Source organism: Schistocerca nitens, chromosome 8, assembly GCF_023898315.1.
Source record: "Schistocerca nitens isolate TAMUIC-IGC-003100 chromosome 8, iqSchNite1.1, whole genome shotgun sequence".
Lineage (NCBI taxonomy): Eukaryota > Metazoa > Arthropoda > Insecta > Orthoptera > Acrididae > Schistocerca > Schistocerca nitens.
Genome location: NC_064621.1, coordinates 54756677 through 55910109, shown reverse-complemented (window position 1 = coordinate 55910109; position 1153433 = coordinate 54756677). Strand labels below are relative to the sequence as shown.

The window sequence follows — 1153433 nt, the reverse complement described above, 5'->3', positions numbered from 1 at the left end:
AAGGCCGTTATTACGGCCAGAGGTGATTGTTCTGGGTACTGATTTGTCAGGATCTATGCACCCAAATTGCGTGAAAATGTAATCACATGTCACTTCTAGTATTATATATTCGTCCAATGACTACCCGTTTATCATCTGCATTTCTTTTTGGTGTAGCAATTTTAATGGCCAGTAGTGTATGTATCAGTTAGGGTTCTTCTGGTCTTAAGGCTTGGTTGAGGATGGGAGATGGCGACATGAGCTGAGACGATTAAGTATACGGAGCGATTCAGGTATCAACGCCAGCGATTATTTCTCAGCTCCGCCGTCAGTGCTGTTAACGACGGAACACATACTCCACGATGGGCGTTATGGCTTTCCGAAACTTCTTTTCGCCTATTATTTACGATTATGCTGGCTAGTAACACTCTCGTACTTACATTCAAAATCTCCAAACGCCCCTATTAAGAACTAAAGTATTGCTCGGCGAGGACAACGGAATTACAGTTTATGAAAAGCTGCCTACAGGTCACCTGTGAATATAAATTTGAGGCATATTTGAAAAAATGGAAGTGACATAGTCCATAACGGACAGACTGAACAACAGAAATCTTAAATCGTTTACTACTGTTATGAGAACGACCAGTGAGATGTAGTCAAGAAATTTTTTACGTGGGCCCCGAGAAGAATTCAAACGGGGCGGCCGTCTTGTTATTGGAATTACATACTGACCGAGCAATAGATGAAGAAGGGTTAACAGCTTTCGATTGGAGTAATCGAGACTACTGGCAGTAAACATGAGTAACTTGTAGTAAATGAACAAGACGTATTAGTCAGAATGAAATTTCACTCTGCAACGGAATGTGCGCTGACATGAAACTTTCTCGCAGACTAAAACCCTGTGTCAAACCAGGACTCGAAACCGGGACCTTCTCTTTACCGACTGAGCTGCCGAAACACAGCTGACGATATCTCATCACAGCTTGACTTCCGCCAGTACATCATCTCCTATCCTCTAAACTTCGCAGAAGTTCCCCTGCGAAATTTGAGGGACTAGCACTACTGGAAGAAAGGATATTGTGGAGTGATTGTCTCCAAATTTCGTAGTTAGTGTTAGTATAAATATTAAATGGAGAATAGGCGCTGACGCACAGAGTGAGAAAGACAATTTTAATTTATTTCTGTTTAACTAGATCTATGTGTCAGCGCCATTCTTTCATACACCACTTCAATACGAACTGAAAACTACTTCAAAGAGAAGTTACATTAATAAGATGCTAAACTGTAAAATTGTAGGTTGCTTGTAATTGCCGAAATGTTAATCGTAGGAGTAAATGTAAGTTCCAAGAAATTACTCTATTTAGAAAATGTTAATAAAGACACGCGGAAAAGGGAAGGTTTCAGCCTCATCCTTGTATTTATAGGGATTCCATCATTCACCTTTACTGATTTGGGAAAACACGTAAATCCAGATGAAGTAAATATGTTTCAATCGTGTTTAAATGAACAATTGTTGGACGTTTTCCATCTATTTCCGTGACTTAAAGTTACTGCAATAAGGAGAGAATGAACTTAATTACCAACGTGTGAATAGCATTGCGTGCTACTCTGCTTATTGCAATGATGCAGATTCCCATAACAATATCCCTTGAACGTCATGTGCTCCAGAAGGGAACAGGTGTACTTTCCTGCGGAAAACATCCCCCGACTTTGGTTTGAGAACCTGATACTGACAGCACTCAGCTATTGAGTAAAATTATGAAAATATTACACACTTTTCCGAACAGTACATAATGACGATATTGTGAAATAATAATCGTACTCTTCTTTCGGTTTTTTGAAATGACGCTACAATTCCTGCTGCGGGCGTAAAGATACCTTGGAAATAATCTACTGGATTTGTCCGTTTGCAACAGTACTTTCGCGTGCTCGTCAACACGGTACCAGAACGTTTAAGTTCTACCACTGTAAAGACGGAAGATCCGCGATTCGGAATGTCATAACTGTGCAGTAAGTAGCGGCAGGAACACCACCACAAAAACACGCAGCACTAACATTCCAAACCATCGACTCTCGGAGAGAGATTTTAGCCGTGTTCAACCCAATAGTAAGGTATCGAACTATTTTTCTCCGAATCATACAGTTTGGGGAAAAGCAGTGAGAATAATTACTTTTGGAAACCTTTTATCGGACAAAGCCTGTTATAACAATAAACTGTTACGCTTAATAAAACGGCCGCCAGCCCAAATCGGGCACAGTGTCTACACAAAAAGATGAAGTCAATTTTCGACACTGAATAAATAACTACTTTCACTTACTACGGTCAACTGGCAATTAGTACTATTAATCCCACTTTCTGTTACTTATGGAATTTATCACTATACTTCAGTAATTATTTAAGGAAGACACACATATGTTTCAAGAAGGATACAAAAAAATATTAAACTTATAGCTATCATTCATATGACCAAAACTATTATTTAACCGACTAAATTTCATTTCTTTAGGACTGTTATTTATTAACGTTTTACTAACACAAATATTTGTCTGGCTTTCTTTCACATGGAGAAGCAACACGAACTATTACTGTTAAGATTGTTTAAATTAAACAATTATGGTACTTTACTTTCACAATTACTATTGAAAACATCCGCATGGTCACGCAAAGCGGTGGCGCTTAAACTGATACGTGCAAACTTTAGTATTTAATAATGATTATCAGAATTTACTAACAAAACAGAACCTTTGCCAGTAATTTACTATTATTCGAGCTTCAGTAAACATCAGGATACTCGGAATAAATTCGTTTAGGTAAGGACCCTACTGAGGTACATGACATAGGAAAATCACGGTTAAACACAAAGGTACATTTAACACTTATATTCCACTGATTGAAGATGGATGGTTGATACTGTGTTACACTTCTAAATAAAGTACTTTGCCTCTTACTGATGTCGAAGGTGGCGTGAGGCGGTGCTGCGTAGTGACAATGCGCAGGTACGGCTCTTGATGTACATAGCTCTGTCTTCCTCTTGGTGGCGACGATAAAATTGCAAACTTAGTGGGCTATTAATTTATTGCCGTACTGCGCCAATCATGTAGAACACGTCCGAGGCCAAAACCCAGTCTTGCAGGTAAATTCGGGGCCTCTAGTGCTTGACCAACGTAATGCGTGTTCACTACTTACGGGGCAGCTACGGACTGTGTGAGCCACTTGCGCTCCAAATCTCACTCCCGCGCACCACCACCTTTTCCATTCCACCACAGAACGGAGTTCCGTTCTACCAATGATCCCTACGCCTTTTCAATTTACACTTCTGCTTACAAAAAACCGTAAGTATGAACCATCTACAATTGCATAACAGCACATACACTCCTGGAAATTGAAATAAGAACACCGTGAATTCATTGTCCCAGGAAGGGGAAACTTTATTGACACATTCCTGGGGTCCGATACATCACATGATCACACTGACAGAACCACAGGCACATAGACACAGGCAACAGAACATGCACAATGTCGGCACTAGTACAGTGTATATCCACCTTTCGCAGCAATGCAGGCTGCTATTCTCCCATGGAGACGATCGTAGAGATGCTGGATGTAGTCCTGTGGAACGGCTTGCCATGCCATTCCCACCTGGCGCCTCAGTTGGACCAGCGTTCGTGCCGGACGTGCAGACCGCGTGAGACGACGCTTCATCCAGTCCCAAACATGCTCAATGGGGGACAGATCCGGAGATCTTGCTGGCCAGGGTAGTTATACCTTCTAGAGCACGTTGGGTGGCACGGGATACATGCGGACGTGCATTGTCCTGTTGGAACAGCAAGTTCCCTTGCCGGTCTAGGAATGGTAGAACGATGGGTTCGATGACGGTTTGGATGTACCGTGCACTATTCAGTGTCCCCTCGACGATCACCAGTGGTGTACGGCCAGTGTAGGAGATCGCTCCCCACACCATGATGCCGGGTGTTGGCCCTGTGTGCCTCGGTCGTATGCAGTCCTGATTGTGGCGCTCACCTGCACGGCGCCAAACACGCATACGACCATCATTGGCACCAAGGCAGAAGCGACTCTCATCGCTGAAGACGACACGTCTCCATTCGTCCCTCCATTCACGCCTGTCGCGACACCACTGGAGGCGGGCTGCACGATGTTGGGGCGTGAGCGGAAGACGGCCTAACGGTGTGCGGGACCGTAGCCCAGCTTCATGGAGACGGTTGCGAATGGTCCTCGCCGATACCCAGGAGCAACAGTGTCCCTAATTTGCTGGGAAGTGGCGGTGCGGTCCCCTACGGCACTGCGTAGGATCCTACGGTCTTGGCGTCCATCCGTGCGTCGCTGCGGTCCGGTCCCAGGTCGACGGGCACGTGCACCTTCCGCCGACCACTGGCGACAACATCGATGTACTGTGGAGACCTCACGCCCCACGTGTTGAGCAATTCGGCGGTACGTCCACCCGGCCTCCCGCATGCCCACTATACGCCCTCGCTCAAAGTCCGTCAACTGCACATACGGTTCACGTCCACGCTGTCGCGGCATGCTACCAGTGTTAAAGACTGCGATGGAGCTCCATATGCCACGGCAAACTGGCTGACACTGACGGCGGCGGTGCACAAATTGCTGCGCAGCTAGCGCCATTCGACAGCCAACACCGCGGTTCCTGGTGTGTCCGCTGTGCCGTGCGTGTGATCATTGCTTGTACAGCCCTCTCGTAGTGTCCGGAGCAAGTATGGTGGGTCTGACACACAGGTGTCAATGTGTTCTTTTTTCCATTTCCAGGAGTGTACATACAAAATTGACATAATTCATTACAGTTGTACTTGACACTACTTCATCCAATAACCTCAGATAACCACTGGGTGTTAACGTACCATCAATAAAAGAAGGTCCAACGACTTTGGTACCCCACACCACATCAGACCATCACTTTTTGTGAGTCGACCGTTTTGGAAGCATCAATCCCGTGTGGATTTGAGTTGGACCAGTATCTGTGATTCTGCTCGTTCACTTCACCATTGTTAAAGAAATTGGCTTCATCACTGAACGGCACCTGATAGGGAAAACGTGGGCTTATCTGCTGCTGCTGTGTCACCCATGCTGCGAACTGTACCCGACGGTCTGGGTCATCCTCGATCAGGTGTTGGAGCAGCTGAATTTTGTACAGGTACCATTTGAGCTGCGCTATAATCCGCAGTATGGAGGTACGGCTAACCCCACATTCTTGTGACAGGCGACGAGTACTCCGTTGCGGACTCTTGCTAAATGATTCTAACACACTTACTGTTGTTGCTTCATCGGTGGCGGATTTTGGTCTTCCAGCCTTAGGTTTATCTGCGACAGAACCTGTTGCTCGGAATTTGGCCAAAGGCTTGGCAACTGCGCTGTGAGTGATGGGCTGTCTCTTGAAATCCTCAGCGATGACCCGTGTGCTTCTTTCTCCTGATATCAAGATGATTTAAATGCGTTCTTCAAGTGTTAAGGACATTTTGTAACCTGTAAATAAGGAAACAATGATTAAAACGTTAGCATGAGTAAATGATACCTTACAGTTAAACACATGTAACATATCATGCATGGGATAGTCACTTTGCATCGTTTCAGACTCCATTTTATGACTTCTCAGTACTTAATACTCACGCTGTCGAGTGTCCCACTGCTGCCGCAAGTAATTGCCTATAACCCAAGAATGAATAAAGCTATGTTTAAAATAACAACGGCATTGTTTTTCTGTTCGATATGTCACATGACCACATTCCCATTTGAAATTTTGGAGTTGACTCCAAGATGGCGGCTTTCCAGATGGCCGCCATGTTGGTGGCATAGCCTATAAAGTTTCCCCCTTCCCGTTCCTCTTGTATAGGGACTCTGTTTCCTTGTTTGCTACTCCATTTGGGTTTTATCAGGGTGTTTCCGGACTTTTGGACCATCCTGTATATGTAAACAGGCTGCGCTGCGTTCTGCAACGCCTATATAAACAACAGGTGTCTGGCGCAGTTTTAGATTGCTTACTTCTGCCACAATGGCCGGTTTTCTAGATTTAAGTGACTTTGGACGTGGTGTTATAGTCGGCGCACGAGCGATGGGACACGGCATCTTCGATATAGCGATGAAGTGGGGATCTTCCCAAACGACCATTTCACGAGTGTACCCTGAATATCAAGGTTCTGGTAAAACATCAAATCTCCGACATCGCTGCGGCCGGAAAAAGATCCTGCAAGAACGGGACCAGCGACGACTGAAGAGAACATTTCAACGTAACAGAAGTGCAATCATTCCGGTAATAGCTGCAGATTTCAATGTTGGGCCATCAATAAGTGTCAACGTGCGAACCATTCAACGAAATATCATCGATATGGGAGTTTGAAGCCGAAGGCCCACTCGTGTACCCTTAGTGACTGCACGACACAGATTTACACGTCGCCTAGGCCTGTCAACACCGACATTGGAATGTTGATGATTGGAAACATGTTGCCCGGTTGACAAGTCTCGTTTCAAGTTGTATCGAGGGGATGGACGTGTACTAGAATGGCGACAACGTCATGAATCCACGGACCCTGCATGTCAGCAGGAGACTGTTCAAGTTGTTAGAGGCTTCGTAATGGTGTTGGGCGCTTGCAGTTGGAGTGATGTGGGACCCCTGATACGTCGAAAAACGACTCTAAGAGGTGACACGTACGTAAGCATCCTGTCTGATCACCTGCATCCATCCATGTCCCTTGTTCATTCCGACGGACTTGGGCAATTCCAACACCACAATGCGACTCTGCACACGTCCAGAATAGCGACAGAGTGGCTCCAGGAACACTCCTCTGAGTTTAAACACTTCCGCTGGCCACCAAACTCCCCAGACATGAACGTCATTGAGCATGTCTGGGATGCCTTGCAACGTGATGTTGACAATAGACTTCCACCCCCTCTTACTCTTGCGTGTTTATGGACAGCCCTGCAGGATGCATGGTGTCATTTCCCTCCAGCAGTACTTCAGACATTAGTCGAGTCCATGGCACGTCGTGCTGCGCACTTATGCGTGCTCGCGGGAGCCCTACACGGTATTAGGCAGGTGTATCAGTTACTTTGGCTCTTCAGTGTATCTTGTAGTGCAAGTCAGTAATTTGTACTGCATCTGTTTTTTGATGATTTTCATTAAATAATTATAATTAACGAATGAACGTACAACCAGGTTAGATGGTAATTGTTAGAATTTTATAGCGTGCATGAGTACTACTAAACGATCCAAATCGGTGCACTGAATAAAACCTGGTAACAAATAGATGTGGCGTCGTAAAAAGTGAAAATCAGTTATATGACGAAAATGTTAGGTCTTTGTGTAGACTGTTGACTTTAAAAACAAGAATTAACATCTCGAATTATAATTTTATTTCTTCCGACAAGTGGTAAATCTCAACATTTTGAAATTGTTTACAGATATTTTAGCTTTGAGACCTGGCAACCCTAGTCCTATCCCATCGCCGATGGGTATCGCAGGAAGTATAATTCTAATCTGCGAAATGAAGTCGCGCAGGAGGCCTGCAACCATTATTCGAATACAGAGTGTCCCGTTATCACCGAGTTTTTGCCGCTAATAACAGCAGACAACTAACTACTAAAATCTCTTTATTCTAGTGGTGAATCACGCCAGAAACTCGTCAATAATAAATAGTTTTAACAACAAATGGACACTTTTTATCTGTGACCTACAGCAGTGATGAGGAAAAGTTCTCATGAGTTCAGACTGCGGACGTGAAAGCTGCACGAATTGAGGTATCGTTCAGATATTGTTGTGCCATACCACTGTTGGCAATGCCAATCGACACCATAGACGTTAGGAATATCTCAATGCAGTCCGCAACGACAAATGGAATAGGCCGTACAAGATGCGCCGTCTCACACGTCACAGCAGCGCCCCTGCACGGAGGTCAATATGAATCCGAGCATGCTCTGCCCATTTCATGACCTCAGATGAAGCAGTCAGCACTACTCACAAGGGAACCTCCCCATCGCAACCCCCCTCAGATTTAGTTATACGTTGGCACAGTGGATAGGCCTTGAAAAACTGAACACAGATCAATCGAGAAAACAGGAAGAAGTGGTGTGGAACTATGAAAAAAATAACCAAAGTATACAAACTGAGTAGTCCATGTGTAAGATAGGCAACTTCAAGGGTAATCTGAGGACAGTAGCGCCGTGGTCCCTTGGTTAGCGTGAGGAGCTGCGGAAGGAGAGGTTCTTGGTTAAAGATTTCCCTCGAGTGAAAAGTTTACTTACTTTATTTTGGCACAGTTATGATCTGTCCATTCGTTCATTGACGTCTCTGTAGACTGTAATAAGTTTAGTGTCTGTGTTTTGCGAGCGCACCGCAAAACCGTGCGATTAGTAGACGAAAGGACGTGCCTCTCCAATGGGAACCGAAAACATTTGATCGTAAGGTCATAGGTTAACGGATTCCTCCATAGGAAAACACGTCTGATATATTCTATACGACACTGGTGACAGAATGTGCGTCACATGACAGGAATATGTTGTCGCCCCATCTAACTTGTACACTTGGCGAATGGGTAAAAAGATTCTTCTACCTTGCCCGATTTAGGTTTCCTTGTGTATGTGGTAATCACTCGCAAAAAAGTGATGAAAACATAAGAGTTTGTCACATAACATGAAAATAAAAAATTAAAATATTCAGTCGAGGGAAGACTTGAACCGAACCAAGGACCTCTCCTTCCGCAGCTCCTCACGCTAACCACGGGACCACGGCGCTTCAGACCTCATTCAACCCTTGATATTGCATATCTTACGCTGGGACTACTCAGTTTGTATATTTTGCTTATTTTTTTCATAGTTCCACACAACTTCTTCCTGTTTTCTCGATTGATCTGTGTTCAGTTTTTCAAGGCCTATCCACTGTGCCAACGTATAACTAAATCTGAGGGGGGTGCGATGGGTAGGTTCCCTTGTGATTAGGACCAAAGCGTTATTCTAGTCTCAGATGGAAATGTACTTTTGTAAATGTTGAGCATTGTATTTCAAGAGAAGACTTGTAATTGGACACGTAAAGTTATACTTTAATAGTCAACGACAGTTATAAACTATTAAGCACACCTGTGACTAAGGATTGTATCAGGTCAGGTAAATCTTTTTATGATTTATGCGATGAAATGAACTAATGTTCCATGTGTTGTAGTCTAGTTGAGCCATCTCCCACAGAAATCAAAGAAGCCACAATTATGGCAGAACGACTGTAGTTTCGTCTGGTCATAACAGGAATGGGATGCAATTTCCTGTCCAGCTAATTTCAGATTTTGGGATTCGGTAATTCACTTAAATTGATTCCACAGAATGCTCAGAGCCCCCATCAGTGTCATTTGGCACAACGGGCTCTAACTTCGTCACCGAAGGGGATAACAATATTTTTTTCCCAAAATGGTGCTACTGGTACCTTGAAACTTCGTGGAAAGCATAAGTCTGCGGATGTCAGTAGTCGCTGCAATACCACTGCAATCCAAAAGATTTGTACACATGAAGTGACGTTCACGTATCCATTTACGATATCTTTGCGTTGGGCACTGGTTATGACACGAACGACCATACTGACGTCCATATCCTAGACCGTAGCTTGCGCCGTCTCCATCAGCTTTCCTTATAGCACCTCTCTAAATCGAAAGACTACGTTGTTGTCCCAGAACAGTCAGTCAACTTTCCTGGTTTACTTTCTGACAACGGTTGCGGTAGTTGGTTTCCACATGTCTCCTCGCCGACGTACTTCTTTTATCTTTCTGAATGTAACCGATATCATAACTCGTAGCAAGTAGCTCGTTCGTCGTTAACTATAGTGAGCTGTCTTATGTTTTCTGATTGTGTTACTTGAAGACTAGGTGAAGATTGGTTTTTATGCATTCAACTCACTTGCCCGCTGCGTCATTAAATTGCAAACAGCGTAAGAAAATACCCATCAAAAATGCTTCCTCTTAATATCTCCATTTAAACTGACACGCTCTTGTTCTATGTACCCCGTTGAACTACTCGTAACATCTTGATCTAAACGGACACGCTCTTCTTCTGGTACCCTTTTGAACTACGTGTGTAAGGCGAAGTTCGCCAATGCCAACTAGTGTACAAATATATATATATATATATATAATTAATTACTTTCAAATACGCAGATATTCATTTCTGCACTTGAGAAAGTTTCCTGCTATTACCTCACGTCCGAACATTAAAAATGACTCTTATTAAGTTGTTCTCGCCAATCTACAAATTGACTCGTTTCGCGACCACTGCGTACGCCGTACTTGCACGCCATAATTACAGTAATCGCGATGATTACTAGTCATTATTTTAAGTGTCCACCATTACTGGTGCTCGTACTGAATTCTCATCGATAACGGCTGAAAAAATTTTTTTCATGTCCTCTCGGCGGGTAATTTTGTTTGATATTTATTTTTGATTTTATGTGAGGTGTAACTTTATAACCAACAACTTCTTCTTATTAATATTAATTATTTGTCACATTGCAGCCACACGTGGAGGTAATAACACTTTTATCACTCTTCTTCTCAACATTCTAGTGTTTTCCCACTAAACTCTACTACGGTGTTCATTTTGCACAAACACTTAAGTAGTTCTGGTCGAAAAAGGTTCAGCCTTTTTCCGCTTCCCTGTTGGTATACTTGTACACGTGTATTGAAATCGTAAATAAAATTATTATAATTTAGACAGTTTAATGTATTAATCGTTCAAACTGCATAATAGAGTAGTACAAAAATACAATAGTTAAATATTATAATTATGTGTGTGTTGATTTTAGTATACTGTGTCAAACTTGTACCAACAGTATATGCATGTGTAGGTAAGGTGTTTCCCGTAAGAGAATTTATCTTTTCGCACTGTTCTAATCGTTGTGATACCTCTCCTCATCAGATGCTTATAATAATTACCACAACGAATCTGTGTCTTGGAACTTAGAAGAAAACCCAAAGAGATTCTGGTCATACATAAAGCACACCAGTGGCAAGACGCAATCAATATCTTCACTGCGCGATAACAACGGTGAAGTCACTGATGATAGTGCCATAAAAGTAGAGATATTAAACACGGTTTTCCGAAACTCCTTCACCAAAGAAAACGAAGTACATATTCCTTATTTCCAATCAAGAACAGCTGCCAAGATGAGAAACGTAGAAGTAGAAATCCTCGGTGCAGCAAGTCAGCTTAAATCACTCAATAAACGCAAGGCATCTGGTCCAGATTGTATAACAGTCAGGTTTTTGTCAGAGTATGCGGATACAATAGCTCCATATTCAGCAATTGTATACAAGCTCTCGTTCACAGAAAGATCCGTACCTAAAGACTGGAAAATTGCTCAAGTCACACCAATACAGAAAAAGGAAAGTAGGAGTAATCCGCTGAACTACAGGCCTATATCACTAACGTCGATTTGTTGTAGGGTTTTGGAACATATACTGTGTTCGAACATTATGAATTACCTCGAAGAAAACGATTTATTGACACATAGTGAGCACGGATTCAGAAAATATCGTTCTTGTGCAACACAACTAGCTCTTTATGTTCGTGAAGTAACGAGTGCAATCGACACGGGATGAAAAAATTCATTCCATATTTTTAGATTTCCAGAAGGCTCTCAACACCGTTCCTCGTAAGCGTCTTCTAACCAAACTGTGTGCCTATGGAATGTCGCCTCAGTTGTGTGACTGGATTCGTGATTTCCTGTCATAAATATCACATTTCGTAGTGATAGACGGAAAGTCATCCAGCAAAACAGAAGTAATAGCCTGCTTTCCATGGCTTTAGGCCATCTATTGGTCCTGATCTATATTAACGACATAGGAGACATCTGAGTAGCCGTTTCAGATTGATTGTAGATGATGCTGTCATTTACCATCTTGTAATGTCATCGGATGACCCAAACGAACTGCAAAATGATTTACATAAGATATTTATATTGTGCGAAAATGACAACTGGCACTGAATAAAGAAAAGTATTAAGTTATCCTGATGGGTACTAAAAGAAATCCGCTGAATTTCGATTACGTGGTAAGTTACACAAATCTGAATGCTGTAAATTCAACTAAATACTTAGGGATTACAATTACAAATAACCTAAATTGTAACGAATACGTAGATAGTGTTGTGGGTAGAGCAAATCAAAGGCTCTGATTCATCGGCAGAACACTTAGAAGGTGCAACAGGTCTACTAAAGAGACTGCTTACGCCACGCTTGTCCGCCCTATTCTGGAGTATTGCTGTGCGGTGTGGGATCTGCACCAGGTGGGACTGACAGATGACATCGAAAAAGTTCGAAGAAGGGCAGCTCGTTTTGTATTATAACGAAATATTGGAGATAGGGACACAGACATGATACGTGGAGTAGCAATTATTAAAACAAAGGCGTTTTTCTTTGCAACTGGATCTTCTCATGAAATTTCAATCAACAGTTTTATTCTCCGATAGCGAAAACATTCTGTTGGCACACACCCACATAGGGTGAAATGATCATCACGATAGGATACGAGAAATCAGGGCACGCATAGAAAAATTTAAGTGCACGTTTTTCCCACGCGCGATTCGAGAGTGGAACTGTAGAGAGAGAGCTTGAAGGTGGTTCATTGAACCCTCTGCCAGGCACTTAATTGTGAATAACAGAGTACTCACGTAGACGTACTTAAAAGCAGTTTGTTGCAGGTAACGTTGTGCCATATCAGACTACAGGAAAAGTCAGTTTCAACCCTTAGAACTTGTTTTCAGGGGCACTATCTGGTCGTTTCCCAATATATGGATGAATACCCAAAATATAGCTTGTTTCTCTGTCATATGTTGCCGGTTTCCGTATCATGTACTGGTGGAAAGGGCAGTTTCCTCTGAACACAGCACATAACTAGTCTTCTGGAACAAACATATTGTGATTGTACAATTTAGGTACTATCTCTAGCCAGGTCTCCCTCAATATATGTGCAAACCTGTATTGTTCACACCTTTGTAGTCTTGTCTCACGGTGATAAAATCGAATAACCTTTGACATCTTTTGGAATATTTCTAGTGATATTGTAGCTCTGAAAACAGGGCAGCCTTTGTACTCGTACCATAAACTTCCAGTAGACTCATTGTGTCCTAACTCATGCTAATAAAAACAGACCTATGTAAGCACGTAGGCCAAGAACATCAAATTTTTTTCCACTAATCCTCATATAAACGCATACCTCCAGCATTACAACAGGCCAGTAAAATATTCTCATTTGATGGAAGAAGGAATAATTTGAAAGCTTAGTGTTCATATGTAACGTGAGAAGCGGCATACCTAGTTGGTCGTGGAATCAGGGGAAATACACTCCTGGAAACTGAAATAAGAACACCGTGAATTCATTGTCCCAGGAAGGGGAAACTTTATTGACACATTCCTGGGGTCAGATACATCACATGATCACACTGACAGAACCACAGGCACATAGACACAGGCAACAGAGCATGCACAAGGTCGGCACTAGTACAGTGTATATCCACTTTCGCAGCAATGCAGGCTGCTATTCTCCCATGGAGACGATCGTAGAGATGCTGGATGTAGTCCTGTGGAACGGCTTGCCATGCCATTTCCACCTGGCGCCTCAGTTGGACCAGCGTTCGTGCTGGACGTGCAGACCGCGTGAGACGACGCTTCATCCAGTCCCAAACATGCTCAATGGGGGACAGATCCGGAGATCTTGCTGGCCAGGGTAATTGACTTACACCTTCTAGAGCACGTTGGGTGGCACGGGATACATGCGGACGTGCATTGTCCTGTTGGAACAGCAAGTTCCCTTGCCGGTCTAGGAATGGTAGAACGATGGGTTCGATGACGGTTTGGATGTACCGTGCACTATTCAGTGTCCCCTCGACGATCACCAGTGGTGTACGGCCAGTGTAGGAGATCGCTCCCCACACCATGATGCCGGGTGTTGGCCCTGTGTGCCTCGGTCGTATGCAGTCCTGATTGTGGCGCTCACCTGCACGGCGCCAAACACGCATACGACCATCATTGGCACAAAGGCAGAAGCGACTCTCATCGCTGAAGACGACACGTCTCCATTCGTCCCTCCATTCACGCCCGTCGCGACACCACTGGAGGCGGGCTGCACGATGTTGGGGCGTGAGCGGAAGACGGCCTAACGGTGTGCGGGACCGTAGCCCAGCTTCATGGAGACGGTTGCGAATGGTCCTCGCCGATACCCCAGGAGCAACAGTGTCCCTAATTTACTGGCAAGTGGCGGTGCGGTCCCCTACGGCACTGCGTAGGATCCTACGGTCTTGGCGTGCATCCGTGCGTCGCTGCGGTCCGGTCCCAGGTCGACGGGCACGTGCACCTTCCGCCGACCACTGGCGACAACATCGATGTACTGTGGAGACCTCACGCCCCACGTGTTGAGCAATTCGGCGGTACGTCCACCCGGCCTCCCGCATGCCCACCATACGCCCTCGCTCAAAGTCCGTCAACTGCACATACGGTTCACGTCCACGCTGTCGCGGCATGCTACCAGTGTTAAAGACTGCGATGGAGCTCCGTATGCCACGGCAAACTGGCTGACACTGACGGCGGCGGTGCACAAATGCTGCGCAGCTAGCGCCATTCGACGGCCAACACCGCGGTTCCTGGTGTGTCCGCTGTGCCGTGCGTGTGATCTTTGCTTGTACAGCCCTCTCGCAGTGTCCGGAGCAAGTATGGTGGGTCTGACACACCGGTGTCAATGTGTTCTTTTTTCCATTTCCAGGAGTGTACATTACACGCTGCATGCCATCTCAGTTGAGGCCGGGGTTCTGTCTTCCATTCAGTTTATTTATCCTTTGTCATCGCAGCTGCACTGATTATAATTTGCTGTTCTGGTGTACCATCTGCGTCTTCTAGTGAAGTTGAAGAGTATCATTGCGAAAGTTGACCTTCAGCCTCCGAAACTACTTATCACATCAGATATGTTCTTCAGTATGACTACTATTTCACCAGGCCACTATCTTAAAAAAATTACCCTCCTGCATCGCTGGAATCGATTTATTGAAGAATCTTAGAACATAATGTTAGGTCAAACATAATCAGATATCTACAACAAAATGATCTCCGTGTCAACCAGTATGATATCTGAAAAAAATCGATAATAAAACACAGCAATTACCTATTTCACACGACATACTTAAAGCCTTGCATCAAGGCAGCTAGATAGTAGATGCACTATTTCTCCATTTCCAAAAAAACATTTGAGTTCGTGCCAGATCTACGAGTATTATCAAAATTACAATCGTAATGGATACTAAACGATATTTTTGACTGGATTAACGATTTTTTTTAGTATGAAGAATGCAGCAAGTTATCTTAAATTAAGAGCCATCGGAAGATGTAGAAGATACTTCAGATGTGCCCAGGGACGCTTGCTGTTCTTGTTGTACATTAATGACCCCGTACACAATATTAACTGTCACCTCAGACTTATCGCATACGATGCAGTCGTCTGTAATGGAGTAATGTCTGAAAGAAGCTACATAACTTTGAGATAGTTAATGATAAGATTTATAAGTGGTGTAGCGTTTGGAATGATGCTTTAAACCTTCAGAAATGTAAAATAGTGAAATTGGCAAAACGTTTTAGCCTAAGGTATAAATCCAGCATCGACAAAAAGCAATATGAAATCGGGCGTGCACAGTAATAAACATTATATTGGCCAAACTGAGCGGAACTCGGTACTTGTAATCCAGTGTTAAGAACATTGTTGGCACGACAATAGAACGGAGTTTGCTGTCAATATAAAAGGCATCAAACATGAACTTCGTACATTGGGAGAACACATGAAACCATTGCACTGGACTCCAGTTGTTATTTGAATGCGCTAAAAGAACTTGAGCGTTACATACACCGACTGACAACCCGGATGCACTGTTGAATGAAGACAGTGGCGTTGCACACAGTAATTGCTTGAAATTTTCAATGACATGTTTCAGTCATTTTCGGCGCGTTGTATAGGATGCTTTAAAACTCGTACACTACGTCGGCTGTTGACGCGGTAACAGTTTCGAACCTGAAACGACAGGACATCTGCCTGGTGCTGTGTCCGGTCTGGAACATACACAGCTCCCTCTATGATGGTTTAACGGAAAAGAAGGGGAGAGAAATTCTTAAAAAATTTTTAACTTCTTATTATTGGTAAAATATGTTTGCCAATGTAGAACATCCTCTGTGTTTTATTTGTAATGCAGTGGAATGATTTGTTAGTAACTTACTTCAAGATTCTATTTTTAAATATGTTACTACATGTACAAGGAACTCATTAATACTACGGGTGCTTTGTACCAACTAGTTTTTTTCTAAAATTTTAGCATAAAGCGTCAGAATACATGTATCACTAAGACAGTGAACACAGTCTGGTTATTCTACAACTTAGAGAAATAGTATGTTATACAACGTTTGTACTGTAATTACATAGAAATTCTTATAGTTCTTTGATACTGCGGCCTATAGCTCAGAGAACAACTTCCTATAAAACCTAAAAATTTGCGCTACTACCCACGAAAAAACAATGAAAGAGCGTCGTGATTCACCTGATATACTTTATGCAGAAAAATACGGCTGGAGCTGCTGGCAGTATTTTGATGATTCCTCTTGTTTTGCAGGGAAGGGTGTCAGCTGGACGTTGGCATTCCCTGCTTCAGTCTTCGTTGTTTGCTGTGTGTGTCGCACGTCCATCAGTTTGCAACAGTAGTTAGGAAGCAGCTGATTAGTTGGGTCTGACAGTTAATAACTGCAGTGAGTGACTGCTCTTGAGAAGTTGTCGTAGTATACACAAATTACAGACACGGTAGAATAATTTCCACACAAAAATTATGAAAAGTAATTTTTTTTCATAATGTGGGGCGACAGTCATAATACACTCCTGGAAATTGAAATAAGAACACCGTGAATTCATTGTCCCAGGAAGGGGAAACTTTATTGACACATTCCTGGGGTCAGATACATCACATGATCACACTGACAGAACCACAGGCACATAGACACAGGCAACAGAGCATGCACAATGTCGGCACTAGTACAGTGTATATCCACCTTTCGCAGCAATGCAGGCTGCTATTCTCCCATGGAGGCGATCGTAGAGATGCTGGATGTAGTCCTGTGGAACGGCTTGCCGTGCCATTTCCACCTGGCGCCTCAGTTGGACCAGCGTTCGTGCTGGACGTGCAGACCGCGTGAGACGACGCTTCATCCAGTCCCAAACATGCTCAATGGGGGACAGATCCGGAGATCTTGCTGGCCAGGGTAGTTGACTTACACCTTCTAGAGCACGTTGGGTGGCACGGGATACATGCGGACGTGCATTGTCCTGTTGGAACAGCAAGTTCCTTTGCCGGTCTAGGAATGGTTGAACGATGGGTTCGATGACGGTTTGGATGTACCGTGCACTATTCAGTGTCCCCTCGACGATCACCAGTGGTGTACGGCCAGTGTAGGAGATCGCTCCCCACACCATGACGCCGGGTGTTGGCCCTGTGTGCCTCGGTCGTATGCAGTCCTGATTGTGGCGCTCACCTGCACGGCGCCAAACACGCATACGACCATCATTGGCACCAAGGCAGAAGCGACTCTCATCTCTGAAGACGACACGTCTCCATTCGTCCCTCCATTCACGCCTGTCGCGACACCACTGGAGGCGGGCTGCACGATGTTGGGGCGTGAGCGGAAGACGGCCTAACGGTGTGCGGGACCGTAGCCCAGCTTCATGGAGACTGTTGCGAATGGTCCTCGCCGATACCCCAGGAGCAACAGTGTCCCTAATTTGCTGGGAAGTGGTGGTGCGGTCCCCTACGGCACTGCGTAGGATCCTACGGTCTTGGCGTGCATCCGTGCGTCGCTGCGGTCCGGTCCCAGGTCGACGGGCACGTGCACCTTCCGCCGACCACTGGCGACAACATCGATGTACTGTGGAGACCTCACGCCCCACGTGTTGAGCAATTCGGCGGTACGTCCACCCGGCCTCCCGCATGCCCACCATACGCCCTCGCTCAAAGTCCGTCAACTGCACATACGGTTCACGTCCACGCTGTCGCGGCATGCTACCAGTGTTAAAGACTGCGATGGAGCTCCGTATGCCACGGCAAACTGGCTGACACTGACGGCGGCGGTGCACAAATGCTGCGCAGCTAGCGCCATTCGACGGCCAACACCGCGGTTTCTGGTGTGTCCGCTGTGCCGTGCGTGTGATCATTGCTTGTACAGCCCTCTCGCAGTGTCCGGAGCAAGTATGGTGGGTCTGACACACCGGTGTCAATGTGTTCTTTTTTCCATTTCCAGGAGTGTATATTTCTTTAACGTCAGTACCGTCATTAGACTGTTTTTTATTTGCAGTGTTATATGAATTATCGACAACTGCCACAGAGAAATCAAGAGACTGGTGTAGTAGTGTCTGAAGTCGCCTAGAAAGTCAGTCAGACATCAACAAAAAGGTAACACGTTAGCAAATGCATTTACAATATTTATACTTAATAACTAAGATATACATACGCGGAATTGTAAGTTGTTCTGTGGAGTTGAGTTACTTGCGAGGATAGCGATGTTCCTGTCAGTGACAGCAGTGTTGATACGGTCCAATAGTCTGTGACTGGTAGTAATGGTTAGTGGCGACGTGCTACGTCGATGTATTTTCTCTCTGCAGGCATAGTAGAGTTCTCTGTACTATGGTTGAGACAAGCCTGAAGATACATTTAGTCTGGGGTAAGGTTCTCCATGTAGCTGCTTGGCATAGCCGGCCAATCAGAGTCGCGAGTCAGATCACGTGGATTCGGCGCTCTCTGTTGGTGTGTATGCGTGGCACCCTCCAACTTCACGTCCGCCCCGGCACGATCGGAGACTAAGAGCGATGAAAGAGGAAGCTCTTTGGCTGCGCGCTGGTGGGACGTTACCCTGTGTTGCCTCCCGCACAGCTCTGTGCAGTGTGCGGTGCGCCGGCTGTGGTCGATGAAGTCACCGCCAATACTGCAGCCATGGCATTACCTTACATACAGAATAATATTTTCAGATAATTTCACAATTACGACCCAGGCAATCATCTACACATGTGGGAAACAGAATACAATTCTACAGGTTGTGATAAGACAAACATTAACAACCTGAGGCATATTTTATGCAGTGTAAGTGAAGAAAGAAAAATGATGTCATATAAAGATCAGTGCAACTCCGCCAAAGCCGGTCCCAAGCCCGGTTGAAAAAGGAGAAGGGGGAGGAGTAACACCTCGTTAAAAAACCTTGGTTCACCTGGCCCGGGTGACAGTACTTCCTGAGGGTCCCTTGCCAGGGAAACGGTGAAGACCTCAACGGCAGTGAAGGCGGAACTGGCGGAAGAGGCAGGCTTTTGTATAAAAGCACCAGACTGTAGCGTCTGTTCCTACAGTGGGCGGCTAGAAAAGGCGTCTGTCCCACATGTTAGTGGCAGCCTCACTTATAATTCTAAGCTAAATGCTTGAATTTTTATCATCGAATGGTACAACTACCTTTCCCCAAACCAAACTTTAACCTAAGACATGATGGTAAATTTCAAAAGGAAAACTACTCCAGGAAGTAACCAATCTTCCATCGCTATTCATGGCGGTGCAACTAGGCCTTTCGATTCTGGAGAGCCTAGTGTGGTGTCACCGCCAGACACCACTGTTGTGGCGTAACAAGCTAGTCACGCCACACTGAGGAGGAAGCGGAAAGGCACGCGTACACACACGCCGACTGGCGTCAAGTCACGAACAGGATAAGTTATGACTGCTATAAAGAAAATACGTAGCTTTGGAATATACTTAACTTTTAATGCTTCCTTTGGTACATCTCTCTTGACTATACAAATGAGACTCGTAAGATACATGCACTGATACAATTGGCGCCTTGCTAGGTTGTAGCCATTAACTTAGCTGAAGGCTATTCTAACTGTCTCTCGGCAAATGAGAGCAAAGGCTTCGTCCGTGTCGTCGCTAGCAACGTCGTCGTACAACTGGGCGAGTTCTCGTACGTCTCTCGAGACCTGCCGTGTGGTGGCGCTCGGTCTGCGATCACACAGTGGCGACACGCGGGTCCGACATGTACTAATGGACCGCGGCCTATTTAAGCTACCACCTAGCAAGTGTGGTGTCTGGCAGTGACACCACATTCCTCCCCCGCAAATCGGCGAACGGTCGTGTTATAAGGCTTCCGCCCGCCGTGGGGAGGACCCCATGTTGACGTATGCGATGAGGTGGGGAGCCTAACAACAGGCGAGGCTGTGCCACCCGCACCCGGCCATTCGGTCCGAGGGGAGCTAGGAAACGCCTGAAAACCTAGTCCAGGGTGCACGTCAACATGCGGTGTATGCGCCCGCAGAGAGACAGGAGGGGCCGAAGGGTCGACCTCCATGTGGTCGGGGCACCCGACGGGCGAAGACGACCTCTGGTCCGGAGCAGGCAAGAGTTCCATGGTGGAGGACAGCTGGTCACGGGAAGCGAGCGGCGGCGCGTGACCCAGGGAGGCGCCAGGCGGTTGCAGCGACGCGTCCACTGCGGGCGGCGCCGGCGGGAGAACAGGCGGCGGCGGCGGCGCGTCGCCATGAGGCAAAATGGAAGGCAGCGTCGGTAACACCTGGGGATGAGGCGAGCCAGTAGATGGGTCCCCAGGGCGCTGACCGGACGGCACCGTCGCTGAAAGCAGACGGGGAGCGGCAGAACCCAGGCGACGACAGAGGCGCAGCTGATTGAGATGCCGACGCACCTCACCAGAGGCCCCCAAAACCAAATACATCCCGCGGCCGAGGCAGCGAAGAATGCGCCCTGTGAGCCAACGCCGTGAACCGCGATAGTTGCGATAGAAAACAACGTCGCCAGGAGCAAAAGCAGTAGTCTGCCAATGCACTGGAACCTGATGCGGCGGATGCAGCAAAGACATCAAGGTTCGATGAGGACGACCGTGGAGCAACTCAGCTGGTGAGCGACCATCGCGGGGCTGAGAGCGATACGAAGACAAAAAGAGCAACAATGCGTCCTCCCGAGAATGCGACGCTTTCAACTTCAACATCTGCGAAAGTCCGGACCAACCGTTCAGCAGCACCGTTTGACTGAGGCGAAAACGGCGCGGATGTCAGATGTTGAATACCATTGGCCTTGCAGAATGACTGAAATTCTGCGGACATGAATTGTGGGCCATTGTCGGAAACAATAGTCTGGGGAAGACTTTCAATGCAAAAAATAGCGGACAACGTGTGGATGGTGGCAGATGACGTCGTGGAAGACATCCGGACAACAAAAGGAAAATTACTGAAGGAATCGACCAGAACCAACCATCGAGCATTCCAGAATGGACCAGCAAAATCGATATGTAAGCGTTGCCAAGGGGAAGTGGCTTTCGGCCATGCAAAGAATTTCCGCGGCGGGGCGGATTGTTGTTCGACACACGCCACGCAAGAAGAGCACATATTCGTAATTGCAGCATCGATTCCGAACCAAGTACAGTGCTGACGAGCAAGTTGTTTCGTTTGCACTATACCCCAATGTCCTTGGTGAAGAAGCCGTAAGACAGAGGACTGTAACGAACGTGGGACCACGACTCTGGATTGATCATTATCCGAACGCAACAACAAAACACCACGTCGTACAAAAAGTCTCTCCTTGTGAGCAAAAAATCGACGAACCAACGGATCCTCGATCCGTGACTTTGACAAGGGCCATTGCGTAGCAACAAAACGCAAAACAGTAGCAAGGACAGGGTCAGCAGCTGTGGCCGTAGCGACACGACGAAAATCAATCGGAAACAATTCGACCACGTCATCGGTTTCCGAATCAATGAACATGCAAGCAAGTTCGGAAGAATCGAATGCTTTATCCTCAGCAACAGGCAAACGGGACAACGCATTAGCGTTTCCGTGCTTAGCAGTGGACCGATACAAGATATCGTAGCGGTACTGCGAGAGAAAAATAGACCAGCGAATGAATTTCTGCGCTTTACGTGGAGGTACAGGCTTGTTCGGATGAAAAAGCGATGTCAAAGGTTTGTGGTCTGTGATGATGGTAAAGTGACGACCATACAAGAAATCATGGAACTTAGTAACACCAAACACGAGAGCTAAAGCTTCTTTCTCTATCTGTGAATAATTTCTTTGCGCCGACGACAGCAATTTGGACGCAAAGGCAATAGGGCGATCATGTGAACCATCTTTGTGCGCAAGCACAGCACCGATCCCAAAATCCGATGCATCGACCATCAACAGAAGTGGTTTCTGGGGATCGAATGGCGTAAGGCAAGTATTTGAAAGCAACGCCGATTTCAACTAGCGAAAGGCGCGTTCGCATTCCTTCGTCCAGACGAACGGAACACCTTTACGGAGTAAGCGATGAAGCAGAGCTGAAATGGAAGAAGCGCGCGGCACAAACCTGGCATAGTAGTTAATTTTTCCCAACACACTCTGTAGCTGCTTCACATTCTGTGGCGAAGGCAACTCCTGTATGGCACGGAGGTGCTCTGGACTCGGATGTATGCCTTGTGCATTTATGACATGGCCCAGATATGGTAAGTCATGAGCAAAAAACACACATTTGTCCTTCCTCAAGCGAAGACCATTTTGTCGCAAGACCTGAAATAACGTTCGTAGGTTGGCTAAATGTTCGTCTTCTGTCTTTCCGGAGATCACAATATCGTCCAGATAGTTCGCAGCAGTAGGGACCGACGCACGAACAGTTTGTAAATATTACTGAAACAATGCAGGGGCGGATGCACACCCGAATGGCAGTCTTTTGAAGCGGTACAATCCAAGATGCGTGTTAACCTCCAAGACGCGCTGGGATTCTTCGTCCACTGGTATTTGCAAGTACGCATCTGCTAGGTCCAATTTCGAAAAGTATTTACCCGGGCACAGTTTATCAAAAAGATCTTCCGGGTGGGGCAAAGGAAAAGTTGCAGTCACAAGTTGTGGATTCACAGTTGCCTTGAAGTCCACGCAAAGTCTCAAGTTTCCGGAAGGTATTGGCAAAATTACTAAGGGTGAGGCCCAGAGAGAAGCCTGCACACGTTCAATTACACCTTGAGATTCTAAACCGTGTAATGTTCTTGCGACCTCATCACGCAATGTGTGGGGAACATCGCGCTCTGAAAAATTTCAGTTGCGTGTCCACTTTGAGTTCCAAATGTGCTTCGTAGTTCTTAGCGCAACCAAGGCCCGGTGCAAAAATGTCTGCAAATTCTTCACAAAGACGACAAACACTGGCTGAAGGCACAGTCTGATTCACTGATAGGACCTGATTTATGATAGACAAGTTAAACAACTGAAATAAATCGAAACCAAACAAGTTCACTGCCGTAGAAGAACGAAGAACGTAAAATGACACAAGTTTTGTTTGTCCCTTGTATGTGGCAAGAAGGCTGCACTGTCCTAACACAGGTATCTGCTGTCCTAAGTAACTATTGAGCTGAACATTTGCGGCAAGCAACGGAGGTTTGCCCAGTTGTTTGTACGTGTCGTGATTGAGCAATGAAACTGCAGCTCCTGTATCGAGCTGGAATGGTATCACTTTGCCTCCAAAGTCTAAGTCTACAAAAAGTTTATTGTCCTGCTGACGACAAGAGCGACTTTCACGTGCAATTTGAACTGATACAGGTACAGAAGCACTTGCGACTTTACGGGAGTTGCGGTGACGTCGACGGACACTTTTTGTGGGACGAACACAGTCACTGTTAGATAAAGTGGCACTGGACGGGGTGGAATGAACTACATGAATGTCCATGGGCGAAGGTCCACGAGCCTGATTGTCCTTGGTGCGATTCCGGCGCGAAGCAAAGGGCCTGGAATCGTGATTGTCCGATCTTAGCTTTTTCTGGCAAACACTTTGAACATGTCCTTTCTTATGACAGTAAAAGCAAATAGCTTGGCGTGACGGGCAATTGGCACGCGAATGTCTAGTTGCACACCGCGGGCATGAGTTTAGAACAGTAATGGCATGCTTACATGGCACACGTGTGTGCGAGCTAGGCTGCAGCTGCGCGGACGTGCGCGAGGGCCGTTTAGCGTCCCGTGCTGCGCGCCCGGCGGGCCGGTCAATGCGACACACTGCTGGCGAAGTTTCAAATGATTCCTGAGCAAAGTCAAGTGTGTCTTGCCTATCCAATATGTCGATCACTTGTTGAAGGGACGGATTAACAAGTTTCAAAATCTGTTCCCGTATGCGAACATCAGAAACGTTCTGTGCTATTGCATCACGCACCATAGTATCGGAATACGGAAGTCCACATTCACATGCAAAATCACAATCCCTAGTAAGTCCTTGCAAAGTTGCAACCCACTCCCTATTAGTCTGACCGGCCGTACGTGTGGTACAAAAGAACGTATACCTTTTGGCAACTACATTAACTGGTTCTTTGAAATAGGCATCTAAAGCAGACAAAATTTCTTCATAGGACAGAGTTGCTATGTCGCGTCGGGGAAACAAGTTCACTATCACACGGTAGGTGGACACACCGACACAAGAAGGCAAAAACGGCTGCCGCTCATTACCTTGAATTCTGTAGGCGGCTAGATGGAATACAAACTGTCGGGACCATTCAGTCCACGACTCTTGGGTTGAATCAAAATGACGGAAGGATGGTGCAACTGCTTGGTGTGGCTGCGGTAGCGATGAAGCGGCGGCGGCCGCATCGTTTTGCAGCGCACGTTGACCCTGGACGAGCTGTCCAAGGGCATCCAATAAGGCCTGCGTCTGCTGATTCTGCAAGCGATAAAATTCGGACAGTACATCTGGAGAATGTGGCGAAGCCATGACACAAATAATTCAGAGCAAAGCAAGTAGAAAGTACCCGATCCTTTAATCCTCGTCGTCAATCTGTTGTGGCGTAAGAAGCTAGTCACGCCACACTGAGGAGGAAGCGGAAAGGCACGCGTACACACACGCCGACTGGCGTCAAGTCACGAACAGGATAAGTTATGACTGCTATAAAGAAAATACGTAGCTTTGGAATATACTTAACTTTTAATGCTTCCTTTGGTACATCTCTCTTGACTATACAAATGAGACTCGTAAGATACATGCACTGATACAATTGGCGCCTTGCTAGGTTGTAGCCATTAACTTAGCTGAAGGCTATTCTAACTGTCTCTCGGCAAATGAGAGCAAAGGCTTCGTCCGTGTCGTCGCTAGCAACGTCGTCGTACAACTGGGCGAGTTCTCGTACGTCTCTCGAGACCTGCCGTGTGGTGGCGCTCGGTCTGCGATCACACAGTGGCGACACGCGGGTCCGACATGTACTAATGGACCGCGGCCTATTTAAGCTACCACCTAGCAAGTGTGGTGTCTGGCAGTGACACCACAACCACACTTGCTAGGTGGTAGCTTAAATCGGCCGCGGTCCATTAGTACATGTCGGACCCGCGTGTCGCCACTGTCAGGATCGCAGACCGAGCGCCACCACAAGGCAGGTCTAGAGAGACGTACTAGCACTCACCCCAGTTGTACGACGACGTTGCTAGCGACCACACTGACGAAGCCTTTCTCTCATTTGCCGAGAGACAGAATAGCCTTCAGCTAAGTCCATGGCTACGACCTAGCAAGGCGCCATTTGTACCATTGCATGTACATCAAGATAGAGTCTCACTTGTATCATCCAGAATGCTGTATACCAAAGGACAATATAAAAGTTAAGTGTTCTAGTAGTTACGTTCTTTTCTTTATCACATTCATTACGAATCCTGTTCCAGACTTAACGCCAGACGGCGTGAGTTGACGCGTGCCCTTTCGGCTACTTCACTGTGGACTGGCTGCCTTAACAGTCCACTACACCTAGAACATCATGTAAGGAAGAGTCGGAGCTTCCTAGTACTTCTTCAAACATAGGACCTAAGGAAAAACATCTACTGGGGCTCTGAATATCAGCACACTTATGAAAGTTGGAAAACTAAAACACCTAACGGACACTCTCAATCAATGCAACATACTTACATTAGCTCTTCAAGAAACAAGGTATCTGGATGAAAATGCATTTGAATCAGGTGGATACAGGATCTAAAAAGGAAAACCAGCCATTAAAAATTCCAATAATACGACTATATTAGGGACCGCATTTATGGTCAAACAGCAACTTACGGAATCAATAACTAATTTTAGCTCCCCATTAGAACGAATTTCATTTCTGACGTTCAAGTCAGGCAACTAACGTTACACTATTATAAATGCACATGCACCTATTAACTAACATAACAGAACAAATGTTGACAAAGTGGAAGATTTTTGGGAAATGCTAGAACACGAAAAATCCATATTACCAAAAGAAAATATAAAAATTTTAGTGGGAGACTTTAATGCACAAGTTGGCAAAGAAATAAAATTTAAACCAGTAGTTGGAGATTATCCAGCACATGCAAGAACCAACAGAAATGGGGAAAGACTCATAGATTTTTGTAGACAGTTTAATCTAAAATTAATGTTTACATGTTTCAGGAAACTTGCAAGAAAGAAAAAAACGTGGGTATCACCTAGTCCAAATCAAGGTGAATATCAGTTGGACCATGTGACAATAACGACTCGCAACTACAAGGAAATCTTGGTTGTCAGAGTGAGGAAGGGCCTAAACATAGGCTCAGAACATTATCTGACAGAAACAAAGACCATGTTCCAACGAAACAAACCTAAACCAAAACCAAGAAGATTTCCAAGAGTAAACACTAAATTTCTCCTGCAAAATCAGGACAAATTCTGTCATATACTAAACACAAGAAAAATGGATAATTAGGAAGAAATTAAAGAAACAATGCTAGAGTCAGTTATAGAAATGGGACAGCCACGAAGAATACCAAAACACAGATGGTGGAACGAGCTGTGTGATGAAGCAATTGACAATCGACTACAGGCATGGAAAAAATGGAACAGTAATAAGAAACACGAATACTGGGAAGAGTTTAAAGAAGAAAGGAAAAAGACAGCAAAAATCATCATATCAGTGAAAAGAAAATGTGACAAAGACAGATTAGAAGAAATGGATTTTGATTTCAAAAGGAACAACACTAGAGACTTCTATAAGGCTTTCAGAGAAGTTTTAACAGGATTCCAATCACCAAGTTTACATTTTAAAGATAAAAATGGAAAAATGGTTTTAAGCAGTAAAGATAACTGCCAAATTTTAGCTGAATACTTTGAAAATATATTAAATTGTGAGGAGCCTAACGGCAGGTTACAATTTCAAAAAACCACAACATGAAAATCCGCGGTCGGAACCACCTACAGTAGAAGAAATAGAACAGATTATCAAAGCATTGCACAACAACAAAGCACCAGGTGAGGATGGGATAGTGGCAGAAATGTGGAAACTAGTGGGCTTATCCGCAAGTCAGAAAATTCACAAAGTAATTAAAGACATTTGGACAAAAGGAATCATACCCAGCGACTGGAAACAGGCATTGCTCCACCCTCTCCATAAAAAAAGGAGGTAAAACAGACACCAACAATTACAGGGGAATATCCTTGTTACCAGTGACATACAAAATACTTTCCAAAGCACTTTTAAATAGAATAGAGGAACAAGCAGGACCTAATATAAGAGATTATCAAGCAGGATTTAGAAAAGGTAGATCATGTGCGGAACAGATTCTTAATTTAAAAACAATTTTGAGAGTGAGAGCTATACAAAATAAAAATACAGTAGTTACTTTCGTAGACTTCGAGAAGGCCTACGACTCAGTTGACAGACAAACACTATTTCAGTTACTTTATGAATCAGGGATAGATGAAAACACCAGAAAACTTGTTGAACAAACGCTCACAGATACAACATCAAGAATTAAGTTTCAAGGCGAAATTCCTGAACCATTCAAAATCAAAACAGGAGTTCGACAAGGAGACGGACTGTCCCCAATTCTCTTTAACTTGGTTTTAGACAAAATAGTAAAAACATGGGAAAACACATTAAGAAACAGAGGCACAAAGGGTATAAGCATGGGCCAAGGAAAGAACAAATTTGAAGTGAAATGTTTAGCCTTTGCGGATGATATGGCATTGATAACTGAAAACCGAACAGACGCAACAGTTATGCTTGATCTGTTACACGAGATTTCCGACAAGGCTGGGCTAAAAATATCCTATCAAAAAACCGAGCTTATAGAACACAAACATAATACAGAAAAGTTTATGAAAACAAAGTATGGAAAAATTAAAAGAGTTGTTAGATTCAAATACCTGGGGGAGTGGATCCAAGCCAATGGGCTGGATAACACAACAAATAAAGAAAGAATAAAGAAGTTGGAATTTGCATATAAATTAACACAAAACTACTACAATAAGAAATCTATATCCATACAAGCAAAGATTAAGCATTATACACTCCTGGAGATTGAAATAAGAACACCGTGAATTCATTGTCCCAGGAAGGGGAAACTTTATTGACACATTCCTGGGGTCAGATACATCACATGATCACACTGACAGAACCACAGGCACATAGGCAACAGAGCATGCACAATGTCGGCACTAGTACAGTGTATATCCACCTTTCTCAGCAATGCAGGCGGCTATTCTCCCATGGAGACGATCGTAGAGATGCTGGATGTAGTCCTGTGGAACGGCTTGCCATGCCATTTCCACCTGGCGCCTCAGTTGGACCAGCGTTCGTGCTGGACGTGCAGACCGCGTGAGACGACGCTTCATCCAGTCCCAAACATGCTCAATGGGGGACAGATCCGGAGATCTTGCTGGCCAGGGTAGTTGACTTACACCTTCTAGAGCACGTTGGGTGGCACGGGATACATGCGGACGTGGATTGTTCTGTTGGAACAGCAAGTTCCTTTGCCGGTCTGGGAATGGTAGAACGATGGGTTCGATGACGGTTTGGATGTACCGTGCACTATTCAGTGTCCCCTCGACGATCACCAGTGGTGTACAGCCAGTGTAGGAGATCGCTCCCCACACCATGATGCCGGGTGTTGGCCCTGTGTGCCTCGGTCGTATGCAGTCCTGATTGTGGCGCTCACCTGCACGGCGCCAAACACGCATACGACCATCATTGGCACCAAGGCAGAAGCGACTCTCATCGCTGAAGACGACACGTCTCCATTCGTCCCTCCATTCACGCCTGTCGCGACACCACTGGAGGCGGGCTGCACGATGTTGGGGCGTGAGCGGAAGACGGCCTAACGGTGTGCGGGACCGTAGCCCAGCTTCATGGAGACGGTTGCGAATGTTCCTCGCCGATACCCCAGGAGCAACAGTGTCCCTAATTTGCTGGGAAGTGGCGGTGCGGTCCCGTACGGCACTGCGTAGGATCCTACGGTCTTGGCGTGCATCCGTGTGTCGCTGCGGTCCGGTCCCAGGTCGACGGGCACGTGCACCTTCCGCCGACCACTGGCGACAACATCGATGTACTGTGGAGACCTCACGCCCCACGTGTTGAGCAATTCGGCGGTACGTCCACCCGGCCTCCCGCATGCCCACTATACGCCCTCGCTCAAAGTCCGTCAACTGCACATACGGTTCACGTCCACGCTGTCGCGGCATGCTACCAGTGTTAAATACTGCGATGGAGCTCCGTATGCCACGGCAAACTGGCTGACACTGACGGCGGCGGTGCACAAATGCTGCGCAGCTAGCGCCATTCGACGGCCAACACCGCGGTTCCTGGTGTGTCCGCTGTGCCGTGCGTGTGATCATTGCTTGTACAGCCCTCTCGCAGTGTCCGGAGCAAGTATGGTGGGTCTGACACACCGGTGTCAATGTGTTCTTTTTTCCATTTCCAGGAGTGTAATTCAGTTACTAGGACACATGCAACATATGGATCAGAGTGCCTAACATGGAATAAGAAAGGCGAATTAAGAGTACTAGAAAAAAGAGAGAGAAAATATTAAGAAAAATTCTAGGTCCTGAGAAAAACAAGGAAAATAGGTGGATGAAAAGGAGAAATGAAGACATATACAAAAATACAGAAAAGATCACAGATACAATGAGGAAGAGACGTCTAAAATTTCATGGACATTTAAAAAGAATGGAAGAAACACGGATTACAAAGAAAATTTTTAATTACGTTAGTAAGCTGAAAAAAACTGTAGGATGGATAGAAGCGGTAAAGAAAGACGCCAACAAAATAGGTGTTACAGAAGAAATAATACGCAAACTATGAAGAAGATGCGCCAAAACCTCGACCCAGGAGAGTGTGGACAGTTGAGCAGAGACGAGTGGTTGGCGAGAAAATGAAGAAGTACTGGGAAGAACGGAAGAAAAAGAAGCACCATAAGTCTTAAGTTGTAGGCGGTCCATAGCTGGCCAAATTCATAAATTAAAAAAAAAAACAACAGTGCGACAATAACAACGATATCTCTGTTTCAGGCTGGCACCTTGAATGACATGAGTGTCTTCAGAATTTTTATCGTAAGGATGTAGAAGAATGGGTAACTTTTGGTTACCGGGAATACTGAAATAATCGTCCTGTCTCACGTTCGCCACAAACTGGAAGAGTGAGTCCATGTACGAAAAAATCTCCAAAATATCTCAGAATCGCCTCGGACCTGAACTACACATATCGTCGTGTAAAAGCATAGGTCCATCGGTTCGCTAGACACACTGCGTTATTTGGAAAGAGTCAAATCTCGACTCGTCGGACTACTCAACATGTCTCCAGCGAGCTGTTCAGTTTCGTGTCGTTTGGTCCATTGAAGCTGTGCAGGTATATGTGCTCTTCTGCCCTTTTCGAAGTACTGGTCTCCATGTGTTCAGCGCAAGGGGTTTCCTTAGCAGTGTTTGCTCGGAAGCTCTTTAAAACTGAGGTGATGTCAGTGACAGCAATTCCTAAATGATCTGTAATCGAGTTACACTGGCAACATCTACTACACGTGTCTCTAGTCCCTGTTCTTACGCCATGTTATGTAGATGTAAGAGGTACATCATTCCTTTGAGAGTCTCTGAACATTCCGCTGTTATACACTACCAAACCGATTATTTCGATCACCGTGTGGTCACGGGCACGTCCAACCACGACTGCTCCTTTCTAATGTTCTGTCATGTCTGTATGTCTGCTCAGTTTACCGCGCAAATTCCAACAATCGACAGGCACAAGCGCACCGCTTCACTGCCAAGATTTCGCTTGCAGTGGAGGGTCGCGTGATTACCTGGCTTCTGTTGTCATCACCTCAAAAAAATGGTTCAAATGGCTCTGAGCACTATGGGACTCAACTGCTGACGTCATTAGTCCCCTAGAACTTAGAACTAGTTAAACCGAACTAACCTAAGGACATCACAAACATCCATGCCCGAGGCAGGATTCGAACCTGCGACCGTAGCGGTCTTGCGGTTCCAGACTGCAGCGCCTTTAACCGCACGGCCACTTCGGCCGGCTGTCATCACCTCAAGCAGTAGGCTTATAGACTGTTACGTCTTCACAGAAGGTATTACATCCTTGATCTTTCTGTATATCTCTTTCCTTTACGTGAACAATTACACGTCCGACTACTCTTTCAGCCGCCATTCTTTCAATAACATAATGCGAAGAGGTTAAAGGGGCCTTAAAACCAGGACAGAGCACCAGGACGGTAATTAGGCACAAACTGGAGTCAGACAGACACCGGACGGCGAACCTCGAGCTGAGATGAGTGAATTCCTGCTACTTTTAGCGTCAACGCCGTGTGAGCGACGAAACCAGGCCTGTAACCAGAGGAAATGCAGCTCGACCTGCTGCCTATTAGGAGAGCGGTTCATGACCTTCATTCTTTATAATCATGCGTGACACGCTACGTCGCCGTAGCAGCGTAAAAATCCGCCCGAACCGGCTCACCAGCATAAAGGTCGGGACACACATGCCCGGACCGTGTCAGTGCCGAGACACGTCCGAGTATTGGCCGTCATCCGGACAACGAAATACATCATTAAAACAAATGTAGCGGGCCCCACTTGACCGGGCCGTGCACGGGGAACGTCAACGGGCCGGGGCAGGGCCTGGCGGGATTCGCCGTGTTTAATTTCTCACGTGACGGACACGGCCTGACGGTAGAATTGTCTTGTGAGCTGTGCAACTGCGCAAGACTGTTCTGTGTACAAAACATGGATGTGGAATGACTAATAGAAGAAGTTCATAAGTTTCCTGTTCTTTACGATCAGGGAAGCGAAAACTACAGGAATATCGAGTACGAAGACAGAGTTTTTCATCAAGCTAAAAGAGAATTTTTTCAATTGTACATGACTTTGAACTGAAGCAACTCATAAATGACGTATCAGTCCATCAATTCACTCCATCATCCTCCAATTCCTCAGCAAAATCTGTTTCAACACCATATCCGTCACCTGTGGAAAACGAGTCAACAGAACCTACACAGCAGCTTTTGAATCTGCAAAGGGATTCACACAATTCATATACAAATAACGAAAGCGATCATCCTCCAAGTTCCCCTGCATCCTCATCAGCTTCAGAAACTAATTCACTGAATAGTCCTCATTTGTTTTTCTTAGGGTAGTTGTATTTATCTTTCAGTTACTAAAGTAAGAAAATAAAAATGCTGTCCTTAAAACTTCATATTTATTTGTGTTCTGTGTACTTTTCTTTAACCTACCATAAAAAAAACAGCCTGTCGTTCCTTGGGTGAAACTGATACTCTCCAGAAAGTATCGTATTTTCTCAGTCTTGGTTCTAGTTTCTTTAAAAGTTCACAGAAGGTGTACTGCGTCATCCTAAAATATTCATAAAACTTAGTCTCATCATCTATGAGATGATAAAATAATGTTCGAAACTCTCCCTGTACTGGTCTTGTTTTCCAGGCACTGTGGATCCACAATTTTCTTCTTCCTGTTTGCCTTCGTTCTTTTTCCTTTTCGTCTAAAGCAAGTGCTATAAGTCCTAATTCACCATTACGAAAATTAGTGAACATGGTTTACAGCTTTCACAAACAGAAACACAGATCACAGCGTGCGAGTCAAGGAACAACAGAGACACGGAAGTGCCCCGGTCGTGTGTGGCCCCTGCAGGAACGGAGCGGCGCACGGCCGTCACTTGTCCGACGCTCGGCCCTGACACGGCCCGGACGTGTGTGTCCCGACCTTAAGGCTAGCTTGGCAGATGTGCGGCCCACAGTGTGTGTCAGCCGGAGCCACTGCCGTCGCTACTGCCGCATTCGGGTCGCGATCCACCGACCTCCGCCCGTCTACCCAGCCCGAGCAGCCAACACTACACCAGCTGAACGGCGCTGCTCTTCAGCGTTAGTCCAGACTTCGAATCTCGGCAACACCTTCGCCGTGTAGCTGCGACGCCACTCCCGTGTTGCAGGAAGCCACGAACGGTGCCCGACTGTTGTTGTCCTTCCGTTAGTGGCACACCGGAGGTACCAGCTCAGTGTGCCGTCTCTCGAGCTGTAAGCGTCCGCCATAAGCTGCCCGCCGTAATGGCGCCAGGTAATCACGTCCAGACGGAAACCACCTTGAGTGATGCGTGTGTTGGGTGGATTAATTAAAGGCTTTTTGCCTTCATCCTGATGCCTGTCCACAGCCAGGTACATGGTGGTATCATTATAATTAGCAATCAGTAAAGAAGTTTCTGTTTCGTCACCAGGTCCCTATGCTGCTGCTCACATGCTTCCCATCTTCAACCGTTAACGACCACTCCCAGATGCTCATTTTTGTTATTCTGTATTCTAGTTTTTCATTCATGAAAAATATATTTATTTCCTTCCTTTGTTCATAATCCTTTATTGATATCACAGAGTACACACTTAAACTTTCCTTAAAAATTTTATATCAGCTGACTATAACCTTCCTGTGACATTCTTTGTTATTTTCTGGGTCTCACCTCAGTGTGCGAGTATAGATCCTGCCACTACTTTGTAGAAATTTTTCTTTGTGTCTTTCCTGGCTTTGTTGGTTAGTGTTCTACGTATAAGCCATTTGTTATTTTAAACCTGTTTAATTTATTGGAGATGTCGTTGTAATATTCATAACTTATATCACATCCTATGAACTGATTTTGAGATGCCTGTTCTGATGATTTTCCGTTCAGTATTATTTTCGAATGTACTGGGTATTTTTCTTTAAAAGCAATAACTTTGATTTATTTTCTGAAAATTTCATCTTATAAAATTTGGTTATTAAGTCAAAGCGATGTAGAACAATCTGAAAATAATCCTCCATTCGTCGATTTGCAGTAGGTTTTTGGAACATATACTGTATTCGAACATTATGAAGTACCTCGAAGTAAACGATTTATTGACACATAGCACGGATTCACAAAATATCGTTCTTGTGAAACGCAACTAGCTCTTTATAGTCATGAAGTAATAAGTGCTATCGACAGGGGATATCAAATTGATTCCATAGTTTTAGATTTCCAGAAGGCTTTCGACACCGTCCCTCACAAGCGTCTTCTAACCAAACTGCGTGCCTACGGAGTATCGCCTCAGTTGTGCGACTGGATTCGTGTTTTCCTGACAGAAAAGTCACCGTTCGTAGTAACAGACTGAAAGTCATCGAGAAAAACAGAAGCAATATCCGGCGTTCCCCAAGGAATTGTTATAGGCCCTCTACTGTTCCTGATCTATTTTATCGACGTAGGAGACAATCTGAGTAGCCGTCTCGGATTGTTTACAGATGGTGCTGTCATTTACCGTCCTGTAAAGTCATCAGATGATCATAATGACTTGCAAAGTGATTTAGATAAGATATCTGTATTGTGCGAAAAGTGGCAATTGACCCTGAATAAAGAAAAGTATGAAGTCATTCGCATGAGTACTAAAAGAAATCAGCTACATTTCGATTACGCGATAAGTCATACAAATCTGAAGGCTGTAAATTCAGTTAAATACTTAGGGATTACAATTACAAATAACACAAATTGGAGCGATCACATAGATAATATTGTGGGTAGATCAAACCAAAGACTGCGATTCATTGGCAGAACACTTAGAAGGTGCAACAGATCTACTAAAGAGTCCGCTTACACCACGCTTGTCCGCCCTATTCTCGAGTATTGCTGTGTGGTGTGGGATCCGCATCAGGTGGGACTGACGGATGACATGAAATGGTTCAAATGGCTCTGAGCACTATGGGACTTTAACTTCTGAGGTCAACAGTCCCCTAGAACTTAGAACTACTTAAACCTAACTAACCTAAGGACATTACACACATACATGCCCGAGGCAGGATTCGAACCTGCTACCGTAGTGGTCGCGCGGTTCCAGACTGTAGCGCCTAGAACCGCTCGGCCACCCCGGCCGGCACGGATGACATCGAAAAAGTACAAAGAAGGGCAGCTCGTTTTGTATTGTCGCAAAATAGCGGAGATAGTGTCACTGACATGATACGTGAATTGAAGTGACAATAATTAAAACAAAGGCGTTTTTCGTTGCGACAGGATCTTCTCATGAAATTTCAATCACCAGTTTTCTCCTCCGATTGCGAAAACATTCTTTTGGCATCCACCTACACAGCGAGAAATGATCATCGCGATAAAATAAGAGAAATCAGCGTTCACACAGAAAAATTTAAGTGCTTGTTTTTCCCGCGTGCCGTTCGAGAGTGGAACGGTTGAGTGACAGCTTTAAGGTGGTTCATTGAACTCTCTGCCAAGCACTTAATTGTGAATAGCACGTAGATGTAGATGTAGATATTCAGTCCTTAGTAAAGAATACAAAATTTATGTTTCTAGGAATTAATTGTACTTCTGGATCAACTTCTTGTTCCTATTATATACGAACGTCGTCAATATCCCTGGAAGAGTGGTCAATATTCAGCAATATGACAGGAACGATCATTTGAAGGATAGCAATTGCTATGCATAGACGTGCTGTTCCGAATGGTTTCCGAGAGAGGACACATTAAAAAGTCTGGCGATCTTGGTGGTCTGTTAACTGTACAATCACGACCAAACAGGGATCAGAGTAAGTGAGGCTCTTATGTTATTTCACACATCTGGTAAAATTTGGTGGAACTCTGTCGTGCTGGGAGCGCGCGGTAGTCCGCTTGGCCAAAGGAACGTCCTCAAGGTGTTCAGTTTTCTAAACGGTGCAAGGAATTCCATCCCGCCCCTCGACCTTTCTCTAATGAATGGACCTATTATCGTGTTACCGATCATGGCGAACCAAATATTCATCCAAATTCGTTTTTAGAAGTTGTTTTCCACTCTAGGGCTAAAATGGTTCAAATGGCTCTGAGCACTATGGGACTTAACAGCTGTGGTCATCAGTCCCCTAGAACTTAGAACTACTTAAACCTAACTAACCTAAGGACATCACACACATCCATGCTAGAGGCAGGATTCGAACCTGCGACCGTAGCAATCGCGCGGTTCCGGACTGCGCGCCTAGAACCGCGAGACCACCGCGGCCGGCCCACTCTAGGGCGTTGACTTTCGTGTGAACTACGATTATTGTTAAGTGTGTTGTTAATTCTACTCCGTGTAGACGTGGATTCATCAGTGAATAGTATTAGTGGAAGCAAATGACGATTGTCATTTAACCAGAGACCAAACTTAAGTCTCTAATATGAAGATCGTGGAGGTGCTGTACCTGAAATGGGTACAAGTTTTCCGATGTAACATTTGCAATCCACATTTTCGTGGGACATTCATAGGTGCAGAAAGTTGCCGTGTGCTGGCAATATGTTGCAGCTCCTGCACAAGTTGTTGAACTATACGTTCAGAAGAAAAACTGGTGCTGGGGACAATACCTGCCGGCCGAAGTGGCCGAGCGGTTCTAGGCGCTTCAGTCTGGAACCGCGCGACCGCTACGGTCGCAGGTTCAAATCCTGTCTCGGGCATGGATGTGTGTGATGTCCTTAGGTTAGCTAGGTTTAAGTACTTCTAAGTTCTAGGGGACTGATGACCTCAGAAGTTAAGTCCCATAGTGGTCAGAGCCATTTGAACAATTTTTTGGACAATACCTGTATCACGCGGTGCTGAAAACTCTGGTAAAGACTCATTGATCAATAATTCGACGTGTCGGGATGCGCCGATGGTATTTTTCGACAGCACCGTGAGCAATACCATACGCAATATCGTGATATTCTTCATTACTGTAGATGTGTGGCAGCCGGCCGGAGTGGCCGTGCGGTTCTAGGCGCTACAGTCTGGAACAGCGTGACCGCTACGGTCGCAGGTTCGAATCCTGCCTCGGGCATGGATGTGTGTGATGTCCTTAGGTTAGTTAGGTTTAAGTTGTTCTAAGTTCTAGGAGACTGACGACCACAGCAGTTAAGTCCCATAGTGCTCAGAGCCATTTGAACCATTTTTTTGATGTGTGGCATTTTGGCCAGCTCATCTACAATCACAGTTAACCGATGCTTCCCTCGGAAGCACTCTATGTCCCTCACACTACTTCACTCACATCATGGACAGCTTCACGACGACGGGCTAGTACAGAGGTAGAAAAACAATCGGATTAAAGAAGCTGCTAGCGGCGAGATCGACTGGGCTAGATTGATGGGAAGACAAGTTGGGTGGGCGAGACACATACATGCGCCCTACTAGACCAAAAATATCTTCATAAATGAGCTCTTTCTCAGTACCATTTGAGTAGGGCATAGGTTCATATGTAGGTTTCGGTTCAATGTTGACCATTGCTCCTGGGACACCCACTATGTTAAACAAAGTGGGAGAGAGACTGCGTCCTTGTCGTACCACTCTGTTAATTGCTATCGACCCTGTTGTCTCTTCACCTATATTAGACCTTGCTTGACACACTTCTGTGGGGTGACGTACTTGTCATACTGGGGTGGATCGCATCACAGTACAACAAATAATGTATTAAATATTTGTAGTTGAGGTTTTTTTATAACTTTTAAAAAGCTTACTTTTTGATATAATGTGGGACAAGTAACTGAAACGAAAGGTTAAAGTGATCGAATATCGCAAAAATCGAATGACATTAGTGTTTAAAAAATCATAACATTTCTGTGTTTCCATATAAATGGCTAAAAACTTAACTGAGTTTCCTCGCGATGTGGTACCACAAAAAAATTGTATATTGCTTTCTCTATCTAAGAAAGATATTTATTGTGGAAAATAACAGGGAAGAGTGTCGTGAAAAGGTGGAAATTCCTTAATTATCAAAATAAGCGAAGATATTATTGTTTAAACACAATGTTCATGCGATTTTGGTAAGAAGAGAAAAGGAAAGTCAAGAGGGTTGAGGTCAGGAAAGCGTGGAGGCCATGGAATTGGTCCGCCTCTACCAATCCATCGGTCACCGAATCTGTTGTTGAGAAGCGTACGAACACTTCGACTGAAATGAGCAGGAGCTCCATCGTGCATGAACCACAGGTTGTGTCGTACTTGTAAAGGCACATGTTCTAGCAGCACAGGTAGAGTATTCCGTATGAAATCATGATAACGTGCTTCATTGAGCGTAGGTGGAAGAACATGGGGCCCAATCAAGACATCACCAACAATGCCTGCCCAAACGTTCACAGAAAATCTGTGTTGATGACGTGATTGCACAATTGCGTGCGGATTCTCGTCAGCCCACACATGTTGATTGTGAAAATTTACTATTTGATCACGTTGGAATGAAGCCTCATCCGTAAAGAGAACATTTGCAGTGAAATGAGGATTGACACATTGTTGGATGAACCATTTGCAGAAGTGTACCCGTGGAGGCCAATCAGCTGCTGATAGTGCCTGCACACGCTGTACATGGTACGGAAACAACTGGTTCTCCCGTAGCACTCTCCATACAGGGACGTGGTCAACGTTACCTTGTACAGCAGCAACTTCTCTGACGCTGACATTAGGGTTATCGTCAACTGCACGAAGAATTGCCTCGTCCATTGCAGGTGTCCTCGTCGTTCTAGGTCTTCCCCAGTCGCGAGTCATGCCCATACTGACGAAACTAAAATGAGCTCTAACATGGAAATTAAGCGTTTCCGGACACATATCCACACAACATCTTTTCTTTATTTGTGTGTGAGGAATGTTTCCTGAAAGTTTGGCCGTACCTTTTTGTAACACCCTGTATAGTTGAAATAAAGTGCGCTTAAATTTCACACTTTCGACCTTTCCTGATACACTGGGGACTGTGGGGAAATCCCAGTCGACTCTGGACGGTCGTCGTAGTCGAGACAGATTGTCGCCTCCGATGTGATGCCATTGGATTTAGTTGCAGTGGTAATGTCGAACTCAGAACAGATCGAGTCAAGACCAGATTTTTTCAGGTTTACATACTTGAAATTGACGAAATGTGGCTTTGGAATGTACTGTATCTCAGTGTGTTGAACAAGGTTTGAGTTAAAATTTTGTTATTTAAACACAAACATTTGATCTCTTGTATTAAAGCCTTTCCATTCTACTTCATTCATAATCTGCGATTGCTATGAGTCTCTCGATTATTTTATCGCCTCTTTTCATTTATCTGCCGCACTACCGTAAGATTGTCACTGCATGACAGTTCTTTTGTGATTGCGTGGTACCGGTCCTAAACCATCTACTTGCTCCAAGGCCACCAATATACTTTCGTTAGTCTGATTTGGCAAACTTTGTTTTGCAGTCTTGACCTATCGGGAATTTTGTTGACAGAAACAACAACTGAACCAAAATGAAAAAAAAAAGAAAGAAAGAAGAAGAAGATGATTAACGCCAGAGCCGCCAAGCGAGCAGTTTTGATTTGGATTCTAGATTCTTCCTTTTACGATTGCAGAAGGTCGTTGTCTTCGAAAACCGGTTGCAGTAGCCACGTCCCAAAACTGAAGAAGATCTGTGTTTTGAACAGAGAACTTCAATTACCATCAATACTATTTGTTTAAATCCAAACGAGCATCTGATCTATGCTTACATGATCAGATTGGAAGGAGTGGACAACAACTCAGCAGCAAAAATTAACTGACATGGGATTGGCCAAAACACTTAGCTTTGGCTCAGTGGCACCTCTTATCCAACTGACGAGCACTGTCGTGTAGTGAGGCCGGATGCAGTGGCTGTGTAGCAGCGATGGCCAGCTGTTTCAGTGAAGGGGAGGTTGCCCAGTTTTGTACATCTTGCTGGAGTATTTTGGGTGCTTTCCATCCGAGAACCGAAAAGTGCTGTGTACGTGAGCCTGATGCAGGACCGTACAGCAAAGTGTAACCAGTCAGATTACATTGCTTAGCGGTCACGAGGCCAACAGGTTCGTGGTAATAAGCGAGCAGTATACGCTGAGGGTCAACTGTGCAGTACGTACTGCTGCGAGGTTAATGAGAAATTAATATCTTTGCCAACTATACACACTGCCATATCACTTCCCTTCACTTACAGGAGCTCTTTTAATTCTCCACTAACGACTTGCTTTGAAGCAAGGTATAGATGAAACTGAAACCGATAATTTTTGAAGAAAAGTTGCGATCCAGACTGTAAAATAAAGAAGTGTTGGTGAGACATAAGTAGCGGTAAGAATTATAAAATGAAGAAGTGTTGGTGAGATAGAAGTAGTAGTAAGAATTATAAAATAAAGAAGTGTTGATGAGACAGAAGTAGCGGTAAGAATTATGATCTAATAATAACGTAATTTTGTAACTTACGTGTCACATATACTTCTGCTGAACTTTGTATTCATTCGAGAATACACATGGACGCACTTAAACAGGCACGAAAGCAAACACGAACACACACACACATACACACACAGACACACACACACACACACACACACACACACACACACACACACACACAAAATCGTGACCGCCTGCATGGATGCGTTATCTATGCCATATGAACAGTTGGTTAATGGTTAAGGAAACTGAGACGAGTTGTGGTAGGATACGAAATTGCAACGTTGTCCAGACGTACAGTGCAATGTTCCTTCGGAAACGTTTGCATGACATTTGGATGTTTGAGTGTGACCGTGAAGCGTGGTCGGATAGCCTGAATTTAAGGGAATCGCTCACTATAATCGGGAAGTCGGGGTTCGACTCCTACTCCGCCACAAATTTTGGTGGTTCAAAATTGGTTCAAATGGCTCTGAGCACTATGGGGCTTACCTTCTGAGGTCATCAGTCCTCTAGAACTTAGAACTAATTAAATCTAACTAACCAAAGGACATCACACACACCCATGCCCGAGGCAGGATTCGAACCTGCGACCGTAGTGGTCGCGCGGTTCCAGACTGTAGCGCCTGGAACCGCTCGGCCACATCGGCTGGCAATTTTGATTTCATTATACAGCTGATGGTTGTCCATTTTCATGTAAGTTACTATTGTATTCGTAGCTTACTAGTCTAGCGATGTACTTAAGCAAATTTGTTATTTAGAGGATGTATTTTATAATTGTGTTTTCGCTCTGAAAAGCGGGAACTTTTCGTTCGTCGACAGCCAAGATGGCCGGCGGAAAGCAGTGTAATCCCCGTTGTCTATCAAACATAAATGGCGCAAAACGAGGCGGCATCTCCGCTCTGTCAGGAGATTGCTTTAGTCTTTACAGTTAACAAGGATCATCTCACGCCGTACATACTGGATACCTTTTTTAAGAGAAGTCAGGGGTATTATCTATGGTGATATTAGCAATTCCTTTTCTGAATTGTGTAGCTGCAGTCAGCCCAAACAAGTAGTCCTCATCATGTCTGAGGCGCGATGCCCAGTGTCGACGTAAAGACTCGGTATGCTTTCCGCTACAAGGAAAATGATTTCGGAAGGGGAATATTACGTGCTCGTTCGGTAAAGCGTTCCCAAATCTGTCTCGTCCAATATTCGTTTTACCGCTATATACTGACAAGAACAGTAAAGCACGAAGAGCAACCAGAACTGTAGCAGCCGGCTAGCGCCGATGCCACGTGGCGGTAGCAGTTAGCGCGGATGTGTGTAATGGTGTCACAGCTTCAGCACTGGTTACTCCTCCCGTCTTACTTTCACTGGTAACTACATCGATTAAACGAATATCGCACCAGATTAATTTGTGACAGTAAAATTATGGGTTGAAAACATTTTATTTGTAACGGGAAAGAAATGTACGCTTTCCGTCGACCCTGTTTCGGGTCAAAGACGTGATGAGCAGTCCAGAATGAGATTTTCACTCTGCAGCGGAGTGTGCGCTGATATTTCTGGAAACATCCCCCAGGCTGTGGCTAAGCCATGTCTCCGCAATATCCTTTCTTTCAGGAGTGCTAGTTCTGCAAGGTTCGCAGGAGAGCTTCTGTAAAGTTTGGAAGGTAGGAGACGAGGTACTGGCAGAAGTAAAGCTGTGAGTACCGGGCGTGAGTCGTGCTTCGGTAGCTCAGTTGGTAGAGCACTTGCCCGCGAAAGGCAAAGGTCCCGAGTTCGAGTCTCGGTCGGGCACACAGTTTTAATCTGCCAGGAAGTTTCGTGATGAGCAGTGTTTGCGCTGATTCCAGGCACACACTGCGAAAACGAGACTATAAATATCTACTGAAGCACCAAAAATACTCCTGGCGATGACCCTGTATGTCAACATTTTCAACATTTTTTTTTTTTTTTAAAGAGAGAGAGAGATAAGGAAATAACAGATAGTTTAACGTACTTCGAGAACGAGGTCGATTGAGACCAACATCAGCCAGAGATCGTGGTTGTTCAGAAGAGAACCGTCTCGTCATTTGACTAATGTGATTCATGAAAACTATGAAAGAACTAGAACTAGGTAACAAATCGGAGATGTGAGCCCAAATCTTACCATAAACGAATCTTCTGCCTTAACAACGGCGCTGTCTCACTCGGTTTCTACATTCAAGAACTTCAATATTCATTACTGGTTTACAAAAAACGTCGTTAAACCTAGCAGACAGAATTTATGGATTGCTACCAAAAGATAAGAGAGTTTTATTTCTGCTCCTTTGACTGCCAAAACAGTATTACAATATCTACATCCCTCTCAAAAACATTACAGACGTCTTTGTTCTGTGCCTTTGTAACACCGAAAATGCAGATAAAATACCTTCTGCATCATCCAACATTTTCGTCATTTAATATCCGTTGATAACTTCCACTGCACTTTCGATTCTGAAGCCGTAAGCTGTATTACAGAAACTATATTTAATACGTAATCGATGTACTAGTCTATTTTTGACTATATATGACTGATTGTAATCACAATGAAATATTCCAAATTCCTGGGTAATAGCCGTTAACTTTTAAGTTTCTGTAGGTTATTTTGTGAGATCTTTCTGTGGTGGTTAGCACTGGGTACATTAAGCAAGTCGCATCACGGGCAGAAAGTTCAGGACCAGAAGTCTGACTGGCACCGATTACTTTGTCTTCTTTGTTACTATTAGATCTGTAAGGGTGTGGAACTGTGCCGTTTGATGCGTTTGACCCTTCAGTATAATACTCTTATCGTTCGAGTGGAACAGTTTCCTTAAAGTCTCTGCAATTCCGAGTAGGTATTAAAATGCACGGAGAAGAAATGAAAACTTTGAGGATCGCCGATGACATTGTAATTCTGTCAGAGACAGCAAAGGACTTGGAAGAGCTGTTGAACGGGATGGACAGTGTCTTGACAGGAGGATATAAGATGAACATCAACAAAAGCAAAACGCGGGTAAACGAATGTAGTCGAATTAAGTCGGGTGATGCTGAGGGAATTAGATTAGGAAATGAGACACTTAAAGTAGTAGACGAGTTTTACTATTTGGTGAGCAAAATAACTGATGATGGTCGAAGTAGAGAGGATATAAAATGTAGACTGGCAATGGCAAGGAAAGCGTTTCTGAAGAAGAGATATTTGTTAACATCGAGTATAGATTGAAGTGTCAGGTAGTCGTTTCTGAGAGTATTTATATCGAGTGTAACCATGTATGGAAGTGAAACGGACGATAAATAGTTTGGACAAGAAGAGAATAGAAGCGTTCGAAATGTAGTGCTACAGAAGTATGCTGAAGATTAGATGGGTAGATCACATAACTAATGAGGAGGTATTGAATAGAATTGGGGAGAAAAGGAGCATGGGGGTCAACTTGACTAGAAGAAGGGATCAGTTGGTAGGACGTGTTCTGAGGCATCAAGGGACCACCAACTTAGTATTGGAGGGCAGCGTGGAGGATAAAAATCGTAAAGGGAGACCAAGAGATGAATACGCTAAGCAGATTCAGAAGGATGTAAGCTGCAGTACGTAATGGGAGATGAAGGAAATCTGTAGGCGCCCCGGTGGTCCCGGTCGCCTACGGTGGACTGGAAGCTGAGCGGTGACCTCTCCAGTTGTCAGGATGCTAGGAAATGACTGTGGACGCGTCAGAAACGCCAAAGAAACATTATTAATTCATGACACCTTTATTCCTGCCGAGTACAATTTGGCCCGCGTAGCCGGCCGAAGTGGCCGTGCGGTTAAAGGCGCTGCAGTCTGGAACCGCAAGACCGCCACGGTCGCAGGTTCGAATCCTGTCTCGGGCATGGATGTTTGTGATGTCCTTAGGTTAGTTAGGTTTAACTAGTTCTAAGTTCTAGGGGACTAATGACCTCAGCAGTTGAGTCCCATAGTGCTGAGAGCCATTTTTTTTTTTTTTTTTTTTTTTTTGGCCCGCGTAACACAGGCTGGCTGAGTTTGGTGATATCAACGACCTTCCCCGAGTCCTCGCTGACTCCGAGCGATGACACCAGCTCCGGGCCGCACCAGGATGGAGAGCTGCATCAAACCAGTCTCAGCACTGAAGACCACAACAACAACAGCCAATGGAGCTTTACTGAAATGTATCGATAGCAACGACGTAATAGTAGTAGCTGTACCGTTGTTTATCTTTGCGTATGGAGAATCTCTGTTGCGTTGTGAGCAGAGAGGAAGCAGAAGTGTTTGTTGGGCGCTGCCACCGACTCGGTGTGCAGCTATGCTCGCACCAATGTAGAGGCGCCTGGTCTGTTAACCCGCGAGTATTGAGACGACGATAGGATTTGACAGGCGGAGGAAGCTGCAATTCCAACTATTGCCTGTCCCATAGTTACCCGTGTCCCTGGAGACGACTCGGGGTTCTCATTGAACGGCAGCTGCAGCCACAACGGCAGCACAACATTCTTGTCGGCTACATTCTTCGCCATCCGCACAGCTACAATATCGTAACGCTGTCAAGTGACAGATATAATAATGTAGAGACCTTACCCAGCAACATTTCTTTCACAAATTATGAATAGCTTGAATAATAACTTGCAATCTTAAAACTTGTAGGGCACCTGTGTTGTCATTGTCCTCAGACTTTATGACCAAGAAGGGTCTCTTTCCTTTCCATGCAATCACCGAGTGTCGTAAGAGTATGAAAAGTTATTAACTATTAATGCCAGTTAATGTGTTTGCTAAAGTACAGTTTCAGTCGAAATTTTCTGCCACAGTAACTGGAGGTTGGGGGTTGATTTGGGGGAAGAGACCAAACAGCGATGTTATCCGTCTCATCGGATTGGGGAAGGATGGGGAAGGAAGTCGGCGGTGCCCTGTCAAAGGAACCATCCCGGCATTTGCCTGAAGCGATTTAGGGAAATCACGGAAAACCTGAATAAGGATGGCCGGACGCGGGACTGAACCGTCGTCCTCCCGAATGCGAGTCCAGTGTGCTAACCACTGCGCCACCTCGCTCGGTTACAGTAACTGTCCATTCTTGTATTGCATAACAGGGGCTACTTAAGGTAAAGTAAAAATTCTCAGGCAAAACTAATAACTAAAGATACAGTACAGATTGAGAGTGCGCAATTTCATTTATTCTGTATGTAGCTTAGCGAGAGACTTGTGCTGGCTTGGTATGTATTTTATTGTTGTTATTTTAAACGTAAAAGCAACTGCTCATTTGCTCAAAGTAAATTCAGTTCAGTCTTTCAATAATCAAAATTAAATTGCTAGCCTTTTGCTAAATCTGGCATTACGTTACACTGGGGTTACTGAAAGTAATTTTTTACATAACAATGTTCCAGTTTAGCCAGTCGTTTATTTCACCAGTAATTTCATTTAACGTTACTTTCAAAATTTAGTATTTCACAATAAGTAACTGCAACCTCAGTTCTTCCGGAGATTATTTTCTCGTGAACTGTTTTGTAGTGGAAAAGTGTGACGTACCACGCCAGTGATTATTTGCTTAAATTTCTTCCCCATTACCTTTCTCAAGACTGGAGATTCATTGCCCTAGCGGGCTTGCAACCGCCTAATTATCCCTTTTTTTAGCTAATAAGTGTTTTCTTTGTGTTCTCAGCGATTTTTGTAGTAAATATTACGCGGCATCCTTTTACCCCCTGAGTGGTTCGTGAGCGATTGCACTGTACTCCACCCATTTCAAAATTATCATCTTAATTTAGCTTAAATTTAGGATAGATTCTTCCTTCAGAAGAGTCTGTGGTATACATTCATCCGGCTAACCGGTGTTATTTTCCTTCTGCAACGATAGCCTGATTCACTGTAAAGTTTCATTAGGCATAGCTGATCACGGTCGGTTGTATCTCAATCCAGAAGGCCGCTTTACAAAGCGCTCTACAAACGGGAATTACGAGACTTTGAACGCGGAATGGTAGTTGCAGCTAGATGCATGCGAAATTCCATCTCGGCTATCGTTAGGAAATTCAGTATTCCGAGATACACAGTGTCAAGAGTGTGCCAAGAACAGCAAGTTTTAGTCATTAATTCTCAGCAACAACAACGCAGTGGGTGAAGACCTTCACTTAACGACACACAGCAGCAGTGTTTGCGTAGAGTTGTCAGTGCTAACAGACAAGCAACCCTGTGTGAAATAAGCGCAGAAACCAATGTGGGACGTACGACGAACGTATCCGTTACGATATTGCAGCGATATTTGGAGTTAATGTGCGATGGCGGCAGACGACCGATGCGGGTGCTTTTACTATCACGACAGCGCCTACAGCTCTCCTCTTGAGCTCGTGACCATATCGAATGGATCCTAGACCGTGGCCTGCTCGTCTGAATGCCGATTTTGGTTGGTGACAACCGTGGACTAGGGAGTAGCGTCTTTCATTAATAATCAGAACGTCCTCAGTCCCAGGTTAGAAGCCAGAATCAGCTCAAATTTTGATTAATAATCAGCACTGGCGGCCGAAGACTTCCGGCGTAACGAGACACCCTCATTCTGCCAACGACTTTGACAAAGAGGGCGGAGGAGCGGAGAGAGGTGAAGGGCACATTATTGTCCTTGGGGTGGAAAACTGTTCTACAGCGGAGGAATCAGCAATGAGGCTGCAGAAGGCAATGGAAACCACTGCATTGAGGACAAATAAAGTGGATCCACAGGACATGTGGCTTGAAACTGAAAAAGTATCACGATGATCTCTCCATCAGCAAAAGATTCTCGTATAGTCCCCCATTCGGGTCTGCCAAGGGGGAGGTGACCTTGAAAATAAGATTGAATAACCAACGAAAGGGTGACGTTCCACTATTAGGGGCGTGGAATGTCAGAAGCTTGAACGTGGTAGGAAAGCTAGGAAATCTGAAAAGGGCAATTCAAAGGCTCAGTCTAGATATGGTAGGGTTCAATGAAGTGAAATGGAAAGAAGACAAGGATTTGTGGTCAGATGAGTATAGGATAATATCAACAGGAGCGGAAAATGGTACAATGGGGGCAGGATGCGTTATGAACAGGAAGGTCGGGCAGAGAGTGGGTTACCTGTGAACAGTTCAGTTCAGTTCAGTTCAGTTCAGAATCGACAGCAAACCAGCTGAAGATGAAGACCGAGAAAGTACATGAGGATGTTAAATAGTACAGTACGTAAAGAGAGATGAAAATATAATGGTCATGGGCGAGTGGAATGCAGGAGTAGAAGAAAGGTTTGCAGGAGAATATGGGATTGGGACAAAGAATCAGAGAACAAAAATGTTACTTGAGATCTATAATAAATTTCTGTTAGTAATACCGAATACTCTGTTCAAGAACCACAAGAGAAGGAGGTACGCTTGCAAAATGCCGGGCGACACGGGATGATTTCAGTTAGATTACATCATGGTCAGACAGACATTCCAGAATCAGGTATTGGAATGTAAGGCGTACCCAGGCCCAGATATAGACTCAGATGACAATGCGGAAGTGATTAAGGGTAGGTTGAAGTTAAAGATAATCAATATGCAAAGAAGTCCAGACACTCGGAGACCAAAATGGTACTGAAACAGAGGATGACAGACTAGACGCCGAAATACTAAATGTCTTTTTCCAAAGCTGTTTCACATAGGATGACTGCACTGTAGTTCCCTCTCTAGATTGTCTCACAGATGAAAAAATGGTAGAGTGGAACTAAAATTCAAGGTGAAAGGATATCAGTGATACGTTTCGCTAATGCCATTGCTATCCTAGGTGAAAGTGAAGAATTACATTGTCTGCTGAACGGCTTGAATAGTTTAATGAGTACAGTAAAGGGTATGAGAGTTAATCGAAGAAGGACGAAAGTAATGAGAAGTAGCAGAAATGAGAAGAACGAGAAACTTGACATCAGGATTGATGGTCACGATGAAGATTAAGTTAAGGATTCTGCTATCTAGGCAGCAAAATTAATAGTGATGCCGGGAACAAGGAAGACATCAAAAGCCGACTAGCCCAAAGAAATCTACTAGTATCAAACATGGTATTAATTTGAGGAAAAACTTCTGTGAATCTACGTTTGGAGTACAGCATTGTACGGTAGAAAAACATGGACTGTGGGATAGCCGAAACAGAAGAGAATAGAAGCATTTGAGATTTCGCGCTGTAGACGAATGCCAAAAATTAGGTGGACTGATAAGGTGAGGAATGAGGAGGTGTAGGTAGAATCGGAGAGGAAATAAATATGTGGAAAACGCTGGTAAGGAAAAGGGACAGGACATCTGCTAGGACATCAGGGAATAACTACCATGGTACTAGAGGGAGATGTAGAGGGTAAAAACTATAGAGGAAGATAGACATTGGAATGCATCGGGCAATAATTGAAGACATAGATTGCGTGTGTACTCTGGGATGAAGAGGTGGTCACCAGAGAGGAATTAATGGCGAGCCGCAGGAAACCAATCAGAAGACTGATGACTCAAAAGAAGAAGAAAAAAAAAAGGGTCCGAGTGTGGCGCAGATGCCATGGAAGCCATGGAACCAATTTGTCATCAAGCTACTGCTCAAGCTGATGGTAGCTCCATAATGATGTGGGCTGTGTTTCCAAGGACGGGATTGGGTCGTCTGGTCCAACTGGACCAATCATTGATGGTTGAAGAAAATGGCTCTGAGCACTATGGGACGTAACTTCTAAGGTCATCAGTCCCCTAGAACTTAGAACTACTTAAACCTAACTAACCTAAGGACATCACACACATCCATGCCCGAGGCAGGATTCGAACCTACGACCGTAGCGGTCACGCGGTTCCAGACTGTAGCGCCTAGAACCGCACGGCCACCCCGGCCGGCCACCAATCATTGACTAGAAAAGATTATATTCGGCTGTTTGGAGACCATCTGCTGCCATTTTGATGTTCGCAAACATAGATGGAATTTTTATGTCTATGCGGCATGTCACCGCGCCACAGTTGTTCACGATTGGTTTGAAGAACATTCTGGACAAATCGTGCGTCTCTACTTGGCCACCCAGATCGCCCGATATAAATCCCATCGAAAATGTATGGGACATAGTCGAGAGGTCATTTCCTACACAAAATCGTGCAGCGTCAACTCTTTCGAAATTATGGACGGCTGTACAGAAATCTTGGCTCAATATATCTTCTGGGAACTTCCCAGGATTCGTTGAGCCCACGGCACGTTGAGTTGCTGCACTAGATCGTGCAGAAGGTGGTCCAACACGATTTGTCGCCTCAGCGTATCTTGTCTTTGAGGGATGAAATGCGTTAAGACAGTGCAGATTACCTCATTCGGGACTGAAAATTTTGAGTGATCTATATTGTCTACGTCGTATTGAAACCTCAAGGAAAAAGTGTCTGTCCTGTTCATAGCCGTGTCTCTCAAGTGTATCAGAGCTTCCAAGATGGCTTGAGATTACTAATAAATGCTATTAACTCATAATACACAAGATTCGCTAGTAAGCTGAAACATATGGCCACTGCCAACCGTAACATTAAATGCAGCCGGCCGTTGTGGCCGAGCGGTTCTAGGCAGTTCAGTCCGGAACCGCGCTGCTGCTACAGCCGCAGGTTCGAATCCTGCCTCGGGCATGCATGTGTGTGATGCCCTTAGGTTAGTTAGGTTTAAGTAGTTCTAAGTTCTAGGGGACCGATGACCTCCGATGTTAAGTCCCATAGTGCTAAGAGCCATTTGAACCATATTAATTAAATGGAACCGGGCGGCGTTGCGTGCACATGACGCAGTAAGGATACTTTACTGGCGGACCAGAAACGAATGGGCAGTCGTCCAAGTAACGCTAATGGCCAGGAACGGGGAACTCAACTGACGTAAACGACTTCCACAAGTGGCAGCGAACGAACATATCGAAAACGGCAAAGCTGGTCGATTGTTGGCGTGCTTCCGCTTTGAGCATGTGTAGAAAATTGATGAAGGACGGTGAAAGGCGAAAAGATGATGGACGTCCACGCCACATTAGATAATGTGGAGGTACGAGACATAGATTCCTTCGAATAGTGCTCAGAAAGTGTTGTTCACCCACAGAGGAAGCAGCTTACAGAATTCTCGTCGACCAATACTTGAATATTCCTCGTTTATCTAGTTTTCGTACCGTACAGTGTTGAAAGAAGATGCAGAGACGATGCAAAAAAGAACAGCGTGTTTCGATACAAGTTAACTTAGCTAGCGCGAAGACGTACTGTGCGTATGTGCTCAGAAAACTCCAGTGACATGCCATACAATAAAGGCGTTCTTCATGATGGCTCAGTTTAGTGTTAAGATTCCTAGAAGAGGCAACCAGTTTATAGCTTCCTCCTTGTGAAAAGCCCGTGTCGATAAAAACTGGAGATATTCGAGCTCATGCAGAGGCATGCATTTCTCCGCCGTTGGAGTGAACAACTAATCCCAGGCATAGGGAACAAACAGCAGTTTACTGAACACAATGTCCACGTAAGCATTCTCCACGGTGGAACAAAACAAATGATGGTTCTTCAAAAAATGAAATAAATTGGGTGCTAATCTTCAGGAAGTAAGACAATATAAATGATGGTTCATAACTAACGGAGCCACTTACACTCAGCGAATAACAAAGTAAATAAATAAGCTGTGTGATACTTGAAGCAGTTACGCACACTTAAGTGAACGCAGTCTTAACGTTTACGTTGAAAGCAGTGAAATAAGTGTGCATAGTCACACGCTCCTTGATGAGGACAGTCTTGAAGTCGAAATAAACAGAAAAAGGCCTGGTGAGGCCGGCAGCCACAGAGGGGTGGCAGAAAAATAGCAGAGGGCAGAAATCCTATGGCAGACAGCAGCCCACGTGTGCTACGAGGCGTTCGGCAGAGCAGCTGGCCGTTTGAAGGGGACTCTGTCCTCCCATAAGGTGGATCGAGGAAGGGAGAGGGCGAGAGGGACGGGAAGGAGTGAGGAGGGCCTCGATTTTCAGCAGTTTGTGAATTTAGATCGAAGAGAATGCATGTTCAACTACCGCCCTCTCTGCAGTCTTTCAGGATGACGAATTTCCCCAGTACATATGCTACACTATGACCCATTCAGTATGAGAGCTGACTTTTTCACGGCAATTTCAAAGTGTAATTAGAGCTGCGATGCATTTTTCCCATCATTTGTGTTATCGTGTATTGGTTTCCGTTACCTGGACTGCAGGGTGGTTTTTGAGCAAGTGTCTGCAGTTAACGCTATCCGTCCACGAGATTCAGATGGCCATAGACACGGGTTCCCGGGTAGATGCCGTGTTTCTTGACTTCCGCAAGGCGTTCGATACAGTTCCCCACAGTCGTCTAATGAACAAAGTAAGAACATGTGGACTATTAGACCAATTGTGTGATTGGATTGAAGAGTCTCTAGATAGCAGAACGCAGCATGTCATTCTCAATGGAGAGAAGACTTCCGATGTAAGAGTGATTTCAGGTGTGCCGCAGGGGAGTGTCGTAGGACCGTTGCTATTCACAATATACATAAATGACCTTGTGGATGACATCGGAAGTTCACTGAGGCTTTTTGCAGATGATGCTGTGGTGTATCGAGAGGTTGTAACAATGGAAAATTGTACTGAAATGCAGGAGGATCTGCAGCGAATTGACGCATGGTGCAGGGAATGGAAATTGAATCTCAATGTAGGCAACCGTAAAGTGCTGCGAATAGATAGAAAGAAAGATCATTTTTTTTTTAGCTACAATATAGCAGGTCAGCAACTGGAAGCAGTTAATTCCATAAATTATCTGGGAGTTGGCATTAGGAGTGATTTAAAATGGAATGATCATATAAAGTTAATCGTCGGTAAAGCAGATGCCAGACTGAGGTTCATTGGAAGAATCCTAAGGAAATGCAATCCGATAACAAAGGAAGTAGGTTACAGTACGCTTGTTCGCCCACTGCTTGAATACTGCTCAGCAGTGTGGGATCCGTACCAGATAGGGTTGATAGAAGAGATAGAGAAGATCCAACGGAGAGCAGCGCGCTTCGTTACAGGATCATTTAGTAATCGCGAATGCATTACGGAGATGATAGACAAACTCCAGCGGGAGAGACGCTGAGTAGCTCGGTACGGGCTTTTGTTAAAGTTTCGAGAACAAATGGTTCAAATGCCTCTGAGCACTATGGGACTCAACTGCTGTGGTTATCAGTCCCCTAGAACTTAGAACTACTTAAACCTAACTAACCTAAGGACAGCACACACACCCATGCCCGAGGGAGGATTCGAACCTGCGACCGTAGCAGCAGCGCGGCTCCGGACTGGAGCGCCTAGAACCGCACGGCCATCGCGGCCGGCTTTCGAGAACATACCTTCACCGAGGAGTCAAGCAGTTTATTGGTCGCTCCTATGTATATCTCGCGAAGAGACCATGAGGATAAAATCAGAGAGATTAGAGCCCACACCGAGGCATACCAACAATCTTTCTTTAAACGAACAATACGAGACTGGAACAGAAGGGAGAACTGATAGAGTACCCTCCGCCACACACCTTCAGGTGGCTTGCGGTGTATGGATGTAGATGTAGATGAAGATGCAGGAAAGGAAAAGTAAATTATATGGAGTCTCTGTGCATATTTATTTAAGTGTATATATATAAATATATAACAATAAGAAGAAGAAGAAAGGGTACATAAATAAAGATATTAATAGAAATCAATTATTTTCAATTGACGCCCAAACTCTAGATTGTATAGTTTGTCTCCTTCGACTTCGTTTTAACATGAACTTACTTCCTTATTGTCAAGATGTACACACTTCTGTTAGGTGCTTCTTCTTCCGACGCCGCAAAACCTTCCATTCTTCGTGACCGTGTCAGTAATGTAATTTTCATCTATCGGACTTCTTCACGGTTTTCAGGCAGCAGGAGGTGGTTGACTTGACCTTTTCGTGGTGCCCGGAAGAAAATAAAATGGCCACATATTTTTGCACTGAGAAAAATTATTATTCAGACATCGTGAAAGCTACTACACGCATCTCACATCTAAACACGTCCTCTCTCCACGAGAACTCAAGACATAAGGTGACAAAAAAATTGAATGAGGTATTTATCATTTGTTCTCGCCTTCCGGCGTAGCAAAATGCATCTTTTGCGGGCGCTTACAACGGTTATCCTTGGCTTTTCCTACGTACCAATACATCTCATAAGGAAATCTGGAAAGGAGAAATCCTGGGAAAAAATTGAGGCAGACCCAAAACTTAAATACTGTTCAAAACTGTTGCCAGTGGAATAAAGTGCCGCAACTACAACCAGTTGGTACAGGTATCGAGAAACAGACAGTTACATCAACAAGGCCATGCCTTTAGTGCCTGATTACTATGATAGCTCAAAATGGGTGAGATGTGACTGACGAATGATTCAAGTTGAAAGAAAGAAACTAATGGCTAGGATGGAAATAAATGGGACGCAGATTCCTATGCGAGAAGGATGGAGAAAGAGTTCGGCGGTGTTCTTTCATAAGCCATTAGCGCCACGCGATTTATGGATAGTAAAAGTAGGACAGCTGGACGAAGATCTGAACTGCAGTTCTCCAGAGCGCGAGGCTAGTGTCTTACTCATAGCGTTACCTCGCTTGCAAATGAAGGGAACGAGAAATGATGACTGCAACGCACGTCGCTCATAAGCTATGTCACTATATCGCTGCGAATTCTTTCGCGAGGGAAACAATAGTTAAAAATTTCTTGTCTAGTGCTGCGTCAAATTCCCAACGTTTCGCTGACTCCCCCCATGACCGTCGTCATGTTGAACGATTCTCTTCAGTCGTCGTTGGTCCCGTTCTTGTAGAACTTGTATTACTGTCATGAAGCTCCAGCACTTACGAACAGACGACGGCTACTGACTCGCTAGAACACAGATGGCGTATCCTAAAGTGGCATACTGTGAGTCCACAGACGATGTTTCTTTTTGCTGTCCAGCTTCGCTTGCAGCGCCAGAATTCACAATAAGCAGGAATTTGGGTGAAGCACCTTAGTCTTTAAGAGTGCCGTGTATAACTAGTTCAATGGAGACAGAGGTTATGTTTCTAGCACGTTATCGGTGCGTACACTTGAGAAAGAAAGATCACAGAGGAAGCTTACCACTTGTTATGAGTTCTGACGCTGCAGGCGACACTGAACAACGAGCATAAATGCAATCTATGGAAGCAGAGAGCGCCACCTCAACATGGGCCATCTCTCCCGTGATGTTAGCATGTTGTAACTAGATAATCAGATTTCGTCCTCTTGGAATAAGTGTGGAAGCGTCGGCAGTTTCACGACATTCTGACATAGTTCTTCACTAAATTGATGCCGGTAATTATGGAAGCTTTGGATTTATTCAAATTTGACACAGAAGTTTAGAGAAACACTACAGCATACATAAAGTGAATGCTGTCATTTCAAAATTAAGTAGGAATATGTGCTAAACTTCTATTACAGTGCTCGCTAACGCTGAAAGTCTGAAAAGTGTTCCTAGTTACAACACTCTCTCCTATTAAGAAGCTGAACTGATCGCTGTAAGTAATACACAAATTTTCAGTCGGTTGATGAAAATTTTGCATAATTAGCTGACTGTACATATAAATTATATTCGTTAATAGTAGACAGTTAGATGTGGCATCGAATGAAATACCATGAGGAGACTGCAATCCCATCCAAGAAATATCGTAGAAATCATTCCAAAAATGTTAGTTGTTTCTGTACACGCATGCTCTATTCTTTAGTCTAGCAAACTGGACTCGCATTCGGGAGGACGACGGTTCAATCCCGCGTCCAGCCATCCTGATTTTCCGTGATTTCCCTAAATTACTTCAAGCAAATTCCGGGATGGTTCCTTTGAAAGGGCACGGGCGACTTCCTTCCCCGTCCTTTCCTAATCCTATGAGACCGATGACCTCGCTGTCTGGTCTCGTTCCCCAAACAATCCAATCCAATCCAATCCAATCTTCTTTAGTGGTGGAGGCCCGGGAAAGAATGCCTATTTCAAGCTGCTGGTTGCCTTATTTCGTTTCACTAGATGGGAGTCCTCTTTTGATGACTCCAACTGCACACGCTCCACACGATTACAGAGCCTCTACCAGCTTGAACAGCCCTTGCTGACATGCAGGGTCCATGGATTGATGAGGTTGTCCCCATACCCATACACGTTCGTCCGCTCGATACAATTTGAAACTAGACTCGTCCGACCAGGCAATATGTTTGCAGTTTTCAACAGTCCCGTGTCAGTGTTGATGGGCCCAGGCGAGACATAATGCTTTGTGTGGTATAATCATCAGGGGTACACGAATGGGCCCTCGGCTCCGATAGACCATATCGATGATGTTTCGTTGGATGGTTCTCACGCTGACGTTAATGGCCCAACATTAAAACCTCCCGAAATTTGCGGAAGAGTTGCATTTCTGCCAGGTTGAACCATTCTCTTCAATCGTCGTTGATCACTCGTAAAATGGTCGTATGGGAAAATCACCACTAGATCGCTATTCGGAGATGCTTTGTCCCATCGCTCTTGCGCTCACTTAAATCTTGATAACTAGCCATTGTAGTAGCAGTAACCGATCTAACAACTGCGCCAGACACTTGTTTTATATAGGTGTTACCGACCGCAGTGCTGTGTTCTCGCTGTTTACATATCTCTGTATTTGAATAGGTACGACTATACCGGTTTCTTTGGCGCTTCAGTGTTGTTTTAGCGCAGTATATAAAAAACATGTTTTTATTTCATTACCGTCACGGGCACGTTTAAATTCATAATACACTCCTGGAAATGGAAAAAAGAACACATTGACACCGGTGTGTCAGACCCACCATACTTGCTCCGGACACTGCGAGAGGGCTGTACAAGCAATGATCACACGCACGGCACAGCGGACACACCAGGAACCGCGGAGTTGGCCGTCGAATGGCGCTAGCTGCGCAGCATTTGTGCACCGTCGCCGTCAGTGTCAGCCGGTTTGCCGTGGCATACGGAGCTCCATCGCAGTCTTTAACACTGGTAGCATGCCGCGACGGCGTGGACGTGAACCGTATGTGCAGTTGACGGACTTTGAGCGAGGGCGTATAGTGGGCATGCGGGAGGCCGGGTGGACGTACCGCCGAATTGCTCAACACGTGGGGCGTGAGGTCTCCACAGTACATCGATGTTGTCGCCAGTGGTCGGCGGAAGGTGCACGTGCCCGTCGACCTGGGACCGGACCGCAGCGACGCACGGATGCACGCCAAGACCGTAGGATCCTACGCAGTGCTGTAGGGGACCGCACCGCCACTTCCCGGCAAATTAGGGACACTGTTGCTCCTGGGGTATCGGCGAGGACCATTCGCAACCGTCTCCATGAAGCTGGGCTACGGTCCCGCACACCGTTAGGCCGTCTTCCGCTCACGCCCCAACATCGTGCAGCCCGCCTCCAGTGGTGTCGCGACAGGCGTGAATGGAGGGACGAATGGAGACGTGTCGTTTTCAGCAATGAGAGTCGCTTCTGCCTTGGTGCCAATGATGGTCGTATGCGTGTTTGGCGCCGTGCAGGTGAGCGCCACAATCAGGACTGCATACGACCGAGGCACACAGGGCCAACACCCGGCATCATGGTGTGGGGAGCGATCTCCTACACTGGCCGTACACCACTGGTGATCGTCGAGGGGACACTGAATAGTGCACGGTACATCCAAACCGTCATCGAACCCATCGTTCTACCATTCCTAGACCGGCAAGGGAACTTGCTGTTCCAACAGGACAATGCACGTCCGCATGTATCCCGTGCCACCCAACGTGCTCTAGAAGGTGTAAGTCAACTACCCTGGCCAGCAAGATCTCCGGATCTGTCCCCCATTGAGCATGTTTTGGACTGGATGAAGCGTCGTCTCACGTGGTCTGCACGTCCAGCACGAACGCTGGTCCAACTGAGGCGCCAGGTGGAAATGGCATGGCAAGCCGTTCCACAGGACTACATCCAGCATCTCTACGATCGTCTCCATGGGAGAATAGCAGCCTGCATTGCTGCGAAAGGTGGATATACACTGTACTAGTGCCGACATTGTGCATGCTCTGTTGCCTGTGTCTATGTGCCTGTGGTTCTGTCAGTGTGATCATGTGATGTATCTGACCCCAGGAATGTGTCAATAAAGTTTCCCCTTCCTGGGACAATGAATTCACGGTATTCTTATTTCAATTTCCAGGAGTGTATAAACGGAACAGGCGACTATGCTAGTGGCGTAATAGCTCAATCAGTGAACGCCAAAAAGTTCGAATATTAGAAGTAGTTCCTGTAGTCAGGACATTTAGTGCAACGATAAAAGGGACTGCCACTAATAACATACCAAAATCTTGAGGGATGAGTGTGCGGCCGGTGGCACATTTGGAGGTCGCTATTGCACGTTTTCTATAATAACTCGAAAACTGTCAATTCCAACCTCTCGGTACAGAATGTAACTAAATTAAATTTCCTACAGAAAATTCCTGTTCATTTTTTTCGTATGGCTACTAGTTTGCGCTTAGGGAGGGAGAGAATATGAAAATTTCGTACTTGGCTTTTGAGGGTCAATTAAAATTATGCGCTGCATAAAACGACATCGGATCAATCTCTATACAAAAGATGTCGGAGCTTTCTAACAAAAGACAAGCATCTGCCCTCACTAATCGAAACAAAAATATAGCCTTCCATGTTGTGAGGAACTTTCATGCTTAATATATCGGCGAACGTACGAAGAGTGACGTTGCCAAAAAGCCGGCATGTGGCCGTCACCGTGAGACCCTTTTGTTCTAAGAGATTGGGCGTGGGTTGCCAATGGTTAGAAGAGAAAAGGGAGCGAGAAATGCTACAATTTGCAGAGAAAAATCATTGCTGGCCGTTCACAGATGCTAGACAACTGCTGTTGCAGCAAAGAGGAGTTTCCCTAAGGGAGTTGGTGAGATGTCATTGCTGATACTTCAGAGAGAAACAAGCAGGATCGTCTGGCACGAAAATATATATTTTCGTCTGGGTCTTTATGGCGAAAATAACCAAGGTTGTCATTACACTACCACAGAGGACAAGAAAGTCTCTGTTTCCCTCACCAGATGATTTGAATACATACATCTATACATTTATACTTTCAGAGATTATTCTTGGATACGGAGCATATCTGAACATTATGCTAATGATTATACAAAATAAGTACCTCACATATTCCCATTCCAACAAACAACACCACACAGAAATACATTTGTGCTATAAATAAATAAGGAAAAGTTACACTACAAAAATGAAAGTGGGATAAGACGGACGGCTACATTACATTTCGTGTTCTGTGTTCAGCAAAGATTGCTTCCGGCTCGCGTTCCAAGTAAACCAACATTTTGTTCAAAAATTGTTCAAATGGCTTTGAGCACTATGGGACTCAACTGCTGTGGGTATCAGTCCCCTATAACTTAGAACTACTTAAACCTACCTAACCTAAGGACATCACACACATCCATGCCCGAGGCAGGATTCGAACCCGCGACCGTAGCAGTCGCACGGTTCCGGACTGCGCGCCTAGAACCGCGAGACCACCGCGGCCGGCCCAACATTTTGTCCAATCGCGCTATGGCCTCTGTTAGTGTGTCGCAGTATCTTCATACTGAGCGTCGATGACGTCAATAAATCCATCGTCGCTGCCTTGACTATCTACAGAGAGACAAATGACGGCCAGTCATCTGCGTCTATAATTTCTATGTCTGAGCAACCTGCAACGTTAACAAGTGCTTCAACACCAATGTACCAGGAATATTTTCCATCAGTTCTTTTTTTTTTTCAATCCTTTGTAGGGTATTTAACTTTTTGTTCATGAACAGTACCACCGCCTTTGTTGTTATTTTACACTCGCAACAAATGGGGGAAATACAGTGTGGCCAACACGATGTCCACTAGTCATGTGACACGACGTGAATCTTCCTGTATCGCAGTTGGCTGAATTTAAATCTCATGATTTTCGTTGTAGACTGTTGACGTTATTACGTCTGGAGCACCAAATATTTTATTTGGTAATTTATTTTATCAGCTCAGATTAGAGCGATTAGGCCCTCTGTTACATCGGGCCAGGGTTTCAGCCATACAGCGTTTCTTTTTTACATTACTCACGTCTCAGTCGCCATGAGGCATACATGCTACACCCAACTTATATTTAATTATGACGTAGGTAACTAACTAAACTTGCTGTGCCTGGCTGAACTTTGACTAAACATCGTTTACTTTCTCTTCATAATTTAAGTTTTCGAAACTTCCAGCAGGTTTCAGCATGTTTGAAGGTAGCTGTGTATCGCAGTGTTAACATCGTGCCGAGAAATAAATGTAATTCATGCTTGTTTTTAGTAATTTCGAAATGGTTTATGTGCTGTAATTTCAGAACTGGGTTGACTGGATGTAAGGGTTTGACATTTCTACCGTGCACTAAATGTAGAACACATGTTTGTTTCACAGAGGAAAAGGAACTGATCTTTGAACTTCCATTAAAAATAGCAGAATGGAACAAATACGTATAGACTGCAGAAAGTAGCTCACAATCGTTGTCCCACGCTAAGATCATTCCGCAACAAGCCTGACGCACTGTCATTTATGTTCTATGACACCGTCCCGCTGCGGTACATATAACAGGTGCACCGCAATGTAGGGATGAAATGACGCGAAAATTGGAAATGTGTTTCAAAGTTGAAGAACGCAACTCAGTACAATTCTTGTACATAAAACGTCTAAATTGCATACAAACCGACAGTAAACTGTGGCGATATATGGACCAAATTCAGTGTCCCGTCCTGCCGTTATGATATGGTGCCAACAAGTTGAGCAAAGCCGACAGACGTGAGTAATGGTCCCGGCGGAGGTTCGAGTCCCCCCTCGGGCATGGGTGCGTGTGTTTGTCCTTAGGATAATTTAGGTTAAGTAGTGTGTAAGCTTAGGGACTGATGCCCTTAGCAGTTAAGTCCCATAAAATTGCACGCACATTTGAACATTTTTTTGTGAGTGATGCCGATTGGAAAAGGAAGCAGTCTGCATCGCCATCGAGCACAGACGACAATGACAAGGCAATCGAAGGTCTGATTCACAGCTGTCACATACTTTGGAATTGCTTCGTGGCCACGGATCGCAATTGTATCTCCGAGGGTTTCGACGACTGGAGAAACGTTCCGACTCTTGTTAACTAGGACATGGAGACTGTACTGAAAATTATTTCACGTGTCTGTGTCAGTTTTAAGTGTAGTACAGCAATAAATGAACGGTAATTGACCCGTCAAAATAATGTGGAACTTACATTTTGAATTCTCATCATACTAAAAATGTTCTTGTTTGTTTTGTAAATAAAACTGCCTTTTCCTGCTGCTAGTTACTTTATTTATCCCACACTCGTTTCGTCTTCTCCTGTTCTAAGACATCATCAGCGGGATCTGTAACGATACAGTTTTGTTAGTTATAGATTATCAAACGGTTCACTTCGCGAGTTTTTGTAAGAAAAGTAATGACTTACGATTTGCTAATCTATGTTTCCTCACATCTGGTAGTGCGACCTCCAGACAAGATGTGAGGAAAGACAGATCAGCAAATCGTAAGTAATTACTTTTTTTACAAAAGCTCGCGAAATGCGTATGGTATAAATAAAGTAACTAGCAGCAGGAAAAGGCAGTTTTATTTACAAAACAAATATTTATATGTTTGCTGCGGAGGATGGCCACTTGCTAAAAATGTTCTGACTGTATTTTCAGATATAATAATCAAGCAACATAATATTAGACTAAAATAAACGAGTTTATGAATTTCAGTTATTCGTTTACAAAAAAGTCTGTCCAAAGAATCCAAGAAAATTTTCCATTACTGGGATGAAAAACGTAAAAATGTGTTTCAGATTTGCTGTAACATATATGCTACATGATATAATATTATGTTGAATGAAATAATTATTTAAATTTTTATTTTACTTTTATTTTGTCCCAGAGAAACGCACTGCCTATGAATATAATATTTTCGTTCACAAAAATCTTTGATCACAATAAGAATTCTTTAGACGATGACCGGCTTCAGTCCGTAATGACCATCCTCAGATCGATAATATACAAATATATACACCGAGTGAGCAGTGTGTCTGTTGTGGACTGGCAAGACAGCCAATCCACTATGACAGGAAGCCGAAAGGCACGCGTTTAAGCTCACGCAGGCTGGCGTGAGGTATGTTTTACGGCATCAATAGTAACGGGTAATGGCGCCTTGCTAGGTCGTAGCAAATGACGTAGACGAAGGCTATGCTAACTATCGTCTCGGCAAATGAGAGCGTAATTTGACAGTGAACCTTCGCTAGCAAAGTCGGCTGTACAACTGGGGCGAGTGCTAGGAAGTCTCTCTAGACCTGCCGTGTGGCGGCGCTCGGTCTGCAATCATTGATAGTGGCGACACGCGGGTCCGACGTATACTAACGGACCGCGGCCGATTTAAAGGCTACCACCTAGCAAGTGTGGTGTCTGGCGGTGACACCACAGTGTCTTGCAACATAATACAGCAATACGTATCACAATATGCTAGCATACAACCTGGGAGATGTACAGAAAATACGGTAAAACGTACATTTTTTACACCATGTCCTAAAGTGATAAGGCCATAATGGCGTCGTCAAAACATATAATCAGCATAGCATCGTCTTATAGATTATTTTAGATCTATATGACGATGCTATGCTGATTATATTTATATGTTTTGACCTTATCACTTTAGGACATGGTGTAAAAAAGTTACGTTTTGCCGTATTATCTGTGCATTTCCCTGGTTGTATGTTGTTAACAACTTACAAGAATTTCAAAAAATGGCTCTGAGCACAATGGGACTTAACGTCTGAGGTCATCAGTCCCTTAGAACTACTTAAACTTGACTAACCTAAGAACATCACACACATCCATGCCCGAGGCAGGATTCGAACCTGCGACCGTAGCGGTCAAGCGGTTCCAGACGGAAGCGCCTATAACCGCTCGGCCACACCGGCCGGCCTACAAGAATTTCAATGTGGTACATAATATCATAATGGTAGGGGAGGCCAGGATTAGTTAGCATAAGGGACTACTTGGCACACAGTTTCTGACACTGTGGAGTTAGTGTGCAGTCATTGTGCTAGTGTCGCATGCAAATAAAAGTGGATCACCTTCTGTAACTTCAGGCTGCTCGAAGATATCACGAACAGAGGACCCTATTTCGTGGTTATTCTAACTAGCAAGTAATTTTTTTCTTCGTAAGCCTATTTGTCCTGGTAAACCTATAGATCGAATTGAGGAAATACTAATGTGGTTAACTACCGTTGCATGCATGCATGACAATACTTTGTTTCAGGATTTTGTGGTTCTGTGGTATCCATTGGTCGTTGATGTCACCGTGGGGATAGTTGGCAGTTTTATATATGAGATCATTTGGCATCCCTATGACCACTCGCTTGTTCCACAACTGTGCCAACTAATACCTCGAATGCCGTTTTGAGATAAGAACCAGTTTCAATAAAAAATTAATAAATTCACATCATTCCATAAAATATTCGCTCTTTCCCCATGGCACACCACGACAAACGGCGTAATCATGGCTGATAACGGTTTACTGCTATCTAACAGAGAGTCATCGAAGATAGTATTGTGATGAAGGGGTGAATAAAAGAGGAATGCCAAGAAGTGTTACATGAATTTTCTTCTACAGATTCGAACAACGGAATATTAGACATTAACTATGCCGAAAGTGACGACAGGTTGTCTGTCATAACGGTAGTTCAGATGTTGAAGAACCTCTCCATTATGAAGAGCTTTCGCCCTTAGCCCCCACTCAGAATGTATGTGAGGGTTCTCATTCGAAAGTTCCCAAGAACCATGGAGAACCTCAAAAAGATGCAAAGATGAGAGATTGCAGGGCACTCTCACTTCAGATACAGTGTCATACTGCTTAATGTTCCTAGGGAAGATGACGTTTATTACTTAGTTGCTGCACTGGATACCATATGGCTTCATTCATATGAGATGGTTGACAGTAGTTAACGCTCTTGCTTGTGTGCTCTAGTGGATGAATAGTGCTAAGCTTTACCTGCATTCAAAGGAAGAGGGTGCCAAGTTAATTGAACGCAATAAAAGCGTACGGCAGCTGAGGAACGAAGAGAGCGTTTCTTCTGCACAACCTGGGTGAAAACGTTTGTGAACTGCCCAGTCCCTCAGTCTCACTGGCAGACACAATGGGTGACGCCGCGCCCAGGTATGCTGACTAGCGTCGAGGAGTCGCTGGAGCTATGTTCAGAGCATTGTTGACCGGCGTTAAAGCAAAGAATGGGCCCCTGTTGGGCAGGTAGCTGACGTGACGGAATTTCTGTGGGACAGGTCAGTGGTGCCCAGGCATCCACAGTCTGCTACAAAACATATTTGTGAAGGCACGAGGCTCTTAGCAAGTTTGTGGCCATTTTCTGGAAAGATCGAAATGGACGCAACAAGGGAGATAACGATTTTTTTTATGGACAGCTGTGGTTCAATCCAGGTCATGCTTTTAGCAAAGACACGGCATAAACGCGTGGGAAAGAGACCGCAAAGCTGAATCGTTTTTCCTTCTGACCCAATTAATTTTTAAAGCGACCGGTTAGTCAAATCTGTATATGCAGAGCAGGGGGCGATCTCCCAGCTTCGAATGCCATGCTCCACCTCGTGACTGGCTTGTGCTAAAGTGGGAGTAGTCTAAGCATGTAAATGTGCTATGCTACTGAGCTGGCGAGGAAAGCTGAGAGAAAGCTAAGAACTCACTCTTGTACCGGCGCTTCACTGGTAAAGAATGCCGGCCGAAGTGGCCGTGCGGTTAAAGGCGCTGCAGTCTGGAACCGCAAGACCGCTACGGTTGCAGGTTCGAATCCTGCCTCGGGCATGGATGTTTGTGATGCCCTTAGGTTAGTTAGGTTTAACTAGTTCAAAGTTCTAGGGGACTAATGACCTCAGCAGTTGAGTCCCATAGTGCTCAGAGCCATTTTTGGTAAAGAATGGCAGGTCTTTCCCTAATTGGTGAGACTTGTGCCACTTAGAGGCTGTCCTCATCGCTATCTGAACCGTCAAAGGTACTGCTTCTGAAATCATGCACACAATGAGTGATGAATGGGTGTACTTATTTGTTTTGTGTGGGCTGTGTAAACTTCGACATGTTCCGTCACGCATAGTCATGTCACTGAGTCAAATTGGTTTGGCAGACCAGCAAACGGGTCCACCTGCACACTGGAATCCACTGGAGTTTCAGAGGCTCATAGGGAAGTACTAGTGGGGAAGTAGCTGCATTCCGAATGCAGGTACTACCGCGTATTTGCATTTTTCCGGGCTCGTGCTTTTAATAACAGATTTTCGCTGTCGCCGAGCGCATCGTGGTGAGCCGACCTGACCAGCAGAAGGGTAAAGTATTCGCTGCTATGGCGTTAGTCTGCAATATACGCTTCTCAGCAACCTGTTCTTTGGAACCATATTTTTCTTTATGGAATAGCGGAGTACAGATGCTTGATAGTAGAGTAGTTTTGAGGCCATACCGCGGATTCACATGTTTGAAGTCAGGGTCGTGTGTTGATCCCCAGCTGATCACTTTGCTCACCATAGACCCCATGTTTTTGAACGCATTTGTTGAATAAAAAAAATGTTTGTGTGGCGTTTCTTCAGCCATCTTCTGTCATGTGACGTTAAGAATGAATAAATCAACTGTTATTTATACCACAAGTCCTCCCAGTGTTCTGATTAACAGTATGTTTGCCATTTAATTGAAGTCTTGATTGTAATTGTAAATCGGAAGCTTGCAAAGAGGTCAGATCGAAAATACAAACAACGAATCGCCCACAATCTCACGGGCCTCCTGATCACCCTGAATTTCACGTAAATGACGTAGTTTTAGTGAAATACCGTCTCTGCTAGTACACTGGGAAGATTACTGAGCCACGTGGCCCATTTGGTTACGGCCCTGGATTCGCATTTGGGAGTTCTGTGTTCCAAATCCATGTCCAGCCATCCTGATCTACGTTTCCCCTGACTGCCCTAAATCTCTCCAGGCAAAAGTCGGGATGGTTCCTCTGAAACATTTCAAGTTCCCGCTTCATTTCTGATTACGTCGATGTCGACGGTACGTTAAATCCTCATCTTGCTTCCTTCCCTCGCAGAAAAATTGCCGAAGCCAGTGACAACGGAATTATCCCGAACACCATGGTCAAGAGGCCAGACGAGGATGGTTCAGTTGGACTTGACCAAAGTAACCCACCTTTTGAAATAAACGTACGCCCAACTCCAACATTTGTGGTTGATTTAAAATACTCAACTAAATCTATCTGAATAACAAAGAAATATCCTCAACGCAATCCCCTCAGATTTAGTGGTACGATAGCCCAGTGGATATGCAGTCAAAAACTGAACATAGATCAGGCATGAAAACAAGCTCAAATGTGCAACATCGAGCCCCATGCAAGACCCACTGGGTCGTGGTTGTTTGGTCACATTACTGGACTGTGAAGACGGAGATGCGTGCTAAAATCTTCCTCGTGTCCCACCCCCCCACCTATTTCTCTTCACAAAGTTACGAACCGTCGGTCCGGTCACTGACGTGTCTGATCGCTGCATTCAAATTTGTGTCTGTGTGACGTAAAGTCCGTTTGCAATGGACGTGGATTAATGTATAAGGTATAAGGAAGGGACCCATACGTACCTCCTATTTGTTCTACTCAAGTACCGCACATTATGAGCCTTACGTTCAGTTTTGGAAATTTTCACTCTTGAATTCCTTTGTTGTGACATAGTTCATATGTGTCTATTTGTTATTTTTATTTCTCTGTGAGGTCTATGTGGCAGCTCGCCCTCTGTTATATTCATCACGTTTACTCGCGACGCTAATATATTCTTACCACATATTCTGTGAGCAATATATAACACGACAATTTCCAAGACTACAGAAGGGGAACAGACATGTCAATGACAGGACGGACTGTTCATAATTTGTGGGAAAAAATGGGGCACGTGGCAGATTCGAACACGAATTTCCCGCTTCGAGAACACAAACACGACGTCGTGGTTCTCGCAGTTCGCTCGACGTTGCACAGCTTGACCCTGGACCGTTCACTGTTTCCATTTTGATTCTTTTTTTAGAGCTCAGTATACTTTCTTTCTGTTTTCATGCTTCATCTGTGTTCAGTTTTTGAGGGGTTATCCACTGTCCCACTTTACCACTAAATCTGAAGGGGATGCCATGGGGAGTTTCCTTAGCATTTATCCCAGCGCATACAAGCTTCCGCTATCACGATCGTATGGCGATGCGAACTAACCTCACAGCTGGGGTTAGTTGGAACATATATATGTTGACAGTAACGGTTCTCGAAAGAACAGATAGCGTTGATGACCGTGCAGCTTCTCTACAATAAATTATAATTAATTGAAACCCTGAGCTGACGACATGTGTTGTTGATATACCTCGATGAGGACAGCCGAAAATGTGTGCCCCGACCGGGACTCGAACCGGGGATCTCCTGGTTACATGACACACGCTCTGTCTATTTCTTTTTTCTTCCGAGAAATGATTGAATTTTCCTGGTTTGCCTCGAAATTATCAGAAACTCAAAACATTTTCGTAAATGTTAATGGGGCATGCTTTTATACAGATTTATGGCAAACGCCCTGTGATTGTAAAAAATCCGCTTTTATATGTTGCGCAAGATGTCGCAAAAATTATTGCTTTGTTCGTTTTTACGATAATTACCACTGCAGTTATTGTTTATAATTATTATATGTATAAAATTGAATGTTTCCCAATCGATTTTGTTATTCTGATTAAAAACCCAATGTTTTTTCCTCATATACTTTACAATGAAAAATGGAAAACCCACCGCCATGAATTGTGTTGTTGGACATAAAGAAAATAATTTTTATGCAATAATGTAACTAATTTGTTAAATATAATGTACGTTTGGGAAACCTCCTGAATAATTGGTGGAATAACAAAAGAAAATGAAACAGAAGAAAAAAAGTGCCAGAGGAGGAATCGAACCTGAGACCTCTGGCGTAATTGTCCGAGCTCTAAACATCTTTTTTTTCCTCATAACGTGTTATATAAAGAGGAAAAAAAAATTCTTTCATTCACCCATGCGCGAACCGTGACCTTTCATATCGCATTCCCAAGCGCTGACCACTTTTTCTTTTTGTTGTAAGAAAATAAAATAAAATAAAAATAAAAACGCGGTTCTTCCGCTTTATGGTCCAACAACACGACCACTTCTTTTTTTTTTTTTTGGGAACAGGAAGGCAGGGTAAACAAACAATCTTTATTCGTACAATTGTGCTGTCCTAGGGATATGAAAAGTATCGAGACAGCAAATACTAGTAGGAAACCATAAAATCAACACAAAGGCCGCCCTCTTTTTTTTTTTTTTTTTTTGTAACAGGAATAAAGTAAATGACAATCCTAGTCACGGGCGGGAGAGAAAATGAAGTTATCATCTGCATCACAATCCCTGCAGCACGCGGTGTCGCATCATAAAGCTGGCAGAAAGCCATATAATCGTGACCATTTCTGCCAGTGTGGGTGGTATGTATTTCTCCTGCGTCGACCATTCGAAGGACCATTATCTGAGGCGGTTTCGGTGTTTACCATCGTTGTGTGTGTGTGTGTTTGTGTGTTTTTGTTTTTTTTTCACGTTAGCATAATCCAGTCATAACTGGCGCCAACAGGTAGGGGTCAGTTTTCTTCTCAGTGTGCTATATGCCAATATAATTGAACCGCGCAGTACTGTCTCCAGTCGTTCTGCTGCAGGAGTCTTCTCAGTTCTGGGTCACCCAAGCTGTCGGGCGGATTGTGAAAAACACTTCCTAAAAAATTGGAAAAGTAAGTCCTGTATTTCGTATGACTCCGTATGAGCTCGTGTTGTTCTTGTAAATACATCCAATAATCCATCACGGACTTAATATCGTTCGAATACAAATATTTCTTCGCATGTCCAGCGATCCAGTTGACCGCATACGTCTTTTGTTTGGGAAAAAAGTTCTTGTCCGGTAGAAAAAGTGCATGCGATGTGATTTCAGTGTGGTTAGTGCGCCGAAGGAAGGCCAGTATTCGACGCGTCAGCATCCAGACGTCCCTCGCTGCGCCACGCACTAAACCATGTACTTCCGTTGCTAACAGTCCACAGTTTGTGCAAAGAGGAGAATCGACCATATGAATTGTATGTAATCGACTCCTGCTCACAAGTTTACGGTTTATAAGAAGATACCACATCGATCTCGCTGCTGTTGACAGAAATGAAGTATGCACTGCACACCAAATGTGGTTCCACGTTCTCGACGGGTATTTGAATTCCATTATGTTGCGGCCATGGTGATCCATCAAGCATCTATAGATCTCCCGAGGCGTGGGTATTCTCGTCGAAGGTACTTTCAGACGAACATAACCGTAATCAACAAGAAATGAGGCAATGTGTGCAAGAGAAGGCGAAATATTGCCCACCGCAATAGGGAGTTCGTACAAAGGCGGAACAAGTACTTCTATCAGGGCTGACGTTATGGTATGCTTTCTTTGTTGCCAATTTCGTATCATCGCTCGCATGTAAAGCGGCCACCGTTCCAGAACTGTATCATTAACGTATCATATTTGATCTTAAATAACATTCCAGTACTAACATAGTAACCAAAGGCAGCCATGAGGCGGTCTGCAATACCCTTCGGTATTGGGCACCTTTGTCGGACTGAGCTGTCAATAGGAATCGAGCCCGCTTCCCGACCGTTTACAATCACCTTCGATGTAGCCCCTCGTATTAGCCTCATAACGATGGAGATGAAAACAGGTGGAATCGCCATTCGGCTCATGACTGACGCCGAGAAGTCTTGGTTTATCCTGTCGAACGCACGATCGAAGTCCACAGATATCGCTGCTCGCATTTTACACGTTTCCGCAAGGGCGATAACGTCACGGTATTCACTTAACGCCGAGGAGATGTTGCTTCGCACCCCTAGGCAAGCCTGATCCGGGGATATCGTCCTGGATATCGCCAGCTTGAGACGAGACGGTAGTAGTCGTGCAAAGATTTTATAGTCGGTGTTTAGCATAGTGAGAGGCCGATATTGATTAACTCTGCTACTCCCCGCCATCTTCGGGATGGGAAGAAGAAAGCCCGTCACAAATTCCGACGGTAGGCGCATGTCCGGACGCATCGCCTCATTGTACATCGACACCAACTGTGGCATCATCATGTCCACGAATTCTCGATAAAACTCTAGCGTAATCCCATCTGGCCCTGGTGATTTATGGTCCGCTCCTTTTGTGAGTGCCACCTTTATATCGTCTTCTGTGAGTGGCTCCATAAGCGCTGCCTTATCCGTCTCTGTCAGTGTCGTTTGCAGATGTTGCAGTATCTCTTCCCCCACCAGACGGTCCGTCGGTGCACCGGCATAGAGGTGGCGGAAATGGTCTAAAAATTCATTTGCAATGTCCTGTTGTGTTGTCAGTTGACGGCCATCTAAACCATGGAGCACTGTTACCAATGCCCGGCGGTAACGTTTATGTTCCCGCGACACATGGTGCATCGAGGTACGTTCCCCAGTGATGGTGTCGAGACATCTTGCCCGTATTGGGATGCCAACCAGTCGTCGTCGCGTGAACGATAGGATTTGTGCCTTGACACGATGAACTTCCGCATGATGTTCTGCAGACGGCACCTGGAAGGACAGCTCACGAAGCATGGTGTAATAATAATCAAGAGTGTCTCTTTGCCATCTCGTCTTATCCCGACCATACTGTATTAGAGATCTTCTTATTGCCGGCTTAGTACACTCTAGCCACCATTGAAGAACGGAGGTATATGTTGGTAGACGGCGTTGACATGTGGTCCATATCGCCTCGACTCTCTGACGACATTCGGGGTCCGCCAAAAGTGACGAATTGAGCTTCCATGTCCCTCGGCTTTTCCACACACTTTGCCGAGGGAGTGATATGGTACAAATGTAAGCCAGATGATCAGCAAATGCCGCAGCCCATCGTTCCGCGTCGACCACCTTATCCTGTAGGCCAACCGAAACATATATTCGATCGAGTCTGCTCGCCGAGTGACTGGTATAAAAAGTATATCCCTTACGGTTCCTATGAATCATGTCCCAGGTGTCGGTTAACTCCAGATCCCGGCATAGCACATGCAATTCACGACAGGTATTGTAATGAGGAGTCTGGTCTTTTTAGGCTAAAACACAATTGAAGTCACTACCTATAATGAAATGATCGAATCTGCCGGTAAATAAGGGCACAATCTCTTCCGAATAATATCTCGCAAGCGCCCGTCTGTTGTCTGTGCCGGAAGGGGCATAAACATTGAGATTGCGAATTCCGTTAACAGTTATCGCCAGTCCTCGTGTCGAAGGTACATAAGCCAGGTCGCGAACCGGAATCCTGTCCCGGACCAATATCGCTGTTCCACTGTCGTAAATTTCCTGCACCATCAGTATATCCACATCCGACGCATGTATCATGTCCCTAAACAACTGCTGTTTCACGGGCGATCTAATGGTATTTACATTCACTGTCCCGATTCTGTATGCCTGGGGTCGAGCAGCTGTCATCTGCACATGATGTTAAAATGACAAAGTTTCACCGTATCGATAGTCCCTTTGCACATCTGCAGAGGGTCGTCCGACGGACCTGTCCCTGCGGCATTAGGTTTCTTGAGATGCGGACGGATGCGAGTCCCTACCAGTAGAATGGTCCGCATCGGTGATTTCGTCGTCCTGCTCATACCAGCTGATATTATTGGGGTGCTCCAAATTTTCCTGTGTGGCATTGATGTGTGACATCTGTTGTTCTTTCGCAGCTTTAGACTCCACCGCAGAAGGGGTAGGAGGCCCCTGAGCGGATGCGTCGTCTGAACGACATGACATCTTTTCACTGTCTCAGCTTCCATGGCTGTTGTGATGCTGTCATCCTCTTGCTGCACGACCTGTAATGTTTGGGATTGGAGGTTGGTAGGAGCCATTCGTTCTTCAGTGGGGTCCGAAGGCGCTTCAATCAACTGCGGCGTCGGTTCGATAGGGCGCTCCGACCTCGGCGTCACCTCCCCGCGAAGCGCCGCCACGTAAGTCATCGGCAATGACGTTGGTGTAGTCGGATTCTGGAGGTCTCCGCTGGGGAGTTTCACGAGTCTCCTCTGCATATACGCAGATCGAAGATGTCCTTCACCACCACACCCGGAGCATGTCCGGGGCTGTCCATCATAGATGACAATAGCTCGACAGCCGCCGATGTTGATGTACGATGGCACATGTTTCGTAAGGGCAATTCGCACCTGTCGGACACCATTGAGCACTGGATACGTGCTAAAACTTGCCCAACGATCGGCCGTATGACTGATAACTCTGCCATATGGCTGGAGCGATTCAGTGACCAATGATTCTGGTACCTCGAAAGGCAGCTCGAAGACTCGAATCGTACGCACGCCCAGGCCCGAATGAGCGACTAAAACTTCGCCAATATGACCATCGGAGTGTCGGAACTGGAATCCTCGTTTGGCGGCTTCAATGATTCTATCGCATGCTGCGTCGTCAATCATCTTTACGTAAAGAGTGCTGCTCACGTTTGATAAATGAATTCCAATAATCTCCGTGTAATTAAGTTGCACTTCGTCCCTCAAGAAACGTTTGATTTCGAAAGCCTTCGGTCTTGCATACTCGTTACAGAACGTGAACTGTATCGTGGTTTTTCGGAAATTGTGTGCCATTGCGTTCGATTCAAACAGTAACACACGCGAGTGACGACGGTGTAAACACCGCTTCTTCCGCAAACGTTCGCAGCCGGGACGTAAACAAGTCCGCGCTGCTCCGCGGCTAAAGGCAGACAAGGCAGACTGTCTATTTGAGCCCCCGAGGACACAGATGGGACTTATCCCTTGCACGCTTCCCGTGAGACCCACATTCCTAGCTGTCCACAATCTACATACGTAATGTACCTAATGGACGTAGATTGTGGATCGTTGGCAATGTGAATCTCACGAGTAGCGTGAAAGGGATAAGTCCCTGCAGTCGCGCTCTTCATCTGTGTCCTCGGTGGTGGCTCAGATGGCCACAATCTACAGACGTAATGTACCTAATGGACGTAGATTGTGGATCGTTGGCAATGTGGATCTCACGAGAAGCGTGCAAGGGATAAGTCCCTGCAGTCGCGCTCTTCATCTGTGTCCTCGGTGGCTCAGATGGAGAGAGCGTTTGCTATGTAAGCAGGAGATCCTGGGTTCGAGTCCCGGTCGGGGCACACATTTTCAGTTGTCCCCATCGAGATATATCAACAATACCTGTCGGCTGCTGAGGGTTTCAATTAATTGACATTTAGTTAGAACATTTAGAAGTTTTTAGGAAAAGCCTTTTTGTGCTTCCTAAACAAGTATTTAGTTAGTGGTTTCCATATTTTTGTAGAAAAAAGTTGTGTTATCCGCCATATTCGCCAGAGTCTCTCCATGTATTGCAAAAAAGAACAGAAAAACCAAAAATCATAATCCATGCCAACTATCCCCAGCTTCCCACAAACAACATTAAAATGATGTGAAAGTACGTACAGGAAATTTAAAAAATGTACAGGTACTGTAAAAAAATAAAAGATTCGGATAACACATAGATTTGAGTTGATGAGGGCCGGATAAAGGAGCTTCCACTGTATTCTTGTTGTGTTAGTCTCTCTTTTGTGAAGCACAAACAAAAGATAAATAAAAACACAGAAAGACGTAAATCTATTTTTCTTTAGAATCACTTATTCAACAAACAAATAAGGCTTCCATCTCACGAAGGACATCATATTTTTAGTTTTAATTCATTTGAACTCGTTCACAATCATTATCGTTGAAACTTTTTGCAGCAGTCCAGGTGATTTGTACAAAACGATGAGAAAAATTAGAAAATCATGGATGTTTCTAGGTAACCTGGTAATGATATTTTAAATGGTCTAACAGCTGACTTTCGCCACTATTATATTGTTTATATTCGATGTTGGATGTGAAATAAGGCTCTAGTCCGGGAGTGAGCGTTTATTGGTCGTCTAATGTCTCTGTAAAAACAGCCGCAAGCTCTGCGGTTACGGCGTTATGTCGCCTCTTGCTAAAGGAAGGGGGCGTGTCGCCTAGAGAATTAAATTGCAGGAAGCACTTCTGCAGTTTTTGTTCTGAGTAATGGATACATTAATAAGCGGTACACGTGGAGGCGCTAGGTCTAGTTGTGTTGTTCCTGTGCTTACTCATAGCTCGTTTACAAGACACATTGCGTTAGTCGAATCCATCATCTGCTTCGAAGTTCACTTTTTACGAGCTAAATCGTCCGCAGATATCGTCGCCTCATTACCATGTAAATCAATCATGGTACCGGAGATAATTTCTGTGGTCCAGCTATCTCTATTATTTCCGGCGACACATGCAGACATTGTGTGTCTCGTTTATCAAAGCATAACGCAATGTAGAGACGACTGTCAGCGAAGCAACGCAGTCTTTTTCCAATCTTCGTATATTTACGTGTACAACTCAGCCTACGTTAATCCACGTGCATTGCGAACGACGGTGTCTCGTAGTAGCAATTGCAAATTTACTGACACGCTGCTAAGAGAATAAAATTTGGGCCTCTGAGCTCTGCTTTCTGCAAAACATAACGTAAGTTTGTTCTATGTATCCAAACAAACAATAAAAAAACACATGGAAGATGTATAAAGAACGCAACTTAAGTGCAGCGCATGCATCACTACAATTCTCGGAAAAAGTACAGTATTTCCAAATTAAAAACTCTTTAAGAAAATCTTCCGGTGACTTTGCAAATTTAATTGGCTCAAGCCTTAAAAACGCATAAAAGCAGGTCGACATGTAATCTAATATCAAAATTAACGTAGTTTTAGGTGACCTCAAAAAATGTGTTTTTTTTAAACAGAAATAAACAATGAACTTCGTACAACGCATTTACAGAAAAATTTACATTCACAAAAGATGACACACTGGCTATGTGTCGAAACATGTTTATCTCAAGAAAATAAGAAAAGAAATACAGAAGACAAAGTTGAAAAATCTGAATTTAATTTGCAAAGACTAAAGGAAAAGATGAACAGGTGCTACCACCCCAACAAAACAGTAGAATAGTTTCCACAAAAGAAGGCCTGACAGTTCATAATTCGGCAACACAGATTTCGTTGAACTCAGTTATTTCTCATAAACTGAGTTTGAACGCTTATAATGGTGCACTTAGTTTCACAAGTGCTCTAGAGGATCTCTAATGTTCTCATGAATAACTTCATACCTCCGAAGTGACAACAAACTATTACGCCTAACAAGACCTCTAAAATAATGTAAATTTGTTATTCAAGCATTTCAGTCACTGCATTTTGCTAAAATGACGGCACGGTTGTCACATACTCGCAGACAGACTGCTACGCCAGCGCATTCCGCCCGAGTCGCCTGGGTCACGATCACAGATAAGCAGACCTGCCATCTAAGATTAATAACGTACTGCCTCAGCAAAATATTTGAAACCCAGTTCGAAAATAAACGAAATTTCCTCGTGATTATGCAAATTACAAAATTAAACCACTTGAAGCGTAAGTCTTTGATAGAAATACTTACACAAAGATAGTATCTACCTCCCGACGTCAGTGCAACCTATCTTGGTTTTCAGGAAAGACAGATTGGTTACAAGAATGCGAAAAATCACGAAAGAATTATGTGCCTAGTCAGAACGGATAGCGCACTATTACTCCACATGTACACAGATCTTAGCACATAAATTTTCCACGCTGAGGCTGTTACACGTTTCTCAAAAACTGTTTTGTGTTGTGATCTGTAGTGTTGTATCTGTAGCCCAAAAAAATTAAAACGTGCCTTTAATGTTACGTAATAGCAAAACTGGGTACGAAATACATCGGTATAACTGCAGTCGACCCTACATTAAATAGTTACAGAACTATTCATCAAACTTACTAAACTATAAACAAGTGTAACAATAATTGTGTGTAGACGCACTGGTAAACAATACAATAACGGACCATAGTGTCACTTAAAAAGACTTTCAGAAATGTATATTTCTATAATGATGACAAAGATTACTTAACCATTTTATTTCACAGTTTACACATCCGATTAATGCAAAATTTAGGAAAGTCTTCGACCGTAGAGGCGAAACATTTGATGCAGTGATGACCATCTTTCGAGTGCATTAATCCTTCATAGGTAATTAAATATTACTCGTTAGCCATCATAGAAAACAATAAATGTCAATCACGGACATCAGCACATAATAATGCGGTGCAGTAAACAATATTAGAATTTCAAAAGGGCTATTAAATAACCTTAACACCCAAATAAAACAGTCATTTATCCAACTGTCCGAAATCATATTGTGCTGATTATCTTCAGCACTTCGTTAACAGCGTTTAGATCACTCTAACACATTGCTTCTGAATTCATTCTAGTAGCTCGGGGCTATCGCCCGTTATAATAATTTTTGCTGACACTTTTGTGGATGCTCTCTCTGTTGACCTATTTCTGCCTTTCTGTACAATTACGGTCACACAGTGATCTTTGACAGTACCCTATTCGCGTCTCACATGCTCTGATCCTCAATAGAAACACGCCAATACCGACAGCCCTACAGTGCTTTCATCCCTTTGCTTTGGCTTCCATTGTGGCAAAAGACTCTTATTGACATTGTGTCAGATGTTATTACTCACAATCGGTACAGTAACTTACGTCACTCCGATACTCTTCTTTATTTAATGCCCCAGACATTTTACTCCCTATCTAGACATTTATTAATTTTCATCATCAGTGCAAATTAACACACGAAACAGAATTATTATCCACATCTCTTAGAAGCAAAGAACGATTATTAGTGTCAGTATCAACCTGGATTTATTTTTATTTCTTCGTTATAAAACACGTTACTAGTACATTGGTTTCCCCAACATTACATTGGATTCACATTTTCGTGTACCTCCCTATTTCTCTCTGCAGATCCCTGTGAGCACTGTTCGTACATTTCTTGTCTACCATGAAAGTCACAAACAACAGATAACGCCAGAGATGAAGAAAGGAACTAGGAAGGCTGTACAACAAGAAACTGTGTTTTCATGTAAAAGTATAAAGCCTTCCATTAAACGACACTAAGGTAGGATTCTTAGTCACATTTACCAGTGATACATATACTGTACCGCACCATTTACAATAGAAGTTGCCAGTTCTAGAAATCATCTAAGATTATTCCTATCATTGAAGGGTGTCAATAAGACACTCTTGCTAAAGAGCGGAAGGCAACTTGCCTTTTTTATATTTGTATCGTTTGCTGTAACGTCAATCACACAGCCTGTGCTAAAAGATGATGTGTATGTGTCCATTTATTTTTCCTTTTACGCTGTGTGTGTTCCTCTTCCCTTTCCCCTTATGTGTTTGTATGTGTGAGCATGTGTAACTGGGTTCGCTTGGGTGTACTAAGCCGTAGGCGTGCTTTTTTAGTTTTTCTCTGATAAAGTGGACAAAGCATTCTGTTAAACGGTGTTGATTAGTGTTAGCAGTTAACTTCATGGTGTGATAATGCATAGCTTTCACGAGTTTTGGGTATCATGTATTTCTTTTCGGTAAATTGGCGTGGTTCATCATTTTCTTGTGGCCTTGCATTGGCGTGAGAGAATGACCATTAAACCTTGGATCCTGTCATAATCTTACTGTAGTACAGATGAGGGATGTTACTAGAAAACTGTTTCGATGTTCTTACTATCAGGGGATTGCATTCTACTTATTCATTTTCTCTAATTTTAACGATTTTCTTTCTGTAAAATGACTGATTTTTGGCCATCAGCCCTTCACGTATCACTTAGTTCACAGTTACCGTCTCTTGGTAATGTTCACCGAATAGATATTTTAGCTGAAGTCAACGGATTCCTATATCCCGATGTTTTAATTGATTGTTTCGTGGCATTGAAGACGTCGAACATGAGGTGGACAAGAGAGACCAGGTGAGCAGCATAGGACCACAGAAAGTAAAAAGGAAAAAGCAAGCAAGAAACAAAAAGATCCAAGGGTATTAGCTTTAGTCTAATGACACAGTTCACAGATACAACAGAAAGTAGCTTTCACCACGTAATCATGTTATCAACCTGACAATCTTAAACTAAAACGCCAATGACTTCTTCACTAATAGGGAAAAATTTTATTTATGGTAAAGATCCCTTTATACAGCGAACTAAATACTCTGTGTCTGTAACTATGCGGACAGTCAATAAATGTTTAGAATTGTTTGTATTCGTCTTCAGCACAGTCTTGAAACGTAAACGTGAGTTACTTGTTATGCTCTTCTTCTCTCGTGCGTCTACAACGGACTTAAAGGACGTGGCACTGTTCGGTAGCTTTCATCGTCTCGTTTTAAGAACGCTGCCTGGAGGCCATGCTGACTGCGGGTGCCGCTAGCAGGCCGCATTCAGCTGCATTTTTACTGCAGACGTGGCATAATTCCCTTCTACGGCTGTACAGTTCTACATCTTCGGAATTTATTGTCGTTCCAATGATTTAGGCTAATTGACGGAAAATGTACCAAGTTGCGGTATATCTCCCACCACAAAAGATGACCTACAGTTACCAAGCACTTCCTAAAATACTTATGCGTGATCCTTAGAGGGTCATCATCAACGACTTGTCACATTATAGCAGACTGAATCCACGCTAATATATATTGTGCAACTCTTTTCGTTTCCGTATAACTTCTGGAACCTAGATCAGTATAAACCTGTTAATATTCAAGACATCATTACCAAATCGTCGCCTGAGAATGTGTCCTTTCAATTTGTTCCTTTCATTAGTCGCATTGGTCCATGAAATTATATTTTCCCAATTCAGAGATCTGTTTATTAGATATTCGATCTAGCCTTCTATTATTTACGAGAATTATTTTGTACAATGCATTCCGAAGCTTCTATTATCTTCCTGCCTATATTGGTTTTTATCTTTGTTTTATTTCTGTATGAGGCCAGATTCATTGCAAATATGTTTATATGTGTGTACTTTCGTCACTATGGTACGTTGTGAATTATTCTTTGTCTCATGCATACAAGTTCTAACGGGTATAAGGGCATGTATTTCTATTGGTGACAGAGGACGGTGTACTGAGCATCACTACAACAGTAATTACGCCATTTTCAGACTAATAATTACAGATAATACAAGTGCTATGTTTTTAAGTTGGGTAGTAGCTAGAAGTGCATGTGCAAAATCAAGCCTTTCATGTTTATTTTTCCCTGTACTGCAAAATGGTTCAAATGGCTGTGAGCACTATGGGACTTAACGTCTACGGTCATCAGTCCCCTAGAACTTGGAACTACTTAAACCTAACTAACCTAAGGACATCACACAACACCCAGTTATCACGAGGCAGAGAAAATCCCTTACCCCGCCGGGAATCGAACCCGGGAACCCGGGCGCGAGAAGCGAGAACGCTACCGCACGAGCACGAGCTGCGGACCCTGTGCTTCAGGTTAAGTGTTGAAGAGTGGATGCGTGGAAGGGATGCCAAGTGGTAAGCTATACTGAAAGAGTAGTTCAGTTATGGGTGAAGTTACGACCTTGCAGAAGACATCAGGTAGTAAATTACATTACTTGTTTGTAGGAAGACTGTTCAATGAAGAGAAAAAGAAAACAATCAACACACTGACGAGTGTACTTATTGAGGTGCCACACATAACAATATCTCTACTTACGAGTATATGCGTAACATCCTGTATAAACTGAAACATTCGTTTTGGCCATTTTCGAAGCTCCTATGGCATCGCACTAAATCATACTTGCTGCTGTGGCCAGTATCCATATACTCCTTGCTATAGTCGGCAGAAATTACACGATGTATTGCGCTGTTGAATTAAGTGGAGACGTTTATTGGCTGAGGTGGATTAATTATCTGGATTGCTGCTAATGTAGAAGAAGTTCAAACAGCGTCGCCAGCGTCACTTTGATGCCTGAGACGAGGTTACACTTATTACCACAACAATGTCGACTATTAAAAGCCCTGCGGTAGTCAACTAACTTCATAAAACACATAAAACATCTCTCTCAAATTTGCCAGAAAATATCTGCGTAGAAGAAGGGAATGGTTGATGGGACACATTCTGAGACACCAAGGGATCACTAGTTTCGTACTGGAGGCAAGTTAGGGGAGAGGTGGTGGGTAAAAATCGTAGAGGGAGACCAAGAGATGAATAAAGTAAGCAGATGCAGAGGTTTGCATAGGACAGAGTAGCACCGAGAGCTGCATCAAACCAGTCTTCGGACTGAAGACCGCTACAACAACAACAACAACAGGAACAGTACAACACAGTGCTGCATAACTGTGGTAGTCAGGCTGGGCTACGGTGGTGTTGGAGGGCCTAAATGTCAATTTCGTGAAGCTGTTTGAAGCTCATGAAATCGATGAGGCAGCCTGCAGATCTTGTGGGGTTGACGTATCAATTAATTCTAGCCAAGTCCTTTACTTTCATCTGACACCATCTCCAGCTAACTGATGTCTCTAGACTGTGTACTAAGGAATATTTTTACCAAACATATCCACCGTTACTAATGGGAAAGCTCGCAGAAAAAAAGACTTACGTTTCTAAGCAGAATTCGATGCCTGCACACGGGAACAAACTTTCGAATGCTTTTTAGGCTATCAGTAAGGGGAAAGTAGATGTGCTGATCACCCAAGATCCGAAATCCTAACAACTAAAACAACAACACGAACTACCCCCCCCCTCCCTCCAGAGGGCCTAAGATTTTCTGCATCAACCCCACAAGATCTGCAGGCTGCCTCATCGATTTCGTGAGCTGTAAAAAGCTTCACGAAATTGACACGTAGGCCTTCCAGCACCATCCTAGGCCAGGCTGACTACTACAGTTATGCAGCACTGTGTTTTAATGTTCCTGTTAATATGTTCGTGTTGTTGTTGTTGTTGTTGCGGCCTTCAGTCCGAAGACTGGTTTAATGCAGCTCTCCATGCTACTCTGTGATATGCAAGCCTCTGCATCTGCTTACTTTTTTCATCTCTTGGTCACCCTCCACGATTTTTACCCACCACCTCTCCCCCAATTGCCTCCAGTACGAAACTAGTCATCGGTTGGTGTCTCAGAATGTGTCCCATCAACCAATACCTTCTTCCACGCAGACTGTGTCAAATATTTATATTCTCCCCAACTGTATTCAGTACCTAATCATTAGTTACGTGATTTACACATTTAATTTCCAACATTCTTCTGCAGTACCGCATTTCAGAAGCTTTCAATCTCTTCTTCACTAAACTGTTTATCGTCCATGTTTCACTTTCATGCATGGTTACTCTACATACTAATACTCTCAGAGACTTCTTAACACTTTAATCAACGTTCTCTTCTTCAGAAACGATTTCCTTGTGATTGCCGGTCTACATTTCATATCGTCACCACGTCCGCCATCATCACTTATTTTGCTGCAAAAAGAGTAAAACTCATCCACTACTTTCAGAGTCTCGTTTTTCAATCTAGTTCCCTCAGCTTCGCCTGGTTTAATTCGACGTTCCTGTCAATACACATCGTTAACAGCGCGCTAATCCGATTTGTGAGCACACCATAAAATACGAATGTAAAGTTCCGCTTTAAAAATCATTTTATCTGTAACAGGAAACAAACCGACGTTTCCTGTCGACCCTGGGCGTTGCATAAAAGATCGATTAGCAGTATTAGTTTGGGCTGATTTCAGCCACACACGTAAAAACGAAGCTGAAAATACTTGCCGAAACGCAGGAGAAAACGTTCCAGACAGCTCTACTCAGAGAAGCTTTGTATATACACAAATCATGCGGGATGACACTCCAAATAGTTAGGTGAAATTAACGAGAACACTAGTAATGTCAGAGTAACTCTTAAATCTGTGCAGAAATGATGCCAGAAGCGTACACACTCACGTAGAACACGTCCAAACAACATACAGAAAGAAGTCTTGGGCTTAGCAGAGCAAACTAAACACATTTTCATTACATCAGTGAAACACTTAGCAAGCATGAACATATAAATCTCAACAGTTGCAGTGCTGTACTTTTACTGCACTGAAACACAAATCTGAGATATTTGTAAGATCCTTTCAACCAACAATATTAATTTTAGCACACTCTAATGCTATATTAATTTTAATATGCCTTCAATAAAGGACACTCGGTAAACACATTAGTGCGGGAGGGACCCTAAGTGGATATGTGACTGAGGTTAAATCACAGTAGGTGCAAGAGTTCAGTCAAATTTTACCTTATATTTGGGTACACTATAAAATCCTATGAGCTGATCCTTCACTGTGCATTACTAGTGTTCCGTTACAGTGACTGCGCAATGTGGTGGCGATTGCATGTTGGTAGGTGGATTTGCAGGTAGAATTGCTGGACCCTGCCATTTCTTGGTGGCGATGATATATATCAATTCCAGAATAGTTCCAGCTCTTTATCCATCCACCCGAAGCATTGGAAAGAGGCTCGGAAAGCCTCTCTCGGCACCAGCACAATATACAACTTTTACATGAGCTGTTGAGAATTTGGTAGCTCGTCCCCGACCGAGTCTTTATTCCACCTTTTTATCCATGGCCACCACATTTCATGCGCGCTACGAAGTTCCGTTCCCATGGGGAACCAAAACACCTTTTACATATGAAATACCTAAGAACCCTAAGGGAAGGTCAGCAATTAAGTAACAACAACCAAACATATTAATTAAAACACAACATTTGCACATACTGGTATTTCTAAAATAATATTTAAACAAAATTACAAATATATACAGTAAGTTTTATGACCCTCCATTTGAGACAAATAATTTAAACGACAGATATACTACATTGCATAGAATCAAACCATGGCATCAAAGTTTTTTACAAAGAAAGGAGTATACAATTTTGTGTTATCGATTCAATCAAACAACATTTACGATACCTTAATGATAGAAGGTTAAACAAAACGGAAAGCAAAATGAATCAACGAAAAGTATGTACTGTGTTAGCTATGGTGTTACACGGTGACTCGGAGGCGCGGGCAGACGCTAATATCCCGACGGCTCAGAGCTGAGAGACCATTAACTCGACCCCCAGCACAACCAAACAGTCTGGACTCCAGCAGGAGGTCCCGGCGAAATGGAGTACGTACGTTGGCGGAAGCTAACACACAGCAGACGCAAATTCTAGGCTTGGCTGCGCCGATACTAGTGGGCAGGAAGGACGAACAGCCTTTATACAAGACAAGGTATATCTTGTTCAGTTGAGGTCACATACATGGCCCATCAAGCGCCAATGCTGGCTACCCCCGCGACACCTGCGTTGTGGTTGCCGAGCTGCTGGCATTGTGTAGGTACTGAGCTTTTGAACGTCAGCAAGGGTTCGAAATTCAGCATCTGATCATGCCTTGTGCCTGTCCCGCTGCACCCCTCCCCTCCAGGACTAATTCAGCCCTTCCTGCAGTTTATATTTTTCAAAAGACTAGTCAGCGAAACAGGTTCGAAGTTAGCTATCGTTTGACTATACTCGTCATTCCCGAATTTACACTATCTAGAGTGTTCAACCAGCTTGGGCTCAGACACTGCGTCTTTGTTTCTTGAATCTGCGCCATCTCATTTCAGTACAATAGTTTTCTCACTCGTGCCAATTTTCCCATTATGGACCTGCAGGTCAGAGTTTGGTAAGGGTAGGATATGGTCTAACTTGCACTTCGGGTGGCAGTAACCAATACCTATTATCAGCAAGGTGATCAATGCGATCGACGAGCTTACCCAAACTAGGATGAGCAGATGCAGATGCTCGGTATGGTCTGTTAGATACAAGAGTGAGTACGTTGTGTTCAGCCGGCCGGGGTGGCCGAGCGGTTCTAGGCGCTACAGTCCGGAACCGCGCGACCGCTCCGGTCGCAGGTTCGAATCCTGCCTCGGGCATGGATGTGTGTGATGTTCTTAGGTTAGTTAGGTTTGAGTAGCTCTAAGTTCTAGGGGACTGATGACCTCAGACGTTAAGTCCCATAGTGCTCAGAGCCATTTGAACCATTCGAACGTTGTGTTCAGCTGGCAATAATCAGGCGTGGTACACGATAGCACGCTCAGAACACTGTGACATCTGCGAAATGCTGCGTATTGCTTTGGATGAATCACAGTGCTTTTCACAGCTTCTAAGACTTTTTAATACTGTTCTTAAATATATATCGTGCTATTTAGCTTTCATTCGTTCCGTATCTTCTGTGATTTAAAATTAGCGTTCAATGAATGATAGCGTAGTGTTTACAATTTTCTGGTAGCATCTTTCCGCCATGTAACAGTTACGTATTGTCTGGATATACTTCACCGCCTTTAATAATTAACTGATAGTGTCTGTTTAAGACTGCTGTTGAAAGGTGTCGTTCTTTTTAGTTTCATTCATTTCCTATACTCTGCTAACTAAAACTTATGTTCAGCAAACATCCGTTTGGTGTTCACTTTCTTGTCCTTTCTTACCTGCCCGTGGCGTAAAAATGAGCTGCACAACTCATAAAAAGATACGTTTTCACAAATTTACTACTGTTTAAGTGTGATTTTTTAGTTTACTATAAAAACAGCGTTGTGTGTGGATATTGCCGTAGGTTAATTAACATCTGAGAAAGCTGTCAGGACTATGTGCTGATTTTTCATCGCAGTGGTTGTAGAGGAGAAGCCTCTAAGTATTATATGACTCTCTTCAAGGAGTCACACTATATTTAGTGGAGACAAGAGAATCGTAGAACATGTAAGAAATATTTTTGCCCTTGAGGTAGAATTAGATGTGACGTGTTTAGAACCGTATATGCTGAAGTGGGAAAAAGACTGTAGGAGCTGGGATAAGGTGACCAGTAGTAACCAGAAGAAGAAAATCTCAGAAATCACATTTCAGATTTCAGTTACCATTCAGTTTGATTTGTTACCAGAAATAGGAGAAGAACATCAACCACTCTTTCAGCAAGGTGGAGTCCAGCAGACTCGAAGGAACCACTTTAAGGTTAGGTTGGTAGAAAAGTCAAGCAGAAACTAAAGAGTCCTGGTGCAAGGTAGCAGCCACAAGGAGGGGGTATATACCAAATGATACAGGAAAAGCTTGCTGTAGAATACCAGGTCACAAGCATTGTAGAAAGCAGGTACCAAGTGTAGCCAGGTAACAGAGAACAGAGAGTGCTGCGAGTCGGATAAAGAGGATCAGCTACTTATGAGGAGCGGGAAACCGCCTGGCTAGCAACTTGTACAACTACAGGTGAGTGGAGGAAATAATCGTTGGTGCAGCAACAACACACACTAGTGTAGAGTACAGCGCCATTGATAGTACTGGGTTAACGTGGCTGTCAGCCGTGTAAACAAGGACTTGAATAGATTGCATTTTATTGAAACAAAGTCTTTGCACAGTGCCTGTTGGGAGATGGACATACGAAAATCATGGCCTGCACCTGAATAGAAGAAGGAAGGACAGATTAACTGAGCATTGTGCAGAAAGTGTAAGGGGGGCCATGGGCACACAAGAAAAAAATCCCTTCGATTACCGAAGTGAGAGGTGGACATTTTGTAGGTCTTTAGAGAAATGGTAGCGGAATAGGACCATAACATATCTAATAATTTCAAGGAAAGTAAAATTAATATGACCAATCATAACATTAGGAGACTTAAAAAAAGTTAAATAGCTTCTTGAAGGCCTAGAAAATGTGGAAAATTCAGGTCATAGATCTTCTCTGCCTTTCTGAATACCATGTAGACACAGAGATGGAGAAGGTAAATATCAGTGATTAGAATTATTTTCGTATCACAACATACGTAAAAAATGGCACAAATTCAAAAATACCGGAACAAATAGTATTTATGTGTAAGGAAACGTAGATGAATGTGCTTGTGAGTTGTTACTGCAGAATACCTGTTTCGTAATAATTGTAACAGTCTACAGAGCCCTTCTATGACACTTTCAGCTATTTATGAGAAATGATGAGTTATTGCGATACCCGTCATGTAACAAGAAACAGTAGTTTGTGGCGATTTCAGCACTGATATCTTGAAAGATATGGACGGGAAAAATTAACTGGAGTTATTCTCTGGATGTTTCAATCTAACTTCGGTAGTTAAATTTCCAACTCATGTGAGTCAACATACAAGTACCCTACTGGCTAGAATGGATACATTTTTGCCACTTTTGTATACAGCACCACACCGCATAATTAATCTGATTTCACTTTATTCTTGCTATATTTCGAGAGAATATTCAATAATCCCAGGACCTGCTGTGGCGTCTGGTCAAAGTACAATACGACACCGATGATTATGTAACGAAACTGGAGGAAGAGATGCGCCATATGCATCAAGGGATTTTAATAAGCAATGTAACGAGAACAATAAGAAATATTAGTATCACACTGAAAACCGCAAGGAAGTCAAGACGGGAGACGAGGAATTTTGATAGACAGCGCTCAGGCTGAAACAATTAATGTTTTCCAATTCTTAATGGAGTATCTCGTGACGATGGACGGTTAATGGAAATAAACAATGCAGCAATTTACAGCTCTGAGGCAGGTCCATTCAAAGCAGTGAGGATTGTAAGGTTACAGATATCGATCCTGCTCCGGACAGATAGAATCTACGCTTACTGAACGTGGATCCAAAGAGTTAGCGCCACAGACGGAAAAGCCCCATTGTACTAGAAGGATAAAAGGACGTCGCTTTGCGTCCACCGTTCGATTTGTCGAGTAACTGAGTCAGTCACGCCTGAGCCTTCGCAAAGTGAAGATCGTGAGTGTGCTCGCAGTACACGATCGGTAATAAAGGGCATTATTTTCAAGGTACATGCCTTGGTACGGAAGTACTTTATGAATCGTCGATAGAATGAGCACATCCATATACCGGATGTGTTTAGAAGTCGGAAAATTTGTGGCCGCTTCTGTTTTCTCTGGATCAGGGTGGACAACATCGCCATTAGCTAGGTGTTTTCTATTTCTTAGGCGACGAAGAGGTGGTTTTTGTAATTCAGGTGGAGGCGTGCAGCATGGACACGTTTCATCATTGTTCTCAGATGGCTTAGACGTTCTTCAAACATCTTCTGTCATCCAGATAGCAGAGACAAGTTGTCGGTTCAATGTGTTGACCATCATACGTTCAAAGGTGGCTGGAACGTCACAAAGTCGGAAAGGTATAACTTTAAAATCACAGAGGTCATGAGGAAATATTTAGTGTCTTCTGCCGGTCAGTTTCGTCAAGCAGTAACCCTTCTGTGTGTGCACAATTGAAAAATACTTTGGCCCTTTCAGACAACCGAGTCATCAGTGGGAGGCAATGGATAAACATCCTTGTTTCTGATTCTGCTCAGCAGTTGTATTAGGTATCTGGTCCATTGCGTGGTCCACTCCCACAAAAATTGAAGCAATCAAAAACTTAGGAATACTCAAGCCTGACAAGATACCAGACCAGTCAGAGAACTATCACTAAATCACACTGTTCAGCACTGTTCATAAGTTCCTTGAAAGATTTCTGTACAATTGGATTAGTCTAGTGATCATTCAAAACCTTCCTACTGAACAAGTTAAATTCCAACAAGAGAAGCAGAAAACATCAGTTGCTTCCATTAATCTATGTGTAACATACTACTATACTGTTTGGAGGCATGGGATGCTACGTATATTATTATAACTTGACCCATTCAGATAGACTACAGAACTAATTGACAGCACTCTAGATGGAAGGACATTTACAGCAACTACAGGAAAAGACAGTAGTTGTCCAAAAGTATTGAATAACGTCTTAACACAACGGTCCATTCTTGCTTCTCTCTTATATATATATATATATATATATATATATATATATATATATATATATATATATATATATATATATATATATATATATATACTCTGTGACACTAGTTGAGGATCGTTAGCAGACAACCTTCGAGTATCGGCACGGGATTGGTATACTCAAAAGCAGAGTACCGTGCATCGGTCTGGCTTATTAGTCCGTATGTAAAAAGGTAGACGTACAATTTAACAAAGCCATGCGCATTATTAGCGGGTCAATACGATCTACTCTCACACTCTGGTTACCTACCTTAAGCCACTTTCCACCTACTGATATTAGACAGAAGAGCCTGAATACCACAAGGTTGCTGATAACACCTACCTTCCTGAGGAGCAAAAGAGACTAACAAGGAGACGCCACGAGCGTGGGGTCGGGGATTTGTCCGAAATTTTGTGTGGTGAAAGAGGACCCCTAACACCTCACGTGGTTAAAATATTAGGACGCACTACCCGGAAAATCCCGGGAAAAATCGATCCAAAATTTCTTAGGTGCCTTATGAGTATAAAATGTTAGTCCATTGCCGAGCCGCCATCCGGCCGAGATGTTTAGGGCTCGGACTCTTGCGCCAGAGGTCTCGGGTTCTATTCCTCCTCTGCCACTTCTTTCCCCTTCTGTTTCATTTTCTTTTGTTAGTCCACCAATTATTCATAAAGTTTCCCAAACCTACATTATCTCTAACAAATTAGTTACATTACTAAATAAAAATAATTTTCTTTTTGTCCAAGAACACAATTCATGGCGGTGGGTTTCCATTTTTCATTGTAAAGTATGTGAGGAGAATCATTGGGTTTTTAATCGGAATAACAAATTCGATTGGGAAACATTAAATTTTTATACATATAATAATTATAAACAAGAACCGCAGTGATAATCATCGTAAAAACAAACAAAACAATAATTTTGCGGCATCTTGCGCAACATACAAAAGCGGATTTTTTTACAATCACAGGGCGTTTGCAATAAATCTGTAAAAAATATGCCGCATTAACATTTACGAAAATGTTTTGAGTTTCTGATAATTTTGAGCCAAACCATGCATATTAAATCATGTCTCGGAATATTGATGACGATAACTGATGGTGAATTATAGAATGAATTTTTATAAGTCTTCCTGGGAATTAATCACACGATCCTCCTGTAACAATGCGCTGCAATTTTGCAAGCAACAGAAGAAAAAAAAAGTACTAGAGGAGGACTCGAACCCGAAACCTCTGGCGTAAGGGTCCGACTGCTAACCGTGTAGACCAGACGACGGCTCGGCCATGGACTAACATTTTAAACTCATAAAGCACCTAAGAAACTTTGGATCGATTTTTCTCGGGATTTTTCGAGTAGTGCGTCCTAATATTTTAAGCACGTTAGGTGTTAGGGGTCCTCTTTCACCACACAAAATTTCGGACAAATCCCGGACCCCAGGGTCGTGCCGTCTCCTTGTAAGATCAAGACGTCGCCCTCTTATCACAGCCAACACTCGCACGGAGGCTGAATTCAATACCATCAATGAAAGAAAAATCTGATGCCAACAAAATTGTTCTCCAGAATAACTGAAACTGCCCTGCATGCAGGAGAAAACTCATCGATCTGACCAGCCTTGGGTAATTTGGAGTACCCTGAACCAAATCCGAACGGGTAATGTGAAATGTGTATATACTCTCCACATCATTGTGTGACTGTGGTTGGGAACACAGACAGTTGCTCACGTGGTATCAACATGACCCGCACGTGACTACAAGGATTCTTTCGAACATTTCCTGACAGCGACGAGTGGCGTGATAAAATACATCAAAGACTTTAATAACCGTTTATAGCTGTTGTCATTTGTGTTACTTTATGCTGTAGATCTGTGTTTAAATGTTGACATGTAGCGGTTATGTGACCTTTGTACTTATATTGCCATAGATAGATAGATATTCAGAAAATGACAGGCCCTACAGACCACGCGCTGCTTCCACAAACTGCCTCCATTCCTTGCTCTTTTGTGCCCGGTTCCTCCAGGCGTCTTCAGTTCCCATGGTTGCTAGGTCCTTCGCCAGGTCGTCCATCCAGCGCTGCCTTGGTCGTCCAATGGGGCGTTTGGTGTTTGGTTTCCCCGCTAGTGCCATCTTCGCCTGTTTTCCATCTGGCATACGGGCTACGTGGCCCACCTATTGTATTCTTTTGCTCTTTATCTTCTGTAGGATAGTTGGTTGTCGCATCAGAAGGTAGATTTCCTCGTTTTTTCTCCTCCTCCATTCTCCATTATCTAAAACTGGTTCCCATATCTTCCTCATTACTCTTCTTTCAGATATTGTTTTTCCCTTTCTCGCTTAGTCATGCTCCATGTTTCTGAACCGTACATCACTGCTGGTCATATCACTGTGTTGTAGATTTTCATCTCAGTGTTCACTGAGATTGATTTAGAGCCAAGCATCTCTCTGAGGGAATGCATGCATTTCGTTCCCACTGCTATTCTTTCCTTGATGTCCATTTTTAAGTTGCTGTCCGTGGTAAACCAAGATCCCAAGTATTTGAACTGGTCTACTCTCTTGAACCTCTTGCCATCTATCTCAAGAAATTGTACCTGCTCTTGTCTTCTTCTTAATTGCATGAACTCTGTTTTGTACCGATTTACTTTGAGCCCTACCTTCTCTCCATTATTGTCTATTTTATGGTACATTTCTTTCAACTCGTGCTCTGATTCACCTAAAAGTACTATGTCATCTGCATATGCGAGACAATTGGAGTTACCATCTCTACTCCAGCCCACTCCTGTTGCCTACACTCTTGTTACTTTCTCTAAGATGGCATTGAACAGAACACAGGAGAGAGCATCCCCTTGTCTGAGGCCTGTCTCAGTCTCTAATGTTTAAGATGTGGCTCCTCAAAAACGTACTGCTGCCTTTGACCCTTCCATACAAGCTTGTACCATTCTCATTAGCTTCTCAGGCATTCTGAAGTCCCGCATTGCATTGTATAGGCTATTCCTGTGGATGTTGTCATATGCACGTTGATAATCGACGAACAGGCTGTAGATATCTTTATCATATTTCCAATGTTTTTCAAACAATTGTCTTAGTGTGAAAATGTGATCTATTGTTGATCGGTTTGGTCAAAAGCCAGCTTGGTACTCCTGTATGTTGTTCTCTATGAATGGTTGCAATTTTCTGAGGATAAGGATGGACAGCACCTTATACGTTACATTCAACAAGCTGATTCCTCTGTAGTTACCGCATTCCATTTTACTTCCTTCTTTGTATATTGGGCAAAATGTAGCCAATTTCCATTCTTCTGGCAGTGTCTCTTTTTCCCATATCAACTGGATCAGTTTATATATCTCTAAGTGTAAGCTCTCACCTCCCTCCTTGATTAATTCTGATGTTATTCCGTCCTCCCCTGGGGCATTGTTGTTTCTGAGTGCTTTGATTGTGATTTTCACGTCTTCTTCACTAACTTCGAATTCTTCACTTCCTTTCCTCCGTAGTGTTTGCAGGTAAAATCCCATTCTGGTCTGGGCGGTTCAATAGTTCTGAGAAGTATTCTTCCCATCGTTCTACAATTCTTTCCACTTCTCTATGATCTTCCTTCTCTTTTCTGTATCCTTTTGGCATGTCTCGTTGAACCATTTCCCCTGCTTCATTATCTTATTTCTTCCTCCGCTACACTTAGTACCGTGGACTATTTCTTTCCACCTTTCCTCCACGTTCTCTCTCGGTTCTAGGGTTTCTAGGACCTCAAAACGGTTTTTGATTTCTATAGCACATATACTGCCATACGATAAATAAATAAATGTCAGTCGATGGTAGTTGATGCAGAAACGCTCTATGCCGTCCTTTTTCTCCACAAGGACCACAGAAGATGACCAAGAACTCCATGAAGGTTCGGTGATGTCACCTTGCAGCATTTTAATTTCCTCATGGATTAACCGCCGCTGAACCACAGACTCCTTATCTAGCAATCTTGGTACGGTGTTTTACCATCTACCGCTTGGTCTGTCTTTTTTCCAGGCTCATAAGAAGGCATCCGAAAACTGACGTAGAAAGGTTACCACTCGCCGACGATGTTCCCCAGCCAGGCCAGATCCTGTGGGGAGTTCAGCGATACATATCTCCCATGCGCTGCACGTAGTAGTAGCGGAATCGATCATTAAACAGCCGTCGCTCGACTGGTCTGGCAGGCTCTGTGCGCCTGCCTTTAGCGACGATTTTTAACTGCTCGTGACAGTTAGTGATACAAAGTTGTCATTGATCAGATACAATACCTATCTTCATTGCTGGCATGTAGATTTCTTTTGTGAGCCTCAGTAGCTTTTGACAACTGGGAAAGATTCTCAGTGTAACTGAGCACATAGATTGGGACTGGAAAAGGTCTTGTTGATGCTAGCGGGAAAACACAGCCTTTAACAGCAAACAACGGGCCAGAGCAATGTTTGTTGCGTCTACTTGTTGGAATAGCTTCGCCAGGCAGGTGCTCTGATTTTCCACGCTCTATAGTTAGTCATGCACCCCCGGTCTAAGGGTAGAATCTCATACTCGATTCGGAGTTCGGAACCCACCACTGCTTAAAGTTTGATTAATAATCATCATTGGCGGTCGAAGACTTCCGGCATAAAAAGTAAGTCCACGTACCGACAGAGGTTCAGGGCACATTCTCGTCGTGGGAAACCGCCCATAAAGCCGGAAGAATCAACAGCATGAGGAGGCAGAAGGCAATGGAAACCACTTCATTAGAGACACATAACGTGTATCTACAGTACATGTGGTCTGTAATTCAGAAAGTGTCATAATGATCTCTCCATTGGCAAAAGATTACGGAATAGTCTCTCATTCGGGCATCCGAGAGGGACAGCGAAGAGGATGGTTACCATGAGAAAAAGATCGAATACCAACGAAAGGACAAAGTTCTACGAGTCGGGGCGTGGAATGTCAGTAGCTTCAACACGATAGGGACGCTAGAAAATCTTAAAAAGGGGTCAGTGAAGTGAAATGGGAAGAAGACAAAGGTTTCTGGTCAGATGAGTGTGTGGCAATATCAACAGCAGCAGAAAATGGTATAACGGGAGTAGGAGTCGTAACGACTAAGAACGTAGGGCGGAGGGTGTGTTACTGTGAACAGGTCAACGACAGCGTTGTTATTATCAGAATCACAGCAACACCAACAACAATAGTACAGGTACAAATGTCGACGTCGCTAGCTGAAGATGAAGAGATAGAGAAAGTATATGAAGATACTTTAGCTGAAGATACTGAAAGGGTAATAAAGTACCTAAAGGGAGATGAAAATCTAACAGTCATGGGGGACTGGAATGCTGTTGTAGGGGAAGGAGCAGCAGAAATGGAAAAGGAGAATATGGGCTTGGGACAAGGAATAAGAGAGCAGAAAGACTAGTTATGTACTAAATTTCAGTTGGTAATAGTGAAAATTCTGTTAACAACAAGAGGAGGAGGTATACTAGGAGAATACCGAGTGATACGGGAATGTTTCAGTTAGATTACATCATAGTGGGACAGAGATTCCGAAATCAGATATTGGATTGTAAGGCGTACCCAGAAGCAGATGTAGACTCAGATCACAGTGTACTAGTGATGAAGAGTAGCCTGAGGGTTAAGACATTAGTCAGCAAGAATCGGTACCAAGAGAATTGGGACGCAGAAATACTAAGGTATGGTGAGATAGGCTTGAAGTTTAAGACTATAGATAGAGCAATAAGGAATAGCTCAGTAGGCAGTATAATGGAAGAGGAATGTACATCGCTAGAAAGGGTAGTCACAGAAGTCGGAAAGAAGAACATAGGTACAAAGAAGGTCACTGCGGAGAAAGCATGGGTAGCAAAAGAAATATTTCAGTTGATCGCCGAAAGAAGAAATTACATAAATGTTCCGAGAAGTTCAGGGACACAGAAATACAAGTCACTGAGGAATGAAATAAATATGAATCACAGGGAAGCTAAGACGAAATGGCTGTTTGAAAAATGTGACGAAATCGAAAAAGAAATGATTGTCGGAAGAACTGACTTAGCATATATCAGTCAAAACAACCTTCTGTGAAACTAAAAGCAAGGGTGGTAACATTAAGAATGCAACAGGAATTCCACTCATAGATGCAGAGGAGAGATGATAGGTGCAAAGAATACACTGAATGCCTGTATGAGAGGAAGATTTGTCTGATGTGATAGAAGAAGAAACAGGAGTCGATATAAAAGAAATAGAGCACCCAGTATTAGAATCAGAATTTAAGAGAGTTTTGGGGGACTTCATTGCAAATAAGTCAGAAGGGATAGATAACGTTCCATCAGGATTTTTAAAGTCAAAAAATGGTTCAAATGGCTCTGAGCACTAGTTCTGAGGTTATTAGTCCCCTAGAACTTAGAACTAGTTAAACCTAACTAACCTAAGGACTTCACACACATCCATGCCCGACCGTAGCGGTCTCGCGGTTCCAGACTGCAGCGCCTAGAACCGCACGGCCACTTCGGCTGGCTTAAAGTCATCGGAGGAAGTGTCAACAAAACGACCATTCATGTTGGTGTGTAGAATGTATGAGTCTGGCGACATACCATGTGACTTTCGAAAAAATATCATCCTCACAATTCGGAAGAATGCAAGAGCTGAGAAGAGCGAGAACTATGGTATAATCAGCTTAACATCTCATGCACCCAAGTTGCTGCCAAGAATAATTTACAGAAGAATGGAAAAGAAAATTGAGGATGTGTTGGATGATGATCAGTTAGGCTCTAGGGAAGGTAAAGGCACCAGAGAGACAATTCTGACGTTGCGGTTGATAATGGAAGCAAGACTAAAGAAAAATCAAGACACGTTCATAGGGTTTGTCGACCTGGAAAAAGCGTTCGGCGATTTAAAATGGTGCAAGATGAGGTAAGTTACAGGGAGAGACGGATAATATATTACATGTACAAGAGCGAAGAGGGAATGATAATAGTGGATGACAAAGACCAATGTGTTCGGATAAACTGGGTGTAACGTAGGGATGTGGTCTTTCACCCGAACTGTTAAAGCTATGATGGAAATAAAAGAAAGGTTAAGGAGCGGTATTGAAATTTGAGTTGAAAGGATATCAATGGTACGATTCGCTGATGACATTGCTATCCTGAGTAAAAGTGACGAAGAATTACAGGATCTGCTGAAGGAAATGAACAGCCTATTAAGTGCAGAATATGGATTGAGAGTAAATCGAAGAAAGACGATAATAATGATAATTAGCAGAAATGAGAACAACCAGAAACTTGGATTGATGGTAATGAAGTAGATGAAGTTAAGGAATTCTGCTACCTAGGCAGCAAAATAACCAATGACGGACGGAGCAGGGAGGACATCAAAACCAAACTAGCACAGGCAAGAAGGGCACTCATGGCCAAAAGAAGTCTACTAGCAGAAAACATAAGCCTTAATCTGAGGAAGACGTTTCTGAAAATGTACGTTTGGAGCACTGCATTGCATGGTAGTGAAACGTGGACTGTGGGAAAACCAGAACAGAAGAGAATCAGGGTGGACTGATAAGGTAAGGAATGAGGAGGCTCAGCGCAGAATCGAAGAGGAAAGGAATACGTGGAAAACACTGATAAGGGACGGGAAGACTAGAGATAAGAATGAGCGAATGACTTTCATGGTACTAGTGGGAACTGTAGAGGGCAAAAATTGAGGACGCAGGTTGCAAGTTCTACTCTGGTGTGGAGAGGTTGGCACAGGGGAGGGATTCATGGTTGGCCGCATCAAACCAGTCAGGCGACTGATAACCAAAAAACAAAACAAACAGGACGATCCACTGTTTGTATTCCGGTTCCTGTCTGTGTAGGTGAAGGCATTCACGCTGGCTCCTGCAACTGTACTGACTCACCATGTGTCTCCACCAAACAGTGTCGCGTCGGAAACACAACCAAGTCCAAATCCGAAAGCAAGGGTCGCCAATGAAGCCCATGAGTTACCACTTAAAGTGCGTTTATTACCGACACTAACGTGCAGTCAGAATACATTTGAACTGCTGGACTAAGGGTGCTGGTATTTATCCAAACATAGGACGTTCGAGAACGTTGCTGTTAATACAGTAATCTATTCCAGAATATGCGATTACTACAATTTTAAGATACTTCGAGAATCTTCGAGAAACGATAAATATTAAATAACAAACAATAGCTGGTGGTCAGATTTGAACGGGCTACCCGCAGCAAATTAGCCACTACGCCGAAATGCTAACACCATAGCTCGAGGCAATATCCTTCCGCAGCTTCAGTCATCTGCTGTTACTCTGCTGTCCAAATAGCAAAACTGGTCACTGCTTTTAGTGTCTGGTTACCTAATATAATTCCCTCAGCATCGCTTGATTTAATTCGACTACATTCCATTATCCTTGTCTTATTTTTATGGTGTTCGTCTTACAGCCTCTTTAAAACACTTTACGCACTGCGTTCTACTTAGCCGACCCTGACAGAATTGTAATTTCATCATAAACCTCGAAGTTTTCATTTCTTACCCATGAAATTTAATTCCCTTTCCAAATTTCGCCTTAGTTTCTCTTACTCCTTGCTTAACGTTCAGAGTGACTATCGTGGTAAAGAGGCTACAACGCTGTCTTACTCCCTTCTCAGCTATTGCTTCCCTTACATATCCTTCGACTGTTACAGCAGCAGTCTGTTTTCTGCGCAAGACATAAATAATTTTCGCTGTCAGTATTTTATCCTTGTACCCTTCAGAAGCCTTCTGCAAAGTTACAAACAGTTATATTACAAGACATAGGGCCATTATGTGCATTTATACAGGTTGGTCAGAAAAGGTCTGGAAACTTGCAATGGTGTTGCAAGTTTGGTTGTGCTCAGGAGTAATTGCCAAGAAAATAATTTGTTACTCGGTGCAGTTAGCGAGTTAATTAGCCTTAAAATTATCCAATCAAGCCGTTGCGCGCGCTAGTTCAGCGGCACGCCAGTGACAGTTTCGAAAAACGTGGTCTTCGTTGTGTTTCCTACAGCCGAGTAAGAGAACGATACAAAAATGGGCTGTAGGAGGGTAGCATTGATCGAACTTATGAGCAGTCTTGTGCGCTATCATGTACACTATGAAGACAACTGACACAAATTCCATCTGGCGGGCCGCGTGAATTTCCACGCGCACTGGCCTGATTGTCTAGCTTCAGTACTAATTAACTCGCAAACAGCGCGAAGTATGGAATTTTTTTCTTATCAACTATTCTTCACCACTACATCATCTCCCTCTGCAACACCGTTTACAACCTTGTCACATTGTTTCCAAACACCCTATATAGTCGCTGTACAGGACACGGAAAGGGTACCCAGTTTAGCCGCTACATTTTATTACTTTCTTATAATGCACTCTTGTATGTCATGGGTAAGACTTTCACTTCTTCTTTGATGCAAGGAATGAATATTAGAATTTAATGTACCACCGATGATGGCGTTGTTAGAGCCGGGACAAAAATTCGGATTGGGGAAGGATATCGGATTTGTCCTTTTCAAAGAAGCATCTTGGTATTAAATGATTTAGGGAAACCAAGGATAGGTAATAGTGACTAACGAACGAAGATCGCCGCGCGGGATTAGCCGAGTGGTCTCAGGCGCTGCAGTCATGGACTGTGCGGCTGGTCCCGGTGGAAGTTCGAGTCCTCCTTCGGGCATGGGTACGTGTCTTTGTCCTTAGGATAATTTAGGTGAAGCTTAGGGACTGATGACCTCGGCAGTTAAGTCCCATAAGATTTCACACACATTTGAACATTTTGAACGAAGATCTGAACCGTCTCACTCCGAACTCCGTCGGTACTCTTCATTAACTTTCAGAGATTATTCTGAACATTGCTTACGAAAATACTTTTTTTTTTAATTTTGACCATAGGTCTACAAAACTTTTTTCTAAATTGATTCTGGTTACTACAGGAAATAGATACGCCTCCTTCTATGTCCCTACATTGACACAAATTACGTTGTTTACAAGGAAATGCCATTAATTACCTTCGCCTCATGTTCACGGTGTAAATGTTATCTACTGCTTCTGCTGCAATAGTAACACACTTTCCAAAAACAAAATTAATTCTCCAGTAAATGTTTTAATTTACGTATAAGTTTTGCTTCTTTCAATGATTCTGCCACAAAATTTCTAGGTATTGTGACATTCACAGAAAAAAATCTAAGTAAATGCAAAAAAGGGAGGTGAGTGAAGCTGTGTACCAAGAAAACGAAACTAAGGCTGCACAAACGCTGAATACACTATCAGTAGCGCCCGTTCTTCTTTGCTGTGGAGGATGAGTACTGCATCGAACGTGGTCAGCGAACAGCCGTGAAACGAAGAGGAAATGGGAGAGCAAACGCCAGTACGCCCCGCCGAAGCCAAAAGCCGCAAAATCACGAAGTGAATGTGGCAGAGAGGAGTAGAACGAGCACCTCACAGGAAATGGGTTTGCGTCACTGCGACATTTACACTGTTACACGGAAGGAAGATCTGGTTCAACGTCCCGCCGGTATCGAGGTCATCGGAGACGGGCGACTGTCACAAGGGAATACGTAACGATGGTAACTGAAGCATGGAATCGGGATCGTTCGAAACGGCGAGTGCAATCTGCACGATATACGGGATGACCGCCATTTTCTCCGCAGTGTAGTAAGTGAGGTGCTGGTCCATCGTTAGACAACCGAGAATGCATCCGTCTGTGTCGACGTTTGAAAATGTCTTAATGCGTGTGTAACCAAAGGCACGCAGGATATTGCTTAGGATTCCAGTGTCAAGAAAATATGGAACACTCTGGTGTGAATCTGGTATATGAGTGCTGCCGCTGGCGTTCTTAGTGACAATCTGTGGCCACTGCGGCATTCATGTCGGGCGCTACTGCTGTCACAGCATTGTAGGCAGCTACCTTCGTTACTGGGGCGGAACAAGAGATGAAGACAAACCGTGCTGCTTTGGAGCACTGCATGATACAACATGCGGTCTCCACATTAGATTTTAGTAGCTACGTCAATAGCAACTGGAACGTATTTTAGGTTTAAGAGTCCAAGTTACTGCTCTTCCTCTGAACACAGTTTGCACCAGCCTCAAGAGTTTTTGCAATTTGTGAATTCTATTTCTGTACATCGTAGCAAGTCTGGAGTTACTTCGGGAGGAGGTCAGCTGTTGCTACGGCACACATAAGACATTAATCCATTTTACTATAACTGTGTGATGTAGAATACGTCTTAACTTAGATGCTTCCACGTCCACTTGAATTGATGGTATATGTTTATTACTGTCGTCGAGTACAAGAATAATTCTTTGTACTTGACTGGCACTGAAAGACACACACCAATTTAACTTTAAACTTTGGTACTCAGTTCTGTATAATTACATGTCTCCTCATGCTGCCGGATCTGCAGTCTTCATTGACGATCACGGAGCGGAGTGAGCGGCGTTGCACTGTATGGTATGTAGTCTTCTGGAAGCAACAGCATTTGGATCCTCTTGAGAGAGTGTGTTTGTCGATGTTTCTTACTCGTGGTTGCGTTTGGCTGCGGCTGCCTTTAGTTTGCCGTACCGTCGTGATTTATCAACTGTCACGTGGGACCTCAGTCTTCGGACGACACCACATTTATTTATATCGCAAATAAAGTTCTCACTATTGTTCTAATAAAGGGAAATAGATACGTGTAACTACACCTACGTACTAAGCTAAACACAACGTATGAAATCATACAATGTAAACTTTCACGGCAGGTATTGAGTTCACTTAAAACTTCCGGGCTGATAGGCCGTGGTCGATGTATAAAACTGTCTCCTAACGTTTCGTCTCCGACTACGGGAGACATCATCGGAGGTAAAGCCGCAGTCGGAGACAAAACGTTAGGAGACAGTTTGATACTTCGACCACGGCCTATCAGCCCGGAAGTTTTAAGTGAAGACAACGTATGAAAGGCCGGCGCATTGGCGGACCTGTCATTTGGACTGAGGTGATTCACATGAAAAGGCTTCCCACGTGATGATGGTCTTACGAAGGGAACTTCGTATCACTGCTACTTCGAACGCGTAATGGTAGCTGGAGCTAGTATGGGACACTCCATCTGGGAAATCGTTAGGGAATTCAGTATTACGAGATTCATAGTATCAAACGGGTGCCGAGAGTACCAAATTCGAGTCATTACATCTTACCAAGGAAAACGCGGTGGGCTGCGGCGTTCACTTAACGACCGCGACCAGCGGCGTTTGCGTACAGTGGTCAGTGCTAACAGACAAGCAACACTCCGTGAAATACCAGCAGAACTCAATGTGGGGCGTACGAACAACGTATCTGTTAGGACATTGCGGCGAAATTTATCGTTAATGGCCTACGGCTGCCGAAGGTCGAAGCGAATGCCTTCGCTAACTACCCCTCACCTGCAGCGCCTCTCCTTGGTTCTTGAGCATATCACTTGGATTCTTGTATGTCCATCTTTGTCATCGATGATCCTTGAGACTTCGGCTGTTTCGTTACGTAATAATAAAGAACACTTGCAGCTCAAGTTGTAATGTTATTTTATTACATGGCAACCAGTTTCGGCTATTCAGCACACCTACTTCAGGCCTTAGCTGATGCTTGAGGGGGGGTGAACGATTATACAGGGTGGTCCATTGATCGTGACCGGGCCAAATATCTCACGAAATAAGCGTCGCCGGCCGCGGTGATCTCGCGGTTCTAGGCGGGCAGTCCGGAACCGAGCGACTGCTACGGTCGCAGGTTCGAATCCTGCTTCGGGCATGGATGTGTGTGACGTCCTTAGGTTAGTTAGGTTTAAGTAGTTCTAAGTTCTAGGGAACTGTTGACCATAGATGTTAAGTCCCATAGTGCTCAGAGCCATTTGAACCATTGAAATAAGCGTCAAATGAAAATACTACAAAGAACGAAACTTCTCTAGCTTGAAGGGGGAAACCAGATGGCGCTATGGTTGGCCCGCTATATGGCGCTGCCATAGGTCAAACGGATATCAACTGCGTTCAGAATGATATTTTCACTCTGCAGCGGACTGTCCACTAATATGAAATTTCCTGGAAGATTAAAACTGGGTGCCGGACCGAGACTCGAACTCGGGACCGAGTTCGAGTCTCAGTCCGGCACACTTTTAATCTGCCAGGAAGTTTCATCAACTGCGTTTTTTAAAATAGGAACCCCGATTTTTTTATTGGATATTCGTGTAGTACGTAAAGAAATATGAATGTTTTAGTTGGACCACTTCTTTCGCTTTGTGATAGATGGCGCTGTTATAGTCACAAACATATGGCTCACAATTTTAGACGAACAGTTGGTAGCAGGTAGGTTTCTTAAATTAAAATACAGAATGTAGGTACGTTTGAACATTTTATTTCGGTTGTTCTGATGTGATAAATGTACCTCTGTGAACTTATCATTTCTGAGAACGCATGCTGTTACAGCGTGGTTACCTGTAAATACCACATTAATGCAATAAATGCTCAAAATGATGTCCGCCAACGTCAATGCTTTTGGCAATGCGTGTAACGACATTCCTCTCAACAGCGAGTAGTTCGCTTTCCGTAATGTTCGCACACGGAATGACAATCCGTTAACGCTTGTTGTTAGGCGTTGTCGGTAGATCACTTTCCCCACAGAAAGAAATCCGGGGACGTCAGATCCGGTGAACCTGCGGGCCATGGTATTGTGCTTCGACGACCAATCCACCTGCCATGAAATATGCTATTCATACTATTCAATACCGCTTCAACTGCACGCGAGTTATTTGCCGGACATCCATCATGTTGGAAGTACATCGCCATTCTGTCATGCAGTGAAACATCTTGTAGTAACTTCGGTGGAACATTACGTAGGAAACCAGCATACATTGCACCATTTAGATTGCCATCGATAAAATGGGGGCCAATTATCCTTCCTCCCATAATTCCGCACCATACATTAATCCGCCAAGGTCGCTGATGTTCCACCTTGGCTCCAGGCTCAGTTTCACGTTCACCTTGACCTCAGCTCGCTCCCAAAGGAGGTTGCCCCAGCTTCGGTATAGCGCTCGCGGTTTGTCGAACTTCGTTCGAAGTTCATTAATACGATCTTCATTCATACAGATGGCCCTAAGACCAATGACGGTGTCCGGTGTTCTTTTATTGTCTAGGCACACAGTTTCAAATACCGGCTCCATGACCATTGTTCGGTCTTCACAGCTGAGCTATTTGCCCTCTGTCAGGCTGTCCTTTACATCCGCCGCCGCCGACATTCTGCTTATGTCATCTGGTTTGATTCCCTGAGCGCCATCCAGAGAATCAGTGATCCGTATCCGGGACGACGGTTCTCCGGTTACCTTTATGTGGTTTCCTGGCCATGTCGGTATCCCTGGGAACGAAGCTGCAGATGCCGCGGCCAAGGCTGCGGTCCTCCAGCCTCGGACAGCTTCTTGTTGTGTGCCTTCATTTGATTTTAGCAGGGTCATTTGTCAGCGCATTTTATCGCTGTGGCATGCCGATTGGTCTACACTTACTGAAAACAAGCTTCGGGCCTCGAAACCTCTCCCCACGGCTTGGACGACCTCTTCACGCCCTTCTCGCCGGGAGGAGTTCGTTTTGGTCCGGTTACGAATTGGACACTGCCGGTTCAGCCATCCCCATTGCTGACGGCTGGGCCGGCGCCGTTCTGCCCATATGGGCAAGTGCTGACGGTACGCCACATTTTAACGTCCTGTCCGAATTTTAATAGACTGCGCATTGATCTTGGCCTGCTGCCACGTACTCTGGATGACAGTTTAGCGGATGACCCAGGAGCAGCTGCTGGCGTTCTCCGTTTTATCCACTTGACAAACCTGTCTAAGGACATTTGATTATGCTGTTTTCTTTTAATACCTTGCCTGTCAATGTGCCTTTTACAGTGTTGACCTTTTTAGTTGCTGTTTTAACCTTGTGCCTCGCAGTGCATTCATTGAGTGCTAATGACCACTGTAGTTGTGCGCCCTAAAACCACAAAAAATAAATTAATTAATAAAACCCGTAGTGTAGAGCATGTTGTCTGTCCAATCGGGGATGGATACTTGCGTCTTGTGTATTGTAACAGATGTATGTGTTATCTTGTGAAGGATGGTAGACTGGAGTGAATCAAAAGCTGCTGGTGACAGTAGAATTCCTTCATTACTTTTCAGCCGTTTGTATTAGCAGCTCGTGAACACAAATGACTTGTGCAGAGAGTGGCCTTCAAATCCACAAACACTGGCAGTAAGGATTGTTGCGAAGACCCAGCAGCTGCTAAGCCTCGTGCGGCCCAGTAGTGCAGCGGTCTTGAGCGTTCGGCGCACCTCAGTGGTGCTGTTTCAGTTGCTGGCGCGGGTTTATGTGGTCGTTATGTTGTTAGCGAGGCGTCCGGGACCTGCCCAGACCGGCCAGTCTAGGGCGTGAACATCGATCCATCATCTGGCTGACAGCATCTGGCGCTGTCGGGCACCCTGTGGATCTGCGGCTGGAGTGGCCTCAGTTCGACGCTCGATATTTATGTTTTGGCGTAACCAACTGGCAAATAGTAGTACCAGGATGACGGTTGAGATTCAAGGCGGATAGCAGACAGTGACAACTTCCGACAGTGACAACTTCCAACTTCGACGATCGGTCTGGTCAGTTATCAGGATTTATACGTGCAAAAGTCATTTTTTTTTTGTGCTGTGGCTGCTGCAGATTTCATCTACACTGCATGTCAAAGTGTCTGTAATTTCATTAACCTGTCGGGCGACGGCACCTATGCGGACACTGTGACGTAATTCTGTGCCACGTGTTGCAGCAAGTGGTTGCCTCCTGAAACGAGCTGCCTTGCGATGGGCTCCCACCGTTACAAGACTTTGTTCAGATCGTAAATATGCCTCATAGGGCCATTTAAAAAACTACGAACTACGAGAACATTGTAACAGAGCTGTTTACTGCCTTCCTGGAGGCTAGTTCTGTGCATCAGACAGTACGCATCCATCTCAAAACGATCATTTTGGTCACTTGGCACACAACTGCCGATACCAACCACCAATACCAAGGTGCGCGAAGTAGGTCGGCAAAGAAAAAACACAAGTAGCGTAACTGTGGAAACATGATCTAAGGTAACGCAGGATTTACGTGACACATATGATCTTCGCGAAAGAGCGTGGACAAGATCAGATTGAAATGAAAATGCCAGGAATACAGTTCCAGGTGGCCGGCGTGGCCGAGCGCTTCTAGGCGCTTCAGTCTGGAACCGCGCGATCGCTGCGGTCGCAGGTTCGAAACCTGCCTCGGGCATGGATGTGTGTAATGTCCTTAGGTTAGTTAGGTTTAAGTAGTTCTAAGTTCTAGGGGACTGATGACCTCAGATATTAAGTCCCATAGTGCTCAGAACCGTTTAAACCATTTTCCTGAATTCAAACCCACTGATTCACCACGGAAATGTTTGGGGTTAATATGACTCATACTTGTCGGCAGCCTCTCATAGCTACTGAGGGTAATTTGAGGGCTGTGGACTATCGGGACTGGGTCTTCCAACCTATTGTTCAGTCCTACGGTCCACATTTCATATATGACTTCGTCTTACAATACTACAATGTACAAGCAGACAGCCCCCCCCCCCCCCCTCGTGAAGTAGTTCCTGAATGAAATAGGAATCAACAGGATGGAATTGCCTACGGCATATATTGACATGAACACCACCGATAATGCTTGGAATAAGTGGAAGCTGGCAGAGCATCGTTGCAAACACCATAGTTACATTCTGAATAACTGAGAACCGTCGTAAAACAGTGGGACTTGTTTTGACAGCAGTCTCTGCCAGCTCAGCTTAGGACAACGTGCCAAGGAATATGCATGGTTTTTACAACACATAAGCAGCATCGTACTCAATTATTTATAATCTCCAGCTTCTATGGTATTCTCTGATTCTATTACAGATTAACTTCCCTTTTTCTCCAATGTAGCAGGACCTAATGTCTGGAGAGTTTGGTGGCCAGCGAAAGTGTTTAAACTCACAAGAGTGTTCCTGAAGCAACTCTGTAGCAATTCTGGACGTATGGGGTGCCCCATTGTCCTGCTGGAATTGCCCAAATACGCCGGAATGTGCAATGGAAATGGCCGGCCGGGGTGGGCGACCGGTTCTAGGCGTTACAGTCCGTAACCGCGAGACCGCTACGGTCGTAGGTTCGAATCCTGCCTTGGGCATGGATGTGTGTGATGTCCTTAGGTTAGTTAGATTTAAGTAGTTCTAAGTTCTAGGGGACTGATGACCTCAGCAGTTAAGTCCCATAGTGCTCAGAGCCATTTGCAAAGGACATGAATGGATGCAAGTGATCAGACAAGATGCTTACATACGTGTCATCTGTCAGAGTCGTATCCAGACGTGTCAGGGGTCACACATCACTCCAAATGCACACGCCCCACACCGTTTCAGGGTCTCCACCAGCTTGAACAGTCCCCTGCTGACATACAGGGTCCATGGATTCATGAGGCATTCTCCATAACTATGCAAGTCCATCCGTTTAATACAATTTGAAACGAGGCTCGTCTGACCAGGCAACACGTTTCCAGTCATCAACAGACCAATGTCGATGTTGATGGTTCAAAGAGAGTCGTAAATCTTTGTGTCGTGCAGTCATCAAGGGTACACGATTGGGCCTTTGTCTCTGATAGCCCATATCGATGGTTTCGTTGAATGGTTCGCACGCTGAGACTTGTTGATGGCCCAGCATTGAAATCTGCAGCAACTTACAGAAGGGTTCCACTTCTGTTACGTTGAACGATTCACTTCAGTCGTCGGTAGGCCCGTTCTTGCAAGATCTTTTTCCGGCCGCAGCGATGTCGGAGATTTGATGTTTTACTGGATTACTGATATTCACAGTACACTCGTAAAATGGTCGTACGGGAAATTTCCCACATCATCGCTACCTTGGAGATGTTATGTCCCATTACTCGTGCACCGACGATAACGCCATGTTCAAACTCACTTGAATCTTGATAACCTGCCATTGTAGCAGCAGTAACCGATCTAACAACTGCGACAGACACTTGTCTAATATAGGCGTTATCGATCGCAGTACCGTATTCTGCCTGCTGAAATATCTCTGTATTTGAATACGCATGCCTATACCAGTTTCTTTGGCGTTTCAGTCTATGTATTGCGGAAATACTATGTAGGTAAAATTGGAAAGAACAGAGCTCACACAGAGGGTTACAAACAATCAACTTTGATTCCATAACGAACTATTATGTACAGCGATACTGGACTATTATAAGTAATGGACAGGAACGCAGCAATCAGACGCAAATGAATTGATGTTTATTATTCTTTCAAATCCAGATTTCGTCTATAGAAAACCATCTTCAGTGCGTATGAGTGAGTTATAATCCAACAGAGTCGCAGCAGAATGTGTCACGTTATGACTGTACAGGTCTATAGGCAGACGGAAACTCCTTATAGCTGACATCTGGATTTACGAGAAGAGTAAAAAACCAATGAGACTGCAACTGATTGCTGTGTTCCTATACTTCTTTAACAACAGCTGATCTTCCCACGGACCATTAGCAACAGGTGCATGAAGGGTGGCGAGTGACAATGGTATACAAAGTACCCTCCGCCACAAAGCATAAGATGATTTGTGGAATGTAGACGTGGAAAAATGATCTCCGGGGACTCAGAAGAGCTTTTGCACAGTGTGTTCCGTACAGGGACTCGATTACGGAACCTCGTCTTCCGTTGTCAATGTTCTTGGCGTTTGAGAAACACATGTAGAACCCAACGACCGGCCGTCACAGTTTCGCATCTATCAAGTTTCCTCATCGGGTCTCTGCTTTAGACGCTTGTTAAACTGATAAACTGTGCATGAACTAACGATTTTAATCGATATTATCGCCACCCATCGTTTAAATTACGTGAACCGTGATAGCTATTAATTGGTGTAATTGATTAAGGTATCGTACGCCAAGTAAGAGTTTTCGTTCTAGGGCTAGACACAACTCGTGTTGTTAGTGACTTGAAACTCGTCTTGTTAGTAGCTTGCAATTCACTGACCTCATTTTCATAACGGGTTTATGTGTGGACTACATTTCAACCTCAGAGCAGGAATTAGCCCTCTAAAGTGTGCTTCTTTTGTTTGTACCTTCTAGTGTCTCGTAATTTTGAACTATATTTGCCGGCCGGAGTGGCCGAGTGGTTCTAGGCGCTACAGTCTGTAACCGCGCGACCGCTACGGTCGCAGGTTCGAATCCTGCCTCGGGCATGGATGTGTGTGATGTCCTTAGGTTAGTTGGGTTTAAGTAGTTCTAAGTTCTAGGGGACTGATGACCACAGCAGTTAAGTCCCATAGTGTTCAGAGCCATTTTTTGAACTATATTTACTGGTCACCAAATTTAATTCCAGTAAGCTGATGCAAGGGAGAGATGGGAAAAGCGACCATGGCGGGCAAAGTAACTGTTGGTGTTCTTGGGGGTATAAGGCGCTGGCATGGGGCGGCAAATGCTTTAACCTATTCTCCCTGAACGGTCCAGTCACACTACGAAACCTATTCTGTCTCTCGTGCCACTCCTCAGTCTTATAATATATACGAGGCCTGTTCAGAAAGTAAGCTCCGATTGATTGCCAAATTGAAACCACAGTGAACATCGGAAATGTTTTACTTGTAACAATTAGCTACACCTTTCAGCTACTTCTCTACGTAGTCGCCGTTCTGACTTAGACTTTTGTCATAGCGTTGTACCAACTTTTCAATAGCCTCATCATAGAAGGCAGCCGCCAGTGCTTTCCGCCAATTCTCCACGCTGGCCTACACTTCGTTGTCTGTGTCAAAATGTTGTCTTCAAAGACAGCGGTTCATGTGACCCGAGATGAAACTCAGGGGGAGACAATTGCGGACTGTATTGTGGGTAATCTCACATTTACATTTGAAAACGATGCAGGAGCATCTTCATTGCCCTTGCAGAATGCGGCTGAGAATTGTCTTGAAGAAGAAACAGCACGACAGTTATGTAATGTTAGCTGCATAGCTTCAGGCGAAATTTCTCACCAGGCCCTCGTACTTGGCGGCAGACACTATTTTCTAGACATCTTTACGCACTCACTGCGAGCTCAGAAATGAGAAGAGCGACGTGATGCTAACTGGGGTTATACTAGAGACACTACCCAACACATCTGTGCAAAGCTTTATCGGATTTTCATAGTCGTTTCCATTTCGCGACCGATCGGAGCTTACTTTCTGAACGCCCCTCGTATATATATACAGGGTGTTACAAAAAGGTACGGCCAAACTTTCAGGAAACATTCCTCACACACAAAGAAAGAAAATATGTTATGTGGACATGTGTCCGGAAACGCTTACTTTCCATGTTAGAGCTCATTTTATTACTTCTCTTCAAATCACACTAATCATGGAATGGAAACACTCAGCAACTGAACGTATCAGCGTGACTTCAAACACTTTGTTACAGGAAATGTTCAAAATGTCCTCCGTTAGCGAGGATAGATGCATCCACTCTCCGTCGCATGGAATCCCTGATGCGCTGATGCAGCCCTGGAGAATGGCGTATTGTATCACAGCCGTCCACAATACGAGCACGAAGAGTCTCTACATTTGGTACCGGGGTTGCGTAGAGCTTTCAGATGCCCCCATAAATGAAAATCAAGAGGGTTGAGGTCAGGAGAGCGTGGAGGCCATGGAATTGGTCCGCCTCTACCAATCCATCGGTCACCGAATCTGTTGTTGAGAAGCGTACGAACACTTCGACTGAAATTTGCAGGGGCTCCATCGCGCATGAACCACATGTTGTGTCGTACTTGTAAAGGCGCGTGTTCTAGCAGCACAGGTAGAGTATCCCGTATGAAATCATGATAACGTGCTCCATTGAGCGTAGGTGGACGAAACTAAAATGAGCTCTAACATGGAAATTAAGCGTTTCCGGACACATGTCCACATAACATCTTTTCTTCATTTGTGTGTGAGGAATGTTTCCTGAAAGTCTGGCGGTAACTTTTTGTAACACACTATATTACTTTTTGTTTCTATTGTAGAGGGGGAATGTGACCTTACTCGTCTTAAATGCTATTGAAAGTGTCATCTCCTTACTCCAAAACCTAATTTAGGTATTGAAAGTCAGTTCACGCTGTTAGATGGTATACAGATTTTGTGTGATGGCGTCACTGCGGGCAAAATGGCCGTCTCAGCAGTGGCTATTGGCCACTTTGTGCAGGGGATGGAAACGTAGTGTAATAGCAGCAGCCGAAAGAAAGGCTCCGCAGCGATGCTAGGAGGAAGTGTTTATAAGACTGACCTAGGAGCGGTAAATAAAGAAAGAGAAGAAAAAGAAAGGAAAAAGAAGGAAAACGGAAGGCAGCCGAAGAGAAGGAATGGAGTATCAAGAAGAGTGTGAAGAGCTGATGAACCACTAGAAGAAGACAATGGGGAAGACAAAGGATGCAAATAATATAAAGAAAAAAATTTCGAATTCAAGGCTAGAAGAGTAGAGGATTTAGTTCTAGTTTTGTTCACTCTGAGCCCGCTAACTCTGTTCAGCAGGTTAGGAACACAGTTTTACTTTAATTTGTGTAATTCGGATCATGTTTTACAATAAGATACATTTAGTTCTTTGTTTAAGCAGTTTTATCTCTCATTTTTGGGTTTTAAGTCAAGTGACCAAACTGGCCGCTCATGTCGGACAATGTGGCCGTTTTGACGCTTTGTGAAAAATGCATCGTTTAAAGTTCTGATTGAGCTTAAGGTAACTAAACTGTTCGGTATTATATTTCAACAGTTGCAGATTAAAATCCTTCATTTCTATGCGTTTCCGTCAACTGCCACTCAGCATTAAGCCCCAGTTATTTCTGCCTGAAACCACCATTCTGTTAATATTTTCTTAAGTACCAGTTCTTTCGCATAAACTCGCCGATGCTGTTGCAAGGCAGAGGCTTCTAGTGGTACAGTTAGGCAATTCTGCGTATATAGTGTAACGAAGCAGACACTTATATTGTAGTTTTCGAAGCTATAGTCGGCGCGGAAATTGTGCTACATGATTGTAGAAGATTCTGAGTTTGTAGGGACCACTGACAGTGAACCTATGTTGTAGGAATGTAAGTTTAAGTTTGTGCTACTGCTTGTATAAGTATCGTCGAAATAAAAACACTGGGAGTGTACGCAGCTGTTACAGAAAATATGTTAAATTTTAGGACCATTTTTGCTTGTTATTGAGGGCAAAATTTTGTTTTAGGCTTCATGAGAACATTGAAGTTTCGAGACGTGGGATATTGTCTCGGAAAAACGCGAATTCGCTTTCAAATACATCAAATGACTGGCTGAAAAACTATATTTTCTAGTGGTTCCAAATCGAAATCCCTTCCTGACTGGGCCGGTCGTAGTGGCCGTGCGGTTCTAGTCTCTATAGTCTGGAACCGAGCGACCGCTACGGTCGCAGGTTCGAATCCTGCCTCGGGCATGGATGTGTGTGATGTCCTTAGGTTAGTTAGGTTTAATTAGTTCTAAGTTCTAGGCGACTGATGACTTCAGAAGTTAAGTCGCATAGTGCTCAGAGCCATTTGAACCTTCCTGACTGGTTTCTTTTTGCCAATTTCATGTTATATTCATTGCTTACTGCGAGAATGAAAGTTAATTGTGTAAATAAAATTTACATTTATGTTCCAAAGTGCAAACACTTCCTTAAAACAATTGCTTGTTTACTTTTTGCCTATTTCTTCTTGCATTCGTGATTACTGTTATAATAAAGGTCAATTAAGAGATAACTTTTGAGTTCGCTGTAATGTATGTCCAGCATTTCCTACATTTTGCAGAAGTATTGTGTACTCAGTGCGCCTCCCTGATGCCGACAGAATTTTTCGGGAAAGATAGACTAAGGACCTTTGAGGTGAAACTTTAATTCAAAAGTTAGGAAATTATAGGTGTGGTCTGATATAGCTGCTAGCTGAGTTCGATAAGAGTTATATGTACGATGAAATAAACTGATATGTCATGTACGTAGCTGTTAATATTGTCGGGTGCTCAAACCTGACAACCACGTAGCCATAAATCATGGAAGATGGATGGCATGAGGCGCAGACCGACATGGACAGACCTTACGTAAAGATCTGTAAGATCTCTCTCTGTGATTACAAGTTGAAGCGTAGATTCGATCAAGCACAGTAAAATGATGGTGTGCCCGTTTGTGGGACTAGCAGCCAATGGAAACCTCAGAGATACTGGTAGGCTGACCGTGTATGCTCGTAGGATGCATAAAATGAGCATCATTCCTCCAAGAATAAGACACTAAAGGGAGACAATGCAGGTAGTACTATTATACGACGACCGAGGACAAAAATGAAATTTACAGTCCGTACCATGACACAGCAGTGCTTTTTCACATGAGTGAGGTGCCTGTTGCACTTTAAATGGGTACGGCGTACTGAGTTGTGTGCAGATTAATTCGGGAACAGCAGCTACATTTCAAAGTAATGCAGATTTTAACTTCTGCTGACTTCGAACATCGCGTTGCGCTAAGAAATGTTATCGCGCTGTCTGGACGATCCTAATCTTTATTCGAATAACAGCACTTTGAGCAGACATCATATGTTCAACAGTCGCAATAGTTCAAAATGTTCAAATGTGTGTGAAGTCTTATGGGACTTAACTGCTAAGGTCATCAGTCCCTAAGCTTACACACTACTTAACCTAAATTATCCTGAGGACAAACAGACACACCCATGCCCGAGGGAGGACTCGAACCTCCGCCGGAACCTGCAACAGTTACGTGATGTACTAAGAAGCCCTGTTCTAAAGCTGTGAAGAGCTATTAAAAAACATTTGCTATGACTATGCTCGCAGGGACAGTCAGTGATCGGTTATCAGGTGTGTATCGACTTGTTTCCGTCTTAAATGTCGCAGTGAACGTTGAGGTTTTTGGAGGCACATTCCCGGAGTTGTCAGACGTTTAATTCCTTCTGTCATGGTTCCTCAGCTATCGTTGCACATCTTCGTCGTTAACACATCCACCAGAATATCATTGACAGGTAGGTAGTAGGAGTAGAGCTTGCTTTAGTCTCGGTGGTTTCTCTAATATGGCACGACTTGATTTGTTCCTATGGGATACTGTGGGGAAGTTTTGATGGCAGGAGTTCTCGGTGCCTGACGTATTGTTCCAACAAGACTGAGTTCATTCGACTGGGCAGGTCGGAAGTCAGATCTGAACAGAAGCAGGGCGTCTGCGCTTTGAACAGCTATTGTGAATGTGGCTTTTTGTGGAAGTACCAAATAGGTAAAAAATTTCACCATCGTTGTCGGTCAAGCGGTAAATTAGAAATATTGTGGTTTTTCTTTTTTTATACCTTTCGTTTCCGAAACTGGTTTATTTAATCTCTGTTTAGTACATATGCTCCTGTCCATCGGCCTTCTTCATTTGTAGCGTTATTAAAAAACACCCATGCGCACGCTGCGTATACACTCAGTAGCAAAACTAAAGAAAGAGAAAAAAATGTTATGAGAATCTGTAGTTTCTGTGCACTGGAGCACAGAGTGGAGCTGTAAGACGGAGTATATAAAAATTTTGTTTCTAAGTTACTAAATGTTCTGAGCTGATGAAAATCTATGTTGAGTGTCGATGCGTTGTAGCAAACGATAAACTCAATCAGTTAAATTTACCAAGCAGTATGAAGCAACCTATTTCATCCTCGAATTAGACAGAGGTCATACCCTATGGGCTCCGAAATGTAAAATTGTGCACTTAAGAAAACGCAGTAAACTTAGTGTTCCATGAGCACAATTTCATCGAGTCACAACTGCATTGAGGCAAATGATAAAAGTAGTTGGACGTGGGCAGATAAACCAGAAGTACCACGTCGGTTCAGTCGTACTACCCTTACATTGTTAACATGGAAGGAGCGGAGACTGTCTCTCAGGAATGCGTCAAGTGAACCTCTGTCTGCTTTTTTGAATAGGTATACTTTTCGTTTACTTTTGGAGGATATGGGGGTTACAGTATTCAGTCTCGCTACGAAAAACCTGTGTTCACAAATCTCTGTGTTGGTTTTGATGTTCGTTATTAACTCAGGATTATTTGTTACTAAGAGGTAAAGTGTTTTCACAGCCGTTTACAGTTAGAGTGGGTTCATGAACTAACTGCTAGAAATAATTTTCAGAGAACGCGCTTAGCACATTTCCGACTAATGTTTATGCGTACCTTAGGATTTGAAATATGTATTTTCGCCAACAAATCGAGGGTAGATTTAAAAACCACCTACTATGATCGTATGAGTCGGGTACTTGTTTGAAATTCGATTTAAATTTTCTTTGAACCTTTCAGCAACTGTGTAATCTGAGTTGGGAAGGCGGGAAAAGAAACCAATTCAATTGTCGATGCTAATAATGGGCTCTTGCGGGATGCACAACTCATAATGTCCACTGCATACGGTAATATTCCGAAAAATGACTGAGAAGGACGACCCTCTCGGATAGCTGTGCGTTTTAAGGCAACGCTTCCAGGACGGGGGGAAGCACCATCTCCGGATTGAATCCGCCCGGTGGGTGAACGACGAGTGTCGGTGCGCCCGTCAGCCAGGGAGGGTGTTGTTCTTAGGCGGTTTCCCACATCCCACTAGGTGAGTACTGGGCACATGTCCATGGCCCGCCACAGTTACAAGATTCACAAGCGCTCAGAAAATTTTCGCGCATTTTCACACTACACGCAGGCATTCGGGGTGCACACATTCCGACCGGGGGAGTGCTGAGGTGGCGACATGAAGGGCATCCGACCAACGCTTAAATGAACCGGGGAAAATCCGTTACTGACCATGGTGACCGTTTGCAGATGTGGACAATGGCACAAGAGAAGAGGATGAAAACGATTGAGAAGGACCTACATTCTATGGCAGCAGAAATTCCTTTTGCGATTGTGACGGGTTGTCACTAACTAGGCGTGGCACTAACCTCCGCTTCCTGTGGGCTTGGAGCCTTTTACGAGTGACGCGCCTTTCGTTTTAGACCCATTGAACAGTCCCCATTGATACACCAACGAATTGGGAAACTCCCTTAAAGGCATGTCCAAGTAAGGTATCTACAGGGTGTTTCAAAAATGACCGGTATATTTGAAACGGCAATAAAAACTAAACGAGCAGCGATAGAAATACACCGTTTGTTGCAATATGCTTGGGACAACAGTACATTTTCAGGCAGACAAACTTTCGAAATTACAGTAGTTACAATTTTCAACAACAGATGGCGCTGCAACTGATGTGAAAGATATAGAAGACAACGCAGTCTGTGGGTGCGCCATTCTGTACGTCGTCTTTCTGCTGTAAGCGTGTGCTGTTCACAACGTGCAAGTGTGCTGTAGACAACATGGTTTATTCCTTAGAACAGAGGATTTTTCTGGTGTTGGAATTCCACCGCCTAGAACACAGTGTTGTTGCAACAAGACGAAGTTTTCAACGGAGGTTTAATGTAACCAAAGGACCGAAAAGCGATACAATAAAGGATCTCCAGAATGAGATTTTCACTCTGCAGCGGAGTGTGCGCTGATATGAAACTTCCTGGCAGATTAAAACTGTGTGCCCGACCGAGACTCGAACTCGAGTTCGAGTCTCGGTCGGGCACACAGTTTTAATCTGCCAGGAAGTTTCAATAAAGGATCTGTTTGAAAAATTTCAACGGACTGAGAACGTGACGGATGAACGTGCTGGAAAGGTAGGGCAACCGCGTACGGCAACCACAGAGGGCAATGCGCAGCTAGTGCAGCAGGTGATCCAACAGCGGCCTCGGGTTTCCGTTCGCCGTGTTGCAGCTGCGGTCCAAATGACGCCAACGTCCACGTATCGTCTCATGCGCCAGAGTTTACACCTCTATCCATACAAAATTCAAACGCGGCAACCCCTCAGCGCCACTACCATTGCTGCACGAGAGACATTCGCTAACGATACAGTGCACAGGATTGATGACGGCGATATGCATGTGGGCAGCATTTGGTTTACTGACGAAGCTTATTTTTACCTGGACGGCTTCGTCAATAAACAGAACTGGCGCATATGGGGAACCGAAAAGCCCCATGTTGCAGTCCCATCGTCCCTGCATCCTCAAAAAGTACTGGTCTGGGCCGCCATTTCTTCCAAAGGAATCATTGGCCCATTTTTCAGATCCGAAACGATTACTGCATCACACTATCTGGACATTCTTCGTGAATTTGTGGCGGTACAAACTGCCTTAGACGACACTGCGAACACCTCGTGGTTTATGCAAGATGGTGCCCGGCCACATCGCACGGCCGACGTCTTTAATTTCCTGAATGAATATTTCGATGATCGTGTGATTGCTTTGGGCTATCCGAAACATACAGGAGGCGGCGTGGATTGGCCTCCCTATTCGCCAGACATGAACCCCTGTTACTTCTTTCTGTGGGGACACTTGAAAGACCAGGTGTACCGCCAGAATCCAGAAACAATTGAACAGCTGAAGCAGTACATCTCATCTGCATGTGAAGCCATTCCGCCAGACACGTTGTCAAAGGTTTCGGGTAATTTCATTCAGAGACTACGCCATATTATTGCTACGCATGGTGGATATGTGGAAAATATCGTACTATAGAGTTTCCCAGACCGCAGCGCCATCTGTTGTTGAAAATTGTAACTACTGTAATTTCGAAAGTTTGTCTGCCTGAAAATGTACTGTTGTCCCAAGCATATTGCAACAAACGGTGTATTTCTATCGCTGCTCGTTTAGTTTTTATTGCCGTTTCAAATATACCGCTCATTTTTGAAACACCCTGTATTTCCTGCCTTTCACATCGACCACCAACCTCCGTAGCCATGATCGCTAACGCAAGGTTGAGTGGCGGCGCTTGAATCGGAGGTAAGCCGGTTCGGATCCCGATGGCGAATGAAATTGCCACTGCTAATTGACCGACTCGGGGAACATAAGCGCTGGCGTATAGTTCCAGATACCTTTCTTCTTGGCAAGGCTCTGGGTTAAGTTCCTGACCTCTCCATAGTGTCTCATGAACTGAGGGCTTGCAACACTGCTGATGGGGACCTGTCCATGGGATGGGGACATTAAGATCGGCGGCCCCCTTGTGCTTTCGAGGGGAATAGGCTACCTCTCCCTTCTCTCAAATGGTTCAAATGGCTCTGAGCACTATGGGACTCAACTGCTGAGGTCATTAGTCCCCTAGAACTTAGAACTAGTTAAACCTAACTAACCTAAGGACATCACAAACATCCATGCCCGAGGCAGGTTTCGAACCTGCGACCGTAGCGCCTTCTCTCATCATCATCATCATCATCTTCATACATATACGAGTAATACTACAGTATACACGCATCCATTATACTCATATACCCTCTGCAAAACCACGTATGGCACAATTCTCACATGTGCGCAATGGAGGGGGTCACTGTGGGCGGAGAGCAAAAAAATGGTTCAAATGGCTCTGAGAACTATGGGACTTAACTTCTGAGGTCATCAGTCCCCTAGAACTTAGAACTACTTAAATCTAACTAACCTAAGAACATCACATCCATGCCCGAGGCAGGATTCGAACCTGGGACCGTAGCGGTCGCGCGGTTCCAGACTGTAGCGCCTAGAACCGCTTGGCCACTCCGGCCGGCGGCGGAGAGCAAATACCCTTTTCGCTAGGCAGATGAACGCATCCCGTGGGATACCACAGTCAACAAGGCTACACAAATTTCCAGCATCTGTATGCGTTCTAACTTCATTTACATGATTTTGACGTGGCTTTCGCATTTGCGGAAATGCCATTTATGTTACGATGATCTGAAAATGGTACCCCGGCCCGAAACTAGTCACCGAGTGAATAAAAAAAAAGTGAAATCTGCAACTTTCGCTGGTTTTTTCGTTGTACTGAACAAGGCTGTACGCCATTTACGTTAATTTCCGCGTCGATGCACGTTACTGCGCTGACTCTAGTTGCCATATAAACGCCACTTCACTGCTGCGGTTTGCCAACGGCCTTGCCGCAGTGGTAGCACCGGTTCCCGTCAGATCACCGAAGTTAAGCACTGTCGGGCTCGGCTATCACTTGGATGGGTGACCATCCGGTTTGCCGAGCGCTGTTGGCCAGCAGGGTGCATTCAGACCTTGTGAGGCAAACTGAGGAATTACTTGATTGAGAAATAGCGGCTCCGGTCTCGGAAACTGACATACGGCCGGGAGAGCGGTGTGCTGCCCACATGCCCTTCCATAACCGCATCCGGTGATGCGTATGGGCTGAGGATGACACGGCGGCCGGTCGGTTCCATTGGGTGTTCTTGGCCTGTTCGGGAGGAGCTTAGCTTAGTTTCACTGCTATGGTTTACGTCAACCATGGTGGGTCAAACGAAGATCTGGTAGGCTATAAGGGGTGATAAATATTTTGTTCTCTGACAATATTCAACTGCGTCGTCTACCAACATACGAAATTGCAACTAATACAAATTTGGTTCTATTACGCTTCCCTGGAGAACATTAGTGGTTAATTTTATTCATCCAGGAAAATATGGAATTATGGTGCGTTCTGCCTTAAGACTCTTCCTCAAGTCTGTATTGACATTCCTTAAGAATAAATTTTCTTCGCTGGCTTTAGATGTGCTTGTCAGCTAACAGCTTTAAAAATCGAAAAACATCGAATTACCCTCTTTACATCAAGCTGTTTTACTTTCAGTATCTTCTAATCCACGTTATGTGCATTACACTCTTAGCAGTCATCTCTTTGATGCTGCCTTCAATGCCGACATACATAACATAAAGTAATAATTAGAATTATCCTTATTACGAAGGGGAACACTTGGTAACCAAAATGTTGAAATAATCATCCTGGTTTATATTCACAGCAACCAATGGGCCCAACTCACTATTAAAAAAAATTAAATAAAAAAAATAAAATATAAATAAAAATTCGCAGAACCACCTCCGGCTTAAAAGGAGAGGGCCCACAACGTGTCTAAATCTCAGGCATTCCTGATACTACACAACTTCTTTTGGATAGTTGACAAACAACTTCCTTGGCGTTCACTTGTAGTGTTATAGCAAAAACGTGGGAAAACTTAAATGAGGTAGTTCGAATGGTGTCATTTTAGTCTTCCGAATGTTAGCGGTACCATATTCACTATTGTAAAGTGCGAATTAGGCAGATAAAATGAGTGTAAATCTAGTGCCACAAGGCTCTACATGCAAGTGTGCTTCCATACGTTCTTATCCAGAGACAGTGCTGGAAAAGTGATCAGTATTAGCATCATTTCGGAAGTTAGGTGTCACGCAAGAGGCGTAGACACAAAAACCACCACACTTTTCTCGTTAAATGACTAGGAATATGGCGCATCTGTAACGGAAGCTCCTCTACATCAGGTCCTTTTCCCGACTGCAGTGCGATCGACTCTGTTAATAAAGTCATTATCTCCAACGGGATCACGCACCAGCATGCCTTATCGGGTATTTTTGATTTTACGAGGGAGGTTTTTTTTTTTGTTTCCATAGCTGTTCGTAGTAATTTCAGTTCCTGTCTTTTGGATCAATGGATAATGAGAAGATGTCAGCGATACCATCAACTGATAGAAGATGTCGATTATGTAGACGCAGGGCGGAGGCATCGCTAACAAGTGGAATTTCGTCACAGATTATTTAGGTGGAACAGGCTTCTGACCCTAATTGCTTCTTTATATTATTGGATGAGAAACAACGCAGACGAGAAAACGATAGCACATATCTGACAATTTCTGTCTCTCTCTCTCTCTCTCTCTCTCTCTCTCTCTCTCTCTCTCTCACACACACACACACACACACACACACACACACACAAACAAACAAACACACACACATATGTGATTTGTGTACGGACAGAAGACGCACATGCGCTCCCGACCAGTTGTACATATTACTAACCTCATATCACGTCTGCACCATTACCTAATGGCTCTCTTTAAGAAATATTTGTATAAAGTCAGCGAACTCGTACATTTCGTATCTGTGTAAATCACCAGAAACTTTATTTCCAGATCTTCTTTTTGTAATGTGGCTCCGTTGTTTGCAGAACACCGAAAGCTGTCCAGTCTAAGGCGTAGAACTAAAATTAAGTATCGACTACTTGATACACGAAGGAATTGCGGATTTTCGTCTACATATTTGCTTCATCCGGCCACACTGTAGGCAATGTTAGAGCACTAGATTCTTCAGTGTGCAGTTTACGTATTCGGTTGCAGGCGTTCAAAGTTTCGCTGATAATTACGTGTCTCTGTCGTAGTGCTGCCTTCACCAAGACCATATTTCACTGATGTTACTCCTGTACTACATTACTCGTTGAGGTTGTTCTACTGTACAGGAAGCTAGAGAGCGGAGTACATCCATTAATTATTTTATAACATTGACTGTAAGACGTACTATAAGATCAAGATATTGGGAAAGGTTTACAAAAAACTGCGTCTAGATCGCTTATTATAACATCGTTTCGGCTACTGCCATCATCAGATCAAAACTGAAATTTGTATAACAAGGTTCACTGTTAATACCAACATAAACTATGTCTAATTGGGCCATCACTGTACACGATTAAGGATAGGTTATTTTGATGCTAACATTGAATGTCGTTATACAAGTTCCATATTTTGATCTGATGAGGGCAGTAGCCCAAATGAAGTTATGAATAAACATATGGAGGCCTGTTGAGCGATCTAGATGGCTTATTCACAACGTATCTGAGTGATTGAGTACTCTTGCAGGAAATTTACTTCCTTTATTAATAAAGCATGAGACGCTTTGCTAAACCCGCAGGACAGGATAGGTAGTTTAAGTTGTCGTAAGAGGCCAAAATAAGCGGCTGTCACTTACACTCGAACATACAATCTTTTATTTGATCAAACATTGCAAGAGCCCCAAAATTTATTTTTTTAAAAAAGAAACACAGCTTTAGTTTTCGAACTTAATTAGCGGCAAGGCTACTTTAATTTAAAAACGGCTAAAGCCAATAACTTGAAGCTCAACCAAAATCATAAATTTAAAAGTCAAAGCCTTATCTTAAAACAGTTCCTTAATTAGGCTGAAGGCCCAAAGAATCTGACACTTTAAAAGCAAAACAACTTAAATTCAAAATCGGCTGAAGGCCCAACACTTAACACTCAAAACACTAATTTTAAAAATGCCAAAGACTTTATGTAAAACAGTTCCTAAATTAGGCTAAAGGCCCAAACCATCTGACGCCTTTAGGCCAAAACAAACTTAACATAAAAATCGGATGGAAGTCATACAAGTACAAACAACAAGAACAAACAAGAAAAGGCAGTACACCCAAGGGCGCTCGGAAGTTCCAATGGTCGGCCTGGGATTCAAACACTAACGCTTGCATAGGTGAGTCAGGCAGTCGGCCCAACCATTGTCGATCCGACGACAACTCCACCGACACAACCAATTATACATTGAGCTGTCCAACTACACACCTTGCTGGACAGCGACAACACAGTGAGGAAAATACGTCAACGGCCAGGGCAGGTAACCGGAACGTTAACGGCCACAAAGCAGAAGATTCCGCTGGTGCACTTCAATTCAAATAACCAAGTACAGTTAAACTCCACCGGAGGGTGGCTAAAATTAGCCAAAACACACGTTTTTGCTCGTGGGAATATCCCAACAGCCAACAACGAACTCCAAACGACACTATGTGAACAGTGGTGACTTTCTGGTAGATCAAGTCAAAAATCAACTTTCGTGTTCAGTATCGGTGAGCCACGAACCTTGCAGCAATGGGAACAGCACCACACACTCCGACACCGCGTAGAGGCCACCAGTGGGCCTGGTCAAACTCCGCACCGCGGAGATTTCCTCACTGCTCGACTCCCCAGGCCCGGAAGCGGTGAAAGGACCAAGTATACGTCGGCCGATGAGGCGACCAACCGAACTACCAACCAACGGTCGTTCCTCTCCAATCTCCCTGCGTCGGACAGTTCATGTGTGTCACCAGCGGTCTGCGAGCACTGGCTGTCGACGCCTCACCTCCGTCGCCAAACTTTACTGCTGCTGCGTACCGACTGCACTGCTGGTCCTTCCCGTACCGACTGCCAGACACACCACGATTCGGAAATAATATCGGTCGCTCCAGAGATGGTACGACAGCGCACTTATCGATACGTGCTGCTGCTGCCGCTCATTGGCAAGTAAGGCAGGAAGTTAGTGACGCCAGTAAGTGGAATAAGAGAACGAGGCTTCAGTACCGTAATAGAAGATGACAAACAATAAATGGGATAAACGCGAGCGGTGAACGGCTCAAAGCAGACAAGGCAGACGAATCATCACAAAAGTGAGGTCACGCAATTTCGGAGGAAAAAATGGGGCCACTATACGAATTATGGATAGAAATTATGATTAACTGCAATAGTATTCGTTATGAATAGGAAATTGGGGCAGAAAGTGACACTGTGGAAAGTTCAGCAGTCTGGATACTCTCTTCAGTATTAACAACTATGGTAGTTTGAACACACATACCGATATCACTCGTAGATGACGAAGAAGTTGAGAGAATATATGGGAGTATTTACCCTTAAACTCGATATCTAATTGAACAAGAATTCTAATAAGAATGGTTCGCTGGAAAATTGTAATAGGAGCAGAAATGAAAGACAGAGTTCCGGGAGAATACGGGCAAGTTCATAGGTAGGGGAGAGAAGAAGCACTTCTTGAGTTCTGGAATAAATTTCCGCAAGTAACAGCAAACATGTTGTTCAAGAATCACAAAGGGGAAAATACACTTGGAAAATCGCTAAGTGTGTCCAAGGCTTCCATCCAGTCACTTGTTGGCAGTTGAAGATAGCGAAACGAAATCCGAAGTTTTAAATTTCACATCTAAGAACTCGTTCATGCAGAGAATAGCATAAACATACAGTCGTTTGACCATCGAACAAACTCCCGTATGGACGACGTTGTAATAAGCATCCCTGGCGTGGAGAAACAACTGACAGAGTTGAAAACTGGACCAGATGGTAACCCAATTCGATTTTTCAAAGAGTAGTCTACACTATTGGCCCCTTACCTAGCTTTAATTTATGGCGAATCTCTCGCCGAGCATACAGTCCCAAGAGACTGGAAGAAAGCGCAGGTGACTGCTGTACGTAGGAAGGGCAAAAAGGCGGATCAGCAAATTTACTGGCCATCCCTAACATCAGTTTGTTGCGGAATTCTTGAAGACATTCTCAAATCGAATACATTAAATTTACTTGAGACCGAGAGGAGTCAGCATGGGTTTAAAAAGCATCAAATGTGCAAAACTCAGCTTGCTCTTTTCTGACATGATATTCTGCGAGCTGTGGATGAAGAGCAACAAGCAGATTCCATATTTCTAGATTTCCGGAAAGCATCTGACGCTGTGCCCCATTGCATGCTGTTGAAGAGGATATGGAACAGGTTCACAAATATGTGAGTCGCTCAAAGACTTCCTGAGCTGTGTGATCCAGTATGTTTTCCCCGACGGCGAGTGTTCAGTAGAAACAAGGTATCGTTAGGAGCAACCCAGGGATGTTTTATAGGATCGCTGTTGTTCTGTACATAGTCAAAGCATCTGGGGGATAGGAAGAGCAGCCGTCTACTGTTGGTTGATGATGATGCCGTGGTGAACTCTAAGGTGTCGAAGTTGGGAGACTGTAGGAGGAGACAAGGTGACTTAGATAAATGTTGTAGCTGTTGTGATGAATGGTAGCTAGGCCTATAGGTAGAAAAATGTACGTTAATGCGGATGAGTAGGAAGAACAAAACTGTAATGTTTGCATACAGTATTACTAGTTTCCTGCTTGAAATAGAAAAGTCACTTAAACATCTGGGCGTAAGGTTGCAAAACCATATGAAATGGAAGAAGCGTGTGAGGCTGTGATCGACCTCGGTTTGTTGGAAGAAATCTAGGAGAGTGTGGTTCGTCTATAAAGGAAACGGCATATAGGACGCTAATGTGACCTATTTCTGAGTACTGCTCTAGCGTTTGGGGTCCGTACCAGGTAGGACTAAGGGAAGACATGGAAGCGATTAAGAGGCGGGCTGCTAAATTTTTTACTGGTAGTTTCGAACAATACGCAAGCGTTACGGCCGTGTTTCAGGATCTCAAATTGGAATCCCTGCAGGGAAGGCGACGGTCTCTTCGGGGAACACTATTGAGAAAATTTGGAGAACCTGAATCTGAAGCTGATTCCAGAACGATTGTACTGCCCGCAACATACATTGCGCCTAAGGACCATGAAGATATCAGAAATTAGGGCTCATACGGAGGAAAAGAGACAATCGTTTTTCCCTCGCTCTGTTTGCGAGTGGATGAGGAAAGGAAATGGCCAGCAGTTGTTGAGGTACCATCCACCACCCGCCGTACAGTGGATTGAGGAATATCTATGTAGATGTAGAAAGGACTCCACACGAGAGAAGATGGCAGCTCATATCAAGGTGAGATTCAGAAATTAGATATTTGATTTTAAGGCTTAGCTATAAAATGTTACTTTAGGGGCAGTCAAGTGAAAATGAGACAGATGGGAATAAATATAAATAAATTGTTTCTTGAAACATCGTGGCAGATTAAAACTGTGTGTCGGACCGAGAATCGAACTCGGGACGTTTGCCTTTTGCGGGAAAGTGCTCTACTATCTGAGGTACCCAAGCACGACTCACCTCCCCCCCCCCCACCCCCCTCTCTCAGGTTTACTTCTGCCAGTACCTACCAAACTTCACAGAAGCACTCCTGCGAACCTTGCAGAACTAGCACTCCTGGAAGAAAGGATATTGCGGAGATAAGTTTCATATCAGCGCACACTCCACCGCAGAGTGAAAATCTCATTCTGGAAATTGTTTCTATTTTCAAAAGTAATCGCCATAGTTGTTAATAGATGTGCCCCCTGTGAGACAAGACGTTCGTTGCCTTCATGAGCTGTGGCCGAAAGCTCCTACGCGCATCAGTCCGGAACCGCGCTGCTGCTACGGTCGCTGGTTCGAATCGTGCCTCGGGCATGGATGTGTGTGGGGTCCTTAGGTTAGTTAGGTTTAAGTAGTTCTATGTCTAGGGGACTGATGACCTCAGATATTGAGTCCCATAGTGCTTACAACCATTTTTTTGCCTTCATGAAAGGATATTTGCGATTGCCTACCTCCGCGCGGGATTAGCCGAGCGGTCTCGGGCACTGCAGTCATGGACTGTGTGGCTGGTTCCGGCGGAGGTTCGAGTCCTCCCTCGGGCATGGGTGTGTGTGTGTTTGTCCTTAGGATAATTTAGGTTAAGTAGGGTGTAAGCTCAGGGCCTGATGACCTTAGCAGTTAAGTCCCGTAAGATTTCACACACATTTGAACATTTTTGATTGCCTACGGAACTATCATTGTGTCCAGTGATGATGAAGACTAGGCTAAAGTTTAAGGTAGCATAAAGTTTAAGGTAGAATAAAAATGGAACGAAGTGGGATATTGAGGCATTGAGGAACATTGAGGCTTATTTGAAGCTCTCTGAGGCTGCTAAAATATCACAGTAGGAATTTGTGGGGAAAAGAAAAAGATTCCTTAAAATTGCCAATTATAGATTTTGAACAGACGAATGTAGTTTGAAGGAATCTAACTGCGAAAATACCTTGGCTAACATAAGACATACGTATGTCGACCTACGAAAGAATGAAATAAAATATGTCCACAGAGAGAAAGTGCTATCTCTTGCTGCTGGTTCGTGTGAGTATGAGTGCGTAGAGTGTGGTGTCGCCACACATGTGTCTTTGAATCATCTAGATCTACATGATTACTCTGCAATTCACATTTAAGTGCTTGGCAGAGGGTCCATCGAACCACAATCATACTATCTCTCTACCATTCCACTCCCGAACAGCGCGCGGGAAAAACGAACACCTAAACCTTTCTGTTCGAGCTCTGATTTATCTTATTTTATTTTGATGATCATTCCTACTTATGTAGGTTGGGCTCAACAAAATATTCTCGCATTCGGAAGAGAAAGTTGGTGACTGAAATTTCGTAAATAGATCTCGCCGCGACGAAAAACGTCTTTGCTGTAATGACTTCCATCCCAATTCGCGTATCATATCTGCCACACTCTGTCCCCTATTACGTGATAATACATAAAGAGGTGCCCTTTTTTGCACCCTTTCGATGTCCTCCGTCAATCCCACCTGGTAAGGATCCCACATCGTGCGGCGATATTCTAACAGAGGACGAACGAGTGCAGTGTAAGCTGTCTCTTTAGTGCACTTGTTGCATCTTCTAAGTGTCCTGCCAATGAAACGCAACCTTTGGCTCGCCTTTCCCACAATATTATCTATGTGGTCTTTCCAACTTAAGTTGTTCGTAATTTGAACACCCAGGTACTTAGTTGAATTGACAGTCTTGAGAATTGTACTATTTACCCAGTAATCGAATTCCAACGGATTTCTTTTGGAACTCATGTGGATCACCTCTCACTTTTCGTTATTTAGCGTCAACTGCCACCTGCCACACCATACAGCAATCTTTTCTAAATCGCTTGGCAACTGATACTGGTCTTCGGATGACCTTACTAGACGGTAAATTACAGCATCATCTGCGAACAACCTAAGAGAACTGCTCAGATTGTCACCCAGGTCATTTATATAGATCAGGAACAGCAGAGGTCCCAGGACGCTTCCCTGAAATCTTATGGGACTTAACTGCTAAGGTCATCAGTCCCTAAGCTTACACACTGCTTAACCTAAATTACCCTAAGGACAAACACACACACACAAACCCACGCCCGAGGGAGGACTCGAACCTCCGCCGGGACCAGCCGCACAGTCCATGACTGCAGCGCCCGAGACCGCTCGGCTAATCCCGCACGCCTGTGTTTGAATCGGCCGACAACAGTGTCAGTGAGGTCCGGCCGCCGGAAGCCGCCTGTGTGAGGCGTGCGCCCTGCACTGTCTACGGCGCACCGTCTGCAGTCGACACGCGCATAAACACTGCAGAGCCAAAGAAACTGGTACATCTGCTCAGTATAGTGTAGGGTCACCGCGAGCACGCAACACAACGTGGCGAGGGCTCGACTAATGACTCAATTGGTACTGGAGGGAATTGACACCATGAACTCTGCAGGGCTGTCCATGAATCAATCACAGTACGACGGGGTGGACATCGCTTCTGAACAGCACGTTGCAAGGCATCTCAGATATGCGCAATAACGTCCGTGTCTGGAGTGTCTGGTAGCCAGGGGAAGTGTTTAAACTCAGTAGAGTGTTCCTGTAGCCACTCTGTAGCAATTCTGGACGTGGGCGGTGTCGTATTGTCGTGCTTGAATGGCCCAAGTCCGTCTGAATGCACAATGGACGGGAATGGATGCTCGTGATCAGACGGGATGTTTACGTACGTATCACGTGTCAGAGTCGTATCTAGTAGTCTCAGGGAACCCATATCACTCCAACACTCCCCACACCGTTACAGAGCCTCCACCAGCTTGAACAGTCCCCTGCTGACATGCATGGCCCTTGGATTCGTGAGGTTGTCACCATACCCGTACACGTCCATCCGCCCGATGCAATTTGAAACGAGATTCTTCCGACCAGAAAACATGTTTCCAGTCATCAATAGTCCAATGTTAGTGTTGACGGGCTCAGACGAGACGTAAGGCTTTGTGTCATGCAGTCTTCCATAGTACACGAGTAGGCTCTGAAAGCCCATATCTTTGATGTTTCGTTCAATGTTTCGCACGCTGACACTTGTTCATGGTCCAGCACTGAAATCTGCAGCAATTTGCAGTAGGGCTGCACTTCTGTCAAGTTGAACGATTGTCTTCAGTCGTCGTTGTTCCCGTTCTTGCACGATCTTTTCCAGCCGCAACGATGTCTGAGATTTGATGCTTTGCCGGATTCCTGGCATTCACGGTACACTAGTGAAATGATTGTACAGGAAAATCCCCACTTCATCGCTACCTCGGAGATGCTGTGCCCCATCGCTTGTGCCCCAACTATAATACCACGTTGAAACTCACTCAAATCTTGATAACCTGCCGTTGTACCAGCAGCAACCGATGTAACAACTGCGTCAGACACTTGTTGTCTTATATAGGCGTGGCCGACTGCATCGCCGTGTTCTGCCTGTTTACATATGTCTGTATTTGAATACACATGCCTATACCAGTTTCTTTGACGCTCCATTGTATACACGTATAGCAACGCTGACTGACCTGCTCTATGTTCATCCAGTTGTATAGTTTACACCAGTCGTTGTGTGTCTAGTAATGTGTGGAGTCAGGAGAGGTTTATTTCTGTTATTGGTTAGAGGTTTACGAATAAAGCCCTATTTCTTTCACTTGGATCGGTTTCGTGTATTACTTGGTTACTACAAAAGTAGTAGTATTGGCAGTATGGTATTCTGCCTTACGGCAGGTCTTCTCATGGGTTAAGCCTCTTCCACTTTTGTCTGTCCATAGCCAGTATTTTCATTCCTGAATATTTGTCTCGTTTGATATTGTCCAGCATTTGATTTCTTCTTTTCCGTCTTCCTCTTTTTCCCTCCATCATTCTTCTATTCTTTCCTCCAATAAATAGTATCTCCTAAAACAATGTCCAATCCAATTCCGTTTTCTCTTTCTGATGATTTTTAGCATGTTTATTTCTTCTCCAACTCTTCTTAGTACTTCTTCATTCCTTACTCGGTCGTTCCATTTCACTTTTCCCATTCTTCTCCACATCTCTAGTGCCTCCAATCTTCTTTCATCCACCTGCCTCAATGTCCAGGTCTCCGCACCATACAGTGCAGCGCTCCAGATGTAACATTAGGCAAGTTTTTTCCTCAGATCTTTATTTAGTTATCCGCAAAGTAATTTCTGTTTCCTCTTGAATCCTTCTTTTGGCATTGCAATTCTTTTCCTAATTTCTGTCGAGCAATACATATAATCCATTATCACACTTCCCAAGTAACTTAAGTTATTCACTTGCTCTATTTTCTCTCCATCTATTTTTATATGGCACTTTCTCCCCTTTCATCTAATTACCATGACTTTCGTTTTCTTCTTGTAAATCTTCATTTCATATTCTTCCAATTTTCTGTTTAGATCATCTAACATTTGTTCCATTTCTCTTGCACTCTCTGCCATCAAATCTGCAAATCTCACACACTCCACTCTCAGACCCTCTATACAAACTCCTCTCCTTCCATCAAAACTTTCATTAATAATGTCTTCCAGATAGATATTGATATTATGGAAATGGAAGAGGATGTAGATGAAGATGAAATGGGAGATACGATACTTCGTGAAGAGTTTGACAGAGCACTGAAAGACCTGAGTCGAAACAAGGCCTCGGGAGTAGACAACATTCCATTAGAACTACAGTCCTGACAAAACTCTACCATCTGGTGAGCAAGATGTACGAGACAGGCGAAATATCCTCAGACTTCAAGAAGAATATAATAATTCCAATACCAAAGAAAGCAGGTGCTGACAGATGTGAAAATTACCGAAATATCAGTTTAATAAGTCATAGCTGCAAAATACTAACGCGAATTATTTACAGACGAATGGAAAAACTGGTAGAAGCCGACCTCGGGGAAGATCAGTTTGGATTCCGTAGAAATGTTGGAACACGTGAGGCAATATTGACCTTACGACTAATCTTAGAAGGAAGATTAGGGAAAGGCAAACCTACGTTTCTAGCATTTGTAGACTTAAAGAAAGCTTTTGAAAATGTTGACTGGAATACTCCCTTTCAAATTCTAAAGGTGGCAGGTGTAAAATACAGGGAGCGAAAGGCTATTTACAATTTGTACAGAAACCTGATGACAGTTATAAGAGTCGAGGGGCATGGAAGGGAAGCAGTGGTTGGGAAGGGAGTGAGACAGGGTTGTAGCCTCTCCCCAATGTTATTCAATCTGTATATTGAGCAAGCAGTAAAGGAAACAAAAAAAAATTTGGAGTAGGTATTAAAATCCAGGGAGAAGAAATAAAAACTTTGAGGTTCGCCGATGACATTGTAATTCTGTCAGAGACAGCAAAGGACTTGGAAGAGCAGTTGAACAGAATGGACAGTGTCTTGAAAGGAGAATATAAGATGAACATTAACAAAAACAAAACGAGGTTAATGGAATGTAGTCGAATTAAGTCGGGTGATGCTGAGGGAATTAGGTTAGGAATTGAGACACTTAAAGTAGTAAAGGAGTTTTGCTATATGGGGAGCAAAATAACTGATGATGGTCGAAGTAGAGAGGATATAAAATGTAGACTGGCAATGGCAAGGAAAGCGTTTCTGAAGAAGAAAAATTTGTTAACATTGAGTATAGATTTAAGTGTCAGGAAGTCGTTTCTGAAAGTATTTGTATGGAGTGTAGCCATGTATGGAAGTGAAACAAGGACAATAAATACATTCCTGGAAATTGAAATAAGAACACCGTGAATTCATTGTCCCAGGAAGGGGAAACTTTATTGACACATTCCTGGGGTCAGATACATCACATGATCACACTGACAGAACCACAGGCACATAGACACAGGCAACAGAGCATGTACAATGTCGGCACTAGTACAGTGTATATCCACCTTTCGCAGCAATGCAGGCTGCTATTCTCCCATGGAGACGATCGTAGAGATGCTGGATGTAGTCCTGTGGAACGGCTTGCCATGCCATTTCCACCTGGCGCCGCAGTAGGACCATCGTTCGTGCTGGACGTGCAGACCGCGCCGCGTGAGACGACGCTTCATCCAGTCCCAAACATGCTCAATGGGGGACAGATCCGGAGATCTTGCTGGCCAGGGTAGTTGACTTACACCTTCTAGAGCACGTTGGGTGGCACGGGATACATGCGGACGTGCATTGTCCTGTTGGAAAAGCAAGTTCCCTTGCCGGTCTAGGAATGGTAGAACGATGGGTTCGATAATGGTTTGGATGTACCGTGCACTATTCAGTGTCCCCTCGACGATCACCAGTGGTGTACGGCCAGTGTAGGAGATCGCTCCCCACACCATGATGCCGGGTGTTGGCCCTGTGTGCCTCGGTCGTATGCAGTCTTGATGGTGGCGCTCACCTGCACGGCGCCAAACACGCATACGACCATCATTGGCACCAAGGCAGAAGCGACTCTCATCGCTGAAGACGACACGTCTCCATTCGTCCCTCCATTCACGCCTGTCGCGACACCACTGGAGGCGGGCTGCACGATGTTGGGGCGTGAGCGGAAGACGGCCTAACGGTGTGCGGGACCGTAGCCCAGCTTCATGGAGACGGTTGCGAATGGTCCTCGCCGATACCCCAGGAGCAACAGTGTCCCTAATTTGCTGGGAAGTGGCGGTGCGGTCCCCTACGGCACTGCGTAGTATCCTACGGTCTTGGCGTGCATCCGTGCGTCGCTGCGGTCCGGTCCCAGGTCGACGGGCACGTGCACCTTCCGCCGACCACTGGCGACAACATCGATGTACTGTGGAGACCTCACGCCCCATGTGTTGAGCAATTCGGCGGTACGTCCACCCGGCCTCCCGCATGCCCACTATACGCCCTCGCTCAAAGTCCGTCAACTGCACATACGGTTCACGTCCACGCTGTCGCGGCATGCTACCAGTGTTAAAGACTGCGATGGAGCTCCGTATGCCACGGCAAACTGGCTGACACTGACGGCGGCGGTGCACAAATGCTGCGCAGCTAGCGCCATTCGACGGCCAACACCGCAGTTCCTGGTGTGTCCGCTGTGCCGTGCGTGTGATCATTGCTTGTACAGCCCTCTCGCAGTGTCCGGAGCAAGTATGGTGGGTCTGACACACCGGTGTCAATGTGTTCTTTTTTCCATTTCCAGGAGTGTAGTTCGGACAAGAAGAGAATAGAAGCTTTCGAAATGTGGTGCTACAGAAGAATGTTGAAGATTAGGTGGGAAGATCACGTAACTAATGAAGAGGTATTGAATAGGATTGGGGAGAAGAGAAGTTTGTGGCACAACTTGACTAGAAGAAGGGATCGGTTGGTAGGACATGTCCTGAGGCATCAAGGGATCCCCAGTTTAGCATTGGATGGCAGTGTGGAGGGTAAAAATCGTAGAGGGAGACCAAGAGATGAATACACTAAGCAGATTCAGAAAGATGTAGGTTGCAGTAGGTGCTGGGAGATGAAGGAGCTTGCACAGGATAGATTAGCATGAAGAGCTTCATCAAACCAGTCTCAGGACTGAAGACCACAACAACAACAACAACAGATATTGAACAGTGCTGGTGATAAACAACAACCTTATCTTACGCCTCTTCCCCGCTGGATTTCTTCACTCATCGCACCGCCTATTCTTACACTTGCTCTCTGGTTCAAATATAAATTTCTAATTAGCCGTCTCTCCCTCCAGTCAACTTCATGTTTGCTTAGGATTTGTATCAGTTTGTCCCGTCTGACACAGTCAAAACCCTTCTCAAGATCAATGAACACAACTTACACCTTCCTTTTCTTCTCAATGTACCTATTCCCTATCACTCTCAGTAGCCCAATGGTATCTCTAGTTCCCACTCCTCCCCTGAAACCAAATTGTTCATCTCCTATTACGAATTCAGCTTTCCATATGTCCTTTTGTTGTGCGTCTTCAACAAGACTTTGGCTGCATGCGATATCAGGCTCACTGTTCTATGTTTCCCACACTTTTTGCTGTTCTTTCTCTTTTCTGTAGGTATTAAGATACTTTCTGTAAAGTCCTTTGGCCATTTTCCTGTTATGTGTATTTGAGTACACAATTGAATCACCTCCCTTTTCCCCTCTTTCTCCAATGACTTTAACCGTCCCGCGAGAATCTCATCTTGCATCTGCTTCATAGATGCTTCAATCTCACTAGTTAGTATGGCATTTCGTTTCTCATCATCTGCGACTTTATCGTCTTCTTCTATCCCAAGCTCTTCTTCACTTTGTCGGCAGTCTGCAGCGTATAGCCCGGGAGATGACCTGGGGGAGTAACTGCTACAACCTTGCGACTCTGGCTAAAAATGGGGGTGAGATGCGAATATAAGAACTCAACAAGAGAGTTCTCTTAGCCATTCTCACCTCACTTCTCCACAATCCTACTTACACGTGGTGCCCCTGTTATGCTGAGCAACCCAGTCGAAGGTAGGGTAACCCACCCCAGCCGGAAACAGGGTCAGCGGGCGGACAGGATGTAGAGGACAGTGGAAAGCAACGGGAAACCACCACTGGAATTACTTCCCTAGACGTTGGTAGGATGGACCTCTTACTACAGAAAGAAATACTGAAATATAAGTCACTTAAGAATACGAGTAAAATCAAGAAAAATGCGAAGGTAAGCTGAGGTGAAACAGCTGGAAGAAAGATGTGAGGAGTCAAAATGAATTCAGTTTTCTGCAGAACAGATTCAGAACAGAGAAAAATGAATCGTTTAACTGAAGTATTTCTCTTGTTAACCATGGTTTCTTCGCAGTTACGTTCTTTGTACCTATATACTAATCTAGATTGAAACAAATGAATTTGCGTATATAGTAAACTTGATAATATGTTAACGTGGGCACTTTGTAAGTAACACTTGTAGGAGCCGTTGATTCTTCCTTATCAAATTTCTAAAATCATTTGGGGAAGTGTCAACCAAACGGCTATTCGAGTTACAGTGTAGAATCAGTTGAAACATTTGGAAGAAATAATCGCGAAGATATTAAATCGAGATGAATAAGAGAACTAATGCACAGACAGCCTACAGACGTGCTCAACAACGTTGCAAGAGAGGGGTTGTGCATCACTGAGAGGAGTACTAACGAAATTTCGAGAAAGTACTTTCCGGGGAGAGTCGGACAACATATTACTTCTTCCCACATATATCAAGCGAAATGTCAGGGAAGAGAAAATTCAAGAATTCAGTGTCAGTACAGAGGCTTACCGCCAATCATTCTTCCCATGTGCCATTCGCGAGTTTCAGGAGTGGGGTTAAAATTCTAGGTGATAGGATATGGATCATACGATTGGGTGATGACATTGCTGCCCTGAGTGAAAGGGAAGATGAATTACATGATGTGCTGAATGGAATAAACAGTTTAATGAGTACAGGATATGGTTTGCGAGTAAATCGAAGAAAGACGAAAGTAATGAGAAGTAGCAAAAATGAGAACATCGAGAAACTTAACACCAGGATTGATGGTCACGAAGTAGATGAAGTTAAGGAATTCTACTACTTAGGCAGCAAAATAACCAATGACGGATGGAGCGAGGAGAACTAGCACTTGTTGACTTCTCTTGGCCAGGAATGCCCAAGAAAAGTCAACAAGTATCAAACATAGGCCTTAATTTGAGAGAGAAATTTCTCAGATTATACGCCTGGAATACAGTACTGTATGGTGGTGAAACGTGGACAGTGGGAAAACCGGAACAGAAGAGAATCGAAGCATTTCAGATGTGGTGGTACAGACGAATGTTGAAAATTAGGTGGTGTGATAAGGTAAGGAATGAGAAAGTTTTGCGCAGAATCGGACAGGAAAGGAATACGTGGAAAATACTGGTAATGAGAAGGACAGGATGATAGGACATCTGTAAGACATCAGGGAATAACTTGCCTTGTTCTAGAGGGAATTGTAGAGAGCAAAAGCTGTATAGGAAGACAGAGATTGGGGTACATCCAGGAAATAATTGAGTACATAGGTTGCAAGTGCTATTCTGAGATGAAGAGGTTGGCAGAGGAGAGGAATTCATGGCGGGCCGCATCAAACCAATCAAAAGACTGATGCCCAAAGAAGAAAGAAGAGTACATAGCTGACAGTCTAGGTTTCATGTCCGGTCGGGTCGAGAACATGAGTGCCAGTTGAGGAAAAGAAATTCCGAGTTCCAGTTTAAGAGCCGTTATAAGTTAAATAACCCAGAGAATGAAATTAATGTATGGACTCCAACCAGAACAAATATAAAATTATATTGTTCTTATAGATGTACCTGATTTGTAATGACGAATTTGACGTTAATTATCGCAAGTATGTCATTTCTGACCATTCGTACCTATGTAGTGACTGCGACTTTCCTATAATTGTAAAACGAAAGAAGGTTGTGAAGTGTGAGTTCCACCTAGGTATGGTCGGAGTTTTGTGTAAAGCTTGTCACGAAAGATCCTTTCCGACAACAATGATGTAAAACCAAGGTTTCTTCGACTTCACCAAGGCAGCAAAATGCTACCTTAATACTACTGACCTGGAGATTTCAAAGATTACTTGGGTGAAAACCCAAAGACCAACTCACTGTTGGAAATGGAAGTGAGACAGAAAAATGAGAGAAAGTAAGATTTGGAAAAGTTTATTCCTTACACAAAAGAAAAACATCGACTTTTTATGAAGAGTTAGTTCAAAGCTTCCATGTATTTAGCCATTGTTTTTGTCTTTTTTACAGTTATATGTCTAAAAGTCTGCTATATAACTATGTAATGACTTGCAATCGTAAAACATGGGGCTGCTGGAAGACAGCATGGACAGTCCGAGTTAGGAAATCAGAGACATAATGCAAGGAGCAGACAAAAGTGTTAGCTTTTAGGTTACCGGATGTTAACAGTACTGCTAGAACCCCGCGATTTGCAGATGCTTTTGGAAGCTCCCGAGGGGAGACGTTTCGCTTCGGAGAATGAACTGCTAACTCCATCCATCGCCTAGATACTGTAGTGAGACTTCACAGTAGAAAATTATCATAAAAAAGGCAGACGCAGCAAGCTTGATACTTGCTCCTGAGAACCGTGACGCAGTGGGTTTACACTGAAGAAAGTGCTACTCCAGCGGTCACCACTCACTAAAGGCCTCTGATCAGGGCTAGGTGACGTACATCTCAGTTGTTGCTGACCGTAAGGAGGATAGTGGCAGAAAACATTCAGCTGAACGTTGTTGCTACCAAACTTTGAGTTAGTTCGTCAAGTCCAGCAACGTCCCTACCTGCCGAGTAGTAGAACGGGCAGAATCTGAATGTGGTCGCTCAGAGGCGCCCGGAAGGTGCAGAGTCACTCGCCAGATAGGCCGAAGCCCGTAAAGTGCCAGTAGATTGGTGGGCCTACTATGGGAAGGGAGAAATATTGCACCGTCACCGTCCTTTAATAACTCACGTTTGGGTATTCAGACTGAGTTCTTAGTCAGATCACTGGCACGCCAGTACGTGTCGCTCGCGATCAGCTCCGACAAGTCTGATTCTCTCAGTTGGAGAGCTGCTTCTAATGTCGGTACTTAAAATACTACTAGTGTTCGCTGCTTCTGTTAGCACTCGCCCCAGCGGCTCGACACTGACTTCTGCTGTGCAGTTAATTACACCCGTTGCTTTTTCCAGTGTTTATAGTTAGCCTCCAGTGTAGCAGTTTGTTTGATTGCAAGTAGTCACTGTTAGACACCCGAGTGTCCCTTAGTCTCCTGCTGCGAGCGTCTTATCGAATCTCAAAATCCTTGCCTCTCGTAGGTACTTTGTGACAGTTCTCGGCGCTGATACAAACAACAAGCCTGCCTTCACTAGAAGTTTTTCTTTCTGTATTTGTGTCATAATCGCTTCTAAATTGCAGAACGACGTGGAACTCTCTGTCTTCCCCCCCTATCCTGTATTTCTACACAACACAGGTAAAAATTTTCTGCTGGCATGTGTGGGATATCCTTAATGATTTCTTCGATAAAGGTACTCTGCACGTAGTCATCCCGACGTCAGGACTGGTCTCACAAGTTGAGACTCTTATGAGGAGCAGCGCTGGCACTCCAGTAAGAACAGACGGTGCGAGAAGCGTAGAAGAAGGAACCAGGGATCCGTAGATCGACACTGGACGTGGGAAGACGCTGCCGGGGCAGCACTGTCTACAAGTCTTCTACATCTACATCTACATCCATACTCCGCAAGCCACCTGACGGTGTGTGGCGGAGGGTACCCTGAGTACCTCTATCGGTTCTCCCTTCTATTCCAGTCTCGTATTGTTCGTGGAAAGAAGGATTGTCGGTATGCTTCTGTGTGGGCTCTAATCTCTCTGATTTTATCCTCGTGGTCTCTTCGCGAGATATACGTAGGAGGGAGCAATATACTGCTTGACTCTTCGGTGAAGGTACGTTCTCGAAACTTCAACAAAAGTCCGTACCGAACTACTGAGCGTCTCTCCTGCAGAGTCTTCCACTGGAGTTTATCTATCATCTCCGTAACGCTTTCGCGGTTACTAAATGTTCCTGTAACGAAGCGCGCTTCTCTCCGTTGGATCTTCTCTATCTCTTCTATCAACTCTATCTGGTACGGATCCCACATTGCTGAGCAGTATTCAAGCAGTGGGTGAACAAGCGTTCTGTAACCTACTTCCTTTGTTTTCGGATTGCATTTCCTTAGGATTCTTCCAACGAATCTCAGTCTGGCATCTGCTTTACCAACGATCAACTTTATATGGTCATTCCATTTTAAATCACTCTTAACGCGTACTCCCAGATAATTTATGGAATTATCTGCTTCCAGTTGCTGACCTGCTATATTGTAGCTAAATGATAAGGGATCTGTCTTTCTATGTATTCGCAGCACATTACACTTGTCTACATTGAAATTCAATTGCCATCCCCTGCACCATGCGTGAATTCGCTGCATATCCTCCTGCATTTCAGTACAATTTTCCATTGTTACAACGTCTCGATATACCACAGCATCATCTGCAAAAAGCCTCAGTGAACTTCCGATGTTATCCACAAGGTTATTTATATATAATGCGAATAGCAACGGTCCTACGACACTCCCCTGCGGCACACCTGAAATCACTCTTACATCGGAAGACTTCTCTCCATTGAGAATGACATGCTGCGTTCTGTTATCTAGGGACTCTTCAATCCAATCACACATTTGGTCTGATAGTCCCTATGTTCTTACTTTGTTCATTAGACGACTGTGGGGAACTATCGAACGCCATGCGGAAGTCAAGATACACGGCATCCACTTGGGAACCCGTGTCTATGGCCCTCTGAGACTCGTGGACGAATAGCGCGAGCTGGGTTTCACACGATCGTCTTTTTCGAAACCCATGCTTATTCCTACAGAGTAGATTTCTAGTCTCCAGAAAAGTCACTGTACTCGAACATAATACGTGTTCCAAAATTCTACAACTGATCGACGTTAGAGATATAAGTCTATAGTTCTGCACATCTGTTCGACGTCCCTTCTTGAAAACGGGGATGACCTGTGCCCTTTTCCAATCCTTTGGAACGCTAAGCTCTTCCAGAGACCTACGGTACACCGCTGCAAGAAGGGGGGCAAGTTCCTTTCCGCACTCTGTGTAAAATCGAACTGATATCCCATCAGGTCCAGCGGCCTTTCATCTTTTGAGCGATTTTAATTGTTTCTCTATCCTTCTGTCGTCTATTTCGATATCTACCATTTTTTCATGTGTGCGACAATCTAGAGAAGGAACTACAGTGAAGTCTTCCTCTGTGAGACAGCTTTGGAAAAAGACATTTAGTATTTCGGCCTTTAGTCTGTCATCCTCTGTTTCAGTACCATTTTGGTCACAGGGTGTCTGGAAATTTTGTTTTGATCCACCTACCGCTTTGACATAAGACCAAAATTTCTTAGGACTTTCTGCCAAGTCAGTACATGGAACTTTACTTTCGAATTCATTGAACGCCTCTCGCATAGCCCTCCTCACACTACATTTCGCTTCGCGTAGTTTTTGTTTGTCTGCAAGGCTTTGGCTATGTTTGCTGTGAAGTTCCCTTTGCTTTCGCAGCAGTTTTCTAACTCGGTTGTTGTACCACGGTGGCTCTTTTCCATCTCTTACGATCTTGCTTGGCACATATGTAACGCATATTGTACGATGGTTTTGAACTTTGTCTTCAGGAGAACGTGGGGGTCGCAGGAGCGGCCGGGCGACAACGAGAAGGAGCGGCGGTCGTGATCGCAAGGGGCCCGCCAGGTCAACGACACAGTCGGCAGCGCTGCCGGAGCGGCCCCTGGGGTCTTCTGCGAGCTTCAGCAGCGACGGTGGCCAGCGGCCCGGCACAGCACAGTAGAAGGGAAGGCGAGACCACAGGCGCTCCTGCTCATCTCACCTGAGAACAGCGCGGCGTGTCGCTTTCAACAGCGATCCTGTCTCGACTCGCCTCGCCTCTCCCCGAATCTGTTCGTCAGTAACCAAAGTACGTCACGATCTCACATAATACAGCATATGTCGATAGCGTAGCAGCCGCAACTAACATTACTGTTAGTGACGCCCTTAAACGCATTCCCTAGGCCTTTGATTGTACGAAATTCGCATTAAATTTCATAAACAATGTGGACATAGCTTTCGCAATTGGAAATTTATGGTAAGTTCCTATCGGATCAAACTGATGAGGTCATCGGTCCCTAGGCTTACACACTACATAATCTAACTTAAACTAACCTACGCTAATGACAACACACACACCTTTGCCCGAGGGGGGACTCGGACCTCCGACGGGGGGAGCCGCGCGAACCGTGGCAAGGCGCCCTAGACCTCACGGCTGCATAGTTTTCGAACTAGTGCATGAAGCAGACAATCGAATATTGTAAAAGTTCTTAAAAACCCGTTTTTTTGTATGTTGTGTTCAAAGAGTCATCGCCTTTGCAAATTTTTTCTTCTAGGATGACAAGGTGTGGGAAATAGTTTCACTTTAGTATGTACTCGTTTGCAAAGGGACTTGGGCTCTCTGTGTGTCCATGAGTTCTTTGACGGTGTTGGTTAGGTAGTCATTCGAGTGGTTAACAGTTTACTATTTACAAGTAAGAATGTTTCAAATGGCTCTGAGCACTAAGTAACTTAAGTTCTGAGGTCATCAGTCCCCTAGAACTTGGAACTACTTTGTGGGGGGTGCAATAATGGCTCGACGCACTTTGTATTTGTGCCATTGTTTTGGTAGGGTCTGGCCTACATTCACAAGTTGGCGGACATTTCCCCGATACTTGTCTAATTTGTGAAAAAAAGAGGTTTCCTGGTCTTTTATCTTCTCTAGTCAACTCATGTATTTCTCTCGTCCTGGCCCACCTTGGGGCGCCTCGGTTCCACTTCCAGCACTTGTTTTGTATTAGAGTCGCATGTTGCTCCCCAAGAGCTGTCTCGCCATTGCTCTATAAAGTTTTAATTTCGTTGATGGGTTTAAATTCCTGCTCGTGATAAGCGGCGTGAGTGCCCGGATCATCTTCATAGTATTTAATTTCCTATGTTGTCTGTGTGTGGTAAAAGCCATCCCTTTATCCAGTATCACTCCCAGGTATTTCGTTGTCGTAGTCCAGGGTACTGGCAGGCCATTGATGGGAAGTCATATCGTTCCGGACCTTTCTTCGTAAACAGTATTCCTTCAGTTTTCGTAGGGCTTGGGGTGATTTTATTGCTTTTCGTTCACTGTTCGGTGACGTCAGCTTGTCACTACATCCTCTTGACTGGTTGTTCGAGGGTCCTTCCAGATGTTAGGAAGGCGTACAGACTGACGGTGACGTATTAAATGGTGGGAATGTCGTCAATATACAAATTAAACAGGAATGGCGATATCACGGCTGCCTGTGGGACGCCAGCTGAGACAGTTTTCAGTGATGACTTCTTCCCATCTATTTGTACAAAAAGACGACTGTCCTGCAGATAGCTGTCAACCAGCTTGATGAAACAGTCGAGGACATGGGTGTGATCGACTAGTTTGGCTATAAGCTTGTCGCGCCACACACGACCGTATGCCTTTCCGACATATAGGAAAACTCCAACTGTGGAGTTTCGTCTGTTCAGGCTGAGTTTTATGGAAGCAGCTAGGTCCGCTGGAAGCCAAACTGTTCGTGGCAGGTGATGCTATTTTCTTCTAGATTGTATTTGCGACGCTGTACCTGAACCCGTTGCAGAGTGTGGACAACGGACTAATCGGACGGTAGCTGTCTGGTAACTTTGGATTTTTTCCTCTTTTGGGAATAGGGATCGTCTTGACCGTCTTCCAGTCAGCAGAAAAGTAGCCGTTGAGTAAGCAGCTGTTGATAATTCGAGTTAAGGGAACTATGCCCTTTCTCAGAAGATGATTAAGATCGGCTCTGGTCACAGAGTACTTGCCAGGCGCCTAGTTGTTTGTCTTCCTAAATACCTTTTTAATTTCAGCGGGAGTTCTAAGAACAAGCCTCTGTCGTGTGGGGAGCTGGCGAAAGTCGGGCGATTCGTTGCCGAATACGGTCTTCCGGTCCTCTTCCTTCGTATACGCCGGCATACAATTCAGCTTGGCCAAGCGGGGCCGCGTATTGCTTTCTTTGCTGGTCTCGGGTGGCGTAGTGCTCTGACAAGTTACCACTCTTCCCTAGTCTGGAGGAACATTTCGTCCATCTTTGCTTCCTAGAGATCTTGCCGCCATTCTCCAGCTCGGCGGCGTAGCTCCCGGGAAAAACGATGCATCAGCCATCTGCCTATCTCGTGGATTTCTGTATCGTAGATATCGTTTACTGCGATTATTCCGGCGATGCTTGATTTCGTTGAGATGAGGAGGGAATGTTTCAAATTCGTGACGAAATATATCAGTTGCTGCACATCTTGTTGACCACTGCATTTAAGCTGTCAAGATTGCCACAGCGATGTCAATTTCCGGAACTGTAGAGACTGCTTCGGTCGGTCGGATACGTCGCAAAGAGGTCCGCTTTAACGGCTCTGGAACTTGGATTGGGAGGCCGCCATCCTCGAGAAGTCCGAGAACTGGTAGATTATCAGATTAGAGGTCATGGACGGTCTTGAGCTGTAAATTCGCAGCGATATTTCAACAATCAGTATATCAAGGACATCGCCTCCTGGTCGGCGAACTCACAGATGTTTGTCGGCTCCCGTGGCTCGTAGATGATGACCTGAAGGTGGTTCGCTATATCGTAGAGAAACTGTTCCTTTTGGTTGGTCCTCCTTGAATGCCAAGCCTCACGATTGGAGGTAAGATCTCCTTCCAACAAAACCTTATTGAATCAGTCTAAGACAGCATGAATATCTCTGGCCACCAACTGTTTCTTCGGTTTAAGATACACCGCCACCAGAGATATATTTACTGTTGCCGTGAATATTGTAACCACTGAGGCTTCCAGTGATTCCAGGGGCGGTAGGTCCTCCTGGTGATGCCGTATGGTGTTTTTGACGAACACTGCAGTTTCGTCACCTCTTTGTTCAACCAGGTCCGTCCTATAGCCATGCATGCTGTGCAATTTGAAACTAGCAATCTCCGCCAGGTGCGTTTCTGATATCAGAACTACGTCAGACCTGTGCCGACTAACAAAGTCTATCAGTTCAGTGTGTTTACGTCTTACTAAAAAAAAGTTCAAATATTTGTGAATTGCTAGGGATCAAAGTGCTGAAGTCATCGATCCCTAGACTTACACGCTACTTAAACTAACTTATGGTAAGAACAACACACACACACCAATGCGTGAGGGAGGACTCGAACCTCCGACGAGAGGGCCAGCGCAATCCGTGACACTGCGTCCTAAACCGCGCGGTCGCTCGGCGCGACACGTCTTGTTCCATTGGTACTCCAAATGTAGATTCGGAGATGTCTTGTTCTGCGGCCGTTATCCATTTCTTAAGGAGCGGTAAACCCCTTAATTATTCCCTTCACCACCGTGAGGATTCCTGCCAGATTTATTGAAGTTGTAAAAGTAGGTCTGTGATGTCTAACATGGTTGGTGTCAAGGAGCTTAGGGTGTTTGTAATGGAAGCAGGTGTTGAAGGTTAGTCTCTCCTAGGCGATGGCTCTGAGCACTATGGGACTTAACTACTGAGGTCATCAGTCCCCTAGAACTTAGAACTACTTAAACCTAACTAACCTAAGGACATCACACACACCCATGCCCGAGGCAGGATTCGAACCTGCGACCGTAGCGGTCACGCGGTTCCAAACTGACGCGCTCAGAACCGCACGGCCACACAGGCCGGCTTTAGTCTCTCCTAGGCGACAATGTGTCTGCATAGCATTGTAAAATCCGTCGTCTTCTCTGTAGGGTGGCTGATATTTGGGGCTGTCCGCATGGTTGTCGTGCTGCACCTGACAGTCCATCTTGCTGGGCGTCGCTGGCGTTGTCGCTTGTTGGACGATCTTCATCTGTTTCTTGGCCTGCTATTGCGGCTAAACTTTATATTTCCGAAGGAGCACTTGGTATTTTTCCCTGCCACGCGTTGAAGCGCTGTGGTCTTTGTCACAAATAGCACCTTTTGCTTTAGGAGATACTGGGCAGGATGCTGTCCTTGGTTCGATGGTCTCCAGCGCCGTTTACGCAACGGGGTGGCACGCGGCAATAATTTGCCGTATGTTCGAAGCGTTGACAGCTTTCGCACTGTGTTGGCCCATCCTCGGACCGATTCAAATATGCTTCAAATGGCTCTGAGCACTATGGGACTTAAGATCGGAGGTCATCAGTTCCCTAGAACTCAGAACTACTTAAACCTAAGTAACTTAAGGACATCACACACATCCATGCCAGAGGCAGGACTCGAATCTGCGACCGTAGCGGTCTCGCGGTTCCAGATTTAAGCACCTAGAACAGCTCGGTCACACCAGGCCGGCCTCGGATCGACAATCTACCATGCACCCCTCCTCTAGAGAAGATGTACATTTTATGGTTGTGTTTTGCCTTATGAAAGCTGACACAGCAGGTGAACAGCCTAACTAACTCACCAATGACATGATCTCCTTTTCTCTTTTTATACTAATGTACCATGGCGTGGGGGAATCCTTCTTCACTTAATGCTTCGTGGTATTTACGTTCTGTGACCTGCACAGGCAGTCGTTCGATCACGACCTTAAGTTCCTTATCCTCCGGTGGTTGGTGTTGGTGTGTGAAGTATGGAAAAAATTTGAGATCCTTTTTGATCCTCACGGGACTTGAAATGCCCTTCACTTCCACGTATTTCCCAGTATAGAACTAGTGGCACAAGTTTTCGTTCTGCTGCGTTCCTACGTCGAGCTGCGGTGTCTGGGTGGAGTCGTACTTGTCTTTGGGTAATAGGCATGAACCTATTGGTAATCTCAATCGTGTGAACTCGTCGCGTCTTCTTGCGAGTTTCTCCGATAGTGCCGTTTGTGTCACACTAGGGTGAAATCATCCGTTTCTGCAACGCTGTTGTCTCTTTCCACTGGTTCTTGGTCCACCAATTCGATGTTCTCGCTAAATTCCAGCGTTGCTGTCAAATCCTGTTCCACGTCAGGTTCGTTGTGAAAGACGCTACCACGCGGAGGGTACGAGTTTTCTTCGTCCATGAAGGTTTCAGTTTTGCGCGGTTCCGACGGCCTCCGCTAGCGCACTTGTTTTCCAGTAGAAGCGGCTATTGGTTTCAATGATGTGTGTGTGTGTGTGTGTGTGTGTGTGTGTGTGTGTGTGTTGCTCTGTCGTCGTGGCGGCGGCAGGCGCTTGCACAGATCGACCCAAGTGGAACGTTGAACTTCCGTAAATCATTTCCATGGTCGGTATCGTCACCCTCCAATGTCCATCTGCTGGTGCCGAAGTCGTCATAAGTGGAGTGGCTGATGGGGCCTGCGGCGGGGTCGCCGTCCGGCGATCGATCTCCTCCTGCACATGACATGAGCTCTCCTGCATCAAAAACCCGTGTTCACGGTTGCTCGTGCATGAATTATCTTCCTCAAGGAGTGAAGCAGGAAATACGAGTATCTTTATGGAAAATTACACACGTAAGCGTACTCCAGAGTTTAACACTTGTAAAATGTTTTCTACTAGGCAGTCGGAGGGAGAATCGATGACAGGTTAAGGCAGTAAAGTAGATTCACTTCAACACCAATTTCGTCAGGCGGTCCATGTTGCGACATCAGCATCAGAACTAGAGGGATCTTTCTCACTAGTTGGAAAATTGAGCAGAGCAGTATTCATTCAGGGGACCTATGATCAGCACATAGAGACAACTGTACGTGCAAGGAGTGACAACAACACCCTAAGTGAGGCTGTTGAGGTAGCTTTGACGGAAGAGTCGGCAGTTACCAAAGAAATCGGATTTGGTGAAAGAAGTCATCGAGATAAAACGGGGTAGGTTACCCTTAAGTGTTTTTCGTATGTATTTGCAGGGCACACATCCAAGGATTGCACAAGTAATGTTAAGAGTAAACCCTGTGGCATATCAAGGCTTTCAGTGCGCGACTGCAAACTTGAGATAAGAATTGTCAACGTAGAACCGGCTCAAGCGAGTGAGAGCCTCAAAAGCCAGACTGATGCGTAAGTTGAATTCACTGGAAAATACACATCCTTGTGAGACAATGAAGCCAGTTGTGTGTTTCACATGTGATAGGCCAGGGCATATGGTTAGCGATGGTACTGTGAACGGAGGTTATTCTGTGAAAAATAAGAAGCAAGGAAACGAAAAAAAAAATGAAAGTCGCCTTATGCTGGATTTTTAAAATTTGTGGTAAATTCCTATGTGACCAAATAGCTGAGCTCTTCGGTCCTTAGACTTACACACTACTTAAACTAACTTACGATAAGGACAACACACAAGTAGTGGGACAAAGAGGGCGTCACCCCACTCTCCATTGTTGCCAAATTTATTCAAGATGGCGGCGATGACGCCATCCAACATGGCGGCATGTAGACTTGGCAACAGTGCATGACATCATCCAAGATGGCGGATTTTGGCAGGAGAATAATCCAATTGTGCTATGTCCACTAACCTAACCTCAAGAGAAAATGGCGGGAAGTTGGAATTTTGGTGGGAAAATAGGCCAATTGTGCTACGTCCACTAACCTAAGCCTCCAGAAGAAAAAATGGCGCGAATTTTGAATTCCAACACGATAATGCACGCAAAAACTGTACTTGTCTTTATTATTATTGATTACCATTTACTAACATTCATTATCATTTATTATTATTTATTATCATTCATTACTATTTATTATTATAGACCTGCCTCCACTAGAAAATGCCCTCTAAATTCAAATTCCTACATGCTAATGGCTGCAAAACCTTACTTTTCTTTATTATTATCCATTATCATTTATTAACATTCATTATCATTCATTGTCATTTATTATCATTCATTATCATTTATTATCATTTATTATTATTATTATTATTATTATTATTGATCTACATCCACTCGAAAATTGCGCCAAATTCAAATTCCAACACTATAATATCACGAAAAACTGTACTTCTATATATTATTATTTATTATTTGTTCAAGATGTCTGATTTTTTCGGTGAGAAAGCCATTCTCCTTACATCCATAACAAAAATCAATCATAAGTTCAAATCCCAACACCATAACTCATCACACTTACGATCTTTCGCCGTCGCTTATCTTTTTATTTCACTGGTAGCCTATCATAATCACGTGAAATAATGAACTGCACTTCTAGTAACGTAATTCACGACCTTTGATTTTGCAGGGGGGGAAGGTACTTAAGCAGTATGGTCATCACTTGTTCTCCAACACAGTCAGCGCACACATCTTTGATATCGCAGTGCGGTCACCACGATGTCCGCGCTCCAACTGAATTAGTTCAAATCCTCGCCACCCCCTGGCCAGCGCGCGGAGACACTGCCTACGCCCGTCACGTGAGGCGGCCAGCCACTAGCGCGGGGGGCGAGCCCAGCAATAGCTTCCACGTCGTAAACAGGTTTTCGCTGGACACGCTGGAACTTGTCGAGTTTGACGTCACAGCGGCCCCTTGTCCGCTCACCATTTGTATTCGTCGCCTCCGCACGTTTCCCGCCAAAATTGTGTGCCTCGGAGCTGAATCACACAACGGTCGGCCGTTCGCTGCCACACTTTTGGCGCCACGTTCAAACCTGCAGATACTGACCACACACAGCCGTTCGCCACGTGACCTTGTGCGAGCGAGAACGCAGTGCTACACTTTTGGCGGCAAAAGTGTGCTCGAAAGAGGAATCCGCCATGACTATATAACAGCACGTTTGGTCCGCACTAGAGCGCTCGCTAATTGACTCATTCTCGCGCGCGTAATAACTGTACAATCGCTGCGCCGCCGCCCCGCTTACGTCACACACCCTCCATACACGCGACGGACATAGCCTTCTGTAAATACCTGGAAAATGACTCTTTATTTCAGACATTACGGTCATGCAGGTGTGTTACAACTGACTTCTCCATGCTGACACAGCGAAACTCCAGAGCGCAGCTGACATACGCGCGGCCGGCTGAGCCCGATCCCTGGCCGGTTGATGTCAAGCACACACCCACGGCCAGCTAGGCGGCGAGCGGCGCCTCAGGGCAAGCCGCGCCCACGAGCACTTAGCGCTGGACACGATGGAACGTGTCGACCGCGTGCCGGACGAAGGATACGTTTGGCGCCAGTGTTTCACCGACAGTGGAATCCACCTTGACCGTATAACAGCGCATTTGCTCATCGTGAGAACGCTCGCTAATTCACTCTCACCACCCCGCTATATTAAATAATTCAATTTAAAATTTCATATACGTATGCAAACGTGTTCAAGTCCCTAATTTCAACTACTTTTCGAGGACCAGACCGCCACCTCCTCCTCCTCCTCCTCCTCCTCCTCCTCCTCCTCCTAGGAACCAGCGCCAAGTTTCAAATCTGCCAGTAAAGAAAGCGCACTTGCACTTTCGAAACCAACCTAAGAAAACTGTTTCAAACTAAGCCACCATCACTCAACCTCTCCCTACACGTTTCTGGTAAAACGAACTCACCCCGCAGTAAGTCCATGGATGGAGGAACGAATTTACTTTATTTAGGAATGGAGTATATCTATCACACCGACATGTCCCACATCATACAGACCTGCAAAACACTCCTACATAACTCATTTGTAATATTCTACACACACACTTGCTAATTGTATACAATTAAAAATAACTCATAGCACAGCCTACACACATGCGAACCACTTGTAAATAACGCAAAACATTTACCTCCAAATAGCCAAACAACTGCTAATTTTCGGAAATAATTTCAGTTCATAGGCTGACGGAAGGAGGAATGAGTGTACTTTATTTATTTGCAACATATCTTTTAGAAACTTTTACTTCTCATAGGTTTCGATGTGTAAGGCTGACATAAGGCAGTTTCTGAACTCCGGTAGTGCACTACACTTGGCAACACAGCCACACCCATCAAGATATTCATTCCAATCCAGACGTGTAGCTCCTCTACAGATAAATTTGTCCAGTTATTTGTCTACTCACTCACATTCTGACCAGACTGCCGTTATTGCGCAAAAACAGCTCAGACTGCGCTGTGCTGCTCGGGGAAGTAAGGAAGGCCTGCATCTATTTACTTGGAGCCCTTTTATTTAGCCGTGGAGTATATTTGTCACAAACCACCCGCACTGATCCCACTGTGGTCATCTGACACAGGCCACAAACAGGTAAGCAACTCCTAATTTCACCACACAATACCAAACAGCTCTTAAATAATGCAGTACACAATATCAGCAGACGAGCTATGTACTCTTAAACTTTCGAAATAAAGCACCGCACAGTGCACAGACATGCTCGCAAAATAGTGCAACAGACGCTTCCAAACACCACCAGCTGCCAAACCGACCAAAAGTCTAAGCTCGGCCTCCCCAAAACGTGACCTCAACACAGTCGCATTCGCACCTATCACCGGAGAAATTGATATCGCCTATGCGCCTTAGATTACGCTCCAAGGCAGGCCGCGCGCACTTGCGGTCGGTTGTGAAGGGGATTCCAAAGTCTCCAGCCAAGTTCAGCTTCCGAGCGCTCGTGACAGCCGACACATGTGAAAGCTGCATTGTTCTTCTCATGTATTCCGCCGGCGTCTCAGGTCTGGACCTGCCTTCACGTCTAATCTCGGAATAGCTCATAGCTCGTTGACAAACTCGATTAACGCGGCCGGGAAAACATTTACTACTCCCGTGCACCCGAGATGGTGACGGAAAACCAAATCACTCTGATATGCGCTGCAGGCGCGTGTAATCATTGAGAACACGATATTTATTTTTCTCGAACAACTTATTTAACCATACAGTTTATTTATCACAAAACACCAATCCCAGATGTGCCCTGGGTCATGTTGCACAGCCCACAGACACACACCCAATCATAATTTCAGTACACACTATAGCAAACTGCTACTAAATAATACATCACGCGGATGTGTAGATACGCTCAGTACTCGTAAACTATCCTAATAACGCATAGCAGAGCCTGCACATACGATCGCAAAATAACTCAGCAGACGTGCGCAGGTACCCCCACTCTGCACCCTGCCCACAGGATTGTGAAGTCACCCATCCGTCTGATTTCAGACCTCGCACAGCCCCTGCTCGGATACCGCAAGCGCGATTTGGCGCGGTCAACGCGCTCGTCAGCGGTCAAAGCACACTCATACTTCTGTCCAGGACCGCGATACCGAGACGCGACCACCGAACGCGGATGAAAGTCAACTTTATATCAACGTAGCATAATTCCAAAGCGCAGCCTCCATACGCTAGACACATCATAGCAGCACATTTTACCTCCTATGACACTGTAGCACACTGCACATTGCTCCTCACACGACATTACACAGCCCTTTAACTAAACATAACTACACATCCCTGCTCTCGCCTCGTCGCGTGACCAGCCATCTAAAAACCTTCTCAATATTATTGTTACTTTACAACATTTTTTCTAAAAATAAGATCTAATTTACACCTCCCACCGCACGTAACCTCACACCCATCCCACCATCAACATACATAAACGTCCTCAACCCTATCTTGACACTTATATATCACCCCACAAAGCATGCCTATCAATCAATTTACCATTCTCATCCCCTCTTTTCGAATTACAAACGTAGCCTCTATCTAAACACCAATCAACTCATCTTTCTCACACTTTCAACGGTAAAATTAATTTCACACACACCCAGAAATATCAAACGCAATTAAAGAGTAAAAACTTTTATACAGATTATGAAGCACATACGACAATATTCAAAGTCCGGTCCATATTTACCACCTCCACCTTCAATTAAATATTATTACCATTGCCCCAACATTCTGCCAGCGCTCGATTTGTACCTATTTTTCCGCTCAAAACTGTTGTCACTAGTGGTCGAATACCACTATCTATAGATTGCATAAATTTCCACATGAAAAAAGTCTCGCCCCACCGTTTAGAGACTCCTGTATCTGAACACATAGCATCATTCAACTATCACTTGCTCTTATCTAATAACTCATCCATCAGGTCTGGGGGCAAGGTCATCCCTTTCTTTCTTTCTTTTCTTTCTTTCAGCAGCAGACAGCTATTTTTTTTACAGTGGTAGCTAAACTGAGCCATCAACTTAACATCACCATTCCCGAAACATATCTTCAAATACGTAAACACACTTACTCAATTACACAGCAGTCCCGCTGAGGACATGACCTTCAATATTACAGTTCTTAATCCAATAACCACCCAAACAAGTACTAAATGCTCAAACTAATCCCATAGCGCCTTACAGAGCGAGTGTCCGAGCGCCGCTGGTGGCTTGTCAAAGCCACATAGCTGTCCATCTAAACAGCCATCCACTCAGCCCCAGGACCAGAATGCTGAAGTGGGCTCTCCCTATACCTGCTCTCCAGGTATTGTCTAACGACATACAGTGCACAAATGGCTTCCTGAATAGCGCAGATCTCTATCTCCCCCTTGCATCTCCAACAGGACATATAAACAGTGTCTCCCCCAGCCAGCGAACCCGACGTCATACACCATTCGCTCACAATTTCCACTTGCATATATAAAACCATATTCACTCCTGCCAAAACTCACTTAATAATAAAAAAGCATTCTCCCTTTCAAAGCATATATGAGTATGCATTTATCTTCACCCACCTGATCTCTGCAATTTAAGTCGGAGAAAGACATATCTATTACCTTCTGCAACCTGCCTATAAACAGAACGATCTCAGTTACTACAACAGGACCTTGTTTTGACCATTCGCCGGAAATGCGCGCAATGTTGTACGCCTCACACTAGGTACAAGTACAACAGATCCTCAACACCCTATCATCTCTATCCTCTACCATCAAACAGTGAAAAAGTCACGAAGGCACCAATGCGATCCACCTCCAGCGCAGACAAACGGAATTCACAATAGTCCCCTTGCAGCCATCCAAGAATTCCTACCAGCTTGCCAAATCCAACACCTCAAACTACAAATGCCTATATGAACAAGATCATATTAAATATACACACACGCTGCAGAGACCCCTTTAATGTTTGATCACCCATACTCCAAGCGAATGAGAAGCTGCCTCTGGCCCTTGTTCAAACAGTGTTTTCTAACACGCTTTTGCACACTGCCGAGCATTTCGTCTTTCTGCCGTGACTTCGAGGTCATTGTCTGATTTTAAACATACATTAACACGGACTGATGCACACAGGAAACTATACCTTGCACCTTATAATTCATATTCTTACAGTCAATAGCATAACATTGAATGATTTTAAATAAAGGACACCCACAACACAAGGAAAATAGAAGAGCCTGCTGGCGTTGTAGCCACTTCGCTCGAAAGTGATTGACCACCTCTACATTTAAATTCATATGTCGCAGTGACCGAATAGTTTATAACTCTGCATTCAACTTCTAGTGATTGGTCATTTTTGCACACAAGTACAGGATCACCGTTTTCGGTGCTAGCAACCCTGGAAGTTGCGGTCCATCAACCAAAATTTCTCCCCCAACTCAAGCAAGCATTGTCAGTCAATCATTATGTCCTACCCAATGCACAGATGCGATGGATAAGACACCACCGATCTACTGTCATATTATCCATCACAGCTGATATCGCGAAAAATTGTACAATAAGTCCAACACTGGCCAATCATGTGACAGACTGTTTTTCTTAATTTCAGTATCATAGCTAAACCATACATCCTCTACTTTGCAAGTATCATTGCGATCATTCATAGATGACTGCTCAGCACGTCCATTCACACTTAATTCTCGAACACACAAAGACGATCAAATTATACCAGACAACGCTATACATATTTCTAAGACCTCGCGCATAGTACTCGATCAATGTCTCAGCGTATGGCGGTCACAGAGCTATCTAGTCCTCTTACGTTAAAAGACCATCCTCACCTCGGCATTGACCTACCTACCCCGCAACATCGCTACCCAATTATTCCTCAACCGAGCAGACAAATACAGCTACACTCCACCTCTCTTGACAGAATAGAACTTTCCTGTCCTAATCCATCCAAGTGCACCACATTTCTCGAAATGTAACCAAGTCTTGGAGCTTAGCACACCATATCGATCTGTAGTAACAGACCTCAAAGTGCCTTAATTTAATAGCATACAGTTGAGAAGAACAAGAAAGGAACGATATTTATACACAACGTAGTTCGATAGATTTTTAAGCAAATCATCCAATCTATCATGTGTAAAGTGTTGCTCTAGATTCCATGATCGGTGCATCGAAGGTTCCGGTAGGAGAGAGAGAGAGAGAGAGAGATAGAGAGAGAGAGAGAACATAAACACACAAACACTCCTAAGACTAGAACGTTAAGCACTTAAAAACGGGCAGTAACCTTAGAGCGCTTACTTTTCCGTCCTGTCAGACATACATCCTTCTCCCCGGTCACAGTACGCTGAGCTATCTCTACCCCAATCGTAAAACTTTCCTTTCTATGATACGAGCCCAATATAGCCCTGCGGACACGTCTAGTGCCCGGCGATCACACCAGATCACGAGTCAGAAATAATACTATGTCTCTGTGTGTGAGGGAAGTGGTTCTTTTGCGTACGTGTGCTTTATGTTCTGTGTCCTTGGTCAGTTCTCTCAGGGCGGTAAAGAGTGTGTTGTTGCAGAGTGTTGTGTTTACATTTATTACATTTTTCATTAATTACATTTTAATTTATGACATTTTCCCCATCACACACAGAGACATAAATAATGAACAGAAGTCGTCGTAATTCGCGCTACAGTTTTTCATAGCCTTCCTCGCCACATGCGATACGCCTCTCGCGACACACGCGAACAGCAAGATGGCGTAATATTCTGGATCGGAAACAAAGTACAAAAGTTTTGTTTTTCTGTGTAAAAAGCAGCCACATACCATCCAGCGAACGTGAGTATACGAATAGCTAAGCAACAGCTCAATACACACCGAAATAACTAGTTTCCACAACACTACCATAACCCCAAGTATACACTGCTGACATACGAAGTTAACCTTTTAGTATTTGTTTACTAACAGCCGCCCACATGGTTGCAGATGACATGATGTTCGCTAAGTAAAAAGACGGCAACAGAAAAAAAGAGCACAGAAAATGTGTCACAAACAGCGCCAATAATTGCTTAAAATATGCTGTAACATACAATAAATACGGTAGGATAAAATATCGATATAAAACTATATTTCAAAAGACGATTTGTGAAAATGTAAGAATCTTATACTGTGTTTGTACAACCGTACCATTTTCTGCATGTCTTTGATTAAAAAACCCCACTGATGATGATAATATTTGTCGCCGAAACTAGTTTGGGATAATAAAGAAACAACCGAATAACAAAGTGTTTTGCATCAAGGCGGCTTCAATTTCTGATATTACTGTTTTTCTATGCAAACACGGACCAAACGAACGAGTTCCAAGATAATATTATTGCATCAACAACTGTATCAAGGCTACAAATGTTCGAGGAGGACGCACTCGCAAACTTATCAGGAATATGAAATATGAGTATTAGAATCATATTCAAGTTAATCTGTTGGTTAAGTGCTGAAGGTTGCTAAGACTGAAAAAAGTCCCACATGAAAAGTCCGAGAAAATATCAGTTTTATACTATACCAAAGTCTGTTTAGTATGCAACAGCATATTAAAAAGGGGCAAAGTTATCAAAGCATGGAAGGCTACTCAGCTGAATTTACGATTGCTAAGATTAGAACAACTGGAACAAGATCATTTTCTCTCAGAAACATTTAAACCTGTAACTGTAACTCTTACATGATTGTGGCACACGCCAGATGAGCCAGGTGGAGGCAGACAAGAAGAAGAAAGAGCAGGAGGAAGAGGAGGATATACTGTTGCCAACATGAGGATGAGGATGCTGACATAGATGGACACTGAGCAGTGAGCAACTGTGTATGTTAGGTACACAGCCTATAAGATCAGCCAATCATCCAATACAGGCTGGGAATAGACAATCTGACGCAGGAAAGGCAACACACCAAATGGATGAATAAAAAGACTGAATAGTAGGAAAATAAAAATATTATTAAACTTGTGTTGGCGCTTAGACACAGCATCAACGCAGGCATCGGCATTCGGCATAGAAAAATGAAAAACTGATTTCTGCAATGTATGTTTTATGGCAATTGTATGGAAATAATGACTGCACATAACATCAGTTGCCACTGAAAATAAAGTTTACCCAAATAAAATCATATCAATAATTTCAGAGCTTCAAGAAAGATGCATTACTGAATAATAATAATATTTACGAACATTGTAGGTCAAGAACTCAGACATGAACTCATAACATTCCCTCAGTAATGTGTTATAATGAAAGTATTGTATGATGTGTATCTGGCATATCTTGTAGATACGAAGCAATATTTCATGACCAACTAAAAGTTTTTAATACATTGAATAGTTATTCATACGTACTCAGTAATGGCCTACTTCTTACCTGTGAGAAAGATGAGGAAAGTAGTTGTTAGACAGGGATGAAATGATGTACTGTAAATCTTACAACTGATCGTGGCAGTGAGTTGCATAATAGATATCTGAAGACAGTAATGGAATGATATACAATTATTCACTACTTAACACTCATCCATGTTAAAGCATGTTTTGTGGTATGTTTGCACTGAACGATAAAAACCCATATGGCACAGACACAGGTTTATCTTCATATATCACACATTTTATGGACATTCTTCCACAAATAACTGTGCTGTATAACTAAACCATACATCGAACAATAAAAATGAAACTTGTGGGTATTCAACTGAGCTTCTAAATGCAGAATACAGTCATAAATGGCAGATCGGCTTAATCTAGTACTTAATGAATGCGTTTCGAAATACAAGACTGTATCTGAGAAAACCAACCCATAAAGTGCAACGATCAAACCCCACAATTTGCATCTTAATGGGTGGTGGTAGTAATGAAATAGCTGGTAGTTTCTACACAGATAAATTATACGGAAGCAGTGAACCAGTCGTGTTTCTCATATTTCTGTAATCGATGAGGAGTATGAGGAGTGATGGTATTCAAGTGCCATTAACTTTCCACTCATGGGAACATTTTAAATATTCCACACTACGAACTACATCCAGACAAAATGATCTATGAAATAAGCTGTACAATTAGAAATGCCTTAATTCGTACTACTGGTGCTGGAGACCGATGGAAAGGGGATGTGGAATGTGATTCTAATGAATTAGACAGTTGTAAGGCAACTATTGCTAAAGTTTGCTTTAATGCAGAGTTCTACACATATGATGGTCAAGGGTAATAACGTTTACAGCCTAGAGATCAATATTATGCATGTTTCATTCTTCTCACTTAAGATGTATTTGCATGCATAATCAGCGTATAGAAATTTAAGTAATCAGCGACTGTCGTCATGACAGATTATTCAGAGCAGGCTTAAATTGTGGAAGCAGGACTGATAGATGTCCATGTGGAATTCCAACTGTCAGAACATTTCCCAACGACATTGCAGCATAAAAATTAAAGTGACATGACCATCTGATTAAGAATTCACCAGTCACAGGAATTGGGCTATTTTACGTATAAATGGACAGTTCTTTCATTACATCTTAAGAATTTCATGATGATATCGAAATACAAACGTCATTATAGAAACACAAAGATACTTCAGTGAATGTGAACAATTTATATTCAAGAATTCAGTCGCCGAGCCGAGAGGACGCGCAACAGAGCAGCAGCAGCAGCACTTGTGTGATAAACTGTAAATTAATTTAGTCTTTGTTTTTTGTTCACATGATTCTGCAAAAATGTGAACTGTACGTGTGTATTTTACTGTGTAGATTAGTGGGTAGAAAATTAATCGTAGTTTTTGATGCTGTTTAAGTCTTGTGAATATACTTGTGTAGGGCGGCTTCCTAGCGTAAATTTTCTGTGTAGAAAAATTTATTTCTGTTTAATAGCTTGCGGTCTCAGCGTACAGTGAAAAATCTGCACACCAACTTTTAGGGTTACTTTTTTCTACTTTGGTATATTTTCAAACTCAGCAGAGCCACTTGAGACCTTATATCTATTTTATACACAGTACAATATTGAGCGGACGATTTCGATGGGATTCGGTTAATGAAATGGGGACATAAAATTCAAGGTTTATTTCCCCAAAACAATTAATTAATTGTAATAAATTACAAATTACAGTGACACAAACAAATCAAGCTGCTTACAATATGAGGTAATAAAAATGTTATATGCCACAGGTGAACAGAGATACTTATTTGTGTCGTTTGAATCACTGCCAAACAAAATTGTTTACAATTTGATACATTAACAAATAATCATTGTGCATTAAACTACATACTTTCACCTACTACAGTTATATTTTATAATGTGAAGCACAAATGTATAATTTACAATTAAATTTTCAGTCCAAGTTACTCCTTCCTATAGATTCTTTAAAAGAGTGATAAAATTTCCAAAAGGTATCTCTATTAAAAATGCCCTAAAACCCTTAACACAACAACACGTACATGACTAGCTCAAATAATAAATATATGTACGGCAAATCCCAACATTTGCTTCCTTACAGAAAGCGCAGACCACATTCAAACTCTAGCCAACATGGGCCGCTTGCCGGTCAAAACATGTTACGACTGCGGCAGTGGGCAAACTGACATAGGTAATAAAAGAACACAGGCCACCTAACAATCTTACCAAAATCAGTTTACACGAAGAAGGAAGAGGGGGGGGGGGCATAATAAATACCATACGCAAGTGCACTTCCCAAACCTACTACTAAAAATACAGTATTAAAGGATCTCAGTCAATGACAAAATTCGGGATAAGCCAAGCAATATTGCACCTGAGTGGTAGTAGCCAAAATAAGGTTGACAGATACCAAGGTCTGACATCATCTTAGGGCTAACTGGCACAACAAATAAATAAGAGTAAAAGAACAAGCAAATGGCAATGCCCAAGAATTTAAATAGGATTAAGTACACACGAGGCTAAAATCAATTGCTAGCACCTTGGACATCGTCTTAGGCGTAATTGACGCTACAAATAAGTAAAGGTAAAAGAACAGGCAAATGAGAATGCCAAGCAATTTAAATAAAAATAAGTAAGCAGAAGGCTAAAAGCAATTGCTATCAACTTAACAAGCACACATAAAAATATCAGACTGCTGCCACATCACAAAACAGAACAGGCGCGCGCGCTGTCCCCAGAAAGCCTGAAAACCAGGAACACACACTCCAGCAACCGAGCCAGCCTGACCACAGTAATTTCAACTCAGAATCAGAGCGCGTGAGCACAGCGGGTCCACGCAAAACAGACGCTGCCAAATAATTCCCACCAACAGACACGGCTGCTCCCCGGGCGGGAAAACGGGGGCGACGACCCGGTACACACCAGCAGAGAAGCCGGCCGCTTTAGCCGAGCGGTTCTAGGCGCTACAGTCTGGAACCGCGCGACCGCTACGGTCGCAGGTTCGAATCCTGCATCGGGCATGGATGTGTGTGATGTCCTTAGGTTAGTTAGGTTTAAGTAGTTCTTAGTTCTAGGGGACTGATGACCTAAGATGTTAAGTCGCATAGTGCTCAGAGCCATTTGAACCATTTGAACCAGCAGAAAACTCGACATCTAGACTCCGGCCTAAACGGAATCACGCAGAAAATATAAACAACAGCTGAAGTAAGGTGAAACGAACCCCGTCACGCAGACCGGACAGAGCAAACACACACAAAAACTGCCCTGCAGTCCTTACAACTCCTGGGTGCGGAAACCCAAGCGATACCGTGGCACCCTTTTCAGAGGCGGATCGCGTGCGGGGATCCATCAGTCGTCCACTACAACACGTTACCAATACGGCACACCGCCCAACGGCCAAATCAACGAGGCCCGCCAACAACGAGACCACACCTCCGTGGCGGGGCGGAAGGCAAAGTGCCGCCAGCTCGGTGCGGATCCAACTGGCGAAAAACGCTCCAGAGGGCAGCAGCCGCCTCAGCGCCTCAGCGCCTGCGCAGGCCGAACCAGACGGAAACAGAAATACAAGCCGCTATCGATAGTGCCGGATACGCAACGCGCCAGATAAATGGACAAATATGGCTAGGGACTGTGCTTGTTATGAGCGGACACAAGGAGTGTTGGCTGTTGTCCATAAACAGCTGGAAGCTGCGTTCGCTACCGTCGGCAAGCTTCTGGCTAATGCTCGAAGTTGTGGTGACGTCGGGGAGCCAGTGAGGAGACCTGCGAGACTTCTCGTGCCACTGGAATCCCCTGGAGACCCCGACGTCGCTGCGGCTTCTGATGCGGAACATCTGACCGGTCCGTCCTCACTCCAGAGTGGGTGGCAGACAGTGGGGGGTTCGCGTGTCACTGGGCGGAAGGCGAAAGAGGGAGCAGGCTGTGCGGGTGGCTTAATACGTCTCCGTAACAGGTACGAGGTTCTTCCCAGTGCTGATCATAGCTCTGAGCCAGCACGGGATGCCTCTTCGTGTTGGGTTGCGTTGTTTGGGGAAGACCAGAGAGCGAGGTCATCGGTCTCATTGGATTAGGGAAGGACGGGGAAGGAAGTCGGCCGTGCCCTTTCAAAGGAACCATCCCGGCATTTGCCTGGAGCGATTTAGGGAAATCACGGAAAACCTAAATCAGGATGGCCGGACGCGTGATTGAACCGTCGTCCTCCCGAATGCGAGTCCAGTGTGCTAACCACTGCGCCACCCCGCTGGGTCCTCTCGTGTTGGGCCAGCGGTCGACTTTTCTGCCCAGTCCGGACAAATACAGAGGGTGGGTATGCTAGTCATTGTGAGTTCCAATTCAAGGCGGGAAAGAATTGCCGTCCGCAGCTCGTGGTCGTGCGGTAGCGTTCTCGCTTCCCACGGCCGGGTTCCCGGGTTCGATTCCCGGCGGGGTCTGGGATTTTCTCTGCCTCGTGATGACTGGGTGTTGTGTGATGTCCTTAGGTTAGTTAGGTTTAATTAGTTCTAAGTTCTAGGGGACTGATGACCATAGATGTTAAGTCCCATAGTGCTCAGAGCCATTTGAAAGAATTGCCGTGTTCTTTCGGTATGTTTGCCGGGAGGTCTCATCTGTGATGAGGAGGAGTCCCTGCCGGCGGGTATGGAGCGCACTGGGTGCAACCGGCTGCATGTAGTGGAACACGTCGGCAGGAATGACTCCTGCCGCTTGGGTTCTGAGGCCATCCTCGGCTCCTTTTGTCGGCTGGCTGGTTTGGTAAAGGACACTAGCAACGCAGGCGGGGTGCAGGCTAAGCTGTCTATTTGTAGCATCGTACCCAGGGTTTATCGCGGTCCTCTGGGTTGGAGTAGAGTGGAAGGTCTAAACCAGAGGCCCAGACGGCTCTGCGACGGTGTCGGATGCGAATTTCTCGACCTCCGCTATTTGGTACAATTTTGTAGGGTTCCCCTTAATAGGTCAGGCGAGCACTACACGCAGGAGGCGGTTACCAGTGAAGTGGTGTGACGTGCACATGGGGCTTTATTTGGTTAGAGGACCCTCCTCTGTGAGCAAACACGATTTGCCTGTTAAATTAGCCACAGCGACCTCAGGGACTCTTGGTCCGCGCAGAGCAAAGATAGAAAAGATTAATATGATTTTTGTAAACTGCAGGAGCATCCAAGGAAAGGTCCCGGAATAAATATCGCTTAAAAAAATGGTTCAAATGACTCTCAGCACTATGAGACTTAACTTCTGAGGACTTCAGTCCCCTAGAACGTAGAACTACTTGAACCTAAATAACCTAAGGACATCACACACGTCCATGTCCAAGTCAGGATTCGAACCTGCGACCGTAGCGGTCTCGCGGTTCCAGACCGTAGCGCCTAGAACCGCTCGGCCACGCCGGCCGGCAAGTATCGCTTACTTAATGTTATAAAGCACAGATAGCATTTGGAACAGAAAGCTGGTTGAAACCAGACGCCAATGACAACGAAATCCTAAGTTCAGACTGGAATGTTTATCGTAAGGATATGTTAGTCGCGAATGGTGGCAGCGTGTTTATTGCATTAAAAAAATTCGATAAAATCCAGTGAGGTTATCACGTATTCCGAATGTGAATTAATCTGGTGAAATTGAGTATCAAAGAACGGTCAAAAATGGTGATCGGATGCTTTTATAGACCACTTGGGTCAGCATCTGTAGTTGTAGAGCGCTTCAGACAGAACTTACAGTGTATCATTAGTAATTTTCCTGGTCATGCCGTTGTAATAGGGGATGACTTCAACTTGCCAGGTATAGATTGGTAGTGTTATGCCATCAAAACTGGTGCCTGAAACAGGGAATCGTGTGCATTGTTCTGGATGTCTTGTCCGAAAATTACCTCGAGCAGATAGTTAGAGAACCAACTCGTGAGGGTGACGTCTTAGACCTCCTGGCAACAAAGAGACCTAAAGAGTTAACGTAGGGGAAGGAATCATTGATCATAAGACTGTGACAGCGTCTATGACGACGGGTCCTACAAGGAATGTTAAGAGAGGCAGGAAAATATATTTGCTCAGCAAGGGTGACAGGTTACAAATTTCAGAATATCTCAGCTTTCAGCATCAAATATTCAGTGGTGAGGACGAAGACGTGGAGAAAAAATAAAAAAAAATTCAAAGGCATCGTTCAATATGTCCCAGACAAGTATGTTCCGAGTAAGGTTTTAACGGATGGGAACGATCCACCATGGTTTAATAGCCGTGTTAGAAAAGCGCTACGTAAACAAGGAGCACTTCAGCTCAGATTCAAGAGAAGTAAAAACCTAGCTGACAAACAAAAGCTGAACGAATCGAAAATGAGCGCAAGGAGATCAATGAGAGAAGCGTTCAATGATTTTGAAAGTAAGACGTTGTCAACCGACCTGAGTTAAAACGCCAAGACATTTTGGGCGTATGTAAAATCAGTGAGTGGGTCAAAATCATCTATTCATTCCCTCAACGACCACACCGACACCGAAACGGAACAGAGAGAAGGCCGAAATACTGAATTCGGTCTTCCGATGTCGCTTCACAGCGGATGATCGTTAAACATTGTCCCGCTATGAATTGTCGTGCGCACGTCGAAATGGCAGATATTGAAATAACCGATCGCGGCATTGAAAAGCAGCTACAGGGTGTCCAGAAAAGGACTCCCTGATTTCAAAATTAAATATCTCGAAAACAAATATCGATAGAGGAATGCAGTAAACGGTATGTTTATTGTGAAAGCTGTAAGAAGTTTATACAGCAGTTTGAAATAATAGTTACAAAAGCTGCTAACAGTTGGCATTTACTGGTGCAGGCATGGATTGGCCTCCATATTCGCCGGATTTGACTCCCTGTGACTTTTTTTTGTGGGGCACAGTGAAAGACATGGTCTACCCGAAGCATCCCGCCACGCTGGACGAGCTTGAATCGGCGATCTGTGTGGCATGTGAATCCATTTCGGTTGAGACACTACGAAATGTGATGGCGCATTTCTGTGGTGTCACCGCCAGACACCACACTTGCTAGGTGGTAGCTTTAAATCGGCCGCGGTCCATTACTACATGTCGGACCCGCGTATCGCCACTGACAGTAATTGCAGGCCGAGCGCCGCCACACGGCAGGTCTAGAGAGACTTACTAGCACTCGCCCCAGTTGTACAGCCGACGTTGCTAGGAACGGTTCACTGAGAATTACGCTCTCATTTGCCGAGACGATAGTTAGCATAGCCTTCAGCTAAGTCAATTGCTACGACCTAGCAAGGCGCCATTTCTCCTTTGCTATGTATCTAATGAAGCATGTACAGTAACAAGACCAATGTTCACCAATTATGGATTAAAGTTAAGTATTCCAGAAGCTACGTACTTTTCTTTATAGCATTCATTACGTATCCTGTTTCAGACCTCACGCCAGCGTGCATTTCGGCTTCCTCAAACAACACGGTGTTGGCACTTCTGCCGCCACATCATATTGGCGACGAGGCTTAAAAGAGGATTTCGCGTTCGTATTGCTCTAATTTACTTGTGTCATGGCTTCGCCACAATCTCCAGATGTACTATCCGAATTTTATCGCTTGCAGAATCAGCAGACGCAAGCATTATTGGATGCCCATGGACAGCTCGTCCAGGGTCAACGTGCAATGCAAAACGATGCGGCAGCCGCCGCTTCACAGCTACCGCTCCCACAACATGCAGTTGCACCACCTTTTAGACGCTTCGATGCGGCCCTGGAAAGCTGGACGGAGTGGTCACGCCAATTTGGATTTCATCTCGCCGCCTACAGAATTCAAGGTAACGAGCGGCAGCCTCATTTATTGGAGTGTGTAGGGGTGCATACGTACCGTGTGATAGTGAAATTATTTCCCCGACGCGACGTAGCAACTCTGTCCTACGAAGAAATTTTGTCTGCTTTAGATGCCTATTTCAAAGAAACAGTCAATGTAGTTGCAAAAAGGTATACGTTCTTTCGTACAAAACGTACGGCCGGTCAGACTAATAGGGAGTGGGTTGCAACATTGCAAGGTCTTACAAGGGATTGTGCTTTTGAGTGTGAATGTGGACTCCCTTATTCAGATACTATGGTACGTGATGCAATTGTACAGAACGTTTCTGATGTTCGTATACGGGAGCAAATTTTGAAACTAGTCAATCCCTCCCTTCAACAAGTGATGGACATATTGGATAGGCAAGACAGCCGGCCGAAGTGGCCGTGCGGTTAAAGGCGCTGCAGTCTGGAACCGCAAGACCGCTACGGTCGCAGGTTCGAATCCTGCCTCGGGCATGGATGTTTGTGATGTCCTTAGGTTAGTTAGGTTTAACTAGTTCTAAGTTCTAGGGGACTAATAACCTCAGCAGTTGAGTCCCATAGTGCTCAGAGCCATTTGAACCATAGGCAAGACACACTTGACTTTGCTCAGGAATCATTTGAAACTCCGCCAGCTGTGTGTCACATTAACCGGCCCGCCGGCCGAGCTCCACGGAACGGTAAACACCCCTCGCGCACGTCCGCGCAGCCACGTGTGCCGCGCAAGCACGCAAATGCAGTGAAATCATGCCCGCGGTGTGCTACTAGACATTCGCGTGAGGATTGCCCGTCACGCCAAGCTATTTGCTTTTTCTGTAATAAAAAAGGACATGTTCACAGTGTTTGCCAGAAAAAGCTCAGATCGGACACTAAAAACCATTCCAGGCCCTTTGCTTCGCGCCGGAATCGAACCAAGACTACTCAGGCTCGTGAACCTTCGCCCATGGACATTCATGTAGTTAATTCCACTCCGCCCAGTGCCGCTCCTTCTAACAGTGACTGTGTTCGTCCCACAAAAAGTGTGCGTCGACGTCGCCGGAAATCACGTCAAGTCGCAAGTGGTTCTGTACCAGTGTCTGTTCACGTTGCACAAAACAGTCGCTCTTGTCGTCAGCAGGACAATAAACTTGTTGTAGACTTGGACATTAATGGTAACGTGATCCCATTCCAGCTCGATACCGGAGCTGCAGTTTCATTGACCAATAAAGACACGTACCAACAACTGGGCACACCTCCGTTGCGTGCCGCAAATGTTAAGCTCACTAGTTATTCAGGACAGCATCTCCCTGTGTTAGGACGGTGCAGCCTTCTTGCAACATACAAAGTCCTTCGTTCTTCTTCTGCAGTGAACTTGTTTGGTTTAGATCTATTTCAGTTGTTTCACTTGTCTATAGTAAATCAGGTCCTATCAGTGAACCAGACTGTGTCTTCAGCCAGTGTTTCTCGTCTATGTGACGAATTTGCAGACATTTTTGCACCGGGCCTTGGTTGCGCTAAGAACTATGAAGCACATTTGGAACTGAAAGTCAACGCGCAACCGAAATTTTTCCGAGCGCGCAATGTTCCCCACGCATTGCGTGATGAGGTCGCAAGAACATTACACGATTTAGAATCACAAGGTGTAATTGAACGTGTGCAGGCTTCTCTCTGGGCCTCACCCTTAGTAATTTTGCCAAAACCCTCCGGTAAATTGAGACTTTGTGTGGACTTCAAGGCAACAGTGAATCCACAACTCGTGATTGCCACTTTTCCTTTACCCCGCCCGAAAGATCTTTTTGACAAACTGTGCCCGGGTAAATATTTTTCTAAGTTGGACCTAGCAGATGCGTACTTGCAAATACTGGTGGACGAAGAATCCCAGCGCGTATTGGTGGTTAACACGCATCTTGGTTTGTACCGATTCAAGAGACTACCATTCGGGTGTGCATCCGCCCCTGCCTTGTTTCAGCAATATCTACAAACTGTTTGTGCGTCGGTCCCTACTGCAGCGAACTATCTGGACGATATTGTGATCTCCGGAAAGACAGAAGAAGAACATTTAGCCAACCTCCGAATATTATTTCAGGTCTTGCGACAAACTGGTCTTCGCTTGCGGAAGGACAAATGTGTGTTTTTTGCTCGTGACTTACCATATTTGGGACATGTAATCAATGCCCAAGGCATACATCCGAGTCCAGAGCACCTTCGTGCCATACAAGACTTGCCTTCGCCGCAGAATTTGAAGCAGCTACAGAGTGTGTTGGGAAAAATTAATTATTACAATAAATTTGTGCCGCGCGCTTCTTCCATTTCATCTCCGCTTCATCGCTTACGCCGTAAAGGTGTTCCGTTTGTCTGGACGACGGAATGCGAACGCGCCTTTCGCCAGTTGAAATCGGCGTTGCTTTCTAATACTTGCCTTACGCCATTCGATCCCCAGAAACCCCTTTTGTTGATGGTAGATGCATCGGATTTCGGGATCGGAGCTGTGCTTGCGCACAAAGATGGTTCGCATGATCGCCCTAATGCCTTTGCGTCCAAATTGCTCTCGTCAGCGCAAAGAAATTATTCACCAATGGAGAAAGAAGCTTTGGCTCTCGTGTTTGGTGTTACAAAGTTTCACGATTTCTTGTATGGTCGTCACTTTACCATCATCACAGACCACAAACCTTTGACGTCACTTTTTCATCCGAACAAGCCTGTACCTCCACGTACAGCGCAGAAATTTATTCGCTGGTCTATTTTCCTCTCGCAGTACCGCTACGATATCTTGTATCGGTCCACTGCTAAGCACGGAAACGCCGATGCGTTGTCCCGTTTGCCTGTTGCTGAGGATAGAGCATTCGATTCTTCGAACTTGCTTGCATGTTCATTGATGCAGAAACCGATGACGTGGTCGAATCGTTTCCGATTGATTTTCGTCGTGTAGCTACAGCCACAGCTGCTGACCCTGTCCTTGCTACAGTTTTGCGTTGTGTTGCTACGCAATGGCCCTTGTCAAAGTCGCGGATCGCGGATCCGTTGGTTCGCCGATTTTTTTCTCACAAGGAGAGACTTTTTGTACGACGTGGTGTTTTGCTGTTGCGTTCTGATAATGATCAGTCCAGAGTCGTGGTACCACGTTCGTTACAGTCCTCTGTCTTACAGCTTCTTCACCAAGGACATTGAGGTATCGTGCGAACGAAACAACTTGCTCGTCAGCACTGTACTTGGTTCGGAATCGATGCTGCGATTACAAATATATGCTCTTCTTGCATGGCGTGTGCCGAACAACAATCCGCACCGCCGCGGAAATTCTTTGCATGGCCGAAAGCCACTTCCCCTTGGCAACGCTTACATATCGATTTTGCTGGTCCATTCTGGAATGCTCGATGGTTGGTTCTGGTCGATTCATTCAGTAATTTTCCTTTTGTTGTCAAGGTGTCTTCCACGACGTCACCTGCCACCATCCAAGCGTTATCTGCTATCTTTTGCATTGAAGGTCTTCCACAGCCTATTGTTTCCGACAATTTATGTCTGCAGAATTTCAGTCATTCTGCAAGGCTAATGGTATTCAACATCTGACATCCGCGCCGTTTTCGCCTCAGTCAAACGGTGCCATTGAACGATTGGTTCAAATGGTTCAAATGGCTCTGAGCACTATGGGACTCAACATCTTAGGTCATAAGTCCCCTAGAACTTAGAACTACTTAAACCTAACTAACCTAAGGACATCACACACACCCATGCCCGAGGCAGGATTCGAACCTGCGACCGTAGCAGTCCCGCGGTTCCGGACTGCAGCGCCAGAACCGCTAGACCTGAACGATTGGTCCGGACTTTCAAGTCACCGATGTTGAAGCTGAAAGAGTCGCATTCTCAGGAGAACGCGTTATTGCTCTTTTTGTCTTCGTATCGCTCTCAGCCCCGCGATGGTCGCTCGCCGGCTGAGTTGCTCCATGGTCGTCCTCATCGAACCTTGATGTCTTTGCTGCATCCGCCGCATCAGGTTCCGGTGCAGCGGCAGACTACTGCTTTTGCTCCTGGCGACGTTGTTTTCTATGGCAACTATCGCGGTTCACAGCGTTGGCTCGCGGGGCGCATTCTTCGCTGCCTCGGCCGCGCTATGTATCTGGTTTTGGGGGCCTCTATTGAGGTGCGTCGGCATCTCAATCAGATGCGTCTGTCGTCGCACGGGTTCTGCCGCTCCCCGTCTGCTTTCAGCGACGGTGCCGTCCGGTCAGCGCCCTGGGGACCCATCTGGCCTCATCCCCAGGTGTTACCGACGCTGCCTTCCATTTTGCCCCATGGCGACGCGCCACCGCCGCCGCCGCCGGTTCTCCCGCCGGCGCCGCCCGCAGTGGACGCTTCACTGCAGCCGCCAAGCGCCTCCCTGGGTCACGCGCCGCCGATCGCTTCCCGTGACCTGCTGTCCTCCACCATGGAACTCTTACCCGCTCCGGACCACATGGCGTCTTCACCCGTCGGGTACCCCGACGCAATGGAGGTCGACCCTTCGGCCCCTCCTGTCTCATTACGGGCGCGTACACCGCATGTTGGCGTGCACCAGGGACTAAGTTTTCAGGCGTTTCCTAGCTCCCCTCGGACCGAATGGCAGGGTGCGGGTGGCACAGCCTCGCCTGTTGTTAGGCTCCCCACCTCATCGCATACGTCAACATGGGGTCCTCCCAACGGCGGGCGGAAGCCTTATAACACGACCGTTCGCCGATTTGCGGGGGAGGAATGTGGTGTCACCGCCAGACACCACACTTGCTAGGTGGTAGCTTTAAATCGGCCGCGGTCCATTACTACAGGTCGGACCCGCGTGTCGCCACTGTCAGTAATTGCAGACCGAGCGCCGCCACACGGCAGGTCTAGAGAGACTTACTAGCACTCGCCCCAGTTGTACAGCCGACGTTGCTAGGAACGGTTCACTGAGAATTACGCTCTCATTTGCCTAGACGATAGTTTGCATAGCCTTGAGCTAAATTGCTACGACCTAGCAAGGCGCCATTTCTCCTTTGCTATGTATCTAATGAAGCATGTACAGTAACAAGACCAATGTTCACCAATTATGGATTAAAGTTAAGTATTCCAGAAGCTACGTACTTTTCTTTATAGCATTCATTACGTATCCTGTTTCAGACCTCACGCCAGCCGGCGTGAGCTTATAGCGTGCATTTCGGCTTCCTCAAACAACACGGTGTTGGCACTTCTGCCGACACATCAATTTCATTCTTCGTTTGCGCCACCTCTGTAGTGCCATTGGTGAACATTTTGAAAACATTGTGATGCGATTGTTTGCAAAGATTGTTTTCATACGATTATTTCACTTATGTATGCTGATATGAGCTGTACAGCGTACAGCGCCATCTGTTAGCAGCTTTTCTAACTATTATTTCAAACTGCTGTACAAACTTCTTACAGCTTTCATAATAAACATACCGTTTACTGCATTCCTCTATCGATCTTTGTTTTCGAGATATTTAATTTTGAAATCAGGGAGCCCTTTTCTGGACACCCTGTACAATCGCTTAGTAGTGGAAAGGCATCAGGGCCAGCTGAGATAACTATAACATTCTATAAAAATTATGCGAAAGAACTTGCTCCCCTTCTAGCAGTAATTTATCGTAGATCGCTTGAGCAACGAAAGGTACCTAACGACAGGAAAAAAGAGCAGGTCATTCCCGTTTTAAGAAAGGCCGTAAGACAGATCCATACAATAATAGACCTATATCGTTGACGTCAATCTGTTGTAGAATTATTGAACATGTTTTATGCTCAAGAATTATGACGTTCTTGGAAAATGAAAATCTCCTGTATAAAAATCATCATAAATTCCGTAAACAGAGATCCTGCGAAACTCAGCTTGCTGTGTTCCTCCATGAGATCCACAGCGCAGTGTACAACGGCGCATACGTTGATGCCGTATTGCTTGATTTCAGTAAGGTATTTGACACCGTCCCGCATTTCTGTTTAATAAAAAAAATACGAGCTTACGTAGTATCGGAGCAGACCTGCGATTGGATTCAAGACTTTCTTGCAGACAGAACTCAAGACGTCGCTCTTAACGGAACTAAATCGACAGATGTAAAGGTAATATCCGGATTACCACAGGGAAGTGTGATGGCACCGTTGGTGTTCACAATATGTATAATTGATCTAGTAGAATGCGTCGGATGCTCTTTAAGGCTATTCGCAGATGATGCAGTTGTTTGTGCCAAAGTAGAAATGCCAGAAAATAGTAAGAATTTGCGGAACGACCTGCAGAGAATTGATGAATGGTGCAGACTCTGGCAGGTGACCCTGAACTTGAATAAATGTAACATATTGCGCATACATAGGAAAAGAAATCCACTACAGTACAGCTACACTATTGATGACAAACAGCTGGAGACAGCGTCTGCTGTAAAATATCTAGGTGTAACTATCCAGAGCGACCATTAGTGAAAGGACCATATAAAACAGATAGTGGGAAAAGCAGACATCAGATTCATCGGAAGAATCTTAAGGAAATATAATTCATCCAGAAGAGAAATGGTTTATAAGGCGCTTATTAGCCCGATTCTTGAGTATTGTTCATCTATCTGGGATCCCTATCAGGTAGAACTGATAGAGGAGATAGAGAAGAGCGGCGCGTTTCGTCATGGGATCGTTTGGCTGGCGAGAGAGCGTTACGGAGATGCTAAGAAAACTCCACTGGCAGACTTTACGAGAGAGACGTTGTGCATCACAAAGAGATTTACTATTGAAATTTCTGGACAGCACTTTTCAGGAGGAGTCAGACAACACATTACTTCCCCCCACATACATCTCGCGTAATGAGCACGAGGAGAAAATTCGAGAAATTAGAGCCAATACAGAGGCTTACCGACAATCGTTCTTCCCACGCACTATTCGCGAGTGGAACGGGGCTGGAGGGATCAGATAGTGGTACCGAAAGTACCCTCCGCCACACCTCATTAGGTGGCTTGCGGAGTATGTTGAAGAATATTGCCTTCATTGCATGTCAGAAGTGTTATGAAAATATTCTGCACACATGTTGCGTCATCGAAACCATTCAGAGGTGTGAAATGGGCTAGGACTCGAAAAAATACACTGTAATAATCCGAGCATATATTACGAAAATTTGGTGACATTGCTTCTTATGTTAGATCAGACGGACATAATCGTGAATGTGAAAGGCAGCAAGAAGGCTTCATGGGTACAGAATATTTGCAGTAGTTGTACGCGAGCCTGTTGCTCCAGCGGATTTTCAACAGAAGTATGAAGGAAAGTAGTGAATCATACTTTTCTAAGTGCACTTCAGATGTAAAAATACTGGTAATTGGGAAAATATTTTTTAAAAATGATTTATAATTGTTACTGGCACATTCCATACTTCTTTTACGAAGAGCTTTGAGCAAGCTACCACACATGCATATGCAGGTAAGGTTTCAAGATGGATATTTGTTAAAAAAGTTGTGTGGTCTTTAAAAAAAGGGATACTTTTATTTTGTTGTATAGTTCCACTTGTTCCCATAGAACAATACTTCTGCAACCAACTGCCAACATGAAGAAATTATTTTGTGAACTGAGTTACAATTCTTATCTGCAGCTGTTCTTTCTTTTTAGCAACATGAGTACTAATGTCGAATACTTTCTTTTATACTGATTCCATCTCCTTAAGCGTCTACTGATTTCTTCAAACTGAGTGTTTCCATATACATGCCGCCAGGATTGGGATTCAAGCTATGGCTTTCTTTTGCAAGTAAGAGTACTTAATATATAATAAAAATATTTTTATTAATTAAACATTTTCTTTGGCAGCAAGTTACTTTGTTAATGTGGAGTACATAAAAGTCCTTTTTGTATAATATATTTTACCCATAAGTCTCTTAAAAGGGTATCAAACTTTATAGTGTTGTAATGTCATTGCTGTCAAAAGATATTTACAGTGTTGCCATCCCACTTTAAGGCTGTTGTGATGTAAGTGTTGTAAATTCTTTATCTACACAGTTGTTTCACTGTAACGGAGTGACTTTACATTTTCTTTGTTGATTTAGTTGTTGCACGGTTAGAGACACTTAACATGGGAGATAAAAAAATGAAACACTGAAAATATTTTAGTATGTGTGGTGTCAGCGCCAGACACCACACTCGCTAGGTGGTAGCCTTTAAATCGGCCGCGGTCCGTTAGTATACGTCGGACCCGCGTGTCGCCACTATCAGTGATTGCAGACTGAGCGCCGCCACACGGCAGGTCTAGTCTAGACAGACTCCCTAGCACTCGCCCCAGTTGTACAGCCGAATTTGCTAGCGATGGTTCACTGTCTACTTACGCTCTCATTTGCAGAGACGATAGTTTAGCATAGCCTTCAGCTACGTCATTTGCTACGACGTAGCAAGGCGCCATGTTCAGTTACTATAATTACTATCTTCAAGAACGTATTCTGGATAATATTGTGAATCATGTACCGTCAAGAGCGACGTTCATCATTAATCGATTAAAGTTAAATATCAAACTGTATACGTCCGCTTTCTGAATTCTCATTCCTTGTCATGTTCCAGACCTCACGTCAGTATAGTTCTTCCCTCCTCACGCCAGCCTGCGTGAGCTAAAACGCGTGCATGTCGGCCTCATCTCGTAACACGGTGTTGGCTATTCTGCTAACATACACGTATGTACAGGAACTGCTAGGAGCAGGGAAGAAATAAAAACTAATCGAACCGTACAATGTAACCAATTCACACATACAGATGTACAGTATATTGAATTCGTGCAGCCTTTGTGCGCAAGTAGGTCAGGAGCACACATGGTATGCAGTCGCAAGAATACACAAGTATATGAAGACATCCATTTACACTGTGATAAACAAGTCGTACCGTTCAACTTCGTACGTACGTATTTTCGCTATATATACAGCACACGCATAAATCCATCCAACCTCTTCTGTTGACCTCTTTCTTTTTCTTTTTTTTTTTTTTTATTGTAGCCATGTTGAGTTGTAGGGAGATCCTCGGTACTTCTTACTTTTGTAAAACTTCTCGAGCACGCAGATATCACGCAGTGTCGTGGGAAGTATAGAGACGTCTACCCACGGCTAGAGAGATGAGAGAGATGTCAGTCTAATAATTTGTCTAGGCGCGAGTTGCCACGTAATAAGGCAGTGACAGAAGTAGAAGTCATGGCCATGAGGCACAGCAGTGCATGGAATCCCGTTGGAACATGACATGGCGCAGGGATTAATATATGGGTCCACTACGCAACTCAGTTAAAGGGACATTCCTTCGAACCCCCGCCCCTCTCCCCCGATGCGAAAAATGAGAGACTTCACAAGTTCAAGTGAAGTATAAGGTCAGTTGATGATGCCACATTAGCACCAAGTTAAGCTAAAACTCTGTCCAGTGCCAGTGTGGACGTGTCACACACATTTCACTCCTTCTTTTGCTGCCTCTCCTATGGAAATCATAATAGTGACGCCCAGAGATGAGTTTTTATTAGTCTTTCCTTTCTCAGACGTTATGTCTGGTTAAAAATGGAAAGTGACGCGGACCTTGACCAAGCGTGACTTCCTTTTAACTGTACGGTATATGTTACATTGCATTTAGGAACTTTCGGGTAATTGAACATGTATCAATAATAATCACTTGTATGAATATCAAGAGCTCAGATGGCCACCCAGTTCTAAGCAAAGAAGGGAAGGCAGAAATGTGGAAGGAGTATATAGAGGGTTTATACAAGGGCGATGTACTTGAGGACAATATTATGGAAATGGAAGAGGATGTAGATGAAGATGAAATGGGAGATAAGATACTGCGTGAAGAGTTTGACAGAGCACTGAAAGACCTGAGTCGAAACAAGGCCCCGGGAGTAGACAACATTCCATTAGAACTACTGATGGCCTTGGGAGAACCAGTCATGACAAAACTCTACCATCTGGTGAGCAAGATGTATGAGACAGGCGAAATACCCACAGACTTCAAGATGAATATTATAATTCCAATCCCAAAGAAAGCAGGTGTTGACAGATGTGAAAATTACCGAACTATCAGTTTAATAAGCCACAGCTGCAAAATACTAACGCGAATTCTTTACAGACGAATGGAAAAACTGGTAGAAGCGGACCTCGGGGAAGATCAGTTTGGATTCCGTAGAAGTGTTGGAACACGTGAGGCAATACTAACCTTACGACTTATCTTAGAAGAAAGATAAGAAAAGGCAAACCTACGTTTCTAGCATTTGTAGACTTAGAGAAAGCTTTTGACAACGTTAACTGGAATACTCTCTTTCAAATTCTGAAGGTGGCAGGGGTAAAATACAGGGAGCGAAAGGCTATTTACAATTTGTACAGAAACCAGATGGCAGTTATAAGAGTCGAGGGGCATGAAAGGGAAGCAGTGGTTGGGAAAGGAGTGAGACAGGGTTGTAGCCTCTCCACGATGTTATTCAATCTGTATATTGAGCAAGCAGTAAAGGAAACAAAAGAAAAATTCGGAGTAGGTATTAAAATTCATGGAGAAGAAGTAAAAACTTTGAGGTTCGCCGATGACATTGTAATTCTGTCAGAGACAGCAAAGGACTTGGAAGAGCAGTTGAACGGAATGGACATTGTCTTGAAAGGAGGATATAAGATGAACATCAACATAAGCAAAACGAGGATAATGGAATGTAGTCAAATTAAATCGGGTGATGCTGAGGGGATTAGATTAGGAAATGAGACACTTAAAGTAGTAGATGAGTTTTGTTATTTAGGGAGTAAAATAACTGATGATGGGCGAAGTAGAGAGGATATAAAATGTAGACTGGCAATGGCAAGGAAATCGTTTCTGAAGAAGAGAAATTTCTTAACATCGAGTATAGATTTAAGTGTCAGGAAGTCGTTTCTGAGAGTATTTGTATGGAGTGTAGCCATGTATGGAAGTGAAACATGGACGATAACTAGTTTGGACAAGAAGAGAATAGAAGCTTTCGAAATGTGGTGCTACAGAAGAATGCTGAAGATAAGGTGGGTAGATCACGTAACTAATGAGGAGGTATTGAATAGGATTGGGGGGAAGAGAAGTTTGTGGCACAACTTGACTAGAAGAAGGGATCGGTTGGTAGGACATGTTTTGAGGCATCAAGGGATCACCAATTTAGTACTGGAGGGCAGCGTGGAGGGTAAAAATCGTAGAGGGAGACCGAGAGATGAATACACTAAGCAGATTCAGAAGGATGTAGGTTGCAGTAGGTACTGGGAGATGAAGAAGCTTGCACAGGATAGAGTAGCATGGAGAGCTGCATCAAACCAGTCTCAGGACTGAAGACCACAACACAATCAATAATAACAGATTACTGTAGTTGTGTATATAAGTTTGGATGGAGCTGTGTTGCGTTTATGTACTGCTCGATATTGTGTGGTGTGACTTCTGTAGTTGATAGTATAATTGGTGTAATGTCAACTTTATCCTGATGCCACATGTCCTTGACTTCCTCAGCCAATTGGATGTATTTTCAGTTTTTTCTCCTGTTTTCTTCTGTATATTTGTTGTATTGGGTATGGATATTTCGATTAGTTGTGTTAATTTCTTCTTTTTATTGGTGAGTATGATGTTCGGTTTGTTGTGTGGTGTTGTTTTATCTGTTATAATGGTTCTGTTCCAGTATAATTTGTATTCATCATTCTCCAGTACATTTTGTGGTGCATACTTGTATGTGGGAACGTGTTGTTTATTAGTTTATGTTGTATGGCAAGTTGTTGATGTATTCTTTTTGCTACATTGTCATGTCTTCTGGGGTATTCTGTATTTGCTAGTGTTGTACATCCGCTTGTGATGTGATCTACTGTTTCTATTTGTTGTTTGCAAAGTCTCCATTTATCTCTTGTGGTATTGGGATCATTAATAATATGCTTGCTGTAATATCTGGTGTTTATTGTTTGATCCTGTATTGCAATCATGAATCCTTCCGTCTCACTGTATATACTGCCTTTTCTTAGCCATGTGTTGGATGCGTCTTGATCGATGTGTGGCTGTGTTAGATGATACAGGTGCTTGCCATGTACTGTTTTCTTTTTCCAATTTACTTTCTTCGTATCTGTTGGTGTTATGTGTTCTAAAGGGTTGTAGAAGTGGTTATGAAATTGCAGTGGTGTAGCCGATGTATTTATATGAGTGATTGCGTTGTGCATTTTGCTAGTTTCTGCTCGTTCTATAAAGAATTTTCTTAAATTGTCTACCTGTCCATAACATAGGCTTTTGATGTCGATAAATCCCCTTCCTCCTTCATTTCTGCTTAATGTCAATCTTTCTGTTGCTGAAAGTATGTGATGTATTCTATATTTGTGGCATTGTGATCGTGTAAGTGTGTTGAGTGCTTCTAGGTCTGTGTTACCCCATTTCACTACTCCAAATGAGTAGGTCAATATTGGTATAGCATAAGTATTTATAGCTTTTGTCTTGTTTCTTGCTGTCAATTCTGTTTTCAGTATTTTTGTTAGTCTTTGTCTATATTTGTCTTTTAGTTCTTCTTTAATATTTGTATTAACTATTCCTATTTTTTGTCTGTATCCTAGATATTTATAGGCATCTGTTTTTTCCATCGCTTCTATGCAATCGCTGTGGTTATCCATCATTGCTGCATACTTCTGTTATCTTTAGTAATTGGTTGAGTTGCTGATTTGTTGCTGCCAGTAGTTTTAGGTCATCCATGCATAACAAATGTGTGATTTTGTGTGGGTATGTTCCAGTAATATTGTATCCATAATTTGTATGATTTAGCATGTTGGATAGTGGGTTCAGAGCAAGGCAGAACCAGAAAGGACTTAATGGGTCTCCTTGGTATATTCCACGCTTTATCTGTATTGGCTGTGATGTGATATTATTTGAATTTGTTTGGATATTAAGTGTGGTTTTCCAATTTTTCATTACTATGTTTAGGAACTGTATCAATTAAGGATCTACTTTGTATATTTCCAATATTTGTAGTAACCATAAGTGGGGTACACTATCAAAAGCTTTTTGGTAATCAATGTATGCGTAGTGTAGCGACCTTTGTTTAGTTTTAGCTTGATATGTCACCTCTGCAACTATTATCATTTGCTCTTTATATCCTCGTGCTCCTTTGCAACAGCCGTTTTGTTCTTCATTTGTAATTTTATTCTTTGTTGTATGTGTCATTAATTTCTGTGTAATGACTGAAGTTAACATTTTGTATATTGTTGGTAGGTATGTTATGGGGCGATATTTAGCTGGGTTTGCTGTGTCTGCTTGATATTTAGGTTTCAGATAAGTTATTCCATGTGTAAGTGTATCAGGGAATGTGTAAGGGTCTGCAGTGTAACTGTTAAATAATTTAGTTAGATGTGAATGTGTTGAGGTGAACTTCTTTAGCCAGAAATTTGCTATTTTATCTTTTCCATGGGCTTTCCAATTGTGATTAGAATTTATTATTACCATTATTATTATGATTATTATTATTTTGTGTGTATCCTAGGTGAACATTACAGGCACACTGTTTCGAAGTGTCGACAGCAAAAGGTCGCAGACGATGGCATAAGGACACCGTTGGGGCCAACGCTTTCTCTGGGCCGTTATTGCCCACATGTTTCGTGGACAAAAACAACACTTCGCAGTGTAATGAGCAACGGGGAGAGGTCTTTGACCGTCTTTAACACTGATGACACCCTTCGCACGATTCACCATTTGCTAAGGACATCGTAGGCCGTCAACACCACTGAAGGTGATCGCATACCTACGGAGAGTAGCGTCAACGCAGTTTTTGCTCCGGTGTGCCGGCCGAAGTGGCCGTGCGGTTAAAGGCGCTGCAGTCTGGAACCGCAAGACCGCTACGGTCGCAGGTTCGAATCCTGCCTCGGGCATGGATGTTTGTGATGTCCTTAGGTTAGTTAGGTTTAACTAGTTCTAAGTTCTAGGGGACTAATGACCTCAGCAGTTGAGTCCCATAGTGCTCATAGCCATTTTTTGCTCCGGTGTGAAGGGTTGAACCACTAAGGGCGTAGACTACCATTCGAAAAAAATTGAAGGTGATCCAGATCAGCTAAGGTGTTAATGATTTTCCAGCCCTTCTGTTTCGCACTTACCTGCAGAGTGGTCAGGGAGGTTGGGGGGGGGGGGGGGGAGGGGGAGAAGCAGGTGCCGGACATTTACACATGCATGAATAAAACAGCAAAGCGGCCAAAGACACTGCTAGCTAGGGCATACCCACCTATATACACCAACAAGGCACAAATGACGGCGAGCCCCTGCAGATCAGCAACGTTGACTGGATATGCCAGCTGCTAAAGCCAGTATGAGCGTGGAGGGGCTCTACCGCTATTTTTTTAAAAATCTGAGACCTCCCAGTTTGGAATCCCCATCGGTGACACCCATGCTCCTTTTTTCGTCACCTTACAAATGTACCTGCTCAGAGGCAGCCAGTCAATGATTCCCAGGTAACTAATCATTCCGATACCCTTAGCTATGCCCATGAACTAAGATCTGCTGGTCGCAGGTGAAATCTAGGGGGTGTCGAAACAGATGCCTGTCATGCTCGCAGCTATGGTGCAATGATCGATTGTCTCTGTACAGGTACGTTTTTGAAATGACAAACAACGATGGACAGGCGGCGCGGATGGTGTTGCCGAACTCAGGGGTGGAGGAGGGGTTATGAATAACGGCGGAGGAAACAATTCAACATGTCCAACAATATCGCATGAAACAGCGCCACAATCTCACGACCATCTGTGTTGCGACTTCCAGCATCTGTTTCCGACTTGTGTAATCTAATTTTGTTTAAAAACTTAGGTCTGCACACCGGTCTGAGTTACATGTACACCAGTCACCCAACGGACGATGATTTGTCAATGGAACTACGAATTAACAGGGGATTACGTATTAAACTAGTAGATGACATTACAAATTTATGGAAGACTGTGTTAACGCATAAGAGATAAATTCGATATAGGTTAAGAGGACAAGTTCATTGGACCGAACACTGAACATAGGATTAACTGTTCAAACTGGAGCTTTGTGGTACAGCTCCATAGGAGTAGTAGGGTAACTAATATGTACAACGTATAGTTGTTCAAAATGGCTCTGAGCACTATGGGACTCAACTGCTGAGGTCATTAGTCCCCTAGAACTTAGAACTAGTTAAACCTAACTAACCTAAGGACATCAGACACATCCATGCCCGAGGCAGGATTCGAACCTGCGACCGTAGCGGTCTCGCGGTTCCAGACTGCAGCGCCGTAACCGCGCGGCCACTTCGGCCGGCGTATAGTTGTTGATGTAAGACGTCTATGATAAGATTGCTCCTCAAAAGCTCCAAGCAAGAAATTCGAGGGAAATTTTCTAAAGGAAGGGGGAATTATTAGGTCCCAGAATCATATTCTGGTCTGACGTTGAAAGAATTCTTCCCCATCGGTGCCTGAGGAAAAGCAGATGACAAGGCAGACTAGTGCTGATTACGTAGAGAGGAATGACAATCTGGAAGAACAGCTGATATTGCAAGTTATATCGACATACTACTGAGTCGATGACCAAGATGTCGATGTGCCTATAGTTGACCACGTACAGTGAAGCAGCAGTACCGAAGTCATACACAACAATGGCTTAACAACACTCTGACCCTGCAGAAGTAACTCAACTGAAATTCTGAAAGAACGAGTTGCGATCCTGGAACACGGTAGAGAGTGCTCATGGGGTTACAAAATCAGGGCCCACAGGACAGTTGCATCAGCACAGACCGACCAGTACAAATACTCTGAGTCCAAAGCTTAGCTCTCAATGTTGCACCTAAAGTTTCTGGGGTGGGATCTGTGACACTGCCAAGAACACTACGATTTACAATACAACAGCCAGCCTCAAGTGAAGCACTTTGCTGTTGTGGGCTGCTGCCCCCTCATCTTCACCTTCACTGATGGTAACATTAGAGGGCCTTCTACCTACAGGCCCTTGCACATGTAGCTGATGATACCTGGTACATGGCTAACTACCAACGTTTTAGGGGATTGCAATAGTTGCTGCTTTGACCTGCATCTAGAAGCAGACACTGGCATCCCAGGCTATTTTCTTCCAAAGAGTCAATGATGTAATACTTGACGAGCGCGTCTACCCCATGCCTTGATATCAAGTGACTTTCTGGGGTGCCATCTATGACACGCACGACAGTGTCCTGGCAACCTGTGAGGAGAGTTTGCTGGCCATCGGGTGTGAGCCAGCAGCATCTGCAGTGCATCGGGTCGATGGCATTTCATGATGAATAGGGTACAGCACATGAAGTGTGAGCAGGCCCGCCACTGCCGCATCAAAACTGCGAGCCACGCATGTATCACTGTGTACCAGCTTGGCATGTGCTACACCAGCCCACCTAGTTGCTGGTGACCTGGGATAGACAACTGTGTATTTGTGATTAATAAATGTTTTATGTTAACAATGTTTAATTAGCACTGCCAGGCATCTGCCAGGATCCTCACCTCTGCACTGTGAACTGTCCTGATGACTGTACAGGCCACCACTCTGGCACATTATGGCCATGGAGAATGTCAGATCCATAGCCCTCCTCCCATAAAACATTGACTAGTGATAAATATATTTTACATTATTTATAGACACCTCCTCCTAGGAAACTACAGAGCGAGGCTTGCAAAACAGAAGATATAAAGATTTTTTTTCAATATTTTATGTGTCTTTCTTAATATCGTTACAAAAAATTCACAATCACTTTAGCTTAGCCTGTTTGGATAGTGTAATAACGGGACTGCTACAATTTGTACAAACCGCTAGAATTTTCATATTGACTGAGGTGCAATGACTACACATCTTAATACAAGATAAAAATGGCAGATTGGGGAACTGAAATAAAATGTATTATATTTTTTATAAGATATAATATTTTATATAACACAATTATTGATACATTGTCAATATGCATTGTATAAAACAAAAAAAACACGGTTAAAATATTATTCTTATCTTTCTATATCAACTACATTGCGATGTTTTTCAAATAACATTCTTTTACGAGGGTTGTCCAGAAAGTAAATTTCGATCGGTCGCGAAATGGAAACCACAGTAAAAACTAGAAACGTTTTATTTGCAACAGTTACGAACACATTAGAACTACTTCTCTACATGGTCGCCGCTATAACTTCGAGTGTTGTCGTGTTGTTGTATGAAGTTTCCAATATCCTCATCATACACTCCTGGAAATGGAAAAAAGAACACATTGACACCGGTGTGTCAGACCCACCATACTTGCTCCGGACACTGCGAGAGGGCTGTACAAGCAATGATCACACGCACGGCACAGCGGACACACCAGGAACCGCGGTGTTGGCCGTCGAATGGCGCTAGCTGCGCAGCATTTGTGCACCGCCGCCGTCAGTGTCAGCCAGTTTGCCGTGGCATACGGAGCTCCATCGCAGTCTTTAACACTGGTAGCATGCCGCGACAGCGTGGACGTGAACCGTATGTGCAGTTGACGGACTTTGAGCGAGGGCGTATAGTGGGCATGCGGGAGGCCGGGTGGACGTACCGCCGAATTGCTCAACACGTGGGGCGTGAGGTCTCCACAGTACATCGATGTTGTCGCCAGTGGTCGGCGGAAGGTGCACGTGCCCGTCGACCTGGGACCAGACCGCAGCGACGCACGGATGCACGCCAAGACCGTAGGAACCTACGCAGTGCCGTAGGGGACCGCACCGCCACTTCCCAGCAAATTAGGGACACTGTTGCTCCTGGGGTATCGGCGAGGACCATTCGCAACCGTCTCCATGAAGCTGGGCTACGGTCCCGCACACCGTTAGGCCGTCTTCCGCTCACGCCCCAACATCGTGCAGCCCGCCTCCAGTGGTGTCGCGACAGGCGTGAATGGAGGGACGAATGGAGACGTGTCGTCTTCAGCGATGAGAGTCGCTTCTGCCTTGGCGCCAATGATGGTCGTATGCGTGTTTGGCGCCGTGCAGGTGAGCGCCACAATCAGGACTGCATACGACCGAGGCACACAGGGCCAACACCCGGCATCATGGTGTGGGGAGCGATCACCTACACTGGCCGTACACCACTGGTGATCGTCGAGGACACTGAATAGTGCACGGTACATCCAAACCTTCATCGAACCCATCGTTCTACCATTCCTAGACCGGCAAGGGAACTTGCTGTTCCAACAGGAGAATGCACGTCCGCATGTATCCCGTGCCACCCAACGTGCTCTAGAAGGTGTAAGTCAACTACCCTGGCCAGCAAGATCTCCGGATCTGTCCCCCATTGAGCATGTTTGGGACTGGATGAAGCGTCGTCTCACGCGGTCTGCACGTCCAGCAGGAACGCTGGTCCAACTGAGGCGCCAGGTGGAAATGGCATGGCTAGCCGTTCCACAGGACTACATCCAGCATCTCTACGATCGTCTCCATGGGAGAATAGCAGCCTGCATTGATGCGAAAGGTGGATATACACTGTACTAGTGCCGACATTGTGCATGCTCTGTTGCCTGTGTCTATGTGCCTGTGGTTCTGTCAGTGTGATCATGTGATGTATCTGACCCCAGGAATGTGTCAATAAAGTTTCCCCTTCCTGGGACAATGAATTCACGGTGTTCTTATTTCAATTTGCAGGAGTGTAGAAAGCAGCCGCCTGTGCTTTAGGTCAGTAATCTGCACTGATCTGCAGCTCGTTGTCTGTGGAAAAATTTTGTCTTCATAGCCAGGGGGTCTTGTGAGCAGAGATGATACTCAGGGGGAGCCACTTACGGACTGTATTATGGGTCATCGAACACTTCTCATCGGAAACGCTGTGGGAGCGTCTTCATTGCCCCTCGAGTGTGCGGCCGAGAATTTTCAAGAAGAAGGAACTGCTCGCCAGTTGTGTTATGTGGGCTGCATCACACAGGCGAAATCTCTGACCAGGCCCTCATACTTGGCGGGAGACGCTTTCCCCTTCGCGTCTTTACGTGCTCACTGTTCACTCAAAACTGAAAAGATTGATGCGACACGATCGATGGACATACTAGAGACACAGTCCAGTTCATCTGTGAAAATCCTCATTGGATTTTCCCTGTGGTTTCCATTTCGCGACCCATCGGAACTTACTTTCTGGACAACCCTCGTATGTGCCTTAAATTCGCTCTCCATTTCGTTGAAAGAGATATGGGCAAAAGTAAACCGAGGAACTCCATTTGTAAATTCTGCTTCTATGGATTTAACATCTGTGGGAGTGACAGTAGCACATTGGGAATAAATGAACTTTTACATTGATCTAACACCTCGTCGTGTGCACATTGCCCATGCACATAAACCACAAAGTCGCCAAACAGTACCTTCATATAGTTGACTGCCTGTCTGTTTCAATGCCTGTCTGTTTCAATCTGTAGTGTACTGTATAGACCACACAAGTTCACATTATTTGTCTGATGTAAATAAATACATTGCAAACGGTCTCTAGACATTAAATTCCGTGTTCGAGCTGTGTATATGTCGATAGCGAACGCCTGCTCCCTAACGATGTAGATGTCTGAATGAGGATGGATGGGTCATACTCTGTTCTCTGCTTTTAGACCTGCAATAAATTCCCTCATGCCACGTCGATGGTTACCCTCTATCTCCGTCAACTGTACTTAACACTGTGTTAATCATTCTCGATTTGTATTATTACTCTGCAGTCACTATCTGGCGCTATGCCTACATTTACACATATTAATCCACTAGTTGTCAGATGATGTGTAAACAGCAGTAGGCCACTTAGCTGCAGCTCTATGAGGTGTGCCAACCCTGGAGACAGTGGATACCCAATGTTCTGCTCCGATATTTCAGGCAGTCTTTCTGTTGATTTCTGCTTCAGTGCATCAAGGAGGCATTGCACTGAGGGAGAAATATTAATAAAATTAAAACACATATGCAACAAGTAATAATAATCACAGCAATCAAGGAGATTGTTAGTGCTTACATTCGACTATGTGAGTCAGTTTTTTTTCTGTCTGGAGTCAGCAGATCTGTGGTTTTACAAGCAGAGAACACGGGTGCTAAGTCCATGTGATGTTTAGTAAGCCCAGAGGCTGTGGGTGAGTAGAGGGAGCAGGTTACTGCAACAACACTGACTTTGGTTGGATTTCTTAAATTTCAGAGGCTTCCTGCGATTTCATAGTGACAGACATCTTAGATGGCGATCTTGGTGACTTTGGGCCAACTAATGCAACAATTCATGAAGCCACCATCTTGGACCGCCATAATTGATTGTGGCAACCATTTTGGCCTTCTATATTGCGTAACACAGTATATGGATAAAGTATTTAACTTATACTAATATGGTGATAAATTATAGCAATAACGATAATGATCACAAACAAACAGTATTATCATATATCCCCTTATCAGTAGGATGACAGTCTATCATCTATGGGCATGGCAACTGATCTAGAGTAGGAGGGTGAGGGGAGGGAGATATGACAGATCATAAAGAAACGTAAAATACATCGTCTTAAAACTACGTCCTTATTGGCAGAGCCCCATCCTAAGGTGAACAATTAAAAAGTGATGACCAAGAGTGTGTACTATTCAGACATACATCAAGTAAATTGGCGAATATTACGTGTACCTATTATATCAATAGAATTAGTTCCGGTTTTCAAACAAAACGTTATGGAAAAACGTACAGCTAGTTACTAGAATCCCAGCTGAAAGACTCATTATTAAAGTTCACATTAGATAGGTCAGTTGGAAGTATGTCTGATTGATTTTCATATTTCAGTGAAACACTAATTATATAAGAAGGCTAACATGATCTACACTCAGGGGTAATAATCGGCTTTTGAACAAATTATCTGTTATTAAAATGTGTGCATGTAACAATCGGCTGTAAACGCTCTGATGACGTCAGGCACAGCAGAAATTTTTGGGGGGTTACGATACAGTTACGTCAAATTTCAGAAATATAAAATGTAGAATTATTTAGCATAGTGCTTAACAGATTAAAACATTAGTTAGTAACAGCTACACGCAAGTAGGTAATAATGTGTGAATTTACTGTAACTGTTACCGTCACGAATTCCAGTGTTTGAAAACAGCTTTTTTTTTAATTTGCAAGTATTATACAAAATACTCATTCACTGAAATGTTAATGATTTCCAGTCAGCAGCAGAGCATTATTTCAACACTAGAATACGGCAGCCAAGACATGGTACAAATAACCCCACAGCACAAAATTTCTCAACATAATTAAATAGGATTATACTATTATCAATAGTACTTTACTTTGAAAACACTGCTTACTGTCATTGCGATTTAAATTCAAATTAACAAGTTTATGATTTAGAAATTCAAATAAACTTTGAAACCATGTGTCAGACGTTCACAAAGAGTGTCCCCATATTTTAAGCCTAACGACATGCATGTATCTGCTCTTAGTTCTGAAGAAGAAAGTAACAGAGACCTTAGAATTAGAACGTGCCCCATGAAGAGACATTTGTAGAGGAGAAAAACTTCATTGGAGACAGAAAGCGGAATACATCCAACAAATAATCAGGATCGTTGAGTACAAGTGGTACTCTGAAATGAAGAGCTGACGCAGGTGAGAAAGTCGCGTGCGTGTTCGCATCAATGTAGTTAGAAGATTGATGGGAAACAAATTAGTATACATTGTAAATAACACCAGCACCACTTCATTTGATTTCAACATACATGACATACGCCTGCATGCACCGACAGAAAAAGTAATCGCGACACCAAAAAATAATTAATGTAGGCTAATCAAACTTCGACAATAGATTTGTCTAACATCGCAAGATCACAGATTAATGTAAACACGAGATAAGCCATTGCAACTGTGAAATGCAGGTGCACTAATAACAGATGTCGTCACCAGAAGTTGAATGCAAACGTGCGTTGTACAGGTGTCAGATTGTGGGATGGCACTCCATTCCTGTTGGACTTGGTCGGTCAAGGCAGGGGCGGTTAACGCTTTCTAAGGATGACGCTGGAGTTGTTGTCCGATAATGTCCCATATGGGCTCGAATGGAGACAGAGCTAGTAATCGAGTAGGTCAAGGGGCATCTCGACACTCTGTTCAGCATGTTGGGTCACAGTAGCGGTTTTTGGGCGAGCGGTATCCTGTTGGAAAATACCTCCTGGAATGCTGTTCCTGAATGGCGACATAACAGGTTGAATAAGTAGTGTGCCATTTCTCTGGCGTGTTGCGTATCCGGCACTATCGATAGCGGCTTGTATGTCTGTTTCCGTCTGGTTCGGCCTGCGCAGGTGCTGAGGCGGCTGCTGCCCTCTGCAGCGTTTTTCGCGGGGGGCCGCGCGCGCTCGGCTCGGAAGTTGGATTCGCACCGCGCTGGCGATATTTTGCCTTCCGCCCCGGCACGGAGGTGTGGTCTCGTTGTTGGCGGGCCTCGTTGATTTGGGCATTGGGCAGTGTGCTGTGTTCATGATGTGGTGTAGTGGACAACTGATGGATTCCCGCACGAGATCGCTCGAGGTTCTCAGCCTCTGAAAAGGGTGCCACGATATCGCTTGGGTTTCCGCACTCAGGAGTTGTAAGGACAGCAGGGCAGTTTTTGTGTGTGTTTGCTCTGTCCGGTCTGCGTGGCGGGGTTCGTTTCACCTTACTTCACCTTACTTCAGCTTGATCATATGTTCTGCGTGCTTCCATTTTAGCCGGAATCTGGGTGTCGAGTTTTCTGCTGTTGTGTACCCGGTCGTCGTCCCTGTTTTCCCGCTCGGGGGCGGCCGTATCAGTTGGTGGGAATTATTTAGCAGCGTGTGCTTTGCGTGGACCCGGTGTGCTCACGCGCCCTGATTCTGACAAGGGAACCTCCCCATCGCACCCCCCTCAGATTTAGTTACAAGTTGGCACAGTGGATAGGCCTTGAAAAACTGAACACAGATCAATCGAGAAAACAGGAAGAAGTTGTGTGGAACTATGAAAAAATAAGCAAAATATACAAACTGAGTAGTCCATGTGCAGGATCAGCAACATCAAGGTTACTATCAGCCGAGGAGCGCCGTGGTCCCGTGGTTAGCGTGAGCACCTGTGGAACGAGAGGTCCTTGGTTCAAGTCTTCCCTCAAGTGAAAATTTTAATTTCTCTATTTTCGCATTCATTGACGTCTCTGTTCACTGTAATAAGTTCAGTGTCTGTGTTTTGCGACCGCACCGCAAAACCGTGCGATTAGTAGACGAAAGGACGTGCCTCTCCAATGGGAACCGAAAACATTTGGTCGCAAGGTGATAGGTCAACCGATTCCTCCACAGGAAAACACTGGTGACGGCATGTGCTCCACATGACAGGAATATGTCGTCGACCCACCTAACTTTTACACTTGGCGAATGGGTAAAAAGATTCTTCTACCTTTCCCGATTTAGGTTTTCTTGTGGATGTGATAATCACTCCCAAAGAAGTGATGAAATCATAAGTGTTTGTCACATAAACTGCAACAAATGAATGCAACAGTTTCACAGTCGCACTGTTTTCCCTGTGCTCTGTCAAAACATATGTTTTTAACGTTTTCAAATTTTTTCGTGTGTAGACCGTCAAATCCTGCATATGTCCAAACAAATCTGAACATGTCCTTGAATTTTGGAGAGCGAAGTTGATTATGTGTGAGTGCCTGAACTTTGATAATTGTGTGAAAATAAAAAATTATACCTTTCACTCGAGGGTAGACTTGAACCAAGGACCTCTCCTTCTGCAAGTGCTCACGCTAACCACGGGACCACGGCGCTCCTGAGCTCACATATTACTTGATGTTGCCTATCCTGCACATGGACTACTCAGTTTTTATATTTTGCTTTTTTTTCATAGTTCCACACAACTTCTTCCTGTTTTCTCGATTGATCTGTGTTCAGTTTTTCAAGGCCTATCCACTGTGCCAACTTATAACTAAATCTGAGGGGGGTGCGATGGGGAGGTTCCCTTGTGAGTTGAAATTAGTGTGGTCAGCCTGTCTCTGTTGCTGAAGTGTGTGTTGTTGGTTTTCTTTCTTGCTGGGGACTGCGCGCGCGCCTGTTCCGATTGTGATGTGGCAGCAGTCTGATATTTTGTGTGTGCTTGTTAAGTTGCTGGCAATTGCTTTTAGCGTTGTGTTTACTTATTTTATTTAAATTGTTGGGCATTGTGATTTGTCTGTCCTTTTACGTTTATTTGTAGTGTCAATTAAGCCTAAGACGATGTCCAAGGTGCTAGCAATTGATTTTAGCCTAGTGAGTACTTAAACCTGTTTAAATTCTTGAGCATTGCCATTTGCTTGTTCTTTTACTCTTATTTATTTGTTGTGCCAGTTAGCCCTAAGATGATGTCAGACCTTGGTATCTGTCAACCTTATTTTGGGTACTACCGCTCAGGTGCAATATTTACGGGCTTATCCCGGATTTGTCATTAATTGAGAACTTTTTATACTGTATTTTTAGTAGTAGGTTTGGCAAGTGCACTTGCGTATGGTATTTATTGTTTACCCCTTCTCCCCCCCCCCTTCTTCCTCCTTCGTGTAAACTGATTTTGGCAAGATTGCAAGGTGGCCTGTGTTATTACCTATGTAAGTTTGCCCGCTGCTGTAGTCGTAACATGTTTTGACCGGCAAGCGGCCCATCTTGGCGAAAGTTTGTATGTGTTTGCGCTGTTAATGTTGGGCTTTGCCGTACATATATTTACTCATGTACGTGTTGTTGTGTTAAGGATTTTAGGGCATTTTTAGCTGAGATACCTGTTGAAAATTGTATCACTCTTTTAAAGAAGGTATAGGAAGGAGTAACTTCAACTGAAAATTTAATTGTAAATCATACGTTTCTGCTTCACATTTAAAAAAAATTAACTGTATTAGGTGAAAGTATGTAGTTTAATACACAACGATTATTTGTCAAAGAATCAAATTGTAAAGTTTGTGTGGCAGTGATTCAAACCACACAAATAAGTTTCTCTGTTCACATTTCACATTTTTATTACCTCATATTGTAAGCCGTTTGACTGTTTGTGTCACTGCAATTTGTAAACCATAGTGTAATTCATTACAATTAATTAATTTTTTTGGGGAAGTAAACCTTGTATTGCATGTGCCCTTTTCATTAACCGAATCCCATCCAAATCGTCCGCTCAACTAGTTCGACGTACAAATTTGGAGTCAGGTCACTTGGGATAACCACGAGAGAGCTCTTGCTGTCACACGAAATCGCGCCGCGGACCACAGATCCAGTTGTAGGTGCAGTGTGTCTATCAGGCAAACAGTTTGGTTGCAGGCCATCAGCTGGCCACCTTATAACCAATACACGACCATCACTGGCACCGAGATAGACCCAGCTTGCATCAGAAAAGCCGACAGACCAGAACCGTGCCCTCCAATTAGCTCTCGCTTGACACCACTGCAGTCGCAAATGGCGATAGTTCTGGGTCAGTGGAATGCGCGCTACAGAGCGTCTGGCTCGTAGCTGTCCTTCAAGTAACCAATTTGTAACAGTTCGTTGTGTCATTTTCGTGCCAACTGCTGCTGATATTGCTGCTTCAGAAGCAGTACGGTGCACCAGAGCCATACACCGAACACGATGGCGTTTTCTTTGGGTAGTGTCACGTGGACCCGTCCGAAACTCGGTCTTCTTGCGACTGTACATTCTCGGACGACCGCTGCCAGAAATCATGTACAGCGACTACATTCTTGCCAAGTCTTCCTACAATACGCGGAAAGTTTTTAGTAGCCCTATTACACGACCCCGTACAATCCCGTACATAACCTAGTAAGAAGTTGGTAATGGCGTTGGTTTTACGGACATCATCTCATCATGTTCAATCTAAAAGCTAAAGAATGCTCATGAACGTTACAGCGACTATTTAAAGGAAACCTGATTTGCTTCCTCAACGTGCCGCTACTAGCTGCTCTCTTATGCGACGGGAGTAAATTGGAATAGATTCTTTCAGATGTAACTCACGCCTACCAACTTCCATTTATGCCACACAACTCTTTCTTAGTGTTGCGAACGATTCTTTCAGATGTAACACACGCCTGCCAACTTTCGTTTGTGTCGCACAACTCCTTCTTAGTGTTGCAAATGTTTCCTCGTCAGTGTATGCAGACATTTGCACAAATGTATTAAGTTTACAGTAATAATAGCACTCCCAACTGCTGCTAAGTATGCATGGTTTACATTCTTCACTTTGCCCATGACATAATTTTTTAAGCTTTTCTGAAATAAGATTGCTTATTTACTTGTTGATAAAATGGAAGCAATAGTCCTATAAATTAATGGCAGCCTGGAATCATAACAATGATCCTATACTTCGAAATGCACATTGGCGATGAATAGAAGGTGTTATTTTTAGGTAATGACGTATTTTGCCATTAACGTATCATTTATACAGAAATCAGATCACAGCTGCTATTACTCGTCTGCCTAACGACGCAACGAATTTTGTCTGTACCCATGGAAGTAATATAGGCTTTCATCGAACCAACTACTTCTACAGTGATGCGCCGCAGACCAATGTGGAGTGCATGGCACACCGTACTTCCCATTATACAACTTATTAAGGTTTCTTCCCGCGCTTTTCAGAGGAATGAACGCTTATAGGGTCTGGGCACGCTTTATTTTATATCGACGCCACAGTCCCTATGGGGTTTAGTATATACCTAGATTCATAACTTAAAGCTGGATTTTGGCACTTTATAAGTCGATTTCCTCGGGACAGTTCACGTCTGTATTCAAGCGTCTATCCGTTCAGCTTTTTAGTATTTTGTGACACTCTCCTATGGGTCAAACAAATCTGTGACAATTGCTGTTGTTCTCTTTTTTTACACTCCTGGAAATGGAAAAAAGAACACATTGACACCGGTGTGTCAGACCCACCATACTTGCTCCGGACACTGCGAGAGGGCTGTACAAGCAATGATCACACGCACGGCACAGCGGACACACCAGGAACCGCGGTGTTGGCCGTCGAATGGCGCTAGCTGCGCAGCATTTGTGCACCGCCGCCGTCAGTGTCAGCCAGTTTGCCGTGGCATACGGAGCTCCATCGCAGTCTTTAACACTGGTAGCATGCCGCGACAGCGTGGACGTGAACCGTATGTGCAGTTGACGGACTTTGAGCGAGGGCGTATAGTGGGCATGCGGGAGGCCGGGTGGACGTACCGCCGAATTGCTCAACACGTGGGGCGTGAGGTCTCCACAGTACATCGATGTTGTCGCCAGTGGTCGGCGGAAGGTGCACGTGCCCGTCGACCTGGGACCGGACCGCAGCGACGCACGGATGCACACCAAGACCGTAGGATCCTACGCAGTGGCGTAGGGGACCGCACCGCCACTTCCCAGCAAATTAGGGACACTGTTGCTCCTGGGGTATCGGCGAGGACCATTCGCAACCATGAAGCTGGGCTACGGTCCCGCACACCGTTAGGCCGTCTTCCGCTCACGCCCCAACATCGTGCAGCCCGCCTCCAGTGGTGTCGCGACAGGCGTGAATGGAGGGACGAATGGAGACGTGTCGTCTTCAGCGATGAGAGTCGCTTCTGCCTTGGTGCCAATGATGGTCGTATGCGTGTTTGGCGCCGTGCAGGTGAGCGCCACAATCAGGACTACATACGACCGAGGCACACAGGGCCAACACCCGGCATCATGGTGTGGGAAGCGATCTCCTACACTGGCCGTACACCACTGGTGATCGTCGAGGGGACACTGAATAGTGCACGGTACATCCAAACCGTCATCGAACCCATCGTTCTACCATTCCTAGACCGGCAAGGGAACTTGCTGTTCCAACAGGACAATGCACGTCCGCATGTATCCCGTGCCACCCAACGTGCTCTAGAAGGTGTAAGTCAACTACCCTGGCCAGCAAGATCTCCGGATCTGTCCCCCATTGAGCATGTTTGGGACTGGATGAAGCGTCGTCTCACGCGGTCTGCACGTCCAGCACGAACGCTGGTCCAACTGAGGCGCCAGGCGGAAATGGCATGGCAAGCCGTTCCACAGGACTACATCCAGCATCTCTACGATCGTCTCCATGGGAGAATAGCAGCCTGCATTGCTGCGAAAGGTGGATATACACTGTACTAGTGCCGACATTGTGCATGCTCTGTTGCCTGTGTCTACGTGCCTGTGGTTCTGTCAGTGTGATCATGTGATGTATCTGACCCCAGGCATGTGTCAATAAAGTTTCCCCTTCCTGGGACAATGAATTCACGGTGTTCCTATTTCAATTTCCAGGAGTGTATATACGTTCAATATCCACTGTTCGTCTTACGTCGTTTGAGAAATATTGTAAGATGGGCCGCACGCCTGTTTTGTAAGCAATCCCTTTGAAGACTGACTGCATTTCTCTTGTATTTTACGAATTAAATGCAGACTACGACGTGCTTTGCCTACCGTTAAGACTGTGTGACCGCTCCATTTCATATCCTCACAAATTGCTACACGCAGGTCTTTGTATGAACTGAATAAATACCAGCTGTCACTTGTGGATACTGCAGTCATAGGATACTGAATTATTTTGTTTTGTGTGCATTTCCGAACAGTTAACGCAAGCTGTCAGCCCTTATAACACTTTGAAAACGTGTCAAGCTCCGACTTAGAACTACGCAGCTTCTTTTAAGACAGTATTTCATCATAGATAACTGCATCACCTGCGAAAAATCAAAGGTTGCTATTAATGTTGTCTGCAAGGTCATTAATACGCAATATGAACGGCATTGGTCCCATACACGTCCCTGTAGCACACCTGAAGCTACTTCTACATTTATCGATGACTCTCCATTTAAAATAACATGTTGCGTCCTCACTACCAAAAAAATCTCCAATAGCGTCACTAATTTTGTTTGACATCCTGTAGGTCGTAATTCTGATAATAAGTCTAGATGTGGTACTGAATCAAATGCTTTCCGAAAGTCAAGAAACACTGCATCTTCCTGATTACTTTGAAGGATGTCTATCATGATCTCACTTGAGACAAGTGCGAGTTGGGTTTCATATGATCGATGTTTTCGGTATCCATGCTTGTCAGCATAGAGATCTCCTGTTCAGATAACTCAGTACGTTTGAGCCCAGAATACGGTCTAATATTCTACAACAAATGGATAACACGGATATTGGACGGTAATCTTGTGATCACGACACCTACCTTCTTGTAGACGGGTGTGGCCTGTGCATTCTTCCATCAATTCGGCACACTCTTTGTTCGAGAGATCTATGCTAAATTACGGTTAAAAGAGAAGCTAGCTCTGTCTCAAATTCAATATAGAATCTGAAACGGATTCCATCGACCGCTGCAGCTTGGTTGAGTTTTAGCGATTTCAACTGTTTCTCAAGACTACTGACAGCAATGTCAATATCACTCAGCCCTTCAGTGGTGCGAGAGTTCCGTTAATCAACAGCGTCCGTTAGTGTCATACCTGCTCGAAAAAGTCATCGGACTAAAATCTATTCGTTGTGCTCATAATAATTTTAGGAAAGCAGTGACTAAAGCATCTGCTCATTTACTTTCTCTGAGCGCAATGTCGACAACTTATAAGGACGTATTGGTAATTTTCTCCTTTTTTTGTTTTAATAAAACTACTTTATTTTAGAGAAGATATAATAACTTGAATGCAAATGTGTTTTGTTTGATGAATAAAAGACACATGCATTTAAGACATACAGTCACAAAGCGTCATGTCTGGTGTAATCAGTTAAGAAAATGTTATCGTTGTAAAACAATATACAACTTTTCTGTGTTGTTTGTTATTTTACCTTTTTATCTTCCCTCCTCCTAGCTGCAATCTGTTAAGACGCATGTAGCAATGGAAGTTTCCTTAACTGAAAATAACACTCATTCCTGCTTAAACCTTATGTCATGTTATTTGTTTTTGTGCAAATGACACTTTTTTTGAAACTTCCTGGCAGATTAAAACTGTGTGACGGACCGAGACTCGAAATCGGGACCTTTGCCTTTCGCGGGCAAGTGCTCTACCAACTGAGCTACCGAAGCACGACTCACGCCCAGTACTCACAGCTTTACTTCTGCCAGTACCTCGTCTCCTACCTTCCAAACTTTACAGAAGCTCTCCTGCGAACCTTGCAGAACTAGCACTCCTGAAAGAAAGGATATGGCGGAGACATGGCTTAGCCACAGCCTAGCGGATGTTTCCAGAATGAGATTTTCACTCTGCAGCGGAGTGTGCGCTGATATGAAACTTCCTGACAGATTAAAACTGTGTGCCCGACCCAGACTCGAACTCGGGACGTTTGCCTTTCGCGGGCAAGTGCAGGAGAGTTTCTGTAAAGTTTGGAAGGTAGGAGACGATGTACTGGCAGAAGTAAAGCTGTGAGTACCGGGCGTGAGTCGTGCTTCGGTAGCTCAGTTGGTAGAGCACTTGCCCGCGAAAGGCAAAGGTCCCGATTTCGAGTCTGGGTCGGGCATACAGTTTTAATCTGCCAGGAAGTTTCATATCAGCGCACACTCCGCTGCAGAGTGAAAATCTCATTCTGGAAACATCCCCCAGGCTGTGGCTAAGCCATGTCTCCGCAATATCCTTTCTTTCAGGAGTGCTAGTTCTGCAAGGTTCGCAGGAGAGCTTCTGTAAAGTTTGGAAGGTAGGAGACGATGTACTGGCAGGAGTAAAGCTGTGAGTACCGGGCGTGAGTCGTGCTTCGGTAGCTCAGTTGGTAGAGCACTTGCCCGCGAAAGGCAAAGCTCCCGAGTTCGAGTCTCGGTCGGGCACACAGTTTTAATCTGCCAGGAAGTTTCATATCAGCGCACACACCGCTGCAGAGTGAAAATCTCATTCTGGACACTTTTTTTTGTTATTGACAGGTTTTGCAGTGGAAATGCGTGTGAGTGTGATTGTATTAGGTCTAACAACCGGCTTACACGATGTCTATTTAGCTGCAATTACGGCTGTCTCGTTATTAATCGCTACTAATTACCGTAATTATTCAGTACCTGCCTGCTTTTCAATTCACAAAGTCCCATTTGCAAGTGCGAACAATAGTGCCGCACTTGAGAGATTCGAAACTGTAAAGGTCGTAAAAATAAGAAACCAAAACAGTTATTACCACAAATTACAATATTTCGGGCACAATTAACATTTCTGTACCTCGTCAATTTAACTTTTCCGGTATAGAGTTAAGCTGACCATCACTCGTAGGACTAGTAAAATAGACCATAAATATGCTTTATACGAAAATCTATTTCAAAATATGTTTGCTTCATGACTGTCTGTCTCGTTCCCATGTCATGCAGTAATACGAGACGGGCAATGTCGAACAACTGATGTACGATTTCTGAAAGTATATATGTATTGAATTTATTTTTCAAAACCAGTAAAATCAAATGAACATTTGTAACAGAGCAAGAAGTCGAAACTGATAAGTTTCTACATAGGTATCATGTAAACAACTACAACACTAGATAAGGCATGTTCATTCATTCCACCAAATTCTGATTTCAGTAGCTATAAAATTTGTTTATTTGAGGCTTCTAGATGAAAATATAAAGAAGTGGTCTTTGTGATTACATGTAATTATTGTACATCTTGATAAAAGGCCCCAAGATGGCGTATAATCATAGGTAAGTGCGCGCAGCTTGTAGCAGCGATTAAAATTATCTTCCTCATTCTTTCTATATCCAAGCCACTGACTTCAAATATGACACGAGCTGAGCGTAATGGTCTTCGTGAACTCTGTAACGATCCACGCCTAGTAGTCCTGCCAGCTGGAAAGGGCAATGCAGCCGTCATTATGGAACTAGCCGACTATAACGCCAAGATTCGGTTGATGCTGGAGGCGGAGACATATCAAAAACTGTCAAAGAAGCCAACTTCAAGAATAATGGGGAAGACGTCGGAGCTTGTCAAGAGGTCTTTCCTGGAAGAGAATGTAATCAAAAATCTCATCCCTCGGGCAACATGACCACCTACGTTGTATGGTCTTCCAAAGGTTTACAAGTAGAACACTCTTCTACGCTCCATCGTCAGCACCATTGCATCACCGACTTACAGACTCGCGAAACATTTGGCCAACATCCTTACCCCTCACGTCGGTCACTGAGTGCACCACATCAAGAATACAGCCGACCTCATCAGTCGAATTAAATGCCTGTGCCTTGGAGAAGGTGATATTATGGTCAGCTCTAATGTAATGTCATTGTTCACGCGCGTTCCCATTAAAGACTCTATAGATCTGCTCTCCCAGTAATTTGACGAGAGTGTTGTGGATTTATCCAAGCATTCCCTGACGTCAGCGTATTTCTTGTATGATGGAGAATACTTCAACCAGACGGACGGCGTTGCGATGGGAAGCCCATTAGCTCCAGTTGTAGCTGAAGCGCCTGCTAAACCCGCTGGGCAGAACAGGTAATTAGGATTGTGGAAAGGGCAAAATAAGGTTGGGGTCAGTTTCACCTTCTAATTGTAATTTAATAACAAATTTACAACGAAAGCGGCACATAGCGGACCTTTACCAAATGCCACTCTTTCACAGCTGAAGGCCTCCAAGCAAGAAATCTTAACAGACAAATCAAAAAGACAAAAATCCAATTAAAATAGCAATAAAATAATTTTAAAAAATCTATCACAGCTAGGTGGAAAGCCTCAAAGCAAAGTAAATAGAACAAACATATGCAAGGTGCGGTACAAACGGCTGAAGGCCACAATTAAGTTTCAAAATTTTAGAACATGTTACCAGAGATTTTTAAAGCCAGAAGGCCACAATGCTTAAAAAGAGGAAATCTTAATAATCAACAAGATAAGAAATGCAATTAAAAAGGCAAATAAAATAAATAAAAAAACATGTATCACGGCTAAGTGGAAAGCCTCAAGAGAAAGCGGACAGAACTAACATATACAAGGTGCAATACCAGTGGCTGAAGGCCACAATTAAGTTTCACAATTTTAAAGTATATTACCACAATCTTTTAAAGTCAAAAGGCCGCAATGTTTAAGCTTGAAAGACAATTTTAAGAATAAGGTTGCAAGACTGAAAGTCCACAATTAATATAGCAAAATTTTAAGAAAAAGGGAAAATGACCCTAAAGCTTGAATTGTAAGTAGCTGAAAAGAGATAATTTAACACCGGTGGGAAAGACAATAAAGACAACTGCACTCAGAAGCACTCAGACGCCCCCAGGGAGGTCGGTCTGCCCTCGTTCACTTAGGCGATACAGGGGGTGAGCCCAACTACACTTGATCCGTCGGAACCCAACCAGGGGACAGCCACGGACCGACCGACACAACGACTTGCTTACCATCAATCAGCACATGAGAACTGAAACAGAAAAGGTTACAAACGTGATAATCCACAACGGAGTATGTATTAGCTGTCACAATAACACACCATGTTGGACAGCAACAACAGGTGAGGAAAGGACGCTGACTGAAATTACGTTAGTGGCCCTGGTCCGCAGCAACCGACCGACCCCTCTCAGAATGCCGACACATCAGTGGAAATAACACCAACTACACACACAGCCTGACAAACATTCGCATGAAGACCTGAACGATAAGCAGCAGTAACTAAACACCCACGAAGAGAAGTCGGGAGTCGATGCACACACACACATATACAGCCGACTCACGAACGATCGGCGAGCCAAAACGCATCGTCCAGTAGGACGAACGACCGACGATCCACCAAGACCGTGGTCCGGCTCAAGTGACGCGTGGCGGCAACGGTCGGGCGAGCCATGTCGACGCAGAACTCACTGCTGCTCCAACCCGACTACACTAGTGCCGCATTGCAACTCCCCGACTGGCAGGTCCAGACTGCGCTCCAGACGCGTTCCAACTGACTGGTAGACCCGAACTGGCAACCCGAACTCGCAACCCGAACTCGTGTACGACAGATCACGACCGGGAAGTAATAGCAGTCGACAAAGATACTACGAGAGGGGATATATCGATACGCGCTGCTAACGCCGGTCACGGTCAGGCAAAACTACAACTCATTGACAGTAGTAATTTAAATTAACGTAGTGAGGTGGAAGTAAGTTAAAAACAGTGTGTAAAATACATGATGGCGGGAACACGAGCCACACACGGCTAAGTAGCCAGTCTGTTCATGGAGTACATTTAAAACATCGTCCTGGATACTGCTCCTGAAAAGCGCAGTTGCTTTTATCGTTACGTCGACGACACGTTAGTTGCCTCGTCCCATGGAATGGAAAGCGGGGAGAATTCTCGGACCACATCAGCAACATCCATGACAGCGCCAAGTTCACGATGGAGATAGAGACAGATGCTGCCTTGTCGTTCCTTGATGTCCTCGTCCGCCGCAAAGCAATTTGGTGTCTGCCACAGTGTTTACCGAAAACCCACCCAAACAGACCAATATCTGCACGCTAACAGATATCACCATTCGTCGCACAAACGTTCTGTTCTGAGGACCTTAGTTCATCGAGCAGAAACCTTCTCAGATTCTGAAAACTTGTCGAAGAAACTGTGCCACTTACGGAAAGTATTCAAGGAAAACGGCTGCAACAACCGCCAGATTTCACAAGATCTTTCCGAGAATACGTAAGCAGAAAGACGCCGAGGAGGACACGAAGAAGTTTGCGTTCTTGTCTTTCTGTGGCTCAATAAAAAGACAGATAAGCCGGCTCTTAAAGAGGCATAATATCGATTCGGTCTTAAGGGCACCAGCAAAAATTCGACAACTCTTGAGACCTGTGAAAGACGACGTACGCCTCAGGACGCCTGGAGTATATAAAATACCATGTGGATGTGGACAGTTCTACATCGGACAGACTTTGCGTACCATTGAACAGCGCTGCGTAGTAGAACACGAGAGATGTTTTCGTCTACGGTACCCAGAGGAATCAGCGGTAGCAGCGCATGCAATAGAAAACGGTCATCGCAATGCATTCGACGAGACATCTGTTATCACATGGACTAACAGTTTTTGGGATAGCATAATAAAAGAAGCGTTCGAAATAAAAATTTGTGACAACAGGGCCAGTAAAGAGGGCGGCCTGCAGCTAAGCATAGCGTAGGAACCGCGCGGGATTAGCCGAGCGGTCTGGGACGCTACAGTCATGGACTGTGCGGCTGGTCCAGGCGGAGGTTGGAGTCCTCCCTCGTGCATGCGTGTGTGTGTTCGTCCTTAGCATAATTTAGGTTAAGTAGTGTGTAAGCTGATGACCTTAGCAGTTAAGTCCCATAAGATTTCACACACAACAGCGTGGGCCCAGGCATCGGAAGTTTGAAGCGGGCGCGGCTGTTGCACAACGCGAACATTACCATATATGGTGCCGAAAGCTCGTGGATTTTAAACCACTTGACGCGGCTGGAAGTCGGCGAAACTTTTATTAGTATACATCGCCGTGAAAGTACGCACTCATATAAACAACAAGATAAATTGTCGAGTCACATTCAATAAAATAATGAACAGATAAAAATTTAGACTGAATAATTAAAAACCGAAGTTGCTAGTCATGTGATCAGCGAGTTGCGAGCTGATCTAGAAACTATAATGAGTGAGATTACAGGCTTGAAAAAAACCATTAAAGCTATTCCTCAGACTGTATAGAAACGCAGTGAAAACTTTAGTTCGTTGCAACTAGAGGGAGAAACTCTGAAATCCACCCTTCAAATGGTAGTAAGCCAAGTAGAATGTGTCTCCACTCGTCGCGAAGGTAAATTAGATGAATTTTTATAGGATTGGTTGGTTGGTTTGTGGGATTAAAGGGACCAGACTGCTACGGTCATCGGCCCCTTTTTCCAAATACTAAAAACACCCACAGAGAATAAAAACGAGTAACAGAATAGATCACAGACGACACAGAACAAGAGAAACTTAAGCAAAGACCAGACAAAACGAACTAAAATGACATAGTGTGACGGTGGTTGGCCGACCATAGAAATAAAAAAGGAAAAGCCAACCACTTAGAAACATATTAAAAAAATCAGACTAAAATCGTAGGCCAGAGGCCAGAATCAACACTAAAGGACATAACAAACGCTCAGATTAAACGATAAAAACCCCCTGCCCGAATAAAACGCAAAACTAAGCCAGCCATAGCAGGGTCATCTGTTAAAAGGGCAGGGAGCGTGTCAGGCAGTGCGAATGTCTGCCTGAGCACAGCTAAAAGCGGACACTCCAATAAAATGTGGACCACAGAGAAAACGGAGCCGCGGCGACACAGAGATGGGTCCTCACGGCGCAATAAGTGGCCGTGCGTCAGCCGAGTGTGCCCAATGCGCAGCCGGCAGAGGACAACAGACTCCTGGCGGGAGACCCTAAGGGACGACCGCCACACAGTCGTCGTCGCCTTGATGGCCCGAAGTTTGTTACGTGAAGGCAGGGCGCGTCATTCAGTGTCCCAAAGGTCCACAATTTTGCGGCGTAGGAATGCTCGCAAATCTGTCTCCGGGAGGCCAATGTCCAGAGATGGTGTACTAGTCGCCTCTTTCGCCAGCCGGTCAACATTCTCATTGCCGGGGATCCCAAAATGGCCTGGGGTCCACACGAAGACCGCAGAGCGGCCGCAACGCGCAAGAGTATGCAGGGACTCATGGATAGCCATCACCAGACGAGAACGAGGAAAACACTGGTCGAGAGCTCGTAAACCGCTCAGGGAATCGCTACAGATAACGAAGGACTCACCTGAGCAGGAGCGGATATACTCTAGGGCTCGAAAGATGGCGACCAGCTCAGCAGTGTAAACGCTGCAGCCAGCCGGCAAGGAACGTTGTTCGGAGTGGTCCCCCAGAGTTAGCGCATAACCGACACGACCAGCAACCATCGAACCCTCAGTGTATACAACGCCAGAGCCCTGATACGTGTCCAGGATGGAATAAAAGCGGCGGCGGAAGGCCTCTGGAGGGACTGAGTCCTTCGGGCCCTGTGCCAAGTCGAGCCGAAGGCAAGAGCGAGGAACACACCATGGGGGTGTACGCAAAGTGGCCCGGAAAGGAGGTGGAACACTGAAAACCCTAAGCCCAGAGAGCAGCTCTTTGACGCGGACCGCGATCGTACAACCTGACCGGGGCCGACGTTCTGGCAGATGGACGACCGATTGCGGGAACAGGAGACGATAGTTTGGATGCCCGGGAAAGCTAAAAACATGGGCATTATAAGCGGCCAGCAAACGTTGGCGCCGTAACCGCAGGGGAGGGGCACCTGCCTCCGCTAGTATGCTGTCCACAGGACTGTCCGGAAAGCACCAGTGGCAAGTCTTATCCCGCTATGGAGGATTGGGTCCAGCACCCGCAACGCAGATGGGGATGCTGAGCCATAAGCCAGGCTGCCATAATCCAGACGGGACTGGATTAACGCCTGGTATAGCCGTAACAGGGTAGATCGGTCGGCGCCCCAGCGGGTGTGGCTCAAGCATCTCAGAGCGTTTGGATTCCGCCAACACGCCTGTTTAAGCTGCCGAATATGAGGCAGCCAAGTCAACTGGGCATCAAAAACTACACCCAAAAACCTGTGGGGTCTCCACCACAGTAAGGAGTGCGTCGGCAAGATAAAGCCGCGGCTCAGGATGGACTGTTCGGCGCCAGCAGAAATGCATAAAGCGGGTCTTGGCAGCCGAAAACTGAAAACCATGGGCTACAGCCCAAGACTGCGCCTTGCGGATAGCGCCCTCTAGCTGACGTTCAACAGCTGCAATGCCAGTAGAGCTGTAGTAAAGGCAGAAGTCGTCAGCATACAGGGAAGCGGAAACACAATTTCCCACCGCTGCAGCGACCCCTTTTATTGCCGTTAGAAACAGGCAGACACTGAGGACAGATCCCTGTGATACCCTGTTCTCCTGGACTCGGGAGGAACTATGAGAGGCCGCGACTTGCACGCGGAAGGTACGATACGACAGAAACTTTCGGATAAAGATCGGCAGAGGGCCCCGAAGACCCCATCCATGAAGTGTAGAAAGGATGTGGTGACGCCATGTCGTGTCGTACGCCTTCCGCATGTCGAAAAAGACAGCGACCAGGTGCTGACGGCGGGCAAAGGCAGTACGGATGGCCGACTCCAGACTCACCAGATTGTCGGTGGCGGAGCGGCCTTTACGGAACCCACCCTGAGACGGAGCCAGAAGGCCCCAAGACTCCAGTACCCAATTCAAGCGCCGGCTCACCATCCGTTCGAGAAGCTTGCAAAGAACGATGGTGAGGCTAATGGGGCGGTAGCTGTCCACCTCCAAAGGGCTCTTTCCCGGTTTCAAAATGGGGATGACAATGCTTTCCCGCCATTGCGACGGAAACTCACCCTCGACCCAAATGCGGTTGTAAAGGTCGAGGAGCCGTCGCTGGCAGTCCACTGAAAGGTGTTTCAGCATGTGACAGTGGATGCTATCTGGCCCAGGAGCGGTATCAGGACAAGCGGCGAGGGCACTGCGAAATTCCCACTGCCGGCCGAAGTGGCCGTGCGGTTAAAGGCGCTGCAGTCTGGAACCGCAAGACTGCTACGGTCGCAGGTTCGAATCCTGCCTCGGGCATGGATGTTTGTGATGTCCTTAGGTTAGGTTTAACTAGTTCTAAGTTCTAGGGGACTAATGACCTCAGCAGTTGAGTCCCATAGTGCTCAGAGCCATTTGAACCATTTTTGAAATTCCCACTCACTGAATGGAACTGTAAGATTCAGGATGGTGGGTGCGAAAAGAAAGGCTCCGACGTTCCATCCGCTCTTTAATGGAGCGGAAGGCCAGTGGGTAATTGGAGGAAGCGGAACTCAGAGCAAAATGCTCTGCCAAGCTGTTGGCAATTTCGTCGGAGGCTGTACAAACTGCTCCAATCAGTGAGAGTGCAGGGACGCTGACAGGGGTCCGATAGCCATAGAGGCGTCGGATCTTGGCCCACACCTGCGATGGAGAGACATGGAGACCAATGGTGGACACATACCGCTCCCAGCAATCCTGCGTGCTTTGGCAGATAAGGCGGCGGGCCCGCGCACGCAGCCGTTTGAAGGTGATGATGTCGCTTGTGACGCTGTAGCGCCCGCCGGCGATCTTTCATCGCCTCAGCGATCTCAGGCGACCACCAAGGCACAGCCCTCCTCCGAGGGGACCCAGAAGAACAGGGAATGGAAGATTCTGCGGCAGTAACGATGACGGTGGTGACGGAGTGAACCACCACATCAATTGTAGAATGAAGGCTTTCACGACCGGGTGACATGGCTGTTGAAATACTTTCCGGGATGTGAGGTCGTGGTTCAAGAACTTTACTGCTAGGAGCAGAAAAGTTCTTGGACCACGACCTCTCATCCCGGAAAGTATTTCAACAGCCACCACATCAATGCCGGCATTAGAGAGAGGCTCGATAGCGGCAGTGGAGGAAAACAAGTCCCAGTCAGCCTTATTCATAGCCCATCTGCTGGGGCGCCCAGAAGAGTGACGCTGTGGCAGTGACAGAAAGATCGGAAAGTGGTCACTACCACACAGGTCGTCATGCACTCTCCATTGGACAGACGGTAACAGGCTAGGGCTGCAGATCGGAAGATCGATGGCAGAGGACGTGCCATGCGCCACGCTGAAGTGTGTGAAGGAACACGAGCGAAATATCGAGCTGTGCCAAGAAATGCTCAATGGTGGTGCCTCGACCTGTCGCCACCGACCCAACACACATGGGTTATGGGCGTTGAAATCGCCCAGTAACAAGAAAGGTGGCGGCAATTGGGCTATCAGCGCAGCCAGGACATGCTGCGTGACATCACCATTCGGTGGAAGGTAAAGACTGCAGACGGTAACAGCCTGTGGCGTCCACACCCGAACAGCGACAGCCTGCTAAGCTGTTTGTAGAGGGACAGACTCGCTGTGAAGAGAGTTAAGGACATAGATGCAGACGCCACCAGACACCCTTTCATAAGCTGCCCGGTTGTTATAATAACCCCTATAGCCACAGAGGGCGGGGGTTCGCATGGCTGGAAACCAAGTTTCCTGAAGAGCAATGCAGAAGAAAGGGTGAAGGCTGATAAGTTGGCGGAGCTCAGCTAGATGGTGGAAGAAACCGCTGCAGTTCCACTGGAGGATGGTATTGTCCATGGCTGAGAAAGGCGTGACGGGACTGGGAAGGCAGATTACGCCGCTGGGTCACCTGCTGCCTTCGATTGAGCACCTGTGCTAGTGCTACCCATGGTGTCTGAGGGACCGGCGAGATCGAGGTCCTCAGCTGACGCCAGAATCTCCACCTCGTCCTCAGACGCTGAGCTGGAAGTTTGCGGTGGGGTGGCTGCCACCGCGAGTTCCTTGGGCTTAGAGCTCTTCTTGGATTTCTCACGCTGCTCCTTGGGTTTAACTGGCTGGGAGGGCTTCACCGATTCAGTCTCCGGGACTAAGGAGGATCGTGAAGCCCTTCGACCAGCGGATCGTGGGCACTTACGCCACTGTCAATCGTCAGCCTTCCCGCTGGTGGAAACCTGGGAAGGGAGGGACCCAAGGGACCCCTTGCGAGCGTGAGAAGCTGCAGAAGTTGGACACTTCTCCGGCTTAGAAGCGAGGACGGACATCCCCGATGGGTGGGATGGTGTTGCTCCTGAGGTAGGTGGCGCAGGAGCAACCCGGTGGGTAGAGCCCCCCACTGGCAAGGGGGCTGAAGGAGTTGTACCACTCGTCGATCCGGCCGGAAGTCGCGAAACTGATGGGGCGAGCACAGGTGATGTAGCAGCGGCATAGGAAGATGTCATTCTCACAGGATGTAATCGGTCGTATTTCCTTTTGGCCTCAGTATACGTCAGTCGGACCTGGGTCTTATATTCCTTGATTTTGCGCTCTTTCTGGAACATTCTGCAGTCTGGCGAGCAAGGTGAATGGTGCTCCCCGCAGTTGACACAGATGGGAGGCGGGGCACATGGAGTATCGGGATGAGATGGGCGTCCGCAATCTCGACATGTGAGGCTGAAAGTGCAGCGGGAAGACATATGGCCGAACTTCCAGCACTTGAAGCACCGCATTGGGCGAGGGATATAGGGCCTGACATCACATCGGTAGACCATCACCTTGATCTTTTCCGGTAACGTTTTTGTTGTTGTTGTGGTCTTCAGTTCTGAGACTGGTTTGATGCAGCTCTCCATGCTACTCCATCCTGTGCAAGCTTTTTCATCTCCCAGTACCTACTGCAACTTACATCCTTCTGAATCTGCTTAGTGTATTCATCTCTTGGTCTCCCTCTACGATTTTTACCCTCCACGCTGCCCTCCAATACTAAATTGGTGATCCCTTGATGCCTCAGAACATGTCCTACCAACCGATCCCTTCTTCTGGTCAAGTTGTGCCAGAAACTTCTCTTCTCCCCAATCCTATTCAATACTTCCTCATTAGTTATGTGATCTACCCATCTAATCTTCAGCATTCTTCTGTAGCACCACATTTCGAAAGCTTCTATTCTCTTCTTGTCCAAACTATTTATCGTCCATGTTTCACTTCCATACATGGCTACACTCCATACAAATACTTTCACAAATGACTTCCTGGCACTTAAATCTATACTCGATGTTAACAAATTTCTCTTCTTCAGAAACGCTTTCCTTGCCATTGCCAGTCTACATTTTATATCCTCTCTACTTCGACCATCATCAGTTATTTTGCTCCCCAAATAGCAAAACTCCTTTAATACTTTAAGTGTCTCATTTCCTAATCTAATTCCCTCAGCATCACCCGACTTCATTAGACTACATTCCATTATCCTTGTTTTGCTTTTGTTGATGTTCATCTTATATCCTCCTTTCAAGACACTGTCCATTCCATTCAACTGCTCTTCCAAGTTCTTTGCTGTCTCTGACAGAATTACAATGTCATCAGCGAACCTCAAAGTTTTTATTTCTTCTCCATGAATTTTAATACCTACTCCGAATTTTTCTTTTGTTTCCTTTGCCTCTTGCTCAATATACAGATTGAACAACATCGGGGAGAGGCTACAAACCTGTGTTACTCCCTTCCCAACCACTGCTTCCCTTTCATGTCCCTCGACTCTTATAACTGCCATCTGGTTTCTGTAAAAATTGTAAATAGCCTTTCGCTCCCTGTATTTTACCCCTGCCACCTTTAGAGTTTGAAAGAGAGTATTCCAGTCAACATTGTCAAAAGCTTTCTCTACGTCTACAAATGCTAGAAACGTAGGTTTGTTTGCCTTTCCTTAATCTTTCTTCTAAGATAAGTCGTAAGGTCAGTATTGCCTCACGTGTTCCAACATTTCTACGGAATCCAAACTGATCTTCCCCGAGGTTGCTTCTACTAGTTTTTCCATTCGTCTGTAAAGAATTCGTGTTAGTATTTTGCAGCTGTGGCTTATTAAACTGATAGCTCGGTGATTTTCACATCTGTCAACACCTGCTTTCTTTGGGATTGAAATTATTATATTCTTCTTGAACTCTGAGGGTATTTCGCCTGTTTCATACATCTTGCTCACCAGATGGTAGAGTTTTGTGAGGACTGGCTCTCCCAAGGCCGTCAGTAGTTCCAATGGAATGTTGTCTACTCCGGGGGCCTTGTTTCGACTCAGGTCTTTCAGTGCTCTGTCAAACTCTTCACGCAGTATCATATCTCCCATTTCATCTTCATCTACATCCTCTTACATTTCCATACTATTGTCCTCAAGTACATCGCCCTTGTATAGACCCTCTATATACTCCTTCCACCTTTCTGCTTTCCCTTCTTTGCTTAGAACTGGGTTTCCATCTGAGCTCTTGATATTCATACGAGTCATTCTCTTATCTCCAAAAGGTCTCTTTAATTTTCCTGTAGGCAGTATCTATCTTACCCCTAGTGAGATAGGCCTCTACATCCTTACATTTGTCCTCTAGCCATCCCTGCTTAGCCATCTTGCACTTCCTGTCGATCTCATTTTTGAGACGTTTGTATTCCTTTTTGCCTGCTTCACTTACTTCATTTTTGTATTTTCTCCTGTCATCAATTAAATTCAGTATCTCTTCTGTTACGCAAGGATTTCTACTAGCCCTCGTCTTTTTACCTACTTGATCGTCTGCTGCCTTCACTATTTCATTCCTCAAAGTTACCCATTCTTCTTTTACTGGATTTCTTTCCTCCATTCCTGTCAATTGTTGCCTTATGCTCCCCCTGAAACTCTGTACAACCTCTGGTTCCTTCAGTTTATCCAGGTCCCATCTCCTTAAATTTTCACCTATTTAAAGTTTCTTCAGTTTTAATCTACAGTTCATAACCAATAGATTGTTGTCAGAGTCCACATCTGCCCCTAGAAATGTCTTACAATTTAAAACCTGGTTCATAAATCTTTGTCTTCCATTATATTATCTATCTGAAACCTTTTATTATATCCAGGGTTCTTGCATGTATACAACCTTCTTTCATGATTCTTAAACCAAGTGTTAGCTATGATTAAGTTATGCTCTGTGCAAAATTCTACCAGGAGGCTTCCTCTTTCATTTCTTAACCCCAATCCATATTCACCCACTATGTTTCCTTCTCTTCCTTTTCCTACTGTCGAATTCCAGTCACCCATGGCTATTAATTTTTCGTCTCCCTTCACTACCTGAATAATTTCTTTTATCTCATCATACATTTCATCAATTTCTTCATTATCTGCAGAGCTAGTTAGCAGATAAACTTGTACTACTGTAGTAGGCGTGGGCTTCGTGTCTATCTTGGCCACAATAATGTGTTTACTATGCTCTTTGTAGTAGCTTACCCGCACTCCTATTTTTTTATTCATTATTAAACCTACTCCTGCATTACCCCTATTTCATTTTGTATTTATAACTCTGTATTCACCTGACCAAAAGTCTTGTTCCTCCTGCCACCGAACTTCACTAGTTCTCACTATATCTAACTTTAACCTATCCATTTCCCTTTTTAAATTTTCTAACCTACCTGCCCGATTAAGGGATCTGACATTCCGATCCGTAGAACGCCAGTTTTCTTTCTCCTGATAACGACATTCCCTTGAGTAGTCCCCGCCCGGAGATCCGAATGGGGGACTATGTTACCTCCGGAATATTGTACCCAACAGAACGCCATCATCATTTAATCATACAGTAAAGCTGCATGCCCTCGGGAAAAATTACGGCTGTAGTTTCCCCTTGCTTTCAGCCGTTCGCAGTACCAGCACAGCAAGGCCATTTTGATTAGTGTTACAAGGTCAGATCAGTGAATCATCCAGACTGTTGCCCCTGCAATTACTGAAAAGGCTGCTGCCCCTCTTCAGGAACCAAACGTTTGTCTGGCCTCTCAACAGGTACCCCTCCGTTGTGGTTGCACCTACGGTACGGCTATCTGTGTCGTTGAGGCACGCAAGCCTCCCCACCAACGGCAAGAACCATGGTTCATGAGGGGGGGGGGGGGGGGGGGGAGATAAATTCAGTGATTGTATTTGCGTGTGAAAATTTTGCACGTGAGGGATAGTGTTGGATAGTGTTCATTTCCCATAAATAGGGCTAAAGCTCGTTTAGCAGAACAGAAGAGCATAGAAATACAATTGAAATGCCAGATGCACGTGTCAGTAAGGAAAGCACGAGGGAGGAGACAGAATTAAGAATGCTAGGAGCATAGAAAAGTAATGAGATAAACGCCGACTCCAGAAATTTCTGAAAAACGGTAGACATATTCAGGCCATGGGTGGAGGATCTGATAGCAATGGCGAAGCACATATATTACAACAGACGGCCATAGTCCAATGCTGCGGCACATAGTTGACCACCCGGCGCTCACAGGTGCAATTATCAGAGGCACATAGACATTGACAGGGAACAGGACATAAATTTGCGTGCTAGTTCAGAACGAACAGCCCAAATGCCATGCAAGGTTTAGTTGCGACAGAACGTGACAACTTCTGACATTTCTTAAAGAACGGAACACCGAGTTGAGTACTGAAAAAGGAATTACGTACTGCTGTACATGACAGCAACGAAGAAATCCGAAAAGACATGAAAATAATTGTAAATAAAGACAGTACTGAACTGAAGGAAGACGTTAATGCAATTAAAACTGAAACCAGAGCAGTCAAAGACGAGGCACGTGCATCGAGATCTAACAAAGAACGCGAGATAACAGAGGCAAAAAGAACGGCGGATGAAGTGAAACTGGTAGCGAGAAACACATACCGCTCGTGCTACTAAGAAGGAGACGCGACGTACCGCAAAAATAGAAAAAGCATAATATATGAATTACAGACACTAGTTATGCGACATGAAAAGACGCAGTTACGTAAGAAAGACACTGCACCTAACGAAGCACCCACTGCGGGTTAGAACAATTTAAACAAAGGTTGGAAAACGAAGTGAAACAACTGGTTGAGAAGTAAAATTACAGACGGAAAGTTCCGGGATTGCGGAAATCGAGACAGAGGGTAAATTGCAGACAGGAGCCGCTACAGCAGCAAGTAATTGCTGCAAAATTTTGTACAGATTGAAATCAACATATCAGACAACACCGACTTACACAGAATACAGGCTCTGAACACAGTGTGGGAATTTCTGGAGGCGTCTTTTGGCATGAATCAACACACAGCCGGACAGCTTCACAAATAGCGAACTACCCAAGCTGTAACAAAATATACAACATGGGCAATTGTAGCCTATTCATATGCATTATTGCACACCTATCTAATAGTACAGAATGCACAGTAGAAATCACGAGAGAGTCCACCCAGAACAGGGTACGTCAGGTGACTCGAGAGAGTTACGAAGAAGATTCAGTAATGAAATACAGTTCGACACCTGGAAGAGAATTTCCAATTCAAGCATTTAATTTTGGTTAGGAAATTCCAACGCTATAAAGATGAAGGAAACATTTCACATCCAAAAACGTTTGTAGGACGAGTTAGACTTGGCTCACATATGGAAAACTCAAGAGCAGAGGAATGTAACCAGTGCATGTACATCATATGAGGAGTTCCGCTCGGCTTTTCTCAGCTGGTACTGGTCTAGAGCGACCCAAGATAAGATTCAGACAAGAATTCATAATGAGTAGAGATTTCAGATATCCAGGGTTCTGCAGTCCAGTAAAATATTTCGAAAATAGGACCAAGCATAATCAGTTATTTTTTTTTGTCATCAATCTACTGACTGGTTTGATGCGGCCCGCTACGAATTCCTTTCCTGTGCTAACCTCTTCATCTCAGAGTAGCACTTGCAACCTACGTCCTCAATTATTTGCTTGACGTATTCCAATCTCCGTCTTCCTCTACAGTTTTTGCCCTCTACAGCTCCCTCTAGTACCATGGAAGTCATTCCCTCATGTCTTAGCAGATGTCCTATCATCCTGTCCCTTCTCCTTATCAGTGTTTTCCACATATGCCTTTCCTCTCCGATTCTGCATAGAACCTCCTTATTCCTTACCTTATCAGTCCACCTAATTTTCAACATTCGTCTATAGCACCACATCTCAAATGCTTCGATTCCCTTCTGTTCAGGTTTTCCCACAGTCCATGTTTCACTACCATACCTTGCTGTACTCCAGACGTACATCCTCAGAAATTTCTTCTTCAAATTAAGGCCGGTATTTGATATTAGTAGACTTCTTTTGGCCAGAAATGCCCTTTTTGCCATAGCGAGTCTGCTTTTGATGTCCTCCTTGCTCCGTCCATCATTGGTTATTTTACTGCCTAGGTAGCAGAATTCCTTAAGTTCATTGACTTCGTGACCATCAATCCTGATGTTAAGTTTCTCGCTATTGTCATTTCTACTACTTCTCATTACCTTCGTCTTTCTCCGATTTACTCTCAAACCATACTGTGCTCTCATTAGACTGTTCATTCCGTTCAGCAGATCATTTAATTCTTCTTCACTTTCACTCAGGATAGCAATATCAATCATGTCATTGATATCCTTTCACCTTCTATTTTAATTCCACTCCTGAACCTTTCTTTTATTTCCATCATTGCTTCCTCGATGTACAGATTGAAGAGTAGGGGCGAAAGGCTACAGCCTTGTCTTACACCCTTCTTAATACGAGCACTTCGTTCTTGATCGTCCACTCTTTTTATTCCCTCTTGGTTGTTGTACATATTGTATATGACCCGTCTCTCCCTATAGCTTACCCCTACTTTTTTCAGAATCTCGAACAGCTTGCACCATTTTATATTGTCGAACGCTTTTTCCAGGTCGACAAATCCTATGAAAATGTCTTGATTTTTCTTTAGCCTTGCTTCCATTATTAGCCGTAACGTCAGAATTGTCTCTCTCGTCCCTTTACTTTTCCTAAAGCCAAACTGATCGTCACCTAGCGCATTCTCAATTTTCTTTTCCATTCTTCTGTATAGTATTCTTGTAAGCAGCTTCGATGCATGAGCTGTTAAGCTGATTGTGCGATAATTCTCGCACTTGTCAGCTCTTTCCGTCTTCGGAATTGTGTGGATGATGCTTTTCCGAAAGTCAGATGGTATATCGCCAGACTCATATATTGTACACACCAACGTGAAAAGTCGTTTTGTTGCCACTTCCCCCAATGATTTTAGAAATTCTGATGGAATATTATCTATCCCTTCTGCCTTATTTGACCATAAGTCCTCCAAAGCTCTTTTAAATTCCGATTCTAATACTGGATCCCCTATCTCTTCTAAATCGACACCTGTTTCTTCTTCTATCACATCAGACAAATCTTCACCCTCATAGAGGCTTTCAATGTATTCTTTCCACCTATCTGCTCTCTCCTCTGCATTTAACAGTGGAATTCCCGTTGCACTCTTAATGTTACCACCGTTGCTTTGATGTCACCAAAGGTTGTTTTGACTTTCCTGTATGCTGAGTCTGTCCGTCCGACAATCATATCTTTTTCGATGTCTTCACATATTTCCTGCAGCCATTTCGTCTTAGCTTCCCTGCACTTCCTATTTATTTCATTCCTCAGCGACTTGTAGTTCTGTATTCCTGATTTTCCCGGAACATGTTTGTACTTCCTCCTTTCGTCAATCAACTGAAGTATTTCTTCTGTTACCCACGGTTTCTTCGCAGCTACCTCCTTTGTACCTATGTTTTCCTTCCCAACTTCTGTGATGGTCCTTTTTAGAGATGTCCATTCCTCTTTATCTGTACTGCCTACTGCGCTATTCCTTATTGCTGTATCTATAGCGTTAGAGAACTTCAAACGTATCTCGTCATTCCTTAGTACTTCCGTATCCCACTTCTTTGCGTATTGATTCTTCCTGACTAATGTCTTGAACTTCAGCCTACTCTTCATCACTACTATATTGTGATCTGAGTCTATATCTGCTCCTTGGTACGCGTTACAATCCAGTATCTGATTTCGGAATCTCTGTCTGACCATGATGTAATCTAATTGAAATCTTCCCGTATCTCCCGGCCTTTTCCAAGTATACCTCCTCCTCTTGTAATTCTTGAACAGGGTATTCGCAATTACTAGCTGAAACTTGTTACAGGACTCAATTAGTCTTTCTCCTCTTTCATTCCTTGTCCCAAGCCCATATTCTCCTGTAACCTTTTCTTCTACTCTTTCCCTACAACTGCATTCCAGTCGCCCATGACTATTAGATTTTCGTCCCCCTTTACATTTTGCATTACCCTACAATATCCTCATACACTTTCTGTATCTGTTCATCTTCAGCTTGCGACGTCGGCATATATACCTGAACTATCGTTGTCGGTGTTGGTCTGCTGTCGATTCTGATTAGAACAACGCGGTCACTGAACTGTTCACAGTAACACACCCTCTGCTCTACCTTCCTATTCATAACGAATCCTACACCTGTTATACCATTTTCTGCTGCTGTTGATATTACCCGATACTCATCTGACCAGAAATCCTTGTCTTCCTTCCACTTCACTTCACTGACCCCTACTATATCTAGATTGAGCCTTTGCATTTCCCTTTTCAGATTTTCTAGTTTCCCTACCACGTTCAAGCTTGTGACATTCCATGCCCCGACTCGTAGACCGTTATCCTTTCGTTGATTATTCAATCTTTTTCTCATGGTGACCTCCCCCTTGGCAGTCCCCTCCCGGAGATCCGAATGGGGGACTATTCCGGAATCTTTTGCCAATGGAGAGATCATCATGACACTTCTTCAGTTACAGGCCACATGTCCTGTGGATACACGTTACGTGTCTTTAATGCAGTGGTTTCCATTGCCTTCTGCATCCTCATGTCGTTGATCATTGCTGATTCTTCCGCCTTTAGGGGCAATTTCCCACCCCTAGGACAAGAGAGTGCCCTGAACCTCAATCCGCTCCTCCGCCCTCTTTGACAAGGCCGTTGGCAGAATGAGGCTGACTTCTTATGCCGGAAGTCTTCGGCCGCCAATGCTGATTAATCAAAACTTAGCAGTGGCGGGGATTGAACCCGGGACTGAAGACGTTTTGATTATGAATCAAAGACGCTACCCCTAGACCACGGGTACAGTATTTAGACGACCAATGTAACCATGCAAAAATTCTTCGACTGTGTTCCATGAAATTACCAATAGCATATCTGCAGGCACCAGCTGGTAGTTGCAGTGACAATATAGAATTATTGAAAGGAACGTTAAGTGAACTGGAGCTTACTTTCAATGAACAGCAGGCAAGAGCCAAAAGAAGTCAGAGGGAGACAGAAGGCTGTTGCACGCAGCGACTATTATACTGACTTGTAAAAAATAGATTTCAGCAATCAGTCGTCCATTTGAAATTTAATTCAAATGGCTCTGAGCACTATGGGACTTAACATCTGAGGTCATCAGTCCCCTAGAACTTAGAACTACTTAAACCTAACTGACCTAAGGACATCACGCACATCCATGCCCGAGGCAGGATTCGAACCTGCGACTGAGGCAGTCGCGCGGTTCCGAACTGAAGCGCCTAGAATCGTTCGGCCACTTTGGCCAGCGAAATTTTATTGGCAGATCATTGAATACTACTGTGGATGAAGCCAGACAAACAGGTATTGGATGCATGGATCGAAAACGACAGTGCATTGAGAATGCCAAATTTCTAGCTGAAATCTAGATCTGCCAATAAATTTTCAAAAGGACGACTGATTGCTGAAATATATTATTTACAAAAATAGGGAACTTGTTACTTCATACTCTCTAACATAAGATAGTTGTAAGCTGGCCTGGGGTTCTTGGTCTTGCTAGGGGCGAAGGTAATGTACCACAACAAACGTATTTGATCATAAACAGGGTAGTTGCAACGCCATATTCAGGAAATTGCGAGTATTGTGCATTATAAAATATGACATGGCTGTGGCAATCTTGTGAGGGAGGTTGGTTCGGTACTGTGTAGAAATAGTTAAAACAGCAGTGTTCAAGCAGCAGTGTGTCACTGGCTTCTCCAATATCACCAGCTGCCCAAGTGTTTAATGTACACTCGACAGCAAAAAAAGTGGGTCACGCCTGAATTCCAACGTGTAGGCTGCACCTGAATGTATGCAACCAACACAGCATATCTGTGTTGCACATTGTCGCAACCCTCCACAGTACAGTCGTAAGATACGCAATGGGTACCACTAAAGACTACTAGAGAACACTGGTCTTTATGACAGTCCGTCCAGATGTAAAGTAACACCACGATAGTACAGAGGAGGTGAGACAGTCCTTAACGTTTGTAAACTAAACTTAATTACAATAAGTGACATTTTAAACGTTATGGGACAACTAATTTTGTCGCATAAATCATTCAGTAATCCTTAGGCACAATTAAATATTTGCCTCAGCAGAAAGTAATTTCCGTTGTGCAGCACGTATTGTTTCAGAGACACTGAGTACATGTAATAAGTGCACAAAACGTGTATTATATGTTAAGTATATACTATTATTTGGAGAAGCTGCCGTCAAACCTGTTAACTTTTACATTCCGCTTAGTTGTCGTGGTTGAATACACATTTTCTTAAGGCTACATCCAATGCAGAGCGCTTACAAGAAACAATATTTTGCAGCGTCATGCTATTGATAGCTACGTGAGATATTTTGTGGTAGCTATGTTTAAAATGAATGTATTTTTGAACGTATAGTTCGCCAAATATTTGAATGAATCGCCAACTGTAAGTGTGCCTGCACATGTTATAGCATAGCAGCTGTAGTTGCGGTAGTTTGTACTACAGACTTGGGTAGATTAGGTGTAACTTTTTATCCTTCAAGAGGTGATCGTGGCAATGCGGCCCGGGTCTGTACTATCTGCGCCTCGCGAGCTACGGGCCAGCGAGGCTGGCCGAGGCGAGACGGAAGTGAGCGAGCTGGCGGTTGCGTTGGTGGGCCAACAGCCCGGGACGAGACAGCACGGCTGTGCCGCATGCCTCTGCCTCTGCCGCTCCGTTTGACGTAAATATATTTACCTCCTCTCCTGGCATCAGCATAAGAGTGGCAAGCAGAAATACACATCACGCTATCTGCCGTGATGGCTCACTGGGAGAGGTTTATTCGAGATAGAGTCGTCGCTCTCATTGAAGAAGGAGGATGTTCCATCAGAGAAGCTGGCAGACGGTATGGCGTACCACATACCACTGCAACGAGATGGTGGAGGATCTGCCTTGAAAGAGGCACCACCACAGGGCTCGTGGCTCAGGCAGGAAGAGAGTGAGCTCGCAGCAGGAAGACAGGGACCTAGTGTCTAGGAGCAGAGAAAATCCCTTTCTGAACGCGAAGCAGTTGCGGCGGGAGACCAGCTTCCCCGGCTCCAGTGACACGATTCGCCGAAGGCTGAGGGACGCTGGACTGCATGCACGACGATCCGCCGTGAAACAAGAGCTCAGCGAAGACAACGTTCTATACCGGCTAGCATTTGCGGAGCTCCATCTTAGGGCATCGTGGGACAGCGTCATTTTCACTGATGAGAAGGTGTTTTCCACCAGTAACGACGGTTCCCGAATCGTTTACAGGTAGCAAGGGACTCGCCATCGACGCGAATATGTAACCATGACGAGACGAAATGGCCGGCTATCTCTTACCTGCTGGAGTTGGATTTCTGCGAGAGGGACGGGAATTCTTCACAGGATAGAAGGAACCCTGGACAGCGTGCAGTAGGCCCACATATGCGAATGCTGTAAACAGAAGGGGACGCCACATTGCAAGAGGACCACGCTCCATTCACAAGTCTGCATTTGTTCAGTAGTTGCTCTCCACGATTGGCGTTCAACGTCATGGTCTGGCCGTCACGGGCGGCTGATATGAACCCCGTGGAAAACATGTGGGCTGAGGTCGTCAGAACACTAATAGAGAACTGTCCACGAAACCAACCAACTACTGCGGACGCTCTTTGAGACTGCGTCCTGGAAGTTGGGAGGAAGTTGCTTCTTCAGGCTGTTACGCCGGATGGCTTATACAGTCTATGCCAAGACGCATGATAGAAGTACAAAATAATGAAGGATTCTGGATAAAATATCAGAGTCCTTAAAATGCTTTGTTATGTCTTCTTTTTCGTAATTTTTCCTCATTGGGACTAGTGGAAGTTCGCGTGGCAACAGAAAAGATAGAATATGGGTTAGTTTTCCTTTGAGTTGCCTTTTTATTCAAGTGGGTTTCATTGAATATGCAGTTTGCTAAATATTCTATTTTGATTTCATTTGTACCTTGTCTACATACAAACTAATCAGCGTAGACGCACTCTGTCACAGTAGTTTTTGTTATTTCAAATACGTCTCTCTCTTCCCCTCCATCCACGAATACACCCTCTGTCCTCCACACAATACGCAAACGATTTCATATTATGTTTACTCGTTGTTAATATCTTCTCTATTCTCTCTCACACACACTCTCTCTCTCTCTGACACTATCGCCACAAGTGCCCTTCTATTCCATTCCCCTAAAACTTTATAAACAAATCTAGCAGTTTCCATTGACGCTGCACTTTCTCTTTTAATTGCCGCTGTCTTTCTATCATTCATCTCAACACCTATGAAACCGTATTCTTTGATCTCACCTTCCCTATAACCCACTCTTCGTTCTGAAAACAGTACTTCCTTATCTCTCGGCCCTAAGATAAACGAACTGTGGCACACATCTAAGTAAGCAATATTTTGCAAGCATTTCACGTTTACATTTTGCACTTCTACACTTCTATCCATTCCCAGATCCCACCCTCCTTCCTGTTACCCGTCCCTTGGCATCTGAATCTACAGCTAAATGAATACTCTGCAATTCATAATTACGTGCTTGGCAGGGGGTTCTGTGGTCTGGTGGACTAATCTTGTGTTGATGTGTAAAACGTGTAGGTTCACATCTCACGTCAGGCGTAGATTTTTAACACACAAGTAACTCTCCTTCACCCCTAGTAACGCCAGTAAGCTCCGTAGATCAATATCCGCAGTGAAGATAACATCCCTTCGCTGCCAAGTGGGGCAGATCGGCATTCGTTTGAGCTGTGACAGATGGAGAAATCCCGGGAGGCAGAGACTCTGTCACCAGCAAGTCGTCGTAAACTAGAAAACGTATTTCATTTAGTGAACCAATAGCCATGTAAGTTCACAAGGCTCTTACTTTATTTGAAACTGAGACGTTCAAAACTGTGGTGCGGGACTGGGATTCGAATTCGATTTCACTGTGTTTCCCAAGATTGCAAACTCATCTAGGCCTCGTCGAAAGGCACCTATCTGGTTTCGAATCCTGATCAGCACAAAATATTCATTATTTCATTTCAAGTCCTAGCATGTGCACTCCGAACTACTAGTGAATAATAGTTGCATTTTCTACGTCTCTTCGTGCGTTAACAGCTGTAACGTGTTCATTTAAACTCATAGCCACATGATAAGCTTTTCATCACAACATTACAAGATCAAACGTTTCCTAACATCTTTTCAAATTCAGAGATGCCTCTCCATCCTACTGGCGAAAACGGATTTGTGTTAGACGTTGTGTTCGTTGTGATCACCAACGACAATATGTTGTGGATTCAACTTCTAGCCAGCAGAGTATTTTCCATCACATCATTGAAAGTACAAACATGCCACTCCTAACTATTATTGGGAAAGAATTTGATAGTTAAAGTGTCTTCATGACCACGTGTGTGGGGTTTGAATTCCATTCAGCACAGAACTTTTCGTCGCCTGATGTCTAGCTAAACATGCGCACATCTCGCTACTGGTGAACCAACAATAGCTATTTATCGTCTGTTCCTGGCTAGAAAATGACGGCGCTAGATGCTGGGTTCGAAACCCAGTGAGGCAAAAACAATTCTATCGTCATTTAAGGTTGCAACATCTCGCTATTGGTGAAAACATTTGATATTTAACGTCTGATTTTACGTACTTCGTTAACAATCCGATTAGGTGCTGGGTTCGCATCCCTGTCACAAGCTTTACATAATGGTATTTTAATTTTAAACATGAAAATACCTTGTTCCTTGTGAATGACACCATATTAAACGTCGTTGGGGGTAGTTCCCAGGAATGTAACTGTTATGACAAGATTCCCAGTTCAGTACAAACATTTTCGTCATTTATTTTCAGGATCTGAATTGAAAAGTGATACTGGTACAATCGTCTATACTCCACGTCTCATTATGCCTAGTGATCGGGTCTCAATAAGGTACAAAGAAAGCTTAGCTTATTTAGCAATGGCTGCAGGTGCTGGATCTGAATCCAGGTCCTGAACGACGACGTTGGTCATGTCATTTAAAGTTCAAATTTGTGTACAAGTAGCTGTTGATGTGTTACGAGAACAATGATGTTACTGGTGATTCGCTGTTAAAGTTGAGATTTCCGTAGAGTGCTTGTTGCCGTTAATCGCGTTTTTCTACTGCTTCGACCAATATCCAGTTTCCAGAGCCACTCGCCGTTGACCGACGTTCAGCACGTGGATGGAAAACCTTTACGAGGGCAAAAAACTTTTTCCAATTTCCGTACAGCTTTATAACTCCGTATATTGTCTCAAGTATTTAATTTTGACCATGGAGTACTGTACGATATATGTATAATAATCCGTTTTCTCAGAACTGGAATGTCACATGTTGTGATTAAGGTTAGTTTATGAGTGTTATGGGGTGTCTCATCGCTAAGAACCTGTTTTCTAATATTTTTGTATGACGATTGTGAGCGTGTGTGCTATTCTGTCATTCTGCGCAACGGATTAATCTGAGATGTACCCTTTACCCTGTGGGTCCTGCAAGATGCAATTTCCACCCCCACACTACTACAGTAGTCAGACAGACGCTCCTAACGTTCTAAAGAGAAATGCCTGAAAAACTTTCAGGAGTCGTCCGCTGTAAGGAAATGACACAAAAATTAGCATAATTTATTACGTAACTAGTGGGATATTTGGGTAATGGAGTAGTGCTAGTTAGTGTACGAAAAACATGAAACTACCGAAAATTATTATTTATTTTGCAAAACTTCTGAGAAACCACAATGGCACTTTTAGTTACCTCTTAAGGATAGGATTCGCTAATGAAATTTCTATACAAAGTTTAAAATTGTTACTGACATGGGAGAATGGCGTAGAGCAGCGCCTACTCAACTTGAATAATTATCCATTAGAATGTTGCTAGGTACGGTCGAGGCTGTCGCATGTGAAATGCAGTGAAGTGTGTTGTTGTGGAGGAAATACTGGGCTCGCAAGAGCTGTAACGCACAATACCGTAAGCTGTGATGACTGCTGTCTGCGCCGCTCGCTGCTGACAAATAAGATAACTCTCGTTCTATCTTGATTGACTTTTGCCAATCAAACTCTCCCTACGCCTTGATGAGGTCCTATTCGTCCCAAGTCTAACTATCGGTGTGGTACACCGCTCAGATAACCAGTCCACCGAGATGCCACTCGTTTAACTATAACTCTGTCAGTACACACCGCACAATAAGTGTGGTGGCCAACACAGTGACAATGTTTAATTACAAGGACTCAATATAGCGTTGCACTCCGATTCGCTCTCGACAGAGGTGCTCTCCCAGTGAAGTACTGAGGAGAGACTTGTTCCTCGCTGTTTGAGTACACGTATGATCGCGCACGCTCTCGTTACGTGTTCTCGCTCCAAGAGCGACAACGGAACGGCCCCAATCCACACCAGACGTGAAGGGGAATATCTTTTGGTATCTTCCATTAGTACTCAGCTCAAGGTGTCAGGAATATCGTCTGCCTATCAGCATTGCTCTTCTAAAACGGGAGAATGACGTTTCGTTTAAGGTGACCAATCCGGAAATCTGAAGCATTGGCGTTCGGCCTCCGCTGTCCCCTGTGAAAATCTCGTAAGCTGCGTGCTATGTGTAAAGAACGCATAGGCTGGCCGCTCCCACACAATGTATCGGAATTTGCTTTTAAGCCGAACACGGGGTCGTCCTTTCACTCGGGCAAACACTGTCAGGTCTACGGGCGGTCACCGGCCGACGTAGATGGGTTGGCACCGGCCTCCTGGCGTGCGGTTGCCTCTCTCGAACTAAAAGCTCCTGTGACCATCGTGTCTGGAATGTATGTGAGTACGCCAGCCTCGAGTATTTCAACCACGGTGCACTTACTTGTTATTTGCATATCGTATACATGAATTCATACAACATTGACTTTATCTTACCGAGTTTGGGTTCGAATGAAGCGTCTTGATGTTCGGAATATGATTGTGAGGGCGGAATATGTAAGAAATGAAGGTCAGGAGACCACGACGTCTTACACGATATTAGTTGACGCTTAGACTGACTGCCACAAAGACCTTTGGTCTCTTAGTAGTCTCTTGCGGTACCCATTGTGTGTAGTCAAACGACTGTACCACACGGGGTTTTGGTGTTTAGAGGACCTGCAACACAGCTACGTTATGTTGGTTGTATTCGGCAGTGACCCACTTTTTTTGCTGTCAAGTGTATATGCCAGAAGGTGTAGCACAGACCACACATGCGAAGCCATTTGTACTAGATTCACTTCTGTCAGTAGCGCAGCTCAACCACTGCGATGGATGCGTCGCCTGGCCATATGGGAAGGTGACCGATGACCGCTGTGTGCATCTAAGCTGGGCCAGCCCCTCCTTAAACTCTTCAATCTTGAATCCTCCGCGACGGCGGGCCAGCTCCGGCCCCGAGTAGCAGCTGCATCCATGAGCATGGTGAGGGCACCGCCTCACCACCCGCTGTGTCACTGGTCAGCTGCATTCAGACACCGAGGAGGGGCGGGGCGGGGATAGAGCGGCCACCGCTACGGCGTGTCTCACCGACGCCGCTGAGCGCCCAGGAACGCCGCTGGTCAGAAGGCGGCGCCACAGAGGCCATGGTCATCCGACGCCGCACTCCATTAGCAGGCCTGGGCGTCAATAATACCCGAGGCAACAGAGTTTCTCGGCCAATCTCCGCTGTCCTGTACTTGGCTGCGGCAACATCCATTAATATAGAGTATTAAGAATTTGCATAGTGTTTCCCTGGCGCTGACTGGCATCCAACCAAAACACCTAACTCTTGGTTCCTAGACTGGAATAATTAGTTAATAAGTGCTTAATAGAATCGGGGAGAAAGCCAATTTATAGTACGATTTGACTAAACGAAGGGCGTGTCCTTGGACAGCAATTAATTTCCTAATGGAGAACAGTATGTGTGTGTGTGTGTGTGTGTGTGTGTGTGTGCACGCGCGATCGCGCTTCGAGGCAGTTCATGAGAAACAGGACATAAATGTATTATTATTGTTACTTTTTCTTCTTCTCGACCTATGTATTAACTCAATATTTCATATTTTGGCTTCGATTCGATGTCAGCATTTGGCCTGTATTCGATATATCTCTGACTGTGTAGTTCCTTTTCCGTTATTTTCAGAGTATATAATCCTGTATATGGTTTTCGGTTTTGTTTTCTGCCTCACCAAATTGCCTCTTATCTTAGCCATGGCGTGATTTTCCAGTTTTTTATTTCGACGTCACTGATATATGTATCAAGACAACAGCACATGTGCGCGCGAGGGCTGCTGATAAAACGTCAATGTATCTATACATCGATATTCTCTCCAAAAGTATCTATATTTATAGGCATATTTTCTTCCGCGATATATCGGTACCTAGGTATCGAAATGGCTATATAAGGTGCCGATATTTTATATTTTATATTTTTTAGCAATTTTCGGTAAATATTTGAAATTGTTCTTTTAAAATTGTAGTAGACCATAATTTTACTTTCACTGTGTGAAGGAGTCTTGCTACTTTTAGAGCTTTCTCGTTTATTGTGTGGAGCAAGTCCAGTTGGCACAAAGAAGAAGTGCGATTGCCCTTGGGGCTGGCGGTGTGAACGGAATAACAAGATTTCCAGTGTCAAGATACAGCACACCTGTTGCATTAAGAATCCAGTTTTTAACGCAACTGATGTGCTGTTGTTTCACATAACGATTCTTCAAAACAACTGCACAAAATAATGAACAAACATTTAAATGACAAGATTAGTCTCTGCGATGGGCAGAGGCGTGTGGGGTGAAATCTGACTTAATCGTCGATCGGCGCTACCAACAGAAACCGCAACGTTTCCGTTCACCACGTAATTTTGGCACTACAACTGATAGGTCGTAGGTGTTTGCAGGATTGAAAAAACACGAAAGTCAAAATGAAGTGTTCTGGACATATTCGATATGTGATGAAACCGATAGACGGACCCATCGGACACCTTATATTGTTTATTGTAACATGCAGTTACCATTGTTAGTAAAGTGGTTATCGCCAGGCGTGAACGTGTATTGATTTCCTTTCATTTCTCTTCTGTTCTATGGGCGATAAACAGGCTGCTAGGTTGTTGATGTACAGATTCTCTGATAATGAGTCAGTGCTTAAGTATACAGATCTAAAGTCGGGGGTATATTTACAATTTGGAGACGATAATTTTATAGGCCGGTAGGTCCATATTATTTGCATAGGTATATCGATACTATTTCCGACATATCGAATACCGTGAGTTATATTTTCTCAAATTTCGATATAACGGTTTCTCGATATTTTTTAAACATCACCAGTCCTAGTGTGCACACAGCTCTCTGTGCACAGAACAATAAGAAGTTGCAGCATGAGGCACACGTAAAGACTACATTGTTAGCCAGTCCTGCATGCAGCTGTCATGCAGATACACGTGACAAGTACAGGGTGTCCCAGGTCGAGTCGTCAGTACTGTGAGTTATGACAGGAGCGGTCTTTCGAAGCAAAAAGGTATAGTAAATATGGGTTGTAATACGTAAATCTTAAGAGATATGAACATCTGCTCATCTACAGTAGTGTGAAAGAATTCTCTTCTTCTGCAAACACTTTGCTTTACATATTTTGAAAGGTCGTAGTATGGACCGAAACAAGAAAATATGTCCAGCAAGCATGAAGATAAATATGTTCTATAACGTACATATGAGCACTTGTTCATCTCTTCTACTGAAAAAGTGGTCATAGATCTTAAGGTATGCATTGTGGAGCCCAAACTTAGCAGACGTTTTTTGACTGGAGTGATCGTTTCCGTCATATGCCCGGATACTGACCATTTTCCTGCGAAACTCTGGCACCAATGGTTCCACGGAACAAGAGCAGGGAAATAAGCGCAAAAGATAACTTCCTGACAAGGTTCCAAGAGAGCGCATAAAAGACACTAAACTGCATCCACTACCTCTTTTGCTACCGTCCGAGTTTGGCACATGCAGTTACGCGTTTCTTGGAGGCTTGAATATTCTTCTATAACACCCCGCTGCTTCCTGGGATTTGCGAAATTACCAGTTGACAATGACCGTGAATTATGAATTTTGACCCGCGTCGGGATGAGGCATCCGAATCCGAAGTAAATAATGATTATTCCGCGAGAAACAGGAGACGTTATAAATTGATCGTTCTTGAATGAGTAATTTCATTCAATAACAACCGGTAAATGAAATAATGGAAATTATTTGGAAATAAATTTTGCCAGTGGAAATTTTGCCGAAAGAAATGATTAAGTTGTAAAAGCAATTAAAAAATCGGTCACCAGCTCAACTGATGAGCGACAGTACTGTTAAGTACGTGAATAATTGTGTCAAAAATAAAGTTTACGTGTTTGTAGCGCAGCAGGTGGAACGAGAACTTTTACGTAAGTGCTGTGTCAGGCTCTGTAGGCATATAAAACAATGTCATAACATCTAACTACACTTAAACATTATTGGTAAATTTTCAGTAAGTACTTTGATAACTATTTTGTTCATAATTTGTCAGCTAAGTGCAATGCTGACAACAGAGATAATTATCTATTGATATTTTGAATAACAGACTGTCATTCTGTCTTTAAAATTATGTACTCTGCACAGTTTAATCTACTGATAATGAAATATATTGCCATTAATTGATTAACTACGTTTTGAATGATAATAATTCATTAATTGGAGGGTTGTCAGGTTGAATAAGCTTTATACACTCCTGGAAATGGAAAAAAGAACACATTGACACCGGTGTGTCAGACCCACCATACTTGCTCCGGACACTGCGAGAGGGCTGTACATGCAATGATCACACGCACGGCACAGCGGACACACCAGGAACCGCGGTGTTGGCCGTCGAATGGCGCTAGCTGCGCAGCATTTGTGCACCGCCGCCGTCAGTGTCAGCCAGTTTGCCGTGGCATACGGAGCTCCATCGCAGTCTTTAACGCTGGTAGCATGCCGCGACAGCGTGGACGTGAACCGTATGTGCAGTTGACGGACTTTGAGCGAGGGCGTATAGTGGGCATGCGGGAGGCCGGGTGCACGTACCGCCGAATTGCTCAACACGTGGGGCGTGAGGTCTCCACAGTACATCGATGTTGTCGCCAGTGGTCGGCGGAAGGTGCACGTGCCCGTCGACCTGGGACCGGACCGCAGCGACGCACGGATACACGCCAAGACCGTAGGATCCTACGCAGTGCCGTTGGGACCGCACCGCCACTTCCCAGCAAATTAGGGACACTGTTGCTCCTGGGGTATCGGCGAGGACCATTCGCAACCGTCTCCATGAAGCTGGGCTACGGTCCCGCACACCGTTAGGCCGTCTTCCGCTCACGCCCCAACATCGTGCAGCCCGCCTCCAGTGGTGTCGCGACAGGCGTGAATGGAGGGACGAATGGAGACGTGTCGTCTTCAGCGATGAGAGTCGCTTCTGCCTTGGTGCCAATGATGGTCGTATGCGTGTTTGGCGCCGTGCAGGTGAGCGCCACAGTCAGGACTGCATACGACCGAGGCACACAGGGCCAACACGCGGCATCATGGTGTGGGGAGCGATCTCCTACACTGGCCGTACACCACTGGTGATCGTCGAGGGGACACTGAATAGTGCACGGTACATCCATACCGTCATCGAACCCATCGTTCTACCATTCCTAGACCGGCAAGGGAACTTGCTGTTCCAACAGGACAATGCACGTCCGCATGTATCCCGTGGCACCCAACGTGCTCTAGAAGGTGTAAGTCAACTACCCTGGCCAGCAAGATCTCCGGATCTGTCGCCCATTGAGCATGTTTGGGACTGGATGAAGCGTCGTCTCACGCGGTCTGCACGTCCAGCACGAACGCTGGTCCAACTGAGGCGCCAGGTGGAAGTGGCATGGCAAGCCGTTCCACAGGACTACATCCAGCATCTCTACGATCGTCTCCATGGGAGAATAGCAGCCTGCATTGCTGCGAAAGGTGGATATACACTGTACTAGTGCCGACATTGTGCATGCTCTGTTGCCTGTGTCTATGTGCCTGTGGTCCTGTCAGTGTGATCATGTGATGTATCTGACCCCAGGAATGTGTCAATAAAGTGTTCTTATTCACGGTGTTCTTATTTCAATTTCCAGGAGTGTAGTTTCATTAAATATCCTTGAACTAACTTCAGCTGAATATGCATTGAAATAAATCTTAATAATCAAATCTATTACTTCAGTCTATTATTAAGTTACTAACTTTGGCGTAAGCTTATTAAGTGCAACAATTAACTACGATAACCAGTCTGAAATTTACTCTTCACCGTCCATGCAAATAATTTGATAATTAACATATTTTCTCGTGATAATGGCGTGTCACACTCGGTTCAATAAGGTAAGGATCGGAAGCAACCTACTTGGTTTTATTGTCGGGTGGAATGTAACTGCAACACTTCGATTATAAAGTGCTTGTTATTAATTCTTCAACTTCAGAGAAAAGCACAGTCAGTGGAAAGCCTTCTACAATTTTATACTACGAAAATTAGGTAGATCTTACGTCCCTCGTTGTCAGTGGATCGACGGAAGTCCACGGCAGCGACGCAATGTGGCAGCGGGCTTTTACTGTTGCGACTTGGGCCCACAGTGCGCTGCACATTTAAGTCCTCGTTTCTTCAGCACTATGCCCATTAATCCATAATAACTTGCCCGGCCATGCTTCCAGATATGCCGACCATTACTTTCCCGTCGTACTTAGATCCACAGACTAGCCGTTAGATGTACCACAGCTAGGACTAGCAGCACTGTACTTCTTACTCCGAGCACGGCGTCACTGCTACTACTACCCGCTGGCGCGCTCCCGCGGCCAGAGGCGCGACAAAACAATATCTCTGACTTCAATGTTAACTAAATATGCCCTCACTTGCCAGTGTTAAATATTACATAATTTAAACATAGTATTTACAGTACATATTTACGCTAGGCAATACATCGTATACAAACAGTTTCATGTATTAAGTAAGCGAAAAAATTCATAGCAAGGACTGCGTTGTAGCGTCACCTGGCACCAATGGTTCCACGGAACATGAGCAGGGAAATAAGCATAAAAGATAACTTCCTGACAAGGTTCCAAGGGAGCGCATAAAAGACGCTATACTGCATCCACTATCTCATTTGCTACCGTTCGAGTTTGGCACATGCAGTTACGCGTTTATTGGAGGCTTCAATATGCTTCCTCTGCCTGAATTAACCACACTTTCCATGTAACACATGTAGGAGCTAACGGCGCGCACGTTATTAAGTCACAGGAAGTCTCGCAGATAAGTAGCAGTATCCGCTGCAGATGTATGCGGTGTCGGACAAATTACTTCCAGCGAAGTACATCTGTCGAGAAATTAAAACGGCTTGTGCTGCAGCACTAGCTTCCGCTGGACGCCGAAGATCCAATATCGCGGATCCGGTTGATATCCATTTTTTCGTATTTTTTTCCGGAGGAAGTCGTTGCCGCCGTATTCCTTGTAGCAAACCAGCTCCGTACCAACTCTCCATTGCGATAAGCTTCATCTGAAAGTCTCAGTTGTGCATACTAATTAGAAAACAGGATTCAGAAAGTTGTAAGCTTGATCTTGTCATACGAGCGTTAGCATACGCTAAAAAACCGCTTCAAATGAATGATTGTGCATCAGCAGTCATGTCTTTAATCATAGTATCGTCTGCACAGACCGACTATGGTAGCTGAGAGGGAGTCAGAATCGAGTCGGTTCCCTCTTTGTATACGTAATCCACTGGCCGGTGCTGGCTATCAACGGGGTTGCGAGGACAACTGCAAAATTTGTAGCCGTAAGAGTGAATGATCGTGTTTCTTGGATGAAAAATGTACCTATTTTTCGACATAGTTTCTTTAGATGTGAAAGACTTCAATCATAACAGTCTTCTTTCTGATATATCTGAAGTGTTACCTCTTCTACGCACCAACAAATGATTTCATCTACCGAACACCGTATTGCACACTTTTTGAATGTTTTGATCTACGGCTGCAGTTTTCATGTGTGCTCCAAAGATATCGTCTTCTACAGAAATTTTCCTATTTTTGAATCAGTGGATCACCCAGTTTATGAATAAAAACGAAACATAAATAGCAGGATTCGTTCCATATCGATGTAAGCAAAAATGAACTGTACATGTTAACATTTGATGTATAATAGATCTAACCGCCTCAGAATTCTAATTGTCACTGTAGTAAATAAGGTGATATCCTTTCACTAGGTCTGTATGTTACAGAGGAACACATACCAACTAAATAAAAATAATAACTATTCATTAACGAAGTCACCTCTGAAACAGTCTGTAAAATGATATCATTGCTTAAACATCCCATTTCCTGTCTCATTACTCTTGTTGAACATAGAAAGTCTGCAAAAAAGCTTTTCAGCTGGAGCATACAATGGTCAGTGGTGCTCATGATGCCATTTTAATACAAATATGTAATACGTCTGATCGCACACAATTGCAGTTGTTACTGCAGTGAATTATCTGAAAACTTGGCACTTCCAGCGAGATCAAAGAAGGAGCAGTCCAGAATCTCAACATCATTAAGTTTTAGACTGTCAAGGGGGGGCCGTAATTTCTTCCAGAAACGACGAACGATGCATTGAGTAAACAACAGACGAGATAAGGAAAGATCACAAAAGCCCACAAGTTGAAGTGCACAGAATAAAGACAGGAACGGTTCTAACACTCAGACCACTAAGCTAGAAGACGAATTACAAGGCGACCATGTGTACCTACAGGAAGTATTGTTTTAGCTTGAACACAAAATTGTTTACTAACGTACCGTCAGTATCCAAGAAGTCCTGTACACTTCTGCATGTTTTATATTCAACAGGAAAGTGCCGACAGAAAAATCAGATGTCCAGGATTGGAAGTGTTTTACGCGTACTAGGACGTTATCAAATAGCAGGGAGAATGTAAGAGAAAGCACAGTCAGGAGAAGCTCTGAAAAATTAAAAGCACAAGATTATTAAGAGGCATGTGAAATATGATGCTCACATGCGCTGACCGAATAAATAAAGGTCTTTTCACTTTTTTTAAGGTAAGATCAAAACACTGAAAGTAGAATATAAGTTTTAGTATTAGGACAGCAAGGTAATTCACGGCGGCTGAAGTTAGAAAATAAGATGTAGACTGTTAAAATGAATAAAATACGTTCTACAAACTAATAATTTGTTAACCACAAGTATAAGTTTAAGTCTTAGGGGGAGTTTTCTGAATATAAATGTCAAGAATGAAATTTAATGACCGAAGTGCGGATGGTGAAAAGTACAGACAGGAGTATAAAAGCAACTTTTGAAATGTGACGCTTCAGAAGTGTGTTGATGATTCGTTGGGTAGATCGAGTATCTAATGGAAAGGAACTAACCTAACTGGAGAGAAAAGAGCGCTACGGCACAACCTAAATAAACGAAGTACTCGGTTGATATAACGTGTTTTATGTATTGATTTGTTTAACCTGACTAGTGTTCCACACATACAATATTTTTCTACATCACACTTACCTAAGAAATAACATAAATTTTAATATGAGAAATAGCGACAAAATACTACTAATTGAATTAAAAATTATTAGTCTGTTTACAGAGATATTGTTGATAAATAGTACTGACTAACTGCAAAAATAATGAAGTTAATCATAGCAGTACTGTTACAGCTGCTGCTGCTGCTGTCGTCGATAAGAACAGCAATGAAAATAGTAAACAATTATAGTAATAGCGGCAGACACAGTATACAATTACAGGCGCACAAAAATGATATTTGCTGACACATCGAGTACTGAGGGAGAGAAATGTACCTTGACTGTGTGGCATATCAGTTTAAGCCAACACCCGACATCAGGTTGGAAAGAACCATTGGAAGGTATGTCATATGTCTTACAGCTGCAGCTGTGACATTTGTGAACCGAGTGAAGCTAGCTTCTTGTCTTTATAATAACGCACTTATAACACTATGCTATGCAAATTAATGTCTTCTCAGTTTTCAAACTTATCTGAGGAATTTTACGTACTTTTGTATCATCAGTTTCTTAATCTCCGTGAATTTCGGTTTGGTAACCAACTTAATTCCAAAATTACGAAAATTACCTACAATTTAAATTGTGGAAAGCAGATTTACGTGAATTCTTTTCCAAGAGAACAATCAATAGTTTGTTGAGTGTGTAACTGTTTAAACAAAGAGTTAAAGTTACTTCTCTGAGGCACATTATTTATGGTAATAATACATTTTTGTTTCACAATAATTACTATTTTACTGTTTACATACTACATTTAATAATATTGTCAATTTCATTTCATTTCTGTAATGTGTGATAATGGCAAGTAAGAGAAGGCTGAGTATGTGGAAGTCAAACAAATGGTAATATAATTTACTGTATGTGTGTGTGTGTGAGAATGAGAGAGATAGAGGGAGGGAGATTTTGTGTATAGAGACTGAAGTGGAGAATGAAAATATGTAGCGAGTCTGGGAATCGAAGATAGGTCTCCTGTTTATTAGGCAGGTGCTACAGCCACTTAGCCAACTTGACACAGCGCTTCACACTACTTCACAAATTACCCTGACATGCCCCCCCTCATTGATCCGAATTCTCACTGAACCGTGAATTTACTTTCAAAACGTTTTCTTAAGAATTTACTTTATTTACCAGCGATTCATCAAGGGCACTAACACATTTAATCACACTATGTGAGCGTGGAAATAGTTGTCAGTGAGTAACTGATGAAAACAAATGAAATTTCTTTCAACAAATGGAACTTTTAGTCCTAAAAACACTTTTTTAAAAGCAGATTTAAAATTATAATCAGAAAGCACCCTCTAAATATCAAGTTACAATTTATTCAGAGGCAGAAAGAACAAATTTTTGACAGTATGAGCTTTCGGGCTGAGAACCTTGACGCTCCCTTTTGACACGGCCGTAGTCATGACCGCTCACAAGAACCTCTGAAAGACTACAGTGGTGCAAACCTGCAACACACCAGATAAACTTAAACTAAGAGTTTTTACAATTTACACAGGCACACAAACTATGCAACCCCCGTTGTAGGAATGGAAATGGTACTAAACACTAACAATTAAAATATTAACCTTGCCACCGAAGGTGCAACTTGATTTTAACTTCTAAGAAAAGCCTTACGGTGAAAGGGAGGCAACTTTACATACTAAAATGATCATTTAAATAAAAGTCCATGAAATGCAATCTTATATAAAATTCTACAAGGTTGGCCAAACAATAGTTAAGATGCTCTACAGTACACAGATACCGCCTCTCAAGATCATAGGCAATAACATCAAAGATCAAAACATATTTCAGGTATTAGGCCGTTACACTCCAAGCAATAAATTCGTTAACACACCAAATCCGACAAACCTGACAGAGGCAGCTACTAACGTACAGTAGATTGATAGGGAGATTACCGAACAACTCGAACCGCAGGTTGCTCTAAGCCGCCCCTACTCCAAAACGGAAAAACGGACCACCCAGTTTATAAACAACCGCCTTCCCGCGGATGGGCAGACGGAGAAGAATCGTGGGACGACCCCAAAACAAAGTGGCTGGTGACCTCACCAAGAAAACAAGTAGAATTTAACAAGTAAATGAAACAACGTATCTCCAATCACTTAACATCCAATAAACTGCGATTTTTGGAGAAGCCCCGGCGCAGCACCTCCAACGCTCTCCCGAACCGTCCGCTGCCAGCCGCTTCAACGGACGCAGGAAGGCGCGCCGATCTCCCGTCTCACGGCGTTGCAGCTCGCACCGGCCAGACCGACGTCGTGGGTTGACTCCTGCTGCTCTCGTGTCGGCCGCGAAGCCACTATCCCTCGCTATACGGTGCGGCCCACGGCACTCTCTTGGCGACCTCGCATGCGCCGAAGCTCTAGGCGGACAAGTCATCTTGTGTCTCAGTGCACGACCGACCAACCGATCGATCCAACCGCCAATGACCGTTGCCCGAGCAAACTCGAGCAGACTGGAGGCCTAACGCGCAGACTCACAAGGGAACCTCCTCATCGCACCCCCCTCAGATTTAGTTATAAGCGGATAGGCCTTGAAAAACTGAACACAGATCAATTGAGAAAACAGAAAGAAGTTGTGTGGAACTGTGAAAAAATAAGCAAAATATACAAACTGAGTAGTTCATGGGAAGATATGCAACATGAAGGACACTGGGACCGCAGGAGCGCCGTGGTCTCGTGGTAACGTGAGCAGCTGCGGAACGAAAGGTCTTTGGTTCTAATCTTCCATCGAGTGAAAACTTTTTTATTTTCAGTTTATGTGACAAACTCTTATGTTTTCATCACTTTTTTGGGAGTGATTATCACATCCACAAGAAAACATAAACAGGGCAAGGTAGAAGAATCTTTTTACCCATTCGCCAAGTGTACAAGTTAGGTGGGTCGACAACATATTCTGTCATGTGACGCACATGCCGTCACCAGTGTCGTATAGAGTATATCAGATGTGTTTTCCTGTGGAGGAATCGGTTGACCTATGACCTTGCGATCAAATGTTTTCGGTTCCGATTGGAGAGGCACGTCCTTTCGTCTACTAATCGCACGGTTTTGCGGTGCGGTCGCAAAACACAGACACTAAACTTATTACAGTCAACAGAGACGTCAGTGAACGAACGGACAGATAATAACTATGCAAAAATAAAGAAAGTAAAATTTTCACTCGTGCGAAGACTTGAACCAAGGACCTCTCTTTCTGCAGCTGCTCACGCTACCACGGGACCACGGCGCTCCTGAGCTCACATTCTCCTTGATGTTGCCTATGTAGCCCATGGACTACTCAGTTTGTATATTTTGCTTATTTTTTCATAGTTCCACACAACTTCTTCCTGTTTTCTCAATTGATCTGTGTTCAGTTTATCAAGGCCTATCCACTGTGCCAAGTTATATCTGAGGGGGGGGGGGGGGGGTGCGATGGGGAGGTTCCCTTGTCAGATGCAGTATCTCAGCCCCGACCGGGCGACCACTAGCTGACTTCTGTTACTGGCAGAGTGGCAGGACTCTCATCTTGCTGGCTTTAAAGTTTGATCCAAACGACAGACATATTAGCACTCTTAACGACACTAACTGCCGCACAAATGCGAACGAGAGGCAGACCAGCAACTGTTGACGAGTGACTGACCCAGACTCACTCCGACTGACCAACTGCCGAGCCCATAACGCCCCTTAAATGTACGTGAACTGGCAACCTTTCCCATTTCCCACCAGAGGGAGACACGAAAGCTGCTATTGCCACAGCGGCGCCACCGCCAGAAACGGAGGGCGACTGCTTCACACAACGCGCAGCGGCGCGCTCTTCAAGACAGCAATTTTTACCACCGCTCACTCACTACCGCTCCACTCTACCATAAATTCTTCCTTATAAAGGAACAGAACTACCGAGGCTCTTCATGTTCTCGAAAAGGACAGCAGCATCGAATGTAAATGGGGGATCCACCCTGAGAACCAGGTGCAGGTACTTATAAAAATGAAATGACACAATTTCGGAGTCTTTACTGATCTCGTACAGATATAAATCGCCACTGTCGTTGGCGCTGTGGCAGAGCGTTACATGCCCTGATGAATGCCGATGCCTCCTCAATGAAGCCGATGGGAGGGTGCGAATTCATTTTCTTCCAGGGCAGGAGAACGTTGATACCTGTACAGCGGGACGGAGAAAGATGGTGGCAGTCCATTATGCTCCGCGGATCATTCACGTGGGCATTGTTGTGTCCAGTGGAGCTCGTGCAAGGTACCATGATAGCCCAGGAGTATCATACACTGGCTGCACACCATGTTATTCCCTTCCCGTTATTCATATTTCACAGTGGCAGCGCCATTTTTCAACTACATAATGTGCCACATCACAAGGCCAGGACAGTAATTCGAGAAACACAGTGGCGAGCTCCAATTCATATGATAGCCCTCGATCTCGCCAGATCTGCATACGATCTGGAATGTGATCGAATGTAGTGTCAGAGCTTATTGTTGCGTATAAAGAGAGAGAAAGCCTTAGTTTGCATTGCAGATGATACACGAACTACCATGGCTGATTTCATTCAGCCATGGGCTCTAAGCTGCCCCATCCTTCCTGGCGCACTGCCTTGCACTGCATTTATGAACTGCTTCAGGAGTTATTAAATCTGGTGCGGAGTATCACATCTTGAAGATGACATAAACGTTGCTTCAGAAGACGTGCCAATGGGAAATATTAATTAAATTCTATATTCCGACATCATTTTCATAAAGAGTGTGACCAAAATATAACTTAAACATTTATTTGACACTACAATAATGAAGTCACAGTACATAAAATAATTTTTTTTAAAGTGGTTACCCCCTTTTTAAACAATTTTTTTTTTTCTGATGTGACAATGACTTCACCATTCCAGTGTCCATTAATTAAATCGTTAATATAGCGTTTAAATAATTTCTTTTACACAGTTTAAAGATACTCGAAATAAATAAAGTTGACACTGCGCAGTAGTTTGCATGTATAATGAACATTGTTATGCATTTGGCACGAAATTTCAGTTATGCTTTTGACAAGAAATTTCATAAAACAATAGAAACCCATTATTATTTGACGTCACTACTGCAAGCAGTGATGTATGAAATGATAGTTGGAATTTCAAATTTTGGCGTGAACTTATACCTCCACAGCTATAAAGTTTCCGACTACTACAGGTCTGCTAAGCGTACTTCCCGCTTTAGAGGACTATAGAATTCCTAAATTGATTGGTTCTCTCCGATACATCGATATGAAGAAACTGAGAGGAAAGGCAAGAAATTTCAGTTATGCTTTTGACAAGAAATTTCATAAAACAATAAAAACCCATTATTATTTGACGTCACTACTGTAAGCAGTGATGTATGAAATGATAGTTGGAATTTCAAATTTTCGCGTGAACTTATACCTTCACAGCTATAAAGTTTCCGACTACTACAGGTCTGCTAAGCGTACTTCCCGCTTTAAAGGACTATAGAATTCCTAAGTGGATTGGTTCTCTCCATTACACCGATATGAAGAAACTGAGAGGAAAGGGCCTACCACGTGAGGGGATAGCAGCAACATCCTATACAAGAGAGAGTCCACTGCGATGTATTGAGAAGCACTGATCACAACACACACTTCAACCACCATGCAATCCGTAGTGATATGATGTCCCGGCTAGATGTCAGAGATCGATAGTAGTCAGGAATTTGACGTCGCGATTGATGTTCTAAAACACTATAGAATTCCTAAATTGATTCCCTTCACTACACTCGGAAGGCCTACTGCATGATAAACAGCAAATATCACTGCAAGACAGAGTCTACCGTGATGAATGGAGGAGCACTAAACACGACACACTTAAACCACCACCCAGTCCGTAGCAATAGTTGCCCTAGGTGGATGTCAGAGATTGCTGAAAGACTCGCACATCCCGCACACTCACGTCTCAGACGTCTGCACACAGCATATCCGCCCTCTCGTACACTGCCAGCGCCGACGGTCAGAGGTCGGTGGAAAGTACCGCCCCGGACTCACCCGCAGTCGTGGACTCGCTGTATGATAAGAGTGCGCCCCCCCGGCCATGAAGGGCATCCAGGGATGATTTGAGTGGTGGGAATTCGGATGTTATCAATACATCCAGTGCATATATCCATGATTTTGAATCTTCTATCCCGCAATACGCACCCGTCCGCTTCTATCGCGCTCACCCAGTCCTCTGGTCACTTCGCCCGCCATTGCTGCTGTGGGCGAGGGCAGATACGCCGGTGCTTTCGTTGTACCTGTTACTTCCGGTTGCCAACTTCTCGTCATCGCCGCTGCAGCGAACCATGGTGTCCTGCGAAATATGCAGCTGCAGCTCGGACGTATGCAGTAGTTCGAAACAATACCACCTCGACATAGACCCACCAGTTTAAAAAATACACTTTACTCAAACCTAGGCAGCGATGTTCTTGTACATACACCTCGAATTTCCACGCGACATGTAGATTCCTCCAGTTTATCGATTTATTTTCGAAGATAGAAGAAATCGGACAATACACACGTTTTCAAATCACTGAAATCTTGTTACTTGTTGTGACAATCCTATGCAGGACTTTGACATAGGCTATATCCCAAGGGAGTGAGACAGGGTTGTAGCTTCTCCCCGATGCTATTCATTCTGTATATTGAGCAAGCAGTAAAGGAAACAAAAGAAAAGTTCGGAGTAGGTATTAAAATCCATGGAGAAGAAATAAAAACTTTGAGATTCGCCGATGACATTGTAATTCTGTCAGAGACAGCAAAGGACTTGGGAGAGCAGTTGAACGGAATGGACAGTGTCTTGAAAGTAGAATATAAGATGAACATCAACAAAAGCAAAACGAGGATAATGGAATGTAGTCGAATTAAGTCGGGTGATGCTGAGGGAATTAGATTAGAATATGAGACACTTAAAGTAGTGAAGGAGTTTTGCTATTTGGGGAACAAAATAACTGATGATCGTGGAAATAGAGAGGATATAAAACGTAGACTGTCAATGGCAGGGAAAGCGTTTTTGATGAAGAGAAATTTGTTAACATCGAATATAGATTTAAGTGTCAGGAAGTCGTTTCTGAAAGTATTTGTATGGAAATAGGTTAGACAAGAAGAGAATAGAAGCTTTCGATATGTGGTGCTACAGAAGAATGCTGAAGATTAGATGGGAGATCACATAACTAGTGAGGAGGTATTGAATAGAATTGGGGAGAAGAGGAGCTTGTGGCACAACTTGACTAGCAGAAGGTATCGGTTGGTAGGACATGTTTTGAGGCATCAAGGTATCACCAATTTGGTACTGGAGGGCAGCGTGGACGGTAAAAATCGTAAAGGAAAACCAAGAGATAAATACACTAAGCAGATTCAGAAGGATGTAGGCTGCAGTAGGTACTGGGAGATGAAGAAGCTTGCACAGGATAGAGTAGCATGGAGAGCTGCATCAAAGCAGTCTTAGGACTGAGGACCACAACAACAACAACATATTCCCACTAAGTAGTCTTCATCAGGTAGAAAAATATTTTTGCTTATCTGTCACATCACAGAACTAGAATATTAAACTCATTTTTGGCTCATGATGGAGTTCTAAGATCTACCACTGTCTCCTCACTTTTCGATTCTCCCTTAAGGTAACAGCACAGAAAAGTTGTAAATATAAGCTTTATATTACGTATCACTTTATAAATTCGGCAATACATCTAATTTTATTGCGATGGTCGTCTTACACTGTGTAGGTGAGAGATTCAAATATCGTTAAAACATATCGCAGCAACGAAAAAACGCAAAGTCAAAAATCATATCCGTGATTACCTAGGCATCACCTCCACTCACCAGGCAGCCTGCCACTGATATCAAATTGATAGGTTAATTAATTAAATTGATCAGAGTGTCACTTTGTATGGCGAGTAGGTTTTCATTTTCAGTAGTCATATTACACTCACCAGACCGTTCAAACGGAATCGCTGGAGGGAGTGGACGTTATTTTCGAGGAGCGCTATTGAGAATGGACATTTGCAACTGACCACAGTTGAACGCTACCGCTGGCAATATACATTTCGCGTAAGGACTGCGCTAGTAGAAACACAATCACCACGACTATGTTATCGTCACGCTGCGTAAAAAGCAGTCTTGGCTCTACAGGCACACACAAGACTTGCTGACAGCGTTACACTTTCTGGTAGAAATGCTGTCAGCCATTTGGAATCAAGTCCATCCAGTCAACCACATGCTTCTGTTGGATCCTATGGAGTCGTCTCTTAATGACAGCAGCCACTGGTGAGTCATATTCATTCCAGTCTCATATCTGGAAACGAGTCACCTTTTTCGAACCTATCTGCTACAGCAAAATCTCAATGTGGCTTTAGACAGTCCCTCTGCATCTGGTAACTGTTCGTCAGTAGTCTCTGCCCTGCCCTCCCTGCAGCTTCGTCCACGTGATCATCACAATTTAAGTCAGAACTGACTTCGGAGAGTACTATAGTTATCAGCTTCTACATCCTGTGGAGTAACAGATTGACCTGAGTTAATGCGACTGTCTTTCTTGGCCACTCGGTGGACATGCGGACATTTTGTCATAGCTCCGCCGGCAGTGTACACGTGTAAGGCAGTGCCAGATTTCCCGTGCAACACGAGGTAGTATAAAAGACAGTATGCGAACTGAAACTTGGACAAGGATTTTGCTACTGCGTTGCTGTGCATCTCCAAACCACATATAGGTACTACAGTCTGAAGGTGTTCTGCATCACTAAGGCTGTATTCCCATCTGTCACCCAAACGTTCTGTGTAGCATCGTTAATTTACACCATGCAACTGAGAAAAACTACATCATCTCACAGAGAAGTTGACAAGATTTTACTGTATGTCTCTCTTCCAATATGTTGTTGTTGTTGTGGTCTTCAGTCCTGAGACTGGTTTGATGCAGCTCTCCATGCTACTCTATCCTGTGCAAGCTTCTTCATCTCCCAGTACCTATTGCAACCTACATCCTTCTGAATCTGCTTAGTGTATTCATCTCTTGGTCTCCCTCTACGACTTTTACCCTCCACGCTGCCCTCCAATGCTAAATTTGTGATCCCTTGATGCCTCAAAACATGTCCTACCAACCGATCCCTTCTTGTAGTCAAGTAACGAAATATAAATATCCTCTGTGTGCTGGCATTGAGTGTATGTGGCGATCCTATCAATCAATTAATTAAATTATTACTTAAAAAGATATTACTCAATTATATCAGGTTGCCAGTGGTCGAAATTTCTTGTACAGACCAATGTAAAGTTTCATTTCCCATACTGTAACAGGGCCACGTCCCGTAGTCTACCATTACCAAGAGACGGTCCCTGTTTGGCTGTTAGACGCATTGTATTTTCTGCTGTAAAACATGCCAAGAGTGTATTACTACAGCTTTGTAGACCACCAGTCGTTTTGTTTTTTCGCCACGATTTCGAGATCTGTGTCAGGTTCCTAACTGACGCTAACAGGTTTTGATCCATTGGCTCTCGCAGATAATTGTAAATCGCATCGTATAAATCGAAGATGCTGCTGCAACACACACATCGGATGATTAGGCTGTTACAGTAGAAGGGAACTAGAAGAGTTTTGCGGCACTGTGGTGCGTTTCCAAATATCTTTCCAAAGATAACTGATGACCTCTACATTCAAACTCATGTTTCACAGTGACAGGGTAGCAGATGCCTGGTGTTCTGTTTGTATTGATTCCTCATATTGCAGTTGTGTACCCGATGATGTCTCAGTGTTGGCCATCTGCAGAAGGTGTTGTACCCACGAAGACTCTCTCTCCTTCTGGAGCAAGTGATATCAATCAGTCATTATGTGGTAATCAGCAGGATACCATTGGATGGATTGGATGGGAAAGACATTGTCGAATTACTGTAATTAGCACTTCATTTGATAGTGCGATCAGTTTTAGCAATTTTACCAGATTTTTTGTCTAATTTCAACGCGGACCTGTGACACAGCGGCATGCTTTCCAGTTTCTGTGACATCGCTAAACCACCCTCCACTACTTTGCGAGTACCATTGTGAAAGCACACTGTGCAGTACGTGCATTCATTCTTAATTCTCGAAAATATACACCAACATATAGCAGACGGCGATCTATATACACTCCTGGAAATGGAAAAAAGAACACATTGACACCGGTGTGTCAGACCCACCATACTTGCTCCGGACACTGCGAGAGAGCTGTACAAGCAATGATCACACGCACGGCACAGCGGACACACCAGGAACCGCGGTGTTGGCCGTCGAATGGCGCTAGCTGCGCAGCATTTGTGCACCGCCGCCGTCAGTGTCAGCCAGTTTGCCGTGGCATACGGAGCTCCATCGCAGTCTTTAACACTGGTAGCATGCCGCGACAGCGTCGACGTGAACCGTATGTGCAGTTGACGGACTTTGAGCGAGGGCGTATAGTGGGCATGCGGGAGGCCGGGTGGACGTACCGCCGAATTGCTCAACACGTGGGGCGTGAGGTCTCCACAGTACATCGATGTTGTCGCCAGTGGTCGGCGGAAGGTGCACGTGCCCGTCGACCTGGGACCGGACCGCAGCGACGCACGGATGCACGCCAAGACCGTAGGATCCTACGCAGTGCCGTAGGGGACCGCACCGCCACTTCCCAGCAAATTAGGGACACTGTTGCTCCTGGGGTATCGGCGAGGACCATTCGCAACCGTCTCCATGAAGCTGGGCTACGGTCCCGCACACCGTTAGGCCGTCTTCCGCTCACGCCCCAACATCGTGCAGCCCGCCTCCAGTGGTGTCGCGACAGGCGTGAATGGAGGGACGAATGGAGACGTGTCGTCTTCAGCGATGAGATTCGCTTCTGCCTTGGTGCCAATGATGGTCGTATGCGTGTTTGGCGCCGTGCAGGTCAGCGCCACAATCAGGACTGCATACGACCCAGGCACACAGGGCCAACACCCGGCATCATGGTGTGGGGAGCGATCTCCTACACTGGCCGTACACCACTGGTGATCGTCGAGGGGACACTGAATAGTGCACGGTACATCCAAACCGTCATCGAACCCATCGTTCTACCATTCCTAGACCGGCAAGGGAACTTGCTGTTCCAACAGGACAATGCACGTCCGCATGTATCCCGTGCCACCCAACGTGCTCTAGAAGGTGTAAGTCAACTACCCTGGCCAGCAAGATCTCCGGATCTGTCCCCCATTGAGCATGTTTGGGACTGGATGAAGCGTCGTCTCACGCGGTCTGCACGTCCAGCACGAACGCTGGTCCAACTGAGGCGCCAGGTGGAAATGGCATGGCAAGCCGTTCCACAGGACTACATCCAGCATCTCTACGATCGTCTCCATGGGAGAATAGCAGCCTGCATTGCTACGAAAGGTGGATATACACTGTACTAGTGCCGACATTTTGCATGCTCTGTTGCCTGTGTGTATGTGCCTGTGGTTCTGTCAATGTGATCATGTGATGTATCTGACCCCAGGAATGTGTCAATAAAGTTTCCCCTTCCTGGGACAATGAATTCACGGTGTTCTTATTTCAATTTCCAGGAGTGTATATATATATATATATATATATATATATATATATGGTGATTTATTAAGTATGTGTGTTTTCTCTACCTTACACACTCTTGTTTACAATGTCTCTTTCCCGTTCTTTCCCACTTTTTATGTTTCTTTCCCGTTCTTTCCCACTTCGAATGTCAGGAACAGTGAATGTGGTTGTGTAGTGCGTCTTCAACGTATTCGACTGTATGTGTAACTTCTGTGTGCTGCTGTGGTAGTTTAGCCTATGATTAGGCAAAGAAGTTTCGTCCCCTCTGAACGAATTACTATTGAGATAATGGTGGCACAGTACAGGAAGCGTTTCTCTGACCACTTCCGCTACCCATGTACACCCCTACTTTGCTATCGTACCCTGGCATTCATCCCTGCAATCTTGGTCAGTTAGGTTGCTAAGTTGCTAGTTATAGCTCGTCCACAGCCGCCACAGTATGGTGACTGAGATTCTGTAGTTTCCAGCCACACTGAAGTTTTAATACGTTCCTTTTATAGTCTTACGCCTTTATAATCATTCAACACAGGGAGCGACAGGATTTTGGCAGCTATTCGATTTTTATAGGAAGTTGATTTGTTCAGCCGGAACCATGGAATGTCGAAGCATGGTGAGCGAACTATGATTCGTTTCGGGTAGCAGCCTTGTTTCCCCAGTGAGAATATGTGTGTGTTTGTGTTTCTTGCGTTATAATTCTTTCATTAGCTTCATTTTACTCTGCAATGTTTACCTGTTTAGCACTTGCGCCTTTGTCTGTTTGACACTAGTTATTCGTCTATGGTTTACAGTACCTTCAGTTCTCTGACCACATTTCATTTGGCGATAACGTTGTAGCAGTATTCTGATGAGGATAAATCTTTCTCCGAAGTAACTAATTTTTCTGGAATTTTATGTTTCTCAGAGTCTTGCTTTGTGTAATTTGGACTATGTGGTTAACAAACGAATCAGCATTCAGTTCGTTGTTTATCAAATGGCTCTGAGCACCATGGATCAAATGGCTCTGAGCACTATGGGACTTAACGTCTGTGGTCATCAGTCCCCTAGAACTTAGAACTACTTAAACCTAACTAACCTAAGGACATCACATACAGTCACGCCCGAGGCAGGATTCGAACCTGCGACCGTAGCGGTCGCACGGTTCCAGACTGTAGCGCCTAGAACCACTCGGCCACTTCGGCCGGCGTTGTTTTTCAGTTCCTTTCTTTACCACTAGGCTTCTAACATTCTACTCCTTTCCACAATCGTCATACACCAATAAAGAAACCCTGTGAGTGCGTTAGCGTCACTAGAATAAATTTTTGTGGTTAGGAGTGGACCCTCATTCTATCACAGAGCACATTGGTCTTTAGCTGTAATTTTTTTTTTTTTAATTTCTCTGTTGTTGTCAGAGAAGCACATAGGTTTACATAGCTTGTGACATGACAATTTCAGGACAGTTGTCAAGATAATGCATTACGTAATATTTAGCAGAAATAACACTGAACACAACAATATGACATTTAAATAGAAGGTTCTATACAAGATTTTTCTTACTTCAAGACAGTAAAGCACACTCTAAGGTGGTCAATATAACGACAAATCATCCGAGTCCGGTTCTAAGTTCGGTACTATTTAGGATGACAATCAAGTCAATGGAGGATGGTTAGTTTTAGTGACAAGATGAGCAAAAGATTACCCAAGTTTGCTCATGTTCACAGTGGACGCAAGCTGGTGATACAACAAATTTACGCCCCTGCCAGCGGCATTTACTTTTAGCTGCGACATGCTGACGGCTGCATGGCTCCTCTCGCCCTCTGAAAATTAAAATCATTACTGATTTTATCAGCTGAAACTATCCTACGTTTCTCGTTAGGCGAAAAAATATGCATTCATCCCTAGCCTTAAAAATATGGCGATATACACACGCATAGATAGAGCAGTGTGTATACTCCAACGCCCTCTCAGTTCTTGCAAGAATAACTAACTACGTGGCTGTTTCGTTATGTGCCGTGTTCTACACCTGACGCTGGTTCAGAGAAGGGTCCAAATGGTGCAAATGGCTCTGGGCACTATGGGACTTAACATCCGAAGTCATCAGCCCCTAGAACTTACAACTACTTAAACCTAACTAAGGACAGCACACACATCCATGCCCGAGGCATTGATTCGAACCTGCGACTGTAGCAGTCGTGCGGGTCTAGATTCAAGCACCTAGAACCGTCGTCCACAGCGTGGAGAGTGCCCGAAGTTTTAGGAGTTGTGTCTTTCTTAGGAAACTGTTCCCCACCTGTGCCCTTTCGTGCCTCACGTCATGGCTTTTTCAGACCAATGGGAGCGTTCCTTTCATCTTATGGAAACTACCCCTGCCAATCGCAAAGGGCTTTCCTTTAAACTACGTCGAAATATCGCTACTTTTACTACTTCTGAGTTTATTTCAGCCAATCGGACATTTTGTGGTTGCACCTGCCGCCTAAAAAATGGTTCAAATGGCTCTGAGCACTATGGGACTTAACATATGTGGTCATCAGTCCCACAGAACTACTTAAACCTAACTAACCTAAGGACATCACACACATCCATGCCCGAGGCAGGATTCGAACCTGCGACCATAGCGATCACGCGGTACCAGACTGAAGCCCCGAGAACCGCACGGCCACACCGGCCGCCTAAAAGTTACACTCGTACATGACAAGGATACCACGGGCCTTTCACATAATCGACTGCATCTCCGGCTTGTTTGTATCTATCTGGAAATTCCCCAACACAGTTTTCTAAAGAATTTCTCCTTCGCAGGCAGCGCTGGGCGGCTACCTGCTCCCCTCACTATATCGCCCGGAGCGTCCTTTGTCTCTATCACTTCGGGTGACCAACCCTTGTTAGAAGCCTTTTGTTTTATGGGGGCCGTGATGCCACAGCTCACATCTGTCCCCAAAATAAGGCTTCTTCCAGCAGTTTTTTTCACGTTTTGCTCAACGACATGCAGGGTTTGGGTTCGGTGTGTTAATAACGTCGAATCGAGTGTCATCCCTTCGCATTACTTACTGTAAATTTTGAGAGGCAGATCTGCTCACGATCGCCAAAGTATGTCAGGTGACATATCCAGCTACTACTTGTTACGACGTATAAAATCTCATGTACGGTGCGAAATTAGCATTCATTCAAGCTGCCACCTTACAGGCTTAAAATTAAATTCCATTCCCATGTGTGTCAATTCTGCTCTATACTTCTGACCGTTTATGATTTACCATGATTTCTTCTTTGTGGGCGTGTTTTGTATGATTGGATCATCGGATGTAGCTACTCCACTTTTGAGGTTGTGGCTGTTTAAGTATTTCATTTGTAATGTTGATGCATTAATTTGTTCTGATTGCGGTGCTGATATTCAAGACAATAAATGCGGGTTAAAAGCTGTGAGCTATCTGGGGAATTTAACCTTGCATTACTGAGCAACTGTTTCATCAGGTATCCAGTGTAGCTTACCAAATTCCCAACGAGACTAACATTAATTATAATCTTTTAATAGTCATCTTATGACAACCGGTGATATATATATATATATATATATATATATATATATATATATATATATAAAAGAGAATTTAAATAAAAAGAAATAAATCAGTTTATATTTGGACATTTATTGTAACATCGATCATTGTTCCGTTAAAATTTCAGCATATTAAACTTGATTCATAACTAAACTGGTGCCTTATTTAGGACTGTGAAAATGTGAATTTGTACGCTTACGGAACACATCAAATATGGAGCCAAGATTGGGAGACTGCATACAACACTGCATTCATAAAATAACACACAAAAAACGTTGAAACATATGCAAGAGGAAATTAACCACAACCAACCGATTCAATTTTCACCCAAAGAAGTTACGTTTGTAGCGCAATCCTATCCGCCATGAAATTACCACACGCAGGTCTACTAAATTCGTACTAACTCTCTGTGAAATATTCCCGAAAAGAATAGCTGAGGGCTACTTTGATGATTATACCACATGCTTCACGTGGACATCTTGGTTTACACAAAGAGTGTAACTTCACAATAATTTTTAAATTAAAATAAATTACATTCAAACGCAATTCACAAAAGGAAAACCTCGAACTGGTTACTATGGTCTTACTATTAACCTGATGGGTCAAACAATTGTATAAGCACGTCGTACTGGTCTTACAAAATACACCGCACGTGCGTTGAACATAAAGAAAAGTTGTTATATTGAAAAATATTGTCAAGACGAGACGTATAATCTCATGCACATTCGCATTTAAGATTAATGATCTTAGTTAGAGTCACTGATCAACACGTGGTTCCACTTTACTCACAAAGTAGTGACAAAGCAACTACTGGAAGATATTCTGAACTTCACACTCGAATTACACTGCATTGCAATTTAAGATAACATTAGATATTTTAGATCTAAACCTAAAATAAAGGTGATTAAATTTTCGGTTAGGCTGAACTTAAGAAATCCATTGTCCTTTGGACTTAGCAGAGACGCGCTTACCCAGAGATCTTACCACTTCAGACGCTCGCTGCAGACAGACTGCCGTGGGCCCCTACCAAGGGTGCTTCACAGATACAAACGGAAGTGACCAGAGAGGCAGCTTCCTATACCAACATGACAAGGGACGGAAAGGACCATACTAACAATAGAAACTTCTTTGCTTTTAGAAAGCGTAGCTACCTGTTCCGACGTTGGTCCTACTGTTCTCTAGCAGACAGGCTTGTCTGCTACAATCAAGCATGCAACTAGAAATACATTTTCTCATTCATCCTTTCACACAGAAGGGAAGGGGGATGACAGTATCTTATCGTATACAATATCTAAAAAAAGCGGATGTGGGTTCCGTATGAGACTATGTGACATGAATTACATATAAACTGTGTTTTAAAGTGCAGTAGTGTGACAGATCGTTCTTGATTATGTGTAAAAGTAACACTTACCACTGTTAAGTCTCCTCCCAGATAGAGTCAGAAACACCACAGTAAATTTAGAAGTGGAATGTATGCCATAAATGACAACAGCTTTAAGAAATTAACATGAAAGGAATCCAACAGAGACCTTTCACATTGTTCCTTTACTCTTGCGATTGAATCCCAGTTCCTTTCCGAATTTGTGGAATTTTCACGGTTTATCCTGTGTGTTAACCCGTTCAATCATATGGTTCTTTTCTGGAAGTTCGGGAAAATCCGCAGTTTTGTACTGTATTAATTCGTTAGGCCCCAGTGAACATATCTTTTTGAGGACTGTATGTGTGATCCTGTTGTGTTTTAACTCTTCCTTGTTTTCTTTATTTTTTATTTTTTTAATTTTTTTTTTTACTTTTCTTTGTATGGGGCTAGTCTGAATGTGTTACACGTCCATCGAGTGATCCCTATTTTACATGTTATTAATTGTTCATGAGCACCTGAGGCAAGGTATTTTATTAATTTTTGTACTCACTTGATTAGTCAATCAGGTGCTAGCAATCCATTACATTGTAAAGTAAATGTGTCATGCTTCCTATCTCAGATTCTGGAATTATTAAATGTTTAGTCAGATTTAATGGAGTTTCGACATAGCTAGTAAAACATCCAACACATATCAATATATGTTTCTTAGCGCACGTTGGTGTTTCTCTTTGTGTAAATGAATGCAGGTGCTTCATTTTCATTATTAAGAAGAAGATTGCTTTCTGATCCTTGTGGTAGAGGCATATTGGCTATCTGATTAGTGTTGCGACTAAATTGTTAGCCACCTGTTATTAGTCTTCTATACGTCCCTAAAGATATGCTTATTGTCAAGTTGCACTGTATGCAGCTAACAAAGGCTTAGCGCTTCCTAGTTGATTTTCATTATCAATTATTGAACTAAGATATTTCAAGTCTATTCTTAAAAATTCATTGAGTAATTGTACCACTGGTTGGGTTTGTCTAGCAGTTTTTGTTAACTTAAGTGAACAATTTCAGTATCAACCACAATCTTTTATCTGCCCAATCACACAAGCATTTATATTTTATATACCCGTACAGCAATGGTCTTTTAAAAAGTACACAGAAAAAAAATTGAAATATATATTCATAATTGAAAAACGCACTACAAACCGTTACGATCTGCTAGCAACCAGCCAAGGAATGTCAACCTGATAAAAATCTTAAATGTTTGTCTGGGAACGTAAATTGCGATAAAATAAAACCATCAGACGTGAAGTCATCTGTATTTAGTGCTTGCATAAAATTAATTAATTGTCAGAAAATTACGGGTATCGTTATCCCAAGGCTTCATAATGCGAGTCGAGGGTTTTTATTGGTGTTGCTAATATGCTTACATGTAAGTTTAGAGAGAAAAAGACAGAGAGAGTGAGAGGGACAGAGTCAAACAGAGATGAAGTTAGGGGAACAGCAAGAAGCATGAAAAATTTTTGGTCACTAGCCGACCGTATGTTGACATGAGAATCTTGCTAATTAAATTAGCATGCTGCGGAACACATGTCATTTACAGCAATAAGGGGCAAATAGCACTGCTCTTCACTGTGAATTAATAGTCGTGTTATTACCTCCAATTAAGATAAGCATTCCGCTTGGTTCAAATAACACTTGAATTATTAATGAGGGAACTACTGATGAAATAAGAAAATGGATGCAGTAACGACTGACTACAGTATGTAAGATTTCTTGTCGCAGCGGCTGTCGACGAGGAAAACAGAACGGAGCACATGGATCCTGACAAGAACACTTATACTAATAATCTTTTCTGATTTTGCAGTTCTTGCTTGCAACGTATTTACTGGCAAAAGTGCCAGAATCTGCGCATTATGGCTTTTTTTTTTTTTGAGTCATCAGTCTTCTGACTGGTTTGATGCAGCCCAGAACTAATTCCTTTTCTGTGCCAAACTCTTTATCTCACAGTGGAAATTGCAACCTACGTCCTCAATTATTTGCTGCATATATTCCAATCTCTGCCTTCGTCTACAATTTTTGCCCTCTACAGCTCCATCTAGTGCCATGTAAGTCATTCCCCGATGTCTTAACAGACGTCCTAAGATTCTGTCCTTTGTCTTCGTCTACAATTTTTGCCCTCTACAGCTCCATCTAGTGCCATGTAAGTCATTCACCGATGTCTTAACAGACGTCCTGAGATTCTGTCCTTTCTCCTCGTCAGCGTTTTCCACATATTTCTTTCCTCTCCGATTCTGTGCAGAATCACCTCACTTCATATCAGTCCACCTAATTTTAAACATCCGCCTGTAGCACCACGACTCAAATGGTTCCATCCTCTTCTATGCCGGTTTTCTCATATTCCATGTCACAGTACCGTACAGTAGTGTACTCCAAACGTAAATTCTCAGACATTTATCCCTCAAGTGAAGTCCTACGTTTGAGAGTAGTAGACTTGTCTTGGCCAGGAATGGCATTTTTGCCAGTGCTGGTTTGTTTTTTATGTCCTCATTGCTCCTCCCGTCAATGGTTATCTTGCTGCCTATATAGCAGAATTCCTTAACTTCGTCAATCCTAATGTTAATCATTTCTGCTACTTTTCATTACTTTCGTGTTTCTTCGATTTACTCTCAATCCATATTTTGCACTCATTAAACTGTTCATACCATTCGCCATATCACGTAATTCTTCACTTTCACTGACAATAGCACTGTCATCAGCGAATTGTATCATTGATTTCCACCTCCCTGAATTTTAATTCTACTACTTTCTTTTATTTCCACCATCTCTTATTCGATGTTCAGACCGAACATTAGGGCGAAAACCTACATCCCTGTTCTAGACCCTTCTTAATTCGAGCACGGTCGCAGGTTCGAATCCTGCCTCGGGCATGGATGTGTGTGATGTCCTTAGGTTTAAGTAGTTCTAAGTTCTAGAGGACTGATGACGTCAGCAGTTGAGTCCCACAGTGCTCAGAGCCAATCCGAGCACTCGTTCTAGGTCGTCCAGTCATATTATTCCGTCTTGGGTCCTGCGCATGTTGTGTTACCAGTCTCTCCCTATAGCTTACCCCTATTATTAACCGCAATTTCAGAATTGCCTCTCTGCTACCTTTACCTTTCTTCAAGCCAAACTGATCGTCTTTTAACAGACCCTCAATTTTCTTTTCCATTCTTCTGTGTATCGTTCCCGTCGGCAACTCGGATGCATGGGGTTTAAGCCGTTTGCGCTATAATTCCCATACTTGCAGCTCTCGCAGTCTTCGGAATTGTATGGATAATATTTTTTCGAAGGTCAGATGATATTTCACCAGATTCATGCATTCTACTCACCAACATGAATAGTCGTTTTCTTGCCACTTCTCCCAATTATTTTAGAAGTTCTGATGGAATTTTATCCATCCCTTCTGCTTCATTTGATTTGAAGTCCTTCAAAGCCCTCTTGAGATCTAATACTGGATCCCCTACCTCTTCTAAATCGAGTCCTGTTTCTTCTTCTATCACATCAGACAAATCTTCCCCCTCATAGAGGTCTCCAGTGTAGTCTTTCCAACTATCCGCTCCCTTCTCTCCATTTAGCAATGGAATTTCCGTTGCTCTCTTAATGTTACCGCCTTGCTTTTAATTTCACCGGAGGTTGTTATGACTTTCCTATACAGGTGTTACAAAAAGGTACGGCCAAACTTTCAGGAGACATTCCTCACACTCAAAGAACGAAAACATGTTATGTGGACATGTGTCCGGAAACGCTTGCTTTCCATGTTAGAGCTCATTTTATTACTTCTCTTCAAATCACATTAATCATGGAATGGAAACACACAGCAACAGAACGTACCAGCGTGACTTCAAACACTTTCTTACAGGAAACGTTCAAAATGCCCTCCGTTAGCAAGGATACATCCATCCACCCTCCGTTGCATGGAATCCCTGATGCGCTGATGCAGCCCTGGAAAATGGCGTATTGTATCACAGCCGTCCACAATACGAGCACGAAGAGTCTCTACATTTGGTACCGGAGTTGCGTAAACAAGAGCTTTCAAATGCCCCCATAAATGAAAGTCAAGAGGGTTGAGGTCAGGAGAGCGTGGAGGCCACGGAATTGGTCCGCCTCTACCAATCCATCGGTCACCGAATCTGTTGTTGAGAAGCGTACGAACACTTCGACTGAAATGTGCAGCAGCTCCATCGTGCATGAACCACATGTTGTGTCGTACTTGTAAAGGCACATGTTCTAGCAGCACAGGTAGAGTATCCCGTATGAAATCATGATAACGTGCTCCATTGAGCGTAGGTGGAAGAACATGGGGCCCAATCAAGACACCAACAATGCCTGCCCAAACGTTCACAGAAAATCTGTGTTGATGACGTGATTGCACAATTGCGTGCGGATTCTCCTCAGCCCACATATGTTGACTGTCAAAATTTACAATTTGATCACGTTGGAATGAAGCGTCATCCGTAAAGAGAGCATTTCCACTGAAATGAGGATTGACACAATGTTGGATGAAACATTCGCAGAAGTGTACCCGTGGAGGCTAATCAGCTGCTGATAGTGCCTGCACACGCTGTACACGGTACGGAAACAACTGGGTCTCCCGTAGCACTCTCCATACAGTGACGTGGTCAACGTTACCTTGTACAGCAGCAACTTCTCTGACGCTGACATTAGGGTTATCGTCAACTGCACGAAGAATTGCCTCGTCCATTGCAGGTGTCCTCGTCGCTCTAGGTCTTCCCCACTCGCGAGTCATAGGCTGGAATGTTCCGTGCTCCGTAAGACGCCGATCAATTGCTTCGAACGTTTTCCTGTCGGGACACCTTCGTTCTGGAAATCTGTCTCGTTGCAAATGTACCGCGCCACGGCTATTGCCCCGTGCTAATCCATACATCAAATGGGCATCTGCACACTCCGCATTTGTAAACATTGCACTGACTGCAAAATCACGTTCGTGATGAACACTAACCTGTAGATGATACGTACTGATGTGCTTGATGGTAGTACTGTAGAACAATGGGTGGCATGTCAACACAAGCACAGAAGTCAAAACCTTATCTTCCTTCAACTGGGCCAACTGTCGGTGAATCGAGGAAGTACAGTACATACTGACGAAACTAAAATGAGCTCTAACATGGAAATTAAGCGTTTCCGGTCACATGTCCACATAACATCTTTTCTTTATTTGTGTGTGAGGAATGTTTCCTGAAAGTTTGGCCGTACCTTTTTCTAACACCCTCTATACTGTGTCAGTCCTTCCGACAATTATTTCGTTTTAGATTTCTTCACATTTTTCTTTCCTATTTATTTCATTCTTCAGTACTTGTATTTCGGTGTTCCTGAATTTCCCTGAACGTTTTTGTACTTACTTCTTCCATCGACCAGTTACCCATAGTTTCTTCGCATTCTTCAGTTACCCATAGTTTCTTCGCAATTACCTTCTTTGTACCTATGTTTCTTTTCTGTGATTGCCACTTTTTGGAGGCGTCCATTCCTCTTCAACTGTACTGCCTACTGAGCTATTCCTTATTGGTGTATCTATAGCCTCAGAGAACTTCAAGCGTATCTCGTCATTCGATCGTACTTCTGTACCCCACTTCTATGCGGTGTGATTTTTCCTCAGCCTACACTTCATCGCTACTAAATTGTGGTCTCAGTCTATAAGTGCTCCTGAGTGCGCCTTAGATTCATCTGATTTCGAAGTCTTTGCCTGACCATGATCTAATCTTATTGAAATCTTGCCGTACTACCCGGCCTTTTCCTAGTATACCCCCACCTCTTGTGGTCCTTGGACAGAGTATTCGCTATTACCTGCTGAAATCTATTACACAATTAACCTTTCTCCTTCCTCATACTTGTTCCAAGCTCACACTCTCCTGCAGTCTGTTCTTCTATCCATTCCCGTACAGCTGCAGTCCAGTGCCCCATGACTATTAGATTTTCAGCTCCCCTTGTAAGAGGTCCGAGCAGATGTAATTTCGATGTATTGCTCATGCGCTGCCTGCGATATGCAAGGTCTCTGACCAGAGAGCAGTGTTGACTGCAGTAGGAACTGTGTAGCTGTAGCAGTAAGTTGTTGCTAGTCTGGAGTCTGCTCTGCTCTGGTCTGGTGTATCGTGTTGGCTGGCCCGGTCGCGGTGCAGCGATGCCGGAGCCTGAGTATTATTGTATAAGGTAAAAAGTAGCCTCGCGCATATGTAGTAATGTTGTCTCAAGTCGCATGTAAATGTTTTAAAACTCTCGTAATAATAATCTTCCTCATAAAAAGTAACTTTTAACAACCATTCATTTCAATTTAAAGAATCTACTAATTTCTCCCAACCATGATCATCCCGATTATTGCAATAGAGAAATCAGTTGCTTCCTTTCATAAACGACAGATAGGTCGGCCAGCAATGCACAGAGCTGTGCCGGAAAAATTTATTGTAAGAGCAGATATATCCGGCGACTTCATTGAGGTAAGAATTTTTCCTTTTTTGTTCAGAATGATCTTTCAGGGCCATAACGCAGCACTGCTGTCGTCCAAAATTTACCAGGTTAAATTCACAGTGAATTATTGAAAAGTCATAAGTGAGCGACAATTTCAGTGAGAGGTTAGTTACATTGTTTTATTACCAGGTAACTGAATTTATTTTTTTATTGGGACGTTACACTGAATGTGAACGACATAATCATAATTTTTACTGTTGAGAGGTTTAGGAATTTTTCTGTTTTGAGGTTACGCAAAATGTGAATGAATTTTGAGCTTAGATTAAATCAGAAAGTCTTTTGTGTGGAGGTTAATGAGAAAAGAATTTTGTGTGGAGGTTGCAAATGAGAAAGAATTTTGTGGGGAGATTAAATGTAAAAGAATTTTGTGGGGAGGTTACACTAAATTAGAGTCTTATTTATAATATTTATTAAATTTTGTTGGGAGGCTACACTTGGCGACAACCGGCCAGGATCGTATTTCTTTGTGAATTTCTGAGAAGTAGTCATATATCTGCTCTTATTTACTTAAATGTAGTTTGCATCTGGCACAACGCATTTACTAATTTGTCACTCTTTCTTTCACACATGATCGGCAATTTATTGCTCTTTGTTGTAATTGTGTTTGTTCAATTTTTACTTCGTTTTTGTTTCATTTTGTGCTTAATTTTGATTTGTGAAAAATGCCGCGAAAAACTGTTAACAGTACATCGCGATGTGCAATGGGTGAAATAGCCAACCTGAATAATTTGACCGATAGTTCTTGCGACACTCAGTGTAATAATGATGATCGTCTAATTACAGATAATCAATGCCTGTCGATCACTAGTACTGATTTTGATCCTAATGATGAACAAACAAATTCAATTATATCCACAGTAAATGTAACAATCGATGACGCGGCACGTTCTGATACAATGAACGCTGCCCAGTTTGACACACCCGGTTTTGCAAAATTTGAATTGTGAACAGATAAATTTTTCTCACGAAGATGAACAATGTAGTCAGAATACGTCAGATTTATTTGATTCCGATGTAGTGACCAACAGTGCACGTCCGATTGGCAAACCTTTTCAAGAATCACAGAATGACCAAATGGTTATACAAAACGCGACAAATGCAGATACACCAACACACAGTACAGAGAGTGGAGCCGCTAATTTTGGCTGGGTTCAAGTTATGGCATTATTACTACAACTTAATGAAAGTTTCAAACAGCGGAATGAAATACTAGATAACCATTTCAAACAACTTAATGAAAAATACGACAAACTTAATGAATCGTACAAACAACGTAATGAAAAATTCGACAACCATTTCAAACAACTTAATGAAAAACTAGACAATAATTATAAACAACTTAATGAATCGTGCAAACAATTTAATGAAAATTTCAAACAGTCGAACTAAAAACACGCCAACCTTAATGAACAGAACAAACAACTTAGTGAACAGATTACAGCTGTTTCCGTGCAACGTTATGACGCTAATGAACAGTTATGTGAGGAAAGTAAGGCTTATACTAGTAACAGTGGTGAAGAAATTAGATCTGTTGCACAAGAATTAAGTAATACACATGCAGCCACAATGAAATTACTTAGAGATGAAATTAGTGCAGTCGCTAAACAATGCTCTGAAAAAGCAACACAGTTACGCGACGAGTTTAATTTAATGTCACCAGAACTTTCACACACTCTGGATGCGAAAGGCGATAAGAGATTTGAACAACAGAACAGCCAAATTGACGAACGTTTTAAAGTGACAGAAATGAAAAATGTTTCACCCTCTAACACGGCACAGCATATGCCACATATTGAACATTTGTCACACTCACACAGCCAGTGTAACTTAGGTAATTTACAGAGACTACGTGACGTAGAATCGGAACAGACACAGATAAATAGATTCTCATGCAATCCTGAACCTGTTCACACATTCAGAGACGATAACGTTGCTTATAAGCAATTTTTATCCGTAAAAAAATTTAAGGCACTTAATAATGACGGAACACAGGTACACGCTTTGGACTGGATACGACAATTTGCTTTTGTATTTTCTCCAGCTTGGCCTGTAATGCAGAAACTAGAATTGGACTGAATACAACAATTTACTTTTGAATTTTCACCGGCATTGCCAGTAACGCAGAAACTAAAATTTATTTGCGGCGCGTAATAGACCTCAGGGGATTCATTACACTTCGATGAATATGTGCTGTAGCGTGCACAGGGCCCCGAGCCGTAGTAGTGCTGTTTCATCTTTAGTTTTCTGCACTGCTGCCTTCTCTTTTACTATCCTTTACATCTATCAAAACAGCTCTTCAACTACCGATCTGTCTAGAATTAAGAATGAGTAAAGAAAACCTGATATGACGAGTTTTACCGAAAGTGACAGTTTCATTAGACACTCCCGAAATGGCAAGAACTACCAGCGTAATTTTAATAACAGACAAAATTTTAATTATCAGTATCGTCAAAATTATCAGCAACAGGAACCATATTTTGGTAACAATAGAGGTTGTTCCCACAACAGCAACAAAAACAACCGGTTAGCATACCTAACCAACAACATAATGTGCAAGGTCAACCAAGCTTTAATGTTTCGCCGCTTATACGTATAGCGTCGGCTCCGCCAAATAGTAACGCACAGCAACAAGGAAATCAGTACGTACAGAAAACACACCATTTCAACTCATATCGCAATGCACCGTATAGAAATGACTATCATGACAGACGTAAAAGTAATGAGCACGATTTTCAGCGTACGTTGAATAACAGTCGGTCTTACCAGCAGCAAAATCATCCGAAACAACAGATTATCATAATGAACCAAACAGTCGGTATCATCCCGAACCTAATGCGTCAGGACGAAATAACAGAACAGTACAAGTAGTCGAAATTCCACAGCATCCTCGCGCACATAATAGCACGTCAGATAGAATTTGACTAGATACAGTACAGGTTGCATCTTCCAGCAACGCAAGCAATACTTTTGACATAGAGAATCTTGTTCACGAAAATGTTATTACTTTTGACGACATTCGAGACACACTTTTGCATGAAAAACCAGTTATTCAAAAAACCATTTCACACCCTGTCATTGAAGTAAAGATCGGATCATCCAAATTTTTAGCAGTAATCGATTCTGGATCAACTATGTCAGTTATAAATGAGGAAACTTTCAAGGAATGTAACAAAAAGAATACCTATCCTACGTTACCATTATGCAAAACTAAAGTAAAAGGAGCAGTATCTGGTAAAGGAGTAGATGTAAAATTACAGACACACTTATCGTTTTGTATTGAAGGTCATACGTTTCACTCAAATTTTTGGATTGTTCCCTTATTGACAACAGACGTTATTTTAGGTACGAATTTTCTGGTACAACACGACGCAATTATTGACTTTCAAAATTCCTATTTAATGTTAAAGGATGAAAATGTACAACTGGCATTAGAATTTCAGCACTCTTTATCTGCAGAAGAACAAACAATTAATCGTACAGAGGTCATTTCTGCATCACGTAACATAAACTGTCATTCCACATTGTTCACAGATACGTACGTAGACAACTACAATACTCCAGACGAAGCCGACTATAACGTTATGCAAATGATTTCTGATAAAGTTAAACAGAGCAGTGCAAATACAGACGACGAACGCACGCAACTACGCAAAATTCTTTTACAGCAAGCTCCAGTTTTTATCCGGATTTATGTATGAATTTCAAGTTAAACACCACGATACATTTAAAGCGAAACATTATCCAATACCTTATATTCACAGAGAACAAGTTAAGAAAGAATTGCAAGCTATGCTTGACCAAGGAATTATTGAACTGGCAGTTAGTTCGTACATAAACCCGCTCCATATTGTTAAGAAAAAGGATGGTGCACTTCGCCTCGTACTTGATTCGCGTCACATCAATGACATTATTATTAATGAAACAGATCGCCCTCAAACACTAGACGAACTTCTACAGAAATTTCAAGGTACTGCTATTTATTCCACATTAGATTTGAAATCGGGATTTTGGCAAATTCAGCTCCATCCGAACTGCAGAAAGTACACGGCTTTTCTCTGTTTTGGTGACTGTTATCAATTTTGTAAATTACCGTTCGGTTTAACTATTTCTTCAGCAGCATTTATTCGCGGTTTGAATACTATACTTCCGACAGAATTAAAAGACAGAATCACAACGTATGTAGACGACATTCTTATTGCAGAAGCTAACTGGTCTGAACACAATTTGATTCTTGAACAACTGTTACTAACCTTTCGTGCACAAGGACTCACAGTTAATCTTAGCAAATCGCACTTTGGCAAAACTTCTATAAAATTTCTTTGACATGTAATTTCAGCAGAAGGCATTGCGCCTGATCCGGAAAAACTTCAAGCTTTACGTGACATTACTGTACCTACGACGAAGAAACAACTACGCAGCTTTTTGGGTTTAACTAACTTTTTTCGTAAATTTATTCATTACTCTGCTTTAGACACCCCTAGATTATGTAGAGTGACAGGTAAAAACACTATTTGGTCCTGGGATAGCCAAGCACAGTCTGAATTTGTCAATCTGAAACAAGCTTTGTTGAATGCACCACTTTTATCACATCCAGATCTTACTAGAAATTTTTCCGTTGCCACCGACAGTTCGAACACCGCTTTAGGCATTACATTTTTCAGGAAATTGAAGAAGATGGTTCTACAGTAATTAAAAACATCGCCTTTGCGAGTCGCATTCTGTCATCTGCTGAACGCAATTATTCTGTCACAGAACTTGAAACATTATGTGTTGTATGGGCATTTACCAGATTTAGGCATTTTCTTTATGGAAGACATACGACCGTTTACACAGATCATAGAGCTATACAGTTTTTACCTTCAGCAAAATTTACACACGACAGGTTACGCAGATGGAAACTCTATTTACAGGAATTTAATTTTACAATTGTTCACATTCCCGGTACACAAAATATTATAGCAGACGCACTATCCCGTTCTCTGAGCAACAATCAGCAAGACATCGCAACCAACTTCTGCCAAGCAAATTTTAGCGTCATGTATATTCAAGTTGCATTTGAAAATTTCATTGTGGTGTCATTACGAGACATAGCGCAAGGGCAGAGCAAAGACAACGTGTGGAAAGAAATTAAACACCTTTCGCAAGATAGGAATAATGTTACCATCAGAAACCATTACACTGTGCGCAATAACATTCTGTTTCGCCGTTCTCACCCTGACAGCAACAACTGGTTACTATGCATTCCTGACGAACTTGTTAACTAATTAATTTGGTATACTCATTTAAGTTACGCACATTACGGAGCCAGAAAATGTTTTCTTATACTGAGACAGAACTGTTATTTTGCCAACTTGGAGAAACGTATTCGACGAGTTTTAGCGTCATGTAAAATCTGCCAGAAAGCTAAGTCAGACACGACTTCACATATTCCTCCGTTACATCCCATTGTACCTGTTAAATTGAGACACATGGCCGCTGTAGACTTTTTTGGTCCGATTCCCAGAACTAATAAAGGTTTTTGTTACATCTTTGTCGCTGTTGAACTCACTTCGTAATTTGTTAGCTTCCTTCCGTTACGCAAAGCTACTGCTAAATCTGGTTCGAATGCATTTGTAAAACATTTTTATTCCATGTAGGGCATGTATTGAAAGTAATTTCCGACAATGGACCACAGTTTCGATCTGCTATATGGACACGTATGTTACGAACAAGAAACATTTCTCCGATCTATATATCCAAGTATCACGCTTCTTCGAACACTTGTGAACGACTAATGAAAGAAATTGGTAAACTCTGTAGAATATACTGCCATAAAAAACATATTGATTGGGATACACACATACTCTCATTCCAGGATGTAATTAACTCCATACCAAATGAATCTGCTATGCTATCTCCGACTGTTATACTGAAAAATGTTGAACCACCTAACAAAATTAAAGAACTGGTATCCTTTCCTACATCTCGTCGACTACGACACCATGAAATAATTGACAATGCGCTGAGCAACATCAAACGTGCCGCAGAGCGCCGGAGAAGACAGTAAAAACAGGTTTGTATACGCCGTGACTTTCACATTGGGCAGAAGATATTAGTACGCACACATTATTTATCCAACAGAGGAAAGAGTAGATGCAGTAAATTTGAGCTTCTATATGCAGGTCCATACAGAATTCGCAGCATTCCTCACCCCAATGTAGTACACGTCGAAACTCTGAGAACCAGAAAAAGTAAAGGCAATCACCATGTCTCCAATATTAAACCCTTTATTGAATGAACATACTTTATGATTTATCACACTGTAATGCCATTTCCTGATTTTTATATGACCACTTATGCAATTCTATTTATATGACTACTTACTGATGATTATCATTTTTTTTTCTTGGCAAGTGCCCGGCAAGGTAAGGTTAGCAGGTCGCTTTTTTTATCGTTACACATCAGACCGTGGACATTTTTCCAGATAAACTTACATATTTTATGGCCACTTATGCAATTCTATCTATGTGACTACTTACTGATGATTATCGTATTTTTTCTTGGCAAGTGCCCGGCAAGGTAAGGTTAGCAGGTCGCTTTTCTTGTCGTTATATATCAGACCGTGCACATTTTCCATTTTTCGTGTATGTATGATTGTTTTCCTGTTTTGTTTGTATGCACTACGAAATCTTTAAGATATAACAAACACAAGTTGACTTTAACATTTTTCCTTATGGTATCTCAATATCTTGACTATTCTACACTTTTGGCTACTGCATTATGAGACTGTGTGTACATTTTTGCACCTGAACACTCTCTATGTTTTTGACATAATACGTTTTCTGTCATGCTATGCTGTATGCTTAATTATATCACTGGAAACAAGTTTTTATTTAATGGGTATATGATTTAAATGCAAGATATTAATCCTTATTCATAAGTTTCAGAAAGCAATAACGTGTAAAAGAAATAACTTAAACAAACCACAGTGGATTACTATGAAATGGGAATTTCACCTTCGGAATGAACGAAATAAAATGCAATACCTCGTCATGAAGAGTAAATGGATCAGAATTAACAAGCAGTAACAAGAATATACTATACACATCGTATGATAGCAGTCTTAACTAATTATTTTTCTTTCAGAATACGAGGCGATTGATGCAGTCTGTCAGACAGAACTACACATCTTAGTTTTAGTGATGAAACATGCTAGAAATAAGAAACTCTATACTATGAATAGTTGTATGAAGTAAATGGTAATATGAATAATGAATAATGAAGTGTCTTTTTTTGCAGATGATAATGGATGATGATGAATAGTTATATGTAGAATATGCTAATATGAATAATGAGGTTTTTCTTTGCAGCTGATGATAGTAATGAAGTTATGGTAATATGAATAATGAAGTTTTTCTTTGCAGATGAGAATAATGATGAAGTTCATATATTTACTGTTAGTTAAGAAATGCTATGTAGTTATTTTAGTATTTGTTGCAGTTCGTTTTGACAGTATGTTTTTTATCGCATTGTATAATGACTGAATGTTTTGGAAAGGACAGCTAGAGTACATACATATTGAGTATACGTTTCATTACCTGTTAATTCGAAGTTCACTACAATTCAGCATAATATGCGTTTCTTCTTTCAGCTGAATAATCCATTTTGTATTTTTTCCAGGAGAAGCTATTCATGAAATTAATGTGCTATAAGCAGTTAGTCATTAAACCTGTTCTAGTACTTGAATTTTTTTTACCCATTTGTGTGTGTCATTCATGAATGTGATCACATATATTCTACTTGTTTCATAACCTTGCTACAGCTGACTCATGACGAATGACGTTATTAATCGTTATTTACAGCAATAAGTCAAAAGCAAATATCTTCATGCCGCAGCAATTAATTATCGATCACAACGCAATGCACTGCTAGCACAAAAAAGAAATGTATTACCAGTCCCAAATAATGGTACTAGTTTAAGAGATATTTATAGTACTAAATATAACGCAGATTTATCAGATGTATTGACTCCATTATATCTATGTATTATTGGACCATGGACCTTGAGTAATAGTTGCAGTGTGTTGCATTTGAAATATGTCCTATGTCACTTGAATGATGAGTTCTGAGTAATACTGAATGATGTTTTGTAATAATGCATAAATGCTATGCCAATAATTTCTGTAAATAATATTTTTGTTATACTCTATAAATGCTATGCCAATAATTAACTCTCATTTTGAATGATGACATCTGAATAATACTGAATAATGTTTTATAAACTGGCCAATGAATGCCACTGTTTCTTATATTTTAAATTTGTCTTATGTCACTTACATGATATCATATATGAATACCAGTAGCTTAATGCTCCACTCATTAACTCTTGTTTTGAATGATCACTTCTGAATAATGCATAAAAATGGTTTGTAACTGGCCAATGAGTGCCAATGATTACTATATCTAGATGAATTATGTAAATGATATGCCATTAATTAACTCTTGCTTTTAATAATCACTTCTGAATAATGCATAAAAATGGTTTGTAACTGACCAATGAGTGCCAATGATTACTATAAGTAGATGAATTATGTTAATGCTATGCCATTAATTAACTCTTGCTTTGAATGATCACTGCTGAATAATGAATAAAAATGGTTTGTAACTGGCCAATGAGTGCCAATATTTAGTGTAATCAGATGATTTATGAATAATGTTCTGTAATACTCCATACATAGTACAGAAATGGTTAGTAACTAGGCAATGAGTGCCAACTATTACTCAAATCTATAGACTAGTGTAATTCTCTATGATGACTAGCATAAGACTTAATGTCCTTCACCTTCTGACCTAATTGCCCGAAATTACTGCAATATCCGTTTTTCCTGTCTATCCTCATGATCATGGAGCACTATATTTGGTTTTTGCACTAATTCTACGTTGGTGTACCTTACAAGAATGTGGTGTTGACACATCATGCTGTCCACCACCTTGAACGATGGAGATGTTATTATGGTCTCACTGTTTGGTGTACATAATGTACTACCAAAATGATAACTTTGAGTATTAATACGACATTTCAGTGTCTTGGCTACTCTGATTAATACTTCAGGGAAGAGAACTTCAGATTGTCTCACTTGGTGTTGTGCTTCTGTAGAAAGATATGGACCTCCAGTGCAGCTACGTGCAACCTACAGTGCTACAACCATGATGCAATCTTTCCCTTTCCTTTCCTAGTTCTTGTAAAATGGTAAAAAATATATACAGTGCGTGTGCACTTTATGTCATTTGTTAATATGTTTTATACTCATTGCGTATACATTTTGTCATTTCTTATATATACAGTGCGTGTGCACTGTCATTTGTTAATATATTTTTACTCATTGCGTGTACATTTGTCATTTCTTGATATGTTCTGTACTCAGTGCATGTGCACTCTATTTCATTTCATGTTCTGCACTTATATATATATATATATATATATATATATATATATATATATATATATATACTCTGTGACTGTAAGCTTAGTTAATTAAGTAGATTTTAGAAAAATTTGTTGCTCATGGCAAGTCCAATTGACTCACCATCGCTGCCAAATTTTTGCCCCCCCCCCCCCCCCAGTTGAGGGTTATGTAAGAGATCCGAGCAGATGTAATTTCGATGTATTGCTCATGCGCTGCCTGCGATATGCAAGGTCTCTGACCAGAGAGCAGTGTTGACTGCAGTAGGAACTGTGTAGCTGTAGCAGTAAGTTGTTGCTAGTCTGGAGTCTGCTCTGCTCTGGTCTGGTGTATCGTGGTGGCTGGCCCAGTCGCGGTGCAGCGATGCCGGAGCCTGAGTATTATTGTATAAGGTAAAAAGCAGCCTCGCGCATATGTAGTAATGTTATCTCAAGTCGCATGTAAATATTTAAAACTCTCGTAATAATAATCTTCCTCATAAAAAGTAACTTTTAACAACCATTCATTTCAATTTAAAGAATCTACTAATTTCTCCCATCCATGATCATCCAGATTATTGCAATAGAGAAATCAGTTGCTTCCTTTCATAAATGACAGATAGGTCGGCCAGCATTGCACAGAGCTGTGCCGGAAAAATTTATTGTAAGAGCAGATATATCCGGCGACTTCATTTAGGTAAGAATTTTTCCTTTTTTATTCAGAATGATCTTTCAGGGCCATAACGCAGCACTGCTGTCGTCCAAAATTTACCAGGTTAAATTCACAGTGAATTATTGAAAAGTCATAAGTGAGCGACAATTTCAGTGAGAGGTTACTTACATTGTTTTATTACCAGGTAACTGAATTTATTTTTTTATTGGGACGTTACACTGAATGTGAACGACATAATTATAATTTTTACTGTTGAGAGGTTTAGGAATTTTTCTGTTTTGAGGTTACGCTAAATGTGAATGAATTTTGAGCTTAGATTAAATCAGAAAGAATTATGTGTGGAGGTTAATGAGAAAAGAATTTTGTGTGGAGGTTGCAAATGAGAAAGAATTTTGTGTGGAGATTAAATGTAAAAGAATTTTGTGGGGAGGTTAGAATCATACTCATATTATTTTTTTTGTGGGGAGGTTACACCCTTACATACTGTATTATGCTATCAGTATCCTCTTATACACTCTCTTTTATCTTCAGCTTACGACGTGGGCATGTATATCTGAACTATCATTGTCGGTGTTGGTTTGCTGTCGGTTCTGATAAGAACAACCCAATCTCTGAACTGCTCACTGTAAGATACTCTTTGCCGTACCATCCAATTCATAACTAATCATATTCCCGTTAACCCATTTTCTGCTGCTGTTGATGTTACCCTATACTCATCTGACTAAAATCCTTGCCTTCTTTCCATTTCCCTTTACTGACCCCTACTACTATATCTAGGTTGAGCCTTTGGCTTTCCCTTTTCTGATATTATAGCTTACCTGACACATTGAAGGTTCTTACATCCCACCCCCTGAGTCGCAGAACGTTACACCTTCTCCACCCCCCCCCCACCCGCCCCCCTTGGCAGTCGCCTCCAAGAGACGGGGGACTATTCCGGAATCTTTTGCCACTGGAAAGATCATCATGACACTTTTTCAGTTACAGGCCACATTTCCTGTAGGTATACGTAACGTGTCCTCAATTCAGTGGTTTCCATAGCCTTCTGAATTCTAATGCCGTTGATCATGGAATTATTCAGCCCTTAGGGGCAGTTTCTAACCTACAGGACAAGACAATGCCCTGAACCTCTGTCCGCTCGTCTCTTGTCTTTGACAAGGCCGTTGGCAGAATGAGGGCGACTACTTATGCCGGAAGTCTTCGGACGCCAACGCTCATTATTAATGAAAATGCAACAGGCGGGCCGGCCGGTGTGTCCGAGCAGTTCTAGGCGCTTCAGCCAAGAACCGCGCGACCGCTACGGTCGCAGGTTTGAATCCTGCCTCGGGTATGGATGTGTGTGATGTCCTTAGTTCTAAGTTCTAGGGGACTGATGACCTCCGCTGTTAAGTCCCATAGTGCTCAAAGCCATTTTTTGTAACCGGCTGTGGATTTCGAATCCGAGACCGATGACTTGTTGGTTCCTAATTCTCCTAATCGGAGACGCTACCCCTAGACCACGGGTGTCATTTGACGTCCTTCACAACCTTGATATTCTCTGCAAATTCCCATTTTCCAGTACTGATCTTTAATCGAAGATACTATTGGTAGAGTCGAAATGTCTCTGGAATGAGCATTGTATTCTGAGCTTGTTGTCAACATTAAGCTGGAATTGTCACGTGATCTCGGGATGACGCTGTTTTTTTCAGTCAAATTCACATCGGTCGTCACGCCATGTCCCATCACGCCACGTCAAAGCGTTGCACAAAGCATTTAAAACGACCACGTCACGTCACCTCACGACATGTCACGGTTTCTCGGGAAGAAAGTTTTTGCAGTATTGTCATCTGCTCCCATCGTAAGTTAACCTATTTTCGCAGCGACTTTTCGTCTTCATGACCTTTATTTTATTATTACGCCATGTTTTCGTGTCAAATTACAGATGGCTTTGGTTTCACCCACTTTGTTACAAAAGCATGGTTATATTTGTGAAAGCGAAAAATTATGTATCGTAGGTTTTACTTGACAGAACAGAAATGAAGCCCACAATGTGTGTGCATAAGAATCTCGGTTGACGAAGCAGTTTTCATTACATAACATTTTAAGTGAAAAGGTCACCTTTTATGAAAGAGAAAAATACGGTTGTTTATGAGGTTATTAGTTATGCAAGGAAAAAAAGAAAACATAATGGAAAAGGTAAGGAGGCTCCATTTATTCCGCCATAGCTGTTTCTTGATGTATTTGTACGTACATATTTCCAGTAGCAAATAAATGTTGACGTCTCGAAATGTTGTATCACATCTCAGCACTTCACGAAAAATTATTGTTCAGGAACGTACTTTACGAAATATGCTATGGCCTTTAATAAACTTCGTCATTGTTAATTCGTCAATCCCGTTAGTATACTCTGACTTTCTGTATTGCGCATGGTGCCTAACAACCTCACTTCTGCAGTTCGATGCTGGACTAAGCGAACTGACAGTGTATATACACCTGACGTGGTGGCGCCGTAATGTGATGCGAGTCCATTTTGCTTTCCAGTGCTAACAGCTCTATTTATTCCACGTAAACCAGTCTCAGGACTGAAGACCACAACAAGAACAACAGCATGTCCAAATGTTCAGGCACTGCGGTGACAACAGCCATTATGAAATACATTAATTGTGTTCGCAGTTGCGAATAAGGACAACCATCAGCTTTAGAATGGAATGACGGGAGTACCTGTTCCTTTGGGCATGTATGCTTGTTTGAAGTAACTTTACGTCGTAATCAGAATAACACAGGCACTGCAATATTATATTTACGTGCCGATACCGGGTAAGCGACTTTCAAGTATAACGTCTGCCTGCACGGGAAAACAGATAACGGATATACGAGTCCAGGTCGTAGACGCGTGGTTGACGACGTATGGAAGTTTGGGTGTGGCAGTGAGTCGTGCCTGGACAGCCAGATGGACTGTCGGCTCTCAGTCGTGTTGTCAAGTGGACGTCCGCGGGACTCTGTGTGGCGCTCCGCAAGCGAGCCGTTGTTTACTCGCGCGGGTAGCGGTAACTGTAAATTTCGTGTGACTAGGGCCTCGCATAGGGTAGGCCACCTGGTGCAATTCTTTCGATTTGACGGCACTTCGGCGCCTTGCGCGTCGATGGGGATTAAAAGATGATGATTAGGACAACACAATACCCAGTCCCTGAGCAGAGAAAATCTCCGTTCCAGCCGGGAATCGAACCCGGGCCCTAAGAATTGAAATTCTGCCGCACTGACCACTCAGCTAGCGGGGACAGATGCGGGTTGTGGTATTAGAGTTTAAACAGATCGCCTCGACTGACGATGCCGCTTTCTTACGGAAACGCCACGATTAAATTAACCCTCCATATCCAGTACGCAAGACCTAAGCCATACGAAGTAGACCGTTTCCTGCATGAAGTAATGCATGTCGATCCATATGAGCTTCTCGGTATACATCTTTCGATCGTATCCAGCACAGTTTACCTGAAATTTGTCGATGCAGCAGCGTGCGAACGGCTTATTCGCCGTTACCGCAATGGATATCGTTTCCACCACTCGAACGGCATCGTGGGTTTAGTGACTGTCGACCATGCAGGACTCGGCGTTCGGAACATATGAATCTTCGAGCTGTCGTCTGAAGTTCCGGTCATGCCTGTGGCGAACAGGCTGCGGCCTAACGGGGAAGTACTAAGTCAAGTGAAAGTAAAGTGGCATACGTTCGGGACGTATCCTACTCTGAATGGTGTGCGTCAGGTGCGAATCGAACTGCGCAAACACATCCCGTCATATGGGACCGTTGGTGGTTGTTGTGCGATCGTCATGTATGACAGTCAACCGCGGACTTGTTCAGGTCGCGGGCAGGAAGGGCAGGTACGATCTGAATGCCTGCAGAGACGCCTCGTCCAGATACCACGTGCTGACACGACGCCTACATCGCAACCGACGACCCTGCCTGTTACATACTGTAGGGAAGCAGCCTACTCACGCTGTAGTAAATTCACATCATTGTGTGCCAGCCAATCTGCTGTAACTAGCTCTGACGTCATAAATGTTGCGCAATACCTCATAAATCAAGCAAAGTAATAATAATATGTGTTAAATATCAGTTCGATAACTTAAGCCATTTCCGAAATTTGGACGTTTTTCTGTAAAAATTATTGGCGCAACAGAAAAGAGCTAGAGACTTCAAAATTTATATTTAGATTCAGCTTTCATAATGATTTAATAAAAACTGTACTTTGGATTTCACAAATTAAGCTATTAGTGGAAATTCATAATTTCTGGTTTTCGTCTCAAAACTGAAAGAAGCAAGATAGATTAAGTAGGCTAAGAAATAAGGCTAGGATGTTTAGATTTAAATATGTTGGAGGTCCGCTATGACTAGGAAGATGTGTGAAGTTTCTTTTGAATACCTATAAAATTATAGCGATAGCGGATCTCAAAAGGGACAGTTCAGAGCTCATCTGCTGCGTGCAGTGCAATTAAATTAATTCTCTCGCCCAAAATATGTAAGTTAGCCACGTCAAAATTTTATTATCAATACTTACCTGCGTGCTGAATGCACAGTTAAATTAAGAGCTTCATCGGCCATCAGCAAGAGAAGCTATAATTTATTATGTAACTTGAAGTGGTGCGTTACTAGCCCAGCGGCTAGTCGGGACAGCCAATTTGATCAGGCGTTCCCTCAGCCGTCTGCACCGCGGATTTATATATAAGAGCGCTGCGCGAGGAAGGAAGGCCCCAGTTCTCTCCAGACGCTGAATGACACGCCATCTGTGTCGGCAGTCGCGCCGCGTAGGTATCACTGCTACAAACAGCCTCGGATGCCGTATTCAGTTGCTAGAGATACGCGGAACCATGAAATCATTTCAAGTGAAGTGTTAATTCTGGGACGATTTTCATTATCTAGCTTCAGTTTGCGTATTGTCGTATTTTCACGTGCCGTCGCGGGACAAACATTCTACCAATTACTTAGCGTGGCGTTTGATGAAATACTCTCATCAAATTATGGCGAGCATTCATTTCAACATTTAATTCGGACATTTATAGTTGCATCAGCGCATTAGACTCTGAACTGCTCTGTTAGGTTGAAAGGATACTTGTGTTTTTACCAGTGAATTTCAGAATATACTCAACTATTTTGAAAAATCGTGTTTGATTATAAATTCCGGACAATCTCCTGATTCCTCAGAGCTACAAGGTGCAGCTATAATAGATTTCTCAGATGAAGTGGGCACTAGGAACTCTACGTACAGGCTTCACGTTTTGTTAAATCACTTTCTGGGGGCCTATAAAGTAAATAGAGAGCCAGTGTTGAGAACGGCGAAAGACAGCTTTAACAATATTCTAATAGCCAAAAACTGATTCAACATTGCAAACTTTTATACAGCAACAACAATATTCCCCCTTCTTACTCGCCGCCCCACAATACGTTGAGGCAGCGAGGAACATTTCGAGGCGGCCAGGGTGGGCGAGCGGTTCTAGGCGCTACAGTCTGGAACCGCACGTCCGCTACGGTCGCAGATTCGAATCCTGCCTTGGGCATGGATGTGTGTGCTGTACTTAGGTTAGTTAGGTTTGTTCTAAGTTCTAGGGGACTGATGACCATAGAAGTCCCATAGTGCTCAGAGCCATTTGAACTATTTTTGAACATTACGAACGCGGACGTTGTTCCGTTGCAGTTACCGAGCCCCGCGGGACAGGTCTCCGAGCCCACGACGACGCAGCCTCCGTCGGAATCGTCGCCGTGTTCGACAGCAGTGACCACGTCTGCACTCTAGCCGTGTGAGGAAGATGAGCACCAGAAGATTGCTTCGAGCTCCGACACGGAGATGCGGGAGGTACCTACTGTTTGTCGTGATCCACAGGACGCGGACATGCAGAAGTCATCCAAGCGACGGAGGAAGGCTGTCTGCAGGAAATGCTTCGCGAGATGGTGAAACGTTGCAGGAGGATGAGGAAAATCCATCTGCGGCCAGGGGTTTCCAAGTGTTCCCGATTCGCTGTTGGCAACGTCTGCCAAAGGACAAAGTCACACTGACGATGCTCAACTCACCGACGAGCGCCTGGGAATTTTGCGTCGGAGATGGAGGTGGAAAGAATGATATCTGACGAGCGAAATCCAGATGCCCGCGGCCGGCGGGTCGTCGGATGGACATCTTGTATCTGCCGACCAGTAACATATACGATTCGGGTGGCAGGGGTGGTCGGATGAGTGACGTGCCGCTTACTGGCTTAAACGACTGGAGGATAGTTCATCGTACTATCCAATGACCCAGGTGTAACGGATAGGTACAGTCAATGTCAACGGTATTAGTTCCAAGATCAAAACTCAGCTGTTTAAGGACGTGATGAGTGCGGCGGTCACTGATATCGTGTTTCATCACGAGGTACGGCCTTGTTTGCGACTGGATATTTATGGATACGCGTCTCATGTCAAACCAACTTCCGACGGTGGTGGTGGTATGTCCATACTACTACGCGATGGCATCGAACCAACGGATATTCAGTTTTTGCCATCAGCGAGAGGCATTGCGCTGACCATAGGCGCAGTTCGCCTTGTGAATCTGTATGCCCCGTCTCATACTGCGAAGTGTCGAGAGCGAACTCTATTACTCCACTGAGGTAACATCATTGTATAAAGGGGCCACAAAGCACTTTGTAGTGGGCCGGGAATTTAACAGCGTCCCACGCCATGAGCGTCAGATCCCTCACCATTTCCCACGTCCAGCCCTTCATGGTATGGTCAGGGATCTCGCTTTGCATGACACATGGACCGGTGACCAACGCGGGTATACACACTTCACCAGCCACTCGGCCAGCAGGCTGGACAGGATTTGCAAGGTCATGGCAGCGACTGCCTTATCCGACCACCAGGCCTTCCCACCAGGCCTTCTTCTGCGCTGTGACTGCCACAACAGCCGCAGTAGAGGACCTCTTAACATCAACTTTCTCCGGGAAGAGGCTTACCATGTAGCCGTCACTGCTACCTGGCACAAATGGGAGCGAAGGCGTCATACCTATGATTCCACGACACGATGGTAGACATACTGCCCTAAACCAGCTCTTCGCCACACGTTAATGGCATATGTACGAGATAGGGCGCTTTGGCTGCGATCGACCTCTGAGTTTTACTACATGGTGTTGCGGGAACTAGCGTCGCGACAACCTTCGCCAGAGTGCCAAACGGCCATCCATCCGACACAGGTTCAAAAATGGCTCTGAGCACTATGGGACTCAACATCTGAGGTCATCAGTCCCCTAGAACTTAGAACTACTTAAACCTAACTAACCTAAGGACATCACACACATCCATGTCCGAGGCAGGATTCGAACCTGCGACCGTAGCGGTCGCGCGGTTCCAGACTGAAGCGACTAGAACCGCTCGGCCACCCCGGCCGGCCCGGACACAGACACAGCTTCTGCAGATCACGGCTGACGGATTGGACAGCACGTGGGATCGAGCGAGACAGGAAGATTCCATCCCAGAGGAACGTGCCCCTTTTTATCACATCGTCAAGGAACGGAGACATCGTAAGAGACGACTCATCACGGCAGTTATTTCGGCGGTCGGGCAATGTGCAGAGACACACAACGCCATCTCCCGTCCCCTCACAGATTATTACCGCCCTCTCTATACAGCAGATCAGCGATGGAACAATGACGTTCAGGACGTCCTGCACGATCCGTCACCTTCGGGTAGGTCGCAAGGAGACGCCACATTCTTGGAGGTAACCACGTGGGCCCTGTTGTGGGGCGCGAGAAACAAATCCCCTGGCCCTGATCGGCTGATCGGCTTCCGCTCGAATTTTATGGCATCTTTTCTGATTTGGTGCGGGAAGTTTGGCGGCAGATGTGCTTCGAGCTCCTGGATCCAGACTGTCGCCCCCCCCTCCCCAAGCCCTCCCGAATTTTTGGAGGGAATGACCAAGACCAAACGGGGGAGAAGACAACAAGACTTTCGGCCACTGACGTTAGTGAAATCGGATTTGAAGCTGTTCACCTGTGTTTTTCGTGCTCGCCTCCTCGCTATTGTCAAAGACGCCATTCATGCCGACCAACCATGTCTGGGAGGTGGCAGTAATATGTACACGGCCTTAAGCTCCTATAGAGATGTGGTGGCATGCCGCTTAGAAGGCGCTCTCGTGGCAATTGACCTAGACCACGCATTTAACCGAGTTGAGCACCATTTCTTGCATGCTGTCTTACAGAAGACGGGTCTGTCGCCAGTATAAGCAGGGTGGTTCTCCGTCTCATCCACGGAGCCCCTTCCACAGTTCTGGTCAATGGCTACCGCTCGTCACCGATCACTACTGAGCGATCACTGCATCAAGGATGCCCTCTGTCAGCCTTTCTCTTCGCCGTCGCCCTCGAGCCTGCACTTCATGGTGTACTACAGCGTTTGGAAAGCATTCGCCACCACAGTGTGCATTTAAATGATGTGCCTATGCGGAAGGTGTAGTTTTCTTGGCGAGGTCGGAAGAAGATATATGTACGGACTATCTCGTGGCTTCAGTGGTACGGCGAGGTGGCCAGGAGCCGTGTCAACCTGCGAAAGTCGAACAATATGGATGTGGGCAGAGGACTGTGTATGAGTACGCCAGCGCCCATTACCAAGGCACCGGCGATTAAATGTCTTCGAGTGACCTCCCGTGGGAACGTGCAGCGTACAGCAGCAGCTACGTATTGCAGACTACTTAATGTGATCCGCGTGCAAGTTCTTCATAACTTGACTCGACGATACGTGTTTATTTCGTCAACGCCTGCCTCACCCGAAACTTAATCATTACACACCCGTTCTCCCTATGGCGCTACGGTAGCTGTCAAGTTTCAACCGGCCTTAACCCGTCTGCACACGGACCGTGCCGCTGAACGCTCAGAAACGATGCGACTTGGGCATACGGTACGTGGGGCCCAACGTGGCACATGCGATCACAACGCAGTCCAGCGGCAGTTGCAGGATGTTTCCAGCTCGTAAATCACACTGTTTACTAAACGGGCGCACGTAAAATTCCCGCGTTAGTCCTATTAAAACGCACATTTCCTCCATCGTCCACGAAAAGGAAAGTACCATGTTCAATGAATAAGGACACAGGCTTATAAAAGTTCCATTACAAACAGTGCGATAGAAATTTGCAATACTTCTCCACGCAAGATAAACTGATTTCATCATTCCCACATTTTAGTAAAACCCCAAGGTCAGCATTACTTGATCACAGTTCCTACCCAGTAGCAGAATCCTTGCAACATGTTATTTACGAAGCGTAAAACAAAAAGGAGCAAAATATTTTTATACAAGTAGTGCAAGCCAATCGAACTGTCACCCCTCAAAAAAAAGGTGAACTTATTTTTACATAACATCAAATATTATAGTATATACTTATATTAAACTAATAATAAAGTATCAGAACCTAATAAAACGCAAATGTTACGAAAAAATATGAAAGTGTCGAGTTCCGAATCACTGCCCAAACATGTTTCTGCGTACAGATCACTGATGCTACTCACTTCGCTAAACCAACAACCCACAATTGATACTCAATCATAGAATGTTAGCACTTGTTGAAAACCTTTATCGTCGATATCTTACTAAATGAAATTCAATTATAATAAATTGTACCAAGAGCAACGCGTACTCTCATTATACGCAAGTTACAATAATTCTTTTGCCACAAATATGATGTTTCTCGTCATTTTATTGGAACGGATCACACAGCAACGGGTTTTCCAGTGATTCTCAATTTGCTGGTGCCCAGAAACGGCATGTATATACGCTTAGGCTTGAAATGAATGCCAATATGGCGCCTCACAGCTCTGTACTGAAGGGAGACAGAGTGCGTGTGGCGTAGGTGGCGTTGTGCCATCTCATTGGTCAACTCCCAGACGCACGCTCAAAATATCTCACATGCCATATATTGCTCTGCACGTTCGGAAAGACTCCCGAGCGTGCTGTTCCACGCTATGACGTCAGAAACTCGGCATGCCCAACGCTCAACGTTCGGTTGCAAGGTCCATGTGCCGACGGCCTTAGGTCATATCGCCAGCGAGTACAGGGTGTTCAGGAACCGTTACGAGACGCTAACGTTGCCCACACATGCAAGCGGCATTGTAATGATAGACGCACACAACAGAGCGCACGCTCTCTTTTTGTGGACAATGCATCGCCTATGGACTTCGGATAAGGAGACCCACCCTGGTACACTGATTCAGGAGGTGTTGCCTCAGGCCCTCCGGCCGCCGATTCCTATTGGACATATCACGCCAGCACTGTGTCACATTCGCACCTATCTGGTCAATGTGAGCTATCTGTTGGAGGTCTTACTGACCACGCGGGATCCTAGAACCAAGGACTTGTACCGCTACTTTCAGCGGACAGTGCCTGCTAATGCGGTTGAACGCCGACGTCCGGCGGTTGGCTGGAGGTGGGTGTGGAGTAACATACTCTCGCCTTGCCTTCCCACCAAGGTCAGGGCGCTGTGGTATGTGATAACAACAGAAAAATTGCCCACACAACAACGTTTACACATGATACCTCTTGCCGAGGAGGATCCTCGGCACCGACATGCACCGTGTAGTTCGTGGTGCGGCTGCCGACTGCTGGCTCTTCACACGGCGTATCTTGGGCATTGCTGCTGCGACGGACGCCTCAGTCCGCAGAGCCCACCGAACTGCTCGATCCCGACGTCGCTTACTAACTGCTACTCGTCATAACGCCGCGGTATGGGTTAAGGGTATGGCATTGTCATACTTTTTTAGTGAGAGCGCTGCAGGGTTTTTAGATTTTTGGCATTATTTGACAAGCAACTACACTGTTTCACGGCGAAAAGCGTCGTATGGTTTACTCTTTGTGAATTACTGGGGATCGTCCTTTACGTGCCCTCCTGTCCATTGGGTTATACCGGCTGTGAGAAGAGATTGAGATATAGCACATGATGGACTGATGAGAGACATCAACGGTAATTATGGGGTGTTCCACCCTTGCTGAACGAGAAGACGACCCGGAAATGCCGCCGTCTGGCTTCTGTGGCCACCCCTGAAGAAGATATAAATAAAAAATAAGAGAACCGTGCTGTGGTTCGCGTTGGTGCTGTTTGTAGGTTTCTGTCCTCTGTTGGAGGCCAGACCGTATGGTGTAGTTGACATGGTTGCAGTTATTTGTGTTCTTCTCGTGTTGACTGGCGCCACTTGGTTTCGCAAGCGTTGCATGTCCGCTAGTGGCAGCAGCGGCGGTTATCGATAAGTAGTAACTGTGGCTTATCTTTGGGGCGACGTCGTTCTTCTTGTGGGTCGTGTAGTGTGCAGTTCGGTTGGGGACTCATTAGGAGCCAGGTCCGCGCAGTGCGCAAAGACGCCAGGACCGCTGGTGGCGCACATGGACTGCCGGATCGAAGGCCTGTGGTCACGAGGGGGCACGATCTCGTCGTGAACCGGATCCTGCAGGTTTTAAGTTGAGTGCATTTGGATTCAAGTAGAGAAACCTCCACCATTGTGAGATCTTGCGATTGTCCAGTGACTTGGGTTCGTGTTGCTGCTCGTAGTGTTGCCAAGGCGAAGAGCAGCGAGTGGAGTGCTTGGGGAAAGGCGGATCTGATTAGCTTTCCTGGACTTCTACTTACTATTTATTGCGTTCAGTTTGTTACTATTAGTTAAGTTGAACTTGCGCTATTTTTCCTGCCTCGTGGCTGCTAACACCAAAGTTACTTGCCCTGGGAGTTAGTGTATGTAACAGCAGTGTACGTTTCCTCGCCTTGCCGCTGCTTTCCGATGGAGCATGTAGTATTGACAGCTTTCTTGATTGTTGGTTGGTTGGCGATTCTTCTACTCTGGTGGTAGTGATACCTTTCTCATTCTGGGTCTTCTAAGCACAGTATTATGCAGGCGAAGCCCCGACCGCTGGTTCCCGCTTTGGCGTATTTTTACATCTGTGCATTTGGTTTACTGGACGTCAGGTAGCCCTAGCAAGATTATCATTAGTCATTCGTTAGGCTGCCACTAGTCTGAGTTACCATCTTGTGTAGTGATTGCAACTCTTGGCTGCCTATCTCATCGCTCGTGAAAGTGTTATTTTCCTCTTTTTTTGACCTACTTAGAGGTCGGTTCCTGGTGCACCGTCTGTGACTGCCCCTTGTGTTTTATTACTGTTTTTACTGTTTTATTGTATGTTTCTAAATTTTTTATATAATTGCCATTCTTGGGGTTACAGCCGGTTTAAATGATTGTGTTACCAAGTTTACCATCATCGTGTCTCACCTGTTTGGTGATCAGTTGCTTGTCCTTTTAAATTAACCTTTGCTGTTGTATTTGCTGTATTACTGTACTTTTTTAAAATTTTTCATATAATTTCCATTCTTGGCGTTACAGCAAGTTTAAATGGTTGTGCTACCAAGTTTACTATCATTTTGTCTCACCTGTTTGGTGATCAGTTGCCTGTCTTTTTACATTATCCTTGGTTTTGCATTGCTGTTTTACAGTGTGTTGGTTAAATTTTTATAATTGCCCTTCTTGGCGCTGAAGGCCTTCAGCCATGACTGTGGTTACTTGCCTTAAAATTCTAATTTAGATCATATTGACTCGTTTTTAAAACATTATTTGCTGAGTGTGTATTTTATGCTCATTTGGTAAATTGTAACGCAGTGAAAGCAATATTAATTACGCAATTGTTTATTCCTTCATTAATAACGTGTGATATCTTTATTTATTGCTGAGTCTGAGTTTTAAAATCAATGTGTGAAATTGCATAGGGGAACCAACAGTAACTGATTACGACCCCGTGCAGAATCTTAACTGAATCCAGCCTTCCTTGATTACCAGGTTCAAATTAGACAACAAATTACAAATAAAAACATAACAATAAAAAAACGCAAAACAATTAAATTTAATACAAATATTGTACCACCTCCTTTATCCTTTTCTTCTTTTCAACATAACGTTTAGAGGCTTATTTAATTTTTGTTCGTGGGCAGAGTCTGAAGTGGTTGCGAACTACCGTCCTAGTTAGCTTTTAGGGCGAAAGTGGCGGTGGCACTAGCTTTGTTTTTGTATTTCGTTTACATGGGTATTTGGGGATAGTATGGGTGATAGGGGCCAACGCCTGAAGTGGAAGAGGTCTAAGGAATAAAAAAATAGAAAAATAAATAAAACAAAGAAGTAAAAGAAGGGAAGAAAGACTAAGAAAAAATACAAATAACAGAAGAAGAAAATATAGAAAAGGTGGTAAGGCGACCGCTCGCTATAAGCGGGAAATCCATCTTCGAGTCTCAGTTCGGTACTAATTTTCATTGTCGTCAGTCCATTCTACAGCTGATGGTTGTCCTTATTTTCATTTCCGTATACATTTAATGTACTAAATGACCTACTAAAAATGATGGAAGAAAGAAGGAAATTAAAAAAATTCTATGAAGAAGGAAGACCAAGAGAAATACAAGAGTCTGAAAAACAGAATCAACAGAGAGGCAAAACAAGCAAGAGAAAAATACCTTGCTGATCTCTGTATTTCAGTTGAGGACAACATGAGAAAGGGAAATATTGAAAAGGCCTATAAATATGTGAGACATTGGTTTGGAGACAGAAGAAACAAGTGTAGGGCTGTGATGGATGAAAATGGCAATATGTTGTATGACGATGATGAAGTTGCAAGAAGATGGAAACAATATATAGGAAAACTGTACAGCGGACCAGAACTGTCTGAAACACATCATGGAAGAAGAAACAGAAGTAGACGCACACAACATAGGTGAACCTATATTAAAGGAAGAGTTTGAACTAGCTCTGAGAAAATTGAAAAACAACAAATCGCCTGGTGTAGACAATATCCCAGCCGAACTTCTGAAATCTGGAGGAGCAAAACTGAACCAGGAGTTGTATAATCTTGTTTTCAACATGTACGACCAGGGTAAAATTCTTACAAACTTTGAGAAAAACATTATGATCCCCATTCCAAAGAAGGCAAATGCTGCAAGATGTCAAAATTATAGGACGCTCAGCCTAGATACTCACGCCTCTAAAATAGTAATCTCAATTATCCTAAAACGCATAGAAAAAAAGTCGAAGCTACACTCTCCGAAGACCAGTTTGAATTCCGGAAAGATAGAGGAACCAGAGAAGCAATATTTGCTCTAAAACGAATAATAGAGAAACGACTAGATAAGAACCTAACAACATACATAGCTTTCGTAGATGTAGAGAAAGCCTTTGATAATGTTAAATGGAATAAGATGTTTGAGGTACTCAAAAAAGTAGGAATAGACTATAAAGATAGAAAAATGATATGGTACCTGTACAAAAACGAGACAGCAGTTATCCGTGGACGGACAAAACAAGAAGAGGTGCAGATACGGAAAGATGTCCGACAAGGTTGCGCACTATCCCCTGTTATCTTTAACCTATACATTGAAGAGGCGCTGAAAAAAGTAAGGGAAAATTCACAGACAGGTGTAGTAATTCATGGCCAACGAATAGATATGATAAGATATGCCGATGATATAGCTGTACTGGCTGGAAGTGAAGAAGATCTTGTAGTCCTACTGAATAGAATGGATAAAAGTTATGGAGGAAGAATATAATATGAGAATTAATAAAGCAAAAACAAAAGTAATGGCATGAGACATAAAAGATCAAGTGAAAGTCCAAGTTCATTTAGGCAATGAACTGCTTGAACAAGTTGATAAATTTACTTATCTGGGCAGTAATATTACCAGGGATGGAAGGAGCAAGGCAGAAGTGAGAAGTAGAATTGCTCAAGCAAAGGCTGCTTTTAACAAGAAGAAAAACATCTTAACATCTAAGAGCATCAGCCTTGAAATCAGGAAAAGATTTTTGATATCATATGTGTGGAGTGTGGCATGCTATGGGTGTGAAACATGGATTCTCGGGACAGAGGAAGACCAGAAGCTAAATTCTTTGGAAATGTGGTGCTATAGACGCATACTCAAAATAAAATGTATCGACAAGGTCACAAACGAAGTGGTTCTGGAAAGAGCAGGTGAGAAGAGAAGCTTCTGGAGTTTCATTGTTAAAAGAAGAGTGCAATTTACAGGCCATCTATTAAGACATAAAGGACTTCTGAACACAATCATAGAGGGATATGTCGAGGGAAAAAGACCAAGAGGAAGACCACGACTGAGGTACATGGATCAAATCGTGAAAGATGTGGGATGTAACACCTATAAAGAAATGAAGAGAAAAGCTGAAAGACGCACAGAATGGAGACAAGCTGCCATTGTAGCTGTAGCAAACCAATCCTTGGTTTGTCCACTACAGAAGAAGAAGAAGACAAAAATGATCTGAAATAGCTACTTAAAACACAATGGAGACGGTCGCTACAATTCATAAGCCGCGCCGTGTCACGTAATGTCACGTACGCAGCAGGACGCCTTCCTCTGTTTGGCCGCAATTTCAGTTTAATGATGTCACGCGCGGTCGATATCATCTACGGTCTAAGATCAAAAGCACAGGCTTCACGACCTCAACATAGGCGGCAGTAAAGGCAGAAGAACGCCGACAGTCACGCTATTCGGCAGCTCAACGGGAACACCAGCTGCGTATATAATCCGCCGGATGACAGGGCCCAGCGTGTTGCCTTCGGAGATGACTACTCAACCAACCGGCTAGCGCCGAGGGACTCCGCCGCCTTTGCCACCTTATCATGTCAGCTGTCCGTCTGCGAGATACCGCTTCGGTGTTCAGCAGACAACTCGTGGTCCACTCACACTTGACGGAAAGGAACGGGACTGAATAGAACTTCAAAACATTCCGCAACGCATTTCCGATGGCGGCATTCACACAGGCCGTCAATGGAACCAAGGGGACGGAATGGGACAGGACGTCAATATCAGCGTCAAATTTTCTGGGGAAGGATGTCGACGCCGGTGGATAGGATGCGTTCGTGGCCTACGAAAAGCGAATGTTAACGTGTACTCGCCGCGCTGTATCACGCTGTAATCGTGAATTTATTGCTTTTGTGGCATCTGAGTCTGCTCTGCATTAAGGACACTTTTCAAAAATTCCACGAGGACCCTCTTTTATGGTTCCACAAAAGAGGCCACATATGTGAAAGCGATTACCGATACAGGTTTTACAGTACCTGTATAAAGAAAAAGCTTACAATTTTTGGAAACAGTGGCCAATAGAGTATTATATTTTAACTAAAGTTCAGTCTTGATCGCAACACTTATGTCTCAATAACAAAGGTGACCGGTTTCGGTTATATTTATGGCTTCCTTGGAGGACGGTAGGCGGAGCTCTCCTCAGCTGCTACGAAGTCAACTCTTATTGAGACATAAGTGTTGTGAACAAGACTCAACTTTAGTAAAAATACAAAGCTTACACTCTGGAGAATAACAAAGTTGTTGTTGTTGTTGTTGTGGTCTTCAGTCCTGAGACTGGTTTGATGCAGCTCTCCATGCTACTCTATCCTGTGCAAGCTTCTTCATCTCCCAGTACCTACTGCAACCTACATCCTTCTCAATCTGCTTAGTGTATTGATCTCTTGGTCTCCCTCTACGATTTTTACCCTCCACGCTGCCCTCCAATGCTAAATTTGTGATCCCTTGATGCCTCAAAACATGTCCTACCAACCGATCCCTTCTTCTAGTCAAGTTGTGCCACAAACTTCTCTTCTCCCCAATCCTATTCAATACCTCCTCATTAGTTACGTGATCTACCCACCTCATCTTCAGCATTCTTCTGTAGCACCACATTTCGAAAGCTTCTATTCTCTTCTTGTCCAAACTGGTTATCGTCCATGTTTCACTTCCATACATGGCTACACTCCATACAAATACTTTCAGAAACGACTTCCTGACACTTAAATCTATACTCGATGTTAACAAAGTAAATTAATGAAACCATTGCCATAAAATACCTTTGTTTCACACCGAGAAAGTAATATGTATTGAACGTTGTATATGATGTTATTTAGCAGATAATGGATTAGGTAAAACGCTCTTCGTATAGATTCCCAAATATTGCTTGATATGTTTTCTCTAGTAAATGTATGTGGAAGATTTCAAATGCTTCAACGCCACTGCGCATTCTTTCACTTGTCTACACTTTGCCATGCAAAATTTCTTATGAGTATACGATATGAAGTTTGCGTTGGTCACTAACAAAGGTAATCGTTAATGATTCCTTACTTCTGGTACTATCACAAACTGTATGTACCATGGGTGGTACCTGATAACATTGTACAGGGTGACAGCCAGTCGAGGGATATTCTAGGGAATTAGTTTAAAAAATTTACTTCAAAGACCCAGTCAAATCTTCGCACGTTTTTTTTCCAGAGGAATTTCCGCTGTACCTACGTGACAGACGTTGCCTGCCTTTTACAACCGAGGCAGTTCTGTCCAGTTAAATCTGCTGACAAGAGACGCCCTGACCCCTTTGCTGAAACTACTAGCGAATTCACACCACCTGTTTTAGCGAATAGCGAGCGTAGAACACAGGTCACGCGTGTGTGCACTGGAGGATTCTGCTGTGCAGGACACACTTGCTTCGCTCTCTTGTGATGCAGACCTCTAGAAGAAGAGACGTCTTTCTTAGAAGGCAGAGCCTCTGCGTTCCATGACCGGCCACCAACATAATTTAACATGAACTGCCTCCCCTTCCGTTGCCCACCTATTTAGTTGTTCGTCTCCTTGACTGGCCTACACCTGGTAACTTCTACCCTGTCACACTCGTTGTATTCCGTAACCCGATATATATATATATATATATATATATATATATATTTATTTATTTATTTTCTTTTACCTAATTTTGTGTTCTGTTATTTAACGGCAAGTCTGGATGGCCACTCACAAGTCTTGACCGCTCGACCTCCTGCACATTGTCGTCGTAAGCAGAATCCCACAACATTCTTCCCCTTACGTGCCCATGTACATTGGCGTCAGAAATGCAATTCGTTCCCACCGTTTGATCCATAGGCCGATCGTTTCCTTCTGGCTGACGTTTGATGTTGTGTGGTCGGTCAGTATTCGCCACCGTTATTCGGCTACGAGCCGAGCCTGGGTGCCTATTCTGTACCTTTCCGCCATTGTGCCGATCGTTTCGGTACCCAACAGCACCGAACGGTCTAGTACTCGAATTAGAGTCCCGGCATTATTCAGTAAGCATTTCGGTAGCGATACCGTTCGGGTCTAGAGAACAGAAGCGCTGTTGTCGGTTCGTGTCGCGCAAGCCAATCAAAAGCAAGCGACCGCAGATCCACGCATGCGCACTGCAGCGCGCACAGTGCCACGAACACAAAGCGGCTAGCAGACGACACAGGCGCGATATTCTTCCAAGTACCGAAAATTGTGTTTACGTTGCCATAACGCTTGGCGCTGCATTCCATCGAGCTGACGTGCATGCCTTCATTGCCCTTGCCTCCTCCGTAACAGTATCAGGCGCAGTATTGCCATTTCCATGATTCTCAGCTGAAATGCATAAAATTTTTTACAGTTTCTCTGATCGCATGTTTCCATGCATACATAATAACGATAGCGTATTTGACTGTATTCTGCAGACTGTCGTAAATGCCGCATTATGTCATCTTATTAGCATTTACATTGACATCGTGTTTTGGATTTTACGTTTAGAAAAATGAGTTAGGAATATTGTGTAGTACCACATTATACTAATACATCTATAAAAAAACCGAAAAATTGATTCTGAGAGTTACAAAGAGTAAGAAGATAAACAGAATGTGGTTATAACCTGCTCCTAGAGATCCAAATGATTAAGTAGCCCAAATCCCTATATGAAACGTCAACGATTTGGGTCTTAAAAACCAAATTTAAAAAAAATCGCATTTTCGAGAGCTCCTGCAGTTTATAACATCCATCTCATGAATGAAAATGTTTCGTACATGGTGCTACAGTCTAAAAATGTTACAGCACAGATCTTTCATCTCTGTCTACTGTGGATGAGGATTCGATTGCAGATAAATACTTGTGACACGCAAGATTATGAATATGACTGCTGCTAGTTATATTCCCAGTAATTTAAGTTGTTCTCTTAGATTCCTGACTAACCGGTTACTCGGAAATCGCTACATATTCGTAAAAAATGGTGAATTATTTCTGACAAGAATAAAATATAAAGGTCACTGTCGGTTGTTTCACTCGCAGAAATTTCATCTACAACAGTTTCATATTTCGTATTTTGAACACACAGGAATCGCGGAATCATTACTGAGGAAGTGCGCTCTTACATGTAAGTAATAACAAATATTGCAAAAAATCTTAACTTACACTAATAACAATGTTGCATATATGAAGAGGAAATTATTTTACTTCCACCCTTGCGCGAACCCGTGTCCTTTCGTATCGCATTCCCGCGCAACTTGATCACGCCAAGCAACAGAGTGTTCTCAATTCTTGTAGTATTGAGTAGAGGAACGTAGTCTGACTTCGCTGCCAAACGGTGCTGCGTAAGTCATAAATGCGTAATAATCTGGAAAGTTTCCAATATCAGGCTTCACATAATTGCTTTCCATTGTTACTTGAAAGTTGTAAACACGTTTAGATAATTACTAAGCCACTTGTGGGAAAAAGTACACAAAGGCACTAGTAACGTCAGTTCACACTCATGTAATATACGTAAGCAGAGCCGCTGTCTTGATATTTAATTATCTTTAAACTCTTATTTGCATAAAAATAACACGTATTTTGAGAGAATATTGACCGAAAACGGTATTTTATGTTATCATTCACAGTAACAACCTAACCTAACCATATTTCTAACAAAGGAAAATAGTCTATTATGAACTCACTTTCCAACTGGGTGCGTCCGCTGGTGATTCATTAGTAACACAATCACTAAATCCAAAGCTAAAAAAAAAAGGTTCAAATGGCTCTGAGCACTATGGGACTTAACGTCTGAGGTCATCAGTCCCCTAGAACTTGGAACTACTTAAAGCTAACTAACCTAAGGACATCACACACATCCATGCCTGAGGCAGGATTCAAACCTGCGACCGTAGCTGTCACGCAGTTCCAGACTCGAGTGCCTAGAACCGCACGGCCAGACCGGCCGGCCCGAAGCTAAAACCGCTAAATATGTTTAAAATAACAAATTACAGGTGTACATAAACCAGAGCTCACCGATCGACAGTGCCAGACAAATATCCAAAACCTCTCGGTTCAATTGTCGTAAAATAGGATATTTCGATAAAGGACCGAAAATGACGTCACTACCGAGTCTAACCTACTACACCGATCGGTACGAACGATACAGAATGGGGCCCCTGGGTGCTGCAGCCCTTCGGCTACGATGCAACGCCAGGTGCTGCGTTCGCACATACCAGCGCTCGGGACAAGTTCTACTTCCTGCCTCTCGCACCGTGCCGCACCGACACGTGCGCGCCGGCTTCGTGGAGCTGCACCTCACAGCGCACGTGGTTGCTGCGTGCGCGCCGGCGCCATACGTAAGTCGCAACAGGCGCCACCCCCTTCCTCTGGGCCGGGTGCCGAAGCATCGAGGAAAACCGTGAGTTGCTTTCGTACCGCTCCCGTGTTATACGGAGCGCACGCGCGCGCTCGCTCACCTCCGTCGCGGCTACACTGCCGCTGTCGGCGCCCGCCACCGGCGTCGCCCACTGACGATGCCCGTTCCCTGAGTGCACTCTGGAGGCCACGAAGTCCTGCCGCCGCGCACAGGCCGAAATGTCAGAGTCGCGGTCTCCGCTGATGTCCCCGACCAGCTCCGCGGCCCACCTGCCGCCGCGCCGCCCCACATTCTCCACTGCTCAGTCCCCCACCGCAGCCATCTGTGTTAGAGTCCTGGGCTCAGAGCCCGCGGCGCGTACTTTCGCCGCCGTGCAGCCGGCATCCCGCTGCCCACGCCCCTGCTGCACGACTACCACGTACCTACAGCCCTCGGCCGCCGAAACACCGTCTCCGCCACTTCTGAGCGTCGCGACGCGGCGACTGTCCTTCGAGTGCTGGTATGTACTGAGGCACTTGCAGCCACTTGTTCAGAGAAGAACTTAGAGAACAGTGAATTAATACACACAGTTAAATTTTGCGTCTGATGCATTTATTGCCTATTTTTTGGAGGTGTCTTTATCTAGGACGATTTGAATTTAAAATTTTTGTGAGTCTCATTACTATGAGGTACGGTGAATCTGTTCCTACATAAGCACTTAAGATTTTTGCGCAGCTGCTCACGCTAACAACCGGACTACGGCACTCCTGATCTCACATTCTTCTTGATGTTGCCTATCATGCGCATGGACTACTCAGTTTGTATATTTTGTTTATTTTTTTCATAGTTCCACACAACTTCTTCCTGTTTTCTCGATTGATCAGTTTTTCGAGGCCTATCCACTGTGCCAACTTATATCTAAATCTGAGGGGGGTGCGATGGGGAAATTCCCTTGTTAGTTGCTGTGATGAAAAGTTTTTTAAGTTCTATTTTTGAGAGCTTTCGATTAATCTCCGGGGATGTGTGGCTTGCACAATGTGTTTGGCAAACACAGTCTCCCACCCGTTCATGGCATTTTCTTCCATTTCGTTTTCGTGTCATGATCAATTCTTTTTTCTTTCGTCTTGCCTACAAGCATCATTTCCGCACCCTCTGATGAAAGTCGGTTCCTACTTCTTTCTCGACAGACGTGACGCTCTAAGGGCTCTCTAACCCCGTGTGCCTCCATACCGCAACTGCAAGGTATCCCAAATGCTTCCACACTAAGTATTTTTACCTTGAAGGGAATTTGTTTTTATTGCAAGACCAGATACTAGCGCGAAATCGGCGTCTAGGCCTTCTAAGGAATGCCAGAAACACTGGATTCTGACAATCGTAGTTGACTATTGGTACTAGGCGACTTTAGGCCCCAACCGCGTATACAACAGTAACTACACGATTAGCACTCGTGTTGCCGAAATCGATAGGACGCCGTGTGACGTGCCGGATTACGGAACGAAAGGAATGACTTTCTTCTGCCTCCTCTTTCTGTTCATTTTCGTGTCTCTACATTCTCTTTCCCGACCTTTTATCCTTTTTCTGTCCTTGCCTTCTGTTTTTCGTAAGTGGTAGTTGCTTCACTGCTTAACCCAGTGGATGATCGTAATAAGACTTATAATGAATGACGAAAGCGAATTGACTTATTGTACCCCCGTAAGTTGATAAGAGAGAATATGACTTCTTCCGACTGCCATTGCCAGAGGGCAGCGAAGTTTTGTTGATATGACGATATCTATTAGGTTGTTTTATTTAGGCAAAAATCAAACAATGGATAATCCAGGATGGAATGTAACAATACCAGAAAAGGAAAGTTGCTACTCACCATATAGCGGAGACTCTGAGTCGCGATAGGCACAATTTTATTGTCCCTATCGCGACTCAGCATCTCCGCTATATGGTGAGTACCCACTTTCCTTCTCTGATATTGTTGTTTCATTTAGGCTATTTGAGCATTCAAGAGATCCTGTCTTACATGTGGTTGAAGGTGAAGGCAACAGTTCTTGTGTCACTTGTTTTACTTGATGTTGTTTCTCTTGTACAGATAATGTTTCGTTGTGGAAGCTGAGAAGGATAAAATGAATGCTAATTATGTTGCTAATTGTATGAGAAAAGACGATTCAGTGATGTTAAATGGTCTATTTTATACTACCGCCCCAGAGGTAAGAGCAGAACCCTTGACCACGATTCAGTCTACCATGCAGTGAGTTTCCAGTTAAGACGATCTTTTTGGAGCCGTCTACATTGCAGGCTGTGAACGCTTACTACAAGGAACGCTTACTACATGGTGCAGTCGTGTGGACTGTCACAGCTGCCGCCTTCCGATAAGCCAGTCCCTTCTTCTTCGTCTTGTCTGCCATAATTAAGAATAATTTTCATATTTTTACACGATTTATAACTCATTTATTGCATAGGTATTTAGTGACAGTGAACTGACAGTATTATATAGGGCACAATTGTTAAGTGGTTGTAAGTAACCGTTGATGTTTTTCATGAGATGGATGGCCCATTTATCTATTCCTATTATGTGGAAAGTTCAGGTATTTTGAAGAATTTTAAGATACGCTCTCGCAACTACTATACAGGTCTTTGCCATGTGATGAATTTAGCTATTTGCGTTGTTCAGCTTTGTTGTAGAATTTTTGTGTTATACTGTATTTCACTTTTAAATCTCGTACTAACAAGGTTTTCGTCTTGTCTTTCGAGACAATTCACCAAGTTTACCATACTTAAGTTTTTCTACACTTGTTACAAGTCTGCTTCTTCGAATGTTCCGTCTCGTTGTCAAACCTAGAATGTGGAGCCCCTCTTTACAGTATCTCTTTTGGTTGTCTTTTATTGTTCAGTAGATTGCGATGCTTCGAATTTTCATCTAATTTTTTAAATTAATGTTTCACTGCTCCACTGATTTCCACTGTCGGCTTAGAAGAATTTATTTCCCCATTTTTTTTTCAAGGTGTCACTAGGACTGCGCGCTTTTAACAATTATTTTCTTTGGACGGAACGGTTCCCTTCAGTTGTAAAACGTTTCTGACCCGTGTCTAGTAAATCAATAAGCACTCTTTCCCTGCCTATGTCTTGACCAGCGTCGTCTTCGTTCGAAACTTTAACTACGGTACTCCTTATCGCTCCTCGGTCCTTGTGTATCGAAATTTCGGTCATTTTGAAGGGGATCTGTAATAGTTTTTATGCAGGCAACTAATTCCCAAAACTACAGGGCAGCGTTTTCTGAATTTTGTGTATGCTGAAATTCAACACAGAGCTGCACTCAGTCACCCTATTTCTGTTTCAAAACTGAAACAAGTATTGCCATAACTATCCCGAACTAACCATTTTTAACCGTTGTTTTTTGTCAAACAAAAGTTAAGATCCTTTCATGTACAAATTTGGTGTCGCTCTGTACTTGGTGTCTGACCGCCTGTAGTCACCATTGTCTTTCTCTGTTTTTGCGCGTACTTAGTGTCATACCGCCGTTACACGCCACCAGCTGTACTTCAAAGAACGTTTTCTTCGAGATCGCTTTAGCAGTCTTACGTGTGCTGTGGCGAGTGCTGAAAGTGTCACGCAACCCTCACCACTTCGCTCTTCCTCCTCTCTTGCGCCCACTTCTCCGCTCTTTCTCCTCCTGCAAGACGTGCGTGACGCAGCAGATAATACCCCCTCCATCACCCTACTAGGAAGAAGCGGCGTTTAAGTTTGTCGACGTCACACACGCATATCTCTCCTTTCCCGCCGACAAGCTACGTGCTCTTCTATCGTCTGTCGGCAATTTGTTTACAAGCAGTGCGTGTGCTTCTATCGCGCAGAACTGCAAAATGGCTCTGAGCACTATGGGACTTAACATCGATGGTCATCAGTCGCCTAGAACTTAGAACTACTTAAACCTAACTAACCTAAGGACATCACACAACACCCAGTCATCACGAGGCAGAGAAAATCCCTGACCCCGCCGGGAATCGAACCCGGGAACCCGGACGCGGGAAGCGAGAACGCTACCGCACGACCACGAGCTGCGGACGCAGAACTATATTCTAGCCGTGAATCTTTTCCTATTTTATGAACTGATCTTAAACTCACTGCGTTCTTTTTACTTCTTTCATGTGAATTTTTACGAACGGGACGAGGACACTGATAGCTGTTTTGTCACCGTGGACATACATTTTAATTGTCTTTTTTACAGGTTTGCCTTGTGTTTCTCCATGAGTATAACTTTGTTTTTACAAGCCAGTGAAGGTCCTCTGATAATCTGAAGACTGCAAACTCTAATAATAGTTGACAGGACAGTTTGTTTTCTTGAATTTTGCGTTTTACAGGAAAAAATAAGGTTGTAACCGATCCTCGTTCTCAGTTGACGGTCCAGTAAGTGCTATTTGTGGACTCGTCTTTCTGAATTTATAGTTGTAATTTTAGTTACAGATAACATTTTGTCAGCAATGATTGTAACACGTTTGCACAAAATTGTGGTTGAGTGACACTACTGGGAAAAACATTAAATCTGTGTGTTATACTGAGCATTGGATCTCATAATTTCTTGAAGTATTTTCATGTTTTATCTTCCTAGACAACGTGAATTATTAATTTTTCAAGTGTTTCCTGCAAAAGGGACTTAGAGTGGTACCGTGGTTTTGATGAGTTAATGAGCAGTACTTTTAAGTAACATAATGGATATTAACGATTTACGACATATCTGTTCCCTCAAACACTTTTTCTCTATGCTGTTTTTATGATTGTAATGAAATTCTGGGAATTAGATAAGCATTTACAGGAGTATGTGTTTTCTTTAATTAATAAGTACAAGTCGTGTAACTCTATCTTGACCACTGACTTTTGAGAAATATTATAGCTACCCGTTACGAGACCTATAGTATTTGTTCTGCAAAACAGTAACCATTCAGACCACAACTTGCTCACATTTCTACCTTGTTAATTTTTATTTTTCTCAGTTATGACTAATGAATTTACATAGAAAACTATGTGGTATACATAAGCTCCACTATCCCATGAGATAATTTAAAATGGTTTTTCAATTAATAGATATACCTTTTCTTTTGCTTTTCGGAGATTTTCACTACTATTCGGCTTTATTGGCCACTTCCGATAATATATCGAACTTGAGGAAGTGAAAACTCATCAGATGCTCTGGCTAGTTTATGCTACTAATTTACATCCTAATTGAAATTACATCCTAATTTTTGCCTACGTGTCATTTTTCACTGTCTTTCTCCCTTAATGTGTTCTCCTAAGCATGCCATAGTTTTTAATGTTTTGAAGGACTGTTGCTCTATAATGTAATACAAGGTATTTGAAAATGAATAGATACAATGTTAATAGTACAAATTTGTAGGATTTGATGTGTAGCCTGATTTCATACGTATTTAAAGTATTTTATCGGTATAAGAAAAGGTCTTGTGCTTCGTATTGTAACATGGGTTACTGTGGTTAAAGGCTTCCATGTGATTTATGGTACATAATCTCTTCAACTTCTTAATTGCATTGTACATTTTACTGAAAATTGGTTAATATGCTGCTGCCTGTTTAACTTTATATAACCATTACCCGTAACGAATACAATGAGGAAGTACTAAGGTTTTACATTTGTTACTACTCGTTTTAAATGTACTTAATTCATTTCCTACCTAAGACCGGCGTTAACGATTGCAACAAGTTGATTTATTATGTTTTTATACCCAGATATTTGCAGAGGCAACAGTTCAGATGAGTCACTCACCTGGGCTAGTAACACTAACCAAAACGGCCGTGCTGTGCTGTGCCTGAAAGCAAGGGGAAACTACTGCCGTAATTTTTCCTGAGGGCATGCAGCTTTACTGTATGGTTAAATGATGGTGGCCTCTTCTTGGGTAAAATATTCAGGAGGAAAAAAATTCTCCCATTCGAATCTCCGGGCGGGGACTACTCAAGTGGACATCGTTATCAGGAGAAATAAAAGTGGCGATCTACGGATCGGAGCGTGGAATGTCAGGTCACTTAATCGGACAGGTAGGCTAGAAAATTTAAAAAGGGAAATGGATAGTTTAAAGTTAGATATAGAGGGCATTAGTGAAGTTCGGTGGCAGGAGGAATAAGACTTCTGGTGAGGTGATTACAGGGTTATAACTCTTAAATCAAATAGGGGTAATGCAGGAGTAGGTTTAATAATGAATAAAAAAATAGGTGCGCTGGTAAGCATAGTGAACGCATTACTGCAGTCAAGATTGACACGAAGCCCACACCTACCACAGTAGTACTAATTTAGATGCCAACTAGCTCCACATATGACGAATAGATTGAAGAAATGTATGAGGAGATAAAAGAAATTATTCGGACGCTGAAGGGAGACGAAAATTTAATAGTCATGGTGGACTGGTATTCGATAGTAGGAAAAGGAAGAGAAGGAAAAGTAGTACGTGACTATGGAATGGGAGTAAGGAATGAAAGAGGAAGCCGCCTGGTAGAATTTTGCACAGAGCATAACTTAACCATAGCTAACACCTGGTTTGAGAATGATGAAAAAGGTTGTTTTCGCACAAAAGGCCTGGAGACACTGGAAGGTTTCAGGTAGATTATAGAATAGTAAGACAGAGATTTACGAACCAGGTTTTAAATTGTAAGACATTCCAGGGGCAGATTTGGACTCTGACCACAATCTATGTTATGAACTGCAGATTAAAACTGAAGAAACTGAAAAAAGGTGGGAATTTAAAGAGATGGAAACTCGATAAAGTGAAAGAACCAGAGGTTATAGAGAGTTTCAGACGGAGCATTATGGAACAACTGACAAAAATGGGGGAAATAAATATAGTAGAAGAAGAATGGGTACCTTTGAGAGATGAAATAGTGTAGGCAGCAGTGGATGAAGTAGGTAAGAAGACGATGGCCAGTAGAAATCCTCGGGTAACAGAAGATTTGAATTTAATTGATTAAATGAGAAAGTATAAAAATGTTGTAAATGAAGCAGGCAGGAAGTAGAAAATGGCTAAGTAGGGATGGCTAGAGGACAAATCTAAGGATGAAGAGGCATATATCACTAGGGGTAAGATAGCTACTGCTTACAGGAAAATTAACGAGACCTTTGGAGAAAAGAGAACCACTTGTGTGAATATCAAGAGCTCAGCTGTGAAACCGGTTGTAAGCAAAGAAGGGAAAGTAGAAAGGTGGAAGGAATATATAGAGAGTCTATACAAGGGCGATGTACTTTAATATTATGGAAATGGAAGAGGTCGTAGATGAAGGTGAAATGGGAGATATGATACTGTGTGAAGAATTTGAAACAGCAATGAAAGACCTAAGTCGAAACAAGGCCCCGGAAGTAGACAACACCCCATTACAACTACTGATAGCCTTGGGAAAACCACCCCTGGCAAAACTCTACCATCCAGTGAGACGAGAAATATCCTAGGAGTTCAAAAAGAATAAAATAATTCCAATCCGAAAGAAAGCCGGTGTTGGCAGATGTGAAAATTACCGAACAAGCAGTTCAATAGGTTATGGCTGCAAAATATTATTACGAATTCTTTACACATGAATGGAAAAACTGGTAGAAGGCGACCATGGGGAAGATCAGTTTTGATTCCGTAGAAATGGTGGAACACGTGAGACAATACTGACCCTACTGCTTATCTGAGAAGATAGATTAAGGAAAGGCAAACCCACGTTTCTAGTCTTTGTAGACTTAGAGAAAGCTTTTAAAAACGTTGACTGGAATACTCTATTTCAAATTCCGAAGGTGGTAGGGGTAAAATTCAGGGAGTGAAATGCTGTTTACAAATTGTGCAGAAACCAGATGGCAGTTATAAGAGTCGAGTGGCATGAAAGGGAAGCAGTGGTTGGGAAGGGAGTGAGACAGGGGTGTAGCCTCTCCACGATGTTATTCAATCTGTATACTGAGCAAGCAGTGAAGGAAACAAAAGAAAAATTAGGGGTAAGAGTTAAAGTCCATGAAGGAGAAATAAAAATTTGACGTTTGCAGATGACGTTGTAATTTTTCAACTCGAAGTAGGATATGTTGGTCAACCAACAGAGTTTGACATATAAGCCAGCAGATACTGCAGGAAAAATTGTATACAACTGCAGGAGTTATTTGCTAATTACTATAGGCATTTCATATCAAAGGCAGTAACAGTTGCTACACCATAAAACTGACTGAGTATTATCGGTGTTCCTGTACACTAGTTCTCATAATATGAACGCACATTTGTAGGTCTAAAAATGAATGTCGTGCCCCCTTCCATTAGCCCCTGTACTCTTAGATTGTGAATCTGGTACATAAACTCCTCCTGTTCTTAGTAATTCCGGCGTCGTTTTCACCCGATACTGATATGGTCTGAAACTACGCATCCAATCGTTTGCATAGATGCCCTGTCTCATGACATCTGCTCCTGTATTCACACATCTGAAAGTTGTAAATGTCTTTAGTTCTCACTTACGTGTTGCTGTGCATGTTGCGAAAGTGCCTCGTGCATTTGTCTTGTTGAATCGCCGCTGTAATAAAATGCAAAATGGTCTCCTTCTTATTACTGCCTTCCTTCTCCTGAGCCTCAAGTAGGAGAGACCACCGTGAATCATTCTGTACGAACTTACGCCTCATAATACATTTTTCTCCCAGCGCTCGCACGGCGCCAGAAAAATACAAAGACCTCGAGAAAGGCTTCATCGCACGTCTGGCGATGGCCCAGAGTCCCAGCAGACTTAGGGTCTCCACGCAGCTAATGCGTGGCCACCTACTACCACCCACTACACGCTCCAAAACAGAGACAAACACGTGCAGAGGCTTGGCTGCAACTTCGTCACTGCATAGCTCGGTACCTCCTTCAGGGCTGGGATGTCGGGTTGCCTGTCGGTATGTGTTTCCCCTGCCTGGTTGGTTTCGAGCGGGTGTCTCGCTTTCACCTTTGACCTAGCAATGAGACCTGAATTAGTCATTTTGTGAATTTAAGTCAGTCTGTTCCTGGTGCATGCAAGAAGTTAACCAGTGGGCGTGTTGCCTCTGCATGGACGGCTCCGAGCCAGCGTCTCGTTTGCGGCTTTCTCATGCCCATTGTCTTTTGCTTTCATTTAGGAGCTGCCGGTCAATTTCATTTTGCTTTGTCAGCCCCGGGTTGATGTTTGTGGGATGGAGGTTGAGGCGCACACGGCTCGTGTTCATGCCATTTATTGTTTGTCATCTATTACCGTACTGCAGCCTCGTTTTCTTATTCCATTTACTGGCGTCACTAACTTCCTGGCTTACTTGCCCGTGAGCGGCAGCAGCACGTATCGATAAGTGCACCGTCGAACCAACTCTGGAGCGACCGATAGTATTTCCGGGTCGTCGTGTGTCGGGCAGTCAGTTGGAGACGGACCAGCAGTGCAGTCGGTACGCAGCAGCAGTAAAGTTTGGGGACGGAGCGCAGGTGAGGCGTCGACAGCCAGTGCTCGCAGACCGCTGGCGACAGATACGAACTGGCCGATGGAGGGAGATTGGAGCGGGACGACCGTTGGTTGGTCGTTCGGTTAGTCGTCTCATCGGCCCACGTACATTTGGTCCTTTCACCATTTCCGGGCCTGGGCAGTTGGTCGGTTGGTGTGGAGCTGCGAGGAAATGTCCACGGCGCGTCATTTGGCCGAGGCCGCTGGCGGCGTCCACGCGTGGTCGGAGTGTATGTTGCTGTTCTCGTCGCTACGAGGTCCGTGGCTCACTGATCCTGGACACGAAAGCTGAGATTTAACTTAACCTACCAGCAAGTCACGACTGTTCACATTGTGTCGTTTCGATTTCGTTGTCGGCTGTTGGGACATTCCTCCGAGCAACAACGTGTATTTTCAAGTTGGCAAATTTTACCCAACCTCCGGTGGAGTTTAACTGTACTTGGTTATTTTGAATTGCACCAGCGGAATCTTCTGCCTTGTGGCAGTGAAATCAAATGGCTCTGAGCAATATGGGACTTAACTGCCGTGGTCATCAGTCCCCTAGAACTTAGAACTACTCAAACCTAACTAACCTAAGGACATCACACACATCCATGCCCGAGGCAGGATTCGAACCTGCGACCGTAGCTCTCACGCGGTTCCAGACTGTAGCTCCTAGAACCTCTCGGCCACTCCGGCCGGCTGTGGTAGTGAACGTTTCGGTTACTGCCCTGGCCGTTGACGTAAATTCAGGTATTGTATTTTCCTCATCGTGTTGTCGCTGTCCAGCACCGTGTGTAGTTTGGCAGCTCAATATATAATTGGTTGCCAACACTTTCTACGTTGTTCCATTGAACTCCCTGTCGTGTGCTGGTTGGGTGGAGCTGAAGTTATCCTGTCGGTACGTCCGTTGACTGTCTGTCAGGTGGGTTGTCGTCGGATCGAGAATGGTTGGACCGACTGCCTGTCTCACGTAAGCGAGCATTAGTGTTTGAATTCTTGGCAAACCCTCGGAAAATTCTGAGCGCCGTTGGGTGTACTGCCTTTTCTTATTTTCTCTTGTTGCTTGTATTTGTATGGGTTCCAGCCGACTTTTTAAATTACGTTTGTTTTGGTCTTAAGGCGTAAGATTGTTGGGGCCTTCAGCCTAATTTAAGGAACTGTTTTAAATAAGGCGTTGGGCTTTTTAGAAACTTAATTTTGTTGACTCTTAAGTGATGGGCCTTCAGCCGATTTTGAATTAAAGTAGCTTTGCTCTTAAGGTGTCAGATTGTTTTGGCCTTCGGCCTAATTAAAGAACTGTTTTAAGATAAGGCCTTTTGCCTTTTAAAAATTTAAGTTGGGTGTGAGTCTTCAGTGATGGGCCTTCAGCCGATTTTTAAATCAAAGTTGTTTTGCTCTTAATATGTCATATTGTTTGGGCCTTCAGCCTAATTAAAGAACTGTTTTAAGATAAGGCCTTTTGCCTATTAAAAATTTAATTTTGGTGTGAGGTTTAAGAGATGGGCCTTCAGCCGATTTTTTTTTTTTAATAAAGGTTGTTTTGCTCTTATGGTGTGAGATCGTTTGGGCCTTCAGCCTAATTGAAAGAACTGATTTAAGATAAGGCCCTCTACTTTTTAAATTTCTGATTTTGGTTTGAGTCTTAAGTTAAATTAAAGTGGTCTTGCCCTTAAGGCACGAGATTGTATGGTGTGTGCAACTGGTTATTAAGTTCCAAAAATTAATGCTGTGTTTCCTTTTTTAAAATTTTCTGGGCTCTTATAATGTTTGGTCAAATAAATAAAGTTGTATGTTCGACTGTAACTGAGAGCCGCTTATTTTGGCCCCTTTACACAATTTAAACTACCTGTCCTGTCCTGCGGGTTTAGCAGGGCGTATCAGCCATGTCTCTCGAAATATTTTGATTCGCAGGTCCACGTCACACATGCGAGACATCACAATTTTGCTATCAAAAGATAGGCTCTGAGAACTATGCGACTAAACTTCTGAGGTCATCAGTCGCCTAGAACTTAGAACTAATTAAACCTAACTAACCTAAGGATATCACACACATCCATGCCCGAGGCAGGATTCGAACCTGCGACCGTAGCAGTCCCGCGGTTCCGGACTGCGTATCGAAAGATAGCGTCTGAGTCCTACTGTGAGTGGATCGTCTGGTTACAGAAACTGTACTAATGAACCTTTTCGTCAGTCTTGCGCTAGTTAGAGGTATGGTGTTAGTGCACGCTCCTGACGAACTGTGACATTACCTGCTTAAACTCAAGGACCTGTCCTTTAGGCGTGTCTCCCAGTTCTCCGTGCATATGAACAGTTACTCTGCTCTATGATGGCCTTTCAGAATACCGCCTTGGTGTTTGTGTCCAAGCTGGGCAAACCTGCCCAGGGACTGCATTGTCCATACCAAAAGTAGGCTTTGGTGATCCCGACATTCCACGAACAGCAAAAGAAATGGTTCAAATGGCTTTGAGCACTATGGAACATAACTTCTGAGGTCATCAGTCCCTTGAACTTAGAACTACTTAAGCCTAACTAACGTAAGGACATCACACACATCCATGCCCGAGGCAGGATTCGAACTTGCGACTGTAGCGGTCGCGCGGTTCCAGACTGTAGCGCTTAGAACCGCTCGGCCACTAAGGCCGGCACGAACAGCAGCGCCTCTCATCATGTGCGGAACGTTTCGAAGAACACGAAGTAAAGTTGTATTCGAGGCAAAAGATGTACATCTGGGGACAAAACACGATATAATGTCACAGGACACAAAGCCACTCCTCCTCACATGCGAATGTGGATTGTACTGAAGTGGCACAATTTGTGCAGGTCCAGGAGTCAGTCCTCATCTGTCGGAACTCTGAAGCGAAAGCTCAGGTGGTCACGGACTCACATCCAGTCCCCAAAGTTGAAAGTATTATGACTCGTCTGCCTGGGGGTAGAATCTCTGAAGACTGGCATAAAGTATGCTTATCTGCACCCCCCCCCCCCCTTGAGGACGAATCTAAGAACTTACTAATGGCCATTTGGACGTTAATGATATAACCGACTGCCTTTCGGCATGTCCAGCGCACAGGCCATATGCGAAAGACGTTTAGAACCATTGTTCAGACAAGTTACTTGTAAGATCGAATATCTGGACACATTCTCGTATCGAGAAAAACTAATGACAACCTCACTCATAATTTAGAAGCATTATTTACTATTTTTGAAGAAGTGATAGTACATTGCAGGTTGGACAGATGTGAATTGCTTTTTTATCAAGTGGAATACTTGGGACATGCTGTAAGTGTCTTGGGTATGCACCCCACCCCAATTTATTTGGAGGCAGTCCAAAAAGTAACTACTCAAAAGGACATCTTGCAACTGAAGTAAGTCCTGGGTCAGATAAATTACTACCACCACATCATCTTCCAGGTGGCAGCTGTACTGGATCTGTTACATCAGCTCGTACGAGAAAATACACCCTGGAAACAGACAGACAATTGTGACCAAGCCTTCGGCAGTTTGAAGCAGTCTCTTCTCAAACATGCTTGCCTAATTGCATATGATCCAACAAATCAAATGGCTGTCGCAGCTGATTATGGGCTGGAGGCAGTGCTCTCACGCATTGTGAATTGGGTGGCCACCCTATAGTTTTGTTTGCAAAACACTGAATCGTCCTTAGAAAAACTACAACGAGTAGGAGAAGGAGGATCTTGCTATCATATTAAGCATTAAGAAATTTCGTGACTCTGACTATGGCTGTCAGTTCACAATCCCCACATACTACAATATACTCCTTCTGCTCCTACACTCCCTGGCATCTCTTCCCACTAAGACTGCTTGACTCTTACAATGCTGGGTCCTCTTTTTACTAAGTTACTCATACGACATCCAGTTACGTTCAACAGCATACAGTGCTAGTAAGGATCTTCTCTCCCATTTACCTGTAGGATCAGCTCCTTCCCTCTGGATGCTGACACTGTGAAACACAGAACAGCACAGGACTAAGTCTCCAACAAGGTCTTCAAATGCATGTACTTTGGGTGACCAGTTAGAAAGCGACTGCAGAACGCAGAATTCTGGCCTTTTGGGATTGGTGCCATGAATTTTCTACACTACAGAACAGAGGGCCCTTAAACTACTTCACCACGGAATGTGGGGTGAGGAAGTGGGGGAGCATGGTTCTCACAAAATAGCTGGAATGACCTCACATGTAACGGTGGGGAGTGGACATAGGTACGGCAAACATGCTTTCTGTTTGTACCACTTGCCATTCCAAGCAAGGAGCACCTTCCTGTAGATATTTCCCACGGCCATCCACCACAAGTAATTAGGCAACGATTTATCCGGATTTCACTAGCTCCATTCTGGAGAGATCTTTGCTCGTTGTTGTAGATGCAGGCTCTGGATACCAATTTATCTCGCAGTTGCCATCCACCAATTTTGTAGCCACCATCCAGACCTTAGCCAGGATAATTTCCTTAGAGGGTCTCCTGGAAACTCTAGCAACAGATAATTGTCCCCGATTATCATCCATTGAGTTCCATAAATTTTATTGTTAATGAAATCATCCAGATGGTCCCCTTCCACAGAGCTTCAGACGGCCTAGTGGAACATTTTATAAGAACTTCCAAAACTCAGATATCTAAACTCTGGCAGCACCACTCTGTCACTGACGTAAGCTCCCTTTTTCTGTCACATTTACAGGGAACGCCCTCACGAACAGGTTTCGCCCATCAACAAACTACATGGACGCTAGTTATGTTCCCAACTTTCCATGATCCAGACAACACTTCTATCACGTCACCCCTCCTACCTACGTCATGACACACATGGTCCGGCAAATCTATATTTCAGAGGTAGGCCACGATGGGTCCCAGCTACGCTGCCTCCTAGGAAAGGCTGTGGTAGGCACCATCTTAACCAGCGTCGCATACAGTAGGCAATGTAACAAAAGCAGAAACTCTGATACCACTCTTTGTTCCAGAAATCCTAGCTGCAGCAGCTCACGTTGAACCGGCACCGGCCTGAGAGGACTACACATAACCACCAACAGCTCGACAGTAGTCCTCAGGACGTCGATCCATCACCGAACTTTCACCCACCGCCCTCCCCTTCCCCGCTGTTGGAGAGGTCGGACGTCAGCAAGGTTGCAAGCACCTGTCTCCACCCCGATGCCACGGTGCTAGGGAAGGAGGGAAGCTGTGGCAGGCCTCCCATGGAGTTTCTGCAACCAAGCGTTTGCCACCTGCCCAATTAAAACGACCGTGGCTCCACTCGAACTGTGGCAGGGCCAAGAGGACAGCGAGCAGAGCATCAAAGGGCGACACCGGCAGCCACACCAACTGTCAATCGTCACAAGCACCTAGGATTGGCGTGCGCCAATCTAGACTGCGATCTGGTTCCGAGAGCCAGCCAAACAGGCAGTCAGAAAGATGTAGCCCGCAGACTCCATTTGAACTGTGGCAAGGCCAAGAAGTCTGCAAACAGACCATCAGAGGGCAATGCTGGTGACTGCGACAAAATCTTGATAGTCGTGAGCAGTTAGAATCGGCGCGCGCTAATCAGGATTGTGTTCGGCTTCTGACACCCAGACAGTCAGAAAGACGTAGCAGTCCACACATGGAAGGTTTAAGCTTGCGCCAGGGCAGGAGCAGCAGTGACATCAAAAACACAAAATCTATTAACTTCACCAGAGCCACAGCCACTGTCCTTGTTCTGTTCACCATCAACTGCCGCTAATCAACTAACACATTGTGCCCCACGAGATCAGACTCTGCCAGCTGAGACCATGAGGACTCTGTCATCGTTTCAGTGATGTTAGGTAGCAACATTGAGGTTTCCATTACCTGTACGCCTGCGCTCAACAATGGCTTGTCGACATGTTAACTTATGTTCTACCCACTTTATCGCCCACCAAGAGGCTAGATTACTTGTTTTACAGGTATTTTTTGTTTTGATTTGATTACAGCTGTGCTCAGGAATAGGCCTTTTCGCATAGTAAATTATCTGAAGAAATATTCCATTTATATGGTATTAGTTAATTAATTTTGGAAGACACTTCAAGAAGCATTTCTCTGTGTTATTTATATTTCGATAAAGACGCAGAAAGGTGCGCATTCAACATAAAGGTGTAAAGAAACCTTTTTTCCGATCCGTGTATCAATTATGTCGGATGTAACAGTGTGAGAACACTGTCTGAGTGATTTTGTAGTGGGTATTTGATTTGGGATGTTGGTACCAATAGAAGATTTACCTACGTGGATGTGAGAAACCGTCTAAAAACTACATGCAGGCTGGAAAACTCACTAACCCTCGTCGTTAATCCACAAGGGAATTCGAAATGGGGCAAGTCAGGCTCCTCAAAAGACTGAAGTGTGGCACTTACGTGCTCGACTATCTGGACGGGTTACTGACTATGAATTTCTGTATCTGTCGAATTATTGATCACACCGACGTAACGTACTAATATACACTGAAGGACCAAAGAGACTGGTACTGGCATGCGTATTCAAATACAGATATATGTAAACAGGTGGAATACGGAGCTGCAGTCGGCAAAGCCTATATAGGACAACGTCTGGCGCGGTTGTTAGATCGGTTGCTGATGTTAAAATGGCAGGTTATCACGATTTAAGTGAGTTTGAAAGTGGTGCTACAGTCGGCTCACGAGTTATGGGACACAGCATCTCCGAGATAGCGATGAAGTGGGGATTTTCCCATACGTCCATTTCACAATTGTACCGTGAATATCAGGAATCCGGTAAAACATCAAATCTCCGACATCGTTGCGGCCGGAGAAAGATCCTGCAACAATGGGACCAACGATGAGTGGAGAATCTTTCAACGTGGTTGAAGCGCAGCCCTTCTGAAAATTGCTGCTTATTTGAATGCTGAGCCACCAAGAAGTGTCAGCGTGCAAACCATTCAACGAAACATCATCGATATGGGCTTTCGGAGCCTTGGCCCCCCACTCGTGTACCCTTGATGACTGCACGACACAAGGCTTAAGTCTCGCCTTGGGAAGTCAACACCGACACTGGACTGTTGATGACTGGAAACATGTTGTCCGGTCGGACAAGTGTCGTTTCAAATTGTATCGAGCGAATGGAGATTGGAGGTGTACAGGTATGGAGGCAACCTTATGAATTCATGGATTCTGCATGTCAGCAGGGGACTGTTGAATCCGGTGGAGGCTCTGTAATGTTTTGGGGAGTGTGCAGTTGGGGAGATATGGGAGCCCTGATACGAGTATGTCTACATACTGCTCTGACAAGTGACACATACGTAAGCATCCTGTTTGTATACATTCATGTCCATTGTGCATTACGGCATACTTGGACAATTCCAGCAGGACAATGTGAGACCCCACACGTACAGCATTGCTGCAGACTTGCTCCATGGACACTCATCTGAGTTCAACACTTCCGCTGGCTACCAAACTCCGCAGACATTCAACATATCTGGGATGCCTTGCAACGTGCTGTTCAGAAGAGATCTTCACCCCGTCGTTCTCTTACGGATTTATGGACTACCGTGCGGTATTCATGGTGTCAGTTCCCTCCAGCACTACTTCAGACATTAGTCGAGTCCAGCCATGACGTTGCGGTACTTCAGCGTGCTCACTACACGATATTAGGCACGTGTACCAGTTCCTTTGTCTCTTCAGTGTATTATTTGCTAACTCCGTAGCTGTTCCTCATATGTCGTACGAAACACATGCCTTACAAAGGCTTCACCTATCGAACTAATCCTCCCCCACGCCGTTGTTGCCGTTCGCAACAGAGCCTTCATCACTACCGTTGTTCCCTTCCCTACCGTGTCGCCTGAGCAGGTATGGGAAACATTCTTTTGTGCCGGTATACATCGACTGGTTGTTTTAGAAGCGTTGGACGCGCATTCCGATGGACCAGTGCCTATTACAGGAATGTCTTGGAAACGCATTCGTCGTTGGTGCGTCTCACTAAAATGGAAAGTGCTTTGGAATGTCATTGTACTTGTTTTGCGACTCTGTATTCACATCCTACGTGAAGAGGCAGCTAACAGGCGTCGTCTCAAATCTACCGCAGGAGGGGGTAGGGTGGAGGGGGGGGTGACATCAGACGCGGCCGCTATTGGCAAATTGAGTGGTGGTTGACGCGACAGAGCGGCTAGTCTTGATTGATTGTCTATCTCGGCACAAAATAAATACGGCCACTTATAGGGGCAGTGTCTGAGCGAACCGAGATGCGAACGCGGACTTCACAATTAGAGCTGCCCGTCAAGTTGGACTGATTGGAGCTGACAGGCGGCGCGGCGAGCGGCGTCTTTGATGGTCAGCCGTCGAACTTTACGCAGCACGCGTCCCACATGAAAGGCGGCGCCGCCCACAGACCATAGGTGGGAAGCCACACCGAAGGTGGGCAGCTTGTCACGTCACGGCCGTGGCGGCGGTGACGCGACACGCCTCTCTGGTCCAGCGCGGCGCACACACACCGGCGCACACACTACATTTCAAAGCAGTCTGTCCTCTAATCATCCTACCCCTTTAATTGGTACAACTGCACTGAATAGGAGTGCTCACATTTCCACCTGCCGTGAATCACCACTTACGCATTAATAACAGCCTGAGACAGCCTACACATTGTTCACATCGCTTACTTGCATCTCAGACGCGACATTGACAATTAGGTAGTTACCTGTCCCTCGGATCATATTTACTTTAAACATTTCCATATACGGGGTGTTACAAAAAGGTACGGCCAAACTTTCAGGAAACATTCCTCACACACAAATAAAGAAAATATGTAATGTGGACATGTGTCCGGATACGCTTAATTTCCATGTGAGAGCTCATTTTAGTTTCGTCAGTATGTGCTGTACTTCCTCGATTCACCGCCAGTTGGCCCAATTGAAGGAAGGTAATGTTGACTTCGGTGCTTGTGTTGACATGCGACTCACTGCTCTACAGTACTAGCATCAAGCACATCAGTACGTAGCATCAACAGGTTAGTGTTCATCACGAACGTGGTTTTGCAGTCAGTGCAATGTTTACAGATGCGGAGTGTGCAGATGCCCATTTGACGTATGGATTAGCACAGGGCAATAGCCGTGGCGCGGTACGTTTGTATCGAGACATTTTCAGAACGAAGGTGTCCCGACAGGAAGACGTTCGAAGCAATTGATCGGCGTCTTAGGGAGCACGGACCAATTCCATGGCCTCCACGCTCTCCTGACCTCAACCCTCTTGACTTTCATTTATGGGAGCATTTGAAAGCTCTTGTCTACGCAACCCCGGTACCAAATGTAGAGACTCTTCGTGCTCGGCCGGCCGCGGTGGTCAAGCGGTTCTAGGCGCTTCAGTCCGGAACTGTGCGACTGCTACGGTCGCAGGTTCGAATCCTGCCTCGGGCATGGATGTGTGTGATGTCCTTGGGTTAGTTAGGTTTAAGTAGTTCTAAGTTCTAGGGGACTGATGACCTCAGAGGTTAAGTCCCATAGTGCTCAGAGCCAATTGAATCTTCGTGCTCGTATTGTGGACGGCTGTGATACAATACGCCATTCTCCAGGGCTGCATCAGCGCATGCGACGGAGGGTGGATGCATGTATCCTCGCTAACGGAGGACATTTTGAACATTTCCTGTAACAAAGTGTTTGAAGTCACGCTGGTACGTTCTGTTGCTGTGTGTTTCCATTCCATGATTAATGTGATTTGAAGGGAAGTAATAAAATGAGCTCTAACATGGAAAGTAAGCGTTTCCGGACACATGACCACATAACATATTTTCTTTCTTTGTGTGTGAGGAATGTTTCCTGAAAGTTTGGCCGTACCTTTTTGTAACACCCTGTATAACGGGACAGGTGATCAAATGTAAAACACCTATTCGCTTCTTAAATAAAAGTCGACTTTTCTTGCAGCAAGAAAGGCGGTTTTTTTACTAGCAAACGAATATTTCTGTGCTTGCTGCGGACGATGGCCATGCGAAATACACTTCTAGAACACTTGTAATCAGAAACCAAGAAAATATTTGTATTGATATATCGTAGCCATTCAAGAGTTATTTTTGTATTAATAATTAATTATCTCTATTGAAGGATTCCTCAGTGATTTAGAGAAACTGTTGAGGCGAAACATCTCAAATCTCATATAAGCTTGCGGGCGGGTGTCAATTTGAATAACTCTGTTTCGTGTATTAGGAAACATTATGTATTAGGCAACGTCATTACGTACAACATTCCATTTCATGTGACTCAACGGCCTCGTGCAGTTCTTTCAATTGGGCACCACTTCGGCCACATAGCTTTCCCTGTCCTACCCCAGTAATTCTTTCGGGGAGAGGGAAGGACCGGTGCGAAGACGATGGAAACGTTGGTGTTCTTGTTGTTCCAGTGTTTCACAACGGCACGACCTAATCGGTAGAAATGCGACAGCATGCGCTGTTTAATATGTTTCAAAACGGCGCTGCAGTCTCCTGGAGCCGGCCGCGGTGGCCGAGCGGTTCTAGGCGCTTCAGTCCGGAACCGCGCGACTCCTACGGTCGCTGGTTCGAATCCTGCCCCGGGCATGGATGTGTGTGATGTCCTTAGGTTAGTTAGGTTTAAGTAGTTCTAAGTTCTAGGGGACTGATGACCTCAGATGTTAAGTCCCATAGTGGTCAGAGCCATTTGAACCATTTGAACTCTTCTGGAGTTCATACCTCAAATTCTCTTGGTGAAAGAGGGATCAAGTGTTGTGGATAGCCCTTTCGCTAGGGATGATTTTTGTGCCCAGTAGAATAAGCGTCTGAGAGTCACTATGCTACAGTGCAGGGTCAAAATATGAATATTAGTTGACGCTTCCCCCTGCTTAAGCAAGTTGAGCATATCGGTTAGTGTTTTTGCATTTGATGTCATCTACTGTGAGACTTAAGGGCTTATGACGGCGCACTAGCTCATGGATGGTTCCTTAGAGAACCCCAAAATTAGGTTTTTATCACTTTTACGCACTAAAACCGAGTCGTAGTTTCTAAGAGGTCTATGCACAGCAGATCTCTGGAATTTTTACGAAATGTTTCTAAGATCCCGATTTTGAAAATCTAGAAATTTTTATGATTTGTATGTTAATCCGTTTCCGAGGTACAGAGGTTCTAAAATTATTAGCTCATTGGCGTTTTCTTCAGTGGCCCGAAAAACTCGTTTCAGTTACCGTTTTTTCGCATCAGAACCGAGCCGCCTACTCTAACTCGGCTATCCAACAGCAAATGGATTAAATTTTTACTATATATTGGAAGTAGGCTGTTTAGGTTCTTATATTGGTAACCCCACGTAGCGCTTTGTATGAAAATCACTGGCTGTGCTGTGTGCAGTCTGTGGCTGGTTTGCTTTGTTGTTCGCCATTGTAGTGTTGGGCTGTTGGCTGTTAACAGCGCGTAGCGTTGCGCAGTTGGGGGTGAGCCGCAAGCAGTGGTGGATGTGGGGAAGTGTGATGGCGGATTTTTGAGAGCGGATGATCTGGACGTGTGTCCATCAGAAACAGTACATTTGTAAGAATGGATGTCATGAACTGCTATATATATAATGACTTTTGAACACTATTAAGGTAAATACATTGTTTGTTCTCTATCAAAATCTTTCATTTGCTAACTATGCCTATCAGTAGTTAGTGCCTTCAGTAGTTTGAATCTTTTATTTAGCTGGCAGTAGTGGCGCTCGCTGTATTGCAGTAGTTCGAGTAACGAATATTTTTGTAAGTGATTTGTGAAAGGTATAGGTTAATGTTAGTCAGGGCCATTCTTTTGTAGGGATTATTAAAAGTCAAACTGCGTTGCGCTAAAAATATTGTGTGTCAGTTTAAGCACAGTCATGTATAATTTTTCTAAGGGGACGTTTCAATATTCCTAAGATCCCGATGCCGAACAAACGCGAAAATGTTCTTGATATTTTTATCCCTTTCAGAAAGACAGGGGTACAAAGTTACCTTACAAGTACACGTATAATATGCATGTAAATTCCGATGCGCGGCGAAATGTAAATAATCTTATGAAATTGTTGTAATTTTAATGTCTAGCTGTTTGTGTAGAAGTGCCATCTTCCTGTTTCCAAAAATCTTTATCCGTTATTTACAAGACTTAAATCTCGCACGAACTTGAAAATTTTCTTGATATCCTTATCCATTTGGGAGGTATAGAGATCCAAAACTATCGAACTAGTACACACAAAAAATGCACGTAAAATACTGTGTAGGGGGATAACTTAGTTTGTAAAATCACGCAGTATTGAGGAATATGCTCTAAAGTGTCTCTGTGGTCATCACAATGGTTCTGGAAACCCCATGTTGCAGTACTGAAGCATGAGAAAAAATATTTGTGGACGTAAAATTCGGTCTGAGTTGTACGTTAGTTTGGTGTTATTTAAAAAATGGCTTTGAGCACTATGGATCTTAATATCTGACGTCATCAGTGCCCTAGAACTTAGAACTACTTAAACCTAACCAACCTAAGTACATTACACACATCCATACCTCAGGGAGGGTTCGAAACTGCGATCGTAGCGGTCGCGCGGTTCCAGACTGTAGCGCCTAGAACCGCTCGGCCAAAGCGGCTGGCTGTTATTTCAATTTTACGTAAGTAAACTATAAAAATTTTACTGACCTATAGAGGTCTGTTCATATGAGTGAAATCTCCAACTGAGGTAGGGAAAACAAGGGAACCAGCGGGAAAAAGGCGAATATGCACCTGTTTATTGAAAGAATCTGACTGAAAAGTGGGGTTCGAGTGGCCTCATTCTACCTTCCCCAGGACCTTTAAAAATTTTTCCAAGTGTTGTGGCAAGCTAATAAACGATAGTAAACAGTGTTTGTGGCATACGAAGTGCGCAGGAGACAATGGCAGTGCGAGAGAAAGAGCGAGACACTGTGGCAATGGAACCTGTTTGACAGTGACAGAACAGCGCTACGAAAATAGTGAAAGAAACGGCATCAGAGGGAGAAGGATAAAGAAAAGGAGACAGTAAAAGTGGTTGAGAGCTCAGGTAATGAGATACTGTCTGTGAAATAGAAAACATGGAAGAGAGAGATAGTGACAGTGAGAAGAAACTGCAGTTGTGGTAAGGAATGAAAGAGATAGTAGCAATAAGTGAGACCAAGTGGGAGGCAGTGGCACACAGTAATAGCAGGACAGAACGAGCGAGACTGTAGCTGTGACACAGAATACTGTGACAATTATAGAGGCACAAAGAGACAATGAGAGTGAGTAGGGTTGAATGAGTGAGTGGGAATGGCCAAGTGTTCGTTGATCTGCCTAACGTTCCGTCTGCTAATGCTCTCTTTAGTCATCTCTTCTGGTGGGTTTTACGCGCCCAGTCACGAACTGCACTCCTGTGCCGAACTCTTCATCTCACATTAATAATTGCACGCAACGTCCTCAATTATTTGTTGTATGTATTGCAGTCTCTGTCCTCCTTTACCGGTCTTACCAACTGCAGAGGCCTCTAGTACCATGGAAGTTATTTCCTGATGTCTTAAAACATGTCCTATTATACTAGCTCTCGTTCTTTCCATTGTTTGCGATACATGGGAACTTCCTCATTCCTTAACTTACCAATCCACCTAATTTTCAACATTCTTCTCTAGCTCCACATTTCAAATGACTCGATTCTTTCCTGTTCTAGTCTTTGTTCTGCCCATGAGTCATGTCCACACTCCAAACGTAAATTTCCGGATATTTCTTCCTCTTATTAAGGCTTGCGTTTGATGGTAATAGACATCTGTCGGCTAGGAACTCGCTGTTTGCCTGTGCTGATCTGCTTTTTAAGTCCTCCTTCCCTCGCCCGTCGTGGGGCAAATTTGCTTCCTAGGTAGCAAAATTCCTTAACTTCGTCTGTTTCGTAATCACTAATTTTGATGTTAAGGTTCTCCCTCTTCTAATTTCCGCTACCTCTAATTACTTCCTCCTTCCTTCGCTTTACTCTCAGTTCTATTCTGTACTCATGGGGCTGCTCATTAGTCAACAGACTAATTCTTTTTCACCTTCACTGCAGATAGCAATGTCATCAGCAAATATTGATATCCTTTCGCCATTAATTATAATCCCACTCTTCAGCCTTTCTTTCATTTTCACCATTGCATCTTCGATCCATAGTAGGAGTGTCCAACCCGCAGCCGAAGGGGCCGCATGACGCCAAAAGTAACTATTCTGCATCTACATCTACATGGATACTTTGCAAATCACATTTAAGTGCCTGGCAGAGGGTTCATCGAACCACCTTCACAGTAATTGTGTATTCCAGTCTCGTACTGCGCGCCGAAAAGACGAACACCTGTATCTTTCGGTGCTAGCTCAGATATCCCTTACTTTATTATGGTGATCGTTTCTTCCTATATAGGTCGGTGTCAACAAAATATTTTCAAATTCGGAGGACAATGTTTGAAATATCGTGAGAAGATTCGGCCGCAACGAAAAATATCTTCGTTTTAATTATATCAACCGCAAACCCTGTATCATTTCAGTGACACTCACTCCCGTTTTTCACCATAATACAAAACGTGCTGCCCTTCTTTGAACTTTTTCGACGTACTCCATCAATCCTATCGGGCAAGGATCCCACACCGCGCAGCGGTAGTCTAATAGAGACGGATAAGCCTAGTTTAGGCAGTTTCATTAGTACATCTGTTACATTTTCTAAGTAAAACGCAGTCATTGGTTATCCTTCCCAACATCATTTTCCACGTGTTCCTTCCAATTTAGCCGGCCGTTGTGGCCGAGCGGTTCTAGGCACTTCAGTGTGGAACCGCGCGACCGATACGGTCGCAGGTTCGAATCCTGCCTCGGGCTTGGATGTATGTGATGTCCTTAGGTTAGTTAGGTTTAAGCAGTTCTAAGTTCTAGGGGACTGATGACCTCAGATGTTAAGCCCCATAGTGCTCAGAGCCATTTGAACCATTTTAGAACCTTCCAATTTAAGTTATTCGTAATTGTAATTCGCAGGTATTAGGTTGAATTTACAACTTTTAAATTTGACGAATTTACCGTGCAACGGAAGTTTAACGGATTCCTTTAAGCACTCGTGTGGATGACCTCACATTTTTCTTTATTTAGGGTTAGTTGCAAAATTTCGTTCCGTACAGCTACCTTTTCTAAATCTTTTGCAATTTGTTTTGATCTTCTGATGATTTTACTAATCGATAAACGACAGTGTCATCCGCAAACAAGCTAAGAAGGCTGCTAGGATTGTCTCCTAAATGAAAAACACCAAAGGGCGTATAACACTACCTTGGGGAACGCCAGAAATCACTTCTGTTTTACTCGATGACTTTTCGTCAATTACTACGAACTGTGACCTCTCTGAGAGGAAATCACGAATCCATTCACATAACTGAGAAGGTATTCCATAAGTATTCAATTTTACTACAAGCCGCTTGTGAGGTACAATGTTAAAAACCTCCTGAAAATCTAGAAATACGGAATCAAACTGAAAACTCTCGTCAACAGCACTCAACACTTCGTGTAAGTAAAGAGCTAGTTATGTTTTACAAGAACAATGTTTTCTAAATCCGTGTTGACTGTGTGTCAATAGACAGTTCGAACACAATAAATGTTCCAAAGTCCTGCTGCATATCGACGTTAAAGATTAGGCCTATAATTTAGTGGATTACTCCTACTACCTTTCTTGAATATTGTTGTGACCTACGAGCTTTTCAGTCTTTGGGTAAGGATCTTCCGTCGAGCGAACGGTTCTATATAGTTGTTAAGTATGGAGCTATTGTATCAGCAGACACTGAAAGGGACCTGAATGGTATGCAGTCTGTACCCGAAGACTTCCTTTTGTTAAGTGATTTAAGTTGCTTCACAGCTCAGACGATATCTACTTCTACCTTACTCATGTTGGCAGCTGTTCTTGGTTCGAATTCTGGAATATTTACTCCGTCTTCTTTTGTAAAAGAATTTTGGAAGGCTGTGGTTAGTAACTCTGCTTTGGCAGCATCGTCGTCGATAGTATTTCCATTGCTGTCGCGCGGAAAAGGCACCATACTTTGTCTTTACGCTAGCATACTTCACATACGACCAGAATCGCATTTTAGTTTCTGCCAGTTTGCGAGTTTCGTCCAGGAAACTATTACAAGTATCTCGCACTGAAATCCGCGCTAAGTTACGGGCTTCTGAAAAATCGATAAACTTAGAGATTTTTCATCCGTTTAAATTTGGCATGTGTTTTTCGTTGTTTCTGCAACAGTGTTCTGACCCGTTTTGTGTACCAAGAGGGATCAGCTCCGTCGTATTTTTGCTATAAATTACTTTCTATGGATATCATTTCTTTTCATCTAGGCCACATCTGGTCTACTCTTACATTGTTAATGTGGAAGGAGTGGGGATTATCTCTCAGGATGGCGTCACGTGAATTTTTATAAGCTTTTTTGAATAGGTATATTTTTCGTTTATTTTTTAAGGATTTGAGGGTTAAAATATCCGTATGGCTAACCTGTGTCCACTAATCCCTGTATCCGTTTTGATGCTCGTTAGTAGCTCAGGATTATTTGTTCTAAGAGGCAAAGTGTGTTTTCACAACAGTTTAGTATTCGTGTGGGAACATGAACTAACTGCTCGAAATAATTTTCGGAGAACGCTTTTAGGACAATTCCGAATGATTTTTTATGCGTACCTCCGGAATTAAATTTGTGTATTCGCCAACATATCGAGGGTAGTTTAAAGTCACCACAAACTGTAATTATACAGGGTGTTTCAAAAATGACCGGTATATTTGAAACGGCAATAAAAACTAAACGAGCAGCGATAGAAATACACCGTTTGTTGCAATATGCTTGGGACAACAGTACATTTTCAGGCGGACAAACTTTCGAAGTTACAGTAGTTACAATTTTCAACAACAGATGGCGCTGCAAGTGATGTGAAAGATATAGAAGACAACGCAGTCTGTGGGTGCGCCATTCTGTACGTCGTCTTTCTGCTGTAAGCGTGTGCTGTTCACAACGTGCAAGTGTGCTGTAGACAACATGGTTTATTCCTTAGAACAGAGGATTTTTCTGGTGTTGGAATTCCACCGCCTAGAACACAGTGTTGTTGCAACAAGACGAAGTTTTCAACGGAGGTTTAATATAACCAAAGGACCGAAAAGCGATACAATAAAGGATCTGTTTGAAAAATTTCAACGGACTGGGAACGTGACGGATGAACGTGCTGGAAAGGTAGGACGACCGCGTACGGCAACCACAGAGGGCAACGCGCAGCTAGTGCAGCAGGTGATCCAACAGCGGCCTCGGGTTTCCGTTCGCCGTGTTGCAGCTGCGGTCCAAATGACGCCAACGTCCACGTATCGTCTCATGCGCCAGAGTTTACACTTCTATCCATACAAAATTCAAACGCGGCAACCCCTCAGCGCCGCTACCATTGCTGCACGAGAGACATTCGCTAACGATATAGTGCACATGATTGATGATGGCGATATGCATGTGGGCAGCATTTGGTTTACTGACGAAGCTTATTTTTACCTGGACGGCTTCGTCAATAACAGAACTGGCGCCTATGGGGAACCGAAAAGCCCCATGTTGCAGTCCCATCGTCCCTGTATCCTCAAAAAGTACTGGTCTGGGCCGCCATGTCTTCCAAAGGAATCATTGACCCATTTTTCAGATCCGAAACGATTACTGCATCACGCTATCTGGACATTCTTCGTGAATTTGTGGCGGTACAAACTGCCTTAGACGACACTGCGAACACCTCGTGGTTTATGCAAGATGGTGCCCGGCCACATCGCACGGCCGACGTCTTTAATTTCCTGAATGAATATTTCGATGATCGTGTGATTGCTTTGGGCTATCCGAAACATACAGGAGGCGGCGTGGATTGGCCTCCCTATTCGCCAGACATGAACCCCTGTGACTTCTTTCTGTGGGGACACTTGAAAGACCAGGTGTACCGCCAGAATCCAGAAACAATTGAACAGCTGAAGCAGTACATCTCATCTGCATGTGAAGCCATTCCGCCAGACACGTTGTCAAAGGTTTCGGGTAATTTCATTCAGAGACTACGCCATATTATTGCTACGCATGGTGGATATGTGGAAAATATTGTACTATAGAGTTTCCCAGACCGCAGCGCCATCTGTTGTTGAAAATTGTAACTACTGTAATTTCAAAAGTTTGTCTGCCTGAAAATGTACTGTTGTCCCAAGCATATTGCAACAAACGGTGTATTTCTATAGCTGCTCGTTTAGTTTTTATTGCCGTTTCAAATATACCGGTCATTTTTGAAACACCCTGTATGAGTCGGGTACGTTTTTTAAATCAAACTCATGTTTTCTTTGCACCTTTCAGCAACTGGACGCAAATGGTGTGAACTCTGCTGTCATCACACAACAGACAGAATCACATCCGATCCCAAGCGACACACATCCTTGATACCGACGCGAGCCGCCACCTGCAGTTCGCTACAACTTGTGGTCTTCATGTCATCTGGAATGACCCATGCCACATCTGGAATGACTCCACCCGGTATGCACACGGTATGCGCGTTGGTTTTCTTTCCCTTCTCGGCAGCCATGTCCCTAAGGGGCCTCATAAAACAACTAATACTGGAGCTTCCAACGACCATTAATATCACCCTCGGTGATTGCCCAGATCTTGCAGGCTGGGAGGTTTCCTCCGAAAGAGGATAGGCGACTGCATCTGGCTGAGCGACATTGTCTGCCACAAACAGCACCTGGATCCAGTTTGATCGTCTTAATAGGGGAGGCGTTACGTGTGGTCCCGTGGGAAGTCTTTCTCCATCTGGCATGCCGCGAAGTGACCTCCTACTCGACCACAGGTATGGTGTCAACATCAGTGAAAGCAGTAGATGGGCTGGCCACCGTTGAGGACCGATCGGAGGACTCGGACGTGCTGGTCTGTTGGATTCCCATGGCCGGCCCACGACAGCGGTGCCCATCTACTGCAGCTTCAAACCGTATAACGTAAGCCATCACAGCCTGGAGCTGAGAGCAGTCATCAGCTTGGCTCGCACCCACACACAACAGTTGCTATCTGTATCCATACTAAAGACTGTTGAAAACTACACTTTTTTTTTTTTTTTTTTTTTTTTTCATCAGTCTACTGACTGGTTTGATGCGACCCGCCACGAATTCCTTTCCTGTGCTAACCACTTCATCGCAGAGTAGCACTTGCAACCTACGTCCTCAATTATTTGCTTGACGTATGCCAGTCTCTGTCTCCCTCTACAGTTTTTGCCCTCTACAGCTCCCTCTAGTACCATGGAAGTCATTCCCTCATGTCTTAGCAGATGTCCTATCATCCTGTCCCTTCTCCTTATCAGTGTTTTCCACATATTCCTTTCCTCTCCGATTCTGCGTAGAACCTCCTCATTCCTTACCTTATCAGTCCACCTAATTTTCAACATTCGTCTATAGCACCACATCTCAAATGCTTCGATTCTCTTCTGTTCCGGTTTTCCCACAGTCCACGTTTCACTACCATACAATGCTGTACTCCAGACGTACATCCTCAGAAATTTCTTCTTCAAATTAAGGCCGGTATTTGATATTAGTAGACTTCTCTTGGCCAGAAATGCCTTTTTTGCCATAGCGAGTATGCTTTTGATGTCCTCCTTGCTCCGTCCGTCATTGGTTATTTTACTGCCTAGGTAGCAGAATTCCTTAACTTCATTGACTTCGTGACCATCAATCCTGATGTTAAGTTTCTCGCTGTTCTTATTTCTACTACTTCTCATTACCTTTCTCCGATTTACTCTCAAACCATACTGTGTACTCGTTAGACTGTTCATTCCGCTCAGCAGATCATTTAATTCTTCTTCACTTTCACTCAGGATAGCAATGTCATCAGCGAATCGTATCATTGATATCCTTTCAACTTGTATTTTAATTCCACTCCTGAACCTTTCTTTTATTTCCATCATTGCTTCCTCGATGTACAGATTGAAGAGTAGGGGCGAAAGGCTACAGCCTTGTCTTACACCCTTCTTAATACGAGCGCTTCGTTCTTGATAGTCCACTCTTATTATTCCCTCTCGGTTGTTGTACATATTGTATATGACCCGTCTCTCCCTATAGCTTACCCCTACTTTTTTCAGAATCTCGAACAGCTTCCACCATTTTATACTGTCGAACGCTTTTTCCAGGTCGACACATCTTATGAAAGTGTCTTGATTTTTCTTTAGCCTTGCTTCCATTATTAGCCGTAACGTCAGAATTGCCTCTCTCGTCCCTTTACTGTTCCTAAAGATAAACTGATCGTCACCTAGCGCATTCTCATTTTCCATTCTTCTGTATATTATTCTTGTAAGCAGCTTCGATGCATGAGCTGTTAAGCTGATTGTGCGATAATTCTCGCACTTATCAGCTCTTGCCGTCTTCGGAATTGTGTGGATGATGCTTTTCCGAAAGTCAGATGCTATATCGCCAGACTCATATATTCTACAAACCAACGTGAGTAGTCGTTTCGTTGCCACTTCCCCCAGTGATTTTAGAAATTCTGATGGAATGTTATCTATCCCTTCTGCCTTATTTGACCGTAAGTCCTCCAAAGCTCTTTTAAATTCCGATTCTAATACTGGATCCCCTATCTCTTCTAAATCGACTCCTGTTTCTTCTTCTATCACATCAGACAAATCTTCACCCTCATAGAGGCTTTCAGTGTATTCTTTCCACCTATCTGCTCTCTCCTCTTCATTTAACAGTGGAATTCCCGTTGCACTCTTAATGTTACCACCGTTGCTTTTAATGTCACCAAAGGTTGTTTTGACTTTCCTGTATGCTGAGTCTGTCCTTCCGACAATCATATCTTTTTCGATGTCTTCACATTTTTCCTGCAGCCATTTCGTCTTAGCTTCTCTGCACTTCCTATTTATTTCATTCCTCAGCGACTTGTATTTCTGTATTCCTGATTTTCCCGGATCATGTTTGTACTTCCTCCTTTCATCAATCAACTGAAGTATTTCTTCTGTTACCCATGGTTTCTTCGCAGCTACCTTCTTTGTACCTATGTTTTCCTTCCCAACTTCTGTGATGGCCCTTTTTAGAGACGTCCATTCCTCTTCAACTGTACTGCCTACTGCGCTATTCCTTATTGCTGTATCTATAGCGTTAGAAAACTTCAAACGTATCTCGTCATTCCTTAGTATTTCCGTATCCAACTTCTTTGCGTGTTGATTCTTCGTGACTAATATCTTGAACTTCAGCCTACTCTTCATCACTACTATATTGTGATCTGAGTCTATATCTGCTCCTGGGGACGCCTTACAATCCAGTATCTGATTTCGGAATCTCTGTCTGACCATGATGTAATCTAATTGAAATCTTCCCGTATCTCCCGGCCTTTTCCAAGTATACCTCCTCCTCTTGTGATTCTTGAACAGGGTATTCGCTATTACTAGCTGAAACTTGTTACAGAACTCAATTAGTCTTTCTCCTCTTTCATTCCTTGTCCCAAGCCCATGTTCTCCTGTAACCTTTTCTTCTACTCCTTCCCGTACAACAGCATTCCAGTCGCCCATGACTATTAGATTTTCGTCCCCCTTTACATACTGCATTACCCTTTCAATATCCTCATAGACTTTCTCTATCTGTTCATCTTCAGCTTGCGACGTCGGCATGTATACCTGTTGTCGGTGTTGGTCTGCTGTCGATTCTGATTAGAACAACCGTGTCACTGAACTGTTCACAGTAACACACCCTCTGCCCTACCTTCGTATTCATAACGAATCCTACACCTGTTATACCATTTTCTGCTGCTGCTGATATTACCCGATACTCATCTGACCAGAAATCCTTGTCTTCCTTCCACTTCACTTCACTGACCCCTACTATATCTAGATTGAGCCTTTGCTTTTCCCTTTTCAGATTTTCTAGTCTCCCTACCACGTTCAAGCTTCTGACATTCCACGCCCCGACTCGTAGAACGTTATCCTTTCGTTGATTATTCAATTTTTTTCTCATGATAACCTCCCCCTTGGCAGTCCCCTCCCGGAGATCCGAATGGGGGACTATTCCGGAATCTTTTGCCAGTGGAGAGATCATCATGACACTTCTTCAATTACAGGCCACATGTCCTGTGGATACACGTGACGTGTCTTTAATGCAGTGATTTCCGTTGCCTTCTGCATCCTCATATCGTTGATCATTGCTGATTCTTCCGCCTTTAGGGCCAATTTCCCACTCCTAGGACAAGAGAGTGCCCTGAACCTCTATCCGCTCCTCCGCCCTCTTTGACAAGGCCGTTGGCAGAATGAGGCTGACTTCTTATGCCGGAAGTCTTCGGCCGCCAATGCTGATTATTTATCAAAATTGAGGCAGTGGCGGGGATCGAACCCGGGACCGAAGATGTTTTGTTTATGAATCAAAGACGCTACCCCTTGACCACGGGTTCCCTACGCTTGTGAGAGAAATGGACTACTGACACTGCTGCGGAGCTCTACTGTAGACCCCGACGAAAACGTAAGAAGTGTGTTTAATAAATAGAATTAATAAGCAGAGATTCAAAAACCGAACTACCGAAGCACTTAGGTGAAACTAAGTAATTCGCCTCTGATTAGGAACTTGTAATATGTCCCAAAATCGGTTTAATTTCCGACGCAAATGAAAACGCGAGAACCGGATCGAAAATCAGAAATCCATTGGATTCCGTTGATTTTAAGTTGTGAAGGTAATTAAATCTCATAAAAAAGTCCAAAAGGGGGAATGAAGTACTTCCGATCCCATTTTGCTCTTCATGGGTTTTGTTAGTCTTAAGAATATTATGTGCGGCCCAAAAAATACTGGTCTTCTTCAAATGTGGACAAGAAAGTTGAAAGGTTTGAACACCACTGATCTATACATTACACGGAAGGAACCAAAGACTGTCTTTTAGCCTTTTTAATCTGAGCCCTTCGTTGTTGTTGTTCGAGTCTTGTTGGCACCTCTTGTTTCGTGTGTAACGGAAGTTGGACGTTCATAGCTTTTTGGCTACTGATACGATTGCTGCGTGCGTACATAAAATCTGAGTCTGAGATATTATTGTAGCTAGTGGTACCGAGCGGACAGTTGTTGAACAGAGTTGGACGCTGCCTGGTGTGGACGGAAGCGATGCGTCAGGGGAGACCGCAGCCAGTCCTGACCACACTAGTAGCACCGGAGGAGACTTTGGTGTTCGCATGTTTGGTAATTTATCTTGTTGTTGCACGTAATTGTTGCTTGCGTACTGGAGGAATTTTGTCAGAATGGTGTATGCGTATATTGAGAGTAATATTCGTGTCTTTGTTGTGACCAGATACGTGATTATTGATTACAGACATTGTGCAATAATTAAAGTTCTCAAACTATTAAATGGAAAGAAAGGTCAGACTACAATCTTTCAGCGTGTGAATCAACATTTTCAGAGTATAATAAATTAGGATTTCAGTTTATATATAAGGAAAAAACATAGGAGTAGTGGCATTTGTAGTTGTAACGATGCACTGCACTTTGCATGGTTCGCAGTATTTCTTTTGAATTATTTTAGCAAGTAGCTGGTCAAGCAGTCACAACGGCAAGATGGGTAAGTTGTCTGTTGCATACAGGAGCATTGCAGTATAGTTGTTAGGATATGTTATAGAATATTTTGAAATTCGCAGTCAGATACTAGAGAATTGATTTATCATTATTTGTAGGAAGAGCAATTAATTTCTGTTTTTGTTCTCTATTAGAACACTGAGATGTCCAATAGTAGGAGGTTCCAGAGAATGTTTGGGTACTGACATGTTTGAGTAAGCATTTTCATAATAAGTGTTGTACAGCTACATATCAGATTTTATGATACCGATTATAAAGATTCACTAGATTGCCTTGAAACTTTAGAAAAATTGTAGGTAACGATAATATTCTCAGATGTAGAACATTACACATTTCCATACTACAGTTGTTGGATGATTTTTGCAGTAGAGATGATTCGTCTTGCTACTGCATTTGAAAAATATATGCAATTGTAGTTGATCAGTACTTCTTACATATTTTTGTTGCTTGCTCGTTGCTCCGCATTAATTCTTTTTTTTTATTTTTGCTATTTTCTGATTCAGAATTTGTTTAGTTATTTTGTATCACTGAGGTTAACACTGTTGTGTTAAGATATTTCTTTTACATTTTTGCCTCAGCGACAGCGAAAACTAGATCACAGGCAGGAATGGACAAGACTGCAGAAGTAGCTCGAAACGATGTTGAGACGTAGCTAGAAAATTTTTCTCAAGATGATGAAGCCAGGGAACTTTCGAACAATACGATGAATAAGCAGAGTGTAGGCTATTATTTGCCAATCATGCGTGATGAGTTGCATAGAATTATACACAATTCAGGGTATCAAACTACTGTGGCAAAATCCGATTTTGTTGTGAGAGATTCAGGTATTGCTTCTACTTTACAGCGCAAAGTAATTTTGCCTTCCCTTCTTTCATTAATAATGTTACACAATAATACTAGATAAAACTGCTGACACAAGAAAATCCAGTAATGAAATTAGAGTATTTAGGAAGGGGATTAAAATTCTAATGACGATCTAAGTGGAGAGATCAAACAGTCTATTAATAAGCTGGAAGATAATTTCAAATTGTTTCGGGATGATTTTAATCACAATTTAAGTCGTAAATTCGAGGAAATGTCAGAACGGTTGAAAACTCAGGCACGCTAGTAACTCAAGTCTGATATTAATAATCTTGAGTACAGACTTGATCATGTGCAGTCTGTTGATATTGTTGGGTTGTGACAACAGACGTCACAACAAGAATTGAAAATAGAGGACTTAGCAAAAAGTTCGAACCATTACACTTACAGACTAACACTGAAATTTCAAATACGCTAAATCAATTGAGGAGGTTGTTAAACGAGTCGAATAATTTCCCGAGAGAGTGATGCAAACGCACAGTGAATCAGATGAAAGGGCAGAAGGCACTCAGCCGGTTCGGTTCGTTGATAACGAAGTATTTCAGTCACTGAAACACTTTGAAGAAGAGCAGATGATGGTTAATCAGGAAAATAAACACAACGTGAAAGAGATATAGGAACAACTTGCTAGTCTCAAAAGATCGGTCGTGGCAACGATACCATTAGGTTGACGAATTATCATGTTGGAAATCTCAACCAACGCATTAATTTTGGAGATGCCCAACTGATAAACGTGATATGTTTGCAGGATACAATGACTGGCATGCGAGTTGCAGTATCAGAGGAAACTCATCCGTTCAGAAAACTATGAATTCGATTACAACCATTTTCTCACAGCTACGAAATTTAAAATTTTTCGCAATGCCACCAATAAAATTTACCTGTAACGTTATTTAAAAATATTCATTTTGTAGTACATTGAATGAATGCCTGAACGGAGAATGCATACAAAACTGGAGTTATCGTGTAAAGTGTTGCTACTGCAAGTGGTATGCTTACTCTCTGTCATTGTTAGCAAACAACTTTATATGAATTGATTGGACAATGCAACTCCCAATACCAGTTAAGAAATACAGTCACTGCAAAATACATTCAGCCCCTTATGTGCTGAATCCTCTGGCCCTGTTCAAAACTGATAACTTTGGTCCCTGTGCACATAACGAATAAATAAATTTGTCTCGCGTCTAAAGCGGCAACGGCGGATCGCGACGTATTCTGGTATCTCACGAAGAAGAATAAAACACCTACAGGCTCAGCGGTGTGCAATGGTGGCCGGAATACTTCGAAATATACATGAAATTCTTTTGGCTGTTAAATGAAAACATTTAAGAAAATATTCATTGTCTTTGAAAAACATATTACCTGGACAGGGAGTGGTACTGATTTGGGTGACTTACTGACACTGACATTTTGAATAGTGAAATAGTATTCGAAGTTAGTTTGGCTTTTCAAAGCATCTGATAATTGAAATTACATTACTCAAAAAATTACGTCCCTTTTACTAATTGAGCCACAAACAATGAGATTTACACAGCAAGTATTATCTAACCTCAGTAAAAAAGCATAAAGTCAAATCATCAAATTACGTATACCTGTGTCAACAAATCTCAGTAAAAAAGCATAAAGTCAAATCATCAAATTACGTATACCTGTCTCAACAAATCTTAGAAACATTACAAAAGGGAAATATCTAACTAGCCTATAGATCTAATCTGTTAACGTACATAATGGGGTTCCTCGAAATTATCAGCCAAATCATTTACACTAACGCTCTGGCAAAACGGAAGTCATAAAAATTTCACTTCTTTACTTTTCTTGCGAGAAGACTTCTTCTGCTTCCAGAGTTATATACATGCACTCGTAATTCCTACATCATAATCTAACACTTGCTGGCTTCACAGAGAACAGCACAAAAGCTACCTATTCCAACCTCTTTCGCTCACTGCCGTGCGCCAAGCGGTCTCTTTCTCCAACACTACAATCTCAGACCAGAAGCAGTATCTCTGACTCTGCGGTCGTCCACAGTCAGCGATCCGTTTTATAGAGCCCATCAGAGACATACATCATCTATAATAAATAATTTCGTTTTAGTTTACATCAGTATCATTACAATATTCAGGTGCCACATATAAGTGTAAGCCCTTAGACTCCTGTCACACCCAAAGAAGCAGTTACAACAATTTGATTATTCTTTGGCATCAACATGGCCAACTTGAATTCACTTGTAGTTAGCTCGCAAGACAACTTCTGACAACAGTGAGACTCAGAGGGTCATAGAAACGGGTTCCCAGGTAGATGCCGTGTTTCTTGACTTCCGAAAGGCGTTCGATACAGTTCCCCACAGTCGTTTAATGAACAAAGTAAGAGCATATGGACTATCAGACCAATTGTGTGATTCGGCTGAAGAGTTCCTAGATAACAGAACGCAGCATGTCATTCTCAATGGAGAGAAGTCTTCCGAAGTAGGAGTGATTTCAGGTGTGCAGCAGGGGAGTGTCGTAGGATCGTTGCTATTCACAATATACATAAATGACCTTGTGGAGACATCGGAAGTTCACTGAGGCTCTTTGCGGATGATGCTGTGGTATATCGAGAGGTTGTAACATTGGAAAATTGTACTGAAATGTAGGAGGATCTGCATTGACGCATGGTGCAAGGAAAGGCAATTGAATCTCAATGTAGACAAGTGTACTGTGCTGCAAATACATAGAAGGAAAGAACCATTATCATTTAGCTACAATATAGCAGGTCAGCAACTGGAAGCAGTTAATTCCATAAATTATCTGGGAGTACGCATTAGGAGTGATTTAAAATGGAATGATCATACAAAGTTGATCGTCGGTAAAGCAGATGCCAGACTGAGATTAATTGGAAGAATCCTAAGGAAATGCAATCCGCAAACAAAGGAAGTAGGTTACAGTACGCTTGTTCGCCCACTGCTTGAACACTGCTCAGCAGTGTGGGATCCGTACCAGATAGGGTTGATAGAAGAGATAGAGAAAATCCAACGGAGAGCAGCGCGCTTCGTTACAGGATCATTTAGTAATCGCGAAAGCGTTACGGAGATGATAGATAAATTCCAGTGGAAGACTCTGCGGGAGAGACGCTCAGTAGCTCGGTACGGGCTTTTGTTGAAGTTTCGAGAACATACCTTCACCGAGGAGTCAAGCAGTATATTGCTCCCTCGTACGTATACGTCGCGAAGAGACCATGAGGATAAAGTCAGAGAGATTAGAGCCCACACAGAGACATGCCGACAATCCTTTCCACGAACAATGCGAGACTGGAGTAGAAGGGAGAACCGATAGAGGTACTCAAGTTACCCTCCGCCACACACCGTCAGGTGGCTTGCGGAGTATGGTTGTAGATGTAGATGTAGATGTAGAACGAGAGCTCATGAACGTAATTATCACGTACGAGGATTTTTATCACGCATTGTTCTCCGCTTACTGGTCTGAAACAACTCAATATCGCGTGAAACATAACATTATTAAAACTCACAATTATGAACAATCGAATTTCTCAACTCCCGTGCAGTACTTTGAAAACACGATGCGCATGAACAGATATTTAACTAATCCGTACGGTCTGCCATAATTAATCCGCATTTGTTGGACTAAATTACCTATCATAGTACACCTCATAGTTTTTGCAAGACGCTGTAAGGATGACTTGGAAGCTTTTCAATCTCTTTTGCAAGAACTTCAATTTGACACTAATGATCACACACACAGAAACAATAATAATCAGTATTGGGAAGAATTACCGTCAGCGGCGTAACCGTAAACGTACATGGAATTCGCGTGAGCGGTATGTTGAAAGACGTGACGAAGACAGGCATACACTTCAGACGCTAGAGAAGTGTTTCTCGTGGCCGTCGAAAGTATCAGAACAGGAACAGAGATAGCGGATCGCCTGAATACATGTTATGGCATTGAAGACAACTTTAGACGTAAGAACAATGACAGAGTAAATCGATATTAGCGAGACCGCCAAGTTTTGGTTCCGAACGTGGTGCACAGGTTGTATAATTAGGGCATCGAGCCCACTGGACAACAGTACTAATAATAGTTATGTAAAAGTAAATAATTATGATTCTGAGAGTGGTACAAAACCTCAGAAATCAGACCGCCCAACCCAATGCAGGCGAAACGAACCGACACAACGATGACTAGAAGCCACGCCTGCTAACGAAGTTTACAGTTGCCGATTGTCTACATACGAACCATAGTAACTTTCTAGGTTTTGATGACAATATAAACAAATTCTTACAATAAAAAGAGATTGTGAAAATACTCTGGTACTCCGTATTGTAAAAATTTCCGTAGGAAAACTTTCACTTTCTGCTGTACTTGATGCTGGTAGTCCGGTTAATGTGATTAGTGAGACACTGTTTAGCAAATGTGCTCAATCAGCTGTTTGTCCTCTATTATGAATTGAAAGGATTGATTCAAGGAAAGAGTGTAGATGTATATTATCAGACCTAGTTACTTTTCATGTGTCAGGGACACAAGTTTTCTGCGAATTTTCTGATTGTTCCTCTTGTACCAACAGAAACAATTTTTGGTGTAGAGCTTTCTCGTGAATATAAAACGATGTTAAATCTTTGCGTTTCTGAAGTAATGTTACAAGTAAATCGTGTAACTGTAACGCACAAATTTCAAGGATGGCTGTGAAAGGAAGACGAATATGTGAACGGTTTGTATTTTCTGCTGTCGCTCAAGGCACAACTCTCTCTGAATTTGTCTAACGGTTGCATTAACGACATAAGAACATTTCATTGCGAACGCGAACAATCTATTAGCACAGAACAGTTAATTAAATAGAAAGTACGCAGAGATGAAGTAGATTCTGATGCAAAGACACATGAGTTATTCGAAATTATAAAATCACATTTTGGTGTTTTTTTCTGACAAGACAGGAACTACACATAATTTTCCTTATAAATTCAAAGTTAAGGAACATAAGAAATTTTTTGTAGCATCATACGTCCGTTGACACAAAGACGAAACGTGAAACAGGAGATACAATCGACGCTACATCAGGGAATAATAAAACATGTTGTGAGTGCATAACAAAGACCGTTACTATTTGTTAATAAGGAGAATGATTCTTTTAGACTTGTTTTCGATTCTAGACAGCTTAACACTATAATACAACCAGAAACAGATCGACAACAAACAACAGACGAATTATTACAGAAATTTCATGTTATAAAAGTAATGTCTTCTTTAGATTTACGATCCAGCTTTTGGCGAACTGAGTTACATCCTGAATGTAGGAAATATACAGCCTTTCTGCGTTTTGGAAACTACTACCAGTTTCGAAAATTACTATTTGGCCTCAATGATTCATCGGCCTATTAGTGTAACATTGCAGGTACACATTTCAAAATGAAAAAAAAAAATTTGCCGAAATTTCGATATTGTGACGATATTGTTCATGAAATCCACACATTGCATGTTGTATCACCATACAGCGACACCTTGAGAGGTGGTGGATCAAATTGCTATACACACCGGTACCTCTAATACCCAGTAGCACGTCCTCTTTCGTTGATGCATGCCTGTATTCTTCGTGGCATACTATCCACAAGTTCATCAAGGCACTGTTCGTCCATATTGTCTCATTCCTCAACTGCGATTCGGTGTGGATCCCTCAGGGGGGTTGGTGGGTCACGTCGTCCATAAACAGACCTATTCATTCTGTCCCAGGCATGTTGGATAGGGTCCATGTCTGGAGAACATTCTGGCCGCTCTAGTCGAGCGATGTAGTTATCCTGAAGGAACTCATTCACAAGATGTGCACGATGAGGGAGCGAATTGTCGTCCAAGAAGACGAATGGATCACCATTACGCTGCCAATATCGTTGCACTATCGGTCGTAGTATTGGCATTCACGGATCATACAGCCTTTACGGCGCCTTCCATGACCACCAGCGGCGTCCCCACATAATGCCACGCCAAAACAGCAGGGAACCTCCGCCTTGCTGCACTCGCTAGACTGTGTGTCTAAAGCGTTCAGCCTGACCGGGTTGCCTCCAAACACGTCTCCGACGATTGTCTGGTTGAAAGCTTATGCGACACTCATCGGTAAAGAGAATGTGATGCCAATCCAGAGCGGCCCATTCGGCATGTCGTTGGTCCCATGTGTACCGTGCTGCATGGTGTCGTGGTTCCAAAGCTGGACCTCCACATGGACGTCGGGAGTGAAATCTCTCATCATGCAGCCTATTGCGTACAGTTTGAGTCATAACACGATGTCTTGTGGCTGCAAGAAAAAGCATTATTCATCATGGTCGCGTTGCTGCCAGGGTTCTTCCAAGCCATAATCCTTGGGTAGCTGTCATCCAATGCAGTAATGGCCCTTGGGCGCCCTGAGCGAGGCATGTCATCGACAGTTCTTGTCTCTCTGTACCTCCTTCGCGTCCGAACAACTTCGCTTTGATTCACTCCGAGACGCCTGGACACTTCCCTTGTTGAGAGCCCCTCCTGGCAAAAAGTAACAATGCGGACATGATCGAACCGCGGTAATGACCGTCTAGGCACGGTTGAACTACAGACAATACGAGCCGTGTACCTCCTTCCTGGTGGAATGACTGGATCTGATCGGCTGTCGGACCCTCTCTGTCTAATAGGCGCTGCTCATGCATGGTTGTTTACATCTTTGTGCGGGTTTAGTGACATCTCTGAACAGTCAAAGGGACTATGTCAGTGATACAATATCCGCAGAGAACGTCTATGTTCAGGCGTTCTGGAAACCGGGGTGATGCAAAACTTTTTTTGATGTGTGTGTTACAAAAATCTCAAACGTATATTGGCATTCATTTAGCCAAAATCGTCAAAAGTGATGAGCTACTTGAACCGCACCATTGTTTCTGTCTCAATATTTTCCGAATATATCACGTTTTTATCATCATGGGAAAATCAAATACATGTTTGCAGATTTTCAATTGGATGGCGGTGATAAATGTGAATTTTCGACATTGCGTTACAGTAACGAATAGTTAATTTAAGTTAGCAGTTTATAGTTTATGCTCATTTAAGTCTCTGAAAGCATATTCGAATCTTTTCGTATCACATTCCACTTACTGAGAATTGCTGTGGGTTTTATAAGTCCACTTAAATCTCAGTTACCTGTAATTTGTAGGAACAAATACATTTCCAACAGCATATACGATAACCTGTTGAATATTTCGGTCTCCCATTTTAGATGGTCTAGAAACACCGTATTGGGATACTGCACCTAGTTATTTAAATTAATTTACTGTAAAATTAAGAAATTATAGCTAGAATATTACGTACAGTAGGGGTCTGTTTTAGTAACGCACTACGCCAAGGAGGGAGTTGCATGCCAGCTTAGTTATTTGCGATCATTATCAGCGGTCGTTGGCGATGTACTGTGTTAACCGCTAGAGAGAGGGCCTTTGCGCCGCAGAAACATAAAATGTCAGCCAGCGGCTATCTGTGATGTAACATACATGAGTTCTTGTACGAACAACCTCACAGCTGTAATCGATGCACTTGACACGCGCCATTCGAGAGTGGAATGGTAGAGAAGTAGTATGAAAATGGTTTAATTAACCCTCTGCCAGGCACTTAAGTGTGAATTGCAGAGTAACCATGTAGATATAGATGTAGATGTACAAATATGCACACACACACAGTCATTTACATGTCATGCCACCAGTTCAGTCTTTAGAGATAAAGATCTAGCTGATATTTTCTTGAGATCGGTGCAAGCTGTGATCTTCCAGGAGGAATAATCGCAGTAAATGCCTCGAGCGACGCGGACAGAGGTTCGCCAAACGGCTACCATGTTCTGAATGGTTACGTAACTGGCGATTCTTACGCACGCGTCTTGTATTGTGCCCATATTATGACAGTGTACGTTATGTGATCAGAATAGAACTTGATGTGCTGTATTTCTTATGTGATCCACTGCGTTTCTGGGTATGTAAAAACAGTAGGAACAAATTGAATACAACAAGGAAAATTATGTTTGCCTGTTCCAGCATTGTACTCTGTTCAGAGGTGTAGCTGTGGTGAAGCTCAAATGTAGGGTAGCTCAAATGTAGGGTAAGGGTTATTCACAAAAGAAACAAAAACTCTCATTTTAAATAAAATAAATATTTATTAATTAAGTATAGGATACATAGATAACTAACTACGTACAATTAACTGTTCTGTAAGCCACGTTAGCCAAACAATTCAAACATATACCTTTCTCACCTCTTTTTCGGCAAACTTATTTATCAATCATATCTGAAGATGATTTTAGTTTTTCGAGATGTTATGCCTCTGTAGACAGCACGGACAAGTCTGAAAACAGTTCTTGGCTCACAGAAATCCTAAGATAGTTTTTAATCAGTTTTAATTTCGAAAAACTTCTTAGCTGTTGTAGTTGTTACAGGATGGGTCAAAAAGAGGAATCATGCTGCTGTTACCTCCGGAAAAGTGGATACAAGGTTACTGAATTTAATCAGTGATAATTCCGTGGATTACTAAATAGAATGGATTTTTGAATTTCAGTTTTTAAGCACATTTTGACAGAAATCAGTTTTTCATGCAGATCAAATGACATGTCTTTACTGTATTTAGGAGTCAGTTTTCCAGCTTCCTTATTTATTATTTCATTTGAAAATGGTAAGGGTTTTTTCGGTTGCAATACTTCTGATGTGTTACTAAGATCACGGACGCTTTGAAATCTTTGTTTAGTCTGAGAAATTAATATATCTAAACAGCAATAGTACACATTGACTTTGAAGTACAATTCCGGGTCTAAAATTCCCTCATCTTCTGATAACTCATCAAAATATCGCTTCATCATCTTCCGTCTTTGGCTTTTGAAAACAGTTAGTACCCCCACTCTTTGGTAGGTCTACGGGCTATTTTAAGAAGTATAGAATGAATTTTGATTTCTTATTTCTCTCAGTCTATTCAAAACATTACTTCCTAAAATACTAACTAGTTGTTAGCCATTAATTTCATGCCGTAGAGCCTTATAAACTGGATTTATGATTTCAATTGAAGAATTAAAGAAGGCTACAAGTTCTACAAATTTCTATTCTCTAAAATATTAATTATAGTTTTACATTCGTCAAGTTCGTCTTTTTTAGTGGAAATTAAATTTAATCGGTACAAAGCTTTTATTACTAATGAATAATTTTTCTTTATAGCCCATAAATTGGCTATCTTGAATTCCACCTAGTAGGGCATACCTTCATAGGCGTAATTTTATATTTTAAATGGTTATCGTGATTTAGCATTGACCATCGTTTTATAATATGCCCAAAAATGTTATACATTTTTTTCGAAATTATCGAAAAAAAATTACACTTCAGGGACACGTTTCGCAGCATCATTCAAAATTAAACTGAACGCATTTGCCGCACAATGAAAATAATTCGCATTTGGCGCATTTTCTTTTATAATGGCTTGTAATTCTCCGTACACGCCCGAAATAATATTTGCTCCATCGTACCTCTGCCCTCTACATTTTTACAAATTAATTCCATATTCTTTTATAGTATTAAGAATTTCAGTTTAAAGCCCTTCTGCACTACAGTAAGCTACTCATATAAACCCCAAAAAGGACATGCAGAATTTTATTTCTTTGGGCACACGATCATCATTTTCTGCTATCGAGACGAATCGAAAAACTACAGATAACTGGTCAGATTTGACACGTCTTGAGTTGTATCCAAAACAATTGCCAGAAATGGAGCTATTCTAATTTGTAAAACAATATTTTGTGTGACTGTTGTAACAAGTAAATTAACAAACACATTTTGAATCGTGGGGCTTAAGTTATTTATTTAACCTCTTTGGCATTAAAAGAAGTTCTTTTAAAATATGATCATAATTCGATAGTAAACGTAAAACTAACATGAAATTTCTAGATTCAGAATTATAGCCTCTTAAAGTAAATTGCATTAAGCTAAAATAATTATGACATTAATAGCACGATGCGATACATCTCGCCCGAAAGTGATTTTGTTATTACTTTCACTCTGCAGTAAAGTATCGATGGTATTACCTTGTAACCAATTATTAAAGGACAGAGCCACGTTAATATGCTGCTGTGACTTTTCTTGGTCAGACATACATTGTGTGAAACTGCTTCTAACTGAAAAACCGTTAACCTACGTGGAGGGGTATGATTTGCACTGACAATCTGCAAACAACCAACAGAAGTGACAATAGGTTTTGTTTACAATATTAGAATAACATAGCCATGGCTTTGAAAATTTTTATGCACCCTTATTGAAATATGGATAATGATATGCTGAAAAGTATCGCTTTGTTTCTGGATCCTTTGGAAAGGGTCCTTATGGTTTAAGTGGTTCAAATATAAATTTTTTTTCGTTCGCAGCCAGTAAGCCTATCACCAAAATTTCCTCTATTGACGAAGATACGAAATTCCTCAGACTTATTAGGATTTTCGGGATGGGTTTCTTACATGTCCCGAATCTCTGGCAGACGATGTGTTCCAGATGATTCCAAAAATAAATTGAAGTAAAACTGAAATAGAGAATTTTTGGAGTATTCAAAACTATAGGGTTGAAAATGTTAAATAAACAAATCTTTAATTTTTTTAATTAATCTTTAACTAGGCCTGGTGAACCCAAATTATTTCACGGACCTCCTTGAAGACGTGCAACGTCAAAGCGGGTTATATTTTATAGGTTGTTGAGTCATAAGATCTCTGAGGTGTGGGGGTTGCGAGGTGCAGAAGGTGGACGAACAACTGTGCGGTGGAAGGAGTGAAATAAATAGGCCTAATCTGCCTCATCTTACGCAGTGTAAGTAAAACACACACACACACACCATTTTCCATTAGTGTCATGCGACTGGTGTGGTAGAGATTCAACGAATACAAGTGAAATTTCGTGCAAGGACCTTCTTTGCAGAGTCATTGATAGTATTTGGTACATATTTCTACCGAAGAATATGACATTAAGGTAAAACAGTTCTGATACAAATATTTCATGAGTTAGGGAAGACTGACATTTAAAAAATGGTACTTAGTAAACTTATACGATTCTGTTACTTGCTCTTGGGATGCGTTAAAGAAGTAGTCGAAAATGTGCCAGGAAAAGTTTCCTCACCCATCTTTTAATATTAGAAATTCAACAATGCGATAATCACAATAAAACATAAATGATGTAACTGATACTGCAGCGCAACACAAATGATCACTGCATAGATTGGATGATGTTTCAAAGCAGCACGAAAAGTTCTAAGCATCACGGCGAGATTCCTTCAGAACATATGGGGATCGTAAAAAACTGAACAAATGAGTGGATTTCAGGATTTAATTCGGGCCGGAAGACGCCGGACCGGCGTTTCGCCACCTTCGAGACGAAATTTTTTTGTAACCGAGTGGATCAAGTCAGCGCTGGAGATTTATTACTTTTATTTTAATTCCAATCCCAAAGACAGCAGGTGTTGATATGCGTGAAAATTACCGAACTATCAGGTTAATAAGTCACGGCTGCAAAATACTAACACGAATGGAAAAACTGGTAGAGCTGACCTTGGGGAAGATCAGTTTGGATTCCGTAAAAATGTTGGAACACGTGAGGCAATACTGACCATAATACGTATCTTAGAAAACAAACTAAGTAAAGGCAAACCTACGTTTCTAGCATTTGTACAATTGGAGAAAGGTTTTGACAATGTTGAGTGGAATACTCTCTTTCCAATTTTGAAGGTGGCAGGGGTCAAATACAAGTAGTGAATGGCTAGTTACAATTGGAACAGAAACCAGATGGCAGCTATAAGAATCGAGGGGCATGAAAGGGAAGCAGTGGTTGGAATGGCGTGGTCAGGGTTGTAACCTATCCCCGATGTTATTTCATCTATATTTAGAGCAAGTAAAGGAAACAAAAGAAAAATTTGGAGTAGGAACTAAAATCCATGGAGAAGAAATAAACACATCAAAAAATGTTTTGCATCGCCTCGGTTTCGAGAGTTCCGGAACCTGTACAGAAAATTGGAACAGGGATCAACATAAACATCATTTCTGCCCTTTTTATTGCTCATGAAAACCACACAAGGCAAGTTGTAACATCATGCAGCGAGACCTCCAATGGTGGTGATCCAGACTACGGTAAACGCTTTGATTTTTCTCTCCGTGGCCTTTCCTATCTGGCTTGTGAATATCAGACAGCAGATTAATAACAATTATTAATAATAGTAGTGGTCAGTTTATACAAACTCAGCGCGCATGACAAAGGCCTTTGGCGTAAGGTCTGCTCTTGTAAGTTTGACCGTGTGTGATTCTTTATCGGACATCGTACATTGAATAATTCCCAAGTTTTGGTTTGTGCTTCACCTTTGATATAATTTGTAACACGGAACCTTTAACCTTGCCAAGACGCCGTTTAAATTGAACAATAACTTGCAACATAACTGAGACACAAGATTAAATAATATCACTGTATTCACAAAATAGTATACTAAACAGAATAACACAGAAACTTACATTAATTCTGTTGCTGTGTGCAACTGTGAGTATGCCTAGTGAGATTGTGTCTCAGTACATGTAATAATGGCGGTATGCCAATTAATTATCTGCAGCGATGGCAGATATGCGTCCGATCAGGTCGGCTTCCAGAGCAGAAAAGTTGCCGTGTTCTCGGCAAGACAAATGCACTGCGTAATTATTCTAATGTTTCAGCGGTTGCACGCTACAATCGATACAACCGCTTATACTAATTAATATCTTATGTTATTCTATATTTATATTCAGAACTTGTGTGAATCTTTTTTCTATATATCCACGCCCATTATACAAATGTTCCTTTAAATTGCCCCCTGAATTGCGAAGGATAGGAATCACCAGCAGGCGAGCAATTCACCCTAAAGCACATTCAGTGCAATATTTAGATACATATCCAAACACAGTTCATGGTATACAGTATTTGAGTGAGGAGCGTGCGCCCATATTTCAATGTTAGTATTGCTGCTGCCGCGCATCCGCAGTCGCGTGTATTTCAGTATGGCAGTAGCCGTTAGTTGAACTCGCGAAACGGTGATAACAGTTTATATACAGTTCGTATGTGCGTGTGCGCAAGACATCACTGTGACAGGACATTCCACGACGTTTTTACAAAAAATATGCACTACCACCTAAAACAAGTACAATAATCTCAAAACTACTACATATATTGAAGCAAAAAGGAGAAGGATTTCATTATTGGTCATTGTCCCTCATGCAATGTATAGCATTTACATGTCTTTCTGATTTAGATTAGCTGTCGTCCTTTGCAGTTCATAGCACGGATTTTAGGCTTAATTTCACGCGCGCTTATAGTAAGTAAACAGTGAGTTATATGTAATCACCAGTTTTTTTATTCAGTACACTTTCAATTTATATATATCTGCCTGAATAGTTTCTAGGGTCCTTTGTTTACGTTTTAGTCACTACTTAAATCAGCTTATACGATTTCTGTTTTTACCATGAGTGAGAAGCGTGTGACATGCCGTAGGATCGTTAGTTCCGGGGTATGGTGTGATGGGTGCTGTAGTTTCTTTCATTGGGGCGAATGTAGTGGCGTGGGAAATGGGGACATAAATGAGGCTCACCAGTGGTATTGTAGGATCTGCAGTAGAGATAGGAAAATACTGGAACAGGAAGGGAAAATTGCAGCTCTTCAAGCTGACCTAGACAAGGCAAGGGAGGATCTGGACAGGTTAAAGAGGGAGAAGGGTGAACAGACAGCTTTGTCATAAATCTTGAAAATAGATTTGACCCATTGCCTCAGTCATAATCGGATGAGCCTCATGTAGCTGAAGCTGTAGAAAGGGCACAACAAGCTTTCAAGGACTTGAAAAAGGTAGAGAAATTTGTAAAGAGAAAGAAAGTTCTGTTGTTAGGTAGTTCCCATGGTAGAGGTGTTGGCCAACTACTGCAGGAAAATCTAGGTCCAGAGTATCAGGTCACAAACGTTTTCAAGCCTAGTGCAGATCTGGGTCAGGTAACAGAGGATGTAGGTGCTTTATGCAAGGATTTCACAAAGGAGGATGCCGTGGTTATAGTGGGTGGTCCGGGAAATAGCATTGGCAGAGACTCTGAATATTCCATAGAGAGTGACCTGGTGAAGATAGCATCAGCAACGATGCATACGAGTGTGGGATTTGTGTCTGTGTTGAGACGCTATGATCAGCCTCATTTGAACTCTTCCGTAGGGAGGGTGAATTTGGAGTGGCTGCTTAGGACGGATATAGAGTCCCATATTGGTTTGATTCCTGTGGATGCTATCGATAGGTAGGACTACACAAGGCATGGCCTTCACCTCAATAGGAAAGGGAAGGGAACCCTGTCTGGGTTGACTGCAGAAAACTTAAGGGGGGACACTGGCACAAGTGGTAAAATACCAGTGGTCACAGGTGTCAGAGGGATGCCTTTTTTAGGATAGGGAAGGGGGAAAGGAAACGAGTTTTAAGAGGGATTGGCAGACACACTCAGTTTGAGAAAACAGATGAACAGATTTTATCATATGGCCTCAATTTAAACAGTGTTTAACAGAAAGTAATCAAAAACTGCCAGTTCAACTTCGCCAAAGCAGTTACAATCCCATTAGTATGCAGTATCAGTTATCTTTATTACACCAGAACATTCCGGGACTCAGAAATAAAGTTGATGAATTACTCATTTGTATCGATGAAATGAATTCATCTAACCTAATTGACATAATCTGCCTCTCTGAACATGAAGTGACCACTGATATAGATATCTTAGACATTTCAGGATTTAAGCTAGCTTCCTACTTCTGCAGAGTAGGTATGGATGGAGGAGGAGTTGCCACATTTATCAAAAACTGCCATAAAGAACATTGACATTAATAAATTCTGTTTAGAGCAGCATCTAGAAGCATGTGGAACGGAAGTAGAGTTCCATAACAGATCCTATATAATAATAACTATTTACCGAGCACCTGCAGGAAATTATAATCTATTTTTAGATCATCTAGAAGCTCTTTTGGGTTATTTAACAGGAAGATAGAAAGAAATTTTGATTGCTGGTGACTTTAATACAGATTTTCTAATCCAATCTTCCAGTAAACATTCACTGCAATTAGTAATGTTGTCTTTCAATCTAACTCACACTGTAAACTTTCCAGCTAGGATCACTAAATCCTCAAGGACAGCCATTGATAATATTTTTATAGACAAATCAAAGGTACAAAATAATATCATAAAACCTGTTATAAATAGACTATCAAATCATGACATGCAGCTCCTTGTTTTAGATGTAAATTCCAAGCAGATTATCAAGACTGCTAAATCTGAGTACAGGAGAGTAGTCAATCAACCAAAAATTGAGTGTTTTAGAAAACTGCTCAAAGATATGAACTGGAAAGATGATTATAGTGCTCATGACATGAATGAAAAATATAACACATTCATGAACAATGTCAGTACCATGTTTGAAAACTGTTTTCCTCTAAAAGTTACTCAAATTAATCAGAAGTCTATAATAAAACCATGGATTACACAAGGAATAAAGATTTCCTGTAAGACAAAAAGGAAAATGTATCTGTTGACCAAGAATAGCTCCAATGCTGATGATTTAGCTAAATACAAGGAATACTGTAAAACATTAAAAAAAGTAATTCAGACGTCTAAACAAATGCACTACGAGAAGAAGATAGCAATGTCAGGGAACAAAATAAAAACAATATGGGATATAGTGAAAGAGCAGACTGGTAGAACCAGAAAGGAACAGGAGCAAATAGCACTAAGGGTAGATGACACATTAGTAACTGATGGGCATAGTGTGGCAAATCTATTTAACAAGCACTTTATAGCCGTTACTGATAGAATGGGACTTTCAGGATCAGTAAATAATGCCCTTGAATATCTGAAACTAGCCTTCACAAATAGCTTCAAGTACATGAATATATCACTCACTTCACCTAAAGAAATAACGTCCATACTAAAATCTTTAAAAACAAAGCATTCTAGTGGGTACGAAGAAATATCAACAAAGTTAATTAAGGCATGTTTTTGTGAGTTTAGTACAATTCTAGGTTAGATGTGTAACCGGTCTGTAGTTTGATGGTATCTCTTTATCCCACCATCAAACTACAGACCGATTTCACTTTTGCCAGCATTCTCAAAAATTTGAGAAAAAGTAATGTACAGGCAGCTGCTCAACCATCTGACCACAAATAACATATTATCAAGAACACAGTTTGGATTTCTGAAGGGTTCTGATATCGAGAAGGCTATTTACACCTACAGTGAAAATGTACTTAATTCATTAAATAACAAATTACAAGCAGCACGTATTTTCTGTGATTTGTCAAAGGCATTTGATTGTGTGAACCACAACATCCTCTTAAGTAAATTAGAATTCTATGGTGTCACGGGCAGTGCTGCAAAATGGTTCAAGTCATACCTCACTAACAGGAAACAAAGGGTGTCAGTGCAAGGGACTAGTGAATTAAGTCATCAGTCATCATCAGAATGGGAAGAAATTACATGTGGTGTTCCACAAGGATCCATCATAGGGCCATTGCTTTTCCTTGTGTACATTAATGATCTCTCATCAGTTACACTGCCAGAAGCAGAGTTCGTTTTGTTTGCAGATGACACAAGTATTGCAATAAATAGTATGTCAAGTGTAGTTCTAGAAAGATCTGCTTATGATATTTTCATGGATATCAATAAATGGTTTAAAGCCAACTCACTGATATTAAACTTCGAAAAGACTCACTATATGCAATTCAGAACCTGTAAGAGGTTTCCACCCAGCATATGCATAAAATACGAAGAAGAGCAGATAGAAGAGGTTGACAGTCTTAAATTCCTGGGATTACAACTTGATAATAAATTCAGTTGGGAAGAGCACACCACAGAACTGCAGAAACGCCTTAACAAATCTGTATTTGCAATTCCAGTGTTAGCAGACATAGGCGACATAAAAATGAAAAAGCTTGCATACTTTGCCTACTTTCATTCCATAATGTCATATGGTATAATATTTTGGAGTAACTCTTCAAGTCAAACAAAAGTTTTCAGAGTCCAAAAGCGTGTAATATGTATTATTTGTGGAGTAAATTCACGGACGTCCTGTAGAAACCTCTTCAAAGAACTGGGTATACTAACTACTGCCTCTCAGTATATTTACTCATTAATGAAATTTGTCCTAAATAATATACCTCTTTTTCCAACAAACAGCTCAGTTCATACATACAATACCAGGAACAAAAATGATCTGCACAAGGACTTAAAAGCACTTACTTTATTTCAAAAAGGGGTCCACTACTCAGGAACACTCATCTTCAATAATTTGCCAGTAAACATAAAAAATTTAGTTACAAATAAAGATCAGTTTAAAAGGAGCCTGAAAGACTTACTAGTGGCCAACTCCTTCTACTCCATTGACGAATTTTTTAGTAGAAACAAATGATGTACTGTATATATTCGTACTATTAGTATTGTTATTTCAGCTTTTAAAAAAAATTGACATGTTCCACATCCACGAGGATCTCCTCAGCACGGATCTGTGGAACGAAATCTAATCTAATCAAATCTACACAATACATAAAATAATAGCACAAAGGTGAGCATTGTATTGGCAGTTTGCCTAAAGTAAATGTCACTGCATAACGACGTATCTGTTAACATATTTAACAACCGGTATGTGGGTATGTTCACTCGTTGCTCTGTTTACTTTCACTGATAACACTGTTCTTCCTAGGTCATGCGTCGCGTGATTGAAGACTAGTGGATTTTCATTCCACAACATGGGTTTCGTGAAGGCATGGATGCATGACTTCGCACGGCAAACTGCTGGCATCGACCCTCGATTTGTCCAGGTAAGAGTGGCCGTTGTATTCCGAGAATATTACATTCCCTGAAGTCCTATCCAAAATTTATCCACCCGTGGAGTTGTGTTCAGTGCTTCTGTGCGTCGCGGCCGTATTTCCAGTGGTTTACCACATCCTTATTTTGCACAGTTACCTCGTGGTAAACGCCATTAGGCGATGCACTATAAATGTTATTGCACTTTACATGCACAGTTCCATGGCTCTCACAATTTATCTGGCGACGTACAAAAAATGTTTACTATCAAGTTTTTACATAAATATTTCATCGCGATCGTTCTCATAGCGATATATGAAGAATGGTTTCAACAATTTTGCACACATACTTCATCGCGGTTACAGGCATTCCGATGTATGTAGAATGTTTTTAAAGCACTCTCTTTCACATAAATCTCGTGGTTTTGCACATTTTAATACATATTACAAATTCAGATCACATTTCATACCAACGTATTACATTTTGCTTTTAATCAGTACAGATAATTACGCATGAATACATAAATTACATTTTGGGTTTATACAGAATACAATTATTTACATAATTTTACAGGTATTACAGATTTTGAACCAAATATTGCATTGTGCAATGATGTCACCTGAAATTGGAAAGATTAGACGCAACATCTAGTTACATCAGCAAACAAGCCCAAGCGCACATTTGCTAACGGACAAACGTCTAAAGCAACACACTAGAATCAAACCTTCAGAATTCTCGAGTTACGAGTGTGTGTAGAGTGGGTATATGGCCTTGGCTTCACATAAACCTTTGTTATGCTCTATGAAGGGCATCTAATCCGTTCCTAGGTGATAGTGTTTGTTTGTAGCGTGGCTTTGTGTGTACGTCAATCAGTCGTGAATAGTACTTGACCGATGCTAGAGTTAGTCTATTATGTTGTCTCAAAATATTTTCATCTCGCTTGCGTAAATGTCGATTGCTTTAATTGTAATTATATGTACTGATCGACTGGTGAATGGAAAGTAATGTACTGCCCATAAATGTCGCGATTGTAATTAGGTGTCATGTGAACAGGTGTGTACAGTTGCTGTGAGGTGTGTGTTGTGTACGGAGAATACGTGTCATACCTATATTTGTTTTCATTACCAAAGAAAGCACTTTGATTATTAGTGTTATTACACTCCTGTCGTATGTCATCATTTAGTTGTTTCTGTCGTGCTGCGTTGGACTGAGTTGCCTCAGCTATGACATGTTTGTTATTTTTAACAAAGTCGGCTACGGTGTCGTGCACAACCGTCGGGAATTTTTCCTCTGTACATTGGCCAAAATAATTACTTTTCTCATCAATCCAGTCATGAAGTTCTTTATTTTTGTTGGCAAAATGATTGTCTGTGTGTAATTGCAGTTTGTTAGTTTTTTATCCATAGTGTTAATTTTGACTTCAATTACAGTAATGCTTGTTTTTATCGAATCATGAATCGACGGATAAGATTTCACTTGACTGGCAACAGCTTCGCACGTAGCGTTTAAATGTTTGACTTCAGTCTGAATATCTTTTACGTCTTTTGCTGTTTATTCTTGTTGTAAGTTCAATTCGGGAAATTTTGAGCAAAGTTCGGACACTCAGTCTCGTGTTAAACGAGTCTACTCTTTCACACAAAGTGTCGTTACAAGTTTTTTGTGCTCGTAATTCAGCCTTAAACTCGTCGTGTCGCGTTTTTGAAACTGTCATGTGTCCGTCAATGTCTTTTTTGTTTTCAGTTATCTGATTATGTATTGATAACATATGTGCCTCTGTGTTACCAGTTTTTAGTCATTTGATTAGGTATTGATGTCATGTGATTTATGTTTTGAGTCATTTGCTTCATAATACTGTCGAACATGCTGGCAATATTTGTGAACTGAAACAGCTCTGCCCCCGCCACGTCGTTTGACGTGACGTCACGGACAAGAAAGGCCTCTGAGCTAGATTTAGCTATTTGACTAGTGGTCGGTCTATTAACGAAATTTCCGTCACTGGGCATGTTAACTGCTGATTGATCGTTAATACCGTAGTCAACTCTGGAGTCACTGTCAATGTTTTGTCCAGTGTCCAAGTTGGATTCTGTTTGTGTGTGTTGTCTGTAGTGTTCCATATTTGCTAATTGTTTACGCGTCACCACCATGCTACACGTAATGTATATTGCAAGAAAAATCTTTAAACACGACTGAGGATGAATTCATGAAATTAATTTCGTATAGCATCAATGTTGGCTTAAGTAAGCAAGAATTACCATTAATGGTGCAAAAATTAAGATTCATGGCTGCTTGCCATTTTGCGTTGCACATGACACAATTCGGCCAATTTGTGGAATGGTATGACTGTATTGTTGTGAGAAACTGTATGATAAAAATAATTTGGAATACGTGATCTTGCGTGAAAATGACTGCAACAGTTACGGAAAATGTTAACAGAATTAGGAAGCAAGCTACAATTACTGGAAGCGCTTGGACTAGCATGCTAATGTAAAAGTGCAGTGTCTTACCTTGGATCCAAGTATGCAGTGTGGATTCCAGGTTTCATCAACCATTTCAGTGGTTGGTCTTTTTGATTGGTCTTTACAAATATGCAATGGCAATGGCTCCTCGGATATGATCCCATTATCCATGCAACAAAGAATGCAATACAAGTACCAGACACGAAGTCGCCAGTTTAATTTTTCTCGCCGTGGCTTTTCCTGTCTGATTTGTGAATACCAGACAACAGATAAATACTAATAATTGGTATTAGTAATAGTAGTGATCGGACCGAGCGAGGTGGCGCAGTGGTTAGACACTGGACTCGCATTCGGGAGGACGACGATTCAATCCCGCGTCCGGCCATCTTCATTTAGGTTTTCCGTGATTTCCCTAAATCAGTCCGAACAACTTCGCTTTGGTTCACTCCGAGACGCTTGGACACTTCCCTTGTTGCGAGGCCTTCCTGGCACAAAGTAACAATGCGGCCGCAATCGCACCACAGTATTGACAGTCTAGGTATGATTAAACTACTGACAACACGAGCCGTGTACCTCTTTCCCGGTGGAATGACTGGAACTGATTGGCTGTCGGGCCCTCTCCGTCTAATAGGCGCTGCTCATCCATGGTTGTTTACATCTTTGGGCTGGTTTAGTGACATCTCTGAACAGTCAAAGGGACTGTGTCTGTGAAACAATATCCACAGTCGTATGTCTTCAGGAGTTCTGGGAACAGGAATGATGCAAAACTTTTTTGATGTGTGTAAAAATTTTGAGTTTTGCCGATGAAATTGTAATTATGTCAGAGACAGCAAAGGACTTGGAAGAGCAGTTCAACGGAATGGACAGCGTCTTGAAAGGAGGATATAAGATGAATATCAACAAAAGCAAAATGAGTATAAGAGAATGTAGTCTAATTAAATCAGGTGATACTGAGGGAATTAGGTTAGGAAACGAAACACTTAAAGTAGTAGATAAGTTTTTTTTTTATTTTTGGGGAGCAAAGTAACTGATGATGGTCGAAGTAGAGAGGATATAAAATATAGATTGGGCTCTACAAGAGGAAGTGAAACGTGTTAACGTCGAGTAGAGATTTAAGTATCAGGAAGTCTTTTCTATAAGTATTTTTATGGAGTCTAGCAGCGTATGGGAGGTGAAACATGGACGATAAATAGTTTAGACAAGAAGAGAATATAATTTTTCCCAATGTGGTGCTACAGAAGAATGCTGAAGATTATATGGGTAGATCACGTAGATAACGGGGATGTACTGAATAGAACTGATAGAAGAGAAATGTATGGCACAATTTGATTAGAAGAATGGAACGATTGGAAGAACATGTTCTGAGGCATCCAGGGGTCACAAAGTTAGTAATGGAGGGCAGCGTGGAGGTTAAAAATCGTAGAGGGAGACCAAGAGATGAATACACTAAGCAGATTCAGAAGGATGTAGGTTGCAGTAGGTACTGGGAGATGAGGAAGCTTGCACAGGATAGAGTAGCACGGAGAGCTGCATCAAACCAGTCTTTCGACTGATGACAACAACAACAATAACTTAAAACGTAATGTAAAATACAATTCGCCGCTGCACAGGCACCGGTGAATGTAACAGTGAATGGTATGTGTCTTACGAAAGAGTGTTAGCGATTTGTTTGCAAATTAAAACATCCACACGAATATCAGTTTGCGATATCTGCAAAACTGCAATGTGCGTTGGCTGACCTCTCTGTAGTTGTGCTTTTCCTGCTATATAATGCTCTGTGAGTTTGATGTATATCGGGGGACATTTCTTTTCGTTGGTGTTACACATTTACAAAGTTTTACTTATATATGTATACTGTATTGTTCCTGTTCTTTTTCGATATAAAATGTGCCATTGTTTTCTTTGGTGAGCTATTTTTTCAAATTATCCATTTGTGGCAAATGAATGTTGTAATACATACTATGCAAGGGTATTTCAGGGGCAACAGTCTGGATGATTGACTGATCTGGCCCTGTAAAACTAACCAAAATGGCCTTGCTGTTCTGGTACTGCGAACGGCTGAGAGCAAGGGGAAACTACAGCCGTAATTTTCCCGAGGGCATGCAGCTTTACTGTATGATTAAATGATGATGGCGTCCTCGTGAGTAAAATAGTCCGGAAGTAAAATTGACCCCATTCGGATCTCCGGGCGGGGACTACTCAAGAGGACGTTGTTATCAGGAGAAAGAAAACTGGCATTCTACGGATCGGAGCGCGGAATATCAGATCCCTTAATCGGGCAGGTAGATTAGATAATTTAAAAAGGGAAATGGATAGGTTATAGTGGGAATTAGTGAAGTTCGGTGGCAGGATGAACAAGACTTTTGGTCAGGTGAATACAGGGTTATAAATACAAAATCAGATAGGGGTAATGCAGGAGTAGGTTTAATAATGAATAAAAAAATAGGATTATGGGTAAGCTCCTACAAACAGCATAGTGAACGCATTATTGTGGCCAAGATAGACACGAAGCCCACGCCTACTACAGTAGTACAAGTTTATATGCCAACTAGCTCTGCAGATGACGAAGAAATTGATGAAATGTATGATCAGAAAAAAGAAATTATTCAGGTAGTAAAGGGAGATGAAAATTTAATAATCATAGGTGACTGGAATTCAAGAGTAGGAAAAGGGAGAGAAGGAAACATAGTAGGTTAATATGGATTGGGGCTAAGAAATGAAAGAGGAAGCCGCCTGGTAGAATTTTGCACAGAGCATAACTTAATCATAGCTAACACTTGGTTTAAGAATCATAAAAGAAGGTTGTATACATGGAAGAACCCTGGAGATACTAAAAGGTATCAGATAGATTATATTATGGTAAGACAGAGATTTGGGAACCATGTTTTAAATTGTAAGACATTTCCAGGAGCAGATGTGGACTCTGACCACAATCTACAGGTTATGAACTGTAGATCAAAACTGAAGAAACTGCAAAAAGGAGATGGGACCTGAATAAACTGAAAGAACCAGAGGTTGGGCGAGTTTCAGGGAGAGCATAAAGGAACAATTGAGAGGAATGGGGGAAAAATACAGTAGAAGAAAAATGGGTAACTTTGAGGGATGAAATAGTGAAGGCAACAGAGGATCAAGTAGGTAAAAAGACGAGGGCTAGTAGAAATCCTTGGGTAACAGAGGAAATATTGAATTTAATTGATGAAAGGAGAGTAAATGAAGCAGGCAAAATGGAATACAAAGGTCTCAAAAATGATATCGACAGGAAGTGCAAAATGGCTAAGCATGCGTGGCTAGAGGAGAAATGTAAGGATGTAGTGGCTTATCTCACAAGGGGTAAGATAGATACTGCCTATAGGAAAATTAAAGAGACCTTTTCAGAAAAGAGAACTACTTGTATGAATATCAAGACCTTTGATGGAAACCCAGTTCTCAGCAAAGAACGGAAAGCAGAAAGGTGGAAAGAGTATACAGAGGGTCTATACTAGGGCGATGTACTTGAGGATAATATTATGGAAATGGAAGAGGATGTAGATGAAGATGAAATGGGAGATATGATACTGCGTGAAGAGTTTGACAGAGCACTGAAAGACCTGAGTCGAACAAGGCCCCCGGAGTAGACAACATTCCATTAGAACTACTGACGGACTTGGGAGAGCCAGTCCGGACAAAACTCTACCATGTGGTGAGCAAGATGTATGAGACAGGCGAAATACCCTCAGACTTCAAGAAGAATGTAATAATTCCAATCCGAAAGAAAGCAGGTGTTGACAGATGTGAAAACTACCGAACTATCAGTTTAATAAGTCACAGCTGCAAAATACTAACGCTAATTCTTTACAGACGAATGGAAAAACTGAAAGAAGCCGACCTCGGAGAAGATCAGTTTGGATTCCGTGTAAATGGTGGAACACGATAGGCAGTACTGACCCTACGACTTACCTTAGAAGAAAAATTAAGGAAAGGCAAACCTACGTTTCTAGCATTTGTAGACTTAGAGAAAGCTTTTGACAATGTTGACTGGAATACTCTCTTTCAAATTCTGAAGGTTGCGGGGGTAAAATACATGGAGCGAAAGGCTAATTACATTTTGTACAGAAAGCAGATGGCAGTTATAAGAGCAATGGTTGGGAATGGAGTGAGACAGGGTTGTAGCCTCTCCCCGATGTTATTCAATTAGTATGTTGTGCAAGCAGTAAAGGAATCAAAAGAAAAATTCGGAGTAGGTGTTAAAATCCATGGAGAAGAAATAAAAACTTTGAGGTTCGCCGATGACATTGTAATTCTGTCAGCGACAGAAAAGGACCTGTAAGAGCAGTTGAACGGAATGGACAGTGTCTTGAAAGGAGGGTATTAGATGAACATCAACAAAAGCAAAACGAGGATAATGGAATGTAATCGAATTAAGTCGGGTGATGCTGAGGGAATTACATTAGGAAATGAGACACTTAAAGTAGTAAAGGAGTTTTGCTATTTGGGGAGCAAAGTAACTGATGATGATCGATGTAGAGAGGATATAAAATGTAGACTGGCAATGGCAAGGAAAGCGTTTCTGAAGAAGAAAAATTTGTTAACATCGAGTATAGATTTAACTGTCAGGAAGTCGTTTCTGAAAGTATTTGTATGGAGTGTAGCCATGTATGGAAGCGAACCGTGAACGGTAAATAGTTTAGACAAGATGAGAATAGAAGCTTTCGAAATGTGGTGCTACAGAAGAATGCTGAAGATTGGATGGGTATATCACATAACTAATGAGGAGGTATTGAATAGAACTGCGGAGAAGAGGAGCTTGTGGCACAACTTGACTAGAAGAAGGGATCGGTTGGTAGGACATATTCTGAGACATCGAGGGATCACCAATTATTCGAGGGCAGCGTGGAGGGTAAAAATCGTAGATGGAGACCAAGAGATGAATACACTAAGCAGATTCAGAAGGATGTAGGCTGCAGGAGGTACCCGGAGATGAAGAAGCTTGCACAGGATAGAGTAGCATGGAGAGCTGCATCAAACCTGCCTCAGGACTGAAGACCACAACAACAACAACGTGGTACTTACTGGAATGAAGGAAAACGTGGAAAGGAGGACCCATCAATAACTTTCTTTTTAACAACCTGTTTATTACCAATTTACAAACTGTGTTTTACAGATAAGCGAAGCATTTAACCATAAATTTTTCTTAACAAAATGAACCAATTTGGGAAATTTCTTTTGACCTTAAATGTTAACTTGAATAAGCTTGTACTCTTTGCAAAAGAAATCTGAAGTTCTGTATTTCAAAACAGCAAACAATATAACAATATTTACAAGTCCCCGGGCCTGCAGCCTGCCCGTTATCGGGTTAAACATCGGTGTCTACTGCCGCGCTTGACGCAGTCTGTCTTATTAAATGCCCTGCTGCAACACATGATAACTATATAAGTACCATTGATGACAAGAGTAATTCAACTACTCAAAACAGATGACTTAGCTTTTAATTTGAATGCGGCATGTCGAAAGGTATGGGATTTAGATGCGCCCCTGTGCTTAAAGGTTATATAGATTAGCAGATAATATGACAATGATAAGACTTTCTTCAAAGCAACCAACTTGATAATTTCAATCGGCAACTGAGGTACGACTGGAACCCAACCCGTTCCTTCTGAGATTTTCATTTTGACTAAAGCCCTGGTGACAGTTGGCTATTAATATTTTCAAAGTTAAACTGATTGCCAGTTATTATCACCGCTCTGATGGAAGGTACTAAAACCATTACGTGTGAACAGGTATTACAAGAGAACTCACTCGGCGGAACCACAAGATCTAGCTAAAATACATAAATAATGACCCGGTCCTTCAAACATAGAAACAAACAGCTCAGTACAACAGGTTGTTTTGATTATAACTAGTGACTGAGAAATGCAATTACAATCAAAGAGCTGAACCCGTTAACAGCTAAATCTAACCACAAGGTCCCTCTTTTGTTTAATGGCAACTGTCCCTCAAAGATATTGGCAATGTGGGGAAGGGGGGCGGGGGCTAGAGGGATTGTCGATACTAGACCTGATCCACTGTCGCCTGACAGAACAGGCTACTAATTCGATTGCACCACAGCTCATTGACCTGTGATGTTTCCCAAGGCGGATAAAGATAGAAACAAATATTTGTAGTAGCTCTAAGATGAAATTAATGGTATTGGGGAATATGCAACCAGCAGCCAGAAAGGAAAGTCCCTATAATACAGCTACAAATTTTCGGACTACTGGTGTCTTAGTACAGCACCTCTGCCTATATCTAAGCCCAAAGAGACGACCGAGTAAAGCTCAATGAGGGTCGGGTACAAACCAGAAAATAATAAGAAGAGCAGATAGACAATGAAACAAATCACCACGAGGATTACAGAATGTTACTCCCCTTTATCAGCAAACAGTTCCATGGATCCACGGTGCGTAGCAGCGATTACTGAGTGGTGCCGATGAAAGCCAGGTGTGAGAGGGCAGCCAGGCTCGAGCGGTCGTCCGACACGAATGTTGCCAACCAACAGACGGGATGTCGGTCTGCTGCTTGTAGTCGACGCTGACCCCGGTGAAGTACTCCGCCATCTTCGCTCTGCGCAGGCCCTCCTTGCGCAGCTCGTGGCTTCGGTCACTCGGACCTCGTGACCACCTGTTGTCGCGATGCTAACGCCAATCCGCAAACTTCGTGCCTCCCTCTCAGGCCAGCGAACCTCGTATATACTATATCGGCAAGCAAAGACCTTCTAAGGACACACAACCCTCAGATACCCTCATAGATATTGGCAATTTGTGTGTGTGTGTGGGAGGGGAGGGGGGCTAGAGGGATTGTCGATACTAGACCTGAGCCACTGTCGCCTGACAGAACAGTCTACTAATTCAATTGCACCACAGCTCATTGACCTATGATGTTTTCCAAGGTGCATGAAGATAGAAACAAATATTTGTAGCAGCTGTAAGATGAAATTAATGGTATTGGGGAATAAGCAACCAGAAAAGTCAACACATCGAAAATAACATCCTGGAATTTGTATAGCTGATTCAGACGTTTTCCTCTAACCTATAATCCACAAATTCTTCGAACTTACTCGAAAAAATCTATTATCGTCTTTACTTGTAACGAAGTTCTCCCAAGAAAATATTTCTTTGCTATTGGAGGTATCAGTTCTTATTTTGTTTTCAGTACGCGTGACAAAGCGCAAAACTCTGTAAAACATACTTTTATAATCTTTGCTAAATGTACCGTATACGCAGCACGGGATAGCCGCGCGGTCTTAGGCGCCTTCTTACGGTCCGTGCGGCTTCCCCCGTCGGAGGTTCGAGTCCTCCCTCGGGCATGGGTGTGTGTGTTGTCCATAGTGTAAGTTAGTTTAAGTTAGATTAGGTAGTGTGTAGGCTTAGAGACCGATGACCCCAAAAGTCCTTACCACAAAATTAATTTTTTTTTTTGGTACCGTGCACGCTGTAAATCGCTCCTCCCGACCTGCTATATCTTAGAAACGAACCAATAATTGGTAGTTAGCTCTGTATTTAAATTTCTTGCATTCATTTCGGGAAAAATGACTGTAACATTGGAAGTTTGTGTTAAAATTAAATTTAATTACGCTTGGGACCGAAAAAGAGTTCGTGTTAACCGATAAAATTTACTGTTACAACTAATATATTCCTCCCTGTACTAAATTTTTTTTCGAGTTAACATTGAGTTCGTCTTGAGCGATTTCGCAGTAACGAGGTTAAACAGTAATGTCGTACTATATTGATCAAATTTTAAGTTTATTGAATATGTACTTAACAAAATCTACATTGACTGATTTTATTTTTCATACCCCTTTGCACACCATATGTGTTGGCTGGAAGAGACCTTTTCCTTACATAAGCCCACTATAATAAAAATAATTAATTTATCACAATGTTGTTAATTGTGTACGATAAAAAAATTATTTAAATAATACACTCTACACGAAATGCGTAAAACTGAACATAAATGTGGGAGAAGGGGTGTGTATAAAATTATGGAATGTGTTTTCGTATAAAGATGGGTACTGCATGTGTACACGCTGCTCGCGTATATTTACTCAGTGTAATTTTTTCTATTAGACGATACACCTAGATACAACTTCTCACAAGATGCTGCTCTCGAGTGATAAGTATGGGATGCGTACCCTTAATGTAACACTGTGGTCTGTTACCACAGTTCAGATAAAATTGAGTTTGTTGTACATTTCGGCTACGACGTGTAGTTTTATGTTACACAGCGTAGAACCCTACGTAACGTGACCTAAATTACAAACAAGAAGTATTTTTTTCCGTGGAGACATGTAGGGTTTTAGTACTTACCATTGAAAAGTAAATCATTCAAAGAATCTGATATCTGGAAAAATGAAGAAATTTTAGGCATTTTCTTTAGAAATTTCTCCTGTTTATTTTTCTTTTCATTGCTCCACTGGGGTAATCTCTCTTTCTTTCACTCATATCTTTCACAATCACACTTACTAACGAACAAATAACGACTAGATTTACAACGTCTAAACATCATGAACCGCGTGCACAGATTGAAATAAACACGTATAGATTGTTATCATTCACATGAAAATGAGAAACACCGTTATCATTGGTGTCTGCTAACGTGCACCGTTGGAAATGTGAGACTTTCAGTGTTACCAACATGTGGACTCCCGGCTAATTAAGAGTTTAGTGTACGGCCTACGACTTAAGCGTTTACCTTCAGTGAGAGTGTGGAAACATTCTACGAATTTTTGCTGATATATATCGTGGCCCCAATACACCTGGGACCCCGTATCATTCATACGGCTGATACTGCGGTAGCTACGTCCCAGACTGCTGTAAAATCTGCCAACGATGGCCGCCTATTCCTGTTTACCTCCTACCTCCACGACCTATGGTGAGGTGCGAACGTCCAACACATTGTCTCCTACTCCCGTTTAAAGTCACTTATGCCACTGGATTTTCCGATCTGCAGCCGTAATGATTCACCATTCACCTCTGATCCGTTAGTTATTTCATTTTATTCTTGCTTACGTGTCCGTTATTTGATGATCCGACACAAAGCCCGCCTTTATATTACGTAAACTCGCATTTAATAGAGACCAGACTTCCGTAGGCAAGCCAATGAAATAAGAATATGTGAAGAGAATAGAATACTGGATTTGCATTTATTTTTTGTTGGTGGAATCAGTTTGTCATAAAGGTGCGTAAACAATTTCTATATTTTAAGAGCTTTTAGGTGTTAGTCAGGCTAAAGTTATTGTACCTATCTTGGATCTAAAATATTGTTGATACTGACACTACAATAAAATGAACTGTTTGCTATGCAAGCTTTTATTAAACGAAATGCTTTAAACTGCTTCGTGGCGAAAATTTTTCGTCGTATTAGAAATAACCGCGTAAGGCGGCTGATAGTTGTACACCAGCTATGTTCTGTTTCCTGGCGGCGCGGCAACTATACATTGATAGAAATTGTTTAATTGTTCGAAGCATTGAAATCAGTGATTGGAAGGTTTCTTTAAATAACAACAAGGTTAACATTTCGTGCACATATTAACAATTAGAACGTACCCGCATGCTCAACTTAAATGACTCTTTCTCCAATATCAGCGAAAACAATAGTAGAGCAGATAAAATATCTAACAGCTATTACGATCGTTTTTTGATAGAGCAAGAAAAGATATTATTATCTATAATTGCAGTTGTCAGGGATGGTAGCTATGTTCTTCAGACCATGTCTCTGGCGGAAAATACACTCCTGGAAATTGAAATAAGAACACCGTGAATTCATTGTCCCAGGAAGGGGAAACTTTATTGACACATTCCTGGGGTCAGATACATCACATGATCACACTGACAGAACCACAGGCACATAGACACAGGCAACAGAGCATGCACAATGTCGGCACTAGTACAGTGTATATCCACCTTTCGCAGCAATGCAGGCTGCTATTCTCCCATGGAGACGATCGTAGAGATGCTGGATGTAGTCCTGTGGAACGGCTTGCCATGCGATTTCCACCTGGCGCCTCAGTTGGACCAGCGTTCGTGCTGGACGTGCAGACCGCGTGAGACGACGCTTCATCCAGTCCCAAACTTGCTCAATGGGGGACAGATACGGAGATCTTGCTGGCCAGGGTAGTTGACTTACACCTTCTAGAGCACGTTGGGTGGCACGGGATACATGCGGACGTGCATTGTCCTGTTGGAACAGCAAGTTCCCTTGCCGGTCTAGGAATGGTAGAACGATGGGTTCGATGACGGTTTGGATGTACCGTGCACTATTCAGTGTCCCCTCGACGATCACCAGTGGTGTACGGCCAGTGTAGGAGATCGCTCCCCACACCATGATGCCGGGTGTTGGCCCTGTGTGCCTCGTCGTATGCAGTCCTGATTGTGGCGCTCACCTGCACGGCGCCAAACACGCATACGACCATCATTGGCACCAAGGCAGAAGCGACTCTCATCGCTGAAGACGACACGTCTCCATTCGTCCCTCCATTCACGCCTGTCGCGACACCACTGGAGGCGGGCTGCACGATGTTGGGGCGTGAGCGGAAGACGGCCTAACGGTGTGCGGGACCGTAGCCCAGCTTCATGGAGACGGTTGCGAATGGTCCTCGCCGATACCCCAGGAGCAACAGTGTCCCTAATTTGCTGGGAAGTGGCGGTGCGGTCCCCTACGGCACTGCGTAGGATCCTACGGTCTTGGCGTGCATCCGTGCGTCGCTGCGGTCCGGTCCCAGGTCGACGGGCACGTGCACCTTCCGCCGACCACTGGCGACAACATCGATGTACTGTGGAGACCTCACGCCCCACGTGTTGAGCAATTCGGCGGTACGTCCACCCGGCCTCCCGCATGCCCACTATACGCCCTCGCTCAAAGTCCGTCAACTGCACATACGGTTCACGTCCACGCTGTCGCGGCATGCTACCAGTGTTAAAGACTGCGATGGAGCTCCGTATGCCACGGCAAACTGGCTGACACTGACGGCGGCGGTGCACAAATGCTGCGCAGCTAGCGCCATTCGACGGCCAACACCGCGGTTCCTGGTGTGTCCGCTGTGCCGTGCGTGTGTTCATTGCTTGTACAGCCCTCTCGCAGTGTCCGGAGCAAGTATGGTGGGTCTGACACACCGGTGTCAATGTGTTCTTTTTTCCATTTCCAGGAGTGTAGTTAACTATACACTACAGACATTTTAATAATGGTTCGAAAATCACTCAGTGTTTAACGTCCTAATTTGGAGACTTCATACGTTTTCGTACTTTCCTTAACGATCCAGGTGCCCACATCATTACCAGGCGCAATTCAGCCTCTCGGTTGACAGTGCTCACAATGGTTTGGCTCAATTGGTGCAATGAGCAAAGCTGTAAGTATACTCTAACAAGAGCCGCGTCTTTCGAAGAGAATCGCCCAGTCGTGCCTTCCGACTGTTACATAATGATTAGCAAACAGAGCTGCAGACACGGCAGTAAGACACCGGACAGTTCCTGTCCGGAACGCCTACCTTCGAACATGGAAGCACCAGCCACCAAAACATGGTACCTTGCTCTTGCGGCCAACACACAACAGAGACACGTCCAATTGTCCAGCTCGACCACAGCACATAGTGGGCTGTCTCAAACGAAAGCTGCTGTGAAACACATATTCGGAAAAGCGATCTACGTTTAAATATACGTCTCACAAGCTACAGTACGGTGACTAAGAGGAGTGTAGATGGTATGCCATAATCATTTTACCTTTTTGCGATTTTCGGAATGTATGAGGTTAACAAACTGTCAGTATTCCCGTGTACAGATTTGAGTTTTCTGTACCGGACAACGTCGTGCACTACACCAGACCCAACTGCATTCACAATCAAGGCTATGTATCGAACATACTTCGCAATAATTAGTATATGGTGTATACCATTTTGAACAGTAAAGTGCTGTGATGACCCAAAGCCGAAATCACTCACAGCAAAACGAAGTTCTGCTTACTAGTAGCTTTGGTGTTATATGAGGAACGGTCAACATTCAGTGATATGACAAGAACGACCATTCAAAGCCAAAAGGCTAGTAAACAGGATATCTTGAAAACTATGAGCACTTCTTCAACTTCGACACTGTGAAACAAATCTCTTCCACTTCAAGCTCTTTGCTTTTCATACTCTGACAGGTGGCAGTAAAGACCATAATAAGAAAAGCAGGCCTGTAAAGTGCATAACGTAAGAGCTATGACCACATTTTCATCTTATTCACCGTGAAACGTTTCTCTTCTAATGAACAAGTGCTCATAACTCATGACATTTTTTTTCTTGAGTGCATCTATAATAACTACTGCCAAAATATGAAAAGCAAAGACCGTGGGGTGGAGGAGATTTGTTTCACAGTTTCGAAAATGAAGAAGTGGTGATTGGTCGCTCTTAACGAATACATTTTCGAGCCCAAGTTTATTTAAGGTTTTGCTACGGATGGTCGTTGCTGTCCTATGCCTAAATATTGACCGTTCCTCCTGCGATATCCTGTATACAACACCAAAAGCTGCTGTCAAATAAACATTTTTTTTTGTTGCTGCGACTGATTTCGGCTTTTGCATTTTACAGCTGAAAATGGTATACACCACGTTTCTTACAGCAATGTCTGCAGCTATGCTCTCCAATTCTTGTTCTGTCAGCTGCAAATGACTTAAGCCTTGATAGTGGCAAAAATGAGCGTACACAAGATTAACTCCTCAGAATTGTCTAAAACCAGAGAAGATATGCAGAGAGATAACAAGATCGTTAGCGGTGGTCGCGAAATGTGTGTCGCCGACTGAGGGGCACGGATCCACAACAGTGTCATGTGCGGACGACGTACACAACCAACAAAGAAGTCAGAACACGTATTATATATAATAGAAGAGTAGATATTCTTGCTTGTGACAAATTTCTTCCCCACCTTTTTTATCGGGGATATAGTATAAGATTATGGGTGAACAGAAATAGCGATTGCGAAATTGTACTCAAGAGGTATAGCGTCCATACTTAGTGCATGTTAATCAGGCATTAAGAGATTTTTCATAGAGGGTTCGCTTTTTGTATAATGTTTATAATTCAGTATCTGGACTTAATGACTATAATACCGCAGGCTGATGGTGTCACTTTTAAATCTAATAGCGAGGTAAATACCTGCAATACTCATTAGTGGTCAGGAGTAAACACACACGCGAGCAGCGCAACTAGAATATCTGGAGCATAAATACGAGGTCTAAGCGCTTTCATTATACCTAATTTTACTTTTTCTATAAGAAATTACGTCGCGAGCGATACACTGAATTCCTCCAACATGCACTAGGGAGTTTCCGGCCGATTTTGCACTAGAAACACGTTTCTTAATGTGAGTGCAGCAAAAACAAACTACGTTCTCAAATAGTTTCTCTTGGATTTCAGGAAACCCTGCAAATCTAGACTAAAGGAAATCGCTGAGGCCGCGCTTCCAACTCTTTAGCTCATCTAGCTAAGTAACAACGCAAAGAGAGGTGTCTGCCTCTGCTTACTTACATCAGGTACGATATCAATGTGAAGCGCAAGGTATTATTGTTCTTCCGCTACAACAATACATTTTCTACTCATTCTTTATGTTGCATCTTGTTTGTGCCCGTTCAGTTCTCGACACCACGTAGCATTGCAACTAGAGATATTTAGCCATCTAATCGCAACCATGGCTATATGCGTTAAAGATTATTGATCTCTACAGCGGCTTCGATTCACCGTGCTCACTCGAAATCGCACCCTAATCTCGGAAGTGGTACTTGTTATTGTGTGTAAATGGCTACAACTCTCCCCTGCCACCCCAACTCTGGGGCTTTTCCATCCAGCAATATTCGACTGGTACGGCCTGCACCCACTATCTCGGACCAGCTCTCCGGCAAAAAAACAAAACAAAACAGAGTTTGTTGCTGTCCTTTACAGCAGCGAGGTGTGGAGTCTGCTAACATGATCTACATTACGAATCAAACGACATTATATACATAGTGGTCCATTGATAGTGACCGAACCAAGTATCTCACGAAACAAGCGTCAAACGAAAAGACTACAAAGAACGAAACTTGTCTAGCTTGAAGGGGGAAACCAGATGGCGGTATGATTGGCCCGCTAGTTGGCCATAGGCCAAACTGATATCAACTGCGTTTTCTTAAATAGGAACCCCCGTTTTTATTACATAATCGTGTAGTACGTAAAGAAATAAGAATGTTTTAGTTGGACCACTTTCCTCGCTTTGTCATAGATGGCGCTGTAATAGTCACAAACGTGTAAGTACGTGGTATCTCGTAACATTCCGCCAGTGCGGACGGTATTTGCTGCGTGATACATTACCCGTGTTAAAAGGACCGTTTACAAATTGCGAAAAAGGTCGGTATCGTGTTGATGTATGGCTATTGTGATCAAAATGTCCAACGGGCGTGTGCTAAGTATGCTGCTCGGTATCCTGGACGACATCATCCAAGTGTCCGGACCGTTCGCCCGATAGTTACGTTATTTAAGGAAACAGGAAATGTTGTCACATGTGAAATGTCAAACACGACCTGCAACAAATGATGCCCAAGTAGGTGTTTTAGCTGCTGTCACACCTAATCCGCACATCAGTAGCAGACAAACTTCGTGACAATCGGGAACCTCAAAAACGTAGGTGTTGATAATGGTACATCGACATCGATTGCGCCCGTACCATATTTCTATGCAGCAGGAATTGCTTGCGTACGACTTTGAATGTCGTGTACAGTTCTGCCACTGGGAACAAGAGGAATTACGGGACGATGACAGATTTTTTGCAAGCGTTCTATTTAGCGACGAAGCGTCATTTTCCAACAGCGGTAACATAAACCGGTATAACATGCACTTTTGGCCAACGGAAAATGCACGATGGCTGCGGCAAGTGGAACATCAGCGACCATGGCGGGTTAATGTATGGTGCGACATTATGGGAGGAAGGATAATTGGCCCCCATTTTATCGATGGCAATCTAAATGGTGCAATGTATGCTGATTTCCTACATAATGTTGTACCGATGTCACTACAAGATGTTTCACTGCATGACAGAATGGCGATGTACTTCCAACATGATGGATGTCCGGCACATAGCTCGTTTGCGGTTGAAGCGGTATTGAATAGCATATTTCATGACAGGTGGATTGGTCGTCGTTGGCCCGCACGTTCACCGGATCTGACGTCCCCGGATTTCTTTCTGTGGGGAAAGTTGAAGGATATTTGCTATCGTGATCCACCGACAACGCCTGACAACATGCGTCAGCGTATTGTCAATGCATGTGCGAACATTACGGAAGGCGAACTACTCGCTGTTGAGAAGAATGTCGTTACACGTATTGCCAAATGCATTGAGGATGACGGATACCAATTTGAGCATTAATTGCATTAATGTGGTATTTAGAGGTAATCACGTTGTAACAGCATGCGTTCTCAGAAATGATAAGTTCACAAAGGTACATGTATCACATTGGAACAACCGAAATAAAATATTCAAACGTACCTACGCTCTGTATTTTAATTTAAAAAACGTACCTGTCACCAACTGTTCGTCTAAAATTGTGAACCATATGTTTGAGACTCTTACAGCGCTATCTATCACAAAGCGAAGAACGTGGTCCAACTAAAACATTCATATATCTTTACGCACTACACGAATATGTAATAAAAATGGAGGTTCCTATTTAAAAAAAACATTGTTGATATCCGTTGACCTGTGGCAGCGCCATCTAGCGGGCCAACAACAGCGCCATCTGGTTTCCCCCTTCAAGCTAGACAAGTTTGGTTCTCTATAGTTTTTTCGTTTGATGCTTATTTCGTGAGATATTTGGCCCGGTCACGGTCAATGGACCACCCTATATAGCCAAATCTTCGCGAACAGCAACCACAGCCGCAGAGATCTGAGGATCGCAAGGCGCTTACTTTTGCTAGAACATCATTCCGGCAGGAAGGATCTATCAACAAAAACCATTTTTTGTCAGTACGTGACACTCACACTGTCTATACACAGGGTGAAATTACTAAAACCGACGAACTGCAGGAACGGATTTCTGACTGGAAGTGGAGGATAGAAGGTTCTATGAACACGAGTCCGGAAGTGGACGGTGTGCGCGCAATGAGAACAAACCCTCCCGGAACACTGTACACAGATGAACGGCACCCACGTCACAACAGATGTTCAAAGTCGCCTCCGTGGAATGCTATACACGCGTTCGCTCGTCGCACAGTGGATTTCCGCTCTCTTTCGCACGTTTCGGCCTCTTTCCGAATAGTGTCATAGGCGTCGTGAACACACTGTTGAATGGTCTGCACACCACGAACCGGTTCAGCATACACAACGCCTTTCAGATATCCTCAGAGGTAAAAATTCAAGGAGTTTAGGTCCTGTTATCTAGCAGGCCGTAGTAGGTTCAAGTCCGGTGATCTAGCAGCCCATACTACAGGGCATCAGCATCCTATCCAACATCCGCGAAAGATGTTGTTGAGGTGTCGACGAAGAGTAAAGCCGACGGGAGCGTTGTTCTCTCATGCAGTAACCAAATGATCTGTCGTAATGCCAAAGTCACATTCTCAAGCAGCCCAGCCAGCGTATTCCTCAGGAATTCCAGGTACGTTCCTTCGTCGATGCGCTGAGGAATAATAACTGGTCCAACTGTATGGTCGCCAAGAATCCCTGGCCACACACTGATGCTAACTAATTGTGATGAGACGTCTCAGCTATTCCTCGAGGATCGTCTGTAGCCATTTACACACTGATTCCAGTTCTTCGTTTATAAAGAGGACTTATGAGAGAAATCCTATAATTGTGACGGTCTGGTGTAAAAATCATCGACAAAATCCACCGGTAATCCTTACTCTCGTTTCAGGTGATAGGGGTACTAGCGTTTGTTCAAAAATGGTTCAAATGGCTCTGAGCACTATGGGACTTAACATCTGTGGTCATCAGTCCCCTAGAACTTAGAACTACTTAAACCTAACTAACCTAAGGACATCACACACATCCATGCCCGAGGCAGGATTGGAACCTGCGACTGCAGCAGTCGCGCGGTTCCTGACTGAGCGCCTAGAACCGCTCGGCCACCGCGACTAGCGTTTGTCACGCAGGACATACATACGAGTAATCGTAGTTTGGTTTGCACAATACTGGTGAGCTACTTGCTTGGCTCTTGTATTATGGTTCGTATCACGGTATAAGTGTATATTTTTTTATTTTTATAATTATATATTTTATGATTTTGGTTGGGGTGGCTTTAAATATTGTGGGCTAGCATGAGACTTTTAATTAACTTATACCGCGATAACACTCGTACGCACATCGGCTGCCCCGAAGTACGTACGATATAATATTTTTTTTAAACACAGCGCGCCAATCACCGCCTTTTAATAAACAGTTTGCATGAACTCTGCTATTTACAAAAGAAAATATGCGTATTCTTAAGCAAACTGTAATTATTAATATGAGTCTCAGGGGCTACTGGTTATTTATGTACCAAATTACACAAAGATTAACTGAGATATTGCGTAATGTAATGATTTTTTAATATTTATTTTTCATTATTGGAAAGGCAAAACTGGAGAGAATCTCGTCTGCCGTTAGCGGCCAAAATGAAACATACTGAACTCACTCAATATTCTAAATATTAATAAACGAAATCTATTTTGACTCTTTTTAACATTGAAATTAATGAAAGATCTAAACTGAGAAGTCTCTCGCTTTTACATTTAACATTATGACATGATAGTTTAATTAAATAATACACTCAGGGTAATGGCCGACTAAATCCTGCTAGGGGAGATGAGCTCCCTGTACTGCGAAGTTCTGTAAAAACTTTGTTGCGATCATGAGAGGTGACAACTAAGTCAATAATACACACTTCCTAATAACAATTTCTCTTATATTTTTCAAAATACAGAAAAAACTTAGGTTAATTATCAGACAGCACTACAACGGCGACCTACCGCTAGAAGAAACAAAACAGGAGAGCTAGTTCAATCAATGCATTGTCTCTGATCTTCATGGCCTATGTTACACAGAGATTATACAAAAAAACTGTGTTTTGTTAATTACATCGATATTTGTGTTTTGATAATAATAACTTACGTTCTTTACAATTTGTTATACATCGCGCACGCGTACACAGTCTCGAATCATTTATAATTCACACGTCTCATAACAAAAACTTCCTTTCCCTTTCTCCAAATGTCCATTTATGTGACGTACCGTTACATTCGTCTCAATGTCTTGTAGACCACGGTGTTCCAAATCTGGTGTACGCACAGACCACCGCCTCCCTGCGCTTTCGTCTGTCTGAAAGAACCATTGATCGTCCCAAAACGTGCTCTAAATGTTGTGTGTTGTGGTTGATGTCTATGAGGGTACTTGTTTTGGTCTAGCCAGCCACCTCTCGACTGTTTCCATCTGCCTGGTCGTACACAATGTGGCTTGTGCATGACGTGAATTCCTGACCATTCTGCCGCTTACATTTCGCTGCGTCAATCGCACAGCCCGTAGCGCACAAGGAACCCACGGCAGGTGGTCAGAGGAACAACACCATCTACCGTGGCAACGACGCATTTTCAGACGCATGTTCATAGGACATATTTCCTCCATTTCTAGTCAGGAATCCGTCCCTGCAGTTAGTCGGTTTTATTAATTGTGACCTTTTATAAGGTGAAAAATGTTCGTGCACTCGGATGGCACAGCGGGATTCCTTTCGCACTAACACTGCGAAAACTCTAACAAAACCTTGTTCTGTGCATATTTTCGGTAGAAAATCGACCAAGAAAAGATAACTATCTACAGGCAGTACTCTGTGTCTGTGGTACGCAGTTAGTATTCCGAGTACAGTTGTACTCCAGACATGCGAGGTCGAGAGAATGTTTCCGCGTCTAGACAATTTTGTCTTTTTCTTAATTTCTAATTTTGTACTTCTTGAATTTGTATCTGGCACTTAACAGGTATGCAGCAATCAGAATTGGTCCTGTAAGAAACACGTGCCATAATATGGAAGTGAAACAGGTATGAGAGTACAATAATTTCCGTTGTTCCGTTTTTGAAGACATATTAGGCCTTTAATGTTTTACGCCTTCTCTTCCATGCAAGGAGCCTTCCTTTGTCAGTACTACTTTCTTTTTTTTCTGTCACATCGCTTCTTCCAAAGTATGCAGACTCCACGTCTTTCCCTCTTGGTTTGCCCCTTTCATTTCTTTTATCTTAGACATCCCTGCAGCGGAGGAAATCACATAGCCACAGCGTCAATGTCTGATGTTGCGCACTGCTTCCTCAACTACAGTCGAAAATATTTTCATACTTATCACTTACTAATCCGTTACATATCTTCAGGACATTGCGTCACCAGTAAGTCTAGAAACCTGCTTTACGGATAATTACCGACCTCTGTTACAACACTTATGACCATGTTGTACTGATTAATTATGACTTTTATCCATGACCACATTTCCTCCTCACATTTCTGTCCTGCCTGTACTTTTTGACTATGGAAATTCACGCTACATGTATTAAGTGTTGGACAACATGAAGAAGAAATCAGTGAAACTTTGACAATCTTTGTTATTCGTCATTTTATCCATAGTCTTTTATATCTGTGAAGTACGTATCTGAAGCAAATTGGAAAGAGAGATTATGAGAAATTTGAAATGCTGAGGCGTACATACGATTACGAAATACTAAGGGGAGTAAAATTAAAACCTTAAGTGTGTAATTGAAAATCAATATTACGCGCCATTATTCTGTAAGTTGCCGGTACTATTACCAGTTACGTAAGGAATACCTTCCAGGCGGCAGCATTCTGCAGGCAAACGAAATGCAGCCTGAATATCGATTAAAATGGCTATTCCGCTTGCAAAAGAACAGAGTTTATTAATACGTTTTCTGCGCAGTGAAGATACGAAACCCATTTAAATCCATCGATGAATGAAGGTGCAGTAAAGTGGTGCATTTCTATCAGTTCAGAAAGTGTATAAGGGCGAGGAGAAAGTTCGCGAATGACGCTCAGCGACCGTATCAGGCAAATCGCGTTGTGTCACCAGCCTGTAGCTGCAGCCATTGTAATGAAAAATTGCAGTTGGACGGTAGATGAAACAGCTGCAAATCAAATCATTAGTATGGCTCAGTACATTACATCGTTCATGAAGTGCTTACGTTTTACAAAGTATCTGCAAGATGTGTGCCACTGCTGGTCACTCTAGAACCGAAAGAGCAACGGGTTTTCACCTGTGTAGAACTTCTGCGGCACTTTGAAGGAGAATGTGATAGCTTCTTCGCGAGAATATTTACAGGAGACGAATCCTGGGTACACTACTGCCAACCAGAATCAACGACAGTGAACATACAATGGTGCCATTCCTTATCACCAAAACCCAAAATGCTCTGGACGCGGCCATCTATAGGGAAGGATTTGCTCATACCCTCTTGGGATGCGACGGCCGGGATGGCCAAGCGGTTCTAGGTGCTACAGTCTGGAACCGCGTGACCGCTACGGTCGCAGGTTCGTATCCTGCCTCGGGCATGGATGTGTGTGATGTCCTTAGGCTAGTTAGGTTTAAGTAGTTCTAAGTTCTAGGGGACTGATGACCTCAGAAGTTAAGTCCCATAGTGCTCAGAGCCGTCTGAACCTCTTGGGATCAACGTGAAGGTGTCTATGAACACAACAGCACACAAAGAAACACCGTCGGCAGTGCGTCATATCGCAACACATTAAAAAATCAGCTTCAGCGTGCAGTAAGATGAAAGCGATGTCGGTTTCTGACAACAGCTGTCATTTTCCAAGACGACACTGTTCGGCATCATACTGCAACACTTGCAAACATCAGTGGCCTGCCCTTTGATAGTCTGCTACATCCGCCATATTCACCAGAACTCGTACCGAGTGATTACCACATGTTTTCGTCTCTCAAAGACTGAACGAAAGATATTTCGTTTCGATGAAGAGGTGCTGCAGCCGGTGCACGAGTGGCTGATCATACTACCAAAAGAATTTTTTTTTTCAGGGGAATTTCTGCACTCCCTAAGCATTGGAGGAAGTGAGTAGATCGACAAGGGGAATATGTCGAAAAATATTGCACTTGTGTTCCACTTTTGTTCAATGAAAAAGAATTTAAAAAATAATGTAACGTTTTAATTTGCCTCTCCCTCGTAATAAAGGTTTCAGAAACTGTTCGAAAGAGCCGAGAATTCGTTAGTCGGCTGGCAAGGGTGACAAAAAATTAATACCCTTTCTAAGCTCACAACATACAGTGCATTATACTAGAAGAATTTTAAATTTACTAATATTTTGAAGAGTTTACAGTTAAAAGTTATTTTAATGATGAAACAATATCAGCCCTTACAGGTGTAGAAATAGAAAACTGTAGAGGTCGATGGTAAAAATGCTAACCCTCAGTTTAGGAAGCATTCGTCTGATGACGTAATCTGATTTCGAATGCACCACATGCTGGTAACTACTTGCTACCAGTAGTTCACATACATTTATGCCATTGTGTTTAACTCATAACATTCACTAACCCAAAGTAAGCTGTTGTGGTTTAGCACTTTTTCAGCTTCCCATATCAGTTGTTTACCATGTCTATAGGTAATTTAGATACTGTGCGCCTTAATTTGAGAATGGAAAATGATAGTGATACGGTAACTACAGAAACTAATTTTGACACTGTGGTACTCTTCTAGTCACTTAGGGAGACTATGTTTTAGTTAGTGAAGGTAGAGGAGCTACAATGGACAGAAATTACCTCACCCCTTATTCTCTTACTAGAATTACCAACAGAATCAAATACTAACCGAAATAGGGTACCAGAAATTCATGAATATCAGTATTGGGAGGTCGATGATCGTCATTACAAAATCATTAACTTACAGCAGGCTATTTAAACGTATACCTACAAAATGCTAGAAAACACTGCACATGGCTGGCTCTAATGCGATACAGTGTAATTTTCTGCGTTTAAAATGTGGAAATGGTTTTCAGTAAAGCGCTTAAAATATTTAAACTATAATAAAATACTTAAATCTATGTAACCATTCACTCCTGGAAATCTAATATGTGCATTATCTAACTAAATGTATATGGACATCTATTAGTGGATATTAATACGGGATTTGTTCACCCTTCGCCGTTTAGGACGGCATGAACTGCGCTGACATACGAGGAATGCGGAGGAATGGCAGGTCTTTCTTCCTCAAGAGCCGGAAGTAGTGTAGATAATGTTGTTTTAATACTGGGGTCTGGTGGGAAGTTGAAGTTATAGCTCTTCCTAAAATGTTCGACTGGCTTCGGATCGGGACTCTGGGCAAAACAGGGAATCACAGGAATGCTGTTTTGTGACAGGGTTTATAGTCATGCTGATACAATGATCTTTTTCGAACTGCTCCTCCACTGTACACAGTACACAATGCCATAAATGTGATCACTCGTTTCCTTTCTGGCTCTTCCTTCAGCGCAACAAGTGGATCACAACCTAATCACGAAAAACACCCCAACACTGTAACACCACATCTTCTGCAGTTCACTACTGGCCCCACGCATGATGACAGGTAACGGCCTGCAGGCGTTCGCCAAACCGTAACACGCCATCGACCACCAAGAGTCGGCTCGGGCAGCTTTAGAAATGTTATAGTGACCTTCAGGGATTTGTTACATCACGTGATATTCAATGACTAGCCCACGTTCGAAGCTTCGAACCTCTCCTCACTAACTCATTCTTCTGTTACTGCTTCTGTGGCGACAATACTCTTTACCTGATTTTATAGTGGCGGGCCGGCCCCCTGTAGCGTCTAATGGTCAATTCCGCACTACATAATGGTTTCCGTATAGTTTGATCATACAGTGTATAATGCAGAACCACGATGACGATTTTCCGATGAAATATGAGGACTTGGTAAGATGAAATTCAAATCTCAGGTTTATTATAAAGGTTGTTCCTAAATCTACTGAAATAGGGAAATAACGTAAAAGCTTCCTGCTATAAAGGTCTTGCAGCTATGTTTTATGAACAATTCCGGCGCAGCGACTTGTGAAAATATGTCGCGAAGGAAGATTCAAGATAAGACTCAGCGGAAATGCGGGACGATTTATCTCCGTCTACATAATACGTTGTACCCTTAATCTAGGGGTAGCGTCTTTGATTCACAATCAAAACGTCTTGTCCCGCGCTCGAATCCCAACGCTTCTTAAATTTTTATTAATAACCAGCCTTGGCGGCCGAAAACTTCCGGCATAAGAAGTCACCCCTCATTCTGCCAACGGCCTTGTCATAGAGCGCGGAGGAGTGGACTGAGGTGTAGGCCACTCTCTAGTCCTAGGGGCAGGAAACTGCCACTAAAGGAGGACGAATCACCAATGATCAACGACATGAGGATGCAGAAGGCGAAGGCAATGGAAACCACTGCATTAAAGACACGTTACGTGTATCCACAGGACATGTGGCCTGTAATTGAAGAAGTCTGATGATGATCTCTCCATTGGCAAAAGATTCTAGAATAGTCCCCCATTCGGATGTCCGGGAGGGTACTGCCAACGAGAAGGTTACCATGAAAAAAAGATTCAATAATCAACGCAAGGATAACGTCCTAAGAGTCGTGGCGTGGAATGTCAGCCGCTTGAACACGATTGGGAAACTAAAAAATCTGCAAAAGGAAATGCAAAGGCTCAATATAGATATAGTAGGGGGTCAGTGAAGTGAAGTGGAAAGAAGACAAGGATTTCTGGTCAGATGAGTATAGGGTAATCTCAACAGCAGCAGAAAATGGTATAACAGGAGTAGGATTCGTTATGAATAGGAATGTAGGGCAGAGAGTGTGTTACTCCGAACAGTTCAGTGATAGGATTGTTCATATCAGAATCGACAGCAAACCAACACCGACAACGATAGTTCATGTACATATGCCGACATCGCAAATTAAAGATGACGAGATAAAGAAATTGTAATAGTATATTGAAGGCGTAGTACAGTATATAAAGGGTTTTGAAAATCAAATAGTCATGGGAGACTGGAATGCAGTTGTTGGGGAAGGAGTAGAAATACAGGTTACATGAGAATATGGGCTTATCACAAGGGATGAGAAAGACTAATTGAGTTCTGTAACAAGTTTCAGCTACAAATAGCGAATACATTGTTCAAGAATCACAAGAGGAGGAGATATACTTGGCAAAGGCCGAGTGATACGGGAAGATTTCACTTAGATTGCGTCATTGTCAGACAGAGATTCCGAAATCAGATACTAGATTGTAAGGAGTACCCAGCAGGATACACAGACTCCGATCACAATACAGTAGTGATGAAGAGTAGGCTGAAGTTTAAGACAGTAGTCACGAAGAATCAGCACGTAAAGAAGTCGGATACGGAAGCACTAAGGAATGACGAGATACGACTGAAGTTCTCTAAGGCTATAGATACAGTAATACGGAATACCTCAGTAGGCAGTACAGTTGAAGAGGATTGGACATCTCTAAAAAGGGTCAGCACAGATGTTGGGATGGAAAATCGTAGGTACAAAGAAAGTAACAGCGAAGAAAACATGGGTAACAGAAAAAATAATTCAATTAATCGATGAAAGGAGGAAGTACAAGAATGTAAATTTTGTAAATTTTTTGTAAGATCTTAGGGGACCAAACTGCTTAGGTCATCGGTCCCTAAGCTTTCAAACTGCATAATCTAACTTAAAGTAACTTACGCTATGGACAACACACACACACACACACACACCCATGACCGAGGGAGGACTCGAACCTGCGACGCAGGGAGCCGCGCAGACCGTGACTACAAGAGTGTTCCGATAGACTCAGGAACAGAGAAGTACAAGTCGCTGAGGAATGAAATAAATAGGAGGAGCAGGGGAGCTAGGGTGAAATGTCTGCAGGAAAAATATGAAGACATCGAAAAAGAAATGGTAGTCGGAAGGACGGACTCAGCGTACAGGAAAGTCAAAACAACCTTCGGTGACATTAAAAGCAAAGGTGGTAACATTAAGACTGCAATGGGAATTCCACTGTTAAATGCAGAGGAGAGAGTGGATAGTAGGAAAGAATACATAGAAAGCCTCTATGAGGGGAAGATTTGTCCAATGTGATGGATGAAGAAACAGTAGTCGATTTAGAAGAGATAGGGGATCCAGTATTAGAATCAGAATTTAAAAGAGCTTTGGAACACCTAACATCAAATAAGGCAGAAGGGGATAGATAACATTCCATCAGAATTTCTGAAATAATTGAGGAAGATGGCAACAAAATGACTGTTCACGTTAGTGTGTAGAATGTATGGCGATATACCATCTGACTTTCGGAAAAGTACCATTCACACAATTCCGAAGACGACAAGAGCTGACAAATGCGAGAATTACCGCACAATCAGCTTAACAGCTCATGCATCCAAGTCGCTTACACGAATAATATACAGAAGAATGGAAAAGAAAATTGAGGATGCGCTATATGAAGATCAGTTTGGCTTTAGGAAAGGTAAAGGCACGAGAGAGGCGATTCTGGAATTGCGTTTAATAATGGAACCAAGACTAAAGAAAAATCAAGACACGTTCATAGGATTTATCGACCTGGAAAAAACGTTCGACAATGTAAAAATGATGCAAGATGTTCAAAATTCTGAGAAAAGTAGGGAGAGACGTGTCATATAGAATATGTACAACAGCCAAGATGGTATAATAAGAGTGGACGACCAAGAACGAAGTGATCGTATTACAAAGGGTGTAAGACAACGATGTAGCTTTTCGTCCCTGCTGTTCAATCTGTACATCGAGGAAGCAATGATGGAAATGAGATGTTCAGGAATGGAATTAAAATTCAAGATGAAAGGATATTAATGATACGATTCGCTGATGACAATGCTATCCTGAGTGCAAGTGAAGAAAAATTACATGATCTGCTGAATGGTCTAAAAAATGGCTCTGAGCACTATGGGACTCAACTGCTGTGGTCATAAGTCCCCTAGAACTCAGAACTACTTAAACCTAACTAACCTAAGGACAGCACACAACACCCAGCAATCACGAGGCAGAGAAAATCCCCGACCCCGCCGGGAATCGAACCCTGAATGGTCTAATGAGTACAGAGTATGGATTGAGAGTGAATCGAAGAAGTAGCAGAAATGATAACAGCGAGAAACTTAACATCAGGAGTCATGGTCACGAAGTAGATGAAGTTAAGGATTTCTGCTACCTAGGCAGAAAATAACCAATGACGGACGGAGCAAGGAGGACATCAAAAGCAGTGTAGCAATGGCAGAAAGGGCATTCCTGGCCGAGAGAAGTCTACTAATATGAAATATAGGGCTTAATATGAGGAAGAAATTTCTGAGAATGTACATCTGGAGTGCGACATTGTATGTTAGTGAAACGTGGACTGTGGGAAAACCGGAACAGAAGAGGATCGAAGCATTTGAGATTTCGTTCTACAGACAAATGTTGAAAGTTAGGTGTACTGATAAGGCATGGAATAAGGAGGTTCTGCGTAGAATCAGAGAGGAAAGGAATATGTGGAAAACACTAATACGAAGAAGGGGCAGGATGATAGGACATCTATAAGACATGGGGGAATGACTTCCATGGTACAAGAGGGAACTGTATAGGGCAAAAACTGTAGAGGAGGACAGAGATAGGAATACGTCCAGCAAATAATTGAGGAGGTAGGTTGCAAGTGCTACTCTGAGATGAAGAGGTTAGCACAGGAGAGAAATTCATGGCGGGCGGCATCCATCCCGACAGAAGACTGATGAGAAAAATAAATAAATAAATAAATTGATGTGTGACTAAGGGCAGCGATCAGATAGTTTCGAAATTTCTTGTTAAAAAATTGTAACTGGGGCCGAAAATCTCGCTTACGTCTGCGGGCACCGCTGACTGTATCAGTCAACATCAAAAGTTAACTCAATGTGTAAATATTTATCTAACCTTCGTTGAGTCGTGACTTGCTGCTGATTTTTGTTGTACTGCAACAGCAGCGCTTGTACTGTGTCCACTTCGTCCGTCTATTGAATGAAACTTAAGTTAGATTTTTGTTTAATACTATTTAATGTTGTACCGTGTTTTGTGTTTAATGGCGGCATCATCGAATAACAATTACACTCCACTAGACTGTAATAAGACGCAGCATGTACACCAGAAAAATAGGAAATATTCAATAAATAAAGTCCGCAAGAGCACCTGATATGGTCGACAGAGTCCAGTAAGCAGTAGAACAATTTGTAAATTCTGATGTGCAGTTAGATGAGGATTCTTAAACTATTGTTTGTCATTATTATTTTTGCTAGAACCTCACATTCAGAATTCTTTATGCTTATTAATATTTAGTAGAGCTGTCACTACAGATTCAAATGTATTCCTGCTACGCGAATCGTTTTAAATTTTCAAAAATGACGACTACTCGACGAGTGATTAATCCAAGTAAAAACCACGGTAAGATTGGCCAGTTATTAATAATTCAGTGCAAAGTCTACAACAGTTTTTTTCACTTCAGAATTAACATAAAAACTTTAAAATGGACCGACTTCATTAATTCATAATGAGAGAACCTGAACGAGTTTGGATTACCTCTTCGTAAGTCATTAATATCTGTTGTTAATATACAAAGAACTTGATATTACTTTTCTATAAAATATGTACGTTGTTAAAACCAGTGCTTCCCTGTTGCTGTATACTGCTTACTTTTCGTAATATAATATTAAGTAGTTTGAATATTTCGTAGAAATGCTCAGCTTGTGTGAATGAAAATTCTATCTTTGCTCTTTGTTTATGTTAGCGATGTTAATAGAATATTTAGCTATTTCATTTTATTTATAGCAATAATATGTATGAACTCTAAGTACATGTTATAAGAAATGAGATAATTTAGAGTATTTCCTTATTCCGAAATAATTGTTGTGGGAAACCTGGTTTTGGTATTTATCAAGATAGTCTATTTCCTACCTTCAAGTCCGATTGTCGTAATTAAGTCATCCAAATTTATTTGTAGTGTATCTCATTACGACGAAAGTGCTCGTACGATAACTTATAGTTTAAAATAAGAAATTCTGATTTGCTGTTTTTGATTTATATAAGAACTTATTTCACGTTTGTACTTTATTTTTGTCAATTAAGTTCCTTTTACAAAATGTAGTGACCAAGTGACAGCAGATGAATTTAATTCCGTCTAATGAGATCTAAAGAGCAACTAAAGTAAAAACAGAAAATCCTAAGTATCACTGCCAGTTTACACAACCCTTTCAGACCCAAAATTTTTCTAGAGGAAGAAAAAATTTTCTTTGTGTGGTAGTGGTCTTCGGTGATTTTTTAATGATTTTAGAAGCAAGATTTATACAAAAATATGTACCCGTTTCCAAAACGTACTTTGTTCACTTGGCTTCACTTTAAGAACTAATATGAAATATTCTCTATTGTAATAAATAGTAAAATGATCATTCAGTAATTTCCATGTAAAATAATTACAAAAATATTCACTTATACACTGGAATATAGCGAACCATGTATTGTGGTGGTCACGAGTTGCTGCGCACTGCTACATTGACTTGCTCATGTTTTTATAGTAGTGGCCAACGGTTGGCAGTACTTGTTCATGATGAAAAGGTTGAACATTTACAAGCGTTTAGCTCAGATTCGCCTAGGGAAGGAATAGTTTTGTTGCAGCTAACAGATTTTAAAAGTTAATGTACACAATTGTAGCCAGAGGGTCTGAAAGGGTTTGCTTCTTACATATTTTACAAACAGCAGCGACTTATTTTCAGTTATCTGTGTAATTACTAGTTTATTTTTGTAATTTCTTGCGTGTTCGAGTGCTTACTAGGTAGAACCTTTTATTTCAATAACAGTGTTTTTGTACTTATTTGCTGCGCTTAGCTTTTAAATAGTTTTTCTGGGAAAACCTAGCGTAGTTTTCGCGTCTCGTATTTCAGTGAGTGTTTCTTGATTATCAGAGTAGCTCATCAGAAGATTATCTTGGGAATTTGTCACCGTATAGAGTAGGGTAAACATAGTCATGTGTAGGGACTGTGGTTGTTGTGAGCGGACGCAAGGAGAATTGGCCACTCTTCGGGGACAGGTGGAGGCTTTGTCTGTTAGGCTCATCGAGCTCGAGGCGCAGGCGTCGGCTCGTAGTGGCGTTGGGGCAACTGTGGTGAGACCTATGCCTACTTCGGTGGCCTTGGAATCACATGGAACCCCTGATGTCGCTGCGTCTTCCGGCAGTGAGCATCTTACCGGTCAGCCATCACTCCAGGGTGAATGGCGGACAGTGGTGGGCTCGCGCGTGCCTGGCCGAAAGGCGAAGGTGGGATCTGGCCGCGTGGCGGCTGCCTTACCCCTTTCCAACAGGTACGGGGTGCTTCCTAGTGGTGATGACATCGTTTCCGAGCCACCACAGGATGCCTCGCCTGTTGGGCCAGTGGCCGATTCTCCGGCAAGGTCCCGACAGTCACAGAGGGCGGGCCTATTAGTTATAGGGAGCTCCAACGTTAGGCGGGTTATGGAGCCCCTCAGGAAAATAGCGGGTAGGTCGGGGAAGAATGCCAGTGTGCACTCGGTGTGCTTGCCGGGGGGTCTCGTCCGTAATGTGGAGGAGGCCCTTCCGGCAGCTATTGAACGCACTGGGTGTGACCGGCTGCAGATAGTAGCACATGTCGGAACGAATGACGCCTGCCGCTTGGGTTCTGAGGCCATCCTTGGTTCCTTCCGGCGGCTGGCTGATTTGGTGAAGTCAACCAGCATCGCACGCGGAGTGCAAGCTGAGCTTAATATCTGCAGCATAGTGCCCAGAGTCGATCGCGGTCCTCTGGTTTGGAGCCGTGTGGAGGGTCTAAACCAGAGGCTCAGACGACTCTGCGACTATAATGGTTGCAAATTCATCGACCTCCGTTATTGGGTGGAGAACTGTAGGGCCCCCCTAGACAGGTCAGGCGTGCACTACACACCGGAAGCAGCTACTAGGGTAGCAGAGTACGTGTGGCGTGCACACGGGGGTTTTTTAGGTTAGAGGGACCCCCCCTTGGGCGAAACGATAAAATACCTGACGGCTTACCAGAGAGAACATTATCATCGTTGATAAAGAACGTCCGTCCTCAGAGACCAAAAACAGGAAAAGTTAACGTAATATTGGTAAACTGCAGGAGTATCCAGGGCAAGGTTCCTGAATTAGTATCTCTTATTGAAGGAAATAGTGCGCATATAGTATTAGGAACGGAAAGTTGGTTAAAACCGGAAGTGAACAGTAACGAAATCCTAGACACAGAATGGAATATATACCGCAAGGATAGGATAAACGCCAATGGTGGAGGAGTATTTATAGCAGTAAAGAATTCAATAATATCCAGTGAAGTTATTAGCGAATGCGAATGTGAAATAATCTGGGTTAAGTTAAGTATCAAAGGTGGGTCAGATATGATAGTCGGATGCTTCTATAGGCCACCTGCATCAGCAACCGTAGTAGTTGAGCGCCTCAGAGAGAACCTGCAGAACGTCGTGAAGAAGTTTCGTGATCATACTATTGTAATAGGGGGAGACTTCAATCTACCAGGTATAGAATGGGATAGTCACACAATCAGAACTGGAGCCAGGGACAGAGACTCTTGTGACATTATCCTGACTGCCTTGTCCGAGAATTACTTCGAGCAGATAGTTAGAGAACCAACTCGTGAAGCTAACGTTTTAGACCTCATAGCAACAAATAGACCGGAACTTTTCGACTCCGTGAATGTAGAAGAGGGTATCAGTGATCATAAGTCAGTGGTTGCATCAATGACTACAAGTGTAATAAGAAATGCCAAGAAAGGAAGGAAAATCTATTTGCTTAACAAGAGTGATAGGGCACAAATCGCAGAATATCTGAGTGACCACCATCAAACGTTCATTTCTGAGGAAGAGGATGTGGAACAAAAATGGAAAAAATTCAGAAACATCGTCCAGTACGCCTTAGATAAGTTCGTACCGACTAAGGTCCAAAGCGAGGGGAAAGATCCACCGTGGTATAACAATCATGTACGAAAGGTACTACGGAAACAAAGAAAGCTTCACCATAGGTTTAAGAGTAGTCGAATCATAGCTGATAAGGAAAAGCTGAACGAAGCGAAAAAGAGCGTAAAGAGAGCAATGAGAGAAGCATTCAACGAATTCGAACATAAAACATTGGCAAACAATCTAAACAAGAACCCTAAAAAGTTTTGGTCATATGTAAAATCGGTAAGCGGATCTAAATCCCCTATTCAGTCACTCGTTGACCACGATGGCACCGAAACAGAGGACGACCGAAGAAAGGCAGAAATACTGAATTCAGTGTTCCGAAACTGTTTCACTGCGGAAAATCGTAACACGGTCCCTGACTTCAGCCGTCGCACGGACGCCAAAATGGAAAATATTGAAATAAACGATATCGGAATTGAAAAACAACTGCTATCACTTAGTAGCGGAAAAGCATCCGGACCAGACGAGATACCCTTAAGATTCTACAGTGATTATGCTAAAGAACTTGCCCCCTTTCTATCAGCAATTTATCGTAGATCTCTGGAAGAACGTAAAGTACCTAGCGACTGGAAGAAAGCACAGGTCGTTCCCATTTTCAAGAAGGGTCATAAATCAGATGCGAATAATTATAGGCCTATTTCACTTACGTCAATCTGTTGTAGAATAATGGAACATGTTTTGTGTTCTCGTATTATGACGTTCTTAGATAATACAAATCTCCTTCATCATAACCAACATGGATTCCGCAAACAGAGATCATGTGAAACCCAGCTCGCCCTATTTGCCCAAGAAATTCACAGTGCCGTAGACACTGGCGAGCAGATTGATGCCGTATTCCTGGACTTCAGGAAGGCATTTGATACGGTTCCGCACTTACGTTTAGTGAAAAAAATACGTGCTTACGGAATATCGGACCAGGTTTGTGATTGGATTCAGGATTTCCTAGAAGAAAGAACACAACATGTCATTCTTAACGGTTCAAAATCTGCAGATGTAGAGGTAATTTCGGGAGTACCGCAAGGAAGCGTGATAGGACCTTTATTGTTTACAATATACATAAATGACTTAGTTGACAACATCGGTAGCTCCGTGAGGCTATTTGCAGATGACACGGTTGTCTACAAGAAAGTAGCAACATCAGAAGACTCGTACGTACTCCAGGAAGACCTGCAGAGGATTAATGAATGGTGCGACAGCTGGCAGCTTTCCCTAAATGTAGATAAATGTAATATAATGCGCATACATAGGGGCAGAAATCCATTCCAGTACGATTATGCCATAGGTGGTAAATCATTGGAAGCGGTAACGACCGTAAAATACTTAGGAGTTACTATCCGGAGCGATCTGAAGTGGAATGATCACATAAAACAAATAGTGGGAAAAGCAGGCGCCAGGTTGAGATTCATAGGAAGAATTCTAAGAAAATGTGACTCATCGACGAAAGAAGTAGCTTACAAAACGCTTGTTCGTCCGATTCTTGAGTATTGCTCATCAGTATGGGACCCTTACCAGGTTGGATTAATAGAAGAGATAGACATGATCCAGCGAAAAGCAGCGCGATTCGTCATGGGGACATTTAGTCAGCGCGAGAGCGTTACGGAGATGCTGAACAAGCTCCAGTGGCAGACACTTCAAGAAAGGCGTTACGCAATACGGAGAGGTTTATTATCGAAATTACGAGAGAGCACATTCCGGGAGGAGATGGGCAACATATTACTACCGCCCACATATATCTCGCGTAATGATCACAACGAAAAGATCCGAGAAATTAGAGCAAATACGGAGACTTACAAGCAGTCGTTCTTCCCACGCACAATTCGTGAATGGAACAGGGAAGGGGGATCAGATAGTGGTACAATAAGTACCCTCCGCCACACACCGTAAGGTGGCTCGCGGAGTATAGATGTAGATGTAGATGTAGACAAAGCTAAGTCACTACAGGGTTGGACAGATAGCGAATCTCACTAATGAACTCAAAATTAAAAACGGTCATTTGTCACTCAATCAATTTCCAAAATGCAGCACAGACACATGTGATTTCGTAATACGGTTCCGAATTTCAATGGAAATTTATTATCATAGCTAGGAAAGATCACCGCTATACCACTGTTGAAAGCTTCCTGCAGTCTTTCATCATAAATTTCCCCGATTTACTCATTGCTGTGGACTGTTACATCAAATACAATAATCACTTGGTCACCTCGAGATGTCATCTCGCTCGAGTAATCCTAATGTACCAACAACCATTAAATCAAAAGTAAGCTCACACTCAGTTTCCCTTGAGCGAGCCAACAGACCCATTAGCCTTACGTTAAAAAAAAAAATGTATCGAATCCTCCATCCAACAAAATCCACAATACCAGTCAAAAATAAAAAAAATAAAAAACCAAAATTAATAAGAACTGCAGAAGCTAAACTTGTTGTATGAATCGCATCAAAGATTAAAAAGATCTTCCCAGCTGTAACATCTGCTTTCGCGCACCAAGGCATGAATGGGAGTGCCCGTAAATAATAGGGATCTGTTCCTTGGAATCAGACAAAACTTACAATAGGCAAATTCGTACCTAACGTTCTAATGTCAACCTCCATAAGCTTAGTTAGACTTTCCGCTCCTGAACTTAAACTTCTTGACCCAAGTCTACTACGTAGGACATTCTGCAGGGTGTAATACTCAAGAAAAGACTATCTCTTAATGTTTATTACGTTACGAACCATAGTTTCAGACAAACATGTGCAGATACTGCAGTTTTACAATAATCACTTCACTGTGTTAGACGGCTGTCTGTCAATTCTGTAGCGACCGGATCGTAGCGCCAGTAAACGACCTCGGACTACGCAGTTATTGTCTCACGCGATCTTTGCTTTGCTGCGCTCGTTTTTTTAGAAGCAGCCATCCTCCAATTGGATTTCTATAATAGATTTTAGTACAAATGTTTTATCCGTATACAATTTTAAATAAATTTCGTTCGTAATTTACGATTATTTAAGTAACTTTGCAGACATAGGAAGGCGAAAATTAGACCAAAAACACATATCAAACATTTTGACACAGTTTGGCTCTAAGCAGACAGAACGCTACACCTCTAAATACGGTATCGGATAAGCGCTAATAGAATCGTTTATAATAATCTGCAGCATCGTTTTTTATGATAAGGAGCGTACATAGGGCAATAAACCAAAATTGACACTGCACTGGTCTTTCTTCAGTATCCTAAGGACCCTGGTTGGTATGTAACGGTACATAATACATTATTTAAGTGATGTTTTATTGCAGGCACTGGACCTCATGGGAATATTTGACTAACAGTCTCTAAAAAAATAGCCCTGACACAATTCTAAATCGGTCAGTCCATAATGAATACGATATATTAGCTGGCTATTACGTGTGTGGAAGTTTTCCTTTTTTCGTGACAAGGGCGGGTTCCGGACGTTGTGTCTCTCAGTGTTCATCCTCGTCTCACCCACATCCATTGTCATCTGCTTGCCTTTCAGATTAGTATTTTAGCAAGGAATACAAAACGGCATGTAACCGGATGGTTACAGGGATAACCATTCAATTCTGAACCTTCCTGGTACATTAAAAGTGTGTATCACAACGGGACGCTACGCAGACCCTTCACTGTACGATTGAGCTATTGGACAATGAGTCATGATCTGCGTCCTAGGTTTCAGCGTTCTTAAACTTCCAAAACTAGTTGTAAACTGTGGCATACGTCAAGTGTCTGCCTAGCTACGAACATAGTAATCATCAAAAGTGTATGAGTTGCTACAAAAATGTTCGAACTGTTCGAACACGCGGCATTTTAGTGAAGAACCAGTGTTCCACAGAAACGGAAGTAGAATAGAATATTTCGCAAGGAAGAGCAACAAGATTTCATTTGTTTTCAGTACACGCAATATGGGTATCAGAAACACTGAACAGCATTATCGGATTCTTCACTCATGACTCTGTTGCCTGCAGAAAATGCAGTACTTCGTTCCCTGCAAGGATATCCACAACGTGCTGTGCAGTTTGTCGACTCTGTGTTCCGTATGAAAAATCAATAAATATGTACACATGCAAAGTGAAACACGTAACAAAGTGATGGAACAATATGATTGCAAGATTGGTGCTAAGTGCCTCGTCCCTGCGGGACTGTTGAAGAAGATAAATTAACTAAACGTGCAACTAGTAACAGGCGACAAAAGTGGAAGAGTTTCTGAAATATGTCTGCTTCTTGTGTAACAGGTATTACTTACATGAGTCTAATATGATATATTTATGTAGAGCGCTACTTCATTATTTTTTCTTCATTTTTTATCAAATAGGCACGAAAACAGAACTTCAACGAATATGGAGACGCACTGCTAGTTTATGGGTCAATAGCCCATACGGAAGTGTAACAGAGGGGCTCGAGGAACCTCAGTCGGGATCATTCATAAAAATGGGCCCAGTGCGAGGGAAGTCGTGGGGAGGAGGGCAGGGACAGAAACAGAGAGGGGAGACACAGAGAGAGGGGAAGACAAGATGTGCAAACATAGGGAGATGTAGGATGCAATGGATGAACAGACAGAGGGGAAGAGGGCATGTTGAGAGAGAGGTGGAAGAGATTTGTACAGAGAGAGGTGGAGAAGGATATACTCATAGGTAATTGGTGGAGCAGTTGAACAGAAAAGATCGGAGATAGAGACAGGCATAAAAGTTGTGAGTATGAGATAGAAGTAAGAGGAAATGGAGAGAGTATTGGGGAGGAGTATATGGTTAGGGGAGTGGAGGGGATGGACAAAAGGTTTGTAGTAGATGGGGATGGCCAGAGAAATGGGGAAGAAATTGATGGAAAGAGAGAGGTAGAGGAGGGAGAGGAGGAATGGACAGAGAGGGTGGAAGGAGTGGCTGGATAAAAAGTGGAGGAGGAACGAAAAGTTGAAGGTTTATAAGCAGCTGGATCGATCGTCCGCCCCCGGTAGCTGTGTGGTTAGTGCGACAGAACGTCAATCCTAAGGGCCCGGGTTCGATTCCTGGCTGGGCCGGAGATGTTCTCCGCTCAGGGACTGGGTGTTGTGTTGTCCTAATCATCATCACTTCATCCCCATCGACGCGCAAGTCGCCAAAGTGCCGTCAAATCGAAAGACTTGCACCAGGTGAATGGTCAACCCGAGGGGAGGCCCTAGTCACACGACATTTATTTTTATTTTATCTGGATCGATTTCAGTGTCATCACACAAAGAGTAAAACTCACCACTATTAGTACTATGTGATTTATTATGTCCTAGTTTCATTAGTAGTGGAGATTTGGTAAACTTTTTCTTTTTAGTCCATGATGTACAACCTGTTTTGCATGAAGGAGTGTTGTGTGGGAATAGTATTGACCTTCATTATTAGCCGGCCGAAGTGGCCGTGCAGTTAAAGGCGCTGCAGTCTGGAACCGCAGGACCGCTACGGTCGCAAGTTCGAATCCTGCCTCGGGCATGGATGTTTGTGATGTCCTTAGGTTAGTTAGGTTTAACTAGTTCTAGGGGACTAATGACCTCAGAAGTTGAGTCCCATAGTGCTCAGAGCCTGCCAGCCTTCATTATTAGCCTGCTTTGGAGCACAGCCAACATGTCAGGGATAGAAACTTATTTCCAACCCCAACTGCCATATTGTTTGGAATAGTATTGGCCTTTTACATCAACCTGTTGTGTAGGGACTGCATGTGTGAATGGGCATGTGTGGGGTACAGTTAGGATGTATAGATGAGGACGATGGCCAGAGAGGGGGCAGGAGGTGATGCACAGAGAGTGGAAGAGGTAGGAGGGCAGTACATAGTGAGGACAAAGTGGAGACAAATGGGGAGAGAGGAGAGGAAGTGATCAATAGGGAGAGGAAGGGAGATGCATTTGGAGAGGAGGAGGAAGAGATGGTAGTGACAATGAGCCAGGTGGGGACGGAGGAGGGGAGAACGAGATCGACACAGAGAAATGGAGTAGGAGCAGTAGGTGGACATGGAGAGAAGATGGGAAGAATGGGGGGGCTGGGATAGGGGTTGAGATGGATGGAAAGAAAGACATAGGCAGAGAGAAGGGTGAAGAGTGGCAGCAGAAGAAGAGAGGGGGACATGGAGGTAGAGAGAGGAGGTAGAGGGAAGAAGAAGGAAGAGTGAGGAGAAGGTATGCACAAAGTGTGGAGTGGACATGGAGATGCCAGAGGCACGTGGGAAGTATATAGTCAAAGTGGACCTGTGGAAAAGGAAGTTTGGGAGGAGGAGTTAGACTAAGAGAGGGGGAGGAAGTGGACAGAGGGGGAAGATATGATCAGCTGGATGGCGTGAGGGAATGGACAAAGACAGGGATGAGGAGGAGGTGAAGTTATGTACCGAGTTAGAAGGAGGAGCAAGGTAGATGGAGAAGTGAGGATAAGCGAAATGTGGGCTGGAAGGGATGGACAGAGAGAGTGTGGAGGGGTTGATACGAGATATATATATGCTGAAAGTTTATACAGACGAAAGTGTGTTCCTCCAGTCCCTGACATAAAGGCTGCCCTGCATAACAGGATTTTTGTGTGTTATCGACCTGCCCTACATGACAGCCTACACATCAGGGGCACATAACAATTTGCAAGACCCTGATATTTAGGTTGATGTACTATTAATCTGCTTTATCAACTTACTTTGCATGACAGCCTATATGTCAGAGCCAGTAACATTGAAACCTCTGATGTGTATGTGGCCTCGCAGGACAGACACATTACGGTAGCAGTAAGTACACATGGTCTGGGCGTAGCATCTTCGATTAGTAATCTAAACGTTCTTTGTCCTGGATTCAAACCCCGCCACTGCTTAAATTTTGATTAATAATCATCATTGGAAGCCAAAGACTTCTGGTGTAAAAAGTTATTCTGCCAATAGTCTTGTCAAAGAGGGCAGAGGAGTGGACAGAGGCCCACGGCACTCTCTTGTCTTTGGGATTGGAAACTGCACTTAAAGGGGGAAGAATCGGCAATGATCGACGGTACGGGGATACGAGGGCATTTGAAACCACTGCATTAAAGACACATAAGGGGTATCCACAGGACATGTTGCCTGTAATCGAAAATAAGTCATGATGGTTTCTCCATTGGCAAAAGATTCCAGAATAATCTTCCGTATCGAATCACTGTGAGTGACTGCCAAGCGGGAGTTGACGATGAGGAAAAACTGAATAGCCAACAAAGCAATAACATTCTATGAGTAGGGGTACAGAACGTCAGAAGGTTGAATTGTGGTAGGGAGGCTGGAAAATCTGAAAAGGAAATGCCACAGCTGTGTCTGTAGAAGGGGTCGGTGAAGTGAAATGGAAAAGAGAGAAGGGTTTCTGGTCAGACGCAGCAGAAAATGGTATTACGAGAGTGGGATTCGTTAAGAATAGGAAGGTAGGGCAGAGAGTATGTACTTTGAATAGTTTTGTGATAGAGTTGTTATTATCAGATTCGACAGCAAACCGACACCAAGAACGATAATTCAGGTATACATGCCGACGTCACAAAATGAGGGTGCAGAGAGAGGGAAAGTACATGACGATATTGAAAGGAAAATATGGTACATAAACGGAGATGAAACTCAAATAGTCATGAAGGACTTGGATGCAGTTGTTAGCGAAGGAGTGGGAGAAATGGTTACAGGAGATTATGGACTTGGGACAAGGAATGAGAGGTGAGAAAGGCTAACTGAATTCTGTAATAAATTTCAGATAGTAATATATTCAAGGATCACAAGAGGAGGAGGTATACTTGGAAAAGGTTGGGGAGTACGGGAAGATTTCAGTTAGATTACATTATGGACAGACAGGGATTCCAAAATCAGGTACTGGTCTTTAAGGCGTACCAAAGGACAGATATAGACTCAGATCGCAAAGTAGTAGTGATGAAGAATAGTCTCAAGTTCAAGAGAATAGTCAGGAAGAATCAATCTGCAAAGAAGAGGGATACAGAAGTAGCAAGGAATGACAAGGGTATGGTTGAAGCTCCCTAGGGCCATAGATAAAGCAATAAGGAATAGATGCGTAGGCAGTACAGCTGAAGACGAGTGGACTCCTCAAAAAAGAGCAATCACAGAAGCTGGAAAGGAAAACTACGTACAGAAAAGATAACTGCAAAGAAACCATGGATAAAAGAAGATGTACTTCAGTTGATCGATTACAGAAGTAAGTACAAAATTGTTGAGGGAAATTCAGAAATACTTAAATACTAGTCACCGAGGAATGAAATAGATGGAAAATACAGGGAAGACAAGACGAAATGGCTGCATGGAAAATGTGAAGAAATAATAAAGAAAGAAATTTGAGCATATGGTGAAACCTCCCCTTAGAAACATTTATGAATTATTATGCTGATAAACCCCTTACATTATTAGATTTTCAAACAGCTGCGCAGAACTGAACGTACTCAGACATTTCGCTCTTTACTTATTCTGATCAACACTAAACTGACACGCAATATTTTTAGCGCAACAAAATCTGACTTTCAATAATCCCTACAAAATAATGGCCCTGACTGACAATAACTATACCTTTCATGAATCAGTTACCTCACAAAAATCTTCGTTACTCGAACTACTGCAATACAGCGAGCGCCAATACTGCCAGCTGAATAAAAGATTGTAATTACTGAAGGCATTAACTACTGATAGGCATAGTTAGCAAATGAAAGATTTTGATAGAGAACAAACAGTGTATTTACCTTAATAGTGTTCAAAGGTCGTAATATATATCAGTTCATTGCATCCAGTCTTACAAATTTACTGTTTATGATGGACACACGTCCAGATCATCCGCTCTCAAAACTTCGCCATCTCTCTACCCACACCCACCACTGCTGGCGGCTCACCTCCAACTGCGCAACGCTACGCGCTGATAACAGCCACCCGCCCAACACAACAATAGCAAATTCCAACAATGCAAACCAGCCACAGACTGCACGCAGCACAGTCAGTGATTTTCATATAGAGCGCTACATGGCGTTACCAACATAAAAACCTAAAGAGCCTATTTACAATAGGAAGATGGTAAAATTAAGGGTGTAACGAGAATTCCACAGTAAATTCAGAGGAGACAGCGAATATGTGGAAAGAGTACCCTGAAGGCGTCCATGAGGGAGAAGATTTGTCTGATATGACAGAAGAAGAAACAGAAGTCGATTTAGAAGCGATAGGGGATGCAGTATGAGAATCAGATTTTACAAAAGCTTTGGAGGACTTAAGATGAAGAAGGGATAAATAACATTCCATAACAATTTCAAAAACCAGTGTGGGAAATGGCAACAAAACGACTGTTCACATTGTTTTGTAGAATGTATGGGTATGGCGACATACCATCTGACTCTCCAGAAAATATCATCCACACAACTCGGAAGACTACGAGAGCTACCAAGTGCGAGAATTATCGCACAATCAGCTTAACAACTCACGCACCGAAGTTTCTGAAAAAAATAATATATAAAAGAATGCAAAAGGAAATTGAGGATGTATTAGATGATCAGCAGTTTGGCTACAGGAAAGGTAAAGGCGGCAGGGAGTCAATTCTGACGTTGATAACGGAAGCAAGACTAACGAAAAATTAAGAAGCCATCATAGCATTTGTCGACCTGTAAAAAGCATTCGACAATGTAAAATGGTGAAAAATGTTCGAAATTCTAAAGAAAATAGGGATAAGCTATAGGGAGAGACGGGTAGTATATAATACATACAAGAGCCAAGAGGAAATAATAACAGTGGACGACAAAGAACAAAGTGTTCGGGTTAAAAAGGGTGTTAGACAGGGATGTAGTCTTTCTCTCCTACTGTTCAATCTGTACGTCGAAGGAGCAATTAGGGAAATAAAAGAAGGGGTCAGGACTGGAACTGAAATTCAAGGTGAAACGATATCAGTGATACGATTCGCTGATCACATTGTTTTACTGAGTGCAAGTGAAGAGGAATTACATGATCCGTTGAACGGAATGAACAGTGCAGTGAAAACATAATATGAACTGAGAGTATATCGAAGAAAGATGAAAGTAATGAGAAGTAGCAGAAATGAGAACATCAAGAAACTTATCATCAGGATCGATGTTCATGAAATAAATGAAATTAAGGAATGACAGATGGAGCAAGAACATCAAAAGCAGACTAGCACTGGCAAAAAGGGCATTCCTGGCCAAGATAAGTTTCCTAGTATCAAACATAGACCTTAATTGGAGGAAGAAATTTCTGAGAATGTACGGTTGGAGCACAGCATTGGATGGTAGTGAAATATGGACTGTGGGAAAAGCTGGAACAGACGAGAATCGAAGCATTTGAGATTTAGTGCTACAGATGTATTCTGAAAATTTGGTAGACTGATAAGGTAAGGACGAGGAGGGCCTGTGCAAAATCGGAGAAGAATGTGCGGGGAACACTGCCAAGGAGAAGGGGCAGGATGTTAGGACATCTGTTAAGACATCAGGGAATAGCTCCCATGGTACTAGCTGTAGAAGCCAAAAACTATAGAGGACGACAGAGACTGGAATGCATACAGAAAATAACTGAGGGAATAGGTTGCAAATGCTACTTTGAGGTGAAGAGATTGACACAGGAGAGCAATTTGTGGTGGGACACCAGTCAGAAGACTGATGACTCAAAAGTAAATAAGAAGAAAATAGTCTCGTCCATCGACATGTTGCACAGGGGCAACATGTACAAAGGTCAGGTCTAGGGACGTGGGATGGCTGAGGAAGCTGGAGGTGGGGATTGACAGCTAGATGTGGCTCATATAGCACAGCTGCAGAGAGAGGGGCTAGGAATTGTTGGATAGATTGAGGGTGCCTCAGGGTATGGCCATAGAGAGCAGAGGCAGAAGAGGGCGTAGAGGGAATGGGAGGTGGAGGAGGTGATCGATAGGATGAGGGGGACAGCGGGATCGAGAAAAACAAATACCAGAGGAGAGAGTGCATGTAGTGTGCCTCGCAAATATGGAGAGGGAGGGCAGTTGGGTACGCATGGAGTGGGCAACAGTCAGGAGAATGGCCTGAGAGGTAGGAAGGGACTGTTAAGAAGGGAGTAGGAGGAGATAGGTAGAGAGAGAGGGCAATAGAAGATGGACAGGGAGATTGGGGCAGGAGGAGGTGTTGAGAGAGAGAGAGGGGCGAGGAGAAGATGTATATTGAGAGGATGGAAGGATGGTATAGGCGGAGAGAGTAAGAGGAGGAGGTGGATAGAGAGGGGGGAGCAGGGAATAACTAGATGGGTGGGGATAAAATGAGAGGCAGAGAGGGGGTGAGGCCAATATAAGTAGAGATGGTGGAAAGGTATGGGTAGAGAGGTAGAGTAAGGAGATGAGAGTCATGGAGAAGTGAAGAAAGAGATGGATATAGGATGGTCAGAAGGAAATGGGTTGAGAGGGAGGAGGAGATGTTTGCAGAATATGTATCGAACACATACATGGTTGAACTGATGAAAAGACTTGTGTAAAGTAACGAGAACGTACTTATGTACATCTGGGATCTCCTACTGAACTCCTTATCGGTTACAACCAACTGTACTCCACGAGTATCAGCTCTGTGGTGTATATAACCTCTTAGCTCCAATAGGGCAGAGATACAAACAGAAGAGTGTGTTAACAGTTCTGCCATATAGGCCTCCCTCCAAAATAGATATATTGGGTAGGAACAGTATCGGCATACTTTATCGACCTGTTTTACATTGCATCCTACATGTCATGAGCAGAAACGGGTTTCTAGCTTCCTCTCTCTGTCCGTTTCAACCTCTCTGTCCATCTTATCCTTCCCCTGTTCAGCCCAGTCCCCACCCACACTGAGCAGTGAGAAGGAGGAAGGAGTGGTGTATCTAGCCCTTGCTGTATAAGATGCTCTGCTTGATAGATGGTTAGTGTGGAAGTAGTAGCAGCAGCCTTATGAGCTTTCAGTACTGAGGTGTTTCTATGGATACATTTACAGCACCATCATATCTCGTGGCATGGGTCTCATTTGAGAGATTACACTGTGCTGAAAGCTGAATGAGTCCACATTCGTCTAACTGTATCGAACTCATTTACAGAGCAGCATACACTGCATACTATTTTCAGTATTCTGATGTGTAAGATGCCTGCAAACGAGATGTTATAAGAGCAGGAGCTACACATATGTGTGGATGAGCAAAAAGAAGGGAGGAGGAGATGGATAATGAAATAGGGGGAAGGATGAGGTGGACAGATAAAGTGAGGAGGGGGAGGTGGGCAGATTGAGAGGAGGGGGAACTGATGGACAGAAAGTGGGGGAGGAGAACAGAGAGAGTGGGGTGTTTAGATGTATAGAAAGAGCAGGGAGAAGGAGCTGGACAGAGAAATTTGAGAGGAGGCGTATAGTGTAAGTTGTCTAGGCGTGCCTTCAAGGGTTACAAATGTGTGTTTGTAGAGTAGAGGGAGGGAAGTGGAAGAAGATGGACAGTGGGAGAGGACATATTGAGTGTGAAGCAGCATAATTAGGTGGGAGAGCTGGGGTAGAGGAGATGGACAGAGAGAGAGGTGAGTAGGGAACAGAGATACGGAGTATGATACAAACAGGGGCTGTGTGGAGAACCAAATGGACAGAGAGATGGGGGAACGGAGAGTTCGCATTGTGCCAGAGAGGAGAGATGTGTGCAGTATAAGTGTTGTATGTGTATGTGAGTGAATCCATGGGGTATGTCTACAATACAAAGGAGACTGTATGTACACTACTGGCCATTAAAATTACCACACCACGAAGATGACGTACTACAGACGCGAAATTTAACCGACAGGAGGAAGATGCTGTGATATGTAAATGATTAACTTTTCAGAGCATTCACACGAGGTCGGCACCGGTGGCGACACCTACAACGTGCTGACATGGGGAAAGTTTCCAACCGATTTCTTATACATAAACAGCAGTTGACCGGCGTTGCCTGGAGAAACGTTGTTTTGATGAGTCGTGTAAGGAGGAGAAATGCGTACCATCACGTTTCCGACTTTGATAAAGGTCGGATTGTAGCCTATCGCGATTGCGAATTATCGTATCGCGACATTGCTGCTCGCGTTGGTTGAGATCCAATGACTGTTAGCAGAATATTGAATCGGTGGGTTCAGGAGGGTAATACGGAACGCCGTGCTGAATCCCAACGGCCTCGTATCACTAGCAGCCGAGATGACGGGCATCTTATTCGCATGGCTGTAACGGATCGTGCAGCCACGTCTCGATCCCTGAGTCAACACATGGGGACGTTTGCAAGACAACACCCATCTGCACGAACAGTTTGACGACGTCTGCAGCAGCATGGACTATCAGCTCGGAGACCATGGCTGCGGTTACCCTTGACGCTGCATCACAGGCAGGAGCGCTTGCGATGGTGTGCTCAATGACGAACCTTGGGGCACGAATGGCAAAACGTTATTTTTTCGGATGAATCTAGGTTCTGTTTACAGCATCATGATGGTCGCATCAGTGTTTGGAGAGATCGCGGTGAACGCACATTGGAAGCGTGTATTCGTCATCGCCATACTGGCGTATCATCCGGCATGATGGTATGGGTGACACTGGTTACACGTCTCGGTGACCTCTTGTTCGCATTGACTGCACTTTGAACAGTGGACGTTACATTTCAGATGTGTTACGACCCGCGGCTCTACCCTTCATTCGATCCCTGCAAAACCCTACATTTCGGAAGGATACTGCACGACCGCATGTTGCAGGTCCTGGACGGGCCTTTCTGGATGCAGGAAATGTTCGACTGCTGCCCTGGCCAGCACATTCTCCAGATCTCTCACCAACTGAAAACGTTCGGTCATTGGTGGCCGAGCAATTGGCTCGTCACAATACGCCAGTCACTACTCTTGATGAAATGTGGTATCGTGTTGAAGCTGCATGGGCAGCTGTACCTGTACACGCCTTCCAAGATCAGTTTGACTCAATGCCCAGGCGTTTTTAGGCCACATGTGGTTGTTCTGGGTATTGATTTCTCAGGATCTATGCACCCAAATTGCGTGAAAATGTAATCACGTGTCAGTTCTAGTAAAATATATTTGTCCAATGAATACCCGTTTATCATCTGCGTTTCTTCTTGGTGTAGCAATTTTAATTGCCAGTGGTGTATAACACATCTTTAACCGAAGAGTTCTTAAAAGAAGTTACGCGCCCAATATTTGACTATTGTCATAATGGAATTGTCAGCAGTGGGACAATGCTGAGTCCCTCTTGGTTTATTCAACTGAAGAAGGATGGTATACAGATATGCCGAATTTTCTAACATACCAATATTTCCAATATATATATGGATAGAGCGTCTGCCATGTAAGCAGGAGATCCCGGGTTCGTGTCCCGGTCGGGGCACACATTTTCCACATGTCCTCAATGAAGTACATCAACGTCTGTTTGCAGCTAGGATATCCATTTAATTATCATTTCATTTCTAGCAAAGCTGCATGGTCATCCACGGTAACTGTTCTTTCTGGAACAGATACTACCGTCATATACACTCCTGGAAATGGAAAAAAGAACACATTGACACCGGTGTGTCAGACCCACCATACTTGCTCCGGACACTGCGAGAGGGCTGTACAAGCAATGATCACACGCACGGCACAGCGGACACACCAGGAACCGCGGTGTTGGCCGTCGAATGGCGCTAGCTGCGCAGCATTTGTGCACCGCCGCCGTCAGTGTCAGCCAGTTTGCCGTGGCATACGGAGCTCCATCGCAGTCTTTAACACTGGTAGCATGCCGCGACAGCGTGGACGTGAACCGTATGTGCAGTTGACGGACTTTGAGCGAGGGCGTATAGTGGGCATGCGGGAGGCCGGGTGGACGTACCGCCGAATTGCTCAACACGTGGGGCGTGAGGTCTCCACAGTACATCGATGTTGTCGCCAGTGGTCGGCGGAATGTGCACGTGCCCGTCGACCTGGGACCGGACCGCAGCGACGCACGGATGCACGCCAAGACCGTAGGATCCTACGCAGTGCCGTAGGGGACCGCACCGCCACTTCCCAGCAAATTAGGGACACTGTTGCTCCTGGGGTATCGGCGAGGACCATTCGCAACCGTCTCCATGAAGCTGGGCTACGGTCCCGCACACCGTTAGGCCGTCTTCCACTCACGCCCCAACATCGTGCAGCCCGCCTCCAGTGGTGTCGCGACAGGCGTGATTGGAGGGACGAATGGAGACGTGTCGTCTTCAGCGATGAGAGTCGCTTCTGCCTTGGTGCCAATGATGGTCGTATGCGTGTTTGGCGCCGTGCTGGTGAGCGCCACAATCAGGACTGCATACGACCGAGTCACACAGGGCCAACACCCGGGATCATGGCGTGGGGAGCGATCTCCTACACTGGCCGTACACCACTGGTGATCGTCGAGGGGACACTGAATAGTGCACGGTACATCCAAACCGTCATCGAACCCATCGTTCTACCATTCCTAGACCGGCAAGGGAACTTGCTGTTCCAACAGGACAATGCACGTCCGCATGTATCCCGTGCCACCCAACGTGCTCTAGAAGGTGTAAGTCAACTACCCTGGCCAGCAAGATCTCCGGATCTGTCCCCCATTGAGCATGTTTGGGACTGGATGAAGCGTCGTCTCACGCGGTCTGCACGTCCAGCACGAACGCTGGTCCAACTGAGGCGCCAGGTGGAAATGGCATGGCAAGCCGTTCCACAGGACTACATCCAGCATCTCTACGATCGTCTCCATGGGAGAATAGCAGCCTGCATTGCTGCGAAAGGTGGATATACACTGTACTAGTGCCGACATTGTGCATGCTCTGTTGCCTGTGTCTATGTGCCTGTGGTTCTGTCAGTGTGATCATGTGATGTATCTGACCCCAGGAATGTGTCAATAAAGTTTCCCCTTCCTGGGACAATGAATTCACGGTGTTCTTATTTCAATTTCCAGGAGTGTATAATATACGAATCTATTTTATTTAAATATCTTGTATTTAGAAACAAGTTTTCCCAATAAATTTGTGTAATCTAAAACCAAAATGTTTTAGCCTTTCATTATGTGTAAAATTAAGAGAGGCATAGATCTGGCAAACTGCACTAAACCTGTATTAATATACATATTAGGGACAACATAGTACTTCTAAACTCAAAAAAGCGTTATCTGTAACTCAGCATCGTAAACATAATTTAAAGTTCTACTTCACGATCACTCATAGGTCACCCAAATGATATTTAAAAGCAATGAGTATACTATACAAAAATCATGAAGTAAGGATGAGGCTTACTCTCAAAAAAAATTAGAAGATGTAACAAAATACTCACTTTAGAAAGTGCTTTATGTTTCGTAGTAATTACAGGGAGTAATACATCAGTTTCGTGAAATATAATAATTCACAATAACACGCGAAATATTCTGAACTCCTCTATGTTCGTGGTAGTGCATAAAAAAGTAGATTTGATAAGAGACTGCTACACACACTATTTATTTATCAGCAGTGGTGCAGTCAGGCTTTGAAAACAGCCTCTCTCTGGCACCAGGAGTCTCAACAAGTAAAGAACTGTCTTGTTAAAACACATATGATGATTAACTTCTCATGGTTGGGATTCACGGTCATATAATATTTCTTAAAAGACATCATAGTCGCCGTTGACTGTACAAAATATTTATAGTTACTATTGTAATTTCGGCCTGATGGCCATTGTCAAGTAACACTGCAAAGTTACATTCTGTGAGAATATAAAACTATCTGACATGAGTCAGGCTACATTTTGACGACGACCTTTACTCATGTCAGATAGTTTTATATTCTCACGGAATGTAACTTTGCAGTGTTACTTGAAAATGGCCACCAGGCCGAAATTACAATAGTAACAACAAATATTTTATACAGTCAACGGCGACTATGATGTCTTTCAAGAAAAAAAAAAAAAAAAAAAAAAAAAACAGATGATGATGGTTTGTTTGGGGGCGCTCAACAGCGCGGTCTTCAGCGCCCGTATAAAGTCCCAATTCTTGCACAGACCATTTTTTTCACAATCCAATCTAGACGCTGACACAAATGATGAAGATGATCATGATGAAATGATAAGGACAACACAAACACCCAGTCCCCGGGCAGAGAAAATCCCCAACCCTAGCCGGGAATCGAACCTGGGATCCCCTGATCCAGAGGCCGCAACGCTAGCCGGTAGACCGCGAGCTGCGGACAGAAACATAGCGTCACGGGGACACATGCTCGATATTTTCCAGTATCTGTAAAGGGTTTGCTCTGTGAATGATAGCAACAGGCATTGACAAGTAAACCGATTTTTCTGGTGAGTTAATGTGCGTAGTTCAGTGCGAGATATTTGTAATGTGACTATATGTCTGAAAGATATGTTATTCCGTTCATTTCACACTTCGTGATAAAACCTTTTCCTATAACGCCTTAATGAATTTTGTAACCTTTCCAAGAGCTATTACAAAAGCATGATTTCATTAGATCGATAAAAATGCTGTTTGCGCTTAAAATTCCTATTAATCTTTCAAGAAGTGGTTCAAGAATGTCCTGATGTAAGTGAATTGTCAATAATGAGAGATTTAAATGGACGAATTGGAAAAATATTAAAGCGTGGAGAGAGGATGTATAAAACGATATCGGAAGAAGATTGATTAGTTTCCGTAAGGCTCAGAGGTGTGCCGGCCGCGATGGCCGAGCGGTTGGAAGCGCTTCAGTCCGGAACCGCACCATTGCTACTGTCGCAGGTTCGATTCCTGTCTCGGGCATGGATGTGTGTGATGTCCTAAGTTCTAGGGGACTGATGACCTCAGATGTTAAGTCTCATAGCGCTCAGAGCCATTTGAACCATTTGGTTCAGAGGTGTACTGTTATGAATGACCAACTGCAGTACAAAGAAATACATAAATACATCTGGGCCAGTCTGTCGAGGAGCCCAAAATCAATTATAGACTATGTAAGACTGGATGGGCAGCGAGCAATTAAGGTGCATGACGTAAAGATAAAAAGAGGAACAGAGTTTGGCTCCTATCATTTTACAGTTGCTTCAGAAATTTCTTTTTCGATGAAGACCACGACAAAACAGAAGAAGAAAGAGTAGGATGCTTGAAGTGGAACTATGGAGGATTCTATTAAAGGATACATCTGCTACAAGAAGAAAACGTGAAAATTTTGTAACAGCAACTTAGGAATGCTAATGAGCTACACGGTCTCCTGAAAAAGTCAGTTAAGGGAGCAGCGAAGGAGGCTTTGGGAAAGGAAACCGAGAGAAGAGAAAGAACTGAATGGATAATCACGGAGTTGTAAGCGGTGCTGGACGAAAAGAGGAAACTACCATGTATGGCTAAGCCCTGGGAGTGAAGGGCACTGGAATAGGTACGAGGTATGTAAAATGAGGGCTATTAAATTAACAAGAAAATGCAAGGAAGAGGAATGGGAAAGAATACGTGGAGAAGTAGAGCATTCGCCTGCATATAGGAGATCAGCACAGACATGGAGGATGATAATAAAGACCAAAACGGCTATCAGTTGCATAGCCACAGTACAATCTATATCTGCTATACAGTGCGAAAAGCAGTTTGGAGAACTTCTGGTAGAAGAAAGAAGAGATCACGTGATAGAAGTCTACAGTAAAATAATTGTATTAGGTAATACAGAACCTGTACTAGAGGAAGAAGTACAAGACATGCTGAAAGAGGCAAGAAATGGAAAGACAAGTGGACCCTTAGTAACTGTGCTTGAATTGTGGCGATATGGGCCCCTCAAATAGTGAGAATTATGTGCAAATTGTTCAGTCTGACTGCGGAGGGAGAGAGAGTACAAAGAGAGTCGTGTCTCATACGTATCTTGTTTTCTTTTATTTATATGAGGCAGCCGACCAAGAATTTCTCCCCTGTGCCAACCTCTTCATCTGAGAATTGCAATTGACTTGCAAACTAGGTCCTCAGTCATTTGCTGCATGAATTCCAATCTCTGTCTTCCTCTACAGTTTTGGCATCTATAGCTCCTTCTAGTATCATGGAAGTATTTCTCTGATGTCTCAACAGATGCCATATCATCCTGTCCTTATTCCTTGTCAGTTTTTTCCACATATTCCTTTCTGGTTCTGCGCAGAATCTCCTCATTCCTCACCTTATCAGTCCACTTAACTTTTAACTTCCGTCTGTAGCCCCATATCTCAAATGCTGTGAACATTCTGTTTCCATTTCAGCTAAATCTTTCGTCTTTCTTCGATTTATAATCCATATTATGTTCTCATTAGACCATTCCATTCAGCAGATCATGCAATGCTTCTTCAAGTTCACTCAGGATAGTTTATCGTGTCATTGCTGTCCTTCCACCTTGAATTTTAATTCCACTCCTGAACCTTTCTTTTATTTCCATCTTTGGTTCTTCAATGTACAGACTGAACAGTAGGGGCAAAAGACTACATCCATGTCTTACACCCTTTTTAATCCCGGCAATTCTTTCTTGGTCGTCTACTCTTAATATTCCTTCTTGGCTGATGTACATATTGTACGTTATCCGTCTCTCCTTATAGCTTATCCCTGTTTGTCACAGAATTTCGAACATCTTGCACCATTTTCCATAGTCTAACGCTTTTTCGCGATCAACAAATCCTATGAACAAGTCTTGATCGTTCTTTAGTCTTGCTTCCATCATGAATCCCAACGCGGGAGAACTGCCAGATATCAGTAACGTCCTGCCACGATATTTCGGCGCAGAGTCTTCTGGCCAGCTTCAGGTGAGTGCCACTGTAGTAGTACTACAGGCAGGACGTTACTGATATCTGGCAGTTCTCCCGTGTTTTCATGGAACAATCAGTACTCCGGGAAAGCTTTAAACATCACATGAATCCCAACGTCAGATATGCCTCTCTGGTGCCTTTAGCAATCATAAAGCCAAACTGATCGTCATCTAACACATCCTCAATTTTCTTTACCATTCTTCTGTATAGTATTCTTGTCAGCAAATTGCATACATGAGCTTTTAAGCTGATTGTGCTATAATTCTGCCCGCCGCGGTGGTCCAGCGGTTCTAGGCGCTTCAGTCCGGAACCGCGCGACTGCTACGGTCGCAGGTTCGAATCCTGCCTCGGACATGGATGTGTGTGATGTCCTTAGGTTAGTTAGGTTTAAGTAGTGCTAAGATCTAGGGGACTGATGACCTCAGATGTTAAGTCCGATAGTACTCAGAGCTATTTGATTTGTTTTGCTATAATTCTCGCACTTGACAGCTCTTGCAGTCTTCGGAATTGTCTCCAGAATAATACGTTCTACACACCAAGGTGAATAGTCGGTCTGTTGCTAATTCCTCCAACGATGTTAGAAATTCAGACAGAATGTTATCTATCTCTTCTGCCTTTTTTTGTTCGTAAGTCCTCCAAAGCTCAACTTCTCATTCTATTAATAGATTCTTAAAGCGATCCTCTCCGAAGTTTATTTGGACTTTCATGTATGCTAAGTCACTTCATCTGACAGTTATTCCTTTTTCCGTTTCTCCACATTTTTCATGCAGCCATTTCGCCTTAGCTTCCCTGCACTTCCTATTTATTTCATTTCTCAGCGACTTGAATTTCTGTATTCGTGAATTTCCTTGAACATTTTTGTAGTTCCTTCTTTCATCTCTCAACTGAAGTATTTCTTCTGTTACCTACGGTTTCTTCGCACCTCTTTGTACCTATGTTTTTCTTTCCACGTTATGTGATTGCACTCTTCGAAGATGTCCATTCCTCTTAAACTGTACTGCCTACTGAGGTATTTCTTAGTGCGTCATCTATAGCATTAGAGAACCGCGCGACGTCGTCATTCCTTAGCACCTTTGTATGCCATTTCTTTGCTTATTGATTGTTCCTGACTAAGAGATTAGTCACTATCACATTGTCAGCTGAACCTATATGTGCTTCTATCTCTTCATCTACAGCTTGCGACGTTGGCATGCATACCTGAGCTATCAATTCCGGTGTTGGTTTGCTGTAGAGTCTGATAAGAACAACGCTATCACTGAGCTGTTCACAGTAACACACTTTATACTCATCTGATCAGAAATCCTTGTGGTATTTTTTTTTCATTTCACTTCACTGTTTCCTACTATATCTAGAGTGTATCTTTGCATTTCTCTTTGCAGATTTTCTAGCTTCCCTACCACTTCAAGCTTCTGACATTCCACGCCCCGACTCGTGGAAAGTTATCCTTTCGTTGGCTATTCAATCTTCTTCTCATGGTCACCTCCACTTTGGCAGTCCTCTCCCGGAGATTCGAATGGGGACCATTTCGGAATCTTTTGCCAAAGGATAGATCATCTTGACACTTTTTCAGTTACAGGCCACATGTCCTGTGGATACACCTTACTTGTCTTTAAAGCTGTGGCTTCCATTGCATTCTGCATCCTCAGGCCGTTAATCATGGCTGATTCTTCTGCTTTTAGATTGTTTCCCACCCCATCTCTGTCCGCTAATCTGGAGAACATATTAACAATCGTACTCAGTATTTAACGTAGGGACAAAGTTCAATGAGACATTTCAAACATCAGAAGAGACAGGGATGCAGTATGTTTAAAACATACACTGAAGCGCCACAGAAACTGACATTGGCATGGGTGTTCAAATACAGAGGTATGTAAAAAGGCAGAAAACGGCGCTTACGTTCGGCGACGCCTTTATAAGACAGCAAGTCTCTGGCGCAGTTTTTAGAGTGGTTACAGCAGCTACGATGGCAGGTTTTCAAGTGAGTTTGAACGCGGTTTTATAGTACGAGCACGAGCGGCGGGACACAGCATCACCAAGATAGCGATGAAGTGTATCGTGAATATCAGGAATCCTGTAAAACATCAACCTCCGCCATCGCTGCGGCCGGAAAAAGATCCTGCATGAACGGGACCAACGACGACTGAAAAGAATCGTTCGACGTGACAGAAGTGCAACCCTTCCGCAAATTGCAGCAGATTTCAATTCTGGGTCATCAACAAGTGTCAGAGTACGATCAATTCAACGAAACATCATCGATATGGGCTTCCGGAGGCGAAGGGTCACTCGTGTACCCTTGATGACTGCACGACACAAACTTTACGCCTCGCCTGGGCCCGTCATCACCGACATTGGACTGTCGATGATTGGAAACATGTTGCCTGGTCGGACGAGTCTCGTTTCAAATTGTTTCTAGCGGATGGAATTGTACGGGTATGTAGACAGCCGCAGGAATCCATGGATCCTGCATGTCAGCAGGGGACTGTTGAAGCTGGTGGAGTCTCTGTAATGGTGTGGTGCCAGTGTAGTTGGAGTGTGTGGGACCCCTGAGACATCTAGATACGAATACGACAGATCACACGTACATAAGCTTCCTGTTTGACCACCTGCATCCGTTCATGTCCATTGTGCATTGCGACGAAATTGGATAATTCCAGCAGGACAATGTCCAGAATTGCTACACAGTGTTTCCAGGAACACTCTTAGAAGTTTAAACACTTCCGCTTGAGCATATCTGCGATGCCTTACAAGGTGCTGTTGAGAATAAATCTCGACCCCCTCGTACTCTTATGGATTTATGGACAGCCCTGAAGGATTCATGGTGTCACTTCCCTCCAGGACCACTTCAGACATTAGTCCAGTCTATGTCACGTCCTGTTGCGGCACTTCTGCGTGCTCACTGGGCCCTACACGATATTAGGCAGGTGTAACAGTTTATTTGACTCTTCAGTGTATTGGACCAGTGGAATCAGTCATGTGGAGGTATGGGAATTCCTTTCCAGCATGGTACTATCTTCCTATTATTATTCGCTGATGATCAAATACTTATAGCACAGAGTAGAGGGGATGTAAAATTTATCATAAAGAAGTTAATGGAAGCCTCTTGACGAAGTTGGCTTAGAGTAAATACGAAAAAAAAAAAACAATTTAGTAGCGAGAAGAGATGGGTCATAGTATTGCCACAAGGAAATATTCAAGGTGTAAAGCAGTATAAATACTTGGGATAGCTTATCCATTCCTCAAAAAACTATATAGTAAATGTGGAACGCTGGGTCCAGCAGTCAAGAGGAGCTATTCAGATGCTAAATGGAGCTCTATGGAGCTGGGAGTATCAAAAGAAACAAAGAAGATGATTCCGCAGACAGTAGTGGAAAGTATGCCAACATACGTTGCAGACGAATGGACCACCGGGGAGCAGCAGCGAAGCAGAGTAGGGGACATTAGATAAATTATACGGGGTATGGAGAACAGTGTGGAGAATAAATGATGAAATTAGGAAGATGATGAATATGGAACAACCAGATGTGTAATGACTTGGGAATAGAATTCTTCAAAGGTATGTCCATGTACGGTGAATGGAGCAAGGATGATGGCCAAAAGCCAGGATGAAGGAAGCGTAGACTGTCGAGGTTAACATGGAGAGTGCGAGTAATTACAGTGATGAGGAAAAGACATCTGAAAGAGGAAGACTGCCATGATCGAGGAAGCTGGCGAATAGGAATGCAGGGTAACTGCTGAAGAGTGGAGAAGCCTGTAAACGTAAAAATTAGTAGTAAACTCTTTCATGAGAGCGCTTTCAATTTAATGGCCATGCTTCGCTTTGGAGAAGACGAATTTATTTCTTTTTCTTTAAGACTGAATTCTTTACACCCTGACAGCGATTACCACTGCAGTGCTAAATAAAATCCATCTTCAGTCACAAAATATTAATTGCAGCGCAGTGTAGTTGTCCTTTTCACAGTTCTTCCACTATTGTATTGTCATTTTTATACACCTGTGACGTGTTTCCTGGAAGTGCTACTCAAGATAAGTTGTATTCAACAAAGCCCTATCTTTTATTGACTGGAGGAAACTACACACATCAAAAACGTGTTGCATCATCCCGGTTCCCAGAACTCCTGAAGATAGATTTTGACTCTGTATATTGTATCACAGACACAATCCCTTTGACTGTTGAAGGGTGCCACTAAACCCGCCCAAAGATTTAAACAACCATGCGTAAGTAGCGCCTATTAGCCAGAGGAGGTCCGACAGCAGATCAGTTCCAGTCATTCCACCAGGAAGGAGGTACACAGCTCATGTTGTCTGTAGTTGAACAATGACGAGACGGTCAACACCGCGGTTCGATCGCGTCCGCGTTGTTACTCTGTACCATGAAGGGCTCTCAAGAAGGGAAGTGTCCAGGAGTCTCGGAGTGAACCAAAGCGATGTTGTTCGGACATGGAGGAGATACAGGGAGACAGGAACTGTCGATGACATGCCTCGCTCAGGCCGCCCAGGGGCTACTACTGCAGTGGATGACCGGAGGAACCCTGACAGCAACGCTACCATGTTGAATAATGTTTTTCGTGCAGCCACAGGGCGTCATGTTAAGAAACAAACTGTGCGCAATAGGCTGCATGATGCGCAACTTCACTAACGACGTCCATGGCGAGATCCTACTTTGCAACCGCGTTACCATGCAGCGCGGTACAGATGGGCCCAACAGCATGTCGAATGGGACGCTCATAATTGGCATCACGTTCTCTTCACGTATGAGTGCCGCATATGCCTTCAACCAGGCAATGGTCAGAGACGTGTTTGGACGCAACCCGGTCAGGCTGAACGCCTAAACACAGTGTCCAGCGAGTGCAGCTATGTGGAGGCTCCCTGCTGATTTGGAGTGGCATTATGTGAGCCAACGTATGCCGCTGGTGGTCACGGAAGGCGCCGTAACGGCTGAACGATAAGTGAATGCCATCTTACGAAAAATAGTGCTACCATATCGGCAGAATATTGGCGAGACATTCGTCTTCATGGGCGACACTTCGCTCCCCCATCGTGCACATCTTGTGAACTAGAGTGGTCAGCATGTTCTCCCGTCATGAACCTTATCGAACATGCCTGGAATAAATTGCAAAGGGCTGTTTATGGACGACGTGACCCACCAACCACTCCGAGGGCTCTACGCCGAATCACCGTTGGGGAGTGGACCAACAGTGCCTTGATGAACTTGTGGATAGTATGCGACGACAAATACAGGCACGCGTTGATGCTAGAGGTAGTGCCACTGGGTATTAGAGGTGTTTACAGCAATCTGGACTACCACCACTGAAGGCCACTCCATATGGTGAAACCACATGCAATGTGTGGTTTTCATGAGCAATAAAATGGGATGAAATGATATTTATGTTGATCTCTATTCCAATTTTCAGTACAGATTCCAAAACTCTCGGAACCGAGGGTTTGCAAAATTTTAATTGATATGGGAATTTAGAACCTGACTTGCCTTGTCAGCTGTGACATAGGCTTCTCCTCAGAATTCTGTTTCCCAACGTTCTAATACTCGCGTGTTGAATTCTTCACTTATTTAATTCTTTCGTCCTTCACTGCTCTTAGTACGAGCGCAGATACTGGTACGGAAACAAGAACATTGCCGATTCTATTTGATAAAACGGAAAATCTTTGCGTTATGTAGAATGTAGCTTTCAGTGTGTTTTCATTTGCAACGCTATTTTGAGAGCACCTTCTTCGAGGAGTGCTATAACTTTTGCTCATTTCGGATGATACATAGGGTCAGGAATTTCACCGTGTGCCTAATGTTACATGTTAACGGTCGCATCAATCTTCGTTTTACGCTGTCTAGGCTTAATGCTTCAGGGAAACGCAACGGCACACCTGTAATACATTTTAATTTCATTTCACCTTCGAGTTCTAACATTACACTCATTAAGCCTTATGGTACGTCAACCTTTGGAACATTTATCAACTAACGTAGGCTGTCTCGTCTGGTAAAGAAGTGATGTTAGAGTTGGAACGTATTTTTACAAATAATATGGCAGATTACTGTAAACATTGCCTTACATCATAGTACGTTCAGTGGCACAACAAATGCCACGACTAAAGGGTTGCAGTGGGCTTCAGGAGCACACTCAATGCAGGTCTAGCGAATTTTTAATTGAAAAAAGTCAATGAAGCAGCCGTTCAGCCGGAAAAAGGAGACTGATGTGCTCGTTTCGATACGTTGAAGATACATACGGTTTACAGCCGCGTGGAGGAAAGGAACTTCCAGAATTTCCGAATTTTTTGGGAAATTAATTCTAATAAACTCGACTGCAAAAATTTAAGGACAGAAGTAAGTTGTAGTAACGATATGGCGGTTCTGGAACTCTGTTTAAATTGAGCCCACGTAGGTGATTGACATAGTTACATACATCATCATTCTTATCAGTTGGCAGCCACGCCCCTTCTTGCTCCACAATCATCTCCTTATTTGCAGCCAATCATAACGCAGTATTACAAAACCCAAGATGGCGGAAATAGCCTAGAGCCGTGAATAGAAAATTGAAAATAGATTCCCCCTACCGTTCCCTCGCCACATATCTAGATAGTGTTAATGCTGTATTAAAAATTCACATTGGTGGACAGACGATTCACAGGGCTTATACCACATGCCTTCTCCTCTTTACAACCAGTCAGAGCATAGTGTTTAAATGATGTATAGAAATTGTGTCAAATTCATTATTTCCATCTGCGATGCACAAGAGCTCATCATTGAAGATAGCGCCCAACACACAGTAAAGCAAAGCATTGCATAACACCCAGATTAAAGTCAAAGGTATTCATTATTTGCCAAAGACATTTACCTCTGGTGTAAAAATGACATTAAGTTAAATTATTTACATACACGTATGCGCCTCTGACGTAATTTTAAAATTTCTCCAACTGACACCTGTGGTCTAGGGGTATTCACGCTTCGTGCGCTAGGTAGTACATTTTCCCAGTTCCGCCCCTTACCGATAGCGCTGCGTTGTCTCCGATTAGTGTTGTGTGAGCCCTCATGCACTTCGCATTGCTGTTTGTCGTCTAGTGTCTGGTCTCTAGTGTTTGTGTAGCCCTTCACAACGCGGCATAGTCTCGGGCTGTGTTGTCCAACATGCTTCATACGTCTGTTCCGCGTACAGCTACCGTCAGATTCAGTTTTGATAAATCTACGCACCATGTGCAGCCTGGCTCTGTAGAGACACACGAGTGGCGGACAAGATCAAGTGCATACTGCGTACTTTGATTCGGAATCATATTTGTTTTTATTAAGTTTCTTTATCCGCTTCAGGTTGACAGGGTATTATTAAGTCACGGAAACTCACACCCCTTTATTCATCGTGATGGTTGCACTAGCATGGTTCTTTTGGAGAATGCAGAATTGGTCTGTAGAAATGTGGGGGTTTTTAACTATCCGCCCACAGTAGATGACAGCTTACTGAGGTCTACCCTGCTCCCTTACTGAGGTATACGACAAATACTAGTGGAAAGCTGGTGTCCTCAGCACCACTTACAAATTTGTAGTGGTGTTCTGTCGGTAGAAACGGTAAGTGGAAAAAATACTCTCTATTTCGTCCTCGTATCACTCAACAGCGACCAGGAAGGAACCTGCTTCATTTGTACCGCTTCGTGTGGTGATGTTAAAACATGTTTACGACCAGCGTAAAATGTTTACTTTAGCTAATGTTCTCTCACAGGATTCCGCAGCTTAGTCAACACCGGTTATTGAATATCACAGCGGATCTTTGAGAGATAATGATGGTGATATTCCCCCGCTGCCCACGCGTAAGGACAATAACGCCTTCACACCCGCGAGGCCGATTCCACTTATTCAAAACAAGTGTCGCCGAACACATGACGATGACGCAGTTGAGGAACCTTTTCCTTTGGCTCGCCCTTCGGATAGCCCTCCACTGAAGTATCCTGTTCTCCCGCCAGAGTTTGTGGGTGAGTAAGCCGTGGGTGCTTCTGCACCTGACCAGGTGATAGCTCATCTGGCGGTTCTTCCATCATCCAGGCCGACTCGTCGGCGCTGTCGGTTAAGGACTGTTTCAGGAACCCACTTGTCTTCCCTAGCTCTTTCTGAGACCTCGCTGTTTGTCTCAGCTTCCCAAACTACTTCTTCGCCTTCTATCGCCGCGTCCAGGTCACAACCTCTTGATGAGCGGAACTTGACTGATTCGCAAGGGCAGGAGGACCCCATCGTTATCAAACAAATCACCTTAAGTGAGCCTCTATCCTTCGACGAGTGACGTACAGAGGTCTCTCCCTCTCAAACTCAAAGGGATTTTCTGCATGGGACACCCACACAACCGCACGAGGTAGCAGCAATTCCGAGGAGTCGCAGTAAACAACGTAACCAGCCTGACAGAGTGTCGCATCTGCAAAAAAGAAAGAAAAACACAGTTAGAAGATGGGAGAGATGTTCATACTTCTCCCGCCGTTTTGTCCATTCATTCTGCCATAAATACTAGTATATATCCGTTCGAAGATGGTTGTGTAATTTTGTAGTTTTTTTTCCATTTCAGTTGTCTATTCAAGCATACACTTTTGTATTTTTCTCACTTTGAACAATAACAGGATTGGTTTTAAACTCTGGCTCACCGCTTTGCGACAGTTTATATATGACTCACGTATACACACACACACACACACACACACACACATATATATATATATATATATATATATATATATATATATATATATATATATATATACTACTGCTGGCCATTAAAATTGCTACACCACGAAGATGACGTGCTACAGACGCGAAATTTAACCGACAGGAAGAAGATGCTGTGATGTGCAAATGATTAGCTTTTCAGAGCATTCACACAAGGTTGGCACCGATGGTGACACCTACAACGTGTTGACATGAGGAAAGTTTCCAACCGATTTCTCATACACAAACAGCAGTTGACCGGCGTTGCCTGGTGAAACGTTGTTTTGGTGCCTCGTGTAAGGAGGAGAAATGCGTACCATCACGTTTCCGGCTTTGATAAAGGTCGGATTGTAGCCTATCGCGGTTGCGGTTTATCGTATCGCGACATTGCTGCTCGCGTTGGTCGAGATCCAATGACTGTTAGCAGAATACGGAATCGGTGGGTTCAGGAGGGTAATACGGAACGCCGTGCTGGATCCCAATGGCCTCGTATCACTAGCAGTCGAGATGACGACAGGCATCTTATCCGCATGGCTGTAACGGATCGTGCAGCCAAGTCTCGATCCCTGAGTCGACAGATGGGGATGTTTGCAAGACAACAACCATCTGCATGAACAGTTCGACGAAGTTTGCAGCAGCATGGACTATCAGCTCGGAGATCATGGCTGCGGTTACCCTTGACGCTGCATCACACACAGGAGCGCCTGCGATGGTGTACTCAACGACGAACCTGGGGCAAAACGTCATGTTTTCGGATGAATCCTGGTTCTCTTTACAGCATCATGATGGTCGCATCCGTGTTTGGCGACATCGCGGTGAACGCACATTGGAAGCGTGTATCCGTCATCGCCATACAGGCGTATCACCCGGCGTGAAGTTATGGGGTGCTATTCGTTACATGTCTCGGTCTCCTCTTGTTCGCATTGACGGCGCTTTGAACAGTGGACGTTACATTTCAGATGTGTTACGACCTGTGGCTCTACCCTTCATTCGATCCCTGCGAAATCCTATATTTCAATTTCAGCGGGATAATGCACGACCGCATGTTGCAGGTCCTGTACGGGCCTTTCTGGATACAGAAAATGTTCGACTGCTACCCTGGCCAGCACATTCTCCAGATCTCTCACCAATTGAAAACGTCTGGTCAATGGTGGCCGAGCAACTGGCTCATCACAATATGCCAGTCACTACTCTTGATGAACTGTGGTATCGTGTTGAAGCTGCATGGGCAGCTGTACCTGTACACGGCATCCAAGCTCTGATTCAATGCCCACGCGTATCAAGGCCGTTATTACGGCCAGAGGTGGTTATTCTGGATACTGATTTCTCAGGATCTATGCACCCAAATTGCGTGAAAATTTAATCACATGTCAGTTCTAGTATAATACATTTGTGCAATGAATACTCGTTTTTCATCTGCATTTCTTCTTGGTGTAGGAATTTTAGTGGCCAGTAGTATGTGTGTGTGTGTGTGTGTGTGTGTGTGTGTGTGTGTGTGTTCTCGAACGTTTTTAATGTGGCTACCGACATTTCGAAGTTCTCGATTATGGGTGTGGGACGCGCCTTTTGTGATCACACTTAACTGCATAAGCCTTCTGGCTCTTGTCGTTCCATGGAACGTTCGCATTTTCGCATTTCAGCAAGGGGAAATTATTTACCTATCTATCAAACACTCTAGAAATGTGATAGTGAATGGTGATTTTAATATTGTTTGCAGGCCGTTGGGTGAATCTCCTAATTTTAGTTTGGTAAAGAACTCGATGACACAGCACACTACTTTCATCTAGGGGACGCATTGGTTTGTCGGTATACTACACTTGTCCGACAGACTTATTTTACTGCCACCTCCAGCAACCAGCTTGACAGATTATATTATTACGATTCCTTGTACAGTCATATTTCGGATGTTGGCGTGATACCCGTGTGTCTTACTGATCATTGTGCTTAGTCTCCACATTTAATTATGTAGAACAGCCGGTGGAATTGTATCATCGTACCTTGATGCTCAATGTAACCTATCTACAAAACCATACCTTGGTGTTTTCATTCACGAAGTACGAGCCCGTTGGTCTTTGGCTACAGAACGCTACTTATCTACTGTGAACTGGTGGACACTGCACGCCAAGCCAAAAATCCGTAAAGCTCTCATGCCCTTTGTTGCCGTCCGGTGGGCCCAAGAGTTTTATCACTCCGTATTAGGTCACGTTTAGGATAGCGCTACTCAAGCTTCTCTAAGGTTTATTTATGTTACAGTTCAAATAATTATAGATGGAAAGACTGCGGGCAAAATTTCAGCAACGTTCCATTTTAGAGGATGAACTGACTTAACTATACCGTCTTATACGTACACGGGCGTGCAGGAAACGCGTTTGCGTCGCATACCTCGCTAACGCCAGTGATCGAGTGTCAAGGTCCCACAATGACATTTACAGTTTAATTTTTAAATACTTTCCTGAATTGTATTATCCTATGTTACAGTGGAAAATTTTCCAGGCGACTTTCGCCCTTTGCGTCGTCACCGCTGTGTTAAATGACGTTTTCTGTTTCGAGTGATTTCCACAAGGATGATACGTATGATGTTGTTACTGGGTCTCAATCACGGAAGTCACCTGGATTGGATGATACTAGTAAGGAATTTTATGTTCATTTTTGGACTCTCATAGGTGACACAATAACGTAGATGGTCAATGATGTGATACGGTTCCCTTTCAAGGAAGGTAAAGTAGTACTCATACCGAAACCCATGGGTCGACCAAATCTGCACTCACTTCATTCAATTAATCTCCTAAACTTCGACTATAAAACTGTCTATCGATCTGCAAACACCCGTCTCTACACGTTGTTCGACAAAAATCATTGCCTTTCACCGAAATTTTGTGCCTGGACGCAGGGTTCTAACTTCTGTTATCGAACGTCGACATGACGTTTCGGTGGCTGCGGCCACTCATATCTTATAAGCCTCACTTTTTCTCGGCTTCCACGAGGCATTCGATCGTGTCATTCACTGTGTGTTAAACGCTTTGGGTTTTACTCACGACGCATGTCAGGTACTAACCCATCTTTCCACTGGTATCCATGTATCAGTGCTTGTGAACGGTCATTTTACCCCCCCCCCCCCCTTCCGCCGCCATTTCGGTCCTACAGGACCTACCCATGGGAAGCCCCTTATCGATCTTTGTTTTGTTCTTACAACTCTTGCTTCGGCGTATTGCCGTGCAACTCCTTCGCTCGACTATACTGGGAAAACATTTCCCGGTACGTGCTTACGCTGGTGACGTCATGGTTTTAGTACGAAATGCCGACGTTTCCGGGCTCAAAGATACCTCGGATACCCTTATTGCCTTGCTGTTGATCTCATTAACTGTCGCTAATGCACGTTGCTGCCACTTTAACCAAGTGGCAATTTTTTGGGCGATTGTGGCCGATTGCCACCGGACTAGGCAACAAAGCAGATTGCGTTACGACCAAAATGCCGCCACTTAAGTGGCAAGAGGTTCGAACACGTGTTCAGGGAGTGATTCTTGAATACGAACAACGTTCATTTAGCCTCCTTCACCAAGCGCTGGTTAAGTTTATTACAGTTATTTAGAGACGAATGAAAAAACTGGTAGAAGCCGACCTCGGGGAAGATCAGTTTGGATTCCGTAGAAATATTGGAACACGTGAGGCCATACTGACCTTACGACTTATCTTAGAAGAAAGATTAAGGAAAGGCAAACCTACGTTTCTAGCATTTGTAGACTTAAAGAAAGCTTTTGACAATGTTGACTGGAATAATCTGTTTCAAATTCTAAAGGTGGCAGAGGTAAAATATAGGGAGCGAAAGGCTATTTACAATTTGTACAGAAACCAGATGGCAGTTATAAGAGTCGAGGGGCATGAAAGGGAAGCAGTGGTTGGGAAAGGAGTGAGACAGGGTTGTAGCTATCCCCGATGTCATTCAATCTGTATATTGAGCAAGCAGTAAAGGAAACAAAAGAAATATTCGGAGTAGGTATTAAAATCCATGGAGAAGAAATAAAAACTTTGAGGTCCGCCGATGACATTGTACTTCTGTCAGAGACAGCAAAGGGCTTGGAAGAACAGTTGAACGGAATGGACAGTGTCTTGAAAGGAGGATATAAGATGAACATCAACAAAAGAAAAACGAGGATAATGGAATGTAGTCGAATGAAGTCGGGTGATGCTGAGGGTATTAGATTAGGAAATGAGACACTTAAAGTAGCAAAGGAGTTTTGCTATTTGTGGAGCAAAATAACAGATAATGGTCGAAGTAGAGAGGACATAAAATGTAGACAGGGAATGGCAAGGAAAGCGTTTCTGAAGAAGAGAAATTTTTTAACATCGATTATACATTTAAGTGTCAGGAAGTCGTTTCTGAAAGTATTTATATGGAGTGTAGCCATGTATGGAAGTGAAGCGTGGACGATAAATAGTTTGGACAAGAAAAGAATAGAAGCTTTCGAAATGTGGTGCTACAGAAGAATGCTGAAGATTAGATGGGTTGATCACATAACTAATGAGGAGGTATTGAATAGAATTGGGGAGAAGAGGAGTTTGTGGCAGAACTTGACAAGAAGCAGAGACCGGTTGGTAGGAAATATTCTGAGGCATCAAGGGATCACAAATTTAGCAGTGGAGGGTAAAAATCGTAGAGGGAGACCAAGATATGAATACACTAAGCAGAATCAGAAGGATGTTGGTTGCAGTAAGTATTGGGAGATGAAGAAGGTTGCACAGGATAGAGTACATTGGAAAGCTGCATCAAACCAGTCTCAGGACTGAAGACCACGACAACAACATTATTACATTGCACAGATATTCCCCCTTCCTGCGATGATGATCCGCGATGTCAAGCAACTGTCTTGCCAAATCCTGTGGCGACATCTTTCGAGTCCAGTATTAGCTGGTGGCTATGCCGTGCAAGCTCGAAGGATTAGGTGTTCGCGACATTAAAGTGAAGGCGTCCATCTGGCTTTTACGACGCAGTGTCCTAACATGTACACAGGCGCCGTATTCCATTACATCTCGTTTATTTTTCCTGTCTCCAGCCGGTCAGTCTGTCTTCCCGTTGCTGTATTAACTCTAAATTGTGATACATCCGCAAATGTTCTCTAATTCTCAGTTTCTTAGGTGCTGATATTCCTTCAAAGACGGACGTCACTACCGAAGACTTAGTATCCTGTTGGGGTCAACCACCTCGCCTCCCCCTTCCTCAGATAACTACCCCATAAACTCCCAGAAAGCTGTCTGGTCTCATCTCAGTCTTTCTGTATTACCCACAGAGATAGCTTCGCCGTGTACAGAGTTATACGTCGTTTGGTATCGACTGGCGACCCTTTCCCCGCCTGGGCCTTCGTCCGACTGATCAGTGTGGTGAACGTCGTCACACTGGCGCCTTAAGTCGCAGGCTGGTCTCTTGTGGACGGGACCATTGGCTCTGCATTTGTCGACAGTTGTCTTCACTTCCCGAAGTCCTGAATCCGGTTTTCAGGATGCCTTCCTTATTCATCCGGCGGTATCTTTTTTTCCTTACACAAAAATGAATACGATCTTCTGGCTCCTGGGTCACAATGTTCACTACGTTGTTGAAGAAAGAAACGCTTCTGTCCTTCAGCAGTATCTGGAGACAGCGCTTTGGGTGTGGCTGCGGTTCCACGTTATTGCAAATTTGCTTTTTCGTGTTGTTAATCGAAAGGGTATTAGTTAAGTTTCCCTATGGTCTTTGATTCCGCTCTGTTTCTGGTACCTAGTCACGCGAATTCTTGCCTTATTGTCTCTTCTTCCTCACACATATAAAAATTAATTGAAACAAAAATAAAAAATAAAAACATAAGACAATAGGTCGTGAGCTAGTTTCCTGGTTACTCAGAAACTTTTCCTCTCCTTTTGTTACTAAGAGTTATTTGTTTTCTCAATTTGCAACTTGTATCAAATCTTGGTTTTCACTGTAGTCAGCTGAATGTTCATGAAAGTACTAAGTCATTATGATAATGAACAGAAAGAGAGGTAGCGTCTTTGATTAGTAATCAAAACGGCCTCGATACCGGGGTCGAAACCCGCGACTGCTTAAATTTTGAATAAAACTTATCATCAATGGCGGCCGTAGATTTCCGACAAAATAAGTCACCCACATTGTGCCGAAAACCTTGTCAAAGGTAGCTTAGGTGCGCACAGAGTTTCAGGGTACTGTCTTGCCCTTGCGGTGGAAAACTGACCCTAAGGGCGGAAGAATCAGCATGAGGATGCAGAAAGCAATGAAAACCACTGCATTAAATACACGTAATGTGTATCCACAGGACAGCTGACATCTAATGTAAAAGTCTCATAACGATCTTTCCACTGGCAAAAGATTTCTGCCTAGTCCCCCCTTCAGGTCTCTGAGAGGCAACTGCCAAGGAGGAGGGGGTGACCATCACAGAAAGATGGAATAATTAACAAAAAGTATAATGTTCTACGAGTCGGGGTGTAAAATATCAGACGTATGAACGTGGTAGGGAATCCAGATAATCCGGAAAGGGAAATGATAAGGCTCAATGTAGATATAGTGGGAGTCGGGAAAGTGAAATGGAAACTAATACAAGGTTTTCCGGTCAGGCAACTATAGGGTAACATCAACAACAGCAGACTACGGTATAACAGGAGTAGGATTCGGTATATTAGATATGAATAGTTGGATAGGACAGATAGTGAGTTACTAGGAGCAGTTGAGTGACAGGGTTGTTCTCATCAGAACTGACAGCAAACCAACGCCGACTGCAATAGTTCAGAGATACATGCCGACGTCGCAGTCAGAAGATGAAGAGACAAATGAAATGTATCAGGATACTGAACGGGTAATACAGTAAGTAAGAGCAAAATCTATTGATCAGAGGGGATAGAACTGCCGTTGTAGGAGAAGGATTAGAAGACATGATTATAAGAGAATACGGGTTTGGTACGAGGAACGAGAGAGGATTAAGGCTGAATTCTGAAATAAGTTTCAGATGGTAACAGCGAATTCTCTGTCCAAGAATCAGAAGAGGAGGAGAAATACCTGAAAAATGCCATGATATACAGGATGATTTCAGTTAGATAGGGGCAGATATATACTCAGATCACAATTTAGTAATGATGAAGAGTAGGTTGAAGTTTAAAGAATTAGTCATGAAGAATCAGTGCTCAAAGATCTGAGAGACGAATGTCCTAAGGAATGAAGAGATACTGCGATAAGGGATAGCTTGCTACACATTTAAGTTAAAGAGCAATGGGCATCCCTAAAAAGGCCAGTCACAGAAGTTGGACAGAAAAACAAAGGTACAAAGAAGATAACTGCGAAGAAATCGTGCGTAGCAGAAGAAATACTTCAGTTGAGTGACCGAAGAAGGAATACATAAATAGAAGATTGGAATGAAATAAGTAGGAAGTGCAGGGAAGCTAAGGCGAAATGGCCCCAAGAAAAATGTGAAGAATTCGAAGAAGACATGAATATCGGAAGGACTGACTCAGCTTATAGACAAGTCAAAACAACCATTGGTGAAACTAAAGGCAAGGACGGTAACTTTATGGTGCAATGAGAATAACACTGTTTGAAAGCAGAGGAGTAAGTTCATAAGTGGAAAGAGTACACTGAGGGTCCCTATGAGGGGGAGGAGTTATTTGGTGACACTGCACAAAAAGAAACAGGAGTCGATAGGGAAGAGATACGGGAGCCATTCTTAGAATCGGAATTTAGAAGAACCCTGAACGATTTAAAATCAGATAACGCAGAAGGGATAAATGAGATTCCATAAGAATTTCTAAACTCATAGAGGACAGTGATAACACAACGATTAGTTACGTTGGGTGTGAAATTTATGAGACCGGCGATATACCATCAAACTTTCGGAAAAACAACATTCTCACACTTCCCAAGATTGCAGGAGCCGACAGTTGCGATAATTATCACACAATCATATTAACAGCTCATGCATCCGAGTTGCTGACAAGAATACTATACGGGAGAATTCAAAAGAAAATTGAGGAACTGTTAGATGATGATCAGTTTCCCTTTAAGAAAGTTAAAGGCACCGCAGATGCAGTTCTTATGGTGCTGGTTGAAATGAAAGCAAGACTGAAGAAAAATCAAGAAACGTTCATAAAATTTGTCGACCTGAAAAAATCGTTTAACAATGTCAAATGGTGCTAGATGTTCGAAATCCTCCGAGAATAGGCGTAAGCTCTAGGAAATGTAGAGTAATATACAATATGTTTGACAACCAAGAGAAGGCAATGAGAGTGGAAGACCAAGAATGAAGTACATTGATTAAAGAGCGTGTAAGACAGGGGTGTAGTCTTTCTTCCCAACTGCTCAATCTATATGTTGAAGAAGCTAAGACGGAAACAAAAGAAAGGTACACGAGTGGGACTGAAATTCGGGGGGAAAGACATGAATACTAAGATTCGCTGATGATATTGACATAGTGAATGTGAAGAATAATTCGAGGGTCTGTTGAACAGAATGGAAATTAAAATGTGTAGAACATATAGATTAAGAGAAGTTTACTGGAACCAAATACTGTCTTAATTTGAGGATCAAACTTCCGAAAATTTACGTTTGGAGCACAGCATTGTATAGTCATGAGACAATAGAGACGGATGAGATGTGGTGCCACAGAAGAATGTTGCAAATTAGGTGTATCAATAATAACAGTAATGAGGGGGTTCTACCCAGAACCGACGAGAAAAGGAATAAGTGGAAAAAACTGACAAGAACGAGGATATGGAAGACAGGACATCTGTTGTGACATCAGGGAATAACTTCCATGATATTACAATACATGAGCCTGTAGAGGGTAAAAACTGTAGAGAAAGGCAAAGGCTGAAATACACCCAGCAAGTAACAGAGACGAAAAGTTTAGCGCTTTGCACAGAAGATGCATTCTTGGCGGTCCGCACCAAACCAGTCACAAGACTACAAGACTGATGACAAAAAAGTTCAAAGCTCTGCATTACACTCATAAAGTCACACACACACTCCCTCTCTCTCTCTCTCTCTCTCTCTCTCTCTCTCTCTCTCAGACACACACACACCTCTCCGCCCTCTGCTCCAATTAGAGTCTAGTACTGCACTGAAAAAAGAAAATCGAAACCTAACCCCAGCTTGGCTGTGATCAAATGTATCCGAAAGACATGAATTATTTACAAAAAACACAATTCTGCCTCCAGTCCTTCAATCAGAGTCCAGTATTATTGTTACAATATAACCCCATCTGGGCTACGCTGTCCAACAAACATATAAAAAATAACTACGTCAAAGTATTTGAATTGCCGAAAATACCAAAAGCGTTGTCTGCTACGATTGCATTACTCGTTTCCAAAAAGTTTTCTTATGGATGGAGTCACCAATCACGTGGGTAAATTTCATAGATGCTATAGATCATTCATTACGGTTTATTGTGACGTGTACGAGTATATAACATATTCTCTTCAAATAATTAAAAATCAGTTTTGCTTGTAAAATATAATTCTGAATTAGGAAACGTAGCTGTCGAATAAGAGTTTCACTTCAAATAATGTTCCATAAACCTTGAAAACATGAAGTAAAACCAGCTGCTCTTTTATATTCAAGTTGCAGTAAGCAACAACAGATGTCGCTACTGTTAAAAACGTCACATTTTCGATCTCTGTACCACGAGTTGTCCCCAGTGTCACAAACGAGTGTCTGTACCAATAAAAACGTTCAGAATTCGATGTATGGACCACACCTGATTTAAGACATAACCGAACGTTAATTTAACTGTATCCCACTTCTATGTCAGTATCCTTCCCAAAGTTTCTGCAAAATAAGTGGGCAACGCAAAATTGCGATGTTTATGTCGACTATTGCGGTGGTTTTCATCAAGTAATTTTCCACACACATCGATTTGTCAAACATAATGTGAAACCTAATGAATGTATCAGGAGGGGAGAGTGAAGATAATGACTCCTTTGAAAAATATAATCGATGATAATTTTTGCAAATGTTTGATACCTAGTTGACGTTAAGAACAAAACTTTGTAAGACTCAAATTTAATATTTTATTTTATCTATGATACTTGTCGAAAGTTTCATGATATTTTGAAATCTATCAGAAAATATAATATTTAAGGCGCAAGAGAATCTAATTATATAAAATGTATTCAATCTTTTAATATGTGTGCTGTTATAAACCATCATTTTATTCATCGCTCGTTTGAAAAGTGAGCGAAGATAACGCAGTGCAATAAAATATACAATCGATGACAAACATTATAAAAAATTTCTGCTGCATTCGGCCCGACGAATCGCTGTAAACTTGTATTAACCAACACCAATATCTAATGACAAAACCACTTGAAGCAAAACAATATTTTTAGAGAGGGAATGAAGGTGTTGATTGAGGAATAAGGTGATTTACTACGTTGTGTCACTTAAACTACAGAATGACGTGAATTGTTTATACACACACTCACGGTTGACGACCAAAGACGGTAATACGGACAGACGTAACATCTCCAAAGACAATATTAGATTCGATATTTACGGGAGACATAATTTTTTTTATCATTTAGTGTAAAGTTTCGCTCACTTCGCAAGAAAATTAATTATTTCCACATAAAAACAGTCTGTATTATTTATAAAAATGCGTACAGCGGTTCAGAAGCACTCGCCTACGAACAAACTTTGATGTACCCACCATACTTTCACACTCAATGGACCTTGAAACTAAATATTTTTTCGTTTCTCAAAGGGTCAGTATAACTTATTAAAATATATGCAGCTTAAATGCTTATCGTAATATGCAACATCTCTACGAAAATCCGCGAAAGGGTAAAGTTGTATTATATTAAGATATGAGATACTTTGGATGCACAATGAAGCTTGAAAATAATTAATTCCCCATCTAAACTGTCTGTATTATTTACTAAATTTCTCCAAGTTTCCATGTTCACACTACTGACAAAAAACTTGGTTAGCAGCACTTGTAAGAGTTGCACAGCTGTGTTGTATTTAATAATAAAAAAAAATTGCTTTCCTTTAGGAGTAGTCATTTATTTTCACAGTTAACAAAGTACAAAAACGTATAAATATGTCATAACTGTTCGTTGATACTGAATCTATTAGGACAAATATACTTTTACTGGATTCTTACAGACAGTACATGAGAAAAGTCAAGTTGATCTAGGATTCGTCCCAAAGTTTCAAGCCTCCACCACAGTTTCATATTCGTTACCAGTAGAAAGGGATCCTGCTTGACTGAGTTTGTCTAGACGCTGCTAAACAGCTAAAAACGAATCACAGAAGTATGCCATTCTCGACTCATACATATTATATTTAAGATGGACTAATCTGCCGGCCGGCCTGAGTGGCCGAGCGGCTCTAGCCGCTTCAGTCTGGAACCGCCCAACCACTATGGTCGCAGGTTCGAATCCTGCCTCGGGCATGGATGTGTGTGATGTCCTTCGGTTAGCTAGGTTTAAGTAGTTCTAAGGTCTAGGGGACTGATGACCTCAGATGTTAAGTCACATAGTGCTCAGAGCCATTTGAACCATTTTATTTTGGACTAATCTTACGTTTTGCTTATCATGCTTTGAAGAGCGCTACATTGTTGATCCAGGAGATGAATGCGGGTGTATTTCCATTCTAGAAGAGGATGTGACCCACATCTTGTGTTGGCCTGTTGAAGGGAGAGTCGAATACAACATTTTATATTCAGTTATGGATAAGCATTTTCCCATAGCGAAATATTGCATGCTTGGAGACTGCATCAACGAGCATGCATGGACGTCTGCAAGTCTTATTATGATGTCAGCTAGGTAAGTTTAGGCGCTTTCCTACAAGCAAAAGCAAAGCACTCATAATATGAATATTTGTCGTTACCTAGAAATTTACTTTGTTATAAATCAGTAATAAAGATTATGAAATGTATACGGAAATATAGTCACGATCTAGGTCAGCGCCAACGGAATCCCCTCTGAAATTTCTTATCCCCGCCGCTTTCGAATAAAGAATGTGTGCCTCCACACTCTTCACCTGAGCAACCTCTTAGAGGAGACATGTTGCAAAAAAATCAATCGTAGCAAACCAGATAAAAACATCTATATTTACTACACGAAATCCTAGGGAGGAACGTCATTATTGTGACAGCAAGAAAGACAATTGTTCCACTAATTATGTTTGGAAAACAATGTTGCCCACCCTGTCAGTCTGGATGAGGAGCGCAGCGTGCTTCTGTACTTAAGAGGCATGGTGTTCTAGGGGAAGTACCGCTTCGAGCGTCGCTTGTGTGAAGTTTTCCTCGCTAGTGTTGTTCTGTCTGCCGAGTGGGTCGAAGCGCCTCTGCTCCGCCTTTACTGTCTGCTTGTGTTCGTCTACTTGCACCGGCGTCGGCTGCTTCGCTATGGCTACCATGGTTCCCACGTGTATTCCACGAAAAAGGATTGTGAGCTTCACTTTTGATAAGACAACGCCACACGTGGAGCCCGGGTCTCTATAAATCCACGATTGGCTTGTCGATACATTTCATGTGAACTCTGATCAGGCCCACACCGCTTATTTTGACGCAAACTACGTGTTTTACGTGAAATTTATGGATCCCCATCACGTTGAAAAATTACTGTCGCGACATGGTTCTCAAGTTTGGTTCAAGCATCGCGATAATTCCGTTAGTATGGTGTCGCAGATGCTGAAATTGACTATACTAATGTTCGAATGTTCAACCTCCCGCGGTGGTTGATGACAACTTTCTAAGCGACATATTGACTCCTTACGGTAACGTGAAAAACGTCCGTCGTTAGCGCCGGTGTACTCAACACAGATTATAGTCTTATAGTGAAATTCGTTCCGTGGAAATGCATGTCTAACGCAATATTCCGCCACATTTACAAGTGTGTGGTTACCGCGTTCGTGTCATGTGTACTGGTCAAGAGGGAACCTGTTTCCTATGTAATAAAAGTGGGCGCGTTCGGTCTAATTGCCCGCTGACGGTTTTTGTATTAAAGCAGATTGAAGGTTGCTGATGTTGTTCCCTCCACTCTCGACGTCGGACCTACTCCTGCTTCGGATCATAATGAACAAAAAGTCAGCTCTGATAATCGCGTAAATGAATATCCGCTTTTACCTCCGCGACAGGTTCACAATCCAATTGCCCCCAGAACAGAACCTGTAACAGTGACGAACAAGCGACGTGGCAGTCAAGATGGCGTGGGTGAGGATTTGGCTTTGTCTTCTGCACCAAACTCCTTCCCATCGACTGTGTTCCCTGTTCTCCTCTTTATTGGTGCACACAGCTGGCAAAAGAGGATCAGGCAAACTTACTTTTCTGAGCAGTCAAAGCACGATACTTTCGTAGAATTAACGAGTGTTTCTATTCCATCTTCTGTGAACATTATGATGCTGCGGATCACGCTCCTCTGCGAATTGCGGATGTTATGTAAGGGCAAAATTGTTGACCTTGAAGAGAGTGCAAATGGAAGGTGCGAAAATGCGATCCAAGCCACGTTCATTGGTGACGAAAGAACTGACTTCCTTATATCACTTGCTTCTGCATCAGACACGTTGCCGACGTGCTTATATCCATTGTATCACGACAAATAATGGACGTATAGTAATTGTGCAAGCTGATATAGTGCGAGTGTTACACCAGTACTACGTAGACATCTACGGTATCGATGAGTCCAGTGGCACCATTCACCACCTACTAGTGAGCATCTTGGATAACACAATTACAGCTGAACATAATGAAACGCTCCTAGCTGCCTTTCAAACTGAGGATCTTAGGGTGGGATCGCCTCCTCAAAAGTCCACGGGTCTGGATGAATTTCCCAAGGAACGTTACGTACGCTTGTTTTGGTGCTATCTTTACGCCTCTTTTGAATGAAGTGTTGCAGGGTAGATAGCGCCGACCTCGTTCAAAGTGGGTAAAATTGTTTTAATCCCGAAACGCACTGGACTGGCTGCTCCTGATAGCTTTCGCCCAAATTAATTTGCTAAACTTTGATTATAAGACTGTGCCGAGGTCAATTAATAGTAGGTTATCGGCTCGGCTCTGATGGAGACGATTGTTGCAAAACATGAAAGCTGCGTACCTGCTGGTTGCATTCTTACCCCTATAGTCGAGTGTCGTGACGTGGTTTCGGTTGCTGCTATAATGTCCGTCCCTTGTGCCCTTGCTTTTCTAGGCTTTGATAAGGAATTTGAAAGTGTTAATCATGACTTTTTGTTTCGGATTCTGGGTACAGTTGGTTTTACTGTTGACACACGGCGAGTGCTCTCAAATGTGTATTTCAGCTTCGGTGGTTGTTAATGGCCAATTGACGCCCCCCATAAATATCCGTCGGGTAGTGCCTCAACGATTTCTTTAGTGTGGTGTCTTCGGCCCCTACTTCGGATGCTGGCATCCCAGAGGAAAGGTTGGACGCATTCCGGAGAGACTGTAGCTTTTCGTGCATACGCCGATGACGTGATGGTTCTACTCCGAAATTCTGTGGAGATAACTCAACTCAAGGCTGTAGTCTGCGATTATTGTCGGAGTTCAACTGCACTACTTAATGAAGGTAATGCAGGCTTCTTACTTTCTTAGGTTTCGATGACGCGGTTGTTCCATAGGCTACTGCAGTGAATCGGCATACGTCTCTCGGTATCGCCATTGGTCGTTGTCCACTCAAAATGGCGACGATTAGCTGGAAGTCTGTTACGCAAAAAATTCAGGCAGCGATACTAGAACAGGAAAGGCGTTCTCTTACACTGCTACACGAAGTCAGTATAGTGTATACATATGCCTTACGCAAAGCTTATTACGCACCCCATGTTTATCCGCTTCCATCGCTGATGGAGAAGAAACTAAAATAGTTATCTGGTCGTTTCTTATGGAAGTGACCTATCATTCGCTTACGGTATGAGGTGGTGTCAAAGCCTCGTTCTTCTTTGAGGGTTGGGCCTGACTGATATATGAAATAAGACGCAGACGCTATATGTGCGACGTACTGTTCTGACGATATCTCAAGAAACTAAGAAATTCGCGTCTCGTTTATTTCTTTGCGTCCGTCCTGCTAATCTCGATTCACACCCCCATCCCCCAATGATGTTGGTCGCATAAATTACAAGTTATAACACATTTGTGACTTCTACCTTAAGGTGAGCTACTTATGGGCCGACATTTTATGGAGACCCATCCTCACCATGAAATTCCTAGAGACTCGTTGGGAAGCCTTCCCTTGCCAGAACCTCGCTGAAAGAGAATTGCTGCAAACAACCTGGACGACAGAGTGGTTCAACATCAGTCTTCCGATTTTGCCTATGCTTGTAGCATCCTCGTGGTATAAAGTAGTAAATAACTTGCAATAAATGAGCGACATTTTCGTATTCGCCTTACCAACACGGATTTATTTAGTCGTTTATCGACTAAAGATACGATACGAGATAGCTTTATTTGTGGAGGTCATATCCTTACTTGGTCTTCTGATATTGTATATACTACGAACATCATACTGCGCCAATTTTCTTCCTTCTTTCCACGGTCAAAAACGGACTCCATTTTGTGGCTGCTAGCAGACTTCGTTCATTATGTTGTAGAAGGCCAGTGATGCAGTAGATGATTACGGCCTATTGGACATGCTTGCGAATGCCTCGATATCAGGACCTCTTCGCCAACATGTAGAATCTTGTTTTCAGTCGGCAAGGAGTTCATAAATTTCATTTTTCTGATGTATCCTTTGTTATATATATTCCCATACCATTTGTTTCGCCTCTCCTTTCTTCCCTGCTCGTTTTGTGTTGTGTTTTGGCTCAGTATCACTCCAGTTCTACTACAAAATGTATATAGATGAAGTACATATAAACAAGAGCGTTTATAATCCTAGAAATCATATTGGAATTTTCTTAGTATGCTATTTAAAGTATAATAAAAATAGTGTTTATATGCAAAAGTTTTTCATGTATATACATATATACACCAAAAATTTTTGCATCATCCCACATCCAAGAACTCCTGAAGACAGTCGTTGACTGTGGATATTGTATCACAGACCAGTCTCTGTGAGGGTTCAGAGGTGTCACTAAACCCGCCCAAACCTGTAAACAACCATGCATGATCAGTGCCTATTAGATGGGGGGGGGGGTGTCCGACGGCATATCAGTTCCAGTCATTCCACTAGGATGGAGCTGTAGTTCAACAATGCCTGGACTGTCAATACCGCGGTTCGATCGAGTCCGGATAGTTACTGTGTGCCAGGAATGGCTCTCAACAAGGGAAGTGTCCTGGCGTCTCAGAGTGAACCAAAGCGATGTTGTTCGGACATTGAGGAGATACAGAGAGACTGGAACTGTAGATGACGTGCTTCTCCCAGGCCGCTGAAGGGCTACTACTGCAGTGGATGACCACTAAATATGGATTATAGCTCGGAGGAACCCTGACACCAACGCCACCATGTTGGATAATGCTTTTCGTGCAACCACATGACGTCGTGTTAGACTCAAGCTGTGTGCAATAGGCTGCATGATACGTATCTTCACTCCAGACTTCCATGGTGAGGTCCATCTTTGCAACCACGACAACATGCAGCGCGGTACAGGTGGGCCCTACAAAAAGTCGGATGCACCGCTCAGGATTGGCATCACGTTCTCTTCACCTATGAGTGTCGCATATGCCTTCAATCAGACAATCGTCGGAGACGTATTTGGAAGCAACCCGGTCAGGCTGAACGTCTTAAACACACTGTCCAGTGAGGGCGGCAAGGTGGGGGTTCCCTGCTGTTTTGAGATGACGTTATGTGGGGCCGACGTACGCTGCTAGTAGTCACGGAAGGCGCCGTATCAGCTGTACAATACGTCAGTGCCTTCCTCCGACCGATAGTGCAACCATGTCAGCAGCATAGTGGCGAGGCATTCTTCATGGACGACAGTTCGCGCCCCCATTGCGCTCACCTTGTGAATGACTTCCTTCAGCATAACGACATCGCTCGACTAGTGTTTCCAGCATGTTCTCCAGACATGAATCTTATCGAACATGCCTGGGATAGATTGAAAAGTAATATTTATGGACGACGTGACCCACCAATCACTCTATGCCGAATCGCAGTTGAGGAGTGTGTCATCCCTTGAATCTACGTCAAACATGTTCTCAGTCAATGGTTCTTCAAACAACTTGGAATCTTTCTTGACGGCATTTTAAAGAATGGGATAATGTTTAGAAACCTAGGAGCTGTAAGTCATTCTGGGATCTAGGTGGATGTGAAGGGCCATATATGTATTCAAGTTATACATGTTTCATGATCATTTTCACTTGATATGCAGTAGAACTCATTAACAAGAAAATATATTTTTCTTGTAGAAATGAACGTCTGAGTCTGGTTTCCGTCAATAGAAGCAATTACGTCACCTCACTATAATTTCCTGTTCGTGAATCAATTGATAAATTAACCAGATACTGATCCAATAATCAGTAAGACTCGCGCAAAAAAAAGAAAGAGAAAAACACTTCTGGTACTCTTCTCCATAAATTGTGGCCTTAGCTTCGCTTAATTACAAAGGTCCAACAAAGGTCAAAACAAATGTAGCCACAGTTTTCTTGGAATTAGTAAAATATGAAGAGGAAGAAGAAAAAATGAAGTGGAAGAGCCCACTGTGAACAAAAATTATCTTTTTTCTAATACAAATATCTTTTGTAACAGGCTACTAAAAGTTTCTTCAGGAGGTTTTCTACCAATTTTCTCCACAAAGACCCTAGATCGTGGAAAGACGAGACCCATTACGAAACAACAATCCAGAAACTTGAAGAGATGGTTGTTGTAAACAATACTGCAGAAAAAGGTGCTGCACACAGTCAGGACTACAATCATATTCTCACAAAGGATGAAACTGGAAAACTTTTTGTTTTACAGATTGTTGTTGAAGACAATACAAAATGTCCAGTCTTGTTAGATCCCATGACTACAACGGCGTCAGGACACCACTTTTCCACACTTAAAAAAAAAAGGCTTTGCTAAGAAGCACTATGAATTTGGAAAGGCTAAATGTGCTAGCAATGCTTTCAGTGGAAGATTGTTTCAAATTGAAAATTTGTGCATTATAGGAAGTAAACTTGATAATAATTAAATTCTTTGTGGTTTTTTCCTTTTTTGAATCCTCAAATGATCTCCTCAGTAATATGAGTCAAAACGATGTTAAACAATTGCTATGTCTGCCTGAATGCGTCACATAAATTTCTCTCACAACAGACAAGGAGTCAGTCGATAAAAGGAAACATACACTACATTTTAACGGAAATATGTCCCAGCTTCAAGGCGTTTGAGTGTCGGGTAGAATTTATAGGATTGAGATGAAATTTTTCACACACATTTCTTTGCCAAATGGAACAAAAGTGGCAGGTGGGAGAAGCAATATACTTGCTTTCAAAAATTTGCATTAAATTAAGGGCCATCCAGTTCAACACCCAATGTTCTAATATCTCAACTCTGCATTAGCAAAAAGAAGAAACATATTCGTAGTTTTAATTCTGAATGGCACTAATCGAAATGTTGGCTTTTTGGCTATTGAGTAAAATATGCGCAGTTCTGGTTTTTGTGCTCGCTGCTTGCAAATGATGTAATGTGGATAAAAGATGGCTTTAAAAATGTAAACAAAATGAAATAAGAAAATGAAAAGTATGAACTACCAAGTAAGCACTTTGATAACGTAGTTCCACTTTAACTTTAGAACACAGACAGGTGTACAAACTTCCAGTCAACTGGCATGTATATTTTAATTGTTAGAAAGAACCACGAAATTTGGCCAAAAAGAATAAATTGCATTTTTTTCTGATGGAATTATTTAAATTCCCTTACAGGGACATTATGAAAAAGAGGATTCTTTAAATCTAAAGACATTTATACAAATAGTAAATTTTGCATCGAAGTTAGACTGAGGATTTGAAAAATCACTTAGAGACCTGTGAAGTATTCAAAGGAGTTTCTAAGACCATTAAAAGTCCGTTACTTTACTGCCTGTTACGTATATACCATGAAGAAATCAGAATGAAAATTAGAAAATATGTTTCGGCACTAACATGAATGATTCTTGTTCTATGATAGATAGTACGTGCAGAAATGTTTGAGAAATTTTCGGGATTCCTGATGCATGAAACTGAAGCGGCATATGTTATATAAAAACTTATTTGATAATAATTTGACATAATCCTTCAAGAGTATGGACATAAACTGATAGCTCAGATATTTCGTGGTGCAATCTTATGAAAGGCAAAAGTGTAAGAGATAAAGCAAAGATAAAAGCAGTTTGTAATAATGGACATTTCATTCACAGGTAGCCCATCAACTGAATTTAATAACGAGGAATGCACCACCATCTATTGCATTAAACATAAGAATATTTTCCTCTAACATTCTGGCTATCCGAATATTCTTCTCAAGCTTACCGACCTCAGCATTCCGTGTCCAACATGTACATGATGAAACTTCAACACATGGACCATAAACAGAGTTCATGAAAATTAGCGTCCTTCAAAAAACTGGCCTACTGAAATACAATCAACATAAAATGGACTTGAAAGCCCATCAGATGAAAAACGAACGTTAGACTACTTGAATTACGATCATTTGTAGTTTCGTTTAGAGAATCTTCATCAAGTTATGTCTCACACCGAAATAATTTGCAAACAAAGACAGTCGGGAGGAATTGGTGTGTTTTAAGTTAATGAACAGATGATAAATTTCAAAACTGCTGTTTTCGAATTAAAAAACTCTGTGAGAATCCTTCCAAAGGCACGCATGGTACAGTGAAGGAAGTTTGTGACTATATACATGTTGATATAATGCACAGATATACATCCTCTAAACACTTAGTAGCTGTTAAACCATTCAACAAGAGATGTTTCACTGCTTTTAAGATTGCATGTCCTAGAGCAGTGACAATACTAGCAGCTGAAGCATATCCCATGATTCACAAGAAAAGCTGTAAACTTGTAGGGCTGATATTCATGAATACGGAAAATTGATTGAGCTATTGAAATTTAACTTGGCTTCTGAGCTAGATGATGTTCTTAGTATAACTGCGAAACTGATAAAAATGATCTTGATAGCTGCCATGACTACAACTGAGTTAGAATATTGCTTTTACACAATGAAAAAAAGTGCCTTTCTAAGAAGCACTATGAATTTGGAAAGACTAAATGTGCTTGCACTGCTTTCAGTGGAGGGAAATTTTCACAGATGATAGAGAGAATTATAGAGCTTATCACACAAATTTGAACTCCATAAATGGCTTTCAGTTTTAGATGTTTTGTTAAATTAAAAAGTGTTTTACTTCGTTCTTCTAGGATTTTATCAAGTCTCCTAATGACAGTTCTTTTGTACATGTTTGTTTCCTTCCACACAATTTTAAAACAAGTGTTAAGAGTTTTCGTGCTGAAGGACACCCACTAGTTTTGGTTTAGAGATGTCACTGAACTCGACTGTTAATATATACAATTTTTTTGAAATTAAGCAACTGTGATATTATACAGCAGCTGATTTTGTTTGCATTTTCGGTGTTTGTGGAATTGTACTGAAGTTAAAACTCATATTCGACAACTACATATTTGAATTTATTAATTAAATTTTATAATGAAACATTGGATTTAACAATTAATAGATGATATGTTATATATTGGTTAAAATATGTCACAATGAATAATATATAGCTTCCAACGAAATTTATTAACGTGGCTGATGGACCAGTTCACAAACGATTTTTTGGAAATTGTTAGTTCAGACATAGTTCAAAACATTTTCGGTGTTGTAGACAGTTCAGTTCCTTTGAACCGTTTCTTGATAAATTATTCAGATGCTTTTTTGTGCAGCTCAGATGGGACTAGGCTCTGGTTGGTGTCTGATGTATTTTTTTTTATAAATAATTCAGGTCAGTCAGATACATTTGAGGACAGCCCAGTTGTGGCTACATTGTAATGACATCTTGGAGTTTAATGCTACGTTCTGAATGGAGGAGAGGAGATAGAGAGGTATTCAACGTTGTTATCTCCCCACCATCTTTGTTTCTGTATGAAATTTAGCCCAACTTCTACGTATTATCAAAACTATGTCCCTACAAACAGTTATCCAATTTAAATTTGTATTCTAACCTTTGACTAAACAGAACCTAATTTGAACCGAACTGTAATTGATCTGAATTCAGTTCGTCTTTCTATTAAATGCGCAACTGAAGTGAAACAATTATCTCACTATAATAAAAATTTCCGCTTAACTCGCGTCTTGAAAATATCGTTGCAGATTTCTGGAAAGCACAACAACAAACAGCAGGCACGCAGCAGCTAAGTTAGATTTTTATTTATAAATAAGACTTCCAACTGTTGAATACCAAATGAGGTAATGCGTAATGTAAAAAGTGTGGGGTGGGCAGAGTAACTATTCCCATGAAATGATATTTCAAGACAACAATCTTCGTCAAAAAAGACAGAATAAAACTTCTCGTGAGCTTCACAAATAACGTACACCTGAATTTCTTAATCAATTAATATGTTAATACATGATTAATGGAAGTGGGGTAGTCTTCCTCTCAGCTCTGAGTATTTTGACAAATTTAACTAGCTTTAGATAATCATTTCTGCAAATTAGGTGCACATAGTGCAGTCTTAACTCAAATATCTTCTTTTCAAAAATAATAACATTACTCAAGATATACATATTTCTAACATATACATGTTATTAATCCTTGCTGTCCTTGATAATCAATCTAAGGTATGCAGTCACAAGTCAACACAGCACTGTAGAATATCTCCATCACCTACCACACTGCGACTAAGAGTGTATCAGACTGTGCAGAGGCAGGGACAGTTCCAAACCAGAACATAGAATGTTTAACAATAACTTAACTTGCTCTCTCTATGACGTGCACAGCAATAACATACAAAACTACAATGATGTGACCACCTTAGAACTTACATTTCTGTAAGAAATTCGGGTTGGCCTGGAATTTTGATCACAGCAGATATGAGGCTAAATTGTAACTGGCCTTTTTCATTTTAATAGTAGTCTATGATTGGAGGAGTGGAGAGAGAGGAGCCTCACTATGCAATGTGTGTGTCCCTTTACATATGTAATGCGTACCATAGAAGGATGAGTCAATTTAATATTACTTTTGAGGATTATAACTGTATGTAAATAATTTAATTTGATGTCAATCTTACATAGGAGTAAACATATTTCAGAAAAAATGAATCCTTGGCTTTAACCTTAGTTTTATGTAACTTTTATTGCATATTTGGCGCTGTTTTTAATACTGAGATCTGATGCATTTGAGCTGGGGAAGTGTACATAGGAAATAATGTTATTTGACAACATTTTTATACGTCAATTAAATACTATTCTCTGATTAACTGGAGAGAGGAGAAGGCATGGGATATAAAGCACGTAATTCGTCTATTTCCACAATCTTTGATTTTTGATACTGCACTATGTTTGGCTAGAGATAATGTAATCAGGGGGTGTGGGAAGGCGTTTTAAATTTTCTGCAAGCACGGTGGGGTTATTTTCGCCATCTTGGATATCTTAATAAACCACTATGATTGGATGGAGGTAAGGAGTGAGGAGGTGAGTGCCAATGATAAATATGCTGTTACAGACAACAGCAATAACTTCACTTCTGACGTCAATAATAATAATGATGACTTCACTAGGTCAGTGAAGTTGGGGCGCTAGAATGCCCAATGTAGAAAAAGGTTCCAGGATTATTACACCATTACTGCTGAAATAACTGCCACAGGATGTGACACTGCCAACTGACATAACTCGATGAAACTTGGACCGTTCAGCACGGAATGCAGCTGAAAGAAATAGGCGATGAGACGAATAGACACGACATTTTTATTTAAAGGCTGTGGTTACTCTGCAGCTACCACGATTCATGATGGTCCTCTGAACACTTACAAAAGGCGAGACATGTTCGAAAATATGAGTGTACTCCATGGTCCCAACCCTTGCCATATGATGGTACGTTAAGAATTGTCCAATGTTATCGTTTTGTAGTTCAGCTATTATGGTGTGGAGAGGAGTAATGTTACATTGCCATTGTTGTTGTTGTTGTGGTGCCGGCCGAAGTGGCCGTGCGGTTAAAGGCGCTGCAGTCTGGAACCGCAAGACCGCTACGGTCGCAGGCTCGAATGCTGCCTCGGGCATGGATGTTTGTGATGTCCTTAGGTTAGTTAGGTTTAACTAGTTCTAAGTTCTAGGGGACTAATGACCTCAGCAGTTGAGTCCCATAGTGCTCAGAGCCATTTGAACCATTTGGTTGTTGTGGTCTTCACTCCTGAGACTGGTTTGATGCAGCTCTCCATGCTACTCTATCCTGTGCAAGCCTCATCATCTCCCACTACCTACTGCAGCATACATCCTTCTGAATCTGCTTAGTGTATTCATCTCTTGGTCTCCCTGTACGTCAGTTATTTAAAGGCAGTGGTTACTCTGCAGCTACCACGATTCATGATGATCCTCTGAACATTACAAAAGGCGAGACATGTTCGAAAATATTCCTGAGTGTACTCCATGTTCCCAAACTTTGCCATATGACGGTACGTTAAGAACTGTCCAATGTTATCGTTTTGTGGTTCAGCTATTATGGTGTGGTTGCCATAATGACCCCCGAATCTTTGAACACGGTACTCTCACCCGTCAATTTACTGTAGCATAGCCCTCCTTTCCCACGTGCATGTAATCAGCGGTGCATTCGTCACTGACTAGCTCTGAGCAACGCATTTGAGGGAGCAGTTGGAACGAGAGAATACTGACTTAAATCCTGTCGATAAGAGGTAGGATGCGTTGGGGAGATGTACTGCATCACGTTCAGATGCACCAGTGAGCATCCAGCAGGTGTCAGCTGGTCTGGTGGAGGAACGCAGCGCCCTGCGACTATAACTGTTTACAAAGATTATGGATAGCATGGGAGCACCTAGCACGATATGCATTGCCGTCCATAGTGATGGCACATCATACATTACTGGCCATTAAAATTGCTACGCCAAGAAGAAATGCAGATGATAAACGGGTATTAATTGGAAAAAGACATTATACAAGAAGTGACATGTGATTTCATTTTCACGCAATTTGGGTGCATAGATCCTGAGAAATCGGCACCCAGAACAACCACTGACCGTGATAACGGCCATGATACGCCTGGGCATTGAGTCTAACAGAGCTTGGATGGCGTGTAAAGGTACAGTTCATCAAGAGTAGTAACTGGCGTATTGTGACGAGGCAGTTGCTCGGCCACCATTGACCAGACGTTTTCAATTAGTGAGAGATCTGGAGAATGTGCTGGCCAGGGCAGCAGTCGAACATTTTCTGTATCCAGAAAGGCCCGTACAGGACCTGCAACATGCGGTCGTGCATTATCCTGCTGAAATGTAGGGTTTCGCAGGGATCGAATGAAGGGTAGAGCCACGGGTCGTAACACATCTGAAATGTAACGTCCACTGTTCAAAGTGCCGTTAATGCGAAGAAGAGGAGACCGAGACCTGTAACCAATGGCGCCCCATACTATCACGCCGGCTGATACGCCAGTATGGCGATGACAAATACAAGCTTCCAATGTGCATTCACCGCGATGTCGCCAAACACGGATGCGACCATCGTGATGCTGTAAACAGAACCTGGATTCATCCGAAAAAATGACGTTTTGCCCCAGGTTCGTCGTTGAGTACACCATCGTAGGCGCTCCTGTGTGTGATGCAGCGTCAAGGGTAACCGCAGCCATGGTCTCCGAGCTGATAGTCCATGCTGCTGGAAACGTCGTCGAACTGTTCGTGCAGAAGGTTGTTGTCTTGGAAACGTCCCCATCTGTTGACTCAGGGATCGAGTCGTGGCTGCACGATCCGTTACAGCCATGCGGATAGGATGCCTCTCATCTCGACTGCTAGTGATACGAAGCCGTTCGGATCCAGCACGGCGTTCCGTATTACCCTCCTGAAACCACCGATTCCATATTCTGCTAACAGTGATTGGATCTCGACCAACGCGAGCAGCAATGTCGCGATACGATAAACCGTAATCGCAATAGCGTACAATCCGACCTTTATCAAAGTCGGAAACGTGATGGTACGCATTTCTCCTCCTTACACGAGGCCTCACAATAACGTTTCACCAGGCAACGCCTGTCAACTGCTGTTTGTGTATGAGAAATCGGTTTGAAATTTTCCTCATGTCAGCACGTTGTAGGTGTCGCCACCGGCGCCAACCTTGTGTGAATGCTGTGAAAAGCTAATCATTTGCATATCACAGCATCATCTCCCTGTCGGTTAAATTACGCGTCTGTTGCACGTTATCTTCGTGGTGTAGCAATTTTAACTTGCAATAGTGTATTAAGACCAACGTCCTACGCTTTCTTAATGTCTACGGGACCGTTATGAATAGCGGTAGCCAGTGTAATTACAATCTTTGAATAAAAGTGCCATTTCTTTCTATTTCACTGCATTTTTCCTTCATATATCGTCTGAGTTAACCTGAAAAACTTCTTTCCTTGTATGGTCCAAAGCGCTATGGGCAGTGACACAACGCGAAGGTTACTTTCGTCCTCAACTTTTCCATACCAATATATAAAGTTCGCTATGTAAAAGAGGAAAGGTGGTCATATTCCATTTTTGAATACACAGATATTTAGAAAACCTGGCGGAACTTCAGGTATGGAACCTGTTGAAATCCACTCACATAATTAGATACCTTCACAGAAATTCCAGTTACCATCCCAAAAGAAACAAGAGTGACCAAACATTGGTAAACCTGGTTTAAATAATGTGGATGACGAACTCAGTCATTTACAAAATGCTAATAGAAGTTATGGATACTCCAAAAAGCGTTACATCCAGCACTACGCTCTAGAACGTAGGGGGTATGTACTGCAGATGAACCAAATAAAGATGAAATTATCCTTCATTTTCTTAAAATAGTCACAGGTCGCATCAGTAGTATACTAATGAGACAGCGAATCGCTTTAGTATTTGAGCCAATAAGAAAGGTGCGCTAACCTTTGAACACTGCAAAGGACCTACATGTACAAAACTCATTGCATCATTGAAAAACACGGATAAATCGGCATTAGCAGATCATTCAGTTGGACAAGGGTACCTTCAATTTCTTTTCTCCGATACTATCTTACCAAGATCTATTATTGTTATTCTAGGATGTACAGAGAGGACACAGACACTCAAAAGCCCACAAGTAACTGTAACAGAAAAGAAGAGGATTGAAATTAGCCAAGTCGCATGCCTTAATGTTAACAGTGCCAACTCTTAACCGCTCGAACCTCTACAAACTAAACAACACACGTCCGCACGACTCTGCGGTTAAGGCATTAGTATTATGACGTCATGAAGCGATTGCTGCTGGAATGAGTATGAACAGTACGGCTAGGTGGAGTTGTCTGCGCCTTTATAATCTCTGATGATATTTACGACATTGGAAGGCGAAACGTTGGACGTATAACGATGCCATAAATAAAGGGTAGTCAGATGGACACGAGGAAGATGGAAACAAATAAGTAAAATGTTTATTACTTCAAATGGTTCAAATGACTCTTAGCACTATGGGACTTAACATATGAGGTCATCAGTCCCCTAGACTGAGAACTACTTAAACCTAACTAACCTAAGGATATCTATCACACACATCCATGCCCGAGGCAGGATTCGAACCTGCGACCGTAGCAGCAGCACGGTTCCGGACTGAAGCGCCTAGAGCCGCTCGGCCACGGCGGCCGCCATTTATTACTTCAAAAGTTATCGCAAAACTGATACTACATTTATCCCACAATGAAATGTGGCCTCATAGATATGCGTTTGCGGTTGTTTATGGAACCATGATTTTATGCAGGCATGCTCTTTGTTAGTGCGTAAAGTCGAAGAGCCGGCACTCCAGTTGGGAGAAACAGAGAAGAGATGGCTGTGAGAAGAAGTCAGCCAATTGCACGCTGACCGACCCATCTCCAGGACGACAACGGGACAGCAACGGCCCCTATGTGAACAGGACATAAACGCCGCGCCGGCCGCGGTGGTCTCGCGGTTCTAGGCGCGCAGTCCGGAACCGTGGGACTGCTACGGTCGCAGGTTCGAATCCTGCCTCGGGCATGGATGTGTGTGATGTCCTTAGGTTAGTTAGGTTTAAGTAGTTCTAAGTTCTAGGGGACTGATAACCACAGCAGTTGAGTCCCATAGTGCTCAGAGCCATTTGAACCATTTGAATATAAGCGCCGCGACGGACTGGCAACACCCCAGTTGAATAGCCTCTTCAAGACAAGTGAGTTGGATAGACGCGTCAACGCTCGTTACTTCGCTTCTACACTCTATGTAACAAAGACTTGGGAATTATTTTACTGAAGTGATTGCTTATTTCGTATGTCACCCTTTGCTTGTGACACATCTGTGTGGTTGTCAAAGTTAAGTATTGTCATTTACTTTTTTGTAATAAAACTCTTTAATACGATTTGTTTGAACTGCTTGTCTAACGAAACAAGTACGTAGGATTCCTAGACTGCACATATTTGACGACGAGCATATATTGGCCACGACATCTTGGTAGATGATTGTTGCAGTGTCTGTGTGTTTATGGGTTGCATTTTTTCAAATGACTTGTCAAGCCAATGGCAGCACGGCATCTCTTGCCGCAATTGCACAAGTGTATCTGGCTGCTGAGGCAGGAGCAATGACACTGGACTCGCATTCGGGAGGACGACGGTCAATCCCGCGTCCGGCCATCCTGATTTAGGTTTTCCGTGATTTCCTTAAATCGCTCCAGGCAAATGCCGGGATGGTTCCTTTGAAAGGGCACGGCCGACTTCCTTCCCCGTCCTTCCCTAATCCGATGAGACCGATGACCTCGCTGTCTGGTCTCCTTCCCCGAAACAACCAACCAACCAACCAGCAGGAGCAATGGTAGCATTGCGAAGCTTTTTCTGCCTTAATCTGTGTAACAAGCCTTCATCATGCTTCGACATTTCAGATGATATATCATCACGCCACTCTGGTCTCATGCTATCCCGTGCCTCCCATCTGTTTGTGTCGTTCCAAAGCTCTCCATATCTCGTTTACAGGAGTCCTTGAACCTCAATACAGGGCGTCCTACAGGTCTTTTGGCTGTAGAGATCTCTCCAAGCATCACCTCACGTGGTAATCTGTCAGGATCCATACGGTGGACGTGTTCCAGCCAGCGGAGTCGTCTCTGCTTCAATATATCTGAAATACTGTTGAAGTTAGTTTTAGATAGCACTGCTTCGTTGGTCACTCGGTCCTTCCACGTTTCTCCGAGGATGGATCTCAGGCACTGCATGTGGAAAGCATTAAGGCGACATTCTTGCTTGGCATAGGTACTCGATGTTTCCGATGCATACAAAAGGATGCTGAGGAAGCAAGTTTGATATACAAGAATTTTGGTGGTCAAAGAGAGTTCGTTGTTTTTCCAGACACGTGTAGAGAGTTTGCCAAAAGTTGTCGCAGCTCTTCCAATGCGAGCATCAATTTCCTTGTCAACAGATTTGTTTGATTCTACAGCAGATCCAAGATAGCAGAAGTTATCTACGACTTGCAGAGTAGTACCATCTAGTGTGATATTCGGCTTTGTGTTAGCACCCTGAACCATAATTACGGTCTTACTGCTGTTTACACAAATCGAGAATAGGTGGCATGCGTGACTATATCTTGATCCTAGCTCTTGCAGATCTTCTGCGGAGTTCGCAACAATTGGAGCGTCATCAGCTTACAGGAGTTCACGAGCGACTATCTCGTAGCGCTTTGTCCTACTCTTCAGAAGACTGACATTGAAAAGCCTTACGTCTTTCCTAGGATACATATGTACTCCAACATTGCAATTCTCGAAAGCCAGCAGACCCAAGAGGAAAATTCCATAAAGTGTAGGTGCCAACACACAGCTTTGTCTTACGCCACAGTTCATACTGAATGGTTTAGATTTACTGCCATCGAAGATTACAGAGCCATGCATATTGTCGTGAAAAGATCTTGTTAAAGACAGCAAAGTTGGGGATCATCCAATTTTTTCCTATATGCTGTAGAGTCCCTTCCTACTGACCTTGTCAAAGGCTTTGTTGAGGTCAACAAAAGCCACATATAATGGCACTCTGTGTTCGCGGCACTTCCCTTGTAGTTGGCGCAAGGTGAATATCATGCCACTTGTGGATCTGCCAGTTCGAAATCCACACTGTGACTCAGGGTAGATCCGAGCAGCCAAGGTTTCCAGTCTCTTCGGGATTATCCTTTCATACGCCTTTCCAGCAATGCTCAAGAGAGATATTCCTCTATAGTTACAATTACCTCTGTCGCCTTTTCCCTTATAGATTGTTACTATATTTGCATCTCACATGTCTTGAGGTACTGTGCCTTCTTCCCAGCACTGCAGTTGGATTTAATACAATATCGCCAAAACGCAGTCAAGTTTGATGATTTCTGCTGGTAAGTTATCACGGCCTGTAATCCTGCCTAACTTTATACTTTTGAGTGCGAGTTTTAATTCGTCAACAGTGGGAGGATCATCAAGCTCAGACATAACTGGGTAAGTTGGTAAAGTACCCAAAGCTTCTGAAGAAATTTTGACCTGTTCTGAGTATAGCATAGTGCTGCACCCATCTATCTAGCTGCTGGTTTTTATTGTTGAATGGGTCGACATTTAGATCTTTTACTGCAGCGAACTTCCTGCTTGTTGGTCCAATGGCCTTTTTGATACCTTGATACATGCCACTATAATCTCCTTTGTCTCGGCAGATCTAAATAGTTTTACAAAGGTTGGTGCAATATCTATTTGCGCAATGGCGAGAAACTCGTTGCAGATCTGCTTTGCAGGCCTTGTATTCAGCTATTACTCGTTGGTCTTTAGGATTATTCATAACCTGTATATGAGCATTACATTTCTTGTCTATATATGACGCAACACACATTCACATTTAGTAAACTTTGAGTCCTACCCTGCTTCCCAAATGTTCCGATAGCTGCCTGCTAATAATTGACGACAAGGCTGGACATAATACTCTTCATCGTACGAAGCAAACCAAGGGCCACGAATGTCTTCCTTGAGGGCTATAAACATAAGGAAATCGCATGGCGAGCGGAACTTCCGCAGCTTAGTCGAAACAATCTTATTAGCACGTGGGTCAAAGTTGTTTAGAATACACTGCAGAAGTTTCTCTCGGGATCCAAGCAATACCGACTTCTCCCCATTCGATTTCCAAATTACTGTATTCCTGAAAGAAGACATTCGTGGTTATCGATTTGCAGTTCGGACGAAGAGTTGCACGCCTGTGTACGATCATGGTTCCGAAGGCACACGCAAACATTTTTCCATGAAGGCATTCACTCTCGTGGAACAGATGTATTAACAATTACGGCGACTATTTAAACAATAAACAGCATACTTAATTTCTTTCAGTATATCTCTACCCTGTTTGACTGCCCCTAATACAAACTCCTAATGTCCACTACGGACGTGCAACGTTCGCGGTCGTAATATGAGGCAGCTCAGACAGTGAATTAAGAGCTCTCTCTAGGTATACGTACTTAAGACGCAGGGCATTCTATGTATCGGAGTCGTTGACGGAGGTACGTGGGGCATGAGCGGCGAATCGGCAGCACGTGTTTCAAAACACTTCACGTGTTTTGGCGAAAGGTGTTATTTCAGCGGTTAACCGGACATGAACATTTCTTATTGTGTAATGGGCGCGCGACTGTGAGTGCTTTGCCGATGTTCCAACCGCTGTCACTTTACAGCTTTGCAATGGATCGTAATTCGGTGGAAACGAATCTTTTATTGCAGAAATTTCTGTTCTCAGATACATTTGGTAGCTGTGCTTGCTATTCACATAGTAAATGACATTTTCGTACTTAGAATAGCCCACAAGGTCTCCCGAGCGACAAGTATAATAACGAAGTTTCGTTTTGTTTATTTCATTTAAAGAAGTTAAGTGAAAACACCGATTACTTTCGCCAAATACCAAGTAAAAAGCTTACAGGAAATGTGAAGTCCCTATGAATTGATAAAATGTGTCGATATCGTCGATATATTGTCAGCATCATACCCACACTTGATACTGATATCATTTCTCAATGATATTTATGTATTTTTCGATATAATGATACATCATCACCTCCACACAATATGTTCGACACGTCAATCTTTTACAATGTATGCTGTTTGTCCTGAATTGTATTTTTCCGGACTGATGTGGAATTTTAAAAGGCTCTTCTAGGCTCTGTTAAGAACTGTCTAACCCAACGAAGGGGCGTAAGTTATAAAATTTTCTTCCTCAGTACACGTGAGACACCTTGCGTTGCCTAATATGCTCCAAAACGTTTTCCATAAAAACAGGTTTCTTCTGGAGCTAAAACCTCAGATTCTATTGGAAACAGATGGATGGGATCAAGTGTTTTGCATAGCCCCCGGCTAGACATCATTTGTATATCGAACAGAAGGATTATATTGCTGTTGCCATCAAAATTTTAACATCACACACTTACTTCAGTTTAGGAAAATGAAGCAAATCGGTTGGTTGTTTTTGCGTTATACGTAGCCTATGGTGCGCGTTAGGGGCCTTATTGAGGCACCATTTGGTTCATGGACGCTTCCTGAGAAAACCCGAAAAACTACGTTTTTAAGTACGAAAACCGAGAGACGGATTGCTAGATGAGTATGCACAGATATTGGCTGAAATATCGGACAACATTGAAAATTTTTTCGACATCTTTATCGACTTCCGGGCTACAGAGGTTAAAAATTATCCTCCTTATACACGTAAGAGATTCACGTAGAATTCAGTGTGAGGAGAAATCTAAATAATAAACAACCGCAGGAAATCACTCAAATTTAAACGGTACGTTCTCGAGGCCTTTATCTAGAAGTACCATTTTGCTGTTTCGAAGAATATTATTCCGTTGTTAAGAAAGACCTCAATACTTGGTTTCTAAGTACCAAAACCTAGACGCGGAATCCAAGACGTCTATGCACAGTAAATGGCTGTAGTTTTTACGAGATATGCCTAAGATCTCGAGCACACTTGAAGATTTTACTCATATCTTCGTCCGCTTCCGAGATGGAGAGGTTCAAAGTAACCGTATTTCCACGCGTAAAATATGCACTTCACATCCGTTGTGAGGCGAAAACGTAGTTTATTGAGTTACGTAGCACGGAGAAATATCCTGCAAGGAGTCTCCGTTACTATCAGAAGTGTTCGGGGAACACAATGTTTTCATACTAAAGCACCTGCAAAATTGTAGAATAACTTAAATCCATTCTAAGGGGTAAAATTAATTTTGAATTATTTCCATTTCACATAAAAATTTTACTGACTCTTAAATTTCTTTTTTGTGAGTGAGATTCCCTGCAGTAGCAGGGAAGGGAATCAGAGGCCAAATGTTTCTACCAGAGCACAAAAAAAATAATATACTCCTTTTTATACACTTACTGAAAAGTGAATTTTCTCTAAACTTTTGACGTGCGAATATACTCGCGCTTCTTTATGCCGAGGGAGAACGAGTCAGTGTCTGTGGGAAAGAGACAGGAAAATAGTGAATAAACTGGTGGAAGATAATAATAGACTGTAGCCGTGGTACAGGAATCCGTTCTAAGGCGTAAAACTAATTTTGAATTATTTCCATTTCACATCAGGTGGCGCCGGCCGATGTGGCCGAGCGGTTCTAGGCGCTTTAGTCCGGAACCGCGCTGCTGCTACGGTCGCAGGTTCGAATCATGCTTCGGGCATGGGTGAGTGTGATGCCTTTAGTTAGGTTTAGATAGTTCTAAGTCTAGGAGACTGATGACCTCCATAGTGCTTAGAACTATTTTTTTTTTTTTCATATCAAAATTTTACTGACACGTAAAATTCTTTTTCGTGAGTGAGATTCCCTGCTGTAGCAGGGAAGGGAATCAAAGGCAAAATGTTTCTATCAGAGCGCAAAAAAATTAATATGCTCCTTTTTATAGACTTCCTGAAAAGTGAATTTCCTCTCAAATTTTGCCGTGCGAATATACTCGCGCTTCTTTATGCCGAGGGAGAAGGAGTCAGTGGCTGTGGGAAAGAGACAGAAAAATAATGAATAAACTGCTGGAAGATAACAGACTGTAGCTGTGGTACCGGAAGATCGAAGGAGACAATGGTATAGTGAAAGACAGAGAGGAATACAGTGGCAACGAAATGTAGTTGACACTGACAGAACAGTGTTAGGAACAGAGTCAAACAGAGAGTTCTGTTGGGAAAGGGATAAGTAGAAAGAGGAAGTGGAGTGAGAGCTAGTTGTAATGAGACACGGAGTCTATGACGGTGACAACGAGGAAGAGAGAGATAATGACAGTGGGTGGAGGTAGCAGCAGTAGAAAGGAATGAATGACGTGGTATCAACAAGAGAGAGCAAGAATAGAAAAAATCGGATAGAAAACGCTTTTTGAAGACTGAGAATGTAACACGCAAAGTCACGGTTGGGTGCAAATGGCTCTGAGCACTATGGGACTTAACATCTGTGGTCATCAGTCCCCTACAACTTAGAACTTCTTAAACCTAACTAACCTAAGGATATCTATCACACACATCCATGCCCGAGGCAGGATTCGAACCTGCGACCGCAGCAGTCGCGCGGTTCCGGACTGCGCGCCTAGAACCGCTAGACCACCGCGGCCGGCTACGCAAAGTCACGCACACACACACACACACACACACACACACACACACACACAGAGAGAGAGAGACAGAGAGAGGGGGGGGGAGTGAGGGAAAGGGAGAGAGTATATGGAAAAGGGATTACATTTGGACGAAAGACAACATGATGAGTCATAGGAACGAGAATGAGGTCATCTTGTAACTTTAGCTGCAGATGGGCCTCATAGTGCATACTAATATGTACGATGCTGGTCGGTATTGCCCTTAGATCAGTTTACGTTACTGTGTTATTTTGCTCTTTGGCAGCGACCTGATTCCAACTAGTTGGCAAGTTGTTCTGCACGCAAGAAGTCTAGGGTTGCTGCAAGGAGATCGGGTCTTACATAATTTGTTGCTGCAACGTTGCGTTTGCTGCGTACGAAGGCAGAGCACCCGATTACATTTTGCCACATACCGTCACAGTCCATTTCTATGTAGCTATATGTACCCAAACGCACTTTATCCAACTCTTGCAAATGAATAGTTTTTATCACTGAACTACGGTTCGTTCTGAAAGGTATGCCGGCCGAAGTGGCCGCGCGGTTAAAGGCGCTGCAGTCTGGAACCGCAAGACCGCTACGGTCGCAGGTTCGAATCCTGCCTCGGGCATGGATGTTTGTGATGTCCTTAGGTTAGTTAGGTTTAACTAGTTCTAAGTTCTAGGGGACTAATGACCTCAGCAGTTGAGTCCCATAGTGCTCAGAGCCATTTGAATTTCTGAAAGGTATGCCAAGTTATCTGTCTACAGCTCCCACAACCTATTAATTCATTTCGAACAGTTTGAATTCATAAATTTCAGAAGTTGTGGGTATATCTCCCAGCGTACCAAATCAATTGAAGATGACAGTTATTCGTATAATACATACTGCACATCAGTTTTCCTGCTGCCAAGGATGTTTGCATATAGGAGAATCGCTGAGATGAAATTACTTTTAAACTTTTACACTTTACTTCTCACGAATTTTCTTGATACATTCCATATAAAAAACTGGTTTAGTATTTATCAATTATTGTTTTACCCTATGCAAGATAATTCATAAGAAGATCGCTTCGTACATCTCAGAAAAATTCTAGACATACTCTTTTCAACAAGTAAATTTACTTCGACTTTTCGATACAGTGCCGGATCCATCCATTTATTCGATTTTGTTTCGTTTCTAGTGTGAAATACTATATCCACATCTCACCCACAGTAACTGTTTAACTGTTTGAGGCACAAAGTCAGTAACGTCATAACAATGATGAAAATTTTCATTTCACATTTTGTCTTCTCGAGCTTTCCACGAATGTGAAACACATCTCTCACAAGACTTTCTCATACTTAACCTGGCAATACGAACGCGTTTTGTATAAAGTAAACAACCAACGTGGGGTACTCAGTGCCTATCACAAAAAAAAAAAAATTAAAAAAAGGTTAATTGTTTTTAACTTTTATTGACAGCAACTTTTCAAATAGGAACTGATGTATAAATAATTGTTATGTGCACACCTAGGTGAATACTTTGTGACCAATACCAAAAAATTTAAAAATACAGTTTTGAAGTAGCAAATCGTTAAGGCAGCCAGCTTTTAAAATAACATGTTTCTTAAATAGGTACTGATATATAATTAGGGGCTACAACCTAACAATAAATTTTAGCACTATCTTCGCAATACCAAAGCATTTTCTGTAATGTGTACGCTAAAGGAAGGGGCACTTTATGGCCTCTACAAAAAAATTTAGAAGACAGATATATCTTTAATTATCGTTGACGTTTATTCACTACATACTTTTTAAATGTAAATATGTATGGATGTCTAAGAAGCATCGTGAACCTGAAAATATGAATGTGACGTTTGTTGTAAAAACTTAAATTCATTATAAAGACTAAAATTGTGGGGTTAAATTGTATTGAAATATTTAAAAGAATTACGCAATCTGGTGTAAGAACCAGTGTTTTCAAAATTTAAAAATGTAAAGTACATCACTATATTACCACATTTTCAACAGGTGTGAATAAAGTACTCGCCTCCCCCCCTCCTCCCCCCATGCCTGTAAAGTGTGCGTACACAATGCCTACGATGTCAGATATTTCGTACACGTTTTCCGCTGACCGTCCAATAACATACTACATAGTTTAAGAAGTTTCTCGTGGTGGCCATTTTCACAGGAGCTCGTTTTATACGCGTTTTACCATTTTTATACACTTGTTAAGTTGGTGGCAGATCAACGTCTCATTCATTATTTGTAAGCCAAACAGCTTTCTCATATGTGGAAAACCCGAGAGCGATGACTCTCACAGGCATACAAGTATGGAGGCGTGAGGAAGAATCTGCTGTCGCTGTTGGCACCTCTAATCGCGATACACGTTTAACTATCATGTACGTATTTCTGTAGCAATATGGATAACTGTAACAGGGCACCGAGCAACTCCGATACAGTCATTGGAGTATTAGATCACAAAACTTGAGCTCAAGTGAAGATAAACTGTTTTCGGATTTCCCATAGGTAATACTGCAACGAATGTATTGTAAAGTCCCTTTATATTTGCTGTGTTTTCCTGTGGAGATGTTATACGTTTCTAATACTGTGTGGGAACGAAGTGCCCAGGTTCACTGCAAAGGTTAATCTGTTTACCGTCTGAAGTGATAATAAATCTCAGGTATCAGGAAATATTTTGCAACTTCGTCGAGTTTTTGTAACGGTCTTGATGTCAGCAGTGGTGCATAGCTCCAACCTCTGCATGTTTTTCAAAATACAAACAGTTCTCAAGGAAGGTTAATAGTGGCTCTGAGCACTACGGGACTTAACATCTATGGTCATCAGTCCCCTAGAACTTAGAACTACTTAAACCTAACTAACCTAAGGACATCACACAACACCCAGCCATCACGAGGCAGAGAAAATCCGTGACCCCGCCGGGAATCGAATCCGGGAACCCGGGCGTGGGAAGCGAGAACGCTACCGCACGACCACGAGATGCGGGCGGAAGGTTAATAAGCAGTTTTTTGGTAGAATAAACTACCACATTCAATTATATTGAAAGTCATTGGCAATACTTTGCTAGATGTTTGCAATTGTACTGAATTATTAGTTTGTAAAGATACAGGAAAAAAAGTTAATTGACAGATAAAATTTCTCTGCTGTCAACTGCTGATGGAGGTTTACACTTGTGTGTCCAGTTATTCAGTCGAATATTATTATCTTCGTGGGCAGCTTATTTTATGGATAAGAAGAATCGAAACTTTAGAAGAATCTAATGCAGGGCAAACTTTGCTCTAAGCTTGCCAGAAAATCCAAAGAGGTTCTGGTGGTACGTGAAACACAATCAATGCCTTCTCTGTGCTAGAGCAATGGAATTGCTATCCATGAAAGTGCTGCTAAAGCAGAGTTATTAAGCACAGCCTCCCGAAATTCCTTCAGCAAAGAAGACCAACTGAATAATCCAGAATTAGAACCAAGAACAGCTGCTAACGTGAGTGACTTTTATATATCCTCGGAGTAGTGAAACAAAAAAAGCAAGTCTTCCAGTCCATACTGTACACCCGTTAGTTTCCTTTCAGAGTTTGCTGATTCAATAGCTCCATACTTAACAACCGTATACACTGAAGGGCCAAAGAAACTGGAACAGGCACGCGTATTCTACACTCCTGGAAATGGAAAAAAGAACACATTGACACCGGTGTGTCAGACCCACCATACTTGCTCCGGACACTGCGAGAAGGCTGTACAATCAATGATCACACGCACGGCACAGCAGACACACCAGGAACCGCGGTGTTGGCCGTCGAATGGCGCTAGCTGCGCAGCATTTGTGCACCGCCGCCGTCAGTGTCAGCCAGTTTGCCGTGGCATACGGAGCTCCATCGCGGTCTTTAACACTGGTAGCATGCCGCGACAGCGTGGACGTGAACCGTATGTGCAGTTGACGGACTTTGAGCGAGGGCGTATAGTGGGCATGCGGGAGGCCAGGTGGACGTACCGCCGAATTGCTCAACACTTGGGGCGTGAGGTCTCCACAGTACATCGATGTTGTCGCCAGTGGTCGGCGGAAGGTGCACGTGCCCGTCGACCTGGGACCGGACCGCAGCGACGCACGGATGCACGCCAAGACCGTAGGATCCTACGCAGTGCCGTTGGGACCGCACCGCCACTTCCCAGCAAATTAGGGACACTGTTGCTCCTGGGGTATCGGCGAGGACCATTCGCAACCGTCTCCATGAAGCTGGGCTACGGTCCCGCACACCGTTAGGCCGTCTTCCGCTCACGCCCCAACATCGTGCAGCCCGCCTCCAGTGGTGTCGCGACAGGCGTGAATGGAGGGACGAATGGAGACGTGTCGTCTTCAGCGATGAGAGTCGCTTCTGCCTTGGTGCCAATGATGGTCGTATGCGTGTTTGGCGCCGTGCAGGTGAGCGCCACAATCAGGACTGCATACGACCGAGGCACACAGGGCCAACACCCGGCATCATGGTGTGGGGAGCGATCTCCTACACTGGCCGTACACCACTGGTGATCGTCGAGGGGACACTGAATAGTGCACGGTACATCCAAACCGTCATCGAACCCATCGTTCTACCATTCCTAGACCGGCAAGGGAACTTGCTGTTCCAACAGGACAATGCACGTCCGCATGTATCCCGTGCCACCCAACGTGCTCTAGAAGGTGTAAGTCAACTACCATGGCCAGCAAGATCTCCGGATCTGTCCCCCATTGAGCATGTTTGAGACTGGATGAAGCGTCGTCTCACGCGGTCTGCACGTCCAGCACGAACGCTGGTCCAACTGAGGCACCAGGTGGAAATGGCATGGCAAGCCGTTCCACAGGACTACATCCAGCATCTCTACGATCGTCTCCATGGGAGAATAGCAGCCTGCATTGCTGCGAAAGGTGGATATACACTGTACTAGTGCCGACATTGTGCATGCTCTGTTGCCTGTGTCTATGTGCCTGTGGTTCTGTCAGTGTGATCATGTGATGTATCTGACCCCAGGAATGTGTCAATAAAGTTTCCCCTTCCTGGGACAATGAATTCACGGTGTTCTTATTTCAATTTCCAGGAGTGTAATACAGAGAGCCGCAAACAGACAGAATATTGCGCTGCGGTCGGCAACGCCTATATAAGACAAGTGACTGTCACAGTTGTTAGATCGGTTACAGCCGCTACAATGGCAGGTTACCAATATTTAAGTGAGTCTGAACGTAGTGTTACAGTCGGCGCACGAGCGATGCGACATAGCATCTCCGAGGTGGCGGTGAAGTGCGGATTTTCCCGTACGACGATTTCACGAGTGTACCGCGAATATCAGGAATCCGGTAAAACATCAAAGCTCCGACATCGCAGCGCTCGGACGAGCCTCGTTTCAAATTGTACCGAGCGGAACGACGTGTACGGATATGGAGATCTCATGAAGCCATGGACCCTGCATGTCAGCATATTCAAGCACGTGGAAGCTCTGTAAGGGTGTGGGGCGTGTGCAGTTGGAGTCATATGGGACCACTGATACATCTAGATACCACTCTGACAGGTAACACGTACGTGAGCGTCCTGTCTGATCGCCTGCATCCGTTCATGTCCATTGTGCATTCCGATGGACTTGGGGCATTCCAGCAAAGACAATGCGACACCCCATATTTCCAGAATTGCAAGAGAGTGGCACAGAAAGACTCTTCTGAGTTTACACACTTCCGCTGGCCACCAAACTCCCCATATATGAATATTATTGAGTGTATTTGGGATGCCTTGCAACGCTCTGTTCAGAAGAGATCTCCACCGCCTCCTGCTCTTACGGATTTATGGACAGCCCCGTAGGATTCATGGTGTCATTTCCCTCCTCCAGCACTACTTCAGTCATTATTCGAGTCCATGCCACGTCGTTTTGCGGCACTTCTGCGTGCTCGTGGGAGCCCTACACGATATTAGGCAGGTGTACCAGTTTCCTTCAATGTACAATCGCTCGCTCGACGTAAGGTCCGTATCCAAAGACTGGAAAGTAGCACAGGCCAGACCAATATTTAAGATAGTAGGGGGGATTCACTAAATTGCAGGTCCGAATCATTAACGTCGATGTGCAGCAGGATTTGGAACATATATTGTGTTCACACATTATCAATTACCTCGAAGAGAAATGTCTATTTACACATAGTGAGCACGGATTTAGAAAATATCGTACTTGTGAAACAGGACTAACTCTTTATTCATACGAAGGGCTGAGGGCAATTGATGTTGATGTAGTTGTGGTCTTCAGTCCTGAGACTGGTTTGATGCAGCCCTCCACGCTACTCTATCCTGTGCAAGCTTCTTCATCTCCCAGTACCTACTGCAACCTACATCCTTCTGAATCTGCTTAGTGTATTCATCTCTTGGTCTCCCCCTACGATTTTTACCCTCCACGCTGCCCTCCCCTACCAAATTGGTGATCCCTTGATGCCTCAGAACATGTCCTACCAACCGATCCCTCCTTCTGTTCAAGTTGTGCCACAAACTCCTCTTCTCCCCAATCCTATTCAGTACCTCCTCATTAGTTACGTGATCTACCCATCTAATCTTCAGCATTCTTCTGTAGCACCACATTTCGAAAGCTTCTATTCTCTTCTTGTCCAAACTATTTACCGTCCATGTTTCACTTCCATACATGGCTACACTCCATACAAATACTTTCAGAAATGACTTCCTGACACTTAAATCTATACTAGATGTTAACAAATTTCTCTTCTTCAGAAACGCTTTCCTTGCCATTGCCAGTCTACATTTTATATCCTCTCTACTTCGACCATCATCAGTTATTTTGCTCCCCAAATAGCAAAACTCCTTTACTACTTTAAGTGTCTCATTTCCTAATCTAATACCCTCAACATCACCCGACTTAATTCGACTACATTCCATTATCCTCGTTTTGCTTTTGTTGATGTCCATCTTATATCCTCCCTTCAAGACACCATCCATTCCGTTCAACTGCTCTTCCAAGTCCTTTGCTGTCTCTGACAGAATTACAATGTCATCGGCGAACCTCAAAGTTTTTATTTCTTCTCCCTGGATTTTAATACCTACTCCGAATTTTTCTTTTGTTTCCTTTACTGCTTGCTCAATATACAGATTGAATAACATCGTGGAGAGGCTACAACCCTGTCTTACTCCCTTCCCAACCACTGCATCCCTTTCATGTCCCTCGACTCATATAACTGCCATCTGGTTTCTGTACAAATTGTAAATAGCCTTTCGCTCCCTGTATTTTACCCCTGCCACCTTTAGAATTTGAACGAGAGTATTCCAGTAAACATTGTCAAAAGCTTTCTCTAAGTCTACAAATGCTAGAAACGTAGGTTTGCCTTTCCTTAATCTTTCTTCTAAGATAAGTCGTAAGGTCAGTATTGCCTCGCGTGTTCCAGTATTTCTACGGAATCCAAACTGATCTTCCCCGAGGTCGGCTTCTACTAGTTTTTCCATTCGTCTGTAAAGAATTCGTGTTAGTATTTTGCAGCTATGACTTATTAAACTGATAGTTCGGTAATTTTCACATCTGTCAACACCTGCTTTCTTTGGTATTGGAATTATTATATTCTTCTTGAAGTCTGAGGGTATTTCGCCTGTTTCATACATCTTGCTCACCAGGCGGTAGAGTTTTGTCAGGACTGGCTCTCCCAAGGCCGTCAGTAGTTCCAATGGAATGTTGTCTACTCCGGGGCCTTGTTTCGACTCAGGTCTCTCAGTGCTCTGTCAAACTCTTCACGCAGTATCGTATCTCCCATTTCATCTTCATCTACATCCTCTTCCATTTCCATAATATTGTCCTCAAGTACATCGCCCTTGTATAGACCCTCTATATACTCCTTCCACCTTTCTGCTTTCCCTTCTTTGCTTAGAACTGGGTTTCCATCTGAGCTCTTGATGTTCATACAAGTGGTTCTCTTATCTCCAAAGGTCTCTTTAATTTTCCTGTAGGCAGTATCTATCTTACCCCTAGTGAGATAAGCCTCTACATCCTTACATTTTTCCTCTAGCCATCCCTGCTTAGCCATTTTGCACTTCCTGTCGATCTCATTTTTGAGACGTTTGTATTCCTTTTTGCCTGCTTCATTTACTGCATTTTTATATTTTTTCCTTTCGTAAATTAAATTCAATATTTCTTCTGTCACCCAAGGATTTCTACTAGCCCTCTTCTTTTTACCTACTTGATCCTCTGCTGCCTTCACTACTTCATCCCTCAAAGCTACCCATTCTTCTTCTACTGTATTTCTTTCCAACATTCCTGTCAGTTGTTCCCCTATGCGATCCCTGAAACTCTGTACAACCTCTGGTTCTTTCAGTTTATCCAGGTCCCATCTCGTTAAATTCCCACCTTTTTGCAGTTTCTTCAGTTTTAATCTACAGGTCATAACCAATAGATTGTGGTCAGAGTCCACATCTGCCCCTGGAAATGTCTTACAATTTAAAACCTGGTTCCTAAATCTCTGTCTTACCATTATATAATCTATCTGATACCTTTTAGTATCTCCAGGGTTCTTCCATGTATACAACCTTCTATCATGATTCTTAAACCAAGTGTTAGGGCAATTGATAAGGGATTTAAAACTGAGTCCGTATTTCTAGATTTCCAGAAGGCTTTTGACGCTGTACCTCAAAATAAAATTCAGTGTTTATGGAATATCGTGTTAGTACTGTGACTGGATTCGAGAGTTCCTTACAGATGGGTCACAATTTTCAGTAATTGAATGGAAAGTCATCGAGTAAAACAGAATTGATTTCTGGCGTTCCCGAAGCTAGTGTTATAGGACGTTATCTATGTAAACAGTTTAGGAAACTATCTGGGCAGGCGTCTTATATTGTTTGCAGATTATACTGTTGTTTATCGCCTAGTTAAGTGATCAGAAGATGAAAACAAATTGCAGAATTCTGTAACAAATGTATCTGTATGGTGAGAAAATTGGGCATTGACAGTAAATAATGAAACGCGCATTCATCCACATGAGTGCTAAAAGGAATCAGTTAAACTTCAATAATACGTCATATCAGTCAAATCTGAAGGCCGTAAATTCAACTAAATACCTGTGAATTACAACTACGAACACTTAAATCGGAAAGAACACATAAAAAGTTGTGGGAAAAGCGAACAGAAGACGGCGTTTCATTGGCAGAACACTTAGGAGATGCCACAGATCTACTAAATAGACTGCGTTCCCTATGCTTGTCCGTCCTCTTTTGGAATACTGCTGTGCGTTTTGGGAGGGGAGAGAGTGTCACTGACATGATACAGAATTTGGGGTGGACATAATTAAAACAAAGGCGTTTCTCGTTGCGGCGGAATCTTCTCACGAAATTTCATTCATCAACTTGCTGCTTCGAATGCGAGAAAAATATAGCTGACGCCACCCTACTTAAGGAGAAACGATCATCCTAATAAACTAATGGATATCGGAGTTCGCACGGAAAGATACAGGCGTTCGTTTCTGTCGCGAGCTGTTCGTGAGTAAGTGGCAGAGAATTATTGTGAAGATGCTGCGATAACCTGTGGCAGGCTCTCAAGTGTTATTTGCGGAGTACCCACACAGGTGTAGATGAAAGGACGAATAAATCTGACGTATTGTTTATAAACTCAATTATGTGAGTGGCCGTGGGTTGGCCTACACTCGCTAATACACTGTCGCTCAACCCAGGTCGATCCGAGTTCTTCTAACTGCGTGGCCTGTAGTGCGTCTGGCACCCAGTCACCGCAGTACAAAAGAATGTCCAGAGGACTGCAGAGCGTTGACCTGTGCCTCTCCCAGTGCGTCCTGAGAAATCCCTTAAGGGTGGGACCTCAGTCTGTCTACGTGACTCCGCAGTTCACCTCAGCACCTCATCCCAAAGTCCTCTTACTTACATAAAATATGCAATTTCGAAAAAAAATATAAATGACGTTAATTTAGGGGTAGTGATATGTGTTACATTTGTCGGTGTTGATTAATTCTTCCAATCTAAGGGGTTGTGAGACGATTTTGAAAAATCAGTTGTGTAAAAGGAACAGCCAGTTTATGCTGGAAGAAACTTGCTTCACAACCGTGCGGCCAACAAAGAACATGTAATAAACGATGGCATGAATTTTGCGATAACCTCACTCTAACAGTGTTTCCTGTAGTAAGGATATGTGACTGGTGATGGTCAGAGCATTGGCAAGTGGACTGATACTAATTACAATGGATGAAAATAATAAGTCTCCGTTGTGGTATAGCAGCACACAGGATAAGGTAAGGTTCAAAGTAGATAAAATTACTGCAGAATCGTTAACTATCTTAAGCTTTCCCAGGAGCTCAGCGGCATTATGGTTTCAAACGGGAGAGAACTATACCATTGATGTTGCAAACTAGAGACCTTGCGGAGATATTTAAAGCGCAACCCAAAGTCTCAGCAGCTTTCCAGTAAGGACCCACTACAAAGAGAGAGAAAATGAAACAAAATTATAACTGCATTTCAGATCACAAATCTAGACTAATTATACAGTTACAAGTTACGTCTCAAGAGGCCGTACACAAAAAAGTTATTTAAAGTAATTTTCCGAAGCCAAATAAAGCTAACGATAACTTCCCTAAGTATACGACTGTCGAATGGGGGTGGAGCAGTTTTCGTGATCACCAATAACATAATACGTAAAGTACTGAACATGACATAAATCTGCATAATTTCCATCGACCATTAGTTTCATATCCAAGCTAAGGCACCAGCGGTGTGGTGGGAAACCAACACTTACCGTGGTCAGAGATCACCAACCGGTATGTGGGTCAGCAGAAAGACTAAGCGAGCATCAGCATGTCCATCCCCAGTTAATTTAGCTGTAACACCCTTTTTCTCTCGGAGGAAGCACGGTACTGCTGAGATAAGCTCTCTCAGCCTCAGTTCGTTGCCGTTCTGGGTAGGCATCACTTTGTGTTCTAGTACTTCCTGATGCACGTGTTGATTTCCACAACTTTGGAAGCGACCATAAACCGTGCTGTTCACCTTTGGTCCAGACGTTCGTGGCTGAATGCTCACAGTACATCCGTCTGCGAGTAAGCTGCTATTTCGTGACGGGCAGGCACCATGAGGAATTAGCTTCATGATATCTTCGATGCTAGAGTGGTAATCTTTGTCTCGCTGCGTCTGTCTGAGTGCTCGAAATTCGTTACTTTCGTTCTTGATTCGAGGTTCTCAAGGTTCTTCCCTGATTATCTAATAGGTGCGCTTTCTAGGGGATGGACAAGTGATCATTACTTATAATGTGTTACTGTGTTTTCGTGTACAACTGGGTTGACCAACAGCAACTCTGCAAATCGCCGTATAGTCCTAAATTGTGGACTGGTGAATTCCCACATTATGTAACGAGACTGCCTCGCACTTTTGTGCTTCGTTAATAATGTATCAGATTTAGCTCCCATTACCCGTCTGTTATTAATCTGCAGCCTCACTCTGTTCCCTTCATTAGTCAGTATATTTATTGATCTCAGAAACTGAAATCCCGGCAGTAGGATGAGACAGTCGCTGCATCCGCGGCCCAGGGAGCAGGAGGTCATCAGGTGAGGTCAATTTAATGTGACGGTAGAGGAAGCAGTCACAGGGAGAACCCCTTTATTTGTAGCAATTCAGCTCCACCAATATCTGTATTGTTACTAAGTATATATGACTTCATTCTGACAGACTGCACCATTCGACTGTCCCAGTCTGACATCATTTACTGTTGAAAATAAGCTATACTGTCAGTCGCAAAACAGACAGTTTCAAAGGAATAACTAGAAGAAAAATATCGCAGTATGGTCTTCTTGTATCGGTGTTTACTACGCTGCAGATGTCGAATAGAGTCTTCTATCGAGACCATATAAAACCGCATTCCTAAAACCGCAGTTCCACTTAAGATGAAGCGCATTGGCATTGCCTCTTCGTCATGTATATGGGGTCAGTGGCATGAGTGCCGTCAGTACTCAAAGGAGGTTCCATTCGTTTATTATTACACTTATGAAAGTATACCAGTGACTCCAATTCAACACAGCAATGAAATAAATATTTTAAAGAGCGAATACTCAGGCTCAGTGTGGAAAGCTGGCAAACATCCACATCTCTAAATTAATGTTAGAGCCTAGGGTGGATAATAAAAAAAAACAGTAAGTGAAAGAAGAGACCACCAACAGTTCCTTATGTAGCGAGGAGGCGAGTGGAGAAGCACTAGAAGACGCAGAGAGACAGCCGAGGTGTATCTTCTTTAATTATCCCTGCCGACTGCCATCGTCAGGTCACCCCACTTGTAAGCCAGACTAACATAATGATATAACTTGATCCATTCTCAGCAGTGAAGGTCACCCAAGACGTGGAGAGATGGCGTTATACAACGGCCACACGAACTAGTGTGGTTTCTATACACGTTATGGAGCCTAAAGACACTGTGGTTTGTGCGAGCTTCAATTCTCTGTAGAGCATACAAAGAATATTTGATTCGAGACATATATCCTAAGATCAGGAAGGGTGCAGAACTGGTAGTCATAAAATAGAGGACCAATTAAATACACCAGGGAACAGAATTCCGGTTCGTTGTCCGTCTTAACAAAACATACAGGGAAGAATTATAGAAAAGCGTCTACAGCAGACGTTTGCCCATAGACTTCCCGGGATTATGTACGGCATGAGTTGGTGGCGAATGGTCCTTTGCAAACAAAACCGACCGAAGACTCCACGGGGCTTAAACTGTCTCTACATCTGCGTACAAGAACGTTACTGTAAAGGGCTTCGGCTGAGGATATAATATCAGAAAGCAAAATGTGTGCAAATCGTGTAACTGAGATGAGAAAAGGGTGCCATCTCGGTATTCATCTAGTGGGATGTGCGAATATCCAGAAAACCACATTCAGACTGGCTGGCAAACCGATCCTCGATCCTAAACCGCTAGGCGGATTCCATCCATTCCTAGCTCTCCTCCCTGACCCACACACAGCTGTCGTGACGTTAACAGCATGCCATAGCTTTCCCTTCTGGTCAGAGAACTGGACGACTTTTCACGTCATAGCAGAACCTAAGTCAAACAGAGCCCATGAAAATTTTATTAAGCCAATTAAAATCTCATTAGCTGACCCATAAGCATATAAATGACCACTATCGCCGGATGATAAGTAAGATACACCATTAATGATGTGGACGCATCTCTCAGGACGTACATTTGCGAGAGCTAAGCACACAACGTCGTGAAATGACAATAAAACGTGCGGGTGACTCTGCATGAGACACACCCTGGCTATGCAATGACAGAGCTGTAGCTAGTACGAGGTGCATTCAAGTTCTAAGGCCTCCGATTTTTTTTCTCCGGACTGGAAAGAGATAGAAACATACGCATTGCTTTAAAATGAGGCCGCGTTCATTGTCAATATGTCCCAGAGATGGCAGCACCGTACGGCAGATGGAATTTTACCGCCAGCGGCGAGAATGAGAACTGTTTTAAATACTTAAAATGGCGACGTTTTCCTTACTTGAACAGCGTGCGATCATTCGTTTTCTGAATTTGTGTCGTGTGAAACAAATTGATATTCATCGACAGTTGAAGGAGACATGTGGTGATGGAGTTATGGATGTGTCGAAAGTGCCTTCGTGGGTGCGACAGTTTAATGAAGGCAGAACATCGTGTGAGAACAAACCGAAACAACCTCGGGCTTGCACAAGCCAGTCTGACAACATGATCGAGAAAGTGGAGAGAATTGTTTTGGGGATCGCCGAATGACTGTTGAACAGATCGCCTCCAGAGTTGGCATTTCTGTGGGTTCTGTGCACACAATCCTGCATGACGACCTGAAAATGCGAAAAGTGTCATCCAGGTGGGTGCCACGAATGCTGACAGACGACCACATGGCTGCCCGTGTGGCATGTTGCCAAACAATGTTGACGTGCAACGACTGCATGAATGGGACATTCTTTTCGGCGGTTGTGACAATGGATGAGATGTGGATGCCATTTTTCAATCCAGAAACAAAGCGCTAGTCAGCTCAATGGAAGCACACAGATTCACCGCCACCAAAAAAATTTCGGGTAACCGCCAGTGCTGAAAAAATGATGGTGTCCATGTTATGGGACAGCGAGGGCGTAATCCTTACCCATTGCGTTCCAAAGGGCACTACGGTAACATGTGCATCCTACGAAAATGTTTTGAAGAACAGATTCCTTCCTGCACTGCAACAAAAACGTCCGGGAAGGGCTGCGCGTGTGCTGTTTCACCAAGACAATGCACCCGCACGTCGAGCTAACGTTACGCAACAGTTTCTTCGTGATAACAACTTTGAAGTGATTCCTCATGCTCCATACTCACCTGACCTGGCTCCTAGTGACTTTTGGCTTTATCCAACAATGAAAGACACTCTCCGTGGCCGCACATTTACCAGCCGTGCTGCTATTGCCTCAGCGATTTTCCAGTGGTCAAAACAGACTCCTAAAGAAGCCTTCGCCGCTGCCATGGAATCATGGCGTCAGGTTTGTGAAAAATGTGTACGTCTGCAGGGCGATTACGTCGAGAAGTAACGCCAGTTTCATCGATTTCGGGTGAGTAGTTAATTAGAAAAAAACTCGGAGGCCTTAGAACTTGAATGCACCTCGTAATATAGCAGGACGGATTCAAAGACAGCCATGCACTGGCAGCACATCACCACATGTGATATGATGACACCAATGCTGTTAACCAGCATGTTATCAACGTAAATTCTGGCACAGATAACAATTTTACCTCAAGGTCATTAGGTAACACACTTGGGTGACTTACATTCATGGTCACCCCACTTCCTATCGTGAACCACCAGGAATTGATCTGTGTCATCCAGGGAACCCCATATATTTGATGCAAGTTTGAAACTTGTATTAAAGGTCAACTAGGAGAATTCCTATACAACACAGAAAACCTGGTCTTGTAGAGACGTAACTCTGCAACCATGATGCGATGGGTTGAAGTTTAATTATTTCTGATATCTGTAGGCTTATCTGGTGGAATTATTGTTGGATTTATTTGTTTTCATGAAGTTGATTTAAAGTCTTTAATTACCCGGCTGTAGTGGTCGAGCGGTTCTAGGCGCTACAGTCTGGAACCGCGCGACCACTACGGACGCAGGTTCGAATCCTGCCTCGGGCGTGGATGTGCGTGATGTCCTTAGGCTAGTTAGGTTTGTTGTTATTGTTGTGGTCTTCAGTCCTGAAACTGATTTGATGCAGCTCTCCATGCTACTCTATCCTGTGCAAGCTTCTTCATCTCCCAGTACCTACTGCATCCTACATCCTTCTGAATCTGCTTAGTGTATTCATCTCTTGGTCTCCCTCTACGATTTTTACCCTCCACGCTGCCCTCCAATGCTAAATTTGTGATCCCTTGATGCCTCAAAACATGTCCTACCAACCGATCCCTTCTTCTAGTCAAGTTGTGCCACAAACTTCTCTTCTCCCCAATCCTATTCAATACCTCCTCATTAGTTATGTGATCTACCCACCTTATCTTCAGCATTCTTCTGTAGCACCACATTTCGAAAGCTTCTATTCTCTTCTTGTCCTAACTGGTTATCGTCCATGTATCACTTCCATACATGGCTACACTCCATACAAATACTTTCAGAAACGACTTCCTGAAACTTAAATCTATACTCGATGTTAACAAATTTCTCTTCTTCAGAAACGATTTCCTTGCCATTGCCAGTCTACATTTTATATCCTCTCTACTTCGACCATCATCAGTTATTTTGCTCCCCAAATAGCAAAACTCCTTTACTACTTTAAGTGTCTCATTTCCTAATCTAATCCCCTCAGCATCACCCGATTTAATTTGACTACATTCCATTAACCTCGTTTTGCTTTTGTTGATGTTCATCTCATATCCTCCCTTCAAGACACCATCCATTCCGTTCAACTGCTCTTCCAAGTCCTTTGCTGTCTCTGACAGAATTACAATGGCATCGGCGAACCTCAAAGTTTTTACTTCTTCTCCATGGATTTTAATACCTACTCCGAATTTTTCTTTTGTTTCCTTTACTGATTGCTCAATATACAGATTGAATAACATCGTGGAGAGGCTACAACCCTTCTCACTCCTTTCCCAACCACTGCTTCCCTTTCATGCCCCTCGACTCTTATAACTGCCATCTGGTTTCTGTACAAATCGTAAATAGCCTTTCGCTCCCTGTATTTTACCCCTGCCACCTTCAGAATTTGAAAGAGAGTATTCCAGTTAACGTTGTCAAAAGCTTTCTCTAAGTCTACAAATGCTAGAAACGTAGGTTTGCCTTTCCTTAATCTTTCTTCTAAGATAAGTCGTAAGGTCAGTATTGCCTCGCGTGTTCCAGTATTTCTACGGAATCCAAACTGATCTTCCCCGAGGTCCGCTTCTACCAGTTTTTCCATTCGTCTGTAAAGAACTCGCGTTAGTATTTTGCAGCTGTGACTTATTAAACTGATAGTTCGGTAATTTTCACATCTGTCAACACCTGCTTTCTTTGGGATTGGAATTATTATATTCTTCTTGAAGTCTGTGGGTATTTCGCCTGTCTCATACATCTTGCTCACCAGATGGTAGTCATGACTGGCTCTCCCAAGGCCATCAGTAGTTCTAATGGAATGTTGTCTACTCCCGGGGAATTGTTTCAACTCAGGTCTTTCAGTGCTCTGTCAAACTCTTCACGCAGTATCTTATCTCCCATTGCATCTTCATCTACATCCTCTTCCATTTCCATAATATTGTCCTCAAGTACATCGCCCTTGTTTAGGTTTAAGTAGTTCTAATTTCTAGGGGACTGATGACCTCAGAAGTTGAGTCCCATAGTGCTCAGAGCGATTTTTGAGTCTTTAATTGCTTATTCTTCTGTTTCTCATATAAGAGTGGTCATTGGTGGATTAATAACCTTTATTGTTAGTTTTGTTGAAGTTTTATGGTTTTGCTAATAATGTATATATTCCTTTGTTGTTTGATTTAGGTTCCCATTATTTTTTATTTTATGTTCTTATAATTTTGGCTTTTTTTGTAGTAGCAAATCCTTGAACCAATGGGAGTAATGAAAATGATTGGAGTATCTTCCACCCGACCAATAATACTTGACTTCCCTGTCCTCCCCTTTATGATCCTTTATAACTACTTTTATTCTGTAGGCCTCTTTAATCGAGATTTGTGCATCAGGAGGAAAGCTTCAGTTTGTTACTTACTTACTTACTTACTTACTCACTGGTCATACCGGACTCGTGAGTCCATTACCGCAACAACGTATTTTCGTCATCTGTCCCTGTCTTGGGCTATTTCCTTCCATTCACCTTCAATACCTAGGCTCCTCAAATCAGCCTTCACGTTGTCCTCCCATTTACGCCTCGGTCTCCCCACAGGACGTTTCCTCTCTAGCTGCGCTACCAGTAATCTGTGTGCTGCCCTGCCCTCATCCATTCGTGCTACGTGACCCGCCCATCGCAGCCTACGTGCTTTAATAATACTGATTATGTCAGGGCTTGAATAGAGTTCGTAAACCTCTTCGTTATGCAGTTTTAGCCACTCCCCGCTAATTTCATCCCGTATTGCTCCGAAACTTTTCCTCAAAATTTTGTTTTCAGATACTCGAAACGGCTTTTCATTTTGCACAGTGAGAGACCAAGTCTCACATCAATATAGCATAAATGGTAGAATAATAGTTATGTATATTCTAATCTTTAAATTCCTAGACAACATCCGTGATGAAAGTAATCTATTCAGTGAGAAGTATCACGCATTTCCCGCCCTTAATCTCTTCTTCAGTTCGGATTCAATCTAATTTCTCCAAGTGATGTCCACGACCGATACTTAATGGTGTTCACTTTTTCAAACTGCATGTCTCCAGCTCTTAACATTTCCTGATCTACTGCTGTTGGCATTCTAGTAGTAACCAGGTATTTAGTTTGGTCTTCACTTATCCTTAGACCTTAGAGCTTCAGTTTGTTAGATATACTAATTCCGTAGAGGTATGGTTTGGAAATTATAAGAGTGACATAACGAATTGAATTGTGGTTTATTGTTAACAATTTGCAATGAATTTCTTTGCAATCTTTTTGTCATTGTTTATTGACAGTTTCCTCTTTTATTTACAATTCTGTTTGTTCCTGCGATATACAAACAATAGTTTTCCTACAAACCTATTTTTCTCTCATAAGCTATAATTTATATTTTTTTATCTGAGTATTTACACAGCCATTTTTCTTAGAGATATGTTCATTTTATTTAAAAAGTCTTTTTTGTGAAGAGATTTGAATATTAGATACACAAAAACTTCAACACTATAGTTCAGATTTTAGTATCTTACTTTCCATTTATGTGCAGTATTTATGTCTCAAATTTTCTTTCTGAACATTCTTTCTATACACAGTACACGTTTGGGAAATGAGGGCTAATAGCATCTGGTGAGGAAAAAATACATACACAAATATGTATAATATTTACACATGCACACAAACACGAGTGTGCAGTCAGGCAGCCGGCCGAAGTGGCCGCGCGGTTCTGGCGCTGCAGTCTGGAGCCGCGAGACCGCTACGGTCGCAGGTTCGAATCCTGCCTCGGGCATGGATGTGTGTGATGTCCTTAGGTTAGTTAGATTTAACTAGTTCTAAGTTCTACGGGACTAATGACCTCAGCAGTTGAGTCCCATAGTGCTCAGAGCCATTTGCAGTCAGGCATGGATGCTCAAATGCACACATCTATGAGAAGTGGGTCACCCCACTATTCCGCAACGCTCACAGAAACATCCATTATTTGCAAGTAAGTAAATAACTAAGTACAGAATCACACGAACGAATACTGTGAATAGGGGAGGGTACCAATCGCGTCCCCACAGATGATCTGTTTGTCAACATAACTACACAGCCCTAGTTACAACTGTAGTGTAGTGTTTAGCTCATAACCTCCCGCTCGAAAGATTACCTGATGCAACGTATGTAGAGAAGTGCTAACGCCCTCACGGAGACACCTCTTGTGATCTTCGATCGTAAGAGCCTTTGAGGCCACACAATGCAAACTTAGGCCACTTATGAGTGGTACCTGTACGGTGTGTCTACTTGTTGTACATATTCGACCCGAGCCCTACATACACCACGATCGGCGACCCATTAGTTTCGTCTTAGATCGAGCCCATTACCTTCTTGTTTCAAGGCGTTGTTCCAAAAGGATTATTGTTCTCACATCCAGATGTGTGGAATGTTTCACAATTGTGCATAGTTGCATCTTGTGGATCAGAGATTTTGGCCCAGTATATGAAATTCTCTGTATCCATGTAAAGTAATTTGCGATCCACGAAGATTTGCTCCAGAAATCCCATACTAGTATTGGCACATGTGCTATTTGGACAAGTTTCGTTAACTGCACCAAAGGATTGGCCATCTGCACAATGATTAGTCCTTCAACGAAGATAGTGGTCAGTTTCATACCTAGCGTCCCATTGTAATGTCTTGTGCCATAACTGAATTATTGATTAACTTCAAAAATTTATTCAAAGTCACATATCACGAGAGCACTATTTTCGGCGCTTACATCAGTGTAGCCCTTCACACCATGGGTGATGCCAAAAAGGCCCGTCACCAACTAAAACTATTGCTGGAGGTATCTATAGTGCAGAACATATCGTCGCTTAGTCCCAGCACGATCAACAGCGTTAGGACGAAACCGTCTTGTGCCAGTAGAGGCTCTCGACACAGAGCAAGTCACTATGTGCATCATGAAAGTGAGTGGTATTTGTCACTTCTGTTTCCAGAACATATGCCTTCCCAGCATCCACAGCCACATTATCGATTTTTTCCTTAGTCTGGTAGTTTCCCCCTGTGGACTTCTATTGGAAAGATCCAAATGGCAGACTTTGATGCATGGGGTACACATAGAGGTCGTGTACACACAAGTAAAGAATGTAAATTAAATCGTAAAACAGCCTGTATATCTCATTCATTCGTGAGCTACTGTCCTCAGCATACCTACGCAAATCCTGCCTTCGAAGAGAGCAAGATGTCAATATCAATCAACAGCCCAATATCCAGATGTGGTCTTCCTAACATTGCATCTCAGGAAAGCCCTGGTGTTGTGTAACAGAAGGTATGATCCAGGGAGTAAGTGGGCAGGCATATACTCTGGAACTTCTTGAAATTATGCAAAAACAGATATAAGTGGGTATTCGTGTACAATCTTGCATTTTCTACTAATGAAGAGACGTCCAATGCCAATCAAACATTTAGTTTGTGCTTATTCTCGACATCCATTGTGGCAATGCCTGTTAGTTTATTGGAGAATGCGATTATATCAGGCAATGTGGTTTCAAGGAATCTCCCACTGAATCCAGGCATTCATATGTCAAATCCCCATTGTCTTCCGATGCTGAAAATTTGAATAATTGGGTTATGCTTCTCTTGTGGAATACTTATCCTCCTGACACATCTTTCTAGGAAGTTTGTGAAGTGCTATGTGCACGAGTTGACCCAATGTCAGGAAGTGGAGAGTTAATTTTTCCGTGATTCTCCTGGAAAAAGGAAATCAGTTTCAAGTGCTTAACGAACGAGTGGGGGTTATTCCTGCTCAAATTGTGAAAGAAGATAGCTACGTTCTATTATAGTAATTCAAGTTGCATATGTTGTGAGGTGCACTGTGAAAATTCCTTGTTAATTGACATTGGTCTCATTGTTGATTTTCTGCTTCTCTATCCAGTGGCAGCCTACAAATGTGACATCCAACTGTCTGCTCATGTAAGACATCAGTGTCCCACAAGCCAGTCATGAGGATGTTGTTACAATTAATCCCATTAACTTCAAAAATGGTTCAAATGGCTCTCAGCACTATGAGACTGAACATCTGAGGTCATCAGTCCCCTACACTTAGAACTACTTAAACCTGACTAACCTAAGCACGTCACACACAGCCATGCCCGAGGCAGGATTCGAACCCGCGACCGTAGCAGCAGCAGCGCGGCTCCGGACTGAAGCGCCTAGAACCGCACGGCCACAGCCGCCGGCAATCCCGTTAACGAACTACTCACACAAATTTTCGATCTCGGAAGCAACCCACTCACAGGATTATCCCTGATATATGATTCGAATTTGTTGTCACTAGAATCATACGTGCACACACCTTGATTAAATGCTCCATATGGTACATGCTCTTCTGTGAAGGTAGGATGGGAGGCACATTGGGGTCACCTCACAATGCGCCAAAGGAGCTAGGAGGCCCTCGAAGTCAGCATATATGACAGAGGGACATCGCTCCTGGTGGTCAGGTTTACTGACATAAACAACTTTTTATCTCAGTTTGGCATATCCGCCACACCAACTCTTGGAGCGTACATTTCCAGAAACTCATTCTTTGTAAGAGAGTTGAAGTATTTACGGAAAAAGGATCTTGCACATTTTCTTGTATTCAGTTGGATGGAAAATAGATGGTACATGCTTTTCATCCACACATACTCATAGCGTTGCTTCTCGCCTTCTGAAAATTGCAACGAGTCTATATGTGTGGGACACTGAACAACTAATTTTGAAAAGTAGAGGGGTCAAGCTACTTCATGCTACACTTCTTTGTTCTGCACAGTATGCAGATAGTCATCTTCTGGCTTACCATCACCAACATCGAGGGTGAAAATGTGAACTGATTAATCAGGGTTCTGTGTCTCGAGTTTTGGTTTCTCCTGGAGTTTTACAGGTAATGAGATGCTCTGGAAATTATAACTCCATGCAAGTAATATGTTTAATATTTGTTTGTATGTGTAGGATGAACACTATAATTTCTATTTCCAGTGAAAAGTTACCATGTAGAGCAAAATATAATCGGCGATATAAAAAGTTTCCATCTTAGGCCATTGCTGCAGCGCATATGCATTGTAGGGCAACGCCGAAGTGCATACGTAATCACTGACATGTCGGCGAGGGATTAGTGTGGCATTTGTATCTTTCCTACATGCATGTGGTAATTGTGGAAACGTGAGCTATGTCCAAACAGGGAAAATGTGCTATTATTCTTTTCATAGCTGCCAAAGGACAAAAACTGGTAGAAACCCACTGAACAGTGACAGATGTGTATGGGCAGCGTGTCTGTCGTATACCACTGTTGCGGGATTGCGCACTGAGTTCCATGCTGCTTGAGGTTCGACACAAGGTGCAGAAATTACACCAAACACAAGTCAAAGACTTTTCAGGAGCTCTCCTCTTTTTCCGATCTTTTACCATGCGATTGTCATGCCTTAAGACACATAAAAAACCTTGAAGGGTCGGCGATTCCTGTCAGGCGATGATGTGCAGCAGGCAGTTATAGACTTCTTCACGCAACAGTATACGAGGTGTGGCTAGAAAAAAACCGCGCTAGTACTGGTGAAACAATAAAACGAATGGAATAAGGCTGAAAGTCGCGTGGCCTGTCACGTGACTCTCGCTCCGCCTACTGCTCGAGTTTCATCTGCCTCCTGCACGCAGTCTGCCCGTGGCGTCTGTTTTAAGTAGTTGACGTTTTGTCTGTGCGTCGGAAAATGTTGAGTGTACAGAAAGAACAGCGTGTTAACATCAAATTTTGTTTCAAACTAGGAAAATCTGCAAGTGAAACGTTTGCAATGTTACAACAAGTGTACGGCGATGATTGTTTATCGCGAACACAAGTGTTTGAGTGGTTTAAACGATTTAAAGATGGCCGCGAAGACACCAGTGATGACACTCGCACTGGCAGACCATTGTCAGCAAAAACTGATGCAAACATTGAAAAAATCGGTAAACTTGTTCGACAAGATCGCCGTTTAACAATCAGAGCAGTGTCTGAGTTAACAGGAGTTGACAAGGAAAGTGTTAGGCAGATTCTTCATGAAAGTTTCAACATGAACAAAGTGTGTTCGAAAATGGTTCCAAAGTGTCTCACAATTGAACAGAAGGAACGCCGAAGAATGATTTGTTCTGACATCCTGGAAAACATTGAAAGTGATCCCACCTTCTTACAAAATGTTATTACTTGCGATGAATGTGGTTTTTTACTTACGATCCCGAAACTAAACGCCAATCGATGCATTGGAAAACTCCTGGTTCTCCACGACAAAAAAAGCACGAATGTCAAAATCGAAATTCAAGGCAATGATGATTGTTTTTTTTTTTACATCAAAGGGATTGTGCACATTGATTGGGTACCAGAGGGATAAACAGTGAATCAGCATTACTACATTAGCGTCCTGGCTACCCTACGTGAGCGAGTACGGAGAAAACGAAACGATTTGTGGAGAAAAAAGTCATGGATCCTTCACCAAGACAATGCCCCAGCTCATAGTGCGTTGTCAGTGAAGACGTTTTTGGCAAAACACAACATTCCCATCTTAGATCATCCACCCTACTCACCTGATTTGGCCCCCTGTGACTTTTTTCTTTTCCTTAAGTCAAGTCAGCTTTGAAAGGAACTAGATTTGAGACTGTTGAAGCAGTAAAAGAAAAAGCGACGGAAGTAATGTATGGACTTACCGAAAATGATCTGCAGCATTGCTATGAACAGTGGAAAATTCGTATGGAGCGGTGTAGAGACCGAGGAGGAGAGTACATTGAAGGAGATAACATAAAATTGTAAATAATTGTAAATAAATGTTTTTTCCAGCATCAGTCCGGTTTTTTTCTAGCCGCACCTCGTATATTGTGTTACCAAATGGGTATCATCAAGCTGGTGTGTCATTTGGATGCTAGTCTCAACGCTCACGGCGAATTTATCTGATTGACATACCGATTCTGGACTGTATGGCCTTCGAACGAAACAATTTTATCGCACCTTATACATCATTGCCGGCCGATGTGGCCGTGCGGTTCTAGGCGCTTCAGTCTGGAATCGCGTGACCGCTACGGTCGCAGGTTCGAATCCGGCCTCGGGCATGGATGTGTGTGATGTCCTTAGGTTAGTTAGGTTTAAGTAGTTCTAAGTTCTAGGGGACTTATGACATCATCAGTTGTCCCATACTGCTTAGACCCATTTTGATAGCTACGATACCCGTGGTCTAGGGACGCAGGCACGGTAGCTCAGCGCGTTCGGTCAGAGGGTTAACAGCCCTCTGTAATAAAAATAACTGAGCTAATCGATCAACAACGAACTTAAACGGATGTCTTACGACGTCCGCCCCGAACAGATGCAACGAACAAATGTGAGCAAAATGAGATTAAAAAAAAAAAAAAGAAAAGAAAAGGGGGTAGCGTCTTTGATTCATAATCAAAACGTCTTCGGTCACGGGTTCGATCCCCACCACTGCCTAAATTTTGATGAATAATCAGCATTGGCGGCCGAAGACTTCCGGCATAAGAAGTCAGCCTCATTCTGCCAACGGCCTTGTCAAAGTTGGCGGAGGAGCGGATAGAGGTTCAGGGCATTCTCTTGTCCTAGGGGTGGGAAGTTGCCCCTAAAGGCGGAAGAATCAGCAATGATCAACGACATGAGGATGCCGAAGGCAATGGAAACCACTGCATTAAAAGCACGTAACGTGTATCCACAGGACATGTGGCCTTTATTTTAAGAAGTGTCATGATGCTCTCCATTGGCGAAAGATTCCGGAATAGTCCCCCATTCCGATCCCCGGGAGGGGACTGCCAAGGGGGAGGTTACCATGAGAAAAAGAGTGAATAATCAACGAAACGATAACGTTCTACGAGTCGGGGAGACTAGAAAGACTGAAAAGGGAAATACAAAGGCTCAATCTAGATATAGTAGGGGTCAGTGAAGTGAAGTGGAAGGAAGACAAGGATTTCTGGTCAGATGAGTATCGGGTAATATCAACAGCAGCAGAAAATGGTATAACAGGTGTAGGATTCGTTATGAATAGGAAGGTAGGGCAGAGGGTGTGTTACTGTGAACAGTTCAGTGACCGGGTTGTTCTAATCAGAATCGACAGCAGACCGACAACGATAGTTCAGGTATATATGCCGACGTCGCAAGCTGAAGATGAACAGATTGAGAAAGTGTATGAGGATATTGAAAGGGTAATGCAGTATGTAAAGAGGGACGAAAATCTAATAGTCATGGGCGACTGGAATGCAGTTGTAGGGGAAGGAGTAGAAGAAAAGGTTACAGGAGAATATGGGCTTGGGACAAGGAATGAAAGAGGAGAAAGACTAATGGAGTTCTGTAACAAGTTTCAACTAGTAATAGCGAATACCCTGTTCAAGAATCACAAGAGGAGGAGGTATACTTGGAAAAGGCCGGGAGATACGGGAAGATTTCAATTAGCTTACATCATGGTCAAACAGAGATTCCGAAATCAGATACTGGATTGTAAGGCGTACCCAGGAGCAGATATAAACTCAGATCGCAATATAGTAGTGATGAAGAGTAGGCTGAAGTTCAAGACATTATTCAGGAAGAATCAATACGCAAAGAAGTGGGATACGGAAGTACTAAGGAATGACGAGATACGTTTGAAGTTCTATAACGCTATAGATACAGCAATAAGGAATAGCGCAGTAGGCAGTACAGTTGAAGAGGAATGGACATCTCTAAAAAGGGCCATCACAGAAGTTGGGAAGGAATACATAGGTACAAAGAAGGTAGCTGCGAAGAAACCATGGGTAAGAGAAGAAATACTTCAGTTGATTGATGAAAGGAGGAAGTACAAACATGTTCCGGGAAAATCAGGAATACAGAAATACAAGTCGCTGAGGAATGAAATAAACAGGAAGTGTAGGGAAGCTAAGACGAAATGGCTGCAGGAAAAGTGTGAAGACATCGGAAAAGATATGAATGTCGGAAGGACAGACTCAGCATATAGGAAAGTCAAAACAACCTTTGGTGACATTAAAAGCAACGGTGGTAACATTAAGAGTGCAACGGGAATTCCACTGTTAAATGCAGAGGAGAGAGCAGATAGGTGGAAAGAAGAGGCTTTCAAGCCTCTATGAGGGTGAAGATTTGGCTGATGTGATAGAAGAAGAAACAGGAGTCGATTTAGAAGAGATAGGGGATCCAGTATTAGAATCGGAATTTAAAAGAGCTTTGGAGGACTTACGGTCAAATAAGGCAGAAGGGATGGATATCAGAATTTCTAAAATCATTGGGGGAAGTGGCAACAAAACGACTGTTCACGTTGGTGTGTAGAATATATGAGTCTGGCGACATACCATCTGACTTTCGGAAAAGCATCATCCACACAATTCCGAAGACGGAAAGAGCTGACAAGTGCGAGAATTATCGCACAATCAGCTTAACAGCTCATGCATCGAAGCTGCTTACAAGAATAATATACAGAAGAATGGAAAAGAAAAGTGAGAATGCGCTAGGTGACGATCAGTTTGGCTTTAGGAAAAGTAAAGGGACGAGAGAGGCAATTCTGATGTTACGGCTAATAATGGAAGCAAGGCTAAAGAAAAATCAATACACTTTCATAGGATTTGTCGACCTGGAAAAAGCATTCGACAATATAAAATGGTGCAAGCTGTTCGAGATTCTGAAAAAGTAAGGGTAAGCTATAGGGAGACACGGTTCATATACAATATGTTCAACAACCAAGAGGGAATAATAAGAGTGGACGATCAAGAACGAAATGCTCGTGTTAAGAAGGGTGTAAGACAAGGCTGTAGCCTTTCGCCCCTACTCTTCAATCTGTACATCGAGGAAGCAATGATGGAAATAAAAGAAAGGTTCAGGAGTGGAATTAAAATACAAGGATATCAATGATACGATTCGCTGATGACATTGCTATCCTGAGTGAAAGTGAAGAAGAATTAAATGATCTGCTGAACGGAATGAACAGTCTAATGAGTACACAGTATGGTTTGAGAGTAAATCGGTGAAAGACGAAGGTAATGAGAAGTAGTAGAAATGAGAACAGCGAGAAACTTAACATCAGGATTGATGGGCACGAAGTCAATGAAGTTAAGGAATTCTGCTACCTAGGCAGTAAAATAACCAATGACGGACGGAGGAAGGAGGACATCAAAAGCAGACTCGCTATGGCAAAAAAGGCATTTCTGGCCAAGAGAAGTCTACTAATATCAGATACCGGCCTTAATTTGAGGAAGAAATTTCTGAGGATATACGTCGGGAGTACAGCATTGTATGGTAGTGAAACATGGACTGTGGGAAAACCGGAACAGAAGAGAATCGAAGTATTTGAGATGTGGTGCTATATACGAATGTTGAAAATTAGGTGGACTGATAAGGTAAGGAATGAGGAGGTTCTACGCAGAATCGGAGAGGAAAGGAATATGTGGAAAACACTGATAAGGAGAAGGGACAGGATGATAGGACATCTGCTAAGACATGAGGGAATGACTTCCATGGTACTAGAGGGAGCTGTAGAGGGCAAAAACAGTAGAGGAAGACTGAGATTGCAATACGTGAAGCAAATAATTGAGGACGTAGGTTGAAAGTGCTACTCTGAGATGAAGAGGTTAGCACAGGAAAGGAATTCGTGGCGGGCCGCATCAAACCGGTCAGTAGACTGATGACCAAAAAAAAAAAAAAAAAAAAAAAAAGGATAGAATCAGGGCATCATGAGAGGGTCACTGGATGGGGTAGTACATCCTCGCTGGAGGACGCGGATAGGAGGGCCGTGGGGTCAGCACACTGCTCTCCCAGTCGTTATGATGGTATTCTTGACCGAAGCCGCTACTATTCGGTCGAGTAGCTCCCCAATTGGCATCACGAGGCTGAGTCCACGAATAAGAATGTCAACAGCGCATGGCGGCCTGGATGGTCACCCATCCAAGTGCCGACCACGCCCGACAGCACGTAACTTCACGGGAACCGGTGTATTCACTGCGGCAAGGCCGTTGCCTGGATGTAGTTGTACTAACATAAATTAAAGAAAGTTGATAAGTATCGTGCATAATTAAGAATATGATATATTATTGTAGTTCTAGTCACATTCTAAAGCAGCGGTGTCTGAATAAGTCCACAAGAGCTCCATCACATCGTTGTTTGTCGTAATGTCAATAACGTATCCTGCTAATCCATTGCACTATTATCATCGAGTGCATCTACCCTCGAAAATCTATGACGATTGCAGGATGGTGTATGGAATGCCTGTATTGGTGAACGAGTTGGTGATGTCAGCCCACACGATACTAATGATGAAGGACACTGCTGTGGGGATGTTTTCATGTGTGTTGGATGCAGCGTCGACAGACCAGGCTGACGAAGACATCATTACCTTGTCAGGTAATAGACAGGTTGTTGTTGCAGGTACAACCCTATTTCTGTACACATCCATCACATCTGATACAGAAGAGAATGAAGAAGGAGAGATTAATCAGCAGAATTCAGCTATGATTGACACACGCGCAAACATTAAAAAAACACTATAATGTTATAAACGTACATGTGCGATCAGTGTAGTCATGTTGGGGAATTACAGAGGGGCTGAGCAGATGACGGCTCTGTATAATGCCAGGAGTAGTCTGGAAGCGCTCATGGTGCTAAGAAAACGTGATTATTCAGTGAATCGTTTATTGTGGCAACTTTACAAAGGGTGGCGCACAGTTGGAAGTAGTTGCCTCCTGTCCTGTCACAGACAGACTCGATGTTGCACGCCGCGCCAGTCCTTGCGCCTGCGTCCTAGCCAGACGCCGTTCCTCTTCTGTCAATACGGAACGGAAGGGACTTCTGAGATAATGAAGACCAATAAGACCCTACCCAAACGGTCTTTTCTAAGGCCACTTGTGATGATGTCGATAAACATTGAAGGAATATCGAGAGACAAAGAAATTTTATTATCTGACTTGTGTAAAGAATATCAATGTGACTTCCTGCTGATTCAAGTAACTCATCGGGGCAGTACATCCACACCCAAAATAGATGGAGTGAAGATGATCTTGGAGAGACCACATGAACGGTAGGGCCATCTTCGCCAGGCCAGGAATTAGAGTCACTTCTGCATCACTGACTGACAGGCGAGATATTAACCGTTCGAACTCAGCAGTATAACGTTACCTCTGTGTACAAACCCCCAGGATCAGATTTTGTCTTCACTGAGCCTGGCAATTTCAGTTACCAAGACCTTAATTTTGTATTGGGCGATTTCAACTGTCAGAGCACTACATGGTGCTATAAAGAAACTAACAGCAGCGGAGTGGAACTAGAGACCTGGGCTGAGGTACAAGATCTAGTGCTCATACATGACCTGAAACTGCCGTGCTCCTTTAATAGTGGCAGATGGAAGAAAGGGCACAATCTCGATAACATCTTTGTTAGCAAGAAACTCGCTAGCCAATTTGGAAAACTGACTGGGGAGCCAATTCCCCATACGCAGCATCGCCCCATAATTTGCACGGTCAATGCATTTGTTAAGCCTGAACAAGTTCCTTTCAAAAGAAGGTTCAATCTTAAAAAGGCCAATTGGAAGAAATTTAGAGAGCTCATTGATGTAGGAATAACAAAAATCCCCCCACAACCTGAGATGTACGACTGTTTTGTCAAACTCGTTCAGAAGGTGTCTAGGAAAACAATACCACGAGGATGCAGAACACAGTATATTACGGGACTGTCTGAGGACGCCAAGCCACTACTGGAAAGATACCAGAAGCTCTTCGATGACGACCCATTTGATGATGAGACACTTCTATCAGGCGATGAACTTATGTCAGTCATAGCTGAGAACCGCAAAGCCAAATGGTATGACCTCGTGGAGAACCTGGACATGAAAGTGAACGATATGCGGGCTTGGAAACTGTTAAAGAACCTTAACGGTGACACCACAAAGTCAAATGATAAATTCACTAACGTCACGGCAGACCAAGTCGCCACTACACGCCTTATGAATGGCAAAACCCACGGCAGAAAGTACCAGGAAACATTAGCACGTGATCCGGCAGAGGAAAATCATCACCTCAAGGCACCATTTACAATATCAGAACTTACTGCAGCCATTTTTGGCTTGAAGATTAACAGAGATCCTGGTATCGATGAACTTAGAGTCGAGCAAATTAAAAACTTTGGCAGTAATACCCTACAGTGGCTGCTAGATTTGATAAACGCATGTGTAGAAAGGCTCCCTATTCCAAAGATGTGGATGAAAGCCCGAGTGGTTGCACTTCTGAAACCAGGAAATGACTCTGATGATCCAAAAAACTTACGACCTGTGTCTTTTTTATGTCACTGTTTTAAGATCTTGGAACGCATGACGCAAAGCCACATAGAAAGCGTCTTGGAACAACAGATCATCCCACAGCAGGCAGGTTTCCGACCAGGCAAATCGTGCTGCGGTCAAGTCATGAACCTGACCCAACATATCGAGGACGGGTTTGAGAGGAAAGAGATCACAGGAGTGGCATTCATAGACCTTTCAGCTGCATATGATACTGTGAACCATCGGAGGCTCCTTATGAAAGTATATAATGTGACAAGAGATTACCATTTAACATCACAGGTACTTTCCAGCATAATAGGAGATTTTTCGTCTGTCTCCAGGGCAAGAAGAGCAGGTGGAGAAAGCAGAGGAATGGCCTACCTCAGGGAAGCGCTCTCGCCCCAGCTCTGTATAATATATATACAAATGACCAACCAGTGCCAAACATCACACGCGATGACACTGCAGTTGCAGCCCAAGGTTGCACTTTTATGGATGTAGAGGAGAAATTAACCAGTACCTTGGGAGCTCTTTCCAAGCATTATGAGGCAAACTACCTAAGGCCGAACCCTCCCAAGACGCAGGTCTGTGCATTCCATTTACAGAACAGGGAGGCAAATCGCGAATTAAATGTAATATAGAGAGGTGAACGTCTCGAGCATTGTAAAACGCCCAAATATCTTGGTGTTACGTTGGATCGCACACTGACCTATAAACATCATTGTAATGTCACAAGGGAAAAGTCTCAACTAGAAACGACATCATCAGGAAATTAACCAGCGGATCCTGGGGTGCAAACCCAAAAGTCCTGAGAACCAGCCCTTGCGCTCAGTGTGTCAGCCGCGGAATACGCCGCCCCAGTATGGTCTGCATCAACAAACGGGAGAAAAGTTGATGTCGCGGTGAATGAAATGGCACGGATTGTTACCGGATACTTGAGGCCAACCCCAGTGCACAAGATGTACTTAATCATGCGGATCGCACCGCCCAACATACGACGTGACATCGCTGCCGAAGCCGAAAAATCCAAGCAAGAAAAGGACATGCGTCACCCTTTACATGGACACCAGCCTGCTGACCGACGGCTTTGTTCGAAGAAGAGTTTCCTGTCACGTACCCGAGCCCTGGAAGGGTCGGCTGCAGAGAATCGTTTGAAAAGGTGGGAAATCGACATGAGAAACCCCCATAAAGATGTAAAAGAAGAACTGGTGCCTGGTGGAGACCTACCATACACAGTCTGGAGAACCCTAAACCGTATGAGGGTAGAAGTGCCAAAGTGCAAGACAAACCTGCAGCAATGGGGTTTCCTAAAAGAGAATGAGAACACTCTATGTCTGTGTGGTTCTGTCCAGGATGCTCAACACCTGCTTATCTGTCCATATTTAGACCAGCCCTGCACAATGAATGACTTACGGGAGGCAAATGACAAGGCCATATTGGCTGCTGATTTTTTGAAGACCGAAGTCTAGTTCCGGACACGGAATGTAAATAAGTAATACGGATGCTTAGCCCTGCCTGGTACAGCATCGATAGCTGCTACCGGCTGAGGGAGTGCACTCGATCCCACTCCGTGCCTCTTCTTCCCTGGGCCACCCCATCCGCGGTGTACTGTAGGCAGCAGTACTGCCAGCCTGGTACGCCCCGCACCAGGAAGCGCTTAGGCGTACCCTACGGTGGTCCACCAGGAACCCTGGTCGTCGCCTTCCGGCCCACATTCAGAGCGTACAGCACCTGGTACTGCACTGCTGCTGGTAGTTCATCAGCTCTCCCACTGGTAGTGGTTGGTGTGACCATGAAGTTCGTCAGTGGGGTTCAGCCCTGCGGCATTCCACGGCTGGCTGGTACTGCGCTGGTTGATCTGAGACAAGACTTACCGAAACAACACGGTCATGGAACGGAATGTCGTCTACACGGACCCCACCGTTCCCAATGACATGAACCGGTCTCCCATACTTGGAGCTGGGGCTCTGGTATTTAAAGAGCTATCAGTAGTTCTGTGACGTGCGGTTTACTAGCGATGACCGCATGTGGTCTCGTTGTGTTGCTATCCTTACTTTAATTCACTCTTAGCAGCTAGTTAAATTGGTCTATGAGTGTTTTCCTTAGCCGTGTCTAATGTTTCCTGTGCATCCCTCCTCGCTAACGAGCAGGCGTGTTATTTTGCTTAGTCGCTGTCCTTTTCTCTTTTCCCGCTGCGTGTTCTCTGTCTCACTCAGCTACTGCAAAAAAATGGTTCAAACGACTCTGAGCACTATGGGTCTTAACTTCTGAGGTCATCAGTCCCCTAGAACTTAGAACTACTTAAACCTAACTAACCTAAGGACATCACACACATCCATGCCCGAAGACCTGATTCGAATCTGCGACCGTAGCGGTCGCGCGGTTCTATACTGTAGCGCCTAGAACCACTCGGTCACCCCGGCCGGCTGCTACTGCAGATTTGCAGACTGTGCTACCCGTCTGTCTTGCGTCACCACGCTTCCTGGTCCACCAATAATCGTGGCGTAACCAACCTATCCTACGTCACGGTGGCTAAACTCTGTTAAAAAAATTATAACCTGGAACCCGTATTACACTCAGCAGTAACGGCATCTTATTACCCCTGATGCGTTATCATTTCCTTTAGGGCATTTCTCCTCTACGATTCTATCAGCGACGTTGATGTTACTGTCGGCAAGTGTAAGATTGGAATGACATCTCACATCGAAATGACTCATATTTATGGCCATAAATCACATTTCATTGCTTGTTTCAACCAATGGGAGACAAGTATTGTTATTTCCAGCTATAGCAGGAAGCTGCCTGCTCGCTGCTGTGCGTATTCAGCAATATCTTATCCCATTTGTACCTGGTGTCCTACATACGGGATTATATTTCAGTGCAGGTTTTGTGTTAGCAGAAGAGCCAATACCGCGTTACGAGTAGAGGCCGAAATGCACGCGTTTTAGCTCACGTAGGATGGCGTGAGGAGGGAAGAACTATACTGACGTGAGGTCTGGAACATGACAAGGAATGAGAATTCAGAAAGCGGACGTAATTAGTTTGGTACTTAACTTAAATCCATTAATGATGAACGTCGCTCTTGACGGTACATGATTCACAATATTATGTGTTCAGAATACATTCTTGAAGTACTTATATTAACTGAATATGGCGCCTTGCTAGGTCGTAGCAAATGACGTAGCTGAAGGCTATGCTAAACTGTCGTTTCTGCAAATGAGAGCGTATGTAGACAGTGAACCATCGCTAGCAAAGTCGGCTGTCCAACTCGGGCGAGTGCTAGGGCGTCTCTCTAGACTAGACCTGCCGTGTGGCGGCGCTCGGTCTGCAATCGCTGATAGTGGCGACACGCGGGTCCGACGTATACTAACGGACCGCGGCCGATTTAAAGGCTACCACCTAGCAAGTGTGGTGTCTGGCGGTGACACCACAGGAGGTGCACACACTGGTCCATCATGTGAATGTCGAATCTACTGTTCTAAGGGGACAACAATTTATCCAACGCTTTGAGGCTCATTGCATAGTGACCGGTATCTGCAGAGTACCACCCGTACACAAGGAGTGAGTGTTGCCTCTGAATAGCATCCATATTTTAGTAATGTGCGTTCTGTAAATGCCCACAACCACTGAAGCTGTCGATTTAAGCATCAGCATTGCACTGAGTCCGATATGTGTAATGCTATGCATTGCTTCCCCAGTGATGGTAGTAATAGCAATAATTGTAACGTAGGGCAGTGTGAACAATTATTTACTCTGCCAGCAAGGGCTCATGAGCGCTGGGCCCAGTGGTACTAGCAGTAGCACTGGGTAGCTGTTATCACAGAGAGCAGTGATAGAGAGGCATGACTGCATCAAGGCGTTAATAGCCTCTGACGTGAATTCCAAGAAATATAATAAACCTCTAATGTTTTTTCCGACAGTACTTTGTAAAAGGTGTTTACAAATCGTTCTGTAGTTTTTTGTATTACTTTGTGTATTCGATTTCCACTTCAAAGTTTTTCATCACCCCAGTTTCCGGAACTCCTGAAGATAGAGGTTGACTGTGGTTATTTTATCACAGACACAGTCCCTTTCATTGTTCAGAGATGACACTAAACCCACCCAAAGAGGTAAACAACCATGCGTGAGCAGTGTCCATTAGACCGGGGAGCCCGACAGTTCCAGTCATTCCACCAGGAAGGAGGTACACGGCGAGTGTTGTCTGTAGTCCAACCACGCGACCGTCAACACCGCGGATCTACCGCTTCTGCATTGTTACTTCGTGCCCGGAAGGGCTCTCAACGAGGGAAAATGTCCAGGCGTCTCGGAATGAACCAAAGCGATGTTGCTCAGACATGCAGGAGATACAGAGAGACAGGAACTGTCGTTGGCATGCCTCGCTCAAGTCGCCCAAGGGCTATTACAGCAGTTGATCACCGCTACCTACGGATTATGGCTCGGAGGAACCCTGACAGTAAAGCCACCATGTTCAATAATGCTTTCCGTGGAGCTACAGGACGTCGTGTTACGTCTCAAACTGTGCGCAATAGGCTGCATGATGCAATACCGACGTCCATAGCGAGGTCAATCTTTGCAACCACGACACCATGCAGCGCGCTACAAATGGGCCCAACAACATGCCCAATGGACCACTCAGGATTGGCAACATGTTCTCTTCACCGATGTGTGACGCATATGCCATCAACCAGACAATCGTGGGAGTCGTGTTTGGAGGCAACCAGGTCAGGCTGAACGCCTTAGACACACTGCCCAGCGAATGCAGCGAGATGCAGGTTCTGTGCTGTTTACGGGTGGCATTATGTGGGACCGACAGAGCCGTGCGTGGCGCGCGTGCGTGCCATTTGTTATTTTACATCTTATTTTACATCTTGTACTGCCACCCCGTTATGTTAGTTTCGATTACTTGTGTCACTGAGTTGCTGCTTTGCCTACCCGTGAGCGGCTGCAGCAGCGCTAATCGATATAAGCTCTGCTGTATTATCTTTGCTGAACTGCTATTACGTCCCAGTCGTCGTGTGTCGACCAGTCAGTTAGAACATGCCAGCAGTTAGTCCGGACCTGGCAGTGACTGAGTTGGCACGTGACACAAGTTCAGTCGGGGCGCGGCAGCAGTGAGGTCCGGACCGCCATGACTCGCCCGACGGTTACCGACGTACATAGAGTGGGGACGACTTTGGTTGGTCGTCGGTCGGTCGTCTTGCCGGACGACGTGTATCTGTCCGGCGATCGCTTATGGGTTGGCTGTGTGTGCCGACGCATGATTCGCCCCTGTTATTGTACAGTCACTGCCGTTAGGATTGCCTGGTTCGTAGTGCAAGTGTTCGTGAAAATGTGTGTAGTTTGTGTGATTTTGACTGACAAGTTAGTTTAAATGTTTTCAGCGTACTGGCTGCTAGGAGTCGGTCGGTTGATGTGAATCTGCCAGAAAATCTCCGCGCGGCGCAGTGGGCCGGGCACGCTGGCAGTCTCTATGCGGTGTCGGAGTGCGTGGGAAAAAAAAAAATGGTTCAAATGGCTCTGAGCACTATGGGACTCAACATCTTAGGTCATAAGTCCCCTATAACTTAGAACTACTTAAACCTAACTAACCTAAGGACAGCACACACACCCATGTCCGAGGCAGGATTCGAACCTGCGACCGTAGCAGTCCCGCGGTTCCGGACTGCAGCGCCAGAACCGCACGGCCACCACGGCTGGCCGGAGTGCGTGGGAGCTGTTCCGATTACTACGGGGTTCGTGGCTCACCGACCCAGGACATCATAGTTGAGTGGCGATTTAATTACCGAAGCCAGTCTGTTCACATTGTGGCGTTGGTTTTCATGGTAGGCTGTTGGGGGTATTCCCGTGAGCAACAGCGAGTGTTCGATTCGGCGAAAGTTTGGCCACCATCCGGTGAAGTTTAACTGTATTTTGGTTGTTTGAAGTCCAGGTGCACCAACGGAACTTTCTACCTTGTGGCCGTTAGCGTTCCGCTGACGTAAAATTCACGCATTGTCCGTTCCTCACCGTGTTGTCGCTGTCCAACACGTATGTGTAGTTTGACACTTTATGCATACTTGGTTGTCGGCAGCTACGCATTTTACGTTTGGCTTTGGAGTTCCTTGTGCACTGGTTGGGTGGAAAGCAAGTCGTCTTGACTGTGGCTCCGTTGACTGTCTCTTGGTGGGGTTGCCGGCGGATCGGGTGTAGTTGGGCCGACTACCTGTCTCCCCTAAGCAAACGTTAATATTTCAAGTCCAGATCGACCCCCGGAAACTTCTGAGCGCCGCTGGCTGCACTGCCTTTTATTATTGGTGTTTGATTGTATATTTTAATAGCTTATAGCCGATCGTTTGAATCTGTGTGCTTTTAGCTGGGTTATAAATAATGGGCCTTCAGCCACTTTAAAATTAAAGGTTCCGTACTTGTCAAGTCTCGCATTGTTTGGGCCTCCAGCCTGATTTAAAATATTTTTTGAATAAAGCTTTGGGCATTCGGCCTTTTGAAAAATTTTTGTAGTTGTGTTTTCCAACAATGGGCCTTCAGCCTCTTTAAAGTTTAAATTCCTTTCTTGTTAAATCTTAGATTGTTTGGGCCTTCAGCCTGTGTAAAATGTTGTTTAAAGATAAAACTTTGGGCCTTCTGCCTATTAAAAATTATTTTAGTTATTGTAAGACAACAGCCTTCAGCCATTTTTAAATTGAAGTTCTTGTCTTTCAAGTATCAGACTTTGTGAGGCCTTCAGCCCAATTGAAGACAAGTCCTTCTGCCTTGTGTGTTTTTTTCTTTTAATTAATTTTACCTGCAGTCTTGAATCATAGGCCTTCAGCCGTCTTTAAATTAAACGTATTAGCTTTACAAGTGTTAAATTTGTTGAGCCATCAGCCAAGTTATAGAACTTACTTACGTGAGGCCTTCTGCCTTCTAAATATTCTGTTTTGAGTCTGAATTTTAAGTTAATTGCTTTCAGCCGTTTTTAAATTTAAGTGATTGTGTCCCTAAGGCATAAGACACTGTGGCCTATTCAGCTATTAACTAAGTTCAAAAATTTTTCCTGTATTGTTTGGAAAACTAAATAAAGATATATGTGTTTAAGTATGACTGGCAGCCTCCTTTTGGCCCCTTTCCACAATTCCAACTACCTGTTCTGTCCTGCGGATTGAAGCAGGGCGTTTCACCGACGTACGCCGCAGGTGACCATGGAAGGTGCCGTTACGGCTGTAAAATGTGCCTTTTGAACCTGAACCTGACCGATAGTGCAACCATATCAGCAGCATATTGGCGAGGCATTCGACTTCATGGACGACAATAACTTCCTTCCGTATAACGACATGGAGCGACTAGAGTGGTCAGCATGTTATCCAGACATGAGCCCCATTTATCATGCCTGGGATAGATTAAAAACGGCTTTTTGTGGACACCTTGACCTTCCAACCACTCTGAGGGATCTACGCCGAATCGCCGTTGAGGAATGGGACAATGTGGACCAACATTGCCTTGGATAGTACGCCACAACGAATGCAGGCATGCATCAATGCAAGAAGTCGTGTCGCTGGGTATTAGAGTTACCAGTGTGTACAGCAATCTGGACCACCACCTCTGAAGGTCTTACTGTATGGTGGTACAACGTGCAATGTGTGGTTTCCATGAGCATTAAAAAGGGAGAAATGATGTTAATGTCTATTCCGATTTTCTGTACAGGCTCCGGAACCCTCGGAACCGAGGTGATGCAAAACTTTTTTCGATGTGTATAATTAAAATTATAGACATACTGATAGTTTCTGCTTTAGATCTCCATAGTTTAATCGATTATTCATTATGCCTATGAATACAGACACCACTGGTTTCCGTCATGCACTCTATGTGTGGGTATAATTACTATACTATTTGTTTGTGTATGCAACAACGTGGATACCCATAGTGACAGTGATAGACGCATTCAAGCGTTAGACAAACGCTGAGCAATAGTAGTTGGTGCTAGTCTAAATCATGTAATTGAAATATGGGTTACCTGCAATGAGCAAATGGGTTGCAGCGGAGATTGAGTGTTGATGTTATTACGTCGTCTTCATGTGATTGCTCCTACCCTTGCTCCCAGACCTACTGTGAGTGGATCCTTATCTAGACACTACCCCAGATTATATGGGAGTAGATCCACAGCAAAACTTTTCCCACAGTCACTGTCCAGATGGATCCACCTGAGACATTAAGCTGGATCTTACGCTGATGGGTCCACTCCAACCATTATTCCAGGCTTTGCATGGGTGGATCTGTTTCCAACCATATTCATGGATGTAGTCCATTGAGGATCAAAATGGTTCAAATGGCTCTGAGCACTATGGGACTTAACATCTATGGCCATCAGTCCCCTAGAATTTAAAACTACTCAAACCTAACGAACCTAAGGACATCACACAACACCCAGTCATCACGAGGCAGAGGAAATCCCTGACCCCGCCGGGAATCAGACCCGACCCGGGAACCCGGGCGCGGGAAGCGAGAACGCTACCGCACGACCACGATCTGCAGACCCGTGGAGGATCCACCTTGACTATATTCTGGACATAGCATGTAGTGAATCAACCGCGAGCAATACCCTACAGTTAACACAGGCAGTTTCATCGTTCTGACGTTACTCTGAACCTATCCCAGAGAGTGGATGTTTTCGTGAGACTTCAGTATACAAAATAGTATAACTGAGCTAAGAGCGTGGGTTTGGAACAGAAATCGGCAACACTGAACCTCCAAAGCAGTTCATGTACATGTGTGTGTTTTACGGTTGACTGTGGCACTTAGTGTTATGTGTGTTGAACAGTTTAATTATGTAAGCAATAATATCATACATGTGCTTGTACATTTACAAAAAGAGTGTGGGAAAATTCCGAAAGTATGGAAAAACTTTGCAAAATATTAAAAGTTCAAAAAATACAGTGAAATACAAATACGACTGATCCGTGGTTGCCTCGCGTCATGCATTTTTTTTTTTTTTTTATCATCCAGTGGTGTCTTGTTTCTTCTTCGGTTACCGCTATAAGGTTGCTGTCTTCTCTCCGTGAGTGACAGCAGCAATGTGTATCGGTACTAGTACTGCTGTACTAGGGTTACGAAGTTCGTTGCCTACCGATGCTGGGCACTAAAGCTGAGTGCTCATTTAACCTACTGTCAAGCCTCAACTGCAATCACATCCCTTCGTTTCATCCTGGTTGTCGCTTTCTGGATGACTCCCGCGAGCAACAACGTGTGTGCATCGAAGTCAGCTAGAATTGTAGCCGTCTTCTTGTGTCGTGTTTAACTTAATTTAATTCATCCCTTCATTAATGAAGAGTACCAGCGGAATCTTCTGCCTTGTGGCTATTGACGTTCCGGTGACACGCCCTGGTCGTTGACGTAGTTTCCGGCAGTGCATTTTCCTTGTCGTGTTGATGCTGTCCAGCACGGCGTTTAGTTCGACAGCTGAGGTGTTGTTGATAGCTTTGGGCGTTTATTCTGACTTGGCTGGATTGGGCACCAGTATCCAGAACGTTGTGCTATTGACATCTTGTTGTCGTTTTGCTGGTCGGGTGGAGCAGAACTGATCTTGTTGGATGGTTGGATTTTGATTGGGATGCCTTCCGATTAAGAGGTTGTCGGTATCGCTGCCTTTCTCACCTAATCATCCGTAAGTGTTATCTTCCCAGGCCAATGCGTAGAACCTTCTGAACGCCGCTCCTTGTGTTTTACATAGTGATTTTCTTTTTAGTCTTAAATATTTTTTGTGGCCAAGTTATAGCTTATTATAATTGCAAGGCTTTTCTTCTCAGGCCTTAAGCCATAAAAAATTGTTTCTTATGTGGTATGTGATCTTCAGCCGAATTACAGCCTTTCAAAATTAAAATTTGAAATTCCTTGTGCCTAGGCTTTAAGCTGTAAATTAATTTCAAGTTGGTACGTGGCCTTCAGCCAAGTTTTCAATCTTTTCAAATGAAAATTTGATAAATTTTGACTAGATCTTAAGCCATAAGAAATATTTTCTAGTTTGTACGTGGCGTTCACCCGAATTTTCCAGCTTAAAAACTGGAAATTTCTTCGTTAGAGCTCTAAGCCGTGAGATTGTTTGGGTTTCGTATGTGGCCTTTAGCCGAGTTTTATGCGAAGCATTTTACGATAAAGCCTTTGGCCTATTTTAGGTGAAATTTAGAAGCTCTTCCCTTTAGGCCTTAAGCCGTAAAATTGTTTTCTACTTAGTGTGGGGCCTTCAGCCGACTTTTAATATCTCTTAAATTAAAAATTCAAATTCCATGTCTTGACCTTAGGTCATAAGATTGTTATTCTCTAGTATGAGGCCTTCAGACGAGTTTTGCACAAAATATTTTAAGATAATTCATTCAGCCTTTTCACATTGAAAGCTCTTCTTTCTAGGCTTTAAGCCGTATATTGTTTTTTTTTTGTTCTTTTTTTTACATGCGGCCTTCAGCCGAGTTTTTACCCTTTTTAGATTAAACATTGGAAATCTTTGTCTCTGCCTTAAGTCGTAACATTAGTCTTGATCAATGTGAGGCCTTTAGCCGAGTTCTATGGGAACAATTTAGGATAAGGCTTTTAGCGTATTTATATTGAAGATAAAAATTTCTCTCTAAAGAAGTGAAACCTCCAGAGGAACTCCTGTACCTCAATTCCATGCTTAGGCCTTGTGCCTTGGATTTTCGATGTGGCCTTCAGCCGATCTCGATTAAATGAAAGGTCTTCCGTTAAAATCTTGAGAGTTTTTGATTCTTGCCTGTGTGATTGTCTGTTTTAAGAAATAAAGTTTATATGTTGGGTTCAACTGACAGTAACTTATTTTGGCCCCTTCCCACAATTATAACCTCATCCGCTCTGTCCTGCTGGCCCAGGGATTTCACTGGTAGCAGAGCGTGGTTACGTTTGTGTTCTTGCCATTCCAGTTAGTGTCAGTTTCAATTTTATTTCTGTTCCGTGCCACCATATTGTTTTGGTTGTTGATTGTTTCAGGTGTATTGTAATGGTGGTCAGACAGTGTACGGGTATCGGCCTGGTCAGGAAGGACCACCTTGTTTCAGAGTTGGCAATAAGGTGCCATACTATTGAGTGCAGAGTTCCGGATGTACTGGCCCGTTTGCGCGCTGCCGTTCCTCATACGGTTGATGCGACGCTGGCGGTGTTGGGTGAGGCAGGAGCGGCCATAGAACTTCTGTTTAAGGCTGTTAGGGGCCTTGAGGACACTATTTGTGTTTTGGAAGGCACTCAACCTAGTGACAGTTAAATGGATTGGGATCGGACACAGTTAATGCATTTAACTAATTGCATAGCGGATTTGGGCATGTTACTCTTGGACGATCATCATAAAAAATTAATCGTCGAATTGCGATCTTCGGTTAGTGCGTGGCAGTTTAAGCTTACGTGATTGGGGGTGGATGGGAAGGGGACTGAAGAGCGTGACTAGCTGTGTGAGGGAAGGGGCTAGAGCCAGCCCACGGGTGGTACTGTTACCTCCTCTGTAGACGCCAAGTTGCCTAATCCTCTGGCGTATTTCTTTCTTGATATTGCTGAATTAGTCGTGGAGTGGCTTGAAAAGTTCGACAAGTTATTATGGTTGTTGGTTCGCCTTGAGCAACATGCTGCTGCCTTTCGCGTTCCGCACCAAGGAATTTTCTCACAGTTGTACCCGTTAGCTAGAGGTTAGTTGCAGAACCTCCTGTCCCGAGCCATGGCGGAAGGGTCCTCCTTACAGCAATTGAGGGAGCTCGTCATTAGCCAGAGATTGACCACCGGACTTCGAAAGCAGTTTGAGTGCCGTTACATTTGGGAAATGCAGCGAGATAAGGAGCAGTTGCATCAGTGCGTGGATAGAGTTCAGACGGCCTCCTTGGTTTTGTTACTCGATTTGCCTGAACAAGAGTTCGTGTCTATTGTTCTTAGGGTAATGCGCGAGGCGGATAAGTCGCACTTTGTCTTCCGTAATCAGCCTTCAGCTTGGCAAGAGCTCCGTCCCGCTGTTGTAGTGGGAAACTCCGAAGTGTGTACATCCGCTGAAGCCGTAAAAAGGGAAACCCGGCGTCGTTTCGGGTGCAGTAGCACGGCTCACATGGTGCGCTCTCGCGTTCAGCCCCTCGCACCCCGGGGTGGCCGAGCGGTTCTAGGCCCTACACTCTGCGGTCGCAGTTTCGAATCCTGCCTCGGGCATGGATGTGTGTCATGTCCTTAGGTTTAAGTAGTTCTAAGTTCTAGGGGACTGATGACCTCAGCAATTAAGTCCCATAGTGCTCAGCGCCATCTGAACCATGGCACCTGGCTGGGCAGCGACCTCGGGATCGAGGCTTTAGACCCCGGCGTACCCGCGTTGTCGCTCCCTCACCTCCGCCCTTGCCTTATGTTTGTTCTCGAGTAGGTGGCGAACCGATTTGTGCTGTTTTGGATTCTGGTAGCTCCTTTTCATTACTGAGCTTCGAGTGGTTTTTGGAATTTGGTCATCTTACGAAACTTCAGTCAGTCCCTTCTCCGGAGCAGAGATGTCGGGTGGCCAACGGCCAGGTGTTGCCTCTGCATGGTTGGGTCCAAAGGAGTATATCGGTGGGGGATTTTTCCTAGCCCTTGTCATCAGCCTTGGACAAGGAGCTGCCAGTCGATCTAATTTGGGGGGAAAATTTCATTAATAAGACTGGGTTAGTCTTAGATTATTCTGGGCACACCTTTTTCTTTAAGTTCACTCCTGTGGAGAAGTTTGGTTTCTGTGAGTGCAAAATTGTTGAGGCTTTCGTGGCCACTTGTTGACAAACTGCCTATTGGCTTCTGTCTCGGGTTCTTCGGCCGACGTTCATCTAATGATTTTTCTGACGTTTCGCCAGCACGAGTGGCTGGCATTGTCAAAGCTTCACCCTCCATTGCCGGTGGTGAACTGGAGCCGAGCTCGCGGGCGCAGACTATATGTACCTGGCGCGCCAACGTCCGAGGGCTTCTCCGCGGTCATTTCCGGTGCGGTTCTCCTCTTGCTACCTGCGACGGTCGTTCGCTGCAGTACGGGAAGCCAGGATCCGTTGACCTTAAGGCTTTCCTCTTTCTTGTTCAAACTGTTCGCGTGTTTTTGTATTTCTACAGCTTCTCTGAACAAGCGCGTGTGATAGTGGTTCTCTACAGCCAGAACTTCCGTGTCGGCGAATTTTATTACGTGGTCGGTCTCATTCAGTGCGTGTTCTGCCACGGCCGATTTCTCCACCTGCCCCAACCTGCAATGTCGCTTATGCTCCTTGATCCTGGTGTTAATGGATCGTCCAGTCATCCCGAGTGCGCTAAACGTATTGTGCAGTGAAATGCAGACGCATTGGCCGTTGAGGCTGTGGCTAATGAGTTTCATCTCACCCATCTCTCGCTGCATCAGGCTTCTCAATTACGGGATTGGTTACAGAGTTTAGTGATAACTTGGCCGTCACTAATGTTTCGTTATCACTATATGCGTCTAGCCGACGGTATTCCTGTCAGACAGTGAAGATACTGAAGGCGAAAATATCACAAATGCTCCAACAAGGAGCTATTAGGCCTTCAACATCTGCTTATGCGTCCCCCAAATTCTTTGTTCCAAGGATCAGGGGCGACATTTCAGACCTGTGCTTGCTACCGCAGCTTGAATTCGAAGGTTTTCCTCGAATCTCTGCTTATGCCGGACCTGCATAACCCTTTTACCTGGTTTTCCGGTGCTAATTGGCTTACTGTTCTTGATTTGAACCAAGCCGCTGGCCACCATGGTCGAAAGGTTCTAGGCGCTTCAGCCTGGAACCGCGCGACCGCTGCGGTCGCAGGTTCGAATCCTGCCTCAGGCATGGATGTGTGTGATGTCCTTAGGTTAGTTAGGTTTAAGTAGTTCTATGTTCTAGGGGACTGATGACCTCACATGTTGTCCCATATTACTCAGAGCCATTTGAACCGTTTTTGAACCAAGCATATTGTGGTGGTGGTGGTTAGTGTTTAACGTCCCGTCGACAACGAGGTCATTAGAGACGGAGCGCAAGCTCGGGTTAGGAAAGGATTGGGAAGGAAATCGGCCGTGCCCTTTCAAAGGAACCATCCCGGCATTTGCTTGAAACGATTTAGGGAAATCACGGAAAACCTAAATCAGGATGGCCGGAGACGGGATTGAACCGTCGTCCTCCCGAATGCGAGTCCAGTGTGCTAACCACTGCGCCACCTCGCTCGGTCAAGCATATTGTCAGACACCATTAGCTGAAGAATGTAAACATGTTACCGCATTTTGTACTGATTGGAATCTGTTTAACAGAGTTCCCTTTGGTTTGGCAACCGGTGCGGCTGTTCTTACTCGTTTGCTGGATAATATTCTTGGGGACTTGAAATTAGTGTGTGTAATTATTTGGTCTACTTAGTCATGTATAGCCGTTCGTTTCAGAACCATTTGGATCATATGCATAAAGTTCTTTTGAGGTTACAGGGACCCGGGCTGACTGTTAAACACAGTAAGACGACGTTAGCCAGACAACAGGTGTCTTCCTTAGGTCACCTGGTGTCAGGTCAGAGTATTCGCATCGACCAAGAGCGAACTAAGGTCTTCCGGGCTTCGTCTCCGCCTACTGATAAACGCGGAATTGATAGGTTCATAGGCATGGAAAACTGTTTTAGATGTTCTGTCCCTAATTTTGCTCTGTTGGTGGCGCCCTTGAACGCATTACGCCAGAAGGGAATGCGTTTTGAATGGGTACCTGCCCAGGAGGCCGCGTTTGAGCTTACTAAGGCAGATATAGCAAATCCGCCAGTCCGCGGAGTACGAGACTTTAATAAAAGGTTTATTGTCGAAACTGACGCATCTAATGCTGGTATTTCAGCTGTGCTCTTCCAGGAGTTCGAAGGTCAGAGACAGCCATTAGCTTACGCGTCTCATGGGTTAACTGGTGCCGAATTTAAATACTCCGTCTACGAGTGCGAGGCGTTTGCCGTTTTGTTGGCATTGAAGAAGTACTGCTTCTATCTTGAGCAGCGGGTATTTCAGTTAGAAACCGACAATCGGGCTTTGAGCTGGGTGTTGGCTAGGCCGCGAAAAACTGGCCGTATTGCCAGATGGGTGGTACGCATTTCCACATTTCAATTTGAAGTTCAACACCTGAGAGGCACTGAAAATGTCCTTGCAGGTGTCCTCAGCCGGATATTCGCTGAATCTACACCTACTGAGGGAATCCGGGAGACAGATGGAGGCAGACTTATTTGTATCGTGTTGGGTGAAATTTCTCTTTTGTTTTATATCGCTCAGCATCAGTATCACGACCCTATTTGGGGGCCGAATAAGCAACGCCGTTTGGCTGGGGAACTGTCGGATGAATATGTTATTAAGAGTGTCATTTTGTGTAGGCCTAGAAGCCTGGGGCATGCGAAGCACTTCAAGATATGTTTGCCAGTAGCTGTTGTGTGCCTGGTTTTTGATACTTTCATGATTCGTTGGTGGGTGGCCACTTCGGAACTTATAAGACTGCAAAGAATCAAAGAGCATTTGACCTGACCCTCCATGGACCGGGATGCCAGAGAGGTGGTATCCCAACGTCGGTTGTGTAATGTAGCCGAACCCAAGAATGCTCTTCAACAGGGTTTGTTGACCTCTGAGCGCGAGTCATGTCCTATGCACGAACTCTATATCGATTATCTAGGACGCTTACCTCATAGTAAGAAAGGTCACCGATACGTGTAAGTTATTATTGATGCGTTCTCCAAATTCACTTGGCCCTTCCCGAGCCGTAACGTTACTGCAACCACCACTATTCCACATTTAACTAATGTTTTCAGTGACTTTGGCCCACCTAAGCAAATTGTTAGTGATAATGCGCCGGCCTTCCTTTCGGCTCCTTTAAAGATGTTCTGCCTTCAGAACGGTGTCAAGGCAGCGGTATTATCCGCAGAGATCCTTTGCGGAGAGGATTAACCGAAATCCGAAATCTGCTTTGATTATATATCGTCAGAAATCACTTGGTAAGTAGGACTCTAGTCTTACTTGGCTTAGCTTTGCTTTTAATTCCGCCAATGATGAAGCCTTGAGAGCTACTCCCGCCTCTTTAATCCTTTCCTATCCTGTTAATTTCCCTTTTTCGATCTTGTGGGGAATTCAAGATCTAGTTCGGGCGGATATCACTCCTCAAGCCATCAAGGAAAACTGGAACTGTGCCAGACGTAATATACTCGGGGCCCACAATAAACGCGCTGAGCGTTACAATCGTAATCGCGAACCTTTAGAGGGATGCCAGGACATTAGATCTATGTCCATAGTTTCCCCGGTAGGCAGATGTGTGTCCGAAATCTGAATAAATTTTCTCCTTTCTGGGGTTTTGCACCACTGTGCAAATTTTATGCCCAATTAATCTGCTTGATAGGGATAACCACTCCGCACTGAGTTCACCTTAGCCAGGCTAAATTCAGTTAGTCTGAAGATTGAGTCACCCTATTCCCCGTCCCCACGGGCATCGTGTTTGAGGAATGTAGGTTGAGCCGTGACTGGTTCGCGCCATGTCATTTTCTTTTTTTTTTTTTTTAATCATTGGTTGCAGACAAGTAGTGCCTTATTCCTTCTTCGGTTACTGCCATAACGTTGCTGTCTCCTCTACGTGAATAGCAGCAGCAACGTGTATCGATACAAGTACTGCTGTACTATCTTTGGTGTAAGGGATGAACACTCCTGGAAATGGAAAAAAGAACACATTGACACCGGTGTGTCAGACCCACCATACTTGCTCCGGACACTGCGAGAGGGCTGTACAAGCAATGATCACACGCACGGCATAGCGGACACACCAGGAACCGCGGTGTTGGCCGTCGAATGGCGCTAGCTGCGCAGCATTTGTGCACCGCCGCCGTCAGTGTCAGCCAGTTTGCCGTGGCATACGGAGCTCCATCGCAGTCTTTAACACTGGTAGCATGCCGCGACAGCGTGGACGTGAACCGTATGTGCAGTTGACGGACTTTGAGCGAGGGCGTATAGTGGGCATGCGGGAGGCCGGGTGGACGTACCGCCGAATTGCTCAACACGTGGGGCATGAGGTCTCCACAGTACATCGATGTTGTCGCCAGTGGTCGGCGGAAGGTGCACGTGCCCATCGACCTGGGACCGGACCGCAGCGACGCACGGATGCACGCCAAGACCGTAGGATCCTACGCAGTGCCGTAGGGGACCGCACCGCCACTTCCCAGCAAATTAGGGACACTGTTGCTCCTGGGGTATCGGCAAGGACCATTCGCAACCGTCTCCATGAAGCTGGGCTACGGTCCCGCACACCGTTAGGCCGTCTTCCGCTCACGCCCCAACATCGTGCAGCCCGCCTCCAGTGGTGTCGCGACAGGCGTGAATGGAGGGACGAATGGAGACGTGTCGTCTTCAGCGATGAGAGTCGCTTCTGCCTTGGTGCCAATGATGGTCGTATGCGTGTTTGGCGCCTTGTGGGTGAGCGCCACAATCAGGACTGCATACGACCGAGGCACACAGGGCCAACACCCGGCATCATGGTGTGGGGAGCGATCTCCTACACTGGCCGTACACCACTGGTGATCGTCGAGGGGACACTGAATAGTGCACGGTACATCCAAACCGTCATCGCACCCATCGTTCTACCATTCCTAGACCGGCAAGGGAACGCGTTCCAACAGGACAATGCACGTCCGCATGTATCCCGTGCCACCCAACGTGCTCTAGAAGGTGTAAGTCAACTACCCTGGCCAGCAAGATCTCCGGATCTGTCCCCCATTGAGCATGTTTGGGACTGGATGAAGCGTCGTCTCACGCGGTCTGCACGTCCAGCACGAACGCTGGTCCAACTGAGGCGCCAGGTGGAAATGGCATGGCAAGCCGTTCCACAGGACTACATCCAGCATCTCTACGATCGTCTCCATGGGAGAATAGCAGCCTGCATTGCTGCGAAAGGTGGATATACACTGTACTAGTGCCGACATTGTGCATGCTCTGTTGCCTGTGTCTATGTGCCTGTGGTTCTGTCAGCGTGATCATGTGATGTATCTGACCCCAGGAATGTGTCAATAAACTTTCCCCTTCCTGGGACAATGAATTCACGGTGTTCTTATTTCAATTTCCAGGAGTGTATTTTCCGGGTGTGCTGTGTGTGTCAGTCGGTCGGTTGGGGCAGATCAGCGAGGAAGTCTGCGTGGCGCGTCGTCAGGCTGGCGCTGCTGGCAGCGTGCATGCACGATTGGAGTTGTGAGGCGCTTCTTGCGAGAGTTACGAAGTTCGTCGCCCATCGATCTTGGACACTAAAGTTGAGTGCTCACATAACCTACTATCAAGCCTAAACTGCTATCACAACTCTTCGTTTGATCCTGGTTGTCGCTTTTTGGGAGATGCCCGCGAGCAACATCGCATGCGCATTGGAAGTCGGCTAGAATTGCAGACGTCTTCCTGTTTGGTGTTTAACTTAATTTAATTCATCCCTTCACTAATGAAGAGTACCAGCGGTATCTTCTGCCTTGTCGCTGTTGACGTTCCGGTGACCTGCCCTGGTGGTTGACATAGTTTTCGGCAGTGTATTTCCCTCGTCGTGTTGATACTGTCCACAACGGCGTTTAGCTAGACAGCTGAAGTGTTGTTGGTAGTTTTGGGCGTTTATTCTGACTTGGCTGGATTGGGCACCAGTATCCAGAACGTTGTGCTATTGACATCTTGTTGTCGTTTTGCTGGTCGGGTGGAGCCGAACTGATATTGTTGGATGGTTGGCTTTTGGTTGGGCTGCCTTCCGGTTAAGAGGTTGTCGGACTGGCTACCTGTCTCACCAAAACATGTGTTAGTGTTACCTTCCCAGGCGAATCCTTAGAACCTTCTGACAGCCGCTCCTTGTGTTTTACATAGTGAGTTTCTTTTTAGTGCTCTGTGTTGCCTTCACCAAAGTTTTGGCTTATTAAAATTGCAAGGCTTTCCTTATTAGGCCTTAAACCATAAAAAAATTGTTTCTTGTTTGGTATGTGGCCTTCAACCGACTTTCAGCCTTCCAAAATTAAAATTTAAAATTCCTCGTGCCTGGGCCTTAAGCTGTAAATTTCATTCAAGTTGATATGTGGCCTTCAGCCAAGTTTTCAACCTTTTCAAATCAAAAGTTGAAAAATTTTGTCTAGGCCTTAAGCCATAAAAATATTTTTTAGTTTGTATGTGGCCTTCAGCCGAATTTTCCAACTTAAATTAAAAATTGGAAATTTCTTTGTCAGAGCTTTAAGCCGTGAGATTAATTGTGTTTCGTATGTTGCCTTCAGCCGACTTTTATGTGAAGCATTTTAGGAAAAATCCTTTTGCCTATTTTAGTTGAAATTTAGAAGCTCCTCCCTTTAGGCCTTAGGCTGTAAATTTGTTTTCTGCATAGTGTGGGGCCTTCAGCCAGGTTTTTAATACCTCTTAAATTAAAAATTAAAAATCCTGGTCTTCACCTTCAGTCATAAGATTGTTATTCTCTAGTATGAGGCCTTCAGACGAGTTTCACACGAAATACTTCAAGATAAGGCCTCCACCCCTTTCAAATTACAAGCTCCTCTTGCTATGCTTTGTTGTTGTTGTTGTATTCTTCAGTCCAGAGACTGGTTTGATGCAGCTCTCGATGCTACTCTATCATGTGAAAGCTTCTTCATCTCCCAGTACCTACTGCAACCTACATCCTTCTGAATCTGCTTAGTGTATTCATCTCTTGGTCTCCCTCTGCGATTTTTAGCCTCCACGCTGCCCTCCAACACTAAATTGGTGCTCCATTGATCCCTCAGAACATGTCCTACCACCCGATCCCTTCTTCTAGTCAAGTTGAGCCCAAATTTCTCTTCTCCCCAGTTCTATTCAATACCTCCTCATTAGTTATGTGATCTACCCATCTAATCATCAACATTCTTCTGTAGCACCACATTTCAAAAGCTTCTATTCTCTTCTTGTCCAAACTATCGTCCATGTTTCACTTCCATACATGGCTAAACTCCATACAAATACTTATAGAAAAGACTTCCTGACACTTAAATCTATACTCGATGTTAACAAATTTATCTTCTTCAGAAACGCTTTCCTTGCCATTGCCTAGGCCTTAAGCCGTTAAATTGTTTTGTTGGTATGCCGCCTTCAGCCGAGTTTAGATTAAACAATGTTTAGATTAAACATTGAAAATCTTTGTCTCGCCCTTAAGCCGTAACGTTGTTCTTGATTAATGTGAGGCCTTTAGCCGTTTTTTATGGGGAAAATTTAAGATAAGGCTCTCAGCCTATTTATATTGAAGATAATTTTTTTTTAAAGAAGTGAAACCTACAGAAAAACTACTGTACCTCAATTCCTTGCTAAGGTCTTGTGCCTTGGATTTTCGATGTGGCGATCTAGATTAAATCAAAGGAGGTCTTTCGTTAAAACCTTGAGAGTTTTCGATTCCTGCTTGTGTGATTGTCTGTTTTCAGAAATAAACGGACCGTAACATAGTTTGGGCCCTGTCCACAAATATAGCCTCATTCGTTCTGTTCTGCTAGCCCAGGGATTTCAACGACGTAGTCATAAAGGACATCTGCATTTACACTTACGAAACAGCTGAAATTATGTGTCACATAAGAACAAGGTTAAAGTGCCTGGAGATATCTTGGATAGTTTTCTTTAAAGCTACGAGTTTGTACCAAGTAAGAGAGAGCTATTAGAATCACAGCACTATTTGCTTCCACAAAAAAAAAAAAAAAAAAAAAAAAAAGACAGAGATAAAGGTTGAAAGGTTATTCGTGGACTTCTTGGAAAAGAATGTATGGAATTTGTTATTAATACATAGAGAGGGAAGGAGAGACCTGATGACACACATACACATAGAAATAAAAAAATCATTGTACTGGAACCCTTCCTTTTTTGTTGCTTGTACTTTCCGTATAGGTAGAATTTGGCTGATATGATTTCATTTTTCATCGAATAAAATGTGTAATTGTTACCTAATGGTGGTCATTCAAGATTTTTATAGTGGCTAACACTCATACTATTCTCTCTGATTTAATGCTTGGCGCTGACAATAACTGGGGAGGGGTGTCAATGGGAGAGGGCAAGCAGTCAAATGGTTCAAATAGCTCAGAGCACTATGGGACTTAACTTCTGAGGTCATCAGTCCCCTAGAAGTTAGAACTACTTAAACCTAACGACCCTAAGGACATCACACACATCCATGCCCGAAGCAGGATTCGAACCTGCGACCGCAGCGATTGCGCGGTTCCAGACTGTAGCGCCTAGAACCGCTTGGCCACTCCGGCCGGCGGCAAGCAGTCAAACAAGGTAGCTGAATGAAGCCATTCGCACTACCGTGTGACACGATCAACATCTACTGCATTTATGATTTAGTTAATGATTTCTTCATTTTTATTTTGGTCCCAAAGCTGCTCAAAATGGCATTATCAAAGGGGGACGGGGGTGGGGAATCAGGTAACCGAAACGACTAGCGTGAACAATGACGAAGATTCTCTTTAAGGTACATTTTATTATGGGAGTGTGTCCAATTCGCAGTCGAGAGCCAAGCATAAGTTGCATGTTTCATCTGCAGAGAGTGCTCAGTATCTAAACCTAAGCAGTCTCATACGTTATTGTTCACGGGACTGCTAAGAAAATTGGGTCACTTCCCTGATTTAGGTGGTTTTCCCACATAACTTCCATTCTCATGCCATCCATACACAGGCTAATGGATTTTGTTCTTAACACTGATCCACACAACATGGCTATCGAGAAGATGAATAGCTTTGGTGGAAATAATGAATATGTAATTTCACATTATAAAAGTGGGCAAGTGGAGGTCAAACAGACGAAAATAGATGAAAATCATGTGCTACCATAAAATCCATCACACGATCGCACGTTTAGCCTACTTGAAATGCTACATGATCGACCAGTCTGCAGTGACTGGACAGTCAACAGTGCATGGCCAACTGAAGTCAATGCCAGAAATCAATACTCACTACTTGGGATAGACCTTGGATTAATAGCAAACATAGAAATCAGTAGCCAAATCGGATCTTTCTTGAATTAACACCAAAGCTTCACACGCATCGCACGCAGATATTATCCCTATTAACTTAGGAAGTAGAGGGCCATGTCTCCTTGCAGTTACGCTCACGTGGGAGCATTGACACGATGACCAATGGAGTAAAACAAACAAAATCAAATAATTCCAAACGAATACTGAAATGTTTCAGAGTATTCACTCGGTTATAATCATTACTTGAAACAAATACGCTTACGTTCCTACTCTTTGTTGTAACTTTTGTGATCCCGTCACTGACTGATGCACAATTACTGTGGCCACTTCACAAAGAAAAACCGTAAAATATTCTGTAGACTTTTAATGAATCTAACTAAATACGCGTGGAGGGAAAAATGGATGCAATAAATATCAGTCGTTAGAAGTCAAAGCCCTAACTTCTGAATTTACTGATAAAATAATTAAGAAAGGTGTTTCCAACATGGTCCTTACTAAGACGGAGCTGAAAAAGAACGGATTACGTAATTAAATTACGATATACACCATATTCTTAATTTTACGAAACGGCCTTAGCAGATCTACACGGAGTCCGTCCATCCTCTAAACCACCCAGAAACCGACTGCTCAAAAACGGCGGAGTATCAGCTAACGGTCCCTCTGACCGTCCCTGAAGGGGAAAGGGAGGGGCTCCCATCAACCACAATGATTCTACCTCACAGGGGCATCTACTCAACCAAAGTATTACGTTGGCACCCAAGTTTAAGTAAATCTGTATCTTTGCAGTACAGCTGCTGAACGCATGACTCAGTCGTTCTATAACTGAGAGCAACATAATAAGTTTGGTAAAAGGATATGCAACACGAAATAAATAAATAAATGAACACAGTCATGTCCATTCCTTCGCCAGAGACTCTCAGCACTCTAAGAAAAATGTGATGTGATCAATGTGTCATTAATGTTAAAGAACATGGGTCCTTGAAATGAAGCAGTGGGGCGGAACAATTTGTTCCATCTCAATATAAATGGAGCAGCTGGTAGACGAGCTGCAAACAGTGTATGTAAAACGGTGAATGACACCACATATGCTCTAATAGAGGAAAGGCACTGCGTAATAGAGAGACATAGCAACAAGACGAAATAGCTATATCCCCACTAGTGGTATGTGTGTATGTGTGTGTGTGTGTGTGTGTGTGTGTGTGTGTGTGTGTGTGTGTGTGAATATTTGTATGTGCGTGTTAGGAAATGGCAATGATAATCTTTATTCTGAATGTTGCGATTTTCCTTCCCAATAAAATCGAGTTGCAAGTCATATCTATTTGCAATCGTAAAAAATGTTGTGAAGTCGTGTGCAGTAGTATGAGTCCAGCGCCAAAAAGCGGTGCGAATGGGTTGCACATTAACATAACGATAGATGAATCACGAGAAGCTTGCTGGTAATAGGTAACCTACAATTTATCTCTTTTATTTACTTTAGCACCTAATACTATCGCTTGCCGTATGTCTAATTTCTGAAACTTATTATAATACAATTAACTTTTTTCGATTGTTCTCTACTACAGAGTCAGTTGTGGCACACTCACTGGTTTTGACACTTGAGTCTTTTGGATGGCAATGTATGTATGTTTGAGTGAGGCAGTCGAAGATGCAATCAGTGAAGATACCACTAATAGCTCATTACTACACTGAGGTACGTTAGATCTACACTTCCATATCTGTATCTCAGGGCTGCCGGTGTCGTTATCCTTCAGCCTGTCAACCCCTGTTGCCATCCAGTGCTTTTAATGTGTAACGTTTAACTGTCCTACATAATTGATATTTAAATAAGCAACTACACACTTGCTATAAAATGAATCTCAATGTTATTAAAATGATTATCTGAAATGCTATGCATTTTGAGTAACACCATGCATACAAGAAATTCAGATCTACTCTACCGCTGGCCCTGTTGTTGTCCACAGTGCCGAACACACAAAAACACATAAGGTCGTAATTATGTCCACACCTAGAGAGTGTGATCATAAGTGCTGCCTCCTGGTCACTTCACTCATAGGTTTTTGTTAACCACGTGGATAATCGACTAATCTTGTTTGGCCGGAGGAGATACAATGCAAAATATAAGCCATCCATCTATAATTTTAGTTACTGAACGAGGATATCGATTGCGCAAAATCATCTTTGCACACAATACCACAGAATGATTTGAAAATACTCCTCTTAAGGAGGTAAAAACCCTTGCTACTGGAGTAAAAAATTATTCTCAGTACCTCTAGTTAATAATATTATTATATTATTATTTCGTTATTGTTGCAGAAGCAGTGCACGGAATGATAGTTGTAGGGCTCTGCGCCACGCCTGATAATTAAATTTATGGATTCAGTGCTCGAGGGATCCTTCAAAAGGCTCGTTACTAATATATAGATAGTGTCGTCTAAGCACAGCTAAGAGAAGGCACTATCATGCCTAAAACCACATGACTGGAGATATTAATACTATTTTTGTATTAGTTAAAATAACCAAGGAACCAAGGGAATATGGTTTTTGCCAATAAATATCAGTCGTTTCGGTGCGAGAAATCATTCAGGTCTGAGTCTTGCTAACAATAGCACGACAGCATTGACCAAATCAACAGAGTTTAAAAGCCATAAACGAAATAATGGTTCATAAGGGTGTAATAAGCGATCGCAGTTGGACTCCAGGTATGTATTTAAGATGAGTGTGCTTCTCTCTTTCAATGTCTGTGCGTGTGCTCATCGTAGCTGCATTCTGATGACGAATTTTTACCTCTTTTGTTGAAGATGTCATGAATATGTGTGAATTTAGGGTTACATCTGAAATTACAACTAGTCCACGACCTGAATAGATGACGATGCGTTCATAGCCCCAGCTTGGTTCGTCAGTGCACTGTTCACTGCACCTTCTCTGGTCCTTGATCTTCATAGTAGTATGGACTGATGACACCAACTCCTAAGCCTACACTGACATTGACTGGACCATGTCGCTATCTTCATGAGTCTTCATTTGGAGAAGCACTGGATGATAATACGATATTACAGACCATCACTGCAAGTAACAATTCGATGAGGCTCTGCGGGTTTGTGCACATGCCACTAATTAAGAACATGAGTGGAGCTACTGGAAATGCCTGCATATATCATTTATTTTTAAATTGTGGTTGATGCTTATTAACCTCTTTTTCTTTCTTTGCAGATGAGATGCCAGCCATATGCATCTGGAACCACTGATCCACCTCCTGACCCAACTATGATGCACTCATCACCCCAGCATGGTTCGTCAACAATGTATTTGGCTCACCTGCAAACCCCACTGCAGTCATGTTCATCATCGTCAACATGGTATGGGATGGTGGCACCATCTCACTTCCATATGCACTGCCTTGCAGCACAGTATTAAGCGTCATTTCGACATAACTCTAGGTCTATCAGCAGCAGTATCCCTTCCCACTCTGTTATGGATAAGCGAGTAAATCCTACAGCTGCAATCGACTACTCTATGGATGCTAACACTTTTGGATACAGGCTCTTACAAGGCCACGTAACACAACAAAACAGGCTGCAGACATCCAGTAGCTTTTCTCGATGCCTGTCATGGTGTTTTGGAATGGATTCTCCCCGATGCTGTCATAGTGTCCGCCCTTAAGTAAGACACACTTCTATACCGTGAATTAACACAACCCCTGAATAAGTGCTTTAGTATTGACAACGATAAGAGCATTGCCGAAACTCTTTCTTTTGTGTGTGTGTGTGTGTGTGTGTGTGTGTGGCGGGGGGGGGGGGGGGGGCTGAGGAGAAACCGGTCTTATTTTGCAGCGTGATTCAGTTGTAGAGTGGTTCGGAACTTGTGCCTCAAGTCTTATTATCGACTATCATTCCAACATGGAGACATAGTTGGGTAAAGCACTCAACTGCATACGCCAACTCCGTATAGATTCCCAAGTCTACGACCCACTTAATGGGGGGACTAGTTTCATCTTATGGGCGATACTGCCAATAAACATTCTTGTATTCCAAGATATTTCTCGTAAAACTCCAAGACCTACCAAAATTCGAGCGGCAGAGCCCTGATTATTTACTTCAGGTTTACATCCTTGATGCTGATGACAATAAGCCTAACGACCATCATGACCAGACTGTGGAGAAGAAGGAAGTCAGCGTAAAGTAGTTAGGCTCCTCTATTTCTCCAAATTATTCACTCAGCAAAAATGTAGCCCGCTGCTATTCTTCAAGGGTGAAAAGAAACACTATGCATGGATCAGTGGGTGCCCTATGTCCTTTTCATCGAAACAAGAAGGCGAAAATGAGCAAGGTATTTATATTATAGATGCCTCAGTTCCTTTACAAAGAGCGAGGTTCTAGAACGGCACGTCATTTACTGCTTCAACCTACAGACAGTACGTGTGGAAGTGCCCAAACAAGCCAAAAACGCCTTAAAGTTTAAGAGCGCCTACCACCAGGAACGATGTCCTTTACTTGTATACACAAACTCCAAGTGCCTCCTAGCTATTTGTGCGACACCTCCCACACTACATTCACAGAACGGTACATAGTGTATATGGCAGTGTATCAAGTTGTATGCTTGTATGGCTGTAGTTGCAACAAGTTCGAATCATTTGTCGAGGAAAATACTGCGAGATATTCGCACACTGATGTGGAAAATTTTGCGTGGAAAGTTGATTGGATTTATTTCACCAACGTTCCTATGATTGAATCGTAGGAAAATAATGCCTTGTATGAGCGAGCAGTTAAGTGACACGTTTATGGGCTACCACTGGATAGACGAAGCGGACATTCCACATATACCATCATTGTCACCTAATGGGTAAGTCTACTATGCAGCTCACAATGCATGTAACTTATAGTACCTACAGCAAGCTCACTTACGTTCCTTCTTTCACAGGTTGAGCGGGAATGAGGTCCGCTTTCTCGTTTACCACTTGTGTGTTTTCGTCTTGAAAGGTGGTAAAGTCAGAGTGACACCTGATGCCACTGAAGAGTACATTTCTTTTTACAAGAGAATCCTGCAAAACTAACTCTCCATTCGTTTATCTTCATCCACACTGTATTACCACATGAAGACCTTGATTCTATGGAGGGGCTCCATAAAGCCGTATTGACCGACATAGCCAAATTCTCTAGTTAACTAAAAGCACTGCCATTATGGATCTGGAGTATGCATGAGGTGAATATTTGGCAGATTTTCGAAAATCCCTGATTTAGGAGAATATGCAACATTATACATGTAGAGCAATGAAGCCTGGTTGGACATTTTCGAAGAATTTCATAGTATATGCCTGTGCACATAATCTACACTATGTCAAGGTTTTCCTGGGTCTTGAAAAAACTTCAAACACTTTTTATAGCAAAGATCACATTAATTAATATTTATTGCTGGTGAGTGGTTTCGACAACTAAATATGTTATCATCCGACTGTATGTTCTGCGTCATAAGGACGATGTGGCGTGAGTAATAAAGTCATAATGGGACACGATTTATAAGTAAAAAGCTTTTTAAGCTCAGAAGATAACAGTTATAACAGTCAAACCTGTTTGTCAAAAATATATTAATTAATTTGATCTTGACAATAAAAAGTTTTTTTTCGAGTTCAGTCTAGATTTCTGCTTCTATTTTCGCAATATGAGGAACTTTATTCCTTTTGTGGAATGAAATGCTAAGAAGAACACACGTCAACATTGAAATTTTGGCTGATGTCGAGTTGCTGCTCTTTTTCAAACGAGGAAGACACTTTGGCACAGCATGCTTATCAATCAAGCATAGTTATCAAAATGGAGCTTTACTAGCCAATTAAAGTTTAAATTAAGTAATAAATGCACAAATAACGTGGCAGAAAAATTTACCACTGTAAATGGGCTTGAGACAGTAATCAATATAAAGAATGTTGACAGATTTCCTACAGAGAAAAGTGGACCAGATTGCGCATTTAATTTTTAATTACTTAACTAGCGATGCGCTGAAGGAAATCTCACAAATTACAACTATGTTTAAGTGTCATTTCGTCTGACTTTTGCCTATAATACAACAGAGTCCGAAACTCAAATGTAAAATTTTAACTGTAATGCGCACTTAGTAAAAAAAGTAACGCTAAAGTACAGTCTTATCCGACCGTGCGGTAAGAGAGCGTTTCTAGTCGGGTAAATCGGTTGAGAAAAATATAAGTGCCATTCCATTCTACCTCTTCATGTATTTTATGGCTTACATATACATAATGTACCGTGTATCAGGATTATTTTCATACCGGAGTGTTACTTGGACACAAAACATTGAAGTGATTTAAGCTGTTCCCTGTACCGGTTTATTAAATTATTCGACGTAGTTCGCAGACTGTGGCGCACTCGACGTATTTCCACGACTTTATGCTAGAGTATGTATTGTCTTATCCATAGTGCAATGAATCTATATTTTGACTGCAGAAAGTGTACAGTTTTATTGCTTAAACAGTACTTTATTTAATTTTTACGTAAATGGTTAGCTATTTATAACCTCCGAATTGTCGTTCATCAAAGTATATGGGGATGTACTGAAAACAAAATACATGGCCTACTTGGATCCACGACAGGCTTGGGTCCAGGTAAGCCTTAGATACGTATATTTCTCATTTACCACAAACTAAAATACATGTCACAGATTGCGACAAGCTGCTTTCAATTCGTACTTAATACAAAATATTTTTGAAATTATTTATGTTTTTTCTTTACAGGTTTATGGTTCACTATGCCGTCTAAATACAGAAGATTGCTTGGGACCAGCAAGTACAGACTTTTGCTGATGGACAACTGGAAAAATGCTTAAATGTATGAAATATCAAACAAAACAGCCCTAGGAAAAGGGAAGAAGAATATCAAGACCGCGAAGAAACCACCAAAACAAATCGATATTGAGTCTGTATCAGAATACGCTGATGCTTTCAGCGTCCAGTCATCAGCAGAAATGATTTTAGTTTCGTTTAACACTGAGGATGAAGCGTGTGGCCTGAGGGACGTTGGTTTACCATCTACCAGCAAGACTACAGATGACAAAGCTAAGATGGACAGTGCAAAAAATGGAAAGAAAAAAAAAGACAGTGTTTTAAAAGATAGTAGCCTTAAACTGACATTGGAAGAAGGCAAACCTCTAAATTTTTATGGCAGAATTCTAAATTTTATGGCATTGTATTAAGTGTAGATGACAACAGATCTGTCATAAAGTTCATGCAGCAAACAGAAACTTCAGAAAGTGGCCTTAACGAAAAGACATTCTATATTATAAATGTGCGATATTAAGGAGAGGATGAACCCACCAAAACTTTTCAAAATGGGCTTATTTTTAGTTCGACAAACCAAAGATAATGTTATAATCGGTTAAGTTTCTCTAGCTTGTTTTCAGCTATACATTTCATTATTTTATTGTGTCGTTAAAAGAAGTTTCCGAATAAAACTATTTTGTAAATAACCGTCTAGGATTTATTTAAATATCCTACGTCTTACTTCAACACAACACATCATAATGTGTTGAAGTAAGTATGCATTTGCAAAGAAAAATAGAATGTCAGTTCAAGTAACCCAACCTAAAAGCTGTTTTAACCCATTTTTTTTATTTTCTTTAAGTTGTTAGATGCAAGGAAAGGTAATAAATGTCACAGGTAATAAGTACGGCCTCCAATCCTGTCACCTACACACTTCTGGATAGGCACCAGCTGCTTCCCCCGTATGCAAATACAAATTTCCACATCCATACGATATTTCCTAAGCCCTATTTTATTGTTCTCTCAACAGTCCACACCTTTTCAATGTAAATAAACTGAGTCAAGACGGTATAACCTAAGTAAGTTAGGGCTCTAAACATTGTTGGGTTCTCTATGAGCTCGCAACCTTCCACTCACTCGAGCCAAAAGCACTGCTGTCTTCAATCAACTGAGGAGGGCCAGTGGCAGGAGGAGGTGTAGGAGTGGCATTTTTGTTTGTTTGTTGCCACTACCAAGAATATCTCTGTTATTAACCTCAATTTCTACCAACCTGTCTTTTCTATGCTCCTGTCTGCTCGTATAGAAGGTGTCTGGTTAAGCACAATAGAGCAGCCATGACAATTCATTAATAATTACGGTTATACAAGAAGATGTATCAGAGGTTAGCAAAAGCCGGACCCAAGTGCCCAGGGTTTCCTGTACCTCGTTTCTTACCATGCAATAAACTTCATTTAAAGATGTAATTGTTAGTTTTGGTGTTTTTGAGCAGAAACGTGCAAAATGTTCCAGTCAGGGGAAATGCTGTTTAACAGAGATTCCAAATGAAGTGTCCACATTCTTCATAACAAGATCAGGATTCAGGCCACCACTGATCGCACTTTAGATAATGAATCCAGTCTTCCGCTGGTGATTATTGTATTTTTCGTTACAGTATGGACAGAAAAAAGTTTGTTGATGTTCCGTCGACGTATTTAAATTTTGCTTTGTTTTCCTTTTCTTTGCTTTATTGCTTAAAAGCGAACACTTCTCTCTTTAGTTTCTTTCTTGTTTTCTTAACTGGGTTTCAGTTGCTTCTTCAGTGTGACCCTGATACTGTTCTGACATCCTTCTTTTCTTCTATTTTTGTGAATCTTTTCCTCTTGGCAAAGGAATTATTTCTGCTTGGGAATTTTAGGTGCATGGTCGTGGTTGTGATCCATTTGTATATGACAGTGAATTTTGGCTCTAGAGAAATCCAGCTTCAATGGTGCATTAATCATTAAAATTGTCGCTCTGGCCTGTAACGATCGGAGGCAGGGGTTGGGTTGGGTTGCTTGAGGGGTGGAGACCAGACAGCGAGGTCATCGGTCTCATCGGATTAGGGGAGGATGGGAAAGGAAGTCGGCCGTGCCCTTTCAAAGGCACCATCCCGGCATTTGCCTGGAGCGATTTAGGGAAATCACGGAAAACCTAAATCAGGGTGGTCAGACGCGGGACTGAAGCGTCGTCCTCCCAAATGCGAGTCCAGTGTACTAGCCACTGCGCCACCTCGCTCGGTCGAAGGCAGGGAATCTTCCTGGGTGAATGTGTGACACCTATCTTGGACGCTTTCGTTGCCTTCGTCATTGTCGACTGATATGCTGATCCAAATCGTTGTGTAATATAGTCTTGAATAATTACATATTCAAGACAGTTAGTGATTCAATGGTCGTGTTCTTGTGCGTGAAAGCCCTCAGCGGCTTGAAAAAGCAGCTATCCAGTTTGCAGAATGTTGAGGGCCGTGGGATAAAGAACAACATTATGACTTAAACGTGACGTGTGACTGCCCAATATTAAGAAAACTTGATTTTGTTCTGATGGCTGAGTATGTTCTTAAAACTATGCACCCATGGAGATGCAGATCTGAATTGATGTGTCCAAACATCTCATTAACGACCCAGGAAGAGCAGGGACATCATACGTAAATCTCCCCTAGATACTTTTCCGTGAAAATATTATTCCTGCAGGTTCATAATGCGCTCCTCATCCCCCCTTGGAACACTTTTGAGCACCATTTCTTGTGTTTCTTTTAGATTGTGATTTCCACTTTAGTTTGAAGTATTGTGAGAGGCCTTCGGCCATGTATTAATTCAGTTCTTTTAAATTTTACATAAAAGGCTTTCAGCTATGTTAAATTAAAATTTTGAAGATTTATTTTAAAAAAATTTCCTTAAAATTGTTTCTATCTAAAAATGTTTGTAATCCAGGCCCTAAGCCGTTACTTGTTTGATGTGTTATGTGTGGCCTTCAACCGATGATTTACGTGAATTCCTTCAGCCTTGTGTATTATTTAAAGGATTTTTTTTTATAAGAAGCAAGGGGTTTATTTTAAATTGTTTGTCTAACTTGTTGTTCAGGCCTTCAGTCGTTGTTTCAAGTTTGTTTCCGGCTTTCTGCTGTGCAATAAGTTAATATTTATTTCATTTGGCATTTGTCCATTCTGTTGTAAGTTTAAAAAGAAATTTCTTGGTTGGAAAAATTGTTTATTGATGTGTTTTGATTACAGTTGTCCTTCAGACGTGTTTTTTAAAGGGAAAAATATACCTTCCATTTGTTTCTGGTGTGGTTTAGGTCTTCAACCCAGAAAGCATCTCAAGTTCTTTAACTAGGCTTTCATCTATATTGTTTATTTGTGATCTTTTAAAGCAATGTGTAAATGAGTGGTTCTAAGAAAAATAAAATTGTGTGTTTGATTCTGCAACTCAGAGTAACTGTTTACGGAACCATCGACAATCATAAACTAATCCTGTGTACTCTCTGAGTACCTACAAATCTTGATACCAATGGTAGCAGAGCGTGGTTATGATTGCGATATTGCCATTGCAGTTACTGGTGATTTGAGTTGTATTTCTGTTAGTGTTGCACCAGATTGACTTGGTTGTTCATGGTTTCAGCTGACGAATTTTAATGGCGGTCAAGTACTGCTTGGTGATCGGCCTGTTGAGGTAGGACAACTTTGTTTATGAGTTTGCGCTTAGGCGCCAATCTATTGATGCCATTGTTCCGGACTTAATGGCCCGTTTGCGTGATACCGTTCTTCACCCGGTTGACATCACGCCAGATGTGGTGGGTGAGACAGAAGCATTCATTTAGTTTTGTTTAAGGCTATTAGGGGCCTTGAGGGCACCATTTGTGTTTTGGAAGGCACTCAACATATTAGCGCTCAGTTAGACAGGGTGCGGGCACAGTTAATGCGTAAGTTCCAAGACATCATCTTATTGCCTTAAATTGTGGTAGTTCTTTTCCTTGTCAACTTCGAATAGTGCTTGAAGTTGGTCATCTTGTGAGGCCTAGCTCGGTACCTTCTTCAGTGCACGGATGTCGGGTTGCTTATGGGCATGTGTTCCCTCTGCCTGGTTGGCTTCGAGTGGGTATCTCACTTCTTTTCGTTGTTGAGCTATCAATGGTACTTGAATTGGTGATCTTGTGGAACATAAGTCAGTCCCTTCATGGTGCAGGGATAAGGTCAATGGTGGCCGAGCACTGGCTCGTCACAATACGCCAGTCAGAACTCTTGATGAACTATGGTATCATGTTGAAGCTGCATGGGCAGTTCTACCTGCACACGCCATCCAAGCTCTGTTTGACTCAACGACAAGGCGTATGAAGCCCATTATTACAGCCAGAGGTGGTTGTTCTAGGTATTGATTTCTCAGGATCTATGCACTCAAATTGCATGAAGATATAATCACACGTCAGTACTAGTATAATATATTTGTCCAATGAATACCCGTTTATCATCTGCATTTCTTCTTGGTGTGGCAATTTTAATGGCCAGTAGTGTATAATGGTAGTTTACCAGAGCTGCTGCAGTACTTCAGCGAGCAATGCTGCTTGAGGGAGATGCCATATGGGATACTAACAAGCTCCATCCCCAACATGAGACGCTATTGGAGGCTTATGCAGTGCAGAATATACCGCTACTTTTACCCCTGCGTTGACAATTACTTTAGGAGGAAACCATATTGTGGGACTAGCGTTGTGTGTGTATGAGTGTGTGTGTGTGTGTGTGTGTGTGTGTGTGTGTCATAGAGATGGATGGTATATGTTAGTGCTGTCTGTGGGACATATTACTCACAAGCGTTCACAGCCACATCATGGGCCTTTCCTTCAATCTGCAATTTTCCCTTTGGATATCCATCCATATCCTCCAAGTAGTAAACATCATTTCATGGCGTACTTGTAAAGTTTGTTCCCATCGAAGTAAAATCTCTAGCTTAAATCGTCACATGGGCTGCACTCGTCTTCACACAGTCATGACTTATTCACCCTGTGTATATACCACTGCCGGCCGGGGTGGCCGAGTAGTTTTCGGCGCTACAGTCTGGAACCGCGAGGCCGCTACGGTCGGAGGTTCGAATCCTGCCTCGGGCATGGATGTGTGTGATGTCCTTAGGTTAGTTAGGTTTAAGTAGTTCTAAGTTCTAAGGGACTGATGACCTCAGAAGTTAAGTCCCATAGTGCTCGGAGCCATTTGAACCATTTTTTTATATACTACCAAATTTCCCTGCGAATTCTGTGTTCCAAGAACAGCAACACGTTAACATCCGTCCGTGGAAGAGGAGCAGGTCAAGGGTAATAGACAGTTCACTAGCAAAACGTGTTCTTCGTAACAGTGCGTCCCACGGAAGTCCTGGCATGGAGTAATAGAAGGCAGAATCTAGAGAATAAGTAACGAACTATGCACTCCTGAAATTCTACAAAATGTCCACGAGCAGTTGTACATCGATGTTCATGTATAATCTAGCATATTCTCATAAATCAGGGATGCCGAACTCCTGCCAAAACAATCACTCTTGGTCTTACTCCTCATCCATTACGGCAGTGCCTTTCAGTTTACTGGAGAATATGGTTGCGTCGGGAAGTATAGTTTTGTGGAGTCTCCACCGAGTCCAGGTTTTCGTCTATGAAAGACCCCCTTCTTGGGCATAATCGGTAACTTTGCATCATCAGGATAAGTGTACATGCCAATATGCATGTCCTCCTGACACACTGTCCCAGCAAGTGCTTGAAGAGGCATGTGCGTGAAGCAAAGGGAATGCAGGAAGTGGAGTGATGATTTTGACATGACTCACTTCGTGGCAATTGGTACTTCAAGCAGTTGGCATTGTGAACTGTGCTGCTTAACTTCCCCGTTCGAGGACAGTGGTCTCCATGTTCAGTTTTTTACCTTTGCTGTCCAAAAGCAGTCCAAAAATGTGCAACTCAACTGTCTTATTGTATAATGCATCATTGTTCTCAGAGTCAGTCACGGGAAAGTTACTGCGATAAACTTACACGCAAGGTTTCCGAGCACAGTGGACAACTATCTCGGCAAATTACCTCGATGTACGATTGGAATTTGTTGGGACTGGAATCATATGAGCACACAAGCCGCTAGGTGACGCATACCGTATGTGCCGTTCTGTGAAGGTAGTATGGGAGGCATTGAGACCGACCTCATAGCATCCCACACGCTAGGAGCAACTTAGACCGACCTCATAGCATCTCACACGCTAGGAGCAACTTTAATTTTGTGTATATTCTACGACTAATGCCCGAAATCGGCCAAAGGGAGACCTGACCGGCCAAGTCGCGAAGTAGTCATTCTCGCTTTAAATTGGCCTGGACAATGTCTAATGTTTTCCTCATTTCGGGATTCGGCCGAAGAATTCACGAAGTGGCTGGGATAGATCCGTCAAATTTCGAAGAAAGAAGCGCAGCAGATCTGATTAAACAATTTCAAATTGTATCAGTCAGGAAATGACCAACAACGCTCAAACTGTCTGGCCAATGACCGATCTTTTCTTTAGTTCGGGATCTGGCCGGCCAGTTTGCGAAGTGGCATAGACAAATCGGCTAGAGTCGGAAGATAAATAGAATGGTTGGATATGTACAATTTCAAACTGGATGAAATCTATTACTTTGTCAATCTCACTTATAAAAAATGTAAACTTTATGCAATCTGTTCATTATAAATAATCTTATTTTTAATACAACCGGTTTTCACTTATTGCAACAAGTTAAGCATTTATGACATTTGGAATTACACAATATTTTGTTTTATTTCTGCATTGGCAGTGGTTTTACACGCATTTAGCAGAGCAGTTCCATTGATTGTATCCTTGGCCACTGGTTAGTGATTCTAAAGACGGTATGTTTCGTAATGATTTTTTTCTCTCTGCCACGGAATCTAGCGTGAGTAGTTTTATGTGCAGGATAGAGAGCTCGTTACTGGAATATGGTTGCTTGAGAACAGCATGCTCGGTTCCATATTTGTAGAAATTGAATTCGGCGTTCATGAGAACTCAAAGAGCGCTTCTGGGGTCTCTGCGAACTCTGTCAGCATCTGGTATATGGATGCGAACATTATGGGAATTTTGCATCTGAATTATTAAACATCTTTGCACCTTGTACATGCAAATTGCCGTGAGCTCCTGCCCTCTTCTTCCCAATTTATTGTTTATTATAACATAGTTTGCAAATAATTTTGCCTCCATTACGTCTTCCACAAATTCCATGCACATCTTTGCCACAGGATCTACAACGATGAACTGCCCTATACTCTTCTTCACAAATCAAGATAACATTTTCGCTTTTTTATTGTCAGGTAACTGGTGTCGACTTTCCACTAGTCCGACTTCCAAGGATGCTCTGTCACTGTTGGGAGTAGTTCCTACATTTATAGCATCCTCCATATCTTGTTCGACTTCCTTGATGTCTCCCTCTGTCACTATGTCATCAATAATATCTTTAGGCAGATTTGGAGTAATCAGCCCCACTTTTGTTTTACAGCCAAAGATTGCCTCGTATGGCTACTACTGAATACCTTGATGAGAGAAACAGTTCTTCATTAGTTGGAAGGATTGGCGACTCTGAGCCCAATGTATTGAGTTATTTGTCTGCTTCCATGTCATTATTACACTCTCTATATCCTGGTTGGCCCGATCAATGGAAACTTGGCTTTGCTATATCTTTATTTCCTATGTACCAGTTTCAGTTGAGGCCAAATGTTATTTTTCTCACTCCGGCTGCAGCACACGTGTAGCACCTATAGTGGTATAATGATGTCAAGCACATTCACAGCAACTTCTGCTGCTCTTTTGCTTTTCAGAGGTCGCAAAAATATAAACCTTGTTAAGTGATCTTTGTGATTGATTGTAAACTTGTACTCCCCCTCAGGGCTACTTTGCTTGTATATCAGATCTACCTCGATCTTGAATTAAATTCTTCATATATTTGGAATTTGGAAACTGAACCTTTCTGTAGAGCACACAATTTAGTCTGACAAGGTTTGCATCAGCGAAGATACAAAGTAATGACCACTTCGATGACATTTGTGTACTTTAACTGCAATTCCTTTTCCATACATGTGCAGACGCCATGTTCTATTTCCAAGAGAGTATCGTGCCGTATTTCTAACAGATCTTCTGTATGGCCATAATACAAAATAGCACTGTTCTCTCCTGTTATTATGAACCTTATTTAAAAAGTAATTATGAAAAAACTGTTGGGATTTTTAGTTTTATATTCTAAGAAACGTTTGATAGTTTACTTACATCATCACACAATTGTTCTCATGAATATTTATTCCAAGTACTGAAATAATTTTGATAACAAATCATTCTTACAGTTTTTTTAATTCATTGATATAAAGTTACTGTATTTGTTTAAAAATTAAATTTTAAAAATTCCTCACAATTCGTTTGTCTACTTCTGTTAACATTTCTTTGGTTTCCTACTTTTTAGGGGGTGTTGGAACAACATAGGAAAATTATAATCATGTAATATTAAAACAACAAAAGGAGGTCTTAAGATTTCATCAATTAATTGAGGAACAGCATGTGGTAATGTATTATTTATTTTTTCATTTTTTTAAAAAAAATTTGTATATTTCTATTATATGTAAGATGCAATTTTTTATATAACTATCATTAATTTTATTTAGATCTTTTAAATGTTTTATGTCCATAGAGTTCTTTTACATCAATCATTATTTTATATTCACCATGTTTTCGATTTAAGGGAATTTTCTTCATAAATCCAATCTTGAAAAATTTGTACAAAAAGCATTTTTACTTCAGGATTCAAAGATACCAACATGGTTCATTTATAACATTTGTATATAAATGCAAGTGGAGGCTGTGAACCACCCCTTAATACTTTAGTTTTTTTATAAAATTTACTTTTAACAATGTCTTTCAAAAGTGTGTCCCTGATTAACATATTTGAAATTTTCACATATAGCAATTGCTTTAAACTGTGAATTATTTTTTCATCAAAATTATTAAAACTTTTTTATTGTTATATTTAAGTTTGATATTTTTTAGATCTCAAAATGGCTCTATTGATTTGTAACAAAATTTATTAAATTTAGTTTTTCTAATTTTCATAAATTTTTCTTTATAAATGGAAAGTGAAAATAAAATTTGTCCATTAGGAGAAATAGAAAAGAAGAAATTCATAAGAAACAAAAATTAAAAATAAGAATACATCTTCAAAAACCAGTTGTAATGATTGTATAAATAACAAGAAGGATATACCGAAAATTAATATGAACATATCAGGGAACTTATTAATAACAGTAAAAACTGTTTACTTTTAAGAAAAAAAAATAAAAAAAACAAAATATATTTTTATAACTCTGCCTATAATCCATAAAAAATGATAAGCTTTCAATTATCAAAAATGGAAAGTAACATATTATCAAAAAGTTGAATGCTTTTGTAGAAAATTTGTTTGTAATATATATCTGAAATACATAACAATTACAATAATACAAAAATATTAAACACATATAATTAGTTTTAGTTAATCATCAATGCAATTGTTTAGTTCATATAAGAAATAATTGTTATCATGTATTGTTTTAATTGAGTATAGTTGTGGTATCCATTTGGTAAAGTATTCATATCATCTTGTAATATATTACGTTTTTCACCATTAACAGCAATACAATTTTATTACACATAACTGGATACATTTCATGGTAAAATGATCTAATTAAATTCATTTTTCTAGTTTTATACCTAAATCATTTTTATAATCATCATACCTGATTTCAGTTTTTACAACAGACTTTAAAAGCATAAATTTTTGATCTGAAACGAACATGCTCGAACATAATTTTTCCACAATTTTTATCTTTCATTTTTCCTACAACTATCGTGTTAACATGTCCAACTCATTAGATATTATCTTTTGAAAAATCACTTGTCTGAAATTTGACTTCTACTTTATACAAATCTTCAGTTCTTATTCTACAAATAAAACAATCTGCATCCTTTTAACATAAATCAATATGCATCATAAAACAATATTTTCATTGTATTTTGGCTAAATAACATTACAATGAAAATCGTACATTGTTATTTTGGAAAGATTCCAACATAAAATGGTTTACTGAAATTTACTGTTGTCTTTTTTTCATATGAACCTGCAGTTATATTTTGCGAAAATGCTTTAGTATGTTCACAATTTGATTTTGAAATATATTTCAGGTGTTATTCTTGATTCTTAAAATCTTGTCTACTTGTAATATTTTACATCGTTTTTCCTAATACTTAATTTTTCATTAACTTACAGACATCTTTTTAAAAATCGTTACATACATTTTATCCCATTTCTGTACTAAAATCAAAGCATTCTTTCAACCAATTAGATTATTCAGATGATTAGGTTCAATGAATTTTCTTAATTTTGAAAGAAGTTTCAAACCTTATTTAATATTACTATAATGAAAGACATATTTCATTATTTGCCCCTTATATTTAAGAATTTTTCAGAATCAAAACAATTGTTGTTCTAACAAGCTAAAATTTGTTATGGTTAAATGGGGACATTGCCCAATCATATAAATTTTTTGCATCTAAATCTGCAGTACAATTTGATTATTTTTCTGGCTGAAAGTTTATCATATATTTATTATTTGATTTTGCATATCTTTTAATACTTTGAGAATTTCCACCTTAACATTCCTTTATTTTTAATACTTTATGTTATTTACAATCGTTTTCAAGTCTGTCTAATTTTTATTGATTATCTTAATCATCTATCATAAGGATACATTTAATGTAAATTTTTATTTAGTTCTGAACTAATTAATCCAGATAGATTTTTCATCCAACAATATTGAGATGTATTTTCTTATCTAATTAAAAGAAGATTGATGTGGTTTCCTTTTTTTGTTGTTTGGTAAGGAAGATAGATAATAAATTTTGCATCATTGTCATAAACATTAATTGGAACATTGGCGTCCTTTTGAATTTAGGAGTATCTGAACAGGAAAACTGATTTTTTTTCTTTCTCACAAATTTAATCTAACACAATATTTTTTCCAGAATGAGACTTTCAGTCTGCAGCGGAGTGTGAGCTGATATGAAACTTACTACCAGATTAAAACTGTATGCCAGACCGAGACTCGACCTGGGGACCTTTGCCTTTCGCAGGCAAGTGCTCTACCAAAAGAGCTACCCATGCTTGGGTATCTCAGTTGATAGAGCACTTGCCCGTGAAAGGCAAAGGTCCAGCACATTGTTTTAATCTGCAAGGAAGTTAGAATATTTTTTTTATTTAGTAACTCTATCCACATTATTATTTGCTGTATACAAAGCTAACTTTATTGAAATAACAGAATAACTTTGATCTGTGTTTTTTACATTATTTGCTGCTTCTTACCTTTTTATGTTTTTGATAAATCGATGTTTGTAGAACCAAAAATTGAATTGTATATTTTAACACTTAATTTCAAACTATTTATACTAAACAATGACCAATCAGATTCTTTCCTCTGCATTTTTTCCACATTAGTTAATAGTTTACTTGTTGACATTTGAAAATTCTATTTTATATGAGTTGTTGTTGATAAAACTTCATTACTTGTGTTAAATTCCTGTGTTTTGTCTTAAGTTCTAAAATTAAATAAAATTTCATATTAACTTTAATTGATATTCTTTGTGCTAAAATCTTTCATCTTCTTAAATTTGACTAACAAATCCTTGTGGTCCAATAATGCTGTTGATATTATTTATTTTGTATGTTATTATTCTGAATTTATGAGCAGAAGCTTTTCAGTTAATTCTTATAGGTGATCAAAAAAAGTTGCCATCATCTAGAAAATTTAAACGACGTAAATTTTTCTGATAAATTATTATATTTAATTTCTTGATATTTGGCCACTAGAAGCTTTTGAAAATAATTCTCATTATCGATATTATTGATATTCTCCTCAAATCTAATTATAAGTTCGATTAAATGTTGTTTATTAAGACTACAAAAACTTTCTAATTTTTTGTTTTACATATTTGATGAAGTTCTTTTAAACATTTTTATTCAACTCATTACCATTATTATTAATATTGTTCTCAGAGTTTTTTAATAGAATCATCAATTGCTATTTCTTAAGTTTATAGGCCTTTTTAATTTTTTCGTTTTTGAGACTTCATGAAGTTCCTTTAAGGATTTTTTCTTCAGATTGTGATCGTTATTACTAACACAATTTAGAATAAGATTAATTTTTCTAGATTATATTTTGATTAATTTTCATCTTTCTCATTTTAAAAATTGTTCGAACTTTTTGTATATTTATATCTTAACTGTCTTTCCTTCATTTCCTTCATATTGAAACGATCAGTAAATTTCCATAGATCTTGTCCAGTTACATCTGAATAACCTTTTTCATTAGAATAATTTTCTAGATGATCTTAATTAAAGCCACACTTTTCTTACAATTATTTCCGAACTTTTGAAATAGCTCACCTTTGGAGTTCCATTTTTTGCTGCTATTCATATAGAAAAAAGTTTTTTCAGTTTTCAATTAAAATTTAAAATGAAGAAGTAGATAGGTCTGATGTGACACAGCTTATTTATAAAGAAAAACATTTACTATATTTTCATTTTTGAAATAAATTAAAATTCGGTAGAAGTATATAGATAACCATGGTCTTTTGGAGCTTGTTTGTAAATGAAAGAAATTATTAGATTTTTATTTTTTTATTTAGTGAATTTTTCGTTTGCGGATCTAGAAATTATTAAATGGGGGAAATATAAAACTATAATATTGTTATTAGAAAATTTCTATAATATATGCTGTTTGAGCAAGAGTCGGCATATAGATACTAATCTGGCGGTATATGATGTTTTGTCACTAGGACTGCTATTAGTTATTTGCATAAAATAAATCAGTTAATCTCAACACCAATATTTTCGTAACCCTTTGATCGCTGTCCCTCAAGTGATCCACTTTCCCTCATAACATTTCTATGTCAATGGCCTCCCTCAAGACTCGACCAATCGAAGTCCTCGCCATACAAGGCATCAGAGTGGCTATTACCGCGTCTTTTGACAGTCACCTCCTCTCTGCCAAAGTTATCCACAGTAACTGGAATCATTCATTCCCCATTAATGTCACTCACATGGGCCAAACTCCTGCAAACTAAATTTTTGCGAATTCTCAAACTCTTCTTCTCTCAAACATGAACCTTCCACCAATGGCTCAGTTCAACTGTTCCCGCAATTGTAACAAAGTTCCACTATGCTGCTCCATATATCAACTTTATCATGATATTTATCTAAAATCAAGCCCAAAAATCAGTGAATATCCTTCGCCTATGAATGGCAATAACCCTAAGAATTCGCTGAACTTCATTTTCCCAATCGAAATCTGCAGTACTGCCATACCCAGTGATTTCATACTACTATCGCCAACTCCGCATAATCTATGGCCCAGCTCACAACTTCCCATGTGGTCCATACTAAAAATGGACGCATGTGTCACTGTGTCTGTCAGAGACGTCTGTATCTTGCCATTCACCTAGCCCTCTAGTCTGTACACCAATTACCGTAGTGTTATGGTCTGTCAGGATTGTCTTCCGATGGTTGAAGCACTCCTGTTTGCGTTTAACGGCTGCGTCGCTCGTCGGTGCTTCTCACCTTAATTCTAGATGCCCATTGGTCCACTATGCCATATGCATAGCACTCTCGTTGTCTACATTACTTCCTTATACGCCACTCCTGTCTACAGAATAAACATCTGGCGGTCCACTCTTTGCTTTGTTGCGAAATTTACCTCATCTATATGGTTTGCAATCGCCAGAGCTGACGATAGGTCATCCAGATTTTCTATCCATACTCTCCGCGGGTGAACCACACAGAAAAATATCCACACCTCTATTTTCTGCCTCTAGCAGCGACATCCTATTACCTTCTGCGTTCTGGGTCTGTAAAAATGTCTTTGCGTTCAGTTTATGGATTCTATCTGAGAAATCCTCCACAGACTCGTTGCACTGCATTGACAAAGTATTTAGTTCCTCCTAGATCATTCTGAAAAAAAAAACGCTCACTATTTTACGTTTGGTACTGCTGGCACAATCCAGCAGCCCACTGCAAAAACATTTGTGCTTTACTCAAGGTTCACGGTGCACAACACGTACACTGGTGTCCAAAAGTAACGCAGCAAACTGCTACTTCCCCGACCAGTACCTAATTTAAAATATTATTATACAAACTGTCAACAGATGACGTTACGATCGTGTTCTGCACGGAAGATGGCATTCCGATCAATCGACAACCACGCCAGCAATGACTTCAGGCCATCCATCAAGTGGGGTAGTGTTTGCAGCGGAGTCCCACATCGACTATCGTTCTTACCCGGTCACAGACGGTGCAATATGTCACAGAGAAGACGCAATATGTCAGTGGGGGCCATAGGAAGAATGGAAGCAGGAGAGTCGCAAAATGATGTGGCCCGACTGTTTAATGTGAATCGTTCTGTTCTTTATAGGTTGAGGAGACACTTTAGAGAAACCGAAACAGTATCCCTGCCACTAGGACAGGACCGACCACGTGTGAGATCATTAAGTGTGGACTGTTATTTGGCTGTAAGGGCACGCAGGTACCGTCTTACTATTGCATCGCAACTGGCGTCTGCCCTGACAGCATCCCCTGGAGGTATTTTCTCGAAGTAAACGATGTCGAGAAGGGTTCAGCAAGGAGGCATTTGTTGTTGGGGACCTGCTGTCTGGTTACCTCTGGCTTGTCTTCACAGAAGGAAACGTCTAGATTGGATCCAAAAAGCCACCTGGAAGGTCGAACGATGGGCCATTGTTCTTTTCATAGATGAGTCTATAGAATGATTCTCGACGGATTCACATCTGGAGGGCACGTGGAACACGAATTCATGATTCAAAGGTTGTGGAAAGAGAGCGATATCGAGGATGATCAATTATGGTGTGTTCAGGGATTTGTTGATCTCTCGAACACCTTTTCATGAAATTGTATGGGTGAAGCAGCAGGGTTTGACTGCTGTCAGGTACCGTGAGGAGATCTTGGGACCTCAGTGGCGGTTGTTGCGAGGTGCTGTAGGTCCAGATTTCGTGCTGATAGAGCATGGGTCGTTGAGGTTTCTTTGTAAATGGAAGATATTACACGCATGGCGTGTCCTGCTCGCTCTCCCGATTTGAATCTCACAGAGCATGGCTCAGATGCACTAGAGAGACGGGTTGCATCACGTCAGCATCCACCAACTACTGTCTAAGACTTTTGAGCCTCACTCCAGAAAGAATGGATGGTTATTGCCAAACATGAGACTGATGACATCATTTACAAAATGTCCCGTCGTTGTCAGGCCTGTATTGGTGCCAGAGGTGAGCACATTAATCTGTTAAGTTGGAAAAGAGGGAAAAACCTTTTTCTATACCGTTACCCACGTTGCAGTTGATTGCATTCTATATTCTTTACACTTTGTTCTACTTTACTGTTTATACTGTTTTGTAGGAAAATAAATGGAACATTGCAAAATTTGCATTTGTTGCTTTAATTTCGGACGCGACTGTACATTGGCGCCCCTCCCAAATACATACTAGCTACATGCTGTGTTATTTCCTCTGAGCACCAATGCGGTTCTGCAGCGTCCCTAACACAGTTAACAAAAATTGCCACCTCCTCCGTTGCCTTGCTCAAGAAAGGGTTAATTAATGCGACCACTGCCCAGTCACAAGGAGCTGGAGGCGCTATCAGGCCAGACTTATTGTCGTTTGGCTCCACCTGCGGCCGAACCTGATTCACTTTTCCATCTTACAACTCACTATTAAATTGGAAATGTCCCTGCCTCTCGTGCTCCAATTACAGTGCTCAATGAATTAATGCAAAAATTCCATCTGCAGTAGCAGTAGCCTACGTTTCCATCATTTTGCGTCCTCTACTTCTACCTTAATTGAATTGAACAAAAAGAATCCCGTTTTACTACCCCCCCCCCCCCCCCGCCCACACACTCAGACACGAAATTTTTCCGACGAGCCATCGCTATCTATGCTCAGTGTAGCTCGTAGCCAGATGAGCAATTCGTTTATATGCAGAACAAGGAGCTTCTACAGCTCTGGTACACGGCAAATCGTGCCTAGACAAATTACAAAATGAGCACCTCATTGGTACGAATATGTGGAGTCCCGGGGTTCCCGTGACTTCAGAAATGTAATCCAGAATCCTGCGTATCGTAGCTCACACAATAAACTCTGATACAAAGAAAAAACATAAAAAGTAATAATAAAACTAGACTCACCACATCACATTGTGCTGAGCTGATGCGTCTGAAGCCATGCCACTGCCTCAAGCACTACGCATCAGAACCAGTTTCATCACCAAACTCGACTTGGCTGTGATGCTTCCCTACAGCAGAGCTTGGCGGTTGATTCAGGTGGTTAGTTGGCCACCAAAATTCACCACCTGGAGGTCGTCGTGGGAGGCCAGCCACTTAATTAATCGGTTCCAGAGGCAGGCAAAATGGCGACGCAACTGCCTTCCTTGAGCCTCTGGACTCATTTATTTATATTACTTCTCTTACACCTCTGTCTCAGTCCCTCTGGAGCGGAGGAGTAGAGTATTCCTTAATAATTACAACGTCGGCTAAAAATGGTTCAAACGGCTCTAAGCACTATGGGACTTAACATCTGAGCTCATCAGTCCCCTAGAACTTAGAACTACTTAAACCTATCTAACCTAAGGACAGCACACACATCCATGCCCGAGGCAGGATTCGAACCTGCGACCGTAGCAGTCGCGCGGTTCCAGACTGTAGCGCCTAGAACCGCTCAGCCACTCCGGCCGGCCAACGTCAGCTACTTGCAGCTCACTTCAGCCCACAAATACAGAGTGCTAGGCGCCATTGAAACTTCAAAATAAGAGCTATTTCATAGCATGTCAGGGCCCCTATGTTACGCTTCATTACCCCACACCCTCCTCCATGCTGGTTTATAGTGCCAGCCAGGCCATGCTTCCTCGCCTGCGACCGGTAGCGTAAATCTGCATCGCAGAACCGTTTGCTTAATAACTACATATTCAGTGCCTACCATCCCAATTGCCCATCTGTGTCTTACTTTGCACATTCTGGTCGTTGAAGAGTAAAGTTTTCCAGAAAAAATCCATGCTATACTTATTCCTGGCGCATAAATTGTGTTGAAAATAGGAGGGTCATGCTTTCGAACACACACATTGTAGCTTCCTACCCTCGCAGAACAGGAGCAACTCTCTTCGCTTGGGGCGCTGGCCAGCTGACTTTGAAAAGTAGAGGAGTCCACCTACTTTATACCTGACTTCTTTGTTCTGCTCATTGTGCTCATGGTTATAGTTTTCTGCCTTGCTTTCATTAACCACCAGTGTGTATACGTGAATTGAATAATCAGTGTTCTGCCTCTGGATTTTGGTAGGACCTGCAGTTTTTTGAGGAACCAGATGCCTTGGAAACCGTAATGCCCACAGACATCAGATGTTTTTGATTTACTTGAATGCTTTTCATCTTTTGAGTAATTTCTATCACTAGCTAGAAGTGACCATGGAAAGCAATATCCGTCGCTCGTAGTAAGGCTAGGTTCGTGTCAGCGCACTCTGCATTGTTTCCAAATTTATTCAAGATGGCGGCGACGACATCATACAAGATATCATTTATCATTATTTATGTTCATTTATTATCATTTATTAATATTATTGGCCTACCTCCACTAACATAGAAAATCAAGCCCAGTTGAATAATTTATTATTATTTATTCAAAAACGGCCGATTTTGGCGGGAAGAAAGCCATTTCCCTTGCAACCATAACAAAAAATCGATCTCAAGTTCAGAAATCCACGTACCAAATAGTTCACCTCATCCTACGGTTTTAATTTTTTTTTCGGTCACTTATTGCTTCACTCGTAAGCTATTACAATCGCGTCAAATAATAATAACAGTAAACTGCACTAGAATGCTTTTCATCTTTTGAGTAATTTCGATCACTAGCTAGAAGTGACCATGGAAAGCAATATACGTCACCACTTGTCAAATGGCTCTGAGCACTATGGGACTTAACATCTATGGTCATCAGTCCCCTAGAACTTAGAACTACTTAAACCTAACTAACCTAAGGACAGCACACAACACCCAGCCATCACGAGGCAGAGAAAATCTCTGACCCCGCCGGGAATCGAACCCGGGAACCCGGGCGTGGGAAGCGAGAACGCTACCGCACGACCATGAGATGCGGGCTCACCTCTTGTCAATTCGTGGGGAAAAAGGACTGAAGTCTTTATTTCAAACACTACGGTCATCACTTCTTCTCCAACAGACTTACTACACATCTTCGAGATTACAGCAGCATCCACTGTGCTCGCTACGAGGTCCGGAGTCCAACTGTGCGTTAGTTCGTATCTCAGCCACCTGAGGACGTCGCCGTGACATCATTTAAGATGGTGGGAAGAAAGCCAATTGGACCACGTCCACCAAGTTTGAATGTTCGCGGTCACTTATGCTTCCGCTGCTAAATTATTAAAAATCTCGTCACTTGTACTACGCTAAGTCACAAGGTGGGAAAATGACTACGTAAACACTTCATACTGGACAGGATGGAACCTGTCGACCACGTGCTGCATAAAGGACACGTTCCACCCCAAATTAATTTTTCTGAATAGGTTCGAACCTGCTGATAGCTACCTCAAACATCCGTCCGAGATGTTTGGAAAGTTCTATCACGTGACACGCTAAAAGCTATGTCGGTCCCAAAGGTCGCAAATTCCCAGCACCGACAGACAGGAACCGACACGCTTTCTTTGTCCAAACCACCCTCACGCCACATACCGCGCCACCAGCAAGTGTGATGGAGCACAAAGGACGCTCTCATCCCCACAAACTTTGGAATTCAAGACCGATAGACAGGAATAGACACGCTCGAACTGGAATGTTTTTTTTCTGCAAAGTTCGGAACTTCCTTTACGTCACAATGCGCTATCGACCACGTGGCTCTGTCGGACAAAGAACGCTCTCACTAAGTTAACTCATTACCTGATTCTCATTATTTACCCCACATGCTTCGATTACCTAATCCAAGATCTTCACGAAAACACACGTCCGCACACATGAGCCATCGCACGCACTTAGCTTAGTACCTCCGCAAGTGAATGTAACAAAGTTCGCATGACTATTTAATTAATCTGATCAATTAATTAACCTCTCTGTTGTGGAAAAGCTGCCACGTCCACATAGACTTGGAATCAATTTTCGCCACTGGAATTTGAACTTGAGATCGATTTTTTGTTATGGTTGTAAGGGAAATGGCTTTCTTCCCTCCGAAATCAGCCGTTTTTGAATAAATAATAATAAATGATTGAACTGGGCGCCATTTTCTATGTTAGTGGAGGCACACCAATAATATTGGCTCTGAGCACTATGGGACTTAACATCTGTGGTCATCAGTTCCCTAGAACTTAGAACTACTTAAACCTAACTAACCGAAGGACATCACACACATCCATGCCTGAGGCAGGATTCCAACCTGCGACCATAGCGCCAATAATATTAATAAATGATAATAAATGAACATAAATAATGATAAATGGTAATAAATGAATATACATAATAATAAATGATAATAAATGAACTTAAATAATAATAAATGAACTTAAATAATAATAAATGATAATAAATGAGCATAATAAATGATAAATAATAATAATAAAGAAAAGCGACGCCAATATCCTGCTGGAATTAAAACTTACCACCATTTTTCCTTCTGGAGGGTTAGTTTAGTGGACATAGCCCAATTGGTCTATTTTCCCGCCAAAATTCAAAATTCCAGCCATTTTTTCTGGAGGTTAGGTTAGTGGAGGTAGCACAATTCTCCCGCCAAATGCCGCCATCTTGGATGACGCTATGCACTGTTAGCAAGTCTACATGCCGCCATCTTAGATAACGTCTTCGCTGCCATCTTGAATAAATTTGGCAACAATGCAGAGTGCACTGACACGAACCTTGCCGCACTACTGTCGCTCTCATCTAGAGTTCTACATTAATGTATGCGTGTTTTGCGGGAATTTCTTTAGAAGAAGGACGGAAATGGGCCCCCAATGAAGTGGAGTATACATTGATGCACACATGGCAATCTCTCGCCTCGTCTCCCCTAAATTTGGAGAATGCTTTACTCCTTGCCAGCATCATACCCCCTGTTTGGTCTGATGCGTGGTCTAACACTATAGAACTACGCTATTCTTAATAGGAAAATACCGTGAGTTGTTAACAAATGCAGTGGGCATCCTTTCCAAATGCAGTGAGCATTCTTTCCAAAATAGCTAGAAAGGCAGCTAGAAACGTTGAAGGAGCTCGGTTGCCTGTATTCGAGTTATCAGTGCAGGAAAGTGAGATCCAGTCCCTAAAGCGTCAGCAACCTCAGAGTAGACCAATACGGCTGCAAGGCTTACTTAGCTCTCTGTAACAGGTCAAGGTTACTGCTGATGCGAGGCCCACTAGAGTGATGTCCGACGCCGTGAAGTTCCAAGATGATTGTGACATGGATCATGGGGAAGCTGCATCGTCAAACCAGTTGGTATCATCAGCCTGTACCACGCTGACCACATCGTCGACGAACGAGGCTGGATCGACAGACGAATTATAATTGGATCAGTTGGTCTATCAGCAGTTGCAGGTTCAAGTCTACGTCTGCGTACGGCCTTCATCTGATTTGCAAGGAACGAAAAAAGTTAAGTATTATGAATACCCTAAATAAAATGATAGATGCAGTCGTCTATAATAGTTCTGTTCATATTCTAAATTAGCGGCAATTGAGTATGTCACTGATCTTTTCGTCACATCGTTATTTGCAGCGATGGCTGTAACATCCATCGCAATATTATCATCGAGTGCGTCCATAAACGAGAGTACATGATGAATGCGAAGGATCATTCCTTAGCTGCGTTGGCAAGCAGATTGCTGGCATCACTCCATACCATGTTGTAGATGATGGACCGTGCTGTGGTAGTGTTCACAGTCGCAACCCCGAGACCCCACACGTCCATAAGAGTTGCAAGATAGGAAGAAGAAAAAGAAGAAGAAATTAACCATCAGATTGCTGCTGTAACCAGCACACGAGCAAACATGGAAGAAAGAAAGAGAAAAATGTTAAATTCCAGCGAACGGCTCTGCCACAGATGTAACACCGGTTCCCGTCAAATCACCGAAGTTAAGCGCTGTCGGGCTGGCTAACGCTTGGATGGGTGACCGTCCAGGTCTGCCGCGCGCCGTGTGCCAGTGGGGCGCACTCAGCCGTTGGAAAGCCAATTGAGGAGCTATTTATTGAGAAGTGGGTGCTCCTATCACGAATACTGACTACGGCCGGGAGAGCCATCTGTTGACGACATGCCCCTCCATCTCCACATCTGATGACACCAATGATCGTGGTTGAAAGGTTCATTGTCTCTCGTCCTTTTCCCAATCTACTTCGATGAGTTCTGAGTTGCTCCTTCGGGAAGGTAAAAGACACTAGAATGGTTGTAATAAAAGAGAATGTGAAGTCACCTCAATGCCATGCACTACAATTATATTACATGGAAATATATGTTTATATGTATTTCAAAGCGAACGGTTGCCACAAGTATGTAGCCCTAACTAATCTTTATAAACATTCAAGTCACTCATGAGTTATGTGTAAATACCCTCAATGTTATAACCTCCCTATTAATCCCAGGAAAACCATCCAAATTGATTTACTCACAACAAAAAACCAAAACACAATAAGTAAGGGAGACTGGAGCTAGTAATTACATGTTTTTTGAAAGCTCTTATACCTCGACACAAAACACCTATGCCTATGGCACGACTGCCTAACGTTAGCACATCACTTACTCTTCAAAAAACAATTTTTATCCCAGACGTGAGTTCAGCTTATTAAGCAATACATTAAATTTTTTTCTAACTTCCACGATGTAGCAACTTACCCCAAGTTGTTGCAGTATACGGGGTTAGATGTCACATAATCATTAAAAAGAAACATCTTTTTGATTCTATAACACAGATTTAATCAGTCAGTAATTTTAATCCATTGGAATCAATTTTTGTGACAAAGCATAAAACTTGAACACAATACTGATACTGACATACATAGTTTTATAAAGTCATCCTTACTCTATGAAGAAATATCTATTTCATTATTGGATTTTTACAAATAAAAAATTGTCATGCATGGCACACCTATCATGTGTCCCTCTTTCTCACGTTTTGCACTGCAGCCATGCATTGATGGTCTTGATCTAGAGCAGGGCTCTATACATTCAATACAGGCGTATTCCTCATCAGATGATTCATCGATCTGACAGTTTAATCTTCGTGTTTTAGTTTTTATGTTTTTAATTTTCTGGGACAGCGCCAGCCGTCGTCTCGCACGCTTCTTTTGCTTGTCGATAATGGTCTCAGTGCTTCAGGTTGCACATGTGTAGGTATGAACTGTGCAGCAGCGAAAGTGGAGGTGCGTGGCATACGGCTTGATTCCACACTTGTTCCTGTGATGGGAACGCTTTCCCCAATTAAGTTCCTAAGAGACACAGAAAGCGGAGTTTCACCTTCTCTGTATGGCCGGTCCGTCACAGCAGAGGGCAAAAAGACATCGTCAGTAAAAATCTCTCTGTTAAATGACCATATTCCAGTCACTTGAATTCCAGCATAGATGTTTCTTGACGTAGCAGCGTTAAGCAAAGACATCTTCACTATAAATGGAACATCATCTTCTTTAAGACTGTTTTCATCATTGTTTCTCATCTACGCGTCTGATGCAAACATATTTTTTAAATGAGCCAAACATCTCTCTATCTAAAGGTTGCAGGTTATAAGACATGTGTGGCGGAAAAGAGAACAGGACAACGCCGTTTAATTTGGCTGCTTGTAACAATGGCATGTCAAGGTGCGACTGATAATTGTCCAGAAGAAGGAGAACCGGTCGCTCTCTTGTTGCCCTGGAATGGTGAATAAAATATTGCAGGAAGGAATAAAAGTCTTGCCCTGTCATCCATCCTTATTTATAAATCCTACAACTCCTTCTGGCCCAGATAGGAGGAATCAAATCCCTAAAGTCCCTTCTTGGAAACACAAAGAAAGGAGGGATTGAATCTTCATACGCATTTACAGCTGGGGGAAAAGTTTCTCTTTCCCCAGAGGCTACAGACCAACCTGTTTCACTACCTTCCTTGCCACAATTTTGTCAGGCATTTGTACCGTTGTGACGGTAGTCTTGTCCACATTATACACGTCTTGACACTGAAATTTGTATCGTCGATAAATTTAAATCAGATTTGTAAAAAAGTAACCTGCATTATATCTGTTGAAACTCGTAGCCCTGCTTAAGCTGTTAGCCTCTGGCGTGCGGATGGAAAGCGTTTTCTTTCTTTTGAGTAATTTTCCAAACCACTCAGGAGAAGATATTTCTGCATCACTCCAACTAACGCGTAATTTGTCATAATTGTTCACGGACCACTGATATGCTAGACTTCTCACTTCCTTCGGAAGAAGTCCGTAGTAGAGCTTAGCAGCTTTCTGAGTGTATTCTTCAAGCTTTGTTTCCTGTCCGTCGGGGTGGACCTGCCGACATCGCTTATAACCAATCTTTGGCACAACCATTTCCCCCTATTCTGAAAGTAAACAGACAGAACAAATTTTAACAGGCCCGTAAATGCTTTTCTGTGCACATCTATTATGATCGAAGAGATTATTTTAAAAGTATTGATGTATTTTCACGTTATATTATAGCAATAATGCCAGCGGAAGCCGCTAACAATGCAAAATAAGCTGTCTACCTTCCTCTGTCGCTTCCAATCGCTCACGAAACATCTGCTACGTCACATAATTTATATTGTACTTTTGGGCCGCTTTCGGCAGTGAAGATGAACCACTCAGCACTTCACTTGCTGCTTCAGCATATGTTTTCTAGAGCGTAGTAACTGTATCAGTCTTCTTTCTAATATCACGCATTGTACAATGTAGATAAACACAATTGTGTAAATTAACAGAAGCCAAAACCACTTCGGGGCAATTTGTTACACCGTAACAACTTGTCCCTGCCCCTTTGTAAGAACAGATCCCATGCTACACCATTTCGTATTATTGTTGATAACAGCCGGCCGAAGTGGCCGTGCGGTTAAAGGCGCTGCAGTCTGGAACCGCAAGACCGCTACGGTCGCAGGTTCGAATCCTGCCTCGGGCATGGATGTTTGTGATGTCCTTAGGTTAGTTAGGTTTAAGTAGTTCTAAGTTCTAGGGGACTAATGACCTCAGAAGTTGAGTCCCATAGTGCTCAGAGCCATTTGAACCATTTGTTGATAACACTAAACTAAATTCTTTTTTGGAAATTTTACGTGTATCATTACGTACCTGAATGTTGAACGCTAAACTGCTGCGAAATGTGAATTGAAATCCGTAGTTGCCGGCCGAAGTGGCCGTGCGGTTAAAGGCGCTGCAGTCTGGAACCGCAAGACCGCTACGGTCGCAGGTTCGAGTCCTGCCTCGGGCATGGATGTTTGTGATGTCCTTGGGTTAGTTAGGTTTAACTAGTTCTAAGTTCTAGGGGACTAATGACCTTAGCAGTTGAGTCCCATAGTGAAAAAAAAAAATCCGTAGTTTTCCGCGAACTATGAAGAAATACACAAAGCTATAAAAAAAACTCGAGCACAAGAAAGATACATTTTGGCACTAGCGCCTTATTACCAACTGACGACCGATATGGAAAGGATGGTAGGAGAGAGAGACTCTCAGTGCTACCATCTGGTGGAGAAACGAGGTAACTGCTCTAACGATTAAATTTTTATTGTATGTAAATTGAAGGTGGAGAGGGGAGTAAAGGAAAGGAAGGGGACCGCTGCTACCCGCTGGGGTGGGACATGAAGCGGAATCAGCGACGACGGATGAAAATGTGTCCCGGACAGAGATTCGAACCCGGAATCCCCTGTTTACCACGAAGGTGCGGTAACCACGGCCCCATCTTTTTTTTTTTGTTATTATTTCTCTCATTCGTTTTCGTATTTCAAGCAGGAGTCCACTACACACAGGAGGCGGCTACACGGGTAGCAGGGGCAGTGTGGAGTGAACTGGGCGGTTTTTTAGGTTAGACAGTCTCGGAAAAGATCAAAAATGTTCCAGTCTCAAAGGGTACAGGGTAAAGAAACGACGAGAATCGACCAAGCAACAGTCGGAATTGTAGTTGTAAATTGTTGTAGCTGTGCTGGAAAAGTACCAGAGCGTCAAGCGCTAATAGAAAGCACTGAAGCTGAAATCGTTATAGGAACAGAAAGCTGGCTAAAGCCGCAGATAAATTGTGCCGTAACAGAGGCGCAAACCGTGTTCAGAAAGGATAGATTAAATGAAGTGGGTGGTGGTGTGTTTGTGCCTGTTGCTAGTAGTTTATCCCGTAGTGAAGTTGAAATAGATAGTTCCTGCGAATTACTGTGGGTAGAGGTTATACTCAACGTAACAAAATAATAATTGGCTCCTTCTACCGACCCCCCCCCCCCCCCACCCGACTCAAATGATATAATAGGTGAACGGTTCAAAGAAAACTTGAATCTCATTACAAATAAGTACTCCACTCATACAGTTACCCTCGATTTGTTGACGAAAATACATGTTCAAGACCGGTGGTAGACAGGAAACATCTGCCGAAATTGTACCAAATGCTTTCTCTGAGAATTACCTTGAACAATTAGTTCATGAGCCGACACGAATTGTAAATGGTTGCGAAAGCACACCTGATCTCTTAGCCACAAATAATCCTGATCAAATAGAGAACTCCATGACGGATACAGGGATTAGTGAACACAAGGTGATTGTAGCTAGGCTCAAAACCATATCAACCAAAACCACTAAAAATAAACGCAAAATATATTTAAAACAGTAGATAAAAATTCGCTTGATGCCTTCCTAGAGAGAGTCTCCCGTCCTTCCAAGCTAATTATGTAAGTATAGACCAGATATGGCTGAAATTCAAAGATACGGTATCGACAGCAAGAGATAGATTCATACCGCATAAGTCAATAAGAAACGGGACTGATCCACCATTGTACAGAAAACACGTCAGAACACTGTTGCAGAATCAACGAAAAAGCATGCCAAATTCAGAAGACTGGCTAAGTTTCACGGAAGCTCGAAATTTAGTGCGGACGTCAATGTGAATGCTTTTAATAGTTTCCACAATGAAACATTGTCTTAAAATATGGTAAAAAACCCGAAGAGATTCTGGTCGTATGTAACGTACACCAGTGGCAAAAAAGAGTCAATACCGTCACTGCGCGATAGCGATGGAAATGTTACCGATGATGGTGCCACTAAAGCGGAGTTACTAAATACAGCTTTCCGTAATTCCTTCACGAAAGAAGACGAAGTAAATATTCCAGAATTCGAAACCAGAACAGCTGCTAGCATGAGTGACATAAAAGTAGATATCTTAGGTGTTGCGAAACAACTCAAATCACTTAAGAAAGGTAAGTCTTCCGGTCCAGATGGTATACCAATCAGGTTCCTTTCAATGTATGCAGACACAATAGCGCCTTTCTTAGCAATCATATACAACCGCTCACTTGACGAAAGGTCTGTTCATAAAGACTGGAAAGTAGCACAGGTCACACCAATATTCAAGAAAGGAAATAGGAGTAACCCACTGAATTACAGACCCATATCAATGACCTCAATTTGCAGTAGGATTTTGGGGCATATACTGTACTCGAACATTATGGATCACCTTGAAGAAAATGACTTATTGATACATAACCAACACGGATTCAGAAAATTTCGTTCTTGTGCGACACAGCTAGCTCTTTATTCCCATGAAGTAATGAGTGCTGTCAACAAGGGATCTCAGATCGATTCCATATTTTTAAATTTCTAGAAGGCTTTTGATACCGTTCCTCACAAGCGACTGTTAATCAAATTGCGTGCATATGGAGTGTCATCCCAATTGTGTGACTGGATTCGTGACTTCCTCTCAAAGAGGTCACAGTTCGTAGTGATAGACGGTAAATCATCGAGTAGAACAGAAGTGATTTCTGGCGTTAAGCAAGGTAGTGTCATAGGCCCTCTGCTGTTCCTGATTTACATAAATGATCTAGGTGATAATCTGAGCAGCCCCCTTAGATTGTTTGCAGATGACGCAGTAATTTACCCTCTAGTAAAATCATCAGACGATCAATTCCAATTACAAAATGATCTTGAGAGAATTTCTGTATGGTGCCAAAGGTGACAATTAGCACTAAAGAAAGAAAAGTGCGAGGTCATCCACATGGGTAGTAAAAGTAATCCGATAAATTTTGGGTATACGATAAATAGCACAAATCTAATGGCTGTGAATTCGAATAAACACCTAGGAATTACAATCACGAGAAACTTAAATTGGAAAGCCCACATAAATAATATTGTGGGGAAGGTGAAGCAAAGACTGCCCTTTGTTGGCAGACCACTTAGAAGATGCTACAAAAACACTAAAGAGACAGCCTACATTACACTTGTTCGTACTCTGCTGGAATATTGCGGCGCGGAGTGCGATCCTTACCAGGTAGGATTGACGGAGGACATAAAAAGACTGCAAAGAAGGGCAGCTCGTTTCGTGTTATCGCGCAATAGGGGTGAGAGTGTCACTGATGTGATACGAGAATTGGGGTGGCAGTCACTGAAACAAAGGCGGTTTTCTTTGCGGCGAGATCTATTTGCGAAAATTCAATCACCAACTTTCTGTTCCGAATGCGAAAATATTTTGTTGACACCCACCAACGTAGGGAGAAATGCTCATCATTATAACATACGAGAAATCAGAGCTCGAACGGAAAGATTTAGGTGTTCCTTTGTCCCACGCGCCTTTCGAGAGTGGAATGGTAGAGAAGTAGTATGAAAATGGTTGGATGAACCCTCTGCCAGGCACTTCAGTGTGAATTGCAGAGTAACCATGTAGCTTCAGATGCAGATGTGACAAAAATCACACATGAAAAAGAAAGGAAAGAAACTGAGAAACTACGTAAACTTGGGGTAAACTTGGGACTGCCCATCGCTTCGGGGGACAGGAGGAGGGAGGAGGGGGTGATGAAGCATCCTACCTACAAAGTTCGCAAAATGCGTTTTGTATTTAGAGTGACGTCGGATGATTTCGTGTTGTCGTAGTAGATAATGCCGTTAGTCCGATGTCCGATATCGCTGTCCATGAGAGCACGTACTGCGATGCGTGTCCTCCAATCAAGCGGATTACCGGCGTTTTCTGTGAGGGGGAAAAAAACAGCGTCTGGGCAAAATGAAGAGTCCGTCGTGATCGTGGAGTCGTCGGTGCGTCGGAGGAGTTCAAAAAATGGCCCTGAGCACAATGGGACTTAACTTCTAAGGTCATCAGTCCCCTAGAACTTAGAACGACTTAAACGTAACTAACCTAAGGACATCACACACATCCATGTCCGAGGCAGGATTCGAACCTGCGACCGTAGCGGTCGCGCGGTTCCCATCCTATGCCTCACCGCAGTGCAGAGAATGTTCGTCGGTGTCTTCCATGCCACATACAAAGCAGAGAGGGGAATCTACCATGTGAATATCGTACAATCGTCGGCGGGTAATGCTCTTGCGGTTGATTAATGTGTATCAAGACGATCTCGCTGCCATGGTGAGTACAGGCGTATGGACAGCTCACCAAATTTGTCCCCAATCCCTCGTAGGGTATTTCAGTTTGACAACATTGCTGCCATGGTGACGACTCAAGTATCGATATATCTCACGGGTAGTGGGGTTCCTTGTGGAAGGTATCTGTAACTGAACATAACTAAAATCCACAAAGAATCGCGTGACTTAAGAAGGCGATATTGCGCCTACCGCCACCGGTGGTTCAAAGGACGGTGGAAGAAGCACATCCAGGATCGCCGACGTGATGGCGTGTTGCCGTTGGTTCCAAGTCCGTAGCGTCGCTCGCAGGTATAGAGCTACAGCCTTGTTCCGCACATTCGTGAGATTAAGTCCTCTAGAATGGTCTGGGGGAGTTAAAGTCTCGTATTTGACCTTAAACAACTTCTCTTCTCTCACATAGTATCCAAAGTCCGCCATTAACCTGTCAGCAATACCATGTTGCATTGGTAGTACCCGTGCCAGGTGCGGCAGTCGCGAGGCCAGATGAACATTAGCGTATTCCACCCTTTGGAGCATGTCGTGGGTTCGGAGCGAATTCTTGCGTATGTGCAGTCGGACACGCTGGAGCACACGTCTATAGCTCGCCGCCGCTGACTGCCGTAGCGATCGGGTGAACAATTCTCCTAAGCATCGCATGTCCACTGTGCAGAGCGTCCAGCCCTTGTTCGATGTGCCTAATCTTGGTTTTATTCATGCTGATCCTGCTACCCGCCGCTATTCCGTACGCAGTAAGAAGGACAATCATCTTACGTACTTCGTCCTTCGATCAAGTCGTCGGCACATGCACGACACGTGAAAGAAATCGCACGGAGTCGGACGCCAGTAAGAGTTCGTCTAAGAGTCTGCATCAATGGTTCGAGCGCTATTGCAAACAGGAATCGTTCCTGTCTCCCAGCCATTGACTCTCACCGTCAAAGGAGCGCCGCGAAGGAGGCGCATGAGGACGGTAACAAACTCCTGAGGTATCGCCATGCGTCGCATGGTCGAGTCAAGGAAATCGTGGTTGATCCTGTCAAAGCTACATTCAAAATCCAGTGATCAAAATGTTCAAATGTGGGTGAGTCCTTAAGGGACCAAACTGCAGAGGTCATCGGTCCTTAGACTTACACACTACTTAAACTAACTTATGCTAAGAACAACAAACTCACCCACGCCCGAGGTAGGACTCGAACCTCCATTGGGAGGGGCCGTGGAGTCAGTGACATGGCGCCTCTAACCGTGCGGCCACTCCGCGCGGCAAAATCCACTGATACGAATGCTTACACCAAGCTTCCGTCAGGGTATTGATGTCTGGGTACATGAAGTGGATGTTGCTCCGAATCCCTAGACAAGCCTGGTCTGGTGGTAATGTCTTGGATATTACAGTCTTGAGCCTTGCCGCCAACATTCGCGCAAAGATCTTATAGCATTGAGCATTGTGAGCGGTCGAAATAGATGGGCTCTGACACTACCTGCAGATTTTGGTATTGGTATAGGCAGTCCCGCCAAGAAGTGTGACGGAACGTCCGCGTCAGTGCTCAATAGCTCATTATACATCAACACCAATTCGGACATCATTAAGTCCGCAAATTCACTATAAAATTCAAATGTCAAACAATCTGGCCCGGGGGATCTATGCACCGCACCATTCGCGAGTGCCCTCCGTACCTCACTTCCGTTAATGGTTCCAATAACCCCTGAAACACGTATGTTGTGCGGCAGCGATGCTGAGACATTGTAGAATCTCTGACCAGAGCAGTTGCGCTCGACTCGCAGTAGCGAGCAGTCAGTCAGTCTGCAGTAGTCAGTCCTCAGTAGTGCTTGGAGTCGGTTGCTAGCAGTAGCGGAGAGCAGTCGGCGGGCGTCGGCATCGCAATGGTCGAGATTCAGGACGAGGTATAATTTATTTAAATAAATAATCATGCAGCTTTGCGCTCATCAGATAATGTAACGAACACTCATTGTAATTTAACTTTCAAAAATCGCCCCCAATAATAATTTTGATTTAAAAGCAATTTTAGAAACAATCATTCAAATTTCCTTCCATTTCCTTTTAACAAAGATTTTCAAAAGGTACTTCCAATGCTTTTCGTGCAAGCTCCAGAGAACAATAAGAGCAGAATTTTGACATGCAGTTTCACTAAGGTAAGAAATTTATTCTCGTTTCGCACAGGGCAAACACCGACTTTTCGGTTGAATTGAGTTTAGGTTATCATTGCAGTTTCATTATCATGGGATTAGCGTTCGTTATTTAATGGGAACTTGTACTTGAGTCAGATAGCGAGCTTTCATTTAATTGTCTTTGCCATTAATATTCTTGTGGGGAGTTTATACTTAGCTGTGGCACCATTTCTAATAAATATTGTTTTAAAATTTCTGTGGGAAGGTCACACTTAGCTGTGGCTCCATTACTAATAAATATAGTTATATATATATTATTTTAGAATTTGTTGTGGGGAGGTTACACTTGGCGACACCCGGTCCAGGATCGTATTTCGTTGAGAATTTTTTGAAAAACAGTCAGATATCTGCTCTTATTGCTTAAATATAATTAGAATTTGGCGCAACGCTTTTACTAATCTTGTGACTTTCTTTCTTCAGATCATCGGCAATTCGTTGCTCTGTTGTATTTGTGTGTTGCTTTTGCATTGTGCTTATTTCATTTGTGAATATTTGTGTCTATTGTGAAAATGCCGCGAAAGACAGTGAATAGTGTATCGCGAGGCATTATGAATGAAGTTACCGACTTAAACAACGTGACCAATAGCACTAGTGACACGCAGTGTAATGATGACAATGCTGTGTTCACTAACAGTCAGTGCGTTCCAATCGCGAATGACGACTTTTACCTGAATGATGAACAAGAGAACTCAATTGTCTCCTCTGTTAATTTGACGACAATTGATGACGCGGGGCGTTCTGTTGGAATGAGCGCTGCCCAGCTTAACACACCCGGTTTGGAAAATTCAAGTAACGAACAGACAAATTTGTCTAATGAAAAAGGGCAGTGTACACAAAGTACGCCGGATATATTTAATTCCGAAATAATGTCTGACAGTGTACATGCGACTGACAAACCTTTTTGTGAATCTCAGAATAACCAAATAGTTACGGAAAATGAGACAATTCCAGATCCAGCATTAATTAGCACAGGGAACAGAAATGATGATTTTATGTCGAATCCAATTATGGCATTTTTGCTGCAAATGAATAAACAACTTAGTGAAAAGCTTGACAGCACTTCCAAACAGTTTAATGAAAAATTAGACAACAATGACGAAAATCTCAAACAACTTAGCGAACAGGTCAGACAACAGAGTGAAGATAATAAACAATTTAATGAAAATTTCAAACAGCTTAGTGAACAGGCCAGACAACAGAGAGAAGATTTCAGACAACTTAGTGAGCAGAACAAACAGTTAAATGAAAAATTAGACAACAATTCCAGACAGCTAAGTGAGCAAATTAGAGCCGTTGCTGCGCAGTGTCATGACACTAAGGAACAATTACGCGAGGAAATTGAGGCTTGTTCAAGAAAAAGTAGCGAAGAAATTAGGTCTGTTGCTCATGAATTAAGGGAAATGCAAACAGCCACAACAGAAACACTTAGAGCGGAAATCAGTACAGTCGCTAAACAATGCTCTGAAAAGGCTACACAATTACGCGACGAGTTTAAAACAATGACAGCAGAACTTTCGCGCACAGTGGATGAAAAGATTGACGCAAAATTCGAACAACAGAACACTCAAATTAACGAACGTCTTAGTCTTCACATAGAAAACAGTGATACGCGTTTCCGCAAATTTATTCAGGATCAAAATAAAGTGAAACGACAAGTAATGGAAACAATCACAGCTCAGAGACAAGAAGACAAACGTAAGATGTTTGCGAAAGCAAAAACATACGTGGACAACAATATTGCTACAGTGTCCGACAAAATTAATACCATCGAACAGTCAAACACAGAATTACGTGACGAAATTTCTGATCTGAAATCGAAAACAGACACATACATAACAGATTTTCAAACAGTGACCGACAGACTCGAACAATTAGAACTAACACAGGATTCCGATGTCGTGAAAGCTGATGTTAAAAAACTGAACGAAACTACACGTAATTTGCAAAAAACAGATTAACGCCTCTGATTCTAAAACCGATGATCAGGCAAAAATACTGACTGAAAAATATGATGAATTGGCCAGTCGTATTGATGCTATCGAAAGTGCTAATGACAATAAATCAGACGATGCTTCACCGGTTTCATTTAATCAAACACCTGAATTTCAAAATTTACAGCAGACAATTAATGAGATCGATTCGTCTAATAACACCTTGCATAGAAAATTGTCAAGCTTACAGCAAGAGGTAGCAGAGATAAAAAATATTTCGGTTAATAACACATCACAGCAGACGCCATTTTTCGAACATTTGCCAGACTCACGCAGCGCGTGTAATTTGAGTAATCTACAGAGAGTACGGGACTTAGATTCCGAACAACCACAGTTCAACAGATTTTCTTGCAATCCTGATCCTGTTCCATCATACAGAGACGATAATTTCGATTACAAACATTTTCTGTCAGTAAGAAAATTTAAAGTGTTTAAAAACGACAGAACACAGATTCACCCGCTAGATTGGATCCAACAATTTAGCTTTGCTTTTCCACCGACTTGGCCTGTAACGCACAAACTGGAATTTATTTGTAGCTTTTTGGAAGGCGAACCGGCAACTCGTATGAGACCGATCGCGAGACAATGTTATTCAATAGAGGAATTTCAGAATGCTTTTCTGTCAGCGTACTGGTCGAAGACGACACAGCGCGGAATTAAAGATCAGCTAATTAGTTTGCCAAATTATGAAAACACAAATTTTCCCAGTGTGACGCAATTTTTTGAGCACATGGTGCAGCAAAATCAGTACCTAAGTGAACCATACAGTGAATCTGCACTGATACAATTATGCATTTCTAAACTACCAAGGTCATTAAGAGTGTCACTTCTAACGGGTCAACAAAAAGAAAATATTTCGGCATTCAGAGATCTATTACAACTCTTGGAAGTACAACAATCTGATTATTCCTTTGTAAACAAGAACTTTTCATATAATAACCAAGGTCAACAAAAGTACAGCAATTACGATCAGCCACGTAATTTCAATAGTAGAAGTAATAGACGCTTTAGGACTGACAACCACCAAAACTTTAATAACAGGCAAAATTCTCATTATCAATACAATCAAAATTTCCAGCAACAGGAACCACCTTTTAGTAACAATAGACGTTTTCCACCACAACAGCATGAAAGTCAACCGGTTAACATACCTAACCAACAATGGAATGCACAAGGTCAACCCAACTTTAATGTTTCGCCGCGTGAACGTATAGTCCCTGGTACAACAAACAGTAACGCACGGCAGCAGAGAAACAACTACGTACAGAAAACACAGTATTTCAATTCCTATCGCAATGCACCGTATAGGAATGACTATTACGACAGACGTAAAAATAATGACGACAATTTTCAGCGTACATCTAACAACAGTCGGTCATACCAACAGCAGAATTATCGACAAGAACCTATTCTCATGAATGAACCCGACAGTAGGTATCATCCAGAGCGTAACACGTCTGGAAGAAGTAATAGAACTGTTCAGATTGTAGAAATGCCACAACATCCTCCTGATAATAATAACACGTCAGATAGAATCTGACTAGATACCGTACAGGACGTATCTTCCAATAACACAAGCACTAGTTTTGACACGCAAAATGTTGTTCACGAAAATGTAATTACATTTGACGACATCAGAGACACTCTTTTGCAGGAAAGACCAGTTGTTCAGAAAACCATTTCACATCCTGTCATCGAAATTAAAATTGGTTCATCGAAATTTTCAGCAGTAATTGATTCCGGATCACCTATGTCAGTCATTAATGAGGAAACTTTTAACGAGTGCAACAAAGAGAATACGTATCCCACATTACCATTAGGCAAAACAAAAGTGAAAGGAGCAGTATCGAGTAAAGGTGTAGACGTTAAATTACAGACACATTTGTCATTTTGTATTGGAGGTCATACTTTTCACTCAAATTTTTGGATTGTTCCTTTATTGACAACAGACGTTATTTTAGGCATGAACTTTTTGGTACAACACGACGCAGTGGTTGATTTTCAAAATTCTTATTTAATGTTGAAGGACGAAAATGTACAATTAGCTTTAGAGTTTCAGCATTCTTTATCTGCGGAAGAACAAACAATTAACCGCACAGAGGTCATTTCCGCAACACGTAATATAGACTGTAATCCCACATTGTTCACAGACACGTACGTACATAACTATAATACTCCAGACAAAGCTGACTACGACGTAATGCAGATGATTTCAGATAAAGTTAAACAGAGCAGTGCAAATACAGACGACGAACGAACGCAATTACACAAAATTCTTTTTCAGCAAGCTCCAGTTTTCGATAACATTCCTGGTACTATGTCCGGCTTTATGTACGAATTTCAAGTCAAACAGCACGATACATTTAAAGCAAAGCATTATCCCATTCCATATATCCACAGAGAACAAGTTAAAAAAGAATTGCAGGATATGCTCGACCAAGGAATTATAGAACCAGCAGTTAGTCCGTACATAAACCCGCTGCATATTGTTAAGAAAAAAGATGGCTCACTTCGCCTTGTACTTGATTCACGTCACATTAATGACATTATTATTAATGAAACAGATCGACCACAGACATTAGAAGAACTACTACAGAAATTTCACGGTACAGCTATTTATTCCACATTAGATTTGAAATCGGGATTTTGGCAAATACAACTTCATCCGAATTGCAGAAAGTATACAGCTTTTCTCTGTTTTGGTGACTGTTATCAGTTTTGTAAATTACCGTTCGGCTTAACTATTTCTTCTGCTGCTTTTATTCGCGGTTTGAACACAATACTTCCGACAGAACTTAAAGACAGAATTACGACGTACGTAGACGACATTCTTATTGCAGAAGCTAACTGGTCTGAACATAATCTGATTTTAGAACGACTATTGCAAACTTTCCATGCACAAGGACTTACAGTTAACCTCAGTAAATCGCATTTTGGTAAAACTTCTATAAAATTTCTTGGACACGTAATTTCAGCAGAAGGCATTGCGCCTGATCCAGAAAAACTTCAAGCTCTACGTGACATTACTGTTCCTACGACGAAGAAACAATTACGCAGTTTTTTGGGCTTAATTAACTTTTTTCGCAAATTTATTCATCACTCTGCTTTAGACACACCTAGATTATGCCAATTAACAGGTAAAAACACAATTTGGTCATGGGACAAGCAAGCACATTCTGAATTCGTGACCCTGAAACATGCTTTGTTGAATGCTCCACTTTTATCGCACCCAGATCTTACCAGAAATTTTTCCATTGCCACCGACAGTTCCAACACAGCTTTAGGCGTACACATTTTTCAGGAAATTGAAGAAGATGGCTCTACAGTAATCAAAAACATCGCTTTTGCAAGCCGCATTTTGTCACCTGCTGAACGAAATTATTCCGTTACTGAACTAGAAACATTATGTGTTGTATGGGCTTTTACGAGATTTCGGCACTTTCTTTATGGCAGACATACCACCGTTTACACAGATCACAGAGCTATACAATTTTTACTTTCAGCTAAATTTACTCACGACAGATTAAGCAGATGGAAACTGTATTTACAAGAATTTAATTTTACGATTGTTCACATTCCCGGCACACAAAATGTTATAGCAGACGCACTTTCTCGTTCTCTCAGCAACAATCAGCAAGACGTAGCAACCAACTTCTGCAAAGCAAATTTCAGCGTCATGTACATTCAACAAGTAGCATTTGAAAATTTTATTTCATCGTCATTACAGGACATAGCACGAGAGCAAAGCAAAGACAATGTGTGGAAAGAAATTAAATACCTTTGGCAAGATAAGAATAATGTTACGATTAGGAACCACTACACTGTACGCAATGACATTCTGTTTCGCCGCTCTCATCCAGACAGCAACAATTGGTTATTATGCATTCCTGACGAACTGGTTAACAAATTAATCTGGTACACTCATTTAAGCTACGCACATTATGGAGCAAGAAAATGTTTTCTTATACTGAGACAGAACTGTTATTTTTCAAACATGGAAAAACGTATACGACGAGTTTTAGCGTCATGCAAAATTTGCCAGAAAGCTAAGTCTGACGCCACTTCACACATTCCTCCATTATATCCCATTGTACCTGTTAAGTTAAGACATATGGCCGCAGTAGACATTTTTGGTCCAATTCCGAGAACTAATAGAGGTTTTTTGCTACATCTTTGTCGCTGTTGAACTCACTTCAAAATTTGTTACTTTCACTCCGTTACGCAAAGCTACTGCTAAAACTGTTTCGAAAGCATTTGTAAAGCATTTCTTATTTCATGTAGGGCATGTGATGAAAGTAATTTCTGACAATGGATCACAATTTCGTTCTGTCATATGGACACGCATGTTACGAGCTAGAAACATTTCTCCCATTTATATATCCAAGTACCACGCCTCTTCGAACCCTTGTGAACGACTAATGAAAGAAATTGGCAAACTGTGTAGAATATACTGCCACAAAAGACATGTTAATTGGGACACACACGTACACTCATTTCAAGATGTAATTAATTCCATTCCAAATGAATCCACTATGCTACCTCCGTCTGTTATACTGAAAAACGTTGAACCACCAAACAAAATCAAAGAATTAGTAACATTTCCTACATCTCGTCGATTACGACACCACGAAATAATTGACATTGCGCTGAACAACATCAAACGTGCCGCAGAGCGCCGGAGAAGACAGCAAAAACAGGTTTGTAGACGCCGAGACTTTCACGTTGGACAGAAGATATTAGTACGTACACACTATTTATCCAGCAAATTAAAAGGTAAGTGCAGTAAATTTGAACTTCTATACGCAGGTCCATATCGGATTCGCAGCATTCCTCACCCCAATGTTGTACACGTCGAAACTCTGAGAACCAGAAAATCGAAAGGCAACCATCATGTGTCAAACATTAAACCCTTTATCGAATGAAACCACTTTACGATGTAACATGCTATGAGGCCGTTTACACATTTTATGACCACTTATGCAATTATATTGACATTACTAATTACTGATGATTATCGTATTTTTTCTTGGCAAGTGCCCGACAAGGTAAGGTTAGCAGGTCGCTCTTCTTGTCGTTACACACTAGACCGTGCATTTTTTCAGATGAACTTACGCATTTTATGAATAATTATGCAATTCTCTATAATGACGCATTAATTTTATCAAATTCTCTCTCCATTGAAGTCTTTAATTATCGCATCTATTAACTACACTACATATAAGCTGAACACAACGAATGTCACATTTTGTCTTTCTTATGTATGTACGATTGTTTTCATGTTTTGTTTGTATGCACTGTGAACTAGTTAAGGTATAACACACACCATTTGACTTTGACATTTTGCCTTGTGATATCTCAACATCGTGACTGTTTTACATTTTCCTTTTTTGCTGCTGCATTACGATATTCTCTGTACACTTTTTGCCTTTAAACACTGTCTGTGCTTTGAGATATTACGTTTTCTGTCATGTTATGTTGTATGCTTAATTGAGTCACCATTAACCAGTCACTATTTAATGGGTATATGATTTAAATGCAAGACATTAATCTTTGTTCATCAATTTCAGAAATAAATGATGCGTACAGGAAATGAATTAAACAGAAGTGGGAATTTCACCTACGGAATAAACGAAAGAAGATGCAATAAGCTAATGAGGACGAGTAAATGGATCAGAATTAACAAGCATTAACCAGAATATATTATACACATCGCAGAATAGCAGTCTTAACTAATTTTTTCTTTCAGAATACAAAGCGATTGATGCAAGCTGTCAGACAGAACTACACATTTTAGTTTTAAGTGATGAAATATGCTAGGGATTAGGAATAGTTGTGTGATGAATAATGAAATGATTTTTGCAGATGATAATGAATGCTGATAATGAACAATGATGAAGAATATGGTACTATGAATAATGAAGTTTTTGTTTACAGGTGATGATAATGATGGAGTTATGATGATATGAATAATGAAGTTTTTCTTTACAGATGAGGATAATGTTGAAGTTATGTATTTATGCTATGTAGTTATTTAAGTATTTGTTGCAGTTTACTTTGACAGCAGGTGTTATATTGCGTAGTAGGATGACTGAAGGTTTTGGAAAGGACAGCTATGGAACACATTTTTTATACACATTTCACTACCTGTTAATTCGAAGTTCACTACTTTTCAGCATAGTCTGCGTTTCTTCTTTCAGCTCAATAATCCATTTTGTATTTTTCTTTCAGGAGAAGCCTTTTTCATGATACTTACTAAACTTGTTACCTATTATACCTGTTCTAGTACTTGCATTTTTTTTTTTTTACCCACTTGTGTCTATCATTTATAAATGTGATAACCTTGCTACAGCTGACTCATGACGAATGACGTTACACAATCTTTTCATTTATAGGAACAACCTAGAAGCAATTTTTTCTCTTATTTCTTCTTGCTTTCCCTTATAATTACCCAAAGCAATGCATTGCTAGCAGAAAAAACAAAATGTATTAACAGTCCCAGATAATGTCACTAGTTTATGATAATTCTGAATAACACTGATCAGCTCTGAATTGTATGTCACTTGAATAATGACTTCTTAATGATACCTAAACATAATTGCCACTATCTATTGTAATGAGAGTACTTATTATGCCCATGCTTATTAATGCTACTAATGTTTTGTACTATTCAATACTTGCTGGCCACTGAGTGCCCATAATTAATGTAACTTATAATGCCCATGCTTATTAATGCTATGACTGTAATTAACTGATTTTTCTAATAATGATTTCTTAATGATATGAAGAATACTGAATGATGAATAATGTTTTATACTATTCAATACTTGCTGGCCACTGAGTGCCCATAATTAATGTAATTACTTATTATGCCCATGATTATTAAGGCTATGACTGTAATTAACTGATTTTTAATAATGATTTCTTAATGATATGAAGAATACTGAATGATGAATAATGTTTTATACTATTCAATACTTGATGGCCACTGACTGCCAATAATTAGTGTCACTTAATGAATTATGTATTAATTGTCATTAATCAGCTACCGTATTCATTTATGACTTCATGTTTTTAATAATAGACCACTGAGTGCTAATAATTACTTGTAAATATGTCATTTGAATGAGGAAAAATGTTTTGTAGTACTCAATACTTGATGGCCATTGATTACCACTCTTGTCTTTAAATTAATTAATGAACATTTTTCTGTAATACTACATTCATGGTACAGAAATGTTCAATGACTAGAGTATGGATACCGCAAACTACTTATGTACTCACTAATCAAGACTTGTGTGTTAGTTAATGTCCTTCACCTTCTGACCTAACTACCTGAAATTATTGTAACATCCATTTGTCTTGTCCATCCTCATTATCATGGAGCACTATATTTGGTTTTTGCACTAATTCTACGTTGGTGTGCCGCCTCTTAAAAGCGTGGTGTTGACACGACATGCTGTCCACCACTGTAGGCGAAGAAACTACTTATGTAATCACTAATCAAGACTTTGTTATGGAGCACTGTGTGCCGCCTCTTAAGAGCGTGGTGTTGACACGACATGCTGTCCACCACCGTAAGCGATGAAGACGTTATTCTGGTCCCACTGTTTGGTGTACCTGGTATACTGCCAAATGATAGTATGGAATACTACTACGACGTTTCACTGTCTTGATACGCTGATCAATACTTCTGGGAACGGAACTGCAGATTGTATCACTTAGTTGTGATTCTGTGGAAAGATATGGACTTTCAGTGCAGCTATGTGCAAACTAAAGTGCTACAACCATGATGCAATCCTTTCCTTTCCTATCCTAATAGTGAAAATCATTTTTTTACTAACACCATTTATGTTCATGGCATATACATTTTTTCTCGATTTGTTGAACTCTAGTGCGAGTACACTTGTGTCACTTGTCGACATGATTTTTGCCATTTGTTGTCAAAATACTAAAGACATTTTCGATTTGTTTTGAAGTGCAGTATGTGTGCACTCTTGTCATCTATATTGTATATACTTTTTGTGATTTGATGATTTTTCTACTCTTGCGTTTATTTGTTATAAAAATGTTCAAAAGTTTTCAGTGCATGTGCACTTATGTGAATATGTTTTCAACTGAACTACAGTGCCTGTGCACTCTTCTCAATTTTCGATATGATTTGTGTTCATTCTGTATACCTTTTATGATTTATGTCATTTGTTACTCTTGTATATACATTTCGTCTTTTACTGATATGTTCTCCACTGCAGTGCATGTGCACTCATGACACTTGTCAACATGATTTTTTTTTTTTTTTTGCCTGTTATGAAACTGCTAAAGAATTTTTTAGTGTGTGTACACTTTGTTATCTGTCAAATAATTTGTATATACATCTTTCCTGATTTGTTTTGTACTTATATTTTGTCTTGTCTGTAATGTTTTGTAATCGGTGCATGCGCACAACATTTAATTCATGTGATACATCTAAATATTTTGTTAATTAAAGGAAAAATTTGTTACGATGGCAAGTCCAAATGACTCACCATCGCTGCCAAATTTTTGCCCCCCCAGTGGAGGGTTATGAAACACGTATGTTGTGCGGCAGCGATGCTGAGACATTGTAGAATCTCTGACCAGAGCAGTTGCGCTCGACTCGCAGTAGCGAGCAGTCAGTCAGTCTGCAGTAGTCAGTCCTCAGTAGTGCTTGGAGTCGGTTGCTAGCAGTAGCGGAGAGCAGTCGGCGGGCGTCGGCATCGCAATGGTCGAGATTCAGGACGAGGTATAATTTATTTAAATAAATAATCATGCAGCTTTGCGCTCATCAGATAATGTAACGAACACTCATTGTAATTTAACTTTCAAAAATCGCCCCCAATAATAATTTTGATTTAAAAGCAATTTTAGAAACAATCATTCAAATTTCCTTCCATTTCCTTTTAACAAAGATTTTCAAAAGGTACTTCCAATGCTTTTCGTGCAAGCTCCAGAGAACAATAAGAGCAGAATTTTGACATGCAGTTTCACTAAGGTAAGAAATTTATTCTCGTTTCGCACAGGGCAAACACCGACTTTTCGGTTGAATTGAGTTTAGGTTATCATTGCAGTTTCATTATCATGGGATTAGCGTTCGTTATTTAATGGGAACTTGTACTTGAGTCAGATAGCGAGCTTTCATTTAATTGTCTTTGCCATTAATATTCTTGTGGGGAGTTTATACTTAGCTGTGGCACCATTTCTAATAAATATTGTTTTAAAATTTCTGTGGGAAGGTCACACTTAGCTGTGGCTCCATTACTAATAAATATAGTTATATATATATTATTTTAGAATTTGTTGTGGGGAGGTTACACCCCTCTGCATTCGGACCATCCACCTCCGTTTGATCTGTCACAAAATTTCTTCTGCTATCCGATTCTCTGTCGGCGTCCCAGTGAAAAGAAGGCGGTAATGCTCCAGACACCCAGCATCAATCTGTTGTGATGTCAATGGGCGACGATCACCATCATGAAGCACTGTGTCAAGGATAAGCGATTACGCGCATGTCCTTTGGACACATGATGCATGCTAGTACTTTCTCCATCAAAGTTGTCGAAGTACCGAGCACAGATCGACCTTCCAATCGGCGTCTCGCGATCGATAAAATGCACGCCTGAATGCGATGGACATCGGATTGACGCTTGGGCGATGGAGCCATGGAGGACAGGTCACAGAGCACCATGTAGTAATAATCAAGTCTATCTCGGAGCCATTTCACTTTTTCCGTGCCATACGTTACGAGAGCTCTTCGAATCGCGGGTTTACACATTGAAGCCACCATGAAAGAACTGTACGGTGCATCGGCAGACGGCGAGTGCATGTCTGGCATGTTTCTTCGATCCGCTGGCGACGTTCGGGATTCACAAATAAGGAAGAATTAAGTTTCCACGAACTTCGGCTCCGCCAGACCCTCTGCCGTGAGAGGGTTAACGTGCAAAAATATGCAAGGTGATCCGTAAAAGCCGTGAGCCAATGTTCAGCAGCCAACACGTGATCTATTAATCCGTCAGAAACACACGTAAATCCGATCCGGCCTGCTCGCCGAGTGACTAGTAAAACAACGTGTAACCCATGAATCTTTTCCCACGTGTCCGTTAGTGCCATGTCCCGACAGATAGTGTGCAATGCGTAGCAGGAGCTGAAATTAGGGGTTGGAACCTTCGGTGTGAGAATACTGTTAAAATCCCCTCTTAACAAGGTGTGGTCATATCTCCCATGGAATAGGAGCGCAATCTCCTCTGAGTAGAATTGCGCACGCGCCAGTCGATTGTCAGATCCAGAAGGTGCATAGATGTTGACAATACGAATGCCGTTCACGGCCATTGACAAACCCCGAGCCGAAGGGAGGTAATCGTTATCACACACCGGAATCCCTGCTACCAGCTCTGCTGAGAAAATGCCTTACATATGTCAGTAACTCGCCTTTTGCAGGCATCGCCGACCGGTGTGGCCGAGGGGATAACACTCCTGGAAATGGAAAAAAGAACACATTGACACCGGTGTGTCAGACCCACCATACTTGCTCCGGACACTGCGACAGGGCTGTACAAGCAATGATCACACGCACGGCACAGCGGACACACCAGGAACCGCGGTGTTGGCCGTCGAATGGCGCTAGCTGCGCAGCATTTGTGCACCGCCGCCGTCAGTGTCAGCCAGTTTGCCGTGGCATACGGAGCTCCATCGCAGTCTTTAACACTGGTAGCATGCCACGACAGCGTGGACGTGAACCGTATGTGCAGTTGACGGACTTTGAGCGAGGGCGTATAGTGGGCATGCGGGAGGCCGGGTGGACGTACCGCCGAATTGCTCAACACGTGGGGCGTGAGGTCTCCACAGTACATCGATGTTGTCGCCAGTGGTCGGCGGAAGGTGCACGTGCCCGTCGACCTGGGACCGGACCGCAGCGACGCACGGATGCACGCCAAGACCGTAGGATCCTACGCAGTGCCGTAGGGGACTGCACCGCCACTTCCCAGCAAATTAGGGACACTGTTGCTCCTGGGGTATCGGCGAGGACCATTCGCAACCGTCTCCATGAAGCTGGGCTACGGTCCCGCACACCGTTAGGCCGTCTTCCGCTCACGCCCCAACATCGTACAGCCCGTCTCCAGTGGTGTCGCGACAGGCGTGAATGGAGGGACGAATGGAGACGTGTCGTCTTCAGCGATGAGAGTCGCTTCTGCCTTGGTGCCAATGATGGTCGTATGCGTGTTTGGCGCCGTGCAGGTGAGCGCCACAATCAGGACTGCATACGACCGAGGCACACAGGGCCAACACCCGGCATCATGGTGTGGGGAGCGATCTCCTACACTGGCCGTACACCACTGGTGATCGTCGAGGGGACACTGAATAGTGCACGGTACATCCAAACCGTCATCGAACCCATCGTTCTACCATTGCTAGACCGGCAAGGGAACTTGCTGTTCCAACAGGACAATGCACGTCCGCATGTATCCCGTGCCACCCAACGTGCTCTAGAAGGTGTAAGTCAACTACCCTGGCCAGCAAGATCTCCGGATCTGTCCCTCATTGAGCATGTTTGGGACTGGATGAAGCGTCGTCTCACGCGGTCTGCACGTCCAGCACGAACGCTGGTCCAACTGAGGCGCCAGGTGGAAATGGCATGGCAAGCCGTTCCACAGGACTACATCCAGCATCTCTACGATCGTCTCCATGGGAGAATAGCAGCCTGCATTGCTGCGAAAGGTGGATATACACTGTACTAGTGCCAACATTGTGCATGCTCTGTTGCCTGTGTCTATGTGCCTGTGGTTCTTCCAGTGTGATCATGTGATGTATCTGACCCCAGGAATGTGTCAATAAAGTTTCCCCTTCCTGGGACAATGAATTCACGGTGTTCTTATTTCAATTTCCAGGAGTGTATGCGCTTCAATCTGGAACCGCGCTGCTGCTACGGTCGCAGGTTCAAATCCTGCCTCGGGCATGGCTGTGTGTGATGTCCTTAGGTTAGCTAGGTTTAAGTACTTCTTAGTTCTAGGGGACTGATGACCTCAGATGTTGTCCCATAGTCCTCAGAGCCATTTGAACCATTTTTGCAGGCATCCGCTAGCGTGGAATCCATCGATCAAAGAATCAGGCGTCACTCTAAATCTGGTAGCTATCACGCTACGAACTGCTTGCAAAATAATAATAATAGCCACGAAAAGCAGTGACAATAATTGTATACTCATCCAGCGAGGACTGAGGAGAGCGTTGCAGAATGTCCAGTAGCATTAGGTAGACGCTATCTCTCAGAGCCCAACTATGGTTCTGCGGCATTATATGGAAACAGAGGCACTTGGCTGTATCGATACATTACTAACCTCTGACGTGGTTTTAAAAATATGATAAATATCCTAATGTTTCTACCAATAGCACTATCTGAGGAGTTTATAAATTATTCTGTGGTATTTTATACGAAACAGGTTTATGTAATCGATTTCCAAGTTAAATAATTTTATAGACTCACGGATATTATTCTGAATTAGAGACCGACATATCAAATACAGCTTAGGCGATTATCTGTACTGGTAGCAAAAACCCATGATAAAGACACCAGACGACTTTCCATCATGCTCTCTAGGCATGTATGTAATTACACAAGTTTATTTTTGTGTGTGCTGTGACGTTGACATCCCTAAGGCAAGGGGTAGGGGGGATATGATAGTTTTTTGTATGCGTAGTGTTACTCAAAAGACACACTAGTGGAGGAATATAAGTTTTCAACACCGTCCAGATCCACTTTATAGCAAGAGTGTATTTGCTTATTTAACAATTAATAATGTGTGAACTTCATAGAAAGATTATATGTGCTTGTTTAAAAATTAATAATGTGTGCTGGAAAAATGTTGAATTTTAAAACCGCTGCATGATGACTGGAGTTTACTGGCTGATGGATGACGATACAGGAGAGCCACGCGATAGAGATATCGCGAGTAGCACATACGACATTCCACAGCGTAGCAATGAGATGTGAGCTCATCTTCAGCTATCTCTCTCCAACATGGGTTCACTCTCTTCCAAAACACTCAGTAATGTATATGTCGAAAGCAGTAAGTTTCGAACAAACGATGCTGTCAGAGAGAACAAGAAAAAATGGTCAAATGTAGGAAAAATGGTCTTCAAAATTAGGCAAACGTCGATCAGTATTATTAAGTGCCCATCTGTGTCACGTAAACGGAATGTATACTACTTGTGATCAGCAAACTTCTTCTGATTTCATCTGTTGCAACATCACTATGCAACCCAGGTGTATCGCTTTTCGGTTCTGGAACCAAACCACTTTCACTATATATGACAGGCAGCTCGCGCGTACCGGGAGAGAATACCACTAAATTCAGAGAATTAAAACAACATTTATGTTTCCTCATGAACAGAGATGTTGTGGGAGTATGACAATTGCGTCTTGTCGCCATGTCTCCCCAGAATGCACCGTCTTACCACTATCAAATCATGTGTGCTGTCATTGCCGTTATAGCCCCTCTCTAGCTACTACTTCATCTGTGTAATGCTGGTATTATGTCTAAGTGTATGTGCGACGTCTTGTCCCCCACTCCCTCTCTGTATATAAATAACTCACCCTATATACTTTTTCCATGTGCTCTGTAAGCTCTCTTAACGTTTAGGGCAGATTTCTATCATTTTGATCTAGTGCCTTTACCACAGCAAAATCGGTAACTTTCAAAGTATAAAAACGGATATCCTGTATGAATATGTCCTATCAAGATATCAGTGTAATTTTAAAATTTCTTACTATTTACCACATTTTCCCATTTTTATGATTGTTTTACATACTTTTCCGTATTCTGTATGTAAATGTACAATTGTGTACGCTGTTATTACGAACAATATCAAACAACTGTGGTAGAGTCCCAATCCAGCCATGGTATTTACAACCAATACTTCTTCCAAATGCCAACACAGATAACAGCAAGTGCCAAAGCCAACTCTAAAACACATGCACTTACAAGGATTGCTATGGAGGTTGGGTGTTGACGTTATTCTGTTGTAAACACTCACATACAACTGAGATACGCAATTTTGAGTGTTAGCTTCCTGCAGGAGCCTCACTGAACCTCATACATTGTCCTGAAATTTTTGCGCAGATGTCTGTTCCTCGAACATGATCTCAGAATTTCTTCTGATGGCTCTATCCCAACGACTATACCGGATTTTGTGCTGGTGGATTCACCCTGATCGACAGTCCCAGATATAGTGCAGGTTAGATACTCGACGATAATATTCCAAGAGCGTATTGTGGGTCCAAACATGAGCAATATACTGCATATAGTGCAGGATGATACATCTTCGGACGTTGCTCCAAACCCATCTTGGACTGTGGATAGTATCACCTATGCATAGCCGCAAGCGGGTGTCAACATGCCTACAAACACGTGACTGAAGATAAAAATACTCGTTCGTTATTGGTTGAAATAGGCAAAAGAATGTGGTTTCGGGCTACAAATACGAGTCTCTTCGGTGCAAGAAGACATCCCATTCTGGGTTTTGCTGACAGCAACATGAACAGCGCTGACAGAATCAGCAGAGATTAAATGCTATACAGAAAATGACGGTCATGTAGGGGCTAATGGCAATTTGACTCTAGTGATGCTGTAGGTACGTGTTTCAACTCACCATCTGAACAAGTCTTGAAGGACAATGATACAGACCGACTGCCGTGGAGATGTCTCAGACATTTACATCGCATTAAGCCCCGCAAATGCGTTACTGTGACACCTATACCACATAATATGCAACATGCTGTCTGGCGCGAGTATCCACAACACTGCTATAACGAAGGGAGGTACACTTGTATTCTGGTAGCTGAATAATAAGACAACGAGTTTATGTACAGCTGGAGACCACTAGCAAGCGGTGTGCATAAAGAGTCGTAAGTAGAAAAAGATTATTCTGGCCAAAGATATGTAAGTAAGATAAAGTTTTGTTTTGGGAAAAACATTATCAATTATAATGATGATGTTTGGTTTGTGGGGCGCTCAACTGCGCGGATATCAGCGGCCGTACAAATTCTCAACCTTTGCTCATCCCAATCTCGCCACTTTCATGAATGATGATGAAATGATGAGAACAACACAAACAAGCAGTCGTCTCGAGGCAGGTGAAAACCCCTAACCCCGTCGGGAATCGAACCCGAACCCCGTGCTCCGAAAGCGAGAAGGCGACAGCGGGACAATGAGCTGCATACATTATCAATTATACGACAGTTTGTACAGTCAATTTGAAATACGAGAGAGTTTAGGTAGAAATCTAGTTGTGTAAATCTATTAATAACCTCTTTATATATAGCCCTGAACAAGTTTCTGATTGATTTTTGACGCTTTTCGAGATAATGTGGCGAGATATGGCTTACGAGGCAATGTGTGGCGGCCTTAAATTTGAATTGCATATTACCCCATAATATGAGGTGTATACGGTATTGGTGGTCTTAAGTGCAATTGTTGTGACGAGTTATTACCATTAAACGACGATTCAGCAAAAGGACTAAGTTTAAACGCTGTGTGTTTACAGCATATTTACTATGTACAATGCAACGACGAAATGGTGTGAAAAATGAGGCTTCTCTATGTCTTGCCTGGCTAATATTGTTTGTGACTATAGTTAAGTCAACTGGAGGTCGTGTGGATTTTTTACACTACATTTCAAGACAGTAGCTACCCAAATACAAAACTACTCATTCAGTATGCACCCTTCATTTGTTACACGACTCTAGCTACCCAAATACTAAACTACGCACTCGGTATGTAACTTTCCCAACGCAAATGTACCATTCTTCAGTTGTACTACAGCTATACTGTCTGAAAGGTTATTAAAACCATCATAATAGTAAACGCAGTTGACCCTTTGATACAAAAATTAATTAGAGACTGTGTAATTAATATTTAATACGAAAGGTAGATGTTAATTACTCTAGTATCCTAGTAACGAAAAACTGTTTCAGCTTTTCTGGGCAGTTAAAAGAATCGATGTACCTAAATGTTATGAAGCTATTGCTACAGAAATCTCAAAGAATACTAGTAAAATAATCAAATCACTGTCTTGCTGGAAGACAGCGAAGTATAGATTTCAAGTAAGTGCAGGCTACTTTGTTTTACAGGTTATATATTGACTGGATACTGGTACAAACCGATCTGAGACTAATTATGCTTACACATAGAAACAAGTTACAATAATTTTCCAATATATAACAAGAGTGATATTTTAACAAGTGTTGATACCAGTGCAGTTGACAACAGTACTCAAAGTGGAATTAGTGTTATTCATCCCAGTAACAGAACTGATATTCGTTTTTACCAAATGACGCACCAAATGGTTCAAATGGCTCTAATCACTATGGGACTTAATTTCTGAGGTCATCAGTCCCCTAGAACTTAGAACTACTTAAACCTAACTAACCTAAGGATATCACACGGATCGATGCCCGAGGCAGGATTCGAGCGTGCGACCGTAGCGGTCGCGCGGTTCTAGACTGTAACGCCTAGAACCGCTCGACCACTCCGGCCTGCAATGACACACCGTCACATGCAAATGTATCGATTTTGCTCTAGCCGCATGGAAACAACAACTAATGAATTGTGCATATGATATAATCACAGACTTTTCTGGTGCTTATTAGTAAATTCATCAGTGTTTTGTCCATACTAATGTAATATTTGGTGTACTTAGTTTCTCGAGGGAGAGACGCGATAAACAGGGGAGACCGGGGCTAGTTGTTACACAGGGCAAGTTGTTACTTGACAGTAAAATTTTATATGAATGCGTTTTGTCTGTTCTTTCAGACATGTCCGAAAGACCAGACAATACTCATTCATATAACTTGATAGGCCTAGCTGGGCAATGGGGCACCATCTTGAGTTCGGTTGCACAAATACGTCCGACCTCCTGTGCGAATACCAGACGGCGAACGTGGAGGAAATGGGCAGAGACTGCGGGCAGGCGGAACTCGACGGGAGTGTGGGTCGGCCGTGAGGTGTGCCCAGGCAGTCCGTTGGTTGCGCGAGCGTTGTGTACCGGATGGCAGTTTGCTACCCTACTTTAGGCGGCGGCGCGGCGCGGGTGTGTTGTCCCGGCCGCAGACGCGCGTGGAGGACGAAGTGTTTACACCGCTGTTACTCGCGCATGTTGTTGTCTGACTAGATCGCCATGGCACACAATTTTAGAAAGATTACGCTCCAGTTTACGTTTGACAACGAATATGCCAGACCCAAGGCTTTCGAAATGGAGAATTTTTTGAGGGAAGAAGTTCGTTTATCTGCTACAGACATAAATGGAATACACCTGTTGTGTACATAGTTCTGCGTAGTCAGCGCGTACACCACTTTCCCACTAGAGCGCGCCTCCCTAAGCACAACAGCGCAGGCGCAGCGATCGTCCGTCTCTGCACTACGAGATGGCGCTGCCATAGAGACGGAACAAATTCTGCTCCCGCCGATCCGCTTATTAATATGTAACGCAGCCAATGAGATTGCTGTAGCCGGCCCAAGTGGCCGTGCGGTTAAAGGCGCTGCAGTCTGGAACCGCAAGACCGCTACGGTCGCAGGTTCGAATCCTGCCTCGGGCATGGATGTTTGTGATGTCCTTAGGTTCGTTAGGTTTAACTAGTTCTAAGTTCTAGGGGACTAATGACCTCAGCAGTTGAGTCCCATAGTGCTCAGAGCCATTTGAACCATTTGAGATTGCTGCTTAAGTAGAACCTTTTCTCCTCGTGGATCACACTCGTGCAGTGATACATGAACGCGCGAGGTATTATAACAAGTGTACAGGCTTCCGATTAGTGTTGTGAGACGTCCTTAGGTTAGTTAGGTTTAAGTAGTTCTAAGTTCTAGGGGACTGATGACCATAGATGTTGAGTCTCATAGTGCTCAGAGCCATTTGAATCAGACTTCCGGTTAGTCAGTCTGCATTTGTCTGCACCAGTCTGTACCAGTCTGCATTAGCCTGTACCAGTACCAGTCTATAGTCAAGTTTCAGTCTGCGCCTAATAAGATTACCATATTCCGGCACACATCCATGAAGATAAATGTATAGACACTTTTGTCAAGTAGCGGAGATATATGTGAGAACAAAATTAACGTACCAATACCAAACGAACTTCAGATTGTCAATTGTAAATAGCATCACGAACCAAGTTAAGTAACTTTTTGCTTGTTATTATTTTAATAAATGTGTGTGAAAATTAATCAAGTTCTGTATAAAGTTGGTCACTGTCAATCTGCTACTCTAAGCGTGCAAGTGGTATTTCTACCGTCTGACCTAACGGCAGAAGATAAACACGCCACGATAAGACCACGAGACATATTGCTGACACTCTCCTACCTCGTTGGAGTAACGAGTCAAATAATCTGATGGTGTGTGTACTGAAGGTCGTACAGTAAGCACACCACAACACCTACCCATTGTAAGCAGTAAAATGTACGCCAAGAAGACCGATGAAGGGTCATCAGTCCTGTATAACTTAGAACTACTTAAATCTAACTGACCGAAGCACATCACACACATCCATGCCCGAGGCAGGATGCGAACCTGCGACCGTAGCGGTCGCGCGGTTCCAGACTGTAGTACCTAGAACCCTGTGGGTGTCATTGGGATCTTTGAATTGCGGTTTGAGGTACCAGAATCGATGGTTATTGAATCGCTGCGACCACATGCAACGGTACACAGTCATACGCTTGAACGCTGGTCGATTTTTAGCGCTATCCTGTGCTAAACGGCGCCCAACAGATGCGGATCGTCCTTAACAAACATATCGCTTCATATTTATATAGGATTTCGAGCTATTGTGATTTACGATGGCCAGCCACGCACATGCGCTAGGAGTGCATGCAACGCCGCGCCGTGCAACTGTCACATGGAGAAGCGACGCAGCGAGCAATTCCCCCGCAACTGCCGATGAGGTTCGTGTCGGTGGCCCGCGGGAGGTGTTGCCAAATTTTGAACATGACAAGGAGGTGTTGATGCAAGAACAGACTGAGTTAGGGGTGCTAGGAGGTTACACGGAGAATGCCTCTAGACCCACGTCACGTCAGATGAGGGAGGAACCTTCCGCATCCTCACATGTAGAACGCGGCGTGGGAGGTCGACGGTGGCGGCAGCTGCGGACCAACAAACGCTCGACGAACACGGTGAGGCGTCGCCTACGGCGGCAAAAGGCAGGGTGCGCAAACAACTATCGCCGAAGCGTCGCAACAAATGTCGCCATAGTTCAGATGACACGTCCTCCCTTAAGCCGTCGGCACACGGACCGTGCATCCGAACATTGAGCGTTGAGCGTGCCGAGTTTCTGACGTCATAGCGTGGAATAGCACGTTCGGGAGTCTTTCCGAACGTGCAGAGCAATATCTGGCATGTCAGATGTTCTGACCGTGCGTCTGAGCGTTGGCCACTGAGATGGCACAACGCCACCTACGGCACACGCACGCCATCTCCCTTCAGTACAGAGTTGTGAGGCGCCATATTGACATTCATATCAAGCCTATATGTGTATATATGCCGTTTCTGAGCACCAGCAAATTGAGAATCACTGGAAAACCCGTTGTTAGTTGTGTGATTTGTTGCAATAAAATAATGAGAAACATCACATTCGTGGCAAAAGAATTATTGTAACTTGCGTATTATGGGAGTAGGCTACTTGAAGGCAGCCACACACTGAAGATCCACACGAAACGCATTGTTCTTGGTACAATTTGTTATAGTTAAATTTCAATTAGTAATGTAATTACGAATAAGGTTTCTAGCAAAGGGAGCATAATATGATTAGACGCAGAGGTTGCGGTGTTGGTTTAGCGTAATGAGTGGCGTATTTGTCTAGTAATATTGGCTTAATCTTGCCGGCACGGTAGCGCAGCGTGATCGGTCAGAGGGCTGCGTGCTCTCTGTAATAAAAAAACTGAGTCAAGGAATCAAAGATCACCTTGAACGGATGTCTTGTGACGTCCGCCCAGACCAAACGCAACGAACTATATTGAAAAAAAAAAAAAAGTAATTGGTTGTTTAGGAGGCGGGCGGTGGTTCACGTCTTGACTTAGCGAATTTTTTTCCCTTACATTCGCGTTTTTGTTAGGTTCTGATATTTTATTATTAGTTTAATATACGTATATACCATAATACCATAGTAAATTCCATAATAAATATAAGTTCACCTTTTTTGAGCGGTGACTTTGTTCGATTGGCTTAATCTACAGGGCAGGTTGCGCTATTTGTATAAAGACATTTTGCTCCTTTATCTTTTACGTTTCTTAATTCACATGTTGCAAAGATTCTGCTACTGGGTAGGAACAGTGATCAAGTAAGACTGAACTTGGAGTTTTACTAAAATGTGGGAATGATGAAATATTGTTTATCTTATGCGGAGAAGTATTCCAAATTTGTACCGCACTGTTTGTAATGGAACTTTTATAAACCTGTGTCCTTATTGACTGGACATGGTACTTTCCTTTCCGTGGACGATGGAGGAAATGTGCGTTTTAATAGAGCTAACGTGGGAATTACGAACTAGAAACATCCCTCAACTGCCGCTGGATTGCTTAGCGATCGCGTATACCACGTTGGGGCCCACGTACCGTATGCACAAGTCGCATCGTTAGAAACGCATCAGAGAACGTTACTGCGATAAATGACCAATGCGACCGGGCAGAACCAGTGGAAGAGATACAGGAATTGGCACTCCCACATAATGACGACTCATTTATAGGATGCACACCACAGAACCAAAACAAGGGAGGGCAGCCTGTTGGCGGGCACCTGTGTGAGCAGGAATAGTGGACTAAAGCCCTTGGAGATCACAGTGACATGACACGAGCATGACAACGACAACGGACCAAGCAGATAAGCTGGGCACAGTGAACGTTAAGACTGCACGATCGCTCACAAAGATGCAACTTCTCCGGAAATTTATTTACGCCACAGACGTGGCTGTCTTTCCCGTCGCGCTCTGCAGATACAGTTCGCGGAGGGCAGCGAGTCTCAAAGGATCGGTAAGTTTTTCTTGTCTTCGAATAGCAGATGCCTCATCCATGTGAAAGAACAGCACGCGCAACTACTCAGATATATAAATCTTTATATAACAACATCGGCAGAAGCGATCTGTGTCACCTACGCACAGCCACGGGCAAGCGTCATTTTGCCTAAAACCACGTGATTAGAGTTAACAATACTCGTTAACTGTTGGCTCAAATAACCAAATAAATGTGATTTTTGGCTGTAAATACCAGAAGTTTCAGTGCGAGAGATCATTTCTGCCTGTGAGTTACTAGGAACAACATCAACAGCGCCGACAGAACCTGCAAACATTGATCGCTATACTGGAAATAATGGTCGCTGGGGGGCTGACAGGCAACTGAACTCTAGTGAGCCTGAATGTACATGATTAAGACAATTTGCTTTGTTCCATGTTTGTGTGTGTGATCGTTATAGCTACATCCTGATGTGCTGGATGTGTGCAGATGCGGGGTTGCACCTGCAACAACAACTCCACGATCTGACAAGACGACGATGTGTTCGTAACTCCAATAAAGTTCGTCAGCACTGCATTCACCGCATCTGCAAACATCACCACAGCCCGATCCATCACCTTCCCTGTGGTGCTGGCTGATTACAACGCAATCATTCTGTGGTCCATCTTGCAATCGTTACGAATCTCCGTGTCTAAACACACTCGATGATAATATCGAGATGGATCGGCAAGATACGCTATTAGAACCCATTTCTGCAATTATCGACGAGGGGCTCGTGGACGTATTCGGACGCCGTTAATTTACAACCTGAGTAGAACTGCTATCGACAACTGAAATATATATATATATATATATATATATATATATATATATATATATATATATATATATATATATATATATATATATCAGTGATACTTTTCAATTTTTCTTCCTTCGCAAATGCTATGGACGCCACTTGTCCACGTAGGCTAGCACTTACAACTGTTAGCCCACCATCTGACCTCACTATCATGTATTCATCGACACAGTGTCATTCGTCGACTATGTCGTCGCCACGCCCACAAACACACAGTGAGATCCATCCTCACAAATGTGGTACAGAGTTAAAACGCCACTACCTCATTTGTCGATGCAGCCACACCATGGGCCGTCCAGCAAACATCTTTGACTTTGACACCACTGGACAACACTTCGACAGCACTCTGATCGCAGCAACAGCAGTACCCTCTCCCGTTACGGATCACCAAGCAGTCCTGCAACCACGAGGGGCTACTCTGTGTTTTCTGTCGCTTTTTGGGCGGGATCTCACTTTCTCGCCTTGGTAACTCGAATTCATGTTACTGAGATCCCGGAACTATTATCGATGCAAGGCACTGTGTTTTGGAAAGTATACCTCATTCTCTGTTAAGCCGCAGGAGCTTTGAGAATCGGAGAGCTAGATGTTCATTGTTCAGTTCAGGTATACACCTTGGATGTTGATGTTACCAAGCCAGAAGGATATGACCACGAACACACACTGCAGAACAAAGAAGTTAGGCGTAAAGTAGTTTGACCTCTCTACTTTTAAAAATTAGCCAGCGAGGGCCCCAGACACGTTGACTTGTTGTTATTCTCGAAGGTTGAGAAGAAACACTATATGTGGACTGAAATCATGTTCCGCATAGTTTCAGCCAAGTTGATTTAAAATACTGGTGCAAGGTATTTTTGTCCTACATGTCGCAATTTGTTTACCAATAGAGAGCTTCAAATGGTTCTGTTGCGGATTGGCAGTAGAGCCAACCCTTATAGAGGAAGCCGAAAGGCACGCGTTTAAGCTCACGCAGGCTGGCGTGAGGTCTGGAACAGGACAAGTAAATTAGAAAAACGGACGCAGATGGTGGAATAGTCTCTCTAGACCTGCCGTGTGGCGGCGCTCGGTCTGCAATCACTGACAGTGGCGACACGCGGGTCCGACGTATACTACCGGACCGCGGCCGATTTAAAGGCTACCACCTAGCAAGTGTGGTGTCTGGCGGTGACACCACATTCCTCCCCCGCAAATCGGCGTACGGTTGTGTTATAAGGCTTCCGCCCGCCGTGGGGAGGACCCCATGTTGACGTATGCGACGAGGTGGGGAGCCTAACAACAGGCGAGGCTGTGCCACCCGCACCCTGCCGTTCGGACCGAGGGGAGCTAGGAAACGCCTGAAAACCTAGTCCAGGGTGCACGCCAACATGCGGTGTATACGCCTGTAGAGAGACAGGAGGGGCCGAAGGGTGGACCTCCATCTGGCCGGGGCACCCGACGGACGAAAACGAAATATGGTCCGGAGCGGGCAAGAGTTCCATGTCAGAGGACAACTGGTCACGGGAAGCGATCGGCGGCGCGTGACCCAGGGAGGCGCCCGGCGGTTGCAGCGACGCGTCCACTGCGGGCGTCGCCGGCGGGAGAACAGGCGGCGGCGGCGGCGCGTCGCCATGGGGCAAAATGGAAGGCAGCGTCGGTAACACCTGGGGCTGAGGCGAGCAAGTAGATGGGTCCCCAGGGCACTGACCGGACGGCCCCGTCGCTGAAAGCAGACGGGGAGCGGCAGAACCCGTGCGACGACAGAGGCGCAGCTGATTGGGATGCCGACGCACCTCACCAGAGGCCCCCAAAACCAGATACAAAGCGCGTCCGAGGCAACGAAGAATGCGCCCTTCAAGCCAACGCCGTGAACCTCGATAGTGGCGGTAGTAGACAACGTCGCCTGGAGCAAAAGCAGGTGTCTGCCGCTGCACAGGAACCTGATGCGGCGGATGTAGCAAAGACATCAAAGTTCGATGAGGACGACTGTGGAGCAACTCAGCCGGCGAGCGACCATCTCGGGGCTGAGAGCGATACGAGGACAAAAAGAGCAATAACGCGTCCTCCCGAGAATGCGACTCTTGTAACTTCAACATCTGTGACTTGAAAGTCCGGACCAGCGGCACCGTTTGAGTGTGGCGAAAACGGCGCGGTTGTCAGATGTTAAATATCATTGGCCTTGCAGAATGACTGAAATTCTGCGGATATGAATTGTGGGCCATTGTCGGAAACAATAGTCTGTGGAAGACCTTCAATGCAAAATATAGCAGATAACGCCTGGATGGTGGCAGATGACGTCGTGGAAGACATCCGGACAACAAAAGGAAAATTACTGAATGAATCGACCAGAACCAACCATCGAGCATTCCAGAATGGACCAGCAAAATCGATGTGTAAGTGTTGCCAAGGGGAAGTGGCTTTTGGCCAAGCAAAGAATTTCCGCGTTGGTGCGGATTGTTGTTCGGCACACGCCATGCAAGAAGAGCACACATTCGTAATCGCGGCATCGATTCCGAACCAAGTACAGTGCTGACGAGCGAGTTGTTTCGTTCTCACTATTCCCCCAATGTCGTTGGTGGAGAAGCTGTAAGACAGAGGACTGTAACAAACGTGGTACCACGACCCTGGACTGATCATTATCAGAACGCAACAGCAAAACACCACGTCGAACAAAAAGGCTCTCCTTGTGAGCAAAAAATCGGCGAACCAACGGATCCCCGATCCGTGACTTTGACAAGGGCCATTGCGTAGCAACAAAACGCAGAACGGTAGCAAGGACAGGGTCAGCAGCTGTGGCTGTAGCTACACGACGAAAATCAATCGGAAACGATTCGACCACGTCATCGGTTTCCGCATCAATGAACATGCAAGCAAGTTCGGAGGAATCGAATGCTCTATCCTCAAAAACAGGCAAACGGGACAACGCATCGGCGTTTCCGTGCTTAGCAGTGGACCGATACAAGATATCGTAGCGGTACTGCGAGAGAAAAATAGACCAGCGAATGAATTTCTGCGCTGTACGTGGAGGTACAGGCTTGTTCGGATGAAAAAGCGATGTCAAAGGTTTGTGGTCTGTGATTATGGTAAAGTGACGACCATACAAGAAATCATGAAACTTAGTAACACCAAATACGAGAGCCAATGCTTCTTTCTCGATCTGTGAATAATTTCTTTGCGCAGACGAGAGCAATTTGGACGCAAAGGCAATAGGGCGATCGTGCGATCCATCTGTGTGCGCAAGCACAGCACCGACCCCGAAATCCGATGCATCTACCATCAACAAAAGGGGTTTCTGAGGATCGAATGGCGTAAGGCAAGTATTTGAAAGCAACGCTGATTTCAACTGGCAAAAGGCGCGTTCGCACTCCGTCGTCCAGACGAACGGAACACCTTTACGGCGTAAGCGATGAAGCGGAGCTGAAATGGAAGAGGCGTGCGGCACATTTTAATAATTAATTTTTCCCAGCACATTGTGTAGCTGCTTCAAATTCTGCGGCGAAGGCAAGTCTTGTATGGCGCGGAGGTGCTCGGGACTGGGATGTATGCCATGGGTATTGAGTACATGTCCCAGGTAGGGTAAGTCACGAGCAAAAAACACATATTTGTCCTTCCGCAAGCGAAGACCATTTTGTCGCAAGACCTGAAATAACGTTCTGAGATTGGCTAAATGTTCTTCTTCCGTCTTTCCGGAGATCACAATATCGTCCAGATAGTTTGCTGCAGTAGGGACCGACGCACAAACAGTTTGCAGATATTGCTGAAACAAGGCAGGGACGGATGCACACCCGAATGGCAGTCGTTTGAATCGATACAAACCTAGATGCGTGTTAACCACCAAAACGCGCTGGGATTCTTCGTCCACCGGTATTTGCAAGTACGCATCTGATAGGTCCAACTTCGAAAAATATTTACCCGGGCACAGTTTGTCAAAAAGATCTTCCGGGCGGGGTAAAGTTGCAATCACTTGTTGTGGATTCACTGTTGCCTTGAAATCCACACAAAGTCTCAATTTTCCGGAAGGTTTTGGCAAAATTACTAACGGTGATGCCCAGAGAGAAGCCTGCACACGTTCAATCACACCTTGTGATTCCAAATCGTTTAATGTTCTTGCGACCTCATCACGCAATGCGTGGGGAACATTGGGCGCTCTGAAAAATTTCGGTTGCGCGTTTACTTTCAGTTCCCAATGTGCTTTATAGTTCTTAGCGCAACCAAGGCCCGGTGCAAAAATGTCTGCAAATTGTTCACATAGACGAGAAACACTGTCTGAAGGCACAGTCTGGTTCCGTGATATGACATGATTTACTATAGACAAGTTAAACAACTGAAATAAATCGAAACCAAACAAGTTCACTGCAGAAGAAGAACGAACGACGTAAAATGACACAAGTTTTGTTTGTCCTTTGTATGTTGCAAGAAGGCTGCACTGTCCTAACACAGGGATATCTTCACCGGAATAACTAGTTAACTTAACATTTGCGGCACGCAACGGATGTGTGCCCAGCTGTTTGTACGTGTCTTGATTGATCAGTGAAACTGCAGCTCCGGTATCGAGCTGGAAAGGTATCACTTTGCCGTTAATGTCCAAGTCTACAAAAAGTTTATTGTCCTGTTGACGACAAGAGCGACTGTCTCGCGCAACGTGAACTGACACTGGTACAGAATCACTTGCGACTTGACGTGATTTCCTGCGACGTCGACGCACTCTTTTTGTGGGACGAACACAGTCACTGTTAGAGAGAGTGGCACTGGGCGGAGTGGAATGAACTACATAAATTTCCATGGGCGAAGGTTCAGGAGCCTGAGTATCCCATCCTCGTCGCCAAAATGTTGTCGGTTGGCAGGAGAGCCAACCCTTATACAGGAAGCCGAAAGGCACGCGCGTAAGCTCACGCAGGCTGGCGTGAGGCCTGGAACAGGACAAGGAAATTAGAACTTAGAAAAACGGACGCAGATGGTGGAATACTTAACTTTAATCCATTAATGTTGAACGTAGCTCTTGTCTGTACATTATTTACAATATCAATAGCAACTGATAATGGCGCCTTGCTAGGTCGTAGCAAATAACGAAGCTGAAGGCTATGCTAACTATCGTCTCGGCAAATGAGAACGTATTTTGTCAGTGAACCATCGCTAGCAAAGTCGGTCGTACAACTGGGGCGAGTGCTAGGAAGTCTCTCTAGACCTGCCGTGTGGCGGCGCTCGGTCTGCAATCACTGATAGTGGCGACACGCGGGTCCGACTTGTACTACCGGACCGCGGCCGATTTAAAGGCTACCACCTAGCAAGTGTGGTGTCTGGCGGGGACACCACAGGTTCAAATGGCCTTAAGCACTATGGTACTTAACATCTGAGGTCATCCGTCCCCTAGACTTAGAACGACTTAAACCTAACGAACCTAATGACATCACACACATCCATGCCCGAGCCAGGATTCGAACCTGCGACCGTAGCAGCCGCGTGTTTCCGGACTGAAGCGCCTAGAACCATTCGGCCACAGCGGACGGCTCAAAAGAGAGCATCTTGCAACACATCTCAACGCCGGTTTGCGTCAGGAACCGGTGCAGGTGGACATGTCTACAAACAGTAGAAAGGTCTTCATGTTTAAGAGCGCCCATCACGAAGAGCGATATTCTTTCATTGTAGAAATCGATTTTTAATGCCTCCTAGCTCCTGTGGTGCACTTTGAGAGCAATCCCAATGCCTCCTATACTACTTTCACGTACTGTTTGTGGCACCGTATCAACTTCTGTGATCGTATGAGTCCATTTTTAACAAATTCCAGTCATGCGTCAGGGTTAACCATGCGAGAGGGTAGCTTATTGAACTCTAAAACCTTGCGAGGGAAGTTGGTGGAATTTATCGCAACACCATTACCATGAGCAACTCACACAATGATGCAGTACACGGGAAGGCAGCAGAGTGGTATATTTGTAGGCTGCCGTTGGACAGAAAAGCCGAAACTTCTTGCAGAGGTCACTGTCATCCTGCGGGAAAGTTCCGCTGTACAGATGACATTTCATGCAATTACTAACTGCAATTGCACACACCTGTCTTCATCCACAATTTCAGTAGGTACGATTCTCACTTCATTGTTGAGCACTTAGGTGATTTCGGCATCAGAGATGATAAGCTGAAGTAATTTCTGATATCGTACCGTAGTACATGTCTTTTTTCCAAGCGAATCGCTCCAAAAATATCGTTCCGCTTCCTAGATTAACTTCACTTCATCCACACATATCTTCAGAAACTTTCTGACACAATGTATCAGGAGGACGCCTATATGCCCACAGGCACATAACCTGATGATGCAAAGTTTTTGCTTATGACGAAGAAAGAGGTCATTCCATACAAATACACCCAGTAAGTTGACAGGCACTGCCATAATCTATGTGGAGTACAAGCATGTGGTGAATGTTTGGCAGGTGATCGGCATCACTAATTTAGAACAACATGCTAGACTGAACATGAAAACTGGTGTGAGCTCCGACAAATTTCTGTAGCGCAAAGTAATAAAAGTTGAGGAGGAGCTCCTCCTCTCGTCCCTGTCACCACCCCCTCCCCTCCTCCACCCCTCACAAAATCAGCGGATCTCGAAGTGTCAGGCAAGTCGCGCAGTTCACATAAACAGCTGGACGGTCACGCAAAGAAGCCTCGTCTTCGCTGCTACACCACACCGCGCACAATTGTGCACAGTGCCCTTCTCGCGAGGCGACTTGTCTTTTCAGCGGAAAATGAGGCCGCATTAAGACAATGGATGTATAGTCTTCCGGGAACAGGGAAATTTCTGAACCGAACTCTGTATAGCAGGAAGTGAACAATGTTTCTGCCGGTTCTGTGCACTCAACTCCCTTGTCGTACAAACAGTTCCTCTGTGATTAAACGGCACGCAAATAAATTATATTGGCAAATCGCAATGTTAAATTGCAGTTTGACAATAGTGCTTCCGTAACACTGCTGAATCGTACAACGTACGAATAGTTAGGTAGCACGCTACTAAGCAGCCACTTGCCACACTTACTGCCTTTATTGGGCAAGATGTCCCTGTGTTAGGTGTGTACAGTCTGCCTGCTACTTTCCATGACGTCTTGGAAGTGGGCCACCAACAACATCGCAGGCTGACTACACGTTGGCCACGCCGGTTGCGAGATCACCGTTCTCCGCAGCATCCTACGGAGAACTTACCTTCTCCAATCCAGCAAGTCAGGTAATCGTATTCCACGTATAGAGAAACACTGGAAATAACATATTCATGTTTAGGATGCCCACAAGCCGAACAGCGTGACAACACAATAACATATTCATGTTTAGCCTGCCTACGAGCCAGATAACGAATGCTCGACAAATCAGCGTTAGCGTCATCTCGACGAGCAGTCTTAGGTAGCACCTGATGAAGATCGCGAATTACATTGTCGAACTGTTGTGCACCTGATGAAAGGCCACTTTGTCGAACTGTTGTGCAAGAACGACGCAGATATCCGTAAAAATACCCTACGCCTCAAGACGTCAATAGGTCGCCGGGAAAGTGAGAATTAAGTCCTTGAAAATCATCGCTTAATCGTTTGGTTTGCCGCATGTCGTCGATGAAATCAGGATAAACAGCTGAAAACTGCTCATCACTGTCATTATAAAAATGGAAATGCCGTGTGGCTAGGGCGTGCCGACTGGTAGACGGTCGCCTGGTGCAATTCTATCAAGGTGACGCACTTCGGCGACTTGCTTGTCGATGGGGATGAAATGATGATGATAAGGACAACACAACACCCAGTCCCTGAGCGGAGAAAGTCTGTGACCCAGCCGCGAATCGAACCCGGGCCGTTAGGTAAGACATTCCATCACGCTGACCACTCAGCTACGAGGGGCAGACATTTTCATTATGATAGTGTCTACGTCACGTAAGACGACAAACAGTTCACTATTTGACGGAGAAAAACAGCGAATTAACGTCTAATTGCCAGTATTTTCCTGATTCATCATATAACGACTTGTTACATTACCTTGCATTAAAAAAAGAGACGTGAGCAGCGATTTTATCACTTCAAAAAACTACTGAATCGTCGATAAACTTACACCGAACTGAGAATTGGAGATGATGTCTCAGAAAAACTGCACGTAAAGTTGCTTGCAGGTAATAATCAAAATATTAGAGTGGTGGTAGTAGGAATAAAAAGAAATATTGTAACCTACGTTCATATTCAGTGTACAAGGACATTTCAGTGACTCAAAATTACTTTAATAGACAAGAATTTGATCTACTGCTACTATCGACAAATTGTACCAGAATAATTAAGTGATTCGTGTACTGCATATTTAGCTTTAACAAATGACGACACCACTGCAATCTCTCATGTGGAAAGACTTGAAGAATACGCATTCAGATCTTAGGTTACAAAATATAGCTCGATGGAAGTCAGTTGATGTGCAGAACATTCAAAATTCAAATACTGTCTAATAAAAATGTGTGAAATGTTATGGGACTTAACTGCTAAGGTCTTCAGTTACTGAGCTTACACACGGCTTAACCTAAATTATCCTAAGGACAAACACACACACCCATGCCCGAGGGAGGACTCGAACCTCCGCCGGGACGAGCCGCCAAGTGCATGACGGCAGCACCTAAGACCGCTCGGCTAATCCCGTTCGGCACTGTCTAATATATATGGTCAAATTGAGAGATTCGCTTGTTTCAAGAACCTGGCCGAGGGCGTCGGTCCTGTTGTTGTAGTTGTGGTCTTTAGTCCTGAGACTGGTTTGATGCAGCTCTCCAAGCTACTCTATTCTGTGCAAGCTTCTTCATCTCCCAGTACCTACTGCAACCAACATCCTTCTGAATCTGCTTAGTGTATTCATCTCTTGGTCTCCCTCTACGATTTTTACCCTCCACGCTGCCCTCCAATACTAAATTTGTGATCCCTTGATGCCTCAGAACATGTCCTACCAACCGATCCCTACTTCCAGTCAAGCTGTACCACAAACTCCTCCCCTATACTATTCAGTACCTCCTCATTAGTTATGTGATCTACCCATCTAACCTTCAGCATTCTTCTGTAACACCACATTTCGAAAGCCTCTATTCTCTTCTTATCCAAACTATTTATCGCCCATGTTTCACTTCCATACATTGCTACACTTCATACGTATACTTTCAGAAACGACTTCCTGACAAAGATCTATACCCGATGTTAACAAATTTCTCTTGTTCAGAAACGCTTTCCTTGCCATTGCCAGTCTACATTTTATATCCTCTCTACTTCGACCATCATCAGTTATTTTGCTCCCCAAATAGCAAAATTCCTTTACTGCTTTAAGTGTCTCATTTCGTAATCTAATTCCCTCAGCATCACCCGACTACATTCCATTATCCTCGTTTTGCTTTTGTTGATGTTCATCTTATATCCTCCTTTTAAGACACTGTCCATTCCGTTCAACTGCTCTTCTTTGCTGTCTCTGACAGAATTACAATGTCATCGGCGAACCTCAAAGTTTTTATTTCTTCTCCATGGACTTAAATATCTACTCCGAATTTTTCTTTTGGTTCCTTTACTGCTTGCTCAATATACAGATTGAATAACATCGAGGAGAGGCTACAACCCTGTCTCACTCCCTTCCCAACCACTGCTTCTCTTTCTTGTCCCTCGACTCTTATAACTGCCATCTGGTTTCTGTACAAATTGTAAATAATTAAGTGTCTCATTTCGTAATCTAATTCCCTCAGCATCACCCGACTTAATTACTTAATTCGACTACATTCCATTATCCTCGTTTTGCTTTTGTTGATGTTCATCTTATATCCTCCTTTTAAGACACTGTCCATTCCATTCAACTGCTCTTCCAAGTCCTTTGCTGTCTCTGACAGAATTACAATGTCAACGGCGAACCTCAAGGTTTTTATTTCTTCTCCATGGTTTTAAATATCTACTCCGAATTTTTCTTTTGGTTCCTTTACTGCTTGCTCAATATACAGATTGAATAACATCGAGGAGAGGCTACAACCCTGTCTCACTCCCTTCCCAACCACTGCTTTTCTTTCTTGTCCCTCGACTCTTATAACTGCCATCTGGTTTCTGTACAAATTGTAAATAACCTTTCGCTCCCTGCATTTTACCCCTGCCACCTTCAGAATTTGAAAGAGAGTATTCCAGTCAACATTATCAAAAGCTTTCTCTAAGTCTACAAATGCTAGAAACGTAGGTTTGCCTTTTCTCAATCTAGCTTCTAAAATAAGTCGTAGGGTCAGTATTGCCTCACGTGTCCCCATACTTCTACAGAATCCAAACTGATCTTCCTCAAGGTCGGCTTCTACCAGTTTTTCCATACGTCTGTAAAGAATTCGCGTTAGTATTTTGCAGCCGTGACTTATTAAACCGATAGTTCGGTAATTTTCACATCTGTCAACGCCTGCTTTCTTTGGGATTAGAATTATTATAATCTTCTTGAAGTCTGAGGGTATTTCGCCTGTCTCATACATCTTGCTCACCAGATGGTAGAGTTTTGTCAGAACTGTAGTTCTAATGGAATGTTGTCTACTCCGGGGGCCTTGTTTCGACTCAGGTCTCTCAGTGCTCTGTCAAACTCTTCACGCAGTATCATATCTCCCATTTCATCTTCATCTACATCCTCTTCCATTTCCATAATATTGTCCTCAACTACATGGCTCTTGTATAGACCATCTATATACTCTTTGCACCTTTCTGCTTTCTTTGCGTAGAACTGGGTTTCCATCTGAGCTCTTGATATTCATACGTTTTCTTTTCTCCAAAGGTCTCTTTAATTTTCCTGTAGGCAGTAACTATCTTACCACTAGTGAGATAAGCCTCTATATCCTTACATTTGTCCTCTAGCCATGCCTGCTTAGCCATTTTGCACTTCCTGTCGATATCATTTTTGAAACGGTTGTATTCCTTTTTGGCTGCTTCATTTACTGCATTTTTATATTTTCTCCTTTCGTAAATTAAATTCAATATTTCTTCTGTCACCCAAGGATTTCTATTAGCCCTCGTCTTTTTACCTACTTGATCCTCTGCTGCCTTCACTAATTCATCCCTCAAAGCTACCCATCTTTCTTCTACTGTATTTCTTTCCTCCATTCTTGTCAATTGTTCCCTTATGCTCTCCCTGAAACTCTGTACAACCTCTGGTTTAGTCAGTTTATCCAGGTCCCATCTCCTTAAATTCCCACCTTTTTGCAGTTTCCTCAGTTTGAATCTACAGTTCATAACCAATAGATTGTGGTCAGAGTCCACATCTGCCCCTGGAAATGTCTTACAATTTAAAACCTGGTTCCTAAATCTCTGTCTTACCATTATATAATCTATCTGATACCTTTCATTATCTCCAGGGTTCTTCCATGTATACAACCTTCTTTTATGATTCTTGAACCAAGTGTTAGCTATGATTAAGTTATGCTCGGCGCAAAATTCTACCAGGCGGCTTCCTCTTTCATTTCTTACCCCCAATACATATTCACCTACTACGTTCCTTTCTCTCCCTTTTTCTACTACCGAATTCCAGTCACCCATGACTATTAATTTTCGTCTCCTTCACTATCTGTATAATTCCTTTTATTTCATCATACATTTCTTCAATTTCTTCGTCATCTGCAGAGCTAGTTGGCATATAGACTTGTACTACTGTCGTAGGCGTGGGCTTCGTGTCTATCTTGGCCACAACAATGCGTTCGCTGTGCTGTTTGTAGTAGCTTACCCGCATTCCTATTGTTTTATTCGTTATTAAACCTACTGCTGCGATACCCCTATTTGATTTTGTATTTACGACCCTGTATTCACCTGACCAAAAGTCTTGTTCCTCCTGCCACTTCACTAATTCCCACCATATCCAACTTTAACCTATCCATTTCCCTTTTTAAATTTCCTAACCTACCTGCCCGATTAAGGGATCTGACATTCCACGCTCCGATCCGTAGAACGCCAGTTTTCTTTCTCCTGATAACGACGTCCTCCTGAGTAGTCCCCGCCCGGAGATTCAAATGGGGGACTATTTTACCTCAGGAATATTTTACCCAAGAGAACGGCATCACCATTTAATCATACAGTAAAGCTGCATGCCCTCGGGAAAAAATGCGGCTGTAGTTTCCCCTTGCTTTCAGCCGTTCGCAGTACCTGCACAGCACGGCGTTTTCGTTAGTGTTACAAGACCAGATCAGTCAATCATCCAGACTGTTGCCCTGCAACTACTCAAAAGGCTGCTGCCCCGCTTCAGGAACCACACGTTTGTCTGGCCTCTCAACAGATACCCCTCCGTTGTGGTTGCACCTACAGTACGGCTATCTGTATCGCTGAGGCACTCAAGCCTCCCCACCAACGGCAAGGTCTATGGTTCATAGGGGGGGGGGGGGGTCGTCGGTCCTATTGGGGAAAAAAAAATTGCGCAGAGAATTCATTTACAGTTACTCAAGAGGGTCTACGGGAGAACTGACAACATCGACAATATCTCCACACATACAGAAATTAGAGATTACAACACAGTCATCAAACCGCAAGCCCTTTATCCCAGAGAAACTGTCAGTCTTCACGTGAAAGGCTGTATGAAAAGGATCCTGACGGATTAACGGAACACGAGCAGAAAGATTCTCGGCCCAACCAGTTGGGGAGATGGCTACAACGGAGACATCAGAAGAATTACCCAAGTTCGATGTAGACACCAGAAACGGAAGACAAAAAATTTATGTGACAACCACAGCCTTCCAAGAACAGCATTTAACTACTAAATTCCGTAATGCATGGAACGACTCTAAGCTGTAGCCTACACTTAACAAATAAACAAATTCGGAGAAATAATCCGGGCATATTCCTCGTATGTGTCAGACAGAATGTCGCACAAATAAGAAACTGAGAATTGGGGAGTGCAGTCTGAGAACGAAACTGAGAAAGAAAACAGGAACAAAAACTAACTGAAGAATGGAAGAGAATAAATTATATCCACTGCGGACGACGAAATGTAATTTTGATTTAAATTCGCGATTTGTGTACGGGTAACAAGCAATCAGTCGCTCTTTCAATGTGATACGATTCATTTTACCATTAACTACTTTTCGTGCTCCATAAGATGGCGATGTGACAGAAACGTTATTTTCGGGACCAAGGACCATGTGTGGCTAGACACCAGGGTCGCCAAATGTTTACGAATCGGAAAGATCATCATATTTTAGAATGCCTACATTGCACTGCCCCGTAGTATCCATGACAAAGACGCAAATCAAAGAGAATTCACGGAGAAAAAGCGAGAGATTGATAGAAACTCAGAAAATTGAATCCTTCACTGAGGTGACGAAAGTCATGGAGTAGCGATATGCACGTATATAAATGGCGGTAGTATTGCGTACACAGGGTTCAAAAGGGCAGTGCATTGGTGGAGCTGCCATTTGTAGTCAGTTGATTCATTTGAAAAGGTGTCCCACGTGATTATACACTACTGGCCATTAAAATTGCTACACCAAGATAAAATGCAGATGATAAACGGGTATTCATTGGACAAATATATTATACTAGAAATAACGTGTGATTTCATTTTCACGCAATTTGGTTCCGTAGATCCGGGCAAATCAGCACCCAGAACAACCACCTCCAGCCGTATTAACGGCATTGATGCGCCTGCGCATTGCGTCAAACGGAGCTTGGATGGCGTGTACAGGTACAGCCGCCCATGCAGCTTCAACACGATACTACAGTTCATCAAGAGTAGTGACTGGCCTATTATGACGAGCCAGTTGCTCGGACACCATTGACCAAACGTGTTCACTTGGTGAGAGATCTGGAGAGTATGCTGGACGGCGCAGCAGTCGAACATTTTCTGCATCGAGAAAGGCTCGTACAAGACCTGCAACATGCGGTCGTGCATTATCCTGCTGAAAAGTAGGGTTTCGCAGGGATCCAATGAAGGCTAGGGCCACGGGTCGTAACACATCTGATATGTAACGTCCACTGTTCAAAGTGCCGTCAATGCGAACAAGAGGTGACCGAGACGTGTAACCAAAGGCACCCCATACGATCACGCTGGGTGATACGCCAGTATGGCGATGACGAATACACGCTTCCAATGTGCGTTCACCGCGATGTCGCCAAACGCGGATGCGACCATCATGATGCTGTACACAGAACCTGGGTTCATCCGAAAAAAATGACGTTTTGCCATTCGTGCACCTAGGTTCGTCGTTGAGTGCACCATGACAGGCGCTCCTGTCTGTGATGCAGCGTCAAGCGTAACCGCAGCCATGGTGTGTTGCAAACGTCCCCATCTGTTGACGCAAGGATCGAGACGTGGCTGCGCGATCCGTTACAGCCATGCGGATAAGATGCGGATAAGATGTGATACGAGGCCGTTGGGATCCAGCACGGCGTTCCGTATTACCCTCCTGAACCCACCGATTCCATATTCTGCTAACAAGTCATTGGATCTCGACCAACGCGAGCAGCAATGTCGCGATACGATAAATCGCAATCGCGATAGGCTACAATCCGACTTTTATCAAAGTCGGAAACGTAATAGTACGCATTTCTCCTCCTTACACGAGGCATCTCAACAACGTTGCAGCCGGCCGCGGTGGTCTCGCGGTTCTAGGCGCGCAGTCCGGAACCGTGCGACTGCTACGGTCGCAGGTTCGAATCCTGCCTCGGGCATGGATGTGTGTGATGTCCTTAGGTTAGTTAGGTTTAAGTAGTTCTAAGTTCTAGGGGACTGATGACCACAGCAGTTGAGTCCCATAGTGCTCAGAGCCATTTCAACAACGTTGCACCAGGAAACGCTGGTCAACTGCTGTTTGTGTATGAGGAATCGGTTGGAAACTTTCCTCATGTCAGCACGTTCTAGGTGTCGCCACCGGCGCCAACCTTGTGTGAATGCTCTGAAAAGCTAATCATTTGCATATCACAGCATCTTATTACTGTCGGTTAAATTTCGCGTCTGTAGCACGCCATCTTTGTGGTGTAGCAATTTTAATGGCCAGTAGTGTAGCTGTACGACAGGAATTAGCTGAGTTTGAATGATAGTTGGAGCCAGACGCATGGGGCGTTCCATATCAGTAACAGTTAGGGAACTCTATATTCCGAGATCCACAGTGTCAGGAGTGTGCCGAGAGTAGCAGATTTCAGACATAATGTCTCCTCGCCACGGACAGCATAATGACCGGCGGCCTACGCTTAACGACCGTCAGCAGCGGCGTTTGCGTAGAGTTGTCAATGCTAACGGACAAGCAGGACTGCGTGAAATAAAAGCAGAAATCAGTGTGGGACGTACGACGAAATTTGCGTTGGACAGTGACGACTTTAATGGGCTATGTCAACAGACGACCGACGCGAATGGCAGTGCTAACAACACGACATCGCTTGCAGCGTCTTTTCTGGTCTCGCGACGATGTCGGTTGGACCCAAGATATTGGGAAATCCGTGGCCTGGTCAGATGAGTACCGATTTCAGCGGGTGGGATCTGACGGTAGGCTTCGAGTGTGGCGCAGACCGCACGAAGCCATTGACCTCAGTTGCCAAAGAGGCATTTTGCGAGGTGGTGTTAGCTCTATAATGTTGTGGGGTGTGTTTACATGGAATCGACTGGACTGAACAGATCATTGGCTGGAAATGGTTATGTTCAGCTACTTGGAGACCGTTTGCAGGGAGCAACGTCAGATTTGATTTTGGACGACAATGCGCCATGTAACGGCCCTCAAGTGTTGAAGTTCTTTTTTTTTTATTAAAAAGAGTCTCGATCACGATATATTTATTAAGGTGACCGGTTTCCACCACTGCTGTGGTCATCTTCAGACCATTGAGTAGGAACCTCTTTCAGCTGGAGAATCACTACTCAATGGTCTGAAGATGACCACAGGAACCTCTTTCAGCTGGAGAATCACTACTCAATGGTCTGAAGATGACCACAGCAGTGGTCGAAACCGGTCACCTTAACAAATATATCGTGATCGAGACTGTATTTAATAGCAAGTATTTGTAACACATTGATCACTGCCACTCCCATAACGTATTCAAAAGCAATGATCAAGTTTTGGTTTGAAGAATGTTTTGAATAACAAGAACGAATGGGTTGGCTACCCAAAACACCGAACATGAAGCCCATCGAATCGAGAGGTCAGTTCGTGGAAAAGATCCTGCACCGGCAACGCATTCGCAATTATGACTTAGACAAAGCTTTTGACAATGTTGATTGAAATACTCTCTTTCAAATTCTGAAGGTGGCAGGGGTAAAATACAAGGAGCGAAAGCCTATTTACAATTTGTACAGAAACCAGATGACAGTTATAAGTGTCGAGGGGTATGAAAGGGAAGCAGTGATTGGGAAGGGAGGGAGACAGGTTTGTAGCCTATCCCCGATGTTATTTAAGCTATAAAGGAAACAAAAGAAAAGTTTGGAGTAGGTATTAAAATCCACGGAGAAGAAATAAAAACTTTGAGGTTCGCCGATGACATTGTAATTCTGTCAGAGACAGCAAAGGACTTGGAAGAGCAGCTGAACGGAATGTCTTGAAAGGAGGGTATAAGATCAACATCAACAAAAGCAAAACGAGGATAATGGAATGTTGTCGAATTAAGTCAGGTGATGCTGAGGGAATCAGATTAGGAAATGAGACACTTAAAGTAGTAAAGGGGTTTTGCTATTTGGGGAGCAAAATAAATGATGGTCGAAGTAGAGAGGACATAAAATGTAGAATGGCAACGGCAGAAAGCGTTTCTGAAGAAGAGGAATTCGTTAACATCGAGTATTGATTTAAGTGTCAGGAAGTCGTTTCTGAAAGTATTTGTATGGAGTGTAGCCATGTATGGAAGTGAAACGTGGACGATAAACAGATTGGACAAAAAGAGAATAGAAGCTTTCGAAATGTGGAGCTACAGAAGAATGCTGAAGATTAGATGGGTAGACCACATAACTAATGAGGAGGTATGAAATAGAATTGGGGAGAAGAGGAGCTTCTGGCACAAATTGACTAGAAGAAGGGATCGGTTGGTAGGGCATATTATCACGCATCAAGGGATCAAAAATTTAGTATTGGACGGCAGCGTGGAGGGTAAAAATCATAGAGGGAGACCAAGAGATGAATACACTAAGCAGCTTCAGAAGGATGTAGGCTGCAGTAGGTACTGGGAGATGAAGAAGCTTGCACAGGATAGAGTAGCATGGAGAGCTGCATCGAACCAGTATCAGGACTGAAGACCACAACAACAACATAGAGCCGGTATGGCTCAGTATTCCTGTAGGTGAATTCCAAAGAGTTGTTGGCTCGGAGCTGCTGCACGACGCTGGCAAACGGATATCCGACAGGGTACTGTTAGGTATCCCGTGACTTCCGTCACCTCAGCGCGAGTTTTCGCGTAACCCAAATGAGTCTAGTCGCGCCTAATAATAATCGTGATAAATTATCCGAGAAATGAGATTTACACTCTGCAGCGGTGTGTGCGCTGATATGAAACTTTCTGGCAGATTAAAACGGTGTGCCGGACCGAGACTCGAACTCGGGACCTTTGCCTTTCGCGGTCAAGTGCTCTATCGGCTGAGCTACCCAAGCACAACTGACGCCCTGTCCTCACAGCTTTACTGCTGCCAGTACCTCGTCTCCTACCTTCCAAACTTTAGAGAAGCTCTCCTGCGTACCTGCAGAACTAGCACTCCTGATAGAAAGGATATTGCGGAGACATGGCTTAGCCACAGCGTGGGGGATGTTTCCAGAATGAGATTTTCACTCTGCAGCGGAGTGTGCGCTGATATGAAACTTTCTGGCAGATTAAAACGGTGTGCCGGACCGAGACTTGAACTCGGGACCTTTGCCTTTCGCAGGCAAGTGCTCTACCAACTGGGCTACCCAAGCACGACTCACGCCTCGTTGTCACAGCTTTACTTCTTCCAAACTTAAGTTTGGAAGGTAGGAGACGAGGTACTGCAGATGTAAAGCTGTGAGGACGGGGCGCGAGTCGTGCTTGGGTAGCTCAGTCGGTAGAGCACTTGCCCGCGAAAGGCAAAGTTCCCGAGTTCGAGTCTCGGTCCGGCAAAGCGTTTTAATCTGCCAGAAAGTTTCATATCCGAGAAAAGTCTGAGCGCCGACGAGAGCAGGTCTAGACAAGGCGACAAAGTGTTTGCCTGTCAGAGTGGTGATTTGGGTGAAGGTGATGGTCCGGGTCACTACCGACTGGAGAAATGGTGCGAGCAGGGGCGGTACTCGTGTGACCTCGGCCCCCAGCACCGGGCGGGAGGTGGGCGGCGCTGCGAGAGAGATAGCGACAGTCGAGGGCGTGAGGGAGGGAGGAGGGAGGGAGGCTGGGAGGGGTGGGGGGAGGCGGCGGGCCGGACTCCGCCGGCGCGGCAGTCCGGCGACCGCGGCCGCGACGCTCCGACCGGCCACCAGCCACGGACAGCCTCTGCCGCATACAGCGCACGCAGGTAGGAGGGTCGGCGCGCGCGCTCACACACCTGCTACCTGCTACAGCGCACTCGGCGGCCGGCGCGGCGCAGAGCCTCCCCAGCGTCGCAGTCCCGGCCGGCGCTCCTCAGTTTCGGCTTATCTACCTAACAGCGAGCAGCTGGTCCGAGCGCGCGCACACACACCCAGACACGTACTTCTCTGTGCAGTGCAGAGGAAGGTGCTGCAGATTCTCGTCCCGTTGTTCTCTTGTGAAGTGAACCGAGTCCCCGTGACACATTCGCCACTGCGCCGGACACTTCCTACATCGGTACTGTTTCAATTTCCACCTTACGTGAAAACTCCTTTATACAGCAGTTCGGAAAACCACCGATTTTCTAAGTGGTGTCAAGGTATTATCTATTTAAATTCCTGTGCAGTTGGAGAGGCTGTGATTCCAGAATTATTCCTTTTTTCCCTTCCTCTCGAAGACGTTTATTAGTTTTAATTCTAAGAAAACTATTTTTTAATTCTCTAGAGTATCGTTTGGTGATGCCATTCTATCGCTTTATTTCCCGTACGACGTGGTCTGTGAAAAAATTCCCTTTATCAAGCGTGTTTTCTGTGCATTATGGGATATATGTGTGATGTTTTTGGTATGCTCCGTGGTGTACTTTTCTTGTAGAGAAATAAGACAAGAAGAAATACGTAATTGAAAGGTATTTTCAAATACATCCTTATCTGTAGGGAAACTTACATCTACAAAGCTGCGCGTGTATATACAGGGTGTCCCATCTATCTTGACCGCCCTAAATAACTCATTTTCCAGATGCAAACTACAAAATGTTTCCAGCAAATGTTCTGTAGCCGTCAGGGGGACATCAATCAGCATGACTGCCTTCGTTGCAGCTTTGTTTTTTACGAAGATATGAACAGTGGTCTCACTTTTTTAAGTGACACCCTGTATTTTTTTTTATTCGGAAAATCATTTCCTCTCCTAAAGACCTATTCAAAAATGTATCACTGAAACACAATGCTATTAATAACACAACACTGACGTTGACGCTCCCACCGCTTAGTGCAGGTAGTCTGGGTAATGGAATACATCCACGTCCTGACGTTGACAGAGGACAAATGTGAACATAAGTAGAATGCACACGCGTCATTCCGTCAACCACCGTCAGTTGGTGAGTTGTGTGAGTACAATGTACACCAACGAAGACGAGGTAGAGATCCTACTCATCCATGAGGAATGTAAGTTAGCAGAACAGTAATTGCAATTCTGTTTTCTTATGTGCGGGTACATTTAGTACAGTAGTTTAGTCCTTTTAAATACTGTTGTGTAGTGTAGGAATACAGTAAAGGCTGTCCTTCCTACAAACAGTATCGACATAACGTTTCCTTTATTGTTGTTGTTGAAAATGCTACGCAAGCAGCGGAACTGTACAGAGAGTGATATCCTGACAAGAACCCACCTTCCCGACGGATGTTTTCTCGTCCTGTTGCGACGCTTCAGGAAACGGGAAGTTTCAGCCCACGACAACGCAACCGTCGTAGAACTCTCACAGAAGAAACTGCCGAAATTACTATTCTCGCTTCCGTTGCTATGAATCCACATGTGAGCACACGACAGCTTGAACAATAGATTGGCATTCCTACAAGCAGTGTACATCGTATTCCTACGCGTCACTCGTTCCATCCTTACCATGTAAACCTACATCAAGAATTGCATGGGCATGATTTCCAGACTCGTGTACAGTTCAGTCAGTGGGCACAGCAGCAAATCCTCGCCAGCGCGAACTTCTTCTCCAATGTTCTATTTACCGATGAATGTTCCTTCTCAAACAAGGGACAGATAAATACAAGGAACACGCATTATTGGTCCAGCGACAACCCACAAGGGAGTAGGCAGGTGGAACATCAGCGTCAGTGGAGAGTTAACGTCAGGTGTGGGATACTTGGTACTGCAATTATTGGCCCTTATTTCATCAATGGTAGTCTAAACGGCACAACGTATGCCAACTTCCTCTTCTGGATGAAGTGCTGATAAGAACCAGAAACGTGGTATGAACACGATGGATGTCCAGCAGATAATGCCTTACGTGCTAGTCGTGTTTTGAAGCGAAGGTATCCTGCCAGATGGATTGGTCGAGGAGGAACATTTACTTGGCCTGCTGGGTCTCCTGATTTAAATCCTGTGGACTTGTTTCTTTGTGGATGCATTAAAGACTTTGTGTATTGCCATATTCCAACAACTCTAGAGGCAGGCAACACAGCAAGCAGTAAATAATTCTTTCATTCAACGAGCGCACCAGTGTGTCGGTGCCCTGGGTCACCACTTTGAGCACCTTTGAATGTTCTACTCCTGGGCAATGGTACAGCAGAGACAAAGTGAATTTTGTGTTATGTTTTTATTTGGTTTTCATTTGTTTTCTGACAACTCCAGCAAGTGCACGAGTTTGTGATCCCGGGCTCAGTATTGTGTTATGTAATTAATAACGTTGAGTTTCAGTGAATGGTACACTGTGATACATTTTTGAATAGGTCTCTAGGAGAGGAAATGGATTACCGAATAAAAATTACAAGGTACCATTTAAAAAAGTCATACCGCTGTTCATATCTTTGTAAAGAAGAAAGCTACAACGAAGTCAGTCTTGCTGATTGATGTCACCCCGACGGCAAAAGCCGGCCGAAGTGGCCGTGCGGTTCTAGGCGCTGCAGTCTGGAACCGCAAGACCGCTACGGTCGCAGGTTCGAATCCTGCCTCGGGCATGGATGTGTGTGGTGTCCTTAGGTTAGTTAGGTTTAACTAGTTCTAAGTTCTAGGGGACTTATGACCTTAGAAGTTGAGTCCCATAGTGCTCAGAGCCATTTTGAACGGCTAAAGAATATTTCCTTGATTTTTTTTTAATTAGAATCTGGACAAATAGTTATTTAGGGCGGTGAAAATAAGTTGGACACCCTGTATATTGAAATAAAGCCATAAATTTACGATACCAATGCAGTAGATGACACTGCATACGTCAGGCATAAACGTCATAATACACGGACAACGCAGTTCATAATGGAAATTATTTCAATGGCTCTGAGCACTATGGGACTTAACTTCTGAGGTCATCAGTCCCCTAGAACTTAGAACTACTTAAACCTAACTAACCTAAGGACATCACACACATCCATGCCCGAGGCAGGATTCGAACCTGCGACAGTAGCAGTCGCGCGGTTCCAGACTGAGCACCTAGAACCGCTCGGCTACCGCGGCCGGCAGGAAATTATTTCCCGAAACGCCTCGTGCAAGAATGAAATAAAAGAAAATCGTGACTTCCAGCTGCAAAAATTTATTTTGTAAACCAAAAAAGCCATTCTTTCTATATTTGCAGGCTTTCACCAACCATTTATGACGGAAAAAATAAAAACATTTCATTTATCACTTTCAGCTTCGTTCTACAGCCATCATAAGCTCAGTGCGATAAGATCACAACGCTTGCGCGGCTATATAACGAGACTTGTTATGTTGCAACGATGACCAGTGTCAGTGAAACAAAGTGTACGAATATTAATTTTATAAAATTATTTTGTATTCGTATCCTCTGTACAAGCTACCTACACCTTAATTCTGCCACATGTTCCTAAATCTTATGTTTGTTTGTATCGACCACTGTCTGAAGCCATTATAAATAGCAGAAATTGAAAACAGCTCTTCAGTCGTTTTTATATTCACATGAACGGTTTCGGACTGTTATAAGCCCATCCTCAGGTATCGTAGCTGTGCTGCGGTCCCCGAGCGCCGCGTGTGTAGGCGCAGTGTGCTGCCTATGAGCGCAGAGCACCGGCAGTGTGAAAATAAAGTAATTTACAACTGAAGCGATATTTTCAACCTCTGCTATAATGCTCAGTTGCGGATGTTCTTCCACCAGGACTGTTTGCATTCTAAATAACTGAACAAATAAATAAAAAGTGGGCTGTAGACCGCAGCTGAAACTGATCATTGAAAAACAAAGATAGTCGTCGCAATGAGGTGCAATTAGTTACAAATAGTTAGTTTTTTTTTATATACTTGTCTTTGACGCCACTCGGCACAGTTCTACTACTGTGATACTGAATTCAGTAAATTTCTTCTCTTTTGTCTTGTGTAAATGCGGGCGTCTGCTAACAAACAATGCGCAAGTTAATTCATCTTTATAACTTCTCTGAAAACATTGAGCTTTTACATCATGAGGTTCGTGCACATTTTGTATTTCATTTCAAAGTGAACCGAAATAATAAATTTGATTATCAAGTGTAACAGAGCAAAAAAATTTTAAGAGATAACGCTGACATGTCTCGAAACTAAATATTTATAGTTTTGGTTTTCTTTGTTAAATTTCCCCGATGCGACGGACGTTAATGCATGTTGAAGTAAAAAGAACGGTGTACATTTTTTTTAATGGAACATCGTTTTTCGTGTGACGTGTGTTATTTATTATAAACCAAAATTACGTACCATCCATGGATGTCTTGTAAAACGAGTACCATATTTCGTCTCCTGTCGTAGAGCATCTATCGCTACTCCCCTACGATGTGTGACCCCTTCCTAGGGCCATGTGTGGAGTCATCTGATAAATTACGGATGCACGCTTTTCTCGGACGTTGTAGATCAATAGTGCGTCTGAATATTTGTGATAGCAACAATCTGAATTATATTACCAATACTTTTTCGAATTCCTCAGAAGGTAGCGATGTCTGGTATTCAGCCGACGCCTTGGCCAGGGCTATGAATTGTTCCAGGGTCAAGAAACAGCGGCAATCGATTAGTATCTGGAAACACGGAAAAAGAACGTCAACACAGTAAACATGATGTGGAATTTTCCCGTTACTAGTGCAATTACTAATAACAATATCAACAGACTTCAGTGGCACCACCTCGTCCACGCATCCTAATGGTACAGCAAATGCGATGTGCGTGCTCCTAGAAAGTTATACAGTTGGAGCAATCTAGTGATTCAGCATTGACTGGAGTACGCTGAGGTGGAATATCAACTGCCACTATGCCTCGAAGTTCCAAACAGAAACAGAGGAAGTGTGAGAAGACCTCTGCTGTGTCCCGGTACTCATAGTTTGCTAATGGATGCTCTTCTTGTAATTCCAAACCTCTGTTAACGTTTTCTATACACTTTTCCTCATACGTTCAACGTCCATCTCACAAAGCCAAAGACTTCTCGCGCAACAAATTCTCAGCGTGCCATACATAAATCGTCGCCAGCTTTACCGGTCATTGCTCGCTAATGCCGCACAATGTTTATTAGGTTTACATTACATCCGCGAAATATTAATTTTGAAAACGGTAGAACGGAGGTTAGAATTTAATGTACGGTCGACGACGAGGTGATTAGAGACAGAGCACGAGGTCAGTGAAGGGGAAAAGACACGGATGTGTTGTTTTTCATTTCTCCAGAAAACTCTAAGTTACTTAAAATTTTATGACGTTACATTCTTCTAGAGTACACCTAGGAAGGACGTTTCTTTGAAAAACAATTTTGCAATAGTTAAAGTTCATTTAATACTTACTGTGGTTCTCTTCCATCAAATCTTTGTTTCCCAGAAAAAAAATACTTTACTCGTGTCACTATACAGAGTTATAGTATCAGCGAATTCTTTCCTATCTAGTGTGGCTCAGTTTTGTTGACAGGCGCATAAGTGTGTATGTCTTTACTGTACAGTAAATTTTAAAGTTTATTTACGGTGAACGAATACTTATCATTCAATATTTTTGGTAGGAATACAAATTCCTACATTATCCCTAACCGAGAGTTATACTCTTCTATTTTCTGGTGTGTTTATAGAGTACGTTTCCATTTAAATAGAGAAGTATTTTGTGAATTTGGATAAACGACTGCTGTTTGTGACAATATGAACATTTGTGGTGGACCGCGACTCGATAACGGGTTTTCCGCTTATCGCGACCGTTGGCTTAACAACTTCGGTTGCCTGAACACGTCTCGAGGACAGACCCAAGCTGCCGTATGCCACAAAATCCACAATACTTACGCTCGCAAATTTTGTGATTCCCGCACAGGGAGAGACAAATTTTTTATCGTCCTATTAGCCTGTCGATGCGTGTATACATGACAGATACTCAAAATGTCTGTGTTCACACAGTGTCTGTATGTTTATGTTACAATGTCCTTCAGACATGTTTGTGTGTTTGAAGGACGTGAGCATATGGACACTGAATAAAAACGGACTTCATAACAATCAATGATGTGGGTGAAATGTGTATCTCTGACTCGTGGATGACTGACAACTTCAAACTGCACTAGTTGATATTGAGTTGTCAAGGTTGATTATCGACATGAAGGACAAAGATACGGTGTAATACGGTGGCCGGAACGTAGGTTATTTCTGTAGAATACCACCAATGGAACCGGCCAGTTTAAACAACCACTTCACACCGACGGCCGCTGAGGAACAGTTTCATCCACTCTCAGTACGCGAGACACCACAGAGAGGTTTCCTGTTACACCTACCTGACACCATGATGGTGTAACTCCGTGTGGTAGCCCAAAATTCTAAAGCAGAAATTATTGTCTCCAAACATGACGAATACTGGTGGATAAGTTTCTTAATGCAACAGTCACCTTCGAGCCGAGTGTCAACCCACAAACGAACTTTTGTCACAGCGGCGACAAAAGGGGTCCTGCATCCATTAAGCGAAGCATAATTTTATGATTTCAAAGTATATATTTTTTCCTCTGTTTATGTTGGCGTTTAGTTTTATGGCCATACAGCCATTCACAATTTACACGTATCAACATTAGTCAGTTGTATGTGTCCAATGCTATACACACACACTAACTACAATATTACTGTAATACTGTGAACAAAAATCATTTAAAAAGGCCGGCCAGAGTGGCCGCGCGGTTCTGGCGCTGCAGTCTGGAACCGCGAGACCGCTACGGTCGCAGGTTCGAATCCTGCCTCGGGCATGGATGTGTGTGATGTCCTTAGGTTAGTTAGGTTTAACTAGTTCTAAGTTCTAGGGGACTAATGACCTCAGCAGTTGAGTCCCATAGTGCTCAGAGCCATTTGAATCATTTAAAAATAAAAGGTATAATTCCATATAGTTAGAGTAAAGTTCACTGTAGTTTGCACTGCAGTGTGTACGCCCAATTCATTGTCTTCCATTCTGCGTACGCTTTAAGCCCGAAGTGCGATAAATATCTTCACTTCGGTTGTTTTCCACCATGATGTTAGTACCTGAGGTATTCGGAAGTGGCCCACTAATGAGCCGGAGATGATATGCAGCACGAGACCACAAGCGAACCCGCCAGTTGCAAGCTGTCACCATCAATATGGAAATCAACTGAAACGTAGAATGACATCGCACTTGACAGCGCGTTCAGCTACTCAAAACCGAGACTTAATTTTAGATACAAGTACCCTTCGATAACGACATCATTCATCTGCTGATATTGTATCGACTTGATTTTGTCTTCCCACATTTCATTCAGCGGCGATTCTATATCTTTCCCTCTACTTTTTAGACAGACATATAAACGTATCATAAAAGAATTTTTAAACATTTAACCGCTAAATAGACGTCTGTGGCGTTCTTATACAGTCGAGTGAAGTAATGTTCTTTTGCTCTTAGTTTGGATACTCTCGTAATCTGCTAACACAAAGCCCATCTGGACTCGAAAATTCGGTCAGACTATGGTTGTGTCACGCGGTGTGGCGTTTAATCAAGCGTCTACATCTACAGACATACTCCGAAAGTCAACGTAAGGTGATTGGAAGAGGATATCTTGTACAGTGTCTAGTCATTTACTTTCCCATTCCACCGGCAAATGGAGCGGCGGAGGAAAGACTGTCTATAAACCTCCGTACGAACCCTAATTTCTCTTATCTTCGTTGTCCTTAAGCGAAATGTACTTTGGCGGCAGTATAATCGTTCTTCAGTCAGCATCAAATGCCGGTTCTCTAAAATTTGTTAATAGTATTCTGCGAGAAGAACGTCCTCTTCCCTCCAATGATTCCCTCTGATTTCACCAAGCATCTGCGCACACTCGCATGTTGATCGAAGTTACAGGTAGGAAATTTAGCAGGCCGCCTGTAAAATGCTTCGATATCTTCCGTTAATCTGACCTGCTGCGATCGCAAACGGTGAAAATGTATTCAAGTATGGGTCGCACTAGTATTCTACATGTGGTCTACGTTATTGAAGAGCTACACTTTCTTAAAATTCTTCCAATAAACTGGACTATTCACCTTCGCTATCGGAATCCTTTCGTACTCGTTGGATTTCATGTCGTTTTGCAACGTCTAGATATTTAATCGACATTACTTTGTCATGCAGTCCATTACTAATGCTGTAATTTGAATATTAAGGGATTGTTTTCCAGTTCATCTGCATTAACTTACATTTTTCTACATTTAGAGCAAGCTGCTGTTCATCAAACCGACTGGAAATTTTGTCTAATTCATCGTGTATCCTCCCACCGCGTCTCGACGACACCTTCCACGACCTACATCAGCAGCAAACAGCCGTACATTGCTGCTCTCCTATCCGTTAGAAGATTTATATACAGGGAGAGAATACGAGCGGTCCTATGACACTTGCATGGGGCACTTCTTACGACACCCTTGTCTCTGATGATGTAGATGAATGATCCGAAGAATCTTAATTAGGGAGTACTGCGTATACGTCAGTCCGTTTCTGTCTCTTCTAATTTCATCGCGATTTATTCACAAGGTAAAGAGTGCTTGATCAAATCTTGCGGTTGTGAAATCAGCACTTGTGATAAAAAGCGTTTAACGTAGCTATTAGTGAAATTTAAGAAGGCGCGACGGTTTCGATCCACTGAAATGAAACATTTTGAGACCGGGCATGGCTGTGAATGAGATTAACGCTCATTATTTAAAATAGCTTTCATTTATGTAAACAGACTGTCAGAACTAGAGAAATAATCGGAGACAGAAATTTTAAAATCGTATTTACATTGCACTGCAGTGTAGCGATTCTCAATTCTAAAATCTCGACTCCGTTATTAGTCAGCTCGTTGGCGAGGTTATAGTTTTTTCGGCACTGGGCCACATTCTTGAGGCAGAGACACCGTCCGACGTCTTCTTTATCGGCTTCCTACGTGATCATTTGTAATTCCGCTGAGATGTCTGTTTGTCGGTTAAACGCTGCTGAGTTCTGACGGAGATTCCAAAGGTTTTCATACGGCGGGAACAGTGGAGGAATTAATTCATCAACATACAACACACCTCGACGTGTAATCATCGTTAATCTTTTGGCGTACGAACGTCGCTATATTTTTCCGCTCTCTCTTTCAAGCGAACAGAATGTTAACTTCTGTATTTCAGTTCGCGTGTGTAATTACCTCGCTGTATTCATATGAATAGGGGAAAATATCTCATTACGGACACTAACGCTTTAGTTTCTGTTTCTATTCCACTTCCTTTCTTTTTAGATTTATTAACAGGACTCAGTCTTCCCAAGATGCCTTCTTCATTACACAGTGAAGGAGATTTTTAAAAAAATATTAAAATCCGTATTTTTATCTCTTTTCTTCTTGGTGTTGTGCAACTGATTGCTTGTAAGAGACTTGCGACTTATGGAGCAATTACTATGTTTTCTGTGTAAAAAAATTTGTGATTTTTAATTGTGTCTTACAGTGGATACAGACTGATTCGCATCTCTTTGTGCTGAATAAACCAAAGTACGACATTCTCCACAAAAACCAGCACTGGTGCGGTTGGTACGCTCTTGACGCATGGTGTTCTAAAAGCAACTGATAGTGGCGATGAAGTAGATTTCATGTTTATAGACTATCAGATAATTACAGCAAACTACGTTCGTGCAAGATGTCTACCCAGATTCACAACTAGATAGAGGACTTCATGCAATATAGCGCGTCATGTGACCCCACTCTGACAATCAGCCATAGGCACGTAAGTTAATCACGACATGTCATCGATAAAGTTTATGACACACATCTTAGCGAACGGAAAAATGATCATGTCGGAGCACAATAACGGCGAATATGCTCGTATTTATCAAAGGACTCTAACATGAAAATCAGGGTACCAAATGCCTTGTTCTACAGTCCTCAGCACTTTTAAAAAAAGTCCTAAAATTTTCGCGAATGAACATATTCGCGCTGTCTTTAATATGCAACTCACCTATCCGTTCCATGAGCTCCCCTAACTGTAACTCGCTCACATATACACTAGTCCATCGGTGTAAGTCTCAGATGCCCACTCACTCTGTCTTGCCCATTCTCACTGACTCATTCACCCCAACTGATTGTTATCATTTCTTCACATCCCTCTGTCAGTGCACCCTGTCTCACAGTCACAAACTCCTTCATTCTCTGATACTAATACCGTCTCCGCTGACTGTTACAATCCATCTCTTGCTCTCTCTTACTGCTACTTCATTCCATCCAGCTGCTGATGTCTCCTCTGTCAGAGCTATATCTTCCATGTAGTCATTGCCATAGACTCTCATTATCACTGGCTCCCACCAAGTTGCACTTTCTCTTTTCTCCTCTCGCATTGTCTTCTTCACACTTTTCCTAGCACAGCTCTGTCGCTGTCAGCTATGTTTCATTACCACTGTCCCCCTCTCTTTCTCTCACACTCCAATTTTCAAGGTTATCCGAGAGCGGCATGTTAGGAGTACATCGTAAAAACTATAGTCATTGGCTGTGTATAGTCGTCTATGAATCCGTGGCTGTGTTTTGGTAAAAAGAAAAAGTAGACGCATTTCTTGATAAAGGATACAGATTTTTGAAAACAGGAAGATGGGACGTCTATATAGAAGCCCACAGAATATATCGTAAAAATTTGAGCAATTTACTGGCGTTATTTATTATTTGAATTTCGCCTCATGTCGGATTTTACGAGTGGAAGCAGGATAACTTTGAATCTCTGTAGCTCGGTAAAGTATAAAGATACAAAAAATTTACAAGTGTGTTCGAGATCTTTGTCGTAGGAAAATCTGGCAAAAATTACAGACATTTGCTGTGCGCCGGCCGTAGTGGCCGTGCGGTTCTGGGCGCTACAGTCTGGAGCCGAGTGACCGCTACGGTCGCGGGTTCGAATCCTGCCTCGGGCATGGATGTGTGTGATGTCCTTAGGTTAGTTAGGTTTAATTAGTTCTAAGTTCTAGGCGACTGATGACCTCCGAAGATAAGTCGCATAGTGCTCAGAGCCATTTGAACCATTTTGAACCATTTGCTGTGCATAGCCGTCTTGGAATCCGCAGCCGGCGTTGTTACCCAAAAACCTTATTTTTTCGCAGTATTTCTGCAATGGATGAGGAATTTTGAAAATGGGAAGATAGCACTTCTAGATAAAGTCGTAGAGAATATACCGTTAAAATTTGAGCAATCTGCTACTGTTATTTATTAATTGGATATTGCCACACATCAAATTTTACGAGCGTATTGCACTTGTACAACTAGGGTAACTTTGAACCGCTGTATCTCGGTAACCGATAAAGATATAAAGAGAATTTTCATTTTCTTTGCGATCAGGAACTTAGAAATATATCGTACAAATTTCAGCCATTTGCTGTGAATATCCAACTTGGAATCCGCGGCTCGGTTTTTGTACCCAGACAACACGTAATGCATAAAGAACGAGCTGATTTGCTCCGTTTGTCTAAGCAATATTAAGCAATATTAAAATTTTGACCCTGGACTATGGGACAGTTACTGTAAGACAAACCTTCCGCTGGGTGTAAAAACGGCCCCTAGTCCGAGGACTATCCAAAATACTTGACCCTATCTTTCTACCACCAATAGGATGCGAGTTGTGAGTATCGGAAAAAAATCTTTTTTATGCGCAACGCTTGGGAACATTTTAGGCAGCGCACGCTATCACATGCGTACCTGTCCTTCAAATTTGTCATCCAGACAATTACAAAAACAGCCCGAGATTTAGTTATGTCGCTTGCATTTTCCGTCTCCGCTTGAACACCGCTTGTCCATTTGCCGTCGAGTTGAACGACGTAAGTGTGCCACCACACTTACAGGCAATGCGGAAATTACGTTGCTGCCTCATTTTACCGCCCACTTCCTGCGTTCGGTCTCCACTGCATGCCGTGGGTGGTGTAGAACTGGTTGCGGCTGTGGGCATGTCGTCGGTAAAAGCGGGATTCAGACCCCCATCTGGCGACCGTAATTTAGTTTTCAGCCCTTCTCTCAGATCACTGCTGGCGAGCTACGGGGCACTTCCTTTAAGCCTCTTCCCTCCCTCTGTCCTGACGAAGACGTTAATTTTCAATATTCTGTCATCTCACTTACAGAACTATTGAAAGCAAGTAACGTTCAGACCCTCAGCCTACTGCATTGCAACATATTACAGTAGTTAGCTGTCGCTGCTACGTAGCACAGTGAAGTCTGTGAACGCATACAAAACAGCGATGCTCTGTAGCAGTAACGAAGAGTATTCACTTTCTTATTTATATTTATTGTCATTTTAATTCTGCATCCTTACTCCACACGCCACCTTGTGGTACGTGGCTTAGCCCCCCTAGCCTGTTTCATTTACCCAAAATCCTGTATGGGAAGCAGGAGCGTCGCTCGGTGTCCATATGAGCTCTTGTGTTCCTGTCGTGGTAATTTCAAGAGACGCATACAGGAGACGCATATCTCTCCATGGAATTTCGACAGTAAACCACACCGTGATAGACAACGTCACTCTTGTAGCGCCTGCCAATAGAATTCGCTGATCATCTTTGTAAGGCCCTCGCGGATGCTAAACGATTTGTTCACGTAATATTCCTCCCTGGGAGTTCTCTGTCTTCTATCAAGTCAACCTGTTAAGAGTTCCTGAAGAATTAGAAATACTCAAAACTAATTCATACAAGTGTTTTGTGAACCACTTTTGTCGTGTATGAATTACATTTCCTCAAGATTTCTCCAATCAGCCAGCACCTGCTTTTCATTACACTTTAACCAATTGCACTGCAGTAAGTAATGCATTAATGACCAACGGCCTTGCCACGTTGGTAACACTGCTTCCTGCTCGAATACTAGACGGCACGGTAGTTCAGCGGGTTTCAAATGGTTCAAATGGTTCAAATGGCTCTGAGCACTATGGGACTTAACTGCTGAAGTCATCAGTCCCCTATAACTTAGAACTAACCTAACTAACCTAAGGACATCACACACATCCATGCCCGAGGCAGGATTCGAACTTGCGACCGTAGCGGTCGCGCGGTTCCAGACTGTAGTGCCTAGAACCGCTCGGCCACTCCGGCCGGCTCAGCGGGTTTGGTGAAATATAACGACGAACTTGAAGGATTGTTATAGGACTTGCACCCAGACCAAACCACGATAACACTGACAATCAAAATGTAGGTGAAAATAGAAAAAAAGGACACTGGAGCTAAAGAAAATTGAGCTCGGCTAATACTTGGATGGGTGACCGTCCGGTGAAAATCGGCAGCAGTTCGTTTCAAGGACGCGTAAGTAGCCCAAGTGGCGTCCAATTGAAAGAGTTGCACAAGGCCGTCGTGCAGCACAACATTTTTTTTGCATGGATTAACTTAATCTTCTGCGGCACCTCTAGAAGATCTTTGAGATATATCTACGGTATACCACTAAGAGTCCGAAGTTTCAAGGTTCACTCGCTCTCACGGAACTTGCTTGGATACGTATGAATCGTAAAACGAAAGAGCCCAGGCGTTACCTTCTGCTCTGTCAGCTCGGTTGTAGTTTCTTCTTTGCGACTGCGTAAAAGAGAACTGCATCGAGCGTGACATTGGCGTTTTTTCTTTCATGAAATTGTTGTGTAGTCAGAGCTCTGCAGCCGTCGTTAGAATGTCAGTCTTTTCAAGAAGTCGACCAATGCTCTGATGATAACTTTAAAATTTTTACTATTACTGTTTGTGATGAAAATATCATTGTTGTAGGCGTGGCTGATTCATTAACCAACATCACATTCTTTGAATCACTTTGTTTGACAGACAACAGAGGTTGTTTAGGAGGAGACTTATGCGCTTAATACTGGTTTTTGAAACGTTGTAAGCATGCTTTAACGGGAGACTTAGCAACTATCTTAGAGCACTTTATGGTTCACGATTTTCAGCATATCCGCGATGCTCTCCCGTGAGAGAGAAAAACTTGTGTCCATGTGTTGTAACGATAACACCACCGGTTGGTTTATTAATAGGGAACCTGTTTCGGTGTTTTGGAAGACCTTTTTCCGGGCCTTCTATGAATCTAGGTGATCACATTCATAACGGGTATCATCATATATTTTTAGGAGAAGTCCAAGAAGCTTCGGAGTCCGCAGACATTTTTTTATCGTGTGTTTTGCTGGTTGCTCCAAAATTTGTTTGGGACGAAGTGCTCGCTGAGCCTTCTCGGCATCGTTAGGCGCTCTTTAGAGTTCGCCGGCTCCGGCGCGACGCGATTTCACGGGATCAGCAGAGTCTGCTAACCAGGCGTGCAGCGTCCTTTCTCTAACACAGTAGCTTGTTAGAGGGATTTGTAATAAGAAAACCTTAAGGTTGAGTATCTATAAGCGGAGAGATATCTTAGAAGCGAATCAGGACCTCTGATTCTGCTCGTCCTGCGGACTGAAGTGCATGTTCCGCAACGGGCGATTTACCTATTTTTCCCAGTCGGCGAAGCCTTTTATGCTCCTTTACCCTCGTATTCACACTTCCTTTCGTAGTACCAATATAGACCTTGCCACAGGTACACGGAATTTTATACACACCGCTAGATGGTAATGGTGGCCTTCTATTTTTAACAGAACGAAGTACTTGTCCTATTTTTCTGGTAGGTTTGAATACCGGTTTCACTTTATGTTTCAGCAAAATTTTGCCGATTCGATCTGTAACCTTACTAATGGAAGGTAAAGACACCGTCCTTCTCCTTTGGCCAGATGTAATTCTTTTGAGTACCCATTCTTTTCGAAGGCCTGTTTCAGATGATTCAGTTCCGTATCCAGATGCTCCGGCGTACAAATCCGTTTTGCCCTGTCCACTAAACTTTTGATTACACCTCTTTTTTGTTGTGGGTGATGATTGGAGTTCTTATGTAAGTATCTATCAGTATGTGTGCTCTTCCGAAACACTTTATGTTTTAGACTGCCATCGGTCTGTCTCATGACTAACACATCGAGAAACGAAATGGCCTGGTCTTTTTCCACTTCAGTGGTAAACTGAATTTTAGGGTTTATGCTATCAAGATAATCAAAAAATTCCTCTAAGGCTTTTTTACCGTGTGTTCATACCACGAATGTGTCGTCTACATAACGATACTAACAACATGGTTTCTCATTTGCTTTATTCAACTCTAATTGTTCAAATTTTTCCATGTAAAAATTGGCAATCGCAGGGCTTAACGGGTTACCCATGACAACACCATCCACTTGCTCATAAAACTCCTCATTCCACTGAAACTGACTAGATGTGAGACAGTGTCTAAACAGAGCGGTCAAATCTTCAGGGAAAACTTCCGTTATGTAAACCATAACTTCATTGACCGGAATCATAGTAAACAGAGATACAATATCAAAACTGACCAAAATGTCTTCAGGAGACATGGTTAGACCTTCAATTTTCTCAATGACGTGAATCCCTCACATAAGAATGAGTCTTACCAATGTATGGTTGTAGAAGAGTAGCTAGATACCTAGATATTTGATAAGTAGGGGAATCAATAGCACTAACAATGGGTCTCAGAGGGAGATTTATTTTGTGAACTTTAGGTAAACCATAAAGTCTGGGACATTTAGCTATACTCCTTAGCAAAACTTTTTTATCCTTCTGTGGAATGGACACACGCGGTTAAAAAGCTAGATAGCGGTCGTGCGCTGTTCAGTAGACCCCACGTTTCCGTCGTGACGGGGCGTATTTTACGTGAGTGTCTCTTACTTTTGTTTGTTGAATGTAGCGCAAAATGAGTGAAACCGTAGGTGAGAATATTGACATCTAGCTTTTAAGAGACGAAGTAGAAAAAGGCCAGTAATTTTAAAAAGAACGTCGGAGTCGTATAAATATTAACAATTTTGAGATGACGAGCTCGGGAAGAAATGGGTTTGACCTTGTGTGAGGGAAATGACAAGAAAAAAAAATATATGTAAGAGAAACTCTATCGTTAATAATTACACATTCGTTCGTTTCACGTGGTATGCATGTTAAAATCTGTCTTCGTTAAAAAAATTCTTGGTAAATTTAGCCCGAACGTTATTCGCTGACGAAGTGGGTCATACATTATGCGCAGCATTTATACTTGTGAAATTTACGTCTAAGAACTCATCCTGAGTAAAAACATTTATCATTGCAACATAGTTGTGATGTACTGTAGTCGCTTTCACGATGCCTTCGGCACAAGCCACACCGACATCTAACCGGCGATGTAACATTCTCACTATAACACGCTATACCAAAAATGTACTCAGTATACCTAACTGCTAAACTTAGCCGATAGTAAAGTAATAGTTCGTTCAAAAGTCAGCTTCTTTGCGCCATACAGTCTGATTAAATTTCTCATCAGCCCGAATACTTCATCATCTACAATTACGTTAAGGAGAGTCATATCGTGGTTTTCCGTTAAAGGTTTTTGTTTCGCCATGAACAAGGATTTGCCATTGAGTTTTCCAATAAAACAAAAAAAAGGTCGTGTGACTAGGGCCTCCCGACGGGTAGGCCGCTCGCCTGGTGCAAGTCTTTCGATTTGACGCCACTTCGGCGACTTGCGCGTCGATGGGGATGAAATAATGATGATTAGGACAACGCAACACCCAGTCCCTGAGCAGAGAAAATCTCCGTCGCAGCCGGGAATCGAACCCGGGCCCTAGTATTGACATTCAGTCGCGCTGACTACTCAGCTACCGGGGACGGACAGATTTTCAAATAGAACGCAACCACTGAATCTTCCAGAATTGCTGTCGTTTCCAAAGCGCGAATATCTACCCAGCCACAACAGTTGTCGGAGACACACAGCGCCAACAGCACTGCAGTCAGTTTAACATTACCTTAGGGTTGACGTCTATCACTTGTCGCTAAAGTGTTGCCATATCGGCTGGCGGTTGCCGCTCGGTCATATTGACACACAAAACGAGGAGCAATTGGCCACTGCGAATACGTCGGAGAAGCGAGGTGCTCTGTCGACATCTGATTCTAAACGGCCAATGACTGAACTACGGCAGACAAGGTGTTTTGTAGCCATGAACTTAAACTCATTCCCTATGCTAACCACAAACTTGTGATACGTAATGTATCTGAGAAAACATCAGTCAACGATCTGTGGCAGCACTAAGATCACGATGGCTCAGCACGCGGAGATTAAAAGTAACCCCTACAAGCAAACTCATTGCAGAAGAAATTCAGTTTCAGCGCTAAACGCGAACCCTAATTTCTCTCTATCATTGGCCACCTGGAACTATCTTCACACAGGCTACGTGAGCCGTCACGTTAACAACCGATGAGCAGTCGACGTTGGCATTTGCTTACAGATTCTAAACAAAAAAGCAATGAAAGGAAGAAAAATAAGAGCAAATAAGCAATATGATGATGAAAATGGCACGGCAAAGAATTAGAAATTAAAAAAAAAATACATCCAAACAAATTAACTGAGTAAAAATAGTAATTAAAGTTATTTGTCGGATTTACAAATGAAAAATTTGATGCTACTGATGAGAATCGAACCTATGACCTTAAAATGCATTTTATAGAAAACTGCTGTTTAATCTCACCTTATTGAAATTCGGTTTCACACGATGTTGTGCAAAGCTCGTCTAATGTCAACCGATCTCTGTGATAACGGTAACTGTATATGTGACGCTGAATCGCGTCTTGTGAGGAAGTATCCTGCAATATTTGGTTAGTGCTGTGTATGAAACGTGTTTATTTCGTAAGCGTCGTTAGCTTGTGTGTGTGTGTGTGTGTGTGTGTGTGTGTGTGTGTGTTGTTATCATGGTGATGAAATACGAAGTAAAAGTGCCAGATCCATGATTCGGGAACCAAGCACGTGGAGAAAGAATGAAGAACAACGAATGGATGTGCAGTGACCAATTGTTGTGGCAGTTTGGCAACAGTGAACGGTTCGGGCGTGACTTTGAGCGCTCTGAGAGGTAGGAACCATCTCGAACGCGTGAAGTGCCAACTAACAAGTAATTTTAATCTGTTTATAGGGATAAAAATATTTGCAAGTGAATTATAAGAAGAATGTTCGAGATTATGTATGCTGACGTGTTTACCAGCTAGAGCTCCGATGCAATAACGATGCAACATTGTGTTTTCCTCAAATCGTTAAAACATTTCCTTTTTTCTTTATCTAATGTTAGCAATACGATCTATTTTAGTTCCCTCCAGATAACTATGTATACTAGAATTATCCCAGATATTCAGAGATTTCTCTGCGCAATGTTCTACTGTAACGTAATATACCGGTATGCTGCAGGTCCCACAATAAAGAAACTTATCTCAGATTTCAAGAAGAATATGATAATTCCAATCCCAAAGAAAACAGGTGCTGACAGATGTGAAAATTACCGAACAAATCAGTTTAATAAGTCACGGATGCAAAATACTAACGCGAATTATTTACAGACGAATGGAAAAACTGGTAGAAGCCGACCTCGGGGAAGATCAGTTTGGATTCCGTAGAAATATTGGAACACGTGAGGCAATACTGACCCTACGACTTATCTTAGAAGCTAGCATTTGTAGACTTACAGAAAGCTTTTGACAATGTTGATTGGAATACTCTCTTTCACATTCTGAAGGTGGCAGGGGTAAAATACAGGGAGCGAAAGGCTATTTACAATTTGTACAGAAACCAGATGGCAGTTATAAATGTCGAGGGACATGAAAGGGAGGCAGTTGTTGGGAAGGGAGTGAGACAGGGTTGTAGCCTCCCTCCGACGTTATTCAATCTGTATATTGAGCAAGCAGTGAAAGAAACAAAAGAAAAATTCGGAGTAGGTATTAAAATCCATGGAGAAGAAATAAAAACGATGAGGTTCGCCGATGACATTGTAATTCTGTAAGAGACAGCAAAGGACTTGGAAGAGCAGTTGAACGGAATGGATAGTGTCTTGAAAGGAGGATATGAGATGAACATTAATAAAAGCAAAACGAGGATAATGGAATGTAGACTAATTAAGTCGGGTGATGCTCAGGGAATTAGATTAGGAAATGAGACACTTAAAGTAGTGAAGGAGTTTTGCTATTTGAGGAGCAAAATAACGGATGATGGTCGAAGTAGAGAGGATATAAAATGTAGACTGGCAATGGCAAGAAAAGCGTTTCTGAAGAAGAGAATTTTATTAACGTCGAGTATAGATTTAAGTGTCTAGAAGTCGTTTCTGAAAGTATTTGTATGGAGCGTAGCCATGTATGGAAGTGAAACATGGACGATAACTAGTTTGATCAATAAGAGAATAGAAGCTTTCGAAATGTGGTGCTACAGAAGAATGCTGAAGATTAGATGGGTAGATGATATAACTAATGAGGGGGTATTGAATAGGTCTGGGGAGGAGTTTGTGGCACAACTTGACTAGAAGAAGGGATGGGTTGGTGGGACATGTTCTGAGGCATCAAGGGATCACCAATTTAGTATTGGAGGGAAGCGTGGAGGGTAAAATCGTAGAGGGTAGACCAAGAGATGAATACACTAAACAGATTCAAAAGGATGTAGGCTGCAGTAGGTACTGGGAGATGAAGAAGCTTGCACAGGATAGAGTAGCATGGAGAGCTGCATCAAACCAGTCTCAGGACTGAAGACCACAACAACAACGACAACAACATCTCAGATATAGTCGATTTCCCAGTTTTACATGCATAGTGTAGCTCCAGCGCTGGACAGTCGCGTGCAGGTTATGAGTGCGAGAGATCGCAGCGCCTAAAGCGCTCTGCCGCTGGCCATCCGAACTCTCTTGAAATTCGCCGGCGCGTTAGCGGCGTCACGGCTCCTTACGCCTGCACTTAGCCCCTAACGCCGAAAAAAGCTGTTCTCCTTGACGTAATCTAACCAGTAGTCACCGAACTACTGCCCCCAGGCAGGATCCTGCACGCCATATCAGTTCGTCCCGCCCACCGACAGTACATAAATGTGATTAATAAAACGTGCGGAACACGAAACGTTGTGTTACAATTTAAATTTTAGCATTGTGTTTATAATACTACATCTTAACACGTGTTGAGTTCTCCTGTCTGCTATGTGCCTTACGTGTATTATTTCGACGATCGGGGCTCAGTTTCCACAGTCCGCACGCTGTGTTCATAATCTGTATCGTTCTTGAGCAAGCGCTCTTTTGGGAACACTTAGACATTTATTGTGTACCGAAACCAGTCTTTTTTTTTTGTTGAGAAATTGATTTTGAATTCTGTGACTGGTTTATAACACAGTAGTAATGGTGCTCAGCTACGGTATATTACTGTTTCGTTGTTACAAGCTCGGTATGAAATACATGCTTTTCTCATTAAAAAAATTACAGTTGATCCACAGCTGTCAGATCGCACCTGTCTATCTAAGTTGTTATTTTTGGTGAACTGAACTTGAAACTTCATGGAAAGGATAACCTCGACTGTGATCTCTGCAGCACAAACACAGTATTCCGGAGATAACTGTCATTCTTTGTAGCACAACTAGAATTAAAAAAGTTTTCACATTTTCGGTGTATCAAGTTGCTTTGTGCTACAATCACCGAAGATGTCATCCTTTATTTTACGACAAAAAAAAATAATAATATTTGTGGCTTGTAGAAGCACGTTTTGGAGAGATTTTCAGATCTCGAGAGAAATGAGAGCGACATTCTTTTTTTCCAGAATCCATTTGATTTTAACCTCGACGATGTGCCAGTTGAATGGCAGTTGGAGCTTACTGATTTGCAAAATAAGTGTCGTGTTGAAAGAGAAGCACAGATAAGGAAAACTTGTGGAATTTTACTGATGATTACCTCTTGTAGTACATTTTCAAAAACGTTAAATCAGCACATCGCACTGGATTGACTGATTAACACTCGAAAGCAGTTCCCTTGTGTTGGAAGCAGTAATACCAAATGAAACATTGACGATACCTTAAAAGCAAAATGTCAGTTTTTCGAATCTCGCTAACGTATTTTTCTACTTAGTTCATGAGATTAGGATACGTGCAAACTAGTTTTGATGTAAGTTTATTTAGTAAATACATAAGTTGGTTGTCTTTGTTTTGCGTGGTTTGCATTGCATACGTCCGTGATTAACACGGAACGCTGAACTTAACTTTTTTGTCTTTTTTCCCAGAGCTTTCGTTCAGGCATGCAAGTAATGTACAGAATTATCATGCGGCCCCAGTTCGTCATTTTGTTGCTATCGAGCCCGCTGTAAAGTTTTATTTCCAGATATTATCAATTTATTGAAAGGCAACAGCAGCGCTTGTTTAGTTGACAATAGACATAACATTAATTTTCCCAACAGTAACACTTTCTTATCTCCTGAGCATACACCGCTAGGGTGACTTACCTCAGATTTTCAAATCTAAGTTGAGAGGCTCTCCTAAGGAGTATTCCCGTCGTTCAGTTCCATACATGACACACAATAAACGGTTTACTGCACTCGCTATGCTACAGTATCTGTGCAGGTTTACTGAAACGAATCTCTCATGTTTCTTGATTTTTCTTAATTAACATTATTTGAACTACATATTTTTACCCGTTCCGTGACCAAGAACATAATGGGTAAGAGGTTCTATAAAACCACTGAAATAAATATAAGTAATTTAATGAGGATTAGAACCGTGTGTTCCGAGCGAAAGTCGAAATGGAAGCGATTTAGTCGTTCATTATGTCAACGGCGTTTTCTCGGCATTACTGCATCCGCTTCGTTCCTCTCTTATTATACAGTAACAGTTTCTAAATACGAGACTCCTCTAAGCCTCGGCGAACGGATCGCGCATACCCAACTGCGCAGAATAATAACTGATACTGTGGCAGCAGGTGTCACAAAGCAGCAGTGGCAAGACGTTACGTACCGGTATTAGTTATATTAGACACGACGGGGTTTCATTTGTACGACAGCGTTTTATGATGACCAACGGAGAACGGATCTCATTATAGCAACTTATGCACTTGCTATCCAATATGTTTTCTTACATGAAGTCGTAAGAGAGCTCATTGATCATTAAAACGCCACTTCAGCCTTATTTCTCTCACACACACGCACACACACACACACACACACACACACACACACACACACTGATAGTGGGTAAAGAGTAATAAGGAACAGAACGGAAAGAGAGAGGCAAGCAGTAATGGGAAGCTGAAGAGAAAGCTAGTCTGAACTGGTTCCATGTGTTCAAAGGCGTGGGATCTCCACGATCGTTCTTCGATTTTATGGCACGCTCGGAATGTTTTGTTGTAGATCCCATCTTCACATGATACAAATTCTGCATTGTTGTTTCACACACAAAGTACTACAAGGTGCCATCCATGAAGTGCAATTGTGAAAGCTCGCAAGACACCTACTTGTGGTTGCTACATCCTCTTCACAGGTTCACAAGATATTTTATGACACTAAAAATAAGAAAGTATCCGACGTTTTTGTCCTGTAGTAGCGGCTATCCTCAGGACACAGACTGCAGCACTTTTACCATTTTCGGTTTTTTTATGCGACGACTCTGCCTTATGGACACAAAGATTTTAAAGAGACTGACATCCGCCTCTGTAGCCTACTTATTTGTACATTGATATTTTATTGAGACTCGTTGAATCTCTGAATTTCTCAAATCTTGTGACTAGAGAAATTTTCAGGCTATTTTTGTTTTTGAACACAAGTCTTTCCTGAAGATTTTTGTTCTTTTATCCAGGTGCTCTGGGAGACTTGCAATGTATTCATTAGTTCTTCTTTTCCCTACAGACAGTATGATCTGTGCCACCAGATTTCATCACTTCTTCGGTTGTAGTGACAAGTGGCGGACACTAGCAAATCTACGTATCACAGAAATATTCACTTTCTCACATTTTTCGTTAGCACAAAACAAATTCGGAAACAATTTGCCACGAAACAGTACTGAATTTATTGAGCAAGATGTGGCATATCCTAACGTCAGAAGTACGTGGGGCGTTATCTATGTTGTGTACATTGCAGGTGAGCTGCTGTTTTAGAAGATTTGACTACTAATGCAGGTAGCGTCTCTAAACATTGATTTACTGAAACAATTCCGTGATGTAAACAGATTAATGACCCAGTAAATAATGTCGTAACTTAGAATGACCTTGACAATGGCGAAGAAATTAATTCAGTAGGTCACACTTACAATAGCCTCCTACGACTAACAAAAAGGCATGCATAGCTAGTACAATTCAACATCAGGCACTGTGAAAGTCACTCGTAATATTGCACATTAAGTACAAGAGGGTAACAGCGACCAATTTATAGTTAAACGCTATGCAATGGGGATCTTGGCCCATGTTTAAAAGCACAGTGCTTAGGTACGGAAAGGACTAAGTGTTAATAATACTTCACCAGATTGTTTGAATAATGACATGGTTCGAAAGAACTTAATGTACAAGAATTATTAAAGGATACTGAATACATCAAGCCAATGCACTGTGCAAGTTATTTCACTGAACATAGAACTCACCATAGAAAATGTGCCACAGTGGTTCTGCATTCATCAATTGACGACAAATATATTCTCACATCTGAAACTTTGCGTGTAGAGAACGCGGTATTTATCACTGTTAATGTGAGAACACTATGTGAAACCCTAATTAGTTCATCACATGCATTATTTAAATTGTTAATAAACGTAAGAGGGTGGCTTTCGACATGTGTGCACAAGATGTTGTTAGAGAAAGGCTGCAGCAGAAATATATGTTACTATTCAATAAATGGCTTAGGGAAGTAGGAAATAGTAACAGCAGATGCAATTAAATGACCTGTATTGACCTCAAATCAGGTAAACAAAAGACACTAGCAACTTGAATTTAAAGGTTAACGTGGAACAAGAATCTCGGTAATCCCACAGATTCCAATTTATGTGAACGACTTCTAGAAAAATACAAGAATTTTAGGATAGAATGACCAAACTGTGTACATAACGCTTCAGACTGAATAACCATGCTAGGACCTTCGAACCAGCTTTGAGCACATGAGGAAGACAAGAACTCAGAACTTCTGTAACACCTGGCGTCTACTTAGCAGCTCGCCCTCAGAAATCATTACAGAAATAGCAAAAATAATGAAGCAATAACAAAAAGTAATAAAAACAAACCGTGCGGTACAAGTAACACACGAATGAACTGTGAACAACACTCTGCCTATCAGCAAACACACCGAATGAAGGAACGTTCTCACTAAAATGCCGACTGCTGCTGCCGCCTCTGACCTTCATGTAATCAGGACCCGTCTCCCGGAACCAAGTGTATTTGAAACGTATCTGCGAGCAGACCCCACTGTCTGCTGGCTATCTGACAGGCGGGGGGTGCGCCGAAACCAACCATGGGTGGCTGCGATGCAGCGTTTCAGAGAGATATGAATTAAAGAACCTACACTGCGCGTCGTTAATGGTTACAATATGTCTTTACAGAATATTAGTAAAGGCCCCTCGTGAGCTAATGAAATTGCATAACTACCAAGAAAGTCCCATTTCACACGCGACTTTCTACCTTTAATCAGTGTTCGTCCGTTACGACAGTGCACACGTTGCCGAAGGTTTCTTCCGCGGTTGCGGCTATAGGACGTCTAGCAAATGGGCAACTTCAAGCAAAGAATAATTCTTAACTGTTTAAAAATTAAGAAACAGACCATTTTCAACCAATATTCAACTTTTTATCAGTTTCCGTTACTTATAAACCGGAATATGTGCCACCTTTAGCGTTTGTTTAATAAATGTAATTTGTTACATGGAATATTAAAGAAACCCTCGTTTACGTGGTTGCAGGAAATGTAACAGTGAAAATGCGTAAGGTGAATACATGTAGATCCTGCAGTGAACAAGTCAGCAAATCGGACGAATGGAAATGTAGGAAGCGAGGTGTCGTAGAAAGAAATATGGGCAAAGGAAACGGACACAAATTTTTCAGAGCAAAAGACTGAAAGTGACTCTCCCCTACAAGCTAAAACAAAAATATGTTCTTTGTGAAACAGTTAAATTCTCAGGGTAGATTATTTAGCAGAGAAGCAAGTAATTATAAAGTGAAAATTAGCAAATTGTTGAATGATGATCGTACGAATATGCATCAGCAACAGTGTTCACTGAAAAACTGAGACAGTCGCTTGTTAACTTTCATATTTTTATTTTTTGCAGATGATTATTTCCTCCTTTTTACAGCATTTCCTGTTTATATGAACGATATAAGTTGTAACGGATTATTTTAGTTTTGCTGAGATTAAATTGTTTCTTGTTTTAAGCAAATACAAGTTTATACATACGTGTACCAGGCTTTTGTTGCTATCGGTAACAAATATTTGACAAAAAGGGTAATAATATAGGGGTCGATTATTAAATTATTAACTAAAAACAACTCTGTTAGGACGAATGATGAAAACATAATATAAGGGAGAGAGTTTAAATGTCTTTCGTATCGAGTACCACAGCTAGTCGCTATTATTTACATTGTGAAATCAGCTAATTTCCCACTTTGTCATTTTCTATTACTGCTCTTTTCTTCTTAATTTTACAGCATACCGTACTGGTATATAGAAATGCGCGTTTGCCATTTTAATACGTAACTGCTGTCGAAGTACACGCGAGCGAGAACAATGTCGGATCAACCCACGTAGAGCGATGTTCTGTGCGATACATTATGCATTTTGTGTTTACGTACGTATGGCACTACGGTAGTAATGTTATTTTACTTTTTTTTTTTGGGTATGGAAGGTTGTTATCGTCCGTGTCTACTAGACATCAGTAACACTATACGATAACATATTTATATTTGTTTACACCAAAATAAGATGACGACCAAAAATTGCGACAGAAGTACCATGTGAAACTGGTACAGCGCCGAAACCAGCTGATGACAGAGATTGTATAACAGCCACGATGAAAAAAAAATGGTTCAAATGGCTCTGAGCACTATGGGACTTTAACTTCTGAGGTCAACAGTCCCCTAGAACTTAGAACCACTTAAACCTAACTAACCTAAGGACATCACAAACATCCATGACCGAGGCAGGATTCGAACCTGCGACCGTAGCGGTCTCCCGGTTCCAGACTAAAGCGCCTAGAACCGCTCGGCCACACCGGCCGCAAGATGGGAAATGGAACTATCGTTTAACATAGCTGATTCACAGGACCCGATATCTTACGAGGCTGACCTGTTCTGTTGGATTTATCTGTATGTGATTTAGACGGGACGAAGTCGTTATTGTTACAGTTAATGTGAATGGATGTGCTAAATACTTGTTCTGGTGCCTATATTTTACGTCAAACTATAGATCCATAGTGTTAGTACTTACTTAGAATTCCGGTGCTATTGTTTAAGTGATTCCGGCGACATGCTGATACCTGATGCATGTCTACAGGGGCTCCAGCACTGAACAGTGGAGACCACTCGTTGCTCGGTGTAATGACAGTAGACGACAATGCAATGCTGCGGTGATGCACTGCTGATATCGGACCAACCAGACGCGCACTCTCGATGGTGCAGTTGCTGCGTTCTCCGCATGACACCACCTCGATATTACGATAGTCTACACCACTGAAATTCTTCTGTGGCGTTCTCTCCGATACTCCCATAGCAGATTTCCGGAGGTTTTATAGCGATTTTATGTACATTTCTCTAGAAAGTTGAGTGTCGGTCATTGATAAGTGGCAATGCAAAGTTGTCAACGCTCCGCCCGCTATATTCTTGGCTGCGAGTAGCGGGGTTCCAGTGCCTCCATACCGGCCTGTCCATTGCTCTCTGTGTTTGATCATTGCAGGTCAAAACCAGGACCGGCCACGAAGTGCCAAACTTGACGCATAGTGGATGTGATGATGATGTTTGGTTTGGGGGTCGCTCAACTGCACGAGCCTGAACGCCCGTACAAATTCCCAATTTTTACAAAGTCAAATTTTTTTAAGCAGTCCAGTCTAGCCACGGTCACGAATGACGATGATAATGAAATGATGAGGACAACGTAAACATCCAGTCCCCAAGCACAGAAAATCCCCAACCCAGCCGGGAATCGAACCCGGGATCCCATGAGTGGTAGATGTGTGGGCAGCTTGTGGGTTAAGGCTCGTCCTATTGCGGTTTTTCTCAGAAGTACGTACCCGGTAGAGCGCGTCTTTCCGTTTAGCCTTGCGGTGCGGCGTTATTCGGTCGGCTGAATCGTATTGTCAGTGCTGTTTACCACTTGCTATTAGTTCATTGTGCGAAGGACATTCACAAGTCCAGTGGCTGTTTGCAGAAAAAGTGTCTGTCCAGCGATTCATCACCTTCTTCTTGAAAAATGAATGGGAATGACTAAAAAGAGTGATAGAAATCTCAACATATATTATGCAGTCTCATAAGTGACGGATACTGCAAATTTACCATGACAGTACAGTACCTTACAGAAGGAATTTAAAGATTTAGTTAGCAATGAAAGAGCAAATATTTGCAACTATCGATAGAAGGGATTCATTGTTCTGTGCATCAAGAAACACTTTGTGTATGCCGTACACGAATAAATATGTGGTACGAATAGTAAAACTTCAGAGGGCGCACGCAATTTTCCAGTGTCAGTTACAACGCTTTTCGATTGTTCACACTATTTTGTAATTCGGGCAACCGCAGGTTAGCTTATACACCGTTACTGCGAATGGATTTCCAAAATACTGGTGAAAAACTTAAAAATCTTTTAAAAAGATTCCTGGAAAGAAATGAAAATTTCTCAAGGCCACATTAACTGTATGGAAGTTCCTTTTCTGTTTTGCAGCACACCCATTTTCACATTGTTGTAGGTGCATCTTCAGGTGATAATGTGTATTGAATACTAAAAATCTTTTTATAAAATTGTTTTAAAATAAACCATGGTTTTATTTACCTGATAGTCACCTCGTATGTGCTGACTGCACTTCTCTTTTAATGGGGACTGCATTTTAGGACAATGTTTATTAAGGAGACAACTTCTTACACCCTGAATCTATTATAACTTAGTTTGGTGAATGACATCTCCAATTCCGTGGTTTTCATTCTCAAAATTTTTGTTCTGTACGTGTTAACTCCATGTATTTACTCTCGTTCCCTAGGTTTCTTATTATTGGCTTACGATGCTTTCGACGTTCACATTACGGTGTATAATTTTGATCACCTTTTTATGAGGTTATGCAACTAATCGGTTTATCAATTTCATACGAAAGCTAAACCCGCTGAGCAGAACAGGTAATAGGATTGTGGGAAGGGCCAAATAGATTGAGGTCAGTTTCTACTTATAATTGAAATTTATTGTAAATTAATAACTTTTACAACCAAAGCGGCACATAGCCGGACCTTTACCGAATGCAACTCTTTCACGGCTGAATGCCTCAAAACTAGAAATCTTAACAAATCAATGAGATAAAAATCCAATTAAGATAGCAATAAAATAATTTTAAAAAATCACAGCAAAGTAGATAGAACAAACACATGCAAGGTACAATAAATAGCTGAAGGCCACAATTAAATTGCAGAATTTTAGAATGTATTACCATAGACATTTAAAGGCAGAAGGCCAGAATGTTTAGAAACAATAAATCTTAAAAATCAAGACGATAAAAAATGCAATTAAAGAGGCAAATAAAATTAATAAAAAAACATATCATGGCTAAGTGGAAAGCCTCGAGGCAAAGCAGATAGAACAAACATATCCAAGGTGCAATACCAAGAGCTGAAGGCCACAATTAAGTTTCAAAATTTTAAAATATATTACCATAATGTTTTAAAGGGAGAAGGCCACTGTGTTTAAGCTTGAAAGATAGATTTAAGAATTAATTTTCAAAATTTTTAAGAAACAAGAAAAATAACCATAAACCTTAAATTTTAAGTAGCTGAAAATATAATTAAACACCAGTGGCCATCAGAAGCCTCCAGGGAGGTCGGTCTGCCCTCGTTCACTTAGGCGAGACAGGTGGTGAGCCCTATTACACTTGATCCATCGGAACCCAACCAGGGGACAGCCACTGACCAACCGACACAACGACTTGCTTCCCGTCAATCAGTACATGAGAACTCAAACAAAAAAGGCTACAAACGTGATAATCCACAATGCAGTATGTATTAGCTATCAAAATTACACACCATGTTGGACAGCGACAACAGGTGAGGAAAGGACGATACCTGAAATTACGTTAGTGGCCAGGACAGACAACCGGAATACTAACGGCTACGAGTCAGAAAATTCCGCTGGCAACTTGAATTTGAAACGCGGTAATATAGTTAACTTCACTCAAAGAACACTGTCTGAATTTACGTCAGTGCCCAGGGCAGGTAACCAGAACACCATCGGCCACAAGACAGAAAATTCCGCTGATGCGCTCGATTTGTAGTCAACCAAAATAGTAACTGCGCCGCATGGCGGCTAAATTTCAGCAGTAGAAACGGTGTTCCTCACATGAAAACCTCCGCAACAGCAGACCACCGAAACGAACCACCACAACATGAATGGACGTGGCTTGGGTAGTTGAAACCACTACTCATCTTTGACGTCCTGGGTCGGTGACCGACGAAGCTCGTAGCGATCGGAGAGCTCCACACACGCTCCGACGCTGCCAGCGGCCCCAGCTGACTGCACCGCGCGGAGATAACTTCCCTCGTCCGCAACAACAGACCGACTTCCTCCTGGCCCGTCCACGACTGCTAGTCCGTCGCGACTGCACTGCTGGTGCGTCTCCCACTCACTTCCACTAGAGATGGGGGATCCGCTCCTGAACTGATTCATAGAGTTGAATCTTTCAAAGGAGTGAACAATCAGTGATTCAGAAAAAAAGAACGGTAGCTCCAAACGTTTCCCACAGCAGAGAGAGAGAGAGAGAGACGGAGCATATCAGCGGGGCCTCTGCTGGTCAGAGCACACTGCAAGCCACACAACACAGCGAGCGCCGGCCTCTGCCCTGCTTCTGCCTTGGCTGCCTGCATTGTGCAGTGCACTATTGGATTTTGTGTTTCACATAATGCCGTGCTGTCTCTGTGCTTCCTCTGCCGCGTGCACTGTCTGGAGCAGCGTAACTTAGCATCGCACTCCGTCGGCGATCGTTTCAGTCACACACCCTCTGGGCGGTTGATGCGAGCAACAAGACAGAGAGCCTCCTAGCGGAGAACATAAGAACTACTTGCAAGAACCTGCTCGCAAGAGAACGGACGATTTGTCTCGGAGCGGGTGACTGGTGGCCGTTCACCGCTCCCCCCACCCTCGGAACTCGCCCGCTCAACACTCACCCCACCGTTCTTGACTCTAGCCAGAGCGTTGAGCAAAGCAACTCAGGTGTCACTCTGGTCTCTGCGGTCTTAACTAACGCAGTAATACAGCTCGCGGCTCAACCTGCTTGACTCAGCGCCTCTGCATCGGAGTTCGTCTCTACTGGATATTGTTCTTCGTAGTAATACCGCTATGTATATTACGTTATTATGTTATGTATACATCATTTGTTTTTATTTTATTTTTATTTGTTTAAACTGATCAGATTAGGTTCCTGACGACTCCTCTTACTATAGGATTTTTATTACGGACACTCGAATTTACGCTTTAATTACGAGCGAACCGATAAACGTATCGCAAAATGTGATACACCAATATATTCCTTGTTTTATTCTGCATAAGACTATATGCAGCACTTTAGTCTTACAGTCAAATTTATATATATATTTTTCTTATTCTGGTACGGATTTTGCGATTTTAGGCGTCTTCAGAAGGAAACGTTCACTTTAAAAATATATGGCTTGCGATGTATTTGTACGAGGTTAATGAAATTTTAATACATTATAGCCAAATATATTGTTAATTTAAATCTCAAGTTACAACATTTTTCGATCACCCAAAAAACCACGATAGTGCAAAATAAATCAATAATCAAAAACTTTGTCATATCGTGGAAATTTCAATAAACAATACAAAATTCTTACTCATTATCTGTGTTACTTCAAAATAGGATCAAATAAGATCAAAATACAGGTGTAGTACTGGAATAGACCAAGTTTAAAGGGCAATGTGCCTTCCATTTATTTCCTATTGTGAATGAGTGGTGAGTCATGAAAAAGAGCTAGTTCATTTCAGGGAGTGAACAGTTCTGATCCGATCTCTGATAAGAACAGTTTTGCCCATCTCTAACTTCCACACGACAGCGGAAACACTGGCTCGGACCCACCCATGCAGAGGAAATACGCTCACTGGCTAAACGACATCCCTGCACCAGGAAAGGCCGAGCCAAGTTCCACAAGATGGTAATCGAAGGGGCCCAGAAGCGCTCGGAGAACCAGTTACACGTCGGCCAATGAGACGACCGACCTCTCAGAGGCAGTATGCCGACAACATTCAAAATACGCACGCAACCATACAAAGACTCGCACGAAGACCTAAACGATAACCAACGGTAACTAAGCACACACGAAGACAATTTGGGACCCGATGCACACACACACACACACACACATACACATACACACACACACGCAGGCGACTCATGAACGATCGGCGAGCCAAAACACGTCTTCCAGTTGGACGGCCGACCAACGATCCACCGAAACCGTGGTCCAGTTCAATCGATGCGTGGCGGCAATGGTCGGGCGAGCCATGTCGACGCAGAGCTCACTGCTCCAACCCGACTGCACTATATACTTGTACGGATATGGTGTCTGTTCTTTCGGACATGTCCGAAAGAACAGACACCATTGAAGACCTGCAGCTGTCTAGAACGAAATTAGAACTATATTAGTAACTTCAGTTGCTAACGGGCGTTGTTATATATCAACGGGGACAGGTGAAAATGTGTGCCCCGACCGTGACTCGTACCCTGGGTCTCCTGCTTATATGGCAGACGCTCTATCCATCTGAGGCACCGAGAGCACAGAGGATAGCGCGACTGCATAGACTATTTCGCGCACGCCTCCCACGGGACCCACATTCTCACCTTGTATGTCCACACACTACATTTGTAGTGTCCCACCCAAACACACTCATTACTCGTGGAAGACATTCTTACCAAGTTCCGTAAGAGTTTGAGTAATATGTGTGCTTCCGCACAGAAGAAGAAAGTGACGGCCGGTGTTTGCCAGAACTATGTACTTATATGGATATGGTGTCTGTTCTTTCGGACATGTCCCTCCACGCTTCCCTCCGATACTAAACTGTTGATCCCTTGATAGAATGTGTCCTACCAACAGAACCGTTCTTCTAATCAAGCTGTGCCTCAAATTGCTCTTCTCCGCAAATCTGTTCAGTAACTCCTGATTAGTTGTGTGATCTACCCATGTAATCGTCAAAATTCTTTTCCGGCACCACATCTCGGAATCTTCTATTCTCTTCTTGGCTACACTATTTATCGTCCATGTTTCACTTCCATACATGGCTACACTCCATACAAATACTTTCAGAAAAGTCTTCCTGACACTTAAACCTATACTCGATGTTAACAAATTTCTCATCTTCAGAAAAGCTTTACTTGCCACTGCCAGTCTATATTTTGTATCCTATCTTCTTCAACCATCATCAGTTATTTTGCTCCCCAAGTAGCAAAACTCATCTACTATTTTCAGTGTCTCATTCCCTAATCTAATTCTCTCAGCATCGCGTGATTTAATTCGACTACATTCCATTATCCTCATTTTGCTTTTGTTGACGTTCATCTTATATTCTCCTTAGAAGTCACTGTCCTTGCAGTTCAGTTGCTCTTCCTAGTCCTTTGCTGTCTCTGACTGTATAACAATGTCATCGGCAAACCTTAAAGTTTTTAATTCTTCTCCATGGATTTTAGTTCCTACTCCAAATTTTTCTTTTGTTTACTTTACTGCTTGCTCAATATACAGATTGAATAACATCGGTGACAGGCTACAACCCCGTCTCACTCCCTTCCCAACCAGTACTTCCCTTTCGTGCCCCTCGACTCTTATAGCTACCATCTGGTTTCTGTAGAAATTGAAATAGTCTTTCGCTCCCTGCATTTTACCCATGATACTTTCAGAATTTGAAAGAGAGTATTCCAGTCAACATTGTCAAGAGCTTTATCTTAGTCTACAAATTCTAGAAACGTAGGTTTGCCTATGCTTAATCTATCTTCTAAGATAAGTCGTAGGGTCACTATTGCCTCAAATGTTCTATCATTTCGACTGAATCCAGACTGATCTTCCCCGAGGTCGGCTTCTAGCAGTTTTTCTGTTCGTCTGTAAGGAATTCGAGTTAGTATTTTGCAGCCATGACTTATGAAAGTGGCAGTTCGGTAATTTTCACAGCTGTCAACACTTGCTTTCTTTGGGATTGAAATTATTATATTCTTTTGGAAGTCTGAGGGTATTTCGCCGGTCCCATACATCTTGCTCTAGATGGTAGAGTTTTGTCAAGGCTGGCTCCCAAGGCTATCAGGAGTTCTAATGGAATGTTGTCTACTCAGGGGGTACTGTTTCGACTTAGGTCTTTCGGTGCTCTGTCAGTCTCTTCACGCAGTATCATATCTCCCATTTCATCTTCATCCACGTCCTCTTCCATTTCCATAATATTGCCCTCAAGTACATCGCCCTTGTATAGACCATCTATACACCCCTTTCACCTTTCTGCCTTCCCTTCTTTGCTTAGAACTGGTTTTCCATCTGAGATCTTGATATTCATACACGTGGTTCTCTTTTTTCCACAGGTCTTTTTAATTTTCCTGTAGGCAGCATCTATCTTATCCCAAGTGATATATGCCTCTACATCCTTACATTTGTGCTCTAGCCTTGCTTAGCCATTTTGCTCTTCCTGTAGATCTCATTTTTGAGACGTTTTTATTCCTTTTTGGCTGCTTCATTTACTGCATTTTTATATTTTCTCCTTTCATGAATTAAATTCAATATCTCTTCTCTTATCCAATGTTTTATACTATCCCTCGTCATTTTACCTAATTGATCCTCTGCTGCCTTCACTATTTCATCTCTCAAAGTAACCCATTCCTTTCCTACTGTATTTCTTTCCCCAGTTCTTGTCAATCTTTGCCTAATGTTCTCGCGTAAACTCTCTACAACCTCTGGTTCTTTCGGTTTTTCCATATCCCATCTCTTTAAATTCCTACCTTCTTATAGTTTCTTTAGTTTTAATCTACAGTTCATAACCAATAAATTGTGGTCAGATTCGACATCTGCCAATAGAAATGTCTTACAATTTAAAACCTAGCTCCTAAATCTCTGCCTTACCATTATATAATCTATCCTAAACCTTCCGTGTCTCCAGGCCTCTTCCACGTATACAGCCATCTTTTATGGTTCTTAAACAAGTGTTAGCTATGATTAATTTATGCTCTGTGCAAGATTCAACCAGGTGGCTTCCTCTTTCATTCCTTACACCCGCTCCATATTTACCTACTATTTTTCCTTCTCTTCCTTTTCATACTATCGAATTCCAGTGCCCCATGGCTATTAAATTTTCGTCTCCCTTCACTATCTGCATAACTTCTTTTATCTCATTATACATTTCTTCAGTCTCTTCGTCATCTGCCTAGCTAGTTGGCATATAAACTTGTACTACTTTGGTAAGCGTGGGCTTCGTATTTTTCTAGGCTACAGCAATGCGTTCACTATGTTGTTCATGATAGGTTACGCACGGTCCTATTTTTTTTGGTCATTAGTAAACCCACTCCTGCATTACCCCCATTTGGTTTTGTATTTATAACTCTGTATTCACCCGACCAGAAGTCTTGTTTCTCCTGTCACTGAACCTCAGTAATTGCCACTATATCTAAATTTGCCCTACCCATTTCCCTTCTTAAATTTTCTATCCTACCTGATAGATTAAGGGATCTAACATTCTACGCTCCGATCCGTAGAACGCCAGTTTTCTCTCTCCTGATAACGACGTCCTCCTGAGTAGTCCCCGCCCGGAGATCCGAATGGGGGATTATTTTACCTCCGGAATATTTTATGCAAGAGGACGCCATCATCATTTAACCATATAGTAAAGCTGCATGCCCTCGTGAGAAATTACGGCTGTAGTTTTTCTTTGCTTTCAATTGTGCGCAGTACCAGCACAGCAAGACCGTTTTGGTTAATGTTGTAAGGCCAGATCAGTCAATCATCCAGACTGTTGCCCCTGCAATTACTGAAATGGCTGCTGCCCCTCTTCAGGAACCACACGTTTGTCTGGCTTCTCAACAGATACCCCTCCTTTGTAGTTGCACGGATATCAGTATCGCTGATTCACGGAATCCTCCCCACCGACGGCAAGGTCCACTGTTCATGGGAGGAGGGGCAGTTAAGTAGGTGTGCAGAAAGTCTTAGCGTTGTGGCACTCGTGCCAGGGCACGCCTCTCGTCTACATCCACATGTTCAGCCACCTTACGGTATGTAGAAGAACGTACTTTGGATATCACTGTCATTTCCCCCTTCCCTGATCTATTCACAAGTGGCGTGGTGAAAGGCTCATGACCTACAGGCAGCCCGTGTTTGAAAAGGAAAAATTCTTTTCAGATGTTGAACTCATGTAAACAATTTATTTGGAAATACTCTGCCAACTGTGAAGATAGATGAGCTGTATATCACTGTACTGGCTAAATGTACTTAAAGTTTCCTGTCGAAGGCCGTATAGTCCATAATCGGTATGTCAATTAGGCAAAATCCCCGTGAGCAGTCGTCCCCATCGACGCACAATGTTGGTGATAACCGTTTGGTAAAACACCATGTGCTGCTGCGTGAAGAAGTCCGTAAGTGCCCACTGCACATCCTAGTCCGACAGGAATCGTTGACCCTTCATTTTTTAACGGACTGAAGACGCGATAATCACCTGCGGAGAGACCAGACTATAGGGGCGAAGGAGGGTGGGGGGGGGGGGTGCCCGAATGACTTCCACATGAATTGGTTGGCATAACTCACGGGTTACGACATTTGCGATATGGGGACGTGCATGATCATGAACCAACAGCACCCCTCGTCGCTGTTTTCCACAACTATGGTGTTTGGCAGACATGTCCCATACACATTCTCTGATGGATGTCTACCGGTGGTTGTCCTTCGGTGGCTAAGAAAAAAATAACAGTACGTTGATGCTATTTCTGCACATTTGGTAATAACGTCACCGTGGCTCAAGTTTTCTCATTCATCGCACTCACTTTGGAAAGACACGAATGCCACACTCATCCGTTGCCGTCAAGTCGGTTCTTACACAACCGCACTGGAGTCGCGCTAGATTGCATATACGCTGCAACTGTGCAATCGAACGGAAACTTCTAATAGCCCATTATAGTATTACCTTTACTGTGAGACTAGAAAACAGTAATCCAAATTTACCGAATGTAGTCATCGGTGTACAAACAATTGCGATCTCGGTAGCAAACATAGTGGTTTTATAATTCTTTTTTATATATCTTTTACAATGACTCTAACAAACCGAACTTAGCTCATCTGTGCTGTAATCAGTATTGCTATTTTTCGTGTGTTCTTTTACGTTAATAAAATGAACTACTTGCTTTTACGGATTGTTACCTAACAAATTTGAGCTCAGTGTGTCTGATTGTCATGCGTGAAGCCGGTTGTTCTTGTGCTGGCAAGGATTTTTCCTCAACTGAGTAGTAGCAGCTCGAAATTTTGGAAAGCTGATTACAGCCGGGAGAACCGTGTTCTGACTGCATGGCCCTCCATACGGTATGCGAATGACGCCAACTTGCATAGGATGAGGCGCCGGGCGGTCAGAGTCGAGCTCAAATGGATAATCGATTTTTCCTCTTTATTATAAAATTTACTAACGGTACTTGACATTTGTGATAAACAGAGGGTACCGAAGGCACACCATAGACTATCCTCGAAAATTGTGCGTCCGAGATATGACGTGAAACTGTGAATCAAACTGGATGCTGAAATCTACGTGCGTGGAAAGTACTGGCAGCAGCAGAAAGCTAGGGTAGCTTCAGAATTATAATCGGTAATAATTAAAAATTCAATATCATGGAACAGGGCTTTTAAAAATGTAGAGCAGGAGAAAAAGTTTTCTTGTCACTAAAACGTTAAAAACATTATTTAAGCCAACTATTGCACTACCAAATTTCCTCTTTCTTCTCTAGAGCGTTCATCGGCTCTTACGTGCAAGGAAGACATTTCTTTTCGGCTCAAGATAGAAAGCATGTTCCCCTACGAAGGTGGAACACACGCACAAATGTTTACAAAATGGTTCAAATGGCTCTGAGCACTATGGGACTTAACTTCTGAGGTCATCAGTCCCCTAGAACTTAGAACTACTTAAACCTAACTAACCTGGGGACATCACAAACATCCATGCCCGAGGCAGGATTCGAACCTGCGACCGTAGCGGTCGCGCGGTTCCTGACTGCAGCGCCTAGAACCGCTCGGCCACTGCGGCCGGCACAAATGTTTACAAGTTGTTTGCACTGCCTGAGACTCATAGACTATCGGCACTGATTTAGTGCACTTCTCGATTTTGTCTTGATATCCTGTTTACTTTAGCACTATTTAATTATTGTAGAGACTTTTATTTTTATAAGCCTGTGGGGTTACCAGAAATTTAATTTCAGAATAGGTGCCGCGCGCGATTAGCCGAGCGGTCTGAGGTGCTGCAGTCATGGGCTGAGCGGTTGGTCCCGGCGGAGGTTCGAGTCCTCCCTCGGGCATGGGTGTGTGTGTTTGTCCTTAGGATAATTTAGGTTATGCAGTGTGTAAGCTTAGGGACTGATGACCTTAGCAGTTAAGTCCCATAAGATTTCACACACATTTGAACTTTTTTTTTTCAGAATAGGTTGGCGTACAGGGAAGCAAAAGGCCAATTGCCTCTGCCCTTCCCCATGATCGTATTTCCCATCACATTTTTGTTGTTGATATCCATCCACACTTTGTCACGAAACTAAGTACAAAACTTACTTATACATGGAATAGCTGACGCTTCAAAAGATAGTGAAACCCTCATACTTCTAAAACAATTGGTTTTTGTGTATGCCCGTGAGGGAATGCAACATATCTTCAGATAATATCTTCAGTAACTACAGACGCTGTGTTCCTGAGTTTAACTACTCCAGTCGTAGATTGACAAACCTTGCAAGGAAGTAATAAGTAGCAAGTAGTCATACGAAAACAAGTACCGGTCTTATGGACACTTGTGTCTACTCTGCACGGACGAAACATATATTCTACGGTCTTATTTTTAGCTAAGCTGAGACACCTCCGTATGTCATATATCGTTGGTAAAATTTTGAGAGAAAGTGTTAGTTGTAGGCGGCGTAAGCTTAGTAAAACCAGGAATCTAAGATTAGGAGGTCTAACGAGGCACAACTGGTGTAACAACAGCCGTCGTAGTGCTCGGTAAGAAGTGCTCATCTTGAGAGAAAATTTGTGCGCTTACTCGCTGAACGTCGTGTAGCTAGAGGTTTCTGTGGCTGAACGATTGTTCTCGTAATGAAACGAGCAGGTTTAGCCTGTTTTAGTTGAGACTTAAATCTTCTCGACGTCTGTAACGAAATGTTCTTACCACATCTGTGCTATAACTAGCGGTTCTATTTTTTCTTTTTTCTTTTCTTTTTCTTGTAACTTCATGTCTTCGCACGTAATTTACTCAAATAAAAACGTGCAAACGCAATCACTGTAGACGTCTTTATTCAACGAAACTCGAGAAATTTAGTCTGTACGGCGTTGCAATTTGCTTCTACAGACTTGTACTTAACAAATTTGCGACCATCGCGTGTTGCTGCCTTGCGGAAAACCCGGGTTCAGTCCCTAGTATTGGCAAGGAATTTTCCTTGTTGGGAGGACTAGAACGAGATGCCCTCAGTCTAGTTGAATAACAACTAGCGGCTCCAGTGTCTAGAATGCGGCCAACGGCCAGGAGAGCTGCGTGTCGACCGCATGACCCTCCATACCGCAACCGAATGGCGCCACGTGCCATCGGATGACATGGCGGGACGTCAACGTCACTTGGTTCTCTCGGCCTGATCGTGGAGATCATTACCTAACAAAATAGGACAATGGGAAATATTAATGTGATCGAATGTAAAATGTTCTAAGTTTTTACGCCATGTCATATATCTTCGAGACAATCAATGTTTCGACCCCCATTCAGTCATCCTCTTCAGGATCATGTCGTGTTCAAAGTTAGCTGTGGTGTTCACCCAACTGTGAAAACCTCAACACCCTGACGAAAAACACCGCAGAGGGGTCGAACCCTCGAACGTGTAGAAGAAACATAACGGCCTAACAACGTAGAGGATTTTATCTTCTAATGGTATTACACTAAGAGCTATGCCAGCTCCCTTAGTCGATATGTTGCCGGAGTGCTCAGATGATGGTGAACACTACAAGATCCTGAAGAAAATCCCAAGAGGGAACGAAACATCCATTGTCTAGAAAAACGATACGCGGTCTAACAATCTAGAAGATTTTACTTTAAATGACAGCAATCGCGAAAGCCTGCAGACCAACACAAAAAATTGTGACTTCTAAGAAATATGCGGATCCCATTTCCAAAACTATTTATCCAGGCACAGTCAGAAATATTTTGTTCACAAGAAAAGCAATTACGATCCCTTCGTTATAAGGTGAATTCAGTTTCTAGCATGACCATAAATCTATCTCCATAAATCATTTGACGGGACACCCAAAAATCTCGTTTTCCAAACCAGTTCGTTTCTCACCACTTGTACATTCCCATAGTCTTCTGGAGCCAAGACATGCTGCATTCCGTATCTCTTTGGAGCAACTTATAACGATATGTTTACGTAATGTGTGTACATAAACATACAGTTATAAATGTCCCCGTTCGTAGTAGCTAATTATAACAATATGTTTACTTTTGTGCTGTAACATATAGCTATAATCAGCGGTGAAAATATATTTGCCAACGCCGACCGTGTGCGGCTGTTTCTTGTTGGATCGTCTGATCAGTCGGAAGTTGCATTGCACAGGAGAGTAGATGCCTATTCAAAACATAATTATTTTTGGATAGCTCAACATGAATTTCCTAAGGGACCGTAGTTTATCATGCATTTACCAGTAGAACATGGAGCGGAGAAAATATTTCGCCGGATGCAACTTCCGTCCGATCTCGACGATAGAATTCGTGACTGTGAACTCTCTATTTGGCAGAAACATAAAGAAAATTAAATAACTTCATAAAGGAGTGAGACATAGATTCTATAATAAATGAATAGTCCATACACCAGTTCCATTTAACTCTGAATTTATGGAAAGTAATAGATGAACTTACACTGCAATGAAGGATTTAACATGGATGCCATTTTGACTGGCACTTCTCGTAATGAAAATAATTCCTTTGACGTTTTCACATACACGTCGCACAATAAATCTACTGCTATGCAGTATTGCACTTTTAGTATTGCACTTTTACTTTACACTAAAATAATATTATATTTAACGATAATAATACGGCGGCAAGACATGCGCGTCCGACACAAGTTACAAGAGACAAGAGAAAAAAAATGAGTAACTGTTCATCGAGAATATCTCGTACATCAAAAGAATGTGTAAAAGTGTTCTTCTTCTGTCCGTTTTTCGCGCCGCGGTTTTCAAAGTCAATAACTCATTGCATCTCTGACGGCGCTTCGACAATAAACAAGTTACGTCACAGGTCGTTCACCTTTTACATTCTCGCAACATTATTTACTCACTGTAGCTGTTGCCGAGCGACTGCTCGATTAGTGAATGATTTAAAATGATAAGGCAATTACATAATGTTACAAACTTTAAATGTGAGCACTTACGGGGACACCATAAACTATTGGGTGCATTCAGAGGCTAGCCCGCTCTGCCTGTACTGGAGAGAGACCATGATCACAGTACGATTAGGTGTATGACGCCAGATATCCTCTGAAAACTCCCTGTGGTGGGTTCGAACCGCTATGGCGAAGCAAAATCTGACGAAGGTTGAGGAGAATCAAGAAGGTGAAATAGCAGTAGCAGCTCCCACAATTGGCAAAATAAAATGTCAGTGGCGACCAATGACAGAAATCTTAGGGAAACTTGTGTCCTTGGAGGGAAAGACGAGGAGAGCCTGAACGGTTAAAAGGCGCTGCACGTGCAAGAGGGTTGGGAGGTAATGGCGGAAGGTGAGCGGAGGGCGGGTGACGAGTCGTACTTCGAAGATCAGCCGGTAGAGCACTTGATCGCGGAAGGTAAAGGTGTAAGATGCGAGTCCGCGCAATTCTCCAAGATGTGTGCGTGCATCAGCCACTAGACGTCGTTCGCCAGATGAGTAGCTTCCATGGTGTGTGGACACGCTCCTTAACGAGAAAAGCCGGCCGAAGTGGCCGTGCGGTTAAAGGCGCTGCAGTCTGGAACCGCAAGACCGCTACGGTCGCAGGTTCGAATCCTGGCTCGGGCATGGATGTTTGTGATGTCCTTAGGTTAGTTAGGTTTAACTAGTTCTAAGTTCTAGGGGACTAATGACCTCAGCAGTTGAGTCCCATAGTGCTCAGAGCCATTTGAACCATTTAACGAGAAACAGAGCGTCCGGCTTGCGCTGCCCAATACCTTGAAGACGTCCCGCGCGACTCTGTCGATTTAGCGATCAATGGGGACCACCTACTGACACCTGGAAGAAGGCGCGTAACATTTTCACTGTAAACGACAAAGCACTCAGCTGCCCGACCAACATTCGTAATCTCTCACCACTTGCATTCAGGAAATCTATGTGGATACGTAATATGCAACTTATCTCTCATCTAGGTCAAGTGACTGGGACGTATTATTACTTTTTCTTTATTTTCTTGATGGTTGGAAAGTATAAGTTTATAATGTATGAGTTTGTTTTAATGTATGTTGTTCCCTTTTATCAATTTTTCCTTTTCTAATCAGTTCCTCACTCTACAAATTATCAGCAGTCTGACGTCCATAAGTCATTAAAAATGGGTGATAGGTCAGGAAGGTGACGACATAGCAAGTTCCCAATGTCAGCGTGCTAAGGCAGCCGCTAAATAACAAGAGGCTTCCACAGCCGCGTCTGAGTACTGACAGTCACTACTAAGTGTACAAGCCATTTTCTTCAGATAATCCGATCAGACAATCCGCGAAAAGATTCTGGTGGTGTACGATCATGGAAAATTTTCTTGTGATTTAGTCATGAAGTATAGGCGAATTCGATAAGGACAATATCTTCCTATTAAAACTCCAAATGCGGTAATAAGCCACAACATTATGACCACTGCCTACCGCGAGGTTGGATATCGCCTGGTGGCGTTTCGGGAAAGTGACACTGTAAGGAAAGTATCTAAGCGGATGAAAGGCGGATGAGAACTCATTCTAGAGACTACACGGACTGCAAGTGGGGAAATCTATTTACATAAGCGACTTTGACTAAGGTGATATCATTATTATTATTATCACCCAGAATCTGTGAACGAGTATCTGGGCAACGATGAAGCTGTTCGAATGTTCACGTGCTACTATCGTGAGCATCTACGGAAAGTGGTAGAATGTCAGTAAAACTACCACTAGGGGGTAAGTGGCTGGACGTGCACGTCTTCACAGAACTTGGGATTTCGTCGCTTACTTGTTCTGTAGAGCAGGATAAGTGGTGATTTGTCGCATCTGTGATGAAAGATGCTGGTGACGCACAGGCGCTACGGAGCTACCGTTCATCGTACACTGTAAACATGGGGCTCCACAGCTGACCTACTTGTTCTCATGTCAGCCCAACGACGTGGTCGGTTACGATTGCAATGCCAACAGGATCGTGGAGATTGGACCATGTATCAATGGAAACGTGTCGGTTCTTCGGATGAATCACAGTTTCGCTTCACCAGGTCGATGGGCGTCATCCACGCGAATGTGGGTTCTGCAATAGTCACCGCGACAAGGACGCAGGCTGTGAGAGCAGTATTATGCTGTGATAGACATTCTGCTGACCTTACATAGGACCTGTGGTAGTAATCCAAGACACGCTGACAGATGTAGACCACCTACACCCCTTCGTGCTTGATGTCTTCCCCGGCAGCGGCGTCATCTTCCCGCAGGAGAATTGTCCGTGCCTCAAACCCGTAACCGTGCTGCAGTGGTTTGAGCAGCATGATAGTGTCCTCATGTTGACGTCTTGGCCACGAAACTCGCTTGTCGTGAATCTAGTGGAACCCATTTGGGTCGCTATCAGGCGCCATCGCAGCGTACACGAATCAGCGGTCCTCTGTTTAAGGAAATTATATGACTTGTGCGTGGATATCTTGTGCCAGAAACCTCCACAAATTTACCAATAAACTGCGCAGTTCCTGATACGTAGAATCGGTAACGTGTTGCGTTCCAAAGATAGGCCAACAAGTTATTAAACTGGCGGTCATAATGTTTTGGCTTGTCAGTGTGTATTTGTTGCACAAAATTCACATGGGAAATTGGTAAACGTGGACGCTGAGGACGAAATCTGTCTTAATATATTAGTAACAAATTTCCGATTTAATAACTTTAATGCCTGATTCTGTAAATTTCAGAAATTTGCTTGGCGTTTGTGTCATTACGTATCAATATTTTCTTTCAAATATCAAGAATGTCAATGAGGACGCTACAAGCGTGTACTCTGGGGGCACGATTGTCGAACCGTGCAACTTTGTGAGTATAGACATCAAAAATTGTAGGACGTAAGGTCTAACGGATTACTTATTTTCTAAAGTTATTGACGAACACATTGATGCCTTTGTGTATTTCATTCCGTGTTTTCGTTTCTTGTTGATGATGAGGTAATTAGAAAAAGAATTTAAACTTGAGGGCTTGCTTATGTAAATGTATCGCAGAGTTGCTTTACCAAGTTGAACTGTCTACGCTATCATCAAGCTGTCAGAATGCAGAAACCTCAAGCAGAAAATAAGAAACTAAATTATTTGCTCTTCATCAGTAGCTCACCAGGACACATATTGAATTTCAAATAGGATTATAAGAACCTTTCAACCATACATCCTCCTCTGTCTTTCTGTTTCTTGGACGAGAATAGCAAACGGTACGAAGATAAACAATTCGGTATTTCTGGTGGCGAAACAACCTGGAACAAAGGAGAAACGAAAGGTACGCACTCCAGTAGACAACGAAGCTAAAACCGTTATCTTGCCACTAGTTGTTACAACACTAAGTGGCTTGCCTTCCACCAAGTAGCCGTGTCAGTCAGAGACAAAAATAGAAAAACAAGACATTGTAACTCCTTGTCAGTGGCTACATTCATTACGAGATTGGTTAAGAAGATTACATCACAAGCTTCACGTCATTTCTGTGACACGAAAGGAATTCGACAATGATTTAAGAGTAAATGATTAAATATGAAAGCAAAATTATTATATAACGTAATTATAATGTATGAAAAATGTAATATACCTTGATCAAACTAGTCGATATCAGTGGTACAACTTGACCCTCAAAGATTGCCCCAAGACCTTTTTTCTCCAATTTGTTTTTTGCTGAAACAAAGCCGTATGGCTACCAACCACGTGTAATCCTTTCGAATTAATTTCACTTCACCGACTCAGGTGTCAATTTCGCTGTTTGTTTGGTCAAACAGCCTCTGATTACAATCACGACGCTTTGTCTACATTTCCGCAATAAAAAGATTTGAGGTCACCGGTAATCGAACACAGACTCTCCGTGTTAGTAACCAGTGTCGCTAACCGCTGGAGCAGCGATATTTTAGGCACTAACGCTCCTCCTTTACCTGACTCTGGATGTTGCAACAATGGCTACTCAGCTGCTAAGGAAGGAAGGAGAGTTCAGGGTTCTGTCGACGACGTAGTCATTGAGACAGCACAAAAGCGTATTTTTATAACAATGGGGATGAAAATCGGTGGTGCCCTTCCCAAATATAAAATCCTAGTCTTTATTTGAAATATATTGTGACCGAACTACAGTATTAGAGCGCACAACAGTGAACACTTTAGCACCCATACTGGAGAGAAGAATGTGATGAAAATGAGGAAAGTGTTGAAAACTAAAGAATAAAAGGATAAAGTAATTCCTGAAACTGCTTTTCTACAGCGCACATATAAGCGTACCATAAAAGCTTGTAAATTGTCTGTTCTTAAGTGATTGATAAAAGGAAAACAAAAACTCAGGAAATTGTATTAAAAGATTTTCTATTTGATCAGCGTAACAACACTGAAACCGCAGTGGCACTAGGAGAAATGAACAGTGTGGATGATAGGTTCGAGTTTGTCGATGTCAACGTAAGAACTGACGGACACTGATCCGCTGCCACCTGCAAGTATAAACCTGGGTCAGCTGTTCTGCCCAAACATCACATCGCGTACACCATCCGTGACATCTTTGCACTCTACTCCGCTACCTCACCCATGCATCTCATCTGCATCCTTATCGATATCTGCTGGCGGAGATAGTAAAAATGACTGTAACTGTTACATGTCGCTTGCTGATAACTAAACAAAATAGGATAACCAGGCACTCTGTAACGCTAAAGACGTATAGGGAGATCACAAACGTCTGTATCTCCGTGGCTGGGGTGTGGTATGTACTCACCGTTCACAAATGTGCGACCGTGGGTGACCGCTGTAACATTTTGACAGTCTGCGCTGCTGGACGCACACGGTATCTGTTCCAAGTTTACAAAAATTGTACCTGGCGAGGAATGACTGGTAGACACATGCACGGTATATTTAGTGTCAGTGAGCGTGCTGACCGTAAATGGACTGGGGAAGGCGCGCGATCTCTCTGAGTTCGACCAAGAGCAGATTGTGAAGGCTCAGAGGCTCGACACTAGCGTATCGGAAACTACATAACTTGTCGGATGCTCAAGTAGTGCTTTGACTAGTGTCTTACATAGTGAAAGCAAGGTGAAGCCACGTTCAGACTCGTGGATCTGAGCGGCCACCCCTCACTGCGTATGGCGGACGTCGTAGGCTGGGCAAACTGATAAACCAGGACAGGCGACGAACTATGGCGGAACTAATATCACATATTAATGCTGGGCAGACTACAAGTGTGTCTGAACACACAATGCACCGAATACGCGTAACAATGGGTCTCCGCAGCCGACGACCCAAGTATGTGCCCAGGTTAACACCACGACATCGGCAGCTACGACAGAAATGGCCACGTGACCATCGGAACTACCTGTTGGTGCTATGGCAGAGCGTTGCATGGTCTTCATCATACCGAGAGAAAGGCGTGAATAGGTTAACTTCAAGGGGAAGAGCTCCTTGAACCTGTAGTGCGGGACGGAAACAAACTGATGGTGGCTCTATTATGCTCTCGGAATCATTCAAATTGGCATCCATGGGTAGAGTGGAGCTCATGCAAGTTACTATGATGACCAAGGAGTATCATATACCTGGCTGAATACCACGTCCAGGTCTTCACACTGACCATGTTTCCCAGCGGTAGTACCATTTTTCAACAAGATAATACGCCATTCGGACAAGGCCAGGAGTACGATAGAATGGTTTGAGAAACACAGTGGCGAGTTTCAATTGATATGCTTCTCCACCCCCTTCCCACCCGAATTCGTGAATTGTGAACCCGATCGAACACATCTGCAATGTGACTGAACGTGGCGTCAGAGCTCATCGCCCCCCTCCCCCTACCCGGAATTGAAGGGAATTACGTACTTGTGTGTGCAGATGTGGTACCATTTCTCTCCAGCGACCTACCAAGGGGCCGGCCGCTGTGGCTGAGCGGTTCTAGGCGCTTCAGTCCGGAAGCACGTGGCTGCTACGGTCGCAGGTTCGAATGCTGCCTCGGGCATGGATGTGTGTGATGTCCTTAGGTTAAGTTTAAATAGTTCTATGTCTAGGCGACTGATGACCTCAGATGTCCCATAGTGCTTAGAGCCATTTGAACCACTTTGAACCTACTAAGGCCTCATTGCTTCTATTCCACCTAGCGTCACCGCTGTTATCCCTGCCAAAGGTGGAAACACGGGCTATTAAACTGGTGGTTATAATGGTCTGACTGACAGGGTATATAACGGATGTACGAATACAGGTTGTAGACACATGGGTCTGGGCGGGAGTCGTGGTCGGCCAGCGAAATGGTAAGGCGACCACTCGCTATAAACGGAAAATCCCGGTTCGAGTCCCGACCAACAACTATTTTCATTGTCGTCATTCCATTATACAGCTGATGGTTGCCAATATTCACAACTGCGAACACATTTTATGTATTTCATTACGGTTGTAGCTGCCGCAAAAACTGTTCCTTTAGACGTGCATTCATGCTGGAGGAACATTGCATCGTAATTCGGACTAACACAGGCACTGAAACTACGTATTATACATTATGTGTCTGGATTTTAGTCAGTTTCCTTATGACACGACCACGTGTCTTCCAGACAATCCGCAAGCATCCGTAATATCAGCAGAGAGTCTCGTGTTCACCAGTCAATCGTGTGCAGTTGTAGGATATGATCAAACTAGCAGTTTTCTCAGATATAACTGCATTTTCCGGAAGTTAGGCCATTTTATTGTTTGGCACGTTATTGCCCGTCTGTCTTCGTTTCATAGTATTACACCATGTAGAATTACAACAGATGTACCATTTCTAGTAACCCATTCAATATATGTGTGAATGTTTGATTTTACACGTGTTTCTCATCCCAATATACCGGATATGCTATCGATCTCACCGTGATCATTTGTTTTAGGATCCCTCCTGATAGTTAACGTTCTGTTATTGTTTATTAATAGCGGGACCAGTTTTCTGCATTGTACTTTGTATATTACTTGTCTAATGAAATTTGTCGTGTTAATGATGAATAAACATCAAGTGAGGGTTTCCACTAACGTTTGAATGCTTGGCCTATCTCGCGTGTCACTAACCCATTCATTACCTCGGCTCAACAATTTATATCACGTATCGCAAGCTCATTTAAAAGTACTTGTTTTTGTTTCAGTGAAGTCAACATGTGCATACCACTAATCCGCCATGAGCCTTATCAGAGAGCTATTCACGGGAACTAAGAGGAATGAAAGGCACATTCATTTCAGTTACGGGCCATTAATCAAATCTGTGCTTTCAATAACTAGTCCGAGAAGCTCCTCTTTAATTCCTAATAATCCCTCCTCCCTCAAGCCTTGATGAAAATACGAGGGGCGTTCAGAAAGTAAGCTCCGATCGGTCGCGAAATGGAAACGACTATGAAAATCCGATAAAGCTTTGCACAGATGTGTTGGGTAGTGTCTCTAGTATAACCCCAGTTAGCATCACGTCGCTCTTCTCATTTCTGAGCTCGCAGTGAGTGCGTAAAGATGTCTAGAAAATAGTGTCTGCCGCCAAGTACGAGGGCCTGGTGAGAAATTTCGCCTGAAGCTATGCAGCTAACATTACATAACTGTCGTGCTGTTTCTTCTTCAAGACAATTCTCAGCCGCATTCTGCAGGGGCAATGAAGATGCTCCTGCATCGTTTTCAGATGGAAATGTGAGATTACCCACAATACAGTCCGCAATTGTCTCCCCCTGAGTTTCATCTCTGGTCACATGAACCGCTGTCTTTGAAGACAACATTTTGACACAGACAACGAGGTGTAGGCCAGCGTGGAGAATTAGCGGAAAGCACTGGCGGCTGCCTTCTATGATGAGGCTATTGAAAAGTTGGTACAACGCTATGACAAAAGTCTAAGTCAGAACGGCGACTATGTAGAGAAGTAGCTGAAAGGTGTAGCTAATTGTTACAAGTAAAACATTTCTGATGTTCACTGTGGTTTCAATTTGGCAATCAATCGGAGCTTACTTTCTGAACAGGCCTCGTAATTTAGATTAAATTAAAATCGACATGCGACCACAGTCATTCCCATCATACTTATCGTTCTCATCATATTTATGGCAATGTATTCAGCCTGGCGATCCATTGTTTTACTAACAGGTTACTTATACATGTCTGAGTCTACCAGGATTTCCAGCCCCAGTAATACTCCCCGGAAACGAGAGCTTATAAAATTTGTGACACATACTGTCATACGTAAGGTAAAAATTGTGTGTCGTCGTAGTTACACCAAAAACAACAACGGAAAAAATTACAACACCAAAAAATACCGGTGTACCCGACAGAATGTTCAATGCAAGCATACCAACTGGCATGCATTGTGTTGTATAGGTGCCGGATATCAGTTCGTATGTTGGAGTTCCATGCTTGTTGCTCTAGGTCGGTCAGTACAGGGACGGTTAATGCCGTTACAGCATGACGTCGGAGGTGCCGTCCGGTGTGTTCGATTGAAAAAGACCTGGTGATCGAGCAGACCAGGGCAACACGTCGACACTCTGTAGAGTACGTTGGATTGCAACATCGGTATATTGGCGAGCGTTAACCTGTTGGAAAACACCTTCTGTATCGCTGTTTATGAATAACGGGTCTAATGACCAGACTGATGTACAGATTTGCAGTCAGGGTGCGTGTGATTACTACTACAGTGCTCCTGCTATCATAGGAAAGAGCAGCCGAGGCCATGCATACACTACTGGCCATTACAATTGTTACATCAAGAAGAAGTGCAGGTGATAATCGGGTATTCATTGGACAAATATATTATACTAGAACTGACATGTGATTACATTTTCACGCAATTTGGGTGCATAGATCCTGAGAAATCAGTACCCAGAACAACCACCTGTTGTGACTTGGCAAGACAGCCAAGCCACTATGAGGTAGCCGAAAGGCACGCGTTTAAGCTCACGCAGGCTGGAGTGAGGTCTGGAACACTTAAAGGAATAGAGACTAGCAAAAAAGGTACGTAGCTTCTGGAATACTTAACTTTAAACCATAATTGGTGAACATCGGTCTGACGGTACATGCATCACAAGGTAAATAGCAAATGATAATGGCGCCTTGCTAGGTCGTAGCAAATGACGTAGCTGAAGGCTATGCTAACTATCGTCTCGGCAAATGAGAGCGTAATTTGTCAGTGATCCATCGCTGGCAAAGTCGGCTGTACAACTGGGGCGAGTGCTAGGAAGTCTCTCTAGACCTGCCGTGTGGCGGAGCTCGGTCTGCAATCACTGATAGTGGCGACACGCGGGTCCGACGTAGACTAACGGACCGCGGCCGATTTAAAGGCTACCACCTAGCAAGTGTGGTGTCTGGCGGTGACACCACACCACCTCTGGCCGTAATAACACCCTTGGTAAGCCTGGGTATTGAATCAAACAGAGCTTGGATGGCGTGTACAGGTACAGCTGCCCACGCAGCTTCCACACGGTATCACAGTTCATCAAGAGTAGTGACTGGCGTATTGTGAAGAGCCAGTTGCTCGGCCACCATTGACCAGACGTTTTCAATTGGTGTGGGATATGGAGAATGTGCTGGCTAGGGCAGCAGTCGAACATTTTTCTGTATGCAGAAAGGCCGGTACAGGACCTGCAACATGCGGTCGTGCATTATCCTGCTGAAATGTAGGGTTTTGTTCTAATGGCTCTGAGCACTATGGGACTTCTAAGGTCATCAGTCCCCTAGAACTTAGAACTACTTAAACATAACTAACCTAAGGAGGAGCTGGTGGAGCTGCTCCAAATGCAGATGATAAACGGGTATTCGTTGGACAAATATATTATACTAGAACTGACATGTGATTACATTTTCACGCAATTTGGTTCCATAGATCCTGACAAATCAGCACCCAGAGCAACAACCTCTGGCCGTAATAACGGCCTTGATACGCCTAGGCATTGAGTCAAATAGAGCTTGGATGGCGTGTACAGGTACAGCTGTCGTCTGTTGGGAAAATATCGTCTCTGTGGTTGTAGTTTTACGTCTCAGTTGGTTTACTTGTCATTCATTTCTTTCAAGCGAATCCATTCCACTCATGCAGGGCTATCCCTAAATCCGTAAGAGTACGAGTGGGTGGAGATCTATTGTGAATGGCACGTTGCAAGTCATCCCAGATATGCTCATTAATATTCATGTTTGGGGAATTTGGTGGCCAGCAGAAGTGTTAAAGTCGGAATAGCGTTCTTGGAACCACTCTGCAGCAATTCTGGATGTGTGGGGTGTCGCATTGTCCTGCAGGAATTGCCCGTCGGAATGCACAATGGACATGAAGGTATGCAGGTGACCAGGCAGGATGCTTAACTACTTGTCACCTGGCAGACTCGTATCTAGAAGTATCTGGGGTCCCATATTACTCCAACTGTTCACGTCGCACGTCGTTACAGAGCAGCTTGAACAGTCCCTGCTGACATGCATGGTTCATTCATCCATGAGGAGGTCTCCATATCAGTACATGTCCAGCTTCTCGACACAATTTGAAACGACACTCGTCCGACCAGGCAAGACCTTTCCTTCATCAACAGCCTAGTGACTGTGTCGTGCAGTCATCAAGGGTACACGAGTGGGCCTTCGATTGCGAAACCCCTATATCCATGATGTTTCGTTGAGTGGTTCGCACGCTGACACTCGTTGACGGCCCAGCACAGAAATCTGCAACAGTTTTCAGAAGGCTTGCACTACTGTCATGTTGAACGATTCTCTTCGATCGTCGTTGGTATCCTTCTTATAGGATCTTTTTCCTACCACAGTGATGTCGGATATTTGATGTTTTACCGTATTCCAGATATTCACGGTACACTCGTAAAATGGTCGTACGGGAAAATCCCCACTTCATCGCTACCTCGGAGATGCTGTTCCACATCGCTCGTGCGTCGACTACAACATCACGTTCAAACTCAATTAAATATCGATAACCGGCCATTGTAGCAGCAGTAACCGGTCTAACAACTGCGCCAGAAATTTGGTGTCCTATATAGGCGCTGCCGACATCAGCATATGCTGCCTGTTCACATACTCTGTATTTGAATACGTATGCGTAAACCAGTTTCTTTGGCGCTACATTGTATGTATAAAAGGAAACATGTATTACAGGCCACTGAAGATGTTCCATAAATGAAAGAAACGAAAGGTGTGTGGCAATAAACAAACTGTCTCCACGAGTTTTGAGACAACTAAGGAACGACTGAAAACAGAAAAAACCATAGTTCCATTTCATTTGGCTTTGCTACGGTATGCCTAGACATTTAACCGAGGTGATTGGATCAAGCAGTACACCATTAAAACTGTGTTCAAATATTACAGGATCATTTTTTCTACTCATTTCTCCACGTTCTGCGGTTCTGGCGTTGCAGTCTGGAACCGCGAGACCGCTACGGTCGCAGGTTCGAATCCTGCCTCGGGCATGGATGTGTGTAATGTCCTTAGGTTAGTTAGGTTTAAGTAGTTCTAAGTTCTAGGGGACTAATGACCTCAGCAGTTGAGTCCCATAGTGCTCAGAGCCATTTGAACCATTTTTGAAGCCATCTCCACGTTCTGAGCAAGTTAGGATGCGATTAATGCCAGTGTTACATTCCTTGTAATGAGCTAATCAGGAACACAGGAAGAATAATAAATAATTAAAATTAAAAAAAAACGTCGCCTATCAATTATACGGAAGCTGAGCAGTGCAATGCATGAGAAATGTTTGTGTGTAAAGAAGTTTTCATACCGCAACATTTTCAGATGGGCATGAAAGAGAGAAATGTTGTGACGTTACAACCGACTACGCAGCCTATCGGATATTTGGAGTAGTGTTACTCATGAGCTTCCCCGCGGAACGCTCGTATGAAGACCCCAGCGAAAGTCTCTGGCATCACCTGCAACAACGCCAACAAGCGAGCAGCGGCAGCTCCGAAATCCGACCTGCACCGCTCACCTGCAGCCCGCTGTGACCCACACGGAGAACGTGGCCTCTGCTACACGTCACAGCAGTCCGCAGCCGTTCGCAAAGCACGCACAGCAACGAAAGAGAAAGTTGGCTCAAGGTCTAGAGTCCTGGTCACTCGGGAAGGATCAATACGTCGATCGGAGGATGAAGGCAAGAAAATCAGCCCAGATCATTTTGAAAGAACCGTCCCATCATTCGCCTTAGTCAGTTCAAGGAAATCACTGAAAACCAGCATCTTGATGGTAGGATGGGAGTTTGAATTCCTCTAAGGAATACGAGCCCTTGAGTGCTTTCGCACCCGTGCTATGCCCGTCGCAAAAGTGCTACTTGTCAGCTCTGTGAAAGGGTTTGTTCATTGCTGTGCAAAAGTTAAGTTCTAGAGTAACTCTCGCGTGATGTGTCACTACGAAGGAACATACTGTAGCTCGATAAAAGCTGGACCGCACAAAGAGGGAACTGCTAAGATGTACGAGGGTCACTCCAAAAGAAATGCACACAATTTTTGTAAAAATACAGTTTTCATTCTGCATGTGTGAAAGTTTTACAGCGTGTAGATATATCTTTCCCGCTGGTTTTCAAACTTAGTTCGACCTGTTCCCGTGAGTGGCGCCGTCACAGCAGGTCTTCAAGGTGGCTCCTACACGTGACGTTCGTCAGAACCAACGTGCTGTCATACAATTGCTGTGCTGTGAAAACGAGACAGTGGGAAACATCCACAAGAGGTTGAAAAAGGTGTTGGGAGATGCTGCTGTCGATCGCAGTACAGTTAGTCGGTGGGCAAGCAGGTTACGTGATGAAAGCGGGCACGGCAATATGGAGGATACTGCACACACTTCAGGCAATGTGCAGAGAGTTAACGAATTGGTGACTGCTGACAGACGCATCACAGTGAACGAATTGCAACGCCATGTTGGGATAGGGGAAGGAAGTGTTTGCAGAATACTGACAGTGTTTGCGTTAAAAAAAGTTTAGTGCCAGGTGGGTTCCCAGGATGTTGACAATGGCTCACAAAGAAACAAGAAAAACGGTATACAGCGAACTTTTGGAACAGTACGAGAATGGTGGAGATGAATTTTTTGGAAGAATTGTGACAGGTGATGAAACATGGCTCCATCATTTTTCACCAGAGACGAAGAGGCAATCAATGGAGTGGCATCCTGCAAATTCACTCAAGAAAAAAAAAATTTGAAGGCACACCTTCTGCGGGAAAAGTTATGGCCACGGTGTTGTTCGGTCCGAAGGACTTGCTTGTAGACATCATGCCAAGTGGAACCACTATAAATTCTGATGCATATGTGACAAAACTGAAGAAACTTCAAGCTCGACTGAGTCGTGTTCGACCACATCAGTAAAAGCCGATTGCTGTTGCACGACAATGCACGGTCACATCTCAGTCAAAAAACCATGGAAGCGATCACAAAACTCGGATGGACAAGACTGAAACACCCACCTTACAGCCCTGACCGGGCTCCATGTGACTATCATCGCTTTGGGAAACTGAAAGACTCTCTACGTGGAACAAGATTTGAAGATGATGACTCCCTTGTGCACGCTGCCAAACAGTGGCTCCAACAGGCTGGTCCAGAATTTTACCGTGCGGGAATACAGGCGCTGGTTCCAAGATGGCGTAAGGCAGTTAAGAGGGATGGAAATTATGTGGAGAAATTAAACTATTGGTCCTAAAGGATGTATCTACACACTGTAAAACTTTCAAACATGTAGAATAAAAGATGGATTTAAAAAAAATAGTGTATATTTGTTTTGGAGTGACCCTCGTAGTACAGAGAGTAACCGAAACAAATGCGCAGTGAGACGAAAAAAATGACAGTTTCATTCAAAGAAACAATTTGGCAGGAATCAAAGACGTCATCGTTACTTATTATAGTCCCCTGGACATTACAAAAGGCGGGGCATGATCTTTAATGGGCTTGTGATACCCACAGACACCACTGCATGCTCTGCTACGTACTCCCTTGATGGAGAGAAGGTTGGTAAGGAGTTGTTTTTGTACAGTGTTGCGTTCCTCCACCAGTGCGCTTGACAACAGTTGCATTCTCGTTGGTGCACGTGGACGCACTGCGGTACGTCACAATAATGCATTTAACACGTGGTCCACGGGATTTAAGTCGGGGGAACGGGCAGGCCAATCCATTCGCCAAACATCATAGCACTCCAAAAGAAACTCCAGCTGCGCAGCCTCACTTTGTCACCCATAAAAATAAAGTCAGAACCCAATGCGTCCCTAAAACGCCGCACGTGTCGAAATTTTACAGTGTTCATGACGTTAGGTTTGTGAGGCGTTCAACTGCGCGGTTATCAGCATCCGCACAAATTCTGAATATTTACTCAGTCCAATGACGCCGCTTTCATGAATGACTACGAAATGCTGAGGACCACACAAACACCCAGTCCCCAGGAGGAGAAAATCCCCAATCCGTCCGGGAATCGAATCCAGAACCCGTGATCCAGAGGCAGCAACGCTAACCACTAGACCACGAGCTGCGGACAAAATGTTACAGTGTCACAATACCGGTGAGTGTACTGTGTTCAAAGATTTGGGGCTCAGCACGCCCATGGAACACTATGCCTCACCCTTCCGTAACACGTGGACCATCAAAACGGTCACTTGCGACAGTATTCCAGGGTGTTTTTTACGTACTCTTAATATGACGAGAGGCAGGAACACGTAATACACTCCTGGAAATGGAAAAAAGAACACATTGACACCGGTGTGTCAGACCCACCATACTTGCTCCGGACACTGCGAGAGGGCTGTACAAGCAATGATCACACGCACGGCACAGCGGACACACCAGGAACCGCGGTGTTGGCCGTCGAATGGCGCTAGCTGCGCAGCATTTGTGACCGCCGCCGTCAGTGTCAGCCAGTTTGCCGTGGCATAAGGAGCTCCATCGCAGTCTTTAACACTGGTAGCATGCCGCGACAGCGTGGACGTGAACCGTATGTGCAGTTGACGGACTTTGAGCGAGGGCGTATAGTGGGCATGCGGGAGGCCGGGTGGACGTACCGCCGAATTGCTCAACACGTGGGGCGTGAGGTCTCCACAGTACATCGATGTTGTCGCCAGTGGTCGGCGGAAGGTGCACGTGCCCGTCGACCTGGGACCGGACCGCAGCGACGCACGGATGCACGCCAAGACCGTAGGATCCTACGCAGTGCCGTAGGGGACCGCACCGCCACTTCCCAGCAAATTAGGGACACTGTTGCTCCTGGGGTATCGGCGAGGACCATTCGCAACCGTCTCCATGAAGCTGGTCTACGGTCCCGCACACCGTTAGGCCGTCTTCCGCTCACGCCCCAACATCGTTCAGCCCGCCTCCAGTGGTGTCGCGACAGGCGTGAATGGAGGGACGAATGGAGATGTGACGTCTTCAGCGATGAGAGTCGCTTCTGCCTTGGTGCCAATGATGGTTGTATGCGTGTTTGGCGCCGTGCAGGTGAGCGCCACAATCAGGATTGCATACGACCGAGGCACACAGGGCCAACACCCGGCATCATGGTGTGGGGAGCGATCTCCTACACTGGCCGTACACCACTGGTGATCGTCGAGGGGACACTGAATAGTGCACGGTACATCCAAACCGTCATCGAACCCATCGTTCTACCATTCCTAGACCGGCAAGGGAACTTGCTGTTCCAACAGGACAATGCACGTCCGCATGTATCCCGTGCCACCCAACGTGCTCTAGAAGGTGTAAGTCAACTACCCTGGCCAGCAAGATCTCCGGATCTGTCCCCCATTGAGCATGTTTGGGACTGGATGAAGCGTCGTCTCACGCGGTCTGCACGTCCAGCACGAACGCTGGTCCAACTGAGGCGCCAGGTGGAAATGGCATGGCAAGCCGTTCCACAGGACTACATCCAGCATCTCTACGATTGTCTCCATGGGAGAATAGCAGCCTGCATTGCTGCGAAAGGTGGATATACACTGTACTAGTGCAGACATTGTGCATGCTCTGTTGCCTGTGTCTATGTGCCTGTGGTTCTGTCAGTGTGATCATGTGATGTATCTGACCCCAGGAATGTGTCAATAAAGTTTCCCCTTCCTGGGACAATGAATTCACAGTGTTCTTATTTCAATTTCCAGGAGTGTACATACAGGAACTGTGTCGAACATGATCATTTCAACCGACTAGGTATTAAGGTATACGGAAGCATAATGTCCCATGGGCGTACTGAAATCGAAATCTTTGAACACCGGTCAACAGTACTGTGACAGTTTCCACCTTCCACATATGCGTCTTTTGAGCGATCCATTGGGCGCTGACTTAATTTCTATGTGCGACAATTCACTGATGCGCAGGCGGAAGAGAACGAGAAGATAATCAACCAACTGACGGGCTTTCCAGTTCCCTGACTTTTCTTCCATCGAGCAAGAGTGGGATGCGCTGGGGAGACGCAGTACTTCGACGTGCACCAGCAACCATCCAGCTGTTTCCAAGCGCACTTGTGGAGGAATGGCACACTCTACCAAAAGAACTCCTTACATCCATGAGGACATCGTGCGAGCACGAATCCGCGAATGCATTGCCGTCCGTGGTGGTCACACACCCTGTCCATAGCCTTGTCCAGCTTTTTCTGCAGTCCGGGGGCCATCAAAAATACAGGTGTCATCCGCGTAATTATTCTCTTTGAATAAAAGTGTCATTTCTATTTTTCCCACTATCTATTTCTTTCAGCGCGTATATCGTGGTCGTGCGGTAGCGTTCTCGCTTCCCACGCCCGGGTTCCCGGGTTCGATTCCCGGCGGGGTCAGCGATTTTCTCTGCCTCGTGATGGCTGGGTGTTGTGTGCTGTCCTTAGGTTAGTTAGGTTTAAGTAGTTCTAAGTTCTACGGGACTGATGACCATAGATGTTAAGTCCCATAGTGCTCAGAGCCATATGAACCTTTTTTTTATTTCTTTCAGTTACTTTTTGTACTAAACTGCAGCTATTTTTCTACGCGTGATCTACTTTTAATCAAGCCACGTCACTTGGCACTGACACGTTCTGACGTTTTCCACACCAGTGTATCCCTAACGAGGAATCACCGGATGCGGGGTTGTGATGTTCTCTGTATGTCTGGGTGCAATCTTGGAATAATACGACCCCGAGTAGGAGTTATTAGAAACCGGTTGAAGAACGGTGGTTTTAGGGCAGAGAGAATTGAAGTGCCACAGCACTGGGAAATTCTAGGTGGGTAGTAGCGCTGCTGGCGGACGTACGCTCTCAGCAGCGATATTTCGGGCATGGGTACAGAGTCGCGATAGTGGTGGCACCGACGGTGTATGCTGCGCAAGATTCAGCGTCAGCGTACCTGTAACAAGTCAACGGACCCGTTTGAGAGGTCAAGTCAATCGTAAGGTCGGTCGCTCAGTGTAACTGCAGAATGAATGTCATGCTGCTTTTGTTTGCGCTTGTTATGTTGAACATCCCTGTCGTGGCCGGTCTGTGGACTGTACGAGCGCTCCTGCCGGTAGCACTCATATTTCCAGTGGTACAGGGGCTCGCCTATGCTGAGTTGTCCGTGTGCTTACTTTAAGGTTGCCATTGCTTGTTATGAAGCCCTGAAGAAAAGAGTTTGTAGGAATTCATACCGCGCCACCGCGATCGCAACTCATTTATTCCGTGAAGATAACGTTTTTATGGACAAAGCAAATCTGCCTACAAACGCCATATGGATGCTGCCTACAATTACGATTCTCCCTATATATTTGATAATTACAACAATAAATTGTATAAACTGTAAATGAAATAGGATGTTCTACGTTATTAATTTATTTTCTGAACTGTTTTTCGGTTTACCACACCACCATCTGAATTTGATTATTTTCATCAACAGTGAGAAGATGATGAACATACACAGCCGGCCGGCGTGGCCGAGCGGTTCTAGGCGCTACAGTCTGGAAACGCGCGACCGCTACGGTCGCAGGTTCGAATCCTGCCACGGGCATGGATGTGTGTGATGTCCTTAAGTTAGTTAGGTTTAAGTAGTTCTAGGGGTCTGATGACCTCAGAAGTTAAGTCCCATAGTGCTCAGAGCCATTTGAACCATTTGAACATACGCAGTGAGGAGCAGGCACAGAAACAGAACAAAATTTCCTACAATAATGTGTGCAAAAATCAATACATGTTGACATATGGGCTAACCTATCCTGTCATTTCCATCTGTCTGTTGCGCTGACGTACACTACTACAGGCAAAGCTGCATAAGATTTCCACTGACCCTGACACGTACTTCAGCCTTTATTCGCAGTGGTTCACTCAATCTTCCGAATACACTTGGCTCTATTCGGCTTGCGTCACATGCATTGGCCTGCAACGTGTGCATATTAGCGATGGCTCGCGTATGCAACAAAGCTGTTAAATGTACTCATAGCCAGAGATCGAACGGATTCAGGTCTGATGAAGGGACAGGCCACTAAGACGTATCAGTCACCGGTGAAAAGTTGCGGTGAGGTACCGCCACACGATCTGTAGAAAATCTGGTGGTAACCCATCGTGTATAAACCACAACCGTTGTCTCCCTGCAAGGGCTACGCCCTACTTTATCGCCGGCAGCTCGTAGCTGTGATACAGAGCACCTCTTGTTCTGTTTGATGAAGTGTATGGACGCCTCTCGGTCCCCTGCGATTGCTGCCAACACACTGGTACTCAAGTGATCCTGACGCCTCACGATAATTTCTCGAGAATTTGCGTCTGCAGAAATGCACATACTGCAATGATTTACTATGCCGTACCTTGTGAATTCTGCTTCATACTTCGCATTTTTCATCGTTCAGTAACTTTAGTTTCTGGATCTACAATTATAGGAACCTTTTTGTAGTTTTCTCCATGGATTCCTGCTATAGTAATATGCGATACTTTTTTTAAATACCAAGTTTAATGGTAACAAAAATAGGAAAATGTAAAACTGAACAAATGTCTGTGGCTATGTGTGTGTGTGTGTTTTTTTTTTTTTTTGGGGGGGGGGGGGGAGGGGGCGTACGCGAAGATTAAATGGAAGGGAACAGGATAACATCAGCAAAGAATTACACTCTTTAGAAGAGTTCTATGCAATAGCATATATAGTATTTTAGATTAGACTAACAATCACTACAAAGTAAAATTAATACAAAAGTTAGAAAAATATGACGCATGTAAGGTGATGCAGAAACGGAGGAAAAGATAGACCTGGCACTATGATATTGGAAATACGTAAGCTAAATTATGTTCAGTGGTCTGAAGAATTTCTCTAACTGTGAGGAAATAACTCAGATGATAAAACAACAGTATATGTGTAATACAAACACGAAAAGTTTAAAATAAATAAATACTGGAAAAATGGTGGAATAGAATATGGAGACAGAGTATCAAGAGTTGAAGAGGTTTGTGTCAGAACGCTCTAGAGTATGCACACTTTGGTCCTTTTCATTTACAATTATGAAGTTTATTTCAATACCCACAGTTGTGATCACATTTGAGTTGTTTATTTATGTATTTAGATAATCGGTTTCGACCTTCTAAGTGATCATCTTCGGATCTTCCTTGATGACAGTAGGAGTCGTTGACGTGCAACAGACCCGCCTGTGCAGACGTGTAGAATACTACTTAGATCGCTCTTTCTCCCGGAACAATGTTCCAAAAAATATAAAATTACGAAGTTTTCCTATCATGAAGTGAGGGAAGAATTTGTTAACAGGTTTCGAATGTATTATCTTGGCAATATAATGCCACCATTCTACAGTGTATGACTTATTTTGCCCCTGGCGCTTGTATTTACAGACAAATGAGACGCAAAAGTACATAACGATTATCAGACGTAAACAGAGTAGTCGAAACATGAAAGCCAAGTCATCTTTTAAGGATTCCCAACTTTCATTTACTTTAACCACGTACAGCGGAATTAACTTCTAGAATAAACGCACATTCGTGACCAGGTTCTTGAAGGGGGGACTATTAAATGTAAGCATTATATAACAAGATGTTATACCAGAAGTAACATAACAAACAAACGATGTTATGTAAAATTCTGCAGTAATGTGTGCGCACTATTGATTTCTATTTATAAAGTAGTTGTCTAAATTATTCTGGTTGTTCGCCCATCGAATGTGGCACGTAATCACACTCCCATACTTGCATAAAGTTTTCTGTGGAATCTGGAGTGGCCCCTTGCCGTGTGTCTGGGGGTGTGTTTCACGTATATTTTTGTGCTATATCTTAAGCAGTTGCTCCCTGAAGATCTCCCTTTCTTCATAATACAGTAAATCTCCCTTAAGCTATAGGTGGTTGGGGGGCTAGTTATAAAGGGTTTCTTACCTCAGAGTGAAACGTCCCCTTAGAAAAATTATACATGACTGTGCTTAAACTGACACACAGTATTTTTAGCGCAACGCAATCTGACTTTCAAAAATCCCTACAAAAGAATGGCCCTGACTAACATTAACCTATACGTTTCACAAATCACTTACCTCACCAAAAATCTTCGTTACTCGAACTACTGCAATACAGCGAGCGCCACTACTGCCGGCTAAATAAAAGATTCAAACTACTGTAGGCACTAACTACTGATAGGCCTAGTTAGCAAATGAAAAATTTTGATAGAGAACAAACAATGTATTTACCTTAATAGTCATAATATATATAGCAGTTCATGACATCCAGTCTTACAAATTTCAAAACTCCGCCATTTCTCTCCCCACATCCACCACTGCTGGCGGCTCACCTCCAACTGCACAACGCTACGCGCTGTTAACATCCAACTGCCCAACGCTACAATGGCAGACAACAATGCAAACTAGCCACAGACTGCACACAGCACAGCCAGTGATTTTCATACAGAGGTGGCGTTACCAATAAAAACCTTAACAGCCTACTTACATCGCCCCCATGCTCCCCACAAAAAATTTTACAAATTGTTTTGGGCAGTGGCCAATGCAGATTTGAAATTTTTTTTCATAATTACAATAGCAAAGAAATCAAATGCACACACTTATTGATACAATGTTGGTCAAATGCTAAAATTTTCTCACAGTCCATACAGACAGTCCTGATCGTTCATTACAGTAAAATTGCAGTGTTTTTATCAAAGTCGGAGCAGTAAAAGAAAATGCACACGGAAGTAGTGGATTTCCACGCAGTCTTGAAGAAGTAGTGTTGTCCTTCCAACGGAAAGACGGTGCTGACTCTCGACATGCAGACAGGTAATGGGCCACAACAGAGCAAACCCACAGCAGAGTCAGTCGAAGTTTTGAAGAATATTGGTAGGTAGGTCATCACAGAGCAGACCCACTGCAGTCCTGGTAGAGATTATGGTATTGGTGGGCCATCAGAGGTGCAGACCCACTGTGGTCCTTGTAGAAATAATGGTATTGGTGGGCCATCAAAGATGCAGACCCACTGTAGTCCTTGTAGAGACGGCCAGCAACCATCTGTTGCGACTGTGCAGGTGCACAATCAGCATCGAAGAGTCTTGCTGACAATATAGCAAGTCCATAAACCACCACTTGTGTACTCACAAAACTTTTTGGAATGTCCTTAGAACCAGTAATGCTGTTATCCAGTCCTTTGCTGAATTATCAACACACGTGCAAACACTAACAGTCGCTACTTCTCACATATTGTCCATATACTATGACCAACAGAAACGTGTGCAGTGAAATGTAACTTACAAGTTACTTAATTTGATGAACTGGTGTCAATTACAATTTTATAACATAAGAATACAATAACAAAGGTGCAAAATACATCATTAAAGAACATAACAATACAGATGACATTTGTGGTAATGCAGGCTTTACAAAAAAATAGAAGTAAACATGTACACCAGTGTTACAAGAATTATGACATAAGTACATACATAAAAGATCAGGATAACTTTTGAACTATCAACTTCACACATGAGCATTAAAACAAAACAGAGTAAATAATGTCTAAACATCTTTACAAAGTAAATAACATATTATTAATGCAAATTATATTTGAGGATGACGGTATTCCTCAACATAGTGAATGTAGCTTAGTATTAGAAGAGAAAAAATTCTATGAAACAGTACACAGAGACAGGAAGAAAACAAATACACAAGGGTACACAAACACATAGTGGGATAACACAAAAGGCAGGACAGGGTTTGTTTTCAGTGTAACATTTGGTACTGCAGTCCGACCCAAAACTTCATTCCATAGATCATCCCTCTTATTTCAACATTTGCTCCAGCCAAAAAAAAAAAAAAAAATTCTATCAAAACATGCTTTCTGCATTCTGTTCACATCCTCTTTCAAAAATAGTTTATCTCCACTGTACACTACTTCTTTGGCCACACCATTTTCTTATAGCTTCTCAATGCATTTCTTCCAATTCATCACAGTTAGTTTCTTATATAGTCTACCCCCTATTAAGCTAACTTAAATCTACTGAGCTCAGATGCTAAACGAAGGGACGACGCAATGTAGCAGCACAAAATAATTAACACAAACAGCAATGACAAAAAAAATGGAAATTGGCAAAGCAAGCAGCAACAGCAAATGCAGTAACTTATATCTAATTATGACAAAGCTAAAGCATAAAAAAATATTACAGTAAAGATGGCCATGTCTAATACCTATGTCACATTTTAACACTAGAGTGATGCATCACCTTGACTTACTGTTAAAAAATTATTTTTGCAATTCCTGTGAAGGGAAATGTCCATTTGTGCTCTCTTTTCTACGAAAGTACATCATAAAATTATTCTTTACTGGGTCTGTAGACAGAAAATAGTGATATTAGTACATCTATTAAGTTTTATTTTAACCAATGCGGCTGCAGCTAGAAACTTTATATTAAACAAAATGAGCAAATATATACATAAAGCAACATATGAAACGTCATTCACTAGGAAAATGGCGTCTCCAAAGGCAAAAAAAAATCTCTCAAATAGAAAGACAATAGATGTAAATTGTTTCTCATCATTTCATTAGGCATTTTAGTAAATATCATAAATTAAGATCTCCACAGTATAATAATATGTTTTCAAGTTTGAGTGTGTCGTATTTGCGATGCTTTCTACAAAGAAATGTCAATAGTGAGGATAATGGCCTCCTTTTTTCTCCACCTGTGCCTCTGAAAGGCACACACTAATGGCGTTTTTACAGGCGATTGTCACGCAGCTGGGTGCCCATGACGCATTACGTGAAGGTCACTTAACTTTCTTACCGAAATATTTACAACACCATTTTGCACTACAGTGACAGTCTCATATAAAAAATTTCACAGGTCGAGAATTTGAGTTGCAAATGTGTAGAAACAAAATCCTATGAATATAAAAGTGTCCAAAAAATTTTCGCCAGCATTGTGATACATTCATGCATTTACACACATTTCATAACTCTTAAAGTACGATTCTTGGTTTCCAACATCCTTTTTCACAAGTCAGAGTACCTAACCACTAGTCATTACTCCTTACCTGATTACAAATATACATCTTCGTTGACACGTCACTCTTGCGACGACACTTCAATATTTCATCATAATAAATACGTAGCATAATCAAATTCCTCATAGAGCATCAGCTTATTGATCATGAACATACCTCAACAGCATTATACACATCGTCGTCATAATAATATCATAACACCTCAGTCAAATCTCAAAAACGTCGTAGCTTTCTGCAATAATTTCAAAACCTAAAAAAAATTCTCTGCTCATTTCAATAGTGTCATCTACCTCATACGTACTTTAAAAATCATGATCTCAAATACATCATTCAAAGCCCTCATAGTATCACAATGGTTCTGAAAAATATGAAGGGTTCACACAGTACAGACAAAATACAGTTTCATAAGTGTGAAGTTATCCAACTGTGTAATTGTGTTAACATGTGTCACTGATGTAGTAAAAAAAATGCTTCTCTCTCTCAGTTAAATGATCAGATAGCTGTGTAATTTATGTGTTAGAGAAATATGGTACCGATGTGTAAAGTTGTATAAGCAAATACCATATTAGCTAGGGCTCCTTGTGCTTGCCAAACACATGGTACACAAAGTAAGCGTGTGCCCCCCTGAGGATTAATGTAATTATACCCTCAGGTGTTACAGATTACAGCAATGGAATGAAATGTATCATGGAAAACTTTCTTTGTAATTCAAAAATCTTGAAAAATAAACGGTTCAAGTACAAAATTAATCACTCAAATGCGTGTCCTGTAGTGCTAAATGTGCGTCTTGCTGTAAGATAATCTCTGCGGAAGTGTCGTAGTTATCGTCCTCCGAAAGCTAAGTTCTGCAGAAGTCAATGTACTTACCTCATGATAAACAAAAGTGAAATGCTATGCATATAGATATCGTAGTTATTATGTACATTACCGTGATCAAGAAATTACTATACTGTAACGTATTGTTGCAAAGGCTGTCACATTGTAGCTATACCACAAAAGTTACTACTAAAACATGTTTTACTTTCCAGAAGAATTCAGAAAAACTGTACAGATATAAAACAGATACACCGCAAAAGCAACATTGTAAATTGTCACTCATTAGTAGCGTCGTGATAAAATCGTGTAGTTGCCACATAAACTAACCACTGTGCCATCTGGTATCTCACTGCACGTACTTTAAATCCAGAATGTATTTTCAAGTGAACCAAAATGTTGCATTAAAATCTCATTAGCAGTACCAGTATATGTTCTAAGTATGTAAACCTTATAGTCGTTACGTAATCATGCAACTAACAAGAAAGAATGTACACACACGATAACACTGTGACGTCTGTTCACTATAACAATGAATTCGTAATTTCTGTTTAAATAAGTTCTCTTGGTTCTTGATTGGATATTTAACTTCAAACATTGTTGCATGGTAACAGATTCTAAGTCTGACAATGCATACTAGAAATGTGAAGTGAAAAGTTTTATGGCAAAGACAAAGTTAAAAAGCAGATTATCTTTCAATAAACTGTTTTACATGTGAAATGTGGTGTAAACCTTTACTCTTCCTAGTACGCAGAGTTTCAGCTTCAGTGGAATTATCATGTGGTATATGGTACATCTGTAAAGAATGCTAAAATTTTTCTCAAGGTTAGCATCTATGTAATTTTTTCTTGAGCCAGCCGGCGCAGGTGGCTGCCTGCGGTGCAAGTCATTGTCTGTCTCTTTGTTGGCGCGCGTCGTTATTGTGATTAGGAGACCTACCTTCTACAAATTCACCTTGTCGAGAGTGCCCTGCTCTGTTTGAATCCCGCCCGTTCTGATGGAATTTAGGTCTGTCGTTTTGTCGGTAGTTTACATAGTTTCTTGTTTGTCGGTCATGTGGTGGAGAATTTCTCCCGGAATCGTAACTGTGCGCTGAACTGTTGCGTCTGAAGTTATTCTGTCTCCCTTGATAATAATTGTTTTTGTTCCCATATTGTCTGTTTCTATGGTAATCTCTGTCACATTCATTACTACAGAAATGCGATCTTTCTCTGTAACTATTATTACTCTGCCAGTGGTTGTCATATGGGTGGTGTCTGTTTTGGTCACGATTTGTGTTATGAGAATAGCCTTGTCGTGTCCAGTTATTATTTCTTTCATCGCGGAATTGCGACTGATGTGACCTGTAATTGTTGTGTTCCTGTTTTCGTGTTCCGTGATTGTCAGTGTCAGTTTCTAATTCTTGTAAGAGTCCCTGAAAAGCTTAAATGTCGTCTTTGCAACGTCCTGCCAAAATAATATGTCGTAAATGTTCAGGTAATTTGATTAAGCAAATGCGGACGAGTTCTGAGGGGCTGTATGGGTTTGACAGGTACTGATTCTTGTGCAACATGTCTTCAAAATATTTCACAAGACTGGAAAATTCAGATTGTTCGAAATGTTTCTTCATTATGATGCTATGTTTTACTCGGTCTTGTGTAGCTTGAGACCAATATGCTGAGAGGAAGGCATGGTAAAATTCTCCTTCACTGTGACAATCGTGAATGACCGATTACATTCTTACAGCTGGTTCATTCTCTAAGTAGCCACACATAAATTCTAATCTGAGCTGCAATGACCAGTTGGGAGGAAAACAATGAGAGAATTGATGAAGCCATGCTCGTGGATGAATGTCGTTGCCAGAATTCTTAAATGTTTTGAATTTACGTGTAGTAATGAACAGCTTATAGTCAAAACCATCGTGTCAGCGAGTCGCATGCCGGTCATTGTTAAGTCGTGTCGGCGGTTCCATCTCAAAATTCGGTGCACATTGCCAATTTCTTTCATAACTTCCGAAATGCCCTGTGTTATTATTTTGCGGCTTTTCCGTATTTCTAGGTCCCTCTTCCCGTATTGGAGCGCGAGTGTCCTCTGAAATATGTAATTCTTGTATTACTTGTGCCAACTGATTTTGTACTTCCCGGATTTCTCTTTTGTGTTGCGTTTTAATTTGATTCTGATTTTGTTTGAATTTCTTAATTTGTTCATACTCTTCTGTGTCAGTGATGGCTACAGGTCTTGTGTCATTCAGATCATCATCTACCTTTGCAGATAAGTTAGTGAACTGATCCGAAAGTTCGGCTACTTTCTTCGATAGTGTACTTATTTCCTCAGTGTTTTTCTGAACCAAGTTTCAGAGTGTCCATTTGAGTTGAAATCGTGTCTACTGTGTCCTTAAAGTTTTCCTGAGTTTTTGCAAGTAGCGTAACCGAATCCGTAGATGTAACTGAGTCAATTCTAGCTTGCAAGGTGTCGTGATTTTCATGAAGAATAGTTCGCAGTTCTTTTATGGCTGCTTCGTGATTCTGTAATGCATTTTCATGACGCGAAAAAATAGGTTGGAAATGCTCACAAATTTGTGTTTTTACGTCATTACAGACTTTTTGACATTTCGATTCGATTTTATGTAACTCAGTAGTTAAATCTTCACGTGTTTGTTCAAGTGTAACTTTTGAAGATTTTGTTCCATTGCGTCTAAATGTTGCTGTGTTTGTCTCTGGTGTTGTTCCATTGTGTCTAACTTTTGAAGATTTTGTTCCATTTTGTCTAACTTTTGAAGATTTTGTTCCATTGTGTCTAACTTTTGAAGATTTTGTCCCATTTTTTCTGATTTTGTTCAAGCGTTGTGTCTAACTTTTGAAGATTTTGTTCCATTGTGTCTAACTTTTGTAGCCTTTGTCACATTTGTTGCATTAACTGTAATAACAATGCACTGGTGTCTCAATCATGTTCCTCAGTGCTTTTCGGCAGTGAAGTTGCACCGGCAACATTCACATTTTGACAAGCAGAAAATGTGTCTTGACTTATTTGAGAAAACGGTAAGGACCCAAAACCTGAATCTGCAGTATTTGCAAAATTGTGTCCTGTCATTCCCGATTCCTGAGGCGGGCTGTTGCCGACTGATCGATCGATAATGCTTCCCTGTTCACTAATTGTTTCACTGTCTACACCATTATTTGCAGCCCGCTCCATTTCCCTATGCACAATTACCAAATTACTACTTTGAACATTAGTTAATTCATTACACGGTGGCGCTAACACACTGCTTTCGTCTCCACTGTCATTCCTCAGTTTACTTTGGAGCCTAGTATTACGTTTTTCACACGCCATTATTCTTACAATATTTCACACGACAACACAGAAAAGCACAATTTGAAGAGCAAAATAAGAAAACACATTAACATAGCTCTGAAAATAATATCTAGTTAATTGCAAGCGCATCTGCGAAATACTTGGTGCAAATCTACATGCATACCACAACTGTTTTACTGTACAAGAATGAAAAACTACAACTACAACGGAAGTTCTCTCTACAATTACGCGCTAGCAATAAACAAAATCTACACTAATTACATAAACTACAAGAAAAAAAAATCAGAAGATTCCAGTGAGGTATCCTCGGCTTAGGGTCTACATATGAAACGTCCCCTTAGAAAAATTATACATGACTGTGCTTAACTGACACACAGTATTTTTAGCGCAACGCAATCTGACTTTCAAAAATCCCTACAAAATAATGACCCTGACGAACAGTAACCTATACCTTTCACAAATCACTTACCTCACCAAAAATCTTCGTTACTCGAACTACTGCAATACAGCGAGCGCCACTACTGCCAGCTAAATAAAAGATTCAAACTACTGAAGGCACTAACTACTGATAGGCATAGTTAGCAAATGAAAGATTTTGATAGAGAACAAACAATGTATTTACCTTAATAGTCATAATATATATAGCAGTTCATGACGTCGTCTTACAAATTTCAAAACTCCGCCATTTCTTTCCCCACATCCACCACTGCTGGCGGCTCACCTCCAACTGCACAACGCTACGCGCTGTTAACAGCCAACTGCCCAACGCTACAATGGCAGACAACAATGCAAACTAGCCGCAGACTGCACACAGCACAGCCAGTGATTTTTATACAGAGGTGGCGTTACCAATAAAAACCTTAACAGCCTACTTGCAAGAGTCACTGATAAGACTTTCGGGACGTAATGTTACACATGAGACAGTTGCGCTAGTTACATTCAGGGTCACCCAAACACCTCCCCTCCACCCCTCTTGGGGAGCCCCTTCCTCCCCTCCCCTGTAACCTTCACCTTCTCCTCTTCTTCCATAGGAATCGAGTTCTTGCATCTCATCTCTCACTTCTATAACCATGACAAATTCGAGAGGCGCGTCATTCGAGTTCTCTACAGTGTAGTGGAAGGATCGTCATAAAATTCCAGTAGAGCCCAGCCCCTGACCTCCCACCCAAACAGAGTAAAAAGATAAGAACAGATATATGTAAACTTAATTCCTACCTCTCACAATTAATTGCAATTTGTAGTACTTACGGACACTGTTGCAGTTCTACCGATTTTACAAATACTTACATATCCATGTCAAGGTCTGATAAATAAAGTGATAAAGTATCGTAGCACATTATTTAACAAATTATATCGGTATCAAAAGTTAAACAACCGCCGGAACGCATTATTGAATAAATTACGCCTATATACAGAGCTAAACAACTTATAAAATTCATTATACAAGGACAAAAGCGCGCTTGAAAATACATTAAATTTTTAACAAATACCATAGCGTGATATTTAAGCGAATTACGTCTATATTCTGCATTAAACAATTTCCACAATGCATTTTAACAACAAATACACTTTTGCTGAGACTGCAAATGTTAAACATATACCATAACATGATAGTTAAAGAAAATAACTCTTGCTGCGTACCAACTCTACTTCATCAATATACTACTAGTTTGTGTGAGACATCATAGCGTGTGTATTGAAACGAGTGCATTGTCCTGTTGGTATAAATATTGTAATATAATGAAGTTATCACGTATTCTGCAAAATATTAGTAAATTTTAACAAAAATTATGATGTAAGATACTGTGGCAATGTAGTGTCATTGTGGTTCCGGTAAGTTACTATAATGTAATGATATAACGGCATATTTCGTAAGCATTCTGACCTCCCATTATTACTGACATTTTTAGACCGAATTTCCTGCAGATAACTAGACTTGTATTCCAAGATATATGTAAATACGACGTCATGTTTTTTTCTGAAAAGTGGCGGAAAATATTAACGTAATTTGTGATGTAAGATATTTTGACATTGCTTTGTGTAGTTGGATTAGTATAATTTTATTACCTCAGGCAATATTCTGGAAAATCTAGGTAAATATTAGCAAAATTAATGGCATACAACACTTTGACAACACTGTGAGTGTGGCATTGCTATGTTCCTATAATTAATTCGCGTAATAGCAAGATATGTAAGTACTATCACCACCCATTGCTATGTACTAATTTTAAGTAGTTAATTTTTTAGCAATTTTCCGATTTCCTCCCAAATCTCAAGACCGTCAGCCAAAGTCGTACATAAATATGGTGTACATATCAATTAGAAGAGTGCAATATATCAAGAAATACACTCATATCCCTTGATAAGCAAATACTGCTCTGCTACAAATACACATCTAGATTACAAAGAACTCTCCCCTGCTACATTAGTTTGTGATACCACCATAAAGTTGTGTTGGAGTGGTGTGCGGAGGACCATAGGATTAGAATCGATTCGTAAAATAGCGATTACAGTGTGTTCTCAGTCATGTCACTATAAAATTGTGTTGGTGTGGGACACAACAGGATTATAGTAGGCTTGTAAAATAACAATGAAAAAATTCCAAGTATGTACACAGTTTTCAAAATTTACGCTTATAACAATTACTGCCACCACCATTGGCATCGCAATACATTTGAAACGAAACAGGTATTTTCTTGTGAAGTCTGGAAGGTAAGATATGAGGTACTGGCGGAAGTAAAGTTGTGAGGACGGATAGTAAATCGTGCTTACACGCGAATGCCAAATTTCCCAGTACCGAGTCTCGGACGAACACATACCTTTAATCTTCCAGCAAGCTTCACATCAACGCACACTCCATTACAAAGTAAAAATATCATTCAGGATACTACCTGTCCCACTATGGTTTTAACTATTTTACGTGGTAATCTATTATAAAACCTACACATTTGGTGTACTTGTACAAAATAATATGTTCTGCGTTGTCTGCTACAGAGGATGTGCAAGCGTGATTTAGGTGATGATATGGAGCTGGAGTTACGAGAGTAAATCGTCTATGTCCCTTTCCAAGAAACCTATGTGGTAAAGTTACCATTCCGCACAGCAATATACTACGTGAAGACAGACAGTACTAATAGTTTGATGCATCTTCTAAGAGTTTCACAGTCCATCGTCTGTTCTTCCACATGACCGAGACACTGTTGTATAGGAACTTGTATCACTTCCTGCAGTAAGTGGCATTAGTACACTATTTTGTGAGTGTATGTGTGTGAGCTTGTACCAAAGCCCAGATGATCCTATTATATTGTCAAAGTACCTGTCTTAGGCGTACATGAAACGGCATCTAAGTCATCCATACATTATGCTGAACCTGCATGCTAGGGTAACTTACAAATTGGAGATTTTTCCTCCTTTATCTCGTTTGTTACTTCTGTACCTCTTTATAGTTACTGGGGTGGGAAGTACTGTTAACTTGTGAGAGACATGTGACATTTTAAAGGCATTAGGGATGATAGTTTAATAAATATATGCCACTAAATTTCCTCCCTTAGTATGCGTTTTGGTGTTCAGAATAAAACTAAGCATAAAAAAATGCGCATGCAAGTTGCTTGTATCCGCTGGTGGGTCCACTCCTGGACCACAAAGCTGACTTGGGGTAGCGCGATGTAGCTCTCTTACAATACTTTCTAAACGGGCTGGCAGTTTACAGTCGGGCCACCAGCCCTGCCGCGGTGGTAACTGATTTCCGTCAAATCACCGAATTTAAGCATTTCCAGACTTGGCTAGCGCTCGGATGGGTCTGATGAGCTTTGTTGACAAGTGGAGTGCACTCAGCCCTTGTGAGGCAAATTGAGGAGGTACTTCAATGAGAAGTAGTGGCCCCAGTCACGATATGTAACAACAGCAAATAGAGAAATGTCCAGACCACACGCCCCTAAATAACCGCATTCAGTGACACGTGTTAACTGAGGATGACACAGGCGGTCGGTCTTTACGGTTGGGCCCCCTGAGCCCTGTTTGGATGAAGTTTAGTTTAGAGTAGTTAGTTTACAACTGGATTGCAAGTACAACCAAACTTAGAAGGTATGCCCCAAAGACCATGTGACAGCAAGTTCTGCCACCTTTGGTCCTTAGAGCATAAAGTGCAAGTATGACACTACTGTGTTCCGCCTTTTATCTACTGGGCGAGTTCTCTGTCAGTTTACAATTTTGTAATTTTGTATCCATAAACCAGGAGAAGGGGGTTGTTAACAGAGATCAGGTAGTTGTTCATAGAACTGTTTATCCTGGGTACGTTTCTCACAGAGGACAATCAAACTGTAGTCAAAGACGCTAAGGCTGGTTTCGAGTGGTAGAGTACTGTAAGGTACCTGGAAATTAACTACTGGCCATTAAAATTGCTAGACCAAGAAGAAATGCAGGTGATAAAAGGGTATTCAATGGACAAATATATTATACCACAACAGACTTGTGATTACATTTTCACGCAATTTGGGTGCAATGATCCTAAGAAATCAGTACACAGAACAACCACCTCTAGCCGTAATAACGGCCTTCATACACCTCGGCATTGAGTCAAACAGAGATTGGATGGCGTGTACAGGTACAGATGCCCATGCAGCTTCAACACGATACCACAGTTCATCGAGAATAGTGACTGGCGTATTGTGACGAGCCATTTGCTCGGCCACCATTGACCAGACGTTTTCAATTGGTGGCCAGGGCAGCAGTCGAACATTTTCTGTATCCAGAAAGGCCCGAACAGGACCTGCAACATGCGGTCGTGCATTATCCTGCTGAAATGTAGGGTTTTGCCGGTATCGAATAAAGGGTAGAACCACGGGTTGTAACACATCTGAAATGTAACGTCCACTGTTCAAAGTGCCGTCAATGCGAACAAGAGGTAACCGAGACGTGTAACCAATGGCACTCCATGCCATCACGCCGGGTGATACGCCAGTATGGCGATGACGAATATACGCTTCCAATGTGCGTTCACCGCAATGTCGCCAAACACGGTTGCGACCACCATGATGCTGTAAACAGAACCTGGATTCATCCGAAAAAATGACGTTTTGCCATTCGTGCACCCAGGCGCTCCTGTCTGTGATGCAGCGTCAAGGGTAACCGCAACCACGGTCTCCGAGCTGATAGTCCATGCTGCTGCAAATGTCGTCGAACTGTTCGTGCAGATGGTTGTTGTCTTGCAAACGTCCCCATCTGTTGACTCAGGGATCGAGACGTGGCTGCACGATTCGTTACAGCCAAGCGGATAAGATGCCTGCCATCTCGGCTGCTAGTAATACGAGGCCGTTGGGATCCAGCACGGCGTTCCGTATTACCCTCCTGAACCCACCGATTCCAAATTCTGCTAACAGTCATTAGATCTCGACCAACGCGAGCAGCAATGTCGCGGTACGATAAATCGCAATTGCGATGGCTACAATCCGACCTTTATCAAAGTCGGAAACGTGATGGTACGCATTTCTCCTCCTTACACGAAGCATCACAACAACGTTTCACCAGGCAACGCCGGTCAACTGCTGTTTGTGTATGAGAAAACGGTTGGAAACTTTCCCCATGTCGACACGTTTTAGGTGTCGACACCGGCGCCAGCCTTGTGTGAATGCTCTCAAAAGGTAATCATTTGCACATCACAGCATCTTCTTCCCGTCTGTTAGATTTCACGTCTGTAGCACGCCATCTTCGTGGTGTATCAATTTTAATGGCCAGTAGTGTAATTTATGTGGGTTGTGTGTATTAGAAGTACTGGAGAAGAACTACGTACAGGATACATAAGGATGTTTTAATGTAGAGGTATCATAGACATGCAGGATATTGACGGTTAGAGAGTGGATCTTGTTAGTGTGCGGTATTTCAGTGCTGATGGAGTAAGTTTTGTTAAGATGTTAGTTGTTAATTTCGTCGTGCTGAACAGCCCAAGTGCTGAGCATAGCAAGAAGTGCACGGTCTGAATACGTATCACAGTGGGAAAATCCAGGTCGATAGCACTCATGTATGGGTTTGCTAACAATCACTCTTGAAGTTCGCTGTCGAGATCACTTTTTTTTAAATCTCTTGGATTAGTATATTTAACGAGCGTTTGCTTTTGCTGCAGTCAGTCTTAACTCTGTCCGAATACCGGATTTATCGATCAAGATAACTTCTTGCGCTAAAATGTTATGATCATATTTAAGTGTTCGTAATTTTTTTAAAGGGGAACAACTTTGCGGAAGGATGTGGTGAATTATTCTTGTGTTTTATTTGGTTACTGTCTAATTTGACCAAACACTAATATCAGGTTGTCAGTTATGCAGGCTGGGCTAGTTGGCCACATTATATGCTGACCCAGCTTCTGGTTGTCCGACCGGCCAACAAATTGTTCCGGTGTGCCTCACCAGACGGCCGACTTGACGACGGGAGAGGAAATTGGAGGGGAGACCGGTACTAGGGCCTCATTGGGACCGTTATTCCGAGCCGAGTTGCGGTTGCGGGTCTTTGGTCACTTAAGATAAGTTCTTATGTTTATTAAGACGCTCTGTCCTGGGGATATTCTTAATTTTCCGTTCCTTGTTAAATGTGACCTTGCCTGTCTTCCTCTCCCGGTACCAGACCTCAAAATTGGGCGAATGGGAAGGTTTGAGGCCATCAGACAGTTACTAAATTTCACCAAGTCAAACCCTATTGCAAGTTTAGTTCAACAATGGTTGCTAATTTACCAAAGGCTTAACCCTGCTTGGTGTCACTGTTCTTACATTTTCTGTATCCCTGGTAGCCACCACCGCGACCTAGTTGTTTTGAAGCGGGGCGTTTGCTCTCTTAAATTTTTTTTTTCGAAGAATTATAAAATATTTTGTCTATTTCTGCCGAAGCTTTCGAACTATTTTTTATGGGAATATTTCTCAGCCTTCTGAGGGTTCTGAATTGAGCTTGTTGTAATATTTAAAAATCTCAAGGCAATTTCGAAGCCTTCTGGCACTTGGTGATAATTGATTTTGATGTTGTTGTAAATTTTTTAAAAGCTTAAATTCCAAGCCTTCTGGGGCTCTGCGATTCTTGATGTTGATCATGTTTTTAAGAAAAGGAGGGATGAATTTCGAAGCAAATTTTTAAGTCCTTCTGACTCTCTGTGGTGAATGGTTGTTACTCGTATTAGCTGGCCTTTCGCTTCATTCCATTGCAAAGAAATGTTTTAAATGCTTTCACGAAATAAATATAAGCGTTTTCAATGGCAAGTGATATTCAACTTTGGGCTTGGCCCTTCCATGAATTCCTGTCGCTACCAATGAAAGCACATTTCAGACACTAATTATGGCAGCCACAGTTCAGAAGAAACAATAAACAGTGGAATTGTTTTGGAGCTTGCACATCATGTACTCTGAAAATGTCACTGCATTTATTTTCGCAACAGGTACACTAGCCCAGATTTGGTGAACGTATTAACCAGCAATAGCACCGACGTTATCGGCACTATGCGGCAAGAGAGGAAGGCGTTCCTTGACTTCCTAAAAAAGTAAAAACTGAAGAAATTAGAATACATAAAAGCGTACAGAGACAAGCAGATGGTAATGAAATGGAAAGACGAAAGAGATGTTGTTATGGTCAGCACCTTCCTTGACGATACGTTTTTAAATATGAACTCTAGGAAGGGAATCATTCAAAAGCCACTATTGTCATTAATTACACTATGTGGGAGAAGTGATAGGTGCCATTCTCAGTCACACAGCTAACAGGTGGCTAGGAGGCAGCAGAAAAATTTTTATTAGAAGCTTTTCCACCATTTGTTGGACATGGCATGCTTCAGTGGATACGTTGTGTACAAGAAGCATAGTGGCGAACAAAGTAGAATGAGCTTCATGATTAGTCTTCTTAAACAGTTGGCCATATCTTCACAACAACAAGTGCCATCAATAGGAAACCCTTCTCGAACAGCTAGGCATTTTCCAGACCTTCTTCCAGCTACAACGAAGAAAAGACCAGCAAGGAGGTTTATAGTGTGCACGAGAAAAGGCTTCGCGATAGACTTCATACGGGTGCGCAGAATGCAAAACTTCCTCGTGTGTAGCTTGTTACTTTAAAATATTTCACACTAAAAAGAATTGTAATATCGTGAAAATAAACTTTCGTTAATGTCTGAAACATGTTTTATTCATTCCGACCAAATATCAATTTATATTCAAAAACGAAAACATGAACCAAAACTATCCACTTTGCCTACTTATAATTAAATCTGAGGGGGGTGCGATGGGGAGGTTCCCTTGTGAGTAAGAGGCGCGCACACACAAACTACACAGTTAACAGGTTAAGTAAGCAGACAACATAACATCACTGATATTATGTTTATATAGTGGAATTATTTTCAGTTTTTCAAGTGACTATTTACTTCCATTTGTTAAGTGACTTGCACAGATGAAACTGTCAACTGTCTACCACAATAAAGAGCTCGTCCCAAGTGTAAAAAGGTGGCAAAATGTATTTCATTATCTCCACTGTCAGTGACTGGAATATCTTTCGTAACACGAGGAATATCAAATGCCTCAGCTCTTCCAATACCTGAAGAGACACAAAGGCTTATAACTAGCTCCCTCAGTAACAGATGTAGGTCACCTAGTTGTTACTGAACTTCTGATGTATCAAGATTAGTCAAGCAATGCATTATAGCAGATTGGCGGTCTAGACCTGAACATGACAAGTTTTGTTCCTTCAGACATATTGACACCAGTCCTTGAAAAATGAACTGTGGAGGCATGGTAAGTGCCTCCACGCAGTGCAGCCCACTCTACAGTTAATAACAATAATTCCTGGCTTAATAAGGCAGTATTTAAGCAATCTACGACTAACAGAATCATTAATGGCCAGTGAAGCAGAGAAACGTTCTAACTATTCGCCACCAAGCGACTACAACAGTTAAACAGCTTTACTGTATGCTACCAACGATAGACAGGAGCAAGGCGCCACGTTTACCAATCCAGTCCCTTTCTCTCCAACACTACATAGATCACTGACTACATCACACTTACAAATTAAGTACTTATCAGCCATTGGTTAAAAGAACATATTTCAGATAGAAACTTTTTTGTAACTGCAGATAAATACTCGCTTTATAAACTGAAAACAATTCCATTACATAAAGACAAGCTCAGTGGAGATGTTTTGTCTCCTTACATAAGGGAACTGGACAGGAAATTCTGGAAAAGCAGAGCCTGTTACTAAACTGTAAGGCGAGCCTCGACTGCAGTGGGAGAAGTTGTCTTAAGGCTTCAGCAGCCGTACAGGGTGACTAAGAATCAATTTCCCCTTTAGCAGTGAAGAACAATGTGCTGAAATTTACAAAGAAACTCTCCGTATGCTTTTCGTGCTTTAGGAATATAACTCCATTTAGCAACTCAAATACGCACTGGATGCAATGTTAGCACACTCTGAGCAAAATAAATACCCCATCCGCCACGGTATTCCACACCACGTCGCCACTCGATCATAAGGCGAGCTGCGGAAGAGATCGGTTTATCTTTGTGAAATATCCTGTAGTGACTTTTTGTGACGTGGTGGTGTAGAGAGAGTGGGAAATCGCCTGCTTGATCTTCATTTCGCAGACCCAGAATGGAGGGAAGTGCATGACCCACTTTGGTGATCAGTCTTTCCTCATACGTCTTCTCTTCATACACTTGCATCCCTCCGGCCCGTCAGAGAACAGAATTAATTGAACTATTAGTCCTAGAACAAAAAGGAACAGGATTAATTTTGCACTGAACAACATTGTGACTAGAATCCACGATCTGAGATAGTCAAGGAAAACATGCGCAACCACAACAACCACCAATCTCACACCTCACTGGTGAGGACTGTTAATATGTTATTCATGACAGTCCCCCTTACCACTGTACAAAAATTTGCGGTTACACCAATTTTTCCCCTTTATTTGGTCGTCTTGTTCTGCGCTACTCGCTTAGTCGCAGTGGTTCTACTACTTTTGTTCCATGGGAACTGGTGTAGCTTGGTTTTTGGTGTACTGGGCAGATCACATGCCGTACGTTGCCTTGCATGTTAATGGGTGCAACATTTTAGTATCAATTAATATTTAAATATACTCGCATTTCAGCTCTTGTTGTAACACGTTGTTGCGTACTGTGGCTAATACAGAGTTATTTCAGGAAAACATTTTACTGGTTAATTATGATACAAATTACACATGCTAATGAGAAATGATTGTTTACAGCTGCATATATGTAATGGAACAACGTGGCTGTGCCACAGGCTTTCAGCACCATTGCCCAGGACCGAAACCTAGAACCAGTGAAGTGCATTATAAAAGGGAAGTTTCAAATTGTTTGATTTTTTTTAAGCCATAAAGTTCTCTAAATTTTTGTTTTACTGTCGCTAAGCTGTATTTTTTAAAATGCTCTGATGTTTAGATGGTTATCAGTCTTCTTGAGTTCTTAATGGTTGGAACCATTTGTCTTGTGAGCTTTGTTTTTATAGTCGTTCGTCCCTCTTGTCTCTGGTTACTTCAGCTTGAGTGAAAGGCATTTGTTGTGATGCTCTGTAGACTGATCTAAAGTAACTGGTATTGGTTTTCAAGCAAGTCGTGATTTATTAAACGTACAAAGTTTGGTACTGGTAACTCAATCAATCGATGCACCCTTTCATCCTATTACCTAGTACCGCCGCAGTGTACGAGACATTTAAAATGTCTACAGATTACTCTCATTCGTTCCCTCATAGTCTCGATTCCCATCGCTACGGCGTCGTTCTGGAGGCGAACGTTTTAAGAACGAAGAACTGAGTTTCCTTGTTGAATTAGGTAGCACTGGCGATCCTTTTTTTGACGAATTCTTTCTTGATATCGACTATTAATTTCTTCTTTGCGTCGCAGGTTTTTTAAATTTATTATAATTATTATTATTATTACTGACATTCGGGTACACCAATGAAGCCGATTCAAACTTACGGTGCTGCGTTTCCATAGGAGACACAAGTCTATATCTCCATAAAGTAATGAACTACATAAAACACAAATTTAGTTACATTAACGACAGAACACTTAGAAAAATGCAGTGGCCGTAATGTCTGTGTTGTTTTGGCTAACAAACTACTTACCGAAAAAGAAAAAAGGAGGAACATATACATTACTATCTGCCTTTCTCCCATTCTGTTTCTCTTAGACAGATTCTCTCTCTCTCTCTCTCTCTCTCTCTCTCTCTCTCTCTCTCACACACACACACACACACACACACACAGAGAGAGAGAGAGAGAGAGAGAGAGAGAGAGAGAGAGAGAGAGAGAGAGATGGAGACAGAGAGACAGACAGATCTGTTACAGTTTAAATTTGACTTTTAACATAAATCTCCCAAGCAGTTTATAGATGTATTCAGGGCTGCTAGGAGAGTGTACTGAGGGACCCATGTGAATTTAGGACAGGTGTTGTCGGTAGCAGCCGTGGATAAATTGGAGCTTGGCAACGCTGATTACGAACCGCCTCACCGCCTCTATTTGTTCTTATGTTTTTGACTTTTCTTGTTTTCCTAAATACTGCAATCGGTAGGTGATACGATTTCTTCTCCTACACGAAAAGCATTTCCTTCCGACTTCTTTAGCCTACAGTGCTATTAGTCTGTCCACAAAGACGCCTTTCAGACGTGCCTTCCAAGGGTAACTATTGTTCTAAGCACTGTTTTCCTGTTTCTTTACTGCATCTGGCTGCAAGCTGCAGAACGCACGATAAGTTGTTGATATGTCGATCGAGTTTCTTCGGAGAAACGAAGCCATGAGTGGAAACTATTCAGACGGCCAGGGCCAGTTACGAAGTCACTTGAATAAATAAGCTGCGGCCTCGCGACGCGAAGCAAACCGATTTTTTTAAAAACAAAGTGACAAAATTAGAGAAAGGAATTGTGTGCCACCATCGAAGTGTTTCACACCTACATTTAAACTTTCTATGAGGGTGTATTTTTTTAGTCTAGCTACTGGCGAGAGAGTCTATGGTTCATCTCGACGCGACTGTTAAACATCTTCGTCGGTAACCTTCATATGAGTTCGGTTAATGGTTTAAATGGCTCTGAGCACTATGGGACTTAACTTCGGAGGTCATCAGTCCCATAGAACTTAGAACTACTTAAACCTAACTAACCTAAGGACATCACACACATCCATGTCCGAGGCAGGATTCGAACCTGCGACCGTAGCAGTCACCCGGTTCCAGACTGTAGCGCCTACAACCGCTCGGCTACTCCGGCCGGCTTATCAGTTCGGGCAATATGCTATATTGTCAGAAATTACGACAGTGCTGATGGACACCGACTGTCAACGATGTCAAGTTAACTTTTCCGGAACAGTAATAACTTCCGTCATTTCTCATCTGTGGTTGTCACAAAGATAAACTTAAATTTTCTTTCCGGTGTTACGTGCATCAGAGTAAGCCTTGATCTGTACGATTACTAAGCGCTTTGTTTCTGATCTGTTAAGATTTCTGTGACGCTTAGACCTCCATATTACCTTGTTAATGCCATTGCCGATCTTGCCGTAGGCATCTGGCGTCATTAACGCATTAGCGCCGGAATTAATTTTTTCGTAAAATCTTTTTCAAATAATTGCGTTATTATCTCTGTAATAGGCATAAATTACACAACAGAGTTGTTTTGACGAAATTCACTACCGCCATTAGCGAGATATTTGATGTTGCCATATGGCAACTCTAGGCGCTACCTATGTTTACATGGATGACAACTTCAACTAAAATAAGTAGGTTATTGAGATTTCTTATTACGTATACAAGTTCTGTGCAATTGATACTTTATAGCACAGTACAACTGATAATCAAAAATCAAACCTTGAACTTGGCATTATTTTCCACGAAATGGAATAAAACAGTCAATACACAATCCCACATTACACTCTGAACACATTGTTCTCACAATAGATTTACAGTCCATGTGTGCACACCTTTTCTTCTCCTTTCCTTCTGTGTGGTGGATGAGGTGGTGAATCTTATAAAACCTAATTGAATCAGATATGCGGCTGTCGGAACATGCCCTTGATGCAGATGGTCTCCCGGCTCCTTTTGGTAAAGCTTGGTGTCTTTGCAAGTACACTGTTGCTACTTCTCTCTTGAAATCGAGCTGAGAAATAGTTTGTTTTCTTGCTTTATTATACAAAATCCAAATGTTTTGTATGGCGACATCTAACATCCATGTAAAGAGACACCGGTACCATTTCTTGCTTCTTACTGCAATGCGATAGCATGCTAGATTCTGATACATCTGATGAGTACCTCCCATATATGTATTACATTTGGCTACCAGTTTTGGTCTGGGAATCATTATATTTCGCTTTTTTAGTTGCGAGAATCTCTTGACTTGGCCACCTTCTTCTGCACCACATGAAGAAGAGATCATTGTGACAACTGAGTTGTCCAGCCACCGCACATACATTAATCCATCATTCTTCTCTATTCGGATCTGGGGGTCAACAAACACAACCACTTCAATATCGCCATTACAAAGAATCTCCAGCGCCTCAGCAAGTGAGAAACTTTTACTGAGTACAAGCGCCTAGCATTGCCATATGGCAACACCGACGTTCAAACGGCCTAAATGAAAGTAATTTATTTCACAGCAAGCAGTAACCTCCAAATAATATATATTTGAGTATTTAAAGCACAACCATATTAAAAAACCATATTATACATCGTAAGTTACTGTGTAAAACATACTTACTCGAACTTATACTCCATTTTTCTTCGTCATTCAGCAAACAACGACTTCCTACACTGCTTACGCCGCAGAATTTAAATGTATTATTAAAACTGTTGCGTTTTAGTGATCTTTACAGTCTGGCGGAACGGAATCCAGTGCTGCCAACACTCTTGCTTCATTGAGGTCGTGGAATCAACGATTTTAAAGAAGTGTTAGAAACGTTGCCATATGGCAACGCACGGCGCTAATGGGTTAACTGACAGCTGACGAATGTCTGCGATGAAGGTGTTACTTAATAAGGGCGACATCTTGGGGAAAAAAGTGCCAAATCAATTGTATCAGTCGTGTTTGTCAAACGCGATCTTCTTTTTCATTTGACTTTTTCTTGTTTCTTCTGCAGAGTCGGTATTGTCATACGGGTTGAGGCAACGTTAGTGGCAGACGATCGCCAGATACCTTTTCTCATGCCACCACTTCCACTGGGATGGAATCCGTATATCCCATTTGACCGTGCTCAACCGTGGCAGTGTTTTATAAATGAATATGTAGCGTGTAACTGAGGCGGAACGTGAGTACCAGGCCGCTATTCACCTATTTGGGTTTAAAAATGAGGTCAAAGAACACATCTAGGCTGGTCGGCTCATGAGCCCTAGTCATTTATCTGCGAGGGGATTCTATTCGGGCTAGTCTCCTTCCATTTATCCATGAAACTGTGTTTTAACAAGTTCGGGTCAATCGGGCACATATTTGTCGAAAACGATGCTTCTTGAATTCTCCTGCTAAAAGGCATCTTTGAAAACTCAAAGGTATCACAGAATTTCAGTTTTGAGAGTTCAGTCCAAGGAGATTAATTTTACACTCTCTTCCAATTCGAAATTTACAAGACTTTTTCGCTTCTCACACTTGCTAGGAGATTCCAGTCAGATTGTCAGGGAGAAATATCTAATACTGTATTTAGATCTCGCAAATGCGCACGAATGTATGCCAGTTGAACACCTGTCGTCAGTTCGTTGGCACATGCGAAAGTCTAAGCTTCCGGTCAGGTGATATCCGTCACCCAGTTACGGAGAACAGGTTCACGTAATCGGGTCCACTGAGGGTCGTGTGATGTTAAGTTCGTTATTTCGAAAAATAATAACTTTTTACAGCTTGCCATTCCACGATACGTAAAATCAGTACATCAAAGAGACCTAAAAAGAGTATACACCGTGTATACAACCCACGTAGAGCAAAGGAAACAGCTCGCGGCACGTTGTGATGCATAAAATTTGGGCAACAACTTACTTTGGCGAACTGCTGCTATAAGGTAGAATGTTTGACGTCGTGGAAACCGAGCTGTCTGGTTTTCCACCTGTTTCCTTCTCATCTCTCTCTCTCTCCCTCTCTCCCACTCCCCCCCCCCCCCCCACCTTTTCTCTCTCTCTGCCTCTGTTACCGACATACACATAATGCAGTAAGTACTTAACATCTTCCTGTCCTTATCAGTCTTCTCTCTCCTCTTACCCACATTTCATTTCGCCCTGCCTATATTGGATCATTTGTTTCTCTTTCACTGACTGTATCTGTTTCTACATCTTTCTTGACTATCTCTCCCTCTCTTTCGTCTTCTAGAAATTTATGTGTACCCTGTCCCTAATAATTCGATATTATTTTGAAGAGATCACAAATATGTTATATGTTTATATTATTCATAGCATAACACTCACTTATCAACTTACATTACGATGTGACTAACGATACTTTCATACGAAACGAGATGTTAATAAGAGTAAAAGTGTCATATGCTCTTTGAGAAGGCAACTGGCAGTAACAAATCCTCTTTTCTATCATGAAACACACTTTTTTCCACGGAAAACGCTATGCAGTAGAGGAATAAGCTTGTCAGTGATTAATTTGAAGCAATTTGGATACCAGATGAACTTAAATTAATCAGGGTAAAGTTGCAGTGAAAACCAACGGCTTTTGTCGTGCCGTTAATATAATCAAAGCAATTACAGCTTGTTTTACTGAGATCGAAAGAAGCAAATGACATCTTGAGACAGATAACACTGTTCCGGCAGCAAAATATTAGAAAACAACTGTGCATGCTAGCCACAGAGTTCGCAATACCTGGCACGCCGCCGCCTATGTTGCCTTTAAAGATGGTAATAGAATTACCAGAAAGAAAGAGAATTACTCGACCGTTGAAATGAACCTCGCATGAAACCTGTGGGCTACGGGGACGTATCTCATGGAGCTAGAGATACCTGTAGTCGAACAGGAGCTCTAAAGAAAATCGAGCGAGGGATCGAATAGTATTCGAGAGGATCCTTAAATCGAATCCTTGTGTGACTATCATGATTAGAGTTTTACGTGTTTTCCGCAAATACTTCGTTTGTATTCCACGGCCGATTCACAGCTCCTTCTCAGCTATTGTTATTCCGCGCCTAAAATTTTCCTATTATACCCGTCGTGTTAACTTCCCGTGGTTAACGGCAGATATCCTTTGCGCGGCTCGCTCGAACTCTTGTTACAATGACTGCGACATATATTCAGGTTCGATTGTGTGGAATCTTGCTCAGCCGTGTCTCTCAGGGTGCCTAGGAAGCTGTTTTCTGAGATAGCTAGACAACAGACAAGCAGAGTTTGTTACAGCAATCGAATTGACAATACTCATCTTTGGGTCGCAGTCAAATGGCGACATGCAAACAATCAATGTCCTTCGCTGTATGCAATGTCCATGCAAGTTCAGCACATAAGGTCACATGGCTCACAAGTCGCGGCCCTTCTAGTGCTCTCTGCTAGTGCGGGTCTACCACTGCGTCTTCTACCGTCCGGCCGCGGCTAGGCGGCAGCGTCTCTTCTATTCTCTCCGTACAGATGCCGCTCCTGTCGTGGTGGCGCCCTAGTCAGCGTGCTATTGGCTGACGTCGTCTCACAGCCCTCTCTGTTGTTCCGTTCCGATCTTCGTGCCGGCGTAGTTACGCCAGAGCAGATTGCGTCTCCCCAACGGTGGAGGGTATGTAACGCTTAACGTAGACAGCTTAAATGCTAATTACAAGAGTATAAAGTTTGAATGAGGTTGTTTTGTGCTGCATTTCATCAATCGGTTACTCAACCGATACACGGCGAGTGCAGTTTTTATAAAAGTAAATTATGAAAATTTCCATGTAATAAAATGATATTTGTAATTCAGGAGCGTCATCTGCATAAATGGGAAGACCCTTAAGTTAGAAACTACTTCTGTTAATCTCTTTTCTTACGCATATTACACCATTATTAGTTAAATTTTATAGTTCTATTTGGCTGGCGAGATTCATCTAAAATTATTTAGCCCAGTAAACAACGTCAAGGGGAAGTGCAATCTGTATGTAAAACGGAGTTGTTTTCCATCTATTTTTCCATTTTATTTAATCCTTTCTGCATCGCTTTGTCCACGTATAGCTTCTACCGGTCGTTGGGACAAATTATAAAAACATAACAGCATAGGTAGTCTTTGGGCTGTTGGGAAAGACCCATATGCAATAGAAGCTACCACAAGAACGTTGGGATGTAACTCTCACGGAGAGAATTTAACCACGGTAAACACCAATGACAGGGTACGAATATATCACAGAATATGTAGTTAATACTGATGAGTATAACCACAAATTAGGAACGTTTCCATGGCAAAAAATTGGAACTAGAGTCCCTCCGTTAAAGCCAAGCACAAATATCAATACCATATGCAGCACTACTTGGATAAATTTCTCGTCTTTATTACACACTGCGTTGAATTCATGAACGTAACGCTCCTCAAATGTGTGAGAGCCAGGTCAGGACACTACTGCAGAATATAATAAAGAGAATTAGTTGACATAAATTCAAACAGCGTAAATTACCGATGTGACCTCATCTCGCTACACTGAAAGGACTGTGATAGTAATTACTTTAATGTCAGAGATTCTTAGATGAAACAAACGAAGTTAAATTTATTGTACAATTCAAAAGCAATAAAGCCCTAGTCATATACTTGCCTAGAAATTTACCAAAGCTTGGAGGACCAGCATAATTGAATGGACGTTACTCCCTCGCTTAAATATAGTCGTTACAAATGCATAGTACTTTTATTTCATCGTATGGTGATTTTAAACAATATACAGTTGATATAAGGCAAACGATTTTATACAATATACATATGATATAAGACAAGATCAAACCTTAAAGTCCGTGTTTTTTAAGCAGTTAATTAAGCGGGGTGTGAGAGTGAACAAGTCATCGGGAATTCCAGGGTAAGAATGAAGTGGACAGCGTTGAACTAAATGTTCAGTTGTCTGCTCTTCTTGATTACATTCACACATTGGTGAACTGATCCAGCCCCATTTGTACCTGAAGTAGCTACAACAACCATTTCCAGTCCTTAACCTCTTGAGGCGGCACCAAACTTTCCTCGGTAGGTCAAAACCTTTTGGTTTCTTTGTGGGATTAAGGTGATGGGCTCTTGTTCCCAATGTATACCTGTTATTTAGCAACATTAGTACTAGGCATGCTTTTTATCAGCATGTTGCTAAATTATAGGTATACATACACGCACAAGTGAACTCAGTACGAGGGTCGTTCAAAAAGTAATGTCCCACATATTTTTTCTCTGAGCACATTTATTGTTAAGAGTCAGAATTTGGTAACAATGTACATCAACATGTCTTGTCCATGTCCTATTTTTCTACGTATTCTCCAAGACGTTCTATGGCCGTACGTCAACGTTCTGGAAGAGCATGTATTCCCTGCCGGTAATACTTCTTGTCCTGTAGGCGTAGACATGTTTTCACTGCATGACTGACACTCTCGTCATCTTCAAAGTGCATTCCATGTAGAGAATATTTAAGCGGCCGAAACAGATGGAAGTCTGAGGGTGTCAGGTCTGGACTGTAGGGTGAATGAGGCAATGATGTCCAACCCAATTAGGAGATGTGTTCCCGGTTTCTCAGACTTGTGTGTGGGAGTGCATTATCGTGTTGGACCAAGATTTCTGCTGGATTCTTGTCCGATCGAACACGTCGTTGAGTTTATTCAGAGTCTTCACGTATGCCTCTGAACTGATGGTTGACCCTCTTGGCACCACATCCATGAGAATGACTCCATCACAATCCCTGAACACTGTTACCATGACTTTTCCGGCAGAGGGGTTACCTTTAATTTTTTCTTTTGTGGTGAATGAGGATGATGCCTCTCCATGGGCTTCCTTTTTGTTTCCGGCGCAAAGTGCTGCACCCAGCCTTCGTACCCCATAACGATCAGTAACAGAAAGGCCTGTCCATCGGTTTCAAAACGCTCCAACAATTCAGATGAAATGACCTTTGTTTGAATCTTGTGGTCCGCTGTGAAAATTCGTGGAACCCATCGTGAGCACCTCTTTGTGTATCCGAGAGTCTCGATCATTGCAGACGCAATTCCAATTCTGACCGACAACAGTAGAGCCAATTGTCGAGATGACATGCGCCGTCGGCACGAATAATGGCATCCGCACGATTCAGCATGTCTGGAGCAGTGGCTGTGACAGGACGTCCCGGGCGTGGCTGATCATGGAGCTCTTTTTCTGCATTTCCTGCGGCTGTAACTTGCTTCACCCATCGCCCAACTGTACTACTATAAACTGCAGCATCGCCATACAATCCACACAAACGTTTATGGATGTCCGATACTGTCCAGAATCGCTGATATGAGCACTTTTTTCTGGTGGCAGCATTCCAGGAACTGCACAGTTAACAGTGCTCTGTAGTGAGCGGATCAGGGTGTAGATATGTAGCAAATTAATTTGACGGTTATTCCAGTTATGGAAGTTTCGTCCTTGGAGGTCTGAACACTGTAGTAAGAAGACGACCATTAGGAGCGGAGTTGTCCTACATAAAAAAACAAATGCAAATGTTTTGCTAGTATAAATTAATGACATCATTGCATGTTCTGTAAATTGGCGGAAAATATTAACATATTTTGACATAATATTGAGCGTATAAATTAATGATGTCACTGTAAATTCTGAAAAATGATGGAAGAAATGTTGCTCCATGCACTCCTTTAAGTCAGTTGTGTGTGTGACATGGTGCTATACCACCTAAATCTGCTAGCAAATTTCACCACGGTGAGTGCCTATATTCACGTCAATAAACCATTCTTACGAGAATATACATCCCTCTGAATGGTTATATTGCCTCCGTTCATCCTTCTGTGCGCATTTACATTAAATGCTCAAGTGTTGTGAATATGCATGACCTACACTATGTTCTAGTGATTACGACAGACAGACTGAGCCATTGGCATCCGTATGTTAGAGGTGCATACTAAGACTTCGCAGAGTTTGTAGTGTAATGAAACACACGTGTTTATTAGGCACCAGATAGCCCTAACATGCAGGCAAAGCATATTTGCAATGCTCGGACTCTACTCAGAAACCCACACATACATTTCTGTGATTTATGTGAGATTGTGAACGTACTGACTCACTGACTTTTGCAAGTGCCAGCTTGTCATGACTTGCAAAGATGGTGAGATATGACATTGCAGATGGACATTAGTATGAGATCAGTTTACTGGTCGTATCAGATGCTATGTGCAAACAAGTAATTGACAAGTAGACCAGTTCAATTAAGCACTGAGCCTCAGTTAGGTGCCACTGGTACCATAATAACCAATATGCATAATCTGACTGCTAGCAAATCTACATGTGTGAATATGGGCCTACCATCTAACCGCAACTTTGATGTAGTAATAGTAGTGAGGTGGGCTCTCCTATGAACGGGCCAGGCAGACAATGATGTGGAGGTGCTGAAGTTCCTGCCTCAACTGTCAACATGTTGAGTACAGAGCTAGTGCTAAGTGTGTTTCTGTGGTACAGTCCGGTGAGACTGTCAATTTTACCTCACTTCTGAAGCAGATACTGTTATGTACATTGTACTTTGACATTAGTGGGGATGAAAACAAATGCAGTTAAAGCATTTGTAGCATTGCCTCTGGCAATGGCATTATAAAGAGGAGGAAGAAGACAAAACACCGGTCCATGAAAACCTACTTAAAGGAGTTGTTACACTCAGAACTTCGTGATCACATGAAACTTCTGTGAATGGTCAGTGTGATGTGTGCAATACACATGACTCTACTTATAGTATGATCTAATACTTGAAATAAAGTGAAAATGTACCTCTTCAGTGTGTACAACTCAGATATGTCTGCCTACTATTAAAATTTAATACTTAATGTGGCTATGTGTCTGATTGTCAGCAGATATATTTTGAGTCAGATGTTAACAACCAATCAAAGTCCACTTCCTCCACAACTGCAAATAACTAGTTTGAAATCACACTATGCACTGATTATAATGAAGTTTGATACAATGGGCTAACTCACTCTGAACATAGACTACTTGATTTGAAGCTAGCTCCCTCTGATGCCTGCTTCTCCCTGATTCCATATATGGTATCCAGTTATAATTAGTGTTGCTAATTCTATCATTTGAGCACAGACACTTGTAAGACTTGTCGATGTTAATTTCAACTTAGGCTCTTATGATATCATCATTGCAGTTTTAAGTTATTTGTTTGCAAGTGTAGTTTAACATGTTCATAACAACGTACTCGATACAGATGTGTGGTCAGTCAGCCACACATGAGCACAAAGTGATCAATTTTTACAGTAGGCGGACACATTTGCATTGCACGTGAAGGGATGCATTTACACTTCATTAGAACAATTGAAATTTTATTACACTTAAAATCAGACATACAAATACATTTAGTGGAAGCTCTGCTCCTGAGAAAATGTCAGATGAGGGTGGAGCATCAGAGTCTACACATCACTGGCTGCGTTGCCTACAGATTTCTCTACAATTTGTGTGTGTAACCCACTTGTGTTACCAGATTAAATTTGTTATTGGGTACTAGGCCCAATTTAAAACGTTTAGATCTGCTCCCAGTCAAATTAAATTTATTGGTGAATACCACTGTTTGGTGACACCGGGGCTTGGAGCACAATGACATTAGCATACTCAAGATTTACTGGATTACACATGGCGTCCGATTCGACCAGCAGATAGATCTCACATTAATGCGCATCTGCAGTTTCACATTTCACTCTATTAATAATTCACGGCAGTTTGAGGCTGGCAAAGGTACTTACTTAATGAATCAATACTTTCACTATCTCCTCAGTTTTACCAACTCGGCAGAAATGCATGTGTACTTTCTCGGTACAGGTAGAGGCTTGCAAAAATACTTAGTCTTTGAGTACCGATTGCTGCTGCCTAAACAACATGTGTGTTACATTAAAGCATACAAATTACAAAGTCATAGTATGCACTTCTAACGTACAGACACCAGTGACATAGTCTGTCTGTTACGATTGCTAATGCATGGTATAAATCATGCACAATAACAGCAACTGAATATTTAATGTAACTGTACACACAAGGATGAGTCGCGGCAGTGTAAGAACTCTGGGGGATGTGTTCCCTAGTAGCAATGGTTTATCTGCTGCACAGTCTCATACTTAGAGTGGGTATTTGTGTAAAAAATCTGCTAAAATTTTCCCATATTAGAGGCCAATACTATACTGCTAACAGTGCTAAGATAGGAAACTTGAAGGCAGGTATTAATTTTGGTAATACTGATTAGTACTTTTAGCTGGGATAGCACCATGTCAACCTCACGCGATTCACCTAGAGGAGTGTATGGATTAACATATTTTCTATTACGGTGCAGAATTTGCCATGACACCTTTAATTTATACTTACACTATAAAATAAAAATACATCATGTTAATATTTAAAGTCATTTTTCAGAAAATGCTATGATGCAATTAATTTATATTATCATATCGTCTCATCTCATAGATTGTGGTGATATTTGAATCCATTTTTATGCAGAATTACTATTCTGCAGTGGTCTCACTGTAGTGCACGGATCTTGAATGACTCCACTGCAGGGTTAGAGTTTGATAGTGGAAACAGCCTCCAGGCTGTGGCTGTGCCATATCTCCTCAATATCCTTTTCTCCGGGAGTGTTGGTCCTGCAAGTTTCGCTGGAGCACTTCTGTGTAGGCTATAAGATAGGAGTTGAGGTAGAGTCAGAAGTGTAGATGTGAGGAGGAATCATGAGTCGTGCTTTCGCAGCACGGCTTCGAGAGCACTGCCCACGAAAGGCGAAGATCCTGAGTTTGTCTCTCAGTTTGGCACACATTTTTAACCTGCCTGGCAGTTTCGCACCGGCGCACACTCCACTGGAGAGTGAAAATTTCGATCTGGGAATATCCTACAGGCTGTGGCTAAGCCATGTCTCTGCATTATCTTATCTACCCGGAGTGCAAGTCCTTCACATTTTTCAAGAGAGCAGCTGCGAAGTCTGGAAGGCAAAAGACGAAGTTTCAAATTACCATGTTATTATTAATTGTGTCCGCAGATCATGGTCTCGCGGTAGCGTTCTCGCTTCCTATGCACGGGGTCCCCGGTTCGATTTCCGACGGGGTTAGCGATTTTCACCTCTCCCGAGATTACTGGCTGTTGTTGTGTCGTCTTCATCATCATTCATCACCATTACGATCGGACGAAGGCAACGGCAAACCACCTCCACTAGGACCTTGCCTAGTAAGGCGGCGCGGGTCTCCCGTGTCGTTCCCCTACGCTCTGTCAAGAAGCATGGGACTTCATTTCCATCTCCATTATTAGTTATAGCAAATACACACACCCTGCTCCCCTTACTACACAGCATTGACCTAGCATGGAAGGCAAATCGTCCAAGAGCAGTGTGGCTCCGATTGGCTGAGTGCATAACGACGTTGATGTAACGCTACTTACTGAGAGCAAAGAGGAAGGGGGTGAGAAAGGGTGAGGAGGGGAGCTCTGTAACCTCGAAGCACAGTTGTCTCGGCACACCGCAAGTGCAATTCCTGGAACGTTGACACCAGAGATGCTGATGGTACAGTGTCTGGAACACTGAAACGATAAAAAAAATCTGTCATCAGTGATTTTGGCCAGAATTAGCAGTGCCATCCTACTCTGTCACTCGAAGAGTGTTGTCGCAACCAAAGCAACTAGCTTAATAATGTGAACAACGAGCCCTAAACATGCGTACATAACATGTCAAATTCGAATACACGATGGCCTGCAATTGTCGACGAATCGGAACAAAGCACGTTTGTGATACGACGGTGCGCACACCGGGTAACTGCGGTTTCCAAATTTGCTCGCTTGACAAAGTATATGCGAAACATTGTAAACGTAGAGCAAACGTTACTGTTTACATTTTGGTGCTGTTGCTCTGACAATGCTGTATTTGGCCGACAAATTAGAATATTACTACTGGAAAAACAGGAACTGCATCACTCTCGCAGTCGGCTGCATCGTAGCTCGTTACAAGATTCCGAGCTGTATGACGCCTGATACCGGTATTAGTTGATTATGCGTTGACCTAGTGTCTCCAGATCCACGATGTATCAGGTTCAAGTGAGGAGAGGATTACTGTACTGTCTCAGTAGTTGTCGTCAGCTTCATGTCGTGGGGTTTCACTTCCTGAGTGTCCACGATCTGAAACACTTGGCACCGACGTATGCGTCTGTATAAGGCCCTACACAGTAGCGCTTACGAACAAGTTGCGTTTCAGAGATTGATAGAGCACAATGCAAGTTTTATTCACATGGCGACCGATTTGCGTCCTTTAGAAATGCAGAAAACATTTTAGTTCTATCTTACACAAAAGGAGAGTGCGTAATTCACAGTTCACTCTGTATTAATAACTGTCCTTCTGCGGTTCAAGTCCATACAGTGCAGATAATACTTAACTTACTTTATTTATCCGTCCTGTTAACAGACAGCGTCTGTTATTCGACACAACGCTGCCATTTCATTTTTCAGTTCTGATAATCCAAAACAGGGTTTCACACAGCTACATTGAAACATTTCTGTCCTTGTTATATTTGAATGTATTGATATTTATCGCTAATCAGGATGAAAAACAATAAAATAAGAAAAGGGAAAAAATTATAGAGATCTTTACAAGAAGCAATGGCAAATCCTGGAAAATTTAAAATAAAAGTTCCAGGACTGGCGACGTTCTACTGATGCTTGATGCGCGGATATCAATGCTAGATGCTTTTAATAGTTTCACCAACGAAATTATGTCTTTAAATCTGCCACATTTCGTGATATTGGTGATAATTACCGACGACGTCCGCCACTGGTAGCGAGAGGTCAGCGCGATAGAATGTCAACCCTAAGGGCTCGGGTTCTATTTCCGGCTGGGTCGGAGATTTTCTCCGCTCAGGGACTGGATTTTGTGTTGTCTTTATCATCATCATTTCATCCCCATCGACGATCAAGTAGCCGGCGGACGGTGTACAGGACTAGAGGCCCTAGTCACACGCCAGTTACATTTTACCGACGACAGCGCTATTAAGGGGGGTACGTACATCCTATACCCACAGTGTAAAATTTGCAGTATTGATATTGATATTGTGACAGATAGAGATCTGAAATTTTTGGGATGTATAATATCACTCCTTTTCTGTTTACTGAACCAGAATCATAATATATAGAGAAACAATTAGCTAGTTATGATTTTTTAAAAATGTTGTTCAATATTTTCTTTTAAAAGTCCACTTTTTCTTCCGTAAGTAAAAAAACCGTTAGAGGTAGAGATGTTTTGGGAGGTTCAGTAGCTGCAGTATACTAAGTGGTAACATAGCGTAAAATTAGAGTTATGTATCAGTAATAGTTCCTGAGATATTGGGTCAAATAATTTTAATAATGTAATATCCGGCAAATCAAGTTCAAACATTTTATTTGATATAACTTACACATGGAGGCATGCCATCTTCTAGAAACAGCCAGGCGCATAATCAGCATTATCTGGATCCTGTTCTTGACTATCCTGCAAACCTAGAAGCTTGCTTCTTTTCCTGCCTCTCGCTTCTTTAGTCATTTCCTCTGCTGCACGCTGGGCTTTCATGATCACGTATAAGAGCGTATAATAAAACACCAAACCACTACGTTTTCAGTTCAAAACTTATGAAACACGACAACCACAAACAAAATGCATGTGGTATTCCGCCATTTCTGTTTGCACAGTGCATCCAACCTCTTTAACACTAACATTAACATGATATCAAGGAATAAATAGCTGAAAACCACAGCCTTCTAGATTGAATAGTTCAAGACATAGAGATACTTAACAGTGCAGAACGAACGGATAATTTTAAACACGCACTATTAACTTTGAAATGATAAAAAACTACACTTCCAATTGGAATTTTTCGACAAATAATGCATCAAATTATTCAGGAGAGATCAAATATTAATAAGAGATAATAATTCGAAAATGTCACTTTTTGACCAATTACGCCATACGTACTCCCCTTAAATTGCCGTCCCCAGTCACTAATTTCCGAAATTCTTTCACCTGAAGACGCAGTAAGTATTCCAGACTTTGGATCAGAAATAGCCTACAAGAGATAACCTTAGTGAAAAAAAAGTAACATAAGTCGTTCAAGACTGGTGTCTTATAGTCCAGAAAATATACCAATAAGTTCACTTTCAGAGTACACTGATGGAATAGTTGCTTTATTTTATTTTTTAGCAATCGTATACAACTACTCGTTCGACGAAAAATCCGTACCTGAAGATTCAAGTCACTCCCCCCCCCCCCCCCCTACACAATAAAGGGAATATAAGAATTTCGCTTAATTATAGACCCATATGACGACATCGATTTGTAGCACGATTTTGGAGCGTAAACTGTGATCGAAAATTATAAAATGAATCGAAGAAATCTATCAATTAACACATACCCAGCATGGATTCAAAAAATACCATTCTTGTGAAACATAAGTGGCTCATTTTTCACACGAAGTAATGAGTGTTATTGACAAGGATCCTCAAGTTCATTCCATGTTTATAAAATTCCAGAAGGATTTTGACAACATTCCTCGCAAGACTGGCCCACGCAGTGTCATCTGAGCTGTGAGACAAGATTCGTAATTTCCTACCACAAAGATCCCATAGCAATTGACGGAAATTAATACAATGAAACTGAAGTTATGTCAGGGGACTGCACAAGGAAGCGTTACAGGTCATGTGGCGTTCTTAACAAAAGCTAAGAGCCGGCCGGAGTGGCCGAGTGGTTCTAGGAGCTTGAGTCTGGAACCGCGCGACCGCTACGGTTGCAGGTTCGAATCCTGCCTCGGGCATGGATGTGTGTGATATCCTTAGGTTAGTTAGGTTTTAGTAGTTCTAAGTTCTAGGGGATTATGACCTCGGAAGTTAAGTCCCATAGTGCTCACAGCCATTTGAACCATTTTTTTTAAAAGCTAAGCAGCTCTTTTACAGTCTGTTAGGCGACATTACACACAAACAGTAAATCATCGCCTTAGCTTTTTCACAACCCAACTTAGGGAACCTTTGTCCTTCATCCAATATCCATAAAGCGTTATTTTTCATTGAATTCTCGAGTGAGATACGTAATACGAGGCTCGAGTGCAGATCATTCGTCACGGTTATCTCAAGATGTTTGATGCCGATTCCCAAACGTTGGTTCAGCGACAAAAACAAATACTGGATACCAAAGAAGGACAATGTTGCGAAGCACCGCACAAGGCGTCGCAGCGACTGGAAAGACGAAAAATGTGTGCAGGTACTTTATTGGCCCTCACAGTTGCCTGACGCTAATACTATTGAAAATGTATTGTCTTACAACAGAAAGAAGAACCGAAGGAAAAAGGAGCTTCATTTGAAACCTTTCGACGCAAATTTGACGCATTTGGAGGTCTCCTCCACGTGAATATGCTGAAAACTTCGTTTCAGGCATGCCTCGGAGATGCCAAGCAATTATAGACGCTGCGAGTGTCTTGACGTATTATTAACTATTACTGTATTCTTCTTTTGGTCGCATAAGATGTATGTTGTCAGATATATTTTTCGAGTGATTAACAAGACCACGATCTTGCTTAGCAGACTGCAGTTTGCAGATAATACCGCCTTAGTGTTTAGTAGTCATCAGAAGGTCAATACGAATTATAAAATAATTTGGAAAAGATATCTACGTGGTGCGAAAATTGACCACTGTCTATGAAGAATAAAAATTTCAGGTCTCCAATTGAGTCTTAAGAAAAACCCTTAAATTTAGGTTACAAGGAAAGTTACAAAACTGGTTATCCATTCAACAAAATAGCTACGGACTGTAATTACGACAAACTGAAACATGAACTATCACCTACAAAATGTTGTGGGGAATGGAAGACAAAGTCTGCGCTAGGTAAGCAGAACTCATATAAGGGGCAAAAAAGGTACTAGAAATATTACACTGTCATTGTCAATTACCTTCTGGAGAATTGGCAGAGGATATCTAAAAAGTTCAAAGAAGGGTGGGTGGTTTTGAATTACCACACAACAGGAGAGAAAGTTCTAAGCATAATATGATAAGTGAACTGTGGTGGAAATCGTTAAAACGAAGGAATGTTTCGTGCAGCATATCTTTTAACGAAAGTAATTATCAACTTTCGCCTCCGAATGAAAGAATATTTTCTAGACACCCGCCTACATAAGACGAAAATTGTGATGGCGCTAAAATAAATCAGAGCTAGCATGAAAGTCTTTAGTTAAACAAGCATTTTCTCACGTGATATTCGATAGTGGAAAGGTCGAGAAATAGTCCGAACTCTCTGCCTAGCACTTAAGTGTGAACCACAGAGTATTTAAGTAGAAGTAGATATAGTGTTCCACCACGCAAGTATTGGTACTAACGATATCTTCTGATGTCAGTCTTTAAATGAACTTGTTGTGCTTCCACAGCTGAAGTTCTTTTTAGTGACTGAAGATGTCAAAGCATAATCCGACACTCGCTTCGACCAGTACCTCAGGCGCCCTCAGCGCAGTCTTTGACACTGGTGTGTCGCTCTCTACCGGTGGTCACGTGAGTGTGGTGTGACTGCATGTTGGGAATGAAAGGGCATTTGGCAAGAGAGGGAGCAGAGGTTCGTCGTACTGGAGTCTACTTCAATATTATTCCCCTACGTTGCCACCAGCCGGCATCGCATGGTCAGTGACACGCCGCTACTGTGGCTTTCACCTGCTCCGCCTGTACTACCCAGTAACACTCAATTACAACTGACATACACGAAGGACATTTACCCCTTCTCCTGCTTCCTGTTCTCTCTGCTTCCCACACAACCCCACTTTCACCTTGTGTGGCCAGAGGAACTACGCAGATCTCGTTACATGCACTGGCATTGCATCAGAACGAGGCCTATATCATGTCGCATGTATTCGTTTCTGATCCGAAACACCAAATAGGCGCTGCACAACATGTTTATTTATTCACATGTCCATCACCTCCTATACAATTCGTGCCCGGCTCGGGCTGACTCAGTAATTTTCGTAGGCGATTTCGTTCTTTGAGACGAGCTGCGTTACGGTGATAATTTTTTTCAGGCTCTGCAGACGTCGACATATTGACTCTCTTATGCTACGATGTAGTCGCACTCCCAAAAGATTTGTGTTAAGACAGTAAGAACCCTGCTCGGTAAAATGCTGGTGCCTTTAAGACTGCTCGCACCGTCCCCGGAATTTATAGATAACTTGTAAGAGGTCGTTTCAAAGTCTACGTCAACATCTGTACTCTGCACACCACTGTGAAGTGCATGCAGGAGGTACGCCTCGTTTTACCAGTTGCTGCTGCTTTTTCCCGTTTTATTCACGTACGAATTACGGAATGAATGACTGCTTAAACGCCGCTAAGCACACCATGATTGGTCTAATTTCGTCTTCGCGATTGTTATGGGACATACGTGGGAAATTGTAATATGCTCCTAGAATGATCACTAAAAATTGGCCCTAGAGCATTCTAAGTACGTTTTCATGGAATAATTCGTGTTTATACTTGAAAGTCTGCCAGACGAGTTCTTTAAGCATCGATCAAGGGTCTAACAAACCTCTGACAGCTCGTGCTGCTCTTGTTTGTACTCATTCAGTATCCCCGTTATTCCTTCCAATATCTGACTGAAGATTTGTGCAGCGTTCCCACGCAACATTACATGCGAAATGTCGGATGTACAGTTCTTATCGTCTTCAAGGTCACTAATATACGAAATGAACAGCAAACGTCCCTACACGCTTGCTTGCGACATGCTTGAAGTTACCTGCATATGTACCGATGACTCTCTATCCAAAATAATATGCTGTGTCCTCCTGTCCAAGAAATCCTCAGATCAGTCATAAAGCCATTTGATACCACATATGATTGTATTTTCGACAATCACGTAAAAAGAGCTATTCATGAGGCGTTCAAGGATTTGAAAGTAAGGTTCTACCGATGTGACAGAATATCATAAGAAATTTTGGTATCAGGGTAATTCAGTGAAACGGATCAACAGCATCTATCCAGTCAGTCAGTAATCCAGTAGGATCAAATCCATCTATCCAGTCACTCAGTATCGATGGTGGTATCCAACCGAAGAATGACACAGTGAAGTCTGTATACTAAACTCCGTCTTCTGAAGTTGTTCTTCGAAGAAGTCTGCTTTCAAATGTCGCACGGTCACCCAAATGTCAGATGTCGGGGTAAGAAGCCTCCGGATAGAAAATCAACAAAAATCGCTGAACATAGGAATGGCAACTTTTCTTCATATTATACCTACACGATTTCCATAGAATCTGCTGCCATTTTAGCTCAGTGTACGTACCTGGATATAAGGAGCGTTTTAGGTTATTAGAAAAATGGGAAGGTCATTCCTGTTTCCAAGAAGGACCGTTAAACAGATACACATAACTATAGATGTATATCCATGACTTCAGCCTGTTGTAGAATTTTGGGGCACGTTTTATGCCCGCGTACTTCGACGAAAATTTCTGGTTTGGTAATCAACGTGGATTCCACAAACAACGAGCTTGGGAAACGCAGCTCCCTGTATCCGTCCACGCTACCAAGAAGACAGTCCTCAATATCGTCTACCGGGGCCTAGGTTGATGACGTGCTCTTGAGTTTTGGAAGCCTTTAGAACAATTCCAACTCTCACATATTGAACAAAATGTACATGTGCGGAATGCTGGACCAGCTTTCTGATCATATTGAAGGGTTTATGAGAAAAGGTTTACATGTGCTGCCGGAAATGCAGTCCAGTGAGCGTTGGAGCCACACTATGTGGCCTCCGCACCCAATCCTTTTCCAAAGGTGTCATTCAAGTGGCAACGTAGCACCCTGTTGACGTGTGCTGGAGCATGATCATGCAGGAAACACATGGCACTACGAATGTTCAACGGCACCTTGTCCAACAGCCCGGATAAGACCTCTCGCAGAAATAGAAGGTGATTGGGATCGTCAATAACCACGAATTTGAGGTATACACCTATGACATGGTTATCAATGAGACCAGCCAACACGATGTCTGAAATGTGGAGTTGGAGACATCGGACATGCAGCCTACGTGGATTTTCTTCTATGCAAATATGGCTGTTTCTGATGTTGATCAAGCTGTCCCTGGTATTGGTGCATTCTTCATAATACAAGATACATCGTAGGAAGTGAGAAACCTATCCAATTTGTTCTAGCAGCCGTTGGCGAAAGTTGAAGAGATGGAGAGAGTCATCCTGATTCATCGCAAGAAGCTTCTCGAGTTTGTACGGATGAAGGTTCTTACCGTGCAGAACGTGCCACACTGCAATATGGTGGACACTTACGGTGTGTGGTACATCTAGGGTCGTCACGGAAGACCTCTCTGCAAAACGCTGACGTACAGCTTCTACAAACAGTGGAGTACGACGTATCTGCAGGCGTCCAATGTAGTGAACGTTAGGACTTAAGCTGTCCATTTCACTTAAACGACTCTCCAGTGTTGCAAACACGGTGCAGTTTGGGTGACGCCTGATGGTGTAACGTTCTCCATAAAGCGGGAAAGCCTCTTTCTATTCCTTTGGGATTCCTCATACACGAGAAGCATGTCAGTGTGCTCTGTACTTGTGTACACGACTGTTATTGTTAATTCCAATTTTACGATAGCCACATGTATGACTGAAGCTAAGTACAGCATTAAAGTACACGACACAAGACAGTACGCTAGCCTACCATTTCTACATAATACAGGGTGATTCAAAAAGAATACCACAACTTTAAAAATGTGTATTTAATGAAAGAAACATAATATAACCTTCTGTTATACATCATTACAAAGAGTATTTAAAAAGTTTTTTTTCACTCAAAAACAAGTTCAGAGATGTTCAATATGGCCCCCTCCAGACACACGAGCAATATCAACCCGATACTCCAACTCGTTCCACACTCTCTGTAGCATATCAGGTGTAACAGTTTGGATAGCTGCTGTTATTTCTCGTTTCAAATCATCAATGGTGGCTGGGAGAGGTGGCCGAAACGCCATATCCTTAACATACCCCCATAAGAAAAAATCGCAGGGGGTAAGATTAGGGCTTCTTGGAGGCCAGTGATGAAGTGCTCTATCACGGGCTGCCTGGCGGCCGATCCATCGCCTCGGGTAGTTGACGTTCAGGTTTCATAACTAACCTTTTTCGTAGGACTCTCCATACAGTTGATTGTGGAATTTGCAGCTCTTTGCTAGCTCTGCGAGTCGATTTTCCTGGGCTGCGAACAAATGCTTGCCGGATGCGTGCTACATTTTCATCACTCGTTCTCGGTCGTCCAGAACTTTTCCCTTTGCACGAACACCCATTCTCTGTAAATTGTTTATACCAACGTTTAATACACCACCTATCAGGAGGTTTAACACCATACTTCGTTCGAAATGCACGCTGAACAACTGTCGTCGATTCACTTCTGCCGTACTCAATAACACAAAAAGCTTTCTGTTGAGCGGTCGCCATCTTAGCATCAACTGAGGCTGACGCCTAGTCAACAGCGCCTCAAGCGAACAAATGTACAATTAAATGAAACTTTATAGCTCCCTTAATTCGCCGACAGATAGTGCTTAGCTCTGCCTTTTGTCGTTGCAGAGTTTTAAATTCCTAAAGTTGTGGTATTCTTTTTGAATCACCCTGTACTTTGAAGTGGTATGTGTGTCATGTAACAAATAAAGCAGTGCCACTGTTAACTACTCCAGCCTCACAGAACAAAGAGTATGCTCTCTGCTGCTTGTCTGTGTTGGTTTGCTTACCTACCGTCTTGTTTCTGAAGCTCTAGTGCGTGACGTCTTTCAGAGTGACTGTAATTAGAGCTTGCCAATCTTGCGTGATACAAACTGCCTACGTTCTGCTCCACAGCTCAGAGACGCAAGCTAGCAAACGAAGCGTTTTTAGAATATACGTTTGTTACTAATATGCTCACGTGGTACCCATCTACCAACCACCATGGCCGGCCGCTGTGGCCGAGCGGTTCTAGGCGCTTCAGTCCGGAACCGCGAGGCTGCTACGGTCGCAGGTTCGAATCCTACCTCGGGCATGGATGTGTGTCATGTCCTTAGGTTAGTTTGGTTTACTTAGTTGTAAAGTTCCACAGTGATTAGAGCCATTTGAACCATTTGAAGCAACAGCCACGCTTTGTAACATACCTTTTGATACACCCTTCCTGTGGAGGACTGATGCTTGATGTACACATATACATAAAAAGTGCGATATTTTGTAGACCTGAGACCTTGCCACGATGTTTAGATTACATATGTAGAGGTCTCAGCTACTACGTCTTCCAGCGCTTAAGAAATAAGTATACCTAGTTATTCGATTAATAATTCCAATCATGGATTCATGCAGGAGGTATGATACCCATATTCACGACTCGATTGCGGGAGTATTTAAAATGTCTGTAAACTTAATACGGAAATTTCTAATCAAATGTCAATATTTCTCAGTATTCTGCACTTGCCGATGTGTTGCTGAGATACATGACCATCGGATGTTGCAGCGAAAGGAATTTTGAAATCCGCCAATTATATTACGCTCTAAGACAAGAAAACAAGGCACCACGAAAAACCGGTCGAAACCCGCTGCTATCCATAGGGTCTTCAGACACATCGTCGGTCTGGAATTTCGTCAAATGGAGTAGAACAGCCTTCAGTGATGAGTCCCGCTTCGATTTCACGCTCGATAACCAGCGACGCTCTGCAGAGCAGTGGGTTGCCTTCCTGACTATTGTCCGTCATACAGCCCGAAGACCAGGAGTGATATCTCGTGTGGCATTTGTCTTCATAACAGAACCGCTTCTTGTCATCCGCGACACCCTTGCAGCACAGCGGTACGTCGATGATATTCTACGCCCCGATTTGTTGTCCTTCATGGAAAGGTATTTTGGACTTACACACCAGAAAGGTAATGCCCATCCACGGACGGTAGGAGTTTCTACTGCTTGTCTCGTGCTTGCCAAACCCTACCTTGGCCAGCGTTTGGAGCCTTATGAGCAGGGCCCTCGAACCAGCTCGGCATTTTGACGATCTAACGCGTCAGTTGGAATGTGGCACTATATGAATCAGGAGAACATCCAACAACTCAAAATGGTTCAAATAGCTCTGAGCACTATGCGACTTAACTTCTGAGGTCATCAGTTGCCTAGAACTTAGAACTACTTAAACCTAACTAACCTAAGGACGGCACACACATCCATGCCCGAGGGAGGAATCGAACCTGCGACCGTAGGGGTCGCGCGATACCAGACTGTAGCGCCTAGAACCGCACGGCCACTCTGGCTGGCCGTCCAACAACTCTATCAATGAAGGCCAAGCCGAATAGCTGCTTACATAAGAGCCAGAGGTGGATCAGCGCGTTCTTGACTTTCTCAATTTGTGAAGCTCTTTTTCCTGAATAAATCACCCAAATTTTTTGAAAATGTAATCTATTGTCTGTCTGTATATGTACAGCACACCTACCGATTTCCGTCGCAGTTTGATAATTTTTTTCTTGCCTTTTTGGTTTGTTTTCTTTTGGGTAGTATTTAAGAAAATCACAAATGGCTATGAATACAAAGGTGTCTTTCGATCAAATTGCGCCGGCCGAAGTGGCCGTGCGGTTAAAGGCGCTGCAGTCTGGAACCGCAAGACCGCTACGGTCGCAGGTTCGAATCCTGCCTCGGGCGTGGATGTTTGTGATGTCCTTAGGTTACTTAGGTTTACCTAGTTCTAAGTTCTAGGGGACTAATGACCTCAGCAGTTGAGTCCCATAGTGCTCAGAGCCATTTGATCAAATTGCCTTTGCAATGGAAGACGTGGTTTCTCTTGGGATGCATGTCTGGTGCCACTGCACTATAGCCAACCTAAGCACCAGAGACCTTCTCCTGCCACCCCGTCTAAAAAGTCACATGAGTGGTCAGCGCAGGCGCCAATGTAAAGTTGGCTGCAGGAATTACGAGTATTTATTATCTGCGGAGACCGATTACTGTGTCTTTACTGAGGCAATAAGACCACGAAGACGCTTTCCGTTGCCCATTCAGAACCAGTTTCTCGACGGTGACAACTAGTTGTTAAATCGCTAGAAAGAAATAACGAAGAAAAAAATGGTTCAAATGGCTCTGAGCACTAAGGGACTTAACTTCTGAGTTCATCAGTCCCCTAGAACTTAGAACTACTTAAACCTAACTAACCTAAGGACATCACACACATCCATGCCCGAGGCAGGATTCGAACCTGCGACCGTAGCGGTCGCTCAGTTGCAGACTGCAGCGCCTAGAACTGCTCGGCCACCTCGGCCGGCAATAACTAAGAAGTTACCGCCATTTTTTCCTTAACATGTCCTGGGCCCAATTACTTTGGAGTTACTTGTGTGTACAATCACATCGATAAGAATCCAGTCACGTCGCGAGAATTTGCACACGCCTACAGAATCGTCGTAATTTCGTGCGCACAGGCATTTGTCTGTGGGACACCACACGCATTTCATCAGTGCTGCTTGGATAAGAGTTAGAGCGCATGCTGTCCTTCATTTTCGTATCTCGTTTCTCTCACGGTTAACAGTATCTCCCATCTTCCTGCCAAGACAGTGTCTCCCGTCTTAATAGGACTCTCTAGGGAATTTCTTGTTTTATAAAGTTTCTCTTGCATCTTCTAACTCCCTTCAAGTACAGGCCATTACTACGAGTAACTGTGCTGTGGCGGCCTCTCGTTCTGTAAAGGCTACCTCTCATTTTCTTCTATTTAAATGAGCGATATATTAACATCCAACTATTTTTTGGGTCATGTTACATGTTAGTGGCTTTCTCCCTGTCCCTTATTCTATAACTTCGGATAGCTGAAACACCTGATGTAGGTTTCATCCCCACACTGTCATGGTCTGGGTGGCAGAAGATCTTCAGATAACCTAACTTTTATCTGGAGGTAGGGAAACGGTAACAGAAGGGGCAGCGGGTTTAATTAATGCTTAATTCAAAGGAATTATCTCTTTGATCATATAAGAATGAGTGACATCGCGCATCGTTTAGTATTCAATTTCTTTTACGTAACAATGCCACATCCCCACATCACTGTGCATAAGCTGGCGAAAAAGCTCAGTACTTCTTCGTTGTGCGTTTGCCTGACAATAACTGCAAGCAAACTCATTCATTAAATGTTGGGGAGTATGCATGAAGAGCACTTAAAATCGAACGACCACATAAAACTAATCGTTGTAAAAAGAGATGCGAAACTGAGATTCAGTAGCAGAACCATCAGAAATTGTTGTTCGTTGATGAAGGACGTAGCTTGCAAAACCGTAGTATGAAATCTCAGTCTGGGACTCTTACCTGGAAGGATTTACAGACGGCATAGAGAAAGTACAAAGAAAGAAGGTCGTTCCGTCAAGTGTTAGTTTAGAAAGCGCGAAATCGTCACGGGAATGATCATTCAACTCCAGAGGTACACGCATTAGGGGCAATGTGCATCACGGTGTGGTTTACTGTTAATCTGGTAATAGAGTATGTTCCTAGATAGGTCTAGCAGCATATTGCTTGAAACTTCCTGGCTGATTAAAACTGTGTGCCGGATCGGGACTCGAACTCGGGATCTTTGCCTTTCGCGGGCATGTGCTCTGCCAACTGAGCTACCCAAGCACGACTCACGACGCGTCCTCACAGCTTTACTTCTGCCAGTACCTCGACTCCTACCTTCCAAGCTCAGTGGGTAGAGCACTTGCCCGCGAAAGGCAAGGGTCCCGAGTTCGAGTCTCGGTGCGGCACACAGTTTTAATCTGCCAGGAAGTTTCATATCAGCGCACACTCCGCTGCAGTGTGAAAATCTCATTCAGCATACTGCTTGTTGCTGCATGTATCTGGAAGTAAAGAAGCTTACCAAAAAGCCTTCTTCCTGCACACGATTCGCTAATGTAAAATGAAAGGCGAGAAGGAGTACGTTTTACCACAGACCTTAACGTGACTTCAAGAATATAACTTTTGAAATAGAGGGTTCTTTTCGTTTCAGTCATCCGACTGGTTAGAAGCTGCCCACCACGAATTTATCTCCTGTTCTTCTCATGGTGCCTCTTGCATCACATGTCCTCAATTATTTCTCGAATGTATTCCAGTCTCTGTCTTCCCTCACAGGTTTTACACTCTACAGAGCCCTCTAGTATCATGGAATTATTCCGTGAAGTCTTAACATGTGTCCCACCATCCTGTCCCTTCTCCTTGCCAGTATTTTCCATATGTTTCTTTCATGGCCAATTCTGCGAAGAGAATCCTCATTTCCTGTCAGTCCACTAACTTTCAACATACTTCTATCGCATCGCAACTAACACACATTTTCTTTTCAGATTTTCACACAGACCATGATTCACTATCACACATTAGCGTCCTCCAATAGTTCTCAGAAATGTCTTCCTCGGATTCAGCCCGATGTTTAATACTAGTAGAGTACCAGGAATTCTCTGAACTAATCTTATTCTTGTGACTCCCTGCCTCGTGCGTTATTTATTATTTTGCTTCCAGATATACAGTTGTAGCTTCGTATACTTCATGTCCCCCACTTTTGATGTTACCACTAGCCTCATTTCTTCTATCCATCATTACTTTCGTAGATGCTGTGGTCCGCCAACTCTTCCGCGTCCTGAGGATCGACGAACTCGGTCGCCATTGGGAGCGAAGAGCGACGTACACTGTGCTATGGATGTGTTTGGTATTGTCCCGTTCATTACTGTGTTTGTAGAGCTGCATATCGGAATGCGTTAATAAGCTTAAAAAGCTTCCGAAGAAGACCAGGAACGTCATTAACGCAGACCACCCAAGACCATCAGGGAAAACGCGTTGCCTTCTAGGAGAAGCTTTTTCTAGCAGATGGTACGAGGTTACGAGAGCCGAACGCCGCTTGAAGTGCCTTCCAGGAATTTGGACACACACACACACACACACACACACACACACACACACACACACACGCAGCCAGCCAGCCTGCTAGCGGCGACGGCGCTCTGGTAGTCACACGTCGTGACGCCGCTCTTCAAAATTTGCAGCCGCAGCAAAGTGAAGAAGCTACGTTCCATAGCATAAAATTTCTTCACGTGCCCGCCAAATTTCAAACTTGCGGCGTACTCTCTAAGCGTGTATTCGCTAAGGAGAATGACCATTACTCAGGTATACAACAGTAACGATAAAAATGCTGAGAAAAATGCTTGGACTGAGATCACGAAGTGTAGCCATGAACTACGATCCACCAAGGGAAACCGGCACAGATCAATCCAGGAAAGAATGGACGCCGACGCTCGTTTCCTCATAGCGTAATCCATTCGGAGAAGAGGGAAAACAACAGAGGCAGCGGTAAATACTCTATGCATTGGCGACAGATGTCTTCCTTAAAGGAATAGGGGCTTAGAGTGTGGTCACTTTCATAAACACAAAATGGCTTGCAGCTGCGTGTGTTGCGGTCTCAAAATATAACAGTCCGACTGAAACGGAATAGTATAGGTCTAATACCAACTGCTGCCAAAGGAGTTCTTCATGTAAGATTAGCTTCTCCAATTCTTTCTTACAGCACTTTCTGTACAGCTCTTCCAGAGGTATTAAACTTCTATACTCGATACGAAACCCCTTGTGTCAGAAAAGAACATCAGAATTCTCTTCAATGGAGAGCTTTGAAATGAAAGAATCAAGGATTCTAACAACGAAGCGAAGAACCCTGTGCAATAGCTACGGGCGTTATTCACAAAAAGTTCTAAAATTAGGATTAATCAAATGCTGAAGTGGGATAGTGCTCTTCGAGTGGCTCAGTTTTGTTATTACAACTGAACTCTTCTCTTGCATATCACTACAGTGTATAAGGGGCAGTGAAATGAAAATGAGATGCATCGTAAAAATAAACTGTTTATTATTTCAAAAGAAATCGCCATAACTCCCAATAAATTTATTCCACTGTGAGTCGAGAAGGTCCGTATCTTCGTGGAAAAATGTTTGCAATCGCCTACGGAACTTTCTCCGTCAGAAGTAAATCGAGTCACAAATGCCTTTCTCGTCGAAGCGATTTCCGTATTTTTTGATCCCTGAAGAGAGACATTCATCACCTTCGATGTGCTTCGGACTGAAAGGTTCAATCATGAGTACGATCATGCTTCCGCAGGCAACCGAAAACATTTTTCCATGAAGTCACCCACCGTCTTGTCTCACAGTGAGATAGATGTATCAACAGATTTGGATTCTACTTTGAAACAGTAAACAGTTTACTTACTTTGTTCCATCTCTCCATCTGTCCTGTTTTCATTTCAATGTGTCTTATGAATCCTGGTCTCTGGAATAATTTTAACGCGCCGCTTTTACTGGCAGGAGAAGTGCTCATACGAAAATTAGTAAACGAATATAAAAACTGTTCTTCTGGAGGCTTTGGATTTCCCTCCAAAATGTGTGCTTCTGGAAGGTTGGGATTTGTCTCCAAAATGAAACTAGTAATTTAGAAACAAGTTCCACTGTGACTGGTAACTATGTTTTACTTCCGTGTTAAATATTATAGTACTAAGGAACTTATTTCATGATATCTTAACACATGTCATGCCATCCTTTCCCATCCTCTTCCCCGTGTTTTCCATATGCTCCTTTCTCCGTTGATCTTCTGGAGAATCTCGTCCTACATTGCCTTATCAGCCCTCACAGCAACACATCTCCATACAATGTTGTGAGCCAGAGCTACATTGTGAGAAACGTCTTTCTCAAATCAAGAAGACTGTTGATGGACAGGAATGTCCCAATGGAGACCCTGCGCGCCCGCAGTACCATGGAGACCACCACAAAAGCTCTATTTTCATCTCTTCATTGGCTAATTATTTGAGACGAGGTTACCACAGGATGCAGGACTGTGATGCCGTCTGTTCGTGTGGGTAAGATTTTCTTGTAATATTGGACAACCAGGAGATAGAAAGTGCACGAAGACATTTGAACATTTACGAGTTTAAGGGCAGACGGAAAAAGCCTATACGATAATCTGGACTGGCACTAGAGGTCTTTCCTGCTGCCTGCGACAGATCATGCAGATCATGCAGCTCGATACTGGAGTCGTAGCCATCCGTTCGCCATAACGAGGTCAGATCCATGCGGTAGCGTCGTGTGCTGTTGTGGTTGGTGCCAGGGGTGCGTTGTTCCACCACTCCTTCAGTTGGGTGACAGTGCGCAGCTGCCGGCCCCTCGTGCTTGCGGCACGTTACCCAGGTAGTGCCGCAAGCCGCGACAGCTCGCCCTCTGCTCCAGTGGCTCAACTCTGCTTCCTTTCGAGACGTTCGGCTATTTCCAGATATCTTTCGCTGTGGTACGGTTGTTGACCGCAAGTGTCGTGTGCCGACAGGCTTCCACAGACTCTTGACACGGAGGCGTCCTTGTTTGCATTCCTCTCTTCTGCCAATGCGGCCTTCCCATTTCACGGCATTGCTTCTTGGTCGTGGTCTTCTCAAGCATGGCAAGACCGTGGCCAGAGAATAGCGGCCAGCCACAGCAGTTTGCAACAAGTGGCTTACCGCAGCCAGCACTTGTCGGAAACAAAAAACATGGGTCTGAAATCTTATGGGACTTAACTGCTAAGGTTATCTGTGTGGTGTCACCGCCAGACACCACACTTGCTAGGTGGTAGCTTAAATCGGCCGCGGTCCATTAGTACATGTCGGACCCGCGTGTCGCCACTGGCAGTGATCGCAGACCGAGCGCCACCACACGGCAGGTCTCGAGAGACTTACTAGCACTCGCCCCAGTTGTACGACGACTTTGCTAGCGACTACACTGACGAAGCCTTTCTCTCATTTGCCGAGAGACAGTTAGAATAGCCTTCAGCTAAGTCCATGGCTACGACCTAGCAAGGCGCCATTAGCCTTAGATAGCTTGTATCTAAAGAGCCTCACTTGTATCGCCACATTCTCCAGATGTCTCACTTGATTCATCAAGAACGATATATACAAAGGATGGATTAAAGTTAAGTATTCGAGAAGCTACGTACTTTTCTTTATAGCATTCATTACGTATCCTGTTTCAGACCTCACTCCATCCTTCGTGAGTTAGCGCGTGCATCTTGGCCGCCTCTTTCAATTAGTGTGCGTAGTGTTGGCAAGTCTGCCGACACTACAATCTGCCCCTAAGCTTACACACTACTTAACCTAAATTATCCTAAAGACAAACACACACACCCATGCCCGAGGGAGGACTCGAAACTCTGCCGGGACCAGCCGCACAGCCCATGACTGCGGCGCCTTCAACCGCTCGGCTAATCCCGTGCGGCTTGTCGGAACCTCAGCTTTTCTTCTCCCACGGGTACCCTCCCGGAAACTTGGTGCTTCTCAGCACACTGCAACAACAGTTTGTTACATGGCCCTTTCCTGAAGCATTGGGGCGTGGAGTCCAGGCCTGGAGGAAGCCTTTGACTGGGAAGCCTAGGAGCTTCTGCAGCTAGAAGGTGTCGTCTGCCGTTTGCACGGCTACGAGAAGCAGCAGCGGATCCTTCCTGTTTGTTTGGTTATGCAGCTTGACTGCTGCATCCCAGAAAGCAATCCTCAAGAGCCCATCTTGTACTGCCGCCTCGTCACAGACACAAGGCAGTCCACGAGGGAGTTCCCTGGCCGTCTAGTCGCGCCTTGATGATGTGGCGACCACAGCTCTCTTGAGCGCCCTGTGGTAGGCCATACTGCTGCTTGCACCTAGACCGTGGCATCAGACTCGATGCTGATCTCGTGGTTACAGCAGCGGGCTACCTAGTCGTATCTCTGTACCTCTCCATTCGATGTACAGACGACAGACAGGTGTACGGTCGCTTTCAAATCGGACTTGCTCTGTCCGACACAACGCCCATGCTGTGGCGCAAGAGGAGGACAGTTTGACAGCGTCGTTACAACCGCACACGACAGTTTGCTTTCGCAAACGCTAGAGCACAAGCATACCGTTACACCTCTCTGCCACTCCATGCCCAAGAGCGCCGACCAGCAACGAAGCGAGCCCCGTATCGATGGGCTCGCTTCGGTTGAATTCCCGCCAGAAGTGCCCTCATTATTGTGCTAACCTGCGTTTCTTGTCGTCCTTCCATAGTGGTTTCTTTCTTCCAAAAGCCGGCCGGGGTGACCGAGTGGTTCTAGGCGCTACAGTCTGGAACCGAGCGACCGCTACGGTCGCAGGTTCGTATCCTGCCTCGGGCATGGGTGTGTGTGATGTAATGGGTTAGTTAGGTTTAAGTAGTTCTTATTTCTAGGGGACTGATGACCTTAGAAGTTAAGTCCCGTACTGCTCAGAGCCATTTGAACCATTTTTTTCTTCCAATATAGCAGACACCCTTATCATCGTGTCATTCGTGATCTCTTATTTTAAGTTTTCGCATACGTCATTTATGCTATTGCTGATTCCTTTATCTATCTTCTGTTAACCCCCAATATTATGTACTCGTCTGTTCATTCCATTCAATAGACCCTGTAATTGTTCTTCACTTTCATTGAGGACAGTTGTATCGTCAGCGAATCTTATAATTGATATCTTTTCACTCTAGATTTTAATACCGCTCTTTAATCTTTCTTGCATTCCCGTGATTGCATCCTTAGTGTCTAGAATGAACAGTAGTTACGCAAGACAACACCCCTGCCTTGCATCCTTTTAATCCGAACTCTTCGTTTTTGGGCTTCCATATTTATTGCTCCGTTTTGGATCTTGTACATATTAAATATTATCGATCTTTCTCTCAAGCTTACTCATATTTTCCTTAGGCTTTCGAACATCTTGCACCACTTTACGCTGTCGAGCCTTCTTTCCGGATCGACAGATTCACTACACATGCCTTCACGTTACTTAAGGTTTGATTACAATGTCAGAAATTCGTCTGTTGTGCCCTCACCTTACCAAAAGCAAAACTCATGGTCAACTAACATACGCTTATTTCTGTTCTTCTACTAAACACTTTCTCCCAGTTCACAATACAACAACTCCATGTTAGTCCATACCTGTAAGAGCCAGCTTTGGCATTGGATCAAGGCCTCATCTTCCAAGGAAGTGCTGAGGATTTCTGCTCTTCAGGTATTCGTGTTGACTTAGGACGTTTGGTATTGAATTGGGATGCTACATCGTGGGTCTAAGGCGCTGCAGTCATGGACTGTGCGGCTGGTCCCGGCAGAGGTTCGAGTCCTCCCTCGGGCATGGGTGTGTGTCCTTAGGATAATTTAGGTTAAGTAGTGTGTAACCTTAGGGACTGATGACCTTAGCCGTTAAGTTCTTGAAGATTTCACACACATTTGAACATTTGGATTTCTGCTACATCGTCGTATTGAGATAACAACGTCTGGCGTAGAAGGGGTACAGTCACCAACAACTGTCACAGAACATACCGAATGAATGTCAGGTATCGCGTCCCATTGAAACTTGGGATCGGCAAATTTAGTCTGATTACTTGATTTTGAACATTTTCACATTGAACAAGTAGACAAAGAATCTTTACCGACGATCCGAGAAGAGAGTGGAATATGAATTTTCCTCACGGCACGTGCAACTGTTAAAAATAGATAACTCATAGAAGAGTCCTCATTATTTTAAATACAAAATGCGAATAGTTCGGCACTGCAACAGTGCGCCGCTGAATCGACTGAGGACTCAACTCTGGAATCTGAAATCATCTGGGTCTATTGTGGCTGTAGTTGTAGTATGAACACAAAGACATACAGCTCTTGCATTAAATCTAATTTCTTTTATTAACAGTATTTACAAGTAGCCGAAATGGAAAAGATAAAGTATAAGCGACAGTCAAATGAAAACCAGACAGATGGAAAAAGTAGGGCTGTTAGCTATTTGAAAGTAATCGGCACAACTGCTGTTAATTTATCCCGCTGTGAGACAACATGGTTAATGTCCTCATGGAAGCATTATTCCATCCAGATACGGAACTCATCGTCCGAAGCAAATCATCGGCCGCGAATTTCTTTCTTACGGGATCCAAAACCATGAAAATCGGATAAAGAGAAATCGGGACTGTATTCAGCATTTGTGAGGGCCCGCCCACTTGTTGCCAAGGTTGTTTGGACTACGCTGCCCAAGTTTCCCTGGGGAGCGCTTACACGTCCTGTACACAGACGCGACATCTCCCCGTATGATTTCCTTGTTTCTGTATCTTTGAAGAAAGAAATTCGTGGCACTCGATTTGCAGATTTGCTTCGGACGAAAAGATGCACGGGTGCGTTCTTCTGCATCATGGTTCCGCTGGCAACATCGAAGATTTCGCATGAAAATGTACCGACAGTTATGGAGATTACTTTTGAAATAATTAAGGGTTTACTTACCCCTTATTCATGCGTCTCGTTTTCATTTAACTTTCTCAGTCTTACAACTGTTCTTCTCAATGAACATGTAGCAACTACCGATCGTGGTGTTGTGTCGATTGCAGTCTTCCAGTACTCTCCACTGGGGGCGAGGCCATTGGCGGCGACGTCTATCTCCATACAGTATGTGTATCCAGACACTCACAGAAACATCCGTTTTTCATATAAGGTTCCTTGTGCTGCCACATACTGCCAGGTACTCCGTATCAGTGACCGCAGAAGTCATTATCCATGGTGAGAGAAAAAAATGCTGCGCTCCGCGGAACTCACGGACTTGGAACGTGGTCAGGTGATTGGGTGTCACTTGTGTCATACATCTGTACGCGAGATTTCCACACACCTAAACATCCCTAGGTCCACTGTTTCCGATGTGAGAGTCAAGTGGAAACGTGGAGAGACACGTACAGCACAAAAGCGTATAGGCTGACCTCGTCTGTTGACTGAGAGAGATCGCAGATAGTTGAAGAGGGTCGTAATGCGTAATAGGCAGACATCTATCCAGGCCATCACAGAGGAATTCCAAACCGCATCAAGTACTATGACGGTGAAACCTGAGGTGAGAAAACTTGGATTTCATGGCCGAGCCACATATCACGCCAAACGACGCCTTGCTTGGTGTAAGGTTCGTAAACAGTGGAAAAACTTTGCGTGGAGTGACGAATCACGGTACACAGTGTGGCGATCCGATGGTGGGGTGTGGGTAAGGCGAATACCTGGTGATCGTAATCTGCCAGCGTGTGTAGTGCCAACAGTAAAATTCGAAGGCGGTGGTGTTATGGTGTAGTCGTGTTTTTCGTGGAGAGGACTTGCACCTCTTGTTGTTTTGCGTAGCTCTAACACAGCACAGGCCTACATTGATGTTTTAAGCACTTTCTTGCTTCCCACTGCTGAAGAGCAATTCGAGGATGGCGATTGCATCTTTCAACACGATGGAGCACCATAATGCACGGTTATGGCGAAGTGCTTCCACGTCAATAACATCTCTGTAATGGACTGCCCTCCACAGAGTCCTCACCTGAATCCTATAGAACACCTTTGGGATGTTTTGGAACGCCGACTTCGTGCCAGGCTTCACCGACCGATATCTATACCTCTCCTCAGTGGAGCACTCCGCGAAGAATGGGCTGCCATTCACCAAGAAACGTTCCAGCACCTGATTGAACGTATGTTGCTAGAGTGGAAGCTGTCATTAAGGCTAAGGGTGGGCCAACACCATATTGAATTCCAGCATTATAGATGGGGGGGGGGGGGGCACCACGAACTTGTAAGTCATTTTCAGTCAGGTGTCCGGATACTTTTGATCGCATAGTGTATGAAGCCCCACTCGTAGGTCTTTCGGTGACTAACGGTGAATCCGGAGGCGTGGTGACGGGTCAGCCCACTGGTTTTCACAGTTGACAGAGCACTCAACAGGTTTTACGGTGTCGGGTTTTTCTGTCGAATGGAACAAACAATTGACACTATTCTTTGCGACCACATTAGCTGTATGAATATTTTCACTCACTCACCTTGTTCGGCTAGTTTAGTTTACGTAGTTTTCTCAACTATGAATAAGGTTGCCAACTTTTTGAGAGACAAGCAGCACATCTTTTTTCAGGGACAGGCGAATAAAAAGCAAATTTATGAACTGAAATTCCACATGTTTTTGCGTTTATTTATTCAATTATGAATTTTTCGTATTTCTGGAACTTCAGTTGGGCTTAAAATGTTAGTAATTCGTACTAAATAATAAATTTTGTTTAAAGAAAGGAAAAATTACTTTTTATTTGAATTTACTGACACTCTGTCTGTCTCTTCCTGTTCATTTTTACAAAAATGGTTCAAATGGCTCTGAGCACTATGGGACTCAACATCTGTGGTCATAAGTCCCCTAGAACTTAGAACTACTTAAACCTAACTAAGGACATCACACACATCCATGCCCGAGGCAGGATTCGAACAAGCGACCGTAGCGGTCACGCGGTTCCAGACTGAAGCGCCTTCAACCGCACGGCCACACCGGCCGGCTGATTTTTACACATCGCCGGTAATTCGCCGGAAATATAGTTTCATAATACGAATCATACTGGCAGACGCTCTACCTCATGCTTTATTTATCTTGAGGGACAGCTTACATCCGGTCAAATGATTTTTTCCATTCTTGCACCATTAGGCGTTTCAGTATTCTGATTCAAACACAAATTCACTGTTAAGAAAAGACTTTTTCATAAAAATGGACGAAGAACTCAAGTGAAAGCTACTTGGAACACTACTGCACAAATAATGAATAGCTCACTTAGTAAACTTTTCAGTTGGTGAATGAATGACTTTAGTGTTACGCGCTTCGGGTAAATCCATCACCAGATATAGCGAGATGTACAAATGAACTGTAGTTATTACATGCACACGTGACTGAGGCAGTTATGAACGTAACATATAACTTCAGTTGACAAATATATTTCCCACAAAGTATTTCCGACAAGTGACTGCATATGCTTGAAGACAACAAATTAAGTGACCAAACAATTTAAAAGATGATGGTGGAAAAACGTTATCTTAAAATTAATCATTCACCAACTGATGACGTTTTACTAAATTACCTATTCACCGTCTATGGAGAACTGTTCCCATTATATAATATGGTCGCATGCTTCTTGTACGACTTCTTGTAGCATCTCCAATTAAAAGCTACTTACTGGTACTCAATAAAAAGCAAATTTCTGAACAGCAGTAACAGTGATGACATGATAACAGCGTGCAGTCGACAGTAATGTTTAATAGGAAAACCATAAAATATTTCCTTTTGAACTTGGTCTATGGGGGGGGGGGGCTGCGTCACTGTTTTTATTTGACTGTTTCCACTGACAGGTTTCACTCGAGAGACGATTGAATAATTCAACCGACATGCAAAACTGCAGCCGAATGAGTCGATTGTTGAGCAACAGGTGACTGAACGATGAACGATTGTTTTCATCCGGTCGTTCCCCTCACGGGCTGCCAGCACACACGCGCGCACACACACACACACACACACACACACACACACACACACACACACACACATGGCTCACACTGGACTGGCGCACCGCTAGCGTCTTGTGTGGCCGTAATAAAGAGCGCCGATAGCGCAGGACCTGTTTTTTGCCACGCTATTATTATGATGATGGTTTGACCCGTAGTCCAGTCTGGCTTTAGCTGTCGCAGCGGTCGCACGTTCCTCAAGTTTGCTCCGTGAACGTTCTATGTTTACGCCAGTGTTTTCGTGTTTCGTGCTCGTTTATTGACGTTTTGTACGTGAATTAAGCGTCATAAATTGAGCATTTGGTCTTCGTTCGTGTCATCTTTCTACGTAGTGCCGTTGGGATTTCGGCGTTGTCCGAGATTTCTTCGCTGCAGAACACCATGGCAAACTCCGTGAGAAAAAACACCGTGATTTTCACCTTCGACAAGTACACCCGTCGAGTACAGCCCTCTGCACTTGAAATACACGACTGGATTACCGAGGTAATTGGCCTTCATTCAGAATCTGTTCATACCATGCAGCTAGACTCTGATGAATACTGCATTTTTGTAAAGTTTAACGATTCCGTGAGTGTAGACCGCTTTCTGGCAAAATTTGGTTATGAAACGGAATTTATACACCGTGATGGTACTAAAGTACTGTCAAACTCCGGAATTCCGAATCTGTAACTAGGAATGTTAGGGTTTTGAATATTCCCATAGAAGTAGACAACTCGAAAATTAAAGATGTCCTTTCACAGTATGGGGTTGTCAGGCAAATAGTCAACGAAAGGTGGGCTTCGCATTTCGAGCTGCAGTGCTTTAACGGCATTCGCTCCGTGGAGATGGAAGAGAAGGCAAACATTCCCTCACACATCTTTGTTGACGGGCACAAGGCGCATGTTATTTACTCACTGCAAACCCCTACATGTCATGTATGTAACGAGTCTGGTCACCTCCGTCAGGACTGCCCTCGCCGTGTTTTTGTGCTAAAAAATAACCTTACGCAACACTCGTCGATTTGTTGCCAGCCAATAATACAACAGAGCCGGCGGCTGTCGTGGATCCTGTTACTACCTCTGAAAATGTTGCGCTTAATGTTAATGACTTTCCGTCTTTAAAACCTGCATTAACTGCTGAAATTCCGTCCCGTGACAGCGAGATTCCCACTAAAAAGCGTCCTCTAGAGGACACTGAAAAAAATGTTGATGAGGACTCTTCCTGTGAAACACCCGTTGCCAGGAGACCGAAACCCAGTCCTGGAGATCTGTTGGAAGTGGAAAAAGGAGATGAAATGCAGGTCGATGTGGCTCCCACTTCCGCACAAGGACCTATACCGCCACGAACAGATAGTGACGCAGCTGGTAGTGACCTTTTACGGAAATGTGACCCTGAGCCTGAGGTCACAGCTGCAATAACCACATCAAGTGTACAGCCCATACAGTGCGAACAGTACGAGGAAGTACCAAGTAAACAACCTGCTGACTCCGAAGCGCAACGCTGCGCCGAAGGAGGAAATAAACAAGCATCACCGCCTCGCCAGCAAGACAACACAACAGACACCACGCCGGAACCAAATATTGACGACTCGCAAGCCACCGCCGTTGCGCCAGACGGCCACCGCCGGCGGCTGCGACCGAAACCGGGTCTTGTTGTCACGCGTCATCAAGCGAAAGCCACACCAGAGAAGAAAGACATCAAGAAAAAGAATATTAAATATGAAGTCATCAGGACCAACACTGACGAGGAGAAAGAGAATGGCCACAGTGACTTATAGCAATGCATTGTCAGGATTTCAGGATACTTTTCTTCTCAAGCTCTTTGTTTCAAAGCAGTGAAAACTTTTCTAGGAAGTTTGTGCATGTAATGGGCACACAGCTTGTAAAGATCGTGACTTGTAGGGAAGCACGTTGCTGCTATAATCATACCAATCCTCATCCCAAATAGCTTCTTCTGGTATGTCTGTGATGCAAGCTTATAGCATTACTACTATTAACATTAATAAAATACAGTCACCCTTGAAATTGGCAGCACTAAAAGTGCACCAGTCTGGGACAGATATCGCGTTGCTACAAGAAGTTGCGATGACGGAATTTCGGATCCCAGGCTTTTTTGAAATTGTTAATGTTTCTACGGAAGCCAATATCGGTACAGCCATTCTTATAAGGGAAGGCATTCCGGTGACTGAAATCCAACGACTAGAATCAGAAAGAGCCATAGGCATAAAAATTTTCGATGTGACAGTGCTTAACCTTTACGCCCCATCAGGAAATTCCCACAAATGGGATCGTGCGAAGTTTTTTCAAGATGAACTGATATATTTATTGAGGAAAAATCCGTGTTCTCTTATACTAGGTGGAGATTTTAAGAAAGATCAACAACCCAATTTCAACTACTCGCCACAGTTAAAAAAGTTTGTAAGTGATCTACACCTTAAGGATGCGTGGGAACTTCAGCACCCGACGTCAGTCGGGTTCACGTATATAACCAGCCACTCCCGCAGCAGACTAGATAGAATTTACGTGTTACCAAATTTGCAAAATTATTTATTAAACGTTGAAACTATTCCCGTGTCTTTTAGCGATGACAGTACACTTTTAACTTGCTTTAATTTAAGTGTACAGCCAACCCGTCGATTCAGAGGCCAATGGAATTTAAATATCTCTGTTTTAACTGACGAAGAACTGGAACAGGAAATAAGAGTAGCGTGGACTATGTGCCTCCGCACAGTAGACAAGCACCCAACAGTCATTGACTGGTGGACTAGGAGGGCTAAACCAAGGCTGCGGAAAGTTGTCACGCAGTATAGTGCAGCGAGGCACAGGGAGTTGAGGAATACAATGGAGTTTTAATATATAGTTTTAAGAGCCATATATGAACAGGCCCATGATGACGTAATTCGTCTGAATGATATCAAAAAAATAAAAGCCAAGTTATTAAGCATTAAACGACAACAGATGGAGGGACTCAAAATTAAATCGAAAGCCACATCAGTCGTAGCAGATGAAACAGCTTCTCTGTATCACTTGGTGCAGCATGCTAAAAACAGACGTCAAACTTTTATTGATTAAGTCCAGATGCATACTGGTTCGAGGCTCACATGCCAGAAAGAAATACTGGACGAAGTCCACATGTACAATGAAACCTTATAAGCCCCTACCACAGTGGAAGATGCAGCTATCGAGGACTTTCTCACTAATTTAGGTCCACAATTGTCGGGAACAGAAAACGCTGACATCCTTTCACCTATTACTAAAGATGAAGTGCATGAGGCAGTGCGTAACTCACCTCTCAAAAAATCTCCGTGACTTGATGGCCTCCCTGTGGAGTTTTATGCCCGCTACTGGTCTATAATTGGGGACAAGATCACTTCCATGGCAAATGAGGTCCTGAACGGAAAACCGGTCCCTGCAGAGTTTAAGGAAAGTAAAATAGTACTCATTCCTAAGAGTAAAGGCAAAACCAACTTAAACAGTTTTCGGCCTCTTTCGCTACTAAATTCTGATTACAAAATAATTTCGCGTATTATCAACAAAAGACTCTCTGCCTTTTCAACAGAATATTGAGTCATCATCAATCTTGTTCTCCGACCAGAACGATATTCGAAAGTCTATCTGCATACAGAGACGTCATTGCAATTACCTCAGTGACAAGTATAAAATGTGCGTTAATCTTTATAGATTTCAACAAAGCTTTTGACCGCGTTAGTCATAGATACCTCCTTGCGACGCTGTCAGGAATGGCTTTCCACCCCCAGATTGTGAACACGCTAAGGAATATTGCAGCCGCTATAAATGCGAAAATAGCAATCAATAGCCAGAGATCTAAACCCATACAGATAAGGCGAGGGGTTCCACAGGGCAGTCCCTTATCTATGTTTTTATTTTCCGTGTCTTTAGAGCCCTTCCTCCGCACTGTCCACGCAAGATTAACAGGCATAACATTGAGTGGTGAGAAAACTGTCATACGAGCTTATGCTGATGACGTGGGAGTTGTAATAAGGAATAAGGATAGACAGTTACACTGGAAAGAGAAATCCAAAGGTATTGTCTAGCGTCGGGATCGACAGCAAATGAAAACAAAAGTCAAATATTGAATCTACGGGGCCTAGATCACCTTCGACTGGCATGGGCAAAACAAGACAACAAACATAAAACTTTGGGAATAGCCTTAATGGCATGTCCGATGAAGATGGCTTCTTTTAACTGGACGGAAACTAGGAGGAAAGTTCATGGTGCTGTAATGGAGAACATCCATCGAACTATGGACCTGGTACAAACAGTCAGATTCATCAACTCCTGCGTTTTGTCTAAAGCGTATTTCACTGCGCAGGTATTTCCAATCTCTAAAATATTAGCGAAAGGGATCATGTCCACTGTTACCAATTATTTATGGCGAGGAGACATATTCAGGGTTGGTGCGACTACCGTTGTACTGGATGTCAGAAACGGGGGCCTCGGTTTGGTGGATATTCGCAATAAAGCGTCTGCTCTGTTCCTCAAACGGACATTCCATATACTCAGAGAACTTCCACAATGTATAACCGCAAAGCTCTTTGAGGCCGTGACACCCCATAGCCTGCAAGCACCGATTGATGTGCGAAGGATTAATGCCCGTCTGCAGTATGTGAGGAACTTTTTTCTCGAAGCATGTTATCGTAGTGACGAAATCAGAAGCAACACACGTATCACAGCGCGCGACATCATACTTGAAAGGAAGTTAAATGAGGGTAGAAATAAAATTGAAACGAAATTCCCAAATTGTGACTGGAAAGCTGTATGGCGGAACATCAACTATGCCGGGCTATCTACAGACGCTATTTCCGCATGGTACAAAACAGTTAATAACGTCATCAGCACCAACGAGAGACTATATGGGATCGGTTTAAACCAGACACACCTTTGTGGAAAAGGCAATCTGGTGGACACACTCAGCCACAGATTCACCTGTGGTGGCAAACTGCATAACTGGAATTGGATCAGGCAACAAATCGCCTTTCTCACCAGATCCTCCACGGAATATATAACGCCATCGCTCCTCCTGAGACCAGACATGACATACTTTCCGAAATTAAAAACCAACGCCATTAGCTGGTTACTGGCAAAATATGTTAGTTACGTCATTCACACACTTGGGTCGGACAACCAGATAGAATTCCGCCCCGCATCTCGTGGTCGTGCGGTAGCGTTCTCGCTTCCCACGCCCGGGTTCCCGGGTTCGATTCCCGGCGGGGTCAGGGATTTTCTCTGCCTCGTGATGGCTGGGTGTTGTGTGCTGTCCTTAGGTTAGTTAGGTTTAAGTAGTTCTAAGTTCTAGGGGACTGATGACCATAGATGTTAAGTCCCATAGTGCTCAGAGCCATTTGAGCCAGAATTCCGCGTTTACATGAAGTGTGAATATGAAAAAATCAGCTCGTATCGCAACCACAAGAAGCACTACGGCAACATGCTGAAGATCATTTTTGAAAGAATGGGTGTTGGTTAAATATGTGGAACCACAACAACACCTTGAACGAGAACGAACAGAAGAAAATTAAAAGTCACTTGGTTTCTTATTATTATTTACTATTACCTTGCTTCCGGAACATTTTTTTTCAAAACATTTTGTTCAAAATTGCTCGTGTTCGACTTCCAAAGTATTTGTGTGATTCGAGAAGAATTGTTAAGTTTTTTATCAGTGTTCAGTTTCTACTCAGAGAGGAGGTTTTTTTTGTCTTTCTTACATCGGAGAATGGGAATATTGTGTTAAGATTTCCGCACACTTAGTGCTGTGACCTAACAGGGAACATGAAAAAGGGGTGGGAGGGGTTTGGGCCTCGACGCACTGGCAGTGCCGTGAACAGACCCCACTGCTAATGCGGCGTGTACCACGCCCTGCCCATCCTAAAAATACAAATAAATAAATAATAAATGAAAATAAAAAAATAAATAAAAAAGAAAAAGAAAATAAAAGTGGTTAATAAAAATTGGATTGCTGGAAAAAGTGGATAGAGAAAAAAAACAAAAAACGCGAAAAAAGGGTAAAAAAGAAAAAAACGAAAAAGTGGAAAAAGTGGAAAAAAGAAAAAAAGTTGTCTAGGTGTAGCGTCTTTGATTCATAATCAAAACGTCTTCGGTCCCATGTTCGATCCCCACCACTGCCTAAATTTTGATAAATAATCAGCATTGGTGGCCGAAGACTTCCGGCATAAGAAGTCAGCCTTATTCTGCCAACGGCCTTGTCAAAGAGGGCGGAGGAGCGGATAGAGGTTCAGGGCACTCTCTTGTCCTAGGGGTGGGAAATTGCCCCTAAAGGCGGAAGAATCAGCAATGATCATGAGGATGCAGAAGGCAATGGAAACCACTGCATTAAAGACAAGTAACGTGTATCCACAGGACATGTGGCCTGTAATTGAAGAAGTGTCATGATGATCTCTCCATTGGCAAAAGATTCCGGAATAGTCCCCCATTCGGATCTCCGGGAGGGGACTGCCCAGGGGGAGGTTACCATGAGAAAAAGATTGAATAATAAACGAAAGGATAACGTTCTACGGGTCGGGGCGTGGAATGTCAGAAGCTTGAACGTGGTAGGGAAATTAGAAAATCTGAAAAGGGAAATGCTAAGGCTCAATCTAGATATAGTAGAGGTCAGTGAAGTGAAGTGGAAGGAAGACAAGGATTTCTGGTCAGATGAGTATCGGGTAATATCAACAGCAGCAGAAAATGGTATAACAGGTGTAGAATTCGTTATGAATAGGAAGGTAGGACAGAGAGTGTATTACTGTGAACAGTTCAGTGACCGGGTTGTTCTAATCAGAATCGACAGCAGACCAACACCGACAACGATAGTTCAGGTATACATGCCGACGTCGCAAGCTGAAGATGAACAGATAGAGAAAGTGTATGAGGAAAGGGTAATGCAGTATGTAAAGGGGGACGAAAATCTAATAGTCATGGGCGACTGGAATGCAGTTGTAGGGGAAGGAGTAGAAGAAAAGATTACAGGAGAATATGGGCTTGGGACAAGGAATGAAAGAGGAGAAAGACTAATTGAGTTCTGTAACAAGTTTCAGCTAGTAATAGCGAATACCTTGTTCATGAATCACAAGAGGAGGAGGTATACTTGGAAAAGGCCTGGAGATGCGGGAAGATTTCAATTAGATTACATCATGGTCAGACAGAGATTCGGAAATCAGATACTGGATTGTAAGGCGTACCCAGGAGCAGATATAGACTCAGATCACAATATAGTAGTGATGAAGAGTAGGCTGAAGTTCAAGACATTAGTCAGGAAGAATAAATACGCAAAGAAGTGGAATACGGAAGTACTAAGGAATGACGAGATACGTTTGAAGATCTCTAACGCTATAGATACAGCAATAAGGAATAGCGCAGTAGGCAGTACAGTTGAAGAGGAATGGACATCTCTAAACAGGGCCATCACAGAAGTTGGGGAGGAAATCATAGGTACAAAGAAGGTAGCTGCGAAGAAACCATGGGTAACAGAAGAAATACTTCAGTTGATTGATGAAAGGAGGAAGTACAAACATGTTCCGGGAAAATCAGGAATACAGAAATACAAGTCGCTGAGGAAAGAAATAAATAGGAAGTGCAGGGAATTAAGACGAAATGGCTGCAGGAAAAATGTGAAGACGTCGATAAAGATATGATTGTCGGAAGGACAGACTCAGCATACAGGAAAGTCAAAACAACCTTTGGTAACATTAAAAGCGACGGTGGTAACATTAAGAGTGCAACGGGAATTCCACTGTTAAATGCAGAGGAGAGAGCAGATAGGTGGAAAGAATACATTGAAAGCCTCTATGAGGGTGAAGATTTGTCTGATGTGATAGAAGAAGAAACAGGAGTCGATTTAAAAGAGACACAGGATCCAGTATTAGAATCGGAAATTAAAAGAGCTTTGGAGGACTTCCGGTCAAATAAGGCAGAAGGGATGGATAACATTCCATCAGAATTTCTAAAATAATTGGGGAAGTGGCAATAAAACGACTATTCACGTTGGTGTGTAGAATATATGAGTCTGGCGATATACCATCTGACTTTCGGAAAAGCATCATGCACACAATTCCGAAGACGGCAAGAGCTGACAAGTGCGAGAATTATCGCACAATCAGCTTAACAGCTCATGCATCGAAGCTGCTTACAAGAATAATATACAGAAGAATGGAAAAGAAAATTGAGAATGCGCTAGGTGACGATCAGTTTGCCTTTAGGAAAAGTAAAAGGACGAGAGAGGCAATTCTGACGTTACGGCTAATAATGGAAGCAAGGCTACAGAAAAATCAAGAAACTTTCGTGCATTTGTCAACCTGGAAAAAGCGTTCGACAATATAAAATGGTGCAAGCTGTTGGAGAGTCTGAAAAAAGTAGGGGTAAGCTATAGGAAATAAAAGAAAGGTTCAGGAGTGGAATTAAAATAAAAGGTGAAAGGATATCAATGATACGATTCGCTGATGACATTGCTATCCTGAGTGAAAGTGAAGAAGAATTAAAAGATCTGCTGAACGGAATGAACAGTCTAATGAGTACACAGTATGGTTTGAGAGTAAATCGGAGAAAGACGAAGGTAATGAGAAGTAGTAGAAATGAGAACAGCGAGAAACTTAACATCAGGTTTGATGGTCACGAAGTCAATGAAGTTAAGAAATTCTGCTACCTAAGCAGTAAAATAACCAATGACGGACGGAGCAAGGAGGATATCAAAAGCAGACTCGCTATGGCAAAAAAGGCATTTCTGGCCAAGAGAAGTCTACTAATAGCAAATACCGGCCTTAATTTGAGGAAGAAATTTCTGAGGATGTACGTCTGGAGTACAGCATTGTATGGTAGTGAAACATGGACTGTGGGTAAACCGGAACAGAAGAGAATCAAAGCATTTGAGATGTGGTGCTATAGACGAATGTTGAAAACTAGGTGGGCTGATAAGGTAAGGAATGAGGAGGCTCTACGCAGAATCGGAGAGGAAAGGAATATGTGGAAAACACTGATAAGGAGAAGGGACAGGATGATAGGACATCTGCTAAGACATGAGGGAATGACTTCCATGGTACTAGAGGGAGCTGTAGAGGGCAAAAACTGTAGAGGGAGACAGAGACTGGAATACGTCAAGCAAATAAGTGAGGACGTAGGTTGCAAGTGCTACTCTGAGATGAAGAGGTTAGCACAGGAAAGGAATTCGTGGCGGGCAAAAAAAAAAAAAAAAAAAAAAAAAAAAAAAAAAAAAATTATTATTATCATGTGCATTAACTGCTTCTCCGCTTTGGCTCTATAAATTGTAACTGTTGGAGCGAGGTGACGCAATAGTGAGATGCCGCCCTTACTTTCGGCATCACGGTGCTTCCAGTCCCGATTAGTGTTTCGGGTTTACGTTTCCAATGATTTCCGTTTGTCACTTAAGGGAAGTTCCGGTATGGTTTCCTTCAAATGAACGCTGCCAATTTCGTCTCACTTTAATATCATACCTCTTTCTGCTACAATATAATGCAATCTGTTCAGTTTCGTGTTTCTAACAGTTGTGTTTATTATACTGTTTCTGTTTACCTCTTTTGCAACCCATTGATACTGGTTTCTCTACCTTAAGTTTAAAGCGTATTCCTTAACTGCAGTAAGTTCAAGAATGGAAATTAAAGTTATACTCTACAACGTGGTTATAATTAAACTTTCCCTATTTAACATGTTATAATACGGAAAGTAACTACCGCACGAGTACCAAACTTGGCAGCATTAATGTCAAGGACTTGGGGAAGAGAGATAAGGCAGTATCAGTGAAACGTAAACACTTTTAATGCGCATCCACCGGGTAAAATACAAGGAGTGAAAGGCTATTTACAATTTGTACAGAAACCAGATGGCAGTTATAAGAGTCGAGGGGCATGAAAGGGAAGCAGTGGTTGGGAAAGGAGTGAGACAGTGTTGTAGCCTCTCCCCGATGTTATTCAATCTGTATATTGAGCAAGCAGTAAAGGAAACAAAAGAAAAATTCGGGGTAGGTATTAAAATTCATGGAGAAGAAGTAGAAACTTTGAGGTTCGCCGATGACATTGTAATTCTGTCAGAGACAGCAAAGGACTTGGAAGAGCAGTTGAACGGAATGGACAGTGTCTTGAAAGGAGGATATACGATGAACATCAACAGAAGCAAAACGAGGATAATGGAATGTAGTCAAATTAAATCGGGTGATGCTGAGGGAATTAGATTAGGAAATGAGACACTTAAAGTAGTAAAGGAGTTTTGCTATTTAGGGAGTAGAATAACTGATGATGGTCGAAGTAGAGAGGATATAAAATGTAGTCTGGCAATGGTAAGGAAATCGTTTCTGAAGAAGAGAAATTTGTTAACATCGAGTACAGATTTAAGTGTCAGGAAGTCGTTACTGAAAGTATTTGTATGGAGTGTAGCCATGTATGGAAGTGAAACATGGACGATAAATAGTTTGGACAAGAAGAGAATAGAAGCTTTCGAAATGTGGTGCTACAGAAGAATGCTGAAGATGAGGTGGGTAGATCACGTAACTAATGAGGAGGTATTGAATAGGATTTGGGAGAAGAGAAGTTTGTGGCACAACTTGACTAGAAGAAGGGATCGGTTGGTAGGACATGTTCTGAGGCATCAAGGGATCACAAATTTAGCATTGGAGGGCAGCGTGGAGGGTGAAAGTCGTAGAGGGAGACCAAGAGATGAATACACTAAGCAGATTCAGAAGGATGTAGGTTGCAGTAGGTACTGGGAGATGAAGAAGCTTGTACAGGAAAGAGTAGCGTGGAGAGCTGCATCAAACCAGTCTCAGGACTGAAGACCACAACAACAACCACCACCGTATATCACTTCGTTACGTACCGGTATGATTACTGCTACAAAAGTTGCATTCTGCACAGCACAACTAAGCATACCTGCAGGTATTGTGGCTACCTCTCTTGATATGCTGCGCTTCAGGTCAGCACGTGTGTGAATGTTCCACTGGTAAATCCTGTCCTTCAGGTAGCCCCACAGCCAGGTGTCACAGGAGTGAAATCAGGTGATCCTGCGGGCCAAGCTTTTGGAAACTATCAGCTGATAATTCGATCGTTGCCAAATGTGTTTCGGAGGAGCAGGTGCACTGCACGAGTGATGTGCGGTGGGGCCGCATCTTGCATGAAACCTGATGAGTTCAATTTTCTCTCCCCAGTAGGGCGGGCACGACATGCTGGCGAAGCGTATCGCAATAACGCTGGCCAATCACACTGCACGTCTTTCGTCCTTGGGCGCCAATCTGTTCAAAAAAGAATGGACCAATGAGGAATGTACTGTGAAGCTACACGGTGACAATTTCATCATACAGAGGATACTCTTGCACGGTGACTGGAGGTGGAGATCCCCACACTCGGTAGTTGTATGTCAGGGCTTAACAACTGGCCGGTTTTGAGCGCGAGTACTCGCGTCTGCTCAGGCACGTGCTCGTGAGCAGGTGCAAGGTCGCGGAGTAGGGAGGGAGGGGAGGGAGGGGAGGGAGGGGAAATGCGCGCGCACGTTTGAATAGGGCCGTAGCGTGCCTATTCAATTCGCTTCGACTGTGTAACGTTTAAAGTACTACGATCAGCTCTTAACAGTCACTTCGCTGGTTAAGAATCATGTGAAGTCGCCATTGTGTAACCCCAACCATGCTTCAGCTGTTCAACCCCCATTTGGAGGAATTGTATCTGTTTACAGAAAAAGATGGTGTTGCAAAATGTTTAGTATGTCACAAAACGCTGAATTCCTTTATGAAATTTAATTTGCAGCGACATTATATGTCATACCACGCGAAAGACTACGGACGTGGAAAATGTGATTGACCAGATCGTGCACAGGAAGTTATTAAACTTAAAAGGAAGCTATCCGAAGAAGATCTGGACGACGAAGAAAAATCAACTGAGGCAACTCTCAGAGTGGGTTACAAAATTGCTTTGCTTTTAGCAAAATCCCTGCGCCCCTTCACTGATGGCGATTTAATAAAGGAATGTTTGCTAGTTGCAGTGGAACATCTGTGTCCATCTCAAGTTGAACAGTTTGGATTGTGCCATTATCTAACATGACCATTATGCGTCGCATACAGGACATGGCAGACGACGTCCAGAGCCAGTTTGCAAATATCTGTAAAGATTTTATGGCCTATTCTCTAGCTCTGGACGAAAGTGTTGATATCACTGGAACAGCGCAGCTTGCCGTATTTATTAGCGGTGTTAATAGAGATCTTCAGGTGAGGGAGGAGCTCCTCGATGTAGTAGCCATGAAGAACACTACAACTGGAGGTGATATTTTAAGTAGTGTTGAAGAAAGTGTTGAAAATATAGGATTGTCGTGGAATTCTTTAGCTTCAGTGTCTACAGATGGTAGAGGCATACACTAAGCTAATAAAATTATGTGGCATGTGTACATTCTCCTTTATTTGTTTCATTTGTCGCAGTAATAATTCGTGAGTCATATCCCTGCAGGTGGCCGCGGATTTACATCTACTGGCGGCAGCTGTTGTGTACCCCACGTGACTCTCCCCACTCTCCGCTCTGGTCCGGTAGTGGGGGTAGCGTGCTCGAGCTGCTCCGTGCTCGCGCCTTGCTGCTCACAGCTTGCTGCGCGAGCACGTATGTTGTGAAGCCCTGTTCTATGTGTTCACTTGACCCCTCAGAGAAAAATGAGCTTCGTCTGTCCATAGGACGGTATAGGGCCTGCCCTAGTTGACTTCAATCCTTGCGAGAGCGAAGTCAACACGTCGTTGTGCGTCCTGTGGTGCAAGCTGCTGTGCGATATGGATCTTGTACGGATACCTTTTGAGATTCGCAGCACCTTCTGTACAGTAGACTACGAGATGTTCAACTGCCGTGACACTGCATGCGCACTTGTCTGACGACGGGAATTGCGCGCAGCGTTGTCTGCCAAAGCAACGGCGATTTCCTCAGCCATCTGTGGTGCAACCGCTCGTCGGCCTCTTCTCGGAGTGACGCCCAGTTCTCCAGTTGACTCGAACTTCTTACTCGTGCTCCACACACCAGATGGAGAAAGAGGACCTTCTGTAATCCTTTCATCCGGCGACATTCTCGAAGTTCAGCTGCAGCAGTACTGTTGTTTTGGTAACACGGCTTTACCAGTACAGCCCTGATCCTTTCTCCAAACTCGTGTTGACACTGTGTGCACTGCGACTGGTGAGGTGTGTGGCACTACGAATCACGATGACTGATCACGGCCATAGTTGGAACTGGCAGGTGGCGCTGTGACGCATGGAAATCCTGACCCCGAACTCTGAACATTAATGCTACCAAGTTTGGTACTCGTATGGTAATTAGTTTCCGTGTTATAAGGTGTCAAATAGGGGAAGTGTAATTATAACCACCCGGTATATTACTAAACGGCAGAACGGTTTTCCACTCAGCAATTCCAGCTGGAACTTGTCCGTCTATCAGCTGCAGGGGCATTCAAAATTTGGTTTTCAGTATTTCTTACAATTACAAACCGAATTTAAAAACTCTAAATGGTGTCAAATAGCGTAAGTTTAAATATAACCAACGGGTATATTACTAAACGGCTGGACGGTTTCCCACTCCGTAATTCCAGCTGGAACTTGTCCATCTATCGGCTGCAGGGACAGTCAAAATTTGGGTTTTCAGTATTTATTACAGTTACAAACCGAATTTAAAAACTTTAAATTGTGTCTTAACCTACTCATGAAGAGGTATAATGTTACGTTAAATGTTGACCACGCCGGATGGAGTGGCCGAGCGGTTCTAGGCGCTACAGTCTGGAACCGCACGACCGATACGGTGGCAGGTTAGAATCCTGCCTCGGGCATGGATGTGTGTGATGTCCTTGGGTTAGTTAGGTTTAAGTAGTTCTAAGTTCTAGGGGACTGATGACCTCAGAGGTTAAGTCCCATACTGCTCAGAGCCATTTGAACCATATTTTTTGTGGACCACAGTAAGTCAAACGTTAACGTCGCAAACTGTGTATATGTCTCGACGCAGCGTAATTCATGGCACGCAAATTACTCGGAATACAAAGGATGGACAAGGATAAGGAAACACTAAAAAGGCAACACTTTATCGTGCGTAATATTGTGTTGCACAGCCATTGCCACTGAATTCAGCTTCCATTCGTCTCAGAATTGATAAATACAGATTCCGTACGGTTATCAAACGAATTCTGTACCATTTTCACTCAAATTAGAGGCACATTTAGGTTACGTTGATGTAGGCAGTTAGCCATCACGCTCTCATCTCACCTATCTGGAGCAAATGGCTCAATAACATAGAGATATGGAGGTTTCGGTGACTAGGGGAAATGCGACAATTCACCCTCGTGCCCATAATCTCAGTCCTAGACGATGCGAGCTGTGTGGACAGGGGGCCTTTGCCTTGGAACACATATGACCATTGGGGAACAAACATTGTACAATGGGATGGATCTGGTAACCCAAAATTATCACATAATCCTTGGCAGTAATTTGACCGTACACAGTAACCATGGGTTTCGTGGAATAATACGATATGGCTGCACTATCCTCACCGAAACCGCCCAATGTTCCACTTGTGCGGCGGAAGCTCGGCTCTACATTAGGAACAATGTGTAAAGAGGCTTATGCGACAAAATGACTTTCTTCTCTTGCTTCATATTCGAGGTCAAATCCCTTCGGCGCCACTTTATCCTGTTACAGGCTTCTGAATCACTAGTGAGTGGCTTTCGAATTCCAGCTCGCCCTGCTTCCAGCTGTCTGCTCCTGGAGCTCACGTTGTGCTGTTTCGATGCTGACAGGGTTCGCGAGTGCGACATTCAGATCTGCAGTGACTTTTGCAAATGTTGTCCTCTCACTTTCTGCAACAGTCCTCTTCAATGACCGACTACCAAGAGCTCTAAACACACACTTTCACCCGCGTTGTGACTTTACGGATAATGTTTCCCCGCGTTCTCAGTAAACGTTACAAATTTTCGATTGGTGCCTCTTGAAAGACCAAACACTTCGGTTACCTTGGTTGCGGGCGCACTCCTCATACGAGCAGCATCAATTCGCCCACGTTCGAATCGACTTAACTCTGACACAATGCAGTCAAAACTACACAGAACGCTGTTCCGTCTAAGACCGACAATCGCAACGTGTTGAAGGTATTGCACAGGTGTCGCTCGCGATCAGACAAAGCAGCGCAACTAGTTGGCTTCGCTAGAAACAGCATTTATAACTCTTTTTGTCTCTCTCTCTCTCTCTCTCTCTCTCTCTCACACACACACACACACACACACACACACACACAAAGACACACATTTACACATCACAAGTCGCACAATGGGAAGACCATCAGACCCCTCTTTATCCACACTTCATCTCTTCCTCTGACACCTCTACAATGTACATTTCAACTCTTTCTTTAACACCACTGCAATGGATGTAGAATAACAACACCCAGCGCTGAAATCAGGCGGTTTCCTTGTAGGTAGCCTAGGTAAACATATCAGACACGCCACCACTCAAAACCGACACGAGAAGCCATCGGAATGGTGCAAAAATGGCGTAAATGAAGCCACCGCCTTCCACTGTGGCATTGACTCCCACACATTTTACATCTGAAAGCGACAGGTCTCTGACTGATGAACAGCTGTTTCGCGGACTCACGTATGCGATCACGGGTGTGCAGCATTGACACGACCCCGAGTTCGGCAAAACCCTCATTGCAGTCCATACATCGCCGATTATCATATTAAAAATATACCTGTAGGGAGACTTTGACACCCGTTCAGCGGCACCCTGCTGCTGCTCTAGCGCCTGTTTTCTGGCGTACGGAATACAGGCGATGTCGAGGGTGTTGCCTCCCCTAAGGGGCTACGGGAACAACAGAGCACTAGTTAGCTGAATGGGTGTCAAACTCTCTCTACAGGTACATTTTTAACGTGGTCGTTAAAGGTGCGTGGACTGCAACGAGGGTGTTGCAAAACTGAGGGAGGGACCCTTTGTTGTTGTACTCACATGTCAGTTTAGCACCCTACTGTGACCACAGAAGGGTACGAAAGAGGAGGGCAGGTAAGGCATAACAACCCTTTGATGTTTAGGATTTAGCTAGAATGTTGTCGAATGGCTTTGAATGGTACCTAGTTGCTGCACCCTGCACACCAGAGCAAACACTGCGATCTCACTTCAAAGTTCAGATTTAAGTTGGAAAGGACAGCAGCCCATCGATGGTCTTACAGAGGGGATGAATCGTCCGACGGTTGTCAGCAGTGTCGACCATTGTCAAGAACTACGCCCTGTTGCTCATCACACAGTAGCCTGTCGTTTCCAACTGCGAGCTGTGTGGGAATCAACGTCCCAATGGAAGGGGTGGTTTCACTGACGACCTTCACCCCACCTCCTGAGGGCTTTTCCTGTCGATTCTGAGCGGCGGTGCGTCTCAGATATTTTCCTTGCCCACCTGTAAGAAAAATACGTGAATTAAACTCTGCACGCGGCGGTTCTGATCTCCATCGCAGGCATCGAAGGAAGGGGTAGAATGTAAGAGGGAGAGTGACGACCTTTCCACTGTGAGATACGTTCGCCATGGCTTTGAGCAGATTTGTTGTGAAATTTGGTGCCAATGTGACATCATTGGCCCTCCTTTCACCTCACATGAACTTCTGAACTATGGTCTTTTTTTTTCAGCATCTGTCGATATTTTTCTGTTTGAAGCGACGTCGAGCTCGAGGGTGGCGTCATAGGGTGCCACGCTCTTGCTCCATTACAAACGAGTGATTCAAGTACCTATCAGCCAAATATAAAACCCTTGCGTCGCAATGGGCGACAATTACAAGCTTCGAAAAAGTGGTCCTTTAATTGTGTTGCGCAACAATAGCAAGAACCATAATGCTTAACTTCATTTTTCGAGGTAGATACACCAAGGTCGATGAAACAGGCAGTTCTTTGTCAGGAAATGCAAGCAACTTACAAACAGCTCCCCATCCCGTATTGCTTTTCCCAGAGCCCGTAGCACCAAGTTCTCACATTCGATCATTTATTCATTATTGCTCTTTTGAAGTACTCTACGGCTTTATGAATACTGCGGCAATGGATGCTACAGTGGGCAGTTCAGCCGATGGGCTATAGACATCTACAAAAGGGCAAGCCACAGAAGCTGGACACACAGACAGAAGTAAACTAAGGTAAACAACAAAGGGATCAGGTAACAGAAGGAACTGATCGACGAAAGCTCAGGGGATACAGCTATATAAATCCCTTAGGAATGAAATCATTAGGAATAGCAGGTCAACAAAGACGAAATAGCTGCAGTAAAGATGTGAATAATTCGAAAGGAAATGATCGTCGGAAAAACAGTCTCAGCATATAGAAAAGTCAACACAAACTTCGGTGAAATAAAAAGCAAAGTTGGTAACATTAAGAGTATAACGGGAATTCCACTGCTATAACAGAGGAGAAAGTGGATAGGTGGAAAAGATACATGGGAGGCCTCTGTGAAGGGAAGAACATGTCTGATTTGGGGAAAAATTGGAATCAATATGGAAGACAGATCCTGAATTATGGAAAATTTAAGAGAATTTTGGGAGTCTTGGTGTTAAATAAGTCAGATGATGAATAACATACTATCGAAATTCTTAAAATCGTGGTGGAACTGTCAACTAACGACTAACCCAAGTGGTTTATAGTATCTATAGGAGTGCAGACATAGTAACAGATTTTCGAAAAAATGTCATCCAGCAAGACAGCCCGGTCAGCTAGGTGCGACAGTGATCGCACAGTCAGCTTAACGTCTCATGTATTTTAGTTGTTGACGAGAAAATGTAGAGCAGAACAGAAAAGAAAATCTGAGAGCTGCTACATGATGAGCAAATTGGCTTTCGGAAAGCAAACACACCTACAATGTTGCTCTTGATAATGGAAGCAAGAAATAAGAAAAAACAATAAACGTTCATTGGATTTGTCGACCTGGAAGAACTAACCGAAAATTTAGAATGGAAAATTTTCTAAGTTGTGAAAGAAAAAGTAACAAGCAATAGGGTAGGTAGGTGGGTGGTTAGTGTTTAACGTCTCGTCGACAACGAGGTCATTAGAGACGGAGCCCAAGCTCGGGTTAGGGAAGGATTGGGAAGGAAATCGGCCGTGCCCTTTCAAAGGAACCATCCCGGCATTTGCCTGAAACGATTTAGGGAAATTACGGAAAACCTAAATCAGGATGGTTGGAGACGGGATTGAACCGTCGTCCTCCCGAATGCGAGTCCAGTGTGCTAACCACTGCGCCACCTCGCTCGGTAAAGCAATAGGGAAAGACGGATAATATTCAATGTGTACACAACATTAACTTTAAGCTCCTCTTCGGTATGCATAATTTTGGGCCTGCTCGGAACTCAGCAAAATAATTAACTTCATATTGCGATATCATTCCTTCCATGTGATGCCGAAATGTTACAAATGTAAGTCGCTTAAGTGGACCTATAAAAATCCCATTTATTTTCTGTGCCGTGTGAAAAGCTATTTCCTACTAACGATACACAGCCTGTCGAGTAGCTCTCTGGGAGATGAAGACGTGCCCAGTTGATTAGCTAATGCACTGAGAGGGCACCGCTTCTCTTATCTTGATACAGCCCTGAGCTGCACACTTAATTACACATGCTCTTATCTAAAATAAGATTGTGCACCTTCGTGGCTTCATCTGATAACTCAACTCTGCTGATGAAATCGCAACGGACCATACGGTGGAAACGAGTCCTACCACCCTCCATCCCGAAAAAATACTGTAATGATTTACTTATTTCTATACCACTTTTGCACTTAATTTCTTAATGTCTGTGAGACGTCAGCGTGCATTCAGTACTAGTTCGGGCTTGAACTAAAAAAAAAAAAAAGAGGGTATGAAATCTATATCAGCTTCATCCTTGTCATCTCAGAGCACTGAAACCGTGCGTTCTTCTTCTTTATATTTTTGCAGCTCACTTACCGTATATTTAAGAAATCGGAAGCCATTCACGAAATCTCACAGACCACAGAGTACACATGCAAACTTCGCACCATAACATCGTAGCCACTACTCGTATTCCGCTGCAAGCCCACATCACACAAATGTTACTAAACAACACAAACACGAAGCGTAAAGGTGACACAATATTTTTCAACAACATTAATGCAATAATGGCGACTACTTTGAAAATTAAGTATCACATAACCATAATGGCCATAGGAAGTCTTAGTTGTGAGGGTTCACTTACGGGTTGCTGGACAGCACGGACGAACCACAAGTAGTGTAAAATAAGCAATGCTAGAGGAGTAAATGAATCACAAACCCAGGCAACTTCAAAGAAAAGACAGTTACCAGTTGTTGTTGTTGTTGTGGTCTTCAGTCCTGAGACTGGTTTGATGCAGCTCTCCATGCTACTCTATCCTGTGCAAGCTTCTTCATCTCCCAGTACCTACTACAACCTACATCCTTTTTAATCTGCTTAGTGTATACAACTCTTGGTCTCCCTCTACGATTTTTACCCTCCACGTTGCCCTCCAATGCTAAAATTTGTGATCCCTTGATGCCTCAAAACATGTCCTACCAACCGATCCCTTCTTCTAGTCAAGATGTGCCACAAACTTCTCTTCTCCCCAATCCTATTCAATACCTCCTCATTAGTTACGTGGTCTACCCACCTTATCTTCAGCATTCTTCTGTAGCACCACATTTCGAAAGCTTCTATTCTCTTCTTGTCCAAACTAGTTATCGTCCATGTTTCACTTCCATACATGGCTACACTCCATACAAATACTTTCAGAAACGACTTCCTGACACTTAATGTGATGTTAACAAATTTCTCTTCTTCTGAAACGATTTCCTTGCCATTGCCAGCCTACATTTTATATCCTCTCTACTTCGACCATCATCAGTTATTTTACTCCCTAAATAACAAAACTCCTTTACTACTTTAAGTGTCTCATTTCCTAATCTAATTCCCTCAGCATCACCCGATTTAATTTGACTACATTCCATTATCCTCGTTTTGCTCCTGTTGATGCTCATCTTATATCCTCCTTTCAAGACACTGTCCATTCCGTTCAACTGTTCTTCCAAGTCCTTTGCCGTCTCTAACAGAATTACAATGTCATCGGCGAACCTCAAAGTTTTTACTTCTTCTCCATGAATTTTAATACCTACTCCGAATTTTTCTTTTGTTTCCTTTACTGCTTGCTAATATACAGATTGAATAACATCGGGGAGAGGCTACAACCCTGTCTCACTCCTTTCCCAACCACTGCTTTCCTTTCATGCCCCTCGACTCTTATAACTGCCATCTGGTTTCTGTACAAATTGTAAATAGCCTTTCGCTCCCTGTATTTTACCCCTGCCACCTTCAGAATTTGAAAGAGAGTATTCCAGTAAACATTGTCTAAAGCTTTCTCTAAGTCTACAAATGCTACAAACGTAGGTTTGCCTTGTCTTAATCTTTCTTCTAAGATAAGTCGTAAGGTTAGTATTGCCTCACGTGTTCCAACATTTCTACGGAATCCAAACTGATCTTCCCGAGGTCCGCTTCTATCAGTTTTTCCATTCGTCTGTAAAGAATTCGCGTTAGTATTTGGCAGCTGTGACTTATGAAACTGATAGTTCGGTAATTGTCACATCTGTCAACACCTGCTTTCTTTGGGATTCGAATTATTATATTCTTCTTGAAGTCTGAGGGTATTTCGCCTGTCTCATACATCTTGCTTACCAGACGGTAGAGTTTTGTCATGACTGGCTCTCCCAAGGCCATCAGTAGTTCTAATGGAATGTTGTCTACTCCCGGGGCCTTGTTTCGACTCAGGTCTTTCAGTGCTCTGTCAAACTCTTCACGCAGTATCTTATCTCCCATTTTGTCTTCATCTACATCCTCTTCCATTTCCATGATATTGTGCTCAAGTACATCTCCCTTGTATAAACCCTCTATATACTCCTTTCACCTTTCTGCCTTCCCTTCTTTGCTTAGAACTGGTTTGCCATCTGAGCTCTTGATATTCATACAAGTGGTTCTCTTCTCTCCAAAGGTCTCTTTAATTTTCCTGTAGGCAGTATCTATCTTACCCCTAGTGAGACAAGCCTCTACATCCTTACATTTGTCCTCTAGCCATCCCTGCTTAACCATTTTGCACTTCCAGTCGATCTCATTTCTGAGACGTTTGTATTCCTTTTTGCCTGCTTCATTTACTGCATTTTTATATTTTCTCCTTTCATCAATTAATTTCAATATTCCTTCTGTTACCCAAGGATTTCTACTAGCCCTCGTCTTTTTACCTACTTGATCGTCTGCTGCCTTCACTATTTCATCCCTCAGAGCTACCGATTCTTCTTCTACTGTATTTCTTCCCCCCATTTCTGTCAAATGTTCCCTTATGCTCTCCCTGAAACTCTCTACAACCTATCGTTCTTTCAGTTTATCCAGGTCCCATCTCGATAAATTCCCACCTTTTTGCAGTTTCTTCAGTTTTAATCTACAGTTCATAACCAATAGATTGTGATCAGAACCCACATCTGCCCCTGGAAATGTCTTACAATTTAAAACCTGGTTCCTAAATCTCTGTCTTACCATTATATAATCTATCTGATACCTTTTAGTATCTCCAGGATTTTCCAGGTATACAACCTTCTTTTATGATTCTTGAACCAAGAGTTAGCTATGATTCAGTTATGCTCTGTGCAAAATTCTACAAGGCGGCTTCCTCTTTCATTTCTTCCCCCCAATCCATATTCACCTACTATGTTTCCTTCTCTCCCTTTTCCTACTGACGAATTCCAGTCACCCATGACTATTAAATTTTCATCTCCCTTCACTACCTGAATAATTTCTTTTATCTCGTCATACATTTCATCAATTTCTTCATCATCTGCAGAGCTAGTTGGCATATAAACTTGTACTACTGTAGTAGGCATGGGCTTTGTGTCTATCTTGGCCACAATAATGCGTTCACTATGCTGTTTGTAGTAGCTAACCCGCACTCCTATTTTTTTATTCATTATTAAACCTACTCCTGCATTACCCCTACTTAATTTGGTATTTATAACCCTGTAATCAACTGACCAAAAGTCTTGTTCCTCCTGCCACCGAACTTCACTAATTCCCACTATATCTAACTTTAACCTATCCATTTCCCTGTTTAAATTTTCTAACCTACCTGCCCGATTAAGGGATCTGACATTCCACGCTCCGATCCGTAAGACGCCAATTTTGTTTCTCCTGATAACGACGTCCTCTTGAGTAGTCCCCCCCCCCCCCGGAGATCCGAATGGGGGACTATTTTACCTCCGGAATATTTTACCCAAGAGGACGCCATCATCATTTAATCATACAGTAAAGCTGCATGTCCTCGGGAAAAATTACGGCTGTAGTTTCCCCTTGCTTTCAGACATTCGCAGTACCAGCACAGAAAGGCCGCTTTGGTTAATGTTACAAGGCCAGATCAGTCAATCATCTAGACTGTTGCCCCTGCAATTACTGAAAAGGCTGCTGCCCCTCTTCAGGAACCACACGTTTGTCCGGCCTCTCAACAGATACCCCTCCGTTGTGGTTGCACCTACGGTATGGCCATCTGTATCGCTGAGGCACGCAAGCCTCCCCACCAACGGCAAGGTCCATGGTTCATGTGTGTTACCAGTGTGTTAGCTGAAAGTTGCGGCAGAGCCATTTACTCTACATTAAAAAGCTTTACTCTTTCGGAGCCCCGTAATTATCTTCCAATGCGGCACATAAGTTAGAAATTTGACTCAAAGATGCCTAATGTCTACTTTTGTAATAGTGCATAAGTACGACGCCCTGGAAGGTCGCCCTCGGGCTCGGCGATGCTTAAAACCGCGATTTGTCGACACATGCGAAAAACAGGCCGTAGTTCGGAAGTGTACGTGAGGTGTAATGTGAGTTAATGGTATCACAGAGACACCAAATATCAGCACAAACCTGCCCAAAGCTACCTTCGACGTGTCACAAGATGGCAAGGTCGTCAAACTGGTTTTTAGCTACATTGCACCCTATCTTTTGACACAGCTGCGATGGAGGTCTGAACCCGACATCCAGCTTTGAAATCATGCCGTTTTGTTATAGGTTTCTTTCGTTTTAGGTTGCCGACGTAAATATTTCAGACACACCGCTGCTCAGAATCTACACCAAAAGCCCTCGAGATGTTGCACATAGGGCGTCTATGAAACCACCCCTTTCGCTGTTGCGTTGATTCCACGCATTCCACCGTCGGGGACGGCATTCCGCAGTGCGTTGAGCTACTGGACAACTTTCTTGACAATATTCAACATAATATTCGCTATTCTGAGGACATCGTGTAGCTGTGACACCATTGAACCTGATCTGACCCCCTTGGAACGCAGTGCGGCCGCAATTTTAGCTTTGGTATGCAGGATGGAACCACTCGCGATTATTCAAAGCCGGCCGGAGTGGCCGAGCGGTTCTAGGCGCTATAGTCTGCAACCGCGCGACCGCTACGGTCGCAGGTTCGAATCCTGCCTTGGGCATGGATGTGTGTGGAGTCCTTAGGTTAGTTAGGTTTAAGTAGTTCTAAGTTCTAGGGCACTGATGATCTCAGAAGTTAAGTCCCATATTGCTCAGAGCCTTTTGAACCTTTTTTTTTATTATTCAAAACAATTCGAGGAACTTTGAACGTAATCTGAAACAGCAAAGAGTGTTTATGTTTTTACAGCCCTCGTGATACGCGTTCTTCTGTGGCGTGAGCACCGCTGTTTCCAACGTTGAGTATTTGTGTATAAAACTGCAATGGATCCCTCTGAGAACCACACAGTTTGGCGAGATCTTTCGTGCCACCCACACATTAAAAATTACCTGTCAGTGATTGCGACACTGCTGCTCTGGTGCCACCTTACGTGGGGCTGCCTGCCCTTAGGCGCCAGGTAGCAGTGTGGCAAGACTCATCTGAATGGATGTTGAAGTCCCTGACAGGTACATTTTTAATGTGCTCGACAAAGGTGTGTGGGTAGCACCAAGTGCGTTGCCGAACTAGAAGAACGCTTTGCTATTTAATTCCCTGCAATATCAGTGACCACGCCACAGGAGGGCGTGAAGCATTAAGGCCTTGAAAGCACAAACAACCTATGCTGCATTAAACATCGTTCATATTTCGTCGAATAATTTTGAATGGTTCCTAATGGTTCCAACCTGTATAACAGAGCTAAAATCGCAGGTGCACTACACTACAGAGGAGTCGTTCACGTTGCAGCCCACGATATCGCTAGAGTAGGGATCAATCATTCATGGGAGTCAGCAGTGTCAAATGTTGTCAAGAACGTCACCGAACTGTCACTTGCGACAATGTAATGGGTGGGAATCAACTTCACAAAAGGGAAGGGGTGGTTTCATTGGCACCCTTTCTGCCCCCTTCAGACGGCTTTTCGTGTCGATTCTGACGTAGGGTGTGTATGGAATGTTTTACTCGGCCACCCATAAGAAAACAGCGTGATCTGAACGCTGGGTGTCGCGGTTCTGACCTCCATTGCAGAGGTGCCATGAAGTGTTGTAATGTGGGTAAGAAGACGTGTGATGACCTTACCACCGTGTGACATGCCCACAAGTGCGATGGGCAGGTCTGTGCTGAAATTTGGTGTCTATGTGACACCATTAATCACCTTACAGCTCACACGGACTTCTGAACTGTTGCCTTTCTTCGCTTTGCAGCTTAGTTCAGCCCGAGGGTATCGTCACCGGGGGCCACACTTTTGTTCCATTAGTGATTAGACAGAAAGATTGTTGGCAATTTTGAGCTAAATTTCAAACTTATACGTCAAAATGGGAGTCAGTTACGGTGTTTAGAAAAATCATCGTTTTTTTCGCAGCGTACACTACTGTACGACTAAAACACTCATCTGGTCACCATGTCACCAGTTCCATTTGAATGTTGCCAATCTAGTGGTATTATTTCATACAATTATTGACCAAATACTAAAATTCAAACGCTGTCATATTCCACTCATTAACAAGCATAATCTTTCGTTAAAGGTTTTGTGTTAGCCGAAGAGCCAACATCGTGTTACGAGTGGAGGCCGAAATGCACGCGTTTTAGCTCACGCTGGCTGGCGTGCGGAGGGGAGAACCATACTGACGTGAGGTCTGGAACATGACAAGGAATGGGAATTCAGAAAGCGGACGTAATTAGTTTGATACTTAACTTTAATCCATTAATGATGAACGTCGCTCTTACGCTACATGATTCACATTATTATCTGTTCAGAATACATTCTTGAAGTAATTATAGTAACTGAATATGGCGCCTTGCTAGGTCGTAGCAAATGACGCAGCTGAAGGCTATGCTAAACTGTCGTCTCTGCAAATGAGAGCGTATGTAGACAGTGAACCATCGCTAGCAAAGTCGGCTGTACAACTGGGGCGAGTGCTAGGGAGTCTCTCTAGACTGGACCTGCCGTGTGGCGGCGCTCGGTCTGCAATCACTGATAGTGGCGACACGCGGGTCCGACGTATACTAACGGACCGCGGCCGATTTAAAGGCTACCACCTAGCAAGTGTGGTGTCTGGCGGTGACACCACAAAACGTTTAAAATAATAAGACAAATATTAAAATTAGAAATTCTGCCTATGTCTTCAGGCACAGTATATTCACCCGTTAGTTGATAAAGAGAGCATTTAGCGACTTTCATCAAACTTTATACATAGTCTCAATCCTCTTCGCAGCTTTCTCTCGGTGACATCCTCTACAGTATCATGGAAAGGAGAAAGCTTATCGTTTTGCCCTTCATGCAGTAAAACTTTAGCATTATATGTGACGTTATAATTTGTTACTCTTTTACTAAAAAATCCACTCGCAACTCGTTTGTGTGGCACTGAATGTACCTGCCAAATTATATCAATTTATGAAGATGTAGTTCAGTGGGAAAGTACTGGTTTATATTCCATTGCTGACGAAAATTATTACCAAGATCCGCTGTTGAATGAGTAGTTATGCAGTAAATTTGGAGTTCTCGGCAGATACGAGTTTCAGCAACCAGAAATTTGCTACATAACAGTGGCTGAATCTAACAGTGTACCCTCGGTGCTTGTCATAAAATCCAATAAGTAATTTTGCCGTTGAAATGAGATGCAAATGGTAAACCTTGTGGCCGGCTTCCACACGTGTCTGTGCCAGCTCGCTACGTCTGCCGTTCCCCTCTCTTAATTGCTACTCTTCATTACGGGTATGTTAATTGTGGTTTGCAATAATGCCTGCTGTTGCCAAGAATGGCTAGCTGGATCACGTCAGTGGGACTTTCGATTTGAACAGTACAGACTACGGATGTATATCAGGAAACATTAAGTCTTGAAGTAGACTGCCATCAGCTGTCAATGTCGCCAGTGAATGTCTCAGCATACGTCGCGTGAGAAATTGCCTTTTATTTCTGATTTCTGCCTTTGGTCGCTTAAAAGACCACAGAGTCCGTCGATGGCAGCTCATGTCACACTGCCGTTGTGGTCGATAAATTGAGGGTTAGTAACTGTTTTGTATTCCTTCGCAACCACGCTTGTGCAGAGACAAAGTGCGCCGTAATATAGCAGCTTAGCACCACGTTAATGCTACATGCATGCAGTACAAAATCTCGTTCATCTAATAAGTAAAACTCAGATAAAACGTGTCCGATAGTCCTGTTTCCCGTTATATTCATTCCCCATAAGACATGTAAGGAAGCCACGTTAACACGTAACTACGCCGTACGATAATCACGCTGTTATCATCGCACTGTCCGTTTTCAAATCTTGAATCAGAAGTACTTGCGCGAAGTAGCAATCGCAAAATAGAGTCTCCTGTACTAAGCTTCCTGCTCTTACTCCAAAATTTGCAACTCGTGTTCCTCTGTTCCATTCCGTCACATTATTGCTCTTTCACCTCGGTGCTCCTTTCCTTCCCAAATGTTTCTAGCCGCGTCCGCTTGTTATCATTCCAACTGGTTCCTGGTACAATGGTTCGTGCGATGGACCCGATGCAAGATGAATCGCAATGAGTTGTCATCCGTTTATTTCAGTTGGAAAGATATCACCATGTGTTTATGATGAAGCGTGAGTTTACACTAATTATGTGCGAAAGAATTTTTAACACGCGCCGCTTTTATATGACTACTGCCGTTCATGTTCATACAAAACCATTTTAAGAAACTTTTTTGGCATTAATTACTTTGTGCTCCTCAAAATCATCACCTTCAAAATTCTAACATTTTTACATGCTTTCGAACGTATTCTGCAAATACTTCCTTCACACTGATGAAACAGAAGTGGTGTAGGTTCCCCGCTGTTCCCAATCTATATAAACGATTTAGATGACGATTTCAGTAGCCCTTACGGCGGTCGTTTTCCATCAACAAAATTAATCAGAAGATCAAAACGAATTGAAAAAATAGTCTAGATAAGATATCCGAATGATGTAACAAGAGGCAATTGACTCGAAACAACAGGAAAAGTCAGATTCTACGCATGGGTACTAAAAGGTAACTATAATTCAAATAAATTTGAAGGCTGTCAGTTCAACCAAATACATGGAGATTGTGGTTACGAACAACTTAAATAGGAACGATCACAAAGAAGCCAAACCAGAGACTGGGTTTTATTGGCAGAACGCTTAGAAAATTCAACAAATCTACTAAAGAAACTGTCTACAGTACGCTTCTTCATCGTCTTCTGGAGTATTGGACACTGGATGAAATCGACGGAGAATGTCGAAAGCGTTCAGAGAAGGCCACCTCGCTTTGCACTATCAGTAAACAGGAGAGGGTGTGTTAAGGATTTGATACGCAATTTGAAGTAGCATCTTTTCACGAAATCTCAACAGACTAACTTCCTCTTGTGAATGCGACGGGGAGAAATTACCACAGAAATAAAACGGCATTCGCACGGACAGATTTAAGTGTTCGCTTTTCCCTCGTGCTACTCGAGAGAGGAACGATCGAGAGGTGGTCTGAAAATGATATGGTGTACGTCCCGCCAATGACTTCAGTGTAAAATGCTGTGCAGTTATGCAGATGTAAATGACACTTAAAAAAGAGGTTTCGGAAGGACTCAGCAGCCGCTAAAGGTGATTAAGACCGCTGTCTTCGTAGTTATTTTGCCTGGGAACAAAAAGACGTGATGCCATAAATCACCTGAATACGGTCATCGAGACAATGACTGGACGTTTCTCTCCGTTCTGTAATCCGTTATATAATCAACTGTTGTACGTGGTGTGAGGCAACCGACAATATGGTGGTGAAAATGATACCGAGTTTCCGATTATTTTGCTGATTTTTTTAATGGCTTATGGCAAAGAGTTTGTTGTTTCCATTCACCACTGACTGTTCTTCTATCATGTAAAACTATGGTCGCAAAATTTCTATTGTAACCAAAATAAGAAGTGATAATTTTCTTGGAAATGCCTCGCGAACGGACCAGTTGTGTTGTTTTCAGTTCATATTAGAGCACTTACACAGATTGTTCTACTTATCAAACAGCGAGTACTAATGTATCCAAATTTAACCTACTCCTACTATGTGTTTTGCGAAGAGCCAACCCGAGCCTGTGCGCATTACTTCCAGAAAGCTGTTGGGTAGCCATCAGCTGCGTTATTGAGAGGCAGATCGCTCCTCAGTGTAATCAGCTACTAAATCAATTATTGTCGAGCAACGGATTTTAGGTAGCCCCGGTAACTGAGTCATGGGTATCGGCTTTCAAAACATCACTAACACTATACTGCATGAAAAAGCGATTCAGGAACTACTAAATGATAATCTTGGTCCATATGAATCCAGAATTAATTCCATTCATACACTCCTGGAAATGGAAAAAAGAACACATTGACACCGGTGTGTCAGACCCACCATACTTGCTCCGGACACTGCGAGAGGGTTGTACAAGCAATGATCACACGCACGGCACAGCGGACACACCAGGACCCGCGGTGTTGGCCGTCGAATGGCGCTAGCTGCGCAGCATTTGTGCACCGCCGCCGTCAGTGTCAGCCAGTTTGCCGTGGCATACGGAGCTCCATCGCAGTCTTTAACACTGGTAGCATGCCGCGACAGCGTGGACGTGAACCGTATGTGCAGTTGACGGACTTTGAGCGAGGGCGTATAGTGGGCATGCGGGAGGCCGGGTGGACGTACCGCCGAATTGCTCAACACGTGGGGCGTAAGGTCTCCACAGTACATCGATGTTGTCGCCAGTGGTCGGCGGAAGGTGCACGTGCCCGTCGACCTGGGACCGGACCGCAGCGACGCACGTATGCACGCCACGACCGTAGGATCCTACGCAGTGCCGTAGGGGACCGCACCGCCACTTCCCAGCAAATTAGGGACACTGTTGCTCCTGGGGTATCGGCGAGGACCATTCGCAACCGTCTCCATGAAGCTGGGCTACGGTCCCGCACACCGTTAGGCCGTCTTCCGCTCACGCCCCAACATCGTGCAGCCCGCCTCCAGTGGTGTCGCGACAGGCGTGAATGGAGGGACGAATGGAGACGTGTCGTCTTCAGCGATGAGAGTCGCTTCTGCCTTGGTGCCAATGATGGTCGTATGCGTGTTTGGCGCCGTGCAGGTGAGCGCCACAATCAGGACTGCATACGACCGAGGCACACAGGGCCAACACCCGGCATCATGGTGTGGGGAGCGATCTCCTACACTGGCCGTACACCACTGGTGATCGTCGAGGGGACACTGAATAGTGCACGGTACATCCAAACCGTCATCGAACCCATCGTTCTACCATTCCTAGACCGGCAAGGGAACTTGCTGTTCCAACAGGACAATGCACGTCCGCATGTATCCCGTGCCACCCAACGTGCTCTAGAAGGTGTAAGTCAACTACCCTGGCCAGTAAGATCTCCGGATCTGTCCCCCATTGAGCATGTTTGGGACTGGATGAAGCGTCGTCTCACGCGGTCTGCACGTCCAGCACGAACGCTGGTCCAACTGAGGCGTCAGGTGGAAATGGCATGGCAAGCCGTTCCACAGGACTACATCCAGCATCTCTACGATCGTCTCCATGGGAGAATAGCAGCCTGCATTGCTGCGAAAGGTGGATATACACTGTACTAGTGCCGACATTGTGCATGCTCTGTTGCTTGTGTCTATGTGCCTGTGGTTCTGTCAGTGTGATCATGTGATGTATCTGACCCCAGGAATGTGTCAATAAAGTTTCCCCTTCCTGGGACAATGAATTCACGGTGTTCTTATTTCAATTTCCAGGAGTGTATTCAGTTTGCACTAGTCAATCAGTGACTTTAAAATAAGGTTTAATTCAGCACACGACGAAAGAAATATCTAATAAAAGCTGGATACTATCTTTAATTAGTTTGGTAAAGCTTTAAGTTAGGGAAAAGGGGATCAAAAGCAGTTAACATCGACATATATTTTCTTTAATGTCGTTTGCTATTAGCAATATTAGCTTATTCCCAAGAGTTAGCAGCTTTCACTCAGTTAATACTAGGCAGAAATCAAATCTGCATGTGGAATGCACTTCCTTGACTCTTGTGCAGAAAGGAGTGCAGTATTCTGCTGCATCCATTTTCAATAAGCTACCACAAGAACTCAAAAATATTAGCAGTAGCCCAAACGCTTTTAAGTCTAAACTGAAGAGTTTCCTCATGGCTCACTCCTTCTATTCTGTCGAGGAGCTCCTGGCAAGAGCTAAAAAATTAAGCAAATTCCAGTGTTACATTCGTGATTTTCTTTATTTAAACTAACGACGTGTCACCTGAATATGTTTCTTATATTTCATTTTATCTGTTTCTACAATCGTGTTATAATTTCATGTATTGACTCGTTCCATGACCATGGAGACTTCTCCTTAATGTGGTCCCACGGAACAATAAACAAATATTTGTTGTCTGAAACATAGCTACGATAGACACGCAGTGATTGTATCATTTAAGCGGAAATAACATGCAAGAACACCTGCTCGCTTGCCAAAGGCCTTGCCGCAGTGATAACACCGGTTCCTGTCAGATCACCGAAGTTAAGCGCTGTCGGGCTGGTTTAGCACTTGGATGGGTGACCATCCGGTCTGCCGAGCGCTGTTGACAAACACTCAACCATTGTGATGCAAACTGAGGATCTACTTGACTGAGAAGTAGCGGCTCCGGTCTCGTAAACTGACATACGGCAGGGAAAGCGGTGTGCTAATCACATGCCCCTCGATATCCGCGTCTAGATAGGCCTGTCGGCTGTGGATGACACGGCGGCCGGTCGGTAACCATAGAGCCTTCCAAGGCATGTTCGGACGGAGTTTATTTTAATTTATTTTATATTTTACACTTGCCCGCTTGATTGAGGATGAGCCTTCATGCATAATCAGAAAGGGCCTAACTTCCCTCGAAATCTCACTACAATTATTGTGTCGAAACGCAGACTGAGGGTGGTGCTTGTGGATGTCACTGGAACTCGCCAGACAAAGGCCGCCTCTCAGTGTTGGAGTTTTGCTTGCTGCTCCGTTGCATCCTTCCACATCCCAGAGAAGAACACCTGCTTCAAATCTAGAATTGAAAATATTTACGTGGTATTTCTCCGGTTCTTGGAGGAACATAGACTTATTAATATCTCGAATACAGTGTTCCATAACTTTTAAGAAGCCGAAAGCCTCTTCATAACAAACTACGAAATAAATACAGATTTAAAAAAAAATTCCATCACCCCAGTTCCCAGAACTCCTGAAGACAGAAGTTGACTTCGTATATTGCATCACAGAGACAGTCTTTCTGAGTGTTCAGAGATGGCACTAAACCCCCCACAGAGCCGGCCGGTGTGGCCGAGCGGTTGTGGGCGCTTCAGTCTGGAACCGCGATACCGCTTCGGTCGCAGTTTCGAATCCTGCCTCGGGCATGGAAGTGTGTGATGTCCTTAGGTTAGTTAGGTTTAAGTAGTCCTAAGTTCTACGAGACTGATGACCTCAGCAGTTAAGTCCCATAGTGCTCAGAGCAATTGGAACCATTTTGAACGGCCCAAAGATGTAAACAACCATGCATAAGCAGCACCTACTACAGGGAGGGGGTCCGACAGCCGAGAAGTTCCAGTCAGCCCTCCAGGAAGGAGGTACACAGATCGTGTCGTCTGTAGTTCAACCATGCCTAGACGATCAATACCGCGTTGCGATCGCGTCCGCATTATTACTTTGTGACAGGAAGGACTGTCAACAAGGGAAGTGTCCAGGCGTCTCGGAGTGAACCAAAGCTATGTTGTTCGGACATGGAGGAGATACACAGAGACAGGAACTGTCGATGACCTGCCTTGCTCAGGCCGCCCAAGGGCTGCTACTGCAGTGGATAACCGCTACCTACGGATTATGGCTCGGAGGAACTCCCACAGCAAGGCTTGAATAATGCTTTTCGTGCAGCCACAGGAACTACGATCATAAATAAAAGTTTTGCATTCTACCTGATTCATATATACAGAAAAAAATGCACACGCACAAACATACTAATAATCCTGATAGTAATGATAATAATAAAAATGACCCTATAATAAACAGCACTACGAGCAGTTCAAAGGCGACCTCCACTGCAGGTTTAAATTAAATAGCCTTTCGCCCTGACTTCTGATCATCGAAGTTAATTGCCTACCACAGGTGTGGGGTATAATCTCACCACTTGCCTCGCGGTTTTGTCGACATTACGGGCAGCACACAAACAGTTACTTCCAGAACGGCGTACTGTCCTAGGGAGTTCACTTCCTACTTGTACCCAAAACATGGGTTTAGCAGCACACTGACTGTGACGTCATCCGATGCAGCACGTAAACTTGCGTTTCATTGATGCTGACCGATATGTGCGCAGCGGAGGCCGAATGGAACATCTGACATCAACCGCTGTATGTCCACGCAGCAGCACCTAAATGGCCACTTTCTCGGACACATATTATTTTAAAACAATGTTGTGTATATATTTATAATCTTTGTAATTTTTATATGAATGACTTTAGTTACAGGATAAGTTTTGGCTCAACTGCTTTTAAACTTTGCCGACTAGAATTTTTAGAACGGAACCTAAAGCAGAACATGACCTCCGAACTACTTCATTAAGAGTCCTTGTACTGATTGTTATTTGCATCGTAATCTTGAAACTTGTAATATCTTTATTATTTAATAGACGCAATCAAATGCTGTAATCAGAACATTCTGTCATTAGTATAAATGATAAATCATCTATTACAAATGAAGACGTTTCTGTTCCAAATTTAGCTTTTAGTAAATTACTTCAAAACTATTGGAGGTGGCTTGATGAGATCACATGGTTAATGTTTTTATATCAAAGTGAAGCTTCATACCAATTTTCATATTCCTGAGTCTTTTAGCGTCTTCAGTTTTTCGTAAAAACGGCGATTTTGACCAAATACTGCTCCGATCAAGTAACATTTAATTGCGACGTACATACGCACACTCTGAACAATTTTTGGCTTTCTAGCTTTACATAAACAATGTATTTGGTGAAACATATTCATCAAATGATCCTGAGATTTAGCAGTTTTAATATTGATATACTGAAACATTTGTTGACAAAGTTTGGAAAAAGCTACTTTAATTTTTGATATGATTCTTAGATTACGCTGCAATACTTTGGACGCTACGCACAGGCGCGTTATGATGACGTGGCACCAGTAGCAGTGAACTAGGGTAAGTCTCGGCACACTCGCTCGCCTCTGTATCTCTCAAATGATACAGGGCTTGTTTCGGCACATCACCCACTATTTATTTTTGCGAAAAAAAATATTTTTGAACAAAATTAACAAAATTAAATATTTGAAACGAGTGATATTACTGTAGTTGCTCTCTTTTGAAAAAAAATGGTTTTTGCAAAATTCCTTAATACACTGCTGGCCACCGTAAATGCAACACCCTGAAGGAAGCATCCGAATCAAGTGAAATTTACACCATGGGTTTGCAGCGATGAGATATGCAACTGATTAGAATTTCAGCGCAGACGCACATCACGCGCGCCTGTGGCGCCACCTCATAGCGCCATTTAAGGCTTGGCGATTTCGACGAGTGTACGTTCGGCACGTGTGTTTACCTTGTGGTTGTTTCACAAGACGATCAGTTATGCCTCGTAGACAACAGCGAACATCTTTTGATCAAGTATCCGAGTTCGACAGAGGAAGGATAGTGGCTTACCGAGATTGTGGATTATCATACAGAGAAATCGCTAGTCGTGTTGGACGAAACCAAACAACTGTAATGCGGATATGTGACCGTCGGATGCAGGAGGGTACGACGGACCGACGTGGTCGATCGCATTCACCTCGGTGCACCACTGCACGTGCTGATAGGCAAATTGTGCGCATGGCAGTGACGGATCGCTCAGTCACATCCTGAACCATAGCACAGCACATTGCGTCTGTAACGCATCATCCAGTGTCTGCGCGTACCATTCGACGCCGTTTACGCAGAGTGGTCTGTCCGCAAGACGTCCATTGCTTCGTCTACCATTGACGCAGAACCACAGACGTCTCCGTCGCCAATGGTGTGATGACAGACGGATGTGGACGGCAGAATGGAATGACGTTGTCTTTACTGACGAGGCACGCTTCTGTCTGCAGCACCACGATGGTCCGATTCGAGTGTGGAGACACTGTGGAGAGAGGATGCTGGACAGCTGCATTATGCACCGCCACACTGGTCTTGCACCGGGTATTATGGTATGGGGCGGTATTGGGTATTACTCTCGCACGCCTCTAGTACGCATTGCCGGTACTTTAAATAGCCGGCGCTACATATCCGAGGTGCTGGAGCCAGTTGTCCTTCCTTACCTTCAGGGCTCGGCCACAGACATATTTCAACAGGATAATGCGCGACCACACGTGGCACGCATTGTCCAAAGGTTCTTCGTCAATAACCAGATTAAATTGCTTCCCTGGCCGGCTCGCTCTCCGGATCTTTCGCCGATAGAAAACATGTGGTCCATCGTTGCTGAACGAGTGACCCAGATTACATCCCCAGCTGCCACACCAGATGATCTTTGGCAACGTGTGGAAGCTGCTTGGGCTGCTGTACACCAGGAACACATCCAACGTCTCTTTGACTCAATGCCGAGACGTGTGGCAGCGGTGAGCTCCAACAATGGCGGCTACTCTGGCTACTGATTCTGGCAGGAACCACATGTCACAGACGTCTGTAAACGTAATCATTGGATACTTGGTCAACATGTTTTCTACAAAATAAATTTTGTTGTGCTACCTCTTGTCTTTCTTGGTGTTGCATTTACGGTGGCCAGCAGTGTATTACACTCACAAAGTTAACCATATTCATTCATAGAAGAACATGACACGACGGATTTTTACAAATCACGTACATAAATAACATAGAAACATGAAATGGTAATGTCGATTTTTACAAAATTATTATTTTTATTTACATTTTTTAGTCTTCACGTGAAAGAGGAAACACATAAATTTTCACTTTACAGTACTCACTTATTTAATTACAATCGCAGGCACCGATGCGAACATCCATAAAAAACACTTTCATTAAAACGTTTAAGGTTGATGGTCTGGTTCAAATGGCTCTGAGCACTATGGGACTTAACTTCTGAGGTCATCAGTCCCCTGGAACGTAGAACTACTTAAACCTACCTAACCTAAGGACATCACACACATCCATGCCCGAGGCAGGATTCGAACCTGCGACCGTAGCGGTCGCGCGGTTCCAGGCTGTAGCGCCTAGAACCGCTCGGCCACTACTGCCGGCTCGAAAGGAGTGTTCGAACTCACACTACAGTGAAGCACGCTTGCTGCAAACGCTGACCAAATCTTGCGCTTATTGAAATGTAACAGCAAGGAAGGAAGATAAATGCATGGCTATGGAGACGAAGACAGAAACGCAGCGGAAGCGACAGGCTGGCACGGCGAGTAGTCGCTCCACGGGGATATGGGAACGGTTCTAGGCGCTTCAGTCTGGAACCGCGTGACCGCTACGGTCGCAGGTTCGAATCCTGCCTCGGGCATGGATGTGTGTGATGTCCTTAGGTTAGTTAGGTTTAAGTAGTTCTACGTTCTAGGGGACTGATGACCTCAGCAGTTAAGTCCCATAGTGCTCAGAGCCATTTGAACCATTTTGATATGGGAACGTCGCGTTGGGAAACCGCGCCAACCCCGACGGTCTGCCTGGAGTGTGGTGCTCACAGGCGAGGCTGCGAGCAGCACTGCGCACGTCTCAGCCGCCACCTCGCTCCGTGCGCCCTGTGGCGGGAGCTCCGCTCTCATTTTCTCGAAGAGTGGGTTTCAAGTACAAGTTCGCAATACTGATGCAGTTTTTCAGTAGTTCTCTTTAACACCTTAGTCTCCTTCCATTAGCTTCTTTCCATAAAATCCCCATACGGTCCTTTCCACATCCTTCCCATGTTCGGAGTCGGCATAGTGGCTTTAATGCTTTGGCTTCCTTCCTTTTAGGTACACTGAAGAGCCAAAGAAACTGGTATAGGCATGCATATTCATATGCAGAGATATGTAAACAGGCAGAATACGGCGCTGCAATCGTTAACGCCTACATATCACAACAAATGTCTGGCGCAGTTGTTAGATAGGTTACTGCTGCAACATTGGCAGGTTATTATGACATAAGTGAGTTTGAACGTGGTGTTATAGTCAGCGCACGAGCTTTAGGACACAGCAACTCCGAGGTGGCGATGAAGTGGGGATTTTCGCGTACGACCATTTCACGAATGTGCCGTGAATATCAGGAATCCGGTAAAACATCAAATCTGCGACATCGCTGCAACCGGAAACAGATGCTGCAAGAACGGGACCAACGACGACTGAAGAGAATCGTTCAACGTGGCAGAAGAGCAATCCTTTCCCAAATTGCTGCAGATTTCAATCCTGATCCGTTAGCAAGCTTCAGCGCCCGAACCATTCAACAAAGCATTATCGACACGTACTCTCTGAGCCGAAGACCTACTCGTGTACCCTTGATGACTGCACGACACAAAGCTTTACCTATCACCTGGTCCCGTCAACACTGACATTGGGCTGTTGATGATTGGAAATATGTTGCCTGGTCGGGCAAGTCTCGTTTCAAATTGTATCGAGCGGATGGACGTGTACGGGTATGGGGACAACCCCATGAATCTGTGGATACTGCATATCAGCAGGGGACTATCCAAGCTGGAGGGTGCTCTATAATGGTGGGGGGCGGGTGCAGTTGGAGTGATATGGGACCCCTGACATGTCTAGATACGACTCTGACAGGTGACACGAAGTGAAGCGTTCTGTTTGATCACTTTCATTCATTCGTCTCCATTGTGCACTCCGACGGACTTGGGCGATTCCAGCAGGACAATGCGATACCCCTCACGCCCAGAATTGCTACAGAGTGGCTACAAGAACACTCTTCTAAGTTTAAACTCTTCCGCTGGCCACCAAACTCCCCAGACATGCACATTACTGAGCGTTAGCCGAAATGTTATTTTCCTGTTACGTCTTTGCTGTTTTCTTGTATGTCATAACTGACTTCTTTTTACGTTACAAAATGTATCTCTGTTTAAAGCAGATAAATATATAACTTCATCTTATTATTATTAATGCTTAAGTTATGCCTGAATCAGCTTCATTACAATTTCATGTGTCTAATTTTGAATGTACAGTAGCCTAGTTATTTTTGCTGCTACTAGATGGCGCTCGTAGCAACACCATGTTTACTTGCCCACACTTTCTAACGTGGGCACCTTAGTTTTGTTGCAACCTGTGTTCACTCAGGTACGAGCAGCCCTTAGCGGCTCGCCATCTTATCTTATTTACAACTTTTCATGACGTCGCCTTTCCTGGCTTAGATTTTTTTTAGAATATTACTTGTAAGTACTGCATCAATTTCCAGTCAGTACACACTTTAGTTTATTAATGTCTTATATACCTATTATGTCTTAGAACAGTTAGTTTAATTCTGCAGACGACGATCGTAGTAGCGTCGAAACCTGGTCAATTTTGACTTAATATTTGTGAGCGAGTGCTTATTTGTTCTAATATAATTCTGACACAGCCACTGAACCATGTTCAAAGTATCTGGGATATCTTGCAACGTGCTGTTGACAAGAGATCTCCACCCCATCGTACTCTTACAGATTTATGAACAGCACTGCAGGATTCGTGGTGTCAGTTCCATCCAGTCCTACTTCAGACATTAGACGTGTCCAGGCCACGTCGTGTTGTGGCACTCCTGCGAGCTCGAGGGGGCTCTACACGAAATTAGGCGGGTGTACCAGTTTCTTTGGCTCTTCGGTGCATAAGGGACAAAGTAAAAAAGCGAATTTATAAATTATTTTATTTATTTATTTAGCCTGATCAGATAAAGTCTTTCTGGCCCTTACATCAGACCTGGGTCACGCACACATTGTAGTGGACTGACAAGGCAGCCAGTCCACAGTGACGGGTAGCCGATAGGCACACGTACACACACGCCGACTGGCGCGAAGTCTGGAACAGGATTCGTAATGAATGCAATAAAGAAAAGAACGTAGCTACTAGAACACTTAACTTTTATATCGTCCTTTGGTATACAGCATTCTTGATGATACAAGTGAGACTCTTTAGATTTATGAAGTAACTAATGGCGCCTTGCTAGGTCGTAGCCATGGGCTTAGCTTAAGGCTATTCTAACTGTCTCTCGGCAAATGGGAGAAAGGCTTCGTCAGTGTAGTCGCTAGCAAAGTCGTCGTACAACTGGGGCGAGTGCTAGTACGTCTCTCTAGACCTGCCGTGTGGTGGCGCTCGGTCTGCGATCACTGCCAGTGGCGACACGCGAGTCCGACATGTACTAATGGACCGCGGCCGATTTAAAGCTACCACCTAGCAAGTGTGGTGTCTGGCGGTGACACCACACACATAGTACCTTTTTGCATCATAGTTACCTAAGAAATAACAATAATTTTAATACGGCAGACGGTAATCACATGATTTAATTGTCAGTAGCGACGTTATTCCATAATTTCAGCCCAGTGCAAAACGCCAGTATCGAAATGCCAAACGTCCACAGCATGGGCATAAGAGAAGACGATTCAGCTGGAGCACATTGAAGGGCGTGGTGAAAACTTCGATGCAGGCAATAACTATACACTCATAAATAATGAGTCTCTGTACAAATAGAGACCACAGCTCACAGAACCCGCGGGTTGACAACTGTCTGTCATGCCCTCTCGCCACGTACCCAGACGCTTCTGAACTCCACACATCGCGGCGTATCTCCTACATGCCGCTCCAGCGATAACACACAGGAAGCTAAGGGTAATGCCAGCTAGGAGGGGCGCCACCAAATGAAGCGGGAAGAAGAGATGAAATTAAGTGGCCACGGTTGCCAGAGGTCAGTGCTTACACACCTGTATTGGAGTCGCGGTAAGCTCCACATGCGCTGCAGTAATGCCTTCAAACGGAAACTTTTTGATCGTCTTTTGTAAAAATATCGAACGGCAAGGAATTATTTTATTTTTCGTATTTAGTGAAATAGTCTAGAGAAAGTAATCTCTACGTAATTTAAAGCAGTACGCCGCAAAACATGCAGTAAGGCAAGAAAAGCGGCAAGTACATTGCAGAGTATCAGATAAGTGAAAAGTGCGTGCTGCTAGCGCTCGTAGTGGCTGTCGGCGAACCGGTCCGCTGATACGGATTTACCGTCAGACAGCGCTCTCTATCAGGCTCGACGGGGACGCTAAGCCTCCTTAAGTACAGGACGATTGCCACTTTCCCGCGATTCTCAGTGGCTGCCGCTACGAACGGATAAGGAGAAGCACATGCCATTTACGGAGGGCAGCAGCCTTTCTGCGCTGGCATTGGATTTCCCCCCCTTGGTCTAAATACAGGTGTTCTACACCAACTCGCAGCAGTTAAGCGCAACAGGTGAACGCTCTTTCTTGGGTGACTTACAAGAAAGAACTGTAGCAATGCGGACACTAACGGAACCACCATTAAAGAATGGCCAATAAAGAATCATCAAGAGAAGTTATAATCACATATTCTACAAATGGACACTGTCATGGCTGACTTGTTTGGCGAGGACTGCCTTTATCAAAGCAGCCAAAATTCCCACCCACGAGAACAAAATCTCGGCGCAGGAGGTACGGTAGACCCCAGACAGAACTACACTCCTGGAAATGGAAAAAAGAACACATTGACACCGGTGTGTCAGACCCACCATACTTGCTCCGGACACTGCGAGAGGGCTGTACAAGCAATGATCACACGCACGGCACAGCGGACACACCAGGAACCGCGGTGTTGGCCGTCGAATGGCGCTAGCTGCACAGCATTTGTGCACCGCCGCCGTCAGTGTCAGCCAGTTTGCCGTGGCATACGGAGCTCCATCGCAATCTTTAACACTGGTAGCATGCCGCGACAGCGTGGACGTGAACCGTATGTGCAGTTGACGGACTTTGAGCGAGGGCGTATAGTGGGCATGCGGGAGGCCGGGTGGACGTACCGCCGAATTGCTCAACACGTGGGGCGTGAGGTCTCCACAGTACATCGATGTTGTCGCCAGTGGTCGGCGGAAGGTGCACGTGCCCGTCGACCTGGGACCGGACCGCAGCGACGCACGGATGCACGCCAAGACCGTAGGATCCTACGCAGTGCCGTAGGGGACCGCACCGCCACTTCCCAGCAAATTAGGGACACTGTTGCTCCTGGGGTATCGGCGAGGACCATTCGCAACCGTCTCCATGAAGCTGGGCTACGGTCCCGCACACCGTTAGGCCGTCTTCCGCTCACGCCCCAACATCGTGCAGCCCGCCTCCAGTGGTGTCGCGACAGGCGTGAATGGAGGGACGAATGGAGACGTGTCGTCTTCAGCGATGAGAGTCGCTTCTGCCTTGGTGCCAATGATGGTCGTATGCGTGTTTGACGCCGTGCAGGTGAGCGCCACAATCAGGACTGCATACGACCGAGGCACACAGGGCCAACACCCGGCATCATGGTGTGGGGAGCGATCTCCTACACTGGCCGTACACCACCGGTGATCGTCGAGGGGACACTGAATAGTGCACGGTACATCCAAACCGTCATCGAACCCATCGTTCTACAATTCCTAGACCGGCAAGGGAACTTGCTGTTCCAACAGGACAATGCACGTCCGCATGTATCCCGTGCCACCCAACGTGCTCTAGAAGGTGTAAGTCAACTACCCTGGCCAGCAAGATCTCCGGATCTGTCCCCCATTGAGCATGTTTGGGACTGGATGAAGCGTCGTCTCACGTGGTCTGCACGTCCAGCACGAACGCTGGTCCAACTGAGGCGCCAGGTGGAAATGGCATGGCAAGCCGTTCCACAGGACTACATCCAGCATCTCTACGATCGTCTCCATGGGAGAATAGCAGCCTGCATTGCTGCGAAAGGTGGATATACACTGTACTAGTGCCGACATTGTGCATGCTCTGTTGCCTGTGTCTATGTGCCTGTGGTTCTCTCAGTGTGATCATGTGATGTATCTGACCCCAGGAATGTGTCAATAAAGTTTCCCCTTCCTGGGACAATGAATTCACGGTGTTCTTATTTCAATTTCCAGGAGTGTATTTACAAGGAGTCTGCACACATTAAGGAAATACAATCCGAAAACAAAGGAATTAGGTTACAGTACACTTGTTCACCCACTGCTTGAATACTGCTCACCAGTGTGGGATCCGTACCAGATAGGATTGACAGAAGAGATAGAGAAGATCCAACGGAGAGCAGCGCGCTTCGTTTCAGGATCATTTAGGAATTGCGAAAGCGTTACCGAGATGACAGATAAACTCTAGTGGAAGACTCTGCAGGAGAGACGCTCAGTAGCTCGGTACGGGCTTTTGTTGAAGTTTCGAGAACATACCTTCATCGAGGACTCAAGCAATATATTGTTCCCTCCTTCGTATGTCTCGCGAACAGACAATGAGGATAAAATCAGAGAGATTAGAGCCCACACAGAGGCATACCGACAATCTTTCTTTCCAAGAACAATACAGAGGTACTCGAAGTACCCTCCGCCACCCACCGCCACGTGGCTAGCGGAGTATGGATGTAGATGTAGATACAACTTGAGCTCCGTCACTCATCGCCGATCTGCACTGACATCAGCGATGGTTACATATATCCTTACGCAGTGACACTGATTTTCCAGTTTTCTGTGTTGTTCCACCGACAGCCGCCTCATCGTGATACTGAGAGGTTAGCGATCCACACCCCTGGCGAGATGGGGAATGTGAGCTATTTATAACATGAGCACCACAACTCCTATACTTCACCGACGATGACACTTCACCTCCCAAATGGATTTTTGTAATTTAACACAGCTTCTTTCATGTACCACATAGAGCATGTTTCTAACTAAAAAATACTTGATGTTGAAAACGTGTAAATAGTTGTGTAAGTGGGGTGGGGATGGTGAAAGGAGACATCCTGAGTAGGCCGTTCTTAATGTACGCAGAACTGTCCATCGTAAGCCCGCCAGGACCTAACATAAAATAAATTGAAATAAACCTGTAAACACTGCATTAAATTCAGTACAAAAACGCTGATCGAAACCCAACTACGTTACATATCAAATTTGAACTTTCACAATTGAAAGAAAATAGCCCTCGGTCACTATTTTTAACGAATTAACCAGGTTTCAACACTGCTAGGAGTGTCTTCTTCAGAATTTAAATCAAAGAATGGTCTATAACATGTTCACAGAATTATGACTAAAAACGTGTGATACAGAGTACAAGTACACAATCATCATGAAAGACTGGCAGTACTTATATGTCATTTGTAAAATAATAAATAAGCCAAAATGGCATTAGTGATGGCGAGCCACTAAGCGCTGCTCGTTACTTACGTGGTTACAGGTTGCAAACGGACTGAGGCGCCCGCGTTAACAAATGCGGCCCGATGAACATGGCACTGTAACGAGTGCGCCATCTAGTAGCCGTAGATACAATTAGGCTACTTCGCACTGAAATATAGGCAGAAATGATTATAAGTGGATAGTATTTGGTACATAATGGAAAGCAATGTTTGTTTGATAGTAGCATACAACATATCATTTTGTCTACATCGAAACTTATAATAGTAAGATAAAACATGAAAACATCATTATGGAAATGTAGATAGGACTGAATGACAACTTGTAGAAAGCAATATTGACGTGAAATACAGCCAAGAAACATTTGATAATTAGAAAACATAGGACTACCTTAGAAGCAAAAGAACATTTCGGCAACCTGCGTAAGGAGACCCGAAGTCAGATATCAAGTAACGGCTTTATACTGTTGAAAAAATTTTTGTTACGTTGCTGTAGCTGTTCGTTAAGGATGAGGCTATCCTTTAGAGCAAGATGTTTGAAAATCTCTAATTCTTCGAGAATATCTAGTCTACGCCATTTCTGTACGGTGTGCAAAATGTTGCTATCGCAGATGGCTTTAGGTGAATGACCTGCAATTAGAAGATGGTCAGCAAAAGACGAATTTTGGAGAGTAGAGTCATTTTTTCTTAGCAAGTGTTCTTTATATCTGTTAGTGAAAGCACATCCAGTTTGTCCTACATAGTAAGAGGAGCAAGTATCGCAGACAACTTTGTAGACACCCGAATTTTCTGAAGCGGGAAGAATAGAATGCAAATTATGAATGAAGTTTTTTTTTTTCAAATTGTTATTAGTAGAAAATGCAACACTCCTAGCAGTGTTGAAACCCGGTTAATCCGTTAAAAGTAGTGACCGAGGGCTATTTTCTTTCAATTGTAGCAATTCACGATCTCTGAACGTGCAGCCATGTACAAAATTTATCGACTGAACTTTCATTGCATTCATATCTAATGTCCAACACTTTCATCATGAGAACGGAGTTCGATCTTTGTGGTCGCTATTACACTCCTGTAGACATGGTGACTTGGAAGCAAGTAACAAGAAATTTATTGCCATGCCTCAAGACCATGGTGGGTCATTTCATGAAGTTAGGTGGCTCGAGGCTGGTGTGAATGTATACGTCTCCGCAGCGGATCGCAGACATTTTCTACAGGCGACAAATCAGGTGACCTGTCAGGCTAGTCAAGGATCCAGACTTTCCTCAAGGCGTCTGTAGTATGAACGGAAGTGAGGAGTGCTGGGTTCTCCTGCTGGAATACGCTGTTTGGTGAATTGGTCACGCACAATGGCTTGCATTCAGTCTCTATTTAACAATTGCGAAATCAGTGCTGTTTTCACGTCAGGTAGCTCCTCACACCATTAATGGTGCTGCAGAACGTTGTGCGTTCCGAGTTAACCTCGTGGTTAATCACCCTAACAGGAATTATTCATTAGTAACGGTTATTATTTTATTCTTCATCTCCCTCTTTTTCATCTTGCAACTCATCTGGTGTTCCACTTCTTGTTGCTCTTCCCTCTCCTACTTTGCCATTCGTCTTCGCGTTTCATTTTGCCCTTCCCCATTGCTTTCACCTCAAATGACTACACCCTTATGGAAGCAGAGCTCAGCGTACGCTTCCAAACTACAGTGCACTAATTAGGTCCGAATTCAAGTGGTTTGCATCCGGAAATTCTTGCAAAGGAAGTGATCATCATGAGATTGTTTTAAAAAATGGTTCAAATGGCTCTGGGCACTATGGGACTTAACATCTGTGGTCATCAGTCCCCTAGAACTTAGAACTACTTAAACCTAATAGTTAGGACGTCACACATATCCATGCCCGAGGAAGGATTCGAACCTGCGACCGTAGCGGTCACGCGGTTCCAGATTGAAGCGCCTAGAACCGCACGGCCACACAGGCAGGCTGAGATTGTTTTAGAATACTTATTGTGGCTACACTTTACATGTCTTTAATGCAGTGGTTTCCATTTCCCTGTCCAACCCTGTACCCAGTGGACGTTGCTGACTCTTCCACCTTTAGGGGCAGTTTCCCATCCGAAGGGTAAAAGTTTGCCTTGAACTGCTACCCACCCCTACGTCCTATTTTGGCTCGGCCGTCAGCAGGATCAGTGTTTCTTATACCTGAAATCTTCGACCACTTTACCTACCTATCAGGCCCATGATCTAGATGTTGTTAGATAGGTAGTCCAACGAGCATATCGTTATACAGTTACAAACACCGAAAGAGAAAAGCCGACCCAAAGTAACGTTCAGGCTGTTAGGAGAGCGTATGGGTACAAAAGTTTTCCCAGTGAAATCTTTGATTTAAAAAAAAGCTCTCGGTTAATCCTAATAAAATTCCGACCTTTGGATGACTGCCTTCATCATCGTCGTTAGGGACTAAGTCTGACTGTCGTGGCGACGCGGCCCAGGAGACGGCATATGAGTGACGAAAAACATCATGGCACCACAGAGACGGTGAATGCTGAGCTGGCGCCCTCTCCTCCTCCAACTTATGTTCGTACTGCCTGTGCAGCGACGCAGAGGGCGCCATATCAGTATTTACCATCTCCGTGCTTTCATCAAGGCCTAATCGAGCCATTCAGGTTCCGTCCTCTGAGCACGGAAGTGGGAGTCCCTCGTTAATTTCACGACGTCTGACTTCGTCTTTGCCGACAAACAAGTGTTATTTCGGTTCACATTGTTGGAATCAAGTTATTGTTAGGTTATTCGCTATAAGGTTAGAGACGTGGTGTAGATTTATGTTAAAAACTAAAATATTTTATATTTCTTTGTGAATCGGTTTTAGGATTTTTAGGCCATCATCAGACAATAGTAGAGACAGTCCACAAAACATCGGGACAATTTCTATTTTCGTCCAAGTGCTGGGGGAATATTCCACAGACGTAGATTTATGCCCCAGGAGAGAAAAGACGCCACTGCGACCCCGCGTCTTTGGCTGACTCCAGCATGTGCGTTCCTGACCGCTGGAGACCGCCTCCGCGGTCCAGCGTTTGCCCTTCCCTGGAGGCCCGCGCTGTGATTGGCGACCTGGAAACTGGCGTGCCACCTTGTACGTCGGCTACTCACGTTCCTCCCTCTCCCAAGCTCCACGTATCAAGCAGGTCAATACGCGCTCCGCTTTCCCACGTCCCGCCGTGCCCAGCTCGTTGGCTGTATTTCACTTCAGAATCGGAATTAGGACTTGATAGCCCCGCCCATCAAATTTACAGTTGTTTTCTACTTTCGCCCGCACTCCGACAGCCATCTTCCATCCATATAGTTGGCTGCTTTGCTTCTGATATTCTCAGTTAAGTAGTCGTTCTGTGATGTCAATCATACATAAGGTGACGAGCAACTTCGCTCGAAAGCAAAATATTGTAGAGGTTTTGATACCAAAAGAAGGAATACTTCCACGATGCTTCTAGTTTCAGACGATTTTCAGTTCCACAAACTACCCTACAAGTGGGCAACCACAGCAAAAATAATACGTGATTCTTGGAATTGGAACTTTTATACCACAATATTATATTAGGTGGTATTAGCAAATTAGAATTAAAATGAATGATGACATTAACTGTTTATTTTAATTATTTCAAAGATCCATGACTTCATTCTTTCGTTATAGGAACTTCTGCAGCCACATTTTCTCAGCTTGTGGATTTTATGTACGTGTTTAACAACCTTTAGTTTGATGACAAACGTTGAGGGATCACTCCTTTAGTTTATACCTGTACCTTAGAACATCTTCTCATTAGGCATGAAGTGATTACTTGTAAGTAATGAATAAGAAAACGTACGATCAATAGCAGCATATAATACTGAATTTGTAACAAAAGGTTTATTTAGCACCACGATGTTGCCAATAGCTACGCAGAATAGCGTATGTCGTGAAAGTTTTTTAAAATTCTTTTGTCTTTAATTCAGTTATGATTCTTTTAGAATTCTAAGATTGTAGTTCGTTTAAAAACAAATGCACCTTTAACATGCGAAATCTGTCGTAGGTTTTTGAAAGTTCTGCAACTAATTCTAATCTGCTAATAACACACTTGCATAACATTGTGGTATGAGAGTTCCATTTCCATCAATCATACATTGTGAAGTTCATATAGCACACGTGCGTCCCAATGTAGACAGGACATAAGCAGCAGCATTGTTTTGTGATTTCTGGGAAAAACGGCTTCTGTAGAAGCTAAAATACACTGTCGGAAAAGAAAACATTGGTACGTCCTTCTTGAATCTTCTAGTTCACTCAAGATCTATTGTTGAAAGTGTGCATACGAAGTACATGAAATTATTACCTCTACGGTTCAGTATCACAGGTTCTGAGGTGCCAGGTATCGACCTACGCTGAAACGCACGTATCAGCAGGTGGCGTAGATCCCACGCGCGGCAGTGCAGGCTTCAGGTCGATCTTACAGATGACGAATACTGTCCTAGGATACGTTTCCTATGCCTGATCGACTTGTTGGAGTAATTCTGTAAGAGATGTTGGTTGCCGAGTCGCTCAGGTCACCACGGTGCTGGGATAGGTGTCGTCTATCCTACACACAGACGAGCCTACCTCTACGAGTGGTGGTACTGTGAACTTTCACAACATCCGCTTGTTGGCTACGGAAAACCCACGTGATGTGGTTATTGCCAACGAAGGACACCAATTGTGGCTCAGTGTGTGGGCGGGGATTAATGGTGCCTATCTCGTCGGATCAGTCATCCTTCCACAACGCCTCACCGGTGATGTGTATCTGCACTACCAGTGGTTCGCCCTGCCTCCCCCAGTCATCAACGAAGACCAAAGAGGGCGACTCGATGGAAAAATCGTGTAGCTGCAAGATTTTGTACAGTGGTTCGATGAAATGTCATGAATAACTTAGTAAAGATCCTCTCCAGTTGGTGTGAGCGGGGAGGCGGGCACTTAAAAGCCACATTTGCAGATTATTAAAAATACTTCAATATTGTTGTGTTGTTAAGAAGAACGGTGGAATGTTCCTTTGGACATTTATGCATGTCCGAAGGAACCGGCTGTGCGGCGACTACAGACGTTATGAAACACATAGAATTTATTCGCGATTGCAAATACGAAAAACCGTCAGCTGTACAACGGAATGACGATACTGAAAATTTGTACCTGACCGGAACTCAAAACTGGATTTCGCGCTTTATGCGGGCTGTCACGTTAAATCCTTTGGATATCCGTGCGCGACACAGGCCACATGCAAACTCGTTCCTCCTGCGTCACAAGCTGTACACGTACTCACATTCTGTAATTCCCGTACGGGGCAGGATATTTTAATTGAAATTCGCTGCCCGGTGTCGACGGACAAATACGATACTGCAGTGAATACCGGCTGCAGTCGTAGCAGCACCTGTTCCTTCAGACATACATTCATGTCCGAAGAAACTCTGCATCGTTCTTCTTAACAACACAAGCACTGCAACATAGTATTTATTCTCCGATACAAGGCAGCGACTTTCAAACAAAATACGCGAAACGTATCAGCTGTAGAACAGAATGACGAACGACAATGAAACATTATACGGGACCGGGACTCGAACCTGGATTTATCGCTAATGGTTGCCTTACCATTAGGCTATCCGAGTAAGACTCACGGCCAGATCCAAATTGCCATGAGTCGTCAACCATGTATCTCAAACTTGCACTCGTACATCCATTATGTACATCCCCGCACAGGGGAGATATTTTAATTGACAGTCGCCTGCCCAGTATCGCCGGATAAATACGATACTGCAGTGCTTATGCTGTACAGAAGTACGACGCAGTTGCATCGTTCTTCTCAACACAGGCACTGCAGTATCGTATTCAATCAAAATGTATGGTCATTATACTCGTTTAGTTTGTGTAAGAGTACAGCTTTAGTGACAGGAACGGCGACATATGGAAGTTTGTATGTCACCGTGAGGCGTCCAAGGATAGGCGAAGCGGTTAAGGCGACCGTTCGTGTACAGCAGGAAATCCAGGTTTATGGCCTGGTCCGGCACAAATATGCCGTATTATTATTCTCTTACGCAGGTGATGGTTATTCGTATTCGCAACTGCAAATACGTTTCAAATATTGAAATTAGTGTTTTAATGCTACGAAATTAATGTTTATTATTGAATTAAGTTGACTAAGAACAAATATTAAATGTGTGTACTACGTACGAGGGTAATCCCAAAAGTAAGGTCTCCTATTTTTTACAAATACGAGGTGCGGCTAGAAAAAAACTGGACCGATGCTGGAAAAAACATTTATTTACAATTATTTACAATTTCATGTTATCTCCTTCAATGTACTCTCCTCCTCGGTCTCTACACCGCTACATACGAATTTTCCACTGTTCATAGCAATGCTGCAGATCATTTTCGGTAAGTCCATACATTACTTCCGTCGTTTTTTCTTTTACGGCTTCAACAGTCTCAAATATAGTTCCTTTCAAAGCTGACTTGACTTTAGGGAAAAGAAAAAAGTCACAGGGGGCCAAATCAGGTGAGTAGGGTGGATGATCTAAGATGGGAATGTTGTGTTTTGCCAAAAACGTCTTCACTGACAACGCACTGTGAGCTAGGGCATTGTCTTGGTGAAGGATCCATGACTTTTTTCTCCACAAATCGTTCCGTTTTCTCCGTACTCGCTCACGTAGGGTAGCTAATGTAGTAATGCTGATTCACTGTTTGTCCCTCTGGTACCCAATCAATGTGCACAATCCCTTTTATGTAAAAAAAAAAAAAAAAACAATCATCATTGCCTTGAATTTCGATTTTGACATTCGTGCTTTTTTTTGTCGTGGAGAACCAGGAGTTTTCCAATGCATCGATTGGCGTTTAGTTTCGGGATCGTAAGTAAAAAACCACGATTCATCGCAAGTAATAACATTTTGTAAGAAGGTGGGATCACTTTCAATGTTTTCCAGGATGTCAGAACAAATCATTCTTCGGCGTTCCTTCTGTTCAATTGTGAGACACTTTGGAACCATTTTTGAACACACTTTGTTCATGTTGAAACTTTCATGAAGAATCTGCCTAACACTTTCCTTGTCAACTCCTGTTAACTCAGACACTGCTCTGATTGTTAAACGACGATCTTGTCGAACAAGTTTACCGATTTTTTCAATGTTTGCATCAGTTTTTGCTGACAATGGTCTGCCAGTGCGAGAGTCAACACTGGTGTTTTCGCGGCCATCTTTAAATCGTTGAAACCATTCAAACACTTGTGTTCGCGATAAACAATCATCGCCGTACACTTGTTGTAACATTACAAACGTTTCACTTGCAGATTTTCCTAGTTTGAAACAAAATTTGATGTTAACACGCTGTTCTTTCTGTACACTCAACATTTTCCGACGCACAGACAAAACGTCAACTACTTAAAACAGACGCCACGGGCAGACTGAGTGCAGGAGGCAGATGAAACTCGAGCAGTAGGCGGAGCGAGAGTCACGTGACAGGCCACGCGACTTTCAGCCTTATTGCATTCGTTTTATTGTTTCACCAGTACTAGTCCGGTTTTTTTCTAGCCACACCTCGTACATAGACCTGTTTATTTCTACAATGGTTTACATCAGTTAACAGATTCAACATTTTGCTATTTTCCGACATAATCACCGTTTCTCTCGATGCATTTTTGTAGATGCTGTGGGAGTTTTGTATGCCCATGTCATATCAGCTCGCCGCCATGCTGTTGAGAAAGTTATGAACCTCTTCTTTCACCTTGTCGTCGGAACTGAATCGCTTTCCCGCCAAATGTTCTTTTAACTTGGGGGAACTGTTGATAGTCACCGGGCGCCAAATCATGACTACAGGGTAGGTGGGTGATTATTTTCCATTGAAACTGTTGCAGGAGACCAACGGTTTGCCGAGCGATGTGTGGACGAGCGTTGTCATGCAAAATGTGTACGCCCTTGCTCAACAATCCTCCGTTTCTGAATTGCCCATTTGAGCTTTTTTCAGAATCTCACAGTACCTGTCAGCGTTAATTGTGCTCCCAGTGGGCATAAAGTCGACGGTTGTCATGACTTTAGTGGCAGACTGTGTTTGTTTGAATTTCCGCGGCTTTGGCGAAGAAGGATGCCGCCACTGGGGTAATTCTTGCTTGGCCTCAGGTGTAAAGTGGTATGCCCAGGTTTCGTCACCCGTGACAATTGAGTCCAGAAACAGCATGGCGGCGATCGTGTATGACATGGCCATAAAAATCTCCCACAGCGTCTACAAAAATATATCGACAGAAATGGTGATTATGTCGAAAAATAGCTAAATGTTCAAGCTGTAAACTGTTGTAAACCATTGTTGAAATAAACAGATCTATGTACTTATAAAAATATAGGAGACGTTACTTTTGGGATTACCCTCGTATAAGTGCAGTACAGTCGTATGACCCGATAAATTTTTTTGTGGAGATGTAGCAGGGTGGAGGGAGATGGTGATGGGTGGTGGGGGGGGGGGGGTGGTAGGGTAGGAAGACGATGGTTAGGTTCTCGCCGGATTGGGTTATGAATTTCTCTCCTTCGTAGGTCTGCAAACTGAAGAGCGAGAGCCAGATGGGGTGGCCGAGCGGTTCTAAGCGCTACAGTCTGCAACTGCGCGACCGCAACGGTCGCAGGTACGAATCCTGCCTCGGGCATGGATGTGTATGATGTCCTTGGGTTAGTTAGGTTTAAGTAGTTCTAAGTTATAGGGTACTGATGAGCTCAGAAGTTGAGTCCCATAGTGGTCAGAGCCATTTGAACCATTTTGAAGAGCGGGCAGCAGATTCCCCGCTCTGTCTACTCCATTACGTCACAAGAAGCAAGTACAGGATGTTTCACAATGTTACACCGACCCTCGGTGACGTAGTGCGCAGACAAGCCACGGGGGGTTTTTATTTCCACAAAGTGCGGGACCAAGACTCGAACCTGGATTTTCCACTTACCGCTAACGGTAGCCTTACCATTAGGCTATCCGAGCAAGACTCACGGCCAGATCCTAATTTCCATGAGTCGTCCACAATGTATCTTAAACCTGCACTCGTACATGATGAAACGCAGATGTGATTTACTAATGATATTAAAACAAGATACGCATATGGAGAGAATCTATGTAAATCTGTGCCCTATGATCGACACAGCGACAGGGGAAATTGGTTGTTATCCGTTCGGTACGGAAGCTCTGGCGTTCGTCTTGGAAAGGCAGCGTCCTGTACCATGGGCGTTGCCCCATATGCAAAAAAAAAAAGAAAAAAGTGTTTCAAATGGCTCTGAGCACTATGGGACTTAACTTCTGAGGTCATCAGTCCCCTAGAACTTAGAACTACTTAAACCTAACCAACCTAAGGACATCACACGCATCCATGCCCGAGGCAGGATTCGAACCTGCGACCGTAGCGATCGCGCGGTTCCAGACTGTATCGCCTAGAACCGCTCGGCAATTCCGGCCGGCGCCCGATTTGCCCTCTGCATGTTATACTTCCTTAATATTTCCTGTCTAGTTTGAGGTGTAGCTAGAAATAAATTTTTGTTAGCAGGGAAACCACAACTTACTCATTCTTGACATAATCGTGGTGGCCTGTGTTACACGCATCACTCACTAGTATCTGTACAAAGGTACAAGGTGTCACAAAATGGTAGTGACAAACCTGCAGGGATTATGGAGGGGTTTTGAGTAGAAAACTGAGTATGGGGATCAGTATCTGTAAAAACTGTGAACAAGAGGGAGATGGGTTGATTGACAGATTGAATGAAGAGCAACGGTACTCGCCGCGTCTTCGTCCTCTCTGCCTCTTCTCCAGTCGTTCCTGATATTTTGTTTAATTCAGGCAATGTTGAGGGTCCTTACATGAGACGTTCTATGCCTTCGTTCTCCGTGATGCCGCATATTCGCACCGTGTCCTACGCGCCTCAGCCGCCTGAATACACGAAAACCTAAACAACACTGATTAAAATGGGGACTGGTATCGGCAGAACTAAAAAAATTCCTTTTCGCAGATCACAATCATCCGTTGTGGCACCACCCTCTCGTTATCACGTGAGACAGGATTAAAATAATTTTCACCCTCCACCTAGTAGTGCTGCAGCCCGTTACAGACGGGACATTTATATATTCAGTTAACTCCAAGTCCAGGGAGCATGAAAGCCACGACAGTCGAATAACAGTCTTATGCAGTCTTATCCTATGACATATGAGCTATGAACTTAACTACATGATCTCGAACATTGTCATCTGTCTGCTGGGAGTAATCGTCAAGACGACCCTTTTACCGTACAATATTAGTGAGAAAACCATTTCGATCGAAACTAAGGAGCTGTTCAATCTTGGCGAGAACCAGAATTTTTTAATTTAATTTAATTTAATTTAATTTAATTTTATTTATTTATTTTTTTTTTTACCGGTAGCGGTAATGGCAATTATGTCACCCCTAAGTTAACGCTCGAAACACTGTGACGCAGGCTTAGGCCAAGACCCAGTCAGTAGGCTACTGGAAATCTGAACCTCTGCAGGTACATAAATATTTACTGGAAAGTATTTACTTTAATACTAACTAACATGTACCGTCTTACGCAGTGTCTGTACCAGTATGGGCGTATTAATTTTTGGACAACATGGTTGTGGAGATGAAGCAGCGATTAGTATGATCAATCTATAATTCAAAGAGAGTCTTAATCGCTTTTATTATTATTATTACACCGCCAACCGGTTTCAACCCGACGCAGGTGTCCTCTTCTGGGCGTTTACACCATTGGTCGACTGCTGGTGGTGTCACTCCTGTCTACATAACGGCAGCAAACTATACGTAGACAGGAGTGACACCACCAGCAGTCGACCAATGGAAGATGGCCCCTACGTCTGGTTGAAACCGGTTGGCGGTATAATAATAAGACTTTTGAATAATTGTGGGCGTATTAAGTCTGAGAGCCCGTTCGCGAGTCAATGCGCCACGCTTACTAGCACTGAATTCCTTATGCTTGAACACCTCCGATGCTCGAACAGCGTTTCGCATACCAGTGGCGTGCCTACTTCCGTCTGCCACGGAATTAGGACAGCCTCTTTGCTCATTGCCCCGGAAAGAATATCTTGACTCATCCAATAGTTGGGAGCAGTGCGCGTGGCTCACTGGGACAAAATATCAGGAAGGAGTCTCTAGTTACCCTCTATCAGTTCTCGTTCAGAGCCATCAGTCTTCAGACAGTGTGAGCGCCGTGATCCGGCACTTTACGTATCAGACCTCTCATCTCTGCATTCCGACTACACCCTGCGTCCCCAATAACATGCGCTACATATTCAAATTCTCGCCGTCGCCTGTAATTACATCCTTCTGCAGCCCCTCCATTACTAAATTAACTAGACGTGCCCCGCATAGCGGACCTCTTAAACCGTGCCGAGTTGAAAACGGTGATTTTTTTTATCGAACCGAATCCTTTTGTGCGTCCTACGTCGACACAGGGCACCGACCGGTTGCTCGAATCAGCGAGGTCGGAACTACTCTCTGTTTTCGGGCGTTAAGCTGCGTCGCAAGCAACATGAATACGGCGTACACACATCGCGTGCACCTAAACCGACTGCATAAAAATTCTGTGGTCTAGTGAGCAGCTTAACTTTCAAACGTGAACTTTAACGAAGGTTTGCCATCAGATGACTATTTTTGAGAAATAAATAAATAGTGTATCTTCCCTTCTTTCCTGTGAGTTCCGTTGACTTTTCGTTGAAATTCCATTTTTCTTTCTCTTCATGCCAATCAACGTATCTCTGCTTATTAGGCCGCTACATTTTAATACCCACGCATTGGGGGACATTGATCGTTTCTAGACGCTCCAACTCTGTTACAGGTTAGGGTCCCTGCACCGGACGAGTCGAAAGTTAGACTCCTGGAAATTGAAATAAGAACACCGTGAATTCATTGTCCCAGGAAGGGGAAACTTTATTGACACATTCCTGGGGTCAGATACATCACATGATCACACTGACAGAACCACAGGCACATAGACACAGGTAACAGAGCATGCACAATGTCGGCACTAGTACAGTGTATATCCACCTTTCGCAGCAATGCAGGCTGGTATTCTCCCATGGAGACGATCGTAGAGATGCTGGATGTAGTCCTGTGGGACGGCTTGCCATGCCATTTCCACCTGGCGCCTCAGTTGGACCAGCGTTCGTGCTGGACGTGCAGACCGCGTGAGACGACGCTTCATCCAGTCCCAAACATGCTCAATGGGGGACAGATCCGGAGATCTTGCTGGCCAGGGTAGTTGACTTACACCTTCTAGAGCACGTTGGGTGGCACGGGATACATGCGGACGTGCATTGTCCTGTTGGAACAGCAAGTTCCCTTGCCGGTCTAGGAATGGTAGAACGATGGGTTCGATGACGGTTTGGATGTACCGTGCACTATTCAGTGTCCCCTCGACGATCACCAGTGGTGTACGGCCAGTGTAGGAGATCGCTCCCCACACCATGATGCCGGGTGTTGGCCCTGTGTGCCTCGGTCGTATGCAGTCCTGATTGTGGCGCTCACCTGCACGGCGCCAAACACGCATACGACCATCATTGGCACCAAGGCAGAAGCGACTCTCATCGCTGAAGACGACACGTCTCCATTCGTCCCTCCATTCACGCCTGTCGCGACACCACTGGAGGCGGGCTGCACGATGTTGGGGCGTGAGCGGAAGACGGCCTAACGGTGTGCGGGACCGTAGCCCAGCTTCATGGAGACGGTTGCGAATGGTCCTCGCCGATACCCCAGGAGCAACAGTGTCCCTAATTTGCTGGGAAGTGGTGGTGCGGTCCCCTACGGCACTGCATAGGATCCTACGGTCTTGGCGTGCATCCGTGCGTCGCTGCGGTCCGGTCTCAGGTCGACGGGCACGTGCACCTTCCGCCGACCACTGGCGACAACATCGATGTACTGTGGAGACCTCACGCCCCACGTGTTGAGCAATTCGGCGGTACGTCCACCCGGCCTCCCGCATGCCCACTATACGCCCTCGCTCAAAGTCCGTCAACTGCACATACGGTTCACGTCCACGCTGTCGCGGCATGCTACCAGTGTTAAAGACTGCGATGGAGCTCCGTATGCCACGGAAAACTGGCTGACACTGACGGCGGCGGTGCACAAATGCTGCGCAGCTAGCGCCATTCGACGGCCAACACCGCGGTTCCTGGTGTGTCCGCTGTGCCGTGCGTGTGATCATTGCTTGTACAGCCCTCTCGCAGTGTCCGGAGCAAGTATGGTGGGTCTGACACACCGGTGTCAATGTGTTTTTTTTTCCATTTCCTGGAGTGTATAAGCAAAAACCGTTCTGATACCTGTGAATTCATGTACCGGTACTGCTCTTGCAAAGACTGTAGGGTAGTCAACTTCAACTCCCATAGGTGGTAGTATGCACCAAAACAAGAAAGAATGTCCAGTAAGCACGGACTCTAAAATGTATACCTTTAGAGTTATCAGCACTTACTAGACAGTTCATCTGTAACGTCCAAGAGGCACCCACTAAGAATTCGCCTTCAGCAAAAGGCTTTAACGATCTGACAATCGTTCTACTCCGTACGAAACTAGTTTTATGCTAATTGTTGCACTGTGTCCTCGGTTTGGCAGACATATGATGTTGTCCAAATTGTAAATTATAATTAAACAGCAAACAAACAGGTATATCTTTACGCTCGGTACAGAAACAATCCTCCATCCATTTATCCTGGAAGTGGCGATATTCAGCATGGACTTTTCTATTCTTAATACCAGATTTTTTTTTGAGAATAAATTCTGTAAGGCTTGGCTCTGAGCACTATGGGACTTAACATCTGTGGTCATCAGTCCCCTAGAACTTAGAACTACTTAAACCTAACTAATCTAAGGACATCACACACATCCATGCCCGAGGCAGGATTCGAACCTGCGACCGTAGCAGTCCCGCAGTTCCGGACTGAGCGCCTAGAACCGCTAGACCACCGCGGCCGGCCAAATTCTGTAAGGTCTCTCGAGAAGAACGCTTGAAAGTTCAGGAGACAGCACTTTATGTGTTAACCGACAGTTGATAACTATGTGTTAACCTAGCTATGGCCCTGGATGCCTTTGTTCAGATAGGAACATTTCGCGACGATTCTGTAATTTTCGTGCCAGAGTCGCCTGGTACCAATGTCAGGGATGTATCACTGTCTAATACTGACGTTGGCAATAAGTATGAGAGATTGCAGGGCACTCTCACTTCTGATACGATAAGACGCTGTGTAATGTTCTTAGGGGAGTTGATCTTTATTACTTGGTTGCTATACCAGATGCGTTCTAACTTCATTCATATACTGAAATGGTTGGCAGTAGTTAATGATCTTGCTTGTGTGCTCTAGTGACGTAATAGCAGTAAGCTTTACCTGTGTTCAAAGGAAGGAGGTGCCGATTTAAACGACCGCAGTAAAAGCGTCTGGTGGCTGAGGCCCGAGGGGAGCGTTTTTTCGGCGAAACCTGGGTGAAATCATTTGAGAAGTGTCCAGTCCCTCGGTCTCATTGTGCAGACACGTTCGATGGTGCCGGTCGGTCGGCGGCCGCGTCCAGGTAGGCAGACTAGCGCCGAGGAGTCGCTGCCAATATGAGCAGACCAATGAAGCAGAGGATGGGCCCACGATAGGCAGGAAGCCAATGAGATGACTGCTTGTTTCTGCGAATTTCTGTGGGCCAGGTCAGTGGCGCCCAGACACCCGCACTCTGGTACAAAAGATATTTGTGAAGGCACGAGGCTTTTAGGGAGTTTCTGGCCATTCTTTGGAAAGTTCGAAATGGATGGAACAAGGGAGATAACGATCTTTTTATGGAAGTCTGTGGTTCCATCCGGATCATACACTTTTAGCAAAAGACATGGCATAAACACGTGGGAAAGAGCTCACGAAGCTGAATCTTTATTCCTTTATCTCCCTATTAATTTTTAAAGTCGCTGATTGCCCTAAATCTGTGTGTGCAGAGCAAGGGGCGGTCTCCCAGCCTTGAATGCCGCACTCCAGCTCGTGATTGGCTTGTGCTAAAGTGGGAGTAGTCTAAGATATGAATGTGCTAGGCTACCGAGCAGATGAAGAAAGCTGAGAGAAAGAGAAGAGGATGCTCTTGTACTGGTGCTTCACTGGTAAAGAACTGCAAGTCTTCACCTAAACGGTGAAACTTGGGTCCTTTGCTAGTGTGCCACAGAGGCTGTGCCAGTCATCAGCTCAGGTAGAGGTATCATTCCTATGGGAGTGTTACGCCAAAATGAAGTAAGTATGTGAAACATGCCTGTGGGTTACCAAAGGTTACTCAAGCCTGGCGTAGATGAATGGGGATCAATCGGTCGCCGAGAATATTAAGATAAACATCGCTTGTAATCATGGTCTACCGCGACCATTCTTACCGTCAATAAAATTCTTTGACGTGTGGAACTGAATTGAAAATGTATGAAAATTCTCTGACGTTCTGGCCAGTGTTGCAGATAGACTTCCTCATGGTGTTTTTGCTAACTGCTGAATGCAAGATATCTTGGTTCTTACATACCGGCGGTAGAGGCTGTTATCCCTGATCTAACACGGTATTGAGAATGAGGAGGAGTATTAGACGTCCTAGTTTGGTGTTTGCATTACTGCTTTTCATTGTTGGAAGCAGACGTTCTCCATTGCTTAGTTATCGCTTGCCACTGGTGGAAATAGGCGAACTAGAATCAGGAGGCAGTTGTGACGTAGCGCTGCTTACTTGCCACCCGGTGCCCGCTGAGGCGTGGTGCCCGTACTCTGTGCACCTGCGGTCGCTGGTGTCCCCCGCGCGCCTGTGTGTTTTGCTTCCCATGAGCTGCCGTTCCGTAGCGCTATTAATGGTGGCAGCGAAGACGCCGGAAATCTGTACCCGTCCCCTCTATTGATGATGCGGGTCGCATGGCTATTCGTGTCGCCTCTCTAATCATCCTCCTCAAGTTAAGAGCTGTTTCGCCAGTATGTGGGTTCTTTAAATTCATTCTGTCGGTCACATTCACCCCAGTGCTCTACTAATGCTGTTTTGGCGTGTTGTCTTAGTCGGATACATTATTCATACTGAGACACCCACGCGTTCATCGGTCACGTCTCGCACCCCATTTCGTAAACTCCAACAGTATGTAGCTTGGCCGGCCGCGGTGGCCGAGCAGTTCTAGGCGCTTCAGTCCGGAACCGCGCGACTGCTACGGTTGCAGGTTCGAATCCCGCCTCGGGCATGGATGTGTGTGATGTGCTTAGGTTAGTTAGGTTTAAGTAGTTCTAAGTTCTAGGGGACTGATGACCTCAGATGTTATGTCCCATAATGCCCAGAGCCATTTGAACCATTTTGAGCATGTAGCTTGTCAACAGCATCTTTCGTTGAACCAGGAATATCTTTTATTCTGTTGATGCTTCTCTCATTCAGGAGTTATCAAAGATGCTACGAGGTAGGCCATTTGCAGCAGTAGTCGAAACATGGAAGGATTTTGAATATGCGAACACATACCAGGAAGAATTTTATTGAACCATAAACGTCGTACTCCATATTCACGGTAACGTGAATAAGGGGGCCCAGTTCGAAAAACACCGCAAAAACATCACATGCCTCCAAACTGAATGCCACTGCTCAGAAACTGAACAGTATGGGCCTCGTTTGACTGCCGATGCTAGCGACCCTTGGGTTGATTTGAATACATGTAAAATCCTGACTCGTGGGAGCACGCCTCCTGCGAAACTGTCCATCATCGGTGTTGTTTGCCTCGACGAAGACGTGCAGCTTCATGTGGCGCTGTGAACAACTGCATCTTGCGAGACACCCATCTGACCATTGTGTGGAGTTCCCTTTGCAATGTCCTCTCGGATACTGGTTTGGAGGGATCTGAATTCACCGACTTTGATAATTTCTGTAGGGACTAAAACCGCCTTTCATTGACAATGCGTGACATTCACGTCATTTAGTATCTTCTCATGCCCTGCCTTCTTTCGCTGCGTTACACTGCTGCTGGTGATATACCATTCTTTGTAGACACATTGCACAACACGCATTAATACTCCAACATCGTCAGGGGCATACCGATCATTTCTGTAGGGACTAAAACCGCTTTTCATTGACAATGCGTGACATTCACGTCATTTAGTATCTTCTCATACCCTGCCTTCTTTCGCTGTGTTACACTGCTGCTGGTGATATACCATTCTCTGTAGACACATTGCACAACACGCATTAATACTCCAACATCGTCAGGGGCACACGTATCATTTCGAAACGTCTCCACCTGCACCAACTGAACTCCAGTTATTGCATGTAACCGAGTGATACACGTATACCACTTAACTGAAATCAGCGGTGGTGTGCAGCGAGATCGCCTGGTACGAATTCTATACGATCTACGGCGCTGCAGGGCTACCAATATGGTGTTTCAGTAGGGATGACTAACATTTGAGCGGTAAACTTAGTTCACTTGGGGATGCCTAGGTCTCGCCATCCGATGTTTCCAATAATACTGCAGATATCCACGTTGCCAACATAAGTTGCTGTCACGAACTGACTAGCTCGAAGTGGGAACGCGGTACTCTTCCCCCTGCCCTAAGACGCGCTGGGAACGTCCCCGATGTTTCTCCACCTGCCAGCTACGTCAGCTCGCTATGTATGCAGATCGTCTACTTCCTGTCCTTAGCGCCGGCCGGGGTGGCCGAGCAGTTCTAGGCGCTACAGTCTAGAACCGTGCAGCCGCTACGGTCGCAGGTTCGAATCCTGCCTCGGGCATTGATGTGTGTGATGTCCTTAGGTTAGTTAGGCTTAAGTAGTTCTAACTTCTAGGGGACTGATGACCTCAGAAGTTAAGTCCCATAGTGCTCAGAGCCATTTGAACCATTTAAACCTGTCCTTAGCTCTACAGCTAGTTGTTAGGCCTCTCTTAAGACATTACTTTTCCCTTTTTTTCATATCAGGAATTTCAGCCATAAGTTTATTGGAAAGCTAGAAAGCTATACAATTTCGAATGTTGGTGGTCTTATGATGAGTGTCATTTATTTCGAAGGATCAGCTGATTTCGGGGATTTTGTTATTTCATAGTGCTTATATCCTCGTTATTTTACGCTCACACAAAACACCATTACCACCTTTTTGCCTCTCAACATTTTTTAAGTACTTTAAAAACAGATTACGTATTTTTCATCATTTTCTAGTCTCATTGTTCTAGCAGATAGTGACTTCTTTTCATTCCTCATAATGCAAATTTCTTTTCAGCATCTAAGAATCTTTCTATTTCCTTTTCCCAACCCCCTCAGATTCGTGTGCAGTGTTTCGCAACTGAGACTAACAATCTTTTGCTGTGGAGAACTGAGGAGCTTTACATGTTCAATGCGTCACACGTATTATATATAAAGAGGACAGCGATGTTTGTGTGATTTGTCGGATACTGTTTGTAACCCTATGAATGTGTTCACAGACGACAAGTTCGCTTACAGGGGACAATAAAACTAAACTCCTCCCGAACAGGCCATGAAGCCCCAATGGTACCGACCGGCCGCCGTGTCATCCTCAGCCCGTAGGCGACACTGGACGCGGATACAGAGGGGCATGTGGTCAGCACACCGCTCTTCTGACCGTATTTCAGTTTCCGAGACCGGAGCCGCTCCTTCTCAATCAAGTAGCTCCTCAGTTTGCCTGACAAGGGCGTAATGCACCCTGTTTGCCAACAGCGCTCGGCATACCAAATAGACATCCATCCCAAGTGCTAGGCCAGCCCTACAGCTCTTACCTTCGGTGATCTGACGGGCCGGTGTTACCACTGCGGCAAGGCTGTTGGCTGCAGGGGATAATATCGCTAGGAAATTATCACGAAATGCAGGGCCACTTGCACCTGATCTGCGTCTGGTGTAAAGATTGCCAGCTACTTCTTATCATAAGTAAACAATAAATGTAATTCGTACACGTGAATACAAGTAAATATTTGATAGTCCTTAATCCTCATTATTATCTAACCTAAGAGTGCATATTAATTATGACTCCAGGATAAATGTACTGAAAATATTCTATTTTTTGTATATAATTTAATCCATGAATGAACAACAACACGCTATGGTATTGTTATTGAAATACGAGGAAGGAAGTGGTCTGGAACGTGAGTTAAGCAAGACAAGATCTTCGACCTTCTTAATACGCTGAGGCGACAAAAGTCACGGGATACCTTCTAACATCGTGTCGGATCTCCTTTCGACCGGGGCAGTGCAGCAGCTCGACGTTGCATGGACCAAACATGTCGTAGAAAGTCTCATGCAAAAATACTGAGCCAAGCTGCCTCTATAGCAATCCATAAATGCGAAAGTGTGGCAGGTGCAGGATTTTGTCCACGAACTGACCTCTCGCTTATGTCCCATAAATGTTCGACGGGATTAATGGCGGGTGATTTGGGTAGCCAAATAATTCGTCCCACTTGTCCTGAATGTACTTCAAACCAATCGCGAACATGTGTGACCCTTAGCCATGTTCTGGAACGTGAAGCTGCAAATGGTCTCCAAGTAGCCGAACATAACTATTTTCAGTCAATAATCGGTTAAGTGGAACCACAGGACCCAACCCATTTCATTTAAACACTGCCCACACCATTTTAGAGCGACCAACAGCTTGCACAACGCCTTGTTGACATCTTCGGTCCATGGCTTCGTGGAATCTGTGTCACGCGCTAACCCTACCATCAACTCTTACTAACTGAAATCTGGACTCGTCTGACAGACCATAATTTTCCAGTCGTATAGTGTCCAACTGATAGAGTCACGAGCCGAGGAGAGGCACTGCAAGCATTGTCGTGTTATTAGCAAAGGCACACGCGTCGGTCGTCCGCTGCCATACCCCATTATCGCCGAATTTCGCCGCACTGTCCTACAGGATACTTTCATCGTACGTTCCACACTGATTCCTGCGGTAATTTCAAGCAGAGTTCCTTGTCTATTGGCACTGAAAAAGCTACGCAAAATACGCTGCTCTCGCTTAAGTGAAGGCCACTACGGCGCCCGTGGTGTTCTCGGCATACTCTTGATACTGTGAATATCGGAATAGTGAGTTCCCTAACTATTTCCGAAATGGAATGTATGATGAGTCTAGCTCGGACTAACATTTCGCTTTCAGAGTCTGTTAATTCAGTTTGTGCGGCCATAATCACGTCGGAAATCCTTTCATATGAAGCACCTGTCTACAAGTGACACCTTCGTCAATCCACTGCCCTTTTATACGTTGTGAGCGCAATAATACCGCCATCTGCATCTATCACTGGCGTCCCAAATTAAGACAACAAACTGAAATTTTGCAAGGATGAGTTTAATTCGCTGCAAAACAGTACAATCAGGTGATAGTAAAGTAGACACAATATAAAGAATACAGAACGTAATCAACTGCAACAAGAATAACGTCAGACAAAAGTTTTCTTTGTTTCCAACATAATAGAATTGCACACACATTCCGACAACTGGCTAACGCATTCAGTATGAGGTGTGACCACCTCTGGCAGCAATACTGACCTGACAAGCGACGGGCATGCTATGTGTGATGCTATGAAATTCATGTTGAGGCAATAAAGCCCAGCCTTCCTCCAGTATTGCTCGCAGGTGTTGGAGAGTGGTTGGCCGATGCTGCCGAGATGCAACGCGTCTCCCTAGTGCATCCCATATTTGGTGTATGGGGTTCAGAGAGGGAGAGCGGGCAGGCCGCACCTTCTGTGCAATATCTTCCGTCTCTACCATTGGTGTTCTATGAAGTCGAGTATTATCTGCAAGCAATACGTAGCCTGGTCCCGTAGCACCTGGCAATAATCGCACATGAGGTCCTAAGATCTCATCTCTATGCCTGACACTAGTTACACCTTGCTGATTCCCCCGTACAGTTTCGTGACGAGTGGTCAACATAATCCCAGCCTACATCATTAGGGATCATTCTCGATATCGGTCTCTTTCCACGATGGTGTGTCCCGAAATCGTGTTTCCTGTTCCCTGCAAATGCGAATCCGTCGATAATCACTTTCCAGACCAAATCGGGAGTCACCTGTGAAAAGAACATTGGCCCACTCTTCGACCGTCTAGTTCGCGAGTTAACGGCTCCACCCTAGGCGTTCCTTCTGCCAAGCCGCGTCAGAGGTACACATGCAGCAGGTCTCCGACAGTAAAGCACACTCCGCAGAAGGCTAATGCACACCGTTTGCCTCGCTACAACACGTCCACTGGATACTGCGATGTCGGATGTCGGATGCCAGCTGCCGTGCAGTACTAAGGCGGTACCGCCCGCCCTTATAACCAAATAACGGTTCTTTCTTTCTGATGTTACACGTGGTCGGCGCGCCCTGGTCTCCGGGATACAGTTTCAGTCTCTATAAACTGTCGCCAAGTTCGAGAAACAACAGAATGATTCACATTAAGCCATCGGGCCATATCAATTTCTTACTGTCCTGCTTCCGTTCTTGCTATGGCCCTCCACCGCAGAGAGCTTCGTGCGCGTCTTCTCTGTGCCATACTGCACTGTCTGTGAGTGTGCACACGATTGTGGATGTGGCCCTACCCGGAAAACACTATCCGTTGATAGGTCCCATGGAGTCATCGGTCGCGCGATTGTCCGTTTACCACAATGCCATCTTCCGTACAGGACAACATCGTACGGACATCTGACACTTTGAGTGATTATATCTTGAATTAGACACAGGATGAGGAAGAGCTCCTTTGTTGTTTTAATTTTGGACACCAGTATATCACATCGCTGTCCCATGACATTTGTTACCACAGTGTAAGTCGATCTACACTCCTGGAAATTGAAATAAGAACACCGTGAATCCATTGTCCCAGGAAGGGGAAACTTTATTGACACATTCCTGGGGTCAGATACATCACATGATCACAGAACCACAGGCACACAGACACAGGCAACAGAGCATGCACAATGTCGGCACTAGTACAGTGTATATCCACCTTTCGCAGCAATGCAGGCTGCTATTCTCCCATGGAGACGATCGTAGAGATGCTGGATGTAGTCCTGTGGAACGGCTTGCCATGCCATTTCCACCTGGCGCCTCAGTTGGACCAGCGTTCGTGCTGGACGTGCAGACCGCGTGAGACGACGCTTCATCCAGTCCCAAACATGCTCAATGGGGGACAGATCCGGAGATCTTGCTGGCCAGGGTAGTTGACTTACACCTTCTAGAGCACGTTGGGTGGCACGGGATATATGCGGACGTGCATTGTCCTGTTGGAACAGCAAGTTCCCTTGCCGGTCTAGGAATGGTAGAACGATGGGTTCGATAACGGTTTGGATGTACCGTGCACTATTCAGTGTCCCCTCGACGATCATCAGTGGTGTACGGCCAGTGTAGGAGATCGCTCCCCACACCATGATGCCGGGTGTTGGCCCTGTGTGCCTCGGTCGTATGCAGTCCTGATTGTGGCGCTCACCTGCACGGCGCCAAACACGCATACGACCATCATTGGCACCAAGGCAGAAGCGACTCTCATCGCTAAAGACGACACGTCTCCATTCGTCCCTCCATTCACGCCTGTCGCGGCACCACTGGAGGCGGGCTGCACGATGTTGGGGCGTGAGCGGAAGACGGCCTAATGGTGTGCGGGACCGTAGCCCAGCTTCATGGAGACGGTTGCGAATGGTCCTCGCCGATACCCAGGAGCAACAGTGTCCCTAATTTGCTGGGAAGTGGCGGTGCGGTCCCCTACGGCACTGCGTAGGATCCTACGGTCTTGGCGTGCATCCGTGCATTGCTGCGGTCCGGTCCCAGGTCGACGGGCACGTGCACCTTCCGCCGACCACTGGCGACAACATCGATGTACTGTGGAGACCTCACGCCCCACGTGTTGAGCAATTCGGCGGTACGTCCACCCGGCCTCCCGCATGCCCACTATACGCCCTCGCTCAAAGTCCGTCAACTGCACATACGGTTCACGTCCACGCTGTCGCGGCATGCTACCAGTGTTAAAGACTGCGATGGAGCTCCGTATGCCACGGCAAACTGGCTGACACTGACGGTGGCGGTGCACAAATGCTGCGCAGCTAGCGCCATTCGACGGCCAACACCGCGGTTCCTGGTGTGTCCGCTGTGCCGTGCGTGTGATCATTGCTTGTACAGCCCTCTCGCAGTGTCCGGAGCAAGTATGGTGGGTCTGACACACCGGTGTCAATGTGTTCTTTTTTCCATTTCCAGGAGTGTATTTCCTCGTAGATAATTCGCGTGTGATGCCCTTTGTACGCTTGAGACCTATTAAGAAGAAGCATGAACCCTGAAATACAAAGGCTTGATGTGCTGGTTGGTTATGACTTACGGGTTCAAATTCTCTATATAACAGCAAATATTTCCTCTGCAGAAGGCAGGCTATAGTGGTATTAATTGTGCTGAAGGCATATTATTCGTAATAAGTTGAGCTTCTACCTGGTGCTGTTGGGAACAAAGACTCAATGAGCATACAGACTGGTAAGTAAATGCGTGACCTGGACTACACACAGATGGCAGAAGATATCGCCTCAGCTTTTTCACAACCTATGTCTTTCATGCAATGTCCATAAAGCATGAGTTTAGTTTGAATTCTTCATTAAAGTACACAAGAAACAACATGAGTAGAGCTTAAGCGTCGAGTTTATCAAAGATGTTTGATGCCAACTGCCAAACTTTGACTCATCTACAAAGTTGAAGATTGAATACTGCACGGAGACAATGATTTGAAGCACCGAAGGAGGCTTCGCAACAACTCTAGAAAAGAGAAAAGTATGCGAATACTGGACTGGGCCTCACTGATACCTGACGCTAATCCTTTTTAAAATGTTTGGTTTTACATCAAAAAGCAGTTGCAAGGAAAAGAGGTCTTCACTTTCAAATAACTGTCAAAAATTCGACGCATTTGGAGCTTTCGTCCATGTGAATACGCGTAAATAGCTATCGACGCGGCCGGAGATTAGACGTGTTATTAATTCTAATTCAATTTTTCTTTGTTCATATACGATGTATTTATCTCTTTCAGTATATTCTACGTATGATTTTCCACTGATTAACCTGATCATGATCTTACTTAGACACTGTATGTGCCTTTCATGACAAGGGGTCATAAAATTGAAAACTAATTTCAGGATAAAATAAATTATGAGAGATATTAAATTAACTTCAGTTCTTACTCTAAGAAAAAAACTGAAAAAATTAGTAGTAGATAAAAATGCCCTCGACAGTGCCGTGTGTGTATCCAGTATCACAGATTCATAAACAACAGAAAATTAATCCCATACACTCAAAAATCTCCGTAATACTGTTACTGAGTGGAATTGTAACGTGAAATTTGACCTATGTCGAGCGATTACTTTAGGAAAAACCGATGGTCGTTCTTGCATATTCAGACAAAGTCACTACCGGAACAAAGGGACCTAATCTTGCAAACATGAATCTGCAACTGTATCTGAAAATCATGTAAAAATGTAATCATTGCAATCCAGTGCAAACAAGAAAAGCTCTCACCAAAATTCCTGGACGCTCCAGTTTAGGAATGCCTCTCTCAAATAATTCACAAGGGAAAACGTCAGAACCTTTACAGATTGTCAACATACAGTGCAATGTGAACAATGTATTGCCGGTTCCGAGCGTAGCAAAGAAGTGAGCTTTGCCCGCGAACACGAAGGCCATCCAATCGGAGTCTTGTTGTCTAGCGCCCTAATTTATTGACAAGCGTGTGCATTCAAGCCATTGCTTGCAGATAAGACTGCGGTAGCAGGCGATAGCATTGACTATGCGCTCCTTGCGTCTTACAGATGACTTGCAGTACACAGATTAGTAGGTTTGTGACAGACAGCTTTCAGGATCAACTGTTGTGTCGAGTCCCTAAGGTCTCGACACAATGAGTGGCTAGGTGCACGCGAAACTAACGCAGACGGGCGTAAATTCTGAAACAGGAGACTGGATGAAAAACTATAAAGAAAAGAACGTATTAGGTAGATTACTTAACTTTTAATGATGTTCTTCTTGTTGAAATACATCTCGTGAGTAGTAGTAAGCAATTAGCAATGATACACATGGCGCCTTGCTAGGTAGTAGCGATGGACTAGCTGAAGGCTATTTAATCTGTCTCTCGGCAAATGAGAGGAATACTTGGTAGGTCTAGTCGCAAGCTATGTCGTCCGTACAACTGGGGCGAGGTCAAGTCCGTGTCTTGTGACCTGCCCTGTGGTGGCGCTACGTTTGCGAATACACAGTGGCGACACGCGGGTCCGACATGTACTACAGGACCGCGGCCGATTTAAGTTACCACCTAGCAAGTGTGGTGTCTAGCGGTGACACCACATTCCTCCCCCGCAAATCGGCGAACGGTCGTGAGATAAGGCTTCCGCCCGCCGTGGGGAGGACCCCATGTTGACGTATGCGATGAGGTGGGGAGCCTAACAACAGGCGAGGCTGTGCCACCCGCACCCGGCCATTCGGTCCGAGGGGAGCTAGGAAACGCCTGCAAACCTAGTCCAGGGTGCACGTCAACAGGAGGTGTGTGCGCACGTAATGAGACAGAAGGGTCGACCTCCATGTGGTCGGAGCACCCGACGGGCGAAGACGACATCTGGTCCGGAGCGGGCAAGAGGTCCATGGCGGAGGACGGCTGGTCACGGGAAGCAAGCGGCGGCGCGTGACCCAGAGAGGCGCGTGGCGGCTGCAGCGAAGCGTCCGCTGCTGGCGGCGCCGGCGGCGGCTGCGGCGGCGCGACGCCATGAGGCAAAATGGAAGGCATCGTCGGTAACACCTGGGGATGAGGCGAGCCAGTAGATGGGTCCCCAAGGCGCTGACCTGACGGCTCCGTCGCTGAAAGCAGACGGGGAGCGGCAGAACCCAGGCGACGACAGAGGCGCAGCTGATTGAGATGCCGACGCACCTCACCAGAGGCCCCCAAAACCAAATACATCGCGCGGCCGAGGCAGCGAAGAATGCGCCCTGCGAGCCAACGCTGTGAACCGCGATAGTTGCGATAATAGACAACGTCGCCAGGAGCAAAAGCAGGAGTCTGCCGCTGCACAGGAACCGGATGTGGCGGATGCAGCAAAGACATCAGAGTTCGATGAGGACGACCATGGAGCAATTCAGCCGGCGAGCGACCATCGCGGGGCTGAGAGCGATAAGAAGACAAAAAGAGCAACAAAGCGTCCTCCCGAGAATGCGACTCTTTCAACTTCAACATCTGCGACTTGAAAGTCCGGACCAATCGTTCAGCGGCACCGTTTGACTGAGGCGAAAACGGCGCGGATGTCAGATGTTGAATACCATTGGCCTTGCAGAACGACTGAAATTCTGCGGACATGAATTGTGGGCCATTGTCGGAAACAATAGTCTGCGGAAGACCTTCAATGCAAAAGATAGCAGACAAGGCTTGGATTGTGGCAGAAGACGTCGTGGAAGACATCCGGACAACAAAAGGAAAATTACTGAAAGCATCAACCACAACCAACCATCGAGCATTCCAGAATGGACCAGCAAAATCGATGTGCAAGCGTTGCCAAGGGGAAGTGGCTTTCGGCCATGCAAAGAATTTCCGCGGCGGTGCGGATTGTTGTTCGGCACACGCCACGCAAGAGGAGCACATATTTGTAATCGCAGCATCGATTCCGAACCAAGTACAGTGCTGACGAGCAAGTTGTTTCGTACGCACTATACCCCAATGTCCATGGTGAAGAAGCTTTAAGACAGAGGACTGCAACGAACGTGGGACCACGACTCGGGATTGATCATTATCGGAACGCAACAACAAAACACCACGTCGTACAAATAGTCTCTCCTTGTGAGCAAAAAAACGGCGAACCAAAGGATCCTCGATCCGTGACTTTGACAAGGGCCATTGCGTAGCAACAAAACGCAAAACGGAAGCAAGGACAGGGTCAGCAGCTGTGGCTGTAGCTACACGACGAAAATCAATCGGAAACGATGCGACCACGTCATCGGCTTCCGAATCAATGAACATGCAAGCAAGTTCGGAAGAATCGAATGCTTTATCCTCAGCAACAGGCAAACGGGACAACGCATCAGCGTTTCCGTGCTTAGCAGTGGACCGATACAAGATATCGTAGCGGTACTGCGAGAGAAAAAGTGACCAGCGAATGAATTTCTGCGCTGTACGTGGAGGTACAGTCTTGTTCGGATGAAAAAGTGATGTCAAAGGCTTGTGGTCCGTGATGATTGTAAAGTGACGACCATACAAGAAGTCATGGAACTTGGTAACACCAAACACGAGAGCTAAAGCTTCTTTCTCTATTTGTGAATAATTTCTTTGCGCAGATGAGAGCAATTTTGACGCAAAGGCAATAGGGCGATCATGCGAACCATCTTTGTGCGCAAGCACCGCACCGATCCCGAAATCCGATGCATCAACCATCAACAAAAGGGGTTTTCGGGGATCGAATGGCGTAAGGCAAGTATTTGAAAGTAACGCCGATGTCAACTGGCGAAAGGCGCGTTCGCATTCCGTCGTCCAGACGAACGGAACACCTTTACGGCGTAAGCGATGAAGCGGAGCTGAAATGGAAGAAGCCTTGCGCACAAACCGGTGATAATAATTTACCTTACCCAGCACATTCTGTAGCTGTTTTAAGTTCTGCGGTGACGGCAAGTCCTGAATGGCACGAAGGTGCTCTGGACTCGGATGTATACCTTGGGCATTTATGACATGCCCCAGGTACGGTAAATCACGAGCAAAAAACACACATTTGTCCTTCCTCAAGCGAAGACCATTTTGTCGCAATACCTGAAATAATGTTCGGAGATTTTGCAAATGTTCTGCTTCTGTCTTTCCTGAGATTACAATATCGTCCAGATAGTTCGCAGCAGTAGGGACCGACGCACAAATAGTTTGTAAAAATTGCTGAAATAAAGCAGGGGCGGATGCACACCCGAATGGCAGTCTTTTGAAGCGATACAAGCCAAGATGCGTGTTGACCACTAAGACGCGCTGGGATTCTTCGTCCACAGGTATCTGCAAGTACGCATCTGCGAGGTCCAATTTTGAAAAATACTTTCCCGGGCACAGTTTGTCAAAAAGATCTTCCGGGCGGGGCAAAGGAAAAGTAGCAGTCACAAGTTGCGGATTCACAGTTGCCTTGAAGTCCACGCAAAGTCTCAGTTTTCCGGAAGGTTTTGGCAAAATGACTAAGGGTGAGGCCCAGAGAGAAGCCTGCACACGTTCAATTACACCTTGAGATTCTAACTCGGCCAATGTTCTTGCGACCTCATCACGCAATGCGTGGGGAACATTGCGCGCTCTGAAAAATTTCGGTTGCGCGTTGTCTTTCAATTCCAAATGCGCTTCATAGTTCGTAGCGCAACCAAGGCCCGGTGCAAAAATGTCTGCAAATTCGTCACAAAGACTAGAAACACTGGCGGAAGGCACAGTCTGATTCACTGATAGGACCTGATTTACTATAGACAAATTAAACAATTGAAACAAATCTAAGCCAAACAAGTTCACTGCACTAGAAGAACGAAGAACGTAAAATGATACAAGTTTCGTCTGTCCCTTGTATGTTGCAATAAGGCTGCACTGTCCTAACACAGGTATGTGCTGTCCTGAGTAACTAGTTAACGTAACATTTGCGGCACGCAATGGCGGGGCGCCCAGTTGTTTGTACGTGTCGTGATTGAGCAATGAAACTGCAGCTCCGGTATCGAGCTGGAATGGTATCACTTGCTAGGTCCACAAAAAGTTTATTGTCTTGTTGACGACAAGAGCGACCGTCTCGTGCAATTTGAACTGATACAGGTCCAGAAGCACTTGCAACTTTACGGGATTTCCGGCGACGTCGACGCACACTTTGGGTGGGACGAACACAGTCACTGTTAGCTAAAGTGTCACTGGACGGGTGGGAATGAACGACATGAATGTCCATGGGCGAAGGTCCACGAGCCTGATTGTCCTGGGTGCGATTCCGGCGCGAAGCAAAGGGCCTGGAATTTGTGTGATTGTCTGATCTTAACTTTTTCTGGCAAACACTTTGTACATGTCCTTTCTTTCGACAGTAAAAGCAAATAGCTTGGCGTGACGGGCAATTTTCACGCGAATGTCTAGTTGCACACCGCGGGCAAGATTTCACTGCATTTGCTTGCTTACGCGGCGCACGTGGTTGCAAACTAGGCTGCCGCTGCGAAGTCGGGCGCGAGGGCCGCTTAGCGTCCCGTGCAGCGGGCCCGGCGGGCCGATTAATGTGACACACTGCTGGCGAAGTTTCAAGTGATTCCTGAGCAAAGTCAAGTGTGTCTTGCCTGTCCAATATGTCTATCACTTGTTGCAGGGAGGGATTAACTAGCTTCAAAATCTGTTCCCTTATGCGAACATCAGAAACGTTCTGTGCAATTGCATCACGCACCATAGTATCTGAATATGGGAGGCCACATTCACAGGCAAACGCGCAGTCTCTAGTAAGTCCTTGCAAAGTTGCTACCCACTCCCTATTAGTCTGACCGGCCGTACGTTTTGTACGAAAAAACGTATACCGTTTTGCAACTACATTTACTGTTTCTTTGAAATAGGCATCTAATGCCGACAAAATTTCCTCGTAGGTCAGAGTTGCTACGTCGCGTCGGGGAAACAATTTCACTATCACACGGTAGGTAGACACACCGACACAAGAAAGCAAAAACGGCTGCCGCTCTTTACCTTGAATTCCATAAGCAGTGAGGTGGAAGTTGAACTGATCGGCCCACTCAGTCCAGCTTTCGGTTGTGGCCTCAAAGGGCCTAAATGGCGGTGCGACAGCGTTGTGTGGCTGCGGTAGCGATGAAGCGGCTGCCGCCGCATCGGTTTGCAGCGCACGTTGACCCTGGACGAGCTGTCCAAGGGCTTCCAATAACGCCTGCGTCTGCTGATTCTGCAAGCGAAAAAATTCGGACAGTACATCTGGAGAATGCGGCGAAGCCATGACACAAGCAAATTAGAGCAAGTATAACACAAAGACTGCAACGTGGGCGCGGCATCCCATCCTCGTCGCCAAAATATTGTTGTGTCGAGTCCCTAAGGTCTCGACACAATGAGTGGCTAGGTGCACGCGAAACTAACGCAGACGGGCGTAAATTCTGAAACAGGAGACTGGATGAAAAACTATAAAGAAAAGAACGTATTAGGTAGATTACTTAACTTTTAATGATGTTCTTCTTGTTGAAATACATCTCGTGAGTAGTAGTAAGCAATTAGCAATGATACACATGGCGCCTTGCTAGGTAGTAGCGATGGACTAGCTGAAGGCTATTTAATCTGTCTCTCGGCAAATGAGAGGAATACTTGGTAGGTCTAGTCGCAAGCTATGTCGTCCGTACAACTGGGGCGAGGTCAAGTCCGTGTCTTGTGACCTGCCCTGTGGTGGCGCTACGTTTGCGAATACACAGTGGCGACACGCGGGTCCGACATGTACTACAGGACCGCGGCCGATTTAAGTTACCACCTAGCAAGTGTGGTGTCTAGCGGTGACACCACATCAACATCGTTTGACAACGGTATCGATGATCAGTCACTGGAATAATTTACAAGTGTCTGGTACCTATGCTTATATAACGGAAGGAAGGACGTAATACGAATGCAAATGTCACTTCGAAGACAAGGTCGCTAGAGACGAAAAGCATCCTGCGACTGGTGGGGAGGGGTTTAGCAAGGAAATCGATCGAGGACTTTCAAAGGTACAATCCCAGCATTTGCCTTAGACGATTTAATGGAATCACAGACGACCTAAATGTGAACTGCAGGACGGAAATTGAAGCTCTGTTCTCCGGAAAAAGAGTCGAATTACTTGCAACTGCGCCGCCTCACATGGTTATTCGTGCGAAGAATTGAAAGTGGAACAACAAAATGTGTTTACCTGAGGGGAAGGTTGATGCTATTCTCTTTTTTACTTGGTAATTCATCTTTTGAAGTATAATGTTGTTGATATTTGACACTAGCAGATTTATTTCAGACGTGAATGCCCTCTTTGCAACTAGTGGTCTACACTATATATTCTCCTTGCTTCGTCCATTATGTGTTATTTTGCTTCCAACGTACCAGAATTCCTTCACATTTTTTCCTCCATCGTCCTCAGTTTTGAGGTAATTTTTTCATTAATCTCAGTTCTGCATCTCCTCGTTACTTTCCTTTCGCCACGGGTTTCTCTCGGTCTGTATTTTGCGCTCAGTAGACTGTCCATTCCATTCGGTGCGTCCTGTAATTCTACCTCACTTTCACTGCGGATGGCATTTACATCATCCATATCCTTTCACCTTACATTTTAATCCCACTCCTGAACGTTTCGTTTTTTTTTTTTTTTTTTTTTTTTTTCGTCAGTGCTTCTCCGGTATAGGGTATAAACAGCAAAAGCGAAAAATTGGGTCCACATGTTACTCTTTTTTAATGAGAGCTGTTCGTACTTGGATTCCCATTATTCCTTCTTTGTTGTTATGTATTTTTATGTACTCCGACTTCCTGTATGGTTCTTACCGACAAACGCATGCCATCTTTCTCAGTATGTCAGTATGCCACTGCATTCCATAAACATTGTTCCGGACGCTGCTCTTCAGCTTGAGTCTGTTCTTCATCTACGTTAAATAGTGATCTGCTCATATATACAGCTTAAAATCCAATATATAATTTCGGAGTCTCTATCTGACGACGACGTAATCCATCTTCAACCTTCCGCTGCTCCACGCCATTTCCTATCTCCTGTTCGAGTGATTTTTGAACTGTGTATTCGCTATTACTAGCCGAAATTTATTGCAAAACTGAATTACTATTTCTCAAGTCTCATTCCTACTACCAAGCCTATATTCACCAGTAATCTTTCTTCTATTTCTTCCTCTGCTAACGCCTTCTAATCCCCCATTATTATCAGATTATCATGGCCCGTTAGATATTGAATTACCCGTTCTAAAACTGTTCATCTTCTGCTTGCGTCGTCAGCATCTATACCTAAACCATTGTTATTGACGTTGCTTTGCTGTCTATTCTGGTTAGAACAACCCTATCACAGGACTGTTCACAGAAACTCTGTGTCTTATTTCTCTGTTCATGATGAATCCTATCACCACTATACCGAAGTCGCTTATGTGCAGCCCGTATGGTCGTTGGAATCATTACTCAGAATTTTTAGCATGTACATATCCCCCCCGCCCAAGAACCATGGACCATGGTGTTCGTGGGGAGGCTTGCGTGCCTCAGCAATACAGATAGCCGTACCGTAGGTGCAACCACAACGGAGGGGTATCAGTTGAGAGGCCAGACAAACGTGTGGTTCCTGAAGAGGGGCAGCAGCCTTTTCAGTTGTTGCAGGGGCAACAATCTGGATGATTGACTGATCTGGCCTTGTAACACTAACCAAAACGGCCTGGCTGAGCTGGTACTGTGAACGGCTGAAAGCAAGGGGAAACTACAGCCATAATTTTTCCCGAGGGCATGCAGCTTTACTGGATGGTTAAATGATAGTGGATTCCTCTCGGGTAAAATATTCCGGAGGTAAAATAGTCCATCATTCGGATCTCCGGGCGGAAACTACTCAAGGGATGTCGTTATCAGGAGAAAAGCGTTTCTGAAGAAGAGAAATTTGTTAACATTGAGTAGAGATGTGTCAGGAAGTCGTTTCTGAAAGTATTTGTATGGAGCGTAGCCATGTATGGAAGTGAAACATGGACGATAGCTAGTTTGGACAAGAAGAGAATAGAAGCTTTGAAATGTGGTGCTACAGAAGAATGCTGAAGATTAGATGGGTAGATCATATAACTAATGAGGAGGTATTGAATAGGATTGGGGAGAAGAGAAGTTTGTGGCACAACTTGACTAGAAGAAGGGATCGGTTGGTAGGACATGTTCTGAGGCATCAAGGGCTCACCAATTTAGTACTGGAGGGAAGCGTAGGGTGTAAAAATCGTAGAGGAAGATCAAGTGATGAATAGACTAAACAGATTCAGAAGGATATAGGTTGCAGTAGGTACCGGGAGATAAAGAAGCTTGAACAGGATAGAGTAGCATGGAGAGCTGCATCAAACCAGTCTCAGGACGCATGTGCATATCTGCTTATGATTACCGTCCGTGGCAGCACGTGTTTTATTTACAAGTTACCGATGTATAATTTTATCAAATATTGTCTCAATATATAGAAACTCTGTCTCAAACTGCATTCCGCTGCTTACTGCCACTGAATCATATCAGTGAACACGAAATATATTTTTGGATGCCAAACAAATGCCTGTAGAGATGTAATTCGGTCTCTGGGAAACTCTTCATACGCGAGCAGAAGCATTTTATACGAATGTAGGGCTTCGTTTGGATTTTCTTTGTCACCAAACGTCGGTTTCTGTTTGACTTTGCCACGCAGCTTAACAAAGTCCCGTTACCTTTCTAAGTCAATATCACTAATGGTAGTGAATTGATGAACAATCCTTCGTGGCTTCACTTCTCTGCATCTAGCATGGCGCTTGCCAAGGGTGGCTTCTACTCCTTTGTAACATTCGACTACCATTCCTAGGGAGTCCAACATTTTATTCGATTACTCAGGCAATCATGATGAAATGCTTTACTTCCATTACTCGTACTTACGTAGTATCGTCGCTCACCGCACGCACAAACCGTATGCGTAAACTCCTACTGAACCCATTAAAAGACGGATTAGGCTACAGTTGAACTGATAATTATAACATTAAGGCGATAATGGAATATAACGCATGGGATTTAGTACGACTCTATGGCGGTGACAGATTCTTTATGGATTCATTACTACTAACCCCTCCATGGAACCTCTTCAGTATTCAGTACAAATGAAATACAGACGACCGTGGACGTTGGAGAGAGAGTAAATCAACTGGATATGAGCTCCAGTAAAATTGACATTTACTACTTAGAGATCCTCTTCCAAGAAGGAAAACAATCATTACATCACCAGCAAACATCAGTTCTGAAAAAAAAAAGTGTGTGAAATATTATGGGACTTAACAGCTAAGGTGATCAGTCCCTAAGCTTACGCACTACTTAACCTAAATTATCCTAAGGACAAACACACACACACACACACACACACACACTCGTAGCCGGCCGGAGTGGCCGAGCGATACTAGGCGCTACAGTCCGGAACCGCGCGACCGCTTAGTCGCAGGTTCGAATCCTGCCTCGGGCATGGATGTGTGTGATGTCCTTAGCTTAGTTAGGTTTAAGTAGTTCTAAGTTCTAGGGGACTGATGACTTCAGCAGTTAAGTCCCTTAGTGCTCAGACCCATTTGAGAACTCGAACCTCCGCTGGGACCAGCCGCACAGTCCATGACTACAGCGCCCTAGACCGGTCGGCTAATCCCGCGCGGCAAACATCAGTTCTCCTTGGACCCTTACGCAAAGTAAATATTTATCTAACTGACTAATTTAACGACGCAACAATAACGCAATATGGTCCCTAACACACAGGAAGTATTTATATGAGTAAGTTAATCGGCAAGAATCATTTCTTGGAAGAAATCAAATATGATGGTTTGGAATTAGGCAAAAAAAGGTAATAGTGAATCGCCCTAAATACTCAATTAAACAAGAGGAGGAGAAAATTTTAAGTCCGGCACTCCTGGTAAAACCAGGTTAAAAATGGCTCTGGGCCCTATGGGACTTAACATCTGAGGTCATCAGTCCCCTAGAACTTAGAACTACTTAAACCTAACTAACCTAAGGACATCACACACCTCCATGCCCGAGGCAGGATTCGAACCTGCGACCGCAGCGGTCGCGCGGTTCCAAACTGTAGCGCCTAAAACCCAGTTATTCCGATAAAATCCGATCTACAGAAAGATTACCATGCAGACACGTCGTCATTATACTCACGATTATTAGTACCACGCCATTAGAGAGGGTAGCTGCGAACAGATACCTGAATCTGAGGAAATCTGCGAAAACAAAACGCATTAATTGCAAGAAGACCTGATACACTAATTTACTGTGATGACTGCAGAAGTTAATGATGCTCAGTTGAGCTCTCTGTAATAGAATGGATATCTAACGGTGAAAAACGGATTCGAAACCAGATTTCAGTCAATCCAACACGAAGGACAGCTTCAGCCTAGCGAACGTGTAACGCGGAAAGAAAAACTCGACGAACCACTGTTGAATGATACTAGAAAATTTCACTGAAGGTGATTAAATGAAAGACAAATAAATCGAATCTAAACTACAGGGAAACAGCGTGGGGACAATCAACCATGGTACACAAAAGTTCGTCGCAAGAGAAAAGTTCATTCAAATTGAATACAAGACAAATTAATACTTCATGAAACCAAAGGTTTTCAGTACCCATAGCCTGAAGTAAAATATTGAACTTATCATCAACTATATATGATGAGCCCACGTGGATGGATACTGTCCAGCAACAAAGTACGACCACAAGACCTTACGTTGTACCCGACATTACTTAGATTCAAATGTGGGCATCACTATAAAAACATTAATTACTAACTGGACATGAATATGCATATATTTTCATCTCTAACCTAGCTCAGACAAAACCATGTTCCAGTGGAGCAAACATACTTACCACTTTGACGAATGCAGCAAGAGTGTGTCAAAAAACCACCCTCCCGTCATTCATTGAGAACGGAACCTCATTTTTTTTTTTTTTTTTTTTTTTTTGCGTGGAGGGGGACTGCATCAGTCAGCTAGCCTATGGGGCGAACACAAAAAAGGGGAAAGCTCTGGTTCTGCAGTGTACTGTATTGCTGGACACCTACGAAGTACAAAAACAGGAAGGTTGGTATTGCAACGTCCTGGGGGTAGAAACTTTTCTGCTCTTCCCCTGTCCGTTTAGAAACACTCACCACATCGTGCAGACAGATATTTTGCGCTGTATTATTTGCCCAAGCATTGACATGTAGTCAAATAGACATTTGCAATACATGTTGTTGTTGTTGTGGTCTTCACTCCTGAGACTGGTTTGATGCAGCTCTCCATGCTACTCTATCCTGTGCAATCTTCTTCATCTCCCACTACCTACTACAGCCTACATCCTTCTGAATCTGCTTAATGTATTCATCTCTTGGTCTCCCTCTACGATTTTTACCCTCCATGCTGCCCTCCAGTACCAAATTTGTGATCCATTGATGCCTCTGAACATGTCCTACCAACCGATCCCTTCTTCTAGTCTTCTGCCACAAACTCCTATTCTCCCCAATTCTATTCAATACCTCCTCGTTAGTTATGTCATCTACCCATCCAGTCTTCAGCATTCTTCTGTAGCACCACATTTCGAAAGCTTCTATTCTCTTCTTATCTAAGCTATTTATCGTCCATGTTTCACTTCCATGCATGGCTACACTCCATACAAATACTTTCAGAAACGACTTCCTGTCTCGTGGTCGTGCGGTAGCGTTCTCGCTTCCCACGCCCGGGTTCCCGGGTTCGATTCCCGGCGGGGTCAGGGATTTTCTCTGCCTCCTGATGGCTGGGTGTTGTGTGCTGTCCTTAGGTTAGTTAGGTTTAAGTAGTTCTAAGTTCTAGGGGATTTATGACCACAGCAGTTGCGTCCCATAGTGCTCAGAGCCATTTGAACCATTTTGAACGACTTCCTGACACTTAAATCAATACTCGATGTTAACGAATTTCTCTTCTTCAGAAACGCTTTCCTTGCCATTGCCAGTCTACATTTTATATCCTCTCTACTTCGACCATCATCAGTTAGCAATGCATGATATCATGAATTATGAAAAGAGGCTATAGCTCTCATTGTTTTCACAGTAACTTTAAAATATTGTTGCTGAATCATTGTGGACTTCATTTAGGGTCTCTAATGGCTCACATCTTTCTTCTGTCATCCCCCGAGGCACAGAATCACCTAGTATTCCAGCAGTCCTTGGTGATAGAATGGCACCTGAAGTAGCACATATAACTTCGGGGAAATGACAGAAATATATGCCAATGAAATTGGTGATCGGAGGTGCAAGGGAAACTTAAGAAAACTATGTACAAAAACCACTTCAAGTGCGTTTAGAAACAAATATTCTGTAGCCAGAAAGCAGAAAAGTTCAGTATTGGGATGGGGAGATCTTAAAATGATTGTGAGCGTTGCACTGGTTTATCTGAGCCGTACGTGTGCGATATGAGCAGCTACTGCTCTGCGGGACCGTCTCTGACAGTTACTGCAGAATTGCTGAGAGCATACTGCAAGAGAGCAGCGCTGTGGCGCTGAGCTACGATATATGGGAGTGCATGGCATCTGTTAAAAGAGGGTTGCCTTACTGGAGGCACAACGCGCCCATGGGGGTTTGCTGTTGCCACCAATGTACTTAACTTCCCGGTGGGGGGCGGATCACTGGAACAGACGCAGCAGCCAAGCCTGAGGGCTGTTTGCGCTGACATGCCTATCCGAATTCGAGCCGTTAGACACTCAACCATTTGACGGACGGGTACCTGGCCTGGAATTTCTTCTGCACTGTAAACTGTTGGTATCTTTATGGTGAACATCTACCTTCATAACTGGGCAGCAATTGGAACTTGTTGAACGCATATCCTGGGCCCTCATCATCCTGGTTATGTCGGAACTCGCAAGTGTATTTTCTGTGCCTTGTATATAGCCGGTCGAGGATACACTCGCTGGTTAACTGTATTATGCCATTTGCTGAATTTTCTTGCTAACTGCGCCTGACAAGCAGTTGCTGTACTTACCGCAGGTTCGCAGTTCGTTGGTGCTCACCAAAGCATAACGTATTATGTTGCTATTCTCGTAGTTACCTTTACTATTACAAGATTTGTTTTAAAACTTCCTTGCTAATTTGCATTTTATGTCCTTGTCTATGCTGTTAAGTTGATTTTTGTTTTTGTGCCTGTGTTACTCGGAATTTGATTAATATAATCTCGTAACTTACAGGAAAATAGGCTTTTTATTATTATAACTATTATTATTGTGTGTGTATGCTAAATAATATTACAAGGGGAACTCACTGCATAGTCCCACTTGCTTGATAACAGGTGCCACAGCTGACAACTAATTCACGACAGCCACCGTGATGTTCATTTCTGAATACACAAGCTAATAAATGTATCTGTTTACTTTTGTTAAATCAGCTGGCCAGCTGGTTAAATTCTTGTGCTTCGATTGTAGTTTTTCAACATCCGAGCCCCATATTCACTGAGCTCGATCCTTTGTGACGTAATCGCTACTTTCTGTTGTTATTTACTGTTCTGCCTCCCACTCCTGCCGCAGTGGGTGAAGGTTAATTAATATATTTTGTATTTGCTATTTCTGGCCGTTCAATGGCGTTAACTGCTATTTTTCTTTAATTTAATTATGAAGAATTTCTTGTTACTTTTAAAAATTTGAATTTGCTTGTTGCCACAAGGCGTTTCATTTATAATTTGGTGTCAGAAGACGTTTTACTTCAGTATGTAGCTTGCAAAATCCCATTTGTAGCACGTATTTGGTTCTCAATTTTGCTTATTATGACTTTAAGGTATTTGTTCTAAGCCTAATTGTACAAGGTCGTCTAAGGCAGTTCATGTTGGTTAAAGAAAGTAAAACAAATATTTTTTGTACTGTCGTGAAGCATTTGTGGGCGAATTTTGACTTTTAGTGGCTTCGTCTATAATCCAGTCTGGCATAGTGTGTATGGTAGGTATAATTTTGGTGCGTCTCACTGATTGTATACTTGTGACTGGCCTCTGCCAATATTATTTTTTAATTATTATATATTCATTTACCAGAAAGCGGTGCCAATTTTTAAAATTTGGGAGTTCTATGTTTTTTTTTTTTTTTTAACATTCCATGAGGTTTACACGTCGCTATTAAGCTTTATTTGTCTGTGATGCTAAGAGAACGATAACCCACTAACTTTCTAAATTATTTTCTGAGTGGCCAATTGTAATATTTATTTATATTTCCTTGCAGGGTGTTTTCTCAAGAACCACAAGGGATTCCACATTAAGTATTTGTTTATTTGGTAACTATCGATGTTAATAAATGATTGTTAAAATTTTACGCTCTTTTATCGCCTCAGAACTCTCTCTACCAGTCCCATACCTATTCACATTACCTAAAATTTAACCTTACAGGACACTGAAAGACTTCTTGTGTGGAGGTATAGGGAACATTCAGCGGTCTTCAAACGCTGCGTAGCTAGTTTGTAAGGAGTCCGGACCTGTTTTTATCTGTGAAGTAATTACATAAAATAGCAATATTTTCAGTTCAGCAATGCTGATCTGCGGAAGAGATTGGAATAATTTGAAACGTTGTAGTCAAGAAGAGTGCTCGTTTATTGTATTTAAACACATATGATTGGCATCCATTTTAGAGAAAGGCAAATGAGACACCTGAAGTGAGAGATAGAACCAAGGATCTAATTACACACATCATGTCAGGGTAACAGTGGCGGCGGTAACGGTGGTGCAAGCAAGTAACTAGTCGGCTGGTTTATGTCGGCCTCTGCGAGACCAATAACTGCGGCTATAACATGTAAAGTTCGCAGAGATGAAGTGATTGGCGAGATGTATGAGAGACTAGAGCGCCACGGAAATATCGATTAACCTAATCAACTCGTTCTACGCGCTGTAATAGGTGGTGAGCCAGTGGCAAGAAATGCGCTGCTTGTGTTTATGCTGCAATTTTCTCCCTGGGAGTGATCAGTGGCAATATAAGTGGCAATAATCATAGAGTATATTCTGTGTGTGCGGTCCTTTTTTATCTGCTATTTTACGGGACGAATTTTATATTTGTCATTTTTTTTACCTTTAGGAATACAACGAGTTTAGATTTCTACTTTCTACAGCTTGAGAGGTGCTGTATGAAGATATTTAAGTCTGCTACTGACCATCAGGGTACCAGTGGGCCGGCTGATCGTAACCGAGGGGGTCCCAGAACGTGATATCACATAAATGGCGCTGTTATAACTCCCGTATACCCACAGAACATCATCTACCTATCGCTAAGCATGCATGTGATATATGTATAAATTAAAAGAGCTGAATTTTATTATGTTAAATTGGCCCACTGTTTCATTAATATAAATTTTATGGACATGAACTCAAGAATAAATTATGGTGCAGGGAGTATTCTAATATGCATCTCAGTAATAGGTTTTCTCAAAATTCGTTACTTCGTTATATATCAGGTTAAATTATAGGAAAGGAAGAAGTTTGGATCTAAACGTGTTACTAATAAATGATTGTGGTCAATGATCACGAAGAGTGCACATTTGCTCTATTTAAACATGTATGTTTGCCATCTATTTAGAAAAAGGCAAATGAGAACGGATCGGCCAAAGAAACACAAAAAACAAGAATAATGACAGACTCAACTGCGTTCTCTACTCAGATATTTAATAACACGATTCATCAGCATGAGGCTGCTACTATAGATGTAGCTTTTGTTATGCACACGGTCGATATGGATGGTAGTATATAGCAAAGGTTGCAGACACAATTCACTTAAACTCTCGAGAATTGTCATGCTAAGACTGAGTGGTAGACTTACTGGAAATCTATAAGTGATCCACTACTACAGCAGACCAACTTGGATAAAAACAAGGTGATCACTGGCACATTACCTGTCAGGTACCGAACTCCTCAGATTAGCTTCTGCTGACTAAAGTGCTGCGTAGCGTCAGCATTAACAGACGATGAAGACTACAACATCGATGGAAAGAAACATGATCCATGAAGGAAAACACTGTACAAGTTTTACTAACGAACGTGTACTGAATTTAGGAGTAAGCGAATGAGCGAGACACTAAATTAATTTATCTATAAGCACACATGGGCGTATCGCATGGACAAAAAGCTATCTGCACAAAATCCCTTCTATACACGAAATTAATCAAATACAAGTGAAATTGTGACCACAAAAATTGCTAGTGGATGGTAGATCTAAACCGAAACTGATCGAAAAGTGCTAGTTGATGGAATATCACTTCAGCGCTTGAGTCCAAACTGTATCAGTGAGCTCAAGAAGGAAACCGCACCACACATGCATACATACATTCATTCCAACTGGTCATCATTCTACACTGCTGGCCATTCAAACTGCAACGTCAGGAAGGTCAGTAAACAACTATAGGCCCTGTAGTGCTGACTGTGCGTATACAGTATACGTACACAGTGCACCACATTAATGTGACCATCTGTTAGAAGCCTGAATAAGCAACTGACCATTGCGAGACGTGTAGAAAAGGTGTCAGTGAGGCTCTGGAAGGTACCGGCAGGGATGAGAAGCCAGCGAGATTCCAGGCCCGTGGCCAGCTGCGCCGGGTCTCTCGGTTGAGGATCCGTGGCTCGAACAGCCCGATCGAGGTGGTCCCACATATCCTTGGTTGGGTTTAAATTCGGGTAATTTGGTGGCCAGGGGAGAACGGTAAACTGTTTCTGGAGCTCTTACAACCACGCACGTACGCTACGAACTGTGACACGCTGCATTGTCGTGCTGGTAGATACCATAGTGCCGGTGAAGATCGAACTCTTTGTAGGGGTGGACATCATCTCCAAAGATACATACAAATTTGTGATGATCCAATGTGCCTTCCATAATGACGAGATCACCCAGAGAATGAAACGAAAACATTCCCCAGACCAAAACGACCCCTCCTCCGGTCTTTCAAACTTTCACTCCGTAGACGCCAATGGCCATCCGTCCGATGTAGAATAAAACGTGATTCATCTGAGAAGGCCACCTGTCGTCGTTCGGTGATGGTCCAGTTGCGGTATTGTGGTGCAAATTCCAGCCTTGGCGCAAGAACCATGCGGCCGCTGAACGGTAGTTGAGAAGACACTGTTGGTAGGCTCTTGTTGGTTCATCTGGGCAGTCCGTCGTTCAACACTTGCACGTCTGTTCGTCCGTACATATCTCTGCAGGCGTCGTTCACTCCTGTCTTCTATAACATGATATTGCAGAGCCTGTGTTACTGCGAAGTACGTTCGAGTGCTCCTTCGGATATGCATGCATGCATGCACTGGAGTGCCTGTGTTATTCTGACGTACGTTTCAATGTTCCTTCGCATAGGCGCACATATGCAAAGGAACATAACATCGTACTTCGAAATAACGTAGGTATTGTAACGGTCAGTAAAATGTATTCTGCATTCGTGACCGCATTGCCAATATGTAAAACTAGCAACGTTTCGGTCACTGTTCTAAGTGACTATCTTCAGAGTGTTTAGTAAACAAAAACACCCTGAAGAAGCAACAGTGACAGAAACATCTTGCGCGGCCTCACCCGCCGGAGGTTCGAGTCCTCCCTCGGGCATGGGTGTGTGTGTTGTTGTTAGCGTAAGTTAGTTTAAAGTAGCGTGTAACTCTAGGGACCGATGACCTCAACAGTTTGGTCCCTTAGGAATTCACACCCACCCACCCACACACCCACACACCCACACCCACCCACACACACACACACACACACTGAAACGTCGGTAGTTCCACATATTGACAATGCAATCACTAACTCAGACTTTTTTTTTTTTTACTGTGACAATGGCCGCAGAACCTTACGTTTATATTGATACTGTAACATCGCATTTATCCGTCGGCACGGGGAAAACGAGTTTCATTTACAATGTCTCCCCTGTACGAGAAAATTCATAATGGATGTACGAGTACACGTTGTAGGCACTTGACTGACGACATACAAATGTCTGCGTCTCGCCGTGAGTCGTGCTCGGATAGCCTAAAGGTAACTCGTGCCCTCGCGATAATCGGGTTATCCGGGTTTGAGTCCCGTTCTGGCATAAATTTCCATTGTCTTCGTTACATTATACAGTTGATGGCTGTCCATATTGGCATCTACGAAGATATTTCGTGACTGTCATCTATGACTCGTGGTGCACCACAGTTCCCTCGACACCAGTTTTGGATAGCGCCATTTTGCCATGTATGGTATACTATTACCACGACGCCCCACTTGCAGTTTGCTAACTTGTTTTGGAAATGCTTTCACCCTTGGTCTGTAAGCCAATGACCACGGCCATCTCGTCGCGTTTCCGAATTAAGAGAACGACTGCACTGTATTCCGCGTCCCCCCTCTACGCCTTATATACTCTCCACTGCTAGTGCTGCCACCTGTCGTTTATGAGGGGCTATTGCACGTTGATGTCCAACATAGACGAGGGTCACATTAACATGACTGGACCGTGTAGTAGGAGAAACATGTGATGAAATTGTATACGTAGTTTAGGAGTATACAGAAGGAGAAATTTAGTACACAAAGCTTGCTACTTGTGACAGCAATACTGGCTCTAACAAGGCTCAGCATCAACTGAGCTGGATGAATGGTACGGATATGCTATTACACGTTGCTTCAACTCTGTCGTAGTAGCTGGCGATGGTCACATGGCAGTCTCTCGGACATCCAAAGGCCAGAAGTTTCCATTAAGTGAGAGATTTAGAGAATGTTTTGACCAGGGCTACAGTATAACACCCACTTTATCGAGGCAGATGTGGACAACACAGGCAACATTTAGCCTTTCATTAGCTTCTTGGCAGATAACGACACAGACACCTCGAAGTTTGGAGCACAGTCGCCGGCCCCAAAACTCTGTTCTGTACTGTACAGACCCTATTTCTACAGCTTTCGGCGATTGTTTTACTGTGCAGCATAAAACTTGTAGGAGACGTTAGCACAAGTATATTATGTGTTAACTCGTTAGACGCAACAAAAGTAAACTTCTTTCAAATGTTCTTGCACTAAAATGGGCAATTAATCAAACAGTCGTCATTCTTCAGTTTCTACCGGCGTATTCCTTGCTGAAACAGTCCACATGTGTACCGCCGGTCCATACTGCCCAACGGGCACAAAATTTTAGCGATCGGACATGTCGCCAACTTCAGGTGCACTGACGAACTGAGCTCCTGAGGGCGGAGGACCGTCTTAAATCCCTTCGCCCTGCGAGGCGTTCTCTCCTCAGTCCGCGCCCGCTGTCGCAGAGACACTGGCGACGGCGCCTGTGGTTGCCTCGGTACAATCTCCTCTTCCGCCCTGGTCGCCCGTTCGTTTTCTTTGCTGAGCGTCTTCTTAATTAGACTCAATGCTGGTTCAAATGCCTTGCTCAGGTTATAGCCACAACCTCTGCAGGTGAGACCGTCCCTGGTACTAATTTCGGTAGCGTCTCTAACGAAGGTGTTCCAATATTTAGATGTCTGTCCCAAGACCCTGGTATGTTGGTAGTCCATTTCGTGATTTTCGGACAAACAGTGCCGACCTTGTTGGGGTACCTACGTCGAGTGCGTTTCTGATGTTGTAGGCAACGATCTTCGATGTTGCGCAATATACGTCTTCCCACACTGACACGGAATCTGGTATATGCCTTCATTCCGCAAACTAAGATCGTCTTTCACACTTCCCAGTAATGCTAGTGTTTTATTGGGTGGGCAAAAGAGAGTTCCTACTCGGTGGTTCCTCAATATTCGTTCTATTTTCCCCGATAGTGCACCAGTATAGGGTAGATAGGCAGTGGCTATCTCTTCCTCCGTGACTTCTTCTTCAGTTGAGCTTACTCCACAGAAATCTGACGAGAAGACGACCGACATTTTCATGCACGTTCTGACCTTAACGTATTTTCTCTTTAATAGAGAATACTATGAACAAGCAGTAGGAGTCGCAATGGGAAGCCCACTCACGCCTGTGGTCGCGAATTTGTATATGGAATACATCGAGGAGGAAGCTTTGGCATCATCCAAATGGAAAATGGAAACCTACTTGTTTCCTCCGTTATGTGGATGACATGATCTGGCCTCATGGAAGGGCTTCCTTACACACCTAAACTCCATACATCCGAACATCAAATTCACTATGGAGACCGAAGCAGAAGGAAGATTACCATTCCTGGACGTCATGGTCAAAAGAAGAGAGGATAGTACCCCGGGCCACGGGGTATACAGGAAGAAAACGCACGCCGACCTGTGTTTGTATGCAGATAGCTGCCACCACCCTTCGCAGAGGAATGGGGTGATAAAAACACTGGTGCACAGGGCGCGCAGAGTGTCCTCCCCATGAGCTGGAACACCTCAAAATTGTATTCCGGAAAAACGGGTACTCGGAATGGCAAATCAGACGCACTCTAAGCCCCACCTCCACAGTACAGCCTTAATTAGAATCTATAAACTGTCACCTCGGTGGTATGAACTCTTATTTTATTATAAAACAGTAAGTTTACCATACAAGATATCAGCCACCCCCTTAAGGGAGCACATTGGTCGGTTTAGAGCACTGTACATAGTATAAAATTGCCACCAGGCGGAGATGTGAGCTTGTACCGCAGTGAAGTAGTGTGTGTGTTGGCCAGTCGGTTTTACGGAGTCAGCGTAGTAAGATGTGTCGATGTGGAAACGTAACAGGATGCCAAAAGGCATCTATCATGCACGTGACAACACTGTAGTAAATGAAGTTGCACGGATTGTTGGTGTATAAACACAGTGTGTCCTACTTGTTTACAAGAAATGGTGTATCTCGGGCAGACATTTAACACAGCACGGAAATAGAGGTTCCAACGTAACAGACAAAAATCTAAAACAAAGTGAACAGATGGTTACCACAACTTTTAGTTCAGTGACGGCTATCCATCGCCCAGATTCCAATGCTGTTATAGGAATGTAATGGAGGTATTTGGTATATTATCTTAGTGCTATAATTATATCAAATGCAACCATTCCAACTTAGACAAACATTATCATAACGCCAGAATGTTAAACAAAGAAGTAAATCCATCTACTTGGTAGTGTAATATGTAAATAATTGTGAAATACTTACATATGAAACGCATAAAACTCGGTCAGTTGATAGTAACATGTGAAAATGTCGTATTATGTTTTAATTAACATATAACGAAAACGTGTTTTACCATGTCGCTCGTTTTTGTGTATCGGCGTAAGTACGTAAAGCAATGTTCAGAGATTATAAGAACCGCTGTTATCCATATTTATAGTCAACGCATAAATCAAAGTTTAATGATATTCTAAGTAATTAGGTGAGTGTAAAGAAATAGCGAAACCCAACACATGTACACAAGTCGTCAGAAGATACTTTGCCTGTAAAACAAAAAGCTAACTGAAAATGGTAATTGAAAGCTCTGTTAAAATGTTTTTCGAAAAAATGGTAGGGACATCGTATATAGTTTTACTATTGCGTAATTAATGAAATGGTCAAATTCATTGTTTATTCCTCATATTTATGTAAATTCAAATGTTATCATTGTTTTCCTGCTGATTTGTTTGCGTTAAATAAGTAGTAAAGTTTATACTGTTTCCATACGTATGTCAGACTGATCTGATAAAATACTTTCCAACTGTAATTACTGGAAAGTGTGAAATCAACGATCACATAATTGTCTGAAATCGTACGCTCGTATATAAAGTTCACTGTTGAGCTGTTGTTTGTGACGCACCACCAGTGCCACGCTGAGTAATAAAATGTAAAAACGTGTGAAGGTGTAGCTTTTATTTCCAATCGCTTTACACGTTGATACTGTTCTTGTCAAGAACACCAGGACATCGAATATGAGGAAGTTAAGTATGTGTTTTACGGTACCCATCCGAAATGTAGAATTTCGACGACACTTATTTACTGCAATTTTATGTCTTAGCACTCCTATTATTTTTTTTTTTAAAGTTACGTCTCAGGGAAGCAGATTAACGTCACGCCTTGCTAGTGATATTCGGCTACAAACCGGACAGGAATAGCTGCTGTCTATGGATGCAGCTACACCTAATCAGTTCCCGAGCGAAAACTGCGAAGGGAGGGAGCTTCATGCAGCACACTCTGGGACATCAAGCTGTACATCTTCAATTGGCCGAAAGTGAACACAGAAACTGGACAGTGGCTGTCTGTACGGGTGCGGTGCGGTCTGGACTGGCATCTTGTCAAATGATGCAACGCTTCCGGATCATCGGCAGTCCACTTCATGGTGTGAGGTGATTAATTCTGGCCGGCGGTGTTTCTGTGATGTTTTACGGCTTCGGCAAACTCATCCAGGTTAACATGGGTATGAACCAGGATATTTGTTTGAACATTATGCAGTCATTAAAAATCCATGCTGACCTGATGGAGCCGTCTATTATCCCTTTGATGGATGGCATTCATAAATTTGAAACAAGGAGGGTTGCGTAGACACAGCCTTTACCAAGTATTGCACTTTCTCCAGCATCTTCGTGACGATAATTCTGTGTACACTCCCGCTTATCAAGGAGACGACAGCCTCGTTTACAGGGCTGCATACGGGCCTCATCTGACGAACGCTTAGTCGTCCTACCGCACTTCGACTGACTCGCCAAGTCACCCGATCTTTAGCCCATAGAAATTGGCTGGAGATATCTGCAACGGCAGATGCAATGTAGCTGTCAGTATGCGTGTAATATGGTAGATCAATGTGATCTGGTGATCCATAAGTAGCTTCAGCTAAAAATTTATATGTCAGCAAACTTGTGGAATCTGTCCTCTACTGAATCGACACTGTTGCCTAGTTTAGAAGCGATTTTACGTGGTATTAGCGTCATGTGTCCTTGGGGTGCCATAATTTTTTTTTCAGGTGCTCTTACGATGGCCTTTGCTCTTGTTTATTATGCTGTATATGAAACCAGTCTGCCTTTAACATATTAGGACTTGCCGTCCATAGTCTGCATACTTCACTCTACCGCTTAACAGGGTATTATTTTCTTCCTTGCGATTGGAGACCTTCCACTTTGTCACATGAAACATTGTCACCCTTCCTGCAGAAACTTTGCTTCTTGACACAGACTGATTTCAAACGTTTATTTCTATTTCCTTCGACTTTAAGCTCATGGGGCTACCAAACAATTGAAACGTAGGTGACTTATGAAAATGAGAAACAAAGAAATTCAGTTTTATGAAAGAATTCTTGTACTGACATGGACAGCTTAAAAATCCAAGTGATTTTTCCAAATACAAATGACGACATGGAATTTAATCTAGTTTTTCTGTAGCACTAATCGAGCTGCTTGTAAACGCGCAGTTTCACGTGGTACTATCAGAAAGAGAAGTATCCTTTGGTCACGGTAGCGAAATCAAATGAAAATTGTCATTCATATGTTTTTTTATTTATTTCAATTTATTTCCTTTTCGCATTGCAATTGATACCGCTCACCTCCTCGTATCCCAAATTAAGGCAATCTATCTCCACAGGGATCTGTAGAGTCTTCTATGCCTGTTAAACGCGATTGGAGAACGTATTTGCTGTGAGATAACTAGAACTCAGGTGTTCTATGTTCAGGTATTATTTTTTCCTGAGCTGCAGGCTCCAGCTAAAAATTACACACATAGCCATATTCACAGAGTCTTTCCGTATGACTTCACATTCATATAATCATTCGTCTCGGCATCCCTAACAAGAAACCAAGCGGCGTCCCCCACTGCTAAAACGGTGCCAGTAATTTACTTAACTCGTTTCTAAGGTTCCTCATTACGGTTTCAGGTTATTTTCATTTTTTTCTTCCTGAATTATAACCTCTGAAATTCAATTCAAGCAGTGAAAAAGGGGAGGGGAGGGAGGGAGGACTATACGCGCTGTGAAATTATTTGTTATTTATTTTCTTTCATTATACACTAAGAAGAAAAACATACGCAACTGATCGTGCTGCTTTTGCCTGCAAAAAGCAATACAGTTTAGAAATTGTAACCCTCTTCCAGGCGTTTAAGTATCTACTCATGGATGAACACTACATCTTTGTTTTTCTCTCTCTTCGCTGAATGTTTGTGTGTGTGTGTGTGTGTGTGTGTGCGTGCGTGGATTTAGTATTCTACTTTTCACTACTGTCATCATTCATATCATCACTGGAATCCAAGAATGCTGTGGAGTCAATACCAAGAAAAGCATCTTACGAAAATGGTGCCAAAAGCTGAGATACATTTCTGAATGTTTTAAATGCCTTATTGCGCAGAGATTCCCACTCACAAAATCGGTAACCATATCTCAAATACGATAGTTTAGTTTGCGCACTCAATTTTCATGTTGATCTTACTCATTTATCCCAGTTGTTAATGCCTGTTAAACTTATTTGTGGTCAGATGCTTTCTCTCTCGTTACGAACATCCATTAACTCAGTGGGACAATTTCGAATGGGCCACCTATCTTGGGATGCGTAATCTTTGTTCCACTAAATTAACTGTTTGTTTATCGTTTTTCCGACACGAAGATCGTCATCTAGCACGTATATTCCGTGGACAAATGTGGAAGGCTGACCTTTGTACGACACCAACGGCCGCCACTCAGATACGTGATATTCGTACAGCCAGCTCTGCCTCACCTCCTTCGTGCTGTATCTTATGCTATACCAGAAGGTCTCACAAGTGAACTTTTCCCTATCGTTCATATGATAATCGCACTGCAATACAAATATGAAAGTCTGCTCTACTTATATACGGAGCTGCTCACATGAAATGCAGTTTCAGACTTCTACAACACAAGTGAGAGGAAGAGATTGTCGAATCGCGGCACGCTTCTTATAAAAAACCCCAAATAGCTAGCGAATTTTTGCTTCTGAATTTGTATGAGTTATCTTAATTCAATTAAAACAGAAAAAACTCCTTAAAAACAAAGATGTACGATCCTGTTTCTTTACTATGACAGTTTAATACACTGAAAGATGTGTAATATAATGTTCAGCTCTGCTATTTTTATGTTATAGATATAAAGACGACACGACAACTAAAATACGTAATTTATTTTGAGATTGTTTAACCGCATTGCACAATTACTGTTATATAACTTAGTTTTCCAATTACCGTGATATTCTTGGTTTTGTATAGGACGTTTTGTATGACGTGACAACTACGTACCGAGAATTTATGTTATATACACTGACCATGTACTAATTGTATTAGGTAATTTATTTATTTTATTTTTTTTTATACAGGATTCATACTCCGATGTAAAAGAAGTTCAAATGGCTCTGAGCACTATGGGACTTAACATCTGAGGTCATCAGTCCCCTAGAACTTAGAACTACTTAAACCTAACTAACGTAAGGACATCACACACACTCATGCCCGAGGCAGGATTCGAACCTGCGACCGTAGCAGTCACGCGGTTCCGGAGTGAAGCGCCTAGAACCGCACGGCCACCACGGCCGTCCGTAAAAGAAGTGATTGTTATTTTGCAAACATGATTGTGAGTTCAATTTTGATGTATTTTGTAAGGACTGTGTTCATTTAGTTCTTTTTGCATAATATGATTCTCTATGCTCGCTAGTGACATGGGACTAAATTATTTATTGCATGAATCTATTCTTTTCATTTTATGAAACAAGTGTGATGATGTAACAACTACAGATCATATTACTCTCATGACTATAAATTCACTTTCCTACATTGTATGTTAACTGTACTCTTGCGTGGATAAATTAATTCTGGTCAGAAATTCCACTAGACCCTTTATTGTGTTACGTAACCTTTTTAAGTTCTGGCTGTCGCGGCTGAAAACGTTGTTTCATTAAGAACTTCAGTAGTGGTCATGTTTCCCTACACTTATGGTATAATTTATGCCGTATGAAGCAAGTGAGCAGTTGCCTGCGATGGTTTAATTGACAATATTAGATTAGGAGACGATATACATGCATGTACTGCATTCAGTAGTTGGGTATTCGCCAAAAAGTACTTTTCTCCTGTTTCCTTCTCCTGCTGCGAATTCAGACGAGCCTACTGCTATGTGTTGGGTGCATTCGGTCTGTTGTTTGTCTAACCGTGCGGCATTTAGGTGGCATACTTCGGCTTGGGATTTCGTTATTAAGTTACGAGCAATATGTACCTGAGACAATCGTATCATCTAAGTAAAGAGCTACTTGCCTGTGTAGCTGCTTCAGCGCGTCAAAATGCACTCTACAAGGTCTTGGATACTTAAGGGTATTCAAATTTGAAGGCAAATTCGCAAATGATTTGTATTTTTATGACAGGTACATGTCTTAATGTGCGACTCCGCAACATATTACTACAGATCACCTAATGACACTCTATGAACGCAACCGGTAATGAAAACTCAAGTGATACTCTGACAGCAGCTCAAGTGGTATTTTACGTATAGGCGACTACCTTAAAATTTCCTCAGCTGTAGCAGCGTGATCCTCAGACTGCATAAAATTGTTTGACACAGAAGGAATGTGCTGTGAACGATTGTGACCCGCAGGACGCTGTTACAGTAGTAGGTCTGAGCTGCCTAGGGTACCCCGCACATGATACGGGACAGGGGCACGTGTTAGCGCCGCGCGCCGGCAACTGCTCCTGTGGTCTGTACCACCGAGCACTACACGTATCCACCGGGCTTGTTGGCCGTCGGTACTGGAAGTCGAGGCGAGTTCATCATCTTGTTGTTTGCAACACGCCGCGCGTCATCGATTCGGTGTTTAGGATCGCTTCCCTATCGAATAGAATGTAGCTGAAGTACAGTTAAATGTGATACTTAGACTTGGGCATCACCACCATTACCTACAAACAGAATACAGCTGCTTCGCGAAACAGATCCATAGCAGCCAACTCGATATACCAATAGCAGAATACTTCATTTCAGCCAACAATGTTCCATGAGACCTACGACGTCTCCTTTCTAAGTACGCCACAAATGAAATTAGTCACCCCAGGTGACATCACGCTAATACCGTCTAACACCCCCTCTTCCCTTTATAATGATCTAAATTCGACGAGCAAGAGAGTCCATTCATTCATGTAATCATCAGTCTCGTACAATAACCAACTTCCGGGAAAGTTGGCAGTTAATTTCCTCCGCTGTTCCAAATAGTCTCACATATTTTGACGGGATTAAGGTCGGCTGATCTAGCGGACAAGTCTAGATGCGGTAGGTTGCTCGAATGTTATTCAGACCAGAAACGTATGCATGGAAGCTGTGAAACCAGCTGTTAATCTTGGAAAATGAAATTGTCCACAGCGTAGGCATCATGAAGGTCCAGACGAACGTGCAGCGCTTGGTACAGAGATATTCTGAATAAACATCCTGTCATCCTGTCCATGGTGACCTGAGTGAGTAGGCCACAGTGCGGAAGACACCCTCAAATTTTTACGCGGTCATTCCCAACCTTGACTACACCCTGCAAACACTCCATCTGATACTCATAATTGGATATTCGGTGCAATCGACGCAGTGAATCATTGAGCCAAAATCGCGACTCGTCAGACAACACCATCCGCCTCCAGTCCAGATTCTGTGCTGTTTGCTTCAAGCAAGAGGTCTATCTTCCTGCACCGCTGTGAGCCATGATTTTTCGCGATATAGCCGATTAAAAATGAAAACCGTACTCCGTTCCCTTCGTAAACTGATTAAGCTGGATCTTTACTCACTAACAGCAACATTTCCTGTCGTGTTGGAAATCCATTGTTATCGAAACAGAGTGGCTGTCACCTCTTTACACCACATACGACGCTCGAAAGTGATCAACGCTCTCTTTCAGTGGGTTTAACATTTTGTTCTATGAAATTATCGTCACGTAAGTTCAAGAGAGGACAAGTGTTCTTGTGACCTGAAACGATTATTAAAAAATGGTTCAAATGGCTCTGAGCCCTATGGGACTCAACATCTGAGGTCATCAGTCCCCTAGAACTTAGAACTACTTAAATCTAACTAACCTAAGGACATCACACTCATCCATCACCGAGGCAGGATTCGAATCTGCGACCGTAGCGGTCGCGCGGTTCCAGACTGAAGCGCCTAGAACCGCTCGGCAACAACGGCCGGCAACGATTATTAGGGTAGAACAAACTCATGTATGATTTCGCTGACGTTTCTTATGACTAGGACAATCCAGTTCTGTCGTCATATAAATCGAGTCATGACTGAAAGTAGATGATATCCAATTCACAACGGAAAAAAGTTCCCGTAAATAGAATGACTTTACTCGACGACAAGCCCGTGACTAATTGTGGTAGATGGTATCCAGATCCCAAACAGCAAATATTGCCCCTAAGTTTCCCCGGTAGTCCAGAGTGATCCGCTCTGCAAGAAAATCTCAGGATTATACGTTGCAGGCTACTCGTCATCTCCATTCACTGTTTGTCGAGCAGTACGCTTTTCTGCGTTTGTCGTCTACTTTTGAGACGAGCACTCCGGCGGCACCAAAGTGCAGTGATCCCGCAAAACTGTGGTAGCTTCCGAATTTACAACAAATCTTTTCTGACCATTAACTCTTCAACTTGCTCAATACTAGTCGCATTCTTGATGCACAGCTGCGTCATATTAGCTGATTGACAAATTAATAGTACATTTTGCCACTAGCCGCGGCTATCGACCCAACTGATACGCTCTTTTTGGCACTGTTTTGCTTCTCATCGCAGAAGACTCGTGGAGCCGTATGTATTGACAGACATAGTATCATTTCTGCATACTTATTGTGATATGGGGTTCTAGCAGGATGATGTCCGAACTGATTTCAGTTGGTACAGCAATGTACACTATTCTACTTGGTCTCTAAGCAGCAGGTGCAGGCGACAGACAACGATGCGTGGCGCTAGCAAAGTAGTCTACACGCACCATCGTCCAACCCCGGTGAAGATAGAGAATTTCTTTCCGTACAAAGCCACTTGTTGATCCGAGTGGTTCATCCACAAATTGCTGAAGTCTCGGCGATGACGGTTCTTGGAAGGGAGATTGCTTCGACAAACTTCTAGGAGATGTGGGGAACATTATAAGGATCGAGATTTGCACAGAAGCGAATGGCTGGAAACGTAGTAATACACCGCTAGCTGGCACTGCACACTTAAGTACTGGACAGGAACGCTCATCTGATGTATCGATCCCTAATCTCTTTCTGTGGCGAGCCGTGAGATCTGTCGTGTATTGTGATCCTGTGGAGTCTCGAATGGACCTCGTCGTACGAATCGTTTGCACAGTTGTTACATTCAAAGAAATTCACGGTGTGTTCTAGCATGTCTGGCAGTCAATGATCGTTGGCGTCGGGCATGACGGGCTTCAGATGGTATAAATTGCGATCAGTCTGATAACATTAGAGCTGTATTCATGTCGTACATCATGTGTATTCATTATGTCCAATAAATGTTTAAGTGAATCATTCTCTCGTTTCCCTTCCGATCTTAGATGTCTGCTACCAACTACCGTGACATTTGCCGTCATGGGTTGCTATGCAATTCTTAATCCTTAAGATGTGTCCCACCTCCTTTAGAAGTTCTGCGCAACACTTTTGACACACATTGTGTAACTTGAAAGAGGACGCAATTTAAAGTAGGTACATCTGAATGGAACTTCGTAGGGTGTGTCTATAGGCAGCACCACAAACGACGGTGTCAAAATTATTACACAGCGCCTAAATGCAGCAGGCGAGTCCGTCTCAGCAGAATAGCAGCATGGTTTCGGGAAAAGATATTCTCTGTGTATTCATATTTAATTAATCAAGATAAGAATATTGCACTAACTAAACCAATGTTTTCTTCGTACACCACACGAACGTACTTGATTAAGTTTTAAGTCATAGGCTTTTGGAAATAAGGAAAGGAAAAAGTTACCAGCATCATTTAACAGAAGTTTACAACCGGCGAGGTGATCCTCGTTTGTAATAGTACTAATGTGCAGAGACAAGAGTGACCTCTATCACCTAATCTTTTAAATATCTATGTTCGCGCACCTATATGCGTAAATAACTGACAAATAGATGTCTAAGCTCTCCCATTACCAGTTTTGTGAAACATGTGGCTGTTAATTAATTGAATAAAAATGCAGATAACTGCGACCAGTCACTTACAAAATAAGTCTTAATGTCTATAATCTAGTTTCCGTGCCCTTCCAGGCTCATTCTCAGATAGGCCAGTCATAAATTACATACGTATATCGTGACGTGACGCTGGATACTAGCTTGCGACAGTATGGACCGTGTTATACGTATCCACATTTTAGTTTCCATTTTCACAACCTACTGGTCATGTAATTAATTACAATTCACTATAAAAAACGAGTCTCACAACAAATCCATCACCATCCATCACCTCCTGTTACAGACGATGACATAAGAAAGTAATAACGATCTTGTACAAGAAAGTAGCGCAACTGACACATCATTAAAATTCTTGGAGATGTGCTGCTGCAAAAACGGAAACAAATCGAAGTTTTGGCCGTGTTGAAGCAGTTCCCCTCCGCGTAGAGGCTAATTAATACAGGCAATTAAGGTCATGAACAACCATGGACACGACATTGATGAAGGTGGCAGTAACGAATGCAGTCTGACTAATAAAGAAACATCTGAAAAAGCCAGAATAGGGAGTGGTCAAGGAGTGAATAGAAAGTAGCTGGAACACACTTCTCTGGCGCAGAAAAAAACCTGTATACACTCATGAACCAATACATTACGACCTCCTGCTTAATAGCTTGCTTTTCCATGTATGGAATGAAATACATGACTGATTCTGCGTATCAGGGATACGACAGTTTGTTGCTAGGTTTTTGGAGGTATGTGGCGTGAGATGACTACGCACAGGTCACGTAATTCGTGTAAATAGCTAGCCGCTATTTTGCGCCCGCGGTTATGGCGCCTGATAGGTTCCCATATAGGTTGTAGAATTTACGTCAGCCGAATTTGGTCACTGAGACATCAACGTGAGTGCATTATAACGCTCCTCAAATCACTGTACCACGGTTTTGGCTCTGGGCCAAAGACAAGAATAGGCCTACTGCTGAATGATGACATCGCCGTCCGGGAAGTCGTCAAGCATGAAGGGATGCAGGTGAACCGCAGCTGTCAGCGTGTCTTTGACTGCTACCACAGGTCCCACGCAAGAGCAGGAGAATGCCTCCCATAGCATAATTCTGCTCCCCCTATCCTGCGTCAGTGCCGCGCTGCACGTTTCGAGCCGGCGTTCGCCTCTATGACGGAGTTTATGGAGACGACCATAGAAATAGTGTAACAAAAATTTATATCACCCAATGAGCCGACACGTCTCTATTGATCGACGGTCTAACCCCGATGGCTCCGTGCCCATTTGCAATCGTAATTTACGATGTCATTGGGTCAACATGTGAAAACGTAGGGGCAGTCTGCTGCGGAGATCCATGTTCAGCAATGTACGATGAACGATGTGCTCCAATGCACTTGCACCAGCATTGTGCTCTTTCGGCAGAGATGCCACAGATCATCATCTATCCTATTTTACAGGATAAGCCTCCGAATCTCATATTCTGTGAAGAGTCGTGGACGTCCAACCATTCAGCATCTAGTGGTAGCTTCACTGTCCATGTACCTCTTTCTGTAGATGCTCATGACAGTCGCACGTGAATATTCTAGCAGCTTCATCATTTACGAGATACTCGTTCACGGGCTCTCCGTAATAACAGTCTGCCCTTCGTACAAGTCGCTCATCTCAGTACAGTTCCCCAATTGTAGCCAACATCGTCGGCAGGATGGTCACCCGTCCGTGTCTGCTCAGCTTATGTGCCCTTGTTACAGCGCCAAGTGTCTACATTAACGCCACCAGGCGGCATGCAAATTCGCGGTACGTAGTGGTCTGATGTTTTCCCTCATCAGTGTAGGTTTAATCGTTATGTTGGTTCAGATGATGACGAGCAAAAACTCGTTTCGTACTCGCTTCTCACATCTGACACCGGAGCAGCAAAATGATCAAATGAAACGATTCAAGAGTAGCTCTACAGTTGGCCTTCGAGATAGGAGTAACAGAATACGTCTGTACAAACATTTGGAACACTAAGAATTGCTCGGGTCTCGTTCAGTAAGAACACATATCGCGGTCAAAAAGGCAAGGCGCTGTTGATACCATCGCTTATTGAAGACGTTTCGCGCGTAGGAGATGACGGTACACCATGAGGGCGACATGAAAATGTTTAACATTAGCAGCTTTCATTACTGAAAGTGGAATTCTAGACAGACTGTAAAACACTAAACACGACTGTCTTAACTCCTTCACCGACCAATTAACATACGCCAGCTGATTTACTGATTTATGTTTGGAACAGATGGAACTGAGAGGATACCAAATCTGGGTACTAGTTTGAGCGTTCCAACAAATTCTTACCTTATCCTCATGTGTTTTTATTTCACAAAGCATCCACATGTGCACGTGTCTGCTAAAAGATTATTTTCCTTTTGAAAGCCAAACTTCATCCAGTTGATCCCAAAATCTCGTCTATTATTCAGTAGTAATGTTCGTACCCATTTCAAGACAGTAAATGCCAATAATCTCTGTCGCTTCGAATAATCAATATTCCGTAATTCTTAAATGATGAAATGGGGGTCAGGACCAACGGTTTCGAACTATTCCTCCGAGCGCTGCTTTCTCTCTGTCGTGATGTGGTGTGCCGAGGTCACATTCACAGCAACAAATCCGACCATCAAAGTGAATGATTCTACTTTACTCAGTCCAAATACTGCTCATCAGTACAGTTCCACATTTGCTTCTGACCACCAGACAGTAAAAGTGGCACTCATCTTGATTACAACTGTAATTCATCAAGTACACATAAAAAAATTGCATCACCCCAATTCCCCGAACTCCTGTAGACAGACGTTGACTGTGGATATCATATCACAGACACAGCCCCTTTGACTGTTCAGAGACGTCACTAAACCCGCCCAAAGATGTAAAAACCCGTGCATGAGTAGCGCCTATTAGTCGGAGGGGATCCAACAGCCGATCAGTTCCAGTCATTCCACCAGGAAGGAGGTTCACGGCTGGTCTTGTCTGTAGTTCAACCATGCCTAGACGGTCAATACCGCGGTTCGATCGTTTTCACATTGTTACTTTGTGCCAGGAAGGGCTCTCAAAAAGTGAAATCTCGGATTGAACCAAAGCGTTGTTGTTCGGGCATGGAGAAGTTACAGAGAGACAGGAACTGTTGATGACATGCCTCCTTCAGGCCGCCCAAGGGCTACTACTGCAATGGATGATGCTACCTCCGGATTATGGCTCGGAGGAACCCTGACAGCAACGCAATCATGTTGAATTATGCTTTTCGTGCAGCCACAGGTAGTCGTGTTACGACTCAAACTGTACGCAGGAGGCTGCACGATACGCAACTTAACTCCCGACGTCTATGGCGAGGTTCATCTTCGCAACCACGACACCATACAGCGTGTAACAGATGGGCCCAACAACATACCGAATGGACCTCTCACGATTGGCATCACTTTCTGTTCACTGATGAGTGTCGCATATGCCTTCAACCAGACAACCGTCGGAGACGTGTTCGGAGGCAACCCAGTCAGGCTGAACGCCTTAGACACACTGTCCAGCGAGTGCAGCGAGGAGGAGGATCCCTGCTGTTTTACCGTGGCATTATGTGGGGCTGACGTATGCCGCTGGTGGTCACGGAAGGCACCACAACAGCTGTGCGATACATGAATACAATCGTCCAACCTATAGTGCAACCATATCGGCAGCGTATTGCCGAGGTATTCGTCTTCATGGACGACAATTTGCGCCCCCATCGTTCATTCTTGTGAATTTCTTCCTTCAGGATAACACATCACTCGACTAGAGTGGCGAGAATGTTCTCCAGACATGAACCCTAGCGAACATGCCTTGGCATTGGTTTAAAAGGGCTGTTTATGGACGTCGTGACCCAATAACCACTCTGAGGGATCTACGCCGATTCGCCGTTGAGGAGTTGGACAATCGGACAAGCAGTGCCTTGATGAATCTGTGGATAGTATGCCACGACGAATAATGGAATGCATCAATACAAGAGGACGTGTTACTGGGTATTAGAGGTACCAGTGTTTACAGCAATTTGGACCACCAGCTCTGGAGGTCTTGCTGTATGGTGGCACAACATGCAATATGTGGTTTTCATGAGCAATAAAAGGGGCGGAAATGATGTTTATGTTCATCTCTATTCCAGTTTTCTGTACAGAATCTGGAACTCTCGGAACTTGGGAGACGCAAAACTTTTTTTGATGTGTGTAAAATGTTCTTACTGTCTTTACAGACAGTATTGTAGACATTCCCGACGCTTAATTCTGTGTTTGCACTTTTGGAATGTCCTTCACGTTCACCATTCTCGACAGGTATAAGCTATTTCAAATTTCACTGCCAATCTGTCAGCTGTTGCGAAGGAAGAAGGAGATTGCTACACCTTTAGTAACTTGAGATTAATTTCTGTTAGCGACAAAACACCCAAAGCATCGTCGTGGAGGCGGTACTATCGATTTTATCCATTCCAAGGCAACGTACCCAACACGGTTACCTTAAAGAGAAGTACTAACTGAAGTACCCAACAGATGAAGTTAACGTTTGGCTTAGGTTACCATACTGTATTTTCCGGGGTAAGAAACAACCGTTTTCATTTATATGAACGCCCTTGCTCCTGGCATGGTACCTTTCACATTGTGCTCGTATATCGATATATTTTAGTAATTAAATTGTGGCGACAATCTGGGGTGTCACATCAGTAAGTAGTGTACGAGGAGGAAGGGAGACTAATGTTGACAGACGTACTAATTTCTTTTGGAAGTAGAAATTCCGTAGCTATACAGGATACAGCTCTGACTACTGACGGTGTCAGGTTACAGATCGACAGCTTGGTTGTATCCATGGATGAGCCTTGAGAACGAATCCCAGAACATCTAATTTAAACGGATAGCTCGAAACATCTATCGATGAATATCACACTAAGACAGTATGACGCAACAGTCAGACCGTCAGGCCTCGTTGCTGCAGAGTGTCCACCCCCTAAGCCGAGAAGACCGTAGAAAGAATTCTCGAATTAACGGAAAGGGAATTCCTGCGAAAGATACAGGAACCAACGATCCTACAAGATGGTAGACGATGATAGAAACCTAATCGTGTACTCTACCAACGGAAGTTAACTGATGCTGTCAGAAGAAGACGAATAGCTTTTTGATTCCACTTATACAGAATGTCCCTCCACAGTCTGTCCTACAAGTCATGGACTGTGCGGCTGGTCCCGGCGGAGGTTCGAGTCCTCCCTCGGGCAAGGGTGTGTGTGTTTGTCGTTAGGATAATTTAGGTTAAGTAGTGTGTTAAGTCCCATAAGATTTCATACACATTTTTTTGGCTGTCCTACAAAATTCTCCAAGTAACCAACGAGGGTAAAGCCACTGGATCTATGTGGAACAAGCAAATAGAGAAAGACATTTCAGAACTTCGCATTAGTCAAGACTTAATCACTAACAGGATTCACTGCTGTTTATCTGTTGAAACCGGGCCCATCCTTGCATCCATTACAGGGGGTTAAACACAACGAGAGCAGAAAATGATCGAAGGAACGCAAGATAGAGTTCAGAAGAAAGCAGAAGGAATACTGGGTTAACAGGAAAACTCAGGGTATCAGCACGAAAACAGTTACCGAACTTCAGCAAGAACAGCTGAAACGGAAGACTGCAACAGCGCAGTACAAACATAAGCACAATGGCCCATAGGTGGCCCAAACCAGTTAAAAAAAGTAAATAAAAATAGAAGCAAAGTTTAGCTATGTAACTCCTATTTCCGAAACAATTACTTTATCAGCTACTGACACATTTCTCCTTTGCAAATAACCAAGCATATGATGAAAAGGACGCACTAACTACGTGTCTGAGATCATCTTTTCATTTGCTCTTATTTTTGACAATTTCTCAGACATCTCACACATAACTAGAATACCACTTTTGATTATGGGGTATATTGGCGGATCCACTGTTTCCCACACATGTATTCCAATACACAAACGCATACTCACATCAAAATATTTAACGTAGAGATCGTCACAGAGATATTATTTAGGCTCGACGTAGATAGCTAATGGCATCTATCCACGTCATCTGCAGCAACGAAGTTCGTTGGTACTTTGGAGACTGTGACGTGGACACTTGCGTTACGATGCTGCGAGGTACCTTTCTTTGTGTTGCTTCTGATGACTTACCTTAACACAATGGCACTGTGAATGGGTAATGCAGTTCCGCTAAATCCGTTTCCTCTATTATATGTTTTGCCTTGATAGCATGGAAATGTAGAATTAGCGTCTGGATTGAATCATGTTTTCGCTTATTGAGTACAAAGGGACGTCTTAAACATTCACTGCCGCAGGAATTGTGGTGTTATTTTTTCACCTTTTAGACTGTATTAGCTGTAGTTTATTGGAATGAGAGGGAGGGAATTCTTTGATAATGGTTTATTTATTATTATTCTCCACGTTGCCGAATATCTCGTGCGACTATCTGTTCTTCCGCTTTTCTTCGTCCGGCGATTCCCGTTAATTCGAGTAATTGTTCAGTTACGTTGTATTCTTCACTTTTCGGAGTTAGGAAAGAGTACCTGTGTTCACAGTCCCTCTCAAGCTTCTAATGTCATTTAGATTCTGAAGTATCGGCGCGTTTGCATTTCTATTCTGACGGTGCGTATTTGTAATCCTTCCAGTAACCATGCGATTCACGGTATCTTGACGTTTACTTCACCTGTGGAGACGTATGACTCTGTTTACGCCTTCCACCTCTTTTCCGGTTCCGTGTTCTCAGTCGTGAAAACTCGTTCGGCCCCGATATATTTAACCTATTATCTTCCGCCTGTCCTCAAGTCGACGTCGGATGCGTATCTAATTTTCCTCTTGGCTGACAGCGCTTAAGGTACTCTAATGCTGTATCAGCACCAGCACCGACCGGGACACGATTCCTCACCGCAAACTCGGCTATGTTGTTCGTATTCCTGGCACTGGTTCTTTTTGTTGCACTGTCAGGTAGGGTACAATTTGCACAACGTGATACGTCCGAAGCCGAAAGCACTGAAGGATGGGCACACAACACTGCCGATGTTATTGATGCAGATTTGTTGGACAACGACCCGTTATTCACGTGAATTTATCAAACTCTGTTGTCAAAAGCGCCTGATATTCCTCTCAATCAACGGATACGCTAACAAGGACAGTGACTTTCTACTCGAGTTGCAAGTCGGGTGCGGCCCCTGCCTTTACGTAAATGCCCCTTGACTAAGCCCCTGCCCGTGGTAGTCTATAAAGCTGCTGCAGCCATTAAAAAAAAAAAAAAAAAAAAAAAAAAAAAAAGAGCGTTAACCAGTTCCTCTTCCTCCCTCTCCCTCTCTCTCGTTCTTCGCTCTTCTTCTCTCTTCATATCTGTGTGTGTGTGTGTGTGTGTGTGTGTGAGTGTGTGTGTGCTTGAGGAAGGAGGTCCTGAGGTGTTACAGTTCCGTATCCTCTTCCGGTCATCGTCATGAAACGTCATTTTCCGTTAATTCCATGTTACTTCAAAAATGGTTCAAATGGCTCTGAGCACTATGGGACTCAACTGCTGAGGTCATTAGTCCCCTAGAACTTAGAACTAGTTAAACCTAACTAACCTAAGGACATCACAAACATCCATGCCCGAGGCAGGATTCGAACCTGCGACCGTAGCGGCCTTGCGGTTCCAGACTGCAGCGCCTTTAACCGCACGGCCACTTTGGCCGGCTCCATGTTACTTGCTGATTCTCGGGTTGACTGCTCGATTAAAAATGAAGTGTATTGCTTTTTTCTGCTGTGGATACATTCATTATATTGAACTTATTTTCTTTACCTATTACTGCTCAGATCGAGGTGTTTAGCACTCTGGACTCGCATTCCATAGGTCGGCGGTTCAAACCCGCGTCCGGCCGCGGTTTAGGTTTTCCGTGATTTCCCTAAATCGCTCCAGACAAATACAGGGATACTTCTTTCCCCATCCCTGACACAATCCGACGTCTCTAATGACCTCGATGTTGACGGAGTGTTAAAGCAAATCTTCTTTCCTTCCTTGACATGTAGGTCGCTTAGTGCTCAAGAAAAGTTCCCTTTTAGGAGGACAGGGCCCAAGATACGCACAGAACCACCTACATTTAGCTTCTAACCTTTTCCGGGCGAAAGACAGAATCGTTCTTTTGGACAGGATATGCTACCTTCTTTCTTAACAGTTTTCCTATTACACTAATTGGCAGCTCCTTTTGTACAAGTGCAAGACAATTAAATGGAATCGATGGAATGAAGCAAATGCCATTAATTTTAATTTCGTGAGCCTCGCCTGACATCCTTTTCATAAAGTAACTAAGCTTATATTCCAATTACATGACGCTCATCTTTATTTATTTATATAATTCACATTTATATTGTAACGATGTCTGGAGCGTGGAGACTATTTAACTGCATCAGAATTGGTGCCTCTACCGCTATAGTCTCGGTATTTTAGTGCTAACGGCTCATGCCCTTGGTCAGTGAAAGTTACGCGTACACCAGACTTCCTGGAAGGTCATCTCCACGTGTCACTTCTCAATGTGTTGGGGCAGATACATCGTTTGTAACTAGCGTCCCTTGCCCTCCCTTCCTTCCTCCAGTTTTACACTTGCCTCCTCTATTCCTCCATTTGCGAATAGTGTGACATCATCAAAGCTCTTCAGCATGTGATCGTTTTTATATGATTTTGCCTTTATGAGATTTGTCCTTATGAGATATATATGAAATGAAATATTACATCGTTTGTCTTTTTCTAGAACTTGCTGTCTCGAGTGGCAGGCCTCTCAATGATGAATAACGTTCCTCATGCAGCTTCTGCTACTAGACTAAAATATCTTTGATGCTCACTAGAAGAACCAGTGAGGAACACTGAATAATTTCTGTTAATTTAGCGTGGTAATCGTCCAGACTGATGAGCAATACCCAACGGTAAAACGCTTCTGTCAGAGCACACAAAATGCGAATGTGTTCCTGATTATTTAAAAGACTGTGAGTGAAAAGTGGAGTACCAGCTGCCTCTAGTACCTTCCCCAACATCTTGGCATGTAAATCACCTCAAACTTAAGCTCCCCTAACCCTAACTCACTCGTACCCACTAGTCCATCGCTGCAAGCCGCTCATATCCACCCATTCTCATTTGCCCTTTCTCACTCACTCATTCAACTCAGCTCAATGTCATTATTTCTTTGTGCCACAGCCCCACTCCCCTTCGTTCTGTCCTGCTACTACAGTCTCCTCCCACTGTCACGGTCTAATGCTTGCTGTCTTTCACTGTAAATATCTCAGTCATTCCTTAACACTGCTGCTCTCTCTTCTCACTATCTTTCTCTTCCTCGTTGTCATTGTAATATACTCTGTTTCTTACAATCACTGGCTCTCATACAAAATGGTTCAAATGGCTTGAGCACTATGGGACTCAACTGCTGAGGTCATAAGTCCCCTAGAACTTAGAACTACTTAAACCTAACTAACCTAAGGACAACACACACATCCATGCCCGAGGCAGGATTCGAACCTGCGACCGTAGCGGTCGCGCGGTTCCACACTGTAGCGCCAGAACCGCTCGGCCACCAGCGGCCGGCGGCTCTCATACACTTCCACTTTCTCCTTCTCTTCATTCCTACCCCCTGACACAATCTCCATCATTCTTTTCCTAACACTCTTCTGTAGCTGACAATCAAATGCCTCTGCCACTGTGTCCCTCCTTTTCTGTCACATTGTTATTGCATCCTTCGCCTTTCTATATCACAACCATTGTCTGCTATCTTCCAATATCTATTAGTTTTCTGTCTCTTCTCCACTGCCACTAATTTCTTCTCTCTCAGCATAAAAAAGCACGAATATATTAGCTCCACAAAATTTTTGAGAAAATGTTTTAAGGTGCCGAGAAAGCCGAATGAGGTATTTGGTACGCCATAGTTCAGTCAGAGTCATTTAAATGAACAGGAATGTTATTCGCATTCTTTTGTACTCCGATAGGAGCATTTTTCCGCTGGTGCCCATCTTTTCCCTGCTGCAGCGGGACATGTAACACGTATGAAGATAAATGTATTGGTTAGTAAAATGTAGATAGTTTATTTATGTGAAACTGAAACAACGCAAAACAAATTTTACACCTCAGACCGGATTTTACGTTAACAAAAATTCTGCTAATGCTTCAGTACAACAACGTGAGGTTTCCAGATGATATTGGAGACACTTTAAGCTTATTTCTCGGTGCTACGTCACTTTATAAACTATTTTTCCGTCTCACACCGGTCTACGTATCTATCTGTGATTGGAGCATTACTGCTCTACATTGTCAACTAGAATCAGAAACTTTCAATGTTCACCGCAACTGTAAATAATAATAGCAGTCATCAGTGTGTCGTAACAATTCCCAGTGTCCTGTGAGTGCGGGCAAATTCCCAGGACATCCAATACGACAAAGAAATTTACTTGGACACCCCAAACGTACCAAACCACTTAAATTCTGTAAAACAAGTATTATAGTTTCCTACATCGTGAAATGAGAGTCGCGACATGTATTGCTCGTTATTCGTCGAGACAAATTTACTCATTTTCTCAGTGTTTTATCCGGGTTCCCGGGTTCGATTCCCGGCGGGGTCAGGGATTTTCTCTGCCTCGTGATGGCTGGATGTTGTGTGCTGTCCTTAGGTTAGTTAGGTTTAAGTAGTTCTAAGTTCTAGGGGACTGATGACCATAGATGTTAAGTCCCATAGTGCTCAGAGCCATTCAATGTTTTATTGCGGCAGCGCTACGCAATCCAATTCGTGACTTTGCTGTTGAGACACGTCCCAAATCGCCTTTGACGCTGTGATGATGATGATGATGATGATGATGATGTGATGATGTTTGGTTTGTGGTGCTCTCAACCGCGCGGTCATCAGCGCCCGTACAAAGTCTCCATTTGTTTCATTCTCCAATGTTTTACGCAGTCCAATCTAGCCGTATCACGAATGATGATGATGAAATGATAAAGACAACACATACATCCAGTCCCCGGGCAGATAAAATCCACAACCCGGTCGGGAATCAAACGCGGGACGCCGTTGACGCTGTAACTTATAAAGTAGCATATCTAGCCAGATGGCCACATGAAACAAGTCTGTCGATTAGAGACAGCCAATTAACTGATCAACTGTTTTAAGGTTTATAATTTATATAAAAAACAGCTACCAGCCACATGTATGGTTTAAAAAGTTTTATTATCTTCAGACCATGACCGGTTTCGGATTTTCCTTTACAAATCCATCTTCAGATGGCAGATTAACCGCATTCTTAGTTGGACCTAGTTTTGTTTGTGTTATTCGTTTGCTGCACTGGGAAAGAAAAGAAATATTTTGTTGTCATATCGGTAATGGTATTTTTACGAAAGATTTACTTCTTTTACAAGATCTAATTGCTCTTGAGATGGTTTTTATAAACATTAGTAAACTTGCAGGTTAGTGTACTTACAGCTGTGTAGTTCTGCCTGACGAAATATTCGTGCGTTTATGTTTTCGAACGCAAGCTTCATACACTTTTCAATATGCACTATGTGAGTGCTATTCCAGTCAATGGGCGTCACTTTTAACCTCATCATTTTAATTACACACGCAGCACACACGAATAACGTTTACAAAACGTGGCCCAGCTTCACATTACAACCAAGAAACAACGTTTGCAAAGAGCTTACAGTCATAACAATGTTAACTTACAGATGCTGTATGGTCGATATGGGTACAGTAAAATATCTCTTTGCTATTGTATGAAATTAATCTAAAGTGGAATAAATAAAATTATATAGAAATAAGATTACAAACATTTATGTAGTACAGAATTACTGTGTGTTACTAATTAGTTGTTACAATAGTAGGAGATAAATTCAATATATGACATAATATGCAATGCACATGTTTTCATTATGCAATTTTTTCAATGACATATAAGCAGTTTTTGGGGCCTGTATACTGAATGTTTTTGATGGAATATTAGGCTTAAGTTATTTTTAAAAAAGTGAAAGCTTCTTCAAAGTTATTTAGGAAGGGGGTGTTAACTGACTCTGTCTGTTCATTCAAAATGAGATCAGGGAACCTGTTTTTATGTGTATGAATCTCAATCTCCTCTAGGAGATTCAATGTGAAACCTTTGTCTTTGAGGTGTAATATCTGCAGATTGTTTTCTATATTCTCAACTGTATGATTGTTTTCTGCAAGATGGGTGGCAAATGCAGATTTGCTTAGGTTTTTCAGACGTAGGGCATCAAGGTGTTCCTTGAATCTTGTTTCAAAAGCTCTACCTGTTTGGCCAATGTTTTTATGTTATGATACTTCACGCAACCTTAATGGAGAAAAACTGGCAGTGGTCTTGGTGACTGGCATACACAATTGCAAAAATCAGCCAATAACACCTCATCCGAGATCCCATCGTAGATGTGAGGTAATGGTAAGCAGTTTCATTCAAAGATTAGGTAAAAAAGCTTCACTTCATCAATACGTTCTTCTGTATGTATGTGCCCTACAGTGTGTTTTGAGAGACAGGCTAGCCAAAAAAGTGGCCAAGGTGTGAGTACGAGGTCCACTTTGTAGCGTCTTCACAATAAGTGCCTGGAAGAGTACACCTTCTCTTTTTTCTCCCTGTGGCGGAATCACTTACAAGACGAAGGGGTGTTTGCGTGGTTTAGCAGCCAGCCTGGCCGCTGCTGATGCAATAACGGCTCGCGAGATGTTCTGTCTCCTTTGTAGAGGCGCTCTTTGGTCATGCTCTCACAAGTGGAACAAGTACGAGGCTCTTGTTCTTTTACCATTGCTCATATTCCTGAAATTGTCTCTGTATGTGTTCCTGGAGGAGAAAAGACAGCAGAGACGCCCACTCAAGCAACAGCCAGGTGGCGGGACGATGCTGATGTCCGTTGCATAAGTTATCATTGCGATATAATGACATCACCTAATTTGGTAAGTAACAACTCTCTCACCTGTGGGCGAAAAATATGATTAGTCACTCACGAAGCTCCATCTGGAAGGTGACAGCAATTTCGCAGTTCTCTCACCTGATTGGTGGACTGATTATTGTAGGATTTTGATTGGACGAAGCAAGTTGTGTGCTTTTCTTACGAGGGGCTCAATGAGATTCAGATGGAAGATGTGAAGGATAGTCTTGCGTTAGACTTGAATTGGAAAAAAAGTAATTTCTTGTGATAGGCTCCGAGTGCAACAGGAGAAAATTCTTGAATTCTGGAGCTCAAGTGGACCCTGAAAGCAGAGTCAGATGGATGCTATGCTGCCTTCACTCCATGAAGGCAGTCGTCAGTTTTGATGAGCGTGGCGCCATTAAATAGGACGCTATGCCTGAGCCATATTTGACAAAGTTTGTGGTACTTTACTGTGCCGTGGTTTCACTCATAGTCATTCTATCGATTCAACAGCGTGCCTCTCTTAAACTTGTGAGTGGATGATAGATACATGACTGCCTACCCATTGCCGAGCAGATGTAATTTCGCCTCACGCATGCTCAACTAACTTTTCTACAGTATATTTTGGTAAAGCAGCAGTTTGTGTATCATCGCACCACCAAGATTACGTCCGAACTCTTTTCTAGTGATATACACCACTGGCCATTAAGATTGCTACACCAACCAGAAATGCAGATGATATACGGGCATTCATTGGACAAATATATTATACTATAACTGACATGTGATTACATTTTCACACAATTTGGGTGCATAGATCCTGAGAAATAAGTGCCCAGAACAACCAGCTCTGGCCGTAATAACGGCATTGAGTCAAACAGAGCTTGGATGGCGTGTGCAGGTACAGCTGCCCATGCAGCTTCAACACAATACCACAGTTCATCAAGAGTAGTGACTGGCGTATTGTGACGAGCCAGTTGCTCGGCCACCATTGACCAGACGTTTTCATTTGGTCAGAGATGTTGACTCAGGGATCGAGACGTGGCTGCACGATACGTTACAGCCATGCGGATAAGATGCCTGTCATCTCCACTGCTAGTGATACGAGGCCGTTGGGATCCAGCACGGCGTTCCGTATTACCCTCCTGAACCCACCGATTCCATATTCTGCTAACAGTCATTGAATCTCGACCAACGCAAGCAGCAATGTCGCGCTACGATAAACCGCAATCGCGATAGGCTTCAACCCGACCTTTATCAAAGGCGGAAAAATGACGGTACGCATTCCTCCTCCTTACACGAGGCATCACAACAAAGTTTCACCAGACAACGCCGGTCAACTTCTGTATGTGTATGAGAAATCGGTTGGAAACTTTCCTCATGTCAGCATGTTGTAGGTGTCGCCTCCGGCGCCAACCTTGTGTGAATGCTCTGAAAAGCTAATCATTTGCATATCACAGCATCTTCTTCCCGTCCGTTAAATTACGCTTCTGTAACACGTAATCTTTGTGGTGTAGCAAATTTAATGGTGAGTAGAGTATTTCGATGAGTCGTGCTAGTTTTCCTTGATGCACGATGATCGTTTCTTTTAAGGTGACATTAATATTCAGATGTTCCTTTGAGATGTAAATAACTTGTAGAATCCTTACTGCTACTATGATGTTTATGAGAAACATTAAATAATATACTACATCGTCTTACAGTTTCCTTTACACGGTTAAACTTAGCAAACAGCTCCTTTTCACACGTAACGAATATTCCTATCGCCGAATGTATGATATGACTTTATTCAGAATCATACAACGCATTTGGTGTAAGTGCCATGAAATGAACTGGCGTATACTTGTATCGAAAACAAATCTCATGCTATCATATGTTCTTCTCAGTACAAATACGAACAATAGTCTTTCATATGAAGTGAATGCTGAATCTCTGCTCACTTCTGATTGGTTACCATATTTTGTTGCAACTACAGCAGCTTCAGTATCAACGGGAATCAGTCAAGAGTTAATCCTAACAGTATTAACAGTAATTGAAGCCTACTTTAAAGGTAATGGAAGACATATTTTGTCAGACCAAGCTGTTGCAGTGATTGCAGTATGAAAAATCTAAAAATCAGATTTAAGTGAAAGTTGTACTTATATAATGAGCTTGATAAAGAGCTCCACCGAAAAAGCGATGTTGAATTGGAACTACTTATTACATTTTAATGTGAACAGATTATACATACGTGTTCTGATGCAAAAAATTCATGCAAAATTTAATGATTGCTGGCAACGGTACCAAGCAGCCTTAGCACAGAAAATTGTGGCAAGTAACATTTGGCGCCTAGCTCTGATACTTTGCAGTCGCTGGAATTTAACCTGCGAAGAGGCAGGTGCGAGGCATATGTTGCTTGGAATATTACAGACTCATCTCGCTTTCCGACACTGTGTTATGCAAAGGAATTTGCTGAACAGACCTAAAAGTGAAACTACGCGTCGAAAACTGGACACGAATTTTCTTAAAAAGTTCTTCCACCACATCCTCTCCTCCCTTTCCTTCTTTCCGAGTCCTAAAACTTCAAGGGCGAAGTAGTGCAGATGCTAGCGTATTCTATTCATGTGGAACGAATGATGGTAGGTTAAATTTCACTCTATAGAATGTCTTTAATGAATTGTGCATATGGGTCTCGTAATTTTAACCTGCTTATTTTTCTATGTTTATGTATTGGTGGAGGCGCATTTTTGAAAAACAGTAAACAATAGTTTTTGATATGTCCACGATGGATTTAGTCCTATAGGGTAGAAAATTCTTCTCTCCCTATGCAACGTGAGAGAGTGCGGAATATTCTCATGCGTCGTCATAATGCAATGCATATGGCCTATCGCATTAATGTGACTACCGCCTATGTTGGGCCTCAACGTGCAGTTGACTCGCAGACGGCAGGTGACTGCACACTGCACAAGCAGTGCAGGGTACATAGAGTGGGTCAGGAGGACGCAGTCGCTGTCGTAATGTAGAAACGGAGCGATTTATCTGACGTCCAAAATGGCATGGTCATTGGCTTTTGGACCAAGGCTGGAAGCATTTCGGAAATGGCTAAATTAGTAAACTATTCGTGTGTAGCCGTGGTCGAGGTATACTGCGCACGGAAAAATGGCGCAATCCAAAACCAGCGCCGAGGCATATGTGGTGCGTCACTACTCATAGGTGACAGACGTGGACGACGGTTGCAGAGATACGTGCGAGCAAACAGAGGTGCAACTCTTGAGCTACTGACCGCCCAAGCCAACCAAGGGCGTAGAAATAGTGTATCCTTAATTACCGTACAGTGAAGGTTGCTGCGTACGGGTCTCCGTAGCAGGCGTCTGTAATTTGAATGCTAGTACAGCGACTGCACGTCCGCTGAGTAACGAGAAGTAGCCTTTTCGGATGAATCACGCTGTATGCTCCAGCGGGCAGACACCTGTTCACGTATACGGCTTGAAACGTCTGAAGACCGGGTGGTCTGTGGTATTTTCTGGGTGATCTCGTAATTATGGAACGCACAATGGATCAATGGATCAATACAAGTATGCAAATATCCTTGCTTGCTGTTTGTTTTTCCTCGGTACTATGGGCTCTGTGCGTGAATTGAAGAGTAACGGGAAGAGTTCACTATGCTCCTCTGGCCACCAAACTCTCCGCATTTAAACCCAATCGAGAATCTGTGGTACCACTTCGATTGGGCTGTTCGCGCCATGGATCCTCAGTCGAGAAACCTAGGACAGCTTGCCGTGGCACCAGAGTCCGTATGTCTTCGCATCCTTGCCAGTAGTCTACTTTCCAAAATCACCGCATGACGCCGAAATGGCGTCAACTCAAAAGACTTGCACCACGCGACCGGTCAACCCGACGGGAAGCCATCGCCACAGGACATTTATTCCAGAACGTCAGCGGCCCAAGCAGCAAAAGGTTTATTCAAGCTTTTGAAAGGCGCTCACATAAATGTGAGTGGTCAATCTATATACACTGACTGAATGGAAACATTTCGGAGGTCTTCACCATACAACTTGCATTAAGCGATTAATCTATCATTCGATTCGAAATCTGTGTACATCATCAACATCAGTACAAGGTGTGACCATCACAGGAACGAATATATTGTAGTATTCCATATGAAATGGAGGTAGGCAGTCTCCAAAATATTCTGGGGAATATCTCGCCACATCTAAAACACATGCATGAAGATTGCTGGCTGGACGCTGGTATGAGAACATACGACTGCCCATAGCATACCTCACATGCCGTATGTGTGTCAGATCAGAGAATCGGCTGACCAGCCATAGATCCGTACATTTGTCAAGGCGTCAGTGGTGTGGAATAAAGTGAATGGTCTTCCATAATCCTGCTGGAATATGATGTTTGGCACCCTGTTCATGAAGGGCATGAGAACAAAGTTTACCATGCTTGCTCATACTGGCGAGCATTCAGCCTACCTTCAATCGTCACCAAATCAGTCCTGTTGTCATGTCTACAATCTGGCCACAACATGATTCCAGCAGCTGGAGAGATGTTAATCTCGAGAGTCGCTGCTTCCTGTGGCTTTCACAACGTCGGGGTCGATCTGAGCGCCAAGAGTAGACGAACAGTTTTCCTTTTTCAGCTGAGGTTATCCATATTTCATTACAATAGGCGCTGAGTAGGTCGAGTTCCCCTCCATTACGTATCATGTGCTTCACGTGTTACAGGCGTATGTATACCAGAAGATCTGATCTGATATCACGAAACGAGTCGTCTGAAAATTAAAAAGAAAAATCATATACAGCTGACAGCGTTGTATTTCTGAAAGATCACCATAAGATGTCTCTTTGCTGAACGCCACTCGCTGTACACCGTGAAAATCTCTGTTGTCTGTGGCGTGGAGTCTGCGATAAACGAAGCACTCCAACTCGAGGTCTCCGCCAGCTCCCTGTAATCGGTTCCCTACAGTTTGCGGTGACGCTCTGCCTGTAATCTCCCACTATTGTCATAAGTCTTCTCCTAGGAGCCAGTCGAAGAATTCTATAAGCTTCTAGTGGTGCAGCTTCCAGAAGGATCAGTGCCTACACGCCTTGCCACGCTGATATCTAGAGTCCACTTCGCCACCATTCATTCTACAGTTATTGAATTACAGCCAACTGCCTGTGTGACACATCGGTATAACATTCCTATATACCTGCTTCTAATGATTCGACCTTTCCAACAGACAGATTGTGATACACTAAATGCGTGTGTCGACTGGACATGCCCTGTAACGATCTCCACCTCAAAAGTTGATGTAGGATTAGATACATACAGTAGCTATCATGTATACACGGAACTCTTCATCTTTAGAAGTGGCGTTTCTCTCTGTTGCAAATTGTAAAATAGTGCTCGCACTATGATGAAATTTTAATCAAGAAATCTGAAAGGCATGGGAATACTGGAGTGTCGCTTTTGTAGACTTCGGGAAAGATGTAAAGTAATGCTTTACTTCTGCTAATCTCACTCGTTTTGGGCACCATTGCGGCGGCATATTACTGAGGTAATAGTAATTATTCAAATTACCGCATACGAAATATGAATTTACTTCGTACTTCTTTCAAATTTATCTGTTGTGTTGATTTACCTATCCAAACGTATTGGTGGTTTAATATACACAAGCACTTGTGTGGGCACTGTACCACCTAATTAATGGCCTTGATTTGCTTCTTTTTTCTAGGAGGGGTCAGTTGTGTACTGTTGATTAAAGTCCGTATGTTTAGTACAGAATTATTCCAAACCCGGTTTTTATTAAGTAGGCACATTAGCGAATAATATAAATAAATAAGAAAACAACTGTATAAATACTGTAGGATTAATTATGTTAACAAAGCAGCTACATTTCAGACCAAATATATATTAGGGATTTTTTACTCAATTGTTAGTGAATGGCTACGTTACGTAATTGAAAAACCAAACGTGCAGTTTCCCACCATAAATCACAAACTAATTTTCGTTTCCCTAAGTTCCACTATGAAACTACAGAAACCATTACTGATTACGGCTGCCTCAAATCACGTGAACAATTAGGAGTCCGCACAGTCACACAAAATCTATCACAGGAAACACAGTGAAATAATGAAAGTCGAGTAAAAAGTGAGAGTCTGTAGCTGACGCTCACGAAATTATTCCGACGAGACGTTAGAACATATATCTCATCCGCACAGCCTCTCTACAAAAACACACTCGTCAACACCAAACAAACTCATAAGATACCAAAAACTACATGTACCCTACCACTCACGCTTATAAACGTCCTGTAGTTCCACACATTTTCAGTGCGGGTTGTGTACTTCAATAATGACCACATTTCAAATTCAAACCTAATTGTGCATACAAGTAAGTTACCCGGGAACAGCGAAGATTAATGTGGTGTTGTGACCTCTTATTAAATAAACAGTACAGTATTCAAGCATACCTATAAGCGGTTTTACAGTGTCAGGAAACATTATGTAAAATTATAAACACATACTCTATTGTAAATAGTATTTCTCATCCTCTAAAAAAATTAGGTAAGAATGTGGGAAATCAATGCTGCCTTCATACCACATATAACTGTGGAGACTTATAGCGTCGGCACATTTCCATATAAACTTTGAATACAAGGTTGTGGAAGTGTTTACTGACGTTGTAAGCTTTCAAATGGTTCAAGTGGCTGCAACCACTATGAGACTTAACATCTGAGGTCATCAGTCCCCTAGACTTACAACTGCTTAAACCTAACTAACCTAAGGACGTCACACACATCCATGCCCGAGGCAGGATACGAACCTGCGACAGTAGCAGCAGCGCGGTTCCGGACTGAAGTGCCTAGTACCGCTCGGCCATAGCGGCCGGCGTTGTAAGCTTTCAAATTGTATATCATACGAACATATTGTTCAAATGCTTTAGTTTTTATTAATTTATACTATATCACTTTTAGAAATAATTTTAATTACCTTAATATTAAACATAATATCATGTTTGTAGTTGTGATGAGTTTTGTTAGCCGCAATTCTTCTGGTGTACTTCGTATGTTTGTAGGGTGTGTAAGGTACTTCCGTTAAAATATACAATATTCATCTTTTATTTAGTCCTTCTCAGCTGCCGATGTGTCGTCCCCACCCCTTCAGTCAAGCTCGTACGCTACGGCCTCGGGAAAAAACGGTACGAAGCGCGCAGCTAGCCTGCGTTCCTCACACAGCCGCCAGGCCGCCACGAGCTGTCAAAACTCTCACCACTGCCTCTAAAAAATGTTCAAATGTGTGTGAAATCTTATGGGACTTAACTGCTAAGGTCATCAGTCCCTAAGCTTACACACTACTTAACCTAAATTATCCTAAGGACATCACACACAACCATGCCCGAGGCAGGATTCGAACCTGCGACCGTAGCAGTCCCGCGGTTCCCGACTGTAGCGCCAGAACCGCACGGCCACCGCGGCCGGCCCACTGCCTCTCGTTCCTTGTAGTGTCACGTTGTTTCTTCAACGATATTAAACTACAACACGAATCTACTGTATAATGCTTTACTGTTACACATAAAAACCACGAAATTCTACAAACACGAGTGGTTGTTACTGCAACTGTTTGAAAATATCAAAGCCTCGCAATTTAGGTATTAATAATTACGTAATTATCAATAGAACATCGAGTACTCACATTCCACTCTTTTGCTAGACATAAGAGCGATACAGATTGATCACATGTAAACGCGTGTGCACGTAGTACTAGTAATACGCAGAGCTACGCTGCATGGCTGTTGTTGCGTCAAGATCGAAGATATCCCTGTGTCACTAGCTGAACAAAGTTGTCCAGACGGTGTTTCACAGCCGAGATCAGCTTTCCCCTCTCCTTGCACATTTCTCGATACATTTCGTGCCTGATTTATCAGAGAGCCGGCCGGTGACAACTCCACTTGTTGTGTTGCAGATGCTCCGAGACTTACAGAAGATACGACGCACCGGCAGCAGCCACTGAGGGCCGCCTTTCATGTTTGAGCCGGCGACAGCCACGGGACACCGCTCCAAGTACGTACCAACCTGTTTCCATATTAAGCCACGATTCCTTGGGAAACCAGTGAAGGTAGGCCTGACAGAATGCTGAGACGATTTTCTCAGTTACGCACTCTTGGCTCATTCCTGGAAATCTATCGTAAATGTAACTGGCCTTCAGTTCGTATTAACACCGCTAAGGAGAAATGGGGCTGACGTGAAATGCCACGTGGACCACTCCACTTGTTCAATGATGAAGCAGTTATCAGTCTTCAAATTCCAACTTGACAGGTTGATCATAGTACGTCATCTAACCATTCGATAAGACTGCTGAGGGAACATTACACGCTCAGCGCAATCGAATGTGAAAATATTAAACTGTGATAGAAAGGACTGGTGAGATTATATAGTTGGAACCAAAAACTTATTTGTTATTCGCCTGAAGAAGTCTTTTCCTTACATGATCGTTTAAGCAACGGTGATCGTTTTTTCATGTGACACTGCGACGTAAATCACGAATTATTCTGGACTGCAGGTTTTGAATTATGAACTGTTCTTTTTATTAGTAAACTAAAGATAGTAATCGGAATCACGGGATAATCTTCGATCTAACTGTACGCGTTTAAATCAGTTACATTGTAGCTATCTTTGCAGCCAGATGAGAAATCTTAATATTTCAAATTACATTAAATTCAAATAGGTGTTACTCTTTTACAGCAAATGAGGTTGAATAATCAAAGAAATTTTCTATTCACGTGCCAATAGTTGTAAGTGGAATTTATTAATATCACCGAGATTGTTACAACTTTCCCGTAAAAGCTGAATACTATAAGGCTAAAACAGTAATCCAGGTTCAGTGTCAGGTTGCCCATTTATCGACTTCGAGGGGCAATAAAAATTTGATTTTCAGTAATTCATATAAGTATCAAGGTTAAGGGGTACGATCTCATGTTAAAACTTGAACAAATTAAGTCACGTATTAAAATTAAAAACTTCGTAGATGTCCTGAAGCAGCGCAGATCACGCAGACGGTATTCACTCAATGTCCGAGAATGGAACCCCATAGCGTCTTCAACAAACTTTACACATAATTTCAACCGTTTTCGAAAATGTTTCTCGCTGAACAGCGTCCACCAAAGAATGAAAGGACACATTCAGCAACAGACATGAGGTGTTGTTAATCTACAACTTTACGACCAACTCTGTCGTAGAATATTCTGCAGACAGTATCCACATATACCACTGACTGCATCTGTAAGATTCTACAGTTGAGGACATGGAAAACTAACTTATTTTTAAAAAAATGGAGTGTAACCTACCCAGATTACGGAGCTCTCAACGGTATATTTTTACATGCTTAACCCGTTCCAAACTGACATACACTGATTTGTTATCTGTGTCGAAAAGGCGACAGTCGATCTCGACTATCGGTACTCCTGTATAGGCTCATAGTCTGATGGTATGTATTGAACCGGGGACCTAGAAACGACGGAGGGGCTTCGCGCCGCTGTAGCCCTCAGTGGTTCACAACCACGACAGTCCACCCACCTCACCGCCGTCACACACACACCGAACACAGGTTTATTGTGCGGTTCGGCCCCCAGTGAACCCCCTCAGGAACATCTCATACGAGACAAGTGTAACGCCAAATGTTTGCGTGGTGGAGTAAATATGGTGTACAGGTACGTGGACACAATGCTGGCGCAGCAGTCGCCGACGTAGTGTAAATGAGGCGGAATAAGGGGAACCAGCTTAAAAACCATCCACAGGCTGGTCTGCGCACCGGACCTCGACACTAATCCGCCTGGTGGATTCGTGCCGTGGACCGGTACGCCTTCCTGCTCGGGAAGTAGAGCGTTAGACCGCGCGGCTAGCCGGGTGGGCTAGTATGAATGTAGTCGAGGCAGCTAGCAGGCTAGAGGCACTTGAACAAGACAACAGGGACGGACTATCGTGTGTCAAATTACTATCGTCAATCTTACTGAGAAACCAAAACATTAAAAAAAGTACTCACGTTTCGCACACCGTAAATTTCTCTTGCACTCGAAGGCCAGTGATAAGTCGAAATGGGGAATGCTCTCCAGGCACATATGTTACATTTCGTTTTTCAGCGACCAACTTAGTCTTGGTTCAAGTGTTAATGGCGCCTTGTCTTTGGGGCTTTCAGTTTCTGAGCTTAAAATAGCTGTTATTTCCCGTTACTAGATGTTTTTGCGTCGTCTTACACTTTACTTCCGTCTTCAACAGCAGTATACGGGGTGTACCGAAAGGTACATTAGAAGGCGTGGTGACTGGTAGATGTGTATCAAGTGAGCATATTTTCTAATAAACGCTTCTTCTTTAACACTTTGTTTGCACGCTGGCGTCCCTGAAATGTGGAGAACGACGCAGGCAGATTCGACAACACGAGCTGGGTTAGGAGTAAAGGAGACAATGTAAATAGTAGTCGCTCTGAGAGTCATCACGCAATTACAGCGCCCGAAACGCGAGTCGATACACAAACCAACCAATAGAGGCAACGGAGATCATATTACGTGTACTGTGAAGTCGCAGTGCTTACCAGTAGTACTGTTTTACTTGTTACATGACACAGAAAGCAGGCCACAGCCTTAAGTAGACAATAGTAGACTATAGTATTGTTTTGTTTGCCGTAATTTCATGCAATACGTTATTTGCAGTCATTCATGTGGCTATCGTAAAACGAAAATGAATAAATGCAGTCGCTTACACAACTGCATAGCGCACCGACATGCTTCTCGTGAAGGGGCAGCTCAGAGGAATGCAAGAGATGTTTCGCAATATGAACATTTCCCAGACAGGCGTCACGTAGTGAACACCACGTTTCCAAGACTGCAGCGGCGTTTAAGCGAAATGTGCAGCTTAAGTCCTACGGTCTTCACACTGGACAGCCCTAACACCAGAGTTTGAAGAAGCAACGTCAGCTCTTTTCAGAACAGCCTTCCTTCTACGAGCACCAGAGCTATAGCACACACGACACGTGTGAACCACGAGGCGCACTGACACGCTATGCACGATGAACACCTTCATCCCTACAAAAACCAGTAGGCTTTTGCGATGACTCGGGGTGACTTCCCTCGTCGTCTCAACTATTGCCGATGGCTACTCGAGCACAGTAAACTGACTCCTCTCTTCATACCACGTTTCCTGTTTTCTGAGGAATGAGCCATTGTCAGGAACGGAAACACCAGAAACAGCCATATTTGTGTGGGTCTTTACCGCCTGCTTATCCGAGGTCAGCGATGTCGCTTTCTTGTGAATGTTTATGGAGGTCCCATTGATGACCATGTCAAGATCTGTACCTCATGCCCGTCAATGTTAATGATCCCAATTACCTACTATTTCTGCCAAAGGGCTCATCTGGGTTGTTGGATGAGGTACCTTTTGATATCTGCGGTGGGATGTGGTTCCGGAAGGATGGCACTCCAGCTTACTTCGACAATGGGGTACGCGGCCACTTGAACGAGGCTTTTTGGACAGATGGTTGCGACGTGGTGGCCCAGTGGCGTGGTCCCCTCGCTTACCAGTCTTGACACCACTGCACTTTCAATTCGGGGGCTTCATGAAACCCATGGTGTACAAGACACCCGTGGAGTCACCACAGCATCTAGTAACCCGACCACAAGTATCTGCTGGAGTCATATGTGGGTAATCTTTCCAAAGATTCACCAAGATATGACCCGAAGATACACAAAATGTATCAAACATGTGGCGGTCATATTGAACGCCTTCTGCAAGTGAATTAAACTTATTTTTATCTGAACGCAATGTACTTAGTCTCATGTACATCTGCTCTCACTGCCTACATCCCCCTCCACATTTCAAAGACTCTAGCACGCTAACGAGGTTCTCCAAAATATAAGTTTATTAGAATTTTAAAAATGGCTGCCAGCGGCAGCCTTAAACTTTAAATAAGTGGTGTATACAGACCAATTGGCTGCATGAACTTCATTGTAATCAACTGCTATCACCTTGATAGATTCCCGGGAATTACGCCGGATAATATTGTAGAAACCGCACAATATTTCAACGAGATAACTGCCCGCTATTCTCAGGCGCTACTGTCGCGTCGCTGATAAGCTCGCCAGTTTACATGCTGGCTTTCCAGAACAGCGCAGGCGCCAGCGGGGCATGACGTCGTCGAAGACCAATCGTAGACAGCGTCGAATACCAGAGCCCTCTGCTGGAGAAACGGGTCGCGGTCTGCGGAGGTGCGCCGCGGTGCGGGAAAATGCGGCCGGGAGCGACGGACCCCGTTCGCGCGCGCGAGGTGTTGGCGCGCGATTTAAGCATCTTCGCTAAGGCTTCCCATCTGCGTTGACTCGGTGCGGTTGTTTAACTGCGGCTGACGATTCCTTAGTGCCGCCAAGGCTGGCTCCCAGAATTTGCTCATTTGAAACCCCGTGTCTCTGTTTATTAGGTCACTGCTTATATGTATTTCGACCGCCTCTTTGGTGATGTAGTCCCAGTATGTGGAAGCTTGCGAGAGGATCTTGGTTTCTTCATAATTCATGCCGTGTCCCGTGTCAAGGCAGTGTTCAGCAACCGCAGATTTCTCTGGCTGACCCAACCTCGTGTGACGTTTATGTTCGTCGCGTCTGTCTTTGACCGTACGACCCGTCTGGCCAATATAAGACATCCCAATTTGGCAGGGGATTTTATATATTCCTGGTCTCCTCAGGCCGAAGTTGTCTTTAACAGAGCCCGGCATTGACTGCACTCTTGCTGGAGGCCGGAAAACACATTTTATCCGGTATTTCTTGAAAATTCTACCCATCTTAAAAGACATGCCACCGACATACCGTAGAAAAACCGAGCCCGTGGTGTTCTCTGCTTCTTCAGGCTGTTCTTGAGGTTTGGAGCGTGCTGGTCGAAATGCGTTCCGGATCTGCTTCTCGGAGTAGCCGTTCTGGGCAAACACAGAGCGGAGATGGCTAAGCTCTGCCGATAAGCTGTCCTGATCTGAGATGGCTCTAGCCCTATGCACTAGCTTAAATCGCGCGCCAACGCCTCGCGTGCGCGAACGGGGTCCGTCGCTCCCGGCCGCATTTTCCCGCGCCGCGGCGCGCCTCCGCAGACCGCCAGCCGTTTCTCCAGCAGAGGGCTCTGGTATTCGACGCTGTCTACAATTAGTCTTCGATGTCGTCATGCCCCGCTGGCGCCTGCGCTGTTCTGGAAAGCCAGCATATAAACTGGCGAGCTTCTCAGAACGCGACAGTAGCGCCTGAAGTTGGCGGGCAGTTGTCTCGCTGAAATATTGTGCGGTTTCTACAATATTATCCGGCGTAATTCCCGGGAACCTATCAAGCAGATGCAGCGCCGGGAAAGCCTCAAACAGCACAACTCGTATCAGGTTTCAATACTTCTACGAGTCTGCCCCTCAAAAGGATTAAAATCACATAACTTACTTTACGTTAAAATTATAAGCTTACATAATGAGCTGCAAAGCGTATATCAAACAGAAGAAAATCGTCCATGAAAAGCGAGTGTTTTAGCTCGTAGTGCACGCTAATCATTTTAACGTATTGTAACTTACGTTGCTCTGTTCCTTCTTCAAAACCTGCTCAAGGCTTTTGACTATTAACTTTATACAACCGATTGGCTCTATACATCATTTATTGATAAGTTTATTAGGACAACATGCTCAAGTGGTACCCATGTATCAACCACTGCGCCTTGTAATATGCATTTTGATACAATCTGTACAAATGGTTCTGAGCACTATGGGACTTACCATCTGAAGTCATCAGTCCCCTAGACTTAGAACTACTTAAACCTAACCTAAGGACATCACACACATCCATGCCCGAGGCAGGATTCGAACCTGCGACCGTAGCAGTCGCGCAGTTCCGGACTGCGCGCCTAGAACTGCTAGACCACCGCGGCCGGCTACAATCTGTACACTCTCATAGAAATTGGCTGATGTCACACAAGCTATTACTTCACCTATGATGATACTATCTTTATCAAACTGGAAGCATGGTTGGAGTGTTGTGTTTATTTCCATATGCATGATACGCCTTTCAAATATTTACAGCTCGTCGGTAACATCCATGCGTGGTGGTTTCTAGCCCTCTCCATTCAGCACACTGTATCCATTTGACTGGAACAGCTGTGTACCTGCAACTCCCTCAGCAGCCGATCCACTATCACATCGACGTCTAGGTGCCTAGAACTAACATAGGGAAAGAACTTGGAAGTACTTTGTTAGGAAGATTTTCGCAAACAACAGAGAAGTGGAATGCGTGGACAAAGATTTCAACATGACTGTCCAAGAATGCGGTCCCATTGTCGTCAGCACCGCATCATTGCTGCTGTCTCAGAACTGGTTTGTGACTCAAATGTACAAAGGATTTTCTATAAAATGTGGTATTATTAATATTCTGAAAACGTTTCCTTTAAGCAAAAATTTCTAAAACTAACCATGTATATGTTAAACGTATCCTGTAAACTGACTTACAACATTTGACAAAAAATTTTAAATGTCTGTGGTACGCATAAGTGTGTAACGAAATGAGTACTTGGCCTAGAGTTAACGTAAGTAATTATTACATCCATGACAAAGTGTTAGTGTGTGTGTGTGTGTGTGTGTGTGTGTGTAGGAGGCGTTTGGAATGAGCGTTTGTACGATATTCCCTGAATCTTAGAGTATATTGATCTGTTACTTTTTGAAGTCAAATGTTTCTCAAAAGTGGCCAAAAATTGTAACGTCAAGTTATTTTTATAATGGAATAGTTTCCAATCAGTCAAGCTATATTATGTGGGAATGGAGATTAAAGAGCAGCTGGATAGCTTATCAGGACATCGGCCCAATATTTCTTCGAACGCGTTCCCTCCAGTTACAATTATTTTGTATAGTACATGCATAGTTACAGAACGTAATTTTTCTATTTAGCTGTCTCATCCGCAAAGTTTTCTGAATAAGACTGCCGATTTCGGCTATTCAGTATCCATCTTGAGAACCTACAATAGAAGTAAAAGAAGAAAGAATTCCTGTCTAATATATTAACGGATTATATATATATACACTTCTGGAAATGGAAAAAAGAACACATTGACACCGGTGTGTCAGACCCACCATACTTGCTCCAGACACTGCGAGAGGGCTGTACAAGCAATGATCACACGCACGGCACAGCGGACACACCACGAACCGCGGTGTTGGCCGTCGAATGGCGCTAGCTGCGCAGCATTTGTGCACCGCCGCCGTCAGTGTCAGCCAGTTTGCCGTGGCATACGGAGCTCCATCGCAGTCTTTAACACTGGTAGCATGCCGCGACAGCGTGGACGTGAACCGTATGTGCAGCTGACGGACTTTGAGCGAGGGCGTATAGTGGGCATGCGGGAGGCCGGGTGGACGTACCGCCGAATTGCTCAACACGTGGGGCGTGAGGTCTCCACAGTACATCGATGTTGTCGCCAGTGGTCGGCGGAAGGTGCACGTGCCCGTCGACCTGGGACCGGACCGCAGCGACGCACGGATACACGCCAAGACCGTAGGATCCTACGCAGTGCCGTAGGGGACCGCACCGCAACTTCCCAGCAAATTAGGGACACTGTTGCTCCTGGGGTATCGGCGAGGACCATTCGCAACCGTCTCCATGAAGCTGGGCTACGGTCCCGCACACCGTTAGGCCGTCTTCCGCTCACGCCCCAACATCGTGCAGCCCGCCTCCAGTGGTGTCACGACAGGCGTGAATGGAGGGACGAATGGAGACGTGTCGTCTTCAGCGATGAGAGTCGCTTCTGCCTTGGTGCCCATGATGGTCGTATGCGTGTTTGGCGCCGTGCAGGTGAGCGCCACAATCAGGACTGCATACGACCGAGGCACACAGGGCCAACACCCGGCATCATGGTGTGGGGAGCGATCTCCTACACTGGCCGTACACCACTGGTGATCGTCGAGGGGACACTGAATAGTGCACGGTACATCCAAACCGTCATCGAACCCATCGTTCTACCATTCCTAGACCGGCAAGGGAACTTGCTGTTCCAACAGGACAATGCACGTCCGCATGTATCCCGTGCCACCCAACGTGCTCTAGAAGGTGTAAGTCAACTACCCTGGCCAGCAAGATCTCCGGATCTGTCCCCCATTGAGCATGTTTGGGACTGGATGAAGCGTCGTCTCACGCGGTCTGCACGTCCAGCACGAACGCTGGTCCAACTGAGGCGCCAGGTGGAAATGGCATGGCAAGCCGTTCCACAGGACTACATCCAGCATCTCTACGATCGTCTCCATGGGAGAATAGCAGCCTGCATTGCTGCAAAAGGTGGATATACACTGTACTAGTGCCGACATTGTGCATGGTCTGTTGCCTGTGTCTATGTGCCTGTGGTTCTGTCAGTGTGATCATGTGATGTATCTGACCCCAGGAATGTGTCAATAAAGTTTCCCCTTCCTGGGACAATGAATTCACGTTGTTCTTATTTCAATTTCCAGGAGTGTATATAGCACCAAGAAAATGAGAAATATGTAAAAATAACACGAGTCTAAATTGTCATGCATGTTTCAAGCAGTCCTCAGGTATATTTTCTCTGGTGTTTCGGCAGGTATTTGCGATTTAGTTTTAGGACTGCGTAGCTGAAGTGAGCCCAAACAACAGCTGCTTTTCACATGTTTCACGCGACGCCCAATGTGAACGGAAAGCGTCCGTTTGTTTTCCATTACAAAAACAATATCATTTTTATGGATGAATTTTAACCACCCACTCTATAGAGAGCTGCCAAATTAATCTATTCTGGTATTCCTTTTATGGGTATGTATTCTATTTATTACAGGGAGAGTCAAGACACGAAGAAGAAACAGCAACCCATCAGCGACTGGGTAGCACTGCACGCTCAGCGGTAGCAGTAAGCATGGGGCAGGGAAATTGTGTCACTGCTGGGTCACTGGTTCTCCTTTGAGCTTTACTGTCCCAATTAATACATATAGATGAAACGTATACCGCACTAGAATAACATTGAACCGCTCTGTCGAATGAACACTTAAATTCCGATTTAAAAACTACACTACTCGCCATTAAAATTGCTGCGCCGCTAAGATGATGTGCTACAGACGTGAAATTTAACGGACAGGAAGAAGATGCTGTGATATACAAATGATTAGCTTTTCAGAGCATTCACACAAGGTTGGCGCCGGTGGTGACACCTACGACGTGCTGACATGAGGAAAGTTTCCAACCGATTTCTCATACACAAACAGCAATTGAACGGCGTTGCCTTGTGAAACGTTGTTGTGCTGCCTCGTGTAAGGAGGAGAAATGCGAACCATCACATTTCCGACCTTGATGTAGGGCAGATTGTAGCCTATCGCGATTGCGGTTTATCGTATCGCGACATTGCTGCTGACGTTGGTAGACATCCAATGACTGATAGCAGAATATGGAATCGGTGGGTTCAGGAGGGTAATACGGAACGCCGTGCTGGATCCCAACGGCCTCGTATCACTAGCAGTCGAGATGACAGGCATCATATCCGCATGGTTGTTACGGATCGTGCAGCCACGTCTCGATCCCTGAGTCAATACACACGGGGACGTTTGCAAGACGACAACCATCTGCACGAACAGTTCGACGACGTTTGCAGCAGCATGGACTATCAGCTCGGAGACCATGGCTGCGGTTACCCATGACGCTGCATACAGGTTCTGTTTACAGCATCATGATGGTCGTACCCATGTTTGGCGACATCGCGGTGAACGCACATTGGAAGCGTGTATTCGATATCGCCAAACTGGCGTATCACCCGGCGTGATGGTATGGGGTGTTATTGATTACACGTCTCGGTCACCTCTTGTTCGCATTTACCGCACTTTGAACAGTGGACGTTACTTTTCAGAGTGATACGACCCCTGGCTCCACCCTTCAATCGATCCCTGCGAAACCCTACATTTCAGCAGGATAACGCACGACCGCATGTTGCAGTTCCTGTACGGGCCTTTCTGGATACAGAAAATGTTCGACTGCTGCCCTGGCCAGCACATTCTCCTGATCTCTCACCAATTGAAAACGTCGGGTGAATGGTGGCCGAGCAACTGGCTCGTCACAATACGTCAGTCACTAATCTTGATGAACTGTGGTATCGTGTTGAAGCTGCATGGGCAGCTCTACCTGTACACGCCATCATGTCTCTGTTTCACTCCATGCCCAGGCGTATCAAGGCCGTTATTACGGTTAGAGGTTGTTCTGGGTACTGATTTCTCAGGATCTATGCACCGAAATTGCGTGTAAATTTAATCACATGTCAGTTTTAGTACAATGTATTTGCCCAATAAATTCCCGTTTATCATCTGCATTTATTCTTGGTGTAGCAATTTTAATAGTCAGTAGTGTATTTGTAAGAGGAAACAGACCGAAGCTTTCTCTTCACACTGGGCGCTGCGGGAAACGTGTGAAGAGCAGTATTTGTTTGGGGTGACTCCAGTCACACAGTCCCAAAAGCGACACTGCAAATATCTCATCAAATACGAGAGAAAATACACCTGACTACTCATAAGAGAAACAGTGATGAGGATGCAAATGATGATGCATGCAAATCATAGAGATAAGCACGGAAACTTGTTATAATGAGATTCATTTACAGATACCGTAAAATATACTCAAAATTGTATTAAAGTAACCAAGAAGCGTTTTCTTTGAAGCCTGTAAGAATCTATTAGTTTTCTAATAATTTATAGCTGATCACAATTGAGCAAATTATTTTAAAAATAAGGAAATTGATTGCATAAATCATGCTGAGACCGAGGATGTTGTGATGATTTTAAAATTAGTATTTACAAAAGAAAAAAAGGAAAAGCTTAGAGGACATGTGTATTAATCTGTTTCACATTACAGTTTGTATCGTTGTTCGAAAAATAAGTAATAAAATGGGAGTGGAAATCAAACGGGACGTGAAGTAACATAAAAAAGTAATTTACGGCAACATTTCAAGAAATAAATGAGTCAGCATAATTTAAGGTGCGAAGGCACAGAAGTGCGGTGGTCCTCGCTTCGACAAATACTAATTTTAAAGTCATCACAACATATTTTAGCATTATTTGTGAAATCGCGCTTTAGTTTTGAAACAATTTGCTAAGCTTGACCTGCTGTAAATGGTCAGAAAAACAATATATTTTTATATGCTTGAATATAAAGGTTTTTGCTGACTGCCATAAAATTGAGAATATTTTTAGTGCACCTCTAAATGAATGTTATTTTAATTAGTTTGCACATTTATCTGTACGTTATGCATGTATCAACGACCTCTAGGATTGAATTTGAATCCTGTCTATATCCCAATTGTGAAAACGTGAATGGCGCGCGAGGTAGCCGCGTGGTCTAGGGCTTAAGTCACGGTTCGCGCGGCACCCCCGTCGGAGATTCGAGTTCCCCCTCGGGCATGGGTGTGTGGTGTCCTTACCGTAAGTTAGTTTAAGTTACATTAATTAGTGTGTAAGCCTAGGGACCAATGACGTCAGCAGTTTGGTCCCACAGAACCTGCAGAGGCATACTCAAAAATTTTGCGATCAAAGCACTTAAATAAAAAATTGTATAAAGCATATGTTAGATCTCCAGTTACCCATTTTACGACAGATTTTATTAAGTTATAGAATGTGTTACAAATGTGTTGTTCCATTTCATTAACCGTAGCTTCTGCTGTATTTTGAATGGTAACAAAGTGACCAGTATTAAAATTCCTCATCCTTGCCTGTTAGCACGTATGCTGGGAAAATACAGAATATGATTTACATTCGAGTTCTTCTAAGCGTCCATTTCTCTCCCATATTAATTTTAATTATTTACATTAAAACCGACCTTAACAGGGACGTGTTATTGTTTTTTTTACGTGCGTATGTTGTATATTTACTGCTACAGGCCGCACCTGCCACTCACTGGTACGCTCAAACGTGTACCGCTGTCGGTATTGCTTCAGATCGTTGAGAACTGAGAGAAGAGAGCCTTGAGATGTGCCGGAGAACGTGTGAAGCTTCGGCATGTGGGAGCTGCGGGAGAAGCGACGCCTCACGGCTTCTGGGATGTGGACAGCTGCAGTGAGAAGCCGCCACTGTAACTGCTTGCCTTACGAAATCGCATGTCCAACGGACGGGCCATCTCCCTCTAATCTCGCAGACGTGACGAGAGTATCGAAACACTTCTTTTGCTGCAGGACCCCTTCTAACAGCAGGTCAATTATGTTTCCTCTGCGGATCCTTATTAGGTGGCCAGTGTCCCGTCTTCGGAGCAAACCTGTTTTCGTTCCGTTTGCCCCACAGCATTTTATACTTCAGCGCGAGATAAAGGCGCCAAGTCAACACAATTAGCATCCCCTCAATTATCTAGAACTCTCTCTTCGTGTTTCCTTATGTCTCGGTTTCTCTAATTTCTACGAACTGAAATTCGTTATCACGTATCTATCAAATACTCGTTAGAGATAATCCTCTCTATAGCTAACGACAACTTTTGTACGCTGCTTTTAGTCTATACTACACGTTTGTCTTCTTGTGAATTAACCGTAAATGTCATGGATAAAATCATTCTGATTTCAAATTAATTATACAGGGTGTTACAAAAAGGTAAGGCCAAACTTTCAGGAAACATCCCTCACACACAAATAAAGAAAAGATGTTATGTGGACATGTGTCATGAAACGCTTAATTTCCATGTTAGAGCTCATTTTATTACTTCTCTTCAAATCACATTAATCATGGAATGGAAACACACAGCAACAGAACGTACCAGCGTGACTTCAAACACTTTGTTACAGGAAATGTTCAAAATGTCCTCCGTTAGCGAGGATACATGCATCCACCCTCCGTCGCATGGAATCCCTGATGAGCTGATGCAGCCCTGGAGAATGGCGTATTGTATCTCAGCCGTCCACAATACGAGCACGAAGAGTCTCTACATTTGGTACCGAGGTTGCGTAGACAAAAAATGGTTCAAATGGCTCTGAGCAATATGGGACTTAACACCTGTGGTCATCAGTCCCCTTAGAACTTAGAACTACTTAAACCTAACTAACCGAAGGACATCACACACATCTATGTCCGAGGCAGGATTTGAACCAGCGACCGTAGCAGTCGCGCGGTTCCGGACTGAGCACCTAGAACCGCGAGACCACCGAGGCCGGCTTGCGTAGACAAGAGCTTCTTTCAAATGCCCCCATAAATGAAAGTCAAGAGGGTTGAGGTCAGGAGAGTGTGGAGGCCATGCAACTGGTCCGCCTCTACCAATCCATCGGTCACCGAATCTGTTGTTGAGAAGCGTACGAACACTTCGACTGAAAATTGCAGGAGCTCCATCGTGAATGAACCACATGTTGTGTCGTAAAGGCACATGTTCTAGCAGCACAGGTAGAGTAGCCCGTATGAAATCATGATAACGTGCTCCATTGAGCGTAGGTGGAAGAACATGGGGCCAAATCAAGACATTACCAACAATGCCTGCCCAAACGTTCACAGAAAATCTGTGTCAACAGAAGTACCGAAGTCAACATTACCTTCCTTCAGTACATACTGACGGAACTAAAATGAGCTCTAACATGGAAATTAAGCGTTGCCGGACACATTTCCACATAACATCTTTTCTTTATTTGTGTGTGAGGAATGTTTCCTGAAAGTTTGGCCGTACCTTTTTGTAACACCCTGCATAACGCAGAACTAAAAGAAAATCACCATTTTGAAGTCCATGACCACAAGGCAGAGAAAGTAAATACTGACAGAGCTTCATATACCTTGTGTCACGACGCAGAATACACCGAGATTTTGTAATTTGGGCCTTCTTAAAGTGAGGCTCAAGGTAGCTTAACTACATCCGCTGCATGGAATATTAGATACAAGCCGAGGTAAGAGCCAATTTTGGCGGCTTAGCGCGGAGATAACACCGACAGCAATGGCAATTGTGGTTCGTTAACTTTCCCCGCGTGGTAACTGATTGTATTCATGTCGGGTCGCCAACCGGAACGTATCGTCATTTGGCCACCATCTTGAGATGAGTTGGCCGTCGACGTATCTCGGCGGAACCGAAATCAAATACGTCGCGGCGGCTTCTTTATGCACCGACCGTGGGTTCACTGCCCGTGTGCGAGTATAAATGCCCTCTATCGACAAGCTGTCTCCCACAGCACAATTCTGCTCCCACCAGCATGCGTCGGTGGCGCGTTGCACGTTTAGAGACGCAGCTCACTCCGGTGACGAAGTTTGTTGAGACGAACATAGCCATAATGTAGCAAAACTGTGATTCATCCAATGAACGGACACGACTCCGTCGATGCACCGACCAACGCCGATGGTTCCGTGCCCACTGCAATTGTAATTGACTATATTATTGGGTCAACGTGTGAACACGTACTGGCAGTCTGCTGCGGAGATCCATGTTCAGAAACGCATGAAGGACGGTGTGCTCCGAAGCGGTTGCACGTGCACTAGTATTGTGGTCTTTCGGCAGAGATCCACAGATCATCATCTAACCTACATTGGACACCAGAGAAGCCTCCGAACCCCACATTCTGTGAAGAGTAGTTGACGTCCAACCATTTAGCACCTAGTGATAGTTTCACTGTCCTTCTACAGCTTTCCGTAGATGCTCATGACAGTATCTCGTGAACATTCGACCAGGTTCTCTTTTCTCTAGATGCTTGTTCACACGCTCTGCGTAATAATAACCTGCTATTCGTCCTAGTGATTTATCTCAATAGATTTCTCCATTTGCAGTCCATATTGCCGCCAGACTCCGTTTATACACTTCTGTTACCGCGTCACGTGCCCACAACAACGCCGCCAGTGGTCATGATGTTTTTGTTTATCAGTGTATGCTGGCAAACGACGTAAGAATCTACGTAGTTGTCGAAATAGTTATCTCCTTATTCCCTTTAGAAATAGTCGCATAGAGTGAGATTGGTTCAAATGGCATCACATGTTCCTTGTTCCGAGTGTTCATCACCATCGTTATCATGTCGTTGACGGGTCCCGACATGTTTCAGCACTTGTGAAAATGCACCGTGAGAGACGGAAAGTGTTACGCCATGGACCACCAGTCCGATATTTAATAAACAGTGTAACGACCCTCATCAACTGGCCGTTATCAAACGATCGAATTTTAATGTCATTCGAAAGTGATGTCAGTCATCAGCATTAGGAAGAATAAATATAAATTTTAACCACCCAACCAGCATACCATTTCTTTTGATATGGAATCACTTTTAATTATGATTTGCTCGAACTATACAGAACGAATAAAACTAAATGGATGACATTTAAAAAGAAATTCAGCTACTCATTTATAAAGATGATTTATTGATGCATTTCATTCACTTACATTTTGAGTTGTTTGTAAGTAATTAAAACTTCCCTGTGAAGAATGTCAGAGAGGTAAATCATGTTTCAATGTAGATAAATTTATCTGAAAATTCTGGCCTCCCTTAATTTACTGTAAAGTGGGAGTTCATAAGAGGCTCTGACCCCGGTTTTACGAACTGAAATGTTGCCCCATTATATCAAATCTGACACTTGTCTAAGTAAAAGCAATCTGAATGAGAGGGTTTAAGTTTTTGAGTGGCATGGTGTTTCGCAAAGCGCAATGGCATAAAAAGGGATTGTTAACAAGAGTCAACTAGAACAAACTGAAATTACAATGTTCACTGTTGATCTCATGCATCTACTAACGATATAAATGTTCAAATGTGTGTGAGATCTTATGGGACTTAACTGTTAATGTCATCAGTCCGTAAGCTTACACACTACTTAACCTAAATTATCCTAAGAGCAAACACACACACCCATGCCCGAGGGAGGACTCGAACCTCCGCCGGGATCAGCCGCACAATCCATGACTGCTGCACCTAGACCACTCGGATAATCCCGCGCGGCTACTAACGATACACGTAAACAAGTTGCATCTTATAAATATAATCTGCACAGTCCAAATGATTTTGCCATTTGTGCCCTACATACCCAATAATCTGAAAAAGTCAGAGCACAGATTAACTTGATGCCTTCTTCTCTACTGCCTGTTATCTCAAAGTTCAAAAACGACGCGTAGCTGAGATTGCTACTTAATACTTTTGCAAACATAAGTTAGGGAACACTATTTCTCTCACATTTACATACAATTAAAATCACTGGGTTTCCTGTCGAGGATGACTTTCTTGGGTGAACACAGGAGCAATTCGGAACAAATGAAAGGATTCATTAAAAGAAGACCAGGAGACAAGATTATAAATTCGTAAGATCCCAACTGCACTCAGGCTTATTTAATTATCAGAGTTGATGTAAGAGATAACATACTTAATGTGTGTTGTGAATATAGTAACTCAATGCTACTATTAATATAGCCCAAATATCCACAGCAGGAGAAAACCGTTTCCATGATACAGTTCCTTAATGGTAGCTGATTTGCACGCTTGCAACTGAACACTTGTCGCCCCTCTTTCAACAGTGTCCGAGCCGGCACACGAGGGGAAGTGTTTACTAGTTATCGGGAGCTCCAACCTTAGACTCGTTATGGACCTAATTACTCAGAGAGCGCTCAGGATTGGAAAGAAAGCCAATGTACACTCCCTACGTATGCTGGGGGGCTCAACCAAGATGTCTAGGTGGACATGCCTGCGGGTATCGAGAGTGCAGGGTGCAGTCGTCTGCAAGTTGTGGCTTACATCCCATGAATGATGTCTGCAGCATGGTTTCTCAGGCCATGCTCAATTCATACAGGTAACTGACGGAAGTGGTGAAGGCTGCTGGCATGAAGCGTGGGATGTAAACAGAGCTCGCAATTTGCAGTATTGCTCCCAGATTTATTTTTTGAATGCATGGTGGCTGTTCCTTCGAAAGAACAGATCCTGCAGCTGTGAAATACTATATTAAATTGAAGGGGGACCAGCTGCAACGGGACATTAAGCCTAATAATCAGCGACGAATGAAAATGTCTACGGGAACGGGAATTTCTGCGTCATAGTTGGGGGATTATTAGGACTCCCTTTGATAGGGCAGGGGTACACCACACAAAGGAAACAGCTTCTCGAGTAGCAGAGTACTTGTGGAGTGGAGGTGAGGTTCTTTTTCACTAGGTTCTAGTTTGAGATTCTCTGTTAAACACACGCCAGTCAATGGGCAGCAACAGAAGTTAGACTACGTTTAGACTAAAAGCACTTCTACTGTCAAAATCTTATCAGTAGATAGAAGAAGCATTTGTAACAAATCTCCCGAATTTACTGTCCTCCAGGAACTTTCTTGCGCTCAAATTACACTTGGGACCGAGAGGTGGCTGAGACCCGGAGTGAATGGCTCTGAGACTCTGAGAGGTTTAGCGAATCTCAGAACGTATTTCAGAAAGATAGATTAGATGCCATAGACGTGGAGTGGGCTGCGCATTGCAGTTAACAAAAGCATTGTCTCTATTGAGGCCGATATTCAGTATCACAGTGAAGTTATCTGGTCCCGTATAATAGGTATAGGTGAAACCAAGTTACTGGCCGCCCACTTCTGCTGTGACAGCTCTACAGCCATTAAAAAAGCCTACGGTCAGTAGCGCTTATATCCCTAGTAGGTTAGTAGAGATTTGTGCGTCTGCAAAAAGATCTAGTTGGAGGCGACTTTAACCAATCGAGTATAGAGTGGCATTTATGTGGACTCACTTCACGGTCTACAGACAGACAGTCGTGCGAAGTGCTTTTGTACACGTTTTCTGAAACCTGTCTTGAGCAGTTAGTTCCGCAGTGCGGCAGCACTCGTGCAATGGAAGTATCTCGGACCTCGTTGCTACAAATAGGATGGACCTTACCGACAACGTCAGTATAGAACGATTAGCGATCATGATCTCATAATAGCAACTGTGGCTACGTAAGCTAAAAATCAGTTAACAAGACTAGGAGAGTGTTTCTGCTAGAAAGAGCAGATACGCAGTTGTAAGCATCTCAGATACGGAGTAAACTGGCGTCACTAGTAGTATGGGAGTAAAGGAATTATGGGAAAAGTTTAAGCAGACTGTAAATCGTAGTCTGGAGAGCTATGTCCCTAGGAAGTGGATTAAAGCTGGAAAAGACAAACCACGGTTTAATAATGAGATTCGGAAAATGCTGCGGAAGCAGAGACTGTTGCAATCTAGGTTCAAAAGAGAACACGCAAATGACGAAATGCAAAGTTTAGTAGAGATTTGTGCGTCTGCAAAAAGATCTATTCTACAACAGCTTCCACCGTCATACCTTACAGAAAGATCCGGCAGAGAAGCTGAAAATATTTTGGTCTTTTGTAAAATCGTTAAGTAGTTTTAAATTTCACTTTCAAGACATCCTTTACGCAGGAGAACCGTACAAACATACTGTCGTCTGACCATCGTACAGACCCCCCACGAGGAAGACGTACCACTAAGCATCCTTGGCGTAGAGAAACAACTGAAAGGGTTGACTACACGTAAGTCATCAGGTCTGGATGGAGTCCCATTTCGGTTTCTCAAGGAGTACTTTACAACATGGGCCCCTTACCTAGCTTACATTTATCGCAGATGTCTCGCGCAAAGCAAAATCCCAAGCGAATGGAAAGAAGGGCAAGTGACTGCTGTATATAAGCAGCACAAAAGAACCTACAAAATTACAGACTAATATCCCTAACATCGATTGCTGTAGAATCGTTGACACATTCTCAGTTCGAATATAACAAATTTTCTTGAGACCCTAAATCGTATGTACTCGAGTCAGCATGGTTTTAGAAAGCATCACTCGTGCCAAACGCAGCCTACCAATTTCTCTCATGATATACTGCGAACTATGGATGGAGGGTAACAGGCAGATTCCGTATTTCTAGATTTCCGGAAAGCGTTCGACACGGTGCCCCATTGCAGGCTGTTAAAGAACTTGAGCGCATACAGAACAGGTTCACAGGTATGTGGGTGGCTCGTCGGTGAGTGCGCATCAGAAACAACGGTATCGTCAGGAGTGCCCCAGGCAAGTGTGCCAGGACCGCTACTATTCTCTCTATACGTAAATGATTTGATGGACAAGGTGGGCAGCAATCTGCACTGGTTTGCTGACGATGCTGTGGTGTACGGTAAGGTTTCCACCCAGAATTGTACTGCTCTAGCAGACTAAAGCTCTTTGAGGGTTGCAGGTGATTGTCGCAGGGTGCATGAATACGCAGCAGGTAAGATGTCATACACCAAATCAATGTTTTTGAAATTACGTCTGTATTAATAAAAACATTTTCATTTACTTACATTGGAATCCCTGTACGAGCACGGTTTCCGATCCTACTGAAAAAAAATTTCTAGTGTACCTGCTATCAAACAAATCAGAAAATTAAAATGTTATGGTCTTGCCAGAACTATGTTGTGCAGTATAGAAATTTACGTGGAATTTGTATTATGTAAATTTATGTTACTGATGAGAGACGTTCTATTGAAATCCTGAAGCAGCCTGATAACATCGCTAGAGAGGACATTTACACGCTCCGACTTCTTGATTGCCAGCGATTCCAATAAGAAAAAGACGCGTAAGATCGTAGTGTTGATCCCTAGCTAATTCCTACCGCGACCAGCTAAGCAAATAGCGCATTAACCTCACCTTTATGTAATGACATCAGCTTCTTGCTGATTTGCGGTGCCCTGCCAAATACCAGCAAACCGTCTAACCAAGGTACGGTCTGCCACACATTCCCTCACTCTCTCCTACCTTCAACCACTGGTGTTTTAGGGTCAGTAAAGTTGAAGAAATCTAACCTCGGTGGCCTTATGGTACCATCAGAAACACTCCAGTTGAACTGATTTACGTACTGAGGAACACCGCTGCCATTCGACAGAAACGTGAGATATCTTACTACTTTACTATTTTAACGATGATGCACATAGGTGGCTTTTAATTATTTTTACACCGGCTGCCGAAGTCCACGTATTTTAATGATTGGTGTTTCCTTGAAAGATATTTCTAACATTTCTCAAGTTGCAGAAATTAAGCGATCTTTGATACCTGTATGGCCATAAGGAGGCAGGGAAATGCAGTACTGTGCGAAGAATGTGAAGAATCGAGGGTCGTCGGAATTACTGATTCAGCACATTCAGGGTGTTTCAAAAATACCTTTACAAATTTCAGCGACTGTATAATTACACCCAAACAACTAACAATCTTGTAAACATGGGCTTAAAAACGTGTATCTTAAGAACTGTGAGCACTTCCTCACCTTCGCTAATGAACCTCATAGCTCTTAAGGTATGTTTTTCGATTCCATGTTCACCATAAATTTTTTTCTAGTTTTAATCCATACTACCTCCTCCCAAAATACGAAGACCAAAGTGCTTCCAGCAGAGGAAAGTACCGAAGATGAACATGGTCTCATACCTCTTAGCATTCCGTCTTCAGACCACGAGTGGCCTACCGGGACCATCCGACCGCCGTCTCATCCTCAGATGAGAATGCGGTTAGGAGGGGCGTGGCATACGGAGCTCCATCGCAGTCTTTAACACTGGTAGCATGCCGCGACAGCGTGGACGTGAACCGTATGTGCAGTTGACGGACTTTGAGCGAGGGCGTATAGTGGGCATGCGGGAGGCCGGGTGGACGTACCGCCGAATTGCTCAACACGTGGGGCGTGAGGTCTCCACAGTACATCGATGTTGTCGCCAGTGGTCGGCGGAAGGTGCACGTGCCCGTCGACCTGGGACCGGACCGCAGCGACGCACGGATGCACGCCAAGACCGTAGGATCCTACGCAGTGCCGTAGGGGACCGCACCGCCACTTCCCAGCAAATTAGGGACGCTGTTGCTCCTGGGGTATCGGCGAGGACCATTCGCAACCGTCTCCATGAAGCTGGGCTACGGTCCCGCACACCGTTAGCCCGTCTTCCGCTCACGCCCCAACATCGTGCAGCCCGCCTGCAGTGGTGTCGCGACAGGCGTGAATGGAGGGACGAATGGGGACGTGTCGTCTTCAGCAATGAGAGTCGCTTCTGCCTTGGTGCCAATGATGGTCGTATGCGTGTTTGGCGCCGTGCAGGTGAGCGCCACAATCAGGACTGCATACGACCGAGGCACACAGGGCCAACACCCTGCATCATGGTGTGGGGAGCGATCTCCTACACTGGCCGTACACCACTGGTGATCGTCGAGGGGACACTGAATAGTGCACGGTACATCCAAACCGTCATCGAACCCATCGTTCTACCATTCCTAGACCGGCAAGCGAACTTGCTGTTCCAACAGGACAATGCACGTCCGCATGTATCCCGTGCCACCCAACGTGCTCTAGAAGGTGTAAGTCAACTACCCTGGCCAGCAAGATCTCCGGATCTGTCCCCCATTGAGCATGTTTGGGACTGGATGAAGCGTCGTCTCACGCGGTCTGCACGTCCAGCACGAACGCTGGTCCAACTGAGGCGCCAGGTGGAAATGGCATGGCAAGCCGTTCCACAGGACTACATCCAGCATGTCTACGATCGTCTCCATGGGAGAATAGCAGCCTGCATTGCTGCGAAAGATGGATATACACTGTACTAGTGCCGACATTGTGCATGCTCTGTTGCCTGTGTCTATGTGCCTGTGGTTCTGTCAGTGTGATCATGTGATGTATCTGACCCCAGGAATGTGTCAATAAAGTTTCCCCTTCCTTCTTATTTCAATTTCCAGGAGTGTAATTCCAATCCCAAAGAAAGCAGGTGTGGACAGATGTGACAGTCACAGCTGCAAAATATTAACACGAATTCTTTATAGACGAATGGAAAAACTGGTAGAAGCGGACCTCGGGGAAGATCAGTTTGGATTCCGTAGAAATGTTGGAACACGTGAGGCAATACTAACCTTACGACTTAGAAGAAAGATTAAGAAAAGGCAAACCTACGTTTCTAGCATTTGTAGACTTAGAGAAAGCTTTTGACAATGTTAACTTGAATACTCTCTTTCAAATTCTGAAGGTGGCAGGGGTAAAATACAGGGAGCGAAAGGCTATTTACAATTTGTACAGAAACCAGATGGCAGTTATAAGAGTCGAGGGGCATGAAAGGGAAGCAGTTGTTGGTAAAGGAGTGAGACAGGTTCGCAGCCTCTCCCCGATGTTATTCAATCTGTATATTGAGCAAGCAGTAAAGGAAACAAAAGAAAAATTCGGAGTAGGTATTAAAATTCATGGAGAAGAAGTAAAAACTTTGAGGTTCGCCGATGACATTGTAATTCTGTCAGAGACAGCGAAGGACTTGGAAGAGCAGTTGAACGGAATGGACAGTGTCTTGAAAGGAGGTTATAAGATGAACATCAACAAAAGCAAAACGAGGATAATGGAATGTAGTCAAATTAAATCGGGTGATGCTGAGGGAATTAGATTAGGAAATGAGACACTTAAGGTAGTAAAGGAGTTTTGCTATTTGGGGAGCAAAATAACTGATGATTGTCGAAGTAGAGAGGATATAAAATGTAGACTGGCAATGGCAAGGAAAGCGTTTAAGAAGAGAAATTTGTTAACATCGAGTATCGATTAAATGTCAGGAAGTCGTTTCTGAAAGTATTTGTATGGAGTGTAGCCATGTATGGAAGTGAAACATGGACGATAACTAGTTTGGACAAGAAGAGAATAGAAGCTTTCGAAATGTGGTGCTACAGAAGAATGCTGAAGATAAGGTGGGTAGATCACGTAACTAATGAGGAGGTATTGAATAGGATTGGGGAGAAGAGAAGTTTGTGGCACAACTTGGCTAGAAGAAGGGATCGGTTGGTTGGATATGTTCTGAGGCATCAAGGGATCACCAGTTTAGTACTGGAGGGCAGCGTGGAGGGTAAAAATCGTAGAGGGAGACCAAGAGATCAATACACTAAGCAGATTCAGAAGGATGTAGGTTGCAGTAGGTGGGAGATGAAGAAGCTTGCACAGGATAGGGTAGCATGGAGAGCTGCATCAAACCAGTCTCAGGACTGAAGACCACAACAACAACAATGGTCTAAGTAGCTTGTTCCCAATGTTTTGAGACACCATATATCAGAGTCAAAACGCCCTTCAGCGAAATTAAAAGCAAGTGCTTCAACATCAAGAGAGCAGTTGGAATTTTTCTTTTAAATGCAGAGGAGAGAGCGGATAGGTGGGAAGAGTACATTGAAGGCCTCTGCGAGGGGGAGGAATTGTCTGATGACGTCACAGAAGAAAAAAGTGGAGTCGATGTGACACACGCAGTAGATTCAGTATTACAGTCGGAACAGAAATCTGCTTTGGAAGGCTTGCGCTAAAAAATGGCAAAATGGATATACAGTATTGCTTCTGAATTTTTAAACTCACTCTTGTTGGTTTGTATAATCTACGTAGTTGGGGCATACCATGAGACTCACGGAACAATATCGTCCACACAATCCCGAAGATAACAAGGGCATTGAAGTACAAAAACTATCGCTCAATTACTTTAATTGCTCATGCATCCAAGTTCCTGCCGGGGATAATATGCAGAAAAATGGAGAGGAAAATGGAGGATCTGTTGGATCGTCATCCAACACACGAAACTTTCGGAAAGATAAAGGTACCAGAGAGACAGTTTTGATATTGTCGTGGATAACTGAAGCAAGAGTTCAGAAAAATGAAGCACTTAACTGGAAAAATCGAGGCATTCTAATTCTGAGACAAGTAGGTAGGTTGTAGAGAAAGACCCATAATTTACAGCATATACAAGAAATAAAACGAGACAATAAGGTTGGAAGACCGAGAACTGAGTGCTCGGTTAACAAGGCTGTAAGACAGGGATGTTGTCTCTCCGCCCTAGTGCTAAATGTATACATCGAAGAAGCAATGGTGGAAATAAAAGGAAGGTTCAAGAGCGGGATCGAAGTTCAGGGTGAAAGGACAACAATGACAAGGTTGGCTGCTGACATTACAATCTTCAGTGATACTGAAGAAGATGCACAGGAAGTGTTGAATAAAATGAACTGCCTAATGAATACAAAACACTGACTGAGGGTAAACTGGAGGAAGAGGAAGACAATGAAGATTGTTAGAAGTCATTTGGGCGATAAACTGAACATCAAGATTGGTGATCATGAAATAGAGGAAGGTAAGTAATTCATTGACTTGTAAGGAAAACAACAAATGATGGACAAAGGAAGGAAAACATCAAAACCTGATTAGTATGGGCAAAGTGCATTCCTGGCCAAGAGAAGTCTGCTGGTACCAAAAATGAGCCTTAATCTGAAGATGAAATTTCTCAGTAAATGCGTTTGAGGCACAGCAGTATAAAGTAGTGAATCACAGAATATGGAACACCGGAAATGAAGAGAATAGAAGCATCTGAGATGTGTTCCATCGAAGGGTTTTGAAAGTTCTCCGCGGAATTGACGAAGATTGGGACATATGGGAAATATGAGATGAAGAGATTGTCACAAGGGAGGAATTCATGGTGGGTCGCTTGAAAAAAAAAATTAAGGTAAATGAACGTAAGAATAGAGACGGAATTTTAGCCGATGGAATTCTGTATATCCCAATCTACAAATCGGGGGAGGGGTGGAGATGAATTGCTATCGCACTGCAGCATTCTTATTAAAATTTTTAAAGTTAAAAGATTCTTTTTTGTTTTGCTGTTTGCTCTGAGATAGCAGTTAATGTGGAACTTCAGTATTTACTACCATGTTTAGATATGTGGAAACTACTCGTAATTACATCTGTAAAGCAAATTTTCAAACGTCGTTACGACCTACTAAGGTTATATTTATTTTCCTCATAGCTGCAGAGCGTATTAATTAAGACGGAAGCCGGTCATTTTCTGTTAAATCAGAAATGAAAATCCTCGAATAAGTACGTTTTATCGTAATTACTGATCGCGGTATATGCTCCTTCCCACCCTTGTTAAATTTATACAAGAGTATTAGAGGCTATTTACCACAGCAAATAGATGATTGGGAAGGTTTTTGAATACCAAGGAATCCAATCAGTGGCAAGAAGAAGTGAAAATTTTTGTACGATGTGTGCGATGGAACACCATTTGTAATACAAGAGCCGTAAGAAAGCTTGCATCACTGGGCGAGGTAGGTCGGTAGGTCAGCTGTCAGTCTTTTTACTTTTAACACTTTTATTCGCAGGCTGTTTGAGATCCGGTACATAAGACAGTTCTTTTTCTTTATTTATTTTCAGTGAACCGTCAACGAGCTAGAAATGGCAAAGAGTGAATCGCAGTTGAGGATATACACTACGAGAATTCAGGTTCCTGCATTAGCCTTACAAAACCAAGGGATACACCACGAAATTCTAGGTCCGAACCGGAGAATTAGAGCCGTTCTCAATATGTTTCTAAGACAACATGTACCAGACAAAAATATAAATCCGTAGTTTGTGTTTGTGAGCGTAACAATGTCGATGATTTTTTTCGAGATGTGTAATGTACTTAATGCACCTTCTGCTTTTCTAATCTTTTTGTGTTTTGAGGGCAGACAAATATTTATTTCAAAATGGTTTCTTCAAACAGTGAAAAGCTGATACGTCAGCTTGTTTTATTTACGACTTATTAATTTGAAACACATATAGCGTCAGATTTACGTAATATCCATATATATTATAAAAGCTGATGTATGTATGTTCCACATCTCCTTCCGAACCACCTATAAGATTCGATCCAAATTTGGTATACGTATCACTTACTGTCTGGAAACAACTGCTGTGAAGAAAAGAACCGCCTACATATCTGAGGGATAGGAATGGGGGGTGAAAAAGTAACGTATCTCACTGCGCGACAATAGGCAGACTATATTCGTCCAGCATTCGAAGTTGAGAGCATTTAGTGACTTGTAACAAACTTTGAACTTAATTTGAAATTCTTACGAAACTTTTCTCGACTACACCCCCCCCTCCCCTCTTGGTATTACTCCTGAATACTTATACCATGTGATATGTTCAGCTTGTTCACCACCAAGAACAACAACAATTACAATTCTGCGTTCTGGTCCGGTTGTGCCAATCGGTCATCCGACCACCGTGTCATCCTCTACCAGTGGCTTGGATGGGATTTGGAGGGACGTGGGTTGTCGGTTATCCTGGCCTTGTGAAAGACACTACCCGAGCCGGACATGCCTTCTGGCAGCCGCAGCGATCTGCACCAGTTGGGACTTCCGAGAGGCCGGTCACTCCCCTTGGTCTCAGATGATGTAATGAAAACTGTCGCGCGGGTGAATAATATGACGAAAAGGTTGGGCTTGGAAAATCAGCCCTGTTTGTTGGTCCTTTCAAAAAATTTAAGTGGCAAAAAAAAAGGGGGTTCACCATCTACTAAAATTAAAGATCGGTTCCATTCGACTCCAATTTGTTATAAAACCTCTGTGTTAAAAACATTGCTTTAATTTTTCGACAAAATCTTATTGAGAGCAGTAACACACAGAGGGAATAAAACAACAAATCCTTATCAATAATGACCACTCTAAACTAACGATTGATTCAGCTGACAAAGACTGCAGAAAATAGGGAAGGAAGGAATACTCGTTATCTTACAATCACTGATAAAAGGAACGATAATGGTATTAGCACGGTGATAGCTCCCACCTTGCCACAGGGCATAGGACGTGATATGCAACTACCATAACTAACTAGGTCTTTAATGAGCCTTGGAACTTCTGACCAAAAGTATCACGATTCCGGGATCTAGATAGTCAGAACTACACACCTAAGGAAAGATTAATAACTCTAATTCTGGTCGTCTGTGCTGCAGATTCTCCTTGAGATTTAAGCTGTAGGATGGAGAGGTATCGATGACTGCTGACAAATTGGTCAATGGATATCGTGTTCCCTCTCAGAAGTAACCCCATCTCCATTCATAATCACGGATGGAACAGGAGAATGAGTGCGCTCTCGTAGAGGTGTAGTACCCAAATGTTCTTGAAGATCTGTCGAACCAGAGTGTCCTCAACCGAGCTGTATCCTCTCTGCTCTCCCTCAAGATTACGTAATCTATTTTTTGCCAATGGAAAGACTCCATTAAATTCTGCACAACGAAACTGTTAGTAACGAAACTTCTAAACTCACCTCGTAGAAATAGTTTCATCAGCTACCCAATAGCTAACGTTTTCACGAGCACAGATCCTAAATGTTAACACCAAATTTCCATTCTTCAAGGATGTCTCTATTTCCGTCAGTCTGCACTTATCATGCGTTTGTAATTTTCAGAAAGCGACTACTTTCTTAGGGGCAGCCAATAGAGCTCCTTCCATCGCCGGTGAAGATGGCGTCCTGCTGATGGCAACTCGTCTCCACGGAGGCAGGAAAGTAGTGATTTAACCATATCCCTTCCCCCGAAAAAAAAAGGACAGGAATCTTTATCTGCGAGTATTGTCCCTCTCTCCTGCTCTCTAGGAAGGCTACCTATCACGGCAACTGTGTAGAGCCGTATTCTGACCGATCAGCTTTGAGCTGCCAAAATCGGCAGTGATCTACACACAGTCAAGTTTTTGCCATAGTTTTAAAGTAGTGCAATGAACTCTCATGCTTTTCTGCCACTGTATTCACGAAAGACGCCTGCAACCACTGGCAGTCCTCGTGGAGCCCGTCGAGAAACGGGACAGCTCCCCCCCCCCTTCCACCCCCTCCCCTCCTCAACCCCCGGAAGCTACTGTGGAGTCACTGAGCCACGCCTGTTCCTTCTTTACCTCATTACGCGACCCAGACATGCGGCTACAGCAAAATTTCACTTGCAATTGCTATCCAATGTGGAGAGAACCTTAAAATGGGAATTGACAGCTTAATCGTTGCAATCGCAAACGTGGCAATAAAGAGTGCGTATTAAGCTACATTTAGAATGCTTCTGATCGCAGCGTTAATGTTGACTTTTGATATAGCATGAAGCATGTCTTATGATTGCGATGTAATTTGTATTACTATGTGGCAGTACTGACGAATCCATGAATTTTACTATCCAACGCCATTGATTTTCTACTTCATAGAATATTTTAAATGCTTTTATGAACCTGATGATAGTCTGTGGACCGAAACTGGTCGTTCAGTAAGGACACTTTATCAGTAGTTGTTAGCGATAAATCTTGACGTTCTTCAAGTAAGTGCGGAACTTTAAATCGAATGTTTACGTTCCTCATTTTAACGACACAGTTTAGCACACCTGATCTATTTTTATCGCTTTTATAACCATACTGAATGTCAGTAGTGAATGGTCCACATTTTATTTTTAATTTCGCTTTGCTATGTGAAATGTAGCAGGACACTGTTGAAATGTCGGCTCGCCTACCTATTTCAAGTCCAAAACTCTAGCATTTTAGAAGATCAAGACTTCATCAACAGAACTGTTACATAAGAATCTGTAAAAAGGATCGAGGTAAGCCGGCCGCGGTGGTCTCGCGGTTCTAGGCGCTGAGTCCGGAACCGTGCGACTGCTACGGTCGCAGGTTCGAATCCTGACTTGGGCATGGATGTGTGTGATGTCCTTAGGTTAGTTAAGTTTAAGTAGTTCTAAGTTCTAGGGGACTGATGACCACAGCAGTTGAGTCCCATAGTGCTCAGAGCCATTTGAACCATTTGATCGAGGTAAAATATAAATAAGAACAGAAAAATTACTTGGAAACGTCCTTCGGCGATGTACATCGACATCGCCATAAACGGATAATATAGACTAAAGTGAAATGGCTTACCTTACATCACACTAATAGCCATTCATCTGCTCGGCTCGTGTATCTGCATGAAAGCCACACCCGAAAGACAAATATTGATGTAACTTGAATGGGCACTTTGTAACTATAAACAGGAAATAAGAGAGTTACCAAAGAACAAAGATAATGCAGGGAAGCTTGCATTTTTAAATCCCACGAAGAACAGAATGCCAACAGTATCATTGTAATTAAAGTCGCTAAACAAAAGCTATTACCTTTCTAATGTCTTTGAAAAAATGTTTGTGTCACCTGTAAATTTATTTTATTGTGATTTTTCAAGCCATGTAAAGTAATTTTTTGCATGAAAAACTGTGAGGTCTTCACCACTTCTCGACTTACGGTGACTAGTTTCATGAATATGCACGGAAACAGCTGTGTTTTTAAAATTATTGAGCCAAAGAGAAAGCCGCTGTGTGTTCCTTGAACCTCAACTTCAAGGGATTTTTGAAAACATGGTCAGCGATATTAATCCTTTATTTGGCAAATGGCGAAAATAAAAACAAAAACAAAATTCAGTGCTTATATTTGTTTATTATGCTTAAAGAAATACAACTCAGTCAGTTTTAGAAATTTTTGACAAAAATTATGAAAATTATGAAATGTTGCTTACAAGCAATATTACCAGCAGTAGACCACATTAACACATACTACAGAAAAAAAATTGCCTGCCAATAACCTCAAGCAAATGGTTTCCTGTACGTGAATAATTTAATTTATAAACACATTTATGCATTCTTGCTGTGTAATAGAACTGTTTCAATTTCCCTTCTAGTTCTTCTTGCAACAGTTCCTCTTTCGAACGAAGCACAATACTAGATTTCATTTTGTACACATGACTGTAGAATATCCAGATGGACAATAAAGACAACGACCTTTGGGACCGTATACAGGCCAATGCTCCATATTATCAAATCGGACATCTTGTGTAACAGTCGGAGCTGTTGGCTTTTTCCTCTTCTTTTGTAGTGGTGTTATGTCTGTTGAGGGCCTTCCTACTTTCCTTTTCCATGAAAACATCAAACCATTGCCATTATCTGCCCTGAATGACTTCAGTGAGGTCTTCTTGTCCATGGATTCTCTTCGAAATACCAGCCAGGCATTTACAACACTCAGATTTAGCATAGATCCAAACACAGTGAGAATAAGACGCGATTACGATGGCAACCGCCGACATATCTATGAAAACACTCTTTTCGTGGTCGAATTGTCAACCCTTGAGATATATTTCACAGTACTCAATAATCTCTGATCATTTGATGCCTGCCTAACCGGGCTGGGACGCCGTTTCCAAGGCAACTATCGATGCACTTTAGTAACATCGTTCGCTTCTATTACAGAAATGTTGGTATGGTTCCGCCATTGTACAGTTATTTTCCACGGCGCTGACATCAGAGGAAAGCAAAATTAATCGTATTTCTATGGCATCACATGAAGGGCTTATTTCAATAGTGGTACAAGTCCATTACCTCCACTTTTCGGCCTATAATGATCCTGAAATTAATGATCCAAACAAACAGAAAGAAAGGTTCATCTCTAGCAAGAAGCCATATGCTTGAATATTTCTGGTATCTCAACTGCAGATTTTTCAGCGCTCATTTAACTTTAGGACTCTATATCTCAAAATGAACAAAACTGAACTTGTACCACTATTGAAACAAGCCCTTCACATAACCGTAACATATGACGTATATCCCTCTAGTACAATCATTGACAGCACCACTCAAGTCCACAGCGGAATACGACACGCTGGTCTCCCATTGGCAGAGACACAGTTCGCTAAGCGTCAAACTATGCATCTCGCCTCTACAAAGACTAACTCATGGACAGGCTTCTACACTCAGATTATGTTACCAACAGTGGTCGAGAGTTAGCAAATGTGAAATATGTTGAAAGCTGGAATTTTGTGTAAGTAATGGGCAAATTTCAGGGGCCTCTATCACATGTTGGTTACTCACTCAGTGGCGTGGGTGGTGTATTCTTGCATGTGAACAGGCCCACGTGTAAATAAACAATCTTGATTAAACTTGGCGAATGTGTAGAGCGGAGAAACAATGCAACACATATCTTTTTGTTTGGGTGCAGTGTCACTTTTAAGGTGTAAAACACACCAAGAAAAGTAATTTTAGTAAGTTTGGAGCGAATGTTTGAAATGGAAATATATAAATCTTTTTCACATAAAAGCTGCAAAATGTGTTATCAAGTATTGTAAGAATTTAAAATTTAGGAAAATACTGCATCAGCATTAATTAATTTTTAGAAATGAGAGACTTTGTTACAACATAAATTAAAGAAACTTTCAAGCCACATAATGCATGTGTAACAGAGATGGTTTCTGGAACACAATTTTGGAAAACGAGTTTTACACAAAATGTTGCCAGAGTATTTTTAATGTGCCTGATTAAAATGTCTAAACATCATTAATATTTTAATTATCTAATTTACTTATATTTACTTTGGGTTTGAAATTGCTATTTTATGTTTGCATTAAAATTCATAGTTTATTAGTTTTTGTTCGACTTATGTGATTTTTATTAATTGGAAATAGTAAGTAAATAATTTTATGCTACAAAATCATTACAATAATGATAATCTGTAATCAAATGTTTAAACCCTAACTTTTTATACTATCCATATGAAATGAGTGCAATTTCTTCACTTAATATACATAATGGAGAAAATAATGTAAAACAAAATTTGGTAGGATTTCAAATTGTCACATGTGATCCTCTAAATATCATTATTTGTATTAGCATTTTTATATTCTTCACAAATTGCCACATCTTCTAAAACTTCCATGCTAATTAAAGCTATAGAAGCACGGTCTTTCCTGATTGTACTTCTGACCAAAGAGCAGTTTTAGTAGCTGCAGTCAGAGGTTTCCTAATCATGCCATTTCAGCTCTTGCCATGATATTTCTATACAAACTGGCGTCCCTGACACGTATTTCCTTACAAGCCTATATCAATTTTTTTCTAGATTTTGATTTAACTATCTTTTAATATGCCTGTAACAAAACTTTTTCATAAAAATTTTCATCTCCTATTTCACCCTCTTAGGGTTTGAATTTCCAAAAAACAGTAGAACCCATTTATTTTTATCCTACCTGAGATATCGAATACAAATTTTCAGAAATTTCGTTTTCAAAATGCTGTCACAATGAAATATCTGCAAAAGATCTTCCATCCTGTTATACTGAATTAGGAGTTGAATTTCCAATAACACTGAAACATGAATTTTTTTCTAACTGAGAAGTTTAGTTCTAAAAATGCTTTCATAGTGAAATATTTTCATAAAGATTTTCATTCCCCAACCTTTGAATTTCCAGAAACATTGAACCTCTTTTTCTTTTTTCTTTTTTTAACTGAGAAGTCAAATTCCAGTTTTCATTTGTGAGCCTTTAAAAATGATTGGGGTAATATTGCTTAGTCAATTATTGATAATGAAATTTTAAAAAAACTTTCAGCTGCTGTTTTACCACTTCAGTTGATGAATTTCCAAACATGCTGAAGCAATAATTATTTTAATTTCTGATAGAGAAACCAATACCAGTTTTCGAAGTTCTATCTTTAAAATTGACATATTCGTGACTTATTTTCAAAAATCTTTCCATCCCCTATTTCGCTACCTTAGGAATGGAATATCAAACAACGCTTAATGATACCTATGATATAAATTCCACCCACTCTCCAAATATCATGTTTCGGTCCTTAGCAGTTTGAGCTGGGTGATGCTAACACAGTGAAACAGTGAGGCCCTGTTTCAAACCCTTAGGAGTTGAATTTCCGAAATACATTGCAACACACAATTATTTTATTTCCAAACAAGACATCTAATACAAATCTTCATAGATTTACTTAAAATACATTACAATGAAACATTTCTATTAAAATCTTCATCCCCTATTTCAACACCTTAAGGGTTGAATTGGCTAAAAATACTGGAACAAGAATTTGTTATTTTTAACGAAGACGTCATATAGCACTTTTCATAGATGTAATCTCAACAGTACACAGTAGACATTTGATAAGGATTTATTTAAATAAAGCCACTGTATCACCTTGTAAGGGCTTGAATTTTCAAAACTGTTTAAAGTTTTATTTTTTAGTTCTGATTTAAAAAAGAAATAGCCATTTCCATAAAGCTAGCTTCAGAAGTAACAGGAACGTAGTTTCAAAATCCGTTTCATCTCCTATTAACTCCCTTAAGAGTGGAATTCGAACAATGCCCTCTTAAGCGATGCCTGCAGTATGGGATCCACACACCCTCCAAATTTCAAGTTTCTATCCATTGTAATTTTGGCTGCAAGGTGTTGACTCAGTGAATGAGTCTGAACCAGTTTCACCTCTTTAGGGGTTGAGTTTCCAAAAACATTGAAACAAATACTTTTTTATTTCTAAGTGAGAAGCCAAATTTAAATTTTCACAGATTTAGTTGCTTTCACAATGAAATACTTTATAAAACATTTCATACCCCATTTTACCCCTTTACGGGTTGAATTTGCAATAAAACTGAAATAAATAATTTATTATTTGTAAGTGAGAAGTCAAATACCAGTTTTCGTAGATGTGGCTTAAAGAATTCACTAGCAGTTCTTTAATCATTTATTTCCAAAAAAACTATTACTCAATATTTCTTCCTCATACTGATTAAATTGCCAAAAATGCTAAAGAACTATATTTTTTATTTCTGACCAAGAAATCAAATCCCCATTTTCGTAGGTCTAGCTACAAAATTGTTCTAGTAACGACATATTTTGAAAAAAAAACTTGTCATGTCCTACTTCACCCCCTTAGGGGTGGAAGTTCGAAAAATGCCTTCTTAAACGCCGCCTACAGTATAAGACTAACACATTCTCCAGTTTCAAGTTTCTGTCCTTAGTGGTTTGGGCTGGGCTATGTGAGTTGGTCAGTCAGGACATTGTCTTTCATATATGTGGAATGACTGCAGCTTAATTACGTTACTTTTCAGGTGTAAATTGATATTACAGTCATTCATCAGGATTAAATCTGAATAAATCTTCTCACAAAGTTCTTCCAGTAGCGAAATCCACATACATCCCCCAGCTGCACCTGTGCTGCCAAGCCCTTTGAAATCAAGAACTTTGAGAGAAGATTTTCAGTCCTAGTTCGGTTGAATGACTGTGATGTCTCCGCTTGTGAAACAATATAATCAAGCTGTAGTCACTACACATAATCCGTTCTATTCCTCATGACTCAACACTGAACTGAAATGCACCTGATACTTATCAGGATATTTAAAGGATCACGAGTGACACTTTCATATCCTGCTGAATTTTGTTTTATGTTGTGCTCTCTGTCGCGTAAATTATGTGAGGAATTTCGTTCATTTTATGTGCATGATAAAAAAAATACGTTTTAAGCATTTATTTACGGATTATCATTACAGTAATAATTTTTAGCATAATTATGAGTTGCTTATTATTTTAAGTTAACAAAATAGATGTATTAAAAAAAAGGTAAAACATGAATGTGAAATGTAAAACATCAGTTTCAAACATAAAATAAATACAGTTAAAATAAATGATTGGAAAAATAATGGGTGTTGAAATATTTTGATTAGGTATATCGAAAATACTCTGACAGCGCATTGTAACCAGGTTATTTTAAATAAATAGTATTTCAGAAAGCAGCTTCATTACATGTGGATACATATGGTCTGAAAGCTTCTTAATTTATGTTGTAACAAAAGCTTTCAAAATTAAGTAATGGTGGTCTGGTACTTTGCAAAATTTCATATTATTACAAAACTGGATTAAATAGTTTTAAAGAACGTTTATTACATGTCAACATTTACTCGAAAATCTTTTTATGTATAACAGTTTTGAAGATATTTCCTCTAAACATAATATGCCCAATTTCCTTTCGGAGTGTGTTTTATCGCCTAAAGGTGAAACCGGACACAAAAAAATGTTTTTTCAAGTTTCATCAACATCGCTTACTTACACTTTAGAATGTTCAGTTGTAAATTTAGTTAATTAAGTTGTGCTCTGCACCCTCTACTGACTCGCGTTTTGTGTTTCGAACCTGATCGGATTGCAACAGAATCGTAGTATTTCATCGGATGGATGATCCGAAATGGTCATATGTTAGACATAAAATTCTGTTTTTGAAACGTGTGTTGCTGTCTAGGTGCCGTGGTGGACGCCCCTGCGTGGCAGTCCACCAGCTGGACAGACCAACAACTTGCCCCCTGTCAGTCTTGTCGTGTCCCAGGTCCATTAGCAACTACTCTATTACTGACTTTAAATGCACTCGCTCAGGCGCAGACAAGCGACTCGAGAAAGTGAGTGGTCTTGACATATGTCTCTTTCACGATCAGTGCTGTTTGTACACGATTTTAGAAGAAAGGTTCGTTATCGGTCTGTAGATTACTGACTCAGAAATCAAGGCAAGCTTCGGGTCCCGGACCGGTATAACGTTATAATCTGTCGATAATTTTCAAACCAGGGCACATCCCGCAGCTGATTGAAAGATTTCCCCCGGAAGCAGTACCCTGGGCCGTGGGGATTGCTTTCAGGGGGTTAGTCTAGCAAGATATGCAAGTGAACTTGTATGGAGTTCGGAGAGTAGGAAAAAGTGGTGGTGTTCATGAACCGTGAGGACGAGACGTGAGCTGTACTCGGATAGTTAAGTCGGTAAGTGTACTGCCCGCGAAAGGCAAGTTTCCGAGTTTGGGTCCCGGTTCGACATCCAGTTTTAGTCGTCGGCGAATGACGCGGGCAGCCACAAATGCTTTTAAAATGATTTATTTGAGTGCCATAACCAGTTTAGTGCTATCATGCCCATTTTAAGATGTAACTGAAAATATTTGTTCTCTGTCGATGGGTGTTGTAGTGGAAAGCTGTTTGACATTGAAATAAAGTGATTTAGATGAATTTGGGCTCTCATTAAACTTTGACAAAACACAGTATATACAGTTCCACACAGTAAATGGAATGACACCATTAATAAATATAGACTTCGATCAGAAATCGGTAGCTAAGGTAGAATATTCAAAATATCTATGTGTATGCATTTATGAAGGGTTGAACTGGAAAGAATACACTGAGGATCTGCTGAAACGTTTGAGTTCAGCTACTTATGATATTAGGGTCATTGCAAATTTTGGCGGTATACATCTGAGTAAATTAGCTTACCAAGCATATTTTCATTCTCTGCTTTCGTATGGCATCATATTATAGGGTAACTCATCATTGAGTAAAAGAATGTTCATTGCACAAAAGCGTGTAATCAGAATAATTGCTGGAGCTCATCCAAGATCATCCTGCTGACACTTATTTAAAGAGCTAGAAATCTTCACTGTAGCCTCACAATATATACATTAACTTATGAAATTTGTTATTAACAATCCGAACGAATTCAAAAGTATTAGCAGTGTACATGGTTACAACACTAGGAGAAAGGATGATCTTCACTACTCAAGGTTAAATCTAACTTTTGCTCAGAAGGGGGTAAATTATGCTGCCACATAAGTCTTTGGTCACTTACCTAATAGCATCAAAAGTCTGACAGATAACCATATAGCATTTAAAAGGAAGTTAAAAGAATTTCTTAATAGCAACTCCTTCTACTCATTAGATGAATTTTTGGGTATAGTAAGTCCGTAATTCGCCAACCTCCAAAAAAAAGTGTCATGTAATATTTTCTCTAATGTAATATCCTGTATAGACACCTTTTATTAACCTGACACGTTCCACATCATTACGTAGTGTCGTATTCATGATCTATGGAACGAGTACTAAACTGATCTAATCTAATCTAATCACCAACCATCAAAACGCCTGAGGAGTTCACAAAATCCAGTATGGATAAAACAACACAACTTTAATTACCAGGCAGTTCACTCAGAATGAAATATTTACTCCGTTGACAAATCTCCCATATGCCTTTCGCACTGCAGAGCAATTTTCGCCACAGTAGCGTATTTGTAAGGAAATGTAGCGTTGCTTCTGAGTCACTCTGTGTATCATGATGTAGACGGAGTATTAAACGATAGTACCATTTTATTTCTTCATTAATTTGGGCTAGATAATTTGATAAATAAGTTGTCTTATCTGTCACACTTCAAAGTATAGCTTCAATGGATTAGAATACCTGTGTCTGGACGACACATATTCTCCATGACTGTCGAATTTGGACATCGCATTCCGTCACCGTGTGCCTGTTGGATATCAGGATATTGTAGATGGAGCCTTTCTCAATTCGCCTGTTACAATGTGTTGCTGCTTTCCTGTTCATTACAGCGTCTTTCCAGAGCGAAAGCTGACATTAGTGAAAAATCAAAGACCGTCAACGGTGTTTGCTACTTTTTATTCTTTTCAAGTCGTATTCTCGGATGGCAATACAGTTGTCCAAGCCGAGAGTTGAAACACAAGTGTTGTTAGCAATGGAAAGCTACGAGGCATTACAAAGTCGCGGGTTATATAAGCGTCAGGTCTGTGCAGCCCGCTGTGAAGGTTGAGATATTTCAACCTTCTGGCGCCTGCTGCAGAAGCAAACGTTGCTTTCCACTTCCTGTGTCAGCCTCCATTTACAATGCACACTGTAAAGCAGTGCTTAGCCGAGCAGGACGAAGGTACCCTCCGTATTACACCCGTGAAATAATGTTTGTATTTTCATGTGTGTCGTACACACAGTGCAGACCACTCTCTGCAATGGTCTACAGAACTTGCCTGATCTGGCAGCCACTTTTGAATTCTACGTTTTATTTCTACAGCTTCGTAAAGGTTTTTCGTGACGGAACATAATTCGTTGGAGGACTCAAAAATGGTTCAAATGGCTGTGAGCACTATGGGACTTAACATCTGAGGTAATCAGTCCTCTAGAACTTAGAACTACTTAAACCTAACAAACCTAATGACATCACACACATCCATGCCCGAGGCAGGATTCGAACCTGCTGCCGTAGCGGTCGCGCGGTTCCAGACTGAAGCGCCTAGAACCTCTCGGCCACATAGGCTGGCTTGGAGGGCTCTTTACATTAAAAAGAACGCAGTTGCGAATATGGCGGTGTTTCGTTGAGTGTTTACCGAAAAAGCCACTGAAAACGAGCCAGAATCGTGTCTGTGTTTCTTCCCTTAGAAGGAAGGTGAGACAGAGGAGGAGACTTATCGCTGGTCCTGCCTGCAGCCTGGTACTGCTCGGCTCTTGGACGAAGCCGATAATGAAGAGGAGGCTGTCTCATATTTGGCTCGTAACTTTTAGATGTGGCTGCAGGTAGGCGAAAACCTTTAAAAAAACACACACAATGGCGTGGAATCCGAGTGATCACTGACCAATGGAAAACGTGAGCGGGAATCCAAAATGTTGAGTAAGTCTCACGTACTCCTGGAGAACTGTTTCACTGTGAAACAAACGGGTCTTCACAGGAAACTGGATAAAAAAAAGGAAAAAAGAAAGAAAGAACGAGCATCTCCTAGGTCATCTATCTGGGGCGTGGGACTCACCGATATTCGTCCACGACATCTACACACTGTACATTACTCATGCACAACCTTAAGATTCTTTTGCTTTCTGTTGTAAACAGCAAGAATAAGAAAAAAAATGAAGGAAAAAGTTACTTGAGCGAAAACTGTGACATTTATGTTACAGTCAAATGGGCGACGCATTTCCGGAAAATCTGTGAGATGAAGATAGAAATGAGATCCGAATTTTGAAATCTGGGTGGTCTCAGGACACTGTGAATCCAGGTCGTCATCAAAAGCACCGATGATTATTTTCGCTGGTATGACGAAGAAACAAAGGCAGTAGATATATAGTTATTATAACCAGTTGTGTCTTCGTAGAACTATTTCAGAAATTTTGATTTGTATACATTATTGGTTTACTGAATAGACTCCCTCAGGGAGTCACACTTAGTGATACGTGGCTGGCGACCACGGGGTCCCGAGCTGAGTCCTGGGTATTGCTTCCACTTACTTACGCCAGGCTCCTCACTTTTATCTTTCCTATCTGGCCACCCTCGGCCTCTTCTTCTTTTCCGACCCTGACGCTATTAGGTTTCGAGGGCCAGGGGTCTTTCATTTTCCAACCTATAATTCTCATGCAGCGTCTGACCCGGAGCGGGCGGCTGCAAAAGGCGTCTGTATCCCATGTTAGGGGCGGCCTCCTGAACTGCGGAAGGCAACGGAATACCACCGCAGATTATCTTCCCTGCATAATGCAGTCTCCATTTTATAGGTGTAAGGCTGAAAGGAGCACAAAAAGATTTACTGATTGTCCAGGTGTACATGCCAACTTCAGAACATGATGACCAGATTGTAGAGGAAACGTACAATGTAATAGAGAGAATAATGGACGAAAATAAAAAATGCTGCAAAATAGTAATGGGAGACTGGAACGCCATTGTGGGAGAAGGGAAAGAGGGAAACATAGTAGGCAGTCATGGACTTGGAAAGAAAAATGACAGAGGTGAATGGTTAATTGACTTCTGCAAGGAAAGACAGCTGATAGCGGCAAACACATGGTTCAAGAACCACAAGAGGAGGCTCTACACCTGGAAATCACCAGGGGATAAATACAGAAACGAAACCGATTTTATACTGGTAGAAGAAAGATACGGGAATGGAATCAAGGAGGTGCACACATTACCAGGTGCAGATATTAATAGTGACCACAACTTACTTATGGCAGAAATAGAAATAAGAATGAAAAAAGTGAAGAAGGCGACCATGGTGAAGAAGTGGGATTTAGAGAAGATAAGATCCAACAAAGAACAAATTACAGAAATGCTGTCTCGGGAGTTTCTAAACACATTACGAGACAAAGAAGCACCCGATAATGCAAACGAGTACTGGAATATGCTGAAAGAAGGAATCATTAAAGCAGGACAGCAAAATATAGGATATGTTAAAGGGAAAAGATCAATAAAACCATGATTTCCAAGATGGAGGAGAGAAGAAAATTGAAAAACAAGAACACTGAAGATGCAAGAAATATATACCGAAGGTTAAATAATGAACTCCGAAGAGAAACAGAGCAGGCTAGGAAAAAATGGCCAAAAGAAGAATGTGATGAAATTGAAGAATTGGACAGGAAAGGAAGATACGACTTACTATACAACAGAGTAAAGACTATGACATGGGAACAAAACAGAGCAGGAAGTGCTACTATGGAAATTTTGAGTAAAGACGAAGAGGTAGTGCACAAAGATCGTGACGATGTCCTCCAGAGATGGGAAGAATATATAAAAGAGCTATATGACACAAATAGCAAACCAGAAACTCTGGAACTTGAATCACACAACAGTGTAAGTGATGACGAGAAAGGACCGACCATCATAATGGAAGAAGTAAAGGCTGCCAATCCTGCAGTGAAAAATGGCAAAGCGGTAGGTACAGATACAATACCGGGAGAAATACTAAAAATGCTTCAACCACGATGGAATAAGAGAAATATTGAGGTTATGTAATAAAATATATGACAATGGTGAATGGCCTGAGGAATTTCTGACAACAATAATGATTCCATTACCGAAAAAACAAGGAACCAAGAAATGCAGCGAGAACAGAACAATCAGCCTCATTTCACATCCAGCCAAAGTGATGTTAAGAATAATTAATAAAAGACTTGAAAAAGTAAAGGAGGAGAATCTTGGCGAGGAGCAGTTTGGCTTTAGACGAAATACGGGCACCAGAGATGCAATAGGGCTCCTACGAATCTTGGGAGAAAGGTTTATTGAAAAATGAAGAGACCTGTATATGTGCTTCATGGATCTAGAAAAGGCATTTGACAGTGTGGTTTGGGACAAGCTGGCGACTAAAATGAGGGAAAAGAGAGTGGACTGGAAAACCAGAAGACTTATAAACTCATTACATCTTAATTAAAATGTTTCAGTTAAAGTGAGAGGAGAAAGTACAGACTGGATCAGACTAGGCAAAGGAGCAAGACAAGAATGCTATTTATCACCTACTATTTTCAACCTCTACTTGGAAAATATGATTAACCAATGCTCATTAGATGACAAAGGAATAGAAATTGGAGGAAGAAGAGTAGGGTGTTTGAGATTTGCTGATGATATGGTCCTTCTAGCCACAGGGGAATAAGAATTACAGGATTTGGTGAACACCATTGCAACTAACGGAAAAAAATATGGAATGAAAATTAACACAAATAAAACAAAAGTATTGGCAGTAGGAGGAAATAAGGAAATAAAAATTATGCTGAATGGAGAAATACTAGAACAGGTGCAAAATTTTAAGTATCTTGGAAGCAGGATAGACACCGACTGGAAGCGCACCACAGAAATTAAAACAAGGATAGCAATGGCAAGAAAGGCGTTTTATAAGAAAAGGAGAACCTTCTGCAGCGGTCTGGACAGAGAACTCAGAAAGAGACTCATAAAATGTCTTGTATGGAGTGTTCTTCTATATGGCGCTGAAACGTGGACTATGAGGAAAAAAGACAGAGAAAGGCTGGAGGCTTTTGAGATCTGGACATGGCGGAAGTTGGTAAGAATAATTTGGATGGACAGAGTAAAAAATGAAGAGGTACTGAGAAGAGTGGGAGAGAAAAGACAGTTACTAGATGTAATAAAGACAAGAAAAAGAAATTGGATTGGGCATATATTAAGAAAGAATGACGGACTGATAAAAACAGTTTTGGAAGGTTATGTAGAATGGAAAAAGAAGCGAGGAAGGAAGAGATTCCAGATACTGTATGACATGATGGACGGTACACCATACAGCAGCCTTAAGAAGGAAGCAATGGATCGCAGAAAATGGAGAGGCAAAGGACCTGCTAATATAGCAGATAACTGATGATGATGATAAATATAATAAAAAAAGATAAAGAAAAAATTGGGTTTTCCCTGCTTACGGCAAAGGTTTAGTTTAGTGTTCAGCTCCGACATGAACTTGTTAGACGGTTTTCGGGTGAAACCTGATAACTAACGAGGAAACCATATTAGTGAACGATAAACAAGGAATAAACAACATTTATGACGTGTAAGAACTTATTTTTGTTGGTGGAAATGATATTTAGTGGAACTGAGCACTGTGCAGTATACGGTTATACCCCATACCTCTACTGGAATTGGCATATGAATTTACGTAACGTGGTTATCAAGTGTCTCCAAGTAGATAAGATCTAACCAATGCACAGAACTCGGATGGTGAGTCCAACACAAATCAACGTTCATTATTCATTTCACAAGTAAGAGGATAAAAATGTGTGGTAATAATAGATAGGACAACAATAAAGCACTGTTGCTTTCAAGATTACAGGATTCTGACTTAGTCTAAATTTGTGTCCACTTGGAACACATGCTTACTCATCGACGGCAGGAACACCACTCCTCTATGGAAGTCGGCCTCTCTTCCTTGTTCAAAGTGGACACGCGACCTCCTGGAAGCGGAAAGTGGCGCTCGCCATTGTGGCTAATGAGGCTGCGCAAAATTTCCGCGTGAGCGACATGCTGTTCTGGCAAGCAGACCAAATACAGCAAGATGTATCGTGATTCGCCTGCATTTGGTCGCGGTCATCTTTGCACCGCCAGATATGCAGGACAGGAAAGGTTTCAAAAATGGTTCAAATGACTCTGAGCACTATGGGACTCAACATCTGAGGTCATCAGTCCCAACAACGTGGAACTACTTAAAACTAAGTAACCTATGAACATCACACACATCCATGCCAGAGGCAGGATTCGAACCTGCGACCGTAGCGGTCACGCGGTTCCAAGCTGAAGCGCGGAAAGGTTTCAAAGGTAGGTACTACTACTCGTGTGAATAAGTAAGGGGCTTTGTCCCGTAGAAGACATTCAAACGAACAGACCATGCTTTCATCCTAAACGGTCCAGGTGGCAAAAGGAGCCCATTATTGTTATTTGAGGGAGACTGCGGTTTTTAAGAAAATATAACAGAAATACCTTTCTCCCATCCTCTTTCAAGAATCAGTGTGTTTTTACGTATAGAAGATTAACGAGCGTCAGCACATGACATTGCCTGATACCTTTGCAGAATTAAATATTTCGAAAAATATGAAATTAGTGCGAAAAACGCACTTCTTTCATAGTCTTTGATCTTGTTTGCAGATGAATTGGCAAACATTTCCGCAAAGCATTTATGAAGTAAGTGCATGAAAATTAAGCTGGAGTTAGGAAAATCACTAAAATAACATTTGTTTCAATTGCAGATAGTCTTATGGAAAAGACTTTGAACTGCGTAATGTTTTGTTCACGATTACACACAACTGCAATTATTTTATTAAGTAGTCTAAATTTCACTTAATTTCATAGTAATGTTACTTTAGAATTGTCCTGAACCTCATTACTGGCGTAATTTATCTCTTTTTATGTTCAGAATCAATATTCTTCTTTCATATTAAAATCAATTTCCACATGATCAATCTTTTATTTTCTTGTTATACCTTGCGGCAATATTCAGACCCATACAGCAGTTAAAGATGAGGTGTTTAGTCAGCAAATTTGGTACGTACATCTGATGGTACATTCATGGAATTCAACTGGTCAGTTGTTGGAAACGGGTATCAATGAATGGTTCTTTAACCATTGTCTCTCAGGAAACTTCGAGCCAGTAGGGAAAAACGATATGTGTGTAAACGTTTTGCGATGACATACATCTGAGGAGCGACTCAGCAGTGTCCACATGGTCGACTATGATAAGTCGAGGTATTGGTAGGAAAGGCAGGCATTTTTGTAAAGAAAAGTGTTTCTGAATAATATTGGTCGGAAGGCGACGACTGGAAGAAGAGAATGTGTCCAGTCTGGACGAAATGCAGTTACTGCAAAGTGGGGCGATGGGGATCTTAAGGTGTCCAGTTGCGAGTGCGATGTAAATCGATGAGAAGTTTCATTAAATTGTGGGAAAAAGAGGAAAGTATAAAAGAAGAAAAGAGGAAAATATATGTGTTAAAAGAGGAAAATATATGTCGGAAGTTCGAGGCAGAAACTCTGAGATACAGAACGGGTTTTCTTGCAGGACATGCGAGTCAGACTTGGAAAATTCTAGAAGACGACCACTGCATTATTGTTGCTACAGTCTGCTAAGAACTTCAAGGAAGATGAATTGACTTTGGAATCGGCGCAAAAGAAGAAGCGCATGAGTAGAGGATGTCATAAGAAAACCGAAGAAATCACAAGCAAGAAGATTTAGAAGAATTTTTTCAAAATAAATTGGGGAGAACATATTTCAAGCAGGTGACCAAACTTACCGATATGATAAATACTAATATCAGAAATTGAGTCCGCCTTGATGCAAAACACCTTGTTATTCGTTTATTTCTTTATTATCCCAAACTGATTTCGGCGACAAATATCATCATCATCAGTGGGGTTTTTTAATCTTATTTATTGTATGTTACAGCATGTCTTAAGCAATTATCAGCGCTGTTTGCGACATATTTTCTGTACTCTTTTTTATGTTGCCGTCTTTTTACTTAGCGAACATCATGCCATCTGCAGCCATGTGAGCGCGTTCGATGGATGGTATGTGGCTGCTTTTATACACAGAAAAACTTTTGCATTTTGTTTCTGATCCAGAATATTACGCCATCTGGCGTAGGAGAAATGTCTGCAAAAGGAATAGCCAAACGACTGAATCCAGTTGCAGTTTTTCAGATACCTTTTGCGGTTGTTAGTGGCCTTACTGAGGTTTGAAAGTGTGTTGTTCAAACTATTGCCCTTTCAACAATGTTAGTGGCAGTTTTGTTGTCACTCTTTGTTACTGGTAACCCATCACTCGATGGATAGGGGTGATCTGCATTATAAAAAAGAGCGCTTGTGATGGGAATATTGTAGTCAAAATATAATTAACCGCTGTTTCTAACTCAACTTGCTAGATTGTATTTTAAAATGCTGGAATAATTTAATATTATATGTTGAATATTTGATTGCAGTTATCATTTAGAATATGCAATATTTGTACTTTAAATTATGTTCATGTACCTATCATAAGAAGAGATAAATAAATCCTAATACTGTTTGCACAGATGATATCATGTAATAATTTTAAGCTCTTTCGATGGGAGCTAGCATTGATTCAGTTGTGGCAGCATGATAAGGTCTCTGTGAGCACCATTAGATACAAAGTCGCTGCAAATAATACAAATATAAATGTATCCATGAAAAGTAGATAAAACCCACCTACCGAAGGCATACGCTAAGTAGACCTGGAATAATCGATGATATCACCATACACAATCGCATAGCAATCCGATGCTATATCAAATATCACGATTTTCTTTATGCATTTACATCAGGTTTTCACTGTAACCTACAAATTTGAAACTAAGCTTGTGGCTTGTTACTCAACTTCTGAGTCCGTTCAGCATAGCTACATTGCGGCACCTTTTGCTTAACAAAAAATATAAAGACAGTCCACACATTTAAGAGGTCCAGTGATGGCAAGCTTATCCTACATATGATGACTACAGGAGATTTAAAAGAAATAAAACAAAGGAATTGCGTACAGTCTTATATTGTCTCACAAGGGATATCACATTAGTGGGGGAGTCTGTTACATAAACATCAAATGGGACTAAAATATACCCGTCTCAACCATAACGACCGGAAAGAAAGACAAGATAGGGGTGTCGCATCATTTTCAGCTGAAAATCATTCGCAATAATTCCTAATGTTTCATTTATTGTGCGCACTCAGAGAGAGAGATTAAAAATCTGAGATAAGCACGTGAAGAAATTCCAGAAACAATCCGACTGTACCAAGGAGAGTTGGATAACGCGTTGTGAGAACGTGAAAGGATTGCCTGGTAACACATTCACCAAATGCCTGTTCATTTTCTGATAAAAGACAGTTAATAACCAACTAAATTCAAGGTAGGTTGTCAAAGCACTACAACAAGCCATGACCTCCACAATTATTTGGAATATCTTTACATTCATCTCAAACTAATCTTTGTATTTGTTTAAAACAAAAATTGACCGCCAAAGGGCATCCAACATTAAATGACCTTAATAAGATAGCCTTAATTTATGTTTTTCATGTGTATTTTTACGCATAAGTCTGAATGTAAACAATACACGGTGCAAGGGCTAGAAGACACGTCCCTTTTTCAGTGTGTGTTGCAGAAAAGAAAATTTACCACAAGTTTGTTTCTCCATTCTGTGTGCCGGTAATTACTAACAGGCATATTTTTTTTCTTTAGCGTAAAACCTATATAGCGACTTCCTTCTTTCATTTGTCGTGGAATCACCCAGATGCTATTACAAATCGATGTTAAATGTTTGAAAGTAGTTACTGATGCACCAGATGAAAAACCTCGCATGTAAAGTCAAGCATTCTGGGTATCCATATGGTAATATCAGGCTTAAGACTAACAATATCATCCGAAATGGAGAGAACAGCAGGAAATACATTACCAGTCAAAAGTTTTGTATCACTCATGATAATATCTACGTATCTCATCTCAATGTACAAACTTATCGTATAACAATATACGCCGACAAAATCAATATGTTTTAGACTTTAGCTTCTTCAAAATATCACCCCTTTACCCTCAGATAAGCTGCACAAACTCTTGGCATTCTGGACATTACATTTTGTAGTGTACTTGCAGATGGTGCAGTCAAGCACGTCTGTAAATTATTCCAGAGATCCACGACATTAGATGACCTCAGTTTTTTTACTCCCTGTCATGTTCACCCCACAAGACCTCAATGGGATTTGAGTCAGGTGACTGTCTTGGCCAAATTATATTCTTCAGTTCCCCACGTTACTCTGTTCTACTTCCATCCTCTCTGCACAATTTAGAACCATGTCTGGGCTGACTGACCGTTGCAGAACAAACCCACGAGCCATATCTCTCACGCCAGATGGAACTGCATTGTTTATCAGTATCTTGTAACATCGTTTCTTCATTAACATTCCATTAATTCTCACTGGACCACCGACTTCATCACCCGAGAAACATCCCCATACTACAACTGACCCTCTACCATGCTTCGCCGTTGCCGTCAAACAGAGACTGTTCATACGTTCTCCACGAAGTCGACAGATAACTATTTGACGACGGCTTCCAGATACTTCAAAATCCGTCGTAAATAACACCTTGAACCATTGCAGCACGCTCCATTTTTTCTGTTGCTGTAACATTGAAATATTTCTACCTTGTTTCGTTTGCGTAATAAACGTATTTTGGCCGTCACGCAACCCCTTAAACCCTATTCACAAAGAGTACGTAGCCCATTTCAGACAGAGATTGTAACTTCTCGAACATTATTTGCTTCTTCGCGTGTATCAGATGCAGTACGAGTGCTCTGAGGTTTACTCTGTACACATATGAACTGATCTGACCTGTATGATGTTACTCGGGGTCTGCCAGATCGCGGAACACTCGCACTGGCACGAGTTTGCTTGAATCATTGCAATGCATGGAACGCTGGAGACTGAGCTTCAGTCGTTCTAGAATAAAGTTCCTGATGCAGAAGTACATTTACGTTTTTAAATTCCATTCTCCTGCCTCTGTCTCCTTAGGAAGTAATATTCTGCGAACCTGATCATCTATACAAACACGTTGCTAGACGCACACAGAGTACTGTAAACTAATGCGAACTGATTGCTACACAAAGAGTTGGAGGAATGAGTCGTGTTCGAAGGGAACTGTGTCAGGAGAGGCAAGCCGGTGGTAATACGGATACTCAGCAGTGCTCCTCCATGCGAAGAACAAGTCAAATTCACGAGGAAAGTGCTTAGTCTTTGTGTGATTGTCCTTGTGTTATTATTAGAACGGGAACTGATAGAATATTCAAAACAGGATCCCTGGTTTAACCACAAATCCCTAGTAATGATAAGTATTCGAAAACTTTTCACCTTAGTGTAGTGATAAATAGAGGACAGAAAATACTGTCTTATAGCTTTCTGAAAGCGAATAGAATCATTACTGTACGACAGTGCAACATATTTCTGTTTAGTCGCCCCTAGTTTTTGGTAGAGAATCTCTGGTTCGAGTCCTAGTGGCTATATTCCTTTGGGCAATACAATAAATAGATTTGCCAACCAACAGCAGGCAAATGAGACTCACTGACACGAGAATCGGAAGCCCTATATGGGCATCACGTTTGATAACGACTGCGCCTCTGCCTAACGTGGATAGAACTGCTGCTACAAACAAGTGTGTCCATAGAGAAGAAAAAATAACTTATTGAAGAATACGTACTATTACAGAATACATTAAGCAATAACTAGGAATTATGGCAGAAGGAAAGTAAGCTAGCAGTTCAAGCACTTCCTACGTGCTGCTCGTTTTTCTCATCATTATAAATATCATCAAATCGCTGCCGAATGAAATGAGGTCAAACTAACAATTATATTACTCTTAAATGGAACTATTCTTATTTCATACTGGCAAATTTAAATGATGTTTGAAACACATTACTGGATAACAAGAGTGAAGATTTAAGGGTCTACGTCGTGGAAAAGAAATGTAAAGATATTTACATGAATTTGCTCGTACATTTATCCTCATAATGTAGAAGTGCTAGATTTCAAAAGAGACACTGGCAGTGATATAGACGAACCTCTCAAACGTATAAAAATGCATGTAAATATGTTCAACATGTCCTTCTAAACTGGTGGATCAATTTCAGTTGAACGTAGTACACATATCACTTGATATCTGGAGAGAAGCACTGCTGGGGATGAGAGCCATCGACATCCCACAGGGGTGGCAATGAAAGCGGCTGAAACGGCAGCACACCTCAGGCAATTTCAACCAAAATTGTCAGGTACACGACTTATTACTTGTAGAAAAGTAATATGGGAGTAAGATTCACCACTATCACTAGGCGTTAGGATTTGGATGAGGAGGAGTAGCGTAAAAATATTTATAATGGACCATTTGGTATCTCTTTCCCGTATCCGGTTCACTCGCGATACTTTTAAAAAATGAAGTGCGATTTGCCTCTTACACTTGCTGTTCAACGTGTCAGTACGGTCGCTAGAATGAGCACTGCAGCGAGCCAGCAATTTCGTCAACATCAAATCACAAGGATGAATACAACAGATAACTCTGTGGAGTCGTGTAGTGTAAGCAGAGAATCGGGGAGAAATGTGTGCAGTATATGTCACATACGCGTATGTTCCATGGCTCGATTTCAACGGAAAACGGTACATATATTACTTACTATCTGGAAAGAAATACTGTGGAGGTAAAGACAATCAATCCGCCTATTGATGTGGGCGTGTTGTAGGGAGAAGGAGAAGGTGAACAGACGGAAAAGGAAGAGGAGATGGATAGACAGAGAGGGGGAAAGGAGACGGTCAGGGGGAAGGGGAAGTGGAAATGGGCAGGGAGTGAGGGGAAAGCAGAGGGCAGAAGGACATCGAGGGGGGCTAGGAAGAAATGGACAGAGGGAGAGGTAGTGTGGAGGGGTTGGGCAGATTGAAACTAATACACGGATAATGCCATATTTCTCAGCTTGTGTCACACAAATTGTATACTACCTTTAAACCGCGTATCTTTGAAAGACAAGGCTTCGTAAGTAAAATTTCTGGATGGAAATAATTAATGTGATAATTCAAACGTTAATTTGTATTATAAAACAATGTAATAACTTAATACCCCATCCGGATCAGTAACACTTGCATTTCGTCAAAGCCCTTCTAAAGATTTAAGTTCTCTCAGTATCCCTCACCTGTCACTTATTATTTCAAAATTTTACGAAAAATGTTGAATGAAACATCGGGGAGCGTAATGTTATAACACACACAGAGGTGATAAATTAAACTCGAATACACAGCTGCAAAAAAGCCGATCAAATTCGAAATTTTTTTTAAATTCACTATTTCTGTCAGTTTCGCACTGTACTTGAGACGTGAATCCCAAGTGTGATTACGCCGAGGAGCAGTGCAGCACAAATAGTATATAAACCACACTGTCCATGCCGGCGTAAATGACGTTCACTATAAGATTATGCCATTATCTGACAAAGCTGCTCCCAGAACCTCATAAGCGGGCGAGGGAGAACTGAAAGATGCAATATAACCCTCAAGCCAATCTCAGAACACCTGGGGAACGTGCACGTGCATAGGAAGCTTCTGGAGACATATCAGCATCTATGTGTCAAACTCAACTCCTCAGGATGTTGCAACTCACACAGAAACATCTAATTCGTCCGGAGACATCACATTCAGGTACATTTTCGGTTCATAACGGGTTGTCACTCGCTTGAAAAAAAAAAAATGCTACGTCTTGGTGAGTGTGCATGTAGACCGCCACAGTAACATCGATTGCGGTACTGACTCATCAGTAAAGCCGTCAGGTAAACAATAAGATCACATGTTGTTCGCTCATCGCTGTACGGTTTCTTATAAAATACAAAGAGAAAATTAAATCACTTACTGATACAAAGAGAGTAGCAAAGGGCTACCCGTCACACAATGAACATATGTCATTAGATTTTGAATTTTTACATATGCTCGAAAATGCTCAAATCCCGAAACTGAATTCGTGGAATTAATAAATAAATAATTTTAAATGTCGAAGGGAACAAAAATATTTAATCTAGTGATAATTAAAGACATTCCCTTGGATGATACAGTTTCATAATCACTCCACTTCTGCTGACAATATGCATCCTTAAGGATTTAGCGTTTGTTACAAAATTTATGGAACCATCAAGTGCATTTTAAAGCCCAATTTTCCGTGCTTAAGTTCATGACGTTCACTTTACTAGTGCTCAGAGTTTGTTAGTTGCCTAATGATCGATTTTGAATACGATTTTATGGTATCGTTGACTTTACCTACATGAAGTTTGAAGTTTTATCCGTAATTAGTACGTTATTGTTATCAGCAAATACAGCCATGAGTGTGTACCTTACATGTACAACAGAAACCACGAAGGTGAAAGCATAATGAGGAGAGGGGCAGTGTTTCTCACTAATAAATATCCCATTGTTGCGCAATGTAACAAGGCAGCTAGGGAGAAAACAACAGCTCTTTGAAAATAAAACGGAATTAACTAAGTTGTGAATGGTTTCTGTAAGGAGAAAGATAAATCTATAGTGTTACCGTCTTGGTTTGCTTTTGACAACATGGCATAGTGTTTTGCTTTCTTTTCAGGTATTTTACATCAATGATTTCTTTGGAATCTCAGAGGGCTGATGCATTATGCACTACTTAATATACGGTAGAACGGTTCCTGTGGTCGTCCCAGTTAATGCCCGCTTTCAAGTTGACCTCTCACTTGTGATCGAGAGAGAGGTTGTTTCAAGGTGTGGCAGACAGCTAAAGACTTTCAGGGGGACCGATTTCAAGTTATCTCTAGTCTGTCTGACAAAAGGGTTTCAGATGCAATTAATGGCTGATAAAGATGCTGAGGCAGATTGTCCTTTTTCTTAGGCTTCCAGGCCTACATGATCCGGGCATTCACAGAGGTTGGGGTTACTGATAGTTGGGAACATAAGTGCTAGGCACAGATGGAAGGGGGGGGGGGGCGCTGGGGCGGGCGGCTCTCTGGTATATCGCTACCAAGGAGAAGAAGAAGTCAATTATGCACTTTGTTTAGTTGGGGAGTCATCCCAGATGTGGAAGGGGTCGTTCCGAATGCCATGAAGAGCAAAGGGTACAGCCAATTGGAGGTGGTGGATGTCAGTACAAATGATGTATTTCGCTTTGGATCGGAAAAGACAGAAGGTCTCAGGAAATTACAAAAAGTGCTTCAGTTTCCTCCGACCCATTACGAAATGTGGAGTGTGTGCCTGTGTGGTATGGATGGCTGTGGGCTGTGATGAGTACTTGTAGAGAGTCGTGTTGTTTTTTTTTTTTTTTTTTGATGAAGGGAAAGGAGAGGGTGAAACCCAGTGCTGGCATACAACCTACTTTTCTGGAACAGTACGGAGGAGACCGACGAGCTTAACGAGCCCATCTGCCGGACTTATCTCCACAAACAGTGTCACATTCCCTCACTCCATGACACACAGCAGAGATGGTTGGAATTTCATCCATGACGTTGGTGCAAAGACTGATGATAAGGAACCTGATGCCCCACCGCTCCATCCCTGCCTGCCAAATACTGGCAACTCGAGCGCCACCACACAGGGGTGTGTTAGCGATTGTGGCTACAGGGACAGATGTGTACAACGTACGGCAGTGGTGAAGCGGAAGTCGACACGAACAATTTCATGTACGACACTTCACCATGTCGAGCCGCAAAACAACTTCACACAGACCTCCAAAGACCGCCTAAGGTACAGCGCAAGTGCGCCGCTCGAGGTTTAGGAATATCCTCTTGCCCTCTTACGCCACGAGCTTAGCTGTGCGCATACATTTTGAAAAATAGGCGTTTGTGTACATTGTAGCTCCCAATTTTCTGAGTCAGTACTACATAAAATTCAGAATTAAATCTTTATGTTGCCCTTGCCTTCTCGCTACGCGATTACTGTACTTGTAATTATTAAGGTTATTTCGAATTGAATACGTAATTAGTTTTTGTATCTCGTGTTCAAAAACTTTTTTTTCTTCCATTATCCTCATATGAAAGGTTTACTTACTAACAGTAGCGCACCTGGCGGCATAAGAGGGCGAGAGGGTACTGAGCATCTCGCACGGCGCACATGCTCTGTGGAAAGTTTGAGATTGTTTTCCGGCTTGATGGGCAAGTGTCTTATATAATATTGTTTTTGTGGATTCCACTTGTGTGGTACGTTGTAAACAGCTATCGTTTATACCACAAAAAAACTAAAAATAGTTTTGTGGCTCCGGTGCCGAGAAATGCTCTTTAGAGGTTCTTCCCAGTCATAGGGGAAATACCCGACCCATATACCGCCCCCCCCCCCCCTCAAAGGTCGCTGGTACTTGGCTGTAAATATAGATGCACTAGAGTTGGTGTGATTTCAGACAGTCCGCCTTCTGCATTAGTGCGAGGAATGTAAAGTTTTAAAATATATCGCAAATTGATTTCTAGAGAACAAATGTATCCATTACACCCTGCTTTCTCCAGCATCGATCGAAACAAATGTCACATAACTCGAGTTATAAGCTACGAATTGTGTACAGTATGAGCGATAGTAAAATGGGATTCCCTTTGAATTACCGTGCGAATTAACTAACTAAGGACGTAGTTGGTGTGGTCGATTACAGGGCAGTTACAAAGGCAAATGTCAGTGAGTGCTACCAAGACGCCTCCGAGGAGAGGAAGTACATCAACTCACAGGAACAGCTACTTTCACGACATACTCATCAGTTAGGAACAAGAGGAGAAATGAGTGCTACACTCGCACGCCGTATTACAGTGATCACCGACCTGCTATCGATATACACCGGCCCAGTGCACAGCAGAGTCATCTGGCGAGGAGTATTTGCTAGTCAGACACACGCACGGTGCATGTAGTCAGTGAGCGGACTGTTCGTTTGCGCGCGTTCTACCTGAGTCACACGGAGGGCAGAGTTTGATGGCCTGTGGCTCGCCACTAGCATTTCGGAAACTACGCAACTTGTCGGTGTTACAGTAGTGCTGTGGTGAGTGTGTTCAACACGTGGTGAAACCGCGTCCAGAAGTCGTGGGGTTGGGTGGCCACCCCTCGTTACAGATGTCGGACGTCGTAGGCTGGGCAGATCGATAAAACAGGACAAGCGGCCAACTGCGATGGAACTAACATCAGACTTTAATGCTGGGCAGAGTACAAGCTTGTCTGAACATAACGCACCAAACACTCCTAAGGATGGACCTCTGCAGCCGACGACCCATGCTAGTGCCAATGTTAACACCACGGAATCGGCCACTATGACTGAAATGGGCGCCTGACCATCGGCACTGGACACTGGAGCAGTGGCAGAGCGTTGGTTAGTCTGAAGAAAGCCGATATCTTCTTCCGCATGCCGATGTGGGGCTGCGAATCCGTCGCCTTTCAAGGGAATAGCTCCTCCACACCTGTATATTTTTCAGCAAGATATTTCTCCGTGTCACAAGGCCTGGCTGGTGATGCAGTGGTTCGAGGAACACCGCAGCGAGTTCCAGCTGATGTGCCGGTCCCTCCAACTCACCAAATCTGAATCCGATAGAACACATCTGGGAAGTGATTGAACGCGGTGTCAGAGCTCTTCTCCCCCACCCCCCACCCCCACCCTGCCGGAAATTAAAGGGAATTCGATGACTTGTGTGTTCAGATGTGGTGGCACGCACCTCCACCAACCTATGAAAACGTCATTGTTTCTATGCCACGACAACTCGCCGCTGTTGTACGTGCCACAGGTGGACATACCGACATACCGACTACTAGGCAGGTGGTCATAATGCTCCGGATGATCAGTTTTTATAGGTTCGACTGAGACACTGAGTTGTCACGTTTTTCAACTGTTGGTTGTGGAATAAGGCAGTATTTCTGATATTGATACATCAGAATAGTATCGTGAATGAGCACATTTTAAGACACTCTGTTAGTCTTTGCTGCTTCTTCTTCTTGCAACGAAGCCAAACCACGTGGACAGAGTTGATTCCAACCTCCACAAGTGACTGCCGTGTTTTGTTAGTAAATATGCTTATCGCGGAATAATATTCGCCTGAAATGACCTGAAAAGTGCTTGAAAAATATCAGGTTTGCATGAGTGCCAGTCATCGATATCTTCGACACATGATCTCAAACCGGTTTCAATAATATTTGTTTTGTGAGTAAATACCGCCTTTTCTTGCGGCACTAAAAATTTCTCTGATTACTACGGAGGATGTCGACGAAAACAAACTCGGTTTCAATAAGTTTCGCTGTACCACAAAAATTTGCTACGTTAGGAGACATGTTCGTTAACAGTCCCACTCTCTCTCTCTCTCTCCCTTTCTTTCTTTAACAAAAAGAGTAAAATAGAATGAAGAAATGGCGCCCTGTTACCTATGGATGACGTAATCATTGCTCACGATAGGTCTGGCAACAAGTATGAGGTATGAGTCAAGGTTTAAAATATGCAAAGACACGAAAAGTGATATTAAGTAGACAAGTTTTCAAATAAATCGTTAGTATGGAATTTATAGATCAAAACTAGTCTCAACATTCGATCAGTGTCATTTACAGTGGGAAATGTTTTGAGCACCACGTATCACAATCCGAAATACCATTTCTTCTGGTCGTTAGATCCAGAGACAATATTTCTAACTCCGAAATTTATATGGAGTTTAGATCCACAATCATACAAAACACTTTTTTTCTCTCTCAAACTAGTTTTGGCGACAATATCGCCATCATCAGAGGGTTTTCTTGTATTCCAAAACGTGCAAGGTTAGCATCGTTACAAACATAACAAAACGTTTACTGTGTGAACAGTTTTATAGTACCATATTTACTTTAAGTTGCAGCATGGTTTGTTCGTTTTCTGTCCTTTCATCGGTATACAGAGTGTCATATGCTACTTTATAGCGGCTGTACGAAAATGTGAACTTACATACGTCAGCGTTACGCTACTGAGAATTGCGGTAGTTGACACTAGCGTATGGCCTGGACCTGCGTCTCCCGTGTAACTGCATCGATACTGCTTAAGTCAGAGGTCGTAGTCGTTACTAGCGTAGAAAAAGTCTTCTGCCTGTGCGCTCTAACAATGAACTGTGGTCCGTCAGCTGAATGGGTTGCTTGTAAAGAGGTTTGACGGAATCACGGTCGGTATTCGGCAGTTGTTTTGATGTAACAGAGACCGGGGATATCGGTCCAGGTAGGTGTCTATGTTCGACCTCGAGTGCAAAAATGGTTCAAATGGCTCTGAGCACTTCCGAGGTCATCAGTCCCCTAGAACTAAGAACTACTTAAACCTAACTAACCTAAGGACAGCACACACATCCATGCCCGAGGCAGGATTCGAACCTACGACTTAGCGGTCGCGCGGTTCCAGACTGTAGTGCCTAGAACCGCTCGGCCACTGCGGCCGGCCGGGAGTGCACCACGAGTGTTTGAGTTGTTACTGTGCTCTGCTTCGATCCACCACGTGAAGTCACGTGAAACTTTGTTTGCTCGTGTTATGTGAAGGGTGGTGGGTGCTGCCTTTCATGCTCCAACAAGGATTAACGGTCCTTTCTGTTATCTGTTGTAGAAGCAGGTAGGTCTACATGTAAGCAACGAAACGTCCTGGGTGTCGTGCTTGCTTAACTTTATCAGCTCATGGCTCCTGCTTACGGACGTCCGGTCTCTGTGCTGACAGCAAAACGCTCTGATAAACCGCCTGCAAGGGAATGGGTAGTATAATTTTGATTCCCGACTACTGAAAAGGTGGTTGTCTGCTCAAGGTATTGCAAGTGTTCACATATTCTTATTTCATAGTTTCCATGAGAAAAGTTGGGGGTCATTCTCTTGGATGACAAGTACGTAGAGCTCAAACTTAAATGGTTAAATTTTAAAAGGAGCAAACAGTCGTCGTGTTGCTTAATTGGATTGTTGAGTTCAAAGTGAAAGATCATTCTCCTTAATGACAAAAACTCAAAGCACCAATTTTAGTGTCAAATCTTAAGTGAACAGACAAGTGCCTTGTTGCTCAATGAGGTTGTTTATTTTAAACTGAAATTATCTTCACTCTTGTTACTTACGTAATAGCCCTTAAAGAAATGTGGCCTATTAACCTATAGTTGAAACCGACTGGCACCGGAGTTTGAATGACTACATTGTGCCACAGTTTTGGGCTGCTTTGGGTAAAATTTCAAGAAGGGCTACTGCACAAAGTTTAAGTCATTTACAGTCCGCATCTAAAAATGTGTGTTGTAATTTGTCTTGGTTCAGTATTGGTAATGTTTCTTGTAATTTGAGGGGTTGGATCCCAGTTTATTTCGGAAAACTTGTTAATTTGAGATTTCGATTTTAGGTCGTTTATTGCCAAGGACTAGTTTCCTTGGTTTAAATGTTTATTTTGGTGTAAAAATTTTATTTGTCATTAGAAAATTGTCTTTAAACGTCGTATGCTTTGCTGAAGCGGCAGGTGCCAATGTTTTGCATTCCACAGATATTGCCCAGATAAATAATAAGTTTTAAAAGGCCTACTATTTGGCATTGTGCAACGGTTGTAGTGCATAATTATTATCTAGTCGCGTGCACTAACGGCTGTTGGTTTTGTCTTAGGCTGAAGATAATACAGCGGATGGCCACTTCACAGATCTGAAGCTGTACCCATTGTCTTTAGGTCAAGATGTCACTGTATGTTGTTATCAACTTGTTTAATTTTTAAAATATGTGTGGCTATTGTCTCAATGTGATTAAAGAAATATCTTCCTAGTATTCTTAAGAAGCTTCTAATAGCTCAGTGACGCCAATCGGTAATGTTACATGTTTCCTGTTATTTTTTCTTTGTTTGAGTAAAACAAGTCATAATTTGGAATCACGGTATAAGTAATCCTGTTGCATGCTGTAAGTACCAATGAATGTTCCTTAAATGATCTTAATGAATGTTTTGAAAATCTGTCGTGCAATGTTTACCGCTCAAGCTATCACTGTATCCAAGTAATGCCATCTATCTTCACCAATCCCGACTGCCCCCCCCCCCTTCCTATCAGTAGTGTTGTGGATACAGTTTTAATGTGCAATAGCTTGTTACATAATCTAACATTTACTAGCATTTGTTGGTCAGCATGCAGTTGCTTTTAAATGCAGAAGAACGTAAGTTTTACACTTCGGTCGTTGTTCAAAACGTTACGCCGTCTTGTTGTTCGCGTGTGTCGAGTGGATGAATCACATATTGCGAGAAGGTTTTGAAAGATGAAGAGAGACTTCTCATGGTAGCTGCTCCTTATTTACGTCTCTGTGGGTTCTGCGCAATTTCTCTTAAAGCCGTGAAGAGCGTGTTGTAGTAAAGTGTTGCGTTTTTATTTATTAAGTTTTTGACCTCCACTATAGCTTTTTATTTGTAATAATTTTCTTATTGTTAGTTTTCTGTGTGAACCACTGCTACGTTTTAGGATGTATAGATCAGTTTAGATATCAATGGGGTGGTGGTTTTTATTTATTAGGTGTTCTAGAAAAGTGGAATGTGTTCTGTTACTGTTCAGAGCTCTCAAGAGCTCTCTGTACTTTCTTCAGAAGTTTCTTCTTTTTTGGTCTATGTACTGGGAATGACAGGAGTTGTAACTAAGTTGGTATATTCCTGCATATCTGCATTTCTCTGAGGTTCTTTTGTGTGATGTTAACTTTTGTTGAATTGTGCTATTTGTTCTGAAAGTTGCCGAGATCGATTGCTTCTTCAATATGTTTTCAGTTATATCCCATTTTATTAGCGTGTATCTTCAGTTTCTTTTCCCTGATGTGGTATGTTGTGTACTGCCTCCGTGTCTTCAGACCCTCTGGTTGCCACTACCATTATCTTTCATTCTTGTTGTTGAGCTTGATTTTGGTGTTTGTTTTTGAACTTATTTTCAACAGCAGTTTGCTTCGTTATATTTAATTTGTATGAGTAGTTTTCATTTTTAAGAGATGGTCTGTCTATCCTGATGAACATGTGTGTGAAACTGGCATACATATGAGCTGTCGAATGACAATGCAGGAATATATCAACCAGCATGCTACACCTGTCAAGCCCGGCACATAGGACAAACATGAAGAAACTTCCAAACAGTGTACTTAGAGCACATGAGAACTGTGAATAATGACAGCACACATTCTACTTTTGCAGTAAAGCTAATAAATAAAAATCGCTATCCCATTAATATCGAAACTGATCTACAAATGCTGAAACACAACGCGGTTCACACCGAAAACTAACAATATGAAAATTGATACATACAAAAGACTATAGAGGAAGCCAAAAACTAATCAATGGAAACACAACGCATTGAAACAACAGGCTCTACAGGAACTGACACAGATCACACAGAGACATAACTAAGGATTAGTAATGATGAGAACTCCCACTACACCATTCGAAACTGTCCCGTAACATAAGAAACATTCTCGTGAGACAGGCGAACAGCAAGATGGCGTAATGGTCTGCACTACGACCAAAGTGTAAAAATTGTGTTTTTCTGTATTTAAAAGCAACCACAAGCCGACCAACGAACGTGAGTACTTGACAGATTACGTAAGAAACTAGTGCACACCAAAATTTTATCTACAACAGTACCACAATTCCCAGCAGTGTAACACAGAGGTACATATCTTCACACTATTATACTTGTTAATAACAGCCGCTCATATAGTTACAGCTGACATGCTGTGTCACTATGAAAGTGCAGCAACCGTAGAAACCATTCTGCGACCTAAAGTAACTAAGGTATTATAAAACTGTTCATACGGTACAGTACCTGGAACCAAAAAGTACCCAAGCACCAACGCTTTCTAATTCTTAACGATGCTAATTTGCATGTTTTGGATTGAAGGAAAATCCACTAGTGGTGTTATTGTCGCTGAAACCAGTTTGGGAAAGAAAATAGAACAAACGTGTTTTGCATCAAGGTGGACTCACAAAAAATGGTTCAAATGGCTCTGAGCACTATGGGACTTAACATCTATGGTCATCAGTCCCCTAGAACTTAGAACTACTTAACCCTAACTAACCTAAGGACAGCACACAACACACAGTCATCACGAGGCAGAGAAAGGGTGGACTCACAATCCCAAATCGTGATTTTTATGCAAACACGGACCGACGTAAATGTTTCGAGATATAGTTACTCTGAGAATTGTTTGAAAAATGTCTGCAAAGCATTGGGGGGGGGGGGATTTTACAGTGAAGAGCTGAGACACACGGGTAAAGAAACGTTGCAGTTCGAATGATTTCCATTCACCAATTATCGTACCAACAAGGAAGGTATCCATACATACGAGTATTATAGAAATGTATGTACTTATGTAATTATAGAAATGTATTTATGTATGTATGATGCACATCTCCTCCTAAATCACTGAATCATTTTCCACCAAAAGTGGTAAACATATCATTCACTGTCTGGTAATCATCGCCATGTGGGAAAGAACCAACTACTTACTGAATCAAAGGGGGTGAGGGTGAATGATCAGAATAGCCTACGTGAACACCCATACTTCAGTGAACCAGTATTTGAGAATGAAAGCAATCAGAGACTTGCAACAAACCTTAAACATAATTTCAAACTTTCCTTGCACATTTTTCAGGCGGTATTCACGTCTGTGACTGATAGTACATACAAAACTATATCATTGCACGTCACATAGTTCAGAAAATAATACGTCAAATACTGAGATACGTGGAAAACTACTGCACCAGGCATATCGTCTTAATTTACACTCCGGGAAATTGAAATAAGAACACCGTGAATTCATTGTCCCAGGAAGGGGAAACTTTATTGACACATTCCTGGGGTCAGATACATCACATGATCACACTGACAGAACCACAGGCACATAGACACAGGCAACAGAGCATGCACAATGTCGGCACTAGTACAGTGTATATCCACCTTTCGCAGCAATGCAGGCTGCTATTCTCCCATGGAGACGATCGTAGAGATGCTGGATGTAGTCCTGTGGAACGGCTTGCCATGCCATTTCCACCTGGCGCCTCAGTTGGACCAGCGTTCGTGTTGCACGTGCAGACCGCGTGAGACGACGCTTCATCCAGTCCCAAACATGCTCAATGGGGGACAGATCCGGAGATCTTGCTGGCCAGGGTAGTTGACTTACACCTTCTAGAGCACGTTGGGTGGCACGGGATACATGCGGACGTGCATTGTCCTGTTGGAACAGCAAGTTCCCTTGCCAGTCTAGGAATGGTAGAACGATGGGTTCGATGACGGTTTGGATGTACCGCGCACTATTCAGTGTCCCCTCGACGATCACCAGTGGTGTACGGCCAGTGTAGGAGATCGCTCCCCACACCATGATGCCGGGTGTTGGCCCTGTGTGCCTCGGTCGTATGCAGTCCTGATTGTGGCGCTCACCTGCACGGCGCCAAACACGCATACGACCATCATTGGCACCAAGGCAGAAGCGACTCTCATCGCTGAAGACGACACGTCTCCATTCGTCCCTCCATTCACGCCTGTCGCGACACCACTGGAGGCGGGCTGCACGATGTTGGGGCGTGAGCGGAAGACGGCCTAACGGTGTGCGGGACCGTAGCCCAGCTTCATGGAGACGGTTGCGAATGGTCCTCGCCGATACCCCAGGAGCAACAGTGTCCCTAATTTGCTGGGAAGTGGCGGTGCGGTCCCCTACGGCACTGCGTAGGATCCTACGGTCTTGGCGTGCATCCGTGCGTCGCTGCGGTCCGGTCCCAGGTCGACGGGCACGTGCACCTTCCACCGACCACTAGTGACAACATCGATGTACTGTGGAGACCTCACGCCCCACGTGTTGAGCAATTCGGCGGTACGTCCACCCGGCCTCCCGCATGCCCACTATACGCCCTCGCTCAAAGTCCGTCAACTGCACATACGGTTCACGTCCACGCTGTCGCGGCATGCTACCAGTGTTAAAGACTGCGATGGAGCTCCGTATGCCACGGCAAACTGGCTGACACTGACGGCGGCGGTGCACAAATGCTGCGCAGCTAGCGCCATTCGACGGCCAACACCACGGTTCCTGGTGTGTCCGCTGTGCCGTGCGTGTGATCATTGCTTGTACAGCCCTCTCGCAGTGTCCGGAGCAAGTATGGTGGGTCTGACATACCGGTGTCAATGTGTTCTTTTTTCCATTTCCAGGAGTGTATTATGTCTTCACTGCTAACTCATTTCGCAAGACATTTCGCATACAGTATCCAAATATACCACTCAATTTACCTGAAAAATTATATTATTACACAGCACATTACTCAGGGGATCTGGCGTTAAAAATCTGAGCTGCGTGAAAAACGAACCGTGGATAGAGGACAGGGCAGGGGAAGGAGATAGACGGACAGCGAGAGGAACGAAGGCGATGGGTATAGGTAGGGTGGAGGAGGAGGCAGGCAGGGAGAGAGGGAGGGGGAACTGGACAGACAGAGGGCAAATAAGAAAAAGGAGAGAGAGAGAGAGAGAAAAGAGGAGGAGATGAACAGAGACAGGGCGAGGAGGAGGTGGACAGAGGCGGAGGAGCAGATGGAGAGACGGGAGCAGGAGCAGATTCTCAGAGAGGGTGACAAGGAGATGGACAGAGAGATGGGGACAGAGAGAGGGGGTGGAGATGGTAAATAGGGAGAGCCGACCAGTTTCACAATTTCCAATCTTCTATTACTCCATCTCCTCCTTCCACATCCCTCTGTGGAAATACAAACCACCAGAACTGTTTATAACCTATAGGCACATTGACAAAAATGTAAATTAAATAGCTAACATATGTACATATTCCAGGCTACTGATGATGTCTTGTGGAAAATAAAGGCGAAAAGCGTATGGCACTAAAATTGTTTTATTCAGTTGCTGTCAGACGGTCCATAAGTAAAAATTATCAGTATACCACATTTATATCTTTCCAAATGGTCGAAACAACGCTGATAAACGTTGTAGAAAGTGTATGGAACTGTTTTTCACAGTGCTTTCTCATATTGTATGCACATACCCTTTCTTTTCGCTGTCTCTTAGAAATAAAATAGTTCATCATCTAATACAAAATCAGTTTCTTATGTTTTGGAACATATTTCACGTGTATCATCATCAAGCGAATTGCAGCAACATTTGAAATCAGGCCTCAATTTCGTAGCTTTTAAAAGTTTTGCAAACCTGTCTCGTATTTCGATTCGCAATATAATGCTCAAGACAAAAGGCTTTTCCACAGCACAGAAATTCTAAATACGTGCGGATACGTTATAAAGTCGCATAAATGAAGGTGCACGTTACTCTTATGTTCCAAAATAATAATAGAAACCATTTGTGTCATCACCATCTCTTTCCTATTCCAGTGCACATTTTTGATATTTAATATTCTGCCTAGCCGTAATCTGAGTTCGATGCGAAAGTCCTGCCATATTTGATGACCTAAACTGAATCAAATTTATCGAAGGAGAAAAACAAGCTCCATAGCAAAATTCATTTACATCTGTTTTCATGCTTGAAATCAAGACTTCATCTCACACATCAAAAACTTTGTTTGAAGCCACAGTGTCCAGTGTGGAATACGGACGAGTTATGCCCTCCCCCATGAGTTGATCCTTTGCAGCCAACGACAGCTTGTGAAAGACGTTTTTCAAAGCTGTCAGAACTAGTAACACATGACACAAAACCATAACGAATTAGCCACTTTGAAAGAGCAGGCTTTGTGCATGTTGTAGTGACAGCCCATTTGTATTTGTTCCTTCCGCAACGTAAGAGGACCAGCGTCCATGAATAATGGTTGGTAGTAGCTATAAATTTACCCGATTTACGACGGCATAGTTCAGATATAGTTTGTCTCACACACTCTCTTAGCCGCCATTTGAGTTTGCTGTTGTTTCTTTATCTGCTCTTCCTTGGGAGACGTACACAATGGCAGTAAATATTACTGCGTCCATTTCGAAGCTGTCCTGTCGACCTCATTATCTCAGTCCGCGCCGTTTCCCTTCCGCCAGTAAAACTGGATAATTAGTTGTCCCCTCAACCCAGCGATGGCCCTAAAACTACAGTTACCAAACAAATGAATCCTGTACGCTGCGCATACGACGGCAAGCCCCCAGTCTGGAAATGAAACACCCTGCTGTCAGTGGCAAATTTGTCTGGCATGTTATTTTCCTGTTTTCCTTATCAGTAATGAACATCGGCCGAAGAACTGTCATTAGGAGCCCAAGTGCCCCCGATTTTTACAGCCATTGACTATTGGCGATATCCTTGCACACCGGGAAGACTGGCTCAACATCCAGTTTGCCGCCGATTTCTAAATTTCTCCGATTCCTCCCAGACCCTATATATTTAAATTTTAACCTCCTGTTACACATCCGGCACGTTTGATACTCTGGTTCGTTTCTTTCATCCAACCGCAAGTTAAATTTTACTCGTACTGAGAAGAAAAATCTTCGATCTTATGAGGTCTTTTCGTATGTCGCTGTCTTTTCATTTCTACACTTTCCTTTTACATGTCCACTAATATTTAGTAGTTAACATGATTCTGGAACCGAGAATTTACCATGATTTCACATTCGTATTGTTCGTTCTCCATAGTTCACGTTTAACTTCTTGACGGTACTCCAAAGTTTCAAAAACTATCACAAATCTGTATCAGTGTATGACAGGAATAAATTACGAATGTGTACCGATTTCTATACTTCCGATCACACGGCCGTCTGACGCGAAACGAAAAAAATGCTTCAGACAAAACAAATGTAGATTTTTCCGTGGAATCATAATCTGGATTAAAAAACGGGGGTTGAAGATTTCGAAGTTTCCCCCCGCCACAGACGCAGGGGGTGATGTGTCGAGTGTGGTATCGCTAGATATCCCCCTCCGAGACAAACTAATTTAAATTGTAATTTATTTTTGATCCGATGTGTAGTTTTCGAAATAATTTAATGTCTTCAGCTAAAATTAATACACTGTATTATTAGGGTCGTCAGAAGCAATCTGAGAGCTTGCTTTGATGCTGGAGGGTGGACTGTGCTGAGAAGTAACAGTTAAGAAACAAAATCGAAACTTTGCGCGGTTTCCGAATTAATTGGCACCGAAGATAGCCAATCGGGCCTTTGCTCGCGGAAAATTCAAGCGGTCCACCAGAGACAGTGTCGTCAAAAGAGTTCGTCGTTTGGTTTTCTACAACCGAAAAAGAGAGCGATACAAAAGTTGGATATGGGCATTTTGTAAGAATGGAAACCGCGCGAAAGGCTGAGCCGTGTCATGCGCTGTCGTCTACGCTATAAGAGCGACTGACAGTAACTGTGTCTGGCGGGTCGTTTGAATCTGTGCCCGCAACAGACTGATTAGCTGACTTCAATTCTAATTGACTTGGAAAAGGAGCAACGTATCGGACTTTTTCTTAAGGATTATTTCTCAATACTGTCTACCCTGAGACAGCCTTACAAGCATTATATACTGTTTCTGATCACAACAGATACACTGGTGTCCAAAATTAAAGCAGCAAACTGCTATTGCCACGTCCTGTGTCTAATTCGGATCTTATCATACAAACTGTCAAAGGATGTTATTATGCTGCACGGAGGATGGCAGTCCAATCAACGGACAATCACGCCAACAATGACGTCAGTGCACATGACAAATGGGATAATGTTTGCAGGGTAGTCCCACATCCACCATCGCTGTGTACACACTCCCAGATGGTGCAGTACGGCACAAACAAGACGCTTACAGACTCTCTGCTGTTGAGGGACATTGGATGAATAAAAGCAGGAGAGTAGCAAACTCATGTGGACCGATGGCTTAATGTGAATCGTTCTGATTTTTCTCGGATGAGGCGACAGTTTATAGAGACCGAAGTTGTATTGCGGAGACCACGATAGGACATCAGAAAGAGTGGACCATTATTAGGCTGTAAGAGCACGACGGTACCGCCTTAGTACTGCACTGCATCTGGCCTCTGACCTCGCAACATCCCCTGGACGTGTTGTATCGAGGCAAACGGTGTACCGGAGGCTTCAGCAGAGTGGCCATTGTAGTAGGAGACCTGCTGTCTCTTTACCTCTTTACCTCTGACGTATTCACGGAAGAGAAAGTCTAGAGTTGAGCTGTCAACATGCCAATGCTTTCACAGATGAGTCCCGATTTAGTATGGAGAATGATTCTCGACAAATTCGCATCTGGAGGGCAAGTCGAAAAAGATTTCTGGACCCAAATATTGTGAAAAGAGACCGATATCAAGGAGGATTCGTAATGGTGTGGGCAGGGGTTATGGTGACCACTCGATCGCTTCTTCATGAAATTGTACAGATGAATAAGCAAGGTTTCTGTGGTCAGGTACCGTGAGGACATCTTGGGATATCATGCGCGGTTCTTGCAAGGTACTGTGGGCCCAGACTTCATATTGATGGACGATGATGCTCGACCTCATAAAGAGCGGGTGGCTGATGTTTTTTTGGAAACGGGAGTTATTGCATGCATGGCGTGGCCTCCTCACTCTCCCGATCTGAATCCCATAGAGCATGATTGGGACGCACTGGGGAGACTGGTTGCGTGACGTCAGCATCCATTAACCACTCTCCAAGACTTGTGAGCAGCTCTGCATGAAGAATGGACGTTATGGCCCCAACATGAGATTAATGACATCGTTTACAGCATGTCCCGTCCCTGTCAGGCCTGTATTGGTGTCACAGCAGGTCGCACTCCATACTGAGCACATTAACCAGTTACCATAATTCGTGTGCATACCAGTTAAGTAGGAAAATAGGAAGAAAATTTTGTCTACCTTTGTGTATGTTGCGGTTGATTATGTTCTGTCTTATTTACATCGTCTTTACTACTATCACCTGTTTATACTGTGCCGGCCGGGGTGGCCGAGCGGTTCCAGGCCCTAGAGTATGGAACCGCGCGACCGCTACGGGCGCAGGTTCGAATCCTACCTCGGGCATGGATGTGAGTGATGTTCTTACGGTAGTTAGGTTTATGTAGTTCTAAGTTCTAGGGGACTGATGACCTCAGCAGTTGTCACATAGTGCTTAGAGCAATTTTTTTGTTTATACTGTTTCGTGGCAAAATAACGCAACCCTGCAGAATTTCCGTTTGTTGTTTCTTTTGGACACCATTGTATATTACAAATTTATAGCTGGAAGATTGATTCGACTTTAATGAAGATATTATAGCAGCAATCAATAATTACTTCCGTAGATTCGGGACCGCATTTCAGGGATGGAATTTACTCTCAGGAAAAAACATCATATATATCATTGGCTTTGAGTGGACGTCATCGGAGATAATTGGCTAGAAACGCAAATTTCGCTGCCGGACCATGAAATTTTTTTCTGCTGGACACTCGTAAATCTTTCGGAAGGCGATGGAGGACAACGACAGGGCGGAACTGGGCTGGAAGAAGGCGGCGGTTTGGAGATGACGGGAGAGCCCCGCTGGCTCAGTGTCAAGGCCGGTCCCCCCCCCCCCCACCACACCCCTTTCTCATCGTCGACAGGTGCTCCGTCCGCAATGGCCTGGTATTCTACTGGACATGGTCCATCAGAATACAACACAATGAAAAAGGAACAACGAGAGATAAAAGTGGGAGGCAGAGTGCAGCACCGCTGTATGTGACACCGAGGCAAAATGTATGTGATAATGGCTGTGGTTGGACGCCTGTCAGGAACTGACGTGCTACAAGCATCCTCTATTTAACAATACCTCTTCTGCACGTCATGCTACGTTTTTCGATTGCCCCATACAAGATATTTACATGATACTACACCAGCAAGCTAGCGCAAGTGATTTTTTCCCAAAGTTTGTTTACGACGGCTAAACGAGTTTCGATGCATGTCAGACTTTTCGTTCACCTTACAGTGCTTGCAGCAACTATAGGGCTTGGTCTAAATTTCGTTGTATCGACATGTTTCGCGAAAGTAACAACATTTCAGTTATTGTCTTACATGATGCTATTAGACGTATGAATACCGTTTTGTTCAAAAATGCTTCAAATGGCTCTGAGCACTATGGGACTTAACTGCTGAGGTCATTAGTCCCCTAGAACTTAGAACTACTTAAACCTAAGTAACCTAAGGACATCACACACATCCATGCCCGAGGCAGGATTAAGGTTTTGTAATGAGGGCTATAATACCTCTGTTTTCCAACTTAAATGGTTCCTGTTTCTAAGATAGTGCAACGGTTGTGAAAATTTTTTTTACTGTTTTATCACAGCGTAGCAATCGTAACAATAACACTTCAACGTTGGAAAAAAAATTCTACTCGTTGGATCGCCTCTCAAAGAAACTTTCAACCCCAGTAAATTCAGGGTCAGAATGGGTCAATCTCGCGATAACCTCCGACTGGCAACATTTAGAGCTATTAATTCCGACGGCAGATCCATTATTAACAAGACACAGAGAGAAAGGAAGGAGCAGCACCGACGAAGACTTCTTTAAATGTAATGAGTACTCAACATTGGAGGGTTTCTTTGAAGAAATTCCTATTGTTACTTTCTGTCTTATCATTTTGGGAACGTGATCAGTCACAGTTCCACCAATGAAACTTCATAAATCTTCATACAGTAAATTAAATATTTCTTTTCGTACAGAGGGATACACTGAGCCGCTGCTGCGGTCGCAGGTTCGAATCCTGCCTCGGGCATGGATGTGTGTGATGTCCTTACGTTAGTTAGGTTCAAGTAATTCTAAGTCTAGGATAACCTCAGATGATAAGTCCCATAGTGCTTAGAGTCATTTGAATTTGATCAAAGATATCCTCACACCTACAAGTGCGTATATTTATGGGATGTGACTTCGCCTGATTGTTCGCTTGAATCTTTCTGGGGATACTTTCACTGAGGGGTCTGAATATCTGTGGAAGAATCACAACCCATTCTTCCTCAAGGTCGTCATACTGGACGCTGGGGTCAGAACGACGTCGACGTTCTAACTCACCCCAGAGACAATCCGTTGGGTTCAGGTCGGGACTTTTGGTAGACCTGTCCTGAATAACGGGCTGCATCGTCATTCTGTCGTCGCCTCCGAAGTGTTCCTCTACTCTACGCAGACTGCTGTAGAATATGCTCATATTCTCCTCCTCTGCATTTTGCGTTTTCTGAAGCACAGTCAGGTTTCCACAGTCTAACTCTGAAAAGCAGCCGCGTACCGTAACACCACCTCTTCCGTACTTCACTGTTCGCACTACACGCGTGATGGCAGTTAACATTCTCCAGATGTTCACCAAATCCAGATATTTCCATAGGACTGCCACAGGATATTGCTTGATTCAGAACTTGAAGTCACAAGTTTTCTGTCACGCGTTGATGAGTGTCGTCCTTCTTTACTGCACTTGAAGCGTCATGTAACACTGAACGCAGAAAGGTGTGGCTTTTGAGAAGCTGTTAGACCGTTGTACCTTATCCTTTTTAAGTCGCTACGTACAGTCGTTGCGCTAGCTTGGCTACTGGTAGTACTCTGTAATTCGCTAGTAATCGCTTCCGTTGACTTCATTCCATTTTTTACAACCACCCTCAGCAAATCCCGACGGTATCTGTCTGTCAGTACGTGACGGTTAGCTGATTCTGATTTGGCTGTAGTTCCTGCGTCTCGTTTCCACTTCATAGCCACATCATCAGCTGCCGACTTTGGCAGCCTTACAGGGGACGAAGTTTACCTGATGGATTGTTACTTCAGTGACGTCCAGTGACAATTTCACACTCGAAATCTCTGTGCTCTCCTGATCAACCCATTCTGTTTTTGTTGTTCTTTTTTGACACAACAAACTCCCCGCCTAGATTTATAGTGGCGGGTCCACCTCTCGTGGCCTCCAGTAGTGAATTCCGTGTTACATGTGAGTGTCCGGATACTTTTGATCAGATTGGTAAATGAAATGATAATTAAATGGACACCATAGATGCAAACAGACGTTGATGTACTTCATTGGGGACACGTTGAAAATGTGTGCCCCGACCGGGACTCGAACCCGGGATCTCCTGCTTACATGGCAGACGCTCTATCCATCTGAGCCACCGCGGGCACATTGGATAGTGCGTCTGCAGGGAATTATCCCTTGCACGCTCCCCGTGAGATCCACATTCCCAACATGTCCACACTACGAATGTAGTGGTGTGGACATGTTGGGAATGTGGATCTCACGGGGAGCGTGCAAGGGATAATTCCCTGCAGATGCAGTATCCTCTGTGCCCGCGGTGGCTCAGATGGATAGAGCGTCTGCCATGTAAGCAGGAGATCCCGGGTTCGAGTCCCGGTCGGGGCACACAGTTTCAACATGTCCCCAATGAAGTACATCAACGCCTGTTTGCAGCTAGCGTGTCCATTTAATTATCATTTCATTTCTAGCAAAGCTGCATGGTCATCCACGGTAACTGTTCTTTCGGGAACAGATACTACCGTCATATATAGATTGGTAAATGTTTGAAAGTAACTGTATTTGTGGAAACGGAACAGGACACTACAGTAGGAGGCCCGGACCGTAATATTCTGGCAGTAGGTCGCATCCATTGTTCAGTGTTCTGTCAAATCTGGAAGAGATTTATAACATTAAAGCCGCTCGGGTTAGCCGCGCTGTCTGAGGCGATTTGTCACGGTACGAGCGGCTCCCTTCGTCGGAGGTTCGAGTCCTCCCTCGGGCATGGGTGTGTTTGTTGTCCTTAGTGTAAGTTAGTTTAAGTTAGATTAAGTAGTGCGGAAGCTTAGGGACCGATGACCTCAGCAGTTTGGTCCCATAAGACCTTACGAAACATTTCCATTTTTTTTCCTATAACATAAAAATAACGAAACATAATGTCCTGCGTTGCTCTCTTTGCAAGAGACACGTGCTCGCAACTGTCAACTTTGATGTAATGACTCTCATTATCCTATTCAACAGACAGCTGGAGACCGTTCCTGACTCTAGCAGGTGATGCAGGAGTTTTCTTCACGCTCCTCCCGCATATAAAAGTGCGTGAGACCAGGAGCCGATTCTCGTTAGCGACCACGTTCATCCTTCATGGAGCCCGCATTGATGCTACAGATAAGTGGCGTTAGTTTCCTTCTGGCTGAATTTTTCGGTGTTAGCTGTTTCTACATCCTCGTTACCGACCAGAGCCGTGTTTTTTTTGTGTTTCATAGAATATGTCATGGCCCATCGACATTTTAGGCTTCCGCACTTCTTCTCGTTTTCTGGTGTTAATCTTTTTTATGGCATCTGAAATACATTAGCTGGAGATGGGACGATTAGCCTATTTTGAAGCTGGCTCTCTGCAGATGACCATTTCGTACAGATTTTCTTTTTTAATACTATGTATAAATAAGATTGTCAGTTGATGTACTTACAGTTCTAACTCGAATTCTGATTTGTTAAAGCTGGAAAAAAAGGCTCTGACGGTCTTTTCCTCATATGCTATAAGGAGATTAATATTTTCCTTCTCTCCTCGGTTTATACAGAGAAGTTGAAAGAAATGACAATTAGAAGGAAAATTATACATCTTGTTACCGAGGTAAACTCTAGTAAAAGTTTATTATTCAAAAAATTCATGTTATTTTTTAGTTCAAAAACGTACAAATGTGTGTGAGGTCTTATGGGACTTAACTGCTAAGGTCATCAGTCCCTAAGCTTACACACTACTTAACCTAAATTTTCCTAAGGACAAACACACACACCCATGCCCGAGGGAGGACTCGAACCTCCGCCGTGACCAGCCACACACTCCATGACTGCAACGCCGTAGACCGCTCGGCTAAGTTATTTTTTAGTAATTATATTGTCTGTGGCAGCTTCGTTCAAGTATAAACAGCAAGAAACGAATTCTACGTTGCACACTTGATGAAAAGATTTCGTAAAGTTATCAAAATATAATGAGAGAATGAAAACTCACTGGCCAACTTAAAATCTTGTAAAACATCAATTTCATCATTAGATCCTGAAGAACAGCATGTAGTGGAATGCTCGTATACGCTCAGTCGTAGGAAAAGCAGATAACGGAGTTCAGTTCACAGGTAGGATATCGGGAAATAACGGACAGTCTACTAAGAACTCTAGATTATGTGTGCAGTAGGGAGCGCGAGGAGATGAGGCTAACTACGTCGTGCTCAGAAGCATTTAAGCCATCATTATTCTCGTACCTCATACCATAATACTTAATGCAGTAAGGAAGTACTCTTTTCTTTGCACTTGAAAGTGATTTATACATTTAGAGGGAGTCCCCGGAGGGCTAGTCAATATGCAGTGTATGGCAGGAGCCATCATTCGAAGCAAAACGTTAAGTTTTTATGGGCTCTAAAATGCATACCGTAAGAGCTATGAGCACTTCTTCATCTTCGATACTGTGAAACAAATCTCTTCCACTGGAAGCTCTCTAATCCCATATTTTGGCCGGCCGGTGTGGCCGAGCGGTTCTAGGCGCTTCCGTCTGGGACCGCGCGACCGGTACGGTCGCAGGTTCGAATCCTGCCTCGGGCATGGATGTGTGTGGTGTCCTTAGGTTAGTTAGGTTTAAGTAGTTCTAAGTTCTAGGGGACTGATGACCTCAGATGTTAAGTCCCATAGTGCTCAGAGCCATTTGAACCCATATTTTGGGAGGAGATGAAATGGATCAAAACAAGAAAAAAATTTGTCTGCTAAGCATGGGCTCTAAAATAGATACTTTAGGAGAACTTTTTCAGTACAAGAGGCGTGTTTAATGGTTGCGAAGACGAACAAGTGCCCATAGCCCGCAAGGTACGCATTTTAGACCCCATGTTTAATGGAAATATTTTCCTTGTTTTGGTCCATGCTACTACCTCTCGAAACATAGAAAGCAAAGAGCTTATAGTATAAGAGATTTGTTTCACAGTATTTAAGATGAAGTACTCATAGCTGTTAAAGGGATGTCTTTTGGAGCCCATGATTTTTGTGGTTGAAGTTATCGTTCTTGTCATATTCCTGAACACTGACAATCCTCCAGGGACACCCTGTAGATAGTACTGAGTGTGTAATCTCGACTACGAGTAAGATGCCATTTCTTGCCAGAAGGAAGTTCAGCATAGTGTTCGTGCAAATATGCCTCATGTATATTTACTGCCTTAGACGAGCTATTAAACAACGGAAGTCGACGTATAGTGAAACTGTTATTAGGGACTCGAGACGATATATCACAATCACCTGACCTATCACGCACTTGTACATTTTTACACAAAAAGGAGACAAGGGAATCGGCAGGTGTAGGTTTTTGCCACACACGATACAAGGGTGGCCTTCCCAATGGTCAGCCGCAAGGTCGGCACAGCCAATTCTGTGGTCCAGCGACGTGCTTCGGCGGTGGCAGGCGGAAACCAGCAGGAGCCACTCGTGGACTTTTCTGGCCCCCTGCTCACAGTGTGAGCGTGGGATTCATCTGAGATGTCATTCTGCGCAACGGGTTAATCTGAGATGTACCCTTTACCCTGTGGCTCCTGCAAGATGCAATTTCCACCCCCACACTACTACAGAAGTCAGACAGACGTTCCTAACGATCTAAAGAGAAATACCTGAAAAACTTTCAGCAATAAATATCTTCTGGAGTCGTCTGCTGTAAGGACAAAAAAATTCACAAAATTTGTTACGTAACTAGTGGGATACTTGGGTACTGGAGCAGTGCTAGTTAGTGTAAGAAAAACATGAAACTAACGAAAATTGTTACTTATTTTGCTAAAATTCTGAGAAATCACAATGGCACTTTTGGTTATGAACTTAACACGCTATTTCCTGGTTCTTTTCGGAATATGAAGTTACCTCTCAAGGATAGGATTCGCTAATGAAATTTCTATACAATGTTTAAGATAGTTATTGACTTGGCAGAATGGCTGAGAGCCGCACCTACTCAACTTGAATAATTATCGTTTAGAATGTTGCTAGGTATGGTCGAGGCTGTCACGTGTGAAATGCAGTGAAGGGTACTGTTGTGGAGGAAATATGGGGCTCGCAATAGCTGTAGCACACAATACCATAAGCTGCGATGACTGCTGTCTGCGCCACTCGCTGCTGACAAATAAGATAACTCTCGTTCTATCTGGATTGACCTTCGCCAATCAAACTCTCCCTACGCCTTGACGACGTCAAGGACTCCTATTCGCCCCTAGCCTTACTATTGGCGTGGTGCACCTGTCAGATAACAAGTCCACCGCGGTGCCACTCAAAAATTCGCTCGCAGGCGTTTAACTACAACTCTGTCCGTTCACACCGCACAATAAATGTGTCAGCCAACACAGTGAACAATGCTTAATCGCAAGGACTCAATATAGACTCGCACTTCGATTCACTCTCGACAGAGGTGCTCTCCCAGTGAAGTACTGAGGAGAGTCTTGTTCCTCGCTCTTTGAGTACACGTACGAGCGCGCTCACTCTCGTTAACGTGTTCTCGCTCCAAGAGCGACAATGGAACGGCCCCTCTCCACGGCAGACGTGAAGGGGTATATCTTTCAGTCTCTTCCATTACTCCTTCAGCTCAAGGCGTCAGAAATATCGTCTGCCAATCAGCATTGCTCTTCTAAAATGTGAGAATGACGTTTCGTTTAAGTCGACCAGTCTGGAAACCTGTAGTATCGGCGTTTGGCGTTTGCTGTCTCCCTGTGAATATCTCTGAAACTGCGTGCTATGTGTAAAGAATGCGTAGGCTGGGCAATCCCACACAATGTAACGGATTTTGCTTTTAAGCCGAACACGGGGTCGTTCCCCCTTTTCACTCGGGCCAACGCTGTCTCCTCTATGGGCGGTCACCGGCCGATATAGATAGGCTGAGTCGTCCTCTGAAGGGAGTGGCCCCCTGGCGTGCGGTTTGTGTCTCCCGAACTAAAAACAAGCCCCTGCGACTATCGTGTCTTGAATGTGTGTTTGTACGCCAGCCTCGAGAATTTCAACCATGGTGCACTTACTTGTTATTTTCATATCGTTTACATGAATTCATACAACATTGACTTTATCTCATCGAGTTTGGGTTCGAATGAAGCATCTTGATGTGCGGAATATGATTGTGAGGGCGGAATATGTAAGCAACGAAGCTCAGGAGACCGTGACGTCTTACAACAGGCGATGGCGATTTGGCAGCAGCTGCGCTCAAATCCCTGCACGGTTGCATGTCACTGGGAGGGTGGTTGCAATAGAATGGCCAGAGTCAGGCCTCTCACCTGTAATCCTCCAACTGTGCTCTCTATCTCTCAGGTGACTGGTTCGTGCCCTGCTGAGGCTGTTATGATTGGCACAGTTCAGCACTGTCCATTCACGTCATTATAAAACTGTTAGTAAAAAGCCACTAGTCTCACACACGATCAGCAGACAGAATTTATATAATTGTGATAATTCCACTAAGTTTAAGAAAGGGAATAACATGTTTCTGATCTAAGACATGAAAAGTCAAAACCATGTGAGCAAATCGGTCCGTATGCACGAAGCGTTTCTTGAAGTGTCTCACATTACAGTGTTGAGCACTTATAGAAGGAATGAAACACCTTCCACCATAAATTACCCCTGGCGTAAATTGTCGGCTTAGACCGAGACGTCGCGCTCTTACTTACTTGACGCAATCTGCAGATACAGAAAAAAAGTCAACGTTTCAACTCATACACATTAGAAGGGTGGCACATCACGAAATAGATTGTCTCGTGTACCATGCAACTACGAAGATACTGGATGCTGAGAAGCTGCTACTAGTTGTCACAGATGGTAGCGTACCCCGCCGGCTGGACTGTTGGTCCTAGAGAAACACCCGCTATATTCTTTTGCACTAAATCTTTTCGTTATTTCTCAAATAGGGCTGCAAATTCTTAGGTTTTATACGAAAGTGACAAATTACAAGCTGCGTGTTATTGAACTATATGAAAAAAAACGTAAATTGCTTAGAAACTTCGGCGTACACGCACATTATTCAACATGTAAACATCACTACAGATATTCGGATTAAGATTGTGACACGTTCGATGTGCTTGCCATCATTGGCGATGAGGTGGCGCAGACGAATAGCGAAATTCTTCATGATCCGCCGAAGTGTCGGAACATCGATGCTGTCGATGACCTCCTGAATGGCTGTTTTCTTCTCTGCTATGGTTTTGGGGTTATCGCTGTACACCACGTCTTTAATATACCCTCCCTGAAAGGGGTCGCATTCGTTCAGATCCGGAGACTATGGCGGAAGATCGAGGCCCATCCCAGCGGCCTCTGGATGCCCCAGAGCCAGAATGCGGTCCCCAAAGTGCTCCTCTAATATATTAACACTCCCCTGCTTCGATGGGGTCGAGATCCGTCTTTCATGTACCACATGTTGTCGAAATCATGGTCGCTTTGGATAATGCGGATGAAATCATCTTCCAAAATCTTCGAGTACCGTTCGGTAGTCACCGAGCTTTCAAGAAATATCGCACCGATTACTCCACGACTGGACATTGCGCACCACGCAGACACCCGTTGAGGGTGAAGAGACTTCTCGATTGCGAAATGCGGATTCTCAGTTCCCCAAATGTGTCAATTTTGCAGCCGGCCGGAGTGGCCGAGCGGTTCTAGGTGGCTCAGTCTGGAACCGCGCGACCGCTATGGTCGCAGGTTCGAATCCTGCCTCGGACATGGATGTGTGTCATGTCCTTAGGTTGGTTAGGTTTAAGTAGTTCTAAGTTCCAGTGGACTGATGACCTCAGATGATAAACCCCATAGTGCTCAGAGCCATTTGTCAATTTTTCTTGTAGACGAACCCATAAAAATAAAAGTGCGCTTCGTCACTAAGCCACGCAAAGCGCATGTGCATCATGCACCGCGGCCAAACGTGTTGTCTACATCTACATCTACATCCATACTCCGCAAGGCGGAGGGTACCTTGAGTACCTCTATCGGTTCTCCCTTCTACTCCAGTCTCCTATTGTTGTTGTTGTTGTTGTGGTCTTCAGTCCTGAGACAGGTTTGATGCAGCTCTCCATGCTACTCTATCCTGTGCAAGCTTCTTCATCTCCCAGTACCTACTGCAACCTACATCCTTCTGAATCTGCTTAGTGTATTCATCTCTTGGTCTCCCCCTACGATTTGTACCCTCCACGTTGCCCTCCAATACTAAATTGGTGATCCCTTGATGCCTCAGGACATGTCCTACCAACCGATCCCTTCTTCTGGTCAAGTTGTGCCACAAACTCCTCTTCTCCCCAATCCTATTCAGTACCTCCTCATTAGTTATGTGATCTACCCATCTAATCTTCAGCATTCTTCTGTAGCACCACATTTTGAAAGCTTCTATTCTCTTCTTGTCCAAACTATTTACCGTCCATGTTTCACTTCCATACATGACTACACTCCATACAAATACTTTAAGAAATGACTTCCTGACACTTAAATCTATACTCGATGTTAACAAATTTCTCTTCTTCAGAAACGCTTTCCTTGCCATTTCGAGTCTACATTTTATATCCTCTCTACTTCGACCATCATCAGTTATTTTGCTCCCCAAATAGCAAAACTCCTTTACTACTTTAAGTGTCTCATTTCCTAATCTAATACCCTCAACATCACCCGACATAATTCGACTATATTCCATTATCCTCGTTTTGGTTTTGTTGATGTTCATCTTATATCCTCCCTTTAATACACCATCCATTCCGTTCAACTGCTCTTCCAAGTCCGTTGCTGTCTCTGACAGAATTACAATGTCATCGACGAACCTCAAATTTTTTATTTCTTCTCCATGGATTTTAATACCCATTCCGAATTTTTCTTTTGTTTCCTTTATTGCTTACTCAATATACAGATTGAATAACATCGGGGAGACGCTACAACCCTGTCTTACTCCCTTCCCAACCACTGCTTCCCTTTCATGTCCCTCGACTCTTATAACTGCCATCTGGTTTCTGTACAAATTGTAAATAGCCTTTCGCTCCCTGTATTTTACCCCTGCCACCTTTAGAATTTGAAAGAGAGTATTCCAGTCAACATCGTCAAAAGCTGTCTCTAAATCTACAAATGATAGAAACGTAGGTTTGCCTTTCCTTCATGTTTCTTCTAAGATAAGTCGTAAGGTCAGTATTGCCTCACGTGTTCCAGTATTTCTACGGAATCCAAACTGATCTTCCCCGAGGTCGGCTTCTACTAGTTTTTCCATTCGTCTGTAAAGAGTTCGTGTTAGTATTTTGCAGCTGTGGCTCATTAAACTGATTGTTCGGTAATTCTCACATCTGTCAACACCTGCTTTCTTTGGGATTGGAATTATTATATTCTTCTTGAAGTCTGAGGGTATTTCGCCTGTTTCATACATCTTGCTCACCAGATGGTAGAGTTTTGTCAGGACTGGCTCTCCCAAGGCCGTCAGTAGTTCCAATGGAATGTTGTCTACTCCGGGGTCCTTTTTTCGACTCAGGTCTTTCAGTGCTCTGTCAAACTCTTCACGCAGTATCGTATCTCCCATTTCATCTTCATCTACATCCTCTTCCATTTCCATAATATTGTCCTCAAGTATATCGCCCATGTATAGACCCTCTATATACTCCTTCCACCTTTCTGCTCTCCCTTCTTTGCTTAGAACTGGGTTTCCATCTGAGCTCTTGATGTTCATACAAGTGGTTCTCTTATCTCTGAAGGTCTCTTTAATTTTCCTGGAGGCAGTATCTATCTTACCCCTAATGAGATAAGCCTCTACATCCTTACATTTGTCCTCTAGCCATCCCTGCTTAGCCATTTTGCATTTCCTGTCGATTTCATTTTTGAGACGTTTGTACTCCTTTTTGCCTGCTTCATTTACTGCATTTTTATAATTTCTCCTTTCATCAATTAAATTCAATATTTCTTCTGTTACCCAAGGATTTCTACTAGCCCTCGTCTTTTTACCTACCTTATCCTTTGCTGCCTTCACTACTTCATCCCTCAAAGCTACCCATTCTTCTTCTACTGTATTTCTTTCCCCCATTCCTGTCAATTGTTCCCTTATGCTCTCCCTGAAACTCTGTACAACCTCTGGTTCTTTCATTTTATCCAGGTCCCATCTCCTTAAATTCCCACCTTTTTGCCGTTTCTTCAGTTTTAATCTACAGGTCATAACCAATAGATTGTGGTCAGAGTCCACATCTGCCCCTGGAAATGTCTTACAATTTAAAACCTGGTTCCCAAATCTCTGTCTTACCATTATATAATCTATCTGATACCTTTTAGTATCTCCAGGTTTCTTCCATGTATACAACCATCTATCATGATTCTTAAACCAAGTGTTAGCTATGATTAAGTTGTGCTCTGCGCAAAATTCTACAAGGCGGCTTCCTCTTTCGTTTCTTACCCTCAATCCATACTCACCTACTACGTTTCCTTCTGTCCCTTTTCCTACACTCGAATTCCAGTCACCCATGACTATTAAATTTTCGTCTTCCTTCACTATCTGAATAATTTCTTTTATTTCATCATACATTTCATCAATTTCTTCATCATCTGCAGAGCTAGTTGGCATATAAACTTGTACTACTGTAGTAGGTGTGGGCTTCGTATCTATCTTGGCCACAATAATGCGTTCACTATGCTGTTTGTAGTAGCTTACCCGCGTTCCTATTTTCCAATTCATTATTATACCTACTCCTGCATTACCCCCATTTGATTTTGTGTTTATAACCCTGTAGTCACCTGACCAGAAGTCTTGTTCCTCCTGCCACCGAACTTCACTAATTCCCACTATATCTAACTTTAACCTATCCATTTCCCTTTTCAAATTTTCTAACCTACTTGCCCGATTAATAGATCTGACATTCCACGCTCCGATCCGTAGAACGCCAGTTTTCTTTCTCCCGATAACGACATCCTCTTGAGTAGTCCCCGCCCGGAGATCCGAATGGGAGACTATTTCACCTCCGGAATATTTTACCCAAGAGGACGCCATCATCTTTTAATCATACAGTAAAGCTGCATGCCCTCGGGAAAAAGTACGGCCGTAGTTTCCCCTTGCTTTCAGCCGTTCGCAGTACCAGCACAGCAAGGCCGTTTTGGTTATTGTTACAAGGCCAGATCAGTCAATCATCCAGACTGTTGCCCTTGCAACTACTGAAAAGTCTGCTGCCCCTCTTCAGGAACCACACGTTTGTCTGGCCTCTCAACAGATACCCCTCCGTTGTGGTTGTACCTACGGTACGGCTATCTGTATCGCTGAGGCACGCAAGCCTCCCCACCAACGGCAAGGTCCATGGTTCATGGGGGGGCTCCTATTGTTAGTGGAAAGAAATATTGTCGATATGCCTCTGATTTTATCCTCATGGTCTCTTCATGGGTTATACGTAGGAGGGAACGATATACTGCTTGACTCCACGTTGATAGTATGTTCTCGAAACTTCAAAAATAGCCCGTACCGAGCTACTGAGCGCCTGCAGAGTCTTCCATTGGAGTTTATGTATCATCTCCGTAACGCTTTCGCGATTTGTAAATGATCCTGTAACGAAGCGCGCTGCTCTCCGTTGGATCTTTTCAATCTCTTCTATCAACCCTATCTGGTACGGATCCCACCCCGGTGAGCAGTATTCAAGCAGTGGGCGAACAAGTGTACTGTAACCTACTTCTTTTGTTTTCGGACTGCATTTCCTTAGTATTCTTCCAATGAATCTCAGTCTGGCATCTGCTTTACCAACGATTAATTTTATATGGTCATTCAATTTTAAATTACTCCTAATGCCTACTCCCAGATAATTTATGGAATTAACTGCTTCCAGTTTCTGACCTGCTATTTTGTAGCTACATGATAAGGGAACTATCTTTCTATGTATTCGAAGCACATTACACTTGTCTACATTGAGATTCAGTTGTCATTCCCTGCACCATGCGTCAATTCGCTGCAGATCCTCCTGCATTTCAGTACAATTTTCCATTGTTACAACCTCTCGATACACCACAGCATCATCTGCAAAAAGCCTCAGTGAACTTCAGATGTCATCCACAATGTCATTTATCTATATTGTGAATAGCAGTGGTCCTATGACACTCCCCTGCGGCACACCTGAAATCACTCTTACTTCGGAAGACTTCTCTCCATTGAGAATGACATGCTGCGTTCTGTTATCCAGGAACTCTTCAATCCAATCACACAATTGGTCTGATAGTCGATATGCTCTTACTTTGTTCTTTAAACGACTGCGGGGAACTGTACCAAACGCCTTGCGGAAGTCAAGAAACACGGCATCTACCTGGGAACGTCCTAAAACAAACGTTCAGAAGTTATGACGGTTTTATTTCATATAGTTCAATAATTGTCACCCTGTATCATCGTCAGATATTAATGTATCAGTTATACACAGTGAACGAAAACTCAATCGACAAAACTTCGGAAGTTGTTCAGCAGTGTCTACCGAGTACTTCGGTACGTAATGTCTTCGTGTCGCTCCTCCACTTCATTCAGTCATGCACAAGGTGTTAATTGGTCAGATCTTCATAAGTAAAGATATCAAAATCGGTTGTTAGCAGACGACTGACACCAGCGCAAAAACAAACAAAAGACGGCACCTAGCAGTACTGGATGCAATCAAAAAGTAGTTAGTCAGCGTCGACCCCACTACAATGTGTTGTGGCAGAAAAGTTCCCAATGAACCATCAATCGCATACGAACGACATGCTCAGAGACAGGTAAAGAATATATTGACGCCAGATTTTGTCATTTCGAAATTCTTCCGTTCCAGCAACGGTACAGCAGGCGTGTAAAAAGTTTGTAACACTTTTACACATTGATGAAATTCTGTGTTAGTAGATGTGAAGTAATAATAAATATACAATGGCTCCATTATTTGCTAAGAATAACCACATAAATATCATCCATGAACCTTACTTCACAGTTATAGACCAATAGTATTTTCGTTCCCACTAACAAGATGAGGGCCACGGAATTAAAGGAGAAGTTTACACGTGCGGATCTAGGCGCTACAGTCTGGAACTGCGTGACCGCTACGGTCGCAGGTTCGAATCCTGCCTCGGGCATGGATGTGTGTGATGTCCCTAGGTTAGTTAGGTTTCAGTATTTCTAAGTTCTAGGGGACTGATGACCTTAGAAGTTAAGTCCCATAGTGCTCAGAGCCATTTTTTTTTTTTTTTGAGAAGTTTACATCGAAAGCGGAATTCGAAGGTTCGATTGTACAGATTTAAAGCCTTACATGTCTTTAAACGAGGAGAGAGTCTACAATGAGACTCCCAAATCTGGACTGCGGTTTGAAGTATGGCATGCATCCAAACGAAAGAGAAAGAAAGAGAATTATTAGTCACAGTAGAAATTATATTTCAAGTACAGTAGCTGAGTACAGATGGGACAGAAAAGACCGGCTCCCGTAAAGTAACGCTCAGTGCCCTAGCTTACCGGGCAGGGGAGGTCAGCCAAAGAAGGGTCGAATCCGTGCATCGGATTAACGACCGCGGCTGAGTGTGGGTTTTGGACGGTTTTCCACTCTCGTTTAGGGGACTGCTGGGCCGATCCTTAATTCCCACCAAAGAAAATACGATACACAGATGAAATACGATCATACACATAGCACAAAGGTTACACAGTTCACAGACTGGTTGTGCACACGATATCCCTTCGTTACGTAACTGACAACCTAGGAGACAGAGGCACATCCAGCCGTAAAGTCAAATAAAATTAAGTTTCTGAAACTCAGTACAGCGATGAGACAGATAAAGAATTGTAAAGCTAAAGAAGAGATGGATTTAAGGTCCCAACGACAAAGAAGTCATTTGAGAGCAGACGGATGACCACGTTGGATGAGGAAATCGGTTGCGTGTATTTCAGAGAAACCATTCCGGAATTCGCACTGAGCAATTTCGGAAAAGGCCAGAAGTCCTAAATCCCTGTGTGTAGATGGGAATTTAATTGCTCGAGAATCTGGATCAAGTGCAACTTTCCCGTCTCACTTGCCAGACAAGAAACAAGGACAGAATTATAAGAATGTGCATACAACACTATAGTACAAGGCGGATACATAACCTAGGTTGAATGTAATTATATTTCCTAAAAGTTTATTCCTGTCAATCAGGGAAAGATTAAAGAGAGACCACCACTCTAAATACAAATTAAAATTTGCGATGGGACTGCCAGCGTAATGTGTGACAAAAGAAGAGGAAAGAAGATTAAAGTTGGATCGCCGCGCGGCGTGGACGTGCGGTTTAGGGCGCCATGTCACGGACCGCGCGGCACCTCCCGCCGGAGGTTCGAGTCCTCCCTCGGGCATGGGTGTGTGTGTTGTCCTTAGCATAAGTTAGTTTAAGTAGTGTGTAAGTCTAGGGACCGATGACCTAAGCAGTTTGGTCCCATAGGAATTCACAAACACACAAATTTGGATCTTTCTCCCACCCACTCCTTCGGTCCTTCTTCATCAACAGTAACCTGTAAATAAATACCGACCATGAATTTACACATTAGATATGAGAGACACCATTAATACCTATCATTCTGTGGGCACGACGGCTGTTTGATAAAAACTTCCAGAGCGAATGCACAACCAAGGACAGATGATATGCCTTCTAGTATTACAGGTGATTCAAAAATATTTCTGTTTGCTGATGACACCAGCTTGATAGTGAAGGATCTTGTGTGTAATATTGAAACAGTAACAAATAATTTAGTTCATGAAATAAGTTCGTGGCTTGTGGAAAATAATTTGATGCTAAATCACAGTAAGACTCAGTTTTTACAGTTTCTAACTCACAATTCAACAAGAACTGACATTTTAATCAGACAGAATGGGCATGTTATAAGCGAGACGGAACAGTTCAAGTTCCTAGGCGTACGGATAGATAGTAAGCTGTTGTGGAAAGCCCATGTTCAGGATCTTGTTCAGAAACTAAATGCTGCTTTATTTACCATTAGAACAGTATCTGAAATAAGTGACACTTCAACACGAAAAGTAGTTTACTTCGCATATTTTCATACGCTTATGTCGTATGGTATTATTTTTTGGGGTAATTCTTCTGATTCAAAAAGGGTATTTTTGGCTCAAAAACGGGCTGTTCGAGCTATATGTGGTGTAAGTTCGAGAACCTCTTGTCGACCCCTATTCAAAAATCTGGGAATTCTGACATTGCCCTCACAGTATATATTTTCTTTAATGTCGTTTGTTGTTAGCAATATTAGCCTATTCCCAAGAGTTAGCAGCTTTCACTCAGTTAATACTAGGCAGAAATCAAATCTGCATGTAGAATGCAGTTCCTTGACTCTTGTGCAGAAAGGAGTGCAGTATTCTGCTGCATCCATTTTCAATAAGCTACCACAAGAACTCAAAAATCTTAGCAGTAGCCCAAACTCTTTTAAGTCTAAACTGAAGAGTTTCCTCATGGCTCACTCCTTCTATTCTGTCGAGGAGCTCCTGGAAGAGCTAAAAAATTAAGCAAATTCCAGTGTTACATTGTTGATTGTCTTCATTTAAACTTATAACTTGTCACCTGAATATGTTTTTTTTCTATATTTCATTTTATCTGTTTCTAATATCATGTTATAATTTCATGTATTGACTCGTTCCATGACCACGGAGATTTCTCCTTAATTTGGTCCCACGGAACAATAAATAAATAAATAAAAATAAATAAATCTATTGCGATAGGCAGAAATTTTTCGAGTAGCGCGTTAATGGGCGAAGATCGTTGCGGTGCTGCACGAGGCGCTTTCGGAGGCGTTTAGCTGCTTCGTAAGCGTGAGTCTTCTCATCAAAATTCACTACGATACACTAACTCTTTCTCCCCAGTCTTGTCAACAACCATGCAAGAGCAGCTGCCCTCTATGAAAGTGCGATGGCTAGATCGTGGACCCGCCGCCGAAACCGGATTAACGGGATCTCTGATTGATGAACTGGTCTCTCCCTCCCGAGGGCCGCCCGTTGCGGTAGCACATATTTCTGCCTCCCTCTCACGCGTCAAGACAATTTTCATCGGATACAGTTGCTTCTATATCGACTTGACTTGTGCGAGGAACATTACGGGACCTGACATTTATCGCCTGGTGGTCAGGCGTTCTGTGCACCAAGTACTCCTCGACACGAACGTTCTTGCGACCTGGTATCTGGTTGTCAATGGTAAATGCCAGAAACAACTTCGTCAACAATCCATTAACATGACAGATCCGCCGGTATGTGCCCAGAGTCACACGTCTGACAGGGATGAACACTGACTGATGTGTGGATGTTCCGCAGGGGCGTGGCAGCGGATTCGGAAAATGCTTGGCTTTCTTCTACGTATTGCACCAAAGTAACATCTGTTCCCACATGAGACCTATATCCCACGTACAAAGACCAACGGTGTAGACTGGACGGTAGGCCTATCGATCTTTTACTTGTTTCATGAAAGAGATAAGAATGTTTTTAATTTTTGGATATTTCTGCAAGATCGCTTTACCTTTCTCAGGCACAGTCTAAGACACCGTCATTAGGTAGTGTCTTCTTGGACCCCCTCCCCATTTTTTCACCCCCTCCCCCCTGCAGCTGTGTCCCGGGTATGAGAAATTGATTTCCGCTGAGTGCGTAATATCAGGACCCGGACAAATGTCCCGTCAAAATGGAATATTCGCCGAGAAGACGTCTGCGCAACATGCCTGACTGACTTGGAATTCTGAGTGCATCTACCCGCGACAGCTGGTGGGGCGCGGATGCCCTTTTGTTTGTTTCGCCAAGAGGATGTTTTTAATTCAATTTACGTTTTGTCTGCTTTTTTACGCTAACTACGCATTATTATTTTGGCCTGTAGGTGGTCCTACTTAAGAAGTATACCTTCCTATCTCTTCCAGTCCCGATTCCTTTCCATTCCTTTCATTCCAATTACTAGGTTACATTAGTTATGGTTCAAATGGCTCTGAGCACTATGGCTTAACTTGTGAGGTCATCAGTCCCCTAGAACTTAGAACTACTTAAACCTAACTAACCTAAGGACATCACACACATCCATGCCCGAGGCAGGATTCGAACCTGCGAACGCAGCGGTCGCGCGTTTCCTGACTGTAGCGCACATTAATTAAGTGACATGTATTCTGCACCATTACTAGTCAAGACATAACCATTACGCCCGATCGCCAATGAAACATGGTGTTGCTCTCGAATGTGAGCAAATTTTTCTCTTTTGCCAGAGGACCACTATCCTGCTGGCCAATACGGTTCTAGGCAGTCCTGTAGCGGTGATGTGGTCCACCCTTTTTGTTTCCAGAAAGGAATTCTGCCTGACCAATAGCGCCGAAAAAAGAAAGGCTGCTGCTTTGTTGTGTTCGTTGCCTTGGACATATTCAGACTACACGAGAGCGAGTACTACATGAATACAGTCTACCCATATCCGATAAGTTAATACAAGGATGTATCGGATATAAAGCATTCCTGAGAGCAATGGAGTGGCACACAAGTCGTCGAAAAACGATAATTACACGTTAACTGATATTTTCTTGGTGTACCATGTAACTCTGCGAGCAAGACATTCACATTAACACGTAACTCCTCGATACCATATTTAGGGCGAACATAATAATTGTAGTTATATATGCTGCCGTAACTGTCACAGTGGTGAATTATAGGCATAAAATAAAGGAAGTACCGATGATTACCTATGACGCAAAACAGACGAAAGTGGATATCAGGAATAGGAGAAAATGTGGCAGATAAGTTTTTTATGTTTTCTTAAAGCGAAGGCAGAAGAAAACGCTGTTTTTACTTGTGAAGACTAACAAATATACACATAGCATTAGCCCAAGAGGTCAAATAATGTTGTTGATTACATTGTAAGTGTAGAGGGATTAGAAACGACCGTAGCGGCTTCAGTAAACAGGGTCCTTAAGAAAAAAAAAAGTGCCACGTGTTCCTGGGAGGAGGTAGTACTGGTCAAAAACAGAAGAGAAATTCCTACAATGATATATCTGGAAGCCAATACCTGTTGATGTACTGGCCAATCTGTTATCTTTTTCCGGTGTTTCTGTTACGTAGAATGAGGCGCTATTTACTGTGGTCCATGTGGTTATCCTGCATCCTGACACATCCTTCTGCCCTTTTCCGCAGTGAATTAAGAGCACTTTCAAATGTAACTGGCTCATTCGGATTGTGTCACATGCGTGGTTCTCACGCTGATGTAACGTCTGCGTATGGTCAATGGGTTGGGCATACACCAATGCCTAGAAATGTTCCCATAGACAGAAATCAAAAGGGGTGAAGTTCGATGACGAGGAGGCCATACTACCGTATCTCTTCGACCAATTTATCGCCCATGAAACATTGCAGTGAGGTACTGCCGCACAATCTGTAGCAAATAGGGTCGTGTCCTGTTGCCCATAAACAACAATCGTTGTATTTCTTCAAGGTTAACGTTCTCAAATAGCGCTGGTAATTCATCACGCAGAAATCTGTGGCACACAGCACCTGTTAATCTCTTGAAAGACATCATGTTTACGCCAGTGACCGTTAAACTTTTTATTTCCACTATTGCAGTTTCGGCCTTAGGCCATTATCAAGTGCAGATGTTTTGGCTTTAAGCCATGTCTACTTTATACAAGGTGAGACATTTATCTGTCGTTGTCATTTGCTGTTATAAACATTCGTAACGCTGATATGTGATGTATATAACAGCAAATGACAAGGACAGATAATTGTGTTAGCTTGGCTTAAAGCCAAAATATCTGCACTTGATAATGGCCTAAGGCCGAAATTGCAATAGTGGAAATAAAAAGTTTAACGGTCACTGGCGTAAACACGATGTCTTTCAAGAAACTTCACATGACTGTGAATCCCAGTTATGAAAAGTTAATTACCTGTTAATATGTTTGGTAAACTGGACGGCCCTATGAGTCTGTCACAAATAACTCCTACCCATACTTTGATAATGAAGCAATCCTGATGCTTCACCTTCATGGTTACTCTGTCTTATGGGCAGCACAAAATGGTGACGATTTCGTATGAGTGATCAGTCGGTACTACATGGCGCCTACTTAGCGCCTTAGACGCGCTAGACTTACGATGCGGAAGTGAAACTGTATCCCGCGGGCGCTGGTAGAACGAGCTTTGGAACATATTACGCAACAGGACGTGTTAGAAAATAATACGGCCAACTAGCGCAACACCTGTTGAGGAACATTCAACAGATGTTCGTATGTCGCACACAGTATTCGATGGCTTCACACATGAGCATCGTGTAATAAATAATGTGGATGAATAGCCATTTCTTGCAGTAGTTGTTATATATCACTTATTTTCCGTTGAAGCATACAGCAGCTGAGGAGAGAGTTACATACGACGTTTTTACTCTGTAAAACTTCATAGAAGTGGTATCCATTGAACTTTTGCTGTCGTTTAAAGTATTCTGCATTCATCATTCTGTGTCAAGTTTGACAGAAGTGAAATACAAAGAACACAAATATAGGAAGAGAGAAAAACCGTTTTCTAAAAGCTCAAAAAAACACGAAGCGGTCAACCTATGCTAACAAAGAGAGTAAAGCATATCGAGCTTCTCTTAAACTGCAGTACCCTTAAGGTCCGGGGTTATAGAAGTTACAAGTTCGTAATGGGAGTTGCTCATGACCAAACAAATTCTTCTTGGCTGTACCGTACAGTTCGGCTACACATTAACGGAGTTTGCTTTCCACATTTTTTGCAGCAACTCGCCGTTAAATATTGGGGAAGCCAGCGGTCTCGGGCCGCGTTTTTCCAAGCGCATTCATTATCTGGAGACTAATACTAAGGAATATTAAGACTGTCGTTATTAAGATATTTGGCAGAACTGGAACCAACTGACCTGTCTACATTTAGTGAGAATGTGGTAACACTGAGAAAGTGAATGAACTTGTTGGTATTTTTATATGTTGTAGGTTAGTAAATTATTCTACTACGTATTTAAGCCGTTCCCCGAGAACTAACACAGTGAACTTTAGAATTCTGACATACGCTTCACAAATGTATGTATGTTAGTTTCAGTATTGATTGAATTAGGTATCTGGCTTATTCTATCTTTTAATATAATTACAATAGTTCTAAGCGGATTTTATAAAACTGTAGCAATAAGTTTCTTTCAATTTTTTGGGTGAAGACACAGCTAATTCGAAAAGCTAGTTTGTCGATTTTCGTATGAAGCTCCTGCTTAAATTAATATCATCTATTAAAGTTAAATTTACTTTCTTGTCTCTAGGTACAAGGTCCGGCTCCTGCTTATATATATGTTAAGTCGTAATCTCCTAGGTAAACGCAACTATGATCCTGTAGTAAAATGCTACGGTATTTGAACCTTTTTTTAAAAATAGACTACTGTTTTAGATCAAGTCAAAAGTGTAAGGGGCTTACCTTTACGAAACATAATAGAAGAAGCGCCTCTGCGTTCACGGGAATTAGACCAACGTAGTTATGGACAAATATATGAAACGTAGTTAGATCGAAATGTATGCTTTTTTGTGCAAGAGACTCATACGAAGTAATACAATTTTCTGTTAGACGTTTTATTTCATACGACTGTGACGCTTCTTGTATTAAAATTACATTAGTCCCAAACAAACATTTACTCGTGTTTTATTTCAGCGACTGAAACATCATGGGTTATTTAACGGAAAACAAATACTAAAAAAACTTTACGATTGAGCGGCACATCTTTGCAAGCAGGAAAGGACGGGCATCTTTCTCGTAAACGTCAGACCTTTGACTGATGCCGCTCAGTTGGAGCGCTGGACGCGTCTTCATCGGCTCGGCGCCTCGTCTTGTGTGAAGTACAGAGCGTATTTGTCTCTCTCGTCCTGAGCTACGCTGCAAGCAGAAGTGATACAGACTTCTGTCTCATATATTTGATATTGTCGTATGTCGACCTGCAATGTTCAGCGTAAAGGCGAAACTGCAGCAACATGGTTCATTCCAGTTATATTCACAAGACTGAATAAAATGTAAATTAAATGTGTGTGATATCTTATGGGACTTAACTGCTAAGGTCATCAGCCCCTAAGCGGATATATATATATATATATATATATATATATATATATATATATATATATATATATATATATATATAGAGGCATAACTTCCTTCACGGCAAGTCCGAATGCAAATATATATATATATATATATATATATATATATACAGGGTGTTTCAAAAATGACCGGTATATTTGAAACGGCAATAAAAACTAAACGAGCAGCGATAGAAATACACCGTTTGTTGCAATATGCTTGGGACAACAGTACATTTTCAGGCAGACAAACTTTCGAAATTACAGTAGTTACAATTTTCAACGACAGATGGCTCTGCGGTCTGGGAAACTCTATAGTACGATATTTTCCACATATCCACCATGCGTAGCAATAATATGGCGTAGTCTCTGAATGAAATTACCCGAAACCTTTGACAACGTGTCTGGCGGAATGGCTTCACATGCAGATGAGATGTACTGCTTCAGCTGTTCAATTGTTTCTGGATTCTGGCGGTACACCTGGTCTTTCAAGTGTCCCCACAGAAAGAAGTCACAGGGGTTCATGTCTGGCGAATAGGGAGGCCAATCCACGCCGCCTCCTGTATGTTTAGGGTAGCCCAAAGCAATCACACGATCATCGAAATATTCATTCAGGAAATGAAAGACGTCGGCCGTGCGATGTGGCCGGGCACCATCTTGCATAAACCACGAGGTGTTTGCAGTGTCGTCTAAGGCAGTTTGTACCACCACAAATTCACGAAGAATGTCCAGATAGCGTGATGCAGTAATCGTTTCGGATCTGAAAAATGGGCCAATGATTCCTTTGGAAGAAATGGCGGCCCAGACCAGTACTTTTTGAGGATGCAGGAACGATGGGACTGCAACATGGGGCTTTTCGGTTCCCCATATGCGCCAGTTCTGTTTATTGACGAAGCCGTCCAGGTAAAAATAAGCTTCGTCAGTAAACCAAATGCTGCCCACATGCATATCGCCGTCATCAATCCTGTGCACTATATCGTTAGCGAATGTCTCTCGTGCAGCAATGGTAGCGGCGCTGAGGGGTTGCCGCGTTTGAATTTTGTATGGATAGAGGTGTAAACTCTGGCGCATGAGACGATACGTGGACGTTGGCGTCATTTGGACCGCAGCTGCAACACGGCGAACGGAAACCCGAGGCCGCTGTTGGATCACCTGCTGCACTAGCTGCGCGTTGCCTTCTGTGGTTGCCGTACGCGGTCGCCCTACCTTTCCAGCACGTTCATCCGTCACGTTCCCAGTCCGTTGAAATTTTTCAAACAGATCCTTTATTGTATCGCTTTTCGGTCCTTTGGTTACATTAAACCTCCGTTGAATACGTCGTCTTGTTGCAACAACACTGTGTTCCAGGCGGTGGAATTCCAACAGCAGAAAAATCCTCTGTTCTAAGGAATAAACCATGTTGTCTACAGCACACTTGCACGTTGTGAACAGCACACGCTTACAGCAGAAAGACGACGTACAGAATGGCGCACCCACAGACTGCGTTGTCTTCTATATCTTTCACATCACTTGCAGCGCCATCTGTTGTTGAAAATTGTAACTACTGTAATTTCGAAAGTTTGTCCGCCTGAAAATGTACTGTTGTCCCAAGCATATTGCAACAAACGGTGTATTTCTATCGCTGCTCGTTTAGTTTTTATTGCCGTTTCAAATATACCGGTCATTTTTGAAACACCCTGTATATATATATATATATATATATATTTGCATTCGGACTTGCCGTGAAGGAAGCTATGCCTCTCTTTTCGCTTTTCATTCATTAGAATACGCGGTGATAATGTGGACCATCTGTAAATTCAACTAAGTTACCAACAGATTCTCTCACTGGCAAAGTTACTTTGTAAGAGCTAGTTAACTTATTTTACGTATCCTTGTGCTATAATATCCGGAGAGGATGTTAAATGATTATTTATACATAGTTCACCTGTGGCTGACTGACTTGCGCGGGACCCAAGTTCGATTGCCGGTAATACCTTAGAACGTCCCCTGTGAGGCGAGTGTGCTAACGTCCACTTCTCCATACTGCACCCACATGGCGCCATTGGCACTGTTCATTAATCACTTGGCTGTCGACGATAACCAACACAGGGGCGGTGGCCTAAGCAGTTTAGGTTGTCAGACCACCTGACGTCCACGAGTGATACAGTAACACTGGTTTCATGACTGCTATTGCGCAGTACACCGTACGCGGCCAGGTAGCAGCTATGAATTAGACACGGCGTCTAGAAAGTGGCCGCAGACGACTTAGAGTGCCTCTGCTGCCGGGAGTCGTATATCCATATGGAATCTCCAGTCCATCACGCGACGGCAAACACATTGCGTGATGCTCCTTCAGCTTGAAAAGAAAAACGAATTGTCTGACAAGTAACAGATTCGAAAAGGACTGAAATTTACATTTCATTATTGCTTGTCAGAATTCAGTTATAGGTAGTTAACACTGCCTGAGAAAGATGTCAGATGTCTTCTAAGTGATGGGAACAAAACGGGAGAGCCGCAACGCAGAAGCTACCGAATGTACTATAGAGAGACGACTAGAGATCTAGGATTAAACGTGATCTATTGTTCCTAGTTTAAAAACAAGAGTAGCTGATTCATTTTAGCCGATTGTTTGTATTATCATGTGCATAAAATGTGTGATGATTAGATTATATGCACTGACTGAGACTTTTCCGACGGAACTGATATCCAGCCGAAGGTTACGCACCACAATGTGTAAAGCTGTTTCAAAATGCTTAAAACAGACGATAATAAATTATTTTTCAGAGAAACACATTTGTGCACAATATTTATGAATTTTACATAAAAGCCAATGTCAGGTATTTCATTTCGCTGAGCTACGGCTGAAACCTTCTATCTATACCAATCTGAACGGAAAACCCACAGACGTGAAGGCTTAAAATTCGGTGGCTACGAACGAAGATTTCCTGATTGATGGCGGAAGAGACAGCAACGCCACCAGTAGGCTGATAAACCAAAGATTTCCGAGCCGCTGCAGCGCCCTCTGTCGAAAGCACGCCTCAATACGTTTTGGCATGTGATGATCCTCGTCGTTGTCATCCGAATACTTAAGTCGTCACGAAAGCGTCATTCTTTGGATGATAAGTAGTTTTCTTTTGTTGTCGCTGTAACTGTAATACTACCACAGCTGGATCTCAGGCTGTTATAATTTGAAATCCTGTGGCTCTGTTCGCAAGATTTTACGGGCTGCTAGTTTGCATTTCATCTTTAATTTCGCGGTCCCGGTACGAAGATACTGACTACAGAATTTTTGTACATATTGTGCTCCGCATTAATTGACGCTCCGCCACTGCAGATTTCTCTGGTTATTCGAGATATGTGTGTCGTGAATGTTAGGCTCTTTTGCCTTCCACGGTGCGACAGATTTTTCGGTATATGACTTCCTTCAGAAACAAGGAATTGCATAAATCTTCTCAAATCAAGGTTTTCCTACACTGAGAGTTGGCTGACGCAGCCATATTTGACTCTATGTTTCTCATGGAGTCTTTCTGTCATCGAAGAAACTCCGCCGGTGCATGGCAACACGACCATTTCTTTTTGTTGTTCATATTGTCTGACAAGCGACAGCTGTAAGGCAACGCCTGTCACCCGTTCGCAACATCCATTTGCAGGAATACGGTACGGGGTGGCGTAACTTATCGAATAAGCTGTCCATGTCCGACAGAGTTCGTGGTATGCGGACCAACGCCCTGAGCACACCACTTCCTTGCGAAGGTTGAAGACAACTGGTAGTCTGTAAGAATAAGGACGTGTGTTGTTCACAATACACAGCGTTGCCCAAGTTACCATTCTCTTTTCTCCGCAGCAACACGTCCTGGAGCGGTAGTTCGCCGTTTACCTCCACCTCTACTGTAAACCTGATGTTACGATGACGGGAACTGAAATGTCGTAGAAGTACATCTAGCGATGCAGTGCCGTGGGGTCAGATTACAAGAATGTGACGAGAAACACAGGTTTTTACCTCCACTGATGATGCGCTCTCCTCTCAAACTCCTCTACGAAAAGATTATCGATAATGGATTACAAGGGACGTATATACTTCGAACGGCCTTGCCGCAGTGGATACACCGGTTCCCGTCAGATCACCGAAGTTAAGCGCTGTTGGGCGTGGCCGACACTTGGATGGGTGACCACCCAAGCTGCCTTTTGCTGTTGTCATTTTCCGGGGTGCACTCAGCCTCGTGATGCCAATTGAGGAGCTACTCGATCGAATAGTAGCGGCTCCGATCAAAGAAAACTAACATAACGACCGGGAGAGCGGTGTGCTGACCACACGCCCCTCCTATCCGCATCATCATCTGAGGATGACACGGTGGTCGGATGGTCCCGATGGGCTTTTATATATTGCGACCCCGTCGGTTCATTAAGTCACTGAAACCAGTTGTCTGTAGGATTCGTGCTTTGAGGGTACCGTACAAACTTCATCATGTGTAAAGATAATAGAAATAATTTCGTGGGGCTCAGTGGCATTGCAGAAGTCACTCTGTTGGACCCCACTTCGGTGACATGCGTTTCACTAACGTACCCCAGTTACCCAACTGGAGAAGGGGTACCTACAGTTCAACATGGAATCCGAAGCACGAATTATTGGAGATTCCTCAAGAAAATGGTTCAAATGGCTCTGAGCACTATGGGACTTAACTTCTGAGGTCATAAGTCCCCTAGAACTTAGAACTACTTAAACCTAACTAGCCTAAGGACACCACACACATCCATGCCCGTGGCAGGATTCGAACCTGCGACCATAGTGGTCGTGCGGTTCCAAACTGCGGCGCCTAGAACCACTCGGCCACTTCGGCCGGCGGCGATTCCTCACATCGTTGGATGAAAAGGCTAGATCAAAACGAAAACGAAAATGTCCGTCGTCCGACCGCGATTCAACGACGTGACCTCTCCATTTCTAAGCACGCGTTTACCACTTGAACACCAAGCCCAACATGTATATACATCATCTAAAAGTTTGGTGGGTGGGTTTACGAGTACCAAAATATGTGTCATATATGGTATTATTTTTGACTGCATTGAATTAGAAGCTTAAATTACTTACTCAGCCAGGGGATCGCATTTGGCATAAATTTCAACCTGATACCTCTTCTATCCATTCCTGAAAAAAGGCGTCTTTACAGACGGTGGTATCTTTTGATCGTATTGGCCTGGAAAACAAATTTAAATTTTGTTCACAGCCAGTGACTGAAGACCTACCACCTGACATAAATTTCTGCTTGATACCTCTGCCTATTCCTGAGAAACAGAGGTCTTAACAGTCGTACAGATGGACAAACAGATAGGCGGTCGACAGTAATCTTCTAACAGTTCCGTTTTTTATCGACTCAGGTGTGGAATCCTAAAAATGTGTCCAAGTGAGCGCGCAAAACGCTTTTGAAAGTTGCTACATGTTCCTCATGACGAACAACAATCCCTGCAACGGCACTCAGGCGAGAAGTGAACCCACGCCCAATTTCACTCGTATATCACACGGGGCGTGTCATACTATCTCGAGCCGACGAAGGCGCGTACGTGGTGCTCTTATTTTCGTACTAAGGGTCTCAGTTTCGTTGCCAAGTGTTTCTAATAGCTGTATGTTGGCTCACCAATAGTAGTGGAAGATTGTATTTATGAATTTCAGGCAGTCCATACACCCTGGAAAGGACGGGTATGTTGATATTACCTGAAGATTTCGGTCAATTGCAGCGCCGTAATATTTTGACTATATCACGACATCCGACGTCTAGGTCGAGAACCATTTCTGCTACGGAGATTATAATTTTCACCCATGGGCATCAATCATAACAGGCAGTGTACTTTCGAAATTTGACGAAGGTGAGGAACGAAATCTGCCATGAAGTTGTTGAAAGAACAATTCTGGAAATCCCATTACGTGATTTAGGGACAACAATGAGCTTTTAGATTCATACGTTGCAAGACATCCCAGATATGCTCAGTAATGTTCATGTCTGGGCCATAGGAAGTGTTTAAACTCACAAGAGTGTCCCTGGAGCAATTCTGTAGCAATTCTGGACGTATGATGTGTCCCATTGTGGTGCTGGAATTGCCCAAGTCTTTCGGTATGCACAATGGACATGAATGAATGCAGGTGATCAGGCAGGATGCTTAAATACGTGTAACCTGTCCGTGTCGTATCTAGACCTATCTGGGGGTCACATATCACTCCAACTGTGCACGCCCTACATCATCACAGAACTTCCAACAACTTGAACAGCCCCCTGTTGACATACATGGTCCGTAAATTCATGAGCTTGTCTCTATACCCGTAAACGTCCATCCGCTCGATACAATTTGAAACGAGACTTTTCCGACCAGGCAACATGTTTCCAGTCATCAATAGTCCAATTTCAGTGCTGACAGGGCCAGGCGCTGGGTAAAGCTTTGTGTCGTGCAGTCATCGAGGGCACACTAGTGGGTCTTCGGCTCCGAAAGCCCATGTCGATGATGTTTCGTTGAATGGTTCGCGCGCTGACACTTGTTGATGGATCAGGATCGAAAATGGAACAATTTGCGGAAGGATTGCACTTCTGTCACGTTGAAGGATTCTCTTCATTCGTGGTTGGTCCCTTTCTTGCAGGATCATTTTCCGGCCGCAACAATGTCGGACATTTGATGTTTTACCGTATTCCTGATATTCACGGTACACTCGTGAAATGGTCGTCCAGGACTATCCTCACTGCATCGCTAGCTCGGAGATCCCATCGTTCATGCGCCGCCTATAATACCACGTTCAAACTCATTTAAATCTTGATAATCTGCCATTGTAGCAGCAGTAACCGATCTAACAACTACGCTAGGCAGTTGTTGTCTTATATAGGCGTCGCCGGCCGCAGCGCCGTATTCTGCCTGTTTACATGTCCCTGCACTTAAGTGAAGATGTCTATACTTAGCTCCTCAGTTTAAATTAAGAAAGTCACCATTTCTCTATTTTATTTGGTTGCCAGGTGTTCTAATTTTTGATTCGCTTGGTCAACAAAATTTTTGGTTTTTTGCTCTTAGTCTGGAAGTTAAGACTCCTTCATAATTGTTGGAAATTCAAAAAGTATATTCCGCATATGTTTTTCACCACGAGTTCTTAATCCAATACCGTTTACAACTACTCTGCAATAAACGACAATTACGTTCATATCTGCAGGTTTCCGTGCACCCGCCTTCCGATAGATCTGGGCATGGCAGTTGTTACTTTGTCATTATGTCGTAGGGGTGACGCCTTCAACTGTATTCATGGGTCTTATTTCACTTGTAATCGATTTCGGTGTAGCATTACTCCGTCTCGGCAGCGTATCAGCTAGATGCCAGCATTTACACCAGAAGCAGGGAAGAGGGTTCCGGATATTTGCATAGCTTTCTTTGTGGAGTCTGTGGGATCTATGGTGACGATTACCCGGTATTCACATGATTACGAGACATCATAGAGGGGACTGAAGATGATATAGTGCAACACCGAAATCGAACGCAAATAAAATAAGACCCGTGAGTAGAGTAATTGCTACGTTAAAATAAAAACTGGCCAAGTGTGAGTACGACTTGCCCTCTGAAGGTTTCGTGCGAGCAGACAGCCATTTCATCTCTGGAGTCGAAAGTCTAGACGATTTTTGTGTGTTGTCGATATCGATATTGGAATCTTATCGGTCCCGGATACTCAGAGACTTTCGAGAATGTTTCAAGTGTCAGTTTTAAGTTTAAATTGTTTGGATAATTTCGCATTAACTATTGCAATTTTTCATATGTATTATTAATATTTAAGTTACATTAAAATGTTATGATAATTATCAGCACCAATTATACTTTTTTAATTTCTAAGTCAACAGGAGATACCCTGTAGGTGTTGATGAGCGCGTTTTCGAGCATCAAAATATGTTACATAAATGGTCGTATCTTTTGATCGCATTGACTTAGAAGCTTAATTTATGACATAAATTTCAACTTTATACATTCACCCGTTACTGAGAAACAGGTTCCCTAATAATCGGAGATACAGACAGACAGGCGGAGAAAATATCGATTCTTATAGGGTTTCGCATTTACCGACTGAGGCATGGAAACCTAGGAAGAAGAAATATATTAATGCCAGATGTTTTTCCTTCGAAGGTCTCAGAGTTAGTTTGATGAAGACATTAAACAAAGAAGGAGAGTTAGTGATTGAAGCACAATACAAGTAATTGAGAACTTTGGGAGTAGACGCTTTCCTGGTATGGTAGGATTTGCAGAAGGCAGGAATTAGTGGGGGTGGGGAGAGGGGGGAGGGTCGGTATCCAACCAGAGTGCCGATGACCCAAAAAACGAGAGAGAGAAGTGATTACGGCGTGAATTTAAAACACGCGATGATTCCGTTACATGCGTTTCCCTAATGAAGGGTTTTTAAATGTGAGATTAATGAATTCCTTACGGTTCATGTGAGCGGCCAGCATCGGAATGGCTGTGTTAAGAGAACTGCGTATGTATGCTGCCGGAACTCGTCAGCTTGTGAGGTTTATGCATTTCTAAAACTGTCGATATATATATATATATATATATATATATATATATATATATATATATATATATATATATATATACACATATCAGTATATTGGTCGATGTTTTCATATAAAATCACTTAATTACAGAGAAAACTATCAATGAAACCAATAATCATCACCCGTAGACTTCAATTTGTTTGATATGTGTCTCTGTCAGCCTACTTCTTCGGACGAAACTGGGCATATTACATTTTTGTACAATTTCTAACAGAAGACTATCAGTCCATAACTGTACAGAATCAGAAACCCATGTCGCTGATCGAGGTATTGTTTTAGATGCAGATGACAGTGTACCTTTTTTTCTGTTTCCAAAATACAACTATGGCTGCACCGCAGAAATTCTTCTCAGAACACGGCAGCAATGAATTCCGTTTCCCCTAATATATGTGGTGGAAATTATAAAACTTTTGGTAACAAAACGAACTTGGCTACTCATCCGAAACTTAAACATCGTTTTTCCTACAAGCACTTGGCGAAAAAAGCGAAATTGATGTCACCAGGGGCAACTTCATCATCATATACAGACAGGCAAAATATCTTCTGGAGAGATATTGATCGTGCAACTTCACATGTTTTAATGATGGCCCACATGGATGAGTCTAGTTCTGATGATGTAAGTACTATGTAATTGTCACACAGAAGTATCGTTAGTAAGCTATTTACGCTGATAGCCCAGGTTCCAATTACGAAAACTTCGCTTTGATTTCCTGCGCGTATAGAGGTAATTTCTACCATTCTCATACAGTGCTGTCACCAAACGTGCGCGTTTTTCACCCCTACACATCATTCATAATGGTAGAAATGGCACACAAAAGCTACAAGTTTTCATGTATATGCAATACGGATACATTCATGTTCAGATATGGTGCTCATTTGCAGTACTGAACGTGACATTACATTAAGCCCATTGTAAAACATCTAGTGCTATTTAGAGTCTAGTAGTTGCCAACAAATCTACTGATTAAACAGCAGTGCCTATAAATCAAGAAAAGACAGAAAAAATATTACTTTCGGTATTCAGTAGTGGCTGACTAGTGGGATAAGAATATCATGTAGAACAAAGCGGGAATTATATCAAAGTGTTAGAAGTAGTCACAATCAAGCTACAGGAGCCCGTTACAAACAGTATTATAAGATGCTTAGAAATGTTATTAGGAAGGCGAAAAGTATGCGGTATGCAAATAGAATAGCTAATTCACAGGATAAACCATATGGTCAGTCGTGAAGGAAGTGTCTGGTCAGCAGCACAAGGTCGACGATATAAAGTAAGTCCTTTACTGATAAATCAGATATATGTACAGTATTTAAGAATCATTTTCTGAACATCGCATTTCTACAGGAAATGATATAACGTTCTTGGCAAATGCCTTTCCGAGATTGATGTCTGAAATACCCCTCTGTGATACAGACACGAGGGAGATTGAGTCAATAATTAGATCACTGAAAACTGAGGACTCTCATGGTTATGATGGAGTGTCTAGCAGAATATTAAAGTACTGTGCTGCACATGCTAGCCCTGTATTTAGCCATATTTGCAATTTTTCCTTTAGGAATGGTCAGTTTCCTGAGCGATTAAAGTAATCATAAGTAAAGCTGCTTTATAAAAAGGGACAAAGGGATAATGTACATAAATTTTAGACCTGTTTCTATTCCATCAGTGTTTGCAAAAGTTATTGAAAAGACTGTGTATGTAAGGATAATTGATCATTTTATCATACGATTTGCTATCAAATGTACAGTTCGGCTTTAGAAGTCGTTTAACAACTGAAAATGTTATATTCTCTTTTCTCCGTGAGGTACTGAATGGGCTAAACAAAAAGTTTCGAACGCTTGGCGCATTTTTTGATTTAACTAAGGCGTTCGATTGTGTTGATCACAAAATATTGCTCCAGATGTTGGACCATTACGGAGTACGCGGAGTAGCTCAGAACTGGTTCACCTCTTACTTTAGCAACAGGCAGCAAAAGGTCATTATTCACAACGTTGATAACGGCTGTGATGTGGGATCTGATTGGGGTACTGTCAAATGGGGGGTGCCCCAGAGATCAGTGTTGGGGCCACTCCTGTTCCTTATTTATGTAAATGATATGCCCTCTAGTATTATGGGTAACTCTATAATATTTCTGTTTGCTGATGACACTAGCTTGGTAGTAAAGGTTGTTGTCTGCAACATTGGCTCGGTTTCAAATAGTGCAGTACATGACCTCAGTTCATGGCTTGTAGAAAATAAACTAACGTTAAATCACAGTAAGACTCAGTTTTTACAGTTTCTAACACACAATTCAACAAAACCAGACGTTTTAATGTCACAGAACGGGCATATAATTACTGAAACTGATCAGTTCAAATCTCTAGGTGTTCAGATAGCTATCGGGGAAAGCCCACGTTCAGGACCTTGTTGAAAGACTTAATACTGCAATTTTTACTATTCGAACGGTATCTGAAGTGAGTGATACTTCGACACGAAAATTAGTCTACTTTGATTATTTTCATTCGCTTATGTCGTATGGTATTATATTTTGGGGTAACTCTTCCCATTCTATGAGGATATTTTTGGCTCAGAAACGGGCGGTTCGGGTAATAAGTGGTGTGAGTTCACGAACCTCTTGTCGACCTCTGTCCACGAGTATGGGTATTTGGACATTGGCATCTCAATATGTTCCTTGTTACCAATATTAGTTTATTCCCAAGAATAAGCAGCTTTCACTCGGTTAATACTTGGCAGAAATCAAACCTACATTTGGATCGGATTTCCTTAACACTTGTGCAAAAAGGTGTGCTGCATCCATTTTCAATAAGCTGCCACTCGAATTCAAAAGTCTTAGCAGTAATCTAGTCGCTTTCAAATCGAAACTGAATTGTTTCCTCATGGGTCACTCCTTCTGTTCTGTTGAGGAGTTCGTTGAAAAATTAAGCTGATACTCATGTTATATTGTTGATTGCGTCTGCTTAAACTTATGGCATGACTTTCTTGGATTCATAAACATTTTATTTTTATCTATTATTACTTTTATGTTTTAAATTCATGTACTGACACGTTCCATGACCCCTCAATTTGGTCCTACGGAACAAGATGTGTAAATAAATAAATTAATTAATTAACTAATCACTACATCGATAATTTAATTGTCGACGTTATACATCTATATTACTTCGATATTTCGACACACCAGTAGCCTCTGCCCGTCCGTACCCTGGCCGCCCCTTGCCAGGTCCTCGCAGCCAGATCTCGGAGACAGGCTGCGCGGCGACGGCCGCCGAGCCAAGGTTAGCCGCTTCCGCCGCCGCCGCGGCTGTCGGTGAGGGCTTTTTTCACCGCCGGAATCCGACCGTAAGCGCAGGGAAAATGTTGCCGCACCGCGCCGGCCGGCCCGCCTCAAATTCCCAGTCGCCTTCACATATTTTACTAACTCGAGGATGAAATACATTGTCAGTGATTTGTCGAACTTAATGCCCCTATCCGATGGACATCCCGAATCAGCCACAGATGTTGCGCCGTCCTCAGGATTAATGATCGCATTTGCTCTCACTTCCACGGTACAGTAAGAGGAACACTGTGCTGAATAAACAATGGACATTTCCGTCTATACAACTACTAGCGAACCTGGCAATGCTTCGTTATTGCTAAATATGTTTGGGGATTGGATAAACGTTCATCTTTAACTGCTTCCTCCATCACCTCCTTCTCTCTGCCCATCACCTCTTCCCTCTTCGCTTTGTACATGTTCTCCTCGTCGCACTCTCTCTGTCCATTCTCTCATCTCTCTGACATTGAGCCTTGTTTATTATTGTTACAGACGAAACGTTGATTTTGAATTGAAGCCGCTTTAAATGAATGGGTAATTCGGGTTTGATAATAGATATGTGGGATAAGAGAGAGATCTCGCCAGCTGCTGTATCTGTAAGGATAGCAGCTTCAGTCTCAATATTTTGCATACTTTTAATCATTAAATGGAAAATTGTACGGTAATACAGGAGGATCTGCAACGAGTTGACGCATATTGCATGGAATGGCAATTGAATCTCAATGTAGACAAGTGTAATGTTCTGCGAATACATAGAAAGAGACATCGTTTATCATTTAGCTACAATATAGCATTTAAATAACTTCTGGGAATTTAGCCAGGTAACACTTTCAGCGACCGCCGATATTTCGGCGGGAGAACACCTCACCATTTTCAGGGCAGACTGCAACGGACAGGCGGCTGCAGGAAAGATAACACACACACACTGAACACTAGTGCCACCAAAGATGACCAAAGTCAGAGCTATCGATAGTGGGACTACGAATTCAGAGGTGAGGTAGCATTGACTGTGTCCCTCTGTTTTTTGACAAGGGAGAGAGCCGGATTCCATACAGAGTTTAAAGAGAAACCTCCATCCCTGTTAACAAGGTTGCTCGCTAATTTAATCTCAACTGCCTCCCTACAGCTGGACGTGCATGCCAATATCTCGATGTTATTATATAACGTGGGGTGACCAGTATCCAAGCAATGTTCGGCAATAGCAGATCTGTTCGGCTGCTGTAATCGTGTGTGCCGTTTATGCTCAGTACATCGGTCCTCTACGGTCCTGATAGTTTGACAAATATATGCCATGCCGCAGCTATAAGGAATACGATATACACCCGCCCTACGCAGTCCAAGATCATCCTTCACGGAACTCAAAAGTGTTCTAATTTTAGATGGAGGTCAGAAAACACATTTCACATCGTATTTCCGTAAAATACGACCGATCTTGTTGGACGTATTTCCTACGTAAGGCAGAAAGGCAGTAGACTTAGGTGTTGACTCAGAATTATCATCAATCACCCGACGTACAGTTGGTCGATAGCGCAACGCACGTTCAATCTGTCTATCACTATAACAATTTTGACGAAATGTAACCTCAAGATGGGACAGCTCAACTGGTAAAGTCCCAGCGTCAGAAACGACATGTGCCCTGAGTACCAAGGTACGAAGTACCCCTTCACGCTGAGCCGGATGGTGACAACTATTAGCCTGTAAGTACAAGTCGGTGTGAGTACGTTTCCTGTAGACTGCATGTCCCAATGATCCATCATCCTTCAACCTAACCGACACGTCAAGAAAGGGAAGGCAACCATCCTCTTCCACCTCCATCGTTAAACGAATGTTCGGGTGGATCGAGTTCGGATGTTCTAGAAAGACATTCAAATTCTCCCTACCATGAGGCCAAACAACGAAGGTATCGTCAACGTATCTAAAGAAGCAGGACACTATCAAGAGGCTTAACACTTATAGTGCCGTTCCCCATAGGTTATATGGCCTTCCGAAGGTTCACAACGAAGGGGTTCCTTTCCATCCTATAGTGAGCAACATCGGCGCTCCTACATATCGTGTAGCCAAGCATCTTGCATCTCTGTTGAGTCCACAAGTACGTCGGTGTGAACATCATATCAGGAACTCAGCTGAATTTTTACGTCGTTTGGAGCGACTGAGGTTGAATGACTCAGATATTTTAGTGAGTTTCGATGTGGCCTCTCTCTTCACTCGTGTTCCTCTGTCTGATTCGTTGCGGTTAATTGAGATCAGGTTTGGTGCTGAATTAACTAATCTCTTTCGGCATGTGTTGACATCCACTTACTTTTTACTTAATGACAAGTATTGCGAACAGACAGACGGAGTTGCGATGGGTAGTCCGTTGTCTCCTGTGATCGCAAATTTGTTTATGGAAGACTTCGAGGAACGTGGATTGGAGTCGGCGCCTTTGAAACCCGCCTGTTTCTTTAGATAGATGTCTCCGCAATATCCTTTCTTTCAGGAGTGCTAGTTCTGCAAGGTTCGCAGGAGAGCTTCTGTAAAGTTTGGAAGGTAGGAGACGAGATACTGGCAGAAGTAATGCTGTGAGGACCGGGCGTGAGTCGTGCTTCGGTAGCTCAGTGGGTAGAGCACTTGCCCGCGAAAGGCAAAGGTCCCGAGTTCGTCTCTCGGTCGGGCACACAGTTTTAATCTGCTAGGAAGTTTCAGGCGTTGTTCATTTAGTGGTGCGGTAACGATCGTGCAGAAAACATCAGGCAGTAAATTATGTGACTTCTAGAATGAGATTTCCACTCTGCAGCGGAGTGTGCGCTGATATGAAACTTCCTGGAAGATTAAAACTGTGTGCCGGACCGAGACTCGAACTCGGGACCTTTGTCTTTCACGGGAAAGTGCTCTACCAACTGAGCCACCCAAGCACGACTCACGCCCCGTCCTCTACTTCTGCCAGTACCTCGACTCCTACCTTCCAAGTTTCGCAGGAGAGCTTCTGTAAAGTTTGGAAGGTAGGAGACGAGGTACTGGCAGAAGTAAAGCCGTGAGGACGGGGCGTGAGCCATGCTTGGGTAGCTCAGATGGTAGAGCACTTCCCCGTGAAAGGGAAAGGTCCCGAGTTCGAGTCTCGGTCCGGCACACAGTTTTAATCTGCCAGGAAGTTTCATATCAGCGCACACTCCGCTGCAGAGTGAAAATCTCATTCTGGAAACGTCCCCCAGGCTGTGGCTAAGCCATGTCTCTGCAATATCCTTTCTTTCAGGAGTGCTAGTTCTGCAAGGTTCTCAGGAGAGCTTCTGTAAAGATTGGAAGGTAGGAGACGAGGTACTGGCAGAAGTAAAGCTGTGAGGACGGAGCGTGAGTCGTGCTTGGGTAGCTCAGTTGGTAGAGCACTTGCCCGCGAAAGGCAAAGGTCCCGAGTTCGAGTCTCGGTCCGGCACACAGTTCTAATCTGCCAGGAAGTTTCATTATGTGACTTGTTTGCGGGAGCGAGTGCTAGACGCAGAAAAGAGACAACTAAGACACTGTAGTGGTTACATATTGAGGTACCAATTATCACAAGATTTGATCTTATACCCCTAACACCCTTGTATGTATGCACCGACGGAGAAGAATCACAACGCCAAGGAGAATCACAACGCCAAGGAGTTGTGCGACAGAAACTAAAGTCGATTGGCGTATTTATACATCTGAAAGATGAAGTCTATTAAAATTTCACGGCAGTAGCATAAGAGTGATGGTAGTGGAAAATCAGGTTTGCTTTAAATACACGCTGTAACGGTCGTGTGCGCTAGTAACCGTTAAGATTGGACGTGGTGAGTTGATGTTGGACAAGAATGCCATTTAGGCGACAGATGCTATAATCAACACCTCACTGCGTTTGGTCCAGGACGTGTGATAGTGCTACGAGGAGCTGCATGTTCCTTCTGCGATACTGCTGAAAGTCTTGGCAGGAATGTAGTTACTGTACAAGATTGTTGGCGTCCATGGTCACGAAAAGGTACGATCGCATGAAGACCGGGCTCTGGACGGTCACGTGACACTACCGAGAGCGAACACCATGGCGTTCGGCTTAAGAATCTGGCGCATCCTACTGTATCTGCAGCAGGAATTTGAGCAGCAGCTGGCTCCACAGTGACACAACAAATTTTTACAAATCGGTTACTTATGGTTAATTCCGAGCCAGAGGTCCTGTAGCAATATCATTCCACTGACTTCACACCGCCGCCATTTGCGACTTCAGTGGTGTCATGCGAGAGCTCATTGGACGGCAGGGTGGAGCTCTGTCCTAATTTCTGATGAATGGTGAAAGACGGTCCTGCCTCGATGCAAGTGATGGCCATTAGTTGGTTAAAAGGAGGCCAGATGAAGGCTTGCAACTAACCTGTTTGCGTGCTAGATACACTGGACCTAACCTGGAGTTACGATGTGGGGTGCGATTTCGTATGACAGTAGGAGCACTCTACCGAGCGAGGTGGCGCAATGGTTAGCACACTGGACTCGCATTAGGGAGGACGATGGTTCAATCCCGCGTCCGGCCATCCTAATTTAGGTTTTCCGTGATTTCCCTAAATCGCTCCAGGCAAATATCGGGATGGTTCCTTTGAAAGGACACGGACGACTTCCTCTCCCATCCTTCCCTAATCCAATGAGACTGATGACCTCGCTGTTTGGTCTCTTCCCCCTAAACAACTCAACCCAACCTAGGGGCATTCTCGTGGTTGTCCCATGCACCCTGACTGCATATCCGTACGTCAGTCTTGTGTTTCGACATCTGGTGCTGCAAGTCATGCACATAATTCGAGGGGGTGTTTTCCAACAGGATAGCGCTCGCCCACATAACGCTATTGTAAGCCAACACGCTCTACAGAGCGTCGACGTGCTGTCTGTCTCCAATAGGGTACATATAGGACGTCATCGAACGACGCAACAAGTACTAACAATCTCTTCACTGACCGACCAAGTGCAACAGACATGGAACTCCATCCCACAAACTGACATCCGGCTCCTTTAAAACACAATGCATGCACGTTTTCATGCTTGCATTCAATAATCTGTCGGGTACACGGGTTATTAATGTACCAGCATTTCACATTTGCAGTGTCCTGTCTCGCGCTAGCTTTAAACTGTGATCTTGCAATGTTAATCATTTGCATATGGTACGGAAATAAATCTATTCCCGAAATTTCATAACTATACATTATTTTTTAGTGTTGTGACTTTTTTTTCATCGATCTACAGAGAGAGATATAAATTCAATAATCATTCATGGAACACGGTAGAATATGACGTGACCCAGACATCTTAAGACTTTGCAGTGGCCCGAATGACAACTGTACACAGAGTGGAAAAGATGAAAAACCCCAACTCTACTGGTTATGGTGAGATCATCGTAACGACGTGGATGAGGTGGAGCACCTACTAGAATGTTTGCTACCCTCACACCAAAGAGACGGCGTTAAGTATCAACAGAGAACCACCGTATCCGGCCGATCAAGACACCAGAGAAAGGTGTCGCTTTATGGCTAGTGCTACATACGAGAACACCCTATAAAATATTATTCGCCGAAAATTACCTGAGTATTTGCCGATAGCGCAACGTTCAGATCGGTGCAGGGAGCCTCATATGCAGATTTAGATGCGAGTTACGTGAAGACTACAGAATCCTGCATGAAACCAGTGAGCACTGTAGGAGAATACATCACAAAATCGATACCGAAATATGTGAAAGAGGACTCAGAATCACCTCACATTAATAGAAGTTAATTCATGGAACATGCACTCACTCATCTAAATCACATCGACCAGTCACAGTAATTTATTGATCGATCACGAAGAAAGGCTTAAAAAAGATTGTGTTTAGGAATCAATATCACTTCGCCGTCATCGGGGCAGAAATTGTACCACAAAATACTAGAGAAGTGCTTCTAAATGAAGCTATAATTTACGTCTGAATGTGTTATTTTTGGTGTCTGTCTTGCAGTTTGACATTCATTTCCACTTAATGATATATCGGAGGGGTGTTCTCACTTTTAAAACACTAATCTAGAAGCGCTTGGCTATAGACGGGCTATGTCTATTGAGAAATGAATACTTCAGTGTCAGTTTTATTTACCTCTTTAGAGGAATCGGACTGTGATAAACTGCAGAACGAACACAACTCTAGGCCTGCCATGGCCAGAAAATTGTGACGAAGTTTTATTTACTTTTCAGTCAAATTATCTGCTAATGTAATGGATACTCACTCTTCAACACCACGTTTATTGAAATCGTGTTGATATTGTTACAGAGTGTGCCACCGGTGGGATCTGAATCTTATGTTCTGCATCTGAGAACGCTAAGTGCTACCTAACAGAGAACAAAAGCCGATATAATGTTCATACGGAAAGACTTCAAGATTTCGTATAAATTCTGAAACGTGATAACGAATTCTTGTGAGTCAATGTGTTCTGTGAATTGCCGGAACCGTAATCAAGAGGCTGAATAAGTTTCAGTATGATTGGTTGGTTGGTTGTTTTGGGGAAGGAGACCAGACAGCGAGGTCATCGGTCTCATCGGATTAGGGAAGGACGGGGAAGGAAGTCGGCCGTGCCCTTTGAAAGGAACCATCGCGGCATTTGCCTGGAGCGATTTAGGGAAATCACGGAAAACCTAAATCAGGATGGCTGGACGCGGGATTGAACCGTCGTCCTCCCGAATGCGAGTCCAGTGTCTAACCACTGCGCCACCTCGCTCGGTTTTCAGTATGAGTACCAATGAAATATAAACCATGAAAATAACGTGCTTTGCCGAATTGGCTAAACGTACATCGAGTTAATATCAAAATGTAACGTTACCGTAATATTTTCCGTTTTTCGTACCTTCATTTTTCGGGTATCGTTTAAACGATTTAAATGGCTACACAAATATCTCCTACATTATATTATTCGTCACTAGTCCCGCTTTTGAAACTCGCTTTATTAATTCAGTCCATTGTCTTTTACCACCCTGTAGTTGCATTGATCATTGAGACGCTTCCACTGAAACTATGCGTTCCAATATCGTTCCTTCGATACTGAAACTTTTCTCGTCACTTGTTTTGTTCAGGTATGAACCACACAATATAAAAAAAATGGAAATAATACGTTGACTGTGCCTGTCATCTGCGTACATGTTTAAAAGCCAAATACACTGCCAGACAGTGTGCTTACTAAGTTAGTACCAGATTGCTTCATTACTCAGATTCTTTTCTCGCGACGTGTCTCTTTCCAGGTTCACCAAGAAGCATTTCTCCGAGATATTTAGTGCCTCCTGGAACAAAACAAGACACATGTTGTTTTACTGTGATGCTCTCCCAACCAGAGCCTCTGATGCTACACCTGTCACCGGCAAACTTTCTGCTCCTGATTCTGGAACATATTTACAGACCTTCACGAAGCCAGGTGGCTTGCCTTCCGCGCTGGGCTGTAGACCATCAGTTTCAGGTGCCCAGAAATTAACATATTAATCTCATAAATAACCATTCACGGATTCTATTCAAGCTGAAGTTGTTCAGATATCTGGAAAAAGACGCGTTCATCTGCATACAACATAGTTATAACAGAGGTAATAAAAGAAACGTTTTAGAAGTCTGTGTCTTATATCATGGCCTGACTGTATTTAGTACATTTTAACTAGCAGGACGATTCAGAAGAAATAACGATAGTGGAAGTTAAATCTCACGAAAGTGGAGTAATGTATAACGACTTTATACAGCTGATAATGCATAGCTATTACCTTAAGAGATGTAGGAAAATTATATTTGATTGGCAGTACTCTTGAGAGTCTCTGAAAAAAAGTTACACTCTCGCCAACTTGGAGGACTGAATTTACTACGATAGAAACTTGGCGAGGTAAGTTAAAGTCGTGCAGCCGCCCCACAATCTTCTTTATGACAACACAAATGCAACATATTGCACAAAAACTAACCTTAATTATTCCCATTAGGCAGCTACGCTTCTAGCACATCACTCGAAGATTAAAAGAAAAAGACACTGGTGAACCACGCTTGATAGACCCTCGCTAAGAAAAGAGGATAGAATACTATCATTTGTGCTCATAAACAATAAACGTTTAAAGGTTGCAGCCACGCAGTCTGCAATTACTGATCTAGTAGAAATAAAACCTTCAAACATTTCTATCACCAGCATCAAGAACATGTCGCTTATAACCCGCATTTCCAAAGGCAGTACAAGCTCTCAGCCGTGTAATCCAAATGCGTGTTGTATTTTTGAAACATTCTGTGCGTGGATGTTTCGAGACATGTCCGCATTCCACTGGTATGAATTGCACAGAAATGATGATAGTAACGTTGCTGTTGTGTTGTTATTAGCACAAAGAAGAGTCTAAGTGACTGCCACGATTTTGCTGTAGGTTTTATGAACTTCATTTGTTTGGGTATCGTATTGTTCAGGTGTAGGGCCACAAGTGTAAGGGAGAAGCGGAGATCTTCGTTATTACGGCGTGCGACTGGTTATTGTTAAAATTGTCGACAGTGCTGCACATCCGTTCTCCTCGGTGGAGCTTATGGTGCTTCACAGTGTCACGTCTGGAGACGTAATAGTCTGTCATTCATCAGAAACTAGAAGAGAGTTTCTCGTTTCGTCGAACTCGAGGTCATTATATATGTACACAAAAATGTACACAAAAACACACACACACACACACACACACACACACAGTAAGTCCGGGAGAACTGGACCCCATTTTTCTTCAGCACAAAACCTATGTGTTTTTCAACTTTTTCAATCTGTGGCAGCATTTTTGTAGACATACGGAGTGTCATATGAAGATTACTATAAGGTGAGATGGACCAGTGTTGTGGGAGAGATGGACATTTAAAAATGGATGTTGGTTAAGAGCAGAGTCTATTAAAATTATATATATTTTTTGTAATATGATGTACTGAAAACATAATTATACTATCAGATATTTTAGTCTAAACCACATTACCAGTCGGTTATAAAGCTTGAATGAACATTATCTTTTTCAATGAGTTGCTGATTTTTTTCAAGCATTAGCATATCTTTCTGTCACCACAGCAGTTACACTTATTGCCAAATATTGAACAACAACATTAATGTGACTATCGTGAACGGGAAACTCACTGCATCCAATCGTCATTTTTATTGCGTTCGTAATAGATTTCGATACACCCAACACATACATCTTCATTGTATTCATCAAAGTTATTTTCATAATCTTCTACATTGTCTGCATCTGACGACAACTTTCAACTATTTGCAGTGTTTTTCCTTTCTAGCTATTTCATTCTGCTTTTCTTTTCACTGGTATTGCCCAGTGGCCACCCTTTTGTACCTTTTTTCTGCTTCCTTTCTTTTCTAATCCCCCTTTTTCTTCGAAGTGTAGAAATTTTCAGCTGAGTTTGGACATTTGGCTGCAGCTGCTGTCTTAAAATTCATGGTTTTATCAATAGAAGGATCAGGTGATATGCGTTTCAATAGATTTTTCTGTGTAGGCTTGGGAGTAGTCAGTTTTGAAGTGTTGTACGTTTTAGGGTTAGTAGGAGTGTAGCCCGAAGTTATATCAGTGAAGAATTTGACTTTTGCCGATAACTCTGTTCTTTTTGTGTACTTGGGATACTAAGTCTTTTGATTAACTTTGAAGTAGTTGTTTGGCCTATGTGTGAGATTGTACTCTTCCATTTGTTGTCACAGGAATATTTTTCAACATATTAAGCGAAGTTCACGACAGCGGCCTTCTTCAGTGGGGTTGTTCCACATGCCTTGAAGCTACATTTAATTGTGCTTCATCTCTCCCACATTAAAACACATTGTCTGTCTCTCCCAAATAACATTGGTCCATCTCTGCCTAATTTCTGGGATAGATGGAGCACCGCGACTTCTGTCTGCAGCTAGCGAACTCGGCGTCCAGTTCGTAGTTAAGAAAAGAAAAGAAACTGCATGAATATTGTACAAACTAAGCCTTAATACTAAAATTATGTAAGTACACGATATAATTTTTCGGCTGGTCAGAACAGAGAATGTGTTTTGTCTTCATAATTAACACGAAACTAACAGCAAAAGTTTTGCACAACGTTTGTTTCCTCACAAGTAGCGGAAGCTCTGTGAAATACGTCACTGAGCCTTTTCGGGCGGTGATCCTTGACATACCTTACCTCGCACACACACACACACACACACACACACACACATTGACAACAGTTACGATCATTCAGTGCACAGGCACTCTTTGTCCGACCTCTTGGGAGAACCGACGTGGGTCTGCGTGCGATGAGGGTAATGGAGAGGAGACGCTAGGTATGGTTTGTGACATGTTTGGAATTCGGGTTGGAAATTAAGCTGCTCGTACAGCGGTTAAGGCGACCGTTCAGGTAAAGCGAGAAATTCGGGATCGAGTGCCAGTGTGGCACAAATTTTCACTTGACATCACTCGATTTATTTCAGTTGAGGCTAATGTAGGAATTTCATTTCGTCACATAAAACATTTATGTCGTACAGGGGGAATCTGTTTGGAAATAATATGTCTCTTCGCAATGCCATCTCCATTTTTCTCCGACTTTCACACGTCAAACGTTGTCACTGTACTTACTTTCGATAAGAAAATACACTTGCAATTGGTAGGTTTTAAACACACCATCACACGCAGTATAAGGGCAATACAACCTATTTATAGCAATCTAAACCATACGAAATTGTTATCATGATGCATGCTTGGGAAATGTGAATGAAGATCCAGTCTACTGACATGGGAACAACTGCCAGAAACAACTTTCATTGGTTCCAAACCTAGGCGACTACGTTTGTTAGACGCAAAAATGTGTTTTATTGATGAGGCAGCAAGCAGCTCCGACGTCTCAGAGTTGCTAGTAATATCTCCTGTGTCGAGTATGAAAGAAAATTGACTGGATGAGAGAGACTAAAAAAAAATAAAAAATTTAAAAAAGGAGAAGAAGGAGAAAGAGAACAGCAAGAGGGTACGTTGAGAACCTTAATTCATAAAGGACGTTAATCGGCATGCGTTACTAGCCGCAGAAGTAAGGCACAGATGAAGTGCAGATAGGTTATAGTTAAACTTTTGCGACATGAGTCAGTTTATACGGAAAGATATTTGTCTTACAGGTATCCACCTTTATCAGAATCACTTTCAGACTGTGCGCTGCTGAATTTGCGTTGTTTGTAATGTTAGTCTCACACGTTTGCGTTAGGTGACGCTACTGATACGGCGAAGTTGGTTTGGAACGCAGGCAGCAGTGTGAATTACATTCCACGCAATCAACGTGGGTCTGGAGGAACTGAGGAGAGCCCTACTCGTAAAGCTGTTTTATCAAAACGACAGCAATTGTGCTCCTTCTTTTCGTGGTATCGACGCATTAGCAGAGTACGGAGAGATACTCTTCGCACACCTGGCTTGAAACACATGATCCAAACGTTCTTATTAAATGGTAGTTTAGGAATTGCTTCTACAAGAGGCAACAAATAGTTGAAGAAGAATACGAACTGTCTCATGACCTCTGAACATTCCTTGGTCCACCGTTCAAGAAGCGTTGCGTACGGTTGTGAAGTGTTATCCGTGTGAACTTCACATTTCTCACCAGCTTTTGCCACGTGACGCAGAAGTGCGAGTAGGTTTTGCTTTTACGTTCGTTGAAAGGCTTGAAGTTGACGACATGTAGCCTTGGAACATTTTGTCGAGTGATGAAGCACATTTCTCTTCCGAATGTCCTTACGAATGTTTCCTCAAAGATTCGTTGTCCTACTACCTCTCTCGTTTTTCACGGCCGCTTTCTCGAGTTGCGGATGTTTAATTATAACCAATTTGTACAAACTTTGCACTGAAATTTCCAGCAGTTATATTTCATGATATATTTATATATTTATTTTATGCGCCAGAGATCTATTTGATACTGTGGCACATATCTAGCTAATCCTGACATATAATAATGGTCACATGCGTATTTGATAACTATCACGTTCCTACTCGCATTTCCTAATGTGCCTCTGAATGAACTGCGCGGGGGTTGCTGCATAGAGCATCGCAACCTAGTGTCGAAGCTGCGTGAGAGGGTTTCATCCCCATCAGTCCCTTTAAACGCGATGCGGAAGCACACGGCTAGCGCTCTTTTCAGGCGAGTGGCCGCGCCGCATTGCTGAGGGAACGTGGAGATTATTATGCAGCCTTGTCACAACTTAGAGGAACTAATGGGCCTGGCAGTTGTGGAATGTATTTAGTATTATATTTCTCTTTAACTTTCGATATCCATGTTTCTCGCGAAGGAAGTGCATCCTGTATGCCTGAGCTCCATCAAGTATTACCACAACGACCGATTATGATTATGTATAAAGAAAATTAAAGTGATAATCGAATGGAAGTGAAGAGCATTGTTTTATCCTTGCAACTGTAAATTTGTGCGAATTAATAACTAATGAAATAATGCTCGCATACTAAAAGCACACTGACAGTGAGACGTTTCTTTAGACACAACAAACTGGAAAAGATTCTCGGCTAAGAACGTCAGAACTGATTTGTTTATAATTAGCACAAAACTTCAATCTAGCTACACAGCAGGTATCACCACACACTGTCTGCACTGAAGAGCTTATTGCACAGCTGTGCATAGGTAGCTTCTTCCCTAGATTGATATTTCTGTTTTTTTCTAATGCACTGGGGACTAGGAGTTAAGCTAATAGTCGAAGAAACGGATGAGAAGTCTCAATGGTCAGAAGTTTTACATGGAGAAGGACGTTTTGCGACTCGGGTTGGCGTTACATTTCTCTGCTGCATATACGTGAGAACTTGAGTAGACTAGATATAAAAAAGAGAAATGTCGCCTTTCATTGGGACAATGTACTTGCCGCAAAGCCCTCTTAACGACGAATAAGCTGAGCGACCTGAAGAAGGAGTTTTCGTGGCATTCGCCCTATTCCTCAGATTTGGGACTCTCTGAGTACTCCGTTTTCTCACATCTAAGGAAATTATTGATTGGAAAATACTTGGAGTCACATCGTGGGGATACGTCGGATGTAAGTGGTTATCTTGCGTATCTACTAGAATCGCAGTCGGGAAATGTAAAATATTCGCCTGAATAAAATATGAATAAACATAACTGTTAAAAGGGAGGATTACATAAGAGAAATGGTACTTTTCTTAGCCTGGAGGCAACAGTCTTTCGCTGTTATATGGAAAAGAAGGTGCATCTGGCCTTGTAATAAATGCAAGCGTTTAAAACCGAATTAGCTCTGGAGGCAAATGTAATCAGAAACGGCTTGTGTCTTCGCAAGTCTTCCTATGCTCAGTATTAAATCAAACTTGCGTTGAAAGTTCCAAATAGAACCTAGTATGTTGGTACGGACGATAAAAGAGCAATATACCTTTGGCCTTTTATATATAGTACTACGTTACTGTGAAGAGAACGACTTGTATCCACAAGAAGAAGAAATGTATGGCCACATCGAACCATTCTTTTGGGCACTGATTGAATAAGGTTTAGAAACTTCCTTTTCGTTCACTTTTTTCTCCGTTTCAGCATGTCGTTAAATGCTTGTAGGCCAAATCACTAGGTGACAGGGAGAAATTGGCTCATGCATTCAAAGTAGGAAGTAGGCAAACGTGAAAGATAAATTAAACTCTGATTGCCAACGACTCTCTGCTTTGACATTGTACTGTCTGTGATCTAATTTATTAGAACTACTAGTTTGTGAACTGTGTTCCCAGCATCTGGATTCCCTTTCGTTGTGCCGCTGTGACGTCTTTTATTCTGTAGCCCTCCTCTTAAGCGTTGTACTTCTGAGCGCTTCTTTAGGGTTTTTGCTACGTGCCTTGCGTATCGCCATGTCGCTCTGACGTACAGTTTCTTTTATTGGACGCTATCAGGCAGGGTTCTCTGGGAGTCTGTCCCCTTAGAGAGAAACTCTGGGGTAGCGGTAGCTGGAGGCTTTTATCTGCTGGCGGCTCCGGACAGCTCCTACGGTTCCGGATCCGCTCCAGCAGGTAGTCCCCCTGGAATACTGATGGCGGACGGATTGCCTCTCCTGTTCCAGCAGGATCGACAAGCGCAATCGTATCACTTGTCGAATACAGGAAACTGTCTCGAGAAATCAAGCAAGTCGCAAGTACGCTTGCACCATGACGCTCTTCCAAAAGACGATACTGCACACTATTCAATAAGCGAAAACAATCAGACATTCGTTCTGTGATTATACCTTCTATATAGACGAAATAGAGTGTGAAACTTCGCTTCAATTTCATCATCTTGAATGTGCCTTGCATTTCCTATGCTAAACATAGAAGACGAATTTATTTTCAAAGAATGACCATACCCTCAAGGTCGAAGCATATTGCTGGAAAACAGTCGTGCCCGTTCACAGAGGCATCTTCCCGATATCCGCCTTACGTTATTTAGGGAAAACTGAGGAAAACCTAGGTTGCTGGAGCGAGAATTAAAACTCAGACATTCTTGTCCTCCCAGTTTCTTTTAATATTTACCTGTTGAAAGGCAGATGTAGTCTTTCTCCTGAACAGTTCATGAGACACGATCTATACTGTAATAATAATTAATAGGTAGTTAATTTATGTACGCTAGTTATAATAATTGAATTATTTACTGTTTCATTTACTAAACTGTTTCATCGAGATTACTAATACCATCGTGCTACTATATTGCGTCCTCTCTCATCTAATGGTAGACAGCAAGTTAATTAGCTGTCGACTGTACCGAGACTGGAAGACAGCTTCTAAAGAACAACGGCGGTGATGACGAATCCGTTATATGATCGATGAGCAGAATAAAATTATCTTTTATCGTAAACGTTAAATCAATATTCAAACTGAAGGTTATTACGAGGCTCTGGCAAGGAACGATTGCCGCTTACGAAGGGGGAGGATTACAATTACACAACAACTTCTTTCACGTGAGCCTAAACGATCGCTAACCAGCTCATCACGTCGCCTGGCACGAGCAAAAAAAGGAATTTGAAGTATTTAAAAATGCGGTTATACATTTAGTGTAATTTTTTGTATAGATTTTCTTACAAATTCATTCAACGTGAATTGAATAGTTTATCTAGCATTATCTGGCAATGATGCTATTTCGAACATCTTTTCCTGCATGTAACTGTTTTACTGGGAACAGTAGGGTAATAATCCGATTAACAGCTACTAGTAACAGAAACTAAGATATGAAAACTTCGTGTTTCTCTGGAACAAGTCTGGAAATACTGTCATCAATCGAATGTTTGAGAAATATACAAAAATGAAGAAAAAATATAGGTTCACTAACAGATTGATGATTTCTGTCCATTCCTAAGAGTCGATATCTACGGAAAATAGAGACGACTATTCAGCTTTCGATATCGCACTGGGTTTAAATCTGCCGTGAGGTATCATTCAACAGGTAATCTGCGGCAGACTATGAGGAACATGTTATCCTTTACTTTACATATCCCGATAGCTTTCCTGCAGGAGTAACAGGCACCTGTAACAGTAAACTCTGCCCATTCTCATGGTCAGGCATGGACAAAACTACCACTACAACAACGTCCTCAGTACGTTGCCACCCGCATTTGATTCCAAGGTGGCACAGCTTCAAGACACGAGATTTTGTAGCTCGAAATACTGTTATTCTTGAGGTTAACCCGTTGTAATTTATTTGAAGATAAAGATTTTTTCCTGAAAGGCTAACAGGTCTACTTCTTTGCACAATATTTTCAAACCAGATGTAGTCAGAATCGTCTACTGCCCGCTCACCCTCATCCATTTATTTTATCCTGCGCATGAGACTAATGCTTCCCTGACATTGTTCTGAAATCAACATGTAGGAACTGGTTTCCTCTGCTTTGTACTAAAGTTCGCGTACATGTGGCTCCCCTTTTTGTTTGTGACGAACATTCTGCTGCGGTTGTTACGTCACCAGTAATGTTTAGAGGGTATATTGCCTCCTACACGCCTTCCCTGTTACATTTCTTTATTTACTATCTTGGCATCTAAATCTTTGATGCATCATTTGTGTCATGAAGTACGTACAAATTAAATTAAAAGAAATTAAATGACATGTGAAAAAGAGTTTAATAAAGAATATTTATGAGAATTATCTAGAACAATGGTCCTGACTAGTGAACTATACTTCCTTGCTGGAGGGAGAGAGGACGTTTTAATTTGTCGACAATGCAGGGGAGTGTATAGAGGGACAGAAAGCAATCATGGAAATGTGGAAGTTTCCTTTTTTGATTGTAATCTTAGGAACTAGCAGACGAAATGCATGTTGATTTAACTCAATAAAATTTAGCACTATAAGACAACTGAAAACACTATTATTGATTAAGATCATGCGTATTCGTAGCTTTCGCGGGTGTAATCAGTTTCCACAAAATTCTTTTGAGTTATAGGACGACTCATATTATGAAATAATGAAACAGCGTTCCGACCACTAAAGAATGACATCAGGATACGTAATAATGTTATATGTCTATAACTACGTTGTGTAAGAAAACTGTATCAGAAAGAGATTTAAAGTCCCGAAACTTATAGGCACAATCAAATGCTTTAGTAACAGCGTTTCGTCAGTGTTGAGTTTGCAAAAGCTGCATTGTATTGTGTCCTGCATAGTTATACGTGGACTAGATGGAGCACGGTGTAAAACTGTTGTGTGGATAAAGACATAACCAGTGCACTTTGCAAGAATCTTTTCTCAAAATGTCTGAGAATAAGTACTGTCAATATTTGAATGAACACTGCAGACATAGACCCATCTATTACGAACAATCTCATTTTATCCATTAGAAATAATTGGTGAAAACCGGTGACTGTAAATGTAAGGGTTTTGTTTCTAGTCAAATAGCTTTCTCTGCTACCAGCAACTATTCTCTTATATTTATCTCTTGCACGGGCAATTTCGGAAAGTAATTCCTAGTGTCAAGTACGTTTTTGTGTATTATGGTATTGATACGTGATGTTTGAGTTGTGTAAGCTGTTGCATTATTCTGGTGTCTTTATTGTAACAGAGATGAGCGCGCTCTTATAGTTACTGATGTATATTTCCGTATAATAATGGCTAATTTGCAAAAAATATTTCACTTACGGTTTCCTTGTTGTCTTCAAATGCAGAAACTGACAATATTAAACATAACTTACTCAATCCAAAGAGTACGGCATAAATAAAAGACAGAGATTAAAACAGAGACATACAGTAACAAAGTCACAGAGATATTTCACATATTGGCAACAAAGATATGATCCTACAGTTTGTTCATAGACTGTGTATATTACCCCTTACCCAGTTCTCTGCTGAGGGTGTGTAAAATATCTTTATGACTTTATTATCGTGCACTATGAATAAATGTACAACTGATGTATAATATCCGTACCTTTCTTTATAAGAAAAGCATAAGAAAAACTATTTCCTTATGTCATCGTAATTACAAATTTGTACCCATTAACTTATTACAGCAAAGGCAACGGAACAATTTAACATGTGACACGATGCAAACACCACTCATGAAATAATACCATAAAACATGAAAACCGCGCTTGAGAAAGGGAAATTTTCCCGTAACGCGTCTTGCAAGAAATAAAGAAAAGTCGTGATGGGCAGCAGCAAATATTATTTAATAAACAAACAAACGCATTGTTACATGCGAACTGTCATTTTTACCTCATTTGTGGTGCCATATCTATGTCTCTCTTGTGAAAAAAATTCAGAAATTAAGTTTTGAAGCTTTCAGTGATCGCTTCGCAAAAAAGCATTGATTTAGCGTGCACAAGTCTGTTTCATTTTTCCTAAGTTTCGAACGAAAATTTAAGAAAGAGACACTGTAGACAACTTATTCGAAAAATTACTACAACGCTGACAGAATCTGTCTAGCCTCTTGCAAATCCTCCCAATACTGCAATGTGAGAAATCAAAGGCTATCACGGTAAATTTCGTAGCACTGTCACTACCGTACCGATACAATGATCATATGCGGTGATCAAATAAAATCCGCAGCTTAATGACATTGTTGACAGAAGTCTACGATGTTATAGAAACTCTTTTCGGCCTGTTGGAAACCGTAGAAACTACAGTCAAGATAATGAAGCACGTTCGGTTCATTAATCTGAATGTCGGTACCGTGCAGAAACTGACCATTGACAAAGTATGGCCCTAAACCCGAAATTTTCCTTTATAAACAAAAATAGTTGAATGTTTTTAAAGAAGAACAAAGGGATGCCTTCCATTGTAATATACGAACTGCATAACGGGGGCCGTTAAAAACAGCCTGTACGTGACTTCATGGCATTACAGGGCTACTAATTCAGAGACAGCACTTTGCTGTTGTAAGGACTTCATGAATCTCTGAGTTGTGATATTAATGTAGTTACTAAATAAAACCCGTTTTCTATACGCTGTCCAAAGAAAATAAATTAGAATATGTTTATCTAGATTCGGAAATTTCGTGGCTGTCGTAATGACAGGGATTGCGAGGTTTCTATGAAATTTTTAAAAGAGGCTAATGTTGAAGTTTATTGGGTCGACTGATCGAAGCCTTTGTGACGCTGACGAGCCATGACATTTTGACGCGTCCTACCTCACAAATACATCTGAAGAACTCAGTGAGGTCAGTACAGCCAAGGAGATAAAATGAAATTCGTCAAGGTTAAAGATACAATACATTCATTGCTAATTGTTTCTTCAAGCTGGTCTCTTTCAGTTTTTCAACAGACTCTAAACGGGGACGAGCTTATAGGTGGAGGCTTGTCGGTTTCTTGTTCGCTCATCAACAAACGGAACGAATATTTGAAACTGGATTTTCTGAATGTATAGGGCGAAGAAAAATTTGCACACTTGGACTTCGCAGCGCTATTCCTCACATACTGGCAATACAAAAACGCCCGTCACAAAATTTCATCCTGCGCGTATTCAGGGCAGAAAATGAACGTTAGGGATTGGCACTCTGGGAACACCGCGAACATATTGAAGGTAAATAACGACAGCAGTGTTGTGCAGTTGGTGGAGTGGATAGTGTTTTGAGCTAGCATGTAGCAGGTCGAGGGTTCGAGTGAGGATTGAGGCTTATTTGTTTTTATTTGCTAAATGTTCCCTGTGTGGTACGTTATCTGGCGTCATAATCGTCATATATCGATTACAGTGGGTCTTCTAAAACACATTTGCAATTAGATACTATGATCACAAAAAGGAAAATACAATCATTTCATTGGTCAGCTTTCACAGAAGCCTTTCGCACGTCGTGGACACTAGTTTTTTCGCGCCACTGCAATACTAGCATCCAAGCCTATTTTCCGTGTACCCTTCCCCAGTGGTCCCATCGAAATTATCTGCAAAGTGCGTTGCTAGTGCTACTGGTGACGTAAGGCCCTAATGAAATGTAATGGACCTGTACTTGGCAAGAATAGTAGTTGGTATTACTCGATGGGACCATTGGGGGAGGGTACACACAAAACAAGTTTGCAACCTAGTAGATGCAGTGATGTGAAACAGTTCGCGTCCAAGACATGCAAAAGGTCTTTTTATATTTTTTTTATTTTTTTTAATCTGAGCAATGAAAACGATTATATTTCGAGTTCTGTGCCCGTAGTACGTTACTGCAAATGTTTTGTAGAATACCCAGTGCAATCGCTGAACCGAGACACTTCTGAGTGATGTATCAGATCGCGAGTAAAGCCAGTAACGAAGTACTTATTTACGAAAGACGCGACTTTGCCCTTCGGTTGATGAAGACGGAATTAGTCATCGCTAAACTGGCATCTCCTCTAGCGGCCAAAGGAGGTCACTAATTACATACATTAACATCATTGTGATAAACATTATTTATTATTACTATTATTATTTCTCAAATGAAATCGTTAATTAATTTTACATTTGTCTTTTGACAATGATGGATTAACGTGAATGTTGATGCATTTTCTTGGCAGAAAGCGAGACAGAAAACGAGCCGTTTGCGAATGAAATGCGACTGCGTGTATCGTTAAGAGAACCACTTAATTATCTGTGAACTACTACCCTAGTGGACACATATGTATTTTAAAAGTGGACATTTGATTAATGCCCCGTTTAATTGGACTAGAATTTCAGCAACTGCCAACGTTAGCTACAAACACAAGTCCGCCTCAGTCCATCGAATGTTAAAATTCGCTGTACACTTGTAACTGACCAAGGGCACGCTTTACGTGTCGTCCTCGCATTTAACGCCAGTTCACATTTTTTGTCCTCTCATGTAGATTCACTCCGCCCCTGAACATGACACAATGAATTCCAAACTACGGCATTCACACAGGCCGCCAAAGTCGCCTCACGTCTCGTAACCGTCGACGTTTCTCGGGATGTAAGCTTTGAGGTGACGTTGGCAGGGGCGAACTGTGTAGTCGTCAGCTAAGTTAACCTAATTTCGTCGCGGCGCTCACTCATGTTTTCGTAGTGAATATAGTGCATTTGTATCTTCTTAATCTTTTTTTAAATATTTTTCTTCATTCTCGTGGCTAATTGTAAATTTTTCGTGACTATTTTTTTCACTGGACATTCTTCCTTAAGTGATTGCAGATATCCGAAAACGAAAAATGATTTTGGATTTACAATAACAAAAAGGAGCTCATGCCTACACTGTATATGAATAAGAACGTAAACAGATGAGCCATTTTTCATTAAATAACATTTTTATTTGAACAAGTCAGTTCTATTGAAGGAGTAAAATACAGTTGTTTATGGTGCTATTTACTACGTCAGAAAAAAAAACCATGATGTATATATAACGTTAACAGGTTTCATTCATTTCCTTGTAAATATTGTTTGATGCATTTGTATGTACACGTTTTCGCTAGTAAAGAAATACCGATGTTTTGAAAAGTTGTTCCACTCACCAGAAATTTTCGGCAGAAAACTGATCAAGACCATCCGTTACAAAGTTTGCTTTGGGCATTAATAAATTTTATCGTTGTTAGTTCCTCAAGACCGCTACTATATCCAGATTTTCTGTACCACGGATGGTCTCATGACCTCACAATCACCATTCGGTACTGGTCTAAGTGACCTGACGTGACAAGCCAGTGAGCCTACACCCTGACAGTGATGTGATGTGAGATGTAGTGATGTGACACGACCGTCCGTTCACGTCTAGTGCGGATCCGCCACGCGTCTCTACAGTGTGTTAGTAATTCCTGCAACGTGCCCCAGGTCGCCTCTTAAATCTTGACGGTACAACTCGCTGCTTCATCTCTTCAACCGTATCACCGGTGATCTGTACACTTCACTTTCGAGATGGCACCATACGAAAACATATAGAGAACTGCTGTCAGATGATCTTTGAAACTGACGTGCAGACCCTGCCAGACGTAGCTGTCTCGCACAGGCCTCGAGGGGTCGTGGAGGGACTTAGAAGTTTTAAGATGAAACCATGTCAAAAATGTTAGTTTGGATCTGAAAGTTCGAAGATCGGGCAATTTTGTAATCTCTGCTTCACAGTACGCACACAAGGTGAGAAGAGGTCGCCGTCGTCGGTCCCTGTTGTAATTGCATCACATAGAGCCCTCCGACTACAACGTCGGCTTTGAGAAATTGGTCGTTCGGTGCTAGGAGGATTTTGTCTGGTGCTCAGCTGATGCACTGCACTGTCGACTGTGAAGAGACCCAGAGGTCAATTAGTCGAAACATTGCCTATGTCATGGGCTCCTACAGCACTGAGGTGGGAGCCCATTGTCTACGCAGCGTGCATACCATGAAGTGATCCCATCCTCAAACGTACTTTATATCCAAACGATACATTTCCAGAGATAGGTTCATAATCGAATCTTCGTGTACTCTTCGTGTACTCTTACAGCCCCTAAAGGGCTGTAAGAGGAATTTCGAATCGTCCTGTGTATTAGTACGTTAGATATCGACTTATATAGGGTGTTACACAAAGGTACGGCCAAACTATCAGGAAACATTTCTCACACACAAATGAAGAAAAGATGTTATGTGGACATGTATCCGGAAACGCTTAATTTCCATGTTAGACCTCATTTTAGTTTCGTCAGTATGTACTGTACTTCCTCGATTCACCGCCAGTTGGCCCAATCGACTTCGGTGCTTGTGTTGACATGCGACTCATTTCTCTACAGTACTAGCATCAAGCACATCAGTACGTAGCATCAACAGGTTAGTGCTCATCACAAACGTGGTTTTGCAGTCAGTGCAATATTTACAAATGCGGAGTTGGCAGATGCCCATTTGATGTATGGATTAGCACGGGGCAATAGCCGTGGCGCGGTACGTTTGTATCGAGACAGATTTCCAGAACGAAGGTGTCCCGACAGGAAGACGTTCGAAGCAATTGATCGGCGTCTTAGGGAGCACGGAGCATTCCAGCCTCTGACTCGCGACTGTGGAAGACCTAGAACGACGAGGACACCTGCAATTGACGAGGCAATTCTTCGTGCAGTTGGCGATAACCCTAATGTCAGCGTCAGAGAAGTTGCTGCTGTACAAGGTAACGTTGACCTCGTCACTATATGGAGAGTGCTACGGGAGAACCAGTTATTTCCGTACCATGTACAGCGTGTGCAGGCACTATCAGCAGCTGATTGGCCTCCACGGGCACACTTCTGCGAATGGTTCATCCAATAATGTGTCAATCCTCATTTCAGTGCAAATGTTCTCTTTACGGATGAGGCTTCATTCCAACGTGATCAAATTGTAAATTTTCACAATCAACATGTGTAGGCTGACGAGAATCCGCACGCAATTGTGCAATCACGTCAGCAACACAGATTTTCTGTGAACGTTTGGGCAGGCATTGTTGGTGATGTCTTGATTGGGCCCCATGTTCTTCCACCTACGCTCAATGGAGCACGTTATCATGATTTCATACGGCATACTCTACCTGTGCTGCTAGAACATGTGCCTTTACAAGTACGGGACAACATGTGGTTCATGCACGATGGAGCTCTTGCACATTTCAGTCGAAGTGTTCGTACGCTTCTCAGCAACAGATTCGGTGACCGATGGATTGGTAGAGACGGACCAATTCCATGACCTTCACGCTCTCCTGACGTCAACCCTCTTGACTTTCATTTATGGGGGCATTTGAAAGCTCTTGTCTACGCAATCCCATACCAAATGTACTCTTCGTGCTTGTATTGTGGATGGCTGTGATACAACACGCCATTCTCCAGGGCTGCATCAGCGCATCAGGGATTCCATGCGACGGAGGGTGGATGCATGTATCCTCGCTAACGGAGGACGTTTTGAACATTTCCTGTAACAAAGTGTTTGAAGTCACACTGGTACGTTCTGTTGCTGTGTGTTTCCATTCCATGATTAATGTGATTTGAAGAGAACTAATAGAATGAGCTCTAACATGGAAAGTAAGCGTTTCTGGCCACATGTCCACATGTATTTTCTTTCTTTGTGTGTGAGGAATGTTTCCTGAAAGTTGGGCCGTACCTTTTTGTAACACCCTGTATAAGTAACCAAATGTGGTGGTGCCCTATCGTACATCAACCATAATCGCTAACATCGGAGAATGGGAGATATTTGAGCACATTTAGATGAGGACTAAATCGAAAAGTGTACATTTGAACTACGCAACTCCTACAGCCGGTGTATCCGGTTCCCGATCCGCTCCAAGTCGGCCTCCTTGGAGAATACTAATGGCGGACGGACTGCCTCTCCTATTCCAGCAGGATGAACGAGCGCTATCATATCTCTGGTCCCATACAGGAACCTGTCTCAAGCAAGAGTCGCAATTACTACAATCTTCCAAAAGACGATACTGAACATTATTTAAAAAGCGAAAGCAATCAGACATTCGTTCTGTGATTATACCTTCTAGATGGAGGAAATAGCGTGCGAAGGTTCGCTTCAACTACGTCGTCTAGAATGTTCCACTTAGACGACGACGACAATCGAAAACTTTACATTTTAAGTACACTGGTATTCTTGATGCTTCGTATTTATTGCACACTAAAGGATATATACCTCCACAAATATATGTAGCACTCGGACACTAAACATTCAGTAACACGTGAACAAACTGCTTCAGCGAAACAAAAGTAAATAGTAGCAAAGATAATCATTTACAAACTCTAGAAACCTGCAGTGTTACCAACATATACAGTGTATCATACGTGTAATCGCTGGAATCAGAAAGTTCGCAGTTCTTTTCGAAATAATACTGGTTTCTGTAACAGAAATAAAGGGGGCGTGGCGAAATACATGCCCGTAACTTTAAAGTTGGTATATATAGGTCATTTTTCATTTGAAACCCTATGACGTATATATCAATGTAATGAGGAAAGACTACAGAATTTAATAAAGTCACAAAAAATTTCGATTTTTCCACTATTTATAAGTACCCTGTATCCTTAAGTGTTTTCATATTTGCTAATCCGTGCCGTCCTCTACATCTACATCTACATGATTACTCTGCAATTATTTAAGTGCTTGGCAGAGAGTTCATCGAACCACAATCATACTATCTCTCTACCATTCCACTCCCGAACAGCGGGCGGGAAAAACGAACACCTAAACCCTTCTGTTCTAACTCTGATTTCTGTTATTTTATTTTGATGATCATTCGTACCTATGTAGGTTGGGCTCAACAAAATATTTTCGCATTCGGAAGAGAAAGTTGGTGACTGAAATTTCGTAAATAGATCTCGCCGCGACGAAAAACGTCTTTGCTTTAATGACTTCCATCCCAACTCGCATATCATATCTGCCACACTGTCTCCCCTATTTCGTGATAATACAAAACGAGCTACCCTTTTTGGCACCCTTTCGATGTCCTCCGTCAATCCCACATGGTAAGTATCCCACACCGCGCAGCAGTATTCTAACAGAGGACGAACGAGTGTAGTGTAAGCTGTCTCTTTAGTGGACCTATTGCATCTTCTAAGTGTCCTGCCAGTGAAACGCAACCTTAGGCTCGCCTTCCCCACAATATTATCTATGTGGTCTTTCCAACTGAAGTTCTTCGTAATTTGAACACCCAGGTACTTAGTTGAATTGAGAGCTTTGAGAATTGTACTACTTATCGAGTAATAGAATTCTAACGGATTTCTTTTGGAACTCATGTGGATCACCTCACACTTTTCGTTACTTAGCGTCAACTGCCACATGCCACAGCATACAGCAATCTTTTCTAAATCGCTTTGCAACTGATGCTGGTCTTCGGATGACCTTACTAGACGGTAAATTACAGCATAATCTGCGAACAACCTAAGAGAACTGCTCAGATTCTCACCCAGGTCATTTATATAGATCAGGAACAGCAGAGGTCCCAGGACGCTTCCCTGGGGAACACCTGATATCACTTCAATTTTACTCGATGATTTGCCGTCTATTACTACGAACTGCGACCTTCGTGACAGGAAATCACGAATCCGGTCGCACAACTGAGACGATACCCCATAGGCCCGCAGCTTGATTAGAAGTCGCTTGTAAGGATCGGTGTCAAAAGCTTTCCGGAAATCTAGAAATACAGAATCAGCTAACACCACCACAAATAACTTAAGAGTCTCCGCCATTTTGTCGCTGCTATAATGAAACCGACGATCTCGTGCCTGTGGGAAACTCTTTGTTTATCCTTAAACACGCAGCGCTATCTCCGGAATCCAGGTGCGTCGTGAAATTCTCGTAGAGCGGGCCGAATATATGGGCCGAATTTTAAGCAGCCCAGGAGGTGGCACCGCTTCCGAAAGCGATGCCGCTGGCCCGATCGGGCGAGCAGGTGGCTCGGTGGGGGCCGGGCAGCCAGTCTGCTGTCCCACCGGCGAAACAGGCGGCGGCGGCGTTTAGTGGAGCGCGCCAGCCGAGATGACGAGCTGCGAGTCGGCTGCCTTAACGAGCGCCTTCTTTTTTGCTCACTAATTGGGTTTCAGAGGCGAACATAAAACGCCACGAAATTCTCCTCGACGTGTCCACAAGAAAACAGCTGGGGAAAAAAAATGAAAACATTCCTGAGACCTAATAACCGTTGATGATATTCCTGGCATGACGGCAGCCACTCACTATAAAGACTGAGCGATCGAAGTTGGCTCAGTTTATCTGAGAATAGTCGCAGGGCTGAGTCGCAATGGACAGCTGAGGAGTAGAAACTTCAAACGTTCTAATGGTCAGATCTTACATTTGTCAGTAGAATCAAGAACACAATATATCTCATTTTGCACATAATTTACTTGTATCCAAAATGTTGAGAATACATTTGGACATTACAAAATTATACCGCTGATTTCATCTCTGCAAAAAAGATGAGACAAAGTAGAAAATACACTACTGGCTATTAAAATTGCTACACCAAGAAGAAATGCAGATCACAAACGGGTATTCATTGGACAAATATATTATACTAAAACTGACACGTGATTACATTTTCACGCAATTTAGGTGCACAGATCCTGAGAAATCAGTACCCAGAACAACCACCTCTGGCCGTAATAACGGCCTTGATACGCCTGGGCATTCAGTCAAACAGAGCTTGAATGGCGTGTACATGTACAGCTGCTCATACAGCTTCAACACGATACCACAGTTCATCAAGACTAGTGCCAGGCGTATTGTGACGAGCCAGTTGCTCGGCCACCATTGACCAGACATTTTCAATTGCTGAGAGATATGGAGAATGTGCTAGCCAGGGCAGCAGTCGAACAGTTTCTGTATACAGAAAGGCCCGTACAGGACCCGCAACATGCGGTCGTGCATTATCCTGCTTAAATGTAGGGTTTCGCAGGGATCGAATGAAAGGTAGAGCCACGTGTCGTAACACATCTGAAATGTAACGTCCACTGTTCAAAGTGCCGTCAATGGGAACAAGATGTGACCGAGACATGTTGCCACAGGCGCTCCTGTCTGTGATGCAGCGTCAAGGGTAACCGCAGCCACGGTCTCCGAACTCATAGTGCATGCTGCTGCAAACGTCGTCGTTCATGCAGATGGTTGTTGTCTTGCAAACGTCCCCATCTGTTGACTCAGGGATCGAGGCTTGGCTGCACGATCCGTTACAGCCATGCGGATAAGATGCCTGTCATCTCGGCTGCTAGTGATACGAGGCCGTTGGGATCCAGCACGGCGTTCCGTATTAACCTCCTGAACCCACCGACTCCATATTCTCCTAACAGTCATTGGATCTCGACCAACGTGAGCAGCTATGTCGCGATACAATAAACCGCAATCTCGATAGGCTACAATCCGACCATTATCAATGTCGGAAACGAGATGGTACGTATTTCTCCTCCTTACGCGAGGCATCACAACAACGGTTCACCAGGCAACGCCAGCCAACTGCTGCTTGTGCATGAGAAATCGGTTTGAAACTTTCCTCATGTCAGCAGCGTCAACCTTGTGCGAATACTCTGCAAAGCTAATAATTTGCAGATCACAGCATCTTCTTCCTGTCGGTTAAATTTCGCGTCTGTAGGACGTCATCTTCGTGGTGTATCTGTTTTAATGGTCAGTAGTGTAGTTAGTGTATTAAGTACATTCTAGTTGCCATACCAGTGAACTGATTGGTTCTAAGTGCCAATAAGAAAGAAAAACACCTTATGATGCTTCTTTTTGTAGACGTAGGGTTTAAAAAAGATCGTGTAAGTTTTTGTTGTACATTGAAAAGGTACTTACAGATCAGCGTACAATTCAGTATCTGCAAATCAAATTGCTTTCTCTGATGTGGAAAACAGGTTGAAAGCTTTCAGTTTTCTTATGGCCTCTCTGTTTTCGAAATATAGCACTTCAACTGTCATTTTTTGTTACTTGAGAGTCGTCCGTCTTTGTAAGTGTTGCCAAGTTTCACAGTTGTTGCTTTCGATTAATTTTGTCAAGACACGGACAATGAGGTGGTAGGAGTCATAGCGTACCGACGTGCACATATACAGACGGCGGTGACATCGTGTACACAAGCTAGAGAAGGCCAGTCCATCGGCGGAGCTGTCACTTGCATTAGTGTGATTCATGTGGAAAGATTTCCGACTTGATTATGGTTGAATGACGGGAATTAAGACTTTGAACGCGAAATGGTACTTGGAAATAGGCGCACGGGACATTCCATTTCGGAGATCGTTGGGAAATCCAATTTCCGAGATACACAGCGTCAAGAGGATGACGAGAATACCTAACTTCAGTCATTACCTCTCACCATGGACAACGCAGTGGTGGACGGCCTTCACTTAAAGGTCGAGGGCAGAAGCGTTTGCGAACAGTTGTCAGTGCTAACAGACAAGAAACACACAGAAAACAGTGTGGGACATACGACAAGCATTTCCGTTAGGACAGTGGGGCAGAACTTGGCGTTAATGGGCTACAGCAGAGAAACCATGCGAGTGCCTGCAGGTCCTGTCCATGGTTAGTGACCGTATCGATTAGACCCTAGACGATTGGATAACCGTGGGCTGGTGACATGGGTCCCGATTTCAGCTGATAAGAACTGATGATAGGATATAAGTGTGTCTCAGACCCCACAGAGCCATGAACCCAAGTTGTCGATAAGGCACGTGTAAGCTGGTAGTGACCCAATAATGATGTAGGTTGTGTTGATATGGACAGGACCGGGTCCTGCGGTCCATTTGAACTGACTGGAAATGGTAGTGTTAGGGTACCTGGAGGTCATTAACAGGCATTCATGGACTTCATGTCCCTAACCATCGATCGAATTTCAATGGACCAGTATGCACCACGTGCCTGGACCATAGCTGTAGACGATCGCTTTGAAGAGCGAATGATTTGTCCATCCAGATCTCTCGGAATGAACCTCATCGAACATACAGGGTGTTTCAAAAATGACCGGTATATTTGAAACGGCAATAAAAACTAAACGAGCAGCGATAGAAATACACCGTTTGTTGCAATATGCTTGGGACAACAGTACATTTTCAGGCGGACAAACTTTCGAAATTACAGTAGTTACAATTTTCAACAACAGATGGCGCTGCAAGCGATGTGAAAGATATAGAAGACAACGCAGTCTGTGGGTGCGCCATTCTGTACGTCGTCTTTCTGCTGTAAGCGTGTGCTGTCCACAACGTGCAAGTGTGCTGTAGACAACATGGTTTATTCCTTAGAACAGAGGATTTTTCTGGTGTTGGAATTCCACCGCCTAGAACACAGTGTTGTTGCAACAAGACGAAGTTTTCAACGGCGGTTTAATGTAACCAAAGGACCGAAAAGCGATACAATAAAGGATCTGTTTGAAAAATTTCAACGGACTGGGAACGTGACGGATGGACGTGCTGGAAAGGTAGGGCGACCGCGTACGGCAACCACAGAGGGCAACGCGCAGCTAGTGCAGCAGGTGATCCAACAGCGGCCTCGGGTTTCCGTTCGCCGTGTTGCAACTGCGGTCCAAATGACGCCAACGTCCACGTATCGTCTCATGCGCCAGAGTTTACACCTCTATCCATACAAAATTCAAACGCGGCAACCCCTCAGCGCCGCTACCATAGCTGCACGAGAGACATTCGCTAACGATATAGTGCACAGGATTGATGACGGCGATATGAATGTGGGCAGCATTTGGTTTACTGACGAAGCTTATTTTTACCTGGACGGCTTCGTCAATAAACAGAACTGGCGCATATGGGGAACCGAGAAGCCCAATGTTGCAGTCCCATCGTCCCTGCATCCTCAAAAAGTACTGGTCTGGGCCGCCATTTCTTCCAAAGGAATCATTGGCCCATTTTTCAGATCCGAAACGATTACTGCATCACGCTATCTGGACATTCTTCGTGAATTTGTGGCGGTACAAATTGCCTTAGACGACACTGCGAACACCTCGTGGTTTATGCAAGATGGTGCCCGGCCACATCGCACGGCCGACGTCTTTAATTTCCTGAATGAATATTTCGATGATCGTGTGATTGCTTTGGGCTATCCGAAACATACAGGAGGCGGCGTGGATTGGCCTCCCTATTCGCCAGACATGAACCCCTGTGACTTCTTTCTGTGGGGACACTTGAAAGACCAGGTGTACCGCCAGAATCCAGAAACAATTGAACAGCTGAAGCAGTACATCTCATCTGCATGTGAAGCCATTCCGCCAGACACGTTGTCAAAGGTTTCGGGTAATTTCATTCAGAGACTACGCCATATTATTGCTACGCATGGTGGATATGTGGAAAATATCGTACTATAGAGTTTCCCAGACCGCAGCGCCATCTGTTGTTGAAAATTGTAACTAGTGTAATTTCGAAAGTTTGTCTGCCTGAAAATGTACTGTTGTCCCAAGCATATTGCAACAAACGATGTATTTCTATCGCTGCTCGTTTAGTTTTTATTGCCGTTTCAAATATACCGGTCATTTTTGAAACACCCTGTACATGGGACATAATCGAGATGTCAGTCCGTGCATAAATCCTCCATCGGTAGCACTTCCGCTATTATAGACAGCTACGGAGGCAGCATCTCTGCAGGCGACTTCCAACGACTTGTCGAGTCCATGTCACGTCGAGTTGTCACACTACGCCGGGCGAAGCGAAGTCTGACATGACGTTAGGAGGTATCCCATGACTTTTGTCACCTCAATGTACAGTCAAACAAAAAGACTGTGACTCCTCAGTGGACGAAGGCGCGGTCTGGGATGTAAACACCATCGATCCATACACAGGTAGCAGCCCACCGCGACGCCTCTGCACAAGCCACGATTCTTAGTCCCGCTTCGCCCAACGGCCAACTCCTTGCCGACCTCCAGTCAATCGACCCCTGCGCCGAGAACGCGCTTCAACCTTCTTCGCGTTGTTGCAAAAACGGTACCACAGGAGGCTACTGAGAAGCCGCAGCTCAGCAACACAACCAAACAGGTTCACTATGTACCAGAATCGATATCAGGACTCGCACTCATAGCTCACAATCTGTGTTTCTTCTTCATAAGTCGCACGTGAAAGTTGGTTCTAGGTGACGTGATCGTGGTAGGCCTAGTGTAAGAAAAATAAACGTTTTCCAGCAAGTGGTGCAGTTCAACAGCATTGAGGCACTCTCCTGTTAAGAGGGCTGTTCATTATTCCTTGATGTTGTTGTTGGCGGTGGTCGGCCTGCCAGGACAGTCATACGAATATGGGACGGAAAGGTTCGGGAAGACGACGCAGTGTCTCACAGGCCACATATGACGTGTGACGCCGCTCAGGACGGTCAACTCGCCATATTGCATATAGCAAAAAGAAAAGGGTGCTGTTTACTTCACCACTACCTATGTTTCGAGTAAACTGGATTTTGGACGTCAGGTGTTACATTTCTGACGTGGTATCTTTCAACAACATAATGCCGCAAGTTGGGCTTGGTGTCCTGTCCTTCCTCGATACGTAGAGTATTCGACGGTTTTCCTGGTCAGCACAGTCAAATCCCTCATCCATTGACAACTAACACTGAAGAACTCTCGCTGCCCAGCCCAGTCACAGGCTTCGTTACGACCAGAGATAGCAGCTCTGTGTACAGAATACAGCACCCTGTATTCTCCCAAATTACCTATACATTTAATCGTGTATTCTTCAAATTATCCTGTTCGCACAGTGAAAGGTTTCGTTTATCCATATTGGTGATGCAGTTTTAAAGGCCAGAAGTGCATCGGTCACGCTCCCGTGCTGAGGAAATGAAAACCTTTAAACATCTTCTGTCGCTCATCTGCGTACATCTTGGAAGAGGATGTCATACCCGCTAATGTTAATCGAGAAGGAGTCGAACGAGAAGTTTGCGAGAGACGAGTATGTACTAGGCCGTCGAGGGAATCACTCCATATTCCTAAACGTGCGTCTGCCTTCTCCATGACCACATTTGTTTGTTGCTCCTCAAGTCACGTCGAAAACGAAAGTTATCTGTCAGGTCATATACTTCAATTATCAGTTCTGCCTTGACGTAAATCGCATGCTACTTCCGTTCCAAACAGGATGTTCCCATTAAGAAAGATAGTTCCGCTTATCATGATTTTCCACTTAATCGCGTGCCTGCTGGTATGTACTAAACATGTCTTCTTTTTACCAGGCACCACTGCGGAAACTTGCCGAAGACTTTCAAATGTCAAGAAACACGCCACAATATTTCTTTTATTTATAGGGGCGTGTGGTCCACATGAAGAGACAGATCAGATTAGATTTCACACGGTAGGAGCTTTCGGAATCCGGATGAAAGGATGTTTACAAATGAGAAAAAAAACGCGTTGCGTAAGCCCACATAATTTTTAATTACCAAAGTGAAGCATACATTCCTCAATGGATTCCTTTTACTTAATTTATGCGTCGTTTATCGTACGTTGTTGTTGTGCGAACTCATTCTTCCTTCGCTTCTTTGTAGAACAACTCATAATATCAAACGAAAAGCACATCATTGTACTTATTCTACAGTATCAATTTGATTTATTTGCCGGTTCTCTGCTTACTTTGACTATCTTCAAGGAAAAAGGTGCAATACACGTGAACAACATTGAAAAAGATGCTATACGAAAAGGCTGAGGTACGAACACAGAGTAAATGTCTTCTTAGAGAGCGCAGTGCTAATGTAATTAAAAATGGTAAAGTTACAAAGCAAAATGTAAAGGAAACAAAACAGAGAAACATCAACAATGAACGTGAAAACATGGCGGCTACATAATAATTTTAGTTGAAATTAACGATCCCAATAAAATAAAAGTACTTCGTGAAAGAATACAAACGAATAAATTGAAGAGGTCTTGCATATGGAAGGCTATACAGAAACACCGTGAAAGATAGAATTATATGTATACTAAGATGGTATCTGTTCTTTCGGACTTGTCCGAAAGAACAGATACCATCTTAGTATATACATAGTTAAGGCTCACCGGCCACATGACCATCTTCTTCTTCTGTGCGAATGCACAAATAGTGCCCGAACTCTTACGGGAATCGGCAACGCCCCACAAGTAATGAGTATAATGGGTGGGGGGCACTACCAATGTAGTGCGGAACAATACGTTGAGAATGTGGGTTTCGCGGGAGGCGTGCCAGAGATAAAGCCCTGCAGTCGCTCTATCGTCTGCGTCCTCGGTGGCTCAGATGGATAGAGCGTCTGCCATGTAAGCAGGAGATCCCGGGTTCGAGTCCCGGTCGGAGCACACATTTTCATCTGTCCCCGTTGACGTATGTCAACGCCTGTAAGCAGCTAAGGGTGTTCATTTCATCGTAAAGATGTAATTGACTATAAGTCTAACAACACAGTTCATCTAGAACATAGATAGTGAGAATAAAGCAAATGAATACAGCAAAAATGGAGAAATACAATGTAACAGAGGGTGCGGGAAGGACGGGAGACCTGTGATGTTTATTTGAAGCTTAGAAGCTAAACTGGACTATGGTGTTCCTCATGTAGTAGGAAATCCTGTGGTTGCGTGACGATTCCTTGATGCCTCAGTGCATGCTATAGTAACTGATCCATTCTTCTTGCTAAACTCTGTTTAGTTCAGTACCTCCCTCTCTCCCTTATTGTTCCATCTAACCATCCAATATTCACCGTTCTTCTGTAGAGACACACTTCAAAACCTTTTATTTTATTCCTGTCTGAACTGTTTATCTTCCAAGTTTCACTTCCGTACAGTGCAAAGCGCCGTACAAATGCCTTCTGCCTTCTGCATTGTACATTTTCTCCAGTTCGTTCATCGTCAGTTGTCTTGCTGTGAAATAGTAAACTTTATCTACTGCTTTTGGTGTCTCATTTCCCAACAATCACCTGACACGCGGTTGTTCTAATTGTACTACCATTTTTTACAATACTGCGTGGTTTCATCGCACCTTAAAATGTAGTGGTCGCTGCTGAAGAGTTGTTGAATTATTCTTCTTGAAGTCTGAGTGTATTTAACTAGTCTCACGTATCTTGGATACGTGATATAAATTTGTGTCTACTTTTTATGCATGTGCCATTTCTTGCGCGCTTAAGGAACAGGATTGTTTCTTTCGTTTCACTGTTCATCATACGACAGTGGACTGTTTATTGCGAGAGATATGAACGTTCATCCTGTTGTTAGAAAGAGAAAAATTATTTGCTTCATACAAATCGTTGCATGTGGTTGCTCCCACAGGAACAGCAGGAAATATTTCTAACTAAGCAGAAACCGCTGCCCAATTATTACTATTGCCCCTTCCGTAAATTGAATGTTTGGTGTGTTTTTGAAACGGCAGCTGCATCACAATCCTATCTGGAACAAACATTTTGACTGAGTAATCTCATGTGCCATTCGGAAAGGTCGTGAAAATAATGCTTCGATGTTCATTCTGGAGGGTTCCAAGTATACTGCACGGAGACCGCAGAATGGCCGTTAATGGGTATCCACTGCTGCGGTTACGTCGACCAGTTGGCAGAACTGGTTATGTCAAATTCGTTAACGTCCACCTAAACTCTGTAGGAAAAAAAGAAGCGTTTTCTGATAAAATCCAGCAAGTCTTCTCAGCTTACCTTTGCGATACATTACGTAAAGACCGAAAGGTCAAGCGGCAGACAAGTTAAATCTGGGGTACGATAAAGCCACTGTGTTGTAATCATGTTTCACTCCTTTTTTAGAGAATCGTTCACAGATTGATCCGAGTCGGTGCTACGTATGAGTTACTGACCCAATGATTGCAGCGGCCCACATTAAGCGTGCAGGTTACTACACATGCGTTTCCCCTGGCTATCACGTCCTGCCAGGACTGACACCAATGCTTTCGGTGATGGAAGACTCCACGTTTTGCACGTCGGGAAATAGAAGCGGCACGTGGCTCAGAGGCTCTCGGCCACACTACACTGAGGTGGCAAAAGTCACGAGATATCTCCTAATATCGTGTCGAATCTTCTTTTGCCCACACAGTGCAGTAGCACGACGTCGTTGGAAGTCGGCCACTGCGTTTTGGGAGGTGATGCCTGAAATTAAGTATTCTTGACATAGTCTTGACACTGTAGATCTCGTAATTTTGCATTTCCTAACAATTTCCAAAAAGAAAAGTCTCGTGCGTCTACCTCCAACTACCACTCCGCGTTGAAAGGCTGTTAATTACCGTCGTGGAGCCTTACTAACGGCGGAAACCCTTTTTCATGAATCATGCAAATGATAATGACTGCTCCTGCTATGCTCTGCACTTTTATGCCTTGTGTACACTATATCGCCGCCATCTGTATATGTCACCACAGTTCATGCTGAACATTGTTGTTGTTTGGGTAAAGCACGCATTGTAACTCAAGCACTTCAGAAGGGGAAGAGCAAACGAAATGAAACTTCACGGGTTGATAAAGTATTTTATTTCCAGTAAATACAACATCGAGTCGAATTTACAAACTAATTGACAGTATGAGCCCGCTAATCGGAACGCTGCACCCTGTCTGTCCTGGATGCGTGCACTGATTCGGTTGATAGGGCCATTGTACCCTCTCCTGACAAGAGCTACCTTACATCTGCTGGAGCTGGTCCCTGATATTCTTGATACTAGAACTAGGACGTAGTGGACGTCTGAGCTGGTTCTCCACATGTTCAATTCGAAACAGATCTGCAACTTTACTGACCACGGTTCAAAATGGTTCAAAAGGCTCTGAGCACTATCGGACTTAACTTCTGAGGTCATCAGTCCCCTAGAACTTAGAACTACTTAAACCTAACTAACCTAAGGACATCACACACATCCATGCCCGAGGCAGGATTCGAACCTGCGACCGTAGCGGCCGCGTGGTTCCAGACTGTAGCGCCTAGAACCGCTCGGCCACCTCGGCCGGCACTGACCACGGGTGTACTTCAACATCACCAAGGTAGTTCTTTGGTACCACATGTGGACGAACACTGTCCCGTTTAAAAATGACACAGTGATACTGTCACATGAGAAATATCACATGATGACGCAGGACGTACTGCAATGGCGTCAGGGTTCCATCAGTCACTATCGGCTGTGATGCGAAGTTACACCTGACGGCTCTCTAAACGACTACGACACGAGTAACTCCACTTTTCCTCTAAAAAACATTAGAAGACTGAGAGCTCTCCACAGGTCACCAGCAAATTTACTGATGGTGATTATCGGGGTAATGCAAAACCACGATTTATCACTGAACCCAGCGCAGTGCCAGTCATCACCAGCCCACGCTTTCTGGACGCAACACTACTCAAAACGATGCCATTTGTGTAGTAGTGTTAGCTGCAGCCATCACCTGCGTCGATAATTAATAATTGCTATTCATCGGTCAGTGCTGCGGGATGACACAGAACGCTGCCAGGAATCCATTACGTGTTCTCGGGTGTCAATCGCAGATGTCAAGGTTTCACGATGTGCATGGTGCTCAGTACAGTGACCCATTTTGTCGTGTTCAGACGTGGTCTACTGGATCCTTGACGATGAGTATGCCTGCCCACATGTTCCCATGCAATGTGACATCATGCCACTGTTACATCAGATTGCCCCACAAGTCTGGGTAATGCACGATTCGATCAGTCGGCTAAATCGAGGCGCACAACGAGTCCTCTTTCGAACTGTGTCAGTTGCTGATAGCGCTGTCTCAGAAGAGTTTGTGGTATCTCCGTGACTTTCACAGTGAGTGCTCAATACGTGACGATTTTCACGCCCCTTATATACCCTATCAGGACTGCTAACAAAACTAAACACGAACGACAGTACTGCCTCTAGTGACCGTTCTTCCTGTCACAGAGAATTGCAGCATCTTCATACCCACCGAAATTGAACACAAGAACGAGGTTACGTTCACGTCTGACAATGTTTTCTGGGTGCTTTAATTTTTTGTTAGGCATTATATGTAGTATATACACGAGAGAGATGAGCAGAAAGTACTTTAAAAAGTATTTAATGGTATCTATAATGGGACTGGTTGACAGAAGAATGTGCCAATTACATGCTATGCTGCTTAAGGTCACTCTAAATAGGAAGGGATCAGGAGATATGTAATTTTATCGATTTTAGATAGTTTGCGTTACTGGGAGACAGCGGGGTCTACCAACTGCCACTTAATAGGGAACTCTTGACCGCCTAATTTAGTACCCAGACTTGTCTAACCGTTTTCGTTGAAGTGTTTTGAATGACCCAGCGGTCACGTATGGGCTTGTTGAATTTCTACAGAAGTAGCGAGCAGTACCTTCAGTACAAGTTGAGACCGTTTCACTAAAGGTCTTACACAGAGAAACACTATTCATGAGTTCAGTAAGCTACCCTCTCGCCAATTTGATATTGCTCTTTCATCAATTTTGGGGTCCACATTTTCACTACCCTCGCCTGTTTTTGTGAATCGTTCTTCATTGAACTTCAACTGTGGTCTTATCGCTGTATGCCTATATCCAATCTCAATAGAACCCAACTGATGTAGTTAAGCATTGCAAACAATATATTCTCTTTCATATCTCGGCACGTAAAATCTACGAGAATGGATCATACAGTAAGATATTCGGGCTTTTGCGAACCATGAGAACTCGAAACCCTTGTTTAAAATGTTATAGAATTCCATAAACTGAAAATAAAATAAGTGATACAGCATTAAAAACATTTTATTTTCGAAACAAATTTCGTTATTTCCAAACAATGCACTGTTCGTCGTCTGTATGAAACATCTATGGATCTGCTTGCCTTCTTATGCACCCCACCGAACCGGCTCGACACTGCACTACTGTAGATTACTTCAGAAATAAGTTTCAGAAGCGTGTCGGATTCTGTTGGTGGGTTCACCTTCAGAAGGATACTGATAGCAGCTGAAACGCAGTAGCTATATTCACACTCCTTCATTTTTCCAAATTTCTCTTTTTTACTCACTTCCTTCATTGCATGAGCTTAGAAAATACTATTGCGTAGTTCAAAAGGTATTTTACGAACTTTTCATATAAGACACACCACCGTTTTTTTTACTAAGGACTATATTGAAACTCAGAACATATATTTCAATCAGGAACGAAGCACACGGCGTTAAGAAACTTTTCTGACACAGTAAAATTGTACGCCAGATCTGGATTCAGTACGTAGATAGTTGTCTTCCACAAGTTATGCTTATGCCGAATGACCTAACCGAGCACGACTCAAGATTCTTATAATAGCATCAATCCATAAATATCTGTGGTTCCACTTCGTAACTCTTCAGAAGCTCTGTTGCATGCCATTCTGGATCGGCATATCTGGAAGAAAGGATACTGCGCAGAAATTACTTAGCCACAGCACAGAGGTTGTAGATAAGACCTGGTTAAAAGGATATAAACGTAGATGTGGTTCAGAACATAAGTTTTTAATTTACAGCCACATTAGCCCATTTATGTAAGGAGTGACCGAAAAACTTCGGTTTGATAGCGTTGCCGCAGCGTTTGTGCGACGTAGTACCACTACGATGCCGGTAAGTAGGCACCAACATGTCGGCAAGGAATGAAATGGCACTCTTGTCTTTCCGACGTATGGTGGTAAATGCGGAAACGTGAACTACGGCGAACGTTGCTACCAAATGCTCCAAAGAGGACCATTTTTTCTTGGCCGCCGAAGGACAAACAGCCGTAGACATCCAATGGAGAATGAAGAATATAGATGGGGCAGCACGTCTGTCAAAAACAACGAATGTGGAATGGTGCAAGATGATAACGCACGACAGTATATTGTAAATGCTGTAACGCAGAAGTTACGTCAGTCAATTCATGTGACAGACACGCGAGCACCCGCCTTATAGTCCTCGTTTTCCCAAGTGCGATTATGAAACCTGTAGCCCCTTAGAAAAGACCTTCTGGGATCGACGATTCCTGTCGAACGAGGATGTGCACCAGGTAATTAGGGACTTCTTCACGCAGCACGATACGGCGTTTTACCGAGCCAGTATCTTCAACCTGATGTGCCTGCGGGACTATTGCACAATGCTGGCGGCGGTTTACGTGATTGGCACACCGTTTCTGGATGCACGAACTTCGAACGGAAACTTCTTTATCGCTCCGTACAGAATCGTTATCGCCCTTTACTCTTCTTCAGGTGTAATTTATTGCATTAACCTTCCATGCGGTGTTTCCAACACCCTCATCATCATTCTTAACACCACTCATAACGCGTTTGTCATCGATATTACCACTAATTGTAGTTGTAATTCACTTATGAAGAATTAGTGAAAGATACTTGGCGAGATACGATCCTATGGGGCTAACATTAACGGATAAGAGGAATTCATATATGAACTGAACAAATTATTTCAATGTGTGTGTGAATTCGATACAGTTCCCCGCAGTCGTTTAATGAACAAAGTAAGAGCATATGGACTATCAGACCAATTGTGTGATTGGATTGAAGAGTTCCTGGATAACAGAACGCAGCATGTCATTCTCAATGGAGAGAAGTCTTCCGAAGTAAGAGTGATTTCAGGTGTGCCGCAGGGGAGTGTCATAGGACCACTGCTATTCACAATATAGATAAATGACATTGTGGATGACATCTGAAGTTCACTGAGGCTTTTTGCAGATGATGCTGTGGTTTATCGAGAGGTTGTAACAATGGAAAATTGTACTGAAATGCAGGAGGATCTGCAGCGAATTGACGCATGGTGCAGGGAATGACAACTGAATCTCAATGTAGACAAGTGTAATGTGCTTCGAATACATAGAAAGATAGTTCCCTTATCATGTAGCTACAAAATAGCAGGTCAGAAACTGGAAGCAGTTAATTCCATAAATTATCTGGGCGTACGCATTAGGAGTGATTTAATGTGGAATGATCATATAAAGTTGATCGTCGGTAAAGCAGATGCCAGACTGAGATTCATTGGAAGAATCCTAAGGAAGTGCAGTCAGAAAACAAGGGAGGTGGGTTACAGTACGCTTGTTCGCCCACTGCTTGAATACTGCTCAACAGTGTGGGATCCGTACCAGATAGGGTTGATAGAAGAGATAGAGAAGATCCAACGGAGAGCAGCGCGCTTCGTTACAGGATGATTTAGTAATCGCGAAAGCGTTACGGAGATGATAGATAAACTCCGGTGGAAGACTCTGCAGGAGAGACGCTCAGTAGCTCGGTACGGGCTTTTGTTAAAGTTTCGAGAACATACCTTAACCGAAGAGTTAAGATTGCTCCCTCCTACGTGTATCTCGCGAAGAGATCATGAGATTAGAGCCCACACAGAAGCATACCGACAATCCTTCTTTCCACGAACAATACAATAGAAGGGAGAACCGATAGAGGTACTCAGGGTACCCTCCGCCACACACCGTAAGGTGGCTTGCGGAGTATGGATGTAGATGTATATGTACAATTCCTAAGGGACCAAACTGCTGAGGTCATCAGTCGCTAGACTCACACACTACCTCAAGTAACTTGTGCTAAGAGAACAACACACACACCCAGGCCCGAGGGAGGAATCGAACCGAAGGTGGGAGGGGAACAAATTACTGAAAATAATTTAACATAGAGGCCAGTTCGGATTCAATATTCTCCCGATTTCTAGCCTCTCCTTCTATCACTGATTACAAAGATCAGTTTTGACCACCGTAAGCAGTGCATGCGGAAGCATATACGACTGTATGCGAAGCACGCGCTATCACATTGAGTAACAACAACTCCAGACAACTAGAAACTCGGCAGGCGGTAGGAAGTGGGGCGGTGGCAGGTCTGCCTAAAAACAGAAAAGTGCAAATCGGCCACGTGCTCATCCTTAAAGTGGAGACGAGGACCGTGACAGGCTCAGACGTAAATCAGCCAGCAGTTAATTTAGGATGGCACGCGCAGCGCGACCGGAAGCAATTGGTTAGGCTGACTTCACCCAGCCAGACGCAGTAATGGTGGCTCGTGCCGCGCCGGCTCGGATGCGATCTGGCACGAGCTCGGGGCTGGAGCTGGAGGCTCCAGTCGCGTGCGGACCGGGGACCGGTTCCAGCGGAAGTGCGCGACGCGTGCCCAGCGGCTGAATGGTGTCCGTCCGGCTCCAGCCGCCTCCAATTAAGGGGAACGAATTCTTGGGAGGTCCCACGAATGCAGCAAACACCAGCGATCGGTTCGACTAAATCGTCCACTCTGGAGTGACGCTTGCTCCCAAGTGGACCTGAGTGGACTATTCAAACTGTTGGAGGGACTGGAACAAGAATTACTTCCTGCGATTAGCGCGAGAATTTGTGCAGCTGCCCAGCATTAGAAGAAGAGAGGTGGCAGATTAAAAATTTTTCAAACTCTCGGTTACACGTGGTATACAGGGTGTTACAAAAAGGTACGGCCAAACTTTCAGGAAACATTCCTCACACACTAAGAAAGAAAATATGTTATGTGGACATGTGTCCGGAAACGCTTACTTTCCATGTTAGAGCTCATTTTATTACTTCTCTTCAAATCACATTAAACATGGAACGGAAACACATAGCAACAGAACGTACCAGCGTGACTTCAGACACTTTGTTACAGGAAATGTTCAAAATGTCCTCCGTTAGCGAGGATACATGCATCCACCCTCCGTCGCATGGAATCCCTGATGCGCTGATGCAGCCCTGGAGAATGGCGTATTGTATCACAGTCGTCCACAATACGAGCACGGAGAGTCTCTACATTTGGTACCTGGGTTGCGTAGACAAGAGCTTTCAAATGCCCCCATAAATGAAAGTCAAGAGGGTTGAGGTCAGAAGAGCGTGGAGGCCATGGAATTGGTCCGCCTCTACCAATCCATCGCTCACCGAATCTGTTGTTGGGAAGCGTACGAACACTTCGACTGAAATGTGCAGGAGCTCCATCGTGCATGAACCACATGATGTGTCGTACTTGTAAAGGTGCAGGTTCTAGCAGCACAGGTAGAGTATCCCGTATGAAATCATGATAACGTGCTCAATTGAGCGTAGGTGGAAGAACATGGGGCCCAATCAAGACATCATCAACAATGCCTGCCCAAACGTTCACAGAAAATCTGTGTTGCTGACGTGATTGCACAATTGCGTGCGGATTCTCGTCAGCCCACACATGTTGATTGTGAAAATTTACAATTTGATCACGTTGGAATGAAGCCTCATCCGTAAAGAGAACATTTGCACTGAAATGAGGATTGACACATTGTTGGATGAATCATTCGCAGAAGTGTACCCGTGGATGCCAATCAGCTGCTGATAGTGCCTGCACACGCTGTACATGGTACGGAAACAACTGGTTCTCCCGTAGCACTCTCCATACAGTGACGTGGTCAACTTTACCTTGTACAGCGGCAACTTCTCTGACGCTGACATTAGGGTTATCGTCAACTGCACGAAGAATTGCCTCGTCAATTGCAGGTGTCCTCGTCGTTCTAGGTCTTCCCCAGTCGCGAGTCATAGGCTGGAATGTTCCGTGCTCCCTAAGACGCCGATCAATTGCTTAGAACGTCTTCCTGTCGGGACAACTTCGTTCTGGAAATCTGTCTCGATACAAACGTACCGCGCCACGGCTATTGCCCCGTGCTAATCCATACATCAAATGGGCATCTGCCAACTCCGCATTTGTAAACATTTCACTGACTGCAAAACCACGTTTGTGATGAACACTAACCTGTTGATGCTACGTGCTGATGTGCTTGATGCTAGTACTGTAGAGAAATGAGTCGCATGTCAACACAAGCACCTAAGTCAACATTACCTTCCTTCAATTGGGCCAACTGTCGGTGAATCGAGGAAGTACGGTACATACTGACGAAACTAAAATGACCTCTAACATGGAAATTGAACGTTTCCGGACACTTGCCCACTTTTCTTTATTTCTGTGTGAGGGATATTTCCTGAAAGTTTGGCCGTACCTTTTTGCAACTCCCTGTATATCTGTGGTATATATCTGACATGGTGTTCCAGATTTGTGCTAAATGCTCAACCTCAAGCTTATAATCATCCTAAAGTACGTATTTGATATGCATTGCTCCATGAGAACCACCGCTGGACTTATTCCTTAGCCGCACGGTGAAGCCGCTCGGTGTGAGGCGCCTTGCCACAGTTTGCGCGGCTCCACCTGTCGGAGGTTGGAGTCTTCCCTCGGGTATGAGAGTGTATGTTGTCCGTAGCGTAAGCTAGTTTAAGTTATATTAAGTAGTGTGTAAGCCGAGGGACCGATGACCTCAGCAGTCTTGTCGCATAGTAACTTACCACCATAACCACATAACATCTTAACCTAAATGCATTTATATGGTTTCTCGAATGTAAAGTGTAACTGAAAGTTCCTGGAAGATTAAAACTGTGTGCCGGACCGAGACTCGAACTCGGGACCTTTGCCTTTCGCGGGCAAGTGCTCTACCAACTGAGCTACCCAAGCACGACTCACGCCCCGTCCTCACAGCTTTACTTCTGCCAGTACCTCGTCTCCTACCTTCCAAACTTTACAGAAGCTCTCCTGCGAAACTTGCAGAACTAGCACTCTTGAAAGAAAGGATATTGCGGAGACATGGCTTAGCCACAGCCTGGGGGATGTTTCCAGAATGAGATTTTCACTCTGCAGCGGAGTGTGCGCTGATATGAAACTTTCCTGGAAGATTAAAACTGTGTGCTGGACCGAGACTCGAACTCGGGACCTTTACCTTTCGCGGGCAAGTGCTCTAGCAACTGAGCTACCTAAGCACGACTCACGCCCCGTCCTCACAGCTTTACGTCTGCCAGTACCTCGCCTCCTACCTTCCTATCTTTACAGGAGAGCTTCTGTAAAGTTTGGAAGGTAGGAGACGAGGTACTGGCAGAAGTAAAGCTGTGAGGACGGGGCGTGAGTCGTGCTTAGGTAGCTCAGTTGCTAGAGCACTTGCCCGCGAAAGGTAAAGGTCCCGAGTTCGAGTCTCGGTCCAGCACACAGTTTTAATCAGCCAGGAAGTTTCATATCAGCGCACACTCCGCTGCTGAGTGAAAATCTCATACTTAAGTGTAACTGCTACCGTCAGGCTATTATGCATACTATTCTAGTGCTAATGAAGAGCCTGATACATGTGCGGTTCTCGAATCTACAACTTCGAGATTTTTGCCTTGACAAACGGTTTTAAAATGTATGGTTGACATTTCTGTTCCTATTTACAGAGTTACGGGTCATTTGAAAAAATGATTCCATGCTTGTCGGAATTAATAACGTATTATAAAAATACGCTAGGATAATTGTTTTCGTCGGGTCAGTTATATAACATTACATGAACTGCAACTGTAGGTGAAAACTAAATTTTGTTGTGAACATTAGAGGACATTGATTCATTGTATTCCTGTGGGTGGGCGTTGGAAACCGATATTAACGGAATAACCTATGAAATCCCAGAAATTCATACAAATATACCAGATCAGCTTTTAAGGATTATACTACAGTTATGAAAGAGACATTAGATCTTTCAAGAAAAAAACAAGTTATTAAGCAAAGTATAAAGTTTAAAGCAATGTAAAATTGTTGTCGTTTAAGGAATTCATTGTATACGAAATAGCCAACAATATATAGTGTAATACTGAATATCATCTATTTATATAAGAAAAATGAAACGGAGGCTCTGTGGCCCCTTGTTACTTTCAATTGATTTGATGGAGGATGACTCCACTGGATAACTTTTCGCCTTCTGCTGCGAAGTGTTAACGGCAAAAATGAGTGTATTATTACGATTTGGAAATAAGCTGGAGTAACAGAAGTCGCTGCCAATAGTAAGTATTTCCGTTTTACGTCTAGCAATCGTTCCCCTATCGTTGATACGTGTTATTGTTATATAGCTTCATTCTGAGCTAAATGTGAAATTATTAATTTTGAATATTTATTTCTATGGGTGAACTTCTGTGGAAATGTCATCTTCTGTCAAAATGTCGTTTTCGTATTTGGAATACAGCAAGTAACTCTCTTGATTTAACATACTTACGTGTCCATCTCAAACTCATTTCATTTTAAAATTTTAGAAAGCCTTCTGGAGCACAGTGGTCGCCATAAATCGTAAAAATCAGATAAAAAAGCCGCAATCGCGTTTTCAGATTTTTCAAGCTAGTAAAAAATCTGAAAACGCGATCGAGACTGTTTTTGTCTGATTTTTACCATTTCATTTTCATTAGTTTTCAGCTATATCTTCCCCTCTCTTCCACATGACCCATCTGTAGATCTCCCTGTTTCCCCCTGTAATCACCAACATGCATTTCTCCATTGCTCAATGAGCAGTCACGAGTTTTTAAAATTGTTTTTACATTAGAAATCCATTTTTCACCGTCACAGGCAAAATTTTATGAACACTGTACGTTTTCTGCATATAGGTTTTAGTCCTTCGTCTTCTGAAACAAATTTCGAATTTGGTTGGTTGCTTATCCTTTTAAGATAAAAATGCAAATATTTTGTAGATAAAAATACAAATATTTTGAATCACGTGAACTATAACAGTGACAAAAGTTACTCTAATATCCATTGTATTCCGACTTTGGGAAGCCCACTTACGGCATTTTATGCTTATTGTGTGTTTAAACAGCTTGAAGTGGAACCTAAGTAGTAAAATTATGTTATCAAAAGCAGTTATTACTTAAGGGCTGGACTGCAAACTGAATTACTTTCCTTTTTAATCGATGGTTCTTGGCACCTGCATTGAAAAAGCACTGAATGTTTTCCGAAGTTTGCAGTTATTACTTTTACCTTAATACGATGATTGCAGTACATATTGGTTGTTGTTATTAACGACTGTTTAACTGGCCCCTATAAAACTTTGGTAACTACAAAACTTAGAGCGGCATGGCCGAGTCTCTACTATATATTTATGCAAAGTATAAAGTTGAAAGCAATGTAAAATTGTTTTCGTTTAAGGAATTCACTGTATACGAAATAGCCAACAATATATAACATAATACTGATGATCATCTATTTATATAAGAAAACTGTAACGGAGGCTCTGTGGTCCTGATTTCTCAGGATCTACGCACCCAAATTGCGTGAAAATGTCATCCCATGCCAGTTCTAGTAAATTTGTCCAATGAATACCTGTTTATCACCTGCATTTCTTCTTTGTGTAGCAATTTTAATTGCCAGTAGTGGATTATCCTTCCCATACACCTCAGCCAGCGCATTTTCTGAGTTTTAATTGATTTTACTCCGTCTTTCCCTTATATATATATTTTGTGTTTCGTGACTGTACCTCACCGTCCAACTCTTTGCTTCTCTCACAGGCCCATACAATTTTCGCAGGTTTTTGCTTCCCAAAGTCCTTAAGCTCTTTATATCTGCTAGTGTCATCCTTCACGTTTCTGACTCCCACGCAGCATCTCGTCGTAGATGGGAATAATGTACTCGTAACTTCTTTGTTCCTGTAATTAGAGAATTTTTAACTTCCTGCATGTTTGCGTAACAGGTTTTGTTTCCTGCTTATATCATTTCTGTAACACATTGTTTCGTAGTATGTCACTGGTTAAGAGAACACCACGGTAATGGAAGAAACTGACGGCTTTAAAACATTTATTGAGGGCCCTCATTTCAAGTGGTATTCTTCTAGCCTTAGAATTGGACAGTACCATGTCTTTACTCTTGTTTTGTCAACAGCAAGTTCAATTTTCACTCTTTCTGCTTCTGTTATTTCGTATATTTCTTTCTCTTCTCTACTTTTTGTAGCGGGCTACGAAGTGGTAAGTTAAACAGGACTGCAGAGAGACCATCTTCCCATTTCATTCCATGTGTACCTACAAAGCTCTCGGTTATTTTGTTGTTCACCTTTACCTTTCGCTTTATATCAATTATTCTTCACTAACGTTCTTAGCTTGTTACAGAAGCTCAATTCTTTCAGTGCTTTATAAAATCCTGGACTGTTAACGCTATCAAAACCTTGTTCAAAGCAAGAAGAATACGAAGTCAAAACTTACGTCGTATTCATAAAATTTCTCTATTATTATTTGTCCCATAACAAAGAATTTGTGAGAAGCGCCTCTGTATGGTCGGTAGGTACATTTGTATTCTCCGAGGATACTTTCGCTGAAGGTGTTTCCGACAAGGCGGTGTGTAATGTGGAGTGCTCTGATTTCTCTAGTTGCTGCAGTAATGAGACAAGCAATTTTCCTGTCGCAAGTAATATAGCTTTCTGTTTTATTACTTCGAATAGTCGTTTCCCTCTTGTGGGGGAGCGGAGTCTCTCGGCACCAAGAAATTTCGGGACACGGTGATCCACATAGCGCGCTGGTGCCACGTGGCTGACCGTACAGGGAGCTGCAAACCGGCCAGTGTCTTACCTGCACGTGCGGTAAGATTCCGGTAAGGACCATTCGCTGCAGCATTGCGTCAGTCGGCGGTGCATGCCGGTGCTGCCAGTCAGCCAAATAAACGGTTACTGGGCGGCCAGCAGGCCGTCATCAGGCTGCTGCTTCGGAGTGTAGCGGCAGTGGGGAGTCTGGTGCGTCGCAAGGTACACCCCAGGTGTTACATGCTTCACCCACTGTCCCTGCTGTCGAGACATCTTCGAGGGTACCGGGCGCGGTTGGGCCACCCTCTCCCCAAGGGGAGTGGCGGGTTCAGCGGCGTTCGCGGCGCACGAGGTGGAGAGTAAATGTGGAGGCTGGCATCGCCCGCTCTGTCTGTGAGTGGACATGTGGCTGCTCCTTCAGCAAGGTCCGAACAGGCACACGGGGGGAGGGGTTTATTAGTTATTGGGAGCTCCAACGTTAGGCGGGTGATGGAGCCCCTTAGGGAAATAGCGAAAAGGTCGGGGAAGAAGGCCAGTGTTCACTCTGTCTGCTTGCCGGGGGGGTCTCATCCGAGATGTGGAGGAGGCCCTACCGGCGGCGATAGAGCGCACTGGGTGCATCCGACTGCCAATTGTTGCTCATGTCGGCACCAATGACTCCTGCCGTCTGGGTTCAGAGGTCATTCTCAGTTCGTACAGGCGGTTGGCGGAATTGGTGAAGGCGGAAAGCCTCGGTCGCGGGGTGGAATCAGAGCTAACTATTTGTAGTATCGTTCCAAGAACCGATCGCGGTCCTCTGGTTTGGAGCCGAGTGGATGGCTTAAACCAGAGGCTCAGACGATTCTGCGGAGATCTGGGGTGCAAATTTCTCGACCTCCCCTATCGGGTGGAGAAATGTAGGGTCCCCCTGAATAGGTCAGGCGTGGACTACACGCCGGAAGCGGCTGCAAGGGTAGCGGAGTACGTGTGGAGTGCACATGGGGGTTTTTTAGGTTAGAGAATTCCCTCCCTAGGCCCGACAAGACGCCTCCTGAGATGCGGCAAAGTAGGAGTAGGCAAAATGCAACAGGGAATAACAATATTAATGTGCTAATAGTAAACTGCAGGAGCGTCTATAGAAAGGTCCCAGAACTGCTCTCATTAATAAACGGTCACAACGCCTATATAGTACTAGGGACAGAAAGTTGGCTGAAACCAGACGTAAACAGTAATGAAATCCTAAACTCAGATTGGAATGTATACCGCAGAGACAGGCTGGACAGTGAAGGGGGTGGCGTGTTTATAGCGATAAGAAGTGCAATAGTATCGAAGGAAATCGACGGAGATCCGAAATGTGAAATGATTTGGGTGAAGGTAACGGTTAAAGCAGGCTCAGACATGGTAATTGGATGTCTTTATAGGCCCCCTGGCTGAGCAGCTGTTGTAGCAGAGCACCTGAAGGATAATTTGGAAAATATTTCGAGTAGATTTCCCCACCATGTTATAGTTCTGGGTGGAGATTTTAATTTGCCAGATATAGACTGGGAGACTCAAACGTTCATAACGGGTGGCAGGGACAAAGAATCCAGTGAAATTTTTTTAAGTGCTTTATCTGAAAACTACCTTGAGCGGTTAAATAGAGAACCGACTCGTGGCGATAACATATTAGACCTTCTGGTGACAAACAGACCCGAACTATTTGAAACAACGCACAACAGGGAATCAGCGATCATAAAGCGGTTACGGCATCGATGATTTCAGCCGTAAATAGAAAAATTAAAAAAGGTAGGAAGATTTTTCTGTTTAGCAAAAGTGACAAAAAGCAGATTACAGAGTACCTGACGGCTCAACACAAAAGTTTTGTCTCAAGTACAGATAGTGTTGAGGATCAGTGGACAAAGTTCAAAACCATCGTACAATATGCGTTGGATGAGTATGTGCCAAGCAAGATCGTAAGAGATGGAAATGAGCCACCGTGGTACACAACCGAGTTAGAAAACTGCTGCGGAAGCAAAAGGAACTTTCCAGCAAACATAAACATAGCCAAAGCCTTGCAGACAAACAAAAATTACGCGAAGCGAGATGTAGAGTGAGGAGGGCTATGCGAGAGGCGTTCAATGAATTTGAAAGTAAAGTTCTATGTACTGACATGGCAGAAAATCCTAAGAAATTCTGGTCTTATGTCAAAGCGGTAGGTGGATCAAAACAAAATGTCCAGACACTCTGTGACCAAAATGGTACTGAAACAGAGGATGACAGACTAAAGGCCGAAATACTAAATGTCTTTTTCCAAAGTTGTTTCACAGAGGAAGACTGCACTGTAGTTCCTTCTCTAGATTGTCGCACAGATGACAAAATGGTAGATATCGAAATAGACGACAGAGGGATATAAAAACAATTAAAATCGCTCAAAAGAGGAAAGGCCGCTGGACCTGATGGGATACCAGTTCGATTTTACACAGAGTACGCGAAGGAACTTGCCCCCCTTCTTGCAGCGGTGTACCGTAGGTCTCTAGAAGAGCGTAGCATTCCAAAGGATTGGAAAAGGTCATCCCCGTTTTCAAGAAGGGACGTCGAACAGATGTGCAGAACTATAGACCTATATATCTAACGTCGATCAGTTGTAGAATTTTGGAACACGTATTCGAGTATAATGACTTTCCTGGAGACTAGAAATCTACTCTGTAGGAATCAGCATGGGTTTCGAAAAAGACGGTCTTGTGAAACCCAGCTCGCGCTATTCGTCCACGAGACTCAGAGGGCCATAGACACGGGTTCACGGGTAGATGCCGTGTTTCTTGACTTCCGCAAGGCGTTCGATACAGTTCCCCACAGTCGTTTAATGAACAAAGTAAGAGCATATGGACTATCAGACCAATTGTGTGATTGGATTGAGGAGTTCGTAGATAACAGAACGCAGCATGTCATTCTCAATGGAGAGAAGTCTTGCGAAGTAAGAGTGATTTCAGGTGTGCCACATGGGAGTGTCATGGGACCGTTGCTGTTCACAATATACATAAATGACCTGGTGGATGACATCGGAAGTTCACTGAGGCTTTTTGCAGATGATGCTGTGGTGTATCGAGAGGTTGTAACAATGGAAAATTGTACTGCAATGCAGGAGGATCTGCAGCGAATTGACGCATGGTGCAGGGAATGGCAATTGAATCTCAATGTAGACAAGTGTAATGTGCTGCGAATACATAGAAAGACAGAGCCCTTATCATTTTGCTACAAAATAGCAGGTCAGCAACTGGGAGCAGTTAATTCCATAAATTATCTGGGAGTACGCATTAGGAGTGATTTAAAATGGAATGATCATATAAAGTTGATCGTCGATAAAGCAGATGCCAGACTGACATTCATTGGAAGAATCCTAAGGAAGTGCAGTCAGAAAACAAGGGAGGTGGGTTACAGTACGCTTGTTCGCCCACTGCTTGAATACTGCTCAACAGTGTGGGATCCGTACCAGATAGGGTTGATAGAAGAGATAGAGAAGATCCAACGGAGAGCAGCGCGCTTCGTTACAGGATGATTTAGTAATCGCGAAAGTGGAAGACTCTGCAGGAGAGACTCTCAGTAGCTCGGTACGGGCTTTTGTTGAAGTTTCGAGAACATACCTTCACCGAACAGTCCAGCAGTATATTGCTCCCTCCTACGTATATCTCGCGAAGAGACCATGAGGATAAAATCAGAGAGATTAGAGCCCACACAGAAGCATACAGACAATCCTTCTTTCCACGAACAATTCGAGACTGGAATAGAAGGGAGAACCGATAGAGGTACTCAGGGTACCCTCCGCCACACACCGTCAGGTGGCTTGCGGAGTGTGGATGTAGATGTAGATGTACGCAACAATATGGCCGCCAGCTGCCGCCTGCTGGAACACACGGCGTCCGCTGGACAACCGACGCCAGTATTACCCCACCACTCGTACGCCGGGGTCAGCGAAGAGTTCAGCGAACCTCGACTAGAGATGAACTATCGATTATGTGTCTCCGTACCAGCTCTGGTTCCTCTTAAGTTCGTGGTCCTTACGCGAAATGTAACAGAGGCAGGAGTAGGACAGTCCGACGGGATACCAGTTCGATTCTACACAGAGTACGCGAAAGAACTTGCCCCCCTTCTAACAGCCGTGTACCGCAAGTCTCTAAAGGAACGGAAGGTTCTAAATGATTGGAAAAGAGCACAGGTAGTCCCAATCTTGAAGAAGGGTCGTCGAGCAGATGCGCAAAACTATAGACCTATATCTCTGACGTCGATCTGTTGTAGAATATTAGAACATGTCTTTTTCTCGCGTAAAATGTCGTTTCTGGAAACTGAGAATCTACTCTGTAGGAATCAACATGGAATCCGGAAACAGCGATCGTGTGAGACCGAACTCGCTGTATTTGTTCATGAGACCCAGAAAATATTAGGTACAGGCTCCAGGTAGATGCTATTTTCCTGAAGGCGTTCGATACAGGTCCGCACTGTCGCCTGATAAACGAAGTAAGAGCCTACGGAATATCAGACCAGCTGTGTGGCTGGATTGAAGAGTTTTTAGCAAACAGAACACAGCATGTTGTTATCAATGGAGAGACGTCTACAGACGTTAAAGTAACCTCTGGCGTGCCACAGGGGAGTGTTATGGGACCATTGCTTTTCACAATATATATAAATGACCTAGTAGATAGTGTCGGAAGTTCCACGCGGCTTTTCGCGGATGATGCTGTAGTATACAGAGAAGTTGCAGCATTAGAGAATTGTAGCGAAATTCAGGAAGATCTGCAGCGGATAGGCACTTGGTGCAGGGAGTGGCAACTGACCGTTAACATAGACAAATGTAATGTATTGCGAATACATAGAAAGAAGGATCCTTTATTGTATGATTGTATGATAGCGGAACAAACATTGGTAGCAGTTACTTCTGTAAAATATCTGGGAGTATGCGTGCGGAACGATTTGAAGTGGAATGATCATATAAAAGTAATTGTTGGTAAGGCGGGTACCAGGTTGAGATTCATTGGGAGAGTCCTTAGAAAATGTAGTCCATCAAGAAAGGAGGTGGCTTACAAAACACTCGTTCGACCTATACTTGAGTATTGCTCATCAGTGTGGGATCCGTACCAGATCGGGTTGACGGAGGAGATAGAGAAGATCCAAAGAAGAGCGGCGCGTTTTGTTACAGGGTTATTTGGTAACCGTGATAGCGTTACGAAGATGTTTAACAAACTCAAGTGGCAGACTCTGCAAGAGAGGCGCTCTGCATCGCGGTGTAGCTTGCTGTCCAGGTTTCGAGAGGGTGCGTTTATGGATGAGGTATCGAATATATTGCTTCCCCCTACTTATACCTCCCGAGGAGATCACGAACGTAAAATTAGAGAGAGTCGAGAGCGCACTGAGGCTTTCCGGCAGTCGTTCTTCCCGCGAACCATACGTGACTCAGAAAAGGGAGGTAATGACAGTGGCACGTAAAGTGCCCTCCGCCACACGCCGTTGGATGGCTTGCGGAGTGTAGATGTAGAAGTCAGGTTTAAATGCCGGTTGTCTGAATTCTCTCAGTAACGTTCCTCCAAAAGAACGTCATCTTCCCTACAGTGAATCCCACTGGAGTTAACGAAGTATCTCCGTAATACTTGCGTGTTGATCGAATACACCCACAACAAATCTAGCAGCTCACGTCCTATGTACTTCGAGGTCACATTTAATCCGACCTGGTGGGGATCTCAGACACCCGAGCAGTGTTCAAGAACGGGACGCATTGGTTTTCTAACGCTGTCTTCTTCACAGATGAACCTGAAACTGTGGTAGTAAACCGAAGTCGACCATTCGTCTTCTCCATTGCAATCATTACATGTTCGTTCCATTTCGTATCAAAAAAAGTGTTCAAATGTGTGTGAAATCTTATAGGACTTAACTGCTAAGGTCATCAGTCCCTAAGCCTTACACACTACTTAACCTAAATTATCCTAAGGACAAACACACACACCCAAGCCCGAGGGAGGACCCGAACCGCACCTGCCGCACATTTCGTATCGAGTTGCAACGTTTCGCCTAGATATGTAGCCGGTATTGAACAACATGGAATTGTTTGTGGGTAAAAGGATGAGGGCTAGTAGAAACCCTTGGGTAACAGAAGAAATACTGAATTTAATTGATGAAAGGAGAAAATGTAAAAATGCAGTAAATGAAGCAGGCAAAAAGGAATACAAACGTCTCAAAAATGATATCGACAGGAAGTGCAAAATGGCTAAGCAGGGATGGCTAGAGGACAAATGTAAGGATGTAGAGGCTTATATCACTAGGCGTAAGAGAGATACTGCCTTCAGGAAAATTAACTTTGGAGAAAGGAGAACCACTTGCATGAATTTCAAGAGCTCTGATGGAAAATACTAACGCGAATTCTTTACAGACGAATGGAAAAACTGATAAAAGCTGACCTAGGGGAAGATCAGTGGATTCCGTAGAAATGTTGGAACATGTGAGGCAATACTGGCTCTACGACTTATCTTAGAAGAAAGATTAAGGAAAGGCAAACCTACGTTTCTAGCATTTGTAGACTTAGAGAAAGCTCTTGACAATGTTGATTGGAATACTCTCAAATTCTGAAGGTGGCAGGGGTAAAATACAGGGAGTGAAGGGATATATACAATTTGTACAGAAAGCAGATAGCAGTTATAAGGGTCGAGGCGTATGAAAGGGAAGCAGTGGTTGGGAAGGGAGTGAGACAGGAGAAGAAGAAAAATTTGTTAACATTGAGTACATATTTAAATGTCAGGAAGTCGTTTCTGAAAGTATTTGTATGGAGTGTAGCCATGTATGGAAGTGAAACATGGACAATAAATAGTTCAGACAAGAAGAGAATAGAAGCTTTCGAAATGTGGAGCTACAGAAGAATGCTGAAGATTAGATGGGTAGATCACATAACTAATGAGGAGGTATTGAATAGAATTGGGAGAAGAGGAGCTTGTGGCACGACTAGAAGAAGCGATCGGTTGGTAGGACATGTTCTGAGACATCGAGGGATCACCAATTTAATATTGGAGGGCAGCGTGGAGGGTAAAAATCGAAGAGGGAGACCAAGAGATGAATACACTAAGCAGATTCAGAAGGATGTAGGCTGCAGTAGGTACTGGGAGATGAAGAAGCTTGCACAGGATAGAGTAGCATGGAGAGCTGCATCAAACCAGTCTCAGGACTGAAGACCACAACAACAACAACAACTCACCTGATGAACTTGTATTTCCCTACATTTGCAGGTAGCCGCCATTCATCGGACGAATCCTACTGCCACTCAACGACGCTATCCTCCTATACATCGCAGCGTCATCAGCAAGCAGATTGCTGCTGACCGTGTCCGTAAGATCATCTATGTACGTAAAGAATAATAGCTGCCTTAATACAACTCCATGGGGCACTTCTGACGTTACCCTTGTCTGTGATGAACACTCGCGGTCAAGGAAAACATACTGTGTCATATTACTTAAGAAGTCTGCGAGTCACTCGTATATTTGCGAACCTATTCCAAATGCTCGTACCTTCCTTGTGTACTGTGGGGCACCGTGTCAAACGCTATTCGGAAATATAGGAACATGGAACCAGCCTGTTGCCCTTCATCCATATCTCTCAGCTGAGTTTCTCAAGAGCGATGCTTCCTTAAACCAAGTTGATTTGGAGACACGAACTTTCCCCTCCAAAGGAACTTCCTTACACTCGAACTGAGAATAGGTTTGCAAAATCTGCAGCACACCGATGTTAAGGATACTGGTCTGTAATTTTGTGGGTCACTTCTATTATCTTTCTTATATACAGGAGTCACCTGCGCACTTCTCCAGTCGCTTTGGACCTAGCAGTTGGGGAGCGATTGGCGATAGATGGAAGCTAAGTTAGGGGCCAGTGCCATAGAGTGCACATTTTAATACCGAACTGCTATTCTATCAGGAGATAGCGACTTCTTTGTATTCAACCCTTTCAGATCTTTTTCCACTTCGGCGATGCCCGTTACTATATCCTCAATACACGAGTCTGTGAGTTGGTCAAACTACAGCATGTTTGTATAATTCTCCTGCGCGAACGATTTTTTAAACGCGAAATTTTCCTATTTCTATGTTATACAGTCACATCAGGTTGGTCAACGAATAACAGGATAGAAGCTGGAGACCCACTTAACGACATTACGAAGGACCATAATTTTATTGGGTTCTCTGCTGGATCCTTTGCTAAGATAGGGCCGTGGTAGTTGTTGTATCGTTCACGCATCGATCTCTCTACAGACTCACGAATTTGTAATAACTTTATTCTGTCGTCATTTGCGTGTTCGCTTTTGAAACGAGAGTGCAACAGTCTTTGCCTCCTCAGCATTTTCTGACTTGTTATTAAACTACGGTGTGTCTTAAACGCTCCTTAATCCATTTATTCGTCACATATTTCTCCTGAGAGCCAATCCGTTTCAACTTCCATTCTTCTACTTCCGTCATACTGGAAGTAAATGTCAGTTCATTACGTAAGTGGGATGCTAGCAATTGCTTAACTGCTCTTATGATGGATTTATTAAATTTAGCAGCCATCGTTGCTATGACGAGATCATGATGACTAATTCCTGTCTCTCTACTGACACCGTCTATAAGGTCCAGCTCGGTTGTAGCTAAAAGGTCTAAAATGTTTCCATTGTATGTGAGCCGTCGAACTGGGTTATCAAGAGAGCTAGGCGCCCTCTCCCACAGCGGCGTGTGTAACCTTAAGGGACGGCCACCGCCGTTGCACCGATAGAATACGCCCTGGATCTACCCCAATCTACGCTTACTAAGTAACCTGCTCTAGCTTAATATAATAACGAACAATTTTCGTGAAAAGCTCTGTCACTACGAGATCGAAAAATCTAAAGTTGCACATTATCGATGTCAGTGCCTTCATCACCGTATACAGCTTTCGTTTCTCCATAAATTTCAATCGGAAGCTAGTTATTTGAGGACAGAAATTCGGTTACAGCCCTCTGTTTCTCACGCACTGACGTAGTTACCTTACACGCCGCCGTATTAAATGCTAAAATTCAAAGCTCTCTAATGGCAGAGGGTCGCAAATTGTGTCAGCGCAACGGGGAAGTCGACCAAGTAACGTGCATAAAATTTAAAACCTCAACCGGTACACAGAACAGTACAAACAATTGGGATGCATTGCTTCTCAGTAGGTCCTCGTACTTTTCCTGTCGTATGCTCGTGCGACGGCATAAAGCAGCTTCTTTTATGTAAAGTTTCCTTAACGACATGAGTGTCGCAGCAACGTCACTTCCCATTTCCACTAGTGGATAAAGAAAAACACTCATTAACTTATGGGGACATGGAATTTCATCTATGGCAAAGTAGGCCACATCTTACGATGCCGAAAACGTATGCAAAATATTATCCAGATCCTGCAAGGCAGCGTCATTTCACTTACAGACCTCATTCCGTATGAGAGAGAATCCTTGAGTTACAACTGTTTACGATACCAGAAAAACAAAGCGTAATAAGCACGTCCAGTTACTACCGCTGAACTTCTATTGGATTTTATCTTCATCAATGAGAACACAGCCACGTATCTATTGAAAGGATGAGTAGTTTTTCCCATTGAAACTGTTATTTATTTAAGCTTCTCTTTCACTTCACCAGTTAGGCTATTAAAGTCTTTGTTCAGTGCTTATCCAGAGATGTTGCCATATTTAGTAAAATTGCTACGCCTTCACATATTGCGTTTCCATTCGCTTAGGTTTATAAAAATTTAATTCCTCTTGGGATTTTGACAGTTTGATTGTTCTGTGGTCAACATTACATCTTTGCGGCTTTTCCGCCTTACGCTCAACAACTGTCGGTCAAAACATCACGCCCAGTTAAATTGGAAACAAAATGGAAACATAAAAAGTGAAGGTGCTGTCATTTCTGTACGTATGGCAATTCTTCTACATAATCACTGGACAACAGGTTAAATAGCCGAAGCCAGTTGTAAAAGAATAAGTAAACAACAGCTGCAGGGGGAAATACGGCTCATTCATACAATAGCTCTATGGCTGCTACAGACTAATGCTCGATTTTCTATGAATATATCGGGTAGTTGATGAGGAGCTGCTCAATCGTTCTTGGGAAACAAGAAATTCATAGCATTACTTGGCTAAAAGAAAGGGTCAGCTGGCAGGAGACATCCCGAGCCATTAAAAAAGGGTCTATTTGTTGCTTGTGGGAGAAACCTTTAGACGTTGGCGAAGTCTTGACTGCAAAAAGTGAGTTGAAATGGATGTAGGTTGCAGTAGCTATGCAGGGATGAAAAGACTAGCATCGAGATCTGCATCAAACCACTCTTCGGACTACAGGTCATGACAACTACAACAATGGCAACAACAACATCAAAACCTGTTGGGGGCTACTGGAAAATTCACTGATTTTCATGTATATACACCGTGAAACATATCTGTCTTGGAGATAAAATACTCCATTATGATTCTGTAGAGGATTTGCTGTCATTTATTGATCTCTGTTTGTCATTGTAGAGGTCATCAAACTCGTCGACAGTGTTAGCACGTTGATGGACTGACCTGAGTCATTCGTGGCATATACCTAGCTCATGTATACCAAAAGTATACCAAATTTTTCTTAGAACACTTCTGTTTATTTCCCCGTACATAGACAATATCGAGCCTGCCACGTTGCCCTGCATATGATCGTTGCCGTTCATTATGTGTCCGCTTGTATACCGACGCTGTTACCGGCATTTTTAGTCAACTGCAGCTGGACTGCCTATCTCACCGGGGCGTGGTGGCGGCTTCTCGCAACACTTAATGAGTCTCTCAGATTAAGTACGACTTCGGAATGCAGCTTCTCTACGCTGGTAAAAAAAAAAAAAATTAAAATAAATAAATAAATAAATAAAAGTGTTCACAGGACGCTATAGCCCACACTGTATCTCAAGTCGACTCCGATCAGAAATGGCGTTTACTGACTCAATCTCGTTTAGTTAGCGCCGTGCGCCGCCAGCGCCGCGAGTAAGTCTCCCGTGGCGAGTGCGCTGCGTGCAGCCGCTCCTGGCAGCGAGCCACGTCGTTATGTAAAAGCCGCCCGCTCACCTACCGGCGCATCGCATCTCGCACCTGTAACGTTCGCTCGGCGGGCATCTTCACACGGATCTCCTCCAACACCTGCGCTCATCTCGTTAATAACACGTGAACCGGTTCCGGCCACTGTTTCTGATCTACAGCTTTATGTGACTGACGCGAGCTGTTCCCACAATTTACGCACTCTGCATAAAACTGCTGCGACATTTGGAAGTCGTAAACGTTCCCCGCATCAGCTACCAAACAATTTCAGCTCCTTATCTCACAGTGAGATTCTCACGCTCTGAGAGGCAAAGTAATCTGCCAGATCGTACTGTAATGTAAAACCGAATCATACTTGTGACTCTTGAAACTTTCCCGGCGTATCGAATATCAAGAGAATAAGGAGGTGTTTAAGTCCAGAGCATTTCTCCCATATGTCGGGAACATTTCATCGAAAGTAGGCAGAATTTTAAAGAAACATCGTGTGAAAGCAATCTTCCGGCCACCTACAAAGACTCGTGCTCTTCTGGGCTCAGCCAAGGATGATCTGGGATTACGAAAGTCTGGAATTTATAAAATTCCTTGCGAGTGTGGGAAAGCCTATATTGGTCAAACCACACGCACAGTACACGACCGCTGCGTTGAACATGAGCGCCACACTCGCCTTTTACAGCCCAGTAAGTCGGCCATAGCCGAACATTGTATATCCACAGGACATACTATGGATTATTCGGCCACGAAAATCTTGGCCCCATCGAGATCCTTCTGGGATTCAGTTGTGAAGGAATCCGTCGAAATACGTTTAGCGGAAAATCTCATTAATTGTGATGGCGGCTTTTTATTGAATAAGGCCTGGGACCCGTTGATTTCTTTAATTTCAACCAAAAGAAAACTTTTTATGGCTTCTGACATGTCGAGCGACAAGTAATTTTAAATTTAATATTGAAATTTTCCTTTTATTGTTTTGGACACATCTGTGTGCATGTTTTACTTTTTTCATGCATTCGTTGGCGCTCCATAGATGCAGTAATATTGTAGAGGGCCTTGGAATCGACAGGTGGCGCGCCTGCGGCAGTTTTAAGTATAAATAGAGCGACTTGCACTAGCAATCTCCAGTGTCAAACACTCGCCTGAAGGTGGCTGTAAGGTTGGCAGCCGAAATATCGTGGAAAGAAGTCGATGAGATCCGGCTGCAATCCCGAAATCATATGCGAATCATACTTGTCTTACGTCTCTCCCCTTACCTTTATGCGTCAATGATACAATCAGATTATAGAAAGTAGCTACGCTAAGTGCCAGAAGAGGAGGGGAGTGTACAGAGGAAACTATCGTGGGCCCACATGTAGCGCAAATCTTTCTATTCGAAGACACTTCGCCAGATGCGTTTTCATATCACTGCTTTTATTATCTAGGGAGATGAAGTTGAGCAGATACAGTTTTGTGCAAATACAATAGCTGAAATCGAATGCAGTATTTTTTCTCGAGTAGCCCACACTAAGTAGCTTCATGCAAAATACCAAGGATTAAAACGCTTCGAAATTTGTAACAGATGATGATGATGATGTTTGTGGGCCGGCCGCGGTGGTCTCGCGGTTCTAGGCGCGCAGTCCGGAACCGTGCGACTGCTACGGTCGCAGGTTCGAATCCTGCCTCGGGCATGGCTGTGTGTGATGTCCTTAGGTTAGTTAGGTTTAAGTAGTTCTAAGTTCTAGGGGACTGATGACCACAGCAGTTGAGTCCCATAGTGCTCAGAGCCCTTTGAACCATTTTTTTTTTTTTTATGTTTCTGGGGCGCTGAACTGCGCTGTCATCAGAGCCCGTACAAAGTCCCAATCTGTACACAGTCGAGTCTAGCCACTTTCAGGAAGAATGATGAGGACAACACAAACACCCAGTCGCCGGACAGTGAAAATCGCCAACCTGACCGGGAATCGAACGCGGGACCACGTGATCCAGAGGTAGCAGTGATAGCCACTAGACCACGAGCTGCGGACATTTGTAGTAGAACCGCCACATTAGATTCAGTCAACTTAGCAGGCACGAAAATGCGGATGACAAATATAACCCCCATGTGGTGTGGGATGGGAAGACCCACGTGCTGAGAAGGCGTATTGCAACACGTCAGCGTCCTCAAACTGTCATCTCGCTGTTCCATCCGCGCTGTTAGAGGAATGGAACGCCCCCCCCCCCCCCCCCCCCCCCAGGGGAACTCCCTATAAGCTAAGTGGCCAGCAAGAGAGCACGTTGCAAAGCTCGCGCTGCCACCCGTAGCGATCATACGTCTATCAAGAACCATGTGTCCCCCCACCCCCCACCCCGCTTGTGTAATGGCCATGCAACCAACATAAACCGCGATGACCTCAGACTAATTATTGACACTGAATAAAAATATAATTTCTGTATGTTTCATTGCGCATTTCTTTCAGTTACTGGATACTTCAGTGCAGGATACTGCTGCCATTCTTTATATGAATAGTTCCAAGTTTTATAGAATTACGTTATTTGACGAACTTTATACTTTCCGCGTTTAATTTTACACACCAGCATACTTTGTTTCCACCAGAGTTAAGTTTCAAGAACTGTTGCTTCTAATTCAACTGATGCTAACTTAATTTTTCGAGACGGTTTACTGTTTAAAATTTTTGGAACATTTCGGCGGTCCTTGCACAAAAGTAGACAGATTAAAACTGAAGTACACAGTTGACCTATTACATTAGCCGAGCGGTCTAAGGCGCTGCAGTCATGGACTGTGTGGCTGGTCCCGACAGAGGTTCGAGTCCTCCCTCGGGCATGGGTGTGTGTGTTTGTCTTAGGATAATTTAGGTTAAGTAGTGTGTAAGCTTAGGGACTGATGACCTTATCAGTTAAGTCCCATAAGATTTCACACACATTTGAACATTTTTTGACCTATTAAACGACCACAGTGAAGGTCTGTATTTCGTTGTTGACCTGCTTCCGATTTTCGAGGCATCAATGGACAACTTAAGACTAAAGAGAGTTGTCACAATATCAGAGACAGCTTCTGTCTGCAAAATGAACGTTACTTTCAGTGATATGTTACTATCTAGCTTCTGCACATCCACACAAACAAAGCAAATTGCTGTACTGAATGCTTACCACTGTCAGCCAGGAAGTGGGGTTAAAGACTCATACTGATATCTTTAGAATCCAAAACATCCAGAGCGTTATTACAGAAATTTCTTGTTATACACCCACATCGTACTGAAGAATCACTGTTAGTCATTTCCTATAGATGTAACAGGGTGATGCACCGATATCGATTTATGCCAACTACAAGTTATATCTGGTCTCCAGAAGACATGCGGCAGATTTTCAGACTTTACCGCTCTCTCCGAGCGAACTATTAATCCCACTGAGTCAATGACCAGAATTTTTTTGGTACAAAATTTAATGTTATTAATGCTTGTACTGAGTTCGTTTCCGCCGGAGGCTGCAGTTTTCGAGTTATTCAAGAAAAGCATACAAAAGTGACCTTCAGACGCCCCACCGCTCCCGCACTCAGACTTTGTGTATGTTATTCGTGGAACTCCCTCCTGCCACTGTAAAAAAATTTGCGACTGCACGAATTATTTCCCACATTCGACTTCCTTTGCTCTTCATCGGCCGGCCTTATTACGTCACAGGCTCAGTGGAGCACTTACAAACGGTAAAAATAACGTTTGTATAAATTTTAACTAACAAATTTGTGAATCTGATATTTAAAAAATATATATATACACTCCTGGAAATGGAAAAAAGAACACATTGACACCGGTGTGTCAGACCCACCATACTTGCTCCGGACACTGCGAGAGGGCTGTACAAGCAATGATCACACGCACGGCACAGCGGACACACCAGGAAACGCGGTGTTGGCCGTCGAATGGCGCTAGATGCGCAGCATTTGTGCACCGCCGCCGTCAGTGTCAGCCAGTTTGCCGTGGCATACGGAGCTCCATCGCAGTCTTTAACACTGGTAGCATGCCGCGACAGCGTGGACGTGAACCGTATGTGCAGTTGACGGACTTTGAGCGAGGGCGTATAGTGGGCATGCGGGAGGCCGGGTGGACGTACCGCCGAATTGCTCAACACGTGGGGCGTGAGGTCTCCACAGTACATCGATGTTGTCGCCAGTGGTCGGCGGAAGGTGCACGTGCCCGTCGACCTGGGACCGGACCGCAGCGACGCACGGATGCACGCCAAGACCGTAGGATCCTACGCAGTGCCGTAGGGGACCGCACCGCCACTTCCCAGCAAATTAGGGACACTGTTGCTCCTAGGGTATCGGCGAGGACCATTCGCAACCGTCTCCATGAAGCTGGGCTACGGTCCCGCACACCGTTAGGCCGTCTTCCGCTCACGCCCCAACATCGTGCAGCCCGCCTCCAGTGGTGTCGCGACAGGCGTGAATGGAGGGACGAATGGAGACGTGTCGTCTTCAGCGATGAGAGTCGCTTCTGCCTTGGTGCCAATGATGGTCGTATGCGTGTTTGGCGCCGTGCAGGTGAGCGCCACAATCAGGACTGCATACGACCGAGGCACACAGGGCCAACACCCGGCATCATGGTGTGGGGAGCGATCTCCTACACTGGCCGTACACCACTGGTGATCGTCGAGGGGACACTGAATAGTGCACGGTACATCCAAACCGTCATCCAACCCATCGTTCTACCACACCTAGACCGGCAAGGGAACTTGCTGTTCCAACAGGACAATGCACGTCCGCATGTATCCCGTGCCACCCAACGTGCTCTAGAAGGTGTAAGTCAACTACCCTGGCCAGCAAGATCTCCGGATCTGTCCCCCATTGAGCATGTTTGGGACTGGATGAAGCGTCGTCTGACGCGGTCTGCACGTCCAGCACGAACGCTGGTCCAACTAAGGCGCCATGTGGAAATGGCATGGCAAGCCGTTCCACAGGACTACATCCAGCATCTCTACGATCGTCTCCATGGGAGAATAGCAGCCTGCATTGCTGCGAAAGGTGGATATACACTGTAGTAGTGCCGACATTGTGCATGCTCTGTTGCCTGTGTCTATGTGCCTGTGGTTCTGTCAGTGTGATCATGTGATGTATCTGACCCCAGGAATGTGTCAATAAAGTTTCCCTTTCCTGGGACAATGAATTCACGGTGTTCTTACTTCAATTTCCAGGAGTGTATAAACAGTTTTATCGTTGCATTCGTCGGGCCTTCTGACTACGAAAGCACTGTGCTTGCAAGGATTAACTTTGGATCGAATACTCAACATGATTAGTTTCAGCGTTACGTCCTAAAAGTGGTTTTCCTTCCATTACCATCAAGGACACGTTTGAATTAATTATGTTAACGAAATAGCCTACAATGCTGGTGGCGTAGAGACGGAAAGTGAAATATCGGGAATAGTTCGTGTAGTCGGAAATTTTAGTACAGCGGTAAGAGGGAGTCGTTCGCAGCTCGTGATCGTGCAGTAGCGTTCTCGCTTCCCGCGCCCGTGTTCCCGGGTTCGATTCCCGGCGGGGCTAGGGATTTTCTCTGCCTCGTGATTACTGAGTGTCGTGTGATGTCTTTAGGTTAGTTAGGTTTAAGTAGTTCTAAGTTCTAGGGGACTGATGGCCATAGATGTTAAGTCCGCCTACGAGAAACCCTGACTTCTGACGGATGAGTGTGGAGAGAACGTGGGTTTGAAGGTCATTTTTGTACTTTTTTTTAAAAATAACTCGTAAACCATGACCTCCAGAGAAACCATATGCTACAAGAAATTTGACTACATTAAATTTCCCACAAAAAGAGTTGTTCAGTTTATCTGTAGAACTAATAGTCTGCGCGTAACGAGCTAGAGAATATGAAAATTTCCCGTGTAACTTTTTAAGGCCAGATGCGTGCATAAAGCGACATCGGTGGGTGTAGATGAATCTGTCTGTGTAGTCGTAAAATGACGTTCGCTCTACAGTCAGGAGCTCGCTCTACTGTGCTGACTGTCTGTTTAACTTGTCTAATGACGGCGTAGGTATCCGAAAATCATTTAAGAACGAAATGTAAAATAAATATTAATGTGGAACGTTACTACTGCGTACTTCAAATTTGAAAGGTTTACTGTTTCTTAACAAGGCGGAGTATAAACTCATTAAGGACGCATACAAAGTTTTCATGTGCCATTAAAAGAGGCGAGGCTTTCGTACTTTTACTTCAACTATGTGTAGCAACAAGACCATTATTAGGAGCTGATATGAACTGGCGATTATGACAGCTCATACACGTTTCGTCGAAAAACAATGTGTTGTATGAGAAACGTTACATTTACTAATTTACTAGTGTAATCCAAAGTTTTCCACAAAATTCAGTTAATTTTATAAAGACTATACTCCATATTCAAATTTTTGTAGTTTTTAAATTGGCCGACACGAGAGAAAAACACTTCGAAATGGTGGTGCAACGCTGCATATCTTTTAGAATTCTGATCCTCCTGGCCTTTTCAGCTGCGAGGAGAACAGCGACGATTATAGAACTTGTTTCGAGATCTCAGGGCAAAGGCCTCTTGTGGTTCAAATGGTTCAAATGGCTCTGAGCACTATGGGACTCAACTGCTGAGGTCATTAGTCCCCTAGAACTTAGAACTAGTTAAACCTAACTAACCTAAGGACATCACAAACATCCATGCCCGAGGCAGGATTCGAACCTGCGACCGTAGCGGTCTTGCGGTTCCAGACTGCAGCGAAAGGCCTCTTGTGTATACTTGCTAATAGTTAATATCCATTAAATGTTCTGGCTTTCTGAAAATTGTACTGAACTGATACCTCTGTCCATGTGGCTGAGTGCGAGATCGGTTCGCGAAGACCGGAATGTTTTTATTCTAGAATACAGAACGTTGTTATTGTAGAATAAGACTGATGGCGCGGATTGTTCAAAATGGTTCATATGACTCTGAGCACTATGGGACTTAACTTCTGAGGTCATCAGTCCCCTAGAACTTAGAAATACTTAAACCTAACTAACCTAAGGACATCACACACATCCATGTACGAGGCAGGATTCGAACCTGCGACCGTACAAGTCGCGCGGTTCCAGACTGTAGCGCCCACATCCGCTCGGTCTGTCCGGCCGGCCAGCTGCGGATGTGAATGTGTGTGAGATGGTTGGGAGTGGCTACGTTCCTGTGTCCAATACTGAGACATCCATGTACAAACAATATTCGATACGACGGGCGTCACACTATTAATGGCCGCTCTCATCTCTCTGGATGTACATCGATTAAAACTTTAGCTGTTTTAGCACCTAATCAGAACACTTTGTATGCACCAGACCTTCCTTATAGAGCTACATAGTGGTGTCGTGAACGCAGAGGATAAACATTTAGGGGGCGAGTTTCTAATACGTTGTTTCCCACAAGTAACTAATCACTTAGCGCCACCCTCCCTCTCCGTTTTTCCTCTTACACTTTCACCTGTGTCGGTTTTCGCTGCTAATTGTGGTGTACATTGTATAGAAATCTTTCGGCTTGGAACACCCAAGCGGCTGCTAGGATAGTGAAAATGGACTTAACTGCTAAGGTCATCAGTCCCTAAGCTTACACACTACTTAACCTAAGTTATCCTAAGGACAAACACACACACCCATGGGCGAGGTAGGACTCGAACCTCCGCCGGGACGAGCCGCACAGACCATGACTGCAGCGCCTAAGACCGCTCGGCTAATCCCGCGTGGCGCGGCTGCTAGGAATTGTGATACGACCCGTATAGAAACATTATATCTCGGACACCACTGGCGCCCTTCCAACTTGGCTCCCTGGCAGCGCTTTCCTCGTTTCGTCTTTAAACCGGCTGTGCGAAGATGGTCAAATTTTCCCCCCTTCCATGTATAACCGACACAGAGCTAGAAAAAAGGAAACAAGGGGGAAAACGAACAACCCTTCTCCCTGAAAACCACGCGATGGTGACCGGCCACAGGGGCACCCTCTGTCTGGTGGTGCCATGGGGATGCGTTATGGAGAAACTCTGCTGATATTTTTAAAAATATGAGGAATCACATATATAGATATTTAAAGAAATATGTTCATCGGCCCATGATATATGGAAAAAATATTAGAGATAAATCACCGGAAAAAAACATCTACGTAATGTGCAAAAAATGTTGTCTGCACATTGTATATATACTACCAGTTTTAGAGCTGTTTGTGTAAGTATTGATTTATATTTTGTACATAAACAAGCTAGCAACCTACTTATCCCCCCTAGACCAAAAATTGAAACGATGTACGTTATGCTCGGTGAAGCCACTTTGCTAACAATGGTAAACCTGGAAATTTACCGAGCGAGGTGGCGCAGTGGTTAGACACTGGACTCGCATTCGGGAGGACGACGGTTCAATCCCGTGTCCGGCCATCCTGATTTAGGTTTTCCGTGATTTCCCTAAATCGCTCCAGGCAAATGCCGGGATGGTTCCTTCGAAAGGGCACGGCCGACTTCCTTCCCCGTCCTTCCCTAATCCGATGAGACCGATGACCTCGATGTCTGGTCTCCTTCCCCGAAACAACCAACAACCAACCTGGAAATTTGTGGTAAGCCTCTATGGAACGAAACTGCTGAGTTCCTAGTCCTTAGGTTTCCTCACTACTTAATCTAACTAACTTACGCTAATGACAACACACACACCCATGATCGAGGGAGGACTCGAAATTCCTACGGGAGATCCGCGCGAACCGTGACAAGACGCCTTAGTTCACGCCGCTATCCCGAGCGACGCTAACAATGGTAACTGCATGTAAGTGGCACAATGAAAGGTGTCCAATGGGTCTGTCGTTCGGTTTCGTCACATACTGGATTTGTCTGGAGCACTTCGTGTCGACATGTCGACTTCCATGATTCTTTCATTTCTGCAAATGCTAGCGACCTAGCGGTTGCAGTGTGAAAATTGCGTAATGAAGTTGAACGTTGCAGTTTCACTCGGTATAGCGCCGAGCACCGATTACCACGTCCCCTAGCACGTGTCCGCGCACTGTAAATACCAGTCGTGCTATTTAGCTTTTTGTTCATCAGCTTCAGAAAACGTTTTTGAAGAATGCCGATGTGAAGAAATAGCACACTAGTTGTTTTATAACCTTTATAACGCAACTTCTGTGCTATTTCGTCACATCGGATATCTGTCATTCCATTCACCCCCCCCCCCCCTCCCCACCGGTCCAGTGCAATCGGACTTCTTCTTTGTGCCATCTATGACTTGTTTCACACAGTCAAAGAGAAAGACTGAGAGAGATGAAAGTTCAATAAGTAGTAATACTCCTTCACACCGTGAAAGTAAAATTATGTTCTACTACAGTTCAAAAGGACAATTTCAAATATTTACGAAGAATTGCGAAAAAATATATAATAGACAATGTAACCTCGATATTGTCATTTCGATATCGATAAGAAACGCGCCTATATGTATCGATGTTTAGGGGGGATATATCAGTATGTCGATATTTTATAAACGGCCCTGGTGTGGAGGGGCATGTGGTCAGCACGCCGCTCTCCAGACCGTCGAAGACTCTGAAGGCCTTGGACCGCTACTTTTCGTTTAAGCAGCTCCTCAGGTGGCATCACGAGGCTGAGTGTACCTGCTTTCAATCCTCCAACTAAGGAAAGTTTGTGGCAGTACCAGGAATTGAAACCATGTCCTCCGTGCGAGAGACAGAGGCGCAGACCACTTTAGCTAACTGTGACACCTGTGTAGCCTTTTCTGCAATGAAGTGATCCTACGACCACCAGGATGAGCATAGCTGAAATTTAGCCTCGTTGAAGCATTCAGCTAGATAACATTATGTCACTGGCACGAGGGTGAGGAACTGTACCAGAATCGGCTTTATGGAAGGTTCCGTGCCGTCATTCAGGTGACATACAGGCGAAGTGGAAATCACGCTTACTATTTCGTCCCCGGTACACGTTTAAGCATACTACGGGACGAATCACGATGGGAAACATGTGTCACCTCAACGAAACGGTAAACCTAGGTGAGGGTGGCCACACTGGTATTTGAACCTAGGTGAGTGGCGGCCAGTGTGTCAGTTGCGTCGGCAGCAACGCCAGTACCGCTTCCAACTGCGCGCCTCTAACACTGGCGCCAGTCAGGTGCGCAGCATATTAAGTAATTACGGCCTGATCGCAATTAGCGCCTGAGGCGAACCGGTTCGTATTTCGTAGCCCATAATGGCTAGGTTGTAATCAACATGAAATATGGAAAACGAACGCTGGGGGAGATCCGTGTGAACTCACGCAAAGTAGGCCCCTCCTACACTACAGAAGTTTTCACGTTCACTAAATTAGGTTGATATAAAGTAAGTAAAAGACCTTGTGTTACAGCAATGGCGAAGACACTAGGTAAGTGACTTACGTGTCCGATACGTATCGCGTGATCAAAAAGTCAGTATAAATTTGAAAACTTAATAAACCACGGAATAATGTAGATAGGGAGGTAAAAATTGACACACTTGCTTGGAATGACATGGCGTTTTATCAGAACAAAAAACAAAGTTCACAAAATGTCCGACAGATGGCGCTGGACTGCGCATGAAAATCGTGTATAAAAGGAGCTGCAATGAGAGAGAGAATGAGATGCGCCAGCAGTCGCAGCATGTTGACGTTACCTGAAAAGGCGCTTTTAGTGAAGCTGTATTATCTGAATGGGGAATGTGCTAGTTCAGCGTTACGATCCTATCGCCATGGGAAGAGGATTCGAACGGATAAAGGTCCGTTGACAAATGCAGGCGTGGCGAGAATGATTTCGAAGTTCGAAGCCACGGGTTGTTTAGACGATAGACCCCGTAGTGGCGGACCGAGCAGAAGGAGTAATGCTGCTGAGAGAGTTCAGGAAGAAATGGGGACTGTAGCGGGTTCGTCTATGCACGGGGACGTCAGCGCTCGTGCAGTCGCATGTCGCACCGGCATTCCATACACTGTTTGGTTGGCACTGAGGCGTACCCTCCGATACTATCCGTACAAAATCCGTCGGCATCATGAACAGTTACCTAGCGATTTAGTGAAGTGGAGTGCATTTGCGGTGTGGGCGTTTCAAAAGATGGCGGAAGATGACGATTGGTCGAGTAACGTGTTGTGGACCGACGAAGCTCATTTCACACTCCGAGGGTCTGTCAACGCCCACAACTGCAGAATTTGGGCTACCGAAAATCCTAGAACTGTCGTGGAAACTCCATTGCACGACGAGAAAGTCACGGTATGGGTTGGAGTTACCACATCTACCGTTATCGGGCCTTTTTTTTTTTTTCGAGGAAATGCGTGGTTGTGGTTTTGTGAATGCTACCGTGACGGGTGAGAGGTACGCCGATATGTTACAGAATCGCATCATCCCCAAGCCTGGCTCATAAACACCTGCTGCAACGTACGATGTTTATGCAGGATGGCGCTCCACACCATATTGCTAGACGCGTGTAAGATCTCTTGCGCGCGTCGTTTGGTGATGATCGTGTGCTCAGCCGCCACTTTCGTCATGCTTGGCCTCCCAGGTCCCCATTCGTGCAATTATTGGCTTTGGGATTACCTGAAGTCGCAAGTGTATCGTGATCGACCAACATCTCTAGGGATGCTGAAAGACAACATCCGACGCCAATGCCTCACCATAACGTCGAACATGCTTTACAGTGCTGTTCACAACATTATTCCTCGACTACAGCTATTGTTGAGTAATAATGGTGGACATATTGAGCATTTCCTGTAAAGAACGTAATCTTTGCTTTGTTTACTTTGTTATGCTAATTATTGCTATTCTGATCAGATGAAGCACCATCTGTTGAACATTTTGTGAACTATTGTATTTTTTGGTTCTAATAAAACCCCATGTCATTCCAAGCATGTGTGTGAATTTGTACCTCTCTATCTACATTATTCCGTGATTTATTCAGTTTTCAAATTTATACTGACTTTTTGATCACCCGGTATATCTACAACATTTCTACGTTTACACGACTGCTCTACTGTTCACAGGCAGGGGCTTCATAGAACCACTTTCTCACTATTTCTCTGCCGTTTCACTCCTAGCAGAGTGCGGGGAAAATCAACACTTGAAATTTCGAGAAAAGACCTCATCGCAACGATGAACGCCTTTGTTCTAATGACTGCCCCGCATATCACATCCGCGAAACTCTCTGTTCTATTTCTCGATAATACAAAACGAACTGCTCTTCTTTCAACTTTTCCGATGTCCTCCGTCAATCCTACCTGATAAGGAACCCACACCGCGCAGCAGCACTCCAGAAGAGGACGGACAAAACATAGTGTAGGCAGCCTTTGCGATAGCTCTGTAATATCTTCTAAGTTTTCCGACAATTAAACGCGGTCTTTCGTTCTCCTTCCCCACAACATTTTCAATGTGATGGTTCCACTTTAAGTTCTTCTCGGTATGCAGTTGAATTTACAGCTTTTAGATTTGAGTGATTCATTTTGTAGCTGAAGTATAGCACCTTCTACTTTATGAAAAGTGTCTTTCTTTCCTAGGATATTTCTATGACGTCAGCCATTACACGAAGTGGGATGGCCCGGTGGTAAAACATTGATTTCGCATTCCAAGTTTGGAAGGTAGGAGACGAGGTACTGGCAGAAGTACAGCTGTGAGTACCGGGCGCTAGTCGTGCTTCGGTAGCTCAGTTGGTAGAGCACTTGCCCGCGAAAGGCAAACGTCCCGAGTTCGAGTCTCGGTCGGGATCACAGTTTTAATCTGCCAGGAAAGTTTCATATCAGCGCACACTCCGCTGCAGAGTGAAAATCTCATTCTGGAAACATCCCCCACGCTGTGGCTAAGCCATGTCTCCGCAATATCCTTTCTTTCAAGAGTGCTATTTCTGCAAGTTTCGCAGGAGAGCTTCTGTAAAGTTTGGAAGTAGGAGACGAGGTACTGGCAGAAGTAAAGCTGTGAGTACCGGACGTGAGTCGTGCTTCGGTAGCTGTGTTGGTAGAGCACTTGCCCGCGAAAGGCAAAGGTCCCGAGTTCGAGTCTCGGTCGGGCTCACAGTTTTAATCTGCCAGGAAAGTTTCATATCAGCGCACACTCCGCTGCAGAGTGAAAATCTCATACCGAACTATCAGTTTAATAAGTCACAGCTGCAAAATACTAACGCGAATTCTTTACAGGCGAATGGAAAAACTGGTAAAAGCGGACCTCGGGGAAGATCACTTTGGATTCCGTAGAAATGTTGGAACACGTGAGGCAATACTAACCTTACGACTTATCTTAGAAGAAAGATTAAGAAAAGACAAACTTATGTTTCAAGCATTTGTAGACTTAGAGAAAGCTTTTGACAATGTTGACTGGAATACTCTGTTTGAAATTCTGAAGGTGGCAGGGGTAAAATACAGGGAGCGAAAGGCTATTTACAATTTGTACAGAAATCAGATGTCAGTTATAAGAGTCGAGGGGCATGAAAGGGAAGCAGTGGTTGGGAAGGGAGTGAGACAGGGTTGTAGCCTCTCCCCGATGTTATTCAATCTGTATATTGAGCAAGCAGAAAAGAAACAAAAGAAAAATTCGGAGTAGGTATTAAAATTCATGGAGAAGAAATAAAGACTTTGAGGTTCGCCGATGACATTGTAATTCTGTCAGAGACAGCAAAGGACTTGGAACAGCAGTTGAACGGAATAGACAGTGACTTGAAAGGAGGATATAAGATGAACATCAACAAAAGCAAAACGAGGATAATGGAATGCAGTCACATTAAATCGGATGATGCTGAGGGAATTAGATTAGGAAATGAGACACTTAAAGTAGTAAAGGAGTTTTGCTATTTAGGGAGTAAAATAACTGATGATGGTCGAAGTAGAGAGGATGTAAAATGTAGACTGGCAATGGCAAGGAAATCGTTTCTCAAGAAGAGAAATTTGTTAACATCGAGTATTGATTTAAGTGTCAGGAAGTCGTTTCTGTAAGTATTTGTATGGAGTGGAGGTATGTATGGAAGTGAAACATGGACTTTAAATAGTTTGGACAAGAAGAGAATAGAAGCTTTCAAAATGTGGTGCTACAGAAGAATGCTGAAGATTAGGTGGGTAGATCACGTAACTAATGAGGAGGTATTGAATAGAGTAGGGGAGAAGAGGAGTTTGTGGCACAACTTGACAAGAAGAAGGGACCGGTTGGTAGGGCATGTCCTGAGGCATCAAGGGATCACAAATTTAGCATTGGAGGGCAGCGTGGAGGGTAAAAATCGTAGAGGGAGACCAAGAGATGAATACACTAAGCAGATTCAGAAGGATGTAGGTTGCAGTAGGTACTCGGAGATGAAGAAGCTTGCACAGGATAGAGTAGCATGGAGAGCTGCATCAAACCAGTTCCAGGACTGAAGACCACAACAACAACAAGATGAATACTGGACAAATCAGCCATTTTATGCTACGTGACATAATGTATTACCCAACAGTACAAGTGTAATACAGACATTATCCTTGTAATGAAGACAAACTATGTATCAGTATAGTATTTATGGACTAACGCATTTGGTGTTCCTTCCTGGTGACTCGACATTGACTGGCTTCTAACGAATTTCCGTCATGCATACAAAAACGGCTGAAATAGCGGGATTCCGACTACATTTCAGAGAACGAAAGGTAACGTGGTGTAAAAGCAGATAAATTTTAAAAGATAACAATACCAGTTACAGTCACATGAGCTCTGTCCACTGGGAAGTGTTACGTCTTCTCATTCGCAAATATATAGCAAGCGACAAGATTAATTATTCTCACTTTCTCTTTATGTAACAAAAACGTATGTGACCGGTTTAGGCACTAGGAGCGGCTGTCTACTACTTTCACGTGTCCACATAATCCAAACATACGAGCTACGCAGTAAATTCTATACACACTTCAGCTTGGAATTAATAATCGTAGTTCTCGATATTTCGAGTTGCCGAGTTAACTGCTGTCAAATACAGAAACATGTCCTTCGACTGCTCTAGTAATTTCCATAGTGCTGTCCACGCATTCGTTATGTGTATCTATCACAAGGAGAACTGGTTTCATGCATCACTGGCTGAGCCGCTCCATTTAATTAAAAGACGGCATCCAGTCATGTCTCTTCCTCTGCCGCGCTACCAAGGGTGACGATTGCAGGAACTGTTGGCTGTACACTCCTCTAAAACAAATCATCGTTTAGATTGGTTACAATTTACTATCGTCAACTTCGTAGGTAGTATGGCAAGGTGAGAATGAGAGGAGACTGTCCTATTTCTTGTCTGTAGTGTCATATTGCAGCTGAAACAACTGCGCGTGTCATATTTGCAATATGCACTCCAGAAACTTGCATGAAGTACCTTCTGCGCCACTTTGCAACAGTGTTTGCTTTACTGACTTCAGGGTACTCGTATTATGACTACGGTTGGTAACTTTGATTTGAAGCTACATATCATTTTTCATAGAACGAGTAGTTGTCATATTTCTGTAAATAATTAAAAACCAACATATACTTATAAAATACAAGTAACGAAACAGGAATTTTTATTGTTGAAAATGAGATTTTTTCCTGAAGTACTAATCCACAAGCTTTGAAAACGTAAACAGAAGCGAGATCACTTTCACATCCTACTTGCTCCCGTCACCAGCAGATGGCTGCACTGTAAAACCAATATTTCTCTATAAATAATTAAAAACCAACATTTGCTTGTAAAATATAAACAACAAATTAAAAATTTTTATTCCTTGAACATGCGTTTTATCTTAAATACTATTCTACAATCACAGTAAATGTGAAATAATAGCATATCCAGTGTCACATCCCAGTTCTTCCTGTCACGAGCAGGTTGCTGCACTGTGGAGAATAAGTGCTTGGTTCTCCCCAGCATTGCAAAACAAGGAAATTCTATCTGTAGACCCTAATTTTGTACTACAACCAATAGATTGCTGCATAGTTAAAAAAATATAGCAGAGTGGTAAATTAATTATTGTTTATCCTCTAAGATTTCGAAAAAATTCTAAAATGTTTGCAAAATAAGTCAGCATCACGAAAAAGAGCAATGTGTACATTGAAAGTTCAGGTTAACACAAGAAAACCGCCGCTTGATGTCACAATATTGGAAAAAAGTCTGCACATATGTACATATGTACATATTCACCAAATTAGTACCCAAACGTGTAAATTACGTAACCCAATGGTAGATTTCAACACATAATAACAGCTGACATTTCAGAAGTCAGTTCGATGTTGCGAAACAAGCCGGACCAGGTTTATAACAGCACAATAATAAGCGTTAGCTAAGGAGGGAAACTGATAGTCTGGATGTAATTAATTAGGCCTACTCACAACACTCTCGAAAATAAAATATTTCTGAGGCACAGCAAAATGCATGGCGTTTACATTGCTGGTTGAAGTTTTTTACGTGAAAAGAAAACCACTGTAAGACTCAGATCAATTAAAGTGATGTCACATACATCTGAAATGTAAAAGGAAGCGTGAGTTAACTTCCACATACAGTCATATTCTCCAAATTAGTGGCCCTTAGCACTAAAGAATGTGCCCCAAAGATAGATTTCGACCCCTAATAACATCTTGTATTATGGAAGTTAGGCTTCGCAATTTGACGTCAGAAAACTACGCTGACAGGATTGTCACTGCAGAAAAATATGTGTTAGCTAAGCAGTCAAATAGACTCACTGTATTTAACTCACTAGACCTAATCAAACACGGACTCAGAATATACATTCCATCATTTAAAGAAGTTCTCAAATACCATTTTAGGAAGGAAAAATATAACACATTTGAAACGTAGCTATTCATTGTCAGTTATTGCTAGTGTTGCAGATGACATAGGCATTCCAAAGCCTATGTAAATAACAGCACCCTGAAGACAGAAGTGTCACTAAAAGTTTTATAGACTGTATTTGTCCGATGTTATAGGCCTGTTATGTCATCAGTGCGAAAAGAGCGATGTTCACGTATGTAAATAAGTAAAGTGAGTATTAGATCTGCGCAGTTGCGTTTCTGGAAGCTATGGCTCACAAAAACAAAAACATGTAAAGAATGGCTCTGAGCACTATTGGACTTAACATCTGAGGCCATCAGTCCCCTAGACTTAGAACTACTTAAACCTAGGGACATCACACATATCCATGCCCGAGACAGGATCGTAGCAGCAGCGCGGTTCCGGACTGAAGCGCCTAGAACCGCTCGGCCACAACGGGCGGCAATAACATATAACCAGCCTGTAAACACATGACCAAAGCCAGTAACAGAGAGAGATGTGACATTCCCAAAGACAGTGGGAGAGTCGATATCTCAGGAAAAAGTACTTACCACAATACTGTATATTAAGAGACCTCTCACACATCGCAAGCACAAAGTTTCAGCATTTAAATTGTTTGTATAACTCATTAAAATACATTTTTATCGTATTACAAACAAAATCGCCCACGAAGGATCGCACCCCTTGCTTCCAGAAAGAGCCACCATAATACGCCTAATCCCTAACGCAAGACGTAGATGCTAAATAAGTGCCATAGCACGTGTTAAAGTGATGCTAACCTCTGAAGCTTACAGATATGTGGACGCAGATGTAATGATCTAAAAAATTTGTGGATCACCGCCGGAAATGACGTTTGAGATTCTACCAACTCATGGTGATGCCTCATCTGAAGTATGCGCTTAATAACAAGTCCTCAACCACACTGTTCATGTTCGGAGCTCCATTAAGGGAAGCTCAAAGGTAATGGCTCTAAATATTAAGAGGTATGGTACCTTAACATTCCAGTGTAACAGCATTACAACGCCGGCTAGCAGAGACGAAGATATCGACCTCGTAATACACGGAAAATAACGACGAAATAATGTGATTACAGCAGCAATAGCGATGAGGCATCACCAGTAATTGCTGAAGTGATGTAATTATATTGCACAACATAGTAGGTGAAAAGAAAGGTACAAGTCACCATGTACGTTCAGACTTGAAAAAGGAACAAACGCACCATCCATTTTGTCTCCAGCCAGTTAAAACCATGTTCAGTCACGTGTCAAGTCACTTTTTGAAGGCTGTAACGTGGTTAATACTGACGTTGCTTTCTCGTGGGTTTGTGATTTACCTGTATAATACCTATATAATTTAGTCACGTAAAATAATAACCCTAATTGTGTTATTGTATAATGTAACCCTAGGTGTCGTTGGGTACGCAGAACTTTGTACTTATTTATTATCCTTTTCATCTCCTAACTTACACTGGACTCGCATTCGGGAGGACGACGGTTCAATCCCGCGTCCGGCCATCCTGATTTAGGTTTTCCGTGATTTCCCTAAATCGCTCCAGGCAAATGCCAGGATGGTTCCTTTCAAAGGGCACGGCCGACTTCCTTCCCCGTCCTTCCCTAATCCGATGAGACCGATGACCTCGCTGTCTGGTCTCCTTCCCCAAACCAACCAACCAACCATCTCCTAACTTACAGGCTTCAGTTCAGTATTTAACATACATTGTCTGTGCTCTTCTTGCAGAACAGAAGAAATAGTTTTGGAGACATCATCAGAACAACGATCAAAACGCCAGCTGTCGATTGCTGCTTATATGCAAGGTCAATTGTGTGCCTCTCTGTATGTAGTAAGATCCTAATCGTCCAAAACGTAAACTGATGTGTACGTAGGGTCCGGATAGTAAATTCGCTTCCTGGGGTTCATGTCTCCAGCAGGCGTGGTACAGCTGTTACTGCTACGTGGGAGACCTGCCCGTTCTCTAATTGCACCAGCAGACCCACCAGGCACGGTGCCAGGTCGTCGGTTCTCAGGTGCTCAACCTTGGCTGATACCAAGAAGAGCCTTGCAGATCCGACCTGTCTCTCATGTGCCACCGGCAGGTGGCAACAGGCATGGTATTCCTGTGCTGAATCGTCAGCTCTCCAATTCCAGTACATCAGCTGAAATCATGCAGGTGTCAGTGTGGTCTCAATACAGTACAGTACAACATTACCAACATTCGATGAGTGGCCTCTTTTAGCTGAGCGGCGACTAGATAAGCTTAGTGAAGCAAGGTACTTTTACAATGGTAACGATGATGAAATAGTGTGTTTTCATTGTGATAGCAGTTTGAAGCTTTGGCACGAAAATGATGATCCATGGACAGCACAAGCTCTGTCGTTGCCCAAATGTATTCGTATATTTGTGATTCGTGAAAAGGGCACTTACTTTGTGGATACTATCTGTCGAACGAAAAGTGCTATAATTACAGCAAATGATACGTTAAATATTAAACTTGAAGCAGATATTCTGAATAAAGCAGTCTCATCCGAATAGCACGTCTTTGGCGGTACTCGTCCGTGTAAAATTTCTTTCCAGATCGACGTGGGTGAAATGTTCCAACCAACTGGACACATTACCACCTGTGTTAAAGGCGCACTTTCCGTTTCCATTTTTTCATTTCCTCCTGTGTTGCGTGTTCGGAGCTTGGCTTGGTAACATGTTAAGCTCCACAGTTCACAAATTAAAATGTATCTGTTGTAAAACACGATAAATGTAGTGTCGGCAGACTTGCCAACACTACGTACACTAATTGAAAGAGGCGGCCAAGATGCACGCGCTAACTCACGAAGGATGGAGTGAGGTCTGAAACAGGATACGTAATGAATGCTATAAAGAAAAGTACGTAGCTTCTCCAATACTTATCTTTAATCCATCCTTTGTATACATCGTTCTTGATGAGACATCTGGAGATTGTGGCGATACAAGTGAGACTCTTTAGATACAAGCTATCTAAGGCTAATGGCGCCTTGCTAGGTCGTAGCCATGGACTTAGCTGAAGGCTATTCTAACTGTCTCTCGGCAAATGAGGGAAAGGCTTCGTCAGTGTAGTCGCTAGCAAAGTCGTCGTACAACTGGGGCGAGTGCTCGTACGTCTCTCGAGACCTGCCGTGTGGTGGCGCTCGATCTGCGATCCTGACAGTGGCGACACGCGGGTCCGACATATACTAATGGACCGCGGCCGATTTAAAGCTACCACCTAGCAAGTGTGGTGTCTGGCGGTGACACCACAATAAATGTCTTTTTTTGTAAACAAGTTCACATATGCAATCCATACCCTACCCACGAACTTTATGATGTGTTATATATATTAAAAAGTGCTACACGACGTGTATGAATCGTATACAGCAGTTTCAGACTATGAGGTACAGACCTTATTTGGAAATTCTCACTACTAAACAATATTTACGTCACCTCCAGCGTATGACTCTCTTGTTACATAAGCTGGGAGGCTTGCTAAAGTGCTATATACGCGAACTTTATGATGTATTATGCGTAGAGTGACACGGTTTGAAAGCACTATGTCAGCCACATCGGCTTCTTGTTAATGACTAACACCCCTGCAGCTCCACGTTCCTGTTGCAGTTAAATCCTTACAGCATGCGAGAACTGGACGACAGATTGCAATTCACTCAGTTATAGCAGGTTCCACTCATTTTATTCGAGCACCCAATCCGGGAATGTGTCTCCTACATTTGTATGCTGTGACTCCATTAATTCTCCCAGCACTGGGTTAGAAGTTGCTCTGCTATTCGTCAGCTGGTGTGCATTAAAACCATGAACTACATCCTACCTGGGTACGACTCTAACAAGTTATTGTAAGTGCTGTTTTTAAACTGGGGAAGCGTTGCTCTCACAATACCGTCAGTGGTACAGTCTGTCCATCGCTATTTGGTACTCTGCAACATCAATCTCGGAATTTTAAATTTAATTATACCATTACATTATCATTTTACATTTACATTTTTTGCGGAATATGCTATGATGCCATTAATTTATACACAGTACACGTGTTCTACCACATGAAACCACACTATAAATCTGCATTAACAGAACCCTCCTTCTTCGGTACTTCTATAAAGTTTCTTCAAAAATGGCTCTGAGCACTATGGGACTTAACGTCTGAGGTCATCAGTCCCCTATAACTTAGATTTAAACCTAACTAACTTAAGGAAATCACACACATTCATTCCCGAGGCAGGATTCGAACCTGCGACCGTAGCGGTCGCGCGGTTCCAGACTGTAGCGCCTAGAACCGCTCGGCCACCCCGGCCGGCAAAGTTTCTTCCAGGTGGAGCATAATGTTTGGTTGGAGGCGACACCTAGGCTTAATCTGTACTATAAGACACGGTTAACTGTTTAACCTGAGTGACCTCCGATTGTAGAGTAAAACTTTTACAACATATTATACTGTTCAAATGACAAGCCCAGGAGCGGGCAACGTTATTGTGACCACCTTATAGACTTTATAAAGTGACCAGACCGGTGACTGAACATGGTATTATCTGTTTGAAGACCACTGGCGAATGGACTGTGAGCTTGTTCCGTGTGCAGGACTCTTTAGAGTATGTACACAATGACTTTCTTCCCAGTAGATCGAGATTCAAGTCCTAGCCTTGGCCAAAATTTTAATTAATTGCTTTAGCTTCTACCCTTATCAAGGATAAAATTGGGACTCATTGTCGCTCCAGGAAAATGTAATGCCATAAGATGAACAGTTCATCTACGCTTGAAGTACAGGCAGAATTTCCCCATTTAAATACAAATTTGGGGTGTTATTCCAATATAAGAGAGCCTCGACACTGCTCACTATTTACGGTGGCGAAAATAAAGAAAGGGTAAGGCGTGAATTGAAGTTTGTGTTAGGGTGGGCATTGGACTAGCGTAGCCCATGCAGCCGAGTTAGTTACACGGCCAGGGCGGTGTAGTGGATAACATATCTGCCTATTAAGCAGGAGCGCTCTGTTCGAGTCCCAGTTGTGATACAAATTTTAGTTCATTATTTCAGCCTCAGAGATTATGGAAGATAGAGTTGACACTCAATATCTCCAGGAAAATGTAATTCCGTAAAAGGGAAATCAAAAATAAACAATTCACTCCTCATAAATCAGATTCACAAGACCCAATAAACACATTTACTGACACCCCGTTTCTCGGAAAAATTTCATGCCAAGTCTTCGTGATACTGGTATCCAGATATCCTTAAGTACTAACAGAAAGCTACAGTAGCAAACAATTTACTGCAACAAGAAAAATAGACAGTGTCACAGTAAATCAGACATTTTTTGTGACAACTGCCTACAATTCTACATAGGCCAGACAGGAAGAAGTTTCACTATAACATACCAGGAGCACATGGATGCCTTTCACCTAAATAACTTTGATGGAATAAATTTTGCAACACATCTGAAAGAACGTGACTGCTCAGCCACAGCCATTAAATTCAACCTGCAAATACCACATACTGTCAGCAAATGAAGGAAAACGAGTGTTCTCGAAGAGCTTGAAATTTACGTCCATAGCTCCAGATCACCACATGTAACTCTTTGAACAAGCAGCCTTGCAGACAAGTCGCTTCTATACACCTTCAATGAAGTATTTTAAAAATAAAAAACTCTAACCCATAGCTCCCACACAACCAGCAATATTTTGAAAAAAAAAAGAAGGAAAGAGGAAGTGCCTGTTTAACCTTATAGAATATGCCAGCAACCATTCTATATATTATAAATGAAAGTCGCATTCCACAATCATGTAACAATTTCATCTTCATAATTTGTGATACGCTATGTGATCAGAAGTATCCGGACAGCAGCATCTGATTTCAAAGTTCCTCTGGCGAAACAACCGAGAGAACCGCTCACGAATCGTCGCCAGTGTTACGTAACATACAGTAACTTAGTACCGAAGACTGATATACTGTGGTAGCTTGGAAAGTAATTTCCATCTGATTATGTAAAAGTGCCTAATAAACGTGGCAGCTGTTTGTTATTATTCAGCATACTTTACTGCAAAACTGAGGCACTTACCGTAACGTGGACAGGCTTTTGTGACACTTCGTGCAGTAACTCTGTAACCAGTAGCCTTAACCAAGATACGAACCTTGATAACAGCGTCTTGACAGTCCTTATTCTTTGCTGAACACTTTAATGATAGCTGTCTACCCACGTAAGAGGGTGGTGACAATCACGGGAAGGTAAACCAGGGAGATCCAATTCAGAGTTGTGAAAAGTTCTCTATTACTAGTCTAGTGTGTGATCGAGAGTTGTACAAATTTTTTTCTGATATGTAAAACAAAAGGTCCAATAATGCAGTGACTCTGTAACGCCAACTTTCTCCTGGTATTTTAATCTTTTGCAAAAGCTGATCCGCAACTACAAATAATTATTATTTTCTTACCTTATAGCGCACAACACTCCGCAGCTCATGCTTATTCACAAAACATGTCTTCATACATTTCGCTGTTCATGTCTGTAGAGTAATTTCTTTGTTGTTGACAGAAATGCCTGCACGTGTTTCACAATCGAAGGAATTAGAATCTTCTCACATTCTTGTCGCACTAGACAAGAAGTGCAGCAGTCCTCCCTGTAAGAACGTCATGTGTGTTATCATAGCATCTGCGTACTGGAGCACAGTAAATGTGGACACGTACTCTCTTTTCCGTGCTGTGTCTAAAAGCTATTTGATGAGGGACTACAGTATCCGTTTGTTAAACAAACGTAACTGCCAAGTGCTTCATCTCCACATGGTTGGAGTTAACAGAATATTTTCTTCTCGTTATAAAGAAGTGAAAGAACAAAATTATATAGCGCTTTGTCTCGGAAGTCTCCGTTTGATCTTCTAGTTATGGTGAATCTTTAGTACCTTCTAAAATTAAGGTTATTCCTTTTACGTATAAAATACAGCTAAAATGCAGTATTAAGTAAAATAAAAACAAAAAAAATTAGTAAAAAGTGAGAGAAATATTCTCCGACTACGCAAAAGAATTTTTTCATTAAATGTGAAAAAAGTAACCCTTCGTGTTTTAACTTTCACTTGGTTCGTGATCAAGGATCATTTTCTATCTTAGAGCTACTTCCAGAAATCTGGCACAGGTTTCCTTTTAATGTTTAGCCTTCGATATTAGACTGAGTTGTACTATTGTCAGGAAGTACTCCGATAGCAAAGCAAACCTAAATATTGTCATTACATTCATAGAGCCAGAGCTGATGTGAATTAGGACATTATTTTGTAAACAAGAGAGACACCATACGCATTCTTTCTTTTGTCACTTTTCCTTCGGCCTTCTCTCTTACAGCATCATGTGATAACTGCTAAGGACTTTGGTACTTACAATAGAATTCTTTCATTTAAAGAGTAATGTTTCATTCAAAGAGCATAGTTGTTACCCTTGCCACTAATAAAAATTTCGGTATTTCAATGTGATTGTAGTTGGAAGGAGATCAGTTTGGTGACGTGTCGATTTGCGTGGCAACCGCGTAGCACTATGGCCAGATATGCACGCCACAGAACAGTCGAACCTTTCTAATGTAAATTTACTACACGACGTTCGATTTACATTTATTCAACGGAACGCAAAATTATTTGTTACAATGTATCTAATACAAATATGGAACGCCGTTAGCAAACTTAAATGTTCGCTGACGACGATTCGGAGTTTGACAACCGGCTAAGCAGGTAGTAAAATTAATAATAACAGACCATCCGCAGTAGAAATCGTACTACATCGTCATTTACTTGGCTCGGCTATGATTTTCTTATTCAGTTCCTGTTGTTGTCAGTGCGACTCATCCGGACTCCCAAACGATTGACTTTCGGAAGAATGCTATATCGTGAAATTTCTCAGTTCTTATAGAAAGATAAAAATAATTTTAGCTTCCATCTACTCCCTCCTCCGTTTCATTGGATGAGCGACAGAACACCCCCAGAATTCTTTACCTTTGGCTCCTTATGACATTACGTAGATTAGATTTAGCCAGCTGACACTTTCTTTGGTGTTTTGATACGAAATGGTTTTCGGGTGTACGAAGTCTGTAGATATAGTGGGACTCGGGGCTCTTTTGTGATGTACCTGTTCTCGTTTTCCAACAGATTACTGTGAATTTTCACCGTCATGGGTTCCTTTGCTGGGAATTTGGGCTGGATGTAATAGAACTCGATGAAAAAATATTTTTAGATGAATCAGTTCACTTGGAATACGTTGCACATTAATGGGAGACGGCATATCTTTCGGCGCTATTTCGTTTAACAAGTGAGCTCCTATATTGTTGGGTGACCTCCTCCACATTTGTACATGTTACAAACAAGTAATGCTCGTGACGTTTTTTGGGCAACAATTAGTTTGATCCTCTACCTGTTATGGAGTCTGTTAGCGTATAAAATTTAACTTTAAAATTATACAGTGTTTTCCGTTTAAAGGTTGTACGATTAGTAGAGTGGAGTGAGTACATAATACACTGAAGAGCCACATGCCTAATATCGTGTAGGGCCCCCGAGAGCAAGTCGTTAAGAGAAGGGCGTCGGCCCCTGCATTGTAGGTGGTCAGATGTGATGCCTGAAATTGGATACTCTCGGCACACTCCTGACACTGTGGGTCTCAGAATGGTGTATTTCCTAAAGATTTTCGAAATGGAGTGTCCCATGCGTCTATCTCCAACTACATTCTGTATTGAAAGTCTTTTGATAACTGTGGTGTGGCCATAATCACATCGTAAATGTTTTCACATGACAGCTCTGCGAATACATTATCCGTTTATATACTACTGCCATCTTGTTACGTAAATATTGAGATCCTACTTCAGTGTATATTAACCAGATGTTGATGATGGTTGGTTGGTGGATTCGGGAAAGGGGAGCCGGCCGAGGTGGCCGAGCGGTTCTAGGCGGTACAGTCTGGAACCGCGCGACCGCTACGCTCGCAGGTTCGAATCCTGCTTCGGGCATGGATGTGTGTGATGTCCTTAGGTTATTTAGGTTTAAGTTGTTCTAAGTTATAGGGGACTGATGACCTCAGAAGTTGTCCCATAGTGCTCAGAGCCATTTTGAACCGGGGAAGGGGACGAATCAGCGAGGTCATAGGTCCCATCGGATAAAGAAGGATGGGAAAAAAAGGCAGCTGTGCCCTTTCAAAGGAACCACCCCAGAATTTGTTGGAAGCGATTTAGGGAAATCATTGAAAACCTTAATCAGGATGGCCGGACGCGGGTTTGAACCGTCGAGGCTGATGATTAGAGTGGTCTGTGTTTGTGTGTGTGTGTGTGTGTGTGTGTGTGTGTTAGTGTGATTGTGTGGTATCTTACTGCTTGTGATATAATGGGGTACGCATGTGTGTGCTGCAGATGGGTGGTAACCGGCTGCTGGTGCGGTGGGAGCGGCACGAATCGGGCGTGCTGGCGCACCTGCAGCGCCTGCTGGCTGCTGAGGCGTTCGTCGACGTCACCCTCTGCTGCCAGGGCCACCGCCTACGTGCTCACCGCGTGCTACTCTCCGCCTGCAGCCCCTACCTGCAGGTCAGTGCTCTCTCTGTCTCCTGGTCTCTTCTACTCACCTTTCTGGTAGACTTCCTCTGTAGGGACAGTTCACTCTGTGATTTTATCTAGCACACTACAGAGCAAATTAAGCTTCTTTGGTTTCACTGCAATTAGCTATTCATTTACTCATGCAAACGTATGCGTAGTTCTTAACAGTATGGCACACGCATGCCCCTGTCATCCATCAGTTCTCTCTGACAACATGTCTGAAAAGGTTCATTGCTGGTCAACATGAGGACGACTCTGTGCATATACTGCTGCGGCCGCACACTTCGGACATCGTAGCGCCTACTGCTTCGGCATCCCACTTTACACCCAACCATGACGGGATGCCTGCATCGCAGGGTGTATATTTACCAGGAAAAACTAAGTCGTCTGTGTTGTCAAAACAAACACTTACCGGCGGCCACAACACAACACACCACCAGGTCTCCACCAACGGCCTCCAGCGACCACTACCCGCTCGCGCAGCCTGCAGAACAGCTTCACCAGAGGTCGTAGCTTGCCTAGGAACTGCTTCGCTACGCCAGGCACGTGATCGCAAATAGTTCCGGCAGATACATCCACCAACAGGCTTTATAAGGCGACGCACTGCCTGCAAAAGACAGTTCGAAGCACCGCTCGGAAGAATACAGAGCCTCCGCCCCGACAGCCACGGCCAGACGCCTCTTCCAGCTGGCTGAACTCTTGGTATAGTCGACGAACCTGTTGACGTAGTAGAACTGTTTGTGTTCGCTCCCCGTAAAGACTCGGGACTTTATTGTTATTATTATTATTTGTTATTTTGTATATGTGTCGATCAGCAGTTGGAGTCGAGTCGGTTGTTCTTTTGGATATTGTATTATTGTTTCGTTTTGGCGAGTGCAATAAATTGTGTACGGACTTGTGTTTTTCTGCTAGCACAGATACTTCACATACTATAGCAAGCATACGTACTGCCATTCCTTTCACAGATGGGGCAATCGAGACTGACCTGCTGCGGAGTCGTGCCCTGCTAAAGCCTTTATGTGATGTTGCGTAGAGGGTTGGAGATCAGCACACTGCTCTACCAGTTGTTACCGATTTAGCAGGCCTGGTGCCGCTTCTCAGTTGGCATTATAAGGTTGCATGCACCCCGGTCCAATCCTCCTCCTATTCCTTGCAGTATCGGGAATTGAACCTGCCAGGTATTCAGCTGTGATGACCATTCAGCTACAGAGGCGAAGAAAATTTACAGGTGATTTTCGGGGTATAAAAAGCGTGAAATTTGGTTCACAGAAACCCCACATGTAATGGCATCAATAACCGTAACCCAGTTGGGTATGAGAAGAACTGAGCTCAGATTTCAGAAACGCTGAAATCATTATATGCTGTGTCAACTCTATGGCAGAGTTAATTATTGGAACTACTTGGCAAGTGATGGCAGCTCAGTCTCCCTGGAAAGAGTTGAACAGGTTTTTTGAGTGGCTGAGAGGCTGGAAAGTGAGCTGTCCAAGGCAGTAGTCAAACACCTTCCGTATCGAGACAGGCCAGGACAGCATGGACAAAAAAAACTGTCTTGAAAGATAACATCATGGAGAAGTCAAAGATAGGACAAGACAGCTGGCCTTAACACGTTACAAATACGTTGGCATTTCCACGCTTGCTGTGTCACTGTCAAGCAGCATACCTCGATAACACTTGGATCACGCACAAAGAGAATTCCTGAATTGTTGTACAAAAGGTAGATGAAAAATGTGTGCAATGAGATGAACACAAATGATACTTTTAATCAAAGACTGTAATTAGAGTTAAGTCAACAGCGACTCTTGATAGTCATCTGGATGTTACAATATATGAGACCGGTTCACAAGAGGGTGTGTGATCGCCACAGACATCAATGCCAGCTCTGCAACGTGTTCCCATGCTGGCCACGAACTAGTGAGGAATTCCTGTGGCAGGGCATCACATTTCTGCATGAGAGGGGTGGTCGTCAGTCCAAGTGGGCATGCTGCATTACATCTCCAGAACGCGTCCTACACGTTTTTGATGAAATTTAAAACCGGGACGATTGGGCAATCCTTTCCCTCCCCCGAATATACTCTCTTCCAAAAGCTACGCCATCGGCGCCGTTCTATTCGGTTGGGCATTGTCAACCGTAAAAAGGAAATCAGGGTCCAATGAACCCCTAAAAACACCCACATGGTGAAAGAATACAGTGTCACAATCATGTTCGCCTATGCATGTATGGTATTCAAGGATTAGGAGATCAGTGCTCCCATTCAACATTACGCTTCATGACGCCATAACTCCTGGACCTCCAGAACGATCTTGATCGATAATGGTGGACGTACGCTCACATGGCAAGAGGTGGTAACAAGCGATGTATCCAGGAACATTATCAAGCGTGATAGCCTTGTTGGTCCAGGTGCTAAGACAAATGGAGCCATGATGTGGCATGGGCATACTGACCTCCAAATCTTTGAACATGAAACGCTCACCCGTCAACGTTATTATGATATTGTGCTGTTTCCCTATAGGAATCTTTTCAGGGGTGCATTCGGTCCCAACTTCATTTTTGTGGACGACACTGCGTGACCGTATCGAGCAGTGCTGTTGGGGGAGCTCTTGGTGCGAGAGGTTGCTTCCTATTGCGCCGATTTATATCCCATGGAGCACGTTTGGGGTTCTCTGGGAAGATATCTTAGACCCCGTCTACAAACACTAACGACCGCCCAGCAGTTGTCAGCCGCTCTGGTGAAGGAATGGCTCGCCATACCACAAAAATTTCTTACCGGCCTTTTGGCAGCGTGAGAGCACGACGCAGAGCATGAATAGTAGCCCTTGGAGTAATGTCCAGGGGACCACCTTGCGTGGCGGTGGCTTCAGTGTAATTATTGTGTTTGTATAATAGTGTCATTTCTGTTAATCTCGCCACGCATCTCTTTCAGTTACCATCTTTATTGTAGCAGTTACTTCTGTGTGTAGTCTCAGTTTCCTCGAGCTGTGTTTCTCGTCAGTGACACTTCATACGAAAGTTTCTTTCGTCCTACTGTTTGCACTTAAGTGTATAACAGCAGCTAAGCAACCCATCGGCAATGTGAAATAGAAGTGATCTGTGTTGTCTACGCACACTGGACTCGCATCGCGAGGATGACCAAATCTGTTACCAGCAGTCCACATTCAGGTTCTCCGTGATGTCCCAAAATCACTCCAGGCAAAGGCCAGGATGATTCCTTTGAAAGGGTACGGCTGGTTTCCTTCCCTATGTTTGATACATTTCGAGCCTGTGCTCGAGTCGACGGGATGCTAACCTAAATCTTTCTTTTTTTGTTGTTGTTTGCACAAGGCACCCATTACCAACACGCTAATTGCTAAACCACTGCAGTAGTGACAAATGCTATCTGGCTACGTAAATTCTCCTCGTAGTCTCCACACACGGTTACGTCCATCGCGATGCCGTACGAAGAAACAGAATTGTCTGAAAAGACGACGTGGTGCCATCTCTGTGTCAAGGGTTGCCGCTGATCGCACCACTGTCGGTGCACCTCTACCTGCTGATGCGTCCAAGGGGAATGACGGGGTGACGGACGAAAATATTGCTCAAATTCAGGAGCTTTTCTCTCCGTACTGAAATGTAGTAGACAAATTGGGGTTTGCTGCCACAAATATGGCACACATTGAAGTTTTTATTGGTATTTTTAATTGAAATATATTAATATCTTACTGTGTAATAGGGATTTTCCCGAGGCAGCTTAGCAAGGAGGTAGATCGACGTTTGTCGCTGTAACGCCGGTTGTGGTTAACTGAAACATGATGTTTATGTCAGCCTGATCCTTGTAGATGTAATTTTAGTTCATTGCAGTGATTTGTAAAAAATATAAAAAATAGTGGATGAAATTCTCGATAGTCGAAAAAATAGCCATTTTTGAACCCCTTTTTTTGTCTGAAATAATACTAAATATCACCATAAAAAATCGCCTATGATGAACAGAAGAGGATTCACTTTGCTTCAACACAGACGAAAAATCATTAAAATCGGGCAAAAATTGTAGGGTGGGCGAAGAAAATCAAGCCTAAAAACATGGTTTTGAGAAAAACACGTTTAATGTTAGGCAAGTACTTTTCATACAAAAAAAGGGACAAAGCTTGAATCTTACGGAATATCATCGGAGCCTGGTCCATAATAACTTTCGTCCTGCCTAGTGGATGGCCGCTTTCAGCTACGTCGACCTCTTTAGCCCTCATTTTTCCTCCTCAAAGCCCTTTTCGAGGATCGCGGCTGGCGTCTCTGTCTTCAGATAATCGGTGTGGTTCATCGCCGATTTTGATTTGTAGGGCATTTGCCACGTGCATTATTGCAGTATGCCCTACATTGAATAGACTTATGGTCAAATCTGAAGCAATGTTAACAATTTCGCTTCGGCCGGATATTATTTTTGGAGCCTGACTCCAAATGAGGCTCTTGAACCTTTCGTTCGCATTGTGAGTAAAACCGCCAAACAACGCTCCTGCAAATCAGGTTTAGTCAGGTCTGTATAAATATGGCTGATGGCACGGATAACGATTTATGACAACCGGTTTTCTAACCACGAAGCGTGCCGCGCACTCTCGGTTTCAAACGCTCACACAATCGTTACATCTTGGAGTTCGCGCATAATACTTTAGGAACAATTCTTCAATGTATATACATTCGAATACCATAATTTAAAAAATCGTGTTCCTTCGACCGTCACCCTGTCGTTCTATCTATTTTTAAAAAAATAACGTTTACAGTGCTCGGCGTGCAGACAGCACTGAATGATCTCGAATTCCCACGCAACTCTCTATGTGAAATGCGATATCTGAATGATAAAACCGTTGTGCAGAACTTTCGCAGAACAAGAACCGATTAATGCTTTAAACAATTCATTTAACACAGCACCACGTTTCGACGGAGTACGTTGTCATCTGAGACAGTACTACGAAGGATGTACAATTAAATACAGATGAGTGATCCAGTGCCACAAGAATGGACGACGAAACTTTCAGTTTCTATTCTTAATCCAAACAAACATCCTTTTAGCCAGTCTTTTAGCACTATCTTGATGTGGAAGGGAAATGTTAAAAAGAGATTACAATGGTTGATGTCGGAAGTAATGTCTCCTCGGTGTATTTATAGGAATAGAAGCAGATGATTCATAACAACGATTACACACGTGTGCTTAAATCATGAAAAGTTCTTAACTCACCTGTTCTGAATACGACTAAACGAACACCAACTACAATTTCTACCACGAAGAAAAGAAGTGAGCCATTTACTATTTTATTATACTAGACACAAGATGCAGTAAAATATCTTTTATGCAAGCATCGATTATGGCAAAATTTCATCTTCTGTCATCGAATAAGGTGTTTCTATCAATACAAAAGAGTAACTATAATCAAATGCATTCAGAAATTTAAATGCACTAGCGGAAAAAAGTCGCAACACCTAAAAATAATTTATGTACAGCAAAGAAATTTCGTGAATACATTTGTATAGGTAACATATCTTAGTGATTAACTTTGCAACGTCACACGTTTATGTAAGCGTGAGACAAACAATTCCTGTCCATTGAGGTTGAATTTGAGTGTGATAGTGAAGTTGCCTGGTCACGCATAATTGGTATAGGTGAAACCGAGTTAATGGTTGGATGTTTTTACCAACCGATTCCGCTGTGACAGTTCTAGAGCCATTCTGAAAAAGTATACGGTCAGTTGTGCATAAATACCCTTGATTGTGCAAAACAAGTTGGTAGCGACTCTGACCTACTGAATGCAGACTGGGATGTTGATGGATTCATTGCAGGCGGTACAGACAGACAGTCTTGTGAAGTACTTTTGAACCCGTTTTTGGAAAACTGTTTTGAGCAGCTGGCTCGGCAAGCCATACGCAATGGAAATACCTTGGACCTTGTAGCAACAGACAGGTCAGACCTTATCGATCGCGTCAGTATAGAGACGGAGATCAGTGATCATGGTATCATCATAACGGCTATGGTTACGGAAGTTAATAAATCAGTCAAGAGGGCTGGGAGATGTTTTGCTAGAAAGAGCAGATTAACAGTTGTTAGCATCTCAAATACACAGTCAACTGCACACATTTAGTTTCATAATAACGGACCTAGAGGAATTACGGACAAAGTTTAAACAGACTGTAAATTGTTATAGGGAAAAGTATGTGCTTAATAGGTGGATTAAGGACTGAAAAGACTCATCATTATTTAATAATGAAATACGGAGGATGCTGAGGAAGCAAAGGCTGTTGCACTCTCGGCTCAAAAGAGGACCTGTAAATGATGACAGAAAAATATTAGTAGAGATTCGTGTGTTTCTGAAAAAAGCTGTGCGCGAAGCATACCACAGCTACCTCCGTCATTCCTTGGCCAATGATCTGTGGGAAAACCCGAAAAAATTCTGGTCTCGTGTACAACTGCTAAACGGGTCTAAGGCTACCATCCAGTCACTCATTCATCAGTCTGTTTTTGTAGTAAAAGATAGCAAAAGGAAGGCCGAAGTTTTGAATAACACGTTTAATAAACCGTTCAAGCAGGAGAATCGTACAAACGTACCGCCGTTTGACCATTGCACAGAGTCCCGTATGGATGACATAGTAATAAGTAACCCTGGCCTAGGGAAACAACTGAAAGAGTTGAAAATAGATAACTCTCTAGATCCGGATGGAATCCCAATTTGTTTTTACAAAGAGTAGTCAACGTCATTGGTCACTTATTTACATTGCGTTTACCGCGAATCTCTCCACCAGCGCAAAGAGCCAAGCGACTGGAAAAAGGGTAAAACAACGGACCCGCTAAATTACAGACCGATGTCTTCAACGTCGGTTTGTCGGTTTGCTGCAGAATTCTAGAGCATATTCTGAGTTCTAATACTGTAAATTTCCTAGAGACCGAAAAGCGCATGTCCACGTATCAGCACGGCTTTAGACAGTATCGATCATGCGAAACCCAGCTTGCTTTCTCCTCACATGGTATACTGCAAACTATGGATGAAGGGAGACAGGTAGATTCCATATTTCTAGATTTCCGAAAAGCATTCGATACGGAACCCCCCTGCAGATCGTTAACGAAGGTACGGTCGTGCGGAATCGGCTCCCAGATAATTGAGTGGCTCGAAGACTTCTTAAGCGATAGAACCTGGTATATTGTCCTCGACGGGAAATGTTCGTCGGAGGCAGGGGTGCCCCAGGACCTCTGATATTTTCCATATACAGGGTGAGTCACCTAACATTACCGCTGGATATATTTCGTAAACCACATCAAATACTGACGAATCGATTCCACAGACCGAACGTGAGGAAAGGGGCTAGTGTAACTGGGTAATACAAACCATAAAAAAATGCACGGAAGTATGTTTTTTAACACAAACCTACGTTTTCTTAAATGGAACCCCGTTAGTTTTGTTAGCACATCTGAACATATAAACAAATACGTAATCAGTGCCGTTTGTTGCATTGTAAAATGTTAATTACATCCGGAGATATGGTAACCTAAAGTTGACGCTTGAGTACCACTCCTCCGCTGTTCGATCGTTTGTATCGGAGAGCACCGAATTACTTAGGGATCCAAAGGGGACGGTGATGGACCTTAGGTACAGAAGAGACTGGAACAGCACATTACGACGACATGCTAATACCTTTTTATTGGTCTTTTTCACTGACGCACATGTACATTACCATGAGGGGTGAGGTACACGTTCGACGGGCGTTTCATAGGACGTGGAGAACGCATAAATTGGCCAGCCCGTTCCCCTGATCTTACGCCTCTGTACTTCTTTCTGTGGGGTACGTTAAAGGAGAATGTGTACCGTGATGTGCCTACAACCCCAGAGGATATGAAACATCGTATTGTGGCAGCCTGCGGCGACATTACACCAGATGTACTGCGGCGTGTACGACATTCATTACGCCAGAGATTGCAATTGTGTGCAGCAAATGATGGCCACCACATTGAACATCTATTGGCCTGACATGTCGGGACACACTCTATTCCACTCCGTAATTGAAAACGGAAACCACGTGTGTACGTGTACCTCACCCCTCATGGTAATGTACATGTGCGTCAGTGAAAAAGACCAATAAAAAGGTGTTAGCATGTGGACGTAATGTGCTGTTCCAGTCCCTTCTGTACCTAAGGTCCATCACCGTTCCCTTTGGATCCCTACGTAATTCGGTGCTCTCCGATACACACGATCTAACAGCGGAGGAGTGGTACTCAAGCGTCAACTTTAGGTTACAATATCTCCGGATGTAATTAACATTTTACAATGCAACAAACGGCACTGATTACGTATTTGTTTATATGTTCAGATGTGCTATCAAAACTAACGGGATTCCATTTAAAACAACGTAGGTTTGTGTTAAAAAACATACTACCGTGCATTTTTTTATGGTTTGTATTAACCAATTACACTAGCCCCTCCCCTACGTTCGGTCTGTGGAATCGATTCGTCAGTATTTGATGTGGTTTACGAAATATATCCAGCGGTAACGTTAGGTGACTCACCCTGTATAGAAATGATCTGACGGACAGTGTGGGCAGCGATCTGCAGTTGTCCGCTGATGATGCTGAGGGGTACGGGAAGGTATCGAAGATCAGTGATGATACAGTGATGGGGCTCTAAATGAAGAAAACTGTAAGTTAATGCGGATGAGTAGGAAAAATAAACCCCTAATGTTCGAATACAGCATAAGTAGTTTCCTGCTTCATACAATCTCGTCGTTTAAATATCGGGGCGTAACGATGCGAAGCGATATGAAGCGGAACGGCCACCTGAGGATAGTGGTAGGGAAAGAGAACGGTCGACTTCTCTTTATCGGGAGAATTCTAGGAAAGTGTGATTCAGCTGTAAATGAGACCACATATAGGACACTCGGGTGTTTGGGATCCGCCCCAGGTCAGATTAAAAGAAAACGTCGTTGCAGTTCAGAGGCGAGCTGCTAGCTTCATCATAATATATTACGGCTATGTTTCGTGAACTCAAGTGGCAATCCCTGGAAGGGAGAAGATACTGATTTCGAAGAACACAACTGAGAAGATTTAGAGAACCGGCCTTTAAGCTGAATGCAGAACAATCCTACTGCAGCCAGCGTATATTTCGCGTATGGACCACGAAAACAAGAAAGGAGAAATTATGGTTCATGTGGAGGCATATAGACATTCGTTTATCCCTATCTCCGACTGGAACAGGAAAGGAAACGACTGGTAATGACACAGCGTACCCTTCGCCATGCACCATGCGGTGGCTTGCGGAGCATACACAATGACTATTCAGACACTCCATATTAGGTGCATTGTGCTGCCACCTACTGCCAGGCACTCCTTATCAGCGACCTCACTAGTCATTAGACATCGCGAGAGAGCAGAATGGGGCGCTCCGCGCAACTCACGGACTTCGACCGTGGTCAGGTGATTGCGTGTCACTTGCGTCATCCGTCTGTACGCGAGATTTCCACATTCCTAAACATCCCTAGGTCCACTGTTTCCGATGTGACAGTGAAGTGTACGCGCGAAGGGACACGTACAGCACAAAAGCGTACAGGCCGACCTCGTCTGTTGACTGACAGAGACCGGCGGCGCCGGCCTCTGTGGCCGAGCGGTTCTAGGCACTTCAGTCCGGACCCCGCTGCTGCTACGGTCCCAGGTTCAAATCCTGCCTCGGGCATGGATGTGTGTGATGTCCTTAAGTTAGTTAGGTTTAAGTAGTTCTAAGTTAAAGGGACTGATGACCTCAGAAGTCCCATAGTGCTTAGAGCCATTTGAGACCGCCGGCAGTTGAAGGAGGTCGTAATGTCTAATAGGCAGACATCTATGCAGACCACACCAGAGGCAATCCAAACTGCATCAGCACCCACTGCAAGTACTATGGCAGTTAGGCGGGAGGTGAGAAAACTTGGATTTTATGGTCGAGCAGCTGCTCATAAGCCACCCATCACCTCGCACAGCACAGGCCTACATTGATATTTTAAGCAACTTCTTGCTTCCCACTGTTGAAGAGCAATTCGGGGATGGTGACTGCATTCTTCAACACGATCGAGCACCTGTTCATAATTCACGGCCTGTAGCGGAGTGGTTCCACGACAGTAACGTCACTGTAATGGACTGCCCTCCACAGAGTCCTGACCTGAATCCTATAAAACACCTTTGGGATGTTTTGGAACGCCGACTTCGTGCCAGGCTTCACCGACCGATACCTACACTTCTCCTCAGTGCAGCACTCCGTGAAGAATGGGCTGCCATTCCCCAAGAAACCTTTCAGCACCTGACTGAACGTATGTTTGGGAGAGTGGAAGCTGTCATCAAGGCTAAGGGTGGACCAACGCCATATTGAATTCTAGTATTACCGAAGGAGGGCGTCACGAACTTGTAAGTCATTTTCAGCAAGGTGTCCGGATAATGCCGGCCGCGGTTGTCTCGCGGTTCTAGGTGCGCAGTCCGGAACCGTGCGACTGCCACGGTCGCAGGTTCGAATCCTGCCTCGGGCATGGATGTGTGTGATGTCCTTAGGTTAGTTAGGTTTAAGTAGTTCTAAGTTCTAGGGGACTGATGACCACAGCAGTTGAGTCCCATAGTGCTCAGAGCCATTTGAACCTTTTGTCCGGATAATTTTGATCACAGAGTGTATATGTTGATGTGGAAATGGGACATGCTGACACATTAACAACCGGTGTAATAGCCGGAATGTTGAATAGAAGCATGCAATTGTGCAAGCACTGTGTTGCGTCGGATGTCAGTTTGTGGCCTGGAGTTCCATGCCTGTTGTACTTGGTTCGTCAATAGAGGGGTGGTAAACGCTGGTTGTGGATAACACTGGAGTTGTCATCCAGTGACGTCCTATATGTGCTCGATTCGCGACTTCTCTGATGATCGAGCACGAGCTGGACATGGTATCATGTCTACACTCTGCGGAGCATGTTGGGTAACAGCAGTGGTGTGTGGACGAGCGCTACTCTGTTGGATAACGCCCCCTGGAATGCTGTTCATGAATGGAAGCGCCACAGATCGAATCACCAGAGTGAGTACAAGTTCACAGTCACGGTGCGTGGGATGACCACAAGTGCACATCCTGATGTCACAAAAAACGCATCGCAGACCATAACTCCAGGTGTAGGTCCGGTGTGTCTAGTACCGAGACAGGTTGGTTGTAAGCCCTAAACTGGCCTCCTCCTAACCAACACATCTTAGAACCCTCTTTCAACAGAAAACACAACAGACTTCCACCTTGCCCTACAATATGCCCTCGCTTGACCATACTGAATTAGCAAATGGTGATAGTTTGGAGTCAGTGGAATACACGCTGCAGAGCATCTCGCCCGGAGCTGTTCTTGAAGTAACCGGTTTGCAACAATTCCTTGTCTCACTGTGGTGACAACTGCTGGTCAAACTGCAGTACGATGTGCCAGAGTCGTAGGCCGGACACAACAGTCTCAGTAGCGTCTCCGTCAGGAGCAGGGTCTAGCGAGCGAGTGAGCGAGCGTACATTCTCGCGAACACCTCTGACAGCAGTCATGTTCAGTGCATACATTGCTGCCAATTACATCTGCAATATCGCAGAAAGGACATGCAGCTGCTTGTAGCCTTATTACACAGCCTCGATAAAAGTCAGTGAAGTGCTGAGAATGGCGCCTTTGTCGCCTTTCGTGATAACATCAACTCATCAGTCCAATCTCAAAGCTAACTAACGCTCACGACCATTACAGCGTTAGAGCTAACCTGATTTGCATACCTGTGCTACTAACACCACTCTAGCGCGACTGGCCTGAGATCTGAATACACATCGTCTTTCAGACGCACAAATACGCCTACCAACATTCATTTATGTGCTGCGATGTTTTTTCTCCGTCTGTGTGTGTGTGTGTGTGTGTGTAATATGGCTGTCTGGGTACATTCTGCATGATGCTGTGTTTTTCACTGTGGTGGTGTAATTGCTTGTAAGTAGTTTATCGTGGTGACACGCTCCAATCATTTATTCGTATACATTTTTTAAGTAGCAATTAACAAAGGGCACAGCAGGGTAACTATTAAGAATTATGCTACGTAAACGTAATGGATGACATAAGGCGATGGCAAAACGAGAGTGAAGGAGGCAAAAGGAAAATAATGTAGACTGCATAATACCTCCTTACTTTGTGCGACTGCACTGAAGTTCTAACCATTTACATGCCCAAACGTTTCATTTCAGTTTAATGTCTGTTGCACGTCACCTTCATGATAATGAAATTCTGGAAGCCAGCAGAATAGTTACGAAAGACCTCATAAACCGCAAGGCGGCTTGCGAAATGAAAACGAGATAGGTAGGAATAAAAGTAAGTAAACTGTTTGTTATTTCAAAAGTAATCACTATAACTGTTACTATATTTATACGACTGTGAGAGAAAAGTGATTGCGATTTCTTACGCAATCATGATTGTACTCACGGGCGTACCTCTTCGCTGGAAGCAAAAATAGAATCTCTTACTTCAGTGTGTAATGGTCGCCTTGTCGTAGATATTGCTGTAGTCGCACTATTTCACTCCCATTTACCGAGCTTGTCAGCACTTGATGTTAGGTTGGCGCCATTAAAATGCATTGTGGTAATCGCTGCTGCTTGCTGGATCGCTGCTGTGTCTCGATGTTAGTGCTGGCTCTAAATCTGGTTGTTCTGGTGGCCATCTTAATTCCACTGTCCACCAAACACAATGACACAACACAAAGTAGTACTTCTTTTACAAGTTCTTTGCATTGTTTATCCACCTCGAACAATAACACACATACACACTTTACCAAAGTGACATTTCCGACTGCGCCTCTGACCGTTCTTGCTGCTTGTATTTATAACCTTGTCAAAGAACTACTAAAAAGAGATATAGTTTATAAGTCACATGTACATCTGTTATCGTAATTTGTGCAGAAAAGTTATTAATTTAACAGGCTATTAAAATGACAGACAGATTTGTTGACTTGACAGAATAATTCTCTTACAAAAAGGCCGTTTTTTAGAAGTTTGTCAACTGACTTCTCTAATTTGCATAAATAAGTAAATAACATGAATTATTAAGAAAAACATTGGTTTTCGTCTAAAATAGGAGCGTTTACGTGAATACTGAGTGAAAACGCTCCTAGTGAACAAATAGGTTTCACTGGGTTATTTTTATTTAAGGAGATCCAAAATACGTAGGTTGGATACTATTTTTCGTACTTCATATTAATTATTTAAGAAGAACTTAGTGTTTTTACATGATGACATTTGCTGTATCAGTGATCAAGTGATATTAACGTTTGTGTGGGTCAGTTATTCAGTATAATTTAATGGGTTGACTATTTATGGAGACATGTTATGCAATCATTATTAACATACACAATAACTTTTCTATAATCATAAATACTCGTTAAACTGGTTGAATTTGGAGGGTATCGCATACTTCGGTAAAGTAAAGCCTTTAATAGGTTCCGTTATAAGTGCTCCAAAAATATGTAAATCAAAGGCCGGCCGAAGTGGCCGTGCGGTTAAAGGCGCTGCAGTCTGGAACCGCAAGACCGCTACGGTCGCAGGTTCGAATCCTGCCTCGGGCATGGATGTTTGTTAGGTTTAACTAGTTCTAAGTTCTAGGGGACTAATGACCTCAGCAGTTGAGTCCCATAGTGCTCAGAGCCATTTGAACCATTTTTTGTAAATCAAATGGGGAACCATCAGGACTGTGCAGAGGATTTGTAAGAGCTTTCCTTTGAAACTTGTACAGCGTAGTCGAAACAACCTTGGCAACGTGTGTCTGGTCATTCCCCATCAAAAAATGATGCTGTCACCACACTAGCAGGTCGATGAGCAGGCCTGATTTACATCACGAGTAACCTACCGTCACCGAGAATCGGATGGCTCGCTGTTTCAGCATCGGTATGCCGGGAGACCTCGTAGTCGCTATCATTGTGGCATTCTGGGATGTAATGGGCAGGACGTGCAAAACCAGTGCGTTATGTCAACGCCTGACTCACTGGACATTCCACCGCGGAGTTGGCACAGGGACTCCACGTTTGACGTGGCTCCGTGCCAACAGTGTACCGTAGGATACCTCTTGCCTTGGAAAACACCTGCCTCCAGCGTCAACTGCCGTGTGCAAGGAGATAGGAAATCACTTGTCAGTTGGGTAATGGCGAGCAACAAGCAGTGACCAGACAAATCACCCTCTTGCTATGGGGCACAGAAATAACCACTGCCTCACAAATGTGTTCCAATATTACTGTGACCTAGTGTGGTGTGCGTACTGTAAGACCTTCGGTACACACACCATCAGAGCCGGCCGCTGGTGGCCGAGCGGTTCTGGCGCTACAGTCTGGGACCGCGCGACCGCTACGGTCGCAGGTTCGAATCCTGCCTCGGGCGTGGATGTGTGTGTTGTCCTTAGGTTAGTTAGGTTTAAGTAGTTCTAAGTTCTAGGGGACTTATGACCTCAGCAGTTGAGTCCCATAGTGCTCAGAGCCATTTGAACACACCATCAGATTATTTGAGTTGTCGCTCTAGCGAAGTAGGCAAGTGTCAGCAATATGTCTCGTGGTCTTATCGTGGCGTGCTTATCTTCTGCCGTTAGGTCAGACGATAGAAATGCCACTTGCACGCTTAGAATAGCAGATTGACGGTGACCAACTTTAAACAGAACTTGATTAATTTTCATACACATTTATTAAAATAATAACAATCATAAACCTTACTTAACTGCCCGCAGCTCGTGGTCGTGCGGTAGCATTCTCGCTTCCCACGCCCGGGTTCCTGGGTTCGATTCACGGCGGGGTCAGGGATTTTTTCTGCCTCGTGATGGCTGGGTGTTGTGTGATGTCCTTAGGTTAGTTAGGTTTACGTAGTTCTACGTCTAGGGGACTGATGAGCAGTTGAGTCCCATAGTGCTCAGAGCCATCTGAACTATTTTTGAGCGCTTCGCCTGCGCTGTTGTGCTTAGCGGGGTGCCCTATAGTGGGAAAGTTGTGTACGCGCTGACTACGCGGAACTATGTACACAACACGTTGGGACACGCGATATTTTATGTAGCTATTCAATTAACACTCTTACTAAGGAGCACGATGAAGCAAATAACACATTCCCTGCTGAATCTTATACCAGTTGGGCTTATTCATTGCCAGAAGGGTGAATTCTCACCATTTACCTTTTCAGGGAGAGAAAAAGAAAATCTTTCAGTTCAACGGGTTTTTGGATAACAATGAGGAAACGATTTAATATTTTCAGCAGTGCTTAGCTTCGTCCTGTACAAAAGTTAAGTCATTAGAGATCAGTTCGAAATAGGACTCATCACTGAAAATCTACCTTTATCAGTCAGCTTCCAGGCTGAAGACGTGAATGAAGACGCCCCAGACTGTGGTTTGGTACAAACTTGCCTGTCGACCGCCATACGGCCCAACAATCGGGAGTGATGATGTGTAGACGACATCCTGTGCTTACATTTCAGCAAGACAGTGCCCGCCCGCACACGGCGAGTTTTTACTGCTAGACTTGGTGCTTGCCAAACCTCACCGTAGACCAGATCTCTCCCCACCTGAGAACCGTTGGAGCTTTATGGCAGGGCCATCCAACCATCTCTACCTTTGAATTACAGGCCATTATCCAAATTTCACCATCTGGATGACGGCGATGGCCCATAGTACAAAGGCCAAAGCCGCCCAGAAGTTAACATTGGGTGCCATCAACACTTCTTTGAATCACGCTCACGGACAATATTGTTTAAACAAACATTTTAAGGATTATGCTGTTCAGTCGTACTGTACTTGCTCACATTTCACACAATCACACTCCTGTATACCATCATTAAAAATCAGAACTTGTCACACGCAACCATAGACTTTCAGGCAGCATGTTTTTGCTAGCAGATAGGTACAATGCACCACTTTTATGCCAAATGGATTATTAAATCAACCATAAAACCACCAGTTTGCAATTGTCAACTGCAAAATCACTTAGGTAGTGTGTCACTTCATATGCCGAACGGCTTTTCTCTGCTTCGCCTCGGATTGCTGGTAAAAAACCGCTCAACCAGCCTACTCGGCTGCACCCTGTGCAGACTGTAGTGACCCACAGACTACAGTAACTCAGCGCTCTGTTTCACGAGATTCTAGGTGAAAGTTTTGCCAACGCTCTCGTTCTGGCCACTCTAACACCTTTGGCCCTCCACAGGTCGACACATTGGCCAGCACACCAAACCAGCCCCTGGCGACGTGTCACCTGCTAGTCCATCGTGTCCACTGTGGTGACAGCATTCGCCTCTGGAAGATGGGGCTGGTTCCTTTTGCTGCAGCTGACCTCGCTGACGATTTCCCTTGCCACCAGTTTGACCACAGCAGTGCTTACAGGAAACAGGTGTCCACGACTTCCATCTGCTGATGTCTTCAGTGTGACACGCTGTTCGGAATTACTCTCTACAACCACGAAAATTATCCATGCTGTTGGACACAGCATAGCCTCCCCCTCTCCTTCCCGCTCCTGACATTGATGCCTGCTTCCCCACCAGCAAACAAAGGTGACACGCACAAGCATGAATATATTAAGACAATCTTAATCACCCTTGGTTACAGTGTACCATGCCGCAATATAGCTTTACACAATCAGTCACATTTAATACACATCAGGTCCGCAATTTAGGCACGTTTGAAACAGAATCCAACAATACACTGCTGGGTCTACTCATGCCAAGGTGACACAAAAAGTAACTTAAAAGATCTTAGCTCCTGGTGCTGACCGTCAAGGAAAAACTCCCGACCAGGGACCCGGGAAACCTTGCACACTAGCACCAAATACTGCACCACTATGTATGAAAGGAACCCTCTCGAAACTGCAACCAAGTAAGGTCGCACAAGCCGTCGTACACGGAAGGTGTATTAACTCCCGCCAAATAAGGGCCACTGTGCTAGTCCACCACACAAAGGCCAAACCTGATCATTCCGACGACAACACAACATAATAGCAAAACACTTACTCCATAGCCCAAGCCAGTGTACTACGAACCTGACTCAGGAGTATGACTCATCTTCCAGAAAAGGGGAATTGTAACACAACTCTGCTTGAGCGATGTCCAACCGAAAAAGACTACAAACCATATCCAAACACTCTTCCACTATCAACTGCACTGGCTCGAACAGTACCTACTGAAGGTGAATGGGTAGCTCTGACACCATGCTAACAGGGGCCAACCCATGGACAGCCACCACCTACGACTCCTACTTCATGTGCAGCCAACACCGTCTCCCGCCCTCCTAGCACGTGCACGCATCTCTGAAGGCACTGAAAAGAGAAGATACAGACAGTGCATACATACAGACATAGTAAGCATACATGATCTATTCATGCCTCACTGGGCTAAAAGGACTATCAGATATTTGTCTTTCTGTGCAGGGATCACGAAATGTGCGAGTGTAAGGACTGCACATTCCGTGAAATATGGAAGTTTGGACTGATCATGGAGACGAGTTCGGTTAGCCAAAGACGTTGAGGCTATTGGCCACGATAAGTGGGAAATTCGGGTTCAAGCCAGTTTTGCAAAAAGCAAATCAGTTTCGTAATATTCGCTAAAAGTATTATAACCCCTTAATCGGAATAATTACACCACTGTTCTTGACATGAATACGGCGATGAAGAACTTGTTCTTTCACTTACTTAAGTATTGCTCTTCAGGTCTGTGGGAAACGAACACAAGTGGGCGAATATATCAGAAAAACGAATCAGTCTCGAGTACGGAAGTTTGGATTTCGGAGCTCATGCAGCACCTTGTTCATTCGAATGGCCGCCTCAGGGCTATCATAAAACGGTGCCAAGTGGGATAGTGGCACTTCGCATGTTGGGATACCCTAGTGTCTTACGAGGCGTATTCAGAGTCCATATGGATTGAGGGCCTTCTGGTTCAAAATGGTTCAAATGGCTCTGAGCACTATGGGACTCAACTGCTGAGGTCATTAGTCCCCTAGAACTTAGAACTAGTTAAACCTAACTAACCTAAGGACATCACACACATCCATGCCCGAGGCAGGATTCGAACCTGCGACCGTAGCGGTCTCGCGGTTCCAGACTGCAGCGCCAGAACCGCGCGGCCACTTCGGCCGGCTGAGGGCCTTCTAAGGAGTCAATACGCTATCGCCATGTCCTCCAGTAAACTGCTGGCCATTGATATTGCAACGCTGTAGAGATTTTGAGTAACTAGGCATTAAACGTTCTGCATGCTGAGGGATGCAAAAGATTAGCATTTAAGATTAACTCCATAAAAGAAGGTAGGACGATGTCATCTACATTGTGTATTTAAGGAAATATTATGCAGCAGGATTGTCATACAGAAATTGTACTTAAATATGGACTGTATGTGAGATGACGGCACAGTGTGAGCATAATGCGTTTCCCTGATTACACAGGTTTACTTCTAAGGAATACGCTGCATTCAGCTGTGCTGTTTGTTGCAAACGGTAGCTTAAGTCATTAAGTTAAATGGATAGATTAGTGCATGTGCTCATGGGCAGAGTTTCATCCAGACGGTGTGTCGCGCCACTGGTGGTTACCTATTCCTCAGTTCTTGAATGATAACCTTCCGGAAAGTTGCGTCGGTAGAAAGCGTAATAACATGGTTAATATGTTCAGCCAAACTCAAACCCTCCTCACCTTTCTATGGCGTTACGTCAAGGATAAAGCCATCTGTTCACCAGTTTCCGATGCGCAAACACTTGCGGCACAGATACGACATGTTTTAGAGGCAGTGACTGAACAAAAGTGGTCAAAGATGTGGAGAGAAATTGGGCATCACCAGTACGTTCTACAAACAATCAGCGGTCTTCATCATAGTGTAAATATCTCTGGAGTAAGCAATCACATGCCCAGAACAGATTTCGTGTTGTCAACATACATTGCCGGCATGGTCACGTGATCTCAGGACGACGCGTGTTTGTCCGTATAGCGCCCTGTATATTTAGAATGTCACTACATCCCTAATACAGACGGATTCTTTTCGTACGTGTCGTGGATTATTTATATATGTCGCACAGACATTTTAACAGTATCCATTTGATTACGGGAATAAACCAGCTACGTAACTTTTAAGGGCAATAGGTGTCACAGCTCAGATGCACTCGATTTTTGGCAGTTTTCGGTATGATATGGCACATTATAATATTACAAAGCTAGACGTACAATTTTGCAGTGAAAGTCTTGCAAAAGGACTTGACAGTACGCTAGTAATTTTGCAAGTGTCCGAAAAACACCGAATTTGCCACATATTAGCTATTATATCTCTGTTAATTCGTCCTATTTTCTGCTGTTTCTGTGTATTTATTTTCTCGTTTTTGCGATCTAAAGCACAATTTTTCTTATTGGTGACACTTTGAAGTATTTATTTAACGCATTTTACGTACTTGCTTCCAGCTTATTAAAAAAATAGTAGACTGAGTAATCTATATACACAATCGACAAGTTACTCATAAATGCATGGAGGATAGTATTTGCTGAAACAACTAACCATTCCCTTTCCTGTTCCACTAGCAAATTTACGAGAGGAAGCGATTGTTTGTAAGCTTTTGTACGAGCCGTAATATCTATCATATAGTCATAAAATCATAGAAAATAGGTCTACAGAGTCAAGCCTTAATTATATTGCGTCTCGAAATTTTTAAACATATACAGCGTCTCTTACTAATATGATAACTATAATTAGAGCTATATGGTATGTACCCATGAAAAGTTACTATCCCTCCTTTCACATATGTTGCTTTACATCCGTAGCAACAACAGTAATTCACCATCGCTATTACACTATCAACAAACGGCGAAAACACAACAAAAACTCTTGATATTATAAACTTCAAACGTTGCGGAAAGCACACAGGCACAGCGAAGTCCCGAAAACATGTGACAGTCCTGGTTTAATGTTGACAACATGCGCAGAACGCAATGCACACTCCAGAGATATTTACTCTATGGTCTTCATGCCTGAGCATAAACACAAAGGAAACTGTAATATACTGTTTGCAAGTAACTGCAGCACAGTATAAATACATTATTTCTAACACGCGCACCCACACACACGCACACACACACACACAAACACACACACACACACACACATATTCAAATGAAATGTGCTAGATAAAGCTACTACCATATATAGTACTGTGCTATTCTTGCGGCTGTGCCCTATCTTTGAATGAAGATCTGTCATTATTCAGACATGAGATTACCTTAGGAAGAAGAATGAGCACTTAGTTCCTCTCATAATTTCCAAATTACGGGGACGTAATGAAAAGTAATGCCTTCCATTTTGTAGCTGAAAACTCTTCAATCTCTTTAAATAAAAGAGAAAGTTTTACCATTTTACATCTTTATTCTACATTTCCACATATTTATTTCTCAACATAGTCATCCTGGCAACGAAAACATTTCTCCCAACGAGAGACCTGCTTGCTGATATGGTGGCTGTTGAATGTTTTACTTTGTTGATGGAGCCACGGGTTTGCACCACTTATCAAAGTGAAGTCCTCGAAAATTTTCTTCACGTTTTGAAAACAGATGAAAATCGGATGAGGCCAGGCTGGAGTTATATGGGAGTTGACGGATGACGGTGAACCCAAGGTCTCGGATTGTTAGAGATGTCGTAACGCCCGTGTGTGATCTGGCGTTGACATGCCGAATGAGACGGCGCTCCATGAGTGGATGAACTATTCGAAACTCGATTAGAGCACGCTGTTTCTCTTGCAGCGATGTATTGAAGACACACACCACCATCTTATCCGCTGCTGTTGGGAGCCCTCTAGCGGCAGGTGGCTGCAAATATAAAAACATGAAGAATAAGGATGTGGAATGTTACTAACTTTTATTCTGTATAAAATCTTTTATAAAATCTTCACATTAAAATTGGGAGGCATTACTTTTCAGTGCACCCTCGTGTAAGGAGGAAAAAACCACCAGAAGTGGCAGCTTTGTGTACTTCACCTAATGTCGTAGACATCTAAGAACCGTGTGTATGTGAAAGAAGTAACATTTCGTTGTTACATATTACTCTTGGTATTGCAATTTTAGTACCGTCAGTGGATTCGACCTACACTCCTGGAAATGGAAAAAAGAACACATTGACACCGGTGTGTCAGACCCACCATACTTGCTCCGGACACTGCGAGAGGGCTGTACAAGCAATGATCACACGCACGGCACAGCGGACACACCAGGAACCGCGGTGTTGGCCGTCGAATGGCGCTAGCTGCGCAGCATTTGAGCACCGCCACCGTCAGTGTCAGCCAGTTTGTCGTGGCATGCGGAGCTCCATCGCAGTCTTTAACACTGGTAGCATGCCGCGACAGCGTGGACGTGAACCGTATGTGCAGTTGACGGACTTTGAGCGAGGGCGAATAGTGGGCATGCGGGAGGCCGGGTGGACGTACCGCCGAATTGCTCAACACGTGGGGCGTGAGGTCTCCACAGTACATCGATGTTGTCGCCAGTGGTCGGCGGAAGGTGCACGTGCCCGTCGACCTGGGATCGGACCGCAGCGACGCACGGATGCACGCCAAGACCGTAGGATCCTACGCAGTGCCGTAGGGGACCGCACCGCCACTTCCCAGCAAATTAGGGACACTGTTGCTCCTGGGGTATCGGCGAGGACCATTCGCAACCGTCTCCATGAAGCTGGGCTACGGTCCCACACACCGTTAGGCCGTCTTCCGCTCACGCCCCAACATCGTGCAGCCCGCCTCCAGTGGTGTCGCGACAGGCGTGAATGGAGGGACGAATGGAGACGTGTCGTCTTCAGCGATGAGAGTCGCTTCTGCCTTGGTGCCAATGATGGTCGTATGCGTGTTTGGCGCCGTGCAGGTGAGCGCCACAATCAGGACTGCATACGACCGAGGCACACAGGGCCAACACCCGGCATCATGGTGTGGGGAGCGATCTCCTACGCTGGCCGTACACCACTGGTGATAGTCGATGGGACACTGAATAGTGCACGGTACATCCAAACCGTCATCGAACCCATCGTTCTACCATTCCTAGACCGGCAAGGGAACTTGCTGTTCCAACAGGACAATGCACGTCCGCATGTATCCCGTGCCGCCCAACGTGCTCTAGAAGTTGTAAGTCAACTACCCTGGCCAGCAAGATCTCCGGATCTGTCCCCCATTGAGCATGTTTGGGACTGGATGAAGCGTCGTCCTACGCGGTCTGCACGTCCAGCACGAACGCTGGTCCAACTGAGGCGCCAGGTGGAAATGGCATGGCAAGCCGTTCCACAGGACTACATCCAGCATCTCTACGATCGTCTCCATAGGAGAATAGCAGCCTGCATTGTTGCGAAAGGTGGATATACACTGTACTAGTGCCGACATTGTGCATGCTCTGTTGCCTGTGTCTATGTGCCTGTGTTCCTGTCAGTGTGATCATGTGATGTATCTGACCCCAGGAATGTGTCAATAAAGTTTCCCCTTCCTGGGACAATGAATTCACTGTGTTCTTATTTCAATTTCCAGGAGTGTATGAGCAGAGATAGCGCCGGGATGTAACGGTACCATGCCAAGACGAATTCGTACACATACCCACACACACGCATTCAGACATTACCACAGCTGTCGTCATCTGCTTCGATTGTCTACATCCACATATACACTGTGACAAGCACCGAGCTATGGTGTAAGTTGTTGTTATTATTACAGGGTGTGTAGTGCCGTTATCGAGCTGTGTATTTGAGTATCGATTCTACCACATTCGGAATCTAGCGAACCAGGATCTGCGTTATAAGGCTCCAACCTATACTTTCACTTCTATGCCCTGTTGCACAACGAGTGACTGGACATTCTGCATATAGCAGGTACACAACATCAGCACGAATTGCTAAAACGTCAGAGTCGCCAACAGATCCCAGTCAGGGATAAATGAACAAAAGTCTAGTCAATATCGCTATAATCATTCCCCATTTACAATACTGAACTATTTTCATGAAACATACTAATCATTTACTCTAAAGCAGCTATGCCACTAATTTATCCATTAGAAGGAGACACAGCAACAATCCAGCAAGGTAAGCCGTACACAACATCGCACCAATGTTGTGCATCAGTGCATTCAGACCTATCGATTGAGGCTGGTGCGTAATGAGGGTCCAGGAACTAGTGTTGTTTTGCTATCTCTCTTTTCTCTAGACAGGTTAGTTTGCGTCAGCCATTCAGAATCCGACACTTTGCTCCAGCTACATTAGTGTTCAATATAGCTTTTATATTAACTGCATTACTAATCGGTCTACGAGCTCGTCAGCCAGACTGACGAGGCTGAGTGCACACTGTACCAGTTCTTCCACGAGCGAAGGTACCAGGAATCGAACCCGGGTCCCAGTGTCTCTTTCATGGCAGTCAGCCGCGCTGTCAGCTCAGCTACGCAAGCGGATAACCACCTCTGTTCAATATCGATATTTTTTTCTACATCTGTAATTCGTTTAGCATAACTGATGCAACAATTATAGAATCTGACCGAAAGTATTAGGACACGTACATGTAACTCAGAATTGGTTACTAGGCTTCAGGAGACGTGGGCCTGACAAAATGAAAAAAGGAGATTGCGTCGTTGTAGAGAAGCAGTAACAGTGGGTCCATCGGTGGAGCTCAGCGAGTTCGAACATGGAGCATCCTCTGGGTGACATCTGAGTAACAGATCCTGCAGCGAAGTATCAGCCCTTCGAACGCTGCCCAAATCAACCCTTGGTGATGTGAGCGTGGAGTGGAAACACCAAGGAACGACTACAGATAACGAATCACCAATCAGAATTCATGCACTGACTGAGACATTCGAGGATTGCAGACGGTGAGTGTGATGAATATTTTGCAACCAGCGATAGCAATCACCCCATGAGTCGCAAAATGCTACCAGCAGTCCAACTAGCCAAATGGCTGTACCTAGGGATTTAAAAAGAATAGGTTACAATGGTCGAGCGTTTAGTACCCGTCAGTGATTAGTATTATCCACTTAGCCTGAGTATCGGGTGTAGGCGAGATATCCGTGCTGTATGTTCCAGACTAAGAGTACTCCCAAGGGCGGCGCCGCAGCAGCCACAAATCCGTAATGTGGAGCTATCCACTGACTCGGGACTGCCTGCAAATTTCGGGCTCCGACAACTTCCAGTCAGTCTCGTTAGTTCACTGAAGCATTAAGTGTGCGCCACTGATCAGTAGAGTTTCTGTCTTGCCAGTATTGCTTCTGATCCCATCTTAATGGCGGCTTTGCAAGAGTGATAAAAATCCTCAGATAAACCGATGGAATATCGATCCTCCTTACCTACATGTAATGAATGCGATAATTATTCCTTATGCTAAGCAGAACATACGCAGTTGCATTTCCTGGCTGTGATTCATTGCGTTTAGATTCTCCATAATGTCTGTGCCACTATCTCGAGAACGTCAGCAGACACTCTTCGAGTATCGGCACTAGGGTTGGTATACTCAACAGCGACAGACAGTTGCTCATGTTGTATCAACATTTCCTGAAGGTGCCTAAAAGGATCATTTCGAAAATATCCTGACAGCGACGAGTAGTGAGATAAAATACTTAACGGACTTTGTTATCCGTATATAGCTACTGTCATTTGTGGTATTTTATGCTGGAGAGCTATGTTTAAATGTAGACAAGTAGTAGTTTTGTCATCTTTGTATATGTATTGGCACACGATAGATATAATATTGATATTATACTGTATAGTACGAGAGTAAGCATTACACCATTCATTCTGGCCACGTTGAGCAGTGCGCAGTGGTACAACAACAATTCGGGTTACGTAATTTACGTTGTGGTCACGGGCACATGCAGACACGATACCTCCGTTCGGCCACTTCGTTACGTCTCCCTGTCGACCTCCAGTGTACCACACTTTTTGCGTGCATTAGACTGCACATCACTTCTCCACTGCGACTTCTGTCAGAAGTGGAGAGCGACATCATCACTTGGTACCAGCCGTTCAACATACACAGCTCTCTGAAGGCACATGTATGCTCTTTTGACGCGGCGAGTAATATGTCGGACATCGTGTTCACTAAATGCTGTGTTACCCTCAGAAATGACTTCCCTGTTTGCTTTGGCGCGTTGGTGGAGTATCTACTGGAATCAGTAAATACTGTAGACATGTCAGATGCTGACTACGAGCTCCATTTTGCGGAGTGAACGGAATTTTATCGAGGTCGTATTGTTAGAAGGTGCGCCAGCGAGTTGGAAGTGTCAACGGTGCGGCAGTGAAGGAGCCAGTGGCGCAACGGAAGCCCTGGGTTTGGCTTGGGCGGCCACATCAGGCGAGCTCCTCGCCTGTAGCAGCACAAATGATTAATACCACGCCGCACGCACGTCGCGTGTGGGCAGTCACGTAACAACCGCTGTCAGCAGCGGACGGTTCCGTTCCCTCTGTTTTTCTAACGAACAGTGTGTGAATACTGAGAAGGCAGCGCAGTTTAAACGTAGATCCTGGGAACCTTTGATAATTAGCTTACCTATTACTTTATCAGAAATCTGTGGATACTTCACGAACAAACAAGCGTATAAATATACCTGTACTTATATCCACACCTACATTTTAACTTCGTAAGCCAGGTTGGATGGGTGACGGTGGACGCGTCGTGTAAAACGATTATTGCTCTTCTAACCTATTTCTTGATTTAAGTAATGTACATAAACAACCAAAGTATCGATAATACCACCTAACAAACCTCATTAAATCCAACAGTGGGCAGTTTGCATCATTATTCCACAGTGCTTTGAGAAGTAAATACGAAATTTAGCATGAGAACTATACAGTAATACTGTAAGTTTCATTTGTTGTCCATTTACAATTTCATTTCGTTTGTGTAGTTGACGCAGTGCGTCTAGTAACATATTCCTGCTTGCGAACCGGATTTTAGAGTCCCAATTTTGTTTTAAATACACTATTAAATAAAATATAACACAGGATTTTCCCTTCATATTTCCCATTTTTCATTATTTATTTCCTCTGCGTACACTAATATAAACTGAATTACAACTAACGTACATAAACTACGTAACTTTCCAAAATAAACAGAACTGAAACACTAGATCTACAAAGTAATATATACAGGGTGTTTCAAAAATGACCGGTATATTTGAAACGGCAATAAAAACTAAACGAGCAGCGATAGAAGTACACCGTTTGTTGCAATATGCTTGGGACAACAGTACATTTTCAGGCGGACAAACTTTCGAAATTACAGTAGTTACAATTTTCAACAACAGATGGCGTTGCAAGTGATGTGAAAGCTATAGAAGACAACGCAGTCTGTGGGTGCGCCATTCTGTACGTCGTCATTCTGCTGTAAGCGTGTGCTGTTCACAACGTGCAAGTGTGCTGTAGACAACATGGTTTATTCCTTAGAACAGAGGAATTTTCTGGTGTTGGAATTCCACCGCCTAGAACACAGTGTTGTTGCAACAAGACGAAGTTTTCAACGGAGGTTTAATGTAACCAAAGGACCGAAAAGCGATACAATAAAGGATCTGTTTGAAAAATTTCAACGGACTGGGAACGTGACGGATGAACGTTCGGCAATCACAGAGGGCAACGCGCAGCTAGTGCAGCAGGTGATCCAACAGCGGCCTCGGGTTTCCGTTCGCCATGTTGCAGCTGCGGTCCAAATGACGCCAACGTCCACGTATCGTCTCATGCGCCAGAGTTTACACCTCTATCCATACAAAATTCAAACGCGGCAACCCCTCAGCGCCGCTACCATTGCTGCACGAGAGACATTCGCTAACGATATAGTGCACAGGATTGATGACGGCGATATGCATGTGGGCAGCATTTGGTTTACTGACGAAGCTTATTTTTACCTGGACGGCTTCGTCAATAAACAGAACCGGCGCATATGGGGAACCGAAAAGCCCCATGTTGCAGTCCCATCGTCCCTGCATCATCAAAAAGTACTGGTCTGGGCCGCCATTTCTTCCAAAGGAATCATTGGCCCATTTTTCAGATCCGAAACGATTACTGCATCACGCTATCTGGACATTCTTCGTGAATTTGTGGCGGTACAAACCGCCTTAGACGTCACTGCGAACACCTCGTGGTTTATGCAAGATGGTGCCCGGCCACATCGCACGGCCGACGTCTTTAATTTTCTGAATGAATATTTCGATGATCGTGTGATTGCTTTGGGCTATCCGAAACATACAGGAGGCGGCGTGGATTGGCCTCCCTATTCGCCAGACATGAACCACTGTGACTTCTTTCTGTGGGGACACTTGAAAGACCAGGTGTACCGCCAGAATCCAGAAACAATTGAACAGCTGAAGCAGTACATCTCATCTGCATGTGAAGCCATTCCGCCAGACACGTTGTCAAAGGTTTCGGGTAATTTCATTCAGAGACTACGCCATATTATTGCTACGCATGGTGGATATGTGGAAAATATCGTACTATAGAGTTTCCCAGACCGCAGCGCCATCTGTTGTTGAAAATTGTAACTACTGTATTTTCGAAAGTTTGTCTGCCTGAAAATGTACTGTTGTCCCAAGCATATTGCAACAAACGGTGTATTTCTATCGCTGCTCGTTTAGTTTTTATTGCCGTTTCAAATATATCGGTCATTTTTGAAACACCCTGTAGGTATTTTAATACATTCGATGACTGTCACTTCATAGAAATCGTCTAGATTTTCAGGGTAAGCTCACCTGCTGCAGTTTGTTACAATCTGTTTGACGGTCTGATGCTCACTGCCAGACTCACATTGAGAAGACGATGCCTTTTCCCATTGACGGAGGCTTCCTGCACAGACGCCATGTCCTGTACGACTCCCGGTAACTGTGTTCCAAGCACGAGGTGGTAATTACATGATGACCCGCCTTGTAAGAGGTCTTATCAGGGTCTGATATTCCCAGTGACCAAAGTTACTCCATATTTCTGACCCTCCTCACGTTGAAATCCACTACCAGCAGCGATTCTGCCAATGTGAGTGGTGACAACCAGGATTTTAATCGGCTCAATTTAACTGCAGGCAGATTGTAGTGTGTTGGGAGCTGAGAATTTCAATTAATATTTAGTATCCCGTTAGAAAAGCATTCTGTCTTTGAATATGTGGAAGCACTATGTGGCTTAGAAATGGTACTCAGTGAAAAGGAGTAGATCTGTTGCTACCTGTTATTGCCATCGCTTCATGTAACTGAACGTCGATTTTTACTGGACACACTTTGTCGGTGTAATTTATGGATCAAAACAAGAGTAAAACGTTAAATAAAGTATTGTCTGAAGCTGCATTATTTCCGGGTTATGATGCATAATGTCACGCGTGCTGGGAATTACATAGCGTGCCAGTACAGGCTTTTTGTGTATAGTGTGCACCTGCATATCGACTGCCGCTGCATTGCCGACGGTGCCCCTGCTCATTTCAGTCGTGAGGCAAGAGAGTGTGTCAGAGCTGCTCATGCCGATGAGTGGACACTTCGGGCAGGACCAGTCTGCTTGACCCACCACATCTACAGATCTTAACCGCTGAACCTCTGCCTTTGGGACCCTCTGAGGGCGCTGGTGTATGGTATTGCAGTTCATAATGTAGTACAACTACAACAGTGAATTCAAAGAAGCTGTGAAACTCTGCATACTTAGATGAATGGGACCTGCAACATTCCGAGAACTGCAAAAAGCCAAGCAAGTCACTACCTTCGACTGCATGGACACTATTTTGAAAATGCCCTGGGGTAAGCGTACTGTGCTTTGTTGAGTTGAATTTCGGGTCCCTTCGTGCTGTTGCCTTCTGAGAAGAATTAATTTTGTGTTGTTTGTGTTGCACTAATGATCCCTACCTGTTTCGCAACTTGAAATAAAACAGTTTCGAAAAACATTAATGTTACTCAACGTTCTACTCTTATTTTATGCATTCTTTTCATCCACGAAGTGGGTACAGTTAATCTGAATCATCCTGTATATGCGGGAAACAGTAAGTTAGGTAAACAGTGTAATTATTAAAACTAAAAAAATGGTTCAAATGGCTCTGAGCACTATGGGACAACTTCTGAGATCATCAGTCCCCTAGAACTTAGAACTACTTAAACCTAACTAACCTAAGGACGTCACACAACACCCATGCCCGAGGCAGGATTCGAACCTGCGACCGTAGCGGTCACGCGGTTCCAGACTGACGCGCCTAGAACCGCACGGCCGCACTGGCCGGCTATTAAAATTAAATTAGTACAGGCACACTGATAAAATAAGTGCGAAACCACAAGCTGTGCAGGTTTAAAATGACCTAGATAACGTACGACGTTAAACTGCATAACATAACAGTAAAACTGAAAATTAATAAAACATAATAGGCCAGAACATAAGAACCATTTAAAAGATGAATGAATACTAGGATTGTATCGTATGACCTCGCGAAGCTGTTGAGAAAATACGGCGTAGACGTAGCCTTTTCGTCGAGAAATAACGTCCAGAATCGGTACATCCCGTAAAAAACTAGCTACCAAGGACAAAATGTGGACTCCGAGGTTCATAGAACTGAGTGCGTGGACTGTGAAGCTTCTTACCGTATGTGAACCAGGCTGGTAGGAAATCTCGTGCAAGATTTATTGAACATTCACTTCACAAGAAAGGACAGATTAAACAGCATTCGGCTTTTACTGAGCACTTAAAGTCTTGTAGACATCTGCTCCCGACGCTGAAGAATTGAGATGTACTCCATAACGCCGGCAAAATGATAAAAACCGAATGATTTAGAGGAAGTGGAAATTCTAATGCGCTCTGGCGCAGGGAAAGGTAGATTCTAGAATGATCGATTGGTTAGCAGAAACCAATTTCATTGTGGTGCTAAGGTACTCACTACATTATTTCGCCAATACTTCTTTAGGCGTGAATATGACGTTGCCTTATTCATTCCTTCATCTTGTAACTGGCTTTCTATATTCTATTATACTCATTTTCAGTTTTATGTTAGGCATGTTTTAACAACTTCGTACTACATTTATCCCGACACAGCTTGTGTCTTTGCAATTACTTTGTCAGTATACCACCACTAATTTAAGTTAAATAATTTTACTGTTTACCCAATTTATTCTTTGCGCATAACTGTCAAACCGATTTTGTCACGTACGTTGGTTAACTGCCCTTAATGTGTGCTACTACGCTTGTATAATTTTGTCTTTACGGTCCTAGGTTTGTGTAGCCGGCTGCGAGGACTGACACCATTATACCGTATTCTCAACTACATTCTACTGTATTTACATTTCGCCCACTGTACTCAACGCTCCATGCTGTGTACTCACAGTGCCATTTCAGATATTCAAATCATTTTAATACTATTTTTCAATTTGAAATAGTTATTTCTTAGGTAAGTATGACGTAAGAAAGGTACTGTGTGTGTGAAACACTGGTAGGATGGCCCGATGCCACTAGTCAGATCAGGTTAAATAAATAAGTAAAATGCATGTACTAGCACACTTATGTCTACCACAGTTATTCTCCTGCAACTAGTTTTCCCCCCCCGTCTGTCGATAGTTCACACAACAACCAACTGAAACAGAATAGGAACAATAACGGCAGTTTTTGTCTTCCACATTTCACAATGTACTCCATAACTCCCGGTCAGTAAACACATCCTGCCGACTCTTTGGGCATTGTGGAGGCAACTTTGGTTGCAGCAGGCTCTTCTGTTTGCTGCGGAGCGGGCTGTTCTGTCACCATCCTTTAAACAATCAATCCACCTACCTGGATAGGCTTCAGGTTCTCTGCTCCTTCACTCTGTGATGATAGGCACTTGTTTAACAGACAAAAGCAGCGTTGACGAAAATTCGACTAAATACCTACCACGCAAAGGCCACATAACTCCAGGGGCATTAGTTGAAAAATTAAACTATCGGGCGTTCGGTATTCTTTCACGACTCTGTTAAAAATGTATAAAATGTGCTTGTTGGCTTATTGTCCTTAAAACACATAAAATGGCTATCAAGTCCTTACCTAATATTCCGACACCGGTTATGCAATGTTACTGATTTTCTCCGCAACAGTTTCACACCTGAAAGCAGCCTGAAGATATTTAGTCCGACCCGATATTTTAAACGTCCTAAACAGTCACTGATCCACGACTACTTGCGAGTTACTACATTCAGTCGTTTAGTAGGCTTCTTGTGAGAAAGGTGCTCGCCATAATGTTTCGTTACCTTCACAATACACGCCACGCGCAATTTATGGACGGAATGAAATGTTGACGCACGAATATCTCCTAAGATAAACCACTCACAAAGCTCAAACTTTCACAAAACAGTACTGTAGTCGCTTTTCGTCAACGACACTAGAACCGGTAAAACACACGAATTTCTTCATTTTGGTACAAATGTGATCAGTTCGATTTAACATTGGTGGTGTTTACCACAAGACGCCTCCCGAACGACTCTCTCGACTCATAGAGCTGAGGCACGAAGTCTTACTCAAAATAGCGGGAAATGCTGAATTCTTATTTGCTAGTGTGTTACGCAGCCACTCAGATCGTCTTGAGCTCTTCTGTACTAGCGATGTTTCTAATGTCAGTCAATCAGTAAGTAATTTGGACTAGAAATTTTTTATTTCAGAAGGTAGATAAAATTTAATGTAAACAAAATAGCATTCCTTTTCACAAGATAAATTACTAATGAATTTAATGCTCCACGTCCCTTGTGGCTGCCTTTTACAAAGTCAAGATCACTCGGACATACGTCACAAATTCCCCCATGGCACAACAACTTTCTCTTGAGTACATTTACATAATTTTAATACAATATCACATTATCATTTTACGTATGTCCTCCATTCACTCTCACAGTCTCTCCAAAAAACTCACACAACCAAAACAGTCACACAAACAAAACATGAGGAAATAATAATTTTCCAAACTACTTTTTATTACGTCAGAAATATGAGGTACAGTAACGAAACCAAAGAAAATTTCATAAAGTTATATTATATGAACCTCTCGTCGTGGTCGTAGTTTCAGCAGATACTGTACATCAATACATTACAGTCCCTAACTCAGTTTCATAATGCCATCACGATTATTATGTATTTTAGCTTAAATTTATATCTCCGAAAGTAGTGTAGTTATTGATTTGAAATTTGAACAGTATTATTGTGTTATCTATAGAAGCTGGTCACCAAGTATGAAAAAGATCAATTAATGTTCAATAGTATTTCTTCAGATTCATAGTGTGTAACGTGTTGCACGCAGCACTAGGCAAGTTCACCGCTCGCCTGGCCAGTTGTGCGAGCGTGAGAACCAAAATCTGCTTTTCTCACGGCTCCACGGCAAGTTACGCTTTCAATACAAGATGATAACTCGCAACAATTTTCTACGTTACACGTTGTTAGTCGGCTTCTTGGGCGCAAGTGACGACTCTTCTGCTCCGAAGGAGCATCGCAGTTGCTGGTGAGGATTTCAGACACTTGCCGATCCATGTCAGCCAGTTTCTAGTTCCTTTGGTGGCCAGTACTTCCAATGTGACGTTGTTTTTTGTATCGCCTTGCATGCGCCATTGGCTGTTTGTCTGCCACAAGTGTTGACCTTAACTGTCTTCAATACATTGCTTCTCGATCTTCTCCCCTGGTGCAGTATGTCCTGAAACAGCGCCGGCGATAATGTCCCGGAAGTCCTACGTTGTCTCGCAGTGTAGTGTATATCTAACTTCGAGTCTTCCATATCGATTCGGTTGCTGCCCGTAGGGTTGTTCCGCAAGGAAGCGAGGGAGAGGATATCGTTGTGGGTGGCCGGTATCATCTCTCTTCAGCACAACTCCAAGCTTAGATTAATACGGTTCTTTACTTGCATGAACTATAAGTTTTTACGTAACTGGTATAAAGTCTATGTCCTCTTGCAGAGAATATCGGTTACTATTACAAACTTTAGTCTCACTGCAAGTCCCACTTTCGTCACCAATCTGATCGCTGTGTGCTGTTGCAACCTGCGGTGTGAATTAAGCCCGCTCTGCAATGAACTGACAGACACCAAACTGTATGAGTGAGTCAGTGCGGCTCTTCGGCCAGCGGCGGCGTAAATACAGGGTGAATATAACGAAAGTTAAACTTTCAAACCGCTGTAGAAATAACACAACTGGTCAGATGACGTCAAATTACAACGGAATATTGTTGAAGAAGAGGGAGAACGTATGGCAGAAGAAAAATAAATAGTTACAAAATGTAGCAATAGATGGCGTTGTAAGCATCATAATTTAATAGTGGTCGACTACAAATGACAAATGAACCATACAACAATGCCTAAGGTGTACCTTTGACGTTAAACAGTGTGCATGGGTGAACAGGTGTGATACTGTTAGTTACGCAAGCCCATGCGCAACGGCAAAGTCATGGCAAACCGGATGCGAAAAATCGGTTTTTAATTGTCCTGAGGCCAAAAACCGCATAAAAAGCCTGACTCACATCGGTTTCTAATTGTTCTGAGGCCAAACACCGCATAAAAAAGTATCAATCAAAATCAAATCGGATTATTAATTTCCGTGTGACTGGCGCAAAACATGTTCAGTATGCTGTCCACGGCATTCTCCGTAACTGATCGATATGTTTCCAGTGTCACGATCAGAATGTGTTGCGCAATGCGTGCCTTCAATGCGGCTAATTTAGCAGTCGGAACACTGAACACGACGTCTTTCAGATAGCCGTACAGCTGGAATTCACACGGGTTAAGGTCAGTTGATCGCGACGGCCAGGCTGTGGGGAAATGGCGACTCATAATTCTTACATTTCCAAAATGGCGCTTTAGCATCTGCGTAACTGCATTTGCAATGTGCGGAGGTGCACCATCTTGCCATCCACACATCCACGCTGTTGGAGAGCTGAAATGACGTGGTTGCGCAAAACACACTCATAGCGCTTACCAGTGACGGCACAGGTAACAGGACCGGAAGCACCTGACTCTTCGAAAAAATATGGCCATATGATAAAAGATGCTGTAAATCTGCACCACACAGTGATCGTCTCAGGATAAAGTGGTACTGTTTGATCTGCGTGTGAATTTCCGTTTCCCATTTTCGACAATTCCCTGTATTGATTTATCCTTTCAGACTTTAGTGGGCTTCGTCTGCCCGCAAAATCTTCCACGGCCGCTCATTGTCCACTCTCATCCGAGCAAGAAATTCTAAACCAAGGTATCTCTTGCTGGCCGGTCAACTGGAAGCAACTCGCGCTCCGGAGGTAATTTTGAATGGATAGCAAAGAACGATGTTTTGCAGGATTTTCCGCACCGTGCTCAAGGGCTTGTCCAATGTTCGGACAATGCTCTGTGCACTACACGTTTGCACACCACCACTCGTCTCCTCCTGCATTGCTGTGGCCTCTGCTTCCACTCACGTCGAATCAATTCGGTTCCTTCCTCTACCAGGTTGCACACCAAAACAACCCGTCTTTTCGAATTTCCGAATCATTTTCTCCAGACCCACCGTCATCCAACCAATGCCTTTTTTCAAACAATTCAGTGTCTGGAACTTCTGTAGAGCGAGTTGTGCACATTCATCATTCTTGTTCAGATGTTCAAATGTGTGTGAATTCCTAAGATACCAAACTGCAGAGGCCATCGGTCCCTAGACACACACTACTTTAACTTATGCTAAGAACAACACACACACCTATGCCCGAGGGAGGACTCGAACCTCCTGCGGCAGGGGCCGAGCAATCCGTGACGTGGCGTCTCAAACCGCGTGCCGCATCATTCTTGTAACACAGCTTTACAAGCAGAGGGCGATCCTGCATTGAGACAGTCATGGCGAACTTCGCAGATGCGGAAGAAGGAAAAGGCGTGTACCTGGCATGTTTATGCCAACATCATTGGGTGGTGCGCCATGCGGCATGGGTAGTGTTTTCATTTACGTATTCTGACACATACAGCGCCATCTATTGATCAATTTTGACACTATGTTTTTCTTCTGCCATACTTTTTTCCCCCTTCTGCGATATTATTCCGTTGCAATTTAACGTCACTCCGGCCGGTGGTGTTATTTCTACAGCGTTCTGAAAGTTTTAATCGCAATCACCCTGTACATGCTGTCGAGCAGGCATCGTCGACATGTTGTTTGTGCGTGTGTCTCTGGCCTTCTCGTGGTATGTGCGCTTGGTCCAGCGCGTACTACCTACCGATCTCCACATTACATCTTTGCCGAGTGGTGTGCTGGCGACAGCCTACGCCAGCACATTGCCGATCAGCATCAACAACATCGTCATACTGCGGACATTTCAAGATAGTATGATCTGGTGTGCCTTCTTCACCACAGACACATTCGGTGGTTCTTCTCTGAGCAGTTCGATGCCGGTAAGTAACTTAAGACCAATGATCCGTCAAGAAGTGTGTCAGACCTTCTTAGGAATTTAGGTGCCTCAATTCCAGTGTCTGTTTGGGACAAAAGCTAAACTGCGCCTCGCTGTTTGGGAATCATCTGACAGAATTTCCTGCTTGCCTATGGACCGTATTCTCATTATATTCTGCGCTTCATGGTTTTGCTCTTTTTTCATTCAACACATCTCCTACTTTTTCTTACCTAGACGTGGACTGGGTATAACCAAGTACTTCCTGCAACGCCTCAACAGACGCAGTACCAACAGTTCCATATTCCTCCTTGCTCTGCATTACCTACCGGTGCCGACGTTGTTAGCAGATGTCTGTGGACCAGAACTCTGGCACAATATCCCATCATCGCACTTAGGATAGCGTTACGTTACGTTCTTTTTGTTTGAGTTGATAGTTTTTAATCGAACCTTGCTAGACTAATAATTTTGTTCACCACTTCTTGCACATTTCTTCAATATGTGCATAATATTTCTCTTACTCGTCCAAGAAGACGCCATGGTTGGTTGGTTTGTGGGATTAAAGGGAACAGACTGCAATGGTCATCGGTCCCAAGACGCCAAGGTATTGGACTTTCACCATATGTGCCTGTTGCTTAATTTCATTATCGGGTGTCTTAACTAGTAACGTTTTAATAACAAGTACATGGTATTTTCATTCGTAGCTGACACTTTAACTGTTACAAATCATTCTCGATCTTCCTGTCGCGTTGGTTCAGGATAAAACCTCGTACTTTCAATGATTACCTCCATCGGCTTCATCAGGAGCAACTGACTCTCAAAACTGCTGCTGTGGTGTTCTTATGTAGCCCATAGACGTCTTGTGGTTGGTCGCGAGGTACACAGTGCCGTCAACGTCTGCGCTGGTGGCTCCCATCTCAGCGTAAAACATTGCGACCAGTATCTCTGACTCTTCTCTGAATCGAGAGCTCGCTTCCATGCACCGCTAAGATTATATCCGCTGTAAAGGTTCAAGTTCTTCTCGCACAGTCTTATTTCTACACCCTGTTCAATTGCAGAATACCAGTACGTAGGAGGCTGGGACAAAACTTTCGCTTCGTCAAATAGCATTTTGTATTTGTTTGTGAGGTTGTGCTCAGCAACTGTAGATTTCTCGGTACTCGAGTTTCAATATACCGTTGATATTCTGCAGGACGATCTAGATCTATACAAATCGACTGACGATTTTAACTGCTTCCACACTCAAAAGGGCTTTTGAAATCCCAGGGATCCTGAGGCTGTTCTTAACAGGGTGTACTACCTCCTCATCGTCTTAGCAGGTCGAAAAATAGCTCCTACATCGTGTCTTCTCAGGACTGCCTATTTTGCTGGATGTAGCTCTGGAGAGCAAAAGGAATGCAATTGTTGACTCATCACGTGAGTGTTCAACATTTGCACGTTTCCTTTTCTTGGAGATCGCTGGCTTCATATCACAGCCATACGTTCGGAACACGTACTTCAGATGATAAATTTCGGAACCCGAGTGGTGCTCGTCAGAAATTGTTTTTGTTGTGTGTATTGGCGTATTTAGAGAAGCTGTCTTCTGGACTGGATGGCGAAAACACTGGGCGCAAAGATATACATCAGTGCGCGACGCTCTCGGTGCGTGGAGTGGCCGAGACGTCCATCCGACTTCCGTTGTACCAGGACTTGTAAGAATGGTTGCCTTCCTTCCATGCGACAGCGAACTGAAGGCTCCATGAGTACTGTTCCTATGTTCACTGAAATGACCAAGAGCTTCTACTCCATGTAGCCGAAACATAGATGTGTTGTCAACATAACGATAAAATGGACGAAGGGGAGTCAAATTTAATATACGTTAGTGAAAATATCGCATGAAGAAGATGGAAGTGTGGTGCTACAGAAGAACGCTGAAGATTACATGGGTAGATCACATAACTAATGAGTAGGTATTGAATAGAATTGGGGAGAAGAGAAGTTTGTGGCACAACTTGACTAGAAGAAGGGAGGCATCAAGGGCTCACAAATTTAGCATTGGAGGGCAGCGTGGAGGGTAAAAATCGTAGAGGGAGAGCAAGAGATGAATACACTAAGCAGATTGAGAAGGATGTAGGTTGCAGTAAGTACAGGGAGATGAAGAAGCTTGCACAGGACAGAGTAGCATGGAGAGCAGCATCAAACCAGTCTCAGGACTGAAGACCATAACAACAACCACAAAGAAGATGGTCACTGATGGAGACAACGGAGGACCCATAGCCATTCCACCCGCTATTTCAATAAATTTACTGTCTTACTAGAAGCAGGTAGTCGTCATAACATCTCGGAACGAAGTTTTCGTTTCAGGAGGAAAATACTCTGCCAACAGTTTCGGTGTGTCCTCCACAGGAACGTTTGTAAATAGTGAAGTTACGTCGAGGCAGACTAAAATATCTTTTGGGCCAACTCTGTTTAATTTTCCCTGTGATCATCTGCTAGTTTTTGATGTGACTTTCGCAGCGACCAACTAGCAGAGTCATCAACTTAGTTTTTTCCAGCCTCTAGTAGGAGTACCAGTAGCGCTAAAAATAGGCCGCAGTGGAATACCTTCCTTGTTGACTGTAGGTGATCCGTACGACCTAGGAGGTCTAGGAGCTCGCGCTTTAAGATTTTTGTTTATATTCTCTGGTAGGTCAGAATTCTTGAGGAGCTCCACCGTTTACCAGCTGTGTGACAGAGATGGGTTCCGTTCTAGGCTCCTGTACGTGCGATATTCCAACAACAGCGCCTCACACCACTTAACTCCTTACCACAGAAATACTATTCATTTCTCACCTGTGTACTGTTCTGGTGAGCAACTTGGCTGCTGAGTGAGGATCCACAGACTGGACGCTGAGGCGGCCGGTGCGTACTGTGTTCCAGCGCGTGCTGCTAGAGCACCCGTGCGGCGCTGGGGAGTCGGTGACGGTGATCCTCCAGGACGTCAGCCACGAGGACATGCGCCGCCTGCTCGACCTGATGTACACGGGCGGCGCGGAGGTGCCGGCGCACGACCTGTCGCGCTTCCTGCGCGCCGCGGAGGCCCTCGAGGTCAGCCTGCTGCAGTCGGCCGCGCTGCGCGTCTGCGAGGTCGCCACCTCGCCCGCCGACGCCGCCCCCGCGACCGCGCCCGCCGCCAACCGCACGTCGCCACCGGAGCCCGCGGCGCCGCCTCCGAAAGCGCCTTCCCCACTGCGGTGCCCCTCGCCGTCACCGCCGCCGCCGCCACCCCCGCAGCCTACTGACTCCGCGCAGCAGATGCCTCCGGCCCGGCCGCCCACACCGCCGCCGACGTGCCAGATTCCGCTACCGCGGCCGCCCCCGCCGCCTGCCGCCGCCCACGGTCCCCCGCAGGCCGTGGCGGTGGCGCAGCTGGTGCGGGTCCCGGCGGTGCACGCGGTTTCGCTGCGCCACTGCCGCCCCCCGCCGCCCTGGCTGCCCCCGCCCACGTCCGCCTTCGTGCCCATCTCCGACCCCGTGTCGCCCTGGGCCACGGGCACGCGCCGGTGCATCCAGCCCTGGACGCCGTCAGACGGTGGCCCGGAACAGGTGCGTGGCCCCACCTCTACACACACACACACTTACAACACCGATCATAGCCTCATCGGTACAGGGACGCTGTGGGCAGCAGAATGTTGTCCTTCACTGTCAAAAACGTGCAAAATATATGAATTTGACTAGGTCCATACAGGGTGTCCCAGCTGTCTTGTCCACCCAAAATATCTCTGGAACAATAACAGCTATTGGAAAACGACTTTCACCGGTATCAATTTAGGGCTGGGGCCCATGAATGTACATATTTGGAAACATTCTAAAACGAAAGCATATGTGTTTCTTAACACAAACTTATATTTTTTTTAAATGGACCTCCTATATTTTTTCTTCAGAAATCCATAGCATGACAAAGCACATACACAATGGCGTTGATTGCATCGCAATATTTCCATTACATCCCGAGATATTGAGACGCGAAGTTGACGCTTGAAACACCCGACATGCGCTGCTAGCGCACGTCCTGAGGCTCAGGCGTGAACCCCATGCTGCCCGTAATCGAGATGTGATAGACTTGCGTAATCACACTTCCATACTTATCAAGAGGTCCGAAACGAATAATACGGTCTGCTGCCATCCTGCATTAACGTCGTACATTCCCGCAGGTATTTATCCCATAGGCTAGGGGTGATGCGGTTCTGTAACATATCTGTGTACCGCAACGTTACTCACAAAGTTAACTTCGCTTATCGTTAATCCGTTACTAAAAAGGTATGCCGTTCAACGTTAAAACTTTACTGTAGATCTAGCGCAGGTGACAGTTAATCATTTACTCGTAATAGTAAAATTCATGTTGATGGTTTTAGTGGAACGAGCAAGTGGACTAAAAGTTTTACCGTTGTTTCGGACCTCTTGATAAGTATGGAGGTGTGATTACACATGTCAATCACATCGTGATTACCGGCAGCATGGGGTTGACGCCTCAGCCTCAGGACGTGCGCTAGCAGCGCATGTCGGGTGTTTCAAGCGTCAACTTCGCGTCTCAATATCTCGGGATGTAATGGAAATATTGCGATGCAATCAACGCCATTGTGTATGTGCTTTGTCATGCTATGGATTGCTGAAGAAAAAATATAGGAGGTCCATTTAAAGAAATATAAGTTTGTGTTAAAAAACACATATGCTTTCGTTTTAGAATGTTTCCAAACATGTACATCCATGGGCCCCAGCCGTACATCGATACCGATGAAAGTCGTTTTCCAATAGTTGTTATTGTTCCAGAGATATTTTGGGTGGACAAGATAGCTGGGACACCCTGTATAAACTGGGGTCGGTCTTGGGTCTTTTTTTATATTAAAAAACTAGAAAGCCGCCTCGATTGCAAAAAAAGCACCTAGTGTTAACCTAGGTTTCGGAGTAGATAAAGACAAATATCCTTAACGACCAACTCCTACTAAGAAACAGATATTTTTTTTAAGGTTTCGCACATTTAATTTGTTCTTCATACTTGTAAATCTGATGATCTGGGGATTTTCACATGGGTGCGCTGATTGGCGAGCGCGGTTGGTCAAGCTGTTCATCTTTTTTCTTTTTTCCTCATTTCCTTTTACGATAAAGGTGATTTTAGCCCGTTGACCACCTCACGTTTTATCCCTATATCTTTATTACCACGACGTCTTTAGATAACGTCCACTCAGCCATCCCCCCCCCCCCCCCCCCCCCGGCTAACTATTCGCTTTAGGAATAGTTTTTAAGAGTTCCTCCTGTTGTCATAGGTAGAGCTTCATATAAGTTTCTTTCCTAGCATAAGCAACCGTGTGCGGTTATTTTTAGGCTTCATCTCCTATTTAGCTGGTCACTTATTCCATCCATTCTATTTTTTGATATACGTTGATCCACGGTTGGGGATATAAGGGCTATTTAGCCACGACCCATGTGTAAACTTTCACGTATTCGTATGCGCATGCGCATTCAAGTAACTTCCCTTGTCTTGCGCATGTGCATAGGTAGCGGGTCGGGCGTGTAACTGAGCGACCATTTGCAGCTGCAGTTTATGGCGGGTCATGGCCCATCGAACATACGCCGGTGTGAGGTGGAGGTTACACCATTAAGTAGTGGTTTAGACTTTGTACATATGTACTGTTTGTGTGTTCCTTTTTTTCGTTTATAAATGTATAGCTATGGTGTTCTTTAAATCATTGACAAAAGTCTTCTGAGGCACTTATGGGTTTTATTGTTCTGAAGAAGGTGTAGTTATCTACGCCGAAACCTAGGTTAACACTAGGTGCTTTTTTCGCAATCGAGGCGGGTTTCTAGTTTTTAATATATTAACCAACGCTTGCTGACGCCCTGCGATGTTGAAGGTTCTTTTTTTTTCTTTAATGTGATTTGATTCCCCTGCCCCATATGGGCAGGGGAGGGCTGTCAACGGCACAATCCGCCGCTCTTCAGCTGAGTGACATGACAACTTAAAATAAGAATAAAATATTATATACATAAGGCGATAAAAAAGGGGAACTTTTAAACAAAATAATGGGAGAAAATAGAGGTAAAAATAGACTGACATGGAGATGTTCATGGAGGACAGTTATAAAAGTCACCAGAAAGGTAAAAAACACCGTTGGCGATTTTTAAAACACAGAGAAGACACTGAATGGACATGCACAGGTTAAAAGTCGGCCACAATATTAAAAACATTCCAGAACAACATACTTAAAACCCACTTGGAGCACACACGACGAATAATAAAAATACCAGGTGGGACCTGTCGAGGGAAAGGTCAGAGAATGGAAAAGGGTGGGAGAGCAAGGGGCAGCAGGGGAAGCGGCGGGATGAAGAGAGGAGGGGAGTCAGCAGGTACACTAAGAGGCAGGAGACACGTGGGGCGCGAGATGAAGAGGGGACAGGGCAGGAGGGAGTGCTGAGACACTGAAAGGGGGCACAAGAGAGGTAGTAGGAGGGGAAGCCGCTCAGGAGGAGGGAGGGGAGGAGAGGGAGTCCTGAGGAGGAGGCAGGAAGATGGGGTTAGAGTTGGTGGGAAGGGTAGATGTCAGGGTGAAGCTCATCATCCGGGAGAGGTAGATGATGGAAGTTGTGTTGGGAAAGGAGATGGAGGGTGTGGAGATGGAGAGAGGGAGGGACACAACGGTAAAGGCGCGGCAACTGGTGGGGGGTGGAGAGGAAGGGAGACACAAGGGGGTGAGGTGGATCAAGGCGGCAGGCAATATATAGTGTGTGGATGTATTCAAGGAAAAGGAGTAGGTGGGGGAAGGGGATGAGGTCGTAGAGGATATGTGTGGGGGATGGAAGGCGGATGCGGAAGGCGAGGCAGAGCCCATTACGTTCGAGGATTTGGAGGGCATTATAGACCCGGGGAGGGGCAGTAATCCAAGCTACACTGGCATAACAGAGGATGGGGCGGATCAAGGATTTGTAGGTGTGAAGGATGATGGACGGTTGCAGACCCCACTTCTGGCTGGACAGGAGTTTCAGGAGACGGAGGCGGTTGTGAGCTTTGTTTTGGATGGTAAGGAGATGGAGAGTCCAGGTGAGGTGGCGGTCGAGTGTGAGGCCAAGGTATTTGAGGGTAGGAGTGAGGTGGATTGGACGGCCATAAATGGTGAGGTAGAAATCATCGAGGCGGAAGGAGCAGGTGGTGTGGCCTATGATGATCGCCGGGGTCTTGGAGGGATAAACATGGAGGAACCACTGGTTGCGCCAAGTGGTGAATTGGTCAAGGTGGGTTTGGAGGGTACATTGGGAGTTGGTCATGGGTCTATAGGTTTCTTCCTATATATCAATGACCTAACACTAAACATGAGGTATGACTGAATATTTTTGCTCTTTGCAGCATGATGCAAGAATTATTGTGATAGATGTGCAATCCATACATATTATAAACATTTATATACATATACACGGTGATCCAATGATAGTGACCGGGCCAAATACCTCACGAAATAACTACAAAGAAGGAAACTTGTCTAGCTTGAACGGTGAAACCAGATGGGGATATGGTTGCCCCGCTATATGGCGCTGCCATAGGTCAAACGGATATCAACTGCGTTTTTTTTCTTTTAATAGGAACCACCATTTTTATTACATATTCGTGTAGTACGTAAAGAAATATTAATGTTTAGGTGGACCACTTTTTTCGCTTTGTGATAGATGGCGCTGTAATAGTCACAAACATATGGCTCACAATTTTGGACGAACAGTTGGTAACAGGTAGGTTTTTTAAATCAAAATACAGAACGTCGGTACGTTTGAACATTTCTTTTCCGTTGTTCCAATGTGATACATGTAACTTTGTGAACTCATCATTTCTGAGAACGCATGCTGTTACAGCGTAATTACCCGTAAATACCACATTAATGCAATAAATGCTGAAAATGATGTCCGTCAACCTCAATGCATTTAGCAATACGTGAAACAACATTCCTCTCAACCGCCAATACTTCGCCTTCCGTAATGTTCGCACATGCATTGACAATGCGCTGATGCATATTGTCAGGCGTTGCCGGTGGATCACGATAGCAAATATCCTTCAACTTTCCCCACAGAAAGTAATTCTGGAACGTCAGATACGGTGAACGTGCGGGCCATGGTATGATGCTTCTACGACCATTCGACCTGTCATGAAATATGCTATTCAATGCCGCTTCAACCGCACGCGAGCTATGTGCTGGACATCCATCATGTTGAAAGTACATCGCCATTCTGTAATGCAGTGAAACATCTTGTAGTAAAAGCGGTAGAACATTACGTAGGAAATCAGCATAGACTACACCATTCAGACTGCCATCGATAAAATGGGGACCAATTATCCTTCCTCCCATAATGCCGCACCTTACATTAACCCGCCAACGTCGCTGAAGTTCCACTTATCGCAGCCATCGTGGATTTTCCGTTGCCCAATAGTGCATATTACGTCGTTACCGCTGTTGGTGAATGACGCTAAATCGCTAAACAGAAAACGTGCAAAAAATCTGTCATCGTCCCGTAATTTCTCTTGTGCCCAGTGGCACAACTGTACACGACGTTCAAAGTCGTCGCCATGCAATTCCTGGTGCATAGACATATGTTGATGTAGCATTCTCAACACCGACCTTTTTGAGATTCCCGATTCTCGCGCAATAGTCTGCTACAGATGTGCGGATTAGCCGCCACTGCAGCTAAAACACTTACTTGGTCATCATCAAATGTTGCAGGTCGTGGTTGACGCTCTGCACGTGGCTGAACACTTCCTGTTTCCTTAAATAACGTAACAATCCGGCGAACGCTCCGGACACTTGGATGATGTCCGGCCCCGGGAGCTGAGTGGTCAGCTTGACAGAATGTCAATCCTAAGGTCCCGGGTTCGATTCCCAGCTGGGTCGGGGATTTTCTCCGCTCAGGGACTGGGTGTTGTGTTGTCCTAATCATCATCATTTCATCCCCATCGACGCGCAGGTCACCGAAGTGGCGTCAAATCGAAAGACCTGCACCAGGCGAACGGTCTACCCGACGGGAGGCCCTAGCCGCACGACATTTCATTTCATTTCACTTGGATGATGTCGTCGAGGATACCGAGCAGCATATATAGCACACGCCCGTTGGGCATTTTGATCACAATAGCCATACATCAATACGATATCGACCTTTTCCGCAATTGGTTAACGGTCCATTTTAACACGGATAATGTATCGCGAACCAAATACCGTCCGCACTGGCGGAATGTTATGTGATACCACGTACTTACACATTTGTGACTATTACAACGCCATCTAACACAAAGCGAAAAAGTAGTCCAACTGAAACATTCTTATTTCTTTATGTACTACACGAATATGTAATAAAAATGGTGGTTCCTATTTAAAAGCCGGCCGCAGTGGTCTAGCGGTTCTAGGCGCTCAGTCCGGAACCGCGCGACTACTACGGTCACAGGTTCGAATCCTTAGGTTTAAGTAGTTCTAAGTTCTAGGGGACTGATGACCACAGATGTTAAGTCCCATTGTGCTCAGAGCCATTTGAACCTATTTAAAAAAACGCAGTTGATATCCATTTGACCTATGGCAGCACCATCTAGCGGGCCAACCATAGCGCCATCTGGTTTCCTCCTTCAAGCTAGACGAGTTTCGTTCTTTGCAGTTTTTTTCGTTTGATGCTTATTTCGTGAGATATTTGGCCCGGTCACTATCAGTGGATCACCATGTATATGTATGTACGTATGTTCCACATCTTATCCTAACCACCAAATTTGGTACTCATATCACTTATTGTCTCAAGGCAATGGCTGTGAGGATAACAACCACATACTTCGACGGGGGTGGGGGTGAAAGGCAGTTTAGCTCATGACACTCGAATTCGCAGACTTTATTCATCCAGTATTTGAGAGTGAGGGCACTTAATGAATGCAGCAATGTTTACACGTAATTTCAAATGTTTACGAAATATTTTCTCGCGGCCAGTCCTCGTAATGTTTGTCGCCTTCAACATTTTCGCGCTCATGCAGTAAAACTGTTGTTTTAATGCATTACTTGTTTACTACTAACTGCTTTAGTGACACATTTTGCTGATTCTACACACTTCGAATGTACCTGCTAAGTTATATCATTGTGACACCTACTTCAGGAGATACGAGTGAAAAATTGCCTCATCATGCACGATGTTCTAATTTATTACGTATTTATTACTAACTCTATTCGCAAAAAATTTTCTACACTATATAAAAATACACTTTTAAATGCGAACATTTTAGGTCAGGCATTAGCGTGACTGTTACTGACATTAAATGAAACAACAAGATTACTGTTACCAGTTACGGTTTATAAACAGTGACTGCTATCAGTAAACTTGTTGTTTCGGTCAATAAAAATATGCCACTGGATGTACGCGCAAATATATATCATTATACGTCATATTTTTCAGCAGGCATGACGTCATAGAGATTGAGATGCGTGAAAGCTGATCTGCGAGACGAAATTCACATATGTGACACCAGCGTACTCTGCTGAAACCACGGGTAGTAAGTTGCTTCTAAACGCTTGGATCGATTTCAACAAAACGTGGTACACATATTACTACCTGCAAAGAAGTACTGTGCGGATAAGAACCAGTAATCTATGATTGGGATAGTGGGTGATAACGTGGAAAGAGGAAGGGGAAGGAAGAGATAGAAAGATAGACAGGGAGGAAGGAGGTCACAGACACCGATAAGGGGAGAAGGACAGAGAGGGGGCAAAGGGTAAGTGTGCAGAGAAAGGGAACAGGAGCAGGTAGACAGAGAGAGTGCTGAGGATGACATGGACAGTGAAAAGAAAGAGGAGGAGACGGACAGAGAGAGATGAGACGAGGAGATGGACTGAGACAGGGTAAAGGAGAGGTCTGAGATAGGAACAGAAGGAGATAGTGGATGGAATAGGACGTGAACCGATAAGGGGGGACAAGGAGATGGACAGAGAGGAGGGTGGAGGAGATGGGACAACAGAACTGGAACAAAAACATACCTGGGAAACGACGGATACTCGTCTAATGCAATATGGATGTTGTAACTTGTATGGTAGTCAGTACATCAGCACGGGCTTTAAGAGTCCAGGTTAATGCTTACTTGCAACAAAACGCAATGCACAGAGTCTCTGCAAAGGAACTTTTGCAACAGCGATATTTTATTGTTCCAAATTGGTCATACAGTGAACACCAGTAACCTTTAGGTCTGAGAGTATACCGAAGGCTGTCTTCGGAGTATCGCCTTAAAGATCTCGTACAGAAACTGAATGCTGATATTTCCCCTACAAAAACGCTCCTCACAGTCTCATACATTAAAAACGAAGTCCATATTACTTTTCTCATTTTCACTCTGTTATCTCTATGGTGTTATAATTTGTGCAGCTATGTGCACTCACCAAAATCATTCATAGTTTAGGAAAGGGTGGTCAGAAAGGTCTGAGATGTCATTTCGCGAAATTCGTGTATGTCGTTGTCTCGAAATTCTGAGTCTGGCGTCCCTGAACATCTACTCCATCCTGCGATTTGTTCTTGAGAATACTGAACTATTCAGAAGAAATTGTGATATTCGTTCATGGCAGTAAACGGAAAAAACGACATGCACATGCATAACACTTCCTTAATGATTGCACAGAAAGGTATAAACTATTCAGCTAACTTTCGGCAGAACTTAAAAAATGGGTTATAAACCCCATGCACTCAAATACAAGGTGAATGGTTTCACTGTGACACACTCCTATTCAGTTTCTCGTTGTGACTGAGAACGTTTCTCTGTAACATGATATTCGTATGCTCCCTCACGTTTGTTTTCTTGTCATACACTCAAGAGCCAAAGAAATTGCTGCACCTGCCTAATATCGTGTAGGGCCCCGGAGCACGCAGAAGGGCCGCAAAACGACGTGGCATGGGCTCGACTAATGTCTGAAGTAGTGTTGGAGGGAACTGAGACCATGAATCCTGCAGGGCTGTCCATAAATCCGAAAGAGTAGAACGGGGTGGAGATTTCTTAACACCACGTTGCAAGGTATCCCAGATATGCTCAATAATGCTCATGTCAGAGAGTCTGGTGGCCAACGAAAGTGTTTAAAATGATAAGAGTGTTCCAGGAGCCACCCCAATTCTGGACGTGTGGGGTGTCGCATTGGGCTGCTGAGACTGTCCGTCGGAGTGCACAATGGGCATGAATGGATGCAGGTGATCAGGCGGGATGCTTACTTATGTGTCAGATAGCAGAGTCCTATGTAGACGCATCAGAGGTCCCATATCACTCCAACTGCACACGCCCCAAACCATTACAGAGCCTCCACCAGCTTCAACGGTCCCCTGCGGACATGCAGTATCCAAGGATTCATGAGGTTGCCTCAATACCCGTACACGTTGAACGATTCTCCTCAGTCGTCGCTATTTCCGATTCTTGCAGGATCTTTCCGGCCGCAGCGATGTCGCAGATTTGGTGTTTTACCGGATTCCTGATATTCACGGTACACTCATGAAATGGTCGCCGGCCGCATGGTGGCCGAGCGGTTCTGGCGCTACAGTCTGGAACCGCGCGACCGCTACGGTCGCAGGTTCGAATCCTGCCTCGGGCATGGATGTTTGTGTTGTCCTTAGGTTAGTTAGGTTTAAGTAGTTCTAAGTTCTAGGGGACTTATGACCTCAGCAGTTGAGTCCCATAGTGCTCAGAACCATTTGAACCATTTTTTGAAATGGTCGTACGGGAAAATCCCCACTCCATCGCTGCCTCGGAGATGCTGTGTCCCATCGCTCGTGCGCCGACTATAACAGCACGTTCAATCTCACTTAAATCCTGATAACCTGCCCTTGCAGCTGCAGTAACCTATCTAACAACTGCACCAGACACTTGTTGTCTTATATAAACTTTGACGACCGCAGCGCCGTTTCCTGTCTGTTTGCATATCTCTGAATATGTGTACCTATACCGCTTTCTTTGACACTTCAGTGCATTAATTTCTTTGCTCAAAAGTATTTTAATTAACACTCTGTAAGCCATGTTCTGACTTGTCCCATGACCGTACAGATTTGCCTCGCACAGTTCCATAATAAACAAATGGTAACGGGTAAAAAGCACCGTAATACACGTGAATGCTTTCATAGTCATACCTCATCTAACAGTACCAATTTCACTCATGCTGCCGGCCCTTGTGGCCGAGCGGTTCTAGGCGCTTCAGTCTGGAACCGCGCTGCTGCTACGGTCGCAGCTTCGAATCCTGCCTCGGGCATGGATGTGTGTGTTGTCCTTAGGTTAGTTAGGTTTAAGTAGTTGTAACTCCAGGGAACTGATGACATCAGGTATTAAGCACCATAGTGCTCAGAGCCATTTTCACACGTGCTGTCTACAAGATCCCTCCATATTCATCTATCAAGATAAACCCTATTGTTCAAGACGTAATTGTGGTTCTACTCTGAATGCCATGCCTATCATTACATACAAATACACCCATACTCTCCACCCAACTGTGGAGGGTGTAGTAGATGGTTCGTTCCACAGAAATGTTCAAATGTGTGTGAAATCTTATGGGACTTAACTGCTAAGGCCATCAGTCCCTAAGCTTACACACTACTTAACCTAAATTATCCTAAGGGCACACACACACTGATGCCCGAGGGAGGATTCGAACCTCCGCAGGGACCGTTCGTTCCACAATAAACAGTCATGAAGGTTACTTCCTGTTTCATTCACGTAAACAGAGTGCAGGAAAAATCATTGCTTAAACACCTATTAGTATAACATGATTCTCGCGAACGATACTGGAGCTATATGTAAAGTGTTTTAGTATATTCCTACATTGGTTAGTTAAAGCGGTTTCTTGACACTTTACAAGCAGGCTTTCTCGGGATAGCCCACCTTTATGTTTTTGCCACTTCAGCATCTGCAGCATCTCTATGACACTCAGGCAATGCGCCAAGCAAACCCTTAAGCTTATACGTTCAGTATGAGATTTTCACTCTGCAGCGGAGTGTGCGCTGATATGAAACTTCCTGGCAGATTAAAACTGTGGGCCGGACCGAGACTCTGATATGGAACTTCCTGGTAGGAAGGTAGGAGACGAGGTACTGCCAGAAGTAAAGCTGTGAGGATGGGTCGCTCAGATGGTAGAGCACTCATCGCGAAAGGCAAAGGTCCCGAGCTCGAGTTTCGGTCCGGCTCACAGTTTTAATCCGTCAGGAAGTTTCTAATACGTTCAGTATCCCCTATTTCGTACGCTCGTAAGGAGCTAGATATCTCCATGGCTACTGTCAAGCGAAGCGAAGGAATTCCGTGCCGTGTAACAAAAAATCTGAGAATTTACGACTGGAGCGAGCCATTGAACGGTGGTGAAACATGGACTGTGCGGAAACTGGAAAAGAAGAAAATCGAAGCGCTGTGCTACAAAACGATGTTGAATATTGGATAGATAAGCAACGAGGAGTTTCTCGGAAAAATCGATAAGATGAAAAACATGTGGAGAAAAGGACCTGTGCTAGGCTCCAGAGAAAAACTTGCGTTGTGCCAAATGGAGATGCAGAACTAAAAATTGCATGGGAAGAATAAAAGTGTAATATATCCAAAAAATAATTGAAGATGATGGGTGCCAGTACTGCTCTGAAATGAAGAAGTCTGTAGAGGTGAAGAAGTCGTGTCGGTCCGCATTAAACCAGTCACAGAAAGAAACCGTCGAGTGACAGAATGCTTTTGCGAATGGGTGAGTTGGGAGGGCTCTCGAGAGTCGTCTGCTAGAGATTCCAAAGGTAACTCAACTCCTGTGCTGCCCTGTGATTCATGTTTCCTCTACACGAAGTCACATCGCCGGCCGGAGTGGCCAAGCGGTTCTAGGCGCTACAGTGTGGAACCGCGCGACCGCTACGGTCGCAGGTTCGAATCCTGCCTGAGGGATGGACGTGTGTGATGTCCTTATGTTAGTTAGGTTTAAGTAGTTCTAAGTTCTAGGGGACTGATGACCAAAGAACTTAAGTCCCATAGTGCTCAGAGCCATTTGAACCATTTGAAGTCACATCAGTGCCGTGTCGGTTGTAGGGCTAGGTACAATGTACGAGAGAGACACTGGGACTAGCGCTCCACGAAAACTCCAGCTGCTACTCCCATCCTCATAACTTCGAGTTACCGTCTTCCACTGAAACCGAAACTGAGCCACTGGAATTGCCTTTACCTGTTGGGAAATCGACTACGTCATGTGTCAAGAGGAGGCAATCGTAAAACGATAAGGTTTTATTAAGCATCAGCAGTTCAAACATATAGAGAACAGTGGTACCCCTTAGGGCAGCTAAGGATGTGTACGAAAATCACTTACACACGGTGAGTATGATTCAGAGTACTTGAGGATCTCATTTAGCATGTTGAAGAATCTATTCCGGCAGCCATTGAAGGGATAGGGTGCAAATAGCTGTGATGGAGTTTGCAACAAAGGGTTCCTATTGTCTAGACTCCGACACCATATTAGATCATTGCAACGAGTGGCCGAGAAGTTTAAGAAGTCCAGCCCTGCTCACGGAGTTTCAACGAAGCTGACAATTTGCAGCATAGTCCCCGGAACTGATCATGGCCCCATGAGTCCTAGTAGACTCGAAAACTTGAACCAAAGTTTCTGTGGCAAGCTATGCTGCCACTTCCTAGACCAGCAGCAATGTGTGTGAGAATTAAAGGACCGACCTAAACGGGTCAGGTGCCCTTACACATCTGTAGCTGTTAACCAATATCTGACTGTGTGTGAGCTGCACGCAAGGGTTGGATGTTTTAGATTATTCTCCATCCACTTCAGGTACCTATAGGGAAACCGGAATTGTCAGTACAATATCCAAGCAAGTGGTACAGACACGAGTATTAAAATCCTAGTGGATTAACTGGTGAAGCCTTTGCAACAATATGTGAGGGTTTAAAGTGTTCCTGAAAGGCAGTGTTCCAGTACTACTAGATAAAGTCAGTAAAATGTCGTGTGACTAGGGCCTCCCGTCGGGTAGACCATTCGCCGGGAGCAAGACTTTCGATTTGACGCCACTTCGGCGACTTGCGCGTCGATGGGGATGAAATGATGATGATTAGGACAACACAACACTCAGTCCCTGAGTGGACAAAATATCCGACCCAGCCATGAATCGAACCCGGGCCCTTAGGATTGACATTCTGTCGAGCTGTCCACATTTTTTTGTGATCTCATTTTGTTCTGTATTGTTCGTTGAACTTCTTCAGGGCGGACGTCCGATGACATCCGTTGAGATTCTTCGTTTATCCGTTCACTCAGTTGTTTTGTTACAGAGGTTAGCTAACCCTCTGACTGAACACGCTGAACTAACCATGCCGGCTTACCACTCAGTTACCGGGGGCGAACTGCAAGTCAGTTAAAATTCGGAACTGATTACAGTGAGACTTTTGGGGAAAATTTAAGTGCAGATTGATGATAAATGGGAGTTCCGAATTTGTCGCAGTGGACAAGAAATTCAGGTAATTGTATCTGCATGCGAGCATGTTATTGAACGATTCAGTATCAAACTGGGGCTTAAAATTATGATAGCTCATTTTTATTAACTACCACACTCACCTCCAGGTGTAACCGAAGGCTTTACAGAAAAAATTCACTAGTAAGTACATAATTTCCTCAGTCATACTGTCATCATCGGAAGGGACTTACAATCATCCAGTAATCAATCTGTAAAATCACAGTTTTGTAAGTGGTGTTCGCGACAAGACGTCCTGCAAAGCATTGCTAAATGCTTCACAAAGAAGCCTAGAACAGATAGTTCGGAAATATGTTGAATCCAATAGTAACATATAGAGCTGATCTCTTTGAGGATGTCCACATAGAAACTGGTATCAGTAACGATGAGGTAGTTATTGCAACAATTTTTTCCAATTACGAAAAAATCCCCATACGGTAACACCACCTCCTCCGAACTTCTCCATTCTCACTGCAGATAATGCCAAGCAATGTTTTCCAGGCATTCACCAAATACAAACCATTCCATCGGATTGTTACACGCAACAGCGTGATTTATCATTATACATCAGTCGTTTCCAGTCGTACAGTGTCCAGTGGGTTCGACTCTGAACATCCTCAGGCGTAGCTTAGAAGTGGCTGCAGAAATGTGTGCCTCACGAACAGCTGCTCGACCACTGTACGCCATTCTTTTGAATTCCTTATGCGCGGTCTTGCCGGTAGCTGGGCTGCTGCTAACACTTTGGAACGAACAATTGAATCCTAATTGTCATTTATTGCAAATTTTTACAACAACCGATCGTAATGATCAACAGTTGCTGTCGGCCAGTACGAGATCTACCTGGCCTTGGTTTAACTGTGTTTGTTCCTAAGGGTCTCCACTTCTCATTCGCACAGCCAGCAGTGTACGCGAGCAGCTTCATAACAGTTGAAATAGTCCTGCTGGACAACTGGCCCGTTGTGCTATTATTGCTTTGCGACTGAAGCCCAGTACGCCTCACCTACTTTACCACTGGCGGGTCCACCTCTCTTGTCAATTCAGCATCACGCAAACGTGGCTGGTCACATTTTATCGGATAGTTTACATACCCTGACGGGAACGATTCTCTGTGGTACACAGGCACTGTAGATAACCTTCTAAAGAAACAATAGCAGATGCAAAACAAATAGAATTGCAGTAGACAGAGCGATACTGAATGAAAAGTATTTGGCTGTAAAGAAGGCAATGTGTATGTGCCGCAGTAGAATGTTAACGAAAGATCTTTCACAAAACTAAAAAACAAAAAAAAATTCGCTCATGTGTGAGGGCTCTTAGTGGTGCAAAAGTTATGGACGAGGCAATGACTGAAACTCTGAAATTGAGGATAGCGAAGCAGAAATCGTTAAAACTAATGAATGATCCAGGGTCACAGTGAATTCGTGTTACATTCTACGCCGAATTTCCTGCTCAACAAAAAACGTGCCTTGTAGTTAGAAGAAAGCATAGGTAACACACATCTACAAGAAGGGTGGCCAGACAAAACAACCGTCCAATATCCTTGACATCCGTTTGTTGTAAAATCTTAGAAGACATTCTGAGCTTAAACGTAATGAGGTATTTCGAACAGAATATTCTCCACAGCTCACTTTTCTCACATGGCATACTGAAAGCCATGAATAAAGGCTGGGTTTCTGGAGTATTTCTTGATTTCCAGTAACCATTTGCCGCAGTACCACATCTAGGTTTACTATTGAAAGTTTGATAGTGGTATAAGTTTCGTCAACTTGCTTTAATTCCTGAAAAATATAAAATTGTGCACTACATAAAACGAAGAATCTTGATATCCTATGACAATAATAAATGCTCTTGCCCCAACAAATGAAAAAAATTTGTAACAAAAACAAAGGAAGAGGTAGATAAATTTTGGGACCTTCTAGAACAAACTATGAACAGAGTAAATAAAAAGAATGTAAAAATCTTATTGGGAGATTTCAATGCTCAGTTGGGAAAAGAAAGGAAATATAAAGATATAATTGGAAAATGGAGTCCACATAAATTTACAAACAAAAACTCTCAAAGACTTGTAGAACACAACCTTATATCTAAATCAACATACCTTAAGAGGAGGCCAAGTAAACTTAAAACATGGAAACATCCAGACTGGAGGAAGGGCGAGTGGCAGCTAGACCATGTCTGTATGGACAAAAATTTTTATAAGGAGATCCACAATGTTAAAGTACTGAGAGGAGTAGACACAGGCTCAGACCATTATATGGTTAAAATTAAAATCAAATTCACACCATTAAAGAAGAGGACCGGAAAAACTAATAAAATAAAAAGGAGGTTTGACCCACATCAGCTAATTAAAAATAATAATAAGTACGAACAAATAACACAAACCATCAAATTAACAGACGATCTAGAATAACTAGTGCCTAATCTTAAAAAAGAAGCAGAGAATCCAGCTACCTTGAACGCACGAAGGAAACGTGCATGGTGGACATCAGAATGTGACAGATTCCATGAAGATAGACACCAAGCATGGTTAAAGTTTCAAACACATAAAACTGAAGAAACCGCCATCAACCTAAAAAATGAAAGAAAAAAATTCACTCAAAATATTAGAAGAATCAAGAGAGGATTTCATAAAGATATTATAAAGTCTATAGAAGGTAATTATCGTAAAACCAACTCCAGGAACTACAACAAAATCTTTGGGAAACAACTACAACAATATGAGGCCCCTACACTAATAGTGAAAGATGAAGATGGAAGAATGACACACAGTAACAAGGAAAATGCAGAAATCATGGCAAAAGCATTTTACAAACTTGTGAATTATGAGGAACCCAAAGAACCCTTACAAATCAACATAAATACCCCAATAAAAACCAAACCTAACAAACTAGACCCTCCAACTTTCCAAGAAGTAGAAGAAATTCTTAAAGAACAAAAAACTTATAAGGCATGTGGAGAAGATCAGGTTTTTGTTGAAATGTGGAAATATGCAAGTGACACAGTCAAGACCTCTTTACACATGGCTCTAACAAAAATTTGGGTAACAGAACAATTTCCCAAACATTGGACCACAGCTACCATCCACCCACTACACAAAAAGGGAGATAAGAGCAACCCAGACAATTACAGAGGAATCTCTCTCCTAGATTGCACATATAAAATTCTATCCAAGATCCTATATGAAAGAATCAAGGAGCAATTAGAACAGGAGTTAGGGAAATATCAGGGAGGTTTCAGACCATGGAGAAGCTGTGCAGAGCAGATAATTAGTTTAAAATTGATTATGGCATACTACAAGAAACGGAACAAACCTCTGGCAATAACATTTGTAGATTTTAAGAAGGCATATGACTGTCTCCACAAACCTTCAGTATTAAAAATTTTAAGAACTGTAGGACTCCATCCAAAACTAATGAAAATAATACAACTCACTCTAACCAACACCAAATCAAAAGTGAAGTTTAGAGGAGAAATTTCGGAACCATTCCTCATAAAAACAGGCTTAAGACAAGGTGACTGCCTATCACCATTACTTTTCAACTGTGCACTGGAATACATAATGAGAGAATGGTACAAGGACAATCCAAAGAGGATAAGAATTGGAAGTGCAAAAGATGATATTAGCTTAAACTGCTTGGGATTCGCTGATGATCTTGCTCTCCTAGCCAACACCGTTCAAGAAGCCAGGCAACAAGTGAAATCACTACAAGAAATAGCAGAGAAAGTAGGCCTTAGAATATCATTTGAAAAAACGGAGATTATGCTAGCTGATCCACCACTTGCAAACAAAATTACAATAGGATAACAGGAAATCAAAATTGTTGATAAATTTAAATGTTTAGGCGAAATAATAACATACAATCTAAATGAGAAGCCATCATGGCAAAATAGAATAAAAAAACAACTATGCAAATTACATTACCAAAACTACATACAACAAAAAAAGCCTATCTATAGATGCAAAATTAAAACACTATAAAACAGTTACACAACCAGAAATAATGTATGCAGCTGAAACTAACTTCAAAACAACTAATACAGCAGAAATTGACAGAATACTAAAAACAGAAAGAAGAATAATTAGGACATGTATAAATAAACAGTATAAAATAAATGGACATTGGAGAATAGCATCAAATGAAACAGTATATAAGAAAATAGAACCAGTGATGAGCACAGTCAGAAAGATACGCATCTCATTCTTTGGACATCTGATGAGAACTCCAGAAAACAGAATTAGTAAAAAAATAATACAAAAATTGTCGAATAGCAAGAGCGACATGAAATGGATCACAGAAATTAAGGAAGATATAAAAGAACTTCAAATTACAGTAGATGACCTAAAAAAACAAGACAGAAAAAACCAGAATACTGCAAGACTCGCAAACCAGACTACAAATGAAAATCAATAAAAGGAGTACAGGAAGAGTTGTCTCAGATGAAGAAAGAAAGAAAATATCTCAAAGAATGAAGAAATATTGGGCAGACAGAAGAGCAAAACACCTTTCATATAAGAATAGCCTTTAACAATTATATTACCTAAATATCATATTATTGTCGAACCAAATTGTATCCATGTATAACAACTTGTTTAGAACTTTGTATTTTTGACTGCAGTGGTCCAATGAAGGCCATAAAATAAATAATAATAATAATCCTATGACTGCAACATCAGCGGGTCGCAACTGAAATTGAACAACTACAAACCATATCTGAGTGTGTTAACAACTTTTAGCGATGTGAAATGCTATGGTGACTTAGGCATAGTCATAAATAAAGCGGTACATTTCGGTTTATTTGTAAAATACTAGGAGAATGTAATTAGTGCACAAAGTAGGTTACTGACAAACAGTCGTGCTACTCATCGTGTAAGATTTGTCAGTGGTGTGGGACCTGTATTAAACAGGTGTAACAGGGTTCATTCTGACACTGAGGCCTGTCTGCCTTGTCTCAGGTGAACGCTTGGAAGACGGTTGGCTGTGTAAATGGCCGATTGTTGTTAGAGGGAGGGAGTTGCACTGGTACCTGGACGCAGAATAGGCATCATGTGTCCGGCAGCCGCTTAGGGAAATACGTGTGCTGGGTAAGGGATGAGCTGGCCGCATGTATTCGGAAACCTCTTAACCTGATTCAGCGGAAGGTTTTACTGTAGCTGGTAATCGGATTTGAGCATTTGTTGCTACATACTGGCTGCACGAGTGTGATCACTGAAATCACCAACCGTTTACAACAAATAACAGTGCAGAATAAATGACTTTATCACAGAAATTTGTGTTCCTTTATGTCATTTGCTATATGTGCCCTCCTGTAACTACACAGAGTGACAGACAGTGGAAGATACCGATCACGTAGTCGGCCTCCATGCGAAGATTCTAACCAATTCCTCGCTATATTTCAAGATTGTCACTCCATTCGGCGTTTCATGGCGTTTCCACCCGCCGAGTCCTTTCAGACTCTAGCTGTTCTCGTTCGTTCCAGCCTTAAACGTGTGTCGAAACGACTTTTGGAGGGGGAGAAGATTAGCGGTTAATATCCCGTCGATAACGAGATCATTAGAGACGGAGTAGAAGTTGGGATTAGGGAAGGATGAGTAAGGAAATCGGCCGTGCCCTTTTAGAGAAACCATCCCGCCATTTGCCTGAAGTGATTTAGGGAAATCATCGAAAACCTAAATCACGATGACCAGACGGGGGTCTGAACCGTCGTCCTCTCGACTGCAAACAACTTGAGTCTGAATATTCAGACTTGCTCTAGTAATCTCCCACACCCCAGTGACGTTTGCAGTTGCGATGAGACCATTCCTGAGCATGTGTGTTTCTAAATCATATCTTACGATTGCTTTGAAATAGCTGTTGTACGCCATTGATTTCGTTTCCTGTTTGCACTTTGATATTCCATAGAACATACCTTTTTCGTGACCAGATATCCTCGAGAAATTGTACTCTCAAGTTTTCCACATTTCCCAGTACTAATTACCTGGACTAATGTTTGCTGGTCGCTTTTCGCTACACACTGACGTTACTACTGTTTTGCATTCATTTGTTTACAGAGTCTATTTCAAGAATCTCTCCACGTACTTGCCTATCCTCGATTTACCCTTTACTGAGCGTTATTCTCACGTATACCATTTGGAACCACGTAACCATCCATCTAAAACACGCGAATTGTACTATATGTCTGGATTTCTTGCGTGTGGAGAACGCAAATTCCCCTGTGCATACTGCAATTAGCCAAATCTTGCTTTCGCGGTCCATATGGGAGCGCTGCGTAGAGGGCTCAAGATTATATATCTGGATTCTTCATATAACACTTGTTATTGAAATATTCTAAATAGGTTTTCGAGGGATAAATGCGTCATTCTTCAAGAGTTTGCCCAACTTTGTTTATTGTCGTTATTTTTTTATTTTTTTATTTATTTATTTATTTATTTATTTATTTATTTATTTTTTTGCATTTCCGTAATGCACACCCATGAGTCGAAGACTGTCACTGTTAGTACCCATTTCTTTGTATGTACTCGATATTCAGTCTTCTGTTTGGTTTTGGCCATGCACACTTGAGCGATATATTAAGATGTGTAAGACCACGTAGTCTCCTGACCTTCATTGCTTACATATTCCACCCTCACAATCATATTCCGCACATCAAGACGCTTCATTAGAACCCAAACTCGATAAGATAAAGTCAATGTTGTATGAATTCATGTAAACGATATGCAAATAACAAGTAAGGGCACCGTGGTTGAAATACTCGAGGCTGGCGTACACACACACATTCCAGACATGACGGTCACAGGAGCTTTTAGTTCGAGAGAGGCAACTGCACGCCAGGTGGCCGGTGCCAACCCATCTACGTCAGCCGGTGACCGCCCGTAGTGCAGACAGCGTTCGCCCTAGTGAAAGGACGACCCTGTGTTCAGCTTAAAAGCAAATTCCGCTACATTGTATGGGAGCGCCCAGCCTACACATTCTTCACAAATATAGCTCGCAGTTTCAGAGATTTTCACAGGGAGACAGCAATCGCCAAACGCCAATGCTACAGATTTCCGGTTTGGTCACCTTAAACGAAACGTCATTCTCCCGTTTTAGAAGATCAATGCTGATTGGCAGGCGATATTCCTGGCGCCTTGAGCTGAAGGAGTAATGGAAGAGACCGAAAGATATACCGCTTCACGTCTGCCGTGGAGTGGGGCCGTTCTGTTGTTGCTCTTGGAGCGAGAACACGTAACGAGAGCGTGCGCACTCATATGTGTACTCAAAGAGTGAGGAACAAGTCTCTCCTCAGTACTTCACTGGGAGAGCACCTCTGTCGAGAGCGAATCGGAGTGAGACTGTATATTGAGTCCTTGCGATTAAGCATTGTTCAATGTGTTGGCCGCCACACTTACTGTGCAGTGTGAACGGACAGGGTTATAGTTAAACGCCTGCGAGAGAATTTTTTGAGTGGCATCATGGTGGACTGGTTATCTGACAGGTGTACCACGCCAATAGTTAGACTAGGAGCGAAAAGGAGTTCTTGACATCATCAAGGCATAGGGAGAGTTTGACTGGCGAAGGTCAAACCAGATAGAATGAGAGTTATCTTATTTGTCAGCAGCGAGCGGTGCAGCCAGCAGTCATTGCAGCTTACGGTATTGTGCGCTACAGCTCTTGCGAGCTCCATATTTCCTCCACAACAGTACACATCACTGCATTTCACATTCGACAGCCTCGACCGTACCTAGAAACATTCTAACCGATAATTATTGAAGTTGAGTAGGTGCGGCTCTCAGCCATTCTGTCAAGTCAATAACAATCTTAGACTTTGTATAGTAATTTCATTAGCGAATCCTATCCTTGAGAGGTAACTTCACATTCTGAAAAGAACCCGGAAATAACTTGTTCAGTTCATAACTAAAGGTGCCATTGTGATTTCTCAGAATTTTAGCAAAATAAATAATACTTTTCGTTAGTTTCATGTTTTTCTTACACTAACTAGCACTACTCCAGTACCCAAGTATCCCACTAGTTACAGAATAAATTTTGTGACTTTTTTGTGTCATTTCCTTACAGCGGACGACTCCAGAAGATATTTTTTGCCGAAAGTTTTTCAGGCATTTCTCTTTAGAACGTTAGGAGCGTCTGTCTGACTTCTGTAGTAGTGTGGGGGTTGAAACTGCATCTTGCAGGAGCCACAGGGTAAAGGGTACATCTCAGATTAATCTGTTGCACAGAATGACAGAATAGCACCCGCACGTCATCACAGAGATGAAATGCACTAGAGATTTTTAAGCCATCTTTCATGTATGCTGAATGTATTTTCCCAGTATTTGTCTAAACGGAAGTCTGCCACCTGCCGTCTCTACGAGGGAACCTATACCAGCATAGCATTTTGTATCAACAAATGCGACATAGTCGTACCACAAAAGAACATGAAATCTATAAATTTCATGCGTATAAATACAAAATGTACAGTAATTAATAGTGAAGGAATGAAAAATGTTGTCAGGCTGGGTTACAAGAAAGGAAATCTTGGAATCGATTGTCTCGCTTTTGCAGACGATCTTGCAATTTTTTCTGATTCCATGGAAACAGCTGAGAGACAGATTAATGAGCTTAACGTACAAGTACAGAAGACTGCCCTCTAAATTCCATTCGAGGAAACCGAGTTTATTACGAACATAAATTCAGCACCAAGGGAGCTTGTAGTGGGTCAAGGCAAAATTAAGCGAGTTGAAAAGTTAAAATATCTCTGAGAATGGATAACACCCACCTTATCGGAGAAAGAAGCCTTCACATCACGCATGAAGAAAATGGAAATGCCATTCCATTTAATCAAAAACATCTACAGTAAAAGATCAGTATCGTTCAATGCAAAGTTGAGGCATTGCTGCAGTGTTATCCGTCCGCAGGTCTTGTACGCTTCTGAATGCCTAGTAATGAACAAAAAAGGCCTAATCGAAAAACTGGGGGCCAAGGAAAGGAGGATTTTGAGAAAGATCTTAGGTCCTATCAAAGAGAATGGGGAATATAGAAGAAGTTATAATCATGAACTGTATTCCCACATAGAGAAGATAACCAATACCATCCGGGAAAGAACGATTATGTTTTACGGACATATGACCAGAATGAGCCCTGGAAGGCTCACCAATCGTATGATCACCTTCTTTCAGGAGAAGAAAACATAGAGGTGGAGAAAGATCTTAAAGAAATGGGGATCACCCACGATGACATCGTGGTGCGTGTCTCGCTCACGAAGAAATTTATGGCTTGGTAGGGCTTCCAAGAAAAGCCAAAACGAAAAACAGGAAAGGCTTGGACCCAAGGACAGGAAGGAGTAACACCGAGAACGAATGCGGGAGCACTGGGAAAACATGAGAACACGTAAGGCAAGATAGTTGAAATAACGTGGTCGAAATATGGCCTATAAGGAATGAACGAATGAAGCGTTCCAGTAAGAATGGGTTGGCCAACGAGTCGTTTGCGATTTAGTTGCTAATGCGTGGTTACATGCCGACACCACCAGGTAATAGGGGTCAAATTTCAATTATGACGAACGTTTACTACTTCATTGTTTTCATTTCTAAACATCTAGTTTGTATTGTATTGTATTGTTTTATATCATGTATTACACCGTCGCAAAGTAGACCAAATGTCGCTATAAAAATATGCCAGTAATATTAAGTGTTCTTGACAGATGCGATTATATTTCACACTGTTGACGATCGTAAGCAGGAGAAACAACGACAACGTGCAGGTAGCGTTTCTCTCTAATTACGCGAAGAAGAAATAGCTGTCAAAAAGTTGTAAAAATTAATTACTTTCTAATATTCAAGCATGTGTGAATCAGAATGCGAGTTTGTGGCGAAGCGAGATGCGTAAAAGGTAGCACGACGTAAGCTCCAGAGTAACTGTTGCGAGAGAGTGAAGAAAGTGCACAGGTTTTCAGACAGAAAGTGTCGATCATCTGGGACAACGTCAATTTCAGTAAACTCAAATTATATACGTGCCTTTACCGTTATTAGGTTAGCAGAACAGAGAAAAATTCTGCACACTCTTTCAGAGGCTTTCTCCAAATCCCACACATTATTGTTCTTCGCGACACACTACTACCACCATACTCTTTATTCCACTGAAGTCGGATAATTTATTGAAGTGTACTATGTACATTAACCCCTACCGCACAAATGACGTTGGTTTCCGAAAGTGGCAACCAGTATTCATTACGTTATTCTAAAGCAGATAAACGCAAGCATAAAAGTGTTACATAAATGAAAATGACGTGACAAGAGATACGGCTTCAACTAAAGTACAAAGAACTTGCTGCGCCTTTTGTGAATGTGGCACAGAAAATTAAGCATCAGTTACCAATGTAATCACTATAAAATTAGTTAGTGTTGTTGTATCTCGAGGTGCATCGAAATCATACGGAGGTAACCACGTCGACGGAAGTTCATTAGTCGAGCATCTCTCCCCGTAAAGCGGAGAAACCACGATCTAAAATGCAGAGCCAGTGTTCCACATGCCGCACGGCAATAACTTTCACTTATGAAGGCCGACGTTTTCTGTCATCAGGGGCGACCATTAACGGTCTGAGGGCCCCTGACAACTTAAGACCAGGTCGCTTGTCGAAAATATTGGGACGAGTTCGGCGGGCTATACAAATAATAGCTGTAATAACTTTTCGGCGGGCTATATATATAATTGTTGTAATAACTTGCTTGACTGGCGTTAACGCGCTATGGTCATTTACGTATTTATACGATAATTATCTCGACTCGCATAATTCACCTTCTTACTGTCCGCCAAAAACTGAAACGCGAGATCACAAGCAACTAATGTCGCACGATAAACTTTCCGGTCTACTTACCCGCTTGAGCAAAACTGTAGATCTGCTGAAACGTTAGTATAAGTTTTGGTTAAAAAACGTTTTCTGCATACCTTCTGCATTAAAAGCGTTATTTACGAGGGCAGTTCAATAAGTAATGCAACACATTTTTTTTCTGAAACAGGGGTTGTTTTATTCAGCATTGAAATACACCAGGTTATTCCCCAATCTTTTAGCTACACAACACTATTTTTCAACGTAATCTCCATTCAATGCTATGGCCTTACGCCACCTTGAAATGAGGGCCTGTATGCCTGCACGGTACCATTCCACTGGTCGATGTCGGAGCCAACGTCGTACTGCATCAATAACTTCTTCATCAATCCCACGGATTGCGTCCTTCATTGGGCCAAACATATGGAAATCCGACGGTGCGAGATCGGGGCTGTAGGGTGCATGAGGAAGAACAGTCCACTGAAGTTTTGTGAGCTCCTCTCGGGTGCGAAGACTTGTGTGAGGTCTTGCGTTGTCATGAAGAAGGAGAAGTTCGTTCAGATTTTTGTGCCTACGAACACGCTGAAGTCGTTTCTTCAATTTCTGAAGAGTAGCACAATACACTTCAGAGTTGATCGTTTGACCATGGGGAACGACATCGAACAGAATAACCCCTTCAGCGTCCCAGAAGCCTGTAACCATGACTTTACAGGCTGAGGGTATGGCTTTAAACTTTTTCTTGGTAGGGGAGTGGGTGTGGCGCCACTCCATTGATTGCCGTTTTGTTTCAGGTTCGAAGTGATGAACCCATGTTTCATCGCCTGTAACAATCTTTGACAAGAAATTGTCACCCTCAGCCACATGACGAGCAAGCAATTCCGCACAGATGGTTCTCCTTTGCTCTTTATGGTGTTCGGTTAGACAACGAGGGACCCAGCGGGAACAAACCTTTGAATATCCCAACTGGTGAACAATTGTGACAGCACTACCAACAGAGATGTCAAGTTGGGCACTGAGTTGTTTGATGGTGATCCGTCGATCATCTCGAACGAGTGTGTTCGCACGCTCCGCCATTGCAGGAGTCACAGCTGTGCACGGCCGGCCCGCACGCGGGAGATCAGACAGTCTTGCTTGACCTTGCGGCGATGATGACACACGCTTTGCCCAACGACTCACCGTGCTTTTGTCCACTGCCAGATCACCGTAGACATTCTGCAAGCGCCTATGAATGTCTGAGATGCCCTGGTTTTCCGCCAAAAGAAACTCGATCACTGCCCGTTGTTTGCAACGCACATCCGTTACAGACGCCATTTTAACAGCTCCGTACAGCGCTGCCACCTGTCGGATGTCAATGAAACTATACGAGACGAAGCGGGAATGTTTGAAAATATTCCACAATAAATTTCCGGATTTTTCAACCAAAATTGCTCGAGAAAAAAAATGTGTTGCATTACTTATTGAACTGCCCTCGTATTTATCATCACTCTTCATTTGCTCTTGTTGTGACAACTGAAGGTAGAAAGAACAAAATACTTGACATCTACATATATATGTTGTACTTTGTCTGCTATGTATCGAATATGAAAGAATCTTCTAGACCAAAATCTGTTGTTTCGAAGTCTGAATAGCGTATGTATGATCAGGTGTCATATCCACTGGCAGAACTTGTTCATATGAAACTATCGCCTAATTTCGATTGTTAGGTTTCTTTTTACTTCACTTAAAACTTTTGATGTTTTCATTCTGTGGAGTAGTTTATTCGCCTTTAGACGTCATGTCAGCGATACACAATGGACGTCAGTAAGAGATCTCGGTTCCCCGCCCCCTCCTAAATTTAAAGGGCCCATCCCACGAGCGACAGATCACAGCATGCGTCGCATGGGTGACCGATCACTTCATAGATTGCACGTGAGTGGGCAAATCACATCGATCCGTCGCTGATCGCATGGAAAACCAAGGCATTCTGATGAATCGCGTGCGATTCGATTATGTAACAGGGCAGCCTGGCTGGTAGTAGCGATGTGCAGCAAAGTGACTGCGACTCGTTATCAAGCGTGGTTGTGCAGTTTTGCTTCGTTTAGCTATGACAATGTTAAGTAAGAACTATACAATAGAACGTAGTCAGAGACAACGAACTAATCTGAGAGGTAGGTAAAATCCAGCATTGCCATTTATATTAAGTAGTATTTCAAGACACAAACTAAGATTTTGCAATGATTAGCATTTTAAAGATCATGCTTCAGCAGCAGAATTTTTCGGGACTAAATAGTAAAAGTGTTTACACACAGGGCTCAGTCTGACGATTTTGAGTTATTTATGAAACAATTATACATATTATTAAATATTTAGCTTCTGAAAAGGATGCCATATCATAATATTAAGAGCAAAGTTTAATTTAAATGTACAGGGCAATTCTGTTATACAGTTATACTCAAGTCCTTTGTAATTTAATATAATCTAACTATCCATCACAAGATTTGTAACAAGAGTTATGGTAATTAACAGTGCTGCCATGGAACTTCCTGGCAGATTGAAACTGTGTGCCCGACCGATGATGATGATGATGATTAGTAGTGTTTTAGGGCGCACAACAGCGAGGTTATCAGCGCCCGTTCCCAAAAGTTCAATTCAGATCCGAATTGTGAGAGAATTGGTATCGTTCAAAGTGCAAGATGGGACACAGCACATCAAAACAGGGAGATAAAACTAAAAAGAAAATAGCAGTACAAACAGGGAAAAATAATTAACGGTGGCTGAGTGACCACTTACAAATAATGGGTGACCAAACCACTGGACAGCACATTAAGACTTCAATCCCAATAGTTTGGGAAGAAGGGCAGACATCACACAAAAACGTAAAACTCTAGCAACACTCGCCTCATTATTAGTTAAAAGAGAGGGTAGGTCTGGTGGGAAACGGAAATCGTCCCTCAAACCCGCATATAAAACACGCCGAGACTCGAACTCGGGACCTTTGCCTTTCACGGGCAAGTGCTCTACCATCTGAGCCACCGAAGCACGACTCACGCCCGGTACTCACAGCTTTACTTCTGCCAGTATCTCGTCTCCTCAGATGGTAGAGCACTTGCCCGCGAAAGGCAAAGGTCCCGAGTTCGAGTCTCGGTCGGGCACACAGTTTTAATCTACCAGGAAGTTTCATATCAGCGCACACTCCAATGCAGAGTGAAAATCTCATTCTGGAAACAGTGCTGCCATGGACGATATTTCTATAGAAACATCGAGACTGTGTACTTGAAATTAAACAATAGGACTAATGACGAAAAAGAATTGACGACTAACAGGCGAAAAACGAATTCTATTAATAGGTAGAGGTACGTTACGTACTTGACGTCTGTGAAAAACGTAATATAATCATCAAAGAAGCCTTAATTTCCCAAGGAAAAATAAGCTTTAAAACAAGTTTCATAAATTGCAATTCCCGTATTTTTAATTCAAATGGTTCAAATGGCTCTGAGCACTATGGGACTCAACTGCTGTGGTCATAAGTCCCCTAGAACTTAGAACTACTTAAACCTAACTAACCTAAGGACAGCACACAACACCCAGCCATCACGAGGCAGAGAAAATCCCTGACCCCGCCGGGAATCGAACCCGGGAACCCGGGCGTGGAAAGCGAGAACGCTACCGCACGACCACGAGATGCGGGCGTATTTTTAATTAATTGCCGGCCGGAGTGGCCGAGTGATTCTAGGCGCTTCAGTCTGGAACCGCGAGACCGCTAAGGTCGCAGGTTCGAATCCTGCCTCGGGCATGGATGTGTCTGATGTCCTTAGGTTAGTTAGGTTTAAGTAGCTCTATGTTCTAGGGTACTGATGACCTCAGATGTTAAGTCGCATAGTACACAGAGCCATTTGAACCAATTTTTCAATTAATTAATTTTTACAAGAGTTCGTGGGAATACCGAAATCAGCTGCGATTGCGACCATCTGAACGGATACTGCGATTAGTGAAAACAATGTTGTCATAGCGAGAATTAACATTGTATCCCCCAAATCCTCCAAAAATAAACGAAAATGATACCTATTCAAAAACACAGATAAAAATTCACTTGACGCTTTCCTGAGAGACAATCTCCACTCCTTACAAATCACCAATATAAGTGTAGACCAGATGTGGCTTGAATTCAAAGAAATAGTATCGGCTGCAGTTGAGAGACTTATACCAAATAAATTAACAAACAATGGATCTGATTCTCCTTGGTGCACAAAACGGGTCGAAACACTTTCGCAGAAACGACGAGAAAACACGCCAGCTTTAGACGAACGCAAACTCTCCAAGATTGGCGATCTTTCACAGTCTCTCGAAATTTTGCGCAGGCTTCAATGAAAGACGCTTACAATAGTTTCTAAAGCGAAACTTTGTCTCTACAGCTGACAGAAAATCCAGAGAGATTGTGGTAGTATGTAAAGTATGCTGGTGGCAAGATACAATCAATGCCTTCTCTGAGCGATACTAATTTCATATACCATCGACGACATTGCTGCCAAAGCAGAGTTACTAAACACAGCCTTCCGAAATTCGTTCAGCGAAGAAGTAAATATTCGAGAATTCGAATCAAGAACAGCTGCCAACATGAATAACGTGGAAGTAAATATCCTCGGAGTAGTGAAAGAATTTAAATCACTTAACAAAATCAAGCCTTCCGGTCCAGACTGTATACCAGTAATGGTCCTTTCAGAGTATGCTGATACAATAGTTCCATACTTAACAATGTTCCAAAGTCATTATATATATATATATATATATATATATATATATATATATATATATATATATATATATATATATATATATCAGTTCATGACATACAGTCTTACAAATTTACTGTCTCTGATGCACACACGTCCAGATCATCCACTCTCAAAACTCCGCCATCTCTCTCCCCACATCCACCACTGCTGGCGGCTCACCTCCAACTGCGCAACGCTACGCGCTGTTAACAGCTAACTGCCCAACACTACAATAGCAAATTCCAACAATGCAAACCAGCCACAGACTGCACTCAGCACAGCTAGTGATTTTCGTAGAGAGCGCTACGTGACGTTACCAACATAAAAACCTAAACAGCCTGCTTACAGATGGAATGAAAGGAGACATCAGCAGGTGATTCGACAGGAGGCAGGGCATCTGTTGCTAAATGGCGACATATATTGGCCTGTGAAGGAATTTCAGCAGCAGTGAAGGCTGAGTATTGTGTCCCTTTCTTCTCGTGAGTTTTGTGGGGGTACAAAATGTTTAACGACACTGATAGACAATAATTTGATTGGCCAGAAGAAGAAAGTGTGCTAACCAAATCGGTATGAGAGAGCTCTGAAGAATGCAAAGAGGTCGCCACGGAGGCACACTTGTCGTTAATACACGAAAGTGGACGCCAGCCGAGACAGTAACGAAGACACTGGCTGGGCGTCAGTCGTCTCTGCGCCGGCAACTGTCAAAGGCATATCCACCGCTCGCCGAATCTGCAGGAGATACCGCCGACAGACTCCGGCACGCCTTCCGGCCGTTCTCGGACATCCAGTCAGTCGTCTGCAGCGCGCCTCCCTACGCACCGGTGGCAGCCTGGCCATCGCCCCGCATCTACAATACAGCTCTAAGTCTGCCTGCCCAGTTCCGGTTGTCTAACAGCAACCGTGGTCAGACCCCGATAATCTTGTTACTGGTAACAGGCAAACCATTACTTCGCTTCATTTACAATTAGAAGCAAGCGAGCTCCTCGCCCACGACTGGATGACCAGAGGGCTGTCGAAGGCCGCCTGTTTTGCAGCGTCATACGGATGTTCTGTGGAGGGGCAGATGGCAGCAGGCCGCTCTGCCGGCCGTTTTGCCGTCTTCCCATATGTGGACCGCTACTTCTCTGTCGAATATCTCCGCAGTTGGCATCACGAGGCTAAGTGCACCGGTACCAGTCCTAGCACCAAGGAAAATCCTTGGAAGTACCGGGGATCGAATCTGAGTCCTCTGCGTGGTAGCTTTCCATGCTGATCATTCATCTATGGAGGCGGACTTTTCGTTTATAATAGTAAATAGCTGAGTACCGTCCTTGTCCGGGTATCTATTTATACAAATCTTCTCTTAGGCCATCTCCCCATGCCGCTCCCTCTGTCCATCTCCTCATATCTCCATTCACTCCTTCCTCTCTCTCTGTCAGTCTGCTCTTCGACGCTCTGTCCATCTGATCTTTCCCCCTTTGTCTCCTTCTCCTGTTTTGATTCCACGTCCTCCACCTTTACTCTCTGCCATTCTTCTCCTGTCGCTATTCCGTCCATCTGCTCCCCTTCCCTGTCACTGTCTCTACATCTACATCTACACCTACATGGATACTCTGCAGATCACATTTAAGTGCCCCACAGAGGGCTCATGAAAGCACCTTCACAATAATTCTCTATTATTCTAATCTCATACACCGTGCGGAGAAAACGAATACCCATATCGTTCGGTGCGAGCTCTGATTTCCCTTATTTTATTACGGTGATCTTTTCTCCCTATGTAGGTCAGCGTCAACAAAATATTTTGACATCCCGAGAAGAAGTTGGTGATTAAAATTTCGTGATAAGATTCCGCCGCAACTAAACAGGCCTTTTGTTTTAACGATGTTGACCCCAAATCCTGTATCATTTCAGTGACACTCTATCCCCTAATTCGCGATAATACAAAACATTCTGCCCTTCTTTGAACTTTCTTGACATACTCCGTCGGTCCTATCTGGCAAGAATCCCACAGTGCGCAACAGTTCTCTAAAATAGGACAGATAAGCGTAGTGTAGGCAGTGTCTTTACTAGATACATTTTCTATATGTACTGTCAATAAAATGCTGTCTTTGGTTACCCTTCCCCACAACTTTTTCTATGCGTTCCGTCCAATTTACGTTGTTCGTAATTGTAATTCCCAGGTATTTAGTTGAATTTACGGCCTTTAGATTTGACTAATTTATCGTGTAACCCAAGTTTAACGAATTATTTGAGCACTCACGTGGGTGACCTCACTCTTTTCGTTGTTTAGGGTCAATTGCCAAATTTTGCACCATACAGATATGTTTTCTAAATCATTTTGCAATTTTTTTGATCTTCTGATAACTTTACTAGTCGATAAACGACAGCGTCATCTGTAAACAACCCAAGATATAGCAAAGGGCCTATAACACTACTTTGGGGTGCGCCTGAAATCTCTCTGTCCATCTCTTCCTTCTCTTTCTCTCTGTCTCTCTCTCTCTCTCTTTCTCAGTGTTACCACAACCACCGCAAACGCTGCCTATTAGTTCTTACCCTCACAGTATTTATTTGCAAATAATAACTCAAATGTGTACCAAATCTGATTGAAATCGTTCCAGAGTTCAGGATGAGCTTCTTCGCACGTACGCATATGTGAAATATACTTCACGTCTATTTAACATATTTGACATGTATTAGTACACATGTTTAACATGCATGCTAGCGAATTTCGCGCTGCTGTTCCATATTCAAGAATGTCAATGTTCATGACGTTATATTTCCTGAACTATCTGTTCAACAATACTACGTTTTTTTAAGTACATTCAGCGTTATATATGTAGACTGCCTGCAAAATTTATATGAAATGCAATTAATAAAGAAGTAATAAAGTTAAACGTCATGCTTCATTCGGTTCTTGTGCTATAAGAACGACCAAAATGTAGTAAGCGATAAACGTTTTTTCCTTTCGTTATTTTTCGTGAGTTGTCACCCAGAAGAAGTTTCATAAGGGCTTGAAATTATGTGTAAAATTCGTTGTGAGTCACTAAACTTCTACACTTTTGATACGTGGTTCTTATCCTTACAGCAATTCTTTTTGGACGGTAAGTAATATGCGTACCAAGTTTTATGAAATTGGTCTTGTGATTTAGGAGGAAATGTGGGACATACACACACGCCTAAATACCGATATACTGCACGTATATCCGTTTTCATAATGTTATATACAGGGTTATTACAAATGATTGAAGCGATTTCACAGCTCTACAATAACTTTATTATTTGAGATATTTTCACAATGCTTTGCACACACATACACAAACTCAAAAAGTTTTTTTAGGCATTCACAAATGTTCGATATGTGCCCCTTTAGTGATTCGGCAGACATCAAGCCGATAATCAAGTTCCTCCCACACTTGGCGCAGCATGTCCCCATCAATGAGTTCGAAAGCATAGTTGATGCGAGTTCGCAGTTCTGGCACGTTCTTGGTAGAGGAGGTTTAAACACTGAATCTTTCACATAACCCCACAGAAAGAAATCGCATGGGGTTAAGTCGGGAGAGCGTGGAGGCCATGACATGAATTGCTGATCATGATCTCCACCACGACCGATCCATCGGTTTTCCAATCTCCTGTTTAAGAAATGCCGAACATCATGATGGAAGTGCGGTGGAGCACCATCCTTTTGAAAGATGAAGTCGGCGCTGTCGGTCTCCAGTTGTGGCATGAGCCAATTTTCCAGCATGTCCAGATAAACGTGGCCTGTAACGTTTTTTTCGCAGAAGAAAAAGGGGCCGTAAACTTTAAACCGTGAGATTGCACAAAACGCGTTAACTTTTGGTGAATTGCGAACTTGCTGCACGAATGCGTGAGGATTCTCTACCGCCCAGATTCGCACATTGTGTCTGTTCACTTCACCATGAAGAAAAAATGTTGCTTCATCACTGAAAACAAGTTTCGCACTGAACGCATCCTCTTCCATGAGCTGTTGCAACCGCGCCGAAAATTCAAAAGGTTTGACTTTGTCATCGGGTGTCAGGGCTTGTAGCAATTGTAAACGGTAAGGCTTCTGCTTTAGCCTTTTCCGTAAGATTTTCCAAACCGTCGTCTGTGGTACGTTTAGCTCCCTGCTTGCTTTATTCGTCGACTTCCGCGGGCTACGCGTGAAACTTGCCCGCACGCGTTCAACCGTTTCTTCGCTCACTGCAGGCCGACCCGTTGATTTCCCCTTACAGAGGCATCCAGAAGCTTTAAACTGCGCATACCATCGCCGAATGGAGTTAGCAGTTGGTGGATCTTTGTTGAACTTCGTCCTGAAGTGTCGTTGCACTGTTATGACTGACTGATGTGAGTGCATTTCAAGAACGACTTACGCTTTCTCGGCTCCTGTCGCCATTTTGTATCACTGCGCTCTCGAGCGCTCTGGCGGCAGAAACCTGAAGTGCGGCTTCAGCCGAACAAAACTTTATGAGTTTTTCTACGTATCTGTAGTGTGTCGTGACCATATGTCAATGAATGGAGCTACAGTGAATTTATGAAATCGCTTCAATCATTTGTAATAGCCCTGTACATGGATGCAAATGCTGCCTACGGGACTGTAGTAACGCAACGATATATTTCTGATTACCAGTGTGCCTTGTTTAGAACATCGTTATTTAAATTACTTGCAGGTATGTAATGTGACGCAGTTACGGTACGTGACCAGCATTCACTTTTTCACTGTGCAGGCAGATGAAGTAAGCTTTTGTGATTCTTACAGTACCAGGATATTACGTGATGGAAGACCATGCCCGATCCGTCCTCTATTATTATCCAGCTGAACTTGTGTTTGACCTCACACCCGAGTTTGATTTAACTTCGTTTTAGCACGCTGCTTGGGAGTGCATTGAATAGCAGATATCGGTGAAGTATGTGAAGATCGCCAGAAAATAATCGTAATCTGAAGGGGTGAATTAGCACGACAGATATAATAAATAACCATCTCCTGGCGTAGCGACAGTCTGTAGTGTTGGGACGGCACGGTGGGAAAAAGAAAAAGATGGAAGTTTTCTTTAGCTGGCCTTTTATATAATAGGTAAAATAATTTCCCGATAATCACCAAGAATGTGAGAGCGTAAAGGTTCTCAATACTATTGGAGGATTAGATTCTATGACGTAAACTAGACTGACAGCGAAACGAACAGACCAAACTCCTTTGATCTTCGGTAGACTTTCCGAATCGACGCACCACGTTACAGACTGCACTGGACCGTTACATGACAAGATTTTGTACTGACAGCCTACTGTAGATTAGTAACGTCTCTCATGTTAAGGCAACCCCAATATCAGTGGACTTTCCTATCCGTTATATGGGATGCAGACACCATATTAACAGATATAAAAAAATGTAGATACCGTTGCAAGGTGCCACTTCCATCGATAGTTTCTTCCTTTCTGAAATAACGTTAAATGTGACACTGAACTTCAGTAACCGAGTGGTCTTTAGTATCCTTATTGAACGTAATTCGACACTTTATTTGTCCATAAAAACCTCCACAGCGGTCTTTATACGTTCATGTATTACACCACATTCGATTCTGTTAGAAATTGACACCTGTGGCTACTCGGAAGTTAGCCGAGATTAGGCTAAGAGCTATTAGAAGATGCAAATGGTATGTGATAAGTAACACACCGAAAATCTTCCTACAGTAATTACTTTTGAATACATTATGGGAGTGACAGTGATCAATATGTTACAAATATTTACTATTAAAAACAGTCTTGATAACAATTTATTTAGTACGGTGACCGGTTTCGACCACTACTGTGGTCATCTTCAGACCAATGAGTAAGAACCTCTTTCTGCTAGAGAATCACTTGCAGAAGGAGGTTCTTACTCATTGGTCTGAAGATGACCACAGTAGTGGTCGAAACCGGTCACCGTACTAAATAAATTGTGATCAAGACTGTTTTTAATAGTAAACCTTCCAACAGTGTTTGTAGCTAATACTCACTAAGTGCATCCGCGTAATTATTCAAAAAATACTTAATTGCGAGATCAAGCGCTAAAAGATAACTGTAGAAAGACTGACCACTGCAGCATCTAAATCTACCGAAAGTAAACGCGAAGTATATGTATTTAAAAAGAGCAGCTAAAAATTCGCGTGGCGCTTTGCTGAGAGATAGCCTCCACTCCTTCCCAACTAATTATGTAAGTGTAGAAGAGATGTGGCTTAAAATCAAAGAAATTAATAAACGATTGTGCTGATCCCCCTTGGTACACAAAAGAGGTCAGAGGACTGTTGCAGAAGCAACGAAAAGACCATGCGTAACTTAAGACTGGCGGTGTTTTACTGACGCTCGAAACTTAGCGCAGAGTCCAACGCGAGATGCTTTTAATAGATACCACAATCTCGAAATCTGACAGAAAAATCTAAGAGGTTCTCGTTGTGTGGAAGGTACACCAGCGTCAAGACACAACCAGTACCTTCACTGCACGAAACCAATGGTAATATAATCGCTGACAGCGCAACTAAAGCAGAGTTGTTAAACAAAGTTTTCTGAAATACCTCCACCAAACAACGCAAAGCAAATATTCCAAAACTCGAATCGAGAAAAACTGCCAAAATGAGTAACATTGAAGTAGGTATCCTCGGACTAGCGAATCAACTTAATGTGCTTAATAAAGGAGAGTATTCCGGTCTAGATAGCTTACAAATAAGGTTTCTTTCAGAGTATGCAGATACGATCGTAGACAACCACTCGCTTGACGAAAGATCCGTACCAAAAGGCTGGAAATTTGCACAGGTCACATCAATACTCAAGAAGGGAAATAGCAGTGTCCCGCTGAATTATAAACCAGTTTCACTAACTTCGATTTGCAATAGGACATCGAAATACACACTGTGTTCGAACTTCATGAATTACCTCGAAGGTAACAGTCTACTGAAACACTCTCGGCACATATTAAGAATATATCGCTCATCTGAAGCACAGCTAGGTCTTTATTGGCACGAAGTTGTCTGTTGTATCGACAGGTGATCTCAAATGGGTTCTATATTTTTAGATTTCCAGAAGACTTTTGACACCGTTTATCCAAGATTCTTCTAATCAAATTTCGTGCCTATGGAGTATTGTTTCAGCTTTGAGACATTTCCTCTCACAAAGGTAGCGGTTTGCAGTAGTTGGCGGTAAGTCGTCAAGTAAAATAGAAGTGATATCCGGCGTTCCCCTACAAAGTGTTATAGGCCCTCTGCTACTCCTAGTCAACATAAACAATTTTGGAGATAGTCTGAGCAGCTCTCTTAGAATGTTTGCAGATGATGCTGTCAATTACCATCCTCTAAAATGATCAGAAGAGAAAAATCTATGGCAAAATTACTTAGACACTATATCAGAATGGTACGAAAAGTGGCACTTGTCTCTGTGAGGTCATCCACGTCAGTGTGATAGAAATACGTTAAATTTCGATTACACGATAAATAACACAAATGTAAATGCTGTAAATCGACTAAATACATTGGAATTATAATTACGATCAACTTAAATGGCAATGATAACATAGATAATGTTGTGGCAAAGGCAACCCAAAGACTACTTTTACTGGCAGAACGGTTACAACAGGTTTACTATGCTGGAGTACTGCTAGGTTGTTGGTGATCCTTACCAAATAGAATTGACTGGGAGGTCGAAAGAAGTTCAAAGACAGGCAGCTCCTTTTGTATTACCACGAAATAAGGGAGACAGTGCCACGATTATATGCGAGTTGGGATGGCCATCATTAAAACAAACGAATTTTTCATTGCGACGAAATTTTTCACGAATTGCCGATCACCAGCTTTATCCTATGAATGTGAAAACATTTTATTATTTCCAAATATATAGAAGAAAAAATGATTATCACAATAAAATAAGAGGAATCAGTGCTTGTACAGAGCGGAACCGTAGAGAAATAGACCGAAGGTGTTTCAAAGATCCCTCTTCCAGTCACTTTAACTGTGAACTGTAGAGTTATCATGTAGATGTAGATGTAGATTTAGATACAGATGTTAAAGGCACATGCTAGATGCATTAAGTGAATCAGTGTGTCCGTCATGTTCCAGCTGGGCCTTCAGCGTTTGGTTTACCGATCAGACATTTTCTTAATCACGACACCGGAAGACTTTGTATTAGTTTCGTAACTGTTAGCGAATTTTCCATGTATAGCACACATTATGTGTGTCTTTTAATAGCTTTTAGCATGATCAGTTGTAATTAAAGTGCTGGTCACCTGAAGATGTCAATTTTAACGAAAATTGTTGTGACGTAATAATCACACATATAGCAACATCTTTCGTGCAGTGTACGTTCACATTATCCAGTTGTGGAAGCACAGGACGATCAAGATTATTAACTATTTAATATGTTCGCCATTCCAAATCCGGGTGACAAATGCACATAACAAACTGTACTAACCACTGTTCCAGGTCTACAGACCACTTACTTTCCTCTCTAAAGTAAGCAGTTTTGCAATGGGTTGTTATTAATGTGAAGTGTTTCTGTATTATAGATGGTCTACATCTTGTTACCATGACTGTCGTGGATGCCGAATATCAACTAAATTCCCGAAATTAGTCCAAAATCTTTTATTTTAGAACTAATGAGACTCCGCTTCCACTATCGCTCGTGGGTTCCAACTTCGCCCCCCGTACCGTCTGTCCACAAGTACTGCATTGGGTTCAGTACGTCCGCTGCTACACTCGTGGTTGTCTTTCCGTCCACAGCATCGAGACGACCCCGGGGCGCCGGCTAAGCGACAAGCCGTCAATGCGGAGGAAGACAGCCCCCGCCTGAAGCTGCTGCTGGGTGGAGGACCCCCAGACAAGAAGGCGCGGCCAGACACCAACAACAACAGCAGCAGTCTGATGGCCGTGACGTCACCGCAGCAGCTGCAGCAGCGTCTTTGGGTCTACCAGCCGCCTCCACCGCCTCCTCCTCCTCCTCCTCTACCTCCTCCTCCAGCAACAGCACCAGCACCACCACCACCAATACCACCACCTCCACCTCCTCCACCACCTCCACCAACAACAACTGCACCCCTCGGCGCAACTCCACAGCAGATCCATCCGCACGCTCAGACTCTGCCTCCCCCTCCGCCGCCCCCAGCGGCCCCACCACCTCCAGTGATGCCAGCACTCTTCCAGGAGCTCCAGCCACCCCAGCCTCCGCAGTCGCAGCCTCCGTGTCCCCTTCGACAGCAGCCGCCAGACCCACCAGAGACATCACGGAAACCTCAAGACCTGGTGGCAAACCCGGTCTCAGCCGCCGACACCGCAGTTGATCCGCAGAGAAAACATAAATGTGAAGAGTGTGGCAAGCTCTTTGGCACCAAGACGTCTCTCAAGGTATGTACACTTGTAAACTTGTTCGCTTCACTAAATTAAATACAGAGATGAGTGCTTCAGTAACTAGAACTGTAGGGACAAAACTATTCAGAGTAAACTAAGTAAGGGAACAACTTCAGGAGGTGAATGCTGCCTAGAAAAGGAACGAAATATTCATATCATGTGTCTAAATAAAATATGAGTCTGCAATAAAGGACTTATTTGTTGCAGAGTACATTGCACGATTCTCATTCTTGCGTTCTCCCAGTTCCCTAAGGAATCCGCAATGTTAGACACTGGTTTTGGCAGTGGTAGTGTAATTTCATGAGAAAATGCCCCTCCTGATACCACCACTTCACAAATAACGGAATCTGTGAACAACTTCAGTCTGTAGATCTTGTGGTCTAAGTTGATAAAGTTTTCTGTTTGAAAATGGTGTAACTTAGGGGGGAAGTGGCTACCATCCGTCATTTAGCAAGCTGTGTGCGGAAAACCGCTTAAAAACTACATCCAACCTGGTCAGCTCACCAGTGCTCGTCATTAATCACTAATGCGGATTCGATCCAGGGCTACATTGCTCTCCATCTTCTGGAAGTTGGCGTGGTAATGATGTCAGCTGTCTGGAGATATACAGTGTGAGTCGCCTAACATTACCGCTGGATATATTTCGTAAACCACATAAAATACTGACGAATCGATTCCACAGACCGAACGTGAGGAGAGGGGCTAGTGTAATTGGTTAATACAAACCATAAAAAAATGCACGGTAGTATGTTTTTTAACGCAAACCTACGTTGTTTTAAATGGAACCCCGTTAGTTTTGATAGCACATCTGAACATATAAACAAATACGTAATCAGTGCCGTTTGTTGCATTGTAAAATGTTAATTACATCCGGAGATATTGTAACCTAAAGTTGACGCTTGAGTACCACTCCTCCGCTGTTAGATCGTGTGTATCGGAGAGCACCGAATTACGTAGGGATCCAAAGGGAACAGTGATGGACCTTAGGTACAGAAGAGACTGGAACAGCACATTACGTCCACATGCTAACACCTTTTTGTTGGTCTTTTTCACTGACGCACATGTACATTACCATGAGGGGTGAGGTACGCATACACAGGTGGTTTCCGTTTTCAATTTCGGAGTGGAATAGAGTGTGTTCCGACATGTCAGGCCAATAGATGTTCAATGTGGTGGCCATAATTTGCTGCACACAATTGCAATGTCTGGCGTAATGAATGTCGTACACGCCGCAGTACATCTGGTGTAATGTCGCCGCAGGCTACCACAATACGTTGTTTCATATCCTCTGTGGGTTGTGGGCACATTATGGTACACATTCTCCTTTAACGTACCACACAGAAAGAAGTCCAGAGGTGTAAGATCAGGAGAACGGGCTGGCCAATTTATGCGTCCTCCACGTCCTATGAAACGCCCGTCGAACATCCTGTCAAGGGTCAGCCTAGTGTTAATTGCGGAATGTGCATGTGCACCATCATGCTGATATCACATACGTCGACGCGTCTTCAGTGGGACACACACTATTCCACTTCGTAATTGAAAACGGAAACCACGTGTGTACGTTTACCTCACCTCTCATGGTAATGTACATGTACGTCAGTTGAAAAGAGCAATAAAAAGGTGTTAGCATGTGGACGTAATGTGCTGTTCCAGTCTCTTCTGTACCTAAGGTCAATCACTGTTCCCTTTGGATCCCTACGTAATTCGGTGCTCTCCGATACACACGATCGAACAGCGGAGGAGTGGTACTAAAGCGTCAACTTTAGGTTACAATATCTCCGGATGTAATGAACATTTTGCAATGGAACAAACGGCACTGATTACGTATTTGTTTATATGTTCAGATGTGGTAACAATACTAACGGGGTTCCATTTAAAAAACGTAGGTTTGTGTTAAAAAACATGCTCCCGTGCATTTTTTTATGGTTTGTATTAACCAATTACACTAGCCCCTCTCCTCACGTCCGGTCTGTGGAATCGATTCGTCGGTATTTGATGTGGTTTACGAAATATATACAGCGGTAACGTTAGGTGACTCACCCTGTATATACAAGGTGGTACATTGATCGTGATCAGGCCAAATATCAAACGAAATAAGGATCAAACGAAAAAACTACAAAGAACGAAACTCGTCTAGCTTGAAGGGGGAAACCAGATGGCGCTATGGTTGGCTCGCTAGATGGCGCTGCCATAGGCCAAACGGATATCAACTGCGTTTTTTTAAAATAGGAACCACCATTTTTTATTACATATTCGTTTAGTACGTAAAGAAATATGAATGTTTTAGTTGGACCACTTTTTTCGCTTTGTGATGGATGGCGCTGTAATTGTCACAAACGTATAAGTACGTGGTATCACGTAACATTCCGCCATTCCCGACGGTATTTTCTTCGTTATACATTACCCGCGTTAAAATGAACCGTTTACCAATTGCGGAAAAGGTCGATATCGTCTTGATGTATGGCTATTGTGATCAAAATGCCCAACGGGCGTGTACTATGTATGCCATTCGGTTTCCTGGACGATATCGTCCAAGTGTCCCGACCGTTCGCCGGATAGTTACGTTATTTAAGGAAACAGGAAGTGTTCAGCCACATGTGAAACGTTAACAACGACCTGCAACAAATCACGATGCCCAAGTAGGTGCTTTAGCTGCTGTCGCGGCTAATTCGCACATCAGTAGCAGACAAATTGCGCGAGAATCGGGAATCTCAAAAAGGTCGGTGTTGAGAATGCTACATCAAGATGTACCAGGAATTGCATGGCGACGACTTTGAACGTCGTGTACAGTTCTGCCACTGGGCACAAGAGAAATTACGGGAGAATGACAGATTATTTGTACACGTTCTACTTAGAGACGAAGCGTCATTCACCATCAGCGGTAACGTAAACCGGCATAATATGCACTATTGGGCAACGGAAAATCCATATTGGCTGCGACAAGTGGAACATCAGCAAATTGGCGGGTTAATGTGTGGTGTGGCGTTATGCGAGGAAGGATAATTCGCCCCATTTTATCGATGGCAATCTAAATGGTGCAATGTATGCTGATTTCCTACGTCCTTTTCTACCGGTGTTACTACAAGACGTATCATTGCATGACAGAATGGCGTTGTACTTCCTACATGATGGATGTCCGCCACATAGCTCGGGTGCGATTGAAGCGGCATTTCATAGCATATTTCATGACAGGTGGAATGGTCGTCGAAGCGCCATAGCCGCGCGGGATTAGCCGAGCGGTGTAGGGCGCTGCAGTCATGGACTGTGCGGCTGGTCCCGGCGGAGGTTCGAGTCCTCTTTCGGGCATGGGTGTGTGTGTTTGTCCTTAGGATAATTTAGGTTAAGTAGCGTGTAATTAGGGACTGATGACCTCAGCAGTTAAGTCCCATAAGATTTCACACACATTTGAACATTTCGAAGCGCCATAGCATGGCCCGCACGTTCACGGATCTGACGTCCCCGGATTTCCTTCTGTGGGGAAATTTGAAGGATATTTGCCATCGTGATCCACCGACAACGCCTGACAACATGCGTCAGCGCATTGTCAATGCATGTGCGAACATTACGGAAGGCGAACTACTCGCTGTTGAGAGGAATGTCGTTACACGTATTGCCAAATGCATTGAGGTTGATGGACATAATTTTGAGCATTTATTGCATTAATGTGGTATTTACGAGTAATCACGCTGTAAGAGCATGCGTTCTCAGAAATGATATGTTCACAAAGGTACATGTATTACATTGGAACAACCGAAATAAAATGTTCAAACGTACCTACGTTCTGTATTTTAATTTAAAAAAACCTACCTGTTACCAACTGTTTGTCTAAAATTGTGAGCCATATGTTAGTGACTATTACAGCGCCTTGTATCACAGAGCGAAAAAAGTGGTCCAACTAAAACATTCATGTTCCTTTACGTAGTACACGAACGTGTAATAAAAAATTGAGGTTGCTATTTTCAAAAAACGCAGTTGATATCCGTTTGACCTACGGCAACGCCATCTAGCGGGCAACCATAGCGCCATCTGGTTTCCCCCTTCAAGTTAGACAAGTTTCGTTGTCTGTGGTTTTTTCGTTTGTCGCTTATTCGTGATATATTTGCCCCGGTCACTATCAATGGACCACCCTATATGTAGTGAGACAATATATCTTGCAACATCTGATCACTTGCATTACACCAAAACGGTGGCGTCTTCATATATACATATAAATGTATATGTATATGAAGACGCCACCATTGGGTGCAGTGCAAGCGATCAGATGTTGCAAGATATATTGTGTCACTCTTTGGAAGGGTCCAACCTGCAGCCTAATAGCGTCACAGGCGATATGGACTCTCTACTCTAGCTTCTGAGTGTGCCAAATGGCTGATGAGCTGTACAACTTGTTATGTGCGGAGATTTTATTTAAGGCCTGAGTCATTTTGTGATTTTTAGGGCTGTTCTTCAAACAATGATTTGTCCCACTCATTCAGGTTTCAGTTTTATGAGTGTTGCTCCCTGTTCCACGTTTTCATGACGAAAATGCAGTGGAAATGTCTGTCTTCCAAGAGCACAGCCATGTTTATAATTCCCTGGTTCGCTGAACATTCATGAGCTGCATCGAAACTTTTCCACTACTTTCAAATCTTCACATAGTCTCCGTAAGTACAGTGGATGCGGAGAGTACATTCTACCAGTACTGTTTCATATCCTATTCGCAGATTGAGGAAGATGTGTGCATTATCCCGTCATATCTTATTCCGGTAAACTTTTAGTAGGATACATGATGGTGGAAATATAACGGTCATATAGTCTTCTTCGAATAAGAATAAAAGAAACTTATCTCCCCGATCAGGAGCAAAACATTGCATAAAGGTCACCGACCGCCGTGTCGGTTTCATTCGGATGCGATATACAATCGTGCCAGCACACTGCTCTCCCGCTCGTATTCTCTAAATTTACGCAAACGGGTTTCGCAAGAACTACTTTGCTATTCTTCCAAGAACTCCTGTTTAAATTCGCTGAGCATTTCTGTTACACTTTCGTGTGGGCTATAACGAAATTTTACCATCCTAACGCCTAACTCTTCAGTTTCTGCTGTTGTGTCTGCTTGGCAAGGACACAAATCATATTAACAACATAGCAGATTGCACTAGCTTCTTGAAAGAGATTTTCTGTACAGATGCGTTGCATTTTCCCAGAAACAATGTTACGTCTTGCATTAGATTCCCTAATACTGGCATTATGTCACTGTCCCATTTTCGTGTCTTAATTTTACCCTTAAATACTTACATTAAGTGACGTGTTCAAGATGTTCATCGCTGGAATTTTAGTCAATATATTTTTCTTTCTCTCGTTATAGTCACTCCATTAAACTTATCCACAATGGAAGAGAGATACTATTCATTGCACAGAGTGGAAATTTCGTCTAAATCTTCCAGCAGTTCGTTACGACGGTACTCTAGCACACAACAGCATCACCACGAACAATGTGTTAGTGCTACTCATAGTGTCTGATAAATCGATTAGGTACACAGGAAACGTTAGAGGTAGGATCACACCTCTTTAGTTGCTTTCGGTTGTATGGAATGTTAGCCGCTCTATTAGACAAGTATTCCTCGTTCAGTAACATATACGAACATACTCTGTATAATCGTATCCTGGTTGTTTGTCCTCAATGTGATACCGTGCCGAACGCTGTTCAGAATTGCAAGAAGACGGGGTATACCGTCTATTATTTACGAGAGGTCGTGTATAAATAAAATAAGCTGCTTTTCACACAAGTAGTTTTTTGTGGACCCGAATCTACGTGTCCTGCACAAACGTCATAGTGTTTACAGGCTCCGCGATCCTGCAGAAGATAGGCACCATCAGTATTCCTATGTAACCCTGTGCATCCGGTCTTTTACCTTTTCCTCGATAAGCGATTTGTCTTCGCTTCCAGACACACGTGTTTATTCGCTGAGATTCATAGCCTCAGAAGATGGGAGCTACAGGAGATTTTCACTGCCATGTATTCGCTGCCACATGAACTGGTATTCAGTTAGAGTTTGATGCCGTGTTCACTTTAAGTACTCCTATTTTTTACAGTGCCAATGGTGCTAATATCGATATCTACTACCTGTCAATGGGCGGCGATCAAGTACCGGTACGGTATTTATCATCATGGCTGATTACATGTTTAACCGATAAATTTAATATTTCGGCTTTCTGTCTGCTGTCTTCATTCTCAGCGCCACTAGCATGTACATCTACATTCACATCTAAATACACTCCTGGAAATGGAAAAAAGAACACATTGACAGTGGTGTGTCAGACCCACCATACTTGCTCCGGACACTGCGAGAGGGCTGTACAAGCAATGATCACACGCACGGCACAGCGGACACACCAGGAACCGCGGTGTTGGCCGTCGAATGGCGCTAGCTGCGCAGCATTTGTGCACCGCCGCCGTTAGTGTCAGCCAGTTTGCCGTGGCATACGGAGCTCCATCGCAGTCTTTAACACTGGTAGCATGCCGCGACAGCGTGGACGTGAACCGTATGTGCAGTTGACGGACTTTGAGCGAGGGCGTATAGTGGGCATGCGGGAGGCCGGGTGGACGTACCGCCGAATTGCTCAACACGTGGGGCGTGAGGTCTCCACAGTACATCGATGTTGTCGCCAGTGGTCGGCGGAAGGTGCACGTGCCCGTCGACCTGGGACCGGACCGCAGCGACGCACGGATGCACGCCAAGACCGTAGGATCCTACGCAGTGCCGTAGGAGACCGCACCGCCACTTCCCAGCAAATTAGGGACACTGTTGCTCCTGGGGTATCGGCGAGGACCATTCGCAACCGTCTCCATGAAGCTGGGCTACGGTCCCGCACACCGTTAGGCCGTCCTCCGCTCACGCCCCAACATCGTGCAGCCCGCCTCCAGTGGTGTCGCGACAGGCGTGAATGGAGGGACGAATGGAGACGTGTCGTCTTCAGCGATGAGAGTCGCTTCTGCCTTGGTGCCAATGATGGTCGTATGCGTGTTTGGCGCCGTGTAGGTGAGCGCCACAATCGGGACTGCATACGACCGAGGCACACAGGGCCAACACCCGGCATCATGGTGTGGGGAGCGATCTCCTACACTGGCCGTACACCACTGGTGATCGTCGAGGGGACACTGAATAGTGCACGGTACATCCAAACCGTCATCGAACCCATCGTTCTACCATTCCTAGACCGGCAAGGGAACTTGCTGTTCCAACAGGACAATGCACGTCCGCATGTATCCCGTGCCACCCAACGTGCTCTAGAAGGTGTAAGTCAACTACCCTGGCCAGCAAGATCTCCGGATCTGTCCCCCATTGAGCATGTTTGGGACTGGATGAAGCGTCGTCTCACGCGGTCTGCACGTCCAGCACGAACGCTGGTCCAACTGAGGCGCCAGGTGGCAAGCCGTTCCACAGGACTACATCCAGCATCTCTACGATCGTCTCCATGGGAGAACAGCAGCCTGCATTGCTGCGAAAGGTGGATATACACTGTACTAGTGCCGACATTGTGCATGCTCTGTTGCCTGTGTCTATGTGCCTGTGTTTCTGTCAGTGTGATCATTTGATGTATCTGACCCCAGGAATGTGTCAATAAAGTTTCCCCTTCCTGGGACAATGAATTCACGGTGTTCTTATTTCAATTTCCAGGAGTGTACATATTACGCCAGTAACGGTACGGTGCGTGGCAGAGGGTACATTGTGCCAGTACTAGTCATTTCCATTCCTGTTCCACTCACAAATAGATCAAGGGAAAAGTGACTGTCTTCCCTGTCTGGCTCCGAACGAGCCCTGATTTCTCTCAGCTAATGTTCACGGTCCTTACGCGAAAAACCCGTTGGCGGCAGCAGGATCATTGTACAATCATCTTCGAACACCGGTTTTCTCTATAGCGTTCCTTGGAAAGAACGTCGCTTTCCCTATAGGTAATCATCTCCGCAATACTTTTGTGTTGATCGAACCTAACGGTAACAAAGCTAGCAGCCCACCGCTGAATTGTTTCGATGTCTTCCTTTAATTTGACCAGGTCGTGGTCTCAAACACTGGATCACAGCCGAGAAAGTGTCGCACTAGAATTACACTTTCCTAAAAGTCTCCCAGTAAATAAGCATCGAGCACTAGCCTCACCCACTAGAATGCTTACATACTAGTCCCATTTCAAATCGCTTTTCGCCGTTACACTTAGATATTAAATCTACCTTACTATGTCTAGTAACACATTACTAACGCTGCATTCGAACTAATACGAGATTGTATTACCTACTCATCTGCACTAACTTACATTTTTCGGCATTTAGAGCTAGCTGCCATTCACCGTACCAGTTAGTAGTTTTGCCTAACGCATCTTGTATCTTCCTAGAGTCACTCAATGTCGGCACTTTTGCGTACGCCAGAGCATCGTTGGCAAACCGCCGCTGATTGCTGTTAACCCTGTCCTTCAGATAATTTATGTACAGAAGAATAATAGTGGTCCTGTCACACTTCCATGGCGAATTCCTGTCGATACCCTTGTCTCTGATGAACACTTGATATCTAGGAGAACGTTCTGGTTCCTATAACTTAAGACGTCTTCGAGCCACTCACATTGCTGGGAACCTATTCTGTACCCTCGTACCTTAGTTAACAATCTGTAGTGGGCACAGTGTCAAATGATTTTCTGAAATCAAGGAGAATGGAATCTCCCTTTTTCTTTACAAGTTCTCAGGAATCGTGTGAGAAAATAACACCTTAAATTTTTGCACGAGCGATGCTTTCTAAAGCCGTGCCAATCTGTAAACAGGAGCTTCTCCGTCTCAAGAAACTTTCCTGTATTCCAAGCGTGAATATGTTCAAGAATTATGAAACGAAGTGGTTTTATGGATATTGATCTGTAATTTTGCGGGTTAGTTCTTTTGAGCTTCTTATGCACTGGAGTCACCCGCGGGTTTCTTCAGTCGCTGGGTAATTTGCGTTGGGTGAGAGATTCGCAGGCTAAGTATGTAGTCATTGCCATAAAATACTCATAGTAAGACCGAAATGGGATTCCATCTGGACCAGGCGACATATTTAGTTTCGATCACTCCAGTTGTTACTCGACACCGGGTGCCTAACAGAATATCCTCCATATGGGAGCCTGTGCAATGGTCAAATGACTGTTTGTTTCTATGATCCTAGTGCGTGAACGATTTCTTAAGGGGCTCCGGAACGCCCTATACTTGCAATGTTAAAATAACGCTTATAAATTACATCTTTCCTCACAAAGTATTTGAGGTAGGAAGTTGAACTTTTTACAGATTATTTATTGAAATATGGGCTACAACTTAACACATGGATTTTACAAAATTTTAGTTCAGTTATTAAAGATGATTTTTTTCAATTGTTATGAAAATTCACAACATTTTTTTGCACTTTTTTATTTATATATTCAAAAATATACATTTTTTTGGAAAAAGGCTGTGTTAAATTATGCAGAAGGTACAGTGTAACATTTACTGAAAGTTTGAAACAAATATGTTTGGAAGATCCTTAGAAAACATGTAATTAGTATGAGAAAATAAAAGTTTTGGGAATCGAGCGACAAAGATTGGATTAACTTTTTAGTGCATTCCAGGTCCATAGGATGGATTATCTTCATCCTCTGCAAACTCCTCCTCCAGCTTCCTCTTGTTCCTCCTCCTGTTTACTCTTGCTTGTATTTCTAGACTCTTTACAGCCCTGTCAGCAGCCCGAAGGCGTTCCTTGTCTAAAGAAAGCATCGCTCGTACCATGTTAGAACCTATCTTCATTCCCATATTTCTAAATACCTTGCACCTTACAATGTTGCCAACATTTCTCCTTTTCTTAAAAGCCTTCAGAGGATTTCTAATAACTTTACTTTTACTCATTATTTTACTTCAACAAAACAGAGACTCAAGAAACAGAATTAATTACGAATATTTTCGAGATAACGACAGAGTAAATAAACATGAAACAATCGACAATCACACCAGCGATATATATTGAACCATCACAGGTTAGCCACAACACATACTGTATCTCACATCACTAAAATGTACCTGATGAACATGGACGATAATAATAACACCATTTGACAGCAGTTTAACAGTGCCACAGTGGGTCACGCCCATGTAGAACACATTTCAAAAAAAATTTAAAAATAGTTGTAGTCTTCGGAATTGAATAAATTATATATCTATTAAAAGGTAATAGTCTGCAGATTCAGAAAACGCAAAAAAGTAAAAATTGAACTTTTCATGATTTTTGAGCCTTTCCGGAGCCCCTTAAACCTGAAACTTAAAACTCCACCCACTTTTGATGATTAACTTCACTCAGGTTATTTCACATCTGGAATCTAATCAAACAAATTCTGTTCTGAAATTCAGACGAAACAGCCACTGGCTTCTACAGTGCACGTACAAGAAATACTCCAATCCGAATTTGGGATTTCGTGGCTGTTCACTTCCGGCTTCAACCAAATTTCTGTTTATAATACATATGCTTTCATCATCATCTAGACTACAGGCATATTCCAAGGATCTTTTGCCTAAGGAGCTAAAGTATATGACGTGTTTTGGTAGTCTCGAAAGTAGCATCCTTTGCAGAAGTCGTAGCCGATTGTACTTGATCTTCCCTTTTGTAGCATACCCCAAGGACTTCTCTTATGCCTTCCTTTCTTGGTGTGTCTAATCTGATGCAGCCTTTCACTCATTCTAGGAATTTCATTTCTGACTCGTGCGTTATACTTTTCCGCTTTTTCGCTTTTTAGTATTCGCCCAAGTTTCACTTACAAACAGCAACGTGCGCGCAGCCATTATCCAATAAAATTTGATTTTTGTGTCTTTCATAACTTTATTTCCCACTGTTCTACTGGTTGATTCACATATCATTTGGTATATCTGCAGTCTTGTTGGCAGTGTCGAGTTCACATTGTTATCTGGACGTTAGTAGCTTTAATAAGCTATATTAACTGTGGGACCTTACCATGGATGCTCCTGCACTTTCAGACATCACATAAAAATTTTCTCTTTCCTAACTGTGATGACTGACATTGTCTGAGAGTAACATGACTGATCTATCTTCGATTTCGGCCGGCAATTCATCACTGATCTGAAGGGTGACGGAGGAGGGGTGGGGTGATGTTCCTCAAAAGCCCCTGCGTGCGCGCCAAATTTACTCTGCTACGCTAGTAGCCGCTGTCTGTGTGCATGTGTGTAATGCACGCCTGACCTATTGAGGTCCGTCCTCCGCCCATTATAGGTGGTCGAGAACTTAGCATTCGATGCCATCGCAGAATCGTCCTCGCTTCTAGTTTCGACCTTACACTCTGCTCCAGACCAGATGACCGCAGTACGCTGAATATGATGTTGTAAGCTTGTTTAGCCTGCACCTACCGTGTGGTGTCTCTTGCCATCACCAAATCAGCTATCCACCAAAGGGAAACGATGATGGCCTCAAGAACCCATGTGGTAGGCGTCATTCGTACAACACGAGCCACGATGTGCAACCGCTTGCACGCACTGCGCTCCATAGACACTGGTGCAGCCTCCTCCACGTCTCAGTTGACATCTCTCAGCAAACGTACTGTGTACACACTGACATTCTTTCCCGACCTGCCTACTATTTCCCTGAGGTGCTCCATTATCCGCCTAGCTTTGGAGTTCCCGGGATTAGCATGATCGCCCTCTGCACTTGTCCATACTGAACGGGAAATTTGGCTACTGGCCCAAACGGAGGTGCATCCCGTGTTTGACTCAGAAGAATTACCAGCACTCGTATCTTTTGTCAAGTAGTAAGGAGCCAGCGGCGTGCCTAGTTCCCATTTTCGCCCTCCGTTCAGACATATGTGAACCCACCCTGTCTACCACACACTCTCGAGAAAAGACAGACCAAACAGACGTTGCGCATTAAAATAGGACGCAACGACCATAGGGTTACCAGGGGACTCGAGCTGCACCTAACGTGTCATAGGCCGTGTCACTGGTGCCCTGATGTCTCTGCAGCTTTGAGCAGTAACCTGTCATGGTAGACAGTACTCTGTCTACCATTACCAATACAGCTTCCACCTGTTTACAAACATTTCAAACTGTTCGTTTGTCCGAAGACAAAAGCACAGCCCCTTTCCGTATCGTACTCAGTAAAAAACTGTATAAGACTTTAAAAATATACAAACAAACCAAACCAATCAGGAGTAACTGAGAAAGAACAAATAAACCACAGAAAGAAATAAAAGTACATGACTGTACCTCTACTGAAATTCGTATGTACACTAAATATACACGAAACTGTTAAACAAACACTAAAATTACTGCTCTAGTGTGTCATTATAAAGGAAGTATGGAAAACCTGCAAGCTCTTGACAACATAAGTAAACAATTGTATCAGCAATCACTTTCCAATAGAGGCTCAGCTCTCACAAAAGATAATGTACAAAATACACAAGCACTAAATGTAAATAAATACTAGTCAATCAAACGAAACCACTGATAATATTCACTTTTTTACAGAAACTCATAAGAAAAGCACACATCTAAAATAAACACTGAGTACTAACACAAACTGTTCCTGTTGCTGTCCGCTACTCTCTCCTGGGTAGCTGGACATACATTTCACAGTCCTGTGTGAAGGGAACTCTACATAATAGTAATTAGTTTCAAATTATAAGTATGACGGGAATAGTAGGTTAACAATAAAAGGTCATCGAAGCAGCACTTTCTAGTTGTTGTCTACTGTGAATTTTAAATTGTGTTTAATTCATCTTATGTATTTCACTAAGAATTTGACCAACTTATAATGATTTCTGGCTCTGCCAGCCCAGATTTTACAGCAACTATATTAACAGTAGCCTGTTGTAATAGCAATATATTTTAAAGAGAAGAAAGTAAGAATTCCTAACGACCTTCAGTTGACAGCTAGAATGTTTCTTTTCTGCTCCAGCAAGTTAAGTGCTATCTGTCAGTTTCGATTCCTTTTTAGTAGCTATTATGGTTTTAGACAATATCTCTCATAGTCTCTTATGTTTTGGGTATTTACTTGCAACACTACTGTGTTTGCTTACATAATTTCTGTTGACAACACTTCCCCACACTGAGAGAAATCTTGAGCATCAATAATGTTTTCTTCGCTTTTCACCAAGTATCTTTCCTTTTTCCCTAATATTACCTCACTTCTGGAATCTTTCCAGATTTAAAAGATTTATTCACAACATCTTTATGTATATTATATACCTCCAGTCGTTTTTCAATCAATTTGATCATGCATGGTTTCCTTTGTCTTCTCAAAAGTGCCAAACGATTTGTTTTAATAGCTTGTTGTTACATCTTCTGTATAAATGCCCAAAATGTTTCACTATCGTATTCCATGTATTTTGTATAATGTTTTCATTATAACCATTTTCCTAAACTTTTGTAATTTACAAATATTTAATTAATTACCAAGCACTTGATTGAACTGAGGTCTTCAGATTTTATTATCGTTTTAAAATATGTAACTTTTGTATTATTACATGGCACCATATAGTTAAAGATTTATGATTTTTATTTATGTTTCTTTAGATTAATCTCTCGATTTTATATAGATTTTTCTAAAACACTTTCTTGGACTATTTCTTAAAATAATTTAACTTCTTTGTATTAAATATTTGTTATTGAAATGTGGTCATTTTAATATCGATAGAAATTATTTTTTCTTTAAGGCATTTTTTTAATTTTATCTCTTTATTATATGTATTAATAGGTTTATTTGTATTTTTCCACTAGCTAGGTTTTCAGAAAGTGCAATAACTTTTCGTTCTACATTCTGAGAACTTTTGCACAGCAGATCTGAAAAGTACTAGAAAGGAACTGTCAGCCTGTATTAGTCCTGTACCACTCTTTAAAGCACTAATATGTGTCTTACGTTCATGGTAATGACTGTGTACTTTGCATTGATTTATAAAATTAGATTGAAAAAGAAATATTTAAATTTGTGAACCTGAAGTTTCTCATATGAAAGAGAAAAATACGTGTGTTTCAATTTTCTTTTTGTATTCTGGTGTTTATAAAGGATTATATGTTTCAAACCGAATATTAGTACTGACCAGAATTTGGCTACCTGGAATTCATCTTTACTTTCATCTACATAGGTTTGTTCTGACATTTAATAAATGGAATCTGTAAACACTTTAATACCAGCATACAGCAGAGATGTTACTCACTAGTTATCATGTTCACAGATTTATTGTGAAGCATTATTTTTCTTTCTTTGTGAAATTTTGCGCTTTTTGCCTGCCTCCAATAATTATTTGTTCATCTTTTATGCCTTTTTGTGACCACAAAAAGTCTAGTTCATATTTTATTTCTCTAGCTTTAAATCATTTTATTCTGATTATTGTTGGTGTGTCTTCCTACAGGTTATTGTAGATATGTAGAAATTTGAATTAACTGCTTTTTCTTGGGCAATTATGAACACTGTAGAATTTCTTGTAAATGTTTTACGATATTCGGCTTTACTTAACCCGATTTCAATTTTATCATTCTTAAAACATAGACATTATCGTTAGCACCCTTTTGATGTGGTTATAAATGTGTCATAGAAATCAGCACTATATATTTTTCCCCTTTTCAGCCAGACATTTTATTATGTATGCTACTAAGATTGCTGCTATTATAGATGCTGTTCCTTTTGTTATTTAAGTTGATTGTATATTTAATTTTTCATTGGATAATTCATTTTAATCTATTCATTCCAACATACTGATAATACTCAACATTCTCAAATATTTTACTCTCTTTTGGGTATGGCAAATATATTTGCTTCTGTGACAGTTTTTGTCAATTGGCTGAATCATGCAAATCTATGTTCACTTTATTAACACATTCTTGAATATCTCCTCCTGTTTGTGATGTTATGCTAAGCTGACACACATAAGCCTTTACTAAATTTAGTGTCATTTGGACACTCTTATACACTTTCTGAAATAGCTTCATTTCGAAAAATATTTTAATCTTATTTGCAAATTAAAGTCAATATAAATACACATATTCCCATATTCATTGTCTTAAGACAAATACTACAGTGTTTCCTTTAAAAACAGTGCAATGAACATCTTTCATTTGATTGTATTGGTTGAACTTGTCCTGCATCTCAACCAATACCAACATCAACAAGAAAAAAAAAACCTTATCTTCCTCTCTCTATTTGGAATAGTATTCTGTATACCAAATTACTATCGACCAGGAAGACATTTCTCTTCATTTCTTCGCAATGGATGTTCTCTTCCAGGCTGATATGATCTTCTCTATGCTTTTCTATAGTTTGATTCAATTGTCAAAGAATATGTCCCATAAAAACTAGAACACTCTATAAACTAGAACACTGTATGAAACTGTATAAAACTAGAACACTGTATAAAAACTAGAACACTGTATATAAAAATAGAACACTGTATATAATGTATCAGAATTCTCTTGTAATGTTTCATCTTTGCCTGTTACCAGACATAGAGTTCTTTGACATCTTTGTCTTATTTTCCGTCTTTCCAAGCTCTAACTAAGGTTGTTAGTACTTGTAAACAAATTATCAAGTAGGAGGAGGATCACTATCAGAGCTGTCACTGATGATGGTATTACCTACAAGGAAGTGTCAACGTTGGGTGATTTGAAGGATATGCAGCAAGATTTGAACAAAATTTATTTAGATTGTTGTGAATGAAAACTCACTTTAAATGAAAATAAGATAATGCCCTAAATAAAGAGAAACAGCGCAATAGTATCTAGTTATGTGTTTGGTACTGATGCTCTGAAGCATAATACGTTGCTTAAACGTAATGTCTGAAACTGAAAATCAATATGAAATTTAATGTACATGTGAAATCTGAAGTAAGAATTGTGAATGGAAGACTTGTATTTGTTGCAAACATTCCCAAAAAAACGCGTGGCATCTGCGAAAAGAAAGTCCATTAATTTTTTTCTAGTTTGATCAGTTTTGGAACAATACTCAGTGTCTTTATCAAGTAGCCATGACAAAAGATGTATACTGTCTTCAGAGAGGTGCTGCTAATTTATTAATAGATCGATATGGCCCTTACAAAAGTCTAACAGACTTATTCCAAGAATTTAAATGGGAATCTTTAGAATAAAACACATTTGATAAATTCGAGGACTCAGTATTTGAGGAAGACCATAAAATACTTACATAGACACTTGTTTTTAAAGAGCTAAGAACGAAAAGATAATAATGTTTAAGTCGCTTATAGCGCCATACCAGTTGTAATTTTACACTTACTCTGGAACAATGAAATATGAAGAGTATGAAGTATCCTTCTCCACACACTAACAGGCGCTATCGGAGAATGTTTGTAGGTATAGAGATGAGCAAATTGTATTTTCATCTTTCACAATTAATGCAAAATACTTATTTATAGTCACATTTAATCTGTCAGATACAGTCATTTCTGATCTCCATTGCCATATTACTCTTCTGATGAAGTCAAGCTGTAACATATTGCAGAGAGTGCAAAATTCACATCTCTCCTGATTAATATACTATTTGAATTATGTGACTATCCAAACATTTTTGTTCCTCATTGTTAAAGAGTCTTCAGTAGCATTTAATATGATGACAGAACACTTATCAGAAACCAATCATTCTTCTTAAGCTACTATTTAATCATGTTCCTGTCACTCTGTCAGCTTTATTTCTTTCTAATTTGTTAATTGTTTAACCCGTCATTATCCTCTAACTAAATCGAAGCATGATTAATAAACACGGTCACTACAATTGCAGAATGCTCTGGCCTCATGTCAGGGCATTATTGGAGTATTTAATATATATTCAGTTCACTTGCACAGTAATGTCCTTATACATCATTGTATAAGAACATCATTCTATCACCTGGAAAATTTCTCCATATAAACGAGAAATGCTTTAAAAATTGTTGTTAAAGGAGATAGTTTGCTAAATTTCGTATTGGACATGTTTACCTTAAAACTGTATGTTAGTCACTGCCTTTTCTAAACACCCACATATTATTTGCCTTAATTTATTCCCCACATCTATGCTTTAAGGATTTTTTCAATGATATTGACACTATCCATAATTTATGTAATAGTACTATACATTTTTCATTTCAGAGATATATCACATAAGAGAACCATATTCTAGATGATAAAATATGTAATTACGTGAATATCAGAAGTTTCATTTGCATTTCACTCACAATACAAACATCATATTAGCACATATTCCTACCATACCACACATGTAGTCTTAGTACAGTCCAACAAATATAATGGGCTCATATACACATAAAAAGCTAAATAAATTGTACACAGTATTATAACTTTGACAGAAACTTTAGGCACGAGTATTATAGATAGCTTTTCCACACAAATTGTAAAGTTATCAAGAAACACTGAAGAGATAAACTAATGAGTTCCTTGAGTCATTACACTGACTGACGTAAAGTACAAGTTTATATTTGTTCAGAATTGTATTTGTTATTTCGCTGTTGAAATGTCAATGCTCATTGTTCTTTTGAATACCGAACATAGACATGTATATTGATGTCTAAGACAATCCCCATTTCCATAATTCCTTCTAAATTCATTTTAATATATGTGACATTTAGTGTAATGTGTATCCCAGGCTCTATTTGGTAGCTCTGCAGATGTACACATTGTAACATAAGATAAACTGGATGTTAATTTACTGATTTTAATATTCCTTTAATTCTGAAATATTGCTGCATATATTATAGAACCTGTGTAAGTAGAATGAGTTTGGTTATTGAATAGTTTCTCTGTTTACATGGAATAGCTAACATTTGTCAGAGGTATCAGTTTGTTGCTTTTGATTTTCCTCAATCAATAACTTTTGTAGCTCGTTAATAGTGTGGCATTATTAGTGCAGTGGTGGAATGCACATTGCATCCTGTCAGTTACCTCACCTCGCTTGTTACACTTCTGATCTGGGAACCCCACATCTGAAACATATATCTGTCACAGTATTTTACTTCAGTCATTAGAAAATTCTAACATGCCTGTAATGATAAATGAACACTCAAATGTGCAATAGTCCATCTGTGTTCTAATTGTACAAAGAGATTTCTATATGATGTCTTTAGAGTTACGTTTTTAAAATATAGTCACTCATATTTGATTTCAGTACATGCATTGTATTTATAGAGGCATACATACAGCACATCATGGCAATGCAAGGTTGAACCTATAATGAGGATTATAATTCAAATTGTACTGTAGAGTGCTGAACACACACAATAGTGCACCTAGGAACACAGGGTTGGATTTGGTTGGAGCCTCAGTCTAGTGACAGATTCTAGAACCACATGAAGAAACGAGTACTAGAGAATGCTATAAGCTGTTTCCGCCATTTCCTGCAGTTGTGATTGTTGTCGGAAGTGATGTGTTTTGTAGCACATTTGTAAATACTTTGCGTTCTACATGTATATTAAGGCTGCTGGAAATGTGTAGTTAATTTCTCAGGCAGAGAATATCCTGGTGAGTGAATTACTAAACATTTTCGTGACTCTTTATATGTAGATATTTAAGCCATATTCACAGATTGTGCACCATCTCGTATCTTGAAACAGAAGAGGTCTTTTCCCAAGGAACATGCGATACATGCAAATAAAGTGAGCTTCTTGTATACCTCAACAATTTTACATGTCTTGAAAACGTGAATTATTTTGAGTTTCCAACAGCTTTTATTTCAAAATCTATTTAGCTTGTAATTGGTTTTTGATAATGTTCTTACTTAATTTGATTTCATGTACTTATTGTTTGGTATTAGAGTGATTGGGTAACAGATGATTTAAATATAACATCCTATGGATTGAAGTGGTTTAAATTCAAATCGAGTAGTTGTTTCTAAGTACATGCCCATGTTTTCACATTTTCATAGACCTTAATTATTCAGAGTAACTTTAGAAATTTGAGAAAAAGTCTGCAGACCTTAAAAAGCGAATGTCGTTATTTAAAAATGGAATATGAAAGTGTATTAGTATATATTCTCTAGCCTTTTTAGGTGTACATAGAATATGAATCTTCGCTTCCTCATTGTGTGTAATATTCGTTGTATATTCTCATTATCTTTCATGTTTTACCTTAATTTCCATTTTCCATGTCATATTTTGTAGCCAAGATTTTCATGAAGTTTCTCCTCCGTGTTTTCTATTTCACTAAATTGTGAACATAATGAAGGATATTCTCAAGCATAAGGACGTTGTTGAAAATGCTGTACTGCCAAAGTTCTGCACTTATGGAAATAATGTTTTTGTCACACAGATTCACAATAAATCGAAAAGCCACATCTATTTTCCTTGCCCTTATTAAGTTAGTTTCTTTGTGCAAAGTATTTGATTGAATTATTTCACCTAGATACTTAAAGTTTTTTTCTCCCATAAGCAGTTTCCATATAAAGTATTTTGGTTTGCCTTCTTCACATCGCTCGTATACTCTGTTTTTATAAAGAGATATATGTAGGCCTGCTTTTGAAGCTGACTCTTGAAGATGATATGTCTGCATTGCTTACCTTCTTACGTTCAGATAAGACTGGAAGGTCATTTCAAAAAGCCAAACAATCAATATTCTGATTATTTGCTCTTCTACCAATTGTGATTTTGTAATTCCCTTTTCTTTATCTTGTTATGCCAGTTTTAACTCAAAAGCGCTGGAAGTTTTACCTAAAAATTAAATCTGGAGCATTGTATTTGTCAGTGTGCTTTTTATGTTCACCACTGATTTTAACCACCTCCAAATTCCTTTAAGGTGTTGAATAATGCTCCCCTGTCATTCGAATCATTTGCTTTTGTAAGCTATGTAAATGTTATACAAATGGTTTTGGTTCTCCTGGTTTTGGTTCTCATTCTTCTATATCTGATTATAAATTTCAGAATAAACCCTGGCAATAACAATGCATTTTTCAAAATACAATATGGGAAGGGTTGTACTCTATGCTCACAGCAAAATTTTTTAATAACAAAAGTTTCAGAAATTTTTTAACAACATACTTTTTAAATAGGTATTGAGGTGTAAGTCGGGTCTAGATTCTGGAATTGCTATTTAACACAATCTTAGCAATACCAACGCATTTTACATAATTTGAAGTACTGATCGGGTGGTACTTTATGATCAGGGGCAAAAAATAAATAGAAACAAATATTTCATTGATTTTCATTGTTACGGTGAGGATTGAAAATTGTTTTACACTTGACAGCCCATTTCTCAACCCTCCTTCGTACTCTCCTAACTGCATATCTTCCCAGTCTGTTTATAATGCTTATAGTGGTCAATTGTTGTGGTCAATTTTATCACCTTTTTTGTGGATCTGGTGAATTAATGCTGTTTACCAATCTTCTGGTACAGCTTCTGTTTCGCAGACCTATTGATAGACTCCATGTTGCTTATTGATTGTTGATTTGCTTTATTAACTGAGATTTCCAGATTGCATTCTTTGACTCAGAGGTGAATTTTAATTTCTTATTATTATGAAATACAATAAATTGATAGTCTACATAAAGACAGGTTTCTATGAATCCACATCACAATATCTGTAACTCTGGATGTGCTACTTGCTTCCATCTTCTTAAGGTGCTGGTGATGTATAAAGGAGAACCAGACCTCACTGACAATCTTTCAGAGCTCGTGGTATGGGCTGAGAAAAGGAAAAAGTGGCTAGTACCATAAGTTCGAAAGTGCATACCTTAACAGGTATGATCACTTTTTTATCTTTGCCACTAGCAGACACATCTGTGCTACTAAAAGTTCTGTGGTTCCCATAATTTTAGAGGTGGCAGTGTGGACAGAAACGAGAAAATAACGTCCGGTAAACATGGGTTCTAAAGTATGCAACTTTAGAACTATTAGCACTTGTTCATCTTCGCTATTGTGAAATACATCTTTGCTATTGAACATGTGCTCACTGTTGCTCCATAAAACCAGCTCTGAAAGTTTGTCGGTATAGTTCTGGTCCACCCTGTACTGATAGATTTTATAAAGACGTCTGTATGAATGTATGTATGTATGTTGCACTCTCTCGCTAAACCACTCTACCGATTTCAGCTAAATTTGGTAAACATATCAGTCACTGACAGGAAAGAACCAGTGTCAGGGTAAGAACCATTACTTATCAAACGTGTGGGGGTCGGGATGGAACGGCGGTGTAGCCCACAATGTGCACATACTCGTGCTTTATTCATCGAATATTTGAGAATGAGAGCTCTTAGTGATTTGTAAGAAACTTTACACATCGTTTCAAACCTATATGAATCGTTTTCTCGCTGCCAACACCCACAAAATGATGAAAGGAAGAAATTTACCACATTTTCGCCGTTATCCAGTAGAACTGCGGCAAGAAGCTTGATATTTTTGTATTGTTAACTGTATTCCCCAAACATTTTCCAGGCGGCACTCACATATACCACTGAGTTTAAAGCAAAATTATATCGTTGCACGACACATATTCGAAGGTATGTGGCTTCATACATGAAGAGAGGCGTAAAAAATTGTTGCATCATGCATGATGTTCTAATGTGTTACTTCTTTGCTACTAAGTGTACGTACAACACATCTCACCCAAAGAAGCCACATGTGCCACCGGCTGTACATCGAAAATTGTCACTGTACGACACATAGTTGGAGAGATAAGACATTATAAGTATTGAGCTACGTGAAACTCCAGCGCAAAAATAGCTAGAGACACAGATAAATCATGTGCAAAATTAAATGTGAAATATGTGACATATATTTCACAAGTGTGTATGTGCGCAAAGTCACGGGTAAAGCGCTCATCCTAAGCCCGTGGAGTGATATCACAATGATCTGGAAAGAAATACTGTGGGAGGAACAGCAGCAGCCTCCTATTGGAGTAGGGGTGATAGCGTGGACAGAGAAGTGGGGAAGAGGGGGAAGAGGAGATGGAGAGAAAGATAGGGGGAAAGAGGAGGTAGGCACAGGTAGGTGGAGATGAACAGAGGGGGAAGGAGGTGATAGACGGGGTAGGAGCAGGTCGACAGAGGGAGGGGGAAGGAACATATGTACTAATAGAAGATTGGTATAATAAATACATGCCCGAACACATTCTCAACTGGTATTAAATAATGTCAATGATGGTCTGACACCCTGATACACGGCAGACATACTCTTTCAGGAGCTTTAATCATAATTTTAGTGTCAGTGTACATAAACCTGATTTTAATTCAATAGAAAATGTCTGGGTCTGTTTGGATCAGCACTCGAAACAAAGGAATCAACATTCGAGAATTTAGTAGCGCTAAAGCTTTCGATGAGATGCACTGTGACACGTGAAGAGACTTATAGACTTTCTTTCCTGTTTGAGGTCATTATCGTGCCAAAAGGCTGTTGTACATGGTAGTAGGGTGACTTTTGGTGGCGGCGACGGCTGATGACAGACATAAGGCAATGTGAGCTTTGTGTAAGTAGTTGGAAGTTGCAGCCCGTAGCAACGCCTTCAGATAGCTCTGGTGTACTTTGCAGGCGCACGCGCGCACGCACACGGGGGAGAAGCCGCACCAGTGCGCCGAGTGCGGGAAGTCGTTCAGCCAGCTGCGCAACTACAAGTACCACGTGTCGGTGCACGCGGGCACGCGGGAGTTCGCTGCGGCTTGCCCCGAGTGCGGCAAGGTGTTCAACGACCGCGGCTACCTCAGCTCGCACATGAAGATCCACCGCAACCGCAAGGAGTACGCCTGCGCCGACTGCGGGCGCCGCTTCAACCAGCGAGTCGCCTACAACATGCACGTGCGCATACACACGGGGGAGCGGCCGCACGCGTGCGCCCTCTGCGACAAGGCCTTCACGCGCAAGATGCTCCTCAAGCAGCACATGCGGACGCACACCGGCGAGAAGCCCTTCACCTGTGAGGTACTACACCTGCCTTTCTCACGGTATTATACTGCTTTCGCTGATTAACAGATATTACTACGGTTTCAAGACAGGCTTATTTCAGTACTTTTTGCTATACGTAATTTTATTGGGATTCAACAAATGTAAAACACTGAAAAGAGTTACGCACTCTAAGGTGGATTTATAAGTATGCAGGGCGAATCAAAAGTCACATCATTCTATGCTACAGACAGGTTCCTTACAGACTAACAGTACTAATGTGTCTCTAACAAAATTGCGGCCAGTGCAACACTCAATGCCTTCCCGCAGCAACGTTTAGCTATATTTCCAGAAGGTTGTCGATACCGTTACTCATAAGCCACTTCTAACCTATCCGCGTGCCTACGGCGTATCGAATCGGTTGTGCGACTGGATTCGTGTCAGGAAGGTCACAGTTCGAAGTAAGGACCGGAAGACACCAAGTGAAACAGAAGCGATGTCTAGCGTTAAGAAAGGAAGTGTTACAGGCGCCCTCTGTTCCGAATCTAAATAAACGATTTAGAAGACAATGTCAGCAGCCCTTTTAAATGGTTTTCAGATGATGCTGTTATTTACCGTCTAGTAAAACCACCAGAAGATAAAAACTAATTTCAAAATGATTTAGATATGCTATCTTTATGGTGCGAAAAGGGGAAGTTGAGTCTAAATAATGAGAAGTGTGAGGTCATCCACAGCAGAACTAAAAGGAATCCTCTGAATTTCGCTTACTCGATTAATCATAAATGTAAAGGCTGTAAATTGCACTAAATACTCAGGTATTACAATCACAAAGAACATAAACTAGAACAATCACATAGATAATATTGTGAGGAATGCGAATCAAAGATACGTTTTACTGGCGGAACGATTGGAAAATGCGAAAGGTCTACTGGACTGCCTCTGCTATGCATGTCCTCCTCTGCTTGAGAACTGCTGTGCAGCATGGCAATTTTAGCAATTAGGATTTACGGAGGACGTCGAAGAAGTTCTAAGAAGGGATCCTCGTTTTACACTATCGTGAAATACGGAGAGAGTGCCACATCTAAGAACCCAACTGGGATGTTAATCATTAAAACAGAGGCGTTTTTCTTTGCACCAGATTCTTTTCACGTAATTACAATTTCCATCTTTCTCCCCTGAATTCAAAAATAGTTTTTTGACGCCCAACTACGCAGGGAGAAATGATCACCGTAATAAATTAAGAGAAACAAGACTTCGTACTGAGGGATCAAGAGTTCGTTTCTCCCGCTCGCTGTTCGAATGCGGAACAGTAGAGGAATAATGTGAAAGTAGTTTGATGAATCCTCTACCAGGCACTTATGTGTGAACTGCTGAATAGTCATGTAGATGTTGATGTACCCTCTTAGAGCAGAGTATAGAATTTTGCATTAAAATACACAGTTTCGAGATTTCTGCTCTGGGTCAACCTGTAATTATTGTTCTTATTTTTACACTACGCGAAATGCTATCTGGCTTCTGAATCATTTTAGAGCAACTACTGAAGTTATTCAACCACGGAAAGTACCTAACACTAACACAGAGAATACAATCCTGTTTATTAAACCACTTTTAAGGAAGTACCATGCTTTCGACTTTTAATCTGATCTCTTGTACACACTACACGACTTTATTCTAGGTAGTTCTCCTGCAAGTGCGCTAATCACGTAGTCATATTATCTAAGTGTATCGTTTCGCTCAAATTCATCTACAACATTCGAAGCCAGTTTCCATTATACCATCCTATCATTAATTCTCTCCGTTAGTGCAAACTCTTATAATGGCCACTTCCATTTCCATTAAATAACTGCATTTGTTTTGTATAAAGCGTGCTACAATTGCTCTATAACGAGTAAGGAAACCATATACCGCACTGCACGGACTACAATTAGAAATAAATATAAATTACAGCTACAGCGGTATCAACCTTTCGGACATCGGTATTCTAACGGAAATCTCTATCCACTGTACTAACTAAGTACCACAGCTACACAGTACAGAATGAAGGCAATTGTCATTCATATGATTACAGTGTTGCCAACTTTCCTTTCGTTGACAAGTATTTTCTATCAAAAATATCCACAGAACGAAATTTTTATACAGACACTTCTGTAAGGTAGGTACACAAGGAATCGCGCCTTGACTTCGGAGTGCGCCAATTTTGGTCCATCCTCTAAATGTATATGTATTTTTCAGGAGCTACATATTTATAGCTTTTTTTGTAATAGCCTCTGTGCAAAATGCTGCTATTATATATGGGGGGAAAGGTTACAGATCTCAAATATGACTTCCTCGTCTAATTTTCGTTCGTTTCCTCAAATCACTTCAGCGAAATCACGAATCATCGCTCGAACAATATCGCTAATACTTTCATCTTCGCCCTTCACAAAGTGAATTGCTTCTCAGATTCTTAAATTTCTCCCACTCTGCTTTCTATCTCGCAAGCTTTAGCAGCAAATCCACACCATCATTGCCCTCTCATTCAATATTTTCATTAAGTGTGAAAACATCTGCCAGTAATTTGTTGTGAGACTAGCAGTGTACGATGGATGGGTCCCGACCTCCACCTGAACTAATACATCAGTTCTAGTCAGCTACACACACAGTTTCCAGTCTGGTACTATTGTACCGTAAACTACACTCCTGGAAATGGAAAAAAGAACACATTGACACCGGTGTGTCAGACCCACCATACTTGCTCCGGACACTGCGAGAGGGCCGTACAAGCAATGATCACACGCACTGCACAGCGGACACACCAGGAACCGCGGTGTTGGCCGTCGAATGGCGCTAGCTGCGCAGCATTTGTGCACTGCCGCCGTCAGAGTCAGCCAGTTTGCCGTGGCATACGGAGCTCCATCGCAGTCTTTAACACTGGTAGCATGCCGCGACAGCGTGGACGTGAACCGTATGTGCAGTTGACGGACTTTGAGCGAGGGCGTATAGTGGGCATGCGGGAGGCCGGGTGGACGTACCGCCGAATTGCTCAACACGTGGGGCGTGAGGTCTCCACAGTACATCGATGTTGTCGCCAGTGGTCGGCGGAAGGTGCACGTGCCCGTCGACCTGGGATCGGACCGCAGCGACGCACGGATGCACGCCAAGACCGTAGGATCCTACGCAGTGCCGTAGGGGACCGCACCGCCACTTCCCAGCAAATTAGGGACACTGTTGCTCCTGGGGTATCGGCGAGGACCATTCGCAACCGTCTCCATGAAGCTGGGCTACGGTCCCGCACACCGTTAGGCCGTCTTCCGCTCACGCCCCAACATCGTGCAGCCCGCCTCGAGTGGTGTCGCGAAAGGCGTGAATGGAGGGACGAATGGAGACGTGTCGTCTTCAGCGATGAGAGTCGCTTCTGCCTTGGTGCCAATGATGGTCGTATGCGTGTTTGGCGCCGTGCAGGTGAGCGCCACAATCAGGACTGCATACGACCGAAGCACACAGGGCCAACACCCGGCATCATGGTGTGGGGAGCGATCTCCTACACTGGCCGTACACCACTGGTGATCGTCGAGGGGACACTGAATAGTGCACGGTACATCCAAACCGTCATCGAACCCATCGTTCTACCATTCCTAGACCGGTAAGGGAACTTGCTGTTCCAACAGGACAATGCACGTCCGCATGTATCCCGTGCCACCCAACGTGCTCTAGAAGGTGTAAGTCAACTACCCTGGCCAGCAAGATCTCCGGATCTGTCCCCCATTGAGAATGTTTGGGACTGGATGAAGCGTCGGCTCACGCGGTCTGCACGTCCAGCACGAACGCTGGTCCAACTGAGGCGCCAGGTGGAAATGGCATGGCAAGCCGTTCAACAGGACTACATCCAGCATCTCTACGATCGTCTCCATGGGAGAATAGCAGCCTGCATTGCTGCGAAAGGTGGATATACACTGTACTAGTGCCGACATTGTGCATGCTCTGTTGCCTGTGTCTATGTGCCTGTGGTTCTGTCAGTGTGATCATGTGAGGTATCTGACCCCAGGAATGTGTCAATAAAGTTTCCCCTTCCTGGGACAATGAATTCACGGTGTTCTTATTTCAATTTCCAGGAGTGTATTACCATGTAGAAAGAATACATACCACTGGTTTGACTCAGTTTTGTGATGTATTTGAAGAGGCGTAAGCTTTGGAAATGAGCCTTCTACAGAACAAAAAATTAAACGAGTATTGGTTCCTTCATATTCCAAAAGCTGTTTGTCGTAATAACTTACAACTAAATTTGATATTTTGGCGCATTTTTCATTAATTTTGTTTTATATCAGATCTTCAGGCTTGGACAGCTTAAATTTTGATGTTCTCATCACCGTTTTACAGTCTACGAAATCATTGGGTGTTAACTATCAACATACACGTTTGAAACTGATATCTGAGCAAGACACTGCTGCAGTATGGGGGCCTGTAGCAACTAACGAGGTAACAGACAAAATACCAGTGCTGTCATTTCTGAAAAACAAGGGACAAATAATCTCTTTGTTTCCATTAGACTTCTACCTTTACTTCCTAAATGTCTCTCGAATTACTTCAAGTCTTATGAGTCTTCGTTGAGAAAGGGCACGAAGTAATTAAAGATCTTTCCATAGCACAAATATCTCCTTACCGTATGATTCAGTACTGGCATTTACCCATTTCGTACTGTGTTGATGCTAAATATACCTGTTTAGCTACGGCATTTAAATACTTGAACTTACTTCGAACATCCACGTAGAAAACTGCTGGTAAACATGGCGACTTCATTGCACCAGTGCAGTATTTTATTTGGAATTTTATGTGCGTGCAGGTACGAATCCTGCCTCGGGCATGGATGTGTGTGATGTCCTTAGGTTAGTTAGGTTTAAGTAGTTCTAAGTTCTAGGGGACTGATGACCTCAGAAGTTGAGTCCCATAGTGCTCAGAGCCATTTGAACCGGTAACCTCTCCACTACGTCATAAAGTTTGACACAGAGTCTTTAAACTCTCATTCCCGCCATGCCCAAGAAATAAGAATGTTTGTGAGTACCTTGTATGTGATGTGCTGCATTGTGGGCGTTATACTGTGCGGGGTACTCTGTGTAGTCTGCCCTCGTCTTATCAAGTTGACGAAATCGCGGCACACATGCAGACGGTGCAGGTGGTGGCGCATCCACTGGGTCCAGCGGCTTGTGTGAAGTAATCTGCGCCGCCAAGAAGCGATTTATCACTTACGGCCGCTGTGCCATTTGCTGACTCTGAAACTGAATAAACTGAGATAGATGACTTGCAGACGGCGCAGCAAGCAATTGCGGCGCAATGGCCATTATCAAATTAGTAATGCACAGAAACAAACAATGAAAAGTAAGAATGGCACAGAGAGGAAAAGGAAGGAGGAGCAAAAGTTACAACCTTGAAACCTAGAACATAAAATTCACAAGCGATGCAAACACTGAATGCACAAAAAGAAAGCAGCGAGGAAAACCGAAAAGACGACACAAGAGGAAGAAGTAATCTAGGACTGAAAATGGCCACCATCGTGGCCAGATATGTTGTGTACAACTTCATGTACAATGGTTAGAGGAGGTAAGAAAGCCGCAGAGGACCAGAAGTAATTACTGAACAAGTTAATACGATATTCAGAAGATTTATTTAACTTGTATATCTCGAACTGTATGCAGCAAAAAATAAGTCCCACTATTACAAAAGCAATAGGGATTAGGCTCTCTGTTACAAGTACGATTGATGTTGGAGCTGTGATTAGGTGACGTCCGCGTGGCATCACGTAGCGAAGGAATGAGTGTGTGCTGCTGGCCGTCCTATCTCGCGATGGTGGAGGGTGCTTGTGTTACAGAGCCACTGGAGGTGTGGGTCCACCAGATCCAGCTCAATTGCTGTTGGCGTCTGACAGAGACTTGTAATTCCGTTGCCAACATTGATCCTGGCAGGGTGGTATCAATACGTGACACCACACTGGTTATTGCCAGTTTTAAAATGTTGTGTGTTAGGTTTTCCGTGACTGAGTGCTGGTTAAAAGACATCCTGCTGCACACCATGAGCTGAATTTAAAAATAATTATCTATCAGGCCAGTACTCGAGGATGTAGTTAATTATCAATAACATATAGTGGGTGCCCCAGAAGCAATGGTCAGTGTTCAGGGATATGAGAGTGACGATCGATAGAAGCAACAAAGTCTAGTAATCATAGGCTATGAATTGAATACCTTAAGCTTCTTTGTTTTCCATATTTTGGGAGGAACATGATGTGTCGGCAGCGGGGCCAACACCTTGTAGATCGAAGTGGCTGAAAGTGCACGCTAAACTAACGCAGACGGGCGTGAAGTACTGGAACATGAGACTTATTAATGAATAAGAAGAAAAGTACGTAGCTGGAATAATATACTTAACTTTATTCTCTTGTTGGAATACATCTCTTGAATAGTAGTAAGCTATAAGCACTGATACACCTGGCGCCTTGCTAGGTAGTAGCTATGGAATAAGCTGAAGGCTATTCTATCAGTCTCTCGGCAAATGAGAGGAAGACTTGGTAGGTCTGGTCGCAAGCTATGTCGTCCGTACAACTGGGGCGAGGTCTAGTCCGTGTATTGTGACCTGCCATGTGGTGGCGCTAGGATTGCGATTACACAGTGGCGACACGCGGGTCCGACATGTACTACAGGACCGCGGCCGATTTAAGTTACCACCTAGCAAGTGTGGTGTCTAGCGGTGACACCACATTCCTCCCCCGCAAATCGGCGAACGGTCGTGAGATAAGGCTTCCGCCCGCCGTGGGGAGGACCCCATGTTGACGTATGCGATGAGGTGGGGAGCCTAACAACAGGCGAGGCTGTGCCACCCGCACCCGGCCATTCGGTCCGAGGGGAGCTAGGAAACGCCTGCAAACCTAGTCCAGGATGCACGTCAACATGAGGTGTAGGCGCACGTAATGAGACAGAAGGGTCGACCTCCATGTGGTCGGAGCACCCGACGGGCGAAGACGACATCTGGTCCGGAGCGGGCAAGAGGTCCATGGCGGAGGACGGCTGGTCACGGGAAGCGAGCGGCGGCGCGTGACCCAGGGAGGCGCCAGGCGGTTGCAGCGACGCGTCCACTGCGGGCGGCGCCGGCGGCGGCTGCGGCGGCGGCGCGACGCCATGGGGCAAAATGGAAGGCAGCGTCGGCAACACCTGGGGATGAGGCGAGCCAGTAGATGGGTCCCCAAGGCGCTGACCTGACGGCTCCGTCGCTGAAAGCAGACGGGGAGCGGCAGAACCCAGGCGACGACAGAGGCGCAGCTGATTGAGATGCCGACGCACCTCACCAGAGGCCCCCAAAACCAAATACATCGCGCGGCCGAGGCAGCGAAGAATGCGCCCTGCGAGCCAACGCCGTGAACCGCGATAATTGCGATAATAGACAACGTCGCCAAGAGCAAAAGCAGGAGCCTGCCGCTGCACAGGAACCTGATGCGGCGGATGTAGCAAAGACATCAGGGTGCGATGAGATCGACCATGGAGCAATTCAGCCGGCGAGCGACCATCGCGGGGCTGAGAGCGATACGAAGACAAAAAGAGCAACAAAGCGTCCTCCCGAGAATGCGACTCTTTCAATTTCAACATCTGGGACTTGAAAGTCCGGACCAATCGTTCAGCGGCACCGTTTGACTGAGGCGAAAACGGCGCGGACGTCAGATGTTGAATACCATTGGCCTTGCAGAATGACTGAAATTCCGCGGACAGGAATTGTGGGCCATTGTCGGAAACAAGAGTCTGCGGAAGACCTTCAATGCAAAAGATAGCAGACAAGGCTTGGATTGTGGCAGAAGACGTCGTGGAAGACATCCGGACAACAAAAGGAAAATTACTGAAAGCATCGACCTCAACCAACCATCGAGCATTCCAGAATGGACCAGCAAAATCGATGTGCAAGCGTTGCCAAGGGGAAGTGGCGTTCGGCCATGCAAAGAATTTACGCGGCGGTGCGGATTGGTGTTCGGCACACGCCACGCAAGAGGAGCACATATTCGTAATCGCAGCATCGATTCCGAACCAAGTACAGTGCTGACGAGCAAGTTGTTTCGTACGCACTATACCCCAATGTCCTTGGTGAAGAAGCTTTAAGACAGAGGACTGCAACGAACGTGGGACCACGACTCTGGACTGATCATTATCGGAACGCAACAACAAAACACCACGTCGTACAAAAAGTCTCTCCTTGTGAGCAAAAAAACGGCGAACCAAAGGATCCTCGATCCGTGACTTTGACAAGGGCCATTGCGTAGCAACAAAACGCAAAACAGTAGCAAGGACAGGGTCAGCAGCTGTGGCTGTAGCTACACGACGAAAATCAATCGGAAACGATGCGACCACGTCATCGGTTTCCGAATCAATGAACATGCAAGCAAGTTCGGAAGAATCGAATGCTTTATCCTCAGCAACAGGCAAACGGGACAACGCATCAGCGTTGCCGTGTTTAGCAGTGGACCGATACAAGATATCGTAGCGGTACTGCGAGAGAAAAAGAGACCAGCGAATGAATTTCTGCGCTGTACGTGGAGGTACAGGCTTGTGCGGATGAAAAAGCGATGTCAACGGTTTGTGGTCTGTGATGATGGTAAAGTGACGACCATACAAGAAGTCATGGAACTTGGTAACACCAAACACGAGAGCTAAAGCTTCTTTCTCTATCTGTGAATAATTTCTTTGCGCAGAGGAGAGCAATTTGGACGCAAAGGCAATAGGGCGATCATGCGAGCCATCTTTGTGCGCAAGCACAGCACCGATCCCGAAATCCGATGCATCTACCATCAACAAAAGGGGTTTTCGGGGATCGAATGGCGTAAGGCTAGTATTTGAAAGTAACGCCGATTTCAACTGGCGAAAGGCGCGTTCGCATTCCGTCGTCCAGACGAACGGAACACCTTTACGGCGTAAGCGATGAAGCGGAGCTGAAATGGAAGAAGCATTGCGCACAAATTTATGATAATAATTTATTTTACCCAACACACTCTGCAGCTGTTTCAAATTCTGCGGAGCAGGTAAGTCCTGTATGGCACGGAGGTGCTCTGGACTCGGATGTATACCTTGGGCATTTATGACATGCCCCAGGTAGGGTAAGTCCCGAGCAAAGAACACACATTTGTCCTTTCTCAAGCGAAGACCATTCTGACGCAAGACCTGAAATAATGTTCGGAGATTTTGCAAATGTTCGGCTTCTGTCTTTCCTGAGATCACAATATCGTCCAGATAGTTCGCAGCAGTAGGGACCGACGCACAAATAGTTTGTAAATATTGCTGAAACAATGCAGGGGCGGATGCACACCCGAATGGCAGTCTTTTGAAGCGATACAAGCCAAGATGCGTGTTTACCACCAAGACGCGCTGGGAGTCTTCGTCCACAGGTAGTTGCAAGTACGCATCTGCTAGGTCCAATTTTGAAAAGTATTTTCCCGGGCACAGCTTGTCAAAAAGATCTTCCGGGCGGGGCAAAGGAAAAGTAGCAGTCACAAGTTGTGGATTCACAGTGGCCTTGAAGTCCACACAAAGTCTCAGTTTTCCGGAAGGTTTTGGCAAAATTACTAAGGGTGAGGCCCAGAGAGAAGCCTGCACACGTTCAATTACACCTTGAGATTCTAAATCGTGTAATGTTCTTGCGACCTCATCACGCAATGCGTGGGGAACATTGCGCGCTCTGAAAAATTTCGGTTGCGCGTTGTCTTTCAATTCCAAATGTGCAGCACAGTTCTTAGCGCAACCAAGGCCCGGTGCAAAAATGTCTGCAAATTCTTCACAAAGACTAGAAACACTGGCGGAAGGCACAGTCTGATTCACTGATAGGACCTGATTTACTATAGACAAATTAAACAATTGAAACAAATCTAAGCCAAACAAGTTCACTGCAGTAGAAGAACGAAGAACGTAAAATGATACAAGTTTTGTTTGTCCCTTGTATGTTGCAATAAGGCTGCACTGTCCTAACACAGGGATCGGCTGTCCTGAGTAACTAGTTAACTTAACATTTGCGGCACGCAATGGCGGTTTGCCCAGTTGTTTGTACGTGTCGTGATTGAGCAATGAAACTGCAGCTCCGGTATCGAGCTGGAATGGGATCACTTTGCCTTCAAAGTCTAAGTCCACAAAAAGTTTATTGTCCTGCTGACGACAAGAGCGACTGTCACGTGCAAATTGAACTGATACAGGTACAGAAGCACTTGCGACTTTACGGGATTTTCGGCGACGTCGACACACACTTTTGGTGGGACGAACACAGTCACTGTTAGCTAAAGTGTCACTGGACGGGTGGGAATGAACTACATGAATGTCCATGGGTGAAGGTCCACGAGCCTGATTGTCCTGGGTTCGATTCCGGCGCGAAGCAAAAGGCCTGGAATTATTGTGATTGTCTGATCTAAGCTTTTTCTGGCAAACACTTTGTACATGTCCTTTCTTTTGACAGTAAAAGCAAATAGCTTGGCGTGACGGGCAATTTTCACGCGAATGTCTAGTTGCACACCGCGGGCATGATTTCACTGCAGTTGCTTGCTTACGCGGCGCACGTGTTTTCGAGCGAGGCTGCGACGGGCGCGAGGGCCGCTTAGCGTCCCGTGCAGCGGGCCCGGCGGGCCGATTAATGTGACACACTGCTGGCGAAGTTTCAAATGAGTCCTGAGCAAAGTCAAGTGTGTCTTGCCTATCCAATATCTCTATCACTTGTTGAAGGGAGGGATTTACGAGTTTCAAAATCTGTTCCCGTATGCGAACATCAGAAACGTTCTGTGCTATTGCATCACGCACCATAGTATCTGAATATGGGAGGCCACATTCACAGGCAAACGCGCAGTCTCTAGTAAGTCCTTGCAAAGTTGCAACCCACTCCCTGTTAGTCTGACCGGCCGTACGTTTTGTACGAAAGAACGTATACCGTTTTGCAACTACATTGACTGTTTCTTTGAAATAGGCATCTAAAGCAGACAAAATTTCTTCGTAGGACAGAGTTACTACGTCGCGTCGGGGAAACAATTTCACTATCACACGGTAGGTAGACACACCGACACAAGAAAGCAAAAACGGCTGCCGCTCTTTACCTTGTATTCTGTACGCGGCGAGATGAAACTGGAACTGGCTGGCCCACTCAGTCCAGGTTTCGCACGTGGCCTCAAAGGGCCTAAATGGCGGTGCGACAGCGTTGTGTGGCTGCGGTAGCGATGAAGCGGCGGCTGCCGCATCGGTTTGCAGCGCACGTTGACCCTGGACGAGCTGTCCAAGGGCTTCCAATAACGCCTGCGTCTGCTGATTCTGCAAGCGAAAAAATTCGGACAGTACATCCGGAGATTGTGGCGAAGCCATGACACAAGCAAATCAGAGCACAAAAAGGGAAAAAGAACAAATCAGTCCAAAGCAGAAAAAACACTTTCTCTCGTCGCCATGTGATGTGTCGGCAGCGGGGCCAACACCTTGTAGATCGAAGTGGCTGAAAGTGCACGCTAAACTAACGCAGACGGGCGTGAAGTACTGGAACATGAGACTTATTAATGAATAAGAAGAAAAGTACGTAGCTGGAATAATATACTTAACTTTATTCTCTTGTTGGAATACATCTCTTGAATAGTAGTAAGCTATAAGCACTGATACACCTGGCGCCTTGCTAGGTAGTAGCTATGGAATAAGCTGAAGGCTTTTCTATCAGTCTCTCGGCAAATGAGAGGAAGACTTGGTAGGTCTGGTCGCAAGCTATGTCGTCCGTACAACTGGGGCGAGGTCTAGTCCGTGTATTGTGACCTGCCATGTGGTGGCGCTAGGATTGCGATTACACAGTGGCGACACGCGGGTCCGACATGTACTACAGGACCGCGGCCGATTTAAGTTACCACCTAGCAAGTGTGGTGTCTAGCGGTGACACCACAGAACAAATATATACCAATACAAGAAAAAATTGTCTCTTACCCATGGGCTCTAAAATGCACTCGTTCATGAAACTTCCTGGCAGATTAAAACTGTGTGCTGGACCGAGACTCGAACTCGGGACCTTTGCCAGGAGAGCTTCTGTGAAGTTTGGAAGGTAGGAGATTAGGTACTGGCGGAATTAAAGCTGTGAGGACGGGGCGTGAGTCGTGCTTGGGTAGTTCAGTTGTAGACCACTTTCCGCGATAGGCAAAGGTCCCGAGTTCGAGTCTCGGTCCGGCACACAGTTTCAATCTGCCAGAAAGTTTCATATCAGCGCACACTCCGCTGTAGAGTGAAAATTTCATTCTTGCACTCGTTCAGTTGAAATGATGTACCAGGTGGTTATAATTAAACTTTCCCCAATTTAACACGTCATAACACGGAAACTAATTACCGTATGGGTACCAGACTTGGTAGCATTAATGTCAAGGACATGGGAAGAGAAATAATGCAGAATCAATTCAACTGAAACAATTTTAAAGTACTGCTACGGTACATCGTTCAATTACATTCCGGTATCATAAGTTGTACAAAAGAGGTCAGTGTACCTCCCATCAGTGTCCAAAAGAGTCCGAAAGCGCAGGATTGCATTCTACACAACAGAACGAAGCATGTCCTTAGGTATGTTGGGTACCTCTCTCGATATGCTACCCTTCAGATCTGCACACGTGCTGAACCCTATCCTTCAGTAACCCCACAACCAGATATCACAGGGAATGAGATTAGATCGTTGTGCCATTCATACATTCAGATAATTCGGTCGTTTCCGAAAGTGTTTCGGAGAAGCAGGTGAACCTCACCAGCTATGTGCTGTGGTCCTCATTTTGCTTAAAAACTGTTGAGTTCAATGCGTCTCTTTCCTGTAGGACGGGTATGAGATACTGGCGAAGCATGTCGCAGTAACGCTGGCCAGTCACACTGCACATCTTTGGTCCTTGAGCGCTAAACTGTTCAAAAAAGAATGGGCCAATTATGAAAACAGCCGTGAGGCCACACCATACGGTGACACGTTCACCATATAGAGGAACTTCATGCACAGTGACTGGAGGTGAAGATCAACACACCTGGCAATTCTGTGTGTTCAACTCACCCGTAGGCTAGATACGGTCAGAGGAAAATGAGCTTCGTCTCCATAGGATGGTCGAAGGCCAGCCCCTGTCAACTTCAGTCCTTGCAAGGGAGTGGAGAGGGAAGTCAACACGTTGTCGTGACGCAGCCCGCACACTACGTGACGATCGGGAACTGAGTGCAGCGTCGTCTGCCATAGCAACGGCGATTTCATCAACCACCTGTTGTGCAACCAGTCGTCGGCCTCGTCCTGGAGCGGGACCCAGTTATCCGGTTGATTCGAACCTCTTCGTCAGGCTCCGCACAACAGGTGCAGAAGAGGATCCTCCCACGATCCTTTAATCCGGCGATATTCTCGAAGTGCAGCTCCAGCATTACTGTTGTTTTGATAGTAGAGCTTCACTAATAATGCCCTGCTCCTTTTGTCCAAGCTCATGTTGACACGTCAGCAAGAGTACTGCGACTGATGAAGTGCGTGAGAATGTGAATCACGATGACTGACCACGTCACCTGCTGGCCATAGTTGGGACTGGATGGTGGCGTTGAGATGTATGGAAATCAAGATCCCCATACTGTGGACATTAACGCTACCAAGTTAGATACTCGCACGGCAACTAGTTTCCGTGTTATAACGTGTTAAATACACTCCTGGAAATTGAAATAAGAACACCGTGAATTCATTGTCCCAGGAAGGGGAAACTTTATTGACACATTCCTGGGGTCAGATACATCACATGATCACACTGACAGAACCACAGGCACATAGACACAGGCAACAGAGCATGCACAATGTCGGCACTAGTACAGTGTATATCCACCTTTCGCAGCAATGCAGGCTGCTATTCTCCCATGGAGACGATCGTAGAGATGCTGGATGTAGTCCTGTGGAACGGCTTGCCATGCCATTTCCACCTGGCGCCTCAGTTGGACCAGCGTTCGTGCTGGACGTGCAGACCGCGTGAGACGACGCTTCATCCAGTCCCAAACATGCTCAATGGGGGACAGAGCCGGAGATCTTGCTGGCCAGGGTAGTTGACTTACACCTTCTAGAGCACGTTGGGTGACACGGGATACATGCGGACGTGCATTGTCCTGTTGGAACAGCAAGTTCCCTTGCCGGTCTAGGAATGGTAGAACGATGGGTTCGATGACGGTTTGGATGTACCGTGCACTATTCAGTGTCCCCTCGACGATCACCAGTGGTGTACGGCCAGTGTAGGAGATCGCTCCCCACACCATGATGCCGGGTGTTGGCCCTGTGTGCCTCGGTCGTATGCAGTCCTGATTGTGGCGCTCACCTGCACGGCGCCAAACACGCATACGACCATCATTGGCACCAAGGCAGAAGCGACTCTCATCGCTGAAGACGACACGTCTCCATTCGTCCCTCCATTCACGCCTGTCGCGACACCACTGGAGGCGGGCTGCACGTTGTTGGGGCGTGAGCGGAAGACGGCCTAACGGTGTGCGGGACCGTAGCCCAGCTTCATGGAGACGGTTGCGAATGGTCCTCGCCGATACCCCAGGAGCAACAGTGTCCCTAATTTGCTGGGAAGTGGCGGTGCGGTCCCCTACGGCACTGCGTAGGATCCTACGGTCTTGGCGTGCATCCGTGCATCGCTGCGGTCCGGTCCCAGGTCGACGGGCACGTGCACCTTCCGCCGACCACTGGCGACAACATCGATGTACTGTGGAGACCTAACGCCCCACGTGTTGAGCAATTCGGCGGTACGTCCACCCGGCCTCCCGCATGCCCACTATACGCCCTCGCTCAAAGTCCGTCAACTGCACATACGGTTCACGTCCACGCTGTCGCGGCATGCTACCTGTGTTAAAGACTGCGATGGAGCTCCGTATGCCACGGCAAACTGGCTGACACACGGCGGCGGTGCACAAATGCTGCGCTGCTAGCGCCATTCGACGGCCAACACCGCGGTTCCTGGTGTGTCCGCTGTGCAGTGCGTGTGATCATTGCTTGTACAGCCCTCTCGCAGTGTCCGGAGCAAGTATGGTGGGTCTGACACACCGGTGTCAATGTGTTCTTTTTTCCATTTCCAGGAGTGTAGAAAAATCTTCTCGCACTTGCAAATAAGATATATTTTGGACGTCGAAATCTCATATTCCCTTCAGAAGTGTCTTCTGCTGGAGCAGTATTTGTACAGGGTGAAAAAAATTAAAGTGGCCTAGAAAAAATCTCATGTTCCTTATGGTACGCAATCCAGCTTACGTCATCTACACCTGGGGCGGATGCCGATGTGTTACCTATCTCAAGGTGCGTTAAATACTTATTGGGCCAGTTTTACTTCGCCCATCCTGTGCTGCAAAGTTGAGCAGACATGGTTGAACCGTGATTTATTTTCAAAGAATATTGTTAGGAATTTATTTTATTTACTAGCGATTCATCAAGAACATTAACACATTTAATCACACTATGTAAGCATGGAAGTAGTTGCCAGGGAGTAACTGATGCAATCATAACCTAATTCCTTTTAACAAATGGGAATTTTATTCACTTCAATATGGCCTACAACATTTTCTAAAAGAAACAGATTCAAAATTATTATCAGAATGCACCCTCTAAATATCAAAGTTACAGTTTATTCAAGTGCAGAAAGAAACAAGTTTTGATTCTATGAGCTTTCGGGCAGAGAACCTTGCCGCTCCCTTTTGACACGGCCGTAGTTACGACCGCTCACAACAGCCTCTGAAAGACTACACTGGTGCAAATCTGCGACACACCAGATAACTTTAAACCAAGAGTTTCAACAATTTACACAAGCACACAAACTATGCACCCCAGAGTAGGAGGGATGGAAATGGTATAAAACACTAACAATTGAAATATTAACTTTGCCACTGAAGGTGAAACTTGATTTTTTCTATCAAAAGTCTTACGGTGAAAGGGTGGCAAATTTATAAACTAAAATGATCATTTAAATAAAAGCCCATGGAATGCAATCTTATACACTCCTGGAAATGGAAAAAAGAACACATTGACACCGGTGTGTCAGACCCCCCATACTTGCTCCGGTCACTGCGAGAGGGCTCTACAAGCAATGATCACACGCACGGCACAGCGGACACACCAGGAACCGCGGTGTTGGCCGTCGAATGGCGCTAGCTGCGCAGCATTTGTGCACCGCCGCCGTCAGTGTCAGCCAGTTTGCCGTGGCATACGGAGCTCCATCGCAGTCTTTAACACTGGTAGTATGCCGCGACAGCGTGGACGTGAACCGTATGTGCAGTTGACGGACTTTGAGCGAGGGCGTATAGTGGGCATGCGGGAGGCCGGGTGGACGTACCGCCGAATTGCTCAACACGTGGGGCGTGAGGTCTCCACAGTACATCGATGTTGTCGCCAGTGGTCGGCGGAAGGTGCACGTGCCCGTCGACCTGGGACCGGACCGCAGCGACGCACGGATGCACGCCAAGACCGTAGGATCCTACGCAGTGCCGTAGGGGACCGCACCGCCACTTCCCAGCAAATTAGGGACACTGTTGATCCTGGGGTATCGGCGAGGACCATTCGCAACCGTCTCCATGAAGCTGGGCTACGGTCCCGCACACCGTTAGGCCGTCTTCCGCTCACGCCCCAACATCGTGCAGCCCGCCTCCAGTGGTGTCGCGACAGGCGTGAATGGAGGGACGAATGGAGACGTGTCGTCTTCAGCGATGAGAGTCGCTTCTGCCTTGGTGCCAATGATGGTCGTATGCGTGTTTGGCGCCGTGCAGGTGAGCGCCACAATCAGGATTGCATACGACCGAGGCACACAGGGCCAACACCCGGCATCATGGTGTGGGGAGCGATCTCCTACACTGGCCGTACACCACTGGTGATCGTCGAGGGGACACTGAATAGTGCACGGTACATCCAAACCGTCATCGAACCCATCGTTCTACCATTCCTAGACCGGCAAGGGAACTTGCTGTTCCAACAGGACAATGTACGTCCGCATGTATCCCGTGCCACCCAACGTGCTCTAGAAGGCGTAAGTCAACTACCCTGGCCAGCAAGATCTCCGGATCTGTCCCCCATTGAGCATGTTTGGGACTGGATGAAGCGTCGTCTCACGCGGTCTGCACGTCCAGCACGAACGCTGGTCCAACTGAGGCGCCAGGTGGAAATGGCATGGCAAGCCGTTCCACAGGACTACATCCAGCATCTCTAAGATCGTCTCCATGGGAGAATAGCAGCCTGCATTGCTGCGAAAGGTGGATATACACTGTACTAGTGCCGACATTGTGCATGCTCTGTTGCCTGTGTCTATGTGCCTGTGGTTCTGTCAGTGTGATCATGTGAGGTATCTGACCCCAGGAATGTGTTAATAAAGTTTCCCCTTCCTGGGACAATGAATTCACGGTGTTCTTATTTCAATTTCCAGGAGTGTAAATGTTTCCGTAGCGCGTTTCTGAGACGGAAAATTGGCACCAAACAGATGTTCACCTAGTAGGACGTGGGATAGTGCCTAAAAACCACATCTAGGCTACCCATCCCACAAGGCCTCGTCATTAACTCGTGAAGCCGATTCGATGTAGGGCTCGCACGTCTACCCGAATGCTAGAAGCGGGACGGTAAGGCATTCTGTTATCGTGGCAATGTAGCTAGTGATACACGTTTCGAAGATGCGATGCACATTTTAACATATCTTGACAGACGTGAGGTAGCGATTATTACAAGTTTTTAACATCATGGGTTATTGCATCTGACCACGCAGTACACTTCATCCTGTTGAACTATCTTGATTCGAGAAACGCACACATCTTCAGGTTTAGCAGAATGGAATAAAATTAACAGTTGTACCTCACTGAAGCATGTCGAACGTTATGTTCGCCTGCCCAGACATTAAAAGATTATCACATCATGTTATTACATGTTTCTTGCGGAGATAGTGGCGTCCAATATGACTAAGAAGTGTAGCTGTTTAGCGTTTCACAGTTGTAACATATACAAATGACAAACTTGTACCCCACAGGGATCCGCATAAAGTAAAGAAAAGAGATATTTGACTACCATCTCATTTGATATAAACGTACACAATACATTGTGTCCAATAGTAATGACCAATATTCATGTATATGATAGGGTCGATCACTTGTAACACAAAACTCTAGTGATCGTGGGCTCTGAAGCGCTTACCTTAAGAGTTGGGAACAATTGTCCATTTTCGTTATGGAGAAATACCGGCTGGTTACAATTACACTTTGTATAAAATTCTACAAGGTAGGCCAAGCAATAGTTAAGATGCTCTACAGTACGCAGATACCGCCAATTAGGATCATAGGCAATAATATCAAAGTTTCCAAAGATCAAAACATATTTCAGGTACTAGGCCGTTACACTCCAAGCAATAAATTCGTTGACCCACCAAATCCGACAAACATGACAGCGGCAGCTACTAACGTACGGTAGATTGATAGGAGGATTACCGAACAACCCGAACTGCAGGTAGCTCTAACTCGCCCCTACTCCACAAAGGAAAAACGGACCACCCTATTTATAAACAACCACCTTCCCGCGGGTGGGCAAACGAGGAAGAATGGTGGGACGACCCCAAAGCAAAACGGTTGGTGACCTCAACAAGAAAACAAATAGAATTTAACAAGAGTGAATCAAATAACACATCACCAATCACTTAACTTCTAATAAACTGCAATTTCTCGAGAAGACTTGGCGCATCACCCCCAAATCGCTCTCCCGAACCGTCCGCTGCCAGCCGCTTCAACGGACGCAGGAAGGCGCGCCGATCTCCCGTCTCACGGCGTCGCAGCTCGCACCTGCCAGACCGATGTCGTGGGTTGACTCCTGTTGCTCTCGTGTCGGCCGCGAAGTCACTACCCCTCGCTATACGCCGCGGTCCACTGGACTCACGTGGCGACCTCACATGCGCCGACGCTCAAGACGGACAAATATCGTGTCTCAGTGCGCGACCGACCAACCGATCGATCCAACCGCCAATGACCATTGCCTGAGCAAACTCGAGTAGACTGGCGGCCTAACGCGCAGACTCAGATGCAGGAACTAAGCCACCAGCGGGCGACCACTCACTGAGTTCTCTTACTGGTGGAGTGGAAAGACTCTCATTTTGCCGGCTTTAAAGGTTGATTCGAACGACAGACATTCTAGCACTCCGAACGACAGACAGACACTAACTGCCAAACAAATGCGGACGAGAGGCAGACTAGCACGCTGGGAACGAGAGACCGACCCAGACTGACCGACTAGCGAGCTCATAGCACCCTTTAAATGCACGTGAACAGGCAACCTTTCCCCTTTCCCACCATTGGGAGACACCAAAGCTGCGATTGCCACAGCGGCGCCACCGCCTGAAACGGAGGGCGACTGCTTCACACTACGCGCTGCGGCGCGCTCTTCAAAACAGCAATTTTTACCACGGCTCAATGGTGACCTATGTTTCCTTCCATTGTCATTATGCACGAGGTGTGAGAGATTTGTTTTTATCTGCTGCAGGTGTGTGGGAAGCGGTTCGCGGACCGCAGCAACATGACTCTGCACTTGCGCCTGCACTCGGGCATCAAGCCGTACAGCTGCGGCGAGTGCGGCAAAGCGTTCACCAAGAAGCACCACCTGAAGACGCACATGAACTTCCACACGGGCCTGAGGCCGTACTCCTGCGACCGGTGCGGCGCGCGCTTCAGCCAGTCCAGCAACATGCGCACGCACCGCAAGAAGTGCACCGCGCCGGGGCCGCCTCCCGAGGGTGGCGGGGGCGGCGGCGGCGGCGGCGGCGGCGGCGGCGGCGGCGGCGGCGGGTCTGTGGTCAGAGCGCCGGGCACCAGCGTCATCATGCGCGTGTCGGGAGAGTTGGTGCAGCACGCGCCGCAGCGCCCTGAAGATGCCGCTGCCGCCAACGGCCGAAACGTCACGCTCACCGCCGCTGCCGCCACCGGTGCCGCCGCCTCGTCCGTCGTGGCTCCGTAAAGCGGCCACACAGCATACCACGAGATTACTGCGCTACTCGCGTTACAAATACTCACATTCTACCTGTGTCGCCATAATATACAGTGGCAAAGACATTTACTAATTCTAAGAGATGATTTAGCAGCAGCACCCACATTAATGAGCATTATCGTATTTTACTTTTAATCGCCCTGTTTCTTTCTATGTAGTGCCGCTCTCCGTGCACTTGAGTCTTAACCCTTTCGCAAACTTCAGAATTTAATTAATGGGTAGTCAGAAGGAACAATGTGAAAGAACTGTATTTTCCGGCTATTCGTTTCTCAAAACGGGGGTGGGAGTGGCATGCACGGCTATTCATAAGGACCTACGGGGTTTCAGAAAATGAATGTGCACAAAACTTTAATAGTAGAGAAAACCGAATCATATTAGGGGACGGAGCATTACCTCAACTTTTTAAATCACATCACAGGTGCTCAGTGCGGGCTAACAGTGATACGTGCAGGAGGTTCATTCACACCGGTTGTCCGGGATGGCGAAGCAGCAGCCTGATATCCAGATGAGTGTACTGTGTTGCCTATCTGCAGTGCGCGGACTAATTATATACGACATTAATGAGCTGAGCAGAGGTTTAATATTATAACTTGGAGGCGACACAACCATCAAGTGCAATCTATAATTATACGTAATCTGGAAACCATTAGCATTCTTCCCTCTAGCAGTGCGACAGTATACAGCAGTAACGTGCAGCAAGTTCCCATTGGTTGTCTGACGCATACATCCCAGTAATATTGAAAAGATGAAACCTGTATGTCGTTGTCGATAGTCTTGAAGGACGTGTAGTTATAATTTTATGTTGCCTGTTTTGATCGCTCCTCAGAATGGAGTCTTCAGATTTTACAGTCTTACTTTGTTTTATAGAATTCTGAACATGCTGTCCATGCATCAGGTGTGCCTGGAAACTCAAGTAAACTAGCTGGAAAAAGGTTACGTCTAATGTGTAAAATCATATCTACATCTTGCCACAGTTCACAGACCGCATCAGACACAAACTGAAATCCAGCCCACCCCAAACTCGTCAGATCGTAAAACCTAATTTCTTTCAACAGAATTTCCATTCATGGCCATATAAGAGAAAATGCAGTTGCTAGACATATATAGGAACAAAAGTAATTACGGAACGTTGTTTCATCCATGTTTTAGACATTCTAGATAGGCTGTTCATGTTTATATTTTTTATCAGCCAGTACCGATGCTTATATGTTGGTTTCACTATTTTTTTGTCTTCATAGTTGACAAATTATCAGCCCATCGAGTCGCAGTTCTTCCCACAGCCCCTACCACTGAACCCAGTTCAACGTATCGAATGCAAAATTATACACAGAAGACCTCACCATCAGGCAGTCAGTAAGGAGCTTCATGACTGCTACGTAATCTCTTCTTCATGAACTTTGTTAGAATCTTTCAGAATCTTAGTAATATGCTTTTCGTACAATACCATTCACGAATTTCCATGTCTCCCCCCCCCCCCCCCCCCCCCGGAGCACTGGTAATGACGTCTTTGAAATTACGTTTGTACATTTCCACATTATGCAGTTAATTAGAAATGCAGAAATGCTGACCTCAAGCAGTGAAAATGTCACTATTCTGATGTTGTCTCGTTATCTATTTGTCTTTCACTGTAGATTACTTCGATGGTAACTGATAAACTGTAGAAATTGTCACCTTATCCTTATGATGCTTGCAGCAGAAAAATCTTTATGCTCAAGGTCTGTCTGATCTTCCTCGTCTCATAGCGTTCAAGTACACTTAATTTCACACATCAGTTGGTATCCCCATGTCTCAGATTCTTTTCTGTTTAGTTCTTCAGGTTTTTTACTAATCACTTTCCTGTGTTAGAGAGACATTTACTAAGAGGGAAAAGGATTACACGTTATTCCTCAGTGTTTGCATTTAGCAACAGAACATTTGAATTGCTACACAGACAACATTCTGCTGCTGTTAGTTTGCGTTACTTAACCCTTCTCTAAAATTGTTGGCTCACAAATAGCACAATCCCTTCATTTGTTTTGGTACTTCTTTCTCGTTTCTAGTCAACGGTTGCCTGTCATAAAATATGATTCTTTCCTCTTAGTCATTGGTTTATTTCCTTGATTGCAGCACGTAATATAGTAACCAGTCTCTTTAAGATGGAACGTCTATCTTCATATCAGTAACTTCATTTAATGCCGATATTTTACGTACATCAGAACTACTTGATGTCAAAAGATAACCTGTTAAGTCTATTTTATTGCCAAAAATATCTGCATCAGTGATGCAAAATAATTATGTAAATTCGGAGAACATACAGAGAGACAAACAATTCTTATGGCTGATACTGAAACACTAGCATGAGGCCAGTTCTTATTACATTATAGAACGTTCATACAAAGACCGTGCTACACCACATAAGATGTCTAATATTCGCGAGATAAGAGTAGACGAGTCGAGTAGTAAATGCTATTTATCCTTTCCAGACTCTAACAGTAAGGTAAATACCAACATTGTATGAAAGACATATTTGTTTCTACACATATAACATCCCTAACAAAGTATGATATGTATCTTGACTGATTATTTGTGTATACAGCATTATGAAACTACTGCCGTTGTATAATATTGAAAAGTTACACCTATTTACATAGAATATGATACAAAATTCATCAGATCGCGTCAAGTTAAATAATTTTTAATCGGTTCAGTTCTTTTGACGATGACTGTTAACTGGAATGACATTAATAATATTTTTAACTGCGATGTATAACAGCTCTGCCAGAGAAACTGTGGCTATTAATAATTTCCCCTAAGGTGTGTAGTATTATGCATAGAGCTATTTTCGCATTTATAGATGTTTCATATCCCTACAAGGAATTCGGATTAGAATAATACTCTATAGTTTAATAAAAACAGCTCGGAAATTTCTTAGTGCTAATAATGACGGACGCCGAATTTGTCACGTCCGTAATTTCAAGTCACCACTTCAAAATATACAGAGTTCTTCAAGTATAATATTCAGTACGTATAAACGATCGAATTATGCATCCATTGATACCAGTTTAAAATCAGCACATCGAGCGTTATTTGCATAGGGTGTACTATTTTATGGACTCTGTTTGTTTTCCATTTGCTTCAAACGTAGCTGTCTACGCGACAATAAACAAAGTCTTAGGCTTCATATGCTATAATTTACTGTTTCGTCCTTGATTTCTTGAATGTACTTTCATTCACAGTTCTAGGGCATATTTTCTGTTATTTGAATGCGAAGATTGAAAACAACATTAGCTATAAAGTTATCTTAGCTCCAATTACTTTTGAGTATTTTCCAGGTTGCCGATACCTATCAAAAACTGTTTGTTTACGAAAGTTTTGTTGCTACCAGTGCTTAAAAGGAAGTGATCCACAAACGTTTACGTACCCGTAACATTCCTACAAGCAAGAAAAATTTTCCTTCAACAGATCTAAGTTAGTTTCTGGTTCATCATCAATCTTCTGCACCGTCCATATAGCACTTAGACCACTACAGGCCGTATACAGAAGTAGCGATAGTTATTGTAGGTTACTGTTGTTACAACATCAACGTGCTCATTGTTACGACGGCTTAAGACGTGATCGGTTGCAACAGGTTCTGTGAACGACAGTGTCCTCGTCTTTTCTTTTCTTTTTTTCTTTTTTTTCTTGTTGCCTCATAATTTTTATACGAGTTGTTTACTCTAAACATGAATGTTACTTATAGTTAGTTTCATATCGAGAAGCTATGTGAACCTATGGTGACATAAGTAAAAGTATAATTATCTGCAAGTGTTATGTCCCAACAAACTCTGATAATAGAATGGTTTGAGTAAATTGTTAACACCATTGTATATCCAGTTTCGGAAAACGATTATTTTCGTATTAACCATTACTATTAAATGTTCTTAATATGGATGCTGCTACTATGTCACAACTTAGTTTCTGCTCTTGTAAATAGCATGAAATGTATTTTCTACTAGCGTAAAAACGATTTGTTTCAAGTTGTGCATTGAACTATTGTGTTGAAAGGATAGTTAAGAAACTGTGTAGATATTTGCTAATGAGAACGTCCCAGAGAAGTTGCTATGCACAAGAAATGTTGTATGTATGAGAATAACTGTTCCAGTTATTCATTATCTGGTTTTGGTAAGGCTCGTGAACAGTCCTCCATTTTAAAATTGAGGGATATAACAAGTAGTAAATTAGAATCTCGTCAAGACAGAATATGTAAGTACCTTTACAGGTAGTAGCTTATGGATTAGAGATGAAAGAATGGGCCGTCTACTAAAGTTAACGAGTATAAATCACCCAAACAAGAGTAATAATACCATCGATGAAATCACAGTTGTTCTAGAGAAAGTACAGAAATACCGTTTATGCAGGTGTATGTGCAGCCATGTCTTGACAATGATCAGTCATCTGATGAACTGACTTGACCGTCTTATGAGAACAATGAGAGGCGGGACGAGTAACGAAGTTACCTCACACAAAGGCAGCTACATCGTCCCTCAAGACTGCCTCAACTGTTGTCGGAACATCAGGCAAAACTTGCTGATACCCAAGTGGCGTTCGTACAGCTTTACGATGGTATCAAGATTCTGTTCTGCTTCTTTTGCTCATTTTTTTTAATTACTAGTTATATTGTACAATTTTAAATATTTTCCTAATTATTTTTCCCAGAGGTACTGAGCGTAATAAAAGTAGTTGTCCATCTATTTTTGTACGTTCGCCGAGTATAGCACCAAACTTACCCACATATGTGTTTTCGTCCGTCTTTCAGTCGTCTTTTCTTCGTGTTGAACTGAACTCTACTGCTTCAGGAATGCTTTGTCGACACAGGAAACGTTTTCCCGGTGCATATTTACTAGATACTGCAGATGGATGAGCAACTCTTATACCTGCTTAATTATTGCGAGATGTATCTCTGGGAATGGTTTTAGATGTGTCACTTTGAAGAATAGATACCGCCGTGTTTACTCCATGTACATATTGAGTTGCACTGTACTCTACCCGGATGAGGTGCTCCAATCCCATCCTCAGACAGTCACTTTGAAAGACGCTGACATCTCTTGACTGATGTGTATCCACTTTTGGAAAGTGGAAACCCTGGGGACCAGTGAAATTTTACTTTGACTCTGAACTCAAAACCATTGAAAGGAAGTACTGATTTATACGAAATTAATTTTGTTTTCTAGACCTTTGAATTACTTTGGGAATTTTTCTGCTTTCTGGTATGTATTCTTGACTTGCTATTTCCTACGACTTTTGGTCCATTTGTTCAAAAACGTATTACTATTCTCCCCAGAAGCTTGACCTGTCTTACGATGGCAGTACTCAACAGAAATATGTCATCGACTGTACTACCTGGTTCCTCAACAGTTGTTGTTTGGTCCATTTACTTAATTTTTTTGTTGAGTACTGTATGTTGAGTGGCTCTAGTTATCACATTCATTAAACTAGTTTCCTTGTATTTTGTTATTTTTTGAAAAACTTTTTTTAACTGTTTATTATATTACGCCGTCCACATTACACAGAATACTAGCTTAATGTTTCAAACAGCTTCCAAATAAATATTGTACCTTGTGACTATTTCACATCATAGAAAAGAGGGAGCTGTAAAAAAGGACAGAACGTATTTTTTTTTTTTACTTTGGGTAGATCTCAGTAACATTTAACAAAGGAGTGAACCATCAACATAGAGGTTGTGGCGTTGAAACAATTACAAATAAATAAAGAATAGAGTAGCTTGTAAGTTATTACTTTAGAATATAGAAATGCTGTGCCATGCATGGCCACATATGTGAAGGCTGACTTGTACAAGATTGAGGGCCAAGACCTAGACGATATGTATACATGTAGCTCGATGCACGGAAACTACAATTCTGTCGTTAAAGCAGCCCTCCGAAATTCAGAATTGTGGTAACAAGACTGTTTGGAAAATTTTATATAGTTCTTTTACCACTACGTGTGACAGAAAATCATTCGTCTCCCTGATGGACGACGTACCTTTGAGAACTGCTTAGTAATCTTTCTGATAGACGTGATTATAGCTATGGAAATAACATCATTTCCATAAGTTTCCTAATATTTTACCTTGTTCGACGTGTTTTTGACAGAAAGTACATCCAACTAATGTTTTCGTAGGTGATTAAACGAATATATTAAGACAATCTTCTTTTGTTCATACATCCATAAGTCGAGTTGCATGTTATATGCTTTTTATTTGTCACAGAAGAGTATCAAGTAATATTTATAACTAGGGGTCCCAGCTAGTCTCGCGGAGTAATGCGCTGCTTCCCGAGTAGGAAGGCGTGCCGGTCCCCGGCACGAATCCGCCCGGCTGATTAGTGTCGCGGTCCGGTGTGTCGGCCAGCCCGCGGATGGTTTTTGAGGCGGTTTTCCATCTGCTTCGCGGAATGCGGGCTGGTTCACCTTATTCCGACTCAGTTACACTGTGCCGGCGATTGCTGCGCAAACACCGTCTCCACGTACGCGTACAGAATAATTACTCTACCCCGCAAACATTTGGGGCTACACTCGTCTGGTATAACACGTTCCCGTGGGCGGGAGGAGGGGCGGGGGAGGATCCACTGGGGGCCGACGAACCGCACAATTACAATTACCTTTGGTTCGGTGTGGGGCGGCGGTAGGGTGAGTGTGGACTGCCGTAGCCTGTGGTGGGGTTGTGTAACACTGAGGCTGCGGCGGCGATGGAGCCTCTCTGTCATTTCTAGGTCCCTGGTTCAACACAATACAATTTTGTAACTTCCTTTACTAGATCTAAACTAAACAAAAGATGAAACGGTGACGTAGATTTTATAACGCAGACATTTTCTTTCACAGTATGTTTTATTGCTTGTAAAAGTAAAATTCATAGTTTCTTTATTTCTGCATGCATTAACTACGTTTGCATCACTGAGCTGAGAAAAGTACACAGCTACTGATGTCCTAAAAAGGCTTAAAAATCCATTTCAATATGGCGAAGACTGTAATGACAAAATCTATAAACACATTCCATTTCTAGATTTTCGCTGATGTCACTATGTGAGAAGAAATAAGAGACTAAACAGTTGAGGAGGTTAGTGTGAACTAGACTGAGGGCCAGGGACTTTGGTTCTCTGTGTTGGCTCAATTCTTGCACAAGTCATACTTCAGTTTATTTTATTATTCATAATCTCCATTACACAGAATATTTTGCTTACTTTTATATAAATTTTACCAATGTTTTCAATAAAGAATTGTCAAAAATATATTGTTTTGATTTCTTTGCATTCTAGTTTACGTTATGTTACAGTGATATTAATCAGCAACAGGGTACTGGACATGTATGACTAATAGCATAGTAACGTTAAGAAAGGATAGTAAATGAAAAAGCCATACTTTAACATCAATTATTAATACTGAGGAAAGTTATAACTCATGGATTTGTGAGTAACTGAGTCAGATAACTATACAGAATTAATGTTTGCAAGTTTAATTCTCAGAGATCTCTTCACATACAACTGTTACAGGTGATAATGTTGGTCACAAGCATGTAGTTTTTACACATTGGAAATGCGATTATTAAAATGACTATTATCTCTTTGGATGATACACACAGGACATACTAGATGAATCATAAAAATGGTGAGTGAGAGAAGTTTATGTGTAAATTTCTATGTACACCCTTACTGATTAACAGTTTATAAGAATACAACTTTAATCAGCCGTCACTTAATGAGTTACAATGGTGTGGAAAAATCACGAATTGTTCTATTGTACACTTATAGTTAAAAGCGAAATATAACAGCCCGTGAAACACTTACTGGTTCATGTGAACTTAGCACATGGTCAATGTTTAGAACAGATACATTTGAGTCGAAAATCATAACAGTGAGTTTATAGTTGTCCTAATATTAAAAAACGTACCTAAATGCTGTGGTAATAGCTCAACAGTCCTCCTGTTTATGTATATATCATATGAAACAGTATGAATTTCAAGAGTATAGTTGCAATCGTGCAAATCGACCATCTGAATAAATGCACAATGTTGACATAAACTAGTTACTGCTGACCACAGCCTGCTGTAAAATGATGGTTACATTTACTAGATTTTAGTGCACGTAAATTGATCGGTGATTGAGACGCATCATTTGGAGACGAGAAAACACAGATTGCACGTATGTAGAACAGAATTAAAGAACACATTCGGAACTTCGGTAGGCAGTGTACTTATAAAGAGAGTGTACTCGTTTGCCATTGTGAGCAAGGTAGCGATGTATAACATCACTAGTATCGCGTGGGTATCTCCACTGGCGTATAGGTATTACGGACAAAATGGATTAGATAACATTAATCAGCCTACTACTATAATGAGAGGATTGGAGAATGTCCCACTTGTGAAACCTTTGAATCAGCCCTTGCTACAGTGAAACTTGAAAGTGAACATCATGTGAATTGCAACCAGATATTAAATAATTTCAAATTAATTATATTTTGTTTTACTTGGATTACGATTGCATGTCATAAAGGCAACAAGCAAAACGGATTGATTAAATATTATTACCACTGTGGTTTAAGGAAACTCAAGTGGACTTCGTCGTACTATATACAATTTGCAAGAAAAATTTGTTTACTAAATGGTATAATAGTATAAGAGAAAAACAAACTATTTGTGAACGTATGAGGGTGTAGAAGAGGATTTTTACCTAAAATCCAGGTCATAAAAATAATAGCTGATGATACCGTTACGATGATGGCTCAAAATCCATGAATATTGCCACGGCAGAGTTCTATTTTTTTCTTTTCAAGCAATTTGTGAGCAGTAAGATGGCGCCAAAATACTTTGGGGGTGCCAAGAGTGGTTAACTTGTAACCTATCCATTAAGTGTAATATGTTACATGGTCTGATAAATATAGTATAGCAGTCACAGTGCTTGTTTAAAATAATGTCAAAAAGTGCGTAACTTAGTCTGTTTCTATCCGTGGTGCCAGTTCATGAGATTTCGGCAGTTATGTCGTGGACTTTAGTGTTCTGCGTAGTGTCGATGAGCTGCGAATCGATGAGGCTGATACGGCAACTATAACACCACACTGAAGCATACTATTCCTCAGCTGAAAGAAGAAGAACCATTCAAAGAGCCAATATAAGCAAAGTCTCCACTGAAGCCCTCAGGTTGTGCCATGCAGCCTCTGAATAATGTTATTGCGAATTTTTGTTTGGCTGATATGTTTTCCATATGTTTTCTATAAGATGGAGTGCGGTCCAGAGTGATGCCGAGATACTTGGGGTACATGCTATAACGGAGGATATGGCCATCAGATTTCACATTGAGCTCAGTAATAGCTTGTTTGTTGTTAATGTGAAACGCACAAAACTCGCTCTTACTGATACTGGGCTTCAAACTACATTTTTTCAAATATGAGTTAAAGGCCATTAAGTCCTTTGATAGTGTTTCCTCTGACTGTCCAAGCTCTTTTGGTTGACAAACCAGAGCAATAAAATCTGCACAGCAATTTCCATGAAGATGTTGTTTTGAAGATCAGAAATATAAACAGTGAACAGCAGAGGTGCAAGAACTGAGCCCTGTGGCAAGCCATTATTTAGTTTCCTCATTGGGCACTTATTTTTTCAAACACAAACCTGAGATTATCGATTACTTTTTGGGTTATTAACAAGAGATGCTGTTGTTCGGTATTCAATTATTTCCAGTAGTTTATAAGTCATTCCATCCCTCCATACAGCGTCATATTCTTTCATAAGGTCGATAAAGACCACAGATAATTTAAGTTTTTCCTGGAATCTGGCGTCTATGAAAGGTATCCTAATACCTGCTCGTTGCTAGCGCTGTTGGAATGTGTTCTACAATAGAGCCACTAATTCCATTGCAAATAAGTCTCTCCACGTGCTTATACGTGCAACTAAGCAGGAAATTGGTCGAAAGCTCAGTGGGAAATTTGGTGATTTGTTGGGTTTTAAGCTTGCCTCGTATTTTACGGCTCATTTGCAAGTGTCTCTGTCTTCAGAATATTAGAGACGAAGTGAGCCAGCCAGTGTTTGGCATTCTCCTAAAGTTGGGATAGAAATTCTGATTGTATATTGTCAACCTCTGAACCTTACCACTATTAACCTCCGCTAAAGCTAGCTTAGTTTCATCTAGTGTGAACGGGGAAGAGCATTTCGAATTGCTTGGAGAATTAACTTTTAGATTTCTTGGCTCCTCTTTGATCCGGGCTGTATACTGTTTACTCCTACACGATCTGGACGTTTTTATTACACGGTTAGCAATATGACTGGCTGAAATACCAGGCTTCTGATGAGTTATATTAAAGGAATCATCCAATATACGGAGCAAGGATCTAGGCTTCCTCCTTGAACGTCTGAAATTCAGACCAGAACTCTTTCTTTGCATTATCAAGACTATGAAGAAGTTCATCTGCATTTTTGCTGTGTCCACTTCTGTTAAACTGTTCATGTTAAAATCTCTCATCCCACCCTGGTATATATTTTCTCTTATATCCACGAGGAATATTTTTCGTAGCAGAGGCAAGAACAGTTCCAACAAAACGGCAGTGGCATTGGGGTTCTCGAGGAATGTAACAAATATATTTTTCCTGTTCGCTAGAGAAACCCTGCCAGTTTGCCTGTCAAAAGTTCCGTCTCGGTCATGGCACAGACTTAACCAGTGAAATGGATAAGCCAATATTGAGAATAACAGATCAGTTTTGGTCATGTAGGAAGTTTGACAGGACTTTTCTTGATGGAGCAGTAGATATTTACGATCATGGGAGACAAAACACAGATTTGGGTTATAGCCTCCCTGCAGTACAGCTAACCTAAATACAACCAAATCCTTGGCGTCGAAAACTAAGTAAAGTTAGCTACTGCCAGCCCAGTCAACAAGTGCATTATCACATTTTCTTTACCACGCATACTTCTACTGCTCGTGGGGGCTATTAACATCACCAGTATATGTTGATGGAAGGGTAGTAATTGCTAGAACACTTGTCGATCACTCTACAGTAGGTGGTTTGTAGATATTATGGACAGAGAGCTCTTGAAGTCTTATTGAAAAGTTGTGAATTTTATCATCTGTGTTTGCTGAGATTTGGTATGGATTCTTAGTGTCAGCTCTGACGTAAGTAACAAAACCATGCCGTTCAACTCATAGCCACATATCCTTTCTCTTTTGCAGAGAGTTCTCCGTTTGATGCATGAGTTCCATGGATTAAGGCCATGTCTGTATTATCACTAAAAAGAAATTTTGACGAGTAATCACTTTTAGTTTGATTGAGTGCTTCTATAGTTGGCAAATAAGGACTGGAGGTCTCACTTTTTTAGCCATTTGGCCATTTGCTAGTGGTTGGCTGCCCTAAGCTAGTCTGCATAGTTATAACCAGGAGGACCAACAAAAATCTGACTGCTGAGACGCTGTAGCTCCTTTAGAGTCACCAGTGCACACGTGCAGTATTGTACTGCAGACGCGAGCTAGATTTACACCTCGCAGAGGAAGAAGCAAATAGCATATGGCACCATGGGCTGGGATATCCCTAGGGATGAGTTCAGCTTCCAGTCAGAAAGGGTGTTCCTCTTTCATTCCTGTGCTGTCAACACTCCCTTTCGTATAGAATACGTCAGGGTTATGTTGTATGTGGATCTGTGGAGTGTAGGTGATTGCAACGGATGATTGTGTAGTGTGGTGTAATGTTTTGTTGTATGATAATAATGGAAGAAGAGATGTACCGGTAGATAGCCTAAACCTCTTGAATATCCTCCATTCGTCGGACGGATTACCATCAACAGTGTCACACCCTCATTTCCCAAGAAACTACGAAGAACTTTGGAATATAATACAGGACAGTGGCGGAAAACGAGTGACCAGGAACGTTACACCACCGCCTCATCTCACCCTGGCGCCCAAATAACAACAGTGAAAATTTCATCCATAACCACGATCGGAAACAGCTTATTTCCAAGACGAGCTCCACAGAACAGGTGGGCGTTAGCAACCTGACCTCGTCTACGGAGGCGTGAGACAGAAAATCAGAACGTAATGTTACGCTGCAGCGAGGTCGTTAGAAAGAGAGCACCAGTTCAAACTGGGGAAGAATGCAGAAGGAACTCATCCGTGTCGTTTTCAAATGAATCACCCTGTTGTTTTTCTTAATCGCACAAAAACTAGATGCACGAAAACGGACTCGAACCGTTGTCCTTCCGAATGCTAAACCCGTGTCACAACCACTGGACCACCACGGTAGGTCTCTGGTCTTTAAACTTCCCAGGTTATCCTGATGAGGTAGATGATGAAGTAACATATCATTCATGCTTTCCATAGCTACTATATTGGAAATCTTGTTCACTTCAGTGTGGTTAGTATTGGAAAACAGAACCAACCACCACCCTGATGTAATTATGTAGACAATGTTGTATTAACACGTGATATTCTTTTCGTTTCTCCAGCTGGATCATTCGATCATCTGAACACAGTATGTCCCCGGTTGACCTGGCCGTCGTCTTCAGATGAATACTTGGTGATGTAGTCTTGTTGGAGCCTACGAAGAAGGAGAAACTGCTTAGTGTCCTCGCATCTCTGTTGAGATTCTGTAGTAAAGATAGTACACCTGAATTTTCAGGAATTGTTCACCATATTGATACTAAAACGGGTAATACAGTTAAGTATGGTGCTATGTGTTCCCCTGTAAGGGAGTGCATATGTCATAACTATACATCTATTGCTTATTTAGTCTGATCAGATTATGGCCTTAAGTCTCTTTCTTCTGTATGACCAGAAGCAACAAATACCAAAGATATTATAAAGCCTTTCTCGATAAGAATAATGATGATAATAATAACAATAATAACAGTAACAGTAATTATAATGACACTGATAATAATAATAATAATAATAATAATAATAATAATAATAATAATAATAATAATAATAATGATTATGATAGTGAAGGGCATTGATAATATTATAGATAAGCTTTAACAAATTTGAAGTCGTTTTTAATATCATTAGAAGCCGAAAGAATCAAGGAAGAGTGAAATGACAGTGATTGTGACTGTTAGGAAAGAACAAAATAAAAATACAGAACTCAGTCGACAATCCATTGGACATGATCTGGGGGAGGGGGACAGATGAGGATCAGCTGCACAGAGGAGAGACGGCTATTGTGGTACATGGTAGACAATTTGCAGTCTTTTGAAGTTAGCAAGGAATTTAATTTCTCTGATACTTTGAGGAAATTTGTTCCAAAGCCGGGTTCCTGATACAGAAAATGTTTTGCGAACATTGCTTTGCTATGTGATGGTAAAGAGAAAATTTTACTTTGTTGACAACGAGTATTTCTGCTGTGCTGTACAGGTAGTAGAGTAAGAGTTGAAGACAAATAAGACAGAGTGAAACGGTTGAGAAGAGGGTGGAGCAATCACAGAGAATGATAGTCTCTACTCTTATCGGCACGTTTCCATGATAGTTGTCCATAGGCTGGTGTAATATGACCGAAACAGCGTACGTTACAAATGTATCGTACAAAATCATTCATTGCCTGTTCCAGCCTTCGTGATCCTTCATACGAAGGTCCTTGGAGGATGGCACGACCATATTCGAGTGTGGGGAGTATTATTGTCTCCACGAACTTCTTTATAAGCTCGAATGGGAATGCTTTTTTGATATTTCTGCATTGAGTGAAGTCACACTGACACCTTCTTACAGACTCTAAGGGTTTTTTTATTTATTTATTTTTTTTACTCCAGGTTATTTCTTGTGCTGTGTAGGGCTATTGGTGGAACAGATTTTCTGAACTGAGAGGTAATAAGTCTTTCCTGAGCGATTAAGGCTGCTTGAGTTTTAGATCGATTAAGTTTCAAACCTATCATGTGTGACCACACTGATAGGGCAAGTAAATCGGTATTTAAAATGTACTTGGCTGTGCATAGGTTCGTTGTTCTGGGGTTTTGTTATTGGGGTATCGTGATATTCTCAGAGAGAGAGAGAGAGAGAATAGTTGACACATCATTAACATATAAAGGGGAGGGTAATGGGGCGAATACTGATCCTTGTGGGACCCTGGTACTACATCCCTCCAGTGTGACGTGTCCTTCACAATCATTAAGCACTGTTGGTGAGATTTAAGGTATGAGTGGAACCACTGTACAACACTAGAAGGAAAATTTTGAGTTGTGAATTTAAGAAGTAGACTGTCAAAATAGACAGCCTCGAAATCTTTGCTGATTTCCAAAAAGCTCACAGTATGTTCGTCAGTCACTTTTAAAAAAAGCATTCGTCGTGCTCTGATTTTTCCGGAAACAAGACTGGTATTAATCTAAAAGATAATTTGTTGTTAAGTATTTAGTAAGCTGTTAGTTAACTATGTATTCCATTGCCTTGCATACTGCTGGTAGAATGCAAATGAGCCTGTAGTGAGAAAGCTGTTTACCAGATTCCTTCTTGGGTAACGGTTTTAAGAGTCCCTGTTTCCAGAATGTTGGAAACATACTAGAGATCAGAGAGTGTTTAAATATGTCCATTATTTTGGGCAGTAGAAGATCGACGAGAAGGTTGATCATTTGCACTGATTATTGTCGTGCCCTGCAGCTGCCGAAGGAACCCGCTCAACTGACTTTCGGACCGTGCTAGGGCTTACAGGCTTCAGAGAAAGTTTTTACTTTGTACCAGACACTGATACTTTAAGGGAACTGATGGCTTGTGCCCATTTGCGGTGTCACGTAAAGATAAAGGCGTGGCGAAACACTCACTTAGATCTTCAATAGGAACTAGCTGTAGTTTTCGGTTTGCCTATTCCTACACCTAGTAGATTTTTCCAAACGAAGGTAGGTCTCTGAAAGTCCTCAATTGGCAAGTGGGCATACCTGAGTTTTACATTCGTCACAAACAGAATAAATCGGTTGCGCTGTTTCTTGTACGTGAGGTTATAATCAGAGGTAGGATGCCCTTTGTATGTCCTGTCTGCTGCATCTCTTACACATTCATGAGGCGTTTTAGGTGGTCTGCAAGCCACGGTGAAGATTTTATCCTTCTTCTTCTTCTTTTAGAGGGTTGTGTTCGTGTCAAAAATCATCTTAGTGAAGTTGGATAGGCCGGCCGCTGTGGCCGAGGGGTTCTAGGCACTTCAGTCTGGAACCGCGCGACCGCTACGGTCGCAGGTTCGAATCTTGCCTCGGGCATGGATGTGTGTGATGTCCTTAGGTTAGTTAGATTTAAGTAGCTCTAAGTTCTAGGGGACTGATGACCTCAGATGTTAAGTCCCTTAGTGCTCAGAGCCATTTGAACCATTTTTGAAGTTGTATACTTCATCTCTTATGTCGAAGCTATTTACTGCCGTTGTCTGGCCAGCTCAGATATATTTACACTCTATCAAAATCTATAAAACTCGCCCCTTACGGCTTTTTCTTTAGGCATTGCAGCGATGAATCATGAACATTACATCAAGAGCAGACACGCCTGGTCAAGACGTTTGATAGGTGTGAATTAATCTATTTGAAGAGTTGACTGAAGTGTGAATGTCTGTTGTACGGTGTGTAACCTCAAGTGGAATCAAGTAACGTTTGAGCAGGAAAGAAAGCAGGTGAATTTTGACACAGAAGTATTGTAGTTTTGAAATTTATTTTGATGTCTCCATTTACAATTATGTTTTCATACAAACTTTCAGTACTTGAAAGTGCAGAGGCAAAGCTAAAGAGCTGTCCAACATTAACTGTTACACAGATGTGACGTTTTCTACTGAGTGGTTTAATCTCAATGAACACGTATTCTGGATATATGTCCTCGTTTTTAGACGTGAGCATGACCACTGGGAAGAAATGTATGCGTAAATGTGTTACCATACCGCCCCATCGCCTGCAAATCTGTCGTGCGACAAAAGAATGTAAGGGACAGGGCTTAGAGACGTGGAAATGGAGCACGGCTTCAGCCACGTCGCCGAGAGGAGTATGAGATGAAAGCTGAGGTTACTGAAGTATGTAGCGGAACTAGGTACTGCACAGTGGTGTGAGCGAGCTTCAGTGCAACGGTCTCACGAATCGTTTACACTCTTAGATGAGATGTAATAGGATGCTATAGAGTCAATCGTAGCCTAGCACCTTGCGGAATGTGGTGGGCAGCGGAGGAGGGAGGCCCACGGAGCTGCAAAATGCAGGTAGGAATCAGGAGAAAGAGTTCAAATATTCTTGTCCATCACAGAGCGTGAAGGTGAAGTTGCGTGAGGTTTTTAGAGATTGATAACCCACGTAGATAACTTGAGGAGTGATTAATAGTAATGAGACAATGATAATAAAAGAGCGATTATACTGAGAATAATTATACTACTACTACTACTAATTATAATAATAATTATTATTGCTTCGAACAGGCGAAACTAATACGTCCAGCCATAACTGTGAGCTCTTTGCTCTGGGAAAGACTCATCAAACTAGAGAGCATGATATAGCAATTCACTTTATTGCATAAACGCTAAACGATATTCTTGACTTTGGCACGTTTCTTTGCGACGGGACTGTCACACAATTTACAGTTCTCTCTGAATATCAAATCATCATTTGATGGGCTAGTTAACAAATTGTTATCTCTAGTTACCATGTCCAACATTTACCAAACTTCATCACAAACTTCAACAAATCATTTGTCCTACAGTATGATGCTGACTCCTCCGTATAAGGTCACGGACTGCGCAGAGCTCTATACTGACCTCATTACGAGGGCGCTTCAGTGCGCAGTAGGGAAGCGTGGTCTGCAGGAGCACCTTCGATACGTCGTTGCGGATTTGCTGCGAGCCATCGCTAACGACTGTCGTATCGATATGCGTGGCCGACTTCGTTGTGGCAGTGCGACCTCTGGACGATACCACAATAATAAAGCAAGGAGTAAGGTCAACAGATTATACAGAAACAGGAATAAAATAGTAACGTAGAAGGAAACAGTAAGAACAACAGTGAAATAGTATAAATAAGGAATTTTCACAAACAAATAAAATGAAAGTTTGGAAGTAAATTAACTGTCTGAATCCAAATCCTAAGAGATCTGTGCAGTGGCGGATGCAGAAAAACCTCAAGCAGGAAGCGCTAAAGATATCTTGAGCTACCTTTACTTTTACTGTAATAAAAAATAATCAGGTCACATGCAGAGCTTAAGGAAGTTTTATTTAAACTGATTATACACATATGTAAGTCCGTGGTAATAGTCAGCAGTCGTAGTAGTTGACTTTGTATCACTTCCAAGTTATCACGAGGATTGTAGCTTTAAAACTGACTACCTGGCAGCGACTCTGTTTCTGTATATGTGGCTCGGATGTTTCGATAAAAACAGAATGTTCCCTTTACACTCCTTTTATGGAGTGTGAACAAATACCTACTGTGAAAGTGACAAACCAAATGTACCTTATGATGTATAATGTAAGGGCAAGTTTCCAATGATGACTTCATCCGGAAATTTATGTGTATGTGGAACCTTGTCGATTCCGTCCCTTTCTAGTGCATTTGATAGAGGGCCTATATTGTAACAATGTGTTTTTAGGAATCGTCTCGAAAGTCACTATTACCGGAGATATACGTATCAATAGTTTCCCGTTCGTAACTCGTAATAGGAGTTAGGTGTGCGAAATTATTATTACTATGATTTACTATTATTAATACCTCACAATCAACTGATCATTGTAACTGATGACTAATCTTCACACATGCACTTGCTACAGCTAGGACCTATTATTTATTCATTCTTCAGTCTTAATATTTCTGCTTCTGAAAGTAAACTAGCTTCCTGTTAGCCGAGTGGTCCGTATTTACAACGTTATTTATGAAGGGAGACGAAAATTTAATAAACACAGGTGACTGGAACTCGATAGTAGGAAAAGGGGGAGAAGGAAACGTAATAGGTGAATATGGATTTTGGGGAAGAAATGAAAGAGGAATCCGCCTGGTAAAATTTTGCACAGAGCATAACTTAAAAATCATAGTTAACACTTGGTTCAGGAATCATGAAAGAAGGTTGTATACATGGAAGAAGCCTGAAGATACTAGAAGGTATCAGATAAATTATATAATGGTAAGACATAGATTCAGGAACCAGGTATTAAATTTAAGACATTTCCAGGGCCAGATGTGGACTCTGACCACATGATTATGAACTGTAGACTAAAACTGAATCCGAGCGAGGTGGCGCAGTGGTTAGACACTGGACTCGCATTCGGGAGGACGACGGTTCAATCCCGCGTCCGGTCATCCTGATTTAGGTTTTCCGTGATTTCCCTAAAATCACTCCAGGCAAATGCCGGGATGGTTCCTCTGAAAGGGCACGGCCGACTTCCTTCCCCATCCTTCCCTAATCCGATGAGACCGATGACCACGCTGTCTGGTCTCCTTCCCCAAAACCAACCAACCAACCAACCAACTAAAACTGAAGAAACTGCAAAAAGGTGGGAATTTAAGGAGATGGGGCCTGGATCAACTGAAAGAACCAGAGCTTCAGAGAGAGCATTAGGAAACGACTGACAACAATGAGGGGAAGAAATACAGTAGAAGAAAAATGGGTAGCTTTGAGAGACGAAATAGTGAAGGTAGTAGAGGATCATGTAGGTAAAAAGACTAGGGCTAACAGAAATCATTGGGTAACAGAAGATATATTGAATTTAATTGACGAAAGGAGAAAATATAAAAATGCAGTAAATGAAGCAGTTAAAAAGGAACACAAACGTCTCAAAATTGAGATCAAAAGGAAGTGCAAAATGGCTGAGCAGGGATGGCTAGAGGACAAATGTAAGGATGTAGAGGCAGATATCACTAGGGGAAAGGTAGATACTGGCTACAGGAAAATTAAAGAGACCTTTGGAGAAAAGAGAACCACTTGCATGAATATCAAGAGCTCAGATGGAAACCCAGTTCTAAGCAAAGAAGGGAAAGCAGAAAGATGGAAGTAGAATATACATGGTCTATGCAAGGGCGATGTTCTTGTGTACAATATGATAGAAATGGAAGAGAATGTAGATGAAATAGGAGATATGATACTGCGTGAAGAGCCTGACAGAGCACTGAAACACCTAAGTCGACACAAGGCCCCTGGAGTGGACAACATTCCATTAGAACTTTCAAATAACTTCCGGGAATTCAGCCAGGTAACACTTTCAGCGACCGCCGATATTACGGCGGGAGAACACCCCGCCATTTTCAAGGCAAACTGCAACGGACAGGTGGCGAACATGCAAATTTAAAACCTCGGTTCTCGGACTGAAGCAGGAAAGCTAACACACACACTGAACACTAGTGCCACCAAAGATGACCATAGTCAGAGCTATCGATAGTGAGACTATGAATTCGCAGGTGGGGTAGCATTGACTCTCTCCCTCTGTTTTTTGAAAAGGGAGAGAGCCGGATTCCACGGAATTTAATCAGAAACCTCCATCCCTGTTAACTAGGTTGCTCGCTAATTTAATCTCAACTGCCTCCCTAATAACACTGTCACAATAGCTGGACGTGCATGCCAATATCTCGGTGTTATTACATAACATGGGGTGACCAGTATCCAAGCAATGTTTAGCAATAGCAGATCTACTTGGCTGCTGTAATCTTGTGTGCCGTTTATGCTCAGTACATCGGTCCCCTACGGTCCTGATAGTTTGACCAATACATGCCATGCCGCAGCTACAAAGAATACGACATACACCCGCCTTACGCAGTCCAAGATCATCCTTAACGGAACTCAAAAGTGCTCTAAATTCAGATGGAGGTCGGAAAAAAAATTTCACGTCGTATTTCCGTAAAATATGACCGACCTTGTTGGACGTGTTTCCTACGTAAGGCAAAAAAGGCAGTAGACTTAGGTGTTGATTCAGAATTATCATCCGATGTACAGTTGGTTGATAGCGCAACGCACGTTCAATCTGTCTATCACTATAACAATTTTGACGAAACGTAACCTCAAGATGGGACAGCTCAGCTGGCAAAGTCTCAGCGTCAGAAACGACATGTGCCCTGTGTACCAAGGTACGAAGTACCCCTTCACGCTGAGTCGGATGGTGACAACTATTAGCCTGTAAGTACAAGTCGGTGTGAGTACGTTTCCTGTAGACTGCATGTCCAAATGATCCATCATCCTTCCTCCTAACCAACATGACAGGAAAGGGAAGGCAACCATTCTCTTCCACCTCCACCGTAAAACGAATGTTCGTGTGGATCGAGTTCAGATGTTCTAGCAAAACATTCAAATTCTCCCTACCATGAGGCCAAACAACGAAGGTATCATCAACGTATCTAAAGAAACAGGCGGGTTTCAAAGGCGCCGACTCCAATGCACGTTCCTCGAAGTATTCCATAAATAAATTTGCGATCACAAGAGACAACGGATTAGCCATCGCAACACCATCTGTCTGCTCGTAATACTGGTCACTAAATAAAAAGTAAGTGGATGCCAACACATGCCGAAAGAGATTAGTTAATTCAGCACCAAGCCTGGCCTCAATTAACCGCAATGAATCATACAGAGAACACGAGTGAAGAGAGAGACTACATCGAAACTGACTAACATATGAGAGTCATTTAACCGCAGTCCCCCCAAACGACGTAAAAAATCAACTGAGTTCCTGATATGATGTTCACACCGACCTACTTCTGGACTCAACATAGAAGCAAGGTGCTTGGACACACGATATGTCAGGGCACCGATGTTACTCACAATAGGACAGATAGGAACCCCTTCCTTGTAAACCTTCGGAAGCTCATATAACCTAGGGGGAACAACACTATAGGTGTGATTCTTGAGTTTCTCCCGGCGTATTTGATAATCAAAATATCCACGGGTGTACTGCCGGTCTACAGTGTCCAACGGGCACAATATTTCGGCGATCATACATGTCGCCATCATCAGGTGAACTGACGGACTGAGCTCCTGTGAACGTGCCGGCACGGAGATCCGTACACTATGGCTGCTCAGGGGGAACTGGGTTCGGTCGCGGCGGCTGCCGATTTAAATACCCTCCGCCGCTGCGCGCTCACTCCGCCGTCCGCGCCACGCGCCAACGGTCGCGCGGTGGAACAGATTGCGACGGCTTCTGAGATGACGTCGGTGCGGTGTGATGGCTCTGTCCGCCGTGGTCGTCACAACTATACATTTGCTCGATTTACTCTTGATTAACCCAGTCGCTGGTTCCCAAGCCTTGCTAAGATTATAGCCACAGTCTCGGTTTATGAGGTCGTCGTTGGTGCGAATTTCGATGGCCTCTCTAACAACGCTGTCCCAGTATCTCGACGTCTGTACCAGAATCCTCGTGCGTTCATACTCCATAGCGTGATTTTCCGACAAACAATTTCAGCGACCGCCGACTTGCTCGGATACATCAGTCGAGTGTGCCTCTGGTGTTCACGGCATCGATCCTCGACGGTACGCATCGTCTGACCAATATACGACTTGCCACATTGACACGGAATCTGGTACACGCCGGCCTTTCTCAAACCGAGGTCATCTTTGGCGCTCCCCACCAGTGCACGAGTTTTATTCGGAGGGCAAAACACAGTTCAGACCCGGCGTTTCTTCAAAATGCGGGCGATTTTCCCCGATAGTGCGCCTGTATATGGGATAAACGCAGTGCCTACCTCCTCCCTCGTGATTTCATCCATCTCCACAGGTTGTGCTGTAGTGGGTGGGCGGAGAGCACGTTGAATCTGCCACTCTGAGTACCCATTTCTTCCGAAATATAGTTCTCAGATGTTCCAATTCCTGGGGTAGACTCTCTGCGTCAGAGATAGTGCGCGCCCTATGTACTAGAGTTTTAAGCACACCATTCCCCTGTGAAGGGTGGTGGCAGCTGTCTGCGTGCAAATACAGATCAGTGTGCGTTGTCTTCCGATACACCCCATGGCCTAGGGTGCCGTCAGGTCTTCTCTTGACCAAGACGTCAAGGAAAGGTAGTTTACCCTACGTTTCAGTCTCCATAGTGAATTTGATGTTGGGGTGTATGGAGTTTAGATGTGTAAGGAAGTCAAGGAGTTTATCCATACCATGTGGCCACATGACGAACGTGTCGTCCACTTAACGGAAAAAGCAAGTAGGTTTCCATTCGGATGACGACAGGGCTTCCTCCTCGAAGTTCTCCATGTACAAATTCGCTATCACCGGTGAGAGTGGGCTACCCATGGCGACTCCCTCCGTTTGTTCGTAGTATTCTCCTGCTAAATGACGTGCGGTTAAAGGCGCTTCAGTCTGGAACCGCGTGACCGCTACGGTCGCAGGTTCGAATCCTGCCTCGGGCATGGATGTGTGTGATGTCCTTAGGTTAGTTAGGTTTAAGTAGTTCTAAGTTCTAGGGGACTGAAGACCACAGAAGTTAAGTCCCATAGTGCTCAGAGCCACTTGAACCATTTTGTTCCCCCTAGGTTATATGGCCTTCCGAAGGTTCACAAGGAAGGGGTTCCTTTCCGTCCTATAGTGAGTGATGTGTCGGCAGCTGGGCCAACACCTTGTAGATAGAGGTGGCTTAAAAAGGCACGCGAGACTAACGCAGACGGGCGTGAAGTACTGGAACAGGATACTTAATTAATGCTATGAAGAAAAGAACGGAGCTTCTCATATACTTATCTTTAATGTCTTCTTGTACATCTCTATGGTGAACACAAGTGAGACTCTAATTACAATCACTGTAAGGCTAATGGCGCCTTGCTAGTTCGTAGCCATTAACTTAGCTGAAGGCTATTCTGTCTCTCGGCTAATGAGAAAGGCTTCGTACGTCTAGTCGCTAGCTCTGTCGTCCGTACAACTGGGATGAGTTCGAGTCAGTCTCTTGAGACCTGCCTTGTGGTGGCGCTAGGTTTGCGATCACACAGTGGCGACACGCGGGTCCGAGATGTACTACAGGACCGCGGCCGATTTAAGCTACCACCTAGCACGTGTGGTGTCTGGCTGTGACACCACAGTGAGTAACATCGGCGATCCGTCATATCGTGTAGCCAAGCATCTTGCTTCTATGTTGAGTCCACAAGTAGGTCGGTGTGAACATCATATCAGGAACTCAGCTGACTTTTTACGTCGTTTGGGGGGACTGCGGTGAAATGACTCTCATCTTTTAGTGAGTTTCGATGTAGTCTCTCTCTTCACTCGTGTTCTCTGTATGATTCATTGCGGTTAATTGAGGCCAGGCTTGGTGCTGAATTAACTAATCTCTTTCGGCATGTGTTAGCATCCACTTACTTTTTATTTAATGACCAGTATTACGAGCAGACAGATGGTGTTGCGATGGGTAATTCGTTGTCTCTTGTGATCGCAAATTTGTTTATGGGAGACTTCGAGGAACGTGCATTGGAGTCGGCGCCTTTGAAACCCACCTGTTTCTTTAGATACGTTGATGGTACCTACGTTATTTGGCCTCATGGTAAGGAGAATTTGAATGTTTTGCTAGAACATCTGAACTCGATCCACACGAACATTCGTTTTACGGTGGAGGTGGAAGAGGGTGATTGCCTTCCCTTTCTTGACGTGTTGGTTGGGAGGAAGGATGATGGATCATTGGGACATGCAGTCTACAGGAAACGTACTCACAGCGACTTGTACTTACAAGCTAATAGTTGTCACCATTCGGCTCAGCGTGAAGGGGTACTTCGTACCTTGGTACACAGGGCACATGTCGTTTCTGACGCTGAGACTTTGCCAGCTGAGCTGTCCCATCTTGAAGTTACATTTCGTCAAAATGGTTATAGTGATAGACAGATTGAACGTGCGTTGCGCTATCGACCAACTGTGCATCGGGTGATGGATGATAATTATGAATCAACTCCTAAGTCTACTGCCTTTTTGCCTTACGTAGGAAACACGTCCAACAAGGTCGGCCGTATTTTACGGAAATACGATGTGAAATGTGTTTTCCGACCTCCATCTAAAATTAGAGCACTTTTGAGTTCCGTTAAGGATGATCTTGGACTGCGTAAGGCGGGTGTATATCGTATTCTTTGTAGCTGCGGCATGGCATGTATTGGTCAAACTATGAGGACCGTGGAGGACCGATGTACTGAGCATAAACGGCACACAAGATTACAGCAGCCAAGTAGATCTGCTATTGCTGAACATTGCTTGGATACTGGTCACCCCATGTTATATAATAACACCGAGATATTGGCATGCACGTCCAGCTATTGGGACAGTGTTATTAGGGAGGCAGTTGAGATTAAATTAGCGAGCAACCTAGTTAACAGGGATGGAGGTTTCTGTTTAAACTCCGTGGAATCCGGCTCTCTCCCTTTTCAAAAAACAGAGGGAGAGAGTCAATGCTACCCCACCTGCGAATTCATAGTCTCACTATCGATAGCTCTGACTATGGTCATCTTTGGTGGCACTAGTGTTCAGTGTGTGTGTTAGCTTTCCTGCTTCAGTCCGAGAAACGAGGTTTTAAATTTGCATGTTCGCCACCTGTCCGTTGCAGTTTGCCTTGAAAATGGCGGGGTGTTCTCCTGCCTAAATATCGACGGTCGCTGAAAGTGTTACCTGGCTGAATTCCCGGAAGTTATTTGAAAGTTGTATACGGCAGGAGAAACTCAAGTCTCACATTCCATTAGAACTACTGACAGCCTTGGGAGAGCAAGGCCTATCATAACTCTACCATCTGGTGAGCAGGATTTATGAGACAGGCGAAATACCCTCAGACTTCAAGAAGAATATAATAATTCCAATCGCAAAGAAAGCTGGTGTTCACAGATGTGAAAATTATCGAACTATCAATTTAATAAGCCACGGCTGCAAAATACTAACACGAGTTCTTTACAGACGAATGGAAAAATTGATAGAAGCCGACCTCGGGGAAGATCAGTTTGGATTCCGTAGAAATATGGGAACACGTGAGGCAATACTGACCCTACGACTTATCTTTGAAGCTAGACTAAGAAAAGGCAAACCTACGTTTCTAGCAGTTGTAGACTTAGAGAAAGTTTTTGACAACGTTAACTCGAATACTCTCTTTCAAATTCTGAAGGTGCTAGGGGTGAAATACATGGAGCGAAAGGCTATTTACAATTTGTACAAAAACCAGATGGCAGTTATAAGAGTCGAGGGGCGTGAAAGGGAATCAGTGGTTGGGAAGGGATTGAGACAGGGTTGTAGTCTATCCCCGATGTTATTCATTCTGTATATTGAGCAAGCAGTAAAGGAAACAAAAAAAATTGGGAGTTGGAATTAAAATCCATGGAGAAGTAATAAAAACTTTGAGGTTCATCGATGCCATTGTAATTCTGTCAGAGACAGCAAAGGACTTGGAAAAGCAGTTGAACGGAATGGACAGTGTCTTGAAAGGAGGGTACAAGGTGAACATCAACAAAAGCAAAACGAGGATAATGGAATGCAGTCGTATTAAATCGGGTGACGCTGCGGGAATTAGATTAGGAAATGGGACGCTTAAAGTAGTAAATGAGTTTTGTTATTTTGGGGGCAAAATAACTGATGATGGTCGTAGACGATATAAAATGTAGACTGGCAATGGCAAGGAAAGCGTTTCTGAAGAAGAGAAATTTGTTAACATCGAGTATAGATTTAAATGTCAGGAAGTCGTTTCTGAAAGTATTTGTATGGAGTGTAGCCATCTATGGAAGTGAACGTGGGCGATAAATAGTTTGTACAAGAAGAGAATAGAAGCTTTCGAAATGTGGTGCTACAGAAGAATGCTGATGATTAGATGAGTAGATCACATTAATAATGAGGAGGTATTGAACAGAATTGGAGAGAAGAAAATTTGTGGCACAACTTGACTAGAAGAAGGGATGGGCTGGAAGGGCTTATTCTGAGGCATCAAGGGATCACCAATTTGATATTGGAGGGCAGCGTGGAGGGTAAAAATCGTAGAGGGAGACCAAGAGATGAGTACACTAAAGAGATTCAGAAGGATGTAGGTTTCAGTAGGTACTGGGAGATGAAGAACCTTGCACAGGATAGAGTAGCATGCATTGCTGCATCAAACCAGTCTCTTTACTGAAGACCACAACAACAGCAACATGTCTGGAAGGTTCCCTCTACAAGAAAATAGTAGAATACTGGTGATTTTTCTTGAACAAATGCCAGACAGAATAACGAATGGAAATAACTAGAAAGGCCGTTACCTTTCTCGTAAGGTATGTGTTAACTATCTATGTGCCAGACAGAAACGTATAAAATACGATGACGCGGACGCGCGTGCTTCAAAGGAAACTACAACTACTCGATAACTCGATTCAGTGTAGTCGACTGACGAAAGAAACGAACGAATAGAGTTCGGGCTGACTGGCGGGGTCGACGAGGGTGTCAAAGCGGGCTGCCCTGCAAGGAGTGGTGGAGGGGGTGCGTGGGGGTGCCCCGCGCACTTCCCACGTGTATCCACGACTGGACCAGTGAAGTAATTGTGAATTAACGAATATATTGGTACTGTAGGTACACAAATCGAACAACTGGGTGTAACTGGCACTCAGAGTAAACCAGGACGAACGTATGATGGTCACAGGTAACTGTTTTCAAGCACAGTAGTATAAAACAACGTGTTTCTACACAAAAGGTGACTTTCGTCTCGCACAGATAATTCTTATAAATGTAATGATGTTGCTCACTGAGTGCTTTTCCGTACGTTTCTTTAAGATTTTTCTGCCATCTCTGGTCGACACATTGTGCAATCCGAACAGGGAGATCGCATTGCTCAATATTTCCAGTCTTTCATGTGTAAGGCCCTCACGTACAGCCACTCATAGTTTTGCTAATTCCTTCATTGTCCCAAGAAAGGTATGACGTAAATTTTTTATTATGATGGACTTGGTTTTTTAGGAAAATGGAATTCTGAATCTCACTATGCGTCTCTTATCAATATCACACTGTGAGTCTCGTACGGCAAATTTTTCAAGGGTGACTTTAAGAATATTTCTTTTGCGTTTTCACCTGGTTCTTCTGGTGGACCAAAGAGATTATGATTGTTACGTCTTTCGTTCTGTTCAAGATCATCCTTTCTGCGAATCAACTATTTTTCAAGAGTACGTACTTTCTCATTAGCTTCGGCAAGGGACTCAGTAGGGCACTAATACTGTTGTTGTTGAAACTTCCTGGCAGATTAAAACTGTCTGCACGGACCGAGACTCGAGCTCGGGACCTTTGCCTTTCGCGGGCAAGTGTTCTACCATCTGGGCTACCGAAAGACAACTCACGCCCGGTCCTCACAGCTTCACTTCTGCCAGTATCTCGCCACCTACCTTCCAAACTTTACAGAAGCTCTGCTGCGAACCTTGCAGAACTACCACTCCTGTAAAAAAGGATACTGCGGAGACATGGCTTAGCCACAGCCTGGGGGATGTTTCGAGAATGAGATTTTCACTCTGCAGCGGAGTGTGCACTGATATTAAACTTCCTGGCAGATTAAAACTGTCTTTATCTGCCAGGAAGTTTCATATCAGCGCACACTCCGTTGCAGAGTGAAAATCTCATTCTGGAAACATCGCGTAGGCTGTGGCTAAGCCATGTCTCCCTCCACAATATCCTTTCTTTCAGGAGTGCTAGTTCTGCAAGGTTCGCAGGAGAGCTTCTGTAAAGTTTGGAAGGTAGATGGCGAGATACTGACAGAAGTGAAGCTGTGAGAACGGGGCGTGAGTCGTGCTTCGGTAGCTCAGATGGTAGAGCACTTGCCCGCGAAAGGCAAAGGTCCCGAGTTCGAGTCTCGGTCCGTGCAGACAGTTTTAATCTGCCAGGAAGTTTCATATCAGCGCCCACTCCGCTGCAGAGTGAAAATCTCGTTCTATTGTTGTTACTGATTATAAGAAAATGAAGCGGCTACATCCGTTCTTATGATCTTATTTTGTAGTGGACTGTTAAGGCAGCCAGTCCACAGTGAAGTAGCCGAAAGGGCTCGCGTCAACTTACGTCGTCTGGCGTTAAGTCTGGAACAGGATTCGTAATGAATGTGATAAAGAAAAGAACGTAGCTACTAGAACACTTAACTTTTATATTGTCCTTTGGTATACAGCATTCTGGATTATACAAGTGAGACTCTATCTTGAGGTACATGCAACGTTACAAATGGTTAATGGCGCCTTGCTAGGTCGTAGCCATTAACTTAGCTGAAGGCTGTTCTAACTGTCTCTCAGCAAATGAGAGAAAGGCTTCGTACGTGTAGTCGCTAGCAATGTCGTCCGTACAACTGGGCGAGTGCTAGTCAGTCTCTCGAGACCTGCCTTGTGGTGGCGCTCGGTCTGCGATCCTGACAGTGGCGACACGCGGGTCCGACATGTACTAATGGACCGCGGCCGATTTAAGCTACCACCTAGCAAGTGTGGTGTCTGGCGGTGACACCACATATTTATTATGTAGTTACTAGTTTTGGCGCTCTAATGCGCCATCTTCACGCTTAAGTTCATGCTGAATTTGTTATCACGATCCATATATACACTGCATCAGTGGCCAATATAACTGGTTTACGCAGACTATCTGTACCTGTGACGCCAGTACTCCAACCATCAACTCTACCGTGATGACCCCTTCAGCATCAACTACGGACTGAAGACGGCTCATTGAAACGCCGAAACTGGTAGCTACACAATAAATAAAATCGTAAGGACGGCTGTAGAGGAATCATTTTCTTGTAATAGTGAACGGTAGTGGTCCGCAAGGCCTACAGTCAAAATGATGCACATACAAAAAACTTGTGGTTGATGAGTTCCTTGGTATTCTTGATTTTCTTCAGCACTGTGGTGGAGACGGGGTCGGTGATGGCTTACACGACTAGGTGTACTGTATTGTGCTACAGCTCGGTCGTGACCCGAGTGCGCACGAGCTCGCCGATGTCTGCCGGGATGCCGGCCGGCGCGGCCTCCTCTGCCTCGTCAGGCTCAGCTCCTGCGCTGCTTGGGTCACCTGCCGTGAGATCCCACCACGCTGCTTGTCGTCTTGCCATTATTTTCAAGGTAGACACGTGGTAGTTCAAAACAAGTAAGTGTAGCACTTTTTAGAAACACTCTACACGTAATTTCCAGGGCTTAACAGCAGCGGCACTGTTAAAGAATACCTTCCAACTTTGAGTAAATAGGTGAGCTGCACTGAGAACCATTCATTCTCTTGACGAAATCTTTACTTACATACAAGTAGATATTACATCCAAAGATTTATCTTACCTGCACTTGGAGATTTCGTCAAAGCTGTCTGCTGTTTCTTACGAATAGGAGAATCATTCTTCTTTCGCAATGGGAGTAAAAGACCGCTGTCAACAGGCAGTCTTCTAATACCTGTGTTCTCCAACCAAGACATTGGGGGACGAGACTCGACGACCGATCGTAGTTAACATCACGAGCAAAGAGCTAGACTCCGCCACGCTATTAGTTTTGAAACGTCCCCTTAGAAAACTTAATGAATTACTATGCAGATAAACCGCTTACATTATTTGATTTTCAAACAGCTGAGCAGAACAGAACGTACTCAGACATTTCGCTCTTTACCTATTCTGATCAATACTAAACTGACACACAATATTTTTAGCGCAACGCAATCTGACTTCCAATAATCCCTATAAATAATGGCCCTGACTAACATTAACCTATACCTTTCACAAATCACTTACCTCACAAAAATCTTCGTTACTCGAACAACTGCAATACAGCGAGCGCCACTACTGCCAGCTAAATAAAAGATTCAAACTACTGAAGGCACTAACTACTGATAAGCATAGTTAGCAAATGAAAGATTTTGATAGAGAACAAACAATGTATTTGCCTTAAAAGTGTTCAAAAGTCATTATATATATATATATATATATATATATATATATATATATATATATATATATATATATATATATAGCAGTTCATGACATCCAGTTTTACAAATTTACTGTGTCTCTGATGGACACACGTCCAGATCATCCGCTCTCAAAACTCCGCCATCTCTCTCCCCACATCCACCACTGCTGGCGGCTCATCTCCAACTGCGCAACGCTACGCGCTGTTAACAACCAACTGCCCACCACTACAATGGCGAATATTACTCCAACAATGCAAACCAACCACAGCGTTCACACAGCACAGTCAGTGATTTTCATATAGAGCGATACATGTCGTTACCAACATAAAAACCTAAACAGCCTATTTATAGCGCTACATGGCGTTACGAACATAAAAACCTAAACAGCCTACTTACAGTTTTAGAGAAAGATTGAAATTTTACTCCTGCACCGCGGAATCTTCCAATCACTGAATTTACTTGCTCGGTGGAGCAAGTGGTGTGTAGCTTTCCTGAAGGCCGAGCAGAAGAAACCAGACAAGAGATTTCACATACGTTTCGTCGGATTCCGTTCCCGAGAAGCCCATGAAACAAGATCTGGATGTATTAAGCCTACCAGCGTCCAATGATAACGCCACGGTCTTTTCTCACGAAACGATTGTGTGGACATAATTGACCTTTTACTTAAGAATTTGGTGTACCAAACATTGCAGAACTACCCAACAGAAGAAGAGAACGATAGACGCTTTCACTTCTGAAGAGGAGTTCGTTATCCAGCGGTGGGCTTAAAAAACTTCGACCTAATGCTGGTGTCCCGCCGAGACTATATGGTTTGCCAAAAGGTCACAAAGAAGGGGTTCCACTACGAGTAATTTGGGTGCGCTAATTTACTTTAGTGTTTGTTCTTACCCCCCTCCCCCCCACAAATTAAAAATGTGAACATCATATATCCAATTCTATGATGTTTATCCAGTGGTTGTAGTCTTTGTGTTTCTGTCTTTCAGCTTTGCTTGTGAGGTTTGATTTAATGTCTCTTTATACCCTTTTCTCTTAATGAAAATGACGAAACTTAGTTATCATGTGATGACGTCGATGTATTTTTTATGAAATATTATTTTGAAGAAACGGTTGCAATGTCTATAGAAAACCCTTTGTCTCCCATTGTTATAAGTTTAGTTATGGAGGATTTTTTTAAGACAGAGCTCTGAAAACGACGTTTTCAAAACCTACCTGTTTTTTGAGGCAAGTCGATGGTGGGTTTACAGTACGGCCACATGTAATAGAGGTTCTGAACCGTTTCCTGCATCATTTTACTGGCCTTCATCCCAGCATGAAGTTCACGCTGTTCATCGGAAGGTATGGTAAGGTTCTGTTTCTAGACATATTGCTCTAGAGCGACCGATGCGAACCTGGGACACAGTATTTATCGAAAAATGACATTCACGGCCAAGAGATTCAAAAACTTGCCAACCACCCTACCAACGCACGGAGGTCTTGTGGACGTGATGAGGAGATTGTACGCTACCTCAGATGCAGAGAGCTTGACACAGGAGCTTTATCACCATAAGCTCTTGTTCATGCCAGATGGCTACACAGACAAACAGATCCATCTTACCTTCGAGATTGGACCTTCGCCAGAACCACTATAAGATGCAGATTTCTCTGTTTCCTATCAAATGTTAGGAGTGTATCTTCAAAAATACGAAAAATTTTACAAACGTTAATGTAAAATGAGTATTTCGTCCGAGAGCTACGATTACTATTTATTGGCCTGTGAATGTCCGGTATTTACAAAACCTCTCGCTAATGTGAGAAATTGTATGTTGGCCAAACAATTAACACCATTCAACACAGATACTTAGAGCATCATCGCCACACACATTTTTTTTTTTAGCTTGAGATCTGCAGTGGCGAAGCACTGTTTTACACAGCGACATCGAATGTTGTGCGATAGGGCACAAATTGTTGGCTCTGAGTGTCGCTGTTGGGACTGTATTTCAAAGAAATCCAGATGAATTATACGTGGTGAGAACATCATAGATAGAGAAAAGGATTACCCTTTACAGTTTTAGAGCAATGTTTCATTCGCCATTTGTAAACAACGATCGTTGACTCGGTCGGTAGAATGTGTATACAGTGGTATTCGATAATTTTTATCAGCTTCCACCACTCAGTCACTGTACCTTCACTTACGTTAGAGCGCAGCGGCGACGATTTGTCCCACACGCTACGTTCGCCTTGGCAATGAAAATTGTAAATTTTAATGTATTATCCAAGAGCATAAGCGATGTATCGATTACAAAGATGTACGTGTCACTGAACGCTGCGAGGCAGCTATCGCTGAGGCAGGGTGTATGTAACAAAGAGCTTTTGTTAGGTCGTGCGGTAGCAGGCAGTTGTTGCTCAGGATGAGCAGGAGCAGCGAGCCAGACGCTGGCAGTGTCTGTTGCGATGCTTCGGAATGGGCAGGCACTTACTATTACATATTCAGTGTAATAATTTCAGTATTATGTATTAATGATTTATGAAACAAATAGATTTGACATAAAATTAATGAAGGAAATGCTACAAACATTATTATGAAATTTTCGTGAAGAATCTTTCTACATATGTGCAGGTTAGAGTCATAACTAACATGCCCCCGACATATTCTCATATAGCTTTATACATAGAACATAACTGATGAAACAGTTATTCACATTTGGCACAAAATCCTTGAGAAAACCTGTGTTAAGCTTCATGGTTACTTTCAAAAGTCTCATGATCCGTGGGATCTTGTGAGTTGCGTCCCATACCTAATCCTGACCAACCAGTGATTAGCTCACTCGGCGCCATTTTCTTGTGTAGTAGTAAATATTGATGCCAGTGGAGTGTGTTTTCTGTTCAGTTATTTTGTGCAATATAATTCAATATAGTGGTTGGAATAAAACTGATTTGAGACACAAGTCATGGAAGAAAACGTTTCATGCGTTGGAGAAAGAGGAATGGAAAATTTGTAAATTTCTTTGATCATTAAACTGAAGAAATGTACATGGTAGACATTTCTTTTATGAAATTGCAAACGGTATTCCAAACTAGAGGATATCTTTTGTAAACTAACACAAGCAAAGTCTATAAAAGATGATTAATTGGTTTTAATCACAATTAACATCAGCATGTTATATTATGTATACACTGTAGAAGAGAAAGTGGCTTACATATCGAGACGCAACACGATAGTTCCCACGAAACCAACATCACCCAAACAGCTCAGTACCAAAACTCACAAGATCCAAAATGGGGATTGTCAAAACTTACATGTTTCTTAGCTCATTAACAAAACTCACATGAACCATAATATACCTTAAATAATTCTAATTTCTCAATAAACAATCATAATCTGAAATATACATAATGATTTATAGCCATTGTTCTTGCACATACTGATTTCAATATATGGGACATGTGCACGATGCATGTAAAACACGTATTTAGTCATTTGTGAAAATTTATGTTTTTGGAGCTTGTGAGTTATGTTTCTAACCTACTCATATTGTTACATCGATCTACAATAAGCTTATCAAAATTCATGTATTTATGCACTATAACGAATTCGAGAGGAGGAGGAGGAGGAGATTAGCGTTTATCGTCCCGTCGACAACGAGGTCATTAGAGACGGAGCACAAGCTCGGATTAGGGAAGGATGGGGAAGGAAATCGACCGTGCCCTTTCGAAGGAACCATCCCGGCATTTGCCTGAAGTGATCTAGGGAAATCACGGAAAACCTAAATCAGGATGGCCGGACGCGGGATTGAACCGTCGTCCTCCCGAATGCGAACGAATTCAAATGAGACCAGCTTTGTATGTAACACCAACTTTCTTATTGTACTTTTTGTAAAGATCATTGTTTGCTTAAATGTAATTTTTATGATATGGGTTAACGATTGCAAGTCAATTTCACAAAATAACAACATTTTCAAGTAAAAAAGAAAACCTGTGGTAACACTATTTGTAGAGCATTTGGCCGCAAAAGGCAAAAGTCCCGAGTTCGAGTCTCGTTCCAACACACAGTTTTAATTTTCCAAGAAGTTTCTATTTTGTCTGCCCTGGTGCGTTTCCTTTCATTGAGTTTGCGCTATTCTACATGTCTTCCTTCTAGAACCTGTTTCACTTGAATGTTTCCTGGTTTCTTCCCACAAGTTAATTCACAAACAATTCTGTACCAATCTGAGTTATTATCTCGGCATGTGCAAGCCATTTCAACGTTAATGTTATTGTACTTCCCCACAGTAGTTCCTTCACTTGTGTTTCATGTCGGATATTCTCATTTTGTATCTTATCCTTTCTTGTTTTGTAGAGCAGTGCAGCTCTGTTCCCTGGAAGGTTCGATGCTATGAGCTATGATGCTACCAAAGTACTGCAAGTAGTCAACATTTTTAATTTTTGTCCATTCAGATCAATGTTCTTATATAATCCTTCTTCGTTATTTGACTGCTGACTACAGTCACAACAATATTATTGTGACAGGTTTTCAAGCCGATTCGCTGCAGTTGACAGTTCCACATTTATAATTTATATTGCACGTCCTCTTCTGTGCTTCCTCACATCACTATACCACCTACAAATGCACTGAATTTCTTATCAGCTATTTACTTCTCTCCATTCATTACTTCATCAGTCCCAGTGACGAACAGTATCGATGACAATGCTCCGCCCTGCCTGGCCTGTGTGGCCGAGCGGATCTTGCACTTCAGTCTGGAACTGCACGACCGCTACGTTCACAGTTTTGTATCCTGCCTCAGGCATGGATGTGTGTGATGTCCGCAGGTTAGTTAGGGTTTAGTAGTTACAAATTCTAGGGGACTGATGACCTCAGATGTTGAGTCCCATAGCGCTCAGAGCCATTTGAACCATTATTTAGCTCCGCCCTGTTGCACTCATTTCCTCCTTGTAAAACACTCGGAATAACCCATTAGTGGACTTGCCACACCATAAGAACCCTGCTGAAGTGTGTCAGCTTGCATGTCTTTACGATTCAAATAGCTGTACCGCAGATGCAACTGTACTGGAGGGGTTTCTGTAGGGAGGCCAGAAAAAATCCGTTCTTCCTGATGATGGGCAGAAGCATTTCATTACTTTCTGGGACATTGGTCTGAAAAACTAATAGATCTAACCTTGCGACTTTAGTCGACGTGCTATGTTGGTACTAGTAGAGGCTGAACCAAGGGAGTTACTACAACCATAATATCTCCAAAAACATACAGGTCTACTGTAAGGTATTTCGTAAAATACACATGGTGATCTGTGGGGTGATGTGAATGGTTCGAAATGAAGAACACACTTCGTATGCCACAATCACAGTATAATATTTTTATTGATCCAAGATAATTTGTTTCAACTGTTTTATGTGAACATGAAATTAATGACTGGACAGAGGAGGGCTAACGGGTCCCCTGGAAGAAAGCACGAATATCAATTTTGCGCCAATTTGTCATATGACTGTTGGCAGCCATGCTTTAACCATGTTTGTTAATTACGACCCTTCCCATTAGTAGCCTGATAACTTTTGCTTGGTCAGCATTGGTGTTTCATGTTTATTTTCGTAATGGAGCAGACGACAACTGAGCAACTTATCTAAGTGGTAAAAAGTTATTAGAAAAACAGTGAACGTTCCAAGTAAATCGTTCATGAATTGCTGCTCCAACTGAATCATCAGTTCGGAAGTTGATCCGGAACTTTGAGACTATGTGTTCTTTATCAGACGTTAAGAAAACAGGACGACCTCGCTCTGTTCGACCACAGGAAAACATTGCTGTCATGTGTGACAATATGACAATATGTCCCATGAAATCGGTTCCCTGACGAACTCAGTAACTGAATTAATTACAAGTTCGTTGCATGAAATACTTTCAAAAGAGAAGAAAATGCATGCATACAATATTCAACTTACAAAGGAAGCCTGGAGATTACGGAAAGAGATATCAGTTTACTCAAAGCATTTTGGCTCGACAATTGGAGAACGAGACCTTCACAAAAAGAATACTTTTCTCAGATGAGGCGCGCTTCAGCCTCAGTGGGTACGTCAGTAAGCAGAACTGCAGAATTTGGGGTAACGGAAATCCGTGAGTGACTGTGGAAGGTGAGATGCATTCACAACACACGACTGTATGGTGTGGATTTTGGGCAGGAGTAGTGATCTCCCCATACTGGCTTGAAAATGATGGGGGAGCACCCATCACTACGAATGACGACCGTTACCAAAACATGCGTTCTGATTGGTTTCTCCCTCTTATTGTCCAAAATGACGATTTTTGTTTATAATAACACACGCTACACATCCTGTGAAACTATTTCTCTGCTGAATGAAAGGTTTCCTCAAAAAGCTATCTCTTTGTGTGGCAACCAGGAATGGGCTGTCAGATCATACGATCTTACACCTTGTCACATTTGTGTGGGGATTTGTGAAATCAAAAGTGTACGTGAAGAAACCAAACACAGTAAAAAAATTGAAATATAAAATTAAAAGGGTTATTAACAGCATCCAGCCAGGTGTATGTGAACACGTGATCGAGAATTTTAATGAATGCATTGCGCATTGCTGGGCAGCCTTGCGTGGTCATATGGAGGATATAATGTTTCACATACGAGTATAAATGGGAGAAGTTACTTAGTGTGTTAGTATGATCTATAGCATTTTAATATTCGTGCTTACTTCCCAGACACCCCCTACTACTAATTTTCCCTATTACATATCACACTAAATTTCATATACCTTATGAAAATTGTTATAAAAGTACTGTGTTGCATTACATGAAGTCAAAACACACTGTTGATAAAATGTACACAGTTGTTAACATCCTCGTACCATCCATGCACACTGGTGTTGGAAATAACTTTCCAAAGCTTATCGCACAACACTATGCTGCAGGCAGAGAAATCAAGATGCATTTTCAAGATACCCAATATACGAACAAATAATCGCAACTGACCATACATTTAAAATTACAATTAATATACACTAAGCATAAAATACATAGTCATACATACTGTCTGCTTTTTGTACAATGAGGATATTACAGTAATAATCAAAAAAGTTTAAAAATAGCAGATATCTTTGAGTAAGAAGGCAACTGTAAAGATGGTTGAATAAAACTGAAGATTCCAGCTTATTATTCATAAATCGTAACAGATTCTTAAAATTTCTCAAATTCCCCCAAAATATGATAATGTTTTTCAATTTTTTGGGAAAAATAACTAAGAATCTACATATTAACTGTACAGTAACCTATTTTTGTGATTGTTATGGATTTTTGAGGGAGATAGAGGTAAGTGGATGGAAATTGATGGAAGTGGAGGGAAATAAAGAAATCTTTATTTTACATATTTTTTATAATTCCAGAGAAGATGCTCATCCCCTGAGATTCCATAGTGCATAAAACGTAAAATATTTTTCTCTTGGAATATAGTAAGTAAGGTACGGTAAGTAAGTAATGTTATTTTAAAGTTATTCATTCGAAAGAATCTCAATCTAAATTTTACATCTTTCAAAAATAGAAAATCCCATTGGTTATTAATTCCAAATACTCGTATCTAACTGGCAAAATAATTTTAAACTCTGTAGTACACTCCATAGAATGGTTTTCTCCATATCTATTACTTAGTTTTCACTGCCATTGTTATAAGGAAAATTTACTTGTATATCACTTCCTTTTAAATAAATTAGAATTTCTTCTTAAGAAGGTGTCTCTCTCTCTCTCTCTCTCTCTCTCTCTCTCTCTCACACACACACACACACACACACACACACACACACACACACACACACACACACATACATATATATATATATATATATATATATATATATATATATATATATATATAAATTTAATAGAATTTAAATTATTCACAGCATACCACACAAGAGAGTGGAAAATATTTTTGCTATGAAAATGGGGAACTCAGAAAACCAAGATAGCACAAATGATATGTAATAAACCTGAACTATATTACTCACCTTTTGATGATGAAGAGATTCCAGACATTGATTTCTATGATGTAGAATATACTGATCATGATACTGAAGAAGAAATTCAAAATTTTAGTTTCTACGATGCCGAAGATACTGATGATGAAGAGGATGATAGCAGTAGCTGATAAGGTGACAGCTGAAGCACTGACAGCAGAAGCAGTCCTTGGGCTGCAACCAGTCTCAGACTACAAAATGTCTTTATGGTAATGTACTTCATTTATTTTCCAAAACATATCTTTTATCACAATGAGGTGGCAACGCTTTTTTATTTACCTCAATTGAATAAATCTCATTTTTAAAGCTTCCTATTAATTTCTTAGTTCTCTACTAATTTTACTGTTGAATAAACGATTTTTGTAATGTTCTAAGCTTATTTTACTTGTAACAAATTTCTTGATGCCTTTCGATTTTTTCCTCTTCTTTGTCACCAACCTTTAAGGCATACATTTTGCTCTCAGACCACAAAATTCTTCAATTACTTTTTCCATCTAACATCTGCTTCTAATAATTTCTGTCATTTTCCCAAATACCAAATTTTTGATAAATTTGGAGGAATTGTTTCTCATTTCTATAATCCAATTCATATACTTTTTCAACTAGATTGTTTAAATTTTAGTACTTTGTCCATTTTTCTTATTTCTACAGACGGATACTGTTTGTGATTAATATCGCAAAGAAGATTTTTATTTTGATCATCCAGAATAGTCAACAACTTACTGTTCTAAGTTCCTTGTACAGTTTCATATTTAGAATCAGGTGGTACATCTTTATGTAAATCTTGCAGTTCTTTTATATGTTGTAGTTCTATTCCAAATATATATCCAATTGCACACTGGACTCACACTTGGGAGGACAATGGTTCAAACCATAGTCCCGCTGTCATCATTTAGGTTTTCCATAATTACACTAAGTCACTTAAAGTAAATTCCAGGATGGTACCTTCGAAACTGCATGGCTGCTTTCCTTTCCAACCGTGCCCTAACCCAGCTCGTGCTCAACCTCTAATGACTCACTGTCTGTCAGACGTAAAACACTAACCTCCTCCTCCTCCAGTTTGAGAAGTGTCCAATACCGAACTTACATTTTAGGAACAAAACAATCTGGACTATCGTATTCACATCCACTGTATTGTAAATATTAGGTCAGGCAATATCCATATATGTTGTTTTCATCTAAATATGCTAATTCATTTGACAGCTTTTTGACATCATAATATTTCATATGTTTACTATTTGCCTTCACATTTCTGTTACAACATTGTGGTACACCTCCCCTTATTCCTTTTTCCACAATTGAAACCATATTATAAACAGGTAGTGATGCAAATAGTTGTCCATCCGCTTTTGGCACTCCATCGAAAACTAAATCAGGTGCAGCAAAATATCAAAGCAGATCGAAAGTGTATGATTTTATGCAAGATTTTCTAAAATTTTCAAACACATCAGCGAATTACAGAACACCAGTATCAAGTTACAGGTCATGATATTCTCCTACATTTTTGACATCAAATTTTCTTCAAACTAATTTCGTAGGATAATAGCTCCATCACTTATTTCACAGAAATTCACATTATTGGTAAGTTCTTCTATCAGTGGGTTCCTTGTAAATTCTTCTAGCTATCCACATAATAGGGTAAGACACTTTCCTTCCTTACTAGATTAAAACTCTTCTGGGAAAAAGTTCCTAATATTTGTTACTTGATCGTTCTTCAAATTCGATGAAGCTTTGTTAAGGTCTGAAGCTGTGAATCTGAATGTACCAGTGAATCTTATTTTCAAATTTTAGTTTTCTTGTCAAAGCTAATAAAGTTAGCTTCATTTCTGAGTATAAACTCTGTTGTATTTTTATCATAACATCAATCTTTTAGGAGCATATGAGAATCAGATACTGAGACAGAATGTCTGCAAATAAATTGGAACCAAACTAGGATCTTTCAATTGAAGAACAAATTGATTTCTTGGTAGAGTTATATATTTTCCAGTCAAATGATCACAGTGACGAAACTTTTATTATTTTACGTATTATGACATCTGAAAAATGAACTTACTTTATCTCTTGCATGTCTTTATCGTTCTTCAGGAATAATGGACTCATTTCTTCAATATCAAACTAAATTCTTCCAATTGCTTCCACCTCTTATTTCATAAAAAAAATGGCTCTGAGCACTATAGGACTTAATTGCTGAGGTCATCAGTCCATAGAACCTAAGAACTACTCAAACCCAACCAACATAAGGACATTACACACATCCATGCCCAAGGCAGGATTCGAACCTGCGACCATAGCAGTCACGTGGTTTTAGACTGTAACACCTACAACCACTCGGCCACCCTGGCCAGCTCTTACTTCATACATTCAATGAATTTTATGACGATTTGGTACTCAATATATGACTGAATCTTTATAGTTCAAATCATTGTGCCTATTATATTAACAAAAACCACTTGGTTAGGGTTTCTGATATATCTCACTGTAAGACTGACTACGTAATTTTAATATGATTAAATTTGTTCGTTGACTGCTAAGTTTATATTTATCTTTTAGTATTTCTTTGTGCAACCATTTTGAAAATCATTGTGTTTTAAAAATTCCTCAGTAAACAATCTGTGGTAATTCTACTTGTACTAAGCAGTTTATTGTCTCACAAATTTTCCGTTCTTTACTGTTGAAGAGTTGTATACACATATCAGAAATAAATTTAACTTCTTCAGTTTTGTAATTTGACACAAAACGAGACCATATGAATTGTTTGTATAATGATAGTGTCAATTTCGGAAAGAGTAGATATTTTCATGTTTCTCTTTCTTCTACTTCCTAAATTTCAATGGATACACTTCATCCTGCTCATATAGTGAAGAAAAGTAATACATACATTTATTTTAATCTCAATATTATCAACTGCAGCTGGAAATACAAATATTTAAAATTCTGATCAGTGTCAAGGTTTTCTAATTGTACCTGCATATTTATCTGCAGGATATGTAGATTTTGTACCCCTTAGAAAATATTTACTAACATTATTTTCCACATTCATACAAGCTTTTTTATTTTTACATGTTTCTGGAAAGTCAGTGTAAGATGAGCTACTTAATGGAATGTATGTATTAATTTGTGTTTTTAAGCCAATAATGTGGTTTACTGCCCAACCTGATACTCATTCATTCATTCATGATTGTATAATATTGTGTCTGTACTGTCAAATTCTGGCATTGACGGAACATATCGAGGATGGGTTTGAGAATAAACTAATCACCAGGCGGGCACTAGTCGACCAAAGTTTCGCATATAATACAGTAGATCACCCGACACTAGTGCATAAAACCTACGAGACCCTGAAAGACTACCACCTGGTCAAGATAATCGAATCCCTGCTCCAAATTAGACAGTTCTTCGTAATGCTTGAGGGGAAAAAGAGTCGATGGCGGAATCAGAAAAATGGGCTCGCCCAAGGGAGCATGTTGGCGCCAATCCTATTCAACATGTATACAAATGACCAACCACCTCCAGACAAAACCGAAACTTTTGGATTTGCAGACGATCTGGCAATAACAGGTCAAGGCAACAGGTTTGAAACCATCAAGGAGAAACTAGAAACCAGCTTTTCTACAATGTCAACCAACTACAAAGGAATTCTCTAAAACCCAATCCCTCCAAAACTCAAGTGAGTGCATTCCATCTGAACTCGAGGCAGGCAAAGTACAGGCTCAATGTTACCTGGGATGGGACATTACTAGAACACACAGATACTCCCACGTACCTTGGCGTCATGCTGGACAGAACATTGACATACAAATATCTTTGCGAATAAACACGCAAAAAAAATAGAAGCACCAAATTCCCTGATAAGAAAGCTGTCCAATAGCAAATGGGGTGCCAAACCTACCGTGGTCAGAACTTCAGCCCAAGCTTTGTGCTTCTCAACTGCCGAATATGCCTGCCCAGTATGGTGCAGATCTGCCCACGCAAAAAAGGTAGATATTAACTTGAATGAAACATGCAGGATAGTGACAGGCTGTACCTCCATAGAAAATCTTCACAGGGCCGCAGGTTTCACAAACCCTGACTCACGTAGGAAAACCCATGAACATACTGAGAAGATAAAACAAATCTTTGATGCCCATCACTCAATATTTGGCCTAGAGTGTGGCCCCAGAAGACTCAAATCCAGACGCCATTTCCTAAGTTGCGACTTAGATGAGCCCCCCATCTACTATCCACTAAGACAGGACCCACCAAATGGCGTTTCTGTTGATTGGAAGACCTGGATAATGCTTAACTGCAGCAGAACTGGGGTGGCTCCTGTGATATCTAATCTGGTCAAATGGGGTTTGTTGGACGAAAATGACGACAAATGCTACTGTGGCACTCGACAGGACATGGAACATCTCCTACAATGCGCTGCCTTCCCCCAGAGATGCACCCTTGACGATCTATGGCTGGCTAAAGAAGAAGCATTGGACATTGCCCAATACTGGGCAAACAAACTGTAGTTTCCGGACACAAATAAGTAAGATAAGTGTCTGAAACCTAAGTTCTATGATTATTAGATCACTTTGAATTCAGTTCTCGCAAAATACGAGAAAATTGAGTTTCAGTTCATGATGAATTTTTGGATAGTTTTTCATTATTTCAAAATTTCTGATTTTATTGCATTCGAGAAATGATTAGGCTCAACTGACTTTAGATTACTCTGAAAATTTATAGTTTTTAGTCTGTCAGCAAACGCCTTATGAAATTCATAATGTGTAACTGTTCTTGTGTCTCTTGATTTCCTAAATACATTAATAGAAAAATGTAATAACTTTTACAATTCTTTAAGTTCACTATTTTGCAAAATTTCATCATCAGTCCCCATTTTAGACTAAGGGAACTGATTCCAAAGATTTCTAACAACTTGTTCTTATTTTCTATTAATGATTGCAGTTAAATAAACTTTAGTTTCATTTACTACATCCAGTCAGATTTTTCCTTGTACAGTAATCACAGAGTCCAACAATATTAAATTGAACTTCATTTATAACAAATATATTTTAATTGGATGAATTTAATGAGCTGAACCTGAGTTTGAGCAGTAGCTTTCCTGTTTTTCTTCTATTCTATAAGTCATTTCTTACACTTGCTTTAATGTCTGTCTTCATTTGATGGATCTGAGTAAAAACAAATTAAATCTATAATTTCTTGGCATCCCATACATTTTCTGAAACTGTGTTTTCACACTCCATTTGTTGTTCATTTTTTCCTTCAACAAAAATATCTTTGAATGTTCTTAACTCACTATTCATTGTAAATGACTTTTCTAATAATTTTCTCACACTCAAGAAATTTGTTTACTATTTTACATTTTTGTGCGATGTCGATTTAAACGTGGTCTACACGTTGTTCTATAACCATTTGTTGTGCATTTCTGTTAAGAGAAGTTATGAATCAATTTCTCTACTTGACAGGTTTTACACATTTTGGATTTGACTGGTTCTGGTGAATGCTTTAGCTGTTACTTCATAGGGTCGGCTGGGGTGGCCGAGTGGTTCTAGGCGCTACAGTCTGGAACCGTGCGACCGCTACAGTCACAGGTTCGAATCCTGCCTCGGGCATGGATGTTTGTGATGTCCTTAGGTTAGTTAGGTTTAAGTAGTTCTAAGTTCTAGGGAACTGATGACATCAGCATTTAAGGCCCATAGTGCTCAGAGCCATTTGAATCATTTTTGTTACTTCATACTATCCATTTTTATGGTGAAAAATTAATAAGAAAATTTAAAATTTAATAGTTTTTCCAGTGTATTTCGTAACACAGTTATTACCTATGGAACTAATTCTTAGGGTTTAATACAATTAATACCAGACAATGATAAAACAGTTACATCAGCTCTATCTGATTTTTTAATTCATTATACTCATAGAATGTATCATCCTTCAAAAAATACATTAATCCATTACTGTATCTGAATACAAAATTTGTTTCTGTAAGAAATACCGAAACTTTTCTGCTAATAATGCAACGTGTTTTATATATAATATTACACTGCCAATTCTGCATAGTAAAATCTCTAAAGAATAAAAATGTTGTAGTTAAATACGTATTGGTTACACCATTTAATACTGTATGCTGACGTAATCCTGTACCACATAATGGCTTTAAATATAATGTAATTAACTGCCTTGTTTCTCAAATTCAACATATATGGCATATTGCTAAGAAGTAACACAACTTCACCACTAGATCTGTGATACACTCTGTCTACTTTTTGCAAATGTTGTCGTAAGAATGTTAACCAATCAGTTATAGCTGGGATTTACTATGTATCCATACCTAAATCTGATAATCCAATCAGAACTCATTTTACATAACGATTTACCTGGTTCACATGGCACAATTCATATGGTACTGATGGCTGAGTTACTTGTACTGATATTTTTCACCATACAAACTCTGAATATTATCCACATCATCTTGAGAGATTTCTAAATATGAATCATTACAGTATTGATACATTATTGTTCTGTAAACATCTGAATGCTTTAGACCTAATGTATGACCAATACTTCAAGCAGATTAACTTGGAATTTTTATTTTATTTCTATCACTCTCCAAGTACCACATTTCAATTTTATACATTCATTATTCAAAGCTGACAAAATGCATCAAATAACACATTACCTTAACGATATAGTATATTTGGATGTTGTGGATTATATGTTTTATAGCTATGTGTTCATATTTTGCTTGTAATCAAAATCTTTGAAGTATTGCTATGATGAAAAGTATGAATATCACTTTCTTTGCTAGGTATTGTCTCTGTTACTTCCCATACTTTTTTATTTGCTCTTTAGAGTGCCATGTTTATTTTTTACTCTCATTTAACTTTCCATCTCTGTCAGTAATAAATGTTAACTGAAATAACATTAGTACTTCTCTACATACATCATCACTCACTTGAGAATATTCATTATCTTGCATATCCAAGTAAGCAAAATTATTTAGACAATTTATTGCTTTACGCTTATCTTGGCACAGGCTTAAGCCAGTGACTGCAGTAGCAGCCTCCAGCGCTGCAACTACTATTTTCACAAACAAGAATAGTATAGACATCTCCATTTTTGTAAACTTAAAAAATTATAGGATGATTGTATTACATTAGAAATCTATGACATGCTCCCTTATAATAAAAAAATACCTTACTTATCAATGATACAGGTCTATATTCTTTAATATAAAATGAAAAATTAAAACTCCCAACAAAAGTTTTCTAATAAATGAAGTCATTAACAGATCTGGCGCAACCTTAAGGTAGCAATGGCTGTGGCAGTCTCCAGTCTGCATCTTGCTTCAGCAGCTGCTAATAAAGTTGCTAATGTTTTAGGACATAAAGCAATTACATAACATACAAATGAGAAAATAGACTATTACACAATAGTATATGGGGACATGCCAGACATAAAGGTAGCAATGGCTGTGACAGTCTTCAGTCTGCATCTTGCTTCAACAGCTGCAAATAAAGTTGCTAATGTTTTAGGACATAAAGCAATTACATAACATACAAATGAGAAAATAAATACACAATAATATATGGGCACATGCCAGACATTCAAATGTGTAATCAAATAATGTTTTCCTTAATGAATCAGGTCTATTTCCTCTGATTTTAAAATAAAAATGGAGCTAGTAGAACAACTCTGAGACTGGGTAATGGCTCAAATGGTTCAAATGGCTCTGAGCACTATGGGACTCAACTGCTGAGGTCATTAGTCCCCTAGAACTTAGAACTAGTTAAACCTAACTAACCTAAGGACATCACAAACATCCATGCCCGAGGCAGGATTCGAACCTGCGACCGTGGCGGTCTTGCGGTTCCAGACTGCAGCGCCTTTAACCGCACGGCCACTTCGGCCGGCTAGACTGGGTAACTGAAGAAGTCTTATTCAGGGATATGGAGAATATAAAATTAAAAATGAACTGGGGGAGTTGCATCAATATCAAATAACTCATTTGAAAAATGTAAGAACAAATTTGAGAATATCAGATACAAAATTTAAATGGAAGAGTTAAAAATGCTACAGGAATAATGTAAGAAGGAAACAGTGAAATAAATAGATTGTATCCCAATGTTATATCTCAAGCAACTAGCACAGCTGTAATAACACCTTTCACTGTTTTAAAATTTATGAATGAAAACTGTGAATCTAATTATTATATGATTAGAAGAAAAAGAAGAACACAATGAAGTAACTGAGTAGGCGGCATACATCCATATTTTGAAGAACTATTAAGACTTAATTATGATCCAAATTCTATAAAATTGTACCTAACAATGATACAAAGATTGAATATTGATTGTTTTCACAATTATTTAAATTTTATCTATGGCTACACACAAGTGCAATTGATTAAAGGTATGTTCAAACTTAGTGTAACAGTGGCCTGGGCTCTGGCCTCAAATTTTTTTTAATTTTATTCATTGCAGTGTTTCAGTATACTTAAAGCTGCACCCTGAAAATTGTATGAATGTCCGGGTGGTAAATATTTACTGTCTGCATCCACATAAATTTTGTGTTCCATTCATTATAGTATTGCAGGGTCTGGGGAGCTGGAACCTGGAAAATTTAAATGGTTTATGGAATTCTAGTTACCAAAAATTAAACTGTCTATGAAAAAACAAGCAACCAGAAATTTATCCCAAAAATTTTAATTATATTTTTGAATAACTGTTTCACACATTGGACCCTAAGAATGATCTGTTAACATGGGCTTGAAACTACACATCTACACCTACATGGCTACTTTGCAAATCACACTTAAATGCCTGGTAGATAGCTCATGAACCACTTTATTATTGCGAAGAACGTCATTACGTTTTGTTTTGACAAGTTGATAAGTTTGATCAATTAACCATGTAGAGCAATCTACTTCAGACTGGAAATTTAAGGTTTTAAGTTTTATAGCAGTCAGAAAAACCGACAGGTGGATTTTATGTACAGTATTATTAGGTAAAGGTACTTTTTGTTCATTCATAATGGCATTTCAGCTTCTGGGATGCCAGAGACCGAAAAACTGTTGAAAATAAATAATTTCCAAGTGATTAAATATTTGATCTCTTAAAATAATTTAGATTTCTGGGGTGGGAAATATTTCCCCACATAATAATATAGATTTTCATCAGCCTAAAAGACTGTGTTGATCACAAAAAAAAACTTTTTAGTTTTGTACTGTATTATTAGGACCAAAAATCTAATCGCTACAAATCTATAGCAATGGGAAATTTTTAGGGACTGGCAGTCCTCCTTAAACCATAAGGTGAAAATGCATGATTTCTATCAGTGAACAATGATTATATCCTCTTATTTCAAAGGTATGTACAAAAATTTTAAATAATAAATTAAAAATAATACATAGTATATTTTCCTATTAAATACTATTTCATTATAAATGAAGCACTTTCATGTACTTCCAATTTTAATTTCTATTCAGAAGCTTCTATGGTGAACATACATTGATTCATTGCTCAAAACATGTATCAACTAAATTTTGATTTTAATTTTTTGTATAAAGATATTTTGATTCCATTGTTTGAAGAAAAATTATGTTGGTTACTGAACATGCAGTTGCAAAGATTTGGCCCTAGGGTCTGTGTCAAAAAATATAATACATTATGGTGGACTTCTAACAACTAATGAGATATAAACAGAGAAATACAACACACTAACCCACTTGCTTCAGAATATGAGTACATTAAAAATATTTTTCCATTTACATTTTATTTCTTTATAATTTTCATCAGTCCTGAGCACTTCTTAGGGTAGCCCTAAAGCTACTTCCACTGCCACTAATGCAACTTGTAGTTCCATGAATATATTTTAATTTACTCGAAACAACAGCCATCAGTTAAGTTTAGGTACCTGGTTCAAGGATATTTTATTTGTTTTGTTCTAAAAGTAGGATGTTTCGATAACTAATGATTTTTACTATTGTTATATGGGATTCCTTGGGATAAGAATTAATACTTTGCAAATTTTAAACGAAATGAAATTAGTAATGTTTTATTTATTATGGTATTTAGTATGGTATTTCTGTCACGTTTGTGCCTGAAAATTGATCAGAAATTAAAAGAAATTCTGTTCAGTCATTGAATAATTACTATTTATGATATACACACATAAAATATAATGATCCTTGTGCTTTAGACTAACAGTATACTCAACAAAATTTTTTCCTCTTAACTTTAATTTCTTTGTAAATGATGTAAGTACCAAGCACACCTAATTTTTCTTTCTACTGAGAAGCACCTATGGTGGATATGTTTGATTTTATTCAGAAGAACAATATTCAACCTAATTTATGTACAAGGTTTAAAGATATGTGTTCCCCATTGTTTGAAGAGAAAAATGTGTACTTTGCAAATGTTATTTTCTACTTATATTGTTTATGGTACTGCAGGTGATATGGGCATCCACTCTGAAAATATAAATAAAATAAAATTTCCACAGTATGGTAAAACATTGGTGGTGTTTTGTATAAAAATCATCTTTCAGGAAGTTAATGAAACTATAACCGTGGAAAAAGAAAAGAAGATAAAATATTTTTGTGAGGATCTATGAGTGCACAAATTATAGATTAGTAGAATGTATGCTCACCACCTACTTCATTGTATACAGAGTACATAAAAGGAAACAAATGTACAGTGATCGCCTCAATAATCTGTTCTACTTTGTTGTGGAACTATGCACACAATCCCACAACATTGTCGATGAAACAAATAAAAACTGAAAGAAAGATTCAGAAGAAATTTTGAATGAACTTAGTATAGCATCTGATCAAATTTTAATCAAAGAAGAAATAAACTCATATCCTATTGTGTTAAATGAGTTGCCTACAGAGGGAATAGTTATAAATATTTCTGAAATCTATGAAAAATATCCTAACAAATTAATGTGGTTAGAAAAATATCAGAAGATATTCTTGAATTTAAAGGATACAAAATGAATTTAAATGAACAAAATGAACTGAAAGAATAATGTATGAAATGAGACAAAGAGCAGCACAGTTAAAATTTTAAGCACCAGTAGTCAGTTTAATACAGTATTCATAAACAATACATATTTCATCTTCATGTAGTTGGATAAATAATTCACAATCTCATCAATTAAATGATTTATGAATGTAACTATATCTTCATCATGAGGATAACATCAGATAGAGAAATTGAAATTCTTAATACTCTCATATCCAATGTAGCCATTTATACATACAAAAATTTTTCGAAATCGAAAAACGGTAATCTTTGGTTCAAACCGAATGTTTTTTGTGGTATATTGCGATATGGAAATAATGAGAGGAGACAACATATAACTGAAGAAGTAGATCTAAAATGGAATGATTCACCAATCTTTGAAAAGATAATTAGAAGTTTTAAAAAGATAGGGTTAACCAGTGATCATTCCCTTCTATTTGCAACCTAAAACAGTTTTTCATCAACATAGCAGGATTACCTAAAGAAAATCCCTTATTTAAAGTTCAGGATGTGGCAGAGATATTGCAGTATGAAAACACTGCTGATACATTTTCAAAATGTATTGACAGTGATGGTAAAGTAAAATCAAAGTACATGTAGACCCAGTCTTTTGCTTGGACTATCTTATAATATAAAAGGACCTTACCAATGGATCTCACAAGGGTTGATATTCGAATCAAGTATACCTCTTGCTTAAAAGTTGACCAAATGTGTAAAGAAAAAAGTTTCACCATTTATTCAAAAATATGGTCAATACAAACTACTACAAATCATCACTTGCAGGGAAACATAAAAATTTAGAAATTGATTAAGAAGTGGCTTGGTTTGTGCTGAAGATCTCGTGTAAATGATTTACCACTATTTGGCACAGCCAGCAGTAAACAGGTGAGTTAATTCCAGAGGTAGTCAATGTGTCAAAAATTCATTGGAAAACTTAAAAATTTTTACCACTAAATTAATTTTATTATTTCTTATTAAATTTTTTATCATAAAAGATGGATGAGATTAAGCAACAGCTAAAACATTCACCAGAACCAATCACATCCAAAATTTGTAGAACCTAGCAAGCAGAAAAATTAACTGATATCTTCACTTTACAGAAATACACGAAAGATGGTTACAAGAGAATATGTGGACCATGATTAAAAGAAAACCATACAAAAATATGCAACAGTAAACAAATTCCTTGAATGTGTGGAAAAAATGTTTATGTATATTATTACAAAAAACATTTACAACGAATTCTGTGTTAAGAACATTTGAAGATATTGTTGTTGATGGAAAGGGTGAACAACAAACAGAGGGTAAAAAAGCATGATAAAAATGTATTGGTTGTCGAGAAATTAAAGATCTATCATAAAAGCAGACATTAATGCAGACATGAGAAACATTTTGTAGAATACAACAAAAAGAGGAAAGCTACTGCTAAAATCCAGGTTGAGCTCAATTAAAATTACCATATAAAAGTATATCTCTTATAAATGAAGATCAAACTGGATCAGTACATGATTGCTGGAATCTATGATTATTATAGAAGGAATTGTCTGACTAGTTCTAGTTAATTGACTCTAGAAGGACTGGGGATTTCGATCTACCTAGAAGGACCAACCTGTAATTTTGATGGGTACAGTTTCATTTGCCATTTTTAAAAAAATAAACACATTTAAAAAAAAACATCAGTTTATTTCAGTCAAGTTACACAGTTTACCAGGAGACAGTTTTACTTTTTCTGTAGAATTATATGGTACAATGAACATTTTAATGCCTAAAAATTAATCAAAACATTATGTAACGAAAAGTGGAATGGGTAAGTTTCCATAGAAAAGAAAACCGAGTGTTTTAACACAAATATCTGAAAAGTAGACTATACTCTAGAGAAAACATTTATAACCCTGCTTTTACTCATTCAGAACCATATGCTGTGTCGTGACACCTCACGCAGGTGTATGTAGCGTTGCCTAAACATGCTGTGCAATCATACTTGCCACAATTTATACATAAATGATTGCTTCTATGCTTGCCTCTATATCCTCCAGTTTGACAAGTCTTCCAAATGTTGCGAAGTTATGATACTGTATCAGGAAGATTATTTTGGAACCTGGTGGCCTTTTATATTGTAGCCAACTTTTCAGCCAATTTCTGAATAAATTGACATCTGCTTTTTTCCTGTTACTTCCTTATAGAGTACCCAAACATTTACATCTGCTAAGTCGAAGACATTGAAAAAGCGTGGATGAGCCATCAGAGGCATCCACACTTCACAGTGTAGTAATGAGTCATTTGATCGATTACATCAATGCCATACTTGTTGTTATTGTAGTAGGCCACTCACTATGTTAGCTTTTTAGGGTTGTTCACTGATAGTTACTGGGTCATGCACAGAACTCAAAATACGCACATTTTTTTTCTTTTCACCCTGACGGCATTTTAGAGTCATGTCACCTGACTTATAAAGAATAGTTGTGTGGGAAGATGCTACAGCAGATTTTGTTGATCAAGGTATTTGCCTTCTAGATTTCTTCATTGTGCATACAATGCTTGTACGCTTACGTTTCAAATGTTCTGCGAGGCATTTCGTTGTGAAAAAACTGCCTCAGGTTATGTTTGTCCTGCAGAAACATAGGACTTCATAAGACTCGTTACAACATACACTGCAAGGGGAACACCTGTCGGATGCTGCTCATCCCTCCCTAGGTAAGGAAACCCATTCACCAGATACTTAGAAATCGTATCCACTGGAAGCAAAAACTTTTTTCCAAATTAGTCTGGTTTATTCCTCATTTACTGAATGAATGAGCATCTAGCTTTGCATGGAAGCAGCTGCTCATTCACAGTGATATTTTCACGTGGAATACAACATGGCAAGGTATTGGCAATGGAAGGATTACACACAGACGTATCAGGTCTCGGTGCTATTTTGAAGATGTTCTGCTGTGGATACCTCCCAGAAACAGCTTTCACAGGTGTAACTGTCCATGTTGTTCCATCATTACCTATCTCACTACTGCCAATGGAAGGATATCCTTCCATCCAAATCTTTCCTTTCACTCTGCCACGAACACATCAAGCGCTGGGGCCGACGTAAGCCTCTGCTGGCCGTGGAAGGCGCCGTAACGGCTGTCCGATACATGAATGTCATCCTCTGACCGAACGTGCAACAACATCGGCAGCATACTGGCAAGGCATTCGTCTTCATGGACGACAATTCGCGCCCTCATCATTCACATCTTGTGAATGACATCCTTCAGGATAACGACACCGCTCGACTAGAGTTGTCATCATGTTCGCCAGAATTAAAGCCGACCGAACATGCCTGGGACAGATTGAGAAGGGCTGCTTATGGACGACGTGACCCACTAACCACTCTATGGGATTTAAGCCGAATCGCCGTTGATAAGTGGGATAATCTGGACCACTAGTGCCCTGATTATCTTGTGGATAGTATGCCACAACGAATACAGGAATGCATCAATGCAAGAGGACGTGCTACTGGCAATATGGACCACGACCTCTGAAGGTCTCGCTGTATGGTGGTACAACATGCAATGTGTTGTTTTCATGAACAATATAAAGGGCAGAAATGGTGTTTATGTTGATCTCTATTCCAATTATCTGTACAGGTTCCGAAACTCTCTGAACTGAGGCGATGCAAAACTTTTTTTGATCTGTGTAGAATAATTCAGTTGCAACGAAAACAATGAATTTTAAATTATAATAGAGAAAAATGGCTAACATTTATAATTTCATTGATGGAAGAGATATATTCCTCATCGCCAATAGTGCTTGCAGCGTCATCTTCTAGTAATTCATCAGCTTCACAAACAAGTGTCTTCTCCTTTGGGTTCACCATCTGACATTGATGGCAAATCAAAATTTCTTAATCAGATAAACAGCGTCGTTGAACAGCCATTACGAGACAACTGAATTATGGACAACACAGACTACGCCACTTGAGCAACGAAGCTTCTTTGCTTATCGCCAAGGGGTCTTCAGATGGCAATAATCAAATTAGGGTGTTAACAACAATAGCTTTGGACATTTTGGTAGCAGTCGAAATGACAGACTTCGGTCCTTGTAGTAGTCGTTGTTTGGGACACTTTTAAGAACGTTCCTACTGGGTGAATTCTTTGCAGACGTATACCTAACAAAAATGTATGAAATGTCATAGAAAATGGGATCAGTAGAAGAATCCATATAGGAGAAATAAGTCTACAGAAGTAGAATACCCGTCAAAATGACGGGTATGGTCCGTGTAGTGTTACAATAGCTGATGTATATGTAAATTGAAGGGGACTGACTACTATCAGCTGCAGCAAGATGTTAAGCGGAATCAGCGGCGCTGAGCGAAAATGCTGATGTATATGTAAATTGAAGGGGACTGACTACTATCAGCTGCAGCAAGACGTTAAGTGGAATCAGCGGCGTTGAGCGAAAATGCGTACCAGACTAGGATTCAAACCTGCAATCTGGACACAGCATTATCGCCACTGTGTGGTCTATCTCGGCACGCATAATGGTCGATCCATACTCACACCTAATGCAACTTAAACACAGTCCCAGCCCATTATACTCCTGGTCACTCTTGAGAGATCCCCACAGGTCAGACGTAGTGGTACAGCCGCACTGAAAAAAGTGGATTGATTGCCCTGCCAAGATTACAAATTATTTGAAGGTATGGTGTCAGTTCCTTCAAAAAAAACAGTCACCATGCAGATCTGGATGGCGCAGTGTTTACCGCACCTATATATTAAGCAGGAGATGTCGGGTTTGAACCCCTATACAGTGCACATTTTTGCTCGTCGCCGCTGATTCCGCTTAATGTCCCACTCCTTCTGATAGCATTCATCCCCCTCCAGTTTACATATAGTGTTTAACAGGTACAGGATCAGCAAAATGTTGTTTCAAAGGAACAGACACCATGCATCGAAATGGAAGCTGATGTAGCTGCTTTCATTAATAGATATCATGAACAGTTTGGTGGAAATCGTTGGAAACAATTACCTTAGCCTAAAATAGGAACCAACTATCAAATTTTGCACAATAAAGAAAGTACACAATTAGAAAAATAATTCTGTTTTTCTAATAACATATTTGGGAAATCAATTGCCAGAGAAGCAGTTAGACATTATCAAGTTGATAAAGCATTTGCTGACAGTAAATTATCTAAACTTAATTTAGTCTAATGGTTTCTCAAATGCAATGAAACCAAAAATTATGAAAATAATGAAAAAGTATCTAAGTATTAATGATGGACTGATACTTAATTTTCTGCAATTTTGTGAGTTCCAAGTGCAAAATGATCAAAGAATTATGGAACAGGTCTCAGACATATTATACAACCAAGAACGAAAGTGATTTGATTAGAAAATATAAAAATAGAAGCAAGATGGTGAGATTGGCAGTAAACAGAAGTTGGCTTGCACTTAGGAATTAATGGGATCCATTAAGTGGAACATCTTGTACTGGCATGCTAGAAACAATAAAAAAATAAGAAAGCATGTATTAATTTGAAACATAATGATCAAACATTTTTCTGTTCTATAAAATCTGCTTTGTATCCTGTAATTAAAACTGCTGAAAGAACTACAAAACATAGAAATGTTGCCTTCATAATAATAAAAGTTTGAAAATTTCATGGGTTTGATAATATTCCAATAATTGAGAACTAAAGTTAATGTTTCTATTAACTTTTTTTTCATTTGGCGAGAGATAATATGTGTATCCAGTGAAAGTTACAAAATACAGGAAAGAGAAACATAAAAATTTCCATTATTTTTAAAATGGTGTAAAATCATACACAGGTTTACATAAAAATTTATACGGGTTTCTTTCAGTATAAATTACAGTATAAGAAGAGGTAAACTTAATTTGTGGTATGTATTCACAACTCTTGAATGCCAAGGAAAAGTTCGGTACTGCCACAACAAATTGCTTAGTTAACAAATCATTAGTAGTAGAATTACCAGAGAAAGGTTTCTATGTCAGTTTTAATTACTATCAACATACAAAGAAAGTTCCAGTCATTATGCATGCATAGTTTAAAAGTATGCTATTAAAATGCCTAATTTCAACCAAATCCTAAAATGACAAATATATTAAAATTAATTAAAAATATCTTATATTAAAACAGAATAATATTCATAAGTTTTAGACAGATAAATATTAAAAGGTAGATGTAAACTCAGCAACAAGTAAGTAAAAAATAATTTTATTGTACCTTGTTCACTATGGAGTATCAAAAACATTAAACAAGTGCTTTTTGTTACTACATCAATTACATCAATGGGAGCTATAAATTTCCAGTCTAAAAATTAAATGAATGTATGAAATAACAGATAGGAGAAATTGAAAGCATTAATTCTGAAACTGAAGAATTGAGGCCATTGATGCCTGAAGAATGATGACATGGAAGATCGAAAATATGCTCATTATATAGAAATCATTATGCAGAAATAATAAAAAATATCGTCACAATAATCATTTGACTGGAAAATATATATCTCTAATAAGCAATCAATGTATTCTTTTATCTATGCATCGTGGATTAGGGCTGACTTCTTCATATAATTTCACATGATGTAATTCAGCTTTATTTGGAAAAGAGCTTGGTTATGATAAAAATTGCTGTAGATTTCGAGAACATTGAAAATATGAAGATTATGTCCATTGACACATTTACATTCATGGCTTGAAGCCTTGATAGACTTTCGTTAAATCTCAGGAAGGATCAGATGAAAAACACTATGAAATTTTTTCCAGACAGTGTACTTAGTATAATAATCAAGAACTATGTTTACCCCTACGATTATATGCATAACTGGAAGCTTCCATGGAAATAAGACGTTTCTAATAAACTGTATGACTGTGAAATAAGTGATAAGGATTGTAAGCATGCAGAATTACTTTGAAAACAATTCTGTGTCAAAAATCTAGCAGAATGTCATGACCTGTATCTTAAAACTGATATTCTGTTGTTGGCTGAAGTGTTTGGAAATTTTAGAGACACTTGTTTAAAGGCAAATATTGGGATCCATTTTTTCATTTTACTGCATCTGATTTACGTTTTGATGGAATGCTAAAAATGACTGGACAACAACTTTCTTTATTATGTGATTACAGTATGACTGTAATCGTGGAAAAAGTAAGAAAAGGTGGTATATCCCACAGATCCAAAAGATATCTGAAACCAAGTAATAACTTTATGAAACATTTTGATGTACGAAACGTATCACAATGTTTATTGTATTTAGATGCAAACAACCTATATAGATATGACATGAGACAACATTTCTCATCTGGTGGAGTCAAATAAGAAGATCCAAATTGTTCTGAATCTAAAAAGTAAGTTAGGTATCAGACAGTTCCAAAAGTCGATAGATATTCGAAGTAAATCTAGAATGTCCAAAAGAACTGAATGATTAACATGAAGCTGTATCACATGCTCATGCAAATAAATTTGTAGCAGGAATTATGGAAAGTAAGTTCTTGACTATTCTGAATGATCGAAATAAAAATGTACTTCACTATAGATATCTTAAACAGTATGTGTCTCTGGGAATTTAAACGATATGATTATTTGAAAAAATATATAGATTGGAATACAGAAATGAGAATGAAAGCAAAGGATGATTTTGAAAATGGTTTCTGAAATTTACGAATAACTTGGTCTTGGTTTTGAGAAATGTGGGAAAGTATTGGAGACAGAGTGGATACAAAATTAGTTTCAGATGTAGAACGGAAAAAATGGAATAATTTTATGGTGGTTTCCTGAGTTGTGCCTTTATGTACAAAGAAGTATTCTTCAGTCTGTGATGTATCATGTGCTGAACAAATTTAAGTTTTATTAATGAAGTCATTTCTGAAAGTATTTGTATGGAGTGTAGGCATGTATGGAAGTGAAACATGGACGATAAACAGTTTGGACAAGAAGAGAATAGAAGCTTTTGAAATGTCGTGCTACAGAAGAATGCTGAAGATTAGATGGGTAGATCAGGTAACTTATGAGGAAGTACTGAATAGGATTGGGGAGAAAAGAAGTTTGTGGTACAACTTGACTAGAAGAAGGGATCGGTTGGTAGGGAATGTGTTGAGGCATCAAGGGATCATCAATTTAGTATTGGAGGGCAACATGGAGGGTAAAAATCGTAGAGGGAGACCAAGAGGTGAGTACACTAAGCAGATTCAGAAGAATGTAGGTTGCTGTAGGTACTGGGAGATGAAGAAGCTTGCACAGGATAGAGTAGCATGGAGAGCTGCATCAAACCAGTCACAGGACTGAAGACAACAACAATGAAATCATTTTAATATTAATGAAGCCCATATTTAAGAAGGTCAATAGCGAAAGCAATAGTATATTGTTTTGAAAACAATACTGTGCCACAAGTAAATGTTTTGTATAATGTTACTGGTTGTGACTACTTCAATACTAGATGTGGTGAAAAAATTTGAATGTATTTTAAGATAATTTTACAAGATAGGCATTTGAAACTAATAACCGATTGCATTTTTAATCTTCTGAAGGTAGGAACATTAAATTGAGATAGAATAAAGTGAAGAAATTTAAAAATAATAACAACGAATTTCATGATTTGAAATTTTATGTGAATGCATCCGGTGTAGAAGTCGATTAAAATTTTATTTTACCTTACTGACTTTATGTAAAGAGAAAAATATATTGGTTACTGATAATGCTTTACGCAATGTTCATTATGGAATCTTATTGTGAGTGAGGATCACACCTAGAAATATTAAAAATAATAAAAGTAAAAAATTTAAAAGTAAAAAATTAAAAATTAAAAATTAAAATAAAGAAAGCACGATTCTATTAAACCTTTACAAAATTTCATTTTTTCTCAAATGAGTTTTCTCGTTTATTCTGATTGTGGTTTTTTATTTTCTCAATAAGGAAAAATATTAAAAATTTATATATAAAATTCCGTTTTCTAATAAATGAATCGACTTACCTTTTCTCTACAGCAGTGTAAGGGTACATAAGAAATAATTAATATGAACAAAAATTGGGAAAGTGGTGAATGATCCTAAAAAATCATGAGAACATAATTTATAGTAGGATACAAATGAAGGGTGTGGGCAACTTTTTCCGAAAAACTTGGAAAAAATCGTGAAATTTCAAGGGAAACCGAGAAATTTTATTATTCTCTAATGGGAATACACTACTGATGGTATGAGTGCAAATTCTAAGCCTTGCTGGATTCATGCTTCATGCAAAGTGTGATTCATGAGAAGTAAGTGTACGCAGAAACTACAGCCTGTAATCTTGAGTAGAATTGTCTGAAGTTATTAGCCAATTACTACATGAGCTCCAATGACCATAGAGGATGTTTGTGGAGGCATGTGAGATAGCAGTGAATGTAACGATGGCCTGATGTACCACTTCCATTCCTAGCAGGACCCCTTTGGTTGTCATCCTAACAACAAAGCGGAACGTTGACGACATCTTACACTTCGTTTTAGTTTCCTTCATCGTAAGCCAGTCTGGGATTATATTTCTACAAGATAAAGCCATGCGCGATAATTGTTTCTACCGCTTGTCTTCATGCTCGTTAAACCCTAACACTTGCAGAAAGATCGTGGTATCTCTTCCCAAATGAGAACGTTTGGAGCATTATGCGCAAGGCTTGCAAACCAGGTGTCGGTTTTGACCATCTAACGCTCCAACTGGACAGAATTTGGCACAATATCCTTCAGGAGATCACCCAAAACTCCGTCAGCCGTTGTAAAGTCGAATAACTGGTTGCATGTAGGACAGAGGTGGACCAGCGCGTTGTTGATTT

The 1153433-nt window shown here is 43.1% G+C and overlaps 1 protein-coding gene, 2 non-coding genes and 1 pseudogene across 3 annotated transcripts; 3 read left to right on the top strand and 1 right to left on the bottom strand.

The window, feature by feature from the left end:
* The first annotated feature begins 115983 nt into the window (after positions 1–115983).
* LOC126199875 (5S ribosomal RNA) lies at positions 115984–116101 on the top strand (annotated as a pseudogene).
* A 440942-nt stretch (positions 116102–557043) lies between these two features.
* On the top strand, positions 557044–1095872 carry LOC126199160 (B-cell lymphoma 6 protein-like). Its single transcript, XM_049935915.1, has 8 exons — positions 557044–557109; positions 790660–790757; positions 975389–975559; positions 1013724–1014389; positions 1051534–1052154; positions 1074635–1075021; positions 1094450–1094802; positions 1095818–1095872. The coding sequence occupies exons 3-8, from the start codon at positions 975389–975391 to the stop codon at positions 1095870–1095872; spliced, it is 2253 nt and encodes a 750-aa protein (XP_049791872.1). The 5' UTR covers positions 557044–557109; positions 790660–790757.
* Trnat-ugu (transfer RNA threonine (anticodon UGU)) lies at positions 859631–859705 on the bottom strand. Its single transcript has one exon. It is a non-coding gene; the product is annotated as a tRNA-Thr (tRNA).
* Trnat-ugu (transfer RNA threonine (anticodon UGU)) lies at positions 859871–859945 on the top strand. Its single transcript has one exon. It is a non-coding gene; the product is annotated as a tRNA-Thr (tRNA).
* Positions 1095873–1153433: the final 57561 nt, after the last annotated feature.

Excerpts from the sequence above, each read along its gene's own strand:
- LOC126199160 (XM_049935915.1), top strand. The coding sequence starts at position 975,389 with ATGGGTGGTAACCGGCTGCTGGTGCGGTGGGAGCGGCACGAATCGGGC. Across the intron at positions 1,014,390-1,051,533 it reads CAGACGGTGGCCCGGAACAG|CATCGAGACGACCCCGGGGC; the intron begins GTGCGTGGCCCC and ends TTCCGTCCACAG. Across the intron at positions 1,094,803-1,095,817 it reads ATCATGCGCGTGTCGGGAGA|AATTCTGAACATGCTGTCCA; the intron begins GTTGGTGCAGCA and ends TTTGTTTTATAG.